Raw genomic sequence first — 1,137,680 nt, forward strand, 5'->3', positions numbered from 1 at the left:
TGCTACATCAGTCGATGTTTAGAATTTGTTGCTGTAGCTTGTTAGTGCCATTTGTGATTACATTTTTTCCAAACTTGGGTTTAGACATTGTTGTGATTTTTTTGTGTAAAGTTGAATAACTCTTGCAGAAATGTCCCTGACGAATAAACCACAAGAAGGCAGCTATAAGAGAAAAAAATAACCTCAGAAAATGAAACATGAAAAGCGAGAACGAGATGTGAACGTGGCTGATTTAGCATGCACATACAATTGGTCTACATCAACGATTTGCAGTCCTCAAGAATAAGGGCAAGATTAAAGAGCTAGATGCTTCAAAGGAAGTAATAAGAATATCTATGCAATGATATTCTTGATGAGTGCAAGATTTCTTTTCATATGGGTAAATGAAAAGCAATTACAAGGTGACACTAATAACAAAGATATAATTTGTCAGAAAGCGAAAGTTATTTTTGCAGAACTGGTTAAGAACACACCATTATCATCAACAGCCAAAGAAATAATTAAGGGTAGTCATGGATGGCTCGAGAAGTTTAAGAAAAGAACCGCCATCTACAGCGTTGTGAGGCACAGTGAAGCAGCAAGTTCTGACACAAAAGTAGCTGAAATCTTCATTGGCAACTTCAAGAAGCTTGTAGATTCTGAGGTTACCTGCCGCAACAGGTTTTTAATTGTTATAATATGGGTCTCTTCTGGAAAAAGAGCCAAAGTGAATGTATATAACAGCAGAGGAAAATGCATTGCCCAGCCAAAAGTCAATGAAAAATGCAAGTAGTGATAACTTCTTGTTTACCATTCAGAAGGCTCCATGAGCCTTCAAGAAGTGTAATGTCCAGAAGAGCAGGCTAAATGTGATGTGGAGATCAACAACAAGGCTTGGATGACATGTGACATTTTTACTGATTGGATCAATGAAGGAAGAGTTTGGTCCTTTCATGAAAAAATATTTGCTTGAGATGAATCTGCCACTCCATGGCTTGCTTGTTATGGACAATGCATCTGCCCATCTTCCAGGCCTACAAAATGACCTCCTTGAAGAATTTAATTTCATCAAGGTTATTTCACACTTTAAGAAACTGTATACTCTGTAAATATTCTGAGCATTGTTTTGAGGTGACATGAAAGGAACAATCTCACTCTTGAGAGTTTTGGAAGGATCACTTTCACCTTGTTGTCTGCCTCAAAATGATTGATAAGGTTTGGGAAGGGGTCACCAAGAGAATCCTCACTTCTGCTTGGAAGAAGCTTTGGCCAGAGAGCGTTGTTGAATTTGGCTTTGAGGGGTTTGAGACAGTGGAGAAGGACAAAGAAACAGTAAAGCAACAATCTTATGTCACAATAAAATAAATGCTGAAAGCATGGGAAACTGTTACATCGTACATTGAAGAGCATCACCTAAATAAGACATCACTCTTACAGGCTATGCATGCTATAAATTTATTCAATGATAATCCGATGTTACAGTTTCACCATATTTTGAAGCGCTAAGAAAAAAAATGTCACTAGGTAGCTTTCTAGTAAAAAAGAATTAGACATGTGTCATAAATAATAAACTAAATATGGATGATTTTGCTCCTTAACAATTTATGTGTAATTTTCTTTAAACAAACATTACAAGTAAAAAATGTTATTATGGCACATATTTTTTGGCATGGAATGCATTAATGCATATTTTACATTAATTTATAAAAAAATTGTTTTGCTTAATGTGTGTTTCACATTACAAGTAAGATTCTAGAACAAATTATGCTCATTACGTGAAGTTTCACTGTACTTTGAAATTATTTATAGTTTGATTGTGCAATGTTTTTAAATTTTTTCTCTTTTCCCTTTGTAACTGCTTTGTATTTCTATTGAATTTTGCAAAATTTTTTACAATTCTTGTGCTTTGCTTTTTAATTAATTAAAAGTAAATAAAAGATTTTACTTTTATGATTTTGACATTTGTTCTATTCGCCCATTAAATTCATCCCATGTAGAGTAATATTAAATAACTGGTAACACACATTTATCCCAAGATGTCATATTAAATTGATTATTTGCTAGATAATTTCATTGTATCATGTAACTAACTTTATTACCCTCCTTTTCTTTTTATTATATTAGTATATTTTTCACACAAGCTAAATTAAAAAAAAAAAATAAATAAATCAATGCTACATTACATTAATACTGAATTATTTACATTAGTTGCTAGTTTAAATTATTTTATTTAATTTACCTACTTAGACACATGAAGAATCTGTATTTGAAATAAAGAAGATAATTAATAAAACAATAATCCAAACATTTTTAAATTATGCTGATCTTAGAACCTTATTATTTCTACATATTTGTTAATACTGCAAAATCAAATTTTAATTACTGAAATCTAATCTTCTATTTATTTAATTACTGAAATTTAAGCAATTTCAACACTTAAATTTATATTAAGATTTATAATATACTTCAGTAACAGTTGTGATCATAGAAATAAAAAAAAGACTGATATAGAAAATATTTTTTATGAAGAAAGGCAATAATTTACCATACTAAAGTAAACAAGGGATATAAAAAGTTACAAGTGAAACTTATTAAGTAATTTGAACTGAGTTATCAATTTATTCTTGAACTTATTTGTGTATTATAAAAATACTTTGTGTATATTTTCAGGATGCAGTAAGAAAATTCATAACAATTGCTGCTAATTTGTGTACAACATTAATACTACCAGAAAAGGAAATTGTAGTTAGAATTAGTTATCAACCTGATGAAATGTTTTTTGTCAAAAGAGGTTTTTTGGTGGTAAGAATTCATTTCTGTAAACAACCAGTTAAAAACTAATTGCTAGAAACTTATTAAAAATAACTATTGGTTTTGGTTTTGTATTTGTATGTTTGCTTACTTTAGCAAATGTTTCTAAAATAATGGAACCCAACCATCTGGTTGAGGCCTTCCTTCCTTCTTTCCTTTTTCCTGTTTCCTGTTTAGCCTCTGGGAATTACTGTCAGGTATTACTTCAGAGGATGAATGAGAATGATATGGATGAAGTGTAGACTTGTACAGTCTCAGGTCTGACCATTTCTGAGATGTGTGGTTAATTGAAACCCAACCACCAAAGAACACCGGTAACCACGATCTAGTATTCAAATTCTTTCTAGTTGAGGCCTATGTTTGGATTTGAGTTTATAGATTTCAATTAAGAGACTATAAATAACATTTGATCTGAAATACTGTTTATCCAAGATATTTACACTGCCAGAAGGTTTACCAGCTTTGTTGGTCTCACATTAAATGATTGCAGGTCAATTTTCAATGGTCTACAATTTTTTCATTGTATTGTATATCACCATTTCTTAATAAAAAAATACATCTTATTAATTGAGAGCCAAATGTAACTCACTGTGATTAGGTTAAACTGTTGAAAAAGTTGATGAATATACTCGTACAAGTTAACACCATATCCAAATAAAAGCAGTGATTAGAAGATAAATATAATGCAATGAACTACCTAAGTTTGCAAATAGATATTTTAGAAAAAAATAGGCTAACATACTAATTTACAATGTAAAAGATTGAAATAAATAATTTTATTGTTACAATGTTTCTCTTTCTGAACAAATTTAAGTCTGTAAAATCTGATGAAAAGTTGTAAAAGATTTTGTAAACATTTTGGCTAATTATTGTTGAAAATTCATCTTACTGTAAAACATATTTCTCAAATCTGTTTTTCATAATACAGCATTAACAGAAATTTAAATGAAAAGGTATATTTCTGAATTCATTGTAACATAAATGATAAATTTCTGGCTGCAGTTACTTTTTGGAGAAATGCATGGTTATTTTTTTGTTTTTTCAGCCAATATAATCAGAACATAATGAATATATGTACTATTAACTTAATTTCTTTGTAGAAATATACCATAGGTCTTAATAATTGAACATCAAATACATTACACACATTGCTGTAGTAGTATTTATTTACTGTTCATTAAAGAATGAACACTCTGTTAATAATGTTTTAAATGGTTAACTGAAAATTAGAAATACCTTTTCAAAATTCATTAAAATTCAAACTGAATAGTTCATGTAAGTGCATAATGATTGATTCTCATCCTTCAGAAGGTAATGGATAAATTAAAATGCATATTTTTTTTACATTTTATGTCATGTGATGTGAATTGTCATGTAATGTCAATTGAAAATATAAATTTCAAACGGATAAATTTTTATAAAAGGTATGCTGAGTATGATAATTACTTGAGTGTAATTTTTTTGAACTTATTTATCAATAACAATTAGCAGCTTATTATTTTTTGCAGGTTATTGAGGGTGATGCTCCAGGAAGAATAATTAAACCAGGAGAAGGAATTGGAGTCGCTGAAGTTTGTCTTGGTGAGATTTTTTGATATTCACTAAAAAGAAGAAATAACTCAACTTAACCAGTAAATTGATCGTTATATAGTATCACTAATTTAAGTAAATCTTCATATTAATCAGTTTGTGAAATTAAGTTAGTCAAACGCAATAAGTTTTTCTTATATTCTTTACCAATCACTAAAAAAAGGATACTTTCATTTATAGATGGATTGAAGAAGACACACACACACACACACACACACACACACACACGCACGCACACACACACACATACACATACTCACTCATATTCACTCACATTCACTCGTATTCACTCACATTTACTCATATTCACTCACATTCACTCATATTCACTCACATTTACTCATATTCACTCACATTTACTCATATTCACTAATATTCATTCATATTCACTCATATTCACTCACATACATACACACACATTCACTCACATACATACACACACATTCACTCACATACACATATACACATACACACAGAATGTCAGATTGGATGCATAGAACAATTGTAGGAAAACGCTGAAGCAGTTGCTATTTATGAAAAGTGCATTTGAAAAAATATCAATGGTATTTATTTTCTCTTTGTGAATTAGACATGAGACAAAAATATGATATTATTTCATTAGAAATAAAGATAATTAGATAATGATACAAAGTACACTACTTATCACTTTTTATTTGAAGATATTAAAGCTAGGTTCTGTTTTCTTTTTTACCTGGTGCATCTAAAAAACTAATCTAGTTTGTTCAGTCATGTTTGTCTTAAGTAGTAGAACATTCCTAATGACATTAAAATTATTAACATATTCCAAAAGACAGACCCCCAAAGTTTGAAAGTGTTTCTTCTCTCGGACTTCACATTCAAGGAAAATATTTTTAGCAATATCTAGAGAAATGTAGCATCTTTCCCAGCCTTTGTCCATACTGGCTAAATATGATAGTTGATCTTCTCATTTCAGTGACACTCATAAATCATGCTATTTTAAAGAACTTAGGTTAAGGATTTAGGACCATCACTTATAAGAAACTTTCAATTTTTAGCAAGTAGATCAACTCTTCTTCATTCCATTATATGCCTTACTTTCCAGGTACCCAATTCATTTCATTCAAGTTCAACTCTATGATGAAATTTAACTGGATGATTTTCAACCTCATAAATGCTTCAAGACTTGAAACAAAAAAAAAAAATAGATACCTTTATTTTTAAGATGAATTTATTCAGCATTTAATAGAAAGGAAATTTTTGATTCAAACTCAGTGGAGAATTATGGAGAACTGTGGAGTATTTTTACAGATCCTACCCTAGGTTATTCCATTAAAATTGGCCTCATATCCAAGATGAAGAGGTCTTCTGCAAGTGGCCTGCCTTTAGAAGTGAGAATGGAGAGGCAGTTGGGCATTCCCCATTTACTTTAATCTTTCTTCTTTTCCAGTCCTCCACCTTATACACTTAATCCAAGCCATAAATATTTTTCACCTAGAGCTCATATGTCGTTTCCAACAACCCCATTCCAGGTGTACATTTTTATTGATATGTAACTTTTTTATTGATATGAGAATGAGAATTTATTATAAGATTACAGAAATTTTTTTTCATGAGGTTTTTTTATGAAGATTTTTTACTAAGAAAATAAATGAAAAGTAACTGTAATAGAGAAAAGAAGCCAGAATGTTCAACTCATTATTATTGGAATGAATGTGTAAAATGAATGGAGGTCAGGATCGTACTTTGCTTGCTACATGTGGAAATAGTCTAAAGTATGTGGATCCATAAGTTGTTTCCCATTTACTTCAGATAACACTACATGCAATATTGTTAATGACATCTCAACTCAAAAATTTTATAACTTATATTTACAGTCTTATTTTTTTTATACAAAAAAGTTTTTATAAAAAAAAAACCCAGTGATTTTGCCACTTCCATTAGAAATATGAATAAAAATATGTGTGAAAAACCAGAATTTAAAAATATTCTGGGATTTTTTTTATACAATCTATAAATATTTTTCAGTGCTATTTGTTAATAAAAGCCAGACTAAAGGAAACATGAATTATATTTTTAAATAACGTGCCTCATTTTTTATGTTAAAAATCCTCCTCTAACAAAAACATTGTTTCATGTCTTTTATTACCTTAAAAATTTTAATTAAGTGTTAATAACAGTGTCACGCTTAGTACTGAACTAGCTTAGTTGTAGGATGCGTTCCCAATACCATTTGAATTTACATTCCAATATTATATACAGTACAATAAAGATTTTAATATAGATGATTTTTTTTTAATTTTTAATGTGAGCCGTGATAGAATTTTTTTTTCATTTTTAATTAGCACACAGTCAACGAGGTTGAAAATATACTGGTATGTCCATGTGTCAGATGTGGTCAGATGTTAAAATTCTTGCAACATAACGATATATTTCTTGGGCGATCTTGACCTGCAAACAAATTCAAAAAGAAAATAACAAATTTCAAATAAAAATAATTTGGTTTCTGCTAAGTTTTATTTAATTATAAGTGACTGCTTGAAGTAATCCAGTTTATTTGTATAAACTAGTTTGTGACATTGAATAATTTTATGTCAATAATGGATGTTGTCTGCTGGCAAACGCTTCATTTTATTCGGTTAAATATTCTAAAATTTAGATTTGATTCAATCCCAAAATTTAATTTTTTTTTTATATTACACTTAATGTAAGCGTAATCTAAGTCTTAATTAATAGCAATTACAGCTATTTTAAACTGAGAAATGGTTGGTTGTCTTAGAAGAACTCAGAAATTTTTTTGTAAAAATTAGTCAACCATTTTTTGAAAGTTTAGAATTTCATTGGCTTGAACATAAAGGATTTTAAACTTATCCTTGTGGTTAGATAGTAAGAAACGTTCTCTGTACTGTTGTAGTGTGTAGATCAGAATATTTTCCTTAGTTTTTTCGTAACGCCAAAATCCCGGTCACAAGGCATGAATGAATGTCTCCTCACAGGGAAAAAATGAATGCTTCTATCAAAACTTTCATTATCACACAAACTTAGTAAAAACTGCACTACAATGTTGTTCTTATTTGTCCACTAGCGCCATCACTGAAAATATATAAGTTGTTTAATGATCTAGGTAAGTTTTCAATGTATTGCCATATAACGAACAAACTTCATTGAGTGACTTGCTTGCTTGTTTGTTTATCCCTCGTGGTACAGAAATAAGTTTGCATTATCTGATTTTTAATCATGTATACAAAAATATTTACTGATATTTGTCTCGGGTAATAGACTTCTTGTACTGTGATTTGTAGGAAGTGGTTTTTACCAGAAAGTCAAAAGGACTGCAGTGCCTTCGTCTTCATTTTCGCTGGCAACCTGCAAACCACTGTAAAATTTCTTTGCATTTTGTGTTGTATGTGTTGAGCAGCAACACTTTTTTCACTCTTATCATTCAAGTTTTTTTCTTTTAATTTAACTGAAAAATTTTTGCATGTACTACAAACATCCTGTGGTCGACCAAAACGGTAGTTGAAATTTTCATGGAAATATTTTGTATAAAAATTATATTTAACCTTATGTTAGCATTCAGGATGTTTGTCCAAAAATATTTGGTGAATAATTTTAATATTTAGTCTTGCATCTAAATACATCTTAGGGTTACCACCAGAATGTTTGATTGACTTCATACTTTGATATGTGGTTGTATATTAATTGACAAATTTCACCACTAAATGGCATTGCCACTTTGTGATTTACCCCTAAGTCATGGGGACTTTCTCCAGCAGATAATAGACAACACAAACAGCGAACACACTTAGAACTGATTCCATATACTTTATGAATGTAGTTTTACATTTTTTGGATTATGCCATTAATTTTAATGTTGTAGTCATAAAGCCTACTTCCATTGCCGTTCTTTTCAATGCATAACCAGCATTAGGGTCCATTCTTGTTGTTTCTTTACAGAACACCTTTTTATAGGATCTCACTTTTCAATTAATCCTTGTAAAAATGTATCTGTACATTTCTCCTGTCTAATGAGTAAAAATTATTCCATAAATCAAATTTGATTTCCTCTGTGATATAACATTGAACTGCACACTTGCAGTTAAATGTTTCCTGTACTTTAGCAAGAATAATTTTATTTAAGTAAGATGTATATCGTTTACGTTTAAGTCTTGCATTTTTATCAGTGTACCTTTTGTATTTCTTTTGTTATCTCCCGATATAATGAACACAGTTACACCTTAAATAAAACAATTTAAGAAGCACTAAAAACCTTTAATGCAGAAAGTGCATATGTGACAGTGTTTGTGCCCTTTCTGCACATATTGATAATTTCATTGGCCCATTTTACAGTGAAGGAAGCATTGCACATGTCTTTCTGCTCAAAAAAATGTGTTTCAAATGGATCACACTTCCGTAGAAAAGTGAAATTGACAAAAAATGTCACATGTGCCCTTCATTGCTGTCACCGGGTCTATTGTCAATGTAGTACAATCCAACCACTTTTACTAACAAAAGTCCCCATTCTTTGCAAAACTCCTCTGATTTCTAATCTCAGTATTAGATTTAAAAATATATTTAAATTGAAATATATTGGGACCTTTACGGTTAAGCATTTGTGTTTCTGTTAGAATGATGTAAACACACCTTGTATAAGCTGGGAGACATCATTGTTGTATATTGCCGATAACATCGCACTGACTGGCTCGATGGCTGCGAATTGGCAGCGCCAGATTATCTAAACAGTAACGATTCAGTATTCGATTAATTATAGGGTTTATTGCTTACTTTAATTCTTTAATTGGTATTTTTAACTTTATTAATAATATACATACACTATACAACATTCAACATAGTCTGTACAAAAATAAACATAAATAAAAGAAATATGAAAATAAATTGAAGTAAGAATATACGCATATAGATACAGAAATTTAGTATTTTAAACAGAAAATTTTATTTTTAAAAGAAAGAATGTTTAATAGTCAACTTACTCACTCAGATTTAATAGTTGTGTGCGCTTTGTTTTTTATTATCTCTAATCCTCTTTGGCATTGATTTCACTAAGGTAGAACAATGATTTTTATTTCATCATGAAACCAAACCTGTATTGTGCTAAAATTCATTTTCCCAAGTGTTCTTTTTAGTATGGCCCATAAATTTTCAGTAGGATCCAGGTCGGGGGAGTTCCCTAGCCACAGAGCACTCAAATTTTTTGGTTTATAAGTCATTCTTTGAGATGTGACATGGTGCAAGATCCTGTTGGAAAACGAGTTCTGGGTTCTTCTGCATAAGTAGGACTATTTTTCTTTGGCATATGTTAATGCTGGTCCGATTACATCGTCCCATCCACAGGCATAAGTGCTTCTGGCCCTTTAAAACATCCCCAAAACATCATTTTGGCTGGGTGTTTGGGAGCTTGTTGCAGGTGTGCTAGCGTAGTAGTCTTCTCATCTACTGACTTAAGAATGTAGACTGCTCTCTCCCCTTGGACAAAGAAATTAGTCTCATCTGAAAAAATAGCCCTTTCCACATCTCAGTAGTCCATTCTTTACGTTCCTCTGTTCATTGAAGTCTTTTTGTTTTGATAACCTTTGTCAGTAACCGCTTTTTAGGTTTCCGAACAATCCTTCCCGCTGCCAACAATCTTCTACGAACTATCATGTCAGAAATATTAGTCCCACCGGCTCTCAAGTCCCTATTAAGGTCAACAGCTGACAATCGTGGATTAATTTTGCTTTTTGTTATTAGTAATCGATCCTGAGTAGGCGTGGTTTTCTTTTTCCTTCCACATTTTCCTTTTCTCTTTGGAGAGACGGAACCTTTTTCCCGAGACACCTTTTCACGATTTCATTTACAGTACCTAACCCCACACTCTAGTCACTGGCAATCTGTCTTTGGGTCATTCGTGTGTGTTGTGATAGAGCAACAATTTTTTACCTTTTTCATGGGGTTGTATTCGTTGTATTAACCAGAAATGAATAACAAACGTATAACAGAAACTCACAAGGTCACCAAAACCTAAATAGGCAATGAATTATAAAAGCACTAAAACCACTAATTCTGTTTGGTGTTTCAGGTAATGCTGTTCATGTAAAGAGCAAGCAGTCTGCCACAGAATGAAAATTCCCTTTGTACGGCTTAATTTGTTCACTACTGTAGGTCCACGGATTATTTAATAAACAACATTATTTAACACAACAGTGCGAAAATCTAACCGTGATTTGATGAGTCACGTTCCTCGTCCCAGTTGTTTGGACTGATGATACTCTTTTAACGCACATTTCGTAGCTATTAGCACATAAGCGTAGACTGTGTATACAACACCTTTGTTTTGCAATAATTAAATAGCAGTTTCGTTATTGTAAATGTAACCGGTCAATCGCAGTAAATTCATTTTAGCTAAAAATTATTTTTTTATAAAAGTGAATGCATCAACTCGCATGAATGATTTCTTAGGAATGGAATATCGTAAATAAATTTATTACGGCAGTAATAACGCTCGCTATGATGTCATTTCATCCCATACCGAGACGCGTTTACAATTATTCCCAACAAAAAAAAATGCTGCCACTTAACGGAAAAGAATGGATCCAGATATTGTATGCACATAGTTTCATCTTAACAAAACAATCGCCTAATAACACTTGCTTAGCACAACAAAAAAAAATAGCAGTAAAATTAGTGTTAAAAAAAAGAGAAAAACAAATAAAAATCAAAGAAATTAACAGTTAATGCACAAATTCTGTATTTAAGTCGAAACAAAAATTAAAAAACGGCTAATCAAAATTTAATTTTTGTTCAAATTTTATTATGAAACAGAAAAAATAATTTATTAAGATGTAATATAATTACTATTAAACCCTCTTTAATAATATTTGTAATATGGCGTCGCCATAGACTGCAAAATATATTTAAAAAAGACACGGTTATAAGATAAGCTTACGCTTATATTTATTAACGAATGAGCTTAAAAAATCACAATTGAAAGTTTTTTACGGAACGTTTAGTGCAATGTTTGTTTTTTAATTATCTTAGTGTTTGAATCGTTCTTAGAAAAAACGTTTTTTTTTATAAAGTAACGTCATAGTTAATTACTCGTATATCGTTAGTGCTCGCAAATGACTAATTCTCACCAAGAAATTTATGTTTATTACAAAGAAAAGATCGGCAAACATTTTCTATTGGTGAATTCTAATGTCATGTTTTAATTTTATACAGTAAACTTACCTTGTTTACTGACGACTCATATACGAATATTCAAGAATGCTTTTAAAATAAGTTCAGTTGGGAAATCAAAATTTTTTATTTTATTTTTCATAGTTTCCTCTTAACGGCGTTCCTCTTAAATGCGTTACCACCAGTAACGCATTTCTTCAATTCGTAGTCATTGTCAAACATTTGCGATGGAATCCGCTCTTAAGTTTCTAATAGAAATATTGGAAATACTATACATAAACATCTTTTAAATTTTGCTTCCTGACTAAAAATTTAAGAGGTTCAACTAAGAAAAACTTCATAAAGAGATAAGGTAAAAAGTTTGACATTTTCAAAGAAAGCTGCGAAAGGTGATATTTAAAAAAAACTATAATCAAACAGAGAAACTCTGAAAAAGAAATTTCTTTCTGATTAAAACCAAGAGGAAGCAAGACGAAAACAAAAACAAGTTATTCAATCATAAAAGATAAAAACTTAAGAACTATTTTTACCAATATATCTATACACCAAACGAAAGCTAAAAACCTTACATGGTGGGACCATAATAGGGGCGGGGAGCGATTAAGTGTGGTGTGGATACCTTTATTCAAAAGTGGATATATTTACTAGCGATATGTAATACACTTTTTCTGAACACTATTTGTACTAAAAATTTAGTTTTTAATAACATTTTCAAAATTATTTACTGTTTTGTTATTTGTAACATACTTATTGATGTAGATTGTTTCAGTGAATCGGATAATTTTAAAAACAACTTTCAGGTCTTACATTTACAATCGTCACCATTTTTGTGTAAGTGCTCCATGGCGTAGTTCAACCGTCTGTGAAGTGTGTTAGGAATTTGCTTTCTAGCTGGAGAGTTCACAGATATCCCAGAAGAAAAAAATGATACCCTGTAAGACCAGTTTATCTAGTCACCTTCATTATTATATTTCCAAAAATTCTATAAAACCTCTTTAGAAAATTATTTCCATTTTGGTCCATCTTTTTGGTAAAAGTTCGGTTTTCTGTTTTCTAAATTCAGGAACTAAAAAGGTAACTAACAAGTGAACGTAAAACATTCTAGTTACAATTAAAGCCCATTCTCCATCTATATGAACAGAACTGTAAATGTTAGTTTGCCTGTTTTTATATACCTACTATTTTTATACCTAGATGCCACACCTGTGACAGGTAAAAACATGTTTCTGGAAAACAGCGCTATTTGTTGGACGTAAAAGCAACATACGCTATACTAAATATTTTACGATTCCATTTCAATGTTTCCCATATATGTGACCGCAATAGACTAAAAAGGGAAGAAGGGGGAAATGAAGAAAAAGTAAAAAGGGGTGAAAAGAGGGGAAATGGTGGAAGGGAAGGGAATATTGTAAAAATTAAAATGGGAAAAGGAAAGGAGAAAAGAGAAAGGGAAAGGTTACATTTTTTTAAGTTCAGCAATGTTCATTTTGTTGATGTTTTATCAAACTTTCAATTGTGTTAATTTAATTTATATACAGGTGATTCAAAGAAACGGGAAATTTAAAAAATTAAATAACGTTAATGAAAAATTTTTTTTAGAAAATGAATTTTATTTCATGTTGCCATTTTACAAATGTTGCCATTTTAGGATACATACATTTTAGTTTATTTTTTAAAGATGACATCTTGCAGGTGACCTCCTCTTCTACGTAAACACTCACGAAGTCTCTTCGTTAAATTGTTCATGGTTTGACGTAACATCTCGACTGGAATTTCCGCAATTGCTTCTCGGATCTTTGCCTTCAGTTCTTCCGTTGTAGCAGGTCTACTGTGGAACACTTTGCTTTTAAGGTGACCCACAAAAAGTAATCGCAAGCTGAGATATCAGGCGATCTGGGAGGCCATCTAATGTCACCATTTCGTGAAATGACACGTTGTCCGAACAATCGGCGTACAGCTGCCATCGATATTCGTGCAGCATGTGACGTTACTCCGTCTTGTTGAAACCAGGCTGTGTTAAGAATCGGTGGAAATCTCTTCTGTTGTTCCACAACAAAGGTTTCAAGCACGGCTATGTAACGAGCCGACGTCACTGTAATCGCAAAACCGTTGTCATCCTCAAAAAAATAAGGGCCTATAACACCGTAAGATGACATAGCACACCACACGGTCACTTTCTGGCTGTGCAACGGACGCTGGTGTAGCTGCGTAGGATTTTCTTGTGCCCAGTATCTGAAATTTTGCTTGTTAACAAATCCACTGAGGTGGAAATGCGCTTCGTCTGACATCCACAGTTCGTGAACAAACTCTTCGTTATCGTTTATCATCTGTAGCGTTACATTACAGAATTGTGCTCGCACAACTGCATCGTTCGGTTTCAGTTCCTGCACGATCTGCAACTTGTATGGATGAAATTGCAAGTCCTTCACTAACATTCTTCGAACACTTGAACTACGCAGTTTTAAAGATGCTGAGAGACGACGGATTGACCGATATGGACTTCGTGTGACAGCATCTTGTAAAGCTTGAACATTCTGTGGTGTACGGACGGTTCGCTCACGGCCTGGAAAGAAACGCTCACGTTTCTTTTTCATTGCCGAACCGGTTTCCTCAAAATTATATATCCATGTTTTAATTGCATGTGCTGATGGAACACGGTCGTGCCGTCCCAGATTAAAATGACGGCGAAATTCTCTACGCGCTCCCTCCACACTATCATTGTTTTTGTAAAACGCTTTGATAGCAAATGCACGTTGCGCACCACTCCAAGGATCCATGACAACTAAATGGCAGTTTAGGTTAGAGAGGCTGGCGCCACTTATCAAGTGGTACCAATCGCCCACGGCTACCAACACAACTTTCAAAATTTCCCGTTTCTTTGAATCACCCTGATATATATATTACACACTCAAATCTAGCTAGAGCGAAGCATTTGTTAGTCAGCAAAAGGGTCTGTTGTCCATGTTGTTCGGGTCTGTTAGTCAGTAGTATATATATATACATATGTGTGTGTACACACATATAAGATCATAATTCCAAATGAAGAAATCATACACTACACGGTAACTTTGGTGTAAAGTGGTCTCTCGTAATCTGCTTTTGAAGCAGACCATCAACAGAAATTTTGACCATTAATATTTTTCGACGTACATACAGTTTTTACAGTGGCACCTCTTTTTGATGTACAGCTTACGTAACTTCAAAACTTTGAACTAAAATGTTAAGCAGGAAATCGCTGTAAATCTTAACTTCAAAACTCACGTTCAGAAATTGTCAAATTGTGACGGGTATTCTACATCAGACACCTCCAGAAACAGCCTTGAAACTGCGCTTAATAAATCGAAAATTAAAACTGCCATTCTCAGTGAAGGGGGTTGGATCTGTCGGCTTTTTTTACCTGCTGCCAAAAATTTGATGCCCAAAGATGCTGCTGAAAGTTTCAATTTACTTGTGATCACATGACCTGGATTCTGTGAAATGGTGAGACCAGCGTGAACTACAATTAAAATTGTTTAAACCTCGTATCAGGCACGTACACGCAAACAACTGAAAGTCTACAAGAATAAGGTTAAAAAATTGGAGCCATAAAAATTACATCACGAACCTTCAGCTCATCGGAAGAAGACATCTTATGAAAATATGTCCTGTAAATGCAATAAAAACGTAATTGATATAATCGTTGTTGGAACAGAAAAAACCTGGTCCTCCAGTGATTAATATATTATACCAAACGGTAAAAAGCTTTTACATAGAAATTAACAATATTGGAAAAGTATAACTCATGAAAGACAAATGGTATATAAATGAGACCAATAAATAGTAAGATTAATAAAATTGCAAAAATTTTAATTTAAAATCAAGCATACATTATATCATCTGTTACCCATCAATAAAAATAAAATCTAATATTCATTCGGTTTGAATTCATAAAAATTTCATAGATTCAAATTCATTCTTGCTTTACGTTATTGTTCTACTGGATAAACGAAAATTAAAAAAGAAATATTTATAAGTAATTGAATAAGTACAATTGTAAATTTATTACATACTATCAACCATTTCGACTAAATATTTCATTTTCGAAACTAGGTAATTCAATTAATTTTTCAAGTTTGCAAGAAACGCTTCGTGTGTTTTCTCGTGTTGTAATCTGATAGACTTAGGATACATTTATTTTTATGGGGGCAATTGACTTTCTAAAAATATCACAGTACGGTTTTTTAGAGTTTTAAATTTTAGCAAACGAGACACAAACATGCCAATAGTTCCAAGATTCAGAAAACTAAATAGGGTAAAACTTGTTATTTACACACGAAAAGTCTCGTCTGATTTCCTTAATTTCAAAAATTGAATTAAATCTTAAATTAAATGTATACATTAAATTACATGGTTAATTACGAACTCATTCAGGTGAGAATAATCTGGAAAGTAGAGTAATACTGTATTTTACCGTGAAATTGTAAAGCAATTTACTTTGTTTCATAAAGATGATAAAGATTAATAAGTCCGCTTAACTTAGTTTTTTTTTTTAGGAAAACAACTAAAAAATGCCAGAATCTTACTACAAGAGAATATTCCGTTAAAAGTAATCCATACCGCATAAATGGCAATAATAATAACCCGCTAATTTTTCAATAACTATATTTGTGTAATTATAACTTAATTAGTAAGGCAATTGAGGTACTGGTTGAATTATTGTTTTTATAAAAATAATATAATTTTCGAATAAACAATTTTCAATAAATGTTAGATCATAATTTTTTGTGAGGTATTTCTTAACATCTCTCGGAAACACGACATGAAATATATTTTCAACTGAAATTGAACAATCAGTTTCCTAGAATGTAAAATTAAGTCATTTTTGATAATGCATAGCAAAAAAAGAATAGCATAGTCTGTACGAGTTTTTAAAATACTGCATTTTAAAAATTTTAATAATTTAAATTAGAGAACAGAGAAAGAGAGAGCAACTGAGTAAACGACTCTCAGATCTTTTAAAGCAGTTTAAATTCCATAATACCAAAATACCACGCCTTCTTGTGTTATTATAATTGATATATATATATATATATATATATTAATTTCTAGCAATGTTTTTACAAGTTAGTTATTAATAATAAAAGAATATATTATTTTGTTTTAGGATTGCATTATAGAAGGACAGTACTAACACTAACAGATTGTGAACTCATTAGGTTAACTAGTATTCATTTCAATTGTGCTCAAGCTAAAATTCCAGGATGGAAAATGTCGTATAAAAACGCAGTAGAAGCAATCTTACAGATGCATAAATCGGACAAAGTAAGTTATAAGTCATATTAATATGCCTGTAGTAGAAAAATATGCCTGTCATCTGGCAATATAACAGCTATTATGTTAACAAAACCAATTGTAATAAAAAGAAGTGTTAGTTTCTTCATACAGATAAATGTGAATAAACGATCTGTAGTGTCATTAAAAAAAATAAGGTTGTCCACATTGTACTATGTTTATTGTGGTTATTATACATAATAATAATTTAATTTTAAATCTAAAATTAAAATAAAGCTGTCAGTTTTTGACTATTTTGTAATTAGTGCTCCAATGACAAGAACTGGCAGCAATCAGTATCATCGCTAATCCACAAGCTGCAAATAAACACTCATATATAACTGCACTACATACACAACCTCTAGTTCCAATAGGAATGCGTTCTGCTAGTTTCCGCTGGTACTGGTAACACAATATAACAATTATTATATCGTTTTTTAACAATTTCAATATTCATTGATTGAAAGCCAGCTAAAATCAATAAAAACTGTGCAAAAAGGCACAGCTTACGACACAGAATAACGAAAAAGAAATTAAATTACTCTAAGAAATAAAATTAATTATGTAAAAGAAGGTAAAGAGTCTAATGTAACAATAATATTAATATTATTACTAAGTAATAATAGTATTATACAAAATAAAAAAATAATAAGATAATAAAATTAAAAAAATATTATTATATAATTAAATATTATTATATCATAATTTTGTTTTATAATGATAATCATTTTTAAATTATTTTTAGAATCTCTTAATCTTTATTATTACTGTAACATTTTTTTTATTATTGCTGTCATTATAATTAAAATTAACACTACTTTGTTATTCACAATTATTTCAGTCCCAAGAATAACTACACTTTGTCAACACATGTGAACAAATTCCACTGACCTGTTGTGCACCTAATATCCCCACATGTTGACAAGTTGTATCACCTCTAATGAGAAAGAAATAAACCAACATGAGTCTAGAGAACATAAACCAAATAAAATGATTTTTATCAAAAAATAAAAATATATATATTGTAACAAGACCGGTATAACGGACCTGAGTAATGGAGCCCTACCAATTATGAAGAAAGTAGTAGAAAATTAAATAATGGGAGGAATCTCGAAAGGGGCTAAAAAGAACATTTTTAGTAAAGGTAACAGGTCCGTTTAACAATCTTCCTTTGTAATACTGCCTGCTGACACACCTAAACAGGTGTTGTTCCGTGAGAAGTTTTATCGGACCTAGATTAGGATGTGTGGAATGAAAGGGCTCGGTGGATCGTTCTCATGCTCAACTGGGGTCTGGTCCTGCAGGTAAAGAGGATAGGAGTATAAATACTCCAGGGAAGACCAGTTGACAATCAGTTCTGCGAGGAGAGTCTGCGAGATTGTGAGTCTAAAGCAGGAGTATTCTGTGAGGAGGTCAGTGAAGGAGAGAATTTCTAGTGAATTAAGTTCAACGCGATTAAGGTGACGTCACAAGTAATTCCAATACATGAAAAAAAGAAGTGGTTAGGTGAATTACTATAAATGAATTACTATAATATCTATAAGTGAATTAGATAATGTGCTAAAGTTCATTCATAAATTGTTAGGGTAGTTTTATTTGTGAACAGCAAAGATATTTGCAGTGAAAGAATTTTATACTTGTCTTATCTATTGTACTATTGTTGTTAATATAAGACTAGTTAAAAAGTCTTAATATTAGTGGTAGTGGTCATGCTAATGTCTTCTGTCAATGGGACTGAATTGTGGTTTTCATTATTTAAAACTACCTGAGAATAAATCCTGACAATTTCTTTAAATTCTGTGTTGTAGGCAATCACTGCCTGTTATTAATAATATTTTTTGAAGTTTTTAGGGGCATCGACTACTTTGGTCATTAGCCCCTTCCCACTTAAAAAAAATTATTTTTTTCACGCTTTCAATGAGACTAGAACTGTTAATTATTTCTTAATTATAAAATCGAACAAATGCAGAAATTTAATCACGATGAAAAAAGGATTCTTCACAACATGTCGCAATATTTTAATTTTTCTGTTTACCGCCTAAGCTTTCCTCTCTTGCACCTTTTTTCCATACTTCTTACGGTCTCAACTTAAGACAACGTGTCTTGAGGTCTCGGACATGGCATCTTACTCCCTTCCTGATACCAATGATGTTCTTCGGCTGACATCAGGTGATGACAACTTAGATGGAGCAATTAGCATCGTTGTTATTGAATCAAAACTTGATGCTATCGCTATTGGTACATTTTCAGCGGCTGACGAACTCGATCCGACCTCTATAGATGTACTTTTTTTCTTTTTTTTCTCTACTCCCCTGGGCCGGACCGACTCGGTGGTATTACGCCACCCACGGGAGTGTCCGTTACTCTAATAGGCCCTCCCCACCTACCGGCTATATACCGGCATGGCAGGTCAGGCCTACCGGTGGCTCTTTTGAGATTTTTTATTCACTATTTAGTCCTTTACGGAACCACATCATACCTACAAGTCGCCCCAGGATCTTTTGTAATACTTTCTTATCCTAACAACATACCCCATGGAGTCCTCAGCGGATCATCGAAACCAGCACACCTAAGCAGGCTGGCTTTCACCGCTGAGGCTGTCCACCCAACCTAGCATACTAATAACCCAACCTTTTTTCATCTTCATTCTTTTGTGGTAACACTGTCTTTATGTATTCAGCAACCTTCCTCCAGTTTTCCTCACTGCGAAGCATGAAGTCCATAGTCTCTTTCGGTGTTTTTCCATGAATACCCACGTCATGTCTTGGCCTTAGCCATTTATTACATATTAAAAAGGTATGTTCAGAATCGTCATTCTCCTCGCAGTAAATGCACGTGGGCTCATTCCTTTTTCCCACCTTATGGAGATAACCATTGAAGCACCCATGTCCCGTCATGAACTGGGTGATCCAATAGTGCGTTTCTCCATTCCGCCTGTTAATCCATCCTAATATATCGGGAATTAGAGTTCTTGTCCATCCAGCCACTCCAGCCTCCACCAATCTTTGAATTTTTTCCACCCTGACTTCATTTTCTGCTCTCCCTAAAAACCTGTCAGTTCTGTATCTGGTTATGAGGTCGAAAGCACACAGAGGAGGGCCTCGTAAGATACAGTTCTGTAGGCTGATGCCACGCCTAGTAGTATCCCCCTGCGTGCTCTCTTCAACCTGTCCCTATTTCTACTGATGGTCAGAGCACAACTCCATGCTGGCACAGCATACATCAATGTTGATACTACAGTTGTCGCTAGCACTCTTCTTTTGGATGCCCGAGGAGCCCTCTGCGTCGACAAAATAATATTTAAGCTTTTAGTCACTTTCTCAGCACTCTGACAAACACTTAGAACCTGCTCAGTGAATTTACAGTTTCTCTGCAGAATGACCCCTAGATATTTTAGTGCTGTTACTTCCGCTATATTGTTGCCTCCAATCCGTATATCTACTGGCTCCAATACTCGTTTGCCAGTGAACTTAATATATTTACACTTTTCAGTTGAAAGCTGCAATCCTCTATCGTTAAGCCATTTGCCAACTATATCCAATGCAGAATTTTCCTTATTTTTAACTTCACCAATCGTTCTGGCCTGCACAAGAATTGCCAGATCATCTGCGTATGCTATTAGCTAACACCCTCAGGATATGTTAGGCTGAGCACACCATCGAAGGCAATGACCCATAAAAGTGGTCCAAGGACTGTACCTTGTGGTACTTGGTACCAAGGATTGAACCTTGTGGTACTCCACCGCTCATACTAAAAGATACCTCTTGCTCTTGCACCTTGACTGTGCAGCTGCGATTTTTTAAGTATTCCTCCTCTTGCCTCCTCAAGTACGGGCTAATTGCCTTTTCAGCCATGACCGCATTAATATGCTTCCATGGAATCGAGCCGAAAGCATTCTTCACATCTAAAGAGACAAGGAGAGGAATGTTTCTTGTACGCCAAGTACCTCTTCTAGTTTCGTTGGCCCAATTGATAACTTTACTGATTGCCTGTACTGTTGACCTGCCTTACCAAAAACCAAACTGATTAGGACTTATTCTTGCACAATCCTCCCCCTCCTGCACTATGCGGCCAGGCAACATTTTCTCAACCACTTTTCTCATCGTGTTGAGGAGGCTCAAAGGTCTATAAGTCAATTGTCCTGTATCATCTGTGCCTTTAGGCAAAAACACGACTCTAGCCTTCTTCCAACACTCCGGGAAAGTCTTGTTAATCAGGCCGTGGCTGGCCACCTCGAGTATCTCCCAAGGTGCTTTCTTAATGAGGTTCCTAATTAATGCAGCTGGTATTTGGTCCGGTCTGGGGCTTTTCTTGATCACAAGCATGCTACTGGCACATTGCAACTCGCACAGGGCAAATCTTCTGCTATCACAATCAGTGGGGTTACACTCCTCAACAATTATACGCGGGAACAGACTAGATATTTGTGTTTCAGCCCAATCCTTGGAAAGTATAGGAAGCCTTCTGCCGAACCTTTTGGTAACTATTTTAAAGGCCATGCGCCATGGGTCATTGTCTATTTCCGCACACAGCCTTGACCAGTGTACTCTCTTCTCTTTCCTAATAGCTTTATTAAGAGCTCTTCTAGCCTCTATATAATTACTTGCTGCCTCCTGATATCTCGGGCCAACCGCAGGTCTAAGCCTTTGCATAATACGTCTCCTAGTTTGTAGCGTCTGTCTAAGGAGCGCTATCTCACCTGTCCACCAATAAACCGTGTGCTTCCGGGTACCATTGCGTGACTCTCTATCAATCTCTTGCATAACAATATTGGACAAAGAGTCCGGCGTAAGATGTTCAGCCGCCACTAGTCTGGTAGCCACTCTGTTGGTTATTACATCTATCTGGTGAGCAGAAAATCTGAACGGCGAGGGTTGTTTGTTCACCTTAAAACTTATGTCATTCAGAGATATCATTGTGGCATAGTGGTCACTAGCTATATCTTGTGGAATTAGCTCCCAATGCCACTGCTGACTCCTTCATCTATTGTCCAGTATCGTGAGATCCAGGATAGAGGTATGTCCCCTGGCCTCAAAAGTAGGTGTTTCGTCATTAATACAATGGCAGCCAACGGTCTCCATCAGGTCTGGTAATAGTTTACCTCTCTTATTCGTACATCGACCGCCAGCTGCCACCAGCCTACTGTTGAAATCACCCAACATGATGATCTTCTTATGTGTGTTACTGACTACATCTTGTATCATATCAAGAGAACTAATGAATTCACTAAGTGCCACATTGGGTGATATGTATACACCGACTACTAGTGTCTTGGACGTTTCTAGCGCCACTATGCCTTTACCTCTAAAATTCAATCTACATGCCACTCTTATGACTGACATCTTTGAACACCATGTCTCCCTCTGTGTCTGCATACCAACCAGTCCTAGCTGCCTCGTAGATATTCGGTTCGGTAATAACCAATAAGTCGACGTTCTTCTGCGCAACCATTCTGGATACCATGTTGTGAGATCACTTGCAACTATTTACGTTTGCTTGTAGTACTCTAATCATTTTTATTCATATCACACTGCCAGGCGCCTGTTCTATGCTCATGACTGTTACATGTTAGACATTTCCTGGGCTCCTGGCAGTTCGCAATCACGTGGCCTCTGTCCCCGCAGTTAAAACACAGTTCAGATCTGTGAGGGCCTTTACAGTCCTGATGACGGTGGCCTGAACCCCGCATCTATAACAATTTTCACTGTTTTCTCGTAAGAAAGCTCAGCAGTTCACCCAACCAATACGTATGCGTTGCTCCACCATCCTACAGGCTGTCCTGTAGGATGTGATCACCGTAACGTTCCTGGTCTCCGCGAAGCCGGGTCTTATTGGGGAGAACCAAACATCTTCCATATCACCTACCCTTGCCGTTATTGCCGCTAAGATTTCTTCTTCGGTGGTGTCACCTTCCACATCTCTTATATGTGCAATAGTACGACGTCCGGCTCTTGTCTTAAGGTCAGCAACCTTATTTTTCAGAATACTCGTGAATTCTTCAGCACTTTTGGAGCCCTGTATTCTTACCAGTACCTCCTCATTTCTTTCCAGTACCTCCTCATTTCTTCCTTTTTTAGGAAGTTAATGAAATAACATCCTTAGCATCTTCTTTTGCAACCGCCGTCTTCATAGCTCCAAGAAGCTCAGCGTATGTTTTGCCCGTAGATTTGACGACTAACGTTCTGCTGTCCTCCACAGGTGGGGTTGCCTTCTTAATACGCATCTGCCCAGGCCTAACCTGGGTAGCAGCACCGTCCGTATGTAGAGTCAGAACTTTAATAGCTTCCGCTCTTTTTCTATAGAGATATGACCACTATCTTTTTAGTATAATTACCTATACTATTATTCGGCAGTATATATGCCAATTCATTAGTATTTTTCTATAATTCTTCTCAAAGCTATCAGTATGATGAGCATAGTATTCTTCTCATCCATATTAGAGTCGTAAAAGATTTCATATTTACTTCGCTTCACTTCTGTCTCCTCCCCGAAGACGGTTTGCTCATCCCTCAAGATATCCCCCGCCTTATATTTGGGGCTCCTAGTCTCGTCATCATCACTCACGCGGGTTCTACAATCACTCAGGCTGCAGGTATCTCCTACACCAGCGGGCAATTCAGACACCAAACTTAATTTAGCCATAAGTATATTCGGCCATCTCTTATGTAGTAACTCTATAAGTTCTCATCTTCTAGCTCTTTTGAGAGTATTTGCTCAATATCATCTTCTCTGTAGGGGGGACACAGTCTGTGAGGCCTGCGTAATTAAAGTCAAAGGCGCGGACAGTTCAGTCAAAGAGTTTAATCCTTCATAGATCTTCTTCAATTCCATTTCGTGGGTGCCTATATACTTAGGAAATCCGGGTCCCATATGTTGCTTAAGTGCAGCCATCGTGAGCCCTAGTTAGTAGATCAGACTACCCAATGTCTCTGACATGACATCCTCCTCATCTGTGGACCCTTGTCGCGCCCTCTTTTTTCCTTTAACATCAGTTTTCTTAACGTGTGGTAACTTTTGCGCACTAGTGCTTTGCGTAGTTGTAGCTTCCAGCGGGAGCGATCCTCGTCGACTCATGGCTTGTCGCTGTACTCAGAGGACTGCCCCAAGTCCAACGAGTACCCACAAGCCTCGGTGCCCCCAATTTTTTTGGGGGGAGGAAAATGTATTATCCCAAAAAATGGAGTACAAAAATTGGGGAGGGGGTCAAAAATCACGTATTGAATTCTTAAAAATTTTCTAAAATTTTTCTAAGTTGTTGTTTACTACTATAGATGTACTTGGGGCGGCTGAAATACACGCTCTCTCCGTAGCTGCTCTCTGGGCCTTAGGAGGTTCTATAGGTACATAATCTCTATCGTCTGTGTGGTGCTTTCTCTAAAATTACTTGAACCTCCATTGCACTACCTCCAATGTACTCTTTCCAACGTACTCTTTCAAGAGTACAGGATTTTTCCTGTACTCTTGCCACACCCTCCTTTGCCTTATGACTTGTCGACGGAGGATTTTTTGGGCTTTTCCAGATGAATGCAATGAATGGCTTGCGGGATGAATGCACGTACATCAAATCGATGTATGCCAGCTCGTACTTTTTCAGGAAGATCGGGTCTTCCTTGAATACAAGCGAGGCTAAAGGAAGAACCTCACCATTTCTTCTCATGGTTAGCCTGCGGCACTGAATCACTCCTTGACTCGACATTTTCTGTACTATTTCTTCTTCTATACAATTAAGAAGATCATGGCAAACAACTCCTTTCGATGAGTTAAGCGTACTAAGCGGTTGCACAAATACTGCGAATTCATCGATCTTCTTCAAAGACTGAACTTTTTGGCTTTGACTATCGTTTACAGTTTCGACGTACAATCCATTAAAAGTCTTCCGAATCTCCTTGACAGGACCACCAGCACAATTAGTAATCTCTCTAGCAGTTAAGAATGGGCTAACCTTTTGGAAGTTTCCATTCTTCCGAGTAATAACTGAAAATTTTGGTTTAGGTGCATTATTGCCAAACAAAGCTTTCCTGATGTCTCTACTAATTCTCTCACTATTTTTTCTTATTTTCTCTGTCCCATTACTCAGTTTCCTTTTCGCGTATGGCGAATCGGCTGTTTCTTAACGAAGGTGTTTACGTTGATTTGTTCAAGGTGTTTTATTAAACTTGATTCCTTCTGTAGCAAGGCTAGCTGCCGGGGTACAACCCCGCTCCAGGGCTACTAATCTTGGAGGTTCGATCCGGTACTCCAGTGGAACCGGCATATGTCCTGGCAGAGAGCGGATGCACAATCTCTGCACTGACTCCATGCTCCTACTTACAGAAGTTTTCAGAGCTCCCATACACCGACAGAGATGGGCACGTTCGCTACATGCTTGTCATCGCAGGGGGCATGTGGAAAACGGAAGGGTCCCTGTTATACCTGCAATAACATTGACCCTGGCCGCCACATCCCCAGCTCTTAAGTGTGGTATAAGTCCATTTCCAAATCATTTAATTGTCCGTGGTCTGCAGATGGCCGAAAAATCCAATCCATTTTGGTGACCTGAAGGTGAATTATTATTATTGATTTGTCTTATTTTATGTTAACTAATAAATTGTAATTATATAAACATTGTCAATTACCAATCTCCGAATATCCTGATCGAGCCGTGAACATGCGACAAATATGTTTTTATGATTTTTATATGTTTCACTCATTTTTTGATAGTCCCACTATGATATTTTAGTTATAGTACCTATCAAAAATCTTTTAATGTAACAAAACATAAATATTAAAAGCACATGAATAAAATAAATTCAAGAAGATTTAAAAAATCAAATATTGTTTTCCCGAGAAATTCAGATTTAATAAATATACTTTATCTATGTGCCATTATATGTATGTATATATTATTTATTCTTCTCTTATATTAATTCATACTTTACTTAAGTTACTGGATTCTTTCTAATTTTATTTTTCTGATTTATTTTAATTGTATTAAATTTATGTATTCATACACACTGGAGATATTATTTACTTTATTTTTATTTGAACGTTTTAATTTTTTTAGAGGAATGAAGACCACATTGTTAATCTTAATGATCTGATTCAATTATCCACTATTCTAAATTACACAAATCCATCTTTTAGAAACAAAGAATTAAATCAGGACACATTTGTTGATAAAAAAGTGAAGTCCGCAAAGCTGACTAAGTTTATCTGGAAATTTATCCGGTAAAAAATTACACATTCTTATTTTTATTTAACTATTTTAAAAATAACTTCAACTTTTGTTATAATCAAACGTTTTTTACTGTTATCATTATTAATGCTTAAACGAATGTGATTCATAGCTTTGAAGCTGTATTTCTGTATAAGTGTGAAGTCGCAAAAATTGGACTCAAGGTTCATTTTAAAGCTTGTTCATTTTTAAAAATAAAATGATTAAAATACCCATCAGTCCAGCTTCCAGTTCTTTAAATAAAAAAACAAGTATCATTTTTTTTTATTTAATTTTTAAGTAAGTGGAGTTTTGACTACTGCAATTTTTAGATAAATTAAAGGTAAATATAATATTAATGCAAAAGGGTCAAATTAAAAAATTGTTTATTTAAAGTTATTAAATCGTAACCTTAAAAAAGAAAATCATTAAATTCTCAATTAATTCATTAATTAAGTGAATCTGATTGAAATTTAAACGCTGAAATAGGCAGTACACAAATGAACCAAGCAGACAAGATTGGTGTGCTAGCATGTACAAGAGGTAGAAGTAACAATGTTAGCTTTTTGACATGAATCAATCACTTTGCTTCACAATAGAATTATTTTAATTTTGTACAAATGGAGTTGAAGACGAAGAAACAGGCTTACATAAATATTTTCACTCTGTCATAAGCTTATATCACTCTGTCACTCTTAAATGTCATGAGTCATCACTGAAATTCATCAGAATTGTATATCTGTAGTGGAAGACACCCTCTATATGGCAATTTCGGTCACCACATCTTCCCCTCCGTACCTAGCCCTTATGAGCTTTACCGGAGGTCATCTTCACAACCTCGGCAAAAGGCACCTCTCAGCCTTGTTCTTACCTCAGTCAGGATGCCACCGTTGCGAATGTCACGTATGACACTCCCATCCACCACGTATGAATCCACCACTGTGGATTTGATTGTGCTGCTCCGCAGCACAATCGAATCACTCTGAAGTAACTTTACATGACCTGCAATTCTCTTCTTTGAAGTTAAGTGCCTGAGAATCATCACAGATTATTAAACGCCCCAGAAATGTCCTGGGAATCTACTGGACATTCAGTGCATATTCCATTTCACTAGTTATTACCACACTCATCACCCGGAGTATGGCGTTCTCAGTGCCTTTTACGTGGCGAAACCCGCACTGATTCTCCATCAATGAACCGCGCGAGGTTAACCTCCCATTTATACCAAGATACAGAACCTTTTAAAAAAACCTTACCAATAATCGGTAGTAGCGTCAAGTGCCTATACGATGAACTAACAGTGTGGGATCCTTGTCGCTATCTTTGAACAATAATTTTACAATTCCATTCTTCCAACTAACCGGGAACATCCGCTAAACAACAATTTATTGAAAATGCGCGTGATAATTCTCATGTTCATAACAACCAAGCGAACAAGGAGCTCCACGTGAGTGATCTCACGCTGAGGGTGCGGCGTGAGGTCTCTCGTTTTAGGAGAATTTTATCCCAAACCTCAAGATGACGATCACCAGGGTCTATATACTGAAAGTATAACCTTGCAACATATAAATGCAAGTTCTGAACATCTGCAACATGATGATTATTTGATTGTTGTCGAACGAAGACGCAATCTATTTCCCTTCTGCACACAACAGTGGACATGCTTTCAGACCCACAATAGAATCTCTTCCATACAGAGAAACCTTGGCAGTTCACCAGAGGTCACCGAGCTCAGTTTGAACTACATAAGCACTGTGTAATTAACTGCCCGAATTTAACCATTTAACGCCAATGAGGTCAAGTGAGTACAATGAGTAACAGTCGTCAGACAAAAACCACAGCCTTTACTATTCACAGATAGCTTGGAATCCTTTGGAAGAGATGGAACACCGACTTCTTGGAACTCTCACTCTATGTCCATACTGGCGGCACTTGAAACACCGTTCAACACCTAAATACTCTTGATCTTGCATGAAGAGATATCAATGTACAATCTGCCTTCTGAAATGAAGCTTTCGTAAAGATCAGGACTAACTTCAAACACACCATGTTAGAGCTCAGCCTCGCGCCTAGTCAATCTAAATAATTGACATTCGGCATTAAAGGCCGCTTCGTCTTCTCAATATTTTGCTCTCGTAAGAGAGCAAAACAACAAATTATCAGAGCCAGTGGCGGCTCGCATATAGGCACTGCGGAACTGCAGCACCCGATAAGAAACAGATAAGAAAGCAGATAGAAACACATCTCTTAAAATAACATCGGTCTGCATGATTATTCATAAAAGAGCATTCAATCTTTAAACTCTTTTATCATGAGAATGCCTCATTCTATTAGAAAAAAATCAAAAGAAAACTGAACTTTTTAATTTTTTAAATTTAAGTTGTCTATTATAAAACGCTAATTACCAAAAGATCCAAACAAATATCTGTTACGAAAATGTAACAATTATCTTCTGAATGCATTACAAAAAACGTTAGACAAGAAAATTATCATTGTTTGCTCAATGACAATTTTTTAAAATGGCGAATAAGTTTGATTTTAGGTTTTCAAAAATATATTAAAAATAATATGTACTTAGGACAAGTTAATAAACCTGAAGACTCTGACCCCTTTTCATAAATTCGTCAAAGTATAGAGAAGAGATATCAATGTACAATCTGCCTTCTGAAATGAAGCTTTCGTAAAGATCAGGACTAACTTCAAACACACCATGTTAGAGCTCAGCCTCGCGCCTAGTCAATCTAAATAATTGACATTCGGCATTAAAGGCCGCTTCGTCTTCTCAATATTTTGCTCTCGTAAGAGAGCAAAACAACAAATTATCAGAGCCAGTGGCGGCTCGCATATAGGCACTGCGGAACTGCAGCACCCGATAAGAAACAGATAAGAAAGCAGATAGAAACACATCTCTTAAAATAACATCGGTCTGCATGATTATTCATAAAAGAGCATTCAATCTTTAAACTCTTTTATCATGAGAATGCCTCATTCTATTAGAAAAAAATCAAAAGAAAACTGAACTTTTTAATTTTTTAAATTTAAGTTGTCTATTATAAAACGCTAATTACCAAAAGATCCAAACAAATATCTGTTACGAAAATGTAACAATTATCTTCTGAATGCATTACAAAAAACGTTAGACAAGAAAATTATCATTGTTTGCTCAATGACAATTTTTTAAAATGGCGAATAAGTTTGATTTTAGGTTTTCAAAAATATATTAAAAATAATATGTACTTAGGACAAGTTAATAAACCTGAAGACTCTGACCCCTTTTCATAAATTCGTCAAAGTACAGTTTAAAAGTAGTTTTATTACACAACGGTAACAAATATCCTTAGATCCAATCGCTTATGGTATTAATTTGAAAAGAGACATACGATGTGATAAAAGACGTTCTTGAAAAAATAAATTATGAAAAACATAGCTGGAACATATGTGGTGATTTGAAAGTTATGGCTATTTTGTTAGGCAAGCTATAAAAGTATATGTGTTTTCTTTGCGAATGGGACAGCCGAATGAGGGATAAACATTATATTACTAAAGAGTAGGAGACACGAGACAACTTAACTTCAAATGAGAAAAATAGTATTCATGATCCCTTAGTTGAATCCAAAAAAAAATATTTTTATCCCCTCTCCATACCAAGCAAAATGTTGAAAAAACAACGAAGAAGGATAGTCCCGGATTTTTGTACATCAGGCAGAAATTTCCGAATGTAAGTGAAGGAAAAATTAAAGAAGGATATTTGTTGGTCCTCAAATAAGAGAGTTGGTCAAAGATTATGTATTTAACTCAATGCTAAATAATGTAGAAAGTGCAGCTTGGGCTTCATTTAAAGATGTTTGCAAATTTTTTCTCGGCTAACAAAAATCCGATAATTACCACGATATTGTTTATCACAGAACTGTGGGATGTAATAAGTCTTTGAAAATATATCTCCTCCACTCACATGTGGATTTTTTCCCGGACAACCTCGGAGATGTAAGTGGCGAACTCTGTGAACGTTTCTACAAAGACATTTTGATGATGACAGACCGCTATAAAGGGAAATGGAATACTAACGTGCTAGCCGATTACTATTGGACATTAATTCGTGATGCCTGAAGCTATTTATAAAAGAAAAGCATCAGCGAAATATTTCTGCCATGCAAAATTATAAATTTTACAGATTTTAAATATATTTTCCCTTAACTTTTTTTGAAGCGTAATTTATTTAAAACTAAGGGTGATAGAAAAATTGTATTTACAGATCTGTAATGCACGCAAAAAAGCAATTCAATAAATAATATCACACTAATTAACCACGTATAAAAAAATAGTGGTTAATTAAAAACTCCACAGTAAAAACTATTCTTTCTTTTCTTGCACACTGACCAGTAGAAGGTGTATTTACTATTTTTTTTTTTTTATGCATTTGATTTCAATTATTTTTACTTACCAGGAAAATATTTCGGAGTTCAGGTTTCAACGGAAATGTACATTTTGACCAACCCTGAATAATTCAAAAACCATTAGCCGTAGGAGTTTAAATTTTGGATTTAGAACTGTTTTGACTTCTAGCTGTACAACCACACCTCCCCTTTTGATTGCAATCGACTGAACCAAAAGCCAAGAACAAACAAACAAAAAAATTTTGGACTCTCTTAACTGCAGTAATAAGCCCTCATTGGGAGCTTTTAAACGATACGTGGTGCTTATTTTCATTGATTCCAGATTTATAGTCAAATTAATTAATGAAATACTTGGATCTTACAGAGGAAGACACATCGGTTCAAATCAGACTTCATCTCCTTTTTTTTATTTTAGTTTAAATATATTGATTTATTAATAATTATTAACCTATGATAGTAAATAACATTTCACGATAAAAAATAATTCAATAATAACAATAAAAAAGAAAAATATATAAAAAAATAAAAAACATCACAAATTATTAATGAAATAAAATTTTATATATTTTTGAAAAAAATGTGTATATGTAATTTAATAAACGTACAAGGAACTCAAGCAGTGTCCACATCAGATTGTTTTTTAAAATCTGTTTTATTGCTCTATTAATGTTGTTTCCGAGTTGAAAAATAACTTTAAAAGTCATCTGGATGACCAACATGAGGAAATTCAAGCAACAAAAATGTTATTGTATTTAGTGAATAGTCGTCACGCTTTCTTCTGTGAACAGTCGTCACGCTTGCGGCTTTCCTCACTGTAATGCGTGCATACAGACGCATATTTGCAGAATTTGGCCCTATGAAGGAACCCTATTCTTTGATGCGGCAAGATGAGAAATTGACATAAATCCTTTCCTCAGCCAAGAATTTCTGGAACAGACCAGTACCTACTTCAAAAACTCCATGATACCGAACTCTGCGATACCGCTGGGCATCACGTTTATCGGTATTGGAGACTATCCTACATTCCTTCTCAAAAGCAGCCTTGTTCAAATCGATGTTCTGCTCTCGTATGAGTAAACACCTCATCATCAGACAAACTGCGGTCAATGTCATAGACAATGACCCGGGGTCTACGCTTCCTTTTGGGATCAACTTTAACCTCAAGTTTCTTGATGGCCGGAGAGTCCGTGTTGACTCAGACTGTCTCCTTATTGTCTACAACTACAATCAGCCCTTTGCTAGTCTCTTTAATTTCTCAAATCTTCAGGCCCTTTCGGTTGTCGCGAAGTTAAGCCTGAAAGTTTCTTTAGGTCTTTGCTGGACTTGGTGGACCCCTCCGCTTTGTTCACGAAAAGTCCCTTCGACTTTTTTGCCGTTTGACTGGCTTCCCGCTTATTTTTGAGAATCAGCATAGCGCCAAGGCTGTGCTGGAGCCAGGACCGAGACCGATTTTTGAATAACTTTGACTTCCTTGGGCTTGGAGGCTTTCTGTGGAAACAGCTTCAGTCCGTATCCCCGCATCCAATCCCCGATCGCATTTAAGGCTGTGATACCCCTTTCTTCCAGCTCAGACTCAGACCTGCCGCTGACCAGAACGGCTAGGTCATCAGCGTACGCCACTGTTTCAGTTGCAGCCAGCAAAGGAAGCCGCAGGACGCCATCATAGACCAGGAGCCAAAGAAACGGTTCCAGGACAGATCCCTGTGGTACGGTCTCGAAAATCTGAAATCTCAGCCTTCCGTTCTGGGTGTAAGCATCAACCCATCTGTCGAACAGTTACTCAAAAATTTGTCTCCTGAGGTAGGCACTGATCCCTTTCGCAGACAGCGCTGACATAATCTATTCCCATGTTATTGAACCAAGTGCATTATGTACGTCCAACAGGATTAGCATCGGCATTCTTCTTGTGCGCCAGGTGCCCTGTCTTTCTAAAGCAGCTCAGTCCACTACCTTTCGTATCGCATGTATTGTGGAGCGTCCCGGCCAAAAGCCAAACTGGTTTGCATGGATGCCCGCCTGCGCCCGCATTAAGCTCGTCCATCACGCTACGCGAAAGCATCCTTTCAACAGCCTTACCGAAATTATTTAATAGGCACAAGGGACGATAATCCGGGTTCACTTCATCTCCCCCTTACTTAGGGAGAAGAACCACTTTTGAGTTTTTCCAGCAATCCGGAAAAGTCCTGTTCTCGAGTCCATAATCCCCCTAGGGACTTCCTTGACTAGCCCCATTTAGCACTGCGGCAGGTATGCCGTCTGGAACCGGACTTTTTTTGTCTTTCAGTTTGAGGATGGCCGCCGCCACCTCATCTTTTGTGAAGCGCTTTCTGTCCCATTCAGCAGCACCTTTATCTTCGCAAGGAAACAGTGTAATCAGTTGCCCTCTCGCTGTCTCCTCCGTGAGGATGGGGAGCTACTTACAATATCGCTTTATAGCAATCAGATAGGCCCGCCCCACGGATCTGAATAAGCTTTCCGCAGAGTTCTTTCCAATTATTTTTCCTAGACTGCTTGATTTCATAATTTATAAAGCGTCGTGTAGTTACGTATCTTTGCGTAGTCTCTTCGTATACATCCTCTCCTGCAATCCTTAACCGCTGTTTTCGGCGTTGTAGGCTATGAAGTTCACTTCGCATATGCGCAATTTGCTCGGTTCACCAATATACAGTAATAGGTGAAACCTATTACTACTCTTAGGAATCTTCGAAATCTCATGAATTATCAAATCCTGGAGAGACGACGGCGACAAATTTCTACAATGTCTGATCTGTCTGGCAACATTTTCGACAACAGTTGCAACTTGCGTTCTTGTCAGTCTTGGAGGTTTCTGACTGGCTGTCAAACGAAACGACGGATCTTCGATTTCTAACAGTGTGACTCGATCACTTGCCGTTTCGTCCTGCAGGACTCTCCAGTTACACGCTCCACGTGTAACTGGAGAGAGAATTTCAATTAAATTCTGTGTAAATGTTTTAGTGATTTAAGAATAATAAACTTTGGTATTCTTGTTTCAGTTATTTACAGATAAGAAATACATTTCATCCTGATTCAGACTTTGTTTGGTGGTGGGAGATTTCCCGCTGGATTATTTCAGTTATTGCTGCAATATATTTTCCTCTTGACTATTTTGTACGTCAGTGTTGGTTAGAGAGTATTAGCATTATAGGTATTCTGTTATATGCAGCTGCAGGAATAGATATGTAAGTATTTTTTATTCTATTACTTTTTTAAAAAAATTCATCTGTTTGATATTATTATTATGTAATAATACCAGAAACATTTCTGGTTTCAATTTAGACAGAGTTACATATGCTCAAGCATTTGCACTTGAATTATGCTACTGAATTCTTTAATAATAATCTTTACATATTATTGAAAGACTTGTTGAACATGTGTGTAATTTAGGTACATGGTTATAAGTAGTTATATTTCAAATTTGTTCTGTTGTCCTCATTGTTATTCACTTCATCATGAATTTCTCATGTATTTCTTTCACAACTTTGAAATTTTTCTTTGATATTTTTTTTGATATTTTTCTTTCTTTGATATTTTTTTTTGTTCCTTGATATGAGATTTCCCAGCTAATATTTATTTATCCCATTGATGAGATAGTGTGTGTACATTGTTCTTATGTTTAAATATGATCATGCACTGCATAATTTATGTGATCTTTAAATAGAATCTACAGGATGAAAACTTAAAAGTTTATTCATAACAAAAAATAAATTCATGTATCTCATTTAAAATAAAAATTCCCATTTTTAGTTTAAACAGATAGGCAGCATTAGCTGAAACTTCTCAAAATAGCTGATGATGTAGTAAATGAGAGGTGCTCAAAGGTCAGATGTATCGTTACCACTTGCTAACTAATGACTACTCTGTCATGAATCAGGCTGTTCTCCCAGTGGACTCAGAAACAAGACAATACCCAGACATTAAGGAATGTAGCTTAAGAAGAGAGGGTGTAAATTCTTCTTTAGTGTACTTCAAGGAAAATAAGAAGTGAAGAGGTGATGCTACAGTGAATTGATCACTCGTGTTGATGCTTAGATAGATGCTCCTTACAGCCTGTTCAGTGTGCCATCTCAATGAATCCAACAGTGTGGTCCATACAAAAGTTCCTGCTCCCAAAGTACTACCGGTACGGGTAGAGGCTACCACAGCTGGCAGTAAGCCCAACTAACAAGGACCCCACAAAGGGAACCCACATAACCATCCCCTCTGGTATGTCAATCCCAGTTCTCATAAGTCTCCTCCACCATCACCCCATATACTGGAGGATATGGTTGAAGAACCTCCCGACCCAAAGGCGTCGGAGTTATCTAAGTTAAAGAACACGAAAAAGAAACAGAATCACATACAACTAAATTCTATATGGATTCCTAAGTATATTTATTATTAAATTAATAAAAAAATAAACAAAAAAATAAATAAAAAATAAAATTTTTTAATGTTCATTTTTTTATGAACATTATTCAGTGGAATGTTAGAGGTGTAGAGGTGTTAGAGGTCCCGTATTGAAGATATTGGATTACTGGCGCACGTACATGATCAGATTATGTGTTTCCAGGAAACTCATCTTCTACGACATGACCCGATAGCACTCAGAGGATACTTCTGTGAGAGATACGACTGTGTAGTAGACGGTAGAGAGAGTGGTGGAGTGGCTATTTTCATGAAGGATGAGATATCGGCTACAAGAATTCTACTGACCACTCTCGTTCCTGCTATTGCGGTGAAGATCTCTGTCCCCTTCAAGTTACATATCTGCAATCTGTATCTCTTGCCGAACACTGAGTTCAGTGCTCTGGATATCTCAAACCTCCTCACACAAATACCGTCTCCATCGTTGATAGTAGGAGACTTCAATGTCCACCATGTTTGTTGGGGCTCGACTTTCTGCTCCACTCGAGGAAATATAGTACACAATGTGAGACAAGACTTAGACCTTTGTTGGCTAAATAATTGATCTCATACATTCATGTCTTTATCATCTGGTACTATGTCTAACATCGATCTTTCCATATGCTCGCCGAATTTACTCCCTCATTTTGATTGGTCTGTTTCTGATGATTTTCACGGCAGTGACCACAAACCAATTATTATTGGTTTTGGAGTGGACCACGAAGTTAGGATAAGGCCACGAAGGTGGATTGTTGAAAGGGCAGATTGGGATGGGATATCTTAAAGCCTTCCAATCACAGTATGACGTCGGTACGAACATTCTTGAGCAATGTTCCTCTTTTACGTCCATGATACTTGAAACTGCTAGCAGATATATCCCACAAACATCGGATAATCCTAAAGGTCCTTCCTTTCCATGGTGGAATGATGATTGCAAATGTGCTATGAAGAATCGACGGCGGGCACTACGCAAATGCAATAATAGACCTACAACTGAACATCTAAATTTGTACCGCAGGACTAGGACAGTATGCCGTCGGGTCTTCTTGACTGCTAAGAGGAATTCATGGACGAAATATGTGAACACCATCTCACGTACTACACCCACGTCTACTGTGTGGAAAAAATTCCATGCAATCTTCAGATCTCCAAGGCAATCTATCCTCTGTCTCATCGATGAAGGAGAACTCCTTTCATCATCTTCGGCTGTAGCAAATACTTTAGCAAAATTTTTCCTCTCGGTATCTCTCATCATATAGTAACGACTTTCAGAGGTACAAAGAACAAATGGAAATACTGGCGTTAAATATTGATGTTTCGGTTGGTAAATTGAACATTCCATTCTTATTTAAAGAATTGTTGTACGCACGTAAGAACTCACGTGACACTTCCCCTGGACCAGACAACGTTCACCTTTGTATGCTTTCACACCTTCCTAACTCAGCACTACGACATCTTTTGAATATTTACAATGGTTTATTCTCCGAACAAGTATTTCCGCCCGGTTGGTCAGAAGCGTTTGTTATACCAGTACTAAAGCCTGGTCAATCTACCGCCCTATTTCTTTAACAAGCGTGTTGTGTAAAATAATGGAGAGAATGTAAACCGCAGGCTTGCATGGTACTTGGAGAAACATGGCTTTCTTTATTCGGAACAGTGTGGTTTCCGACAAGGAAGATCTTCCATTTACCATTTAGTGTCGATGGAGACAGCGATACAAAACGCCTTTGTGAACCGCCAACACCTTGTTGCTATCTTCTTCGATATAAAGAAGGCGTACGACACAGCCTGGCGACGTGGCATTCTTAACACCCTTAGAAGATGGGGAATCAATGGCAATATGCTTGGTTTATCCGGGGATTCTTACATCAGCGAACGTTTCATGTTCGTGTAGACAATTCACTTTCAGACAGTGTCGTCTCGGAAAATGGAGTACCTCAAAGTAGTGTAATAAGTGCCACCTTGTTTTCTGTGGCCATAAACAGCATTACCGATTGTGTACAGGCTCATATTCTCTATTCGTTGACGATTGTGTTATTTACGTTGCGAGCCGCTCAACACCCACTGCGAAGCGGCTGATACAGAACACTCTATTTCGCCTTGAGCCTTGGTCAAGAACTACTGGTTTTACATTTTCACCCGACAAAACAACATGTGTGGTCTTTTCTCGGCTACGGAAACCTTCTATTCCGCGTGTTTTTCTGAACAGAGAGCTTATTGCTGTCTATCCTTACGTCAAGTTCCTAGGTTTGCTTTTTGATAGCCGTCTTACTTGGGTCAAACATATAAAGGGATTGAGGACAAAATGTTCCAAACTTTTAGATATGATGCGGGTCCTTAGTAACACCAATTGGGGAGCCGATCGGTTATGTATGTTACGTTTTTACTATTCCCTTGTTCGTTCCCGTTTAGACTATTGTTGTGTCGCCTACTCTTCAACTCGTCAAACCGTGCTTAAAATGCTGGACGGTGTACATCTTGCTTTTCTTCGTCTTGCCACAGGTGCGTTTAGATCAAGCCCTATCGCAACCTTACTTGTAGACTGTGGCGAGCCATCACTTTGGGATAGACGAGATCAGCTTTTGTTAAATTATTTTGCCCGTCTCAAAGGACAGCCCGGCTTTTGACCCAGTTCTTAGAAATCCTAATTAAGGAAGTATGAGGACCGTCCACGCTGTACTGCGCCTGTGGGTATCCGTATGGGTGCAGCATATAAATGTTGACACTCCCTCGTTCTTTCCATCATGTTCATGCTCATATCCTCCGTGGGGAATAAAACTTGTAAATTTTACTTTTGACCTTACAACATACGATAAACGATCAACACCACCTACTGTTTTCCGGCAAATTTTTCAGTATATTCTCACCAAGACGAACCCAGATGCGGTGATATACACTGATGGGTCAAAACAAGACTGTACCGTTGGTTGTGCTTTTGTTGTCAATGACTTATATGTTTGGCCTACTCGGTATTACGAGTGTGTTCACCGCAGAACTACTCAGTATAAATAAGGCTCTAAATATCGTTAGCCGTAAATATAGAAACACTCTTATTTGCAGTGACTCGTGTAGTGCTCTCCAGGCGTTAGAAAACTTTAATTCCAAACATCCTGTCGTCATTGACATTTATGAAGCAATCGCTGAGTTATGTAATCGCAACACAGAGGTAAGTTTTTGCTGGATCCCTAGCCAGGTGGGGATTCTAGGTAACGAAAGAGCAAATTATGCTGCCAAAGAAGCGTGTATTCAACCTCCTTTCACCACCCGAGTTTACTACCTTTGATTTTATCAATCGTATAAAACAATCACTGAAAGCAAGGTGGCAAAGTGACTGGGCGACTACCGTCGATAATAAACTCCGACGGATTAAAGATTCATTGTTGCCATGGGGCTCCTCTTGCAGAAATTCTCGTCGTGAGGCAAAGTGGTCCTCTGCCGGTTACGGTTAGGACATACAAGGATCACACACGAATACCTAACGTCAGGAGAAGCCCCACCCCTATGCACACGATGCAACTGCCGCATGACTGTGCACCACATTCTCGTGGACTGCATATGTTATGCGGCTTTGCGTCGTCAGTTTAATCTACCTAGAAACATCCGTGATATCTTGTGCAATATTAACGGAATTTTGAACCGGATGTTTCTCTTTTGCATAGTACCAGGTTACTGCAAAAAGTTTAATATTATCATATATGTTTTTCTGTTAGAAGAGTTTTTAAAAATTTTAACCTTTACTTTCAATTTTGGTTTTTTGGTTCTATGTATTTAATTTTACTATCCGGGGAGGGGACTTTTGCACAACCCATTGGAATTAGGTAAGTTTTATATAGTTTCTTTATTCGATTATTTTAACTTTTATATTTTATCGACTTCGTCTGTGGTATTAGTTTTGAGTTTTATTTTGCCTTCTTGGCTTGTTTTAATAAATTTGTATTATTTGATTAATTTTACATTTACACCTTATAAACTTTATTATTTTGGAGTTATTTTATCCTTTTACTAATAAAATAATTCCGGGCGATGATAACACCCAGACGTCTTTCGCCCGCAAACAAAAAACAAAAAAAATCTCAGTGATTCTCCCTGATCCTCCCTTCTCAATGATTCATATCCCTAATGTCTGTATTTCATGAAATCGCCAGCAGAAATCCCTTTACAGATTTATTCCAAGATTCACTCCTTTCTTTTTCACTAGGTTCATTCTTTTAAATTTTCTATGTTACATAGCTTATTCTGGAGCAAGATGTTAAAATTAAAAAAACTTTAAAATTCTAATGGAAAAGAATAATAAATTAGATAACATTTAATTTATTATAACATTTTAATTTATTATTCTTTTCCATAAGAATTTTAAAGTTTTTTTTAATTTTAATTCTTATACAGCCTGCTTAATAGCAGACATGTCTGAAGGTACAGTTATGTTTGAAGGTATAGTTCCAAATGTCTTCCAGTATTGCGCTATTTTTTTGAAGTCTTTTATTAATCTGTAACCTTTGTAGGTAATTTAAAATAACGTTACCAGAAATTCATAAAAAATTCTGTCCTACATAACAATACAAATCATTTAATATAGATTCGGAATAAGCCTGTAAGTGAACAGTATTAAATCACATTGATTGGCTTATGCAAAGGAAGGATAAAAGTAAAGCTAGCAGTAAACATTCTCATTCTTAACTACAGACAGAATGCAATTAAGATAAAAATACATATAAAAATATATATATTTATAGAAGTCTCTATCATTTTAGACTCAATTTGGATCTACTTATGACATATGACGTGTCAATCACGCACATATCACTTTGTGTGGCAATTTGATAAAATCACATTTTATCAAATGAAGCAGTCATTAATCTCATTCACGTGTAAGAGTACTTAAATTAAATTTTACTCGTAAGTTTCAGAACATTTTAGAAATTCTAGAATTAGTATATTCCATGTTCATAAAACAAAAATTTTTTATACTTCCCATTAAGCGACAATGGCACGCGCACGCGCGCACACACAAAAATGCTATACATTTTTGAGTATAGCATATTTTACATACTTCTAAAGGAGTTTTCTTTTGCAGGTATATTCGTTTACATATTGCTTACTATGACGAGAAAACAAATGTTCTTGTAACAAACAGATTAAAAACAGCTTCTTATTATTATTCGCATGGATTTTTTATGGATTTAATATGTATTTTACCGATAGAAATAATTCCCGAAAGCAAACGTCTGTAAGTAGTCTTACAATTAAAAGTATTATTCAAAGCACACTACTACCAAAAAATACACAATCAAAAAGGAGTTAAGTTTCAGAGCACCAATTCGAACTCAATAGAAGGTGTTTTCTTATTAGAAAAAAAAGTGTACCACGAAGTTACCCCAGGCCTTTCATAACCTATTCCACTCGTGAAAATAATGGAAAAAGTTCATATAAACCTATGTCCTAAAATTTGTTTGCGAGTCACGGCTAGTGAAAGATTTCGTTTGGATTTTAGCTACCCCAGTGAAATGAGACCGTAATGAGATTTTTAGGACGTTAATTAAAGTGCAGAATTAGAAATTTCTTATAGTATTTGACCTGAAAAAATCGAATGAAATAAAACCCAGAATCGCATCTGTAGTAGGTTTTGAGAAATCTGGGATGAAAACTAACAATTTGGGGTAAAAAACCCATTTTCTATTGGTTAAATCATTTTGTAAGGTACATAAGCTAATATCGGATACTGTGTTGTCATTAGCGAAGGTTTTCTCTGAATTTTAGTTTTAACGTGATCGGTTTACCATTGAAATAATGCTACATTTATTTACAACAAAGGAATACACTGATATGGTTGTAATTTAGGGTGTGTGTAATGGTAATGCTATAGCTGCTGCAGTAGAATATGAAATACGTTTTTCGAATTGCAGTATTCCAGATCCCTTCGCAATCTTCGGTAAACATGTTTACTACCTAATATTTGTATCAGCTACAAACGATCTGTCCAACACGACGCTGTTATTGATGAAATTTCATCGAAGCAGCTCAGCGCAGTCAGGCTAAGACTCCTCGACAGGGAGACTTACTCTTTAAGAGTTTTGGAGTTGGCATGGCCCTAGCCTTTGCAGTTTTTCTACCTACTCCACCCCGACCTGTTGAACAGCTTACAACAACATATACGAAGTCTGTTCAAAAAATAACCAAACTTATAAATTACACGCCAACGGAGATATTTAGTGTTATTGTTATTTGAGTGCAACGTGTTTAGTGTTAGTAGCGATATTTGTTAGGTGCGTTTTTTTGGAAGCAACGATACATAAAATTTTGCGTGAAGCTGGGTAAAACTTTCACAGAAACTTTTCAAGTTTTGAAAGACGGAAACCCAGAGATGATGCACTGTGTCGTACGCAATGCTGTGAAAGGTTTTCACTATTTAAAAGTGGTCGTCAGTAAATTAAAGATGACCCTCGACCAAGAAGGCCTTCGACTGGATGACACACATGTTTAAAAAGTCAACGATCTAGTGCGTTCACTTCGCCGATTGACTGTCAGAGAACTTGCAGAAAGGGTTAGAATCTCGATTAGATCATGCCATTACATTTTGATTGAAAAAATTGAACATGCATCGAGTTGCAGCAAAGGTTGTTCCTTGTTGAAGACCGAACAGCTGAAGACAGTTGCCGGCAACACCTTGAACAAAGCCGATGACGGTGAAACATTCATGGAAAGGATCGTAATGGAAGACGAAGCTGGATTCACGGCTACGACATTGAGACAAAATTTCAATCATTAAAGAATCGCTACTAACACTTAAACATGTTGTATTCAAACAACAACATAAAAACTAAACGAGATATCAACAATTCAAGAACATGTGGTTACAGAGAAGATTATGAGAAATACAATGCTACCAACCGCACGTTACTAAATATCTACGTTGGCATGTAATTAAAAAGGTTCGATTTTTTTAACAGACCTCTATACTAAACGCATGCCTACACAAAGAACATTCCAGAAATTACAACATATACCCTTACACAACAACAGAAACACTGTTTATTACACTTACACTCGCACTTGGTGGTGTTAGACACCTTACGAAACCCTGTACTGAAATCTGGTAAAGAATAAATCATGTCCCACCAGTTATCGTCCTATCTCCTTGACCAGTTCCCTGGGTAAGGTGATGGAATGAATAGTAAACCATCATCTAGCATGTTACCTTGGTAGAAACGTCCTAATTGCCCAAAATAATGTGATTGATCATGTAGTTACTCTGGAAGCTGCTACTCAAAATGCCTTTACATTTTGCCAATGCCAGATTGCTGTATTTTCGATTTGCTAAAGGTGTATGACAGCATGGAGGACAGAAATCCTGAATACACTTCATGAATGGGAAATAACAAGGTAATCTCCTCACAATTATCATGGGTTTCTTCAGTCGGTCCTTCCAAGGTTGATTGGAAAGGCTGTATCTGAAAGTTTCACTTAAGAAAACCGAGTATCTCAGGGAAGTGTTACTTGGTTTGCTGTAGTCTTAAATAGTATAACAAACTGCATGCAAAAGCTGTTTGTGTTCAACATTATTTTCATTGTGAAGCTGTTTGCTGTTAATAAGGTCTTAATTGTAATTAGCCCAACATTTTGACATGTATTTGTTTGCTCGGATTCCATGAGTACCTTACAGGCGATTATTGACATCTACCCCTGACACCCTGTTATTTGTTATCAGTTTGTTATTTTGGAAACGATGAGATGTAATACAATATTTTGCTTCTTCTGGATCCCCAGCTAGATTGGAATTTCAGGCAGTGAGCAAGCAGATAATGCACAAAAGAGGCTTGTTTCAGCCTACATTTACCAATTGCATTGCTTCTAATTATCTTGTTTGTTTCCTGAAGAGAGTAGTTCACAATAAGTGGCAAAGTGAATGAGATGCTACTATTAATAATAAACTTTATCCAATTAACCACACTGTGTCACCATGGAGCACTGTGTCACACTGTGTCACCAAGAAATAACCCTCGAAAGGAGGTTATCATTTGCAGTTAACAAATAGAACACATGAGGCTTAAAATAACTGATGATGCACTCCTTTGTACTCGCTGCAACTACCAACTAGCAGTGCACCACATCCTTGTGGATTGCATCTGTTATGCAGTATTACATTGCATATTTAAACTAGGGGCTGACATGTGAAATATTTTAGGGAACCATGCAATGATGGTATAAACTGTCTTGCTACTTATAAAAGCCGTGCATCTTGATTCAATAATTTATTATTTATATGGTCCTTTCGACTGTGTATACCATTTGGCGTATGCCAGATGTCAATTTTTATTATTGGTAGTTTTTTTAATGTTATATCCACAGTGGTTTTTTTTTCACTTTAGCATACGTTAAAAGGCTTTTTTGTTTTTAAAATATATTTTTTCATTGCTAGGTTTTAATTTTTAATTGTCACTTATCCTCAATAAAAATATCATGTCCAGGCTATGATAACATGAAAGTGTTTTTCGCCCAAAAAAGTTCACGACTTCTTTCAAAGCAGATCTGAGTTTTGCATTCAATGGTTTGGAGGATCCTTAAACAAAACAGTTTTTATCCTCATCATAAACAGCCAGTTCAGCATCTACATCCAGGAGACAGTCAATCTGCTTTGCTTGGAGTTCTGCAACTGGTGGAATTCAAATCGACAACTCTACAAGTATATTTTGTTTACTGACAAGGCAAATTTTGGCATCAACAACTTACATAAGCATGCATGAGCAAAAGTAAATTGTCATGAAATGATGGAAGGAAATTTTAGCACCAATTTGGCATCAAAGTATGGTGCAGTCTTCTCAATCCGCTGTTTGGACGGTTCATATTACCTGGCTGCTTAAATTCTGAGGTCTACACTTGCACTTTCTTCAAGACGTTTTATGTGTTATCACCCACCCAATTAACAAATTTATTGTACATCAAAGATAAAAAACAAGGTTTTTTTCTCAGATTTATTGTTTTCATCCCAGATTTCTCAAAACTTTCTGTAGATAATGCCTCTGGGACCTATTTTATTTGATAGAAACAAATAGTGTGTATGTACACACCCACACACACACATATATAAAAATTTAAAGGCTGTAATTCAGAGAAATGTTATGAATCAATAATAATTTACACAAATTCTTATTTGTGAGTAAATGATTGATTAAATTTTCTACCAAGTTGGTTAACAGTTGTTGAAATACTGTAAATGAATAGTAAAATGTACTAACAATCATATGATATTATGTTAACAGTCCATGATATAATATTCGTAATCCATTGAGTTCTATTATATAAGAGGTGCAAAGAAGCTAAATTGTTGCTATTGTTGGTAGTGATGATCTTTAATTCATTCTAATGTTATTATTTAAGAAATATATTTCTAACTACATTTTATCCATATAAAATATCAGAAACATATAATTTTATAGAATGAAGCAAGTCTAAATTTTGCATTTAAGTAGGTGACTTGGCTAAAATCTTGGCTAACTAATGAAATATGTATGTATGTATAAAGTACTGCTGTTGAACATAGTTTTTCTAATGTAATTTATTTATTTAACAATTATTATTAATTAATAATAAATGTTCTTTTACTTAAATCTGATGAGTTAACAGTCTGAATTTGATTCAATTCAAATGAGTTGAGCTTTGAAGCTTTTACCCTCTACACATTTTTGGACATATCACCCTAAACACTGAATTCAGATTTTTTCATGGGATTGTGATTACAAAACATCAGGTATTGCAGTCGAGATAATTGTTATTGTTCTTTTATGTTTCTTTTCAGTTCTTTGTATTCAGCTTTTCTGATATGATCATTTTAATATTTTTACCTAAATTCTTATTAAAATTAGATGAGTTTGACCTGAATATCAGAAATTTGAAATACAAATAATTTGAAATTATTTATAATATTATAAATAATATTACAATAATATTTATATTATTATTACAGATAATAAATATTTTTATTTGTATTTTATTCTGAATTAAACAAAAAGAAATGAAAGGAAATAATTTAAAATCCAGAAACTGTGAAGACTGAAATTGAATGTTTAGAGAATATACTTGGATAGTTTTTCATTGGCTTATTCATTATGATAGTTCGGTCATAAAATATTTTAATGATTCTAATAATCTTACTGCAATAGATCCACCCTGCATGTTCTTTTAAGTAATTTTCAAATAAAATGTACCTACTTTATTTCATGATTGATTTTATTGTTTAGTCACCATATGCTGTTAAATATTCTCTTATTCAGACATTATAATACCTAACTGGTTTCTGTAATTTGAGACACATCCATTAAAATGAGCAAAACTCTTACGAATTATTTCTGGATCATTAAAATTTAAAATAATTACTGACCTCTTTACTAATTATACTTGTTACTTTACTATTATTATACTTTATGATTATACTATTTCAGTTGTTCTGCTATTTTGTTAAAGGTAGGTTTATTAAACTTGCTGTAGAAATTGCAAATCCTGCTAGAAAGTGTCAAAAATTCTCAAATTTACACCTTAAGAGAATAGGAAGTACTACTATTAGTATTTTTTTTTAAAAATTCAGATTATAACAAATTCTCAAACTGGAATGAAAATGTTATCCAACATGCACCATATTCTAGAATAAATAGGACAATGAAAACCCTTCCACACAAAATATATAACTAATAAGTTAAGAAAGAGTAAACACTAGGATGCGCAGAAACTCGATTGGGATTGGCATGTAAAGTCGCGTGGGTAATGCTAGTATGGAGGATGGATGGTGCGATGCGTTCAAGGACTGAGTGGAAGCGGGAATCCAATTGCCTTCTTGCATTCATGTAGTTGACCCGTAAATTGTTAGATATTTATAATCAGTATTTTTCAACACTTCCTTTTAAACATTTTTTTCAAAACTAAATACTTAATCTTCCTAATGCCTCATCCAAGATGCAATCGTAGATTAGAAAGAAGAATACTTGTAAAAAGCCAAAGCAAATGTATAAAAAACAATAATGAATATCTACAGCAAAATAGTGGAAGAAAATCCAGCGATGGTATGCAGAAATCGAAGCTCGCGTGCAGTATCTGTTAATTTTGTGCGTAAAGTGATAACAGAATCAAATAAACTGGGAGAAAATGAAAAATTTAGTACGCCGGGAAAAACTCGTAATAGAATGAAAATGAAATTTAATATCGACAAGATCCAAAGATGCGCGTTACGAAATATCATATACAATATAAAGCCCTGCCGACATTGAAAAAATTATTCGTTTTAAAAACCGAACACCCAGATCTGCAGATGAATTGCAGTCACTAAATTAAGGGAAATTCTCAGGAGTATGGGTTTTAGATGGAAGTAACAGGAAAATTTTAGTAGAAAAATGAGATATACATATTTAACGAGTAAATTAACCAAAGAAAATGAGCATTTACACACGGGAAGGAAGACCAATAACTTTCCAGCTGAATCTTTTATTCACACACGGGGAAAGTTATGACCAGACCAGGTGGCTCAAATAAGGCTATAAAACAACTGTGTCCAAAGGATCGAAGGTGATATTGGTTCAAGCTGTCGGTGAAGCAGTAGAAATTCAAAATGCTCTTTAATTTTTACATCGGGCCAAAAAAAAGGAGAATACCGTAACAACATTACTGCCGATAATTACGAAAAATGGATGAGAATAAAGCTAATGCCAATTTTTTCACGTCGATCGGTTTGATAATCTATAATCCTCGATACCATAACATAAAGACACAAGGTGCCAAATTCAAACTGTAAAAAATATGAACTGTTTTTTACACCCCGTGCTCAGCAGATATGTTAAAAACAGAACTCTACGAATTAGTGCGAATTAATAAGCCCCCGATATGAAGTGTATTGTTTCGAAAAAGTATAGCATCACAGTCACAACGTAATATGATTGCCACCCTACCATCCTGAAATTAACCCGATTGAGTTGATCTGTGCAGAAATAAAAAGTCAGGTAGCGGACGAAAATGTCTCCAGTCAGAAAAATATAAACTATATAGAAATTGCCGAGAAAATATTTTCTGGACTGCAAGCGGAATATTGGAAGCAATGTTGCGAACACACACAAACAATAGAAAAAAATTATTATGAAGCGGATCGAGTTGCCGACAAGCAAACTGCAAGCTTTGCGTTAATGACAGTGACAGTGGCGATAAGAGCGCTACTGGAACAAGGATGATACAAATGATGCGAGATCCGATGAGATATACTTATTAAACGAGTAAATTATCTAAAGAAAATGACCGTTAATAAAAAAGATGGGATTGAGCCGCTTGATTAAAAAATGTTATCCAAACTAATTTACCGATCTATCCCCCACCCTGTGCATTGACTTGGGTGTTTACCTTTCTTAACTTTGAACACTTGTAATAAAATCACCTTATTAGAACCAGATCTATTTTATAATAATAAAGTATACGCATATACATATGAACACTGATAACAAGAGATAATAAACTGCACAAACAATTATGCTAAATTTCACAAAATTATTCCCATCTTAAATAAATATCATTATCAGAACAGCATTATCATCATTAAGCTATATTTTTGATTTTAATTCTTTAATATACTATCTTAGTGTATTAAAACATAAGTATTATTATACGAGTAATATAAACCAGTATTATTAATATAAAGTAGAAATAAAAGTTACTACAAAATTACAAATTTAAGATATGATCAGCAACTAACATTCAATGGAATTACAAAACATTAAAAAAAGAAATAACCAAAAATACATCTTTACTATTTTACTATTCAGTAAATATCGTTATAAAGAAAATCTCTTCACTGGTAATATGACATAAAATAAAGATAAAATCATAAAGATGGTAAATAATTATATAAATAAAATAGTAATAAACAATAAATAAGATAATCGATTAAAGAATATTCAGTTAGAAATTATCAATTGATATTTTCTCTTCCAAAAGACTATTCCTTCCAAAGTTAATGAAAAAACAGGTGCATAAATTTTTTTCAACAAAAAATAATTGTGATAAGTTATTTATGGATTAAAAGTCAATACTAACTTTTATATTGCACAATATACTCTAAAAATTATCTACATTAGATATCTAAATTAATCTTTTTACCTTAGAATCCCTTGGTGCTGCAAACTACGTTAAACGATATAAAACCCCAAGAAAATGGATCAATCGTTTTTAAATTTTTCGTTTCCTTAGTGTTACCAAATATTATTTTTATTTAAATGTAACTAAATCAGTAAATGTTAAAATTGAAATTAATTTTAAAATAATTACCAAAATCTACATGAAACAAAAATAAGTCTGTAGATTATTAAATCTACAGATTTAAACAATAAAATAGCATATTATTTTTTGAAAATAATAATATGCTATAAAATTATATAATATTTATATGCTAATAATATAATATTTTTTTGAAAATCTTTTTGCATGCAACGCTGTAATGAAAAGAACTGGAAGATACAAGTTGGTGGTTAGACAGATTGATCTAAAAAAAATCCCTTTCGGTATGACAGAAGGTGAAGGTAGATGCCACTGGTGCTAAATAGGGAATAAAAAAGATTTCCACCTTAAAGTTAAGAAAAACTTCAAATTTACTCTTCTTACAATTCCAGCAAAACATTTTGGTGTCATCCCTTGCTGTAAAGTTTGTCATATCAAATTGTTTCAGACAGAAGTTTTAAGTAATTAGAGGACTAATGACCACTTTAAACAGATTCTACACTGTGCCTATTAAAGGTTGTATGATTTTTTTTTGTTTTAGAAACCCCATTATTTCCACCCCCTGGGCCCAGTGGTTGGCAATATCAAAAAACTTTATTTAAATAAGTTTTAGGCCCTTATTCAAAGGATAGTAAGAACTCTAAACAAATTCAATACTTAATAAGAATGTTATAGCAATATTTTTTTTCGAAAAAGCGCACCCCATTTCCACCTCCATGGTTCTGATTTTGCCCATTAATGAACTTGACTGAAATTTTTGGTAGTTATATTTTATGTATCAATTTGAAAGTGATTGGCACAAAATTACGAAAGTTATCATGTCCACAAGAAAGTGAAATACTTTTGAACTGACAGTGGTTTTTTTTAAATGGAAATAAAACAATACATTCCATTTCTTTAACAATCTTCTTGTTTCACTGACAATTCTCTTGTTTCATTGACAATTTTATTTTTTCACTTGACAATTTTTTTGTTGTTTAGCTGGTGAGGCTTTTCAAACCGGTATCAGCACTAACTTAGTGCTGATGTTGTTAATATTAGCTTGTGTTCTTTCCAAGTAGTACTTACCAACTTACATATCAACTTCACAACTTAGTTTTGGCATATACTTTCCCATTTATGTAAAAGCCAGTGGTCTTATGGGCAATAATACGGTAACACTCAAGGCAACAGAAAGATTGCAGTGCTCTAGTATCTCTTATCTCCAAAAAAAATTGAATTTTCTCCCACACTCTTTGTTATGTATGCAGAATTCATAGACAAAGTTTTTCTAGGGTTTAGTTTTGGATTATTGGCATCATAGGCATGCCAATAATTTCATCCATTTCATCCATAAATGGATGAAATGTTGTCTGCATAGAAAAAGATTTGTGTGTGGAGGGGTAAGAATACCATTTATTCAGAACTGGAGCCAGTATATGATGTCTTCTGAAAAACAATTCTTTTATTTTATTCTTTTATTCTATTTTTCATCCAGATGACCAAAAATGTTCTGTTCTGAAGAACAGAATATATTTTTCTATGTTATTTTAGAACTATATATTTCTTTTATAAATTACTAAAAATACTTGTTTTTTGTAAAAAAAAAAATAATCTGTATATGTTAATTCAGCTACTTAATGTTCTAGGATAAAATTACTTATGAGATATAACAAAGTTTTTTCAATCTACCGCTTTTGTTTGGGTATGAATATGTTGATAAAACGATACCATCCCTGGAGGCAGCTTATAAAGTAAGTTTGTTTGCACTAATGTTGTGGTGTGGTAAAAGCATTCATATGAGGTTTGTTTGTTGTGTGTGTGTATGCGCGCATGCATACTATTTTTGAAATAAATTTTGAAGTGGTGTGACTTATTTTAACAGAATTTTAATAAAATGTTTTAAAATAAATTTGTTGTGGTTATATGTGAATTACAGAATTTTATGTGGTTTTTTTTCTTAAACTTGACCTGTTGCTGCCCAGTTCCTCAATGGGAATGTTATATGTGTCACTGATCTTAAGGCTTTTTACTGTTCTCTAGTTAATACTTCCAGCAACTACAGTTTCTTTTACCTTTTTGTAGAATTACAAACCTACTATCTCAAGTTCTGAATAAATCTTATACTTATTTATTTGTTTTTTAATACTTTTCAAATCGCTCTTCTACAAATCAACATATCAACATATATATATATTGATTTAAAGTTAGTGCTAAAATACATTTCTTCATCATTTTATGCTGTTTTTTGAATAAAAATCTGCTACAACCAGTAACCAGTTTACAATACACACTTTTACATCAAGTTTCATAATGTGTTTATAATTTATTCTGAATACAGATTCTTTATTTACCGGTAAATTTGAATAATTACATCAAAGTTGTTGCTGTTTATTAGAAGAATAAATAATTTAACTAAACCCTTTGTTGCAACATCGACAGAACACCCTTTGGTAACAGCATTGCGGTAGGTTTTAGAGCGAGGGTGGACTGTATGTGTTCACTGGTGATGAATGAAGACAACACCTAGCTGATTACTGAAGGATTGTTTAATTGTACGCTGTCTGGCGGTTTAAAATAATTTTGCCACATAAACTAAAGTAATGTTCATCCGAACAAGAATTAAGAGAGTCCATCTGGACACAATCACCTTGGTTCAGGTATGAATGCAGACTGGTTAGGAGATGCTACAAACAGTGCTAGAGAGAGCAGCTTGACGTAGAGTGGCATGATTGTGCTGTGGGCACCCTAGCCACGACTAGGGTTTCAGCACCCATCGGCAAGAGGGGATGAAAACTTAACACACCGCCCACCAAATTATAATTATAATTTTTATAAAAATTAGAATGAAATGATGTTAAAAGAAAGAATCATTAATTGGATTTAGAATGATCCAGTCATCTAAATTTGGAATAATAATCAGTTTATCAATGGCTCTTTTTGTGGTGGTGTTATTTGTTTTTACGTCTACTAGTCTAGCGAGTCCATCCTTGCCTGGATACACTTGAACTATTACTTCTAATCTCTACATGAGTGAAGGAAGGTTATTTTTCTTAATTATAACCAGATTACCAACATAAATGTTGGTATTTGAAACCTTGCACTTATTTCTCTGTTGTAGAGAATGTAAGTAGTCGTTAGACCATACCTAGCAAAAATCTTAGTAATTTTTGTGTAGCTGCCACCTAGCGAGCTTATTTACGTTAATGCCTGAGAAATCAGAGTAAGGTAAGGAAGTTAAAGGAGCAAAAATTAAAAAATGTCCAGGGATGAGTGGAGCGGGATCAAAGGTGTCAGATAAAGGTAAATATAATGGTCTTGAATTTAAACATGCCTCTATTTGGAGTAACGGGTAGATAATTCTTCGTAGTTGAGAACAGAATTTCCCATGACTCTTCGCAGGTGAAACTTCATGCTCTTCACAGCGGCTTCCCATAAACCACCCCAACTAGGAGAGTATGGTGTAATGAAGGACCATTTTATGTTGTTAGAAGTGCAGAAAGATTTAATTTTGAAATTAGCGGTATCGGTTTTAAGAAAATCTCTTGTAAGATAGTGATTTGCACCGCAAAAGTTTTTTCCTGTCAGAAAAAATGTGAGAGGACAATCCTCAGCGTCCTACAAATCTTCATAAGGCAGCGGTAAAGCTTTCTGTTAATAAATCATTCACGAGTTCAAGGTGTACTGCCTTTGTGCTGAGACAAACAAACAATGCGATGTAAGCCATAATAGTCGAAGGATTGGTAGATCGAGTACGCCGCCTCTATGACGGAGAAGTATTGGGCCAGCATAATCAACACCAGTTGACTGGATGGTCTGAATATTGATTCATTCTTTTGGCAGTTACCAAGTAACTGACTCTGAGGTTGAGCTCTAAAGCGAAAACAAGTTAAACATTTATGCATGACGTTGAGAATTATGATTTTGGAATTAAGGATCCAGTATTTTTGTCTGAGTGAAGAATGAATTAATTGTAATCCTCCATGGGATAATCTTAAATGATGATGATAAATAATCAATCGAGTTAGATGTCTATCAGGACTTAAAATAATAGGATGCTTTAGCATTTAGCCGGATTTTAACGTAGAATGCTAGTACGCTTAACTTTCCAGTTAGCGCTAGAACCCACTAGATCGCAGCACCGGACGGCTCGATGTGGAACGGAACACACCGCCCACCAATTATAATTTCGTTTTACATACATGAAATGTTACATACACCAATATATAATACGAAAGTAAAGTCGATAGATGGGTGGAATATATTGAAGAGTTATACGGAGGAAATGAATTAGAAAATGGTGTTATAGAGGAAGAAGAGGAAGTTGAGGAGGATGAAATGGGAGAAACAATACTGAGATCTGAATTTAAGAGACCATTAAAAGATTTAAATGGCAGAAAGGCTCCTGGAATAGACGGAATACCTGTAGAATTACTGCGCAGTGCAGGTGAGGAAGCGATTGATAGATTATACAAACTGGGGTGTAATATTTATGATAAAGGGGAATTTCCGTCAGACTTCAAAAAAAGTGTTATAGTAATGATACCAAAGAAAGCAGGGGCAGATAAATGTGAAGAATACAGAACAATTAGTTTAACTAGTCATGCATCAAAAATCTTAACTAGAATTCTATACAGAAGAATTGAGAGGAGAGTGGAAGAAGTGTTAGGAGAAGACCAATTTGGTTTCAGGAAAAGTATAGGGACAAGGGAAGCAATTTTAGGCCTCAGATTAATAGTAGAAGGAAGATTAAAGAAAAACAAACCAACATACTTGGCGTTTATAGACCTAGAAAAGGCATTCGATAACGTAGACTAGAATAAAATGTTCAGCATTTAAAAAAAATTAGGGTTCAAATACAGAGATAGAGGAACAATTGCTAACATGTACAGGAACCAAACAGCAACAGTAACAATTGAAGAACATAAGAAAGAAGCCGTAATAAGAAAGGGAGTCCGGCAAGGATGTTCCCTCTCCGTTACTTTTTAATCTTTACATGGAACAATTTAGATTCGGAGTAACAGTACAAGGTGAAAAGATAATGATGCTTCGATTTGCTGATGATATAGTAATTCTAGCCGAGAGTAAAAAGGATTTAGAAGAAACAATGAACGGCTTAGATGGTCCTACGCAAGAACTATCGCATGAAAATAAACAAAAACAAAACAAAAGTAATGAAACGTAGTAGAAATAAGAAAGATGGACCACTGAATGTGAAAATAGGAGAAGAAAAGATTATGAAGGTAGAAGAATTTTGTTATTTGGGAAGTAGAATTACTAAAGATGGACGAAGCAGGAGCGATATAAAATGCCGAATAGCACAAGCTAAACGAGCCTTCAGTAAGAAATATAATTTGTTTACATCAAAAATTAATTTAAATGTCAGGAAAAGATTTTTGAAAGTGTATGTTTGGAGTGTCGCTTTATATGGAAGTGAAACTTGGACGATCGGAGTATCTGAGAAGAAAAGATTAGAAGCTTTTGAAATGTGGTGCTATAGGAGAATGTTAAAAATCAGATGGGTGGATAAAGTGACAAATGAAGAGGTATTGCGGCAAATTGATGAAGAAAGAAGCATTTGGAAAAATATAGTTAAAAGAAGAGACAGACTTATAGGCCACACACTAAGGCATCCTGGAGTAGTCGCTTTAACATTGGAAGAACAGGTAGAAGGGAAAAATTGTGTAGGCAGGCCACGTTTGGAATATGTAAAAAAAAATTTTAGGGATGTGGGATGTAGAGAGTATACTGAAATGAGACGACTAGCACTAGATAGGGAATCTTGGAGAGCTGCATCAAACCAGTCAAATGACTGAAGACAAAAAAAAAAATATGAAATGAAACTTAATATACAAACAGAGTATTACATAAAATAATTACATAAACTTTGAAAGTACAAAAATTAAGTTACCAAATTAAATTGAAATAAACTAATACATTAGGAGGACTTTAAATAAATCTATTTAATTACGTTAGGAATGGCTTACACATCATTACAAGCATTTAAATTTTGATGATCAATTTATTAATAGTTATTTTTACTATCGTGTCATTAGTTTTCACATCACCTAGTCTAAATCTAACTTTCCATCGTTACCTGGATACACTTCAACAATTATTCCTAATTTCCACATCATTGGAGGAAGATTATTTGGCAACTACAATGCCAACACAAATGTTATTATTTGAAATTTTGCACTTACTTTTCTGTTGTAGAGAATGTAAGTAGTCGTTAGATATCATGCCTTCCAAAATTCTCTTAGTAATTTTTGTGTAAGCTGCCACCTAGCGAGCTTATTTACGTTAATGCCTGAAAATCGGGGTCAGGTAGGGAAGTTAATGGTGCAAATATTAGAAAATGCCCAGGAGTTAAGTGGAATAGGAACAGATGTATGCCGCCCACTATGACGGATAAGTATTTCCAGCGTGGAATAGATTTCTTCTGGTGACAGATCTGACAATATACGATTGTTTGTATTTTTCATAAATGAAGCTACGACAAAATGAAAATATGTTTAATGTTCGTGTGAACGAAGAAAATGATTTTGAAAGTTCACAGCTAGTGTAGCTTGAAGAGCAACTGAAAACACATTACTTTTGCTGGACTTCTCTTCCTTGAGCGAATCTGGCGGAATCATAGAAATGATAGGCGAATTGGATGGCCAGACGTTCTCAATCGTTTCAGAAACGACGGACCCTTCCACCAGAGTTGTGACGAGGTTAATGCATCCGGCATGCAACCACGTGACAGTATGTCTGTGGGGTTATTCCTTGAAGGAATGTGCTTCCATAAGCATTCCTTAATTAGCTCTTTAATTTCGCAAACTTATTTGCGACGAATACCTTTCATAGATTAGGAAGCGATGACAACCAGTTAAGTACTACTTTAGAATCCGACCAAAAATGGATTGAATCAAATCTTATACCTAAAATACATTTAACCTTATTGAATAAACGAGATAATAAAAGAGCCGCATTCACCTCTAAGCTAGAAATAGAGAGTTGGTTGACTGGAGCAACTCTAGATTTTGAACGCAATAAGTGGGTTTCAACGTGTTCATTACTATCGACAGATCTGATAAAGACATGCACCATAGGCGCCGCTATTTGGATCACAAAATCGGTGTAATTGATGACTCTTACTAAAACTAATTATAACTAATCTAGAAATCTTGAAATTACTTGAACATTTGAGTTGAAAGTACAGAAAATAACATTTTTCTGCTAACAGAGCGGGAAGAACTTCATCCCAGTGAAGGTTGGCGCACCATAACTCTTGTATGAGCAAACGAAACTATTATATAGGAGCAAGTAGACCCAAAGGATCAAACAATGAAGAAATAATTGATAAGTATTAAATAAATAATAAGTATTATTATCCTTTGGTTTGATTTGATAAATGAAATAATCGCCTTGAGGATTTATTCCGTGAAGGAATGTGCTTCCATAAGCATTCCTTAGTTAGCTCTTGAATTTCGCAAACTCTATTTGCGACGAATACCATAGATTAGGAACCGATGACAACCAGTAAAGTACTACTGATGACTATTTTACTACGGATAACCAATCCGTAGAACCATTAAATTAATAATGTCTAAAGCATGTTTAGCTGCTATTAGCCTTTTGTTATCATAACGAGCTTTAAGTAGTAGTTCTATTGCAGTTTCATAATTTTCATTCTCCTAGGAGAATGTCGATTCGCCCAGGAATATTAAATAATCCAAGTGTTTAGATATTTTCATCTTTGTCTAATTTCATGAAGGAATCAGAAACATCGAACATACCAGGCACATTTGAATGACATTTATGCAGCGAAAGTCCGTATTTGTTAAGCAATAACGAAATATCATTGTATAATTCTTTAAACTGATCGATGTTGTCACAATCAGTGAGCAGGTCATCGACATAAAAATCTTGCTTAATTACTTGGCAAGCTTGAGGAAAAGAGGCTTCATTTTGATTGGAAATTTCAATCAAGCATTTTGTTGCTAGAAAACTTGAAGGTGCTAAACCATAAGTAACTGTCTATAAGTTATATGAAATGATTGATGAGTTGGTATCATCATACCAGAGAATTCTTTGTAATGAAAAATCTCGAGTATTAATGCGAATTTGTCTGTACATTTTAGGAATGTTTCCTGATAGCACGTAACTGTGTGTACTAAAACGAATTATAATTGAAAATAAATGTTGTTGTACAATTGAACCTGTAGCAAGAATTGAATTGAGTGATTGACCAGTTGAAGTTTTGCACTACCATCAAATACCCCTCTTGTTTTGGTAGTGGTGGAAGATTCACGAAATACTGCATGATGAGACAAATAAAAGGTTTCAGATGGACCTTGGACTGAGATGAATCTACAGGTTGCATGAATATAATTCTTGATATTCTTTCATGAAATGGAAGTAGTCTTCCTTGCGTTTAGGATTTTTATAAAATCTACGCTGTAATAAATTGAAACGATGCATAAGCATCTCCTAAAGTACAATTTTCCTTACAAGGAAGAGACACAAAAAATCTACCTAGATCACGAAAGGTATTTTCAACGAAATGTTTTTCGCGGAAAGATTCCTCTTTGGTTAGTAAACGATCTTCTATCTCTTCAGATCTCCAAAATGATTCTAATTGAGAGGAAATCTGTTCATTACTAACAAGAAGTGATATTGAATTTGAATTGTTTTTCCGCTTACTACGTTTAGTAGGAATTTGACCAGAAACTATGAAATCAAGACGAGTTTATTTTGAAGAATGGTATGATTGGAATTATGAGTTAATTGAACAAGCTTAAGTAGAGAAAGATAATATTAAGCTCCTAGGAGAATGTCGATTTGCCCAGGAATATTAAACCGAGAATCGGCGAGAAAGAATTGAGAAGGAATTTTCCAGTCAGATAAGTTTGCAAAATGACTAGGTAACAACCCTGTAGTTGATGGCATTACATGACATTTAAAATTAAAATCTTCATATCTAGAATTAATATTTAAGTCAATATTACTTAGCTTAGATTTAGTAACGATGTTGCTAATACCTGTGATCGGCATGAGAACAGGTTTGGTTTGAAGCCCAAGTTTGGCGGCAAACCTCTCCGTACAAAATGAAATCATCGAAGCGGAATCAAGTAAGAATCTAGCTTGGGTGAAATTACAGTTTTTATTCTTAACGTTTACCCATTGCTGTTGCAAATAAAACGAATTTGTTAGGTTTTGATTTTAAAGTAAAATATGAACTGAAAGGAGCTTGATATTCAGCTTAGAAGATTTATTTGCTGAGTCTTGCAGCGCCATATCTAAATGAATCAGCGTATGATGCTTCAGTAAGCATGTTTTATAATTGCTTGGGCAATCTTTGACAACATGTTGTTTTCTTAAACAATTAAGTCATAATTTTTCTTGAAACACAGTTTGTTTTCATTAAAATTATAACTTAGAAACTTATCACATCGATACAATGGATGGTTGCTAGTTTTACATAATGTACACATTAAATTATTAGAATTATTTACATGAAATACATTTTTACTAGAACTAGGTTTTGAGTAATCATTTTTTTTTTTTTGCCGCTAAATCCTACATTAGGCGGCTTTGGTTTTTGATTACTTTGAATCATGTCTGTGGATTGAAATAGTTTACGCTTACATTCTAAGAAAGAAATGAGTTGTTCTAACTCATTTCTTGGAAATTCATTATTTTCCAACGTTTTTTCCCAGTCTCTTAAAAGTGTTTAAATTTTGGTTTTGAACAATTAACTGTATTATAATAAATTGAATAGTCAATATTTCGATTCTTCAATGCATTAACTTGGTCATGAATGTATATAAATTTTCAGAATTTTCCTTTTTTAATGGTTTTAAATTAATGTCTAAAGCATGTTTAGCTGCTATTAGCCTTTTGTTATCACAACGAGCTTTAAGTAGTTCTATTGCAGTTTCATAATTTTCAGACGTTAGTGATAAATTTGCTCATAAGAAATCTGTAAGGTAATAAAATTTTTCAACATTAGAAAATTCTTCTCGGTTATGAACTAAACTATTAAGAAGATCAAACAATATTTGCCAAGCGTTCACATCACCGTAAAAGCGCTCAATTTAGGTTTGTTAATCCCTTTAGTTTCATCAGTTACTTCTGAAATTTTGAAACTATTTTCTAGTTTTTTGTTTTAATTTAAGTTTATCGAAAATATTATCAAATGTATGCCTATCCTGTAGGTCTTTATCTATTGCATCTTCGTGCAATTCGATCTCAGATGGAACATCTAAAAATAGTTTTTCATATTGTAACAGTTATTATAAAATAAGTTTAAAAGATAAATGTCATATACAATAATATTAAGGTATAGCCTATCCATAAAGTTAAATGAACTGGATTGGTTGTAAATATGATACGATATTGCTAACACCTGCTGTGTGCCGGTTAGCGAGCAATAGGAAGATTGCCTGAGATATGTGCGTGCGTGTTTTCCAACGATAAAGTGAAACTTGTCCAAACTGGAATTGAGGGTTGATCTTTATACCTACTTGTCACCTACGTATGCTTATAGTCAAAAATGTAATTGTATTATGAACCATTGAAATATTTAACTACTGAAATATTGAAAAACTTGAATGTTATACTAATGTTAATTTTTAATTGCACTTTTAACACACCTTAACTTTTTGATACACTTTTTATAAATAAATTATAATTACCGTATTGTTCACCTGGTTTGACCTTATCAAAACCCATGGATGAATGCTGTAGAGCGGCTAAGTCCTTGTCGTTAATACAGCGACTTGACGATGAAATGTCGGTTAACAGATGCAGTAGTCGATCCGGTAGGTACGGTGATTTGACAATCTGATTTTTGAATGTGAAGACGAATGACCATAAAACGTGTGGGCGTTGACTTGAACGATCCGGTTTCATCCGTCTAGGAGAACCAAAAACGTGTTGCGACGTCGACGGGACGCCCTTGGTTAACAGCGTTGCGATAGATTTTAGGGTGGACTGTATGTGTTCATAGTTGAAGAATGAAAATAACGCCTTGTTGATTACTGAATGATTGTTTAATTGTACGCCGTCTTGGCGGTTTAAAATAATTTTGTAAGATAGCACTTGTAACTTATAACTTAACGTTAAAGATAGCAAACATAAACTAAATAAAACTTAAAGTAATGTTCATCCGAACAAGAATTGAGAGAGTCCATCTGGACGCAACCGCCTTGGGTCAGGTATGAGTGCAGACTGGTTAGCAGATGCTACGTACAATGCTCGAGGGAGCAGCTAGTGATGTAGAGTGCCGCCATAGTTTGCCGTGGGCACCCTAGCCAACGCTTGGATTCAGCACCCGTCGGCAAGAGGGGGTGAAAACATAACAGCCTAACATTTTTTCTCATCAGAGCTTCTGGCAACAACAAGAAACATTTACTTTTAAATTTAATCCTTAAAGGCATATTTATTCTTTAAGGCATATTCAATTCAAGAAATTGTACATGTTTGCAAAGGAATCCTCTCTATACTCTGAGAACTAATTCATTGTTTATGAAAACAATGAGAACTCTTAAATTCTATAGAAAATATAGATTTTCTATAAAATGAAGATCATTCTATAGATTTTCTATTGAATGAAGTTACTTTCTTATATAGTCTATATTAATTATGCATTTATAATTAATAAAATGACTAATGAACTTGAATAAAAAATCTGTTTTTGTATTCAGTGACTTAACAGCAGAGTAGCTCAGTGATTAATCTTAATAATTATTTACCACAAAAGAAACTGCAGAATAATCAATGATTCAAGAATATTTTGGATTATGCCGTATGAAATTACCTTGCATTTATCTCTAACCTCTATAGACATGCAACTAATTCAAAATAACATGAAATTCTTTGGTGTATTCATGTGAAACAAAATAACTATATGTGGGAAGAATGAAGACATAGTTGGTTTGAAAGACAATTTTATGCTCCATATACATTTTAGATTCTCAGTGTTTAGGTATATGTAATGGCAAAATCTTTAACGTTATTAAAAAAGTTAAGAGATTAGTATATTTGTGCAAACCTAGAATTGTAAGAAGGTAAAGCAGAAAGAAAGTAACTTTCTTTCAAAGGCTAAATATTTAGCCTTTGTTTTTTGATTGTGTAAAAGGAAACATACATGAAGAAAAAGAAAATTTATTCAGAAACTTGATTGTTAAAGTTTCTGTAAAATAAAAGAACCAGAAAAAATGAAGCTCGGAGCATAATCTAATTCTACACACGCAGAGTAAAAAAGAACTACCTTCCATCAGCACACCAGGGTCAGCACTGCAGGAGGAACAGTGCTCTCTCTCCCCCTTGCAGCCTTGCGTGCAGCAAGGCTGTTATTATTATGTAATTTTATATAATATTATAACTAAAAGTTTATTAAACTTTTAAGAATAATAAAATTTTTTGAAAAATTCCAAAAATTTAATTTTATTGACTCCCTCCACCCAGTATTGCCACCAAAGTATTTTTTGGGGGGTAATTTGCATTGCTACTATGTCTAGGAAGACATTAAAAGAGTTTGGTTAAAAAATCCAACAAAATTAAGATAGCTTTTTTCAGTTTTTGGGGAAGGGGGAATTTCAGGGAAAACTTTTTTAAATGGTAAGATAAGCATGCATGCATGCATGTAAAGTGGGATTATGTTTTCAAAGGTTTAAGAAAATTGTCTCCCAAAAAACCCCCTTGGAGTAGACTCCAAAACTATCAATAAATTGCCCCATACACACAAGTCTCTGTACAAAACTTTATCAAAGTCAGTTTATCTAGTCATAGTTTTAAGCTTCAAACCTGTCATCACACATATTTACACACACCATTTATTTTGTGGGTTCTTGAGTTATATAATATTGAGAACATTCTACGACTTGTACTTTCCTTCTTGGAGCATAGTTCGCTCAAGCTGTGATGCCAGGAAAGTAAAAGCGTATGGCAACTGCAGTAGGAATAATTTGGTGGTTGTATTTAACTGTTATTTAGATGTATAGTAAAAGTTCTGTTGACATAAAAATGTCAACCACATACATATACATGAGCATACTGACCTTTTTTTTGAAAATATGTTACTGCAGTTAACCATTTCATAATCAGCCTCCCTCAAAAAATGCTTTTTTTCTACTAAATTTACTTAAAATACCAATATTAGAGTGAAAATAATGAATTTCTTTAACTTTTAGATAACATTTTTATAAAAATTTTTTTTTTTGTAACCGTTACAGATTTGTTCTATACAATGTCATCTTATTTGTCATAGCAAATGGTATAAGTTGTATTTTGGTAGCTGCTTCATGTACGCTGAAACGAAATGGAAATCTGAATGATCCTTATTGGTCAAGTTGTTTGCTATGTTTAAGCAGTGGATGGCCTGGCATTCCAAAAGGTATGACTCAGGTTTTGTCAGATTTGTAATTTGAGAAATAACCAGAGTATGGTTGTATTATATATGTCCTTCAAGAGTATATTGTTGATCTTAATTGGAAGCAATGGCAATTGTTGGAAGCACAGTTCTAATTAACAAATAGTACACTCTGTTTGCTAGAGTACTTTTGTTACAAAATTTTGAGTGAAGCCAAAAGTATATATTGATTGTAATTAGTTAAATACTATTAAGAGTTTCTTTTCCTCCCAATCACAAATTTAACACTCCTCTTAATAATTTATCTTAACTGTAGAATTTCTTTTTATTTGTATTTGCCACACTTTGGAAAATTCAGACAAACCTCACCCACTGCTTTTCATGATGAATAAATTTGTTATTTATACTGAGACCAATCTCTCAGTATTCTTCACCAATCAATCTCGACTGAAACTGACTTTACAGGATTATAAATCCTGTAGAGCACTGTAGGAGCACTCAAAATTCTATAGGATACTAAACCAGTGTGAATGATTTGATCATTAGAGATTAAAACAGATTACACAGTTTTAATATGAATGTCTTCAAGCAATTTGTAAAATATAACTTTCATGTAAAACTGGATCAGCTTCAACCATAACTCCAATGTTTTACAGGTTCAAAATTTTAAGTCTGATCAATAGATGTGAATAATAGCTTCTAATTTAAGAAAACAATTCCCTAATAAGTAAATAAAAATCTTTAGTAAGTAAAAACAGGACTACAAGCCTATAACTGCACATTGATCAGAATAGCCATTCTTGAAACAGTCAATATAATACACTTAATCCAGTTCAGAAGCATTTCTTCTTATTATAACTTTAAAAATGTTAAGTGGATAGTAGTGAAATTCCAGTGTAAGAATAGAGACTTCATTTGGTAAACAATCCAGGGATACAATCCCTGTATTGTATTTGGGATACAATCCAGAGTAATACTACAATACATTTTAAATTTCCTCTTATTGAAACTGATTTCTGACATGAATTCTTTTGTTCAAATAATTGTCCCAATCATTGAGTATTATTTCAGGAGTCTAGGATTAAGATTAAAAGCGAGTTAATCTACTGTTTTTCTAAAACAAACCTTTGTTCAAAGTTTAGTTTACTTTTTCTGAAACCTTATTATTCAGTACCTTATAAAAATAGTCAACCACATCAACCATTTCACTTATTAATTCTTCTAAATAGGTTTCATGATCCCTCAAAATCTCAGTCAACTTAGACTGAGAAACTATTTCTTACATTGCTAATACTATCAGTTTTATTCAGAATAATATCGTGATTTAAAGAAATATAATATGTATTAGAAGCTACAAAAAGATAATGATAGATAAGAATATAATAAACATAAATAACAATCAAGACAATCCAACTTAACAGTGCTAATCAGTTTACTTACTTACTAAACGGGAAAAATAAACAAATACTCAATCACCACAGGCAACTGAAACTTTCCTCATAGCTACAGATTCTACAAAATATATTAAAAGTTTGCCTAAAAAACCAATAAAACATATTCTAGGTTATTTCTAAATAGAAATTGGCAAATTTTCAGAAAAATAGTAAAAAATTATAACTAGTTGTCAAAAAAAAAGATTATCATACATATTGGAAAAGTGACATTCAGTTTTCACAAACCTAACACGAATAAAAAGAGACAATTTACAGATTATTTTTAGATGCCATTCCTACAGCAACATGCAAATGTTGATTACAATAATTTTGACATAAATTTCACCAAAAAAAAGTCTAAAGTTACGTCCTACAACTTATGGTATCTAAGAATTTTTTGTCAAAATAACTACTGACTTTCTAAAATTTGGTCTGTAGAATCTGCCACAACTCACACCCTTTAAAAGATATTGATAATTATCATATTTTTCAAGTAGTCTTAAAACTTAAGATGTTAATGCAAATGAACAGGTTTTATCAACCATTACCCTGTTTTATATAACTTTTAATAATACTGCTTATTTACCAGTCTCTTTTAATCTTATTAATGTACTCTCTGCAAAGAACTGTCGGTCAAAGCTCAGCTCGAGAAAATAAAGAACAATTTATTTGCTAAGTCTCTTAGAAAAGTATGAAACAGTGCTTGTTTTCTAGGAAGCAACAGACTTCTTGTAACAACTGAAACTTACTGCACCATTTTCAGTTAGGCATTATTGAGTCCTAGATTAATGTTAACAATAAAAATAATCTACTAATCATGATCTCGATTAAAAATGCATTAATTTGTGAATAAAAGCAGCCAGCACACACTACTTTGGTTAATCTATCTTGGGAAAATGATTTTTTTGTAAAGCTTATTTGCATGTGGAAGGTTAATATGATTCGAATTGATTACTTCTGCATCGTACTAAATCATTTATTGCATATTACATTTTAATATGCCATATGAAAACATGTAACTAAGTAGTATTTAATAGTATGAAACTCTAAATTTTGGTCTATGGGGACATGGAGTGTCTAATTAGAAAGAAATACAATCTCTGAATTGTAAGAGCTACAGATTTATAATCCCTTTGACACCCTTTTGAATCTAGTTTTGTTTTCCTTCCTTGTATTTCAACTTGGACTGAAGTTATATACATACTCAGTTCTTATAGATTTAAATAAAACCAAAAAATGATGTTTGAAGAATGAAATGCTATGTTAAATGCAAGTAGGCAAAAAATGACATTAATTTTTAACTAAAGTTGTCTTAACAGTAAGTTAGTGAAATAGTAAAGTATATTATAATATTTCATTAAACTATCAATAAATAAAAGCTGCATGACGTAACGTTTATTTCTCTTTACTTAAAGAAAAATAACACATACAGGCGAGTGAGTAGTAATACTTCTCCCTCTATCGAAGTGCATTTGGTATGATATAACAGCTGTAGAATATTTTTTCATAAACAAGGAATAAACTTTCGAGATGCAGGTAATATTTCTGATTACAGAGCTTAATATAAATTGAAATTCTAAGCAAACTATAATAATTCTAAACAATCCCAAGGCCCAAATACGGCAGTACCTGATTACAGTAGTTACTATTGCTCTAAATGTATTTTACTCTTTGTTATCTCCATATCTTATAATTATGACCAATAATACTGTCTGTTTATGATTCTTTTAGAAATTGGCATGGAAAAGGAATATATGAGTGCTATTAAATTATATTTCACCGCACTATATTGGAGTACATCTATGATAACCTCTAACTCGTTACAATATATATATTCAATTACTATTAAAGAACGTACAGTAGCATTGTTTATAATTCTGTTCGGTAAGTAAAGCAATTAATATTTTTAAATTATAACTACGAATTGATACATTCAAACAGACACATACAGAAAAATTAACCTTGTTAATTTTTCATTTGTAATTTTTTTCATTTTTCTTCTTTATAATTATATCTTACATTTAACATAATCACTTCTAAGGTGATAAAGTAAAAAAATTATTTATTACACTGTAAAAATTCAAGACTATATGATTGGTTTTGGCTACTGATGTTGGAGCTCTAAATAATTTTATAGAATTTTAGTTACATCACTATCTCAAATTAAAAACTCTTCTTCCCTTGCATTTTTTTGCCTTTTATCTTTTCTTGTATGAGTTTTGCAGTATTTCTCTTCCTACATCATGTGGTCCAGATACAGAGATTTTCATCTTTTACATACAATTGCCATTGCTTTTTCTTTCTTCATACATCTGAATGCTTCATTGTTTGTTATTTTATCTTATCTAACTAGCACAGTTACAAAATCTGTCATTATTTGCACACCCAAATGCTTCTAATCAATCGTTGATGCCCATCTTAAAAGTATACGTTTCATTTCTATAAAATATTACTGAGAACACATAGCACCTAAAAATTTTGATTTTATGGTGTTAAAGTCCTTATACACAATACACTTATAATTTTATTAAATACTTTTCCTATTAAGTCAAACTTTTATTCTAGTTTTATCTTTCTACTCACAGCTTTCATTAACAATTGTTCCCAAGTATTTATATTTACTGACATTTTCTTCTAACTCACTCTTCATCGAAAGATTTTCTGTTCTTGTAACTTTGTTTGTATCAATATTATTGTATCCCACTTTTTTCTGTCTTGATCTGCCTCCATCAAATTAACTTCATCATAGATTCTCTTTGCTAATTGACCCTTTATTGCAGGATCCTTCAGATGTGAATATTTTAATTGTTCCCCATATTACTTGTTAGTTATTACTTTCTTTAAATTTATTTCAAAATTAACTACAAGTGCTTGCAAATGACATATCATTTTCTTGACAATACCTCTTTTTATCCTAGTCTCATATCTCTTTTCTTATTCCTAGTCTATCATAACCTAAAAAGTGATATTCCTGGTTTTTTCATTTTCAAAAAGTTTTTACAGTTCTATTTCATTAGCTGTAGGACCATTTAATTGAATTATGCTTTTCAACTCATTATATGATCTTGAGTGTTGAAAAAACTTTGTATATCAACTTCTGCTTAAGGGGAAAATAAAATTGCCGCTTACAATAAAATATAAATGTAAAAAATGTGTGATAAATAAATCCGACTGTTTAGAATGTAGTGAGATCGAACAACGTGATATTTGTAAATACTTGGGCATTGTGTTAGTTGTCTAACCTGGAAGAATCATATTGCGCTATTAAAGCAAAAAACTTTTAAGCTATCTTAGGATATTTTATTTTTTAAACAAACTATCCCCAAAAATAACCATGAGAAAACTTTATTTTGCTATTGTGCATAGTCAACTAGACTACAGCATCAGCTGTTGGGGGAGGAACTTATGTTAAAAATTTAGATTCTATAATCAAAATCCAAAAAAAATTCGTTAGAATAATAAGTAAAAAAAGAACTACGGATCATTCTTTGCCAATATTTAGGGAATTGTCTATATTACTGCTACGTTATTTATATGTTTATAAAGTACTGAAAATTTTCTATATCAAAAGTGGTCATAGAGATAGTATGATAACCGAGTACGAACTTAGAAGTAAAAGGAATGTATATGTCCCCAGAGCAAATAAAATGAGTTATATGAAGTTCTTTTCAAGTACTGCTCCTAGATTGTATAACATACTTTCTAATCATATAAAGACCAGTAGGAACCTAAACACTTTCTTAAAGCTACTAAGACGATGGCTAATTAATATTGATGAAGCTGAAAGTACGTTCCATGTAATTACATGATTTATGATTACATATATAATTAATTATAATGCTTTATATTATTGGTCTTAACATAGTAATAGATTTTTTACATATATAACTTAGCGGATAGCACTGGATGAAAGGTTTATTAGTAAACATAAATATTTGACGACGATTGATCTTCTCTATACTTAACTGCAGAAAAGATAAGTTTCCACCAGAGTAAGTCATGAATTGAACAAAAACTAATCCTCCTATATAAGATAAACTGTTTACTTTTTCCCCTTACTCTAACTAAAAAGATAAATAGTAGAGGGATGGTGCCACAAGGACAAGAGAGTGCCCTATAAGTATTACTTAATAATACTTATATAACACATATAATATGATGTTTGAGTCTGTATGTAAGTTTCCTATTTTGTTTTGATTGAAATTAAAAACAGAAGTCTCAAAATAGAATGGCTGGAATAATATAAAAAATGTAGCAAGCAAACCAATTTGACAATTTATGCTGAGCGGCAGACAGTGAAACTGTACTTCATGGTTCTTCGAGAAATATATATTGTTTATTAGCTACATCCGGTAATTAACATTCAGATAATACTTCAGAGGATGAATGAGGATGATATGTATGATTGTAAATGAAATGTAGATTTGTACAGTCTCAGTTCAACCATTCCTGAAATGTGTGGTTAATTAAAACCCAGCCACCAAAGAACACAATCATCCACAATCTAGTTTTCAAATCCATGTAAAAATAACTGACTTTACTAGGACTTGAATGCTGGAATTCTCGACTTCCAAATTAGCTGATTTGGGAAGACACATTCACCACTAGACCAACTCAGTGGGTTGTTAGTGTCCTAACTAGAAATTCTCGTTCATGATTTTTTTCACGCAAATGAAAAAATTGAGATATTTAGATGAGCATTTGTTGAATCAGAATCACCAATACTTTTATTGAAGCAACCAAAATTAATATAAATGTATTTAATTTTATAATTTATGTAATTATTCTTAAATTAACATTCCTACTTTGAATTATGTAAACACAGGTAGGAAGACTTTTTTTGTATCGTTTAAGGTATTTGTTTTTTAAAATTATTTTATTGTTAATATTTATTTCATATATATCTGTTAATTTTATATTATATTTTTTTTATGAGATTTACTTTACTTATTCCTTGATGATAAAATTGTTTCTATTGAAATGCGTAACTAATTAAAATATCTCATCACAATAATCTTTTTAGGTTTTAATACACAATTGTGAGTAAAACATTAATAAGATTCAAAATTCTTTGTTATAAACTATTATTATTAAATAACAGGTTGAATAACAGCAGGTCAAATTCACAGTTAAATTTGATAGTTCTTTAGTGTTGAGGTCTTGGTTAGACAGTGGTTTTACAGTATACTCCTCAGCTATTTGCTCTATAACAACCTTGGTCAGAGTAGCTGCAGATTCTTTTCAATCACGTCTTGTAATATTTAAAATTCAGATGATTGGTTAGTCTTCTCTTTGGTAATGATTGGATCAAGTAACAGTAGCAGAGGTCTTATCGAGGCAATCTCAATATCCTCTGGATATCTTCACTGCATTTTCCTTTCAAATGCAGTTAATATTTTTAAAGAAAATCCCTGAATATTAACAGAAGCTTTCAAAGTTTATTTTCCGGGTGAATTCAGATATTGCTTAATCTAATAGAACTAAACAAGATGATATATATATATATATATATTCTTTTTTCTGTGATTGTATAACTGCTCTTCAAACATTGTTTAGACCAGCTATGACCAACTCACGGCTCAGTTGTTCCTTTCGTGTAGCCCTTATAAATTTTACATAGATACTTTTTTATGCATTAAAAAACTAAAATTATAATATATTTTATACAACTAATTGAACATCTATGACTATTGGCTATGACTGCTTAACAGTGTAATACAGTTTTCATGGCTATTTTTTTTTTTTTTATATTAAACTATTTGCAACATTCATAGATGGCTCTTTAAGTTTTTTAACTCAACACTGAAGATACACAATGTAAAAGATTTTTATTTTTAAAATAATATGATTTAAAAATAAAAGTAAAAAAATTTTTTTTAAAAATTGTTAGAAACCAAATAAGTTTAGAACAGGCTGCTGGCCCTTTATTCCTCATGTCTATGTGGCGTGTGGCTCACTTCACATTCCCCTAGAATTTTATTGGCCCAGTAACGATTCTGGGTTGGACATAGCTGGTTTAGATATGTAATACAAGCATTCTATAATTTTAAAAATAGCATTCATGTTTGGCATCAACAGAACGAATCTGGGAATTCAGCCAGAATTCCAACCATGCAGAAAACCCAGGAAGGAAACCCGATATGGCTTTCACGACCTTAATGGAGCAAATCATTTATCCTGGTTATACATCCTTCGCCATTCAGTGACAGATATCCAATATTCACCATGATGGAGAGCCATCTTGCTGTCTGTGTTTGGGCACACCAAACATGAATTTGACTCCTTATCCTTTGTTACGCTCCAGTGTTCCTCAGATAATTGTCACATAACGATTTATCATATTATTCTTATGTTACGTGATTCAAACTAGTATATACTACATTAACAGAATTGATATTTTGGATGATGTTGTGTAGTAAATACTAATATTTGTGCATTTCTTAAATTTTTGAAATTACTTTCTCAGATAAATGCTATTTTTTACTGGAACTCTTTACTGATAAAACTGTCTCACACACACACTACAAATACATGCTTATTTACTTGGGCTTTTTAATTTCTTATGCTTAGTTTCTATTTCTTTTATCGTTGGAATACATCACTTAAACAATTTATCTTTCTTAATATTGGATATTTACACTAGTCTCAGTTAATTTTTTTCTGTTAAAAAAAGAGTTCCTTTTATTGATCTGTTTTTTGTAGGCCATACAAGAGAAATTCGTTTGTCAAATTTTTTTCTGTAAAACTAGGTGTTAGATATTAGAGCGAAATGAAAAATGCGACCGTCCACTGTCCGGGATTTTAACGTAGAATGCTAGTACGATTAACTTTCCGGTTAACGCTAGAGCCCACTAGATCGCAGCCCCGGACGGCTCGACGTGGAACGGAACACACCGCCCACCAATTATAATTTCGTGTTACATACATGAAATGAAACATAATACACAAACAAAGAGTATTACATAAACTTTGAAATACAAAAATTAAAGTTAACTCATTAAATCTAATACTGATACAGGCAAAGCTTACAACCAAATTAAATTGAAATAAACTAATGCATTAGGAGGATTTTAAATAAATCTAATTGATTATTACATTAGGAATGTCTTACATCATTACAAGCATTTAAATTTTGAAGAACAATCAATTTATTAATAGTTATTTTTACTGTCGTGTCATTAGTTTTCACATCACCTAGTCTAAATCTAACTAGTCCATCGTTACCTGGATACACTTCAACAATTATTCCTAATTTCCACATCATTGGAGGAAGATTATTTGGCAACTACATTGCCAACATAAATGTTATTATTTGAAATTTTGCACTTACTTTTCTGTTGTAGAGAATGTAAGTAGTCGTTAGATCATGCCTTCAAAAAATCTCTTGGTAATTATTGTGTAAGCTGCCACCTAACAGTTTATCAAACATAATGGTAAATGAATCGTAATCGCCTGAATTAAAATCAAAGTTTCAAGGAATGTTTTTAATTTTGCTCTACTATATACTATTCTTCATAATGCCTCGTTTTTTAATTAAATCGTTGTATTCCATTTTTATTGGAATCATACACAAAATAATATTAAATTTGTATGCAATAAAGTTATTATAAAATAAGTTTAAAAGATAAATGTCATATACAGTAATATTAAGGTATAGCCTATCCATAAAGTTGAATGAACTGGATTGGTTGTAAATATGATACGATATTGCTAACACCTGCTGTGTGCCGGTTAGCGAGCAATAGAAAGATTGCCTGAGATATGTGCGTGCGTGTTTTGTACAGAGCGATAAAGTGAAACTTGTCCAAACTGGAATTGAGGGTTGATCTTTATACCTACTTGTCACCTACGTATGCTTATAGCCAAAAATGTAATTGTATTATGAACCATTGAAATATTTAACTACTGAAATATTGAAAAACTTGAATGTTTTACTAATGTTAATTTTTAATTGCACTTTTAACACACCTTAACTTTTTGATACACTTTTTATAAATAAATTATAATTACCGTATTGTTCACCTGGTTTGACCTTATCAAAACCCATGGATGAATGCTGTAGAGCGGCTAAGTCCTTGTCGTTAATATAGCGACTTGACGATGAAATGTCGGTTAACAGAAGCAGTAGTCGATCCGGTAGGTACGGTGACTTGACCTCTGGTTTTTGAATGTGGAGACGAATGACCATAAAACGTGTGTTCCGGCGTTAACTATCCGGCCCGGTGGACCATGAAACTATGGTAGCTTTTAGACGAGGTTGGACTGTATGTTCATAGGTGATGAATGAAGACAACGCCATGTTGCTTGTTGAATAATGGTTTAATGAATTGTCGTCTTGACGGTTAATGAAATGAATTGCAATATAACGTATAAATTAACATATAAAAATAAAAATATATAAAATTAAATAAAACATTAAAGCTAACGTTCATCCGAACAAAGAATGGAGTCCATCCGGACTAAGAGTATGACGTGACCGCCATGGATCAGATTCGAGCGCCGAATGCTAGTAATTATGAGTAACACTAATTGTCCATCCGGACGAAATGAATAATGTGACCGCACTGTGCGGGATTCTAACGTAGAATGCTAGTACGCTTAACTTTCCGGTTAGCGCTAGTACCCACTAGATCGTAGCATCGGACGGCTCGACGTGGAACGGAATACTAGGCAAAGTTTTTTCTTAGTTCACCAAGTAATGTTTTTCGGATGATTACGTACCTGGTTTTTCACTCATTAACATAAAAAATTCAAAATGCCTAACTAGTAATAAATATTTTTTATTGGTTCTCCAGCTATTTCTTTTAAAATTTCAAATTAAAAAAAGGAAAAAAGGGCAACTGTCTTCAAAAAATGATTGTAAGAAAACAGAACCAATATGAACTGTGGATAAGTAGAGCTTATTAAATTGAATTTCAAGGATATTGACTTCTTTACCAAAAGAATTTTTGCTGATAACTCCTATTGTATGTAGCATAATTAATTATAAAATAAATATATTGTAAACTGAAACATATAGAGAATCAGTCAACAGAAAATAAATATTGGTCACAAGTAGAAAAAAAGGTATCGAAATCTACACACCACATTAAAAGATTTAGTATTAACTAAATTTCTTGGAAAAGAAATCTTCACTATATGTCGTGGTCTGCATAATTTTTGTAGTCCGATTTGATAAAATAAAATTTTCTAGGATGGTCATATCCTCTATAAAACCTGAGTATGTAAATAATAAGCAAATTTAAAAATGGGAATTTAAGTACTCATAAAAATTCAGAGTGGCTTCTTTACCCCAAAAAAATTGCTAAAATGTATAAAAATGTAAAAAAAAAATTTTTTATAGTATAAAATATTGTTTTTAACATAGACTATTTTGTAGGCCTAAAATACAGCATTGCATAGTATGTTTTATATACATGTTTGATTAATACTGTAATCAAACAAAAAAAGGTACCTCTGAGGTAGTAATTATCGCTTTTCTAAGTATTTAAATAATTTAAATATTTAAAATAATAATTAATAATTTTCTTTTACTTCATTTGGAATAAGTTGATATTTAAATCTCAAAGTGTAATTATTTCTCAATTATAAATTATAGTTTAAAATTGATTGTAATTATTTCAGGAACTTATTTGAGCTTTCATTTTTGTGCTCAAATTATATCTAATGGACTAGATGGATGTGACAATTTTAGAGAGTATCAAGTAAAGGTGAAAATACTTCTAGATTACTTAAGTAGGAGGAAAATACCAAAATATTTAATAAAGTAAGTAGAAAACTTGTATAATTCATGCTGTGGAAGGGGAAAGAATGAATCCTACAATTCACATTTTGCTTATGGTTTTATCACACAGATTGTAATAAATAAATTGTATTTTCAGTTTGGATGAATCTGTCTTTTGCACAGTATAAACAATGGCAAGATCAATAGAAAAAAATTGGTATATAATAGAAAAAATATAACTACCATTGAGAAAAAACGAGGCTGATTTTTGTCTTATTTCCAATAAAAATATTTAAGGTATTGTGCCTTTCGGTGCAATTTAACTTTTAAAATTGAGAAAATACAGTGAAGTATTTTTTTAATGTTACAATAATAAAATGAAAAGAATTTAATTGTTAGTTTCTTAATTATTGTACTTGTTTAAACAATGCCTTTTTTAATAATAAAGCTATCTCTTAACTGCCTCTTTTGTTACCTAGTAACAACATTAGTTTAAAACAATTATGCACATATTAGTGTAAAATTAACACAAAACCATTATTAAAATAAATGAATACATACATTCCAAACAAAAAAAACATGTGGAAGATGTCTGTTAGCTAATTTGTTAGTAAATGTGGACAATCCTTTTACTCTGAAAACAATCCACCAATGAACTAATACAAAAGAGTTTGTTCAGGTTAAGTTTGGAGAAACTCCATGAAATCTAGCATTTTATTTAAAAAAATTTTTTTAACCTCTGGGACCACCGTTAGGTATTGCTTCAGAGGATGAGATGAATGACAAGTAACATTTGAAATGGCATACTTGACCGGGATTCGAACCTGGGGCCTCTGGATGAAAGGCCAAAATGCTACTCACATCACAGAGGTCAGCATGAACTCTAGCATTATGTATACTATACCTTACTGTGAATCATAGAAGACAAGATGTGGAAAGTTCTTCTGAGTGCATCTGCATTAAATTAAAGGATAGTTGTGGGACGAACTTTTAATAACTAGTTGCTATTACTCTCATGCAATTCCTTTACAGTATGATAATGATGGATGATGTCAATTTAAGCAGTTGAGCTGATTATCTTGGAGATTTTAATACTGGTGGCTGTAATTGTCAATACCTTGTATAAAGAAACAATTATCACAGAAAAATCAAAATAAAGTCTACGTTTAAAAATTATTTCTTTTAAGACCTTAACTTGATCCATTGTTTGCCTCTTGGTGCATATGTTTTAGAGCTTAGTTTTTATTCTACTGGTTGATTTTGACATCTTCCTAAATCCAATAATAGAGCATTCTGATTGGTTAAAAAGTATAAAAATCCACATTACTACTTTTATCTTTGCTCCCACTGATTACGTAGGTCTTAATAGAGTTGCAGTATGTTAATTAGTTTGATATACTTTTATAACTGATATTAAATAGGTGCTCAAATCTTATAATAATATAAGTACACTGGTCAACAACTTTTTTGGATTTTTTGCTGTAATTTGCTGTAGGTGGCTCTTTAGATTCCAACAGTAGTCAGCTACCATTTTTGAGTTCAATTTTCCCTGGTGTTGTGTTTACATTGTAGATATCTCCTGGTCAAAGTGTTCTCCATGGTCATCACAGATACCTAGAGATATGGCTGACCACCAGCCAATTACGGCTCCAAACACTTTAATATGGTGGACAGGTACTTGCTGACATTCAGTGACCTAGGCATGGCAATGAATTGCTGTCTAGACAAAGTAAATTTTAATTTATTGTCATATATATTTTTAGTAATTGATGGGGTATGCCTACCCATTTTAGTAAATATATGACAAGTGAGTGGTTGTGACATGTAAGCCAACTTAAGCGGACTAAGCATGGTGTATGGCACCATCCTTAGTCCGCTCACACTGTTAGGTAAGCTCTAGGAGCTATTTACGGCACTGATCGCTAAACGTTTTCGAGGCTCAGTAGTCATTTGTGGCACAGACATTTGGTCTTATTGGCAGTTATTGGCCTTATGGTTTCCAAGGAAGTTGTTTACCACATTTTGAAATTATTTCCATGCAGCAGCCTCCAAGTCATTCAAACATTAGTTTAGTCATTAATTTTCTTATTTGTGATCCAACTTCCTTTATTTTAGCATCACTTATATTAGGGAATTTGTTTTTTAAAAACTGAAACCCTGCACCATTACGATCCATTGCTTTAACAAAGTTTTTGAATAACCTAGCTTAATATGTAGTGGCGGAAGATAAACTTTTCCGGTTTTACTAATCCTAACTAAAAACATTCTTCTCTCCCATAGTCAGTACCTGTCTCTTTGGCCACTGCTGTTTTATTGAATGGTTTTTCCTATCCCTGCTGTCCCATTCTCACATAAAGCAACAGAACGTATTCACGTTGCTGTCCAAGTAAAAGCAATATTACTTCCAATCTCCACAAATATGCCGTAAATATTCGTCATACTGAATCCTGCTCAGTTCTATGCCAATGATATTTATTGGTACGTATTTCCAATCTTATGTAGAACAGCTTTTGCGATGTTATTCACGGTGCAATATTTTGTGATGTCTTTTCTATATTTGCAGATAAAATTTCCCACAGTCACGTATTTACATTATGTAGTGACATTAAAAAATTATTGCACATTAAAAAAATAATAATTTAATACAGTAAGGAAATCTGAACAACAAATTAGCATCTCGGCAGCTACTTCATCACAAAGTGTTAAAGTAGTTAGGGATCCTGCTACTGAGATGGAAACTGCACTCAGTATTTGGATCAAATAATCAAATCAAAAATGGGTTCAAGTAAGTGCACCTGTGAAAAAGCTAAGAGACTGTATGATCATTTTAATAAAGAGCCAAGCTAAAATGATGCTGTTACCCCGTTCCAAGCTTCAGAAGGCTGGTTTGACAAATTTAAAATTTTGCTTTGTGCAAATGCAGCTGGTGGTTGTTTAATTAAACCATTAATGATTTACAGATTCCAAAACTCACATGCATTGAATAATAAAACGCTGTTGTCAGTTTTTTTTTGCGATCCAATAAAAATGCAAAAACATTTTTAAGCCCTTTTAGTGGACCAGTTCAGTAATTGTTTGTCCTGAAAAATGTCTAAAATCAAAAAAAAACCTTTTTTAATACTATTTTAATCTTAGACAATGCTCATGGTTATTCACAGGAAATCAAACAGCTCATCCCAAAATAAAAGTAGTTTTTCTGCGATGTATCAGGGAATTATTCAATCATTTAAATTATATTACATCAGAAGAACATTTAAAATTATTTTAGATGTGATTGAATCCGATTCTGAACTGAATTTTACATGTTGGAAGAAATTTAATATTACTGACTGCACTATATTCATCGAAATCTTCTTTAGATGAACTGAATCAGTCAACTTTGGTGTCTTGCTGGAAGTAGCTGCTTTAAACAGATACTCTGGAAAGTACTGGTGACAAGTCCCCCACGAAAAGCATGAAAGAAATAGCTCGTTCAATAGGAAAAAATTGGTTCGATATTGAAAATCTTGTAAACACACAAGAACTTAATGAACAAAATCTGGAAGATTTAATTGCTCAGTAGGGTATGAAAGTGAAGAGGTAGAAGATACAATCACTGGAACTGTTAATTGTCAAAATGTTTACCAAAGGCACCAAAATATCCCATGATCTTACTGTTTTTATAGATGTTGATCCATCTTTGAATAGAACAATATTGAAGATACCAAGCAAGAATACACAGAACTTCACATGGATTAAAAAGTTCGAGATATGAAAAAATTACAGATTTTTTCGTAAATATCCTTTACAGTAATTTTAGTTTAGTGTACGTAGTAGTGCAGTGCTGTTTTCTTCAACTTTTTAAGGCAATTAACGAGTACGATTTGAACATGTAATACCATTTTCTAATACTGTATGTACTGTAATTAGTTTTTAAATCAAATTCTGTGCTTACAAGTAGATTAGGAAATAAACTGTATTTTGTTAATTTTTTTTTGTGTAGTATACTGATGAACTGTACTAAATTAGTGCTTATAATTAATGTTGTAGTCTGTATTTAATCAATAACATCGCCCTAAGTACCCATGATTTTTTTTCATTTTACATAGAACCTAACCATTCTTCCTTGAATATTAGTTCCGTTCTATACTCAAAATTTTCTGTATTTGCGGCATTTTTACGGTCTCTGACACTTGCAAATAAAGAAAGTACTTATTTTAGTGTTTGGTTGTAAAAGATGCTACCATCTTTCTGTCTTGATGCCAGTATTTCTGCTTGATTATTTGATAAATTTAGATCACGAACCAGATCGTTTAATTCTGACTGATTAATTAATGGGGTTCAGTTTATCTATTTTCTAAAATGTTTGGATCTATTTCTTCATTGACCGATAAGTCAGCACAAGATTCAACACATTAATTTTCTAAGTTCCATGGTTGTTGTGGTACTGAAATTGGAAGCTCTTGTGTCAGTGTCTTGTGACACTGGCCACATGGCAGAGGGAATATCAGTGTATTTAACAGTACATTTAGTTTTAGCTGTTATCCCAGACATCTTTATTACACAAAAATAACAGTCTGTGGTATGATCCTTCAGTTCTCTCCAAACCACTGGAATTGCAAATGGCATGTGATGAAATCCATTTAGCCAACCAGTCAACAACGTTACACAAGAAGCACAGCAAATATGAGGAGTCATTTATTACTCCTGATCACCTAAATAACTAATTGTTTGAATGATTAATGCAACTGCGAGACATTGTTAATACATTACAATAATATTGTTTAAAAAGAAACACTTTATAAACACACTTATTTAATAAACAAACTCACTTTACTGAACAACATATACCCACTAATATGAAATCCAGCAACAAAACTGAATGTTACACATACGAGAACTTACACTTAATATTTCTCTAGTCTGTACAAGTAAATATAATGACAGAAATAACTAGTGAGTGGATATGTTTAGTAAAATGAAAATAGTGAGTCACATTCTTGTTCATTTTAATTAGTGTATAAATAATAAGCATGATGTTTAATGTCTAACAAATCAATGTGACAACAAATTAAAGGGCTGTAATAAATAAACAAAAGCTATTTTAGTTGATAAATAATATAATAAAATATGGTCACAATATGCTATGCTTATGGAGTTCATGCATGATACTATCTGAGAATAAGAATAGTAGTTACAAAAAAATTAAGCCTGATAGAAGAATTCTGATTTCATATTTGAAATCGGCAAGAAAAATACTATAGGAATAATTTATTCATGTTCATTTAACAAAATCATTGTTGATCAGTGTTATCAGTAACATTAGAAAAAACGTTTCTGTAACAAAATCTGAAGCACATTAATATCCATTTTCTTTTCCTCTGGTTTGATATATGAAATTAAGAAAAAGAAATAAGCTCTGTACGTATAATAATGGGATTTAATATATAAAATTATATTTAATATTATTATTATATTATATTATAATATATAATATTATTATATTAATATTATATTATAATTAATATTATAAAATTATATAATATTTAAAATTGTTTATGAAATTTTCCCATCATGAGAAATTGAACATTTAATGGACACATCTGAAAAAAGCTACTCAATACTGATTGATCATGACTTGAAACAAGCAAAATAACCTTTAGGAAGACTATATAATAAATTTCAAAATTATCCATATTTTTCTCTTGTTGTCCCTAATAATGGTATTATTAAGATCTGATTACAGATCTTAATAATCATCATCATATGGTTATCTGCTCTGAGATTAGGCCCTTGCACAATCTCCAGCTAAATTTTAATATTCTAATATCTCCCTTTTCCTTTTAGATCACTAATTTTTACTCTGCTTAAGACCTATTTTTTGCATCTTCCTACTGAGCAAATCTTCTTAAAGCATCCTGATTAACTTTATATTCCCAGTAACTTCCCTCATTACTTCATTCCTCACTTTGCCCATTTATTCTTCTCAATCCCCACATTTCAAATGCCTTCAGCCTTTCTGTTTTCTTTTTCATAGTGTCCATGTGTCATCCCTAAATGTAAATGAAACAAATATTTCAACACAAAATACATTTTCCAACAAATAATTGCTTCTTATTGATAAATGCTCACTTAGAATTTAAGTTCTTGTTTTTCTTTTATCTCCACCTTTGCAATCTTCTATTAACATGATACTTAAGTAACTGTACTTTTTTTTAATTTGTTGAATTCTTTCTTCTTTTCTACAAATGCTACATTTGACTCCTAGGTCTCATTACTTTAGTGTTTATAACTTCCATTTTCATTTTATATTCTGTCATAGTCTTCAAACTTTGAAATCATGTGTGCTTCCGTGTTTTTACTTACTTGTACTTACAAGGAAGTATTGTAATGGTGAAAAATATCAAATTTCAACCATTTTTACTAGTTTCAGCATGACATCTGTACATACGAGGTGCGAAAATAAAGTAATGAGACTGATGTGAAAAAAAAAAGTTGCTTACCGTTTTAGTCATATTTAGTGTTGTCTCCTTCAAAGTAGTTCCCCTCTGATTGCACACACTTATTCCAGCGCTTTTGCTGTTGGTAGTAACATTTCTGGAACTCATCTTCTGTAATATCCTCCAAGACCCTCGTCACAGCTTTTTGGACATCTTGTGTTGTTTGAAAATGGTGTCCCTTGACCGCCATTTTGACTCTTGGAAATAGAAAAAAGTCGCACGAAGCGATATCTGGTGAATAAGGTAGCTGTGGTAGTACTTGAAATTTGTTTTGCGGTTAAAAATTGCTGTACTGACAGAGCAGTATGGAATGGCGCATTACGTGATGCAGAATCCAATTATCAGCAATGTTGGCATGGACAAGAAAGAACTCGTTTACGAAGTCTATCTAAAATTTCTTTGTGGAAATATCGGTTAACTGTTTGTCCAGGAGGCACCCACTCTTTATGAACAATTCCCATGGAATCGAAGAAGCACACAAGCATGCATTTCACTTTTGACTTTGACATGCAAGCTTTTTTTGATCTGGGTGGTCCCTTTGAGCACCATTGCGAACTTTGGTGTTTTGTCTCTGGATCGTATTGAAAAAACCAACCTTCATCACCAGTGATAACACGGCTCAACAAATCTGGATCGATTTCCGTTTGCTCTAACAGATCGGCTGCCACATTTTTCCGTGTTTCTCGCTGTTTTGTGAGATTTTTGGGGACCATTTTTGCACAAATCTTTCTCATACCAAGATCTTCAGTTAATATTAGACGAACCGTTTCTCGATCGATGTTGAGTTCTTATGTAATCATTTTCACGGATAATCTTCGATTAGATCATACGATTTCACGCACATCAAGTCAAGTTGACATCTGTCCGTGAGGTTGATGGTTGTCCACTGCGGTCTTCATCTTCAACATTCGTTCTGCCTTCACTAAAAATTTTATGCCACCGAAAAACTTGAGCTCTTGACATAACCTCCTCTCCGAAAGCCTTCTGAAGCTTACCATAAGTTTTCGTCGCGTTTTCACCCGATTTAACGCAAAAAGAAATGGCATACCGTTGCGCAATATTTTGCGGTTTCATTTCTGAGAAGAGAGACACAAACACGTGTTCACTTATTACAGCACAACTCACGACGAGCAGTTGCATCAATGTACCGCTTGGACTAGAAGTAGCTTATAGACCAACGTCAAAGATGGTGTGCCTACGCAAGCTGCAGGGTTGTCACATCTTGCAAAGAAAAATCAGTCTCATTACTTTATTGCCGCACCTCGTACATAGGTATGTATCTCGCATAACTAAGAAATGATAGCCATAGAATGTTGGAATTCTGGATTTAGGACTGCTGTAACATCTAGTTGTGAGCCTCCCCTTTTGATAGCAATCAACTGGACAAAAAGTGTCCAAAAAAGTCCAAATTCCAAAAAAAAATTGGATTTTAAACTTTTTCTTAAATGCAGTTATAAGTTCTCATTGAGAGCTTTTCAACAATATATCATAAGTGGTACTTGTTTTCATTGGTTCCAGAATTATTCCCAAATAAAATTTTAATTAATGAAATATTTGGATCTTACAAGGGGAAGGCACATCGGTTCGAATCAGACTTCATTTCCATTTTTTCGTTTTCATTTTTATTATTTTATAATAATAAGTAATTATTACAGTAATTATTTACTGTAATATTTGGTTGTCGAATGTATGCCTACCACCAGTGTTGGACTTTATTTTGTTAGGCTTTAAAGCCATTATGTAATTAATTATATTACAGATTCATCACTTCTCTCTTCCAAGAGGATAAGGATAAGCATCGGCACGTTTTTTGGACATGCCCACCTCAAAGAGGGCCTTGCAGAGGCTCACTTGTTGCAAGGTGAAGTGGTGATGATTCCTGGTCATAAGCTCCTGTAACAAGCAAGCAAAAAATTTTAGTCGATCTTGCAGGCCTGTTTATATTAAAGGCTGTAATGTGCAATTTTAAATTTGTCTTTAGAGTCACTCTGCTGATCCAATAACAGCTAAGAGTAATAGGAACACATTCAGGCCTCTGGTTAGTGTCAATGAAGAAAATCTTTGACCATGTTTGAAGATTTCATAGAGGTAAAGGAAAAGCTAAGGTTAAGTGTTGCTGGAAGGAAGGATGATTACCCGTCCACCTTATTCGACAACAAGTATTTAACAGAAACATCTATACCAGCATCTAAATCAGATTCAATAGAATACTTCAAGGTGAAAGGTAGACCATGCAGTCCTGTTCCACTTGTTAAAGGGAGAGAGAGAGATTGAATTTTTGGAGAATCCCAGAAGTGTTTCTGCAGGGGTCCATAGAACTGTTATGCCTAAACTCTGAGTTTGGAAAAAAGATATTGACCAGAAAGAAGTTAATTTTGTGAAAGAAATTCCTTCTCTTACTGTTAGGACACATTCCAAGCTCTAATCCGAGGTTATATGTGACACATGGGAAGAAAGATTTGGTCATGAAAAACATGAAGGAATTTTTGTTATTAAGAAGGAAGATTCCACACCAAAATGTCCAAGCAAATAAGGGGAGTATTCCAGATTGCTCTTCGAGGCAACACTCTGTAGATAGTAAGGACTGCGGCTGCTATCTGCACCACTGTTGAATTTACTTCAATTCTCATAGTAGGAACTTCAGTGTAATTCTTCCATACCAACCGTATGTGATTAAAGGTAGTCTGCCAGGTTTCAGAGGTTATAACAAGTTTTATACTGGTCATGATACTAATTCTGCAATTTTGAGTAGGAACTTGTTAGTTTTTTCTTGTGGCAGACCTCTTGATAACGCATAATTTTGCAACAAGCTTGTGGTTAGTGGTTCTGATTTCATCATTGTTAGTTCATACTTTCAGTACAAGTACCCTATTGAAGATTATCTGGAAAAAAGGGGGAAGAATTGCCCCATTAAAGCTATTCTGCTTCCGATAGCTGTCAATGTGAATTGCAAAGGCACTTATTTGGCACAGTGGAATCATAGATGGTAGTGGCGAATTGGTTGAAGGTTTTTATTAGCCACTTTTACCGCATTTGCCAGCATGGTTGACAGAAGAAAGTTGCTCTATGGTACCAATCGTGTATCTTCCATGGTTCCTCTTTGTATTTCTTTTACATTATATCGTCCTCTTTTATAAAAAGAGTTTATAAATGGCAAAGTTTTATAAAAACTTTGCCATTTCTACTGACAATTCTTGAGTAACTCTTTTCTTCCTCCCTTATCCTTCAATACTACTTATACTTTTTTATAATTACTTCATACTTTCTTTCCAAATCTTCTGTATATGAAATGCTTCTTCTGAAGGCAAATTTCGTGGTCATTTAGAAAACAAATCATGATTTTTGACATTTTGTAAAAGTTTAATCGTCATTTATTTGATTACTGCCAGTAGTAATTGCATGTTACACATGTTCATTGTGTAGGTGGTTTACACTCCCTACATATTCTTCATTATGGGATGGCTCTTCAAATCCTTACACTGCTTGTAATCATCAGTGAAATTTTGTTTTACAACAAATTAGCTGATGATTTATAATGGGAGCCGCCTTTTTTCTATTATACAACCAACTTATCACCATTTTTAGATTTAACTCTTTTTATGGTTTTTTAATTTGGTAAATGCCTAGCAGATTAAAAACATAATCTTATCTGGTCTGTTTCCTAAAGAAACCTTAAAACCTCTACTCAAAGAGCAATAATTTTTTTTTTATATGTAATGTAGAAAAATTTAATCTGAAAGATTTTTAATAACTAGGTTTTTCGTTTTGTGTTTTTTTTAATAATAAAATATAATTGTGATTATAATAGTGTATACATTTTTTAATTATAAAATAAATTTATAAGTTGCTATATTTATATTATAAATTATAAGTTTGTTATAATTACTTACAGACTGACAAAACGTCATGTTGTGAGTAGTTGGACGCTTTCATTAAATACAAAACTAGAAAAAACACTTAAAGATTTTCCTACACCCTTACAAAAGGATATTATGCTGCATATTTATTGCAATGCTATATCAAAGGTAATATTTCCTTTATTTTAGTACAAATAATTTTATTTTAATTTAATAACTGACTTACCACTGAAATTAAAAAGTGGCTTTATTGCAAAAAACTTGCTTATATTTTTAACATGCTAATATGAGTCTGTAATAAATTATTTTATCTTTAAATCAACAACAGTAAATAAAGCTACAGCTTTTAAATACAGTTCTTGAAATTAAAATTATATTTGGATTATTACTACAAACCCAAATAAATATAAAATTTTAATTTAATAAAACAAATTTGTTTTAACAATTTGAATTAGATTGTACATGACACCAACATATTGTGGTTGTACTAAAGATGAATTGGTCACTTTTGTAGAACTGGTCAGCCTAAACATTTTTAATGCTAATGACCCAATTTTACTCAGTTGTAAAATTAATAGATCTTTGCATGACAATCCATAGATATAAACAGATGGCAAGTACATTCATTACATGAAAAAGGAATGCAGGTTCCCTGAACAAATAAAGTTGCACCAGATTACCAGAGATCTCTTGAATATCATATAACTAATCACTCAATCATTAGCCTTCTATGAGGCAGTGTAATTCTTTCTTTATTAGAATTTACTCGGGCGAGGTAATTTTCAAACTCATATTACAGATGAATTAAAATGAAATCAGTTTTTTTTTTTTTATGTAACTTTTAAATTTACTGTTTCAGTTATTACATTTTTTTTTTTGCCTGAATAATAATAATTGTTGAGATTACTTTGCTTTTTTCTTATTCTCTTAGAATAAGAAATCTCATTCTTAATTTTATTTAATTTTTTTCTGGAGTTTGATGTTTTGTTATTGAATGAGAATATTAATATAGGATGATTACAAATGAAGTAGACACTTTTGATGGTTTATAAAACATAACTTTTAAATGTAAAGAAGGTTATTAATATGGTTTCCTTTTTTCTTACTTTCTTTATTGATTACCTGCAGTATTGCTCTTTTCTCTTCTTTCTAATCATTATTTGTTTTAGTTAATAGGTTACTGAAAAATCTTAAGGGATATTTTCATATTACTAAAATAAATATATCAATCTTGATTGTGTCGCATAACAAAGTACAGTAATAGCCACCAACAAGGCAACCAATCTACGACTGGAAAAGGTATTAAGAGTGTTTGTGTAAAAAGAAAAGAACTGGAAAACTTCCTGTGTCAGAAGAACAAGTTGTTATGTTCGTGCTACATACCAACGTAATCCAGTAAATCAAAATCATTGTTGTTAGATCACCATATTTAGGACTAGAAATTCTGCAACCTGCTGTATTGAGAATTTATGGAGACTGTTGTAAGCAATGCCTTAAGAAATTTCAGTTAGTATGTTGACTGAAAAATTCTTATAGATTAGATTATTATAGATTCTTATAGATGCTGATATCTATCATGTGACTCACAATGTTTACATGAAATATTTTGCATACAGGCAAGAAAATCCTGTAAAATCATGTAATTAGCAATCTCTTTATTTGAAAATTACATTGTTATAAACTGTTGAAAGAAACTATTTAATTCATAATCAAAACACTAAATTTTAGCTGTAAATTTTTCTGTTAAAATTCTTTAAATTTATATTAAGTTTTTGGCTAATAAAAGATAAATTGTAAAGTAAATGAATCTATGATTTTAAAGATTAACTGAACTTTATCATTTTTTTTTAGAATCATCTTTTGGCTTTTGCAAATAGTTCTTTTTTTGAAAGATTGTTTGATAATATTACTTCAGAAATGTATGTGAAAGACTGTAACATAATACTAAGTGGAGATGTCATATCAGAAATTTATTTCCTAGTGGATGGTACAGCTGAAATTTATGATAACAACGATGAATTATTGTATAAAATTACCCCAGGATCGTAAGTTCTTAATAGAATATTATTCAGATTCTCAATGTATGTACACTTTATCCTAGTATGAGGTGTAAAGTAACAGAGTTAAAAAGTAAGTAAAAAACTGGTTATTTATAAGTTGGTGAACCATTTTAGATAACAGATTATGAAACAAATATTAAATTGGATAACGTTAAAATGAAGTTATAAGTTCTTCAAATTATTTTTAAGAAAACCTCATGCACATAATTGTTATGGAATAAACCATGAACAAATGTATCGTGAATAGTATGAAGAATTTTGGAATGAAGATCCAAAGACGTACCGCTAAGGTATATATGTAATGGGATCATAGAATTTAACACCATGCAATTTTTCTTTCATTATAGGATTCTTGTAATTTTGCCCTTACTTACTGCTGATTCCATGGAACTACAAAGCCATGAATTTCCATAAATGGATAGTTAAAAAAAACAAATAAACTTTAAATGGTTAAAAAAAAAGCCAGTAAATATATGATATTTGACACAGGTAAAAGCAATGCTAAAACATTTAAATTAATATCTTGCAATTCTGAGTTCCTCAATATGGCTAAAATTTTATTAATTAACCAGTAATAGATTTAAGGCTGATTAAGATCTGCTTTTCCATTGCAAGTCTTTTTTTATGCACATTAAACATTCTATAAATACTGAACAGGAAGTTTTGTTAAGGACAAAAAAGTTATTTTTAAAAAATAGAAGAGTGAGTGTATACAATTTCTCAACTATTTGCTTGGGAATTGAATTAATTAGTTGTGTTTGTAAAAGATGATAACCTTTGAAATAATTAAAATAATATGTAGATATGAAACTCAGACATGGAGACTGTCATAATAACAATCATAATACTTTGTAGACCACAATAACTTGATGGTCAACCACAATAAAAGATGTGGTAGGCAATTATTTGAATAAGACCATTTATCCAAAAAGGAGTTTTTCAGAGTAAATTTAGCTTATCTGAAACTACTTAGGTCTAAAATAGCCCCTTATTGGTCCTCCAAAATTCATTGGAAAGAAATATTTCAAATTTGTTAGTTTCATTTCTTAGCTGCCTTGAATGCTGATAAGAGTCTTTTAACATTGGAGTAATTTTTGTTGGGGTAGAAGGAATCAAGAATTTTAATCTGTTTACTCCAGAAACAACATGTTATCAAATTTCAGATCCTTGCTGTTAAATGAATTATTTAGCATAGAAAAAATGACAAACCTGACAGGACTTAATTTTAAAGAAAATTAAGGTAAATTTGACAGCAAAGTTGTGTAAATTAATAATATTAGGGCATTATTTTCTTCAATTTCATTGACCAAATTTTTTATGCGATTTATTACTCATTATCAAAACACAAGTATGTAGATGAGCTCATAAATCAGATATATACGTCTGCATCATGTTATGTATGAACTTTGGCTTAAAACTGTTACAACAAACCAGTTTGCACTGCAACCTGCAATTATTCAATTGATGAAACTCCTCACTTCTTGCTTTTCCACTGTAGATTCATTTTTAGGGGCAGTAAAGGAAAAAGCTCAGTTTCCTTCACTCTTCTGCTCTCTAAATTTCTGACATTTTTTCATCTGAAGTCTGTGTTTTCCTTCAAATAGTATTATTTATATTTAGAATACTATTGTAGGTCCCAGTAAGCAATACTTGCTTCTCAGAGAACTCTCTGAAGGCTGTCTGTTCTTCTCTTGACTGTGGATTCTCAGAAATCAGGCTCTTTAGCTGTGCACATTAGATCTAAACTGTCCTTCACATCAGATCCTCAAAAGAACAAGCAGAGTTTTCATCAAACCCCTCACCCAGTTATTCAATCATTGTGCACCATTATGTGTTTTTTTAACAAACTGGCCATAGTCCAGATTCTGAAATATAACTATTTAGTTCAGACTAAATAGAAGTTAGCATATAAAACTGTTTCCCATGGCCCCACAGCCTTTTGACAGGAAGTCAAGTTTTCCTAATACTCTATTCTAATGCCCCAGAAGCTCACATGCATCACTACGTACAGATATAAATTTTAGTTTACTTCCCTACTCAAGATAGACTGCATGAAAAATCAATGTGATTTATTAAGACTGAAAAACATTCTTGGTATATTAAAATGCCCATACATCTTGCTTCATCTTTGCTCCCACTACAAGGTTAGTGTTAAGAAATCCCTGCACCTACTTGCTACCAGCAACCTCTTTATGTACCTGAAAGAGGTGCATAAAGAGGAGGTACCATAATGTACACACACACCATATGCATGTATACACACACAATTTAACCTTGCAGTTTAAATTAAGAAATATCTTAAATAATCTCAGACTATGAATATATTTCAACGCTAATGTTTTTTTAATAGTTTAATTCTTTATTTTTAATATTATTGTTTATTTTCATATGGAAAATAGAATCCATTAATTGAGTCAGTTGTATTCTTCTATATACTGATTTTACATGGTTTGCTAGTTTTTAGAGAGTAACTTGCCTAATGAGAATGTTTAGATTAATTTATTTTATTTTGTAATTTTAAATTATTTTTCGCACATTAATTTTCAGTAGTTCATGAACTGAAATTGTAATGAAACTCTCTCGCCTGACTCATATAGCTGCAAAATGAGCATGATAAAAAGTTGCTGATTAATTAATACTATTAATATTTTTCATGTCTTCATAAAAATACTTGAATTTGAAAAATATTAAGACATGAGTATATAATGTTGATAGAGTACTGATTTTCATTCAACTCTGTTACCTTTTTTCCTAGGATTTTTGGTGTCTTAGAAAAATCCAAATATCAACTTATGTCATATTCAGTTGTAGCAACATCTACAGTTCAAACTTTACTAATTCCATCAATAGAGTTTCATAATAAAGTTCTGCCTCACCAGCCTAATCTTGATGAAATATTCAAACAAAAGCTTTATAAGGTAATGTGAAAAAAATACAGCAATAATGATATGATGATAATGATATTTATTAACTAATAAATAACTGTAAACATATAAGAAATAACTGTCATTATGTTATAAGCAATAACTGTTCTTTAATTGCTGATGTTATAGGTAATAGCTGTGCTTTAAGTGCTACTAAAAAAGTGTTTGAAGATGTTGGAATAAGCAATGATGAAATGTCAACAGAAGGTTGCAAGCAGCACCTTGAGTTTTGATGCCTTAATAGGCATCTTCCTGCAGAGTTGTTAGATCTGTGAGTTACTGGAAGTGAAAGCTGGGTCAGCTGCAAGTTAAAACTTACTTGGTTCATAAAAAACCATTTTGACTCGCCATCCTGCAGGCAAAGTCGGAAGCCATATCAAGGACCGCAGTAAGGAATCCTGGTATGGTTTAAAACTCCTCTGCTGCAAGTCATTTTTTCTTCCCAGGACATGTTGTTCTCCTCTCTTGGTCGACTGCGTTACCTCCCAGCCGTTGAAGTTAACTATTTATGCAGTTGTCAAAATTCAGTCTTAGCATCTACATGCTGAGTTCATAATTGATGGTCATTTGTTGTATTTGTCAGAATAATGATCATTCTGGCTAGTTAATGTGGCATAATCCCTGTGCTCCACTGAGATCTCCCAAATGGCTGTTAACTAAATGCTAATGCAGTAAAATAACACCTGCAGCAGTGGCAGAAAACAAAAACATAAAGAAAATTATACTAAGGAACAAATCAATTATTTTTTTAACCAAGGAACAAAATATGTGATCCTAGGTAGAACTTTTCATGTTAATTCAAATATGTAATTAATATATCTTTTCTATTATTTTTTTTTTGTTGATAAACTGAAAAAAAAATGTATGAAATTTACATGAAAAAATGTATGAATTTACATGCATGTAGGGCTCTAATCAAGTTGCATAAAATATGATAGTTGTCTTTTTCCATTTGTGTTTTGGATATGGAGCTTTCCTCTTTAATGTCCAACAATAACCTTTTATTACTTATTTTTCATGACAGAGATTTGCTGGTGGAAGTGTTCATTGGGCTCATCACAGCCTGTGCAGAGACTTAATACAACAAATAAAGTTTTAGGGATATATTACAACCCATATGTTTGTAAGACTGCACTGATTTACCCATAGAGTCATGGTAGCTGGGAGTTTTTGTTTTGCAGAATACTTAAGACCTCCTAGATGACTTTTCAACTTGCCTTAATAGTTGTACATCTCTAACCTAAGTTATTATTTGGGAACTCACAAAAATTCCTTCTTTGATATTATCTTCACCAACACAAATTAATTTTTCTTTCAAATAATGTAATCCAGCACCACTTTTATCCATCGCCTTAAATTTTTTTTTTAAAAACCCTAATTTTATATGGTGGTGGAATTAGAAGAATCATTTCCAAGTTAACTAGTGAGGGATGTTCAACATTTTTCTTCAACATGTTTCATACTTTGGCCATTCACACATAAAGCAACAAGATTTAGTATATCTGAGTTGCAGACCCATTAATAATGGAATAATTTTAAAATTGTAACATATAGTCCAATGGGGATATTGGTTGAATTGAATGTTTCCTTGTAGGATTTTCATATTGTCATATGTTTCCTTTATGTTGGTTGCATAAGCTAACAGGATAGAAATACATTTGTTGTCATTGAACAGAAGGACAACCTTTAAACTAGGTTTTGAAGAATCTGTTTAGTCTCCATTCTGTAGAGTTATGTTCATGACAAAGTACATCCATGACAGCATAAATAATATATAATATGTACACTAAATTATTTTATTCAGAATATATATCTTGAAACTCTTCATGACGATTATCAAAGAAATAATCCTTATACAGAAAATAATCTGGTTCTCTATATACAAAGTATATAGAGAACCAGATATATACCAGATATACTTTGTATATAGAGAAACCTATTATTATTATTCTGTATAGCTTTATTATTATTCTAGCCTTTCAGTCTAGATACCAAAAGTTAGGCTTGTTTTTTCAACTACTTCAAATTTACCTTGAGTTATCAGATGAGGTTGATGTGAAGAGGACTCTAGTTCAAAACTAGGATTATGTTGCTCCTCATGTTGAACTTCAGTCCTCATATTCCAATTCATCTTCTAAAGTTAGATGTATTGGAGGATGTGGTAACAGATAAATCTTCACCATGAGGCACTTGCCTTATAGCAGACCGTAAATTCTGGTACTACACTGTCGTTTGGATTTACTACGTATTTATTTTAACTTTGTAATATAGAAATAATGGTCCGACAAATGATCTTGTGTTTCATGCCACACCATCGGTTATAGCAAAACTCATGTCCCGATTATCTCTAGCCCAGTCTGTCAGGTGTTTCACAAATGTGAAGCAGAAGATAGGAATGGCCCAATTCTTATCTTAATCCCCAAATTTTTTGACAAAATAGAATTCATAACATTTAATTGGTAGAATCAAACTTTGGTTGTTCTTAAAACATCAAATCCTTCACTCCTAACAGAAGTTATGCAGATCATTTATGCACTCCCGTGGCAAGTTTACTCACTAACACAACACACTTGACACAGTAACAGCAATTACAAAACAGAATGAAAACACAGTAGGGTATACACAGTAGGTAAAACACATATACAGGTATTGCCTTTATTTGTAATGTTATTTTTATGCCCACTCTGTTAGAAATCATTTAAAATATGCTTTTATGTATATAAGTTAGACTTAAAAAAATGTAGAATTCCAAAAAGTAATACTCAAATATGTTATCACAAAAAAACTGTGGGTAATGGAACAATTCTGACTGCATACACTAATACAAGACTAAAACATTTTTCATAACGGTGCTGTAATACAGTTATACAAACTTTACAATGCAATTCATTGAGCTCCTCAAAATACCCATTTACATGCATCAGTAAGTTCCTCATTATGTTCAAATCGTTGTCCACAAACCATTTTTTGAGGTTAGGAAGTAACTCATAGTTGCTGGGTGCAAATCTGGCAAATAAGGTGGTCGGAAAAGCAATTGAACTTCAGTTGGTTGATTTTCCAATTTTTAATTAAAAAATCTGCATGTTATTTCAATTTCTCAATTTTCATGAAAATAACAAAAATGTGTAAAACCTAGACTAACAGAGTGACTAACTTGAAATTTGGTACACGAGCAAGTGAAGGGTAGTACTATAGAGTGCCAGTAAGAAAGTAACCTGCTTGCCCAATTTACATGTCAAGCCAGAAACTTCTCAGCCACCCTCTGATTAGTGTTAATAGAAATTGAATTACTAAGCAAATTCTTTTATCATTTACAATAGATTTATAAATACATATGATAGAAAGAATTAGTTTACAACCAAGGTAAGCATAATGAAATATTTCAATAAGTACAATCTATACGTGTAAGTATATTATTCATTCACGTGTTTCCATCCTCAGTGATACTTGATCACTATCTAAGTTTCTTTCTCTGTTTCTTTGCTCTGCTGGTCATTCCAATGTCTCTAACTCTTCCCTTCTCCTGACTAACCTAATGTTTTTCCTTTCAATGATAAAATTAAAAGGACTATGTGTTTTGTCTAGTCATCTTTTATTGAACTATTTGAGTAGTTATTTAATTATTCATTTCATCTTTTGTATTTTTCTCCATTAAAAATGAAAGTCACCAGACTTCAGAAACATCAGTTTTATTTTTAACACTCTTTCTTGGTGTCTGACTCTTAACTTAAAAAGAAAAATAAGCAAATTGTTAAAGCAAAGGCTTTAAAATCAAAAATGGTGAACAGGAATCTAGAGAAGAGAATGGAATTTGGTTGCTAGCTGTATTTCTGGGATATGATGTTTAGAACAAAGTCCATAGACTGACAAAACTGAGTGACATCTATCAGAGAAAAGAACAATTCAGATGCAGCCAACTAATAATGTAGGGTTAGGATCATTAAACATACTTTATTGTAATTTATTGTACTTATTTTAATGTTGCGGGAATTGGAGCTAAGCACTTATAAAATTTTATCAAGAATTGAAATACATTATAAATATACTATTCTACAAATAGTAAAATAATCTGTCTTATAAGACCTTTTTCTGAAAATAATTTTATGGAATCATACTCCATTATACCCTCAACTAACTTGAGGGCAATAAGTTGCACTATTTCTATAGTAATGCAGAACTATTACTTTGATATTAGAGCAAATATTACTTGAGGAGTATAAGTTGCTGGATAGCGGTCAGGAAACCAACTTATGGAAGAGGTAAATAGGCAATGATAGTGGGATTAAATGTGGATGTATGACAAATCATTATAATGGACAAAAATGTAGCAAAATTTTCATTTAGGGAACAATAATTAGTTTATTTTGTTGATTTCTTTAATGGTGGGTTGCAAAATAGAAAAGGATTGTGGTTATTTGTAGTTTGAATATTTTATTCACGAGTACAGTTCTGACAAGCAGGTTATTCTGATGGGGACTAAAATCCAAGGCTGCCAGATAAGCAACTTTTGCTTGGTCAAATTGATTGTTTTATTGAAGATAATATTGTCAATGTAAGAATATAGATATTATTTTTAATCTTAAAGATAAATTTGTGTTAATTTGTTCAATAACAGAATTTACTAATTTTGGATGGGCATGTGGATGTGGACCATAAGAGAATATACTTACTAATTGATCCAGAATATACTATAATTGGTTTCTCAGTTATCGATTATTATTGTTTATCTATAAATTGCTTAAAGTTGTTACATTCATGTAAAGCAGTGGCATATGAATTCATGTAAAATTCATATGCCACTGGTTGTAGAGTTAAATGTAGTTACCTAAGTAAGGATGATAGAATTTTACAGCATTTAGCTAAATCAAAATAGATTGTGAATGAGGAGATAAGATCAGAATAAGATGCGTAGCAGTAACTTAGAAATACATCAAACGCTGTGAGAAGTAAATGAAGCAAACAAAGGTTTGACTGAAATGTTATTTAATGCAGTAGGGTATGGTAACATGAATATTAATAGTAAGAATTATTACAGGATTTTGAGTAAAAATGAATGGTTTGACAGAGTGTAGTCAGATGTAATTAAAACTTTTTTTTTACAGGTTTCAAAATTTAATTTATAAGTTTTAAAATCTGTAAAAAAAAGTTTATTTTAAATTCTTTAAAATAAAATATTATCAAAAATAAAAACATCTAAAAAAAATTAAAAAAACCTAAAAGATGCATAGGCTTTTTGGAAGAGCATAAAGGTTCAAAAGAAAAAGCTTAACGTATGACCCAAATATACAATAAGAATCCATTACCTTAGAAATCTCTGAAATATGAGTGAGGTGTGTGATGTCCAAATGAGCTGCTCACCATTTAAAAAAAAGAAATGATACACAGTTGAACACCTCAATTTTATTGCATCCTATTAATTTAGTAATGCTCTGTGACGTACCAGAACCATTTAGAAGCTTTCTTATGTACTCCATTATATAAGAAATGAGGAGTACTTGATGGATAATTATGATAGTATTTCATTCATGAGTGTCCTAGCAGGGCAGTGAAGGAAAATTATTTGCGGAAATTGTTTTTAAATAGATTAGAATGACAAATTGAGGTAAATAATATTTTTAATAGAAATCAAGTAGTCCTGTACTGTTGACAAAAATTTGTTCAATAACTTCAAATGTTCTCAAATTATTACAATCAATAAAATAAACTGTTATTGTTGGAATTAATGCCCCAAACACTAATAATAACACCTTCGTAATAATAAATAACACTAGTAATATACACAGTAACTAACAATGAAAAAGTAATACACACAATAACTAACAATGAAAAGTTAATAATAAATTTTTTTAAGTTGTTTAAATTTTTTTCAAAATTTATTGTATGAGTATTAAATAATTTAGGAACAAAAACTTTCAACTAAATTTTAATATTAAATATTGTGATATTTTAAGTAAATAATATGAGTTGACCTATACTATATTTAGTGCAGTGAAGTACCAGCTGACTCAATTTTGTTAGTCCTCACCGGTATTTATATTTTATCATCTACCTTGTTTATGTCTACAGTATATAAGTTTAAATACAGCTGCCATGTAATTAATTCCTAAATAAATCTATTTAGGCAGCGTCAAATGAAAACATCAAATAATAAATAAATTGTTCTTAGAATATTTACTTTTTAGAGTTTTATAATTTGTAAGTGTAACTTTTGAGACAGTCTATTACAACACTTTAAATTTATTACAATACTATTAAATGGCTTTCCATTTAAGAGCTATCCTGTTGTAAACAAGCTGCGGATAGCTCTTCAATGGAAACCCATTTAATTTGTAGTAGTGTTGCAAATTATTAGTTATTATGCATTATTATTGTGCAGACTGTATTGTATGTAATTTTGAAGATTATATGCAATAAAAAATTTATTACGGAGCATTCTGTAATAAGTGATTTTTAAAGTGAAATGATTGAATGCAACTCTCTGAGAGTAGGCATCAGTTATAGTGTTATTTAAAACCAGCAGTTAACAAAAACTGTTCATAATTTGTCTTGATATTGTACAATTTTAAGTAAATTGCCCTGTTTATAAAATATTTGATTGTCCCTAAAGACACATTAAAATTTGTCAAATTAAAATATTAGTAAAATACTTTTAAATAATATTCAATATTATTAAGATAAAGACAAATAGTATCCGAGAAGCAGTTTATGTACGATGTACATAACAGAAATGCATCTGTTAATTTGATTACTGAAGAAATGCTTTATGAAAGAATGGATAGGGACGTCATACTCTTACATGAATTTTACTAACCTAAGCATTTGTCAAACATTGAACATATGATTGACAAAGTTAAATTTTATTTTTCTAATGTATATACATTGCAACATGTTTAACAAAAAAAAGAACTAATGAACAATAACCAACCCCCTGCCCCTCTCAAGACCCAATGAGATTTAGTCTTGTACAGACTCAGGCTGGACCATTCCTGAAATGTGTGCTTAATTGAACCCCAACCACCAAAGTACACTGGTATCCAGTGTATTCAAATCTGTATAAAAGCAACTAGTTTTTACTAGGATTCAAGCCTCAGAACCTTTGATTTCGAAAATCAACTAATTTGCAATGACAAGATACAAAGTTGAATGCAGTAACCCTTTTGATATTTAGCAACAAAAGGGTTGCACTAGATAAACACATCATAAAATAGTAATTTTGTAACTAAGTAGATTCTCACTTGTTTCTACATACTAGTACAGATTTGGAGTTTGAATGAAGTTTTGCAAAGAAACTGTGAAATGAATGAAACCAAATACCAGACCAGTTTGCATTATGTCAGTGTAACTACAGATGAAGAAACAATACACTCAACTTCCTAATGATAAAATATTGGCAACTCTAAAGATATACCCGCTATATTTTATTTTATTTTATTCAATAAAAATTTAACTTCATTTTTAAATTAAATATCTCTATTTTATTTTTTAAACTGTTTTATAGTTTTGCTTTTTTGTGTATATCCTGCAGAATAGGAGCTATTACACTATTTGCGTATATCTAATTGGATTTTTTATTATCTGGCTACAGAAGCATTAAGTAACATTTGGTTTTAAGTAACAAAAAATTTAATTTTACCTAATAATGTTGACTGTATATTAATGATTACTTATATGAATAATAATGCAGACAAGATCAGGGTGGAAAGGGGCATATAACAAAAACAGCAACATGCAAAAATGTTCAATGCTTTGCTTTTTTATCAGTCTTTATTAGGGTTAAACAAAACTAATTTAAAGAACTTAATTCTGAAAACAAATATGACTTACAATGAAAATTTACCTTACATAATTTAATTTGTTAAAAATTTCAAAAAAAATGTAAAAGCTACAAAAATATTCCTATGAGAAATAGCCCTACATAGATGCTAAAGTAAATTTAACTTTTGATAGTTCAAAAATATATTGAACTTATAACTTCTCGGCATTTCAAAGCAAATACAGAATGATTCAAAGAAACGGGAAATTTAAAAAATTAAATAACATTAATGAAAAATTTTTTTAGAAAATGAATTTTATTTCATGTAATTGTACAAATGTTGCCATTTTAGCATACATACATTTTAGTTTATTTTTTAAAGATGACATCTTGCAGGTGACCTCCTCTTCTACGTAAACACTCACGAAGTCTCTTCGTTAAATTGTTCATGGTTTGACGTAACATCTCAATTGGAATTTCCGCAATTGCTTCTCGGAGTGGTGTCTTCCCAAATCAGCTGATTTGGAAGTCGAGAGTTCCAGCGTTCAAGTCCTAGTAAAGCCAGTTATTTTTACACGGATTTGAATACTAGATCGTGGATGCCGGTGTTCTTTGGTGGTTGGGTTTCAATTAACCACACATCTCAGGAATGGTCGAACTGAGAATGTACAAGACTACACTTCATTTACTCATACATATCATCCTCTGAAGAATTATCTAAACGGTAGTTACCGGAGGCTAAACAGGAAAAAGAAAAAAGGTTACAGAGGCTGGCGCCACTTAAGTGGTACCAATTACCCACGGCTACCAACACAACTTTCAAAATTTCCCGTTTCTTTGAATTTCTCTGTATTATCTTTTACAGAATATTTAAGGCTACCAAATGAATGACAAAGATATTACATTTCTAAATACAAAATATTTTATTCCAAAATAAACTGATAATTGCCTTATGGATCGAAGGCAGTCTAAGGCTTAGATTGTTGATGCATTTTAAACATTCACAGAACAAACTCATTCCATCAGGCGAACAGTAGTTTGAATCAAGAAAGGAAATTAAAAAATATCATTTTAACTTTATTGATAAATATATTATCTACTGCAAAATTCAGTAAAATCATTACCATTACTGGAATTGGAGGTAATAATTTGTTTTAAATTATTTAAAACAAATAATATTTAATGCTTTAATTTCATTACAAAACATGAAATTTGATGAGTGTCCATATTTTAATATAAGTTGATTACTTTGTTAAAACTATGAAGCGGGAATTTGCGATGTTTTCCCTCTATTTTCTGTGAGTGACTGTAAGTAATTCGTCTTTTTTCAACAAGATAGTTGGAAAAAAATGTAATTGTGAAGTTTTAGTTACTCAATTTTAGTTAGGTCCTTTAGTTAGATTGATTCTTTCACAGGAACTTTTTAAATGAATTTGGTTTACATTTTATACGCTATATTATATAAAATAATATTAAAACATGGGAACTTAATGTGATTTTTTTTCTGCAATTAGGAGCTGCTTGTTTTATCAGAAGCAAAGCCAGAGGTTTCGAAAAATAATTCAAATAAAGACAACCAGCGTACTGCTCCTCAAAACCGTACACATCAATCTCAAAAAATTTTCAAGTAATTATTACTTAACAATTTAAAAATTAATTAACAATATATTAGACATATTTACATAAATTATATGCTTATCATACAAAATGGGCCTCAAAATCAGGTCTACAGTAATATTTTTATTTTTCAAACACGATTATTTTTCAACGTGGTACCATTGGTATTTTAAATAAATAAATTAATATAAACCACCTTACCAGCACGTAGATATGTTCTCTAGATAAGCCAAGAGATCTAGAGAACATATCAACATGCTGGTAAGATGGATTAGAATATTTTTAAGTTGTTTTATTATCACCTAAAGGTAATAATTGAACAGAATGTAATACTTAGCCTAAAACCCTCATTTTACCCTATATTTTCACGATTCACCCAAAAACAAAATTTATGACTTAAAATTACTTTGGTAAAAAAATTACTATGTTAAAAATCTCTGGCTAGATTTATTTTTATATAAAACACACAAAATTGGCAAAAGTTAGAATATCACACAACTGAGATTTAAATTCTCAGAGACAGTTTTCAAAATTATTCTACAACATAAAAACCAGATGCAAGGGAACTAAATTAAATAAATAGATGTTTAATGTTGAGTAAATTTTAACTATATTGAATATAAATTATCAATAACCTAACACATTTTAGGAAGCAAATGGTGGCCCAATTTTGTAGATTTAATAACTCAAAATAAAGCTCCGACAGTTAATATTGTCAGAAATAAATCTTAAAAATAAAATGAGACTAAAAAAAAATTGCTGACAATAAGATCTGAACAAAACAAATCAAATAGATTAAAACAGAACAATCATGTTCAAAAATTGCAATCTGAAAAAATGATGGTTTAAAGGTGATAGATGGAATGGAATGGTTCTTCAGTATTATTTTGAAATTCAATTAAAGCTTTTAAACTTATCACTGGTTGTATAATACTGGTGAGATACCCATGTAAATAGAAAAACCAAGAGTTAGGTTTAACAGGAAATTATAGTATAAAATTTGCCAATGTTAGCTCAAAAAATGCAAAGCTCAATTCTAGATTCAGATTAAAAACTATAGTACTCTCTCCAAATAATATGATCCAAAATATCATAAGTAAGCAGCACATTTACAAACTTAGGAAAGCAATGCTAGTTTATAAAGAAGCATAGTACAAACTTCTAAGTGCATTTGATATATTTTCTAGATATTCTTACAAGTACTCTACATCTTATTTAGTGAAATCTATTAATCGATAAAAATAAATCTTTACTAGCCTTCACAAACTTCATGGGCAAAAACACAATAAGTGTAACAAACAAGTAAATGTCAGCATTATGCGACCTAAACATCTTTTGAAATAACAATGTTGATTAAATTTGCAAAAAAATTAGCTTAATAATATACTTGGAAATGAATATCTATACTTAAAATATTAAGAAAACCATATTAGGAATTTATCATGTTCACAACACAGCACAGTTTTGGGGATCATTATCCAAATGAAATAAATTTGGCTTGTAAAGAAAGCTTTATTCATGTTAGCATAAAAAGTAAATTCTGTAAACAGTTTTTAAAGACCAGCGATCCTCAACCTGCAGATCGCGACCCCTACGATGGACATGGTGATATGAAAAGGGGTTGCAAAATTAACCTATAACTTCGCATGTAAACAATAATGAATTCATTTTATGATAAAAAGTCATTTATTATAAACATTTTATTTGGCATTTATAAATACACATGTAAAGTAAATAAATTAATGAAATGGTTATATTTGCAAATTTAAAAGTTTCTCCATATGTAGATCAATGTTAGAAACACACAAAAGCAAATTGTTTACATTTAATTTTAAATGCAACGATAGATGAAAAACTCTTTTCATACAGGTAAGACATGGGAAAAGGAAATAATATTTTCAATGCTTCTGTGTCTAAATCTTCAGATCTGAATGGTAGTTGTAATATTTTATTGACAGACATTTCTATGAGCTGGTCATAGATCTCAACTCGTAACTTAGCAGCTGCAACGTTTTCACTAAATAGATTCAGTACCCATCTCTTAAAGAAATCATTTTTATCTTCCGGGAAATATCCCACCAACTGAATTTTTAGATCATGCAAATGTATCTTCATGCTATCCAAACTGTGGTGAATAATAGTGTCTTCTTCATCCAAATGTTTCTCAGTATAATCAGTAGTGAGTGGAAATACATAAAAATTTTTATGTATTAATTAAAAATTAATTATGTATTAATTTATTTTTATGTATTAATTAGTGATTCTATCACTACTTACTACAATACATTTTTCCAGTCTACGTTATAGTTTTTATTGCTTGATAAAAAATATCAAAAAGATGTTTTGTTGCATAACCAGGTATTGATTTGCAAAGCAATATATTTTCTCTTGATTAATCTGTCTGTATTGCATTCATATCTCACAAAACATAAGAACTGAGAAATGTTTGTCACATCTAGTTATTCATCAAATTGAATACTAGAAAATTCACTTGAACACATTTACTGAATTATCTGATTGTGAACATTCGGCAGCCTTGTCATTAATTCATCTTGATACTGTGTCGTTAGATAGCGGAATATTTTCAGTTTTTTGCTTCTTCCAAGCCTATTAAAATACTGACCAAGTTGCTCTTAATGTTATGAGATAAGATGCTTCAAATGTACTTTTTTCAGTATGACTTGATTTACAAATAGAAGCTTGTTAATTTCTTAAGGTATGTAATTTTCTTTGGAAAAATAGGTCATACAGCTAGCCATAAGATAGTGTTATATACAAGTTACACGTTTTTAAAGGTCATACAGTATTCCTTTTCTTTTTTTTTTGTCTTCAGTCATTTGACTGGTTTGATGCAGCTCTCCAAGATTCCCTATCTAGTGCTAGTCGTTTCATTTCAGTATACCCTCTACATCCTACATCCCTAACAATTTGTTTTACATATTCCAAATGTGGCCTGCCTACACAATTTTTCCCTTCTACCTGTCCTTCCAATATTAAAGCGACTATTCCAGGATGCCTTAGTATGTGGCCTATAAGTCTGTCTCTTGTTTTAACTATGTTTTTCCAAATGCTTCTTTCTTCATCAATTTGCCGCAATACCTCTTCATTTGTCACTTTATCCACCCATCTGATTTTTAACATTCTCCTATAGCACCACATTTCAAAAGCTTCTAATCTTTTCTTCTCAGATACTCCGATCGTCCAAGTTTCACTTCCATATAAAGCGACACTCCAAACATACACTTTCAAAAATCTTTTCCTGACATTTAAATTAATTTTTGATGTAAACAAATTATATTTCTTACTGAAGGCTCGTTTAGCTTGTGCTATTCGGCATTTTATATCGCTCCTGCTTCGTCCATCTTTAGTAAGTCTACTTCCCAAATAACAAAATTCTTCTACCTCCATAATTTTTTCTCCTCCTATTTTCACATTCAGTGGTCCATCTTTGTTATTTCTACTACATTTTATTACTTTTGTTTTGTTTTTGTTTATTTTCATGCGATAGTTCTTGCATAGGACCATCTATGCCGTTCATTGTTTCTTTTAAATCCTTTTTACTCTCGGCTAGAATTACTATATCATCAGCAAATCGTAGCATCTTTATCTTTTCACCTTGTACTGTTACTCTGAATCTAAATTGTTCCATGTAAAGTAACGAAGATAGGGAACATCCTTGTCGGACTCCCTTTCTTATGTTCTTCAATCGTTACTGTTGCTGTTTGGTATCTGTACATGTTAGCAATTGTTCTTCTATCTCTGTATTTGAACCCTAATTTTTTTAAAATGCTGAACATTTTATTCCAGTCTACGTTATCGAATGCCTTTTCTAGGTCTATAAATGCCAAGTATGTTGGTTTATTTTTCTTTAATCTTCCTTCTACTATTAATCCCTATACTTTTCCTGAAACCAAATTGGTCTTCTCCTAACACTTCTTCCACTCTCCTCTCAATTCTTCTGTATAGAATTCTAGTTAAGATTTTTGATGCATGACTAGTTAAACTAATTGTTCTGTATTCTTCACATTTATCTGCCCCTGCTTTCTTTGGTATCATGACTATAACACTTTTTTTGAAGTCTGACGGAAATTCCCCTTTTTCATAAATATTACACACCAGTTTGTATAATCTATCAATCGCTTCCTCACCTGCACTGCGCAGTAATTCTACAGGTATTCCGTCTATTCCAGGAGCCTTTCTGCCATTTAAATCTTTTAATGCTCTCTTAAATTCAGATCTCAGTATTGTTTCAGTTGATCTCAGTTATTGAGCTGCTGCCCTCTTTCAGGGGATCATTCCTTAGTCTGGCTCTCAACAGATACCTCTCCGATATGGTTGCACCTTCGGTCCAGCTACTCTGTATCCCTGAGCACTCAAGCCCCCTCACCAACAGCAAGGTCTCATGATTCATAGAGGAGGACACCTACAGTATTCCTAGAATATTTATATTCTAGGCCACTTAGAACTATGGTAAAGAGAATAAAAATGATTTTACACTATCGTATAATAAGTTAGTATCTTGGATGGTTAGCCGTATGACCTTCAAAAAAGTCCAAAGGGGCATATGTGTGACTATATATTCCAATGTAAAATTTTCTGCTCTTTTCATTGGTGGGGTCAAAAATATGTCACTCCATTTGAAAAAAATCATGTTAATCTTGAAATATTAGTCAAGGTCAAGTTGAAAAATCAGCTATATAAATGGAATGTAATTTAACAATTTTGTAGTCAAATTTTAGGAGATTTACCAAGAGAATAGGAGCCAATACAGTTCTCAGTGATAAATCACAAGACGACATTTTTCTAGAATATGAATTTATTTTTAAAATTTGTGATCAATTTTGATTGTGAACAAATTCATAAAATAATTTTAAAGCAGTACCTCTTATACCATAATGTTTCACTGATGATTATATATCAGGTTTTTTTAGTAATTTTGTGAGATATAGTATCAAAAGCTTTAATGAAATCAAGAAAGATTGCTAGAATTTTATTATTCCTATTTAATCAATGAGCAATTATATTTATAAAGTAAACAAGAGCATTCTCACTCTTTTTAGTAATCTGCAAATAAGTCGAATGCTTCTTCCATAATCTTGGATAAATTGCTCAATAGCTAATCAGTCTGTAATTTTCAGGACATGTTGGGTCTGTAGCTTTGAATAGAGGTTTAATATTTGCAACTTTAAATTGTGTTAGAAATACACCAGTCTCAAAAGATGTTTATTTGTGCCAGGGGTGTATAGATAAATGTGGCAATTTGTTCAGTTAAGTGTTAAGTTATTGAGTCCACCTAGCACAGGTTTAGAATTGTTTTTTAAACTATGAATTATTTTTTCAATTCTTGATTGATAAACTGGTTCAAGGAAAAAAGGAAGGACTGATTGATTATGATTTTTAAAATGTAAAATGGAAACACCAGGTGTCAACTTTTTTCTGCATTATTTTTACCTGCATTGATACTGGATTTATTTAAATTTGTTTCATTTATATTTATATAGTGTTTTCAACTTCATTATTAATAATTTAATTACAGGACCATAACTTTTACTATTATATTACCTTTATTTAATTTATTTTTATAATATTTATTTTTAGTTTCAATAATTATAGCATTAAGTAGATTTCTATAAGATCTAATATTAGTTTTTAATTTTCAAATTGAATGGTTCTTTTAATTTTTTCTAAATTTTATTCCTCTTGACAGTAATTTATGATCCAGATCTAATCCATGGCTTAAGAGTTTATGAAAATATTAGCTTATTTGAAAGTTTAATACAATTATTAGTTCATTCATTTTTCATTACAATTATTCATTAAATTAAACATTACAATTACTAATATAGAATTCCAGTCTTTATTTCTAAATATAATATATCAGGTTTTTAATATTTACAAGTTTAATGTTTAATGTTTTTTTAAAATTATTACTATTACTTAAAACTATTACATTCATCATCTATTTAAATTTTATGCCTGTATTATTAAAAAATACATGAACAGTGCAAAATTTGTGTGTATTATTTATATATAAAAGCAAAGCATTTTTGTTCATAACATTTAAATAATGAAATGCAATTAAATCATTATCTAAAATATTTATATTTATAATGTAAATGTAATGTAACATAATTGTTAATTATGTAATAATAATTAACAATTGTTTATATGTAGCTAATGTTAGTAAATAATTGCCAAGGCTAATAAATAATAAATTTATTAACATCACTAAGGAGATGTATAGAATGTATCATGAAATTCTCCTGGGATTCTCGTAACCTATTTTACTCATGAAAATAAAGGAAAAAATTCATTTAAACATACGTCCTAAAACGCTTAGCTTGGATTTCAGCTGCTCAAGTGAAATGAGGTCATAATGAAATCTTTAGGATGTTAATTAAAATGAGTTTTTATGATTTTTAACCTGAAACATCAAATAAAATAGGTCCTACAACCGTATTTGCAGCCAACAAATTGGGGTAAAAATAATTTTTTATGTTTCACACAACAACTTTGTTAAATTTGTAATAAAACCATAAAACTTGTAGAGAATTTAATTTTGAAGAAAGTGGTGTAAGATAATTTTAATAGATTAAAGAAAAGTAGAAAAATTTGAATTTTATTTAGAAACTACAGTAGACCAAAGTGAATTCAACATATCATGAAATGAGCCTGACATTTCATGTCTGGCACATGTCTGTATTGTTTTGGTTGTTCTTTTTAGTTCTTCAGGGCTGTCTTTAAGTTGCTCAGCCGCATCCATAATGCGGAAAATTAATTCCTTACGAGAATATATTTTTGTTTTGTTTACAGTATTTTTCATCCATCCCCAGATGTAAAAATCGAAAGTGTGTTAGATCAGGTGATTTTGGTGGCCAGGAATGTGGACCTACATGACCGATCCATTTCTCAGGGAATTGATTTAAGTGAATGGTAATAGCACAAGAGAAGTGAGAGGCACACCATTGTGATGGAAGCATAATTTGTGTTTCAGCACTAGAGAAACATCTTCAAGCAGCTACAGAAATGCTTCGTGAAGTAAGTTCAAGTAGGCTCAGCATTTAAGTGACCAGATAATATGAACGGTCCAAATTTTGAAGAAGGCCATGCAGCATACATTGATGCTAAATCAGTGTTGAGAATTGCTTTCCACTGTTTCATGAAGATTTACTTTTGCTCATGTATGCTCATTGCGTAAGTTGTTGACACAATCTCGAGTAAAATTTGCTTTGTCTGTAAACAAAACATACTTGTTTTAGCGGCCGATTTATATTCCACCAGTGCAGAACTCCAAACGAAGCAAACTGTCTCCTGGGTATAGATGTCGAACTGGCTGTTTATTATAAGGATAAGACTTGTTTTGTATTATTCCTTCAAACCATCGAATGTGAAACTCTGATCTGCTTAGAAAGACGTCATGGACTGCGCTTAACTGTAAGAATAATAATTTCATCAATAACAGTGTCATGTTAGCTGTTACAAAGGTAGTGATGAACCTGTTTCCCAAAGATTGCAAAAAGTGACTCTCATTCTTTTAGAATGGAATCCTGCAATTCAGAAAACATTTCATATTCTACTGCAGCAGCTGTAGCATTATCATTACACACACTTTAAAACCCCTTAAAACACCTTAAATACACTGAATACCATATCAGCATATCCCTTTGTTGTAAATAAAAATGGCATTACTTCAATGCCAAACCGATCACGGTCAAACTAAAATTCTCAGAAAACTTTCGGTAATAACACAGATCACAGTACCCAATATACTTAATGTAACTTAAAGAATGATTTAAACACATACAGTTTGTTGATCAGCTCTTGTTTTACTGCCAACTCTGAAATAATAATTTTTAAAATAATTTATTGTAGTAGTAGTTATTAAAAAAATTATTATCTAAGTAATTTTTATTTTATAATTTGTTAAATGTAATTTCCAATTTTTTTAACAGACTGTTAACAGTAAATTTTGGTTTTAAAAATATTTTATATCAACAAAAAAGAATATTGTTTTTGTTTACATTAAATAAGTACTTCTCTGGCAAATGTAATATGTACTGTTGTAAATGAAACTGAAAACTTGAACTTTTTTTTGTTTTATTCAACTTACACCATTTGTTCAAAATTAAATGCTCTGAAAGTTTTGTTTAAAAGTTTTATGGGTTTATTACCCATTTAACAAGGTTGTTGTATGTTAAACATAAAAAATAGGGTTTTTATATCCCAATTTCTTGATTTTCACCACAGATTTCTCAAAAAATACTGTCGATATGGTTCTGGGATTTATTTTATTTGAGTGTGTGTGTGTGTGTGTGTGTGAGTGTGTGCGCGCGTGCGCGCGTGCGCTTCAGTCTATATATCTGTAATATATATATATATATATATATATATATATATATATATATATATATATATATATATATATATATATATATAGGCAGTATATTTATGGATTAAGTGTTTGTTTTTTGTTCTTTGTAAAAGAACGATTAAATTTTTTACAAAGTCAGTTGTTGTTGAAATACTATAAATTAATAGGAATATATACTAATCATCATATGGTACTATTACCAATCCATGATATATATTTTTATATTCAATGATATTTTTTTGTTAATTTTGCCTTTTAAGAGATTGACTTAAACATTAAACATTGACTTATAACTATCAAACTAGAATCAAAATGTCTAGCATGAATTTTCCATGCCTCTGTCCACATGCAGAATTATTATTTAAGCTATGAATATTCAATATTTGAAAGAGATTGAGAGAGTCAATATTTTGCAAATTTGAATCTGAAGGTGATAGCATTCAGATCTGAGGGAAATAATCAAAATAATTAGCAATTATATCAGTTACTCTTTGATCAGTTTCAAAGAATTCTACTAGTTCATATAAAATATTTATAAATTATTGTACACTTAAATTATTGTACAAAAATGGAAATTGTTTTAGCTGATGATTCTGGTGGCCTTGATTCCTCATCAAGCAATGGGAAAATTTGCTTGTAATTTGGGCATTTGTAATATATATGTATATATTTTTTTATTATTGATTTTGTGTTTATTGTTCTGTGCAGAAATAGTTCTCAACTGAATAGTTACAATAGAAACAGAATAATTATTATCATGAAGTTTCTCTACTGGATCATCACACATTACTGGAACACTTATATGATTTTCATTTGTTGGCTATCTTGTTGCATTTTCTTTTACACAGCTGTAACAAGTGACAGTAATATAACATTAATTGTGATCTTTTATGTGCTTGACTTTTTAAAATGCTTCAATATCGTCGTTACACTGTTAAAAATGAAGAGTAGAGGAATGCTTGAATGTACATTCAAGTAAGTTCAAATTTCAAACAAAAAAGTATTAATTTTAAAATTGTTTATTTTAATGATCCTTCAATTTGATTTTCATCCAATTTTCCATTTGTTTTTAAGACAATAAATAAATGAAACTTTACACAATGCTGTTTAAGGAACAAACTTTTTCTGGATTTTACTGATCTAAGGTGAAAAAGTAAGCATTTTACCATGCTTACTTTTTCAACTTCAATTTTATATTGAAATGGCAAAAGAGGAGGGGAAATAAGAAAACTAATAACTATTGATTTACTCAATGGAGCCAATAAGGAAAATGAGCAGCTAGTCAACACTGGAGTTTGAACACTTTATACTTTTTTATTTTACTTGGTTTGGAGAAGTGTAGGTGACATTTCAAACTATTTAGTAGTTAACTATGTGATTTATTGTTTATAATTGAAATGGATAAGAGGAAAAGCTATTAAAGTTTTTTTTTGTAATTTTGTAATTTGTAAAGTATCTACTTTTAGAGATGATTACCTATCATCTCCTAGATAATTATCTAGAAGATTCTTTTAAGGTCGGAGATTTGGTGAAGGGGAAATCCTGTTATTTATCTCTCCATGAAAGATAGGAGAGCAATGATTGCAAAAATTAAGAATTAATAATATATCCAGCAGCTAACATAAAGGTTACTGTGTTGCACAATATAAGGAGTACTCCGCAAATTACTAGAGCGTATGACCTCAGAGGATAGATAAGCAGTGGTGGGTACAGGGCCCTGTATTTCCCTGGGATTGGGAAATTGTCTGAAAGTGGAGGATACCATTTACTAAATGGTATTAGAATACAGGAGGCAACATAAAATCTCTGTATTAAAGCTCCTAGTGATAATTACTTGTATTGCACTATAATGTTAACTTCTGCTGTTGATTTTCCAGAGTTAAAGTAGATTCTTATTGGGACCTCCAGGAAAAACAGCAAAAGAAGTTAAAGGACAAACTGTGTGTAGGAACTAGAAGAGTGGAAAGTTAAAGAATCTCAAGAAGGAAATGAAGAGTGGAGAAGTTAGCTTATTCTACTCTGGTAGAAAGAAAGGAAAAAGTTAGTACAATAATTATGAGGAATAAAGTAGCAAAACAGTTGTAGAAAATATGTTATATAAATGACTGATTAAATATACTTAAGGATGGAAATGTTACCAAACGATTTAGTTACAGTACAAGTATATTGTCAACATTAAATTATGAAGAAGATATTGAAGAGATGTATGAGAGTATTGAATATAATCAGAAAAGAACTGCTGTAAGGTACTGATAAAAGACTGCAATGCTACGGTTGGAGAACGTGAAGAAGAAAATATGGTAGGGAAATTTGGCTTATGGGTAAGTAATGGAAGAGGTAATAGATTAGTAGAATTTTGCCAAAAGAAAAAAATTTATTTATAACCGACAATGAAGAAAACCATTAAAGAAGGCGATGTACCCCTACATGGATATCCCCTGAGAACAAAGCATGATGTCAGGTAAACCATATCTTAAGTTATGGTGAGAAAGCCAATGGATGGGGGAAATAGTCGAGAAACCATGGGTGTTAACAAAAATCCTAAAGAAAATGGAAGAAAGAATGTTGGGTAAAGTTAACAAAAAACACACAGCTAGTATTTGCCAAAAGAAATTGGACTTTATTGAAAGAGTACCAAATGAATTTATGCTATAATTATAATCTTAAAACATAACAGGAAATTATGAAATTAGCATGACTTAATACTACTTAATATATCACCTGAATTAACAAATGAATAATGCTGTTAAATACAAAAATACATGAATAAACCTTTATAAATACACAGTGTAACAGAGCCGGAAAATAAGAGAGTTGTTTACAATAATTTCAGTATAGAAGGCGTTAAATCACAATATAATCACATTAAAATAAATAATAATATAAATAGAATTTATTCTAATAGTAAGTTTTCTTGAAAGTATTAAGTTACAAAGAAGCACAAAAACATAACTTCATATCCGGAGTAATTTTCTTTAGATTAATTTAAGAGAATATGAATTCAGTGCCTGAATAGATAAGAATTAATCTCGGCGATTAACAAGTTAAATTAGATTAAATGATAGAGTTGATTGCAATAAACCTTTCAAGTAAAGGTAATTTGCTCTGAGTAACTGACGTTTGAACACGAACTTTTGATGAACAACACGAAATATAATAATAGTTAACAATAATAATATATGAAATATATCGCACATAAGTTTTATAATTCTGACGTAATGTTTAAATTAAAAGTAAATTTGATAAGAACGATAGTTTGCATTTAATAACCCATAAAATGGGCTACACATGAACAAGGATAACATAAACGTTTAATATGAATAATAATGAATAATTTGCACTTGCCTGTATCACACACAAATATTAGCAAGAGATGAACTCGTAAAAGCAAGTACAGATGAATACATATGTAATCCTAGGCGTAGTCCGCGCTGGTGTATCAGGAATACAGAGGTGTGATGTGGTTTGGTGGTAGAATATGCGTAGAATCTCAGATGTGTAGTGACGAGTTTTGAGATTCTGCTTGAATGAGAAAATTACCACAAAGTTTGCAGGAGAGTATGGCCATAGGCGACTGCACTGGTGAGATGTTCGATCTACTCTGCCGAAAAGATGGCGAAAGAAAAAGGGGGTAACCAGATCCAGGTAGTGGACAGGAGAGAGTGTGTGTAAAAGACAAGAGATGTGTACATGTATTAGTAAGGGGACGAAAGAATAACGGGTGTATGAAAAGGGTAGTCAGAAATAACTCGATAGAAGAATGGACGCGGTCACTAAGGATGACGGAGGGAGGGTCGAACACAAGAACAAATAATAAAAACAGGTAGTTTTGACAGACACAAAAATTCGAAACAAAGCGAAATTTAACATTCCAGTAATAAGACAACGGGACCCACCCTAGCTTGGAATTCGTAGAAAATAACGGAAACTTTACGCTAGAAGGACTTAAACAAAGAATGTGGTATGAGAATAAAATATGATAACTGCATAAATTACAGGAAAATGGTCTGAAGACTTTTTGAATACTGTAATAATACCTCTTCTGAAGAAGATTTGTTCCAGAAAATGTACAGAACATAGAACAATAAGTTTAATAGCCCATGCTGCTGAAATACTGAATCCTAAACAGGAGGTTAAGAAAGGATGAGAATGCAAAAGAGGAACTATAGGAGTTTGGCTTCAGGAAAGGGAAAGTAACTAGAGATATTGTTGGACTGCTGAATGGTTGGAGAGAGTTTAGAGAGTTTGGAAGAATAATGACTTATTTCATAGATTTAGAGAAGGCCAACAGAGGACTGGAAGAGCACAATGGAAATAAAAAGTAGAGGTTAGCTAAATTTTGTGTATGGGAGTGAAGAATAGATGATAAGAAAGAGGAGAGCGGGATTGATTTGAGGCTTTTCAGATTTCAATATGGAGAAGGATGGAGAAAATAGGATGGATTGGGACTGAGGAAGTAATAAACAGGATTAAAGAAGAAAGAGCACTTATGTGGGAAGTACACAAAAGAAAAAAGAAAAGGAAACTGGTTAGGGACATGTGGTTAGAGGAAAAGGAATCTTGATATCTACATTGGAAGGGTCAATAGAAGGATAAAAGAAGGAAAGGAAAGAACAAAACAAAGCTAATATATTAGATGATGGAGATTATAAGGGGACAAAGGAGAAGGCTTGGAACAGAAATGGATGGTGGCAGGTGGTGTAAGAGACCTGCAGCCAAGCAAAATACAGATGTTACTGATGAGTCATCTAATCATAACCATTTAGGTTATTTTATTTTATTTTATTGTTATATATAAAAAGAAATAAGTTATATTTAGCACTAATTTATATTACAGCTTTTTAATTTATTTCCAGCTTTCCAGCTGTAAATCATGTATCCATGGAAGAGTGTACTTATTATACTTACCTTCTTTGTGATTTCTATAAATAGCACCATGTTAACATAAGATTTGACATATTAGGTGATTTCAGTTAAATGTGAAGATTCTGTTGTTTTTACATTTATTATTTATATTAGGATGCACTTTTGTGTTATTTGATACATATTCTAAACACACTTACATAGGAGACATTTAAACTTCTCACATGATGTTAAATATGTTGAAAATGGTGCTTAGGTCTCTTTTTACTAGGATCTAGCACACTGTGGATTTTTTTGAAATGAGAAGGCTAATTCTGCAGCAAGAACCCTGCTTTCACAAAGCAAGTTATGTCAGAATGTATGTAGCAAAGAAGCTCTTCAACAATGGCATAGTGGTATGTTGCAACTGAAAAACACTACAACATTAAAGATATTTGTTATTCCAGCATCTATCAATTCATTGTGATCAAGTTGTAATAAAGACACAGAGGGCATACTATTAATCATAGACTCTACAGAGAATTATTGTCTAATTTTTTAAATTTTTATATCTCTGTTATTATAAAACTATTAAGGTTAGGTATTTTGTTTGTTTCTTTACTAAACATCAGATATGATGCATTTTTGAAGAATCCTTTCCAGATTGCTTATAATCATTGCCGGTCCCTGGAGCTCTTCATTGACAGAATATAAAGTTCCACCACTGCTAATGTGTAACTGGTAAAACATATAGATTTGGCCCCTGTGCCAAGAGAAAGAGAGGTTTTTTCTACCAGAATGGTTGGGTTTGACTGAAAATGAGATTGCTGATAAAGATACTATATGTAAACCTCAATGGTTTCAAGTCTTAATAGTCTGAAATGCTGTGATCAGCAAACGTGTGCATTAGAATATAGAATATTGAGAGGATTAACAAAGCTCAGCTCTGGGGAATGACAACTGTCCAGTGTAGTTTCCTTTTACAATGAAGAGAAAGAAGAGCAATAATGATATATTACATATTGTAATGTTAACACCAACCTACATGTGATGTATGCTAATCTGAGGAGTTCTATTTACATTAAAGTTGTTGTAGGATTGTGGCCCAGGGCTTGTTGCTATTTTAGAATTGAATAATGATGAATGAGAATATGGATGAATTGTGAATTTGTGCAATGATTGAATTTATTTCATTAGATTCCATAATTGTTTGTGACATTTACTGCACTGTTTTTAATCTTAATTTCTTCCTTTTTTTCCTTAGAAGTTTTCAGACTTAAATTATCACTTTATTATAATATAATATGCCCTCCACTAAACATGTTGTGTATATTTTATTAATTTTGAGAATTCTTAAGTATTAACATCCACATGTTTTGTGGCTGTTTTCTGTTAACTTAAATATCTTCATACTAATTTATTATAAGTTACTGCATTTTTTATTACAATTTGCCCGGTTAGTTCAAATAAGTGTTTTAGCATACATAAAATAATTTGTAATCTTATGTGCTCGTTCATAAAATTACAAGAAGTAAAACTGCAATGGATGGAAGTAAGGCAGACATTTAAAGCAACTAGCCCAAGAAAAGAGAACTTTTATACAAAAAACAAGTCTGCCAGAGCCATATGTCATATCATATATGTCTGCCAGAGTCATGAGTATTAGAAATTCATGATGATGTTAAGTGGAGTCTAGTCCTTTATGGTAGAAATAATAGATATCAGTATAATGTGAATAAACAGAAAACTGAGGCCGGCCTCTGGTGCAAGTGGTAGCGTCTTGGTCTTTCATCTGGAGGTCCTGGGTTCGAATCCTGGTCAGGCATGGCATTTTCATGCACGCTACAAATCATTGATCTCATCCTCTGAAACAATACTTAACGGTGGGCCCAGAGGTTAAACAAAAAAAATCAAACTATGCAGGAAGGAATAAGGAATTCTTGAAAATTATTCACAGTAGTGTTACTTTAAAGGTAGTATTAAGTTAAAACTATATTTCATTATAACTAAATTGCCCTCTGTATTCATGCACCAAATATAGTAACTATAACTTTATATCTTGAACATTCAAAAATTGTAATATTTAAATTAAATAATTAAGGAACATATAAATTTATAGACACATTTTTCTTGCTCTCTTAGGTTAACACTGAAATACAAGCCTACTATTCTATTACTAGTTTTCATTTGGTTAACTTGCATATAAGTAGCAAGTATTTCAAATGTATACAAAGTAAACTCTGTCACTGGCTGGGTTTTTATGTAACTGAAACTTTTTTATTTTTTTGGCACAGCCAAATCCAACAAATCTACCTACAGAAGAATCACAAAACAATGAAACAAATTCAACCTGAATCGATTTGTTGAAAAAAATAAAAGAAGCCTTCAAGTATCATTGAAATCATTTGATTACTGTGGTTGTGAAATGAATAAAATTTTATTAAATTTTGGTACTAACACAATCTGAGACCAGGGTAGAAGAAAGAATACATTTTCAATCAATGAAAGCTTTTGCTTGACTAGAATCTGTAATTATTCTTTATGACTTCAATAAAAATTAAATTTTTTTTCTCGCACTTTTTTCAGATTTTTATCTGAAACTCGTAGTATTGTTTTAAATATAATCATGGTTTTACCTATTGAAATTCCTTTTTTTCTAATCTTTGGATTCAATCACTATACATTTATGTTGCGAGTCAATAGATTAATTGGACTGGTAAGACAATTTAAATAAATTACATAATTAGATTATCTAATAAATACTGTACTATTGCATTATAAAAAATAAAAGAACTGTGAATTTGTGAACAACAGAAAAGTTCTTTAGACTAAAGTAAATAATTATTAACTACTTGATAACTACCAAATTTTTACCCGTGTTTCTTGGCATAACTGAGAAGTTTTTTTACATATATATCATCTAGAAAAAAATATATGAAAATTATATATTTAAAATTTATGTAATTTAAAATAATAATAAAAATCAATAATTTTAAATTATTAATTTATATTTTTTTTAAATTTAAAAAGTTTTTATTGTATTTTATAAAAAAAAAATATATATATTTTTCTTGATAATGTTCATTTGTAATAAGTAATCTGACATGAACAATTTAAAAAATGGAATACAACTGAGAATGCGAGAAATTTATGAAAATGTTTTATTTTGTACAGGGTCATTCACGGGAACCGGATGTTTTTGAAGTGGGTTGTACTCGGGCGTTCGTGGTGGGAGGGGCACGTGGCTGGTGTCTGACGTTTCCATTGTTCATCCGTAACCACTGTTCAGCGAGATTTCCGCCGTCAGTTTAATACCCATCGTAATGCAAGTGTCCCTTCTCGTAACACAATATTGCGATGGGTAAACAACCTTCAAACAAGAGGTTCAATATTGAAGAAAAAACCACCGGGTCCCCGACGAACTGCTAGCACTCCGGAGAACATGGAACGAGTAAGGGAAGCCATTGTCAGAAGCCCACGCCTCTCTATTCAGAGGCATTCAGCAGCGATTCAAATGAGCACAAGTACGAATTCTGCATACAGACCTGCATTTCCATCCTTACAAGATAGCCGTCGTGCAGCAGTTAAACGAGCAAGATTTCACGCAGCGATTACAATTTTTTCGACAGATGCTTACCATTTTTGAAGAAAATGAAAATTTGTTATTGTTAATGAGTGTGACGATTTTCATCGAGCCCACTTTCATCTGAATGGCTTCGTCAACAAACAGAATTGCCGGTATTGGGCAGAAAGAAACCCACATCAGCTTCACGAGAGACCATTTCATAGCCCAAAGGTGACTCTGGTGTGCAAAGGAAAGGTCGGTGTTATTGGACCATATTTTTTGAAGAAAATGACGCTGCCGTAACTGTAACAGCTGATTTTTAAAGTAAATATTCAATTTTTTATGATTATTTTAAAAACATCCGGTTCCCGTGAATGATGATTCTGTATATGTGATAAAATAAGGAAAGTGTCGTCCTTCATTATTTATTAAGGTTAAAATATCAATCGTAATATCTTAAGGTTAAAATATTAAAAATATTCAAGGTATGTACTTTACTTACAATAGTTACTATTGTTATTCTATCTTTTGTAATTTATTTTCTTTTTCAGGTTTGAATACTGTAATTATTATTTATCAGTATTATTCTTACAACCATGAGGATAATGTAACTCAACATGTTTACATCAGCCTTCTTCCTCAGTTATGTTTTATATGCATCCACTGAATTTCAGAACAGTTTTCATTCACTTTTATTGTTATTAGATTACTTTAAGCTGATGTCTTAATATATGGCCCAATAACGTTTCTTCTGTTAACAAGATTCACTCTATTCTTATTACTTCTAAGAATGGATTTAGGACTTTTAACCCTTATTTCTTTTCTTACTTTTCTATTGAAAATGTTTTATCAACATCACTACAAACACATTTTTCAAGAATTTCCTTTAGATTTTTTCTAAGGAAAGCACTCCTTCCTATATCAGTTGACTCAAAAAAATTCCTGATTATCTATTTCCATTTGTTACCTTTATTTGATTCTTATTTACGACCAGACTAAAATGTCTTCCTCCAAACATTAAATCTATTACCATTTCTTTGTAGCTCATTTTAGATTTCTTTGAAAAAAACAATGCTACTAACACATATGTTTGTATATTCAGAAAAGAAAATATAAAACATCTATGAGTTAAATGATATAATATATACACAAAATATATACATACTAATGATACACTTAAAAATAAGTGTATCTTTCTAGGGCAGTAAAAAAGAATTCAGGCCTATGAAATGTAATGTTATCAGAAGAGTCCTGAAGTGCAACTGGTTTATGAAATGCAAAATGAAGATGTTTAAAGAGAAATTAAAGAAGAGAGAGAAGTTTCAGGGTGAATCTTGAAAATATATATTAGGCTGTTTGATAAAATACAATATCAAATTTAATTAATATGATAATAAAAAGTTTTTGAAGAGAGTAAAACAGTAAGGGAGTAAGATGAGTGAGAATTCAATATTTTTAAGTTGTTATAAATGTTTTTAGATTTAAAGCTTAGTCAGAAAAAAAAGGATTAAAGTATAATATCAAACATGGCTGATGAGAAAAATAATTATATTATTTACCATGCTTTTAAAGAGTTTTTATAATTTAATATTATTCTCACAACCATGAGGATAATTTATAGTGCGGGGTTCCAAGAAATGGAACCCACTGGGTAAATGGAAATGGTGACAGAAGCAAGTTCTACTCCAGTCCCCCTAACAAATTTTTAATGGCAAGCAAAGCAAGCTGTACAGTCATGGGGTAGGCCCGAAGGAACCCCATAGTTGGCTTTGGGATTCACCTGTGCTGATCTGAGCCTCAAGAGTTTAGGTTTTGGCTAGATAGGCCAGCTAGTTTCCCTTGAGCTTTAGAGTAGTAATACTTTAATCAGTGAATTATTATTTGAATTGTTTAAAAAAAAATGAAGAGCATATTGTTGCATCTGGGGGAGGGTGGCCTTGGACAAATATTCCAACCACAAGTGGAGAGCAAGGAATTCTACTAATTTCTTCATTTGGAACATTGCTGGAAGGCTGTTTTGCATAAAAAATCCTATTTTTAAAAGTACTATTATTTCAAGAGAAGTCTTCTAATGCGTAATCCTTCTTCTAATTCTTAGGAAAACAGCAGTTAATAATTTAAAAGGATATGGTTATGCAGGTATGAAGGTATACTTTAGGATTACTTTTAAAAAATTTCTTCTTAAAATTATTTGTTATTGAACATGATTTGATGATTGTGAGGCTATAATTGTGTTCATAATCCAAATATAATAAAAATAAATAACATTGAAGATAACAGATATACCGTTTCTTATGACAGACAAGACATGGTTACATGCTACAATCAAACAATTGAAGCTTCTTTCATAAATACATTCGCTGCTAAACATTGCACAGTCATCCTTTAAAATAATTAGCATCCCATTCAAATTTGTTAAAAAAAGATTGTGGAGAAAAGCAGTGTTTGCCTTTTTCTTTGAGAAAAATATTCTTTTGCACATAACTAGCCAAGCTCACCAAAGTGAGGGTTGTGTGAGTAACACCTGCATTTAATATCTTTAGGGTTGAATAATCCTACATGAAACACCTTTGTTTTGTCTAATTATCTGTAATAATTTTCTTAAGACTTTAGAGGGATGAATCCACTGCAGTTCTGCTTTTCTTTTTCAGGATTATATGCATAAATATTGGAAGATTACATGTAAAAAAGCATTACACAATCCTTTACCCTGTCATATGTCCTTAAAATGTGCATACTTTTTGACACTAAGTGCCTTGCTTATGGTTATTGTATGTTCATCATTTTTTTACTTCATGCATAATTGGGAAAGAGATTTTATATATAGTAATTTTGTAAACTGTAAGTTTGTATAACAAATTTTGATTTATATATAAGGGCATTTTAATTATAAATAGAAAATTTTAAGATCAATCTACAAACAGTTATAAATACAGTACCCAGAGAGTAAACAAATTATTTATGATTAATGAAAGAATCGTAAATTGATTAATTTTACATTGTAACTTAGCAGCCCAAACATTGTTTTTAAGTTCTTTCTTTAAAAAAATACTTTTTAAAATTTAAGGCTCAACTTTGTGGTTTCCAAATGTCCTGATAACTGTTAGGACCTTCATTTTTCAACAATTTCCAGTGCGATGTTACTCTGTAATAGTTAAACTTTAGCATTATGTAATCACTCATTTGATTGGTTTAGTATGCTATAATGCTATACTTTTTTTTATATTAGCCATTTTACCTCAATATATTTACAACAGGCTTCTTCCTCAGTTATATTTTATATGCATCCACTGAATTTCGGAACAGTTTTCATTTACTCTTATTCACCTATTTGTTATTAGATTACTTTAAGCTGATGTCTTAATATATGGCCCAATAACATTTCTTCTGTTTACATGATTCACTCTATTCTTATTACTCTAAGAATGGATTTAGGACTTTAACCTATCAAATTTTCAATATCTGCTGTAAAATCATATTTTAAAGCCTTATTTATTTTCTAACTTTTCTATTGAAAATGTTTTATCAACATCACTACAAACACATTTTTTAAGAGTTTCCTTTAGATTTTTTCTAAGGAAAGCACTCCTTCCTATATCAGTTGACTCAGATAAATTCCTGATTATCTATTTCCATTCATTACCTTTACTTGATTCTTATTTACTACCAGACTTATATCTTCCTCCAAACATTAAATCAATTACCATTTCTTTGTAACTCATTTTAGATTTCTATGAAAAAACAATGCTACTAGCACAAATCCTACTAGAAAAGAAAATATAAAATATCTATGAATTAAATGATATGATATATATACACAAATAGAGCGTTTCATAATTTCATAATAGGAGTTACAGAAATTCAGTACAAAAAAAGCATTTCACTTACTTAATGAAAGTTGTACGAGTTGATGCAGGGACTCAAACAGTTGTTAAAATCTATAAATGTTCAATATGTGCTCCTCTGGTGACACAGCACACATCAACACGAAAGTCTAGCTCTTGCCAAACTCGTTCTAACATGTCATTTTCGATAGAGTTGATTGCATTGATTATGCGATCCTTTAGCTCTGCAATATCGTGCGGCATTGGTGGAATAAATACCTTTCACGTAAACCCACAGAAAGAAATCGGCGTGAAGTCTGGTGATCTTGGTGGCCACAGCATAATGTGTTGGTCTTCTTCAGACGCACGTCCTATCCGGCGCAGAGGTAATGTTGTGTTAAGGTACTGTTGAACCTCGTTATGAAAATGGGCAGGACAACCATCTTGCTGGAAAATGAAATCGATGAGTAGCTGAGGTATAAGTCATAATTGTAACATATCCAGGTGTATCATACCGGTTACTGTCGTTTCCATAAAAAAGAACGGCCCATACACTGCCTCACGAGAGATCGCACAAAAAACGATTACTTTCGGAGAATCCCGAATGTGTTCCACAAAAGCGTGTGGGTTTTCAGTTTCCCAAACTCGCTCAACTGCGGCTGCAGGCAGAGAATTAGGAATTCCGAAAACAGTATGGAGAGTTCTTCGTAAACGTTTATTATGCAAACCGTACCATCTTCAATTAATCCAGCGTCTTTCTGATTGAGATGAAACACGTAGGCTCGATTTTTGTTTACAATTACAGGAAAAGATGTTGTTAGATGAAGGTTTTCTAAACAAGATAATTTTCAGCGTTAAAGTTACTTTCCATATTAGCGGCAAAGTAAACCGTCATAACGTGCGAGTTTAACGCTGAAAATTATCTTGTTTAGAAAACCTTCATCTAACAACATCTTTTCCTGTAATTGTAAACAAAAATCGAGCCTACGTGTTTCATCTCAATCAGAAAGACGCTGGATTAATTGAAGATGGTACGGTTTGCATAATAAACGTTTACGAAGAACTCTCCATACTGTTTTCGGAATTCCTAATTCTCTGCCTGCAGCCGCAGTTGATTTTGACGGGCTGTGAATGAAACTTGCACACAAACGTTCGACATTGACTAATGAGGTTGATGGACGACCAGTTGATTTTCGCTTGCACAAGCAACCAGTTTCACTGAATTGCTTGTACCATGCACGAATTGAATTGAATTGAAATTCTTACACACAAAACATTTTCTCTTCTGTCGACACCTTTCTTTCTTTCTTTTTCCAGTTTAGCCTCCGGTTACTACCGTTTAGATAATTCTTCAGAGGATGATATGAGTGTAAATGAAGTGTAGTCTTGTGCATTCTCAGTTCGACCATTCCTGAGATGTGTGGTTAATTGAAACCCAACCACCAAAGAACACCGGTATCCACGATCTAGTATTCAAATTCATGTAAAAATAACTGGCTTTACTAGGACTTGAACGATGTAACTCTCGACTTCCAAATCAGCTGATTTGGGAAGACGCGTTAACCACTAGACCATCCCGATTCTGTCGACACCTAGCGAGCAAATGGTTTACTGTCGATGCCTAGCTAGTAATTATGTAGAATAAACTATTTGAAGTACTCTTTCGTACAGTACTTTATTCTTATGAGTGAAATAATGAAACGCTCTGTATATACATACTAATGATACTTAAAAATAAGTGTGTCTTTCTAAAGCAGTAAAAAAAAATTCAGGCTTATGAAATGTAATGTTATCATATATGTCCTGATATTCAACTTGTTTATGAAATGCAAAATGAAGATGTTTAAAGAGAAATTAAAGAAGAGAGAGAAGTTTCACAAGGGTGAATCTTGAAAATATATATTAGGCTGTTTAATGAAATACATTATCAAATTTAATTAATATGATAATAAAAAGTTTTTGAAGAGACTAAAACAGTAAGGGAGTAGATGAATGAGAATTCAGTATTTTTAAGTTGTAATAAATGTTTTTAGATTTAAAGCTTAGTCAGAAAAAAAGGATTAGAGTATAATATCAAGCATGACTGATGAGAAAAATAATAATATTTACCATGATTTTAAAGAGTTTTTATTAGGACCTTTTAAAGTTGAAATGTTATAATTTTTAAAGATCGTAAGATAGGCCAAAATGAACAAAATATTTTCAAAATAGAGTAATCTGACTCTATTATTTTACCAGTTACTAGTTCTATTACTCAGAGTAATATCTTGTCTGAGTATTATTATTAATCAGTCTGTTTTGAAAATATTATGTCCATCTTGACCTATTTTACAGTCTTAAAAGATCCATACCTTGACAAGTATATCCTGATAGAATTTTAGAAAAGAATAGGGAAAACAATCAGTACCAACACTTCTATACAACTTATTGTACTGCTTGTATTTATTTATCTGAACCATCAAAAAAGTTATTATATTTCATAAACGTATACTTTCAATGATTATGTTTTGGCACATTTTTAAACATTACAAAATCAATGTTTTTATTCTGTTATCTATTAAATTTTTGGAGTAAGATTCAAAACTGCAATATACGTTTACGTATATATGTAAATATTGTTTCAGATAGATTTTTCTGTCGAAATGCATATTGCAGTTTTTTTTTTTGGAAGTTGAATCAGTCAGTGGGTTGATAAGAAACCAGTTGGTGAACAAAGAATGTGACAAGTATACTACGGTTCAATGCACAAAAATCAAATGTTACCTTACTACAAGCCGTCCAAAATACAGTTGTTACCTTACCTTAATACAAAGTGTCCTTTTATCCTTTCAGTATAAATAAAGTATAAATGAAGTAAGTTCAAGCACATTTGAGTAAATATTAATCTTTGACATTGTTTACTGAAAAAAAAAAGTGTAAACAAGTGCTGTAGTAACAGGAACTATTATCTGATCCTGCATTGAACATAATTTACATTCGTTTGGAATATTCATGAACAGTTTACTAAACTTTAGATGGCTGCTATAATTCTTCATTTACATACTGTGTTAAGTATTTATTTTGTAAGTTTAATTTAGTTAGTTTCATAAAACCTAGTAAATTTTCACTCATTTTGTTAAAAAAGTAAAGAGAATTCCTCTGTGTTTTTGAATTAACAAAATTATCAGCAGTTTTTAACAATAATAATAAAACCCCTCCCGTATATTTTTAGTAATTTATATTTTTATATTTTTCAGTAATGAAGCAATGATTCTTTTATTAATTAAGTTATTATTTACGATACAATTCTTCTTGTTACAGATGAGAAAGGCTTACAATTTTTGAATGAATTAACATTTGTACTTGGTATTAGATCATTTAAAAAAAATGATTACCCAATTTGGATAATAACAATCATTGCTACAATTATGTTTGCATTGTCAAGAACATTAATTTGTGCAATATTTTTTACATTCTTTTACGTATGCGTGTTCAATAGAAGGTTTATCTATCCAGAGTACTGGCATCGATATAAAATATTAATGGTAATAATGTCTGCTTGTTATAAAAATTTATTGTAATTTTCTATATATTGAGTGGATTTGAATCAACAGTATCAGTTTTTATTGTTCTAATTTTACATTCATTAATAGCATGCTGGTCATTTACACCTAAGCAAAAAAAATGCATATTATTAGTCATAAGTTTCATAGTGTCCCAAGGAGGGTGAATTTGTGAATTAAAGATAATCATTAATGAAAAAAAGATTATACTATTAGTTGGAATTTTTTATTTTGATCATAGTTACTATTATTCTATCTTTTGTAATCTAGTTTCTTTTTCAGGTTTCTATAAAAACTGAATAATTTAACTGTTATTTATCAGTATTATTCTCACAACCATGAGAATAACGAACAGTGCGGGGCTTCCAGGGGGCACTGACATCTGGGTATATGGGAATGATGACCAAGTTGAGTTCTGTGGGTAGCCAGGCCACCGCCAGTCCCCCTGGATAACTGGCGTCCTGGCAACATGGGAATGGCAAGTGGAAGTGAGCTCTGCAGCCCTGGGATAGGCTCCGAGGAGCCCCTGAGTTGACTGCGGGGTTCACCCAGCAGTGTGGCCAGAACATGAATATAAATTTATAAAATTACATATTACTATCTGATCTTTGGCCATGATGATCAGATTCAAAAGTTTCTTAATTTATATTTTCAGTTAATATTTTTATTACAGCATTAATAATAATAATAATAATAATAATAATAAACTTAATTATTGTTATTTATAATATGCATATAACTAAAAATGAAGACAAATAAAACTAAAAATGAAATAAACTGTAATTGGTTTCAAATGCTGTGTTATTCAAAGTGGTGGTTTATTTTTCCATGCATAAACGTGTTCAACAACCAAAGACAGTTTCATGCATGTTTTTCCACTGGTCTTTATTTTAAATAACAGTTTTAGACAAAAGAAAACATATATTCTTTCACAAAAAAATTCTTTCACACTTAGAATATGAATGCTTTGGTATGAACTATACCAAAGCCTGGCATATCACAGTATATATGTATTACAGAAACTTATTTTTTGTCAGATTTCCAATTTATAAATTTTTAGCAAATATCCTGTCACTAGAATTAGACAAATCTTAATACTAGAAGAAAATGCCATAAAAGTGGTTTTTCAAAAATCAGCAATCTAATAAAGATTGTTGTATCCATAGTTTTTTATTTAACATTATTAAACAAAAAATATTATTTGTAGTTGTGTACTACAATTACCACACATATGGCACAACTTTATATTCTGACAAAAGCAAATTCAGTTCTTTACTGAATTGTTGTAGCAAGTAAAACACCCATTAGTCCATCTTACTTTGTTCATCTGGCAAGACCGTATAATATTTCATGTAAATAAATATTCCATGTCTCATATAAATAAGTGCAATATCTCATACAGGTAAGGGAGATAAATTATACATTATCAGGAACAGAGTATTATAAGAACATCCAAATTAATCTTAAACACAGAAAGTAACAGCAGATTTTTTTCTTTTCACTTTGTGCCTATGCTATTAGACCCCATTCATTCTTTACGAGTACATTCTTCACCTGATGTAATTGTTGATTCACCTAATCAAAGAATGTTTTCACTTATTTATTAAAAACATCGTTTGAAATGTGAGTTTTCATACTTAACTCGAAAACACCCCTTTATTGCTTACTAGTATGACAAAATTACAAATACCACAGTTTTCAAGCACAGCACTCACTTAGGTACTGGGCATGTTATTGTAAAAAAGTTGAAAATAAAGACCTGTTCACTGCAGTGCACTTAGAGTTACTAGTCCTCAAATGTAAATATTATTACTGCCCTACGCAGATACTTGCAGCTCTCTCCCTCCCTCATGATATTAATCTGATTGAATATCTGTCTAAGCAGTTTTCAATATCATAATGGTGAAAAATGAACTCTATTGTGGGTGGATGGGTTTTGTTTCAATGAAAACAAAAATTGCTTTATATGCTTAAAAAATCAATGTATTTATATAAAAACTATATTTTGATTAATTTGCATTCTACTTTAACAGCATAATTTTTAAGGAGATATGAACTAAAGATTTGACTTTACATATGAAGCTATATTTAGACAAATTAGTAATGTATATTTAATAAACTGTTCCACAACTGAACAGCAGTTTTGGTGATCAGGTATCAGCTAGTCTTGAAGTCAATTAGTGTTACCTTTCAATTAGTGAGTTCATAACTGTAATTCACATTAGTTGAATTAAATGAGTAAAATAATTAAAGTAAACAAAAACAAAAATAGAATTATTACAGAACTTTAAAAAATTAAGTTATTTAATTTACATTTAGTTTTTTCTTTCAGGCATTTTTAAAAGATGCTAACACAACAGTGTCATTATTAGAAAAAGCTAAGTTACATATGGAACTAAAGTGGCAACAGAAAAGGGGTAGTAATCAGCCTGAACTGCTTCTTCATTTACCATTTCACCTTCGTGCTGCAATCATAAACTATGCATATGGCAAATACTTATATTTTGTATGTATATAACAGTTTTCAGTCAATAATGTAGTTGCTTTGCTCATCTAGATTGAATTGACCAAATCTATGGCTGAAAGAATTTTATGCTTCTTTTGTCTGTGACTCTGATAAAGTACCATATTTTCTAAACTATTATAAAAAAAGGCAATACATCAAATTTCCTGAACTCATTTGCTGAAATCAACGCCATTTTCATTAAGTGTTTGGAAAGCATGTATGTTTCATGGGCTACCATAAATCAAACACAGAATCAGAAAAGTCTTATTTCCTCATTCAAAATCCATTGCAAAATACTTTAATAAGTATTCATTTATAAATACAGAATATCATTTATAATATAATATTTATAAATATAAAATTATAAATATAGAATATAAAGCTATACTTATTACAAATTAAAATAAATGTTCAAATATCAAGAAGACTCTTACAGCTTAAAGATATAAGAGATTGATCCTTAGCTAATTGACTAATTTAATACATTTAAAGAAAAATTTAAATTAAAAAAAATATAAAAATAAATGCATACGTGAAATTAACATGCAAACTAAATGAATTAAATGAAAAAAATCAGAAAATCCACAATTAATGTATTTGTCAATTTTGAGCTAACAGAAAATTTAAGAATAACAATATTTAAGATGTTGAAACTCGATAAAACTGATCAATATCATCAATGAAACAAAAAACAATTGTGATCAATTTATTGCTAATACAATTCAAATTCTTTAAATTTTCAATGAACGAGCAGTTATTGAATTCAATATGTTGTGTATATGTATGTGAACAATTATTGTTTAAATATTGTTAGTAGATTACAAAAATATATGATGGATTTACCTCAAAATGGCTCACCCCAAAATTAAAATACATCATTACGCAGTAACTGTGTAAGCTATCAAGGTGGCACAAATGGACAAAGGTTTATTAAAATAAAATAATATAAATTTATAAATTAAGTGTAAGACCCCAAAATGGTAGAAAAACTAACTTTTTAATAATAATTAAAGAATTAAAAAGACAAGATAAATAAATTATTAACTTAGCATATGTAGGACCCAATAGAAATTTATTGAAACCTAACAAATTGATTTCCGTCACCTGCTGATATTTAAAAAAAATTTTAATAGAAAAATATGTAACTGATACTGAAAAGGAACTGTCATATGGAATATAAAAACAAGAATTGAATTTTTAGACAATCCATTATATAAAAATGAATTTAGGAACATAAAACACATGAGGCAATCTTAGCTTTAGGAAGAAAAATGTTATTTTACTACAAGTATTAACATAGATATCAAAGTAGCAAATACCTCTCCAGCACTATAAAAACTGAAAGAACTTAAAGTATGAACAATTTATGTAATTGCAGAATTCCTAGTTATCCAAACAATTAAGCTGAAGGAAAAACTGTATAATTTGAAACTCATAACTTTATGGTACTTTTGAACTTTGAACCTATGTTAACTACAATCATATGTGCCATGACAACGTGCAATGCTTTAGAATAGGTGAGATTATATCAAAGTATAACAGGTATAATCCTTGATTAAAACATCTATAGTGTAAGAATTGTGTAAGAGTAAAATATAAAGCTTTTTAAGAAAACTGTAAAGCATGGTATCAGTGTAGGTTCTCTCCCAATTCAGAACTGAATTCATTTCTACCCCTAGTCATTCAAAAAAAACAGGTGACCTTCTAAATTTTCTTACAAAAACACACCTTGGTACTCTGTAGCATTTATCAGTACTATGATAAATGAATGGATTTTAAAAATCTTTTTCTGTATTAGAAATCATGTATTTAGTTTTGGAGTAAAAGGTTAAAAACTGTTTAACAAACTACCAATTCAACTTAACCAAACCCTGTTCATATTGTTTTGTGGACTACTCTCAGCAGTATAAAAAGAGCCATTCATTTTGCATTTCTTGACTATACAATTTACCCTAAGTATTAACAAAATAACTTAACAGGGCCTGTAACAGAAGTGAAGAACTCTAGATTTTCTTTTAAATACTAAACTGAGATCATTACCCAGTACTGAAAATTCTTGTACCCCAAACCACAGAACCTCCAGCAATCTGATAATGGTCAAAAGTTCAAACATTTTAAGAGAAGTCAATAAATAATATAGATGAAAGCAACTATTTTATAAAGCTTTATACTTCTTTCTCTTAAATTCAATAGAACATGTTCTGTACTTAGACTCTCCTTAAAGCCAAACTGATTCTTATTAAAAATTTATGCTTCTTCAAGGACAGATAGATGTATAATTTTAATGTTTCACAAATATTTTTGAAAATGTTAGCAAGGAATGTCTATAATTCCTCAGATCATTTTGTGTGAAATTATTAACCCTATCCATACCAGCTGCTTTCCTCTTTTAAATTATTAATTAAACAGGCTAATGCATCACAACTAACAGGTTTTAACAAAATTTTCTACTTTGTTTATGTGCTGGAAAGTTGGAAAGAACCATAAATAATCAGTAGAATTTTGTTGAAAGTATATAGCCCTCTTGAGTACTTTCACTGAGTACCTCTTAGACTAAAAGTTCACATATTGGTGAATTTTAATTATCCCAAGTGAAATCAGCAGTGACTAAACAGAATCATAATGTGACCTAACTACATAACTTTGTTATGTTAAATTATGGAGTTAAAAAAAGCAGAATAATTTAATGTCTTATTGTTCAAATATATTTCTTTTTGTTCTTTTTACCTGCTTATTGTCATAGTATAAACCTAATGAAGGTTAGAAAATGTCTAAATGTCAGGAATCATAGATGTTTGGAGAGTAGTCTCTGCACTGTCTTTGATGCTCCCCTTAGATTAATTCAATAAAAAATGCAACTTGATAGCACAAGACATGTGTACTGGATTTTAGACATATGGATGAGGATCGTCCATACTATCAAACTGTTCATTAGGTGTCTAGATCATCTGCTGGAAGACAGTTGGAGGAAATAGAATATTTGAAGAGAACAGGGCCTGTGATCTTAAAAATGAAAATTCTCTTAGGACAATGTAAGTACAATAAAGTCCTTTGAATCAACTTTTAGTGAGGATCAAGAACTGAGAATCCCACAATAATTGATATAAAAGTTAAAACAAATGGATCTTTTAAAATATTACATAGCTTACAAAAACAAAAAAAAGGAGATATATAAAATGAAAGCCGATCATTTCTTAGAATGCAAACATAATATTACAGATGCAAAAATAATTTAATTATTTTGGAAGTTTGCAATAATGATAAAAAATTAATATACTCGAGAAATATTACATTTATAAATATGAAGAAAAATATAAAATGATAAATAACCAAATCACTTTCGAAGATTATGATTTAATTAAAAACATAATAAAAATACAATCTAAACATTTGGAAGTAATGACAGAACAAAGGAAAATGCAACATTTTAAATATTACATCACTCCATTATGAACAGCAGAAATTATCAAACAATAAAAAAATTCTAATAAATTAACAAATTATAAATGTGTGTGTGTATGTTTTTAATGTAATTAAAAACATCACCAACTGTGTTGGAGATTTATATCTAATTTTTTTATTAAATTGTGATCAATATGTTGATGAATTATTTGAATTAAAAGAAAAAAAAAATATTTATATATCTTAAGTTCTTAGTCAGAATGTGCCGACCATCTAAAATTGGTAGTGTGCATTAGTATATGAAACAATACAATATACAAAATAATTTATTTAATTAATATTGCTCATTAGTACATATTTATTATTATCATCAGTACATATTATTATATTTTATTTTATAGATTTTTTTTTTCAACAGAATGATTTGTTCAGTGGTTGCACTCTTGATTTTATTCGTCAGCTCTCAGCTCATTTAAAGCCAATGACTCATTACTCATCTGATACGATTCTTCAAGCTGGTACAAGTGAATGTTGCTTGTATTTTATTATGAGTGGTGTAGTGGTTGTAAATGATTCAAACCTTGATAGTACAACTGATGTCTTATACAAATGGGATTCATTTGGATGGGTATAATAAATTAAGAATAGTTAATTGTTTAAAACATTATTTCAAGTCTAAGTCAAAGTTAGGTTAAAACATTATCTTAAGTTATAATTCCAAGTTAAGTTGAATAAATGATTTAATTATACTTTCTCATTATCGTATAACATTAATAAATGTATGATATGTATACATGTAACATATATATGTTAATAATTTCCATCATTAACATTAATCTATTAAAAACATCACAGTAGTTTGGTTTAATAGTGATTGTTACTGCATTATACCTACCCTGTTCTCCTCTGAAAATAGGACAGCTCCTACTGAATTAGTTGAGCTTTAGTTTTTGGGCACTTATTCACTGATAAAATGTTTTTTTGGCATTGTTAATTGTAGCAGTAGATGTTCCATATTACTTTTAAGTAAATTCTATAAAATTGAGACTGCATTGCTCTTTCATTCATTATTTGCTCATTAAGCTCTTTTATGTAGCTTTGAAATCTGTCATCACTTATTCATTCAATTACAATCCTAGTTCACCTACGCTGTGTTATTATAACAACATTGATCAATATTTAAATTCAGTGGTCAAATGGAGGCATTCAAACGTGCGGCAATGCAGCATTTTGTTCACAGATTTTTTTTAAACCCTCTATTTGTTTCGGCACCTTACCATAAAGTTTCAATACATTGAATATTAAAATTGTGTACAGGTCGATAATCAGGTTTCCATATTTTTCATGAACGCATATTACACATGAAGGGGTTATTTCTTCATAGTAACCCTTCACACAACTTATCTACAAACTGATGAGTATCTGAAGGAGGGAGATATTTTGTCCAGTATTAGTAGATGAGAGGTAAGAATGTTTAAAGCTAGCATATAAAGCATATTTTCTTGTCTTCCTAGCTTAAAATCTGCCAAGGAGCCATACATTCAGGAATGGATGTTTAGATGTCATACTACTAGGAATATATAGACTGTAGTCCTCCCTGAAGTAAAGAATTAAGTTTTCAAATTCATACAGATCTACTATTGCAAAAGGGAAATTGACTAGTTGTAGATAGATTAGTGGTTTCCACACAACAAGCTAGGCTTTACTTAAAGGTAGATCACTGATTTCCATATATGGGTATGGAATTCCATATATGTGTTGGAATCCAATATATGTGTTGGAATCCATTCTCACACACATCACCATATATGGGAAGTAAGGAAGAAAGTATGATCTAAGGTCAAAATTTGACTCTTTCTGACACTCTGGTTGATCATACAGTGTCCATAATTGACCATCAAATAGGGCTCCATTAGACAGCTTGTAAATATGTACAAACATGCAATTTGCCTACTTGTGGAGATAAATTTGCATTGGAGAATTTAGTTATATAAAAGGGACAAACTGTAGATATAAAGTGAACAAAATTGTAAAGGTTGTATAGTAGACTAAACATGATAGTTCTAATTGATTACACATGGGTGTGAAAAAATGTATTAAGATAGTAAATTTAAATGTTACATTTTAATTTATTAAATAGTTACAAGAAAAAAAGATTTGAACAATGCAATGAACAAAAGTAAATTAATTCTTTGCGTAGGTTATAGACAGAAGCTGAGGCACCTTGTGAGTTTTTATTTTTAATTTAAAACAGTTAATTAACCCCAAGGATTGATCATCTGTTTTGGAATAAGTTTTTTTCTTATATACTTTCTAGTGTGAAGGGAGCAGCTTGAAAGCCTTAAGTATTGGATCATCTAAGAGATATATCCCATTTTGTTTTTCTTTTGTTTAAAGTTGAAACCATTTCTGAAATATTCAAATAGATTATGTCTAATCAAAATCAAGGATAAATATTAACTGACACAAAAAATCTTTGCAAGGAATTTAGGATTAAGTGAAATGAATACTTTGGGATCTTGTCTGGGATAGGAACTGAACTGATAAATTTGTCCAGAGCAAGATTCTGATAAAAAACAAGTCCTTGTTTTTTAAAAACAATATTATCGACAGGAATGGTAATGAAACTGTAGCGACCTTATTTCATCATTCCTCATAGATTAGCAATCTCACAAATTTTGATGAAGACTTGTTAGGTTTAAATCAAATATCCACTACTCCGCACAATTTTCTATATAGTGGATATTTGATTTAAACCTAAAAAGTCTTCATCAAAGTTTGTGAATACTAATTTAGGAGGAATGATGAAATAATGTCACTAAAGTTTCATTTCCATTCCTGCCAATAATATTGTTTTTATGAAGGCAGATATGGCTCAAAAATCCAATTTTCCTGATGAGGCCTTTACTTGTCCAGAGAGCATGTTGTTTTGATCTAAGATTCCATACACTCATATTTAGCTTTCATCATTATCTTCTGTAAATAGTCTTTCTTCTTTCTTTCTTTTTCCTGTTTAGCCTCTGGTAACTACCGTTTAGGTAATACTTCAGAGGATGAATGAGGATGATATGTATGAGTGTGAATGAAGTATAGTCTTGTACATTCTCAGTTCGACCATACCTGAGATGTGTGGTTAATTGAAACCCAACCACCAAAGAACACTGGTATCCACGATCTAGTATTCAAGTCCGTGTATCTGCAAATAGTCTACTCACAACTAAATCCACTGGGGTAGTATGGCTTCCTTATTTAACCAGACAATTTTGGGATGTTATGTTGTGCTACTTCTTGGATGTTGTTGTCTAGGTTCTTAATATCACCAGTGGATATTATCTTCATAGAGAAACTAGTGAATAGAATTTTGTCTAGTTGTTTAAAATATCTAATTTGAATATTGGAAAGATCATGATGAATACTATCAGTTATGATAGGTGAATAATCACTTCTGCAAAGTGGAAGACAAACATTTTTACTGGATTGTATAGTTCTGACACAGTCCAATGAAAATCAGTTGAAGTTATTTGTATAATGAAAGTCAACAGTTGATAGCAATCCATTACTGCTATTAAAAAACTGCCATCTCTAGTGTTTAGCAAGATCAAGATAGAATCAAGGAGTAAGTAGTCCATAATCTGTCCCTGCTGTCAAGTGTTTTGTCTTTCAGAGTTGGACTTGATTGTTAATCAACTTTTAACTGTAAATCATCTCCTTGGTAGAAAGCTATTGAAAATATTTGGTTTGGCCGCTACCAGAAGATGGCTCTTCAACACTTCAATTGCAGATATTGAAAAAAATTACCACTCCATCATTCTATTTGACCAACTGTTAAATAGAATCGTAGTATCATTCTGCAGAGTCATAACATACTACCTGGAAGGCTTATCCAGGTCAGAAATGATTTCCTGAATTCAAGTGCAATTAGGATATTCCAGTTCTCTGTAATTGTTAAACACATGTTCATGATCCATTGAATTACTTTAATCATGGTATATTTGTAATGAGAGTACATCGCTTTTCTTGATTTTCCTATTATATCAATCTTTTTTACTTTTTCTCCTGTGATAAGTTTAAACTTATCATTATTCACCACGTACTAGATGATTCAAAAAGGATTAACAAATTTAAAAGCATTTAAAAATTTATTGAAATAAACTAACAGAATTGGTTAAGGTCTTATTTCTTAGAAAAAGTAAAGTTTTCACCCAACATTCCCTTTGGTTCAATATAGCTTCCATTTTTAATGTGACATACATCCCAGCTGAAGTCTATTTCATTTCAGACTGTAACCAGCAAGTCGGGCGCGTTACTTGTGCAGCTTTGGAGTTAATTCGTAGTCTTAGCTTGAGAAAATCAGTAGGCAAAGGTGGTATATAAACTCAATCTTTAATGGAACTCCACAAGTAAAAAATCTAGCAGGGGTCAAATCTGGGAAGCGAGGTGGCCAATTGAGTGAAGAAAATTTCAGACTTATAGGTGGTAGTTATGTGGTGCTCAATCTTGCTGACAGTAATGGCATCCATCTTGGCCATCGTCGTCAGAAGAATTAGAAAATTTTTAAGCATGTCCATCGATACCATTTACTATTGCCTCCTGCAAGAATAACAGGCCTTACAGTTTTTGTTTGCTTAGAGCACAAGAAACATTGACCTTAGGCTATCATGAATGTGCTGCAAAGTTTCATGAGGGTTGTTGCTACCCCATATTTGGTAGTTATGGGTGTTCACCTTGTTATCCTTGCCTTGGCAGTTATGGATGTGAAACATTGACTCATTATTAAATATTTCATTGTCTAAAATGTATCGTCATTGTCTGCAATTCTATCATTTCCACACAAAACTATAGCCAAGCAATTTGCATGTAACCATCCACTGTTATATGTTGAAATATGGTTAGTTTGCATGGCTTCAAGTGCAGTCATTTACGTAATATGTGCCAAACAGTTGTGTGTGGAATGCCAGTCTCAAGTAACTTACATCGAGTTGATTTCTTCAGACTATGTGCAAAACTTTCTCAGAGTTATTCCACAGCAGCTTCAGGAATGTGAGCATCTTTGTGATTTTGTATGTTTAACAGAACAAACTGTCTCAATGAAGGTTAGGTGCCAAAAATAAATTACCTATTAGGAGGCTCCCTGCTGTACTAAGAAAATTACATTGACTGAGAATTGTTGACTGAAAATCATGAATCCAAAACACACAGCAGTCACATTCCTTCCTCACCAGTAAATGTATACATTTTTAACAACACTTGTGGCTGAATCTGGTACTAATGAACTATGTAAGGAAAAAGTTGTTTGGCTATGAAATGAGACCTTAACCAAATTTGTAAGTTGTCAAAATAAATGTTTATATGCTTTTAAAGTTGGAAGGTCCTTTTTGATTAGCCTGGTATTTTTCCTGGAAAGAGTGGTTTTTCACAAATTTTTTGGCATTGGAAACCTTTACGCATTTTTATCTAGCACCACTCCACAATTTTTTTTAAAGGAGTTAGTTGAATCATAAGAAGATTCTGAATTGCATGGAGAGAGCAAAGTTGAGTAGGTGGATATCACATTAGGTAGTGCCAGGATAGAAGAGGTGGAGACATCATCATTTATTGTGTTGGAATGGCCCTGCACTTGCATACACATATAGGTTGAGTTGCTTTTTAACAAAGTGAGTTTTCTTTTCATATTACTTGTACTCTAAACAATACTATGCGGCTGGTTGCTCAAAAATGATGTTATTTATTTACTGATTAGCTGACTTTTGTAGCATCTGGCCCCAAGAACTGATCTTTGTCTATCCTTGTTTAATTGGTTTTAGAACTGTAAATAAATATAATCCTGAGAACTTGATTAAGTTAAATTTGTTCTTCAAGTGTTGATCTTTTCTTCTACTACATTTTTCTCCTAGTCAGTTCTGTAAGCCGTTAAAACACATTGAATCACTGTCTACTTTTTAGTTTAGTTGGGCAGTAGAATCGTCTGATAGATTGGATGATCTAGGGCTGGGCAATGTTGTATGGTTTTCCAGTGGTTATCCTTCAAGAATTTTACATAAGCTGAAATGTTTACCCTATTCTTTCCTTTACTTGTTCAATATTTATATCTCTCAATGTTGGTCATTACATAGCTAGATCTTGAGTTCAAGCTTTTCTATCTTCTGCTAAGTCAATGAAGCAACACCCTTAGTTAATCATTGAAAAAGGTTTAGATTTTTCGTTTTTCTTGTTTAAGATTAAATCAGAACTAAAATAAAAACTTTAATAGGATAAACAAAAAGGAGAAAGGAGAAAAAAAATTTAATGAAAAATCTTAATTAGTTTCTGAATGTTGATGAATATTTGTCTGTTACATACAAATTTGTGGTAATATTAATATGGTTGCTTGAATTTCTTCTAAGAAAAAATCATCATCTGTAGGAAAACTCTAATAAAATTAAAAGTAGTTCTTACTAAACTGCTGATATTTCTGTCCCCTTCCTTGGTATATAATGAAGTTTCTGTAATATCAATGAAAGTGATTGGACATATTTTTCAAAGAATTAATTTTAAAAAAATTTTAGACAGTTAAAAATAAGAACCACAAATAATACCAATTTTGGAAAGTTAAGATCTACAAAAATTAGGTTTTCATCTTCAACTTCTGACATTTGAATATAGTCTGCAAGTACTGATATAGATTTGTACCAGATTTGAAAACAAAAAGACATAGTTACTGCTCTTTCCATCTAGAGGTTCCTGAAGCTATCCTGATAAGGTAATGTCTCCTGATGTTGGGCCATAAGTTACATTGGTCCTTCCTTTTAATCTGAACAGATATATTAAAAATTCTGATTGCACTAACAAATCCACTGAAGAAGAAAGGTAACAGATTTTATTAGATAATTGAACAAAATACTAAGCATTACTGAATAAAATGTTAAGGGATTTGTACTAAAGCTAATGAATTTTTATGTTATTGCTGTTATTGAATCATCAATGAATGTCTAGTCCATAAATTTTAAATGCTTTTTAATAATTTTACTTTAGAGTAACATAAATACTTAATATTTCACTAACCTTTATGGTATTGTCTCTGCCTTTCATTGAGGTTTTGGGTTTAAATGAAAATCTAATAAGAATTTTTCATATGTAGCAAATTTCATGTTTAATACTCCCATTCACTAGTTTTTCAGTTTAACGTGTTGAATTATAATCTAACAAGAAAAGGTAGAAAAAATAATACTAATTAATAAGTCGAGGATATGTGTTAACTTAATGAGTAAGAAATTTTTATTTTATCTTACTACTTAGTTTCTGATGTTAACATGCAAAAATCACTTCATTTAAAAAGTTGTTTATAAAAATTTATGGTTCAGATTGATTTATATTTTGCATTTACAATTGAGTGATATGAACATATTTAATAAAATATTAAGTGAGAGATTCTTTTTAATGAAAAAAACTCTTATTGTGGTGAAAGTATGGATGCGTCATAAGAGTGACATTTCTCTGTGGTGTTTCTCTCATACCCTGTTATCCTCATTACTTAAAATACATAAGACATCCAATGAAATGTAATTTCAATAAGATTTTTTTTATAACTTTTAGGAGATTTATAGACACAATTGTTACATATTAATTTATTTCATTTATTTTTACAGAATCAAGGTATAAAGGTAGAACAACAAGACCTCGATTACATTGCATATTCTCAAGTTGAAATATTATGTTTAAATCTGAATGATTGGAGCTATCTAATTCCATTTTATCCAAAAGATTATTCAAATCTGAAAAAAAATCTTGAATATCCTCCGTAGAGGGAAAGTAATAGTTAACACAAACAAGATTGTATATATCTTATACTTCATAAATTTTAAAATTTGGATGAAGTTTTAAAGTATCTAATTCAAATTTCATATCTTACTAATTTACAATGTACTTCCATGTATGTTTCATTTAAAAATAATAAAATTCATTTCTGTATTCTGAGTTAAAATAAAAATATATAATTTTAGGGTGTTTTAATGAAAATTAATGTTTATGCATTCATTATATGTGTAAGGAGATAATAAGATGTAGTTTATATACATAATTTGGAGAGATTTGAATAAGGAAATAAATAGAAAAGTTGTGCAAGGTATGCTGGAGAGATAAAAGAAATTATTAATAAAGGTACTAAGCAAAAAATTTCCATAATAGTTTAAAAGTTTTACAATGTAGATATCAGATTCAACTGAATTGAACAGTAAAAATACTTATTAAAAAAATATTAAACCAAAATCCGGTTCTAGATACACTTTCCAGTACATCTATTTTGTTACGACTTATCTCAATTTATGAGAGTGACGGGCGATATGTACATAATTAAGAGCAAAATTCAAAAATTAATTTAAAAAAATTACTTTAAAAAAATTACTATTAAATCCAAAATTCAAAATCAAAAACAAAAATTAATGTAACCCCATAATAACCTCTTTATAACTGCATTCTAACAAAAATCTAAAAAAAGAAAAATTAGATAAATTTTCATTACACTTAACGACAGCGATATTCAAGAAAAAAGGTACAAAAAAATCGTGGAATATCATTTAAATTACAGGTTCCTCTAAAGAGATTTAAAAATCGCCAGATCTATTAAATTTCAATCAAAAAAATATACTACCTTAGAAACCAAAATTACTAACTAAGAATAACAGGGTATCTAATCTTGGTCTAAATTCAAATTTAAATAGAGAAAAAAAATTTATTATATAAATTTCACCTAAATACAAAATATAAAAAATAAAATTAGTTTTATTTTATTTTATAATTTATTTATTTTTATAATTCTAAAAAATTAACTTGAACCTGATGTGTAACCGCAAATGCTGGCACAAAATTTTTCAGTCCTAAAACTGAATAAATCGCTTAACAAAAATTCACATGCATTATAAACTCAAAGCTAAATATAAAAACAAGATCAAATTTTAAATCAAAAATATTTTAAATGGAACTTAATAAAAATAACTCTAAATTTCGTAATAAATAATAAATATTCAAGAAAGGGCTTCCCTCACTTTTGCCCAGAAATAGTAAAGAAAGCTACCCCTAACTTTAAATACCATTTAAATGTAAAAAAAAACTAAAACTAATTTTTAAAGTTACCCAATGAAATAGTTTGAGCATCAGAATTAGCAATTACATTTGATTTTGCAATATCCTGTTTTATGTTCTTTCAAACGCGTATGCTTCCATCAAGCAAATGAGAAAATGATCATTTCTATTAACAAAGCCGTGACATTTAAGTTCTTATGGTTATGTTGTTGCTATTTCTTTAGTACAATTTCATAAATTTTGGATAGAGGTGAAAACTTGAAGACAAGAAGTTTTATATAAAATTGCTATTTTTGCCACAACTGGATTCATCCGGAATTTTACATTAATTCCAATTGTCAAAATTTTAGACCACATCTCATTAGGAAGAAGTAGTGGTAGTTCTTTGCTTTAGAATGAAGAACTACCTTCAAACAACTGATGAAAGATGACTTATTCCGTGTTGTATACGGCATGGTAGGAACATATTTATTAAGGTGCCTTGCGCTGGAACTGTTTCCAGAACAAGGCGACTTCTTTTTACTGGAACCTTGCAGTGAATCAAAAACATATGTATTTTTGCTTACTAGATGTTACGTATTCAGTTAATATCTGGACAGAAAATGCAGATTTTGGAAGTACAAGCAACTTTACTTCTTTGAAGATCATCAGTTTCATAACTCACATATATTTATTTTTCAGTTTTCACCATTCATTAATTTTTTGGTCCCATTCATTGACTAAATTATGATTTTATGCTTTCCTTTCTGTTCCCTTTTTTCATTTCATTACAGATCTATAAATATTGTTAGTCCTTAACGTATTTGAAAAAAATGATTATATGAAATAACATTATTCTAAATTAAACAAAATATTTGATGATTATAAATAATTTAAATATCTTAGTAAGGTAATTTTTGTTTAGTTTTTCTACTCATGAAATATAAAAAAATGTTAACATTACCTGTGTCGAATTATATGCTGCTTTGGTTCAACACCTCGGCTAGGTTTAATTATTCTAAATATTTATTATTCACAGATTCAAACATATATATATATATATATCATTGTTATATCAATTAATTATACGTTCGTAAAAAACAAGTTGACTATTTGGAAGCTGAGACTAGACTGACTAAAAATAGAGCATTATAAAAATTCAATTAATAAGTGTAACAAAAGAAAAGAATTTATATAGAATAACAAAAATTTAGAATTTATAGTTATAAAAAAATGTGAATTTATAAAGAGTAAGAAAAAAGTGAAATATGTATTTTAAAATTTAAATGAGTAGTGTAAAATTACCGGTTCGAGGACAACCTTTACTTTGACCCTGGTTTTCAATAACCTTGACATTTGATCCAGTGTGCCCACACGTGCGTGTTGGGCCTTTCCAGGAATTCAGGTGTGTAATGTGACGTCAACAAAGAAAAGTTTCGTCATCAGAGTGAGGTGCTTTTTCGTTTGTTGCTTAATATTAATTATATTGCAGTCTTTGTATACCGTTTAATATTATTTATCTGTTTGCGTCATAGTTATTTATTATACTACCGTCCTTGTTTATTAATAATTAATGCGAATGATAAAGCCTATTATGATTTATCTGTTATTAAGTTTCCTTTATGTTGCATCATAGTTATTTATTATTCTGCCGACCTTGTTTACTATTTAAGTTTAAAATATTAATGCGAATAATAAAGCCAGTGATTTAACCGTGATTATTTCCTTTATGTTGCATTAGACTTGTTTATTATAAAATTAATTGGAATACAACAGCAATAGATTTTTATAAATACCTGCTAAATTTTACCGCGTTCGTATTACTTTCTATCTGTGCATACAGCGTGTATCTGCGTTGCTCATATTTTTCCACTGACAACTTTTTAGGTTCTTTCTAATTCAGGTGAGTGAAACGAATTTTCATAACATTTTTATAAATTAAATTTATAGCAAAATTATTTAAAAATTAAGTTAGCTAAATAAATAAAAATTAAATTTATTAACAAAAGTATTTTAAAATTAAATGTATTTTTAATAAAAGTACATAAAATTAAATGTAATTAAGTAAATAAAAATTAATGTATAAAATTTATTTAAAAATTAAATGTAACTAAATGTTGCATGTTTGCCCCTTACCTTTACTAAGGCGTTTCTTCTCCACAACTTGAAATATTTAAAATTAAATGTAACTAAATAAATGTGTTTTAAAATTAATGTATCAAAAAAAATTATTTGTTTAATCATACGCCTTTCATACGTCGTTTTATAATTAACGTTTTTTAGTAACTAATATAAAGGATTTGCATATTTATATAGTAAATGTTTTTGCTTTCAGTCGTATAATTACGCTGAAAGTAAACTTAGTATTTACTATTTAAATTCAAAATATATTATTTTTAATTAATAACGTATCTTTTGAGTAAATATTTGTTAAAATAATGGTTTTTTTCTGTTGCAGCAGTTAAATAGATTATAAAATTGGTCAAGTAATAATAACGATCGAATCAAACATCAAATAAGGTGAGAATAGTTTTCTAAAATAAATTTAGAGCAAACTTTTTTTAGTTGTAATGTTTATATGAGGTATTATAACAATTTATCTTAAAAAAATTATAACTGAATGTGATTTATTAAAAAAGGAGTTCTAATTTTAGTTATAGAAACAATCGAATATAAATCTTTGGACAAGTTTCACAAATATAAATTGTTAAATCAGAACTTGTATTTAAGGTAATAATAAATATATTATTAGTATTCATTTAATAATCTGTTAAAATGTACTTCCAAAAGAGAATGAATTGAGCGCGAATGAAATGGTAGAAGAGATATGTGAAGTATATGCTGATGGAGGTCCTGAATGTTAAGCTATATGTGACGAGCAAATTTCTTCTTCCTAGGGGGTTAATTATTAAATGATTTTTTGAATATTTTTGTATTATTTACTCTATTAGTCGAATTAAATTTTAATAGTAAATTTTTTTTCAGTACTAATGCTCTATTGTCTAGAATTGTGTTAAGATGAAACAATAGATTTTCTGAAAAAATTTAACTTCAGAATGTATTTTTTAATTTTTTAAAAAGGTAACGAGAGTGTACCACTATAACATTTTTAAAAACATGTTGAATGTAAATAAAAATTGTATAGTTAATGTTAAAAACTGGATAAAATATTTATGTATTAGAAAAATTCATATTTCAATTATCTACCACTGCTATTATTTATATTGACCTTTTTTATCGAAGGAAAAGGTGGTAAATACAGAACTGAAGGTGTTACTTTGTTATTAATTATTAATAAGTTAAAAATATAATAAAGCATACAATTATTTTATTATAAATGGATTAATTCGTTTTACTGACGGACTTAATAATGTTAATGAAATTTTTAATTAAGAAATAAAATTGTTGAATTGTTTACAGCGGAAAATTGCAAATGTTGATCCTCATAGTTTTATAGTTCAAATTATAATTACGAGTAAGATTTTTAGCATAGTAGATATAATAATTGACGATCGTCCAGTTTTATTTAAATTAACTGCGAATGACTATAATGTCCTCGTTCTGAAATCGCTTCATTAAAAACATCTTCTTCAATCATAGGTTTTCTCGAAGTAACTTTCATTAAATCATTCCACATTTCATCGACTTCAAATTTTTAAAATTGGGGCGAATCAGAACTCTCTATTCTCTTTGTGCCTGCCAGTATTTCACTGCAAAGTAAAGTATTACTTAACGTATCTACAATCGCTAATTGATTGTCGGCGCACGTTAATGGTAACAACCTATTCCTGATGCCCTGTATATAAATGTTTAAAATCTGATATATGGTTCTCAGGATAATAGGAAGTGCCATTGCTCGTTCTTCTGCTCTGCATAAATCCTCCTATGAATACAATGTTTTGTCATTCTAATAATCATGCTAACTTTCATTTTTCCTTCTGGTGTTTTCAGCAGCTGTTTGACGGTTTCTTCGGGGTTTCATAAGATTCTTCAGGTTCAACTCTCGGTTTAGGTTTACGCTCTTCAACCAGTTAGGCGTGGCGGCGAACTACATAAGGAATGTTTCTCTTAGAAGTATGCCGTCGCCTCCTCTCATCATCTCATCATTGGCTGAATCGGATGGATGAGCTAGTCCCAGAGGATATGGGCTAGATGTGCCCATCTTTCGTTGCAACTCGCTGAACGATTGTTTACCTCCCCGTCCGATCTCCCCAAAAGAACGTTTGCTCACTGATCCATCGTCAACACAGGAACGCCTACCATATTTCATCGTATTTTCTTCGGTTAGCCGATCTGCTATTGCGCCCGTCAAACCTCTTCAAATTCTCGATACTCTAGCTCTACTTTTGTTCTCAGCTTTTCAGCTGTCATCCGCGGTGGCTGGCTCGACTTAGGATAGATTTTTTGTGACTTAGAATGTATTCCTTTCTTTTTACGTTTTATCTTACCCTCTTCAAATCCAATCTGCTCGGTAAGTTTAATCAAAGGTTCAGTGACAGGTTTAAAGTCTTGCGAAGACACAATTCAGACTCAATCTGTCCGCCAATTCAATGTTTTCTTTTAATACGTCTTCGGATCCCAGAAATCTCCGCAGTGATCCGCTCGTGATTCTCTATGGTAGCCATTTGCGTTTCGTCTGACCGCTTCTGTCTACCATTTCCTCTTTAAATACGCTGTTGAAAAGCGCTGTTCTTTATCTCTAATTCAACATTTAATGATATTCCCAGCCTTCATTCCTTCTCCGTTAATCTACGTTTTAAAAATATGTAAGTTAGCGTCAAACGAATTTGTTTATGATATAAAAATACGAGTTTACTCATTCATTCGCAACAGTTTTAAACGATACTCTTCACTCGTTTGCTAATCTCATCAACACTTTGATTCCACTGCAGTTCAAATTGACTGCTGATGTCGTCGAGGGTGTTTATTTTGGTGAATGGTGATATATTTTCTATTGATGTCTTCGCATCCTCCTCCAAACACGTTTTCACAAGTTCCACGCAAGCAACATATCCCAGTGGATATATCCATTTTGTTTTTCTCCTTTCAGGTGGGATAATATAATTTGGTTTCATTCGCTGGAGTCCGCTCTTAACATCTTAATCCTCCAGACACCACCTCAAAAGAACCACTACACCCATAATGACCATGCTTCAGATCGCAATTACCAGAATATATTGAATAATGATTGATATTAAACTTTAGCAGTGATGATTTTAACTTTTAATTGATAAAAAATTCCCTATCACTATCAATTTAAAAACGTTTCATTTTATATTTATAAAATAGAGCCTCAATAGCCTTTACAGCATCCGCCTTTTTACTCTTCAAAGGAAAAGCAAATGGTATTCCAAAAAATAATTTATAAGTGTAAGAATATATTTATATCCTTTTTGACTGATAGAGTAATCAATAATCTCTACCAAATTGGCTTTGTACAAATCATCTACACCCTTAAGTTCGACAGATCTTGTCGGAACATTTCTTTGCTTGTGAAGCTCTTGCTATACCTTCTTTAACATCGTTGTTAAATGCATACTGGTATGAAAAATATTGTGGGCATGATATAAATACTAAGAAAATTAAAAAACAAACCAAAACAATTTCAACTTATCCAATCAGTCATATTCTGCATTATTATAATTTTAAGTAAACAACAGATTTTATTTAAAAATAAAAAACTTAAATAATATAACCATCTTAATTCAGAACATACTTTTTCATAAGAACTGGCCGTACGAAGGTTCAGTTCGACCACACCATTTTCAATGCCTAAATATGTCCTTTTACTTACTATTTTTAATTTAGATCTTGGAAATTTGTATTTAAGAATTAACGATTAAATGAATCAGTTGATGTACTCTTCCACCTGTTATGTATCCAATAATCTAGGACTTGCTAATTAGATTTCCCAATGTAACGATTTCTCCATATGACGAAGTAGTTGATTGTGATGACTTCCTTGCAGGAAGAAAATCCATTTCCGAACAAATACATCTTTTCATCTTAACGTTTTAACAAGAACTGAAACAATAAAATAAAATTAATAAGTTTATAAATATAAAAGATACTTATTATTTAAACCAATTTAAACTGCTATCTTTTACCCATCTTCTTCCACGCAGTAGTTTATTCGCCATTGGCCAGCTCGGAACCAATATTTTATGTTTTTCTAACGGATTTTCATTCTCTCCCCACTCAAACATTACAAGCAAAATTTTTAATTTTATGTACAATTCCAAAATGAAATAAATTAATTTCAGATGTTGTGGTCCAATTGCATTCCTTATATGTTACAATTTCATCATCTTCACTCCGATTTAAACCGCATTCATAAATAATTTTTGGTGGAACTGCATTCAACATTTTGCTCAGTGCCACAATAGGAACAAACATTTCTTAAATTGACATTTCAGTCATTTACCAATGGCATAAAATGTTGTCGAGCTTCAATTTTTCTTATTTCTTCTTTAACATACACAGTCTGCTGTTCAGTTCTTCTAAAGTAACTTTACCCATTTGTGGCATTGATCTCGAACTGAAACAAATATTTTCAATTAAAATCAAATAATATATATATATATATATATATATAATTATATACGTATGGGCAAAAAAACTTATATTGCAAACTCTTTAAATTAAATACTATAAACGTTCACTTTACTGTATTTTATTTGCCAACAATCTCTCTACGAAATAGATACAGATTTTGCACACTGCTCATTCTAATTATAAATAATTAAACAGCACTTCTCCGACATGAGGTGTGACCGCACTGTAACAATAACATATTTATGTCTTCTATTAAACACATTTTACATATCTTTTCTGTGATGTGTTCATAGTTAAGATATCTACGAAACTTTCACCTTCTTCATCAATCTCAGTTCTCCTATCCTTAATGACAAAGATTAATCGTTCACCATTATTCTTTATACAACAATAAACATGGAACACGCCATCAGATATTCTGCTGTCATACTGAAAAGCAAATAACAAATAAAAATGGTGAAATAAAAACACAAAAAAACATTATAAAATGAAATTTTAATCCCACATACAGAATATTCAATTGGTAGAACGTATTTTTTCTACGAATTACAAATCGGATGCCCCCACAGATTTGTAAAACATTTAATACAATTTAATTTACAAAAACTACAAGTTATTAAATCTCGTATTTATTTTAATATAAAAACCCACACCCACTCAGGTGTTTAAAATTGATGTTCGTTTTAATTTAAAAGTAAAATTTTTAAAGAAGGATGATGTACATTTACTTTCAAATTACAAATACCTAAATAAATTAACAATATAGTCCACCTTACCAATACGTTGATAAGTGTACTCTAGATTATTCTGCTTACTTGGAAGCCATCATCAGGAATTAGTATTAATACCATATGTATTAAGTATTTCCATATTAGAAATATTATATGTTTTGTATGTATTCTATTATATGTTTGGCAAAGTTAGAATTTTCTGGTTTATTATTTTTAATGATATTTATATGCTCTTAGCACGTGTGGAAAATTTACAATTGATCATACCCACGCATATAAAGTCGCAATCATCACAAACAAGACTGTATACTCCTCCCTGTTTATCAAGTTTGAAATCATTATCGTATGATTAATAATAAATTAACCATTAATTTAAATTTTATTTAAATGATTATCATTTTTATTAAAATTATTATTAATATGGTGTAAAGCTATTTTTTTGTATATATTTTTTCAATTTTTTGACTAAAAGGTCATTCATTTTTTATGGTATATTTTAAGCTTTTTATGAGGTAATAATTTTGTATTCTTATTTATATTATTATATAATTATTATTTATATAATATGTAGTTTATTTATATTATATAATATTATCATTTATTTACTATATTTATTTTATTAAATAATTTGTTTATAGTACCAACATTATAACCGTCAGCTATTGCTAACGGTTATGTTTTTAATTATTTCTATTTCTTTATTTAAGGAAGCCTTATCATGTCTGAGGTATTTTTATGGCTCTATATAACAATGAATTAAAAACAGCGATCTTTTGGGACGATGGATGAAATGAATGGTAATTAATTATTATTAAATATATTTACGATATATTTCTAATTTTGTTTTCTTATCTATTTTATGTATTTTTATAATAGTTGAAACAATCATTTTCTAATTCCATGGTAAATTTTATGTATTTATCAATTTTATTAAATTAATTTAATATTATATTTGATTCATTTTGAATATTTTCATTATGTATAAATTATATTGTCACAACATTATGTTGAGTCAGAATTTTATTGATGCAAGAATCTTCTAAAAATTGCATATGCCAAAATTGCCGGCAGCGGAGTTCACCCATAGCCAAGTCAAATGGTTATTTATAATATTGATTGTTGAAAGTAAAGTAACATGTTTTGATCATATTAATTATTAGTTTGTATAATGTTTATTTATTTTATTGTTGTTCAAATCTTTTTTAAATGATAGTTTTAAGTTTTATTTAAGTCTATATTAGAGTACATATTATAGATACCTAATGATATGCATTTTGTTTTATTGTTTATATTAATATTATTTAAAATATCTATGATATTGTAAACATTTTTTAAATTACAATTGTTATATAATTTAATTGAATCCTTTAATATATTAGCTAAAAATTGGCTTAAAAAAAGTATGTTGGTGAATTTGTAAAATTTATTAATGGTCTTATCGGCTAAAAATACATAAAAATAACACACCGATAAATAATAATAAAAAATTAATACCTGATAAAAAGGATAAAATATACATAAAAATGAATATACACCTGTTAGTCAAAAAATAGTGAAAATATATTTTAAAAAATATCTTAACACCTGCATATGTTACTAATAACAAATTAAATATATTAATAATATATTTAATAAAAAATCATATGATGATTCCAAATTTGATAAACAGGAAGGATTCAGTGTTGTAGAAAATTTCGCACTGTGGAAAATTTACTATTGGTCATACCCACTTATATATTTAATTAATTTGTATATTTAAAAAAATATTTTTTCAATTTTTCGACTAAAAGGTGTATAATAATTTTTTATGTATAATATTTTTAGGTGTTTTTATCTGGTAACAATTTTGTATAATAATATTGTATAATTTATATATAATGGTTCTGTGTAATATATATTATAATAATAAACATTTAATTAACGAACAAAAGTTTTTTAAAGACTACCGTATATATTATTTAAAAATAAATTAAAAGAAATATAAAAAAGTAATTTAATCTAATAATTCTCTTTTATAACATGGTTCCGTTTGATTTCATTTTAATGCACCAGAGTACATGTATATTTCTATAAAAATAGAGTAATTCTTTAGTCCTTTTACCCAATTTTAAATGTAATTTAAGAAAGGGAAATTTAGGTGGATTAAAAAACTGTATTTGTTACTTACAAAAGAGATTTAATAAAAAGCTATTACTTACATAATTGTTAAAGAATATGCTCAAAATGCCCACCCCTTGCGGTTATACACACACGGACTCTTTTCAGCACATTAGCAGAAACCTTTTTAAGGGTTGCATTGGAAATATGCGTGATTAAGTCTGTAATATTCAATTTAAGTTCATCAATAGTGTGAAGGTTGTTTTTGAAGGCCTCGGACTTAATATAGCACCACAAAAAGTAGTAAGGAGATGTGTGGTCTGGGGACCTCGGAGGCCATAAGCCTTTGCTTATTATTCGATCATCAAAGAACTCTTGCAGAAAATCCACTGTTTCTCGAGACGTGTGGCATGTAGCACCGTCTTTCTGAAACCAGCAATACCGTTCTTGAGGTTCCAGGAGGGACACAAATTGGCGCACAATATTCCTGTATACTTTACCATTTACTGTGTGTTCGAAGAATACGGGTCCGACTATACGATGACGAGATATCGCACACCACACACCAGTTTTTTCAGGATGCAAAGATTTGTCTTTTAAAGCGTTAGGATTTTCAACTGCCTAAATTCGACAGTTTTGACTGTTTACATAATCACCGAGATGTATCCAAGCTTCATCACTAAAGAACACTGTGTTTAAAAATTCGATTCCGTTATCATTTACGGGATACCTAAACCGACGGCAATATGGAAATCGCTTGTTTAAATCTGAAGGCTGAAGCTCTTGGACTAATCGTACGCGATACGGTACAATTTCAATTTTTAGCGGACCGGGACAGTAATGTATGTTTTTAAATTTTAATTTTAACTATGATTTTTAAACATTTAAGCGGCAAGTTTAGTTAAATTTTAGTTAAAATTTTAAATTATATCAATATTTAATCCATTTGTGACACGTAGAACGGTATGATAATCCACTACCTCTTGAAAAAAAATAATTAAATAAAAACATCTTCTCTTTGGCCAGGACGTGGTTACCAGTGACCCCTTCCTGTCGCGAAGGTCACTGGGCAGGTCTCCGCAGAGACCACGGTTCTCTGAGGAGGTAACAAAGGTCTCCACGAGGAAGGAGGCCCTACCCTCTCGTTCACCAGGGGATTGTACGAAAAATCCTGCCAATATATCTGCGTCGAACTGTGCGAGAAAGAATTGGAACCGTGCAGGAAGAGCAAGGCAGTGGAGGGCGAGCCAAGGCTGACAGGTAGGTCCCTGCGAAGCCAAGGGTAGCGGAGCACAGTGGTGAGGTGGTCGCCTCTGTTCTGGAGGATTCCGGGACGAAGCCTCCTTTGCAGAGGTCTAGCTCGGCATCTGAAGGGATCGAGTGTATGCGGTCCGCTTGGGCCAGTTTCGACAGGTTGGTCGAGTTTCGACAGTCAGTTGACTCGTACCTTTACGAGGGTCTCCAGGGCGCTAACCGAGCTCTAGATTCGGTCATTGATTGACTATCGGACAAGGTGAATCAGCTGGTGAAAGGAGTCAAGAACTTCAACCCGGTAACGGGGAGGGTCCTTGGCGAGATTCACAGCTCTTTAAAACGGGTGGAGAAGAAGGTGAAAAAGGCTCCTTCGCTGCAGTAACAGCCGCACTTGGGCCTAAGCGGGTTAATCCATCGTCGACAGTTCAGCCGTCGGCTAACAAAATTAAGCTGGCCACTGTCAATGTTATCCCAGTAACGCCTGGTCCGGAAGCTTCGTCTGCGATGACGGAGCTGACTCTGAAGAAGGTTCGCGGAGAGAAAGGTTCCAGATCTCCCGGGTCAGGAAAACAAGGGACCTTGGAGTGGTCCTGGAGGTCGTAAGTGAGCAGCAGGCAAAGCGGCTGCTGGAAGCCGATGTTCTGCAGAAGAACGGGCTGAAGGCTCAGTTGCCGGCCGAGCGGAGGCCTCAAATATTGGTGTATGATTTAACGATTTAACGAGAGCAAAGGAGCCCGAAATCCTCAAGGCGATACACAGCCAAAATCCAGCGTTCGATATGACTACCGAGTACTTCTTCAAAGGAAAAAGGATGGTCCGGTAGTTGGGGCAGAAGGAAGCCTCAAGCCATTGGGTGGTTGAGACCTTGCCTAAGATCCGGCAGATCTTGGTGGCCGGCAGCCGTTGGCCGGCTGTACCTTGGGTGGACCGCAGGTTCGTTGACCATACAGAAGAACCCCGGTGCTTCAAATGTATTGGTCACACCTGGTCTGAGAATTGTGTGAGATCTGCTGGCCAGAGGCCAGTATGAGTGGTGATCATAGGCTTATAATCTGAGATCGCTTACTGTGGCGACCCAAGAGCTTCAGATTCGGTGCCTGTAGGTAGTATCTTGCGTTCACGCGGTCTCACATTTGAATGCTTTCTCCCGAGCCGCTGCTATATCTAGATATTGTATGTTGACGGGTGTTCTACACAGCGTCATGTCTATCCCTACTTTCTTTTCCGAATTTCTAGGTTTTATTCCTAGATAGGTTCCTCTTGACACAGTTTGTTTAGTCGTTCCGAGGTTTAGCATTTCGGACTTCCTTGTAACTGCTGAATAGGAAATTGGAACATTTTTGATGGCTACCATATTGTCAGGCTCCTGCGCAGCCGTCATGGGAGGATTTGACGATTCAGTCACCACCCCCCACCAACTTACCATTCTGTACCGGTTTCGTCTCGTCTAGTCTTGTCTTTCAATAGTATCACTGTTGCTGAACGTGATTCGCTTTCCCCTTTAGTCCTTCTAGATTCTTTCTTCATTTTCTCTTTTCTTCGTAATTGGAAGAATCCCTTTACGCAGGCTGGTTATACTGGCTCCGTTACAATATATATATATATATATATATGTGTGTGTGTGTAACATGTGTTGTGTGTGTGTGTGTGTGACATGTATTGTGTATGTATATAAATAAAATCGTGGTTAAATTTAAAGCTTAGCCATATAGTATTGCTAAAATCCACAATAATAGTTGACCCACTGAAACGACTCAGCGTAACAACTGTGAGCTTTTGCTGGATCCCGAGCCATATTGGAATTTCAGGCGATGGGCGCCCTGACAGAGTGGTAAAAAAGGCTTGTTTCAAGCCTCCTTTCACTGAACTTGTTTCTAATGATCTTATCGGTTTTATAAAGATGATCCGTGACGACTGGCAACGTGATTGGAATTCTACCGTCAACAATAAACTTCGTCCTGTTAAAAATATAACTATCACCGTGGAGTACTCATGCAGGAATAACCTTCGAGAGGAGGTTACTTTTTGTCGTTACGAATAGGGCACATTAGGCTCATTCATGGATTTATCATAATTTAGACCGATACACCCGTTTGCATTCTCTGTTACTCCCAATTAACTGTACACCATATCCTTCTGGATTGTTTCGGGGGCTAGCTTCTGAAATATCTTAGATAACCGTGATACTATGTTAATCAGCGAAGTTAAGTTAGTGGTAAGTCACCGAGCTTGATCCGATTTACATGACACAATTGACGTATAACACAAGTAAATTAAAAATATAAATATTATAATTACCTTCCATTACATTTGTTCGCGCATAAATATTTTCTTATTAAAACTTTTGAAATAAATGTTGTTGCAATCGAAGCAGCTGCTTTTCGCGGTGGGGCTGTGATGTTGAAAAAAAATTTTAGACAACAAAATATCGGTGAAAATTGAAAAAAAATATTATCGCCGTCCAACAGGTAGGTAGGGACAATAGGAATCCTGATATTTTATCTATGCGTCACGTTAGATGATGTTATATTACCAATTATACATTACCAGTCCTACAAAAGACCATATAATGTTTATACATATATATATGCGAAAGTTTCTGGATCAGTTCTGCCTGTTTAAAACACACATGCGATAATCAACCGACCGAATGCTTTCAAATTTTCAGAAGAAGATTTTCATATAATCAAGATATCCCGGGAAGGATAACTTTAAGCCATAGATAGAGGCCCAAGGGGTTATGATATCAAAAGTATTCATTAAAAAAACAAACTAATCCTTTTACTAAACTGTATTTCTGTCACTATAGCAAAGAAATATAATTTAAAGAAATGTAATGAAGTAAAATGACTTAATTCTTTTTTCTTTAATGAATATCTGTAAAATATCTCACAACCATAAGGACAAACATAAAGTCAATTGTAAAGGGGGCAGAGCCCCCGGGTAGGCGGTTAGGCAAGCGAAGCGAGCCCTTGACCGCCTGTCCTTGAATATTCATCAATTCAGGATGAATTAAAAGTTTTAAACGAATCGTTTTACCTTATTAAAACAATACAGATCTTACACATTGTAAAAGTATTAATAATAAGTTGTTTGAATTATCATGTCAAACTGTGTGAAAGTAAAAGTTATCTCGTGTGAATCAAGCAGTAAATATTTCTGCCAATTTTACATGAATATGTTATTAAAGAATATGCAGTCATCTGTGTTAGTGGTTATGAGATCTGGAACAATGTATCCACCACTCGCATGTAAGAGGGAGTGACAAACAACGTACTAGTGTAATTATACGGTATTAAACTAGAAAACAGAAGGCCGGATGTCCTTAGCTAATCATGTCAAGATCACCAATAATGAACAAGTACATTCAACTTTTCAGTTTTTACACCTTTATCAGCCCACATACTTTACAGTAAGTATTTACAGTAAGAATACTTAGCATAAAAATAAACAAATTTTGTCATTTAATATCGTGTATGTCTAAACGTTAAGTGAAATATTTTTGGGTAAAATTAAATTGTATTTACGGTGTAATAAACTCGATGGAAACTAATAAATTACCGTACATCGACTACTAACTTGAAAACATTAACGAATCTGAAGTCCTATTAAAACAAAACACCTCATTCATTCAAGTCGGTTGATCAACAGAGCAGATATTACTAAAATTGTTAATAGCAAAAACTATGCAATTGGTTTATGCTATTTAATGAAATTAAAAATAATTATTTTGTTCATAATAAAAACCTTTATCTAATTTAACATCATTTGTCGGCCACCATGGCGCGAATGTTAGCGTCTCTGCCTTTCATCCGGAGGTCTCGGGTTCGAATCACTCGCTACATATCATTCATCTCATCCTCTGAAGCAATACCTAATGGTGGTCCCGGAGGTTACAAAAAAAAAATAATTTAATGGCCTTCATTTTTAAAAAATTAAAAAAAAAATTATTTGAAAAAGGTAGGTAGTTTGTCTATATGAAAATATTTTGTTTATTTTGAAGTCCTGAAACAGTGCTGATTCTAAAATCAGCATTCACTTTAAGGGTAATTAGAAAATCTTGGATTTTTTACAAAGAGATTTTTAGCAAAATCTTATTGCTAAAGAAACAATTATAGAAACAAATACCATAATATCGTCGCAATAATTTCACGATATAATTTAGGCGATATAATTTCACGTTGTTTCGTGCACGTTCGGTTATTTTCGTGCGTTGGAGCCCTAGTTTGGCTTCTCCTTCTAAACTCTTTTATCAACATCGAATCAGTAATGCGCGTAACATCGTCTGCATTAGAAGAGTTGTGTATAAAGCTGCATGTGACAGACTGAAAGCTCGAAATAAGGTACGTTGTAAGTTAATTTTTTTAACTGAAGTTATTCTTACATAACTTGGTATTCTGCTACCGAATAAAACATCTACCTGATTTTATCGTAATTATTAATATGACAGTTAAGAATATAATTTAACGTTAAACGTACTATAAAAATTAGATGATTGAATTAAGAAATTAAAAGGAAATATTCTCATTTAGAAAAATCGTAACACTAATGATGAAATAGACTTTTTTTTATATATGCTAAATGCTTAATATTAAGTAATAATTTGCTTCACTATTTGAAAAAACAGTCTCATATAAAAACAATACTTAAGTGAGAATGTAGTTTACGCTTTATTTTATATACATGTAGTTTCATTTATCCGTTAATTATTTATTAGGCCCTTGCTAGTGGTAGTTTTGTAAAAGCGGGTCCGCAGTGAATTGAATGTATAGTTGTTTGAATTCCTAAAATTATTCATCCTTAACAGGAGTTAGATAAAATAAATACCTTGTAGTAGTTGTCGCGACATTCAATTTATATTCATGGGTAATATTTTTTCCTTTTACATTATTTGTACCATTCGTACGTTATTGTTATTATTTGCTATCGATTCGCAATCGGTTATATTTCACTTAACTGTTTATCCTCTCGAAGATAATATAGATGCATTAACAGTATTACCGTTAGTTTTATGAACTTCAGATAGTAACCATAATAAATATTAGTTAATAGTTTTAATGGGTGCTTATTAATTAATAGCGGGGACCTCTTCTTTTCTGTTAAAATGTGTTACTTTTAACGGATAATATAATTTTCCAAATAAAAAACAGAAATAATTAATGTTGTGCGCTATGAGTCGCTTTAATATTGGTAGGACAGGTAGAAGGAAAAAATTGAGTAGGCAGGCCACGTTTGGAATATGTAAAACAAATTGTTAGGGATGTAGGATATAGAAGGTATACTGAAATGAAATGACTAGCACTAGATAGGGAATCTTGGAGAGCTGCATCAAACCAGTCAAATGACTGAAGACAAAAAAAAAAGTGCGCTATGAAATGAATTTCGGTGAGAAAATCCAATAATGTTGCACTGAACTCGAAATAAATTAATAGCCTACAAATTGACAGAAGTTATACAAATTATTATTAATTTTTGGTTTTGTTTGCTATGAAAATTGTCCGTTTTGCAACTTCTTTCCAATCATACAGTTGGGGCAAATTTATTTGATTCTTCCCACACTTTTCTAACGTTACGCTCTATTCTATTTCGCTAATTCAACTAAAAATCCTAATCTACGTCATAAAAATCAAATTCTGCTTTTTATTTTTTTAATCGTGCCTGCAAACAAAATTATTTTATAAGAGAGAACTAATTAAAAAATTATATCAAAAAAACATCTAATCCGCCTCGCTATTTACATTGTACATAAATTGCAAATCAGAAATGTTAATAACAACCGAATAAAATCTTCAAGCAGGTTGTACTATAGCTTCAGTTGTTGAAATAAAAAATGTTTCTCCATTTCTGATTAACTAAAAGTAGAAAAAGGTTCTAGATTATTAAAGTAATATATTTTGCGTGAAATATGGGTTCTTTATTTAAATGACGTAGAGGTCAATAATTAATTACACTAAATATTCTTGCACAAAACACTTTTAACGCAAGACATGTTTAAAGGCCTGATTTAAACATTTTTCCCTGTTACCTGTATTGACGTGTCCTTAATTGAAATGAAAAAATCTTTTATTAATCAATTTTTTAAATGGCAATTACTTATCTATTACATAGGTGTATTACACTTGTGTTATTGTATATATCGCATACATTTTTGCTAAGGATTAATAAGAAGACATCCCGAGGTCAAGACCTATTTGGAATGGTATAAAGCCGGAGTTTTTCAACCGATCTAACCCATTTGGAAAATGTTAATTATTAACTACTTTTTTTGGCTTCCTAAAAGATTTGGGTACAAAATTTCATTAGTAAACCCTAGTCTTATTATAATAATAATAATTTATTTATAACTGAGTTAATAAAAGATTGACTGGAGAATTCTTTTGCGCATATTCGCTAGTATCATATAAAGAACATCATCCTGATGAAATATGAATTCCCTGATTATTTTAAAAAGCTTTGTCCTATTAACTATTTTTTGAGCTGAATATGAGTAAATATTTTTATAAATCATCAATTCAGGTTTACATACAAATTTATCAAACACATTCCTTAATACCTGAGTTCTTTCATTTCTTCATTCTTTACTTCTAATGTAAAAAAAATTTACAAATATATGTTCCTAAATGGTGCTATCCTAAGGATTCTAAATAATGATCTTATATGCTCAATTCTACGCTTATTCATTATAATTGGAATAAATGATTTTTGTAGAGTAATTAGAGCCTTTAAGCTTGTACAAGTACGTCCCCAAATCCATATTCGAGTTTTGAACTACTTAATTTAAAATAGAAGAGAATGTCTCAATATCACAGAGTTCTGAGCATATAAAAATGTTTAGGTAACGCAAGCATTTTTAACTTTGACTAATTCATGTATCTTCTCAGACTTAAGTAACATCAACTAGAATACCGAGGTATTTTATTTCTTTTACCAATTACACAACATTCAAACGGCGAGAATAATGAAATTCTACTTATACCTGATATTATTCTGCAAGACTGTAACGCGATTATAAAAGTTACGGTGGTATAAGACGACAAATATACTATTTTGAACATTTAGCTCTACTATAATAAACTGTCTTTAAATTCTTACTTCTACTGTAAACGCTACTATACAGTTACTGTATTTTTAGACTATTATTATGACGTCATTACAGCGTATGAGCATTTATTGTATAACAGTGCTTATGTCAAATTTATGAAAATTTTTATTCAAACAGAAATATGTATTTGGGTCCTGGAATTAAAATATACCTCAAGAATCAGTATCTCAGTGTTTTCTATCAGCATATTCTCATAGCACGTAATTTTCATAAAACAAGAGCAAAAATACTGATCGTGTGTGAATTTCAAACAACTGTTGAATATGCACTGTCAAGAATAAACGCACCCCACGTAAAAATTGAATGAAGTGGATTCCCGTCGTTGCCTGAACTCAAAATAAATTTTGTGTTAAAAACGTGTACAAATTTCTTCTTCCGCTTTTTTCCATTTGAAAAATTATGTCATGTTTCAGTAATCGTTTTCACTCTTCCGCCTCCTTCAACGTTTATTGTAACTATTTTTTCGTGATCTACCCATACAGTATGAAGTTGCTAACGAAATAGTAAGGAGAGTAAAAAATCTATCAATCTGACATTCAAAGTTTAAATACAGCAAAAAATTTGCTTCCTAAAAGAATTATTAATTTAAGCCTCAATCGCCAACAATCATAAAATATGCGCTATAAGAGCAGAAGTAATATTGAATAACGGGTAGTAAGAAAGATGAATTTATATTGAAATTAAAGTTGGATATGATTTTGGTGTTTAATTACATATTTCTATGCAATTTATATGCAATTTAAAATTGTTAGTAAATGTATTGAAATCTGTTACAGGTGGTATAAATCACTTTTAACCCATTAGGCATTACAAACAAAAATATTTTAAATAGTTATTTCATTTAGATTGATCTCTTGATGGTTGAATGCTCAACAAATAATGCTAAAAATGTGTTTTCAATTATTTTTTTTCCTGAAGCAATAGGTTTATTTAATATAAAAAAAGAATACTAATTATATCGATTTTTTCTTGACAGTCTTAATTTGAAATCTAGTTAATTATAAGAGATTAACTTATTATTATTAACTTGTTAAATATAAGAGAATATTACTTGTTAATTTTCTAAGAACAACCGCGTGTCTTTCATATTACATACCCTCAGTTATTGTAATAAATTTGCAAGTTGTTTTGTAGTTTAGTACATACGGTATTCTGCTGTAAATATGTATAATGTCACAGTCAGAGAAACAAATCTCAGTTAAGAGATTTGGAAATTATTATATTGTAATAGTCCTTATCAAACCCATCTTAAATAATTTATCTTAAGTCAGTGTAATGTATTGCTCTCCTATCTATATCAATTTACTTGTGCCGTTCATTCTGTTTTTTGTCGGCCTGTACTTTACTTCTTGTTACAATGTAAATTATCCAGTCAGAGCGTGATGGATAATCAGAAAGCTCAGGAGTAATGCTTCAAAACAGATTGGTGAAATCAATCATCAAACTGTATTGCTCAAAAATCTGAACGATTAACATGCAGAGGTGAAAAAGGATTAGAGATGGCACGTTGTTGGAGGCATTCGATTGCCTTTAAAATAATATTATTTACTTACTAATAAGGTTAATTATTACACTGTTCAGATTTTGCAAAAAGGAATTGCAGATTGTTAAAAATTAAAGGACCGATTGGAAATATTTAAGGGAGATGTCCGCTAATCAGTTATTGCAGCCCGCTTATTAAAATAGGTGGACAAGGATAAGCCCACCGGGCTGGTCTAGTAATTAACTCGTCATCGCATATCTGCTGATTTCAAAATCTAGATTTCTAAGGTTCGAATCATACTAAAGGCATTACTTTTATACGGATTTGAATGCTAGATCGTGAATACCGGTGTTCTTTGGTGGTTGGGTTTCAATTAACCAGACATCTCAGGAATGGTCGACCTGAGACTATACTTCATTTACATTTATACATACTATCCTCACTCATCCTCTGAAGGTAATACATCTGGTGGTTCTGGAGGCCAAACAGTAAAAGAAGGTCGACCAAATAGATGAATCGTGTCGAAATAGATGCTTGCCGAAAACCCAAAAAAAGATCTTATCCATAACTGATCGTAGAATGACATTAGCCTTAAAAAAGTGTATCGAAGAAGCATATCGCGGCCTAGATAGTAAGTATGTATAGTATCTCCACCTCACTGATTATAATCATATTAAAACTTTTGTAGAATCTGCCATGGTTGCTTATATCCAAATGACAGAATCGATATGCGTTACTTGAAAAAAGACAGAATAAAACTGAATGCGGGATGAGTCTTCTCGATTCTTACTTATGCCCGAGTTCATAAACCGTGACGTCTCAAAGCAAATGTGTTGTTGTGCAGTAAATATCCAAACATATTGCTGGCTAACATGATTGCTAAACATAATTCTAACACCATAATGACAGAAACCGGTAAAACACAATATATTTTGTAAAAGTTCACATTTTAATTCGCATTTCATTCAAGGCAGCATATTATGCGGTAATATAGTGCAAAGAACGGCCAACAAACAATTCTGAAATTGAAGTACACTTCACAGAAAATTAAAACGACTGAACTATAACTTTCACTGAGACTACTTCATATCTTCTATTACTCGCGCTGTTTCTCTAATTCATCTTTCTTTTTCTAGCAGAACTATTTATTACTAATACTTTTATTAAAACTAGTAACACTCATTTTGTCCGTAGATGTATTAGTTACCACGTACTCCGGGTTCATATACAGTACGTTCGGAAAGTCGCTGTGCACCGGAATTATGAAAGTGTAATGACAAAACTTTCTTAATTATTACTTTGTATTTTTTATTTCATTATTTTATAGAAAGGGATATGACAGTAACTGGAATAGTTTATAAAATGTTGAAAATGACTTCCTTCAGCATCAGTACAACACCGCACACGTTTCAATTTGTTTACAAACACTTTAACTAGCTGATGTACTGGAATATCTCGTACGAATGCGGTTATTGCAGATTTTAGTTTGTCATTCATTGGTATGTTGCGATACACTGCTTCTTTCGCCACCCCCATAGAAATTAATCTGGTGGGTGTCAGACCAGGCGATAGTGTAGACCATAAACCCTCAAAATAATTAGTCAACCAAAGACATTTCTTAAAAAAGTCATTGACCTGTAAACTGTATGCGCTGTGACATCATCTTGTTGGAACCAACCGTGACTAACTTACTAATGAAGTTTGTTTATACAGAATACTGTAACACACTGTAACTGTAACTGTTTCAGTTCTTTTCTTACAGCTTTATATGCGGTAGTAAGTCTGGTATCTCCCCAAGACCACTGCATTGCGCATCCTCAGTAGTTGTCTGGCCTCTAACCTCCCGGGACCCCACAGGATCCGGCGATGCCGTGCCCTGCGAGGGTTGCTCACCCAGTAGGCGGGATTCGGTCTTTTCTTTGTGCCATTCCTCAAACCAGTTCCTCTCCAAAGAGGGGATCTAGCCGGGTATCTGGTCTTTTCCCCTAACTCAAGGGGTCCCCAGTCAATGATCGAGAGCGGTCCACCTCAATGAACTGCCCTCTCATGAGCAGGGCTGTTCTTGTATTTCCCTACCTCCAGCATCTGTCCCCATCCCACTCCCTAGCGTCTCTCCCCTTGATTTATGTTATTTTGGTACCATGGAGGCTACGTTATCCCATTCATTTTTTCATTTTAGCATGTACTGCAGCGTGTTTTCCGGATGCAATTGACTTATCCCAAATGAGTGCTAATCTCGTCCCATCTATTACATCTGTATATCGAGTGCTCAACGGTCAATTTCGTTACAGTATCAGCAGTCTGAGGTCATCCGCCTACCAAAACGATGGAGGTAGGCCCCAAACTCACCGTGTCCAGTTAACAGTTGTGTGAGATGGAAGCCCACCTCTCCGTACCTCCTGTTGATCCATATACTGATTTGGGGAATTATTCTTTTGGTCCAGCCTCTAGTGTCTGATGTTTCCCACTGTACCTGCCCCTCTTCAAGCATCTGTCTTTTAGCTTCACTTATAGGTATCCCACAGTTAATTCGTTGGAGCATCAGAACCCTAAGCTTGCTATGTCGGGCTTAGGGTAGACGTCGTGTAGAAGTCATAGCGGGGTATTCCCGCTCTGACTTCCCGCCCACGCCGGGGAGTCTGATATCTTAATGCTGTGCTAATTTACGCATTGACTTTGATGGACTTTCGGCCATAGCTTCCGAAATATCAAGCAGCTTCTGTTCGTTTAGTTTTTCGTTGTCTTCCACTTCGATCAGCGTCTTCAACAAAGCCTGCTGCCCGTAATTTTTTGATAAGAGTTTGAACCGCATTGCGGTGGGGAACAGGAGTATTTGGAAACTTTTCAAAAAACTCAACAATTGCCGTCTTTATTTATTAGTGAACAACGCCCAACGAACCCTTAGGGCAACCAACGTAAGGCCGGACGAGGCGGAATCCACCACATAATTCTAAAGCATACTCCACAACGACTTTTCAAACGCTGTGTAAAAAACGAGAACATAATTAAATGAAAATATATTTACAGTTCATTCCTGAGGATTAATTATTCTAGTATAAAAGTTTTTAATAAATCTTAGTATCCAATTTAAATAATATTGAAAAGTAGTAAATAGCGTACGTAACTCATTATTTCAGAAGAGAAAGGAAGTACATTAATTTATAATTTCGCATAACATCCTTTTTTCTAACGGTCGAGTGGATGAAAAAATTTAATGTTCAAGCGGCTCGTTAAATACCCTGCTCTTTCGGTGAATACAGCAAAGATACTCGTAAATTGCATTGTTGAAAATAACCTTGATTTCGGTGGGCACAGTGTGCAATGTGCTCGGTATATTTGGTTCGGTGTAAAAAGCAAAGGAAAACCAGTTTACTTCTCGCTCTACCTAATAGGCCATTCATGGGATGATTATTGATTATTAAAACGGTTCCTTTATTTCCGGGAGCGGCTGAATTCTCATTTCTTAGCATCTACCACCATTTGGGTATGTGATCTATCAAAAATAATATTTATCGAATAAATTTTGTAGTTAAAATCTCGCGAAAGTTTTTAGTAATTCATTTTCAGGGGTAAAATGTTTGGAAACTCTTTTTTTTATCAAAACCTAACGAAGAATAAATTCCAGTGGATCAGTCTTTAAGTTCGTAGTAAAATTAATCTTATTCAAAGAATTTTCATAAAAAACTTTAGTTAAAACATGCCTAAGTTAAAGTGTGTGTGTGTGTGTGTGTGTGTGTGTGTGTGTGTGTGTGTGTGTGTGTGTAGTGTGTGTGTGTGTGTGTGTGTGGTGTGTGTGTAGTGTGTAGTGTGTTGTGTGTGTGTGTGTAGTGTGTTGTGTGTGTGTAGTGTGTAGTGTGTTGTGTGTAGTGTGTAGTGTGTGTGTGTGTGTATGTGGGTGTGGGTGTAGTGTGTGGTGTGTAGTGTGTGCGTGTGGTATGTGTGTGGGTAGTGTGTGTGGGTAGTGTGTGTGGGTAGTGTGTGTGGGTAGTGTGTGTGGGTAGTGTGTGTGTGTGTGTGTGTGTAGTGTGTGTATTGTGTGTGTATTGTGTGTGTGTAGTGTGTGTGTGTGTGTGTGTGTGCGCGCGCGCGCTCTGTCTCCCTGTCTGCTTCTCCTGCTCTTCTATTCCGTATATCCTTTACCTTCGCCATGTACACCCTCAATTGCCAGCCTCCAAGAAACATCCCATAAGTGAGATTGTCAAATTTCTTTCGGATAACTTAAAGAGACAGCTGTGACGCATATTAGCCTGTTTGTATAATAATTGAGAATATTCAGCAGAGAGAAGGAAATAAATAAATTTCGCAGTCTTAGAAAGATGGATTTAAAGATTATCATTTAAGTAAAAAATATTTAAACAGGTTTAAAAATAAAAGAATAAAACTTTAAAAAATGTTACTCAATTAGTTGGATAGAAATAAATAAACTCTTTTGGCAGGGGTGTCAAACTAAAAAGCTAACTTGGGCCAAATAAACAATGCTTAACTTTAGGTGGGTCGCAAAAAAAAAAATCAATGTTCATAGAAACAAATATTTTTATTTTAAATAGTACATTGTAATAAACATATATAAAGTTAAATTATTGTTTACGTCCTGATACTTGACATCTCTTCTCTGCTACTATCTTTCTTATTTCGAGAGAAATTTTATTGGCCGAGACTACTTTCAAAATTGACCCGACGTGAGCGTTATTAATACAGTTTCGGACAGGAGATTTATTTCCATTCATAACAGAAAAATAATTGCTCGCACTGATAAGTACTACCAAACATGGAAATAATTTCATATGCGAATTTTCGAGTATTTTCAAACCTTGCCGGTAAATATTTGTAAAATTCAGGCACACCCACTTCAATGAATTTTGCCTTCAAATTTGAGTCGCACTGAATCTCAATCACTTCCATTTGCATATTACTGGGTACTGAGTCTATATTTATTGAGAAAATTGAAGAAAACGAACAAAATTTGTCTTCCAAAGAATTAAAATCTTTAAACCTTGTTTAAAGATTATCTTACATATTTCTTCTTTCAAATCCCAGAATTGTTTGAGAACCTTGGAGCAAGATAACCAACGTACCTCGCTATATAGGATAAACCTGAATATGTACTATCTAATTCACTTAAGAAAGCAGTGAATTGTCGTTGATTTAAGCCTCGAGATCTTATAAAATTTATAACTTTTTTTTATATATGACAAAGCATTCTCCATTTTGATTACCTTCGTGCATAGTACTTCTTGATGTATAATGCAATGCGTATAATGAATTTTTGAACAGTGAATTTCACTAAGTTTTTGTTGTAGTAATGCTACGAAGCCGTTGTTTTTCCGGTCATGGAAGGAGCGCCATCTGTAGCTACAGAATTTAATTTTGACAGATGTAGATTGTATTTTTGCAGAAGTTCAAAAACACTATTAAATATATCATGTCCTGTAGTAGTACTATGCATCGGTATTAGCTCCAATAATTCCTCAAAAATGGTTAAATCCTTGTCGCAAGCACAAAGAAACACAGCTAATTGAGCTATGCCACCAATGTCCGTACTCTCATCACAGGCGATGGAAAAACTTTCAAAACTAGATGATTTTGCTTTGATCTGATCACTTAAACTGGCGGCAAGTCGGTAATTCTTTCCGCAACTGTATTTCGAGACAAAGAAATTGTTTGAAAAGCCTTCGAATTTTCAGGACAAACAATTTCTGCAGCTTTAATTAGACATTTCTTGATGAAATCACCTTCAGTAAAAGGCTTCGAGTGTTTAGCTATCAACTCGGACAAGACGTAGCTTGCATGTACCCCCTTTTCATTTTCTTGCAATACTATACTAAATATTGACTGTTGTTTTTTCATACCGAACTTGAGCTCTTTCAACTTCTCTTGTCTCATTAATCCTTCGTAATTATCATATTTTGATTGATGATTTTCGTAATGACGTTTAATATTATATACCTTCGGTACATTAATGGTACTATTGTAAATCAATCATATTATTTTACCATTTACTTCACAGCAAAAATATTCCAATTCCCATTTTACTTGGAATATTCGATTTTCGTCGACGATTTTTCGTTTAGTTTAACTACCACTTGGCTTCGATATAGACATATTGAATACAAATGGCTGAAATAAATAAGCAATTGTTAACACAAAATAATAAAACATTTAAATTGCAATACCAATGTTTTGTCTTGAATATTAACTTACCAAGCGGAGAATAACTGCACAAATCAATAAGCGTAATATAAATTAATCAATAATCATAACCACTTGTAAGATAACGTATGTATAACTACGTCTTATTAGGTTAGGTGTATCAACTGATGAGTAGCAGTTTGCCGTTGATAGCTTAGTGTGAAACGGACTCCATTTCAGCCAATTAGAATTTTACATTTCCGCGCGTACAATTTAAAATAATACGTATAGTTTATAAATAAAGTATATTATAATTTTATATGCTGGTTTCGTTTCTAATTCACATTTCTATTTTATTTTTACTTTGCGTCGGATATATTGACTGGGCCGCAAAAATGTTCATCTCGGGCCGCGTGTTTGACACCCCTGGTGTAGGGTTTAATGTAATTTTTTTAAATGAAAGCATAATTTTAATAAAAGTACGTAACAATTGAAACGCAACAGTTAATTGAAATTGAAATTGAAATTAGAAGTTTAATTGAAGCCTAGAAATTTTAATACTATAAAGGATTGTGAGTTTTTGAAGAAAATATAATAATTCTATAAAAATTTTTAAGAAACATAAGGTATACTTTTCAACGAGGTTATAATCTCGTCTTTTTTCAGAGATGAGGGTTCAGTAAATTTAATCGCTTTAAACTAGTAAAATAATTTACATCATGATTTTTTTTTTATATAATAAAATATTTAACTTTAATAAAATAATTTATTTTTTACCTTCAAAGTAATATTCATTAAAATTTTATTTCCGGAAAGTTTCCGTAGCTATAACTTGATGTTTATAATAGACTAACGGCTATTAGTAAACAGCAGTATGTTGGAATATTTATTTTTATTAGTAACAGATTTCTTTAAATTTTTACAGCAGATATTCTCATAACAGCTGTTAATAATTAAAAACGCACAAAGACAGACACACGTAACTGCATTATTAGACAAGAAAATTATTTTCCATTCTGGTTCGGTTTTTTCAACAATGTATGTTGTTTATTTAATATTATCACCTAAATATATTTTATGAGCGTATGAGAGAGATAAAGAGAATCGCTTAATAAAACGATGAATATTTTTAATACGTCTATATATCTGTGTACATTAAGCGGTTCGTAGTACCCTTAATAAGGAATACATAATTCTTATGTAGAAATTACCTTATGTCTATAAATTGGTGAGCATTACCGTAGATTGAATATCATTATTAAATAAAGTTTAGAAAGCTCAGTACACGCGCAGGGCGGGGATGGATTGCTGGACCGACGGGGAGACACAACAAATATCATCAAGCTACACGCACCCACGCACACACGTGAGGGGTGCGTGGCTTTTCCTCGATTTAAAAAAATTAATGTGCGTTCCAAGTATTGTGCAATGAAATGTGCATTCCTGCGATACTTTAGCATGGACCAACATTATTTTGACCCTAGGGATATGGATATTTTAATAGACCCTTCTACTAACCATCCGTTCTAGACCCATCAGATCCAACCATATATTTTTCATGAACTGATAAATGTATGATTCGTCTGAAAAAATTAATATTCTTCCTTTCCACTGTAATTTTTTTTTTCTTATAAATATTCTACTTTTTTGATAAGTAGGAAGGTGTTTACTACCAAAGTTTTCTCATTATTTCAATCTTCTTCCATCTAAAATCTATACTTCATAGAATTTTTTGTAAAGTTTCGTGGATACAATTTATCTTCAGATCTGATTTTTCTGTTTTTAGAACTACTAATAACTTCTTCAATATTGGTGATGATTTCTGCCGTAAATGAATTTTATACAGTATTTCTTACCTCGCATCTTTGAAAGCTATTAACTTAAATTATAATTTTTCTCTAGTTTATTTGGTTCTGTTATAACTTTATTCACCATTTGGTTAGGCACGCCGCAAAGATCAACTGTGCGAACATGAATTTTAGAACATAACATTTCTGAATTTCCTTTAGTTATTTTGTTATCAATCTTTATTAATATACTGCATTTACTTTGAATGTTTAACTTTTTTATATGTAACAATTTTTTGTTTTAATATGTACAACCTTCTTTTAATATTCATGACTTAGATAAAACAAAATAAACAAGAAAAGCTGAAATTTATTAAAAATATATGATGCAGATTAAAATAAGCGTTTGTTACTGTTTATGTGTAACTAAGACCATTATTTAGCCTTGACATAAAACTCGAATTAATTCGATTAATTTCCGTGTGGTTTAAATAATTTTCTAATTAAATTCGTGTATCTTTTTAAACCGTAATCGGACTCATAATTACTTCTTTGATACTGAAAAATATAAACTTCATTTTTCAATTCAATATTAAAAAAATAAATAAATAAATAAATAAACAGATTGAATTTCACTACGTAATCAGATTTCGGGAGTCTTTCTGAGTAATGAACGTTTAAAACGTATAAGCGATATTTGTTTTAATCTCTCGTTACACAATCATTTTAATATACCTAATAATGTTGCATAAAATTAATTAATTAAAAATGAAAGCAAAAGTAATTGCTTTGTTGCTTTGCAGTGAAGGTAATGGAAAATGTAATGTCAAGTTCATGTGCTTTGTTCATGGCTCACCAAATAGAACAGAAAACAAAGGACGATGACAGTTGGTTGATAATGTAAGTGTAGTAGAAGTAAATGTAAATAATTTCATCATAATGTTTATCGAACCTACCTGTCGTGCCAACTGATAATGAATTCTCTGGCAAATTGCCACTAAAATTATATACTTATTTGTGTAAACATATTACTAATTTAATTAATTTTTTCTGCTCTGTAGCAAAAATAATATTATACTTAAAATTTGATGCACGGAATTCGTTCTTTTCTTTTAGTCACAATTCTGAAAATTCTGTTTGTCAAAACCACGATTACTAGATTTTTTTGCTGCTTTCGTTGCTAAAATGTTTATTTCTCATAACTATTTCAGTTACATTTTGTTTGTATATTTTTGTTCGATTGTAGGGCCACTTTTTCATTAATTTAATGCATAGAATGAATTAGTAAAATTAAATTAAATTTCTTAAGAAAGTATAAGGACGTTTGCAATTCACATCTCAACGTTTGTCAAATCATCAGTTATATGGAGAAACAGATTATTTATTATTTTTGACTTTTAAAATAGATTAAAATTGTCACGTAGCTAATATAAATCCATCAAAGTAAACCTAACTAAACTTTGTTTACATTAGAGTGTTTAAATTACTGTTTCCCCGTCTAATAATATATATTTTTTAATAAATAATTTTTTTCCTCTCAGCCGTTAATTTGTTTATCACATAACATGCTATTAGAATCTATATAAATCAGGTTGTACATGTTGTTAATTTGCTTAAACAGCTATTTGAACTGTACTGTTTATTTTTAAGGTAAATCGAAATCACGAGTTCAGTGTGAAATTGATGACATTTCCTGCCGAAGAACGGAATTGTAATTTGAACCTCATTTAGAAGGTATGCATAAGGGTCTGGAAAAAAGGAGTAATACAGCGTGCTATCGCAAGTTAAGCGTGTCCGTTTGCCTTTTACACGGCTAACAACGCAATCATGTATTAATCTTTGACTGATTTTACCTGTATCAAGATAAAGATCGTATAATCAGTCAAACTAAAATTCATTTTTAATTTTTCTCTATTTTTAAAAAGATACAGTAATACTGTTTACTTATTGTAGGTAATTAATTATGACAAGTTTTAAATAGTATTCTGTGTTTTTTTTAGAATTATTAATTTGATAGACTACTAAAATACTGCATTATGACAGATAATATTACAAAATAACAATAATGATGTAGCTGTAGTTTCGCTAACGAAAAAGTCATCGTAGTTTGAGCTGTTCTTATCAAAGGTTCAGTTACAGTCTGAGTTTTTATTAAACAATAGATGCTTGAATGTGTTATATTATTTTATTTTCCTAATGTGTTCGTTGCAATTTGTCAAGTTGTGAACAATAAGTAACCCTCCACGACCCAATGAGATGAGGATGTTTCCCCGTCGGGAAACGTTATACGTTATACGTATAACGTTACACGTCATACGTGTAACGCCCTTGCTAACATAAGTATGACGGGGAACGTCATACGTTCCCCGTCATACGTTACACGTATGACGTGTAAATGAGCTGTAGTCTTGTACAGACCAAGTTGGACTATTCCTGAGACGTGAGGTTGATTGAAGTCCAGCCACCAAAGTATACCGGTTTATTCAAATCCGTATAAAAGCAACTAACTTATACTAGAAATTTGGACCTTAGAACCTTCGACTTCAAAAATCAGCAGTTAAACAACTGATTTGCGACGTGGAGTTAATGTGATATTATCTTTTTTTGTTTCTTTTAAATTTAACAGCTCAAATTTAGATTCCCTCTTTCGTTTGTCAAACTATAACTTATGCTTTATATGAAATAAAATTTGTATAGAACCTAAAATACTTATTGTATTAAGGATTTATTTTTGTCTGAAATACAGATGTAAAACAAAATCTGTTTTCAAATATTTTTTTACGAAAACTTCAAACGAATATTAAACATTTGTAATGGAGTAACTAAAATAAAAATACAGTATATGTAAAATTACAATATTCACTAACATAAAATGTTATTATCACAGTAACATAGGTAAAATAATGTATAAACATAATTATTTATTTTGTAATGGTCATATCTCCACACAAAATTACCTTGATGTTAATATCAGAGCATATCGCGTACTTAAATGAAATTTTCCCTAAATAATTACAGTCAGTAACCATTACTTGATCTTAATAGTCATCTCATTTTTCTTTAAACTTGACACTTCTATTTTTATAGGTTACTTTTATAACTTTTTTTTTTTCATTTTTTAGTTTAGCTTATTAATTTTTTTATACAAATTTTTGTCTATATTCTGGTTGATTATTAAATGATGTAAGGAACAACAATTTTTTATGCTGCTTTTAATAGCATTATTAAAGTAAACATGAAATACATGTTTCTCTTGTAAGAAAAATATTGTGGCTTTCGTTTGTAAAATTCAGCTAAGTAATCGAGCTCTGGAATCAGTACTTTAAAATTCCAGATATTTTTAAAATTAAATAAAGCGCAAACTGTGTTCTGAACAATTAAAATCCATTTAATTGTTTGTTATTTTATTTGTTTAATAAATAATGTCATTACAATTTACTGCACTTTAATTCAATTATTACGCATTTTTTGGTACGAAAATTCAGTTGTCACAGACGAGGTCATTAATAATTTTTTTAATATTCTTAAATATACCTCCAAGACTACCGTTAAGTATTACTTCAGATGAAAGACAATTTTTGTAGCGTGTGAAAATGCCATGCCGGGTTTCAAACCCGGGACCTCCGGAATGAAAGGCCGAGACGGTACCACTAACGCCACGGAGGCCGGCTGTAAATATACTTAAATTGAATATAGTCAATCGTTATGGAAAACGATACAACATTGTTGTTAGAATAACAGTGAATATCTCCAGTATTAATATAGGGGAGACACAAAGACAGACTTTCGTTTTACAAGCAGAAATATATTAATTTACGCACTATTTGCCAATTTCATTCAAATATTACCCATAAAATTATATTTATTATGGATATTCAGTCTAAACTATGAAATTATTTGTTTAAAGATGTATATGTTTCTATTTGGAAGAAATTTCTATAATCCACTAATTATATTTTATATTTTACACTTAAATAATTTCAATATACTAGGATTACGGGTTTGCGAAATAATGTGATGAGAAAGATAGTGAATGTTACTTTGCTGTCATATGTGTGTATGTGTGTGTGTGTGTGTGTGTGTGTGTGTGTGTGTGTGTGTGTGTGCGCGCACATAGTAATGTGCTCGTAATACGAGTATGTATAAAAGTCTTTAAATAATCGTAAAAACATTTCAATATTTGAACGCGCTTGTAATGAAAATGGTAAAAATTGTAAAGATTTCTTTAGAAATAATGAAGTTTTCTTTGTTACTATCTAAATAATTAAATAAATAAAAAAATTTATATAGTAGGTTCTTGTCATTTTATGTGGGTTTCGGCGCCAACATCCATCAATTCTCTTGCTCACTCCCTCTCTTACACACACCTACATACAAAAATACGCCCGCACCCTCATACACACCACAAACATACATATATTATATATATATATATTTATATAAAACACTCTTTACAAACATTGATGAACTTATTATTTTTTAGGAGGAATATTTCGAGTAAAATCAGTATACAAATGATACGCATGTTAAAGTCAGTAACTTATAAGACTATGATGTGTCTTATTTTTTCATTGTGTGAAGGAAAAAATACGTAAGGAAATTAAGCTAACAGGCCGTCAATATATCGATTAATTAAATGCGTTTAATAACGCTGAGATAGCTTTTATTGAGCGGATACTAGGGAAATTTGTGTAAATTGATTGAGAGGATATTTAAGAAGTATGTTATCAGCGACAGGTAATATAAAGTGATGAATCATTGAAGTAAAATCTGCTAATTCATGTGTTTCCCAAGCTTTTGTGTTAAAAATCTCCATACACAAAGAGAACAAGAGGTGTAAAATTATAATGAGTTTCATCAGTATCTCTCCCATTTATTCTACGTCACAACAGCTGCTGCATGATATGAGGGTAAGTAGCGATAGTAACTAGAATGCTCTAGAAAAATATAATATCTAAAAAAACTCCTACATATACTGGTAAAAGTAGTTTTTTATTTTATAATAGTCGATTAGGTTTTGAAAATTATGATTTTATTATCAACATGCTCTCTCATTTATAAGTACAAAAATGAGAAATTATTTTTTACATCACATAACAACAAGCGAGGTCGCTAAGCAACGCAACATTTTTCTGTCTATTGCGCTCGCTTACTCCATTGTAAAATATTGTAACGGTGATTTTATCTTGCAGTAATTTTTAAATCTAATCAAATAATTAAATGTATTATAAAGACGTGAAGCTTCTTTCTCGCGTAAGACAGATGCCTCTAATAATGCCATTCTCTTTCCATTAATGCGCTATTGCCAAATATCGTATTAATATGTAAATAAATTTATTGATTGTGCATTTATTTAAGACAGATAACTTAAAATATTTCTGAGCATTGCTTTACATTACAAATCGTTTTTATTACAACTACTTTATTTTTTCAGATAAATGTATTCGTCAGAAATAAAAAGTATCAACAAAGATTCAAAACTATTTTTTTGCAAACTTCGAATAAATGATGCTCTAAAAATCGACCGGGAAAATTAATATTGCACTCTCCTTTTTCTCCAAAGAGCAGACCTCCTTCGTTCTTGTAAAATTACAAAAAATAAAATTTATGTAAAATAATTATGTAAAATTTATGTAAAATATATGTAAAAAGTACATTTTTATTACAAGATTAGGTGTAAGAATTCTTGCTTCATTTTCATCGCTTTATTTCAGAATAGTATAATTTTATTCATTCACAGTGCAGCAGGTGAAAAATTGGGTATCACTTTCTGTAAGTATATGTATAAAAAAAATACTATCCTTATACGATAAATATATATAAGTCCTACATATGTTATTAAAATGATAATCCTGTCTTTGAAACCCACCGGGTTGGTCTAGTGGTTAACGCGTCTTCCCAAATCAGCTGATTTGGAAGTCGAGAGTTACAGCGTTCAAGTCCTAGTAAAGCCAGTTATTTTTACACGGATTTGAATACTAGATCGTGGATACCGGTGTTCTTTGGTGGTTGGGTTTCAATTAACCACACATCTCAGGAATGGTCGAAGTACTGAGAATGTACAAGACTACACTTCATTTACACTCATACATATCATCCTCATTCATCCTCTGAAGAATTATCTAAACGGTAGTTACCGGAGGCTAAACAGGAAAAAGAAAGAAAAGTATAAATCCTGTCTTTGAAAACTGCACTAAGTATCTAGATAAACGTTATTTGTTTTAACGTACGAAAGGTATTTATTAAAAAAAATTATCATGAATATGCTATTATTACTATTTTTAACATAAAAAATATATATATTTGAGATAAATCAAGCTGAAAGCAAAAACTTATTTTTTTTGCAGAACTCATTTCTTACCCGGTTAATCAAAAATTTTATTATTTTTGGAAGAAATTATTACCAAGTTCGAAAAAAATTTATTATATATAACATTTTTATTAACATATCTTCATTACATATAAGCCGTATGTGTCTTATAAGAAGGGTTTTCCTTCTAAATTAAGGTAATTTTTTACTGAAGAATTAAAATCTAGTAAAACTTATATATTACAAAACGTTATAAAGTTTATAATACAGAAAATTTTCTTATTGGAAATATATACCTATAACGTACGAATTTCATGAGCCAAATGATTCTTGCAATTTTATCATATGAAAATCGTTTTCCATATAATCATAAAAAGTTTTATTTTTATTTTAATTTACATTGTAAATCGGAGTTGAGTTCTAGCCTTGGATTGAGTGAGGATGTTGTGCAGTGCGCTCCCTTATCAGCGTTACCTGTTGCTACTCGTGTTGCTATGGTTTACTTTACTTTGGACCTAGTTAACATGCTGAGCCTGAATTGTATTAATATGATGAACCAGTTGAGGCAAGCACGCGGGTTAGACTTCTAGGAAAGTGGTTAAACCAACGACTAATGTGGGTAACACATTTGAAGGAGCAGAATGTAAAATATCTAAAAATGTTCGACATGCTGAGGGTTTTACCTAATACTCGTTGGAGAGCCGTTCGTATGTGCATGTTACGCTTCTACCGAGCTCTGGACCCTTCTCGCTTAGACTACGGCTGGGTAGCTTATTCGTCGGCACGGACTATCGCTCTAAAGATGGTAAATGCAGTCTGTCATTCATTCATCCGTCTTGCCACGGGTACGTTTCGCTCAAGCCCCATGTAGGTCTGCTGGTGGACAGTGGTGAGTCATCTGTTTGGAATAGGTGGAAGCAGATATGCCTCCTATGTGGCTCGGATTAAAGCGCAACCAACTCATCCAACCTTTGATGCGGTATTCTTCAATCGGCATGTATCGATACCAGGAACAGCGAGATCTACTGCTCCATTATGCATCAGAGCTCAGCGCCTTTTCTCAGTTCTAAATATACAATTACCTCCAGTCCTTACTGTTGCTCCATGTTATTAACCCTCGTGGCGACCTTCTCTGGTTAAATATTGCTTTGATCTTGTCAGTATAATAGAAAGAATACAAATCCGGTTATTTTGCGAAACAAGTTTTATAATATTATAAATGTCATGAATCCTGATGTTACAGTTTATACGGATGGCTCTAAAAATATTAAATCTGTTGGCTGTGCTTTTGTAGTAGACAACAGAATATACATGTTTGGCCTTCACAGCATCTCCAATATTTTCGTTGCAGAGCTGTTTACTATTAATAAAGCCTTAAGTATAATTTGGATTCTACGAATGCCCTACAGGCTATTAGTAACATATACTCCAGACACCCTACTGTTTTTGAGATTCAGCGTGTTATTTCGCAAATGACTAGACGTAATACAAGAGTGAGCTCCTGCCGGATCCCCAGCCATTTAGGAATTTCAAGCAATGACCGTTCAGATAGTGCGGCGAAAGAGTCTTGTTTTTAGCCTACTTTTACCAATTCCGTTGCTTTTAACGATCTTGTCTCTCTGCTGAAGAAAGTAGTTCACAATGAGTTGCAAAGAGAATGTGATGCTACCGCGAACAATAAACTTCGTCCAATTAAGAACACTGTTTCACCGTGGAGCTCCTCATGCAGAAAACCCGTCGAGAGGAGGTTATTATCTGCCATTTACGGATAGGGCACACCATGCTCACTGATGGATATCTGATGACTCAAAGAGACTCACCAGTTTGTGCTCGCTGCAACTGCCAACTAACAGTGCACCACATCCTTATGATTGTATCTGTTATGCGGCATTGCGTCGCAAGTTTAAACTAGGAGCTAACATACGAACTATTATAAGGGATAATGAAATCTTGTTATCTTATATTTTACGGTTTCTTAGGGGTGTCCGTTTACATTCGAGTATTTTGAATTACTGTATTGAGTTTCAACTATTCATGTCAATTGTCGTAAAGCAGATCGTTATATGGTTATTTTATTACTTTAATTTAGGTATATAATGTGATATATATTTGTTTATTACAATAAATATATCGTGTCCAGGCGATGATAACGCGGACGCGTTTTTCGCCTAGAAAAAGAAAAGAAAAAATATATAATTTCTGCGTATTTTATTAAATTTAAACTATATAAATTTTAATAATATTTTAAATTTTGTTTCGGGCTGTTAGTGCTACCTTGCAAATATTTGTTAAACTATGGATAAGTTTGTAACGCCTCAGTCTCGAAGAGGTAAACGGAATCACACAATTAATTCGCCTGATGGAGAAGACCAAGCAGTGAAACGAATCTCTGGATCTAAAAATGAGGATCTCCTTCAAGGTATGGAAGCAATAATGAAGAAACTCTTCGAAGAAAACTTGCCCAAGCTGGCAACTAAAGAAGATGTTTTGAGTACGTCGGCTGTTATTCGCGATCTTTCGGAGAAAATTAGATGGTTGGAAGAAGAAGTGCGGACTTTGAATTAGGAAATCGCCAAATTTTGGGTCGATTGGACAATTATGAAGATCGGGCACGCCGTAATAATTTAATTTTTAAAGGACTGAAATTTAAATCCGATGAAGACTGGCGTGGGATTTTGAGAACATTTTGTAGGTATGTGTTACAAATAGATCGGCAAATAGTGGTTAATCGGGAGCATACACTTGGTAAAAAAAGGATAATCCCTCATTATCGCACATTTGACAAAGTATAGCGATATCGAATATATATTGAGAAATACAATATTACAAGGAAGTGGCATGATCATTATACAAGGACTTTTGTCTGGAAAGTAGGAAAAAAGGGGAAAGCTTTTGGTGAATCGAAAGGAAATTATTAAAGCGATGGGCAATAAGAACATGATTATTAATGTGGATCAGCTGATTGCGGAAGGTCAAACATTTACTTGGATGGTGGTGGGACGGTTGATGAGCGGATTGTAGGACGGCATGGTAAAATTAAACGAGATGTTCAATTATAACTTTGAGGAAATTAAAAAAAAAATTATGGTAAACCCCGGGATGTTCAATAGTGTGAAGTGGTCTGTCAGGAAAGAGAGAGGGATAAAGAACTAACGATTTTAGGGTATAACGTAGCTGGTCTGACAGATAGGTTATGGTTGTATAATTTTATGCCTTTTATAAAGAAAGATGATATTGTATGTTTGAGTGTGAATTAGGTGGAAGATGAGAAAGCTGAGCGGTATGAAAATTTGTCTCAGGAGTATAATTTTGTATGTATTCCAACCGTTAGAAGTTCGGGTTACGGAAGGGCTAAGACAGAATTATGGTAGGCTATAAATCCAATTTTCTCGAATTAAATTGTAGTTTTTTTCAAACAGCGGGTGGTGTTATGACAGTAAAATGGGTAATGTTATTTGTATTTACGTGGTCCCGGTTTACTTAATCATTAATGGGTCGCGGGAGGATGATTTTGAAAGATAATGAAGCTTTATAGAAAATATTGGCGAAAATTTTTGCGTTATACTGTTAGGGGATTTCATTTGTAGAATAAGGGATCGACAGGTATTGCCAGTTGATGTAATGGAGAGTGAATGGATTGTAAATGCTGTTAGGTGTTTAAAGAATGAGGTGGTTAATGTTCGGGGGCTAAAGTGATTGAATTATGTGAGGGGTTTGATCTGAGTGTGATGAATGAAAGAACAAGAAGTGTTAAAAGGGGCGAATGGACTTGGGGGTATGGGAAGTTCGGTTATAGATGTATGTTGTATATCAACAAAGTTGTTAAGAACAATTAACGATTTTCAAGTTATTTCCGCGAATTTCTCGGATCACTTGCCCATTGAGATGGAGGCCAGTGACGCAACCAATTACAAACGATAATTGTTTGTGCCTCTTGTACATAAGTGGTCTGCGGTTGATATTAGGTACAAGCAACTGGAAAATTTGGAAAATATGGCGCGGCTTTGTCTGTGGAAAAAAATTTGGGTGTGGTTTATGAGGCTCCCGGGGAAAATCTATTAAATAAGGGATATATTAAAGAACCCGGGAAACCGAAGTGGTTCGACTAAGAGTGCCTTAAGGTAGGGAAAAAATATTTTACTTCTTTAAATCTACGCAGACAAGTTAATGCTAAAAGAACGCGCCTTGTTTGGAAGAAAGAATAAATTATCATAGTCTCTGTAATTAAAAGAAATATGATTTATTTTTATGGTATAGGAAACGTTCTAAGAGTTCGGGATATAAGGGACTTTTGGGAAACGGTTAAAATATTTAAAAAGAGGGGATTTAAACGTATGGGGGGGAAATTATAGCAAGTGAATGGATGCAACGTTTCCGTAGTTTACTATCCGTGGGAAGAGGGACAGTTCCAGTTTCAAATGCGTTACCGTTGAGAACGAAGGAACTCTGAATTCTTCAATTGATAAGGTAGAATTAAATGTGGTTTTGCAGAAGGCAGAAGAAAAGTAATTCCGGGATCTAACGGGATACCCTTGTAATTTACAAAGGAAAAATATAGGTTATTTTTTTAATAATATATTAGGGACCGGCCAAGTTCTCAGTAATTCTTCAGAAGGGATAATTTTCCCAAATCATAAAAAAGGGATTGTTGGATGTTAAGAGAGTTACAGAAGTATTTCGTTTATTAATACAATAGAAAAATTATTTTCGGGCATTTTATTACGGGTATTTTCGGGGTTTTATTACGAGTATTTTATAAGAACTGCTAAACTGCGCAACAGTATCTTAATGGAGGAACTATTAGAAAAGTCTGTAATGTAATGTAATGGAGGATTGGAAAAGTCTGATAGGATTTATTAAGTGTGCATGGTTTTACAGATGTACATGTAATTTAGTTGCGGAATTTATTACATAGGAACCAAATTGTTAAATGTTAACTGTCAAATGATAGTAAATATGTCGGGGAGTGTGCCGATGTTGATGTTGTGTGTGTGTGTGTGTGTGTGTGTGTGTGTGTGTGTCCGTGTATGTGTGTTGGTGCATATGACAGTGTGTTTGTATTTAAGATGGTGTATTATAAAATGTTTATTACGTATTTGTTGTAATTATATTTTATTTAGAAATAAATATTTTTTATTATTATTATATTATTACAGTATAAATCTCAATTTTAAGTTATGTCCATCGAGCAGGTAATGTGTTTTTTTATCTTCCCCGTTTCTGTAAATAGAACATTCACAGAAATACAGCCATTGTAAACTAGTATTAAGAGTTATTACATCTCCTTCACAGCGATAAGAGATTTTTAGTAAAGAATTCCGCAATAGAGACATTGAAATAGAGAATGGCACTTACTTCTACAGCAGTAAATTAGCAACTCCTACAAATCCACTTGTATGTACTCGTATAGTTCGTACATTGGAAATAAAAGCTCGTGTTGTAGGTCGATACTGTTATACTGCATTACTACTGAACATGAAAACATTTACACCGAAATAGAACAAAGTAATTTATTATCGTTGTCCTTTTATGTACGTTTAATTTTTTACCCTTTTCATATTATTAACACTTACTTGAAATATGCATTATACTTCGAGTTGCTGCAAGTTCACCATCTTTTCTGTCTTCATCGGAACAGTCACTTTCACTACCATTCTCTAGATGTATGATTAATTTATCCTTCATCTCGTTGATTAGCGGTCCCATCTTCTTATACTCAATTTCAGCTTCGTTTACCTGTTCGCAATGTGGTTTCCAATCATCCTTATTCATTTCATCATTTTTTTCTCAGCTAATTTTTCAATATCCGGCATTAAAAATGTTGTGTTATTAATACGAAATACCTTTTCAGTGCTGACCATACCATCTCGATCGGATTTAAATCGGGATGGCAAGGTGGAAGTCGTAGAACCTGCCCATATTTTTTAATAGTTCATAAAAATAGTTATTTTTTTTTTAATTTCTATGTGATTTAATTACGAGGTGTGTGAGAAAAGTAATGAGACTAACGTTTTACTTACCAAAGTTTTTATTTTTTCAAACAACAATATTATCCCCTTCAAAGTAGTTCCCTTGGACAGCTATACACCGGCGGAGTCATTGTTCTCACTCCTGGTAGCAGCGCTGGAAGGCTTCAACTGGTAGGGCTTTTAACTGGTCAGTCACAGTCTTTTGAATGTTCTCCAGAGTTCCAAAATGATGTCCTTTAAGACATGTTTCAATTTCGGGAAAAGAAAAAGTCACAAGGACTCAAATCAGGTGAATAGAGGGTTGAGGAACCGTAGCAATGGGTTTTGAGGTAAAAAATTCCCTGATGGAAATGGCCGTGTGACACGGGGCATTGTCATGATGAAACATCCACTTGTCTGCAATGACTGATCTCACGCGAATCACTCTTTTCCTGAGCCTTTCAAGGACACTTTTGTAAAACACTTGGTTGACAGTTTGCCCTGGAGGAACAAATTCTTTATGCACGATACCCCTACAAAAAAGCAAATCAGCACTGTTTTGATCTTTGCGCATTAGATATTTTTTCAGTCGAGGAGATGATTGAGTGTCCCACTCTTCGCTTTGCCGGAAAACTTGTACTCTTGATAAGCATCGTTCCCCACAGGCCTGTTTCAACTTTTCAAAGATCACACTCGCGGATTCCCCAAGTTTTAACACAAAACTTGATTGCACAACGTCGCTCAAAATTCCGATGCTCCATTTTCGTAACGCACAACAAAAACACAACTTCACTAATGGCGTTGTCAAAAATAATATGTTGACTGAACAGAGTTGAAACTCGTAATGAGCATGTGGAAGGGATGAACAAACCGTTCCAGCACAGACCGGTAGACACAGCGTTGCTAGATCGCTCGCAGTGTTACCATTTCTCATTACTTTTCTCACACACCTCGTATATCATACAATTGTGGTTTTATAAACGCAATATTGTTCTTTTCTAAACAATTAATCATGCCACTTTTCTTATCATTTGAATTCGGAGGTTTATCTAGAAATGAATTGTTGTATGGCGGCGCATTATCGATAACAACCACTGACTGGATGGATGACCAGAAAGTAATTAATGAGATGCCCACATCATGAAATTGTTGTTGTTGACGCTGTCGTAATAGTCGCCATTTTTTTAACTCGTTTTCCAAGTTAACATTGCATTAGGAATGAACCCACTTACCCTGCAGTGTAGATTATGATTAACCGATCGCCTTTATTAATCGGCACTTATACTCCTGCACCACTATCATCCGACCACGATTTTTTTGTCGAAAGGGATGTTAAAATATATGATTTGTCCAAATAAGCAATAGAAGAATTTTCTGCAATCGGTCGTTTTTCTTAACTATTCTATCCTCTTCCACCAGATGTCTTCTTTTCAATCAAATGTTTCCTATTATTATCACTTTTACATCACTTAAGCCCTAACTCTTTCAGGATAGCTTCTAGCTGAAGTTCTAAACCTTTAATTTGAATACTCTTTTGAAGTTATTTAGGTAATTTATTTAATTTAGGCAGTTCATTATGTTTTCAGTGAAATTCATTAACTGTTTTTCTTACAACCCCTTGATCAAAACTTTCTAATCAGCTAACTGGTTTTGAATGTTGTTTATACTTTTTTGATGTGCTGAATTAGCACAACTGCGATTTAGATTTAAGAAAATATTGCTTTTATTTTCAGAGTTTTTGAACTTGTTATCTTGAAATCCCACAAGCTGCAGTGTTTTTTTCTTTAAATTTTTAAATGCGTAATACGTGTTTATTATCTTCTAATTTCTCTTACTTTATAGCTTCTTTTTTCATAAAATCGTATACATTATTATATGTTTCACCAGCTTGACCACGGAGTTTTTAATCTTAACTATGGATTTAAATTCTGCCATTGCAAAAAAAAACACTAACAAAAAACGCAAAACATATGAATTCATTAATGCACACAAAATATTAACTAACACGCCACACGTTACAGAAGGGAACAACCATACCGTTCGAACCGGGACAAGTCAAGAATTGAACTAACTAAGAGAAATTGAATGTTTAAATTTCATGTTTTGAATACTCGTCAACAATGAGAAAAAAATTACCTAGCTATTCTATGAGTACATATAAAATGACTAAGCTATTATTAATAAATTATTATAATGTGTAGGGTATAGGACTATTATTTAATGACGATGTTTATTACAATAAACATCATCAACAATATTACATGGTATGTAATATCTAAAGGCGGGTCTGTAGCACGCTAATATCTAAAGGCGGGTCTGTAGAACGCTATGGCATCCCCTCCACTGCTTTTAACATCCCTCAGCGACTTCTCGTACCAGTAGCCAAAGTAGTGAATTTCAAAGTCACATCAATTTATTTGGAATGACTTGTACCGTATCTAATTATGACGTTACTATTATAGTAAACGAAATATGTTCTGGTAATTTGTTATTACAAATAAAATGATAATTTTGTTCACGATGTATATGAAGTAATTTTTTTATTTATTCTCTTGAAAGTATATGTTTATTTTCAAGTATATTAAACTAAGGTTTTGCTATAGGTATAGTAAAAATGGCGTAATACAAAAGCATATGTAATGAGTTGTTTATTATAGGCTATAATATTATTATTTTCTTTGACATGGTGTAGTCATTTACAAAATTTACTTCTAAGCAGCATGTACGCACCAATAAGTAGTATTATTTTGTGCTTTTCTAGGCCTAAAAAACTATAAAATAAAAATATTAAATTGGACAAAAAGATACAAAAATAAATAAACAAGACGTTAAAGAAACGTAAGTAACAGTAATATATTTATAATCATTATTAAATTTTTATTCTAAAAAAAAATTATGAATACTAGAGTCGTACTATAATAAACGTAAAATTAATTTAATTAATTAAAACGTTAATTCGTACTATATTTTATAAACGTAAAACATAATGATTTCATACCAAATAATTTATATACTAGCTCAAATGAAAAATAAATTCAGTAAAATAAATAAATAATTAAACGACAAATTTAAATCAATAAATAATAGCAAAAATAAATGAAAATAATAGAATAAACCATTTTAAAAGTAGAAAATTAATAATAAATACAAGTCTGTATCATTTCGAGGTCTTACTTTTGTCGCAAGTAGTAGCACGTGTTCCAAATTAATTAGAATGTTAATAATAATTTTAATAAAAAAATCATATGATAATGATTCCAAATTTGATAAAGGAAATACGGAGGAGGAGGAGGAGTATTACGGAGTATACAGTCTTGTTTGTGATGATTGCGACTTGATATACGTGAGTATGACCAATCGTAAATGTTCTACACGTGCTAAAGAGCACGTGTAGATACGGTGATGTATCCAATCATAATAATTTCATGAAAATCTTAGATATCTTACTAATATTATAATACTTCTAATTTGGAAAAATATCTCATTATATATTGTAATAATAAAAATTTAATTAATGAACAAAAATTTTTTAGACTACCGTATATATTATTTAAAAACATACTGAACATAAAAGTAAAGAAGTAACAATTTAATCGAATAATTATCTCTTTGATAATATGGTTTCGTTTGATTTCATTTTAATCCACCAGAGTCCATGTGTATTTCTTCAGTATACTAGTAGGACCGGGTCACAGTCAAGACTGTTTTAAAATTTTAATTATGAATTTTTAAACTTTTGAATTTAAATGTATTAATTTTAACTCTTGATGATGGCTTACAAGTAAGCCGAAATATCTAAAGTACATTTCAACATGCTGGTAAGGTGGATTATATTAATCGTTAATTTATTTATAAACTATTCGTTTTTATATTGCATATAGTAAGAAATATTTAAAAGTACGCTAAATATTTTTAAAGAGTCTTAAATTAAACAAAAATATAATAAATTTTAATTGAAATGAAAAAATTTTTATGAAAATATTATTAATTAACTCCTGTACTGCAGAATACGCGGTTTCTGAATGAATCTAATATTACAAGAAAAGACGGCACAAAGACTGTTTGCCTGGTGCAAGCAAGTTTTATTATTTTCATCTACGCTCTGTACTTCTTTATAAAAAAAGGTGTGTTAAATTAGCTGAAAACCAGATAAAAATGAGTGACAGTTCTTGAAAGAGAAATCTTAATCCTGACTGAAATGTTTGTTGAAAAACCGGAAAACAGTTGTTTCAAAACCTCCCAAATTTTCCGAGAGCAATAAGAAACGAATTGCAACTAGGCAGTTAATTGAGCGTGTTTCACACTACTTGCGTGTTTCACACGATACCAAATTGAAAATAAACGAGTCAAAATAAGATACTCGTTTTTCTTCTTGAAATTTTTGAAAATTTCAATGATGAAACTTTTGCAGATCAACAGAAAAAAAAATTGGCGATCAAAATAAAACCACCTATGAATTTTTAAATATTTTATTAAGACAGATATAAAAAATGTCAAACTAATCAAAAAATATGTAAATAGACTACTTCAATTATACAGAAGTAGTAAACGTGTATAGAATGTTGTACAGTGTAATTAGAAAAGTATTAATGGATTATTTAACCGAATCTGTTTTATCATTGGCAGCCGCAGAAGCTTTGTTTTCTTTTAGTTAGTTGAGTAAATACTCTGAATATGAAAATTTGTAGCTTGTTAAAAACATGGTATTCCGAACGGCATTCCAACCCGAATACTTTTAGATGAAAGAAGAAACCCCTACCTTTTACGCAGTTTTGTATTTCATTATTTTGCTTAAGCTTTAAATATATTTTAGGATGAAGAGAAAATAGCGAAACTCTACTCAAAAACAATATTTCTTGCAACACCGTGTCGTAAAACTGTACGCCAGTACGTTTATATTTTGTAACCTGATACATTAAAGACGTCATGAAATTTAATACAGCACTCGGTGAAGGCTTGCGCGTTTGTAAAGACACAATGAAGTCACTAATGATCAACTTCATAATATGAAAGAATAGGATAACCTAACTACAGTGTAACCCCGCTGTAACGCGGTTATCGACGGACTTACGTGACACCCGCGTTATAGGCTAACCGCGTTATTTCGAGAAGTAAATTTTAAATCACAAAGTGGATCAATTAAAAAATAGGCAAGAAATCAAACAATAATAGTTTAGTAGAAAAAGCCAATACAAAGTATAGTATAATCTGTACTTTCATAGAAACAAGTTAAGTGCGGAAGATACGATTTTTTTTCTTGAATATAAATATTTTTTAAAGTAAGAAGTTATTGTTTTTTGTTTCGCGTTGTATGTTTCTTCTATATAATATATTATGACTTTACAATTTGTAAATGCAGTAGATGACAATCATCACTATAACTCTGTTGCTCCATCCATGTTATTACACTATTTATATTTTCCAGAACGTCTTTTACAGAGGGTGTAGACCTCTCTGTAACATCAGCTACACCTTCCCCTTCTTCCTCCGACAAACTATCGTTAGGTTGTAGAACGGAGTTTACAACTTCTTCGTCGGTCATATAATGGGCAAAGGATGTTTGATTGTCTTCTTGCATCCACTCATTGAGATCACTAACAGAAAATTCTTGCCTGGTTGAATATGACAATTCCAGTGCGTGTTCGTCAATAAAAATATGAACATTTCTTGTTTCAATATCTTCTGTATGACTATACCGCCCAACAATTTTTAATTGTAATAGAATTTACGTTACTCCATGCTATTCCAGCGTTGCATACAACACTTTTTAATGACACAGCTTTAAGAAATTCTGTTACTTGTAATTCTGATTTAACGATAGCGGTCAGTAGCTCTCGTCGGTAATAAGCTTTAAATGCCCAAATAACTTCTCGGTCTAACGGTTGGATCAAAAATGTAGAGTTCTTGGGTAAAAACATTGCGATTATTTTCCCATCTTTAGGTTTGAGCAACTGAGTAGACGGATGAGCAGGGCAGTTATTAAGAAGTAATAAAACTTTTTCTTCCAATTTTTGAACTCGTAATTTTTAACACAAAGCACAATTTTGTCTTTAAAAAACGCAAAAAAAATTACACGTCATCCAAGCATTTTTACTATTTTTAAATAACCGGTAATAAATTCAATTAACGTGTTTGAAGCCTACGTTGCCTTGCCAAAAGAAAAGTTATTCTTTCTTTGTTCATATTCATACCAGACTTATTTGGTGCCCGCTTCGCATCTAATGTTTTTGTTGGGAATAGTTTGTAATACAAAGCAGTTTCATCACAATTATACATCTGTTCGTCACTGAAGTTGGCCTATTCCATGACCGATTTTCCATCGCGATAACCAACCGCTAAAAGCACTGAATTCTTCTCCATTGTTAACGTGTTCATGAACATTTAATGCCTAAGCTTGAAATACTGGTCCTGATAGCGGCACTCCTTCACTCCGTTTTTGCAAAAACCAAAGGTATATACACTCATCTACAACATTAACATCACCGAGTCCAACCTTTTTGTGATCAAGTCCGAATCAATAAAAGAACGCGATTTAACCTCTTTCACCCAATCACGTATAGTACCTTCAGGCATACCGAATTCCCGGGATAAACTGGGTTTCGAACGACCTGCCTTAACCTTTTCAATAATTTCTAATTTTTCCTTTACATAATACGTTTTTCGTTTAGACATGTTAGGCAAATACGTCCGAAAACAATCACTAAATAATTTAATAAATTAACCAACGTAAACTTAACGATACTGATAAACACAGTAAAAGCAGTGTTATTGCTTTTCTTATAATCCGCGTTATATCCACATCCGCGATATAGCGGGGATGTAGTTAGTTTTAACTAGACATTTACTACTAGCCATTTATACTTACGTAGATATTATAAGTAAGTATAATTTAACGTTTATATTATCTAGATAATAATATATTCATTGAACTTTATGTTAAAAATTAAAATAAAAAGTAAAATAAAATAAGAAGTCTTAAAATGAATAAACTAAGTTGTATGTAAGTCTTATCTCATAAGTGTTATTTATACTTCTATAAGTCTTCATATTATAGTATTTAATTTATTTTTTTTTAGATCTGATCTGTAGTTCTCTCTTGATTTTGTACCTTTCTTTCCAAATATTTTATTAAAATATTTTTATTTAACGGTTAATATATACTTGTTTTATGTAATTTTCTTTTTTGACCGTGAATTTTAATTTCCACCATTTATCTTTATTTATAGGAAATAATCTAAAATAATTATTGTTTATTTATTTTTTATATTTACTTTTTTTACATATTTCTATAAATACAATTTTTTCGTTGGGTAATGATTGTTTAACAGTCGAAATTACCATCTTGGTTTAGGTTTTAAGTAAAAATATTTGTAGAAAATTTTGAAGTGTTATTTTGCTTTCCAATTTATTTCAGTAACCTTTTATTACAGTCATTCATTTACATATAAAGAAAATATCAATTTGGTGCGCACAAATCTTTAGTGTCGTTTTTGATAAAAAGTTTCTTGGACGTTCTGTACGTGACACTTTCATCTCCAAAAGCTACGTGTACAGTCTTCGCAATTCAATTTATATTTTCGCATAGGAGAATAAAGTTAATATATTTTAGTATTAATAATTTAGAGCAAAATCGTGCAATTTACCTTACTTTTAGTTTGATTACTGTTATATATCTTACCAAAACAAAAAATAAATAAAATTAAAATAATTGAAACTCGATTAATTATTTATATTGATACATAAAGAATATGATACTGTAAAAATTAATCTTTTGACGTTGTACATCTGTACATGAAAATGCGAAATACAATTTTTTTAACATGAAATTCGTATATCGATCAACATGTTGCTGCCAATTTCTTGAAATCCAGTAATCAAAACTTAAGAATTTATATCTCTATCAGAATAGAATAACACATTTTAATTGCATACGTTTCACCAGTTTTAGGCAATCATGTGAAAAGAAGTCATTTTTTATTGCTTTTCTGATGACGATTTTTAAATACTTGAATATTTTTGAAAGCTTTTACCAACTGCAGAATAAATTTGATAAATAACCTATTGGAATTTAAAAACTGTAAAATTTGCCATACTCTGTTTCTAAAAAACTTACTAAAAAACTGTTTCAGAATTACAGTTAATTATTAAAAGTTGTGAACTGTGGTTGTTTGTTGGAAAAGTTACTAACCAAGAGAAATACAAGTTCATATCAAATACCAACACATCACATGAGAACGAAGGGTGAATTGGACGGGATGGATGAAACCCACGGGCGCTAAATGTAATCGATTAGTTGTTTCCTCTGTTCATTCCCTTTAAAGTATTTACAGTAAAGTTTTCCCTGTATAAATGTATAGATTATTTATAATAACCACAACACAAGACTAGTGTCTTTTTGTATACTTATACTTTATTATTTTACTTATATATGTTATTTACTTATTTATTATACGTTATTATACTCGTATATTTATATATATTGGGCTTTACATGTTGTAACGAAACTACACCGATAAAATTATAGGCATAAATACAATCTATGTATAGGTAAAAATAAACAGAATTTTAAATATGGTATTTACCACTTTTTATATTACTCTAATAAATTATAAATTGGAAACAGTACGTTTGAATCGTTCATCAAATTGAAAGCAGAGTAAATTTGACAACGCAGATCAGTTTCGTGGCCTGTAAATACATAATGGCCTGATTGTAACTACATCATTTAACAAAATATTACCTAATCCTAGATCTGCATCTATTTACCCATTAATTCATTCATCACACAATAGGAAAACTTTCTTCTCATTGGTACACACTAGAAACCATAAATATGAAACTACTATACAATTTTTCATTAAAAAATTAGTGTACTGTATTTTGCACTATTATAAGGGAAGTAATTTTAATGTCCATTCATATCATACAGAAATGTAAATTTAAAAATGAAAGCAGTCTGGATTTATACTTTATTTTAGATGAGATAAAAATAATAATATTTGTTTCACATGGTGATAAAAGCACGGTTTAAAAATTTTAACTACAAATTCTGCGAGCGTTGTCTCAGTATTCAAAACTGAGATTTTCCAGTACTGCTCGGCCGGCAGAGCCAATCAACTAGCTCTTCTGCCATAAAATTCAAGCCGGGAGAGAGCCAGATATCAGGCTACTAGATTCAGACTAGGCCTTTCTGGTTTGGTAGAACCTTGTATTTAACAAACATTTACACTTTTGAATGGACGTATATAAAATAAAAATTCACAATATAAATAATATTTATTTGAATCTGTTGAAATGTTAACTTTTGTATTGATTTAACGTTTCTTAGATTTCTGTTATTAAAAATATATATTTTCTCGTGAATTCTTAAAATTTAAAAATAAATGTTCACAAATTTATGCATGAATTAAATTTTGGCTGTGAATGGCTGTGAAAAATTAAAGTACGGCTGTGAATGACCGTATGATATGGATGCTACCATTACTCATGCTCTGCAGGCGTAGTAATTGTAAGTTAGCGTCAGAAAGAAATTCGACGGTTAATCTCTTCCACGTAACCGAAGGATAAAGTGGGAGGAAAATAAAAAAATATATTTAGTGATAACGCGCAACAAATTATTGTTCTCATTCAACTTTTGTTATGAAGGAAATAAAATTTGATCGAAAATGATTCGATCTAAAAATTTGTTGATGGCTTTGAAAGTTTTCATTAGTTTCAACGTCACTACTTCTAATTTATTCGGGAAATACGTAATCAGTCGATGTTGATGGTATGTTGCATAACCATCATATGACGTACAGTCACAGAAAGAAGATCTGAAAAATACTATTCAAATCTTTTTCAATTCTAGGTTTTAAAATCTGAAAATAATGTGTAATTATTTATCGTAGACAGCTTTAAATCTACTATTTTCCATCAGCGAACATTTTCAATTTCTCACCACAACTGGCAAATTCTTTATTTTTATTTTCAGTCTTTACAGTAATTTTTTTCTTATTATTATTATTCTCAGTTACAAATCCTCTTTCTACCTATTTTTATGATACTTTTAGTTTTAAACAGACTAAAATAGGTAATGAAAACCGTTGAGGTTTGGTAAAGTGCCTTAGTCTTAATAAATAACTACGCTCCTAAAAACATTCTTTAGCAGAAGTTCAAATTAATAAACCTTTGATAATGAAAAAAATATCTGTTCAAGAAAGGTCAAATGAAAAAATGGAAAATTTTAAGTCTTAAAACATTTTTTAACAAGTTAATTTTGTTGATGTTTTAAATGTCACCGAGTAAAATGAAAATAGGCTATTGGAACTTGTCACATAACCAAAGTATCCTGTTTAGGTCGCGAACACCCATAAATTTCAATCGTTATCGTATGTTTAAGGCGTATTCGATTTCATTACACCACAGCATATGGTTTATTTTTCTAAAACACTATGTATGATTTACGAAGTCACTTCTACAACCTTCAACGCCAGTAATAAATCTACAAACGATTACCTTAACTGTAGAGCTATAATCATATCTTTATGATTCAGTAAAGTACTGCTCAATGTCATCAGCTGTTCCTATGTTTGGCTTATTTTTCTAGCAGTTTTTTAGAAAAATGTTAATTTTTAGCACTGCAGATAAATTGGGGTTTCTACATTCTTTTTATAATTTGAAACATTTGAGGAAGAGGTAGTTCTATAACAATCATGCGTGAAATAATAAGAAAGTGTATCATTTGATTTAATGTTTATTTAAATGGGTTCAATAATCCTAAAATGATTAATGTGAAGTGAAGTTGTTATGTAAAAGTGCATTATTGTGTCAATATTTTTAAAACGTTTTCTTAGCGGAGGGTTAGGAAGTAAGCGGAACAGCTACAACGAATTTTTAATTTGTTGAATCTAGAGTTTGGTATGTATAATTGAGCAAGGAAGAATATTTTTGAAACAAAATTTTGAAAACGATCCAAAAAATATTTCAAAACGTTTTTCATGTTTACATTTTGAACAACAAACTTTAAGGGAATTTATTAAAATACAAGTTAAAGTTGTACCAATTTTTTACAGCTTTTTATGAAAAAATGTATGTTTCGAACAAATCTGAAAGATATCTAGTGTTGTACAAAGTTCTATTTGTCTGCTAACAATGAATATTCCAAAAATATACATCAAAGATTTTGTACCTGCAGTCTTTATTTTATTTTTTAATTATTTTTTTTAAGAAGCTCTTCTCTTTTAATAGGCTTATACGAGGTCTGTTCAAGAAATACGTAGATTGATTGAATTGCTCGGGTCCAGTTGTTTCCAGTAAAATCCGCTTGGCGTCGCCATGTTGGTACAGATCAGTTGATTACAACGCATTTTTTTATTGCAAATATCATTATTGGTTGCTTAGCTACGCGGTTTTGTAAAGTGTGTTTTTTCGTTTGGCGGATTTTAGAATGAGCGACTTGAACGAGCAAAGAGTTGCTGTGAAATTTTGTGTTAAACTCCGAAAATGTGCGAGTGAAACTTTTGATATGCTCAAGACGGCTTACGGCGACGTTGCTGTGAAGCGTGCGACATGTTTTAAGTGGCATGGACGTTTTAAAGATGGTCGTCAGTCGATTGAAGACGATGAGCGTCCTGGACGTCCTTCCACGTCAATTGACGACTCACACGTAGGAAAAATCAACACCCTCGTTCGGGCAAATCGACGTCTGATCATCAGAAAGCTTGCTGAAGAGTGTGGGATATCAGTCGGATCATGTTACGAGATTTTGACCGAAAAATTGAAGATGCACCACTGTTTTTTTCATCACGACAACGATCCAGCTCATTTAGCCTTCAGAACTCGTGAGTTCTTGGCCAAACACTCGATCATTGTTCTTCCCCACGCACCCTACTCACCTAACATCGCTCCTTGTGACTTCTTCTTGTTCCCGAAACTCAAAAGACCTTTGTAACGAAGAAGATTTGAAGCGATTCCCGAGATTGAGACAAACGCGACGAAGGAACTGAAGAACATTACAAAAGAAGCGTTCCAGGACTGTTTCCAAAAGTGGAAACACCGTTGGGATAATTGTGTGCATCGGGGAGGAGAGTACTTTGAAGGGGATTCAGACAAGTAACTTCTAAATAAAGTACATTTTGTTTTATGACGTTAGTCTACGTATTTTTTTAACAAACCAACGAATAAACCAACGTATAACCAACGAACATGCGCTCTTGACAAATTAATTATTTAAAAAAAATGTATACTGTTATTATTTATAATGTTGCAGTTAGTTGCTTTTAAGATATTTCTGTGTTAAACTATCTTTCAAACGTTCTTTTGAATAAACTACAAACAAGAAATTCAGATGTGTTACTTGACCTTACAATCTTTTATGTAGACTAATTGCTTACGCTTATTTAATCATACTGAATCACTAAATATTGTCAACATACTTGAGTCAAGAAATGTACTTTATTACTTTGTTATTGACTCAACAACCTAACGAACATTTAGGAACTTGTAGTTTTACTGGTCATTACTTTTACTGTGTATTTGTACTGATATTTCTACCGTACTTTTTCCAGAACTCGTTTCTCTACAATTTTTTTCACTTTTTTTTTAGACACTTTAATGTAATTTTGTATACAAAAACATACTTCAAAGAACTTCCTAAAATTTCAGTTAATATCCTCATTATCATTCATGTTAATCTAGTTTTAAAGTTAAATACTTCCTAGTTATCTTTGAAAATATCAGTTCTTTGATAAAATAAGAATTCAAAGTTATACTACAAACAATTTTTACTGTAATTTTTTTTTAAATCCGAAAATTCAAGAAGTAAAAAACAAAATTATTAAATTGATCAAAATTTAAAAGAAAAAAAATAATAATAATAAAAGGATTCTATTTGAGCATTTTGTTAACTGAATTATTTTAAATATAAAAACGAAGAAAGAGTTTTTTATTCGTGGCTTCTTGTTTTATAAGTTTCCCCTTAATTTAAAAATAAAAATTATTTACTTTCTTATCACAGTATAAATGAAGAGAAAAGGAGGTAATTCGTACTCCTAAAATATTTGTACATATTGTCGCGTGTTCGCGGTTCTATCAGGATACTGAGAGACTAACACAAAAAAAAATTCTTATAAATACAATTTATTACTCTATAAACGTATAAATAAGTAAACAAATAATAAAAATAATAATAATGACCGTACTTATACATAATATACAGAAGAGTAATTCAAATAAAAAGACAAGTTTTGTTTAAAGACAGTTAAATTATAAAAATCAGAATACAGTCTAATTTATTACAAACGTTTAATCACCGCTTGAACCTAATATTGTATTAACAAGAAGATAACACTAAAAAAGTCTAAAGTTCATACAATTCAATTTCTGCAAATATTATTACTTTTACTCTACAATGGAACTACCTTACACTTTATTATTGAATATAATACTGTCACTTTCACTACTGTTTACCAGTAACTTACAGGACAACTTCCTGTATTCCCTAACTGTCCACAATGAGTGCTCGTGACGTACTCTTCACTCATTGTTAACGCACGCTTACTGACACCACCGTCACCGCAACCGCGTCGAACTCGGGGTGGCGAAACTACTCTCGCCACTATATCGCTTGTTATCACGACCGAACATGGCCTCGCAGAACTACTGACTCTCACAGTTAGTCCCTGGCAGTATTTATATTCCCTGACCTGCAGAACCAGTTCTCGTCTCTTCCCTTTAATTGTTGAAGAGTAATAAATTTCATCGTCTGGCACCATTAAGTTTTATTTACAAATTCTTATTCCCGTCCGGTAACCCTTCTGGTCGAACAACAGCTTTCGGAGTAACATTGTCTGTATTACAAAGAATAGATTGTTAAACAAACCTGTTACTCTGAGAAAAGGATCCCTTTTACTTTCTTCTGGATTCTTCTTTTCATTTTATTTTCTCTTTCTTCTTAATTGGAAGAAGTCCGTTACCCTGGTTCATTATACCGATCCCGTTATTTTATCACAATATTTTAACAGTTTTAAGCAGTTTGCAACAAAAATAAAATTATTGAAAAGTTATTACATATAAATTTACATATAAACGTAATTACATATAAATATGAAATTAATTATAACAAATATGTTATAATTAAAACAAAATTAGTTACTTTAATAAATTCATCGTCATTCTGTTTCATTTTAAATGTAATTAATCTATGATAAAATTTAACGCACTAAACTGGAGAGAGGCAGTACGTGATCGCTTGTCTCTCTATATCGACAACTTTACGGTATTCGTTTCCATGAGTGAAGAGAAGTCTTTAAGCATTCTATCTGTTGAGCCGAATTAACGTGGTAGCAGTAGTATAAACTTAAAGCATTTAATACTATTTTAATTAACTTGTACGTGGTTAATAAACGAGTTCCTTTTTCTAGTGACAAGCTTACTTTATTTATCCACCGGATTGGTCTAGTGGTAAACGCGTCTTCCGGATCAGCTGATTTGAAAGTCGAGAGTTCCAGCGTTCAAGTCCTAGTAAAGACAGTTATTTTTACACGGATTTGAATACTAGATCGTTGATACCGGTGTTCTTTGGGGGTTGGGTTTCAATTAACCACGCGCCTCAGGAATGGTCGAACTTGAGACTGTACAAGACTACACTTCATTTACACTCATACATATCATCCACATTCATCCTCTAAATTATTATCTGAAAGGTAATTACCGGAGGCTAAACAGGAAAAAAGAAAGAAAGGAAGCTTACTTTATTTGCTAGCTTAATTCTGATGTGTATGAAACGTATTATTGCGAAAAGCAATAACAAGCCCACAGCTGTATTTTGAACATAAAACCATTCCATATAGATCAGAATTATTAATCATACATAATTATTTTCTTTCTTTCAAACAATGGAATAGTGTGTGTTCAGATTCATTTGTTTTCTTTGTCCTCTTGCTCAATGTAAACAACTCTAATCTTCTTATTTGTTAATAAACCAGCTGATCATAATTGTTGTTAGAAATAATTATATGAATTTACTTTTCTTTTAAGATGTATTAGCAACACCATCACTAAATTTTGATTGTTCTAGCTAGACATATTTATATATGGCAATATATATTACAATGTAAAAATATGTTTAAACAAATATATATTTAAAATGTGAACTTAACTAAAAACATAAATTATTATAACTCATTTCAGTGTTCAATGTTCTTAATCCCGTAGAGTGTTTGAGCGAAATGAAAGGTGAAGCAGCTAAACAAAAAAAGTAATCAGATTTACAAGTAAAAGGGGACTTTTGTCACACGCTTTTTGAAAATTGCACTAATAAAAATGGAAGTTAATTTACGAACAAGAATATTGTGACAATAACTTTTTGATGGTGAAATTAACAAAACTATTATTACAATACATTTAAGCTTGTACTCCTGCGATGATAGCTACAATACTGACAGCGAATGCTTAAGTGACGATCCGATAATAGCCGACAGCTTACTCAGTAACCGGGCCTGTTAGAAGAGGGAAACGTGATTAAGGTGAGGAATGATTTAAACACTTCCGTCGCGCCTAGTACCATCTCAGACCTTTTTATTTAATTTGTTTATCAGTAGATCTACTGTATTCGGTTGATATTGTTTCACGGGCTACTTTATGAAATTTTGTTACGAAGGTAATTGAACTAGTTAAATATTTTTGTCCGTGCATTTTTATGTGTATTTAATTACTGTAATAATTTTTGTGTTTATCAGTAATTGTGTGAATCTCTGTATGAAACAATGTTTATCTCTGGTGATGAAAATATTTTCTGTTAGAATATTATACTGGTCTTTGTTATTAGTAGCTACTGCTCCTTACTTAGGTTCCCGTCAATGTGAATGTATTCCCTAACGTAAGCGGGAGGTCTCGTCATCCGAATTATAGTTAACGTATAGTTTTCAGTTAAATAATTACGTGTTACAATTCGCGTGAATATTTCCCAATGTAATTTATTGTGTTGCTAGTTTGGTAGTGTGGGTGTTTTATATTGATTAATTCTATAAAAATGAGTAGGCCTAATAAACATAAAGAGATAGAATCCAAAAAGAATGAAAAATTAGTGCAAGACTTTTTAAAAACACAAGCGAGTAAACTGTTTAATGACGAAACTGCAGTTAATAATTTATGATTACGAATATAAAAAAAAATACAGAAAGAGACAAATTGATACGATGACTGTAGAGAAAGTTGTTTTTCAATATATTTGCGTGCAGGCGAAATCTAAAAATATCCTAGTAAGGAGACCTTGCTCTAGACTTTTAAATACGATGTACCTAAAAGTGAGAGTAAACAGCTTAATTTGAATAATTTAAAAAAGTCAAACAGATGGTTAAAAATTTATAAAACGTCGTATCATTTTAAAATTATCTGTGGGGAAGGTAAATGAGTAATGTAAAAACGAAGTAAGCGAGTGGCTCAAGGAACTGAAAGCGCTTTGGAAAATTACGATGAAAGCAAAATTTATAACGTATATCTAACAGATCTGTTTTTAGAGCACTGTCCTAGTAAACTGAGTCTAAGGAGAAAACTGCAGTTGTGGAAATATATTCAATGAAGAGTTAATTATGAAATGATTTCTTAAATAAGTTAGGTAATTTTGAAATGGCGTTTGTAAACAGGAAACGCTTAAACTTAGGCGTTTTAAAAGTGTCAAAGAGAGTAAATGCAAAAGCATGGATGATTAGGAATTTATGAGAGTTATTTGATTGGATTCTATAAATAACAAATTATTTAATAGATAGCCTCTTGTTGACAGCGTCACTGATTCTCAACCTCAAACCATTTGACTGGTGTTTTTACCTCCAAATACTATATGGCACTGCTAATCACTAGCCAAAAATTGCCTAATCACTAGACCAGGAACCCAAAAAAATAAGCTGTTAAAGGAAGTTGGTGCTTCGGTAAATTTCAGCCAGGTTAGATAATTGATAGACCTGATGAGTTTGCTATGAGTTTAAGTTTTCTTACCCTGGACTTTACTGCCATAAAACAAATTCAAAATAAGTGTGATTTTATCAAAGGAAACGTGATTTCTGATGTAATCATTAAGGATTGCATAAGTCCACTAATTGATAAGTTCAAGTTTCAGTAGATTTCTATCATCAGAGATAAATTCGTCATTGACGAATTTATCTCTGATGATAGAAATCTTTGTAGGGAAGGAAACGGCGCTGAAATGTTCAGTTTTAATAAATTAATTCATAGCTATTTACGTAAAAATTCATTTTTTTTTTTACTTTCTCCATTTGTTATTTTACAATTTTTAACTCGAACGTATATGGTACTCGTAAATGATGGCGGTGAATCATTTAATTATTTCTTTGTTTCACTTAAGATTTATACTTAATTATTTATAAGTAATGTTTTACCATTAATTTTTGGTGAACGAAATTAAGTTAAAAATGACGTTTAAATACTAATTACCGATTCAGTTTTGTTTATTTACTTTTTATTACTTTCCAGTACATTACTAATGTTTGTTAAAATCTGTCATTGCTTAGAGCTGATTGAACTGTATTAGTTTCCCACATCCCCCAAACTCGTTTTGTCATTGGATATTTTGTCAGCCCTCGGCGCTGTACGATGTTCAGAGGTTTTACTTTAGTATACTAAAAGCAAGAGCTGTTGGTAATCTTATATTTACATTTAATGTATTAATTTTTTTATTTTAAAATTTCTCTCTCTCTCTCTCTCTCTCTCTCTCTCTCTCTCTCTCTCTCTCTCTCTCTTTCTCTCTCCTTCTGATGAATGACGTAATTCATACCAACGAAAGACACAAATTTGGAAATAAAAACTTATTGTCAAAATTACCTAGGGCAAAGATAAATAATACAAATTTTGCGAACTTTTTGCTAATGTAACTAACAAAAAAGAATAAATATCATAAAAATGTACATCTGAATAGCATAGATAGATCATTTCCATGTAAAAAATGCTGACAACACAGTCGTAGAACTTTTCCGTCATGCAGCTTTTTTCTAATGCATGGCTTACACATACAATTTAATTAAAAATATTTATCATTTTATTTGAATATTACATTTTTTGTTTATTGAATTCAATGATTCTAACGAGTGCGCGCATACCGTATTCCATTTACGCAGGTGTGGTGGTATTAGCGGCCAATTTAAATACTTATTTTACATTTTAAATATTTAACATTCTCCCTTTTTTCTTCTATATTTTTTACCTTTTCGTTTTTACTCGGACCTCTTGCGATGTCCTCCTCAAAAACGTTCTTTACCTCATTTTCCTTAAAGCTCTCTAAATTCACCGTATTCCTCTGACACCTTTTCTTCCGGTTTTTAAATCCCAATCTATATTTTTTTTTCACTAAATTATGGTCGCTATCAAGGTCTGCTCCTGGATATGCTTTGCAGTTGACGAGTTGATTTCTAAATCTTTGTTTAACCATGATATAATCTGTCTAATATAGATGACCTTGTAGTGTCATCTAGCTTTTTCCATATATATATTCATCCATTATGATTTTTAAACTGGGCTTCGGCAATTACTAAATTATACTTCGTATAATAAGTCGGTCCCCTCTTTCATTCCTTTTGCCCAGACCGTGTTCACCCACAATATTTCCTTCCTTACCTTTTCCGATCCTTGCATTCCAATCTCCAACTATTATTTAATTTTCATCCCCCTTTATTTATTTAATTGCTTCGTCAATTTCTTCGAATACACGCTCTACCTCATTATTATCATGAGCACTTGTAGGCATATAGACGTTAACAATTGTCGGCTTCGGTTTTGATTTTATCCTTATTACAATTATTCTATACCTAAGCTTTTTAAAATACTCTACTCTCTTCCCTATTTTCTTGTTCATTACAAAACCTACTCCTGCCTGCCCTTTATTTGACGTTGAGTTAATTATATTAAAATAACTTGACTAAAAGTCGTTTTCCTCTTTCCACCGAATCTCGCTAATTCCTACTACATCTACATTTAACCTATCCATTTCCCTCCTTAGTAGTCCCCTCCCGGAGATCCAAACGGGTGACTAGTTTACCTGTGGAATATTTTACCCAGGAAGATGCGTCCATCTTTGTTACATGAAAATGGAGAGTGTTACATTTGCTTGGAAAAAAAAACAGCTGCAGTTTTCCATTGCATTGTTGATACTTGCTATGTTTTTTATCAAGTATTAAAATAAGAACAATAAACATATTATTTAAATAGAATTTTAACTGATAGCACAATTATTAACTTTTCTATCCATAAATTTTTCTAGGAAATCGTACATTATTACTGGTAAAGTTTATAAAAAAAATTATATAGGGTAAAATATGTACTTTACTTCAATTTCTGTAATTGGTCGCTTGTGTACATTTTCCACCATATAATCTATACTCTTATTTCCATCCCCTGTAATGCAAACTGTAAATTCTGTCAAAATAACCAAGTTTTCTGTCATACCTGTTTAAACAGTGTCTAAACACCCGTACTATTTGTGCTTTAACTGTAATAAGAGGACTTTCATTCATACGTAGATTTTTATTCCTTTATTAAACTAGGTTCATAGCAATATTTAAAACTGGTTATCATTGGTCTATTATTGTATAATTGGAAATTAAAAATTTTGTTCAATTCAATCTAGGCTAAAGGATAAATTTAACTTGCAGTTTAACTCAGTAACGAGTACAGCAATAATATACGTTTGTCTCTTAATAAAGTAAATTGTACTGTTCGCCGTAAACTTTTCCCGTTAAAGCCCATCTTGGCTAGGAACGGGGGAGGTGGTGTGGCGACCGGAAGCGTCACAAGGTGGGTGTCTTCCCCTACGGGGTTGGGATGTTCGCTGTAAACTACTATATTAATGCAATATATTCATCAAGTCATTGGTTATGTCTGTAGCTGAGTTTCGATTTTTCCTATTTAATGACCTTTTATTAAACTTTTACTGCTTATACACATTAATTACTAAAGTAAATTACAAAATTTAATTAATACGTTAATTATCACTATCTCGTTTAATTAATTTCTTATTTAATTCATATTATCTTGAGATAAAATAATAATAGTTGTATTAAATTAAAATAAAAGAGTTTATTCAGAAACAGCAATGTTAAACCGAAGCTACTGATTATTTTTTTTAATTATTAAGACCATTTTTTACACTCTAAAAAAAAGAATTAACTTCTGCGAAATTGAAAACACAGGATTGAGAAAAACCAATATTGAAGATATAAATATTTCCAATTAGTTTGGTTTCAGATAATGTATATAATTTATGTTAGATGTCTGGATTAATCACAAAGTTTTATTTGTGTTTTTGAATTTACAAAAACACAAACAGTATTATGAAGGATGAAGTCAGTTTTATCAAAATGAATGCCTGTATTTTTAAGTGAAATGTAAGGATAAGGATAAGGATTCCTTATGTTTCTGTTGAAATAATTTAAACAAAATGTTTTACAAATTTTTAATTCTAAAGAAACATAAATCTTTGTTTAAATAAACTGAAAATTCACAGAGAGTTACTCAGTATATCACATACACACGCGCACGCACACACATAAACGCTCTACAACTTTATGCTTCAGGGAAATTAAGCACAATTTTAAGATTAATGATGATCGAAAATTACATTCTTTGTAAGTTTTTCCTAAAAAATTGTTGTAATACTTAATTTTACAATTAAATGTAAGTAAAATTGATTTATTAATCAATTCAAAGTAAATCAAGCCGTAATAAATAAATCAAACTGTCATCATTTTTATAAAAATAACAGAAAATTATAATTTAAAGAATTTTTTTAAAATTATAACGGCTATATTTCGCATTAAGTTTTTATTTAATTCTCACTGCTGGTTCCTTGACAAAAACAAGCAAAATTCAATTAATCGGTCAAGACCAAATCTAATATTGAATTACATTAATTTGATGTTAAATACGAGAAATTACCGCTGATTAATAGATTTGAAGGTCTAACTGGTTTATTTATTTCTAGATGGCTAAAGAAGAAGAATGGAGATGGTTGCAACAGAAGAAGACTTTAGAAGATTCTTATATACTTGGAGACATTATTGCAAGGCGAGTACATTAATCATTATTATATGCATGATAATGGTATTAAAAATGACTGCAGGAAATATTCAGTATTTTACTGAAATCGTAACTTGCAAGTTCTTTAATTTTGTTGTTCTTAAAATGATTAAATAATATTACCGCTAAGAAATAAATACTGATATTACCTCAAGTTATTTCATCTTATATTAATTTATAAGTTTTTTTCTGAAAAATACGCGGTTTCTCTTTTTGCTTTAGCAACATTTACTTTCATTTACTATACTCAAAAATAAATATCTAATAAAAAGCTTAAAATTATTTTTTTTAAATATATTTTATTCTAGTTATAAATGTTTCCTTTGTAAATACACTGGGTAATTATTTTAAAATGTTCCCTAAACTTTCCGTTGCCTGTTATTGGATTTTCAAAGAATTTATAGAAATTGCTACTGCACCTAGTCAGATTTTCCAAGGGGGTGTCGTGTGGCCGACTTTTCTTTACGTTTTGGAGTCGCCTGAACATGATTTTGCAATGTTTATATACATATGTATGTATAAGATTTTTTCATCCGCTCTACCGGACGCAAATCTTAACCGATTTTGATGAAAATTGGTGAGGTGATGTATATCATCACCATTTCTGTTAAAAACAGAATTAAAAACAGTAACAATCTGACCTTAGCAATAATAAACTGACAACTGAAGAAATTCAACGTGGATGAAATTGTTATTCTTTATAATTTTCTGTTAAGAATTGATATTTTTTTATAAAATATGTCCGACAGATAAGGTATACGAGTACGTGAAAATTTTCTTATTTTAAACTTTTCCTCTTTCTAAAAAAATAAGTAAATGCAATTATTTTTCTACTCAGTAAATAACATGACACATCAACACACTGAAATTTCTGTAGCTTCAGAAGAGAGTTCTGAATAAAATTTGCAAAAATAAAACTCATAAAACTTATACAGTTTGTAGCGTTTGAATTTTTTTCCTTGAAACTTATTTTATTTATTATTGTTAATAAACTTACATATCATTTAAGTATGTATTTACTTTTATGTCGAATGTTAGTGTATACGTTTATTATAGTGGTATCTGTTTTTTTGTGTTTGATTGAGCACGTGTACTTTGTAAATTGATTTCATTACTTGTTTTTGCACTTAAAGTGGATTATGCATGATTAGTGATGGTTTTATTTTCGATTAAATAATAAAAATTTGTATTGTTAGAACATTTTCAAATCTTACCACGAATTAATAGTAGATAATTTTTATTAATCCACATGCCAATAGATATTTCCATATGGAGTTGTAATTAAATAATTCTGCGCAACATAGTTCAACATTCAAAACGTTATCCTTTTTACTTTTTATTTACATTTATTCAGTTCATAAAAGTATCTGCTACCGTATGAGTGATAACGAAGGAACTTCGTTAAACCTTCAACTTCATGTAAACCTCAGCATCCAAGTTATTTAAGCTTCCTTCTTCACGAGATACGTATAAGGTCGAAGGTGCGATTAAATCAGAGTTTTACTCTTGCAGCATTATTATCAAACTTACTTTAATGTTAAACATTTCATTACAGACCTAAGCAGTATCAGATGTTTAACATCCGTAAAAAAAAAAGTTAATTTTCTTTTCTTGTGTTTCTTCAAAACACAATTTTTAGCAAAAATGTTTGTGCTAATTTATGTAGCCTATTTAGACTGATTTACTAATTTTTAATAAAAAAAATATTTAAAAAAATTTATTTATGTAATATTTTGTAATCTTCCAGGTGAAAATAAATTTTACCGCACATTACGTACTATTTTTTTTCATACACGTTTTACTGATAGTAATCCGATGTTATTCAAGTCCATAAAGTGGAATAATTTTTTTTTAATATCGAAAAACTTGTCCCCAATGGTTTAAAGATTATTTTTCCATAATATGTTAATATTTATAGAATTTTTGTAAGAATGAAAGAATAACGAGCACTGCAAGGTCTACGTTAATCACAAAATATATTTTACTTTTATATTTTTTTAATAATATGTAACTATGCATATACATATAACGGCATTATCAAAACAGAAATCTATTTTATTATATACCTGGCAGTTATTTATTGAGATTGTGTGACGTAAATTATTTAAAAAATCATAAATTTCTTAAATAATTTACAGCTTGAGAGCTTACAACTTGAGCTTTCTAAGAAAATACAGTTCATTCAGTGTAAATATTTATCCATAAGCGAGATTTTTTTACTTTAAATTGGCAGGATTCCAAGTATTTTTCTTTAAGCTCAAAGAATAATCCACCAAAGTAAAAGCAGATTCTTCAAAATTTTATAAAGAATATATATATATATATATATATATATATATATATATATATATATACACATATATCTAACTCGGTAGTATGCTATCACCGTTGTTACATTTACATCTGTATAAAATTACCTTTATAAACAATGTTTCGATTTTGCAGACAACAAACAGCCATTAAAATACTAAAAAAAATTTCATACACTTATGATAATAAAATACAACTTTTCACTCGTAGAATTTTACTTATTTAAAAATATTCTTTCAGTTGTAGAAAACTCTTCATTTAATTCGATTTCTATTTTGTAGAAACTTATTTCACAAGATCTTCCATTTACTCCATACGTCTGCATTGAAATGTACTGAATACTCGATGAATATCATGTCATAGATCTTAACTAAATGTAAATAAGGTGAAAAACAATCTCGCCAAGAATTGAACACAGATCATTTTATCGGTACCTCAAAAGTTTACGTACAATAAAATCATTCTAATTTAAACTGCTGTGATGGAGTGATTTATTAGAAATATCCCGATATTAAAGAAGCTCTTTAATGAATCAGCGAAGATGTTCCAAAACTTCTTTTTTATTCTTAATGCTTCGTGCCGGTATATTAATAATGAAATTAAAGCAGAAAATTAAAATCAACTGATTTGAAAGGAGATGGAAAAGATGGGTTGTGTTATTTGATTACAAGAACACCCGATCGGATCATCTAAGAAGGAAAATGTTAGCCACATTTAGAAAAACTGTCGGCCACAAATGTCTCGCAGAATATTTGTACACAGTTCGTTGTTAATCCATCCCCAAAAGGCATAGTAATTAAACAAAAAAATACCGTTATACATAGAAGCGGTAACGAATTGTTATTTAGATTTTTGTTAAATAATTTTTTTTAAATAATGTTGACAAGAATTATGAAACTTATAACTTCTTTATTTTTTATTAATAGATGCACTAAGAAATTTTGTCCTATCTAATAACGTTTACTTGACTGTTAAAAATAATTTCAACCAGATAAAAAAAAAACTTGTGTAAAACACTTTGTAGGACTGTCATTTGTGTTCAAAAATCACCTGAAGAATCACATCCGAACTTTATTTTGACTGTATACTCCGATAATGCGTATACTTTCTCTTGCATAATGTATAATATTTTTCTTTGGAGGAATTTTGTTTTGTATGTTTACGATGCAAAAGAAAGTATTCCGTAATGTTACTGGCGTTCACCCAAGAATTTAATGTCAGAAAATGTTTAAGTAATTTAAACTCATAAATTTCTATTTCTATTTAATAATTAATACTTTTTGTCATTAAATTATAAAACGCGTGTAAAAATAATTTCTAAAAAACAAAAACCTTGTTAAATTTGTTTTAAAAAACATATATTATATATATGGTCTCATATAGAGATGCATAAAATATAAGAAAAATAATTTATATTAAATTCCTTTTTTAATTGCACGAAGAAGGTGGTGGGCAAAATAAGTCTGTTTAAAAAAAATTCACAATTTCTATTGTGATGAGCTGTGTATTTAATGTCGTGGAATTCTATTAAGAAATTTCTTAACTGTGTATAATACGTATTTTATATGCAGTGTAGAATTTAATATTATTATATTATAATGAATATAAATATATCAGATAGTTTTTACACATAATTATAATTATGTTCATGCATGATACTGCATATTAATTTGAAAAAATAGTATTTGGCTGTCCTATATTTAATGATTATTTTTTATCCTGTATTGATTTATATTTAATTACTGCCTGATTTTATTTACCTATTTTTGAAGGAACTAAGAAAACAATAGACTTAATTATAATTTTACTACGGTCGTAATATGAATGTGTGGCTAATTAAGATTATTTTATAGATAAAATAACAAAATGCAATTTTGGCTGCAATTTAATTGAAGTGATTAATATATTACAGAACACTGATGCGTATAGTATGCTAATCTGTGTATTTTTTTTCATCTGTATGATCTGGTAAAACATACTATTGCGTTCAACTTTTTATTTTTAATTATAAATAATAATTTTAAATAGATAATGTAAGCCTGATAAATTTGAAACTGAAATATTTCATTATCGACAAAAGAACAAAAATTAATTAATGTAGTTGATTGATGATGGACAAAAATACTTTTTACAATCTTAAAAAAGAGATTAAAACATCTCCGTAAAATATTACGGAAACCAGAAAAATTAGTTTTTATTGAAGAGGATTAAAACGCAGTACGAATAGTATAAGCTTATAAATGTATAAAGCTCTTTTTTTCCAAAACTATTTTGAAGCCATCGTTTATTATTAATAATTTATGGATCGATTTTAACGCAATTATAAGCCGTAATTGTGTATATTTATACCAGTTCATTAATGAATATATCTGTTACAGTTTAACTGGAACTTTATTCTGCATCACAAATTTAGAGGCATTAATTGATTGTATTTAATTATAAAATAAGTTTTTTTTTAATATTCGCATTCCGACGTTCAGAAGAATAAAGTAACTACAGTAGAAAAAAATAACGAATATCCAGTTAAATATCCTTGAAACATAAAGAATGAAACATCAGACAATTAAATTAGATACTTGGTCTACTAGAAATACGTTAATTTACATATTTTATTGACTAAGATTTTAAATGTTATTCATTCATGATATCATTACAAATGACTTTTCTAAAATTTTTTAGAATTAAAGTTAAATATTTTATATAAATTTTCCTTTTTTATTTCTTGCGTTTTACTGACATTATCTTATTTGGATGTTAAATTCTGTCTTCTAGAGGTTAAACTAATCGTTTTATAACTAATGTTCACCAAATCATTTGATTACATTAACGTGGAAAGTGTGTATTTTAGGAAACTTAATTGCATACTGAAAATACGCTTTTTTTTAAAGAGGTTATCAATTTATTATGATCATCAGTTTGCCATGTAAATTAAAATAATAAATTTTCCTAGAATTATTATCAGAGAAATTGACATTAAAAATAATTAGCCTAAATTAATAACATGAAACCATTTTCTTCTCGAATAGGTTTTTAAAATAGTAAAACAATGTTAATAATTAATCGTGAACATCACCCATCAAAGCGCCCATCATAACCCAGCTCACGAGTAAACTCGTGAGCTGGGTTATGATGGGCGCTTTCTGTAAGTTCATTACGCAGTCCGAGTGTCGAATTGCTTATATTCTAAGTGAGAACAGTGAATATGTAGGCTATATAAACATATGACTAATTAAATTGTACTTTAATTTTAATAAGTTTTGTCCTGTAATTCTAATCCTTAATTTAAATTATTTACCCTGTGAAAAATTTTCTCATCACAGGGTAAATTTTATAAATTCTTTTTCTCCCAATAATTTCATCAACAAATTCTTCCTATCAGCAAAGAAATACAATACTGTATTTTAATTGAGTGCTCTATTATTGCAATGCAATTAAACTGCCAATTAAACTCAATTAAATCTGTAATTATTTCTCCACAGTCGTTCATTGTGAATTTGACTTTCCTTTTATTAATCCTCTTGTTAAATTTAAATTATATCGTCAACAATTTTATTTCAATGTCAATTAAAGTTATTTTGCATTGCAAAAGCTTTTTTTTTATTTTTAATTTAATAATGAATATACCTAAAATTAATCATTATAAATATTCTATTAAACTTTTTATTAACTTTTTTTTAATTTCTTTAGCTTTTTTAGTTTACTAATATAAACTACATATATATAGCATCCCCTACGTCGCGGCTTCGCCCGCGTTATATGGTTACTTGCGTTCACCGTCGCGGTCAATTTTTTTTTAATTTTATGTTTTTTTAGTCAGGTACCCGGAGTCTAGTGTAGCCAGTTGTGTCACACAGATAGTAACAGTGGCAGTGGCTGTGTTGGTTGAGCCGTCGCGTCGTATACCCTCGCATTCCTTAAAAAATCGAAATCCAAAAACCTCAAAAATTGGTTTTTAAAAATACTTCTAAAGAATATTTGCAACCCAAAAAATAGAGCATCCCCGCCGCAGTTTCGCCCGCGCTTTATGGTTACTTGCGTTTCCCGTCGCCGTCAGGTGATATTTAGTCGGTCATGGCTCACTTCGCTCGCCCTTCCCGTCTAGCCAGAGAGCTCTGCCCCTTGGAATCCTCTGTGTTCCTTAAACTCATGCTTGTGAGAATAATGATAAATAAAAATTAAAACCTGTTCAACTTATAAAAAAAATATTAGTGTATTGTAATTTTTTTAGAGCAACTGTTTGGTCAGTAGAGGACCCGAAACTTTGAGCGATATACGAATGTGGAGTTTCAAAAGAGTCAGCCTCCATCTTAAAAATATTAGTTATAAATGGTTACTCGCACGAACTACAGGAAAAATGTATTTTTCGTGATCCTTAGCGTTACCTCGCAAACACCACTAAGAGTTCGCCGTAATTCGTTTCTATTTTTTTAAATCTTTTAAATACTTTTATTTTATGGTTTTTTTTTATGGCACCTGCCGGGGGCAGGTGCAGCCAGTCGCGTCGCAAATACAGTAACAGTGGCTTTGTTGATTGAGCCGCCGCGCCGTACACCGTCATAAAAATTCAAATAAACCCGAAAATAGTTGTAAGATATTTATCTGAAGAGTATTTGTAAGCCCCAGTCTAGTGTATATCTCGTTTAGTATTGTCAGAAATTGGATAAATTTTCAATCGTTTTTCAGATTTTTTACCTTTCTTTATCCCTTTCAAGGTCGAATTTCGAAAAATCTAGAAATTAGTTTTCAGATATTCACATGAAGATTACGCACGCCAAATACAAGCCGGTATCTTCATTTGTTTCCTAGAAATTAAAAAAAAATATATATATAGTAAATCTCATTGTTGCTCCATTTCAACCCTTTAAACTTAGAATATCAAAAATCCTTTCTTAATGTACACTTACACCGTAAGAAGAACATGTAGGATTATACAAATGTTCATCAATTTATCTTCAGTTGTTTTTGCTGGGCGTTGATGAATCAGTCAGTCAGTCAGGACAAGTTACTTTATAGGTACAGATAAGTAAGCATAAATAAATTTTAGTAATATAAATTCAATAAAAGAGTAACGCAGTATTTAATTGTCGTTCTAGACCACTTATTTCTAGCCAATATTTTTTCTGCATTGACATCAACGAAAAGTACGAGTGGATTGCGAATAAGAATCAAACAGATGTTTAATTTAAAGAAATTGTAATGTAAGATTTGTTTAAGATATTAAACGAATTACATAGTTTATTTTTCCTATAAAAGTTAAAACCAAATTTTCAATATAATGTATTCAGAGAGATAGCAGTCCTTATGTAAATAGACAAACATCTCTATTATTTCTGTCAATTTCCTATTAAACCCTTCGGTTTTAATTTTACTGGATCTAATTTGTATAAAAGTCAATTTAAAAATATTTTAACAAACACAATAATTACAAAATCGTGTAATTGAGTAAATATACTTGTAAACAAAGGGATAATGTGAAGATTACTGTAAGAACAGTAATAGTAAAAGATTTTATTTTACTGCCCAAATATTTTTCTGTTTCTAGTTAATTTCAGTTTATAACTGAAATCTGTTTACAAAAGTCTAAAGGTAACCTCCTCTTTTTGACCAATGCTTCATCTCATTCAATTTTACTGTTATGAGAATTCATAAAATTTGCATATTGAACTGTATGTACTGTATAGAACAACTAATAGCGTTTAACAGGATTTGAGAAGTATGTATAAAAATGAGCAGTGTAACAACAGCACATTGCTTTAAAATATATCCGTAGAATATTTATAAAATATATTATTAACAAGAAGTAATCTTCAAACAAACAAAATTATTGAAATTTACTAGATTTATTTTCAACTTATTAAACCAAAATTATCAATTAATTTAAAAAGCTTCTTTTTTTAGTCAATTTTTTATAATATTTTTTTTATTAATAAATACAGATTTTTTTAGATTGTTGAATTTTTATAAAATTAATGTATCACACTCTTCAAATATTATTACGTAATGTTTCGTGAAACCCCTGCATCTATCACCGAAAGAGAATCATATATATTTTCCCGTTTTCCTTTCGATAATAAATATTTTGTTAAATTTTTCTGAAGATCTGTTGAAATAAACATGATTTCTGTTAATAAAACCCATTCTAATGTTACCCAAATAAGATTAGATTGTCGTGCTTACAACATAATGCCGTATCGATTTTCATGACGTTAACGCGACAAAAATAATCGGAAAACTGTCGGAATATCAAACAAATGTTTTTAACAGATTTATTAAAAACGTTACTTTCATTACATTTTTTTATTATTGTTTTATTATTAAAATAGCATTCTAGCAACAATATGTCAATAAACCGTTTATGATCAGAAAAGGCGAGACTTCCAACATATTGGTGAAATATTTCATAGACTACTTTTTAACTAAGGAATAAAAGCCTGATGTTTCATTAATAACTGAAGCCATTCAGAAAATTACATAGAAAACAAACTTTTATTATTTTAATAGATTTAATGTTTATCAAGATATAGAATAAAGGGGAAATATACCAAACCAGTCGAGTGCCTGATCAAAAGAAAATATAATCTATCCCTGCTGATATACATAATTTCAATTGATTTATTTTTCTGTGGATGGCGAAATAATTTTTTCTTTCTTATCTGTTACTCATTAGTTCTAAATTAAAAAGATATCATAACGGAATTTAGATGATATGGTATTCTTCAAGTTTTGTTCTAGGTTTTTTCACGTAGTTTTACAAATAATATTTAAACTTCCGATAGCATACTGGTGCTGACAGAAGTTCACGTTCCAATTTACCGTAGAATATAACCAGTTGGACATGAAATCGACAATATAAGATTAGGCTTTTACCTTACATGTTAATATTTGAATTAAAGGGTATACATAGGTAAATGTTATACATTCTACATTACAAACATTTTTTTTTCTTTAACCTCTGGGATCACCGTTAGGTATTGCTCAGAGGATGAGATGAATGATTTGTAGCGTGTGTGAAAATGCTACGCTTGACCGGGATTCGAACCCGAGACTTCCGGATGAAAAGCCGAGACGCTACCACTCGCGCCACGGAAGCCAGCACAAACATTTAATTGGAATGTTTAAAATGTACGACCAATATTTATAAAAAAAATCTGATGTGGTCAACACATGACTTCCTTGTACATCTGTTAAATTACATTTACACATTTTTTCAAATGAAAAGTACATAAAAATTTATTTCATTAAAAACTTCTGATATTTTTCATACTTTTTTTTTTGTTATTATTGAATTATTATTCATTGTAATTTTTTTTTAATGAGAGGTTAACAATTATTAATAAATCAATATATTTAAATTAAAAAAAAGGTTAAAAAAAGATGAAGCCTGATTCGAACTGATGTGCCTTTCCCAAAGATCCAAATATTTCATTAACTAAACTTTTTGTCTATGACTCTGGAACCAATGAAAATAAGTACACTTATGAAATATGTTTGAATAGCTCTCAATAAGGGCTTATTATTGCAGTTAAGAAAAATACCAAAATCCACATTATTTTGGATTTTGGGGGTTTTTGGACACTTTTGGTTGAATCGATTGCAATCAAAAGGGAAACTAGATGTTGCAACAGTCCTAAATCCAAAATTTCCACATCCTACGGCTGCTAATCGTTTTTGAATAATGCGAGATACATACGTACGTACGTATAGACGTCACGTCGAAGTTGGTCCAAATGGATTCAGGGATGGTCAAAATGGATATTTCCGTTGAAATGTGGAATCCAAAATTTTTCTCTATCATAATACTTCCTTTACTTCGTACAAGGAAGTAATAAATAAATTCTTATATTCTAAATAAAATTTTTATCGATTCGTAGCTCCGTATATAGTATAAAAACAAATAGGAGTATACTTTTATTATCTGTTCTTAATCTCTTATAATTAAAAATTCACTTGTTTAAATAGCGTCAGCAGTAATATAAGTCACTGATATACACTTTATTTTAGATAATTAGGTAGCTGTTCCCTTGTTTATTACCCATACAATATCACTGGATCTCTAAACTCTAGTTCTGATCAAGAAACTTCATTCCACCGCTTATGAAGAACTTGTGTTTTTAACCGCCCAGAGTTTCGGAGTGATTCTAATATTAAAACTTTCTATTTCTTTCAGAAATATTTTGGTTTATTATACAAGAACATATTATGGTTGCTGAAATTTTATTCAGTAACTAAAACTTCTGAAATTAAAGAACAAAGAATACTCATTTTTTTTAAATTACTTGTATTTACATTTGTATACGGTACTGCATTGTTTTAGATATTTAAAATAAATATCACTATTTTGTTCAAAAGCTTCTTGCGTAACAAATATTTTTAAGGTTTCACTCTTCATTCTTTTATAATTTATTTGTTATTTTAAAATATATAACGCATAAATAATAATACTTATTACTTATGATTAACTCGCACAATTTTTATCATTTGTGATGATTATTTTTAACAACTAGATATGCCTACCAATAACAACATCTGCTTCTTAGTATTTATTACATTTCAAGTTTTCTGTAAACACTTCATTTTAAAACTAACGCAAACTCGTTGTTATCCGATTCGAAAATGTTTCATTTTTTTTAAATGTGAAATTTTTAAATTCCTCTGCACAGAAAAAGCTAAAATTATTTAGTGTTTCAAATACTTAAAATTAAATAAAAAAGTAACAATGATTTCAGAAGAAACCCTATTAGAAAATTTCACTTCTTATTAATGTACACTTTTATCATTCAATATTAATCGTATTGCAATTAAACCCAATATTAAATTTACCTAATAAAAAACTAAATAAATTCAAAGACCACAAATTATTGTTGTATAAATGTAAATCTACTTTCTTCCAAACTTTAGGAAAAAAAATTAAAATAGAATTTCATATTTTAAATGTGCCATGAAAAGCAAAATTACAACACATACTTAAAGTGAAACATAAAATGATGACGAGTGAATCAATGTTCCAATTACAAATGCAGGGGGAAATGAAAACTATTGAATTCACAGTTTTTATTATGTTATCACTACTCGTATTTTTCCAAAATGCTAGGTATCAGGAAGAGTAATACTATTCAAGGTATAAGTCACAAACTAAATAGACTTATTTAGTACAATTCAGTATATGCAGCGAACCTTGGTGATTGAGGTTTAATTGACACGTCTCAGGAATGGTCGGCCTGAGTCTGTACAAGACTGCACCTCGTTTACATGTCATACATATCATCCTCATCTCGTTGGGCAATGAAAGGATGCTTATTATTCTTTAGTTGAACAGATTGTAATGTAAACATTAGGAAAATAATATTTTAACACATAAATTTTAAAATTTGTTATAGATTAAAATTAATTTAGAATGCATAGATAATAACGTAATTAGGTAAATTTGTTACTTCTAGATTTTCGGTATCCGTTTATCGATAATTTTGGAATATTCCAGAAATCAATAGCTGCTATAATAAAGATCCTGAAGGCCTTTCTATTTCCATAATAAAAAAATCATCTACATTCGAAATTTTAATCTTAGTCTGCGTTAAGATAGATCTCTCTGATTTTAACTTACAGTTTAGGTTAAAAACCTCTGATTTCTGCGCCATCACCTTAACCAATAGGTGATAGCCCACCACACCAAAAAAGCTGTGGTGCGCCACACCTGAAATTAAAAAAAAAATCACCTTACTAAAAAAATAACAACGTAGGCCAATGAACCAAAAAAAATTAAAGACCATTAACAAAACAACAGGAATATTTTTTGTCTAATTTATATTAAAAATGTTAAAATCTATCATTATTAAAAATAAAATAATTATAATCCTGTAAAAAAAAATAAATAATTAAACAAAAAAACAAGTTCAAACAGACTTCAAATGATAAAAAGACATTAATCCAAAAAAATAAAAAAATAAATTATATAAAAACAGCTTATCCACCTTAATTAAAAAATAAGTAAACCTACAAAAATAAATTCTTGATTAAATCAACTTTTCAGATAACCAGATAAAGAACGAATTTCATTTCAAAACGACTATAACTTTTAAAATAGTTTTTCAACATTAAAATACAAATTAAGCTAGATCTTTCATAATCTGGAAGAAAAAATAAATTTAAATTATTAACTAACCTTTATACAAAAAATACTAAATAAAGTTATTATTCTTAGATAAAATTTACTTAGCCCATCTATGTACAATCAATTTAATTTTAAAAAAATCACATAAAACCTATCACATTCCACTGAATTGAACATTAAATTTACTTATTGTTAATAAATAAAAAAACCAAAATTCGTTTCTAGATATACTTTCCAGTACATCTACTTTGTTACGACTTCTCTCAATGTATGAGAGTAACGGGCGGTTTGTACATAGTTAATAGCTAAATTCAGTAATAATAATTATAACAAACCGAGATTTCATAACATAAATAAATAAAAAAACACAAAAAATCAAATAAAGAAAAAATGATTTAAAAAGTGATTTAAAAAGATTTAGTATTAATAATACTAAACCAAATTAGTATAACTAATAAACCAGGATTATTCTTTGGACAGTACTCCAGGTATTAAAATTTAAAAAAGAATCATTATTAAAAAAAAAAATAAAAACGTAGTAAATTTAAATCACCAATTATATACCTTAATCTATACAATAAAACACAAACTCTAATTAAAAAAAAAAAACAAAAGACATAAAAAAATACATCGTGATTACATACAAAACAAAATTTAAAGTAGGATTTATTTACAGGTAGTAAAGTATATTTCAGTCCCATTGACAAAAAACATTAGCATGACCGCTAATGACATTAGCAACACACTTTTGAGGAATTATTCACTTTTAACCACTAGTCTTTTATTAACGACAATAGTGCAACAGATAAGACAAGTATAAAGTTCTTTCATGGCAAATACCTTTGCTGTTCACAAATAAAACTACCCTAACAATTTATGAATGAAATTTAGTACATTATCTCTTTCTCTTATAATCTAACAGTTACTCACCGAACTATTTCTTGTTTTCATGAACTGGAATTACTTGTGACTCACCTTAATCGCGTTGAACTTAATTCACATTAGAAATTTGCTCCTTCACTGACCACCTCGAAGAATCTCCAGTGGCAGACTGACATCATAACTTCTCGCTTAGACTGATTTCAACTGGTCTTCCCCGGAGTATTTATACACCTGTTATTTTTTAACTGCAGGACCAGACAATATTTCATTTTTTGTTAAGAATTTTTTAACTTCCTTGTGCGAAGTAAAGAAAATATTGTGATCGAGAAAAATTTCGGTTCTCAGATTTGAACGGAAATAACCATTTTGACTAGTCTCGGCGTGACGTCTGTACGTACGTAGGTATGTATCTCGCATAACTCAAAAACGATTAGCCTTAGGATGCTGAAATTTTGGATTTAGAACTGTAACATCTAGTTAGCCACCTTCCGTTTTGATTGCAATCGACTGGACCAAAACTGTCCAAAAAAGCTCAAAATCCAAACAATTTGGATTTTGGACTTTTTCTTAACTGCAGTAACAACCCCTCATTGAGAGATTTTCAACGATATATCATAAGTGGTACTTATTTTCATGGATTCCAGAGTTACAGCCAAATAAAATTTTAATTAATGAAATATTTGGATCATACAAGGGGAAGGGAGATCGGTTCAAATCCTACTTCATATACATATATTTATTTTTAACCTTTTTTTTTTAGATGTATTGATTTATTAAAAATTATTAACCAACGATTGTAAAAAAAATTTACGATAAATAATAATTCAATAATAACATTGGAAAAAAAATGAAAAAATAACAAAATTTATTAATGAAATAAAATTTATGTACTTTTATTTTTAAAAAAATGTGGGTATGTAATTTAAAAGGCGTACATGGAAGTTATGTGGTGTCCACATCGGATATTATGTTAATGATTTTTTGTTTGTTTTAATATTTGTGGATTAAATAATTAACTTCTTTATTTGTTCACTGGCTTAATGCATTTATTGATCGTTTTTTTAAATTTTTTTATTTAATTTTTTAATTAAAATTTCTTTGTTTGGATTCCACTTATGTTTTTTTTTTTTTTTTTTTTTTTTTTAAATAGCTTAAGTGATTAAAGCTTAACAATGAAAACATATTATGATTTTTTATTTTTAACATGTTTTATTTATAAATTCTTATTATATTAAAATTATCAGACTATGTTTGTTATTGATGTTTTATTTTGTTAGGGAATTGATTCATAATTTTTTTCTTTTGTCTTTTTTTGTTAATATCTTACAGTATTCCACCGATCATACGATCACAACAAACAACAAAGAGAAGAATAGAACAATTAATACATGATATAATAAAAACTACAACCGGTTTTTATAAGTAGTAGTACAGTAACCTCCTACCACTCAAAAACAGGCGCCAATAACTGATTTCCCAAACAGCTTATTTTAATAAATTCATACATCTCATTCAAAGAAAACCCAGAATTTATGAATTACTCAGCCTTTGACGTCAAATCCAAATTACCTCAGAACTAGCACTTTTGAGGAATTATTCAGTATTTAAACAACTCATATGCTTTCCGAGAATTTGATTATGTTTCCTAAACCCTACGATATGATTACAATTTATATCAGAAAGTATTTTTAAACAATTTTATGAAAAGTTTGATTCAACAGAAACTGCTGTGTTCCTGTTTGGCATTTAACATATAGATAAACTATTGAAAATTTTTAAAATGAATTCCCTTCAAAAAGATTAAAAGTAGAAGACAAAAAATTATATATTATTGTAGATGTTTTTACATCGTCCTACTACTCTAGCCCTCATTCAGAGTTTCTTTTAGATGCTTGCTGATTTCTCAAATAAAGCTTGACATTGAGTTCGAATAAACATTCAGTGAACGAATTTTTTATTTAAGAAAATAGAAGTCATGGAGTTTTCGTCATACATTAGAACATGCAATAATATATTTAGTTTCCTTTTTAGGATGTTAGGATTTGTATAATAATAATCTATTAAAAAAAAATTACATATTATAGAAACTGATTTATACAGACGATTGCACCGGTAATAATATTCATGTCAAATTAATATTGGCGAAACGGTAACCAGAGCGATGAAGCTGATAAAAATAATTAACATTATAGAATTATTAAAAAAGTAATAATAATAACCATAATTAAGTATAAAAATTAAGAAAATAGATAAAATATGAAAAACAGTTATAATTAAAAGCAGTATAACATAAAATAACTTGGTTAACCTAAGCAAAAGCAATTATAAATAAATTTTAAAAGTTCTGTAGTTTGTCATGCAGAACGTTAACGTCTTATAACCACAAATAGTCGTTCACCAGTTTATCGACATCCACACATCTCTGGGTCAATACATTCTAAGTAAATAGCGCCAACTCGACTACGAAATCCAGATAGACTACTAAAGCCTATATTACTTATTACACGTAAGACTATGCATGAAATTCCGGAATAGCTATTATTTCACCCAATCATCTAACAATTTTATAGTGTACATTCTTTCCGTTATTTTGTTTTGTTTCCATAAAACAATTAAAATCACAGGCAACAAAGATAAAAATAACATATAGAAATATAGAGAGAATGGTAGACGTATTTTCACTCAAGTATATTGGTCGTTTTGAAAATTCTACTGGACATCAGAATATAGCTTTCTACTTAGTAAGCGTATTAATGTTAATAGTTTTTAGTAGATTAGTAAAAAATCATCAATGTTAATTAAATGTTAAATTATTATAATGCAATCCGTTGCTTATCTTTGTATTTAAGAGATAATAAAATTTCTGCAGTTTATTTTAATTAGAATATTTTTCTAACTAAAACAATAGTTTGCTTGAACTAAAACAATATGTAGTATACTTGAAAAGTTACTATTCTACTTTAATTAAATAATATGAATTTTCTCCCTTCATTATAAATCAAAAAATATTTTTAATATGTTATTGCATATCAGTGTATATTATTCTTATCTATTAATGGATTTCTGTTTACTTCTGTATGCTTACGTATTCACCAAATGATTAATTTGAAAATAAAATACCATAAGGAAAACTTTCATTTATTCGGATGTGAAATTTAATTGTACCAAATGCAGTTTAGTTGAAGAAATGTTTGTAGAAGTGTAACGGTTTTAGCAGTAAAACGAAGGACAATAGAATTCCAAAGGAGCAAAGAATAGAGGTTTTTTAAATGATAGCTTCATGCAAAAATATTGAAAATTAAGTGTGATGATCATAGAAATCGAAATGAAAATGGTTAAGACGGATCGATATAGAAGAAGCTCGCTCCACGTTTCATTAGATGATAACCAGATTGGTGGGTCACTTATTAGTGGGCCCAGGATTAAGTAATTTAGTAATTGAATTAAGACAAAAAGCTGAATATAAATATTAAAATACATAATACGAATAATTAACATTTGGATGCAGCAAATACTGTTATCCAGGTATCGCGTATTAATAAATAATTTTCTTCCGATTTTTACATTCAAATTTTTCAGGATTTACTGATTTTAAATTAAATTAACCGTTTACTGTAAGTGTATGTTTGCATTAGGTCACCTTCTGCGTGTTTTGAATAAATAATATTCGTTTTACTTTTAAGTAGTCTTAGTTTTTAAAATTTACTCATAAATTCTTTCTTGGTTTCCATACCACCATCACTTAATTTCCTGCTTTATAGTTCACCGTGAGGTATTTTTTTTGTAAAACTAATCGGATATCATATAGTTTCTAGCAAGATGTATTTTTCAACACACTTTTTAATTCACTGCCAAAAAAATAATAAGTGTGATTGCAAATATTAATAAAATTGTTGGGTTAAATAGCTTAAGCCAAGTATTATATAAAAATCAAAAATCTAATAAATTATTCATTTTGAAAAATTTGTCATCATATTTTGTTACTGTAAATTAAAATACGTGATTAAGAATTATAAGATAGGTAGTAAAATAATTCATTAATTAATAAATTATTTACTATTTATCTCTTTATAAATTTGGTTAAAATTTTCATAAAATGAAACAACAATATAGACAAAGTACGTAAATAAGTAGTTTATATATAAAACTCTAAAGAGACATGTCATAATAAAAATGTTTGGATCTGGCCCAAAAATGCATATTGTAAAATGGCTACTTTATAATAGCCGAAAAATAACTAATATCCATTTCGCTATTGTTCAACTAATATGCTATTTGAAAACATTTCCCATGTTGTAATCTTGAACTTTTCTTTAGATATATTTATTTTACTGCACACGAAATGAAAAACTTAGGATTTGAATTTAAATAAATTAAAATAATACAGGAAAATCAGCAAAAATGCTGGTATCCCAGTTACTCACTTTTGGGACTTATGACAAACCTTAAAGGAAATCTCAAAACTGTGAAAAAGGCAGATACTGAAGAAAACTAAATTTAAAACCACGAAATATGTACAATATTTAAAATGTAAGTAATTGTAGGCGGCAAAAATTATTAAAAATAAAATAGAATCTTTTGGAAATGTGATTTTTAATTGATGTTTAAGAAATTAAACTGAAATTCACAATTCCAGTTGTATATTGTTTGACAGAATAATGTACAAGTGAAAAGAACAACTTTTCATCTAGAGAAAATTTGTGAAAATAATTTAAAAAAATAAAACCAAAGCACATTAGTATTAAAGACAAGAAAACAGAATAAGTTAAACAATGGTTTTAAGAAAAATGCCAGATAAGCATATATTTTTTAAAATTAATTTAATGGTTTGTATAATTCGAAAGAAAGCAATTGTTGATAAATATGAGGAAAGTGCGCTGTAAGTTACTAATATTCTGTGTTCGCAAATAGTTCTAATTATTATTAGAGAGATAGTGTAACGTGAGAGTGAGCACTCGGCTAAAAATTATTTTTTTTTTTAAAGTAGTGCATGAATACAAAGGACCCTCAGTTTAATTTTCTTTCAATAAAGAAAAGGGGTTTTTCTGTCATGCCCCGCACTCTTTTTTATGCTTATTTATGAATAATAGTTTTTTCCACATATTTCGCGCCTCCACATTCACGGCAACTAATGAAACATTACCTTAACTTCACAAAGAAATATTCAGTAGTGTAGAATATTAACAAATGCAAACTTTCACTTGCCACTTTGTAATTAGGTCATCCAAAAGCAGACTTACTGTACAGAGGAAAGTAACTGTGCTGTTGACTTAACACAAATTTTAACATATTCTACCCACTTAACTATTTGAAACTAACCTAAACAATACTTCGAATAACAGAACATTATTATGCAGGCGCATTAATTTTTGGGCAGAGAACAACGAGATATTAATCAAACAGATCGTTACCTTATCTGCAACCTGTATAGCTCAACACAGGTAACAGTTTTACAAAATGATTTATCTAGACATTATTTAATTATTTATAACGATGGTTTAAACGATATTAATCATAATTTTATATGAAAATCCCCGAGAAATAAAAAAATTACATGGTGCGGGGCGCATAACAGAAAAGACCTAAGCAAAACACTGGTACCCAGTTGGTTATCTTGAGATGATATATAATCGTGTGGAATCGATTAACATTTTCATAACATTCAGAAAAATTCCTTTGAATTGTAAAGACAAAATAATTACTTAAAACCTCTCTAAAATAAGACAGGGATATAAAAACAGAAAACAAAAGAAACCAATCAATTGTAGAATATGGAGTGGAAAAACTCTTGTTCACCCCTCGACGTAACGTTTGTTTACATGTAGAAGAATAGACAATGAGGGAAATACTGGGAAAAATGTTAACATTATAAAATACTTGAAGGAGATAAAAAATATTGCAAAATTTTCCTGATAATTTTATAAGTGGGTTAAATAAAAACAGAACAGAAAGGATTGGTAGATAAAAGATAAATTCAATTTTAACATATAGAAAAAGTGAAAAAATATAAAATGAGGGGCTATAATGATTCTTTAGCAATAAACACAGCAGAAAACTAATGCTTTCTACTTTTTTTTTTAAGTTACATACAAGTGGGTGACGTAAAAAATAATCAAAAGGCGGTGGCTATATGCAGTAGAACTTCAACAGAATCCAGAATCAAACATAGACTTCAGAATTAGACGTTTTTAAACACATTTTATCGATTAAGCGTTTCATAGCAGCAATACGTGTAGAAGAGAGAAGTGGAGATTAAGAACAACACTATTAATAAAACTGACGTTCTTTGTAAAGATAAACACTCTTCAAAATCTCTAAGCCAAATGAGAACAAATAATCCCATTAATAATAAAGTAATGCCTATCATCTTTATGAAATTTTAAAAAGTAGGGAATGTATCAAATAAAAATATATTTATAGAGTGAGTGAGTGTGAGAGAGAGAGAGAGAGAGAGAGAGAGAGTGAGAGAGAGTTTGTGTGTGTGTGTGTGTGTGTGTGTGTGTGTGTGTGTGTGTTGTGTGTTGTGTGTTGTGTAATAGGATTATGATATTTGATAAAATTAGCTAGGACGCTTATTTATCTATAACTTTATAGTTATCAATTTTAAATGCATGTTTTAGAATGCTGTTTAAGTAATCGGAAAAGTGCAAAAAATCCTTTTTTGCACTTTAATTTGAAATTTGAAATGTTTTACTTAATCATTTCTATCGATTTTTAATTTATTAATAATTTTATTAACAAGTTCGGATAAACTACTTGTTTCTTCATTTAAAAAAAAATCCAACTATTAATCTGTTAAAATTATCCGATCATCAAATTAAATAGTAGAATGGAAATATATTTTCTTAATAATAAAAATGTCATACCTACTATTTTTACGGTCTCCAGGTATATAAATTACGCATTCGTATAGAATAGAACTTTTAAGCTGTAAAAACAACTCTTTCATCACGAAATGATGAAGTCAAAGAAAAATATTATGTAAAAGTTTTTATTTCCAGTACACAGAAACTTTCTTTCATAAACCTTTACTAAAGGAAAGAAAAATACTAATGAACAAAAAAGTCTTTTCATTAACAAACTAATGTTTTCATTTTAATTAATTTTTTAATTAATAATGTTACGTACATCGTTGTCAGTAATAAAAAATAATAAAATAAAAATAAATTAATGTAGATATTTATATAGTTTTTGAATAAATATGCATTTATAAAAAGAGTACAATAGTTTCAAGTACTTGCATTTTAATAGCATTTTTCATAAGTTAAAAATGCATTTATTCAGATGTAACATCGGAATTTGCTAAACACAAAAATACATTTTTTTTAATCTTTAAAAGGTATGTGTTGCAGTTTTTGCCAGAAACGGAACCTAATTTTGTAGTATAACAAAAGTTTTTGAGATTTTCGTGACCTGTGATGTGTAAATTTCGAAAATTCTTGATTTCACGCTGTCTTGTTGAGTAGTAAATGAATTAATTAAACAATTTGTACAGATTGCCACCCCCTCCCAGAATCATTCAAGAGTGTATAAAGTTTAAAGCAGTTATTACTTTGAAATAAAAATCTCTTAGTTCAAATTAATTTTGATTCTTTATAATCCAAGGATTCAAACGTAAAGTAAATAACAAAAACAAAAAGCAATAGGAGCAGTGCTGATAAGTAAACCAGGCCTGGACTCTTAGCCCACCGGTTGGTCTAGTGGTGAACGCGTCTTCCCAAAGCAGCCGATTTGGAACTTGAAAGTTCCAGCGTTCAAATACTAGTAAAGACAGTTATTTTTACACGGATTTGAATACTATATCGTGAATACCAGTCTTCTTTGGTGGTTGAGTTTAAATTAAACACAAACCTAAGGAATATTCGAACTGAGATTGTACAAAACTACACTTCATTTACACCCATATATATATATATATCATCCTCATTCATCCTCTGATGTATAATCTGAACCGTAATTACCGGAGGGTAAACAGGTAAAAGAAAGAAGGACTGGAGTCCTAGTCAGCCTTCATGGCACGAGTGATAACCTCGGTCTTTCATCCGGAGGTCCCGGGTTCGAAACCCGATGAGGCATGGTATTTTCACACACGTTAAAAATCATTCATCTCATCCTCTGAAGTAATACCTAACGGTGGACCCGGAGATTAAACAAAAAAAAAAAAAAAGACTGGACTCTTATCCACCGGGTTGGTCTAGTGGTGAACGTGTCTTCAATAATCATCTGATTTCGAAGTTGAAAGTTCTAAGGTTCAAATCCTAGTAAATACAGTTACATTTGTACGGATTTGAATACTAGATCGTAGATACCGGTGTTCTTTGGTGGTTGGGTTTGAATTAACCACACACCTCAGAAATGGTCGACCTGAGACTGCACAAGACCACACTCATGAAGTAATCCTGACGGTGGAAAAAAGGAAAATTTTCCTAAATAGAAAAAAGGACTGAACTCTTGGGCCCCGTACTCTAGCTACCGCAGTAAATTATTGTAAACAGTTCTAATAAAGATTTTACATATTATATTAAATAAATTCATATTTTTATAAATACAGTCCGCAATAATAAAGAATATTACTTTTTGCTTTTTTATAACTTTACTTTTTAAGAATACTTGCGATTAAATTCGTTTAAATGTATGCATTTATATTCTACCCGATGCAGCTTACTCTTCATCAATCTCTGTATCGACTTTCTTTAACAGTATTAACAGTCACAATTGTAATCGAATTAGGTATACGTGCTTATATATGTATGCAATCGCGTAAATTCTATGTTGAAGGTAAATTCGTTTACTATAAATACTTGCAATGTGAAACCAAGTAAAAAAAAAAAATATCGAATAACATAAAAAATCGAAAATTAGAAAAATTCGTTCATTTTAAAGTGCGTCAAAATCGGATTAAGTTAAGGTTAATTTGATATTTAAGAATTTAAGAATAAATTAATATTACATTAATAATTGATTGATATGCACCCATTAGGTAAATGAGATATTTATTATCTTTTAAACGCGCGATGCTGCTTACTTTTTTATCGGCACAAAAATTACGACTACCTAGAAGGGGTTTTCACAACCCTGACAAAGAGCACTGAATATAAAACCGATAACGCTGAGAATAAATATGGCTTGCAGCTTTACTTCTGCATAATTTATACTCAGAATATGGCAAAGATAAGAAGTTCGGTAATAAGACAAAATGAGTTGTTTTGTTTTTTTTTAATGTAAGCGGTAGGGAGTGAGAGACAGCCTCGGCTGGAGTCGTCGTCTGTCCGTGGGAACGTGTTATTCGGGTAAGCGGCGGCGATGAAGGTCGGGACTCTCGAGCCCTTGAGATATTAAGACCGTGACCCGGCAGGGGTTCGCCTGTTAGAGGCAGGCACAAAATACCAAGTCCCGGTTGCGGAGGTGAGGCGGCTGGAAACGGAATAGCCGGGCCTGGCTGCCCGCCCTCTTGGTTAGAGGCGAAGGCACTTCGTGGAGTTGTGTAATGCATTAATGCGTGTCTAGCTCCGGGAAGCCGGAAAAAACGTAAGCGGTAACGATCCAGGATATTGGTAGAGAATCCAGGATATTGGTAGAGATCCATATTGGTAGAGAAGTAGAAGAGTTATTATAATTTTAAATATAGAGTACCTCCATTTATTTGCAGTAACAATAGAAGACACAATTAACCTGTAAAATTAGGCACATTGCTCTTACATGATAATTTTTTTTATTTTTAAGGGAATTGAAAAAAATTCTAACTCCGAGTAGTTATTCCATCCGTTCGTGCTATTAGTGGTATAAGTGAATGAAAGAACATGAGAAAAAACGTAAAATGTTGCTACATCTCGTTTCATTCTGAAGTTAAATAGTACATTCTCTAATGATGATGAGCTGTTTGTGCTATGAGGCGAATCCCTACATCTTTCTTTCGTTCATTGTTGCCAAAATTTTTATCCTGTTGTTGCCTACATCTATCATATAAAAAATAGTTCTATGTAACACTGATATGTTCTTTGATTTCTTTGTAACTTGTATCACAGTCGCTACAGACCTGTTATTTAAAATCAGTCACCAGCTGCATTCTGTTGGATGTTTTGGTAACTACTTAATGAGATGGTAACAATGGATACGGTGAACAGCTGAAGGCAATTCAAGAAATTCTCTACTACAAATATCAAGTAGGTATATACTTTTCAAAAATATGTTTGGTAATATTTACTATTTTGTTTATCAGCAGAAATAATTAATCGCATAACCAAAGAAATGGAAATTTTGTGGATAAATGATGAAATTAGTTTTGTAACGTATAGGTTACATCTAGGCTACTTGGTGAAACAGTGTTTAAGTTATGATCGCATGCTTTGTTACGTATTTGTAATATTAGCTCCCCCATTTGTAACATTATGTAAAACATGTTGAAGTGATGCTTTTATCTTAAATTCATTTAATTTACTTTCTGTTTAATTTTTGTACGTTTTTTGTGTATAGATGTATTTAAGGCGTACTAAAAGATCTATTGTGGCAGTTCCGGAGGAGAGTGCTATTGAGAGTTGTGATGATGCCGATGAGAAGGATTTCAACTACATTATAGGCAAATCCGGTAATATTGTACATTTATTACAATCCTACTACAAAATTATTCTAAATGCTAAAACATTATTTTTTTACAAATCTTATATTTACTGATCATCTGTTTTCAGATCTCAGAAAGCGATGACGAGGAAACAGTTAATGAGGTTCCTGCTTTGAATTCTTGTAAGCATGGTCCTACTTATACCTGGTACGATGTCATTGGTCCAGGATTAGGAAAAGGTAGTGCCGATATCGCCTGGAAATGATTATTGCAGTGAAGTTTAGAAACCGGTGGTTTATTTCCGGTGAAAAATTACAACACAGTACAATCTCTTTGCTAGTCAGAAAAAATCTAAATTACCTTGAATACTGACGTCAATGAGCTTGAACAATCTACTGGTTGTTGCGTTTATATGTTCATTTTTTGGATTACTACGATCACGCTAGAATTGGTTCACTAAGTCAGGTGTGGATAAAATCGCAAACGTGATGTCTAGAGATCGATGGGAATTTATTAAGTCAAATATTCATTTCAATGATAACACTAATATATTGCCACTTGATAATCCAAACTGGGATAATTATTGAAAAACCGTTCTCTAATCGATCACCTGGCAGATCAATTTAAGTAATTGTCGAAGAGTGAACAGAAGCTGTGTGTAGACGAACAGATTGTCCCGTTCAAAGGCCACAGCACCTTGAGGTAATATATTCCAAAGAAACCCGTAAAGTGGGGCTGCAAAATTTTTAATCTTTCTGATGTAAAAAATTTTATCCACAACTTCGATTTAATCACTGGTGCAACAATACCAGTGCCTGGACTACCTGATTTAGGTCTGGGATCAAACATCGTTCTCCAACTAATACAGACAATTCTCCGAAATAAAGCATTTTTATTTTTCTTTGATAATTGGTTTGCTTCTTTCAAATTATTCGCTGTTTTAAATGATCTAGGCGTACCAGAACTGGGGACGATAAGAGTAGATCGATTCCCCGGTCTTGAATTTCTTAGTGAAAAAGAAATGAAAGAAAAAGGTTAGGGAACAGAAAAAAGGTTACAATCTGTGGAACTGAAACGAGAGAATTGAAATGATCGGAGAAGCGTACAGTGACTCTACCATTAATTTTCGCGAGCGCAGAACTAGCGGTACGTTAGGATAGAAATATAAAAAAGGAGATATTAGTTCCTTGCCAAAAATATATAAAAATACGTAACGACTTTATAGTATAATATTAAGGTGTTGACCAAGTAGATTGTTTAATCTCTTTTTATTAGAACTAAATTCGTACAAAAAATATCTATTTAATAGTGTTTTTCCTTTTAATTTATTTAGCAGTTGTGAACGGATACGGTTTGTACCGGAATCACTGCAAAATTAGTACATATTCGAAGAAGAAAATAGATCTTTTGAAATTTTGCATAAAAATAGCGGCTGCTTTGTGCAATGAAGGAAAAACCAGTGGAATAAAATGTGGTCGTCCCTCTTCTGATCTAATTGGTTTACAGCTAGAACAGAAAAAAACACGGGAGCCCAACAACGGCAATACCTGCAGAAGTCAGGAGAAACCAGATTCGTCATTGATCTTTTCATGACAAAGACCGGCAACGATGCAAGAAGCCAGGCTGTAAAGGTGTTACATTTGTAAAGTGTATAAACTTTCAAATACATCTCTGTTTTATTCGTTAACTGTATCAGTGAATTTCACCAGTAGCTAGAAAAGGATTCAATAATTTAGTAAAACTATTGTTATACGATGAGTAAAATTATGAATAATTTTCTTTTAAAGTTAGTAAGTCGAAAATTTAAATGTAGCTAAAATTCATTTTCAAGTATGCTATAGTAAATTGACTTTATATTATTTCAGTTTACTTTTTCGTACATTAATTTACATAATGTTATTTAATTATTAGTATAATTTTAATTTAATAAATAATAGTAATTTTCTTTTTACAATTTAGTAAAGTTTTATGGATTTTTCGTTTTTAGATTTTTATTTTCCTTTACCCTGCCTAATAACTGGCGATTTCAATGCCCTATTAATAGGGCTCATCATAATGTTCTTCCCGAGGCACCGTAGGTTATCGACTGAGGCAGAACTTAGATCTCTGCTTATTGAACGATGGGTCGTAGACATTTATGTAATCTTCATCAGGTACATTTTCGTGCACCGATCTGTCTGTGTGTACAGCATCCATATTTCCACGTCTTACCTGGCGCCAAAAACTTCTTTGAAAGCGATCACAAACAGGTTGTTATATCAGTCGGTAATACTGATTTGTCTCAGAGTCAGCCACGAAGATCGTGGTTCCAAAAGCGGACTGAAACGGATACAAGGATTCGTTTGGCCAAGACAAGAGTGAGCGTAATCCAAGAACTTGCCAAGTTTACACACCTAATACTCGATAGCGCAAATTAATTTATCCCTTTAACATCTGGAAAGCCAAGGCGGCTTGTTGTTCTTTGATGGGATGAACACTGCAGGCGTTCACTAAGGGATCCTCGCAGGGATTTACGTAATTTCAATCGAAGGCCTACAACTGAATTTCTCTGCGCCTTCTATAATGAGAGGGCTGCAGTGTTTCCGAATGCTAAACGGAAATCATGGCTGAATTATGTCGATACCATTTCTCGGACAACTTCATCATCGGCTGCACGAAGAAACGTTCGTGCCGTTTATGGATCGAGAAAATCTCCATGCCGATTGGACTGAAAAGCAACGGCAACCTTATCACCGCGCCAATTGATGTGGCAAATACGTTTGGAAACTCATTTAAAAATCAGTTTCACTTAGATCATCATACTGTCGTAAATTTATGAGGTAAAAATCGCAGGTAAAAAATATCAGAGACTCGCGAAATGAATTAAACATTTCAATTTCTTTTGATGAGCTAAGATATGTCTTGAAGAAATCCCGTGATACTTCCCAGATGATAACATCAGGTTGAGTATGTTAACTCACTTCCCTGATAGTGCATTGTCTATCTATAATAAAATATTCTCTGAACAGTATTTTCCAGTTTCTTGGTCAAAAGTATTGGTAATACTGAAACCTATATTGAATTTTGAAAATCTATTTTGAATTTTCTTGTATTTATCAGGGGATTCCTCAGTAGCCCGTCCGTTCGAGTTGGAATGACGGTTTCCGAAAATTTTACACTAGGAAATGGAATACCTAAGGGAAGTGTCTTAAGTTTTACTGTTACCTTGTTTGTCTCATCGATAAATACTATAACAAACTGCTTGGGTAAACCCGTTATATGTTCTTTATTTGTACATGATTTTTCAATTTACGTTTCATCTTAAACTTCAGCTACTAGCACAGACTGCTCCAAATCACAGTAACCCGTTTAGAATCGTGGGATAAAATGACTGGATTCTCGTTTTCTTCGAAGAAAACGAAATGCACTTGCTTTTCACGTTTGAGGGAATAAGTTGACCCTCAACATGTTTCTACATGGTAAACCAGTTGAAGCATGCACGTGGGTTAGATTTTTGAAATTATTGTTTGACCAACGATTAACGTGGTTAACACATTTAAAGGAAGAGGGTAATACATTTAAAGGTAAAATGCCTAAAAATGCTAGACATGCTGAGAGTTCTATCTAATACTCGTTGGGGAACTGATCGAATATGCATGTTGCGCTTCTACCGACTGGTCCGTTTCTGCTTAGAGTATGGATGCGTGGCATATTCATCCGCACGGGCTACCGCTCTAAAGATGCTCGATGCAGTCCATCATTCGTTTGTCCATCTTGCAACAGGTGTCTTTCGCTCAAGCCCCGTGGTAAGTCTAGTAGTGGACAGTGATGAGTTATCTCTTTGAAATAGACGAAACCAAATGATATGTTCCTATGCACCTCGATTAAAGTGCAACCAAATCATCCACCTTTGATGAGGTATTCTCCAACCAGCATGTTAATCAAAATGAGGAACGGCCAAGATCTACTGCTCCGCTAGTCATCAGTCTCGGTTGACATCAAAAAAAGAACATGAATCCGGTTGGTTATCTTACAAAAAAAGTTTTAATATTGCAAATAGCATGAATCTGGATGCTATAGTTTTTACAGACGTTTTTACAGCCAAGAGAACATACATATTTGGCCTTCCCAGCATCACCAGTATTTTCATTGCTGAGCTGTATGTTATTACCAAGTCTTTAAATATACTTATTCTACATTTCAACACGTACTTGTCTGTTCAGACTCCATAACTGCCTTGCAGGCGATTAGTGACATGTACTCCAGACACTCTGTAGTCTCTGATATACAGTCTGTTATCTCTGAAATGACTCGGCGTAACACAACCGTGAGCTTCTGCTGGATACTTAGTCATATTGGAATTTCAGGCAGTAATTGCGCTCATCGTGCGGCAAAAGAACTTATTTGCAGCCTCATTCACTAACGTGTAGTCTTTTTTTGTGAAGAGAATGGTTCGTGATGAGTGGCATAGTAAATGGAATGCTACCTTCAACAATAAACATCGTCCAGTTAACACTGTGTCACCGTGGAGCTCCTCATGCAGTAATAACGTCAAGAGGAGGTTATTATTTTCCATGGACACGTCTTTAACCGATGCACCTGTCTGCGACTGCGACTGCCAACTAATGCACCGCATTCTTGTGGAACTATATCTGTTATGCAGCATTGCGTATTAAATTTAAACAAGTGGCTAACATCCGAAATATCTTAGGTAACAATTTATGTTATCTAATGTCTTACGATTCTTTTATGGCCGTGCATCTGGATTCAAATATTTTATTAAATCTGTAATATGTTTTTGCCTTTTGACGTAAGGCGATTTTATTATTTTATGTTAGATTATTAATATTGTTTTTATTTTAGTTTTATTTCGCACTTAGCACTTCATTCCAATGTAATACCTCGCATAAGCGTCTTACTTTTTTTAATTTTTAAGATAAAATTTTAATTTTTTATCCGGGCGCTGATAACGACACCTCGATATGCGCTCAAGAAAAAAATCCAGTAATCTTTCTTTCTGCTCTACAATGGACATCAGCGGAGACCAGAGTTAAATCCGGAATCGTTGTTGATCCATTGTAATGCAATTACGTAGGTGTGTCAGTGGCACTATACGCAGTTTACTGACATAAAGACTTGAATTTCTTTGCCAGCACACTCATGTTTTTATATCCAATGTTGGAAAATATGTAATGAAATCAACTACAATTATAGTTTTATGAACTACATTTATAAAATTGGTATTTGGCACATTTTTTGGTGGATTGAGCAGTCAGTATATTCAAAAATGCTATTTACCCATATATCCAATTTAATCGTCTCACAAAAATTGATACCATCCATACTTTTAATAATCTTAAACTCATTCATCAATCCTCTTCATACACCAACTAGTATAGTACTTGCAACCTGGCGAGATTTGGGAGAAGGTACATCTGGTAGTTACTGAAGATAAAATATTTTAATGTGTCTGTAATGTTAGCTTCTAGGATCATAAATATATAAAATGTCTTCCTCCTTTAATGTTTTCTGAAATTCTGTCTGCTTAGAGCGGGAAATTCCACCTGCGTTCCGTTGTAATACCTTAAATATATCAAACTCTACGCTATTCGATCTTAATGTAGGCCCCTCTCAGATAACCGAATAAGGTTGCTTTACGTCCGGTTTGATTACCATCAAGATCTGCTGTCATGAGCTAACTTAGTAAGCCACTTAGCGTTACCCAAGGTGCACCACGAAGAGAGAGCTTAATATGTGAAGATGTTAAGTTAATAAATGAAGATGTTAAAGCGTTAATTGAAGTTATACCTGCATATTAAAGGAGAGTGCAGAAAATTCAGCTATATTAAATTTAAAAATTCATCAGCACTCCTCAACTCGTTTCTGTGAATGATCTTTTAATCTTTAAATTGGTTTTTCTTTTTCTTCTAAATCCTAAAGGATTCCATGTTAGATTTTTAAAATTATTTATTTTAAGGTGTCCCTTACTTGTAAGTTTATTATGAAAAACCATTCATAAATGTTATTAGTTTCCTTTGTACTTATTCTGTATACTTTCTGCTTGCCAAAACATACCCTTGTAGAAATAATATCAATCTCGTTTGTAAAAAAGATAAGATATCATTGCTGATCTAATATTAATGATTTTTTTTATATTTATATTGCTAAAGTATTGTTGTTGGTTATAATGTTATTTATTATTAGTTTTTACGTTTATTTTGATATATTATTTACTTTTCTAGTATTTTAAAAGTTGTACTCAGACAATAATATGTATATGTATAAAATCTAGAGAGTAAAGGATACTAAAATAAAAAAGGGAATAAAGGTATTGAACAGTACTTCACAGAAAAATAACCGTGTCATTGTTATAGTCAAGGAAACTTGTCAAACAACTGAAATATTAGAAAATACAAAATATCTAGTAAGAGAAAAAGAAATGACCTCGTAATTTATACAACGAAAAGAATTTAATAAAGGCAAAAAATAAGTTTCAGCAATCTAAATAAACACCTTCAAGGAAATGTATTTGTTTTTGAAAGTCTCAGAAATAAAACCGTTTTTGGATAGTTATATTAAGACGCCACAGACATTTAATCATTTAGGAAGATGGGGCAGCATAAATGGAATAGGAATGGAATGCAAAGTTGGCGGGAGTTTCACAAATTCTCCCTACAAATCGCAAAACCTGGACAGTGTCCGTTGCTGCTGGATGATTCTAGAATCGGGCGTGTTTAAGGGTTTATTTTTAATGACGGGTCTAAATTTTAAGTCATAATTATCATTAATAAACACAAAATATCCCGGTAGAAAAGCAAAATACTTTACGAAAGCAAAGTACCTCTTAATTATCAAGAAGTATATTAATCTAATTTCAATTTGTGCATTAATCTCATTTTACTTTTCTCACATACATACTAACCACATCATAAAATGATGAGTGTTTTATTTTGGTTTTTTTTTAACAAAGGAATTCCGGACCATAAGGAAGATGATTAAATACAGAGATTACCGAGAGACGCATTAATCCGTCAAATTAAAAATGAACAAATATGAAATTTCAAAATAAAAGAGGTTTTAATTATCATTTTACCACTGCAAACTTACGCCCACCTTGAAACAATTTGTGATCAATTAAGAACCTATATTATCACAATATGAGACGTATATACAGGTAGGCATAGATAGTTACCAAGTGACAGCTACAAGCCTGTCTTGGTGACTCAGGCAGTAATATCATTGACGATTAAACTAATGGTCCGTGGTTCTATACCCGGCAAAGATTGGTATTATACGAGGATATGTAAATTAAGTTTTACTTTCAATAATTCTCTTCCTCTCAATAAAATCTCTTAATAAAGACTAACATTACTTTAATAAAGTAATAAAAATAAAATAAAAAGTTTTTTAAATTGTATACAATCATCAATGTAGACAATTATTTTAACTAGTGGAGCTTATGAAGCACACGAAGAATTGTAGATAGCGATTTTTGAGTGTTTATAAGAACCGCTTCTCCGAAACAAGCCAGGGTTGTTGAAAGATAAGAAAAGTTGTAGGTGATTTAAATGGTAATAATAAATAAAAATATAAAAATGTTATTTAATTTGTAATAATTAAACATAATGTTTAATAAAGAATATGAACCGGTCAACTGAAATGATAGTGCTTGCATCGGCGAGCCATTGAAATGCAACCACCTCGTTAAGCCTGACAACTCTACTCCATTTATTCTACAGAATAACTTGAAAGATAAGGCATTTATATAAAAAAAAAACTATACTATTCATAAATTTTCAGATAGTCAGGAGCAACTTTTGCAATTTCTGTTTTTACAGAAATGATTTATAAACGTTCAGTTAGAAAAATATACCATTTTATTAGATCTTTCTTTTTACCGAACTGTATACTTTCCCGTAACATCTATAACTGTTGTAGCAGCATGTATCGCTGTAGCCGGGAAAGAAAAACTTCTTCATGGAGACTAGAATTTGTGTTGTTAAAAATATAGGATTATCATAAAGTAACACGCAATTTCCACTTAATCTGCAAATACTAATAATATTTTCAGTATGATTTTCCTGAAATACTAATGAATACAAAACTGTGGCTTAAAATTAACATCAGCAAGTTAGAATTGCACGGAAAGATTCTATTATCACAATTCCGTAAAGAAAAAGAGTAAGTGGATGCAATCAGTGGAAAAATTAAATATAGACAAGAAAAAGAAAACCTATAAAAGTTAATTTTATCAACAAAGTAACCGTACGTTCTTTCTGTCCACTGGTTTTGCACTTTACTACATGTTACCATATTAGATTTCAGTTACAGACGTCATCTCTATGATTACTACTCCTAGTTTTTAAGTGTGACCTTAAAACCATATCACAGACTAAGAAGATTTCGTTTTCTGTCATAACAGCCGAAATATATGTTATCAAGAAACTGTATATACAGTAAGTTACTGATATTTTATAATAAGGATCTTTAAAAGACCAGTTCTATCTTTCACGCTTACTGCTGACACCATGCACGTAAAGTTAATCCATGGATGAACTGCAGTATTGAAAAATAACATCAGTAATGTGACTGATTACAGCAATCTTTAGTAACTTTTTTTAATACTCATAAATTGTAAATATTCAACCACGACGTAACTCAAAATAACCACTGCTTACGATTACCTTTTATTGTCATATCGATGATAAAGCTTGTCTTTTGATGACTAGGGAATTTTACAAGTTCTGCTGTTTAATGTTTTCAATGTTTTACAAAAATCTAAGTCCTTTCTTATTTTTACCGCTTATTAAAGGAAGCCATTTTGTAAAGGATGGAGTTTTACTTCATATCCTTTACTCAAATCCTGCTTCAAACGATGTCTTTTACAGTAAGTTTTTTACGTCTGTCAATTATCAAATACATCTTTTTAACTTTTCTCGTAAATACTACCAGGAATGTTTACGAGAAATAATTATAGTTATTCTCACCGGTCAGTCAAAGACTTAGAGATCTTATTAAATACTATTATTCTGTGAACGTTTTATAACCCCAGAATGTTTATTAAAATTATATCCCTGTATAAACTAATGCCGAAGTCATCTCTGATACTATGATAACTGATGTAAACAAATAAATTAGTTCATCAGATATTTAAGTGGATCTGAGAGTTTGTCATAATAGAACTCTAGAATAAAGGAACTCTGCTTATGGCATCTGCTTACTTGTTTTTTGTTTATTACAAAAAAGTAAGTAAAAAAATAAGAAGAAGAAGAATGTTACTGTCCATGAATTATTAATACAGTATACTATAATCATCAATATAAAACATCTTTAATAGAAATACTTTTTGTATTCCTGGTTCAACAGAATTATGGGTGTAATATTCACTTCCTTTTATGCCTCACATTGGAGGCTATTAATCAAATTCATTGCATTCAGCATGCACGGATGGTGAAAATTGAATAAAAATATTTTTATAAAAAAACTGGTCAAAGGGTAAATCATATGACCATTTATCTGTATGATTATCGTTCATTCATGCAGTTAACGTATTCTGTGTATCCTTACTGGCCCTTTCAATTTACAAAATGCTAAAACTTTGATTAAATCTTTTTATAAATGCGGTGAATTTGATTAATCGCCTCCATTGCTGGAGAATAACATGTATAATTTGTTTATTTAACTTTAATTAGACGAGGTTAGCGAGCGTTTTGTTTGGCTTAAATGTAAACTTCGTTTTTTACGAGGGTTTCTCATAATCTATTTAACTTAGAGACTGGTATTGAGTGATTTTTTTTTTTAATTTCTAGTTTTAATTTCGATCCCCACCAGAGCTTATCTGTGTTTGTCAACATTTACCGGCAAAGGTCCGAATAAGCAAATATTTCGATCTTTCACTGACGTAATTGGTATGTGTCGATATTCACCAGAGAATATCGACATTTGCCAGATATCAGTCTTTCACGGTAACATATATATTATACAGTGTTCTTTTTATCATTTTTATATATTTATAATTATAATTACTTATTCGTTAATTTATTGTCACTTTAAATATTGAGTCCATAATATGGAAAATATGTGAATTAAAAATTTAAGTCTCAAATTAATAAGAATTCTTAAATTTATAAAAAGAAAATTAAGGATGCAAAAACAAAAAGTGTTTGATTAATTGATTTTATTTATTTATAATGGATTATTTAAATCTTCAGAAAAGAAAGAAAATAGTCTATTTTCTTAATTTCTATTTTATTTATAATAGATTTTTTTTTCAATTGTAGCTAGCTAATGCTACAGTATTGTTGTATTAGTAAAATTATTAATTCTTCACATAAGTAATTACAGGAGCGGAGATTTATTATTAGAAATTATTCAAATAGAGGAAAATCAGGTATGGAAGTTCTTTTTGTCATGGATTTATCCATTTTTTTTACAGATACTAATAAATGAATTTCCAGCGGCCAACTTACTAATTTTTATCTCCAGCGGCCATTGGCATTTTAGATATTCTGAATTTCTAGTTTTCTATTCTCTAAAGGTTTCTTTCTACATTCTACATTATTTTCTTTCCTCAACTTAGATTAGTTTCTATTATAAAGCCTGTTTTTTAAGCATTCCTTAAAATTTTGATTGAAAAGAAAACTGTTATTGTATAATTTAGTAAATTACGTTTCATATGAATAGGTTTAAAAAATAATAATAAAAAAATTAAAGATAAATTTTTAGTAAAACTAATATGATGTTACCTAACTAAACTTGCTCTTTTATTTATTTTTTTATTGTCCCACTAACTACGATCGAATAAATGTTCACCAATCATAATTATAATACTGCTGGTAGCCCAATTCAGAGTGGTTGGAACTGATAAGATAAGAATCCCATTTATTTGTAGGAAATCTGATGATTACGTATTATTGTTTTCTTAAACCACTTCAACAGCATGTATATTATATATTTTTATCAAATATACCAGATAACGTTTTTATTAAAATTCAGTGATAACTAATTTTATCATTAATTTTTCGTTAACTGCTTCTAAGAATGATAATCAAGAATTGTTTCTAAACTTAACTTAGATTTGTCATTTGGAACAAAAACTTAATTAATTTCAAATTAAATGAAGTACATATTAATCAATTTCTTTAAAAAATGATCCGGTTTTGCTAAATTTATTGATTTAGCAAAACTAAATTTTCTACCCATCAGTAATTAATTGAACTACACACCGTTAATGCGGTATTAACCGTACGGCATATATATTTGTTAATTATAATTTTATCATAAACATTTTAATAATATAGTAATTCCGTAATAACACATAGAAAAACATTTATATATATATATATATATATATATATATATATATACATACGTGTGGGAAAGTAGGAGAAAGGGTTATAATAAATTGCGTAATATCTCTGACGAAACAGTTTTAATATATTCGTTAATTGATTAATTTCACAAACAAGATTAATTTATTAATTGTAACTAATTTTACTGCTATATATTATTATATTATTATTTTATATATTATTTGCGGTAATGCGTAAAATATACGCATTACCGAAAATTAACATTTAATTTAAAAATATTTTAATCATACTGGACCATTATACTAATTTTAACATGATCAGTTATTTTTTTTTTTTTTTACAAATTATTCAATAGAACGTTAATAGTTACATTTAACGGTTAAAAAGCTATGTGAAGGACTTTAGTTATTGTATTATTATCACTTACAGACCATGCGGTTACTTGCAAATTGAATCCAAATGAAATAAAATTTAAAACTGAAAAATATTTCAATTCATCATCAAATTAAATAATCTTAACACTTTAAAGGACTAATGTACAATCAGTGCAGGAAGTTTGCGATAAAATATCATAATTATATTTTACTTTTAATTAAGTTGATATTTATTGGGATAATTAGCCCATTTATATTAAACAATGCCTTTAAACATATTAATATCCGTTGCATTAGTTATATTGCTGAAGTTTTTATTTTTACTGATTCAACTCGCTGGTTTCACTTGGGAAATTACAAATATGTATTTAATTTCCTTTTTCTTATTAGTTTTTTTCTTATTATGATGATAAAGATGATGTATTCATACTTAATAAACGTAATAACTGTCAGTTGCAAGTGACGTTCTAAATTCGTTCTAATTCGTGAAAGATGTGGTACTAACTTTATCCGAAGTACAAATTAAGGACGGGGCAAGAACGAGGAACCGACAGAGTTAAAATTTTACTAGTTCAGCTTGGCCTAGATCAATCGACCTTCCACTAGGAAAGGCAAGCACGAAACCGCTACGCCAACTGATACACAGAACAAAAAAGAGAGAGTGAGAGATACTAAATGAAAAAAAAAGCTAACATTTCAAACTAATATAATACGATTACTGAATATATTGTGATTCTACTACTCATTACCATCTCCCAGCAGAGGTAATCAAGTTATAGCAGAACTACATGCTGCAGATAAAATTGGTTACAAGCGTATAAATTAATCCACTATACGTTTACCGAGTTAGAAAATAACAACAAAGGGTTTTTGAACAGGCCTAAAACTTTTTTCTCTTTTTTATATAAAATTTATCTTTCACAGAGTAAAAATAAAATAACATTTGGCACATTATTTAATTCCTCACAGCATCCTAATTATTAGATATGTATGATTTACTCCAAAATTAGTTTTACATATACCCCTAGTTTGAAGTAATTAATACAGATGAATCTATTTCAGATTTTAAATAAAGTTTATATGGAGAATTCTTAATAAAGTTTACATCATTCATATTACCCATTTCATTATCGCTGACGGATTTTATTTTATCAAATGTAATACATACTAAAATCTTCGTATTCCCAGCATACAAAATAGATTACTGTAAACCCAAAAAAACATAACGGAATCACAGTTACTTAGAGGATGTACATCCTCAAAATAGTTCGGAGGTCTGCATCAAAACCTACCAGCAAAGGAAAAAATGCTTTCTCAAAACTAAGGTATCTTTTTTTAATCATTCGTGAAAAGAACTGTTACTTGAAAAATAATCAGTATTGGAAAACCGTTGGTAAAATACAATCAATTTGGTTAACGGAAATGAATAAAGATTAGTTTTAGGATATATTTTTAAAAACATTTTTCTGTGTTTTTCACGATCAGAAATTCAAATAAGGTTAGAAAGCAAGAAAAAAAAAGTTTCCTTTACGTTTCAGAAGACAAATTTTGTAATAAAATAGAACTGCGCATATGAACAAAAAACTAGGAATGAAATACGACCAGCTGCTCTATTTTTCACTGTTTTGTAAAACGGGTTACTGAACTTCAGAAACATCGGGAAAGATAATGCGAGTCTGTTATTGTAATAACTAATGAATGTTTCTTTTTTATTTCAACATAACTGGAATTTTAATGTTAGTCTTAATATGTTGTCTACCTTAACATAAAGCTAAGCTAGTACCAATAACTTTACGAGTAAATAAACGAGGTTTGCGCTATCTGACGTGTTTCGAACATAAATAGTCTACATAAATATATATACGTGTTGTTTTACTTACGTAATTCAAATTCCTCATAACTCGACGAGACAACAAAAGCCGCCGCGAGACTAGGTAATTTCTATCTCTAAAACCAGAGAAAATGTAGGTCTTCATGAGAAATGTCACGTTATTGCATTTGTAAAGCAAAACCATTGAACGTTTTAATGAATTTAATAAAAATAAATAATAATAGTAATGAAGTTACAACTGAATAGGAAAGTATTGCTGATAAATCAAAACGCTATTATATTTTATTTTTAAAATCAATAAAAATATTCCTCAGACAGTTACACTAATTAATTTAAATTAGTCCCTTGCTTCAACGTGACAATAATTTTCTTGTTTATCGGATTTATTAACTGAGAAAAATTTTACTCAACATAAACTCATTTTATTCATGGATGAATAACAGAAATCCGTGGATTTGTCTTTTATGAAGTAAATCAAATTCATGTTAAATGTTTCTAAAATAAAAAATACTCCTGGGCTCAAAAAATTCTTACTTCAAATTCTGTTATATAATTTTTATATATTATTGATTACAACGTTTTCTAGTAATTAATTACTTAAGAACTCACATTTTGTTCAGATGTAATAAAACTATTACAGTTGTTTGGTCACACATAACGTTATTATTCTTCTACCTTTATGTATTCGTTTAGCTAAATTAATTTTCTTACATCTTATCGATAGTGAATAACAATAAAATGATGCGCACCCCCCCCCCCACAAACACACACACACATACCTCTATTAGAACCGGTATATTTAAATAAAAATGTACTTATGGATCAGCTTATTTTAATGATCAGTTAATTTCATTAATCATATTTACATTCAGTTTAATTACAAGTAAATCTTATTACTGATATGCAGTCTTATCGGATTATTCCATAGCTTTAAAGAAATTATAAGTAACATTGTTTGAAATAGTAAAATGTTGTATAAACATTTCTGTAGCAATGACGTTATTATACATATTCATAATATGCTTGTAGAATCTTTTTTTTACTTTTTTGTACCCAACACTCATCGTTGAAAAAAGCGCCGACAACTTTGTATAATGATCGTGTAATGATTGCAGTAGTAATTCATAGTTACCCATAGCACTCTGAAAAATTCGAAATTAATTTTTTCTTTATTCGAGTTGTATAGGTAGACTCATAAGAAATCTACCTATTGTAATGGGTACCATGATTCTACTTCCGGAAAATTTCGACATATCTTCACAAATCGGTTTGAAGTGGTCGTTCGTTAGTCCTCTAAACATTACCTAAAATTTTTGTCTGAAAAAAGTTTTTATATGACTAACCATTACGGCAAGGGGTGACCAAAATTTTACTGAAATTATAAGAAGATGGGGCTTGTCGTATGCTAAATATGTGAAAATTTTTTCACATGCAATCATTGTCGTATTGAGTAAATTTGAAGTTTTTCTTAATTTTAAGGTGTAAATCTTTTTATCCCCTTACTTAGCATCGGTGAAATCTACCTCCGCCTTCCGGCGTGCCAACAGGGATTTTTTTGATGTACGTTTAGATGTATATCTCTAATATTTAAATATCCTATTTTCTTATCGTATAATTTTATAAATGGTATTACAAATTATTTACTTTAAGTATCGCATTATTAAAAATGAATGAATAAACAAAGAACTGCCCTGAGGTAGATAATCCCCACGTCCGGAACACAACATCTACGTTCCACGTCCAGGGCGACAACAGCTGTACTCACGTACATTACATATAGCTGGCTAATGGAGTTCCGAGTATTGTTTCTCGGATATACTTTTTTCGGCCGATTTTCATGTGCAGGCCGAATTAGAGGACTGGATTTCGCGGCCACCTGCAGATACGAAATTCTTACTGATTATGGAAATGGATTGATACTGTCTTTAGAGCTGGCGATGTGGCGGCCACGGTCGAAGTTATTTGCAGGTGTAACGGAGACCTTTCGTTGTCCACATGCCCCCCGCGATGGCAAGCATGTAGGTAAGGTGCCCATGTTGTTCGGGGCATGGGAGCCCTGAAAGCCTCGGTGTGTAAGGGCCTGGAGTCAGTGCAGAGACTGCGCATCCGCTCTCTGCCAGGACATATGCCGGTTCCACCGGAGTACCGGAACGGACCTCCAGGGTTGGTAGCCCTGGAGTGGGGGTGTACCCCGGTGGCTAGCCTTACTACAGAAGGGATCAACTGTTCATGCAAACTGAACAACCAAACGTGGCAGAGGGTTCACGTAAACACCCTCGTCTAGAACCAGCCGTTTCGCCTGAAGCAAAAGGGAGAAAGAGCGCAGAATCTCGTAAAATTGAAGTTGAGGCTAGGAAAAGCTTGCAAAAAGCTTTCTTCAAAAGCAACGTTCCAAAGCCAAAATACTTAGTTATTACAAAAGAAGACGGTAATTTCTCGAAGGTGAGTCCATTCCTCATTGCTCGAAAAATAACAAAATGTGCTGGAGGCCCTGTTAAGGAAATTAGGAAAACTTTCACGGGACTTCATGTAGAGACTGTAAATGATATACAGTCTCAGAGGATCCTAGGTCTTAAAAAAATTGGAGAACTAGCTGTACGTGTTAATCCCCACGGCACGCTCAAGGGGTGTTGTGGTCTGTCGGGATCTTCTTAACTGTACGGAGCAGGAAATTGTAGAAGAATTAGCGCCGCAGGGAGTATTAGAATGTCGGAGGTTGAACATGAGAAGGAATGGCGAAGTCCTACCTTCAGCATCCCATGTTCTTACATTTAACCGGCCTACTTTGCCGGAGAAGATAAGAGCGGGCATACATCGGTTGGATGTGCGGGCATTTGTCCCGCAACCAATGCGATGCTTTAAATGCCAACGCTTTGGGCACACCGCTGTTAGGTGTGATAGGCCGCAAATATGCGTGTGCGGTGATGAAGTTCATGAAGGAGAGCCGTGTAAGGAGCCTCCTACCTGTATAAACTGCAGAGGACAGCATTCCTGCAGATCCAGGAACTGACCTGTTTACAAAGACGAAGTAGCTGTGCAGGAAGTAAAAACCCCTGCAAAAGGTCAGCTACTTTGAAGCAAAGAAGATCGTAAACGCCCGCAGACCTAGAGCAACAACAACCTATGCTCAGGCTGCGGCTGCTGTTCCTGCTTCTGTTCCAGTTGCTGTTGATGAGAGTGCAATCATCAACAAACTCGCACCTACCTTGGCTGGCTTAATTGAGAGGATAATTGAAAATAAAATGAAGCCTCTCAGCACTAAAGAACCTGTTAAGCCAAGAATAATTGTACAGCCTCCTGAAGACACATCTCCAAAACAGAAAGTCGCTCCAGTACAGAAGAAAACGGACACTAAACCTGAAATCCAAGTCCGTCTTAGTGAGATTTTAGTTGATGAAAAGAAAGTGACAGCTACAGAGTCTGTTATGGAGGCTCCCAAGCCTCCTGTAACTGAAGTGGCCCCTAAGCCTCAGAGGCCACAAAAAATTTCACAGGGGGACGAGTGTCCCCCCTTCCACAGGCGGTGACCGGTGCGACCCCCGTGTCTGGGGTCGGCCAAGTTGCCGCCCCACAATCAGCGCCTGTAACCGGTGCCGATCCATGCCCGTCGTCGTCGGCGGCTTCGGTGGTCTCCGATTCGGAGACCGGACGCTTTACGGGCGACGACCTTCTCCACGAACACGATGCTGTTCGTAAGATGGAGAAAAAAAGAAAAAAAGGATGGCCGAAGGGAAAACCTAGGCTATAATATAATTTAAAATCAGCGAGTCGATAGTACAATGGAAAATCGGTTGTTCTAAACACAAACCTACAAGCGGTCGCCGTTAGAATGAAGCGTCCGCTCCAGGTCACTGTCTGCAGCATATACTTGCCGAATTTTGATTGGAATAAGGATGACATAGCAAGACTAATTTCCGAGCTTCCCCCACCTGTTTTACTAGTGGGTGACTTTAATGCTCATAATTCTCTTTGGGGATCAGATCGAGTAGATCCCCGTGGAAGAGAACTGGAAAGTTTCCTGATGAATTCAGAACTTATTATTTTAAACGACGGATCAGGAACCTTTTTCAATGCCAGAGATGGATCGACGTCCTGTATAGATCTTGCACTTATAAGCGGATCGATAGCACCGAGGTACAGCTTCCATGTCATAGACGATTTGCATGGAAGCGATCATTTCCCGGTGCAAATTGTAACTGATATTACAAGAAAATCATATCCCATCTCTAAAAGATGGTTATTTGATAAGGCAGACTGGACGAGCTTCACAGCTAGAACGATACTACCAGAAACAACTGGAGTAATCGGGGACGATGTGGACGCCATAACAAATGCAATACTTGTGTCGGCATCGAGATATATTCCCAAAACATCTGGGAAACTTACGAAGAAACCTGTTCCATGGTGGAACGATCAAATAAGTGAAGCTATAAAAAGAAAGAAAAGGGCGTATAACGCCTTTAAGAAGCGTCCTAGCATAGAAAATCTTGTTGCCTTTAAAAAATACAAGGCGTATGCAAAACGTCTTATGATAGACTCAAAGAAACGATCCTGACAGCAATACGTGTCATCCATCGACAAAACTACTACTGCAGCAGATGTTTGGAGGAAAGTGAAGGCGATTTGTGGGCGTAATGGTTTTGCTCCCGTAACTAGCCTTCAAGATGAAGATGAAATAAAAGACACTCCATATGAAATTGCAGAGCTGTTATCCAACCACTTCGAAAAGGCCAGCACAACGGCCAACTACGAAGAAGATTTTCGTACTAAAAAAGAACAACTTGAAGGTCTACTAAACTTCAGAACTGAGTATAATTACTCATATAATGTACCATTTAAAATGGAAGAATTCGCGAAAGCGTTGGAAAAATCAGGTAAAACAGCTGCTGGTCCGGATGAAATCCACTATAATATGATCAGGAAGCTGAATACCACTGCAAAGCGTAGATTATTAGAACTTTATAATAAAATATGGCGGGATGGAATGTACCCGCAGCAGTGGAAAAAAGCTCATGTTGTTCCAATACCAAATAAAAATAAAAATTTAACAGACCCCAATAGCTATCGTCCTATTTCCTTGACGTGCGCTATGGGAAAAATATTTTAAAAAATGATTAATAATCGACTGGGTTTTGGAAAAAGAAACTTGATATCACCGTATCAAGCAGGTTTTTGACAATACCATTCTACCACTGATCAAATGATCAGCTTAGAGGACGTTATATATAACAGCTTCATTACAAGGAAACATTGTGTTGGAGTCTTCTTTGATCTTCAGAAGGCTTTCGATATGACCTGGCGTCATGGTATAATGCTCCAGATACATGAATGGGGCATTCGTGGCAACCTGCCAGTCTTACTGAGCAACGATATGAATGACCGTACTTTCCAAGTACGAGTCAGTAGCGAATATTCATCTGTAAGAAATTTGGAAAATGGCATACCACAAGGTTCACCGTTGAGCGGTACCTTGTTTACCATGGCCATTAATAAATTGATATTAGCCATTCCAGTAGAAATCAGCAAAAGCGTCTATGTTGATGATCTGGTAATTGTGTATGCCAGCAACAAGACTGCTGGCGGTACCACATGGTGAGGTACAAATTGCAACGAGCGATCAATGCTCTAAATGATGTTGCAAGGAATAACGGATTCCAATTCTCACCAGAAAAAACGTGCTGTGTACACATTTGTAGGAAGAGAATTCCTCATCAAAGTCCTGCGTTGACAATTGATGATAATCCAATACAATATAAAGACAATGTAAGATATTTAGGACTAGTATTGGATAAATCCCTTACATGGGGATTACATATACAGGACTTGAGTGATAGATGCAAAAGAGCCCTAAACATTATAAAATGTCTATCGAACTTAAATTGGGGCTCAGACAAAGAGACATTATTGAGATTGTATAAAGCATTGGTTCAATCTAAACTAGACTACGGATGTATCGTATATTCATCCGCTAGTAAGTCGCGTTTAAAAAAGTTAGACGTAGTTCATAATAGCGGAATAAGATATGCAAATGGTGCTTTCCGCACAAGTCCGGCGGCTAGTCTGATGTCTAAAGCCGGAATTATGCCACTACATTATACAAGAGAGATCCTTTTACTAAGATACGCAGCAAATATATGGGCTTATCCGGCCCATATAAATAATAAACTTTTCAATAACCATCCTATGGCTGCATTATACGAACGTCGTGCTACCTATTCCAGACCAGCCGGAATTAGGTACCACGAATTAAGAAGTAAATACGAAATTGCCTTTGCAGATACATTGGCAATTTCTACTAGAGAAATACCGCCATGGCTCTTGCCAGCGGTAAATACAAGTTTTGATCTCTCTCAAGGAGAAATAAAAAAGAAACCAGCAGTGATCATCCAACAGGAATTTTTGGCAACCGTCAGTAGTTACGAAGAACATATTAGAATTTATACTGAGGATTCTAAAACCGAACATGGTGTTGGATGCTCAATATATGTAAATGAAAAAGGCCACTTTTGGAAACTGCCAGATGTGGCCAGTGTCTACACGGCAGAACTCATTGCAATTCAGCAAGCTCTTCGCTACACTGAACACTATTGCGAAGAGAGAGTGCTAATATGTTCCGATTCTTTAAGAGCACTTGTCGCAATTCGGAACAAGAACATTAAGGATGTCCTAATTGCAAACATCCTGTCCATTTTATACGTTCTAAAACAACGAGGACAGCGATGCGTATTTGTATGGACTCCGGGGCATGCTGGTATTACAGCTAATGAAATCGCAGACGAAGCTGCCATAAAGGCAACAGTCTGCGATGATTTGGATGCATTTCCTGTAAGAGTGGCAGATGTTAAAAACAGTCTAACAAATATAGTAAAAAACAAGTGGAATGCTGAATGGAGGAGTTTAAATACAAAATTAAACACAGTAAAAACTTCTCCTTATAAATGGAAAAGCGACTTTAAGTTGACTCGCCGTGAACAAGTAGCGGTGACCAGACTTAGAATCGGTCACACGCGATTGACAAATTTATATTTGTTAAACGGCGAAGTGACCAATGTGCGGTGTTTGTAATAAAACACTGACAATCAAGCATCTAATAGAAGAGTGTACCATATATGAGGACCTCAGAAAGAGGTTCCGTCTTAGAAATAATATTAGTGCTGATCTGGATAATGGAAATGAAGAAAATATAGTTGCATTTTTACACGCCAGTGGACTTCTTAAAAGTCTATAAAATGAAAGTTTAAAGCTGTGATAAAAGAATCTCTAAGCGGTAGTTTTATATATATGTAAAGAAAGAAATGGTATTGATAAGTTGAAATTTTAATTTCATGGTCTTTTGAGAACCTTATCTCAAATTTTAATATTGGGGCCCTTTACACCCCGTAAGTGTTTGTGATTGTCCTTGTCTTTTATGTCTTAATGTTTATTGTGAAGTTTGTGTTTTTAAATAAAATGTAAGGGCCCTTTACACACTTACATATGACGATCCTGATGGAGATAATAATTTCTTTTAAAGTATGTGACGAGGGCTTGACCTTAGCAGTCGATGCCCATAAAAATTCAAAAAAAAAAAAAACAAAGAACTGCTAAATATTACTTTTTTTAAAGTCAAAATATTTATTTGCAAATATTCATGTCTCTCTCTCCTTTTTTCTAAAATTATCATGTGGTATTTACTGACATGAATGCTTTTTTAAATATCTAAAAACAAGTATTGTAAAAAATTTTCCAAGTACCTATAAGTTAATATTTTAATACACGAGAGAGCGAACAAAATTATGGATATTAAGTTAAGAATTCACTCCTTTTTCTAGTTTCAATGTCGATCGACTGTAAGACCGTAGTCCCGGTGGGTGACCCCTCTGGGAGTTTTCCTCACTAGAGGCGAAGTGTAAAGATCGGAGTCCCGGTGAGGGGATCCCTTCGGGATGCTCTCATTTGAGGCATGGGGACTAATCGAAAGACCGGGTCCCAGACTCGGGACCTTGAGTTCTGCCGAGGTAGTTTGAGGCGATGGCATCCTCCGGAGCTGTATTTATGCTTAATTGCTGGTTCGGCTCTGAGGTGGCGGGGTAAAAAAAAATACAGAAATTATTAAATTAATTAATAATATTAACCACGGAATACGGTCAATAATTGAGAAAAATTACTATTTTTTTAAAAGTATTTCTTTCATGAACATGTCATATTTTCAGCTTTATCAAATATTTTATAAATTACATATTACATTCTAAAAACTACCGCATTATTAACACTTGTTAACTATCATTAAACTTCCCCATCTGATCATTACCATCTCATTATTAAACCAATTATGCCAGTCATTATTAAACCAGTTATATTAAACCATCTCATTGTTAAACCATTTTGCCTACTTAATCAAAACATTATTCCGATATTAAAATTGAATATTTGTTCGTATTATTTCTAAGTTTATACATGTATTATTTTTGTAAAATATAATTTTCTTTTCCGTCATAATTTATTTACAAAACGTCTAGTTTTATTCAACAATAGTAATGATATGTTTATATTTTATCGTGTGTTCAGTTATATTGGAAAATGTTTTATCTTTTTTGAAATTGTTATATTGTATTTATGTTTTTAAAATCTCTTCTTAAACCACCTAATGGTTTTCCCTATATAAATCTAATTTCAATCAGTGTATTTAATTTAATAATCTGTTACGTTATACTTGTTTTATGCTTATCAATTATTTTGAGGTATTGATTTCATAGGCCTTATAGTTTTATGCGCTACGCCTTATCTATTTTTGTCAAATATGGTTGTATTTTTACGTATTAATTCTGTTATTAGGAAATTTGTGTGTAATTTTTTTGCGTATTATCTTTTCGTAATTTGAATTTTGAAGGATTGTTTTTTGTTCATTTTTTTGTGTTTTTTTAAACATTTAATTTTTTACTGAAGAAATTATCATTTTATATATTAAATTTAGCTGGTAGTTTAATCTGAATATTTTCCTACATCATTTATTGGTATAAAAAAAGTCCTACGTGAAATATTATATGGAGTGGATTAGTTTCGTTTATACAGAGGTGGTTAAATAATTAATGAATGATGCTATTATTATAACAGGTATTCCTGTAAAATCAATTTCTGTTTCTGTTTTGTTGTGTTTTATTTAAATTTTGTAATATTAAAAATTAGTCATTATATATATATTTTTGTTTCATTTATTGTTGTAGTAAAAAATTGTTCTAAAAAAATATATTATATTATATATATTGTCGTACATAAATATTCAAGAATGCTATTCTTTTTAACTTGATTAATTGAACAAGTAGTCTTTTTTTTTACTCATTCCCTAAATTCGTTTCTACAAAAAAAATTACTAAGTTGGAGACTTACGCATAACACAAACACACAATTTTTTTTCAAAAAAACATTTATTTAGTTTTTATCAGTCATTAATGTAAAAATATTTCATTAGTAATTTTCACCCTAACGTTAACGAGAAATTTATAAACATATGTATATTTACTTTATTTAAACATTACACAAGTACAAATATCCAAATAGAATTTGGCTTTAAAATAAAAAATGACTTTAAATAAGATAGAACAGACTTAAAATACTTCTATCAGACTTATCTATCAATTAAAATATAATACTTAAAATAATACTTTCCAATTATTTTTTTAATTAATAATTTTTAAAATACGGCTCGTTTAAAAAAAAAAAAAAAAAAAAAAAAAACTAACAATTTCCTAACCTTAAATAAAATGTAAAAAAGAATGAAATTTAAAAAAAAATCGTTTATTTTACGACTGATTTTTTTAAAGTAATTTAAATCTTTTTAACTTATTTTATTTTACATTTATACGTAGTTATTCGTATAAAATCATGAAATCAGTATGTTGTCGTTTCTTCACTCTTTTCAATAAGAAAAAAATGCAGAGTAACTCATTCAGTATCCGGATAGGATACTGAATGAGTTACTCTGGGAATATGTATAACTGTTTATTTTTACATAATAATTAACTTATATTTACTAAGTTTATTTTCCTTTTAATATTTTTCGTGAAAGTTCTCTGAATATCAATAAGTTACCCCATTTATCTATCATTACACTATAAAAATCCGTTACTAATCAACGACTGCGACAAAAATAAAAGAAAATTTTTATATTTCTATCGCCTATGTAGAAAATTCCATCTTCGTTAAAAAATGATCCAATTACGTTACCTAGAAATATGACGAAAAATATAAACGAAATCACCACAGGAACTTCCTCTACAAAATAAAAATTAAAAAGAATTATTAAAATCTGGCCGTTTGATGAAGACTACGGCTTGAACTTATTTAAAAATAATAATAATGAAAATAATACGTACGCACATGATCCAACTATTGAGAGTATGCTTTTTTATTGAAATCCGTTAAAAAAATAATTTTATTTGATTTACATTTCAGCTTGTCAATATATAAAGACGTAAGGGAGAATATGTACGATTTCATACTAACATATTATTAAATAGGAAATTTTGTTTGCCTTATGATATATAGAAACTCGATGAAGTTTGTACGTAGGGATATGAAATGTAATTTTTGTAGCGTATGAAAAATGCCATGCCTATTCGGGATTCGAACCCGCGACCTCCGAATGAAACGCTGAGACGCTACCACTTGCATCGGTACGGAGGCGCCGGCCTCCGTGGGAACTTAAAAGGAACTAGAATTATTCTATAGAAAAATTGCGGGTCATAAAAAGAGTTATAAATGTGTGTGTGTGTGTGTGTGTTTGTGTGTGTGCTCGCGTAAGCGAGCACACACACATTTTTACACGCATTTTTAATGCTCGCGTAAGCGAGCATTAAAAATTTATGCTTGATTCTGTATAAATCTACTGCCGTGAACATTTAATACCGTGAATTGTGCAATTAACACACAAATTACAACATACAGATTCACCACAAAAGATTCGATAGCGATAGAAGGATCGACTCGACTGAAATGGAATGGAATTGAAGGAGGAGGACTCGGCTGGATGGAATTGAAGGAGGTGCAGCATTTATACATTTACGCCGACGGTCGCGCGAAGCCTCGATCTAGAGAGGACGGTTCGCCGAGGTGGGCCGTTCTTGTTGAGGGATTGGGGCCCCTTGTGGTAGTTTTTGTATAATGACAACTGAAAACTGGATAGCCTCATATAGTTACACTGCTAAAAAACTGCACAGGAAGTGGGGCACTCTAATTGGTTGCTAATAGTAATGGCTTACTAATATAATATAAAATAAAGATCCGACCGGCAGCCCGACCTGCCATGCCGGACATACTGCCGGTAGGTGGGAAGGGCTGTTAGAGTAGAAACGACACGTCCTACGTTGTTCTATGCTTAATTGCGGGTCCGCCGTAGGGAGTAAGGGGAAAAAAGTTACTTATTCATGGAAATTTGAAGGATTGTAATTAAGGTCATAGTGTAGCTTTAACATCAAAATACTCAAAACACATTATTATTGTATACATTGTTATTATGACGGCGGGAGGGGGATGAAAATTATGATTGAAAATTAGGTCGCAAATACTGAAAGGTTGAGAAACACTGCCTCAATCGATATTTTTATATTAAATTAATTTTAAGGTTATTTATAAAAATTTTGATTATTCCTCATCCCATCCGCTACGGAAGGTTCCGAGAGATTTTCATCACCTCCTTGGACATTACTTATTGCTGAAGCCTTCCCACCCAAAGGTAAAAATTAAAAACCATGTAAACTTATGATTTTTTTTTAATTTCACTTTCCTATCATTTTTTTCTGGGGAGAGTTTTTACCGCCTGATGCCTTTTCTGACACCAGACTAAAACAGGAAATAAAGTGAAAATAAAAGTAAAAAATAAAATAGATAAATAAAGTAAATTTTTAGCGTGTAAAAGATGTCATATCTGACTCGGAAAAAGTAAAGAATAATGTTATTAATTTACAGCAGCATTTAGCATCACATGAGAGATTATAACATAAAGTAATTATTTATATTGGTATTGCTTATCACTAAATGTTTTTCAAAATATGAAAAATATAAGAAAAAAAATCAAAATTAATATATTCAATTACATTCTAAATTTGAAAAAAAGCACTTAAGAAAATATTTACTAAAATCAAATATTGATTTTTGATACAAAAAAAGTTGATGTTTTTACAATAAATTACCCCATATAAAACCTCGTTGAACGTGCTTTTATTGGAAAAAATATATAATTGATTTATCTTTTTTAATTTTTTTAATTATTGCCGCCAGTTAGATGACTAAAGTGCACCTCGATTCTATTATACTTTAGTTATATTAGCTTCTTCATTGTAATGAATCCTAATTATTTAATATCAACTGGTTCATCATTAACTACCTTTTTATTATTAACTAATAATCGACGCCTTCATAATAAAAAACTTTAAAGTTTCTGTCGTTTTTTTTTATTTTTGTAGAAGACAATGAAACTCATCAGTAATATAATACAACATAACATAATTAAGGTTTAAGTAGAGAAACTCACAATTTGATGTATTCAGTATTTTTCAAACAAGCCGGTTTTTAGAATTATTTTATTCATAAAATTGAAGGATACTGTTATTTAATTTAAAGATCTATTATTAGTCTGATAATTTTTTAATTAAGAGTTTTAAAAACAAACTCATTTAAACGGAAGAGATGAGTTGTTTACAGTTTAAGAAAAAAGTAAAAAAACACTATTATATACTATTTTGACAAAAAATATGTACGTAAACAGTTTTGTTCGTTAACCAAATATTACAGTTATTTATTACCACATATTACAGTTCGTTTCGTGATTATTTCGTTAACAGTAACTCTTTTATACCATAGGTGATATCTTCGGTTCCAGCTACCGCATGAAAATAATAATTTATGAGTTAAACAATTTATTTCAGAGATTAAAAATATGGATATTTTTAAAATTAGAATACTATTTATAAAATGTATTGAAGAGGGTTTTGTATATAACTAAAGATTACTTGAGCGGTAGAAGTTCAGATTATCACTATATAGTTTGTAAAAACATTAACGCCGCAATCATCTATCACAATAATTTTTTTTTAATGTTGAACAAAATACATTATTATTATTATTATTGTTAATAAGAGCTTATTTTGTATTTAGAACGAAGTCATGCTAACTTGTAAACAATCTTATTTTTCACATGCTGAAACCTAACCGTAATAATTTGTTATTATAATAATAATAATTTTTTTAATGCCAAAACCATAATGGATGTGGGTGACTTGACCGGAGTCGTAGTCACTTTCGAAAATGACAGAACGATTTATATAACAAAATGCCATTCAGGCTTGGTAGTAAAAGTAGAGTGCAGTGGTTCCCTATTATTTTCTTCACTTATATATCAGCTTCCCAAACACACTGAAATGCAAATCATATTCATCCCTACAACTGAAACCTTCACACAGGGACTGGCTGTTATGTAACGTCGTTACTCTCAGGGAAAACAACTCCGAATGACTAGTCGGATAAAACTGCAAGAGGCACTCACTCCTCTTGGCGTTTCATGTGAGTCTCATCTATAACATATGTGTAGAAACAAATAACGTAAAGCAATAAATAAATGTACCTCTTGTGAAGCAATGCGTACTATTACACTAATTTTTATTCGGTTTTTGTTTCACTGAGCAAATTAATTTTGATAGAAACGGTTTGTAAAAACATGTAGTAACTTAGAGTTACAGTATTTAGTAAAAAGGAATTTATTTTATTTATTGTGGGCCAATAAACTGTGAACTATCCTATAAATACAAAAAGAAGCAATTAGCAAATTATAAATAAGTTTTCATAAAAGCGTTTTACGAATTCTGCGATTATGAATTTCGAGCTTCCATAAAGGAATAATTTTAAATAAATCCGAAGTACATAAATGTAAAATTTCAGTGCATGAAACGATTTTACCGTAGTACATATAACAAGTTTTAACTATGACACTAGTATACACATGCTAATAATTTTTTTTTAAATTTTAACTATATTTTTAACTACGTATCTTAATTTATAATTGTGTGTAATCTATAAAATTTGTCTGCTGATGATGGAGTGAAACTCTGAAAGGCTACAGATAGGTGAATGTTCTTAACTTTTATTTGTACTCTATCTGGTGAATTTAAATATTTGTTTTTAAAATAATCTATTTCATATAGTTGTATATAACGTTTGAAGAAAAAAAATAATCGATGTTTATATGTTTTTTTTTGTTTGTTTGTTTGTTTGTGTGTGTGTGCGTGCGCGTGCATGCGCCAGTTTTTTTATATATAAGTTGGCTATGCTAATAAAAAGGAATGAGCCGTTGATAAAGATCCAATTAATAGAGAAATGTCTAGTTTCGTTAATGTCCCTTTTTCCTTAACCAGCTATCAATCAAAATTATAAATGTTCACATTTATTTTATAAAAGGCTCATTGTCACCTAAATAATTACCAAAACGACTTGTAGTGTGATGAGGATAAAGGTTCAATTTTAACATATGTAAAGTATATATTTTATATTTGTTCTGTTGAAGTGGAGAGAGCACTGAAGTTGTATGTATAAAATAAAGCATAAATACCGTGTTTTTCTTTAAACATAAACGACATTTCTTCTTGCCGTTTAAAAGAGTTCTTAACAAAATAATGTAAAAACATTACACGCTTGGATTTGATGACATTGATTTTTAAACCTCTTCGTTGCCTATTATAACATTTCAAACTCCGGTGTTTTTTTCATTAGCCAGATTGTAGTTTACCTCATTAAAAAAAGTGCAAAGATTTCAACGGATTGCTTAAACTAAATCATCTCTTAACAGTTTAATATTTCATATGTATATGTGTTTACCTTGAGCCACTACTCACCTTCTATTTCATAACTACGGTGGTTACATTTGCGACCTAATTTTAATTTGACCTTTTCTTTTTGGAGTTCAAGGTCACATCATGACGTCAAATGAAAACTACTACAAGTAGGATGTTAAAAATTAACAAATATCTAGAGTACGATAAACTTCACATTACAGTTAATATGTGCTGAATTATATCTATTTACCTATCTGCCGAACTAGTAAATAAAATATTATGAATGAAAGGTGAAGAAAATCTGATCTCTCCGACGGTGAGATTCTCTGGCCCGTTAGTCACTGTAGGGGCTTTATGAAATTATTTTTTTTTTTTTTGGATGTATCTTTTAGTATTAATATTTTCATTCTTACTGATTTATTAAATGATGTTAAAATTAAATATTTTCTTTAATATTTTCATTGTTATTTGTACCAAATGATAACCAACATTTTTTAAAACTATTTTACGTGTATATTACTGTCGTGGAACCTCATGAGGATTCTCTTATAAGCCACAGATTTTTCTCTATCGACTGTAATTCTTCATTTATATCGATCGATAGCTTTTAGGTTTTAGACCTCCCTCGTTGAAGTTCAGTCATTTCTAAATCTGGTTTGCTTGATTTAACACAGTTTGTAATCGATCATGCCAGGAAGTAGGTAATATGTTTGAACGGTAAGATCCTTAGTTTCTCTGTAAGTTTGGAACAGCTCCAATTATGATGAAATTGGTCAGTCACAATCATAATAGTCACAATGGCTATTTGACGATTTGAAAAATGGTCTGCGCCATTTTTTGTACCAAACCAAAAAAAAAACAGAATTGTTTGAAACACCAAGTTAAAACAGAAGTGATTGAAAAAAGGACAAAAAAGCCTACGGTTAAGAAAATTATATTTCATTGTCAAGAATTTAAAATTACCAGTTATTTAATTTTAGATTATTCTCAAGAGCACAAAATAATGAAATAGCTATTAAAATTTCGTCGAGTGATATTTATAATACTTTCCAACCCGCAATATTTTGTCAGCCGGTACTTTATACTTTACGATTTACGATGTATTTCAGTCGGTAGATAGATATAAAGTCTAAAGCTGAAATTAGCTTTTTTCTTTTAAGATTGTGAGAAAATATCTCGTTTTTATTTGAATAAAATCTATATTAATGGAGTATACGATAGGAAGTGCTAACTGTTTATCTAATTAAATTAATTTTATATTATTTCTAACAGAGAACAGAAATCTATTAATAGAGAATCTTAACACATAGACTTTCATTTTTATAAAATTTAAGACTCTGTTAAGATTTAATGTGAAATTAGTTAAAAGTATTTAATTACGCATTCCGTTTAAGTTATTGAATGAATTTGTTAATAAAATTTATGAATTATAATGATAGAATTTTATGAAACTGTAAAACCCTCTCAGATGTTATTTTAATATCATCAATAGGGAGAACAAGTAAGAAACTAACACCAAAGCAAATGTTAGACGATAAAACTCAAATTTTCATTTTAATTGCTCCTGTAACTACTTACATATGATTTTATCACTTAAACTAATATTTAGGATTTAAATTTACCGTATATTTATGATTAACAAAATATATATGTTCATGAATATTATTATTCTGTTCTACAGGGGTGATTTCTCAGTTATTCATAAATGCCTTTATAAAGGAAAATCAGAAAGAGCATGTAAAATCTACAAAAAGGTAAGCTTCAATAAACTTTTACGATACTCTTCCCTAACTTTTATAAATTATTCGATATTGTACTTAAATTCACCCAAGCGCTGTTTGCTCTGCACTAATTTTGCCTTCTTTCGTAAATACAAATATTACTCCTACAAAAACTATGCGTGACTACACATTGGTTCCACAGCACACAGCATCCGGTGAAGCCGGACGCATCAGCTAGTCTTATGAAGTCTGAAATCTTTTATTCCAAATTGCTAAATGTAATTATATAAGGTATTAATAAGATATGGCCTAAGATATGATATTTTTTCTTTTGGTATCGTAAGTTTTCGCAAAAAACTTAACGAAATTTTAAACCGTGATCACGGTAATAACACTCAACAAATTTCATTTTAAAATGGATAAGTCATTTATACAAAAAATGAATGTAAAAAACAGACAGATTTATAGATAAGTCGGTATGTACTTGGCAGAAACTTTACTGCCAGTAGTTAAAATAGAAATAAATAAATTACAGCAAATTAATGTCCAAAATGATCGCGAGATAAATAAAATAGTAGTGATAGTAAGAAAATTTATTTAAGGTTAATTGTGCTTCCAAATTTGCAGTTCATTAAACATTAAAAACGGATTTGAAACACCAGTAATAACACAGTGGCAATGATTGGAGAACCACAGCGAATTATAACAAGGGTACCAGCAGGTAACAATAATACAATAACGTCATGGGGAGGTTCGTTACCAATGTACCCTTTTCAGAGAATAACGTTAACCTGAAGAAATTCTGAAACTTCAAAATTTTATTGAAATGATTTTTTTTATGAATATTTTGTGAACATTTTCACAAAAAGCGCGGCAGAACAAAAACCCTGATTTTGAAAGAAAAAATGAACTGATATCTTAAGAAAAATCGCAAATATGACAAATTTAAAACAAAAAAAAATAATAATAATTCCTTTTTTACAATTTCATTTGTGGAAACCGTATCCGTTCCTATTGTTTTACAAAACATTCTCTTTCATGAAAAATTTTGATTTAACATTTTAGAAAATAAAGAAACGCTGATAGTATCGTTTTGAATCCTAGAAGGAAAGTTAAAAACACATACAAAAGAATTACATTTCGATCATAGTGATTGAGTGAGTCTTACTATAACCTAGAAGATAACTGAAACAACTTTCTGGTAACCAGTTCAAAGATAGCCCTCGATTGCCAACAAGTATTATTTCAGTTACTTAATGTTCAGTTATTCTACATTTTGTATTATTATGTATTGTAATATAATTTCAAGGTCTGTCCAATTATTTATTAAGTTTACAGCATCATATGATATAACATTTCTGATAAGTAGTTTTTAATTTTTAGGAAATATTTTGCATTTTTCGGGTTAAAAACATAAAACTCAAAATATTTAAATCAATACAGATAGAAAAATCAAATAATAAATTCAAGGTAGAAATACAGAAAATTAGACGACGCCCATAATAATGGAAAAAACGCCTCTGACGTCTAAGACGCTGGTGCCCGCATGAATGCGGATACAGAGGTTCCTCGCTTTCCGAGTATTCATTATCCGACTCCCCGCAGTTACGAGGCTCACGATTACGAGAGAAAAATTAAGTTTCGCATGGAGCATGAATTTGGCCATCGGTAGTTACCGCCTTACTGCAGATTACGTACAGTATAACTGAACAACTTCCTGTCGTTTCCTTTGTTTACTATTGTACTGTTACACGGTACACTGTACTGTGCGTACAGTGCATTAGCAGTTGGTGTTTTAAGTTGATATTGTGTGGTCCATTTAATTAATTCTTCTTAATTCGGTTGTCGAGATTAAAAAGAGTACAGCAGTCTAAAGTAAAAGTTTTATTTTTTTATGAGTATATCATTTGCGCTTCGTTTATGATACGAAGATAATGTACAGTACTGTTTTATTTATTTATTTTTTTTATTTATTTTAATTACTAATTTATTACTGTACATTTGTTTATTTATTTTTATACAGTAATTTATTGTGTACAACTGTGAACAGCAAACCTAGTGGTAGCGGCACAAAACCTCGGGTGCTTAAAAGGAAACGTTCTAGTTATTGTTTAGAAGTAAAGTTAAATGTCATCAGTCGGAAGAGAAGTGGTCAATGTGTGATTAACATTTCTCGTTACCTTAACATACCAGAAACCACTGTTAATACTGTACTAAGTAATGCAGAGAATATTGAACGAAGAGGTACTAATATGGTAAGGCACTCTGAAATTAAATTGACGCGTAAAAGAGGTGATGTTATTGAGACAATGGAAAGGCGATTAGCAATGTGGATAGAAGACCTTTACCAAAACACACACTATTATTAGTGTGGCACTTGCACATGAGAGGCTTTCAGTTTATACGCATATATTCGCAGAGGATTAGAAGGAGAAATTGACAACGAAAAAGACTTCGCTGCTTCTAAGACTTCTTGGCTGGTTTCACTGATTTCAAAAGCATTATGGTTTTAAAAATGGCAAAATTCTGGAAGAAATTCTTTCTTCAACGTCTCGCCGACGTTGAAGCCAGTGAAACTTAATCTGTGGAATTTAAAAAAATTAATCGTCGAAAGCGAGTACAGCCTTAAACAAGTTTTTAACGTCGACGAAATCAGTTTATACTGGAAAAGAATGCTGTCAAAGACGTATATATCAATAAAAGAAAAAGCAGCGCAGGTTTCAAATCACCAAAAGATCGCGTGACTGTTCTTTTGGCGGAAATGCAAACGGCGACAAAAAACTTAAACCTCTTGTTGTTTACAGAAGCGAAAATCCTAGGGCATTAAAAACGTCTGTAAAAAGGTTCACTCCCAGTTGTATGGAAGTCACAATGGAAAGCGTGAATTACAAAATAAATTTTTCGTGATTGGTTTATTGATTATTTTGTATCTGAAGTAAAAAATCTGATGTGGACACCACATGCATTCTTTGTACGCCTATTAAATTGCATACACACATTTCTTACTGCACTTCATTTAAACTAATTTCATTTGAAAGTGAGATACGATCCTCCAATTCAGTTACACAATTGCATCTCGGGCATCTTGGATGACATTTTTTTTGTGGTGTCCGTATCAGCATTTTATGTTAGTTTATATATTAATTTTGTTTCACTCCCCCGACATCATATACATATATTTTTTAACTTTTTTTTTTAATTTAAAAATATTGATTTATTAATAATTTTTAACCTCTGTAAAAAGTTTTGAATTAAAATGAAAAGTACATAAAATTTTATTTCACTAATAACTTCTGATTTTTTTTTATTATTGAATTATTATTTATTATAAAAATCTTTTTGCAACCAGAGGTTAATAATTGCTAATAAATCAATATATTTAAATTTAATGTAAGTTAAAAAAAAAGGAAGTGAAGTCACATTCGAACCGACGTGCCTTCCCCTTGTAAGATCCAAATATTTCATTAATTAAAATTTTATTGGGCTACAACTCTGAAACCAATGAAAATAAGTACAACTTATCATATACCGCTGAAAATCTCTCAATGAGGGCTTATTACTGAAGTTAAGAAAAAGTCCAAAATCCAAAAAAATTGGATTTTGGACTAAAAGCCTAAAGCCGAAATTTTAACATCCTACGGCTAATCGTTTTTAAGTTATGGTAGATATATACGTAAGTACGTACAGACGACAGAAACTAATCAAAATGTATTAAGGGTTGGTCAAATTTCCGTTGAAATCTGAAAACCGAAATTTTTCGTGATCGTAATACTTCCTTTACTTCGTACAAGGAAGCAAATAATACTATGAGGAAGAAAATTTAGAATTTAAGGTCCTGCTTGAGGTGGATAAGCTTCAGCCCGTATCATTGATATAGATTTGTGTAACCGTGTAAAAATTGTGATTTTACCACCTCGTACAACAGCAATAATGCACCTATGAACCAAAGTGTAATAAACGTAATGAAAGCTTATCACTTAAGTTACCCGTTTCAAAAACTAATTAATGAAACAGTCACAAAAAATGAAAATAACGTGGAACAGTTTTCGAAATAGTTCAATATCCTCCTAAAGTTTGGAATGTTTGGAATGACATTTCCGTTAAGATAATGAACAGTTTTGGAAGAAATTATATCTGTTGTTACAGACATTGAGAAATAAATGAAAACGTAATTGTAAATCTAGCAAAGGATGCAGGATTTAGTGAAATAAACTAAAATTATTTTGGAGAACTGCTTGAAACGCATCCAGTATCACTAACAAACGAAGATTGTTAGTGATACTGGAAGATTGTGTGATTCCAACGTAGATGACGTCATCGGAGAAATTTCATCAGTCACTTCTAAAGAAACTGACTTCGATGCTAAGGAATTACGTGAGGTTATTAGGAAAATAGACGAAGCTTTGGAATCGTTTTGTAACAACGATCCAGATCAAAACCGTTCCGGTAAAATGAAACGCCAAGTGAATGACGTAATAGCGTGTTACTGTGTTGTACTTAAGGAAGAAATAACAGAAAAAAGAAACAGACAAAAATAATTTGTTTTTTTTTTGTTAACTTAAATAAGTAACTGATTTAACAATGATGAACTGTACGCAAATCTTTTGACTGATGTTTTATTAAATATACTGTACTGTAGTTAGATTAGGAACATATGCTTTTTAAGATGCAAAAATGTTACAAATATTTTTGCAAAGATGCAAAAAGGTCACATGTTTTAAGATTTACTTTGTTGTTTTACTTTATTTTAAGTTCCATATACAAAGTAATTTTGTTCACTTATGATATACAGTATAACTTAGTCATTATTAAAAATTTAGACATTCTGTATAAGGTTCTTTTCCATATCCAAATACTGTACTACCATTATTAATTAACTCGCAATCTTCATCGAGGCACTTTCCCTAAAAAATGTTAGTCCCTGTTTAAAGTGGTTTTACGGAACCAAAATTATCCTTGGATAACGAGGGCCCCTGTACTAAAAGTTGCTGAGCTGTACACCAATAGTCTACGAGTATCTGTGAATGCACATTCACTCAGTTTCTAAAAACATAGTGAACCTAGAGTAATGAGGCTTTTTCTGTTTTTTGTTGTTGATACTTCTTATTAGTGGTCTGAGTTACAGTTTTTTCCATTGCAATCATTTAAACTGAAGAATATGACGTAGTTCATGAAGTGCAAATGATGTAGTTCACTTATAGAAGTAATATAATTGATCAAACCAAAACCCAATTTTTATTGTAATTTGATTTTTTTGTTTTATTAAAAATTAAAACAAATTTCACATATGCTTGCCTACCCAAGCACATGTGTAAGTTTAATTTGATTTTAATTACACATTTTATCATGAATATATGTTGTATAATAATAACATTCAAAAATGGTAACTGAAATAAAACACAGAATTATACTGCACTTTTAAATGATAATACCGAAAACCAAGATGAAGAAACATTATTTTTAAATATAATTACATGGGAGAAAAATTTATTTCATTCAAATAAATATGCTGAATGGTTTTAATAAAATGTTTCTCTTTTCAATAAATAACAGAACACTTAATCAATTGCATTACTGTTTGTCATTACCATGTGTGATTTGTATGATTTCTCTATTGATTTGCTGCTGGATATTATTGCAGAGCTTGTTCTCTGCAATATAACTTGCTCTCTCTGGAGTGCATAATATACCTAGAGATTACTGTTTGATCATAGAAAACCTGTGAGTGAAAAACGAGTTGTATGTATCTTTTCATTCTCAAAATCAACAACTAAAATCAGTCTCCAGTTTTTGTGGACTCTCTCTAGAGAAATTTATTGTTTAATCTGCAATCTTAAGGGAATAAGAAAACACAGAACCTTTAATGTTTTTGGTCGTAAAGAAGTAATAAAAGTATAGTTACAGTGAGAACACTCACTGGGCTCAACCCCTGTATTGCTTTTAATAAATAAAAGAAAGTTTCAAAGCTCTATGATTATTAAAACCATTATTTCAGACGTGAGGGAAACAAAATAATTTACAAAACTGAGATCTAATCCTAGCTATTGCCATAGCCCCCAAAAAAGTTTAGAATGCTAATAAGATAATGGATACAGATTCTAATATGTAAGGAAGGTTACAGCAAAATAAAAGTTTTCTTTCCTTACTATAAAATTCTCTAATCCTGGATACAAGGATTAGAGGATCCTAAAAAAAATTACAGTAAACAAGGATTACAAGGCCTCCTAAAATGGATTGAACGCAGAAGTAGGTATCAGAGGGAAAAATTTTAAGTCAAGAGATAAGTTGGAACTTTCAAAGTGGTTAGCCCAATCAGCTATGACTTTGAAGCAGAGCATACAGCTATTTGAGAGGGAACCACAGAAGATTAGAGTGTATCATTGTATCTGCCATCAACTAAAAACATATAGTTGAATATAATCTATTTTGATCATACTCATGGTGGCGCAGCTTATCTACAAAACGAGGCCGCGGAGGACTAAACTTATTACTTTGTGTTAGTCATGGCAATTAAAGAACAGAAGAATGGAAAACATTGCATCCTACTCTCCCAAAGGATTATAGACTCAAAGAGCCCTTTGTTAAAGACGTAATCACAGTAATCACCTACATTGGAGCTGAAACCTGGCTCAGAAAAAACTCAAAAACTGTTACGTTTAGGTCATGAATTTGTCATTAAAATGATAATCCCTAATCATAACTTCCTTCCAGATGTACTTAAATAAAATCAGTACAGTTCAGCTCATAAGCCATGAAGTCATTTGGGGCACAAAAATTTATTTTTTTCTGCATAGCTATCTGTACACTATTTATTTTATTTTAGTTGCCTTTAATGATTTTCTGCTGCAATAAAGATGAATTAAATCAAAGATTAATTTGAACATTTTATTTAAGAAGAATTAAGAGAAAAAGTACATAAAATTATGGTCATGAAGGTTTGGAGGATGATATCATCAGCTGGTGAGAATAGTCAATAATTCTACTAAATTTGAATTTTTATAAGTAAAATCTTTTTTGCATTTTAACTTTTTTTATCTGTATGTTTTTTAAAATTATTTTCAAATAAATAAACTGCATGATATTCCAGAGATCTCCTGATATCTAGTGAAGCATTCTCGAATTCGGGCCTGTAGACAACTACATTCCTTATTATTTGTATAACAACCTGCAACACCTATGAATCTGTTCGTCATGAAGTGTTGTTAATTAGAGCCAACAATAAAATGGGGGCCAGGGGTAGTTTTGAGTAGTCATTACCATTATAACATAACTGGTTCAGCCAGGTCTCAAATCAACCTTGCATAGGCGGCTAGCACATTAACCACCTTCGCCTCTCTCAATTACGTAGGAAGCTGTAAAACTGGAGGAGAAAATTACAGAAAATTTTAAATAAATTTAAAAGTTGTTAAATTTAAAAAAAGTTTCAGTTAATTCTTAAATCCATACTGCATAGTTTGAAATAGTCATACCGTGTGTGTGTGTATGTATTGTGGTTGTTGTTGTAGTTATTGTTGTTGTACTGATATTATCAGCTTTATATTACATCATTAAGCTTTGTCTGATGAATGGATCTCTGATATTTCAGGATCACTTCTGACTATTTTCAATTGCATTTAATGTTACCATACATTAATCATCATATCAAGTCATTACAAAGTAGGGATAATATTTTTTTTTATCATTTTGTAGTCAACCTATATTATTATATCTGTATATGACACATAAATGAGTATGTGGACTCAGTAAAAATGTTGAGAGTACTGTAACCAAGAAAAATCATGGAATTCCAAGGACGCATATTTTACTGATAAAAATCCTAAAGAATTGTGTATCAATAAAATTACATATACTTCCTCTTTTTCAAAAATTAGTTTTTTTATAAAAAATTAATTTTTAGACATTACAGTATAGTGTGAAGTATTCTGTACTGCTGAACTAATTTCACACAAAGGTAAATAAACATCTCATTTTCTGAATACGTGGATTTGTATAGTTGTCCTTAATCCATTATAGAGCTAAACCAATATTCTTAAATGTCTGATGTCTCTTAGCTAAATTTTCTTTGTTTTTAATTTTGAAAATATTCATATTTTAAACAATGACAGATGTGTGATGAGAGTTACATACTTAATAAAATAACTGCACCCAAAAAAATTACTAATAGTTCACTGCAAAATACAGACACAACAAACCACTCAAATTCTGAACATCACAGTAACTTAAAGCAAACAAGCCTATTTCCAAAAAAAAAGTTTTTATGGACTGTTAAATTGCTCTGAAAGTTTCATTAAATTTTAGTTATGTTGTTTTTAAATATCACTTGTATACATGTTTAGTCTTCTCATTTGTTCATTTATGCTTAATTTATTTATTTTGGAAATAGCTAAGTAATTTTAAAAAAACTGTTAACTGTTATTATTTTCTAAGTATTTTATTCTACAATTTCTTACGGTGGATAGTGGCTGACAGATAGATAGAAATACTAGGAGACTATATCACTACAGTTCAATTTAATTGGAGACCAGCTAGTGTTGAAACAAGAGAGATTTGAATCCCACCACAGTCTACACACTTCACAGTACTCCAGAGGACAATCAGGATAGCTTTATAATTGGTATTGTATCACCAATTACATCTCCTATGATGAAGTCAAGACAATTAAATATCTAGATTTCCAGTGGTTATGACTCCACACTTATTAATAACATATTTTATAAATTAGAGAACAAAATAAGAGCACACACAATTTAGAAAATACACAATCTAATCATATCAACCAGTACTTGTAAAACATACTAGTACATCTTCATAAAAGATTATTTTTGTCACTTCCTAAACCAGGAATAAAATACAAAAAAAAAAAATCATACTGCAAATTTGCAAAACATGCCTTTAAAAGCACAATGAGGAGGACACAATATGTATTACATTAAACTATTTATTTGACTGACTAAACATTACATTAAAAGACTATATGCATATTTATTTTCAGATGCAAAGAATACATGCAAATGCTTCTCACAAAGAATCAACATTTTAAAACCTCATAGAAAATATGCCCACAGGCAAGATTTTACACATTCACATAAAAATTATTATCTTAATTTGCACAAAAAATATGAAATTTATACTAACCTAGGAAAAAATCTTCCCAAACAAACAAGTATGGCAGGTTAAAATACACTAATCAATCACATTTAAAAAATATTTCCTATCAACTATATCAAATGCTCTCAAGAACAGACCAGCTCTCATCATCATCGATGAAGAATTTGTCTAATAATACAAACGGTTCCAGACATTCATGTAAAAGATTTTTTATCACATTTATACATGGTTAAAAAAGTAAATTTTTTTCTCTAGTGCAGATATTTTTACTTTTTTGCTATGAGAAGAAAATTCTTAATTCTGAAATGTTTTATTTTCACACGTTGTGGAAATACAGCAATAATGAGTATTGCTGTTTTGTTTGAAATTATTTTTTTTATTTTCATCAATCTTAATCAATTTAATGCAGTTAAAACATAAAACTTATCTGTTATAAATATAATCTGCATGAGTATTTCACAAAATTTGTGGTTGATATACATGATCAGTCAAATTTGGATTACAATATATCTTTGAAAACACAAACATTTTGACTGGATTTTAGACAGCAATTAAACAGTATTTTGAGCATCAGAAAATAATTTAGTTTTTAAATTTTTGGTACACAATATATTAAAATATAATAAAACACATGAATATTGTGAATTTTATTTTACGTATGCATAATTTAACAAATCATTAGAAAGTGTTATATTATGAATACTAAATACATACTTATCATTCAATTTAATTAAATACTGAATAATAACTGGTTAGCCTTAACACTGACAGTAACAAAACAACAAGTCTTAGTGAAAAATATTTATTGTACCACCAAGAAGATAATGTTACATACTCGTGGATTTAAAATAGTAATTCATCAAGTACAGATATTAATATTATTATTATTGGCTGATTAACGATAACCAACCATTAAACAATTCACATTAGCTAAATATGAATATCATTCATGACCTGAAATCTATTAGTTTTTTTCAAATAGAAACTTGTAACTCTGCTCTAACTGCAAAATTGTTTTTTTTAAAATAGATATTAAATTAGTCTTAATCAATATAACCATTTTAATCCCATATTTACTTTATTAATTAATCTAACAAAGGCTTTTAGTTATATTTACCTGCCAAAGGATGAATCTTTCAGCACAAATATAACAATTTTTAAATATTAAAATTATAAATTAAAAAATGTATAAATTTTTAAAGAGTCATCCTATCCAGGAAAAACTGCAAGAGACATTAATTTATATCCAGGTAAACACTGATTTTGGTTATAAAATGAATATTTTATTAAACAGTTTTTTGCATACTAAATCTATTACAACAGATGCCATTACCTTTTCCTCATTTTCACATACGCAAAATGTTGGGCTCCCTTAAGTATTACGACACACAACTGTAAAGGATATTCAAATAATAATAGTTCTTTTGTATACAAAGAAACACATATATACATATGTATATATTTAATATAATTTGTTTAAAAGAGAATGTGTACAGAATTTAATGTTGAGAAAATTAAGTAAATATTTAAAAACCAAATTTTACCACAAAGGAAACAGAACATGAATGTGTAGAAGTGCAGATAAACTATCAATAAAGTAAATTTTATGTCAATTCTCTGAAAAAGGGTAATGGAATGGTAATAGTTCTTTACAAATTTTATTATTAGATTCTTTGATTATGCAGTTAAATAAAGTTTGTTCATTTTTAACACAAAAAATATTTTTGAAAGTTTTTTCCGAGTTTTATAATAAATAAAAAAATGTAAGATACAGCTCTGGGACCAAATATTAAATTTATTTTTTAAAATATACATAAACCACAAAAATTTTCCTGTAATTAGATGCACAAAAATTAAATTATGATATAAATTTTCATTTATAATAAAAATTTGGAGAAAATCTTTCAGCAATTGTGAAAAAATTGTGAGTGAAAAAATAACATTTTCAGAACTTTGTTTATACAAAAATGTTTCTTTACTTTAATCTGTAAGAAAGCATTCCTGAAGTAAGCCCAGTTTGTTATGGAACTCTACAATAAGCAATTCATTCACAAGTTATACATTTGTTTCTGCTAAATTGCTTTTAATGGAAAATATTTTGACTGAAACTGTTACTTGTGCCCATATTTTGAAAAAGTAGCCAATTTAAATGTAAATAATACATATTTGCTTTATTTATTGTAAATAACTATCTTTTTTCAGGTACATTTAGATTCAGAAGTAGTGCCATCACAAATCAACAAATTGTTAACACTTTCTCATCCTAACATGGTATGTATAATTTTGAATTTGTTATTAATTTTAAACATTTATTTTACTATATACCTTAATTCTCATTTACATCCTACAACTCACATACACATACTGCAGTGAAAAATAAAGAATGGATTGAATGAATTTTTCTTTCATTACTCTAACTAAGCTTCTAATAATAATAATAATAATAATAATAATAATAATAATAATTTATTAGAATTAACGGTAACAGTACCATTTTCTGAACGTAGACAAATAAATAAATATGAAAATTACATATAAATACTAAATATAAAAATAATGATTAAACATGCACTGTAATTATTTACAAGTTTAAAAAAATATGTATATTTTGCCATATGTAAAATAAACTGAAGCCACTATAGTTAAAAAACTATCTTATATTGCAATATAAAACAAATTCATAGCTTACTTTATAAAATAAATAATATTATATATTTCATTAGAAAAGAATGGCCTAAATGTGAATCACGCGTTGCTGAACAGAAAAGTATGAAACATCACCATTGTGTAATCCTAAAAATGTGAATCTATCTCCATTACATATCAAACTAGGATTAATGAAGAATTTTGTCAAGGCCATGGACAATACTCCTGGTTTCATATACTTAAAACAGAAGTTTCTTAAAATTAGTGATGCAAAAATTAAAGAAGGAATATTTGTGGGCCACAAATACGAACACTAATGCAGGATGAAAAGTCTGAGTAACTATTGAATCCACTGGAGAAAGCAGCTTGGCAAGCATTCAAAAATGTTACTCAGGCGGAAAATTACTGTGATATTGTCAACTATCTTATAAAAATTAGGGTTGTAATATGTCCTTAAAAGTATACTTCCAGCACTCACACCTAGTTTTCTTCTTGGAAAATCTTGGCGTAGTGAGCGATGAGCACGGGGAACACTTTCATCAGGAGATTTCAGCTATGGAAAAGAGGTATCAAGGCAAATGGAATACTAATATGCTGGCCGATTATTGTTGGACCATCAAGAGGGATGCTCCACAGGCAAAATATAGCAGAAAATTGTCATTTCTTACTTTTGTAGGTGAGTCAAATGTTTGAATATTTTGTAGTTAAGAATGCAGAAAGTATTAAAATGTTTGAAATTATAAATTTCTGTCTCTCGGAAGTCTTGCGTGATGGGGAAAACCGATATCATATTTAAATTTAGGAGAAAAAATACTATCAGAATCACATATGTGATTCTGATAGGGTAGAAAAACATTTTTTCCCCCCCTAATATTATTAATTTAAAATAGAAAACTTAATTTTATTCTACTTTTACAAATACTTTTTAAAATAAAAATAATATGTTTAACAAATTCTGCACAAACCTCTTTCATCTCCAGTTCTTAAGATGTCTTCAACTGGTATTTTATCAATCCACCTAATTTTCAACATCTCTTGTAACTACATTCTAAAGGGCTCAATTCTAAAGGGCTCAACCTTGTTTCTTTTTGTACTGCCATATTTTATCACTTTAAAGTGCTACTCCACAGAAATATTTTTAAGAAAATTTTTCTAATCCTTAAATCTGTACTTGATATTAGATGATTTCCTTCCTGCATAAAGGTCTCGTTCCTTCTGCCAGTGTACTTTTGATCTCTCCCTTATTTCATGCATCCTTTGCAATCATACTTCCTAAGTAGCAAAATTCTGTAACTTCTGATTTATTATGATCACCTAACTTATTATTTAATTTCTCATTAAACTTCTTTCTGTCATATTTCATTCCTTTTTTAACACATCATATTTAAACTGATTTCTCCATGCAATAAATCCATACATTCAGAATTCTGTTTTTTTTCTTTCAATTCCTTATTGATTCTTCTGTACACAAGTTGAAAAGAAATGAGTATAGAATACATCCACATCTACTTTACTTTCTGAACCAGAGCTATGTAACTGCTGCTCTTCACTGCTACCTGATTCTTGCATAAATTGGATAAGTGTTTTTTAAATTTTTTTGTTTATCTACTTTCATTAGAATTTTTAACAATTTATTGCATTCTACACTATTAAATACTTTTTCCATTTCTAAAAATGGTGTGCAGGTTACTTTATTCTTCTAAGTTCCTTTCTAATATTATGAAGCTTCAATTCAGCAATGGTCTCCCTTCTACACATCCTTTTTCTAAAACTAAAATAGTCTTTATCTATTACACATTTCACTAGATAGGCTACATGTTTATTTGCCTGTAAATATCATAGTTAAAATTCTGTAACAATAAAGGATTATTAAAATTATCATGAAACAAAGTTTTGAGGCTCCAATTGTCTTAATCTATGTATATTTATTTTCGTTAATCAATTAATATTTTCTATCGTTATATAGAAAGGACTGTAATATTGTTCATGCATAAAGTGCTTGGGTTGCTTCAGTTTTGAAAAGATTATGGAAGTCACAGATATCTAAATTAAACTACCTTCTTTCCTCTCATATGTTTACAAAACCAGAGACTACTTTTAAGATTTAACTTTTTTTCTTGCAGGTACAAGTGAGAGACGTATTTGAAAATGATTGCGAAATACAACTAGTATGTGATTTAGTTAATGGTGGAGAGCTATTTGAGAGAATAGTTGAGTGTGGAAATTATAATGAATTTGAAGCAGCCAAACCTATGAAAGAAATATTATCTGCGTTACACGTATGTAAATAATCCATTCAAAGATTGTTCAGTGTACACCTATTGCATTTAATAACACTAATATATATGTGTATAATTGTAAACATTCATTCCTACATTATGTCATGATGCATCTGATATAAAAAGATATTAATGTATTTTCTTTAATAAAGTATGATTGCTTTGTTTATTATATAGATTTCACATCATTAAATTATTAAATACTTTCAACACTTTGAAAATATTTTCTTTTATTAGACATATAAGTTTACTTTCTGTTTTCTTAGCTTAAAACAAAGTTGCAAGAGATGTTTTTAACAGTAAAAAGAAGAATAAAAAGAAAAACTCTTCTGGATGGATGATACCATTAACTAGTTACTAAATATCTTTCTTTTTTTATTTTTAAAGAGATCAGTTAACAAAGACATTAGAAATAAATGTGAACAATATGCAGTAAAAAAATCAAATGGAAACTATGACAGTAATGTTAACTGTGTGTCAAGCATGTATTAAACCTAACTTTATCTGTAGATATTATACTCTCACTTCATATTCATTATCCCTTTTGATATTACACTTTGCACTATCTCAAGTAATGTAGGAACATCAGGTTACAAGGAGGTGCAGTGTAGTACCTTGTGTATATTAAAAATGAAATTTCTTTTGCCTAGTACCATAATAAGTTCGTTATTTATTAATTTACTGTCTCAAGCATGCACATGTTTTAACAAGGAAGACAAAATGACTGCATGAACATAAAGACTGTATGAATAGATTGATAAAAAAAATTCCAGAATGGTTTTCCACAGCAAATTCAACCACAGACATCTGCATATGGTAAAAAATAAAGTAGTTTCAGCTGTTAAATGCTTTAGCAGATGTCAGTTTTCAACACATTCATGGAATAGATTTATAGTGTTGATTATAGTGTTTTTCTACATTTTATCAAGAAAAAATTACATAACAAAACATATATGTTGTTGTATATACTTTCTTGATAATGAAGTGTATGTTCGTCATCAGTGAAAATGAAAACTCTTCACTTTCTGCTTACCATTGCAAGGAAAATTTGGAGAAAGGTGTATTTGACAAATTTACACCTGAAGTGTTGAAATCACTTACTATATTAAACATATTCAAATAAATTGGAAGACAAGATTATGCTCAAAATCCCATTTTTCTTTTAATCTTATTTGTGTTCTTTACACAGCACTTTTTTTTACAGTACAATAATAATAACTTTACATAACTGCATTTAAAGATTATTTCAGATTTTACAATATTTTATAGCATTTTTACCTTCTGATATTTTAATATAGATATTTGATATTTTCGAAGTCAAGAGTTTTTGAGTAATTGTAAAGGCAGTTGCATTTATATGGGTTTGAATGCTAAACTGTTGATGCTGGTGTTCTTTGGTGGTTGGGTTTCAATTAACCACACCTCTCAGGAGTGGTCAATCTGGGTCTGCAAGACTACATGTTTACCAGTACATTTACACTTACACTGCACAACATCTGCACCTATGTCAGACCTGGCGAGCCAGTAGCAGTAATTATACGTATTTGCCTATACTCACACACGCACTCCCAGACTTGCTAAATAAAGATATATTTTAATATAAATGCAAATTAAAATTATATTTTTAATAACATTATTTCATACTGATTAAAGAAAAAGAGAAATATATTAAGATACAGAATGGTTCAGTCTACTGTATACATATATATATATATATGTATAACTACTTTTTTCCTGACTCCTGTATCGGCCCTTCAGCTAAGCATCGCACGATACAGGGGGTGTCCTTTTAGCTCAAACAACCCTACACATCTACCGGTTGTAAGTCTGGCATGGCAGGTTGGGTCGCTGGTTGGATCTTTTTGTTTTCCTAGCCCACTCTAATGAGGATATGCTGTTTACAGCATTCCCCACCGATTCTGGGTCTTTTCATATCTTGCCTACTCCAATGGAGGTACATCATTTCTGGTTTCCCTCATCAGTTTTGGGTCTTTTCACATGTTCCTTGTTATTTTCCACATTCATAAAGACCCAAACAGCTTAGAAGATCAGAGTTTCCCTACTTCATCACCACCACCCATCCATGAAAGCCTGAATGAACAGCAACTTCAGAGGAAGCTGTCTTTCATCCCCTCACCTCCTGATCCTTTCATTGTATTAACCCAGTAACAAATTTATTAATAAGTTTAATAAGTTATTAATAAGTTGGAGACGGCTTCAAAATATAAGACTCCCAAAAGCATGCATGTTATAATATTCTCCACCGTTATAACTCCTGTTATGTCTTCACATTTCCTCCTGTCCAGTAAATGTATCTCAGATATGAAAAGATGACATGCTCCGGGGTATCTAGGTGTTCACATTAAGGCAGTTCTTGTTGTCAACCTTTCTCCTCGCATGGAGATATGTCTTAAAAAGATATGCACCAAGAAATTTCTTCTTTGGTCTAACCAGATTCCTAAGTACTTAATCTTAGATTCAGCTTGCACAGAATAACCCTGAACCTGTATGGGTATCACCCAGATTCCCCTTCTTCCTATCATGGGAATAAGTCTGGTTTTCTCATGCAATAAGGTCAGCCCCTTACCATTCATTCACCTCTTAACCATATCAATGACAACATTCGTTCTTGCAGCTACATCCTCCTCACACCTTGCTGAGACCACAAGAGCGAGATCGTTGACGAAGGTGATAGGTAAAATTCCATTAGGGTATTCTAACCTTAATACTCATCATAGACCAAACACCAAAGAAGGGAGCCCAGGACAGAGCCCTGGGGCAAGACACAAGTGTCTTGGAATCTAATCTGCATTCCCTCTACGCTAAGTATTAGTTCCTTGTCCTGTAAATAATTTTGCACCATCCGCTTTAGGTAATTTGGTATCGCTCTCTCTCTCTCTCAAAGAACAAAAAATTGACTCCCACCGCAGACAATTAAAAGCATTTTTGATGTCCAGTAATATGATGAGAACTACCTCCAAGTTGCGCCAAGTACCTGCTATGTCTTCATCTGCTATTCTCATCACCTGGCCTGCTGCATCCGTAGTGGATCTACCTTTACAGATGCTGTATTGTTGATCACTCAAACCTACTCTAATTTCAATGTTTCATCTGAGCCTAGCCTCCAGCATCCGCTCAAGAAGCTTGCAAGCATTATTAATAAGACTAATCAGTCGGTATCCTCTTGAAGAAATCTCAGCTCCTGGTTTCTTAATAAAACCGACTCTTGCTTTCTTCCACATAGGGAGAATATACTTATCGAGCAGCATCCTGTTCATGATCCCCAGCAACCCTTCCAGTACCTTTTTCACTAATATTCTTATAATCTCGGTCGGTAAGCCATTGATCCTGGGCTTTTCCTGATTTTCATAATTCTAGATGCCTCAATCAAGTACCACATTGTAAAGAGCTCCATATCATCCGCTACTATCTCCTCTCTAGGGGAACCATCACACCACAGAAACAGCGAAGTCATCAGCTTCCTCACCTGATGCTCAGTCAGCGCAGGAAGTCTTTTTTCAAGTCTACTAGTAACCAAACGAAAGCCTCTTCCCCAAGAATCTTGATCGATACTCTCACACAGAGTCTTCCATTACCTCTTTTTGGCATCTTTAATCGCCGCTTTATATAATTCTAGCCGTTACATAATTGATTCAAGTCATATCTGTTTCAGGGGCATTCCTCCTTAACAACAAGCATACACCCTTTGCATCTTCACGCCTGCTTCCTGAGAGCCTGAACCTCTTCAGTCCACCAATATGCTTCTTGCATATTTTTCCTCTTGAGGACTAAAACACCAGATTATTTACATTCGTCTTGAACTATCATAACCAACTCATGTTGGAGACGTGATCCCGATCAGTCTAGCTTGTATACGTTCACCAAAAAGGAGACATCCTTTTCTGGCGACCATCATTCTCTACAGAGTAATACTAACCACACCTCTCCTTGTTTTGTACACTATATATAAATGATCAGAAAGACTCGGATTCTAAGATCAACCAATTTACTTAATCGTTAACTCTCTCCACTGGAATGAATGCGAGATCAATCACTGAATGAGAGGAGCCTCTTTAGAAAGTTGCTCCAGCACTGTTAATGCATACTAAGCCCAATGCACTTATCCTGTCACTGAGGTACCGGCCCCGAATATTGCTTACTTCTCCAGAAGATTCAGAACTTTTGGAATGAAAATCCCCAGCAATTAATTTATTCTTCCCCCTATGTTGAGCAATTTCCTTAGTGAGATTATCAAGGAAGACAATAAACTCAGCAACATCGTATTGGGTGAGTGATAGCATGAAAAAATGATAACACTGCCCAAATCAATCCATACAAAGCCATGTCTCGCTCCACTCTTAATAATCAGAACACCAGGCACCAGGAAGACTATCACTGCCACCATGGAACGATCAACCAGCCAGACACGCAGGTTCCCCAAGACCACTGATACATTCAGTTCTGACAATATTATAATGTCCACATGCTTTTTCAACGCAGCAGCAGAGATTCTGTGCTAGTCTACTTCTCCCTGTGTTGATGTGGAGATATTTCATTTGGAGGCCACACATCTCTATATCTTGTGGCCCTCCTTACCACAAATCGCATAACTAGCAGGCACCATGCACTGCATGTGCAGTGCATGGTGCCATACTGGCTTAATCATTCTCAAGATCACCACCACCCCCTACATCACATCAGGATCAGGGTTATTAAAAAAAGAGTAAGGAGTAAAAATCCCACTGCATTATTCAGTGAGTCAATGTCCTATTACATCTCAACATGTCAAGTCCACTGAAGTTCGGGAGATATTCAACTCTATAATTGACACATTATCACGTTAGACATTAATGCAATAATGTCTAAAAAAAAAATTGATTTTTTAAATTCAGTTCAAACATACTGATACAGACCAAATACAATTATTTTTATTTTAATCTTTTTTTTTTACTTAGGTACACCAAAAATGTGCAGTGAATCTAACCATGAAATTATTGTTAAATAACATCTTTTATAAAGATGTTTATACATACATACATACATATACAGAATGTATAATGTCATAAAAATTACTGAAGCTCATTACATTTGCGTTTGGAACTAATATAAATAAAAACATTACTGGTTATTGGTTGGCTCTGTCCTTTAGCTCACTGAATGTGTAAAGCAGGACATATTCCTATAATTATTAAATTTTATCTACTATATTGATATTATTCACGAGTGTAATATTATAACATAACATAACAGCCCTTACCAACTAATGGCCGCATTACATAATGACTGACCAGTCTTAAACTTTGATGATGATTTGGATGACTTGCATCCAATCATCATAGGTAGGCTTTTAAACTTTAACTTATTACTTACAAATCTACATTATTTAATAACTCAAATATATTGTAATTTTAGGTTTTATGCAATTTCATTTATTACCTTAGGACAGAGTAGTTACCTCGGTACAGGATTGAATTCCTGATACAAATTATTTTTCTGTACATCAGGAAATAAAATTAAACATAATTTTCATCTTTGTTATTAGAGGAAAGTATTAAATTTTAAGTTTTATACAGTAGTACAAAAATTAGCCAACATTCAGAGATGCACTGGTGCCAGAACACAGTTTTGCTTTTTGGGAGAAATAAAGATCTGTCCTTCATAAAATCTTTTTTTAATTAGAGTCTGGTCCACATTTTTTTTAATATTAAATATTGATTATTATATTTTTTAACAAAAGACATTATCACTTCCTTAACCGGTATGTGACAAAGGACACTACTGAAAATTTTAAAAGTAGACCACATGAAAATGGTGCTTGCCTTTGAATATCCATATAAAAAAAGCACATATAAGTTGCTAAAAATCTAATTCATGAAAAAAGTTATACTTTTGACATGAAAAAGATAAATTTTGCTTCTTTTCAATGTAAACATCAAAATGAATAAGCATTTTTCATAACATTTTTATGTAACCAGCCGCCTGTTGTGGATCATATTCTTGCAGTCTACTATAATACAAAATCAAATTTTTCAGTACTATTAAATATATGAGTGCTTCTGTGTAGACTGTGTAAATTCTACTACACCATTTTCAAGTTACTACTTAAAATCAATTTTTAAGCCATAGTTTTCTAAAATTGTTGTTGAAATCCTTGGCAGTTTTTTTTTTTACCATGTGTTGGTAAAATAAAAAACAAAATATATAGAATATATATATTAAGAATGCTAAGAAAGAAGGATTAAGATATCATTCATAAGAAGTGTTTTAAGATGTTAAATAATTTAGTTTCATACTTTATTATGAACAAAATAATTTTCATCACAGCTATTGAAATTCATTAGCATTATGAATGTTTATTTTTTTTTTTTATACATTTTCTGAACTAAAACACATTTATGATACTTGAACTCACTTCTTTATGAAAGTAATGGCTGCAATGAAAATATCATTAAGAGTAAGACAGAAATCACTGTCTTTCCTAATAGCCTTAAGTATAAATAACAAATTTTTCATTTTGACTATTTCAGTACCTACATATGGAAAATATTACTCATGGAGAAGTAAGGCCTGAAAATCTTCTTTATGATTCAGTAAACTCAAGTGCTCGATTAAAACTGTCTAATATTCCATTGAAAAAGAAGCAACATTCACCAAAATTATGCTACTCAGGTAAGTTTTAAGGGATTATTCATAAATAATATAATTAAGTGATCCATTTAGTTTTAATTTCTTAATTTGAAGTTTATACTATATTTGCTCCATGTTTGGGTTTTTTATGAAATGTGCTTCTTTTTATTTATTACGGTATTGCTTGAAATCAAGAAAAAGATTTTCAATTAATAAAAAATTATTATTTATAAAACTAGAACAGTTATACTGAAGACATTTTTCACTATTTATTTCATTTACATAACTATTTAAGTACTAGAAAAAAGTACTTTGTGGAAACTGATGATGAGAACTGTAAATTGTAAACCTATATGATATCTTGAGAAAGTTCTCTCAAATCATCAAAACTAAGTAAGATCTATTCATACATCTTTTTTACTGACCATTCTATCACCTTTAATCTGTTTCAGTATAGTGCTTTAATCTTGCCCAGTGTCTTGATACCATTTTCTTTAACTTGGAGAAGACAAACGTCACAGCTTGATGCGATATTCAATATATTCAATACGAAATGACAATTATGTTTTCAGATAAAAAAAGAATAGAACTGAAAATATTCTGTACTTTTTAAATCCAACCCACTGTGAGAAGATATGATTAATCATAACATGACCATATTTACCAATTTTTTATTTGTATTGTGTCTAATAGAGCCTACATTGAGCTTTACCTTCAATACTGAATGTTTTCATAAAGAACTATCTAAAATAAACAAAATGTATTCCATCTATAATTAGATAAAAACAATTTCAAAGACTTAATTTCTCATAAATAATAACATAATATTTTTGACATAAAACATCATTTGTGTATTCTGTTACAGCTCCTGAAATATTTGAATTAAAGAAATTTAGCCCAGCATCAGATATGTGGAGTCTAGGAATAGTTCTATACATATTGTGAGTAATATTATTATTCCTCTAATAATATATTGATTCGAATCATTTAAGGCGATTCTTTATCAGGATATTTTTGACTAGCTATTTTTCGTGCGAGTCATTTTCATTATATGAAGCTTATTATAAATGATGAGGGTCAGTATTACCAGCTAATCGGATTTTGGAACTGGTAAGTACTTAATATCATCTAAAATTGCCCGCTAAGGCGTAACTAACGAAAATTTGGAGCCAACCTTTCCATCTACCCTCAAACTTACTAAGGATTTTACTGCTACTTCGACGCTCAGCCCAGCTGATCATTGTAAACAGACACTATACCACTTCTTCTGAGTACAAGGAAATAGTTTTGAGTATAATCGACAAAGTAGTATTATGTAGAAATATATCTGAAAAGACGTCGAAGACTGATGACAGATTACTGGAACAATCATGATGAACCGCTGAGTGAAGCCAATCATTCAGAAAATGACAACTGTCTTACTTTCTTTTTCTCTAGTAAGGTATTACTTCAGAGTTTGAATTAGGATGACACTTGTCTTACTAAACGGATTAAGAAATCAGGCAGTTACACCACCGTAGCCCAAAACTAACTTACCATCAATAAAAACTAAGCCATAGAATTTGACACCATAGGTGATATTCCGATCAGTACCTATACTGTGGCCATCGGGAAATTAATCGCTACTACGCATTCAAGATCTCCATGAACCGAGTGTGTATCTACTTAACGCTCAGTGACCTTGTCAAATCGATTATTGACAAAAACAAAACAAAATGCAGCAAAGTAAATGTTTGTAACCATCTCGTAGAATTTTGCCACTTGTTGAGCAAATTTAAACGAGTAGTCCTGTCTAATATGTGCCCAGTCATCTCTAATGAGATACTAGAGGAGAAAATAAAATGCTTTGACATCCGCCTTGAGTCGGTTATAGCTTTCCTGCGTGTCGCTGTCCCAGAATCAGATTATGAACATGTCCTGAGTTTTCGACATTAGGTATACTTACACCCTGACAATACTGAAAAAATGAACCTAACCTACAATGATTCGCCGTAGATTTTGGGATATGTATCTCCCAGCCGATGACGTGTTCTGCTTCCTCTGTAAGCAGCCGGGGTATGTAACCAAAAATTGCTACCTAGAAGAAGGAAACTCCGTAACCTAGAAGCGTCTTCAGAGACTACAGACCATCAGTATTCAGAGACCGCTTTTCCTAGCCTCTACCAACATCCTGGTGCGCCGGATAAGGCGCAGAAGAGGGCGTTATCCAACAACTCTGACAACCACGGGGAGACATCAGGAATGTACGGAAACCCCGAGTAACCTCTCGAACCAGAGACTTGAGCTAAGGTCAAAAATGCCAAAAAATGATACTGACAAACTTGATGCCAGCCTGGAACCCTTAGTGGGAATCTTACAAACCAGAGACAACTCCTACGTCCTGAACTTTGTTGACTTCAAAAGCTTTCTGGAACGCTGCAAGGGAAAGATTTGAACGCCAATGGAAACATTTGTCAAGAGTTCAGACCTTGTTTTCCTAAACCTTATCTGCAACTACACTCACTGTAATACCAATCTAATCACCAACTTATACCTTTGTAGCTATAGAAAATTTTTCTGCTACCCACATGATATCATAGACAAGAGAACAAGATTAAGAGCTTTTACCACTGGCTTTTAGTTACAAAGCAAAGTCCAGCACATACTTGGCATTCCACCAAAATAAAGAACATAATTCTTCCTGCATTTAGTAATGATATGCTAAGATTTTTGTTGGTGCTAATTTGATTTTGCCTTACCATGGATTTTAGCACAGCCTACTAAAATAAATTATAGTATTATTATAGTAGCCTATGGGGATGTAGGATGTAGAGGGTATACTGAAATAAAACGACTAGCACTAGATAGGGAATCTTGGAGAGCTGCGTTAAACCAGTCAAATGACTGAAGACAAAAAAAAAATAGTAGCCTAGTAAACTAAAGTGTCCTACTAAGTAAGTTTCATTCACCCAGCTCTAGCCAAGACATAGCAACTTCACCAAGATTAGCCAGTTAGAATATCTGATTAGGTTATTCTATTGGGAATAATATTATAGTATGAGATCCCAAGTTTACCTTATGACAGCACAAGGGCTTCAATAACTCGGGTTGAGACATTAAATGAACTACGCAGACCAGGGCCAACTCTCAATTTGCAACTATAGTTTTCTTGCTTGCCTTAAATAGTAAAAGCCTCTACTGTCACAGATCCAAAACTCAACCAGCTGTTACAGTGGGTGCTTTGACAATCATCTATGATACCAGAAAAATTGACATATATAAACACAGCTGAATAAGCACTATCAAATTTTGATCCATCCCTTTCAGATCTGAGTCCCAGGTTGATCAAAACAAAATTAAGATGAGTTCAGTTAAAGAAAAGCAATCATGCTAAAGAGAAGAAATTTTACCATTCTGTGTTAAAGAACAGACTGAAGTAAAATAAATGTGCTTATACATGGCTTTTAAAAATTTTCAAAGATTTTGATACTGTAAAAGGAAATAACATGTTTAAATAATAAGAAATGAAGAGTGAAACATACTGGAAGAAGAGTCTTTGCAGATCATGAATCTATAAAAAGACAGACAACAATGTGGAAAAAAATAGTAATTCATAAAGAGTGAGAAAAAGATGTAGCCTAGCTTTGTGTTTTTAATTTTTTATATAAAATTAACAACACTGCAACATATGTGGGTTGTAAAATCTAATATATTATTTCTTGTTTTATGCTTTGTTTAAAATAATTTGTATTTCAATCATCTATATGTCCATCTAACTTGTTGTTTTTTTTTCTTTTTGATGTTATCTCAATAAAATGAAACATCACTAAGTTCTTCATTACTCATTAACATACATGCAAAAATAGATTTAAGTGTTAGTTGATATTTGAGAGATTTAATTGCCTTGATTTTTACTGCTAAATGATGCCACTATTATAATAATCTATAATAATTCAGATTCTGCAGTTAAACTGAGAAATCTGAAATGTGTACTTGTATAATGATACATTAGATTGGACAATCATATTTTTTAGAAAAATCAAAAATGAAATTCTGAACCACCTTTGAATTTCTGAAGCTCACTTTTTGATGTAATACTAACTTTCATAACATGACGTATGTTATTTACTTATTGAAATTAGAGAAAGGAAACCGAGATTATGTTTTACACTTGAGTATTTGTTTTTTACCATCTCCAGTGGTTTTTATTATTACAATTGTTTTAACTATAATCTAATTGAAAATGAAAATTAAAATCTACTGTACAATAAAGATAATCATTATCTAATTAGTCATAACTAGAATGAAAATAATAACAAGAAATACAATTAAAATAGTAAAATAATTGATTTTTTAATTAGATCACAATCATTTCCAAAGCACAACAAAGTAACAGACCTATTATAAACAATACAACAAATAAAAATTAAATCATAAAAAAATAAAATAAAATAAAATACAAAATTTGGAAATCAGGTAAAACAAGTACCCACAGCCATTTATAAAGATTAATAAAGTTAATAAATTTATAAGTTAAAATAACTGTAGTGAAATAAAGGAATCAATAAATTTTTAACAACAGTATTCAGTAATCACTCATAAAGATATAGTACCTAACTATAACAATAAAATATCATTCTAAAATAAACCCAAACGAGCAATCTACGCCTCAGTTTTCAAGTTTACCAAAGATTTGGTTTGTATGAACCAAACATAAATGTATACTCATATAATATAGCTAAATTATAGACTAAAATATTAATTACATTAAAAAACATACAGTATAAAGATATTTTTGAATTTTACTAATTTATGTAAATTATTAATACAACTAAAACTGCTTGCTATAAATAAAAGCTAACACAATGGATAACATATATATTGAAACATAGTGTTAATAAAAATAAATAATAATAATTAATAATGCGGGAACAAAACAGATTTTTTTTGTCTCAGGAAGAAAAATATGTGATTCTGAGAGTATTTTTTTCTCCTGAATTCATATATGATATCGGTTTTTCCCCATTATGCAAGGTTTCCGAGAGATAGGCATTTATAATTTCAAATATTTTAATACTTTCTGCATTCTTAACTACAAAATATTCAAACATTTGACTCACCTAGAAAGTAAGAAATGACAATTTTCTTACGAATATTTCTTAAGAATAAGTGCAATTACCTTCAAATCACCACAAATGTTCCATTCATACACTGCATACTGAGGCTTTTCCAATATAAATTTAAAGTATTCATATTTTTCTTTCATACTAACAAAGTGAGCCGCAGGTCCTGATGGGAATTTATTGCCATTATGTAGAAGCACAGCTTTTAAACTAACTTGTGAAGTAAAAGCTCCTAGAGCATTGTAAATATGATAGAACCAAATGAGCTAACTCAGAAGGTAGTGTTACTACGGTTGTGCAGGTTCAGACACGTATAGACATGTACAAACATGATCTAGTGTAGCACACATTCATCAGAATGATGCCAGGTGAGGAATCAAGGAATCGAGGAAACAAGCACCATTCTGTTGGATTATGTTCATTACAAAGTGCCTCTATAAGAGATAAAATATCATTACAAAACACTAAGTCATTTTCTCCAGAAAAATAGTGTTTAAATTCAGAATGACGATTATGATAAGTACATCTTTGTATCTTGGCATCTGTATCTGATATGTATCTTTACATCTTTATATTCTTTTGAAGAAGATTCCAACCCCTTTCAGCCAGGAAGCAAGCATTTCAGACTCTTTTTTGAATAACTTTATATCTTGTATGAGATCATTTAAATTTTCTTCAGTCAGGAAATGAGTCTCAGATGAACTGCTTTGTTCAAAAGTTGTATCACCAAAATCTGTTTCTTTTTCTTCGTTACTTCCATCAAACTCTGAGCTCTCTTCATCTAATGTCACATGTTCTGGAGGCTTTGGTATGTAAAATTCATCGCAGAGTGGAAGTGGTCTCATTGCAGATTGCAAGTTAGGGTACACCACTGTATGTTTTGATTTTGACGTAATCCCTTTAATGTTTGTTATGCAGAAATAACAGAAGAGTGATCTTTGGGTTCCCTCCAAATCATAGGGATAGCAAATGGCATGTGGCATGTACCATTTTTCTGTGTGCAGTGAGTGTCACTTCACCACATACATAACAAAAATTGTTAGGATGATTTAAACAAACTGTAGACATTTTGTAACTAACGACTAATTAAAAGAAATATAGTTGTAAATATCTAATACATAATAAATCAGACACATAAAGCATTCACAATGATGTGTTTACTGGTTCACTACTATTTCACAACTGGCATCATTCTGATGAATGTGTGCTACACTAGATCATGTTTGTACATGTCTATACATGTCTGAACCTTTCTTTCTATTTCTTGTTTAGCCTCCGGTAACTACCGTTTAGATAATTCTTCAGAGGATGAATGAGGATGATATGTATGAGTGTAAATGAAGTGTAGTCTTGTACATTCTCAGTTCGACCATTCCTGAGATGTGTGGTTAATTGAAACCCAACCACCAAAGAACACCGGTATCCACGATCTAGTATTCAAATCCGTGTAAAAATAACTGGCTTTACTAGGACTTGAACGCTGGAACTCTCGACTTCCAAATCAGCTGATTTGGGAAGATGCGTTAACCACTAGACCAACCTGGTGGGTTACATGTCTGAACCTACACAACCGTAGTAACACTACCCTTTGAGTTAGCTCATTTGGTTCTATCATATTTACAATGCTCTAGGAGCTTTTACTTGACAATGGACAAATGGATGAAAAAATGTTTTAAAGTATTTTAAAAAATTAAAATAACAAAAAAAACTGTGGCTGATGGAAAAATTCTGAATACATATTTGAAAAGAAGATAAAAAACTCCATTAAGTACACCTTTTGGTACTCGTAAGACAAAAATCATGTTGGCCAGTGTAATTAAGAAGATATTAAATTTGTAAATAACGTACTTTTAACCATAAAAAATGTTTGTAAACAAAATTATTCCCACATTTAAAAACAAAATTACCTTTAAAACAAAGTTATCACAAAGACCTTTAAAATAGGTTATCGTATGACCACATGTCCCATTTAAAATCTTTGAGCCGCCCATGCCTCCCTGAAATCCAAATACTCTAAATTGGGGCTTACTAATTTAGCCTCTCTTACTGGAGAAGATTTCTGATGAGAGAATCAGGATAAGTCAAGTAACAACAAAATTAAAGGGGAGCATAGAACCATAGTTCTGGCTACCTGAAACACATCATTGGCCACCAATTTTGTATTTGGCTATCAGAATCTAGTTTTAATTGTAAATTTTTTCATCTAATCAAACTCTTTAAAATTATATTTCAAATGATCATTGGTCCTATTTGAAATTTATGAGTTACTCCCACTACCCACCAAGGCCAAAAATCTAAAAGTGTGTTCTATTAAAGTAGCCTCTCAGTACAAGGAAGAATACCGTAAACCATGTCCAATTATCTCAATCATAAAAAAAGGTTAGAGGGATAAAATTTACTTTGCAGCCACCTGGTATAAATACTTGTACTATCTATATAAATAAAAATGTAAATGTTTGTTTGTTCAAAATCTTAAATCTTCAAAAGTTTTTCATCGATTGCTTTGAAATTTTGACGCAACATTGCATTTGAATACACAAATGTTTTTATATACCTACTATTATATAAATGTCACACCTGTGACAGGTAAAAACATGCTTTTTTGAAAAACAGCGCTATCTTTTGAACGTAAAAGCAGTAACACACGCTATACTAAATATTTTATGATTTCATTTCAAGTTTTCTGATATGTGTGTCCACTATAGACTAAAAAACTACTGGACCAATTTACCTGGATGGAAAAATCAGAAAAGGGAAATAGGGAAAAATTAAAAAAGGTAAAGGGAAGAAGAAGAAAATGGGAAAGGAAATGGAAAGGAGAAAAAAGAAAAGGGGAAGGGTGAAAAGGAAATAAAGGAAAGAGAAATGGGGAAGGAAATGGGAACAGGGAAAGGGGAAATGCCAGAAGGGAAGAGAAAATGGGGAAAATGGAAATGGAATGTGGTAAAATGAAAATGGGAAAAAAGGGAAGAGGGAGAAGGATAAAAGGGAAAGGTTAAATTTTGTGAAGTTCCATAATGTTCATTTTGTCAATGTATTATCAAACTTTCAATTGTGTTCATTTAATCTATACATGTCCTCAAATCTAGTAATAGCGAAGCATTGCCAGGTCTGCTAGTATATATAAAAAACTATACCATCTTGCACATTGTTTCAATACATATTATGTAGTAATGATTACACCTACAGCTGGGTCTTAAATTAAATTTAATATATAGTATATACTTATGACACATAAAGTTTTTTGTAATTTATAAACTACTTATGCTATCAACATTTGTGCTATAAATTATAATTTTTTAATTACTTAAATTATTAAAAATCTTATAATTAACTACATAATTTAAGCACTAATTTAAGAAGTAGCTATTATGTGAAAGTTATGTTTTAGGTTATGTGGTATAGAACCACTGTTTGATGGAGGACCGTTTCAAATACAATTTACAGATACTTGGTGGGATGATATTTCACCCAGTGCTAAAAGTCTCATCAGCCAATGTGTAGTTTGTGATCCTGAACAGAGAATAACAGCAACTGCTGCTTTAAATCACCCTTGGATATGTGGGAAAACAACTAACACCTATCCATTACCATCAACACAGGATAGATTACGCCAATTTAATGCAAGACGAAAATTTAAGGTAAGAAACCACATGAAACAAAATATTTACTATATTACATTTCATACATAAAAAAAAATTCTCTCTCCCTCCCTCCCGCTCTCTCTCTCTTTCTATCTATCTCTTTCTCTCTCTCTTTCCTTTTTTTTTATTATATCAAAATAATATTATTAATTCAAAATACTACATACCAGATTCAAACAAACAAGAAATAAAAATCATTTATTAGAGTCTCTAATAAAAGCTATGAAAAATGAAGTGATTATTTGAAAGCTGCTGGAGTGTGTATGAAGAATTGTTGAAGTAATGATATCAATCTTATACTTTATCAATAATAATAAAAATTACAGTTACTGCTTTTAGTATTTATATTATGTGATCGCTTTCATCGTGATCATTACTTCATCAAAAATTAAAATAGTTTTTGTTAAATTATTAAAAAAGAACAGAAGGTTCTGTTTTCATATCTTAATTTTTAATTAACTAACTTAGGAGTTGAAACAACCTTCTTTCTGATCTATTTTAATATTTTGGCAAAAAAATATTTAATATCTGATGAAGTAGTGATCACTATGAAAGGGCTTATGTAATAAAAAAACTAAAAGTAGTAAGTGTAATTATTATTAATAATTTATTATTATACTGCTATGATGGTCAATTACAAATTCATAAATCTTATACTTCCAGCTTTTTCATATATCAATTACTTAATTAACACAAACAATAAAATTGTATAGTGATTGATCATCTTACGAAGCATGATTAAAATCTAATTATAAACTGAAAGATATGGTTCCAAAACTAAAACTTCCTTAGTTACATTTAAGCCTCTATGATTTAGAGGAAACTCTCTTATCAAATTTCATAAAGATTTAATAGCATCAGATAAAAAAATCACAACACATGTTTGGTTGTTGCCGCCATCAGTAGGGGCGCTCTGACGTGAGCGGGTTTTTTGGCAACTAATTAATTTACTAGACCAACAGTGTTTGTGGTGTGGACCGAGAAAGTCAGCTCAGCACCTTTCCCTTTACGGGTCATGTCAAAATTGTCATAATTCATTCTTATAATTAATTAGTTTTATGTTATCATTAGTATGTTTCCTGTTTAATAGCGTATTGTTGAAAAATAAAAAAATATCAGCAATTCACGCACCCAGTGATCATTTACAATTTTAACATATTTTCTTATTGTAATTGGTTGAACGTTTATAGCTTCATGGACAGCACTCCATACATATTGCTACCTTGGTTTCAAAAAGGAGCATGTTTGTTGTACGAGTTTTGTTTTTGAATATTATTTGTCACTTTCATAAAAATAATCAGTTATGTGTTGATATTATGATGTAAATATAGAAATTTGTAACATTTATTTAATTAAAAATAATAAATTTGATAACAGGTGCTATTTATAGAATTTTCTTCTTTTTTCAGTGTAATTTGGCACAATTTAATATATGTAGCGCAATTTAAAAATTTTATGAGATATATATTAACATAATACCCTTTTTTTTATTTTTCATGTTAGAAGAAACTTATTTATTCCAAAATCTCAGGAACAAATTTCATCTAAAAATAGTTACACACAAATTAATTAAATAATTATATTACAACTGTTCAATTTAGTTATATTTAACTATATTACAAGTATTCTATTAAATTACTTTGTAACACTAGCTGAGACATAAGTGTGGTAAATTTTGAAACCCCTTCTTTCTGTGAATGTTAAACTGTTGATAAAAAACTTTATATAGTTTTTTATAAACTACCAATAACTACTACAAAAAAAGTTCAGTCAGAAGATAATTTTTATGATTAATTCTTCATCAGTGAATGGGTAAAGAAGTTCTTTAATATTAAAAAAGAGATACAACAAAAAATATTTTCAAAAAAATTATTCCCTGTAAAATTATTTTGCATGTATGTGCAAAATATAGTGAACATAATGTAATATAATAATGCATGTATTATAGTTGTTAAAACCATAAAATATAACATATTTTTCTATAATAGTTACAGTAATTTAAATGTGTTATTCAAAATAATAACTAAATTATTTATAAAAATGGTAATTACATGACACCATGTATTGCATTTACCCTGAATACCAATCCTTAAAAAGAGTTTCCATTTATTAGTTTAAATTATCAAGTACCTGTTCATTGTAGGACATTAATGAATTTTTAAATTGTGGAACTTCCTTTAGGCATTGTTAATTAAAATAATTTTTCTTTTATTATTACAAAGAAATCTGTAGGAATAATTATGGAATCTTTCAGTTTTCTATCTAGGGAATTCCATTTTAATTCAACAAATTTTCAAAAATTTTATTCATCACTATTTTTGATTTTGATGATATTTGGTATATGATAATTACCAACCTTGTAGTAGCCAGAAGATATTTTTTATATTTTGCAAAAAATGTTTTCTTGAGTAATAGACTATTTTCTAACTCACCAACAGATAAAAACAGCCATTTTCATTACTTTTTTCATGAGCTGCAGCATTCTTATACATCGTATAGAAGGTCAAAAAGGGCTTTTTAGAAAGAGTAAAGATGGAACTTCATTTCAGTGTACTCAAATTCATTTTGTTACATAACCATAATGTAATGTTTACTCAAGTTACGTTACACATTGTTGTTTTTTTCAAATTTTGGGCCAAAATAAATAATGAAGGGCTTAGGTTAATAGGCCTATTTTTTACCTTTCAACTCTTAGGTACTAGTAGTACTTATGATAAAAACATTGGACTGTTACCGAGTGTCCTTCATTAAAAAAAATTGCCATCAAATTGTAAGATTTAGAAAATGTTCATTTTTGGGGCCCAAAAACCAGATATGGGATAGTTGGAAAAAATCTCAAAATTTTACAGCAGCAAGCACTTACTATGTACTTTAAAACCATAAAAAATTTATTTTGTTACTCAAAGGGGTTGACGAGTAATAAAGCCATCAAAACCGATAAAAGCATTGTTCCTACTAACTGTGAACAATGTATTCAAAAAAATCACTGTATATGTTTTTCAGATAATAATGTAGGCCTACTATACAAAAATTTTTTATATGTTATAATGAGATAGCTTATATTCTAGATAGTTTGTTACTTAAAGTATGACTCATACACACAAACTCATATTTAAACACTAAAGTGAATAGACATGAATGATTGCATAATCCTAAATGTAAACATTGTAGTAGGCTCATTACTGTTTTGATTTCAATGTGATATGTTGCATTGTTGCTAGCATTAATACTATAGTTAAGTAATGTACACATGTTTATAAAGTAATTTTATTAGCATTGAACTTCTCTTTTATGCGATATCTTTTATTTTTAAGTTTATTAATTAGAGAAATTTTTATTTTAGATGTAGAGAAACTGGGATAAAACAAAGTGAGGTACAATTGGTAGTTTTATAATTTATACTAATTGTATTGATATTGTAAGAACAATTGCATTTTATAAAAATGGATTATGGAGTGTTCAATTGGCATTCACACTGAAACAGTATGTCACAAGTTGACTTACAATAGATCTTCAGTATTACACAATATTTTATAGTTTAACGAACAGCAAATAACATTGATATCTTTAATAAGTGGATGTACTAAAACAAAAAATATCTGTATTTTTCATAAAGCCAAGTATTTAGGTAGATTTTTCATATTAATGGGAAAAGTTGCTCTGATCATTAAGAAATAAACTAAAAACCAATTAAGAACACTAAACCGATTAAGAAATCTCTTCGAGCAATATCTTTGACACTTTCAACAAGAAATTCAAATTTAAAATTAATTCCAGACAGAGCACTGTGTACAAAATGCTTAAACAAAATGCAAAAGCCACATGATGAAACAGAAAGAGAACTGGAATGTCAAGATATATTTGAGCCTCAATGTGTTATAGTCGAGTCAGTGAATAAAGCTTGTTAAGCACTTGGCATTTCCATCGTTAAAGTTAAAAAATTATCAAGCAGCGCAAAGGAAGCAATTTTAAAAATAAAGTTACAAAAATAGCCGAGTCAGTTAACAGTAAATTAAACGATTCCTTTTATTTAAATATTTCTACAGATGAAAATATTTACTACCATAAAACTTTGCTGATTTAGGTAGGGAATATGAAGAATTAATCATTAAAATAAAGGATAAAATGAAAATAGTTACATCAATCCAGGAAAAATTAATATTTTAAATTTATTACAAAGCAGCAGTAGCATTCAAAAAAATTTAAATGAGTTTCGTGATAAGTCAGTATTAGCCCGTCAATCCAAACAATTAGTTAAAACAAGTGGAATTTTGCCACAAATTGGCGAAAAGAAACCCAGTTACATAATTGATCAAAATGTTATTAAATGTGTCCAAGATTTTTACCAGAATGATGAGCACAGCCAGATGCCAGGCAAGAATGATTGTGTCTGTAAGACAAGCTGACGGGAAGAAAATTAATATTCAAAAAAGGCTTATCTTTAACTTAAAAGAATTGTTCACAACCTTTAAAGAAAAACAATTTAAAAATTGGTTTTTCAAAATTTGCTGATTTAAGACCTAAACTTTGTATTCTGGCTGTTGGGTTAGGTACTCACTCTGTTTGCATGTATGTCACCCACCAAAATGTAAAACTCATGTTATTTGCTCTAAAAATTAAATTTGATTATAGAATTTTCCTTTCAACCATGGTATGTGATATAGAAAATGAAACGTGCAAGCTGTCACAGTGTGAAAAATGTTCAGGCACTAATGAAGTGCTCAGACTACTGCAAGAGAGCTGGGATTATTTTGATTCTCAGATTATCTTCAAACTGTGGATTTCTGTTGACCATTGTGAACTACTCAAATTCTTCCATTTCAAGAGTTCTTAGATAAACTTACTGGAAATTTAAATAATTTAAAAAGGCATCATTTTGTTGCAAAGAAACAAGCTAATTTCCGTAACATTAAAAAGAAAAACTTGTTGGAGGGTGAATATTGCAGTGGGAGACTTCTCTCAAAATTTTCCTTCTGTGATACAGGATGAAGTCCAGTCATATCACCGGTCATACCACAGTTCATCCATTTCTCATGTATTTTAAAAAAGAAGGAAAATTACAAAGCCAAAGCTATTGTGTGATTAGTGAGTACTTGAAGCACAATAATAAATTGTTCTTCTGCTTCCAAAAGCAAGTTAAATAAAGTAAAAACACTGTTACCACAAGTTAAACAATTTTTTTTATTTCTCTCATTATTTCCCCTCATGATTATTTCCTCTCATTATTTGTGTTACCATCATTATTTTGAAATCGAAATCGCAGCTGAATGGCATTCTTTAGCCTCATACCAAGGAAATGGATCATGTGATGGTATTGATAGAACTGTAAAACATACTGTGATTAAAGCAAGCCTTCAAAGGACAGTCAACAATCAAATTGTTATACCTTCTGAATTGTACAATTATTGGAGACAATATTAAAAATATAACATTTATTTTCTAGTCTAATAAAGATGTTCAAGAGACTGAAGAATACCTCAGTTCTTGTTACCAGGTAATCATAACAGTCACAGAAACAAGAACCGTTCACAATTATGTTCCTGGACTTTCAGCAGGCGAGCTCTGAATCATAAACATTTACATTAGTATTGCAACACAAGGACACGAGGACATTAGTGTTTCTGATTGCTTTATAGGTTTACCAAAGCCAAATGTAAAAAGTATGTCTGCTGTGAATATGATGGCAAGTGGTGTTTAGGTGAAGTCATTGAACTCAAAACACATGAAAATGAAGAGGAATATCGAATACACTTTTTCCATCTGCACAGTCTGGGTACTTAATTCAAGAAATCATTGAGGAATAATCAAACAGTAGTTCATTTGGAAAATATTTTTGAGATTCTCATGCCTTCAGAGCTTTTTCTACCAACTACTGGAACAGGAGACAACATTACATCAAAAATGAAAAAGGAATTATCAGTTCTACTCAATAAAAAAATAGCAAGATCACTAAGGTATGTTAGTTAAGTTCATTGTCAAAAAGTGTAAGACTTATTCAAAACTTTCATTAGCAGCAATAAAAAAAAAAAAAAGGTAAAAGTGAATTGAACAACTTTTTAATATATTTGAATTGTTTATCATTTTGTAATTATTGTTTATCATTTTGTAATTATTATTTATCATTCTGTAATTGACTACTTAACATTTTGTAATCTTGTAATTATCAATTTATTCATTCTAATGAGTTTAGTTGTAATTTTTATAATCTGAAAAAATGCATAACATCAGTATTTTTGTATGCATTGTTTTTGGTTAGAAGGACCAGTGTTTTTAGCAGTTTTGATGGCTTTATTACTCATCAACCCCTTTTAATAACAAAATAAATTTTGTATGGTTTTAAAGTACATAAAAATTACTCGCTGCTTTAAAATTTTTAGATTTTTTCCACCTGTCCCACATCTGGTTTTTGGGCCCCAAAAATGAACATTTTCAAAATCTTACGATTTGGTGGCAATTTTTTTTAATGAAGGACACTCGGTAACAGTCCAGTGTTTTTTTCATAAGTACTACTAGTACCTAAGAGTTGAAAGACAAAAAATAGTTCTGTTACCCTAAGCCCTTCATTATTTATTTTGGCCCAAAATTTGAAAAAACAACAATTTGTAAACATAACTTGAGTAAACATTACATTATGGTTATGTAACAAAATGAATTTTGAGTACACTGAAATGAAGTTCCATCTTTACTCTTTCCAAAAAGCCCTTTCTGACCCTCTGTATGATGTAAAATAAGAATGCTGCAGCTTGTGGAAAAAGTGACGAAAATGGCTGTTTTTACCTGTTGGTGAGTTAGAAAATAGTCTATTGCTCAAAAAAAAAAATTTTTTTAAATACAAAAAAATATCTTTTGGCTACTGCAAATATCAAAATCAAAAGTAGTGATGCTCTGATAATTTGTTGAATTAAAATGGGATACCCCTCTACTAAGAAATGGGAAAATATGTAAAAATGTGTCAGAAAGGTTTTCCTGTTTAAAGAAATCGATTTTATATCTCTAAATTACATCACTGTCAGATTAAAAGTTTTCAGCACTTTAAAAACATAAAGTGAAAGTACAAAACTCTTTATCCAGTTTTCCCTTTCAAGGATTATTTAAAGAATCCATTTTCATAAACTTTACTGCTAGTATCTATGTCAATATTTCTTTTCTATTCATCATGAAACCCACTTCTTTTCTCAGGTATTACTTCAATTACTTACAAAGCTAAATTCTGGCCTCTGTAACAGTGGATTGCAAAATATACAAGAACTACGAATCCATGTGATGAATTTCAAGCTTAAATCATAGATTCAGAAATGTAAAGGCCTTTAGGGAATGCAACTTTATTCCCATTGAAACTAGTGATGGTATCAAAGGAAATCTCCATACTTTGAGTTGTTCTTAACAGAGTAAATGTAACTGATGAATCTCTGTTTATCTAAATTGGAGGAATATCTTTTGGTTTTTTAAAATTAAATTATAATCCTATTCACCCTTTGGATGAGTGACAAATTTCCTATTGTTGAGATGTTCTCAATGATAGGGAACATTTCTGACAGATTCAAAATTTCCAACTTTCCACCCTTGGCATTCTTTTCATCTCCTGGATACTTTTAATCTCAGGATTAATCAGTATTTTTTATTTAAGCTTCCTAAAATCCTTTTACAAAGTTAGGAAAAATTTTATCAAATTTCAGTTTCTTGCTTATTTAAGAAATAGAGAATTACTGATGAGTGAGTCAGTAAAGGCCTTTCTATTTACATATACTAACCAGTACTAACATATTATTCCATTTACAGCTTCACCAATCTTGATGCTTGGTACCATGGCAGCAATAGCTGAAATTCAAATCATTATACTATCCTTTTTAACGTATATTTGCTTCATTACCTAACAGTGAATCGTAAGATTCATTGTGGTGTAAGATTCATTGGATCACAGAATGCAATTTTTTGAGATTTTAATCACTTGAATGTATAGCTAATATGCGTTTCTTTTTTCTGTTTTTCTTTTTTTCAGTTTAAGAATATCAATTGTTATGGTCATTATTAGCCCAATGATTTTGAACATTATTACATTTTTAAATTTAATTTAATTTAATTTAACTATATATATAAATTAGATCAAATTGCAAATAATTAGTAAAATATTAGCGAACAGGTATAACTGTATTTTTTTCTTAATATGAAAGGTGGCCCATTTCAAGTGTTTTAATATCTGGTTTGTTCATGTTTATTTTTACAATAAATAAAATCAGATAGATTAGATTATAAATTATGTTAATGTATGTAATTATAAGATTAGTTAATTTATCATTAACATTTGCCTGCTGATGTAATTTTAATACTTGTTGAAAATAGGGCTACATTTTTATAACATTTAAAAACATTCCATAAAATATTTTTTATGACAAAATACTTAATTTATACTGTTTACACTTTATATTAAAGTGTAACAGTAGAATTAGAAAATATTTAAAAGTAATTTTTTCCATAATAACATCCAGTAACGTAAAATAACTTGTTTTTACAAGAAAGCTGTTGTATGAAGTTTCAAGATTCATTGCAGTAGCTGTACTACCATTATTAATAGAAGCAGTAAAAATAAAATGTATAACACTTGTTCCCTGCAGAAAAGGAAATTTATGATAATTTTCATAATTCAAGTAATGACAATTGTATTTGTGTCTATTTGGTCTTAGATGTGTTTTCTGGAAATATTCAAGACCAAATAGACACAAATACAATTGTCATTACTTGAATTATGAAAATTATCATCAGAATTAGAAAAGAGTTGTCTGTTCCAGTTTCATCGTAGAATTTAAAATAAGTGTTGATCATTAAGAAGGCTATAGTGATTTGAATGTAATGAAGATCCAGATTTCCATGGTTAGAGCACTAAACCTCATAAAATTACTGAAATGGAAATTAATAATCTGGTTCATGACCTTTTTTTCAAAAATGCAGTTAGAATTACCGGCTTCAAAGACACCACAGGCTGAATACAGAAGAAATCCAAAGAAAAGCAGATATTAAGATATATCATTCTGTAGGCTATGCAATTCCTTAAAAAATTAGATTTTCTTTAAATCTGTGCGACTGAAAAACCCTGCCCTCCATTCAGTTTTAGTTTAGAGATTTGAAATCAGCACAAAAATACTGTAAGACATACCTTATTGAATGCATGTAAAAGAAAAAACTTTTTTTTGTAGACTAATGTTATTGAAACAGTTTCTTTTTTTGTACTATTTAATTCTGTTATCTTTGATTTTTATGTTATAGGCAGCAACTCAAGCTATTCTTGCAACCCATAAAGCAATGAATCTCATCTCTCCCCAGAAAAAAACAGCAACATCTAGATGAAATTCAAATTGGTTTTAAAATGTCAATTTTTTTAAAAACTAACATTTTAAAACCAGATTGCTTATAACATTCACTTAATTTAAACCAGAAAAGAATGCTTCATAATGTTCATACATTTTATAACATATGTATTCATGTACAGTACATTGCATTTATATGACTAAATAAATATAATATTTAAATGTGAGTAAATTTATAAAAATATTTATTGATAAAACTTGATATTATTTTAACAAACCATTATATATATTTATCAATTTCTGGAAATTTTAACGACTGATTACAACTGAAAAACAATTTTACTGAAATGAAAGAGATTTTTTAAAACATTACGAAGCCAGGTCAGAGATTAAGTGCTAGAAAACTAACTTATGAGCATTCAAGAAACAGATTCACTATACTGTGAATCACAATATACGTCTTCCTGTACCACTTGTAATTACATGCATACTTTTATTTATAAATTTGATGTCAAATTTGAATTTTAGAAAGTCAGCAATTCAAGAATCTTCAACCACAAATAAATGCTGATACTGCACAGTGAAACTTTTTCCATCATTATGGAAAATGTTGTTGATGTATAGGAATTGGATCATTAAATGTGCTAAGGCAGCTGCCATTTATTTTTACTTCATACTATTCATTTTCAAGACTACTACTTCCACAGGTATTTCTAGTATTGTAAAAAATAATGACCAAATCAGAACCAATGTACCTCAGGACCTGAGTGTTACATCCAAGTATGAAAATAAAAGTATTATGAATTGATTGCAGAAACACAAAATCATATATTTTTTAAGTCTCCTCTTTTATATTTTCTCTTTAGAGCTCTAGAAAATATTCTGTATTTAAAAATCAATTCATAATTTGAAAGTCAATCTGAATGGAATATAGTGAAGTAACATATTTATATTCCTAACAAGTAAAAGAAGTAAGTAGTCCCCCTAATTTTAAAGCATAATAAAAGTAGTAAAAGAATGTACGAGCTAATGATAAAGATTTATACTTCATGTGATGTTTTAATACTTTTGATTCTTGTAGAATGTAGACTGGGATTCCAAACTAGTTTCTTTCTTTCAATGACAAAATCCTAATAAGTTTCTGGAAAAATCTTGAAATAGCTTTTCTTAATTAGCATCTATGCTGAAATGTTCTGTTTGCTCAAAAAAATTAAAATATCCGTAAGAATTAGAGAATTCAAGCTTATTCAACCTTATTTTGAATAATTTACAAACTGCTCTTACCCTTCATCTGTGGCTTCCTTCTATCACATTTCTCTTCTTTTTTAAGTTTAGAAAGTTAATTTCATACAATATTTGTAATATGGGTATGAAATCATATTAGTAGTATACTATGTAAAATGAAATATCACCAGTGTTATTGAATCATTAATTTCTTTAAGCTTTGAAAACTTTAAAACAAAAATGTGTTACAAAAATACTAGATAGATAAATGTATTAGTATTCTATGATTTTTACAGTTCCCAGTGCTCATCTCAAAGCATGTTCATTCCTACTAATGTAATGTTGTTAAGCAAAAAATGTTTGTAATGTTTAAAGAAATCTATATCAAGTGGAGATGTACTAAAATTTATACCTCAATATGAAATAGAACAGTTTCCACTAAAGATTATATCATGCAATTAAGTTATCCAAATTGTCATAACTGTAAAACTTTCTGGAATCGAAAAAAGGCATAATTATTTTGAGTTGAAACAATGTTTACTTTTTTGTTTCTAAAACTATCTTGTCCTGAGTAAAATATGAACTAAAATAAATTAGTTATTTTAGTCTGCATCCTTCTAAATTAGGGACACTTCCAAAAAGCAAACATACTTCTAGTTACAGTACACTGTTCAGAGGTTTCACTGTATTTATGGGGTACTCTTAGTTATTGAAAGGATATTATTTCATAACATGGAGTAGGATAAAATATTTTTACTCTTAACTGTGGAATGCAAAGTGCTGTTCCTTAGCACCCACCTTTTGTCTATTTTAAACAGTGTGCGATAGATTTTTCTGCACGTCCAGCTAGTCTTCTGTGCTCATTTGACCTTCCAAGTTCTGTAGATCTGTTTTCAGTTTTGTTGCATGTGTTACAATATAATTGTACTTCGGGGTTCTGTTGCCCCTCTTTGTGTTAACGTTGTTTTTATTTTTCATTTGTTATTATGAATCCAAGTAGTAGTAAGTATGGAAGTTTTGTCGAAAGTGAATTGGATGAGGAATACAACAGTGATGGTAATGCCAGTTATGATGAAGATGTTTGATAGAAAAGTGTCTAGTCTGATAAAGAAGATGAAATTTCATGTATTCCAAACTCCTCGTGGTGCATCAATATCAGGAAAGGAAGTATCCATAATACACCATTAATTTAATTGCAAGCTCAATGTAAACTTGCAGATTTACAAAAAAAGTACTTTTGTTTTTTTGTAAATCTATTGGTTTATCATTACTTACTTATAAACTATTGCATTTCATGCATAAGTTAAAATTGAAGTTGTCATGTAAAATTAAAAGAATTTGTTTTACCTTGTCACGATAGAACAATCAGATCCTTTAAACAAAGATTTTTAGAACATTTGAGAGCTTACATAAATAAAAGAAAAGGTGTTTCAAATGTTGCTAATAATAACATTAGATAAAAATGAAAAGAATTACTAATAAAGAACAACTTTAAATGTTAACAAAATAATTCTTTTACGTATATACACATAAAATATACACTTATAAAAGAACAGGGAAATTTTGAAAATTATTAATTGTTTAAACCAGCATACTTGTCTTAATAGTTAGCTTAGATTTTTAATTCAGTTGATCAACTAATTTTAATACATGAAGAAGGTACCTGTAATATTTCAATAACTGTTGATGAATCAGTGGATTCAAAAAATACTTTTTATATATAAACTGGTAACTTTTCATTGAACTATTTGAATTATTTGGTGTATTTATGTTGGTTTTTTGGGGTAATAAGAAATAAAAAAATATTTTACAATATTCACACATTTTGGAATGTGCAATGAAAGTCTATCCCAATAATCCCTCTTAATTCAAGCATCCTGCCAAGGTTTTTGGTCTCTGATCCAAATGTTAAATATTAAAAAAAAAATTCTACACTGTTCTCACAAGATTCTCACTTTAATTAAAAATTGGTTAAAAAAAATTAAATTTCTACATAAAACTCTTCGTAGGTTTATGCCAATAATCTTTCTCTCATGACAAATGCGGTCATTATGTTAGAAATACCCTACTACCAAAAAGATTGTGTAGCAAATACTTAAGCAGAAAAAAATAATAGAGAAGTGTATATACACTTCTTTATTATTTAATTATTACTACGAAGTTATTATTTTTTTCCACTAATTTATTTTAAAAATAGACATCAGTACAGAGCTAGACTACAAGCATCTCTGTGCAGTCAAAAATAAAAATTTTATATTGTTAAGTTTATATTAAACAGTTACAAAATTATGTATCAATCAGACAATCCAATTAACACAGTGATCAAAACGAAATTGAAAGAAACGATCTCTTTTTGAGTGAATGAGATCATCTTTTCAATCTGTCAATCAGGGTGATGCTAACACAGAAACTAGGATTCAGCTTGAGTAAATAATTAAATCTACTGGTCACAGAAGTGGTGAATAAAAAGCAAACCTACAGTCTGATAGAAAATTTTTCTCAACATGCAGATCAAAACATTGCTGAAAGGCATAAAACCAATGAAAACATAACCTATGAGGTGTGCGAGAAAAGTAATGAGATTGGTAACACTGTGAGCAATCTGGCAACGCTGTGTCTACCGGTTGTGCTAGACCAGTTTGTTCATCCCTTCCATATTCTCAGTACTAGCGTTCAGCAAACACATTTTTGACAGCGTCATTAGTGAAATTGTGTTTGTTGTGCGTTACGAAAATGGAGCATCAGAATTTAGAGCAACGTTGTGCAATCAAGTTTTCAAAATTGAAACAGGCCTTATGGGGAACATTGCTTATCAAGAGCACAAGTTTTCCGTTGGCACAAATCATTTTTGGAAGGCTGAGAACACATTGAAGATCAACCTCGCTCAGGGAGACCTTCAACTTCAAAATCTGACAAAAACGTTGAGCGTGTGAGGGTTCTTATGAGATCAGACCGTCGTTTAACAATAAGGATGATGAGTGAACAGTTATATTTAAACACTTTCACCATACATCAAATTTTGACACGATTTGGACATGCTTAAGGTTTGTGCGAAATTGGTGCCGAAAAACCTCACAACAGAACAGAAGGACAATTGAAGAAACGTGTGCGTTGCTTCTTGAGAAGATTGACAATGACCAAGAATTCTTCAATCGTGTGATCACAGGTGATGATGATCAATCCTCAATATTTGAGTATGATCCTGAAAAAGCGGCAAAGCAAAGGGTGGCACATTCAGTCATCTTCTCGAACAAAAAAATGTTGAATGAGCAAATCAAAGATCAAAACCATGCTGATTTGCTTTAACGACAGTAGGGGTGTATCATGCATAAAGAATTTCTTCTTCCAGTACAAACTGTCAACCAAGTGTTTTACAAAGGTGTCTTAGAAAGGCTCAGGAAAAATGACTTGCGCTAGACCAGACATGCAGACCCATTGGATGCTTCATCATGACAATGCCCTGTGTCACACCATTTCCATCAGGGGATTTTTGACCTCAAAACCCATTCCTACGGTTCCTCAACCCCCCTATTCACCTGATTTGAGTCCTTGTGACTTTTTCTTTTCTCAAAATTGAAACATAAGGTCATTTTGAAACTTCTGGACTTGTTTCTTAATATATGACTTGTGGATTCTTAATATAAGATTAATTATTTGTAAGAAATTTTTAATTATTTGTAATTATTTTTGTATTTCACATAAATAGATTCTTTCTCTTTTTTTTCCTCATGTTTCTCATAGCAAGTGCTACAACTTTTTAAAAATTTTTATGAATATGGTATGTCAAAAATACATTCCCTCTTTTGAATACATTCCATCTTTGAAGCAAAGATATATTATTCAAACAACTAAGTTATACGACTAATCCTAACATTAATTAAATATTGTAATGTACAATAATCACAGACATTGTGCAATACCTAAGTTATGTTAATTATCTACATTAATTGCCAGAAATTCAAACGTTCATTAAACAAATCTTTTATTCACTTAACGTTAAATCATTTTTAATCAATTTACTTCACTGTGATTTATATTTTGTATTGAAGTTGTTCTATAAGTATTTATACATGTGTTAACAACTCAAATCATAGTGAACAATACATTTTAATTGAAATAGAATAATATGTATCAGCTGCTTTAATAAGCTGACAGAATATAATATCTGTTTAGTTATTAAAAAGAACATGGCAGTTGTTTGTTTACATTAACTAAGAAAAAGAAAGAAAATGAATCTTAACATAAACTGCCAGTCAAAAAAAGTTTTTTTCCTTTTCCACAATAATAACATAAGAATATCAGTAATAATAGAGTTATTTAATAAGTTACATAAATGTTATAATAGTTGACCAAACAAGTATTATGATCCAGTATAATTTCTTACAGTGTTACATAGTAACAACACATCTTCCCAAATCAGCTGATTTGGAAGTCGAGAGTTCCAGCGTTCAAGTCCTAGTAAAGCCAGCTATTTTTACACGGACTTGAATACTAGATCGTGGATACCGGTGTTCTTTGGTGGTTGGGTTTCAATTAACCACACATCTCAGGAATGGTCGAACTGAGAATATACAAGACTACACTTCATTTACACTCATACATATCATCCTCATTCATCCTCTGAAGTATTATCTAAACGGTAGTTACCGGAGGCTAAACAGGAAGAAAAAGAAAAAAAAAAGGTATAATGATTGTATAATATGAATACATTTATCATTTATTTTCCATTTAATATCAATAATTATACAATTAATAATGATCATAAATTAATAATGATGATGTATAATAATCATAATGTTCACAGTCAAATCAAATTTGTTAAGTACATTTATGTACACATAAATATTCTTGTATAATCTTGTGTACCTAGAATCGTATAGATTTAGGATTTCTTTAAAATATGTTGTTCGTTGGGGCATTATTGAAAAGGTGTATCTAATGACCAGAATTATTGTGATGCCACTGGCAAATTATGTATAAATACTCTCATATAATCTCATGCACCTAGAATTGAATAGATTAGGATTTCTTAAAAATATGTTGTTCATGAGGGAGATTGCTGAGAAGGTGTATCCAATGTCCAGAATTATCATGATGCCATTGTCAGATTATGTGTAAATACTATTATAACTCACAACTTATACAATAATTGATTCAAATTCTATTTTTTTTTAGTCTGAGTATTCATATGATCAGTATCACTGATGTCCAATCGTTTTAATGGTGATTGATGGTTTAATTACTTCTTCTATAAAATTTTAATTGATGGGATAGCAATGAAAATTAAATTAATTGCTTTATTCAATAATAAATATGGCAACTTATTGCACCTTAAGACATACCAACAATAAATAATATCTATGTGTGTTGAATGTATGTGTGTTTACACTGCATGCATTTGTATGTATTGTTCGCATATGTGTCTGTGTGTAGTGTTATGTAGTAGTATGATAATTAGTGTTTAGAAATATAAGTGCCATACGAATATGATATGAATATATTTATATAAATGTGCAATATTAAATTATATTAATGATATACTATGATCATACTAAGAAGCACATTAATAAATTACAATATAGTACAATATCAAATTAATGACAATATTATTTTTAAAAAAAATTATAATTTGGTAATATGTTATTCTGAAAGTTTTCTTTTTTAATTTTAATAAACAATATTCAGTTAATCGTCAGACACTGTCAGCAAACATAATTTATGGACAGGTCTTCTTGGTTGACCATTAGCAGTATTCAAATCAACAACTCTTACTAATTTATCAAGACCTGGATAAACTAGAGTGATAATTTCAAAGTAACATTGTAATGGTGAAAAGTTTTTCTTGGAGATAAACACCATTTATTTTGCTGTTTGAGATAATGAAGTAGTCCTTAAGACCATCATTGGACAAATTTCTGCAGTAGATGCCAATGCCCTACACAGTTAATTTTAATTTTTTGGTAATCTGGCTCAGGTAAAGACATAAGTGGAGAGCTGACTAGAAAATGTCCAGGCAATAGGAGTTCTGGATCCCTATGATCTGTAGCAACAGTGAAAATGGGACAAGTATTAAGACAGGCTTCAACCTGTGTCAAAACAGTGTACAATTCTTCAAAGTTCAAGATTGTTTGTCCTACTACACAACATAGATGATATTTTATGCTTTTAATTGTGTTCTCCCATAAACCACCAAAATGTAGCAAAGAAAGTGGAATTGTTTGGATGAAAAAACTTTAATGTTTGATTTAAAATTTTCCAAATTTAAGAATAAGTGAATGTTCTTGCCAGAACGGAAATTAGAACCATTATCTGAAAATATTTGGGTAGCGATACCTCTTCGTGAAATAAATCTCTTGAGTGTTGCAATGAATGATTGTAGTCAAATAAGAGACTAATTCCAAATTAAAACACTTTTGTACTGAGGCATATAAAGAATGGAATGTAAGATTTATTTAAGGCTTTGGACCACTGCCCGCAATGACAAATCGTAAGTGGACCTCCATAGTCTATTGCACAGACAGAGTGGACAGAAAGATATTCTGAAAGGTGGTAACTGATCAAGTTGTTGCACTTAAAACAGTTTATGCGTTAAAACAAAAACTAATCAAACATTTATTAATGATTGATGAAATGTTTGTTTTAGCAATTATGATCCAGTATTTCTGACGTAATGAATGATGAAGCAATTGTAGATCAGAATGTAAAAAACGCAAATGCTCAGTAAAAATAATTAGTTTTGTTATATTTGCCTTTGGGTGTAAAATAATAAGATGTTTAGCCAATAATATAAACTCATAATAGACCTAAGTCATCTAGAAAAGGGTCAAGTGAAATGATTTACTTTGGTTAGAGATAGCTTGATTCTTTTTTTAAGATTATGTTTCATTACTAAAGTGTATGTGTTCTTTATAAGAGTGATTTAATTCTGATTTTATTAATTGTTCTCTAAGGGTGAATTCCCTTGTAGTTAAATTGTGAATAAATCGGTAACAAAAGCTGAATGTGCGAAAATAATCTTGAAAAGTTTATGTAAATATGAAAATCATTGTGTATAATCAAGACAGTGTGTACAAAAGATGATATATTTTTATGTTTTTCTATAAGACATTCCAGATCCTTACGATGACTATATAAAGGTAATATAATAATTATTTGGCCAATGAGATGAAAATTGTAAGAGCCAAGGAGGACCATGCCACCAAAGTGACAATTTAATTGGATTACAAACCCGTAGACAATACATCAGCTGGATTTTCAAAAGACTTGACAGTGACATCTAGGATTTGAGGTATCTCTTTGAATTTCAGTAATTCTATTACTAAAATAGAATACCTTGCAATTAGATGGATTTCCATGAATCCAAGACAATGCTATTGTCGAATCTGTATGCAAATGTATTTCATCAATATGTACATTCAGAGCACTAATAAATGTGAGTAAAAATAACCAGATAATTCGAACCTTGGTAGTATTTACTTTAAGAGAGCAAGTCTTGATTTGAAACTAAGTAAGTTTCATGAAATTGTTTGATTAGAAAATAATTTTGAATGTAGATACAATAGCCCGTAATACACTTTATGGAGGCATTGGTCAACTTATCTTAATTCACTTAAGTGCAACTGATTGCGTAACTTATACCACTGTGATATCACTGTTGTGGGTAATCTTTCATCTGAATTAATTTTAAGTTACCATAAAGACTGCATAAAGCATTTATGACAGAAAACAATAGGACCAATGAGATCTAATAGGTCAAATACTAATAGTTCTTTTAGTATACATTTTCAAAACTCCGTCAACCTCAAAAGCACTCGGGGGCTTCTCTGGCCTGCTGGGCACTTTTGAAGTTGACTGTTTTCCTCCTAGTGTTAGCATTTGCCGATCTGATATTATTTAAAAACATGGGCTCCCTTCAGTATGCAGTGGATTTTGTTATTAATCATTTACGCCTGGTCAGTTTGGGCCTTTCACCCAAAAAGTGAGAGGCATTTGGTGTCCCCAGCAGAGGGACAGGACCTGGCTTGACTTCGATGTGGATGTTACTGTTGAAGGGGTTCCTCTTCAAATCTTTGGTGTAGAAGGAGAGGTTCGTTACCTAGGGGCGACCTTTACGGCTGGGGTGACTTGTAAATGGGGCCTGGCTGATATAGCGTTAGCATGAGACCGTGTGCAAAGGCTGGCTTTAAAACCGCACCAGAAATTAGACCTGCTTTGTTTTTACGTCCTACCTTCAACGTCCTATTATCTTTTGGTCTCTGATCTTTCTTCGTTAAATAGACTTCAATGGTTCGATAGGAAGGTTTGGCACGCGCTTAAGGGTTTTTCCACCTCTCCCTGTGTGCATCCGACAGACTTGTTTACTGCCGACGAAAGGATGGAGATTCAGGCTTGCCTGGTCTTGAGAATCTAGTTCGTTCGGCTTATTTGAAGGCGATGTGTGCTCTTCTGGAAACTGAGGATTTCACAATTTCTCGTTTACTGGTTCAAAGGTCCGCCAGTCAGCTATCTCAGGTTGCCCACGGTATGGGGCTTGAATGGCCGGAGGACTTACATACGATTGAACATTGGAAGGATTGTATAAAGAAGCTGGAGTATGAACGGTGGGGGACAAAAACGGGTGCAGTGTAAGAAAACAGAGCGGGCAACTCCTGGTTGCGTAAATCAGTTCTATTTCCAGGGGAAGAAATTGATTTGTTAAAGCTAAGGAACAACATCTTACCGATAAATTCCTTTTTACGTAGGGTGGATTCCAATGTCGACGTACAGTGTAGGCGCTGCTCAGCGAAACCTGAGACCCTATGGCACGTTCTAGGTGAATGCCCAGCGGGTCGCGGATCAAGGATTGCTCGTCATGATCGTATATAGTTGATGCTATCCACATGCGGTCAGCTCTGAGCGAATTTGTAGTTGCTCGTGAATAACTGTTCAGCGTCGGAGCGGAGGCTTTGAGGCCCGACGTGGTTATTTTAACACTGGGAAGGATGCTCATCGTCGACGTCTCGATTCGTCTAGAGAAGCGCAATTTGTTGAACGAAGGCGCTGGGGAGAAGAGTCGAAAATATTCCTCGATCGTTCCCTTGGTAATGCGTGATATGTGAGTTAAGGAGGTGGATATACTACCGGTCATAAAAGGGGCACGTGGTGGCCTGACGGCATTAACTTTATGGAATCTATCTTTACTGGGGACTCACATTTTGACTTAGCGTGAGATCTCTGAGGCTTATGGCGACTTTAGGTCTGTAGAGTTTTTTTGGTGGATGATTTTATAAGTTGGTTTCTGTGTGACCTTCTTTGAAGGAAATATTTTTTTGAAATCTTCACTTTACCAATTTAGGGAATCTTGGAGAGGACTACTTCCAACATAGAAATATATCTACATTTTATTCCATAAAATGCCTAAGGTACGTAAATCAAATTCCTGGGTTAAAGGTATAGAACAACTATGTTCAGGAGTCGAAATATGCAAAAACAATTACATATAGAATTAAAAAACCATTGGTAGAATGAATGGAAAACCATAACATTGCAATAAATTATTAACATCAGTTTTTTGTTGAATAGCTTCATCTAGATCATCAGAACCTGAAATATTAACATAAAAATCATTTCTAATAGCATTGCATGCTAATGGGAGATATCTTAGATATTCATTTAATATTTTAACTAGGCTTCTAGTGGCTAAGTATGAAGCACAAGCGGTTCCATTATGTACAAAATATTTTAATTCCTGATATGGAGATTCACAACATTAGGTTTAACTACTACTTGATGATACATCTTTGCTATGTCTGAAGTAATGACAGTTATGGATTCTAAATCTAAATATTGAGAATAGGTCCTGTTGGACAACAGGTCCAACTAGTAGCATATCATTAAGAGATAAACCATTAGAGGTCTTAGCTGAGCCATTGAAGACGACTTGCATTTTAGTCATTAGATTTGTGGGTTTGAATATTGGATGGCGAGGTAAATAATATATATCTGATTCGTTAATAAATCATCAGAATTGAGTGATGACATGTGACCTAAATTTAAAAATTCTTGCATAAAGGCAGAATTATTCCCTTTTAAGATTAGAATTGTTGCATAACCTTCATTCCAAATATAAGAACCTATTTTTAGCATTGATGAAAGAATCACCTAGCAGCAATTTATTAGATTTACATGGTAGCAATACGATATATCTGCCTTGATTGTTCAAAAGTATTGAGTTGAAAATGTGTTTTACAGATAGAATTTCGTAAACTAAAACATCAGAATCAATTTCTTTGACTTTCCAAGAATTTTCAAGTATAGTTGAAAAATTTGTTTTGTCACATGTAAGAAGGGATGTAACAATATTCTTATGTTTAACTTAAGATAAAGTTAAACATAAGTTAACTTTGACAACTGCTAAGAATATATCCTAGATTAGTTTCTTGGATAACAGGATATCTTAGATTTCAAATAAATTTATGAGGCAAAATAAGATCCATATAAAATTGTTCTCTAATTAAAATATATTATTTGGTATGTTAAATTTAGGGTCTGCAAAGAATTAATTTTGAGGTAAATTAAGATGGGTAATTTCAAATGTATGTAATGGAATGTTATCAGACAAAACAGTTGTTTTGTATGTTATGTCTGACAAAACAGCACAGTGCACTTTAAATGAAAGATTTTTGTATCGTGAATGTAATTTTCATACTACACAATCATAATTAGTTAATGCATTATTTATACCTGAAATAGGCAAAGCCTCTTCATTAAGTTAAGTCCTAATTTGCAAGCAAACATTTGATTGACTGCCTGCCTGTGTCAAACAAAATTCTACATAAATGAGCATGTCCAAAAATGCCATCTACATTCCATACAACAGAATTACATTTTTGTTTGATTGTGAACAATAATCATTATTTCCAGATTTATCATTGCTTGATTTAGAACCATCAGTATGAACAAGTATTGTGTCTTTTATGATAGAAATTACATAAGTTATTTGAGCAACATTCATTAGTAAATTAATGCAAGCATATGAAACAATTATGTTCTATAAAGTCTCTTTGTTAATCACTAGATGAAGTTAATCACATTTACAGGATTGTAATTTATGATTCAAGTTGCAGAATAAACAATTTCTAACATTAGATCTTGAATAACAGCTGACATTATGTTGTTTATGAATCTTGTTAGCGTTAGAAGTAAAATGTTGTCCCTTAACATTATTTCCAGTATTGAATTGTACATTTGTAGTACCTTAAAATTGATATTTTCAAAAATATGTAGTCTTGATTTCAAGAAATTCTAAGAACATTTTAAAGTTTTGATAACCTTTCCTTCCATAATTTGGCCGTATTATAATCTAGCCTTGCTGTTATAATTGAATCACAGTAAATTTAAATATAAGTTAGTTATAAGTCAGTTAGTTAAATATGTTAACCAAAAGTTGCATTGCTTGAAGTGAATTCACAATTGAAGAAATATCATTAATAAATTCAGTTAAAGGATCTAATGATTATCGTTTTAAAATATAGTCTGATTAAAATATGCAACCATGAATTTATCGTCAATCATTTTTTTCAATAAATCCAATACAATTTTATAGTTTTCATTGGTTATTAGAAGATTTTTAATTATAGCTAAAGCATCGTCCTTCAGAGGCAAGTGTTAGTATGTAATTTTTGAAGATTTATTTAATCCTTTTGAGCATGTATTAAACCATTAGATTTATTAAAGTAATGATGCCATTCAAGAATGTCACCTTTAAACAATGGCAAATTAGTAGGTTGTAGTTGCAATTGTTTAATTTTTGTGTCTACAGGGAATTCTTGATTAGAATTGCCCTATGATTATTTTTTATTAAATGCTGCAACTTACATACTATGTTGCACAAATCTTCCTTGACTTGCACTAAAGATAAAATATCATCAAAGTTCATTTGTTATTGTGTTTGTACAGAATCACATTTGTTGTAAAAATCAAGATGTCAATTTGATTTGCAGAGCTTAACCGTCACCCTTGTGACATGTCAAATTTATCTGTAAATGTACAAATTTGTGTAATGGAGGTTAACTACCTTTGTTTCATCAATTGTTCTTTATACATAATAATTTTACTTAATATGGTCAACAAACACATAGAATAAAATTAGATAATTAAATCGCATTAAATTGATAACAGTGGTAACATAAATTATTACAAATCCAATTACATCGTAGCCAATGAAAACTCCATAATTCCTATAAAATCATCCAAGAATTAAGTATTGAAATTGGCAAAGATCACAGCAATGAAGATCATATAGTTGAATCTGGCAAAATTGTAATGCATTATAATAATCTTTATATATATCTAGTCCAGAGGACCAAATCTAATTTACAATAATCACAGCCTCAATGCAATATGTTAATTATCTACATTAATAATTGCCAGAAACTCAAATGTTTGAACACATCTTTTATTCACTTAATTTTACATCATCTTTAATGAATTTATAAAATTTTTATTTATATTATTTTGTATTTATTGAAGTTAGTAAGTGAAAAATTATTTTTATATGCATATATTTTATGTTTGTCTATCTAGAACTATTTATATATGTGTTAATTAGCAACTCAAATCATATTAGAACAAAACATTTTATTTGAACTAGAATAATATGTAACATCAGCTGGTTTAATAAGATGACAGAATATAATATTGTATTTAGCAAATAAGAAGAATGTGACAGTTGTTTCTTTACATTAATTAAGAAGAAAGAGAAAGAAAATAAAACTTACAATACTAAACAATTAAATAAATGCAGAGTAGGCATAAAATTATGAATTACAAAACATGAGCCATGTTTTCATGTAATTTAGATCTAGATAAAAGAAATGTTTTTAAAAATCAAATAACTTTGGGTTTTCTTTAAATCTTGACTTAAAGCAGTCAACGCTGACATTAAGTTGTCAATATTTAAAGGAATGAAAAAAATGATACTTTTTATTTTTAAAACATTTCTTAGTAAAAATTTTATTTTATCTTAAGTTTTATTTTTATTTTCAATTTGGATGGATCTATAAAAAAAACTCAGCTTCAGTCTGACTAAAGACGTACTCATTAAATCTACTGGTCACTGAATTGGTGAAAAAATAAGTTCGCCAACAATCTGTTAACAAAATCCTTCTCGACTTGCTGGTCGAAACACGACTGAGACTGATAAAGGCAATGAAAAAAATCACTTATATCGGTTTAGCCAATGCTAAAACTATATAAGTGACTGATAAAAGAAACTGCTAGGTACCATGTACGAATTATAAGGCTCTCTTGATTGCCAGATTATATATTCCACATTTTTTTACAATTTTTCAGCTAATTTTCGTTAATTTTTTCGCTAAACTACTTTAAATATATACTACTTTAAATAGCTTCTAAACTTTTTCATTGCTCTAAAAAAAAAATATAGTACTAAGGACCGACGATATAACAATTTCTTCAAACCGTTTATGTAGAAAATATATTTTTTGTATTATATTTATTTAAACATCCTTCATTTAAATTATCCGAAAAACCTTAAAACAAGACGAACAAAGGTACTTTTATTATAAAATAAAAAATAATCATCGAAATCGGTCGACTTTGTAAAGAAAAAATAGTTATACATTTGATCAAAATTTATTAAAAGTAAGGAAAACAATTTAAGTGAATCAATACCTTTCACTAAGCGTATATAAACCTTATTTTCCCTTATTATTTACTTATTTTTTTCTGTTTTGGGAATGAATAACAATATAATAAAACAGACCTACTTTGTTTAATGCTTTTTTTTTAATTTTATTTTCAAATTGTAGTTTCCAAAAGAGCAACTATTACTCATCTACTTTATCACAAAAAAATTCTGGTGGGATTGATTTTAGTACAAATGTAAAATAGATATACAGATGGAACCGATAACCATCTTTAACCGAAACCAATAAACAGAGGAGGCTCTCGATTAGATCATTATTTTTTTTATTTTCTTATGTACTTTCAAGCTTTACTCTCCCATCGAAAGGTTTTATAACATTGCTACTTTGGTTTACATTTTAGAGGATGATCCTCTGGTATTCTTATATTAAATTTTTTCTTCCATATAAGTTATGTGGACGATTTTTTAACCGATCAGTATGATGTTATTGGATTCTAATTGTAGCGTAATGATAAATAATCGGTATCATTCTCATATTCTAAGTATTTTTATGCAAAAATTTAAAACAATTAGGGGGTGAAAAAAATTACATATACTCCCCATTCTAGAGAGCCTTAGTCACTCTTAAGTAGCGGTTTATCAATCTGTAATTATTTAAACTCCTTTTCTTGTTTTTATTACAACGTTTCTGCCTTAGGGTTTCGTACAAGTGGCTTTTTTTCAGCTGGTACCTTAGTTTTATTTAAATTTGAAATAAAACAGCAAATTTAAGAAAAAAAAATCTTTTTAAGAAAATTATTTAATTCTTCTGACATTTTCTACATATTGAAGCCCTCGCCAAGTTTAAGGTTATTATATTGATGGTAGATATTTTTCTTTTTTTTAATTTGGTGTCAACCTCTAAAAGTAGAAATTTAGAAAATAATTGGGAAATTTTTAATTTTAAGCGAAGATTTTCTTCAATTTAGTTTTATATATATATATAAGATTATTTTATACCTTTATGCAATGAAAGGAAAATACTTTTAAATGAATCTATAGCTTTCATTAAGCCTACATAAACCTTCTTATTTTCCCTTACTATTTTTTCCCTCAAGGATCTCTCCAGTGCCAGAATATATATCCCACATTTTTTTACAATTTTTTCAATTAATTTTTGCGCGTAAATATTTTAAATATGAATGACTTCTAAGCTTTTATCATTGGTCTAAAAAAATATGTATATAATAATTGGAGCTATGATAGAAAAATTTCTTCAAATCGATCATGTAGAAAATATAATATATTCTATATTATATTTATTTGAACATTCTTCATTTAAATTATCAGCACAAACATAAAATAGATAACAGGTTGAACCGGTAACCATCTTTAACCGAAACCAATAAACGGAAAATGGTGATTTGAAATTTTCCTACATAATGTAGGAAAATTTCAAACCTTTTTCCTATATACGTTTCTACTAATTTAATAAAAATAATTTACATTTCGTGAAATTATTGTTCTTTTTACATGTTTGTGGAGACATCATTAAATGAAGCGCCATCTAAAGAGATATTTAATATAGGCGCCGCAATGACCCTTGACCCTTGGACTACGACGGCTAAACAATTACCTGATAATAAGAATGATACAGCTACAGCAGCAAGGAACTTTTGTCCAGAAGATTAGTAGGGAGATACATAAATCTACCACTATCCTTGCATTCCGTTACGACAGTAGTTGCCTGTTACCCGAAAACTAGATTGGTCTAGTGGCGAACGCGTCTACCCAAATCAGCTGATTTGGAAGTCGAGAGTTCCAGCGTTCAAGTCCTAGTAAAGCCAGCTATTTTTACACAGATTTGAATACTAGGTCGTGGATACCGGTGTTCTTTGGTGGTTGGGTTTCAATTAACCACACATCTCAATGGTCGAACTGAGAATGTACAAGACAACATTTCATTCATACACTCATACATATCATCCTCTGAAGTATTATCTGAACGGTAGTTACCGGAGGCTAAACAGGAAGTTATTATAAGTAACTTGTTACCTGAACGCTGTAGGTGAATACCTTATGTTTAAATTGAAATTATCTATCTAATCTTGAAATTTATAAACTGTACTTTTTTTAATTTATAGATTTTTTTGGAAATTCAAATTTCCTTTTCTATTATGTGATAAGTAAACAACTACGTCGGTTCTGTATTTTATTAATACATACAAGGAAATTGACGTACAAAGCTTTACAAAATATGAACCGTACGTAAACATTGTTTTAGATAATAAAATAAAGCGAGTTTAATGTCATTTAACCTTGAATTGTAAGACAAAAACAAATCATAGTATTCGGAAATGATGTTTAATAACAATGGAAGTTCTTTTGAGATATTTATTGTGATCTAAATATTTTAACAATTCAAATTAACTACCTAACTTTCTTTATTCATTTAAAAAAAAAAAATTAATGAAACAAGTTATTAAAATGCAGTTCATTGCATAATGACCCAGACAATCTTGTTGTAAAGTTCATTGTGTTAAAAGTATTAATGGGTTTTTAGTAGTCTAAACAATTTCAGAATACGATTATGTTAATACACAAACTTCTTTTACCTTATTTCACAATTTAAATTACCTGGAACACCTGGTTTTGTTATCTACATTGTGTAAGTATGATCGGCAACACCTAAATTAGTACAGTTTACTTATTTTTATTATTGTAGTACTGTTTTTTTTTTTTTTCATTGAAGTCTTTCTTTTTCATTAAGTATTGCAAAATATTATAAATGAGGAAGCTGAGTTACCAGTATTGAAAAATGTTTTCAAAATTATTTAATATATATGTTAAATTCTAATTTAATCGACATAAAAAACCAACATCTGATTCTTTTCGATCTGTCAAAAAAAGAAGTAAAATAAAGAGTGACATTTCATTTACAACTAAATAAACGTAATAGGGTAAAACAGATGCATGTTAGAATAGTGAAATAAATAACACAATTCTAAAATTTATTCCAAGACCTGCTTCACTGAATTTTAATAACAAAGAAAGTTTATGTAAGATAAAAAAATTTCATAATTACTACACATAATCACTGTTATATAGAAGGAACACTTTCAAATTTCAAACTGTTAGACATGTATTTCTAAGTCTTTGTTCATCTATATTCATAAAATAAATTTTGTTAAATCGGAAGCTAGATTAAAACTTCAGAGCGTTCTATTACGGAATCCTACATCAGATAATGTAAAGTACTTCAGAGGAGGGACAATTCATTTTGAAATAATTTTCAGTATTCCGTATCGTACATGAAATCTGAATTATTTTGTATGAATTTAAATATTAAAGTTTTACCGTTTTTGAGAAATTAAATTTCATAGCAAATATAGGTAAATTACTTATCTTCAAGGATATGTCGAAACCACTATTTCTACCTTGATAAATGTGATCGTACGTTTGTTAATTATTAAGAAAAAATGTCAACAATTTGGAATTATAGCCACTTCTTTCAGAATTTCCTAGACAAGAAAAAAGTGATTTCTTGCAATAAATTTACAACAGATAGGCTGAAATTGCTTGTAGATACTCAAATGCAATGTCAAAGTATGATCCAAAATTTATTATCAAAAATGACATTAAAATTAGTTTTTCAGATTATTATGAATCGAATTATAATGTTAAGGTAATCAAATTGAACTGTTTTGTGAACCATCGATTTGACTATCATCATTTTAAATACCTTGCACATTCAGTCGCATTAGAAAACAACTAATCGATAAAGCTTTTAAAATGAATTGTACCATTAAAAACCCAAAGTTCGTTGTTTTAGCTAGTTTCAAAAGGCAACAGTGAAGAAAATAATGGTAAAAAATAATAATAAAACCTACTTAAAAACTAAATAAATAAAGCCATTACTTTATGTTGGTGCCAAATTAAAAATAATTAATTATTTGGTGCTTATTAACCTTTAACTTAAGCCGTCTTCAAAAAAAAAAAAATTGGAATAAAAAACGTCACTGTGTCTTTTTATGAAGGTTTTTTATTTCGTTTTTAAACTTATTTTATTTTATTTTATTTTCTACGTAAAATATGGATAGCTCTTCGAGATATCCTATCTGAAAGAAGATAAGGCGAGAAATCTACATTGTGGTAAAAAAAAGAAAAACTTGCAGGAAAATGACGTTAACAGATCGAGCTAAGGCTCCTGAAATTCAGAATCGTTTTTTTTTTAAATAATTGACTCAAGTTTAGTTAAATTTTTCAATTAATTATTTTATCTTTAAATACCTTCAATAATTAAATGCAACATTATGTACAGAACGTTAAACATCAGAATAACATCAAACTATATTTATTTTTATGCGATAAAAATTTAGTACTAAGCAATGAAGACTACAAAAATGAAAAGTACCTTCAAATCTTCAATGTCAAGGAATGAATTGAAGATATTATTTTAATTTCCTGTAAAAAAAGTACTGTAGTAAGATTAGGTGAAAAATGTTTAGCAGGGCCATCAGAGGAACCTCCACAAAATAAAAAAAACTCTTGCGCTAGAAGACCAACTTTCATTATTTTGTTTCCTTTTGAAAAAGTATCGACTCATTCTAATCCAAAATTTTATAAATAAAAATAATTAAGAAACAGAAGTAAGTAAACAATCAGGAAACAAATAAAAATAAAACAAATGTATACACAAGTATACACAAGTATAAATAATTTGAATATACTATTAAATCAGTTAATTCCGACATCCTCACTATTTCGCATCAGAAACACTGTTTTTCACAGTACAATGCACTATGGAACTGCACAGTACTGGTTAACTGAACGTATATTCGATTAACCAATAGACCCTACACACACGTCAGATTTCAACTCTCTCACCACTGTGACTCACGTCTGAAAAAATACACCACTTCACATTCAACATAATCCTTAGATAAAAAACAACCAGACATCATGACCCTCAATGTACGTAACGCTAACTCGAATGCGCCAAACAAAATTGCTAACAATAGATACCACAGATAAAGAAACGTCAACGTTCCAAATTGCAGCATCATAACGAACCACGCTCTTCTAACTTTCCTGCTCAAATTTTTTCGAACTTAATTAACCGAAACTCAAGAACGTCTCAGCCAATCTTCATTAAATTTTCGCATGCCCACCTTCAGATACACTATTACAGCATATCTAAATTTCAAAGAAATTGATCTACTAGAGCCACAAAATTTTATACATAAGCCTATAAATAAATATATATATATATATATATATATAAGAAAATCACAATTTAAGTGAATGGTATTTTTGCCATAAAACCTCAAAACGTAAAGAAAATTCAATTTCATCCCCCCCCCCCACAACCATGCGACCGAAAATAGTACCGTACTTTTTGAAAAGCTGGTGAAAAATAAGATCTTTGAAATCCATCCATTTGGAGAATAAGGTTTGAACATACACAAAACATATATACGGATCGACCAGAGAACCTTCTCTCTTTGCAGAAGTAAAAATGAAACTATAATGCATAAATAAAAATAGATTCGGAAGGAAATTAAAATTAGAGAATTTATTAAGGTTTACAAAATCTAATTTCGCTAGAAATATTTGTTTGCAGATTAGTTCGTTTTAAAATAAATTAAATCACTTTTGTCTTATTTAGTATATTAATTAAATGTCTTTTTCTTTAATTTATAGTATTATAAATCGAAAACTATTGACGTTAATCTCCCAAAATTAAAGAAAGACCATTTGTTTAATTTGAAGTAATATTTATTTCAAAATATTTTTCTTATGAAAATAAGGTGCCAAATTTACCTTATTTGGTAAATTTCCTTTGGTCTATGTTTGAAAATGCATTTCGTGTAATGATTAACATAGTATAGAATTATATTACTAACCCACCGGGTTGGTCTAGTGGTGAACCCGTCTTCCGAAATCAGCTGATTTGGAAGTCGAGAGTTCTAGCGTTTAAGTCCTAGTAAAATCAGTTATTTTTACACGGATTTGAATACTAGATCGTGGATACCGGTGTTCTTTGGTGGTTGGGTTTCAATTAACCACACATATCAGGAATGGTCGACTGAGACTGCACAAGACCACACTTCATTTACACTCATACACACATATCATCCTAATTCATTCTCAGTATATTCTGATCGCCCGATTACAAGCACTTGTTTTTCTCTGATCGAGATGAGAAATGAGCATTGTAGCGTGTGAAATGTACTAAGCCTCATCTGGATTCGAATCCAAAAACTTTCGGATGAGAATAAAAAAGGTATAATTTTCCCACGAAGATAGCAATACACTATAGGTAGGTACTTATGTACCTACCTGTAGTCTTACATATGACTATTGTACATGAATTTCTTACCTGAATTTTAATTTTTTAAAAATACAGCTCGATTATTCGTCTTTAACCAGGCAGCAGTCTTGTGCTGCCTTAACTCATATAATCGGTAAATGGTTTTCCCAGGAAAAATCTATCAGTACAAATAGATATAAAATACAATTTTCATAAATTTTATTGCGTTCAGGAAGTATCATTTGAAAATGTTAGATGTGTGAATGACCTTCCATTTCTAGTTACTACGAAATGGGATATAATTGCACTAATATTATTCTTTTTATAAAAACACTAAGACATGAAAAGAACATATTGATAGGAATATGTACCCAAATGTTTAGTTTCATACAGATTTTAGCAAGGGGTCTTATCATTAAGGTCTTTATATATCTTTAAAATAACATATAGGGTGAAAATAAAGTTAGAGTTAGTGAGTTTCACTTTTTTTTTAATGAAGAGACTTAAGTAACTTATCAATAACTGAGTAAGGGTAACACCTCAGGTTTTTAATATCAGAAGGTTTTTACTGGTTCCCTTGATTCTCATCACGAGATGAAGAAAGTAATTGCCACAACCTTTCAATTTTAGATTAAAAGACATTATTGGTGTTTGGTGGGCAATGATTGAACCTCTTGGACGATATTAAATTTTTTTATTAATTTTTCAAAAATTATAACATATTTTTAAATAGAACTGTTTCAATTTTGCAATATATAATTTTTGTTAATTGGAGGGTGCTAGGGACATGAGCTCCTGGAGTCCAGAAAGGTGTGAACCTCTTCTTCTCCCATATGACTTTTAATTTTTATACTATAGTACATTTTAAAAAAATAACGGTCCGAATATCGCAATTTATAAATCTTTTGTTACATGAAGTGACTACGAGATTAGAGGCTTTTGGGGGAATAAAGAGGTCGGAGTATCTTGGGTATTATTAGGTATTTCTCTGGAAGTTAAACAAATTTTTAAAAATAACAGTTCGGTAAAGCAATGTTTAGTTTCTCTCAAGACCCGGCGCGCAGGCCCTGGAGCCGCGTTCAGCTGAGTTTCCGAAGAGAAAAAAGGCGAACGGACGTTACCGGGACGCTGCGCGCTGCGCAACGGGGTCTTCCGGCGCCGGCGAATAGAAAGATCTAGGAGCGTAAGCCCTTATGTGGGGGGGGGGGGGAGACGTAAAACTCTTCTGCTTCTGTATATGCATTTTTTAAGGTGAAACATATTTTGAAAAAAGAACCATTTGAATATAGAAAGCGGTATTTCAATTTATTATTTTATAAGGTTAGAGAATAGATGGCAAGGAGCTTGAACCTCTTCTTCTCCCATTTAATATTTTTTCCTTTAAATGGGTGATTTTTAATTCGTTAGAACGCGTACTGAAATGAAATGCTTGATTATCGCAGTATTTCAAATTTTTACACGAGTAGAAGTAGGTGGGAGTCCAAGTCGGTTAGAAAAGTTAAAAACTTTTCAACCCTAATAATGATGATGATTATACATTTCCAATCCAATAGAATGAGATTCTAAAGTTAAATGGAAATACGATTGTTTTCTTACAGTCAGGCGTTTTTTCGATATATTATTAATCGTATTTCCATTAAAGGGTGCCAAAGGGTACGAAATTGGGAGTTTACATAATTACGATACTATCTATGACAATCCGGAAGTAGTATGCTTTAAATCATCGTATGAATTTTCATTAAGTTAAGTAGTCCTTAAAATTACCAAGAACAAACAAACAGTTTCTTTATTTAATAGTGTAGGTTGATTGTTTGTGGATACAGAGCCACGGAAAACTTTATGATATTATATTTTGGGATTGACTGCCAAATGAAAGATTGAAGAAATAAGCAACGGCCTACTCACTAGGCCGATCTACTTAAAATCTTCAAATTTATTCATTTAACTCTAAGAGAAATATATTTTGCATTTAATTAGAAGCAGTTATGCACTACTTGAGTTGCGGTCGTCTATTAGAAAAGACCTGTGAAGAGGAAAGGAAATCAGGATTGTTGGAGTTTGCATTACCTCTAAAGCCTAGGATTTTTTTCTTGCAGTTGATTCTTTCTGAAGAAATGATCGGTAATCATAACCAGTGAATAATTCATTACTTTGGACAATTATTGTTGGAGGAAAGACTTGCTTTCCAATCCTTTACCATTGAATATAGCAATGTTGAACGTTTACTTGAAACATTCTTCTTAACGACACATCACACAGAAGAAAGATTTTTCTGGTAGCTTTGATTCTGACTGCAAATCATTAACTATTTTAAATGAATGTATGTTGCCGATAAGCAAGTCACTGGCAAAATCAAATTATTATTATTTTAATATTGAAAAATTTATCGACAGTATACAATCCAAAGACACAGTGTGTAATATACGAGTACTTTGTACGAATTATGCCAGTATAATCAAAAATCAACAGTTCTGACTGAGAAATGAAACATGATCTCGATTCTTTTTCAAATGAAACAAACCGAAATAAATTAGGGATATTTTTTGTAATTTCTGAGTTATTTATAATTTACTAAAATGCATAAATATTTAACTGTATTTCAGATAAGTGTAGTTGTTATCAAAATGGCTATGCAGTTCCGCACATTAAGCTTGACCATTGAAACAAATTTGAATTCTTTTACATGTATGGATTGTTTCGTTCTATAAAAATGGAGCTCCTATAATTTCTAAATATAGTTGTCCTAGCAAACGTTTGAAATCTGTATAACTGTTGCTGATTTTTGCCCTTTTTTGGTAAAAATAGTTTAAATTTAATTACGTTGTAGTTTAATTTATTGCGAGTAACTGGAATATTATTCAAATTTATTTTTACTAAAAAGGGACGATACATTTCAATAACGATCAGTTATCTCATAGATGACTAGAAATACATTTAAAGTTTAGTATGGAAATTCTTAATTTAATACAGTAGCAGCTTGAGAAAACTTCCAAAGTCGATGTCTCTGAAGGCTTGTGCTTCTTGGTTAGACACAGTATCCTTGATAAGAGACGTCGCAAAAATGATTTTATGAGTAAATAATTTAACTTAAGCGTTAGATGAGATTTATTTTGAATACAATTTTTCCTAATGTGAAACAACCTTTTACACACCATTTCATAAATTATTTTAAATCAAGCATCCAATTTTTTTATTATTTAATAGATTTCTCCCTTCGGTTAAGCTTTAAAAGATTAGAAAGCGACTGTCTTTTAATTTTTTAATCTAGAACTAGAATCAGATTTCATCATTTTTTTTAACTGATTTTTCTTACTCAAAGTACCTAGGTACCTAATTTTCGTTTACCTGTAAACGTACTTGCACTATAAAACAGTGGTAGGGATACTTTAAAAAGGCGTACCTAATTTAAAATTATGCCAATAGAGATTATGTGAATTAAATTTTTGGTTTAAAGTTACGTTAATTATTATTTCTTAATAGTATCTCTTGAGGTAAAACTATTTTTTTTTAATTTCTGCAGTTTAAAACAGTCCGATAAAATTATTTACATGTTGTTGTGGTCCAGAATCGAAGCTCCTCGTTATTTTTAAGTAGATGACTTTTTATTCAGTCAGTTGAAGAGATCTGACCTGAGTTATACTAAGCAAGTTAAAACACATCAGTGTGGAACACGAATATTACGATAACTTGAAAAAATGAATCGATGTTTTCTAAATATCTATCTCCCTATTATTTTCTTTTATCTGGAAGAAGCTTTATATAGATTAGCAGTAATAATAAACAATAATAAAAACATCTGCAGTGCAGGATCAATCGTACATGATTTGTTCAAACAGAATGAAATATGTTAATTGTTTTTTTTTAATATCTTTTTTTGTAATTTTTGTAATCTTCAGCGGAATCATTTTAAGGAGCTTCACGAGTAGTAACTCTTCATTCCTTCTCATTTACACATCCATTCGAAAGTACCACAAGGTAATGTGTAATGTATTACATACATAGTATATATATATATATATATATATATATTACTTTTATTTAGAGCAAATATTTTAACTGCTTGTGTTTGATGATTTTTTTAAGCGTTCGTATACAGATAAGAATGTCAAAACATTTAATATAAATTTGAAAACTGTACTTAAGACTACCAAATTAAAATTGATGCGTCATTAAACTTTCTCTCTCACTCTGTCCCTCAATCACTCTCTTTCTCTCACTCTCACTTTCTCTCCCTCTTTCTCTCTCTCCCTGTCTGTCATTCTCAGTTTCTCAACCATTTCGTCTAATTACAAAAGTAAAACTGACCGAAGTTGTCGTATTTAGGTAAATACAAATAAAAAAAAATTCAATTACTTTGTAAATACTTATGTAATTCCAGTTCTGATCGGTGATAATATTACAAGAAATACAACATAAAAATTAAACAGATTGCCTCATATTTTTCTCAAAAATAAATTATGTTTTATTTGCTCTGTAGCCTACCTTATAACAGTTACGGGTAACCTAAACGTCTCTTCATATAATCGTTCTCATTTTGTTAAAGTACTTGACTATAAAGAAATTTTTTATAAGACATAGAAGAATAATGGTAGGTCTTTTTTTTACCTTTACTTCTAATTAATTTTCTTTATCTTTAAAAATTTAAGCACATTTTCTAATGTCCATAAAAAAAAATCATGAAATCAGTTAATTTTTTTTTAACATTTTCTTTTTTTAAATTTATTTATTTCATTTAAATGTACAACATTTAAAAGTTAATTATAAATTTCTGATTCAACGAGAAATTTCAATGTGGATTAAAAAGTTTCAGATTTTTAGGTAGAGATCAATGCGATAAAATAGAGAAAAATAAGAACACGCATGTCAAATCAGTATAGGATAAAATTTCGAAATGTTAAAATACTTTTTGAAACCAGTCTGGCAAAGATATTTTTTTTTTTTTTTGTCTTCAGTCATTTGACTGGTTTGATGCAGCTCTCCAAGATTCCCTATCTAGTGCTAGTCGTTTCATTTCAGTATACCCTCTATATCCTACATCCCTAACAATTTGTTTTACATATTCCAAACGTGGCCTGCCTACATAATTTGTTCCCTCTACCTGTCCCTCCAATATTAAAGCGACTATTCCAGGATGCCTTAGTATGTGGCCTATAATTCTGTCTCTTCTTTTAACTATATTTTTCCAAATGCTTCTTTCTTCATCTATTTGCCGCAATACCTCTTCATTTGTCACTTTATCCACCCATCTGATTTCATTCTCCTATAGCACCACATTTCAAAAGCTTCTAATCTTTTCTTCTCAGATACTCCGATTGTCCAAGTTTCACTTCCATATAAAGCGACACTCCAAACAAATATTTTCAAAAATCTTTTCCTAAGATTTAAATTAATTTTTGATGTAAACAAATTATATTTCTTATTGAAGGCTCGTTTCTCTTGTGCTATTCGGCATTTTATATCGCTCCTGCTTCCTCCATCTTTAGAAATTCTACTTCCCAAATAACAAAATTCTTCTACCTCCATAATCTTTTCTCCTCCTATTTTCACATTCAGTGGTCCATCTTTGTTATTTCTACTACATTTCATTACTTTTGTTTTGTTCTTGTTTATTTTCATGCGATAGTTCTTGCGTAGGACTTCATCTATGCCGTTCATTGTTTCTTCTAAATCCTTTTTACTCTCGGCTATAATTACTATACCATCAGCAAATCGTAGCATCTTTATCTTTTCACCTTGTACTGTTACTCCGGATCTAAATCGTTCTTTAACATCATTAACTGCTAGATCCATGTAAAGATTAAAAAGTAACGGAGATAGGGAACATCCTTGTCGGACTCCCTTTCTTATTACAGCTTTTTTTTATGTTCTTCAATTATTACTGTTGCTGTTTGGTTCCTGTACATGTTAGCAATTGTTCTTCTATCTCTATATTTGAACCCTAATTTTTTTAAAATGCTGAACATTTTATTCCAGTCTACGTTATCGAATGCCTTTTCTAGGTCTATAAACGCCAAGTATGTTGGTTTGTTTTTCTTTAATCTTCCTTCTACTATTAATCTGAGGCCTAATATATTTTTATATGAAGGGAAATAGTCTCGAGTGGAAATCTGTGTAAACAGTTAATTTTCCTGCTGGATCTTTCCATACGGCTCTCAGTTTTAAGCACGAGCCGGAGAAGTTTACCGTAGGGATGTTCAGTTTGTTCTAGGTTGGGGATGAGGAAATGAAATTTGTTACACAGTACATTCAACATTTTCGACACAAAATCGTAGATCACAAATGTTCAGTCACACCATTGGTTAAGATACTCCAAACTACCTAGGAGTTTTGATCCACAAACAAGAGATAATGAGTCAAAGAATTTTGGAGTATCCCTGGGAGACCTTATTTGTCTAGTTTAACAGTCTCTCTACAGGGAGTGTCCCTTTCTCACTAATCACCTTTTTTCTTTATTCTTGGATTTATTCTTTCACAAGGTGTTTGTGAGCTTTAGCTAAACACTATTCGTACTAAGAATGGAGATTTAGGTAAGTTACTATACTGATGGTATTAGTGTGGTTTATTATAACTGGATTTCATCATTGCCTAGGTCCGGAACTTTGTTTTCCGATGATTATAAATTGTACAAAATGAAGTGCTGCGCAGGTAGAACAGTGTCTTCTAATCCTTTCTAAAAATCACATGAGAAGTGCGGTTTACTCGGTGTTATTTGTCCTGTTATTGAAACAAAGCAAAATTCGCTAAAAGTAGTTCTTCAGAAGAATATTCATATTAGTGCCTGATTTTTTTCCTGATTCTGATGTAAGCAAAATTATTTCTGAGAAAGAGTTATTAACTTAAATTATTTTATATAAACATATGAACTATTAGTACACATTTTCTCATTTTTGTAAGAAGAAAGAAAATAAAAGATGAAACGACTTTTTTGAGAAGCCTGGTCATCTGTGCAAATAGTTTGCCCTGTAAGTAAAATATTAATCGTTGCACTGCTTCTGTGAACAGTAGTTAGTGAAATTAATGAAAAATGTTAATCGTTGTGCTGACAAATAAATAATCGTAAAGGTTAATTAGAAAATATTACCTTTATAATTTTACACTTATGACATTGTTAGTATATTTATTAATAATATACAGAGTTATCATAAAAGAATGGTGCGGTTTCAGTAATTCATAGGAAGATTGTAGGGAAATTTCTAGATGTTATATTGGTATCCCTGAAAGCCTCCAACCCAAAAGTTTGTTTATCAGCAGTTGTAACCACAACGTCAGTTCTTGTATTGTTGTTGCGGTGAGTTTAGTGAGTTACTATGTTCTCGGATAAAGACAATGCAAAGTGTGTTTTATTAATGGCTGAATTAAAATCCGTAATTTTAGTTCAACGTGCGTTTCGGCGTGAATTCGGAAGAGATCCACCACACAAAAATAACATAACACGTTGGTTTAAACAATTCGAAGAAACTGGATCAGTTAAGAAACAGAAATCAACCGGCAGACCAAGTGTACCAGACGAAACGGTTGAACTAATTAGACAATCGGCAATTGCGTAGAAGTCCTGGGAAGTCCATCCCCCGTCGAAGCGTCGAATTAGGTATTCCAAAATCAACACTTCACAAAGTTTTACATAAAAAACTGAAATTACACGCTTATAAAATCGAGATACTGCAGGAATTGAAACCCGATGATGGTGTAAAACGTTACAATTTCGCTGTTGAAATGTTGGACAGAATAAGTGAAAACGAATCATTTTTAGATGATATAATTTTTACACACGAAGCTACATTCCATGTGAATGGATGTGTTAACAGACACAATTCACGAATATGGGGCTCTGAAAACTCACACGCAATTATTGAGAAACAACGCGATTTGCCTAAAGTTAATGTTTGGTGTGGTGTGATGAAAAATCGTGTAATAGGGCCTTTCTTCTTTGCTGAAAAAACAATTAATGGAGTTGTGTATCTTGACATGTTAACCAATTATTGCTTTCCTCAGCTGGATGAACTCGAAAACATTCATCAACTTCATTTCCAACAAGGTGGTGCTTCCCCGCACTTCAATGCATTGGTCACGGATGCTTTGAACGAAAAATTTGGAGATCGATGGATAGGCCGGCAAGGACCCATACTTTGGCCTCCAGGAGTCCAGACCTGACACCTTGCGATTTTTTCTTGTGGGGGTACATCAAAAGCATTGTTTGTACATAAAAAATTCGCGACCTAAACCACTTAAAAAACAGGATTAATGAAGCAATGACAACCATAAACGAAGAAATGTTAACTAATGTTTGGAGAGAAGTTGAGTATCGTTTGGACATTTGTCGAGCGACTAAGAGCGCACATATTGAAATTTATTAATTATATAAAAAAATGTTTGAGACGACAAATTTTAAAAATAAAAAACATAAACTGTAAGTAATTCTGTTTTAATTTAAACCATGTTCAAAACCGCACCATTCTTTTATGATAACCCTGTGTATTATATCTTCCTAAGCCACAATCCTGGAAAAAATACACTGTTATTTCGATGAGAATTAGGAGTGGTATCTTCTTCTGATTTCTTAACTAGGAGCAAATAATTTTATAGTCTGACTTAAAATTCTAAAATAATTATAATAAAATATTTTCTTTCAAATGAAGTTTCAATGAAGGATTGATTTAAAATTTTGATGTGGACACCACATGACTTCCTTATACACCTATTAAATTACATATATGCATTTTTTTAATAATCAGAGGTTAATAATTATTAATAAATCAGTATATTTAAATTTAAAAAACAGTTAAAAAAAAGTAAATTTAGTCGGATTCGAACCGATGGGTCTTTCACTTGTACAATCCAAATATTTCAATTAAAATTTTATTTGGCTATAACTCTAGAACCAATGAAAATAAGTACCACTTATGATATATCGTTGAAAAGCTCTCAATGAGGGCTGATTACTACAGTTCAGATAAAGACCAAAATTCACATTTTTGGGGATTTTGGGCTTTTTTGGATACTTTTTGTCCAGTCGATTGCAATCATAAGGGGAAGTGCATAACTAGATGTTACTATCCTAAATCCAAAATTTCAACATTCTACGGGTAATAATTTTTGAGTTATGCGAGATACATAAGTACAGATACCGATACTAGTCAAAATGGATTCAGGGATAGTCAAAATGGATATTTCTGTTGAAATCTAAAACCGAAATTTTTCGCGTTCACAGTACTTCCTTTACTTCGTACAAGGATGTAAAAATGATTAATTAGAAAAAAAATTTTAAATCCTTTAACAAATTTAAAAGGAGTCATTTAAAATTTTAAATGATTTAAAATATTTCTCATCAAGTTCAAACAGTTAAATAGCACTTATTTTAACTAGAATGTTTGATGACATCAATACTTATTTTTCAGATAGAATTATACATTTTTAATTCAAATAATATTTAAAAGTAACCTTGGTTGTTTTCGTTCATTGTTTAAAAAACTATTAATTATTTTAATTTTATTTTTGTTGGAACTGTACGTCAGTTTCAGTCTGCGCTACCTTCTTTTTTTATCATAGATAAATTTCGTAACGCGGGAAAAACATCAAGACTGTCAAATTTTTTTATTAATTTAAAAGAAGATAAACCATTTTTGGCAAGCAGAACCAGTGTTCTGAATTGCTTACGTGAACACAAAAATTAGTAAGCTAGAATGTTCTAATGATCAGTAGTAAAATTATTATTAGTCTTATACCTATTTTTGTTTAATAGTTGTACCTAAAACTGAAAAAAATCAGATTTTATAAAATTTTATGTAAAGCATAATTTTTACGCCATCCGTCGAATTCTGAGCCACAATTAATGCAGAATACAGCAGTATGATGTAATTGTATAGTGTTTTTTTTTTTTTTTACATCTAATGATCCATAAACTTGATACTACGTTTATCCAAATATGATTATAATTTTTCTGTACGTAGGGAGTAGGTCAAAGGCCTGCGCGATCGCCTAATATAATGATTTCTATTGAAATACTGCAAAAAGTCAGTAGTAGGTCACCTCCTTTAAAACAGGAAGAAAAATAACTGACGAAAAGATGTAATAATATTAAACTTTATTAAACAATTATTTGTTATTTAACAATACATGTAAAACAGACAAGTTTATTGATAAAATACTATTACATATCGTTGATATTCCACACAAATATTACAAAAATCAACTTAAAAAAGACAGGTTTCAGTTGTTTTTTTTTTTGTTATATTTAAAAATATAATCCTGTTCAAAGGAACAGGTTGGAGCGTATTGCTAAATAATTCTAATATGGTAGTTTTAACAAATTAGAACAAACAAAATCTACGAGTATATTGGGGTGTGGCCATCTTGCTACGAAAAAGCAGTGTCACAAAAACCCGCATACTTTGAATTTTAAACTGATAAGTTGCTTTCTGTATTAAAATAAATATTCTTTTCCTTACTTTTTTATTCGGTAGTACCTGTTTCCTTTCACAAAACAGTTTACATTGCCTATTATTGATCAGTTACTGTTGCAATGTTAACATTCATATTGCTATAATTGCTACGCTGGTAAAATATAATAAATTATGCTACCAGACCTAATTTAATAATATTTATAAACATTTAGAATTAATTTTGACAAGCGTTTCGCATTTCTTGATAGCCCTAAACTGATCTTAAAATGAAGCTTGTTAACGGCAGAATTGACTGATTCTTCTGCGATTAAGCCTGCTGTTTTTATTCCTAAAAAAACAGTGTGTAGTTGTGGCGTATATTGACGTAACTATCACACCTGATTGGATCATAATACAAAAATTGTATTAATAAGGTATTTCTTCATTAATCACATTGACTCCCAGATGGAGTGTGAAAATAAGTTCATGATATTATTAGCTGCATATAGAAAGCAGTAAGTTTTCCTATTTTACCGATATAAATTTGCCAACATGAGTATATAAAATTATATATAAATATGAGTATTGCACTTCGTACGATTGTTTTCTGCTAATATATTTTTTTTATAGTACAAGTATAAACAATATTGTAAGTCATTTTGCACCACTTCATTTTAAATTTATAATACAATTTGCTACCAAGTTCTGTCAGGTACCGACAGATTTTGTTTCTGAAAAATTAATTTTAAAAAACATTAAAATAATTAAAATTGTAAGACGAATAATGTTCTCTTCGATGTATATAATTTTATATTTGATATGATTGTAAATGCCAGAAGCAGTCTTAATTTATTTATCATTTTTCCCAATAAACCTATTTAAATTCGGCATTATTTATCTTTAAGCTTAAATGAGGATATATGTGACTTCCAAATCTCCAGTTTGATATTTATTCTTATTAATTTTTTAACTAATTAGGAATTTAACATTTTTAAAACCATTGAAACATTTTCTTCTATTTTAATGTTGGCAAAAAAAAGAATTCTTCGAAGTTTCTAAAATAGTTTACTGAACTATAATTATTTTTTCTTGCGAATTCAAATCCGTATAAAAGTAACTGTCATTATTAGGATTTGAATGTTGGAACTCTCGACTTCGAAATCAACTGATTTGAGAAGACGCGTTCACCACTCGACCTACCGGTGGGCCCATAAATCTGATGTGTAATCAGTGAAAATAACACCTGGGAACAAAACAGAATTTTTTTTGACTCAGTATGAAAAATATATGATTCTGATAGTATTTTTTCTCCTGAATTCAAATATGATATCGGTTTTTCCCCATCACGCAAGGTTTCCGAGAGAGGCATTTATAATTTTAACCATTTTAATACTTTCTGCATTCTAACTACACAATATTCAAACATTTGACTCACCTAAAAAGTAAGAAATGATGAATTTCACCTGTGAAGCATCCCTCTTGATGGTCCAATAATAATCGGTCAGCATATTAGGATTCCATTTACCTTGATACCTCTTTTCCATAGCTGAAATTTCCTGATGAAAGTGTTCCCAGTATTATCCAAGAAGAAAACTAGGTGCGAGTGCATGAAGTGTACTTTTAAGGACATATTACAACTTTAATTTTTATAAGATGTTATAAGATCGTTGACAATATCACGGTAATTTTCCGCTTTTCGATTTCCCAAAATACTCTGAGTAATATTTTTGAATACTTGCCAAGCTGCTTTCTCCAGTGGAATCAATAGTTCCTCAAACATTTCATCATGCATTAGTGATCGTATTTGTGGATCCACAAATATTCCTTCTTTAATCTTTGCAACATTAATTTTAGGAAACTTCTGTTTTAAGTACATGAAACCAGGAGTATTATCCACAGCCTTGATGAAATTCTTCATTAATCCTAATTTGATTTATAGTAGAGGTAGATACACATTTTTAGGAGTACACAATGGGTCATATTTCACATTTTTCTGTTCAGGAATGAGTGATTCGGATTTAGGGTGTTCTTTTCTAATGAAATGGTTTTTTCTGTCCCTACTATCTCATTCACACAAAAAACAACAGTACTTTGTGTAACCAAGCTGCAAGAATAAGTGCAATTACCTTCAAATCACCACAAATATTCCATTCATACACTGCATATTGAAGATTTTCCAATATAAATTTAAAGTTTTCATATGTTTCTTTCGTACTAGCAAAATGAGCTTCAGGTACTGATGGGAATTTATTGCCATTATGCAGAAGCACAGCTTTTACACTAACTTTAGAGGAATCAAGGAATTGAGGAAACAAGCACCATTCTGTTGGGTTATGTTCATTACAAAGTGCCTCTATAAGAGAAGAAATGTCATTACAAAACACTAAGTCATTTTCTCCAGAAAAATAGTCTTTAAATTCAGAATGAAAATTACGATAAGTACATCTTTGTATCTTTGCATCTTTGCATCTGTATCTCATATGCATCTTTCCATCTTTGAATTCTTTTGAAGAAGATTCCATCCTTTTAGCTGAGAAGCAAGCATTTCAGACTGTTCTTTGGATAATTTTATATCTCATATGAGATCGTTAAGATTTTCTTGAGTCAGGAAATGAGGCACAGATGAATTACTTTGTTCAAAAGTTGTATCACCAGAATCTGTTTCTTTTTCTTCCTTCTATCAAAATCTGAACTCTTTTCATCTAATGTTACATGTTCTGGAGGCTTTGGTACAGGCAATTCTTCAGAGTGGAAGTGGTCTCATTGCAGATTGCAAGTTACACCACTGTATGTTTTGATTTTGACGTAATCCATTTAATGTTTGTTAAGAAGAAATAACAGTTAGAAGAATGACCTTTAGGTTCCCTCCAAATCATAGGGATATCAAATGGCATGTGGCGTATGCCATTTCCATGCAGTGAGAAGTCTAGTACACAACAAGTAACAGATATATGGGGCCCAGGCCCTTGTTTGGACCCCAAATTTAAACCCAAAATAAAGTTCATAACACTTTTTTCTAATGAAGTAGGTGTCGCCTTTGCGACTTGAGCATCACATCACCACAGACATAAAAGAAATTGTTAGGATGATTTAAACATACTCTCGGCATTTTGTAACTAACGACTAATTAAAAAAAATAATGTTATAAATATGTAATCACAATAATACAGATACACAAAGCACTCACAATGACGGGTTTAGTGGTCACTACTATCTCACAACTGGTATCATTCTGATGAATGTGTGCTACACTAGATCACATTTGTACATGTCTATGCACATCTGAACCTGCATAACAGTAGCAACACTACTTTTTGTGTTAGCTCATTTGGTTTCATCATATTTACAATGCTCTAGGAGCAATGGACAATGGACAAATGGATGAAAAAACGTTTTAAAATATTTAAAAAAAATTGAAATAACAAAAAAAATGTGAGTGATGGAGAAATTCTGAATACATATTTGAAAACAGGATAAAAAACTGCCTTAAGTACACCTATTGGTACTTGTGAGACAAAATTCATGTTGACTGGTGTAACCAATGTGAGTTTTCTTATATGCAAGACAAAATATATTTTATATTAGCTTTATAAAATTTTTAATAGTACTACATACATTTAACACGTTGATGTTTGAATGAAAACGTAAGTAAATTATATCTATTTAATTTAAGTAGATTGCTGATGGTAATAAGTTTAAATTTAACTCGGTGTATTGGATAAAATTCCCATACTTGGCAGTACCACAAGAGTAATGAAACTCTTAAACTTTGAATTTCTGTGGCTACAGCCTCAGAATTTATGAATGAAAAATTCTTCTTAATTCCCTTAAAAATATGATTTTTAATATTATAATATTATAATATAATAAATATTATAATATGATAAATGAACTTATCTGTCAGATAGGATCTTTAAAGGAATGAAATTCATAGAAGTCATAAAGGATTTTGATAGATCAAATTGATCCCATCGATTTTGGCTAACTATCAAAGATACACTAATTTTCAAGCACTGTTGTAAAATTCTATTTTTGTAACAAAACTTTCTAAATCTAATGAAATTGTGCCATTTACTACTGATGATATATTACTGATATCACACACTTGGTAACAGCTTCTGGCTTCTGAGGTTTACTAAAATGAGGGAGAAGAGGAAGTTTTATTGATCAGTTTTATGCCTTATCTTTAATTTGCTAATTCTATTTTTTGAAAAACTATTTATATTAAGTAAACAGTTATCTGTATTTTACTACATTTACATTAATGGAGTGCTTTTACAACTCATTTATCATTATTTCTATATTTACTTACTACTGGAGGTTAAATATAAAACTGTACATAACTGACTCACATATGGTTTATTGATTGGTATCAAACCATTTACATGTTTTTTGTAATTCCAATGTACACCCTTGTGTAATTTGTTGTTTCTAATTAATAATCATTTTAATGGCATTCCTACCATAAATTATGGAAATATCTATTCACAACTTTTCAATTTTAAGTTAGTTTTAACTACTTACACATAAATAAGTGTTAAAAATTATTTAATAAGAAAAATATTTGGTTGAAAATTCTAATCACTTAAAAAGCATAATTTTTCATTTCTAAAAATAATAAAATAAAACTTACATTTATCAAGCCATACAATAATGTGACGAATAGTGTTTGTAATTACTTTCACAAAAATTACTGGCAGGCAATTACAAATGATCGGAAACCTTTGCTTTAAGTGACAAAATATTCTTTCCACTATCGCTTGCTCTCTCTGGCATGGATCAAAGGGAAGTGGCATTGTACGACATTCCTTGGTGATTTAAACAGAGGATAAGCTATGGAGATATTTCATAGTCAGAATGACCAAATGAACAAGCATTTTTATCATACTGAGAAACTATGTTCCAGTGGAACCAAGACTTCATAACCTAGCATCATGTATGCTACCAGACCAATTTGCACTTATACTTGTAAATTTCTCATCAGCATAAACCATAGCATGCACATTGATACTGGGACATCCTTTCTGGTTTATTTATCACCATGGACAGTTCGTTCTTTATTTCTATTTTTGTGCTGTCTAATGCATCTGCTACAAAAGAACATGTCTATCAGTCCAACTTAAAGACCGATCAAAATAACTCATTCAGAGGTGGAAAAGATTGTTACCTGGAATTTTATAACTGGAAAAGGTAAAGGGGATTATAATAATCGTAAAAAAAATAATTGTGTGGAGTGGTGGAGGGTTGATTTGGGAGGTTGAAAAGGGGTGTAAAATGGTATTATTGCAATTTCCGGCGAAAGTTTCCGTCAAAAAAAAGTTCCCAATACAAAAGTTGTAGATCATGTAAATATCTACAACTTTTGTAGAGGTCACTTTTTAACATAACCTCAAAATATCCAACAAAAATGCAAAAAGTCATTTTTGTTTCAATATCTTCAATATTATATATATATAATATATATTATATATAATATATATAATATATTAATCAATATATTATATTTCTGTTTCAATATCTGATCATTATTGATCAAAATTTTGGCAAAAAACGACAGTTTTTTTTATATTCGGCGACTTCGGTTGCTGCTTTTATAAGCTTCTTTTTCGGCGATACCTATTGTTTTATTAATAATTAATGAATCTGCATCTTCTTCTCCTTGTTTAATTCTCCCCAACAGCGTTAGTTCAGGCGCTGGGAATACGCTTCTTCCTCGTCTGACTAAATTTAAAGAGGCTTTTTCTGCTGCGGCAGAAGGCTTTGAGACCTTAGCCTCCCAGCCCAAGGTAGATAAGGCCCTTCCAAAGGTGGTAGATAAGGCCTTTCCTGGGCTGGGCCGCAGCCCAGCCCAGGGGACTGGGCTGCGGCCTCTCTGACGAGGACGTTCTGTCTCTCTTTTGAGAGCAGAACACCGACTTAGACAAGGCCTCGTTCAAGGATCAGTATAGGCTAGTCTTCAAAACTGGCAAGCGTGATGCCCCACGGTATCACAGAGTTTTTGAGTTAGGTTCTTAGGTTCTTCACCAAAATTTCGTGTCCGAGGGAAGGATTTTTGTGGATTTTATATCCTGCTGCGTCAAGGAATACCTTACGTCCAGCGGTGCTTCAAATCTTATCGTTTCGGCCACAGGGCCAAATTCTGTAAGTATGTATCGCATTGTGGTGAGGAAGGCGACAAGCGTGACGACTGTCCGCAAAAGAAGGAGGCTCCGTCTTACGTGAACTGTAAAAGGTTGCGCAAAAGTCATAGGCACTCGGTGAATAGTAAGGAGTGCAGTTGCTACTTAAGAGCGGTTGAGATTTATTTCAACTCTGTTGATGGTTAGATTCGGTCAACTAAATGCCCAGGGTGCCTATGTAGTCCAAGTTGAGTTAGGTGAAGTTGTTGAAAAACGGAACCTCAATGTTGTTCTACAACACCCGTACGTGGTCAAGGGAGACCTGTCAGGTTTTCCAGGTTGAAAGAACTTTTTCATTGGTGACAGCAAATCCGCCGTTATGTGCAGGAAGTCTTTAGATAGCGTCTTCATTCAGCAAGCCTCTGACACGCATCACGTCGATGTCAAGCTTTCTGTGGATGGTCTGGACCTCGTTATTGTTAGTTTTTACTTTCAGTACAGGGATCCCACTGCACAGCATTTGGAAAAATGGGATAGAATTGTTAGGCTGGTCGCAGGCTGTCCAATTCTTATAGGTGCTGATGCAAATGCCAAATGCTGCGATGGGCCGTTGGAAGAATCGGAATCAAGAGAAATCCGGGACCGGACGGCATACCGGCAGCCATAGTGAGGAGTTTTTCGGAGGCGCACCCTTGAACCGTCCTGGACTTCATGAATAAGGCATTAAGAGGGTGGAGACTTTCCAGTATGTTGGAAGGAGAGCCGTCTAGTCTTATTGCCAAAGGCTGGGGCGGATCCTGGTGAAAATGGATTCAGGCCCATCAGTTTGCTAAATGGGTTTGACAAGTTGTACGAGCGTCTCGTGGCGGAGAGAATCCGGGCTGAGGTGGAGGCTGACGGGGGCCTTTCCACTACACAGTTAGGGTTTGTACGGGGAAGGTCGACAATAGGAGCCATAAAGTATGTTTTGGAGTGGTCTCGGAGCTGCGCGGCCGGTACCCGGCGAGTGAGGAGCATCCCTGTCGTGGTGCTCCTCGACGTAAGAATGCATTTGGGAGCTTACCGAGGTCAGTGGTGCTGGGCTGTCTTAGAGAGCAAGGGGTCAGTGAGTATCTTACGGCCACCATAAATGAGTACCTACATGATCGGAACTTGGTACTAATGACGGAGGAAGGGCAGGTAGAATTTGAGGTGTACGGCAGGGTTCCACAGGGTTCTGTCTTGGGCCCATTCCTGTGGAACCTTGCCATTGATGGCTTGTTGAGATCAGCATTCCCGGATGACTAAGAATTGTGGCCTATGCTGATGATTTTTTTGCTTATCTCTGGCAAAACTGAGGCTGAGTAGAGGAGACGGCCAATATTGCGGTGGCCCGGTGAGCAGGTGGTTGGCAGACAGAGGCATGCGACTGGCCCCTAGCACGGCGATAGCTGTGGTCATGGTCGGCAGAGGCGGATCAGAGATATGGTTATAAATGTGGATGAGGTACGAGTTGAAATATTAAGTGAACTTTAGTATCTCGGCGTTTGGTTTGAGAAGTTGGGCCTTTTCAGCTTGCATTATTCGCATTACGAAGCCTACTTACACTCCTTGGACCCAGCTCGATATCCAACACCTCCACAAGCAGAACATCTTGCAGGCTCCTGACAATTTGCCCTAAAGTGGCCCTGTCCACCACACCTGAAGCAGTACTTCGACCTATCTGGGCCCCTACAGAACGCAGCCACGTGACCGGTCTCCCAGCACCAGTATCAGCAATCATCAGGTTCCCGAATGCTCACGCGATAGTGAATCCAACCAATGCGTATCCGCTATTCTATCAGCTTCTTAGCGACGCGATAGCTAGTGACAACTGTGGCCATCCTAGTGTCTCCAAAGGCGGACCGAACTGAGTACAATTTAAAATACTTATTCTCACCAAAGAGGAGAAGGAAGATGAGGCTATGCTACTTGGACTCGGATGGTGACCAACCCGGAGGATCAGATAGACCAATAAGAAGTCCTCGATGCGACGCAGAAGCACAGGGCCGGAGAGCGACTGGGTGACGGACAGCCATCTGCGGAGCCTTCTTTCGTCCTCGCTTGAGAGGATGGACGTTGGTGATGACACATGGGGACTCTGGATCCCCTGTGCTCGATGGCACCTCTCGGGGCCAAGTATGCTTGGTTGTAGGGCCGCTCCCCCTTCCGCCGTGGGGGGGGGGGGGGAGAATCGGAAAGACAAGAGTTTTAGTCGGTAGGGTACAGGTATACTTATGCTCTTAGTAACATCTAGCGAAACCTGTACGAATTCGACACTGCCCCATTTATGGGGCGTGCGTAAATGGCATTTCTCTCACTCATCGTGAACAAAAAAAAATATTGTCTACAATCATGACACATCACAAAGATATCACACTAAGAAATAAATATCGTGGTTGAGGCAAACTTGTATATTTAACTTATACTTAACTTATGTACTCATATACTAATAAAAATTTGTTTTAAACCAAGACTGAGACAAAAGAAATAAATATTTTGAATTCATCGCTAGGGAAAAATTGAATAATAAAAAGTAATGGAGTCAGAAACTAAGATTACAATAAAAACTAAAACGTTAAAATATTCGAAACCATAGTAAACCAGGTTTTAAAATTTCCTCTTTGGAAGTAAAATTATAAAATAAGACGAAATAAAGAAAACTTGAAAGGCAGATTGACACAAATCAGAAAAGCTTCTTCGAAGGAAAGAAACCATAATTTAAAATAAAATGGATTTTGGCATTAGAAAGTCATAAAAATAGCGCTTTATGCAGCAAAACATGGAAAGTAGGGGTGACAGAAAAAAGAAACAAAGGATTTCGACGTTATAATGTAATAATGAAAGTTTTTTAGGATAATAGAGAACGAAATAAAGTGGTTTTAAGACGAATTGACTTAATTTGTGGCGGAATTTGATAGAAATAAGGTCAGGTTGTTGAGTCAGAAATTAAGGCATCAAGTATTGGCTAATTTGGTTCCACTAGAAACAACGAAAAGCGAAGCGGGAAAGGAAGGTGTTTTTAGAATTTATGAAAGAAATAATTGAGGATGTAGGATGCAGAACATACGAGCTCGTATGTTAGGCGTACCAGGACAGAATAGGAAAAATGAAGAAATTCATCAAACCAAAATAAAGATTTTCGTTTCCTATCCAACAACAAATAAAATTCATAAACATTTGAAATATTAGCCATTATAAAGATTGTTCTTTTCTGAATTAAGTCATATAAAAGAATCACAGACCGAGGAAAGGGAAATCCTGTTTTAACTCGATCGTTTATCATTTTTGCTTTCTTATGGATAGCTGACTTATTGTCAGCTAAGTCAGCTATCCATATCTACGAGCATATTTATCTATAAATAACCCATATATATATATATATATATATATATATATATATTATTTATCAGCCTTGGTTGAGTTAGTTATGTGTCTATTGACCCTACTGTATTACGGTTTTAATCAACCCAATAAAAAGAAGTGATAGCAGATGACCACTCGAGGATCCTCTTCTATCACTTCTCTAGGCAGTCTTCCAACAGGTCTCACGGACGGATTATTTACCATAAGCAACTTGAGTTAGAGTTAAATGTGCATGCGTTTTCCAGGTACGTGTTTTATGATAAACAAAAGTTGTTTATTTCCAGTACCACGGGATAAGGAAAGTAATAAAAAAGGTTTGCCGGTTAGCCAAGGTATACATAAAGATTATATTCATTATCTAGTTTATAGTATTTTACTATTTATTCTATAGAACAATTATTATTTGTTATGTAATGTTTACAATAATATTATAAATAATAAATGATTGTTATTAATAAATTATTAAATTATTCTCTTAAGATTTATTGTTTATTCTCTTTGTAACTCCAACTTATGTCTATTTCATAAATAACATACATATATATATATATACATATATTCACATTTTCCGTTAGCTAGAGCTTTAGTTATTTGTGATAAATGTATTGTTTGTCTATGTAATGTTCCTTTTACTTCTGTGTTATGATCTGGCTTTATAAATGATACTGTATACTCGTATGTAATAAAGTGCCTATCCTAACCTAAATTTCATTTCTCCAGTCTCTTGTGGGACTTAAGGTTATCCTATTACTATTCCTGGACATGTACTCCTATTTCTAACAGTGCTATTAAATGTACTTATTTTTGAATTAGCGTGGTAATCTAACAATATTTCTTAACAAATTTTAATTATCATACCAACTGGAACTACACCGGATGCTCCGGTTATTAATAAATTATAATCGTTTATATCGTTTGGTTTATAACAATAATTGTAACTTAGTGCGGGAAAGGTTATATAGTTTTTCTATATTCTTTTTTTTCTACTTCTCTTTTATTATTACTCTATTTTTCCCCTAAAGAAATAGTTATCTGTTGGGTCTGTTTCATCTTGTTCGATAAAATTCCTGTTAGATGCGTTTATAGAATTGTGTACTCTATAACTTAAATACAACCCCTATGAACAGGGGAAAATTCTTACAGTATCTTTAACAGAAACCTAATATACACGAATTTCCACTGAAATGCTAATCACAAAATTCTTCGTTGAAGGGAAGAAAATGTACGTGTATTTATTTTTAAAATACTTTGATATGTTCGACGTAACTTTCTTCTTTTTATCTGATTACTACTTAAGTAGTATGTGTTTGAGTGGTTGTTTGTTTGTCACGGTAATTCTAAAAGAGCGATTTTTAAGAGGTTATCAAATGAAAAACTTAATAAAGGTTAACACATAAATATAAGCCATGGATAGATAAAACATTTCTATATATTAGTTGTTTTAATTTGAAAAATAAATGGGAACTGTAAACAACAGATTTTATTCAAGTTGAAAACCAAAATTATTTGTAAATGATTAGATACGGAATGAAATTACAGTGAAAAAGTATTCATAAATGTTAACAAATTTTAACGTTTATCAGAAATATTCCTGAAAACAGTAAAACAGAATTGTTTATTAAAGGTAAATTTAAAATAAGTCATGAAATTGTCTAGAGATATTGCTTGAAATCAGAAATAAATAAAAGCAAGCGAAGAAACCACATTTAAAAACAAATAAAGTGCGTATATTATATTATTTTTCTTACACCATGGATTGTACATCAAAAGTAATGTATTATTACAAATTTTATTTAAAATAATAATCCTGTTTTATTTCAAAAATAAAAAAAAAACATCCTTACCTGTATTGATTTAATTATAATCAGTCTTTTAGGAGTCATTTTTTCTTATTAGATGTTTATGTTAAAGTTTGACCTATTTTCGATTTTTGTTTATTTTTTGTACGTAGAATATTTTTATTTTTCGATCATAGAATATTAAATGAAATAAATATTTCGACAGAATAGTACGTTTATCCGTATTCTTTATTAAAAATCTATGATTTTGTGATCAAGAGAGGGGGGAGAGAGTATGTGAGTGACGTCAAAAATTCACAACGGGGATGTGGTGTTTATGGAAGGGTAAAGAAGTCGAAGCGTGAGGTATCTAATTACTATTAAATACAGGAAACTCCTTAGTTGTACATCGCAGAAGTGCCTGAAAACAATCGAAAAACTTTCTGCCTGACAGACAACTTCATACATTCAAGCCTTCAGTACTTGTAAAAATTCACTCAAGTAAATATTGTAAGTAAAATTATTGCCGTAATCATTGTTAGTATTTTATTTTAGTATTTATTATTATTAAAAAACTATATTAATTTACATATTATGCAGGAAGATTTTCCATTTTTTTATAAAATAAAAATTAAATTTATACGAGCTGTTGTGTTATCGGAAGAATTTTGAACATTCTTTACAACATTTAGGGTAATTTCAATGTAACAATAAAGATAATTTTAAAACATTATAACAGATATTAAAATAATTTAAATTGAAATGAATAAAATTTCTACATATGAAAGGTGCTATTAAATAAAAAAACCTTTAAGTAAAACTGAAAGTGAATTTTTCTATAGGAGTAAGAACTAAATTTATTAGTATATTTCTGATTAAAACCAGTTTATAAATAAATTTTAATACATTGATATTTAAGTAAAATAAAATTATAAACTTCAATTTAACGTTCTAGTAATAAATTACTAATATTTATAAATATTTTACTTGTAAATTGACTTAAATCATCACTATGCAGGTAAAAATATAGTGCTAAGATTTTTTAAATTTAATTTTTTATGCCAGATATATAGCAAAGCTCAATCTACTGTACTCTTTTTTTTTAACTAATACTTAAAATACATGTTACCATCAGTAATCTTCAGTATAAATATGTTTTTAGATGATTAAGAATCATTATTTACAGATTATTCTGCTGTACATTTTAGATTAAAATATTTCAGTTCGCAATGAGAAGACACAATTTCTGGGTTATTATTATTATCATGATAATTTATAAATTATTAGATAATATTATTTTATAAACGTTATATTCAATTAATTTAAAATTTATGGTTGAATATATAATTAGAATCTGTTATTTCAATAATTTTTTTTTTTTGTCTTCAGTCATTTGACTGGTTTGATGCAGCTCTCCAGGATTCCCTATCTAGTGCTAGTCGTTTCATTTCAGTATACCCTCTATATCCTACATCCCTAACAATTTGTTTTACATATTCCAAACGTGGCCTGCCTACACAATTTTTTCCTTCTACCTGTCCCTCCAATATTAAAGCGACTATTCCAGGATGCCTTAGTATGTGGCCTATAATTCTGTCTCTTCTTTTAACTATATTTTTCCAAATGCTTCTTTCTTCATCTATTTGCCGCAATACCTCTTCAGTTGTCACTTTATCCACCCATCTGATTTTTAACATTCCCCTATAGCACCACATTTCAAAAGCTTCTAATCTTTTCTTCTCAGATACTCCGATCGTCCAAGTTTCACTTCCATATAAAGCGACACTCCAAACATATACTTTCAAAAATCTTTTCCTGACATTTAAATTAGTTTTTGATGTAAACAAATTATATTTCTTACTGAAAGCTCGTTTCGCTTGTGCTATTCGGCATTTTATATCGCTCCTGCTTCGTCCATCTTTAGTAATTCTACTTCCCAAATAACAAAATTCTTCTACCTCCATAATCTTTTCTCCTCCTATTTTCACATTCAGTGGTCCATCTTTGTTATTTCTACTACATTTCATTATTTTTATTTTCTTCTTGTTTATTTGCATGCGATAGTTCTTGCGTAGGACTTCATCTATGCCGTTCATTGTTTCTTCTAAATCCTTTTTATTCTCGGCTAGAATTACTATATCATCAGCAAATCGTAGCATCTTTATCTTTTCACCTTGTAAAAGGTGAAAAATTCATATTTCAATAATATGAATTTATATTTATTATTTCTCATAGTTCTTCATACAGAACTTACCCTTATTTACTTATTTCAACAGTTTCATGTTATTTTCACATCGTGGTCTTCATTAGTTAAATAATAAATTTTATAATATTTAAATACTCCTTAAAAACATAGAAGGATATATATCTTTTAATTTAGATAATCTGTTATCCATTCTTTATGTGCTGTGCATCTGTAAAGCATAAGATGAAATATAATGTCTGATTTAGAAACAACGTATCTGGTCAGTTAGACCTCATAAAATTGGATTTATAACCGATTTTTTTTAAATTTATGCATTACCTTTATTAGGTAATAAGCAATACTCTAAAGCAGCGTTGCTCAACGCTGCATTAGAGTAGCGTTGAGGACCACTATGGGGGTCGCATATCAAAGCGATCCCCGTATTATTTCATGAGAAAAAATCATTTATTATAAATATTTTACTTGCATTTACAATTGCATACTATGTAAAGAAAATTAATTAATTAGATGGTTGCGTTTTTTTTTTTTTTTCATTTAAGACTTTTTCCAAACGTGGATCTATGTTAAAAACACACAAAAGAAAATTGTTTGCAAGTGATAACGGACGATTCCTGTGATTAGCGTTTAGCCCAAAAATAGAAAACAAAAACCTTTTCACAGAGATAAGACGTGGCGAGAGGGATTAATATTTTCAATGCCTTTGAGACTAAATTTCTATATTCATTTCGATGAGCAAGATAAAAACGTATCTAAATCTTAAGATGTATATTGTAGTTTTAATGTTTTATCGGCGATAATTTCGATGAGCTGGTCGTAAATCTCAACTGGTAACTTAGCAACTGCAAAAACGTTTAATGTTATGACACTTCATCCAAATTTTTCTCAATAGAATAATGGTTATGTTTCCAGAAGTAACTGGAAACATAGTAAAATGTTTGCTTTGCCGGCGAATAATCCAGATATCATGCCTCTTAATGAAAGCATGATCTTTGTCTGTCATTAATAAAATGTTTTATCACGTCCTCATAAATTCACATTCAAGTCGTTTAAATGAGAAAATACATTAGCTAAGTAAGCCAACAGTAAAATATACTCATTATTCTGTTAAAACATTGAGAATGGCGTTTGTTTATCCTGAAAAAAACATTAATTCATCTCGTAATTCCAATAACCGAGTTAACTCTTACAAAAACCGGGTTGCACCATCACTACATACTCTTTGTCCAGTCTATGTTGCAGTTTTTAGTAGTTTCATAAAGAAACATCAAAAAGACCGTTGTCTTGTTTCATGACCAGATATTGATTTTCATAACAACATATTTCCTTTGATTGATCTGTCGGTATCGCATTCCTATATTACAAAACATAACAACTGATAAATGTTTTTAACTTGGATCCATTGGGTTGTGATTGGAGGGTTGGGAAAAATTCATTATATTTTTTTGGTTTTTACTTTTTGGGGTTACTGGAGCTACAAAGGTTGAGAATTACTAGTCTAAAGCATACAATCAGCGTCTTTCCGCCTATAAAAAAAAGTACCTAGTACTTGAAAGATTTTTCACGGGTATTAAAGTCGATTTGAGGTCAAATTTTACACTGCGAAAAAAATTGTTAAGGAGGATATTCTAACATATTAATTTGTAACATGTTAACAAATTTTCAACCGAAGGGTTAGGGAATTTAAGAAGATTTTATATAATTATTTCATGCCCGAGGGACGTAGCGAAATAGCTTAAAAACATCCTTGTGCTATAAAAAATTTAAGAAAAACTGATCAAAATTTGTGTGAATTGGAAAATTTTTCACTCAATAAGTAAAAAGAACCCGAAACGCGGAAAATAATTTCCTCATCATGACGGCAGTGCTGTGAGGATATATTCACAAATCATTTAGGAAAGGAATAGTCCAAAATATTTATAAATATATCAAGTACAATTTACCTAAGTTGTCATGTAAAAAAATTCCTTCAGAAGATAAGCCACTAAACCTAACTTTAACAATTGCTCTAAAAAAAGATAATTTGTAAGATATTCGATTAATATCTAACTTAAGTAACCTAATTTCTTTAAACTCACAATTTAAATCTAATTATTTCTGAAGTAGGTTTTATTTTCTTATTGGCTACATAGTCTCTCTCTTTTTCTCTCTCTCCTTTTTCTGTTTAGCCTCCGGAACCACCGTGAAGTTTACTTCAGAGTATAAATAAGGATGATATGTACGAAAGTAAATGAAATGCAGTCTTGTTCAGTCTCAGGTTGGCCATTTCTGAGACGTGTGATTAATTGAAACCCAAACCAAAGATAGGCTACATAGTCTAAATAACGCAATCCGTTCAGCCGCATTCTGTTCGGTACGGAAGGTATATATTGAAGAATGTTTTGTTTTTGTTTATTTTGCACTTTAAAGGATCCTGAATAATGTTTTTTTTTTTTTTTTGTATTCTCGCTTTAAAAGACACATTAATATTACGAAATGTCTTGTTTTTATGCTAAAAATGTACTGCTATCAAAAGGACAACAGTGTTTGAAACTTTGTTATGTGACTCGGAAACGGAAATAATGATTGGTGATACTATAAATTGCTGGAATTTAAATCAGATGGTCTTGGATTCAATTCATGGCAAGCGTATGACTTTTCAGCTGTAATTTCACCTTATTCATTTTCCCGTTTTTTAATTAGTACTTAAAAAATAATAATAATAAAACTTCTCAAACTTCAGAACCCCTTGCTTAACAGGGTGAAAATTTCACTAACATTAAAAATATGCGAAAATGTGTTCCCAAGAAAAATCCTTTTCGTCATAAGCTGTAAAAGTTACGAGTTACGTAAAAGATGAAGTAATAATAGTATACTCTTTTCTTCGTTAATAACTGGTAAGTAGCCCTTACCGATTTTATTAAACAAATTGAAAAACATTAATTAATTTAGAAAAGAACAAGTTTTAAAACCGTAATCCAATTTTTGTGACTTCCAATAATGAAGTATGTAGCTTTAATGTAAGCTTCATTTTTGACCGTATTTTCGTACTCTAGTTATAGATTCTGACCATTTATATACGTCTCTACATTTTGAGTAGCCCTTTTAATTGTTGTATGTAATTCACTAAAAAATTATTTTCTTACCTACTAATATAACCATAATCCGCACCAGCTAAAAATTACACTCTTTAGAAAGGATTTTTTCCAAAGTTTCTGTATATTATATTTATCTTGTTTATATTGTTAATGCGTATTTTTATACTAAACTATAAAATGTTTTTCCTGCAAAATAAATTTAATTATAATTTTATGTAAGTTAGATTATCCGTAAGCAGAAAAAGAATATTGTCAATAACGGATAATATGTTAAAAAGTATTACAATCGTAACTAATTATTAATATTTATTGGTATTAATAAGTTATCAAAAAATTAATCTAGATGAAATACGGAAAACGTATTAGTCGGGTTTTTAATGTCTACCACTGAAATAAATAAACTTCAATTTATAAAGCGCTCTTATTCTAAACATAAAAATGCGTGTGGGTGAGCGCGCGCACATACACAAAATAAACTTACAGAGATTCTTTGAAATATACTGAATACTTCTGAAACACTAGTAAACTTTGGAACTGAAGTCCTTTACTTTAAATAAAGAAAAAAATTGCTGTTAACATTGTCCGTCAATACTTTTCCGAAAAACTCATTCCTCCAAAACGGATTGAGATATTTCTACGACAATTCGGAATGCGTGTTTAAATCGACAAATTCTATGAAAAAAATATATTGAACTGTATATTGCACTGATGGTAGGAAGTAAATCAAGATTTCTGTTGCACGTTAAGAGCAACATCCTCTCCCCATCAGAAGTTATATAAACAGATTAATTAGCCGGCTAAAATAGATTATGTTTACAGCATTATTTTACCTTCATCTCATCCTGACGGACTAATTATAAAGATTAGGGATAGATATTATGTTAATTTATTAATTCATGACCAACAGTGTCGATCAGCAAGAAAGACTTTCAATTCAAGAAGTTATGAAAATTTTCCACAATTATTTGTTTGTTAATAAGTACAACAAAAGAAAAAATATCACCACAGATTACCTCAGTAAAAAAATACTACCGAGTAATTTTTCCGGGCATTGAATACGTTAATTTAATTTACTTGGTTAATTTATCAACAACGGAAAATTCTGAATAGTCTAACAAATTTCAAACGAGCATATTTTTGTTACATTTCTAGTATCGCTGTAGACAATAATGGTATTTTTATTTAAATATTTTGCTAATTACAAATATGCTCATTTAACTTTTATACAATTCCTGAATAAGCCGGAATCTTACACATTCGCAAAGTTCACATATATTAAATCAGTTCACGTAGTTTCGTTCACATTCTATATTATGTAGGTAGGAACTGATTGTTTTTGTATATTTATAAAAATAATTTTAATGAGTAAAGAATAGTAATACGTCTTACAAATACACGGTTGTCCCAGATAACATTTTAGGTCTTCGATTATAGAAAGAGATTGCAATTTTTTTTACTTACCGTTGAACTGTATAATGCTACACAAATCAGCAATTTACTTGTTACACAAAACAGCTCTAACCAGAATCCCATCAGTAAAAGAAACAACGTTCGTGTCAAGGTTGCCTACACAGACAACTACTTTTACAATAAAAGAATATTTAACTCAAAATTTAGGAAGTTTAATCTTTTATCACCTGATTATTTATAGCAATGAAAGTCAAAATAAAAGAATTAATCATACAATCGGTCCGAATTTTCTAGAAAGTATCAACGAAATTCATTTATGAATTCTGGGCGCAAAATTTCCTTTTGTTCCCAAATGCAGATAACACCTGATAGGTGGAGGAAAACTTACCATTAAATCAAACCCAATGATGAAACCGTTATTTAAAATAGTTTTAGTTTAACGAATGTATGTATTTCGATTTCTAAATTTAAATTTATTTTGCCTATAAAATATCTGAATATCACTTCCCTTCTAATAAGCATCAGGATTTAAATATCATAAAAATCACATCGAGGACAAATTCCATACTTCATTCCAAGAAAAGTCATGTTTGAATTTAATATAAATATTATGAAGAAGGAATGACAAATTATAATGGTAAGTTTGACTTGCCGGCCTCCGTGGCGCGAGTGTTAGCTTCTCTGCCTTTCATCCGGAGGTCCGGGTCGAATCCGGTCAGACATAGCATTTTCACACACGCTACAAATCGTTCATCTTCTCCTCTGAAGCAATACCTAACGGCTGTCCCGGAGGTTAAATAAAACAAAAAAAAAGTTTGACTTAAAGAAATATTTTTTATTTAAAATTATTATTGGTAATAATATTTTCTTTTGGCTACTCTAAGATACACAAACTTTCCTGATTCATTTAAGTTGCACGATTACTAGACAGTAAGCTAGATTAAAATTGCGTTACTATTTATTTTCTTTATAATTAGGAGTACGTAAAATAAGTTACCTTTATGAACTGAATGAGTCTTATTTAATTCATTTTATAATTTTAAATAGATTTATGATAGTGTAAAATAATAGATCTCTTTTTAGAGATAGAAGGTTACTTAATTAACTGAATCGAATACGCCGAGCACTGTGAGAGATACACTGAGCCGATGATCGCCAACGCCTCCACGTGATTCTAATGTAGACCGGGCCGTTGTGCTTATTCTTTAATATAACAGATAGCTAAATAGTTAAAATCTAACCGTTTAAATGCTACCTATTTAGCAATTAATTTTATCGGCAGATATGAAAGTAATTTTAAAAAAATAACAAATAACATTGATATTATGTTCTTCAATAAATAATTGAAGAACATAATATCAATAAATCATAACTACCAATAAAAATACTAGCTATGTTGCATTACAATATGATTAAAAGAGAAGGATGACAGAAGTCTCTGATGGACAAATGCCATGTAGTAAGAAGGTTTATTATATCATAAAATACAAGGTGAAAATATGAACAATAAAATTCTTTTGTGCAATTGAGGTACTTGTGTTTTGTAACCAAGGGCAAGATACTCATCGGAAGTAGAACCATGTCCAACTCGAGTGAATAAATTGTTTAATGTGTCGTATGTCAGAAAGCTGAAATTGATTCATTTATAATAGAAAAAGAGTTTATTAATAATATTTTCTTCAATATCTGCAGTAATTACCAAGATTTTACTTTTTGTTCTTATTCATAGTTCACCGATTTATTTTTTTATAGCCTCTAAGCTTCCAAAATGGTCTCTCGATGTCTATTTATTTTTAGAATGTCTTGTAAAAAGAAATTAAATTGTAGTGTCAATGAAATTTCTTCTTTCTAGCTTGAAATGATGAAATTGCTAAACACGTGAAAGTACTTCATCTATTTTTTTACAAAATTATTTTTACTAAACGTTTTTATAAAAAGTTATTAATTCTAATCATTGAGCTGGATCTCTGTGTTATTAAAAATTTTAACCGCTCTTGTACGAATATTCCATATGCATCCAGTACCGCGATAATCGCGGTAATCCAAATTTATTTCATTATTCTTCAGTAGTATGAATTCTTCACTGCTGACATTTGCTACTTGAATTCCTTGGACGGATTGCTCCGTCCGTCCGGATCATAATAATTGCTTGGACTGTAATGCTACATTATAAATATTCTTTACTTATTTCAACCGCATCACTTATTCGAAAATTATTTATAGTAGCAAAAATTTACATTATTTTTTAACAAAAATATGTTTAACTTTTCTACCTTTCATGAAATAATAAAAATTTACAGATAAAATTGCATAGTCTCTGATGGCAGGTTGAACACTAATCACAGTTATGGTGAAAAATCCCCGGGCCTATTTAAAAAATCAGGATTTTTACCAATTTAAAAATAATTTTGTAATGTTCAGAGATATGTTAAATATGCTCTTAAAATTGTATTTTCAAAATATTTTTAATTTTCTTATTAAAATAAAATATAAATGATGAAATTGCTGAAAGGTACCGACCTCGATTCCGGAATAATATGATAACGTCTCAGACTTTTATTTGGAAATCCTGAATTAGAATACCAAGAAAGTTTGACATTTTTCATACTCTAATAATTTTCATTACCATATTTCCACGCTCAAGATTCAAATTTTCTGATGAAATGATTCACCAGGGTATTACTAAGAAGAAGGATTCCAATTTTTTTTTTCATTTGGTGTACATTTTTAAAGAGAATTACGGTGAAGGAGTAAAATTAGTACATTTTCCTTATAATACAAATATCTTCTTGTTTCCTAATTTATACGTTGCAATCTGTTCAACTAGAGAACAGTAAGCAATCCCCTCCCCCATGGCCCAATGAGATGAAGATAATATGTGTAGCATTTAAATAAGGTGTAGTGGTGTACAGACTCAGGCCGACCATTCCAAAGACGTGTGATTAATTAAACCCCAACCACCAAAGTACACCGGCATCCATTATCGTCTAGTATTCACATCGGTATAAAAAGCAATTATCTTTTACTAGAAATGAATCTCAGAACCATCGACTTCGAAAATCTGTTGTTAAACAACTGCTTTGTGACGACGAGTACAACATACATAAAGACAATAACTATTAATTTCGATGATATTTATTCAGAAGATTTCAGTATTATTCGTGCTGATAAAATCTGTAAATTTCTAGGAAAATTCTTATCTCAATTATTAAAGGTTGTTAAAAATACATATTTTTATAGAAAATAGAAAATGTGGTGACAAACAAATTTATAACATAAAGCCTTCGTGAATGTTCGCCTAAATTAATTTTTTGTTTTTTTTTTGTTTTTCTTATGAAGTTAAAAAAATTAATACTAACCGAGATCTGTAAATATAAACCGACTACTTTTATACTGTAAGGATTTTAGTATTTATTTAAAAAATTTAATAAATTATTTACTCCTAGAAAATTATCGAATTTTTACATCTTAACGGATTGAACTACTTAAAATTAAAAGTTGATATCTTACTTCTGTATTTATTAGTCAACTAGAATTTCCAAAAAAAATCAAGTAACTGGACATAAATTCCTATTACCCTAGTTAACAGTAATTAAAGACCGGTTTCAACTTTACTATCCATAGTATCTGTATCACTTGTACATGACCTTCTAAAAAAAAGTGATAGAAACAGATTATATAGTATAAAAAAATAATAAAATTTTTATTAATTGAAATAAATAAGAATTATTTTATAATTAGATCTAGTGAAGTTTAACTATAGTCTCAAAATTTTCTCATATTGTTTTTTTTTTTTAACCTCCGAGATCATCATTAAATATTGCTTCAGAGTATTAGATAAATAGCAACTTTTATCGCTGTAAAAATGCCATGCCTGTTCGGGATTCGAACCCGGAATCTCTGGATAAAAGGCCGAAACGCTACCATTCGCGCCACCGAGGGCGACTTTCATTTTAATTTACTTGAACACTAAAAGCGATCAATTTATAAAAAGTGGTTAAATAGACGGGTATCATTTGAAAATTTCCTAATATTTGCATAATTTTTATGGTTTCTAATAGGTCCAACGTAATTATTGCAGAAAAAACAATTTTGAGAGCTATTTTTTGTCTGAAAGTAAGCAATATAAGGGAGTAGACTACTACTTCATTCTAAGAATATTTTCTTTCCTAAGAAATCATTTTCGAGAAATTTGAGTCTTCCTCATTTGGTCTACTTGGTTTATACAAAAATTGAAGTCCTAGTGATGCACAATGAATTTTAAGGTAATAACGAAATTTATTTTATAGTGGGTGCATGGTAATAAAAAGAGTCCCAAGCATTTGATTCAAATTTATTCAGTTGGGACTCGTAGACGACTACTTTTCATGTAGTGGTAATAAGTAGAACGTGTAAAAATATTGCAATTTGGTGAAAACTGTTATATTTCTTTTTATGTTATACTAATTTATTTATTTTTCAACGTAAATCAAAATTTCTAATGACTCACAAAATACAAATAATTTTAGTGTTGAGGGGACAGGATCTTTTCATTTAGATCTACAAATATAACTAAACTGCATAGATGCAAGAGTAATGACATAAACGGACCCTTCAATATTCACTTTTACTGAGCGATTACGTAACAGAATTATTTGACGAATGAGGCAGTAAAAATAATAAAATTAAATACCTACGTGAATGGGTGTATTCACACGTATCAACAGTTGTAGGTTAATCATTCTCTGTTCTTTGTCGGAATAAAAATAATAAAATTTAGAAGCGTAGCTGAAGTAATTAGATGCGACAAATTTCTTTTCTTCCTTTCTCTCTTAAAGTTAGTTTTATGCGTGCGATATTCCAATAGCTGTTTTCCAATAGAATTTTATCGCACATTGATTTGAATTCTTCATTTTACGTAGAACGATAATTTACTGTATCATTGTTATGAAATTAACAATTTACACCTACACTCTCACAAAACCTCCGATAAAATTCTGTTAGGAAATAGGTAAAACAATTGCATTCGAAGAATGGGCGTTAATCTAATTCGTCAGAATAACTCATTTCTCCTCATTTGTCATTTACAAAAATATATTTCACTTCCTAACAAGTAAAAAAGGTTTGTTCCACTTATTTTCAAGAAACGTATATACGTATATATTGTAAATTAGAAAACAATCAGTTCCTATTACCGAATCAAAGTAATCTTCGTTTTACCACAAAAAATTTGTTTTACCTTGAACATTTTTGAAAAATTAGACTTAACACTGTTAATATTCACTATTATGCTAACGCTATGGTATTATACTAATCAGTTAGATAGAAGAAGGTATAAGTACTAATTCTTATCTGCTATATATTACATGACAGCAAATAGTTTTGGAGTCATAATTTTTTTACAAAATGAAATTAACAAGTTCCCAAACCAGAGCAGAAGTACACTATTATTTCTGTAAACAGTATACCCTACACACACTATTACGCTATAAATACTGAATCATCCTTCGTTACTATTTACCACTTGTTACTTAACAACTGTGAAAGTGGTAGAATTTGCCCTTTCATCTAGAAGTTTCTGAATCTGATTGATTGATTGGTATGGCATTCTGGAAGCCTCCAGAGTATATATATATATATATATAAACATATACATATAGATAAACTTATTTAGTTATTTTCCGTTTTCGTGAATTAAGTGAACCCGTAGATGTTTCTATCACTTGATCGTCTGGGTCAGGATATGTTGTTAATTTGAAGCCGGTTTTCACTTTTTCACTTTAAGCCTCAGATTTTCACACAAACATTGATAGATTCTTAAGATTATTTATTAATTGATTAATTAATATTACTTATTGATACTTAAGATTCACTTACACATTTTACTTAGACATTATGATCACTGCTAATTTGTATTTGACTTATTATTATACTTATCCTCCGTGGAACACCTGAATTAGATGTTTTGAAAAACAGTTAATAAAAAAAACCTATAAAAATAAGTTATCTTTTATTTTATGCCAATTTTGTTTTTTACCTAATGAAAACAACCAACATAGTCACTCTTACCAGAATAGCGCAATTAGAAAATGACCCCTAAGTAGAAACATTTTTGTCCTAAAATCTCAAAATTGAACAAAAATAATGAAACAGAACAGATCAATATCTTAACACAAGATGCCTGAATTTTTACAATTTTTCTTTCCATTCTTGAGAGGAAAATATCCTAAATTCGAGTAGTTAAGAAGTGGCCTATGGACTTTTTTTAAGTGGACTTATTTTTCGCTTTCTTTCCAGTTTTTTTTTGTGTTGAATAAAGCAACGTAATAAAACTGCGGCATCGAAATAGAATTGACCGCGCATAAAAACATCTCTCTGATCTTTTATTTATAATCGAGTTTTTTAACTTTACACACGCTTCAAGTTTTAAAAAAAAAGTTCCCATTTGCAGTTTAGTCACTGTCTAATTATATTTTGAGGAATACTTAGAAATCCTCTGCAACTTTAGATTATTTTTTTCTGTACTCCATCTCCCTTAGGTAATGCTGAAATCAAGTTTGTAAAGGTTTTGCAATATTACGATAAATAAACTCACTTTTTCTGGCAGTAATTTCCTAACTCATAAAACTAATACTGTTACGAAATATTTTCAAACATGGAAATAATTACTTTTGTAACGAATTAAAATGCTACCGAAATCGAATATTTGGCCATACAAAATAAGAGAAGCTATTTAAATGTGGCTGGACGTACACTGGTGAGTCCTTTTATGTAACATTTCATCATAGAAACTACATATACGACGAGATTTAATAGTACTCAATTGAAAGTCTGTTATGGATCTAAAATAGACTACCATTTCCGATGATAGTGGGTTAATGTGCATAACCGTTTGAGTGCGTAGCTTATTTGTTAATAGCATGCGCGTGTAGAACAAACGTGTCAATAATAGGCAATTATAAAAAAAAATAACTATGCAGTGCTCGCGCACACATACACGCACAATATACAAAAATAAGCGCGCCATAAAATAGCAGCAACAGCAGAAAAGTAATATCTCTACAATCGACATTTACCGAGCATCTAACAAATCATAATAAAATAAAATTCTTTACTTATTCATTTATTATAGATATCATAAAAATTACATTTTTTTGAGATGTCCATTCCCAACACACTTAAGTAAAATCATGTTAAAGGTAAATGTCAAACTTAATATTAAACTAGAACACTTTTCTTAAGTGATACAGGATTCTTAACATTACTCGTAAAAGTTTAAGTGCATAAATTGCCATTAAAATTACCTATGATTTCAGTATTTATTTCTTAATTCAGTAAATACAACGTTATCCACTAATTTATAACGTAGTGATTAAAATGTGACGGATTTATAATACAAACATTTTGTAACAAAGAACATAGACATTCAATAAATATGGAAAAAATTTCATCCCCATCAGTGCTTGTAAAGAATAAATCTATATATTAAAATGAACAGCGAGATAAATTTTTACTGCAATACGTGTACAGATTTACCAGGTTAAATTACATTTATTTTATATACTGGGATACTGTACAGAATAATTTATGTTAACGTAATAAAAATATTTCAAATCATATCATCATTATTGAAAGGAGTTTCATTATTATTAGGTTGATTATTACTCACTTTACTCAATCAGTATAAAATACTGTATTGCTGATTTCGATAACATTGGAACTGCATACTTACCAAGTAAGTCTGAATTCCGATCTACGTTACAAATAGGGTTTCCATTCATTAGTGTAACTCTCCTTCTTTTTCCTGTTTAGCCTCCTGTAATTACCATTCAGATAATACTTCAGACTATGAATGAGGATGATATGGATGAGTGTAAATGAAGTGTAGTCTTGTACAGTCTCAGGTCAACCATTTCTGTGTGGTTAACTGAAACCCATCCACCAAAGAACACCAGTATCCACGAAATAGCAATCAAATCCGTATAAAAGTAACTGCCTTTAGTAGGACTTGAACGCTGGAACTCTCGACTTCCAAATCAGCTGATTTGGGAAGACGCGTTAACCACTAAACCAACCCGGTGGATTTCATTGTGTAACTCTAGTTATCAAAATCTTTTCAAGGTCATTATTATAAAATTATTTTTGTATAAATTTATATTGTGAAGTAGTAGTTTTTTTTTATTTTCATAACCTGAAAAAATATTAAAATAAGATTTTGTACAATAATATTTAAAATTACAAAATAACAATTTACCAGTTTACAAATTGATTACAAAATGTTTTCTTATGTTTTATTTTATGATTGTTTTTATTATTATTTTGTGTGCAATATTCCTAAACAAACACTTTCTCAAGATAAAAGAACAAGTCTTTCAAGTTTTTGCATAAATTAGTTTTATAATACATTCAAATTCAAAATACAGGCACATAAGTACAGCTGTGTAATTATCAAATTAATATCCAACTTACTAAATCATTTCAATAGATAGTGTGGTAGTAATATGACACATGTTTAATACATGTGGTATGTGATATGTGTGTCAAATATTTGGTATTTTTATTAAAAAGTAATGTAGATGCTTTGCACTTTATTTAATTAATAACAGACAATCAGTAGTTGTACTTGAAAACTAATGTATATTTTGAATAAAAATACAATTAATTATACTTTTAGATATTGATTTTTATGAATGTATGAGTTTAGGTGTCATTGACGTACAAATAAAGAAAGAAAAAGATAATAGTCTCAAAATAGAATAACAGTCTCGTTATTCTAAAGAAAAAGTGATTATTATAGTTTTATTTAATATTATTATTATTATTATTATTATTATTATTATTTACAGTATTATTTTATTCTCCCTTTGTGTATCATGAGAACTTGCCAATGGTGAGGTCACACTGATACAGAGTAGATGGACTGAAGGTGCAACCATATCGAAGAGGTATCTGTTGAGAGTCAGACTAAGGAATGATTCCTGAAAGAGGGCAGGAGCTCTTTCAGTAGTTATTTAGGGCGTAGATCAGGAAGACTTAAACGGTGACATCAATATCACTCAATCTTCTGAGTACTGCGCAGCTGAAAGAAATGGAAAACTACAGCTATTTTTTTTCCAAGAAAATGTAACTCTTTGCATTTTCATGTAACAAAGATGGAGGGCCTTCCTTGCTAAAATATTCCAGAGGTAAACTAGTCCCCCGTTCAGATCACCGGTTGGGGACTACTAAGGAAGGGGTCACCAGAAAATTAAAAAATAACACTCTATGAGTCGGAGTGTGGAATGTTAGAAATCTAAAAAAGGTTGGTAGGTTAGAAAATTTAAAGAGGAAAATGGATAAATTAAATGTAGATGCAGTAGGAATTAGCGAGGTTCGGTGGTAAAAGGAAAACGACTTTTGGTCAGGTGATTTTAGAGTAACTAACTCATCGTCAAATAAAGGGCAGGCAGGAGTAGGTTTAGTAATGAACAAGAAGATAGGAAAGAGAGTAGAATATTTTAAAGGGATTAGCGATAGAATCTTTGTAATAAGGATAAAATCAAAACCTAAGCCGACAATGATTCTTAACATCTATATGCCTACAAGTGCCCATGATGATGATGAGGTAGAGTGTATATACAAAGAAATTGACGAAGCAATTAAACACATAAAAGGGGATAAATTTAATAATAGTTGGAGATTGAAATGCAATCATCAGCAATGGCAAGGAAGGAAATATTGTGAGTGAATACATGCTGGGCAAACAGAATGAAGGAAGGGACTGACTTATTGAGTTTTGCATTAAGTATAATTTAGTAATTGCCAATACCGAGTTTAAAACTCATAATAGAATATACACATAAAAAATGCCTGGTGATACTGCAAGATATCAGATAAATTATATCATAGTTAAACAAAGATTTAGAAATCAACTCATTGACCGCAAAGAATATCCTGGAGCAGACATTGATAGTGATCATAATTTAGTGATAATGAAATGTAGTTTGGGCTTTAAAAACCTAAAGAAAAGGTATCTGAATCGGTGGAATTTAGAGAGCTTCTGGAAGAGGAGGTAAAGAAGATTTTTGAAGAAGACATCGCAAGAGATCCGAGTAAAAATAACATAAAATATAGAATAAAAAAGAGTAAAAATAAGGTACAAAATATAGAAGAAGAATGGGAGAATAAATAAAAAGAAATTCTTAAATCATAAGAAACAAACTTAGGTGGAACAAAGGAACTGGTAGGAAACCTTGGATATCAGACGAAATATTGGAACTGATGGATGAACGTAAAACGTATAAGAATGTGGTGATGAAGAAAGTGAAAGGAACTATCGACAGTTAAGAAATACTATAAAGAAGAAGTGCACATTAGCAAAAGAGGAGTGGATTAAAGAAAAGTGCTCAAAACTGGAAAGAGAAATGATCATTGGTAAAATAGACAGAGCATACATAAAAGCTAAGGAGAATTTTGTGGTGCATAAATTAAAATTGAATAACGTGTAAAATAAATATGGTACACCGATTTACAATACGAAAGAAAATACAATACTGAAATCTGAATTTAATAACAGTATTATAAAATTTGAATGGCAGAAAGGCTCCTGGGATAGACGGGATACCTGCAGAATTACTGCGCAGTGCAGGTGAGGAAGCAGTAGATAGATTATAAAAACTGGTGTGTAATATTTATGCAAAAAGGGAAGTTCCATCAGACTTCTAAAAGAGTATTATTGTCATGATACCAAAGAAGGCAGGAGCAGATAAATGTGAAGAATACATAACAATTAGCTTAACTACTCATGCATCAAAAATCTTAACTAGAATTCTGTACAGAAGAAATAAGAGGAGAGTAGAAGTGTCAGGAGAAGACCAGTTTAGTTTCAGGAAAAATACAGGAACAAGGGAAGCAATTTTAGAGCTCAGATTAATAGTAGAAAGAAGATTAAAGAAAAATAAACCAACATACATAGCATTTACTTACTTAGAAAAGGCATTTTATAATATAGACTGGAATAAAATGTTCACCATCTTAAAAATTTAGAGTTCAAGTATAGAGATAGGAGAACAATTGCTAACATTTACAGGAACCAAACTGCAACAGTAATAATTGAAGAGCATAAGAAAGAAGCCATAATAAAAATGGAGTCCAACAAGAATGTCCCATATCCCCATTACTTTTTAATCTTTACTACATAGAACTAGCAGTTAATGATTTTAAAGAACAATTTAAATTCAGAGTAACAGTACAAGATGAAAAGATAGAGATGCTATGATCTTCTGATGATATAATAATTCTAGCTGAGAGTAAAAAAGATTTAGAAGAAACAATGAATGGCATGGATGAAGTCATACACAAAAACTACCGCATGAAATTAAACAAGAACAAAACGAAGGTAATGAAATGTAGTAGAAATAATGTAGATGGACCACTCAATATAAAAATAGGAAGAGAAAGAATTGTTGAGCTAGAAGAATTCTGTTATATGGGAAGTAGAATTATTAAGATGGACAACGCAAGAACGATATAAAATGTCAAATAGCACAAGCGAAATGAGCTTTAATTTAAAAAATAATAATTTAGTCATCAGGAAGACATTTTTGAAAGTATATGTTTGGAGCATAGCTTTATATGGAAGTGAAGCTTGGACAATGGTAATACCTGAGAAGAAAAGATTAGAAGCTTTTGAAATATGGTGCTACAGAAGAATGTTAAAAATCAGATGGCTGGATAAAGTGATAAATGAAGGTGTGTTGCAGAAAATTGATGAAGCATTTGGAAAAATATAGTTAAAAGAAGTGACAGATTTATAGGCCACATATTAAGCCATAAATAGGAACAGAGACAGGTAGATGGGAAAAATTGTACTAACAGGCAACATTTAGAATACATAAAACAAATTGTTAGGGCTGAAGGATGTAGGAGGTATACCGAAATGAAACAACTGGCACTAGATAGGGAATCTTGGAGAGCTGCTTCGAACCAGTCAAATAACTGAGATAAAAAAAAAAACAGTATTATATTGTCTAAGGTTTTCTTTTCTGCTAATCAGCTAATTAATAGCAGTGTATTTATCACTTGCTAGGATAAAACAATGTTTTAACACAGTGCAAAAAGTAAAATTACTATTTGCTTGCTAATTACTATTAACATTTACAAAACAAATTTTCAAATTCCATTATTTTTCTTCTTATTAGTGTATAAGAGAGCTCCAAAGTGAGTGCTGAGGATTTCAGGTTCCTCTACCCTCATTGGCTTCAGTAAATCATATACCAATATATGAGGCCGTTGCTCCATCAACAACTGAGCCTTCAGCCTGTTCTTCATCAGCAGCTATTTTGCCTGCTGTTTATTTACCATCTCCAAAATGACACCATGATCCGTTGTTTGTGTGACCTGGGAGATTTGGAACATTTCCCTCTGCAGGTCCAGGACTTTTTTATGGGTTATGGTGATACCTGAACTAGAGAAATCTTGTGGGGACAGACACCACAATGTTGATCGCTTGCGGCTGGGATGGTTGAACCTTCATCATTCCCAGGTGGCCACCAGTGAATCCATGAGGATTCTTGAGGAGTACAACCTTGAGGTCCAGTATCCGTAAACAGTCTGGGATAGGGTGGTCTCCTTCCACGGGGTTGATGTTATTTATTCTCATGGAGGATTGCGATCATACTCTTCTCTGACTCGTTGGGGTGTCTTCTGGATGCCCCATTTGTCTGATAAGCAGTTATCATGTGAGTTATCATATATGATATGAGTCATGTGTGTTATCATACGTGAGTCATGTGAATCACGAGGGGTACACTCGATGTCATACTGGTGTCGGGAAACTTCCAGCTTGGATGGAGAATCGATGATTAGCTGGCGAGGTTGGGAAGGATTCCTGATGGTCTCCCAGGCACCAGAGTGCTAGTTGCTCTGGACGCTAACGCCAAGCCTTCGGCCTAGGAATCACCACTCACTGACCTCAGAGGCACTGGTCTCGAACAGTTCGTAGAAGCCAAGAACCTCTACTTGATTAACAAGGAAGAACAAATGCTGACTTTCTCTTGTAAACTGGGGGAAAGTTACATCGATATCACCTTTGTGTCAGATGATCTGCTTAGAAGTACAAGTAGTTGGACTGTCCTGCTCAATGCCATGTCAGCGATCATAGGCTTATAACCTATGAGATTGCTTACAGAGGCGGTCTATGAACTCCAAATTCGGGTCGCTTTAACCTAAGGGGCCTGGATCAGGACAGGCTAGGGTGCGAGTGCGCAGCTGCACTACAGGGGTTGGAATGGCGCATGGAATGCAGGGAGGAGGTGGAATTGGTGCCTGAACGGTTTGACCAGGCTATTAAGACTGGTTGCGACAGAGTCCTATGGCAGCCTAAACCAATGGACGGAGTTCTGTATGGTAGCCAGTTCGCTGATCTAAGAGTGTCCGGAGCTGTTATGACCTCTGCTTCTGAGGGACCGTCAGTTAGTCGCAGGCAGAAACTTGGGAAAAAAGTGGTAGTCCTATGACCTTAGCATGCTGCGTGCAAGGGGGTTACATCTGCTAGGAAATGGTACCGGTGCTGCAATTGCATCGATGATGCGCGCGCGGAATACCTCCAGATGTGGTATGTGTCTGGTAAGTCGCCACAGATGTGGCGACTTACCAGACGTTCCTTGATACTTTGTTTCCAGATGCTCCGGAGGGTGAAGCAGAAGGAGTGTTAGGGCGGGTGTGACACCATTCCCTGACATGCGGGCTATGGATCCTGTTGATATAGACCGAGTGGTTTCTTGAATGGCACTGAGAAAGACACTGGAGATTGACAAACTTGACCCGGATATTTTTCACCATCTTTTGCCTGTCATAAGAGAGCCGCTTGGCAGATTGTTTTCGGAGTGCCTTAGCTGGGGTTGCTTTCTAACTTGTTGGAAGATGAATTTGGTGAGGGTGCTCTTATAAGCTGGAAAGGATCTTAGTGAGGTCGGAAATTATCGACCCATCATGCTCTTGCCAGTTTTCGGTAAATTGCTGGAAAGACTGGTTGTGGAACGGCTCCGGGAAAGCATCGATATGAACGGTTTTCTAAATCGAGGCCAACATGGCTTCATTGAAGACGGTGACACCGAGGATTGCATCTAAAATGCTTTTTCCGAGGTGGAAAGCGCCGACTGTAAATATGTTTTGGCAATTTTTATTAACATAGAGTCAGCATTTCCTTCCTTGAGTTGGAGTTCTGTCCTCTGTGAGTTGGAACGCGGTAATGTTCCCAAAGCCCTAAAGACCGTGGTGCAAGACTATTTTCTAACCACATGTCTCTGTTCAAGGAACAGCCATGCTGTTCAATTTCTACAGCCTTGCTGTAGAAATATTCTAAATTTAAGTAGTGCCCAGCTCATAGCCTTGATAGTATATACTGGTGTTTTTAAAACAACCTCCTATGAGGCTACCACTGTATTGGGAAAGACTCTTCCAATTGATTTAGTGGTGAAAGTTCAGGCAGGTGGAGATTGCGAAGAGGTAGGTAGGCGAGGTATTTGGGATGCGGTTCTGAGCTGGACCTGTACCTGATCGGAACATGATCACAATGCACCGGAGCTAAATTTCAAACAGTTGCCCATCTCCCGCCTCCGGAGGAGGATTCTGATGTTCGCGATGGAAGCATGGCAGCAAGAATGGCACACCACAACTAAGGAAAGGTCCTTGTATAAATTTATACAGGACTTGGGGGGATGGTATGTCTCTAGTTCATTTTTAAGGGCAACAGGAGCTGAGGTGTTCACTAACCATATGAATTTAAAACAATATCTATACAGGTTCTGACAGACAACTGATTAGATGTGTGTCTGCGGGGAAGTCTAGTCAAATGAGCATATGATGTTTGACTGACCTGATCTTGAGGGGGGCCAGAACTCAGACCAACCTGGACTCAGAAGTCAAGGGGAAAATTGGCCACTCACAAATGACAAGTCAATGTGGTGTGAGCCGCATTGTTGGACTGTATGGGAGTGTCTTGATGCAGTTGCATTGTTCAACCAGCATCAGTAGTTTGTTAAGGGGAAAGACTCTTAGCACACTGCTGTAGGAGGTTATCTTCGAGAAATGGCTGGCCATCAGCGAATAGCTCCAAGCGCTTTAAATGGTGGACAGGTACTTGCTGGCATTCAGTGACCTAGGTGTGGCAGCGAATTGCTGTTTCTGACAAAATAAATGTTATATTTATGACAATCATATATTTAAGTATAAACCAATTTACTTTAATATATGACAAGCGAACGGTTGGATACAAAAGTAGTGTATTTTACCATGCTTATACCGTTCACGCTATTAGGTAAGCTCCAGTATTATTATATTAGGTAAACTATTAGGTAAACTGGTTGCACAAACTGTTCAAGGAACAGCAGCCTTTGTGGCACAGACATTCGGTCTTATGCTTTTGGGTGACCGAATGGGATGGTGGTGTGAATACCAGTAAACCAAACTTATGAGTTCATAGCCAATTTTTTCCTATTTGAAGTACTATTTAATATTTTATTTTTTTATTATGTTGCAAAACTAAGTGTAAGGTCTTCATCATGTCTTATGCAGAACTCTTGGAGCTTAGGTAAAGGAGGGATCCCCACTCCTTTTATCTGGATTGTCTTAAATGTTTCTAAAAAGCAGATTGCTCTCTTCATCATTTTTTCCAGTTTTGTAAAACTGAATACCAAGTAGTGTATTTTTATTATTTGTGAAAGAAGGAAAATAATTTATATTTCTGAAAGAATAAATGTAATGAAATTAAATAATAACAATCATAGAATATGATATAGTTATAAATAATTCTCAAAATTATGTTTTAGATGGAGGTTATACAACAAAACTGGACAGCTGATGATGCCAGGTATTTAGCTGCAGAAGTAAAAGAAGGTAGGTACATAAATTCTTTACTAAATTATTTTAGTTACCAAATCCCATAAAGGTTCAGCGGGCATGGTCAAGTTCCTAAAACTTCACCATTATGCCACACTTTTATAAGCTAACACCCTCCTTCATTACTAACAAGGTTTAATATTAAAAACAGAATTCTTTTTTTATATTTTACTGAGATTTGTCTTAAAAGCAGCCAGAAAATCGCAGAAAATGCGATTTCGCAAAGGTAGGTTGTTGAAAGTGGTAGTAGTATACGAAATGCTCTTGTTTTCAGTGCAGAAAACTTATCGACCACCCCTCCCCAAAATTGAAACTGTGATTTTAGAGGCTGGCCTCAGGAGGTCTTCCTATCTCCAACTGTAGTGGAGGACACCGCTGAGTTGCCAGAGGATATTAGGTCTGTTTGGATTACAGACATGGCGTTGGGAGACGGAAAACCAGTAACAGGCGCCGGTGTTCAGTAAGGCTCCATAGATTTGGGACCTGGCCCAAGCTGACATATATTGAAGATGGGCCATGTCCTTGTGGAGGGAGTCTACTGCACGTGATCTATCCGGAGGAGATGATGGATGTAAAATTGACTGTGCTTCAGTGGTTGATTCGGCAGTTGGGGACTACCAGGTGGCCTCGGTCATTTGCAGGTCCGTACCGCAAGTGATGCAAGATGGGCAGGATCGATCAGTCTGCTTTTGTGGGCCCTCTGGTCGGCTTGGGCAGATTCTACGGCGTTCTGTGGAGTTCATGTGTAGGCGGGTGGAGAAGAAGCATTATGTATACCTTTCATGAGTACCATCAGCATCGTCGTTAAAGAGCAAGGAACTACTGTAGGTCCGCCAACAACAACGCTGGTAGTTAGGGCAGAAGGTGACACCAACGCTAACCTCCTTTGATCCGTCAAATTATCTATTTCCGAGATTACAGTACACATAGATCATAGCAGTGTGTGAGATAGAGGAACAGCTCTCTCCTCCCTAAACCAGTAAATAATATATTTTCACAACTACAATGTAAATAGGATGATTTCTAAGATAGCTGTTTCTAACTTTAACCCTCTTTATTTTCATTTGAAATAAAATGATTCCTTTAGAAAAATTCTAAAAGACTAGAAAGAGGCCACTGTTACCCAAATCTCTTCAAAACTAACACTTAGGCATACTGAAGAATTTACTTATTCTCCAATTCAAGTCCAGTTCAAACAAGATTCATAGAATTTTTGTGAAAATTCCACAACCACTGAGGCCACTCTCACATATTACTAGTATCAGTTTTTTCAGAAACCAAATGTGTGCAAGTTAATCCTTTTGGGTAAGAAATTTTTGTTGCTCAAGGAGTAAATTATAAAATAATAACTGTTGATGAACAAACTATTTATGTATGGTTGAAAGCAACAGCTTTCTGCAGACTTAACACTAAAAACTAAAAAACAATACTTTTTCAGTTCTTCTTTAAAGCTCTCTTTTTAAAAATAGTGACAAATTAAGTATTTGCAAGTTGTTTCTTTTTACATGACTGCCCAAAAAAGAGTGTAATGTATTTAGGGTGTATGTATGTATGTTTGTTCCACCATAGCAGCTCAACAGCTGAACCAATTTTGTATGACCCCAAGTTGGAAACCTTACATTAGAGGGAGTCTCATAGGCTATATAAATATGTGTGTGTGTATATATATATATATATATATATATATATATATAGTTATATAATTCAACATATTTACAGCTATGTTAATTAAATTCAATAAACAACAACTTAACCACCAAACACAGTAACAAAAAACCTATAAAAAAAATAAAACCAATAGTCACTTTCGCAGGATCCCCGCATTATCAATCGGTACACAATTCTATAACTACATCAGCAAATAACAAAAAGATAGACTGAATTAAAAAACATAAAAAGTAAACCATTTTACTGGTTTAATTCCAGTAATGACAATGGAGCTGTGTTGTTACAAATTTGTGGGTTTTAATGTTAATGTATTCTAAATGTTTTAGTTTTTTTTTTTTGTTATTTTTCTGTTATTGTGTTTAATGGTTAAATTGTTTTTTTTTTTTAATACATAGATATATGTTTAAATAAATTTAAAAAATTTGGAAAAATTATACTATATACAAAATTGTTACCTGCATGCTTTTTAATTACCTTACATTAGTAAATATATGCTATATTAAAGAGCAGTGTTTGTCAGCAATGTTTTTTTGACAGTTGTTTTTTAATTTTCATATTAATCTTTTGTTAATTTAACATTGACTTCTGAAGGTTAAAATCTGGTAAAATTTTATTTATAGAGCGTAGTGTAATTTCTTTGCAATCATTTTTGTATTAATTTCACCTTCTTGCGTATTTGAAGTGAGTAACTGAAACTTTTTCTACATTATAGATGCATGAGCTAAAATATTCATGAGGAACCGTGTTTCACAGAATATAATACATACTTCCACGTCAAATTCAGAATCTTTTTAAGTCAGATAGAATGGCATTTTTACCAACAGAGTTCACTGACAAGTGTGTGCTCTGATATAAAAGAACAAAAGATATAAAAAGAAGAAAATTTGATATAAATTGAATTTTATTCACTTCGTTTTTGTAATTTACATTTTTCAATTGCTAGCAGATTTAAACTTTAAAAACATTTTCTCACTAAATTGTTATCTTTTGTGTAACAAAAATTATTTTATAAAAATTCCTAAAGGAATTTGGTATAAAAAATTTGTGAATGGCAATCATCAATTCCAATCATGTCGGAAGTAATAAATTTTACCATTCTGCTTCACTTTTAAATTTAGAAATTTAGTATACTTAGTATTCATGAAAGTTTAGTATAAAGTTATTGAAAGAACTACTAATATTAGTACATTAGAACTACATCATTTTCACAACTATAACATTTAATTTGGCCTGGTGAACAGATATGTGTGGTAGAATGTACTGTCCTGTCCAAAGTATTCAGAGTATTTACGTTACAAATATTTCAGTGTTCGTAAAGAATAATTATTTTTTAGAAAATTAAATATTTATAAATGGTCTTGAATCTTTTAAGTTTTGCAGGCATTAATTTAAAATGAGTACTTAGTTCATAGTAATTTTTTTTTCCATGGAAAGTTATTACAAGAGTTGAATTGTCATTGAAACCTTTTTGGATATAATGGGTAACAAATTTTCTATGAAAAAAGCTTGTTATAAAAAAAACTGTAATACAGAAACTTCACAAGAGTAAAATTTGTAAAATGATTTCTTTCAAAATAGTAAAACCACTTTCCAAAGCCTATATAATTAGGTTGTTGGATTAAATTGCTATAAAAATCAACACTAGACCAAATTAAAAACATTAATCACCTTAAAGTAAATTCTAAGTGTAGTAATTGTTAGATTTATTTCTCAGATTTTTGAGATTTATTATAATTATTATAGATTTATTATAATTCAAAAACTTTTCCATAAATATTGTTGATTGTCTATCATTATAAAAACAGACTTTACACATATGTAAAAAAAATAATAAACATCAATAAATGTATTCAAAAAATACTTGTCCTATAAATTTGACTTGCTTAAGATATTCACAGATCAGTGATTATTTGTTACTAAAATCTCTATAAGAATATTTACTATAAAATATCTTGTACAACAAATGTACTAAAAACATACAGTAATTTATCTATGGAAAAAATGCTCAATTTTCTTCCACAATGCTCAATATTCTTCCATTGTAAGAATATTAGTTATGCTTGATCATACCTAAGCCAACTAGACTTTACAGGTGTTTGCTTAAAACTGATGTAAAAATTATTTTAAATTGGTGAAAATAATGAATCACTTTTTACCTTTTGTACAACTGTTTTTATAATTTTTTTTTTTTATTTATCTTTTCTTGTCAGTTTATAATAAGTTTTTCTTTTATAAAAAATATTTTGTTTTTATACCTCCATACCTTGTTTTTATAAATTATATATAAAATACTCAGACAAATTAACTCAACCTAAATACAATAAAAAAACGTTTTTCAACCAATTTCCTTCCTTGAATCACATTATCTACTTCTATAAATACATGATTTACACCATTTGAGTTTCACCAACCTTACATTTTTCAACTCCATAATGAGATGCAGTTTTAGAACTATCTTCTGCACATTGTATTATTTACAAAATAATGCATTTTCAGTCATTTCTGCAGTAATGATTTTATTACTAATACCAACTCACAAACTGAATTTTAGTATAACTTTTCTTCTTATCTTCTTGTATTTCTTAATAAGTAATTTTTAAAATTGCCACTGAAAGCCCACAATGCATTCTCCTTTTACTGACTTTTTTCACATATGTTGATTAATTTAATTTTAAACTTTAAGTTTCATTTTTAAGACTTAATTCTAAAAACATTTTTTTTTTCCAGATGAATATGTTAACTCAATGTTATTTATGGGAAATCCAGGTGCTATAGTGACACTTGTAGCTTCTTACCTATTTTTTGTGCTAAAACTTGGTCCACATGTAATGGCCAGACGAAAACCAATGGAACTTAAGTATCATATGGTAGCATACAATATGTTACAAGTCTTTCTCAACACATATCTTGTTTGTAAGGTAAGTATTTTATTGAAAAAAATATCACCACACAGAATAAACTCTCCATTTTCAGTAATAACTTGATGACACTTCTGCTACAAGGCCTTATTTAGATCATTATGTAATTTTGCATTATATTATCAATTTCAGAATTGATAGGATGATGCTTCACAGGAAAAAATAAATTTTTGGTATTTATCTGAAGCAATAAAGAAAACCAACTGAAAAGCATGATCATAGGAGCCTCACAAAAACTCAGAATAAATAAATAAAAAACCAAGTTGTTCCTGTTATTACTAATGCATAAAACTAATGCAAAGATCTATTTTAACTGGTAATAAAAATAAACTGCAAAGTGCAATGCTCAAAAACCTTTTGCAAAAAAAAGGAATGACAAGTTATGCATTTCACTTGTAATCATCAACATACAACCAAAGGAACTAAAAAATTATACAAACACAAAACCGAATCATAAAAGAGAAAAGAAATTAAGTAAAAATAATTATGAACCACTTAAAAAATAAAACTAAAATAATTTAAAAGTATTGCAAAAATTTGTAAATACATTTGTAAAAATATATTTACAAAAAAAAATTAAAAACTTCAAATAGTTTACTTAGCTGTTGGTATTCTAATTTGATAAGAAAAAGGTAGCTGACAATATAATCTGTGCCACTCAAACATTCCACCCTGACTTGCTACCATTCCCTTAAGTAGGATAAGATTTATCTTAAGTTAGTAGACTGATATCAAAAAATTTCAAACATCATAAAAAAATTTCATATTAAACAATAAAAAATTTCTTATTAAACAATAAGAAATTTCGTATTTTCATTCATCACAAAAGTGTAAGAAAATCAAAAATTCTAAAGCGCTATTAGATATTTTTCCATAACTATCATTCATCACTACATATTCTTTATCACGCTGTTAAAGTATTTTTCAACAATCTAATTACTGTATATTGTGGGCAACTTTAAAAATGTTAGTATCTAATTAATTTATTTTATGAATTTATTAAAATTAATTTAAACAGTTTTCTGGTTACTGTTTTTTTCTTATTTCTATGGATCTTGTGAGTACCTTCACAGAAACCTTAGAACAGATATTTTTATAATAAATTAATTAAAAGCACTCTCATCTCAACCTTTCATCAGGATGTCCTGGGTTTGAATCCTGGTCAGGTATGGATGGCATTTTTCATACACAAAAAATCTCAATTTTCATAGGGCAAAATGACCAGATGCTGTCAATGCATCTAAAAAAAAACAATTGAAATGTTTAAATTGTAGAAATAGTTGTTTACTATCTCTTTATTGAGAAAACATCTGTCTTCTACAATTTAAAAATTTTAATTATTTTATTTGATTTATTATATTTTTTTTAAAAATCTATTCTGAAGCTCTTTGCTAAAGAACTCAATAGATTCACAGAAAAAACAAAGTAAGTGGAAAAATTGTTTAATTAGTATTCATAAATTGATATATTCTAATTGTTGGTGCAATATGTTAAATTATTCATTTTATGACCAGTTTCCAAATAATAATTTTGGAACATGATGAATTTCTCCAGCCTTCTTCTGTCCTTAGTTCTAATTTTTCTTTTAGTTTATCAATGATTATAATAAATTACAATTATTTATTTATTAACTTGTAATTCAATTATAAATAAATGTTACATATTTATTTATTTGTATTTGCCTGTTGAGTCAGGTCTGTTCAGGTTTAGTTCTAATCTTAACTTATTAATCAATTTATTAGAGTATTTTTTAAATTGTAGCTATATGGAGAGAAATAGGCATTTTCTTTCATTTTTTTATCTGGTCTTTCTTGCCTGACGTTCTAAAGTGAGGTGGGTTTGTTGCCGTTAATACATTTTTGAGAATCCATATATCTCTGTATACTGCCAATTGATTCTAATGTAAAACTAATAAAACTGGCTTTTATAAAATAAATTTCAATTCAGTAACTTTCTGCACCAAGTGGCACCCAGTTAATCATTTTCACCTATCAATCACAGTGGGATGATTGTCACTCCATTCAATTTGTAATAAACTAGCAATATATATTTTTGTCAATGGCCTTGAATTCTACATTTGGCTTAAGTCCAGTAAGTTATTATGTTTTGTGTGTAGAGTGGCTGGTGTGTGTGTGTTTTTCATAAAAAAAGTTATATAATTTTCATAAGCTAAAGAGTTATGATTTTTAAAAGTCTCTTTGTAGACTATAAAAAATAACAATAATTTTTAAAATATTACTTGTAGTTTAAAATAAAACTCAGAAGAAATAAAATATTACTCAGATTGAAAGATACTGTTTGTATTCAAATATATAGTACTAACATGTAGAATAATAATAATAAATATTTTCAGCTGCTAACCCATGAAAAAGGAATGAATTACATAATGAATCACACCTGTCAACCACTAGATCACAGGAATAATCCCTTACGGCTAGAAGTAAGTTTTTTTTTCTACCTCTATGTTAATAGTCATTAAATTATCCTCATTAATGTTATTACAGAAAAAATTGTGAAATCTATCATTACAAAATAAACTGTAAAATGTACTGAAGAAGAAGATATTCTTCATATTACATTTATTACAATGTAAACTTTTTTATTTGTCTCTTGTGATACAAATGTAAATTATTTAAGTTATTTTAAATTTATATATTTAAATATGAATAATTTATATATTTATTTAAATTCTAATAAATCATCTAGTACAGAATATTGAAGTAAGAGAGATCTTACCTTAATGTTTCATGAAAGAACTTTTGCAGGACCCCACATCCAAAATCATGATTGAAATAATTTTGATATAGCATAATAAAATTTTAAAAATTAAAATTAAAACAATGAAAATTGCATATTAATTTACATAAGTGCTGTTATCTATTGAAGTTAAGACGGTCTCCCTCAATCACTTTCTGATGGCTTACCAAACTGAAATTTTGTTTGTATTTATGCAGGTGTCCTTAAAAGGTGAGGACATACTCTAGGAAGTGATTCTATTTAACATACTGAAGAAAATATGTCCAGTGAACATACGAAAACGCAAATTTTTCTGTCTATCTGCAATTTTGTGAAGATTCAAGAATGGTTGGAGATAATGCAATAAAATGTTATACTTCATTTTAAAATAACATTTTTTAAGAAGAAAAAATCTGATGTGTACACTACATCGTCCTTGTACACCTTTTAAAATACATATAGACATTTTTAAAAGTACATAAAATTTTATTTCACTAATAACAGATTTTTTTTCATTTTTGTTATTGAATTATTATTTATTGTAAAAATTCTTTTACAATCAGAGGTTAATAATTATTAATAAATCAATATATTTTAATTTAAAAAAATAAATTTAAAAAAAAATATTACGCTGATTCAAACCGATGTGCACTTGCTACATGCAAATATTTCATTAATTAAAATTTTATTTGGCTATAACTCTTGGAACCAATGAAAATAAGTACCACTTATGTGGTACTGATATATTGTTGAAATACAATTTTTTGGGGATTTTGGATTTTTTGGACACTTTTGGTCCAGTCGATGCAATCAAAAGAGAGGTACGCAACTAAATGTTACAACAGTCCTAAATCCAATATTTTAACATCCTACAGATAATCGTTTTTGAGTTATGCAAGATACGGACAACGTACATACGTCAAGCCGAAACTAGTGAAAATGGATTCAGGGATAATCAAAACCGATATTTCAGTTGAAATCTGAACTCACTTTACTTCGAAGTAAAAATAACGATACTCTATGTTTACAAATTTCAAAATGGCGGTCGTTTCAATTTTTCAATCTTAAATATCTTAGGAATTATTTGATTTATCAAATATCGTTGTATTATAAAAATTATGAAGAATTTTTTTGTAAAAAAAAAACTACACCATAGTCGTAAAAAACCGATGACAAACAGAGTTATTGCAAAAAGTAGTCTCTCAACCGATACGGCGGCCATCTTGTTTTTTTATTATCGTGATTTGCTTGATAACTATCAAATTTTCTGATTTAAAATTGTTAAAAATTCCTCATTATGTATATTTAATAATAATTACTGTAACATCATGTGTAATCTTTTGTTTTCTGATGAGAATCACAACAAATGTTCAATATGATCTCCATTCATTCCAACACGTATAGCGACTGACGTACACGCTCAAAAATTCCTGTCTACTCCTTGATTGTTTGAAAAGAGTGGAGAATTCTAGCCTCCTACTGATAAACATCGACGATTGGTGTTGAATAAACTAGAGACTATATATATATAATAGTCTAATGGGTTCAGATCTGGAGAGTGTGTATACTAACGAATGGAACCGCCCCTAATAATTCACCTTCCTTGAAAATGATCAGTTAATTTTTCTCTGTGACGCCAGTTGCAAAGTGGGCAGGCCCACCATCATGCATGAACCACACGTTCAGGGTGCTTTGCAAAGAAACGTCCTCTAGAAGTTCAGGTTATGAACCTGAAATTCATATTTGAAATGCATTTGTTATGAATTTCAAATATGAGTCACCTGTCAATCAATGTTACAAAAAGAAAGGCCCGATTAGCTTATCCATGTACATTGCTTCCCAAACATTCAGAGAAAACCTATGTTGATTTCCTGCTTGAAATACCGCATGAGGATTTTCTTCACACCAAACATGTCGGTTGTAGAAGTTGTTTATACCATCCTTGGTGAAAGACGCCTGGTCTGTAAAAAGAATGTTAGTATCCACTCCGGGCTATGGGCACACTTGTTAATTAACCATAGTTTGAATGCATCCTTGATTGGTTAGCACCTGGTAGAAGAGCTTGTTTCCGTTGCAAATGGTACAGATACAATAATTGTGAGCGTAAAATTATCCATACTGTATTGCGAGTTATATTTTCTTGGATAGCAATTCTTCTGCACGATAATTCTGAATCCTGTAAAACTTGTTCAAAACTCTTTCTTCTACGTGTGGCTTTGAAACCGTCTATCATTACAAACTATGATGCCCTTAAAGCTCCCGGTTTCACTTAGACCTACATGATAACGTGAAAAAATTTTCTATCTGGCTGACGGCGGTTTGGTTATTTTTCTTGGTAAAGTAGTTTTGCCTCCCTTGCATTGCCATTGGCAAGATCGTAAGTAAAACGCATATCAGCGAGTTCATTATTTGTATAATTTTGATTTATTTTAAATGACAATTAACACGATTAATGGTTAATGGCATATGTAATGGTTTTCTGAAATATTTAATTTTATGTCATCTTTATTAATTTCTAATATTTCTAAATTTGTGTTAATATGAGAAATAGAATGTTTATGGTCTGCCATATTAGATTAACCTAATTAATTATTTTTCTATAACAACATATAAAAAATTATTATTTTACATGTTAAGTTGAGCTGTTTCTGTCTGTAAATAGTCTGCTCATAGAAAAAATAGACCAAAAATCTCCATGATACCCACAGGCATTCACTTAACACACAAATTCCATCAATTCATGTGGTTTTTTCTGAATCCTATGCTCAACAGTTATGGTGATTATGTGCTGATGGTAGCATATTAATCTCCATTAACATTAAATGTTGTTTCATCAGAAAATAAAATGTGCTGCTAGTAGCTCTCATCAGCAGAATTGAAGTCTAACATGGTTATTACAAACTGGATTATTTATGGCTTATAATTAGGTTTAATTTCATGGAGTAGCTGCAATTTATAACCACGATGGTTTGGTCTTTGTTGGAAAGACAGTCAAATTATTTCTGGGTTTTCATCACTGTTTTAGACCTAACTGGTAAGTGTTCTTTCAAAACACTTTCAGTTTCCAAAAACTGTTCACACTATTAACGTATGCTTTTGTGACTCAAAGAATTTGTACGATTCACTCGCATTTAATTTCTTTGTACGACAGCAATTGATTTTATTCCTGCAAACCAATATACACACAGTTTCTTTGTTGAGATGCTATAGTATTGAAACCATTATGAACACGTGTACATATGTATGTGTATATGATGACCACCCAACACACACAACACATCCACATGAATACACACATACAGAGCATGTCTACACATGCACACACACACACAGAGAGAGAGAGAGACACACACACTAAAGTGACTAAAATTAGTCACTTATTCATATTTTTTTACTAAAATATTTACTTCATAAATGATAATATGCTATTAAAGCAGCTTTCCAAAATGAAACTTCACTGTACCATGTTCACATTAGAGGAGTTAAATGAGCTATTACAGGTGGACAATGCCTAAATACGTAACATCCTAGAGGTTCAAAGGCAAATAATAGATTAATTCATTTACTATTTGAGCCCTGTTTTTGCAACTGGAATGCCAATTATTGATTTTTTGAAGTAAACATTATCTAAGTTAGTTCTACACATTAATTTATAACAAATTAATTGGAGATTCATAATTTGTTTTAAGTTATTCCCTGATGGCTGAGTGTAGAGTGAGTAAAAGTTTAACTTTAACCTAATTCAAAATCTACAATTATTTATCATTGGAGAGCAAAAGGAATTCTTCAACGAACCAATCTTATGTTACAATATCTAATAAACTTCCTCCATTGCATAGGTAAAAGAAAACCAGAAAGGGGTTTCTTCACTCATTTGTTGCTTGCCCTATCTTTTCCACTCTTTATTATGGCTGCAGTAAGTGGTAACCACCTCAGGAATAAGGGGCACTAGTCAGAGTTGCTTTCTGTGAGAGTTATGATATTCATTTACACAGAGATAAATAAAGAGAAGTCATCACTTACAGAACTGAATATTATCTACATTTTAGTGGGTTGGTTATGTTAATGTGCAGTTTAATACATTTTTTCTTTTCTTTTTTGCTTGATGATATTGCCACATAAGCTTGAAGCTTGTGCATGGGATATGGAAAATTTACTTCAGTGATTTGACAATAAACCACTTCTCTCTAAATTTCTTTAGTAAGATTGGCATGTGATGCTGGCTATTCGTGAACATTTACTTGTAACATTCAATTATGATACCAAACTTATTTAACAAATTATTTTGTCTAATCCAGCATAAGATCAAAATCTCTTCAAGACTATCTTGCATCCAAGTAGTTTATACTTTTATTACAACATATGTCAAATTGTAATAACTTTATTTTAATTATTTACAGATGTGTTCTGCTTACTGGCAATACATGGGAATGAAAATATTAGATCTAATGGATACAGTAAGTTACTATTCTTTTGAGAAGTTGTTTATAAACTTAGAAATTTTTACTTAAGCCTACTTTTCATAAAATTATAAAGTAAAATATATAAAATCACAAGAGAATAACATTCAAATTTAAACTTTTTGCACTACAGTTGATATACCTTCACCAAATTTTTAGGCACCAAATGAAAGAAAAAGTAATTTTTGAAGACTAATTTTATTCTCTCATAATTAGGGAATAATTTTCCCACATTGTGTTATGAAGTATTAGATATTTATTAGGAATAATAAATTTAAGTTTAAAAATTTTTTAAAAATTACACTTCTATATAATTATAATTGTTTTCAGATATTCATGGTTTTGCGCAAGAAACAAGAAAATGTATCATTTTTACATGTATACCATCACTCATCAATGGTCTTTTTAAGTTGGTTGTGGTTCAAATACCTCAGAGGTAGGTATTAAAATATTTCTAACACATCTGTTCTCAAACATTTGTTTAAATTCTATGATATTTAATCCTCAATAAAATATTTTTAATATATCTGTTTTCAAACATTTGTTTACATTTAATCCATTGATTCTCAAACTTTTTTGAGAATCAACTTGATTAAAATTTTTAAACCTACCATCTGTTAATTGCAGTTACTGTTTTTAAGATTTACTCTTAAAATCAGCAATTGCAATTATTTTTTTAAACATGGCATATCCTATTTCTGAGTTGAAACGCATTTTAAATGAGAGCAATTAAAACACATATTTAATCATATTTGGAAGTATTTTTATTAAAATTGCTTTCAAAAAAATTACAATTCTATCATGTAGATACAACTGCACTTTTTGATTTAATCGAACGATTTAATCATTCTCTTTCATTAATTATACATTATTCCTTAATTATTTCATATTATCTACTTTGGACTACTTTAAATGAGTCAAAAAAAAGTTTACTCAAGAGAACAAATTTATAAAAATTGATAGAAAGAAATTTATATACTTTTTTTAACTTTTTAAAAGAAAACTTGTTGCACTGGGGTAAATTTCTTGCCACAGTATAAACAGCTTTATCTCACATGTTTTCTGGGTGTAAACCAATAAAATGGAAAAAAGTAGAAACAATTGATATAAGACTGTTTTAAAATGTTATTTTTAATTTTTTGTGAGTATTTATTGCTTATTCTTTTACATCACTTTATTGAATTTAAAAAATTATCCGATAATTAGTTAAACATTAAAACTCAAAAAAGGAAAAATTTTCTGTTGTCTAAGCATAGGCTAAAACTAGCTTGCATAAAGCAGACGCTCTCCAAGTAGGATTAAATTTTTTTGTTTAATAATAATAGCTTTCAATCTTATTTAGTATACTTTTCAAGAAAGATTTGAGACACCTTCTGATAGAAAAGACTCTGGGATCAATAAATGGATATACTGATTTTCATACATAAATTTGTGTGTGTGTGTGTGTGTGTGTGTGTGTGTGTGTGTGTGACTTTACCTGAAGGGACTCTCATAGGAAAAGTCTGAAAAAGTCTTAATATATATAAGTTGTAGTAGACAGGCTGAAATAATACTTTCACTTTTATTCATAAAAAGGAAAATGTATATATCATTATCATTAGAGTTCCCTTGAGTTACACTTAAAGTATACATGAGAATTAACATTATTTTTAAATTCACTGCAACTACTATTGGTCTAGTCAAGATTTGCCATATGTGTGTTCTAGAGTGCTATACAGGTGAAGAGATACATGGAAAAGTGCCAAACCATACTATATTTAAATTTGACACAGCTGGACTCAGCAAATCCAAAACATTCAACTGTCCTAGATGATAAGTTAATTTCTTCAGGTTCTTTTTTTAAGAGTCATCACTCAAGATATAAAAAAAGTTAACTTATAGTAATTTCAACAAACAATAATTTAAAATTAAGTTACTATTTTTTATGTTTTTAATTTCATGTTTTTAAAAGGAGCTTATCCTCTAGAAACATTAAAATATTTTTTCGTAATAACAAAGTTGTCTTCTTTCAAGATTGTACACAGCAGCAGGAAATGGAAACATACAATTTCTCAATATCAGATTTTTACAATACTTACTGAGAAAATTGACTCTTTATGACACCAGTTTAGAAATTTGAGAGTTTAAAAATTTGGCACTTTAAAAATTTGGGAGTAGTGCATGGCACAAAATCAGAATAAGAATAATTGTACATGACCTCTTGTACATGAACCATCTCTTGTTATTTTTTCAAATATCCTAGTTATATGAGCCTATGGATATATTAATACGTAATGCAAGCCATATATGCTTGTATTACAAAAATATTCAATTTCAAAATGATAAAAAATATATTATATATAAATGCATTATTATTATTGTTGTTATTATTATTATTACATTTGTCCTGATTTAAAAATTAATACCAATTTTTTTCTTTTTTTCAGTTGAACAATTTATTGTACTTGGAGCTTTGAATTTGTTTGTTCACTCATTCATGTATTCTTATTATTTGATATCTTCATTTGGTCCTCAAATTAAAACTTTCTTGTGGTGGAAACGATATGTAACATGGATCCAAATTGTGAGTTAATTTAATTTGCAATATTAAACCAATTATCATAAAACTATTAAAAATCAGAACTTTCATTAGAAAAATTGAGAGAAAAGCTATTTTTAAATCATGTCTAATATCTTGAAAAAATAATTCAGATAAAATGCATTAAAATGGAATTAACTTTTTTCCTTTATTCTGACATTAATTAAGCATAATATTGCAAACAAAATATCAACTGAAACATTGTTCAAAATTTTGTTGAGGTTAAGCAGAGTAAAATCTTGGATTTTTTCTTCTAAAAGATGTGTGATCACTTTCTGACATGATACTCAGGACTTCTACTGTGGCTCAACCACTTCAGCACTGCCATCATTACTGTACATGTGACTGGCTGCATCTGCCTTTGGTTACATGACTAATAAACATGAAATAAAAAGATTGACCACTACAGTAAATGCAAGTAACCATATAGCACAGGCGAAGCTGCGACCATCAGATACACACAAATAAAGCAATCATATTTTACTAACTGATGATGAATCTGTAGTATTTGAAAAAGCCTTATTAGATTGAATGTAAGATCATTCTTACCTAGTTTCTTACTATAATTATCTCACGTAATTCTTACTTTAGAAGTGTAGTCTTGTACAGTCTCAGATCAACCATTTCTGAGGGTGGTTAATTGAAACAGAACTACCAAAGAATACCGGTATCCATGATCTAGAATTTGCTTTTTCAAGTGTCATGTTTTCAGTAGTTTATGACAAATCATCATGGAATGCTATACACCGCAAAGACATTTACAAATAACAAAAATCTATTACTGAAATATGGAATCAATTACAGCTACATATCATGCACTTTGATGATATTTATGGTGTGCATAATCAGCCAAACAAAAGCACAGTTCATCCATCATTTGGTTAAAAGATGTGAAGAAAGTTTTTTCTACTTGATATTGAAATACCTACTCACAAAAGAAATGTAAGGAGACAATAGAATATTGCTGCTATAAGTGCAAGTGTTCATGAAAATCAAAATTTATTAGTTTCATGTCATTCACAAGAATTGGGCCTTTCTTCAATGACAATATGATGAATTTTGCATCAAGATCTTGGTCTACACGCATATAAGATTCAACGCATTAAGATATAAAATTCAAGATTTAAAGCCATGGGACTATTCTTTACATAGATTGTTTGCTGATTGGACTCTAGAGTAGCTCAAAGTGGAACCAAATATTCATAAAAAAAATTCATCTTCCTTTGTAAATAAACAAAGTTTTCATATTTGGGATGATTCCAATCTACAAACGATTCAACAGTTACCATTACATCTGAAAAAAATCACTGTTTGGTGTGGATTATGGACTGGTGGCATCATTGGGCCAATTTTTAAATAAATGAACAAGGAAGATGCTGTTACAGTAAATGGTAAACGATATCAAGCTGTGATTCGTGATTTTTTGTTTGCAAATTTGGAAAATTTTGATTTGAATGAGATGTGGTTTCAACAGGATGATGCCACATGCCTAACATGTGAAACATGCTTGTGTTGACACACACAGCTTCTAAAACAATTCAGTTACTATGTCAAAAGTTTGGTGATTCAATAATTTTACCAAATGGTAATGTCAATTAGCCACCAAGATCATGAGATTTGACTCCCTTACATTGTGGTTATCTTACAGGAATTAGTGGTTTCACTAATAACTGATGACTTGAAAGCAAATATTTGATGCATTACTATGCATTTAAATTTAGTTTGATTAAAATTAGTCAGATTAGTAGATTATTAAAATTATTCGACTAATTTAACACACAAATATTAGTAAACTGATTTTGAAAATTAGTCTGCCTACGACTAAAGCATTCTGACGGTATTACAATCAGATAAACAATTCGATAGAATAAACTGCTTTTCCATTGAATTACAAATTAGTTATTAGTCGAAAACATTAACCATTATAGAAAGTAGAAATATTTCTTTCAGTTTAATTCCACACCAAACATATCTAGCATTGTCCCACCATGCTGTCTCCATCTCCCCACCACTCACAGTCACCTTCACCTCCTCATGTTTTAACTTAAACACACCAGCTATGAACAATACTGCATAAGCAAGTATGTTCAGTACAGTTATTAAAAAAAATGTCTTTCAACATGCCATGCCACCATAAGATCATATCATCGTTATACCTAATATCAAGTATGAGTTACATATGTATACCGAAACTTAAATTTTACAGTTCGTTTGTATTTCAAAAATATTCTAAACTCAGGCGAATGATTTAAATAAAAGTGTACTTCTATATCACAAATACTCAGTTTTTATAAAAATATAATATATTTACAGTTAAATTAACATACATTTGTTAGTCACTTGTTAATTTACTTGCTTACTTTGGCATTTTTCTATTGCTGACTTTTTTCATTAAGGACAGTAACACATAATTTTATTAAACACAACTTTTGATAATAAATAATAACAATCAGGCATTACTAAATTACAAAGTTAGTAATTACACTGTATTTAAATTATCTAACTCACATTTAACTGAAAAACTATGACGCCGTACTTAAACCAAGAAATAGTAGTATGAAATAATAGTATACATATTACTAATAAAAAACTATGAGAAATAACATTAAAAATATAAGAAGTAGCATAAAGGATTTAGTTTTTAGAAAAATTACCATGAAACAGGTATTTCTGTAATTGTCTATTTCTGAACATTTTTATTAAAACAAATTAGCATGTCAGCAATTTTTTGGTTTTAGCCTGCTTCTTCTCTCTGAAAAAATTTGAGCTGCTTTGGAGAAAACTCTTTCAGACGGTACAGAAGTATCAGAAATATGTAAATATGTTGTAGATAATATTAGAGACTGTGGGAATTTCGCTTTATGCTTCATCCAAAATGTTGTACATCTTGCATTTTCCTGTCCTCATACAGTTGCTCAAAATATTGAGTAAGTAGAGTTTTTAAGTTGCTGTCATCCCAAAAGCAGCTTTTTTGAACTGTGGATCTAGAAGCGGTGTGGATGCAATAATTTTATTTTTTTCATGTTTCCCAAGCAGTTAAATATTTAGAAGATATGGAAGATAATATAGATAACAGAAGGGATACAGAAGTTGATGTGGATGGCAGGCCATCCACACTTTTAAAAAATTGAATATCCTCACTATTTGCAATCTTTGAAAGTTTTTCTGAACAGCTCATCCTCTCATGGAATCGAAACTTTCAGTGATTTTAAAATCAGCTTGGGTATGAAATAATAAAGTTCCAGTTTCGTAAACACCTACATGTTTTTGCTTTAGGTGTTTTCTAAAATTTGAAGGGTTGTTGGATCTTTTGAGTTCTTTTTTACATACTATACATATTGATGGAACACTGTTCAAACAAATTTCAAATTCAGGATCGTTTATGCATCTTAAAAAAAAATACTGTAACAGGATGGCCAGCAACTCTTAAACAGCTATAAAAAGGCAGACCAACTAACTTACAATTACGAAAGAAATTATTTTACTTACGTATTGGACCTAATAAACTATAATGAAAGATAATAACGAAATAAGAATGAATTCAGTTTTTAAATAATTACAGAAGATTATTACCATCCAGCAAATATAAAGAGCAGAAATTATAATTAAAAAAACTGTACAGTATAAGATACATTGTACTACATAAATAAGAAGACATGACTTTTTAATTACACAGATAAAAAACTGTTGTGGAATATTATACTGTGTGTAATATCTAAAGGCGGGTCTGAAGTATGCTGTGGCATCCCCTCCCCTACTCTTAACATCACTCAGCTACTTCTCTTCACTCCAGCAATCATAGTAGTGTATTCCAAAAGTTACGTCAACTAATTTGCAATGATTTGCACCATACCTAATCATGATATCACTAATATAGCAAAACATGTTCTGGTAATTTGTTATTACAAATAGAATGATTATTTTGTTCAAGATATATGTGAAGAAATTTATTTATTTATTTCTTGAAAGTATGTTCTTTTTTCAAGTATGATAAATAAACAGTAACAATAACATGACACAAAAGTATATGAAATGAGTTTATTTATTATAGGCTATAATGTTATGATATTCTTTGATATGGCATAGTTATTTACAAAAATTAATTCCAAACAGCACATACGCACCAATAACTAATATTCTTTTGAGCTTTGTAGGCCTACAAAATTACAAAATAAAAATATTTATCATTTGATAAATATACTCTTTTAAATAGAGATTGTACCTAATGAAAAATACTCAAATGCAAATTAAGTTTTTTTTAAGACATTTAACTATAATATTTTTGTTTTTTTTATTTAATACTCTTAAAAATATTTTTAATTATTGTTTACTAAATACGCTTGAATAGCCGAGACCAGCATTTAATAGATTTAGTTAACATGTATTTTTAGTGTGTGCATAATACAATGTTGAGTAGAACAAAATAATTCTGTTTTCTTTCTCATTTCAGATTCAGTTCTGTATTGGAATATTATATCTATTTGGATTACTGGCATTTGGATGTAAAATTGACACTGCATCAGCATTTTTTTGGGCCTGCAATCTAGCATTTTTCTTAGTTCTTTTCCTAAATTTTTATTACCATTCTTATCAAAAAACAAAAAGAAAATCTAAATAATTATATATATATATATATATATTAAATTTAAGTAAAAATAATATAAATTATTATATAATTACATTTGTTTCTAGGTTTTCTAGGCATTCCTCATTCATATAGTAATGAGATTGAGGATGATATAAGAAAACCGATACACCTAATACATAGTATTATACACTTTTTTTATGCACTTGTAATACTATTTTTAATCAAAAATTATTTAATCATGTAAGTAAAATTTATCTAATGATTTTAGAATTCTTCATAATTCTTTCCTCAGTAATCTTTTAATAAATCTTATTTTTATTAATATTACATGTTATACAAGATACATGCAAACTTAAAAATATGTACCTAATAGAGAAGAATAAGCTGCAAGTAAAGATTTAAAGGACTCCTTTTTTGATCTCAAAAAAAGATAATTCATCAGTTTGCATTAAACTTCTTATTATTATTAGGAAAAGGATTTTTAAGTGATTAAATATATTTTTACTTTTAAATATATTTCAAAATATTTGGTTAATAAATTTATAGTGTACTTTTAAACACTTTTTGAAGCACTTTGTTGGCACACTTTTTTTCTTAAAAACATATTAAACTTCATATAGAACAACATATTTTTTGGTTTATAGTATATATATGAAGAGCAAGTTATAGAAGAAAAAGAAGGAAATTAATTGAAAAATTAAATGTAAAGTACACTTGTTAATTGTGAGATAAATCAAGCAGTTTACTTAATGAAATATTGAAATATGAAATAGTTTACTTAATAAAATATGAAATATTTTTGGCTGAATGTAATGTGAAAAAGAAAATCACATGTAGAAAATTCATGTTATATGAAATCCAGACTCTTCCTCAGAGTTTTGAAACAGACATGATTACACTTCAGTTGTATCTCGTAACATTGTAGTCACATGTATTTCATGTTTCTGTTGATAAGTGTTGCATCTCATTATTCAGAATTCCATAAATCAGAACAAGCATGGGGTTTTTGAAGTCAATGTCAGTGGCTGACATTGACTTCAATATAAATTTCTAATGTGTTACAATTAAACTTCTTGTCTTCTTGTGATAAAGAATATTCCTTCTCTCTTTATGAGCTTTAATTTGCACAAATAGCAAAGATTTATAACAAATCATGGAACTGGTGATTATTGTGCGTGGTAATTCCAAATAATTCTCAATAAAAGATGAGGTGTGAATAGCGAATATGTACATTAATATGAGTACATTAATAGTGAGTATAGTACTATTGTATTAAAACAGCAAGAATAGTTGTAAGACTGTTAAAACAAAAATATTTTGACTTTTTTTAGCAAATATTCTTCAATTCTATAAATTTACAATATAAATATTATAATTTTTCTAGCACCAAAAACTCCACTTTCTAATCATTATCTATACTTACTTACACATTAAAAGACTTGTTAAGCAAACCATCACTAAATTAACAAAAAAAAACATACTCAGAATTATATAAACATTTTAGGTAACTAAAGGGAGAAGGAATATTTTAACTTTTTTAGGAGAGAATAGAAAAAAATATTACAGCATTTTAAAACTGTTTTGCTGTTTAAATTTATACCACCTAACTCATTAATTACATCTATAGAAAAATATTGTTCATAATCTCCATAATAAGAAAATTTTATAGAAAATCGCTTAAAAATAATGAAAAATAAAAATACAAATTGAAAAATGCCAGTGAAACATGATTTTGTGAATTCACTGGGGGGTTATTAATTTCATCATGCTCTTCTGCTGTTATAACAAACAGTTTTTCTGTGATACCAGAGGAATCAGGTTCAATTCCAAAATAGTAAATTTATTTTTATTTTAACCAGAGTCTTCATTAACTGATCATTTCCTTTCAACAGCACTTCTCAGGAATGGGCATGTAGACTTTGAGCCAACTGGTGAACATTAATATAACTAAGAATCTGTTGTAAGGTTGTATAATATGAAAAAGGAAATCATTTAAATAAAATAACATATTTTTATACAATTTTTTTTTTTTAATTATAAAAAAAATTTGTAATTTAAAGTATAAAATTTGTTAAAGAAAAACTGAAACAAAAGTTATTCTTTTTTTTTAAAAAAAAAAGCTTACTTCAAAATGTTTTCCAGTCATCTTTGCAACCAACCTTAGCGAGTGGTCCTTCTGTTCTCACACTTCCATAACTGATGTTATTATTAACTGTTTTCCTTTCTTAATTAATCAGATATGTATATAGAATTTGATCATAAAAGCGTGTTGGATTTCAATTTTGTCTGTTAATTTATGTGTGTATTTGTGTATACTTATACATTTGTAGTGTTCAGGTATCCTTTCAAAAAGAAGTATTCCTTTTTAGTAAGTAAATAGAATTTCACTGTTCTTGTAAGTGGCTAATGTTATGAGGTTCAGCTGATAAATTTTGCACACTAGCGTGCTATGCAGAGACAAAAGGTACTATCGAGTTGGGCTTGGCAGCACATGATAGCTAAAATCTCTCTCTACAAACCTGCAGTTATGGGTTAAAATCCATTTACTGGTTTGTTTTCAGTAGCAGTTAAAATAAAGTTGAGTATGGCTAAATATGCCAACACTGTTAAAACAGCGCTCAGTGATCAAATTTTTAACAGCAGAAAATGTGAATCCTCTGAATATTTTTCATCATTTAAAAGCGGTTTATGATAAGCGGTTGACAGGCGTACTGTGAATAGATGGGTGTTGAAATTTCATGAATGTACTACTGATAAAGTGTCAATTAAGGGTGCACCTTGCAGCAGATGACCAATTGCTGTGGCTGACTAGAAACATTGAAAGGAGGTGGATGATTTGCTTCAAAGTGACCAGCGAATTACCCAGCAATGCATCGCTATTCAATTAAAGAACGAGTTGGCCATATTATCGAGCAATTGGGTTACCATAAAATCTGTGCACAATGGGTCCCATGCAAATTCTCTGATGGCTCTCTACAAGCTGAAGTTTGAGCCAATTTTGCATCCACCATACTCTCCAGATTTGGCTCCGTGTGACTTCCACTTCTTCTCTCATCACAAGAGGGATCTCAAAGGTAATCATTACACCACTGACGATGAGTTAATGGAAGCTGAGGCCAGTTGGATTCAAGAAAGACCATCTGAATTTTTCAGTGATGGAATGCAAAAACTTATCACACGTTGGGAAAAGTGTATCAGTGTAAACAGGGATTATATTTTAAAAAGTACTGCATTTTGTAGCTAAGGTATTGTACTTTTATTCATTTTTCATTTCACTACAACATCTTGTTTCATTCCCATGCTACGCATATATGTGCAAAACTTATCAGCCAAGCCTTCTATTAATGTTGATGATCAGTCAGCAGAAACTAATGCAAATACGACAGTAATAGTCACTGAGGATGGTCCCAAAGACAATAAAAAATGTTTTAACGTTTCAAAAATGTTTTGTTATAATTTCATTCACCTTATCTTTGCGAAGGTTTATATTACCAAATTAAAATCATTGCTGACATCATGTACAAACACTTAAAATATCACTTAAAACTCAAAAACTAATCTGAATAATTCTTTTACATTAGTATTTTGTGAATATAAATCTTTTAGTCCTAAATTTATTCAAATAAATATAACTGTAAGCAGAAGTTTTAAACTATCTAACCCACCGGATTGGTTTAGTGGTGAACTAGTCATTGCAAATCAGCAGATTTCAAAGTCGAGAGTTTGAATACTAGATTTGAATACTAGATCATGGATACCAGTGTTCTTTGTGGTTGGGTTTCGATTAACCACACATTTCAATAACGGTTGACCTGAGACTATACAAGACTACACTTCATTTATATTCATACATATCATCATCATTCATCCTCTGGATCCATACAGTGGTTCCAGAGAATAAACAGAAAAAAGAAAAGAAGTTTTAAACTGAGTGTCATATTTTACAGTATCATTTTTAGTATAGAAGAAATGTTTGAGTTGGTGATTAAATCCTTGCGAATTAAAAAAAACTAATGACAAACCCAAAATGCCATCATAAACTCCAAACACTAGAAAAATAAGTAAAAATTAATAAATGTTCTGTAAAAGTTAGCTAAATTCTCTTGTAAATGAAATTTTAGAATAGGCTGAATTTTATTTGATATTACATTGATCAAAACTAGGTAAACTCTTATGTATACTCAAGATATGGAAAAATTGTATTTTGTTTTATTTTCTTTGTAGATAAAGCATAATTTTTGTAACTGATTTATCATGACAAAATGAGATGTTTTTCCTTATTAAAAGAAAAGAGTTTCTTCATTAAAAATCACATGTTTACATACTATTACGTTTTCATTGAATTCATTCATTAATACTTACTAAATCAGTAGTGTGTTGGATTTTAGTTTCACTTTTTTGGTAATTATATTTTGTTTTGTCATCTAAGTCATGTTTGGTCAGATGAAATTAAATGCTCCATAAGTAATTTCCATAAGTGAAATTAGATTTTTTTTTTTTTAATAAAATATACCGTATGTTACAGATCAGTCTTGCAAAGTTCATTAGATTATATAGTAGACATTTTAAAGGCATTGTCCTATCATCAAGATAAATTACAAAAGAAAACAATTTAATAATAGATATTATTACTGCTAAATGAAAGTTAAATATTATAAATGAAAGAGTTACACGAGTACAGCACCAGTGTAGTACTGACTGTTTATTTTAATCTGCACTTATTTTTAATTTTACATAATAACATTATGATCTCAATGCATAGTTATGAAATAAATATACATTTGCAAAATGAATCCATAAAATAAAGAAAATTTACTTTATTCCATAAAATATTATTGTTAATTTTTTCAGAATTATACATAAGATAATTTTTCATCATAATATTGTTTGTTTATGGATTTTAATTTAAGGAATTAATTCTGACGAACAGATTGTAAAAACAAATTACTGTCATCTTATTTCAGTCTCAGTTTAAAAATCTTATTGCAAATGTATTGAATACAACTATGAAGCAGGATGTGAGTGCTAATATTTATTCTAGTTTTTACAGACTTGACACAAGTTTTTTTAACATCACTTCTGTTCCAGACCAACACTGTAGCTAATATATTCCATATCCCTTTAACTCATCAATTATGCTGTGCTTATAATGGGAATGTAGATGAGAAAATTTATTCTGTTTTCCTTGTCGATTGACATGATATCTGAGCAATTACTGAGAGAAATCCCAATAAACTATCTGTACAGATGGTCCCATTACGATATAGTTAGTGGGTATCATTCTAGCACATTGAAATGTTCATTCTTATAATACAATAAATATTCAAACACAGTTTGTGTAGACATGCCAATTTCAGATATATTATCCTAGCTACTTGGTTGTGACATGCAAGACATTCCAACAGTACTAGTATTTTACACCCATTTGTTATATGTTCTGTAATTTCTAATGCTTAATTGCACCTTTCACAAGTATTACTTTAGTTTTTTTTTGCAGGATGAATTTCCATTGATTTTTGCTATTACAACCTGCTCCTGAACAGTAACCATAAATCCTTTAGTTTCTCCAAACAGATTTGCATAGATGAGTCAACAGTTAAATATAATATTGCCAATATACACCTGGTTAATATTCATAAGTGCTAATTGTGCAGCACACTTTTTAGACCATTCACCAACTAAATTAGTTCAGGTTTTATGTTCTATCATTGAATAAGGTGGATGAAATGGTATATAACTTACCTGCTTTTAAAATTGCTACATGCAGAGTAATAGCGCTCTTAAAAGAAAGTATCATTGTTAGCCATTTAACTGCTTGATGTAAAGATATACTTTAACAGATATGCTTCTTCCCTCTTCTCAATGGGGTAAAATCAGTCTTTCAAGTGCCATGTTGAGTAATGTTTTGTTTCAATTTCATTGTCTATTCACATCAATTTGATTATGCTGAAGGTGTAGGTAAATATGATTGGTGAATATATAGGTAGCCCGAAATGTACTTACACCATTCACTTGTGACCTCCTGATGACAGTGAGTCTTTTATAGTATATGGATGAGATTCCTTTCTTTTTTATATTTGTACTTTGCATTTAAGATGATCAAGGTATTTGTGGGTAACATATTTTCCATTAAGTCCATAAATATTCCTTGATTAATTTGAATTTCCATGGATCAATTACTACTCTCTTGTCCACATTACATTTATAAAAGACATTTTTATCTCATCCAAACATTTGTGTCAAGTGCCAAAATTGCTTCTTTTACATCGGTATTGTAAAAAAATTTATATTGTCCATAAACATGAGATGGGAGACAAGATATTCTCTATATTTGCTGTAATTGATATAGAAAACATAGCCAGACTTTTGCCAATGGATGGCAGAGCTACTCAGATTTAAGTAATCCTTTGTTTCTTTAACAATAATTCAATTTTACTAATTAAGGTGACAGATTTTGCCACTCTTAGGTGTACTCTTAGATATAAAAAAATTACTGGTCAGCAGTTTTGAAACTTTCATTTAGATACTAAACAAGTTGAATTAAGTGAATTTAAACTTGTTTCTGTCCATATGAAACTTGTATTTCATAAAATTATTTTCACTGTTTTTTTTTTTTTAAATTTTAGTGTATCCAGAGTAAATTAGCTGATATTTTAGTAATCAAAATTTTTAAAATTACTATGTCTACTTGCATAGACCTCAGATGGTTTTTACTATTTTTAACTACTTATTTCACTTGTTGGTAGAACACCTGAATTGGAAAAAATAAGACAGACAAGTCTTATTTTACACCATCCTCCTTACAGCGATAAGGTGTTATGCCATTACAAGTATACCATAAACTTGGGGATCCATATAAGTAATATAATCAATATAACTACTTTTATACTATAATTAGTAAGCATTACTCAGTAATATTGAATTAACAACCATTTAAACAAAAAATTTCATCAAGGATTTTTATTTTGGTATTATTATTATTTAATATCTTACATTTTTACTCAAATTGTTAAATTGTTTTGTAAAATAGGATAATATACAATAATTTTTATATAATATTCTTCACCAAAACATTATCATTTGAATAAGTAAATTTGATATGAAAGATTATTTTTGTTTCTTGTTGTCTGTGATGGAAAAAGTAAAACCTGCAACCTTACACTAAAGATGCACTAGATGTGCACAAGCAGCTTTTCACAAATAATGTAGTGATTAATATAAGTTACTAAAACACATACATGGTCGTCCATGGATAAAGAAAAAATAATATTGGTTGTCCTGTAATGTCTGCTCTTACTCTAGAGTACTAAAATAAATATATATATATATATATATATATATACATTGTATATTTATTTATTTATACAGAAATGCCATTGTATTCAAGTTAGTAGTGGTTGACTCTTGTACTTGCAAAAAAAGTATGTAATAACTGCTAGAAATTTAATGCAGTATTTGCATTTCTACAGTATTTTCACGTTTAACTCAGTGGTAATTGCACAGTTTACTTTTAAATGTTCTTTTTTTATTTTTAAATAATATACTGATTAATATGGAGGAGTCATATAACTTCATAACTTTTAAAAACATTGCATTTTGCTTCTAAGAATTGGAGGTGCCTTGTTGTAAGTATAGGACACTTCTTATGTCTTTATAAAAGGAAAAAGCCATCAGTAGATAGAAGGTAAGCTACAGATAATGGTAACAATTAAATGAATAAACAATCCTAGTTATATATCATGGAGAAAGATTGTACAGAAGACAGAATTTTTACCTGCCTGTAGGAAAAATATAATGCAATTTGAGCATTAGGATTGATCTATTCCCTACAGGGGATGAAATGAAAAAACCCTACAGAGCTTTTCATTACAATGAAAAATATATCACAAAGAAGGCAGGTATTGTATTGGGTAATAGGCCAGGTAAGACAGTGTGCTTTGGGTACAATTGAAACTGTTCCTGTGGTGATCCCAGTTTCCCTTTCTTACAGAAAAGTTGATAAAAATTTATAATTATATGATTTATACATATATGTAGCTAAAGCTAAATAGTTTACATATGTGTTTTAAATAATTACATATTACCAACTGTATATTACTGATTACACTGATAGACAAAAAAACTTGTTTAATGTTTCTCTAAGTGTGATACCATTTCTTGAATTGCTTTTTTGTGTACATTACAAGTAAATACAAGTTTACAGATCATAAACATTACAAGTTTACAGATCGTAAACATAATTTTTCTATCACCCTTAGTTTTTAAGAAATTATGCTTAAAAAAAAATTAAGGGAAAATGTAGTAAAAATCTGTAAATTTATAATTTTGCATGGCCATACCTGTGTTAGAATGATTTTGCTGATGCTTTTCTTTTATAAATAGTCTCAGGCAAATCCTGACTTAGTGTCCAACAGTAATTGGCTACCATATTAGTATTTAATTTCCCTTTATAGCGACTTTCCATCACTGAAATGTCTTGATGAAAACGTTCACCATATTAATCACGTCTCCAAGGTTGGCCAGGAAAAAATCAAGATGTGTGTGGAGGAAAAATTCAAAGCCATATTACATCCCATAGATCTGTATAAAGTAAGAAGTTGATTAACAATATCATGGTAATTGTCGGTTTTTTGTTTACCGAGAACATTTTTGCATATGTCTTTAAATGAAGCCCCAAGCTCCACTTTCTACATTATTTAACATGGAGTTAAATACATCATCTTTGACCAATCCTCTTATTTGAGGGCTGACCAATATTCCTTCTTTAATTTTTCCTTCACTTACATTCAGAAATTTCTGCCTGATATACAAAAATCCAGAGTATCCTTCTTCATTGCTTTTACAAAATTTTTCATTAATTCCAGCTTGATATGGAGAGGGGGTAAAAATATTTTTTTGGGTTTAACTAAGGGTTCATGAATAATATTTTTCTGCTCTTTGGTAACATAATGTTTATCCCTTGCTCGGCTGTCCCATTTTCAAAGAAAACACATCTACTTAGTACAGCCTAACTGCATGCCTAACAAAATAGCTATAACTTTCAAATCACCTTGTTATGTTCCAGCTATGATTTTGATATTTTATTTTTTTCAAGAACGTCTTTCACATCGTATGTTTCTTTCAAATTAATATTGATACTATAAACGATTTGTATAGAAGAATATTTGTTACTGTTGTAGTAGTACTGTGTAGTAGAACCATTTTTATGCTATATTTGGACAAATCTATGAAAAGGCACCAGTCCTCAGCTTTATGAACTTGTCCTAAGTGCAACACAAGCTCATCAATATTTGTGCACTAAACCAAATTATTTTCAATAACAAAATTCTGAGAAAGTTATTTTTGTCAGCTTCCAAAGCCTGAAATGTTAGTATTTTTTGAAGTAAATTCCAACCTTGCAGTCTTGATCCTAACAGTTCAGCTTGATTTTTTGATAAATTTAAATTCCTAACAAAATTATTTAATTCACCTTGTGGTATAAGATGTGGCTTTTTGGAAGATAATTCAAAATCAAAATCATTGTTGTCTTCTTCATTACTGCCTGATTCTTCATCGCTGCTTTTGAAACATACATTTACAAATGGCTCAGGAACTGGAATAACTTCACTGTGAGGTACAGGCCTGATTGCAGATTGCAATGAAGGGTATTTTACAGTACGTTTAGATTTTTTAAGAAATTCCAGACACACTTGTTAAACAAAAGTAACAATCAGTTACATCATCCTTTGGTTCACACCAAACCATAGGTACACCAAATGACAAAGGCTTCCTTGTAACTTTCAGCCATCCTCTTAATATACAGAAAAATTAGTGCATACTACATGAGGAGCCCACGTCTTATCCTGATCACCAATTTTACACTGAAAGAATAAATGATATGTTTTTTTAATTATAGGTGTAATGTTTTTTCTATTTGATTTTACAGTAAACTCATCACTTACATAGCAAAAGGCATCCACATCATTTACACAATTTTGAGGCATTATGACACTGCACTGTTAAGAAACTTAAGACAGCGTTAAAACTGAATAAAATTAATTCATTTCTAAATCCAGTGATTAAAACAAACAACACAGCTGTGTTTTCAGCTACATGTTTTGACCTGCACAGACATGATTAATCTTGTCCATGAAGGCTCACTCTTCAATATTAGATATAATGTCATAATATGTGACTATGACATGATTTAATTCTTTGTCTAGTATTTTTTATTTATAGGTTACAAATTATGTTAACGAAGTTAAACAATAAACATGAGCTAACAAAATACAATGTAAGAGCTTAAAATATTAACTACATGTTGAAAAATTAAAAAATCCTTTAGTTAAAATTTAAAAATTTTTGAAAAAAGGTGGGCAATAGAAAGATTCTGAGTTCATATTCATTTTCAGCATAAAAAAACAAATTAAAATCATGTATCGCATATTAAGAAACAAAAATTATGTTTATCAGTGTAATTAATGTAACCAATTAATATAACAAGCAGAAAATGAAAGATAAAAGTCTGTTTTTTAATTTACACATGATCCATGACTTGTTTAAAGATTGTTTTTCAAATACCAAATTTTGGTATCCATAATAAAAAACTTACTGTTTTTTTATTACATTTTTCATATAAGTACACTTCAAGGCCACATAACTCGTGAAATTTATGAGAAAAAACTTTTCTTTAGAAAATAAACTGTTGTTCAATTTTTTAGTATGTTAGTAAAGTTTCAGTCATAGACTGAAAAGTGGAAAAGTATAAAAATATTGTTATTTCGATTATTGAGGTACTAGTAAAATGGTTCAAGAACTGTTATTTTTGTATTAATAAAGAAGCAAAGAAACGATAGACAAACCCTCAGTATCTCTGTGGATTTACCAATAATGATAGAGAATAGTATGAAAGAAACTTGGATTTTTTGAAAAGAGGAGGTGGATTTTTAGAAGAGTAGTCTGTTTCAGATTGCGCCATGTATTGACTAGTTTTAGCAGAACTACACACACATAGCGATTTTATTTTTGTTGTCCTGCTGTATACAGCATATTGAAAAAATCATTATTAGTGTGCGATTTTTCAGAATTATTCAGAAATAATTTTCAGTGAGGTATTAAAAGCAGAAAAATACATGGAATGAATACTTAGTAAATATATGAAATGCCCTTCTAGATCGTTTTCATATTTATTTATTTATCTTTATTAACATTTTTCAATACTCCTGCTTGTTTATTTCATGGCATATGGACTCCTTATTACTACATTTTTTGTATAAAATTTATTAAGAATTTATTCTTGCTGATTCTTAACATTAATAGCTTAACTTATAACTAGTCTTAATGATGAATTCTTCAATGATTTTATTTGAAATAAAACGTTCTTTAAAATACCTTTCATACATGAATAAAAACTGGTGTCGCACTTTATTAATTACCATTAAACAAATAAAATTTTCCAACATTTAATGTCAACTGAATTAGAAGAGTTTAAGAAATGTATACTTTTTCTTAAAAAAAATAATAAATAATCTTTGCAGAAAAACATTGTAACATTGTCGTAACTTTAAACATCACAAGAATCATTTCAGTATTGAAAATAAGAATGTATTACAAACTTACTATTACAATAACTGTTCATAATGTCCTCCATCACAATTTACACTATATTCCATTTGATTCAAAGTTTTTTGGGCAGGTCTTCTTAATACATCAGGATTGGTTTGAGTAACTTCAAATCCAATAATTAAATTTCTTCTCTCTAATTTGTCTTTTCTAGTTACTTTGTTTTTTGTATATTAACAATTTCATGCATTTCCATTAATCCCCTGGATTAGGTAAAGTGATATAGGAGGCCAGTTAATTGGTTCATCTCATCTGACCCAATTGTTCATAAAATATAAATAGTTCCTAATTTTGAGACGAAAATGAGGAGGAGCCAGTCATGTTGAAAACATATTTCTTATCTTTTTAGTAATTGATCATCTTCTAAAGGAGATGGGAAATTACAATCTAAAAAATTTGAGTAGACATCTGTTGCCTGTTATCACATCAAGAAGTTAAAATGATATTCATCCTGTTGGTTTAATCTTCATTTTGTTAGCTAGAGAAACAGCTATCATTATGAACATCATTACTACAAGCAAAACAACGCTGTTGATGCTTCTTGTATGATAGTTGCTTCACACGCATCACAGCCATAAAAAAGAAAAGTAAAAATAGAATAAGGCAACAAGTAAATATACATCTTTCTGTAGAGAAGCAGTATATTATACTCTTTACTTTCCATATTTATGTGGCAAATTCGAACCGAAGGTCCAAGATTTCTTGTTGGCAAGTTCTGAAAAGGACTGTTGGGTATATCAAGCAGCATGGCCTGCAGTTCATAATACTGTAGGCTTGTGTCTGCGTGGTCAGGTGAACCTATCTTCTTGGTTTGTCTGACTGCCAGTATCTGCAACATCCAAAGTACCAACTGACAGGGCACATAATTGAGATAAAATGTGAACTAAGAAAGTTGAGGAGGAAGGCAGGAGAGACTGAGTACACTCCCCCTTTTACACTTGAAGAAATTGAGTTGGCGCTCAAAGATGTTGCTCCAGGAAAAGCTCCAGGGTTCGATGGTATCAATCTCTGTTGTAGAGAATGTAAGTAATCATTAGACCATGTCTTCCAAAAATCTCTTAATAATTTTTGTGTAAGCTGCCACCTAGTGAGCTTATTTACATTAATGCCTGAGGAATCAGGGCCAACCATCATGGCGACCATAGTTTTTTCAGCACCCGATGGCAATAGGGGATGAAAACGTAACATTGCGTAATTCATACTTTTTAGAAAAGATTATAAAAAAGATGTATTATTTTGTTAGAATAGTTAATGAATCTTGGTAAGATAAAATAAATTTTTAATTACATATATATGGAGTGCCTAGGCTAAAGGTATCCAAAAGTAACAGTTTATATTAAGAGAACCAGTGAGTATAATTTAATCACAGCAACTAATTTAGATCACACGGGACCTCCAGATGAAAGGCTGAGACGCTACCACTTGCGCCATGGAGGCCGGTCTAGATGATAATCTAACTCTTGCCCGGTGTTAAGCCAAGGTGTTGCCAAGTGTTAAGGAGCAACTGTGGCGCTATTAGACCAACAACTTCAAAAATTCTCTGTTTTAAAACATCCAAATTTTGAACTATTCTTTGAACACACACAACTTTTAATAAATCTGCAAGCAAAACTGTCCAAAATTGTGATATCTGGAGATCGAGGTGGCCATGCAGTTGGACCTCCTCATACAATCCAACATCTGGGGAAAGTGTAGTTCAAGAATATGCTAATATCTCCATGAAAGTGTGGTGAAGCACCATCTTTGAAACTGAATTCTGCAGGAATCTGAGGAACAACAAAGTTCTCAAGCATGTTAAGGTACATTTGTCCCATCACAGTGGACTCCATGAAAAAAAAACAGATCAATGATGTAATTTTTCTACAGTCCTAACCAGACACTGACTTACAATGTGTACCTTTCATTTTCAATTGTATGGGGGTTTTCAGTACCCCAAATTCTACAATTGTGTCTTTCCAAAACGTATGAAAGGTTGCCTCATCACTAAATAACGCGTCAAGATAATTAGGATTGTTTTCGACAAGGTGCATTACCTCTGCAGCAAACTGATATCATAGATGGTGATCATTTGTTTTAATGGGATGGAATTGTAACTTGTACACTCACAAACAGAGCATACATTATGAACAGTGGAACGAGAAATTTTCAGTCATAACACCCCACCTAATTGACTTTCCAGGACTGGCAGTGAATGTATAGCATACATGATCATCAGTCTCATCACTAACTGAAACTTTTGGATGATTTCTAGTTTATGAAACCAACCCAGGTTTTTCCAGTCTTCCTTAAAGTTGTATTTCACTGATGAATAGACTTGTATGTAGGAGGATCAATATTCTGTTCAGTTCATACCCGCCAGTGAACACATGTAACTGTTTGAAACTCCATTAACCAAAACCATCACTGAACCTTCTGTTGTGGGATCCACATCTCGACCAACTACAATTGCATTGAAAGTTGGCTTGTCTGTACATGGGTATTTCGCTGACCTTGAGAGTACACAGAACAAATCTTGGAGGTATTTGCTGTTAATTGAGCCTACATTTAAGAGATTGTTTAAGAGAAAACCAGTTGTCAATACAAAACCAGTTTTGTATTAGCCTAAACACTCCTTTTATAAATATGTAGATACTATTTTTTATATTTGTTAATGTTGATTTCAGATTACCCCCACTGACAGTATTTTTTTTTAGATTTTACACGAATTTCCTCATTCTTGGTATCTAACAATGAATATATATTTATTTTATTTCCTTTGGCATTAATAAAATTAATTTTTTTTCTGGAAATGTATAAATGTTTATTTAATTCTTTTCTATTACAAACTTAATATTAACTCCAAATTTAAGTACTTTGTTATTTTATGTAGGTATTCACTCAGAAGGATTTTGATCTTAAATCTAGTTAATAAATAAAAAAAAATAAAAGAGACTGAATAAAAAAGTACAAAATTGAATAAATAAAATAAATAATCAAATTAAAATAAAATTTCTACATGCACATCATAACAGAGTAAATAGATCAAAATCCCAATAATATAAAATTTTTAAAATATCTTAGCCTTAAGTTCCTGTATAGATACAATTCTAAATAAACATACTAATGTTTATGTTTGTCCTGTAAACTCAATGTCTATAAATTATAAAAACATTTACTCAACTATTCAATGACAGCGTGCATTAACAGACTATTTTAATTTAATTTCACATTTGACAAAGAAATAGTTATGTATATATTTTCTTAAAAATTTCATCCTGATCAAACCAAGTGAATAGAAATCTAAATAAATATGCACAAGATTATCTGAACAGACTTGAAAATAGAGATTTAGATGATTAGAGACTTCAAAATGACATAGTATACAGAATCACACCAAATTCATATTTAGTACATTGTATATACTCAAGGGTATTTTCCAGAGGCTTATCTTATTTGCACCGTTAATCATATCTTATTTTTATAAACTTTAAAAACAATATGATCGAAAGTAAAACTATTATATCCACTTTATATCTTTTAATAGCCCCTCTCCCCCCATCACCACCACTCTCTCTCGCTCTCTCTAGCTCTCTCTCTCTCTCTCTCTCTCTCTCTCTCTCTCTCTCTCTCTCTCTCTCTCTCTCTCTCTCTATCTCTATCTCTATCTCTATCTCTATCTCTATCTCTATCTCTATCTCTATCTCTATCTCTATCTCTATCTCTATCTCTAGCTCTCTATCTCTATCTATCTATCTATCTATCTATCTATCTATCTATCTCACTCCCTTCTGGATGACACAATATGAAATCACATTAAAATTTTTTTTTTGTCGTTAGTCATTTGACTGATTTGATGCAGCTCTCCAAGATTCCTCATCCAGTGCCAGTCGTTTCATTTCGGCATACTCTCCCCCACATCCTACATGCCTAACAATTTCTTTTACACATTCCAAACAATTTTTCCTTCTACCTGTCCCTCCAATATTAAAGCAACTATTCCAGGATGCCTTAATATGTGGCCTATAAGTCTGTCTCTTCTTTTAACTATATTTTTCCAAATGCTTCTTTCTTCATCTATTTGCCGCAATACCTCTTCATTTGTCACTTTATCCACCCATCTGCTTTTTAACATTCTCCTATATCACCACATTTCAAAACCTTCTAGTCTTTTCTTCTCAGGTACTCAGATCGTCCAAGTTTCACTTCCATATAAAGCTACACTCCAAACATATACTTTCAAAAATCTTTCCTGATATTTAAATTAATTTTTGATGTAAACAAATTATATTTCTGACTAAGACCTTTGCTATTCGGCATTTTATATCGCTCCTGATTTGTCCATCTATAGTAATTCTAGTTCCCAAATAACAAAATTCTTCTACCTCCATAATCTTTTCTCCTCCTATTTTCACATTCAGTGGTCCATCTTTGTTATTTCTACTACATTTCATTACTTTTGTTTTGTTCTTGTTTATTTTCATGCGATAGTTCTTGCGTAGGACTTCATCTATGCCGTTCATTGTTTCTTCTAAATCCTTTTTACTCTCGGCTATAATTACTATACCATCAGCAAATCGTAGCATCTTTATCTTTTCACCTTGTACTGTTACTCCGGATCTAAATCGTTCTTTAACATCATTAACTGCTAGATCCATGTAAAGATTAAAAAGTAACGGAGATAGGGAACATCCTTGTCGGACTCCCTTTCTTATTACAGCTTTTTTTTATGTTCTTCAATTATTACTGTTGCTGTTTGGTTCCTGTACATGTTAGCAATTGTTCTTCTATCTCTATATTTGAACCCTAATTTTTTTTAAATGCTGAACATTTTATTCCAGTCTACGTTATCAAATGCCTTTTCTAGGTCTATAAATGCCAAGTATGTTGGTTTGTTTTTCTGTAATCTTCCTTCTACTATTAATCTGAGCACTAAAATTGCTTTCCTTGTCCCTATACTTTTCCTGAAACCAAACTGGTCTTCTCCTAGCACTTCTTACACTCTCCACTAAATTCTTCTTTACAGAATTCTAGTTAAGAATTTTGATGCATGGCTAGTGAAGCTAATTGTTCTGCAATCTTCACATTTATCTGCTCCAGCTTTCTTTGGTATCATGACTATAACACTATTTTTGAAGTCTGACGGAACTTCCTCTTTTTCATAAATATTATATACCAGTTTGTATAATCTAACAATCGCTTCCTCATCTGCACTGCGCAGTAATTCTACAGGTATTCCAGGAGCCTTTCTGCCATTCAAATCTTTTAATGTTCTCTTAAATTCAGATCTCAGTATTGTTTCTCCATGTTCATCCTCTTCAACTTCCTCTTCTTCCTCTATAACACCATTTTCTAATTCATTTTCTCGTATAACTCTTCAATATATTCCACTCACCTATCGAGTTCGCCTTTCGAATTATATATATATATCAGTGTACCATCTTTGTTTAACACATTATTAGATTTTAACTTACGTACCCCAAATGTAGCTTATAGCTCTAGGTTAATTTTTTTTTCTCCCAAGTAACATTTTGTTTATGATCGGCTACAATTTTTGTGTCAAGTTTATTTACAGATATTGTCCATGCCACGAAAATAAATGAGAACCGGTACTACTGAAAAAGCATTAAAATTAATTTAAATAATGAAATGGGTAATGGCTACCCAATTCTTTCATATTAAAGATACATTTTGCGACAAAAAGTAGGGAAAGATAAGTAAATGAATAATGAAAAAAATATTAGTGTGATCAAAATAACTAAAACCAGACTGCACAACAGCTTGCTAGGACATCCTGTACCCCCATCACTTGGCCCTCTTTAAAAAGTAATTAATTCACCAACCTTTGTCATTTTTCTCAATAATCTGCACACAGATATGAAAAAAAATCAACTCTACTAACCTTTTTTCTAATTTTTCTGCAATAAAAAAGGATTACTGTTTCCCTTATTCCATTACTCCACTACAATATTTTGTGAACAGAAATAACAATTTATTATTTCTGAATCTCTTACTCTACTTTTAACTTTTATTGAAATATTAATCACACATACACATATAAGAATGTCTCCTTCAATGAGAATTTTTGTCATAAATTGTATGAGTAATAAAAAAAAAAACAGATTTAAACAGATTTCTGTATATAAAAAAAAACCTAATTTTATATTACTGTCTACTAACTGAAAGATGACTTGTGTAAAAAAAATCAAGTTTATTTAATTTATTTTTATTAGCTGTAAAATTTGACAATTTTTACCAGTATAATGGTTATTTTATGCTTAAATTCAGAAAAGAAATTCTTAAAAACAAGTTACATATCTATTAAAGTTATGATGAAGTATGAGGTTCTAAAAATTCATCTTTTTAAAAGTACCTGGTGCTTTTCATCTTCTAGCTAATTACCAAAAATACACATGATTGTTTTGTTTTCTTTCTAATGGATATGTTACTTTTTTAACATTACAATACATTTGCTAGTGTTTTAATGTGTGCTACTACATTTAATGTTTTAAATTTATTTATTTTTCTAATTAGGTTCAGATTTGCCAGTCTTTGATTCTTTTTTAAGTTAATGTCGTTACTACTGAAAAAGATTTATAACATATTACTTTTTAACAGTGCTAATATATTTTAACAACTACACTTACGACCTTTATTTGATCTTCTAACAATAAACACAGGAAACACTTATATGTGTGGGTGGTCTAAAAAGAATTTAAAATAAATATTCATTATGCAAACTTAATACATTTTCACATACATTTCTTTCTTGTTCCTCAATATTAAGGAACAAGAGAGAGATACATTTCCTAAAGCAGTCATTACCTAAATCATATTTGTAAATAATTATAGCCATTTATTCACTTTAAAATTTGTATATCATCTAGATCAGTTTTTATAAAATTGTATCATATTTTTTAATCATATTTTATGAAGTAACTGCATCAATATACATGTACATTAACTACTCATTAGCAATTTGATATTATTCAAGAAAATACTTGATAATTAGTTTTATAAAAAAAAAAAACTAAATTAATTTCTAAATAATATTATTTGAATTTAAACACATTAAAATTAATTATTTTTTCATAATGGAAAATTTCTTAACATGATAGTTATAATGACAACATGACTTTTTAATTTAGATTTTTTAATTTATGCTAAAAATGTTAACTAATAAACTTCATAAAACTGTAATTTAATCACAACAATGCTACTTAATGAAAAAGAAAGGGTGAGTGAGCAGGAGAAAGTGTATTAAGTGAACATCTGCACTCACACACAACATACTCGCCCACAAGAAATACATATAATTTTTCACTGACTAGAATAAATTACAGTAATTAGGAAAATTTTTAAAGCCACAATCCATACATCATGTCTGTGTACAAGCATTTACAGTATGTAGTACTATGGACAGGGTGGTTGTTTCAATTTGGTTGATTGCAGCAATAAATCAATCTTTATAAACTAGACTTTAAAAAAGCTCCCTTCATAAACCCACATGCAAAACAGCAAGTGAAACATCCATTTTATTAAACTGATTTTTTTAAAATCAATAGTAGTCTTTCAAATTTAAATTTTGGCTCACTATCAGAACATTGCTCCATAGCTTGGAAAGCTAGCGTGGGATCAACTGTGTAAATTATTATGTTGCCTATAAACTAATATTATAAATAAGAATATAATAATGTCTGATATTATATAAAAATAAATTTCAGCATCTGTCTAAAATGAACTTTTTCAAATAAATATTGTAACTTTTTTAATTTTATGTTTGTACTTGTTTCTTGTGAGGTAGGTGCCCTGTAAATTATTTTTAGAATTTTTTTCTCTCTACTTGCCCACTTGTTTCAACCAGGTTAAATCGCTTTAAGTAAATGTCCCTAATTTTTTATATTAATATAACTTAAAAACTAAGTATTAGGTTATCTTAGAATGTTCACTAAGGACCCAATTCAGAGAAAAACAGCTATTAATACAATTTTTAGCTGCAAAATAATACCATCAAAAACATTTTTTTTTCAGATTTGGAACTGAATTCCATTTCTTCAGATAAAAATTATTTTACCAGAACAACATAAATGTTCTAGGACCAACTTGACCATAATTATATCCATAAAGGTAAGTCATTCATAGCCAATGAAAATCCACATTAACAATAAATTACTTTCACTTTTCTTTAATTTCCCATACAAATAGAAGAATTTTATGATAGATTCCAACTACGCAATTTGATTTACATTTAATGACCTCATTCGTTTAAAAATCTCTCGTTCTTAACATGTTTCTTGTTTAACAGATTTAACATTAATGTTAATAATATATATAAAATAAAAAGTTGCTGCAGTAACAAATTAGAACAATTCTTGCCAATATTTTCAAAGTTCCTTCTTCTGGAGAAAATGAGTTTTTGCCCTTTATTTATTTTTAGTTACCCTATGTTAAAAAAGATGCTAGAAAATAATAATATGTTTCAATCTCTCCTATATTACATCCTTCTTTAAGACCATATTTCCAGATCTCATTGAGATCAGATGGTATACTTCATGGTACCCAATAGCCATCATGACTGAAATAACAATTAGCTCCTACTAAAATAACTTATTGGAAAAATGAGGGGGAGGGGGCTAAGGGTTCCCAATTTATTTTACTTCTTATACAAATCTATCTTAGATAGATTTGTATACATTATATATTGAATATTCAAATCTTTTTGAACGACTAGGATGGCTGATGTCTTGCACATAGACTTGACTTCTATCTGAGGAACTAAACCAGTCAGGATTTAACCTAGAGAAAGGTTGAAAGAATTTTTGCCTATGCAAACATCAAATAAAGCTATTGTATAGTTACACTCTGTGGCATCTCACTCATACAGAGGTTATGATCTCTGATGAATTTTCCAATAACCATCAATTTGCACATTAGCCATGCAAAGATTAACATCCCCACTTTTAATTACCACTGCAATCGAACTGCCAAATCATGGAACACTCGACAATAATTACACATAGGCTTTTTGTAGTGGTTAAATTGCAGACATTTTTAATAATACTGACAATGCTCTAATGTTGTATAAATTTAGATGTGAACTTCAGATGTGAAAATTTAGATTTTGTTTCCTGTAGTTAACAGAAATTATGACTATAATTGTGATAATTTCATTTTAATTTTGTAATTTCATACAATTATAAAAGCTAAAAATGTTGTACCATTCTAAATGACCAATTTTTGTTTTGCAGAATAATCACCGAAATCAACCAACAAAACTAATTTTATAAAATTTCAAAATTTACTCAATATAAAGAACACAAAACTTATATATATAATATATTAATTTGAAAAACAATACCCACTCAATATTAGATAATAGAATAATAATTATTTACTGTCATAATAATAATAAATATAATTGTTACATCATTGTTTAAACTCACTCTCTTTTTCTTCTTATTAATTTATAAATACATAAACTGTCTCATTCTTCTTACTCTTCTGTAAAAGTAAATAAATTAGTATATTCAGCTAACCTATTTTATCAGCTGATATTTTATATTAGTAATTTGTTATTATTAATGCATTGTTCAGTCTAAATTTAGAGCTCTTACTGTCAACGTACAAATTCATTAACATATCTTTTCAAAAATGTAATGTAAAGATTATATTTAAATGTTAACATGTAATGATAATTATAACTTATTAAATTAATATTTAATTAATTGGACAATGTCTTTTATTTATTACAAAATATGAACCAGCAAAGTTAATATATAGACTGATTACATCTGAGATATTACACCGAAGTGGTTAGTTTCAGTGTAAAAAACATACTTTTGGTCCTCTGACTGCAGATGTCGAAGGTTCTAAAATTCAATACTTTAATTTATAATTAATACCAGAGAAAGGAGTTATTGAGATTCAGACTTTATTCAACATTGGATTTGAGTTTGCAGTAATTCATATTATTATATCATTTTAATTTATTCATATTTAATCTATCTTTATTAATATTATCATCAAAGAACAATTGGTATACAGAGAGGTACTTTCATTAACTTTAATTTAATTGTAAAATATATTAAAAAGAATGATACTGTAAAACTTAACATTATTTCAACTATTTTATCCAAGTGCTTCAGGTATTGTAGAAATGATATTAATGAACTAGTTTATAACAATACACGATCAATGCTACCATCAATGAAGAGAATAGTTTAGGATTTAAACATTTTGATCAAGATAGAAAAAATCAATTACGGAAAAGATAACTAAAAATGTTAATATTGATTCATTGATATAAACATATAAATTGCCTAAACTGGGTAGTGAGCACAATCATGCATTTGATATTGACAGAAATGGCAAATGGTGGCTGAAATGACTTTATTGAATTCTATTGGTGTAAGAAAAAACTATTAAGGAGATTTTAAATGTCTGCTCATTAGCAATAAATATAAACAATAAAGAAAATAATGTTTTATCTACTTTGAAACTTAATTTAAAGCATAAGTGTTTAAGGCATAACAAGTTTTGGCTATGAAATATTTATGATTGATATGAGTGGCAGGAGTATCAATATACGTCTACTTATTGATTTAGATAACAATAAAGGAAAAACATTCTTTTGGAGATTCAATATGGGAAAGAAAACAGTCATAATGAATTAACAATAAGGTCAACCATTAGTGATAAAAGACCATTAAGGTTAGAAATGGATCTGAACAGGTATAATCTTTATCTAGGAATAAAATTTATTTATGATTTGAGTGAAAGCTATCATTTGTACACTGGTTTGCCAAATAATCATTTGTTAGAATCTGAATTAATACATTCATTGTATGGGTTATAGATCAATGATCTAACAAAAAATATACTAATGAATATTACAAGATTTTGTCATATAATTTCAGTATTCAACAGAGATTTATAATAGTGTTATTGAAATTATTTCAAATGACTATGAAAAACAGTGTCATAACTGACTGTCAAAAAAATCAGATGATTTTTTTCTTTACAATATTGAAAGTGCACATATTATAAACAATAACATGAAGAATATTAATATTAATAATCAACGATTTGTAATCACAATAAATCATATAAATGATCATTTAATTAACAATATAATTATTAATGAATGAATCAAACAAATAATATAACCAAAAATGTTGTATTTTAACAAATGTTCAGTTATGCATATCACTTAAATAAATAATAGGATAATAATTATACAAGTATTACATAAGTAGTTTGAAACTGTATTCACATTTATTTTTCATATAGTATCAACAATAATCATACATTTATGTAGTAAATATTAGTCACAAAGCTCATGGTCATCATAACTTGGTTTACAAGCATATTTTTTGTAATCATATTCTTATATACAGGTATTAATTAATATTAATTATTAAATCATAAATTATAATTATTATAATTATTATTATTGCTTCTCAGCCTCTGGGCTTTTTCAGATTCAAATATTGACATCACCATTGGTAGGGACATCCCTGGCAGAGTCCTTGACTGGTCTGTGGTCGACAACTGTTCTAGAGATCATTGATCGTTGATACTATTTGAAATCGCGGATGAGCTACGCGATGGCCAAGAGGGTTATTTTCCTGTTTACCGGGAAGCTTCCTGTGTAGGAAAGCGGACTGGCCGAAATTCTCCTCTTATTATAATGTTAGATTAACCACTGATCATTTGCTAATTGACAACAAGTATGGTTCCGACCGGACAAGAGCACTGAGGATGCCATACTCAAAGTAAAGGTGATGGATATAGCTTCCTCTAGTTCATGTAAATATGTATAAGGGATTTTTCTGGATATATCCGGGGCATTTAACAGCGTATGGTGGCCCTCTGCCCTGTTTCAGATGCAGAAGCGTAAGTCTACACGAAATGAACCAGAAGTGCTCTCAAGTTATTTCAGCCATCGAACCGTTTCACTCGGCGGCTCGGAGGTTCGTAAAACGTTAACTAAAGGACGCCCTCATGGCAGTGTTTTGAGTCCGGATCATAGAATTCGATTCGATGTTGCGTTTAAGATTGCCATGTATTGTCGTGTCATCGCTTATGCTGACGACGCGCTGCTACTGGTGGAAGGGGATTCGCGTAACCAGGTAGAGTTCCGAGCTACTCGTGCTTGAGACACTCCGACTGTAGAGTCTTCAACATAAGATGATTTTCAGCCCAGAGAAAACCACAATGATGTTGCTTAAAGGCCGATTGGCTGCTTCCCGACGAATCCGGATTCGGATGGCTGGCCATCCATATTTGGTACGTTAAGACTCAAAAATACCAGGGTGTTTTCCTTGATGAGAATTTTCGGTTCAAGGAACATCTACAGTTTGTAGCAAAAAAGGCGGCTGATTCTTTTTATGGAATCCGTAGAGTCATTCATCCCGATTGGGGGTTGAATTCTCGTACCAGGTGTATCCTTTACAAAGGTGTCAGCGAAGCTATATGCTGTTTGCTGCGCCTCTCACCGCATGGCTTTTAGGTATTGCGCGGACATTTTGCTGCGGGCCCAGCGACTCCTCTTGTTGGCTGTTATAGGCGGTTACAGAACAGTTTCGCGGGAGGCAGTCTGTGTTATAACCGGAGTCAAACTAATAGATATCTTGGCGAATGAGAGTAAGGAACCTACATTTCCAAGGTAAATAACCTATTGACATCAGAACGAAAGCAGGAGATTGAAGACCGGGGCCTTGCGTCTTGGCAGGTCAGGTAGGACGAATCCCCACAGGTCGCTACACGCATGGTAAATTTCCCATAGTGTCTAATGTAGGTGCGATTAGTTGGGTGTTTCCCAATCGGTATGTAGCATAGTTTCTCTCCAGCCATGGTGCTGTTCGGGCGAGTTTGGCTAGGTTTCGTTTGGTGGATTCGAGCCCGGATTAGGGGACTGATGATACAGTGGACCACGTCCTTTACATCTGTACCCGATAGGAGGTCGAACGTTCATGAGCTGTTAGGTAACTTGAGAGAATACATTCCCCTTCTGGATCTCCTTATCAACTGGATGACCCGCGAGGAATGGTCTATAGTGGCTGGTTTTCTTCGCTCCCTTGCGGTGTGTAGGTCTGCAGAGGAAGTTTAATTGAGGTACTCGATCGTGGTAGGATTCCGGGTGGCTAAAGTTGCGGCTTAGGCATTGTATTGGTTGGAGGTAGGCGCATAGGCATAGTTTCATGGTTTTATTGGTATTGTTTGTGATTCTATTTCGGACTCCGGCTGGTGAGGGTGGCTGCGCTGTTTGGTTATGGTAGCCGTGCGACCGGGAGTGTGGCTTTCCTCTGCTGGTGGCGGTCCTGATCGTGACTTGGTAATGCCACACGATACATTATGATGGGACCGAGTTGAGGTGCGGGATTTGTCCACGGCTCCTGCGCGGACCGGAATGAGGTTGCGTTTCCCTTGTTAGGTGACCTAAACTGGTCGACTTATTTGGTTGCAGGTATGAATTTCTATTTTGCGTAAAACACAATTTTGATTGGTATGAGTGTAGCACTGATTTAACTTTAAACTCGTTCTTTTACTGAGGCATTCACAATCACGAATGGTGTTGTCAAACCTGTACCAGGTACGGGGTACACACTTCCGCGGTTTCGGTTAGTTTGAGGGAATCATGTTAGGTTGGATGTCAAGATGTCCATTTGAGACCTACATTAAGGAGAAATTTGGTATGTATTTACTGATGCAAATGTCTGCTGAGGCATTTACATCGGTGGCATTCCCATCGAGGCCTGGCTGATGACTGCGAGATGTAATCAGTTAGAGGTTCTAAAGACAACCTCCAGTAATGTCAGAGGGGGTGGTGTGGCGTCCGGTAATGTCAAAGGTGGGTGTCTTCCCCCTATGAGGCTGGGATGTTTCTAATTAGTCTTATCTTAGACCAATTAGTGCTAGTCTTTGCTGTTTCCTTTTGCTTAGGTGTATTCATTTTCTTCTCAGTTTTATAATCCTTTTTTCCACCTGCCTATCTCTGTCCTACCCTCTAACTGAGCTGTGGTGTAAGCTGGGGTTTTCCAGTCTGCTGATTCAGCCGAACTTTAACCAGTCCAAGCTAAAGGGAACAATGTTTCTGTGGGTTTGACTCTTTCATCCCATAACTTTTTCTGAAATTCCATCTTTCATCGTTGGTCATTTTTATTTTCTATTTCCTAGACAGTTGAGTCATGATGTCTAAACTCATTGTCAATCTTCTAACAGGTCAGGAAAGCAATACCCTTATCTCACCTTTTTTCTTATCTTATCCACCCTTTTCTTCTTATCTTATCCACCCTTTTCTTCTTTTTTTTGAACAGATACGCCAACTGATTTCATTCTAAGTTTTTATTTTTTGATATAACTTTTAATTTAGTTTAGGTTCTGTATTTTTTTTCTCTATTATTGGTGTGATGGCTCCATCCAAATCTTTTTGTGGTAGTAGTAACTGCAGTAAACCCTTCTTTGGAAAACAAAAGCATCTACCTTGTAAAGGGCCCTGAGTTAGGATATTTCATCCCAACAGTATTCATGTAATAGTGGTGAGTTTGAGATTTACATTCTGAACAGTAAGTAAAAATCTTTGCAATAGTTACAATTGGATTCCTAAGAATGACCACACATTTACTGGTGATTGAATTATTATCAATAACAGCACACATGTTGGTGGTGGCAACACTTTGTCTGCAGCTTCTGGTTTTTGTTTCCTCCTCTTTGTCTTCTACATTGTTGCCGAAAGTGTTAGAAATGTCAAGTATGAGGAGGTGAATACTGACTGTCTGTTAAGTCATTGTAAAGTTTTTATGAACAAATAATTTGATGTGATTGAACACTTAAACTTTAAGGTAGGTTTGTTGATCGTTCATGTCTCAGAGATTAATAGGAAAATGAGTTTCTTTAAAAACTAACTTGAATTCTTAATAGACTTGATAAAATTAATTTGGCCAGTTGTACATCTTTGGAACCACTAGTTTAGTCCTGACACTAGGCCTGAGATTATGTCTGATTATTTTGATAGCCTGGGTAGTAAAATCGACATTAGTGCTTATTTTGTTATTATGGGAGACTTCAATGCCCTTAATATTGAGTGAGAAATTAGTACTGTTAGCAGTAACGCTCACTTTTATGCAAACAAGAAGACAGACATTTTATTTAATTTTATGGATGACCTAAATTTATATCTTTATAATTCTCATTTTACCTGTCGGGGATCATCCATTCTAGACTTTGTTTTTTCAAATTAATATGGAGGCTGCCCATCTTGTCCTTCCTAACATGCTGCATGATATGATATACTTTCTATCAATGTCCCTGTCAGTGATGTAGCATTCTGTAATGGTACTCTTGAATTCTTAAATTGCAGTAAACATATTATTGCAGTACAGTAACAGATCTTGGTTTATATCAGTCTACAGATGGGATCGACTGGAAAGATGTTTATCAATCACCTAAGATTGACACTGCCATCTTTATTTTTAAAGACATTCTTTTTTCATCTATATACAGGCATATTCCTTTATGTAAACCAAAACCTAAAAAGTTTCCGACTTTGTTTTCATTTAGCCTCATCAAACATTTTAAACAAAAGCAGATTTTTTTCATTAAAAATATAAGAAAACGGATCTTGTGATCTATTATTGATTCTTCATGAGAATGATCTCATGAAGAAGCTAGAGAACTTATTTCATTACGTGAAATCAACACTAAAGGATTCTGTTGGAGTTCGCCCACTTAAGGTTAATAATCAGACTATTGTTAATGCTTCGCATATATGTGAAGAGTTTAGTCAAATTTTCAGTCTGTTTACAATCCTTGTACACAGAACGTTTAGAAAATTGATTTCGGGATGCTTGTTGATAATGTTATGGTCAACATTCTGGTTATAACTGTTGAGGAGGTGGAGTTTTTCATCAGGTCTGCATTCCCATTCTGTGGCTGGTATTTACAAAGTGCCTCCTTTTAGCACTAAAAGCATCTCTAATCTTGTTACACCAGTTGTCTAGGATTTATAATTTCAGTCTGCAGTCTGAAATTTTTCCGTCCAGTTGGAAGTGTGAATTTGTTTCACCAGTGCCAAAGAAAGGTGATCCTCAATGCATCTATAACTATCATCCGATTTCAGTTAATAATGTAATTTCCAAGGTATTTGAGAGGACAGTTTACCTATACCTTATGCAATGCTGGTGAAGTTGATCTACCCATATCAGCATGGTTTCCAATAATGAAAATATACTATGACTAATCTTAGCGACATGATAATGTCTACTGATCCAGAAGTTGAATCTCGTAAACAGGATTACATATTGTTTATTTTGATATTTATAAGACAATCTACATCATGCCTTATGATCTACTTCTGTTGAAGCTTAGCCGCCTCGCTGTTAATGATGCAATGTTGACCTGGTTGCGGAGCTATATTGCTGAGAAACCTTTTCACGTGAAAGTGTTTGGTAGTGCCTCTGGTGAATTCAAGGTAGTGTTTGGGGTACCCAAGATTTCCAAATTTGGCCCATTACTATTTTTCCTTTTTATAAACAATATTGGTTTGAGTATTACTTCTAAAGTATTATTGTATACCACGATCTCAAAATTATGGCTAGGGTCAACAGTTATTCTGAGCATGCAGTTTGGAGTCTCATATTGATACACTATATAGTTGGTTAATTAACAATAGGATACCACATAATCTTAATAAAAAAGTTCTTGTGTCATATTCTAAAAAAAATCCTTATGACTAAATACAGATATGAGATTGCTCAGACTTCTATTAAGCACATTAAAGGTATTTCAGTCTCAGGGTTTTCTTTTATTCCAGGTTAATCATTAAAGAGCATGTTAATACTAGTTTGTGAGATAGGGGTAGTTCAGAAGCAACTATTCTATATGTTGCCCTTCCATTGTTTTAGTCATTCCTTTGACAGATATGAGGATGAATATAGTTTTTAGAAGATGCATCCTCTTGAAAGGCATATTGCTCAGGAAAATATTTTCACTCATAAAATTGTTAATGGGGGTTATTGTAAATGATATATCCAGTATGACTAATTTTTCCTTTTGTTTGCTTTCATAGGCACAACCTGTTTAAGTGGTCTAATGATAACAGGTTGACCCCATTAGCTAGCTAGATGTGTTGATAGACTCAATGAATATGCCCAGTTGATTGACATACTTGGCTTCAGTATTAGATCGTGTGGTATTGTAAATATAATGTAGGATTTTGGGGCATTTATTCATGTATTGTTTTGTAGTGTGATATTTTACTAATGAATAGAGTATATTTTTAATATTTTTCTTTTATTTCTGGTTTTACCGCACTACCATATTAGTTTCATTGTTTTGTTGTTTCATTGTTCTTCTCAAGTTATCTAGGTTAGTTATTTGACATTCCCCTTCACAGATTCCCTGATAGGTCAAGTGTAAACACAAAGGTTACATATTGTTCTATGCACTTTATTCAAACTAGAGTTTGTCATCCTGCTTCCCTGAGATAGTATGTCTTCTTGGAGGTTGAGGATAACTAAAAAGCAATGTGGAGGCCATTCTGTAAAAAAATTATTATTGTTACATATATATTAAAAATTGTACATGTATATATAAATTGTACATACAAATTAAAAAAAAATTTGGCAGTAATATTTTATTAAATATCTTATCGAATGATACAAAACAAAAAAATCATTTGCCCATTTTTGTGATAAATTCAAAAACCCAATTCTTTAATATATAACAGACATTAGCCCTGTTTTGGAACATCGCCATGTAATTCCTGATCATCAGTTCGTTTTTCGTCATGGGCTTTCCACTACTGAGCAAACACACAGGCTTGTAAATGTAATCAGAAGAAGTGAAAAATACTTAGACATCCAAAGGTCTTTGACAAGGTCTGAAACCCTGATCTTTTGTACAAATTAAAGATGATCCTCAACCATACTATCTTACTCTACATGGCTACCTAGAAGGACATTTCTTGCAGGTGAAATATAACCTGGAGTAATCCACGTTCTTCGAAAACAAATCGGGAGTTTATTAAAATCTCTCTTGGGGCCTGTGTTATACTCCATCTTTACTGCAGGCCTTCTGACTGCAGACACGCTTACCATCTCTTCCTTTGTGAATGGCATGGTTGTTCTCACAATTGTTACCAGCACAACACTAGCCAACAATTTTGGAATTTTGGATTTTAATCAACAGGTGGTTGAGTACAAGGAGAATATGCATTAACCAAACAAAATCGAACCATGTCACATTCACAATTAGGAAAGGTGACTGCTCACAGGTCCACCTTGATGGTGTTGTAATGAACTTGAGATAAAATTCAAGGAAAGTTTCTGGTTGATGAGCAGACATTCTCGTTTTCCTTTCCATATCTAATACGCTGCAGGTATATTAAAAAATTCTAAAACCTATCTGGACCAATGAGATCTTACATCAGTTTCAGAATAAGCTAGTGATATGTTTAACAAAGAAGATGCCTTTGTCAAGGAACAATGAGATCCAGGATTAATTAGGACTACAATCTGTGCGGAAAGTGATAGAACTTTTCAGTTCAAAGAACAAACTTTGGCTTAACTACCACACAAATTACTTGGCACTGAACCTACTAACCAATGGTGATGAGATTATAAAAGTTTGAATCGACTGCATTAGAATGCACAGAATGTTCTAAACCTAAGTGTCCTTGTAGTGTGTCTATTGTAACCTCAAATGTGAGTATTTTGCATTATCTATTTGATTCTTAATTTTAGAGTTGTCACATATACATTTTTATTTTCTTTACATTATTTTATCATTTTTTTTTTGTGTTTACTTCTAATTTTTATTTTGCTTACTATTGTTCTAGTAGTGTTGTCAATCATAACTGCTAATTATATGTGCTTTTTAATCCACCGAGTTGGTCTAGTGGTGAATGCGTCTTCAGAAATCAGCTGATTTTGAAGTCAAGAATTCCAATGTTCAAATCCTGATAATGGCAGTTAATTTTATACAGATTTGAATACTAGATCGTGGGATACCAGTGTTCTTTCGTGGTTGGGTTTCAATTAACCACACATCTCAGAAACGGTGAACCTGAGACTGTATAAGACTACACTTCATTTCACTCTTACATATCATCCTCAGTCATCCTCTGAAGTAATACATGACAGTGTAGACAAAATAGTTAACAATGTGCATTCATTTCTTCACACTTCCCATCTTAAAAATGGAAAATAATATATTTTAATGATGGAAGAATTATACACCTTTTCCAAACTTTTTACCAATGACATATAGTAATAATGTTGTAATTTTATGGATATGTCTACTCCTGTATTTTAGCAATATAAATATATAGTATGCTGTATTTTCAGCATACTGTGTAGGTATTATTAATTCGTTTTTCATTATAGTAACTAATTATTTTTCTTTTCTGTATATTTTTCTTATAAAAAATAAAATCAATATAATAATACTAAAAATTAAATTTTGTAATTTCTTTTTTGATATCTACTGAAATAGTACTTATACAGTACCGTAGTTCAAAACCCCTTAACAGCAGTTTTATGCAGAGAGGTTTAGCAAGTTGCATACTGATAAAAGAGGAGGCGTTAATGCTTTAAATTTAATAGAATAACTTAATACAGTGAACCTCTCCAACCGACTACTTCCGAACACAATCCCCTACCCCAAACGACCAAAAAAAAAATTAGGATCGAAGGAATTTTGTAAACGTTAATATTTTACCTTCCCGAAAACGAGGCTTTCCCATCCAAACGCGACCACATAATTTGAGTTTAATTCCATACAAAGCACCACTTTCTTGGAATTTTAACATCCGTCGTAAAATGAATTATGTACATCCACACTGTACAGAAGCAATTATCTATCGTAAACACACACGCAATTTATCGAATTAAGCCGGCAGACTGTCGCCTACTGCGATAAGGCGATGAATCATACGAATCATGTACACAAAATTTTGCATATATTCTTTCTCTTTAATCAACTTGTGTATAAATGTATTTTCTGTAAGAGAAACTAAACTGTACTAAGTTAGTTTTTAATTTTAACCTGTGTTGTACAGCTTATAAATTCGGTGTAAAACCTTTATGTACTCTGTCGACTTGTAAAATTCTGGTGCTGTGCTGTATTATCGCACAGAACGTTTGTTACAATACACTTAACTATTTTAAAATGTCACAAAGGGCTTTAAACAGTCTGTTTTTACCTTGGAGGCGCGAGTTAATGCGATAAAGGACGATGAAAAAGGCCTTTCCCAACGGTGTTTAGCCAGTAAATAAAATTGTGGAAAAACTCAATTCAAAAAATAAAAAAAATGAACATGAAAAACGGAAATAAAGGGATTGAACAGATTAATGAGCTTACTTTTGACGGTTTAATGAAACACGTAGTAGAGGATTAACGATCAATGGGTCGATGATACAAGAAAACGCTTTGTTATTTACGAAATCTTTCAATAATGAGCAATTTAAAGCTTATAATGGTCGGTTTCATACGTTTTGTACTTGAAACAATGTTATTTTTCGCGTGGTAAGTGGAGAAATTGTCTACGTAAATGAAACTGATAACGACAGGATGTAAAGAATAACAGACATAATCAAAGATTACGTTTTACACAACGTTTTTAATTTGGACAAAACTGGTCTCTTTTTTGTGCCATACCTGATAAAACCTTAGCAGTTAAATGTTCAAAGTGCATCCGAGAAAAGCTAAGTAAAGAATGTATAATGGTAATGTTTTGCATGAACGCTGTCAACGAAAAAGAAGCTGTAGTTAACAAGGTCCTTAGACCAAGATGTTTTTCAAACAGGCATGTTAACTGTAGGTGTATACTGGTATGCAAATAAAAAATCATGGATGACAACCCTGATTTTTCAAGAAGAGCAAAGTAAATTCAAAGAAAAAATTAAACGTGAAGACAGAAGAACCATTACGCTTTTAGATAACGCAACATTTCATAAACCTAACTCCGAATTATCGAATGTAAAACTTGTATTTTTGCCTTCTAACACTTCAAGCAAACTACAACCCTTAGATCAGGGAATTGTTCAATCGTTCAAGCTTTTTTATCGCCGCCGTGTTTTCTCAGCCCTAGTTGCAAGAATGGACGAGTCTGAAATGTGAAAGACCTAACTAAACGTATTACTGTATCTGACGCAATAAACTGTATAAAGTAATCATGGGATTTGGTAAGAGCATCAACAATTACTAAGTGTTTCAAAAAATGTAATGACCCGCCTTTAACTATCACAACTAAAACATTAACAGATGAGCACGCTGAAGAAACAAATGAAGTACTGCGACTCGGATAGGATGCGGGAATTGATGTATTTACTGATATAGATTTTCCAACAACCTCGGAACACTATGATAACTGGGAAGAAAATTTGTTTGCAACATCAAATGAAATTGTTGAGCTCCAAAACCCACAAGAAAATAATGACGAAGAAGAAACGGCACTCTGAGGTTTTTCATTAGGCGAAAGTCTACACGTTATGTGCAGTTTAAAAAAATGGCGTCTGAATTAAACAATAATACACTAATGGGTTTATTTGAAAAGACCGAAAATCTCGTAATCAAAAAAAAAAGACTAGCAGAGAAACAAACCAATTGTGTAAAAAAAAATTATTTTTTTATTTTTAACCAGTAATTAAACGTTTTAAATGTAAATTATTAATTCGGGAAATGTTGTATTGTATTAAACATTATTTTACATTCTCACATTGCATTTTATTGAACCCACCGAATTGGTCTAGTGTTAAACTCGTCATCGCAAATCAGCTGATTTCGAAGTCGAGAGTTCTAAGGTTCATATCCTAGTAAAGAAAGTTGATTTTATACGGATTTGAATACTAGATCGTAGATACCGGTGTTCTTTGGTGGTTGGATTTCAATTAACTACACGTCTCAGGAATGCTCGATCTGAGTCAACACTTCATTTACATTTATACATATCATCTTCATTAATAATATCTTATGAAGTAATATCTACTGAAGTAATATCTTACGGTGTTTCCGGAGGCTAAACAGAAAAAGAGAGGAACAGTCCGTAGAAGCTAGCTTTCTTAAATAATCCTTAACTTTTACAATATAATAAAACGTTCTCCATATGTCAAGTTTTTTCCCAACCATTAAATAAAAAAAATTATTAAAGTTGTTGCTTTAATAACACGTTGCAAACAAGCACTGTGTACACTATTTTGGTATCACTCATCAGTTTCATGACATTATTATTGATAAAGAAATAAATCCAGCCCATTTACTTACTTTTCCTGGGATTTTAATGCCAAACCTCTTCCTTCAACGACCTTTTATAAGAGTATTTCTTTCTTCCAGATAGCGTGTTGATATAGATCTAGCATTACATTCTTCAAAATACTTCTCTAAATTTAATAACGTTGACCTTTTATTTAATCGATATCGTTCTTATATTGCATTCTTAAAATATTTCTTTGAATTTAATAAAATTCCTTAAAGAATAAAAATATCTCAAATAATACAAAAGCAACGTGTTTTAAGAAAGGAATCTTCAAATTACAAACCAAACAACAATTTGTTTTTTTATGTATTGAACATTTATTTTACATGTGCTACCCTTTCGTCTTATTTCTTCATCATATTCTTATTGAATGAAAATTATATTACGTTAGTATTTTCAGGTATCAGAAAAATCACACCTTTGTTTGTGGAGATTTGAAATAAAAACTGACTGAACCTTAATAGTACATTAATCTTTTATTATTATTTCAGTCTCTAAAACGTCCGTTTTCAAATGATTACAAAACAATTTAATTTCAAAACAGTAATCTTTTCCTGTACTTTCTAAAAAATCAAATAATTTTATTTATAGATAATGTCCACCTTAAGAATTGATTCTGTAATTCTTAGAAAGGGATCCAGTAAAAAACTCTCTCGCATTTTACTTATAAAGGGGTTTTTATTACTGACCACCAATTTGGTTTCCGGAATGGGCACTCCAGCAATTGTATGAAAAGTTCATAGAATTGTTGATGTTATCACCAGTTGTTTGGAAAGGAAGGAATACTGCTCGGCGGTATTTATGGATATCCAATAGACTTTCGATAAGGTCTGCTTTCAAGCTTTAAATGAGCCTGCCACAACCATATTGTTTGGTATTACGCAACAACCTTAATGGATGGTTTTCACAGATAAAATATGGGTAATAGTTATCAGGCTTTTTTGATACGAAATCGGGGGTTCCGCAGGTTCAGTCTTGGGCCCGGTTTTGTATTCAATCTAATCTGCTGATCACGGAAAATATCACTTTTGCGTCCTTTGTTGATGACATTTCGGTTGACATTAACCAACAGCAGCGTCGGAGAAACTGCAATCGGAGTTAGACTTTCTCAGTGAATGGCTACGAAAACCGTCTGGCTGTTACCCTTTTGGATAATAGTGAAGATATGAGACGACTGAAGAGCTAGAGGCTGTTGTGCGTTGAATATCACCCTTTTGTTAGTGAAACTTATTTTATATGTGACCAGTTCTAAATTACGTCTTCTTTTTCTCATGTATGACTACTTGTAACAATTTTTTTTATACTCAGTTGCTTTTTCTCTTTTCTTAACCATTTAATTTTATTGTTCTCAATACCTATCTATGTTAAGCTATGTTACCACTTAAATTTTTTTTTTCTTAAAAGTTAATTTTCAAATGAACTTGTACTTAATGTTTGTAACAAGATTCCCCATCTAGTGCCAGTCGTTTCATTTCGGTATACATCCTACACCTCTAACAATTTGTTTTACATATTCCAAATTGTGTTTAAACCTTCACTCGGAAGCTACCACTGGATGCCTCATTTTCACGTCATTATTATTTCACAATTTACTTATAATTTCATCGTTAAGGAAACTGATTGTAAAGAATACACAAAAAAAAGAATTCTTATAAAATCAACTCAATTTTACTGTTACAGATTTAGGTTTACTTATACAGGTATGTTTAGTCATATATCAGGCTTACCATACAGGTTTACAATAGTCATATCTTATAATTTAATAACGCTAGGTATCAGAGCAATTATTATAGTCTAGTAAGTGTTTTTCAATGGAAAAATTATCCCTCGTTAAACCATTATAGTAATATAATTTTAATAAAGAAAGACCTTTAGCAAATAGCAAAACTATTTTTAAAACAGGTGTATTGTGTAAAATTGTGTGAGCAGAAATTAGTTTTAAACAGATTTTTAGTGCAGTAAACTAATAAAATTGTTATTTATAATAGTGTTTACGATGGTGTAAAGTAAGAAAGTACACGTGTAATTTTAAAAAAAGTATCCGTGTTAATGAGGAGTCTGATGTAAAAATTATCAGTGTAGGTGTGCTTATACTTTTATTACTATTTATTTAATTTATTTTTAATATGTAACATTGTGTGCGTATAAAAATTTTCAAATATTTAAATATCTTGTAGTTATAAATCCTCACGAAGCATTGAAAATGAACATCACCTTAATGAAATAATACTAATAAAAATATACTAATAATTATGAGACAATAATTGTAACAAATGAAAAAATTACTATATTATTTAGCATAAATAATGCAAAACAAATTCATTATAACTTGTAATTGCAAAGCAGAAGTACGTAAAGTAAAGTAAGTAGTAACGGATAGTATTCCTAACTACCGTAAGAAATCCCCACACTGTGGTACTTCTCAATTAAACATGTCATACTGCTAACTAATACAATCTGACGGAACTGATTACTTTATTAAACTGTATAAATTTATCATTTTTCTAAATATATTTCAGAAATACTGAACAAAATTTCTTATCATAAATCTTTTGATGGTTTGATATACTTCTCCGGCCCTTTCTATTCTGCGCAATTTCTTAGATATCCTGAATTATTTTTTCCCTTTCTTCTAATCTTATCTCCTTCAATACTACATTTCAAACCACAACTCTTTATTTTCTTGGCTTTCCTACTTTTCATGTTTCGTCCCGTCAATGTATTAAACTTTTATGCAAATGTATGCTCTCTTACTAATCCCAAGATGTATGTCTGGTACTCGTGTAGTTCTTTCCTTCATAACGTAAACTCTCCTGGGATGGGTCTGTCTACTTTTAATATCTTGTTTATTTCAATCAAACATTCTAATTTCATTTTCTAAATAACGTAATGCTGCAACTTCGGGGTTTTTTTCTGATGCAATGGTTGGTAATATTTTTCTGTTATTTTCTCCTAACTTACTATAATTAACTCCTCATTATGCTTCTTTCTGGTCCTTTTCATTACCATAATTTTACTCTTGTTTGTTATCAAACAGAATTTCTCTCTAGCAACAAATACAATACGCCCTATCACGGGTGATAAATTCATGGTATAGCGGGCGACGAACAGCTGTACACATTGAGCGCGACAGAGTAGACTGATAGGACGGTGGATCAGTTAGTCATTCCTTTACAAAAACATCTCTTATAGCTCCGTATACTTCCATAGTACGCAGTACGAGTACATTGCCGGAGTTGTTTAGGATAATTAGTAGCGCGGTAAGCCAGCCGTCAGACTAAGTGCACAAACCCACCGGGTTGGTCTAGTGGTGAACGCGTCTTCCCAAATCAGATGATTCGGAAGTCGAGAGTTCCAGCGTTCAAGTCCTAGTAAAGCCAGTTATTTTTACACGAATTTTAATACTAGATCGTGGATACCGTTGTTCTTTGGAGGTTGTGTTTCAATTAACCACACATTTTAGGAATGGTCGAACTGAGAATGTACAAGACTACACTTCATTTACACTCATACATGTCATCCTCATTCATCCTCTGAAGTATTATCTGAACGGTAGTTACCGGAGGCTAAACAGGAAAAAGAAAGACTAAGTGCACAGCAATACGCCACCCGCTATACATGCAGCTGTACGACCGGCTACAGGCCCGAGTATAAATTTTCATTTTAGCTAGATATCTCTGACATTAACCTTATTTCCCTTAAGTTTCCCTTATTTTTCTAAATACTTATATTTCCTACATTCTGTATAGGCCTACTTATTTTCCTGGATTAATAGATCTCTCCTTTAGCCAATCTTAATTTAGTACTTTACACTTTCTGCTATTATCATTTCTTATATATCGATACAATTTCCTACTTTCATCCTTTTTTCCCTGTATACTTTCTTACCTCCATCCATTATTTTTAATACACCTATAGTTATCCACGTTTTCCAACCACACTTTTCTTATTAAAGCTTCCTCTTACATTTTACTTCATTATTAAACTTATCCATTCATTTGCTCACGAATCTACTTTAGTAATAACCTTTAGTAATAACCTAAGTCACATTCTACATTTTATTTGGATCTCAACTTCGAGGCTTTTTGTCTATCTGTATTGTTTCTCTTTATTTTAGTTTTTATTTTATTTACAAGCTACAATTCGATCTATCACTATTTAAAACCTGTACTTAATCCTCCTTCAAACTTTACTTTACCCTATGCACACGATGCAACTGCCGCATGACTGTGCACCACATTCTCATAGACTGCATATGTTATGCGGCGTTGCGTCGTAAATTTAATCTACCTAGAAACATCCGTGTTATCTTGTACAATGATAATGAAATTTTGAACCGGATGTTTCTGTTTTTGCGTAGCACTAGATTACTGCAAAAAATTTAATATTATCATATATATTTTATGCTAGAAGAGTTTTTGGTAATTTTTTTCCTTTACTTTCAATTTTTATTTTTTTGGTTCTATAGCTTTAATTTTATTATCCGAGTAGGGAGCTTTTTTCACTCCCTACCGGAATTAGTTAAGTTTTGTATAGTTTCCTTTTTCTATTATTTTAGCTTTTATATTTTAAAGACTCCGTCTGCGATATTAGTTTTAGTTTTATTTCACTTTTTTAACTTTTGTTTTAATAAATTGTTTATTATATAATTTATATTAGTTTTAAACCTTATTTAGGTTTATTATTTCAGTGTTATTTTATCTTTTTATTAAAGAAAATTCCGGGCGATGATAACGCACAGGCTTTTCTCGCCCCCCCCCCCCCAAAAAAAATCTCTTTCTTCATATATTTTTTCTAACTTCATATTATCTTCTTCAAAAGTGGAAATATAAGAAAGAAGAGATAGTTTTGAAATTTTATTTACTTTTGCAGCACAAAAATCCTTATTTTCTTATCAGATAAGGTACAGTTGTCTCACTTCTTACAATATGAAACTAATTTATCTTTTTTTGGATTACAATACCTAGCTTATTACTTTTTTTTAATTTCTGACATTTCTAAATCTGGACCGAAGAATGTCGTGGCTTTTATATTTTCTGGTGATCTCTTCTCGAGTCGTAGTCACCAGAAATACAATTTGGGGGTTATATTACCACGAAATACTTTTACCAAAAACATTCTACTATATTATATAAAAATGCTATTATATAAAACAATTGCTAACATGTACAGGAACCAAACAGCAACAGTAACAATTGAAGAACATAAGAAATAAGCCGTAATAAGAAAGGAAGTCCGACAAGGATGTTCCCTGTCTCCGTTACTTTTTAATCTTTACATGGAACTAGCAGTTAATGATGTTAAAGAACAATTTAGATTCGGAGTAACAGTACAAGGGGAAAAGATAAAGATGCTACGATTTGCTGATGATATAGTAATTCTAGCCGAGAGTAAAAAGGATTTAGAAGAAACAATGAACGGCATAGATGAAGTCCTACGCAAGAACTATCGCATGAAAATAAACAAGAACAAAACAAAAGTAATGAAATGTAGTAGAAATAACAAAGATGGACCACTGAATGTGAAAATAGGAGGAGAAAAGATTATGGAGGTAGAAGAATTTTGTTATTTGGGAAGTAGAATTACTAAAGATGGACGAAGCAGGAGCGATATAAAATGCCGAATAGCACAAGCTAAACGAGCCTTGAGTAAGAAATATAATTTGTTTACATCAAAAATGAATTTAAATGTCAGGAAAAGATTTTTGAAAGTGTATGTTTGGAGTGTCGCTTTATATGGAAGTGAAACTTGGACAATCGGAGTATCTGAGAAGAAAAGATTAGAAGCTTTTGAAATGTGGTGCTATAGGAGAATGTTAAAAATCAGATGGGTGGATAAAGTGACAAATGAAGAGGTATTGCGGCAAATAGATGAAGAAAGAAGCATTTGGAAAAATATAGTTAAAAGAAGAAACAGACTTATAGGCCACATACTAAGGCATCCTGGAATAGTCGCTTTAATATTGGAAGGACAGGTAGAAGGGAAAAATTGTGTAGGCAGGCCACGTTTGGAATATGTAAAACAAATTGTTAGGGATGTAGGATGTAGAGGGTATACTGAAATGAAACGACTAGCACTAGATAGGGAATCTTGGAGAGCTGCATCAAACCAGTCAAATGACTGAAGACAAAAAAAAATATATAAAAATGGGAGAAAAATGGAAAAATATAATTCATCGAACATTTTTTTTATGTTTTTAGCCTCACAGAACACAAATTCCTGGTTAGCATTAAGCTTTTATTACTTAAGTCGTATCAGCTCTCAATTATTTAGAGCTATTAATAACTACTGTAATAGCTGCTGCCTCTTTTAGTTTTTAATTAGAAACATTGCTTTGTCTGATCTCTCCATAGATATTTATCCGTATTTGTAAGACATACGGTCTAACTGAAGTTCAGGCTAACTGAACTTCCCCATCCAGAAGAATCTGAGACCCCGTAAGATCTTATGGTTACTAAGAAGCTAAGTTAAAATAGACGAGTAAATAAATATAACAACTCGACAAAATTGTTTTTGACATCAATAATTATTGATGTTTTGCCGCTGAAAAAGGGTAAAAATGGCTTTTCACCGATTTTTACCCTTTTTTTACCCTAGAAAAGTAACTCTAATTACTGTTTCCGAACTGTAAAAATTAAAATAATCATCTACTTTCAATGTATGAACAATAAAAAGTTTTGGAAAATTATTTATCACAGTTTAAACACAAAATGAAGAAAGGTTCAATCGTAAAGTGCGTGAAAACAAAACTACCTAGCCATCTTGTTCCGCGCTAGTTAACGTTAATTAGGTTAAGTCATAATTAAATTGCGCACTATCACCCATGCAGGCGTAAATAGGAAACTCGAGGAAGGCGATGCACAAAAGGGGCTATCAGGTGGGTAAGTAACTCCATTTGTAGAACAATGGGATTTTATAATTCCAAGATTTAACTTAGATAGCTTTTATAATTTCAAAAAATATATAAAAAACATAATTTATTTTTTTATTTTTTAAATATAGATTTTTCTTAAAAATAAAATATACAATGTACTCGAAAGATCACCAACACTGAAATAAAAAATTTAATGAAAGACGCTATCTATAAAAGCGAGCGAGCTGCTTTGGCATCCCCTTCCTATAAGCAGATTTCCACATGTAGATAAAAAATAAAATCTATCCGAATATGTTTATTTAAGCGGATGAAATTAAAACTTACCAAGAGTGAAAGCAAAAACGTTGTAATACTGTAAACCTGACATGTACTTGTATAAGATTCAAATAAATATTAAAAGAAAATTATTTAATTTTTCCAACTATATAATTTTGTATTTTATAACGATTAATTAAATAGAGATAAGGCTCAGTTGCAATTATCTTTAATTTCTTACCTTCCCACGTTTTATTGAAAAAACTTCATATGAACAAGAATTAACGCCCATAAAATTGAAAATAATTTATGTAGAAATCCTAAGCCGGTTCTTCAAATCTTTTCTAGTGAAAATAAGGTATTTTTTAATTCCCATGATTGTTTTATCCTATTACAAACTTCATAAGAAACAAAAATTTTTTTTCGCCCTTTTTCGTATATCCTTGCGTACGTAAAATAAAAATTAATTAAAAAATTATTTCCCATGCACTTTTTAATGATGTATATGTTAAAAATTGTTTGAAAAGTAAAGTTTCAAAAAATGGAATTGTTACCGTTCTTTGCCATCACAGATATCATATTCCTCTTAATAATCCAGTTCCCAATATAACATCATATTGTAACAAAACCGGTATAACAGACGTGAGTAACAGATTCCTCCCAATTAAGAAGAAAGTAGTAGAAAATATAATAATGGGAGGAATCCAGAAAGGGGCTAAAAGATACCCTTTTAGTAAAGGTTAACCTTTAACAACCTTTTGATAAACAGACCTGTTGCTCCGTTTAATAATCGTCTTTTGTAATACTACCAACTGACACACCTAAACAGATGTTTGTTCCGTGAGAAGAGTCACCGGACAGATTGGGAATGCATGGAACGAAAGGGCTCGGTCGATCGTTCTCACGCTCAACTAAGATGTGGTCCCGGAAGAAAAGAAGTTAGGAGTATAAATACTCCGGGGCCTTAGTACTGTGAAATTAGTCTAAGCGAGACGTTATGATGAGAGTCTGTGAGATGTCAGTCAGCGTGAGTATTCTGCGAGGGTGTCAGTGAAGAAGCGGATTTCTAGTGAGTTTAAAGTTCGACACGATTAGGGTGACGTTACAAATAATTATAGTACTTCAAAACAAGAAATGGTTTGGTGAGTTACTGTAAGAGTATAAACGAAAGAGATAATGTACTATTTTATTCATAAATTGTTGAGTAGTTTTATTTGTGAACAGCAAAGGTATTTGCAGTAGAACTTTATTTGTCTCATCTATTGTACTATTGTTATTAATATAAGACTAGTGGTTAAAAGTGTTAAAGATTAGCGATCATACTAATGTATTTTGTCAATTGGACTGAATTCTTGTTTTCATTATTTATCTGCCTGTGAATAAATCCTTACGATTACTTTAAATTCTGTTTTGTATGAAACCAATTTTTTTTCCTGTTTAGCATCCGGGAATCACCGTCATGTATTACTTCAGAGGATGAATGAGGATGATACGTTTCAGAAAGTGAAGTGTATTCTACACACACACACAGTCTGCAGGTCAGGTCGACCATTTCTGAGATGTGTGGTTAATTGAAACCCATTCACCAAAGAACAGCGGTATCCACGATCTAGTATTCAAAGCCGTATAAAAGTAACTGCCTTTACTAGGATTTGAGCTTGGAACTCTCGACTTCGAAATCAGCTGATTTGCGAAGACGTGTTCACCACTAGACCAACTCAGTGGGTTTTTTAATGTAAACACTGTTTATTATTATTATTATTATTGTTGTCGTTGTTGTTATGGTTACGATCATAATTTGTTTATTTATTATTGTCATTATACTGATTTGTTTTGTTTTACTTATGCTCTTTAACTAATAAAATGTAATTATATAAACATTTTCAATTGTCAATTTCTCAACATCCTGATCGAGTCGCGAACTCGTGACAATATTTAAATACAGATTTGGATACAAGACCTTTTTTGTAACAAAAATCGATTTTTCATCTATATTCAAAAAGGCTCCGTTTTGAAACTAAACATATGCGTGTTAAGTACGCACTACAATATAGTTTTTATTCTTCTGATGTATCTTATTTTATTACGTAGATCTTCGTGACATCGTTGGATTATTAATACAAAACACTATAAACATATTTATTTATTTCACAGTATTTACTGTTATTTTCAGAGAAAAATATTTATTATATATGTGTATAATATATATATACACATAATGTGTATATATATTACTTAATTTATTATCGAATGTCAAAACCAATCTCAGTAAATTAATATGTATTAAAAGTGTCATGATGTACATCTATTTGTGTTCATTACTTCTTATTTGTAGGAAGGACCGAGCTAATATTTATTTATATCGGTGATAGGTTACGCTCGCGAAAGCACATGCTGCCAATGCACCTATTAGCGCAGTATTTCTACAGAGTAACGACATAAATTAGGTCAAGGAGTTAATCGAATGACCAAAAATATTGGTTGATACAGAAATGGAAAGGATTCTGATAAACCAAAAATTAAGAGAAAATAGTAAAATGTATCAGTAAAATTGGTTTTTAATTAATAATTTCAGTTAATTAAAAATTCTTTAATATTCGGTATTATTAAGACAAAAAGATATTTTATGGAATTAAAACGGTAGTTTTCACTTTACGTTCAATTCTTCAAATATATTCCAACAAACAATTCAACAATTTCTTACAATTTTGTCAAGTAAAAGTATTTTGCATCTAACCACCCACGTTTGTATAGTATTTTCTCCTGATCTATCTCTTTTGTGAGTATTGTATAAATCCAGGGATATAATCTCTGAAGGAGCATCCTCCACTGACGTACTATTTTTTTACTGTAAGCTGATGCCTTCGCATAAATTCTTATCCTTTTGCTGTGAATCGTAGGAGTCTCACACTGCACTACATAGTGCTTTAGATCTTCATCAATGTTACTGGCAAACCGGATTAATAGAGCCGCAAGTTTCCACCCAAAAACGTTAATTGTATTATAGTTATTAAACACCTTCAGAAGGAAACGAGGTTATTTCTTTGATTCTTTTTTTACGTAGATTATGTAAATTGGTACAAATTAAATAGATTTTTTCTTGATTATTTCGAGAATCAATTGATTAGTCTTTAAATGAAACCTCCACAACATTGTCTAAACATCTGAGGAAAGATTGTACCTTACAATTAATTGAATCTAATCAAATTGTAACTAATCATTTTACTACACAATGAAGAAAAATATAAACTAATAACAGTAATTCAGAAGCCGAAAAACATTAAAAGATTTCAGTTTTATGAAAAGGTTAGTGGCTCACTATTTAAATATATTAGCTTGTCTAAATTGTGATTAAATAATTCTTCATTTTTCTATGAAATAGACAATAATTACAATTTTTTTTAATATATTTTTACCCTTTGCACTATTTTTACGAGTACAGTTTGACATCGTAATTTACCGGTACCGCGTGCCGAGTGCCAAGTATAACAACAATGAAATTTACAGATAGCACTCATTTCTCGAGTATGGCTCGACATTTTTAAACTAACCGCGGCTATGCACAGAGATTCAAAAACGAACTGATATCTGTTTGTAAGATCGTAAAACCCACGTAATATCAATATGCAATATTGATAAAATCGAAAATAGATCGTTTTACTTTAATTATGTTCTCGATGTGAGGTTATACCCGTATATTCCGAGAGTCGGCATGGCACATACCAGTTGTTCTGGTAGATTTTTAACTGAATCTCATTTTTAAAATCAGTTTAATGATAATAGTGATGAAGATCCTGCTTATAATATTAAAGAAAGTGATCAAGAAAATGCTTGTTCTTAAAAGAACGCGAGTAGGAATAAAGGGCGCTACCCTTTACAGGGGCTTACGACCAGCAGTCGTTGCCACCTTATCGCCACGCTGAGGCAGGTGCCCAAAAAATTTTCATCTAGTAATTGACGAGTCACTGATTCAAATGATCCTACCGTTGGTAAAGCATTCTATATCGGATTCGAGAACTGTCGAAGGTACACACTCGACGAACAGCTCAAAACACAATGGAAAAAGAGACTCAGACACAACGTAACTTTGTCCGCATCAAAGGGCCAAAGTGGTTTACTACAACATCCCAACCCCTTAGGGGAAGACACCCGCCTAGTGACTTTCCTGTCGCCACACCACTACCCCCCGTTCCTTGCCCTGTTGGGCTTTAACGGGAGTCGTCTATCGCCCTCTGACTTTTTACATCTCATAGTAATAAGCCTGGTCTCGTTGGGAAGCCACCGATGCAAAAAATAGTGGACAATAATAATGAAGTGAAGGTAATGATGAACCCTCAAGGCATCATTACCAGGTATCCTCCTAACGTTCTTGCTGTTTCTCACTCGTGATGGAATCTGTCAAATGACTAAATTTTCCAAATTTAAATTTACTAATACAAGTACGGGTTCTACCCCCTCCTGGGAATAAGATACCATCACCAGTTAAATTTTTTATGATATTTTGTTAACCAGAGTTATTTGATCAAATAACTTCTGAAAAGACAAGTAAATAATTCAAAACGTGAATTCAAACGTGAAGTGAGTCCACTTAGCATTCAATTTGGTCTAAATTCACTGATATTATAAGTAAAGAAATGATTTTTATGCAAGATGTTTTACTGAATACTGCTCTAAAAAGGAAAAAAGAGTTACAAGAGTTTTTTCATCTCAATGGCTTACCATTTGACTTCGACATTTTTGGTCTACCATTTTGGCCTACCACTAGACTGATCTGCATTTTTTCAGATGTACTTTCTCGTACGAGATTTTTCCAATTTTTAGGGCTCGTCATGTGTCATCTCCTACTTTAGGAGCAAATTTCGGGTTAAGAACAAGTTAGATCAAGTTTAAGTAAATTAAATGGTGTTTTAGATTACATATAAACCAGATTTTTAGATTATTATTCACCAGGTCAATTTTTTATTGTCAGTAGATACGTCTACTGTAATTTTCAAGGGACGTGTTCCTTTTAAAATCTAAGGTAAACCTGTTAAATGGGAATTTAGAATCTATGTTATATGTGATGAAAAAAATGGGTGTGTTTGTTCAGTTACTCCGTATTACAGTTCTGTCACAATACATTTCTTAATGTGGCCTGAACTTTCATTCACTGAACAATTGTTCTCCAGTTGATCAGGAACGTGACTAATGTCACTCAAAGATCCGGTTACCATTTATTTACGGACAGATTTTATATTTCAGTAAATTTAACCGAGGAAGTTTCACCAATGAGAGTGAGTCCATTTAACTGGTACTGTTCAACCATGCAGAGTAGGAATGCTTATAGAAGTAAACAAAACAAATATGAAGGGAAAACTTACTGTCCATGAATCTGTTGCTTACAATAAGGATGATAAAGTAGTGACTCTTGCACAGAGAGATAAGAGATATGTAATAATTTTAATTACTTTTTATAATGCCAGTACTACCATTCTACACATTTAATAGCGTTCCGTGGTGTGTGGTGTTTGATGCGCTGCGAGGAAAAAGGGTGAGCAGATACTTGTTGGCACTTATCAGCAGGTATCTGCACGAACGAACTCTGCAGGTGGAAACACAGGAAGGCCGTGAAGAGTTATTGAGAGCTTTGGTGGTGTCCCACAAGGATGGCATCGGGCCAATACATTGGAACGCGGCGTAAGACGGTCTTCTGCGCATGGAGTTACTAGGGGGCTCCGAGATGGTCGCGTGCGCAGACGATTTGACTCTGTTTGTGGCTGAAAATACACAGGATCGGGTTGAAGAGTTGGCCAAAAAAGCTATAAGGAGAATCAGTGGCTGGTTCAGAGAAAGGTGGATGGAGCTGGCTCCCAGTCAGACGGCGGTGTTGCCGATGGTTGGCCGACGGAATTGAGGGATATGACTGTTGTATTGGTTAGCTGGCATCTCTCCCGCCACCACCCCATTCGGTCGCCCTAGAGCATAGACCAAATGTTCCGTGCCAAAAAACGGCTACTGTGCCTCAAAACAGATTTGCGACCTCGTTATTCCTAATGCTCCTAGTGAGCTCCTATCTTGCGTGAGCGGTTAAGCTGGGTATAGCACCCGCTTATGGGAACTCGAGAGAGTAAACTCTATTTTGGATCTACGAGTCAACTGGAGGACTCGTAGAGAGTGGACTATAGTTGTTGGCTTCCTTCGCTTCCTCGCCCTGAACAGGGCTGCCAAAGGGATCTAGTAGGTGATAGGAACCTGGGTGGCTAGGGACCGCCTGGGCAGTTGACTGGCCGAAGGTAGGCGCTTAAGGCAGCGTGCCTCGGTTAGATGTATTGGTGGTATTTATTTAATCAAGCGTTCGGCGGAGTTGCGGCCGTTGTCAGCGGGAGGGATTATACTTGCCCGGTGGGTGCGGTCGCGCTCCGACGGGGGCACTAATGAGCTAATGACACTGTCGGCGGGGCTTCTCTGGGTACTGCTTTGGTGGTATGCAAGGGAGTCTTGGCGGCGGTCTGCGAAAGATGGTGAATGTCACGCGGGACTCCGTGATGGCGCTGTATGGGAGTAGGCGTTAATTCTCCTCTCCCGGGCAGACCAGAACGGAGTCAGATAGAAACTCATTTTGAGTATTAAGCGGGGTTCTTAAGGGAACTAGGTCTAAATTTCGATGTACAAAACTTTAGTGGGAAAGTTTATTGTTGAGGTTGTTAGTACGGATCTGAGACATTCAGAAAGTGGCTCAACGGTTAAAAACCGTTGATTAACGGTTTTTAAACCGTTCCGCGGTTAGGTTTCTAGCTCAGTTTCTGAGGGCGACGTGGTAGCTGCAGGTGTCCGTTGTCTTCATTCTGAAGGCATAAACATTTAAATCTATCTCGGGGTGAATTTTTACCGATGTAGATGCCCCTCGGGGCATCTGCATCTCTGCGGGTCTGGACTGAAAGCTGTGTGGCACAATCAGTTTGAGGGCGAGAGGATGTCCTCCGTTAAATCCACTACTGGCTAGGAACGGAGGGGGTGGTGTAGCGACCGGACACGCTACGAGGTGGGATCTTCTCCCCTCGGGGGGGAATCGAGATGTTGTAGTAGATCCTCCGTTAAAGCCACAACCGGCAAGGAACGTAGGGGGTGGTGTAGCGACCAGACACGCTATGAGGCGGGATCTTCTCCCCTCGGGGGGAATCGAGGTGTTGTAGTAGACCCCCGCTTAGGGGTTGAACTATCGTACCATGCGCATTCTTTACAAAGGTGTCTGTGTGGCCATAATGTTGTACACTGCATCCATCTGGGCTCTTCGTTTACAATTCCAATGTTATAGGGACATTCTTTTGCGAGCCCAGAGTCTTCTATCGTTAGCTGCTGTCGGGGGCTACAGGACTGTCTCGCGAGAGGCAGCAACTGTGATCGCTGCCATAAAACCCCTAGACATTTCGCTATGGAACGTAGCTAGAGGTATATTTCTAAGAAGAAAGACTTTCTCACTTCAGGGCGTTTGGAAAAAACTGAAAATGTTTTGATTCTTGGCAAGCTAGGTGGAACGATTCTTCTACTGGTCGATATACGCATGGTATTTTTCCCAATGTTAGAGAGTTGCGAGCGATTAGCTGGATTTCCCCAATCGGCACATTACTCAATTTCTTTCGGGACATGGTGCTTTTAGGGATAGTTTGGCTAGGTTTAGGTTGGTTGACTCCGGCTTGTGTCCGGACTTTAGGATCGTTGATACGGTGGACCATGTCCTGCCTGTATATCTGTCCCCAGTACGAAGCCGAGCGTACAAGAGATGTAAGGGTACTTGAGAGAGTTAAATCCTTCTTTGATCTGCGGGTCAGCTGGAGGACTCGCAGTGACTGGGTAATCGTGAGTATCTCACTAACTAAGGATAATAGTCAATAACACCAATAACAAGGGAAACAGTAAAAATATCGAAGAATGTTGATTAATTGTCTGATTAGCGACGTCTGGAACACAAACCTTCTATTTAATAACCATCCGACCACCCGATACAAAGCGACGAGCTTTGTAGATGACCTGACTGAAACGTATGCAGATGAGATGAAACAAGCAACATTTTCTCTCTACATTCGGGTATCTGACTGATAGTATAGGATTGTAGTACAGGACCCCAAATGCCTGTGAGAACGTTTACTAAAGATTCCACTGATCATGTGTAACACGGAATTCAAACATGCTACGTTTTGTGTTCGAACAAAATTTTAATTCAATCCAAACGGTCATTTTCATTCGAACGAGCAGTGTTCGAGTCATGTTCGTAAAACGGACCAGCCTTCATTGAATGAACTTAAACTTAGAATCATTTTTGGATCCAGTAGTGAAGTCGTGAAAGGGGTTTCCAGTAACGGTCTACTTCTATGTTTCCAGTTACGTTACACTGAATTGATCCGTCCAACATTATCCAGCATTTGTATATCTACAAAGAAAATATTTCTTCTTAGGAGTTTTAAACGCCATATAAATTCAACAATTAATTAGCATAATAATTATTTCTCCTTCGATTCTAAATCCAACATGATGTAATATTATATTTTTTGTCTAACGTTTGGAAAAGATCGCTGAGAATTTTACAATAAAGAAATATTTTTATTTTAAATAAATTTAAAATAAAATGATTTGTAATTTTAATAATTTTTAAGATCCGAGATTAATTTAGTAGAAAAAAACACTTTTTGGTAGATTTAAACAATTAATCTTTAAATCAGTTATCCAAAGTAATTTTTTGTAACAGTAACTATAAATTTTATTAATTCAGCTAAAAAATATATATTTAAAAAGAAATTTAAGTATAATGAAAGAAATAATATGCAGATCAATCAGAAATTTTCTTCAGAAAATGAAAATCTTCGTCAACAATATTTAAAGAAAATCATCAGAATTAAAAACTGATCAAAGAAGAATTAAACAAATAGATGGAAAACCAGTTACTTTTTCAATGGCACTTTGAAAAACGTGCCTATTGTTCTATTCGGGTCATTGTTCTCTCGGTCATATAGTTTAAGATAGTAATTATTGTTAGTGTACGATTATTAACTTCCATCAGTAGCCATAAATTATTAATAAACTAGAAATAAATATATAGTTTCCTTTTTTAAAATTGAATTATGAGAAATTATGAAAGCAGTGTTGCATTTTATTGTTAACGCATACTATAAACAGTAAAGAGGGGGACAATGTCTCTGTCCGTCGTATAAACGGATCTTTTTCATTCGAATATTACATTTCACTTGTACTTTTATCTAGCCTTAATCTCCACTACTCATTCGAGACCGATTAATGTTATCAAAATAATTCTATATAAATATAAGAGTATATTTAATTTACGGTCTAAATAATATTTAAGATAAAATATTATTTTAGTAAACTTATGTACTTTTTACAAGAGATAAGAAAAAAGAACAAAAAAATTGCAATAAAAACAGTAACAATTAAAATAAAATTTCTATTTTGTTTATTTAAAAAAAATTAAAACTACATGATACACATAATTTTTCTTATTACTTTAAATTAAAAGAAAATACTGGGCTATAATTCCATAACTAACTGAAATTTTAAAGAAACTCCAGCGATAAGTGCTAGGAGTACACGTCACTCTATTTACAAATATTAATTAATTATCTGTTATTCTCCAACAACCAATAATTCCAAACCAAAAAACAAATTTAATGATTTAAACCCAGAAATTACATTCTTTTTTCTTCTCTTCCAAATTACAAAAATATCGACGATTCGATTAATTATCCAAATAATCTATCTTCAATAGAAACACATCAGCTCAAGTTCTACATCCAGTAGAATTTATTTTTTGTATGATTAATTCACCATAAAAGCTGGAAACTTAAGCATGGGAATATGAAATAGAATCTTGTAACTTATGAAAATAGCAATCCCTGACTGGGTTCGAACCCGGGACCTTCAGATGAAAAGCCGAAACGCTACCATTCTGCCACGGAAATCGGTGAATGAGTTTGGAATCGTAATGTATTCCTTTTCTCTGCCGTTAAATTTTTAATAGAATAATTAAATATTTTTTTTGTGACTGAATCATAATATTAATAACCCGAATGCACTTCTCTTTCACCGGAATAACTAAACGCCGAGTCTTAATTCTTCTACCTTAAAAAAGGTCTTCATCCAACATAATTTTCAAACTTAATTCTCTATTTCTTGAATTGTCAAATATTTTTTTTTAGTTTAATTATCATTTTTTTCAGTACATGAATAAAAGTTACAAATCCGTCTGTACGAATGAAACTGAACTGCGAGCATTTATTTATTGTGTTTTAGGAATTTCTTAATAAAAAATTCTGCAATTTAGTTTCTGAGTAATAATAAAAAAGTTAGATTAATTAATATATATACTCATGTGTGTATGTGTGTGTGTGTGTATATATATATATATATAAGAGTTGTTACACATCTAACAACTCTATTTTCAATATGATAAAACTTGACTTTGATCGTCATAGACATCAATCAATCAAGTTAAGCGGTTAAAATAAAATTTGCCTCAACAGCTACAAACTACATTCTTTTCAAAGCAATCTTTCAAGAAGGTAACATAGTATCCTAATTTACACTTTAAATATCGTTTCACAATACTAACGTCTATATTATTCGTGATCAAAGACACTAGTTTTCTAAGATCTTTATAAATACACTGATAATCATGTTACATTCTGTTAATAAGATCTAATGCTAAAATTTATCAGATTACATGCTTTTTTAGACTTCAGTATTTTTTCCATAATTCAATATTTTGCTCATCAAGGAAATAAAGAACGTAATCCGTAAATATTCATGTCATTGTTTTTGAAGATATAAGTGACCAATTTCATTAGTTTAAAATATAAGAAAGTCTTGTCTTATTTCAAGTAAACCATTTTCAGAAACGAAACTGTTCTGTATCTTTTATATTCTCTAACTTTGTTTTGTACCCGAAAACGAAACAGATATTTTACCGAAACTATAATAATTTAAAGATTGGTTTTTTATTTATTGTGACTTTGGTGCTGATAATGTTATATTATGATAATGACAATGACAATATTATATTATGATAAGGTTATATTATCATAAGGTTATATTATGATAATGATAATGAACAATATTACTTTTGTTCATGCTATTTGAAACAAGACCAATGACCTAAAGCCTCCTGTCTAATGTTCCACCATTCACCCACCTATTTGTGCATTATGTTCTGGAGTCATTTCAAGTTGCGACAATTGGCAAAGTGAATAGCACTCGCTTGAGCCAGATATACCTGACACTTTATGCTTTTATACTCCCACTTCTTTGCTTTATCCTGTCGTTTACTATTTTGTTCTCTCGTAGGCTATTTTTTCAGTCTCTGTTAACGTTTCTTTAGCTTTGTTTAAAATTTTATTTCACTTCAGTTAATGATGCTTCTGATTCTATTAATTTAATTAAAACAATGCCACAGCATTAATTATATCTCTATGACTCTGCACGAAGAGTTAATAAACATATTGTAGCAAACAGAATACTATATCAAATCCCTCGAAGCGTAGGTAATTCAACAATAACTCGGTAGCTTATAACAATGATAAAAAACTACCTTAATGAAAAACAAATCTAAATTCTTTGAAGACATGTCATAACTGTTATTATAATTTTCTATGATAACCCTAAATTTCAATAGTTCATTAATATAAATATACCTTGAGTTTAAAAAAAAGGAATAATGTTGTCAATTCATAAAAAGAGCAAGTGAATTCGAGTAAATCCGAGTTTATTAATGTATGAAGCCAAGTTAATTAATGTACAAATATTATACTTTCCACAAGGACGTTAAAATAGATTTGGAAAAGAATTTAATTCCCCATAATACTTTGTACTCCAGTTTGTTTCCTCATTTTTATAATAATGATTGTTTGATTGTTTTTAAAGAATCAGGTGTTTTTTCGAATAAATTTAGATAGCCTGTAATATTAAGTTGTTCTAAACCAAAAACTAAGTCATAAGTATCTGTTAACGAAGACTGAATCATGTTTAATATATATTAGAAGATGTCCATCGTAAATACTAAATCACTCCTTTTGTTAAAAGAAGTATTATGGTTGTGATGCTCATGTAAACAATTACGAGAATAATAGAGTGACATGAAATAGAAAGACACTACCAATGAAAAACATATTTTCATATGAACATATATGACATATATAACATATATAACATATTTTAAATATGAAATTGTTGTTAAAGACTTTTCTTTATGTATAATTTGCTTAATTAAGCGTAAACCAATAATACGATCTCAATTTTTACAAATGAAAAGAGGGTAAATTAAACGCTTCAGAGTGTGAGAAGCAGTAACAGGTAAGGAAAGCAATAGTAACGGATAAAAAACGAAAATATAATACAGTGAACAATATCGGAAAATATTAAATTTTCTTTATGAATTTAATCGAAGAGAGACTTTATATAAAACCACGCAATAATTATACTTAGATAAACAAGATAAACATTTTACATGACTGTAGATTTTGCATTAAATCTCTTGAACAATAACAAAGTAATTTAGAAAAATATTTAATAATCATTATTTTTTTGCAGCCATAGAATGATCGTAAGCGAAATTTTTGTGGAATCGCATTACAGGTAATTGATTAATCTAAACGTCCGTAGCAGCATGAAACGTGAACGAACAATATCTCACCGACAATAAGCTACGATTTCAGAAAATAATATCTTCTTCTTCTTCTTCTTTCTTTTCCTGTTTTAGCCTCCGGTAACTACCGTACAGATAATACTTCAGAGGATGAATGAGGATGATATGTATGAGGTGTAAATGAAGTCTAAGTCTTGTACATTCTCAGTTCGACCATTCCTGAGATGTGTGGTTAATTGAAACCCAACCACCAAAGAACACCGGTATCCACGATTTAGTATTCAAATCCGTGTAAAAATAACTGGCTTTACTAGGACTTGAACGCTGGAGCTCTCGACTTCCCAATCAGCTGATTTGGGAAGACGCGTTCACCACTAGACCAACCCGGTGGCAGAAAATAATATCTGAAATTTCGTTATTGCACACTATACTACCTTTTTTTCAGTTCTAATTCATTCATAGTCTACGGATAACATATTTGTGACTGATCCTCCCGAAATGTTGTTAATGGAAATTTGATATATATAATGCAAAACTGATATTTGTTTCCTTAAATTTCTCCTAAAATAAGCTCATATAAAACGACAGATTTTTTCGTTTTTTCCAAGTTTTTTCCTCTTTTTATTGTTCATATTTTAGTAATCATGTAAACTACATGAAGTACATATAAAATAAAATAGCATAACTATTCCTGGAGCATGAACGCTCACAATAGTGTAACGTGCTACTTTTCAATAGATTTTCACAAAATTAACCTTAACAATATTGTAAAATCCCACCGCCAGAAACTATACAGTTTTCTTCTTACCCTTCTTTCAGTCAATGCTTTATTTATTGTTTCATTATTTTGTTAGAAAAATTTAATTTTTAATCCTACAATGATGTAGGATTTATCCGTAGTCAGTTTTAAGATTATATCTTATTTTACTTTGGTAATTTATTACCAGTTTAGAAAGAAAAAAGTCATGATTTTATAAAAATACTTTTGGAAAAGTCAAGTTAAATGACTACAACATAATAACAGAAACGATTGCAGTTTTTCAACCAGTTACGCATTTCTTTATCTAAACCATATTATCCAGATAACCAAATTAAATAACGACCTTTTAAACCACTCTCAGAGGTTTAGATTTTGAAAAGAAAGCATTTTAGAATACGTCATATCGTCTAAATTTTATTTCGTTAAAAAAACAAATCTGATTGTAGCATATTGAAATTAAAATAGAATTATCAAACGAAGAGACGTAACTTTTATGAAACTATGAATTGAACAGTCGACCATCTGCTTAACGTATCCAAAATCAAACAACCGCAAGTATTTATACGTAATTGTATTACATATTAAAATATAATACAGGAAATGTATCCTATAACAAAAATAATTATTTTATTTCATTATAAATTTAATTAGATTTCGTTAATTTAAAAAATGTTTAATTATTAAATATCCGTAAATGTAATAAACGTATGAATAACAGTAAATAAATACTTAATACGTAGTAATAAATACGTAATACGTTAGCAGTTAGCTGCTATATATTTTTTTTATTTAATTTATTTACAAATGACATTTTATAGAGCGTTGGATGAACTTTATATATTTGAAAAAATATGTATACGTTACTCTGTGATTAATTTTTTAATGGTTCAATAGCACAACTCACCTGCCAAGTTTTGCTGAGCGTATTATAGAGAATGACCATTTATTTTACTTAAAAATGTGACATATTATTGAAATTTAACTGACTGTCATCTACAGAGTAAGAGAAAGGAATCAAATGTAAATTCGACTCGGGGGTTATAGATGACAATGGTAACCTGAAATTATTATGCTAATTTTTACTATAAACTGTGAAAGCAAAACTACACGTTTCAATAAAAGATGCGTTTACAACAATAAATTTAATTTCTTACCATTTTTATTTTTATCGATTTTCATTGTCATAACGTTCATATAATATTTTATATCAACAACTGGGATGTATGCTAACAAAATTCGTATAAACCAATAAAATTACTCTTAACCGCATTTTTATACGAATGCTTGTAAAAGTTTTTATTTGCATTACGTTTTTGAACCAAATTCAGTACTTGTGGCAATTTAATTTTAAATTATTGCTACTTGTTTTTGTTTGCGAATGATTTACGTAAAAAATTTATAAGATTTAAATTCACATTAAGAAATAAATTATTAACTTTTACTAACTCATTATCAAGAAGGAAAAATAAAAATACTTAATTTTAAAATGTAACAGTTTATCGTCAACAAGATGAAAAATTATTTCACTAAAATCTAAAAACTTACTTTTTAACTTCGAAATCAGTTAATTAAAAAAAAAAAAAATAAATAATTTATGACAGTAGAAATGGTCAAATAACCAATTCAACTTCATTAAACAAATGACATTTTTAAAATCAATTCCTAATTATGGAACAGATGATAATTAATTAACCACAAACTGGAAAATTATTCGGTCACGTTATTTTGTGTATGTGTGTGTGTGTACGCGCGCGCGTGTGTATGTGTGTGTGTGTGTGCGCGCGCGCGCGTGTGTGTGTACTCTTGTTTATATTTTCTTAAATTGCATCCATTGATTTAGCAATAAAAATAAAAGTTCTTAAAGAGAAGTTACATTATCAACATTTTTCTAGTTAAAGCTGTAGTTCCCTTTTTACTACAATTTATTACCTTGATTTGTCACAAATTTAAATCCCATTAAATTTCATAGTTTTAGTTGAAATATTAAGCTAATAGTACAATTCGTATCTATCGGTTTGATAGCAACTCTGCCTTTTATCTGGAATATTCTGGGTCCGAATCCCAGATATGGCTTGATATTTGCCATATGCTATAAATTTCATCTTTCATTAGTAAGTTTAATTGCGAGGTGATGAGCCTTCAGTTTCTAAAATAAATAAAATAAAATATTATTTTCTTCCCTGAATTCTGCTTATTCTCACACAGTTCATTAATTTTTCTTTTATGTAACATAAAATGATTAAAAGATACGTTTAGAATACGTAATTTTTACGTTGAACTCGTTAGTGTATTATGCAAGTTTGTGGTGGTATTACTTTTAAAATTTTAAGAAAGATTTAGTTTAACCTTTAGCAGAAAAGGTCGATGTACACAGAATGTTAACAATATATTACGAGTATAATGTATGAATGTTTTGTCAGTTTGGTCTCCCACTCATGGCTAAATATAAGCCATAATAAATAATTAAACTTTAAATGTGTATATGTTAGATTGTTTAAATGATCATTTTCTAGCAATTGCACGAAATAGCAACTAAATACGAGTAGGCTATGTTTATAAGTGAGATTACAGTAGTTTTTCCTCTGCGCAGAACTTAATTCAACAATTATTTTAAAATACTTTTTTATTAATACTTCCGTTGTAATATTGCTGCAGATCATTTCCTTGATTATCTTTTCATCACGAACATGCCTGTTGTTTTCAATTTTAAAAATAAAAAAGCATCAGTTCACGAATGGTTAAAAATAGCCGTTAAATTTGTAACCATTGAATGATTAAAAATAGCCATTCGTGAAGCCAAAGTACTTACTACTACAAAAATTGACATAAATGGAATATCACTGATCGAAAACGCTGAAATTGGTTCGAAAAAAATAAATAGAATAATTGTTTGCCAGTTTTTAGAATTATTGTTTAGTATCTCAGGACGTAAAATTGTAACAGGTTAAAAAATACTTAAAACAGGTTAAAAATTCTTTGGTGGTTGGGTTTCAATTAACCACACATCTCAGGAATGGTCGAACTGAGAATGTACAAGACTACACTTCATTTACACTCATACATATCATCCTCATTCATCCTCTGAAGAATTATCTAAACGGTAGTTACCGGAGGCTAAACAGGAAACGAGGTTAAAAAATACTAAAGAAAAAGTACTTTTTTCAGTTTTTCAAAGAAATATTTGACTAATGAAATGAAATTATACGTATTAACAGAAAATCGATTATAAAATAAAATAAGTTTATCCTCAGCTTTTAAATGTAATAATGAAGAAAATTATTAACATTCAAAACCATTGTTAACTATATCAAGAAGTTCATAACATATTACAGTATCTAAGAAGGATGAAGATAGAGGATGGAAAAGTAGATCCCGATTAGGCAACCTTTTTCATAGGATACAAATATCCGTTTCATATTTCCACGCACAAGCTTTAAAATTAACCTGTTGAATTAATAAATTTACCAAAAAAGAAAAAGCTCGACCGCTAATCCAACAAAAAATAGCGCTCTATACACATTAATTTAGCTTTGTGTCATACATATAAAGCTATTTTCTAAAAATTTAGCGGAATAAATCATAGCTTAGCTTGGCTTTAAGAATGAATCGGCATTAACTCTCTTCGTATTAGTTTATTTTGGTATTAAGCCCATTAATAGTAAACGATTTTTAATCTTATTTATAGATCAGATAAAGACATTTCCTTCAGACAAGGAGAATTTGATAAAGTTATCTGTACACTGATTCTAATGGTATTGGTCATTAATCGCTAAGTTTCTTACCCTTATAGTCTAAACTGGATTTTATGTGCAATTAAACTCTAACAGTATTATAATTGTACCATATTGGTTTACGCAGGATATAGTTTTCTTGGTTAAAAAAAAACTATTTCATTATTGTATTAAATTAAAAATAATGGACTTGGAAACGATAAAAAAAATGTAAAAGATTTATTTCACTCTAAACCTTCCCTAGAATTTAAATAACAAATTAAATAATGAAAATTCCTTTGAAAGAAAATGAAGCAGTATGGTTAACATATTATAACTGTTTCTCTTAACGTCTTATTTTGCGTTGTTTACATCACATTCATTTGTTTTAAAACCAATAAACTTTAAAACTAATAATTTATTTACACATTCTTTTAAGTGTGTAATACTGAACTTTTTTCCTTTAAATGATTTTCGTAGAATCATAAACCAGCAAAGTTTTTTGATTTTTCAGTGTTTCGAAATAATTAATTATTTTTATTATTATATGTCCATCTTTTTCTTATTTGTACAAAGATTCTATAACAAATAATTTTTTTATTTTTTAAGGGAAAATGATGGTAACATACAAATCAATAAATTATTGCGTAATAATATAATACTTCGTTAATTAAGGAAATGCGTATTTTTATCCTGCTATGTTACGCCCTTAATTGAAAAATCCCCAACCGATGTACCATGGGTACCAACAATAAAATTTATAAGAATTCCACAAGTCTAATAGATCTAAAATTTTGCACTGTATAAACTGACATTCTATAACCGTAATTTTGTGAGTTAGTTTTCTACTGTTATCAAGAAAAAATTGTATTACAATATCTACAAATTTGTGAATTTGTAGTAAAACCTTAAAAATCCTTAGTTTGGTTTTACAACTAACTGGTTGTCATAAAACTATTGAATAAATATTTCATGTTTAACTATTATTAAACTATATAAATGCTTACGTATTATATATTAGTATAATATGTAATATTAATGTATTAATACTACATGTTTTATACATATATAATTAGCTCAATATACGCGTACATTGAGTTTTCTCCTTCTAAATAAAGACACTGTATTCGGTCTACATTGAGTGTAATGTATTCTCTACCGACAGAGGTACAATTGTTATTTCACACTTACACTTTCAGTTTTTTTACGGTTGTGATTATGCAAAGCTGAAGTGTCAGACTGGCGGCCTGCGAGCCGCATGCGGCTCCGAGGTAATATTTTGTGGCCTACGATGCTCTAAAATAAAATGAAAACAACACAATATGTTACGAAAAATAAACGCAGGAGAGATAGAGGCAATACCGTACACACAATTTTGTCATGTTAAAAATTTGATTGGACACCATATGACTTCCTTTTACGCCTATTATACACATTAGATAAACACATTTTTTTTAATGAAAAGTACATTAAATTTATTTTATTAATAACTTCGGATATTTTTTCATATATATATTTATATATATATTTTTTGTTATTATTAAATTATTTTCATCGTAAGTTTTTTTTCCCATGAGAGGTTAATATTAAATAAATAATGATATTAATAAATCAATATATTTAAATTAAAAAAAAAAAAAAGTTTAAAAAATCCCTTTCGGCACACCGGAAGGCGGAGGTAGATTTCACCGTACTAAGTAGGGGATAAAAAATATTTCCACCTTAAAGTTAAGAAAATCATCAAATTTACTCAATACGATAATGGTTGCATGTGAAAAAAAGTTTCACATGTTTAGCATAAGGCAGCTCCATCTTCTTACAATTCCAGCAACATTTTGGTCATCCCTTGCCGTAAGGGTTGGTCATATCAAAAGTTGTTTCAGACAGAAGTTTTAGGTAATGTTTAGAAGGCTAACGACCAGTTTAAACCGATTCGATACTGTGTCTATTAAGGGAGGTATGATCTTTTTTGTCTTCGAAAACCTATTTTTCCCAACCCCTGGGCCTATGATTGGTGATATCAAAAAACTTTACTTTGATAAGTTTTAGGCCCTTATCCAAAGAATAGTAGGAACTTTAAACAAATTCGATATTTTCCTTAAGAAAGTTATAGCGATATTTTGTTTTTTTTTTAAAAAAGCCCCCCATTTCCACCCCCATAGTCCGATTTTGCCCATTAACGAACTCGACCGAGATTTTGGGTCTTTTATTTTATGTATCAATTTGGAAGGAATTGGCGCAAAATTACGGCAGTTATCGTGTTCACAAGAAAGTGAAATATATACATATATGTAAACTTTTAAACTGATGGTGGTTTTGGGGTCTGGGGGATGTGAAACGCGAAGATATGTCGAAATTTTCCGGAAGTCAAATCATGGTACTCATTACAGTAGGTAGCTTTCTTATGAAACCTACCTAAGAAGGAGATGAATTCTGATTCGAACCGATGTGCCTTCCCCTAAAATCGAAATATTTCGTTAATTAAAATTTTATTTTGCTATAACTCTGGAACCAATGAAAATAGGTACCATTTATTATATATTAATAAATTCATTTGCTTTATTAGGTTATAGATCTCATATATTCTTTTTCTAAATTTAAACACTTTTGTCAAAAGAAGTTAATTATTTTTCTGTAAGTATTTTATTCAAGATTTTGTTCAATAATTTTAAATATTTTAAATTTGATTTTTAATGTTTTTAACGAAAGTCATTTGCGCTAGTTTCTCTGTATCGATCGGCAAATTAAAGATTTGTGGTTTGCGTTTCTTTTATAACTTTTTTAAAAATTTAATAGTTGTAATTATGTTAATTTTTAAAATTAAAACCTTAAGTTTTTTACATAAAATGTCACTTTCAACGCTAAATAAAAACAAAGATTGAAGAAGAGGAAAGGAAATTTCAAGAAAGTTGTGAGCAGAGCTATTTTTGTGTGGAGGTGAACAATAAAATTATGTACTTAACTTGCAAAGAATCAATTAGTGTCACTAAGTAATACTACATTAAGCGACATTATAACAATAATTAGGAGGAACAATTTTCGTGCTTCCAAGGAAGAGAAGAAAAATTTAAACAAATTAAGAATTCACTTAATAGCCAGCAAAGGGTGCTTACAAAATTCATGAAAAGTAATGAATCAGTCACAAGAACAAGTTACGAAATAAGTAATCTATTAACAAAACATTCAAAATCATTCACCAACGGTTCCTTAATCAAGGAAAGTATGATAACATATGCCGAATTCGTCTGTCCAGAAAAGTTACAATCATTTCGAGATATATCATTATCAAGTAATGATAGACAAAATAGTGGTAGATAAAATGACTGAAATGGCAGATAACGTTACTTCACAACTACAGGAAATATCTACCAAAGTCCAGTTCTTTTCAATTGCGATTGATGAAAAAGTACGAATGTGAGAAATGTTGCATAGCCTGCTGTTTTTTTCGAGGTTGCGATAATAATAAGAGGATTACCGAAGAATTGCTAGAAATTATCCCTCCTTATGAACTAAAACTGGTGAAGTTATTTTTGATGCTGTATGGAGTATTTTAGAAAACTTTAATCTTTCTCGTAACAAGCTTGTTTCTGTAATAACTGACAGCGCTAAATCGATGAAGGGTGAAACTAAAGGATCTGTGCCACGACTGACAAGAAAGTTACAAGATGAATATCCAGATAAACCTAAAATAAGGACTTTTTATTGCCTTCTTCACCAATAAGTTCGCCGTTAAAAAATATCAAAAATTGAAGTACTTAACATTGTATCAGAGATAATCAACTTTATTCGGTTGAGAGTACTTAACCGTCGCCAATTTATATTGTTCCTTAAATATTTAGAATCCGAATTCGAAGATCTTCCTTATTACACAGAAATTTTTTGGCTGTCCAGCCATACAGTCCTGAAGAGCTTTTATCTGTTTTCGGAAAAAAATTGTATTTCCTGAAATGAAAGATGAAAAAAACAAAAATAAATCGATTATAAAAGATCCTTTGCGGGTAAAACATCTGGAATTTGTAACAGATATTACAGGTCAACTGAATAATTATATTGGAAGGCAAAGGTCAATTAATAACGAATACGTACGATGCAATAACAAATTTTGTATGAAAACTGACTTTGTTTAAAATCATCTGCAAAAAGGTTTTGACGTATTTTCCTACGTGTAAGCAGTTAAAAGCACAAAATCCAAAATTGCTCAAATGAACGGAGGGGGTGGTGTGGTGAGCGGAATCGCCACAAGGTAGGTGTCTTCTCCTAGGGGGTTAGGATGAAGGCTATAGTCAACGCTGGTCATCCAGCCAGACGCTGACCCTGTGCACCGCTCGGCTGAGCCTCAGCAAACTATGGTAGACGGCGTTCCAAAGGTCGGGGCGGAGAATCAGCCCCTGCGCCGACCCCGAGGTGATCACGGTTCTACGACAGCCTGCCTCGATCTTGTAGATGAGACCGCGGTTCCTCAGGCATGCTTCCACCATTCTGACGAGGTATAAGGCCTGAAGCATATCGCTCTACCCTGCAAAGTTGAACGCGTTTTTCACGTCCAACCTTACGAGAAACACGACACGAGAAATGATTGTGGTCCTCTGCTCGTCGTAGTTCCTCAACAACCTCTTGGATTGCATCTAGTGTCAACTGACCCTGGCGGAAACCGCACTTGTTGTGCGACAGGCCACCTACCTGATTCATCGCAACCAAAAGCTTAAAAGCTTCCCTTAAAAGCTTCTCTAATACCTTCCCACCTATGTCAAGCATACACAATGGGCGTTAGGAGAACGGCGACTCCATGCCTTTTTTGGCAATGGGGATCAGCAACCAGACATGAATTGTACATGTTTAGAACCAAAAGGGAACTACAGCGCCCAACCATCTTGAGTATCTCTCCATTGAGATGGCTTGAGCCATCCACCCATCAACAGGATAGATTATACTTTGGTTAGGGTTGTGTTTCATAAGGTGTCGCAACACCACAGAGAGTACGTGTAAGAAGAAACATTTTAAGATGTTGTATTGCTATGTAAGTGTGTATGCTGTAATTATTTAGTGTTTAAATGTGTAGAGTTTCAAGTAGTTTGATACTTAAATATAAAATTAAATACAAAAGTATAAAACTTTGTTGGACTATATCAAAATATTATTGCTGTCAATCTAATTATTAGTATACGCTCATGCGATTAATAAAAAAAAAAATCTAATTCAATATTGAAACTACTCGGAGCACTGAAATTAAATTTGTAAAGCTAGGATCCGTACACACTCGGGAAAAATCATATGACAAAAATAATCTTCAGTTTAATGCTAAAGAAGCGAGTAATTCGAAATCATTGATAAACCTGCATGAAAATGTGTCAGAACTATAGGAATATAAATCTGAAGGATTTCTTTTTGGATTGCTGCAAAATTTGACAATGAGTTTAAGAGATTTGATTTCGCTAGAGAGTCTATTAAATATTTTAATTTCCGAATAATACGGTTCATTTAAAAACAGTTTTAATCTGTGCCTTAAAGCAAGACAAACTGGAGAGAGAGAGAGAGAGTGAGTGAGAGAGAGAGAGAGAGAGAGAGAGAGAGAGAGAGAGAGAGATCTTAATTAAATTTAAAAAACAACTTGAAATTTTTATCTCTAGTCTAATCCATTTTTTCAACATTTCTTGGTTCTTCTTTGAAAGTCTTCAGATGAAAAGTTAACTAGAAATTAATAAAAACCATAATAATTATTTGAAAAATAAGATTTCAATTCGATAAGAAAAACTGAATCGAAGCGATGCTTTAAAATAGAAAAATTGATAAAGCAAGAAGTTTTAACGATTTAAAACAATTTTCACAAAAAAAATCATCACATTTATTTAAGTATCTCAAATTCATACGTATAAGAGATTCATTCTTATCTAAATTTAATGCAGAACCATTTTACAACTTCAGTCGAGTAACCGATTAATATTAAGATTAACAAAAAGTGGAATGTAAATTAAGCTACAAATAAATAAAACAGCAATAATTTGTAGCGACATCGTTATTGAGGGTGGTTAGTGAAGTGAGCCGATAACATTTAGAGGGAGGTAATCAGTGATAGACATAATATGACGTTGACTGACTCAGAATGATGGAAGGGGTGAAGGTGGGAGAACCTATGGATATTTCGGTGGTTGTGAGAGGATGTATGTGTGAGTCGAGCAGGGCGAAAGGAATTATGGGAGAAGAAGAGGAGAAGGTGTGTGGAGCGAAGTTGAGTGGAAGTAGTGTATGTGTAGTCGCCTGACCGTACATGTGTAGTGAGCAGTGTGTGTGCTCTGTGTTCGTAGTCAATCGCTTCGCGTCTTCTGGGTAAGGAGCTCGCCAGTTGGTATTCGAATCTGTTAATACTACGAATTACGGAAAAATTTGTCAGCATATTTTAAATATTTGTTTTTAACTTCTTATTCCGTAGAATTTAATTTTTAACCCTTTCAAAAATATATTAGTGATACGGTAATATTAAACCATGTTTTTTTACCGGTGATTTGTAGTTACGTACTGGTCAATTTTAGATACACCTTTCTGGTTTTCTTAAAACGTCGAAAAATAATTTTTTATTCAGTATTTTGCGGGCTTGTTCTTTACGTACCTATTTATACATAAATATTAATATTTCATTTCACGCGTACTTCATACTTTTAATATTTTTAATTTTGCGTTAAATTTTATCCGATTATAAAATTTAAAATTTTTGTTCACCCTAGGTAATCTGATTTCAGTTTCGACACTTCATAATAATGGTAACATAAATTTCGAACATTAATAATTTGTTGTACATTTATTACAGTTTGATACTTGTACAATAATAAAATATTTTTGAAAATAAACTAGTTACCTCATTGTATTAATTCCACTTGTTAGTAATTGATATAATATTGCGATAAATTTTTAATAAGTGGCAAGAAGAAGTTTTGTGACAAAGTGCGACAAAAGTGACATTTTAGTGCTTTTAAATTAAAAAATAGAAATTAGAACGGATCACTTTTTGGTAAGTAGTTAAGTAGTTGATGTAAAATTTATTGTTTATCTAGTATTTTATGTGTTTATTGATTATGAAATGCGACATTTTAATATTGGGCTTAAATATTCTTTACAGCGTATTGTAAATGGATAAACTCTAACAATACCGACTTATCTTCCAAGGGATGTAGATCATCTAGGATATTTAATTAATTTATGATTAATTTAATCAGATATTTTTTTAAGGTGAGTATGTAATGCAGAAAGTTCTTACATGAAAAGTGTATATATTAATACCGATTTAACTGAGTGACTGCTGTGCACGAGTACGAAAAAAAGAAAAATCAACTTGTTATTTAGTACAGTGTTATAGCACAATAACTAAATTTTTCTCTTTCTATCTTTGATTTTAATCGAACAATTAAATTTTGTTGCGTAAAGGTGATTAAAGGTATGTTTTTGTAAAATTGGTATTAAAATCTAATTTCACTGCAAACTTTTATTTCCTTCATTAATAAGCATTTAATTATAGTTACGAAGTATATTTTTGTGATTAGTTTTAATTGTAGTCTTAATGTTTCTGTAATACAGTACCTGTATGCAAATGCAGATTTAACGCGAAACCAGGATCAGTGGAATTAGAATCCAATGAACAGTAAATAATTCATAACTTTCTCTATTTTATAATAGCAATAGGGTATTATTTGAAAGAATTATACTTTAAAATGTCATGCTAGGTATGAAACGTTACGTAATTAATCAAACTGCCTTTTTATTTTTAAAGAAAAACAGTATAGAACAATATTATAACTTTATAACAGTATTTTTAGTTAATCATGTGAATCTATACATACAAATTGTAAAAATGACCTGGTAGAAAAAGAAAATGATTTAGGGTGTTTAATACTTTGATTTTTCTTTTAAAACATCAGATCCAATGGACAATAGCGAATAAAGAGATTCAATAACAATCGAAGGCGCTTAAGAAGAAATTGCTAGGTTATAGGTGATTGCTGGAAAATACTCTAATTATTATTTTGGTAAGAAATTTGTTGTAGTATATACTTGTAAATATTAGGTAAAAATTATTATTGACTACTAATTTTTTTCATATTAGCTTTTGCTTCTGTACTGTCTACTTAAAGTTTTGTATTCATTTATTGTACTTTCGTAATTTGTTGCGTCTTCCAGTAGATCAAATTTTCTGTTAACTTCTTCACTTATTTTATTTTTGGAAAGATATTGTGTTAAAAAATCGAATAACACTTTCAATTAATTATGAAAATGGGTTTTATGAAGCCGTTCTGCATTATTAAGTATTTAAACACATTTCTTGCAAGATGTAACAGAATAAATCTGTGCGTGATCAAGAATAGAATTTCATTGATTTTATAAATTATAAACAATTAAACTGAAACTGAAAGTTTATAGAGTTGTTCAAATACTTCATTGTAATCGAGATTAGAACAGATTTAGATTATAAAAATTTCGGAGTGTAAGAAATTATACGCTTGATTTTCTTATGAGTTTTTCCATTCTTATTTGTTTTTATTGCGACTGTTGACGTTCTCTTTGGTTAATAATCGTTAAAATTTTTTTGTGCTCCGCTTTGGTAATCAATTTTAGTCAGACTTTTATTTAAATTAATTTTTCTTTATATTTATGCACTTTTTATTATTTTTTTCCGTATAACAGCCAATCGTAAATTAAATTAATCGTAAATTTTCCTGTGGACAGCAAGATTCGTTTTATTGGTTTTAATGTTCTTACATCGTGATTCGTAAAAAGTTAGGAACAGAAAGCTATCATTATGTAGGTGACAATAAGCAATTTTTGTTTTCTTTTTATGTGTTCGTTACGCACGCTCCCGTAAACAATTGAATAAATGCATCAAGAGAGTTTAATTTAACAATTAGATTTTTGAATTTTCATTTTTACTATTACTTTCTTTTGAAAAAAGTGAACGTACTCTGTTAGCATTTTGTTTGACAATTTTTTTTCAGGTTTAGTTTGTTCAATTAATTTTATCAGGAAATTGAAATGTATTCAGAATTTCATTCAGCATATTTTTTATTATTATTAATATCGCTTTTATTAACCGATTCTTTGTTTTTTTATTTTAGTTTGCGTATAAATTAATTGGATTTTCGTTTACTCGAACTGGCATTTCAATTCGATTTTGACTATCGAAAAACGTATTTTTTGTTGAATTTTTGAAAAAGACTATATATATAAGGTTGAAAGTTTTGTAAGTTACTTAGTTGGCACTAATCAGAAGGCACTGCACTATTGTAGTAATAAATTACATAGAATTAATTTCGCTTCTTCAAACATAGTATGCGATTATTTGAACACAATTTGATTTAATATTAACGTTAAAATTAGTCTTAAAACACAAACATGACAAAAGTTAACAGTCATAAATGTTTTATAAGTTTTTTTTTAAAATGAATATTAAATGATTAATTTTGATCAGTAACGGAAAAAAATGCACAAATTTGGCTAACAACTTTCTTTTAGATCAACCGGTTACAATGACTAAAAATAACTAACCTAAGATGACTAAAATATATAAAAAGTTTTGTTACTGATTTTGTTTTTAACATACTGAATTTTTCTTTCTACAAGAATAAAATTTTTAATTTCTGAATTTTAATTCGACGTGAAGAAACCAAATATTATTTTGTTTTTAACTCTTAAGCGTGTCTAAACTTAATCCACATTTTGAAACGATTATCAATATTAATCGTAATTATTTTTTAATCAGTAGTCATTTTATCGTTTGTCAATCTATCGTTTGTAATATATATAATTTTTATAATCATCATTTAATTAATTCGTAATACATGGTTAGGAGAAATTAATCATGGCGTTATTGTAATTCATGATAATGAAGTTTCTTTAAAGCTAATCTGCTTTGAATGATAATTTCATAGCATGAAAAAATTCTTTTGTTGTGGGAAGTTAACGTTCTTCGTTCGAAGCGCAATCTCACGTTAAACGTGTGCGAATAGAAACTTAACTTCTAGCTGGAAAAAGAAAGTAATTGGTAAATCACATGTGCTTTTGCAGTAAGATTTTTTTTTTAATAGTTACAAGAAATCCAGGATTATTTCGTAACTCTAGCATCATATTACTGATCATTGTTTGTTACTGAATATTTATTTTTGGTTATGTTAATTATTACGGTTCGAGAAAATAATGGTTTCAGAAAATTAAAGGTTTTCTTTCATAAATTATTAATACGATATAACTTGAAAGTCGTTTAATTTGTTCTCTAGCATACTTTCTCCTTTGTATCCCTATTATACTGAAAAACTCGTGAAAATTTCAATATGCATAATTGCTTTCTACGTCGGAGTTGAAAATCTATTCTTAAATGTACTTTTGGAATCCCACGAAAATTTGGTGCTATCGTCAATCCTAATTATCGATATTTTACAATAACAAATTTGCATGTTATTAAGATCTAGATTACGGAGACAAATTGTAAGATTTTGCAAAATGAAGGCATGTAGATTTACTTAAGTTAGAATTAAGTAAAGTTTTTTTCATTTTCGAAATAATACTTATGTGGTTAGTCATGTTTTTCAAATATACATAAATAAAACTTAAGTTGAGTCAACATTTAATTACATCCATGTCAGGTTATTATAATTTGACTGTTGTAAGCGATTTTACGGCACATTTTCATTTTATTGCCCCAATCATTCGTATTTGGTTAGCCGTAAATAATCCCCGAGCCGTATCATCATTTGTAACAGGATCACAAAATAACGATAAATTTATCAGATATTTTATCACAGATACTCGTACATATAAGGATATGTAAAGGTGCATCTTCGTTTTATATAAAGACGAATTGCATCTTATGTTCTTCGTAAATTTGAATTATATTTTTAAAATAAGATCTGATAGGCTAATTATTGTATTTAATTAATCGGCTGAATTAGGGGTAAAAGTTAGTGATTGCCTTTTCCGGAATACCCTACGTTCAACTGACCGGGCTTTGCATTATGTAAATGCTATTAAATTTCCATACTGTCCTTTCCCGTACACAAGTTTCCTGCGCATGTAGTGAAGTAATCACCTTAGAACGTCTCTATCGAATTATAAAATAAAATCTTCAATTCGTTTATTTTGTGAGTGGTTCTTGTTGTTGTTGCAGCCATACTCTCTATGCACGTTTGAACTGTCGATAGAAAATTTGGAACTGGATATTAATTAATTTAATCTGAGTAAATAATCACTTTCAAAACATTTCATTTTTCTTTTAAAACAGTTTTTTTTTGATTAGTCGTTTTGGTGTGTCTAATCAAAGTAAATCGCAATTCCACTTACGAACGTTGTTTAGCCAGTGCTTCAGCTTGAAAATGTTAACGATTTTTCAGATATTCCAAAGAAAGTTTAGTTTACTTTATCTCTTTTAACTAAATTCTGGTGAACTATTTTTTTTTTTGCTGATACAGCTTTTAATGTTCTTATTAGTTAAGCTGTAACTGAAGTTGTTAAAATTCTGTTGGTTACTCAGTAGGCTATTTGTTTTAATGATGATAACTATATATCTCAATGACATTTGAATGTTAGTATATTTTAATGCTTCATAAATGCTGAAACCTTTTATTATTTTTTTCCCTCGTTCCATATCGAATTAATCTTTGGCTTCACACACTAAGTTTACTTGCAGTTGTGCGCAAACGCACATTTATATCAAGTAAGCTGTTTTATTTTCTTGTTTATAGTAAATTTAAAATATAGATTAAGAAAACGTTATCACGACTCAACATTTTATTATGAACTACTATTCATTTATTTATATACATGACATATTTTTATTAATTATTTATTATTAGTCTATTTACTTATTTTCATTGTTAAAATTTAAATAAATTTGTTTAATAGACGCCTAGTACTTTGGTCAACAGATAATATATTTTCTTGTAATGGACAGATACAGACAAATAGACACAGGTCACAGCAACTGGAATGTCGCCAAAATAAACTCACACATTATTAATATTATTTTTTTTTAATATGAAAACCGGACAATATATAAAAATATCGTTATAACTAATACATATTTCTGTAGTATTCATCAGGTTTCACGTAGTAACCTAATTTCAAAATAATCTTAATTCCATGTCTTATTGAAAAAATAATCGTTTAAATTTTAATTAATTTATATATTTATATTTAACATATGTATATATTACCGAGATCCTCTCATATTTTGATTCCAAAATAAATTTCTTCTAATTAACGCCAAGCAGGAATATTTGTTACTGATTTTACGTTTTGTAAATTTGGTCTCAAATCCCCTGATAAGTAGTGCTACAGAATTTACTGTACCTTTTTCGGTATTAATGATCTCTCTTTTTTAACAATTATTTATCTTCATATTTCAGCTTGATTAATTTTTCCTGGGTTAAATATTTTTCATTACCAGGTCGAAATATGTAAAAATATACTATATAGCATTAACTGGTAAGCCGTTCCCGTTCTTTCACGGAGATATTATTTAGTTAAATATTAACAGTAAACAAGGAATTCCAGTTATTTTGTGTCTCACTGGTATGCTAATGAAGTTAAAATGACGGCATAATACTGGGACGGGATATCAGAGAATCTGTAAACAAGTATTGAATTGCGTGTTTGTGGAACGCAGGAAGTGAAGCAAATTCGGTATGAAAGGAAGAAGCATAAAGTTTTCCTTCTCTGCAGCGAATTGCTGCTTGGAAAGTAGACCAAATGAAATTAGATCGACTAGGTTGGACTACGTGAACATCCGAGTTCGGAAATCTATCCAGGAGTTCGAACAGTGTTCCTCAACTCCCCCACCCCTAACCAATACGTTACAATGGAAGCTAGGAGAAGTAAAAACGAAGACGGGTGTTTGTAATTCCGTATTCCTTCGAATATAGTTGGGATAATTTTATTATATTTATCTTGCTATCACTTTAAGAGTTAGTCCATGTTATAAGTTTTCAGCAAGCTTATTAACAGGAGATTCTGATAATTAAGTCGTTATTGTGTAAATCATTAGCCTAATCGATTAACGTTTCGTGAGACTGAGAATACGTTTATCATCGTACTTGGCGGTCTGGTTTCAAGAAGCTACCTCCTTCATCTCGTCTAACGTCTCATCTTGTGTTGATTGTACTCTGATCGTGAACTTCGACCTCACCATGGGAGAATTATTTATTTCACTAAAACTAACATAGTCCTGTGTGAAAGTATTTTGTAACCGCTCATCTCTTCCAGCGAGTCGTACTGCATCACCTTGCAACGGGAGACAAATTAAATCAATTTGTTTGCATAATTAGGGATATAGCCGGATGAGCTTTAAAAATCATCCTTAATAAATTACAACAGAAATATGATATATAAAAATAATGTGATGTTAAAAATGTAATTTTTTCCCATGTGGCTTGTATTCATATAATTTAATTAAAAGGAAGATTATTCCTCTCCATTCTTCGTCGTCAAAACAAGTTTGTAGTTGGTAACTGTATCGATGTAACTTTCCACTCGACTATCAGATCTGTCGGTCTAGCTCTGGATTATTACCATTGGTTCCATAATATTATTATTACATCTTTTCTTAAATACGAATTATTTTTATTTAATTGGCTCTAAGATTGACGTGCATTTCGTTGGTAGCTTCCTGTCAATTATATTCTGGCTTGGAAGTATTTTTTTTTTTTTAAATTTGTTTTACAAACATATAATACTTAGTTACCAAGGTTATTATAAAAGGAGGATAATTTAGTTGCCATTCGGATACATCGAACGATTTTCTACATAAATTTGTGGAATGTTTAAGTATTATTCAATATGATTTGAGTACGTACCTGCTATAGTAGCAGATTTAGATTTACTATATTTTTTATTAAGATACATCTATTTTTCGTATGCCTAATAAACTGTTTCAATTACTGCTTTTAGCACAACATTTCTAAATACTATTTTCTTTTAGGATTTTAAGTTAATATTTCAATCTTTGTATGACGGAGCGAAAGAAAAAAATACTACGTTTGATATTTTAATTATTTGATTCATAGTTGCTGCAAATGTGGGATGCATTAACGTTGCATAACACGTTTAATTTTGTCTTGCAGTAAAGAGTAATAATTAGTGAAAATCCTGTTAAGCTTTACATCAGTTATGCAACTTAGTGATTATAAATATTTATGTTGATACAATTAACGAAGATTAGTATTGTTTATCTATATACAATTTTTTGAGGATTTTAGTATTGCAATCAAAATTCCGGCGTTTGCAGTTTGTTCACCTGTAGGAAATGCCTATTTATGTTTTATATATATATATAACGGGAAAGAGATCAAAATGTATTTGGTTTTCGTATTATAAATGTTAATTTTTTTTTCTGGTGGTTTCAAAGTAAGTCTGTTCTGCATAAAAAGAGATAAATACGAGTTGAAGGAGTCAAACTATTTTACAAAAAATGCCTGAAAATTTGTATGTCGCATGGCTATAGTTTAGCAAACACAAACGTTTTATACCGGTAGTTAAGAATTGCATAAGAAAGTTGGTTTTTACTTATAATTGTCGAATTTTCTGATGAGAAAAAGAATAGATGAATATGAAAGTGGATTCCTTTTTTTCACTTGAAATATATATCTTGTTTTTGGGGATCCGTGAATGATTAAAAAATGTACCTAAAAGGCGTATAAAATCACCATGAAATAAAATTTGGATACGTGCCGAATGTATCAACAACTGGTATCATCGCTTTTACAAAAAAACGTGAAGATGAATAGAACGCTGGAACTGAATAGTGTCGAGTCGCCGCTATGCTGATTCTGGCATGTCAGATAGATGCAGTAAACATTCTATATTTAAAGTCAATTGTTTTTAAATTGTCATTTCTTTAAATTCGCAGCGTTAAGTATTGTAAATTTTGATTAAATTATTAAATTTCATTAATTATTTTAAGTAATTAATTATATATATATATATATATAATTATTTCCGATTATTCCCCTTAAGGAGAGCATGTGAACTTGAGCAAATCATGGCTTTATTTCCTTCTCTTTTCTTTTCTCCATTCGTTCACTATGTTTTTTCTTTCTTTCCTCCGTCCATCTACTTCTTATCGTTTCTTTTTTTGCTCATGTTCAATTTTGCTATTTCAAATTCCATTTTCAAATTTCCTTCTCTCCTTCATTTCTTTTTCTGAGATGTTCAGTCGTTCCAGGTCGTCTTGTGTTGCTTTCATCAAAAGGGACTTTAATTTACTTACATTGACGATGTTGAAAATTTTCTTAGCAAATCTGTCTTCCTTCACCGATCCTGCATAAGTATCCGTAGAATTGCAGACAACTTTTCCTAAACTTATCGGTGATGGTGTCTGTGCTTTCATATAATTCCTTTGCGGGTCGTTTGATTCAGGTTCTGTCTCTGAGGACCGCACCGTGGATTTTCCTGAGGATTTTCTGTTTTTGTTTCTTGATTTCATGAATTCTGTCATTCTTCTGATTACTGTGGTTTCTGCTACATACAAAGCTACCGGCAAGACAACTGTGTTGTACTGTCGTAGTTTCGAATTACGAGATACTGCCCTTTTCCGTATATAAACTTTTCAAATTATTGATACACTAGTCCCTTAAAATAGTGACCTACAGTTCCCAATGTTATTGGTTTTGTTTGTATTTATTTATTCTGTGTACTTTTCACCTTTTCGATTTTAAGCCGCTAAAAGGTACCTGTAAGTTTAATTTATAAACTTCAGATATGAGGCAGTTGATAATAAGAGTTTGGGTCATAATTTTTGGGTGACACTCGGATGGCCGAGTGTCACCCAAAAATTAACACCAAAAATTATGTCACCCAAAAAAAAAAAACAAGGTAACCATGGGGTTACCTTGTTTTTTTTTTTGTTGCGTTTCAGTGTCTGCTTACCCGATTTTCAATGTTTGTAGATTGCCTAGTTATATAGAAGTATACAGAAAACGTCTTTTGTTTATTTTCCAAAAACATAAATTGAAATTATTTTGTTCTTTTTTACTTTCCATTTTTTTTTTTTTTTTTAATAAGGCTTCACTATTTTAAATTCATATAACGAAAAAATTATCTTAAAAAATAAAAAGATGTATAATTCATAACCAGAAAGTTAGAACGGATGTATAAATGGAAATTTGACCGAAGCATTACTGTGGTCGAGGTATTGTCAGTTCCGTTTCGGCCATGCTTTTTTTCTTCTATGCAGACGTTTCAGAATTGTGTCACTTGATTAAAAAAAAAATTATTCAGTTCCTTCCCAGTGGTTTGTAAGCATTAAAATAAAAAAACATTTTTATGGGGTGTAAAAGTACATTTTTCAGATTAGGATTCTTATTTTTTAAGAAGGTTTCTTTCAAATACTTTTCTGACGAAATAAAAAAAAAAGTATTTGAGATAGTGATTGAGATTTGGTGGATGGAAATTTTTTAAACATTCTTTTCAGTATTTAAAAAAACTACGCATCGTTTGAATTTTTTTATCTTTCATGAGTATATGAGAAGTTTTTTTAATTGACTGTTCTGAAAGGTAGAAAATACGTTAAGGAAATAATTACTGAATAAATTCAAGATTCTAAAATCGCTACGTATAAGCTGCTTTAAATTATTCTTGTTCCCGTCTAATACACAGATAAAATAATCAGATTCTATTAGATGCAACCATAGAGAATCAGAATATGGATGCTAGTGAATTTTTCCCTAGGTTTTGGTTACAGTTAAATGTAGTATGTTGTTCAGTCTGCGCATACCGGAGTAGCGGAACAAAACTTGTGTGGCTATGCTAATTGGACGAACGGATATAAATTAATTTTGCGATTAGATTTTCTTCCATAGTGAATAACATTATGTCTGTCATGCTAAAAACGGCACACGGTCGCTAAAAGAAAAAGTAGCTTTTAAAATTATTGTCGTTATTTTTTTTATTGAAAAAAAAAAAGAAAGAAATTCAATAAATTTTAATTCGTTAATTCATGACGAAAAAATATCCTGATTAAAAACCTCTCATCTGACATTTGAATGCTAAGTAATCCTTTCACTCGTTTATATAATGGAATTATTTTCAATTTAAATAAGCGTAGATGAATAACCTCAGGCATTTTGATGATCCGGCAGAATTAATTATTTTTAACATTTTTCGACCAAGAGTTGAAATCACCTGTATTCTTGTCTTTATATTAGTTCCGGCTGAATCTGAATTTTAAGGCTTATTTCTAATTCTCACTCTAATTTACTGGCAGTTAGGAAATTCAAATGTATTTATTTTATGTTTACGATTTATATATGATTGATTTCATTTACGTTTGCTAATTTCATTTTTTTTACTCCTTACATACGCACTTAATTGAGATTTGAAATTATTAGAGATGAAAATATAGAAATTGCGAATTTCCTTAAAGATTATTTTTTTTAAAAGTTCGTGATTAGGTGATACCTAAGCTTCAAAAGATATCCTCGAAATTTTAAGAATTAGTTTCTTTTGAATAGTACGTTTATTATTTGCTTTTTTTTCAGTGTTCAACTAAAGATTACTGTTGTATATTAAAATTAAAAATTTGAGCTCTTTGTATGTAATATATTAAAAATAAAATAGTTCCTATGAAGACGTGGTACCTTTAGATTTTCTCGTTTTTATTCCTTAGAACTAAATAAGTAACTATGTGCAGACCATCAAAAAAACTCCTTGAATATAAAATCGGCCGCTGTTACTTTTGAAGGAATGGGTAATTGCATAAATACTACGTAAAATTTGTTTTAAACAAAATGCAACTGAATTTTTAGAGTACTGTTTTACAATTCATCCGAATTTTTCTATTTTTCAAAGATGTTTGATGGAGGAATATAATTTTTTTGTTTTCTGCAAGGCTTAAGGTTGGCTTTTCTTGGTCACGTTATTTGACAGTTCGTGTTTGTATGTGTGTAAGATTTTATGTAGTTGAAAAAATGGATAGATATGAAGCTTTTGTTCATTGTATTAGTGTAACGTTTTATTTACGTAGTCAGCGGAAGATAACCCACCGGGTTGGTCTAGTGGTTAACGTGTCTTCCCAAATCAGCTGATTTGGAAGTCGAGAGTTACAGCATTCAAGTCCTAGTAAAGCCAGTTATTTTTACACGGATTGAATACTAGATCGTGTATACCGGTGTTCTTTGGTGGTTGGGTTTCAATTAACCACACATCTCAGGAATGGTCGAACTGGGAATGTACAAGATTACACTTCATTTACACTCATACATATCATCCTCATTCATCCTCTGAAGTATTATCTAAACGGTAGTTACCGGAGGCTAAACAGGAAAAAGAAAAGTCAGCGGAAGATAGAAAGTTACTTACGATATAATTTGATAAAAAGAAAAAACTTTGGGGTCATTAACGTATATTTTATAATCATTTGTATATATTTAATTCTGTCTTGTCACTATTTTAAGGTGTGAAATGTCTTCGACATTCTGTGTGGAGTGTAGTAGTAGTTCTTGCAACCTTGCAAGTAGTGAACAGGAGGGGATGGCAAAATTAATTTGATTATGAGAATAAATATTGTATATCATATAATGAATATATGATTATTGTAACAGTAGAATAGATAAAAAATAATATTCAGTGTTTCTGCTGGAGATATGGTTTTCATACTGATTTGATTAACATCATACAGCTATTCTAATAAAAAAACAGTAACATTAAACTTGAGTAAATAAAACCTTACTTCTTTCCGTCGACTGTTAAAAAAGAGCGGGTTCTTACTTCAGATTACTGTCTGTGTACCGCAGCATGAGTTTAGGTTCAAAATCAATTGTCATCAAGGTTGATTCACCGATTCCGGATGGTTACTTTTTAAAATACTGTTGGGAACACATTTTTTGGTGTACACAAAAAATGAAGTATGTGGAAAACTGCATTACATCGTCCGTTATTGTAGAATCTATTACAGGAATAATATGCAGTTATGTTGGTATAATGATGTAGGTAACAATATAAAGAATTGTTTTCAATAAGTACCATGCTTAAAAACAAACCTCGGTTTATAAAGTCTTTGTAGCTTTGAATTCAAAACTTGTGAACTTATGAGTTTAGTAATAAAATAATCTGTGGTCAACTGTAGCTCAGTATAAATGTGCAAGAACTGAATGATTTTTAAGGAAACTGGATCTATAACAAAAATAAATAAATAACTTATACGAAATTAATATCTTTACTTTTTATTCCGATCTTTTTATTTAATTTATATATTTAAAGCCGGTTCTAATTTTGGAATGAAATTTTATTTCATGTTTTTACCGACAATTTGTACATGCATAAGTCATTAAAAAGGGGCTTTTATAAGATTATTATTACTTTTAAATACAGCATCTTATGTTTTGATGTAAAAATGGTTTAATTTAATTACCGTAAATACATGTTATTAAATATAAAAAATTCAATTATATAAAAAAAGAGTTTAAAAATCAACTACCCATTAATCCATTTATATGAAAAAAAGGAAAACGAAAACCACGTATTTTCTGATGGTAAGATTTTGCAAAGCGGAAAGGGATATTAGACTGGAATACTAAATATTTTTTTACAGTTTTAGCAATTTTTTTTAACTGGAATGTACCTATTTAGTCTCAAAATTATTTTCCATAAGATTGAATATACTCGAAATTACGTATTATTTGTTATCAAAATAGCAAAAAATGTATAAAAAAATTCAGCTGCAGTGTGTGAAGAACACTTATTTATTGCATAGTATATCCAAGCTTGAAGAGCGTAGAAAAGTCTACTTAAACCAGTTTTTACCTTCGCAGTGCCGTACCCTCCGTTGAAGATTGGGTACTTGTCCGTCTGTGTTCTGAATCCCCGACGATGCTTTAACTCTCATGTTTTGGGCGTACAGTAACGCTTAAGAATGCCCTTATTATTGTATCTATTAAGAACTGTAATTATAAGAAAACGCTTACGGATCGTCAACAGGTTTTATAAAACTTCAATCGTAGACCATCTGAATGTCTCGGATTACAGCCTACGTTAACGGGAAAGCGGTTTAGGGTCGAATATTCAGCGAATAAAAATGGTTTCCAAGAGGAATTTCGTTAATTTGTTTTTTTGCAGAACTACCTTATCTTTTCTGGGGAGAAACTACGATCTGCGGCCGATTTCTGTACGAATTATTTTGGTAATGCTGACAGTAGATTTTCACGCTCACATCCCCAGGTAACGTTGCCATATTTTGGGATAAAACGGTTTGTTCGGTTTCTCTTTAGTTCCTACAACCCAGATTTTTAGAGTTACAAATACCTTAAGAATTAAGTAATTTTTCATGTGGAGGAATCGTTAACCGCGTCCAGGAATTATAATAATTGTAAAACATCCGCGTTATACTGTCCCCGGAAACTATTATATTCGCCGCCTATCTATGGTTTTCCAACTTTGAAGTCCTGCATTGAACCGTTTATAATTTTCTACAAAATATTTTGAGAGTATTACATGTCATGAAAAAGATATATATTTATGTTTATGCATGAAAATGCAACGGATGACAGTTTCTGTTGGATTTCTAAGCACCGTAGAATTCAAAACTAACAAAGAGCCAGTGTTGCGTCTAAGGAAACATGCATGTACTCTTTCTTCATCTGGCATCATGTTTATTCAGTTTACGTTACGCATACTATGTAAAATATTCCTTGCAGATGATCGGGCAGAACGAGTGGTTTAAAGCTGCAGTCACTTAATTACACAATATTGTTTTCAATTAACAGTTTAATTAATATTAAATTATCGTCATACTCCATTTGTTCTGTTAAATAGATTATACTTGGTTTAATTCACGTTATTAGCAAAGTTACCTTTATGACTGAATTTTTTCGCTTATCTTGCGTCTTAACTTATTTATTTGTTTACTGATATATACTAGTATCTCGTAGTATTTATTTCAAGAATTTCTTCAATTATTATTTACATGCATTTTCATAAAAAAACTAGAAGAATCATCCATGAACGCTGGTACGTTATATTCGAAATTAAATATTTAAGTGAAAAAAAAGTAGGTTTTTATTGTCACTCAATCAGTGGATAATTATATAGGGATATATCAAAAGTCTTATTTGTTGAAGATAAAACTCGCATAAATAAATAAAAATATTAAACAAAAGGAAATAAAAATGAGTTTTTTTTAACAAGTAAACTAAATTCACGTAAGAAAAATTGTCTTTAAAAAATAAAAATAAAAAAAATAAATTTTTTTTAACAAAAACGGCAAATTAAGTTAATATTATTTGTCCAGTTATTTAATCGGTGTTAGGACGCATGATTTATTCTTTCTCGTTTAATTCTGAGGGATTGTAGTTTATTATTATGATGTAATTATTTTGCAAACGATAAATGGTGTGTACTATTTAAATAAATTTATTTAGCGGAGTGTTAAAATTTAAGTTTGTCTTCCATGTATTGCATGGAGTTTCCCTAATTCTATAAAGATATTTACGTTTAAAGGTACTCAAACTATGAATTTTTTGACATACGGTTGTCTTGATAGTTGAAATGTTAAGAGAGAAGAGATTCCTAGGCGGAAGATTTATAAGTCGAGTTTTAGTGGTTGCTGCTTTACTGAATGTTTTTGAAGAGTGAATAAATTTGGTTACAAAAATTTAAAGTTCCTCCAATAATTCATCAACGATTGTCCAAAAGCTATCTATCTCCTCGTGCTTCATTGTAATTAAAACTAGACTAGATATTTTATTTTGTAAAACTTTATGCTAGATGTTTAACTGAATTATATATATATACATATATATACACACGTTTCACTTTATATATGGATCCCACCAAACATCGAACCCGATTAACTGAATATTTCTGAAATCTTTTTTTCCTAGCATATTATTTGATTCTTTGAATTACTTAGTTACAGATAATTTTTTTATTCGGTTAGGAAAAGATTATGTTTAACGTTAGCTGTCAGTTTTTATTTAGTCATAAAATCCCCAGGACACCATTCGTTTGTTGCCTATTGCAAGAAGTTCTACACAACCATCCCCATACTGTACATTGATTTACAGTGGCGCAAACTGACTTATAGTACGAACATGCTAGGCCGTAAAAATCAGTGTTTTGCCCGTAGTTGAGGAAAGGATCATTTTTTTTCCTATTTTTTTTCTCTTAATTACAAACTAGGTATGTATACACCCTTCACCTTAAATTTTTTATTTATTTGGATAAAGTTTGTTGACTATTACGTCCAAGTGTAAGTGAAATAATTGTGAATACCCGATGATTGATTGATTCAATGCTTTTCGACTCTGTTTAAAATTCATCTATAATTGAAAATACAGGTGTACGAAAAAGAACGTCGGGTTACACGTTTTTACAATAATGAATCACAAATAAAATGAAAGCGTAACCTGTAGTTTTCCCAATGTTCAATGTGAGCATCTTTCATCACGCGGCATACATCCAACGGAGATCGTCCTCACCATGTTTGGAGTAATAGAAGCGATATCAATCTTCAATCTTGTACCTCACATCGGGTAGATCAGTAGATAGAGGAGGCGTATACACAAGATTCTTTATAAATATTATCACTGATCAGCTTTTCTATGATAACTCAGGATTCAGGTTCATGTCTGAGTAAAAGAATAGTTACTTTAGACAGTATCTGAATACCTATGTTACCCGTGCATGTAATCTTTGTCCATTCGAATTTCGTGATTTATAAACTGAGATTCATACTTTATAAATATTGTCACTTATATCAACATGTTAGAATCATTATATATTATTGTGTTCTTTAAAACAAACCCTCGAAAGTACCAGTAGCAATATCTTGTTATTTTGACCAAATAAATATTGAAAATAAACTAGTTTAGTATCTTATGTTATTATGAATCCGTAATCTGAATATTTTTGAAATCATCTTTAGATTTAAAACGACAATAATTGTTCTTTGAAATGTGATATTGTCGGCTAGTATTTTAGAAAAGTAACCAACCCGATTACAAATTGCAAAATCAAAGGGATCCTATTTATAAATCCTTTAAATTCCTTAAGTTTAGCTATCAAATGTTGAACAGAAAATGTTTTTCTATCCAATTTATGAATTAAACATTACCTAACATGTTAATACTGCCAAACTATGTTTAAAGTACAAAATCTATTCTTTGTTAATTTTTTTTTTTAATCAGTCGTATGATTGTGTAAACATAAATAAAAGTATGTATGTATTTATCATTTCGATGAGCGGGCTCATTTTCTACAGAATAATTGTTGTAATTTATAATATGGTGGGTCTTAAGTATACAATTTTTTTCATGGGGACTATTATTTACAGAATTCATATTTTATCTAATTTAAAATAAAAAACGCAGAGTAGGCTGTGTATTCTCTTTAAATGTGGGAAATATAACTTAAATGGTTAATCAATTTGTGAATCATGCTGCTAAATTTATATTAAGGAAGTCTCTTTGAGAGATTTTATCGACGCTGTTATTGTGTTGTATTTTGTGAACTTCTTTTTTAATTGCTTCCTGTTGAGTTACCTCCTTCGTGGATAGATGGATGCATTAATGTGGTTTGACGTTCTGTATTAGTTTATGAAAACATGTATGATGTTTGCAGAATTTACTTGAGCAACATGACAATCGTAATTCAGAAGAAATCTTAGAACATTATCTGGTAATTATTATTTGTTAAATATTATAATGATTCATTAAATGCTAGGAATGAGTCACTCGTCCATTACGATTGTAATTTAAGCGGATATTGAACTTTTTTTATAATTATAATATGCTGATTTATGTTTTGCTTAGACTACATTGGAATAAGAGGATAAATATGATTGATTTGATAACTGTTAACTATGTTTGTTAGTAAAGCGATCGCTCATACCATTTCCTTTTTGTTTGTTAGCGTTGCAATAAAATATTTCTTATTATTGTTTCTTTTTTTTATACGGAAAAATTATGGTATTGCTGATTACATATAAACCTTAAATCATTAGTAAAATGGATGACATTTCTGTATATGGAAATATTAAAATTCATTCATTATTATTTTTAATATATATTTATATATAAATTATTTATTTTTTAACATATATTTGCATGTAATAACATGCACGGGTGTGTTTTGCGCATATCGATAATGAGAGTATAATCTATTTTTAAATTATGAATAGAATTACAAAACAGCTTCATTAATTTAGTCTGGGCGTGTAATTAAATCCACTTTTTTTTCTTAAATGGTTTTTTTCCCTGACAAACAAGATATTTCCCGGAATATTTATGGCGGTTGGTTTGCTGACGCCAACATCGTAGAGGATGCCAACAGTACGATGTAAATGAATTGGTGCATTCATATTCTAATCATATCTGGTGTTAATTACTTGCCTATTATGGCTTTTTCAAAAAAACCTAATAAATTGTAATGAGTGTTTGAACAAATCAGGTTTTGTTATTTACGCAAAGATTAATTCATTCATATATTTATATCTTGATTACAGTGAAAGTAAGGTATGCAAATTACTTACTACTAACTGATTTTATGCAGTTTTGGTTTTATGATTTTATTAACGTCTTAGGATACTGTTTCGAAAGACTGTTGATCATAGCAGATGTATTAGGTAGTACATTTATATAGTGAATAAATGTAAAAAAAAAAAATATTTTATTAATTACGACAAAACTGTTACGAAATGCATTCGTAAAACATTTCGTTTTTTGGCTATTAAGTTATAATAACAGGTAAAGTATTACCAACGATCCAAACATCACACTTCGAATTTTTATATTTCTCAGCATTATTTGATCACAGAATTTAAAAGTAGTAACACATTTTTTTTTTATGAATGTTGGTTACAAAATGTAATTTTAGTGCATATTTAAGAGCTTTTAAGCAAGTAAATAACGTACTTTTCTGCTGAAATTTTATTTATCAGTATTTTTTAGAATACAGAATCGTGACTCTTGTGTAGGGCAAGCAATTATTTTAATTGTACTGGTCGATCAAGCCCTTCAAAACAGCCATATCAGTTGCAGAGTAAGTAGTTATCCGTGGAAATTTTGATGGTGACACCGTTTGGCGTAGGAGTCCCATGAAGTTATTGAACTCTAGGTTTCGGAGCAAAAATGCTTATTATGAAACCTCTGGTGAACTCCCTTAGTGATAGAGTTTTGCACAGTTCGATACACGATTTTAAATATTTCCGTTCTCGTAATCAGATAGTACTTGACGGAGACTTGTAGAGCTTAGAGAACCCCAAGACGAGAATAATTTGAAACTGCTAAATGTCTAAGGAAAGGAAGAGAAACTGTCAAAAAATTGGATAGTCGATTTTTGTTGTTCCAGAACAGGGTCACAGTAATACAATTCTTGTACCAACTACAATCTTCATGAAACCGTATTGACCTCGATTATGAATAATATCCGTATCAGTTTATTCCAAGAGTCATTATTCAGTCAATCGCTAAAGCAAGTTTTGCAAGATCTTGATCTGCTGCTAACCTCTAATCTCGCCTTGATCCATACCATCTTTTAGAGGTACTGTAATTAGAACACTCTTCCAGTAACCTAGAATTTACTTTCAATCAGGTACTGTTGGAACTGTCTGCCAAGCGGTACCTTGATGATTGGGTAAGATAAGCAGGTGCCTGGTCCGTCTTAATGCCGTCAAAATAACATTCTAGTTAATTGGTAATGGTAGATAAGTACAGAAAAGTATTAAGTTCAGATAAGTATTTTGATGTTAAATACTGTGGGATAGAACATGAAGCGCTGCCCCGTGTATCGTGTACATACAATAACATCGACTTTATACATTAATTTTTTTACTGATCTTCGATTTGTGCATCAAGCATTACTGAAACGGTGTTTAAAACTTGAAGGAATCACTTCAATGTATGTTAAGTTAAACTACACATGATGTTCCTAGTTTTCAGCCAGTAGTAATTTTAAACCTCATTGGCAGTTTAGTTTCATCCACTTCTTAGGGGTTATAATATTTAACTGACCGGTCAAAGCCGGTTGTTTTCAGAAACAGTCCATACGAATTGTTTATCAAGATCTATTATCTTACAATCGAATGTATGAGATTGATTTTCAAGTTTAAAAAAATTCCAACTTCCTACGCGTGTAGATTATTTACAAGTTAGAAGCGAAGTCAGACTAATCGTTTTAGAAAGTTTTTTTTCAGTCTGTTTGAACTAATCAATATTATGCCTGTTATGTCGAAACACAAAACTAATTTAAATATCAGTTAATTAGGTACATTAAGTTACATTCCACGACATTTTGTACACAACATAAATTAATATTGATAAACTTTGTTTATAAATAACCTGTTGATATTATAAAAACAAAAATTTAGATGAGATGTTGCATCCATTTGTGGTTCAGATTAATTCTTTTATTCAGATTACGTCTTATCGCATATTTTTATACTATGTATTTGCATTATAAAATGTCAAAAGTAAATTTATTTCTAAATTAGGAGTGGTAATGATTATAATAACAATAAAAATTAAATTTAATAATTTTAACAAATTAAATTAATACCTAAATTATATTAAACTTGTTTAATATCTAAACAAGCAAGATATTAAAATGATAAAAAACAAACAGAAATTGTAAGATAAAATATGTAAAAAAAGTTATCAATCAGTGCTCGTATATCATCTTCAAGTATATGAGAAGCATATTTTCTTTCCACACGATTTTAATCTCTTCATATTTTTGAGAATTTTGTTTTTAGTAGTTACTAAATACAAAATGTGTGTTATGATGTATAAAAATTAGAAAAACTGTTATTCCCAAATGGAAATGAAGATTTTGATGTTTCCTTCTCCTCAGTTCGAACTTTAGGCCATTAGACCGGTTCCTCCCATCGTGGCCTCGATTTACCAACCCTGCGCCTTCTTGTCACTTCTGATTCTCAAAAACTTAATTTTAGGTTCAGCTCTTGACTTTTCTTCTATTTTGACATAATCTGTAGCTCAATGTCACAATAGAGTCGGTACTGGCGCTTTGTATAAATTCATTGTAGCGTCGACCCAGGTTTTATTTTTGTTGACATCCAGTAATGAGCAAATGGATGGAAATTGAATTTTAATACGAGTCTGGAATAATACATTGTTATCCGAGGTGCAGTCAAAAAGTTATCTACCTACCTTAGAAAGAGTGATGGTGGAGAGTAGTAATTTGTATTTTTCAATGTAGGTCCCTTGCACTTCCACACACTTGCTCAATTTAGCCTGCATAGAAATTATGCCACAATAAACAGAATTTTTATCTTGCTCTTCAAAATACCCTGAAACAGCTGCTTTTAGTTCATCATTCTTGTGAAAACATCTGCCCCGAAGGTTTTTTTGTTTAGGTTTCTAAACAGGAAAACATCACTGAGGGCCAGGTCCGGACTGTGTAGGGTGGGTGAATAAGTTCTTGAAATCCGCATTCCTTCAAAGTTTGCTTTGCAACGTGTGATGAGTGGACTGGACCATTGTCATGCAAAAGCAAGACACCTTTGGTTAGCTTCCGTCGCCGATTTTCCTTTGTTGCTTGTAGCTTCTGAAGATACTCAACGTAGACATTATCAGTGATAGTTTGTGTTCCATATATTCAAAATATATCAACAAAATTCCCTAACTATCCCAAAAAACTTTGGCCATTATCTTCCCAGCCGATGGCTGTGTCTTGAATTTTTTGGGTGTTGGGGATCCTTGTGTTCCCACTGCATGGACTTTGTTTGGTTTCAGGATCCCATTAATGGACCTATGTTTCATCACTAATCACCAAACTGCTGAAAAAATTCGTAGGATTTCTTTCACAGCTGCAAGTTCTCCGCACTGAACTGCGCACGACATTGCTTCTGATGTGGTGTGAAGTTTCGTGAGACCCATTAGAAACTGACTTTTGTCATGTGTAAATGGTCATGAAGTATTGTTGTAATGGTTCCTTCGGACACCCCACATTCTGTAGCAAGTATTTCAGCCTTAAAACGCCTGCCTTCCGTAATCAATATGCCCACTAACTGGCAGATGTCGGGGGAGGTTACTTCTACATGTCTTCTACTGCGGGTATCATCTTCGATGGATTCCCGCCCCTACTTAATTTGTATCAGAATTAGGTTATAGCACATACATATTATGAACTACATACTGGTATCAAACACATCTCAATACGTAACTCGCAACACCCTCAGGTAGATACATTTTGTAATTGCTCCTCGTACGATCACAAATGTTATAATTTTAATTTTTTTAAAGACGCAGAATATTTCTGTTAAAGGAATAACAAGGAAAATTCCAGAGTGTGGGGTTTAAAAAAATGTTATTGTTGATTTAAGTGCAACTCATGTAAAATAGTTCTAACAATTAAGGCTGTCGAGTTCAAATTCTTTTGCGTGATTTATTTTATTCTCCCTACTATCACTGAAATATGTTATTGTAAGGTAAGTATAATCATATACCTTATTAATCAATTAATAAGTTTAATTTTTAAGTTAGAATACATACTACTTACTGTTTATTCTGCTGAATAAGGAATCAATTATTCTTTTCTTCGATTTGTTGGAGATTCACTTTTTTGCAGTTTTATTGATTGGCCTATTCATTACCGGAAATGTAAAAAAAAATTACAAGTTAAAAGTTAAGAGACTAGTACAAGCGAAATTAGATGTGATACAATGTGGAATCGTAATTGATGTAATTATCAATGTGGTATTTTGTATCTAAGTGATCTTTCGAGGATGTACTCGTATACTTTATTAGGGTTATTTTTGTAACCACGAAACCGAAAACGATTCTCGAATAAGTCCAAATCCAACCGTCCCTTCCACAGACCGAATAGTCCATTTTCCTATAAATCTGCCAATCCTGAGTATGAACAGAGTGCGGTTTGATGTTCTGAATTCAAAACAAGGGTAAAATAACTTTGAACAAGGAGAAATGGTGGAAGGTGAGATAAAAAAGAACTGCAGTAAGAACAAAAAACTTAATTTGAAAGATAGCTTCAAAAACTTCTTTAGACAGCTAGCTCCCATTCCGTCTGAAACTACTTTGGGAATTATAGTATTTTATCCATGACGAAAACAGGTTATTATTAATCAACGATTTTTCGTTAACGAATATAAAATTTGTTTTTTTTTCCAAAAATCAAAGGCCCACTGGTGAACAGGGACGGTAGTTTTAAAGGATAATCTTGTCCTTCCTAGAATAAGAGGAATAGAAAGTATCCAGCTTAATTATAAAACGTCTTTTCATACCTTCACTGTACATTTTCAATAACTTAAGCCAGTTTAATGGTATGCTTGGTACCGTATCATGTTGATTTTGTTTGTTCCCATCGTTTATCCATTTCTCACACTTCACCAACTCATCCACCTATTATTATTATTATGATTATTTTTACGTTCCTCACTGAGATTCACGGGTAGATTAATAGATCGACGACTGAATAAAAGAATATTGTGAAAATCTTCGTATGATACTGCCCTCGGCAGATTTTAATTTATAAATATAATGGGACGATTATTAATTCCTTTATTACTATTAACATTATTAAGTTGTTTAAATTACTTACTCTTAGTAGTTATTGAGCTTTTATTATGATAAAATACGATTAGAGACTAATTACTAACATCAAAATTTTTAAATAGCCATTTAATATAAAGATACTTAGGTAGCCTCACCAAAGGAATTTTTTTATTGGATTAGAAAAAAGGTTCTAAGAATTATTAATTATGGATACATAGAGATACCGTATGAATCTACAGACTTAAATATTTATTTATACATATATTATTTATACATATATACATGTCGCTTGCTCATCTCCAAAAATGGAAACAGGGAATGAATCACGGCCACTCTACCCTCGCCTGACATACTTATAAAACTACTAAATCTCTTTTGCTGCGGTTTAGTTCAATATTGTGTTCGCAGTTTAAGAGCAAATGTGATGTATAAAATTACGAAGACTATTGTAGCCATCCCTCCGGGAGTTTTATTCTACTCGGAAGAAAATGAATATTACTTAGAAGTGCCCTTAAACTATCCACAAGGACGTTTATTAATGTTGCCCATGAAACTCGGTTGCTTAGTTGTAAACCGCATCTGTATTTACTAAGTAACAGTGCTTATTACACATTTTGCTGTTAGGAAAACAGCTAGGAACAAAGTGTTTATATATTTATCCCTTTGAAAGCTTTTCACTTGTGCTTATCCCCTACTCTATACTTTACAACCTTAACCTTTTAAGGAAGTGCTTGTACTTAACCTTGTTCAGGTCATGGTACCCATTTTAGTTTGATTATAAAAACTTTTTATTCTTCGTATCTATTTCTAAATTCCACATTCCAAACCAGTTCTCTTTGTTAAAGAATAATTTATTCCTCGTTGCATTCAAATTACACTATATTTTATTGTTTTCCTAGTATTTTTCTGTTTATTTACCTTATGGAGAGCTAATTATTTTATAATTACGATGCGATATCGCAGAAAATCACCTAGGTTTTGGTTTCTTGACTGTAATATCAGCTTCCGATAAGTTATATAATTGCAGTATTTGTAATATTATGAGCTATTGTTCTAAAAGTTAAAGTAATTATTGTTATTAACAGTATATTTTAAACATTCGTATCGCATACCTGAAGTTTATGATAATTATGCTACTCCTATATCAACATTAAAGGTGAGGTAATAATAGCCTGTTTATGACACTTTTTTGTTAGGTATAAGTTATGAAAAGTTTCTCAAAAACCATCGGTAAATAATTTATAAATATGGCTTCTACTTTACTTAGAGATGAAATCTTACGGCATATATGTATAAAATTGTTACCGTGTACAGAAATCTAACGTATAGTCTTAAATTCTGTTTATGAGATTATAAAAAGAAGTTCCGTTGATTTCAGTACTTCTGAAACAAACACTAATCTACAAGCTTATCTTTAAAATATTTTTTAATCTATAAAATTAGCAAAAATTTTAAAAATTATAATTGAAAACTTAATACCAGATAAGAAATTATAGGGAAACATTATTCCCTCGTTATCCTCGTACCGTGTTACTGATAAGTTGTTAATGAAAAATGTCTGGTAGTGGTGATTATACTTGTGATAATCGTCATGCACTAATAATAAACAGGAAGCGATACGATTTATATTAATGAATTGTTTTGTTAATGTTATTTGTATGTGTGCTTTGTTATTTTGTTTAGATTGGAACTGATTATTAAATATCCGCTTAAATTTGGTGTAAGAGTAACAATTGATTCCCTAAGTATACTGTTGAACTCGATTTTTACTGTTTCAGTTTTTGTAGTCTGTTGAGTTCGACAACATTGATAAATTAAACCGATTTAAGTCCGTATAAAAGATTCGATAAAAAGCTGCTATACATCAAGGTCTGTTAACATAGATTAAAGAAAACATTTCGGTTAAGAACCGTCTAAGAAATATAATTAGTCCGTGAAATGATGTGGGGTGTATACATTATTGGAGTTCATACAAACAATAATTTCGTGAAAGAATTTTAACTGTTACAGCAGCAGTTGTACAAAGTAAACTCAGGATGTGTGGCAGACGCTTGTAGTTCAACAAAGGGTAGTTTCAAGGTGTGGTTATTTGTTTGATTGTGTGTATGCACAACTCACGATGGAAAAATCAAAAAAACATATTGTCAAAATACCAGTAACCCTAATCATCACTTTTTAAACGCTAAAAATGTCCTTTCCTTTATAACACATGTGCATTTTTACATTACACATTACGAACAAGCCCACCCACTTAGACAAAAGAAATAACCTTTTTACAATCATAAGAGACCACTCGCTGAGTTTAAAGCGATTATAGGAGGGAGATGGAGAAAAATATTCCAATTAAGTGTCGTATATAAAAATGTGCAATGTAGTCAGTAGTGTAATATTGATACACTTCAAATCGGCCAATACATTTAGAATTGCCACTTATCTATAAAAAAGGAAACCCATTTTGAGTTACATTAATAATGTAATACATTACATAATGGACATTATATTAATTTGTTGCCGCTTAAATTAATTTGTAATCAAATAATTCATTTTAAGTATTATGTTTACTCGATTTAAAAATTCATTGCCTGGTATAATAAACCAAAAAAATTGTTAATTTCCATGTTATTTACGTTAAGGGGATTCATGTAATAGATGAAGAGTAGATACTAATATTATGATCGTTCGTTTACAAATGTAATGTTAGGTTTATCGTAGATGTTCCCTTTTTATTGAACGGTTTGAGTTTTCTTTTCTTCGCTTTACTTTACTGTTCTACGAGTAATATCTGAGAAGTGAGCATACCTGCCCGAGAGCTGTGTAAATGTAAAGTGTAAAGCTTAGTTTCTTTCAGTTAGTATGAAGATGATACTTTTCAATTGAAGATAGTACGTTTTTAACTCCTCAATTGTTTACTGTTGACTCAATTTAGGGTAAGGTGGTGTAGTGTATTTGTTCTCTTGAGAGCTTAAAATTTTAGTGCGTTTGATATATCATAACAAATGATATGAGCTACTAGCTGAAGATAAAATATAAAGTGATGAAAAAGTATTCATTTGAAATTATATTTACTGAACTTTATTCGAAATAATAATAATTTTTAATATTATCACTACTTTGCCGTAGTTCGTTTAAATAAACTAATTCTTCCAGTCCAGTTGCTGTTTTTTCGGTCTATCGGTATGCTTAACTGTGGCAAAATTCAATTTTCTTTCATAAAGTCGAAAAAATAATTTTAACAGACTACAACATCTCGAAGATAGTTGGAAAGTCTTAAAGATAAGTATCGATAAAACAGTTAGTAGAGTAACCCGCTCAAAATCAGTGCGGTAAAACCTACATAAGAGGCAGTAAAAAAATTTAAATGCAATGCAATAACAGAACCACTTGATGAAAAAATGAAATAAGATATTCAAAATTTGGAATTTTCGTTGGAACCAGTTTTAAGCCATCAATAATTTATCTATTGTTTTGTCAATATATTTTTCAACCATATTTATATCGATTATCACCTAAGCAGTATTATTTTCTTTTAAAGGTATTTTTCTACAGATTAACCGATCTTTAATTTGACTTAGACTAAACTGAGAAATATCGAAAAAGAAGATGAAATACAACAAACCTGTGTCCTATTGTTAGTCATTAAATTTCTTTTCCCATACGTCATCATTATGATGATGTAGAAACGGTATTTTGATCTTATTTCTATGGACAGGATTATGAGAATTAATAAGTTTTCATCTAAGAAAAATTATTAATTTAGTCTAAGAGAAGAAAAACAGAGTCTAAGAGAAAGAAATCCAGACTGTTAAGAGAGTGTAAAAGAATTAACAAAAAGGTGGGCTATATCAACCAGGCGCCTATTTCAAATTTTTCAGAGGATGAGATGAAATGGAAATTTTTAGTGTGTGAAAATGCTATGTCTGACCGAAATTCGAACCCGGCACCTCCGAATGAAAAGCCGAGACGCTACCACTCGCGCCATGGAGGCCGGCAGGTTTTCTACCTGTAGTAAACTTATCTTTAATTTAATTCCGTTGCTTTTTTTTTTTTAAATCGTGGTTAATTCTTAAGTTTATAAAATTCTTTATTATGGATAACAATACCTACAATATTGGTTACTGCATCCCTACTATGAGAATTTAGAAGTAATATGTGAGTTACGATTCTCTGGTAAACGTCAAAATTAATCAATTTCCGATTTTTTGGGCCTATTTAAAGCGGAAAAATTTAACAAAAATGGCAAAACAATTGGGTACTACACCCGGAATAAAATTATAAAAAATATTTGGCATAATGCATTACAAATATTTTCTCTGATTGGGCTCAATAAAGAAACCGTTTAAAAATGTGAATTCTGATCTTTTCACAAACTAAAATGATGGAGACCGCAGAAATGAAAGGCAGTAAACTATAATATTTAATTATGTTTAACCCTTCCTTCCTTTTAGGAGACAATCCATAAATAATGATGAAATGGAATTCCGCACTATTAATAACATTTTCGCACTATAGCTCTTCCTTACTCTACTTTACATATTTGTTAAAGAAACCAGTTCAGAAGTAAGATTTAATCGGATTCTAAACCGTGACTGATTAATGCATAACCCTGACATTTTAAATTATTGTAAATGTTCCCAAAGTTGTTTCTTTCGTTTTCCAAAATTATAGATATCCGCCATAATATTTCATCGACGATGAGCACATGTTGTAGTGTGTGTGTGTGCGCGCGCGCGCGAGCGAGAGAGAGAGAGAGAGAGTGTGAGTGAGATTTTTTGGCAAATAAATATTACAAGATTATTATTTACTTTAAAACATTATTGTTAGGACAATAGAATTATGTATCTTAGTTAATTAATGATAATATATTTAAATGTTGATTAAAAAGACGCATAGAAAAATTGTTTATGTTGAGTTTTCGTTTGATCGTATAAAATAATTCGGTTATTAGTTCTGTGAAATTTTGGAAGACTGTGTTGGAATTTATGCTTAAATTATGTGTACATTTTATTGTAAAAGGTAAAAATTTGTCGTAGAATAGTAAATGCTAGAGAAGTTCCTTTACGTGGTGCGATGGAAACGTTCTTCTGTTTGTAAATAGCATTGTACCCCTCAGATAGGTATGTTGCGCTCAAAATGGAGAATTTATGAGAGGAGATAAACGTACATGTGTGTGTAATGGATATCGGGATACCTGAATGTCTACAACAAAGAGGAGGATGACATCGGGTACTTTGCTAAAATATATAGCTAGAAGGTATGATTTAACGTCAGTAACTGTCATTTTACAAAATAGAGAATATAACCGTAAATAGTAATTTTGAATGACACGACAGTTCGTTGCTAAAATAAACAGGGGCTTATATACCTATACTCTTTTTTTAGGGGAAAAAGATTTATTCATTTCTTATTGTTATTAAATATCTTCTGTAAGGTCATTTATTCCAATATATTTCGATGTTCTATCTACAATAAAAGGTGCTAACATTGATTTATTTAAAAGGTATTGAATTTATTTATGTTTTTTTTTGGTAGATATACTGTACACCAATGTTTACTTAAAGCAGATATTTTTCGTCTGCGTATTTTTACGGCTGGGTGTAATAATAGTGTTGTGTTCCAACTTGTCCTTGAACCTTATAACTCAAATTTGAGGTTGTCTTTATTTTATTCTCTGCCACTTTATGTTGCTTTAAAAACTTGAAGTACCTTTTGAAAATTTAGTAAATAAGAATATATTACATTTAGACGAGAAATGTTTGATAAAAGTTGGAAAATTAAAAAAAAAAAAACAATCTAAATGTACATGAGGTTATACTGTGTTCAGCATAAGATCTGTCCCAGCTATTTGTAATAAAGAGATTTTACTGCAAAATGTGCGATTGCGTTAGTGAAGTAATTTACCGGGTGCCTAAAGTTGTTCTCAACAGTATTTATTTAATAATTTATCGTCTGTCGTGTTTTTGTCAACAGTGATATAAATTTAAATATAGCGCCATGTAATTAAATAACTCGATTCAGTCGGCGCCAAATGAAAACATCAAACATAAAATCAGATTATAAATCAAACAAAATATATAATTTGTATGCTTAATTTTCGAGACAGTTTTTTACAACACGATAGCTCTAGACCGATCTCCCACCAGGAATACGATATTACGATGATACATAGACGCGACGTTGCTTCCGAGTAGTAGCATATTGTTTTGAATGTACACTCTCTCACCAGTACAACGGCTACGCTACTGCGACGCAACTTAGTGTCAACCAGTAGTCGGAAACCGTTTACATGGATTTGATTACTAGATCGCGGACACCGGTGTTCTTTGGTGGTTGGGTTTCAATTAACCACACATCTCAGGAATGGTCGAACTGAGAATGTACAAGACTACACTTCATTTACATTCATACATATCATCCTCATTCATCCTCTGAAGAATTATTTAAACGGTAGTTACCGGAGGCTAAACAGGAAAAAAAAGAAAAAAGAGGTTGTGTAGAAGTGGGGATAGTCTGACATTAGATGGTGCACATGTAATATTTTCAGGTAATTCAGAAGACAGCAGATACCCACAACCTTCTCTTTTCCGAATAAAGTTATCAAGAACACAACAACCTTTTATTATAAGTTTAATTTTGTATTCACTGCGACACTGAATAGCGTTCCTAAGTACGGGGTACTTTTGAACCAACATTCCAACATTCAATGTACATTTAGAATGTACATTTGTACATTCTATAGTTTTTCTTCCCCTACTTAATCTATTATTGAAAACACGTTTTGTGTTATTTAGTGACCGCTGAGGATATGGCCTCATAATATAACGTTTCAATGGAAATGCTTCATCATATACAAAGTAGAAAGGAAAAATCGTTAAACTATTAGGTAAAACACGGTCATTGGGAATGTCTAATCCACCTCGTTGCAACCACTGTCCAAGTTTCTAGGCATCAGAAATGCCACCATCACTATTTCTACCAGAGAATCCCACTTCAACCGAAATAAAATTTCCATCTGCATCACTACACGCCATTAGCACTAAAGAGTGATATGATATATAATTAAAATTTAATGAACCTGTGTTAGCAATTTTTTTGTATTCTAATATGTTTGCCGTTGATGGCACCAACACAATTCGGCAAATTCCGTAGGTCAGAAAATCTATTTGCAATTATAGAAAATCTATTGTCTATACTTCTTCAGATTGTATAGCCATGTATTTAGGCTGTAGTACATCCTATATTGCTTTTTTTTGTCTCAGATCATTTTTCCAATTGTATTATTTTCTCGAAGAAAATAAAATTCCTTCCTGAGCATTGAACGTACCTTCTAAGGTACCTTTCTTTCTTTTTCCTGTTTAGCCTCCGGTAACTACCGTTTTTAGATAATTCTTCAGAGGATGAATGAGGATGATATGTATGAGTGTAAATGAAGTGTAGTCTTGTACATTCTCAGTTCGACCATTCCTGAGATGTGTGGTTAATTGAAACCCAACCACCAAAGAACACCGGTATCCACGATCTAGTATTCAAATCCGTGTAAAAATAACTAGCTTTACTAGGACTTGAACGCTGTAACTCTCGACTTCCAAATCAGCTGATTTGGGAAGACGCGTTAACCACTAGACCAAGCCGTTGGGTTTTCCTTCCAAGGTACCTAAAAGACGTAAATTTAACTTAGATTTCAATTTTAATGTTATTCATTAATTATTGTAATAATAATTTTTGTAATACACGACATAGTAATAACAAAAATTTCATTACACATAACATAATTATCTTTACACGGCATACAGTATATAAGTAAATACAGCTACATTGGGTATGTATTTGTTTTTCAGTTACACATTGTAAAGAAAAGTGGAATTGTCTGCGGTCAGTTTTTGTTACCTTCCTCCAAGTGGTGAATGTAGAAAATCAAGTAAATCATACTATTTACATGATTATAAGCAGTTCATAATTCCATACATAAAACCTTCAGCTCCTCTGACCGGAAATCTTCCATCTTCTCCGTCAGTTGTTGTGATAAACCAATGCGATGAAAACACCGAATCACAAACAAATGAAACTGGGGACCTTCAAATGCGTTCACAACAAACATCTTCGGTAAAAAAATTGAAAAGAAAACCAGTATTGACTGTAGTCGACTTGGCTACTTTCAATATAAACAAACCGGTAATGACGATTGTCCTCGAAAATACTTCTTACTAAGTCTTCTGCGTGAAGTTAATGAACTAACTGAAGCACAATTTAACATTTTAAAGAAGAGCATTGACATTGTTAGATGGAATAGCGTGTTATTCTCCTTCATAATATTTCAAACCCCCCAACCTAGTTACCTTTCATCTCCTCCTTCCTGTGTATCAAACAATTCATCGGCATCCTTTTTTGAAACTCCTATGGCACCTTCAGATTGCGTGTTAATAGTGCTTATTTGTTTAATTTGTAATAACAGTTAAAATTATATGTTTTATAATTCTTTCATTTTGAACATACATGATGTTACATATAAGACGTAATTAAATTTTTAAAAAAATTCAAAATTGTTTAATTTCATTAAATTATACTGCTCACCTCAATGTAATTAGCCATCTTTCCTCAACAAGAATATACGACTATAATGTGTATCTCTTTTAGTAATTATAAGTCCTACTAGCTCAAGCAACAGCTTGAAACGTTCTTTTTTCGGTAAAACGAATTGAATTTGTCTTCATTTTGATGAACACAAATTCAATTCGTTTTACGAACAGTTTAGGACAGTTCTTGCGCGCACCCAAAAGCTCGTCTGTTAACATTGTTCATAATGTATGGTGTTATCCACCATTTACGTGGTTTTCTCTTTTTCCTGTACAAATAATAATAAACTACAAGTACATCTTTGTCGCTTGACATTTTGCAAACTAAAAACTGTCAAGTGATAAATTTAACAAAGCGAAATAGTGTTGCGATCGTGTATCCTGGGTGAGCGAACAAGCGTGACGCAACCGATTTTTCAGTCGCTTTCAATATTATACATTCTAGTTGCTTCAAGGTATAGTAGCGGTAGCATCGCATTGGTCGGAAATCGTCCTAAAAGTGAATCGAGTATAAATACAACTCCTGTTAAAAGAGGATGATGTAAAGCACTTAAATAGCCGATCTACGTGACTGAAAGATAGCGTCTCGGCCTTTCATCCGGGGTCCCGGGTTCGAGTCCCGGTCAGGCATGGCATTTTTCATCCGCTACAAAATCCCATTTCCGTATCCCACGCACAAGCTTCAAGCTTATTTGGCGATATCATCAAATAAAAAAACAAGACCAGAAATTTTATTGAGTGATATTTATTTATGGCTACTGAGGGAATTTTCTGTTGACGTTGTACAGATGTATTGTGCCACTTTTATTGCTAGAGTATTTAGATTTTTAGTACAAGCTTGCACAGCCCGTTTATTACCATTTGCTACTGAGTCCAGCCTTTCTGTCGACAACGACCGTTAACAGTCTTAGTTTCTGGAAAACGATTAACCAAGGTATATTTTATATATATGTGATTTTAGATTACATTTACAACTTCTTTTTAATAATTTAAAAAATCTAACTTAGTCATCATAACGACTCATTATTAAGACTTTTTTTTTTCATTCATGGAATTATAAGTAAAATTTTTAACTTGAGAAAAGATTAGTTCGTTTATTTAAAAATGTTGTGAACCAACCGGGATGGTCTAGCAGTAAGGCGTCTTCACATATCAGCTGATTTCGAAGTTGAGAGTTCCAACATTCAAATTCCAGTAAAGGCAATTACTTTTATACGGATTTGAATACTAGATCGCGAATACTGCTGTTCTTTGGTTGTTGGGTTTCAATTAACCACACATCTCAGAAGAGGTCGACCTGAGACTGTACAAGACTACACTTCACTTACACTGACATGTATCATCCTCATTCATTCTGTAAAGTAATATCTGACGGTGATTCCGGGGAAGCTAAACAGAAAAAAATAGTTAGATATATTGTGAAGAGAGTAATAAGAATATTGGTTAAATCGAACTTCTATTACTATTGAAAATAATTCCAAACCTTTTTTATTTGGGAGTATAAATATCTGTTCACTTAACATTCCAAGAATTTGCAAAATATTCTGTTTAATAATGAATACAAAACTTACTACTCTACTATCTTTATTTTATGTGCTGCGTTAAACTGAATTTTTAGTAACTTGTCGCAGCCTTAATAAATACAAGGAAAAAATGACTTCCACTTATTGAAGGTGTATTGTGACCACCTGTGTGAATTGTAAATTAAACGGAATTTTTGTTAGCAAATGTCTTATTTAAAAAATATGATAACTATAGGGAAGTAGGAGGAAGTAAACCCTCAGACTAAATAAAAACTGACGCTCTTCTGGAATTTTCAGAGAACCAACTAATTGTCATTTTGTGTAAAGATACGAACCCTCAGTTTTTATTGTTTTCTTTCACTGAATGAACCCTTTGAAGATAGATATTTCTTAAAAGGATTTAAAATTTTTTAATAATAATAACATTTTTGTCTAAAGAAAAATAATTACATGAAATATATAATCTACATTTTGTAGATTATATATTGTTTGTAGACCTGACCTGGTCGTCTGTCACGTTGTGATCTTATTATTTAGTCAACGATAAACAAAAGCAAGATAGGATAATAATAACAAAAGTAATCGCTAAGTAACAAATAACCTCATTCCCAGTAATACCGAAAATCCTACTACAATTAACGGCTGGACAAAAATAAAATAAAACAAAAACAATAATTGGTATACTGTGTACAGAGTTCCATGAATCTCAATCCATTCAGGGAACATAAATTATGATTAATGTAGTTTGATTATTATGTGACCGTGGATTTGAAATTATGAATTTCAATGAACGGAACTCGGCGATATATTCACCATCTTAAATATAAGCACACTAGCATACGCACCAAGCGCGCGCGCATACATACATCTACACCGGTACCCTCCATATGCTTACTTTCGTTTGACAATTAACATTTAACAATTTTGTTCCAATTTATTAAATTGTACAACTAAACTACAATTGTAAGACACCACACACACCTGTTAATAAATCCTGTTAGCCCTTTCCAATTTCTTCTATTAAGCTAATTATCAGTTCCTCCGTCAAGACACTATTGTCCACTTTAGCAGTTCCTATTAGATCACATGCTTAGCCACTGCCCGCTGTCCCCATCCGGACTCTTTATTTAATCTCCATAGTGCACCCCGTGTTCTAAATATCACCGACATTTCGCACCTGTTGAGTTTACCAGTAAAATAATTTCTGAGTACAACATCCAGACGTAAATATTATGAAATAACGACCTTTCCGCAGAGCCCATATATTTCACCCTTAAATTCCTCTTCATGCATTCATCACAACATTCATCTGAATATTCCAATCACATCACCCCATCCACTTCCTTGCTAAATCCAGAGCTCTACCTTACTTATATTGTATTCAATAACTTAAATAACAAGTTTACGCGGCCAACAATTTTCTTTTATTGTTAATAATATCTTTATAATTCATACTAAAAGTAAAATGAAATAAATTAATCTTACCCGATTCCAAGTATATTTTATTTTATAATTATAATAAAGTCTAAGTATTTGTATTTATTGAGCGCTTTGATTTGTTCATTTTCCAAAACCATCTTTCACGTCTCGCTAGCCGATTTGCTTTCTTAAAAACCGTAATATTTATTTCTCCTTATTAATTATTAATCTACTTTGCTAAGAGTATTATTTTTTAGATTATTAATCTTTACTTGGAGTGCTCGTGGGAGGACAGTACCAGCGTCAAATCATCGGCTTAGAACAATCATTTAATATTCAGACACCCTCTGCAATGCAGTCCATCAGATCAATGATAAACAATGAGAACAAACCGGGTGACAACAAACATCCCTTTTTTAACTGCTAAATGTATTAAATTCTTCCGATAAATCCTCAGAACACCACAGAAATGCACGCGTATTTTTATACGACTCCAATAATGTTACAAAACGATTCATATAATTTTTGCAAAAGCGCCGACCAATCAGTTCTGTGAAAGCGGCCTTAAAGTCGACAGAAAATATACTTCACCATATAACTACTTCCTAAGTTTCAAATCAGTTAAAGCATACAGATTAAAAATGTTATCTATAGTAGAATACCCTTTTCTAAAACCAGCTTGGACTCATTTAAATTATTATTGTCCCCAATCCATCCTATTAGTCTGTGTAGTAATGGAAATAATTTTGTAATTCTTAATATTCGATAAATCCCCTTTTTTTACGAATCGGGAATATAACTCCTTCCAAAAAATTGCCGGTAACTTGATCGGTTTCTAAAATATTATTAAAAAATTTAACGAATATTTTACTAAAATTCTTTGCGCTGCTTGCTAAAGGATACCCTGTCTGCGCCCGGAGCTTTATTTTCTATTGCTTTCTGCAAAGCCACATTTAATTCTTCCACATTTACTTCATCAATTGAAGAATCCAAAGTTTTGTCTGATCTGTACTGTAACCCAAATGCACTGGAACTATTCCCGCCCCGTGGATATAAAACTACGAAAATGCTGCATCCATTCATTTGCCGTAATTTTTCCCATACATTTAAATCCCCTCTTCTTAAATATTTTAGACGTTCCCAAAATCCCTTGAATCCCGAACTCTTAGAAATTAGTTCCTTCCTCTTTAATTAAATTAGATCTTTTTCATTACAGAAATTAAGATAATTCTTACTTTTTCCAAATAAATAAGGCGCATTCATTCAGTATTAACGTGTCTATAAACATTTAAACCAGCAAAACACTTCCCGAGCCTTAAGGCACTCCCAGATTCATTAATATTTCCCGTATCTAACAGATTTCCCCCCGGCGGTCTCATAAACCTAATTTTTTCCTCATTTTGATCACTTTCCCCAGACAAACCCGCGCTCCGTGTCATATTTTCCAGCGCATTCTTTTATTTTACTGTATTAATCGCAGACCACCTCAGCTTAAGTACCGGAGACAAAAACAATTATCCTTTGTTTATCAGTAGCAGCGACCAAGCTACCGTTGTACTTTCACCTCGGTGAGCAAGTGAGACGAGAAATTCGCGGAAACAACTTTAAAATAGGTAATTGTACTTAACAAATTTGTTGATGTCCAGCATAAATCTATTACCATCCAATAAACGTCATTGGGAGTCTATTTTACTCCCGATAAAAGTTTATTCACGCCTCTTATCACTGTTCTCCCATTCATCACACAGATCAAACCTCTCTCATAATTCAATCACTTTACGCTGCTGCATTTACATTCCATTATTTCAAATGGCAGTACCTGTATGAATCTTACTATTGACATCCCCTAACAGTACATAACAGTTTTCTCTTATATTTTCCGTAAATCTTATCTTCCAAAATCTTCCACGTTTCACTACCGCTTAAGTAAACCGGTACCATATAAGTACAGATATTTCATTTTACTGTCATAGCTGTCCCTCTCGCTGTTTCCAAAAACAATTTAGACCCCGTAAATTAGATTTGTAGCCAGGCCTTATTGCACTTTGGCCTTTCGATAACCCTAACTTCTGACCGCTAGAACCGATACAACTGAACTTGCAAACAAATTTTCATTTCCCTCAGCTTTCTCACCTTCCAGCCAAGTTTCACTCAAACATTCAGTATCATATTTCTTTATAAAAAACAAAAAATCATGCAACCATAACTTGCCATTGAGTTCCGTTACATTGTTCACTAACATCTTTAGCACTATCCTCTCTCCCTCCTAATAGACAGCTTCACACTATTGAACATTTCCGGTTTGCCCATTAATTTTTTTTAAACAATTTTCCCGAACTCATAATTGAACAACTCGTTCAATTTCACCACGCCGTCCTTTAATCCGCATATCGACCGTCTATGCGGTCCCTGACCAAGTAAACTTTTTACCCTCCACGATCAGCTGAACCGCATTAATAATCTTGTTGCCTGCCGCTTTAATACTTTCCCTTTGAAAACTTTCTTCTTTGTTTCCTAGTATCCAAACAAAGCCCTTGTTTAGAATCGTGCAGTTGGTTGTAATTTTTTTGTGTTTCCCCTCAAAATAACAACAGTCCTTATTGGATTTAAATTTCAGCCCTTTAAATACTAAATTATTACGACGTGCCCGGTCTTCTTAATTGTCTAGCCTTCTCATAATTTTGGCGTTTTCCCCCTTCAAAGTCCAAACTTCTTTCAACGATTTATTTTCTTTCTTAAGATCGCGACTCGCAGTCTATATGCCGAAAATATATTTTTTCGTTGCCAGGTTGGCCGCGTTTTCGTTGAAGAATTCCTTCATCATTGCTTTCATGTCTTGAAGGAGATCTTCATTTTCAGATCCACGGATTCTTTTTGCTGACTAGCCTTCACCGTCAAGCGAATAAAATGCGCGATCGAGGAAGATGTTTTCTTCCTCGAGATTGAGGCATTACAGACGTATTCATAATCGTTGCAAGAAAGTTCTGACAATCCGAAACAAATTAAAAATTTTATAAACAATATGAAAATCACAATTATTAAAAATAATACTGAGTTTTAAAATGTGTCAAAATTAATAAAATACGGAAAAATTATTATTAACTAAATGCAAAGACAGTAAACGGAACAACACGATATCAACAGGTAACTGTGATAAGCGATCGCACTGCACCCCACGTTCTTATGTAATCTAGATTAAACTCTATTTATTCTCCATAGGATACTTATTGATAAGAATTGAATTTATACTCCATCTGTCAAAATTTTATTACTTTTTCTAATAACAGTAGTTTATAAAATATTTAGTATGTATTTAAATGTTATTGTATTTTTTCTGGACATTTAAGATAAATGATGTTATTAAACGGGTATACAGTTTTATTAAAAGAAAAAAATAGAATACTCTATTTGATAACTTATAATAGTCTGGAACGCATTGTGAATCGCCTTACCCTTTTATTTGTAGCCTATGGCAGAAACAAGACGCGCCATTCTGCGTTCAGGTTTTACGTTTCTCAAAACGATGTCATCAGTTTTTGCTCTATAAGTGACTGTACCTGAGTTAGGATCATCGCTGATCAATTGTTAACTACGACTGCGCTATTGAGTTTGGTTAATACTGTTTGACGTTGGTTCAGATGAGTTTGATAGTGTAGTTACTTTAACTGAATTGTAATTTTACTTTTACTGCTGACTTTTGAAATTGAGATTCAGTTTACTATCAGTGGTAAATCAATCTTCCCGAAAGAGATTCCTGATACTGGGAAATGAAAATTACTAAGTGTTTTTGCTTCATTTATTGTTATTTTAACTTTCGTTTTGTGTTAATTGTGAATGAAATAGTCCGGTTAATGCCAAATAACATTTATATTTTAAAAGAAAAATAATTATAATTTTTTTTTATCAAAAGTTATTTTTAAAAAAAATTGGTTATTATTTCATAGCATAATACTTTTTATTGTGTAATAAAAATATATCTTTACAAACTTGAAAGAATAATTCTCTGAACTCTGAACATTAGATTTTAAAGCTAGGAAGTAAAACGTTCTTTACCGTAACGATGTTTAAGGGTTTAGTAATTTATTGGAAATACCGTAGTGACAATTTCCGCAACGTTTCAATAACGTGAGTAATTTCACACCTTTGCTGTCTTATTTATTTTTTCCTTATTAATTGGCATTTAATTTGTTGAAAAACAGAAAAATAATGTATTTATTTATTTTTTAAGCACCATTAACTGTCTAAGAAGGTATATAAGTGTTGTGTTTTGATGGGCGATGTGGTGTTGAATTAAATTTTATATCATTGTTATATGTACAGTGCAGACAACAATATTGGTGCCAGAATGAGTAATACAAACCGAATAAACTCCCACTTTTGATCATTAAAATGTTAATTCGTGTGATATTTTGGCTATGATTCCATTAAGCGTTAGTCGTTTATGTAATTTTCCTGGAATTGCACTGTAAATGAAGCCAACTTCACGTTACCTCATTCTTTAATAAAGTAAAATTCTTTAAATTCAAATAAACCATTGTTAATAAACTACGTTAGGTGTTTCAACAAGCTAAATTTACTCTTGAGCAGAAAGAATAGCGTTTTATATATTGGATCAGTATATTTTGTAGAATGGATAATTATAAAATTTTGATCGTAAGGTAATGATACTTTTCTGACCATATTATTCTGAATAAAAAAAAAAGTAGAATTAAAATATTACCAATTAGGAACACTATTATTATCAACAGCTTGAGTTTAAAATAACTTGATATTGTATCCGAGTTTTTGTTAAATTATCACATCTTGTGTATCTGAGACGACTTTTAAAACGTTCTAGTTTTTTATTTATGCTTTTTCTGGTTTATCGCTAATTTGTAACAAACATTATTTCCTTTTTATCAACTTAGATCTGGCGCAGACATTGAATAGTAAGTGATTTTTTTTTAGCGAAGTTTGATAAAATAATAATTTTTGTAAGTGTACCGAATTAAAAAAGCATTTTTAAAAATACGTTCGTGCATTTTCTTATTTGTTTCTTTATAGAAAAAAAAATGTTTAAAAGATTTACGTAAGGTAAGCAAGATATTTTTGTTGCTAAGGTAAAAAATGTTTGTTTTTTATTTTTTATAAATTTAATTAATCTTTAATATGGAATGGGAATGATCTTCTGAATGTAAATTTATATTTATTTATAAATATTCATGTGTTGACTATTATAGAAATAATATAAAAAATAATAAATTTCAACCGTTCCGTTGAAGGTTGTTTGAAATAGATTTGTTTTTAATCACGCTGTATTATCAATGTCCAGTGACAAAACTGTCAGAATAAATTAAATTCTATTTAAAAAAATTCATAATAAAGTATACACATTGAAGTCTACTTCTCATTTAAGCACTTGTTTGACACGGTTATCATACGTGGTTTTTATTTTTAATAAACGTGTTGTACATAAAAATAAAATTTAAATCCAACGTGTCAAAATTATGTAGAGCCTATATATATATATATATATATATATATATATATATATATACACACACACATACATATACAGGTTCATAGATAGATATATAGAGAGGCGCGCGCGCGTGCGTTAGTCGACGGGGAAGTAAGGCAGCCCCATTGCTTTAAAAAAAGAATTATGTATGTATGACTACTACTGATACATGAAAATAATTTTAAAGGAATTGCCCTTTAATAAACCATAAAAAAATAATGATTTTTAAAAATGTTTGAAGTTCTTCGAAGAAACCGGTAAAAAAAACATTTATATGTTTAATTTATGTGTTGTTTATACATAATGTTTTATATATTATTATAGCTGCTGGAGATTTAATGTGAATGTAAAAGGACGATCTGTTTTTATAGCTTATTATTGCACTTCATTTGAAAAATTATTAATAAACCTATCAAATTTAATCAGTGTACTTTTACTTTAATATTTTTTGACTTATATCACAAAAGAAAAAAACTGATAAATTTACTCCTTGAAAAGTAGAAAAATATAATTGTTTTTCGTAGGAAGAAGGAAAATATGCAGCCAAACGCTCAGTATCCCCCTCTATTGGGTGTGAAGGGTTTCCGGCCTAGTGCGGGGGACCCACTAAAAACACCTTCCCCTTATATCAGCACGCTCCGATAACCGCCTTACCGGCATTACTCGGGACATCCTGTGCTCTCCACAGGCTTCAAGAAAGGTAGAAGAGTCCCGCACGGTTCATCAGTAATAGCGACCCGACTACTCAAGAGGCCACTGACCACTTCCCCAGACAGAATGTTCCTGTCCCACTCACCCCCTTCTGACTTAGGAGCTCATTCTCCTATGGTTCAGTCCTCTGTGCTGGTCATAAGCACACTACTGATCCACCCTGAGCAGATCCTTCACTCGTTCGCTCTCCGGCATCTTCATTACACCCCAGGGGTTCTGATTTTGCTTCCTTAGTGGCTTATTTTCAGCCCATCTTGAGCATGAAAAAATTGTGATAGACGTAGTCATCTGCCTCGCAGTATTTAGTGTTTACACACCGGCGTCGGGCGTCTTTCTATGGCATGGAGGTACACACCGAACGACCCATGTCCAGTGAGCCACTGTGTCGTTCAGTGATTAATCTCCCCATTCCCTCTGAGGACCCATGCTTCAATGCTCGGTATGAGCAGGTGAGTCCATCGACCGTCACCGCATGATCCTGTTTGTTTTGCCATTTTTGTAGAAAGTTCATCCTACCTTCCTCTTTGGACAAGCCTTCGGAAATCTCCGTCTTTTCTATTATCAAGAGGCTTAGTGGAGACGTACCAGCGATCAGCAATACCGCCTCCAGGACACCGTACGGTAGGCCCTAGCCACCCTTATGGAGATCCCCCCCCTCTGAGGGGCCTCCAGCTTCATTTTGCATCTGCCTATATTCATCGCCCTGATCCAAACTGGTGTGGCGTAATGCACCACCGATGAGATGACAGAGGAGAAGGTCCTTTTTTTCGATGTTCTAGGACCTCCAGTATTCGCTATCAACCTGGATATAGCTGAACCGTCCTTCCCGCCTTTTTGACAACCTCGTGCACATGCGCCACAAACCTTCTGTTCTTGTTCAGCCAGACACCTAGATATTTAATTTTGGTGACCGGTCTAATATCCAGGCTGCTGATTCTTACAGAGAATTTCTCCTTCCGCTCAAGCATATGACAGTCGTTTTTTCTGTCGCTAGGAGTAACCCTGCAGCCAATCGTCGATCAGTTGAACTGCCCTTTCCACGACCTACCCGACCTCTTTGAGCGTCACAACGAGGACCAGGGCGTCCGCGTAGTCCGCAGTTTCACGCCTTCTATTCCGGCATGTCCAATTCAAGAAATCAGTCATAAACGAGGTTCCACAACAATGGTCCCATTACCGATCCCAGCTGGATCCCGCATTGCATCTCGATGCGGAATTCCTCACCCTCTGCCCAGGCTGTGAGGCTTTCCGTGAACCAGTCGTGTATCAATACACCGATACGGACTGATACCTCTACGCTGCAATTCATCCATAGCAGCCGTCCAAGACACACTGTTGAATGCATTTTTTACATCTGACAGTATTGCAACAGGGATCAGTCTGGTGTGCCTTGTTCCATTCACAGTCTCATCCACTACACACATTACTTTTTTGAAATTTTTCTTTATCGGATATTTACTGGAAGTTTATTTTACGAACCGGTAAAACATTTACGTTTTTCCCCCAATTAATATGTATTTCAAATGATGTTGAAAGAAATTAAAGACTGGAAGGGTGGCAGAGACGCCTGATTGAAACAGTTGGACCGCTGTTATTCAGAATTTCTTCTTTGTGAATAATTGATTTATTTTAATTACTATTTATTTTGAAGTTATAATATGACGTTTACAGCGTAATCCTGTAGCTCGATAAGGAAAGATACGCACATTTTGTTAAACTTTAGTGGTGTTAATAAAATGAATTTTTTAAATTTCTTTAAAAAAAGAGCTTTTCCATAAAGCTCTTATATGGAAAAATTGATCGGCTGCATCTGTGATTAAATACTGTTAAAATCTTGACATTTTAAAGCTGATCTCACACCATTATGATAATTAGGTCTGTGTTCTGTTTCATCATTACTTTATTGAATAACCGTTGAAGGAGAAAATTTTAACCACATAAATAAATAAAGGAATCAGCAGCCTGTGAAGTTAAAAAATACTGACTGGCTCCTATATGAAATTAAAAATCCAGGGGAAGCTGACTGTATTTTATAATGTAACAAAATAAAAATAAAAGAAAACTTACGTCAAAGGATTTTGTTATTAGTATGTGTACATTAAAAAAAATTAACACGCTTCCTTTATCCCGTATTGAGGGGCTATATAGACGAATTCGTTACTAAAACTGATCAAATCGGTCATACACTGCAAAATTTGAATTTTCACTTGGTTATTCTGGCTTCAATTCCTGAATTTCGGAATTTTACTCAGCTGAAGCTCTTTAGATTTCTTAAAATTAATAACTAAGCGTACAAAAATTTCCTGGTTGATTGCTGACCTAAAGTTTAATATTGTCCGTTAAGAAAATCGATCTACCTCGTCGTTATATTGTTAGAATCAAACCAGGAAAACGAGAAATTACGCTCATAAATAATCTAGGAGATTCATCAGAGAAAAGATTTTCTTTTAATTTTCATGTTAACAGAAATTTTGAATGCAAATAAAAATAATTTTAACTCTGCTTATAAGAGAAGAAGAAATTCCTTTGTACAGTTACTTGTAACAATTTTATGATAATTAATTGTATGAAAGCGGATCGTTTTCATTGATAAAACCAGATGCGAATACAAAGGATTATGAATTGCTCATGCCTACCTATTCCCTCCGTATAGATTAAGTCAAATTATTAACCGATTCGGTTCTCGTTTTATTGTCTGTACGCGAGCAAAGATAATACAACATAATGTAATAACAACAATAATAAATTGACTGACATCAGGCTAATTAATCTGATTATATCGTGCATTCCATTTCGCATAGTTCTCTGAACTCTTTGTTTATTAATACTAATCAAATATATCACTTTGCTCGACATTATGTTATCCTCGGGATAATCATCAGTCCTCCCTCTAGTTTTTGATCGTTCACTTCCATCAGGGTTTGAGTTCAACTGTCATGGCATAAAGCAAAATGACTTGCTAATTTCGAAATATAAATCCTTATTAAAATATGCGTAGCTCTATCGGTAAGATATGGGCGCTTGATCCTGTACCTTGACAGTACTTTACGCGTAAGTTTTTGTTTGTGAATGAAGTATAATAGTTGTGCTATAGTCGCGTTGAAAATTCAATAGAAGTGTATTTTTTCTCTTCACTAGGTTTTCTATACGTCCCGTTCCATGCAAGTATTAAAACCGAAAAAAATAATTAAATGTTTTAATACTTAGTAAAAAAAATGAACATAACTCCCCCAAATTATCAAAAATCCATCAACTTTGCATAAAAGTCTTTATTTACTACCCCTTCTTTTTCAATTCTTTGTCCAAGTTGAATCTTTTTAGATGGATGATTTCTCATTTATTTCCATTATCCTAACAACTGCTATTTCAATCAGAAATGCGTATGTGTATTTTTGAAAATAAAAACGAAACCCTGTCGAAGAAAACGGTACAGAAATTGGCAATTACCGTTACTTTAAAGGAATAAAGTAATGTTTGAGTAAGTATATGTAATTAAATATGTCGCTTCAGTACGGATGGCTTATTGACTAACATTTAAATGACTCGCCGGTGCCTCGTTTTCCGAGTAACATTCCTAGTACTGGAAGAAATGTTACAGATAATTCTGATGAATGCTGATTGGTTGATTCGTGTAATATTGCAGAAGCTTCCTTCTACAGATAAAACGATTCTTAAATTTACTTAAAATATTACTTTTTTTACACTAGCAAAAACGGATAAAGCGGAATTTTTATGAATAATTTATATTTTATTTCCTTATACGTTTACATTACAAAGTTTTTTTTAAGAGTAACGCAGTAAAAACAAAGATCAAAATCTTATCAAACTAATTTTTCTTCCAATTAATTCGTTAGTAAGATATAGCTTTTTCTTTCTTTTTGTTTAGTCTCTGGAATCACGGGAAGGTATTACTTCAGAGGAAGAATGAGGATGGTATGTGTGAATGTAAATAACGTGTAGTTTTGTACAGTCTCAGGTCCACCATTCCTTATACCTGTTGTTAATTGAAACCAAACCACCTAAGAACTCCGGTATCCACGATCTAGTATTCAAATACGTATAAAAGTAACTGCTTTACTAGAATTTGAGCATTAAAACTCTCAACTTCGAAATCAGCTGATTTGCGATGACGAGTTCACCACTAGACCAACCCGGTGACTCTAGTAAAATATATCTGTCCCAAGACAAGCGTTGTAATTAATAACAACTACTATAGTATGTAGTATAGTAGTATATTGTTTTTGCATAATTATATTTGCTTTTTCAGGTGGTTGTAAAAGTTTTTCTGTTTATAAGCGTAATAACAAAAAGATTTTATGCGACCCGAAAATTGCAATAGAATTCTGAGTACTCCATAGATATTCTTAAGAATAAAAGCTTTCCACGCTAAATTTACTAGGGTAAGAAAAGTGAAAAGGATAGTGGTTTCCGTTACCAATTCCCCCAACAAAATACGTGCTGTTGCGCATATTAACCCAAGTCCACTGAAATTCAGGTGGTATGTAAAAGTTCAGCCTTACAAGTTACACTCCAATCTATTCACCTCTGGGACTGGTTGTGTAAAAGACATCAATTCTTCTAAAAAGAAAGAAATTCCTATTGTTAATAAACCAAAAAAGAAAAATTTTTAATATGCTATTTTGCATTTTTCCTTGTCTGTAATATGGAGAGGTTTTGCTAACTGCTGTTCAAAGGCAGCTACATTACTTGTTCCTGAGGTGAGTGTACCGGTAGTTTGGAGTAAGTAGTATTCATATTTAAAATTACATTTTAGAAATTATTATTCTTTATTCAACCCTAGGTACAAACATGCCTTTTTAGGGGGGAAATAATGTCTTTCTTGCAATCACTTGCACTTTTCAGATATTTTTTACCAAAAGCTCAGTTTTGCTGAAGAAGAGGATAGAATTTTAACTCTCTGACCGTATCGTGATTAGTTACTTTTGTGGCTACTGCATTTTTTTTTTTTTAAGAACCTTTTGCTACAAATAAATCTAAATTTTATGCTGATATATATCTTGGCTTTGTTTTTACCAACTTGCCGTTGACCTTTAAAAAAACAACCGTTGTATTTATTTTAGCCCGATAAAGCATTCCGTATAAGTAAAGCCAACGGCTTTTTTTTTGTAGAGGATAAATTTTTCTATGAACTTGTCGGATGTAAGAGACTCATTTTTTGTTTGATTATAACAAATAAAATGTCTTATTTTAAGTAACAGGAAAATGTGAATTCTCGTTTGCGCAGTAGTAATAGAATTAAAATCGTAAAATAAAAGCTTGACCTTTCTTAGTTTTTGATGAAAGAAAAGAATTTTTATTTTGAAGGGCTGACTACGTAAAGTTTTTTCAAATAATAAATATGGTTTAATAATTATATTTTGTTTGTCGCAAAGTACGAGTATTTTATTTGTCTATGGTGCCAATGGTATAGAAATAAACCAATATTTCAAAAGATAATATTTCTGCTCGTTCTTAGTATTGGTTTATTGATTTCTTTGGTACATGTAATATTGTTACTTTTTCATTTTACCCTTCCTATGCAAGGAATGATATTTCTATTTTGTAATACGAGTCGTAAATTAAAGTTATTTTATCTGTCACGATTTGATTTATTATAATAATGTAGAAGGAAAGGTTCTCGTAAATCCAAACAATTATTGTACGATGGTACATTTCTTAACAATAAAACATTTCTGTGTAGTTGAAATAAAAATTTTCCAACCACTCTTAAGAGATGTAAATTTCTGTATCGTTTTATCTATGATCGAATCTTATTCTATGTCTATTAAATTTGAATACTTATTAAATGCACGTGATCAAATAACGTAGTCTATATTGGTTCATAAACTGTATAAAAAATTGGTGCCAAGCAAATCCTTACCTTACATTTAATATCTAATTTACCATTGTTATATCCTCTGTTGCGTATAGTACATCAGTAAGCTGATAAAATGTATTTAGTTCCTTCAAAATAATGGCAATATTGGACTAAGCTCCTAGCTCTGATTTCCGACGTAGATGTATTCCATATTTTTATTGATCGTGCCTTCATTTATGAATAATTAAAAACCATGTTGTTAATTCTATGTATTCACGCTTAGCTTCTACTTAGGTAGTTAACATGTATTGTATAATTTCTTTTTTTTTTCTTTGAGTTTTGCATTGTTTGTCGCAAATTTTATTCCATATACGAGGTGTGTGAGAAAACTAACGAGATTGGTAACACTGCGAGCGATCTGGCAACGCTGTGTCTACCGGTCTGTGCTAGACCGGTTTGTTCATCCCTTCCACATGCTCAGTACGAGTTTCAACTCCGTTCAGCCAACACATTATTTTTGACAGCGCCATCAGTGAAGTTGTGTGTTACGAAAATGGAGCATCGGAATTTAGAGCAACGTTGTGCAATAAAGTTTTGTGTTAAATTTGGAGAATCCGCGAATGTGACCTTTGAAAAGTTGAAACAGGCCTATGGGGAACACTGATTACCAAGAGCACAAGTTTTCCGCTGGCACAAATCATTTTTGGAAGGCTGAGAACACGTTGAAGATCAACCTCGCTCAGGGAGAACTTCAAAATCTGACGAAAACGTCGAGAGTGTGAGGGTTCTTGTGAGATCAGACCGTCGTTTAACAATAAGGATGATGAGTGAACAGTTAAATTTAAACACTTTCACCATACATCAAATTTTGACATATTGGACATGCGAAAGGTTTGTGCAAAATTGGTGCTGAAAAACCTCACAACGGAACAGAAGGACAATCGAAGAAACGTGTGCATTGATCTTCTTGAGAGGATTGACAATGACGAAGAATTCTTCAATCGTGTAATTACAGTTGATGAATCCTGGATATTTGAGTACGCTCCTGAAACAAAGCGAAGAGTGGCACACTCGGTCAGCTCCTCGACCGAAAAAATGTAGAATGAGCAAATCAAATATCAAAACCATGCTGATTTGTTTTCTGACAGTAGGGGTATCATACATAAAGAATTTGTTCCTTCAGGACAAACTGTCAACCAATTGTTTTACAAAGGTGTCCTTGAAAGGCTCAGGAAAAGAGTGATTCGCGTGAGACCAGACATTGCAGACAAGTGGATGCTTCATCATGTCAATGCCCCGTGTCACACGGCCATTTCCATCCGGGAAGTTTTGACTTCAAAACGCATTCCTACGGTTCCTTAACCCCAATTTTCGCCTGATTTGAGTCCTTGTGACTTTTTCCTGTTCCCGAAATTGAAACACGTCTTAAAAGGACGTGATTTTGGAACTTTGGAGAACATTCAAATGACTGTGAACGACCAGTTAAAAGCCCTACCAGTTGAAGCCTTCCAGCGCCCAAGGGAACTACTTTGAAGGTGATAATATTGTTTGAAAATAATAAAAACTGGTAAGTAAAAAGTCAACCTCATTACCTTTCTCACACACCTCGTATAATCATTTTTCCAAATGTAACGTAATTCTTGTCGTATAACTCCCTTCCCTTCATTAATACAATTTGTTGGCAGTCCTGTATCAGGCGTCTGAATTTATATCAGCAATGTCTTTTCATTTTCAGGCATTTTCTTAAACAAACACATTGGAATTTTTGTTTCAATAGAAATAATTGTATCGCTCACTGAACGTACAATTTTCAGCACGATACGACATCTTGTACAGTTTCAGAAACTTTCAGCTCTATATCAACGATATTTATGGAACACAAAACTTCATTTGCAGAACAGTAAAACAGCCGCGAATTTAAAAAATGACGAAATGGAAAGCTTACGGGGGTCTGCATTCAATCAGGTACGTTAATAAAGATCTTCGGAGCTGAATCGCTTATGCTGATATGAATAGCACTAGTGACTCTCCATGATTGAACTGTACTCCACACAAATAATTCAAAGCGGCAATTTTAAATTTAGATGTTGATTATATAAAATGTATATTAGTAGCAGCAGTTAGTCCCAACTTCGAATGAGCTGTGAACTGTCTGGGCAAACAACTTCATTCTCAGTCAAAACACAGTTACTTATAGAATGTACTGATATATACAGTATTAAAATTAATTGTTGATACCGCAGTAATGTTTGTTACTCTCAATCGTCTTAGACGCTGCATAAAATAAAATTTCGTCATCCGGAATAGTGATATACCGAATGACATCATTCGTTATCTGATAACGAATGATTCTTGTCACATTTATGTTTTCAGATCAATGTACCGTACAATAACAATATTTTAAAATATTTATGTTTAAAAATCTCCCTGATTAAATTAAATAGTATTACTAACAGAAGTGTCACTGGGGAACAAAGTAAGTGAATCCTCGATTTTTTATCTGGTCAGAGGTTACATGAATGGGGATATACTTCGGGATCGATAAATACACCGGGGGATTTAAAATTATAACACTAACAGGTTTTTGTGCTATGAGAAACAGTAATAGTTTAAATTTAATTACTACTACTGCATTATAAAATTTAATAATTAGAGGAATGTCTATTCACATATCTAAATTTATAACATACTTTACGATTGATATAATTAATTCATTTTTTATTTGTATGTATCAATTGTGCGTAAGCCATCGGTATCTTCTACATACAAAGACAATCTCTCAACTAGTATCAAATTTTAAACTTTAGTAATAAATGTAGCCTACATATATATTCGGCTATGAAGTACATAGAATATAGTTTTAGGTTGAATACGAGATAAGTGGTAATTTGCTATACCTAAAATAACAGGATATAAAAAGTTCATAATTGGAATCAAAATTTTCATTATAAATTAAGATACTACACACTCCTGGTAATAATAGATTCTGAATGATCTGAGTAGACACAAAAGTGAAAAAGATTCATTTGTATTAACTGTAAGTTTTCAACACCTCTGACTGCAACTGCTACTAGCCTACAGCTAACTGACCGATGAACTGGGACTACTAAATTATTAGCGTTATCGACATGTGTTCTGCTCAGCGGCAGGTCCCTTGCAACACTCTTGTTTCCAATTGTTTCTAATTCGTACCAACAGGGCTTTGAGGCAGCAAGTTTTGTTTTTTTATATTTTCTGTTTTAACTCCATAACGTTTATCTCGATTTTGAAATAATTCTAGATGTTATTTATATTAGAGCCGTTATATTATTTGCAGTGTAACTAAGTGAAAATTACAACATATGAGAAAAAGAATAAGTACGTAGTATTTAAATACAACGTTTAATGATTAAAATTATTCTGACAAGTTGAATCTGTTTAGTCAGAACTAGGGTCATTCTATAATTAATTAATATTACCTAGGTTTTACTGTAAACATATCTTATAAAATAAATTACATATTAATAGTACAATTATCCTTTTCTGTGTCGTAATTTTGTAAATAGGAGTAATTCAGATTTATGGACTACAACAAAAAATACCTATAACTGATATGAAAAATTGATGGGAAGTGGCTCATGAAAACACTCATTTAAAATAGTGTAATGGTTCTTGTCGAGAGAACAGAAAGTCGAAGCGACTGTGTTCCTTTTAGTGGCTGAAGGCGGCGTGGAGCAAATGGATTTTTAAGAAACACGTATTTAAGTGTTAGTATTAATGAGGCGTGATTGGGAAGAAAGAGTCTATTTGTATAAAAGCTACTACTCTACTGATTGTGATGTATAATGATATGGTATGCGTCATTCGCAGTTTTTTTTTGCTTCTAAGTTGACATTTTTTTGCTTCTAATCTTGCTGTTGCCAATGCCAAAGTTAGCTATTTAAAAAGGATATATTTTCAAATAGTCTAGTTCGATAATATTTCCGGGCGATGTTAACGTGAAAGCGTATTTCGTCCAGAAAAAACTCCAGAAATTCGAGAATATTTGTTTCTAATTACATATGGTCTTATTTATCTCTTGAAAACAAACATAAAGTTAGTATTTTTATAATAATTTTCTGTTGTGATGTTTCTGATTAAAGTAGCTCTTGGAAAATAACCAATAATGTGTGTAATAACTGGTAGCTGAACATGTGCAGATCGATCAAGCAGTTAAGAGTAAATAGAAAATATTTTGATAAATTTCTGGTGGGGATATACGCCTCTATATACAGGCGTTCAGTTGAGTTGTATCAACAATTATTTGAATCGAGGGACGTTTCTTTAGTTTCATAAAATTTTTTTATCGTATTTATTTAATAGTCATCTGTCATTCTCGTTCTTTAGTTATTCAGATTTCGTAGTTTGTTTGGTTATCCATCTATAGTTCAGTAGAAATACTTTGACAGAGTGTATCCCATCCATCTGAATATTTATGTTCAATAGTAACACTATTGGAAAAAATTAAAAAGAAGACGCTTGCTTTTTGCAAAACACGAACAAGAGGAACAGAGAGAAGTAAAACCCTCTGTTTTCTATCACATCATCTCTTTTCGTTGTGTTGTCTTCGAATGAAGGTTGGCAACCATCATGAGCGTTTGTATCTTTTTCTTAGTAAATTAAGTATATGGTTTGATGTGCAAACCGATGAAGTGCGGGTAATATTCTTTGTTTAGTTCTCGCTGTCCATTGATCTTTTCTTGTAAAATCATCCACAGGATTCTGTAACGTTGTCCTCTCATTACATGACAAAAAAGATTGTAATTTACCTCCTTATGAAGTTATTCTCTTTTTGTTCCATTGTACGGAAGACTTCTTTGAGAATCTCTATCCAGATTTATCATTGTGGTTTGAATAACCAGACTTCAAAGGGCTTCGAATCTTACTGTTATTGTTTGATTAAGGGAAGAGGAGAACTGAATATACATAACATCATTTCCTTCTAATCTTTAATTCGTTGTTTAGATGTTAATAGTAGACATTTTTTTAATCTTATGGAATGTATTGCGTATTATTTTTATCATTGTCTTTATTTCCTCAGTATTGTTGTTGTTGGGTTAATCCATTTCATCGACATTTACTTATGTACTCGCTCGATCTAAGTGTTAGGTATTTTTACTTGTAAGTTTGCATTTCTGATGAAACAAAAAAAAGAAAAATGGTGTGCTTCTCTGATTCTATTTTTTCATACATAAAGAGTAAATTGACAAATCAAACAAAATCAAAATTGCCTGTTTACATAATGCAATTTTATCTTTTACAGTTTCAATTTTCTATCGTTAATTTACTATCTCTCTGACGGAGCGGTAGCGTCTCTGCCTTTCATCTGGAGGTTCCGATTTCGAGTCCCTGTCAGGCACGGAATTTTTCACACGCTATAAAATTCATTATCATCCATAACTGTTATTGAGCGGTTGCTGTAAAAATAAATAAATAGCTAATTTTTTAACTTATTAAAATAAATAATTCGAAACAAATTATTCAAGTTCTGTTTAATAAAATTCAAATTCAATTAATAAATTACGGACTAATATATATTTATATCGAATAAAAACTTAGATTATATTATTTTTCTATATGTAAGTCAGCTCACACTGAAATCTTTACACAGGAAGCTTATTAGACAAAAGATTCTTTCAAAGAACTGCTAAGTTAAGGTGGAAAATTGGATAATATATTTCAGCAATTCGCATTCATTCCTTTCGCGTAAGTTACTCTTAATTTGCATTTCCAGATCTTTTATCTGCCAGAGAAAAATCCCCATTTATTTTATCAGGTCAGACGGGGCAAATAGAATCAATCGGATCTGACCAACACGATGCCTATAGGCCGTTACATAACGATTATTACATCCTTATTTTCTAGCAGGTGTAGCCAACGGAATGGCTGCGATATGAATGAATGCGGATTACTGAAACATCTCCAATTTCTGTATTAATATTACCAAGCAGTCATTTAATTAATTTATTTAATCGGTATATATCTTGCGATATTTTTGTGTCAGTTTTACAACGTAGATGAGTTTAATTTTGACCAGATTTTGGAAGTACACATATAACTTCATAAGCCGCATATGTCAGTCATATAATTATTCTTATGTAGACTGAATCTATATTAACTCTTCCATACAGCATAGAAGCAATGCAATGTATACTTTTTCTTTTTGCTGTTTAGCCTCCGGGAATTACCGTTCAGGTATTACTTCAGAGGATGATATGTTTGAGTGTAAATTAAGTATAGTCTTGTACAGTCTCAGGTCAACCATTTCTGAGATGTGCGGTTAATTGAAACCCAACCACTAAAGAACACCGGTATCCACGATCTAGTATTCAAATTCGTTTAAAAATAACTGACTTTAAATGCAATGTTTTTTTTTTGTTTTTTTCCTGTTTAGCCTCCGGTAACTACCGTTTAGATAATTCTTCAGAGGATGAATGAGGATGATATGTATGAGTGTAAATGAAGTGTAGTCTTGTACATTCTCAGTTCGACCATTCCTGAGATGTGTGGTTAATTGAAACCCAACCACCAAAGAACACCGGTATCCACGATCTAGTATTCAAATCCGTGTAAAAATATCTGGCATTACTAGGACTCGAACGCTGGAACTCGACTTCCAAATCAGCTGATTTGGGAAGACGCGTTCACCACTAGACCAACCCGGTGGATTAAATGCAATGTATACTAAACAAACAAAACTGCACATGCATCTTCAGTGTTTTTGACAACGTGTCTTGATGACAAAAACGTAATGAAATATAATATGAGTAATACACAATTAAAATACAGATAGATTACATACTGTAAAAACCTTTACAAGGCTTCAAATAAATACCGGAAATAATAACGGAATAAAGATTTTAAAAAATCTTTATTCCTTTATTATTTTTAACTTCAACAGTTGGGGCATTCAAGAAGTGTTACGTTAATTTTATTTTTAATCTCATATGTTAAACAGTACAAAAATTCACACTAGCAATAGTTTTATATGTTTTAAGTAGCTAACTTATCCTCTAAACGAATTTTACTTCTGATTTGAGATTTTTATAAAAAACTGAACTGTTTTAGTTGATGCAACGCTTGTGAATGATAGTGTGTTCAATGTCACATACTTTCTTATGTTCATTTGGAATATATTTTTGATAATATACGTACTCAAAATTAGGAGCAATTATTGCATTGATGGCAGAAAATTGTGAGATATATGATTTATCAATATGAACAATGTGTCTTGTAGTGTCATTCTTAATTATTTATTTTAAATCTTCGGCTTGTTTAAAATACATGTATTAAGAAATTTTAATTATAATTAATTTGTGTAACCATGACCTTCTGATTATATGATTCATGTAATTCGCTTATCTGTATTATGTATTTATAAATAAAGGCAACCATTTTGTTGGTATTTACCGTTATTACTGTGAAATAGTGTAACGTACTAACGTTTCATTCCTGTTTATTATTACTTTTTCTCAAAATGTTGAAGTTCAATTATTAGAAGTGCAAATGACTGGAAGAAGTGGTTGGTTATACTTGGTGATTTATAATTTTCTGTAATGGACACGATTTCTTTTACCTGGGATATTACCTATATAAACTGCAGAATATCGATTTAAATGATTACTTACATCTTGGTTTTCTTATCAAACTATGTTTCTTTGCATCAAAATCATCTTGAGTATTATTTTACAATTCACTATCTATAAAATGATTAGATTAATTAATATTATATATTTTCAGATATTAAATAAACGTTAAAGTTGTGGTGAAAAAGGTTTATACATCATTGGTTATTTCGCTAAAAATACAGGATAAACAGCTTACAATTTTACAATATTCCATTTGAATGGAAATTATCTTTTTTAAACTTCGTAATTTTTTTTTTATTATAATAAGAAATATTAGCTATAATAATCAGTTCAATACTAGAATTATATAGTGCAGTGATTCTCAATCTTTTTAGCTCAACGACCCCAAAAAGTAAAAAAGATATATAATAGATATTTCGCGAACCCCCAACCCCAACCCAATGAAAACTAGTTAAAATTATTTAGCTGTGTTATTATCGACAGGTACGAACATGCATATAGGAAGTGTAAAAATGGGCAATTTACAGGTTCCTACGTGATGTGTACGCGCTCCTTGTAATTTTGTCTGCTTGCATAATATTCGTTGTGAGAGTGTCATGTTCGAACATGCATATGATACGTTTCAACACATCGTGCTCTCGGCAGTATAAAAGTGGCGTAAGACAGTGTGTCTCAACCTCTGGGACGCGCCCGCCTAAGGGGGCCTGATAACATCAAATGGGAGGCGCGAGCATATCGGAAAGAAAATATTGTTAAAAAAATGTATTAATTTACTGAAAGGAAAGCAAAACAAAATACAGTCTGATATAATAAATAATAAAATACACATTTACATCGATGTTATATACTTATAAATAGGATTGTATCAGTATTGCGCAATATATTTAACATAACTTATCAATTCTAAATTAAAAACAAGTTTAATAATTATTAGTGACTCCTTTTGGCCTGTCTTGCAGAGCAAAGTTTTTCGAAGGAAGGTTTAATATTAGAAGTAAAGACTCTGAGTTCTCTTTCTATGTTTAGCTGGGGTCTATATTTTGACTTCAAAGCAACCACCGTAGAATATCCGGTTTCCCAAAGGTAGGATGTTGAAAATGGTAATAGTATACGAAATGCTCTTATTTTCAGTCCAGAAAACTCATCATCCACAAAAATTCAAAGGGTGATTAATTACTAAATTGTCTTTTGATTAGCCGTTTGCTGTGAAGTCTATGAAGATTTTTTCTTCGGTAGTTGAGAGCCCATCAAGAGTATTTTGAAATGGATCCCTAACCTACTCGTAACTTGCTAACAAGTTGTCATCAGCAAGAAAATACTTTTTAAATTTTTTTGCCAAAATGGCTAAATGATTTTCAATAGTTACAAAAAGAACTTTCACATGTTCTTCAGCCTTGTAAGTTTTAACACATCCATCCACATTTGCAAACATTTCTGGGTGTTTTGCTTTAAATTTCTGCTCCACAACTCCAGTTTTCTATAAAAAACATTGACTTTATTACTCGTATCCAACATGTAAATTTGTTCCATGGAGTGGAAGATTCAAGGTATTTAATTTCTTGAATCTGTCAACCAAGTAGCTCAGTTCCGTCACAGATAAACCATCTCGAAATTTCTCGGCTTCTGGTCGTTTTTCCTCTTCTAGAAAAATTGCGATTTCATCTCTTTAATTCATAAACACGTTGCAAAAATTTCCCACGTGATAACCATCTTGCCTCGCAATAAAACAGTAACGCTGAATGTACTGCATCCATGTATTTACAAAGTGCAGTAAAGATTCTTGTTTTTAGAGGGTCTCATTTTTAAATAATTTGTTACAGTTACAACCGCAGTTAGCACAACATTCAAACTAGGGCTTATTTCTTTAGAAGCCAGAGCTTCTCTGTGGATCATGCAATATGTCCAGACACACTGTGGAGATTTTTGTTTCACAAGTGCTTGTATACTTTGGACTCTTCCAGGCATTGAACGAGCACCACCGGTGCATATCTCGTCGCAATTTTACCACTCTATGTTTGCTTCATTTATAAAATCATTAAAGATAGCAAATAATGCGACTGTTGTTGCTTTGAGTTCTCTTGGTTGGTAGAAAAGTAGTTCTACTGCTGACACACATCACAGAATCGAACATAGACAATGAAATGAGAATCTTTATTGCTATTTGCTGTTTCATCAAGCTGAATGGGAAACAATTTTGTCACGCAACTTATCAAAAAGCTGATGCTGTACATCTTCAGCTTCATCATCAGTTCGACGGGAAACAATATTTCATAGAATTATGGACTGCAATTGTTTGGCAGAATTATCTCCAAACGTAGTTTCTACAATCTCAATTGCAGCTGGGAAAATAAGCTCTTCAAAAAGGTATGAGGCTTTTTAAAACTGGCTATTTTATATGAACCTTTGCAAGAGGCAAATAAAGCTTTTTATTAATAACAACTTTATTTTGATTTTCGTTTGCGCTCCTGCCGTGTTTGGATTTTCGCAGACCTTTTACCAACTTCAAACTCCTTTCCTCATCATCTGACTCCTTTATCATTCTTCCCCAAGTCACCTCTGCATCTAAATCTACACATCCCAAAATTCAAAATTACATATTATGTTTTTATTTCAAAATATAGTCTATAAGTTCTCGTTCCGGATGTATTTTTAATGTTAGAAATATTTAAAGCCATCATTTACATTGTTGCATAATATTGGGCCTTCTACCATCCTTTTACTAAGATGTGGCCTAAATACACTCCATACCTGGTTTGATGTTATGTGGGCTAAGAAGAACTCTTCGAAAGAAAAGTTCAGAGGGAAGAAGTCATGTAAACCTTCATATGAAGAACTTTTCGAAAGAAAAGTTTTTTTTAGCGAGAAGATAATAAGAGGCTGGTTTTAGTTTCAAAGGAAAAAAGGGAACAACGATTAACCCCTCGTAATTCTTAGGTGAGACCCGTAGCTTAGTATATTTCACCACGGGGAGGTGGGGAAACACAAGGTTTTATATTACTTTTATGGTAATCTATTTTTGAAAATTGAATAAATGTCCTTTTTTAATATTTTACTGTTAATTAATTTAAATTTAACTAGAATTTATCCCCTTTCCGTGTGAAATGTATTTAGAGCATTATAAAAATTTATTCTATTAATTGTGCAATTATTAATTTGTTTTCATTTTCCTTTTCGATATGGAATCCAATTATTAACAATTTGAATTAAGAATCGTTATTCTTGAAAATGTATAATTACTGTCTTGTTCGTTTTCAGCAGCTAAGTAATAAAATGTATATAACACTTAAATTGTTATGATGATAGATACGGAGAGGTGTTTGAAGTAAAAATATGATTAAATGTTTGATAATAGCGCTTGCAATGTTCATTTCATTTTTTCAATTTATTAAAAGAATTTAGACGGCCAAGCGGTACCGCTAAATCTTAAACTCAGATTGAGGTTTTCTTTTTGTAGCCACACCGGTTAGGAAGAAGAGTCGTGTAAAGCTTCATGTGGAGAAACAATCGCAAAGAAACACAAAAAATACCGAGGGCAATATAATGTTACCAAGCTTTCAAACCTTACTGAATACAACCGAGGAAAGCATCTAAGTTTAAGGTGTAAGATGTCCAGTTACTCTCAACGTTTAACGTTGTGTTCAAATCTAAAATTTAACGTTGAATAAAGAATTACTATATAGGATCTTTATGCATCTTTTTGATTTGCGTCTTCGTTCTCTGGGATTCTATAATTTTACAACCGATATAATTGGTGCTAGTGAACACCTGCACTCCTTACCATTGTACCTGGTTTGAAAAACCCAGTTGATATAGACAGTTGTATAGACTGGCTGGCTTCCATCAGTCTTTGGCTTCTGACTAAGATCAGTATTTCATATTGTGTGTAAAGTTTATAAAAGGAAATAGTTTTTGGTATATGAAAACTAGGCCAGTAAACACATTTTCGTTGAATAGAAAGTTATGCTGTTTTCTTGGTCATTCTTTTAATATAATTTGACATCTTTAATCCTTTACACAATTGAAATCTTTTTATATTTACAGTTTTTGTGTGTATTACCAATGTTTTAAATTCGTGGTCTCTGAAATATTTCATAAGCTTAATGAAAGAATAACAATACATTTTGTATAAGTATAAGTGTAGAGTATTATAAAGAAGTTGAACATAAATTACAATTTTTTTCCAATAAAATGTTAAGAATAACAATCAAAAATATCCTTTATCACATAGCGGTTTTTAACATACTTGTAAATTAAATGAAACTTCTTGCAATGTCGTTCCATATGTATTATTGATTCCAGTTATTGAAAATTATTGGCCATGGAATTAAAAAAGTACACTATTCATGTACAAAACTGTAATATTAAAAATCTCAGCATTAAATCTTTTCCAATTTTCAGAATGTGTTAAAAAATGATCCTTCTATTAAATATTCAAATTAAAACTACAGTTTGAGAGCTTCCACATGTAAAATGATCAAACTGGCATCTGGTTTGTATTTCAGTAACAGAAGCTATGTCCCGATTATTTGTGGTATTTTCAATATACTGTTGAATAATTATCGTAAAGAATGCAGAAACTGAACATATAAAAAAAAAAAATGCTCAAGTGTACTGTTACAGTATCCTAGGTTCTTGGGTGTTACGAATACTACCGTGTTCCGCGCCTTCTAACCTTTGTAATTCATTTTTAAAGTACCTTTTTACCCACCGGTTGATCTAGTGATTAACTTTTCATCGCAAATCAGCTGATTTTGAAGTCGAGAGTTCTAAGATTAAAATTCTAGTAAAGGCACCTATTTTTATACGGATTTGAAAACGAGGCGTGGATGCCGGTGTTCTTTGGTGGTTGGGTTTCAATTAACCACACTTCTCAGAAATGATCGACCTGAGACTACAAGACTACACTTTATTTACGTACATTAATACATATCATCCTCTGAAATAATACCTTACGGTGGTTCCGGATATTAAACAGGAGAATAAAAAAGTAACTTTTAGGATTTACTCCTATTGCAGTTCTCAGCTGACCAATAAGTCTTTTTTTTATTGACATTCTGAATACAGTCTATTCCCTTATTCTAAGTGCATCCCAGAGTCGATAATGAGAGTTACAGTTACTGTTTATAATTATAAAATCTTCATAAGATTTAGAAAATAAATCGTGTATTTATCTTTTTTTGACTTTGTTTTTAATTTCTTGAGGTTTTCAATTTTCAAAATGTATCGAGTCTATACGGATTTTACTGTCTTCTTAAGTTAGGTTATACGATTCAATTCCGAATTAATCCTTCTAGAACAGTACAATATTAGCATTTCAGACATGATTTTGAGAGGTGTTCATCAGCCTATGTCTCAATTTAAAAAATAACTTTAACATTTTGTAACAAAGTTGAACTGCCAGAGACCTAATTTTCATCTATGCCTTCACATAATGATTAGATTTGACGCGAAAGAATTGAAATATTTTCTTAAAGAAGCGAGAATTGTTTTAACTTCAATATTCTTTGCAAAACGAGAAGCCCAGTTGCCTGCATTATACAATAAACCACCATTGATTAAGATAAATATCACCTGTATTGTATTCCAAATCACCTGATTTACACGTTAGTGTTATATTTATTAGACTACTACTTTCAATAAGTCTTTTTTATAAGTTATGCTGATCTATAAAATTTTCCACTTTACTTTAACATTGTAAAATATAAGCACTCTTCAGAATCTTTTATTTATAATAAACAAATGTTTTAACATTTTACTCGTAGAAGATTTGTGAAATGGAACTTATTTTATCAAAATTAATCTCGAAACTGTATACAACACAAAATTGCTGAAGAGTATTCAGTTTCTTCTAGACATCAGTCCATAAATCACCCGTAATAACAATCTCTACATACAACAGCATCAGCTTTTTTTCATACGTTATCACTCTATCCAGCCTACGCTCATAAAAGAAATTGATAATAACATTGATGTATAAACAGAAAAGCAAGTTGCTCTGTAACACACCTCTAGTAATTCAAATTTCGTTTGTAAACTAATTATTGTTTGCTGTAATAATAATTTAAGCATTTGTATACATTAATTTAAAAATAGTTGCCATGTTGGTAACTATTCTGTACTCCTAACTTATACAGTCTATTTCACAATTTTTTAATGGAAAAGTGAATAAAACGCAGCCGGAAATCAACAAATGGAAGACATATGGAAGTGTATATATATATATATATATATATATATATATATATGTGTGGAAGTACCCTTAACATTGGATACGATCATTAATAACTAAAATAAAAATATTATCTTTAATTCCACTTCCTGGTATAAATACCTGTTCGTGTTCTGGAATTACTCCTAACATTTCCTTGAAGCCAGTGCATTGCTAAAACATTTGCACTGAATCAATCAAAATAATCCCCCTAATTTACTGAATCGTATTTATTTTCTTTCTTATACCGTGGCCTAATAAATATACTTGACCATTCAATTGTTAATTTTTCAGTTGCATAAATCTGATTAAATAAGTTGAGTAAATTATGTTCCCGTGTTGTGGGCAGGCACTTATAAAATTCAGATGACTGAAAGTAAAAAATAAATTTTTTCAGCCTCTAAACATTCTTTTATATTGTATTTTTTCAGTTATTATGTATAAAATATGTTATATTATTATATTTTATATTCTGTTTTATTCTAAAATCAATAGTAACAGCTAGGTAATTTGTAGTTTAAAATTTGATATCAAATAAATGACGAATAATTTCATAAAAAAAGACAATTTTAGCTATAAAGGACTTGAATTCAAGGAAAATACCAAAATTATTTGATTTAGATTTATACAGTAGATAGATTTTCTGGATGAAATTATTAAACTCTAAAAATGTAATTAAAATTTATTGTATTTACAAATAATAATGATAATATTAATTAAACTTAGTATTGATTACAATTACTGAAACCGTGGTACAATATAAATATTTTAATTGTTTCTCTTTTCTTTATTTCCCTTCGGTTACCAGAAAACCCCAAAAAATTAATTTAAAAAATTATTTTTTTAATCAACATTAATCTGCAATAAATAAAAAGCACATTAACAAGTACAGACCGTATTAATAAACAGGACCTCTTAATAAATTATCTAACTCAACTCCATTGTTGCGAAAGAATAATTAATTTATGTTCTGATACTTTAGTTTTAAAAATTGTACACTTAATTTTCCCAAATAAATTAAGTGTGTAAATCAGCTTATCGAAGTTTTATTTTATATCCTACCTACACAATTATGATCTAAGAAATTATAGTAAGCTGTTCATTGAAAACTATAATAACAGTAAATGAATTAATGTTGTTTTAACTGTGATGTTAAAGAGCTTTACTAAGATTTGATTTTGAAACTTCTATAAAAATATGAGCAGGCCAGATGGTTTTTAAATTATTTTTAATCTGAAACCTCAAGAAAATTCATTGTTCAAATCGGTTAGGCATCATGGTATGTTGAGTAACAATCAATCTGCATTCAAGTAATTACTTTGTCTACAATTGGAAAATGTTAATCGATTGTAGATGATTTTATGGTAATATTTCAGCAATTAATTGACAGCATAATTATGACGCAGTAACTTGTGTTACCACCCATGTTGTCAGTCCTTGAAAAGTGTGAAAATCTATGTACCCTAGACATAAACGAACTGAAAAGAATGTTAAAAAATACGATAACATTAAAGGGTCAGATTTTTATGTAGCGTGTAGTACAGGTTACACTTTTGGAGGTTCTTCAATTGAATGTCGTCTCGGTGTGTATGTGCGCTGAACTGGATTTGTTAATTAACTAGACTAGAGGAATAGGCACGGAGTCATGATTAATGCACTTGTTACCACGCCGCAGGTCGCGAAGCAGGTGAGTTAACAATTCGTTCTGTTTTGGTCTCACAGGCCTCAGTTCTGTAAGAGATCTCCCGACCTCTTTACTACTGCGCTTCCGCCTGTTTCTTCTTCAGTCTCATTACTTCCCTCCCCTCGTATTCTTCCCCAGCCCGAAGCATAAATATTATTGCATCATTTCTCTCTACTAATGGCTTTTGTCTGGACATATATGAAGGTATAGGTACGAGTTTTAGATAATGAAATAGATCTCGTTTTTATTCCGCTTGTACATTTCTACAGAAATTTATATTTTTTTTATCTAAATGCGCTCGGATAGAATGTAAAAAAGAAAGTAATCCTTAAAAATAATTTATGGAAGAAATCTATATTTCTTAAAAATTATATTATTTTTAAGCAATAGTTGTAGTTAATTATCACTAACGTATATTTTTAGGTTGTAAATTAACAAGTGCGTTGAAGAAATAGTAGTGTAAAAATAGATGAAAGTTACAAATCTTTCTAGTAAACTGCACAGGTAGTAAAGAATTTAAAAAAAATTTTCCCGTTAAAATGCTGCTATGTTAAATTTTGTACCTCTTATACATGTATATAATGATGCAATTATTGAACTTTATTTAAGCGAATTCTCCTGTACGATCGAGATTGTTAACGTGATGAAAATGTGCATTTACCATGTAAAATTTGACGTTCGACGTAATTAATACTGACAGGCTTCAAAAAAGTTATTGTTGGACGTTAAAAACAAGTAATTAAAAGTATATAGCTAATGATTGTAACAATCGAAATGGTCATCTAAGTTTAAATCTAAAAACGTTTTTTTTGTAAACGTTTAACGGAGCGTAATTTTGTTTTCCAACCTAAATTTCTTATAACTGTGGTTCTTTTTAGTGAAAGAAATCGTTTAAAAGAAAATTTAAACTTTTCTCAATTGATTTTTTATTTACAATCACCTTGGCGTAATTGTTAGTTATCAATATTGAATCCTTGAATTTCTTTCATTAGTAATTCATTGGAAAGCTTTTATTTATAATATTTTTGAATGATTTAATAAACTTTGAAGTTACAGAGTGCAATAGGCAATAACTATTGAAACACTGACGTTGACATGAATAAATAATTATTTATGTGCATATCTTATGAAGAGTGCAAATGTTAAAAGAATGCAGTTAAACGGTTGTTTTGAATGAACAGTGCAATTGCGCTTTTTAAATATCTTTTGTAGGTTATTTGCTTTTTACTAGAAGTCCTAATGAATGTATTATCAGTCTCAATTGCTCTTTATTGATTCATTTAAAAAATATTGATTGTGTTAGAATGTATACCGGTTTTTTTTTAAAAAAAGAAAGAAAACTTTTTTTAAAGTTAAATCATATCACTTACCATTTTAACTATTATTCTTCAATTAGTAAGTTATCGTAAAATAATCTTGTAGAAAATGAGTTTAAAAACATATATCCCAATTTTCTTTTAGAACTTTTACGTAAATTAAAAATAAAACGTAATTCCAATATTTATCAACTTGCGATATTTTTGTTTTAACTGCGATTGCTATTGAACCAGGTATAGGAAAGCAATAAAATGTCATGGTATATTCCTGATATTTCACAAAGGATTGTAGAATTAACAAATGTGGATAGCTTTTCCGTTTTTTTGTGTAAAAAATAAATAATGAAATTTTGGCGATCCGTTCACAAAGTACTCGCAGTCTCATTGAAAGTATCCTATCATTTGATTGAAATTAGGTTGGTGGATCATTTGGATTTAAAAATCCAAAAAACCACCACAAACAAAATACTCAAATAACCAGAATCCAACAACCATGAACACGTGTGCTTTAACTTCAGTCGATTGTCTGCTTCGAAGAGAACTAAAATGAAGTAATGGCTTTTAGTTTTGTTTATTTTTCGTTTTACTCGGTGGAGCGAACGAATACTGTCGTAGTATTTCAGAATGAATCCTGAAATACAACAGAAATTTGGCTTAGATTTAGTTACTTCTAAAACTGATTTTTCCCCGCTTATATTTGACTTTTTCTTGTTTGTTTTTGGCTTTATTGCTATTCCTTATATGCTATCTGAAACAAAATTGGGAACTACAGCTATACTAAAAATACAGTGTTATTCTTCAGAGTTATAGAATGAACTTTTTATTTTTTTCGTTAGAGGAAAACCTTCCAAAATACCAGGCTGTGGTATCGCCTGGTCGTATGGGATACTTACCCAGTAATCCACTTTCATCATCAATATTATTTTGATTTTAAATTTATCTATTCTGAAAGATCAATTTATACGACAGGTTTTACAAAATATTATACTTAACGATGTACTATTAATATCTTTTTATTATTTCGCACACTAAACGATATGTTGCACTTTAAAACGTACGAATGGTTAAGAATATAAAAGATTAAATTTGTATACTTTATACAAATTTATAAATCTATTAATATTACAAAACTGGTATTTTCTTGTAATTGATTACAACTTTGGAAGTTGTGAATATATAACATAAAATAAAAGAGGATAATTCAATTTTAAAAGAATTATGTAATTATATTGAAATACTATTATTTATAATAATATTATGAATTAACTTGATAATATAATTAACAATTAAATCTACTTAAAAATAAAATAAATAAAGACCATGAAAAATTAATTAAGCTGGAATGGAATTAAAAAGGTTAGGTAATAAAATTGCTTAAGAAAATAACTGAAGGAATTTAGGAGGAAGTCATCTGCAGTAATGTAAACAATAAATCTGGAATTTTAAAGTTATAATATATATGTGTTACATCATTCATAGATTAAAGAGTAAGAAATGTTCTAGTTTATTTTTGTATCCTAGAAGTTTCAATGTCTTCTGCCTCTTAAAATCTTTTATTAAGGGTACAGAAATAGCCGATTATGAGTGATATTTTGAGGATTTGTTTCTGGTGGTTATTATGACCTCTTACTTTTACTTAAGGGTTGATCGATTGATCACAGGGACCATAAATTATTTTTTTATTACGTAAGATTACGGAAGCGCGTTTATGTGCTAACAATAAAAGTATTGATTTAATATTTATTTGTCTTTGTATGAGTGAGTATTTTACTTCCTTATTTTGGTTATTAAAAGAATGATACTCATGTAAATATTCTTTAATGTTTATGAAAGTATTATTTGCAAAATATTCATCCCGTAATTAACATAGATTTTTGATCTGCATTTAGCTTATATCGGTAGTAGTCAATCGTATTTTGTAAATAAATATTTTCCAAATTACTTAGTTTTAAATAAAGATTATTTAATAATATCTATAGAAAGCAATATCAATGTCATCTGTAATTAGACAGTAAAAGTAGCTGTTTATAGGCCTTACTATTATATTATTTGGTTATATAACTATTATCTTTACTTGTAAATAGAAAATTCTCATATATTTATAAGATTTATTGGTAACTCTACTGTGTTGGTAAAGAAAAAAGTCTGATGTGGAAACCACATAACTTCCTTATACGCCTATTACATTACATATACACACTTTTTTCTGCACTTCATTTAAACTTATTTCATTTGAAAGTGAGATACGATCCTCCAATTCTTTTATAAAGTGAACAGTTACACAATTTCTGAAATATTACTTTTTATTAAAATCAAATATTTATACAATTATTAATTCCACAATCTTTTATGGAATATTAGGATAGAGTAAAAATCCCTTTGTTACTCGTAATACTAGATCAGTGTTATTCGTAACTTCATGAGTTGTTGTGAGTTCATAATTAATAATAACTAAACCATTCCGTTAAGTGAATTTCTGTATACTGGTTACAAACGTTAATTTCGACTTTACGGTGTAAAATATTCAGTTTTTATTATTGTATTATTTGGTGAATAATCAAAAATGAAAAGAAACAATCGTACAGGAAAAAGAAAGATAACACAAAGAAATATATCTCAAAAAAATAAAAAACGACAGGAAGAAAAAGAAAATATTAAGAACAAGGAAAGTAAAAAAAATAAAAGAAGATGATAAATATAAAGAGGAAGGAAACTTTAAGACCAAGGAAAGAATAAAAAGATTAAAAGAGGATGATGAATATAAAGAGGAAGATAATATTAAAACCAAAGAAAGAAAAAAATGATTAAAAGGAAATGATGAATATAGAGAGAAAATTTGAAAACCAGAGAACGTGTACACAAATTAAGATCAGAAGAATTATAACAAATGAAAGAGCGATTAAATGATTGGCAAGGAAAAATAAATAAACGAAATGATGATCAACTTCTACTTAGGGAAAATATTGTCCGACAATATCAGAGGAGTAATGAACTAAAATATTAGAATTTTTTGCAATTTATTAAGACCGGGCATGTTGCCTCATTGTATGTGTTGTTCTTGTGAGGGTCTATTTTTCAGTCGCTAGTTAATTTTAATGTAGATAAAATTAAACAGAAATTCCAGAATAATTGAATAAAGTTAAAGTGAAAATCCAAATATAATACGAATCTAAATTATAATTTCAAAGTAATATTAAATAATCAGATGTTTCACCAAATCTATTACATGTACACATTTTAAAAGTACCTAAAATTTTATTTCACCAATTTCTTTTTATTTTTTCATATTTTTTTATTTTTTTGTTGATTTATTATTCATCGTAAAAATCTGTTTACTATGAGAGGTTAGTATTTATTTACTATCAATCTATTTTAACTAAAAAAAAAAAAAAATGGAAAAAAGGAGTTGTAGTCTGATTCGAACCGATGTGCCTTCTCCTAAGATCTAAATATTTCATTAATTAAAATTTTATTTGGGTATAACTCTGGAACCAATGAAATTAAGTACCGCTTATATGCCGTTGAAAAGTTGTCAATGAGGGCTTATCACTGCAGTTAAGAAAAAGTCCGAAATCCAAATGTTTTTGAATTTTGGGCTTGTTTGGTCACTTTTGGTTCAATCTATTGTAATCAAAAGGCGAGGTGCACAATTAGATGTTACAACAGTCTTGAAACCAAAATTTCAACATTCTACGGCTAATCAATTTTGTTTTATGCGAGATACATACGTATGTACGTACAGACGTCACGCCGAAACTAATCAAAATGGATATTTCCGTTGAAATATCCATTTTCTTTCTCAAAGTATGTCATTTTCTTTCAAAAATTCCAAGGAATTTTTTTATGATCCGGATGTTTATTTTCTACTTGTCGAATAATTTTGAGGGTTTCATGCTTTCATTTTTTGAGAACATGAAGCAAACAACGCACCATGGCTTTCCATCCAATGATATAAAACCATAATTTAAATAACTTTCTTTGTACAAGCTTGTCTTTTTACCAATCGATTCACTGGCTGTAGATGGCTCACTTCGTTTTTTCACAAATTCATCCACTTTTATAAGAATCCAATTGAAAAAAAAACAGTTACGTTTTTTGACCGTACACATAAAAAACCGAACCCTCAATTATTATTATTTTCAATGAAACTACTCTTAAAAACATGAGTAGAGGCACCAGTAACTAAACTGATGTTCTCCAATCCTTAACGCCTCCTTTATACCGCTGAGAGTACATGGTCAAACGTATCGTATGCATGTACGAACATGACGATCTCACAGCGAATATTATGGAAGCAGGCCAAATTACAAGGAGCACGTACACATAAAGTTGGAACCTGTAAATTGCTTATGATTGTACGCTTCATACATGCATGTTCATACCCGTATCTATCAACGCAGCTAAATAGTTCTTAACTAGATCTTATTAAGTTAGCTTATAAAGTTCAAGTAAACAAACTGCGCGTACGAGTGTTCAGGCGGCCGATTCACAAGTATTTCCTCTAAATCCTGACGTATATAAAAGAAAACTACACGATGTTAATATTTCGTAACCACGCGCTACTGTATTTTAATTTATTATATATATTTTAAATTTAAATAAATTAAGACTTTTTATTAGAGTTTTTTGAGAGTTATGAAATTGTCAGCTGTTCACAACAATAAAATTTCAGTAATATCTTAAATTTCAATGATAATAAACAAATAATAAATTCAATTCGGTTTTCGTCGTCTGATTGCAAGAAATCCGTTGTGCCGTCGGTATCAAGAGGTATAACGGGAAGCTCATTTTTATTTTCTATCGTTCCCCTATCGTATCCCAATAATTGGTTCAATAGTATCCGTTACATGTTTTTACAGTTTTTTCATTCCTGCTCGCATATTTCATCGGTGGCTTTTAAATATAAATTTTTATTATCAGATATTTTAAAAGCAGTATTTTCTGTTACTATGTAACTTTTCATTTGTCCCCAAATTAACTCAGTTGGGTTGAGTGCCCAATAATCGGTAATCGAAGCACTGGTTTTGCCGCTGGATCTAATTAACTCCAACAATTTTTTTTATGCACATTAAATCATTTAATACGCAAAACCCTTTGCATTAATTGATCCTACAGTTCATCCTCTTCAAAATCACTCATTTTGAACTAAGCCACATTTTGATGTCGTTCTTTTTCAAAGACAACTGGAATTTTTTCCTTTTTACATGAATGATAAGAGGCGTTGTCTAGGACAATAACCGAATTATTTTCCACAGCAGCTAACCCATCGCCAAACCATTTCTCAATAAATAAATTCGTACACTTTTTTACGATTCGTATTTTTACCGAAATGGTCAACGCTTTCTTCAATTGATCTTTGCGGGAATTTTTTTTTAGGAAACATAATTTATTAGGAGATTCACATTGTACACTAAAGCAGTACAACTTCCACATACGTTAGCAGTTAATTAACGACATCCGAAATCAACGCCCTTGGATTACTGTGTAATTCGTTTTTGTAAGTATTTAAAATTTTTTCCGCTTACTTAATGGCTTTATTCGCGGCCTTTTTTTCGAAGAGGATATCAGTAATAATGCACTATTATCAATTGAATCGGTATCAGACATGTTATCAAAATAATGGGATAACTCAAGTCGTACAGACACAAATCTAGGAATACGATAAACTCACAATCCAGCAAACTTAAAAAATCGCATTGTATTAACTTTAAATAACATTAGATTAAATAAATAACAGAAACACAGAAATTAAACACGAGAACAAAAGAGTGATCACATGAAGATCAAGGGTTGTAATAGAACTGAGAAGACATAACGTTATGTAAACCTTTGATTATATTGATTATATGACAAATAAATTACACGGTGACTATATATAAATAATGATTGTACTGTTGTATGTAGATACTGCCGCGTTGTGAATCGGTACTGATACAAGCGACCTGACTCGACAGAAGCTTGAAGAAATCACTTAATACAAACGCATTGTTTGTTTATTCTTCACTCTACAAGCTAACTGAATACGGTATAGGATTCATTGGGTTGTGATTTCGGGAATTGGGGGGGGGGATTCGCGAAACATTCATTGTAATTTTGGGGGGGGGGGATCGTGCATCGAGAAAGGTTGAGAATCACTGGTTTAGGTTAATTATTATGAAATTTCCTTTAGAAAACTGTAAATTTACTGAAGGTAAATCATTTTCACTAGCACTAAAAGATATTTGTAATAGAACATTTTTAGGGAATGTGGTCGTCTACTTTGTAACTCCATATTTTTTTTAATAGGTGGCAAAACGATAATGTTAATATCTTTTTGCTTTAAAGTTTACTTTTATTGTCATTTCAGCTACTCGTTTTATACAAATTTGTTCTAGATGGGAGAATTCATGTTATCTAAAAATAATATTTTTACAAATATTTTGTTATGATTACATAGAAATTAACGTTATATAGGAATTAAAATATAATAAATAAAGAGGAAAAATAGAAAATATTACGGTATGATTCAATCTTTTTTGAATAAAAAATTCAATTGTTGCCCATTAAGTATCTCTATATTGAACATTTTTATATTTTCATAACGAGTATTCTACTCGTAATATTCTGTAAAATAATTTGAATATGTTTAAATATGTTCTCAGAGGCGGTTATGATGGACGAGAAAATTAATGTAAATTACTTTCTGAAATTCTGACAATCCTGTGTAAGAAGCTTACGGGTACCTTTTTCTTTCCCTTCTTTCCATAAAAATTGTTAGTATTATGAGTGCTAATGATATTCGGAATTCTTTAACAGTTAAAAACCTGCTAATGATTGTAATGTGAACGGGTATTCCACGTTGCGTACAATTGTGGACACCCTAAATGTCTAATAGATCTAGTCGGGTTACTTGTAAAATAGATTTTTTAAATTGTTTGTAAGCCGCTAAATTTTCTATTTTTATAAGTTTTTTCTATATGTATAATTTTTTTCTGATTTTATTTTACAATATTTTTTGTATTTTATACGTAAATTACCTACAGAATTTCATCTATTGTTTTTTTTTTTTAATACTAGATTTTCATAAATCTGAACTTAAGTTCCACAATTTTTTCTTGTTGATGATTATTTTTTATTATACGTTTAATTATCACAAATATTGTCGCCATGTGCGGTTCAGTTCACTGTAAACTATTAAATCCATCCAAAATTTATGATCGATTAATTGTCAATTAGAATTTTAATGCTGGTCTGTGTCTGATTTAAGTTGCCTTAGATTTCTGACTTAAAATGTTAGATATTGTTGGCAGTAAACATATTTTATTTATTAAATCAAATTTGTTGTACGTATTTAATGAAATTTTTAACTCGACAATAAAGTTATATGGATCGGTAAGTTGATTTTGTTTGGCAATTAATTTATGAATTGAATTCCAGTATTAAGGTGTTATCAAAACAATTCGCACGCATTCATAAGAGTCGAAAGTTAAAAGGGAGTAGGAGAGACCGATATTTCCTGAAAGAGAGAGAGAGAGAGGGAGTGAGTGTGTGTGTACGTGTACGCTTGCGGATGCGTAAGAATTACACAAGAGAGGAATAGACAGTGAAGTACATCATCGAGAGGTTATTTTTACGCGTGGACGATTAAAAAAAAAAAGAACGATCCATTCTAAAATCAAAATGAATTTATATGTTGAAAAGTTGAAGTTTGTAAGCGTGTTTGATGAAGCTGTTTGCGCCATTCATTCTGTTGATTAATAGGCGTGTAATAGCGTATCATAATGGATTTGTGATTTGCATAGCACTGTAACTACGCAATATTACAAAAGCGGCATTCTTTGATGATTTAAAACAGTTCACAAAAACGTGTCCTCTGATCCACATTAACAGATAAAGCCTTTGGCATTTGCTACTGAGCAACATAATATATGCATTAATGCATTTCGTAACTTGTTACATCTACTTCATGCTTCTGTTACGTTCTATTACTGTTGTATGTTGTAGTTGTATGCACGTAACAATTTCAAACTAGCTTACCGCTCGTTTCGCATTACTGATGTTTCAGAAATTTACAGTATCTAAAAAAGTATACCAAAAATTACATGACCCATCTTGTATGACTTATCTGTTTCGAATGTAATATCATAAAAACCTTAAAAATGTTTAACAGTAACTTAAAATCCATTTCCATTCCATTAGTAGTCTTGTAAATGAGAAAATTATTTTGTGAAACAGCGTACGTGTATTACACACTCATGTTGAACAAGCCCAGACTGAAACTGACCTGTGCATGTTACTTGTAGGCGTTTATTAGACATCTCAATAGTTTAATATAGTTGTAAGAAATGTTTAGCGTTTCAACGTTTAATTTCTAAGAGTTATCCTACGCAATTGATGTGTACAACGTTCGGTTTTGGTAGAATATCTGTACTTTAAAACGATATAAAACAAATTCTCTTTGTGGTTTTGGCTAGCATTTTCTTATACGGCTGCTATACTTCTTGCCCAATTACATGTGCGTATAGTGCTCGAAGAACTATTCTGCGAAATATTAATGTTATCGCTTAATCAGTACTGAAATAATGACATCAGAACAGTATTAATGAAATCGGTTAAACTGAGCACTTAAGTTTTCACATCATAAATGTATTGATTATGATGTTTGGCTAGTTGGATGTGTTGCGGCTCATAAATGCGTGCGCATGGTAGTTAAGCAGGTTTATTAGAGGATTAATAGTGGGAAGCATTATGAGTTTCTAAGATGAATATTTACGTATTAATTGCCATGTCAAAGGATGGATATGAGATAATTTTCTTATATTTTTATTATTATGTATAACATATCTGAAATATTTGGTTATTGTTCAGAAGAAAATGCTTGTTTCAGTCGTTGTAATGTTGAAGAAAAGTTCTTTTTAAAAAAAATTATTACCTAAATTAAAGTGTAATATGTTGTACTGTATTGTAGTATTAAAAATAATAAGATTAGTAAAGTTAAGTAACATTTATCCTTTTTAAAAACGATTTCTACGCCTTTTTTAGTACGATGTTGCTAACTACAAAAAAAGTTTCATACAATACGAAGTGAAATATAGTAAAATGTTTGGTTGGTGCTACAACCTAGTTGTTATTGAAGACCTGCGTAAGACGACAATCAATTGCCGTACCTAAACTCAAGTACAACCAGCATTCCATGCCAAGATTACTAGGGAGTGAAGAGAGTGGTTTCTTTTGCCTTCACATTCTCATTTGAATGTACTGCTACATATAAATACATCACGCCCGGCAAAATGCAGGTGACATTAAGTCTTACAAGTGATAACTTGACTCTTAACTGCTGGCATGGGCCGTGTAATGAACATCATAACCCATAATATTAGCTTCGCCTGTATTTCTGAAGATTTCGTCTGTCACAACTACAATAACAACTGGAACAGATAAATCTACATATTATTGAACTTCTTTCTGTATGAATATATGTGAATAATGGTATTTCCCCTTATATTACAATTGAAGCGTATGTGCTTACCGTCAGTCATTAGGGGAAGTGACATAATAAAATTTTTAGCCTCATAAAGTTCATTAATATCGTTTTGAACTTGATTTTGATGATAGGTCTTTTTAAAGAATCCTTGTCTCAAAGTATTGCAGTTAACCCTACAATGGTAAGGCGTAGTCTCTCAGACTGCTCTCCCAACAAAAACGTCGGAAATAGCAGTTCAGGGATGACGGCATCATCACCTCTAGTACTTTTTCTTTCCTTCTCAGGAGCAATATCGGTTGCTATTCCTAACTTTTTACTTCGTTCCATTAGTATCAGTGATGTCATCGTCATGTGACAGACTATCATGTTACCATTTACGTTAGTTTTTTCTCACTAATGTAAATATAGACCCATCTAAATAACTCAGAGGGGAAAAAAATTGTTACCTGGACTTTTATGTCCAGTGGAAATGGTAAAGGGGCTTATAATAAACGTAAAAAAAAATAAATGCGGGAGTTGTGGTGGGTTGAGAAGGGGTGAAAAATGGTATTGCATTATTGCGATTTCCGGCGAAAGTTGACGTCAAAAAAATGTGTGGTTATTTAAGACACGGAAAGGTATACTCTCACCAAGTTTCGTCAAAATTAAATTATTTTTGCGGAAATTAAATATAAAAAACGAAAAAAAGAAGATTTTTCTTGGAAATTTTGAGGTTATGTTAATAAATGACCTCTACAAAAGTTATAGATTTTTGCATGATGTACAACTTTTGTTATTGGTTTTTTTTCAATCCACCAACTACCCAAATCACCCCTCCACCAGTTCCGCTCACGAATTTATTTTTTTACTTTATTATAAGCCCCTTTACCATTTCCACTTATAAAAGTCCAGATAACAATTTTTTTTTCTATAGTGTAATTTGGTTGGACTAATATACAACAGTATATTACTGTTGTAATAAAAATATTTATTTAATATTTTATTAGTTTTAGTAAGTTTGTAAAATGTATTTACTGACAGTGGGTTGAATAGATCTTACTACTGCAAACATTCAATCGATGTAAAAGATGCCAAACTTGTCAAGGACTTTCAAGCAAAACACCAATGACGTTGTTGGACTTCCCAAGGTGATAAAGTTCTTCAAGAAGTTGAACAATCAAAATATTTGGATCTTGCCCTCCCAAGAAGTGAAGATTGAACCTTTCCATTGCAGAACTAGAAAACATTTCTGCACGGAGCAGAAATAATATGTGTAGAATGCCCAGAAAAGTTGTGAATGGACAAAACACACAAACATGTTTAAAATATATATTTGAATAATTAAAATATATATTAGTTTTTTTTTTTTACATGAGTAGTCTGAGGCTGGGCGTTACCATTTACATGTGTAAAACCATCGTTACCATTCTAGGGTAAATGAATGTTTCACTTTTATAAACACTTTTACATCTAAAATTTTAAAAATATACAGTTATATTTCATTTATATAAAAATATAATTTTAAAAATAACAACAGGTTAAACAAATCGTTTATTGCGTTAATTTTCTTTCTCTCTCTATTGCTGTTATTTAGTCTGTGCAGCTCTGTTTACTTTCTCAAATTTGTCTTTAAATAAAATGGAAGGAAAAGTAAAGGAAAAATACCAGTTTTGTAAATAACATATATTAGTCTAACCCAAATTTACATTCATATGAAATGTGAAAAAATAATCTTAAATAGGGCGTATAAATTGCCGATCAACTAATCTCTTTTTTATTGTTTCGCCGAATTTGCGTTTTTGAATCGAACGGTTTTCAGCCGTGGGCCATTTTTTCAACTAACAGCTACTGCAGTCAGAAGTGCATATTTAAAAAAAAATAAAAATAAATTGATATTACTTTATTTTGTTTGACTTACGCAGTTCAGAAGTAATCTGCGTAAGATTTTACTACTGTGGAGGAGAATTTTGTTAAATGGGGTGTTAATCGGAGCTTAGTATAATTCGACTGGGTCATTTGTTATGGGGGATAGGAATGAGTAGTTGCCCGTCGTCGAACGGCCTGGGAAACTCACGAATGAGATCTGCTTAAGTGTTTAGAATTTTTGTTTTTTCTTTAAAACGTCTAAAAATATCAACACGAAACGGCTGTTTTAACATAATAGGTAATGTCCTATGTATAATTTATGAATTTAATTTATTCTAATTCTTCATTTAAAAATTGTTGAAATTGAAATCTTACTCGTGAGTATACAGATCGTTACAAGCCTTCAAATGAAAACTTTAAACAGGCATATCCAGATTGTTTTCTTTCTCAATCACCAGTGAAATATTCGATAATTGTTTATTTTATTTCATTTTTTTGTAATTAATTACATTCATTGTTTGTTAGTATTAAATTATAAATGACATCTTCAAATGCAGAGGACAGTTAATGGTACAATACATTTGCTTTAATAACAAATTATTGATAAGTCTGTTATTTGGTGTGTCACGTTCTAAATTCGGACTAAATTCTTTATTGCTGTCTTTAATTCTAGTAATAATGTCTGTAAATTAAATCAAATAATTAATGATTCTGAGAATAAATGAACTTTTAATCGGCAGTTAATAAATTTAAATATAAGAATAAATAATATATTATAAGAATGTATAATATATTATACACTAAATATAATAATTAAATCTAATAATATTCGTAACAGTGCTTCATAAAATGTTACTGAAGTAACATTTTACATTTTGGTAAGATTTTCAAAATTTAGTGAAAGGCCTGTTTTTATTCTTAGGACGCAGACTATGGTTTTTTATGAATGCGACTTTAAAATCTTTGTTATCCAATGGAATTCATTCAAACGAAATTGATGAAAATACTCTTCTGCGAGTACTTTTAACTTTATGAATTCTCGCGTGAAAATAAAATCTGTTAATATCCTAATAACTAATGATTTAACATTTTTTAACTGTACTTCCTCTATTTCGGCTTATTAGAAAAATGGTTTTCCAATTATCTGTCATTTTCCAAGTAATTACGATTCTATTAGTTTTTTAAAACAAGGTTTAGTTTTTGTAATTTTTTGACTGTAAAGAGTTTTTACAACTATTATTTACATCTTATTCTGTCTTGCAATTTTAGTGTTAACTTGTAACTGATAGATTCGTTGTAATATTCATTACTATTGACTTGTTAGAAATGATGAAATTTTTCTTATTCAGTTTATTAGTCTTTGGTGTATGATCTGTGTGCAGGATTATGTATTACATCTAAAACACAGATTAAAAGAACGGTTGAAGGATGTCAGTAGCAGTATATACCGATATTTTAAAGTGCAATAGATATGATAAAATAATACGAAAATATTCAGAAAGTAAAGCATTTAATTCGTCCACTTAAATTACAATATTAATATTACATTAATAATGAAATACCGTAAGTACTAGTTTAGTTCAGAATCAGTAGGCCAGTAAAACGAAAAGAAAGTATCATGTTGAAAAGGATCATTTCAATACACTTTTTAATATGGGATTTTATTTTTAATTAATCACTGTCAATCTCTGTAGAAGAGTTACCGGTGTAGTATCCACGTCGCTCTACCAAAGGTGATAGCTTCACTACCATCAAGTTCATTAGATATTCCGCATTTTTTAAAACGTTTCCTTACTAATTCCTTGGAAATACCTTCCCAAGCATATTTTATCCAAACACAAATCTGGCTAAAATCTGGGCGTTTGATTCTTCCTGTATGCGTGAGACAGAAATTTTCATTAGTCATCCATTTACTGTACAGTTGTTTTAATGCAGATTTGAACGGCTTATTAATGCAACCACTAGATGTCGGTCGACATCTAGTGGTTGCAATAGAGATGTCAATCCGCCTGGAATTATTACTTGTATTGGTCTGTCATATCCTTTTTTAAAATGTCTTTCACTTTATCAGTTGTATGCCCCCGATAACTATCCATTACTAGCATACCGGTATTTTTTTTATTAAGTACTCCTGATCGCTTTTGCCATACACACCTGATCCAATCTAAAATTAAGATTTAGTCCATCCAACCTGATTCCTAAGCTCTGATAATAACTCCACTTACCTGTACGGTAGGAAGAGTTTTTCTTTTAAAAACAATGTACGGAGGTAATTTTGATCCATCAGAAGTAATGCAAAGTATAACATTACACCTTTGTTTTTCATTGCCACCAGTGCGAATCGTAACACTTTTTTCACCTTTTTTGTTTACGGTTTTGTCAAAATGGCATTTCAAAATATACGGGGGTTTGATCAGCGTTTCTTATTTGGGAAGGCAAATAGCCTTTATCTTTTCTAAGATTTATTAGGTATTTGTGAAAATGTAATATTTTTTGTTTATAAGCGTCTGGAAGTCGTTGAGAAATGGTCGTCTTCCGTCTTATTGACAAATAATTTCTTGCAAAAAATCGTGTTATCCATCCACGGCTTGCTTTAAAATCAACTTTATTCATTCAATGATTCAGCGATTTCACTAGCATATGATTGACACATTTCTGTCGTGACAGCATAACAGCATTTCCTTTTTTCCATAACAAAAAGTCATACACTTTTTTTTCTATTACTGTGTATTTTGTTTGTAAGCCACGAAAATCCCTTTTATTACCAGTGCCTTTTACCAGAAGTTGTTTCTTCTTATGCCAGTCTCGAATGCAGCTTTCATCTACGTCAAATTTTCTTCCTGTCGCCCGATTTCCAATTTTTTCAGCCTCTTCTATAACGCGCAGTTTTTCATTTACTGTAAAAGATCGTAGACGCCGCTGTCCTTTTGTACTTATTTCAATGCCGTAATTAAAATAAATCACCGTATTAAACTTACAAGATAAACTAAACAGATAAAATCCACATAACCGTCCACATATACAAACAGTACAATGACTATTGCGAATAGACAAGACTACGATTGGTAACTGATACTGTAACTGTAATGTCATTAGAACCGGATGCAGCCTATACAGAATGAATCAGTTTTATAAAAGTACCGTAACTTCGTTCCTGTCGATAATATGAACAGGATGTTAATAATTAAGGATGTTTTCTGTATAAGCGGCATCCGGTATTGATAGACGAAAGCCTAATGTAACTATATTTATGTGATTGAATTTAGGTACTTCTAAGAAAACGTTTACTTTACACGAATTCTCCTGGCTAAAGGCTATGTTTCAAGTAAGCCCCGCATCCTTATTTTTCTCTCCAATTCCAAGAAAAAATGTAGGGGGGGTACTCGGATAAATACGGTAAGTCTTTCTTAGTAAATACTGTGAATAGACGTGTAACTCATCACATTCATGATCCGAAATGTCACAACATGCTAAGAGACTCCTTATTTTCTCCTGATTGTAATTTTCGATCGTCACTTTTCATTCTTGGCAGCTAAATTAATTTGTAGCCATGACAAAAATAAGTTTTCTTTTGACAATTCAACAATAAAATTTACAGCGGATTATTATAGAAATGTTTCGTTCGTATTGAAAAACAGTTTAGTAATTTTGAATAAATTATATTGAGATCAGTTTTAAAATCAAAAAAGAATGCTTGAAGTTATTCAATAGCCTTATGTAGAAGGTACGGAAGAACAAATTTATGTAGAAAAGTTGAAAAAATTTAAGTAATAATACAAGGAAATTAAAATATATATATACTGGATATAAGAAAATACCGTAAACCACTGGAAGATCGATTATCTTGAAATAATTAGACACTATAAAGCTGATTTTGAATGAGGCTCCTTTGGCTTGGAATGGAAGTTGATAAAATTACCAAAGGAAATTGTGTAGATTTGTCTGATGAATCTAAAAGTCCACTGCAAGTTTTAAACTTAAAAAAACCATATACGTAAAGATGGTACTATGAGACTGCGTTGCTAATAACTTATGAAATACAGCGAATAGTCGATGAGTGTCTGCAGTTCGTACTATTGTAAAAGCAACGTGAGAAGAAATTAAGAAGAGAATTAGAACTGAAGAAACTGCTGTCAGAATTGGCCAAACGAAACTTTAACAAATTTCTAAGGATTGCGAAAATTATTTAAATATTAAAGATTATTGTTAGACTAGTAAATATTCCTTTTTTAACATTTTCTGCGTACTTTTCAAAATATAATTGACTTACAAGGTTCTTTACAAAATAGAATTTTTCAATAAATCGTATTCCCTTTTAATTTATTGCCTATATATATACACAAATGAAAAAAAAATTGAGAAAAAACAGAAAAAGTTTAGAAAAAAGAAATTAATATTCGTGAGTATGTGTTAGGCGTGTTATAGGTTTGTCAGCTTACGTACACAGAATTGATGCTTTTTCTGCTGGGATCTTCTTTTGTTCTTCAATTTTTTTCATTTTATTCTTTAAAGTACATTTTCTATGGTAAATTATATATTGACACCTTCTACAGTCGACTAATCTGAACTGAGTTATACTATTTTGGCAGTTATTGAAACTCATTTTCAACCGTTTGCATTTTTTTATTTAAACAATGGCCGTGGTTATAGACTATTTGCCGCGCAAACTAGCCGGTTTGTTAGTGTACACCATCTAGACTTATATGTCTAGCTGTTTAATTGACACCTATCACTTTTAAAAATTCTTTCGGAAATTTTAGTACGTTCACACTAATCGGCTAGTAACTGTTCCTGTTAAATTTTTTGACGTTTGGATTTTTCTTCAGTTTTTTCACGGCTTTGGTAAGTAACCGACGTTGGAATGACTGAATCCAATTCGTGTCCATAGTTACCCAATTCGTGTGTATCAATAAATGTAGTAGAGTATTATGTTGCGGTTTAATTGTCTCCGTTATGCGGCGTCAAGTCGTGACCTCATACCTCTAATCTTATCCGGCTCATACTGTATCTTTTTTCTTTTTCATCTGTTCGGAGTCCTAACTTCGTAAATCCAGCGCGTAAATTAAACCGCTTCTGTTTTTTTTTTTGTTTTTTTTAGAAATCATGATTAAAGCATACAAACCTTTCAAAACCTGGTTCAGAAATGAAAATTATGTGTGGTCCCCAATTAGTCGGTATGTCAAAGATTGGAATAATCCTTCTTCAAAGAGTCCAGAATACGCTCCATTCTTCAGATACTGCTTGCCGTGATATTTTGTAACTTGTAAAATCATCACGATTTTCTGGAGCATCGTGAGACTTAAACCGAAATTCCTCTATCCCATTTTCTTTTATAACCACTATAATGTAGCAGTCTCGTCATGGTCTACCTGGCATCAGGTAAAGTTGTTTACGTACTAGTTTCATTTTTCTCTTTTATAAATACTAGCGACTGACCGCGGCTTCGCAAGTGTACTTTATGTGCAGTTATTCTTCGACGCTCGTTTGATATTCATTTTCGGCAGCCCTGGATACTACTTAAAGTTGAGCTTGAGGATTTTTTTTTGTAAACTAACTCTGAGCGAGTGAGACCGACAATGAAGTGGAAAATGGATGAAGAGATAGCAGATGAAATGGTGACTTAGACACACAATGGAGTAAAGAACAAATAAATGGGCACCAATCTTCAACATTGATTTCTAATAATTTCAGAACTTCCTTTTTTTCCTGTTTAGCCTATGGTAATTACCATAAGGTATTACTTCAGAGGATGAATGAGGATGATATGTTTGGGTGTAGTCTTGTAAGGTCTTAGGTTTACCATTTCGGAGATGTGTGGTTAATTGAAACCCAACCACTAAAGAACACCGGTATCCTCGATCTAGTATTCAAATCCGTGTAAAAGTAACTGCCTTTACTAGGATTTGAACGCTGGAACTCGCGATTTCCAAATCAACTGATTCGTAAATACGCGTTCACCACTAGACCAACCCGGTGGGTTGGGTTAATAACTTCGGAACGAAGAATTAGAGCCGCGTAAATTGAATTTGTAGCAAATTTTATAGGATTTCAGAAAATTACCTTACCACTGATAAGTTTCCTTACTGCTTTCGAAATATTTGCGAAAAACTGCAAAACAGCACGTTCAAATTTTTCTTGAGGAATTTGAAGAGGGAGTAATAGTAGTTTTTCAAAATAAAATGTAGAAAATAATTTTCACCTTTTTTGGAACTGTTTATCTGCAAAATTTCAACACGTTCGAAATAAAACTGTATACGGCAAACAGATACACAAACATTCTTATTTATACCAGGGTTATAAAAATCGGTTAACGAATTCAGGGGATGGTCCCTAATCAAAATAAAGAAAAAAACTTAAATCAACATATGTCTGGAAACATTTAGTTGGTCGTCTATCCGCCATTTTGTGTTTTTAACATAAAAATGTATTTCTTGATACTGATTAATCGCATCAAGCTAAAATTTCTTATATTTCTAGGGTACATAGCAGTTTACTTTTATGGAAATAATCAATCTGATCTTTTAATCCATATGAAAATGGTGGCTATGTATACTTTTAAGTAGTTCATAATCTTTGCAATGGCTGGTTAATTTAAATATATGTTATTTCAAAAATAGTTTAGCGTTTATGACAAGAAAATAACACCTTATTTATTCAAATTCGTTCATTTCAAACCCGAGACCTCCGGATAAAAGAACGAGACGCTATCATTCGTGCCACGGAAGCCGGCGCGACAGTTTACTATATAAACTGTCTTCCAACAAACAAACAGTTCTATTAAATTTTATCAAAACTCGGTTTATGCTAGTTCGCTTCCAAAACCTGCAATCATGTGCACGGCCTACTTCCAGACCAAGAAGCGTCAGTGCTGGTTATTTTTTCGTTTTATTCATTCACTGTCCGGGCGTTAACACTAACGTGACCTTTCCTGTTTACCAAAATGTTAATGATTCTTTTTTTAATGTAATCATGGATGCATACATTTACATAAATAGCCATGTTATTCGGTGTGAAGTAAAATAGTATATTTTTTCAGTTCACAAGCTGGTCTACAGAAACTTGATTTTTTCCGCTAGTGTTTACTTTAAATTTTAATAAAAGCAACCTTACTTGAAATGTTTACAAATTAAAATAAGTGTTTGTGTTTAGTTTCAGTACTGCAATACTAGTTTAGTAAATATTTGGGAAGTTGGATAAAAGTAAATAAATATAACTTTTATTCACTTAATCTTCAGTATTTACTTAAAAATATTTTTAAAAAGTAAATAGTCTTTATTCACCTCACTGAATAATACTGTTCAGTCTTAGGTGATGCCTTTACTCCATAAACACCTGTAGTTCCGCCTGTCGTCTGTCTTTACCTTTTTTAGACGAAACATCTGAGAAATTTATTTATTTATTTTTCTTTTAATTTCAGAAGTTTATTAATGTCCCAGAAACCATTATTTCAAAGAAACTGCGTTTTATTAGTTAAAATCTTGGTCATTTCATCGTGAACAGAATGACGTCTTTTGATTGAATAGTATTTCATGCAGTGACTGATTATGGCGGAAATTGTTAGTGAATCAACCCCAGTATTAAAAAAGAGAGGTAGTCAATTCAGTCGGACGAAGCAGTTTTCTGCGCGATCTCTTCATCAGTAATTAAAAAAAATTAAATTACATTTTTAATCCTGTGGTAATTTAATTTTTCAGTAGATGACATCGTTATCCTACAAAGAAGAAAAAAAATAAGTTTTACCTAGAGAAGATTAGATTCTAAAAATTTTTGACCGAGATGCCTTCGGGTTGACTTAATTTGATCAGATCGATATAGAAATAACAATCTTCTTTTCGGTTTAGTTCATCAAATGTATCTTATTCAAAGGGATAAAAATTAAAGCAATTTCGATAACCGTAGCTTTCAATATCATAGTATTGTCGACCCGTACGTTCAGTATAGAAGAATAATCTTATTGGTAGGGCATAGAAAATTTGAGGGAAATGATGTTTCAAAATCGGGGCCGAGAAAACAGATACAGTATTTACTAAAAATATTTTCTCGCGTTCAGATTTCCTACATCCATTGAATTTGAAAAGCGAATTTTTGCACAGACACTGTTTTAAGTCTTAGAATTTACCTACGGGAAAATAAGCTGTCGGTCGACAATAAGATAATTTCAAAAGTTTGAATTTCTTTCATTTATAAAAATATTAAAATAATTATTTTATTTATTCTAAAGAGTTAACGATTTGATTTTAAATTGGGTTCTTGTTTATTGGAATGTAAATTAGTAACTTTTACCGTTGTTTTAATTTTCACATATTTTGGCAAAAACTCACGTTCAGCTCCTTGTCTCAACATATAGTAATTAATTAATAAAACTCATTCGCAATATGTAGTTTTTCCTTATTATTATTATTATTTGAATAAATTCGCAAAATATCAAAAGCGATATTTGTTGTGTAGAACACAATACAGTAAAGAAATTGTTCTTTTCTGTTTGTCAGTAAGGGAAAAAATAGTTTGACACGTGAAAAGAATTTTAAAAGTTTGATTACTACTAAAAATGTTACAGCTGTGATAAGATATACAGATATTTGTACATGAAATATAAATAAACATAAATATCAACTTATAATTCCTGTACCATTGCTTAATATAAAATTCTGATAGCTTAATGAAAGAAGAAAAAAGTTTATCAAAGAAGCGTAAAGAAAAAAAAACAGGTCCTTTGAAATATTCCGCATACTGAATTTATATAAATATGTTAAGTAAGTCTGTGGAGTTTTGCCAAATATAAATAAAATGCCAACCACACCAGTGAATAAATGCTTGTTATACAATCTAATATAAATTTGAGCTACGCATATTCTAAATATATATTTTTATGTAAGTTTAATTGAAATATTGCACGGAAAATTGTTTCATTGATGCTTTCTGCATTTGATTTTCTTTAAAGATCAAATTTTATCTTAAATTATGTAATAGATTAAAAAAGTAACATAGTGTAGGAGTATTTTCAATATTACGGAAGTCGTAATTTTTTTATTCGAGTTTTCTTATTTTTACTTCCCATTGTTGACTGTATTGATTAAATGGATTTCCTCCCCCCTCCAAATTTTAGCTATAAGCTTAAAAATTTAACGAAGACTACTAACATAAAATCAAATCTTCAAATTTGTTAGTCTTATTATTTAAAATGATTTGAATTAAAATTTCAGAACAATAATCATTGTTCTTCATTTTTTATGTTAATACTCGGGGTTGGCTACATATCCTATTCTTTACACTGTATAAAGAATAGTTTATACAGTACGTTTTTCTTTTGGATTTATTGAAACTATTATGTACATTGAATGGTACAACCCATAGCAATCTAACACGAAAGCCAAATCGTTCACGTATTGCAAGAATAACAGTCATTCCGTGCGAGGGTTCCTAAGGAAATTAAGAAGTGAAGAGTTTTCCGTTTTATTTATTGAGGTAGAACTACTCATTCATAACAGTATGTGTTCTTTGAATGTAACTGATATTTTTCCTATGTGCATATTCGAATAGGAAGTGGCAAAATAATATATTGTATTATTAATTTTTTTTTTAAGTCCCGGAGACAAAAAAAACTGGATATGCATTAATCTCTCGTAAAATAATACAACTATTGTCGTATTCTTGTTGTGAAATTGAAAATTTGTGATCCATGGAACAATTCTTTTCCCTCTGATCGTTACATATGTCACAGCGTTAGAGAAATCTTGCACTGAGCAATTAATTAATATACTTCTCTGATAATAAAAATTCATTATATACATTGTTTCCATTCATTAGTGGAAAACAATTAGTTAATATTAAATTAAAAAAACTAATATCAATTACCATCATAAAATTAATATAAGAATCTTTTTAAAAATGTATATAAAAGTATTTTATTTTAACAGAAAACATGTAAACAAGGGTTTAAAAAATTCAAATACGAGCTTTATAATTTTTTTTGTACATTATTGACTATTTTTATTATAAGAAAATATTTACCATCCGCCTGAGAAATTTAAAGAATTTTTTTAAAGAAAATAATACAAAGGCAGATTGGGGGTCGGCTATTTTATGACATAAATGACCGTAATAAGGAAATATCAAGTCACGTGATATTTTATGAATGAGACTGGTTTTTTTTGAAACCAATTTGTAACCAAATTGACTTCAGGCGTCGCAGCTTGATTGAATGGACCTTATTTCTTTTTTACCTTTTAAGCGCTGTATTCTTGTGTTTAAACCTCTCGTAAAATAGGGAATGAGATCGTCTTTTTGTCACATTGAAAATGACTTTCGGTCGAGGAGGTAGTATCTGGTTCAGTTGTGAGAGGCGTTAATAAGATGATACCTCTCCCTGATTCAGAGTTCCAGACCACAGTGGAGAACATCGACCGTCTGTCGGGTCGTTCTTTCTGCTCCACGGGATAAAAAAATAAAATGAACTGTAGGTACTACCCACTTGCAAATGACTCTTTTTTGAAAATACATTAACTACAATATAGAACTGGACGGACATACTGTATTATACTGTGAGAATTATATTATCATATATCAGACGAATTTGTGTCTCATTCTTTAAAAATTCCTACGAGAGTGTGTTTAAACTTCGCTATAAATTTAACATCCGGTAATAACATAATTTGTTTATTATATTACGGTAATGAACATATAAATAAGCATAATATTTAGTCGTAAATGTAGGAGGTATGAAGGCAGAATATTTTTACATATGCTGTAATTTATATAGCGGTACTCAAGTTTTTTTTTAACATAAACCGTAAAGTACACATAAAATAAGAATTCAAAGTAAGCTTCGTAGGCGTTTTCAGAGCAAAATAATAGAAAAATCGCTTAGTCTGCGCATTTAAATTATTTGCGCAGCAGTTATTTGTCGGATGTTATGGAAAATGCTGAATTCACCTCGCGTATGAGCAATCTTTAAACTGCCTCCTTTGTTGTTTAAGAAAAAAATAAATAAATTTTCGTTTAGCGGTTTTGAACCTTTCGAAAAAGAAAGCTGATTATTATTCTACTTTGGGGACTTAGCAAAATGATATTTTTTTTTTTCAAACTGTCACATTATTTACAAAAAACGTAGAAGTATAATAACAAAAGGAATTTTATTATGCAGTTATATTTTTAGAGGAATCCTTTTCTTAATGTAATTAGTATTTATGAAAATCTGATAAAACATTCCTAAATCTTTGAACACCAAAGGCCAAAAAGTTAATCATTCCATTTTGTTTTTTCGTACAGAAGTTTGAAAATTAAAAACCTAACTGTCTTTAGACAAACAAATTTCTGCTATGAATTATGAATAATATTTTCTAACTTGAAAGAAGTTACTCGTGAAAAAAGTAATATTTTTCCAAAATTGTTCGTTAAAGTTTGGAAAAAAATGTTTGAATACCGTGGACTGACTACGTTTTCTTCTGAATGATGTATCCCATGAACTGATTAAACAAAACACAATGAATTTATACTGTGGATTTTGTTACCTTTTTATTGTTAATTTTTAAGAATATTTTTAAGTCATAAAAAAGTAAAGTCTTAACAAAATGAAACATCTGCAATATTTCTACTATCGTTGTGTTACATAATGATGTAAAAAATTAAAATTTTTACTCAATTTTTTACTGTTTAAAAGGTATCCGTGGCTTATCAGTGTAGTGTTTTTGGAAACTGGCTGAGAATCGCAGAATTTCTTAAGAAAAATTACTAGAAATTAAGTGTAGTTACTTTCTTGGCAGTAATTATATTTTTTCAGAAGAAATTTTCAATAATTTGGGCATTTCAAAATGTAAAACAAGCTGTTACAATCGCTGGAAATGACATCATATTAACAGAAAGACCGATTTCCATTACAACCAAAACATATCTGACCATCACGTTTTCCACAATTCGCTTATGTTATTACTTTCTTCATATTTGCTAAATTTATAAAACTACATCTACAGTGAAAATTATCAAGTGTTCTCCTGTAATTAAATCATTTGAAACTAGTTACTTCCTTGTACGAAGTAAAGGAAGTATTGTATATTTTGCCACTAAAATTATTTAAGTACGAAAATTGATAAAAAAGGTTGGTCTTATCCAACATTTTCTCTATGATCTTCATTTGAGTTTTGGATTATAATGAATAAGAAATCTAGTCTGCATTGAATTTCGTAAAAAAAATTCAGGAGTGTAGATTCTGTTAAATTTGTGTGTCTAAGTAATAACGTGGAATAGAAAATAAATTAGAAAAAAGTCACAAATTAATTATATAAAGAGTTTCTTTCGTTACTTCCGTTCTTATCTTTTTTCATTGAAAAAATATTTAAGATTTACAAATTTTGCTTTACTGAATATATAATAGTATCTAAATTTTAATACAAATCGGTGAAACTTGTTGAATTTATTTAATCAATCACCAGCAATACACGATACTCTGAAGTGTAATTTGATATTTCATACTCAAAAATGTAATCAAGGTTCGTATATTAACTCGTGTACAGTGGGTGTATGATCTGTTCAGACGGTCTGAGCAATAAATATTGTTCAGACTTGAGGGTTTTATAGTAAATATAATCAAATATTTGATTTTTATATATTTGAGTATGAGATTATCATTTAAAATTGAGTACAGTTAATACTTTAGCCAAACAAAATTTAAAACTCTTCTCCCCCTTCTGACAGTATCTCTCTCTCTCTCTCTCTCTCTGTGTGTGTGTGTGTGTGTGTGTGTGAGTGCGCGCGGGTGTGCAAAGGGCAAAAGATTCGCTTTTATGTTACAATTGTCACATTGTTCAAAGTTGTGTCGTGCAAAAATTTAGTGAACTAATTGTTCTTGTTTTAAAAAGAGATGTCAACATCGACGTTTACGATTTCGTATCATAAATGTCACTAATAGATTGACGTTTATTAGTAATAAATAATAAAACATTGATTTATTGATAATTCTTAATAAATTATTTTTTTTTGTTGTGCTCGTATTTAGGGAGAGTGAATTGTTGTAGCACCATTTTGTCAATGTGTGGAGTTATGTCATTTGGCGCCAATGTCGTGCGTAGTGGGCTGTAAACTCGAGAACAGAGGACAGTTAATATTGTGAGTTGTGTCTATCATCCCTCTCTCTTTACTTTGCTTGTTTTCTTTACGTTATTTCCCGTTAGAGTACGTGCACGAAATTCCGAATACATGCTGTAACATAACAATATAAATATCAATTATTGAAGTAAAAATTGTAGAAATGGGATTTTTTAAATTAATTACCATTTATTTTCCTAAAATTAAAATTCAGATGGTAGTGAGAGCGATTGCAGTCTCCTTTGCAGTAATATATGATTTGTAATTGGAAAAAAAAGTGAAATTGATTCTCAACACTTCAGATTTAACGTAAGCTTTTAGCGGTCGTTTGGTTGAATTTAAGATTTATTTACTCGTAACTAGTAGTGTAATAACTTCATCAGGTTCTGTTTTAACCTGACGAATGTTTTCTAAAACTTCTACAAATTATGGCGAATAAGTTGAAGAAGGTATTTTATTCACCCGTTTTTCTTACAATCTGCAGTATACACGTTAAATAATATTTACAAAATAAAACATTAATTTATTTAAACACTACAGTTAATTAATGTTTTTGGATCGGTTACGATTATGAATATGTTCTTCATTAAAGGAGCTCATAAAATAATAAAAAAACAAATATTAAAATGAAATTAATCAAATCCTAACGTTTTATTGATGTTTACCGCAGTTCTTGGAGGGATTCAAAGTAACTTTAGATGTTACTTGAAAATATTGGAATTTTTTTTAATAGGGGAAATTTTTACCTTTTTAATTCTCTGAGACACTGTTAGGCAATTCCAAGTAAAACTTCATATGCGTAAGAGTTTATAAGTTCACGTTAATATTGCTATAACTACAAATGCTGTAAAATATTACGTATTTGTTTGCTCTGGTGCACCGATTTACTGTGCGTTTGGCAACAGGGCTATCTCACGCGATTCCCCCACTGTTCATATTGGCGAACTGTTGTCAGTCCAATTTCAAATGTTAGTCCATAGTATATTTACCATATAGCTATACAGAGGTTATTTTTACACATATCTATATATATTTTTGTTTTTTTATTTTTATTTGCAAATAACAATTTAATCATTTTTGTTTTGATTTTTAACTTGTGCTACTTTTTCATGATGAACAGTGCATTTGTAATTTACATCCTGAGCGTCCATTCTTTTTTAAACAGGTTTTAATGTAAGTATGATGATTAAATTGGTTATTACTTAATACTACATACATTACCATTTGTCGTTTATTTATTGTAATGAGTTATCTATACGATTTTATCATACCATCTTTACTTACATGATTAATAGGTTAGACAGTCTTCAGCTTGAAGTGATCTAGCCTGTACTACTATTGTGAAAAAGAAACTGCAACAGTTCTATCATTAAAAAATAGAGCAGATGCGGCTAAAAATTTGTTTATCGAGTGGTACAGCCACATGTAAAAATCTTGATTTAATTTTTTGATACTTTTGCGCATTTCTTTATTGTAACTTTCTAAAATTTAACTACCCATGAAATGCCTTTCTTTCTTTTTCCTGTTTAGCCTCCGGTAACTACCGTTTAGATAATACTTCAGAGGAAGAATGAGGATGATATGTGTGAGTGTGAATGAAGTTGTAGTCTTGTACATAACCCATGAAATGCCAAAAAAAAAAAAAAATCATTTTTAACTGAGACGATAAAAAACGCTGGTAACTATTGAAATATTGGAATTAAAAGCGTTGGTGACTTTTTTTTTTTGGGGGGGGGGGTTGATGTTTTATGAAAAATTGCATCTTAAGCGAGAAAATTAAGAATAAGTTTTCTCAAACGGTTTGGTGGAATTTTTACTTAGCATATTAAAAAGATGCAAATTCTACTCCGTTAAATGTTATATTCTCTTCCAAATTTATTCGGTGAAAGATTACAATTTGGAATTAAAATTTCATCACACATTTACCCAAGGAAGGTACAACCTTGGAATCTAATATTAATTTTTAATAAAACGAAAGATTTTGTTTTACAATTTCAAATATTTAGAATAAATGTAAGACCGTTTATGATTCGAGTTACAGCTGGCGAAAAACTTCGCTCTAATTTGTGTTTGTTTTAATATAATATATATTAAAGCTCTAAGGAAATCTTCGACCAAATTATATATGGTATTTCACAGGTCTCAAAACCGCATTTTTAATATTATCCAAGAAAATTGATGTAAAGTTGGCATTTTTGGGCTCTAAAAACACATTTTTTACAGTTTGGTGTAAGTAGTGTTTGCAGGTTTCCTTCTTAGAATCTAAAGTAAAGACAAAGCTAAAATTTCAGTTAGTGTTATGAAAGGTTTATTCTTTACGAGGCTTGACGAAAATCCGTCCAACCACTCCTAGATGATTAGATTAACAAACACAAATCAAGATGTGTAACTTCTTCAGTTTATGTTTTTTTAAAAGCTAGAACGAAAATATTATTCTGAGCAGACTGTTGAAACAAAATATACCACTTCTCAATACTATTTCTCAATAAATAATACTATTCCTCTCCTTAGTCACAAACAGAAATTTTAATTTTTAAAACTTAAAAGCTGTAAAAACACCTAAGTGGTCGTTCTATTTCAAAATCTATAAAGGATTTACCTTTTGCTTCTAAATTAATGACCCTGGTTTGTATATATTTGTAATTAATAACAATTTAATAATTTGGAATCTGTTATTCAATTTTTAAAAAACATTGGGCTGAAAAATATAAGAAATTTTTAAATTAAAATCATACATCTAGGTGCGAATGTTTTGGGAAATTTGGTTAAATTTGATCGGTAAAGTAATGAAACTGATATTTTCTTCTTTTCCTTTATTTCCAGATGAGTATAGTAATATTTATAATTGTATACTACATTCTACTCGGTTATGATTTTATTAGTGATTCTGGACTCGAATATTTTTTTTACATTATTTCCAGTGTTGTATAGTCAGAGATGAATTTCCCTACAGTCAGATTCCAAGTTTGCTTTATAGCATGTCTCCCAAAGTTTTTACTGTTACCAATTCTGATTAAGTTTTCTTTAGAGCGGTACTAATTCTTTTTAATTTCTTTTTTAACTACATTTGTTAAAATACAAAAGATCAGTATTTTAAATCAATAATACTAACAACAAGCGAATTTCTTTAATTAATAATAATCAAGTATGCATTGACAAAAAACACATTAGTCCTTAGAATAAAAAATAATCTAATCAAGAGATTTGACTATTGGCTGTTAGCTAGATTAGTAAAAAATAAACTTCATCTCGTTTAATTTTAAGGATGTAAATAAAATTTAATCTACTCAAGCACGCCATTTGCGCTCTAGCCATACCATGAACGATTCATTCGTTTTCATACTCGGTATTATGTGTAAAAGAAAGGTGCAATTGAAATACCCTTTGAAAGAAATGTTCAAATGGTTTAGCGTTTTGTTCAAATTCTTGTAGAGTCGTTTGCTTAAAACTGTTTTCCACCGTTAGTAATATACATAGTTAAAATATATTAGTAATAAATTGCGCAGAACGTTATACAGTAAATTTTATTTACAAGTAAAAATTCATTGATAAAATATATACAAGGGTGTTTTGAAAAAAGTAACATTTCGTTTGGTGTCTTATCCGAACCTCACCTAAGTGTGTCAACAGTTTGAACAAACGGCTAGTGGTAAAAAGGCTCGCCACCTGCCGAAGCCTTTCAGCTGTCGATTTCAGTACATGCTTTAAATCACCTCCTGCCGAATGCATAAGAAGGGTTCGCTTCGCGGGTGTGGTCTTTCGGTTCTGTTAACTATACCTGCCGCCGACATCATGGGGGGCCTCAGTTTTGGCGCCACGTGCTTGCTTATTCCTTTACTACGCACTCCTAGATTCCTCTTCCCTCTCTCTGTCTATACGACTATTTCTTGATGTGGGTGGTGTGAAGTGATATGCGCATGTATACGGAATATAAGTACTTCGTCATGCACATCATGTATCTCTTGGTAATATGTTTCATGCTGAGATATTTTTGCTTAAACTTTTTAATGATTTTATCATAAAACGATGACTTGAATATTCAAGGTTATTCATCTTACAAAGTCTTTCAATTTTAAATTTAAATCGAATTAATTTATTCTTTATTGTTAGTATTAATCCAGTAACTGCTTATCATTGCATTCATTTCCATTCATAAAATAGCTATAATAAACTATTTTCCGTGTAGTTAGTTAATTCATTATGAATTCGCTAGAATAGTATACCTTGTCATTGGTTGTATCATTTCATTTGAATCGTGGGAGGGCTAGAACTTATTCATTCGTAGCGAATCATCTTTACGTGACGTAGTTCATTAAGAAATTCATTATAAATATAATATTTTCTGAAAGAAAACGTGGTAACCATCGATTTTCTTAAGCGATTTAGTAGGCTAGAACAAAATTTAACAAATTTCTAAAAATACGTTTGCGTTAAAAGTTATCGAGTATTATTTTATTATTATTATTAAACCGTATTATCTTATACGTTTGCAATAATCAGAAATTGTATACAATTCTTAGATAAATGTTTCAGATTACCTTATTAATTCTAGCCGTGGACGATTTGTGTAGTCAGTGACGTATGTTGACTACACATAAAAATGTCATAAGCGTGGTTGGTCTGTCTGTGACGTCATTATTGGGAACATGGATGGAATGCCAATTGTTTATTACTATTATTATTGCTATTAGTCTCGCGTAGCCGGCGCGCTTAGCATATGTTAGCACATTATGATATACCTCGTTGATTATTTCTATCATTATTTAGTTACACCTAAATTCTAATTGTATTCAGAGCACGTGAAACACCGCTTATGTCAGAAACACGAGAGGTTACCGATCTTTTTCTGTTACTGATTTCACCTTTGTACATAAAATCGGAGATTGCGATTAAATGAATGGTGTGGCTTTGAAATTTCTTGAATTTGATCTTTTTTTCCTGTTTAGCCTCTGGACCATATTTCATTATGTTTGAAGTTTGACAATTAATGAACATATAAATGAGGGTATTTTGACAGAATTGTTTGTCTTATCTGAGTTACTGTTTTACGCGTTTTATTAGATACTGATTTGGCACATATTAAATATTCTTGGAAGCGTTGAAATAATTTTTACCCAATTGGTAAAAACTTTAACAAAAGTCTTTTTGTATCTACTGTTTATCAATCCAAAAACTGGTTTTATATTATTTTCTTTGTTTTGTGTTAAACAAGAGTAACATTACTTACCGGTTTCAATGATGAGATAATGATATTGAACATCCTAATCAGTGTTCTATATTAATAAATTAAACTATTTATCCTTCCTTTCAATAAATTATTCGACTTATTGTTTTATTTATACACAGTGTTGTAAAAGAAAGACGCTTTCTAATTGGAATTCTTTCTTCTAATGACAAAATCGGTGGTATTGGTACTTAAATTATCTTGGTTCTGAAACACTTTAAATTAAGAAATATTTTCAAGCTCAATAAAGGCTAAATTTGCAAATCTTTGTCGATAGAGATTCATTGATCTTTATTGTGTACTTTGTTAATATATCTCACTTTTTTTAGCCACTAACATCTCGCAATGAGTTTCCGTTTCAACGGATAATAGTGCCCTTAGGGAACAGCACTATCTGAAGAATAACTACAAAACAACGTGATCGGAAACTGTGTTTAAAAACTAGATTGTTACGTATTAAAAAGTTCTTTGAGGTAAGTTCGTTGAAGATAAATATTCAACGGATAAAGTAAGATAATTAATTTATTATTGCTATTTTAAAAATTGCAGTAATAGATATAATTAAATTAGCTTAGATTATATGAGATTTAAATTTTATATTAGATTTTAATAATGGCAATAATAACATCGTTTAAAAATAATTTAAAGCAGAAAATGTAGAAAGCTAATAACGATAAAAAGTTTTGAATTAAAAACTAATATTAAATCAGTCATTTGAATTAATTATGTAAACATTCAGCAATTATTTTTTTGAAATTTACTGTAATACTGACAAAAGAAGTTTATAAAATAAGATATATTTCTCAATTGATTCTAAAATAGACCGAATTAAAAATGAGTAAACAATAAAATTAATAATTAAAAATCAGTAAATAAATTATAAATAAAAAACTCTGAAATTTGTGATTTATTAAAATTAGACACGTGCACTTTCTTTCAAATCGTATAATTTGTGTAACGTTTGTTCATTACTCTTATTTTGTATTGTAGATACATTGTAATTTGTCAGGTGTTATTATGTTATTAACCATTTATGTAATTTGATCTTCATAGATAACGAACTCACTTATGAAAAATATGTGAGTTAGTTTTTGTTGTGATAATCAGCTATTTTTAGGTAATGAGTTTTGTTAAACGGTTAAAACAAAATTGAAAAGAGAAAACTCTGTAAGTTCTGGGTTTTTATTATCTTTGCTAGTAATTGATTTACTAAACTTATTATTGTATTATAAATGATCATTTGCCAACTTCTTGTTTAGTTAGCAAATTAAAGAATTAAAAAAAGACTGTAAAATACATAATTTCACTGCAAAATCCCTTATAAAACCGGAAAATTTTCTACCATTCTTCGTGCAACGAAAATTCAAAATTCAATTCTGAATTATTCGAAATTCAGAAAGGAAATTAAAAGGGATTTTAAAGTTTATTTTACCGCTGTAATGTCGATAAAAAAGAAACGAATAATTTTCACTGTCAACATCTATAGAAACAAATTGATGCACACTTTTAATTATTTATTCGTTTATTTACCTACAAACTGAAATTAAGTTTATAGATATCTTTACAGAAATTGATTAAATTTTTTTCAACATCTCCATCGCTATTCTGTCTCTAGCTGAGAAATATGTACATTTTTTTGAAAGAATATTGAATTTATTTTCCATAATCTATATTTTGCAATCTGTTCAGCTATTGAACAATAAGCGACCCACCGCATTTGTCTAGTCGTGAATTCATCGCAAATCAGCTGATTTCGAAGTTAAGAGTTCTAAGGTTGAAATCCCAGTAAAGACAGTTACTTTTATACGGATTTGAATACTAGATTGTGGATGCCGGTGTTCTTTGGCGGTTGTTTCAGTTAACCACACATCTCAGGAATGTTCAACCTAAGATTATACAAGACTACACTTCATTTACATTCATACATATCATCCTCTAAATTAGTGCCTTACGGTAGTTCCTGAGGCTAAACAGAAAAGAAATAAGATAAAATAAGTGAACAATAAGCAAACTTGTCATTGCCCAATGAGATGAGAATGATATGCATGTCATATAAGTGAGGTGCAGTTTTGTACACGACTCAGGACGACCATTTCTGAGACGTGTGGTTAATTGAACTCCAACCACCTAACTACAATGTCTAATATTCAAATCCGTATAAAAACTACTATTTTTTACTACGATTTGAGCCTCAGAACTTTCCACTTAGAAAATCAGCTGTTTAACAATTGATTTCCGGCGACGATTTAACCGGCTAGACCTGCCCGATGGGCACAATATTGAATTTAGAATTTTTTTTTACGTTTATGGAAGTAAAAAATTTATCTTACAATCATTTTTCCTACCACTTTTTGCCATCATAATACTCGTAAAACATGTGCCAATCGTGTAATAGTTTTAAATTATCATGTTTTTTTTTAGAACAAAACTCTTATATACGAAAATGTAATAATAGTTTTAATCAGGTTATAATCAATTATAAATAATAATTAATGTACTTCTAACAAAAAACTGTCCTTTATTACACGAATCCTTGGCTTAGCAAGAGTCAAGGATTCGTAGGTTGTAATGCAATTTTAATAATGATTTCTTATTGAAGTTAAAACCGACTTTTTAAGTGCTTTAAGTAACACTTTTAGTATTTTTGACGCATTGGACGTCCGATTTAATTTTTTTTCTTACTTTCTCATATATATATATATATATATATATATATATATATATATATATATATATATATGTGTGTGTGTGTGTGTGTGTGTGTGTGTGTGTGTGTGTGTGTGTGTGTGTATTTAAATACATTAATGATCATATAAAGTATTTGCATTTCCATTCATGTAAGTAATATATGTGTATATTTTGATTTAGATAACATCCTTGGGAATGCAAGCTATTTTGATGCTAATGCACTTAAAAATGTGGGGACATATTCGTTTATCGTTTTGTGCAGTTCAAAACGTCTGTTGCTTGAGAGATATGAGGAAATATTAGTAATTACTCATTTACAGACATTTTCAATTTGTGTTACTTATCCGACGACTAGGAGTGGTAGTATACGTAGAGGCATTTTTGATGTTGCCTTCAATACATTAATTTAATTAATGTATACCTTAGAACGTTAATTTCTTGGTAAAGAAATTGAGGTAAATAAATTTATTAAGGTAAATAAATTATTTCAAGTGTTAGTATTTTAAATAATTAATATGGACATTTAATTACATCTATTTTTTATCTAATAATTAATGTTGTAAATTGCTATAGTACTCCATATTATCTATTATTATGCCCCGAACAAAAAAAATCATTTTTTTACTTAGCGGATAAGGATTTTATTTTTATAATTGGTAAGAATACTTAGCATTGTCTAATGTGATCTGACACTTTTAGTATTAACGATGATGGTGTTACATAGAGGGTCTGCTTAACTAATATAATGTCATCTAAATAGCTTTGTGTTGAAATTCTTATCTGGCTATTGGTAGTAATTCACGGGGTTAGTCTAGTGGTGACCGCGTCTTCGCAAATCAGCCGATCTCGAAGTCGAGAGTTCCAACCTTCAAATCCTTGTAAAGGCAGTTACTTTTGTGCGGATTTGAATACTAGATCGCGGATATCGGTGGGTGGGTTGGGTTTCATTTAACCACGCATCTCAGAAATCGTCGACATGAGACTGTACTAGACTACACTTCACTTACACTCATATATGTCATCTTCATTCATCCTCTGAAGTATTATTTGAAAGGTAATTACCGGATGCTTAACAGGAAAAAGAAAGGTGAAATTTTAAAGGAAGCTATAGACATCGAAGTACGCCATTCATGGCAAAATATTGAAAGAATTTGTGCGTTCTAATCCCGTTCTAGCTTTGCAGGAACTAACGGAGGAGTAACATTGATGCGTAATTAAAAAAGTTGTTTGCAACTTTTTTAATTTGTCAGCAAAATTCGTATCTCGGTTGTGAGACAAGATCAAAAAATTCAGACGGTTGTGGTTTATCAGTAGTCATGCCAAACATAACGAAACTTTTTTAATAGCAGGCAATGAATAATGAGTTCATAGCGAAACTAACCTCCAATCTTTGCAGTGTTGGGAAATCCTCTCAAATACAAAAAAAGGCTACAAGTTGAATAAAATCGCACGGCATGATAGTTCTTTCTGACAGTAAAGGCATCTTCTAATTTTAGAATTGCTATATGTAAACTACCAAACTGTTTTGAAGTTTTAAAACTATTACAAAAATTTTTAGCCATAAAAGGCTCAAACTTTGATTCTTAATTTTATGGCTGCTTTATAACGACAATTCGTTAAAAATCAAAAAGATTTGACGGTTGAAGAGATAGAAAATTGATGCACACGGTACTAAATGTAATTCCAACCGAAGTGTTATGACCGCTTGCTGAAGTGGATACAGGAAACACACTTACGATAGTGTATTAAATCAGGATGTGTCTATTCGAGAGTGACAATGACTCCCAGCTAAGCCCTAGAAATTTATTTAGCAAACGTTCGGTTGTTTTTTGAAGTCGTGTGTATTATTGCCATCGTAATTTAATATTTTTAGTTAGTTTAATTTTACAATAATTAAATATATATTGCAAATTTTACCAAAATATAATTTTTATTTAAATAACTGTGAAAAACAGCTTGATTTTGATTTTATAGGGTGAGCGTTTTTAAGTCTGAGTGATTTTTTAAAATTAATTTTACAAGTATTTCTGGAAATTCCTAAATCAATTATTAAAAAAAAATGATTTAATGTAGTTATTTGCTTCACCGTTCCAGACTAAAAAAAAATGTATTAAGAGTTTTATCGCCGAACAGGAACACTGTATCAGAAAAAAATGTGGTGAGGTTTTTAGTTTTGACTGTTTGCATATATTCTATTTGATTATTACTGCCTTGTAAACAGTTCGTGAATATTTTTACAATAGAAGCGTGAAAACTGTTAGTACCATTCGTGTTCTTTGATACTTTTCTTAGTTTGACATACGAGTTAATTTCTTATGAAATTTGTACCGGCTATAACAATTAATTTAATTTATTTGTAGTCTAATTTAGAAAGTTTTATCGTTAGCAAGACGTGTAGACTAAGAGACTGAAGAATATATACGGAAATTCGAAATTAAGTCTTATTTAAAAAAAAAATATATATATACGGATTTATAAATAAAAATTTTATTCATAAATTATTTTCTGTTTTTATATTTTTTAAATTCGTTTATCGATTCATTAGATTCTTTATAGATAATAGCGTATCGTTTCTTTTATTGTATTTAATTACATTCTAAAGTTGTTAAGGTTTATTTAAACGGGGAATAACCATTTTTTTAGCTTATAAGAAACCATTAAATTAAGAATACTATAAATTTGAATTAATTTCTTAAATAAATTGCAGGGAATTATCTTATTGGGTGTGAAATATAAATGTTCCAATAAAAGTAATAACAGGCAGTCATAAAAAGAGATCCAGAAGGTACTAATATACTTCTGAGAATGTAGTAATGCGTGTATATTTGCTATTAATAAAGAAAACAAGGTCCAGAAAGGATGAGCAAGTTTTAACACTCTTTTTATGTATATTAGTTGACTGGAATTCTGTTTATTTTTGAGTGGTGTTTAACGAAGTAGTAGAGGTTGTAAGACTTGTATTTAATTAAGAGACGAATGGAAGTTTTGATTTCGAAATAAAATCGTTCTTAAACATTATTAACATCCATAGTTAGTTCGTGCAGATATTGCTCAATTAAGCTGTGGTGCACAAAATTGTTTTATTCTCCTTTGACACTTAATATTGTTATCAATTCTTATTCTTTTGCTTAGTGTTCAGAATTTACTGGGGTTTTTTATGTTAGTATTCTTTCTAATTGGTATTTTTTTAACAATCAAGATTATTGAATTTATTCATATATTTTCTTTAATATTATTATGTTAAAGTTAACTTCTTATTAAAAAAAATACAGAAGAAAGCTTTTCTTTCATTTTACTGAACTAGTAATTTCTTTGAAAAAAAAAATTGCTAATATAACATTTTGAGATTTATGCGTTTGTGTAATGATAATTTTTGAACTGTTGACAAGTTTTAACATCCTCTCCAATAATCTTCATTTCAGATTTATAAAAAATTAACCAATGTAACCGTTAAAAAATTCCCAAACCAAACCTTTTCTGCCTACATTGCTTCCAGTCCTCGAAATTCGTTTTTAGTTGAAAGAACTCTATGTCCTATATCTACAACTTAAAGAACTCACTTTTTTTTAATCATTTGTGAATTGTTAGGAAATTACACCTTCAAGTGATTAACAGAAATAAAATCATTTATTGCAGAAAATGTCTTAAAATATGCCTTCATACAACTTAGTAATTAATATTCACTTGACCAGAAGTTTTATTTATGACTGTTGTTGAAAAAGGCCTCAAATATTATATATTGTTGTCCTCGAAAATTTCTGAACCTTTTCGCATCTCCACCGTTTCTTTCTTAACCTTAAGTTCTCCGTTTTTCTAATTTGATTTTTACCGTAAATGCTTTATGTTTCACTAGTCTTAAAGAAATTTACTTCGACTTTTTTAATGATTGATTTGTAAGTCGGTTGGAGTATGGATAAGCAACATGCGGCTTTCAGGTGATTTAAAAAAAAAAACAACTTAAATTTAAATACATGTGTTATTATTAAAGTTGCCAACTTATTGCTGAATTTCTTAGTCATTATTGTGGAGTATTAAATATACATTCCAAATACAGTTCATATTTTAAAAAAATATTGTGGGGAGGGAACTACATAATCTTATTTTTTTATTTTCTAATTTTTACATTCATTAGGCTTTTTGCTTCATTAAATAGTTTGACGAAAGTTAACAGAAGTAATGATGAAACATACTTTAGTCGCAGAGAAGTAATTAAATCTTTCATACTACGAGTATATTTACTTTCCCGCAGATTAAAGTATGTACCATGCAAGTCATTGTTTTCCAACAAATGTTCTTTGTAGTGAAGTATTTAAGTGATTGTTTAATTTTGAATGCTAATGGTAATGGCAACAAAATTATGTAATTTGTAATGAGAAAAAAAGTATTTTGACTGCGGGCCAACGAGTTCAAAAATAAACTCTTAATTATTTCATAAAAACTGTCTAGTACAGTAGCATCAAGCCGATCTCTTCGTCTGAGTTGAAAAATAAGGAAATAGGAGTAGACATAAGGAAATGATAGATCGACAATGTTGATAATCACTTTAACATTTTTCCCATTAAATCCTTTTTTTTTATTAGACTTTTTTGGAGCCAAAGAGTTAATAACAGTGTGCAAGATTTAATTCGAATTATTTAGTTCTAACGCCGATCAATTATTTTGTTGTTGTTTAACTTATTTTTTCTTTGTGCTTTATTAAAATATAAAATTGTATAAAAAAATATTAACATAATGAGCAGTTATCATTAGTTTCGTGATAGATATTTTTATTAATTCAAACTCATTCACTGATTATTTATGTTATTTTTTCCTAATTTCAAATTACTAATATAGGTCAGAATTTTTTATAATATTAACGTAGTTGAAAGTTTTTCTGTTAAATTATTTTCGTTGAAGTTAATCTGTTTAGCAGTACAAGAGATACAAGAGAACTAGTTGTAACAAATTTATTTGCAAATTGATATATTTATTTTAAAAGAGAAAATAGGAGGAGAACTATGTGAAGAGAAAATGGTACTGATTGCATCTCTTTTAAAAAAAATTAATTTTATAGTTTTAAACTTTAACAATTGTCTTAATTGCACCAGTTATGTAATTTATATAAAAAAAGGAAATCTTAACTTTTTCACGTGATTAGATATAGAACGGGGTTCAATATTCTCAACTTAATTCGTGTTTACATACCCTATATTATTTTCAAGATTTAAGTACTTATAGCCGGATGGGTGATTTCACTGATTGCTTTTTTACTTCCTTGTTTGAAATAAAGGTAGTATTGTCTTCGCGAAAAATTTCGGTTTTAGTTTTCAACGGAAATATCCATTTTGACCATCCCTGAATCCATTTTGACAAATTTCGGCTTGACGTGTGTAGTGTGTACGTACGTTTGTGCGTGTATATATCTCGCATAATTAAAAAACGATTAGTCGTAGGATGTTGAAATTTTGGAATTAGGACTGTTGTAACATTAGTTGTGCACCTTCCCTTTTGATTACAATCGACTGGATCAAAAGTGTCCAAAAAAGCCCAAAATTCAATTTTTTCGGATTTTGGACTTTTTCATAATTGCAGTAATAAGCCCTCATTGAGAGCTTTTCAACGATATATCATAGTGGTACTTATTTTCATTGGTTTCAAAGTTATAGCCAAATAAAATTTTAATTAATGAAATATTTGGATCTTACAAGGGGAAGGCACATCGGTTCAATTCTGACTTCATCTCCCTTTTTTTAACTTTTGTTTTAAGTATATTGATTTATTAATAATTATTAACCTCTGATTGCAAAAAAAAATAAAATAAAATAAAAAAAATTAATAAATAATACAATAAATAATTCAATAACAATTAAAAAGGTAGGAAAAAATATCAGAAATTATTAGTGAAATAAAATTTTACGTACTTCTCATATTATAAAAATGTGTATATGTAATTTAATAGGCGTAAAGAAAGTCATGTGGTGTCCACATAACATTTTTTGTATTGTGGACAAAATTCCTTTGGTTGCCAGATATAATTTTTTCACCTTTTCTTGACAATGAATTGTTGGATGTTCTGCAAATATTCTCCGTATTTTCACGAAACATTAAAAAAATTTGTAGAAAATCGTACTTAATCTAAGGAAAGTTATCGTTTACTTTTTTTTTTGTCTTCAGTCATTTGACTGGTTTGATGCAGCTCTCCAAGATTCCCTATCTAGTGCTAGTCGTTTCATTTCAGTATACCCTCTACATCCTACATCCCTAACAATTTGTTTTACATATTCCAAACGTGGCCTGCCTACACAATTTTTTCCTTCTACCTGTCCTTCCAATGTTAAAGCGACTATTCCAGGATGCCTTAGTATGTGGCCTATAAGTATATATATCGTTTACTAAACAAATAATAAAATATAAATTCCTACATTCTAGAATGCCCTAGGGCAGTCATCACAGCTTTTTTTTTGAAGCTACGTTTATTTTTATTTTAGATTAAAAAAAAAGTTTTAGTTTACATTGATTTTTTTTGTTTCTAAAGAAACTGGACAAAAAATCCTGCCGAAAAATTAAAAAAATAAATTAGTTTCAGTTCTAATTTTAACTTTTTTAAAATTGTTCCAATTTAAGGACTATTGGTATTTGTTTTTAATTGCTAACTTCAAAAAGTCTTTATTTAAAGATTTTTAAACTTTGGCCTTACGTTTTGTCCCTTTCAGTTTGTTAAAACTGAAGTTAACTATTATTTTTGAGGGATTAATCATATATAATATTTCTTGAAACGATTTTTTATTAAAGTATATATCAGCAAGAAAAAAAATATATCACGTATAATGAATTATAAATATACGCCTGTAAATCATGGATTACACTAGTATTAATTACACAGTGTATTAATTGAAGATTAATACTCATTAACAAAATAAGTTGCATATATAGGCTCGTAATTCTACATTGTGATCTACATGCGTTAGTTATGTAACTATTGGCTAGTATATTACAAAGTTGTATATTAACATTGTTTTTTTTTCTTCACCAAATTCTGTCTTTTAGGAATATATTTTAGCATTTTTCGATAATTGAGTGCGATAGATTTTTTTCTTATTGTTACCATAACAGGTTTTGGAATAATGCTATAGGTGATTTATTTTGATCATTAAAAATAGTATATATTTGTTTTGTTATTTCAGGAACATTCTCGCCGTACTATTCAGTGGTGTCCTTCTGTTACATCTGGTGAGTTTTTTTTTGTCAGCCAAATTTATTTTTCTTTTTGATTTTGATAAATGACCTTATAAACTAAAATCACATACAAAATATATACTTCTATTTATACAATTAATTAAAAAACTGTTTATAAATTATCCTTTAATCACGCAATATCCTGATTTTTTTTTTTAATCTTGGCTCACAATCTCTTTTTTGATTACATTCTTTCGTTCATTTTGCCTCTTATCTCTTTTGAAAATATAGGGTTTATAATTTGTGAAAAAACATAATTAATTAGGAATGTCTTTAAAGCTAAGCACGCGACTTTGAATGACGCATTACTTTTCACTAGTAGCAGACTTAGGATAGACGACCTGACCGGCGTCGACCGGATAAAAATAGCGTGGTTATTGTGATGTCTCGGCGCGCCGCCTTTTATCTAATGAGATAAACATTCTACACCTGTATTTTTGTACCATTGACCTACTTGTAAATAAAGTCGGTATAATTTTATTAAAAAAAGAAAAAGTTAGCATATTACCATCAGTAAATAAATTTAATGAACATTCGATTAGTCTGATTTTGTTTTGTAAAATAGTGTCATCTGAATTTCATCTAAAACGGGTTTTATGGAAATTCTTTAGTCTATTTTCTCAATATTAATATTAATTTTTTGAATATGAAACTACAATTTTTTTTGTTCTATATATATGCGTTACTGTAGTAGGATAACCTTTCATACTTCAACACATCAATTTAACGTATCTGAATAAATAATTTTATTTTGGAAAGTTGCTCTTTGAGCGAAAGTCTTGAAGTTCGATAGGGTGTAGAAAGTATATAGTCTCATCAGCAAAAGCCGATCTTAGTGCTTTCATTGCGGTTGAACTACCCATAATAATTCAAATGAATGTACTCTTGCAAAATATATTAATGAAAATTCAAAAAAAGAAAAACTATCGTACTCTATAATGCTGTAAATTATACAAATGTGTTTATTTCATGAATAAAATTTTCATCCATTTACTCTTGAATTTTTTTTCATCAAATGAACAGTGATTTTATTTAAATTAACTGAACTTTTTGGTGACGTGTTTACCACAGTCCATATGAACTGAAATAATTAATTTGTACTCAAATCATTTACAACCTCAGTGGGAAAGAATCTAGTTTTTTTTTGTAGGTCTGCTTCCTTCAAGATCCTATTTACCTTGATTTCGAAAGAATTTCTCTATTTCTGTTTTGTTTATTAGAAAATGATAAGGTTGTTTAGATTAAAATAAGTTTTGTTAAATGCCCATAAAAGTATCAAATATTGTGAGATTTCTATATTTTCTGTATGGTGGTTGTTTGGGTTGTGATCCAAAACCATAGTCAGGCAGCACACTTGTGTGTTGTGTGTACTTAGAATAACTGCAAACGCTGCACTTTTATAGCGAAGAACCAAATAATGACTGATGTTTATTGCTTGCAAGGCAAAAAGTAATCAATATAATAAATAAGTAATGTATCTCCACTACGTAAAATTTTTGTTTAGACATTTTTCTAATGTTAACTGATCCGGTCGCTTTGAATTATAGCATAATCGGTTAAGACTGTCTGATTACACTAATAGACAAAAAACTTTTTTTTAATGTTTCTCTAAGTGTGATACTATTTCTTGAAAATGCTAACGCTTTTAATGTTAAAAAATGCTATATAATGTAAAGGTTTTTTTGCGTACATTACACATCTATAAATACAACTTTTTATCATCCTTAGTTTTAAATAAATTAAGCTTCAAAAAAATTTGGGGAAAACAAAGTTAGAATCCGTAAAATTTATAATTTTACATGGTCATACCTGTGTTACAAGGATTTCGCTGTTGCTTTTCTTTTATAAATAGCCTCAGGCACATCCCGAATTAATGTCCAACAGTAATCGGCTAACTTGTTAGTATTCCATTTCCCTTTATAGCGGCTTTCCATCACCGAAATGTCTTTGGTGGAAACGTTCACCGTGTTCGTCACTTACGTCTCCGAAGTTGTCCGGAAAAAATATACATGTGAGTGGAGGAAATGTATTTTCAAAGACGTATTACATTCCATAGCTCTGTATGAAGTAAGAAGTTGCTTAACAATATCGTGGTAATTGTGGGATTTTTGTTTGCCGAGAAAATTTTTGCAAACGTCTTTATATGAAGGCCAAGCTGCATTTTCTATTTTATTTAACATTGAGTTAAATACATCATCTTTGACCAACTCTCTTATTTGAGGACCAACAAATATTCCTTCTTTAATTTTTCCTTTACTTACGTTCGGAAATGTCTGCCTGATGTACAAAAATTCGGGACTATCCTACTTCATTGCTGTTACAGAATTTTTAATTAGTCCTAGCTTGGTATGGAGAGAGGGTAAAAATATTTTTTTGGGTTCAACTAAGGGCTCATGAGTAAAATTTTTCCCATTTGGCGTTAAGTTGTCTAGTTTCTTCCACTTTTTGGTAACATAATGTTTATCCCTAGCTCGGCTGTCCCATTCCCAAAGAAAACACATTACTCAGCATAGCCTAACTGCATGCCTAACAAAGTAGCTATAACTTTCAAATCACCACATATGTTCCAGTTATACTTTTTATAAGTTACTTTATCAAGAACATCTTTCATCACATCGTCTGTCTCTTTCAAATTAATGCCATAAGCTGTTGGTATCGAAGGATATTTATTACAGTTGTGTAGTAGAGCCACTTATAAAGTATACTTAGTGAATCTATGAAAAGGTGCCAGTCCTCAGGTTATAAACTTTTCCTAAGTCCAACATAAGCTCATCAGTATTTGTGCAGTAAACTAAATTATTTTCATCAATAAAGTACTGAGAAAATTCTTTTTGTCAGCTTCGAAAGCCCAAAATTTTTGTATTTTTAAAATTAAATTCCAACCTTTTAGTCCTGATTTTTGATAAATTTTAATTCCTAATCAAGTCATTTAATTCACCTTTTGATATAAAATGTGGCATATTGGAAGATAATTCAAAATCAAAATTATTGTCTTCTTCAATAGTGCCCGATTTTTCTTAGCTGCTTTCGAAACATACATACACAGGTGGTTCAGGAACTGGAATAATTTCACTTTGAGGTACAGGCCTGATTGCAGATTATAATGAATGATTTTCACAGTATATTTAGATTTTTTTAGAAATTCCAGACATATTTGTTAAACAAAAGTAACTGTTGGTTACATGATCATTTGGCTCACGCCAAACCATAGGTACACCAAACGGCAAAGCGTTCAGTGTACCTTTCAGCCATCCTCTTAAATATAAAGAGCAATTAGTGCATAGTATATAAGGAGCCCATATCTTATCCTGATCACCAATTTCACACTGAAAGTACAAATGATATGCTTTTTTTTAATTAAAGGTGTAATTTATTTCTATTTGATTTTACGGTAAACTTACTACATACATAACAAACGGCATCCACATCATTTACACAGTTTCAAGGCATTATGGCACTGCACTGTTAAAACTTAAGACAGCTATAATACTGAACAAAATTAATTCATTCCTAAATCCAGTGCTTAATACAAACAACATAGCTGTGTTTTCAACTACATGTTTTGACCTGCACAGTCATGATTAATCTTGTCCATCAAGGCTCACTCTTCAGTATTAGATATGGTATCATAATATGTGACTATAATATGATTTAATTCTTTGTTTATTTTATTTTATTTATTTTATTGTTTATTTATAGCTTAAAAATTATGTTAACAAAGTTAAACAATAACAAATGAACTAAAAAATGCAATATAGCAGCTTAAATTGCTAACAATATGTTGAAAAAAAAAATTATTTAATTATAATTTAAAGATTTTTCAGGTTTGGTGGGTGACAAAAAGATTCTGAATTCATATTCGTTTTCAGCATTAAAAAACAGATTAAAATCATGTATCACATGTTGGAAACAAAAATTATGTTTATCAGTGTTATTAATTTAAAAATGGTTGTATCTGCATACTATTTTACAATATGCTATATCTCTTTAAAGGAATTTTTCTTTAATGTTCCGTCACTTTGACATAGTATGGGCAGTCTTTCAAACAACTACCATACATGTAAGATATACAAGATTAAAAGAAAGACAGTAAAAAATGTAATACAAAAAATTGATGATATGGTTGGTAACTGGTGGTCTGATAACTGGATATGTTTTATTATTAATACATGAACTGGTGAGAGCAGTTATTATACCTGTCCACTTGGTTTCATTTCTTGTCCGCAGTGATAAAATTATTTTACATAAAGTTAATTAATATAAGGAAATGTTTGAAATGACAGTGTAGCCTACCGTTGCATCATTTAATATATTAAGCACTCTTGATTAATTGCTGAATTTATTTGAAAGCATTGTTTCTTTGCTAATTTATAATTTTATTATTTGTAATTAGAATTGTTATGGATTTTGTTTATATTAAATTAGCAAAGGAATATTGATTAGATATTAATGATAATATCATTAATTGTTTTATATTGTCAAAAGTAATGTTATGTGAATATTTTAAACGTATATTTTGAATTTTTTTCTATTATTGCCAAAGCTTATTTTAAAAACTTATAATTGTGTGAATGAATGGTGGGATATATATAAACATCCTAACCGAATCGAGAACCAAACTCGAGACTTGTGTGTGACAATCCATTTGTACATGGCATTAAAAAGAAATTTTTGTTAAATTTTTAATTTTTTAACAAATTTAAAAAAGTGAATGTTATAAATTCACACAATATGTTATAAATTCAATATGTATAATTATTTGCGGGTGATAAAGCGTTTTAGGTATTTCAGGTATGGTTCTAGGTAACAAGATGCAAATTGCTTTTCCTCTATAAAAATTTATTTCTGTCTGTTTAGTGATGAGGGAGTTAAGTTGAATACTGTTTAATAATGCTGGAAAATACCTCCTAACTTTTTAATTTTGATTGATGATAGTGGCAGTGGTAATAATGAATGTATTTTCTCTTGTAACAAAAATCAAGAGTGCCATAAAATAAAAAATATTCTAGGATTATTGGACAATAGTTGCAAGACGTACAACATTAACTCAAGATTTAAAACAAGAGTTATTTATTTAACACAGCTATAGTGGACATAAATTACAACATTATGATAATAATTATTAACAATTTAATCAGTTACACATCCACCTATTTATCCTACTTGTACAGGCACAAATAACTTTTTTTTTTATAAAATAAAAAACTAGCTGGTAACGTGAAAGCACTACTTCAACCTGCAAGTTTTGTAATTTGTTTTTTAGAAAACATTTTTTGTGAAAATATTTCATAATTGTAAAGACACTAGTCAAAAATGAAGTAAAATGCCAGAGTGGACTATTATAATAAATATTACTAGTTCTGTATTTGAATAGTGAAAAGTGTGTGTATCTGTTCCATAATTTATATCTGGAACAAATTAGAATTGTCGAATAAGTTATATTCATTCATTGTATTCTGCCAGTAGAGCAGGTCTTACAATTGGCTGCTCTCCACTTGTTCCTGTCCTGTGCATGTGTTTTTGTTTCTGTATAGTTTCCTTTCCACAACACCATCAATCAACTGAAATCTTCTTCCTCTTCCTCTCTTTCCATTTACCAACCCTTCAACTGCATCTATTAGTAAGCACTTTCTTCTCATACGGTGTCCTAGCCTGTTCCTTTTCTTTTCCTGCATAAAATGGTATTTAACATACTCGTCTACGCTTCTCAACACCTCTTCACTTGTTACTCTATCCTGCCAACAAACGTTTATCATTTTATGCCACACCCACATCTGAAACGCCTCAATTTGTCGTTTGTCTTCCTTTCTTAAAGTCCACGTTTCTGCACCATAAAGTATAACACTCCAAATAAAACATTTTGCCAATCTCTTCCTTAAGTCTACATTTAATTTCCCACACAGCAAACTCTTCCTCTAAATGCCTCCCTACCCAATGCTATTCTCCTTTTGATTTCTGCATTACTGTTAAGATCTGTTACGAATCTACCCAAGTACTTAAATTTCACCACTTCCTCTAGTACCTCAGTCCCAATTCTTACATTAATATTTTCATCTTTGCCATCTAATACCTTACATTTTGTTTTCTTTTTATTAATTTTCATCCCAAGATTTTCATGAGGCTTATTTAGATCGTTAAGCATTTCATTTAACTTTGTTACACTTTCTGCCAGCACTACCATGTCATCAGCAAATCTTATACATTCTATTCTTCTACCAACTATTGCCACCCTTCTATTATCCTTCACCATTGTTGATGATTTCTTCTAGATAATTACTGAATAGTGTAGGTGACATGCAGCATCCTTGTTGCACTCCCCTTCCTATTTCTATCTTTTTCATTGCCGTACTCTCTATTCTTACTTTTATTTTCTGGTTCATATATAACTGTTTCATAAGTCTCCCATTTTTACAGTTAGTTTCTTTCTTTTTCAAAATTGTCATTAATTTATCTCGTCTTACTCTTTTCAAAAGCTTTCTGAAGGTGTATAAACACAACATATACTATTGTTCTCTTTTCTATATATCTTTCACCAGTAATTCAAAGCAGTCGTATGGCATCCCTGTTTCCAGTTCCCCTTCTGAAGCCATATTCTTCTGCAAAATTTTCATCCAGTTTATTGTACAACCTGTTCAGAATTCTTAGTAAGACTTTTGCTGCATGTGAAATTAGGCTAATAGTCTGGTATTCTTCACACTTTAGTTTCTTTTACCTTCCTCATTTTTCCATTTTCTCCTTTCATTCACTCCTATCAATTCTTCACTGACCTACTCCTTCCGTATTCTTTCTCTGTTTTTAATTCTTATCGTTTTCTCAGCCACTTCTTTTATACTGTTTTTAATATTTGACCAACGGACATTCACACTATTTGGCTCCCATTTATTTTCCAGTATGCTATTTTGCATCTCTTTGACTATCTCTTTGTTTCTTAGTTTTTCCAAAACATAGGTACTTCGTTTCTGACCAACCTTTAATTTCTTGAGCTTCAAATTGATTTTTGCTCTTATAAATTGTGATCAGAATTAACATCTGCACATGGGTACGGTTTTGAATTTTTTATACACTTCTTATATATTTGTTGTATTCTACTTGATACTTCTCTCCATCCAATCTCGACACCCATATTTATCCTTCTTTTATGATTTTCAAACATTGTGTTTTTCATTACCATATCATTTTCCATGCAGAACTCAACTAATCTCTCTCCTCTTTTGTTTCTATTACCTAAACAATATTTTCCTATTGTCTTGCCTTCTTGTCCTCCACCAATCACAGCATTCCAGTCTCATCATCAATACACATGCCTTTTTCCTTTCTTTCTCTAGTATATTTTCCAGCTTTCCATAGTACTCCTCCTCAACTTCTTTTTCAGTATATTGTGATGTTGGCATATACTTGAATTATTACAAGATCTTTATCACTACCTTTTATCCTTATAATCATCAAGCGATCATCAACATATTCCACCTTAATCACTTATTCTACTAGTTTCTTTTTTTATCAATACACCAACTCCATTCCTATTACCTTTTTTGGCACCTGAGTAGTATAAATGGAAGTCCCCACTCGACATTTCTCCATTTCCTCCCCATCTCACTTCACTCATTTTAATTATGTCTAATTTATTTCTAATCATTTTTTGTTTTGTGTTTTCAAGCTTACCTTTTGAAGCAGTGTCAGTACATTCCATGTTCCTATTCTGATTATATTTCTCTTTTCTTTTTCATTTTTCCAGCCCTCCGTGCACAATTACCCTTTCTGTCTCCATACTTTATTTTTACTTCCTCATAAGCATGAAACCTTGTTGTATTTCCCTCCCAGAGATCTGAATGAGGGGAAGCTTTACCTCCAGAGTCTTCTACACATTCCAGTGCTGTTGATTTGGTGATTCATGCGCCTTCGGGGCCAATTTATCACCCAGGGCAATAGAGTGCCCTTCTCACCCTGCTCAACCACTCTCATCAGAGGTTGTTGGCACTTAGTAGAAGGATGGCCATTTATACCGATGGCCACTCGATTGCCAGTGACATCTGTGAGAACAGGATGCACCATGTAGCAAACCACAGCTACGCTTCATGAAGGTGTGGTTGACATTTGCATGGGAGAGGCTTTTTGAGATGCTCCCTATATCTTACATCCCCAAATAAGTTATTACATAATAAGTTACATCCAAATAAGTTATTTATTTTTAATTAAAAATTTTCCAAAATTCAATTTCATAAAAGAATGGGATTACAAAATGTTATAGGTTATTAAATGTTAAATAAATATATAATTTAATTATGAACTGTACATAATAAACAATATATAAATTACATTAGATATAGGAGGTGTGCTACTACAGATAAAAAAAGGAACTGCTTAAATTAAATTAACATACAGTTAATTGAACATAAAAAATAAATTTGATATGGTTTTACATTTTATAAATGCATGGATTTAAGCAAAATTGAACATGTGTAGAGAAAAAATAAATAATTCAAAAAATATTAAACGATATTATTGTAAGATTATCTGTGCACATTAAACTGTAAGTCAACCTTTTTTTAGAATTATTTTTCAATTCATTATACATAAAAACTCATTGATGAGCAATATTTTTTCTGCAAAAGAAAATTTTTTATTTTAATTTTAAATCAAATGATAATGCAAGAGTGGAAATATAAAAGTTTTTTTCCATTGGGTGAGATATTCTTTTAAATGGCAATGTAGACATAAGACCCTTCTCATACGCCTTAGCATTACGTGACTTATCCGAAAATATTTATATTTTCTGGTGTGATAACACCAATCTCCCTCCACAACAAGTACTTGGGAGAAACCGGTCAACCTACAGGACTGAATACAGTATCCAACACAGAAAGAATACTCAAACTGCAAGAAGCGTACTAACTTACATGGAATCAGCATAACAAAAGGGCAGTATCTTGTAATGCTAAACTACAACACTGCAGCACAGTTGCCTTGCCGGAGGCTCAGTATGCAGCAGAAACCATAGTAATCAGAGAAATGACCAAAATTCAATGACCAAAAGTCTAGAAACAAAAACGGAAAATCCACGGTGCGGTCCTCAGAGGTGGAACCTGCATCAAACAGCGCACAAAGGGATTGTATGAAAGCATAGAGATATTTATTTTTTTTTTTTTTTATTAAAAAAATATTTTTTTTTAATAAAGTATCTTTATTGAGATATTAAAAAAAAAGTGAAAGGGATTTTTTCGTTTCTTATGCAATTTAAAATATTTCCTAAAAACCAATAGGCAGCAATACTAAATATTTTCAATAAAAAAGAGATTTAAAAAGATTTTTTCATCTTAATTATTTCAGATACTTAAGAAAATTCTGGGAATAACGAATAGGCTTAAATTTAGTTGATCACTGCAGAATCTTTCTTATGAAGGAGAACAACAACAGTAGTCCTAAGGAGCCTAGAAATACTACTCGACTGAAAGATTCTCTTAATTAAATTTGTAAGAGACAGAATTCATCTTAATTTACTTTATAATACTGGCAGGAATATTATCAGTACTTACTTAATATTAAAAATTTAACATATATCTTCCTGAATATTAACAGGAAATAAAAATAATGATTCACTGAAAAACCAGTTACAAATAGATCAGTGTTGTTAGTTCAAAATGTCAGCAAAGAATGTGTTTAATTCATTTGAAGTAATAGATGACATTGGACATGACAGAATGGAACTAAATTGCTTTTCTATTTCTGACTGACCAGTTTTGCTTTTAATTCTACCTTCACTGATTAGATTTAAATTATCACTTTACTTTTTTTTTTCATTGCGAATACAGTATTTTCTATCCCTCAAACTTTTATGAAAATAAGAGAAAAATAAAATTTCAAGATTTTACGAATCCGAGTGCGGGGCTGAATTTTTAATTCCTTCACTAACCCTTGCATTTCCTTTTTATATGTAATCTGTTCTTTTTACTAAAAGGAGAAACGAAAATGAAGGCGTTTTGAAAAAATTTAAAGGTGATATTGTTGTATATTCCCAATTTTTTTTCTGTAAGTGAAGTTTACAAATATTTATTTAGATCTTTAATTATCATCCCTTTTAAAAGAATAAGGATAATCCTTGTTTTGTCGCATGGTTTTTCTATTACTATAAATGATGCTGATGCAACTTGACAGTGACAATTTACGGTAGTTTACAGCTTTCGAAAAAGTATATTTCCAACGTTTTAACACTCCACAGTTTTTATTTGCAGTTCTACAAATAGCATCAACAGCTTGAAATTAACCTATCTCAGAAATAACTTATTTTCTTGTTGCCCATTGATCTGAAAGAAAGTTGTAAAACTAATTGTCTCATAAGAAAGAGATATTCAAATTTCTTCTGTAATATTTCTTAGGCATTGGATATTTATATCGAAATTATTATTTTTCGGGTAGGAGTTATGAAAATTTGATGTTTTTAAAAAGGTTTTGGCTGCAAACATTATGTCAACACAATTAAATTTTACTTTATTTTATGAAAAATGTTAATTATCAATATAATTATTACATAAAGTTGACAAAATACTATCACGGGAGATATAGAAATTGGCTTACCATATAATTTTCTACCACATGGGTTCTCTAGAATTCCTTTCACTTAAAAACATATCATTTTTATTATGTTCTCGTAATTTAATAAAATTAATATTGAATAAAATATTGAGTAAGCTTAGTACTTATTTTTAAATAAAACCTTTGTAATAAACTAATTAGTTCTGACAGATTAATCTTATTACCGCGTTGCTAAGATCGGTGTCGTGTGTGTTTATATATATATATATGTAAATTATTTTTTTCTGCATATACCTGTGGGATGCTCTTAGATTTATATTGACATTATTGAAGTGGTTTTGCAACCGCAATTTATGTATTAATCATCTAAATTTATGGTCTTTTAGATATAAACTACAAACTAGATCGTCCAGCGAGTTAAATTTTGCCTTTTTAGATTTTTAATGATCTAAGAAATCTTAATCTTATTAATTTTTATGGAGTAATTCCAGATACGTTTTATTATTTTATTCCGGTTAGATTTTGTTATCCCTAGATTTAAACTTAGATATAAAAACTTAGGTAATAATAATATTTTTCTCTGTTATTCTTGGTAGACATAATTATTTTTATTTTCATTTATTAGTTTTTATTTTTATGTCAGGCAAATACCGGTTTTTTCTCCCCTAAACGATAAATAGTGTGTTGATTTCAAAAGTACACTTTCATGTGTACTACACATGTGTACATGTGTATTTAACATGTGTACATGTGTATTATTTAAGCTTCTTCAGTATCACAACTCCTTTTCCAAGCCTCAGTTCAATGATTAGTGGAATAATAAAGTTAAGTTACCCACAATACAACGGTTTTAGTAGTTAATAGGTTAGTAATCGTTATAAAAAAAAAACTTCGATAGGCGGTTGGATTAGCATTATAAAAAAATTGAATGAATTCTTTTCACTGTTATTTATGTAAAACGGATGATGTCCATTTATATGTTAGTAATTGGCCCTGACTTTTAATTGTTGGTGGCTTTTTTTTGGTAATCCATTCTCTTTGTAATTTTTTTACTTGTAAAATAGATTTATATTAATTATTCTTTGTCAGTATTCCTACGCATACAATTTGTCGGAAATATCCCGTAAATTACGAATTCAGTGTACATTTAAAGTTCTGCACGTACGTTAACGTTCCTGAATGCGTCACGTGATTCTAAGTTGTGGTATATCTTAGTAATTTCACCCTTGTCTTTGAGGTCATTGTTTAGTATAATACAACCCTCATAATTATATTACCTTGGAAATTTATCAAAATAATTGGAAAATCTTACACGACGTTATTCCAGACTATAATTTAAAACCTTTCTTCCCGAGATCTGTTTTGTAAAGTTATACCATTGAACTTGATTTTAGTATATTAGAACTGATTGTTCTAGAACAATCTGTACTATTTTAATCAAAAAGCATAAATCAGATTTTCATTAATTGTTTTACTTTTTATGTAGATGAGAGAGCATTTCCGAACAACTCGAATTGTTTTTTCTGTCCGGTATAACATTATTCGTTTCGTGGCGTAATACTACTGATGAAGTAGTCAAGACGCTGTGAGGTATGTAAACGTCTTTACGTGAGTTTCATCTGTTATACAGCTATGTTAGTCGTTCTGTACCTTAAAACTACGTAGGCTGCACGAGTGTAAGGATTATTATTAATGTAGAATTCGGCTAGTTTTCCAATTTTTAATGCAGAATAAAAGGAAATTTCATTATTAGTCCGGCTATAACGATTTTCTAGAAATTGATGCTGAAAGAAAATCTACATATAAAATATATAAAAGAAAGTTCCGGATAAATAGTTCGTTCATTTCAAGAGATGATGAAAGGGATTTGAATATAATATTTTGCATAATTAATGATCTATTTCTAGATTTTTATTGTGTTAAAAAAGAAAAAACTGTGTTGGTATAAGCATTTTATTTCAAAAACGTTGGTATCAAATTGAAAAGAATATTTACCGAAAGAAGTAAGCATGAATCATTAAGACCTCTAAGACGACTCCAAATATTGTTTTGTTCAATTGTTTTTTTTCCGTATTGAAACTGCTTTAGTATCAAATTCTTTGAAACTGCCCTGCAGATAAAATAAAATGATACTAATACAATACTTCAAGTTCAAGTTGGATAGAAATATTTTCCTTTTTTTATGAAGAAAGAAAACGTCACGTAACGTTTTCGCTTGAAAATAGTGGAAAAAAGAATAGCGGTAGGTAGCTTTCAATGATTGTCATTTCAATCGGATATAGGGATATTCATCTTCTGATTGAATTATCTTATTTCAAACAACAAACTTGTAAACATTTTTTGAAATCAGTTTTTTAAAGTTTCAAGGGATAAACCTTACGACCCGTATGTTAACATGACCCGTTAATATATGATATATTCAGTTTACTATATTTTATAAAGTTAGGTTATCGCTTGTAACAGTGTTAAAATATGTAACAATAATAAGTTGAACTAGAATTGCTAGTGAGTGAAGGTTATTTGAAGATACAGTCTAGCTTTTTTATGTTAAACTTTTTTCCTCTAAAAATAGGATACCCTTAGTAGTTTCATTCGAAGCTATTTTTGGTTGGGTAGGCTCACTTCAAACGAAATGATGTATATTAACCTGAAAATTACTTGCATTGCAATCGTGTACATTTTTAGACTAGATGATTCAGTTATTCTAAAAGAAAATCGTATGAATGACCTTCTATCGTCGGTCATGGTCGTCTGGACGTCTGCAAAACGATGATGTGGATGTTCACAGTTACAAAGCTATTGTTTGATAGTTGCAATCACATAGATTCCTAATTGAATATTTCATGTTTGATTTGTGTTAATGAATCTTTCTCGTAACTGTTTTTGGTCTAAGCAACTGTTCTGTAATTGAATTCCTTATCTTATACAATCAGTCTTGTTCCGATTGCTTTAAGCAATCAGTTGATATATATTCCATTTAGAAAAAATTTAAAAGAAAAAATGTGTTGATAGAGATTTTTGATATTAAACAATTTTACAACATCTGATCCGTATTCTAAAAATAAAGTATAATGAAAACGGTTAAAAAAACAAACTTTATTTAACTCTTATACAATACCTTTCATTATTTATTGGTTATGTGAATTCGAGTAATTTTTTTTTAATTTAAGAGGCGGAAACAGGTAATCAATCACATTTTTGAAAACATGAATCTAAGATGTGTTTTCTAAAAACATACGTTATGGTTTAAAATTATGTTTTTGACAACAAATAGATACTAGTGTTAGTAAAGAATTTGGTTGAGATTCGAAAATTCTTTCCGTGTTGTAAGCTGCGAAAGACAGTTTTGTATTTTATATATATATATATATATATATATATATATATATGTATATGCTTTCACAATACGGTTGATTATTGATTCTTTACTACTACATAAATTGTAATTTATTTTGGAAGGTACCTTCATCATTAATCAATCAGTCAATCGTTTAATTTAGTAGGCATGATTATTGTTGCATAATTCATTAGCTCCCTGTAGAAACTTATTAAAACATAACTGATTATCTGATCAACCTTAGAGTTGTTAAATACACACGCAATGTACATATCAATGATATTTTTGCTTTTATAATTTAGTTTGTAACCTTAAAGTATTTTAGTTTAACTGTATAAAACAATTATCTTCCTAACATGATTTTATATTTATTAAATGTGACAAGTACATTACTAATTAGTAAATAATTCATGTTATTAAATAATAAGAGAAAAGAATGTCAGTACTGTACTCTTTGTATATTTTTATCATAAAAATGGTTGTACATTCGTTTGGTGGTGGGTAGAACCAAAAGTTTTCACTGTTAGTGGTGTTTTTTTTCTGTTTTTTGTAGTGCAATTTTATTTTTATAAGTGATCGTTTTACAGAAGTGTTAAGCGTACTCCCCAAGATTCAATTTATGAGTTTCTTAAAGTTAGTGCGACAGTGCACCCAACCAAAGGAATCTAAAATAAAAAGATTTAATTATTATTGTTTTTTTTTCAAGTTTTTATTTATTTCAATAAGTGCAATTTGTATTTTTAGACTTTTGTCGACATAATTTTTTTTTAGATACAAGATAATCAAATCTTGCATCTTTATTGTAACTTTTAATTATATGACTCGCCTTAGTAAACTTATTACTTAAATTTTACTATTATATTTTTAGTAATAATTCATTTATGAAAAGTTCGTAACACATTTAAATCTTTCTTTTTGTTCATTTTAGTCATTGTATTCCATTAATATTTCTGCATGACTTAGTACGATGGTGTACCATTCAAAGATAGTTTTTTTATGAATGAGATTCTTTCTGAAAAACTTAAGATTTTTTTTTTATGCGAACACTGAAATATACTTTTAGCGTTAATTATTAAAATTAATGATTAATGTACATCAAAATTTACTGAACTAGTTTATTTAATAAAGCTGAGAAGAATAAACACGTTATAACAGTTTCCAATTCATTTAAAAATTTTGAATTTCATAAGGCGATTTGATTTGTATAAATTGATTTTCTACACGATTAAAATTTTGAGTTAACCAATTTTGATATTATAAATGCGAGATTTTTCAATTTTGCGGTTTGAATTGCGTTAAAGTTTTACTTTAACGTAACAGTATTACGTTCTTTTTATCATATAGGTAGGAGTTTAGATTTGTAATCCGTAACCTTAGGCCAAGTGTATGTAGTCTTTCACTGCATATGTCTAGCACGTTTTGTGTGTCACATTTTATATTTTTTTTTTTGGCCTTTGAAAAAATCTTCCGTTCTTTTGTCTATGTCTTACATATTTTAATTGAAGTATAATTTATTTCTCGTGCTCATTCATTACTGTGTAAATAGAATACAGCTTACTTTTAAAGATTGTAAATCCTGATATAAAATTGCATTTTTTGCATTTATAGTTTGTGTTAGTAGGCTTGTCTTACAATAACTTTATATTTTATGACCGTGTTGTAAATGACATAAAATGTAAGGTATCAATTTAGTTCCAAGGAGAACTGCTGTCTAGCGTCCAGTAATATTATTTGTATTATTAATTTGTTGTATTTAAAGGGATTGGGACATATTATGACGGAAATATAGGTATGCATGTTGTAGTTGGTTACTTATTTAAAATAAATAAAATCGTTGTTACATATAAATAGTAATGTACCTACGTTATATGTTAACATAACATTAGATTATTTATTAGTTTCATTTATTAACGTACCATAATAATATCCACTAAGTGATAGTATTACGTTTGTATAGCCGTTATTAATTTAAAATTTTACACTGTTTTTTCGCGTTTAATGATAAATCAGTTCCAGTTAAACAGTTTATCTTTTTACTCTGATTTAATTTTATTGAATTTAATTGGAACTAGCGTCACAACTCGGAACGTCTGCTAATAGGGTTGTCAGAAGACAAATGTTTCTGATATTAAAAAAATAAAATTATCAAGTAAATTGTCATTTGCTATTTCCGGTTTTTAAAATCCAATTTCTCGTGTAGTGCATTAGCTGATTTAGTATATTCTGTGATTTTTTCGAAAACAGAAATCTTTTTCTTTTCAAATAGTTTATATTAGCTCTCAGCGAAGTCATTAGAAAATTCTTGGTAATAACGGTTATAATTTAAACTCTCCAAGACGACAGAAAAAAAAACTGTATATATGAAATTTTCATTAAGGGTGCTCAATTTTAATATTTATAGAATTAACTCATTAGCTTAACATATATATTTTTACATTTTATATCTTTGTATATTTTTTTTTGTAATAAGTTACTCTATTTTGAAATCAAACGATTTGAAAGTATCAATTTTTGGATGTTATGTATTTTTTCGGTTCGGTTTTTAATTTTTATTATTTTGGTATTGCGAGATTTAAAATTCATGATTTTCAAATTAAGTGTCTAAATTAGAGAGTTATATGTTCGTCATATGGGCTTCTTTCTTCTTTCTTTCTTTTCCTGTTTAGCCTCCGGTAACTACCGTTTTTAGATAATTCTTCAGAAGATGATTGAGGATGATATATGTATGAGTGTGAATGAAGTGTAGTCTTGTACATTCTCAGTTCGACCATACCTGAGATGTGTGGTGAATTGAAACCCAACCAACAAACAAAGAACACCGGTATCCACGATCTAGTTTTCAAATCCGGTAAAAATAACTGGCTTTACTAGGACTTGAACGCTGTAACTCTCGACTTTCCAAATCAGCTGATTTGGGAAGACGCGTTAACCACTAGACCAACCCGATGGGTTCGTCATATGGGCTGAAAATATTTTTTGTTCTTCGTCATTATTACTTAGTATTGGATTGCATTAATGCACTAAGGTGTGACAGTTAACTCGTTCTTATTTTGCTTATTTCACGCAAGTTGTGGTAAAACAATTATAAATATTTGTAATACATATTGTAGTTATGTAATTACACATCCCATTTTCCAGGCAATCTTAGATTGATTTATATCTTATGGTAATATTTTTAGTGTTAAAAAAATAATAAAATGTATTTCAAAATTTGACGTAGACTATTAAGAAATTATTTAAATTTGAATAATATTATACTATTATTTTTAGTTTGGTCAGATTTTTAAATTAATTCTATTTATATACATGAAAAGCATATGTTATATTTATTTGTCTATATATATATTTGAAGTTTATTTGTTTTATATTTTATTTGAAGTCTGTGCATAAATACATATTGTTTTATCGTGACTGGATTATCTGTTTTTCTATTTATAATTAGTCATAATTTAAAATTTCTTGTTACTGAAGTAAGTAACTGTTGGAAATTAAAAACTTCAGAAATCACTACATTTGTTTGTATTCTCAAAAAACCAATTGCATACATTTCGTGTGAATTAGATTATTCATTATTGACATATTATACAATTGTATTCTGTGTAAACGTAATACGCGTTTATCTATCTATCTTGAAATTAGTTAAGTTAATTAAAGTTAGAATTTTATTTGTTTCGGCCATTAAATCCAACCTTTAATCCAATAATACTGAGTACCGTAATGGAAAAAGATCATAAACTTAGGGATTTACTTTGCAGTAAAATAGTTGACCTCCTTGAAGCGGTAAGTAATACTAACATCAACCTTCTTTACTGTTCTGTTGTTATTACGGTTCAGTTAGTAGTTGTGTAAGTTAATTTCAGGAGGGAGGACAACTTCATGGTTGATTACCTCGTGGTGTTCTAACTATGTCCTATCTTAAGATTTATGATAATGTAAAATATGTTAGAAAAACTCCATCCATTTCATGTTATCTTACACTGTTGCTCCATCATTCACTTTTATGTATTTTCTGGTATTTTAATGCAATATTTTTTTCATTAATTCATTTTTAATTAGCGTAGCTGAATAATTTTTTTTTATAGCGGGATTATTCTTATTCTAGTTATTCACATAAATCAAAAGATGTGATATACCACTAAGTTATTTCGTTTTGGAAAAAAATATTAAATTAAATTTATTTGTTTTGATTTTCTTACTTAATTCGTCAGTCTTATGTAAGTTTAGGCGTTAATTCTTGATAATTGGTAAATTACGAATTTTATTGGCTGATTTTTTTTAAAAAAAATGTAATTTCAAGTTGTGATATGCTAACAATTTTTTTGTTTATAGGTATGTTAACTTTGCCTAGCTATATATTTATATTATGTTATGTAATGTAATAATGGGTGTTTTTTTATGATTTTGCACTACCGTAACAAAGAAATTTAGATGAATGTAAAAATGTCAGATTATTGCCAAAAATCGAACGCAAGTTCAATTGATATACAGACCATCGTGCTAACAACTACTTTAAGTGTCAGTTGAGTGTTTGTAATATTAAATTAATATTAAGCTAGAAAACTGATCGCATTGATCATTTGATGATTGTTTGTTACGTCTTTTTTATGTAAACATAAACCTGTCGTACGGTCAAACACAGGATAAATAGATTCGTCTTGTGCGTTTAATTCCTTCCGTTTCTTTCAACGATTTTTATCAATCAAAAAATTTAACGAAATTAAATTCCGTTATAATTTTCACTTATAGATTTTTAAATTTGAATAAAAATTCAAATTTATAAATTCAGTTTATAGGTTCGGTCCGAATTTTATGCACAGTATGGAAAATTATCATAATGCTTAGCAAAACTTCTGCTTGATGTCCTTATAACCAAGAAATAAAATTATGTAAAACAACAGCTGAATAAATCGTTTGTACAAAAATTAACCTTATTTTAAAATTTCAGACAGGAAATTTAAGGCTTATGTATGTGAATTCAGTGTTTCATTTCAAGTAATGTAGTTTCCAAGACTTAAATGAAATTAAAATCAGTTTATAATGTATATTCGTAAAACTTAATTGCAAATATTTATAATTTAATCCAAAATTAGAGTTTCAGAAATTCATTTATTTGTTTTCTAAAAGTAAACTAAAAAGTACGATCTAAAATGAAATTACTGATACGATTTATGAAATTATCGATACGATTAAATAATTCCAAGTAACGAAAAGCACTTACTTTTCAGAAGAAAAAATCAGATTATTTAAGTAAATTATTCGTTTTATAAAGTAAAAATGAATATTTTGTAAAACACTGAAGGAAAGTAGACATTTTAATTATTAAAAGAATCCGTAACGTTTAAATAAGTATATATTTTAATGTACTTATCCTTTGTTTTATTTCAAGTACAAAGATGACGAGAATATTTTAGTTACCTTCCTTTCTTATAACTTCTACTCTTTACTAAGTGGTTTACTAGTCTTCATCACAAAAAAGACACAGATTAGAACCCTTTTAAACATTGAAACGAAAGTTCTGATAACAGTAAACTTGGTATGTTAACGTCCTAAATATAAAATAGAAACATAATGGTCAGTATTTAATTTAAAAACACTACTTTCGTGTTGTGTTAACTATAATGGAAGTGGTGGTGATTGTTTTAATGCCGTTAAACAATATTATTATTTAATATTTCTTTTTGATCCGATGCTAAAGAAAAAAATAATAAGACTGTTAATGCATAAGGACAACGAATAAAAAATTATATGACAAAATATGCATGATGTGTTTTTACTTACATAATCAACTAAACTTTTATTTTTTTTGGAGGGTGGGAAAACTTAATTCAAAGATTTTTATACTGCTTTTAGTAATTGATTCAAATCTTACCAATTACCAATATTACCAATTATTTTATCAGGAGTTAAAATTAATACATTTAAAGCAAAAGTTTAAAAAGTCATAGTTAAAATTAAAAAATTTAAAAACAGTCATGACTGGTCCCGGTCCTTCTAGTATACTGTACTAGTAGACCGGGTCTCGGTCCTACTAGTAGTACTACTTTTTGGGAATGCTACCGAGAACAATTCGCAATTACGAGCGTTTTTAAATTTTAACTATGACTTTTTAAACTTTTGGCTTTAAATGTTTTAATTTTAACTCCTGATGATGTTTCCAAGTAAGCCGAAAAATCTACAGTACATATCAACGTGCTGCTTAGATGGATTATATTAATTGTTAATTTATTCATGTAACATATCAGCGGTACCATGTTTGAGAAATCAGATTATAATATCTTTTTTCTTTCAAAACTTTCTCGTTTCCGTTTTGTATTCAATGATATATCATTTTTAGTAAAACGATATACAATGTAACAGTTGACTGTTGCGTTATATTCGTAGACATTTTTGATTTTATTCAAATGTAATGAGTAACATCAAATTAATAAAGCTTTTATTCTGATAGATACATAATGCATTATATAGATCATACTCAGGAATCGGTAGATATAATCCACGGTTTGAAAAAAGAACTTTCCCAACAATCGCTTGGATGGATGAGGAAAACCGTAGTAAAATTTAATCAGAGGAGTATTAAAAAATATATATTTCCACAAAATTATAGTGATGTCCGTATTAATTATTTAGGATATAAACCCATAAATAAATTATTGGGAAATTTCGTTAAATGATTTAGCAATTTAAAAAAAAAAAATAGCAACAGAGGTAATAAGGCCCTTTAGCTATAGCCGAAGTAATGTGTGAAATTACTCGAAAACAGTACTGCTATTTTGTTAGAGTGATATTGTAATTTTTAAAGAGCGAGTGATTCTTTTTTTTTAGCAAAGACTGCCCATTCATAAATATAAACACAAGGATGAAGAAACATTTTTTTTTTTAAATTCGATCTACATGTTTCATACTTAACAATGATTTGATACAAACAATGATTTGACAGCACTATATCGTGTAAACTCGTTCAACTCATTCTGATTTTTTGAGAGAGCCCCGAGGGGTGATATTTTACTTCAGAGCGGAATGTATGTAAGCGTAAAAATATTTCGTAATAATGACCCACACCTAGCGTCTTATTAAGGTGCTTCAAAGTAAAAAATTTTGGTTTGAAAAATCATCCCAAGAGAATTTGCCATCTAATAAAAGATCTAGAAATTTTGCTTTGAGCAAAAAAGATAATATCGTTATCGTTAATGGGAATTTCATGTACACGATTAACTAGGTGATGTCTATCTGCAAAGCAAGTACAGTTGGTACTATAAATTGTAATATCAAATTGATTGAAAATTTCTGTTCTCATAAGATATTTCTGCTTTATAATGATATTTATACGTATATATTATTATATATATTATGTACATGGCTTTCAGGCAAGTAAATATAATTATTCGTCATTGATTTTTCCTTCGCGAATTATATTTTTGTACCAGAAACAATACATATAATTAGATATATATAAATATACTAGAAATAAAGAAAAATAACGATAAAAACCGAAATAAATCGACAAGCTAAAGAAGTTCAGTAATACTTAAGACAAAGAAAAGAAAGCATCAGTAGATGTCCGAGGGAAAAAACTAATCAGAAACAAAATTCCTTGTAGTAAATTATATTTTCAATTATTACTATCATTTTTCATGTATTATATTAAAAAGTTTAATTACATTTTTACCTGTAACTTATGAATCTTCAATTTTGTTACATAACATATTCATGTTCCCTTCCATCCCAATGATTCGCAATGCAATGCTTTATCACGCCTTTGATTTTCAGGATTTCGATTTATATTCTATAATTTGCTGTCAAATATATTTTTTATTCTGATATCGAGGTTGTTATTGACAGTAATAATTTGAATGTAGATCTTTGACTGATACAGAAAAACTAATTTTCTTTCGTTTTACAGTGTAACGAAGATTTCATTCCTGTATAAAATTTATTCTTTCTTATTACTCTATCTGATCACGCACACGAAAAAAATAATAATTATCCTTTGTAATATATTATAACTTAGCTGATTTTGTCAGGTAGGAAATTAATTAACATTATGTAAAATCATGCATAATTTATAATTGCCTTCACTAATTATACAAACTGTATTTACGGGGAAAAAAATTAATTTACTGATATTTTTTAATACTTATCGTACAGATGTATTTTTAATTTTAAACTAATACTAGTCAAGCATGATTTTTATGCAGCAAGAATCCTTCAGTCCACTGGTGTACGTTGTTTGCTGATAAGGTACATGGACTTTGGTACGTGCACCGTACTATCTCTGGTGGTGAGGTAGGACTGAGGTCGACCAGGTTAAGAACTTGTTTCTGTTGCGACTAATACATGTCGCTAACTCTAGAAGTATAAAACATAATATTCTTTAAGGCAATATTAAATAAATATTTATTTGTTATAATAATCAGGTTTTGAAATAAATAAATGGCTAGAGTGTCTACTTTACGTTAAGAAAGAGACACATATTTAATAAATAATGGTTAAGTATGCCGGGAGCTATACCCGATTGTTGCAGTCACTCGTGAAACTCGCACCCAAAATTACACATCAAAGTTTCTAGGGAAAGAGAAAAGTGAAGTGGTTTCCCGTTTTTTCTTCACTAAACGGAATATACTGTCGCACATCAGCATATCCGCGTTCTGAAATACAACCGATATTCGGCTCTACAAGTGACATCCTCTTTCTGTTCGTAGGTTGAACAATAAACATTATTTTACAAAAATAGAAAATCGATTATTTCTATTTTAATGCATTACATGTGTCACGGGTTAAAGAAAGATTGACAGTACGATGTATTCGAATTCCCATTAGTAATAAAATAACTGTAGTATTATAATAATAGAAAGGATATTTTATTAGTACGATGAACTTCTTGGCGTTTCCTCTTTTTTAATGTCGTTAACTATGATATATATATATATGTTGAATTTATTGAATAGCAGTGCATAATTATTATAAATATAAGCGCCTAAGTTATTTCTTCTATTTAAAAACAATTCCAATTTCCTTACATCCTCGGATTACTTTTGAATTAGAAACCGTAACTCGTTTCATGTTTTAAGTTATAGCGCGGTGATTTATGGTGATATGCGCTATGATTCTATGAAACGATTTCCTGTAAAGCCATGCTTGTCCTTTTATTTTATTTTTTCTCTGTTGGCAAATTTTCAAAATTTTCCATTAAAAAAGTATTATAGAAGACGCATTCCCGAACTCGTTCGTTTGGTGAAAGTTTTTTATTATATCAGCGAAGTTGCTCAGAGTTTAACCATCTCCTACTATTTGCAGAAAGTTGTAATTTATCAATCGTTTTCATTACATGCTTCTCTCCGTCAAATACTTAATCAAGAACAATTCTTATTTTAGTATTCATATTTTAGTAAAATATTGAAATAAATGTTTATTTTCTAAAGGAAAGGATTAATTTACAAAAATTAACCGTATAAGAAAAAAAATCACTTCATTTTTGTTTGTATATCGCAAATTCGTTAAAAACTATTTTGAACATTGTGGGATGAAGGTCGGACCCAAAATTAGTTAGTAGATCGATCTCAGTTGAATAATAAGTAGTGACCGTCTACTTAATCCCGGGCTGCTCTGTTATATTATAAATGTGTGATTCAAATCAATAATGTTACTGCATTATGTAGATCAAATCAGCGTGTTTGTGCTATTCTATAGTAAAAAGTAACTGATTACCAGGAACTGTCAAAGAAAACTTTGAAGGAAATCCTTTATTAGACCATCATCACAAAAACAATTAGAAAATTTATGAAAACAAACATAAAATAAGTATAAAAACTATGTTTTTATTAAATAAATAATTAAGAATTCTAAAAAAAGTAATTAAATGTATACTGAAAGTGATGAATATATCTGAAGATAAATAAAATCAATAGAGGCGACAATTTGGGAGACGTTTTCATTTGTTTATATTATTTATCCACTTTTAAACAAATGCAGAAAATATTTGTTTATTATTTAATTATTTTCATTTAAAATCTAATCAACAAAGTAATCTGTAAGCTATTTCAGTAAAATTAAGAAATAAAATTCCAGTTCGGTTATTTCGTAATAATCACCTAAAATTACAGAAAACATTATTACGTTACGAGAATAACGGAAAAGAGACTTAATTTGATAATACTTAAATGTTCCTGAATAACAGTAAAATTAACATTATTACGTTACGAGAATAACGGAAAAGAGACTTAATTTGATAATACTTAAATGTTCCTGAATAACAGTAAAATTTTCTGTAGACAAATAAAAATTAAGGAATGGAATGGATTTATTTCTTAGAGGGAAAAATTCAGTTTGCAAAAAAAGAATGAAATTAGTTTCAGTTGCAGACCTGGGAAATTAAAAAATAAATGATTAATGTTTGTGTAGAGTGTTACGTTTTGAGGTAGTAAAACACGAGTAATAGAAAAACCAAAAGAGGAGAATAGAAAATTTCGAAATATAGTAGTTTACGATAAGATGTTGAAAAATATTTAGGATAAAAAGAAAATTTATGTTCGAATCTTCTTGCACAATTCATACCTATCAGCTACTAGACGGTTAAAAGGATATGTTACCTACATCTGCTTATTTAGTAATAAAAGGATAACGATAATAGCGAATAAAATTGCCGATAAAGACAAAATTATTTAAGAAAACAAGTGAGTATTAAGAAACTTAAAGTTTTAAAAGTGAATATTAAAATTAGATGATTGGCTACTAACAGGAAGGATTGGAGAAAATAATCAATCGAAATCATCATCGGTCTTTTGGGAGGGGGTCAGCCTTAAGTTTTTAAAGGAAAAAAACCAACCGTTAAAAAAAAATAGGTAATTTTTATAGATACTTTTTTTTTAATTTTAACTTATTTTCTTTATAATAGGTATGAATTGCAATTACACGTACGTAATCACGTAATAACAATTCCTTTGTTATTTAAAGGTAAACTATGGAAATTATAGAAAATTACATATTAACATATTAATTTAACATCTCTTTTTTATATCATTTTTTCTCATTCGCGCAGTTTTAACGTTCGTAATATCGTAAAGAGGAAATGAAAAAATGAGTCTCCAACTGTATTTGACGGCCAAGTTTTACTTTCATTTTAAGCGTTTCAAAAAATATATCCTACAGTTAGTTTCAGTACAACGGCTGTTTTAAAAAATTGCTGTTTCGGCTCACGAAGATCAGTTTTTTGTTTTTTCCATTGAACCGTACGTTTTAACATCGATATTGATAGTGTTCTCTCTGTAAAACAGTACACAGTTTTTTTAATTGTAGTGGAAAAAAGATCGTTACAGTAGGAATAATTATACATTAAAATTAACTGATGACTGTGACTTACAGCTTACATGATGCAACTTGATTGTTTTTTTAACCGGCAGTTAAAGAAATAATTGAAATTGTTCTTTGGTTTACAGTTCTTTCCCTCCTTATTATTGATCCAAAAGTTTGAAATTATATACTTCAATATGTGAAATTATATACAAATAATATTGTTTTTAAAAATTAGATGTAGTGGAAAAATAATTCCTGTTTTAATGGGAGCGCGATAAAGTTTGCTATTTCGTGTTTAAAAGATTGTTGTAGATTACACTAATTTAATCGCATTGCGTAAGAGCAAACAGTACAAGTTTTTATTGTATTGAGGGTTTAAGATATGTTGACGTTAACGTACTAAGACGTTGAAGTAAAGTTTGGTACAAAGCCAAATGTTTAGCCTGTGCTTCGTAACAGAAGTGATTAATTGATTGATTGGTGCATTGATTGAGATATTACACTATTAAGTGGACACTACATTCACATTGTGATATTAATAGCAAACCTTGACTAAAAGAAGAATGATGCCGAGAGATTAATATTATCAAGCCTTATTTAAACGCCTGTTTATTTATAGGTGATTATATAAATAACATTATTTAAAACGTCAATTTCTTGTTATTTAACAGTGCATAACCGGATGACAGTTTAATATAACTCCGAAATTTATATTTTTTACCGCTTCCTTTACAAATACGTACCATTGTTATCAGTGTTTTTTTATAGATTTCTTATCAAGTTATTAAAATCATGAAATCTTCTGTAAACAGAATGAAGGAATTAATATCAACTGACAACTACTGTGCCGTTCATAGAGATTCAGTATCTTCGCAATATTTCATTTTCTGTTAATATAGAAAATATAATGCAGTTAATATACGGTTATGTTAAAGATTGTTAGAAATAATTAAAAAAAAAAAAAATGTTTATACAAAACTATTATGTAGCAAGTAAAAAATGAAATTTTTTTCATATTAGTGTAAATCTGGGGCTGATAAATGATGAGCAATATTATTCAAATTATAGGTTTATTTTAAGAAATACAACCTACTTATTATTCAAACTTCATCGTACTTTTTTTTTGTTACATGTCCGCTTTTCGTTTAGATTTTACAAGTTTTTATTAGTATGGTCCATCGGCAATAAAGATAAAAAAATTTAATCTGTACAATTTACATTAAAAACCATTATAAAATATTTAATGATAAGGAATCACTCTATTAGTAACACTTAAATGTGTCTTCGATATAAAACTATATTATCAATTCTTTTGAAAAATTACTTTTTAAAATTTACAGAACAATATTTTCGTTACATCACATATTAGGAAATTGTTTCCTAATAGTAAGTATATAGCTGTCATAGCACCCTTCATGTATTTATTATTTAACGAATTATCGTTATTGTGATTTTTTTATATTTTTATTATTTATTTGGTTTTATTTGTCGCAATTATTATTTTTTTAGTTCTGAATATTTGTGTTATCATAGTATTTAAGGGTAAAATGTTCCGTATCATTCATTAACCTTCATGTTTATAGTTGCTACAAGGTAAGTCCCTATTACTATTTAACAAAACCGGCATTGAGGCGCCGCAATATTATTAACTCTGATAAATATTCATTATAAATTATACAAAAAAATTAAAATAAATAAGAAATGTCCGCGTATGTGTGTGAGCGAACGGGATAGCGCGTCTATAAATCGATATACAAAATCCGACCTTAATGGAAATATTAGAAGGCCGCAAACATGAAAAAGAATTATAATTATATATGTAAAAAAAATTTATTGATAAGTATTAATAGGCGGCCATTCCAGTAACAGATTCGTTTCAGTTTAATCCACGTCCTTGTATTTGTCGCACTTCGTCGATTTGTTGGGTAATTGATTGTTTTATTTAATTGTTTTCTATGTACACATATGGAACAACTAAATTTGTTAATTTTTTATGCATGTAATTTATTTTACTAGATATAATTGATTTTCATATGTTGCAATAAATTAATTTTGTTGTTTAATTAAATTTTATCAGTTTATAAAATGATATATGTTTTAATTTGTTTGAATGGAATTTTTTGTTTAATCTGTTATTAAAAATCAGTTTTCAAATCAAAGTGAGTTTTAATATTAAATAGAATTTCTCAATAATTAAAGGCTTATATAAAAGCAGTAATTGAATTTACGAATTTAATCAACATTAAATGTTAAATATTTTACTACTTATGTATTGTATTTTAAGAATGGTATTCTTGATAAAAATATAACGCGGATATGTTACGGTAAGATACGTTGATTCATTAATATACAACATTTTTTTTTAATGGAATTGACTTCCTGAATATTTCAATCTTTAATACGGTTTGTATTTTCTTGTAAGAACGTTTACAACACTTTTTAAATGATACTTGAACTGCAACTTCTCGTAAAGGAGAACAGACTAAACGGTATCATAAGAAACAACAGCTGGAATGAATTTCATTAACATTTATGAAATACTTTTTTTATAAAAGTCTTTTTATTTCATACTATTTTTATATACTTCATTATTATAGTAACTTGAACATCGTTATAAAAATACATTGTATTCCTTACGTATCGATGACGTATATATTAAAGTCAAAATAAAATCAACTTAATTTAAAATAAAAGAATATAATTCTATAAACAAAGAAAGCATATTTTCGATTCATTTATTGTCTTAAATAACTTCACAGTTATTTAAAGGATTGTGGATGTAAAACAAGATTGCCCTAAATGGATGTAAGCAAAAATATGGTTGTATTAACGTTTTAATAAAAACATCAAAGTTAAACATTTGTCGAAATAACTTTCTGAAAACAATACCATCTTAGTAAAACCAACTAGTGCCCACCGTGCTGGTCTCGTTAACTTGTCATCCTAAATTAGCTGATTTCGAGAGTTCTAAGGTTCAAATCATAGCAAAGCAGTTACTTTTATACGGATTTGAATACTAGATCGTGGATACCGGTGTTCTTAGGTGGTTGGGTTTCAATTAACCACACATCTCACGAATGGTTGACCTGAGACTGTATAAGACACTTCGCATACTTTCATACATTTCATCCTCTGAAATGTAACGGAATGTTGGTTCCGGAGGCTGAGCAGAAGAGAGTAACTCATCTCTTTTTTTTTGTAATAGTATTGTTAAATGTGTGTTGTCTACTTTCTTACGTCATTACGAATGACATCTAATCCAGAGAGCTGGGAGAGAAGAATGAAAGCTTTTATGAAATACTGGCAGAGTCGGCAATGCTTTGCTATTGCTAGATTTAAGTTTTAAGTATATGTATAAATAGATTAAATGAACAACACAATTGAAGGTTTGATAAAACATTAAAAAACTGAACATTACGGAACTCCATATATTTTAACCTTTCACTTTATAAAAGTAAGAATGTAGATAAATCCATTTGTCAAAACAGCACTACCTATCGGATTTAGTTCAAACTATTCTCTAAAGATAGTAGTCGGTTCAAAATACCCCTAACTTTTATTCTACTGATCAGATCGAAGATTTCAATAGCTTTTAAACCTTCTTTAGGCAAAGCGGACCATTTTGCGAAAACCCGAGCGTTAATCGGTCTGGTAGTTTTTTAGTTTATAGCGGACACACATACGAACATTGCCTTTTATATATATAGAAGAAGAAAGTCTGTTTGTTTGTTTCGTAAATATCCCGATACCGGTGCCACCTAGCGGGTATAGTTTTTGCAAAAAAATTTATTTTCACGCCACTAATATATGTTCTAAGTATGAGTCAAATCGGACCGTAAATACAATCTTTCAACGTAGCTCGACCCTAGCGCCACCTAGCGGGTCTAAATTAATGCAGAAACCTTCGCGGGCGTGCGCACAACTCACCAAAGTTTCAACGCAATCGGATGAATGTTATAGGAACGCATAAGGGACAAACAGACAAACATCCATTTATATATATATATATATATATATATATATATATTTGTTATGTCTATCTTTATAATTATATTTATTTTTTTAATTTTATTTATTGATTTGACGTATGATTTTGTTGGATAATATTTATCTTGATAAGCTGGCAAACGACTGTGGACACATCATGAATGTGAGGATGAATAAATAAGGAAGGAAGATTTTCGAAGTGGTTGTTTGGAAGTAATTAATGGAACAAATTTTATTTTAGAAAAATAAAACTGCGGCCGTTAACCTCATAAAAATATTTGTACGAACGAGAATAACAACAGTAAATTCCAAAATTCCGCGGTAAAAAAAGATTGCTTACTGTTCGTTTTGCTCTGTATAGAAGTCTTATGCATAAAATTTAGAATATTAAATACATCTGGCTGTCGTACATAAGTAAGTGTTATTTAATGAACAGTTATTGCTTTGCTGTCATGATTTTGCCGTAAATCTTTTCTAAGTGTTTCATAACGCTTAAAAAAGGGCTAATTTTAATGTAAAACGAGGAAAATACGTTTACCATGGCGATCCGATGAATGATTACACAATTCTTAACATAGAACTCGGTAGCACGCGGGATTCTGTAGAAAACAGGATAGTTGTGCTAAGTGATATTTCATTTTGAACCTCATGGGTAAAGCTCGTGACCCCGTTTTAGTTACAAATAAAAAAAGAATTGATATTTAATTGAAAGTAATTTTTATTGCTTTCACCCCTCAACATCATGGACTTGTGGTTTGCCTAACGTCAGTGTTTGCTGTTAGTCCTGGTGTAACTACATTGTTTTGTTTTGTTATTTTTGATACGAGTCACTTTTAGTTGCCATTTTGCTTTTATCTGCTAAAATAAAGTTTAGCGGTTTGGTTTATTGCCAAATGGGCCTAAAAATACGAAATTTCCAAATTTTTCCGTATGCTTTGCGTGTATGAGAGTATTATATATATATATTTATTTATATTCTCATTACTGATTATGTCAAAATCCTAGAGCAACCTGAAATTTTTTTAATGAAACGGTTTTAGGTTTACCTGTTACAGAATTAGGCCCTATGTAAAAGAAAAAGAGAGAGAGTGTGTAAGAGATTGGATGAGGAAAATCGATTATGAGAGAAGGAAAGGTACACGATTCTTCCTTTAAAGAAGATGCAGTAATAATACTATTCTACATTTACAATTAGATAGTTTTACATGTATATATATATATATAATATCTTATCTTATAGTAACCGATGAAAACGGGAGAGCGACTTTCCAACGAAAACACTTGTAATGGCGTGAGTTATTGAATTTGCCCGTAAAATTGTAAAATAATTTTCTTTGCGAAAACCAAAGGACATTTGACTAAATCAACTACATTGATTGATGATTAGTAAGTTACTTATGGCAATTTTTGTAATGGTGATAAGAATGAAAAAATATTTATTATCTTATAAAATCAACTTTTTGGCCTCATTTCAGTAAAAGGAAATTTTACTTGTTATTTAATACTCCATGTGATAATTATATTTCATTTCTAAATTCGAAATTTAATTATGCTTTATGTTAAAAAATGTATTTATTATTATTTTTTTTGGAATCTGAATTACTACTGGAATTCAATGGCAACATGTGTAAAGAAAAAATTAAAATTATGGTAGACAATTTTTAAGGGTATGAAAATTAATTTTACCTCGCTTAAAAATAGATAATTTTTTTATCCGTGGAGTAGCGATTCCAGATGTTATCTGCTGCTTTGATATTCAAATCTAATAGAATATTTAATTATTTACATTAAAATTTATCACAAAAACAACTTATTTAAAAAAAAAAAAAAAAAAAAAAACAATCAACGACAAAAACTTTAGAATACTGCTGAATCATCTAATAAATGTTCTCGATGCAGAGATTGAATAAATTTAACTTTCGTTCAAATTAAACATGTTAAAATAATATTGTTATAAGCTATCAAGTGTAGAAGGAGATACATCACTAAGATTATCTTCCACAAAAAATCTGCTTTTAACACAAAGATATCAGAGTGCGCGCGTACTGGAATCTCCCTCTCCCTCACACCTACTCTTTTTCATTTTTTTTTTTAGATAGCCCTAATTTGTAATTGATATGTGTAAAACCTTCTCCTGCAGGACTTTACGAAGATTAGTCTAGGATTTTTTAAATAATCAAGAATTATCAGATGTTCGTGTATATGCAATGCAAGCGCTTGCGCACAACACACACACACACACACACACACACACACACACACACACACACACACACACACACACACACACACACACACACACACACACACATACATACATGTAGACACTAGCATAAAGGATGATGTTGTAAACGACGTCTTGTAGACCCGTTAAGAGAAGTTATACGATTTGTAATTTTCTTAGAGAATTTTTATCTCGCAGGTATAATTGCTAATTAATGATATATATAAAAATTACTTATAATTTTATTATCCCTCTCTGTGTGTGTGTTAAAGAAATTAGCTGTAAATTATGAAGTAATGTTAATTTCCTTGAGATTTTTTTGTGTCTTGTACTGTCCAAACGCTAATGCTTTTTTTTTAAGAATTTCAAAATAATTAATTAATTTCTAAGTTACATTTTGAGTGATAAATAATTATTGTATTATTATATTAGAGTAAGAATTACAAAGGTTGACGTGATAACATTATTGCATTTTATAAATATTCTTTAATTTATAACACGTGATTGAATTGTTCAATAAAAGCAAAGAGAAATGGTATTTTAGGTTAATATTTTTACATTTATAAGATATTAAAATTGATCAGTCACTGGAACGAGCCGTGAGGAACTCCTTTTTTTTAGAGTCGGATACGCCGTGATGATAGTTGTATAGTTTGTTTCTTGTTTGATCAGCTCTACTAAATGTAATACCGCCCTATTATCAAATTATTACATCCCTCTACCTTCAACTAAACTGACCCGACTGTAGACTGAGGTAGGTTAAAATTATGCTAATCAGCCCATTTTTTTTGTTTACTTTGTTGATATCTGGTCTAGTAACCATTATATTACCAATAATCCATTGTGTCTATACACGCATCTAGCTATCCATCTTCTTCAAGCCATAGGGTGCTCAAAAATAACTTATACTTCCTTTAATATAAAAACAGATTAAATAATGCGCGCGCGCAGGCGCACACACACATATATCTCTAATGGAAAGTAAGGTCTCTAAATCGTTTTCAAAAAATAACTAATAATTTTTTTAAATTCTAAGAATAATTTCTATTTCGTTTTTAATAATTTTGTATTATGTTAAGATTTAAAATTACGTCAAATATGCTTTTCAAATCAGGTTCGTAATTCAGACATAATTTAATATTCTCGAATTATAATTTAAAACTTTGCTTTTAGATGTGTAGTATATATTAAAAGTGCTCTGAAAACTAATAAACACTTATAAACAAACATTTCAAACTTGTTATCTCAACTTTGAGTTCTTATAACGAAGATTGCAATTTACGTTCGTGAAATGAGGTAAACAGAAACGCTACTAGTATTTGTTCATTAACTGAAAAAAAAGAAGGATATTCATTTTTTTTTCACGTTGATTGATTAAAGTGATCCATTAGAGTTTGCCATCACTAGTTCAACCCTTAGTTTACATCACTGATTCTCAAACATTTTCGCCCACTGCCCACATTGAGAATAAAAAATTCTATAGTGCCCCAAAATTTTTAAACTTACCATTTGTTAAAAATAATAATTGCAATTGCTGTTTTTAAAATGTGCTTTTAAAATTGCAATTATTGTTTTTAAACGTGGCATATCCTATTTCTGAGTTGAAACTTACATTTTAAATTAGAGCAATTAAAACGTATATTAAATCATATTTGGAAGTATTTTTATTAAAATTGTTTTCAAAAACATTACAATTGTATCCATATAATTAGTTACATAATAACAATGTTATAGTATATCAATACAATAATTAAATAAAAGCTTTCAATTTAAAAATTACACGTTACATTAATGTGAAGGATGAATGTATCTGATGTGCTTTAACGAATTTGTTGTTATCAGGCTCGAATTTACTTAAAAACAGCCGTAATTCGCCCCGCGTTCGGTAACATGCAGCCGATTTCTCTTTTTTTGTTAGCAACGTTGTTTCAGCACTAAATGCACGTTCAAAAATACGACGATGGGAATCCTCTCGGAAATCGTTGAACAATCAACCGTAATCCAGGGGGTACAGTTTCGGGATTGGCTTTCGCAGCTAAAATTCTTGGTAGCCATTCTTGAATTTTATTTATATTTATTCGTTTTTTGTCAGTTCTATTCGTTGTTCTATTAACTGGGATGATACTGCTGTGTTGACATTTGAAAAAGGATCCAACACCCAGTCTGGTATGTCCGTATTTAAAATGTCCTGGAACAGCTCTTTGAAATCACAGTGGAGGTTCTCCAAGTGTTGGCAGTAAACAAGCAAGTCGTCGTTGTTGAAGGACGCTGCTGATAAATTAGGGAAGTTATTAAATTCACGTCTGCCAACATTTCTTTTGTGTAATCGCAGTTTGGGTATCAAAGCAGCAACGAAATTTTTTGTATTAAGTTCAAGTCGTCGCCTTGACATCAAGGCGTCAATTTCACTGGAAATTGACATCATTAAACAATTCGTATAGGTCTGTAAAAATACGTAATATCATTCTTTGATGTAATGAAGTTGTCGCACAACTCTGTGTCTTTGTTTTCCAGGAACTGAATCACATAGTCAAGCAGATTGTAAAATCGAGTCAGACAAGTACCATTCGATAGCCAGCACACTTCTGTGTGAAGCAGAAAGCGGTTGAAAACTTCATCATTAGCAACGCGTAGCTGAATAAATAATTTGTAATTTAGAGAGTTGATTCTGATTTTATTAACTGCTGTGATAGTATATTGCAGTGATGTATGCAGGCATACACTCAGGTTTCTCGCAACTAAATGTTGGCGGTGAATGGCGCAATGTACAGCAAGCACGTGTGGAACTTTAGTTTTAAAGTACGCTATGAAGCCTTTGTGGCGCCCTGTCATAGCCGGAGCGCCATTAGTAGCAGTTGACATAATATTCTTCAAAAGAATTTCCTTTTCGTCACAAAACGTTTCGATCTAGGGATTTCTTCTAGCTTTGATGACAAATTGTGAAGTCTTTAATGTAGCGTTCCAGTTTTTGAATTTTGTGCCGAGATATTGGAAACTTTATTGATTGAGACTGTAATATGATCTTGGGTTAAGCTGAAAGCGGATGATACATGTTGCAGTCTCAATCTTTAAAGATTTCAATACCTTGGCACAAAATGAACAAAAGCCAAAAACTGCAACGCTTCATTAAAGACTTAACAATTTGTTATTAAAGCTAGATCAAATCCCTTTAATTTCCATATTTATTTGTATCAATACGTTACTTAGATAGGGAAATATGCTGCAGCATTAAAGACAAAGTGGCCGTTTCTCTTTAAAGTGGAATATTTCGGTTCAGAAAAATCGTACAGCCATACAAGAAAGAAATTAAAGCTAGTATTAAGCTTTTAAACGATTTTAATGCAGTTTACTGAAAAATTTCATTTCCCCCATTGCGCTCAATAAAACAGAAAAACATAAGAGAAAAACTTTCAAATTTTTAAAACTTTTCTTCTGATTTTTTTTCCTATTTGTTGACTTTTGAAATCTGAAGTGTAGTGTCAAAAGGTGGAGTATTCAAGCTTAAATTTTTTTTTTATTCGTCTCGAAGTCTCTTCGTTGCAAAGTTAAAGTAATTTGAATACAATTATATTTTATCATAAAATATAGGTATCCCTTAATTTTTTGTACTAGTGCAGAGATATTTAATTTTAGTTTGAAATATCAGGAAAACATAATTTTGGCCTATTTTTTTTTTTTAATCCGCCTTCGCCTTCCTAGACTGCCTGAACGCTCCAAATTTTCTTTGGGCCTTTTACCGTCCCCTGAAGGCCTCCAGCGCACACAAGGGGGCGTTACCGCCGCCCCCTTTGAGAACGATTGGTTTACATTATCAATTTAATGCTCCGAGAGAGAGAGATTAGTGTTGTAGATAAAAAGCGCTGCGCTGTTTTCATAATCATATAGTGAAAACGTAATAAAACTTTTTTTTGTTATAGGTTTTTTTCCAAAACGAAGCTAAAATTAATAAATTTCTGTCAGGTAATTGATAATAAAATGATGACACGATTCATTTATTGAAACGACATTAAATTTCTACTTTTAGTTGTCAAGAAGGCGTATTGTGTTGCACATAAATTGCAGTTTTTAGTGTCACGAGGTAATCGGGCCAATAAAAAGGCGTAGATTGGTGTTATGTAAAATAGATCAGATGTATAAAACCTGTAAAGATTGAAAGCGTGTCTGCAGTCCATTGCTGCGGTGTCTGATTTCGCAACGTCGCCGTAGTTGAATATATATGTTTGTTATGTTGTAGGAAGCCTGAGGCTATTAATGAATGTTCTTAATTCATTAATCATTGACAGCTCTCCACCGCTAGGTTCTTCGGTGGTAGTGTGAAGTTTTAAGCCAGGACGGCAAGCAACCCGACCGATCAAACCCGCAACTGAGGACACCGCATCGAATAAGCTGCTGGCGCCAATACTTTCCCCTACTTTATCGACTTCAAGTATCCGTTCGGCCCTTCACTCCACCCACCGCGAAGAAAATTGTAACTTAAGTTCCTCCTTCCGATCGATTGAATTAACACGTGAAGATTTAAATCCTGAACTACGTCGTATTTGTATACTTATTTCTCGTTTATCAACTTTCTTCTTAAACCACGTCTAATAAAATTGTGTTCCTTTATACATATTAATATTGTTAGAAACCGCTGAAAAATTCTTTTAGGTTTGTATTTCTTGATAGGTTAATGCGAAATTTTTTTTAATATCTCCTCAAACGGTAAAAATTGCGATATAAATATTTTCGTATTTTACAGCGTCATATTTGAATCGGCATATATATCATATTCTAAAAAGGTACATTGTAAAACACTATTTTGGAAGAAACGTGATATCGATATACTAGTTCAACATACAAAAACACGTATCATTTTCCAATTCGATGAACAAAACGCAGTGTCTTTAAATGTAGAAAATGTAAAATTTAAAAATTTACTGTGATGAATACGTGACTAGATAATTTATTTAAGTTGTTTGTATTATTTTAACTAATTTAATTTGATATGTGTAGTGATTGGCTTCGTTTTATTTTTGCCACTTTGTATTTGTTTCCAGATACTTTTGGAACGAATTCACAAATTTCTTGTTTTGGAATTTCCATTAGAAAGGACAAGTAATATCACAGTTGTAATTAACAAGAGAATATTTCCTTAGATTTTTTGTTGCCTTCTCTAATTATTATAAAGCAGTTCTCAAAATCTGTCCAAGTTGTTTGTGTGACGTTATAAAATACCTTTCTATCGTTTTATCATCATTTAGAAGTCTGTTGGTTTGATTCTTATGTTTCAAACTCATTTGCCTCCGTCTTACACGTTTTTCTTTTATGGTACATTCTATTTTTTATCTGTAAACACAAAAACAACCTGTATAATTTCTCCAACAACAATTATGAATTAAATTCTGTGTGATTTTAAATTTTACGTGTAATATTTTAATTCTAATTATGAGAACTGTATATAAAAAATGTATCAAAGTTCTTCTGGGCTTAGAAGGTGGTTGAATTCGATTACTGATAATTAGATTCAAAAGATCGGTAAACGTTTACTTTTTCATGTATTAAAAATGGGCATTCTGTTTTAAAGGTAGCAGCAATTTAATAGAAAAGTTAAAAAAAAAATATTTTTCATAAACAAGCTAATGATTTTTATTTCTATAAGATATAATAATAGTTCTTAAAGTTTTTATAGAAGTTTTTTGGAGTTAAATATCTATGATTCGAACTTAATAACATACATAAGAAAGTATGCAAATTATTAAAATCTTAAATTGATATATATCGAAATGAAGTAATAATAAACTAAGAAATATGTATGTTTTTGAGTTACAAACTAATACATTATTTTTATTCAGTAAATTTTGAATAACGTATACAGAGAGAAAAGAAAACATAGACATTTCTATGTTTTTTCTCTTTAATTTCAATTACATGTTTCATTATACTCGCACATATAGAAATTAAAACAAAAATGTTCTAAGTTCTGACTAGGATAAAATAATAAATTTTAAGTAACACGAAAAATAAGGCGGCTGGCTGTCTGCTGTGTTTTGTTTCATTTTTTTTATGTAATTCCGACTCAAATATTTTTCTGCCTTATTAAATCACCTTTATTTGGTCCAGTGCTACCAATTCAAAAAACTAAAATTTTGAGATTCTTTATCTAAAAAAAAAAAAATATTAATAATTAATAATAATCGTCTGAAAAATTTTGTGGAAGTGACAGATTTATATTGATTTTCATTTTTAGAAAAATGTGTACCGAACGTTGCAAATCCAGTTTTAATGTTATGTTTACATTTTTTATCTTTTTTGTACGTAATACATTTCTGGCGTTGTATTTACGGAATGTTAAGTAATTTCAAGGGCATATACCTTATTAGGTAATCTACCCAATTAATTTTAATATAATTTATCAATTCAACGTGTATAATTTATAGTGTTTAAATAAACATTAATTTGTTATGCTATTTGATAGTTCGTATATTTGTAACGCTTTAGTTACATATTGAAAACAAAATTTAAAAAAAAAAATCGTCCTCTTAAAAAATATAAAAAAAATAATAATTTTTTTTGTCTAATTAATTTTTTTTTCAACCTTTTTTTTTAAGTGATGGGGATGGACCGTAACATGTCAGGTCTTCTGTTTAGTTTATATTCACATATAATTTAGAATCGTAGAATAAAGTAATATTGTTCAACCATATTAATACAAAAAATTGGAAAAAATCTATATAAAGCCGTTTCAACGCCGGACGATCACGTATGAATCTGCATTGAAGATCGATCATCAACAAATCAGTTTGAACGGATAAGCACAAAAGATATCAAAAGTCGTATCCGAATTGAGTACAAGAAATCGCTAAGGATTTATTGAACTCGATCATACATGAGCATAACACAAAGATATGAAAAAAGATAAAAAAGATATGAAGTATTATCGCTATCTGTACATCAAAGGAGATTTTCTTTGAGTTTTATTTCATTAAAATTATTTTGTAGAATATGTAAAATATATCTTATTTAAAAGAAGTTTTTTAACCACAAATAGTTATATCTCACTTTTTTATAATCGAAATTTAAGTAATTCTGGGCTCCTTTGATTCTTATTTCTTGCTTTTAATTCAATCGCAGATATTCACAAAACCATTTATTTTTCTGTATTAAATTGAAACTCCTATTCCATGATCAAATAACATTTTTACTGCAATTTTATTTTAAACCTTTAACAAAATTCTGTTCCATAGGCGATAATTGTGCAGGATTGAATAAATGAAATTTAGAATTTCGTAATCTATTAAGGAATTTGACATATCTAAATTTCCTTCGTTTTTCATATGTTGGTGATTAAAATAGAATTAATTCTTATCGTTTTAGTATTTCCTGTGAATAAGTTTATTTATTTTCCTAATAATTACTTCATTAAAAGTATAATTAAACTATAAAATTGTTTGAAGAAATTAAAAACTAATTATTTGATACCTTATATTATGTTAAAAAGAAAGAACGTAAATTCAATTTTTCAGAATATAAACAACATTATATTTAATTAATAATTGCGGATACCGTTGTATAAAATAAACATTTTGTTGTCGCTAAGTTCAGAATATCCTGTTTTAACATCTTTCATTTTTGCGTTTCGCTAAAACAAATTGTCTCCATAATTAGATTTTTTTCTGTTAATCCGTGTACATTGCATAGAACAAATTTTAACGATACTTGCAAAATAAACTTACGTCATCGACCTAACAGAAATAAAACCTAAGTTTTTTTTATTAAAAAACCAGTTCATAAAGGAGACTCTATCCTTTATTGAAACACATGAATTTTTTTTGCCTTTTATTTGCCCAGGTGCACTTAACAAATTATTATTAAGAAAAATTTTAAATCGCTACTCTTTTTTAAGGAAATGTGAAATGGGTAGCTACGACTTTTCCTGGTGACAATGTTTCTGGGATTTCAAAAATTGCATGTGAGGAAGAATAAAGAAAATTAAATTTTTATTTTACTTTGTCAGGAAAGGTTTTTTCGGAATTTTGGGTTATAGTTTTTCTGTAGATTTGTTTTTCCTATTTTTTTTTTTACTATTAAAATATATATATATATATATATATATATATATATATATATATATATATATATATACAAGGTATTATAAAAACCGTTTCAAGGATTCAGGGGTTGGTCTCCTACATTAAATAAAGAAAAAAATTTACATAAACATATGTCCACAAACTTTTGGTTTACTGGCTATTCGCCATTTTCTATTGTTAACATAAAAATGTATTTCTCAGGAATGATTAAAACCGTATCGAGCTGAAATTTTGTAGGCGGGTAGGGTATCTAAACATTTACTTGTTAAACAGAATGATGCTGTTCCCTCAATCTATTTCGAAATGACGGCCGTGTAACTTTTTTAATAATTAATATCTTTGCAGCCGCGGGTTTATTTAAATGTTATGTTATTACAAAAAAAATATTAAGCGTTTTATGATAAAGAAAATATAATACCTTATTTTAATCAAATCCGTTGATAAATAACATAAATGGCCAAACTTCTTTAAGTGAGACTCGTAGTTAAAAATTAATTAAAAACAAAATCTTACATTAAGACTAAAATATTAATATTGTTTATTATATAGTGTTTTCATGATTTCAATAATATTTTATTTTATTGTAATGTCTTCAATATTATTAAATTATTATAATTAATTGATTACAATAATAAAACTATTCCAGTTGAGATCGTGTCTAGTTATTTAATTATATTCGGGAAGAAATCAAAAGGTGTTTTACTCTAGACTAACTCACTTCAAGAATTTTGAGATCCGGAGACCTTGCAGTGCATGCTCCTGGGTCTCCTCGACCAATCCATCAGTTCGGGTTTGCTTCATTTAGATGATCTCGAACTTGTAATCTGTAATAAGTTGGAGCCCCATCCACCATGAACCACATTTTGTTGCGTATGTTATTTATGAACGGATTTGAATTAATGAAGTGTCATTTTCTTTCTCGTAAAACGTTAAAAATTTTTTTTTTAGTACCATAACATTTAAGTAAACCAGCGTCTGCAAAGAAATTACCACTTAAAACGTTTACAGGGCCTCTATTTTTGAAATGGAGTGAGAGATCAAGTTCATTATTTTTATATAAGGAAACCTGTATGTAGTCTATCAGTATACGAAATTTCAGTTCGATACGATTTAATCATTCTTATGTAATAAATTTTTATGTTAAAAATATAAAATGGCGGATATATGGTAAACTAAGCGTTTCCGGACGTATGTTGATGAAAGTTTTTCTTTATTTGAATGTGGGGGATCATCGCTTGAATTCTTCAAAGTGTTTTTATAAACACCTGTATAAATAACTTAATATTGGTTGTTTTTTTCTTCAGCGTCTTAAGTATTTCCCCTGCTGAGTTGAAGCAGCGTCAGAGTAACATTCATTCTTCATTGCAATACCGATAACTTTTCATCAGCTCAATTTCATTTTCGAAACACAGCAGTTGTTTAAGGGTGTCGTTGTGTGATAACAGCCCATTCTGTAAAATTCAATAACCCAACTTCGACTTTTAAAAGCGACATAATGCAATGGTCGAACAATCATAAGCTGGTTTACGATTCCCTCTAAACGAAAGTTCAACATTTACATTTAGCTGATGGTTCATTTTTACAAGAAAAAGTAAAGTTTATGACCGGACATTTTGAATGTAATGGCTTTGAAAAAGAAAAAGAAGAAATGTTACGGAAATGTGATGTAGATCGTGGAGGGTTATATTCAGCACTGATTAATTGAAAGTAAACTGATAGCATCATAATTAATTACTGTAAATCCGGTCTCAGATTCAATCGATAAAACAGTTCATGAGTGTCGTAACGACTCCAGTTATAGTTCATGGGATATCGTTCAAGGTTGGAGAATATTATTTACTGCAATGGGGGGAAGTGTCAAACACCATATTCGAAGTCCTGCCATCAGTTTTCTTTACTGAATAGTAAACATTTGTAATGTAACGCCTTTTAAACGTTTAGATGTAGCCATTTTATGATCGTACGATTCGTTATTGACACCGGGGGTCAGGTTACGTTAAAACACTTTGTTATAAGGTTTTTTTTAGTGGTATTGTGTAAACGTCATTTCCTCCCCACCATCTATTTATTACAATATGCGTAGATTAATTAACGTTCGTATGTGTTATTCTTGTTTTGTGTAGTACTTCCTAATGCTATTAATTTATTATACATAAATAAAAGTTTAACATTACTTAATGTAAGAAACAATGGATCCTAATGACCGCACAAACCTCTGATAAGACTTGCATCTTCCTGCTAATGCTAAATTTCAAGCGTACCCGTACCATATTTTGCCATACACTTGAAAAAGTAATTTTATGGTGGAGAATTTTCTTTCTTTCCGCCTTCACATTCCACACGCCAAAAACAGGCTAACTCGCAGTTTTAACCGTAGAAAATGTAAGTATTAAAGTAATGCCTAGTTCATTCAAAATTATTGGTTCCATAAAATGTTCAGTAACATTGCATTTCTCATATTTTAAATAATATGATATACAATATCTTACTGCACTCTTATTGAATTTGTCTATAAAGGCTCTTGTGGACTACATATATATATATATATTTTTTTTACTGATTTCTATTTCATTCACTCGGTGACTGTACGTCTTTCACATGCACCGTAATTTTATTCTACCATTTTTTAATAGCCTTTTGCCAAACAGATATTTAATATGTGCATTACTGCATTTTCGTAAATATCGATCCTTTGAATTGCTTTCCAGCATAATCAATTAAGTGAAACAACGATATATTTTAAACTGATGAACTTAGATATAAATGTTATAGAGCTTTCTCTACTTATTTACGAAATTTATTATCCATTTTATTTCAATTTTTTCTTTAAAAGGCTCTGTAGATAACATATCGTATAAAGTTTGCTGATACATTCGAATGGATAAGATTTGTTTCCTTGGAAGGGTATTATTTTTTTGCCGTTAATGAGTTAATGAGTTAATCAGTTGCGTCTCCTACGTGATATTGAATACGATTTACCTAAAAAATACTGTTTTTTGTAATATCTAAAGATAATCTATTTCTAAATTGAATTTAGAATAGAATAATCTTTAAAACGAGTAATTAAAATATTTTTAAATTTATATTTTATGCTAGCGATTAGATACTTTGATCTAAAGGTCACATCATTATACAAAGCATCCAGTGGTCCACCGTCTAATTGTAAGTTATTGAATAAAATTTTTGAAATAGTTACGCAACAATCCTCGTTTAATATTTTAGAAACTTGTATATGTTAACCTACGTAAGTAGATTATTTTAAAAGGGAAAGATGAAATAGAAGTAGATAACATTCTGAGTTGAATTAAGGAAATGAGTATTTATGTTTACTGTGGTTGTTTATTTGATGAATTAAATTATTTTTGTCATAAATTAAGTATAAATGTTTATCTATTTTAAAATAAAATTTTCTATCACTTTTGTTCGACCAATTAAATGTTTTAACATTTGTGCGTGTGGAAAGCAATGTGCTTAAGTGTTTTATCTTAAATAGAATAATACATATGATTTGTCACACAAGATTATTTATGTGGATTGACCACCCCGGTTGTAGTATGTGGGAGAATATCCTTGTTCGTTAAGGATAATTATAGAAGATTCGTTAAAAGTTTAGATTAAATTGTTCGGTAAATAGGAATGTAATTTATTCTACGTAAGCTTTATTATTCTACTAAATATAACTAAAATACGTAGCCCTAACGTAGTTTAATTATTTATATTGGAATGTGTTGCGAGTTTAAACATCCGTCTCTCTCTCTCTCTTTCTCTGCGTGTGTGTGTGTGTATATATATATATATATATATATATATCACTTAGTCATGATAGGTATTTATTTTTTAAAGACATTCATTGAAGTTATGAGTAAAAATAAAACGTTTTTATAAATCTATAAACCAAAGGAAATTTCATTTGTCATTAATCTTCTTGTTTGTTAACATTGTAATAGTATTTCTTCTGTTGCTTTTATTACTTGTTAATCCTTTATCTTTACTTTCAAAGTAAGCTGATTTTGCGATTTATTTTTGTGTAGTTGTTAGTTTATTTAAACTGCGATTAAAGACCGATAGCGACCTCAGTAAAAAAAAGTAATGGTTAGCTACAGAATAGTTATACGGTAATGATTTCAGAATAATTTAAACGCCTATCCAATTTTACAAAGCAATTAAATTTATTGCCACTTTTCTGAAGTTTTGTTGGAATAATTATTCTTAAAAACCAGAAACAGAAACCAGGTAACTGTTAATTTTATTTTGTGCTCTAAGTAAACAAAAAAATAAATATCTAATATAGGAAATGACTACCGTTCAAGATTATTTTAGGTGACTCATAATATTGAACGTTGCTAAATAAAAACTTAATTGTATGTAGCTTACTGCACATAATAAAACCAAAATTTCAGTACAGCTTTTTAATTTGTTGTTTTTTTTAATAGATATAATTAACCATTTATTAAACTAAATTTTAATTGTTAGCCCAAAAATTATCAGTAACGTTATATTTTCTATGGTGGTGTGCAATAAAAATAATATCGGGTTTTACACATTTTCAACGTGCATTTTACAATCCCGTCTAAATAGCGTTGTAGCTCTAAAAGGAAAGTATTGTAATCAGTCCAATTTGAGCATATGCGATTTTCACGGATCTTAACTTTGACACCTAAGGAACCCATAAAACCGGATGGAAATTTTCCGGATGTTAATGTTCGTACTTACATGTGTTTGTTCGGTGTTGGCCTTTAAATCACCTTATATCTTTAGAATTACTGAACTGATTTTGACCAAACTTGGTCAGATTGTTTCTATATACGGGGCATTGATGCCATTAAATTTTCAACTTAAAGTTCAAGGGGATGAGGCTGTAGACGTAGGTTACATCATTATCTCGAGATTTCGTCTAATTAAGGTCATATTTTGCATAGTACATTTGTTAAAAATGAACAATATTTGCAAAATATTTGTGCAAAATCATACCCCATCCCAAAAAATTCTGTTGTAGTTGTTTGCTATGTTGTGATGTCACAGGTGAGCGGTAGAATGAAATAAATAAATATTTAAAGTGTAAAAAAATAACTCTGTCTAGCTGGGTCTCTATCGTCTAGTTAACTGGGTACCATTTTTTTCCTTATTTAGCCTCCGGGAATCACCGTCAGGTATTAATTCAGAGGAGGAATGAGGATGATATGTATATGAAGTGTAGTCTTGTACAGTCTCAGGTCGACTATCCCTGTATTATCTAAACGGTAGTTACCGTAGGCTAAACAGGAAAAAGAGAGGTCGACTATCCCTGGGATGTGTGGTTTATTGAAACCCAACCACCAAAGAAAACTAGTATCCACGATCTAGTATTCAAATCCGTATAAAAGTAACTGCCGTTACTAGGATTTGAACGTTGGAATTCTCGACTTCGAAATCAGCTGATTTGCGTAGACGCGTTCACCACTAGACCAACCCGGTGGGTGGTTAACTCAGTACCTGGGGCATACCGAGTTAACCAACTGGCTACACCGGTCTGCCGACCGTACAAGAGAATATGTAAGTTGCGAAATTACATTAATTTTGTTAGTGCTGACCGTCACCGCTAGTACCGTCACACCTGCGCGAATTAAATACGGTATGCATGGGCGTTTTTGTGAGAATCATTGAATTAAAAAAAAAAAAAAAAAAACAGATACAAAAGTGTAGAGAAAGTCAAATTTTTAAAAGTAACTGAGTGTTCCGTTTTTGCTGTCCGTTTCCTTAATATTGTCATTCTGTCATTATTATCTAATTGTTCATAAGATGTATCATGATTTTCGTGAGCAGTTACTTTATTGTCAAGCCCTTCATCAAACGATTCATTTAAATTAAAAACTAATTTAATAGTTTAAAGTTTTAGATGTGTTATACGCAGTATTGAGCAACTCGAAAAATTTGTATTTCCTCTAATAAAGCAAGTCAGCGGATCAGAAATCGCTTTCTTAACTGTATAAGTAATATTTAGTTATAAATCGTTAAATAGAACAAGTTATTTATTTATTTTTATTTTTTTCTCTGTGATGTGCTTCTGTGTAAGGTGTTAACTAACTATGGCATGAACCGATTATTGCTGCAACTCAAGAAAATAAAATTACCGTTAATGTGACAAATTACTAATAAAATCGCTTTTTCTCCACTTCCTATAATCATGGTACTATGTGGGCAGGAGGACACTTCGAAAACTTTCGCTTATATCAAAATTTACTTGTATATTGATACTACCGTAAACTTTTCAACTGTTATATTAATAGAAAATTAATTAATCGCGTGATATTTAAAATAAACTCAACGTAGACAAGTTTTACTTTTTTATGTATTTTAGAACACGTTCTCTTGTCAGTCAAAATTTTGTGCAGAATGTAAAGATATTTTTCTTCAAAATCAGAAGAGTTTGTATTGCTAAGATTAATTTGTTATGGTGGTGTAAGTTCATAAAAGTAGGCACTTTGAAGAAAACTAGAAAATGAAGTGCTTTAAGAGGTACATAGAAAAAATTATTAAATATCATCTAAATAAGCTGGAGAAATCTAAACTTTATTCGTCATTTTTTAATGCTATCTTGAACCACTAATGTTACATTAACCTTTAGTGAACTGTAGAGTATTCACAAGCTCTTTCAACTCCATTAGGTCAGCACTTAACTAAATCTTGATTTTATTCACAGATAGACAAATGTTATCTCAGAAATGGTCTAGAATAAGCAGTCACTTAAATTTATTCTCTCTCCTCTTATTGGTGTTATATTCAGTTAATATAAATAAATCCTTATTCATCTTAACAGAATCAAATTTTTTTATTTAAATTAATCTTTCGTGATTAAATTAATTGTCCTTAAACAACCGGTAAGAGATAAACTGTTAATACTTTTTTTAAAACTGATTGAGGGCAAATAGAAAAGATTAGTTAATAAGATAAATTTTTACATTTTTGAGCGTTTCATACGGGACTAATATCGAGGTAAGTCAGAAATTACTTCACTTCTTGTCAAGAAGATAAATAAATCTAAGACTTCTAAAGAGGTTTCAAAAATCAATTTAAATTTCATAAATTGCCGTAAAAGATCAAAAATCGAAACAAAACAGACTGGGAATAAAATAAGACAACCCTCGATTGATATTGTTATTATGAAGCAAATTATCATCTGTATACGCTTAAGGAAAGGTATAAAGACGTAGTAAATATGTTTTAAAATGATTATATATTAAAGATAGTAAGAGGATGAATAAAGTAAAAGTTCTATATAGTGACGTATTATGGAATTTCATAACATTCCTTGAATGAAAATGAAATATTTAATTTATTAATTGTATTATACTCGTATTTATTAAAGCAAGATCTGGGTTTAAAGTAATATGTAGGTTTTTTAATATAACATTTGAATATCATTTAATGTAAATTTCTTATTACACTATTGTTATTTAGTCTGGAGGTACTTTAAAATTTTATGAAAGTTTGGGTTTTCCAAATATCTCGAAGTTAAATTTCGAAAAAAAACTATTTCACTTCACCAATTTGAATATGTATAGATTTTTTTTTCATTTATTATTAATTATTGCAGTGAATGGTTTTAGCATTTTTCGTGGGCTCAGAATGGGCTCAGAAGTAGAACGGTGGGTCAAGAAAGCTGTTGTTTTCTCGTCGTCACTTTACGTCAGTTAAGATATAATCCGCGTCTCAATTAATAGCTTTTGAAGTGAGTCACTCGAATATAGAAGCCTATAAAAATATAGTATTTCTTCTTTTTCCATATTTGAACATTGTCTAAGATTGCGTGTAGTTAAATTTATGAAAATAATTACAACCTTCTCTGCGTAAATATGATAATGAATAAATTATTTTTGGTTTCTTGATTAAATGTTAAATTACAATATAAAACTTTAATTAATTATGTTTATTTATTCGTATTTTTTACTTGTAACTTTCACATAACTTATTTTTTTCATTTATAATTTCAGTTATATGTATGTCAAGGTTACATGAGTTTTGAGGTATGATGATATAAATTATAGTTAACAATTTTCTTTTGATACTGCTGTAAAAATAAAAGTTAGCCCCATTGACTATTTCAAATCATCAGTTATTATAAGGTATAATTTTTCTGTTGCTACAATTTAGTACGTTTATATCACTACTGTTGAATCCTATTAGCTTGGATTTTTTACTCGTTTCCTCGGACTTCAAGAGGGGCTTTGGAGTGTTTTGCAGCTCTTTCAGTTAGACTCACTTCATGTAAAAATTAATTTCTTCCCGCACTTTAGGTGTTAACCGTACTTGTATGCTTTCCATTGCGGTTACCAAAATGGTATTAGGTATAAAAAATAAAATATAATTAAACAATCTCAGTCAATATAATGTAGGTAATATAAAAATATGACTAACAATAATAATATATACTTTTCATTCACCCTAATTACATTAAAAATACAAAGAATAAGCCACGCGTAATAATACTTGCTAATGTGTAGACATCATAGTTCTGCTTTGAAAGAAAAAAGTCTGCATTGATAATAACGGTAGATATTGGTTAATAAACGTTCCGAATAGAACGTTATTTTATTTTACGTATTCACGTAAAATAAAATCGAAAAAATTTAAGTTAGATTAATGTATTGGTTAAATAATTTAATACAGCGTTGATAATATGATCCGGTCATATTAATTAATAGTCTCATTAAATACTTTTTATACTAAAAAGTTTTTAACGTTTAACAGTAGTTTAACGTTTTTGATTAAATAAATACTCATACTTCTGAAATGTATTCGTGTTACGTAGTTACTAAATACTCGTTGCTTACTTATTATTCTGCGATAATACGAGCGATATATTTTTAGTTTTAGATACCTACATTGTATCATAAGTACTTCTGTACCTAAGTATGTGGTTTGGTTTGTCCAGTAAATACCCTGCTTCCCGCCAATTGTGATATATGGGACTTAGCTAACCAATTGTCATACAAGGAAAGACAAACAAGGGAGACCAAGGCAAACACATCATATACTAGGAAGCTACAAATGATGCCAGAATATGAATGCTCGAAAAGTAATGTGCTATTATTATTTTGTAATTTCTAAAGTTAATTCAAAAAATTAGAAAAAAAATTCATTTTACGTATGAGAAAGGGTCACAAGAAAGAAGATAAAAAGAACGGCACTGAAATTGAATAATATTTATAGTAATACTATATACAAATAAGATATAATTAAATTCATCAAAAAATTCAAATTTAACATTCTTTTAATTTGTAGGCCTATAAACAATATTAGTGAGAACTCTGCAGCTACAAATTATATAATTTATTGAAAATAACTCTGACTTATTTCTGGAGCGTTTCATGATTCGAGTAACGTTTCAGAAAATGTTAAAAGTAGGAGGTTCTTATATTCATTATGATCAATTAATTGAAGTAACAATTTTAAAAGAAACTACTGTCGAGAGTTTACTTTTATTAACATTCTTAATTATGTTTATCTGAGCTCGCGTGAATTTTTTGAACGTGAACAGTTACATTTTAAATCAAACAACACAGGGATAAGTCGTGAAATATTATAGGAAAAGGTAACTTAAAAAACAAAGAAGAAAATATGTCCGGTACAATATTTTTCAGTTAATTCGGACGGGTCTTTATTGCATTTAAATGAATTTTACCGTTAGTAGTAATCAGCGTTATCAAGCCAATTCGGGTGACTGTTTATCTTATTTGTTATGTTTGTCTTTTATTAAAAATTAATAAACAAATCTTTACAAGAATATTATAATAGGTAATGTAATATGAAGCGTTTCATTGAAAAAGGTAACATGAATAGTTTTACTTTCCGTGTTAACTAAGTGTGTAATATCAACCAAAGAATATTTTATGTTATCCGATATTTATGACCCTAATATATATATTTGATATAAAAGTATATTACTCATTTACGGTTTTTAATATATTAAGGAATTATATCACTCATATATATCTTGCATATCGGTACCTTCAGTTTATCAACTGTCAAATATCTATCCTGTCTTTTACTTTAACTTTTTCATAGTGAGTATGAGAATTCCTCCATTGGAATATTAATTGACTGTAAATTGACATTCGAAATCACTATTTGCTGGCAAAATACACGTGACTGGTCTTTTAACGATAGAAATAAAACAGTTGGTTTTTATATTGTCTCCTCCACGTGTTAGTGTTTGATATTATTTCACCACTCCGTCAACCTCCGTTGCGGAGAGGTAGTGTCTATCTTTCAGCTGGAAGATTCGGGGTTCGGCATTCTTCATGTACTACACAGGTCCTTTTTCCTGTTTAGTGTTCGGGAGTTACCGTCTGGTATTACTTCAGAGGATGAATGAGGATCATATGTATGAGTGTACGTGAAGTGTAGTCTTGTTCAGTTCAGGTCGACCATTTTTCTGAGATCTGTGGTTAACTGAAACATCCAACCACCAAAGAACACCGGTATCCACGATTTAGTATTCAAATCGTATAAAAGTAACTGCCTTTTCTAGGATTTGAACGTTAGAACTCTCGACTTCCAAATGCTGATTTGCGAAGACGCGTTCACCACTAGACCAACCAGATGGGTTGTGCTACACAGGTCTTCTTTCTAACAGCGTGCCACGTTATGTTTGTTATTTTTCACAATTCTTCCGATGAAATTTTTCTTATGGGGAACAACCAAAGGGGTTATTATCTCCCTAAAAATCACAAGCTATATATCGGCTACTACAGGTAAATAATAGAGCATTACGTATTTTTTTCTGAAAAGCTAATAAATTAAGCAATTTTATACATTTTCATAGATGAATTTTCGTTCATAGTGACATTTAGTCAAAAGGAAGCAAGAGCAAGGGATTGTACTAAGCATGGAAATCGTCAAGTAAATAGCAATAAAATCCCAAAATTAGAAAAGTACATAAAACCGTAATAGACTTCAGAGATAATATGTTTGTTTGCAAATTTAGGCAATATCCTCACCAAAATAACCACAAATTCTAGCAACACATTTAAGTCTTTACAACGTATACGAAACAAGTAGGACATATGTATCGTTATGCGGTTATCCAAAGAGCATGTCCTTGGAGAATCACCAAATTATTTCAGAAATTCATATACTACAATGGTGTAATCTAAAAGCAAAATGTGAAGGACAACTTCAGACCTACTGTCACTCCTTATTGTCAAATAATCTTTAACAATTATAATTAATAATATATATATTATATATTATTATTATTATTATTATTATTATTGTTGTTGTTGTTATATTATAATATAATAATATCGCAGAATAATAATAATTAGTTAATAATAACTTTCAAATATTCATTCTCTCAAGCTGGCTTTATCAGACCTTTTACAAAGCGAGCGTAATCAGAATAAAATCACTGAGGATAAAATTCACTATAAAAACCGACTGAATTTTGTAAGTTGTTACCGATTTTCGTTTCCTGCAATTCCTAAATGGGTAAAACTGTAGCAGAAACAAACACGTGTGTTGTACTTTCTGAGAATAGGTCTTGTAGTTATACTTGAAAAACAATTATTGATATACAACACAGAAATTAGGGCGGAATCCATTGGCGATTTGATCAAGGGCCATGAGTATACATACAATTTTGTAATAGATTTATAAAATATACTGTACTGTAAATTGATTTACTGGCATTACTCCTGCCACCATCCCATTCGGTCGCCATAAAGCGTAAGACCGAATGTCTGTGCCTCGTAACAGTTTATGCGACCAGTCTCCTAACTAGCTCCTAGAGGTAACAAAGTAAGAATGATACAATAAACCGTTTGCTTTGTGTCGAGCCGTTCACTTGTCATACATTAAACTAAATTTGGCAGGGGCACCCTGTCTATACTACAATATATAACTGTCATAAATATGAAATTTACATGGCCAACTTAATTCTATGGACAGCAATTCTCTGCCACGCCTAGGTCGCTACATGCCAAAAAGTGCTGTTCACCATTTACAGCTTCTTGGAGCTATTGGTCTCGATGGCCGACCATGTTTCAAGTGTAGCATCCCACAGCAACGCGGTAAGAGTTATCCCTTAGGTAAACTACTGATGCCGATTGACATCGCAACTGCAGCAAAGAACTCCCACACGGTTCGACAATGGGTCTCACGCCACACTGATTCGCCGCTTGTGAGTGCCAATTTTTCCCTTGACCTCTGAGTTTCAAGGTGGTCCGTGTTTTGGCCCCAGCGAGGCAGTTTCATCATATGTTCGTTCGACTGGATCTCCTTGCAGCACACAGCTCATCAATTGCCTGGTGGAACCTATACAGATATTGTTTGAAATTAACATGTTTGGTGACTACCTGGGTCCCCGTTGCCTTGAGAATGAAGTTGAGGCGTACCATCCCCCAAGTCCTGTATAAAATTGTAGAAGGACCGTCCCTCAGTTGTGGTGTGCCATTATTGCTTCCATGCTTGCATCGCGAGGCTCTGAAGCCACCCCCGCAGGCTTTTTCCGGTTTAGCAGGAATGCGCCTTCGGGGGCCCTAGTATTTGGAGGATGCAGAGCGCTCCTCTTTCTGGAGGGTCTTGCATGTACCGGCTTATAAAACTTTAATATCAGGTAGTGATAAATGTCTTCTTATTGGCAATTAGCAGCTTGTGATAATGATTAGTCCTTGTAAGAATAAAATTTCCATATCGGGGAGACAGATTGATTGTCAGAGAATAAAACGCGTAGTTTGAGACCAAAAGTGGAAAATATAGAGAGCTGTATTGTGTGAAGGATAAAACTCATTTATTTAAAATATTTATTGTAGAAAATGTTGAATTTGTACATTATTTGACTCATTTAAATCATTTTCACACGATCCCATCGTTTCCACTGATAAGTTCATTATTCTTCACTGAAATGTTTAGTTGTGAAGTAATCACCAGTGATTGCTTCATCTCATTCTTACAAAACAACTTGATCTTAATAGCCGCGTTTTTGTTTGGACACCAATAACAGCAAATATAGTTCATCGAATAATGAATACTTAAACAAATCATCGTAGCACTTGATTAAAACCTCTCACTCTCACTGCGGTTCAAGGTTGCTTAAACTTTATGGCTCTTTATCCGATGTTTATTGAAACGCGGGGGCTGCTATATACGACTTTTTAAGTTGTGATGTAAAGTAGCACGTAGCATTGAAGGTATTACCGGTAATATTCGTCTAAAACGGACAGAATAATAATATTTTTAAAGATTGTAAGACTAATGTCCGAATTTTAATAATGTATTTTTCTTTTACGATTGTTTATTCTTTCAAACGAGAGACTTTTACATTCCCGATTCCTCGTCCCCCTTAATCAGTCGTTTAGCTTCTCAAAATTCGGTTAACCATCAGTCGATGCCGGAATCTATTTAGAATGGTTGTTATTTCTTTATACTTGATTTTTTTTGGTAACGCAAATTATGTTTGGTTGATAAAGATTATGGAAAATAGAGGTATAAAATTTCCGAAAGTTGGAAATACTTGTTAATTTCAGTAGTTGTTAATAATTCCAGTAAATTTGTTACGAATTAAAAAATGTATAGGAAGTCGCAATAAAACGATGGATTTGTAATCTATACCTTTTGGAATAATTGAAAATATTTCTTAATTTGTTTGTTTTATGATATTAAATGAAATATAATATTATAATTAATATAAATCATTGTAATATTATTTAGAAATTATATAACAAAAAAACGAATATTGCATCAAAAATTATCACGTTTAAATTAAGTGGTAAATAAATAAATAATAAAACAAACACCATTTGTATTTTATTGAGCTGTCAAGAAATTGGCATCTAATGAATTGAATAATGTATGTGTATGGGCTATTTATATAAATGGGTGTGGTTACTTAGAGATATTCCTAGTTATCTATAGGGGAATAATCACTGGACATATATGTATGAATAAGTATGAGAATAAATAAATAAATAAATACATTACATAATTAATAGATATTATTTTAATAAGTAAAAATATACGAGCAGTTTCATCTAAATGGAATACACGAGGCAGTAGCATGCCGTGTGTATTAGAAGACACTCCACTGTACCAGCGAGAGATTCTTCGTAAAACGTGATTAATTATTGATGTCTTAATATTTTTCGGAGTAAAGCAATATTCTGAACTTCTAATTAAACCCGTTAAATGTTTCACTATTTTTTGTTACACGAATAAAATTTAATCAATTTGGACAAAATATTTTTGTACGCTATTTCTGTGTTTCCAACGTCGATTGTGCTGCTGGTATGTTGAAATACATGCGCATGTAATACAGAATTCCCTCGCTGACTTATCACGACTTCTCTTTTTCCCTGATGGCTAGATAGCTTAAATTTGGCATAATTTTCCTAAAAGAGTTAGAAGTATAAGGAAATATTATACGTTTTTGTTTTAACGATTTAAAAACAAAAAAATATGTCTTGCTACATTTGAAATTAAACACTCTCAGTAATATTTACTCCATTTAGTAAAATCCTAAGAAAATTAAACTTAATCTATGTTTAGGAAAATTCTCCTAATATCATACTATTAAAGTTTAGCGAATTCAAAGTTGCATTTTCTAATCTCTATACATCTGTTTATCTTTTTTGTTGTGATAAAAGTTTGAATTTCAGCCAAGATAGCTAGTTTTTTGTAAACGTGTCTCAGGTTTCCCGTGTTTTTGAAACAAAAACGCAGAACAGTAATCTGGATTAAGGGTACATTTTATAGTCTCATTATATTTTTTGGCAGTTGTAATAGTAACTAGAAATGAGTTTCAAATATTTGCCGTGTAAGGACTATTCAATTCTTAAAGATATTGAGTCCCTGAAAATAAGATAAAAAATTACAAAAATATATTTGATACAAATAAAAAATTATTTTTCAAAAAAGCTTTTATTTAACTAATATTAATAGTAACATTACAAAAAAAGGAAACAAATTAGAAAAACCCTCTAAAAAAAAAATAAGAATTAAATCAAATTGAGAATTTTAAACAAAAAAATATATTACAAATTTAAAAATGCACTGAAAAGTAAAAAATAAATTATAAAATAACCAATAAATTAAAAAAAATGTAATAATTATGAAATTTTAAGATTAAAAGTAATGAAAATATTTAGTTAAATAAAAGCGTGACGCAGGTTTTATAATTTATTTAAAACAACACAACATTTATTTTGCAACAATTAATCTTCATTTTCATTTTCAATAACGACGCGAGGAGGCGGAAAGGTCTGCTGGAACCTCTCCAGTTGAGACTGACTAGCTGCAAGTAACAATCTGGGAAAATGCGCCCACTCGCTTTCTTGTACGTGTTCTCACGTAGTTAAAGTTCATCTTCGAATTCCACTTGTAATCTAAGCCAAATTGAACGCACTCTTTCCGCTAAAACTTTCATTTTAATTAATTATGAATTTTTATTTAATGAATTCATAATTACGATTACAATTATAATAATGATAATAATTAATAATTTTTCAGATTACCGTCAAAATGAAATAATTTTGTGCAAGATTTCTAAATTTAATTTTTATTTTTAATCTTATTAACCCTTAAATTAAAGGTCATCTCGGTGCAAATTTGAACCATCAAAGAATTAAAACTTGTTATTTTATTACAGATAAATAAAGTATATACATATACTAAACAACCTCATTAAACAAAAAAAAAAAAAATTTAAATACAGCAAATGTCTATAAATACTTATTCGAAAAGATTGTTATAAAAACTGCGCCACGCTTTTATTTAATTAATAAATATTTCCATTACTTTTAATTTTAAAATTTATTAATTATTACATTTATTTATTAGATATTTATATAGTTTATTTTTTTACTTTTCAGTGCATTTTTATATTCGTTAATATATATATATATTTTTTTTTGTTTAAAATTCTCAATTTGATTTAATTCTGCAATTCCGTAGCTTTGTTTTGCGGGAAATTGGCTTAATTACGTGGGCTCCTGGTTGATTGAATATAATATTCACTGAAGGTATTTCGGTATCATACATTTGTGCTCTTCTACAAGGCCATATTATTTCTTCTATGAATCTAATAGCACCATTTACGAGTCCTTTTGATACATCTACATTCGATCGTAACATCACTTTTGCCCCTACAAATATTTTCAGCTCCTTATGAAGACCGCCAGTTTTGTTGATATCTGTTGGAATTATGCTGTCTAATGTTACATCATCTATTTTCCTTGTAGAGTTTACGATCTGATCTTGAGCCTTTATTGTATAAATTTTAGTTTTTTTGTCTTCATAATATTTCAATACCATATCGTTGTGGTCGATGACTTGTTTGTTCGTGGGGTAGATTCTCAGTGCTCTCTCAATTGCGAATTCTCCCAATAAATCATCAGAAACTTTCTGAATAAGAATTTCTATATGTTCCGCTTGTAATTCACCAACTCGTAATGCGTTCAGAATCTCAATGAATGAATTGTCTGTCAATTCACATAAAGAGAAAATTTATGTGTCAAAATTCTTCAAATTATCATGAGTCAAAAATTTTTGACACATGGAAATTTGAAGAAAAATGGACTGAAACTGCACGCAACCTAGTTGATCAATATTTAATCGACCAAATAAAACTGGTAAATCGCTTTTAATATATTTATTAATTCTCTTATATCGTAATCGTAATCGTCAGAATGCCGACACCGTAGGATAGTATTGTCATCGAAGTTACATGCGTGTATCAAATTTCATTGATTTTCATACGATAGTTGATGTGAAATAAAACTTTTCAGCAACATGCATGAATTTAGCGTAGGGGTAGCACGTGAGGAGTTGTGGGTCGATCATATCCAAATTCTAACACCGTAATATTGTATTGTCATCGAAGTTACATACGTGTACCAAATGTCATTGATTTTCATACGATAGATCAAAAGATATAGCGGTTGCAAGATTTGATTGTAACTAAAGCAAGTTAAATAAAAGCTTATAAAAATGCAGTATTAACATTAGATCTCAAATTGAGTGAAAGGTACCTCTCTTCTCGTTTAGAAAACATACGTTTTAGTTACTAGTAATTACTTGAAATGCATTTTTGAAATAACACCAATTCGGAAATTTTACGCTCACAATAAATCTTCATTGTGGTTTTAACATTTTGAAATTGGTTTAAAGACTAATAAGAACGAATATATAGTTAAGGAAAAGCCCCTTGAAATGGGATAACGAAAGGAAATATCAAAATCATAACGTCGAAGTAGGAATAAAACTCACTTAATACATCTGTAGAAAGTTTAAGTGGTAGCATAGGTAAAGTGAACTCGGAAGTGTCCTGAGCTCAGTAGCCAAGAACAGACGCTTGATAGAAGAAATAAAGTGAAAGAGTAGCTGATGAGTAGGCAAGGCAATAAATTATTTAGTTTTACTTCTTTTCATTTATTGGCCTTACATTTTCTTGATTTCCCAGAAAATATTTTTTTGGAATCAACGTTCATTTTCCTTCAGAAACAGGAGCAAATTTCTTGAGGTGTAAGCATTGTAATAGTTGCTGTTATTTCGGCCTCATAATTACTAACGATGCAGTTAGTATAACATTGATATTATAAATATTTAAAAAATTTTTTAAAAATTATTTTGGATAATTAATTGTTAAATGCAATAAATTCCCTAAAAATCAAAGAACGTAATATAGAATTGTTGTAGGGAGTTTATATTAAAAAATCTTTAAAGATAATTGTAGCTACTGAAAACAAGACAGGTACCACGGGGTTTTTTTCCCACTATTATTAGGTCACAAGTCTCTTTTCAAATAATTATTAATATTTGGTTTCCTGAAATTGTTTTTCTTCCATTACAGCGGTTTTTGTTGTACTTGGTTATCTGTGGCAAAGTTTATTGCTTTTTATTTATATATATATATATATATATATATATATATATATATATATATATATATTTTGTTTAAAACATTTTTATTGGTCGTTATTGAATCCAGTAATTCGAAAGTCGTTATAATCGTCTGTTTGTAAACAAACCGTGCAACGGCTTTGTCCTACCGCTATTAAAGTTCAACAGAATATATTTCTTTGTGTAATATCGATAAAGTATGTAAGAAATTTTAGTTTCATGACGTTAAAATTTGTTATGTTTTCACTGAGTACTTTACTTTTAAAAAGTCTTGAAATATATTGGTTATACGAGTATAATGATAGTTCAAGAATAGTTTCATTGAAGAAACTTTGACTGACTAAATGGATACTTTTAATTTTTTTCTATACTCCCTTTTTACAAATTTAATTGTAAAACATTAATCTTCTAAATAACTATTTTCAGACAATCAAGGAAAGTTTACCTTTAAAATTAGATTTTAATATTCAAGTGATCAAAGCTTAATTTTCTAGTTTCTGAATATTTTTTATTACCGCGTATCACTTTATAATGTTAGCTATCTTCTTTCTCTATTCAACAAGTTAACTAACATGGAATTACTGAGCGTTTAAAATTAAATTACAATAATAAAAAAATTCAGATTGTTCGTTTTCTGCCAAACGTTTCTTGTAAACCCTTATATTTAAATCATAAATTGTTATAAATCTGCAAGGATACGGTTAAAACAAGTCATGAAGGTAAAGTGTAAGTAAAATTAATTATAAAGAAATATCTAGTCCGTCAAGCATAAATTTTGTTAATCCCAGTAATTATTTAACAGAATACCGACAAAGAAGCATGAGGAAGTCAATTAAACCACGTAAAAAATGAGATGCTTTAAATGAGTAGAATGTAATTAGCAAGTGCTAATAATATATTAATAATGAAATACAGTACTTATGCATTTCCATTAACATCTGCAAATACAACTTACGAAGCGATGAAGAGAAATTAAATTACTAATTAGTCATACTTATAGTTAATGCAACGTATTAAATTATGTATTTATAGTTAATTAAACACTTACGTTGAATATATTTAGTATCTTTTGCCAATAATTTAAGTGGTTTCATACATAAATTTGGTTGCGGCAAATTGTATTTGCGTGCGTATGCATGCATGCACGCACGCATCTTGATTACGTGGGTTATTGATGAGGCCGGGCTATAATTACTGCAAATCGCCTATTAAATTTATAACTGCTGGTTACATTATAAAGTGAGAAAAGTGCATTATAATATGCTGAAAATACGAATATAAAATTATGTTGCGAATGTAAATTAGCACTAATATTCAAATAAATTGACAATATTGTTCCCTGAAGCGGTTCTAACGATTGAATGAGATAATTGGAATTCATTTACAAAGAAATTATCAAAATCTGTTAAAATTATGAATTCGTTAAACGATATAGCGTGTAATCATGGATCGCATAGATGAAAGATAACAATTTATCTAGTGTTAAAATTTCTTGCCTACAGGCAAGACACCCACCTGTCCATTCAAGATCCGGTGAGCTTTACCGGCTTGACACCTGTTTACGAATTGGCATATCGTATTCACTATTCTTTATTTTATTTTTTCGAACGGTGTTGTATGATCATTAAAACTTTTAAAATCCTGCTCGTAGTAACAAATTTTTTTTTTTTTACAAATGTTCTGTGAAGTAATTTACACGATGTTAAAAACAGCCCATTTTAAAATCTCTTGAAGATTTGGTTGATCAGCCGAAATATTCTTTAATTTTTACTCTTTGTTCTAGTTTCTTTTCATTGTATTTATTTCTATGTTCATTTTTTGCTTTGTACGTTTGAAAAAATAATATCCAAGTGTGATAAAATTGTTACATTATTTTTATGTAAAATTACATTTTTGCGTGTAATTAACATCGGTAAATCATTATTCAAACTGTAAATTAAACAGTTGATAGTCCGGAATTTCCGAATTTATTAACATCAGTTTACATATAAATTGTTTGTTGATTATGAACGCTTGAACATTAATGAATTGTCTTATAACATCTAGTTATCTATCTACCTTGGAACATGTACTTTGTATCGTGATTTTTTTTAATATTCGCCTCCATCATATCCCGGCTAAATCTTTGAGTTTCTAGCATTCCTGTTTCTTTTAAATTCTCTTAAAATTTTACTGATTTTTGGCCTCTTTGTTTTGCACCTTCTACTGATGAATCCAGCCTGTTTTAATCAACTCGTTATCTCACGTTATGTCCCAGCCAATTTAGCTTCATATTCTGAATTTTTCTGGATAGGCTTCATTTCTCCTATATTTTTCTCTTTATTTCAATTTTCCTTCCTATTAATCTTCTACAATATCCAGACACCTGTATCTTTAATCTCCAGGCATTTTTTTTGAATGCCTATATTTCATACCCGTACAGAAGAACACTTCACTCATACCATTACTTGAGATGGTCCTGCATAACCGCTGTTCATTTTATTAAACATCCTTTAGCTATTGTTGTTCTAGTATTTATTTAATTTTTGTATTTTTAAGTTCATTTGCTGCTTAGTACCAGTCCTTCCTTCTTTTGTAAAAACATTAATTAAATTATTGTTTCCTATCCTCATTGCGTTCTATTTTTTTAACTTTCATTTTCTTTGCAATAATTTTTTCTAATTTTGAAATCATCTCATAATGTTACGTATTTCATCTCCTAAAAAAATCGCACATGTCATATATGAACATAATTCAATCCTATTTTAATTGTTCTTATTCATTTATCATTTATGAGTTCAGAAGGTGAATATTTAGTAACTAAAAAATAAAAAAGTAAAACTGTCCGCTTTACAGTTACCTGTTTTGTTTTACTACCGAGTATTAATACCGTTATAAGTATTCTTTTATCATTAAAAAAACTTAAATCTAAGCTTGAGATGAATAATTCATTCTTTAAATTCTTGTCTGGTTATTTTCTTTTATCAGTGTTCTTACTTTGTTAACAGCATATCAGTAGACAACGTAATACGTTATAGATGCAGAAATAATGGGTAGCAGTACTCTTTATAATTATTATAATCGTTTTCTTTTTTTGTCCTGTCAGCAAAAATTATAATTATGACTTTTAGAATATTATATTGCTTTGTTTTGTTAAATATAAAGCGGAAAAGAACTGATATCGAAAATGAGTCGGTTGCCATTTTCCTACCTAGTAATCCAAGTTGACCTGTTTTCTTCTACAACAGATTTATGAGGTTATTTCTACTACTCGAATCACTGTTGAAATACTTCTCGCGGTTTGAAATTTATCATGGGTTAAAGAATATGAAGGTTTAAACTATTAATGTTAATAAAACGAAATAAATATCCTTCGAAATATGATGTATTAATAATACGAAAACAATATAAACCATTCTTTCAGAGTAGAAAGTTACCTCTCAAATTAATATAACAATTGAAATTAAAAAATTAGATTTTAATTATCGCGGAAAAAGTGTTCATCCTGTTGTGAACTACGGTTGTGATTAGCAGCGGTTTTCCTTGGTATTATCAAACGTACAACAATATTTTAATAGTATAAAGATAGAATTAAGATATAATTTTTTAAATAAAAGCTATTTTTAACCTCTGAAACAGATCATTTTAATTAATGTTATATATTGAGGATTTCTCTTTAGAAATACTGGTTGTAGCCAGTTTTATGTTTCTGTTCGATTTGGTTAAAACTGATCAGCATACGTGTTTCGGTTTTATGATATCAGGGAGCTTTATATTGATAAAAGCTATGAGCCTAATTAGGAATGTACAGGTTGGCAAGTGTTCCTTGAGGTTACACCCTGATCCAGTTGCGTAGTCTGGCGTCTTACGTATGATCGAAGCGAAGATTGTATAGCTTGAAATTTGTTACCGTCGTGGTATAAAATTTTCTGCTACTGCTTTTTCTGTTTTTCCATTTTACAGATTAGAATAGCTGTTCCTAATTAGTAGTTAATTAGCTATAAATTTTTTTTGTGTGTTTATAGAAGACTCTTGCTGTTGTAAATTTAAAGAGATTTCGTATGAAAATAGACCTAATAATTATGCAGCAACTTTGGTAATCTGTTTTGAAGTGATTATTATGGCTGGATCTTATACTGTGTCCATGTCATCGTAGTATTTATTTTATTGAACGACAAAAATAATTAAATCGAAAAAAGTATCCTTACTGCAGTGGGCTGAAAAGATCTTTTTACATATCGTTGATTGAAGTTAATTCATTGTTTTGTTGTAGACCTGGCAAGTCAATCATGTTAACTTATTTTGTGAAAAATTTCGCAGGAATCAATTTAAATTTTCTCCTATAAATCGTTAAAAAAAGGTAATTCCAGAGACCACTGCAGGTTAAGTATTGGGAGGAAACATTCTCGGCTATTATCAAGCAAAAAATTATCTTCTGACTTTAATTCCCATTTTAAAAATGAAAATAGTCATTCCAAATTTTGAAATGATGAATAAATTTCTGATTCTTGTCAGTCTGGGGGTAATGTAAACCAACTCACGGGTTAAGAAAATTAATTTTTCAGTACAAGGTCATTTAGTTTCAGTGGAGGATGCGCAATCTTAAAATCTTACAATAATTTGTTCCACAAAACTACAGCAAACCAAAACTTAATTATTTGATGATTCTAATTTTATTTAAATTAGCGCAATCCATCCGAGACACTTTTTTTTAACACAAAAATGAAGTAAAAATAACTTGTAAAAAGAAAATTAAAAAATTGTCATACAGTGATTTAGTTAAAAATAAGAATTCTAAGAAAGCACCGTTACCGCTGTATTAAAGTTAATAGTAAAATAGAAAAAATATTTGTTACTTCAGCATATATTTTCATTACCCGATAACCTGTTGTCTGGTGAACTATTGCCATGGTTTCCCAAATTTATCATAATATCTTCAATAATATTCTCACACAAACTGTCCGCTCACTTTTCATGCTTTTTTTCTTCTTTAATTACGCGTTGAATGCAATTTTTTCAAGCATAGCATCTATTCTATTAACACCTATAAATAAATTTTATAGATAACTTAAAGTTTTGTTATTACTCCTAATATAGCCTTTGACTTGTGTACATATAAGTCCTATCGGATTAGAATTTCAATGGTATGGAGGAAGACGCAACACGACACAATTTTTTGATTTTATCTACTTGATAACGAATTTATTTGTGTAACTGATTTTACTACTTTTTAAAAGTTCTACTTTTAACGTGTCTTTGGTGGATGCAGTTTTAATCATTTAGTAATTTCCAGTTTTCGGGCCGAAGCGTGTGGAATTGTTAAGTTTTCAGACAGTGGTACGACGCATTATTCATTATATAGTGTGCATAGAACACTGATAATACGTTGTTACTGCTCTGACTTAATAGCATATCTTGACCAGGATTTTCTTCATCAAAAAGTAAATTTCAGATTAATATTAAACAAATAAAAAACAATATATAGAAAAATTAATAACCAAACTTTACTATGAATGTACTAAATACTTATGATGTATGAATTCATAATTTTTTTTGATTACTGTGCAAGTCGGATATATAATTTATTTATTAATACAATTATTTAATTAAAATATCATTTAAGTAAATATTTGTTCCATTTTATAACCACATCGATGTTATTGTGTCTCAGTTTTGCGTAGTTGTGAGATATGCTAGGTACTTAAAATGAGAATTTAGTATGAACTATGTGTATATTGATATAAGTTTAATTTTTTTGTCGTGAAGGAATTCTCTTGCATTAAACTGTCCTTCTGCCATTATATCTTTACAATGTACTTTCTTCCGTTTATTTTATTAAAAATATATTAAATTCTCTGTTGATTTCTTATTTCTTTTTAAGACAATTTAAATTTCTTTTGCTTTTATTATTTTGATATTGTAAAGAATCTTGATTTTTTTTACTTTTTTCTACATCTTTTCTGTTGGTTAATTCTAAAGTATGTTACTACTCTGTTGCAAGAATAATAAGTTCAACTCTGTTAGAAGAAAAATCTTATATATATTTTTAGATTTTTTTATGAAATTAAAAAACAAATAGGCACACGCCCACTCACAGTATTTGCTTTAGTGATATATTAATTTCCCGATTTATGGTTTATCATTGTTTACTTCCTTGTACGAAGTAAAGGAAGTATGGTGATCGCGAAAAATTTCGGTTTAAAAATTTCAACGGAAATATCCTTTTTGACCATACCCGAATCCATTTTGATTGGTTTCGGTGTGACGTCTGTACGTACGTATTATGTATCTCGCATAACTCAAAAACGATTAGCCGTAGGATGTTAACTGCGGTAGTAAGCATTCAGAGCTTTTCAACGATGTATCATAAGTGGTACCTATTTTCATTGGTTCCAGAGTTACAGCCAAATAAAATTTTAATTAATGAAATATTTGGATCGTACAAGGGTAAGGTACATCGGCTGGAATCCGACTTCATTTCCTTTTTTAACTTTTTTTTTTTTTAATTTAAATATATTGATTTATTAATAATTATGAACAACTCATTGTAAAAAACTTTACGATGAATAATAATTCAGTAATAAAAAAAAGTATGAATAAATATCAGAAGTTTTTAATGAAATAAGATGTTTTGTACTTATCATTTTAAAAAAAATTTCTAAATGTAATTTAATAGTTGTACAAGGAAATCATGTGTTGTCGACGTCAGATTTTTTTATGTTTGAATTCATAATGAATGGAATTTATTTCCTTTTTAAATTTAATTTCGTTTCAATACATTAATGAATTATCCACAAAAAATTCAACCAAGATTGGTTAGATAAAAAATATAAAATGAAATTTAATATTAAAATATCTAGTGTTTGTTTATGTGCTTCAATAAAAATTAAAACTACAGAAATTATGCAATCCTTTAATCTCTTTTCAGTCGCTTTTAATAATATGCTTCAAGGATTTTAATTTACCAAAGCAATTTGTTTGTAAAACATTTTACAATTTTAATAATATTGATAAACGCGTAGTTAAGTAAGTGTTAGAAGGTTGCCGGGATACACTACACGATGTATATACATTAAAATTAACGGTTTATTCCGGCCACATAGATAAGTATCGATATTAAATATCGAGATATTAGTGTATGATATTCATAAGAAGCTGTTTTACAATTCAATATTTATTTTTGAATACAAGCGTAAAGGGCGATGTTTGTAATTATTTATAACAATTTCTTGTACGGCAAGAACATGAGTAAATATAATATACAGCGTATGTGTAAATAAGATATGTAAACTTAATTGATTTAGCCTGTTTTGAAATGAATAGAAGTTACCGCTCTCTTAAATAGTTTTAAATGAATGTACCAGTCACGTTAGATTATGCCTCTGATAACAAAGCGGTTACGTAAGAAGATTAATTTAATTTCCTCTTTTTTTTCCACTAACAAATCATTATTTAAAAAGTGTTTATCTTTAAAACTTAAATCAAAATTATTCATTTGCCAGCATATTAATGCACAAATAACAATAGATTCAATCAAATTTACAAGCATAAATAGCATTGAATTTCTAAGTAGAAAATGATAAAGCTAACATAATAAACTACTAGAATTAAAACAGAACTCAAGGTCGATTTTACTGTGTAATAATACTAACAGTATTTTTAGATACAGTTTTAAATACCCATTTTTTTCTACTTTATTATTTACCTTTTCAATGCAGTTTAGATTATACTTTATGTAAAATTTAAATTACTTTTATATAATTTTATATATAACGGAAAAAAGTCGGTTAATTTTTTCAATAAAAGATTTTTCAAGAAATAATTTTATTTCCACAGGGAAACACTTAAGAAATATTAACACGGGCGTAAAATTCTTGCATACTAAGTAAAAGATAAATAGTACAGGTGTAGTATACAGTATTTGTATAATGGCTATAATTACAGCATTTCAAATAAAAATTTCGCTGGGAAATGCAAATCAGCATATATCCTGTTTCTTATAAACGGATTAATTACGCTTGCGTTTACATCAATTTACGTTTATGAACATTTTAAAAACCTAATAATTTTATCTCGACAACATAATTTTAATATTAAAATCCTTAATTCAATGAGTCTTATTTTATTAGACATTTGTTTAAAATCTTAAATCAGATCATGAAAATTCTGTGGAATAGATGAATTTCTGAATTTTGCATAAAATAATGATTAATAAATGGGGATATAATTAATATTTCTTATTAAACGTAATTGAAAAGGTCGTACGTGTACTATATGTTCTAAAAATGATATGTTAAGTTATAGGTATAACTTCAGCTATAATAGTAAACGAAAATTATTTGGAGAAGGAATGTTTTGAGACAAATGTGTCCATTGAAAAGGTTGTTCTAATAATACGCTCGTTTAATAATACTGTTTTCTTCATCCTACATTTAGGTTTAGATGGAGCAAACCCTGTGTAGTAGATTTATGAAGATACATTAATAGATATTTGCTGTGAAGGCACAGAAATAATATTTTTTCCGTAGTTAAATGGTTCTATGGATGTATAATTACATAAAACTATTATTTATTTTAAGAATAAAATTGCCTAGAACGTGCGATTATAACTTACCAATAATTTAGATGAAAATAGTTAAGAGATAACGAGCTTGTTAAATACGGACAGCAACCAAATGTGATAAAAAAAGAAGAATTATATGAAGAAACCTTATTATCAAATAAGAAGAATAAGAAAATTAAAAATACCAGATTTATACGAGTTGAATGAAATTAAAAAACAAGAGCTACTGCTATCTAATCTGTAATCTAAATCTATAATCTAATACGTAAACGAACTATGATATAATTTTTGAAGATGTATTAAGAAAGAATAGAAAACTTAGCAGAAGAGTTTGCGACATTTGAAGTCGAAGTAAGGTGGTAAGATTGTAATAAATAATTAAGAAGTTACGTTAACTAATGTGGGACTAGTGAAGACGAAGTAGTAACCCACCGGGTTGGTGTACTGGTGAACGCGTCTTCCCAAAGCAGCTGATTGGGAAGTCGATAGTTCCAGCGTTCAAGTCCCAGTCAAGTCAGTTACTTTTACACGGATTTGAATAGTGGATCGTGGATACCGGTGATCTTTGGTGGTGGTTGGGTTTTCAATTAACCACACATCTCAGGAATGGTCGAACTGAGACTGGTACAAGACTACACTTCATTTACACTCATACATATCTCATCCTCAAAGCATTATCTGAAAGGTAATTACCGGAGGCTAAACAGGAAAAAAGTGAAGACTAAGTGAAACAAAATATAGAGTTAAGATGGATGACATTAGAAAAGCACGTTCAAACGCAATTCGCTTTCTTCATTATTCTATTTAGAAAATTAAATTTAGGATAGTACTAATTTTTTTCCTGTAATAATATGAATTTTCTAGTAAACGTAAAATTGTGCATAGTAATTAAACATTTTATGGTAGATGAATTTTCTTTCTCACTGTAATTAATATCAAAAATTAAATTTATTACCAACAGTGGTGGCTGTATTTCACTTTTATCTGCTAGCATTATTTTGAAGATCCTCAGATATTTTCGATGTATAAATATTTTACATAAAACTAAGTTACAGGCTTTTAATTTTTTGTGGGCGTATTTATCAAAATGTTTATGCTACGTAAGATTCATATGAAAAAAGAACTTCAGATTTTACTTACAAAATCATCTTCAACAATGTTATAACATTCTAGAGTAATTTTTTAATCAAAATTATTTATATAACCATCAAACAAAATGAAAAAGAAATTTAAAAAATGAGATGAGAAGAAGAAAAAATAAAGAATTACAAAACAACAGACGGTATAAGAGAAGAGCTTCGATCTTAACCTCCAAGCCAATTAATAAAAAAATTGGCCTTTGTTATTCATAACTGATTATTTAGTAAATTACGTTATAAAATAAGAACAACTTATGAAACCATGAAAGATTACAAACCGAAAATGTAGAGGAATACAGGTGGAAATAGGTGAGTGTCTTTTGTTTTGTTTTGCCCACCATTATTTAAGAAAAACAAAACCTTCTTTGTTTCTCTGTTTTTCTCTATTATAAATGAGATTATATTAGAATTTTAAAACATAATCACATTATACTTCTTTACAAATTTAGTTTACTTCTTTACAAATTATTAAAAAATTTTCGATTATTGTATTAGGTAACTGTTACGATTTACTATCCATTTTATTCATATTTTTAATTGTCTTGTAAAAAATTTTGTAATATTTTATTTATAATGAGGCAACTTTTATATATCATTTCATTAATTTTTCATCGTGAATTGCCCAAATCTTGATTTCAGTTACTCGTAATTTCGATTACTCTTTTGAGAAAAATAAAAATTTTGTATCTCAACTCAGAAAAACAGAATATGAATAATATTAATATTAGTAGTTGATTATTTGTTTACTTAATTTATTACTTTAAATTAGTAGCATGTAAATTTCCAAGCGGCGTGGTAGCGTGAATAAGAAATTTTGTCGATTCAAATTTAACCCGGAACCTTTTAAATAAGATTCTTAATAAATTTACGCCTGTTTATTCTATTTTCTCTTGCTGTTGTAAGACTTTTGGGGGTATAATCATCTAAAATTTTATTGCTTACATTTACCCTGGATAAAAATCATCACATAACTGTATATATTTATTTTATTTCAATTTTCCTTTTTAAAAAGATGCTATTAATTTGTTTTTTCATTAAAGATATTTTATTTTGTCATTTTAAAAATATTACTGTATGGAGTGTACTTACACAGATAAAATTGGTACCCTGCTGTAAAACTAGCGGCAACCGATTGATTGCTGTTAACTCAGTGTTAAACTTTTATTATAATAGAATTAAATACGTAAAAAGTACTTATTAATTTAAAAACATTGCTTATCACGGAACCCATTTCTTATTAAAATTATATTCGGTAGCATGTATAGCTGTTTAATATTAACGATATTAACCTGTTCTCACTTTACCTTTTACAGAAACCGTTCGGTTTATAGTTTAACGTTTTTCTAAAAATAAAACTACTTTATTTTAATTATCTTTATTAGTATTACTATAAAAAGAATGTTTTTCTCGTGATTTCATGGTTAATTATTTCATCGATTGTAAAACAGTCTTCAAATAGTAAACTTTCCGGAGAATTAATGGTTTTATATTTGCGTTAAAACTCTTTGGTAATTGTTTGCTAGTAGGTGGTACCTATCGTTTGAAAACCAATTTGTATAGTTATAATTTATATTGTTTTAAACAAATTTCGAAGGTTCACAGACTTTTCTAGCCTTTATACACAAAATAAGAGGAAGTAGGTTTTGTGAAAATGTATATTTAAAACTTATTTTTATTACCACTTCGTTTTTAGTGCATTGCTTGTCGGCTGCTAAACCCTTATTTATTTTGCGTTCTGCTATTTACTTTTCGCACGGTTTATAGTCTAAATATAACACACTAGAAGTTGTAACAGATCAATAGTTTTGCTCATATTTACTATTTATAAAATGTATCCGACGTTATGTTTAAAGTATTCAACCATCTACAAGATTTTCTTTTTAATCAGAAAGCTTTGACTGGTTGATTTATATTTCTTTAAATATTAAATATTGTTACGTAAGAAGTTACACAATTTTTTTTTCTTCAAATTTTTATCTGCAATCTTTTTCATTTTTGTAGGAACCTTAAGTAAGTTATATTATATATAATCACACTAAAACGTAAACCCCATTGAAATTCCTCAAAAATAACTTTCTGGACTATATAGAATTTTTGAAGGTAGAACGTATTACGTTGCTTCAAAGTTGCCTCGATAGTACAAACTACACAAGATAGTTTGAAGCAATTGTACTATCAGTATTATAGTAGAAAACCTATCCATTAAGAATCATAAAAATAACAGATTGATGAAACACTTGTCATAGAAAAGATAACTAAAAAAGAAAAATTTTAAAGTGAAAGTGAAAACAGAAACAGAGAGGAAGAGATGAAGGATTGATTAATACTCAGGGGATGTAATTACATTTTTAGTTACTAACGTCCAGAACGTGTAGCCTTTTTAAGTCTTCTAACATCTTCACCGTTGTTTAGCAAGTTTACAGCCAAACATATAACATGGTTATTTAGCCAAATTAATATTTCAAACTGAAATGTTGTTCTAATCTTTTCTTCCTTGACGTACCGTAGATGCAAATATAGGTGGATTTCACTGTTTTTTGCAAACCATTGAGCCTCACTTACACACTTCACTAATTTGTTCTGAAACTGCTGTATGATTTCAATATTAGTCTTGCTTGCCGTGCCTTTCATAGTTGGTTGCCATATGTCCATATTGGTTTCAGAATTGGTAATATAAAAGTAGCTTTTTAAACAAAGTTAACTCAAGACTTCCTTCCGTGCAACTAATACATTTTTTTGAACTTCATGTTAAATTTTTCTCCCTCATATGAACCTTTCACTTCAAACGACGATCCAACCCTTATCTTCCTGTCTCCAGCCACCGGCTGATTAAATTTAATTCGGATTGTACATTAGTTGAGGCCACAGTTGAGTTGTCATCGACAGCCAGAAAGCCGTGTCATTGGAAAAAGTAGCGGTTGTGATTCCATTCTCAACAAAAGGTTGACAGTTAAGGATCATTATGATAGGCCCCAAAACAGCTTTGCGGAACCCCCGACTTAGTGTCGAAGAATTCAGATAATTCTTGATTTTATTTTATCTGGGAAAAACGCCTATTCAAGTAGCTACGAAGAACAAGATAATACTTTTGGAGAAGGTTCTTTTTAAACTTGCTATAAAAGCACAGACCTTGCCAAAGGCCTGCTGTACATCTAAGAAGGCTGCCGAACAGTATTTTTTCTTCTCTACGCTCCTGCTGATGACATTAACAAGTCTGTGCGTTTGCCCAATAGTGGAGTGCCCGCTACAGAAACCAAACTGGTGATCTGGAATAACGTAACTGTGCTCCAGAAATAACCTTTCAAATACCTTTGATAAAGTAGGCAGCAGGTTATTGGCCTGTCCGGGGATACATCATGAACAGGTTTCCTCGGTTTCTGGACCATAACCATTTTTGAACCTTTCCGTTCGGTAAATTAGTACGTCGTCCGGAGGATACCATTAAAGAGGTGTGTTATGTACTGGATGGTTTTGGTACGAAGCATAAATAGCATCGTATTAGTGATCAGGTCAAAGCCTTTTGTGATTTTTTTTTAAATTCCTTCCCGATCACTCGTAGAAAGTGTGCTGAAAAAACGGCTTGATAGGTAGACTCAAAGGAATCGGGCTGCTCCAGAATTATAAATTTCCTCGTCACAAGAATCCCGCTTATCGAGCTGTTGAAATAACTGTCGCAAGTAAACTGCAAATAGTTCAGTCTTTTCTCTGTCATTCCGAGCCCACGACACTTTCCAAGCCTTCACAGGAGGTAACGAGGGTGGAGGCCGTCGTAAAGCTCTTCATGGCTCTCTATAAAGAGTAACGTTTCTACGTGAACTGGATAGACTTTCAAGGTACTTTCTGAATGACTCGTTTTAAACAGATTAAAGTAGTGGCTTCTATTTAAGAGATGTCTTGTTCAAGTCTTATCTTCCGGCCTCCAGTAACATTCCCATCGTCTTCTAAGCCTCCTCTTCACAGCAATAATGTCCATATGTCCATATTGGTTTCAAAATTGGTAATATAAAAGTAGCTTTTTAAACAAAGTTAACTCAAGACTTCCTTCCGTGCAACTAATGCATTTCTTTGAACTTCATGTTAAGGTTTTCTCCCTCATATGAACCTTTCACTTCAAACGACGATCCAACCCTTATCTTCCTGTCTCCAGCCACCGGCTGATTAAATTTAATTCGGATTGTACATTAGTTGAGGCCACTCAACTTTCTGAATGACTCGTTTTAAACAGATTAACGTAGTGGCTTCTATTTACGAAGTCTTATCTTCCGGCCTCCAGTAGCATTGCCATCGTCTTCTAAGCCTCCTCTTCACAGCAATAATATCCATCACCTCTCTTGGATTATGCACTTCATCCTTCTCTCACTTCTAATGTTATAATGTCGGGTGTCGAGTGCCAGACACCTTCCTGCGGGACTGAAGTCAAGATTCGCGTCGCGTCATCGATGTGACCGGAACTTTTCAATGGACCACGCACTGTCAGTTCCTCTTCAACCTAGCTGCGATGTAAATCCCAGTCAGTCTTGTGGTAGATTGGCGATGTCTTCCTTTATACCATCTTCGTACTAACTGTCAGCAGAAGAGCTGAGTGGTCAGAGTCAAGTTGTAGTTATTTTAACCTTGGGTATATACAACGATGAAACATCCGAAGTGATGTAAAAGTTCAATAAATGGCGTCTGAGTTGGGTCCGACGGCCAATAGGTCGGTTTACAATCTAGAGATTGTGGTAAGGGGCATATTAACATTGCATTCCTTTAAAGCCCTGTTGTTACAAGCCTAGAGTTCCTGTTGCCGCCCATCACGAATCGTGAACCTAGTGTAACGAAAAACTAGAGAAAGAGTCAACCGTAATCACATGACGACGAAGACTGCAGATAACCTAAGCGGTCCAAGCCACCAGTCCTGGAGTTCGACCGATGAGATTTGTTTTTATACTTTGGTAGTTCATGATGCTTAATCACGTCTTTGAATGAGCACTGCAGTACCTCCATGTGCTCACCCATCAGGATAATTGGAATTGTAGACTGAGTACCTTCAAAGACTGCTAAAAAATTATAATTTGAATAAAAGAAATTACCTTCTGTGAAGTGCGTCTGTGAAAACAAGATGCCGTACAGCAATTCGACAAGTATTAAAGCCGCTAGTGCCCTCGACCAGAGAGGTCATTAATATTCCAGGTAGGTAGCTTCAGAGACCTAGGCATTAGGAGATTTTGGTGATAACCTTGGTAAGAAGCCTTATTAGATTACTTATTATCTGCACCAAAAACTCAGTGTTGGAAGTCAGTTTTTCTTATTTGTTTAGCTGTGTACATTTTATGTACACAGCTATTTCATAAATAACTTTCAATGAATAAGACGTATGAATGAAGATCTGATTTAAATAATTCTATAATAAAATTCCGTGAAAAGTGTTGTTCTCCAGAAATGAAGCGGTATTTTATATACTTTAATTTGAATAAAATTTTATTATTTGCATTAAGTACAGTTGACTCCTAACATAATCTAACTTTAGCCTTCAGAAAATCAGATTAGATAATTTAAATTCAGTGTACTTGTAGCCTGTTTGTATCCACCCAGAAGCCATTGCAATCCTTTTATTTGACATTTACTTCGAGTTACAGGTTAAAGAAGAAATAGTAAATAGAAAGAGAGAAAAGAGAGTGAATGAATTTGAGAGAGAAACATTAAGCTTTTACATGATACATGTATACACTTGTACGCTAGTAAAGACGAGTAACATACGCCTGACCAACATAAAACGAAAAGATGATTGTTTAGGATAAGCATGATAAATTATTTCGTTTTTTAACACCTAAAACTCATCATTTGAGTTAGTTTTACAGTAATTTCATTTAATAGCACATAATTACAGTAATTTTAGCGACTTGTATACGACTTTTAAATTTAAACTTATGTACTCCGATATGTATTAATAGAAGGTATGTGTTACCTCCCGGATAATACCACGTTATTACAAAACTCCACAGAAGCATAAAATAAAACCTGAACTACTTGCTTTTATGAATGCATCTGTATCAGCCGCAGTTTTAAGTTAACCTGCGGTAAATTGAATTCTTTTTATACTTAAACTATAATTGTATATAATGGACTTGAATTAATTAAGATAACTAAATTTATCGTTTCGATTTTACTTCTTTTTTTTTTAAATATCTTTAATTAGTTTTCTGTTAAGAAACTTTTTATTAAGTGAACAGTTCTCTATTTTGTATCAATTAAAACTAACTGTTACTTCCAAATACAACAATGAAAAAATATAAAATAAATAATTTTATGTATATATTCACGGAACAAATGTTACTGAATAATATCTTGAGGAATTCTTTGTATTTTTAAAGATAACGAATATTTTTATATTTCAATTTGAGTTCAACTGTTTTATAAATAAATATCCTGGTGCCAGAAAATACTCTACTCTTTTTGGAGAACTTTTAATTAAATATCGATATTTTAGCTACAAAATAAAAGTAGTATGTTATGTTGGCGTTTATGTCCAGTAACAGACTGAAAGTATTAGGGTTAGAGTCGGTGGTGCGGTGTAGAAATATTTGTATCTGGCGAATTACAATTTAAGCAGCTTCGCTCATTTTAAGTCGCCCTTGCAGTGAAAATTGTTTATCAGCTGAAGTTATTGTTGAACTCGATCGGTGGTTGTAGTGTACGGTTGGGTGAAGCTACTGGGCATACGTTCATATCAGAGAAATTTATAATAATTTCCGAGTTAATCGTAATTCTTTCAATTTAAAGTTCAATGACTGGGCTGGTCGTATGTTTTCTGACAATATCATTTACTTAAATGTAATTATTCAGTGATATGAAATACTGGAATGAACTTAGCGTTAATGATCAGTCTAATCATCTGATATTTTGTAAATATATGGTAAAATGTATTGTGAAATTCGTGTTGCTCCTATTCTCGATTGTTTTTAAATCTAAACAAACGACTAGTTAAATTATCGGTTTATCAAGGGATCGGAATTGTGTATCCATCAAGAAACTAAGGAAAACGTATAAGAACGTATTTTTCTCTCGATTTATAATAATTGTCTAATTGGGTGTTATCGACTCCTTCAATTATACTTTTTAAATGTATTACAGAGGCTACCAGAAACACACTTTTTGGATCTGTAACAACCCTATGAGTCCATAACTGTTATAAAATATAAAAAGAAATATCAGTTTGTTATTATTTAAGAAAGTGAATATGCATTTTTCATTCATCTATTTACATAATTTTTAAAGATCGACTAGACGGTAGTTTTTATACCTCTTAAAACAACAAAAATTCAAACACCAAAATTAACTGGTAAAAAATTATAATGAATACATTTATCGTATCAATATTAATCCTTTGTTTGTTTCTATATATATATTTATGTAAGTGGAATTTCTTTCAAAATGATCATATCTTGGATTAAGTTCTTAAGATCGATTAGTATATTTGTACTATGCCACATATTATGCAAATCATTCATTATTTTGGATTAAAACCACCGAAAGAAACTTTTAACGTTGATGACCATGTTGTTGATTTTAAGTAGCTGTTCTATATAAATATCCTTTCTGAAAGTGTAAAATCGATTTATCTTTCTTTTTTTTTTTTGGTAGGATCTTTTTATTCTAATTTTATTAACGGGGATTATTTACTGACTTGTTCAAATGTAAAGTCATTTGGATCTTAATTATGTATTTTAACCTATCAAACATGTGATAATACACTAAGCAAATAGAATCGATGAATTTATTTTTCAATGCAGTATTTTATTTGCTTATTGACGTAACCTGATACTTCAGGTGTTGTTTTAAATGCTCATACTTCTAGCTGAGCTTTAATGCGTTAAATGCTGAGATGTATCTGTAGTCTATAAAAAAAATTACAGCAATTGTAAATGGAAAAATGTACTGAAAAATTATTAAAAATAAATCATAGCCTAAAATAATCAATTACTAAATTCTTCTTGCTCATATTTTATTTTACTTCTTTCTTTTATTCCGTTGTATATGTATTGTGTTTTGTTCTGACATTATTCATTCGAAGTGGAGAAACATCGGTTATCTTCTACATATTTTTACACCATTTATCCGCTCGTATGATGAGGTCGTCTAAGATGATACTTATAGTTGTTACATACCTGTTATTATACTATGAGAGATCATTATAAGCATGAATTTCAACAGTGCTTTAGAGCTGTAAGAATATCACTTTTATAAATACATTTAGCGACTCTGATACTTTGCGTTTCGTTTTGGAAACATTGTTTGAAAAATGGCGAGATAAATAAGTCTTCAATGTATAAGTTTAATTTTCTTCACGACCGCTTCACGGAAATTTTTTTTGTTGATATATGTTTTTACCGCGTCATTATTTGAGTTATCTAAATTGAGCGTATTATTATAACGACACTATCTGTCAACTTGCAGAACTGGACTAGAAACACAGAAAAAAGTGTTTTCCCAAATATTAAGAGAATTTTTTGGTTTTTAAATGCTTTTTTGCAGGAAGGGATTTCCTATTAAAATGCGGGAAGGTATTTCATTAAAATTATGAAATAGGCTACTTAAGTTGTTAAATTTAATATTTCAGTTACTAATATGTTATTTATTTTAAAACCATTCCGTTATTGCTATGAATTGTTTGCATCTAATAATTCATCGAATAAGGCCAGAATTGTGACAGACCACATAGGTTTATATTTTAAAATAGAAAAAGGAGTAAAAGAGTGAAATACTTTATTGCTGGCTTTTTTCAGTGCAGTCTTAATTTATCTCGCCACCATTACCATTTTTCTCATTTCTCTCGCCACCATACCATTCGGTCGTCCAAATGCGCAAGACCGAGTGTCCGTGTCACAAACGATAACTTAGCCTCGAAACAGTTTAGCGACCAGTATCCTAAATAGCTCCTAGAGCTTAGCTAACGGCGTGAACGGATTAAGCGCGGCGCCATTCACCAACGGCTTGCGTGTCCCACCGCTCACTTTTCATATATTACTAAAACGGGTAGGCGCAACTCGTCAACTAGTAAAAGATACATGACATCAATAAATTAAAATTTATTTTATCTGGACAGCAATTCGCTGCGACGCCTAGGTCGCTGAATGCCAGCAAGTATCTGACCACTATTTTACAACGTTTGGAGCCGTAATTAGCTTGTGGTCATTCATACTCAGGGTTAGCTTTCCCCAGCAATGCGGTAAGTCTTTCCCTTAAAGTAAATACTGATGCCGTTTGAACAAGGCAACCGCATCAAGGAGCTCTTCACGGTCCGACAATGCGGCTCCCGCAACAGTGACTTGTCTCTTGTTAGTGGCCGATTTTCCCCTTGACCTCTTGTTCCAGGGTGGCCCGGTCTCTGGCCTCCCCCAAGAGCAGGGCAATTAGACATCAGGTGTTCGCTCGACTGGACCTGCCCGCTGCCGCAATGCTCATCAACTGCCAGGCGAAACCGAAACAGATATTGGTTCAAATTGGCGTGGTTGGTGAGCACCTGGGCACCCATTGCCCTTAAAAACAAAATCTAGACATACCATCCTTCCAGATCCTTTATAAATTTATATAAGGATCTTCCCTTAGACCTGATGTGCCATTCCAGCTCCCATACTTCCATCGCGAGGCTCTGAAGCCTCCTCCGTAGGCGGGAGACGGGCGACTATTCGAAATTTAGATCCGGTGCATTGTGATATTCGACAGGCCACATTGACTCGCCGCTTATGAGCGGCCAATTTTTCCCTTGACCTCTAAGTCCCAGGGTAGCCTGAGTTCTGGGTCCCCCAAGAGGTGGCCAGTCGAACGAACGCATCGTTCGACTGGACCTCCCCGCAGACGCAGTTCATCACCTGCCAGGCGGAACCGAAACATATACTGGTTCAAATTCACGTGGTTAGAGAGCATTTTGGCGCGTTGCCCTTAAAAATAAACTAGAGACGTACCATCCCCCCAAGTCTTGTATAAATCTGTACAAGGATCTATTCTTAGTCGTGGCGTGCCACTGTCGCTGCCATGCTTCCATCGCAAGCTGTAAAGCCTTCTCCGCAGTGGGAGATGGTCAACTGTTCGAAATTTTTAACCGGTGCATTGCAATCACAGTTCCGCTCCGGTACAGGCGGCTCGAAACCGCATCCAAAAGTCCTCGGCTTCCCTACCTCTTCGCAATCTCATCATGACCGCTGGAATTTTCACCACTAAATCGATTGGGAGAGCCTTTTCCAATACGGTGGTAGCCTCGTTGGAGGTCGTTTTAAAAACACCATTGTATACAATTAAGGAGGTGAGTTTTTTGTCCGTGCAATCTTGAAGGAAATATTTATAAAACTGAAGTGGGCAGAAAAAAAAATTGGAATTAATAATAACGTTAGAAGGCTGATAAATCCAAGATTCGCAGATGATCTGGTACTATTTGTTGTATCTAAAGAAATGTTGAATGAATTGTAAACACAAAGCCGAGCAGTTAATTAATGAAAAAATAACTTTTCTTTCTGACAAATAGGGTTAGAAAAGAATTAATACTGCTAGAAAAGATAATACGTCCGGCAAACGAAACAGACTATTTAGGGCAACTGGTGATCTTTGAGGACAGAACAAGTAAGGAGACCCAAAGAAGGACAGCAGCCGCTTCGTAATCGTTATATTCATTATGAAAAACAACCACGTGAACAGTATACAGAAAAATAAATTATTAAACTTTTTTTTTTTCATTACCTTGTCTCATCTGCGGTTGACAGATTGGATATTGCCGAATAAAATTATGAGTGTTACCCAAGGGTAATGGAAAGAAATATGCCTGGAATGAAAAGGAAAGACACTGGTAAATATGAAAAGATAAGAGCTAATACATTGGAGCGGCCGATGTGGTTAAAGTAATCGAGAAATCGAAGTGGAAGTGGAAGTGGAATCGAGCTGGCACCTGAAAAGTTTGGTCGACAAGGTTAGAAGGTCGACAAAACAGGTTTTTCGGAAACTTTTTTATGGAAAAAGGAGATAGAGTGACAGAAGAAACGGTGGAAAGATAATTTGAAGTAGGCCGCAGGAATAAATTGGTGTAGGTTGGCATTGGACAGGGTTGCATGGAATATTGGGAGAGGCTTATGCTCAGTAATGTACCTGGTTTAAATTGTGAAAACTAAACAGATGACACTTACGTAAATGAAGAACTAATGTAACAGGTGGGCAAATGTTACTTTTTATTTTTTATGTACGTAAAACGTAATTTTGTTCATATATATATATATATAAAGTAAAATTTAAAATTGAAATCAAATAAAAGGCTTATTTATTTAGTAATATACTATGAATTAATTATGCATATAAAATGTTATTCCCTTATTTAATTCTATGCGAATGTGTCTTTTAAAAATGTGACTCGTTGTCTTTTTGTGTAGCATCAAGATGGTGAATATGTTATTTCAACTAACATTCTTGATCACCTTCAGAGTTCACGTGTTGCGCGATCCCGATCAGCTTTACAAGTAGTCTGCCTTTCTCAGCTGTTAATTTTTCCTATTTTCTGTTTATTACGTTGTTAAATTTATTTTTATTTTGAATCATTATTTATTAAAAGTTATGTAACGTTTTCCTAAATATTAACTTCTAAGAATTGCCTATTATTTATTTATTAACTTGCAAACTTGCTTATTTAAAAAGAAAAAAAAAATTAGATAGTGTATTGAATTCACATATTATTTTAGTTGATTTTAGTGTGATTAATATTCGCTATGTTTTGTAATTATGTAAATATCTTCAACTGAATTTAAATTTGGAGAATTAGATTTTGTTGTTGCCAATTTAACTAATAGCCCTCATGTCTTTCGACCGAAAACAGTTTAGTGATGAATTTCCATAAAAATCACGATTATTATTTTACTATCAGATAAATACACGGCTGCTCTTACATAGGATATTCCAAAAGTCAGATCTAAAAATTCCTGCACATTTTTTTACGGAACGTTAACACTTACCCAGATTTATTTTATTGAAATGATGAATAAAGGCAAAAATGCTAAACAATATCTTCGATTGCATTTTATAAAAGATAAAGAAAGAATATTACATTTATATTTTTTCTTTTAATAAGAAAGGATAAATAGTATTATGTATTCCTTCTCTTGTAATTTACAAATAATCTTTTTCAATAACAAGCCGAACAAAACATTTGCAATAAATCGTTTTCATTAACCTAAAAGTTAAGGTTTAATGATTTGTGTAAATGAGTTGACTTGCTTGGGAAGGATTTCAAATGTTCATTATTTGTTATTTGTACGTCGCGTTTGACCAGCTTAAAACATTGTACGGTCAGAACAGATCAGTTATTTAGATTTATTTTAATTTTATTGGCTGTTTTATCAGAGTCTTCATTTATGTTTTTTGCGATGTAGTGTATGTTTAATTTTGTGTTTTTTATATTTTGTGTATGAGAGTGTCTATGAACCCATTCTGCTACATCCGTTTGTATACGGTCTTCAAGTGATGTGGCTATGTTGATTTAGTCTGTGGATTAAATTTCTAAAATAAATAGTTTATGTAAGGTTGAAAACTACAGAACATAAAAAAAAAACTTGTATAAAACTAAATTTAAATGTTTATTTAAATTTATAGCAGAACATTATCTAACAAACAAAGGCGATTTCTGAATTTAGAAATGAACTCTATCTCCTTTTTTATTTGTAAGTAGTTCATTGTTAGTAAAATTGTAGTTTCGTTACGGATTAGGCGAATTTATCAGGAAAAATAAATTAAAACGTGCATAAATTGCAATTATTTTTGACATAATTTATTCATATTTTGTTTTGTTTATCATATTTTTTATTTTTTGATCTTAAATTGTTCGCTTTTTTAAAATTATCAGTATGTATTTTTATTAATTTTCGATTAGTTCTTCGGAATTTATAAATACAACCTCATATTATGTGTTTTGTCAGTGTAAATTATCTATGTGTCAGTTTAATGTCATAATATTAACTAGTTTACTCTTTTTACTAGTTTACGTCATAATATTAACTTTTTTTTGTAGTAATAAATTAAAAAAAAAAATTATTTACATTTATTTAATTATGCTTTCTAAAAACTAGCAATATATTTCCTGAGTAACCATTATGCACACATTTTGCTGAATATAGACTTGTTTATATTTAGCAAAAACCATCTTTCAACTAAACATCTTCAAAAACAAGAATTCCTAGTAAACGTTTATATATTTATAAAGTAAAATTACATGAAAGTGAAGGTAAAAACATAGAATTTTTTTTTGTTTTTATAGTTACTTATTTCTGAATTTTTATTTACTCCCTATTTCCCCTTCTTTATTTTTTTTAGTAGTTTTATATGCACTTTTTTGTAGCTTTAGTATATAGTTTTTCTTCTTCAAACTCAATTGGAATGGCGTTTTTCTATTTGTTTAACAACTATCTAGGTGTGATATATTCTATTTATATATGTAAAAGAGTATATTTTGCGCGCGCGCGCGTGTGTAATGTAAGTTAATATATATATAATATATACACATATATATTAACTTTTTGATCAGCTTGTTTTATTGTTTGGTATATATATATTTTTTTTACTAAAAACACATGAATGATTTTAATTACCATTTTACTATACTTTTGTCGTATGAATATCCATGTTTCGCCGCATCAGTGTATAAGTATCATCAGGGAATGAAAATTTTCACCATTATGTTTCGTCAGTTTTTCATACAAAGGCCACCGGGCTGGTCTAGAAGTTAACTCGTTAATCGTAATCAGCAGATTTCAAAATGTCGAGACTTCTAAGATTCAAATTCTAGTAAGGCAATTACTTTTATACATATTTGAGTACTAGAATGGGGATAGAAGTGTTCTTTGGTGGGGTTTTCTTCCTTCTATTCAATCTACCTCCCTCTCTCCCTCCCGCCCACCAAGACCGGACCCGCTGTTAGCATAACTCAGTCCTGGGGGGGGGGGGGGCCTCTGCTCTAACCACCCGAGCGGCCACACTCGGCTCAGCTATGCCGTTCCTAGCAGCGTTATCCAGGTAACCGGACTAGCTCTTCTCAATGCCTCGCCTAAAGCTAGAATCTACCCAAAGGGATACATCCACGGGTCTGTGGTCTTTTCCAGTGTTGTTGCCTCTAACAATCCGAGCAGTCACGCTGGGCCCGGTTATGCCGACTCCAGCAGCACCATCCGGACAGCCGGGACTAGGTCTTCATGCCTTGACTCTAGTAGTGGTCCCTCCGAAGGGATGGCCCTACCGGGACTGTGGTTTTTAACACACCGTTTCACACAAGTACCCCAGCTCCTTCCAAAAATAAGCTATTTTCCGTAACATCCTCCTGGCTTTCCAGGTCCTGAAGCACCTTCGCTGTCAAGATACAGACAATCACGCCGTCAGACAGTCCACTCCCCGTCCTGTAGCTCATCCCGCCGCATTGCGTACACTTGGACCTCTCTCCTCAGTCAGAGACCCGATGACCACCTTTGCTACCGTTAAAATACGCGGCCGACCTATCAGACCCACGGCAATTGGCCGCAGTGTTGCTCATCTCCTGCCACCTGTAGCATTTTAGTTCCTCATGCCTAATGACAACACAAAATATGATCCAGCCGACCTTTATCCTTTCTGGTTTTACCAAACGAGTTTCCACTGCAAAAGGTAGTGCTACAGTGGCATTCTTCGTATCACCATACCATGGTTTAGAGATGTCATCTTCGCCCCAACCCAGCCGTTTCAAGCAACCTCCCGTATAGCTGATAATATCGTCACCTACGTGGTATCCTCCTCAAGGTCTTTGATGTGAACATACACGGGCTTACTTCTCGCTCCTTTAGCAACGTCGACACCCTCTAATTTGGCTTTACCCCGTTGTTGCATTTCCTGCACTTGCTTACTCGGTCCTCTAATCCGTATATGTTCCGCTTTTTCCAGTCCCTTTTTAATGGGGAGAACATCCCCCAGACTGTCCGAAGGAGTTCCGCGTAAGAGGTCCCTTCAGATATTAGAAAAATCATGCCCGACCCCCTCAACCATTCGCCGCTGACCACTTGTACCGGTCCGCGTCTGCAACCTGTCCTCCTCAAAATAGACTCTTACCACCCGATCTCTTCTTATGGTATTCAAGTAATTTTCTCAAGGACCGGCTTACGCGATTTGCCGTTGCCCTATATATGGTTTAAACCTGCTGCCCATAAATCCTTTTCAACGCTTGATAGATATCTTCCACCATAATTCTGTGCCCTGCTGAAGAATCTACAATGAGAGTGTAGCAAACTCCCCATTCCTCATCGTCCAGGTCACCCAATAGGACCTCTGTTTGCTCTTTCTCAATAACTGCTTGTCCTCGACGCAGTTTCTCTTGCTTCACCAACCGTCTGACTGACACAGCTCTCTCAAAGATTTGCTTGCCGTAGTGTAACTTATCCCTGGGAGATCGAAAACCACCATAATGTCACTCCAAAAACAACTCTCTTGTGGTTTAAATTAACCACACATCTCAGAAACGGTTTTCCTGAGACTACAAGACAGCACTTCATTTACATTCATACATTTTATCCTCTGAAAAAATACTTTACGGTGGTTCCCGATGCTAAACAGAGAATCTTACATACAAAAGTAAGGTAGCAATGTCAGGCCTAGACTTGGACGGGATAACACTAAAATTTCCTTGCGTATTTCTTGTAGTTATATATTTTAATATGTAATATTGTGGTATGATATGTGTTTTGTGTTTGTAAGAGTGACTAAAAGTAGTTATGGAGATTTTCATTCCCTGATGATGATGATGATGATGATACATTGATGCGGCTAAACATGTAGGAAATTCCTATGACAAATGTATGGTAAGACGATAATTAAAATTGTACATGTACTTTTAGTAAAAAAAAAAGACTATATATATGTAAATTATAGTATATGTAAGTAGTATTTGAATTATAGCATATGTAAAGTTCATATATATATTTTTTACTTAATTTTATTTTTAATAATCTTCATAAAAGTATATATAGCTTTTTGTTCCACGATAAAAGCGGTATAATCAGTATCTGTTATTACATCAGCATTTTTTCCGTATTAAAGTAAATAAAAAATAAATTACTACATTTCACGATTAATGTATACTATTCAATATTTAATGTGATTTATTTCTGATATATAGCTTACATAATGAATTATTCCGAGTTTTTTTCCCGACGTATTTCATTTACGAACCTCCAATTCAACCCCCATTCTTTGTTAATTTGAGTGAGTGTGTTTGTATGTGTTTTTCGTTATCACAGACAGTTTCTTGTTGTACATGTTCACCTGTTTGTTACTGTTACTTGTCTATAAGTTGTTTATTGTAAGTAGTCGGTAAACCGTTTTTTCTGTTCTTTATAGGAACTCGTAAAGCATTCTCCTTTCCCCGTCTCTTTCCAACATTCTCCACTCTTTCTTTCTCTTTCTGTAGGTCAACATATCCTCCGAGTTTTTCTAACTAGCTTCTCTCGTAACTAGATAGTTTACTAAACTAAAAAAGTATTTAAATTACATCATTTGATAGCCGTATGTTAGTTCTTTATTTATGTAGGAAACCGGCATCGTTTACTATTATATTTTTTTTATTCATCACTTCAGTAACGAAGCGATTAAATTCTACTAGCGTAAGTATTTTGTTCTCATTTAATTGTCGATATGTCTTATAAAGAAGAAGACAGTTTTAGTTTATCGATACACGCATACAAATAGTGTATCATACTTCATTTTACATAAGATAATTCATCAATTAATTTGAAATTCAGAATTATATAATAAAATTACATATTAAAAGATTACATTTTTATTTACGTTTTGTTTTTCTAAATGTATTCAGTTAAATTAATTTTTTTTTTTTTTGGCTGAATAAATAATTATTCCTATATGTTAAGATTTGAATGAGTACCACTCAGTAAGTACACATCAGTTAAGAAGTAACAGTAATGTTAGTAATGGTTGCCGGTATGTTATATTCTGCCTTCTATTCATTCCATAAACTTGCGTTCTATGCTGTGAAATAACCTGGCTTTTTTGTCGCCTAAATAAAGTTTATTTTCACTAACAAAATGTATTTTGTGTGGATACCGTTGTTCTTTGGTGGTTCTTCTTCTTTCTTTTTCCTGTTTAGCCTTCGGTAACTACCGTTTAGATAATTCTTCAGAGGATGAATGAGGATGATATGTATGAGTGTAAATGAAGTGTAATATTGTACATTCTCAGTTCAATCATTCCTGAGATGTGTGGTTAATTGAAACCCAACCACCAAAGAACACCGGTATCCACGATCTAGTATTCAAATCCGTGTAAAAATAACTGGCTTTACTAGGACTTGAATGCTGTAACTCTCGACTTCCAAATCAGCTGATTTGGGAAGACGCGTTAACACTAGACCAACCCGGTGGGTGTTCTTTGGTGGTTGGGTCTCAATTAACCACACATCTCAGGAATGGTCGAACTGAGAATGTACAAGACTACACATCATACATATCATCCTCATTAATCCTCTGAAGTATTATCTAAACGGTAGTTAGCGGTGGCTACACAGAAAAAAGAAAAAAAAAAGAAAAGTCATTGCAATAATAGGATGCATTGCTATTTGCTTTTCGCTGCAGGATTTTCACCGAATATTCATCCACAATGTGGATTGTAATTTTTGTTATTTTCTAATAATACTTATTTTCTTATTTATATTTCCTTCAGTATCTTATATCTCGGTTACTGATTTTCAAAATCTTTTCTGTGATTTATTCTCAAAAAGGAGGTTATAATGACAGGGGGGTCTCATTAGTGTGTATTATCTATAAATCATTAAAATTTCCACTTTGAATCATCTGATAAGTTTATCAGTATATCATTGGTAATGCAGATGTAAATTTACAACGCATATCGTACGATTATGATTCGTTCCAGTGAACACATATTTCCCGACCTCTGGCACAGTTCCAGTCAGATATTTTTAATACTAAAATAGGGAGTGGAACCTGTTTCCCTTTCTCGCTATCTAAATAAATATTTTCAGTGTATGTACTACAAATATATTCATTCAGCTTCTTCTTTTTTTTTTCGTTTCGAGGTGTAACTTATTTCATCAATGTAATCATCTTGATGGCGATTTTAATAAGATCAGTAACCATGTTTATTTGCCATTAACAGTCGTTCACTGATTTCTAATTATGTATCTGGCATGTTTTCACTATCACTTTATCCATCTATTCCTCATTAAAATAATGTGGAACCATTCTCGAGGTCGTACCAATAAAATAAAATATTGCCGGTTAAAATTGATGGATAGCATTTAAGAATTAAAGTAATATTAGTTCAAAAATTACCGACGGGCATAGAACAAATTCGTGGTCTCGTTATTCAACTTCAGCTCTTCTATTTTACAGCCCGCACTGATTATTTATACGTATAATTAATATTTTTCAATTATATTGTAAATAAATTTATCAATGAAATTAGAAATTTAAATATTTTGAAATTGTAAGAAAGAATCACGCTGCTCACTTTGACTAATTTTTATTAGCGGTGTGCTAGCACCAGCACTTCACCGGTACTAGAAAGTAAAACTATTACGCGAAGAAACTCGAACATCTCATTGGGTGATAATTATATTTCCTTTTTACAGTATTGGCTTCGGTGAAGCATTATCCGTTTAAAGAATATCTCTCTTTCTTTTCTGTTTAGCCTCCGGGAATTACCGTACAGGTATTACTTCAGAGGATGAATGAGAATGATATGTATGAGTGTAAATGAAGTGTAGTCTTGCACAGTCTCAGTTCGACCATTCCTCAGATCTGTGGTAAACTGAAACTCAACCACCAAAGAACACCGGTATCCACGATCTAGTATTCAAATCCGTATGAAAGTAACTGCCTTCATTAGGAATTGAATGCTGGAACTCTCGACTTCCAAATCAGCTGATTTGGGAAGATACGTTCACCTCTAGACCAACCCGGTGGGTTGTTAAAAAAATATCTAGTCCGTAATAGCACTTACCTTCCAGGAGCATTTATCCGATTGAACTTCACGTGTTTGTTATTTAATGTATTTCTACATACACACAGATCTTGAAACCTAATAAGCATGAACATTTTAGCAATCGTAGTAAATTTTCTTTTCATGGATATCCGTATTTTACAATTATTATTTTGTTTCTTGCAACTCTCAAATTAGGTAATATACACGTATTAGACGTATCATGGGGTTGAAAATTTTCAGGTAATATTTGTGTAGTTTTCAATTACAGCCTGTAATTTTTACCATTTATTAACCTTTTTTTTTAGTTTAAATGTAAACTGAAGTATTTGTAACTGGTGTAAACCGTCTTTAAATTACATAAAATTTATGATTTTTTTCGAATTATTTTCATTCTTTGTTATATTGTATTATTTGAATTGTTATATTATTTGTATTTTATAGACTAAAATCATATTAGATATTTGCAAATAAACACATAAATATATAAAAATTTCTTGAAAAAACTTACCGTACTTACAGTGTGTAAACGTTTATTAAGAAATTATGTAAGGAATTTTGGTTAGATAATAATCAATGTTTTCATTGAAATAAAAAAAATCCATAGCTTGCTAGCTGCTTTTTGATATTATAAGAAATAATATAAATATAAAAAAAAAAGAAACCTGATATGCTAATATTAAACCATTCAGCATGGAACTTGTACTTTGAATAATAAAAAGTTGTAACTGAATTTATATTGTATGCTATACTAGTAAATATATAACATAATGTACATATATACAAATGGCGCATCAATTATATAAACATAATTCTATCTGTTTATCTTTCTATATTCGGTTTTACTCGCTTGGTCCTTTTAACGCTGTATTCTTGATTTAAAATTCAAATCAAATACATTAACTGTAAGATTAATATTTTAAACACATTGAAAAATGTCATAAAATAGTAGAAACATAAATAAGGAGGATATATATAAAAATCTAGCTTGGTAAAAATAAACATGGAAAGTTTTGTTAATATTGCCACCGTCGCCGTTACTACCGCTAATAATACAGTAATTATTTTTATTAAAAAGGTGATTTGCTGCGATATAAGTTAATTAAAATAAATTATACAACCAGTTTTTATTTATTCTGACCTCATATACATTCATACTCCTATGAAATTACTTTTTTATTATTTTTAATAATTAGTTGTTATTTTTTCCTGACAAAATAATTTTTTTACTGTATAGTGGACTTACGTAGCAGACATACCTACCTGTTAGTATTTTCCTCAGTTAAATTCTTAAGAAAAAAAAGTAGAAGTTGAAAGCTCCAAAATTTATTATTCATTGATTAAAAAAAATAAAATATATATATATATACTATGACAACATTATCTGACAACCTGCAATTTTGTGCCAATATCTGATACTGACAGGGTTTCATAAATTAAGAAAAATGTATCGTAGCGTAGTCTGACACTAAAAAAATCTTTCCCTTATTCGACGGGTTTAAACTAAACCTAAGTAACATCCTCTCATTTATTTATGAATACATACGAGTTTTATGCATGTATATATACGTACGTATACGAAGAGTTGGCAGAGTTATTAACAAATAAATCAACTAGTAAAATTATGTTTTGGGCATGAATTTTCAACGGTTGATTTTCTTCAAAGATCATTTGACTGAAAATTATTATTACATTAGCCTCAAATTTAATTACAATTAATTAAACTCACAAATATTTATGGTGCCTTACAGGAGTTTCTAAAAAAGTTTAGACAATATTTAAATAGTTCATGAAGTTAAACGGCCTTCGGTTTGTTGTTTTTGACAATGGTTTAATGTTTTATGCAGTAACTTAAATACTTTAAAAATATTGACAGCATAGTGAAGAGGAATAATTCAGAATAGCGTCGTTCGAAAGATGCGGTATACAAAAAACTATTCATACAATTAAATTCGTTAAGAATATATATTACAACAAATGCATTAGACATTTCAAATTTGGCAAAATCGTTACGATTTCATAAGATAAATATTTTGAGGGTATGTGTGTAAACGTTCCCACGTGCACACGCAAAGGATTTGATAAATTACATACAATCTTATTGAAGTTGGTTATGCTTCTGGGAAATATCTCAATTTCTTCTCTGTATACATCAGCAGAATAACTTCTAAAAATTCAAAATGCTGTAATCCCGTTAAATTCTTTAATTTGTATTTATTAAATAATTTTTCTTAATATTGCAAAACTGTATTATGCCGAAATGTATTCATTCAGTTATATTCACAGTACTTTGTATAACAATGCAATATTGTAGAGAACGTTCAAATTAATAAAATATAGAACTTTAAAAAAAATGTTTTTTAAAGCACTTTTGCGTTTTCTTTTTTTTCTTATTGTAAATAAAAATCCCTTGTAATTAATTACCAGCTTTATTAATAGTTTGAATTTTTCCAGACGCATAATTATTATTTGTTATTAGATAAAAGAACTACTTCTTAGAGGTAATAACTGTTTAGATATTTTTTGATTGGTTCCAGCCACGACGATGTTCATGCTTGTTTACGAGCAGGAAGTTTGTTATGAACGAAGTGATATAAATTAACTAAATGTAAAGAACTGTTAAGATAAGTAGGTTTTTCACCTCTTAGTCACCGAATTGTTTTCGGAAAATAACGTGATAAGCGTGCTGTGATGCTCTTCTCTCATAGAAAGAAGATGGAACATTTTTCGTTTCATAAGAGACCCTGGCTGTTAGATCAGGGTGTCGGTGACAGGGGTGTTGAGGGTGCCTATTTTCATCAATATACTATATGTAAAACTACTGAGTTTTCATTTTATAACTCGAACTTTTTCCTATCGTATACATGTGTACAGGCACGGATATTGTTTTGCATACACTTTTCATAAAATTTCTTAACATGAATATGTATCAACAAAAAATTCCCAGATCATAAATGTGTACGCTCACACTTTGCACAATAAATTGTGCAGTGTGAGCTTTACTTAATTGAGATTAACCAGTTGTGTATAAGTGACATACCAGTATAAATGAGATATATACCAGTTATGTATAAGGATAAAATATTACGGTAGCTCAAAATATTATTCGCTGTGTAGTTTACCACCTAAATTTAAATATGCATAAAATCGTTGCATTCTGCTTCTCAGGTAGACGTAACTTTCTGATCGTGGGAATAAAATTTTCATTGATGAATGTATTTTTGTGCTTACAAAAAGCAAGATTTATAAGTGTTTTATTAGGTGTCACTTTTTATAATCACACTAAATTTCTTTGCAACAAAATGAAGGCTTATTTATACTCTGAACCGCCTTAAGTACTAAGTTGTAATCATAATTTATTATGCCTACATATATTTCGTATAAAATATATCATCTCTTTAAATTAACTTCGAAGAAAACAGTTTTCCCAATTTTTTCTCTCGTTAACAATAATAATAAACCTTTTTTGAGTGGTTTGTTTTTTCTATTACTGTTTTTATATACAATTCATCCAATATGGAAAAAAGAGTGACGTATATTAAATTTTTACGTTGACTCCCTGCATAAAGATCTCCATTTGACTGATAATAAATTAGAAGAATGACATAATCTCTGAACGTATTTCTTATAGAGCCCAGTTTTATCGTTAGGGTTCCTTTATGTTACAGTTTACCCAATCAGTGAACATGACCGACCGTCACGAATTGTATTTGAACTAACAGGGTTCGTGAGTAGAATAAAAAAAAAACTATTACTACTTCTGGTACACGTAATTATATATACAACAATTAATACGGTAACAATATTTTTATTTTTAACATCTGAATTGGGAAAAGATTCGATAAAACTATTCGTATGTGTGTCATCTTTCACGAAATGAATGCCATTACGTGTATTACCTTACTGCAACATAACGATTTACTATGCACTCGTAAACAAATTGAATTTAATTAAAATAAATAAATGAATAATGTTATTATAACACTAACAAAAAATAAATACATGGAAAAAATGTATAATTATTCAATAAATAAAACCTAGGAATTCTTGTACTTGATACAAAGTACATAGATAAATCTATGTGTTGGCATATTTTAACAGCTTCTTGTAGTGGAATCCTGTTTTATTTCTGTTAACTATTTTTTTGCTACAACTGGCGCCGTTTATTAATTAAGTTGAAAGAAAATATAAGATAATACAACACGTGTTTTTCTTGTTTATTATCTACAAATTATTATATCCATCTCACATTAATAGTTAATTTGAATTAAACATTACATCAAATTAAAATAATTCATGGCAGTGGCGCGGCTCGTAGCTAAAATTATTGGGGATGCTGCTCCAGAAAGTTTTTCTGGGCCTTGTCAAGGCCGTGGTTAAATTTTTCTGTAAAATAAAAGAACCGAAAAAAATGAATATAGAAAAGCCGGAAGCAGGATTGTAATCTAATTCTATACTTTATCACATTCAAGAATATGGTACACGGTTTTTAAGCACAATGTGCGTATTCGGTTTAACTGAATAAATAATAAAAATTTCAATACAGATAATATTTGTTACTATTATTAGATAATAACTTATTATAATGTCCGCTTAAAAACAATATAGTCCAATGGCGCTTAATTTAAATTTTTATGTACACAGAAACAAATACATAATTAGTTCTTACTAATTACCTTCTCTTTCGCCCTTCTAGCGTGTTTCTGGACAGATTTGGCAATCAAAGAATCCTTCCTTTCCGCTATCTTCTGATAACTACTGAAAAAAACAACCAAACCATTTTCACGCTCCTTCTACCGACTAAACTAGAAAAGGGAACGAACAAGGAACGTCCTACACACGCGCGGAGTAAGAAAAAACTACCTTCAACCAGCACGCCAGGATCGGCACTTCGGGAGCGACAGTGCTCTCTCCCTCGCAGCCACGCATGCGCACAACAGCCAAACACCACGCCGCTGGAACTGTGAAGCGCTCAGTTCCATTAAAGATTTTTGTAAATTTTTCATAAACTGGGGGATGGTTACTGACATTAAGCTATATATTGTATAAATGATTATATATTTTACAAATATAAAGAAAGAATTAAAAGAGAAAAGGACTCGTTTTATTAAATGTTATCGATAATATCAAGTGGAAATAGGGAGTGCTGCAGTTCCAAAGTGCCTACGCGCGAGCCGCCACTGATTTATGGTGTGTTTGTTTTCAACTTTTTATGCGATTTTATAGAACTATCAAAAAATTTAGTATCACATACCATTTTAATATTCTTAATCAACAACGCAGCAATTATTTCCTGTTAAACGAAGTAACTGCCGTAATTTTCCAGTTCCAGTATTATTCCTTATTACTTGCGAGTAGATTTAGTAAATTAATTTCTCTAGTACGAACATCTGCGAGGATATGCACATACGCAAACTTATGCTAGTTCTAACGTGGTACACGATAAATAAATAATGTTATAATAATTAAATTATTAATGCTCATCTTATTTAAAAGAAAAAATATAAAAAACGGATAACGACAATTAAAAAATAAAGATTTTTCTTGCATCGTCGAAAAAGAAAGATCAACATTATTTTTCTCATACAAATAATATTTAATTTAGGCGAAGAAGACCAAATAAAATTGTCGAAAACATTAAAAGGAATAAACCTCTCTCTTTTTTCCTGTTTAGCTAACTACCGTTTAGATAATTCTTCAGAGGATGAATGAGGATGATATGTATGAGTGTAAATGAAGTGTAGTCTTGTACATTTTCAGTTCGACCATTCCTGAGATGTTTGGTTAATTGAAAACCCAATCACCAAACAACACCTGTATTCAAATCTAGTATTCAAATCCGTGTAAAAGTAACTGGCATTACTAGGACTTGAACGCTGTAACTCTCGACTTTCCAAATCAGCTGATTTGGGAAGACGCGTTAACCACTAGACCAACCCGATGGGTTAAAAGGAATAAACCTGAAAGTAATTTATCCAACATTTTAACCAGGATATAGTGATGATGTAGAAATTTTAAAGATAGAGAATGCATTTAGGTCATTAAAATTTTTTTGTAGGTTGAAATCTAGTAAGAAAATTTAAACTATTAATATCTGTTTTCTAAATTGTGACCATTCCCTAAAATTTTTTACAAATTATAAGAGACCATTCTTAAAATTTAAATGCTAATTAAATAGAACAGTTAGAATTTCATTGACATTAGATTATCTGTTTGATATAAGAGAATAGATTTTTTTTAATAGTTTCCGGGGTTATTGTGTTAAATGATATTTATTTGATAAATATTTACAGCTATCCGAAATAGCTGGAGCGAACTTAGTCTCGGAAGCATGCATGAAATTACGGATAATTCAGGAATCGTAATAAATTAAATAGTAAAATTGTTTAAAAAATGTTGGTTGCGCGGTTATATAAATTAATTCATCTTTGTAGCATTGAATAAGTTCCCTTGAAATAGAATATTTTACATCTCAGTTCTTGTTGCTAAATGAAATACTCATTTTTTATTGTTTATTAATAAAACCTTATTAAAGCGTTATTGTTATGAATATACAGAATATTATCAGATCCAACAAAACATTTTAAGCTCTTTAACAGAAGAATCAGCATTTACCACCTACTAAACCATGCCGAAAGAATTTTTTTTTCTTTCGCTATCATCCGATCCGCTGCTTTATCACTGGCAGATTCAGTTTATTAAATGTTACTCTATATTACTTTTATATTATCAAATAATTTTTTATTCTTTATTTAAACAGAATTAACCTATTAATTATCGAGTAATTAGATATATTTCATGTTGTTGTATTTATCTTAATTCATATTGAAAATAGAATATCTGTTTAAAATTCAGATATAGCATTTAATGAAAACAAAATAAAGAATTATATCTGTTCATTCCATGAAACAAAAGTTGTTATATCAGTATCTGTACTTGCCGCAGTCTCTCTTTAGCCATAAGATAAAAACATCCTGGAATTTTTACTTTTATTAATAACGACTTATTAAGCTTGAAATTAATCGGAAAAGACAGCACGTAGGGACATAACTCTTACCATAAATATTCTTATCTCCCTCGATTATTTCTCGGCAGAGTTGCAGCCAGCACTCTTTTTTCTTTTTATTCTGTTGGCATAAATCCTCCCAGTCTAAAAAGAAGTTCGATTTTTATTGATGGCGGTAAAATACTGCATGTTTTTCCGCCATCATAATATTAAAAACTTTTTAATGTCATGGCAGGAATTTGATACACGGTTCTGTTCATACCAATTCCATATATTATGTAGTGCAAAATTAAGAAATTTAACTTGTTTTCTGTACCGTAATTATACAAGGGCCGTTTTTGGTTTTGGCAAACAAACTCGCCTTACCCACCTTATATCCAATTCGAAACTATATTGTCCCTTTATTGGCCATGAAAAGTTTGAATACATTTTTGAATTGAAAACAAGGTGAAAGCTTTGGTTACTCATGATAATGACAAAGAAAGTTTTATATATATGTCTGGTACACTCACTTAAAATAATATGAATTGTTTCTGAGAGTTACAAATGAATGAGAGTTGAAACAAGCTTTTTTGTTGTTCGAAATTGCTGGGAATGGTTTTAAAATCATCCTCTTCCTTTTAAAAGGGGTTAGAAAAATATTTTTTTTAACCCTTCATAAAAAAAAAAAACAAAAGGAACTTTTACATTTAACCAATGTCAAATGTGGCGTGGCCTGTATGCAAATCGATCATTGAGAAAAGAGCGTAGTTTTTGATTTTGTTGCAATATTAATGCGATTTCTGTTCAGTGAAATTGTATTGGAAAGATGGCCTGTGCTGCTAAATTTTGTGGAGCTTTTGTTGGTGAAATTATTCTGAATCTGAGCCCTAAACTGATAAATTTATCAGTTAAGCCGTTAGCTTTTGGATCACTTTCAAGAGATGTAGGTAGAGTATAATCGTATATATCCATTGATAATATTTATTACCTTTTTTACTTGTCTCATTAATAAATTCCCTTGCATTTACAGATTAATTGGTTACAGAACGTTAACGTATATAAATTTCATTTACGAAAGGCATTTGTTTGTCCTGTGTGGTTTCCAGCAGTGAATTGTAGTAGTTTCAATATTTTTTTTTATTGTCTGAAAATTAATCCACTAATTTATTATAAAATAGTAATAGCCAATAGATCTCGATAACATTGAAGAACGGATTATGGTGTTTTTTAAATCTTTTTTAATATAAAAACAAACCTTGAAAGTTTTGTTAAACTAATACTTTATGTCGTTCAATCACTCTCTCTCTCTGTTTCGTTATGATAGAAATACTTAGAATTACACATTAGTGCTAGATGGAAGCAAAGGATTCCACATGATTTATTCAGTTTAATTTTAGTTCTTTACTATAATCGTGCTCACAAGGCAAACTGTCTCCGGTTATTGAATAACATTCTCCTTAAAACCTGAACTAGTCTGTTGCCAAACTACTGGATATTAGATTGTCCTGGTCCATCTGATTAATAGCGCTGTATAAAAATAAAACAAGTTTAATTGTTTGTAATTATACAATTCTTGTTTTGAAATTAAATAGGAGCGCCCTGATTTATTTTAAGTGTTTGTTGTTTTTTTTATTTAAAGTTGATTTATTTTTCTTCTCTTATTTAGCGTTATCATTCGCCGTTGCTATTATTTTTTTTTTCAAAATTGAGAATAAAGTAGCATCAGAATTAAATTTTTAGAACTTTCTATGGGTGTACCGGCCTTTTAAAACTTAACTATTTAAAACGATAAAATCAATTTTTCACAAAAACCTAAATAAAACCTTATCAGTTGTTTTCCCAAAAAGCTGTCACAAGTTGTAAAAGATTTTGTGAATTGTAGTTGTATGAGATTTCTTTTAAACTTCATTATAACCGTGAAAATATCGCATTATATATGGTGAAAATTTTGGAGGTAAGCTGCTTGGTATTATTGTGAACATTCACTTTGTGCAAATGTTTATTAAAATTTAACTGTTCTGTTTATGAACTACTTGCTTCTACTTATCCTCATTATTCCTGTTTTAAAAAAACGAGTTCTTCGACAAAAAGAGGTGTATCCCTCAGAATTATTCTCAAGATATTTGGGATTGATAAATTATAGATTTTTTCTTTATCGATTTAAATAATTATATTTGTTTAATTTGTAATTTTTTTATAAAGTTTTATTTTAAAAATTGTGTAAGTATTAACACACTTTCTTGCGTTCTATTTGATGAGAAATTGGTTTTACTTTAATCTTGAAAAATTCTACCTTTTATTAGTAAACTGGTAGCTTTTACAGGCTAAGAATTTAAAATATATTACCTATAGAAGTAAACTGTTATAGTCAGGTAAATTTTATTTGTATGAATTATTAATGAGTGTTATTTAAACAAGGAGGATTTATTATTTTCACGCTCCATTTTTTACATGTATAAATTTAACTTCAAATTAATTTAATTATATAATAAACAGAGGCCGAAACTCAAATCACGAAATTGCTCCAAGGTAAATAACTGTAACAGTGTTTTAATTTATATTTTATCGAACGTAAAACAACAACTTATTAACTTTAATTTATTAATTTTATAATAACTCTAATCGTTAATTTAAGAATTATATTATATAGTGCAAGGCATACGTATTTTTCCCTGCAAAATAAGGAATATAAAAAATAATTTCCGTAATTTATTTCCATCGGCCTCCATTTTAAATAAATAGATTTTGCCATGATCGCAATTTCGACACTTCTAAGATAAATGTTACCTTAACTTCACTTACCTTTAAAGTATCAGAAAATAACGTTATACAGTGCTTTACTCAAGTTTAATCAGGTAATCATTATTTAACCGTCTACTGATATTTACTGGGTTAGAATTTATTTTAATAATTCATAACATAAAAACTGGCACTCACAAATTTTGCTTGGGTTTTTTGCTAAAACGTCTAAATGGAAGTTCTATCTGTTTTTCGTTGTAAATTTTTATCTTTAGATGCAGTGGATAGGTTCATTTTGACGAAAATTTGCTAATGAAGTTAAAATTAAATTGAAAGTAAATCAGATTTAGGAAGATAAAAGGTTTTACATAAAAAGGTTTTTGAAATATTTTCGAGTAAAGTATGAAATTAAAATTTTAAACTCATAAATTTGGTTAGCGAGATACATATTCATCATGAAATTATTTAATAAAATCAAAAGCAAATCGCTAAATAGAAAATGTTCGATTTCTGGTTTCGAAATGTTTTAGAAGGGGGATATAAAGATGAGTCTAAACTCAAACATGATTCAATGCAAAATTATTTTAAAAATTCGAAAGTAAATTAGTAGTCCTAGAATGAAAAATATAAATTTTAAAGAGAATTTGTTAACCTACTTTTATAATATACGTAGGAATACAACCATTTGTGTTATTAAGGGGTCTACAATCAAATAATTCCGTTTGACACCGTTTGCCAAGAATGCCCGACTTTAGGAAGCTTGACAGGTCTTATTGTTTTTATTATTTTTTTATTTTTGAACTGTCAAGCACATAATATCTGATCAGTAATCCTAATCTGGCCAATCTTTCAAAGAATTTTGAGTGGGACTGAAGCTTATTCAGCTATTATGACTGAAAGAGACCTTTAAACTATCCTCATAGTGTGGTTGTACTCATGCTGCTGTTCCTTAATGAATAAATTGTACTTTTTTATAGTGGATTCCTTTTTCTTCTGTTTTGGGTTATCTGGTGAATGTTATGCGAAGTTAAGGGTCATGGTTAGGATACCGGGACCTATACGATGTCAATGCATCCTTGGTGTGATCGGATCCTCATCTTTTTACATAAAGCGGTTCTCATTCCTCTAATCGGGTAAAGCCTGGTCCCCTGATTCTGTCTGAAACACAAATTAAGCTGATGGAAACCTTATAAACTTAACTTTCATAAGATTAAATAAATACTACGGTAAGTATTCGTTACATCGCTGGCGAGTTTAAGAAACCATCCATTCGAGAAACTTAGATGCGTGATTTTATTGTAAGTGGAGATTTTATTGAAAGTCCTCATGATTCGTCGTTCCATATTATATCAACTGAATAATGTTTAAGATTAAGCAAAATATTATTACATGTATGTTAAACTAGAATCGTCTAAGCAAATTCGGCACATCATAGGATTGATAAGAAAACACTTCATGGAGGTTTGGACGAAGATTTCAGGAATTATCGAGTTAACGTCTTATGTTCTGATCGACAAATACATTTATAGATTTTAAGATGGAACTTATTTACTCAAAAGTTTAAACTTATCTATATTCTTACACAGCATGTTGTGACCCAATCAGTACATTATGTTCATATTAAATATATGTTTATAAATAAATGGTGCATAAAATATTGTTCAAATCAACTCAATCGTGCATAAAATCAATGTTTAAGATTGTGGTTTCTTTCTCTTTTTGTATTTTCAAAATCATGGGTATATTTAGAGAAATAACTTGATGCTAATAACAGTCTGAATGTTGTTTGAATTTTTTTAGTCGCTTGATTTAATGATTGATATGTGATCGTAATCTTATTAACCATACGGAAGGTATTAGGATATTATTGGGTACTTGTAACAAATGTGATGTAAAAATTTGTATTAAACTAGGATGTAGTGTGGGAAAAATTATTTATATTTTTTTCGAGAGAAAAAAATATCCATTATACTTAATTATTAATTTAATTTTATATATCTCCATGCAACAGATTTAAAATAAAAATAAGCTATTTTTATTTCGTTGTACGAAGTAAAGGAAGTATTTTGATCGCGAAAAATTTATGTTTTCAGATTTAAACCGAAATATCCATTTTGACTTTTGAGTTACGGCGTGACGTCTGTACATACGTACGTATGTATCTCGCATAACTCACAAACGATTAGCCGTAGGATGTTGAAAATTTGGGTTCAGGAATGTTGTAACATCTAGTTGTGCATAACTGCAGTAATAAGTTCTCATTAAGAGATTTTCAACGATATATCGTAAGTGGTACTTATTCTCATTGGTTCCAGTGTTACATCTAAATAAAATTTTAATTAATGAAATATTTGGATCATACAAGGGTGTAAGGTACATCGGTTCAAACCAGACTTCATCTCCTTAATTTTATTTATTTTTTTTTATTTTAAATATATTGATTTATTAATAATTATTAACTCTGATTGTAAAAAGTCTTTCACGATAAATAATAATTCCTTAATAACAATTAAAAAAAAAAATATGAAAAAATATCAGACGTTAATGAAATAAAATTTGATGTACTTTTAATAAAAAAAACAAACGTGTATATGTAATTTAATAGGCGTACAAGAAAGTCATATGGTTGGTCCACATCGATTTTTAAATTAATGTTACCTCTGTCAAAATCGGAAAATTTTGTTTCTGTACTAATTACTGGTCGTACCTACTGCTGTAGGTACATATTATTATATGTTATTGCCATATTATTAACAAATATTCCTTCGTAATAAAATAATCGTATTGTACTCTTTTTTAAAATTATGTTTTTATTCCTTTATATTTTTTTTTTTATACTAATGTTAATTTCATTCTTCAGTAAGTATTTCTATTACCAAGACAATGGAATGCAGAGTTCACACAAAATTTTTCGCTAGATTTATTGCATTTTTAATGTAATTCCTTTAATGAAATTTTTGCTACATTTAGGCAAAATTTAGCCAAGTAATTTTTGTTTCTGATGGAATATACCCTAGATAGCGCTGATATCTGATAAATTGGTGTTCACGTACCGTTAACAGGTTAATTATTTGTAAAAAGAAAATCCAAAGTTATTTTACTTAAATTGAAATGTTATCTGTGCATTCATTTAATATTTTCAGAAGCGAAGAAAACGTTAAACCTTTTAGTTTTAGGTATTCGTAAACTGTTGTCAGTAGAATATATGTGATTTATTGTGTCCAATCGGGATATAACTTATAGGGGAAAATAAAACAAGTGATTGGGTAGTATTACAGCATTTCTGTAGTTTATTATCCGTGGGAAGAGTGCATATGCGTTACAGTGTAGGACGGATAAATCTTTCGATTCTCTAATTGTTGATGTAGAATTAAATGTGGTTTTGCAGCAAGTAAAAGAAAACAAGATCCGGGCGCAGACGGGGTATCCTTTGAATTTTACAGGCGGCGCTGAAGGATTTCGGTAAAATATTGGTTAAATATTTTAGAGACCGGTCAAGTTCCCAGTATTTTTCTTAATTGTCTGTTTGTCGATTTTGAGGCCGCTTTCGATAGCATGATAGATAGTCGCTTTTGTATAAATTATATAAAATTGGTATGTCTTACAAGTTTTTTTTTAACACAGTGGAGAGTTATATATAAATATGCGTGTGTTAGTGTGATGATTCTGAGGGTTTAACATGTTTAGCCGTTTAAAACAAGATGTTTATTGTCACCCGCTTTATTCTAATTATCATCGATCTGTGGACTGCATTGCAGGGAGCGACTGAATGTTAATGGATTATGCTGATCATTTGACGCTGATGGCATCCTTGTCAAGGGAACTCCAGTTATTGATAAATAATCTAAAAGAATGTTTTGAGCAATGAATATTAATAATTAACATGGAGAAAATAAAAGTTATGGTTTTTAGGAGAAGAAGTCGGCTAGCGAGACATGAAAGATGTTTTTGTGGAAATAAGCCGATCGAAGTGGTCAATAAATATAAGTACTTGGGCATTACTTTATCTTCTTTGCTGTCGTTTGAACAGCACATAAGGGAACAGGTATCAGTAACTAAATGTGGTTTGAAAAATACATGTAATTAGTTTTTTAGTTAATAATGAAGTACGGGTAAAATGCAAGTGGGATGTTTTCGAAGCGGTGACGATGACAGTGGTAACATATGGGGGACAGGTTTGGAGTTATATGTTCGATAAATTAGAGATTTTGCTAAGGTTTTTAAGTAATTTTTTTTTGTTTGTCGCAGGCCATCCCTAATTGTATAATATACATGGAAATGGGTAAGATTCATTTATTTCATTTTACTTTTCGTATGAATTATAAATATATTAACCTTACAAGAAGATGGGTTGCCGCGTAAACTTGCTACTAAAGTTATTAAATATAATATCAGTTGGTATAGGGAGTGGAAGTTAATGGTGGAAAGGTATAGCTGTGGTTTTGCGAGGATGTGGATGGCGCGAGTGATTGGGGACTGTTCACCTGAATGTTGTGATGAATAGATAAAGAAGAATTTAAGGATGAAATGGGTGGCAGTTGAGGAAAGATCGTTATTTCATTTTATTTACAGTCGTCTGGATCTTGTACTCGGAGATCCGATTTATTTTACTGATAAATTTAACAGGAGCAAAAATGTCAGTGATATTTAGATTGCGGGGTACACTATGGAGATTAAAAGAAAGTTTGGGTGGCTATGCATGTTATGTAATAGGATGGAGGAAGAAGAAATATCGCATTTTATCGGAAGGTGCCCGATATTTGCGGAAATACTGCTAAACTGGATAACAGTGTGTTAACGGAGGAACTGATAATTAACTTAAAAGATAAAAGACGAAAGGATTTATTAGATGTGTGTGGTCTTATAAATGTAGTTTAGTTCCATAATTTAATAGATGGAACCAAAGTGTTAAATTTTAATTGTTAAATGATAGTAAGCACATGCGATGGTGCCGGTGTAGATGTATGTATGTGTGTGTGTGTTTGGTGTGAATGCCAGTGTGCTTGTATTTAAATCGTGCATATATCGCCGAGTCCGTAGCACTGAAATTCATATTTCAATGTAATGTTTTATAATCAATCTATGACGAATGTGGATTCGTCATAGATTATATTCAGTGAAACTGAGGATTCATGGAAATTTTGGTACTCGATGTACTTATTATTGTTTTTGTTTTTCTGTAGCCGTTAATTGCAGTAGGATTATTGGTATTACTGGGAAGTAGATTATTTACTACTTGTTGTATTTTTGATATCATTATCTTATCTTAGTTTTGTTTATCGCAGAATAATTAAACATAGGAACTCAACTCGACAGACAACAGTTGCTGTGGTCATGTCTATAAAATATTGATTAATTGTAATTATCTTTTATTTAGAAATGAGAATGTTATTTTTACTGTGTCTACTCCTCTTTTTGGTTTTTTCAAAATTATATGACTTATCTGATTCGATCCCTTCGGTGACTTATAAAGTACCGTTGGGAAGAAAAGAACCGAATTTTTTTTTTTTTATAACTGCATACTTGAACAATTTGCCTAGATGAAGAGATCTACTATATTTTTATTATTTTCTAGAAAACACATTCAGTTACTCTATTTTGCTTTACACGTTATCATTTGTACTAGTTATCGTTTTAAATTTCTTATACAGATGAGTTGTAATCTCTCGATTAGAAACAATAATTGTGAATATCTTCAACTTCAAAAAAATATTGTCAAAATATTTATGTTAATAAATAACAACAATATCTATTATGAAAATGCTTAGATTAGTTATTTCTCATAATAACCCTCCGGAAAAAAACAGTTAAAATAAATAATAGACGTCCGTTGTAGTTTGCTTTGTATTAAACCTTCTTTCTTCTTTCTTTACTGTTTAGCCTCCGGTAACTACCGTTTATATAATTCTTCAGAGGATGATATGTATGAGTGCAAATGAAGTGTAGTCTCGTACATTCTCAGTTCGACCATTCCTGAGATGTGTGGTTAATTGAAACCCAACCCACCAAAAGAACACTGGTATCCACGATCTAATATTCAAATCCGTGTAAAAATAACTGGCTTTACTAGGACTTGAACGCTGGAACTCTCGACTTCCAAATCAGCTGATTTGGGAAGACGCGTTCACCACTAGACCAACCCGGTGGGTTGCTTTGTATTAAACCTGGTGTTAAAGTATCTTTGTTTCAGTAACATGTTATTGATTATTAATATATAATATTTATGCTTTTGAAGTGAATAATATCAGAAAGTGTTACAATTATGGGGAAAAAAATTTGAATCCACAATCATAAAAAATACCAAAATTCTTATTTTACATCAGCGGTATATTACGAAGAAAATCAAATAAATAATTCCATATGAAAACGTACATGAAAAATGGTAACTTCATATTAAAGTTAAATGTGAAATGAAGGAATTAGAATAAGATAAGAATTAAGGAGTAGTATTGCGTACATAATTAGACACATACACATTGGACACATGAATGTCACATTGTATTAAGTATATCCGACACTCTCCTGAAGGATTAATATTTAATTATGTTTTACGATAAATTATTTGAAAGCGAGGATAAATTATGGATAATAGAAAATAAATCGTATGTTAATCCTCAGGAGAAAACCTTTTCGTAATTTAAAACACAAATTAACGATATGATAAAATGTTAAGAGCACAACTTGTCATTGTATAAAAATAATAATAATAATAATAATATTTTATAATATCTTTAGTTTGTATTTTAAATTACGAAAAAACTTTCATAACTGGCACACACTTACTGAGCTGACGTAATTATTTTTATACAATGACGACCAGTTACGATTTTAATATTTTATAATATCTTGATTTTACGTTTTAAATTACGAAAAATGTTTTCTCCTGAGGATGATCGAAAAACCGAAAGCGCTAGGGATATAATAACATTTGTTATTAAGGTTGATTTTTATTTTTATAACTAATTTTATATAACTAATTAATTAGCTATTTTTATAACTAAAATTAATTAATTATTTCAGCATTTTCAATTTTTGATCTTTTTGTTGTTCAAATCAAGGTAACAATATAAAACCTTGATGTGTATTTATATTGCATAAAAAATGCGTGACATGAAAACTATTTTTTAGACTTTTTATTTTAATATTATGTAAGTTTGTGCTTATCGGCATCGGGAAACGCCACCCACCAAAAAAAAAAAATCTATATTCGTAAAAAACTTTTTATGGGAGACTGATTCCTTGCCTCCGTATCGTGTCGCAGTTCGACAGAATCATGGAAACAAACAAAATTTATTACTGTATTTGCATATGACGTAATTTAAAATCCTTATTAGTGAAAAATGCCAAGTTAATCCGCACCTGAATCTTTTCATTGAAGCAGGTCTTTCGTAGAATGTTGTTTTTACGTGATTTCTTTACTTGTGTTGCTATTATTGAATAGTATTATATGATGCTAGAGTATTTTTTGTTTGTTTCCGTTATCCTCCCGCCAGTTTTTATCAATGAATTTTTCTGATATTTATTTTATTATTAATAATTTACTATAATAATAATTTTAAGTTATATATTTTATTTTTCTCATGTATATTGTAAAAAACTTTTAAAACGATTATGATAGTATGAAAATGATATTTCCTGTACTTAAGAAAACCAACTAATGAATTACTATACAGGCCATTTTCTCCAAGCTTATTTTTTGTTGCCATATCCCCAAAACCTTTCAACGGTCTGGGTATGCCCCCCGGTAACTGGATCTATAAAAGTTTGTTAGTGGTTAAACAGTGTTGTGTACACAATTACGGTTCAAATTTCGTATCCCGTTGTAGGTCGGCTACTGATCTGAAATAATTAAAGAACCTGGTGCGATGAAAGTGACCATTATTGTCAGTAACGAATCGCACTACGGACATCAAAGGCAAACAAAGAACTCACGTGCTTCACGGCAGATCTCACTAAAAACACACTGCTCTCGCGGTACTCTGTCGATTTCGCATTTTCTTTTAACGAACATACTGTAGATTCATCAGTATTGACAGTCATTTCCTAATCACTACGGTTATTATTTAACAGTTTATTCTCAAATACCACCCACAGTCAACAAATGTATTGTGGTTAATTTCTAGTTCACGTTCATAAAATTTTAGAGACAACTTTCCAAAATACTACAATACTCATAAGTAATATTTTGTACAGATTTAGTTTGGAACCTTGCAACCATATATTCGGACGCAACGGATAGTCAATGCAGCATTCCCTTTTGTTTGCAATGCCATCGTTCTCGGTTATCCGAAATCTTGGAAACCCTTTAGTGTCCTCGATTACATAATTTACTTACTGAAAAAATACCATAATTATGGATCACACGAACACAGTTATTTTTTCACAGGTTATTTCCTACAAACGAAATGTAGTGGCAGGAACATCTATTACGGAGAGAGAAAAAACGCGAATTCGGTAATAACAGGAACGTAAAACATACTATCACTGTGAAACTAGATAAGTGAAAACTAATAAAAAGGAGTAATCCATCATCATGCATCAATTGATTAACCAATTTTTCGTGAAGTGAACAAGTAGAAGCATGTCAGTAAGCGTAAATATGTCATCTCTTAATATAATGTAATCATTTTTTCCCTTTCTTTCTTAAAAAATGCATATCTTTAATCACTACAGAAGTATAATATTGTAAAAGTAATGAAAATCGTCACCAAAACTCAATTATATATTGATAAAACTGGCGGGAAGGTAACGCTAAAGAACAATTTTTTCATCTTCATTTTCAATCCCAAAACTTAAGTATATTCTTCATTCTCTTCCTACATCACTTGTTACTTGTAAACGACATGTAAAAGTTAATTCTGCTTCATTGCAGTTGCCATATTAAATTTGATAATAATCCATCCTGCCTATCGAAGCAAATTCATTACGAAGAAAATCGTCGTTAAATGCGAATTAGATTGAAAACTTGTACAGCGTTGTCAGCGTCTTTTAGCAGACTTCGTGGTACTTTAGATGGCTAACATTTGAATGTAAAAACAGCATGCACAATTGACAAAAAAAATCTATCCGTTTTTTAATGGGGGGTTCTAATTTTTCTGCCTAATTTCCGTAGTCTGTAGAGAAAGTTATGTTTCAGTATTACAGCATTACAAAAAAAAATTCTCAAAAAAGGATCTCTTAGAAAGTACAATTCTTTTCTGAAATTGTAAGAATAGGAATTTTGTGGTGAATTAATACAGGAGTACACTTCGAATGATTTTGTCGGTTGCCATAAGGCAAAATACCGTTAGTTGTAAAAGTTATCCAAGGTATTAGTTTGAAAGGTCGCGGTTTTGTTGCTATACGAAAAATAAATATAATAAAATAAAATTACCCGGTATTTTATGGTGTCTTGTTTTATAACCTTTAAACCTAATATCCTAATTTATTTTTAAACCTAATATCTATAACCAATAAAAGCACAAAAAAGCAAATCTCTTCGTGACGCGTGATTTACACTATTTTATCATCATCGACTTAAAATTAATTTTTTTTTTTTAAATATTTTTAATCACTGTTAATTTTTAATGTAATTGTAGACGACTTTCATAATATAATTATGAACATATACACAAAACATCATAAAAATATAATATTCGGTTTAAAAGCGATTTATAAAGTTAAGTTTTACATACTACAATGAGAAAGAGAAAGGTATAGCCCGACTAGACGCATTATTCGTCATAAATTTTTTTTCTTCTGAAAACCGCAAAGCTTGCCGCTTCGCCGCTGACACTGGAACAGGAGGGCGTTGCTCTTAAAAACCAGTATACTAGTCGTACGGTTATACGGTGCACGAGTTATTCTGCCTTTATGGTTTACGCTACATTATGTAACTTGTTATTATTTACATAATTCATTAACTCCTGTTACACAATTTGTGTTGTATGAGAATAATGCATGCATCCTGATCATGATTAACGAGGAATTTTGTGGCAGGTGCTGCATGAGGTCAGAAAAAAGTATTTCAAGTTCAAGGAAGTTATTATATATTTCTGTATTTCATGTGCACGTGTGCGTTTGAAAATTTATCAGTCGTGGGTACTTTTTCGAGTAATATTTTATAAAGAATCAATCTTTATTATATTTTCATTAAAAAAATTAATAACGATTTTGTTTTGTTGACCACGTTCGTAGGTAGTTATTTTCAGAAAATATTCGTTCTCTTTTTTGTATCTGGACGGGTATTTTTACGTCCCATTGAACCGGATGCATTGAAATATATTTAGTTTTTTGGGAACCTGTTTTCAAGGGTGATTTTGGTGATGTTTTGTGCAACAGAAGAAACGTTTGACCGATTCCTTCCAGAATTATTGTTATTGACTGGAACTGAATTAAAAGAATTAGTCACAGAATTACATACAGTGATAATAATTTATTCATTTATTCTTCATATAAAACCATCAAGAGAAAAAGTATTGGACATGTGACTTGTCACATAATTTTACAAACATACTCGTAAACAAAATATGTTCAAGATTTTTGTAAACTAACATACGGTAGCATATATATTATAATAAAAAAAACCTACGATTTTACTTTAACAATTCATTTTTTAAACAGTTAGAAATATTGAAATTTAAAAATATGTTATTTATAACTAATAAATACGTAACTAACGTACTGTAATTTGTAAATCAAATTACAGTTACTATGTGCTTTATAACGTTGTTTAATACAACGCATATGAGCGTCCTCTAACACGTATAAATAAATTAATGATTTCTAATAAATAATACTATACAAACATACAAGCTGTACAAGAATATAAATATCGAAACATGTCGTATACAATGCATATTGGATCATAAAAAAACAAAAAATTTACAGAGTTACCAGTATTCTGATAGGAATTCTTCTACAGAATAAAAACGTATACTAACAAGGAATTTTGACAGGAATTTTATAAATAATTTTAAATGTTGAATTATTTAAATTACATTGAAGAACGGATTACTAGTAGCTTTAAATATATTTTTATACATCCCCCGCAAAGGCGCTATTAGAAAGTTTTTTGAGCGTTTACATGGAGCATTTACAGTTTAGATTAACAAGCAAACTGGCGAAAAATGTATTGTTCTTTAATCTGAACATTTTTGAATTTAAGTATTCAGTAATGAAATGGAATTTCATATATTAACAGAAGAAATATTCAGGAATAAAGGAGGATCGCTCTTGATTTTTTTTTTCTGTTATTACATTGCGAGTAATCAAGTCCATCAGCAAACTTATGTTGAAACTGAACATCCTACACCAGTATTTCTCAACCTGTGGGGTGCGAGCATATCGAAAAGAAACTAAATTATTGTTAAAAAAATTATTAATTTACTGAAAGAACGAAAAAGTAAAATATTTTCTGACATAATAAATGATACATTTACTCTGATATAATTCACACATATAGGATTGTATCAGAACTGCACAATGTATTTAATAATATGAACTTACCAATACTAAATTGAGAACAAATTTAATAATTATAGAAATGTCATACTCCCTTGGGTCTGTCTTGCCGAGCAAAATTTTTCGAAGAAAGGTTTATTATTGGAAATAGACACTCCCAGTTCTATTTCTATGTGTAGTTGAGATCTATATATTCTCTTCAAAGCAGCCACAGCAGAAAAGTTTTTTCGCAAAGATAGAATGTTGAAAATGGTAATAGTATACGAAATGCTCTTATTTTCAGTGTAGAAAGCTCAACACCCATCCCTGCTCAAAATTCAGAGTGTGATTTATTACTAAATTGTCTTTTGGTTTCGCCACTTGCCGTGAAGTCTATCAAGATATCTTCTTCGGCAGTTGAGAGCCTTTCGGGAATATTTTGAAATGGATCCCTAACCCACTCTTAACTTGCTACCAAAATGTCGTCAGCAAGAAAATATTTTTTTAAATTCTTTGCCACCATGGCTAAATGATTTTCAGTGCTTACAAAAACTTCTTTCACATGTTGTTCTTCAGCCTTGTAAGTTTTAACACATTCATCCACATTTACAAACATTTGTAGTTTTTTTTTTGCTTTAAATTTCTACTTCACGATTCCTATTTTCTATAAAAGCATTGACTTTATCGCTCGTTTCCAATATACGTGTATTTGCTCCTTGCAGTTGAAGATTCAAGGTGTTTAATTTCTCGAATATGTGGACCATGATATAATCAGCGAATATGATTCGCTGATTTTATCTTGACGAATTAGATGTCTTGATCCTGCGTAGGGAAAGAACCTTATTGGCTTTACTTATTGATTAGGTCATCTTCGGAACTTCGGCTTTTGACATATTCCAGTCTGCCTCGGCCAGGATGCCACCGATGGGAATGTGACTCGTGGTATTCGCATTTGTACTACTATTTAATGAACTAAAAACAAAACACATCTTAGCGAATCTTAAGTAAGACTGAAAGGACTTAACTAAACAAAGGAACTAGATGTTAATACCTACCACGAATTAGATATGATCAATATTTTAAAATAAGGTTTTATGAAATCTTAATGAAGTCAAGATAATTATTATTGTGTAAGCCGATATAGAAAGCGACCTGGCTTATTTCCGTGCTGAGTTTTTTTACAAAAATTCAGCGTGCTCGAAGCCCAGAAGGCATCAAATTGAACTAGTTTCTAATAATTGAAAACGGATATTGCTGTTAGTAAGAAACTCGATGAAGCGATATGCTTACAGTAAATACAACGTGTCAGACTTGGAAAGCTTATACGCGTAGATGTTTAGATGCAGTAGTTTAACCAGAGATGACAGAAATAGTGTTGGAATTGCTAATACAGGGTTATTCAAGGGAACCGGATGTTTTTGAAGTGGGTTGTACTCGGGCGTTCGTGGCGGGAGAGGCACGTGGCTGGTGTCTGACATTTCCTTTGTTCATAGCATTTACATTTTAGTCGTTGAGATGGAGCTGTGGACGCTAGACCAACGCCTGCACGCGTTTGACAGTTTTGTGCGAAATGACGAATCCGTACTGCTGTTCAGCGAGATTTCCGCCGTCAGTTTAATATCCATCGTAATGCAAGTGTCCCTTCTCGTAACACAATATTACGATGGGTAAACAACCTTCGAACAAGCAGTTCAATATTGAAGGAAAAAACACCGGGTCCCCGACGAACTGCTAGCACTCCGGAGAACATCGAACGAGTAAGGGAAGCCATTGTCAGAAGCCCACGCCGCTCTATTCAGAGGCATTCAGCAGCGCTTCAAATGAGCACAAGTACGGTAAGACGAATTCTGCATACAGACCTGCATTTCCATCCTTACAAGATAGCCGTTGTGCAGCAGTTAAACGAGCAATATTTCACGCAGCGATTACAATTTTGTCGACAAATGCTTACCATTTTTGAAGAAAATGAAATTTGTTATTGTTAATGAGTGACGAAGCCCATTTTCATCTGAATGGCTTCGTCAACAAACGGAATTGCCGGTATTGGACAGAAAGAAACCCACATCAGCTTCACGAGAGACCACTTCATAGCCCAAAGGTGACTGTCTGGTGTGCAATAGGAAAGGTCGGTGTTATTGGACCATATTTTTTTGAAGAAAATGACGCTGCCGTAACTGTAACAGCTGATCGTTACATTGCGATGTTGAATACGTTTTTCATCCCTGAGTTACGAAACCGGGGAATCGATTTTCAAAATGTGTTATTCCAGCAGGATGGAGCTACAGCGCACACAGCGAGGGCAACGATGGCTGTTCTCCGTAACTTGTTTCCGGGACGGATCGTTTCCAGATTCGGCGACATTCCTTGGCCCCCTCGGTCTCCCGACTCGAGTAGTTGTGATTTTTTTCTGTGGGGGTTTCTGAAATCGCGTGTGTACGGCAATAAACCGCGTATATTGGAGGACCTCAAGATCGCAATTCGTCATCACGTGACCCAGATTGATGTAGACATGCTGCAAAGAATTGAGGCCAGTTACCGTGAAAGGCTACAACAATGTATTGCCCAAAATGGACATCACTTGCCGGACATAATTTTTCGTTCATGAGTAAGTAACAAATGCTTTGATTTAACAAGTGTTTCAGTACCAATAAAACTTTTTTAAAGTAAATATTCAATTTTTTATGATTATTTTAAAAACATCCGGTTCCCGTGAATGACCCTGTAGAAGAGAGGATAGTGAACTGCGACCGAATTGTCGTAGGCAACAAGAAGAAAGTCGCCAATCCAGCAATCCATCCCCACTCTGCTCGACAATTGAGCATTCTAAACTCATACTACTAATAATCAAACGACAACGTTATGTAAATTAATATTTATATTTATTAAAAATAAGAAAGGACCACTCTAAATTAACCACTGGAATTCGTGTTCGATGATGTGTAAGCATAAATATTTTTTGATGTGAATATTAAAATAACAGTGATTTTTTTCTCCTCGGAAGACAAATTATCACCCAGTCAAGTATATATCATCAAAAATAAAAGTGAGGCCGGTGTGTTCTTTGACTTATCAGAAGCGTTTGACAGTTATGTGTTTTTTGCTCAAAAATTGAATTGCTAGGATACTTATGGTACTGAGTGAAATCAGTCAGTCATACGATTATAGTATCTTATCAGTTGTTCTGCAAGACCAGAAAAGAACCTGAATATGCTTAAGATAGTGTTTCTGTTTTTCTTACGAGAACATCTTATTTATTATTAAGTAGAATATTTGGTAGAACTTCGAAGCTTAATTCCATTTTAATAATTGTTCGAAATACTGCATTCTGAAGATATGTAACTAAATAATACAGAACAGAATAAACAGGTCTTTAGGGTAAAAGGAATTTTATATTCGCCGAAGTTTTTAATGTATTCATTACTTAAAACATATGACATACCTTTCCTACTAAAGTTACATCAGATAATATCATTATTTGGTGGCAATTTCATGATAATATTCAAAGAAGAAATAATATGTGATATCAAATTTGTTAAAAAAAAAGAAGAAAGAATCTTGCCAGCTTTTAAATGATGTAATACATAATAATATCCTTTAACGGTTTCTAAATCTATATTTCGCAAAATTTAACAACCACTTCATTGAATTTTTCAGGATAAGATAAAATCTGGTTGTTGACATCGGGTTTCCGATTGGAAATATATAAATTTTGTCTTGTCTGCATATCCGTAGGTGATGATTGATTTTGTACTGTTGAAAACTATTATCTTTTACCCAATGTTAAGTTATATTATTATTTTTTTTAGATAACACCTGTACATTCCATTGTAGTACTCCGAACACCATTATACGTTCACATTTTACAGGATTACTCATGGACATTAAATGAATTCCTGTCTGGTATCTTAAATACATGTAAAAAAATGTTATATATATCAGCTGTAGTTGAACTTATATCATTAAAAAATGTAACATAATTCAACAAATTATGAACAGAAGCGTAAAAATATTAAGTTGTTAAAATTCATTATTGTTATTAAAATTTATTTTTTACAAAGAACGAGTTTAGTATGTCTTGGTTTGTAAAGCTTTGAAGAGGAACGGTTAGGAAAATCAAAATCATATTGTTATATTAATGATATACTATCTAAAACTCATAAGCTTAATCCACTAACTAGACTAGTGAAAAAGATAAAATACTGAATTTGTAAATATGATTCCAGTTTCTACGTTTTGTACTGCGTGACATCGTTTTTTATCACTTGACGCGTTTTGGAAACACTCCATTGTCAAAACTTGACAATGGCACTTAAGTAGTAGAGTAAGGTTGGTTTTATCACTTGATAATAGAATGAAGCTAAGAAAGGTAAGCAGTACTAAACACAGAAATTATAGTTATCTTAGCAAAAAAGATTATAGTAAATTATTATCTTAACAACAACAATTATTGTTCTAGTTTTGTAGGCAACTATATTTCATAATTCCGGTTATAGATCTTTATTATTGTAATAAAATTATTTCAATAGAATAACTGAATTCGAAGATATTTTCTGTTTTTTTCAAGGCCCACTGAAATCACGGAAACTACTCCATTTAAGATTTAAAGAGAGTATTGTTATCGCAGTATTTTATAATGTAATGCTCTACAGAATTTTTGAAGTTATAGAATTATGATATAAGATGTAATAGAGTGTAAAATCATGTTTTCCTGTTTTCAGGCAAAACAAAGTGTTATTTCTAGATGTTTAAACGAGTTCTTAATAGAAGTACAGGCTATAATTTCTGAGTTTTGTATGAGTGTTTGTAGATACACAAGAACAAACACACACACACACAGACACACATGGATATTATATATATATATATATATATATATATATATATAATCCTTTTTTAATATAGCACGAAGTCGAGTGTAGATAGCTACAAAGACTAATGCTAAGAAGGAGTAATTTTGTTTGTTGTGAACGGTCTGTGGATCGTATTACGTAGGTAAAAATGATTTAGAATCATCATATTGCATATAGATGATAATTGAAAATTGATAGATAGTTGGATGAATTTTGTTGACATTTTCAGGCAGAAACTGTAGTATTGATTATTATTTCCTTATCTGTGAGTAATAATAAAATAATTTGCATTCATATTTCGGCTGTGCTGCATACCTGCTGATATTTACATCTGAGAATTATAACTTCAAATATTTACTGTTGAATGTGTTGAAGGCGTGGGTGAGCTGTGTTCGCTTTTTATGACTTCTACCTCAAAAAATGATTCTATTGATTTAAGTGCAGTTAATACACTGAATCTCATCTTTTGTTATCTAATTTATATTCCGTACACTAATCAGTATAATTTATTTAATGGCTGTCGGATATGGCGATAATTTTAAAATACATTACTTATCCGATTTATAAATAACTGTGAAGTAACTAATAAAGTTATACAAAAAAAAAAAAAAAAAACCATTAGATTTTGTAACTTGAGCTAGCTGTAACAAACCAGTCTTTGTAACAGCGTACTGGATCGCAGAACGTAGTGAAGAACTCTTTAAAGTCTATCGCGTGTATTACTCAGCGGGGTGCAGGCATCGACAATATCTCACCTATGTAATCTACTATTAGTAGACAAACCACGTTTATGGATCTGCTTGTTTGAACAGCCGAACAACCTTGCTGTATTAGACAAAAGTAGTTCCAAACATACACTCATATGCACTTGATTAGTCACTTGGACAGAATAAAAATAAATCAGATTTGATGTTACTACCATTTATGTTACCGGCTTGACATTTTCTTAATTATAGTCTAATAAATAAAATAAAAAAAATTATGAAAAGTTATATCTCGTAGCTAATGAATGTATGCAAAAATTTGATAATTTCATGATTAATAAGATTAAAACATTTGGAATATTTTCTTTTTCTTCCTTATTTATAGTTGAAATAAAAAAAAATAATAAATAAAAATAGAAGTCTTGTTTATTTCTTCCCTGTGGTATGAATAATTAGTAATAAAGTTAAATAACGGTTTTGTGCTGATAAAATAGTCACCACTGTATCGATAACTGAAGCAATAGCAGTAGATAAAGGTATTATAACAGAAGGTAAAAATAGGAATGATGGAGTGTTAAATAAAATCTAGTTTGTTCTTTTTATGAGATTATATTACGATATTCCATGTTAATTAAAAACGCATATTTTATTGTAGGGATATATCTTTATTAGGAAATTTTACTTGGAGGTGAAAAAGTTTTTATAATATTCATAGAGATAAATATATTTTAATGCAATACTAATAATAAATAAGAGGAAATGAATAATGTACACTTATGTAACGTATTGTAATAATTTCAAAACGCATAGTTACCAATTTTCAGGTAAGAGTATAAGCTCGCTTATAGTTTGCTTCGCCGTAGTCGTTGCAAATCGTTTAATTTTTGGTGAAATGGTAATTATTATATACTTATTAAAGTATACTATATCGTAAAAGTATACATTTTACCTTCTACCGTTAACAGATAAATTAATTTTGGCTCTGAGAGAGAAATGAATGCGTCATTGCTTCTTAAATGTTGCCTGAAGAGGTTATCTAATAATAAGTGAGCTGGTGTGCGATATGTATATTCATAAATTGTACAGTAAATAATGAATGTAGTTCCGTTTATTTATTGTGTAATATGATTATAACATTTAAAGATTTCAATGAACGAAAAATCTAAAATTGAACTAAATACAGAAACGCGTCATTTTATTTCTGCATCAACGAATCATATATAAAATATGAACACGCAATTTAAGTTCTTAATCTTTCATTGTCTTTCAGTTAACCTAAATTTTACCTCTAAACATGTAATCAAAAAATTGTTAAAAATAACAAATAAAATACAACGGCAATACAGTGGAAATTCTCAGATAAATTATGAAATATCACGCTAAAATTACGTAATTTTTCTTCACATAATTTATAAGCATAATCAAATCTTCATCAATTTATACTGTATAAAAATCTGATGTGGACACTACACGACTTCATTGTACGCCTATTAAATTACATATTTTTAAAAATGAAAAGTACATAAAACTTTATTTCATTAATAACTTCTGATATTTTTTCTTTTTTTATTGTTATTATTGAATTATTATCTATTTTAAAACTTTTTTACGGTAAGAGGTTAATAATTATCAATAAATTAGTATATTTAAATAAAAAAAGGTTAAAAAGAGATGAAGTCTGATTTGAACTGATGTGCCTTCCTCTCGTAAGATCCAAATATTTCGTTAATTAGAATTTTGGCTGTAACTCTGAAACCAATGAAAATAACCACCACTTATGATATATCGTTGAAAAGCTCTCAATGAAATCTGATTACTGCAGTTAAGAAAAAGTTCAAAATCCAAATGTTTGGGTTTTTGTTGGTTTTTTTTTGGACACTTGTGGCACAGCCGATTGGAATCAAAAGGGGACGTGAACAACTAGATGTTACAACAGTCTTAAATCCAATATTTCAACATCCTACGGCTAATCGTTTTCGAGTTATGTTAGATACGTACGTACAGACTTCACGCCGAAACTGGTCAAAATGAATTCAGGGATGGTAAAAATGGATATTTTCGTTGAAATCTGAAAACCGAAATTTTTTGCAATCACAATACTTCCTTTACTTCGTTCAAGGAAATAAAAATGAAGAGTTAGAGCAAAAAAAAACAAAAAACAACAGAATATTACATTTGTTAAAGGTGGGGAATAAATTTTTAAAAAATCCTAACAATATTCATTCATAAGTAAGGTTTTATTCGATTTTCTCTAAATCTAATACCGCATCTAATAAAAGGTAAACAAGAATGTAAAAGTTTTCACAAAGATTTTCTTTGTTTAAGGTCCGAGATTTATAATTTTGGAAAAGTGTAGACATTTTTTGATAGGGCTATATTATGTGATGTACAAAATATCAAAATATTTAAAAAAGATAGGTTATAACCGCAGGGAAATAGAGCAAAAACAAAAAAAAAAATTAATGTATTTTTAATTCTATTTTTAGAGCTGCCAATTTATTATTTTAAAAAATGTTTTTTTGATTTATTTATTCAATTTAGGTATAAAATCTGCCAAAGAAACCCTTTTTCTCAAGTTCCTCTGAAGAAAATTGAAATTGGATTTTTCGCGATATCCACAATTCCCTAAAAATTTGAAAAAAAATTAACATGATCATTACCCCCACACTTAGAATTTCATGAGCCAAAATTAGGAGAAAATCAGTTAGGTCAATCTGAGATATAAGGTCAAAAGCGTACGACACAAATTCCTACATACGTACGTATACACAACCTTATATAATTTTTTTTTTTTTTTTAGACTAGATGGACCCTAAAACATAAGATTTAAAATACCATTTACCCTAATTTTAATACGATCATCATACCTTTCTTTTCAGTATAGCTATTTTTATATGTATTTTTTATATAGCTATTCTAGCTATATTCGCCTGGAAAGTAATATATACGCCAGAGAGTAAGTCAAAAAGTAAAGCGAAATTTAAAAAACCGTTTACTTTTATTTCCACTTTAAAAATTTAAGCTTATTTTTCAGTATAATCCACTTCAGTCTATTTCAGTCCACTTCAATCTATTTTTCAACATGCATTTAATTTCCTTCTTGGAGTCAAATCAGGATTGTACGGCCGATAATCCAGCAGTTCAAAATTGAAAGCAGGCAAAAATTTGTTATTATGGGTTAACTTCTGACTAAACAATTTCGATAAAATTTAAATCCGTGTGGTATGGAGGTAGTCGGAGAACTTCATACCCTTTTTAGTTCCTTGTTCGAAGTAAAGGAAGTATTGTGATCGTCAAAAATTTCGGTTTTAAGATTTGAACGGAATTATCCATTTTTGACCATCCCTGAATTCATTTTAACCAGTTTCTGCGTGACGTCTGTACGTACGTATGTCCGTATCTCGCATAATTCAAAAACGGTTATCCGTAGGATATTGAAGAATTCGATTTAGGACTGTTGTAATACCTAGTTGTGCACCTCCCTTTTGATTACATCGACTGGACCAAAAGTCCAAAAAAACCCAAATCCAAATAATGTGTACTTAATTGAAACCCAACCACCAATGAACACCAGTATCCATTATCTAATATTCAGATCCGTATAAAAGTATCTACCTTTTCTAGGTTTTGAACTTTAGAACTCTCGACTTCGAAAGCAGCTGATTTGCGATGACGAGTTAACCACTAGACCAGCTGGATGGGTTTCACTCTTTTGACCTAGGATAGCGATACCCCAAACGTAGCTGCTGTTCTTTCTTCACATTTTTTAATGTGAATCAGGTGGATTTTCTTTTTCCGCCTTCAGAAATCGATCACCTTCTTGTTTCATTAACTGATACGCAGAATTGATTATTTCCTTGGTCTGCCTTTTATTGTGTTTTTTACAGTAGACTTTAATTCCACTCATAATTATAAGACTAAAAATTCACAACCACTATAAAATTTGATTACTTTTCTCAATTAAAACCATAAATTTAAATTTAATTAGCACAAGTGCTCTTACAGGATCAACAAATATAGGACTAGTAATTGGATTATACTCAATCATTCAATAACATAAACTTTTGCGTAAATATTTATTTTTCATTGACCGGGCTATATTTGAAAACTATGAGCACGTAGCAAACAATATATCTAGATATATTGCTTTTGATATGATTCTAAGAAAGGAGATCCATTTCCTGAGTAATAGTACTTAGCTTATACGTGTTTATTTTTACAATAAATAAAATCACGATAGGAAGTTGAGTCTGCCATTTCTGGAAAATTCATTTAGCGCAAACTATTCGTGATTCTGACAAGGGCAAACTATGACAGATTGCCTCCACGTGTTGCCGCTGGGTAGGTTAGACTGAGTTTCTGACCGAACGGAACATGGAAAATTTCGGACTAACTATTCGATCTTAACATTGGATTTATTCCATTACATCTTCCTTTCCCAACTTACCGTTTAATTTGCAGAATGGAAAGTACGTTAAAAGAAAGTACTACCCAAAGTGGTAGCATGCTTGTAATCCTTCAAGATTGAAATTTTAAAATAATAAATACTTTGGTGCATTAAATGTTAATTCCATATTTAAAGTAGGCAAACAAAAAGGATTAGAAAACTTTTAGACAAAAATCAGATCCAAATTTTAGCAGTACAAGGAATCAAGATTTTAGATGTCAAATGTAACAGATAAGTAAAATTAAATTTTTAAGGGTAACCCTGCAATCAAAATTATGAAAAGTATGCTATTTTTAGCTACCGCATTATATGTAAACAAGAAAATATTAGCTAACGTAATAGAATTCAGATCTAATTCCTAAAGGTTTTCTTTTTTTTACAATTAAATGTGAAAACAATTGTCACGCTCTCATAAATGAAGGCAAGAGATAAAATTCCACAAATAGCAGACGAATTCTTGGATCTTTTAGAAGAAGAAGTTTCTAATATTCCGAAGGTTAATATTAAAATACTTACCTATACTTACTTTACCCATAAAATTGGAGAGGAAAAGTAAATCTAATGGAGTAAACTGCTGCCCAACACTTACAGACGATTTTTCCATACTTTACGAAAATCTAACACGTGACAACACAAATTAATCTTTTAGAAGAAATAGCTAGAAAAACTTGTTTAAGGATTTCTGTTGGAAAAACTAAATCCATGTCTCAACATTAAGAGTTCACCAAAATTTTTGTTAACAAATATTGGTCTGATAAAGGTTAAACAATTTAAATATCTAAGAGAGACAATCCAAGAAAATGGACTAGAGAAATCCGAGAAGGATTATATGATCCTAGGTTAGATTATAGGATAGAATCCGTCATAGAGTGCAAAGAGCGTATGGTCTAACTAAGAATAACTAGAATAACGCTGAAATTAAAACAAAATGTTAGGATGTTTGTGAATGTATCACTTAATTATAAATTAGATGTTAGAATTGTTACAACATAAATGAGGATGAAATAACAGAAAAAGATGTATTTTGTAGGAAAGTTCGAAAAATAGGATAAGGAATTCAAGCTATGAAGAATAAGAGAACTGAAACAAAGTAGTCCAAGTAAAGGAAAAAACGCACAGCGAAAAGATGAAGTACTGGAAGATAATGAAATAACAAAGGAAAAGGGAAAGAAATTGTTACGTAGTCCTTAAGCGGCCATAACGTAAGAAGAAAATCACGATAGATTGATTATAAAGTATGCTGATATAAATCAGACAATTATAATATTAGTTAATTTATCATTTAACGTTTATCTGCTGACGTAGATTATAATACTTGTTGAGAGTAGGCCTACATTTTTGCAACATTTAAAAATATACCTTAACATTTCTTTTTGTGCAAAATACTTATCATTTATAATATAAACAACAGAATAAGATAAATATTTAAAAGTAATTCATAATACCATCCAGTAACTTAAAATAATAAAAAGAAGGCAATTTGCTTCCGCGTGTGAAAACTAAACTTAGTTTTTCGGTTTGGATACAGGCACTGTTCTAGCCGTCGTAGTCGAAGCTTCAAATTCATTGCGGCAGCTATAACTGAGTACAAAGAGTTGTGAGTATATTAGTTTGATTTCTCATTTTATTAATGATAATAAATGAAACTTTATGATTTGCATACGAAATGAATTAAATATTTGTTTATGACTAGACCGTAAAAATTTACTTGACTGAAATGATTAAAGTAGGACCTCTGGTGGCAGTAGTAACTTCTTGGGACTGACGTAAGAATACCTGACGGGATTGTTCGTATATCTATGAAGCAAGCTGAATTACTGTGTCTAGCTCTGCAGTAATGTAGTATGAAATTAATTACATTTTTACTCGCACGCAGCGCCTCATTGTTTCTCTTACACTTCAGCTTACATTTATATACATATACATAGGGTCTGTTAACTGAAGTACTATGTGAAACGTAACCTCATACGAAGTCATGTACCCCCCGCTATTCATCATCATCACAAAGCCAGGTTGTGACAGCTTAAGTTTTCTTATTTCCTCAGAATTGCGAGCAGTGGATTCTCAGAAAAAGTTTTAGATTCAGTTTTCTTCACAGAATGTAATTACTTCCTATTTAATTACACAGTTATAATAAACATATTTAAAAACGAACAATCGGCAACGAATAATGTAGATATATATTAATATTATTTTTAATAAAAATTTTTAAGAGTATAGTATAAGTTTCTGGTTTACTATATTTAAGTATTTTCGAATAACAGAAAGCACGATAATATTGAAAAGATTATTACTACTTATAAACAGCTTCCACTTTCAGTGATGCAACAAAAAATCCATAATCTAAAAATAATTATATTATTAGTACAAATTATTAAACGAAAATTATATAAATTGGTGTTCCTATATTTGTTTTACAAAGACTTAATCTACTTAAAAGAATCTGAAATTTACTTTTTTTTTTTAAAGACAGAAAAAATTTAAATGCAAAAAAATTATTCTAATTGATAAATGTTAATTTTTTACGTATACTAAAAAATTTGGTTTTTTAAATCAATAAAAGGGTTTTAAAAATCAATAATTAAATTGAACAAATACCTAACTAAAGGTATTATGTAGCTTTTAACAACCTTTCTTTCTTTTTCCTGTTTAGCCTCCGGTAACTACCGTTTAGATAATTCTTCAGAGGATGAATGAGGATGATATGTATGAGTGTAAATGAAGTGTTAGTGTTGTACATTCTCAAGTTTGACCATTCCTGAGATGCGTGGTTAATTGAAAACCCAACCACCAAAGAACACCGGTATCCACGATCTAGTATTCAAATCCATGTAAAAATATCTGACTTTACTAGGACTTGAACGCTGTAACTCTCGACTTCCAAATCAGCTGATTTGGAGCTTTTAACCACCTAAAGCTACGTAGCTTTTTTGTGTAAAATTGTTTTACAAATATTGTTTCTGAAAAATATATTTTTTTATGTTTGGTAACTGTGTTGGGTTTATTAAATTGAGACTTCTTTATGTAAGATATTATGAAAGGTAACTTTTATAAATCTAGGAAAAAAAAAATTAAAACCCACCGGGGTTGGTCTAGTGGTTAACGCGTCTTCCCAAAGTAGTAGTTACCGGAGGCTAAACAGGAAAAAGAAAGAAAGGAAAAAAAAATTAAAAATGATATTTTGTTTCTTATCTGAATTTTATATGCTGTATTTGAGAATAAAATTTATAATCATGTCAAATACTGAAATTGAATAAAATTATTTACCAATTAATTAATTCTTTGGTACTAATTTAAGAAAGTTTCATTTTTATTGAGAAGTTAATAAAAATCTACAATAAACTTAGTTAGCATGAATTAAAATATCACAAACTGTAATTTACAGAAATAAGTAAATGAAATTTAAACTATTTTGAAGTTTGTTTATATCCTTCTGATTGAAATTTTTCTATATTTTTTAAGATGAATATACGATTTTGATTACAAATATTGCCTTTTAATCCACAAAAAAATTATATCTTGAAGTCCGCTTGTCAAATGATTAATTTTGATTTCGGTATGTCTACTTCGCTGAACCAGTGAACTGGGGATCAATATTGCGAATGAAATTGATCTGTTGTAGTAAAATGAAAGGAGTGTGTCATTCATTTCCGCATTCCAGAAATCTGTATCTCTAATTTTTTTTTAATGAGAAAACTAAAAGAATGCAAAATTTAATTTATGCAATTTGGGAATAAGAATAAATCTAATGAAGTAAACTAGACAATTTTGCCGTACTTTCCGAAAATCTAACAGAGGCGGCAACACAAATTAATCGTTTAGAAGAAACTAGAAAGACAGGTTTAAGGATTTTGTAGAAAAAAACTCAATTCACGTCTCAACATTAAGAGTTCACCAAGATTTAAGTTAACAAATAATGATAGATTGGTCTAAATTTAAATATCTCAATTTCCTCAATATTCAGTCTTCCAAGGGCCCAGCATAAAAATCAGTAAGTTTACTATAGATATGAAACTGACTATTAGTTTAGTAGAACTAGTTGCGCCTCTTGTTTATACTGCAGTTTCCATTGTTTGAATTTTCAGAATTACATTTAAGCAGAAATAGCTTTTCCTGGTACCATTAATTTGACAGTAGTACATTAATGTCGATGAGACCAGCATTTTCTATTAATCAATAAGTTGTAACTTTAAAAAATTGGTCCTTTTCATCAATAAAATGATCTTCAAGGTTGAACACATGTTCCCATTTCACTTTCAAGTGACTGTTGGTGTGCTGTTCCGCGTACACAGCATTCTTATTACATTTTTGCAACTGGTAATAAGGCGTAGGTTTATGACTTCCAAAATTCGATACCTTCAGTATGTTTCTTCGAATTCTTTTCAATTTCTGGACGTTTTCATTTATTTTCTGTAAAAACATTTTTTTGACTGAGTACTCTTCGGGAAGAAATTGCTTATTCAAAAACAGGTAACGGTTTTTTTTGGAATGTTCATTGGTTTGTAAAAATTGATTTGCTCAGTCAATTCCGTAAAAATAATGGCCTTCACGATTTAGTTGCAGTAACTTCTTTTAGTTAAAAACTGTGGTTTCTTATGTAGTGATTTCAGCATTTAGTTTTCCCCGCTGTAATATTCTTCTAAGTTATATTATAATGCTGTTAATTATTCTAATGCTGTGCATTAAGTTTTTCTCTACACAGTTCTTACAGTTATTAAACGAGACTATTGCATTACTAATTCTTCCATAGATAAAGGTAACTTCTGTTTACTTCTTAAAACGCTAGTGAAATTTAACAGAATCGTAATGAAAGCAATGGGATTTTAAATTAAGTAGGCAAAATTATTTAGACAATATTTAATTGCTTCCATTGGGCAAATCGAACAGCCCGTGATCGCTGGAAACTTTATTTGAAATTTTTCATCTTGATCAGGTTCTTCCTTGACGTTGTGAGACCCCTGTACATTTTCTATTTTGAACTTATGGTATTCAATCAACATTTTCTCTTCTTCAGTCGGTAACTTGCTTTGTAGGATTTATTCTACGCGTAATTTTTAGAGCTTACGAACAACTTTCTATAAGAAGTAAAATAAATAATATTTTGTAAATAATGATAGGAAAAAATTGTAATTTATATAAATAAGAAAAGGGGTGTGTTTTGGGATGAGTTTTGTAACTTAGTTGATTTAGAAATTTATTTTTAGTTTTTTTGCGATATATTACGTTTCTTCCACTTCATCCGAAAGACTGTTGCAATCTCCGACGAGTAATATATAGAACGGTGACCAGTTTTATGCATCTTAATTCTACTAGATGTACAAAAATTCATTTCATCATACCTCAATATAGTTTACAGCTGAATGTAACTAAGCCTGTCAACATTTTTTTCTATTATTTCTTTTAAAATATTTGTTAAACATTATAAATAAAACATTTTGAAAATATTTTTAATAAAATGCAACTAGTAAACCGAAAAAAGAAATAATAAAAAATCGAGTAAACGTTACCTGAAGGAAAAGGTATCAAAAATAATTATGCTGAACTCTTAGTAGTACAATACGTACACAAAGTAATGTCTAATTATTTCTACTGTAATTTTAAATTTATTTTGTCAGGTTTTGTTTAGTTTTTAATAGTAACTAACTAAATTTCGTATGTAGACGTAAATTTTAATTTTAAATTAATGATTTTTAAAAACTTTGCCTCAAGTGCGGGTTATGGTTTTTAAGACTTTTTTAAATGTAATAAATTATTATTATATATGTATGTATCCCGCCTACCAAATAAGAACAAGATTCTTTATGAATAATAGAAAATAAGTGTGAATGAAAAGTTATTCTCATTCTTTTTGTCAACAACTAGTACGAATTCTCTATTATAATGGTAGTTTACTCATTATAACGCTGAGAGTGACTCGGTTAAGATGTTTTTTATTGTTTTATTATATACATCCAGTTTAAACAATTTCGTTAGGTTTTGTGATCTTTTGGAATATAAAACTTTCTTTAATTGAAGTATATACTTTTTTTATTTTTATCGGTCCTTTACAGCTTTGTTGCTTGAATTTTGTAAACGTATAGGTTTGTTTCTATTGAAAATAAAACAATTATTTTCAATCTATGAAGTAAATGTAATATGTAAGTATTTTAATTGTAAATTTCATTGTCTATTTCTAATAGACATTAACTTGAATACAACTGCAACTTCTGGCAGATTAAAATAATCTATTTATTTACAAGTACTACTAATGCATTGTCAGATCAGCAGTTATATTTTCAGAGATAATGCATCGACTGTAGCTTCTTCTTTTTTTTACGAGATGTTTGTTATATTAACAACAACCTGATGTTTGTTATATTTCACTCAGAAGTATTATAAATGGTATTATTATTGTACAGATTGTTTGTATCAAAATTCAACAAGGAATGAATTTTAATTGTACGTGTTCTACTAATACTATTATATGTATTGTTATCATGTCTGTATATAATGTTATGTTTTTTGTTCGTGAACAACTGATGTTTTACATGTGAACAACACGTTTTTTTTTATACTGATATGAACCGCATTCCTGACTTCGTTATTATTTCAAAAGAAGCAATTTTGAATAAGATGGCAAAGGAAATTTAAAAAAAAAATTATTTTCTTTTACTGATTTATTTTTATCTCTTTTTGGATAAATTGTTGATTGTACTTAACTTTGTATCTGGGCGATGTGGGATCATGCATTTATTGTGAGGGACAATCAACGTAGAACATTTATTACCTTTTATAATGACGTTGACGTTTTAATTGTTGAATACAATGTGGATATTTTGTTTATTACATCATCTCAATATGATTTTTCTATGCACCGTGCTATGCTTAATTTCAGTGTTTTTATTTTCGCAACTTTTAATATTTTATTTTTTATTTTCACTGGAAATTATCAAAACCCTCTTGTTAATAAAAAGAATCAATTATCATAGTTAAATTTTCATGATTTTAATGATTTAGGACGGTTGGTAAATATTCCATTCTGATGCATTCAATTAAATAACTTAAAAGCATATAATTTTAAGTTTAATTACTTACTATTATTTAGTAATTTTCTATAATTTATTGTAGTATCATCAAAACCTTGCAATATTTGTATTTGAAGCAATAGCGGTGTTTGATGATGATGAGTCCATACCATTTACGTTAAAAAAAAAAAATATATATATATATATGTAAATAGTATATTCTTATCGGTTGTAATAAATGCGTAGCCACATCATAGATTTCATGTTATGCTATCATATTTCAAAAAAACTACCTTTACAGTTAATTTTCTTGTTACAGCATATGCTATTTAAATATCACGTATCCATATAATCTCTTTACTCTAAGCTAACATACATACGTAAAACGTATATAACAGTTAATGATATAACCCTTATATATCACGTATCCATTTTATCTCCTTATTCCTAAGAATTTTTACTTTTGTAACTTATGTTAGATTTAATTATTGTACTTTGGTTTAGGAGTTAATAATGTAAAACTTATAAGTATCTTAATATTACGCACTGCTTTCTGATATAATACATTACTTTTTCACGTACAAATTTTTCTGTTTGACAAACATTTATGAAAGATGATTAAATGTACTGGACTGGCAGAATAAATTTTATTGAAATGATTCAGTGATAATGAAAGGAAGAGAAATTACATGCCATTTTTGTTCTATCGAAGGACATAAATTAACTTCTTATACGGTGTTTGTGTCAGAATTTTTACACCGTTTTTGTTAGATCTTTCTGGGCTCAGATGAAAAGGATTTAAGACTGGAGCCGTACTTATATCGATTTAATTTAATACAGAATGACAACAGGCATGATGTAAAACAATACCAATTATTCCTTTATTAATTGATTACCCACTGTACGAACAGATGAAGTTCGGCGCTGATTCTTTTAATAATTTGTCATGTTGATGTTATGATCAATTCTTTATTATATTTGAAAATACTTTTGTATACGTAAATTGAATGTTTAATAAACTTGAAAAATTAAATAGATTATTTATATAATATTAAACGTTTATTATAATTGAATTATGAACTGGAACTGTAACTGAATGCGATTGTACAAGAATAATGCGATTGCCATTTGTAGGCGACTGGCTGGAACTAAACAAGAGTGACAACTGAAGAGTAACTAATGAATGACGATGGACTTGCTTAAATAATATTGCTGGAGCCGCTGCTTTGTCAGGAGCCGAGTGTATCCGAAAGGAGCCGCTGAATCATCACCAGCCGAATGCATACGAAAGGAGCCGAGTATATCGTAAATATCCGACTGAAGCCGAAGATATTTTAATTTAAAAATCCTATTAAATATATTAAAGTTCCAACGTTGAGAAGATAATAACACAATATAAATATGTGAAGAGTATTTAAAAATTAAAGAAACCTAAGTCCGAAAACTATTTTAAGTAGATTATGTGTATACTTTGCCGGTTACACATGATAAATAAATAGTATATTTATTTACTGGAAGTGCACAACTAAATCTCCGGTTCATTATAAGATTGTTGTTTAATGTTATCTACTTATTTTATTGCGATTAGTTAAATTATATTTTTGGCACTTTTGCTTATACTTTCTAATTATTTTGTGTTCATCCACCCGTATGTTCTTTATCATTACAAGTATATAGTTATTTGAGACTTAACGGTGCTTAGTCAAGCTGGTATATACCATTGTTACAGTGGTCAAGCAATAAGAACGTGAGTTTATTTTATCATGAATACTACTGCAGTAACATGTGTACGTAGTAATCCGTTACTTTATGTTGTACTAGTCTATTTTAAATTTTACACAAAAAGTAGTTAATATTCTAAGTCGAAGAGGTATAAAGGTATTAACAAATGCGCGTGATTACACCAGCGCTCGTAGGAAATCATCCGACTATATGCGGGTGTTTGTATAACCTAGCACTGCAATACTGAACAATGTACACTACTGTAATTTTTTTGTTATTAATCTACATTGATAAGATTATAATATAGATAGCCTAACCTATAGTAAATGCTACTTTTTGATAAAATTTAATAGGAATTTATTTTCTCTCAATTAATTGTCCTTAATGAAATAGGAAAAGTGCGTTGCTCTTTTCTCTCGAGCGCGGTAATACAGCAGTGAGTACTTTTTCATCACTTTCATGCTAGGTCATGTTTTCTTTCTTCCTTTCAGTTTTTCGCAAATCTTTATCTTAGCGTATAGCGGGATACTTAATCCACAGCATTTTGTATTCTTGTGATTGTTTCTGTATAACTAACCCGATATGTTTTCATATATGACCCGCCAATCAGGTCTTTTAGTTGGAATCCTAAATTACTATTTTATTCAGCCCAAAAGCTGGACGATTGTGCTTGGGAATATTGTGTGAAATGTTTTACGAGTACCAATATTGACAAGGAGCTTCTAGAAGAAAAAACTAAGACTCTACCGTTCCATCACAGAGGTTAAAAACATAAACATTTAAAAACAGAATTACTAGCTACCTATTTAGATTTTCTTAAAACGCCAATTACAATTAACCCACACTTCGATTTACAGTTTTCAGATTGAATACATTTTAAATTACTTGTAATATTTTTCCTGAAAATTAAATTTTAATTATATTAAAGTAATTCCAATTTTTTTCACGAACATGTAGGTAAGTGGTACTTAGTTATGTTTATGAATCTTTTAAACTATATACGATAAATAATTTTTTTAAGAAACCCAGCGTTAATTCTTTTTATTTCCAAATGATTTTATTTATTTTTTATCCGTTTGTAGACTTAGTTTTTCAAACCGCTTGAAAAAGTTTTGGCCCTTCATTTTGGAGAAAATGAAGTCTACTATCCAGTATTTTATTTCTTATGTACCTACAGTTACTCATGCAAATAAATATCAAAATATCGATTACTTTTTGTAATCAGAAATATTGTAGGAAGTAATAAAACTTTCAATTTGTGTAGTAAGAAGAATGAGGTGGCAGAGTTCTAGATTGTCCGATAGTACACTGTAAACTTTTGTTGGGGTTTTGACGTCATAGTAAATAAATACTATTCCCGAACATGAGAATAAAATGCATTAATTCAGTTCTAAATAACTATTGTTCATTCTTAAAGTTTCATGAATTATATTAAAAATTTCTGCATGCAGATAATAAGACTGTAATGCACGTAAAACAACATTTTATTCAACTTATAGTAGTTACATTGTATTATATTAATCCTTGTTTATAATATGTTGTGAGATTATTAGAAATAGTAATTATACTGAATTGTACTCATTTATAAATTATTTGAAAGAAAAATAAAATTACAGTATATTGCCTCGTTTTGTTTTTGATTGTTATGTTGACGATCATTCCAATTTATAACTAGCTGTAGACCACAAATTAATAACTGCAAAGTTCCTGTGAACGTACTTGCTCAAACAGCTAATTTTGTGATTTTACTTGTCATTGTCTGTAGAGATTTTCAAAACTGTTTTTAAGATTTTTTTTGTTCTTTCCTTAGGTAATCTTAAACGGAGGCCGAACGAATCCAATTAAAAAATTCAAGCTGGAATAAAGAATAACTCACGTAAGTTTTATAATTATATTTTACTTTATTGGATTTATACTAATGGTTCGCCACAAGATGTAGAATACACAGTACTGCAGTTCATCGTGTGGTACTAATACGGGATACTACTGGTTGAAAGTATATTCGGTTTGTATTAACCGAGTTCTGAAGAATGATAGATATTTATATTTTTGAAATGGGATTTGAATGTAGATATACTAATTTATGATCTTCTTCTTCTTTATGTCATAAACCTTTCAGATCGGTTTCATGATAGCCGTAAAACAACTTAGCCTCTTGCGTATTCTTTTCCTGTTATTAATTTGATATTTGATGTCAAGCCACTTTTTTTTTGCAGTGATAGGTGTCCCTGCAACACATTTTACTACTGTCCCAAGCTTGAAAGCGCGCTAGTATATAGATGTGACAGCAAATATTATAAATATTAAATACTATAATATTATATTCCGAATATATTATTCTATTGTATGCATACGTCTAAATATAAGGCTGGAAGAAAAAAACAATCTTGCAGAGAAAGATCACTTAGATCATGGGTATAATTTGGTTTTATAATTTTTTTTCTTCTAAATAACAATTAAAAAAAAATGATGTTTTAAAACTTGTGACTTATCGGTTACACGAATATCACCTATTGCTCACGCTCTCATTCACCATTACAGCCTGTTAAATTTTTAATTGTATCGATGCTGAAAATTTACGAATATACTCATGAATGTACTTTTACACGTAAGTAAAAATTGAGTTGTTCTATTACACCGTGTTATTTAAGCGCTGTAATCTGAATCTCATGTTATCTAAAGAAAATAAAGATTAAGGTTTTGTTACATTATTAACGAACATAAGTTCTAGACTTCCGTACAAGAATCCGTTTTACTTTCCGCAACCAGACACATGGCGTCTAGTAGAACTTATTATCGAATCATTTTAAACTTTCTTGTAATAGACCAAGTCAGAAGAAAATTATCATTATCGGTTTTATTCAACATTTAAAAATGTATTTATGAAGCAGTATTTTATACACACCCTACATTAGTTTTTTTTGTGCATTTTAATGTGGAACGGCGTCGTATATATTTAGACTTAAGCGATTTAGATTTTTTTAAAGAAAATATAATTTTCAATTATAACAATTATAGGTTTTTTATTGATGTTATTTTGCCAAAGAAAAAGAAAACTTTTTTTAAAATTATTGTTTATGGTTGCCATATTTGTTTTATAATTCTAGGTCGAGTAAATTTACCTGAAATTTATCTAACATATTATTACGACCTTCATAAAATTACATGTACTTTTATCGTTTATAATTTTATTCATTTGTAACGATAAGTGGCATTAGCGTAGTTATTACAGCGGCGCTGGCGCGCGCATGCACACACACACACACACACACACATCATACTGATGTGTTCATTTACTGTAACATGTACAAGTTCATTACAGAACATAAAAACATACGTATATTGGATGTAAAAAGTAAAATCATTTAATCATTTGTTTATTTCAAAAGAAGAATAAGACTGACATCTTTCGTGTCAGTTAATTACATTGTCAAGCGAGTCTGAGATATATATATATATATATATATATATATATATATAAATTTCGTTTTAGAAAGTGGGTTTAATTTAGTAACCGTCGCTCACAATAGAATAACGTTGGTACATAGTTGTTTATTTAGTGGGTGGGTGTTCAAGATATATATTAATAAAATTCGATTTGAATGTAGAATTAAGGTTATAAAATACCTAATCGTGTTTTACAGGACTTACACCAATATAATTCTAAAATGTATTCTTTTGTAATAAGATTTTTCACTTAATTTCATTCGTTTTTTTACGAAAAGTTAATAATTTTTTCTCTATATTAAAGGAAAGCTTTTGCCATTAGACAGCTGCCACCGTTATGTTTCCCACACAAGCTTAGAGCTTATGTAGTGTATTAATCATAAAAAAATTATCATTGCTCAAACTATCTCTGATGTCTCATCCAGTAATTTATAACTATAAGATATTGGAACGTAAATTAGTTTTGCCTGTCCTTTTTTTTATGACAAGAATATCAATTAAACATAAGAAACCTTTTAAGTATAAGAAATGCTTTATATTAGTGTTAAATTATTGTTGGTAAAGTTTCACACACATATTGGCACTTTTTCTAAATTATATTTTAGCGGTAATAATAAATATTTTTCAATTTTGTTCTTTAAAATATTGACGGGAGAAATAAATTATTAGCAGTAACAGCAGATCTAGATGACAACAACATACGTAGGTGTAATTATAGACCAAGTTCAAAATCTAAATCAAATTTGAAGAAAAATCAAATTGTTGTCAAGAAAGTTACGAGGTTGGTTCCAAGCTAGACCGCACTCAGTCTAATTATATTATTATTTTTTTTTAAATGTAGCATAGGAAAGAAATGGAGAAAAATTCGTCGATTGCCGTTTGATCGGTTACAAAATTGCCCCTTTTATCCTATATCCCTTTTGGTAAGGATTCAGATGTTTCACGGTGATATTATAAAAATCTTTCAAAAATTTAGTTTGCAATTGAAGAATTATCTCGGATAAATATTCCGCACGTAGAGTCAGTCGAAGTTTCAAATTGAGAACTCAATGATCATTTAAGAAAAGCAAGGTAAAAAAAATGGATTGGTTCAGCCTCGTTTTTAATACCAGCAATGGGGAATTTTATTCACTTTTACTCTTTGGTAATTTTCACCACCTTAGTTCTGTACCTTTATTGTAATGCACAAAATTTTGTAAAGTAACTCTTGAATTATTACAAATTATGTTAATGATTTGCAATAAAATAATTTTTACCAACAAAAGCTGTACTGACGATAAAGAAAAAATCTTCTATCCTTCCTACATCATCCGTCTAGTTTATAATCTATGAACTGGATCAATTACAATAAAAGTCTTTTTAAATCAAAATAATGGCTCAGTTTTTCTTCATGCAAAAACTAAGTTTAACTATAAAAAGGAAGTAATAAAACTACCATTCCAATTTCTGAAACTAAACTACTAAGCCGACTATGATCGTGTAGATGTACGTGTCTTTTAATCTGTTGTTTTAGTAGAGGTCTTATTAATGCGAAGCTGTAGGAGGCATACATTTAATGTCATTCTCAGTCACGTAAGCCTTTTTATTGTTCGCTACACTATAAACAAATCTGTGAACTGAAATCGTAAAACTGTAATTAGTATACAAGACGATTTCAGTGAACGGAAGAAATAATGGATAAATGATTTTATACAAAGTGGGTGCAAGAAGTAACAAGTTGCATCAAATAAATAATAGATATTGTATCTTTACGAAATAAATTTCTCGTGAATAAAGTTGGCTATGATGCCTGCTACTAAAGATTTCCTTAAGTTAACTCCCGATCAGCGTATTACATATCCGTTCGATCGTAAGTGTAGTCGATGAGACACATGTTTGTCAACACGACTGCCGGCAGTACTCCAGCTTCAGATCCTGTAGAAGTATTTTAAAAAGTTATTCTTGTACGATAAAAGTATGTAGTGTACATTTTTGTACAACAAATACATATAAAGAAATAATAAATGTAAAGAAAAGCCTAAAAGTAGAAGAAAGAAATTAGTGGATATAACCAAATATGTAATTTCAAAGATTGAAATCGTCATATAAAAATTCTTATTGTATAGATAAAACAAAATTTTCGATTTTATGAGGTACTTCCTTCACCTACTGATGGGGGACAAACTGTCATCTGAAAACTGCGGAATAAAATAAAATGTAAAACTGTTTTTAATGACATTATCATTCATTATCAAGTTGTAGAAATTTAACGTTTAAGTAAATATAAAAATATATATATATATATTGAGTTGGTACGACCGTGCGTAAATCTGTTTGCTTATACAGTTACTATTTTCTAGGTCATTTTGTTTTTGAGATAACTGAATTTTACAGTAGAGCTTCGCAAAATTCATGATGACAGACGTACATTTTTGACATCCGACTCTTTAACTGTTATATCCTACAAGCACTATCAATTGGCACTGTTAGATGCATTGCACGTTATAAGTCCTCTCTTCAGTCCAGTTTTAACAAAGACATCCTAGGACAACTTTTTTATTGAACACAATACTCGTATACATTTATAATGACTTTGAGTTAATTATTGTATCTGGGTTTTTCTCTGCCCTAAATTATGTCTTGTGTTTGTAACTAGCAACAGTTACTGAGTTAACAATACAATAAATGTTATGTTTTTTGTGTGTGCAATATTAAAAATTATTTTTGATCGATTAAAAGTGAAACGAAGTCCATTTATTTCAAGAAATCCGTGCTTTAGAAAGATGATGCAAGAAAAAATAACTTAATTTTTTAACAGTAAAAAAATTTACTTTTAGTTTTATTTTAATTTTTCAGAAGCGTGTTAAGTACATGGCTTCCTCTGTTCCCGGGTTTATTTTTGGGTAGTGTAGGCGATTTTGTGAAATTATTGTTCATTTTTACTTAAACGTTCAATTTTTTTTATGGAGTATACAACTTTTGTGAGCTGAAGAATTAAAAAAGTGAGCTGCATGGGGAAAATGTTTTCCCGAATGATTGACTAGAAGACTGACAATCTTTTCCATGTAGCGTGATTTATAATTATGTGATTTCATACTAGCCTTAAATCTTTTTTTCTCTGCAGGGTAGAAAGAATTTTCTTTTAAAATCCCAATAGATAATATGATATGGTTGTTTAATAAATTTTAAATTAAATTTTTTTTTCTTATAACGTAAGATTGATACGTTAACCTCAAGTGATTCAAATCACTCGTCATCCTCTCTACACATGCTGATTGTATGTTATTTATGTATATTACATTAATATAAGGTACATCTAATAACTCTTCCTGTGCTTGTGTGTGTGTGTGCGCGCGCGCGCGTGTGTCATACATAATATTTACTTTATTATGTAACACGTGCATACCCTTAGTTTCCTTTGCTGTAAATATTTGTGTCTGGCGTAAGGCTTTCTAGATGAGATTCATATTTATCTTTGCAAATATTTTTCTCCATGTCGTTTCCCCAGTTTTGTTAAATTTATTTTAACATTTGATAATAGTTTACCCTATATGAGCTGTTAGGAATCTGTTATGTTCAATTAAATAAAATTACTAAAATATTTTGATTTAATTTATTATTAAATAGACATTCTAGCGAAGTAAAGCTAATTAAAAATGTATTATTCGGGTAATAAAGCATGTAGTTGTATTAAGTGTAGTTGTTACGTGCAGAATTAGGAATTATTTAAAATATTTATAATTTAAAATTTATAGGATGAATAATATTATTAAGTAAGGCTGTTACTTGTGTTGGTTTTTTTTTACTTCATATTTACTGGAATGTATAATAGGCCTATTGTTATTTTTTGTAGGTGTTTAAAAAATAAGCGTTAGCTTTGAAAATGCATAATGTAAACGCATGGGCATGCGCAGTGCACGTCAACCATTAGCTTTTAATTCGAAATCTGATGTGAACTATTGGAATGTTTTCTAAAGCATTTTGCTTGTATATTTATTTTATTTAAAAAGTTTTATGTAAGAAAGAAAAAATTATGTTATTGCTGTTTTATTTATTTTACATTGTCTTGTCGTTATTTTATTGCTTTGTTTGTAGTTTATGCGTGAGAAATAATAGACAATAATTAGCCTATGTTATCTTGTATGAATGAGAGAACCAGTTGTCGAATGTATGGAGCAATATAACGCACAAGTTATAATATCAGTTTCAGATTTTATCAATCTTCAAAACAATGTCGACGTTGCTCGTCGAATGAATATTACTTGATGGTTTATCTCGATGACATAAAATGAAGATGAACGTTTTCTGTCTAGTAATAAAATAACTTGAAAAATAATTTTTAGTTGAATTTAATGACAACCTAAACTTTAAACGATTCTTTATAACACAGTTTCTTATAATCTTTTCAAGGACAGATGTCTGTATTTAACGATTTAACAGTATCAATGGATACTTTAAGGAATATTCTTTTCTTTACATTAAAGTTATTTTTAGTTTGGTGGCACTGTAATAATAACTTTGCATTCAAGTTAAACTTAATGTAGAATCCAAAGCGTTATATTTTCCGGTAAATCGTAGGAGAATTTTGTGTTTAATGATACGTTTTTTATTTTCGTCTTTTTTACGTTTTATTTGTTTTTAATGATATACATGAATCTGTAGCGAGTTTTATTTAAAAAATTTACATTAAATTAACTTGTTAATATTATGAACGTATATAACCGTTACAGATTTTTGTTAGACTATAAAGAACAGTTCATAATATTGCAAAATGTAGGACTATTTACAACACTAAAACTAACTAATCGTAAATATGTAATCACACGATTACAGGCCGACAGTTATAAGGTTTTCCTTTTTATTTTTTCCAAATCCTGTGTTATAGATTAGTAATTCCTGAATATTCTATTTTTCATTTTTTATTTAACGTCAACACTTAAAAGGTTGGAAAGCGAAAATTAAAAAACAAATCGTTGAAAGTTTAATTTTGCCGTAATTGTTAGTAATTTTATATTTGGAAGGAAGATTTTCTCAGTTTTCCATTTCACTCATAAAAAGAGACCCGTCATATTGTTAAGCTCCGTACACATATTAAAAACCGAGGTCGACGATCGGATTGGAAAATGGAGTCATTGTTACCGGTGTTTCGTCTTCAAAAAAAAAAGAAGAATATTAATTAGGATCTGTGCTGACGTAGGTTATAAATCTACCTGATTTGCATGATTGTTCATAAGAAAATAAGATTACAGTACAGTAAAAAATGGAAACAATTATTACTTATATTTTCAACACTTAACTAGTGAACGTCAACGAGAGTATATGGCGTTAAAGGGGTTGGATATGTATCCCGCACTTCAGTGCCAGTCCCTGGGCGACCGAAATTTTATCGATAGGGTTTCCTATGTTGGTTTGCTCTATATGCACGGACTTTTACGTGTAGCAGACCCTACTTTTTTAAGATAAATAAGTAAATTTTTTTAAGACTTGCTTGTGTAGAAATTTAAATAACCGCTACTGTGAGAAAATAATTTTAATATTATATAGGGAAATTATGGTTTTCGAAAATTTTCTCCACTTCCGAAGGGTCCTCTCATGCTGTCCTTTGTAAACTGCTATTATTCTTTCGTAGCATTTGAAAAATGATTATGATTTTTATATAAACTGTGTAACTGATCGTTTTCGTTTTTTACAAGATTATTCTCAAATTTTTAGGCTTTAAAGAAATCCCAATCATTCTGAAATTATATTCTTTCTCTTCATAAAAGTAACGTGTGTGCAAGAAAAAACTATTCTTAGATTTCGTTGTATGGATTATATCTTTTTTTTAGATGATTAGTATAATTCAGACTAATCTAATGCTCAAATATTTAATTTGCGATAATCCGCATGATCACTTTGTTACAGTTTTTCCCTAGAAACACAGCCACGCACAACTCATATATATGACTTATAAAAACATTAGTAATGATATATATTATGTTGTGTGAGAGGCATTTGGAGGAAAAAGATTGATTCTTTCTGAGGTATGAATAGCGATTGAATTTATCGTACAGTTTTGAGTAAAGTTTTGAATTAGTTTATACACTTTAGATTATTATATTCAAATAACCCGTTCTTTTTTAACATAATTTTCTTCTTTTTCGTAAATTTGTATTGTAACTTTGGTAAATGCATTAACTAAATGAATAGAAGTTTATAAGATGTACGTTTAAATTGTTAATCGTTTGGTAACCATCTTTCAACTTCTTAAACTAACACGTCTCATTTCCCTGACCGGCTTGATTAAAACTAATGTACATTATTATTTTCGAACTTAATAAGATACCTTAATTTTTCTGAAGGTTTTGTAAGCTATACTTTCATAAACGGTTAAACTAGCCGACGGGAAAACAAGAACGCTTCTAGATTAAATTAAAAAAAATCATGGGCCAAACATATCATATGTCGTGTAATGCCGCGTTAAATTAATATGTTGTGCTTATCTGATGTAGTGGGTGGAATATTCGCTCGTGTCAGTTCTGTTTATCTTTTCAGTTAATTATATGCAATTATATTGCAGAGAGCAGTATTCTGACCCCGGGGTTTATGGAACATTTTATAAAATAATTACTTAGATTGAGTTAAAGTTAGTTCAGTCGACTTTAATAGAAATATCATGTACGGTATAATCTGCTTGGTAGTAAAGGTGGGATTTACCGTCGAAATTACTCTTGACAAGTAAATGATGCTTGTTTGTTTAAAGTAGAATATTATAGCTTTATTTATGCTCGTCACTTATATTACGTAGTTTCTGGATTATCACTTTTGATTGGTGAAGAAAATAAAGATATCTACTGTAGAACATTTTTTCCCCTTGCAAAATATTTATTAATGTCTTTGTGTGTACTAAGTTAAATGCATTAAATTTAGTGTTTATAGGAATGATTTTTGTTTTCTCTTAAAAGTTGTTCGGATTGTTTCTTTTTTACACCTGTCATGGAGTATGTTCCTTGGTCGAAAGTGCATAATCAATTAAGTTCGCGTAACACTATTTAATTAAATTTATGTCTAATACTATTAATACTTATTCCCGTTTAATTAATCCTAAGAATTGCAAAATAGAAAATTTATTGTCGTACATTTTCATTGATTGTTTTGCTTCTGTGGGTTATGTAAGCGTCCATTCAGTCCTTTTACTTGTATTAACGTAGAATTTATTTATAAATCCTTTTTGAAGGTCGTCACTTAAGGTTTACGTTTTTTATTATATTGTTCAGTGAGTTTCTCTTTCGAAAATTGTGATTTCTTTTGTATTTCATTCGTTTTCGAAAAAAAAATCATAAATTGGTAAAAAATTAACTTACAAAAAATTTAATTAAAACTAGATAGTTTAATTGTTAAACAATCATTTGTTTATTATTTATTTTCTTTATGGTTATTAAAAGAACTGTTACAACTGGTCTTGTAAGATTACTGAACTCATCTGTGTCTTCATTAAAATCATATTTTTGTGATAAGCCTCAACCTTAAGCAGTATGCGGTTTGTTCTATAAATAATCGCATTGAAGGATGTCATGTAGTGTTGAATAAAATGAAAAGAATCATCGTTGTTCTTTTCATTTACTTCTATCTATTAATGTATTAGATAATGCGTGTTACGTCGCCAGTAACTTCTGGATGCGAATATCATTTTCGGTTCTTTATATTATTTATCTCCTTTTTGTGGGATCGTGTTTAACAGACAAACAACTTTTAGATAGATCTCTTTTGAATTAGCTTAATCCTTGGATCTTAGTTGTAGGACTAATGGATCTGAATTTTTGTTACAAGTGCACAGTTATTGTTTGGTTGTATTTCTTTTTATCTGTTACTATTTCTTGTGAATGTTTTGTTTCTGTTATTTCTCGCATTTTTTATTGTATATTTTTATGTTAAGGTTAGAAACGTCAATTTTGTGTGAAATTCAGAAAGTAATTTTTACGTGATAATGTTGTTTTTATTAGAGGTACAATAAACGGAAGTTTTTAACAAGCTTTTCTTAATGGTTACTTTGATTTTGAAAGTTCCAAAATAATAGATCATCTCAAATATCCAGTAATGTTATTTTTAATACTTGAACGTGACTTCATAAAATAGTGGGCCTCTGGTCTCTCGGTAGAAGGCGGTCGGCGAGAAAACCTACCGGGGAACATGGAACGAGTTTATTTGCATATTGTCATAAAACTCTTTCCTTTACTTTTCTTTTTCTTTTATTTTTAAAATAATATTTATGAATGGAGTGAGTAAAGCAATATACTTCTTGAATTCTACGTGGCAAAGCGTTGACACAACCAGTTTTAATTTTTACTAACAAAATAAAAAATAACTCTGACTATTAAAGTGGAGCTTATTAAAATAAATTACATTTTGAAAAATTCTTAAGTTATTAATTATAATTTAGTTACGTGACTAAATTTCTAATGAAATAGAAAGTACTTAATTTGTTCTCGCGTACCTAATATTTAATTTTTACAATGTATTATGAGAATTAAATGATATGTAATAACTTTATAAATTTTACTGTTATCGATTTCTCGTATATTAGAGGGTTTGAGTTTCGTTTTTCACATTTAGTCTCGTTCAGTCGAATAATACTGACATAGATAAAAAATGCTATAGATTAAAACTCTTCATCAAAAGATTTTCTCTAACCCGAGGAAGAGTTCGCTCCGTGCTTCGACAGCATTATATTCCAATTTTCTAGAATTCATCGTAATGAACACTTCACGCCACTGTTATCACAACATCAGAGCTTTGAATCATTTTAATTTTTCATTCAAATGAGACGTCTTATTGTCTCGACAACTCTACTATTTTTTGCTCTCATATGACCTACTGAATTGGTAGTGAGTTATTCACATATTTTAAAAATTTGTTATAAGTAAGTATCTCCTCCGTTAAATGTTGTGTGCAATTAGGGGTGCTCAACTATTTGGATATCTAGTTGTGCGTTTATAATAAAACATGTAGACATTTTTAATACCAGACGTTATTTTGCTGTTCTTAGGAATAGTGTTTTTGATACTTTTAAGAACATTGTGGTTATCAGTTCCTTCAGTACATATGTATTTAAAAACTTATTAATGTATTAATGGAAACAGATTTTCCCAAGACATTGTTTTTTAACAGACTCGCTTACAATTTAGTGGGTTTAATTATTGTGATTATTCATAACACATGTAATTATTATACTCATAGCTCATGGGGTCAAATTATTCATAAATCATGTAATTTGTTGATGATAAACCAAACAGAAACAAAAATAAAAATAAATGATTCTATACCGTTAATTTCCAAACAGTTTAGATATGACCTCTCTCTCTTTTTCCTGTTTAGCCTCCGGTAACTACCGTTCAGATAATACTTCAGAGGATGATATGTATGAGTGTAAATGAAGTAGTTTAGATATGACCTGACTATGATCAAACGCCAATTTCCTCCGAATGTGCCTTACCACTTCCATACCGTTTTTCTCTTTGATAAGTATGATTTGTTTTGTTGAGTGCAATTTCGTTGAATTTGGTCCGGGTTGTAATCCGCGCTGTTTATTTAGTTTTTGATGAGAAACGAAAACGAAAATGCTGTATTGATTCTTAAGTTTTGGAGAGCCCGCAAGTAAGAAGGGGAATTCTATCCAATTTTTTCTCGATTGAATGTTAATGCTGAGAAATTTACCAAACACTTATGGACGTATTTTCTGAAATCTGATAACAAACGAAAACAACTGCAACCAAAACCTGAAAAGAGAAAATCTAAATTACAAAAAAAAATTTTCTTCCAGAAAGACACTTGTATTAACCATAAAGGTTTTATTGACTGCTTTTTATATTGAACATTAAAAAATAAAATAATTTAAACGGTAAACATCATTGATTGCTTGTAACATTTTATCTAATTTATAAAAAAAATACCAGAAGTAACAGTTACAAACTAGTTGGCACTCGAGGCAGATTTTAAGTTTCATCAATACAAAATAAATTCCAAGAATATTTTGAAAATAGTGGATATTATGTTGGCAGCTTGAAGTGTGAGGAGAGGTAATAGACTCAGTTTTATAGTCTGTCAAATACTGTACATTATTTTAATATATTGATTGTTAAATATTACGTCATAACTTATAATGTTTTACATTTTTTAGTTTTAGTCTAGTTAATTTATTTAAATATTTATGACGTATTTTGCCACATTGATTTCAATACAAATTTGAATGTATAATAAATTCTGATAAGATTAAAATAAAATACGATAATAAATTTCCGTTAATAAAATAAATAAATGTTACTTGTGTTAAAAAAATACGATATTAGTTAATCTTAATAAGCAATAAACATTGGAAAATAAAAATAAACTGATAAAATTACTAATAACAAAACAAATTAAAAAATCAAAAACAATCGGACAAATTATAGTAAGACATGTTTCACCACCTCCGTGAATTCTGCAATCGCACATATAAATTGTTGATTCAGATGTGGTTTATTGTTGTTGTTCATCGAGTTGTTTATTATCATTATTTTATTTAATTCTTAATAATTGTAATTCTCTTACAATTTTAAATAGAAACAACAGATAATAAAGCGAACCAAATATTAGATTAAAAACTACTTTTATAAAAGTGTTTTAAATTCCTATGCCCTATGGTTTATATTTTAAATAACAGGTATGAAGACATTAAATTTGCTGTACTTATGAACTTAGGAGTGTAAGACAACACAAAAACTTTCAGATATTTCGTGTTGTTTTTACAGTAGAAGTAGGTACGTTGGAACCGTAGAACAACTAACTAATTACCGTACGTGTGATTGTCATGTAGGACAGCAGGTAAAAAATAAGGTGAAGGAATTTGCTGATAATTGTTACTGTTTTTGTGATGCAGCTGCGGGGCTTATTCGGAAGATCTTGTACCTGTTAAATAAATTCATTTCTTTTTGTCGTAATATTTCCGATTCCTTTTGTTTGCTAGGTTAAATTAACTTTGGCTTGGTCCGCTTTTGAAAATTTCAGAATTCTTTTCTGAAATATCACAAAAAAATATTATGTGTTACTTCATTTTACTGCATATTTTGTGTTCTTGTTTGAAGTAATGAACTGCTGTTGTCAATCAAATTTTGGAGAGAGCCAAATCACATTCTTTGCATTCCACCTTTGTAGGGCAAGGAAGTCAAAGATGCTGCAGATGTAATGCTGTGTATATTGATGTGAATTGTTTTTTGTTTTTCACAATCCTTCTGATGTATATCTCCTGGTGTTTCAGTTTCAGAATATTTCAAATTGCTTCTTTAAGTGCTGAAATTTTAAAAAAGCCAAATTGATAAGAATAGAATTTTTCAATGTGTATACATTGTAAAAAATTTTAATAGTAGGTAAGACTGTTTGAAAACTGGTCATACTCCCTCCCACGCGATCTTGTTTTATGGTTGAACAAATTCCACTTGAAGATTTAAATCTCCATTAATTATTGTTTTTTTTGTTTTTTTTTTGGCTGCTTGTCCACAAACATCTTTCCTTCAGTCTTACGATTATAAGATCTCAATCCATTTCACCGTGCCTTGCAACTATTACCTGAACGTGATTCAAATAAAAACACGCTTGTTACGGTACATTTTTTAATGCATTTTCATTATATAATGAAAATATTGTTTAATGAAACTAAACTTAAGTGAAATCCTTCATTTTTTTCTCAAAGAAAATTAAATATTAATACCTGGCCATTGCATTTTGGCCAATGCAATGTTACAGGTAACATTGGATTTTATCACATTCGGCGTGCTGCAAATTAAACAGGCATTCATGTTCCGGTAGTAATAAAAGTAATTCGTCAGTTTTACCTTTCCACTTTATTCAGATAAATAATTAAAATATAATTCGTCGTAATTACAATGGACAAAGCTCATTGATCATAAATTACTTATTACCCGTGAAAGTCTCAGTTCTAGTGTTTCAGTTGTGGCGTAAATACCCGAAGCTTTAAAAAAATAATTTCGAGTGGCAGATATAATTTCCATCAGGAGTGCAGTATCGTTGGGTGGTTATGAACTAGCAACTTTGTTTGTTCTTCCAGGTTAAATAGCATGACATTTTAATGGTTTTTCACGCGTGGTGAAAATTAAAATTGTCTCTTCAAAGTATAACTAAATAGTTTCATTTGAGATAATGTGATGAAAAGGCACAGAAATCGTGGAAGTTGGCCTTTACTATTATTATTATTTTATAATCGTTAGAAGTATTCTGCGAAATCGAATTTTAAGAATAACAACTCAGCTCTTTCGATTAGTTAAATAATAGCCGACCTATTTGGCTTGTGTATACTTTACAACCATTCGTTTTTTTACTTCCAACGTGACATCTAGTAGTAAGTACATTTGAGTCAAACTTTTAGATAATTTTTGTATATTTTATTCTATACTGTCATGTTTAACGTTTAACCGAACATGTATATCAATAAATATTTTAATATATGTATATGAAATGATTTTATGTTTTCCAACCCATAAAATATTCCGAAAGTCACCTGGGCATTACCAGAATGCATTTAGTTTGGCATCATAGGTAGTTGCAGACGTTCAAAATGTACACTGCTTGTGCTAGACTATTGTCTTCAGGTCAAATTATAGTCACAATTAGAATTCTGTAACAAATGCTAGCTGATAAATTATACCAAGGAACCTGTGGTATTAAAATTTTCTTTCAATCTATCGTCCTTGCTTGCATGCAGGTCTACATTCTGCGTTATAGTTAGTTACTTCAGCATTGAAGTAATTGTATCTACTTCTAGGTCTGTTTATTCATATCCTATTAAGCAAGGAGCCATCCTTCGTTGCAAGTAATTTTCGGTGTAGAATTGGTATCCGTTAATAATGTTACTCTATCTCAAATTCAAGTAATTTTTATGAAAGGATAGAACAATAAAACTGTTACTAGTTTTTTATCAGTTTGCAGTGCTCGTATTCGTATCAGGAAGAGACAATATTTCGTTTTAAATTTTATTGGCCTTGCGACTGTTTTGGTGACTTATAGATAAATCTCTAGAAACTCATGTAAAAGGGAAGAATATTGTAAAAAAATTGTTTTTTGGTCGTTTTTTGTTTATGCAATATCTTCTTTTAATTTTTTTTATAAGTCGCTGATGTGTTTTAATTACAAAGCTGAGGCGTTACAGAAGTCTATTTTGCTAATTAATAGATCTCACAATTTTTTTGGCCTGCTACTTACTGATTACATAAAATCCTGCAGATATTCATTAGTACAAATATTTGGTGTCACGGAAGTATGTAGTTTTTCTATCGATTTATATTTAAGGTTACCGACTTTGAAATTATTATTTATGAAATTATTTAAATAAATAATTATTAACATTTATTCCGTAGTTAAAATATAAAAAAATCATTTTTGCATAATTATTTTGTAAATATAATTATTAAAGTAAAAATGTGATAAATATTGGCGGCTAAAACAAGGTGAGTTGCCGCTAAGCAAGGACGTTTATTTAATTTATGAATTTATTTATATTATTACACATAAATAACATATTTGGCGTTATTCCAACTTAAGTCAAATTAGATTTCTAGAGAAAACTTAAAAGATTTAATGAACATATTTTTTTATTTTAAATAATAATAGGTTTTAGTGTAGAAATATTAATGATGTTTGAATAAACTGGTAAATTGTTTACCAAATAAAACCAGACAAGTTCTTTTACTTTGTGTCAATTTTACTGTAAAATATATCTTTATGTTGTGTGGATTAACATTATTGTATATCAAAAGGATTTACTACAAAGTTGTGTAATAAAAAACTTGAGAAATTTTTTTTTAATTTGATTCTTACATAACCGTTAAATATTTAACAATATCGAAAATGGGTTAAATTTGTTATGCCAAATTTTGAAATGAAAGTTCTAAATGATATTTATCATTCACGATCGATAATATGCAGGTGTAAACTCGAATAAACCATGCGTAAGGTATTACATCACAGCAAAAGAGCGTGTTCTTAAAGAGTTTATATAAAGGATTTTGAAGATACATTTTTGTATCTTTGTATTTGTAGAAGGGGTTTGAATGGACTGTGGGGCCGAAAATAAGTGCATGCAGCTAGGATCTGCTAATTCAGGCATACGATCCCTGCAAAGAGAACGTAATCGGCTTATGAAAACGATTGAAAAATTAATACGCAATTGGAGAAAAATGACGTGAAAGTACAGAATTCTAAAAAAAAAGTAATAGGTAATGTGAATAATTAAAGTGAAATGGTTGTTGAGTTAATATATTACAAAAAACAAAACTATTGTAACAGTGGACTAATGGTAACGCAACAGTGGTAATGTAACTAATGGTAACAGTGGGATTACGGCTTAACCGTGTGTTATTTGTACTGCGGCTACATTGATTATACCAAAACGTGTATCTAATTTAATTCAAATGTAATCTATTTTTAACAATGTCCTGTTGAGTTCTATGAAACCAAAAAGTGAAGTAGGGATGCTACCATTTAAGTATTGACAAATAATGATGGCTAAAGAGCTTATGTGTGCTGTAATCCTCGATATTTATACATGTACACCTACGTAACTCGCGCATAATTTTTTCCGGAATGATGGTTCCAAAAATAGCCTCACGTACTACATGGATGTTTAATGTTTCACATTGATGGTAACGTAATCATTAAACTTAATTTATTAATTAACTTTTTCATTAATCCAGTCTTGTGTTCGACAGCAAACCTTTATCGAGTGAAATAAAATTATTTAGATAAAAAAACAAAAACAAAAATTGTCTCTGAGTAATTACCGGTATTTTAAAATCAAAAAACATCTTTATCTACGACGAGGCGACAGATTTATCATTATACGTATATTTATCTTTATTATACATAGTTTATTTGCATTTCGTATAAAGACAATTTTATCGATCATCATGCAATTATTTTACGATTAGTTTTAATTGTGAAAACGATCGTTCAGTACGTGAAAGTGTCGTTTACATTAGAAATATAATGATTGATAAAAAGAGATTCCGTTCATTCACTGTTGAATAAATTTGTGTGTTATTGCTCAGTCAAAGGAGCATGGAAATCATGAAACCTTTATGCAGTAGAGTCCTGCATTCGTAAATGGCGAATGAAACAAAAACGAACAACTCGTAGCCGATAAAAACTACAAAGCTTTCGGCGGAAAAATGCGAAATAGCTGGAAGTAGACACCGATGACTAACAAAATGCCATCAACAATTGAAAATGTTCGGTGGAAAGGGTCTTTAGATACGATTTGCCGGTTACGATAAACTCGGTGATGCTGATAATACTTTCGGACGGGAAAAAATTACCCTCCTATATAATTTTTATAAAGAAAACATCTATCGAAAAAAAAATTGCACCTACTATTGTCATATGAGAACAAGAAAAGGGACTGACGGATAATGGATTTTTTCTAGATTGGATAAAATGCGTCGTTCCATAGTTATAATAGACAGTTTTAGGGATGACATGATCGACGGTGTAAAGCAAAAATTGATTTGCCAAAAGTTTGATCAGGGTATTATTATTCATGGAGGAGTGACATCTATTCTTCAACCTCTAGATCATTCGTTCTCAATGTTGGCGATAACGCCCTCTTGTGGGTTCTGGAGGCTTTCAAGGGAGGGGGGGGGAGAAGACCCACAGAAAATTGGGATCGTTCAGGTGGTCTAGGAAGGCGATGACTGATAAAATTATGTTTTCCTGATATTTGAAACTAAAATTCCTACTACACTAGTACAAAAAAATTAAAGGGATACCTATATTTTACGATATAAAATGATTGTATTCAAACTACTTCAACTTTGAAACTAAGAGGTTTAGAGAGACGAATAAGAAAAGAAAATAAAGCTTTAATACTCTTCTTTTTAACAGTATACTAAAGATAACCAAAATTGTCAAATTAAAAAAAAATCAGTGAGAAGAAAAGTTTTAAAAATTTGAAAAACTATTCGTGTTTGATCGAGCGCATAGGGGAAACAAATTTTTTTCAGTAAAGTGCATGCATTAAAATCTTTTAAACGCTTAAGATTTTAGCTTTAATTCCTTTTTTTATATCTACGGTATTTCTGAACCGAAATATTCCGCTTTAAAGATAAAAGGCCACGATTGTCTTTAATGCTGCATATCTCCCGATCTAAGCAACGTATTGATACAAATAGATATGGAAATTAGAGGGTTTTGATTTAGCTGATCTAGCGTTAATGACAAATAGTGAGGTCTGTAATGTAGCGTTGCCGTTTTTTGCTTTTGTTCATTTTGTGCGAAGGTATTGAAATCTTTAAAGATCGATACTGCAGCATGTATCACTCGATTTCAGCTTAACCCAAGATCATGTTACATTCTCAATCGTTAAAGAGATTTTGTATATCTCGGAACAAAATCCAAATTCTGCAACGCTACATTAAAGACCTCACAATTTGTCATTAAAGTTGGATCAAAACCATTTAATTTCCATATTTGTATATATAAGTTTAACAGTTTTTTCTAGAGAATTTTTGATTGTCAATGTGGGCAAAAATGTTTGAGAATCAATTCTCTAAACCTCTTAAAACCAAACTCTTTGTAAAATAGATGACTATCAGATAGACGAGACTAGTACATCAGCTAGTAAAATTAAGACACAGTCTTTGATACAAATTTGTGCGTGGTTTATTGCGTCTTGGTCAGAAATATCGGATGATTTGATTTTAAAATCGTTCTTATTGTACGAAGGTAATTCCAATTATACGATGTCGGATACTCGGGAACTGATGACAGTTATTAAGGTAAATACCTACGTAATTTCTACTCTTTAATTAATTATCTCTTATATAAAAGAGAATGTCGTGACTGATTCACTGAGTCATAATCAACGTACAACCAAAACTATTACAGGTAGAGACTTGACATTTTCAGGGTACCTTCGTATCTTTAAGTAGGCGTGCATTAAGAAAGGATTTTGCGAAATTTTGATTTTGCGGGGTTCAGATCGATAAAAACCAAATTTCGTGTTAACGCACTATCTGTTGGACGTAAAAGCAAACATACACTATACTAAATATTTTACGATTCCATTGCAGTGTTTCCGATATGTGTGTCAGCTATAGACTAAAAAAACTACTGGACCGATTTACTCGCGGGTAAGAAGGAAGAAAGGGAAAAATCGGAAAAGGGAAATAAGGAAAATCGAAAAAGGTAAAAGGGAAGAAGGAGAAAGTGGAAAAAAGAAAAAAAGGGGAAAACGGTAAAAGGAAATGGAGAAGGAAAAGAGAAAAAAAGAGGAAGGGAATTAAACAAATTTAATTAAAATTAAAAATAAATGTTAAATAAAATAATATTAAATTAAATTAAAATAAATAATTAAATTAAAATGGAATTAAAAAATTCAGAATACGTAAAGCAAATAACTGAAGATGTCAGATGCAAAAAAACTGGTTGTGATTAAAAACGTAGGTAAAGCATGGAAATTAAGTAATTCGTTACATCTGTCAAATAAGTAAAATTAATACATCTTGTGCGCGCGCAGAGCGACAGAATGAGTGTGTGAGTGCTCCAGAAGAATGCCGTTAAATTTTAAAGCTGTATTTCTCTGTTTAAAATAATGAAAAACGTTTAAACATGTGTTCGGAAGAGGCTTTGTTTTTAAATTAGGAATAACAAAGAATTTTACCATATTTTCTGCTTAGCGGCAAAATGAATCTATGCCGAAATTCATCGAAAACCGGTGAAGAAGGGGAAAGGGAAAAATCGAAAAGGTAAAAGGGAAGAAGGAGAAAATGGTAAAAAGAAAAATGGTAAATGGAAAGGGAAATGGGGGAAGAGGAAGGGGAAAGGGAAGTAAGGGAAAGAGAAACTGGAGAAGGAAAGGGAAACGGGAGAAAACGGGAAGGGAGGGCGAAGCGAGCCATGACCCTCTGATCATGACGGGTAGCGCAAGTAACCATAGAGCACGGACGAAGCCGCGATGGGGATGCTAGATTTGGGATTGTAATAAATTTTTTGTTTATCTTAAATTGTTGATATTAAAAAAGCATTGCGAGTGAAGCTATATCTATACTGTGGGCGAAGTCGCGACGGGGTACGCTATTTTACAGTATAAATTAATTTGCTGACATGACGGTAACAAATTCTGTTAAATTTTCAATCTTGTTTGGTTATTTTGTTAATAAAATCCAAATATGTAAAAAAAGATTTTTTACTTTTTTTTTCCAAAACCTGGATGTGCGTGTTTCATAGGCGTATACGTATTTGCTTTTAATTTCGTGTTCGAAATGTGATTCGGTTTAATAATATTTATGTTAATCAGTCTTAAAGAATTTATTGCGAATCACATGCATAATATTAGTTAGAATTTAAATACGGTTATGGTACTGACAGTGATGTATACCTAATGTTTTTTATCGTGTGTGCGGTATTACAATAAAAAAAGTTGAGGTTTTTTTTTATAAATTAATTATTAGTGAAAGAAAATCTAACATATGTATTAAAGGCGTCATCTTAGATGGATAAAATATTTCTTTTAGGTGTGTGTATTATATTATTCATACATATTAATAAATACTAAATTAATCGGACTGAAAAATTGCCAAAAATAACCTAGGATTTTGTTAAAAAATGATTAGGTTTTATTATTTTATTACTGTTAAAACATGTCCTTCAGACGTCTATGCTCGTCTATTTAGTTTTAATCCTGCCTTAAAAAATAACAAAATAACATTTCAAAAATAAATGTAACGGAAAAATAAACTGCCCGAGAAATTGAATAAATTAATTAAATATATGTCTGGGATAGAGAGCGAATGCGGCATCACTAGCAGTTTTGTTAGTGTAATATAGTGGTGTTAGTAAAAAGAAAATGTTCCCCATTTACATCCACTCTGACATCCATTTGTACGTCCATGGTATCCTTCCAACTTTATATTTATGTTTAAAATCAACTACATCGATCACTAACTCCAACCTGTCAATTATCCTAAGCTTACAAATAATTCTACTGTTATTATCGCTCCCTCAATGAACGTTGTTACTATTACGAGGTTTGCCGTATAAAAACACGGCGTGACAATTTTTAAAATTATATATATTGAGTATTTGCTACTTCATCAGTCGGCCGTAAATCCATCTCACTGGTGCAGTCTCACAAAAAAAACGGATGGGATATAAACTTTATTCTTACATTTTGGCAGGTAATTGCGCATTAAAAACAGTCTCTTGTGTATGAAGTACTTTTTGAACTGTTCAAAAGATTTATTAATGACATTTTGTTTTGTATGTTTTCATTTCTTGCCCTTACTGCTAATTTTAAGTATGTCTATTACTTCTACTCGGCGTAATATTTTACTTATGTTTAAACTACCTTCATGTTTAATAAATTAAATCCTGGTGAACTTTACAAAGTTTCTAGGGAGGGGAAGTACTTTTCCAAACTAAATAATATTTCATTATATATTTTATTCTTTATCAGTATTGAAGTTTTTTTTCCATATGATCACACGTTTTATAAAATAACCCATTATTAAAAAAAAAGGCATGTCGGCTGGGTTTCATACGAAGTTTTGATTTATTTAGTAGAAAAGATAATTAAGTCAGCATTTCTCTTACAACTAAGTGACTATTATTTATATTTACAAATTATCTATTTGACCGATTCTGCTGGATCTTATATACTTTCACTTATAGATTCATGTGCGGTAACCGATGTTCCAATAAAATGTTATGTAACATTTTTGGGTTTAAAGCTTTGAATCTGTAGTAAATTAATTATCAGTGTAAAAGAGCTTTGGCTGACAGAACTAAAAGCTATAAATTTTTCAGTGTTTTAAGAGTATTTTAATAGATATTTTCATCTATTACTTTAACCTAGTATACAAATTAATTTGATTAATGCGTTAGTTAATGCAGTGATTGATGCATCACTTCACAGCATCCTTTTCAGAAAAAAAACTATATAAATTAGTTATAATGTATTCATTTTACTTCTTGAAAAATGTTTATTGCTAAAATAGAACTTATTCCAGTTTCTGAATTGCTTTGATGTATAATAGATTTTTAGAAAACAACCAGAAACGAAATAACAGTTTAGTTTCCTGTACGGTAAGTTCATATTTTTATTCTCATAAATATGACTGTCTGCGAGACAATAAAAAGTAACATTTTAGAACGAATTTAGGAAGCCCATCTTTGAGTGCAGAATAAATATGTATGGGCTCATACATAAAGTGGCACATTATTCATGTACAGTTTCTACAGACTAATGTACCATAGATCGACACTATTATTATTATTCTTGTATAAACTCTTCAAGAATGACGTGTTGTTCTTGTAGTAGGTATTCTCTTGATTAGTGTTTGGAAGGATCTGTTTCTAAAAAGTCTAAAAATTGTTGAATAAAACGAAAAAAATTCATATCTTATTGAAAACGTAGGAAACTCATGTTTCCAAAACTTATTTATTGATAATAAGTTACAATTCCTGTTTGTTTGTTTTGCAACATTATATTAGCTATTTCAGTAAATGACGTTTCTATTCTCCCTCAATGAATCATAAGACCTTGCCGCTGGTGAGGGGGCTAGAGTGCTCAGTGATACAGAATAGCTGGACCGAAGGTACAACCATATCGGAGAGATATCTGTTTAGAGCCAGACTAAGGAATGATTTCTGAAAGAGGGCAGCAGCTCTTTCAGTAGTTGTTAAGACCGTAGGTCAGGACGACTTAAATGGCCATATCAACATCACTCAATCCTCTGAGTACAGCGCAGGTGAAAGCAATGGAAAACTACAGCTGCTTTTTTTCCAAGAAAATGTAGCTCTGCATTTTCATGTAATAATGATTGAGGCGACTTCCTTGGTAAAATATTCCGGAGGTAAACTAGTCCCCCGTTCGGATCTCCGGGTGGGGACAACTAAGGAAGGGGTCACCAGAAAATTAAAAAATAACATTCTACGAGTCGGAGTGTGGAATGTTAGAAATTCAAAAAAGGTTGGTAGGTTAGAAAATTTAAGAGGGAAATGGATAGGATATGTGTAGATGTAGTAGGAATTAGCGAAGTTCAGTGGGAAGAGGAAAACGACGTTTGGTCCGGCGATTATAGAATTATTAACTCAGCTTTAAATAATGGGCAGGCAGTAGTACGTTTCGTAATGAACAAGAAGATAGGGAAGAGAGTAGAGTATTTCAAAATGCATAGCGACAGAATCATTTTAATAAGGATAAAATCGAAACCTAAACCGACAACGATTGTTAATGTCTATATGCCTACAAGCGTCCATAATGATGATGAGGTAGAGTGTGTATAGAAGAAATTGCTTCGTCAATTTCTTCTTCGTATACACTTTATTGACACACACATAAAAGGAGATGAAAATTTAATAATAGTTGGAGATTGGAATGCAAGCATTGGAAAAGGCTCGGAAGTAAATATTGTGGGCGAATACGGGCTGGGCAAAAGTAATGAAAGAGGGGACTCACTTCTAGAGTTTTACACAAAGTATAATTTAGTAATTGCCAACATCCAGTTTAAAAATCATAATAGAAGAATATACACATGGAAAAAGCCAGGTGATATTGCAAGGTATCACATAGATTATATCATAGTTAAACAAAGATTTAGAAATCAACTCGTCGACTGCAAAACTAACCCTGGAGCAAACATTGATAGCGACCATAATTTAGTGTTAATTAAATGTAGATTGGGCTTAAAAACCTGAAGAAAAGGTGTCAGCTTCTCTAAATCGGTGGAATTTAGAGAAGCTTAAAAAAGAGGAGGTAAAGCACATTTTTTGAGGAGTACATCGCAAGAGGTCTGAGTAAAAAAGATAAGGTACAGAAGAATTGAGATGAGAGTGGAAGAAGTGTTAGGAGAAAACCAATTTGGTTTCAGGAAAAGTATATGGACAAGGGAAGTTTGTTAACTGGCATTTCTCCCGCCACCACCCCATTCGGTCGCCCTCGAGGATAGACCAAATGTTAGTGCCAAGAAACGGCTACTGTGCCTCTAAAAACGGTTTAGCGACCCAATTCCTAAAAGCTCCTAGTGAGCTACCTATCAGCGTGAGCGGATTAAGCAGGGTGCTGTACACCACCCGCTTACGTGTCCCAGCCGCTTACTTAGGAGCTAAAGTTAAATCGGGGAGGCGCACCCCTTGTTACTAATAAAACAAAAACAGTTATGAAATAAAATACAGCAATTTTGGCTGTCACGCCTCGGTCGCTGAATGCCATCCACCATTTAAAGCGCTTGGAACTTATATCTGGCTGGTGGCCAGCCATTATCTCAGGAAACACTTCTCACAGTAGCGCCATAGGAATCAATATAACCAAAATATAAGTTTAACTCTAGCGATGACGGGTCAACATCGCAACCTCATTGAGGAACTCCCACACGGTCCGAAAATGCGGCTCTCGCCACACTGGCTCGCCGTTTGTGAGCGGCCAAGTTTCCCCCTGACCTCTAAGTTCCAGGATGGCTCGGTCTCTGCCCCCCCCCCCCCCCAAGTTAGAGCAGTCGAACATCATATGCTCATTCGACTGGACCTCCCCGCAGACACACAACTCATCAGCCGCTAGGCGGAACAGAAACAGTTATTGCTTTAAATCCACATGGTTGGTGAGCACCTGGGCACCCGCTGCCCTTAAAAATGAACTCGAGGCATACCTCCCCTCAAATTCTATATAAACTTATACAAGGATCTTCCCTTAGTCGTGGTGTGCCATTCAAGCTGCCATGCCTCCATCGCGAGGCTCCATAGCCTCTTCCGCAGACAGGAAATGGGCAATTAACGAAAATTAGCTCCGGTGCATTATCACCGTTTCGCTCCGGTTCTGGCCCGGCCTGAAACCGCACCCCAAATGCCTTGGCCTCCCGACCTCTTCGCAACTTCCACATGGCTGCCCGAACTTTCACCACTAAATCAATTGGGAGAGCGTTTCCCAACACAGTAATAGCCTCGTAGCAGGTTGTTTTAAAAACGCCATTGCATACTATCAAGGCTCTGCGCTGGGCACTCCGTAAATTTTGAAGCAGTGCTCTATTTCTATCCAACATATGGCCCAAGTTGGCGCCGCGTATGCGATCATACTCTCTAAGACGCCTCGGTACACCAAGTACATTTGTCGGCCCGACAACCTGTAGTCCTTTCGAGCATCCTTCTAAGTTTGTGCATCACTGAGAAAGCGTCCGCCGCAACTTGCCTAATGTGTTTACTAAAAAGCAACTTCTCATCAAACAAAACACCTAGTACTTATGAACCCTTACTCGGCTGATTACACAGCCTTTATACTTAATATGGGGTATCAAGAAACAAGGGAAGCAAATTTAGCGCTCAGATTAATAGTAGGAAGAAGATTAAAGAAAAAAACCACCAACATCCTTGGCATTTATTGACCTAGAAAAGGCATTCGATAACGTAGACTGGAATAAAATGTGCAGCATTTAAAAGAAAAATAAGGGTTCAAATACAGAGATAGAAGAACAATTGCTAACATTTACAGGAACCAAACAGCAACAGTAATAATTGAAGAACATAAGAAAGAAGCTGTAATAAGAAAGGGAGTCCAACAAGGATGTTCCCTATCCCAGTTACTTTTTAATCTTTACGTAGAACTAGCAGTTAATGATGTTAAAGAACAAATTAGACCCGTAGTAACAGTACAAAGTGAAGAGTTAAAGATGCTACTATTTGCTGAAGGTATAGTAATTCTAGCTGAGAGTAAAAAGGATTTAGAACAACAAAACAATGAACAAACAATGTTTAGAACAAACAATGAACGGCATGGACGGAGTCCTACGCAAGAACTACCGTATGAAAATAAATAAAAGAACAAAACGAAAGTAATGAAATGTAGTAGAAATAACGAAGATAGACCACTGAATGTAAAAATAGGAAGAGAAAAGATTATGGAGGTAGAAGAATTTTAGTATTTGGGAAGTAGAATTACTTAAGATGGACGAAGCAGGAGCGATATAAAATGCCGAATGGCACAGGCAAAACGAGCCTTTAGTCAGAAATATAATTTGTTTACATAAAAAATTAATTTAAACGTCAGGAAAAGATTTTAGAAAGTATATGTTTGGAGCGTAGCTTTACGAGTGCAGCTTCGACTATCGGAGTACCTGAGAAGAAAAGATTAGAAGCTATTGAAATGTGATGCTATAGGAGAACTTTAAAATTCAAATGGGTGGATAAATTAACAAGTGAAGAGGTGTTGTGGCAAATAGATGAAGAAAGAAGCATTTGAAAAAATATAGTTAAAAGAAGAGACAGTCTTATAGGCCACATATTAAGGCATCCAGGAATAGTCGCTTTCATACTGAAGAGACAGGTAGAAGGAAAAAATTGTGCAGGCTGTCAAAGTTTGGAGTATGTAAAACAAATTTTTAAGGATGAAGGATGTAGGGGTTGTACCGAAATGAAACTACTAGCACTAGATAGGGAATCCAACTAGATAGAGTTGCATCAAACTAGTCAAATAAGTGAAGACAAAAAAAAAACTTACCGTGGATCTATCTATGTTTTACTTGTGTCCAATTTCCTAAGATACTGAAAAGACTGATAAACATAATTTTTGTTTCCTAATATGCGATACATGAGTTTAATCTGGTTTTTCATGCTGAAAACGAATATGGACTCAAAGAATGTCTATTACCCACCATTTTTGAAAAAAATTAATTAAAAGTTTTTTTTCATTTTTCATCACATTGTTAACATTTTAAAGCTACTATATTGTATTTTGTTAGCTCATTTTTATTGTTTAACTTCGTTAACATAATTTGTAACCTATAAATAAACAATACTAGACAAAGAATTAAATATATCATAGTCACGTATTACGACATCATATCTAATACTGACGAGAGAGCCTTGATGGACAAGATTAATCATGTCTGTGCAGGTCAATACATATAGCTGAAAACACAGCTGTGTTGTTTGTATTAAGCACTGGATTTAGGAATGAATTAATTTTGTTCAGTGTTATTGCTGTCTGAAATTTGTTAACACTTCAATGTTATAATGCCTCGAAATTGTGTAAATGATGTGGATGCCTTTTATTATGTATGTGGTGAGTTTATCGTAAAATCTAATAGAAAAAACATTACACTTTTAATTAAAAGAGCGTATCATTTGTACTTTCAGTAAAATTGGTGATCAGGATAAGACGTGGGCTCCTCATATAGTAAGCACTAATTGTTCTGTTTATTTAAAAGGATGGCTGAAAAGTACACGTAAAGCTTTGCCATTTGGTGTACCTATGGTTTGGGGTGAACCAAAGGATCATGTGACTGATTGTTACTTTTGTTTAACAAGTGTGTCTGAAATTTCTAAAAAAATATAAACATAGTGTAAAATATATTTTATTGCAATCTGCAATCAGGCCTGACAGTGACATTCCAGTACCTGAGCCACCTCTGAATGTATGTTTCGAAAGCAGCGATGAAGAATCGGACAGTACTGAATAAGACAACAATGATTTTGATTTATCTTGCAATAAGCGACGTCTTATATCAGAAGATTAATTAAATGACTTGGTTAGGGTTTTAAATTTATCAGAACATCAACCTGAACTCTTAGGAACAAGACTGCAAGGTTGTATTTACTTCAAGAAAATACAAAAATTTCGGGCTTTTGAAACCGACAAAAAGAACTTGTATTTTATTGATGAAAATAATTTGGTTTATTGCACAATATTGATGCGCTTATATTGCACTTAAGACAAGATCATAAACCTGAGGATTGGCGCCTTTTCATACATTCGTCCAACTATAGTTTAAAAGTGATTCTACTACATAATTGTAACAAATATCCTTTGATGCCAATCGCTTATGGTATTAATTTGAAAGTGACATTCGATGTGATGAAAGACATGCTTGAAAAAATAAATTGTAAAAACATCACTGGAACATATTTGGTGATTTGAAAGTTATAGCTATTTTGTTAGGCATGTACTAAGTTCATGTGTTTTCTTTTCGAATGAGACAGCCGAGCTAGGGATAAACATTATGTTACCAAAGAGTGGAAGAAAGGAGACAACTTAATTCCAGATGGGAGAAATATTATTCGTGAGACCTTAGTTGAACCCAAAAAAATATCCCCCCTCTCCATATCAATCTACGACTAATGAAAAATTTTGTAAAAGCAATGAAGAAGGATAGTCCCGGATCTTTGTACATCAGGTAGAAATTTCCGAATGTAAATGAAGGAAAAATTAAAGAAGGAATATATGTCTTTCCACAAATAAGATAACTGGTGAAAGATGATTTATATTTAACTCAATGTTAAATAATGTAGAGAGTGCAGCTTGGGCATCATTTAAATACGTTTGCAAAAAGTTTTGTCGGCAAACAAAAATCCGACAATTACCACGATATTGTTAATTAACTTCTTGCTTTATTAGAGCTATGGGATGTAGTATGTCTTTGAAAATACATTTCTTCCACTCATACCTGGATTTTGTCGGGGACAACCTCGGAGACGTAAGTGGCGAACACGGTGAACGATTCCAAGACATTTCGGTGATAGAAAGCCGCTATAAAGGGAAATGGAATACTAATATGCTATCCGATTACCGTTGGACATTAATTCGGGATGTGCCTGAGGCTATTTATAGAAGAAAACATCAGCGAAATCATTCTAACACAGGTATGACCATGCAAAATTACAAATTTTACAGATTTTAACTATGTTTCCCCCTTTATTTTTTTTGAAGCGTAATTTCTTTAAAACTAAGAGTGTTATAAAATTTATATTTACAGATCTGTTATGTACGTAAAAAAGCAATTCATAAAATGGTATCACACTTAGACAAACATTACCAATTTTTTTTGTGTCTGTATTATTAATAAATAAATCAATATATTTAAATTAAAAAAAGAAGATATGTATATGAAGTTGGATTCGAAGCGATATGTGCATGGTTACGGATCCGACACGTTCTCACTTAAACCACATAACTACTTAATAAGACGTGAAACAAAATTAACTTAAAACTAATATAAAAAGCTGATACGGACACCACGAAAATGTGATGGATTTTGAGTCCACCACATTGCAATTGTGTAACCGTCCACTTTATTAAAGAATTGGTGGATCGTATCTCACTTTCAAATGAAATAAGTTTAAATTAAGTGCAGAAAAAATTTGTATATGTAATTTAATTGGCGTATAAAGAAGTCATGTGGTGTCCAAATCAAATTTTGGTTGTTAATATGCAGCTGTGCAGGAATTTATATTTTTAAGCCATTCATGCACTCGAAATTGCAATCGGTTTAAATGCGTCAAAGTAACGAGATACTGTATATAAAAACAATATTACCTCCTGTTATAAATTTGAGTTCAATAAATAAACGCATACATTTCAGGCAAATGTGTGTGAATGTTTATGAAAGCAAATTTATACAGTAATAGTCACGGACTCCCATGATTCATATCATGATTAATAACCACTGGAATGGAGACTTATTTAATATATTCGGACTCCTATAGAGCAAAAAATGCCGTTATAAAATAAAATACAACCGTTGAAGAAGATACAATAGATCGAATGTTTTAAGTCAGTTGCGATTAAATTTGAATTTTCATGGAATCAGAATAAATTTTATATAAATTATATTTTCATATATATACTATTAATTTTTATACAATATTAGATGTATACGTAACTACATGTATGTATAAATATTTCACCTAAAGAAATTGTTTTTTCAATTTCTAATAAATCTATTTTCTTCTAACTGCTGTGGTTATTTTTTGCGAAATAGGATGTATGGAGAACGCATTATGGATCTACATCAAACACTTCCGTTGTTATAGTATATTTATGAAAAATATTTTCTCAATGAAAGCGATTAAGAAAAAACAAATACGTCAAAATAAATACTGTGAGTCCTTCGACAAAGCGTGCCAACACCTGTAATTCGGTATTTTCTTTACTTAGACTAATTTTTCTGATGATCGAAACAGAGATGGACGGCTATTATTTTTTGTTTTTCCTTAATTTCTACTTAGAATATGGAAAAGTTTGAATATTTTTTTAATAGAAATATATGTATGAGAAAGGTTAAAATGTTCTATACGTGTTGAGGAAAAGAGAAACCACAACTTTAAACAGATTTTTTTAAATGTTCACATCACATGGAAAAAAAAAATATGTACGTCTTCGAAATTTATTCATATTTGTATTTCAAGAATTATATAATCAGTTTTCACTGAATCAAAATAATATTGCGATAACCTGTAGAGTAGTTTTCTTCTTTTTTTTTTGTTAATAAACTATGTTTTCGAAGTATGAAATACCTCCTTTGCACTTACACTTTATGTAATTACGCGTTATTCCACAGAAACTATTGCAAATATATATATATATTTTCGCTGATGTAAAATAAGCTGAAAAAACCACTTAAACAAATACAGAAGAACGTAAACTTATGGCGTAGTAAACCTATTTTAATGTATTGCATATTGATAATTCAGTGACATTAATATATCTGCAGCAATATGTTTGGGTTATGTAATAATATATATATTAATATTTATATATGCACCACTGAATTATTAATGTCTTATTACATTTTATCTTCAACTACACTTTATAGGACTTAGAATTATATTTTAAATAATTTTGTGGTTCTCTGTCTTAAAGAGTGAACGTTTTATAATAATCCATAGGTTAAAAAATGCATAGGTCAGTTTCGTGTTGTCAGATTTATTTCATCGCTTGTCAGATCAATTCACTCTTTGCATCCAAGCACATAAATATTATACTAATTGAATGCCAAATTTTATAAAATCAAGACTTAAGAACAAGTTTTAACATTAAATTAATCAAACAAGAAACGAAGAAAAAGTGATTATTTAATTTTATAACTGAAACTTGGCGTGCAGCGGGTTAGTATGGGTAGAGATCTTGTGCTGATTGAAAATATACCATTATATTTTCTATTTACTTTGGGGGAGGATGCATTTCATAGAAGTTGTTTGTTTCGTTTTTAAGTGTAAACTTATATTTTTACTCTTGGTATAGGCCTAGTTACTGAAATCTTAGTCGTCATAAGTTACCCAAACCTGTCATGCTGTGAATCAAAACCCTTCTATCTACATAATTTTCATTTATTTTTTATTCATACTGAGTTTACGCAAAATAGCAGTACTCGTACTTTCCAAATGTTTGTAAAATATTTTATTTGTTTATGATTGGTCAAGAAGAAATTACAATATTTATTTAACAATTACATTATTTTATTATAAGAAAGTTAATTTTTACGTAAATTACTCTAATTTTATCGTTTTTAAAATTTCATAATAAAATGTAAGCATTTCTATTTCACTTCATTTTATAAAGTACCTTCTTACTCGTTACTGTGAAGAAAATTTTTAGAAACTGTTCTGTAAACGTTTGGACAATGTTTTCAGAAAACCTCTCGGTAAATTTGTTTGCTGAATAAAAAAGCGTTCTGATCTTTCTTAAAGAATGAAAAAAATAGTGATAAAATCATTAAAAAAAAGCTTTTTTAAAATTATAATTGTATATAAAAAATACAACAGTTTATAAAAACAAACAGTATAGTACCATTATGACTAGTATTATAAAAAATTTAATCTTTATATTTTTTACTACCAAAATGTTCTGTTGATTGTTTTTACGAGCTTGTCGGTTATCTTATTTTTCAAATTTCTGAATACTGCTTTCTGAAATAAAATAGTCTTTTGAAAATTCCACATTCCTTATGACTGTGAAATAATCGTATTAGCTTAAAAGAATAGGGTAAATAAATATAATTATTAAGAGTAATACAGTTACCTACGTTGTATATTTGTGTAAACTTATAAACTTATTCCAAACCCGGTTTGATTTTTTAGGTGTGAATAAATATTCATACCGCGTAGTTATGATAATTGATTGATTAAAACGATCTCTTCTTTGAGCCATTATGTTCATTCGGATGACCTTTTCCGAATTGGAAAAAATTCGCTGATATTAATGTAAATTTTATTTGAAACATTCCAAATACCAAGTAAAGGTCAACTCAAATGCATTGCTGTATTGCGTTATCATAGTGACTTAAAATTTTCGTATTTTTAATTATTCATTTGATTTATTTTTTTGATGTAAATTCAATTTTTTTTCGTTTCGGGAAAAAAACAGATGTATTGATAGAGTCATAGCATATTTTATTATGAAAGTATTATTTTCACAACATAAGGTAAACAAAAATACATTTCTTGATGTAGCACAAATGTATTAGTTGTAGTGAAATATTTCACTTTGTAAAAAGTATTCAACTAGAAATCTGGAGTAAAGTTTATCCCTCCCAAAAGTCTACTTCGTTCCACAAATGACGTTTTAGTCATAAAAAAAAATTAATAAAAACACTTGTAATTCAGTTGCGATGTGTTGGGATAAATAATTATGTAAAAGGCCAGGTTTTTTTATTATTTGAATAATGTTAAGCTAAACGGTAATTAGCTTAATATGAATCCAATGGAGGTGTAGTGGGTTTTTGCTAGGTTTAATTGATCATATGCTGCTGTTGAGCTCTAATTATAATAATTTTATGTTCGTTAAGATATTTCTGCTGTCATATCAACATGTGAGGATTAGATGCAACATATTTAATAATTAAAAAAAAGTTTTGTATTCTGTCATACAGCATCCGTATGTAAATTTGCTCGTTATTACCAACAATTTGTTCGATTAAATATCCCGTCAAACTTAATAATGGTAACTTGGAATGTAAGTTGATTTAATGTTTTAGTATTTTTCGATCTGGCTTAATCTCTTGTATTTTAGAAATAATTAGTGAAAGATTTAAAACGAAATATTTAAATATTAATTTAAAGATTTTAGAAACTGGATGTAATTCCAAAATACAACTAAAGTAGTTAACAAAATATTGAAAAGAAATGAAATGATTGAACGTGTAGTTACTGACCGACTGGTAGTTGTCACGAAGTCCTTTTTGTTTACACTTTCTCTTTAGTCTTTACTTTATTTAATATACAGGATGGCTGAAAAGTAACTTACAATCTTCTCTAACTTTTTTATAATTGAGTTAATTGGATGCGGTTTTCGGCATTCTTCCTTGAACCGAAGGTCTATTTCAACAAACTGATATTTCTTATTTTTGTTTTTTTTTTGTTTAGTTTTTTTTTTTTTTTTGGTGTCGGAGATATAAAATTTTCAAATGGAATCAATGATCATTTAATATATCATTTTAAAGAACTCGATGAGAGAGAAAAATTATGCAACTAAAATTAAATTCTGATTATCCAATTCAAAACAGGAGCCAATAATGTGTTTATTTCAGATAGCTAGAACTGCGATTGTATGCTCCTGCTTAATTTTTTTGTAATTTAAGGTATCCCGATACTCTCTTTGGAAATCTTCTCCGATACGAGAGGCTAATTCAGTAAGCCCCAACTTACAGTATTCTGGGTCGCGATAAATAGTTAGAAATATATTAATTGGAAATATATTTTTTAAAAATCTGTTGCTCAGTTCAGTGTAAGAAGACCGACTTTCGTTTTGGACGCTCTAATTATTTCGTAGTCAGAAATGCCTTGATTTTCAGAGTACAACACACTATATGCGTTGTATTAACCTGTAGACCTTACACACGAACATCAATTTTCAACTCATCCACCACAGTGACTCGCTGCTTAAGTGTATGAAAAATAGTCCATCGCACAGTTTACATAACCTCAAATTTTTTCGACCTTAAATTGACCGTAATTCACAAATGACTCTGCCATTCTTCATCAAATTTTCACGTGCCCAACTTCAGATACACTACTACAGCATATCTAAATGTCAATGAAATTGATCGTGTAGTTTTGGAGATTTCCGAGCCACAATAGCCGCTAATATTTTCTTCTTATTCCTCTTTGTAATCTTCATTCCAAAGCAAAATTATTGTAATTTAAAAAATGATTGCAGGGAGTCCCGTTTTTTCCCCTTTACAGTTTTGTCAGTCAGATCCTAAATCTGAATTTAGCTGATCCGTAAAAGGTAATTATAAATTTCATGAAAGTATAATTATGCTTCTCAAGATGACAATTTTGGAATTAATTTTACTGATACATTAGAATGGGAGAAGATGTAGTGTTTGTAAATATGTGTTGAATTTATTATAAAAATATTTATCTTGCCATAATGCCTAAGTTAAAGGGCTTCTATCACCTTAATTTTGCTACTTTCTCCTATGAATAATTAAGTGTGGCACAGAGGCTGTTTCATTTCACAATTAGAGATTAATTTTTGTTTTACATTATAGTTTACAAACGTTCCGTTGTGCTTATTCCTTACTTTTTAAATAATAAATAAATATTTTTTTCTTATTAGTTTGGTAGCTTTTATTAACTCAAACATAATCAGTTAACACAAAATATAGTAAGGTAATAAGTAAAAGCAAGTATTACGTTGATATTTCGTTTTAATAGATATCTTTATTTCGTTTCTATCTTGCTATACTATATGTAGCAGCTTTAAGTCTGATTGAATTAGTTGTACATTTTTATGTATAAAATCAAATTCAATTTTGTAAAATATAATAATTTATATTTCATAAAAATGAATAATGCTAAGATTATTGTAAAGTCTTTCATTGTTAATCAATAAATTCCTGCTAAAATTTCAATTTAGGTTTTTTAAGACCTTGTCCAGGTAGCCTTAATCAGCTGATAGTTTTCTAATTCATTTAAATGAAACATGAACAGCAGTAAGGTATTTACCATAAATTAGAACAATTATAGATCAACATAATAATAAAAAAGCTGCTATTTTACGTCAGGTGGAATTAATGTTACAGATTTACTTAAAAACATAAAATTTTATTTTCCTCATTTAGGAATATTATAAAACTTGATTCAGTGTTAATAAAATAGAGTAGAAACCTTATATTTTATGAAGACCGGTTGTCTCTTTTTTCAGTTACATTTCATCATATCTGATTATTTATTAACATAACCGCTTAAGTAAAATTTATGTTACAGAACAAAAATTTATAAGTTAATAAAAAAAAACATTGCTTTTTAATTTACTATAATAACTTTTAGAGTATTCTTCTGTACTTAATAAATCATTTATGAATATCCTTGTTTCATTTATGAAAAAATTTATGGTTATCGTCGAATGATTTTTTAATTTTTTTTACAAATGCATTATTTCCAACAATAAGGGATTTTTTTCTGGTGATCGTTCGAGAAAAAAAATTATACTGTAATGTTGTAGGAATACATTGCTGCATAACTTGTTGCATCAACATGTAATCTTATCTTTGTTGCCTTGACCTCGCCTGTACAATCTTAACTAAAAATCTTTACGTTGCCTTACTGCTTGAAATTTTCCTTTATATATTTTATTTATGTTCAATTTAATCGCAGCTTCTTACTGGATTATAGAGTTTATTGTTCCTTTTTTTGCGTAATGTTTACAGTAATAACCAATAAATATACCGGCCTCCGTGACGCGAGTGATAGCGTCTCGGCCTTTCACCCGGACGTCCCGGGTTTGAAATGATATTTTCACACGCGCTACAAATCATTCATCTTATCCTCTGAAGCAATACTTAACTGTGGACCCGGAGATAAAAAAAAACAGTAAATATGACAAAAAACATTAGATACTAGATTTGTATGTTTCGTGGTTGATTTACTATGGATAATTTTATTGAAAACTGACTTGAAACTTACCAAAAACCGATTTTTTCATGGTAAATAATTTATGCAAAATGCATCCATCCTATTAACGTAATTAATATAAATAATAGTTTTTTATTGTAATCATCATTGCTAAGTGAAAAGAGTTGCTATATACGTTTGAAATATTTACTTTTATATTAACTTCAGCGTTACCTAATCAAATCGAAATATTATTGTTACTATTTATAATTGTATTATGTACAGGTGTAACAGATATATTATGTATATGTATTATAAATAGTAAGTCCATAAATAGGTGTGGAAAAACATCTAATAATGATAAATAAATAAATAATAAGAAATTTGATGATTATGATTTCTTAATTAAATTAGGCTAAGTAACCTGAATTAACTTATAAACATTTTGGCTAATTTGGCTTCTTATACATTTTTTTGTCAATTTTACTGATTGCGTTATATCTTCATGCTATGTAGAAAATTTTGTTGTTAAAAGTTAATTAAATTATTTTTAAATTCAGTTTAACAAGAAAAAGATTGTTTAGTTTCTGATATAACTTAGTGATTAAAATTAGTATAATGTGAAATGGAATTATTAGATTACATAACTATTAAATTCTTTGATAGGTTTCTATTTAAGAAACTAATTGAACAATAGTAATTTGTTTTTTTACTTTTGTGCCTGTTTAGTGCATATTACAAATTAGACCTTAATAATCTACGTAAATAACGTTTATATCACTGCGTTAGAACATTGTGGCAGAAAATTCTAAAAATACCAAATAATAATAATTATTATTATTTTGCATAATTGAATTTTTTTACCGTAATAACATTTTCTGCTCCTTAGTGGGCGTTGATTATTGTTGATAATTAGTGAATAATTTTTTTTAAGCAATTTTTTTTCTATTAATAACAATTTCTGAATTTTATAATATAGATAACTTCTCTAAAAACCATTTTCATATTTATAAACAATAAAAAAACACTACAGTTCATATATAAAAAGAATGATAGGTACAGTAAATTTTGTCCGTTTGTTGTGATTAAATTTTGTTACTTTTTTAAATTAAATTATTAATATCAGATAGTATATCATCTTATTGTATTTTCTTACTGTATTTACGATTACCTAGAGTTTCAGTATGCTTGGGATATTCATTAACTTAATTGTTACCCGTTAGAAATGAACTGAAAAAGTGACACCTAGAGAGTTCTGATGAAACAAAATCATATGCAAGACCGACCATTCAGTTTTTTACTTTTTCAACAGTCAGATTCATTGACTGAATCGTAGTTCAATTCACAGAATTAGTAGAACTTTCTGATTTAACATCTTCGAAACTATAAGTGAGTGAAAATTAGTTGTATTTTATTTTCATTAGGTGACTTTTAAACGATATATATATTTTTTAATTATATTAATAATTTTTGCTGTAATATGTTTAATTTTAAATACGTTACGTACTTATTACTATGAACTTTGTATCATTTTTTTACAGTCTTATGATAGAAATCTCCTCCCACTAAACGCTTTCGTGAATTAGGAGGAATAATTACAGTACAACGGTCGTATAATAGTGAGGTTTAATGCGTTGAATACCACACCTTGTGACAACGGTGTCAAAAATAATCGATAGTCGTTGCAGCTTATAATAATCATGCTAATAGCATTAATACGGATTATGAAACAACTATTTGACATCAGCTTGGCGATGATTGCTAAACTCGCTCTAATATTATTATTATTACCCGTCCAGTTATATTATGCATTACTTAGTGATATTACTTGTTATATTAGTATTACTATTATGTTATTATTAAATAATAATAGACTTTTAAACGTTGTAAATAAATTTTTAGGCTAATCACTTTCTCAATCTTGCAAGAATAAATTCTAATAAATTTTGTCATGTACGTGCATGTTGTCTCCCTTACAGGGTTGATCATCAAACTGTATCATTTCTATTCTTAAAATGAACTTCGGTTGGCGTTCTTATTAACTCTTACAACAGCAGGATGATACAAAAATAAGTGTCGACATACTTCACGATTGCATTATATATATCAAGTATGGATTTGTGATTCATTTAATAATTAAATCATCCAATAATTTATATACGTTATATGAAATTTACTTTTTTGCCGAATTAAAGCATGAAACATAATTTAATGCTAAGTTTGGTGCATTTAAATGTTTCCTTGACTCACGGAAGTGTTCTTACTTAGGTAAGGTGGTCTTACTTTAGGTAATATAAAATTCGACATAGAACTGTGCCCTGAAGAAAAATTAAAAGAATATGAATATGTGCTTAAGAATTTTAGAACGATTTTGTATTACAGGAGCGGTGATAATTAAAAATTTAGTGTATACGTAAAAATTTAGATAAGAAATAAAGTTCACTTTGTAAAAGAATGACTGAATATGCACGATTGTTGGTTGTAAGTGAAAATGTAAACTTGGGAGTTTTCTTATAAACATGAGAAACGTGCACAAGAAGAATTAAGTTTTAGAAGGACTGTAAAACATTATTTTTCTCAACAGTTCATTTTGAATGATTCAGGAGCAAAGAGAAATAATTTGGGAACTAATTCCAGAGCTTGAAATGAGGAAAAAGTCTGAAAATGTTTTTTTTATCGGAGATATGTTTGTATGAACTTTTTCCATCATTTCAAGCTCTGGAATCAGTAATGTTTAACATCCTGGTGATGGTTAAAACAAATCTTTTAACCCACTGTTTGTATTTATGTATTTTGTGTAAATACATAAATACAGATAGTGGGTTAAAAGATATACATTAAATTTTCTTTTATGTAAGTTTTGTTTCGAAAGCAAATTGCTAAAAAAAAATTAAAACTAATAACTATTATTTTTCCAGTCTTCGACAATAGTTTATGTACTCATATAGTTTTGCCAACTAAATATATCTGAAACTTTTGCTAGAATTCTGTTTTTAAGTTAATTTTCCCCTAATTTAAATTAATTACGTTAACATTTTTCAGGATTACTATTCAGTTTTTTATAATTAATTAGCTATAAAAATTTCCGTGAACTCTTTCTTGTCTAAATCTAAAGTAAAACGAGCTTAAAAATAAAAAATATATAATTTAATTACTTTTACTTATTTTTCAGTTTTCTGAAGAGAAACAATTATATGATGATAAAAATAAATGTCAAGTACTTTCCCCTTCACTCGTCGTTTCCATTCGTACGTTTGTCATCGGATTTCTGTCTGTGTGATGTTTTTCTATACAGCCCCGTGCACACACTTGTGCAGTGAATGATCTGACGACAGGAAGATGGCTTCATGATTTTACGCTTACAAATGTTTGAGTGGCCTGTAGACATCTCTATTACTTCCTTCAGATATTCTATTAATGTTTTTAAACTTACAACGATGACGCATATACGCTCATTACAGTATTTAGAATATATCACTTAGTAGATTTAAAAGATCTCATTTTAAAATGAAATTTTACGGTTTTTAAATGTTGACTTTTTTCTTGTTAAAATCGTTAAATCTATTGGCGAGCTAGTTTTAGTACTTTACACCAATTCAGATCTAATTTTTAAAAATTTATGATCTATTAAACCGTAAGATTTTTTTGGAATATTGTAGAGCGTACCGTAATTCAGTTTTGATGCGTTAGTTGAACTTCGACTAGATGTAATAATTTTTTTGGAGGCTAATTTTTTTGGAGAAGATAGTATAGTGAATTCAGATTCCGTTTTTTGTAATTTATTATATCAAATGCATATTTCAAATTGAACATGATCCAAGTAGAATTTTCGGACATTTTTTGAGTTGAACTTGTGACTATATGAAGTGCACGACATAGAATTGAAAGTGGAATTAATTTTGTTAAACCGAACTCGGTCAAATAATTCCCTTTAAAAACCAGTACATCAATTTAGTGAACGTGTTGCTTCAGTGTATGGAAAGAATAGATATTTGGCCGATTAAGAAATCAATAGGCTTGTGGATGGTTCTGGTACCTGATCAATCAATGATGATTGCTGCTTATGATAGTCATACAGAATTATTTTTTAACCTTTTTGTGTGAATAATGGTTGAATATCGTTTCTGAATGCTGGATTAGTGTGCTGTAATTGTTGAACGTGATTTCTAACCAGAACTTTTACAGTGTTAATCTTCTACATTTTAAATCACCGAGTCGTGTTTCAAGGTACATAACTATTTGTATATTTCTATTGCTATTTACATTTTTTAATAATAACTATTTCCAGTCATATTGAGTTCTGAAATGTCAACATGTCTAGTCCGTCTATAATTTGCTTTACTTGACAATTCATACATTTCTGTTTTTGTTTTCATGTAAATTTTTTTGATAGTCTTAGAAACGGTCTTTTGTTGTACGAAATCTGAGCTACTGTTAAAGTCTTATTAGAAAGTCTTAAAAACTCTGTCGTCTTAATAGCAAAATTCTTAAAAAGCTAAGTCTCCCTGATATAAATACTACGTGATCAACATTTCAAAACTGGCCTTATTTTTCTACAGGCTGTTTGACATTGCTCTAAAATATAAATTAAATCGATAGTATCCTGCCTAATTTCGGTTTAAATTCGTTAAATATCATGAGTGAGAGAAAATAACAGATGTCTTTATTTGTACTTTTAAAACTTGCAAATCACTCGTTAAAATTATACCATGACAAGAGAAAAATCACACTGTTCTCTCAAACCGACGTGGATCTGCTGCCTCCGGAATGTAAACTGATAAACATTGATTGCTCCGGACTGTATCCTATATTAGCCATAGAAACAGTTTTGTCCACTAAATATCTAGGGATTGTATAAAGTTTCACCTTACATTGAAGGAATATACAGTATATCTCAGCAATACTATAATGACAATAATGTAAAGAAAATTAATGCAAACATATTACAGATTTAAATAATTATCCTATCTGATTACTGCTTGTAGAACAAAATTTCGCTCGGAGTTGAGTTTTGGAATTAGTTGCTGTGGGAGAAATTTATCAATCATTTAATAAATTTGCAGTTTTCCAAAAAATTAATCCTAAAATAAACACTTGAAGTATCAAAAAAACCTTCTAATTGTCCAAACATTGACTATTTGAATTCACTACTGTTTGATTTATGAAAGACAAACACTATGAGTACGGAGATACCAATTAAAGTTGGTAATCTAATTTTGGTTCTCGCTCTTAGTACTAGATTTAACACTTTGAACATCAATGTCCCAGGGCGTCACTCAACGCTTTCCTAACTTTAAATACATGGGACCAAATTTCTATAACACCCTATCTAATGGAACAATAACTACAGAGAGATCCACAGACAATTGCGGAAAGAGATTAAATTATACCTAATAGACATCACTTGCAAAGAATTTCGGGACAAAACAAATGGCATATTTGTTTAAACTACTCTTAGCTAAACCAATAATTAAAAATTAAAAAAATAGTAAATAATATAAAACATAAAAGCTTATAAATGCCGCGTACACACCTTAAGAATTTATAACAGTTTTGTTAAGTCCTAATTTAACTTACGAATAACGCACTGTCCTTCACACTCCACATGTTTTACTCTGCGAGAGGAGTTCTGGTGAGAAAGATTTTTTTCATTCCGGTAATGAAAAAAGAAAACTTTTATTTTTTGAGAAGAGTTGGTTCAGATTTGCTTGCATTAGACAAATGGTTCTTGGTTTTTTTTTATTTTGTATTGGTGTGGTTCAGATTAACAAATAGAAATTTTTCTGTAATATTTTTTTCTGATAGAAAATCAATTTTATGCGACCAAGTTTATAGCTCCATTTTTACTTACTTTCCTTTATAACTGACTATAAGATTATTTGATACAGTTCGTTTCTTTCGGTATGTTTCTTCTCTATCTACTCAGCGTACTTTGCTCGTAAATGATTTATTTTTGGTTCATTTTAAATCATTTTCCGCTTTTTGGAAACTGCCATAGACGTCATTTGGATATTGAACTTACGCAATTGGAACCAATTCTGACGGCTGTTTAGTTCCTAGTTTATTGAAATTACTCAACTATTTTCTTTTTTGAAACCCAGATTAGTAGTACTTTCGTTAAATTCTGTGAAGAAATGTAAAATTAATATAATGAAAAACGAGATCCTCTTTCACGGTTTAATTTTATCTTTAGGACTGTTGTTTGTGGTTTCATGCTAAAGTTTTCTGGTGAAAACTGTGAACTTTTTATGATAGATTGATTTTTTTTTTACCTCGTTTTAGAATAGAAATCTATATATGTTAACGGTTTTTTTTGTTTGTATTTTGCGGGAATAGTTGAGGCTTATTTTTACATGATTAGGTTTTGCTAGTTCAGGTTATTTTTTCGTGTTTTAGGTGTTTGTTGAAGCATGCCTGGTCTTCCGCAATAAGAACGGTAAGAAGGACTCGGTTGAAGCGTTCCGCCCCCTGAAAGGATGCAGGCGGTCCTTATTGTGGAGCAATTAAATATTGGAGCTGGCATTCACGCGAATCAATGCGGATTTATTAAAAATAGATCAACCATAAACCATCCCTAGGGTTGTGAGCTGGGCAGCTGAGGCCAGAAGTTAAACATGGAAGGCAAGGGGCATTCCGACGCTTGTGCTACTGGACGTCCGGAATGAATTTGACACAGTACCGTGGAATACTATTCTGGCAGTCCTGAGGGAAAAGGTCATAAGCAGTTACCTATTGCGACAGATCAGAAAATATCTGAATAACAGTTCGGTTGTTTCTGCTGAGACGCTGGAGAGTGGTCTCCGTTTCCAGATGTTTGGGGGTTTCCGCAGTGGTCAGTGTTGGGCCCTCTCCTTCGGAACATCGTTTTCGACGGAGTTTTCGATGTTTGCTTGCCACCACACACGGAGACCGTCGCGTACGCGGATGACCTGGCGATACTGGTCAATGCAAGGACTGAACGGAAAATCCAGGACCGGAGCAACTCGGCCCTCGCTTCGCTGTGATTAAGAGGGTATGGCTTGAAGCTAGCACCCGGAAAATACCAGTATATCCACCCTAATAGGCAGGAGGAGGATCGAGCCAATCGAATTCAACGTAGGGGACCATTATCTTCAATTCATGAACAACGTGAAATACTTATGGGGGCACCATATATAAATCTTGTAAATTTAGCGAACATGTGCTTGTGATCTCGGACAGGGCCGATAGAACCTTATCTGCGTTGAGTCGGTTAATGACCTCACACGCGGACCCGAGGGCGTCCAAATGTAAGGCCATCATCGAATCAGTAACATCCATTCTGTTGTATACAGCCCCGGTCTGGGGAGCTACCATAAACATTAAAAGAAATCTGCTACGGCCGTGCGGGTACGTGAAGCCCAGTGGGTAATCGCGGGTCTCCCTCCCATCGATCTTTTGATGAAAGAACGAATCGGCAGATACGGTGGTGGGAACAATGCTGTAGCTAAATCGGGCACCGTTCATGTTTGGCAAGAACGATGGAGGATAGGAGAAAAAGCAGCCTGGACGAGGAGATTAATATCAGATCTGGTATTATGGAATAACAGAAAACATGGTGACATGAGTTATGTTGCACAATTGATGACGGGTCGTGGCAGCTTTGAGTTATACTTGTATGGTATTGGCACGCGGGAGTCACCCGAATGCATGTACTGTGATACCAGAGACACAGTAGACCATACTCTGTTCTACTGTTCGGAGTGGGAAGAGAACCGCAGACGTGCTGCCATTAGTGGGCTAGAGCCGGAAGATTTGACGGCCTATATGTTGAACTCGGAAGACAACTGGAGAGAGGTTGAGGAATTCGCTTGGGCGATACTTCGGGCTAAGGAAGGAGCGGAAAGGAGGGGTGGGGTTTCTAGTGGAATAGGTGGAATCATGACCGTCAGGAATGTGAACGGCTGGTGGAGCCGCTGAGTGTGGAGGACATCATAGGAAAGATGCTGATGAATGAGCATTGGTACACGCTGATCTCGCAATACGTAACAGGGGTGATTAAGCAGAAGGATCGTGGAGCGAGGGGGTGAAGGAAAGCTCTCTGTGAGTCGTCGTTCTTCTGGGTGGTGATGAGAAAGCAGTGGGACTTCTGACTCCCAAGCTAAAAAGATCGAGTCCCGGTGGGGGTGCCAGGCACCCCCCTCTGGGGAAGCCCCCGTTAGAGGTCAGACATCAAAGGGCCGAGTCCCGGCTACTGGGTTGGGGCGGCTGAGATGGCATAACCGGGCCTGGCGCTGCTCTTTCCCAGTGGTTAAAGGCGATGGCACCTCCCGTGGCCGTGTTTATGCTTAAATGCGGGTCCGGCCCTGGGAGACAAGGGGAAAAAGAGTGTTTTTTAAGTTATAAAAGTTACTCTTTTATTTTTATCGGTCTTTCTATAAAAATGACATATTTTATTACACGGTAGATTTGGTGTGATTTTTCCGATAAGAGTTTTTCTAAAGGCTTTGACTTACGTTGTTATCGGTCATTTTTGGAAGAGTTCTTTTATCGGCTAGATCTTAAGTAGTATTCATAGGGCATGCTGAGGATTTAGTTGCAACCATTTTTAGTTTTTGATTTTAACTTATTTTTCAATAAACAACCATTCACAGTTTTCTACTACACACTCATTGGCTTGATATCTTAATGATTTTTCTATAATACATTTTGTGAACTAAGTTGTTTTCATTTCCTGTCAGAATTTGTATTTGTTTTTCATTGTTTTCAGATCCTGTCGGAATTTGGAAAAAATGGATACTATAGGATCTTTGTGAATAGCTAACGTTTACAATATCTGTAAAAAAACTGCAGACACTTCAATGAGTCGAATAGAATTCAACTCTGTAAACGATTCAGTTCTACAGTAACTTTCGATAACTTCTTACACAAATCAATGTTCTTGTAATACCCACACCTATAAACAGAGTTCATGTTTTAAGATTTTTATTAATTTATTATTTTGAACTGTACCGTTTTTCTTCAACTAATGACTTAGCAACCATAGTCACTTCCATCTCATTTTATTTGTCATTTACAAGCCTTTTTATAGTCGTAGCTTTGTCACAAATATAGAAGTTCTCGTTAAATTATATCTTTAATAAAAGGTAAGGTTAAGTTTATATTCAGTTTACGAGAAAAAATATTCATTATCTCCGAGCAGTATAAATTGACTTTACTTTAATATATGCAATAATTTCTTTACTCTTGCCTTGTTCCACATAATATCTAATAAATACTGTTATTAGCTTCAGCGCAGTATGTATGTCGTAATAATAAATTAATTTTATTACTAGCAAATAATTAATAATCTACCTTTGTAATTGTGAAAACCGGCTACACCTGCAAAATCCTATCTAAAGTACTATATGGTTTTGCATGTCCAATTTGCGTCGATTATTTATATGCATTCGATTATTCCGGCTGACGACTCTTGAATTTAGTTGAACTCTCTCTTGTTTGACACCATTTCTTCGACGTTAATTCGTACGCCTAATTGGGCGTAAATATTCTTCTTGTGAAGGAATGGAACCACTACCACAAAGGAAGTTTAGGCGTTTCAGCCGCGTTCCGACACGCATATGATAATGGAAAGGCACACCTTTTTATTGTGACGCCGTACTGCATCGTATGTCTGGTACAGTAGCAGCCATGAAAGTAGTGACATTTTTCTATAAAATTCTTAGGTCATGTAAAATTCAGTCGCTTTATTTTAATAGAAAAAGCGAAATAATTCAACCATTCCCAATAAATGAAATGAATAGAATATTCACTACTATACATTAATTAAAGAACGAACAGCACTTATGTGGATAAATTTCCCATACAAGAATAAGAACCCGATATATATATATATATATATATATATATATATATATATTTTTATTATAGTGATTTTATGATCTTAATTTTGAAAAGAAAGTATATGAGATTGCTGAATAAAACAGGAACAATAAAACCACATTATTTACCACGATTTTAGCTATTATAAAAACTGAAAAATATTGTTGGTGTCAGTTATTTTAACTTGTACCAGTTTTATTATTATTATTATCTAGTAATAATTTCAAACTTATAGTAATTACTTTTAACCTTTAAACTACATCCTACGAGACAAAAACCAGGTAGTTAGAAAGTATAACTGTGTTTTGTGACTGAAATTCTTCTTTGAGCAGTTTATATTAAAAGTACAATTTTCATGAAAAATTGTTAATTGCTATTTAATCTAGTAAAGAAATTACATGATCTCCTTTCAATTTCATCGGATTGTTAATATTTTTGACAAACATATTAAACTAAAAACCATTATGCAATTTTTGGTCAGTCTGTCCATTTTGTTTAATTGACATTAAAACGTATTTCGAGATTTATATTTTTATCACTTGGTCAAATTGTGTCTCAATCGTTTTTAGTTTACGTCGAAAATAATAATAAAATATATATATTAATTAAATAGGACTACGCTGATTTTATTGACGTAAGTCTTAGCATCACAGCTGTATTTTTGTACAGTCTACCTTATCACGTATCGTATGATGTGCATTGTACTCGCAAGTAACAGCATAATGGTGAGATATACTCTTGTAAAATCAGTAATACACGTACACATTTGTATTAGATTGTTTTTTTTTTTTTTTTTTGAATTTTTGACAAATGTAATGCAACTGACGGGAATTAAACCTCGAAAAATGTTGTTTTATCAATTGAATGAAATTGAAAGATAGATTTAAAAACTGAATTTTTAATTTATTATTAAATTAATAAAAAAATTCACTATGACGAAAAAATACCAGAATAGTTTAGATATTGCTATTGAATAATTATTAAACGAAACCGAACGCAATAATTGTGACATGGCCAATTAGCAATAGCGTGCTACGGTTAATTAATCTGGTTAAGGAATTACATAATTTTTCAATCTCATTTTATTGTTATGGTGCGTCTGCAGTCTCAACTGCATTTTCTTCATTCGATCCATTTCATTATTCCATATCATTCCATTCATTTAATAGTTACAATACTGGCCGAATTATCATATCATCGCGTATAATATATAAACATACAACTATAATTACGAAAACATGTTGATTGAGGATTGCAGTGTTGTGGAATTTATATATTCTATTTTCCATTGCCAGAAAAGTGTATGCCATGGCTATTAGAAAATCTTTTATTCTCATTTAATATCCTTGGATACACTTATGCATTTTAGTTCCATTTAATCAAATATTTTTTTTATTAAAGATTTAATTTCAGGCCATACTGCTTACTAACTCTTGGAGGAAGGTCTGGCTGAATACAGTATTTTATACTAGTAGTTGTGATACTTCTGCACGTCACAAAAGTTCAGAGATGTGTCAGGTTATTCGTTGAGAAACCCTGAGCTTTTCTCGGGTGGCTGTTCATATAAATTATTTAATGTAATCCAGAAGTTAATATTTACACATCGTTAGTTCTTTCCTCTACCAAGGAATTGTGAACGGTTGGGCCGTATTGTTTCAGTAAGAGCTTGAAGAAACCTTTTTTTTCTGTTGGTACCTTTGTGGGGGTATGTTTTTCCTGGAGCCTGGGTAGAACGTTTTATTTGTAAACTAGATATCCGATGAGAAATTAACTTTTTCTAACTATCTTTGTAAAAATGTGAAATCAACTTCAATTATCTACATAGCTTAGAAATGCCTTGGGATAAAGATGTGAAATTTTATAAAGCCTCCTTACAAGATAGTAAGAAGCTTAAGTTGAGAATTTAGCGTACATTACAAAGGTAAAAGGAAGAAAATTAATTTTCTATGTAGAGTTTAAAAATAATTTTCTTCATACTCAATTTTACTTTTTTCCGCCTAGCCGATAACAAAAGTAAATCACTGTCATGTCTCGGTATATTCTGTAATCTACTTAATATAATTCTGTTAATTTTTTAACTGTATCCGTTTATGTAAAGCGAAGCACGTGGGGATGGGATAGAGGAATTATTAAAAAACGCAGTTTTTAAGTGGATATGCCCTAGAGAAAAAAGAACAGCTGTAATGAAGAAAAACTGTTGGAAGAAACACGATGGCGAAAAAACCGTGTCTTTTGATGCAGATCTTTCTACCAAACCTGCCATTTCAAATCATACGGATTCTAACTTTCTTTTATTTTGTAATAAATATTTAATTTACTTTTCCCCTTACATAATCCCCTTTACTGTTAGAAGAGTACATACAGTTTTACATTGTTTTTTTGCATAAAGATATCCGGATTTTACCCCCCCCCCCGCAACGCGCACACACACATACACCTATCTATATATTTAAAAAAAAAATAAGATTCAAGGTTGAAAATTATAATAAAAAGGAAAATTTTGAATCATGTGGTTGCGACCCTTAGTTAATTTTTTAAATTATTTGTAGCATAAGATTTAACTCCAGGCAGATCAAATCGACCTGCGAATTTAATCATAAACAGTTTAGCTCTTCATGACTTGTGAGACAAACATATCAAAGGGACTTGATTTTTATATTTACAAGATTTACGAGTTTTCTGTACGTTGCCTTGGACGCAATTATCTGATAAAGCTTGTTTTCTATGAAAGAAGAAGTTTTATGTAGTTCGGATTCTGAAAGTGCGTTAACTTCTTAACAATTATTTTTGTTTGTTATTATTCTGCAAGTACTTTTATAACAGAACTTTGAGCTATAAAAGGAATTGATTTTTACTAAGATAGGTAACCATGTGCTTTCTAAAAAAAAAATAGGCCTGTTGACAAACACTGGGTCGCTTTTGAATGTATCATTTCCGGTACTGCCGGGCAGTCGTTCAAATGGGATCGGAGCCACGCATTATTGACATACTCTCCTACCTTCTGCCCACAAGAAGATTTAGGGATCCTGTTCACGTTCAGCACGTGCGCGTTTTTTGCTGAATACGTGGGAGGTATATAGAAACCATCATAAATCTTCAGAAATTAAATAAACATTGACTTGGTGGAGTGTTGCATGGAATCTTGTTTAACTTTGAATAACATATATCTAATAAACACATGAATTATGTTTCTGAGAAAATGTGCCGCAGGGAAGGAGACTACATTCTTAACCTTTCTCATATATCAATAATTAGAGTTGCTTTTCTAATAATGAAACAGAATTTTAAATCCAGTTATTTATTGTTAACTTATCACCCTGAAATAGGTTTCTGTTAAATAACTTATATTTTGTAATATTACAGTGTTTTTAAATGGAAGATTTACTATAGGGATTTGCAAAAAAAAATGTTATGAGCTGGTACTTTCGTTGACTACCATTTATTCATTCTTCGGTCAGCGACATTAGCCGAGTACTTTCAAGAGAAACAATGAATGATTTACAGATGGTTGGGTACGATAATTACGTCCGACTGTAAACATTTCCGTACGCTACATGAATCTAGTAACGCGCATTAAATTATTACTACTTGTAGGCTTTTTGAATTTTTTAATTTTTTTGCTTCTATAACACGTTTTTTTTTTTTTTTAATTTAAAAATAAAGAAAAATTTTCCCCTCAAGTATAATTAGTACATCAAGGTATATTCATGAGTTTGTTGTAGCGTTACATCATCATACAAAATCTACTGGTAACAACGACAAGGTAACATTTTTTTATCGGGTTTGAATTTCAAGGTAATTGCTTAGAAACCTAAACATATCACTTATTTTCAGGGTTCTGTGTTGATAAGTTAGTTGTCTGTCCACCAGTAAACAAATAGGATTATTTTTGTGTGGCGGGTGATAACTTGAATAAATAAAAACAAATTTTATTGAAACTAGTTTGGAATAGAAAATAAAGCAAGTTCAACAAATCTCCATTTGTTATCCAACTTGAAAGGTACACTGTAAGAAAATGTGTTGCTTCATAAAGTAATTAAGCCATGTATTATAGACTGAGTTTAGATTATTATATCTATCTCACTATTGCAACGTTATAAAAAATTGATACATTATTAATTGCTTTATGTCTTATTCTTTTCTGTTTTTTTTCCTTTTTTTTTAAAAATAAACTACAAAAGTGATAAGGTAACATTACACTCTATAAAATAAGGGAAAATAACTGTAATTTTTTAAAATTTAGGTACTTTTTTATTATTTTTTTCTAGTAACTCAATTTATCATGTTAAGAAACAAATTTGGGTTTTACGATTTAGAAATTAAATATTTTCTTCCTAGTGGTTGCAGATGGCTCTAAGTCTACTTGTGAAATCTTGGGGTGTATTTTTTAAAAATATATTTAAAATTAAAATCCGTCAAACACACGACAGTAATTTGCAGAAGACTTAAGTTTTCATATGGTAAGAAATCAATTTTTTCCATCTAGTGTCCTAGAAACTTGTATTTTTTAAGACAAGATATTTTCTTCTGGTCGCATATTACAGTTACTGTTTGACGTAGTACTTACTATCTAGATTTTTAAAATGTTAAGATTTCTCATTTTATGTGAAAAATACTAACTTTAAACTTGTTAAAAAAACGTATTTTTCACGTTCCATTTAATCATCCCGTTTTATAAAATATATTTTTACAGTTAAGAGCACGTACCACTTAATTAGCCCTACATGTTTGACATATAATTTAACGTTTTGTCCATGTACACATTGCTGGATTGTAGGTTAGGTTGCTTTAAAGTTGGAATTAAAATGGCAGTGTTCCAAATAATATTATTTTCGAGTGAAAAGAGTACGGTTGATCTACATCACATGTTATTCTTGTATGAATGTTCGTTAGACCAAGATGTTCAAAATTCTGTTAAAAGTAGGGTAACGAATAGTATTACATTTATCTTTGGTTTGCAAAATTTTAATCTTTCAATTTGAGTATTTATTTATTCATTTACCACACCAAAATACGTCTTGGTAGGGACAGTTTAATAATCTTAGTGACAATAACAGTTGCCGTCATTTTTACTTCAACACAAAAATTAAAAACCTTTTGAACTTCTAAATATAGTTTTAGTAAGAAACTTATCGGTAATGTTTTCCTCTTTATTATTTTTGGCAAAGATGCAACATGGTGAATGAAGTTAATTCTGTTTTTACAAATCAACCGCTTTATTATTATTACAACATATAACATTTTTTATGTTAAAAAACCTCTTTTCTCGGGGAAAAAAGGTTAAGGTACACATAGCCGATAATAGTAGATAAAAGATATCAAAAGTATTGTCGTAAAACTCGCAAAAATTAATACCGGAATGCTCAATTAATTGCTTTTAATATTTACAAAAAAAGAAAGAAAGAATTTTACTGAAAAACGTTTTTGTTTCAAAACTTTAAAAATTACTTTACGGGGAAAAACAGGATAAAGTGAAAAACACGTTTGGGCTCCTTTTTTATATACAACCTGGATTTTCGGTTGGTTAGTCGATTTTACATATACAGTAATCGACTAATTACTGTAATTGGATTACAGTCTATTTGGAATTGTACGTGAAGTGATTAGAAGACTGTAATAAGCATTTGTCTTTTCTGTCACGTTCTGTATTCTCGGGCACTTATTCCTGTAATTACCATATCTTAAATTTATTATTATTTCAAAAAAATTCTTGAACTCCCATATTTTTTTCAAATTGTAAGTTTAAACAAATGAAGTAATCGGTTTTTGAGTCTAATCAAAGATATAAAACCGCAAGCTTCTGTTATGGATAGCCAGATGTTATCCGCGAAGGAAAGTTAAAAGAAATATCTACGTTTTTATTATATTTTTTAATTGGAAAAATCGGACGAATGTTTTAAGAGTTGGGCTTTGTTAAGACAAACTTATTATGAAATTTGAAGGCTCACTGTATGTTAAGCAAGTTATTATGTTTTCACTTTATCGACTGACCTTTTCATAAAAAAAAATAATAATAATATAGTGAATGGAGAATTAAACTGAAAAAAATTAAGTCCTTGGAGCCAATATTTTTTTAAAAATTATTTTATTGCCTGGAAATTTTTTTTTGAAAAGATTTTTGTTCGTCAAACAATATAGTATTTTATATTTCACGATGATAGTCTTCTCTTTTTCTGTTAAGCATCCGGAACGAACCACCATAAGGTATTACTTCAGAGGATGAATGAGGATGATATGTATGAATGTAAATGCGGTGTTGTCTTGTTCAGTCCATGTCGACCGTTACTGTGATGTGTGGTTAATTGAAACCCAACCATCAAAGAACACCGGTATCAACGATCTAGTATTCAAATCCGTATAAAAGCAACAGCCTCTACTAGGATTTGGACCCCCAGAACTCTCGACTTCGAAATTAGTTGATTTGCGCAGACGAGTTCACTGCTAGACTAACCCGGTGGGTTATATCTAACTATAGGCGTGTTACTTCGGAATTTATTGAAAACGGAACTGTTTGATCAAAAACCGTTGATTAGATTCAATCAATATATTGTAATAAACTGAAGTTATATTTATTTTCGAGGAAAATCAAAATTGTTAAAATCGTGTAAAAATATCAGATCGATTTAATTTTAATTAATGTTATAAATTGTATGTTGTTAACTTAATATATGTTAAAAATATATTTAATTATTATAACATAGTACAACATATTTATATTTATTAGAATACTGTTATATTCAGGAAAGATTGTTATTTTTACTTAAACACTAAATATTAAAACATTTTTAAGTTCTAAAAATAGTTTACTAAATTGTAAACTCTCTCTCTTTAATCTGCATACGTGCGCGCGCGCTTGTGTGTGAATAAGCAGAGCGCGACGCGCGTGCGGAACTTATTAGTTTAATGGTAAGATTTATTACGGGAAACTTACTTTAATTGAAACAAAATTTTCAGTTGAATAATTTCATATATTTTTCTTACAAAATATCAAGTTTTTTTTATATGTTCTTATAAGAACTACGTAACCTTAATTATATGTTAAATAATTGTCAGAATCAAATTATTAATAGTACATTACACCATAGTTGTATGTTTTTGATCTTATAAATAGAATTCAGTTTTTAGAGGTGGATCTCGCTCTGTAATCCTGGGGTTATTCATTCCATCTCTTTTAGTCTTTTAGCCATTAAATAATAGTGTGTTTTTCTTTTGAACATTATCAGTAAATACAATGTTATACATGTAGGCAGCAAAGAGGTTTATAAAAGATCTGTAGTTTAAACTTCGTTGGTCGTATATACTGAATGCTAGTTCTTCGTACTCTAAAATTATAGGGAAAAATAAATTTCTATAGGGGAAAATAAAATTTCTTACTGATAAAATAAGAACAGTAATTCTAAAGCTTCTATTCACATTTTAGTGTTTAATAAGTTTCCTGAAAAGAGTGTAACTATTAGTTATGCGTAATGAAAAATACTGCTTTTTGTATTATTTTTTAATATGAAATTTAAGTGAATCTCTCCTTCCTGAATTTGAATTAGGTTATTTTCTTTCTTTTAACCTAATGAGAATAAATCTTTTTTCACGTGCTTGTCTTCTTTACTGTGTTGCTGGCATTTGCTACTTGTCAAACATAAAAATATAAGATTTTTTTTGATAACCTGTTTTTTTTTTTCTCTTTGGACAGTTAAATGTTCGTGTTTGTTGATAGAAAGAGAATTCTGTTGATTCACACATTTTGTCCCGAAAGGATTCAATAATTCTAGTTGTGTTTTCAATAACAAGTCAAACAACGCTTTGTAATGGTAAACTAGTGTGTAGTGTGATGTGTTGACAGACGGAATACCGTAGAATATTATTTCTTCGTCTTTCTTTCTCCTCAGCATTCCATCATTCCTTCTCATTCAATCGCGCTTGAATACCTTTGTCCTAGCCATATGGTTATGTTCATTACGTTTCCTTATTTAGTTACATCATTTCTTGGTAAGATTTAATTATTTAATACATCCCGGGTGATTAAAGTCAGTCAGTGAAATAAAATATATGAAATTATATTTCATATCGTAAATTAAAAAGATGTATATAAAAATATAAATTGTATGTATAATAAAGACAGTTAAGTTTTATACTTATTAGGTAAGTTTTATTCGAAACGTTTAACGATGTCCTTTCTGCAACATATATTTCTGTGATCATTATTGTACAGAGTGGGCGAAAAGTCCGGTTACATGTTAATAGCATGGACAGTTGGATATGTAGATAAACATTGTTATGCGTTCAAAAAACGGTATATTTTTTGTATTTTTCTGATTTTTATTTATTTTTTTGTATTTTTCTGTTGAGTAGATTGGCTCTTTATTTCCCGCCATAAGCTGAGTCCTGCGCATGTCACTTCGGTTAGTGTGGAAAGGACGTGACTGTCTCGAGTTAACCCTTGGCGGCTACTCGTGCTTTCACTGCTGAGGCGCGTTTGGCTAGGAACAACGTGTGCATGAATGTGAAATGAAGCTCGCACGTTTCCCACGAACAAATGGTCAAAAAAAGTTATAATCTCTGACGGGTGCGCGATTTATCGTTGTTCACGAAATCGCAACGTATTTTTTGGGGCAAAAGACAATTCGCACTTTTATGAGGAAATCGAGTGCAATTCGGAGAAACTGAAAGACGGAGTTCGCATGTCATTTGAAAGGATCACCCCCTGATATTTGCAGCAGATGCACACAAGAACTTGGTGACGCATGAACCTATGCATCGAACATGGAAGAGTACTGTTAACCAGACGTAAACGTTCTTTGTATTCAAAAATATGTTTATCTACATATCTAACTGTACTATGCTATTAACATGTAAAGGAACTTTTCGCCCACTCTGTAGGTGATTTGAAAACCTGTATTTCCTACTTTTGGTTTACGTTCTAATAATTTAAATAACTATAACTTATTTTTGTTTCGATAATTTTTTTTGTAATACATTCACTTTGAAGTACCTAGGAAGCTGATTTTTGAGTTTATACTGGGTATTTTAGACTATTTTATCTAAATGATTAACTCTTATTATTTATAAGGTATCTGATTATAATGTAGCCTTTCATTTTACTGTTTAGTCTCCGGTAATTACCTTTCAGATAATACTTCAGAGGATGAATGAGAATGATATTTATTATTGTAAATGAAGTGTAGTCTTGTACAGCCTCAGTTCGACCATTCTTGAGATGTGTGATTAATTGAAACCCAACCACCAAAGAACAACGGTATCCACGATCTTGTATTCAAATCCGTATAAAATTAACGGACTACTAGGACTTGAACGCTGGAACTCTGAACTTCGAAATCAGCTGATTTGCGAAAACGCGTTCACCACTAGACCAACCCGCTGGTTTGATTATAGCGTAGCCTAGTAATAATACAGTTTCATCACTCAATGAAGATCGATAATAAACAAGACCGTGCTATACATGAGACAAAGGTATTGTTGTTTAATAATGTATGAGACTATTTCTTTGTTAAAAGGCGGCTACCAGAATTAGGGCGCTATTGCTACAGAATTTACTATTTTATAGCGGTAACATTTTTCTTCCGTACTCTCATTCATAATTGCACTTCATGATATGATTTTTTTCATCCCTTGTTTCGTAATCAAAACCGTTAATCTGTTTTTTTGCCTATCTTCCGGTGAATGTATTTTAATGTTTTCTAGTGAAAGACTGAAGAAAACACAACTTTTTTTTAATTTGGCTAAATTTTATCACGTTTCGCTTTCTTTTGGCAGGTAATAAAAATAAACTTCCTTTAGTACCCAAGACGTTTTGTTAACGATGCAAACTCCCACATTCCTCTTATTGGTTTGGAAAGGAGTAGAAATTCTTTATATTTTATTTACAGAAGAATAAGAAGAAGGACGGCCAACGTATTATATTTGATAAAAAATATCAGTTTTTCATTTTTATTTTTTATAACATAACATTTTGACCATTAATTAGTTTTAAAAATTTTGAGCTTTTATATTAATTGGAATTCGCTGCTGGAGTCTGGAATTCTTGTTTTTCTGGGAGATATTCACCACTTTGAAAAGATCCAAAGGTAGACAACAAAACTTATTATTCCTTCTTTAAAACAAATGTGTGAGGATCCATCGCCTTCGTTTCGTGGATCTTTCCACTTTGGCATATCGACGTTGAATGGAACTCTCATTGAAGCTTTCATGATCTTAAATGGGCACTATTCAATTTCCGATCCATTCTTTATAAGAAATTTTTATAGTCGGACTCGTGGTCATACGTTGAACTTGCACTAAGGAAAGATTTCATTCAATTGCACAGTTCCACCAGTAAATAAATAGTATTAAAGAATCGCGTTTGTTTTTGGTGATGAAAAACGACGTTGAAAGTTCTAGGCCATTCTCCTATTTTTATTTTGTCGTTAAGCCATTTAGGATGGTTTTTTTTTTTAAATTAGAAAGTACGTTTAGTGTAACCATAATAATGCGGATTACATTTTTTCAGTTAATTATTTATGCTAAGATCAATGTTTAGTTTGTCGGATTAGACAAAAGACAAATTGTCATTGACGTTTCAGTCAATGTTATTTTGTCTGCATCCGTGAGGAAAACTTTAGCAACAAGGATTTATCAATAACTGTGGGGAATCGAGGAACGAATATAGTTGAAAATATCTGCATCATATTTTCGCCTATCAGAATCAATACGTTGCGTAATGGGCATTTCCCGTTAAAATTTTGGTAGAGAAGGCAAATGAAAAGTCATTTGGCTTCTCTTTTGAATGAGAATCAAGTAAACGTTTTGAAATAATATGCAATATTATTTAAAAGTGGCTTAAAATATGAGGTAACTTGAAAAAATGTGAAAGGAAATTTCAGTTGGTTATCACAAGAAAAACGTTTTTTTTTATGGTAAAATAAGATTTATTTATTTTTTAAAAATTAATATTATATGAATAATTGATCGCATTCATCGTTCGACGGGCGTTCCGTGATTCCCTACATCGTTGCGATTGAACTTCATTCGCCAAGCTCTAGTGGCACATATTAAGATTTTCTCATTTCATATAAGCTATATGGAAAATTTTTAGTCGTGAAATGTGGTTATAATTTATTTAATGATTATAAGTTCGGGTGCGTTCTCGGCAAAGGTTGTTCTGTTGAGAAATGTTCCATTTTATACGTACAGTGCGCCTTCTGATTTATTTATTTGCTTCTTATATATATCTGCTTTTTACAGAACTTAAAAAATTTAATTTCTCCAAAAATACATTTCTGCTATTTTACGGCTTGGATTTTCCTAAACGCAGAATGATATTTTCTGAAATATTGCATATTTTACTTTATAGATGATTAAATCACAAATATATTCAGTTGTTTCTAAACAACTATTACCTCAGCTGCAGATTTTGTTTTTTTGAAATGTATTGAACTTTCTTTTAATAGCATTTCTTCTAGTTTCGCAGAAATTTTTACTTTTTCTTAATGATAATTTTTTTTTCATTTTCAAATTTTTAACCAATTATCTTAATTTAAAAATCTCTCGTCTTAAAATCACAGGTCTACTGATCACCTTTACTAAAAACTGGTATCATCCAGAATAACCTTGATTTAAATTCTGGTAAGCGATTCGTTAATGAATGCTACGTCTGTGTTCTAGAGCGTCATTAATAACATGTTTCAATCCATACTTATTCTTGATCATAAGAATTACTTAAACCAAAGATGTAGCGTTATGCAAATTAGAGTTGCTGAACGTGAGTAAAGCGTGCCGATATTTATGTACGAGAAATTGCTTAGAGCTGAATTTAGTAATATGAATCCAGCTTTTAGGTGTACGATGATCTAGTGTGTTATTTATTAATTACCACATATGAAAGATAAAATTATTGCATATTATGCTAACAACACCTTTCAGGTTTTGAAGGCGCAAAATTTATTGTTATGATACGTAATTATTTTACCAACTTCACGGGAAAAACTAAATATCTAAGAAATAATACTAATTTTCTTACAATTTTTTTTTCTGAAAAGATATTATCTTTTCATTCTTTAAACTCTCTTTTACCTTTTGAAATAGTTACTCAGTATATTCTATGTAACCTCATATTATTGTCTCGTCTATCTTGAGAAAAAAAAATCTTACTAATATATTAATAAAAAAATAATTCTTGTATTTTGGTAATAAATTTGATTATGTATGCATTGTAGAGAAAAGTCTTTGTTAACAGGTTAAATTTACATATTGCTTCTTAATTTAGTTATGAATAAATAGCTGGTTTTGAACTTATAAATCTCTCGCGAAATTAGTCAAAACCTTTGCGATTTCCCTTTCTTTCCTAATGATTATATTTATTTTCTTGATTGTGTAATGCCTGATATTTTCTCCCAAATTTATATAAGCAAATTAAATATAATCCCAAATACAAATAATATATTATTATTTATATTTTAATATAAAATATTTTTATAACCCCAAATATATATATTTTTTCATATATCGGAACGAATTCCAGTATATGTCAGAAAACGGATACTCTGAAAATAAATGATCAATCTAACATTCATTAATCAAACAGGCGCAGGGTAAAGGTATATCTGAATTACCTACTGAGTTTTATAGTCTTTCGTCTTATTTTAATAAAATTAAAATAACAGATGTTAAGAAATAGATAATATGTTGCAGCTATATAGACGTCAATAATTTTGGTTGATTACCAATAAAGTTTACATGCTTCCATTTTACGGTAGATTCTCATTTTTATTCTTGTTTTTACTCTCTACGTGTACGTATCCGATACCAGCCGACAGCAGACTGCATTTTATGGCGTTTTCACGATATATTAAGCTACTACTCAAACATTAAACAATGTTAATACGGCTATTATGGTGCAGTAGAGATCTATTATACCGACTGCACTGCCAGGTTAATAGTTAGTTTACGGAATGTTATTTATTGTTTCCTTTATTTTCATTCTTTTGTTAGCTCTTAGTTACGTGAAATGCTTATGCAACACCTCAATGGAGAATAGATCTTGGGTATACAAACAATCGCAGCAGAAAAATAAATATTCAGTCAGTTTAATTTTAAGCAAGTTAAAAAAAATATACGTTAACTTGATTGGATGTGGTACAAATTGTTTGAATTGGACTATTTTTGAGTTCATGTATGTCATATTTTTATTTCTGTAAATTATTAGGAAAATTACTAACATTTTTTAATAGTTAAATATATTACCCTAATAAATACAGTGCTAATACGTTAAGTAAAAATTTATATTTTCAGTTATACGCATGATCATAAGTTATATTGAGCTCATAACCGTAAGAATAAAAAATAAAAATTGTGAATGGTAACTTATCTGTCTCATTCTTAATATATTAAAAAAAATTACATAAAATTTGAATGCAATCTACCGTTTAATTTGATGTAATTAAATCTTATTTGTTACAGTCAACAGTATAATTATCTTTCATCGGATAATTAGAATGCACGGCTCTTATTCTGAATGTAGTATTTAAAATAATCAGTTTTAATTATATTACTTGTTTTGGGAATAATATAATGTAAACAAACTTTCTTGGATTGTAGTTCTTAGATTTGAAATTATGATATTATATGCCGATCTTATTGGTAACGTCACAGTCTTTCAACTGGAAGTCCTGGGTTCGAATTACGGTCAGGCATGGCATCTTTCACGCGGTACAAATTTCCATTCTCATGGGGCAAAGTGACCAAAGCGTTGTCGTCAGAAAAAAATAGTAAGAGAAAGTTTTTTGAACTAATAGGCTGTAATAAATTGAACGAACTCGAAATATAATGATTTATTACGAGTATTTAACATATTTTTAGTGTAATATTCAAAGAACAAAACGGAAATATTCCGGAGGACAATTTTGTGACGTAAAAGGGAAAGGAAAACGAAAAGAGCATGAGCTTGTTTTATGTTGACGTGATTTACAAGAGCGAAACATTAAATGAAATTCGAATTGGATAACGAACATGTGAAGTAGGTTGTGGAATAAGAACACATTTTTACCTTTACTCAGAACATATGTATTTTTTAGATTAATCCAAATTTGGAAATATTTTCTACTGACAGAGAAAAGTATCCCTAATGATGAGGAGATAATTAAAGAACAGAGGATGGACACGTATAATAAGCCTAAAAAATGAAGAAGAAATATATATAGATTTTTTCCTGTTTGTACGGCTCTTGTCTAAGACTGCTGAAGAATTGCATGAAACGAACTGGTTTTCATTCAGTCTCACATATTTTTAATTCTATGAGAAAACTTTATAGTTTATTATATATCGGCAAGCCGAACAAAACTGGTTCCTATTTTGTTACGGAATACAAAAATACACGATGTAGAATATTGTATGTATATACATTACTTAGAGAACAGAAGCGCTGCTTAGTTATGGTTGTTTATAACGGGTGAGAAAGCAGTAATACTATCATAATTTTAAAAATTAAACCTAATGCGAGAAGGGCAAAAAAATTTAATATATGAATCTTTCAGTAAATAGCTAACTGCAGAAAAATATATTAATTGACAAGGTATAAAGATGGAGAGCCCGCCCTGGAAAGTTTACGCTACGCTATCTATATTCATGTTTAGACTTAAGATTTTGAGAATATCAAATTCAAGAGGTTAAAACATTCTTAAATGATGTATTGATATAAAAAAAAAGGTATTACTTTTCAACAGAAAAGTTTAGCTGGCTTTAATGTGATTTAATTTGGGAGTTGAACTTACCGCTTTGGTAATGAATCGAAAATTAAGTTCAACTAGAATCTTAAACTGAAAAAAGAGACTTCCGGCAACAAAAACCAACAACTAGAATCTGTGTTGAACTAAGTTACACTATAATAAAACTTAATTCGAAAGAAAAACAAATAAGTTTAAAATCTTTTCATTGACATCCTATGAACTTGACTTCCATTTAAGGGATAACATGAGCTGATAGGTCTAAAATAAAATTAAAAAATGCACAGATGCCAATGGAAGGTCCAATGATTTATCATAATGTTATTTTAACTTGTTTTAATTTTAAGATAATATTGATGCGTAGACAAGTTTAGCTTAAAGAAACCTTTTATTTAACATTTCGGATTTTGTTTATTTTTTAATAACTTATTTAGTACCAGCTGTTGAGATAAAATTTTCTTTATAATTCGTCCTCCGGATGTTTTTTAAAAAAAAAATTTAGCTAAAGTAGTAGTAAATTATCCAAGTCGAGAATAGAAGGTACTCTTATAAAAATTGCAGGGTTTATCGTTAAATTTAAATAAGTTTTCTTTTTTACCAATTTATCAAAGTTTGCATGGTAGTCAACAAATGATAATATGAAAAAAATTATTCTAAAGAAAGAACAGCTCCACATCCGTGTCGATAACGAAAATTAAACTTGCCGGTGTATTTAGTCCCACCTTTTTTAAAGAAAATGTCCAGCAAATATTTTTTATAAACTGCTGCTGAAATGATATATTAATTTACTTCATAGAAATTTACCTTTTTTTTGTTCATGTTTACTTCTGCTTATTTATGTTATTTATATATACTGTAAAAAAAAACCAAGGGCGCTATCTAAATTAATAAGGGGGTTAAATTTTTGGATTTTTTATTTGGAATCCAACAATCACAACAGATCCGCACGAGTGGTCGCGACTTCTCAGAACTTGTTGAAGAACCTTTTTTTTTATATTACCATGAGCAAGGCAAACATGCTAGTGGCAAGTCAAGATGAGAGAGGCAGAATGCGTTTCTGAATGAATTTGGGAGAATTGCTGCAAAAGGGAACACGATAGGCCGATCGTAACGAAAGAAAAACTGGCTGATAAGAATTCATGCCCTCAACAATAAAGGTAGAAATGGCTTTTCTGGCCAAAATCTATTATAATATAGCCATCCCAAACAATCTTGTATAAAGTAAACTAGCTGGAATATTTGCTGATTATTATCATGCTTAGATTAACGTGATCAGTCACACAAGTGGGGCAATAAATTGCAATCTTCAGAATGAATTTGACGCTTTGTTCTGTTAAAATTTAATCTGAAATCTTTCTTTCAGAGGTTAAACGTTTTTGATAAGCGATTTCTTTTACGTATAGAAACAGATCTGACCAAATTATGTTTTACTATTCGTTATTACACATTGTTGTTTTATATTTGAACAAAAGAAAATGTACAAATAGTAGCCTGCTGAATTGTTTTATTATTTCCTTAAAACTTTTGTGAATTATGTATTAATATTTTTGTGTTATACATAACTCATAAAACACTACTCTATTTTGGTGGTCATTTTCCTATTCAAAACCTGGAGCCAGGAAACACCTACGACCCGTCCTCAATAAACGAACTATCACTAACGACGATAGTTTGAAACTGTCCTTAATACATCAAATACAAACAAATTATTCTTCGCTGAAAATATTAGCTGTAATTAAACTTTTTTAATGTCCATTTTTGTTGATCATTCATATACTTTTTCTTTTGTCGTTGAAATGTTATCTTTAGCCTCGGTTTTTACTTCAAGGAGCATTGGATCATTTTAAACTGTCAGTTTCTAGTGAATGAATATAGTATTTTTATATTTAATAAAGAGAGCCAAGGAAATGAATATGTAAGTGTCAATACACTTACATATAAACTGAGAAAAAATTTAGTTTGCTTAGATGTTGTAGAAATGATCCAATGGTATTTTAGACAAAACTTGAGAAAAAGAATTTCAGCATTTATAAAAATAAAACACATCGTTGTTTTATAAACTTAATATTTAAAAGTAAACGTCCCGCAGTGTTCCCTGAGAAATGTCTTTACTCATCTTAAGTCCGGATAAGATTTTTTCTGATTTTGCTGCTTATTCTATATTTCTCAGAAACAATGTTTCTAAGACAACAAGATATATTTATGTTTCTTGGTGTGAAACAGACTGAATAGTAATTGTCATTGAAAACTGCATTGCTTTTTATGGTATTAAGTTAATTGAGGTTCAAAACAAATAATATTAGGAATATAGCAATTAAATCAATTTCATGTTTCGTTCAATGGTGTTCGTAGTTTAACTTTCTTATCTGTGTAGGCTATCGATTTCATAATTCCTTCACTACTTGTGTATTTTTAGTTGTCTATTTATCTTAAAATTTTTCAGTAATAAATAAATAATTACTTGTCATAACTGAATTGTAAGCGCTCTGACGTTCATTGAAATAACTTTGACCTGAATTGCAAAACTTTCACTGTATTTTGTATTTACTGATAAACTCGTTACTAGCATTTTATTAAAATATTTTAATCTGAAAATTGTAGCATTTATATACTCAACCTAATAATAAAGTGAATCTTTAATTTAAAAAAAATGTAAATCTTACGTAGCAGGTAATATCCGTGAAATATTTTTATGGCTGTTTAATGCGAGATGTAATGTAATTCTGTTAACTTATTCTGTATCTGCCTGTATTTCTTACTTGCTTTTATATCTGTATTTTGTGTAAAGAATTCAGCATTCGGTATTTTGAATGAATTTTTAATTCATATTAATTATTATAAGAAGATAGGTGATAAAATCTGATAATCCGTCAATTCTATCCTTTTTTTGGTCTTGTTATAAATTGATATAAATTTTCACGTCGTTACATCAAATGTATTTTAATCTGTTCGGGTGGTATTAATAAGAGGTTTAACGCAATCTATTTAATTCTGGTTATCGTAATCCATTAGTGGCAGTCAATTTTACAAACTGGATTGTAAATAGGATGATTAGTTTTTTGCAACATGCTATTTTATCTAACTATTCGTGGATTGCTTTATATAATAAGGTTTTATTTATAAAGATTCTTTTTAATTTAAATTAGCCATTTTAAGTTCGGAGTGTGGAAATAATTATAAATTTGTAATTTGTGTTAGCTGTTTTATATAATTTTCATTAATATATCTTCATTTTAGTCTCGGAGAATGTGAGTTGAATTAAAACGGCTTTTTTTATCTTAATGCCTGTACTTTAAAAACCTGTATTTTCTTAAATTAATAAAATCTATTATTTGCTCGTTTTTACTGACGATAAATAGAGAATAAAGTTTAAATATTTTTCATTTTCTTTTATATAATGAATGATCGGGTGGATTATCCTATAAATAATAGACTGCCTATATATTGTAAAATTCATAGCACACAGATTTGCACAGTACCATGTAATGAGTAAAATAAATGTTTAACTTGTATATTTTTAAGCATAAATCGCATCAAATTAACCAAACTGAAAAATGTTTTTTTTGTTATGTTGTTGACTTAGTCTTTATTGAAAATATGACCTAATCTAACATTGGCAATAACTAACTCCTACTTAAAGTTTGATGTCTGATCAAAGGACGGTTTTAAATTATTTAACATGACCAAACACTAATGAAGCTTTTCTTCTTTAATCCCTGGACACCGTGTATTTATTATGAAAATCAAGTGTTTTTTTTACCATGTCAATAAATTTTAACATGAATATTTAGATGTCCAACCGATAACCAATTTCATGCCATGTGTTGGTCTACATTTTTTCGGTAACGCTAGTATTACCGAATAAATAGTTGCAACAACTTCAGTTATGTGAAGTCTCGTCTCATTGTGTCCAGATCAGGCACGGGTGTTGCATAGACTCTGTTCTTTAACACAACCCCGGAGGAAAATGTCTAAGAGAGTCATGTCTAGTGATGGCAGTGGCCAGAGAGTGGGACCGTCGCGCCCATTCCGTCTGCCATGAAATGATTCATCCTGCTGAAAAACTACCCTAGTCTGCAAGTCATTTAGTTGAGGTATAGCAAAGTTTTGTAGCCTATCCAGGTAAATGTTAGTTGTTATTGATTGCTTGAAAAAGAAGGGACCAATGATTCTGTTCATCAAACCCACACCACACATTCACTTTAGGAGAATTTAAATTTTCCCTGGTAATTCTAAGCCCATATTCTCACGTTATGCCTGTTTACTTTCCCTGAGGTGTGCATAGTAGCCTGGTCTGAAAAACTCATACTCTGCAGATACTCATTGTCGTTATCAATCCGTTGCAAAATCTTGATCGCAAAGGCAGCACAACGAGGGCCGTCATTCGCCTATGGATGTTGTAATATCTGATCTTTATACGCGTGCAACCTTAGTTTCTTGTGTAAAATTTTGTGCACTGTTGACCGGGGAATCCCTAGTGTACGAGATGCGACGGGTAGATTTGGAAGGGCTATGTAGAAATGCTTGCTGCACAACCTCAACCTTCTCTTCACTCACAGATGGCCACCCGTTTTCGCGGAAGTTCGACTACACTTCTACACTCCTTAAGCTTTGCATACCACGCAACGATACTCTTGCTATCCGGTGCTCGTCGTCGGTATTCCCATCTAAAAGTTCGCTGCACAGTAATCGGAGTTTTCGACTCGTGATACCACAACACCCGTTGCGATTTCTTCTGGATTGACGGCAATTTGAAAATCCTTCTGAATATTCGGCAACTGATATTTCATTTAGTATTTGGATATATACCAATGATTGGACTTTTAAAGAAAAAATTCGTTGTGTTATAATGAAAATGGGAAGAAACTATTCTCAATTAACTCAGTATTTTGTAAAATTGTTCCTAACATATTAAGGTAACCTCTTCAGGTATTCAATTCAGTATATTCATGAGCACATATGTTAAAATTAAGTACTACATCTATTATACGAGTACATGCAAAGAATTCAATTAGTCAAGGGAAGTTGCCTTCATTGAACATCAATTAGAATGTGATTTAGGGTAAAATATTAAGAGTTTTCTTCATTAGCTTTAGTTTTTTTTTAACGTAGAAACGAACCTATCATATACGTATGCTGTTCTTAATTGTTGGATAGATTTGAAAAACTCTGAATGCTGAGAAAGTTCGTTTCTTATCGACCGAGTAGTATATATATATCTACCTATTCCTGGCGTAATCAACATATGTGTTGCTATGTATCACATTAATATATTTATTTATGAATCTTTGAGTTTTATTATTGGATGCTGTGAGCTCAATAGTATTTTATATGTGTTGTAACAATGTCAAACATGCCCAATTTAATACTTGTGGTTTTGAGAATTTCTTTGATTAATTTGTAATAAGTGATCAATAATAAAGCAACTAAAACGAGCGTAATTGTAAATCATATGGTAATTATTCATTCCCATGTACTTGTATTTGGTTTATATATTCGTATTTAACTTTAGTAGAAGTATTATTTTCCTTCCTTACCATGTTAAAATAATATTTTTTATTGTTATTATTGTTTGTATGAGAAAATAGTTCAGAATATTGTGAGAATTTTTAGTTTGAAAAGGGAATTAATAACAGAGGAACGTTTTATTCTGAAAAATAACATTACTCACGCACGTTGCATGCTTTCATAAATAATTTTTTTATGTTTAAAAATACACAAAAAGTAGACTATTGATGTGATACATTTGTAATAATTAATGTTTACAAGAGGAGAGTAAATTTTAAAAAATGTGGTATGTTGTACGTTTATAGACAGTCTATTACTTAACTACAGATGTAATGTTTTAAACGGGATATACATTAATTCTACGTAACCTGCATCTCTGTAACCGGAAAATAATCATATGTGAAACAAATGTTTTTGTAAAAATAATAACTCATTACTCACTAACAAACGTCGTATGTAAGAATGATGAAGAAATGGTAAATTTCATTTTTTATTTAGACTAGTTCGAATTACAACTATTGTAAGCAATCTTACATCCCACCAACCGGAAACAACTGACCATTCATTATTTCAGACAATCAGGATTCCTCTATATTAAAAGTACAGCTTATTATTTTACATCTCATCTGTCTTGTCTGATGGAACCTTAACCAAACGTAAATGAGCGTTGTTAACACAATTAGTACTATTATTATTATTACGATTACTAATGCATATTTTGTATTAATATTCTGAAGACTTCCTACGTATGCTATAGCAGTTCAAAACAAATTTTGGCATGTACGTTATTCTTTATTGTTATTTCTATATTATTATTATTTTTTTAACTATTGTGCTTTCATTTACAATTCATTAATTCTCATTTGTAAATGAGGGATAAGTAGAATTAGAAAATAACTTCCGCTTTTAATTCCAATGAAAGTAACAAATAAAATTAGTGTTTATTATCACTGATAAACATAATTTTTGTTTCCTAACATGCGATACATGATTTTAATCACTTAATTGATGCTAAAAACGAATATGAACTCGAATCTTTCTATCACCCACCATTATTGAAAAATATTGTAAGTTATAAATAAACAAATACTAGACAAAGAATTCATCATATCGTAGTCACATATTATGACATCATATTTAATACTGAAGAGTGGGCCTTTACGGACAAGATTAATCATGTCTGTGCAGGTCAAAACATGTAGCTGAAAACACAGCTGTATTGTTTGTATTAAGCACTGGATTTAGGAATGAATTAATTTTGTTCATTCTTACTGCTGTCTTAAGTTTATAACAGTGCGGTGTCATAATGCCTCGAAATTTGTGTAAATGATGTGGATGCCTATTATTATGTATGTGGTTAGTTTACCATAAAATCAAATAATAAAAACATTACACTTTTAATTAAAAGAGCGTATCATTTGTACTTTCAGTGTAAAATTGGTGATCAGGATAAGACGTGGGGTCCTCATATAGGATGCACTAATTGTTCTATGTATTTAAGAGGATGGCTGAAACGTACACAGAAGGCTTTGTCATTTGGTGTACGGAAGGTTTGGCGTGAACCAAAGGATCATGTAACCGATTGTTAGTTTAACAAGCGTGTCTGGAATTTCTTAAGAAATCTAAACATATTGTAAAATACCCTTCATTGCAATTTGCAATCAGTCCTGTACCTTTCAGTGAAGTTATTCCAGTTCCTGAGCCATCTGTAAATGTATGTTTCGAAAGCAGCGATGAAGAATCGGGCAGTACTGAAGAACACAACAATGATTTTGATTTATCTTGCAATAAGCCACATCTTATATCACAAGATGAATTAAATGACTTTGTTAGGGATTTAAATTTATCAAAAATTTAGTTGAACGGTTAGGATCAAGACTGCAAGGTTGGAATTTACTTAACAAAGAAACAAAAATTTCAAGCATTCGAAGCCGACAAAAAAACATTTTCAGTATTTTATTGATGGAAATAATTTGGTTTATTGCACAAATATTGATGAGCTTATGTTGCACTTAGTACAAGTTTATAAACCTGAGGACTGGTGCCTTTTCATAGATTCATCCAAGTATAGTGTAAAAGTGGTTCTACTACACAATCGTAACAATCCTTTGATACCAATCGTTTATGGAATTAATTTGAAAGATACATACGATGTGATGAAAGACGTTCTTGAAAAAATAAATTATAAAGACATAACTGGAACATATTTGGTGATTTGAAAGTTATAGCTATTTTGTTAGGCATGCAGTTAGGCTATACTAAGTACATGTGTTTTCTTTGAGAATGAGGCAGCCGAGCTAGGGATAATCATTATGTTATCAAAGAGTGGAAGAAAGGAGACAACTTAATTCCAGATGGGAGAAACATTCGTTAGACCTTAGTTGAACCGAAAAAAATATTTTTATCCCCTCTCCATATCAGGCTAGGATTAATGAAAAATTTTGTAAAAGCAATGGAGGATAGTCCTAGATTGTTTTACATCGGGCTGAAATTTCCGAATGTAAGTGAAGGAAAAATAAAAGAAGGAATATTTTTTTGTCCTCAAATAAGAGATTTGGTTAAAGATATCTATTTAACTCGATGTTAAATAATCTAGGAAAATGCCGCTTGGGCTTCATTTAAACACGTTTGCAAAAGTTTTCTCGGCAAAAAAAATCCGACCATTACCACGATATTGGTAATCAACTTCTTACTATTACCCTTGCAGGTTTATGGGATGTAATATGTCTTTAAATACATTTCCTCCTCTCACATCTGGGGTTTTCCCGGACAACTTCGGAAACGTAAGTGACGAACACGGTAAATGTTTCCACCAGGACATTTCGGTGATGGAAAGCCGCTCGCTATAAAGGGAAATTTAATACTAACATTCTATCTGATTACTGTTGGACGTTAATTCGGGATGTGCCTGAGGCTATTTATAAAAGAAAAGCGTCAGCGAAATCATCCAACACAGGTATGGCCATGTAAAATTATAAACTTTACAGATTTTAAGTATTTTTACCTTTTTTTTTTTTTTGAAGCGTAATTTATTTAAAACAATGGTGGTAGAAAAGTTGTATTTACAGATCTGTAATGTACGCAAAAAGAAATTCAAGAAATGATACCACGCTAAACATTAAAAAAAATTTCTTTTGTTTATCTACTACAGTTATTTCTACTACAGCCCAGAGTAAATTGTTAAAATATTCCGTTTTTACTTTATTTCGAGTTGATGTTTTTTTAATCACGTTAATCTGCTGACAAACAAAGGTGATTTTTTTAAACTTCATTACACACATACATACAAGTATACACACACAGAAACATTGTGTATGAAAATATAAATTTGCGGAAAACCAACTCGTATACCTTCTGCTATTATGTTGAGTTTATAATATTGCCAAATCCAAATAGATCAATTACATGGCTGACTAAACTACTCGCGAATATAATTTTACCTTTCTCAAGAATAACAACCATTCGGTAGTACCATGCTTCCTAGCAAAACTGAGGAGAGAAATAGTTTCCGATTCCCTTTTAATTTTAGGTTATATTCTGATCTTATCGAAATGCTGAAGATGTTCAGTTTTTAAAATTTTACTTTTATTATGTTCATCAAAGAAACTAGCGATTTATTGGACATCATTACTCTCAGAAAAAGAAAAAACACTATCTTCTGGCATTTTTACTTCAATGATTAATTACGGCCATTGTCATAAGAAAACTGATGTTCAGCAACGAATTAGTGAAAACATTTAAATAATTCCGGTGTTGGTAGTAATCTAAAGTTAATTAGCGATTGAGTTTTTTTTACTGAAATCTTAGCAAATTGTAATATTTTCACATTTATTACGGTTACTTTATTCAGTTTTAATCTAAAAATGATGATGAAGTATTCATTTTTATTTTACTTCACTTACTTATCATCTTGAACAGATAATTATTTTATTCATTGTGTGTGAAGAAAAATCAAAGGATATGAATATTGAAGTTGGAAGAAAACGAATACTATTTTTATCGCCGGAAATAAGAGTTTTCTCTTTCATTGTTAATGCTTTTGTTTTTGTATGACAAATAATTCGTTTTTATGTCTTTCCATTGAAATTAAATGACTTTTGAATTTGATCTTACTTTTAGTAGTCATAACTGCATTTATTTACGAGGTTTTATTTTTAGAATCATTTTAAAGCGCAGACATACACCGATCTCATCTTACGTATCATGTAATAATTAAGAATGATTATAAGTTGTATTTCTAGATCATTATTCCGTAATTACTTGTTAATTTATGATTATTTAAAAAAAATTATGTCATTGTAAGTTTTCGTAAAATATTTTAACAAATCAGTGCGGTTTGGGAAGTTTAGTGCAAAATCGTATGTTGTTTATGGTTTAAGTGTTATTCGAATTAATTTCATTTTTATATGATGTAAACCATGTTTTAAGCGGCTATCATTTTCAAGCCGGACTTTTAAAAAATACTCTTCTCAAATAATACATGAAACTATGTTTTAATATACTATAGTTTTTAGATCTATTCTTTTAAATGATGGGATCACTGAATTGTGCAAACTGATTTATACATAAAAATAAAATTTTGTTATAAACTTTCTAAATTACTTGTTTCTCATTTATATCAAAACATTAATCCAATAATATTGTATATTGAGAGAAGAAGCGTTCATTTGGCATATTTTTTTTTCATCTCACGGTTCGTAAATTGTATTCTTCAAACACGTGACTATTTGCTTTCATGACACGGACTATAGTTTTGCGATTTCCTGTTAGGTATTGAATTTTATGATAGTAGCATTTAATGTTATAACCGGGCTTTTCTTTATTATTGTGTCATTATTTTATTGAAAATATTGAATTCTGTAAGAATCTCATATTAAGTTCAATAGATAATGTCAGCGAGTTCGAGTACTTTGTTCAGGAAGAGATTATGTTGTACATTTTGGTTGTTTTTTTTTTTTTGTACCTTTGGCTGACCAGAATGTGCGTGTTACACACATTCACGAATCACAGAAGTGAGGAACCGCAGACAGTGTTATAATTTAGCGGGTTCATTAGGCCTTGGTCTGTTGATCTTCTACGAAATGCAAATGTTTAACCTGTAACCCACCTCGGCGTATTATTAGTCAGGGTGTTGATTTTTTGAAAGTGTATTCACGGTGTGTCACGGTTAACAAGGAAATTCGCCGGTCGGAAGCAAATAGTTCGCTGTCTTTGAATTATATTCTTAAAGGTTATCAGGATTCACCTTCAACATTACATCGTGTTTAATCATGTTCTAGTTTTTTCGAATTAAAATTGAAATTTCTTACGAATAGTTCTTGATTTTTTTATTATGTTGAATTTGGAAAAAAAGGTAACATTAGCTAATAACTTTGCGCTATTCTGTACTTTTTGTACTTGGAAAACTTTATTCAATTGTCTCAGTTTAAATCATAGCGATCCGTTTATATTTTTATAATTTTCGGACGATAAAGTATCTCATTTTTCATAATTCTGTAAAATGCATGGGCACTCTATCGAGATGTAAGAATGTCTTGTTAACGAGAACTCAAAACTATAATATTATAGATGGAACTAACGAGTTATAATCATCGTAAAATTTAATTTTTGTGTAAGTACGTATGAATTATCATGGATGTTATCTTTTTTTTGAAAGTTAATTTGTTTATAGGTGGTATTGAAAGTATTTTTGACGAATGAAAAACTTCTAAACTGTTATTTCTATTTTATCTTACCAGTCTGCATTTCTTCGGTTTCTAGATTACTTTGAAGATTTCTGATGTTATGTTTTTTTTTGTTGTGAAATAAAATGTACGTTTGTATGATAATTGAACCTTGTAGAAAAGTAAGATGCAGGCAGAAATTATATTTTCATTAAAAATCTTTGCGGTGCTGCAAGTAAAATTCAAGAAAAGCACATTTTTTCTCGTATTTTCTTTGAGATTTTTGGTTTGTTATATGTATTTCTAATTTAATTTTAAAATCCATACATCTACCAATTTGGTGTATGGGCACGCAGTTTAATTTAAATACCTTAAAGAAACATGTGCAAATCATTAAAGAAAGGCCTGGATTACAATGAGAATTCATGGTGACCTTATAATATTCCTCTAATTACATTTGACATAAACATAAAACGAAGTATCTTATAGCGTATATATATATATGACATATTTTTCTAAGATATGATCATTCGGTTTTACTAGTTTCATCTGTGATTATTACGACTGCATTGTACTAAAGTAGGTGGAGCTCTTACATAAAATACATTAAAATTGAAAAGTAATGGTATGTAGGTGCATTTCTCTTTAATTTCAATCACTTTTATTTAAAATAGTCTTGTATAAATGATAAGTTTGACATTAATACTTGCAGATTTCATTTAAGGTTGAGGAAAAACAATCGACGATATTTTAAATAACGTATCAGTTTGCTCTTCCTCTCACTCTGTCATTCTTCAGTGAATCTACTGTTTCTCTTCTTTTATTTCTCGTAAAATTTCTTGGGAATAAATTTACAATTTGATACAGATATATTTGTACAAGTTGTAGAGGCGTAGTCTGCAGCTTGTCGGGCGGCAGTAGGAATGCGGAACATGATTTCTTGCCGCGTAAGTCAAGAAGAATGTGTTTTTGAAATTATGTAATGGGAAGTTTATTATAAGACTATAAAATTACGGTTTGGTAGTGTTATAAAATTTAATTTGTTACGAAGTTTTAAAATACCGTTTTGTTCTACTTGATTACTTAGGTGGAATGGGGGGAACATAAATTTAATATACTTGAAAGTATTTCAGCTATTAATATATTCTGAATAGATTTTCTGTGTCTGCGAATTTTTGTATTCGAAAATGTTATAAATATATATTATATATAACATTTTATTCACCAAAATCTGTACTGTATTCGCATTGAAAATATTCCGTTTCATTTTTGTAATATATTCTTCCAAAAAAAATCACTCCCAACACTACTAATTTCACTTAAAATACAAAAACCTTCGGTCGGATAAAACTGAAATTGTTTTTGTCGCTGCTAACAGATATAACAACTATTCTTAAGAAGAGTATGTTATTATCTTCTAAAAATATATAACTATTAATGATTCTACAGACTGCAATTACCAAAATATGAAAGATATTCATGTTATGAGAATCTTTCTTAGGGGTTAGAAGCTGTTTCTTTTTTCCAGAAAGTTATTGATTTTATTGTTAACTTTTTCAAAATTGATTAACCTTAAAAAATAATTTTACCATGTAGTGAATAGTTTTAAATGAATTTAAAAATTTCCTAACAAATGCAGAGGGTCTTATTACCAACTAAACTTGCTAATGTGTTCACTCAAATTTACGAGATTTTTTACTGGACCAACCGAACTCGAACTTCTACCGACCTTTTTATCAGCTCTCAGTTTTCCAAAAACCATGTTAATTTTTATTTCTATTTTAATTGTTTTCATCTTAATGGTTTAGTTTTTCTGCATTTTTTTCAGTACTCAAAACAACTCTTCTTATTAATTCTAAGTTTCGAAACGAATTTAAAATCTAAAAGACACATGATTACGTTTAATTTTAATCACGTTGCTACGATTTGCTGATTTTGTTTATTTTGTAGCTTCGTTTTATTTCTAATCCTCTTTTTTTTTGTTGTCATTATACACCACGTTATCTATTTTCATTTTTCATTTTGTGGAAATTTTTTCAGTAAGTTTTGGTAAGGATAATTTATTTTAAAGGTTTTAGACATTACTGTAGCTTTTATGTTATCGTTTTTTTTCCTTCCGTGTAATGGACTGTTTTTATGCCTATATTATACTCGTAATTTAGTGGCAGTAGTAATGAGTAGAAGCAGAAATATAGAATGTCATATTTTACGTTGGCGGTGTTTATCTACGAGGATTATTGTTTTTTCAATTTCGTGACCGATCGGTCACGAAATTAAAACCACGGTGAAAATAGAAAAAAATTTATTTGTAACAAGTACTTAATAGTTACGCTATTTCTCTACATAGCCGCCACTCCGATTTAGACATTTGTCGTAGCGTGGTACCAACTTTCCAATACCCTCGTCATAGAACGGAGCCGCCTGTGTTTTCAGCCATGTTTCTACGCTTTCCTGCAGCTCGATGTCTGTGCCAAAATGTTGTCCTCCTAGCCAGCGTTTCATGTGAGCAAAGAGGTGAAAATCGGGTGGAGCCAAGTCCGGGCTGTATGGTGGGTGGTCAAACACTTCCCAACGAAAACGCTGGAGGAGCTTCTTTGTTACAGCTGCAGTATGCGGCCGAGCGTTGTCATTGAGAAAGACAATGTCTGATGACAATATTCCTCTCGGCTTATTCTTAATTGCCCTTCGTAGACGTTGAAGAGTCACGCAGTATGAGGCTGCAGTGATGGTCGTGCCACGTTCCATGAATTCCACCAAGAGAACTCCATTCCGTTCCCAGAACATAGTAGCCATATACTTTCTGTTGGAGAAGGTTCGCTTGAACTTCTTTGGTTTACTGGGAGAATGAGAATGCATCCACTGTTTGGATTGTTGTTTTGTTTCTTCAGTTTCGAGATGGATCCATGTCCCGTCCCCTGTGACAATTTTGTTCAAAAAATCTTCTCCTTCATTGTGGTAGCGCTGGTGAAACGTTACGGAGGCGTCCATTCTCATTGTTTTGTGATGGTCGGACAGCATCTCGGGAACCCATCTCGCACACAGTTTGCGGTACTGAAGTCTATCGCTCACAATGGTGTAGAGAGCTGACCTTCAAATTTCAGGAAACGAATCACTCAATACAGAAATTGTGAATAGACGATTTTCTCGAATTGCCTCATCCACTCGCTCAATGAGATCATCGGTGGACACTCGCTTTTTTCCCTGACCGCCTGCATCATGAACATCTGTACGTCCTACTTTAAAGTTCCTGCACCATTCTCGCACTTTGCTGTCACTCATTGAAGTTTCACCGTACACCTTACTTATTCGTCGATGAATTTCAGCTGTATTACACCCCTCAGCCTGAAGAAATCGAATTACCGCACGCAATTCACAATTGGCGGGAGATGCTATTGTTGTAAACATGTTTATGTGCTAGCTGCGTGTTCAGAACTAAACGAAGTGACGCGGCGTGATTGAAGGCCATACTAGAGACGCTGCGCAACACAAAGTTTCATCCGATTTTTGCGCGGATTTTTATTTCGCGACCGATCGGACCTTGAAAAAAATAACCCTCGTATCTGTACTTGTGGATTTTATTAGCTCCCGATTCTCTCACGCAGGTTTGCTTAGTGTTAACCTGCTACGAAACACGTGCTAAAATCTTTTCCTTTCTGTTGAAACGTTCTATTACTAAATTTAAGATCACTACTGCATATAAATTATCAAGTTTTTACCACTTGAAGCTAATTGTACTGGAAGTTATTACTTGTGTCTTTTCTAAGCATTTACTAAAAACGCTTCTCCAAGCTTTTTTTTATCATTAACGTTGCTAATACTGTTTGTTTAAATTTGCATAAATTTTACATGACTAGGATTATTCTTTTTTTTTTAATTTTTTTCGAAACAATTTGATCTTTTACATTTTTAAGCGGGTAGTTTGATCTTGGACAGATAGTGGAAATGCTTTAAGAAATTTTTTGTTCTTTCCATTACGGCATTCAGATTATTTTTTTCCCCAGAAATATTTAGCACGTTTATATGGATATAGGGATCACCTCAATGACAGATTGGAGAAGCTACCTCATTAATACCCTGAATTTTTTAAGAATTTATTTACATATCCTTGATTTTAATTTCAATTTTAGATTAGACTTAATAAAGATTAATAAGACTTGTGTCGTTGAGAAATGTTAATTGTTGTTGCGAAAAGTTGGCTTGGACCTCTTCTTATCCATGTCAACTACGTTTTCCTTTCAACAATTTCGCATCAATTACATCGTCATGGCTATTTTAATTTAGTAATTATCATCATTACTATCATCATTTTTATATTCTCAATTTATATTTTATTACTATTATTAATTATGTGTTATAACAGAAATAACTTAGTACCAAGTAATTTAATGAGAGTACACAAATAAATTTATCTTTATTCCTAAAAATATTTTAAAAATATAAGTAAAAAGCAAAACATACCTAGATCTCTATTTAAAAGTAAATAAAATCTAAGACAAAAAACAAGTGTTAATAAAATGAAATGATACGAAAATAATTTTTTTTTCTATTAGTGTCAATACTTCACGCACCATAGTAGTAAGTTTGAAAATAATACGCCCTATTCATTGCTTAATTTTTCCTGTTTTCCAGCAGAGTTTTTCATTTGTGGTCATTTATCAAGAAATATGTATTCAGTTAGAAATTTAAAAAAAAAATGTTTGGACTTATTTTGATACGCTGAATGAGAATATTAATGGAATAATTAAAGTAACCATTCAATAAAACGGAAATTGGAAACGAAATTGAAAACCCATTGAAACGACATTTTAAACGGACAATGAGAAAACGAGATTTTATTAAGAAAAATCCTTTTAAATTGATTGGCACAATAACTAAAGCAGATAGGGAAAGGGAAAGTAATAACCTCGTTCAAAGTAGAAATAACTAAAAATTATGCACTAATGCTCGTATATTGCTAGAAAATCATAGAGTACCTTGTCTTGGGTGAGATACAGTTCTTCACCAGCTTTAGCAAATATTTATTACATTTTAATTTGCCAGTGTTAGATGAGGATCATGTTTTAATACTGATTGTTTAGATACTAGTCACTTTTCCTTACGGAGCTTATCAAAACAAGCATAATTTTTTTTTTCATTCTCTTTAATCCTTAAAAATAACTATTGCTAACTGAAGTAACTATTTCTTGGAAAATTGTTGGTAATTGGAACTTTTTGCCCCGCTAAAGCTCAAATTGTGGAAAAACAATGAGAATATATTAATTTTTAGGGGATATACTTTTAGAATTTTTTCCCCGTTTGATGCAGACCTAAGCACAGTTCGTGTAAAAAGAATCAAAGATTCTTCTTGTTAATTTTTCAGTACATAATTTTAGTTAGAAATTAATTTGTTTAGATTAACAGAAACATGATGAATACTAAAGTAGAATCTTTCTCGTGTGTTTTTATAGATTTATTAATCTCAATTATGGGCCAATCTTTGCTTTGTTCGGCAAATAAATCTTTCATCTGAGATCCCATCAAAAATTTTACTTCATATTATTTTTGTCCATTTATAGCCATAAAAATTTATTCAGTCTGAATTGAGTGAGCGATGAATTTGTTTTTACTTACAATAAAGGTATACGAAAATATTTATATAATAACCGTAAAATGATTATTTTCATTACAAATTTAAACGTCTACATTAAGTTCAAATTAATTGTAAATTATTTATGGGTACAATATTTTTTTCTGTGTTGAAAGTCGTAATTTTCTTTTTTGAGATTTGCTTGATATTATGGTATTCACTTCACTGTACGAAGTAAAGGAAGTATTGTGATCGCGAAAAATTGCGGTTTTCAGCTTTCAATGGAAATATCCATTTTGACCATCCTTGAATCCATTTTGACTAGTTACGGCGTGACGCTGTATGTACGTATTTATGTATGTACGTATCTCGCGTAACTCAAAAACGATTAGCCGTAGGATGTTGAAATTTTGGATTTAGGACTGCTGTAAAAAACTAGTTGTGAACTTTCTTCTTTTGATTGCAATCGACTGAAGCAAATGTGTCCAACTAAGCCCGAAGTATAAAACAAATTTTGATTTTAGCCTTTTTCTTAATTGCAGTAATAAGCCCTCATTGAGAGCTTTTCAACGATGTATCATAATTGGTACTTATTTTCATTGGTTCCAGAATTATAGCCAAATGAAATTTTAATTAATGAAATAGTTTGATCTATAAGGGGAAGTTTGATCTTCTTTTTTATTTTTATTTTGTTTTTTAATGAATTTTTTTAACACTTTTTTAAAATTAAATACTCGTATATTGATTTACTAATAATTATCAACCGGTGATTATAAAAAAAGGTTTTGCAATAATAAATATTCAGTAATAATAAAAACAAAAAAAATAAAGAAATGAAAAAATCAGAAGTTATTAGTGAAATAAAATTTTATGCTCTTTTAAAAATATGTATATCTATTTTAATAGGCTTTATTGCTTATGTGTGTATGTAATAGAGTTGAAACATCTGATTCTGATCAGATGAAACATCTGATTCTTTATTAATTAAAAATAATAATTTAGAATCGTATTATTTTTGGTTTTTCTTACCAAATTCTTATAAAAACTGTTTATGTAGTTGTAAAAAATCATTTTAATTATTTGGCAGAAAAATAATATATATTTTTGAATTGTATTCAATTTAAAGTTATTCTTGAAAATTTTTTTCACTTGTGCGTAATGTACAAGATTTCTGGCGACTGTTTCAGATTATTGATGTTTCGTATAAATAAAAGTTAATAATAATTAAACTATTCCGTTTAATGAACTCTTGTACACTGGTTACAAATATTAACTTTGACCTTACGGTTTAGAATAATTAGTTTTTATTACTGGATTATTTGGTAAAAATTTTATTTAGAGTAATCAAGGGATTTTTATTTTAACCTAATATTTCAGGAAAGATAGTTGAATTGATAATTATATAAATATTTAACGTTAATAAAAACTAATATTTTAGCAATTGTGTAACTGTTCACTTTTATTAAAGAATTGGAAAATCATATCTCACTTTCAAATGAAATAAGTTTAATTGAAGTGCAGCAACAATGTGTATGTGTAATTTAATAGACGTACAAGGAAGTCATGTAGTGTCCACATAAGATTTTTTTTTTTGTAAATGCCTGAGGAGAGGCAAGTAAACAGTGAGAATAAAGTCAAAGATATTCGTTTAGAGTGTGAATTGTTGCCCGGAGTTGATCCGAGAGTGAAAAGGTAATGTAGCAAATTTTTGTTATTCGTCCTTACTGGAAGTGGCGTAGAAGTTAGTGTACAGTTATGAAACACGTGTCCAACCGCTAGCATTAATTGTGGTGCAACCTGTAGTGGACGCATATGGGTCGTTAAGAACGAGGCTTATATTAATGTGAGATTGTTTACAACCTTTGTCGGAAAAAGTTGGCGACCAGTTATTGTCCCAAAGTTAAAAGCAAAGGAACTCTCTTTCTTTTAAAAGAGGCCCTCTGGGGTTAATAATTATAATTAAGTAATTACTCTAATTTTTTGAATTTATTAACATTGATAGGCTGAGAAATTACGGACGAAAAAGAACTGCACCGGTTTTTGAAGTACAATTCTAATAAGACACGATTTACAATTCTTTATTTTTGGACTTAGATTCATTCAAGACAATTAGCCGTTGTGAAGAATGTCGTATAAATTCTTAAAACTCATAAAAAAGCCTTTTTGATTGTTAGATTTTTCTATCAAATATGTTAATTGTTTGGTTATTCGGTCTGAGATACAGTTTGAAATAATTTGGATAGCCGGAATAATCACGGTAATTTTTTTTTAACGTAGTATTATTTTGAGTATCTTATTGATTATATTATGTTAGTGTTTGACAATCGTTCACAACTAATAAGGAAAAAACTAGTTTATTGATTTACGCGCTATATAAATATAGTAATGAAATAATTTCTGTAATTTATATATCAAATGTTGTCATTTAATTAAATAGTTGAGAACAAGGAACGTAAAAGTCGCTCTTCGTGTTTTTTATTTAATCACACAAGCTTAACATCAGATTGGTATAAATTTATAGCCGTACTTTTAAAAGACAAATTAAAATAGTGTATTAGTTATTTATATTTATATTTCTGTGATTTAAATTTCGAAATAGTAATTTTTATATGCATAAAACTCGCTTCTAAATTTTATCTCTAAAAATTTATGTTTGTAATATTATGTGATTATTTTTCGTTAGGAAATATGATCTTCGTGATACCAAAGAAATTTTATTTTATTAATTAAGGCTGTAATAATCTTTATATGACTAAATTTTAACCTGATAATAAACGAACACGTTCGAATATTTTATTTTGTGAAAACATAAAAGTCCTGAGTATTTTTTTAAGTAATGAATTATTAGTTTATCAGCTTTAATGAACGAGAAAATATCTAAATTGAAGTTTATTTATTAGGACGTGCATTGTCAGCTACTATAAAAATACTCATTTTAGTTCATAGGTATTCCTTTGCTCGAGTTAAGAGTTTATAGTATAAAACACATTTACGTTTGAAGTGACTGTAAACTTTAAACTTTTACAACCTGTCTGGGTACTCTGTTCTTTGTATCGGCTTTTTCTTTTTCCTTCGTACATCGAACAAAAATATCTTAACCCTGACTCAGATTTACTTAGTAACCGCTTTTTTTTTCAAAATAAACTTTTTTTTAGAAATTAAGTGAACAAATATTTCTGAAAAATTATTCTTTTATTCCTTCATTTTTCTCTTCTCTTATGGGAGTTAAACTTGAACATTTAACGATATAGACATGCTCGATAAAAAATCAGTTGAGGGTTTAAATAGATTAAAGAAGAAAAAACAAAATAAAGAAATATCCCATTTAGTCTTCCTTCTTTTTTTTCTGTCATTCTCATCATTGCATTTCTTAGTTCATTTTTTTTCAATGATAGATTCGAGGATTTTATTACTGCAACTTCTACAGAATTGAGTTATAATTTATAATTTAAATTATTATAATTTTATTAGTTTTATTTTTTTTATTTCTTATTACATTAAATATTGATGTTGAATAAAAAAAGTACAATCACTATGAAATCACTATTATGAAACATGTTTAATTTATATTCCAACGATTTTTAATTAATTACATCAGTGGGGTATTTTATCCATTAATCCTTTACAGTACATGACAATATTATTGAATTTGTACCATACAAAAAGGTGAATTATTAAGAATACTTTACATAAGAAATCATAAAACAAATTAAATTTTAAAAGTAAATATGACTTAAATTTTCCCTAAAAGGTAATAAAATATTGTTTTATTACTCATCCATTATGGAGCAGACAATCCGTGATGTCAAAAGCATTTAAGTTAACACACTAAAAGTTAAATCCATTTTTCTGTACAACTGAGCTCTACTGTTTTTATGTTGAAAGCGAAGCCTCTCAGAAGAAACCAGGAATCAAATAGTCTTCGAACAAGGTATAAACAGGAACTATTAAATACGGAGATAAAGTATGTGTGAGAAGATACCAAATTGTGCGTAGGATACCAAATTAGATTAATTTCGGTTAGCTGTTTGATTTTTCGATTGCAGTGGTTGTTTAGACTAATAAAAGAACAAAACTAAATTAATTGGTAACTCCAAAATTAATATTGAGAAAATCAGCTTTTTTTAATTGATTTTGCAGTTCAATGGTTTTTTATTAAGTACAGAAAAGCCGTTCTAGCAAGGCGCTTTTTCTTCTACTTCCAGCCGTACATCAATTCCCTTCCACAACCGCCTTGCTATAACTGCTTGGCTACTCTGTTAAAGAATAATAATGATAAATTATATTTTTTATGATGTTTTCTGGGATTTTTTGGTCTGTCAGTCATATTATTGCTTCTGCAAGTAATTCATGGGTGGTTTTAACTAGCAAAGAACGATATTTGTAAATGTAGCTGCAATAAATTTATCAAAGCGTAATAAAATTGTCCAAAGAAAATTTAGGATGAGTTGTTTTATTTTATTACTTTTTTTATCGAGAGTTTCCATTAATAAGTAAATAGCTGTAGGATATAGCTTTTTTTTATATTTGGACTAATGATAGATTATAGTGGTACACACAATTATAGTAGATATTTTCATTAAACCTCTTTTTATAAAACTTCCGATGTCTTGAGTTTCATATTTCCCTATGAATATGAGTTGTATAACAATGGTTTTTGACTAGGTCGTGATGTACACAATAGGTTATAGGCGAAATCAAATTGTCTTTATACTATGTAAAATTTTAAAAAAAAAAAAAAAAAAAAAATTATCGTTTTACATTTTATTAACAAAATTACCATAGAAGACAAGTATAACAGTATTTGCTATTCGCTCAGATTCAGTAATTGAGTCTATGACAGTGGTTCCCAAACTTTTCCGAGTTGCGGCGTCCTTTTTCAATTAAAATTTTTCCATAGCTCCCTACCGTAAGTAAAAGTATAACTGCTTGTAAGAAAGAGATAAAAATTTTAAAAAATTCTTCATTATTTCATTTTTTTTTTATTTTTTACTTTATTAACATTAAATTAATAACTATCAATGTCTTGGTTCAATTAATTATGAATCTTTTACAATATTTCGCGGCGCCCCTATGAAGAGGCGCGACTCCCCGGAGCGCCGCAGCGCACAATTTGGGAATCACTGGTCTATACTGTAAATATTTGATTAAAAGCAAAGAAATTATAGTAGGTATTATTTACCTTAATAACTGTTATCACTGCTTGAGTTTCCGTCATTCGTAGAATTGTAATTATTTTCGTAAAAGCTTAACTACAAATAATCGTCCTCACTTCCATCGAGAGGGTTCGAAATACAACATTTCTTGAACAATTTTTTAATCGAATCATCCGGTATTTCTGAAGACCCGCAATAATCCATTCGCAAATCTGTATCAAAGACGGTTCCTCAATTTTTTCATATGTGTAGTCTCGTGTGTCGTGTTGGCCATCCAGTTTGTGTAGTGTTTACGGAGGTTGATTTTAAAAGGTTGGTTTACGTATATTTGTAGAGTCTGATGAATAATGTAATTCCAATACAAATAATATCCTGATCATAGCAATCGGTCTTAGTCATCAGTTTTGGATGACCTCCAAAAATGTCCATTATAAATATGGAAGATAATAAAAGGAATCCCTCCCAGACGCTTTTCGTCCAGTATGTAATTTTTAAAATTACATACGGGGTAATTTTTTCCCGTCCAAAGGTATTATCGGTAACACCGAGCAACGTTGTTTTTCGTAACTGGCAGAAAAGATTTTCCACCTACACTTTGATCGTTGTTGTTGATGGCATTTTGAAAGCCGCCGGAGTCTGGTTAGCATGCGTAATTTAATCTGGGTGTATTATTCCATTTTCGTAGATTTATGAGGTATGTTTGAAACTTGGTCAATTTATTTTCGTATGCGTCTGGCAACCGCTTGGCTATTGTCTTTCTTCTAATAGTAAACTATTTCGGCAAAGAAATTGGCATACTCAATTAACACTACCTTTAAATTTTATCTACCAGATTTAATTCATCTTTAATGTTTAATTTTCTGATATCGGTAATAACCCTTAGCCAATTTTTTTGATTTATCTAAATCATTTTATTTCAGTGAATGTTTGGTCTTAGTTAAAACAACGCAGTTAGTATTACAATTCAATATGGATTTGATTAATCCATATATATAAATAAATATATATGTTTAATAATGAGTCATAGAAAATAAACCGCAAATAACCAAACATATATGACAGATAGAAGAATAAGCAACTAAAATCAACTAATATAAAAACAGTCAAATAAACAAATTAATTACATTATCAACAATGTGAAATTTCAACATCCATGCGTAGGTTATTTTTGCAACATCATTCCGGACAAAGTGGTTCGCGTAGTGCATGGATGGACAAGATATATAATACGTCGATTATTAACCTCAAGTAATCTAAAAATTTACTGTTGTACATTTATAACTAGAATAGCTGCCCTGCCATGCTTCGCTGTGGGACAGCGAAGTTTCTGCGAAGTTTATCAATTGATCGTTTCTTCGATGGAGAACAATATCTCTAGGTTGGAACTGATCTCCGACTATGACAATTGCTACTTCGTTAATAGTTGGAGCATTATATCTCCGGACATGTTCTCCAGCGGGCGTTTTGTCTGCGTGAATGACAATCTTGTGGGTATCTGATGGCATCATATCAATTGCCGTTTTGAACAAACGCACCAAATTGTTCCTTTCGTGAAGGATCTTCTGTAGCTGCGAAATAATGGATCTTCTTAGCGAGGTATGTATTCCACAACGTGCATCGACTTCATCTCTATCATCACCAATGAAGTACATTTGAAGGAATTTATGGTCACTATCTGGGAACGGGAGCAGGGAGCCAGCTTTGTGATATATTTGCCCTTTGATTTTAAAAGTTAACATGAATTGAGTCATCACGATTTTCGCACCAAATGACGTCATTTTGAAGCAAAGAGTTATATTTGGTATAACTTGCTGGTTTCCTATAGAACATCAGTTATATTTCCTGATGTTCGATAGGAAATGCTTCGATTCAGCGGTAGATCCAGCAAGTAGAGTTTTCAATGGCTCTGGTGGTGCATCAAGTTGAGGCAATTTGATTTTTCCGCCAGCGCAACACATCCCTTTCGTTTCATTATTAAACTTTAGAGCCTGGCAGTAGGTACAGACATGACTCATCTGGCCAATGACAACATGGCGACTTGAAGTATAATCAACAGCTGGATTGTACCAGAACGCAAGACGATTGTATTGCAGATTCAGATCAGCTGTACTTTGGGTTCGTGTTTCAGCTATCCTCACCCTGTCGCGTTCATTCCGTTGAGAACGAACCAAATCTGTTGCTGCAGAACGTGACTGACGTGCTCGCAATCGTGCATCCTCAAGCCTGGCTGCTCGACTTTCTGCTGGTTCCACGTTACGTATCTGGATGGTGCTTAGTCTGTTTCTCTCTCGTACGGATGCCCGCTCTTCCTCAGTCAGATTCGAAAGCCGTCTTCTTGATCCTTCTGTGTGGCGAGTGCGACGGCCCAAATTCGATTTTCTGCAAGGCATTATTTAGGTTTTCACTGGAATAGAAGGAAGGGATAAGATTATAACCTCTTATGGCTCTCACAGCTCTATGTTGAAAACCATGACAGAAAGGACAAAAAGTTTAATAACGAAAAATTTTTATTTTGAAAAGGCCAAAAAAATTTATTTAAACTTTTTTTACCTATTTCTCATGGTTCTCATAGCTGCAGCTCGACAACAAGGAAACACAGGACAGACGGTATTGAAAAGTGGCTAAAAATTAAGAATATTAACTAAATACATGAATTTAAACAAATAAATAAAATATTAGTTAAATGAAATAGTTAAATAATAATTATAAAAAATTAATATTTTTTCTGACCATCTCTCATATAAAGCATAACCTCTACTTACGATTTGGTGAAAGGCGCAGCTCAATCACGACACGATCACACAAAAGTACCTCGTTTAAAGTGAATATTTAATTCAGATTGTAAAATAATATTTGAGTTTTTGAAGCGTACACAAACGAACTTAACATTTTTATATATAAAGATTTGTGAAAAAAGCCCTTAAGTCGTGCGAAAGAACACATCATTTTAAATGCTTACAAAAGCAGAGTAATGCTTACAAATTACAGAATAATCAAACGGCATTGATTTCAGATGTTAATAAACTATAAGTAGAAGATGTGCTGCTTCAGTGTACAACGTGATTCTCGAGTATGAATCTACTAATGAATTACGGTCTCCAAAGAAAACAAAACCCCCGCAGACAATCGAGAAAAAGGTGAGATTTTGATAAAAACGCGATTCGTAAAAAAATTACACGAATTTGAATTATTTAGAAGTAGTTTAGCGGTGTATTATGTCCTTTGGAAGAGAATTCGGTTATTGTCTTCGACAAGGCATCTTATCATTAAACGAAAAGAATTCCAGCCGTGTTATACAAAAACAATTATATCAAAATGTGGCCTAGTTCAAAAGGAATACTTTTTGAAGAGGTTTAAGTTAATGTTCAATCATTGCAAAGGGTTTCGCGTATTAAAAGTAATTATAGTCCGTATAAAATTGGTTTGACACACAACGTCATATTGGTATGTTGTGATTTTATTCGGCTCTTAACGAATATGTTTGCCGGTCTCCGTGGCGCCAGTGGTAACGTCTCGGACTTTAATCCGGTGGTTCCGAGTTGGAATCCCGGTCAGGCATAGCATTTTCATACGCTATGAATCATTCATATCATAATCTGAGGCAATGCATAGCGGTGGTTTTGGAGGTTAGAAAAAAACAAAAAAAAACGAATACTTAGTTGTGTGGTTTCAGTGTTACTATTTGTGAATTTTGTTCTTTGCTTTTATGTAGCAAAGAACGCTAAATGACCAAAAAACGATTGTTTGGTCATATATATGTAAAAAAATAACCTAACAAAGGATTTTTTGGTCATTATGTAGGGATATTTTCTTTGTATTTGGTTATTTCGACTTTATTTGTTTGCATATTCGTAAGTCTATCTGGGCTATAAGAAGGTTGGGTGTTTTAATTTATTTACTGTATCCTTTTTGGTGGCTTTTCTTTTTTTTTCTCTTTTTTTTAAAAATAAAATACAAATGTTTCAGCTGTTAAATATAAATCAAAGAAATTTGTTACTTAATCAGTTGTGATTTTGTTTACATTGGCAACGGGCTTTTTGTGATTGGTCGTTGTGTTTGATAGCGGCCATCTTGCATTGATATGATTGGTTTTCCTTTGTTTACATTTCCATTTGATTTATTAGCCTCTTATTTATTAAAAAACTGTACAAATTAAAAATAGATGAAAACAATCTTTGATGCGGGTTATATATCGTGCTAAAATTTTTTTTATCATGTTTTTTTTTTAATAAAATACAGATGTTTTAGCTGTTAAATATAATTCAAAGAAATTTGGTCGTTGTGTTTGACAGCGGCCATCTTGCATTGATCTGATTGGTTTTCCTTTGTTTAAATTTCCAAATTAAAAATGTACAAATTAAAAATAGATAGATAGATTTATTAAAAAAAAATGAAAAGAATCTTCGATGCGGGTTATATATCGTGTTAAAATTTGAGCTCAATCGGTGCAGAACATTTTGAGTTTTGAAGCCGTACACAAACGAACTTAACATTTTTATATATATAGATTTTGAAATTTCATAACTATGTGATAGCTTAATTAATCAATTAATAAAAAAATTAAAGCACTGTAAAAAAAGCAACGTAGTTAAAATTTTAGTAGAAATTTTTATCGATCTTTATTTACTTTCTCATTCTTTATTTTAACATCGATTTTACCAAATTTTAGATAATTGTAAATTAAAGACTGTTTTAGAAAATTTTTTATAAAACTAATCGGCAACGAAAATTATAATTTCAATTTTTTAAATATACTTTAAACTATAATTATTATAAGTAACTGTATTTTAATTTTATAATTGTTATAATTTATTTTACAAACTTACATTTTTATTTTCAAAGAGCTGTTCAATACTTCATAAGTTGCATAGAATCAAATGAGAACTGACAATTCAAATTTGTAGTTAAGTTGATTGTTATTGAATGTACAAACGTGTATACATCATTAAAATTCATGTAAATTACTCACTTCAACACTGCACCTTACAAATTTGCACAATGTATATTTTTTAATTACACTTTAAAACGTTATTTCAATAAATATTGAAATTTAATGAATTGAATATTTTATTTAATCCAATTGTTCAAGAAATGTATTTCGAACCCTCTCGATGGGAGTGAACGATTATTTCTAGTTAAGTTTTTACGAACCCACCGGGTTGGTCTAGTGGTGAACGCGTCTTCCCAAATCAGCTGATTTGGAAGTCAAGAGTTACAGCGTTCAAGTCCTAGTCCAAGTTATTTTTAGACGGATTTGAATACTAGATTGCGAATACCGGTGTTCTTTGGTGGTTGGGTTTCAATTAACTACACATCTCAGGAATGGTCGAATTGAGAATGTACAAGACTACACTTCATTTACACTCATACATATCATCCTCATTCATCCTCTGAAGTATTATCTAAACGGTAGTTACCGGAAGATAAACAGGGAAAAGAAAAGAAAGAAAGTTAAGTTTTTACGAAAATAATTATGTATATATTATTTTCGTATTAAATATATATATATATATATTTAATTATAATACGTATATTTATTCAAATTTCTTTTAAAAAAGGCAAAAAAAACAATTCCTGAGTAAAATAAAAATTATAATTTTTTTTTTAAGCAACTCGTTTGGTTAAACGAGCAATAAAAATTATAAGCTTAAAATAGAGCATAAAAGAATATTTTTAAGCCTCGATAATTACTAATAAATTATCCATTAATGATCAGAAATAATTTATACTACATAAATGAATATTTATTATCAAAATGAAATAAATATGCGTTGTTCTAATACGACTACTATTCTGTTAGCACGTACGAGCTCTTAACACTAGTACTAGATACTATTGCTGTCCCTATCCATTAATAACGTAGTGTTGAAAGCATTTAGTTCGATTTTAGTGCTGATTGAAATCACGTAACTTGTTATAATGTTATGAAAATCTATAAATTTGTTATAAATGGAGGTTCACCCTGTGTGTTCTATGAATGTAGTGCACGAGTGTTTTTATTTCTTTAAATAAACCTGTCACTTTTTCGACTAATAATCTTATTGGACTTATCACGGATGTGCTAGAAAATCTCTTTATTTTTATATATGTGTATTTTTTTAGAAACATCTTTTTGCTTTTGTGAAACAGGTTTTTGCAAATAATGTATTTCCTATTTAAAACTAGTGTTCTCCTAAATTGGTTTTTCTTGTAAGCCGATTACATCAAAGAAAAATAAAGTTGAATTTCGCTTTTTAAGATGTGATAATTTTTTAATTATTATATTTGTTTGTAGAAGCTACAAAAATGCATGAATAGAAAATCTTAGGTCAATTGACAGTCTTTTTTCAGAACCAAAATTATATGGACTTTTAAATACTGTTGAAAGATCCGAAAACATAATCTTAATAATACCATTGTATGCTAACATTTTAGGATCTTTTACGAAAACTTTCATCAATAAATTTTATATGAATTATTGTGTGTTGTTTTATGACTGAGGAATATTATTGTTAAAATTATGAACAGTAATGCAATAATAACATCGGTTATAGCTGGGGTGCCGCTGATAGACTTACAAGCGCAAATAACAGCTTCAATAGTGGACGGACGGGACAGAAAGGAAGCAACTGACGGTCTCTACATGAATTGGCGTGACAGAATACGGGATTCGGACAAAGGAAGGTGGACCTATGGGCTCATTAGCGATGTCAGGAAAACTAGCTGGAGCGAAAGCATTGTAACACATGTTACCAATTCAACTGTTCTTGTCTGGACATGGATGTTTCCGGGTCTATTTGTACATGATATGCAGATTGAATGCAAGTCGCTGTCATGATTGCAGAGCATGGGGTGTTCTTTTGCCCTAGATGACGCGACTTAACAGTAGTGCTCGAGAATCAGGGCGTGGAGAGGGCCAACAGTATAATTAAGGTGATGCTGAGTAATAGTGACAAATGGGAATGTGTCTCGACTACGATCAAAACAATGATGGGAGAAAACGCCAATGATGAGAAGCGACGACAGGCTGAAGAGATTCGGATCGATAGAAACTTGAAGTTCGATGACGGGTGATTAAGGGTGGGGGGGCTCCTCGGAGTCGTCACCACCCCTCGTCGATCATCACCTGGGGACGCCTTCCGGTCATATAGATTCGGATAGTAGAGTGCCTGGGTGATCATGCAGGGGCTGTGTACATACCATAAAGTTGAGTTCCAGCCCCTGCATGATAAGAGGGGGAGGTTTTTTTTGGCGGTTAGAGCCCTGCACTGCCGTCACTGCGGGCCTGATGGGGGCTGGCAGAGCTTTTTCTCCTCCTCTATGGAAAAAATATGTAAAAAAGAATGACAAAATTTATTGTACAACGTTACATAAATAGATTCAGTTAAATTTAATTTTATGCAACATCTCTTTTACGAATTGTTGGAAAATTTCTGATACTATAAATAATTGATGTGAAAATAAATTACACTTTATCTAGATAATAAAATGTATTTACATCCTCTTTTTAATTATTTTTTCTTAATTCTTTTGGGTTTATTTTTATTCAATATTTATTTATTTAAGGTAAATATTTTCGTAAATTGCAGAGTTTTCATTTTGATTGCATTCTATATTTGAACTTGTATTATTTAATTACCGGCATTCCCATTATTTGTGCGTAAATATTTATTTATGTTTATAAATTTTGAAGCATTTCGTAAATAAGTATTTCTGCTAAAAAAATAAAAATTCAAAAATTACTACAATTTTATGCCTAATACGTACACAGACAGTCAGTTTATTTAAACGTTCTGTTGCATTATGTAATAAGTTCTGTTATTCAGAGGCATGCAGACATTGCATTAAAATGCAACTCATGAAGCTTAAAATGTGTAAATAGTAAATTTGTTGCCATTTATTTATGTTCGACCGTACTTGCTACAAAGATTTTATACACGGTAAATTTACAATCGTGAGATTGCCCAATAATGCTTTAGCGGTACACAGAAATAAATTTCTCTAATACTTCGTCAGTCGGAAAATGAATTTCGAATTATAAATTTTGTGAATTCACTTCCTGAGATTATATTCTTTAGAATTAACCGGTTCTGGTTTGCGTAAAGTTGCATTATAAATTCTAATCTTATTTATCTTATAAATTCCTTATTTCTTTTATAAGTAAGTTTTAATGTATATGGGGTTTAGAAATAATAATAGACTTAAGTAATTTAGTTTTAAGTTACCTTTAAAATTAGTGGTTTACCTAATTGTTATGTTGAAAGAGTGATGTATATAATAAGAAATATTTTTCTCGTTTTGTTGTGGAAAACTCTTCATAAGAAATACTCTATTAATTTTCAGTCGTTATTTTATAGAGTGGGTTATTTAAAATGTTTATGGCAATCGATTTTTGGAGAATTTCGTTATTGGTGAAAATTCGAGCTCTTACAAAGTAATTTTTTTAGATGTTTTGTTTATGTACTTTTTGTACTAAACATCATTCCTCGGAGTTTAGTTCTTATGCAGTTATTTATCAGAATGCAGGTTTGAGTTCAGTTTTATTGCTGTGAACAAAACTTAGGCACCAGTTCTATGGTTCCAGTTGTAGAGATTATTGTACACTCCTAGTTCAATATAGAGTTATCTGGTCAATTACTATTTCTCACATACTATTACTGATTAACGATTGGATGGACTGGGTAAATCGATAATATTTTCCTTAAAATTGAATTTCTTACCATCGTTATATTACAGTACATTTGTGTTATGTTACCATTTCATATCAGAAAACCGACCTTGTAGTGTTTTCCTCTGTCCAGACTTACTCATCTACACTTGTGCAACTGTTCCAAAACAGGATCAGTTATTGAAAACCAATAATGATAATGTATGAATAGTTACAGACTTATGAAAGATCTTCAAGTCTAAAAGTTTAATATCGGATTTGATTTAACTTTTAATCATATTCTACAAATAATTTTTCCTTTGTTAGAGGAAAAGGCTTTTGCGACTTCAATTCTAGCATAATCTGTGTTGATATTACAGATGTCTGTATTATTACAAAAACAGATTCCATAGTTATTTTCTTGTATATGATATTTGTTCTGAGAGGATCTGATGGTCTGGATTGGGCAGTGATTACGAATAAGAAAAAAAACCAAATAAAACAGCACATCAGCATTATTTGAAGTTTGTTTAATTTGTAATTATACTAGAAACACAAGAAGAGAAGACTTAACTGAGAATAATTATTACATTCACAAAATAAAAAAAAAAAACAGGAATTCAGACATATAATTTTAACTCACTGTACGAAAACACATAGCACGACAAACCTTACCGTGATCAACATTTCACTTAAAAAAATAATCTAATTCTAGCTTTTCCGACAATACAAAAATAAAGAGTTTGACGCGACGATATATTGTCAACAAAAGAACAATGTACAGAGCACCGAAGTTAACACACCCAAGACACACAGAGAGCAGACTAGCGACAGCTGGTAACGGCATTCGCAGGCAGGTCAGAATTGTAATAATAAACAACCTTGGGTTATGTTGTTTATAACACCATTCACAGATTTGTTGACAAACCCTAGTCCGTTAATGCGAAATCGGTAAAACTGTGGTTTCTCGAACAACGTTGTGTCTGCGACCTTGACCAAAAACTGATCAATATTGTTGTATTTGGTTATTTGAAACTGTTAAATTGGTATTTCTAAACACGTAAATTTTTTGTTAAACCTCATGTTAGCAATCAAGGTTGCTAACATGTATAATAAATTCTTAATATACTAGATTAAGAAATATTCTTAATATATTTTATCAGTAAAACCTATAGAAATAGTTGAAACTTTATTAAAATACAAAGTATGAGCTATTATAAACGCTTGTTGTAGTAAAATTGTGAACACATTATATATATATTGGGCGTTTCATTTTAATTCCTCCAGGCGATATTCTCGTAAACTCACCTTAATACAAAAAAATGGCCTAAACAAATGTTATCCGGACTGGAGGGGGATATCTCATGGTGACCTTGGATTTAACCGTTATTTCAAGGGTAACAGGATTTTTTCAAATGGAATGACCTGTTTTTGACCCACTAAAGAAAAGCGTAGAAAATTTTACAATGAAGTAGTGGTCACACGTATACCCTTGGACACTTTTTCAATGTCATACGGCTAACAATCAGAGATCGTGTTATACGGATGCTGCTCTTTTCGCAGATATTTACAGTCGCTAGTTTCTTAGATGTTAGAAGAGGATTGTTATCTTGTACTGTCTTCGAAATACAGAAAATTGTGTTAATCATAATTGTGTTAAACATAAGTTTTATGTTTTATAAAACGTCATGACTCACGACTCAAATTCAAGAATTCAATTCGAGAATTTTAAGAAATCAATTCAATTATGTCGACGTGACATTTTTCGCTTTTTACATTGCCGTTATCTAAAAAAGTAATTCCATTTGAAAAACCTCGATGACCTTGCAACGACCTCCAAGGGGACCTCAAGGTCATTGTCAAAGTCACACCATTTGATGTCCCCCTCCTATCCGTATAAAATCATTTTTCCCGTAGTTTGCGAGATAAATGGCCTGTAATATGAACGTTATGTTGTATGTCCTTCAAAAACTTGTATCCCGTGTAATCTATTTCCGTTTAACATCACCGATGGTTAGCCGTATAACTTTCAAAAAATTTCGAAGGACATGTGGGTGATCACATATTTCGATGTAACATTTTCCTCCATTTTCATTGGTAGGGGTCAAAAATAGGTCATTCCATTTAAAATAAAATCGTGTTAAGTTCATATTAACATTGGTTCGGAAACACTCCGTTACAGATTTCAACTAGCAAAAGGTTTTCCTTGATTCTTGGACAAAGAGTGAAAACCTTACTGAAAAAATAGGAATCCAAATTGGGGGAAAATTGATGGTTTCTTATGGTTTTTGATGACTTCGACAAATTGAATAAAACTGGCTACATAAGCATATTTCTAGTAATTTTCATAATATTCAACGTAAAACAAAAATTTGTTGCCTAAACACACGTTTTTTTACGTTTGTGATATAAAACCTTTGGTAAATGACTTATGAATGAGTAAAATTGATCAACACTTGTATAGAATATAATTCTGAAAATCTTGATGGAAAGTAACCAATAAAAACCAACTACAAATTCAAGAAATTTAATTTTATTACTAACACTTACCGTATGAGAACTTTTAAATATTATCAACTACAGAAAATGAAGTTAACATATAATTAATATAATGTTAAAAAACAAAAATGTAATTTATACGTTTCATAATGATAACAGTAAATTTTCAAAAGTCTGTCCTACAATACGTTTGGCTGGCTACACTCTGTCAAATTGTTAAGCTTTGCTCTCCGCATTTCTACACGATTTTCCGTAATTTGTGCGGGACATATGCAATACGAGCAACCCACTCTTCACGCATATGAACTTTAGTACACAATACTTTTCATTCAACCTTAGACGGAAAAATGTAACGCTGTTTTTTTTTGGTGACCAGGATTGTGACCCGCCGCGGCCAATCTATCCTCTGGAAATTGCTCATTTTAGTATGCTGATACGGCACGTTGAAGGGGGGAGTGGCACCATCAGGCTGAAAGCAAATACGGTATCTTGATGTTAGTGAAACATCTAATAGCAGCGGCAATTGTTCCTTAAGGAATTCCAAGTAAATGTCGAAATTTAGACGCCCTGAAAGAATGAATGGTCCAATTAGCTTATCAACTAGATCTCACCACACGATGACGCTAAGTCGAGTTGGAAATTACGTTCTGCTGTCGTGTGTAGATTGATCTTGCCGAACCGTGTTCGTTCCGAAGGTTATTGATCCCATCTCGAGTAAATTGAAACTCGTCAGTCCATATTCAACCAGTTGCATTTTTGTAATTACAAACGAAGAGGAGTGATCTTGGTTAAAGATTTTTTTACTCGTTGATTAGAGTAAGGATACACCTTGTTTTTACGATGTGTCACCACCATAGACTGGGAAACTCCGAACCTCCGGGTGAGGCCTCGCGTATTAACACCCGGACTGCGTTGAATAGTCTAGATAATGGTTTTATCAAGAGCGAAATGATGGGCAGAACGGTCGGGGGGTGAGTACTAATGCTGGGAAGTGTACCCGTTTGTCCTTGCGTATGGAATATTCCACTAACTGTTTTAGGATTTGAACTTGTGGTTAGGAAAACGTTTTTGATATTCTGCAGCAGCAGCAATTGCATTTACATACACACCCCAAGGTAAAAACCATTGTCGCCATTTTTCTCGGTCATAAATAACAAAGGTATTGTGCAGTATGACCATCAGTTACAACAAATACACACGTGCTTAATTAAACTGCGTTGTACTTACACAATTCACAGCAGCAATATAGAACATGCAATGCATTGATGATACGACAATAAAATGCATTTTCGGTCAGCTGATTTCTGTTACCAACGTACAAAATCATAATTTCTCAAATTTTCAATTTGACAGTGAACTCGAGAAATACACATAGATTTATGCCTTATAATATTAGGTCATTATTATTCCTTTTTTTGTTCTATTAAATTTCTAATTTTATTTTTATCTTTAATACAACACTATTTTTTGTATCATAGAACGTTTTAGGAAAGCAAACTTACTTTCTACGTGTAATTCGTTTTAATACGGTGTTAGTAATAAAATAAAATTTCTTAAATTTGTAATTGTTTTTATTTGGCTATTTTACATCAATTTTCTCAGAATTAAATTCTCTACAAGTTTTTATATTAAATTTTACGTATTTATTAGTAATTTACCAGAGGTTTTGTATTACAAACGTAACAATCGTGTTTTTAGACAGCAACTTTTTTTTTTTAGTCTGATATGAAAACTACTAGAGATATGATTCTGGAACCTGTTTTCATCAATTTCAGTATGGTTTTACTTCACTCTTTGATCAGAAATCAGGGCGAAATCTTTCGCTAGCCGTAACTCTCTAACGGAGCGTTTTCGGACCCATGTTTATGTCTTTTTCTTTATTTTCGCAAGCAGAATGAGACCAGAAAGCGTCAGTAAATCCACGTGAATTACTATTATATACGAGTTTCAATTTTAGTCATCGTCAATAAGTCAAGGATTTTTGAAATTAAAAAAAGAATAAAAAACCATACAAAAGAGAAAACTATGACCATACAAACGGTAAAAACAGAAATAGTAACAATCAAAAACTTTGCAAATCAATTTTTAACAAAAAAATAAAAATACAATATTGTTTTTTGGGTCAATTAAGTTGTAGAAAGTTATTAGCTGAACTACAGTTAAACTTGCTTAACACAGCATTCGAATTTATCAGTAATTTTTTTTGTGACATAGTAACATAATATCATCTTTTTAGTTGGTACTAGCTGCTCGTCACGCTTCCACAGCTAGGCCCTCCTGGGGTACGTCGTCTCGGTGCCCAAAATTGATTAGCTCTCGTGTAATAATGTTTGTTTTTTTTGTTTATTTTTGAATGATGAAAATTGATCAAGGAAAAGCAAAAAAATATCAGCAAATCTTCCCAATCAAATTTGGTTTAGATCGGTTTAGGCATTTTTTAAAGATTGCACACTCACATTTTCATCAAGATCCATAATAACCATATTATGGTTATAAAGCTCACATTTCTCGTATTCACTAAATACTAGAAGTGAATACTAGAAGTACTCTGTGAGCTTAAATATAAATTAAATTTATTATTTATATATTCAATTTACGAAAGAAATTATCGTAATATGAAACTAATCTTCCTTGACAGTAATAAAAGAGAAGTTTGCTTCAAAATGAATAAATTGCTAAGTAGAATATATAGGATTCAAAATTCTTCCAATTTTGACCTTTATTGTTTACCATTTGATTTGACCCATGTGTTTTGCCTATATATATGTATGTTTAATAGGCTAGTTGAGTGTTTTTATGAAAACATAGCCTTTTGTATCACGTCATACAAAACAATCAGATGTTTAGTGGAATGTTTCAGGTGTTTTGAAAATTCCTAATTCTAAAATGAATTCCAAGTTTACAAGTACTGTGTCGTGCCTCAGTGTGAAAGTACTACCATTAAAACTCCAAACAAATTGTTTAACAAACTGTTTACAATTTCGCACGAATATTATGTTTCGGGCATATTTTATATTTGACTGTACATATTTTGCAATTACGCTTTAGCTGCAGCTAGCTTACAGCATCATCTTCATACGATGCTCTTGAGGACTTAAAATCAAATTTAGCCATTATTTTAACTATTTAATTATGAGATACGTTTTTCTTCTGACAACTAACCTCAAAAACAATACGGTCAAAATCAGTTATATGCCCAGTTAGTAGCCGTCCACGTAATAGCCGGACGGCCAACAATTAGTTAGTTCTTAGATGGCGCCACTGAAATGCTACATTGAAAAAAGTATAATTTTTAATGTTTTGTAGGACATGACGTCATGCGCTCTGATTGGTATTTTATGTCACGTGACTAACGGGGTTTATTTATTTATTTATTGCTTGAAAATATTGAATAATCTTAAATAAATTAACAAATTAGGTGCATTTTCAATATTTTTAGATTAAGACCAACTGTAGAAAACAAAATTCTATCGGGTTTTCCCTTACTGTCATCTAGCCTATTACAAGACCTCATGTCATGTAGCCTAACTACAAGACCAAAACAGAATTATATATACGATTCTAAACTGGTAATCTACAGTATTTTCAGTATCGATTTATTTGTATCGAAAATAGTTATTTTGTAGACCTGCTACGATATTGAATGAATGAATTACGATAGTATATGTATTAATTTATTTTACAATTATTATAAGACTGACTAACAGTAGAGCATTAGACAGATTCATTTAATAAGAGAAACAAAAAAAGTGAGAATTTGTAGAGTGAACATTTATAAAGAGTAACAAAAAAGCGAACAATTTTTATTTTTACAAATAAAAAAGGAGGAAATGAAACCCGAGCCATAACATAAATGATTTATTATTTATATTATTATATTCAATTTACGAAGCAAATTATCGTAATACGAAAACTTTCCGACAAAATATCAATGGATTCTGTTGATCAAAAATGTTGCATAATATGCCGCCTTGGTTCAGTATATCTGTTAGGTTAAATTATTCTAAATATTTTATTATTCGCTGGGTTCATTCAGATAAATAAAAGTCTTTATTCGTATATAGTATAAATTATTTTTATTATGATCTTTGAACTGGTAATTCTTATATGTAACATTATTGTATTAATTAATTATACATTCGTAATAAACACACGGTGAATCTTTAAACGATGGAACAAGACTGACTAACAATAGAGCGTTAGACAAATTCATTTAATAAGAGTAACAAAAAAAGTGAGACTTTATAAAGAATAAAAGAAAGAGTGAAAATTTATAGAGTAAGAAAAAAGTGTGAAGAATTTTTATTTTTATAAATAAAAAAGGAGGAAGTGGAACTTGAGTTTAACATAAATAATCGATTTTATGAAGAAAACAATCACATAAATAAAAAGATATATTCTTAATATATATGCAATATATCAATTTATAATAATATAACAAGACCTGACCACCACGAGACATGCACTAATGAATGGGATATTTTCCGCAGTGATCGGTACATTCCGGTGCTAAGCTAAGGGGGAAAGGCGCAAACACACACACACACACATACTTACAAATGCCGTTTAGTCGGGTAAGATTTCTATTTGGTTATTTATTTATTTTTTATAAACAAAGATAAAAATATCTATGGGTAGTGTTCCGTAAGTATTGTATTTCTTTGTTGTTTTTAAATTAATTTTTGTATTGGTTTTGCTTTTATTTTTATTCTTTTCTTTGTAACTATTTACAATTATTTTCAATCCATCGAGATGAGCATTAATTTTGCATTTGGTAATTGGTTTCCGAGGGTTTATTTTGCTATTTTATTTTATTTTAATAAGAATATTTTATATATATATATATATACGAAGTTTTGAGAGTTTTTGTCCATTCATTAATACAATTTTATGACCTAATACTATTAAAATAAACATATTTTGGTAGAATTTCGGTGGTTCTTTTTAAATAATTTATTTTTGGTAGAATAATATCGTAGGGGTATTAACGTGGATTAAAAAAGGTTTACAGTATGTATATTACCTTATGATATATTTTAATTCCGCATTGTGTGGGTTTGTAATTAGTGTTTTAGATATTAGGTCTAAATATTCTATTTTTCGTTTTAATTTTCTATATATTTTTAATAATTGAAAAAAGCATGGCTTTTTTAAATTTATGCTTTTATTTTAAAAGTATTAATTTATGTTAAAATTCTTTTTCTTGCTTCTAAAAATAACTTTTTTATAACTATCTAAATATTCAGAAACTAGTAATACAACTTAGAAATAAATTGAATTTAGGTTATATATAATATTGTTTTTGTGTTTTTTTATTTCATTTTATATTTTTATGCCGAGATATTCTGTAAAATTTTGATTGAATTATTGCTGGCAGTTGTGTTAATTGCACGAAAGCAAATTGTATAGTATAAGTGAAGTATAAGCGAGAGGGATGAGTTGTTGTATTTGAATATTTTTTTCAATTGTGTAAAATGAAGGAAAGAAATAGTAACCAAACTACTTTATTTATTATTGTTTGTTTTTTAAACTTCGGTTTTAAAAACGAGGGCAGTGTTCGCAAAACTTACAAGGCACGTAAAGAGATTTCTTTCTTCATAAACATTCTTTAATCTGTATAAACATAAAAAATATTTAAAGAAAAGATTAATATATTGATACGCGCTAAAAGTTTTAAATTAGCTTGAGCTTTAAGAAGCCTGAACGATTCTTTATTCTCATCGATCCATTGCGCGCATTGAAATCTAAAATAATAGAGTGTAAAAACTTTCTTAAAATGACAAGTTATTTATTTATTGTTACTATCTTGACCTAAATATTCGCAACAAAGTATAGGATCTAAAGAAATTTTAAATTCCCTTGTATACTTCAACTAGAATATCATTGCTACTCGCGGATGCTATTATGTATACGAACAAGCCTAACTTCTCTCTTGAAAATCAGAAGTTTACTTTTATTTAATGGTAGCTGTCTTTTCTACCGCTCCTAAAGATATAAATTTTTATAGTAGATTAATTATTGTTATTTAATTTTCCTATCTTATACGATGCAATCTTTATTTTAATGATGATACGTTTTAGAAACTTAAAGAAAAAATTATCGATTGTTTACCGAAAGATTTTTTGAACCAACGATACATAACTTAAAACTTGAAGAGAAGCGAAATGTTTTCTGAAGAGTTGTGGAGGAGTGTTATGTGAACAATCGTGTATTTGTCTTATTAATAATCGACCTAGGAATGTTTAGTTTGTTCTTTCAACTCGCCAGCACTTACTTAGCAGACACAGATAGAAACGCAGGAGACCCTTATAAAGGAGCACTTATTCTTTTAAATGTATACACACTCACTTTACTCTCCTGAAACATCCCAGACGTTCTTATTTCACACACCGATTCTTAGATTTTGTGGGTAGGTCATGAGAAACGGCAATTTATGTTCTGTTTTAGATCTACAAGCTCATAAAAGATTAAGGTTTAGCTAAATTTTACTGTATGTTAAATGTTTGTTTCGAGTATTATAACAAAATCATAAATCATAATTGCTTGTTGAAAGCCGTTCAAATTTAATTGTTATCTATAAACGTAACTTGTTAAGCTGTGTGTTTTGCGGAGTTAGATACGGAACACAAACGTAAATTACGTAAAATTGGTCCTGTTACAAATAATTGTTTGAGGTACAAACTTCTAGGCTATTCTTATAGTACTGGGGGTATTTATATTTATTTTCAATTGTTTTATATTTGTCGGCATGTTAAACAGATTTAGAATAAAATAATCTAAACTAAAATTGTCTTATTTCTTACTCGATGGTACTTGGAAAATGGTGAAAGAGGCGTTGCGTCGGAAGCTATTAATCTTTCTGTTTAACCTGATGTCAATTTAAACGGTTTGGCAAGCTTAAGGAGCATTTGGTTTAAACCTTTTCTGATTTTGTAAGTTTCCCTGAACTTCGGGAAATCACAGATTTAATTCTAGAACGTAATAAAACTTGATATGTAAAAATATTACGGATAATCTTTAAGCTTTTGCGTTTTTTTTCTCTCGTGCACTTTTCTTCTATGTATTTTTAAAATTCACATGCAAAATCTAAAGCAATTACAGAATATACGTGCGCTTTATCTCCGGGAATAATTTTTCAGAGAAGAAAAAAATAGGAAAAGAAATGCCATCTTTTTTTTATTGATAATATATTTTCGTGATCAACAACTGACACGATGTATTGTAGACGATTTTCTACCTAGAGGTGGTTCTTTTAATTTCAATATCTAAATAATTAAGATGTTAGCTTAATTATTTTTCATAATGAAGATGTGGCAAGCTCACGCTGCTACCGGTTTACTAGTACTGTTAGTTAATAAGATTTTCGTGGAGGCTTTATTTCAGAATATTATTTCCCCTGTTTCTGATTCTGTTAAAACAGCAAGTAAATGCTAGTTTATTGTGTAGTGCATTTTATTATTAATCATTTTAATAGAATTGAGTGTTACTCATTTTTAGAAAGAATTAACTCAACTTATAATAAATGGATTATTTAAAAGGTAATTTAGAAACAGCAGTTGTCCAATAAGTTGATGCAGTGGTGTAGTCGTGCAGCCGTCTTAAATTGTGACAACGATCTACCCAGAACCCTAGGCTTTTTAATTCTTTTCGTGGTGTTGTAATAACACATACATTAACTGAAAATACATTTATTAATTCGATTAAACAGCGCCATAGAAGAAATATAATATTGTAAAATTTACTTCCCTTTATATTTTTTTTATTTTTATAGTTTAACATTAAAAACTGCAGGCCTATTTGGATTTATTTCCGTTAAAAATCTTAATTTATTCTAGAAATGATATTCAGATCGGTTTAAAAAAGCCCTTGGTGCTAACCACTTCATTGAAGGGGATCAGGGATCAGCCTTTGTTATAAATTTATGAGTTGTGTAAAATAATTCTTACCACGGATCGTTAATTTTTTATACATATTTAATAATAAAAAAAAGATATGGTAATGTAATTGGGGTTTTAGGATTAAACTTCGGTTGAACTAACAAGCCATAGATTTATGAAGTTATAATTGTAAACATAAAATTCTAATTAGGATTGTAATAAAAAATTTGTTCTCGTAATATATTATCAGTTGTTGAAATAAAAATAATCGAGTTCGGATGTTATTGTGTGAAAGGGAAATGCCGATTATTCTTTTTGATATTATCTATAACATCTTAATTATCGTTGAAGCCTGTTGGGTAGTGGGCGAGGGGTAAGGTGTGGTACGGTACGAGCAATGAACAACCAGAAAGGGGAATTCCTAGCTGGGGGTGGAGTAATGATCGGTCTGTCAGCCTTTCGACCTAACTCCCTCTCTTTTTGTCTCACTTTCTCGCATGCATACAAAGACACCTTTTATTGGTTCATTCTTACAGTTCAAGTCATTATTTTGTATTGATTTCTTTATCAGGATGTTTTTCTTTTGATTTAAGAATCTTAAAATATCTTATTTATGTCTTTGTCATTAAAATTAAAAAAAAGAAATTAAAATAATTTTATACGAAGAGAGGTGCCACAGAGATGGTGTAGAAAATAAACGTACAATGAAAAAATTTTAAATCTCGTTTTGTCGGCGTCAAATTATCACCTCAAATTAGTAATCTTAACCATCTCATTGTGTACCTCCGCTTCTAAGCACGCACCGTTGTGTACTAGCACTAAACGTGATTTCATGTAGTCGGCCAAAACATCTAATAATAATATTAAATAAGATTGAAGAACCTAGATCAAAAATAATTATTTCTACGTGGAAACAAAACTTTTTTTAACTTATTTTTCATGATGTATAGAGTTTTCACCTGCTTCTATATATTTAGGTAATGTAAGCATTTTAATGTTTCATTGTATTTTAAGTTAACGCAGTTCATTTTAAATACCATGATCTAAAATATCTTATTTCAGTTTTCATTGTCAGTTAACCCTTTGAAACGTGAAAAAAATGTTCTTTTTATTATTATTATTAATCATAAATTTTTAATATTATTAAATATTTTTTTAATATTATTAAATATTATTTTAATATTATTTCTGATCAATCTTCATCAAAGAAAGGGAATGAAAAATTTCAATCCCTGAAGTACCCAAAAATATTTTTTCCCTCTCTGTTCATGGCGTCTGATTAATGAAAGATTAGTGTCGAAAATTTAAAAATTTATTACATTTTTAATGGTTTCATCATTTCTATGTTTTAGTATCTGGAAGTCTTTCATCAGTTTACTAATTCCTTATTTAAACTTTACTTCTGAAATGATTCAGTATGAATTAAATGACACATTTTTAAAAATTTTATTTAAGTTTAGATTACTTCATTTTTACTTCCTTGTACGAAGTAAAGGAAGTATTGTAATCGAGTAAGAATTTCTGTTTTCAGATTTCAACGGAAATAAACATTTTGACCATCCCTAAATCCATTTTGACTAGATTCGGCGTGACGTCTGTACGTACGAATTTATCTCGCCTAACTCAAAAACGATTAGCTATAGAATGTTGAAATTTTGGATTTCGAACCGTTGTAACATGTAATTTTGTACCCCACCGTTTGATTGCAATCGACTTGACCAAAAGTGCCAAAAAAAAAACCAAAATCAAAAATTTGGATTTTTTACTTTTTCTTAATTTCAGTAATAAGCCCTCATTGAGAGATTTTCAACGATATATCATAAGTGGTACTTATTTTAATTTATTCCAGAGTTATAGCCAAATAAAATTTTAATTAATAAAATATTTTGATTTTACAAGGGGAAGGCACATCGGTTCGAATCCGACTTCATTTCCTTTCTCATTTTTAATTTAAATATGTTGATTTATTAATTATTAACCTGTGATTGTAAAAATATTTTACAATGAATAGTAATTCAATAATACAAAAAAAGAAGAAAAATATCAGAAGTTGTTAGTGTCATAAAATTTTATGTACTTTTAAAATGTGTATATGTAGGTTAATAGGCGTACAGGAAAGTCATGTGGTATCCACATCAGATTTTTTATTTTATAAAATTAAAAGTAGAAGTATTGTTTTGATTAATTGCTGCATTCAAATGATTTAAATCTGTAATGAATAATTTGCGTTATTTAAGCGATTGTAATTATATTTGGAAGTAATTGTTAATAAATTTGGTTAAAGACATTGTTGGGTTTTAGAATTAGAAATAATAATAATATAATACTACTATTTTCTTCATTTTTTAATTATACGTTTTTACTTTTCAGCTATAGTACAGAACAATTGGACACTTGTCTTTCAAAGCTTTATTTCAAAATTTAGTACTGCTCTCCAATAATTGATCATAAAAACAAAATTCTTTACTTTAATATGAAGAAAAAACTATTCAGTGAAGTTTATTTTAAATCGAGTAAAGTTCACGTTTTTCGTAGTTTATAACAAAAGGTTTAGGCTTTAACATTCTGTTTATGTGATACAATTTTCTTATGTTAGATAAGTATGTCGTTATTTTAGTTTTTTCATTGATAAATCGTGATGAAAGTTAAAAATCATATGTCTACGCAAATTATAACAAAATTGAGTGTGAGTTAGTGGTATGTCAGTATACTGCTCTTTGGTAGATGCATTATTCTTCCCTTAGATAAGGCTGAAATGCGAAATATAAAACTAAATTAAGTTCGTATTTATATCCTAAGATGTATTAATGAATTTAGGTGGTTTATTCACCTAAAAGTTCGAATGGCAGCGGCGGTGGCGGCAGCCTTATGGTCTGACAGAAAAAGTTGTGAAATTTACAGCTGACTCGATTACACTCGGATCTGGAAAAAGTTTTATATTTAATTCATTGCTGAATTTTTATATTTTATAATAGTTAGTTTGTCTTTAACTTCATAATTTTAATTTAAACTAATTGCTTGCTATGTTATTAATTTTTATTAGTTAATATTTTGTAGAAAAAATTATTGTTATCAGAGTTCAATAATATGAAATTACCTCTTTAAGCTATGTTACAAGTAAACGTTTCTTTATTTTTCAAAGTGAGCGCTCTATGTTATTTCAGATGTCTTGTACTTGAATCATAATCTACATTTATGTGTTCAAAAAACTAAATGGTATTGGCATTAATTCATAACTTATTAAAATTGAGTTATTTATAAACACATAAATTCTATACGTAAAGTAAAAAATGACAGAAGTAACTTGTTAGATTTAGCCAAATACATATGCATGTTCTATATCAGAAGATACATTTTTTTCATGTTTTTTTTCCTTTCCTCACAAGAGTTGTTTATCAAGTATTGCTGTATAAATAGCATTATTTTTAGGGGTATTGAAATACCTATTTCTTCAATTTCAAAGATAATTTCTTGTAAAACAACTAAATTTACTCAACTAACTTTTTAATCTTTATTTTACTATTTTGTTCTTAAACGTTTACAAATTTGAGGTTGGTCTGTGAATATACGAGGATAACTAATTGTTGGCCTTATCCCACCTTTAAATGCCTTGCAATAAAAAAGTAGATTTTGGAGACAGGAAAATACATCATATTATTTTTTTACATGGTTCTTCATTATATATGAGGTAAAAACATGTTTAAGTTAAATTGTAAATTTTACTTAATACATAAAAATACGGCAGATTGTTGAATGCGTACTGCATTCATTACTGTAAAAGAAATAATGTGTCAATCAACGAAACTGTCTTGCAATAACTACTTCTTAACAGGGATATAAGTTCAAAATAATATTTATTTGTATAAAGATTAGATAAAACTTTCTTCGCCAAATGAAGTGCTCAATTTTTTAAACATACAATATTTTGGAGTTAGAATAGATCAGTTGCAAATTTCTAACCTTGTATAAAATATTAATAGTTGGAAAACAGATGGCTTGTACATTATTGTTAAAAACTTTTAAGTTTTAAAATTTTTTAATTTCCAATCCGTTAATCGGGTGGTTATGAAGACTGTTAAAAACATTCGGTAAACATATTTGAAGGCTGGAAACTCAATTTACATATAAATATTTTTACTTCCAACAAATGCATACCAATCTGAATTAAAGAATCACTTGTCATACCTCATGTTAATGATATTCATGCAGTGTTTTTTTTTTTTTATTTTTTGTTATTATTATTATAAAGATAGCAACTTTACAATCGGTTCAGCAAGATAATTGAACAATAAGTAAATAAGATGTATTTGAATTAACATTAAGTTGCCACAGATCTAGCGGCTTGTGACTTAATAAATGAAATAGAAGAGCACTCCGCACGGCCAGACCATAAAGTCACCTAATTGAAATGATAAGGCAAGGCAAGAATAATCAGCAATCTTGAAAAATCACTGATCGTGTTATCTAATAAATTGACGGCCAAATAATTTGAGTACCGATCCAAACGATTTTGATACCGTAGGCTGACCAGAGAGATTTCCTGCAGAACGGTTCGCAACTTAAGATCGTTATACATTGTATATGAGGCTATTATTTATGTTCCAGGGTATGTTGAGCATTTTCCGCAGTGTTTTTGTTTGGTAGCATTCAAATATATCCTATCAGCGAGTACATGTGTTTAAACTTGGGATCCAACTGTCTCCGCCTAGAAGTGATATGTTTCGCCCAATTAAGTCGTCGATCAAGATGAAAATCCAAATATTTACAGTTTTGAGATCTCGTAATTGGAACATTGAAGGTAGAAACAGGACAGTGATTCTTACGAAGGCTGAACGTGACGTCCTTTGATTTTGTTTCGTTTATTTTTATTTTCCAACGTAAGCCACGATTCGAGAAGAGTGATATTATCTTGAATACAACGAGACGCAGTAGTCGGATTTTCATGGACAGTAAGAATTGCAGTATCGTCAGCAAACGTTGCAACTGTGGTATCTGCCGTAATTTGCAAGTCAGTCGTAAACAGGACATACAAGATGGGTTCGAGAACGCTTCCTTGAGGTACCGCTGATTGTATAAGGAACAAATCCGTCAAAACCTCTTCATGTTTAACTTGAAAGCATCTGTAATCTAGGTAAGATTTTAGTACCACGTAATAAACATGCAGTACAACTTTTTTCAGTTTATACAGCAACCCTACATGCCAAACCTTGTCAAAAGCCTGAATGACATCAAGGAAAACCACTGAACAGTACTGTTTCTCGTCTAGAGCATGATTTATACGTTAAAAATTTTTTTTGCCTGCTCCGTAGGAGCATTTTGCTCCCTAAACCCAAATTGGTGAGCTGGAATGTGATCGTCTTTCAAAATCGGTCTTGGAAAACCAAATTGGAAAACGGTCTTTCAAAAGACTGAGGTGTCTTTTGAAAGACCTTAGAGAGCACTGGAAGCAAGCTGATAGACCTATAAAATGTTGCATTTGTGGGGTTTTTACCTGATTTTGCTATAACAATTAACTGTGAAATCTTTTACGGACAAGGAAAATGACAAATTCGGATAATAGCATTGAAAATAAAGTAACCAAACGTATCGCATGCCGAGGTAGTTCCTGGAGTACACGACCGGTGATCAAATCATATCCCGGCGCATTCGCTGGATGTATTTCATTGTTAATGACTGAAGGGCCTCATGAACTGTAAAGCGCGTAATCGGCAAGGACATTTGGAAAAAAGAAGCTAAATAATTGGAGATTTTCTCCGGATCTGTTTCGATATCATTGGGCTGGAATACGTTGGAAATGTAGAGCAAATAAGGTCGCCTTCTCCTGAAAATTTCTCTCCCACGTTCTGTCACTGTTACGGAGACGAAGAATAGACTGCAGGGGTCTCTTGAACGGCTTCGCAGCTTTCCATAAAGTATACTCAGCAGCCTGCTCATCAGAAATATTATCAAATGTAGGATTGAAACGAAGTGTCCCTAAATGCTCGAATTAACCTTTTTAGTTTTTGAGAAGCCCTGTTAAATCTTTCCTTATCAGCACGAGTTCTGTGCTATACGCGTCGTAATCTCCGGCGTTCTTCTATCTTCTGATTGAATCAATTTGGTCAATCTGTATACTGCATTGTCCGTATCGGCCAGTGACTTCAAAGGCACGACCAATCGTATATTTTCCTCCAAAAGGTTTTGAAAACGTCGTTTGTTGGTAAACTTATTAAACAAAAAGGGTGACCTAGTAGTTACCGAAACTGTGATAGACATTGTAAATACAACCGTTGTATGATCTGACGACACGTCAAAATGTGGTTCAACATGTAAATAGTTCCTATAAATATCTTGAAACTGAACAAATCCATGAGATCGGGAATTTTATTTAGATCCGTAGGCCAGTAGGTTGTTCGCCCCGATGACAAACCCTCCTAATTATTATCAACCATTAACCGAAAAAGTTACCTTCATTTTAGTGATGTCAGTCGCGAACCCCATTGTTGGTGCTTAGAATTCTTATCTCCACAGATGAATCTTGGACCCAAAGATCTAAAGAATCCCATAAACTGATCCTCCTGCACAGCATGCCGTGTTGGGCAATAAACGGAGGAGACAGAAAACACTGTCCACGGTGGTGGCCTGCAAAACGTCCTGCCTGTTCAAGTGATACATAGTGAGAAAACATACTTCTAACAGCGGTACCGCCGTGCGCGTTCCCTGATGGGTGGTTGGTGCAATGCATCGTATAGCCATGAAACTTGGCAAAATGTTTTATCAGTGAACCGTGCTTCAGACACAAGCATTACGTCAATCTTATTAATATTATAAACGCTTCCAAATCCAGCTTCTTGTTAGACAACCCGTTATCAATCCAGATTGCTAGTTTGAGAAAGTTATTCATTTTTCCTCAAGAATAGTCCGAACATCCTATCCATCATAATCCGCATCATTCGCTCAAATTTTTGAAAGATATGGTCTACGATATGCATGAACCCTTGAAAATTCTGGTTATCAGTAGCTCGCTGACCGTAGGAACCACCTATTTCAACTCGTTCAGTGTAGGTAGGACTGGAAGCATTCAGCCCATTCTTATATCCATTATCATTGCTATCAGAGAGTCCACACATTGTAACTTTCTCAGAGTAGGTAAGACCAGAAATATTCAGCCCATGAATAAAGCCGTCATTATTACGATCATCAACATTATGATTATCACAAACGTGAGAATCATTGCCACCCGAGCCAGAGACCCACACATCTTCTCTTTTGGCACGCGGAGTGTTGTTATTGACTGCAGTATTAGCATAATTGCCAGTAGTTGAAACTCCAGAAGATAGGGCCGGGTAAGATGGAAAGACCTTAGTCATATTGTTGATAAACCTTACACCCTTTGTTATTCGCCGGATGTCGGTCGTTGCAGTTAACGCAGGAAGCCGAGACCTGTGGTGCCTTATAACAGTCCATAGTTCCTTGATCTGCACCACATTTCACACAACGGTGTGGGCGATTACAATGATTCTTCGTATACCCAAAGCGTTTGCCCCGTTTGGACTGAACCACCTTTTTTTGACATACGGGGCCTCAAAGCTTACAATTGTACAATTCAGAGATTTCACGTTAATGATTTCCTTATTATTAGATTTCACCTCCAAATCCACGATATAAAATGGCAGCGGTTCCTTCGTTTGATGATTGAGAACATTAATGACATTTCTAACCTCGTTGCCTAATTTAGTCAACTTATCAATGATTACCACTCTATATGCCCTCTCATGTTTATGCTGGTATGTACAATGGCCGACATTGCTTTCAAGCATTTTCAACCTAATGACTTTATACGTCTCAATGTGTACTGGCAGAACTTTCACCGTGTGAAAGTCGTCAAAGTATATTTCGTCACAGTAGTAGTAGGAAATAAGCGTGCTAAAAAAGATTTTCAATTCCGTTTTTGAGTTAAAGCCTGTCACAAAAATCGGCTCGGTTTCAATGTTTTCTCATGAAAACCTCCATTTTCCTCAGTGTTTTAAAGAAGACTAAATTTTTTAGATATAGGAACTGTAAAACTAAACTGGCCGGCCGGTGGAACGCGAGTAGTAGGTTCTGTATAAGGAATTCGTTGGCGTTTTTTCGCCTTCGGAATTTCATCAGTGCCAATTGACCTTTCGGTTTGCTTGTCTAATAAAATTAATCTAAATGAAACACTTAAGAAACTAAAAATAAACTAAAAACCCAAAACAAAACAAGAACAAGTACACGAAACCCAAAAACGAAAACTTATTAAGAGTCTGAAGAAAGGTACGTCCGCACTGCTACACATCGGCTGACGTACATACGAAGAAAAATAAAGAATACACAATACATAGCCAAAACAAGAAAAATTACGTAAGATTAAATTACTTTAAAAAGTATCATCTGGTTTAAAATAATAGTTTAAAAAGATCACAGTAAAAATTTTTTCAGATAAAATATAATCAATGCCCTTTATGTATTATATCTTAATTATATATATATATATATATATTTTATTTCATTTTAATAAATTTTATTGGCTCATTGTATTTGAGTAATAAATAATTTGTGCGGTTTAGTAATGCGTGGTAATTTTTATTATGCTAATTGATATGGGTTTAATAAATTTTTCGATCTCTGTGGCGGAGTGGTGGCATCTCGGGCTTTCATCCAGAGATCCGGGGTTCGAATCCCGGTCAGGCATGGCATTTTTTCGTACGCTACAAAATTCCAGTTACATATCCCATGCACAAGCTTCAAGCTTTCGGCGTCACGTATCAGTAAAAATGAATGTGCGGATCTTTTAAAATAAAACTTAGCAGTTCCTTCTTTAAAACTATTTAAGGGATTTTCATAATTAACGAATCATAACGTTATTTAAATGTAAACTTTGGTCACATCATTTATTATTTATATTTCTAACAGTTAACTAGTAAAAATATATCAAAGAAACAATAAATATTGTACTCGGGTGGCGAGCACGAGACAGGATGTGAGCCCGCGTTATACGACTGATCGGGAATAATTTGAACCTAACAATTTTATCGTGTTTAAAAAAATATATTTAAAGAGCCCCAATTTTATTTTAAATAACAAAAACTAAAACCCTTTTATTTTTTCAGTATCCAGGTTTTACAAAATATTGACGTAAGATCACGTAGGTTTTTGGCGCAATCTTTTGCCAGAAGAATATTTCTTGTTTGTTATATATAAAAAAAAATCTTGTAAAACGTTTGCTGTAATGTTTTTCACATATGAAGTGATTATTTTTGTAAGTTTTAATTATGTTTTACTATAAAAAAAGTTTATATTGTTATACCGTAATATTTGGATTTGAAAATATTAAATAAATATCGGTAGTACATTAAATATTATTTAAAATTACCGCTACTGGGAAGGTTTTGTTTAATTCTACTCGCATCATAAAGAGAAAAAAAAGAAAATTTTCTATAAAATGCATATTTTAATAGAGAAAGAAAGGTAGATTTCTTACTATTATTAATTTTAAATCTACATACATCTCACATAAATTATGGTACAGTTTTTGGTAAAAAGGGAATTTAAAGCGAAAACTCTCAATTTTAATTTTATTATAACAGTTATCACATGTTAAAATTCTTATAATGTTTATCTATGAACTGTTTTCTAAATATAATAAATTAGAAATATAAATAACTCTGAGCTTAGAATTTTTAAAAATTAAAAAAAAAACTTTTAAATGCATAACTTTTGATCGTCATTTTTACAAATTGATGTATAATAGAATTTTTAAGAACTGTCAAATCTTAGGTGACAAATAACGTATCAAATTTGCACAGCAGAACGTTTTAATAAATAAGATAAAAAACAAATATTTGTAATTTTTTTAAATAATTTCAGTTTTAAGTTTCATTGAATCTCGAAATTATTTCTTTTCTTAATTACAAAATTGACAACCCAACTGACGACATATAAATGAATAATTGTTTATGGAATATATTAGTTGATATTTTCATTATAAATGTGATCAAATATATACAGAAAAGAAAGCTATGAAATTATTTTTCTCTTTGATTTACTAACGTTTGTTAGTTTGCTCCTGAACCAAATATTTCATTTGGTTAACAGTTAGAGAATTGAAAACGGTAGCTGTTATACTTTACAGCCCACACTACAAAGAACTTGATATAGAATCAATCCCAACGTCTTTAACTTTTCCCATTAGTGTAAAAAAGAAGGCAATTTACCAGGTTGTTTAGGATGTCCATTTATAAGTTGTGAACTTTTCTTTCAATCTGAAAAAGTGAAATTATTCCAATAAATAACTGAATTTATATTAAAATTATAAAACTATACATATTCTTTTTAAGTACCTTCAATCCACGGTTCGATGTGCAGTAAGCAGTCCTCCAGTCGTCTTTATTTCCTGCCTCTTTATTTCAACGTAATTTCTGTTAATGTCTCTTCGATTGTCTATTTTACATATTGGAACCGTGGTCTTATGCGGTATTTCTTCTCCACCACCTTTTTGTCCTCTACCCTTTTAACCAAGCTCTCATATTTTAGAATATGACCTATTAATCATATTCATATTACAGAGAATAAATTCTGTATTCTCCTTTAGTGCCTGTTTCAAAGACTATAAAAGGTAAATTATATAAAAATTATGTAGACGTAACGCATTACGTAAAATATAATGCTTTATTATTAACGCATTAAATAACTTTGTAACAAGTATTAAACAAATTTTTAATAAAGAAAATTAATAATATATTACTTTAAAGAGAAAGTTCAAAAATTATTTTAATATCATGTTAACGAACCGAATTGTTTGTTATACTGCCAAAAATACATGTAGGGTAAAACTATTTATGTATTCATCTAAACACGGATATAAAAAACGTATTAAGGCATGTCATTATTTAAAACAATCTGAAAAAAAAAATTATTCTACTCGTAGATTTGAGGAATAAAATAAATTTTAATCATCCCAATAACACTTGTAATAAATTTAAATTTAAGCAATAACTCAGGGTTGGGTTACCTACACCTTAATTCTTTACAACTAAATTGTTTATTTATTTACTCATCTAGAATACAAGTGATGTAGCACGAAAAAGGTGTAAATACTTTAAAACAGTCGCTTAAGTTTTTTTTTTTGGAAACGTTTACCTATGAACAGTTTCATGTTCAAGTTGAATTTATTTCATGATTTTCCTTTTTTGTCCATATTTTCATTACCTACAGAACATAGTTTTTTAAATGTTTTATTTCAAAAACTTTGAATTTAGGTATGTTTTTTTACATTTTTATCTGCATCCGCTAACTAAACGTACTACATATTTATGAAGGCATAGTGATGAAGAATGCAGTCTGTTTTTAATTTTGTATTGTCATGTTTTATTTGGTATATATTGCAACGTTTCCTCTTTTTTACTTGAAAGTAAGTATAGTCCGTTAAGACCGGAAGTCGGTGTCAAATCGTGAAAAAATGAAAAGCGTTTACTAATAATACCAGTGCAGGAGTGAAATAATTTGTAGGGGTCTCGTTTGCTAAACGATATTACAATTATTTTAAGTCAGATCAGTGGTATTCAATTTATGGGTAAACTCGTAAAATAAATACGAGTAAGTGATTGTTTAACCCATAATTTTATATAATTACCTTGAAGTACCCTTTCTTGAACTGGGTATCCTGAGCCGTTAAAATATCAATATTGATTACCTTAATTCTGTCGTTTACATCAAACGTGTGTGTGTGTGTGTGAGTGTGTATATATATATATATATATATATATATATATATATATATGTATATATGTATGTATATATATAATTTTTTTAACTTATGAAAATTACTTTTTAAGGGAGAGAGTTATTTTTTAAATAGAAAATAATGGAATTTAGATTTTAATGTGTATATAATAAACCGAACATTATTTTTTATGCACGGGTTTCATTGGTACAGTCCACCTTCTGTAAAAAAATATTAGTTAAATTAAAAGTTAATATAATATTTTTATCGCTTCAGTTTAATAAAACTTCACTTTATATCATCATTGTCATCATCATTTTGTTTCCTATAATACTTATTCGAGATAATATTCTGGTTTTGCTATCTGAAAAAGATTTTTGAATGTGCATAAGTACACACTTAAACTTTTTAATTCCACTAGCTTTGTAGTTCTTTTGCGTAAAATAGAAGACCAATCGATTCATTTTATGTCGGTAATCCATCAATGACATCTATCTTAAGTACAGGTTGAGCATTGTTACGAAAATTGTTTTTAATCGTAGTAAGCTCTTACTACGAGCTATGTTCTTACTAAACATAAAAATATGATACATTAAAATAATTTGTAATTGCCGTTTTCCTGTCAGACCAATCCCAAGGAAGTAATTTAATCGATCTCAAACACCAGAAACATCCATTAATTAAGTATTAAGTTCTAAATTAATCATCCATATTCTTTTACGTTCTAGATTAACGTAACTTTGATCTGAATACCAGACATGGCAACATAAAAGAATGCGTTAAAAAATAGTTGACCGATGACGGCTGAGTACTAGCTCTTTGTGATTATTTTCTGATGTATTATTAATATTACACTAAATAATCTATAAAGTGACCATTTTCTTTGAGCATTATACGTAATTGAAAAATCAAAAAATGTTTGTAAATACTAATCTTAAAATTCGTTTTATGTTAACGGATGACATTTTTGGTTTAATGTCCACACATATATGGTTTAATTTTTTTGTATGAATTTAATTGGTTTTTTTTCTAATTTCAGGTGTATGTCTGGAAGGGATTTCTTCCAAGGTGAAATCAATATCTAAGGTAAAAATGTTATTGGCTTTTTCATCATCAATTTTTTCTGCTTTATCGGAGTATTATTTTTTATTCTTGTGCATGTGGGCTCTCTATGTTGTGCAATCATCCGTTTTGTTCAACTTTGTTTTAAATCAATCGGTTTATTTATTTTATTAACATAGTATTTAATTATTTTGGCATGAGTTTTTTTTTAGCTTTACAAAAACGTTTGAAAATCCCTTTTTCCTCATTAAAGTTTGTAATCGTATTTTTCAATCGGTTGCCAATTAATTCTATCAACGTGTGATCGACGCTGTATGTGTTCATCAATGTCAGTGTATAAGAAAAGAGAAGATATTTACACTTATTACCCTTATTATACACTTATTATCACTTATTATCAAAAACTCTGTAAAAAAAAATATACAGCTTAGCACCCTTTTCTTGATAAATTCATAAAATTAAATACATTTAGTTTATCACGTTAATGAAATAATCTTCTGATTAAATATGAAACTGGTATTTTTAATTATACTAGTCGCCTTTATCGTTGTCGATGTTTGAAGCATAATTATTCGCTTCATAATAAATATGAACAACCGACGGTGAATAAATCGTAAACCCGAAGTGGGTTAAAAATAGTAGAAAAAGGATTTTTTTTAAGTTTCCTTTCACCTCTTTCATGTAAAATAAATAATAACGACAATAATAATTTTTAAAATAATAATAAACATACGATTATATTACATTCAAAATAGTAATTTAAATAAAAAGACAAAATTTATTTAATATCAAAATATAGTCCAGTTTACTAAAAACATTATAATCACTGATAGAAACTAACATTTCATTAACAGTTAGATAATCATAGAAAAGTCTGCAGTTCATACGATTCACTTTCTGCATGTATTACTTTTACTGTTTGGTAGAATTACCCTACACTTTATGAATGAATAAGAATACCATCACTTTCACCACTGTTACCATTAACTCACCGAACAACTTCTTGCATTCAATCTCTGTCCAAAGGAATGCTCGTGATGTACTCTTCATTAGTTGTTCCTGCTCCTTACTGTTACAGCTTGTTATCACGACTGCGCTGAACACGGCCTCGCAAAACTGTTGATTCTATCCGCTGGTCTCTGGAGTATTTTTATCTCCTGGCCAGCAGAACCAGTACCCGACTCCTCCCTTAAGTTGTTGGATGTGTAATAGTGTTCATTGTCCGTGCCCTTACCTTTTTTCTATAAGTTCCTATTATGGTTCGGTAACCCTTCTGGTTAGGAAGGAGCTTTTGGAGATGTTATTGGCTGTATTACAAAGAAAAAGTCGATAAAAGGACCCGTTATTCCAAGAAAATAATCCCTTGTAGTTCCTCCCAGATTTTTCTTTGTTTATTTTCTCTTTCTTTCTTCTTAATTAGAAGAAACCTGTTACACTGGTGCTATTACAATATGATTTGTGTCGGCAGGATTCCCTTTACCGGAAACGGCATTAGAGTTTCATAATTTTTTTAAACTTAGTTGTGCTTCTTTAATTGTTTTTTTTCTTTCTGTTTAGCCTTTGGGACCATAATAAATATTACTTTAGAGGATGCGTGAGGATGATACGTATGAATGTAGATGAAGTGTAGTCTTGTACAGTCTCAGGTACCATTCCATAGATGTGTGGTTAATTTAAACCCAACCACCAAAGAATACCGGTATCCACGATCTATTCTTTATTTAATTACCGTCACTCACAAAAGAGTAGAGTATAACTACCGTCACTCACAGAATGAAATAAAAACGTATACCTTCATGAAAATGTTTTCTTTATATTTCTCAACAGTGTGTGGTACGTAGGACTGCATTTAGATCGTCGTTTGTGGGACAAATAAAAGATCGAGTCCCGGTTGGCGGTGCTGCTCCTGCGGGTGCCTCGGTGCTTAGTGGGGGCGGTACCGCTGATTAGAGGCAAAGACATAATGACCGAGACCCGGTTCCCTGCTGAGGGGATGGGAGGTGGCGTAGCCATACCCCGTCTCCGAGGCGGGGGATTAGAGGTAGGCGAATAAAATAAAATTAAAGATCCGAGACCGGGGGAGCTAACCTGCCCTGCCGGGTGTACAACCGGTGGGCGGGGGACACTCCCTTAGAGTAAAAGGACACTCTCCCCGACTGAGTATACTTAAATGGATATCCGGTCGGGGAGAGTAGGGGAAGAAGAAAAAAAAAAAAAAAAAGATCGTCGTCTAATGAGGATTCATGTCAATGAGAAAAGGATGCAGCTTAACGTTAAGTTCAGGGATATGTACTGTTTGCTAGGCGGAGTCGCGACTATCATTATCTAATGAGCAACAAGCAATTGCTGTACTCAGCGGTCCTTAAACTGATTTTTTTTTTTATTTATTTATTTTTTACCTCCGGGACTACCATAAGGAATTGCTTCAGAGGATGAGATGAATGATTTGTAGCGTGTGTGAAAATGCCATGCCTGACAGAGAATCGAACCCGGGACTTCCGGATGAAAGCCTTAAACCGATTTAGACCTATGAAATCCAACTGTGGGTACGACAAGCGAGAGCAATAACGAAATCGTGCAGCGATTTCAGAACAAACTATTGAGAAATATAACAGAAGCGCTGTGGTTTGCGATAAACACTGAAATACACGATTATCTGGGAATGCCAACCGTTCGAGAGGAGATACGGTGTTTTAGTACAAGACAGAATGAGGCTGAGTAAACATGTGAACTATTTTGCAGTTAACCTCCTGTATTGACAGTTACGACGTTAGGCGCCTAAAGTGATTGCATGTATTAGATCCGTAACTTCTGAGATTTGAGGTGAATCAGCTACCCTAGGGTGTTGAACATCGTACAATTTCTTCATTTCGTTTCGTCACTTACTTTTGTTGGTTCTTAGATTTGATTCATCGGTTTTTTTATTTGATTCTTTGTGCGATTGATAAAACTGTTTTTTGATGTTTGCTTTGCGTTTTATGTTCTGAACTTTCATCGGTGTTTTTGGATTCTTCTCTGTATTTACTTATTTATGTTTAGCATATACATGTGTACCGTTTACGATTTGTATACATATGTTATAGTTCTTTGAGGGATTTCAATGGAAATCACTGCATGTCATAAATTTTTTTTGTATTCAATCTTACCTACGGTTCCGGTAAATTTGAACCGATTGTAAATTAAACAGTGGCAAAAAACAGAATTCTCATCATTACAAATTTCGAACTCTTTCCTAAGAATTTTAGGCGATTCAATAAATATTGCTTTAAATTACTTCTTAAATAGTAACGTTCTTATTTTTACTTCAGTAAATGATGCAGTTTTAAAAATTATTTTTTTTAAGGTTTTGTATTTCGAATAAATTTATTTTATTACGCTTACTTTATAAACTAAATTAATTATTCATTCACAGTAGTAGTACTATCGAATAAATATTCAAACTGTATTTAGCAATTTAATTCATAACTTACGGTATTTCTTGTTCTTGTTCTTTGAGACCGTCCATAAATTTCCAATGCTTAATCAATGGTTTTTACGTACCTCAACGATAGATTTCAGAAGATCTTTCTGCCATTATTTTTTATACGTTAAAACATAGTAATTACAAAGCAAGTAGTCCATTAACCATTTTTTACAAACAACAAAAGTAGAATTTATTCAATATTTAGAACTGTTGCTACTTTAATTTAAAATACCCTTAATAGGGTAATATATTTTATTATAACCGTTAATCATTACGTTGCAAATGATTTTATTAAAATGAGGAATCCTTAGATTTCAAAAATATATTGTAATGAAAATTTTCTCAAGGTTTTTTATTTGTTGAATAACGGTTACAATATAGGTTTCTTTTCATCTTACGCAATTATATTCGCGTGTAAAGCTAGTTCGCCTCCACGTGGTGCTCCCTGGATAACGCTAAATGAGGGAGCAGATACTGGCGGTCAGACAAACCATTAAGATAGGTTCTCCTGACCACGCAGACACAAGCTTACAGTATTACGAACTGCAGGACGTGTCGCTGGATATACCTGACAGTCCTTTTCAGGATTTCCCGACAAGAAATCTTGGACCTTCGGTCCGAATTTGCCACATAAATATGGAAAGCATAAGTTATTCTAAGAGCCAGTATTTATCGAAACTACTGAAGAACGACAATAATGATATGGTCCCAATCCAGGAAACACATTGTAACACTGAGGAACAATTGCGGAAAAGAGGCAAAATACCTGGATATGAATTACTTGGTGCCACATACCATGATGCGTACGGCGTCGCTACTTACGTTAGATGCGATGTAGAAAACGCCACTCTCATCTCACCTCCACGGGCAATGAAATTCATAATGTTATAGTTAAATTGGAAGTATAACAGTGTCCAATATCTCTAAACCGCCAGCTATCTCGTGGCCAACTTCAGTAAACCAAATACAACCTCACACTGCGGTCTACTTGGGTGATTTTGATAGCCACCACGAGCAGTGGAAATATAAGGACTGTGATGCCAACGGTGAGGCTTGGTGAGATGGGCTGAGGATGAGAATCTTAGTCTTGTCTTAGATGCTAAAGACCGATTTACTTTTAAATCAGCGGCTTGGAGGCGGGAGTATAACCCGGATCTATGTTTCACCACAACTGACAGCAAAAGTCGGCCGCTGCAAGTCACCCGAAAAGTTCTCTGCAACTTTTCCTACAGCCAGCACCGTGCAGTTATTATAGAGGTAGGTAGCCCGAATTTCACTTATGACCTCTGTACCCCGCCCTAGATTGAACTTCAAAAAGGCTAATTGGGAAAATTTTTCTAGGGATCTGGATAAATGCGTAGGCTGGATACCACCAAACAGTAAAAACTATAGCAGATTTATTGGAGCAGTAAAAAGTACCTGTCATTTGCCTTTCAGATTTCATTATTTGAACGAAATAAGTAGGAATAATCTTTCATTATTTATTATCTTCTCAGTTTATTTTTTATATAAACTAATCAAAGAAGAATAAAATCAGTTTTATCTGAGTTCATGCGTTCGTTTTATTATTGTGAAGCGATTAAATTTTAATCGTTAAACATTTTTTAAGTGTTAGTTGATTTGCCTTGCTCAATTAAAAGTGACAATTTTGACAGTGGCGGAGAAAGATATAAATAAAGGCTTGTTAGCAAGATATTTTATGCCTGCCATAGCCAATCCGCACTACTAACCGGATTATTTTCGTGAAGCATAACTGAAATGTTTTTTTTTCCTTTAATTAACTGCGACATATTTAATACTATTTGTACAACTTTAAGCTTACCTTGATTAATTTTTCTTCATTCTGGTCGGATAAAACGATTATTTATTGTTATAAAATATCTGCGACGAATATTTAATCATTTACGATAATTTCGTGTTCATATGGTAAACGTTAATTTTTGCAATTTACAAAGAAAGTTATGATGTTTATTAATTTTTGTGATCAATATGTTATGGGTTATGACCACATCATATTAGGCTAGTAGTCGGATTAATGGAAATATGTAAAAAAAAGAAGATGTTACCCATGCGGTAAAAAAGATGTTTTACTAGGTATTAAATTACGTACTTTTGCTTCGTGTAGGATGTTTACAGAACATACCTTAATTCCTTTTATAGTGTAGAATACTGTTTATTTTTGTGAAGATTACACGTTTCTCGACGCAAAATAATTTCATTATTTAAAATAACATGTCACGAAACGTTATTTCAGGTTCTTGTCCTGCGTAGTTCAGTGAAAAGATTAATTTATTCGAACGGAAAAAACATCATTCCATTCTAGTATCTTGTTCATTTTTCTATTCGCCCATTTCCTACGCAACCGTTTTTATTTAGCATCAAATATCGAATTTTGCGATAAGTCATAAAAAAACAATTTTTTTTATAACCGCGTTTAGAAACATACTTTTTATTAAATACATTTTTATAACTTTTCAAATCAAAAAAAAATTGTTTCCACTGAATCATGAATTGTACAAATTTATAAGATAAATAGTAAGTAATGTTTTTGTATTTCTTTACTTTGTGTTGGTGTAAATAGTAATTCAATTGGTAGCTTTGGCACTTAAAACGTACACCATGGTTTGTTTTAATCCTATCCACAGTTCTATAGTTAGTGATAAAAAGAGTTAGAACAGTTTGAGATGCGTGTTAATCAAAGTTAAAACCCAGTAAAAAATACTTTTAAATTAAATTTAAATGGCCATGTTTTAAGTGTAAAAGAAAATTAATTCTTATTAGTACGAATATAACTCGTATTTGTATTGCTGTGATCCAGTATATTTTTGGCACGGTTATTTGAATTAGAATAAAAGTGACGTTGAAAAAAGTCATTTCCTCTTCTCTAAGGTCAACATTTTGATCATTAGGGCCCAAGTCTTTTTTTCAGTCCGTTTCTTTTTCAAAAACATTTTCTTTGTTGATAAAAAAGGTCTTTCAGAGTGCAAAATTTGAATTAAAAATAATTTGTTAACGTACAAGCTGAAGCTTCTACGCAAGGGGATGATTTGAAAATTAGTAATACAATTAATAATTGATTTTTTTAATTATTTTCACGAGAAACTGATGCAGAGAGTGTCGCTAATTTAACCGAAAGTTATGAAATTTAAAAAAATACTAATGTAGCCATCTAAAACTATTAAATTTTAAACCTACTTGTAGACAGCACTGTATATTTCAATTTATTTTATTGTATAATCAGCTTAGTTTAGAGCTTTAACTAGATAAATATTAATCTGAAAAAAATCTGTTATTGTATATTGAAAAATACGGTTATTTTTGGAATTTTTGCAATTACCTAGTTAACAAATTATCGAATTATAATCTACCACGTAATATTGTAGGTTTCCAAAGATCCATAAAATTTATCTTCCATAAAAACCTTTTTCGATAGGAATTCAATTTTTCATTATAGAGCGAAAACCGCTGAAAATGTAATGTTTTTCCTTAAAACATCTATAAAATACAAACTAATGAAGATCTCGAGTGGAAAACATAAAGGTTCCCATTTTCTATTATTACTTTACATGTTACACGTCGAGCTAATTTGCTGGATTAATGTTGCTGTATGTAATTAACGGTCATTGTACATAGACATAGAATGCAACAGTATTTAAAACAAAATTGATTTATTTGAAGAACGTCATTTAGGTATTTCTTAGTGAATTAAATTTTTTCTCCAAGAACACGACTTCACGTGTTTTTTTTTGCGTTTTTTTAACCTCCGGATCCATTGTTAGGCATTCTTCAGAGGATGAAGGTGAATTATTTGTATCGTGTGTAAAAATGCCATGCCTGACCCGGATTCACAACTCTACTTGTTGGACATTGGTAACTTTACGAGATTTGAGTTGATCTGCATTGATTCAGTGTTACCCATCAATTCATTATTTCACTTCTTTCAATTTTGGTTATTATTGTTTCGTTATTAATTTTAGTTTTATATTATTTTTTTCTTTCGGTGTTTCATAGTTTCTCTTGTTTATTATTCCTTATGATTGTTTGCGTTTTGTGTGTGCTATGATTTCTTACATTGAATGTTTTGTATATTAGGATGTAGTTTTTGAGGTGCTTCGATGGTAGCTTCTCTGCATGTGTTTTATATAAACGTATTTACTCATAGTTTCTTTAATATGTTAAACGATTATCGATTTTATTTTGACAAAAATAGACATTATTTGTGATGAATTGAAAAAGTAAACCTGGTATATAATTTCTGCGTTGGTTGTCGTAGACATAATATAAAATCATTGTCCTTATAAATAACAAACTTCAAAATTAGGTGCTCTTAAAAATTCAGTAATAAGCTTGTCTGTTCCATTACAGTTAAGTAATTAAAGAGACTTTAATTCATAAGCAAGGTAAAATACCTGTAAATAATTGTATACTTAAGTTTAAATTAATTATTCGTTTTACACATTTTAAAACATATTCCGTGTAATTTACATAATTAAACGTGGACATGTTATGTAATTGTAGCAGCTTTATGTTATAATGTTTGATTTGCATATTAATTTTCAACCGTAAAATTTTATATTGCTTAAATATATATATTATAGGAAACAGTTAATAAATAATTTAATAACGAGTATTGACGTTTATGTCGGGCGGTTCCGTAACTGTTTTTTATGAACGTTGTTACTTCACGGGTAGGAATAAAATTCATACTCTTATTTTAATATAATTGCTGTTAATTATATATGTATATAACAATATGAATTATAATAACGTTTTTATGTTTATAATTATACAAAGTTATATAAACGAGTATATGACAAACCTTCATTTGATGGAACAATAGTTTCTAAACTAACAATTATGTATCCTCTAAGATCAAAAATAAACATTTTTTCCCCAGAATATCCAACTATACTTGTGCTTGTTATTAAGCTTGCTGTAAAAATTATAAATGAAATAAACGCCATTCATTTTATAATACACGAATATGAAGTAGCATTTGTGAAACTGGTGTGCCTAGCTGAATTTTCTGACAGTTGTCAGTTTATTACGATTGTCTCTTCATGATACAGAAAGACTTATTTTACCGGTCTTCTAAGCAATCAAACTTAATTTATTCGTAGAATAATTTCTCAAATTTGTATGTTTTTTCAACAAAAAACTGTAGTTTGTTGCGTGATACGGTTGATTAGTATAAACCCTGCTTAATTATCGGTACCAAATAAATAAATCTTACATATTCAGTTATTTGTTTTAAATACCGCAATCTTTGTCTTTCTCATCTAGATAGTATTTATATGTTTACAAAATACGGAATGAAAATGAACATTAAGTAACCGGAAGTATTGAGGTAGAAGGCGATAACAAGATGATTATCTTGACAAAAAATGGAAGAATTATACAATTAAAACAGTACAGGTACTGTTTTGTGTAAAACTATACCATCTAACATAAAATTTGAACGTAAAATAAAAATTAGAATAGCATCGACTAAGGAAGCTCTTATTCTAATGAAATAATTAGGTAGTAAAATTTAATTAGATTTAAGAAAGCGTTTGCTTAAGTGCTTAAAGTACGTTTGGAATAATTCTGTATGGATATTGCACATGGACATTACGTAAATGGGAAGAAGAAAGGCTGGAGTCATATGAAATACCGCGTAAGATCGAATGGACAGATGAAGTTAATATTAATTTTTTATATAATAGGTAACGATCAACTTAAAGGATTTCTATTTCGCAAAATTGTTAAAACAAATTAAAGGTATTTTATAATTACTCTATAGTTAAAACAAAGTAATATTTTAGGGCATTAAGGAAAATAGGATTTTGGAGGTTATTCGATGGAAATGGCTAGTCTAGAAGCTATATGTAAATATTTAGAATTAACCTTGATTCTCAAGTGTTCTTTTGTACTCACCCTAAATAGAAAGTAAAAAGATTTATAATAAATATGCTATGGAATTCCGTTTTGATGCTAATACGGTTATTGACATTTTTTTAAAAATCTCTTGCTCCCTCGATCTATTAAAAATTATATACTCTTATATGGAAAGCTATACCTCAGCGTTATACGAGACAGGTTAAGTATATTCTGTGTGCGTTAGATTTATCCATCACTCCTTTAGCAGAAACATGGGAGAAACTTCATAATGGTAAGAAGTAGTTAAAATGCTGTTTGAATTGGTGCAATAATATGATGTTCAGTTGGTATTTGTAGTTCATAGTGAAGAAATTTAGTTAATGTTTAGATTAATGATTTAATATAAACAATAGATAAAGTAAAATTTTATGTACCATTTCTCGAGCTCATAATGAAGAACTATATCTTAATAATAGAGCAGATAAAGAGGAACAGGACAGGAATGTTTCTTTGTAACGACAGGCAGGAGAAAAATGCATTTTTAAGCGAAAATATGATTTTTTTTAGGTAATATACTATTCTGAGTGAAATAAGAAAATATCGTTTAGTAAATGCGTGTTGGATGATGTAGAAGGTATTATTTTAAATGGTGAAAACTTGGAATGCGTTTGCTGCGGTGATGGAGAGTTAGAAGTATCGAAGTAGTTCCTAATTTTTACTTCCTTGTACGAAGTAAAGGAAGTATTGTGACCGCGAAAAATTCCGGTTCAAATTTCAACGGAAATATCCATTTTGATTAGTTTCGGCGTGACGTTTGTACGTACTTATGTATCTCGCATAACTCAAAAACGATTAGCCATATGATGTTGACATTTTGGATTTAGGACTGTTGTAACATCTAGTTGTGCACCTCCCCCTTTAATTGCAATCGACTAGACCAAATCTGTCAATAAAGCCCAAAATAAACAAAAATGTGGATTTTGGACTTTTTCTTAACTGCACTGATAAGCCCTCATTGAGAACTTTTCAACGATCTATCATAAGCGATACTTATTTTCATTCGTTCCAGAGTTACACCCAAATAAAATTTTAATTAATGAAATATTTGGATCAAGAGCAAGGTACATCGATTTGAATCACACCTCATCTTTTTTGTTGTTGTTTTTTTGGTTAATTTAAATATATTGATTTAGCAATAATTATTAAATTCCAATTGTAAAAATAATAATTCATTAATAACAAAAAAATATGAAAAAATGTGAAAAAAATATGAAAAGAAGTTATTAATGAAATAAAATTTTATGTGATTTTCAGTTAAAAAAAAAAGTGTATATGTAATTTAATAGGCGTACAAGGAAGTCATGTAGTGCCTACAACAGATTTTTTGTGGGATGAATTCAAGTTTGAACTATTTTTTTTAAATTTATTATTTTCTTCTTTGTAAATACCTGAAAGGATTGTGCTAAATTTATTTTACGGTTGAATGTAGATTATTTTTTTTATAAGATGAATTATCTTGTATGTGTGTGTGTGTGTGAATTATTTATTGTAGTGTAAATATTGTATTATTATTATTATATTAAGTATTGTAATGTAATTGTAATTATAGTAATTTACACACACGCTACAAATCATTCATCTCATCCTCTGAAGTAATGCTTAACTGTGGACTCGGAGGTTAAAAAAAAAAAAAATTATAGTAATTTGTTATAATTATCATATATATATTATAATAATAAATACATAACATTTATTCAATATAACTCAATATTTAAACCAATTCTTGATTGTAGCACATTCATCTTTTAATGTTAGGAACTCATAGTAATTCCTAAAAATAAATATTACAATTAACTAAATGAATAACAACAAAACGAGAATTTCAATTAAATTATCAAAAAAACATTGCATACAAAATTGTGTAATTGATTAAATTATGATTATTATTTTCTTATGTCGTTCTGAATAAGCATGTTGTTCTATGTAAGCATATACTGTATTAAAATATATTGTTAAAATCGATTATTACTTTCTGTTTAATCTCCTCGATTAATAATTTAATATTGTATTATTATTCCATTGTATGAGTAGTCATCAGTGCTTCGGACAACTCTAGTTGTTTTTCAGTAATTCACATTCAGAATTACGTTCCTTTTCTTTTTTTCTGTTTAGCCTCCGGAACTCTACCGTAAGGTATTACTTTAAAGGATGATGTGTATGTATGTAAATGAAGTGTAGTCTTGTACGTTCTCAAGTTTACTGTTCCTGAGTTGTATGGTTAATTAAAACCCAACAACCAAAGAACACCGGTGTCCACGATCTTGTATTCAAATCCGTATAAAAGTAGCTGTCTTAACTACGACTTGAACCTTAGAAATCTCGACTTTGAAATCAGCTGATTTGCGATGACGGGGTTACCACTAGATTAACTCGGTTGGTTGGTCTAAAATTACGTTCCTGCAGTAATCTATCTTTCTTTTCGGTAAGTGATGTCATCTCCTGTTTTAAGCAATTCAACTGGATTTAAAATCCATTTTCATTTCATTGTACGTTATACGTAGTTTCTGTTCATCTTATTTTAGAATTTTTGTTTCAATTTTTAAATTTTCATTAGCTTCTTTTTGGCGTGAATTTCAGGAAAACTCTCGAACTTACCTCCAAATTTATCGCAGAATTTGTAAATTGTAAGAAAAAAATTAGTATTCTTTTCTCGGCTTTTTCTAATTTCACGACTTATTTTTTTACTGCTATTATTCCATTCTTTAAAATAGCCAGTTCATCTTTATATTGTGTAATTTCTTTTCTTACTTCAACTTTTTTTTTTGTTACAATCAGACAAATTACATTCAACAAGAAATTTGTATATTTTTTGTCAAGAAGAATTTGTTTCGTGCAAATCGGTTGGTTCAGATCTTAATGATTCTTCGTTTTGTTTTGCTGAAAAATTTGTTGCATGGAATTCAAACAATCTGACTTCAAAGTCGTTTTACTTTACGTAGTGAAGAATTCTGTTCGGCGAGTTCAGTTATATTATTTCGATATGATTCCCGAAAATTCTTCAGTTATAGTTCCTTTTTTACATTTTTTGAGAGCTTCCTTAGTTTGATAATTTTATAGATCTGATTTTATTGAATCAAAGTTCTTCAACTGCTTCTTCAGTAATTCACATTCAGAATAAATTCCTAAAGTAATCTTTCGATTTCTTCAATTGAGTGACCTTATTTCTTGTTTTAATCGCTAAAGTATTTTATTAGGTATAATGATGAATGCATCTTATTTTGACTATCTTTGCCCAGAAGATATTTTAACTTGTGTAATACTACAGAAAAATACTTATTAATGTCGAATGTTATTTATTCACATTTGAAATAATGATATTTTAACGAACAAAAGAATTTCTATGTACAATCTACAATTGTAATTAATTTTCTGCCTGATCTAATTAAAAAATAGTCTATATTCTTTTTTAATCATTCCACTTGTAAGACTGCTAGAAAGTACTCTTTTTCCTATTAGAAAAATTTGGTTTACGTTGTTACCGTAGGATTTAAAATGTATACCAATGTTATTGTATTGGATAATGAAGGATTAGAAGATCTAATTTTACTCAGTAAGCGCCTTATTCCTCGGTGGGCTGTTGTATTTAGTCACCGTCTACAAAAGAGCTCTGGTAGACCGACCCGATTCTATCAAACTGCGCAAACATTAAGGATTAACAAAACGAAATTCACACGTTCCAACACGAATTCATTGATTGTCAAGCGTAACTTACAAAAGCAGCTGGAAAAAAATGAATAAGATGAGGAAAAGGTATGACTGAAAAAGGTTTTCGGACTAGACAAACAACTCCAGTCAAAGATAGCTTAGGTGTTTTTCCAGTCGGGTGGTATCCATTCCGCCCAAAACCTTTCTGAGAGAGGTTCCATTACTCACTAATCCACGATTTTGCTAGAATGACTTATGCTGAAACAATATGGTTTCCCGATATTAAAAAACCATGTGAAGGGAGATGCACACTTCATTTAGAAAATACCTCTGCCTATTTTCAAAATTACAGTACTATGCATGACATCACTGATGTACACTCGAAGCGTGATGTATTTCGGTTACGGATTTTGGAACCTTAACCCACCGGGTTGGTCTAGTGGTTAACGCGTATTTCCAAATCAGCTGATTTGGAAGTCGAGAGTTACAGCGTTCAAGTGCTAGTAAAGCCAGTTATTTTTACACGGATTTGAATACTAGATCGTGGATACCGGTGTTATTTGGTGGTTGGGTTTCAATTAACCACACATCTCAGGAATGGTCGAACTGAGAATGTACAAGACTACACTTCATTTACACTCATACATATCATCCTCATTCATCCTCTGAAGAATTATCTAAACGGTAGTTACCGGAGGCTAAACAGGAAAAAGAAAGGATTTTGGAACCTTATACGCCAAACACTGAAAAGCGGTAGTCGATATTGAAAATCTTTTTAGTAACGTAAAGAATAAGTTAATTTTAAGTAGTTCCAAACAGTTCACATCTTTCTTCCGGTTCGTAAATGTACTGATGAACATGCAATTGGCCAACGGAATGTTAAAAAAGTGACGCAGACTCATGGAAGAATATTTCCTTTTTTAGTAGCAGGTTTAATCGAGGAAAATTTAGAAAAAAATGGGTTACTCAATGCAGCAGAGAATAATAATTGTCTCGGTATTTTAGATGTGGCAGTTATGCCCAGATCCAGAATGCCTTCATAGAAAATTACGGTGTGTTCACCAAACAATTCCTCCATCAAGCGGCTGTACGACAAGTTCGAAGAGACAGGGAATGTGGCAGATGCAGCCGAAATTGATCGACCATAAGTGCTACCACCAGAAAAATTAATCGACGTGCAAGCTGCATATTCTGTTTGTCTCAAGAAACCTGAGTGACGCCTATCTAGTCAATCTGGTCTCCGTTGGTAGTGTTTAAGGATGCATTCGTACAGAATTCGTGGTGTTCCCGAGTTGTTACCTGCAGACACTGGAAAACGTGAAGCTTTCTGTCATTTGTAATGCCAGAGGGGGAAGAACTCGATGATTAGATTTGATTGATTATAAAATTAAGTGTTATTAATTAATTATTGTTTTCCTTTATTACAGATTAATTATGATTATTATTTTATAAACATAAATTTTAATTTATTCTTTTGCTGCTGTAAATACATTTTTATTTGTTTTTCTAATTTGCAAGTTCAGTTGGGGTTAATGTTTGCTTTCCTATGAAATTGAAAGATGCTGATGTTTTTCTTCGTTTAAGATACGATTAAGTAATTGACTGTACAACATATTTCGCAGGTATTGGTGTAAATAACTTCATTAACTGCTTTGTTTTTTACAACAGAAGTGTAAATTAAACAACGTTTTATTTCGAGTTTAACAATTTACCATTATAAAGAAAAATTGACTATTGACCGGAATTACTAACAGCTTAAACGGAAATGGCAGATTCGACTGAATAGATCCAGTTTTACGTTCCGAATAATAAGGTAAAAGTTAATTTACTGTTACGAGCGATATTTCTGATAATTTTATTTACAACTAAGAAAAAATTCTTCGGCCATTCCGTCATATTTTGTGTTAAATTTTTATATCATGTATTATAAAATAGAAAAAATTTCGATAAGAGACATACGTACATTTCTATCACTGATAATTTACAGTGCGTAAAACCTACTGTTTTATTGTTTTTCTTTGCTGATTTACGATATTAGAAAAATATCCATTTAGTCAAGCATAGGCACAACCTATAAAATGGTGATAAAAAAATTTTATGCGTCATATATTTGCTACTTTAAATCCCCTTTTAAAATATTTTTGTTGTTTTTATTTGTACCACTATAATAATTTCTTCAGTAAACCTACTTCTCTGTTTTTCGTCGATTTTTTTCTTGCGTATTTTTATCCATATAAAACGACTTTTATAAATAGAATCATTAAATGAATGTTCAGAGATTTTTAAATTAAATCTTTAACACTTCATTATAATTCTTTTCTATTTCTCTTTGTTCCTTCTTATAAAAATTCGTTTACTATCTTAATTAAAAAGTAAGGTTAGTGTTATTAAAGTAATACTAACCTTCAGTTAAATTTTAATGTGAATCATAGCGATAAACAATACTACTTCAATTATTAATTTTATTGCTCACTTTAGATAAATTTACGAGCATTTTAAATTGTCGTACAACTGTTTTTTCGCATTGCCTACCACGATCGTGCAGGACTTTTATTAAGGTTTTGTAACTTAAATAACAATTTTTTTTAAGAAGGAGTTTCTCCCTTGCTCCATTTTATTACAAATTACCCGTGCTTTACTACGGTCTTTATTTTATATTTAAAAAAATAGAGCGGAGAACATATATTATTACCATCAAAAAACTGCCTGGTAAAATCCTGCAAAGACGAAGACCAACCGTCTTGCAGGTTGACCTTACTATAAAAAAACTGTCACTCTCAGCTTCTGAAAGGGATAAACCAAATTATATTAACACGCGATTTCAGTGTGGAAAATCTATGAAAATTTTGACAACCTTAGTTTTTTAATCGTATATCTGTTTGTAATTTTTTTGTACCTTCTTTTTAATAACGTCCAAATTTAAGCATTCAGCTTAGTCTAAAATGTAATTACGTATTATGTAGTGTAGAGACTAGACTTCTTTTAACCTCATTTGAGCGTTGAATATTTTAAAACAATTTTTTTAGCGGGTGTTTAGTATTTACTTGAAATTTTACTTTCCCAACTCAAGTGATTCTTCGCTATGTTTATGTTGTACTTTGCGTTTAATAAATATTTCTTTATGCTTCTGTTAATTAATTGAATGTAAAAGCAAAAACCGTTGGAGTAGGCGTGTACGAGGTGTGTGAGAAAAGTAATGAGACTGACTTACCGAGGTTTTTATTTTTTCAAACAACAATATTATCCCCTTCAAAGTAGTTCCCTTGGACAGCTATAACCGGCGGAGTCATTTTTCCTACTCCTGGTAACAGCGCTGGAAGGCTTTTACTTGGTAGGGCTTAGTTGGTCGGTCACAGTCTTTTGAATGTTCTCCAGAGTTCCAAAATTACGTCTTTTTAAGACATGTTTCAATTTCGGGAAAGGAGTCACAAGGACTCAAATCAGGTGAATAGGTTGGTTGAGGAACCGCAGGAATACGTTTTGAGGTCAAAAATTCCCTGATGGAAATAGTCGTGTGACACGGGTTATTGTCATGATGAAACAACCATTTATCTGCAGTGTCGGGTCTCACGCGAATCACTCTTTTCCTGAGCCTTTCAAGGACACCTTTGTAAAACACTTGGTTGACAGTTTCACTCGGAGGAAAAAATTCTTTATTCACGATACCCCTACTGTCAAAAAAGCAAATCAGCATAGTTTTGATCTTTGATTTGCTCATTCTACATTTTTTCGGTCGAGGAGATGACGGATTGTGCCATTCTTCGCTTTCCCGCATTGTTTCAGGATCATACTCAAATATCCAGGATTCACTACCTGTGATCACACGATTGAAGAATTTTTGGTCATTGTCAATCCTGTCAAGAAGATCAACGCACACGTTTCTTCGATTGTCCTTCCGTTCTGCTGTGAGGTTTTTCGGTACTAATTTCGCACAAACCTTTTGCATATCCAAATCGTCCGTCAAAATTTTATGTACGGTAAAAGTGTTTAAATTTAACTGTTCACTCATCATCCTTATTGTTAAACGACAGTCTAATCTCAGAAGAACCCTCACACGCTCCACGTTTTCGTCAGATTTTGAAGTCGAAGGTCTCCCTGAGCGAGGTTGATCTACAACGTGTTCTCGGCCTTCCAAAAATGATTTGTGCCATCGGAAAACTTGTGCTCTTGGTAATCAGTGTTCCCCATAGGTCTGTTTCAACTTTTCAAAGGTCACATTCGCGGATTCTCCAAATTTAAAACAAAATTTGATTGCACAACGTTGCTCTAAATTCCGATGCTCCATTTTCGTAACACACAACTTCACTGATGGCGCTGTCAAAAGTAATGTGTTGGCTGAACGGAGTTGAAACTCGTACTGAGCATGTGGAAGGGATGAACCAACCGGTCTAGCACAGACCGGTAGACACAGCGTTGCCAGGTCGCTCGCAGTGTTACCAATCTCATTACTTTTCTCACACACCTCGTATGTTTTAACTGGTAGATATCTTAATTTTAAGATTGATTATCTAGTTACGTGCTTTTTTTAATATTCTGCTTACTTTTTATTATTCAGGTTAAAATAATTGTGTATTTACTATAATTGTTGTTATTTTTATATATATAAATAAACACCTTTCAATTAAATAAGATCAAATCTTTAAATGTAAATGTGTCGCAAATGCACTTGCACATTTCTGAGATTTTAGTAATGCCTACACAAAGATTAGTCTGTTTTATATTCTTTAATTGCCTTTAAACCTTCTGACCGTTACTTCGATTTCAGATTAATCAGAAAAACGAGTTTGTTTTTTAGAGTCTGAATGCCTTATTTTGGCTGATTCCCGTAATTTATTACCGGATTATTTAAAATTTTATAGTATTATTCGTCATAAAGATTCTTAAGGGTCTGGCAAATATCATTTTACAAAACATTCACTGTTTCCTTTTTAATAATTTTTATTACAAGGATGAACTCTCTGTAACTACAACTCGGAGAGATAGGGGTGAATTAGTTTTGTTATGAATTCAGTATTATAAATTAATAATGTTACAATAAGCAAATGTCTTATTAAAATTTTTAAACTCATGTTACAAGTAATGGACGTGACAGGATGTTGAAATTTAACTATGATGGGAATAACTATTTTGTCTGAATTTCAGAAAAAAAGCCTCCGATATTTTTGTTTCGTATCTTCTCTTGAGAATAAGTAAAAGTTTATGTAAAGTCCTGAAACTTCTTTCTTTCTGGCACGTTATTTTTTATGTAGAAATGTAACTCTAGAACTGATTTTAATTAAATGTGTATAATTTTTCAAACCAACCTTATTAATAATGTAAAAGAAAAGTATGCATGTTTTCCCAAAGTTACGTAACTTTACCACTGTAGCTTTCTTTTCCTGCTTAGCCCCCGGTAACTACCGTTAGATAATACTTCAGAGGATGAATGAGAATGATATGTATGAGTGTAAATGAAGTGTAGTCAAATGTACATTCTCAGTTCGACCATTCCTGAGATGTGTGGTTAATTGAAACCCAACCCCCAAAGAACACCGGTATCCACGATCTAGTATTCAAATCCGTGTAAAAATAACTGAATAGGACTTGAACGTTGGAACTCTCGCCTTCCAAATCAGCTGATTTGGGAAGACGCGTTCACCACTAGACCAACCCGGTGGGTTTTTACCACTGTAGCTGGAAAAAGTTTTACTTCCAGCAATTTTTGTTGTTCCTACATTTTTAACTTACTTCAAAAATTAAGTCAAGGATCTCACCTCCTAGAAAAAAGTGTAATGTGTTTGTTTCGATGATTGCTTGTCACGTAATTTTGAAGAAATTTTTATTAGTTTGTCTATCATAACGCAATATTGGATTGCTATCTATATTTACTTTAAAGATATTAAATCATAGTTTTAATTCATAGTCTTAATTCATTCTTATTCGAAATATGTTAATACTCAACTATGAAAATTATTTGGAATCTTGAGATAAAAAAAAGAAAAAAAGCATTTTCAAACATTCATCGTTTACGTTGAATTGTAGTTGCCTAATGTCGTTTCTGTTGATTTCTCTTCTTATGTAAATGAAAGTACTGGTAAGTACAGAATTTTTTTCAAGCGGATTTTTCCATATGGACTATGTATTTTTGCATTTAAAAAAATGATAAACTCTTACAAAAATGTAATAATAATAATAATAAAACGACTTAAAACACGCCACTAATAATATTCATATTTTCATAACATTTCAATTTTTAAATGAGGTGAAATTTTAAGCAGTTAGTAAATTGTTGGTTAATAGAACTTATATTAGCTACCTCACATTTTCTAATGCTACAATAAAATCGTATTTGACCCGAGATTATAGGTTAAGTGTCAATTCTTGATGTGAATCATGGTTTATATTGTGTTATTTTAAGCATTTATTGGTTAAAAATGTTGTACGCCAGCTATAGTATAGACATAACATAGAATATTTTATCCAATTAAGTTATAACAATATGTAAAATTATTTAATAATTATTAATGAAGTCTTGGTAATAATTGCATATTTCAAGTATAATTTTTGTAGCAGTTAGTTAATACGCCACGCCTGATTCACATTAGCAGCCTATTATAACACCATTACTTATTTATGTTGTAAATATTTATTTACATTTAAAATTTATCTATACATTTCAATATTAATTTCTGTGCATTATAACTAATTATAAATGATGGTGAACGTCATTAGGTATTTATTTAATTACAACACACTGTTTCATCTTTAGTAAGTAGAATAACAAAGGTCCTAGTGAAATACTTTTTATCTACGTAGTGGAAAATGCGATGTAATTTTTTAGTCTCTTCAGTTTCTTCCGATAAATATTTTCTGTTTTTTTTTTTTTCAGTTTAACTGCCATGATTCTGTAAGATACTTCTTAAATCGTTGGATGCATAACCAAATATTTCTGGTTTTTTTTCACTCATAGTTGGTCAGAGAGACGCCTCTGCTTCGATATGTGTTCAGGTTTCGCCTCCCCGTCATTTTTTCTATCGAAATTTATTAAGTACCTAGTTTCAAATTCATGAAAACTGAATGATTTTAATTCTGACATTTGAATTAAATGATAATTAACGGTTAATTTTTTTTTTTAAGATTCATGAATATCTAACGTATAAAATACGTTTACCCCTTACGTCTTTATTGCTAGTAAAAAATAAACAAGATGGGATAAAATTTACCGAAGAAATGTAGAAATATTTGGAAGATAGAACAAATAGAAAACGTAATTATCATTTCAGTCTTGATAATTTAAGATATATCTCTAATAAAAGTCTCGATATTAACACTAATACATTGCTGGATAATATCAGAATAATCTCGTTTATACCAAATTTTGTTTGCGGCCAATATTACAGTATCGTACAATATTTAAACTGAATTACTGGCGCTAAATCGTGTTGCAAGGAGACGATTTAATTTAAATAGCGAATGCAGTATTGTCCGAATCGTGACAGCATAAGAGACAATTTTGGTTAGAGTAATCGTTTAGTATGCTTGCTGCCTTCTTTAGAAGGGTAACACTTTATTTACAAGATTTATTTTTAAAAATTTTGTTTACATAGCTTTTTTTTTTTTTTTCTTCAGAAATAATATGATTATTTTTTGTTAAATTTATATCTAGCATGTTGGAAATACATGAAAGTCACCTCCAATATTTTCTTTTGCATTATTGTATAGTATTTCGAAGAATAAATTTTTAAAATATCAATTTGTAAAATTATATATACGTATAAATCATTGACAGAAAAGGATATTATAAAATGTATTATTTAGTAGTCTACCGCGTGAATTTTCGATCCCTATACAATTTGCTAATTCTTTCAATACTCGCACTTATCAATGTAAAAAAGCACGTTTAATCTTCTATTAAACACATTGAATAAAATCTTGTTTTCAAAGGAAAAGTAGTTTTTCGAAGAAACAAAATGAAACTTTTGAAGAAACAAGACTTCGACTATCTGTGTGTTTGTATGACGAACTGCCTTTTTTGTTGGAATAAGACAACCTCCTATGCAAGAGTCAATATGGCTCTTAAGTTACATAATAACTTAAAGAGCACTTTGACAATTATAAATTTCGTGATGTTAAAATGTTATACACGAAGAACGGAATGTAATCGCAATGTTAGCATCAAAGATTATTTTGATGGATGAAATATATACGTTTCCTTTCAGTAGGATTTATGTAAGAACAAGTTTATTTCTCCAAGAAACCCGTATTTCAGTTTACAGGGAACACTTACTGCTACATCTGAATAAAATCCTTCAAGGAAATTTGGATTAATATGGAATTTTTTCAGTTACCAGTCGATAATCTTTTTCTGAAACTTAACGGGAACGTCTTACCCTTTATTTCGGAAGAGTAGGGTCCGAATTATAGTCTGGTCAGGCGTCGGGATTTTTCATAAGTTACAAAATTTCTTCGAACAACTGCCACGCCTACAATTAGAAATGATGAATTTTTTAGTGGAAGAACATATTTTGTAAATGAATAAAAATGAAAAAACTTTGTTTTCGTAGTATGTATTTTAGTATGAATAATCATTGCTAATATAATTCGGTTTATGTTTAAAAATTGTTTAATGTATTTTATTTATCAAAAACTCTTAATTAGAATCGCTATATTATGTTTGTCTTTCCAGTTGTATTTTTTACTTCAATAATTTATTAAAACTTGCCAAGTGTTGATAAAACTGGTATGCGGTGATCCTTGAATGCTCAGAATCATTTATACGTTAATGAATTAAACAATTTTTTTTAATGTGAAGAAGTTGATGTAGTTTTATGAAAAAACTGTTTCCTACTGCGAATAAACCTTGTAAATTACTAGAGATATTACCATACGAAAGCAATCATGATCAAACACATTTGTACGTAATCGAGTGAATACGACGAGTAAAAGAATCTTTAAGGTAAAACACAATTGTCCATTATCATTCACACATTATAAATTTAATGTTAGTGTGTATATTTGCGTATAAACACATTCTTGTCTGCTCATTACTTGCTACCTACGGAATCCATTAGTATATAATTCACTAAACCCATGTTATACGTATACCAGCTTAACACATTGATTTATTAATCGGTACCCTATAACAATTAAATAAGCACCTATTGTACTTTAACTACTGTTCTCTTCATATCAAGGACTAACATTTACCACACTTTACCACGCCATTTAATAAACGAACTGACTGTTATTTAAAACTGTTTTAGTGTTTTATTCATAATTTATCCTTTTACAACTTTCTTTATATTCCCGACATTTATACGCAAATTGCTTCTTTAAAAATAACATAAAATTGTATTAGGAAAGTAGCGTTTTAGATTAATTGAAGAAGTTTTAGTAGCTGAATGTATCAACGTAATGTTTTTTCAATCTTTTCGTAGCAGCTGATTAAATGTTTAAGCGTCTGAAAAATGTAATTTCTTACTGGTATTTCAGATCGGAATCATTCGAATGAAAGAGAAAGATGCTATCATTCATGATGGCAAATTAATCTTTTAATGAAAAATCGGTTGATAGAAGTAATAAAATAATTAACCGTAACAATTAATACTAATAAACAATATGATAAATGGTTATTCAACATTTTTCATTCTATTTTCTCCCTGAAAATGAATTAATGAATGAATCAATCAATATTTATTCTCTCAGAATAATACAGTTATAGACGAATTACATAAATATAACAACTTTAAGTGTACATGTCAGTATTTTTACAAACTAGATTACATAATTGTAATAAATTTCAATCAGGGTCAATAACAGAAGAGAACTTGAGCACTAGTGACGGTGTTATAATTATTTTTTAGTTACCACTCACAGTAAAACAATTATAAATTTAACATAATATCATCTGTACAGTTTAGGCTTCAATTTCACACAACAATAAAATCAGCCAAAATCTTGAATTCAAAATATCTATAGATAGAATAACTGCAACATTATTAAGATTAATTTATAAAATTAAATTTGAAATAGAATTTATCCACTATCCACTCCACAATTCTCGTAAGTGTGGCGTTACTTAACCTCCAAAATATAAATCCAGAAGTTATCTGGTTTACTAGTAAGTAATTTTTAGGATGTCATTATTTAAAAAAAATTAAAGTATCTGAAAACTTTCCACATCTGATAAATAGCACTTCATTTAAAAACATTCTATTATTGTATTCCACCAACACCGTACAGGAAGACTCACTCCACCTTTTGACGATGCCGGTCGTCTCACCATCACCCCCTTCCTTCCTAGTCCTGACAGGCTTTACCGAAGGTGGTCGTCTTTTATACCCTCTAAACTTAATAACAACAGAGTCTTCTTTGACCTCTGTCAGGATGATTATTGTATCCCAGTTACTGAAGTTTTTCTTGTTTTAGCCTCCGGAAATCACCCTCAGGTTTTATTTCAGAGGATATGTATAAGTGTAAGTGAAGTGTAGTCTTGTACAGTCTCAGGTCGACCATTTCTGAGATGTTTTAATTAATCGCAACCCAACCACCAAAGAATACCAGTATCCACGATCTAGTATTCAAATCCGTATAAAAGCAACTGCCTTTACTAGGATTTGAACGTTGGAACTCTCGACTTCGAAATCAGCTGATTTGCGAAGACGCGTTCCCCACTTCACCATCCCGGCGGGTTCAGCTACTGAGTTTAGAACTACGGGACTATGTCTTAGTATTGTTTCTTTGCAAGTTTTCCTACTTTATTGTAAATAAAAATTTGCGGCCACCTTTTTATTTAAGTGTTTACAGTCCAATATAGTTAGTTAATTGTTACAAATTTACCTAGAATTAATACTTTGAATGCCGAAGTCTTTTGTCTCGTTTTATAAATTAACAAGATTTTTTTATTTTGCTGAATGTTTCTTTTGTAATAAGTAACAGTGTATTAGTATTAAATTCAAGAACGATTCTGGTTTTGTTTCAATGATAAAAAACTTTAGAAATATTTGGATAATAAATTTTTCGTGAAGGTATGCTCTCATTCAAAAATATATTATATTAATTGCTGCATATTGAGTTTAAGAATTTCTTAATGTTTTCCTACTTTGTCCACACTTTTAGAAAGTTTTATTTCTTTACTTAACCTATTGAGGATTATTTTCAAATATTTATTTTCAATTAAATATTTATACATAAACTTTTATAACATTACGTGATTGCAACAAACTTTAAATCTTTGAGCTCAAAATTTTTTTCAATCAGATTTTTACAATGTTCTTTCGACGTTGTGTTTTCAGCGATATTATTTGGACGATAATTCACGCTCAGAAATTGTTAAAAGTTAAGAAAATGTTCACTGTGTATTTAAAACTAGATATGAACTTGTTTGTGTACGTTTCTTAACAAAATACACTTGTGAGATAATACTTCTGCATCTGCTTTTTATTAGACATATAAAACCGAATAGATTATTTGTTTCATTAATCAATTTTATTGATTTATTACCTCTGAGCATGAGCTTCATTATTATACCACTTTAATTGATAGAGGTCTAGAAACGTAGTATTGTAAATTTCCTTTACTTTTTAAAATACGTATAATTGTAATTGTAATAAGAGAAATAAAATTTTATTTTTTCAATCATATTAAATCTTGTTTTTATTCATATGTGCGTACTAAAACATCTTGATTTTTTTTATGAAGCTATTGAGGTAAGAGATATTGTTTTCTTGTTAATATTAAGCCTTCATCTTTTCCATGACTCTTGATGGTATTATAAATGATACTGTAACGGCAATTAAACTGATAATCATATTTTAATTTCCCCTTATAAAATTAGTTGTAAAACTTTCTGTAGTATTTTATTCTGTAGTCTGATCGGTAACCTTTAAGGTCTTTAATAAGTTAATTCTTAGTTAATTAGTTAATTCTTTTTTGTAGGATCCTTTTTATTTTAATTGTTTCAGGTAATTACACTTTTTCTTATTATTTTAAATAGTGTATAACTTTTAATCACTGAAATTACTGAAGGGTTTTTAATCTAGTTTAAAAAAGGCCATACCTGTAATCTCTATTAATCGGTGTACTAAAACTTATCGCCTATAATATTGTATTAGCAGTAATGATAATTTATTGTGATTACTATTACACAAATCGTTTAATTGCTGATAAGTACTACAGTCAATTTTCGTAAGTTAACTACACCTCAAACCATCATTCGCCGTTAAAATGTGACCAATTACTGTGAAATTTTGTTTTTGTGTTTTTAACAATGTTTTGTGCCTATAGAATATGATTCATCGTTGTTTTAACGTTTTAAAATCACTTATAAGAGAATCTTAAACAATCTTTAAGGTAAGCAAAGTTTACTCGTAATTTTTTTAGAGCTTTCAATATATTAGATATAAAATCATTGAATGTTTACACGTTCGATCTGTAATTGCTTTTAGTGTATTTTTGTCATTAAATTTTATGATCGTTTAAAACTAATGAAGATATAAAGTTTAAAAACCTTAAACGATATACTATTAGATTTTATGCTACTATACTGGCTTTAAATAAGCATTCTGTAGTTTATTGTCCGATTATATGTGCCTACATGAATTATTAAAAAATTTCTAGCGTATAGTTTGATAGTTCAGTAGCTAACCTTGTAGGTTGTACCATTAATAAAAAAGATTGATTATTTTACCAGCTTAGGCATAAAAATATGAGTTTCAAAGCTTTATATTTTAATAATGATTTGCTGTTATTTTATTAATTTTTTTAAGAATACGACATTCATCCTAGAACAAATAGCTTTTTCTACTAATAAAATATTATAAGTTATGTTCATTACGAACCGCGAATAATGGATGACACATTTCTAAGCCTATGAAAGGAGCAACTGTTGTGAAATCTTCTAAAACTCGTTTTTTGGGTGCCGGGACTTAACGACCGTTTCTTGTTTTAGTAAAGCTGCTGCTGTAAGACGTGAAAAGAACACCAATCGTAACGTAAATTTATTGACCTTTATCTAACTGTAAATTATATAAAAACCTTCGTTCATTTAAAAATAGAAAGGAACTAGGAGGGAGAACAATAGTTGCGAAGAAAAGAATCCAGGGAGAATAATATATTTTAGTGATATAGTGTTATAACGATTCATAATCCTTTATTAGATTGACTGAAAGGTGTGTCTATTTAGTGACGTCTTGTGTATTTTCTCATACAAAATTAGCGAGCGGCGTAATATTCTCATAAAAACTAATTTCTGTTTCACGGCATTCGGCATTTATAAAAAGTCACGGATTAGGAAAAAATTAAACTACAGACAACTTGATATTATTTTATTTATGGCTTTTCCTTATTAGGCGTCGTAGCACTAAAACTTCAGCATTTATTATAATTTAGTGTTTGCTGAGTATTTTACGATGCTGTATTTTACCACTGGATTTGTTATTTTATTTAGATGTTGCAAATAATAGGTATTTTAATTAGTCACACAAAATTAAATTTAAAATGCAGTACGGTCATTTACTTTGCTGTGTAATTAGTACAGAAATGCTTTTAATTACATTAACAAATTATTCATTTGGTTTATCCAAATGTATATCGATGAATCGGAATCTGCGTTTCGCAGCTTTTTATTTCCTACAATTATATACATATTATTGAGGAAATCTCGTGCTGGCTTACATAATACATGAAATTCAGCGTGCTATTATTCTTTTCTTGAAGTATTCCATGTTTAAATGTTGTAAGATGGACATATGGAATCCACCAATGGGGTACGGCGATTGCCAACATTATAAAGATTATTCGGTGTTTCTAGAATAAACGTTTGAGATGCATTACGCAGCCGCCATGGTTCGTGTAACACAACGAAATTCATGAGTACTTCGGTACTTATTGTTCGAGAGGAAGTCGATCGACTTCCTCTCATTTTGCAACTAATACAAAATAAGACTTTACGATCTCGTAAAAAATTTAGCTATTAACCTCTTAGAGAGTGGGGAATATGTAAGGCGATTAAAGCGGGTACATGTATTGAACTCAGAAACGTAATAGTAGTACTCGGGACGAGGCCTCTCTTCTTAAGTTGTGTATCATCAAATTATTTAAGTTTATGTTTATCAGTGTTTCTGATGTTATTTGTTCCTCTGTTACTATTATTCGTTTTATGTTGTGATTTTATTCGTAATACTGGACATTATTATGATTTCTAGTTCATTACTGGCTGGAATTTATCAATGCTTATACTACCTTTGAATGTACTATTAATGTCTAGATTTTAATTAAGGTATTTCAACGGAAACTCCTCTATAACTTGATTACTGTCATGAACTTTACTTGTGGTTGCTAATCTACGAAATCGATTGTAAATATAATTTGAGATGTGTAAAATGATTTGTAAAATTGGTCCAGATGATGAATTAGTACAATCAATATTTGTGTTCGTGTGTTTTATTTCTTTGCTGTAAAAAATTAAAGATTTCTTTCACTGTAAAAAATTAAAGATTTTCTTAATTAAATTGTAAATGAAATATTTTTCTTTTCTGATTATCAAAAACATTCGTTGCACATCAATGGTTTACGAGTAATGAGTCAAATGTAAAATTTTTCGTCAGATTTTAATTTCCTTTCGTTTTTGAAGTAGTATTTAGTACCAAAATTTACTAATAAAAAGCAATGAAACATTTTTGCGAAAAAAAATTGAATTATTTTAACGTCTTTTGTTTATTATTTTACCTATTACATAAATTTGCATTTTTTATATTCTACTGTTTTTGGAATAAATTAATAAATAGGTCAGATTGAATTCAGGACTAACGTTTATAAACCATTAATAATGGTTTATATTTTTACACATTAACTGCGTATAAAATACGCAGTTAATTTTTATACATTATTTATTTTTACACATTAACTGCGTATTTTATACGCAGTTAATGTGTAAAAATTAGTAAGTGACCTTTTGCTTTTTTATAATACAAATTTATTTTTTCCAAGTAATACGAGTTACTTGGAATATAAAAGAAACTGATTAAATACTTTTCGTATGCACCAACACAATATTACAGTGTAATTACCAAATACACATTGATGGTTTTATTGTTTTATACATTACTTTCTACAGTAAATCTCAGTTATTCTTTTTTGAAATTTTTGTTTTTAATTGTCCTGTTTTTGTGAATGAGGATCTAGTCAGGGAAGGGAGTTTTTAACAAATTCATCGATACTCTGCTGACATTTAACTTAAATATATAATTATATGTTATCAAATTAGAAATTTGAGATTTGATATGAATTTATTTTTAAAGGTTATTTTATTTTGATCAGATTTTTGCCTGAAAAGGATGAATTGTGTCTGTCAAAGAGTGGAAAGAATATTTTAATAACCTCTCAACACGTAGCGAAACATGGTTTCTTACACTCATTCTATCTCTTTCTTTATATGTAGGTATTTACCAGTAATTAACAATCCAAAAGAAGTCGTATGCGGAATTAAAACTTTCTGAATTTCGTTTCTGTGCAGTTATATTTTTTTATTACTGTTGTGAACTTCTTACACTAAGAAAGTTAACAAATAACGATTGACCCGTTTACCGTATTTATCTGCGTGCTTACGCTGTTAGAGTATTTTTGAGAAATTATGTTGACGGTAATTACGAGGTAATTCTAAACTGTAAATCTAAACTAAACTACGAAACTGCCAAGCCCAGTGAATTTTTGTGCAAAATAAAATTTTATTGTTGTCTAGTGAAAGATTAAGGAGATGAATAATTAATGTACAGCATTTTATTGCGGCACGAGGATAATTGTGATTAGAATTTAACAATAGAAATGATTATTTAATTACGTGTGGGTTGTTTTTAGAAACCTAAAGCAAGTTTAGAATAATGAATATATTTATTCCTTTATTAATATAATTGAATGTAGGTCTGGATTTTTTTTGTCTTATACTTAGTAACGAGGGGGCTTATAAAATTTGCACTGGATTAATTATTCAGAACTCTTCAGGGATAATATGGCGTTATTTTATCACGCGTAGGATTTTTCTTACAATGACTTTGATTTATTCTGTGCGTTGAGATACGTTGGAATAAGTACTAATTAATATATAAATTAACGAATGCGCACGAACTCGCCTGTGTACGAAATAAATTTGTAATTTATCACATTGATATTATCTATCAGCCTTCCTTCATTCGTTTCATATAACATGTAATTTCACTATTACGTGATGCACTTTTTTCTGCCTCGGTTACTGAATTCAGGATTATCTCCGACGTTTAAATAATTTATTAATGCTGTTTATTATAGTCAAATTAATGCAAGTGTAAATGCACGAATCAAGTAACACTTTTTCCCATTTTAATTCAATATATTACTTCATTTAATTTACTGGCGCCATCTATTCAAAGTAGACGTTTCTGACATTAAGGCGTAAGTTCAACACCACCCTAGTCCTTGATTTATTAATGAATTCTGTAAACCGACTAACATTTCAGCTACACAATCATCCATAACTCAATTTGATTATTTTATTAAATTCGGATTAGAAATAAATTAAGAAGAAATTCCTTTGAGAAATAAAAAAGTTCATATTTTAGAGAAATAACAAATTTAAGAAAATTTGACTAAATTAGCAAATTATGCAGTAAATTAGACTAAAAAAAAAATAGATTGTGGGAATTAAGTTATTAAATAGTGTTTGTATAAAGCACATTGATGGGTTTGCACATTCTTCATGTTTGTTGAATTTTTTTTTAACAAGAAAACTGTTGCAAAATACTTCTCTATTAACAAATTAATAATTAAAGGAAGATTAAATCGTTAAACGTTGTAAAACTGTGATTTGCTGGGAAGTGCCGTAACAGTTGTAAATATTATTTTGATAAAAATTTATTTCTGATTAAAAACTATATTCTCATTAAAAAAGTCATTAGTAAAATTTGTGCGTTAAAACCCGTTTCATGGCTAATTACTTACAAATTGTACATCTAATTCACTTCTTTTTCACTATGAAGCTGGCTAAATTTCTTAACTAGATTATTTGGTAGTTCTTCACGTCACAAAATTATGATGTCAGGCAAAGGATTTGTGTAATGAAACCTGAGTCTATCAAGTGGCTTTATACTCTAGAGGCAAATCAATTTATTCCAATAAATTTGTATGCAATCTATCAAAGTTTTGATACTGTAGCGTGCTCCTCTTACTATGGATAACGATATCCGATCTCACGAGAGAATACAGACAGAAAGGATACCATCAGCAGAGAAGAGGGCCTGAAGTTACTCCATTGAAAGGTATTTTTTCTCATTTTGCAGCCCCTCAGTAGCTCTGTTGATAGATTAATTCTTTATTACCTTCGATGTCTCTCTCTCTTATCTTTGATCCTTTCCTCCCGGACGTTTTTTCTGTCGGTTTTGTTAGCCGTTCATTGGATCTGTGATAAGGATATGGTCTCATGTTTGTGTAATATTGAGGGCTTAGAATTTTTTATTTTTTCTTTGATAGGATAGCTCTGCTTGTGCCTGAAGATCCATCCCGAGACTATGTTTATTATTCAGTGGCTTCACAAGCAGTCCAACTTAAATGTCGATAATGATAGGTTTATAATCCTTTTCAGTAAAATGTAATATGTAATGTCGAAAAGTATCTTGTTTTCATGAAATAAATATTTGCAAAATAACTTCGATATTTTCTGTTATTGCTTTCCATTTAATTACAAAGATTGTTTATTTATTTTGCTTTTTTGTATATCTTACTTCTTAATGAGATGAGCTGAATGAAAAAAATAGAAGAAAAGTGCCAAATATTGCCTGGAATCAAACTCGAAGCTACCTAATCCAATAAGTAGAATGTTAAACTTTACCATCTAGCTGATCAGTTATTCTAGCCGATCTCTTATTCTTATTTCTGAATTTTTGTACTCGAGCTTGGTATTAAATTCGACTTTCCGGTGTCTCGTGGTTTCAATTTTTCCGGTAAGGATTCAATTTTCTCTTTGGTCTTTTTTTCATGATCCAACAGCGAACAAGTTTATTGGTTATATTACTCCAAACAAAGAATGATTCAGTATTAGAATACCACCACAATTATTTAATCTTGTTGGTACCCTAAAAGAGAAGATACAAAGACACAAAAAATGTTGCAGGCGACGACATACTATGGCAGAAAAGAAACAATGTTAACGTGAGTAAAAAAAAAACTTTTTTCATTAAAAAATTATAAAAAATGAATAAAGAAATAATAAATACTCTATAGTTCGGGAATAAATAACCTAAGATTAATCCTGGTGAATGTGAAAAGGCTTCTACACAATTTGAAGAAAATTGCTGAATTGATTCTACAAGAAAAGGAAAGCATAATTTAAAACAAGTTGTTAGCATAAAATGGATTGAATTTATAGAACGCGTTTAAAAATTCATTTCCCTTAAAACCTTTTCGTTCAGGATTTATTCGCGGTAAGTAAAAAAAAAAAACTTTATTTATCTTATGAATTCGTGTGTAGTTTCTATTTCAGCTGTGCCTTTGTACAGTAAATTTTTAAAGTGTACGATAAAACAATTGGCTATTCTATATTTAGTTTTATAAAAAGTGTGGAAATCGCTTCCGCATCCAAGGCTCAAAAATGTTTTTATTCTCTTTTGATTATAACTATTTACCCAATTATTTTGATTCTTTCAAAGAATATGAGAGATTCTTGAAAATGGTAGAAGTTTGGAAATCCAGTCTCACTGGACATTTATGTTTCGATTATAAACAACTTATATAAATAAAATTTACTAGAATCTGTTATACCTAAAGAAGAATTCTAAAATTCGTAGATTGAGCCCCGTAGCTTTTCCTCAAAAGTAATTTCTTCACAAAAAATCACGTAAACCTATCGATAATAAAATCCATTTAATGAATTTTAACTTTAAAAAACTGCTGTAACAGCACTTCCGTAGCTAATATTTTTTTCAAATGAATATTTTTTTTAGAAAATTATAGTACATTTAATTTTAATCCCCGAAGAATATTCATCATTTTACCGAGATCAGTGTTGTGTATGAGATCGAAATAGTAAATTTTCATTGTTATATAGTACATTTCTCTGAAAAAATGTCTGTTTTCCCCCGCTCTGTTATTTTATAATTCTTTGATAAATGAACAAATTTTCATTTTGGAAGAGTGGTCTCTGCGTTCTATCAGAATATAAGATCAGTGGACCCTAAATTATTCGTATTGTAGGAGCGTCAAGTAAGTTATTATTAAAAGAAACTTACAACAGACACGTTGTTTGAGAAACTTTCTTTTTAATCTATTATTATCTTGGTGAAGCGTTGAAATGATCTATTATCGTATTTTATTTTGTAATCTGTATCGTCTAACTGTTTATTTATGTTTAAGTGCTTGTGTACTCATTCTTAAAAAAAAATTGTATACAGGTATAAAAAACTTAATAACTTTAATTATTATATAACTTAATGACTTGTATATTACTGTGTTGTGTTTAGCAAGCTTATATAGTTGTCGGTAGGCCGAATCTGTCATGTCATTAGGTCTGGCCATGGTGGTATTAATGTACATTCGAACTCCTTACCACACGTGATGATTCATTATCGTTAATTGCAATCTAATGAAAAGAACAGAAAATCATTTTTATATTGAGTACAATTATCTATATTTTTTGTTTCATAATTAAATCATACATTGACGCGGTTTCGGATATATTCCATTTTCAGTTCTCATTGTACTGGCACTTCTTCCACTTTGTAAGATTTTATATAGCGTTAGGTTACGCCTCTTATCCCAACTAACGCTATACAAAGCCTTACAAACTGTAAGACGTGCCAGTACAGTAAGTTTTCAAAATAGAGTACATCGGAAACGTGTCAAAATACGACTTAATTATGACGAAGCTAAGAAAGGTAGATAATTGTACCCAATACAAAAATTATGACAATCTTAGCAGAAAAAAAAAATATATGTGTGTGTGCATAAAAATAATAATTTTAAACGGAAAATACAAATTTGAACTTTATAATTCTTTAGTTACATACCTAACAATTCTATATTGTTTTTCATTACTGGAGTTGAATTTTTTTCTGTTCTGAGTAAAGGAGATGAATTTGCTCTTCAGTTACTATTAGAGGTAAGCGAGTCTGAACTAATGGGCACGTCCACCATGTAACCTAATTATTAGTGATGAAAATCTTAAATTCCGAGGCTCTGGTATAACAGATTTCATTTTATATATATTTTCACTACTTTTGTTTAAATTGCCGGGTTAATTCTCTTCTAATGCAAACATTGCCGTCCACGGATTATGCTGTGATCCCGGGCATTATACTGCGGTTTGGAATCTCAATCTTGACCATCTGATTTATAGTTTGCTGTGCTTCGGTTATTCTTCTTTCTAGTGACACGGAAGATTTTCCGTATTTTGTCCACTTATATTATTTTAGTATATTCTAATAGTTTTACTAGTGGTCAATATGTACTCGTATAACCAGTATTTCATTAAAGTAATCCGTTCATCATTAATAAATATTTCGATAATCTTTCTACGAATATATTTTTTCTTTCTGTTTTCTTTGCGGAACAAACATAAGAAATATTTAAAAAACAAAATATTAATAAAGACGGAATTCTACTAGTATTAGAATATGGTCATGTCCTTGACCTACTGGATTAATACTATGAACTATCTCTAAATGCCAAGAATTATTCTTGGTTCTTTAACTTCATTTTAAGCCAACGTATGTATTTTGAATTAAGATTAGCTTAGGTTGATAATTTTAATATGATAAATGTTGTATAATCACAGCTCTATTGAAATTTCTGAATTCAAGTGAACAGAAAGAAAAAATTAAAGCATAAAAATAGCCGTGTTAAAAACTATTAGTTTTTTAGCTTATTGTTGTTATTTTTAACGGTTGTCAGAGAACCGTCACAACTAACAATAATTGCCTATAACATTAATATGATTTACAACTTTTTTAAAAGCAGTAATAAAAAATAAGCTGGAACCATTAAAAATTATTCACACGAATTCAATCGTCTGTTAGTCCGTCTATTGTTATTATATAGAAATGGAGGAGGATTAAGGATGAAAATCACCTCCAGTAAAGATTTATGAATGCAAATTTTTTAAAGTTTATCGACCTCTTTTAATTACACCAAATTCTCTAGGAGGAGGGTTTAAAGGTTTAGAAGTGGTTAACGCTTTTACACTTCGTAAAAATTTCAGTAGTATTGTATCAACAGTTATATCTATTTAGCATTAAATTTATTGCAAGTTTATTATGCATTGTGTTTCATTAGATATTTAATTTCATTAGATTATAAAATATACTTGCACTTTTGTTTTTATGCTGTACTTTATAAAATATTCGTTTTTAAATTTTGTCGTGACTAGTAAACTCTTTTGTAGGTTGTTTTCTTTATTTTGCAGTTATTAGTTTTTTTGTTGGTGAAAAGGTAAATGAATAACAAACATACTTACGTCCTGTTAAGTATTGTACTTTTTTTTAACTTAACATCTAAAGTTTTTGTATGATTCTTTTATTTATATCTTAAGTTATTACGTACTACTTATATTTTTTTAATTATTACAAAATGCAAATTAAATATTAAAAGAGCATTTTTTCCCTAATGTTGTTTCAATTGTTACTTCTAGTGTCGGTGTTTTATCTCAAAAGAATACATTAATTTGTTCCTTTGTTCTAGCTGTCTAATTTTTTCTTATGACATTGATGGCGTGTGAAGTGAGATACAGGAATGAAGGTGATGATACAGGATGAAGTGGCGTGAGATACAGGAAGTACCCAAAGATAGATAAATTTGAATACGATAGGATGCAACTTTTATACGATGTGTATACCCAGTGGCTGCTCGTAGCTAAAATTAGTGGGGGTGCTGCTCCAGAAAAATTGTTTCTGGGCCTTTTGAAGGCCATGGTTAAAGTTTTTCTGTAAAATGAACAAACTGAAAAAATGAATTAAATAGATTAGCCAGAAGCAGGATAATAATGTAATTCTTCACTTTATCACATTCAAGAATACCGTACACGGTTTTTAAGCACATTGTGCTTAAAAACCGTGTACCATTAAACACACTAAAGCATTATAGGTGCTTAATTTAAATTTCTATTTACACAGAAACAAATACATAATTAGTTTTTACTAATTACCTTCTCTTTCGCCGTTCCAGCATGTGTTTGGACAGATTTGGCCATCAAAGAGCCCTTGCTTTCCGCCATCTTCTGATAACCACTGAAAAACGACTAAACCACTTTCATATTCCTTCCACCGACTAAACTAGAAAAGGAACGAACAAGGAACGTTCCATTCACTTGCGGAATAAAAAAAAAACTACCTTCCACCAGTACATCAGGGTTGGCACTGCGGGAGCGCAGGCTCTCTCTCCCTTGCAGCCTCTCGTGAAACGCACAATTTCATACAAATATTTTTGTATCTTTTTCATAAACTGGGGTATAGCTACTGACATTAAGCTTAAGGATTATATATTGTACAAGTATAAAGAAAGAATTAAATTAAAAAGGACTGATATTAAACGTTATCGATAATATCAAGTGGAAATAGGGGGTACTGCATTTCCACAGTGCCTATACGCAAGCCCCCACTGTGTATACCACTGGGTTTACTGTCACTTCGAACAAAGTGAACGTGTCTCTTGCAACTGCATTTCCGTAGCTTATCAAACCCTACACCAGTAATTCAGGGTGGATGAAATAGCAACTGCAAAACTCTTCACTTGTTAGCTGTAGTACGCATTTTGTTCTATTTGTGGGAGAGTTGTATCTTATATTGAGTCGTCTACATTTATCTTACCGGACAGACACAATGGCAATTAAAAATATTAATTGTGTTAAAAAACGGTTTGGTTTGAATGAAAACACCTGTCCTTTAAAACCTCCATTTACACACGTAGTAGGTACTTTTGCAATTTCAATAGGGGTGCTGTAGATAAACTTAAAGTGTTTCAATGCTGTGTGGTACGTAATGAAAGTTTCTTTAAAGGTTAAGTCCATTTTATCAAATATTGCTCAGATTTACGGATGATTTTGTTGTACGTTGTATTTACTTCGCATTTTGCCGATGGGTTTGATGAGCTTAATAACCACAAAGTTAAAGGAGGTTTTATTTTCTTCAGTCGGTTATCTCCTAACCTGAGCAATTTCATTTCACTGTTGCGTTTTTGGTTCAAAAAAATTGAAAAAATCTAAAAGTTTATTTATAGATAATCTTTTGGATTTAATTTCCTGATGATGCTGATGCAGTGATGCAGTGATGAGGCGAAACTTGTAGGAAATTCCTACGACAAATATATGGTTAGAAGATAATTAAAACAATATATGTTTTTAATAGAAAAAAAACTAAATGTACTGTAACTGTAATACTGATTTTATTACAGTTCTGAAACATTGTTGGGTTATTGAAGGACTCTGCTACGATTTATGAAGTCAAGCAATGAAGTTAAACGATATTCGGCAATATGGGTGAATCCTTTACGAGATTTTAGGTACACTTTATTTTTCCTGTTTTTGTAGAACTTTTCAATTTCAGATCCCCTAACAAACCTGCAAATCGCAATTGAAACTGTGCAGATCGAGATTCTATTACATTCAGTTTTCACTAATGTAGCATTGGATGTAGCAATTTTTACAAAACTTAAACTGATATTTCAATTTTAATCATTTAGAAGTATATTTTAAAAGTCAGCATTTATGTATACTTACGCACATTTAGTTAATAATGGTTTTACTTTTTATAATGATTTCGGGCACGCAAACTTCTTATTCAATTTTTGGTTTGTAAGTGTTGTATTTCTGCATCATTGTTTTATATTAGTGAAAAAGTATACGTGTTACAAACATTTGTTTCTACTTCAGCTTAACGCCATTAGTAGACTATTCAATCTTGGGCAAAAATTACGGTTACAGTAAATAAGTTACATGAAAATCTTATCTTTTCGTATTTTGACGCATGATGTTTATTAATTAAGAATTTTTCTGACGCTTAATACAATATAAAACCGTTGAAAATAAATTGTATAAATGCCAAAAAGTTAGAACATATATATGTTAAAATCAATATGTACAAAAAGTTAAAATTGGTACATGTAAAATCCATTTATACTCTTATTATGTATTTTATTCACATTTAAATGATATATTATGTAAATAAAAATAACATACTAATTAAATAAATAACACGTTCTGTAATAGTACTCATTAATATATTCGAAATTGTCGACAGATATCACCTTAATTATTACAGATAAACAAACTACATCCGTATAAACAATTTAAAAGAATAATCACATTCATTTGATCACTTACGTTTATATTTCAATCAATACATAATTATAAGCTTCCCACATTAAATTACACCTAATCTTACTAATGCATTAAACTCGTGGAATGAATAAGGCATCTAATAAGGTATCTAATAGGTATCTAATAAGGTATCTAATAGCTGCATACCTTTCTGTCTATACAAATATTTATATAATTTTTTTTTTTTTGTAACTATAATATTGCATTTAATGGTATATTAGTTAACAGAGGAGTTATTTAATAGAATTACTTATAAAAAATTTTCTTTAAATCGTAAAAACTTGTATTTTTTAAATTATCCAACAGAAAATCATGCATAATTAAATACTTTTTTTTTATTTTAATCGCTCTGTAAGTTAATATTTTATATATATTAATGTATAAGAAGATCAGCTTGATGCGGACGTTTTCTATAGTAAATGATGTTCAAATGTTAATCAAAGAAGTACGTTTCACAATTAAAAAAGTGTTAGTTTAAGGATCGGTGCTGGTTAAGCTGATGCTAGCTAATTCTTAAGGATCGGTTTTTCACTGGTTAACTAAGTTTTTGTTCAGCCTCTGCGAAAGGAAAGACTATTTACAATATTTAATATGTATTTATATTGCTTTAAAAAAGACTGGGGGTCTCATTAAAAAGTTTTAATTGACGTATTTTGGATAATTTTTATTCATCTCAAAATAGTTTTTTCCTTTTTATCAGGACTTTACCCTATGTAGTGGTTTAATTTTTCTGTTTACAATAAATTGGTTGAAGAAATTTTGTAATATGTAAATTACCGCTTGAAGCAAAATTAATTGTATATTTTGTTTTTATCCATTTCTTGCAGACTCTGGCCGTATAGCTATTATATTTCATGGTTTTATTTCATTTCTTTTTAATCTCACCAGCTACCTTAATTTTATAACAGACTTATTTTAAAATCCTATGTACTACAAAACTTTTACCGATTTACATATTTTTGTACGTAGTGCATTATTTTTCATTATAATGAAAATCGAAAAAAGGTATTGATTTTTTATTGTCTGCTTGTCAACTGTTGATTCGTCATTCATAAATAATCTACATAATATATTTTTCTTTTAATTAATTTTAATCGGATCGGATCGGTAAAATGAATTTAATTTGGAATGAGACCGCTTAGAGATAGAAAGATATTTTGACAGTGGATTGTTAAATTCCGCCGACCGTCCAGTCTACCTTGGTTACGTGTGGCCTGGCGCCAGCTGCTGCAAAGCAATCGACTATACTTATAAGTATCATCTTATTCTAATAATACACGTGTGTGCGCGAGCGTAGTAAATTATGTAAAATAGAGATACTAAATCTTATAGATCTTAAAGTTAGAGCAAATAAGTCGTATTGTGAAGCTATGTTATCTCATTGTGTTACGGATGAATTCTTGCATTACCATCCGCTTCCACAGATAAACTGTAAAACGTTTTTGGTTTATAAAAACGTTAGCTAAAAACTTTTTCAATTCAGAAGTATAAAATATGCTACTACTCTGGTTATTCTTAATCCAGAACTGCTATTCAAAACAACGATGCTATCTTCTTGAATCGACTCTTCGGTCGAATGTATGTTGGACAGAATTTGCAGTAAAGCTATTTGAAATTTAAATATTTTTAAGTTAAATTCTGAAGTAAAATGAAGTATAATAATAAAAAAATAAGAGTAATCTTTTAAGGAAAATAATGGAAATGAAAGAAGAATACATCAGAATTTTTTTTTTTTCACACACAGTTATATTACTTTTCCACAACTAGTATATTTACAATCTGCTCCTTTAGTGGAGCCGTAAGTAAACCGTTTCAAATATGCACATGCACATGATACGGGTTTCTTGAGGAACTCCCATAATAAGCCAATCAATTCAAAAGTTATAAGCAATGCTCTTAAAGTTCATTAGTAAAATTATATTTTTAAATTTATAAATAAAGTTAATAAACCAGAACAAATAGAACTATGATTTTGATAATAAATAACTAAACATTAAGAAACAAGTTCCAAATCAAAGCAGTTCATTACCCATAAAATCAAACAATAAACAAAGAAATTGTCAATAAAAACAAACAGTCAAGCGATAGCGAGTCAATAGACGCATAACAATGTAGAAATTGTCAGGAAAAACGCAACTTGCAGCTGTAAACAAAAAATAGTAAAGAAGTAATAAAAAATAACATCACTAGATTTGGCGATAATAACGGCTAAGTCATTCGTTACTATTACTTGCTTTCCCTCACAACTCCGCACCGTAAGTCCAGATTGGTCGTAGGATAGGTTTCTGAATTAAATATTATTGGACAATGTGAGATTGAGTTTCTTCACAGTAGCATTGGCTACTGTGGAGTAAAGTTCCCTTTTCTTTGCGTTTAATTGTTTTCTTTTCACTCTCACGTGATACTTCCAAGTCAAACGCCGATCTAGGTGCATACTCTCATAGTAGGATACTCTGTTAAGATGCCGTTTGTGGGATTAAGATGCCGTCCACGTTCTCACTGAGACAGTCACTCTTGGCGAATGTTATATGCTCCGATTTATCCCGATTAACTTCTCTCCTCCATTTTTTGTGCCATGCACAGATAATGTCCAATGCCGGTTGCAGCTTCCGCCAAGCTAGTTCAGGGTGTTCGGTATAATGATAGCAGTGTGATCAGGATTTGTGGTGACGGTGCAATCTTCTACGTTTGGTAGATCCGCGGTGAATTTTAAATACAACACAGGATTCTGTACAGAGCTGATGTACAACCGACCTAATTTCGATGATCGGGTTGAGGAAATTTTAATTTATAGATTACCAGACAACCATACCTTTTCAAAGGCCTGTTTATTATCTAAGATTGGCTTCGAGGAGAATTTTCTTTCTTCCAGACATCCACTGATGACGTTCTATTCCACGTCGAGCCGTCCGGTGCTGCGATCTAGTGGGTGCTAGCGCTCGCCGGAAAGTTTGCTCGTACTAGCATTCTACGTTAGAATCCCGCGCAGTGAGGTCGCATTTTTCATTTCGTCCAGATGGACAATCAATGTTACAATCAATGACAATCAATGTTACTCATAGTTACTGGTATTCGGCGCTCGAATGTGATCCAAGACGGTCACGTCATACTTTTAGTCCGGATGGACTCCATTCTTTGTTCGGATAAACGTTAGCTTTAATGTTGTATTTAATTTTTTGTTTTTATATGTCAAGTTATACAATTCATTAAACCATTATTCAACAAGCAACAAGGCGTTGTCTTCATTCATCACCTATGAACATACAGTCCAACCTCGCTCTAAAATCTACCACACGTATACAACAGAAATTACAGAATTTTATTAAAATCAAATAAAATTAAAGCATAAAAGGATAGACGAAGTAAAAACTAAATTGACCCAAACAAGGAGAGCTCTCATTAAATAAGAAGTGTGCTGACATCAGATATAGATGTTAAAATCATAATTTTTTTTTTAAATCAGAAATAAAATATTTGTGATAAGTTTAGCACTTTAGAGTACAGAGAGATGGACAATAAGAAAACAGAAATGAAAAGAATGTAATTTACAAATAATAATAAAGAATGTAATATTTGAAATGTAATGATAAAAAGAGCCTTGAAAATAAGGTTCGTAAATAAAATTTAAAATGAAGATACCTAGGAAAAGTAGGAGAGAAGAGAAATTTGTGGCAGAATATTATAAAAAGGCGAACTGGCTTGATCACATATTAAACACCCATATTTTTTTATATGATGGCAGAGGGGTGTGGATGATAAAACATATAGAAACAAAGATCGGAATTGGAATTAATAAAAATTTAATTGATTTACGTAGTAAATACAGTACGTTCGGAAAGTCTCTATGGAGTATGCTTTTGAATTATGAGGTGCATTCTGTTCTTTCGTTAGGTTGGTTGCTCTGTAGGTACGTTGGGCGTTTCTTAGTAATAAACCAAGACGTCAGTTGTTGAGTTGTGATTGAACGTGCTTCGTTTCGTATTGTTTTGTTATCGGAATCAATAGTTGCGTGAAACGTAATGGTTCTTTCCGTCGAGAACGCATTTTTCTCGTTGAACACGTCTTTCGTAAAGGTGACAAGTATACTGATTTACTGAAGCAAGTTTTCTGAAAAGTTTCCAAATACTCCTATTTCTCACTGTAGTGCAGTTCAAACTCATCGAAAAATTTCGGGCAACAGGCTCTGTTGAAGACGCTGAACGAAGTGGAAGACCCCCTAAACTAATCGAACAGAACCTGCTTGATATTTTGTATGTTATCGCCCAAAGGTCTTTAAAATCAATGCGTAATTTAGCACAGCAGCAAGATATCAAACTTGCTAGTGAACATAAAGCTGTTAAGATAAGAACTGAAACTTTTCCCTGACATCGTAATGTGTGTTCAAGAACTGTAACCAACCTACAGATAATGCCAAAAGACAAATTATTGTCAATGGTTTAAACCATTGATTCTCAAACTTTTTCGCCCACCGCCCACATTGAGAATTAAACATTTCGTAATGCCCCCAAAAATTTTAAACTTACCATCTGTTAAAAATAATAATTGGATTGCTATTTTTAAGATGCGTTCTTAAAAACAGCAATTGCAATTATTGTTTTTAAACGTGGCATATGCTATTTCTGAATTGAAACTTACATTTTAAATGAGAGCAATTAAAACGCATATTTAATAATATTTGAAAGTATTTTTATTAAAATTGCTTTCAAAAAAAAATTACAATTGTATCTATATAGTTATATAACAATAGTCGTAGCATATTCAATATAACAATATAATAATTAAAACAAAGTTTTCAATTGACAGACATACAAAAAAAAACAAAAAAAAAACTAAAATCTTAAGCTTTAAAACGATTTTATTACAGTTTACTGAAAAACTTTCGTTTCACCCATGCGCTCGATCAAACAAAAAGAAAAACTTTCAAATTTTTAAAACTTTTCTTCTCACTGATTTTTTTTTAATTTGATGATTTTTGAAATCTGAAGTATACTGTCAAAAACTATTCAACCTTTAATTTTTTTTTATTCGTCTTTAAGCCACTTGGTTGCAAAGTTAATGTAGTTTGAATACAATCATTTTTTATTATAAAATATAGGTTTCTCTTTAATTTTTTGTATTAGTGTAGTAGGTATTTCATTTTCGTTTGAAATATCAGAGAAACATAACTTTTGCCTTTTTTTTAATCAGTCATTGCCTTCCTAGGCCACCTAACGCCCCCAATTTTCTATGGGCCTTCTACCGGCCCCTGAAGGCCTCCAGCGCCCACAAGGGGGCGTAATTGCTCACTTTGAGAACGAATGGTTTAAAGTTTTATTGAACAAAATTGTGTAGTAACCTTGACATTACGTTTTTTACAGATGAGGGATGGTTCATTTTTGAGAGGGTATATTAATTCACAAAATATACGACTGTGGTCGACAACTAATCCTTGTGAAAAATCTTTGTGCACGAAATGAAAATTGGAGTCTGGATCGGTGCGAGTAGAACGTGCATTGTGGGTTCAATCTTTTTTTGAAAATACAGTTAATAGTAATCTTGTTGTGTTGTTTTAACAAACTTCATTAGTCAGCTAACAGAAGTGGAAACAATCAAGATAGGTTCCGACAAGATGAAGCCACAGCTAACAGGTAAATGACTTTTGTACAAAATGTCTTTGGTGAACGAATCATTTAGAGAGGTTTGTGGCCTGTACGATCGCCCGATCTGATTCCACCAGTTTATTTTCTATGGGAGTGTACCGCAACAGACCACGCACGATTGACGAACTAAAAACGTCAGTAACGGTATACGTACGAGATATTCCAGTACATCAGCGGGTTAAAGTGTTTGAAAACAAATTAAACGTGTGCAGATTTGTATTGATGTTGGAGGAAGTCATTTTCAACACATTTTATAAACTATTCCAGATGTTGGTAATATCCGTTTTTATAAAATAATGATATAAAAGTACAAAATAATAATTAAAGAAAGTTCGTCATTACAGTTCCATGATTCCAATGCACAGCAACTTTTCGAACGCCTTCCTTGTTGAGATTTCTTAAAATATTAAGCCAGAATAGAAATAAACGGAGAATGGTAGGAATTGACTAATAAAATAAATCTTAAATACTGTTAAAATAGTCAACAAAATTAGGTTGAACTTTAAACAACTCTACATAAAAATCAATTTCTACACGAAACGTATGTCTCACATCCTCTAATCATTAAATATAGGTAGCCTCATTAACATACATACATGTTATAGAGCCTTATATTTTTGAGTACCTACGTAAAAAGTTATATAGTACCTTCTTTTTTGCCGGAGGAGGGATAAGCTCTATTAGCTTCCATCTGCTCCTAACGACGAAAGTATCGGGCTCTCACTGACCAAAACCCCTCCTCAACCTCACGGTGCTGCATCCACCATATCTGGTATTCTGCAGCATCGTGAGTATAATTGGACACCTTTGCGATGTGTCATCGAGTCATCCTCCGCAAGAGTCCTGCGTACATCATCATATGCAACTACCACCGCAAACAGGGGCACCAACCATCTGGCACCGTAAGCTGTCCTACCCCGGCACCTATTCTGACCTCATCGCCACGATTGATATCACCATTTTCGTTACGGACGACCTATTCTACGGACTTTGGAGCATTTTGGTGACAATTTTGTCGACTGTTATCTGTCCCAATGCTTCTGCACACCTTTCTCTTTGCGAAGCCCATCGGCTGCAGTTGAAAATCCTGTGTTCCGGTGTATCATACCGCCTACAATAAATGCACGCGTCAGACAAGCATCTTCCTCGGGCGAAGAGACAATAGTTGAACGATACATGGCCTTTAAAAAGGGCCATTTCAAGATTCAAGTCCCCCACTCTCTATTAATCCTGGGCCCACATGACATATCAGCCTGTGGGGCCACCTGCCTGTTATTTCGCTGTCCCAACGTTCTTGCTATCTGAGCTTGCCGTTCATCCGTATCGCGGATGACGTCTTAGTAGACTTTTCATTGATAACTGGTTTAAATTAATAACGATAAGAGATAATAATGATAGTTCTTACAAGTAATCTAATTGTTTTAGTCTCCTCTTTCTGATTAAAGAATTCCCTCCCCAAAATCTATCGTCATAGGCAAATAGTCACAAAAATGGTAGGTATGATCGAGTACATTTGTATATTCAAAATACACATTTCATTACTGTGATAAAAAATTGAAATTGCTGAGTTTACAGCCAAGAAAATATGCAGTAGTTGCAAATGACGATATGGCATAAAAGTTAATTTTTCATATGCGAGTTATTTTGTAAATAGGTAGGAAATTATCTGTCAAACATAATAATTACGTTAACTCTGAGTATGAGCGCTTCTACATAATAACATTTGGTTAATTTCATTCTTAAATTTTTTTTGCTTTTAACTTCTTTATTTGTGCTTACATATAAACATATTTTAACATTAATAATATCAATATAATAAACTAAAATTTAATTACCTGAACCGTATAAGAAAATCAGCCTTAATACAATTGCATAATATGCAATATTATGCTGCATAATATTAAGTGTATGCCAGAGTCCACTTTAAATCTGTTTTAAAGATATTAAAAGCGTACCGTATCGACGGTCTGGTCGGGTTTGATGAGGCACTAACTTTTTCATTCTTAATTTTATTCAATAGAAATTAAGAGTATGAATGAAAGTAGACATGTCTGCCGACACATATAAAATTGATAATTTATTTTCAATTTCTTAAATTATAATAGAATGTTTTTAAGTTTTGGATGTCACATTAATTTCAGTTTCTTAGGAAATTCTCACGTGGTTATTTTTTTTTTTTTTTTGTAAGGTAAAAATAACGAAATAACGTACATGCAACTTTTTCATGAGTCCTTTAGTTAAGATATGCACCATCACGGTTTCAAACAAACCTTCCACCTTATCAAACTTTTTAAACAGTTTAATAGAACATTCTAATATGTAAAGTACTAAATATAAAACAAAATTAGGCTGTGTAATACATAAGTATATATATATATAAAAATAAATAAATTTAGCCATTGTCGTGTTCGACATTTAGCTATTTCAATTTCTTCAAATTTCCTGGCAGGTTTTACGGGAGGCTTGCCACACTGCCTTCCCAATGTGGTTAATTGAAACCCACCAACAGAGTACAGGGGTGTCCACAGTCTAGTGTTCAGATCCATATAAAAGCAACTGCCTTTACAAGGACTCGAACCTTACAACTCTCAACTTCGTAAATCAGTTGATTTGACAATGACGACTTACCCATTAGACTATTCCGGGGGATTCGTCTAGATCTTCCATATACTCGTATATGTAGAACAATATATATATATATATATATATATATATATATATATTGTTTACATAAGCGTCACATTTTCTCGTATTTACAGAATTTTGTGACTGTTTTTTCGGTTGTTTTGTAACTACATTATTAAAAATGTCGATCATACAAAAATTCGAAATTTGATTTTTTGGCCTAGAGAGAAGATTCCTTAGCTGTATTATAAAAGTAAGAAAGAAAAAATGTCTGCTACTTTCTTTTTGTTTGTTTTTTTCAACACTCTGATATAAAAGTTATTACACCGAAAACTCGGAATTTTCAGTAATTCGAATTGTCCCACCAAGCAATATTTTTCCACAGTAAATCGAGTCCATTGTCTAAAGGTTGCACTGTTTTTAAAAAGAAGCTTAAACCTTATTAAATAACGTTATAATTTCATCATAGTGATTGTCTTGGAAATTTAGGTTTGTCTTATATTTTTGTTAATCTTTTATGTTTTTAATTAAGTTATGGATGATCTGTAATATTTACAGTTATACGAGTAAATTATCTTTTTGTTAGTAAATTTTGGTTTAGCTTATTTTTAATTACTATTATATTTTTGAAGAATTTTTCTGCTATTAAGAATATCAATAATTTTAATAATAATTCTGTGTACAATAATTTATATCGTGTATTATTAACCCAAACACTGTCGTATTTTTCATTTTCATTTATTTTTAAATCCTAGTCTTCATTCGTTAGGTTAGTTGATACGTACGTATCGAAGTTGAGAAAAAAAAGAGAGAGAGAGAGACAAAAACAGAGAGAGCGCAAAAGAAGAAGACAAAGAATCATAAGTGACAATTTGTTTCACGAAATTAATTTACCGCTTATCTAAATTAGGAGTCGTTAAACGCTTACATCTATGTCGCCCGTAAATGCCACTCAGCAGTCCAATCATTACTTTGTTCTAATGTTCACATTTATTATCTTGCTGTACTAATGCAATGAATAACAATCATTAATGTCATTTATAAAGTTGTCCGTTACATATAACCATAAAAGTTGCTTATTTCTCATAAAATAAGCGGTGTGATAACATGAAGATGTTGTAAAAGAGATCATCTACATGTTGACTTCCCCGTTTCATAGCTTTGAACCAAAGTTCTTCTGTGAAAGTGCGTCATTACAGTTTTATAGTAATCATATATATATATATATATGAAAAAAATATTTATATATATATAAATATTTTTTTCATAAATCAAATTTATAATGGATCTCTGGAATTCTGGAGTAAAATTATGATCTGTTTTCCGTAAAATTATTAGTAATTTGGTTTAGTGTCCCAAGTCATCATAACAGATTTTCTGTACTATTTATAATATTTTTCCTTGAAACTCGTCTGCGGTATATTTTGTGTTAATGTATATTGACAGTTTTGAATATAATATGTTAGGTTATAATATCGTTTCTAGGGAAATAATTTAAATAGAATTAATGTGGCAAAAAAGCTTTTACCTAATCAAGATTGTGCATTGGTGAAGTGAACAAATAAACACATTTAAGGTGCGGCACAGAGAAGAAAACAATTTGGAATCAAGTAATAATCAGAAGCGCGCCTAATGGGGTGAGATGTGGAGAGTCAAACGAATGAGCAGTCGCAAGAAAAGTCTTGGAAACGTAAAGCAACATCGATTTTGTATTTGTTTTTTTTTTTCTTTTTCTCGACTATTTTCAATGAGTGATTGGCAGGAAAAGCGAAGAACCCTAATAACATTTTGATATGTCAATATCTTTTTAACATCGTCTCCCAATAATTATGGGTACGTGCTCCCGTACCTTTTTTTAAACCTCCGGGACCACCGTTAGGTATTACTTCAGATGATAAGATCAATGTCTCCTTAAGTGGCATTATCTTCACCTTTCACCCGGAAGGTAAGAGTTCGAAATCCATTCAAGCTTAATAGTTTCAATGCGGTTAAACAACTAGACTAATATTCTCACGCAAAACCTTTAAGGTTATATTGATGAATTGATCATCTATTAAAGAAAGAGTATCAGGATTCTTAACTAATTGATTTCATTGATTGTCACTTTTAAAAATTATAATATTGTTTTCCTTTTACTCTTTCGGAGTATTATTTTAGGTTTTGTAAAAAAAAGTCTAGAATACCTAATAGTACCGCATAATGTTTGCTTACTGCAAATACAGAAAACATATTACGATATAAAAGTGTTCATTTTTTCCAAGAATATTTTCTGAAGTGATGTTTTGAGATAAATATCAAAGGTTTTTTACTCGATGCCAAAAATATTAATTTTGTAACATATTCAACATCGTTAAAATTCTTTTCATCTTTGACTGTGAGATTTTTTTGGCTGATTGATGGATTGTTTATTTAATATCATCATTTATGTTTTTAAAATAAACACGATAAATATCTCTAACGGCAATTATCTTAATTAAAAATAACAATAAATATCCAGTAATAAATTAAAGTTATAAATATTTGTAAATAATTGGAAAAGAGTCAAATAATGTGAAAGTAAATAAATTTTTTCTGTTACCACATATTTTACGTGAATTAGTATACAAGTTTTCTCCCCGTTTTTTATATGTAACTACTGCAAAATTTTATTTTTAAAATACAAATAAACTTATAAACAGAAGATATCAGTTCAATATATCATTATGTTAGCAGTAGAGGAATTCAATGCTGTTATTGTTAAGAGCCCTAGTTTATTTTTTCCCTATTTTGCTATACTTAGTGCCCGAGGTGAAATATTAGCGTAGTCAAACCAGTATTTATAACTATTAAAAGATCTTTTATTTATGAAATTTATCAATATCATATACATTACTTGGATTTTTAAATTTATGTTTGTATTTATCACATTTATTTCAGTAGGATTTGTACCTTTAAGCGGTTTTTTTATTCCTAATTTTGATGTTTTACTCGTGTATATTTCATAGTTTTTTCGATTTCGTTTTAAATCCTTTTGGATTAAAACATTGTAATTTTCTTTCATGATGTATTAAGAAGATTATTATCATAAAATTTAATGGATTGCTTTTTTCCAAAAGTTAAAACATGATAAAGCCCGTTACGATATCACTATTTAATGTTAGCTTGTAGTTTTAATGTAGTATATTATAATAAAAAAAATTATTCATATGACAATGCCTAATAGTGTTATTATTTTAGGAACGACGACCCTTCATTTTTTGATTATTACACGTTTCGAATTGTTATTGCTTGTTATATTTTTGTCATTTTCTTTCATTACATCTAACTTCATACTGTTTCTGATAGCATAGTATGATGTTATTATTTTCACATATCCACGAATGTGGTGTAACACTTACTTTATCAATTTTATTATTGATGTAACATCTTCATCAACAGTACTGGTATCTCTATTAAGCAACTTATTGACCTGCTAATGTCATAAAATTATAGTAAATAAGTATTCTCCCTCATAAGGTAAGGTAATCGGCTACATTAATGTAAAATTTAGAAACTAGAATATTGAGGCTATTGATTACTTATTATTATCGTACTTTAATTTACAATTTATTAAAATAGATTGGACTTTTTACCTTTTTTCCGGTTTATACTGAATTATTTGGTTTCTTGTAATTATATTTACATCTTTCCTTTCTGGTAACCTAGCAAGAAATATGTGTAATTTATTATGGATCAAAATAAATGACAAAAATAAATAATTAATAATAATAACGATAACTTTTTAACATTTTAAATCGTAGCTAACAAAAATACAGATTATTGAACAACCTAATTTGTCGTATTTAATATAAAAGATGTTTTAAGGTACGAGGTTTACTTTTAAAGAGACTTAAGTTACCCAGCTCAATTTTAGTTAAACTATTACAGTTAATCTATGGTGGCGGATGCAGAATAAAAGTCCATTATTCGCTATCGTGCTGCTACGGAAGACTTAAGCAGTCTTATCCCGAGTGAGGTGGCTGAATGTATTGTCAAGGCACAATAAGAGCTTGACAAGCCTCATTTAAATAAGCATACGCTCATATTTTTTTGCTCTGAGATGATACGTACACTTCATGAGTCTGAGTAGTTTTGTTTATAGCATTTTGGTATACTAAAAAATTTTGGGACTTGCTATTTTATTAGTAGGCTTTAAAAGTGGATTGAGACAATACAGTTGCCATCTTCTCTCCAAATCAATTAAAAATCATATCTTGCAAGATTCCATTGCGGCTTTTAGAAGGGAATTAAAAAAACTAAAATTAAAGAAATAAAATTTTGCTTCACAAGTGTTAAAACGTTTTTTGAGAACGGTGATAAGATAGACATCTTGAAACTGTGATTAACGCTGCCTGACGATTTGTTTGACATCTTTTGAATACCTTCACCAAGTCCAAGGCGGCACTTGAATTACCTCAAAATGGGTGATTTTGTGGTTCTTATTGTGGAAAATCTGGATCATCTGGCTGGAAAAAGATTAGAACCCAAAACGCTGGTAATGTATTGTCCAATAGAATTATATTATCTTTAAAATGGATTATTATTTCTTAGTTATTTATCATTAAAACAAATACAAGTTTGGAAATTAAATATTACTTATAAAAATATTAAAGTAAACAACATATTACCATATTACATCATACATTATGTATGTGTGTGAGTATATGTGTATATATATAGTAAAAAAGTCATTAAATTTTAAAAAAGATAGATTTATCTCAACTGCCATAAAAGAAAAGAGAATTTAAGTCTTAATAAAAATTAAGCCTTACGAAATTATTTTAGAAATCCCCGTTTATAACCCTATTTTAGATCCAGGTATGGTTATTAGTGATATTTGTGTATAAAATCTAATTGACAGTTACATATACTTTTTTCTTTTTTTGTAATCATAGTTCCGTAATTCATTTAAAGAGAAAGAGAAAGTTTGTGTGCTCTCTATATATATATATATATATATATATATGATGTGTGTGTGTGTGTGTGTGTGTAAACATTATATTCGTTTATTTAAATAATGAAAGAGTTTTTAACTTTTTATCTTACATAATTTATCATTTTTAATCCGTTTTACGCATATTAAACCATACTAGTAACTACTCGGTGGACTTAAAAAGCAATTATGTATTAATTTGATGCAGTAATTATTTTTTAACGAATATTTATTTTAGTATACGTTATTAAATATTCAATATACTTTTTAATAGTTGTAAGTTTCTTCTTTTTTTTTTTTGTAAAAAAATGAATGTATCTGAATGATATTTTCCAACGTGTGAGATCAGTTCAGCACCGATCGGTTAGGAAAATAACGAAAAATTAGAGGTGTAAATAAAGATTCTGTTTTAAAAGAATTCCGTATCCGACGAAAAGTACATCAAAAGAATTAGGCCTGAACTTTATAATTATTATTCAACACAACTGTACAAATACGTATAATCATCTATCTGATAAGTTGATATATGGGATTCTGATAAGAAATAAATTGGCCCAGTGGCCAGTTTCGACTTGGAAATTATAAATATGAAGTGATGAATGAGGTATATCGACGTAAGAAGCGTTCGAAGTTGAACTTATGGTTGGATTAATAATTTACATTGTACGTCGTTTTCCTTATAGTAATAGTATGATACCTCGAAATTTCGAGAAAAAGGGAGAACCTTTTTTATTGATGTAAACATCATAAACGAGTTACAGTGCAAAAATTTTATATACTCGAAAAACCGATTCAGATAAAGAAATAAATACTAAACCTTTTGCTATCTGACTGGAAGCAAACATTAAATTACAAACAACATTTTTGATTATTTTAATGTTCAATTTAAAAATAGTGTGAAATTAAGTCTATAAAAATAAGATCAATTTTATTGTGAGGAAACGGGTAATTTTTGGAATCATTTTACATTTTCCTTGTTTAATTAAATGCAAGCGTATCGTTTTCCCTTTTTATTCCTTCAAATAATTATTTATTTTATCCCTCCAAGTACTGCTAGGTTAGGTATGTGATATTTAATGTTACGAATTTGATAAAATAGTTAAGTAAATTTGGTACGAAAGATCTCATAATTTTACTTGATCCTCCTCCTTTTTGTGAATAGATAATTTGGAGAACAAGTCTGTATATGTTTACTATTGTTTAGATTTTCATTTGATAGCTCTCATTGCTTCTTTGCTGCCATCTTCATTTTCTCAGATTCATTCTACCTTGATTTAATTCAGTAATTTAAGTTTGATACTATTTCTTGTTTTCTAAATGTAAACTTTCCTTATGACACAAGTTTATATGCCTCATTATTCAAATTCTTTCTATACCTCACTTGTTTCTAATTTTGTTACCCAACTAATATATATATATATATATATATATTTTATACTTCCGGAACCACCGTAAGGTATAACTTCAGAGGATGAGATGAATGACAATTTTTGTAGCTTGTAAAAATGGCATGCCTGACCGGGATTCGAACCCGAAACATCCGGATGAAAAGCCGAGACGCTGCCACTCCCGCCACGGAGGCCACCACCAACTAATATTTTTTTATTTTTTTGTTTAGCCTTCAGAACCACTGTAAGGTATTACTTCAGAGGTTGAATGAGGATGATATGTATGTGAATGTAAATGAAATGTAGTCTTCTAGTTTCAAGTCAACCGTTCCTGAGATATGTGGTTAATTTACACCCAACCATCAAAGAATTACGGATTTGAATATTAGATCATGGATACCGGTGTTCTTTGGTGGTTGGGTTTCAGTTAACCACACATCTCCGGAACCAACTGAAATTTGGCTGTGTCCTTTGTAACCATACTTCAAGCTCGATTATTTCCATAATATTACATAATTTCTTACGCAATATTCAATTTTTTTTTTGTAGACGAATTTATGTTACGTAATGCTTAGTTTTTCATCATACATATATTTTATGATGCGTTTGAAACTTAGATTTCGTTTTTCTCAGTCCATTACATAGTTTTTATCGTGACAGGGAAAAGAACGAAGTACAAAAAAATATTTTTTTTTAATTTTCCTGTCTTTGGCTTTAATTATTTAGAACGTTTTTTCAAACTGTAATTAGATGTGACAACTAGGATGGAAAGTTTAATAAGTACGCAGTACGTATAATATACTAATAATAATAATAAGCACAAGAGAGAAGAGTTTATATGTACGAATTATTGTCGTCACTACTTATAATTACTAAACTTAGATTCGTAGTTAAATAATTTTATAGAATGATCTGTACGCTGACGTTTTATTTACATCAAATAAGTGAGAACATGATTTATTTCACGTAATCTCTTTCTTATGTTTACCATCTTATAACATAAGATGTATGCCATCAGGTGGTATTATTTACGTTTTCTTTTTTTGTTAATAGTATGTTTATAATTTACTTTTGGTGTTGCATAAAATTTAAAAGTTTTTACATTTATTTTTTCGTTTACACTTTTCCTATTGCAACCGTTACCTGTAATGGTATTAGGTGTACCATTATTTAACCACCATATTTAATGGTATGCATATTATGTATAATAAATATATTGTTATTTACATAAATAAATATTTTCAATTTTTATTTAAATAATTTCAATTGTAGGGAACTTTTCTCTAAAATTTGTTAATAAATTTAATTTTTTATGTCAGCTTTTCTTTAGGGCTTCTTTATCTATATTTCATTACAAATTTAACAAAAATGCAGAAGTACTTCATTAAAGGTTGTTAAATGAATACTAAGACGATAACAGTAGAAATTTCCAACACATTTTTTTTCAACGTAAGTTACTGTACCGTTATGGTGAAAATTATAATTATAAGGCTAAGCTGACTACTACGAATTGTATACTACATATAAATCCGTTCAAGTAAAATAAAATGTGAAATGTGGCTTGCGAACAGGATTTACATTTTACTTAGTTGCCTGTTAAATATTTTTTCATTAATATAGACGCTGAATAAAACAGTTTCGCGATTTTTTTTATTTTCTCTGATGAGTAAACGTTGCTATGTATGAATATAATCGATATTCAGTTTTTTTATTGCCACCGAACTTTTTTCAGTATTTAATAAAAGTAAATTAAGATTTATATATTATTTCATTTAGATTATTTGACATTTCGTAGTCATTATTTTCTTTTCAAATTCTAGTAAATACCCACCCTTTGTTCAACGATTAAATAAACTTTCAAATAAAGATGGTAGTTGTTATAAAAATGACTATGATTTTGTTATTGAGTTTTAAATCTAATCTTTATATTTAAAGCTCGTTTTATTAAACAAGATTAATATTTACGGGTGAAGATATGTATTTTAATATTATATTATTTTTAATAACATAGCTGTTACAGTGTTGTTTTTTGCATTTGATAAGTAACGATGAAAATATTGACTAGGTCTGGCTTTTGTTCTGTTGATACCTACCGAATGCTAATAATAGAGTATTTCATCCTTGTCAGCGTAGCGGAAGATGTTTGATAATAAATCAAATGGTAAACTGAACCGGGTGGAGTATAATTTTAATTAACTTCAGATTTATCAATTGTACAAGTAATGACAGGGTTAACACAAGAGTGCATCTTAGTCGTTCAATCGCATGGCTCACTGCAGTATACAATTAACTTGTCCCTTCAGCTATCTATCTACTTTATCTATACTTAACGTACTGTTGCTGTTGCAGCTGCGGAGTTGGTATTTTTTTTTATTCACTCCTTTTAAGTCCTTGTAAAATTTTTTCTTAAATTCAATTCTGACTCATTATCAAATAACCAATTTGTTTACTATATCCCTTGGAATTTAATTATTCATTGTTGCGTTAATTCGGTCGGTTTACGGTTTTTTAAAATTACATTGGAGAAAACTTGTGGTGTCATAAGAAAGTTAAAGGTGTTTAATTATTCAGGTTTTTAACTTAAACCTTTTTCTTTTCGTTTAATAAATACAGCGATTATAAATAATTTATACATTTAGGTGCGAAGATATTTTTATTGGTTTCAGTCTACTTAAGTTTATCTAAGTTACCTAAAAATTGCTTCAGTTCATTTTTTTGGGATTGTCTGAAAAAAGTAGTTAATACATAGAAGGTTATTTATTACTTCACTTTTACTTGAAATACCGGAAATTAAAATAAGTAACATCAGATACCTAGTGACAGAATATAAATTCCTATTAAACAAATACATATACTTATTTGGTTCCAGGGAATTTCGGAAATTATTGAAAGTAATTGAATAATTCTCTATCATCCCGAATGCCACACTCCTTTGAACGTCATAATACTTATTTTCTTTTATTACCATTTCCCTTAGTAGCCTACAGGATTAATATGTGTAATAATAATACAAAAATAAATAATAAATGTGTGGTTGAATTAAGCTCTTTTTTTTTTGAGTACATCAGTTTTTACCCCCACAATAAGACAAACCCTAAACCAAGCATGAACACAGCTCCAGGGGGTGCCATAGCCTCAAACTGCATAGTCGAGAACTGACGTTCCCCCCAGACAGCCGGGGCTCGGTCTTTAATTAGTCGCCATGCTACTAATGAGGGAACCTCGTATAGATCGGCACAACGGTCGTACTTTGCCTCCCTCGTCGAAGTCCGATCGGAACACTAAGGGAGTCTCTGTCCAATCACTGGCAGCGAGACACCTAAGCGATCCACCCCTCCTGGACAGAGTTCTCCCAAGCCAGGTTTTACCCAAAACACAGGAAAAGCATCTCATTATTTGGTCTTGGTTCTGCACCCACGTCCCCGAGAGAATGCCCCCGAGAATTACAAAGGGTACATTTGGCCTCCGTTGGGAAATACTTACGGAGGTGCCCCAAAATCTCACATCACAACTCCGCGTCACATGGTGGGGAAGACACCCCTTTTGTGACGCTTCCGGTCGTCACACACCCCCCGTTCCTAGCACAGATGGGCATTAACGGCCTTGCAATCCCACGTCCAAACCCCGTAAGGGACGACACCCGCCTGGTGACGTTCCGGTCGCCACACAACTCACCCTGTTGGGCTTTAACGGGAGTCCCTCTGACTCCCGTCAGAGGTGTTTTATCGCCCTATGACTTTTTACATCTCATAGTAATAAGCCTGGCCACGTTGGGATGCCACCGATACAAATGCCACGGTGATTTTTAAACTCAGCTTTTGCCTTCGCTGTAGGCTTCGTCCGGATATCTTGAATGTCCTACATTGTTTCCCTCTGAACTAGCTAACCGAGTTCGCGGAAGCACGAACCCCGCGCCAATTTTTACCTTTTTGAGCCAATTTCTAGTAAATGCCTCGAAATTCGAGGAAAATTAACAACAACATACCACAATAACGAAATTTGGGTCCTAGTTTCCTTAGTGACTCAACTTCCGTTCATACCCCTTAGGTTAATTTACCCGCTCTTGTCTACAAGGGAGAGGCGGATAGACTTCCTACTCCAACTCAGCTCCATCGCAGAGTCCCGCGTGACATTTACTTTCTTTCAACTATCATCGAGATGCTGCTACACCTCACGGCTGCATGGGATCCATCCCCTCGGCAGTGCACTCGCCATCCCGCCGACAGTATCGTGTGGTCGTTCAAACTGCTTTCGTCAAAATGGCGCTACACCTCACGGCTGCATGGTAACCCATGCTCTCGGCAGTGCAGTCGCCGTTCCACCCATAGCTAACATTCAAATAATCACAACAATTTCTATCTAACCGTGGCTCGATGCCAATACGCTAACCTCTGGCCATTCAACTGCCCAGGCGGTCCGTAGCCACCCGAGGTACTACTCAACTATACCCCTTCAGCCGTCTTATCGAAGAAAGCCAACCACAATAGTGGTTGGCTTGTGGTACCACTGTAGTCTTCCAGGTGACATGCAGATTGAAGGAGTCCCTAACAACTCTGGTAGGTTCAGCCTCGTACCGCGGACAAACCTAAGGGACTTGGCCCATAGTGTCATCGACCCTACAGTCCGGACACAAGCCGGAGACAACCAAACCAAACCTAACCAAATTATTCCTATAGGCACCATGTACCGAAAGGAATTGAGTTGTGTACAGATTTGGTAAACCCAAGTAATTGCTCGCAGCTCCCTAAGATTTGGAAAGATACCATGCGTGTATCGACGTAGAGAAATCATTCCACCTAGCTTGCCAAGAGTCATAACCTTGGTCTTCAATTTCTCGCATACGCCCAGAAGTAAGAAGGCCTTCCTTGTTAGAAATGTACCGCTTGCTACGTTCCGGAGCCAGAATGTATTGACATTCATAGAATGTAATGGGTTTTATGCCAGCGGTCACAGAAACTGCCTCTCTCAAGACAGTTCTGTAGCCACTGACAGCGGCTAACAATAGAAGATACTGGGTTCGCAAAAGAATGTCCCTATAACATTGGAATTGCAAACGATGAGCCCAGACGGGCGCATCGTACAATTTTTTTGACATACAGGCTGCATTTCCTTCCTTGTGTTGGAGTTCTGTAAGGTATGATTTGGAATGCCGCAATGTTCCCGTAGCCCTGCAGGCCGTAGTATGTGACTACTTGTAGGATCGCACGGCTCTGTTTAAGGATGCGCACCTAGTTGTGGAAAAATCCGTAACAAGGGAAGCCCGCAGGGCTTGGGAACTCCCAAAGCAACCCGCAGGTTGCTTTGTTAAACTGACATCAGTAGTTTACCTAAGGGGAAAACTCCTACTGGGCTTCTGTAGGAAGCTAACCGAGAGATATGGCTGGCTATCAGCCAGATTAAGGCTCCAAGCGTTTTAATGGTGGACAGATACTTGCTGCCATTCAGCGGCCTAGTCGTGGCAGCGAATTGCTGTCTTTGACAAGATTAATTAATTTTTGTCATATATGTTTTAGCACTTGACGGGGTGCGCCTACCCATTTTAGTGATATATGACAAGTTGGCGGTGGGACACGCAAGCGAGTAGCACGCTTATTCTGCCCACGCTTGTAGGTTAGCTCTAGTAGCTAGTTTCGGATACTGGTCGCTAAACTGTTTCGTGGCTCAATAGCCGTTTGTGGCACAGACACTCGGTTTTTTGCTTTAGGTCGACCGAATGGTGTGGTGGCAGGAGAAATGCCAAGCAAACCAATTCTAAAATAACCTATAGCATCATCTGTTCTTATTTATGTGCAACATGAAATCCAACCAGTCTTGACCCTCAGTTCTGTAGGTTCTTTAGCTGCCCTGTATGTCATTATCAGGGTGGCTCTCCGCGTCGAACCATAGGCAGGACGAAGTGATGACACCCTGAATTCCTCCTCGTGACCTATAACATTAGCCCTCGCCATTCTAACTGTTAATTCACCCGTATTATAGTCAATGTCGCACACATGCACTATTGTCCGACGATCTGCCTTTTTCTCTACCCCTACCAAGATATGCCAGCAGACGTTTTGCAGAATTTCCATTTTATCTGGTTGAAGATGAAAAACCGGGTTGTCAACATCTCTGAGTAAAAGCTTATTTGCTTTCAATAGATCAGTCAGTATTTTTTGTTCATTCTTTGAGTTGTAGAATGCAGTGTAACTCACTGCCCCAGGCATTTCCATCTCCTCTCCAAGTATTACGGAAGCTTCTATTTTGTCTCTGACATTTTGCTTTGCCTTCCCTGAGTAAAGCCAATGCCACTCCTTTTAGAGAACGCCTACCTACTGTGTCAACACAGTTCTCCTCAGCTAAATCTATCAGCTGTACTATATCTTCAGTACCTCCAGTCCGTTTGATTTCTCGGTTGTCGCCAAAGTTGATGCCGGCCATCTACGTGCAGCAACAGATACCAGTTACTTTCTCAGTCATACCTCTCTAATTTTTCTTCAATACGTTTTTTTGTGTTGCCATGGTAACATTACTTGTTACCGTGGGGATTGTTCCAACGGTTGGGAAAACTCATGAGCCAACATTGTAAGTTCTTTATCTAGTAATTTTATCTCCATTTTCGAGCCACGGTCGATAAAACTACAAAGGTCGTCTGCAAGTACTTCAAATTTAACAACGAGGGTTCGTAAATCAACATTCCGTTCCTCTTCATCTGACGAAGTTACCCGGATTCGTTTAGCTACCTGTATCTACTGATTGGTCGAAGTACTACTTTGTCACCAGTCTGTTCTGTCTCCATTACCAGCGATAATGAGGAGCCGTGGATAGAGCGTCTTCCCCTTACAGGCGACCTCTCCAGCTTGTTCGTTTGAATGGATTATCTTCCATATAAACTACTCACAAAAAAGTTTTAAAAAATTTTGATTTCAAAAACGTGTTCAGGGCTCAATTCCGAGTAAATCAAGTACCCACTCGGCACTTTTAGAGCGGTGGGCAGGGGAGTCGTGGGGTCCGAAAATGTATCCATCCAAATCCGAGGTCGGATTTGTGGGTCGACGGGGATTTTTTGAAGGGGTCAGGGGATAGGAAAGGTTTCGGTTCGGATAGAACCGGGAAGATTTGGATGGTGGATGGAAAATAAGGGGAAAAACAGGAAAAAGGAAATCCCCTATATAATGATTTCAAACACTTATAAACAATTTCATTAACCTGGATTTATAGAAATTATTCCAAGTCTATAAAAGCGTAAACAAGTTGTCACTGTAGTGTGGAAAATTCTTGTAAAATAACTTAGAAAATTTTTCCTCAATCAACAGGTTATGTTGTTCCATACATTGTTCTTATGGAGTATATAATGCACTTCAGAAAAAACATAACTGATTAAAATTTTCCACACACGTCCGTTATCTATCCGCCTTCAAAAACCGTACGTCAGAATCCAAAACAAAACCGAAAAAACAAGACTGAAATTGCAGAGCAACTAGAGACACGTGGTAATTAGGTTTGGTAACTGCCAGTTACCTTAAGATTTTAGGAAAAATTAAAAATTTTCAATATTCAAAAGGTAATATAACTTCCACGAAAACTAGAAAACAGTAATATTAAAGAGATCCAGACTCCCTTCCCCCTTACTGGGCATCATAGGTTCTTTCAATAAAGAAAACGTGAAATATTACGATATTAATGTCTTAATTAAAAAATAAAATAAATAAAAATGATACAAGTAAGTTTCGATGTGATTTGGGCTCATTTTCCCCTCTTAACAAACTATCTTTTCGGTTGTTTAATAATTTGAAATATTTCGATATTAATATTATTCTTATATAAAACGCATTTTTACTTCAACTATAACTAAAATTTAAATGGTATCCAATAGACTCGAGATTTCTAACCCAACAGAAATTGATTTCTGTCTCCATCACCCAGCAGAAATTATTATGATACTCAAATCTTTTCTTTTCTTTTTTTTAAGTATTCTTGTTCTGGCGCACAAGTAAATAACCTAATGTTTATTGCGGCTTTGGCCTTCTCTGTGGTTAAGGCCCCCCTTTGCCTTCACTAGATTAATAAACATCTTTTTTGGGAAATATGTTTAAATTTTTATCAATGGATTCCTAACGACGCGTAATAGAAGTTATTTAAAATTTTATTACTAATCTGTATGGTATAAAAATATTTTTATGTGATTAATACTTACCGCATTTATGAGTAGATGAAACGTGTTAACGTGTTTGTGTGATGATGTTAATGTGTTTAACGTGTTGATGTGTGTGTGTTTGTTAATGCAACAAATATTACCAGAGTGGCCGGGTACTACGGTACTACCATTTGAAAATGTATAATATTTTTTCTCATGTTTATGGACATAAAGATATCCTTTAATCAAATAATTTAATAAAATTTTTATTGGATTACATCGGCATAAATTTCGCTGTCTGGGACTGGTTTGAAGAAGTTCTCGCTTTTGATTAATATAAGTTATGAAATGTGTGTCCACGTTGAAAAGAACAGAAACTTAGATAATAATGTAAAAATTGATTTATAATCCGCTTCATTATGCAGACTATTGTTTGACATTTTTACATGTGTATACTTGTTTTGCAGAAATATGAAATTTATTTACATACTTTATTCTGCATAAGAAATGAGAATTAGCTCGTATGAGGGCATTTGTCATTTTTCAAACTATATAAATATTCAATCCATTCAAATATGAAACGGAAATATTGTTAAACCTTTGCCCTTTTGTCACTTTAACGATGCAGTGATGCATAATTGCATTGTACACGGATAGAAGTACATGTATGCAAGCATGCGTATATTATGTTTAATGAGCCATAACTTCACAAGTTCCATTAAGTGTAATGATTGATCATTTATTTCTCTTCGTATATTATAATCGGATAAAAATGAAATATTAAATAGATTTTATACTTTTTATAACTCGTAAGATAAGACATATTTTTTGCAATAACGATATTATTTTAGTTGACATAAGATTCATTATGTTATTTAAACGTGAAATCATGCGGTTAAATACCCGTTTTTTTATGTGATTTTTTGAAAAATAGCTTCTATAACTAATTTTTTGCCTTCACGATATCTCTGTATTTAACTGTTAAGTATTTGCGATATTGAAAATATATAGGTAATTTCTATTTTATGTTTTAGAGTGTGAAATTGAAAATTTCTCAGCAAGAGAAGTAGCACATAGTTTTTTTCAGAATTTTCCATATGGTATTAATGAGATTGTTGTAAATTATATAGCATTAGACTGGATTAAATAGCCTACATTTGAAGTAACGTGCGGAATATCTTTTATCTCTTTAAATTAGCATTCGCGACAGAAAATTACGTATTTCTGTTTACTGTTGCATTATGAGTTCCATTTTATGAAAAAGATATAATAATTTAATCACTTTTTTCACGATAACTATTTTTTCTACTTAGCTAATAAGAAAAACATTTAAAAAAGGTACGTTCTTTTCTGTTGATTTCGATGCTACTTTTAAAGTTGATATTTTGTTTCAGAAAGTTTGGTTTGAGAGAACCGCTAACCACCCTAAAGATGTATTATGTCCTAATAAATCATCGAATTTTATACCAAAATTATGAATGATACACGTGTACATTTTTTGAAGGTTGTTTATTAATTTCCATTGTTTTAACAATGTGCAAAATAATGTCTTTTCACAGCAAAAATTTACTTTGTTAGTTACTATTTTTTTTTTCCGATTATTATTAACATTCATTTTAAAATTACGAATATGTACATGTGAACATGTTCTCAGTACACCGAAGTATCTGAACATATTTTTGTTAATTTTTAAGGCTGGAAATTGTAAAATTACTTATTTATCTGTTTGTTGCGGTGCATATTTGCTCATGATTGCTAGATTAGTATTTTATAATAATGATTGATTTACGTAGTTATTATTATAGGGACACCGCAACAACGTGAGTAATAACCAGAAGCATCAAAACGGAACAAAATATTTTTGCTCTTATTGTTTGTCAGCGCGCAAAAAAAACAGCAAAACATAATCGTCGACACAACTAAGTTATGGTCATTAATGAAGAAATTGTTTTCATTTGTAAATAGTAACTATACAGAGTGATTCAGGAGGATAGGGCAATACTTTGACAACTCATTCTAGAGGCTAAAAATAAGAAAAAGTTCATGTAAACATAGGTCCGAAAACGCTTCGTTAGCGAGTCAGACAGGGTGATAGATTTCGCCCGAGTTTCAGTTCCACCGGGTAAATTAAGGCTTTCTGAAATTCTGGGAAGAATTAAAGGGCAAATTCAATTGTTGTTATGGCTTTTCAGCTGGGAAATTGAAATATAGGTCCCAGAACTGTATCTCTCTTAGTTTCTAAGATAATACGGTCAAAGATTCTATTATGATGTTATTTAACGGTCTTTAGTATTTATTCGAATATATAAAAATATATTTTATATACTTGTAAATGATCAATAATAGGATTTAAGGTTGCGTAATAACTTTTTTTATTTGTATGAATAATCATTTGTATGGTATGAACACATCAAATATTACCCAACACGTTTGTCCAAAACGCCCTACGTAGACAATCTTCCCTGGAAAATTTTTCTAAAAACATTACGTTAAAAACGGATTTTATGTATTTAAAAAACCACTTTCGAATTTTACTCTAGTCTTATTGTAATACTATTCCATAAAAAAGATGATATCTGAAAGTCATCCAAGAGTTTATAATGATTAGATCTTTTATGAATATATGTATATATGAACATAACATTTATTTATTAATAGATGATTTTTTTTTCTAATACGTGTTTACTTGTATGTTTTTGTATAATTTTAAATTCTGTGGTCTGTAATTATGCAACCGATAATATATGTGTGTTAACGATGGTGTTTGTTCAGACAGGGAACATTGTTAACGTCAAGTTTAACCGAGATCGACGTACATAAAATCCTATGTTTACGTCAACTTCTCTGCAAATAAAATCTCGTCTCATGTGTATCTTGTCTTAAAATTAACAGAACATGTTCAAATACTTGCAGACATCTATTTTTAAAATTAATACTGAATAATAAGATTTAATGTAAAGAAACTACACACTTGTCGAGCAAATCTAAACACAACTCCAAATGGATCGGAGTCCGTTTGTGTAGTCTGACCACCCAAACTTTATTCGAACTTTCAAAAATAACTTTCAATATACTATCAATATTCGTTATTTTAATATGTTAACGACTTATTTGTTACAGGCCATATGTTCCCTTCTGTGTAATTAGAAAATGTACGAGATTGTAAAGTCAATAGATCAGTAGATTTCTTAACAGCATATCTGTTGGCTTGCAAATTTTTTTTTCATTTCTCTGCACATTCATTGGCTACTCTAGTTGAGGAATGGGTGCTCTAATATCAGCAAATATTTTGTTTAATTTATTTATGACTAAATAATATTCTATAATAATACGAGTAGATTTAAATTATTTTCATTTGAACTTATTTATTCCAAACAGTTTCTCTTTAAAAATTCCTCATTTATTATCTCCTTGTATAATCGTGCCTAATCGGTTTTTCAGATATTTCTTCTTTTTTTTTTGTTGGCAGTTTTATAATCACGCTAAATTTTTGCATATTGGTTGTTTCATAAAATATAATTCTATATTAACTTAATTTTAGTAGTGAAACTAAAAATTAATGTTACTTATGTTTCCTATTTCTGTGAAAAAAAGTTTGCATCCAGTATGCGTTTTGTCGATTTTATTCAAATGAATATTGAAATCTCTCGGAGACTATCATCAAATAAGAAATTCAAAAATAATTGAAACCTAAAATTTTAGTTTATTGGGCTACTTAAAAAAACGGTTATGCATTCCATGCAGTTTATTTTTCTGGCCGTTTATTCATTTCTTGCGCTTGAGATTATTAATTAGGTGTACGATTAATTCTGATAGAAATTACTGACTTTTAAGTGACAACTACGTTCAGATGGATACTATCGGATGCTTTCCTTCCTTTACTTATTTGCATAATAAACATTCCTTTCCATTTAGGTAGCATTAATTAACTGGCAACATAAATAATTGTTAATTACGATAAAACTTTCAAGCTGAAGTTTATTTATAGTTGTTGATGTTAATACTTTACTGTAAAAATATCCCTGCCTGTGTTCAGTCAGACCAGGAAGACGAAAAACTCGTTCTTAACGGTCCTAATATCTTAAGAGTTAAGCACTGTCCATCCGAACTATTGAGAAACCCGTTAGTCCAAACTAACTCAATAGAATGCAGTCCTTGTTTATACTACTGTAATCAGATTTTTGGAGTGTATAAAAACTCGGGTGGCGGTTTGGCGTTTACTTTTAACTAAGTTTCTACTCCTCTTGCTCTGACGTCTGCTTAATTATTGACTTTGCTTAGTTTTGGTAGTTTGTATAGTTTCAATAATTTCATCTTTTCAGTATTTATTGACATATTTAAAAATAATTCGTTCACAATATTTTAGTAAAGTAACGACTTACTTCATGATACAAATTTCTGATCCGTTATTAATCTACCACAGTTGAAAGTTTTCCTTTTTCTTTCTTTTTCCTGTTTAGTCTCCGGTAATCACCTTTCAGATAATACTTCAGAGGATGATATGTATGAGTGTAAATGAAGTGTAGTTTTGTACAGTTTCAGTTCGACCATTCCTGAGATATGTGGTTTAATTGAAAACCCAACCACCAAAGAACACCGGTATCCACAATCTAGTATTCAAATTCGTGTAAAAATTACTGACTACCAGGACTCGAACGCTGGAACTCTCGATTTCCAAATCAGCTGATTTGGGAAGAGGCGTTCACCACTAGACCATCCCGGTGGGTTTGAAAGTTTTCCTATTGACCTTCAATAGAACGAACAGCTACATGAAGATAAGGAATTAAAAGTCTATTTCCAGTTGATATTCAACTTTCAAGCTGTAATAATGCATCCGTCAAATAATTTGAAATCCTTCAGGTATTAATTATAGGTCGTGAACAAATTTTGGATTAATGTAGTTCAGTATTTGGGAAATAGTTGGGAGATTGATTTCTTAGACATATTTACCTACAAAAAATAAGTAAAAGTATCCAAAAATTACAGTAATTATAGATTTACTTTAACAAAACAATTATTTGTTATTAGATTGACCTGGTAGTGAGATTATGGTGAATTTGATTTCTATAATAAACTTTTATATGAAACTTTTCTTTACCGTTTAACTGGTGACCCGATTCCTGTTCTGCTCAAAACAATTTTTTATGATTTATTTTCTTATACGGGAAAGTTTTCTTGATAGAAACTTTAAGAGAAAAAAATTAAACGCAATAAAATCTTTTATATTGCCTAAAAGGCAATAAAAATTTTTTTAAAAGCATTTTTTTGAATTTTATCTTTAGTTTCCTGTCCTAGTAATTAGGGAACGAACTGTAACCTCAAGATCACATATTAATTTCGCTAATAGTAAAGTGTGTCTCGAATAAACGGTCAAGATAATCGGTTCATCCTCACAACTACAGAAAAACACGATTGGCAGCAAATTGCAAGATGTGTAATATTTATATATTATATATATATGTTTTACTGCAATTTTCTAATTATCTTCATGATAACGCTTTTTTAAATTTTGTTATTTTTAATAAATAAATATCTTACATTGAATAAAAATATCATTAATGTTAATTCTTCTAATAGCCAAGTAAATAAACTTAAGGCAGGACAAAATCTACAGCAAATTAGCATTCAAATGGGTGGGCTGAATAAATAGTTTTAATTTTATTAAAATGTTATTCCTTTATTTTAAATTATAATATAGTAGTTTACTTTTAATATTATATGAAAATGATTACTATTAAATCATCAAATTAACCGGTTAAATTAAGCCTAAAACTAAATGAACCGGTCTAAGTTCAACTACCGAATAATAGGACTTCCCTTTTCTTCTTCTTTTTGTTTGTTTCATAATTTCTTAATGACGTAATTATTTACTGAACGACAGAGGGGCTTTAGGATAGACACGTTTTCTGTTGATTATGTCTTTTCTATATAAATATTTCATTAATGACTTTATCGGAAATTTATGAAATTCATCTCCAGTTACGACTTTCTTCTGCTCTAAAAATGTGTTTATTAGATTAATTATTAATAAATTTGTATTTTAGCTAGTAATTATGAAAGTTATTGTCGGGCCTTATCACAGAAAAAGGGTTACTTAATTTTAATATCGTAGACGACCGGAATCAAGTAAAACTGTATTCGCCACAAAGTTGTGTTACGGTTTATTACTAGCTGTATTTTTATTATGAACTGGACGTGAGTGCTCACTTTATTCATTATGTTCTACGAGCATTTTTTTTTTTTTGAAGTGTAGGAGAATCGTTAAGACTACATGGAGATTTAAGCTTGAAAATCGGAACCGTTAACTGAAATGTTCTTATATATTGTAAGTCGAATGATGTTTTTTTTTTACATATTTCTTTAATTTCTTCATCGTGAACCACACCTTTATCACTACATTAATCATCTTCTTTTTACTAGTATAGTCCATTTTTCTCTGTCTTTTTTTCATTTGGGTTCACGTCTGGTGAATTTCCTGGCCAGTCAAAACACTAAATCCCTTCTTGAGTCATGAAAAGCTTAATTCTCTTTCATGAGTAGCAGGGGGCTAAATTTTGTTGAAAAACAGCGTTTCGACTCCCAAGTAAACCTGCAAGTTTTTGAAAGTTCGGTAGAGCCTTATTTCCCTATAATGGGATGTACTTTTCACTATTCATCATCCCAGAGGTGGGTACTAAAGTTTTAGGTCCAAAGTAGCTGAAACATTCCCAAAACATCTTTAAAGGATGCTATACAACTTGTTTAATGTGCTTTGGTAAACCCCGCTCATCATCGCTTCTTCGCACATGCGTCACGCTTACGGCCTGAACTATAAAATGATTCTCGTCAGAGAAAAGGAATTTTTCTATTTTTTGACTCAAAGAAACCTTTTCTTCATGGCGTTCGTAAGTTGTTTTCTTACAGTCCTTCGTGCCTTCGACCACTTTTCCATAAGTCTTCTGCGTACAATACAATCATGAATTTTCACACCAGCTAATTCTGTCTTTTGTAACTCAAAACATTTTTTCTGAGAAGTAATTTTACTTATTCTACGTAAAATAGCATCATCTTTAAGGAGGTTTTACGTTTTCTTCAATGACTCTTGGGAGCAGTTTATGACCGTTTACTCGGCTCCGTACGGTTCACTAAGTATTTAGTTTCCTGAATATTAGGATATCTGGAATTTCGAATGAATTTCCCTGGCAAGATTAGACTCAAATAGAATTAAGCTCCAATTAGTATGTCAATGTTATTTAACTTGTTGAACTTGGGATCTGCTAAAAATATATTACTAGGAAGATTAAGATTAGAAATGTCAAATGTGGTTGATGGAAGGCTGTTTGAAATATTAGATAAAACAACACCTTTCGCTTTGAATGAAAAGTTTTTATAATGAGAGTGTTATTAAATGTAACACATGTATTTAGATTGAGAAAATGAATTATTTATGCCTGAAATGGGGAGATCATTTTTAATGAGATTAAGTCATAATTTTCGGGCAAATTTATATTTACAAAAATTTGCCTGGCTACCAGAATCTAATAAGATTCTACAAGAATGATGATTATCATATTTACCAGTGGTGTTACATATGACTGTTGATAAAAACATTGGCGTTTGCTGAAAAAATGGTTGAATTGTTATAACGCTGTTCATTACTTTCGTTTTCCGTTTTCACTTGCGAGTTTGAAGTGATTGCAGTGATCTTTTCGTTGGCGTGAAATTGTACCCATCTCAAGATTTTGTCTAATTATCTTATTAACTACACCTAGACTAATCTTATACTCTGCTGGTATCTGTCGAGTCATACGTATATGTTCATTGAGTATTATTTATTATCTTGCTTCTTTTCTTAGGAGTTAAATCCATATTACTTCTTTTCTAAATTTATTAACAAAATCAAAAGATCACTTACACTAAACCAAAATAAAGTAGGTGAGCAATACACATAACCTCTCAAAACAAACAAAAAATATTCAGGCAATACTTGAAATGGAAGGAAAAGCTGTACTACATCTGGAATAAGTGATATAATATAACTAACCAAAAATTACCTCTTGTTCACATTAATTTGCACAAGAATGTAATTATATGTACATAGATCATATAATTAACATTTATTTGTACATTAAAAAAAGATCACTTGGATGGAAGTAGTTAATTTTTCTCATTCCATCGGTATTACGCTGTCCTCTTAGTTGCAAAAGTTGTAGATCCTTGACTTTAAATTAACATTGTTGTTGCAGGTCTTGACAAAAAAATTTTAATTTACAAATTTACTCACGAAAAGAAAATTTACTTAAAATATAAAAAGTTGGCGCGCTGATGTTTACTACTGAGCTAAGTGTAATGAGATACTAACACTATGTGCTATTTTAGTTGTTACTACAGTAATATAATTCAATATACGAGTACGATAATTGTTGATCAACATATATATAGCTGTATGATTTCTTGGGTTACTTTTGTAAATTATTTTCATATTGATATATACGGAGATTATACCGATTTTAATACTGACAATATTGGTTGGTGATTGAATTCCTCTATTAAATATGTTACAATCAAAGCTTTTCTGGAAGTCGAATCATGGTACCCATTACAGTAGGTAGCTTTCTTGTGAAATCTACCTAAAATCTGTTGCCGAATTAAAGTATGACTACTTAGAGAGAAATAACGTAAATAGGCTGTTTAATGAAATAAATTAACTATAATTTACGATTGACTTTATTAAGCAGAAATCTATTTAATAATTATGTTAGATGAAGGATTAGTTCCTAACCATTAAAAAAATAAATTAGTTTTGTCCTAAAAGTACTACTTTATTTGGCCTTTTTTTCTGTATAGCCTCCGAAATCACCGTAAGTTATTACTTCAGAGAATGATATGTATGTATGTATGAGTCTAGAATTGTACAGTCTCAAGTAGACCATTTCTGAGTTGGGTAATTGAAACCCAACCACCAAAGAACACCGGTTTCCACTATCTATCCAGGTAGTGTAAAAGTAACTGCCGTTACTAGGATTTGAACCTTAGAACTCTCGACTTCGAAATCAGCTGATTTACGTTGACGAGTTCACCACTAGACTAACCCGGTGGGTTACTTTACTTTAGCCTAGGGAGTACGTAATTTTTTGTCCCATTAATAATTTTTCTACTAGCTGTCAATAAAGATAATTATTAAAAGTATGTTTGTAGTGCGATTCACAAATCATTATGGGTAAATTTTTAAAAAATCTTTAAATTTTTTATATGGTAAATGATTAGAGTTAGGGTTTCCAAAATGCCTATTAACCTTAAATTTCCTCATTCCATATTAAAATTAAAGGTGATATTAACATTTACTTGTGTTTTATAAGTTTGGGGATTTATTTATTCAATTAGTATCGCAGTTAAACGAAAAATTTGATGACTGTATATTTTGCCTTTCCGAATCGTCCATTTTGTATTTGTTCATATGATTACTTACGAAGGGTCTAGCCAATTAGTTGAGAGCAAGTTTACTTTTGTACAATGTTTGCACTTCACTCCAGATATGTTTAGTCTACGGTTTCATTGAAGGAATGTTATATAGCACTTTGACATTTTTTAATTGTATTAGAATCTAACAAGTGCGTATTTACGTGACAAAATTATAAACATCTATTTATTTATATCTGGGAAATATAAAAGTTCATTTACGGTATTCTGAAGTGGTTTTAATTGCTATCGAATAAAACATAGCCAAATATTTTGTTTAGTTAAACAATTATGTAGCCGTTGTATAACAGTGCCAAATGACATTCATAAACGTCAGGTTCAAAGAATTAATCTCACATATTACATAAAAATGGGGGATAATTCTAATATTTAGAGTAATTTATATTACAGCGAACTGTAAGATACTTCATTACTTGCTTTGTTTCCGTCTCTTATGTGACTAAGCTTCGGAAATAATTGAGTCACGTGTCTTTATTGACTGTGTAATTTTCTTATTTCAATATTTTCAATCTTTAGTTTATTATTGCATTCTTCGTATTTGTTTTTTAAAGTGTTTTTTTTGCCATTTGAAACGATTTCTCTTGATCTAAATTAGTAGGTCTTATTTATTCAAGGAATTGAATGTTTTGTCTTTTTTTTATTTTCAGTAAGATGTATTGGTCTGATCCACATCCTGGGTAGCATAATTCTGGCGGTCAATTTCCCAAAATAATTCTTGGGGGTAAGTGATAACTATATTCATCTGTTTTACTGTTAAATATGTGCTTTATGACTCAGTTTATACGTGTAATTTTTAAGTAAAGATTACCTGTTGGAAGAAGAATTTTCTAACTGGAGTATTTAAAATCAAGTGTTCTTGGTCGTCAAATACGTTAAGTATTTATTAATGAATGTTACATTATTCATTATTATTTCCGTTAATTGTTCTAATTTTTAATGCAAGTAAAGACGATTTTTATCTGTTTCTGTGTTAATAGAAATACGATATGAAAAATTAAGAAATTAATTTAATATTTTCTTAAATGGAACTAGTAAAATCTATGATAGTATAATTGCAGAAAATGTAGAATTTTTAGTATAAAGTTTGGAATGAATTTACTTAATTTATTACTCGATAAGAGGTGCGCGCTCGATGTTAAATCAACAAAACACTTAAATTCTTAAAATCAGGAAATATGTATATGAAAATTTAGAATTGTATTTATTTTCAATATTATTTTGGAATAGATAAGTTAAAATAAAATACCTCGTTTAGTTCGATTTGGATAGAAGTTTCCTGAAGAAATCACATCGTGATATTTGATATTTACGTTAGTTTGAAGCCATGTGGATGAAAGTTATAAAAGACAGTTGAGGGTTGTTAAACCATTATAACCAGTCCTGTCATTACTTTTTTCGGTGTTTTAGGCCTACACCCACAGAAATATTACAGCTGAGAATATAAGCATAAATACTGTTTTATTACTGACATTTACACTCTTATAAATTGCATAGTAAACTAAACTGTTCGTTCGTTATCGGTGAGAAAATTAGAAACCGATTCCCTTTTAACAACCACTTAAAATAGTGAAGAATTACTGAAATAAATTTGCCGCTACTGAACGCACAAATCTAATTTATTTTATTGCTCGTAAGCATACATGTGTTGAACATCATTTGAAAAAAGATAACAGTTGCAGTTGGAGTATACATGTAAAGATCAAATAATACACAAATACATAAGTAAATACAAAGTGTTCCTACAAGCTTACTTTTAAGATCAATCTAGTGCATTTTGATTATACTACATTATCTAAAAGAGCTTAAATGTTGCTAACAATAAAAATTCAACATTTATTATTAGATCATAATTGAACTAAAATTAATTATTCGTGATCAATGTCATCCTAAAAAAACTTTGTCATAATGGAGATACAAATTCGATAAAATTTGTTTACTGTTCTCTGCTTGGATGTGATCAAGTGCATTGTAAAATTTGTAATCTCTAATTAATGCATTGCAGTTTGATTCGTGTTAGTGCTATAAATTAAAAGGACTTTTAGGAAGACCTTCCTTAATTATTTACTTCTGAGATAAATTAAAGTTTTTGTGAATTTTTTTGTCGATATTCTATACTTGTTACTTCATATACATGTACATGTAGACTTAATAATTTGTGTAGTTATAAATATTATTTCTTCACGAATCAGTATTTTGCATTTTAAATAAAAAGCGAATAGTACCGTGTGCATTTTAAAAATTCTAATTCGAATCATGCAGCTGACCGCTCATCTAGAATTCAGTACAAAAAGATCTACGAGAGTAAAATATTCCAAATTGTAGCATCAATAAAATTCCTCAGACAATTACCTAGTTAGCGGTCTTAAGTACAAGTGATACATTTCTAATACAGTACAATCATAATCGGTATAGTTATTTTACTTCAAGTCAGGAATCTACGGCGACCGTCGTCGTGAAAGCGGCGGGGAGGACAGAGGGGTAGCGTATCGCCGGGTGAGTCCGGTGTCCTCTCGTCTGGTAAGGGTCATGGGGATGATTTCCGCCAAATGCGGGCCGAGGAGGATACGTCCTTATCAAGGACGTGGATGCATTAACCGCAGAAGAAGAATTCGTGAGAGATCTTTGTGTTACCGAGGACTCTGTGACAGTTAACATACTCTGTATGAGGCTGGCCTACGGAGCTACTCACGTAGTGACGCTGGTCCTGCAACCTAACCTGGCGGAGAAATTGTTACATGACAGCCAGTTACGGATCGGATGGGTGGCCTGTAGGGTGGTGGGGCGGCGGTTGTTGGAGGAACGGTGCTTCCGTTGCTGAAGTACGGGGCACCGGGCCAAGTTTAGTGGTGGCCCGGACAGGACTGGCTATTGCTTAAATTGTGGGAAGGTCGGCCATGTCAAAAACTGCCAAAAGGAGGCCCATTGTGCTTCATTCTGCACCCTCGGCACGCTCAGGGGGGGCCGGGGTCGCAGGGTTGCACATTGGAACTGAGGGGTACACACTGGTGATTGTGGAAGAACTATGAACCGGGTCCACCCCTCTTAGCTATGTTTGTGTTTAAGTGCAAATCCGGCTCTGGGGACGCGGCAAATAAAGAGGACAAAAAGAAAGTCAGGAATCCAACCCACCGGGTCGGTATAGTTGTGAGAGCGTATCGCAAATCAGCTGATTTCGAAGTCGACAGTTCCAACGTTATAATCCTAGTAATGACTGTACAAGACTACACTTCACTTACTCTCATACATATCATCCTCATTCATCCTCTGAAGTAATACCTGACGATGATTCCCAGAGGCTCAACAGGAAAAAAGTCTGGAATTCAGATTAACAGCTAAAACGTTTTCATTTTAACTTAACTCGATAGTTATCATTTCGTAGAGTAGCTGAACTAAAATTAATTGAATGTAAGCGCTTTACTGAGTTTTCTTTAGTTGAGGTAAAAAGAAAAAACGGAATTAACATAATGAATTAATTGTAGTTAATGTTCTTAAAAAAATATATACAAATTTGATGTTTTACGGAATAAAGCTAACACTGAGGAACAAGATTAACTTTTTTGGCATTATGAACAAAACTATGATCCTAATAGAACTTTTCAAGCTGAATTCAAATGTGTAATTTGGTTTTCCAGTTTTTTTTTTATACGTAGTAAACTTAGAAAGAGATGTAAGAATTCATACTCAATTGAACTTAAATGTGGCATTTGTTTTCTTTTTGTGTCTGGCATCTGGAACGTCCCTCTTTAGCGTCCAACAATTATCTGCCAGTATTCTTACACTGTCCTGTCTCTGGTACCTGTTTTCCATGACAGATTTGCTGGTAGAAGCGTTTTCCGTGCTCGTCGCTGACCGATTTACGATTCCCCGTTTTGCACAATATTTACTCATAAATTACCTCCACGCTGACTTTTCGACTTGGCGTAGCAGTTCTTGTACATCTCTAATCAAAGTTCCTGTTTTAGCAACCGCAAAAATCCATTCCTTGATTCTAGCGTCACTAAAACGAGGAAAGTTTTCTTTCAAATAATGTAATCCAGCAAATAAATCTATGCTGTAACTTTTCTAACTATTATTGACCAATTTTAAAAATTACCCTAGCGAACTCTTTGTAAAGATCTTTTTATATGGAGTGGCGGTAGAGGTTTTTCCGAGTTACTGTTTAGCTAGCACGATAATACAGTTCCGGTATGAATCATGCGGAGGGAAGTAGCAGTCGCCTTCGTCTTTCTGTCCCTCTCCATTTCACTCCATTTCATTAATTAATACTTGAAAAAAAGGGTCAAACGAATGGAATAAAATAATTCTTAACCTAAACACAACCCTATATACACGTATGTAACATCTGTCTCTCACACATACGATAGTAGCTCTCCGCTACTTCATTCTGTGAGCTCTGTTCTCGTTGTGGGCGAACAGTAACTAGTGAGGATGTACATCATTTTTCTATTCAGTAGCTATTCATTGCTTCACACTCTAGCCATTTCTTCCGATTATAATGATTTGTCTTCTCCCTGCTGTCCCATTAGCGCAAAAAACAACAAAAGTTATCTAATGTAATCATGCTGCAAAGCCGTTAATAACTCTTGTTAACTTTTAAATCGTTAATATGTTGTCCAACAGTACTTCTTATAATGAATTTTTTCTAACAGGATTTTCATATTGTCACACGCTTTTTCACATTAGTGTTGATTCATTAATCTAATGGCACAGACGGAAATGTATTATCATTGTGCAAAAGGACAGCCTTTGAAATAGTTTTCAAAGAATCAATGAACAATCTTCATTCGTAGAGTCACGTTCATAATCCGTGACAGCAAAAATGTTGTTACAGTACACAAAAGTATTTTTTTTTTTAAATATAAATCTTGAAAATTTTCCTGCTGATTACGAAAGAAACACACTTTCGTGTTTAGGAGAAGATTCCAGCCTTCCAGCCTAGATCCCAACAGCTCAGCTTATTTCTTCTTTAATTTGAAATCCTGAACACGGCCCTTTCAATTCATCTTGAATTGTAGGTGGAATGAGATTCACGGGAAGATGATTCTACTTCAAAATTAGGATAATTTTCTTTATGTATAACTTCAGAGTCAACTTCATATTCCGATTCCTCTTTTGAAGTTGGAGGATGCAGTACATTCAAGTCCACAGCATGAGACATTGTCCTTACAGCTGACAATAAATAAGAATAGTCCACTATATGTTTGGATTTACCACTATTAATTTCATCTTTTAATAGAGAAATAACAATCCGACAAATGGTTTTGTGGTTCACACCATACCATTGGTATGGGAAAACTCATGTGCCGTTTACTCTTAGACAGTCTGCCAGACCTTTCACAAAGGTCGAACAGCAGATGTGAGGCGCCCAGTTGTTATCTTGATCCCCAACTTTTCAGCCAAAATGTCCTTCATAACATTTTTTTTTAACTATTGGAGTCAAACTTCTCGTTCTTCTGTAAACGTCAAATCCTCAGTCACGTAACAGAAGCTATCAGGATCAGTTATGGACTTCCTCAGCATATTTATTCATTAACAACAGATTCAACACAATAATCTGGAAATCACAAAACAGAATGAAACCACAGTAGGTCCATAAAAAATACTGGTGGAATTGAACAGGTGTGTATGAATTTAGAAGATTACTATGTACTGACATTACGAATAATCATTTATATAATGCTTACAGTAAATGAATAATCATTTATACCGTATACAGATATTGCCTTCATAATATTATGTTTGTACCAATCCTCTGTTAGTAATCATTTAAAATATTCTTTTATGCAAGTTATTTCTAAAAATTACGTAGAATTCCGCAAAAGCAATACTTCAAAAATGTTATCACACAAAAATTGTGGGTGGTGGAAAACTACTAATTGCATTTTTGAATTTAGCATAAAAAGTTTAAAAGTTAAACTTTATATTAATAAACTTTGTTTATTAATATAGTCAGTTGATATATATATTTGTCGTAGGCGAACTGAAAATCAGACTCTGCAAGTGGTAATTTTCCAATCGCCTACATGTATATTTAAAAAAAAATAGTTAGTGCATTTTTTCTCTATTGCCATGTTTGATGTGAAAATTTATTATAGATGGAATAACATCATTAAAATGAAGCATTTTTTCGAATATGACCATGCGAATAATAGTTTTTTAGTTATTACTTTTTTAATTGATTTGATTAGTTTTGTTTTTTTTTTTTTTTAGTTGCTTGAATAATTCGGGGAAATTACTTTTTAATTACAGTTTTTTGTTTGTAGGTTACTCATTGGTGACAAAATCGGAAAAACAACTTTCTAATAAGTTTCTGTTGTTAAAGTTATGCAACCCAAAAGACCTAAATCAATCTTCAAGTGAGTAATGTTGATTTTCGTAATTTTTATACAACCAGCATCCACAACCAGTTAGCATCAGACACAACGATAGCTTCATTTTTTACTCACTCAAACACTGAGTATGTAAAAAGTGTGATATCAAATACAAAATTGCACGAATTAAACTTCTCTTTAAATTTTTTCTTGTGCAGCTGATTTACAAATATATCTACTAAAATAAAATCCATAGTAATTCTTCATTTTGCCAAATTTGAATACTCCACTTTTAGCAAGAAGTGATATTTTATTACGACCCTATGTGTTTCTTAAATTTTCAGCAATTGATGAATCATTCCACAAGTACAGCCCCTTTTTATAGTGTAGATTAAGCAAATTAATTATTTTTATTATATTATGATTCAGCTATGAATTATATTTAAATATAAATTAAAAATATTACTTAGTTTTAAATTCAATTTTTTGTTTAATCTATGATTTTACGAAAGACGATAAACATCCGTTTTCTGGTTAATTTATTTACTCAAAATGTTGCAGATGTTAATGAAATATTCGTATGAAAAACTTTAATATCTCGTAATAGGAGTGAATTTTATTTAATTAAATTATAAATTATTCATTAAGATTTATGTAATTGTCCTTTGGTATTAACCTTGTTGATAAAAGACTTTCCGTAATAAACAGTTACTTTTTAACAAGTCAGAATATTGCTATTTTAAGAGTAAATTTTATGTATCAGATGGAATATAGATATATAATGCAGGTAACATCGTGTTAATAAATAAGTTAATCTTCTCGATGACGGATCCGAGACAAGCAGTAAATCTTGTACCTGATATTGAGAATATTTGAAATAAATTATCACATGTTAAAGGTGAACATTGTGTTAAATATATTAGAAGCGTTTTGGAAGACGTGGTTTGCGTATAAATAAATTGCTATTTTCTGTCAACATTATTAAAATTACTTTTTATACATGATATGTGTTAGACTCTTTATTTCGGTTTAGTGTTATCCCACGAATAATAAAATGCTATTTATAATTTTACACCTATCATCAAAGATAAATCAAACATGATTACCGAAAAATTTATTATTACGTTACTGCAAATATTTTTCTGTTTTGTTTGTATGGTATCTCTTGTCGGAACGGATCTTTAAGAAAACAGGTCCGTTGTTAAACCCATCCTATTCATCAAGTTCTCTCGGCAACTGCTGCTTCTGCGGCTTCAGTTTCATTATTCATGCTTTTTAAAGTCATCTTTCGTTTGTACTTTACTTTGTTATGTGCGTATATTTACTCATTTAGAATTACTGTTCTGTAACTACACTCATGCGCACGCGAGCACACGTACACGTGTATGTTTTGAATGTCATCTTCATGAATTAAAAAAATATATTTTCTCAGCGGGCAGCTGTTTATTTATGTGGATGTATTGATCTGACAATAGAAATAGACATTATATTAGGATGATGTATGTAATCACTTTTTTCTTTGCTGTGATTAATGATCCTTTGATTTTGTACATTGTAAATTATATTTTATTATTATTATTTTTTTTAATTTTATGAGTAATTTTGGAAAACGTGTAGGTGTAGGAAATGAATTTGTCTATAATCACAGTCGGTTTACTGGAATATTGAATTATTACGAAGAACTTGTAGCCCTTGAAATGGTATCAGTGATGCTGAAACTCCTTCTAGTATCAATATTAATTGGTGTACAAATCAGCTTTAAAGTTAACTTACCGTACTTATTGTACGAATCCTATAATTTTCAGTTGTATCATTTACGGAAGGATCAAGATACCGTACTAGTAAAATTCAGACGTTCTAATCCTCCGGTTGCCGTTTCTCATCTGACTCAGGTTAGTTAAAATTTTAGGTTACATTATGACTGGCCAAAGTAGCTTTGATTCAAATGTTGAAAACGTTGAAAATGTAACGACGGTTAGTCTTTAGTCGTTACCAAATTTCGACTTCGTTGACTGCACCAAATCACAGTTATATCACTACAGTAACGTTGGATAGGAGATGAGTAACAATCTATCTGCTTTACACCAAGAGGTAGTATCTTATATTCAAATGTTTAATATGCAGCATCCATAATGCGTAATATGTTACCGAAGTGTAGGATTCCGTCTTACATTGTGAGCTTTAATCATCATAAACCTCAGTCAAATGGTATTCATAATCTACTCAAATCTTTTCAACCGCGTGTTAGAAAGTAAAGCTTTAAATGTTTAACATAAAAACTAATGTAATGTGGATACATGTACTTACGTGGATGTTGTCAACGACAGCTCATCAACTTTTTTATCATATTCCAATCAGTGCTACTTATATACTACGAAAAAAAACAGCATTAGGTGTAATTTCTTTTTTAAATTTCTTTTTACTTTTGAATGTTCATTTGAAAACCAAAAGAATATTTCTGAAATATGTTATTAATATACTTTTCTCTTCATGTTGACTTCTAAATTAACAAAATTTCAAATTTTATCTTCTTTAATTTCTCTTTATTTATTGAAAATACCGGTCGTGACATTTTTTTTGATTGACGTCTCACTGAAAATGAGTTTTCGATCATGAACATTATTCATCACTACAGTATATCATGTTCAGACAAATAATAATAATTTTGTGAAGCATATTTTTTGGGGAGGGGTATTTTTCTTTTTAATTTTTATTTCTACTTAAATGTAAAAAAATCCTATTGGTTGAGGGATATCATCTACATAAAGTATTTTAAAATAAAATAAAACTATACCACTTCTTAGTTTGACAAAGATTAATTTGTAGTTATTTATTGTTGCTTTATTAATAAGTTTTAACGTTATGTTAAAAGATTTTATGTAACCAGTCCTTAAAATTCGTTTTTGGAAATATGTAAATAAAGCCACATCTCCTGTGTCTTGGATCCGTATGTGAAGGTCGTCTCCCTGACCTCTGCGCGCAGATAAGATCTTCACCTCATCCGATGACACAGTATCTCGAACCGTTCGGAGAAGGTCCGCGTACGATCGTCCCGACGCCAATACCACCACCCACCACAGTCGCAGTTGGGGGCCCCACTAATTTCTATGCCTGAGGTCGAATCCCCTTAACCCCCAACGAAGACCCATCATAATACATACGAAGCTTAGTGGAATTCCTCCGGTCCAAGTATTCAGCCACCTTATGAATTCATTGCCCCATCTTTCCCTGAAACCCGCAAAAACAAACTAGGATCTGCGGCCAACGCTAACTTCGCGGACTGCACGATACGTGAGACCAACCGCTCCTCACCGTCGGAAGAATCAACTGCTACCACGATGTTCTTCCCACCCGCTGGTACCACCAGCCAGGTCCTCGGCCCGAGTACTACCAGCGACTACCTGGCCCGACCGGAGGATCGTCTAGCTGTACAGACTTCCGTCTGGCAGCTTCTAATTTCCAAACTACCGACCGGCGATGTGATTCACGGTCACAGTTCGACCCACTATCAGTGCCGCTGTACACCGAAAGGACCTCACGGACGACGCGAATACCTGGCGTCCTACTAGACCGCCGCCTTTCTGCAGGAGTAAATTCCTCTTCCATAGGAGGGGACCTACCTCCAGATCGATCACGTTCAGTCATAATTACAAACGAATAACACTGCGTGAGGGAATTTTTCACCAAAATTTCCCCGTATCAAACAGCTGACCGAAAAAATAAATAAAAATTTTTTCTAAGTCAATATCAACAGAGTTATTTGACTTCAACTGTTACAAGTCCACCATAAACAAGTAGTATAAATCAGCTGGGTAACTAAGATATATATACCCTAGCAAGCGTAGGCTATACTTACAAATATTAAACAAAAACATGGAAAATAGTTAAATTAACAACAAATAATAAACAAATCACAAGGAAAACGTTTAAATTAAATTAAATAAAAACAGTCACAAACAATAAATTGGTAATTAGTTTCAGGAGTAGCCTGTATGGAAGCTAACCGAAACGGTACTAACCACCAAAAACACAAAAAAAAAAAAAAAACTAACAAAAACACAAACAAATAGCACAAAACAACTAATAACGTAAACGATCCACAAAAAACTGAAAACGAAAGCATAATCGTATGACAAAAACGAACCTTGAACAAGAAGTCTTCACTCTCTCAGATCTCGACACGACTCTGTTTTTGTCGTTTGTTTTGTTTCTGTGTTACTGTGTTGTTATTGTTCTGTGTAAATTTTTATGTTTCGTGTTATGCGTTGAACTCACGTTTACCTTCTACAGGTAGTATTCAGTTCCTTTGTTTAGTTAAGTCCTTTCAGTCTTACTTAAGACTCGGTAAGATGTATTTTGTTTTGTGTTCATTAAATAATAGTACACGGAAGGGAGTGTCACTCATGAAATTCGCATCGATGGCATCCTGGCAGAGGCGAACTGAAATATATTAAAAGCCGAGGTTTCGAATGATGATCTCCGGTAAAGCCCATGAGGGCTAGGAAGTGTGGGGTTGGTGGAGGGTATCTTCCTTTACGGGGGTTAGGAAGTATTAGAATGTATATCATTCCTATTCTTTACGGTCAACAAAATTTCAAACAAATACCCGCTGCAGTACATAAATAAAATCTTTACTTTGTGAAAATTATAATCACGTACAGCTTTCTTTTTTAATTAAACATTTCTCTTGTATTAGAATTATAAATAAATTCTGTTACAAAAAGTCAACTTCAGCTAATGCATCTACAGGGAATCCTAACCTATTACAAAGTTTTATTTATGTTATAATGCCAAAATTTGAATGTTTCTTAATATTGAACGCCGTTTCAAGTCTCATAGATTATCTGGTTGATATATTCAACCGCATAATGCACTTCAAGGCAAGACCTAAAAATTCTTAAGAATGTACTGTTTGAACGAAACGACCCATTTCGAAGAAAAAAACAAATAATTTTGTGAACCACTGTAATGCAAACAGTTTTGCATATTATAAAACAACTTTCTTGATTTGAATTTACGTTTTCTTTAATGATATTATCCGAATGAACTTAGCTTCGCTTATCTTAAACTTAATTAAAGGAAATTTTATAAAAGGTTCTTTTCCTTTAAGTGAAATTTTTTTTTTTTTGAAGAAGAAGAAATGTTGGGTTTGGCAGTTATATAAAAAATTGGTGTTACTGCTACCCGAGTTGTCTTCTGCTATTGCAAGATGATATAAAATTGAATTTATGAATCCCTTTCATATACATTTTTTTCTGTTCATTTTATAGTTTATGAAAATTGTATTTAAGATGATGCATTTTATGTAACAATATATTAATTTTTAGTTTCATTTTGAAATTGTGTTTTTCAGAGATCTTACGTAGATTAAAATGAAATATGGTGATGTTTAAATTCCCGTTAACGAACGACATTGCAATACTCTGTTAATGTATGTAAATGATAATCTATTGAATGAATTTAGCCTAGGCCTATTAAATTTATAGGGTGTTAAGAGAGAAGACTCGTAAGAACCAGAAAAAATCTAGTAGCTGATGAAGTGACAGATTAGATTTATTTCTTGAAAATTATTGCGTCCTAATTTCACATGTAACACGCGTGCGTTCGTGCTTGACGTATGTACGTTCATTTAGATTGTTAAGACCTAGGTAAGGACACAATCGTTCATTCTTTGATTTTGCTTAAAAAATATACATATATTAAAGACTAAAACCTTACTGAATTGCATAATGGTCTTCCGTTAAATCCTATAAAAATAGCTAATAATTTAGAGTGTTAAAGGATTGGGAACAATCTCGTAAGCTAAGTTTCCGTGTCATTTATTACTTACGTATTTCTTCTTTAAAATCTCCTCCCCCTCTGTATTTTTTCTCCCTCGTCTTGATCTTCACCGTGCATGGTGATTATAAGTTCGTAAATGTCAAGTCATTGTTTTGGGTGGGTGTCAGTGTCAAATAAGTGGGGGCATTGTACTACATCCAATCAATTAAGATTGTATTTTGTCAACCAGTTTGCTTGTTGCATAGGCCTAGACTACGTGATGCTAAACATGTATTGAATATTATAAGTAAAAATTTAACGGATATAACTTCAGTACAGTGATAAAGTTTGTCATGTTTGATCGTTCTTAATGAAAATATTGTTTACTGATAATGATTTGTTTATAGTGTTCATGTTTTGTTCTAAAATATGTCGTTCATCATGATATCCTTGCTTATGGTAAGGTAAAAATATTTTTATTTAAAAGCGTGTAATCATTAATTTATAATTTATTTGTGGTGGTTGTTTTAACTCCCGCGTTTAAATTTTCGGCATACCATTGAAGTTTCCTTCACAAAGCAGTACTCATGTTTACACTACATTTTTTCCGGCTGATTTTTATTGAATTGGAATTTTTAGTGGTTATTTTTGTCATGTCTTAATTAATTTACAAAAACGCAATTGGTCACGAGGAATTTGAGTATTCAATGCATTTTATTGCACCGTAAACTTATTTTTTTTATGCTTTGGGCTATCTGAAGTTATTTTCAGTTAGCGTTGGTGAAGTTAGAAGTAAATAGGATCGAAACTATCCTGGACTATAACAGCTTGGAAAACAGCCTAGTTGTGATCTGCAATTGGTGAAAGCACTTTTGATAACATCGTTGCAAGAGTGGAAGCCAACTCATTCAGCAGACTTTCTTATTTCTAAGCGGCGAGGATACACAAGTACCATATTTACAAATGAGAAACAAATAAACTGTTTAGATTTCACTTGACTAAGATGTTATGGCGTCTTTACAGAGAGGCTGTATACTCAATCTCATAATTAATACAAAGATATTGGTGTTTTAGTCATACATCAGTAAAAAAATATTCTTTCATCAAAAATTAATATCTTTTATCTTTCTAATAATAATAAATAATATTATTATTTTAATAATAATTTCGTAACCATTAAATAAGCATTAAACTCCGATATGTAACAAATTATGCAACACTGGCTCTGCTGCAGTACTCCGAAATTAAGATTTCCCCTTATTCTTCTAGAAATTAATTTTTGATAGTTAATTATATTTGGACATAAATTTAAATGCACAACATAATGAGTTTTTAAATGTCTCTTTGTTAATATACGTGTATCAAATCACTACATCATTTGTGAGTGTGAGTATTATTAATTAAACTTAACCAATGTGTGATATCGAACATCAGCTTTAGTAATTTAATTTAAAAAAATCTCACCGCCTAAAAACAAAAAAAAGTATATTTGTGAACAGTAGCTTATGATCTGAACGTAAAATATTGGTAGGTACTTTGAATCTGCTTAATTAGAGCCGTCATTAATTTTCATTAAAACTAATTTTTTTTGTGAAATAATTGTTTCCATTAATAATAATCTTTTTTTTTAATGAACGTTGTCCATCATTTTTAAGTATTCCTGAAGATTCTTTTACATCGTATCAAGAAATGCTTTCTTAATTTTGCTTAAAAATTATAAAACGTTTTTCGACTTGCGGATGTTGGTTGCCTGTTACTTTTCCAAGCGCTTTAATCATTCTCCGTTAAACTTCTTAGAAACGTGATTCGTGATTATACATGTTAAGAATGATTTATCTACCTCCTACTTATTTTAATGTAATTCTCCTTTTTTGGTTAAAACAAGTACTACTTTTAACCCAATATAAATAATGAATTAAGAAAAATCAAATAAATTATGAACTGAATAAAACTAAATTACAATGGACTTTTGAACTACTTTTTACTTTTTTATATTTAAAGAAAAGAATTATAACCATTATTTCCTCAGCATTAACATACTCTGATACACTACACAACACAACTGTGTTAACCAATGAATTTAAGTAACTTTTAAAAAATGTTTTGTGGTTAGTTTCAAATTAAGCATACATGAAAGAGTAAAATTAATAAAAGCGGAAATTCATTTAAAATCTTTCAGACAACGGCTCGCTACATTTTACCTGCACGTCTTAAAGGTAGAAAAAATATTAACTACCGTTAAGAAATAGGTGAAGACAACACTGCCTTCTGTTGCATAGTCGGAGACAACACTGCCTTCTTTTGCATAGTCGAAGACAACATTGCTCAATAACCTGAATATTCAGAACCGCTTTTAAATGACCACTAAGATCATTGTTCTATAAATATCACAATAATGCATAAATTGATATTGGTTATATCATATTATCCAATTTTATGTTATTTGATATAGATTTATGATAATTTTTAATTATTTTGGAAATTTATTTGCAGTTTGCGAATTGATTTATTTGTGCTTAGTTTTAAATTTAAGTAATTCAGTAATTAGAAAATTAATAGTCCCATTTTATAAAAAGATTTCATGTAGCCATAATGGTAGGTTTAATTCAAAATTCATTCATTTGAGGTTAGTATGTATAATGGACGTTATTTTACTGTATATATGATGTAATAAAACTTAATATATTTCCATTGTTGGATCACTACAGTAAAAATTCCATACCGTTGGTTAAATTCCTTGAATTATTAAAAAAAAAAAAAAAAAAAAAAAAAAAAAGAAGAGAATAGAGAAGATTTTAATTTAAATATGGAAATTTCTTCTTCTTGATTAATACGCTTTATACAAATTTAGAAACGCTGGATTTTATCGTATAGTAAATGATATTCATTATCGATGTAATTTGTTCCAAACGATAGCTTGCCCCAGAAGGTTAATATTTTTCGTAGTGTGATAATTTTATGTAATCATGGAATGTACTTTTATTCTCTCCCACATGCAAAGAATCATTTGGTTCTTAACCGAAATTTTAAAGTACTTTTGATTTTTTTTATAATTATGAATATAGATGAATTTGTAATGTGCGTTATAAAAGTGTTTACTAAAGTTAAAAACATTCGATATAACCGTAGGTGATTTTTTTTAACCTTAGTAAAAATCACTGAAGATGGAGCTAATTTTTAACTCTTTTTATTAGTGGAATAATTACCCAAACCTAAAATCGATCTGGAATTTAAAGAAGGTAAAACGGAAGATGTAAAATTATGCTCTATCTATATTTATTGTAGTGGATTGTATTCTGTAAAATGAAGTGTTGATATTTAAGTTTTGAAGTACGAGTATAAATTAATTGACTAGTGAATTAAATTAATCTGATTTTCCTGAAATGTGCAGAGTATGAATCCTCCATTCGTTATTTATAAAATTAAAATTAAATTTAAAATGTTAAATACTACAATTTATTAACAAGTTGTGGTATTTTATTTGGTATAAGCTTATAGAAAAACTGGTAATCTTTGGTCTGGTGGTTATGAAGAAAATTATGCGTAGAATATTAAAAAAAAAAAAAAAATAATTTTTCTCGATAAACAAAAATAACCCATAATATATTTATTCAAATAAATACAATATGCGAATTAGAATAACATAACAGACATTTAAAAGATTTTTTTTGCGTGATTTTAATTAAAAGATTGGAGAAGGTCATACGATGAATTAATTATACGTAACTACACAATAGCATTAGAAATGGGATAGTACACTTTAGTCTTTATGTAAGAATATTAAAATACGTATGAAATGTCAGATAGTACATTGTCGCCATTTTAATTGTGATTCTTCAGTATACTATGCGTGCGCATACTATAGTGGGCGTTAATGATGACGACTATGAAAGGGGCGTGGTTATTTTTATTCCGTTCTGAGTCATATGTTATTTTAAATTAAGATTTTGCAAGCTTTTATTCCGCAATAAAAGTTTAATTAAAATATTTACAGCTTAGTAAGCAATTATGTATTGTAATAAAGGGTGGTGTCTTCAGATTTTTGTGATACGATTGTTACGCATTGCAAGAAAAAAACGCATCGGCAGTTTTTTTAAATGTGGTAATTATTGAAATACCGTTTTCTTTTACGGCGTGATGGTTCTGTATTGTTTTTTCCGAATTGAAAGCAAAACCGTAGCAGTTATGCTTGGTTTACACGCAGAGAAATTTATGCCACCGCACTTTTTGTTCATATCAAAAAGTAATAAGTTTGAGTAAATTAAAAAAAAAAATTGGCGAAGTTCTTTTGGTTTAGTATTGTCGTAATCCAAAGCATCAAAACACCATCCACATTTCAAACCACGGTTGTTCCGTGCTAGTACTCATTGCCTGAATAAACGTCTTCACTTTGTAAGCATCTTTCCTAATTCTTCATTCCTATATTTTATTGAGGGTTTACTGTAAAACGTTTATCGGAAATAGTTTACATGGTGTTTGTCTTATTTTCTCGGGTAGGAGGCTAGTTTCCTTGGGTATTGTTACTTCCTACGGGTAGTTTTCCATTTTTTCCATTATCTTTCTGATAATGTATCGAATTTCCGTTTTAGTGAAGAGGCTTAGTATCCATTTAGGACTTGGAAGCAGGGTATCGTCCAGCCTGTTTGTCGATAACAGATAATTTACTTGTAACTTTAAGGCTTGGCTGTTTCGGGCTCTTCTAAGATTATTTCTTTTACATTTAGCGTTTCGATTGATTCATCACAAAACCATGATAACAAATAAAGGTCCGATTCGAGATTAATACTACGATCACCACGACAGTCAGTTGAATATCAAATACTCTAATATTAACACGTAGAACTAGGATGGTAATTTTAAGTTTATCCACAAATACATAAGCCAATATGTGAATATATTAGTCAGTATCAAATTTTTAATAGTGAAAGGCCATACTAGGTGCTTTATATCTTTCCTATGAATTTTAAATTAAGACAGATGAGTTTCGTTTGTTGGTGATAAACTGTGGGTGGTCTTTTTTCTGAATTACTTTTCTGTTGTTTTAGTATATCTATATAAATTTATTGTTGCCTTCTTTTCTATGGAAAAATTATTTTATTCTTATTTACATATTCATTCTCTACTAGCAGTAAATCCATTCCAGTTTTTTTCTCTTTTTATTCTACCAAAAACGTAAGTTATCGAATTTAATATCTTAAAAGGTTGTTATAGCGAATTTTAACTTTGGTAACATTTTTCCTTTAATTCATTTCTTTTATATATAAACTGAAAAACAATGAGAACTGTCTTGCGTCCTTGCCTTACTACTTGTTTAAGGAGCTTGTTTCTCTTGACCTTCTACTCTTTTCACAGTTACCTGATTCTTGTACAGATTTAAATATCTTTTCTTCTTTATCTATTTTTCTATTTGTTATTCTTTTGAATTTTATACACTGTATTCCATCCTACATTACACGAAGATCTTCATATCTGGAAATGCTGTATATATATTTTTTAAATTTTACGCTAAATTGACTGTAAATCATTATTTTAATCCCCAATGGCATCGAAGTAACAATATGTAATAGAAAAGACTAATAAAAATAACTTTAAAAAAATGGTATTAGAATTAATACTAATAATCCTGATATATAAAAATGTATCATATATGTCTATAGCTTATAGACATCTCTTTCAAATCAAAACATAATAACAAAATTCTCAAACATTATATCAATGTAAACAGCTAAAATAAGCTATAAATAAACTTTGTATATATTTCCATGTTTGTATACATCCTAATTGCGCTACTATATCTTGGAGCAACTTTATTATTATGCTTGAGTACTGAGTATCGGAGAGCAAATAAGGCCTACCTTAAACACATGCTCATTTTGAAAACGAACTGGGTCTTTCATCGGAAGTAGTCAGTCATGTATTTTGTTCACTTCAGACTATCGTAGTTAGTCTTTTCTAGGCGTAATTGAAAAAAGAAATCGTGCTATTTTTTATTTAGTATTTTATGAAATAAAAAATTGTTACATAACAATTCATGAAAACAATAAACTTTTTTAATAAATTTTAAGTGTACAGTATTATAAAGTTTCGATAAGCTGTTTACGTTGTTATAATGTTTGAAAATTTTGTTATTATTATTTGATTTTTTTGTTTTGATTTGAAATTTGATGTTTATATACTACACACATATCTGAAACGATTTTATATACGAGGATTATTTACTATTAATCCTAATATCAATTAAAAAAAAAAAAATATTACCCTTTTGTGTTACTTCGGTGCCATTGGGGATTAAAATGATGTAAGGTTAATTTAGCCTAATATTTAAGCGCGTTTAAGCTTTTATTTTCTTATATAATCACTGAATTTGCATTAAAAATAATGGAAACATATGTACTGTAATATGCAAATTTCATTTTTTTTATGGTTTTTTGTCAGAAAAAATAATTTTTAGTAAATTTTCGATTATTTTACGTAGTGTAATAAATGAATAAGGTGAGTCAGAATTTATCTTTTTAAATTAAACGTAAGTGTAATATTTGTTAATAGTAACGTAAAGTTTTAAGTCATCAGTTGGAATTAGGTAATAAAAATTAAAATGTTTTAAAGATTTACAAGATAAGACTGAAAATTTTTATTATATATGAAACAGGCTGTGTATCTGTCTCAATTATCAGGCTGAGCGTCAGTCATCCTATGTTCTGTCCATGAATATTTTTAATTTGTTCGACTTCATTTGTTGATTTATTATAATTGATTCGAGAATCAACTATTAATAGACATGTTGTCGGCTTCGCCGATGTAAAATAAAACATCGACTCTTTTAAACCAAATTAATCAAAATTATTTTGAAAATACGGGTCCGGAAGAAGCTTAGAATATGAAGTGTGTGTATTATATCACGCCACGCAATGCTTATTATTTTTCTGCTATCGTTGTCTTAAATGAGATTCCTTCTAAATGCGTACTGGGTTAGATCGTTTCTTCCTTGCTATTCGACTAACTTGTTCCTTTCGAAATATTTTTCTACGACAAGATTTTCTGGGCGTTTTCTTTTTATGTAGGTTTATCGCCTGGATTCATGTCTGTTATTAATTACTTGAAGATTAGAATTTAAAAGTTATAAAGGAGTTGATAAAAGTTGTAAAATTACAAATTTAAAATTGCATCTTTGCTAAATTGAATTTTTTTCATAAAAAAGAAATTATTTCTACTCTTTATACGTCATAGTCTCTCTGTCTGTCTGTAGCCTATCCATCTATCTTTCTCTTTCTGAAAAGGATCATCAGAATTTTTTTTGTTTTTTTTTTAATTTATTTATTTTTAATTTTACTCTTAATCGGAATTTGGCGGAGTTACTGCACCATTTTCTTCCACTATAAACTGCAACAACAAACAATTCAATTCTGCTAAAATCTTTTGTGTGGGTGGCCTAGGTATGGAATGCTTATTCTATGCTAGATCAAACATGGTCTGATTGGCTGATGTTATTCGCCAATGAGTTGGTTTTTAACTTTCCTTATAAAGAAATATTTTTTTACCCAACCGTATACGTGATTTTCTGCGTGATCATTTTGTCATTATAGTTCCATCGGCTTACATTAAAAAAAAAAAAATACCCATTTTTCACTGATCTGAATAGTTTTACAGAATATGATGACAGGTATCATTGCCATAGTTGTTTGCGGTAACATTGAAAATATTTGAAAATATGGTTGAACCAAATTAAATATACATAATAAAATAGAAATATACGTACCTTGCAGAATTTAGATTTTCTTTTCATCCATAAAACGCGTGAGAGTAGTTCATGAATCGAAGGTAGGAGTGTATTTAAATGTTTAAGAATCGTTTTTAGATTGTAGTATTGGGTTATTTATTTATTTATTTTTTTTTTGGTTGCTAGCGTTTATAACTTTTTAGCGGGATGTTTTTACTTGTGATTATTTTTAATAATTTACTTATTGTTTTGAGTATTTTTGAGAAGTTAATTTTATTTACTGATTATTTCTTTCAATTTAAATTTGACATTTAGAAAAAATAGATTCTTAAATCATTGAAATAAGAAATAGCAATTAAATACACTCTTAATTAGTTTCTGTGTTTGAAAAATGGTTTAAGCAGATGAGCTCCAGTCTTATTCGTATAGACCTAACGAATACTTAAATTATTCGATCTTTATAATAAACCTGTATTAGAATTTATATCGTAGATTATTACTAAGAGATGTAAGGTATTAAAAAAATATTAGTAAAAAAGAAATAAAGTGACTAGCAAGTCTGTAAGGAATTGTATTTTATACAAAGGTATTAATTCTTCCTGGATACGTGTATTATGTATTATCTTTTTTTATTTATATATTTAACAATTGAATAATAATATACACTGCAGTATAATAAGAATTAATATAAAGTCTAACTCATTGAGAATTACTGGCGCAAAATATTCTGGCGCCGGTAATTACAATGAAAATTGCAGCAGCGTTGGCTCGATTCCAGTGCCTTCCGTATCAGCATTATGTCTGCATGATATACTGGTATGTTTGAATTATTGTTGCAACTTAAAATAATATTATTCTTGTGTAGACGTTTTAGAAATAAATTAATTCGCTTGGGTCGTAAGCCTAAGTTGATTTGTTGATATCTAGCTTAAATTGATGACTTAAAACGTACTATGTTACCATCCCATTTGTGTTAAGCGATTAAAAGTTTCACTCGTGTGACACGATACTTTCATTAAAATGTAAAATATTAAGGTCATATTTCTGATGAAGGGCTAGACTGTAATTTCGAAAGGTTTGGATACATATTTCAAGAAATATAAAGTGAACCGTATTTTTATTAGTATTTTCAAGATTGTACCGGATTTCATTAAGCTGAAAAAAGAACAAACACTACGTGTGAACGATTTAATATTGCAGAATATAACAATCTTCTTTTTCAACAAGAGTTTTTAAAATGGGTTAGGTTTTAGTTGGGAAATTTATTTTGACCCGTGAAAATAAATTGAGAGAGCAACCAGAAATTTTTTTTGTAAACTTTGCTAAACAAGTGTGTTGGCTGCCGTGCAAAAAAATAAAAATAAATTAGTTTCATAGATTGTCGCTATTGGAAATCGAGTCTATCTTGCTCCCCCCATGGTATTATATCCATTAACTACATTTTAGTCCACTGGTTATTCATTTATCAATAGAATACATAATTAAAATAGTTTTTCTAAACGATCCAGGTCCTCCCAAATTTACAATGTATGGCCATAAGAGGAGGAATAATTATATTTCGACTTAATATTATTTAAATCACGTGCAATTCCGTTTGTACACACTCGATCAACTGTATTTTGGAAGATATATTTATTTTTTAACCGATTCCATTTTATTCGTATAAATTCATTTATCATCTGTTGAAGAAACCAAAACAATTTTTATTACTAGAAGCGTCGGTGTATTGACTTCTTACTCCATGTAACACCACTATTCCAGTTGCTAAGCAGTTTCTAACTTGTCTGACGTTTACGTTTCGTTCATATTGCTTCTTAAATTTGTAGTGAAGTAGATTGAATAAATTTTGTTTTAACGTTATACCTTCGTAATAAACTTTTAACCGATAATTTTAACTTCATGACAGGATTTAATTTTTTTTTTATTATGCACAGTTTTATTCTTGAATGTCAAGGAACCGGTTAATTTTTTCTTTATTTTCTCTTTACAAGGAATTAAAGACAATCTTAGCTATATACTCATGAGTATTTTGTTTGTTATTCAAATGCCTTCACAACTGTTCGATTATTTCAATAATTGAATTTTATATTTCATTTTAAAGTAATAAAAAATATATTAATGTAATTTGAAGCACCTTTCACAATATATTTAAGTTGAAAGCAAAAATCTTCAAAACTTAGGAAAAATTTAAATGTTCAAGACTTAGCGGTGCTAACTTCATCTGATGGTGTTGATCCCTATAACTTAAGTTAAAAAATATAATTATAAATAAATTTATCTTTACATTCTATTGACACTTTATATAAAAACAAAAACATTTATTGATATCTTAATTAAAAAATATCTTCATTCATATGCATAATGTCACCTGGAAGATTTCCGAACCCTTCTTAAAAACTAATTTCACGTCTTTATCACTCAATATTTCACTCGCGATCGTCGTAAACCTTATCGTGAACTTAAATCATATTCAAATTTATATTCCGAAAGAGAAGGTTCGCTTATTTTGTCTTGTGACTGTTATATAATAAATAAGATAATTAAGTTCATTTTTATTTGAGTTGGGTGGGGTAAATCAATATTTTGCATAAATATATTATGTGCATTTATTATTAAAAAAGATACCAAAACCGTTTATTATCAAAAATATCTAACAACGTTCTTTTCTAAACTTTGAAGAATAGCTGTAAAATATAACTTGTTTTCATTTTTTTCTGAATTAATTGACGTACATCCCCCACCTAGTTCTTGAGCCTTGTGAAAAATGTGTGATGTGTCTTGCATTTCATATTACGAGAGATCGAAACTTTGACACTAATATTTATTTAAAAAACATCTAGAATATTATAAATAAGTCATCGTATTATTTCTATCCAAATATTTATGTTTTGCTTAACGTATTTTATTATTTTCTTGTAGTTTTTTCAACTTATTTTTAGTAATAATAAAGTATTAAACATTCTAAAGTTTAGATATTTATTAAGCTAGAAGATATATATACTTAGATTGATTTGTCACTTGCTTATCTATCCTCAAACATTTTTATTACGGCTATAAAATTTGTTAATTTAGAAAACATGAATTGGCACGGCGTTTACAAAAAAACAAAATTCAATTGTGTAAGAACAGAAACTCAAAATTTTTGTAGAAAAGACCGATTACGTCTTCTTTCTTACCTCGATTAAGTAGTTAAACCGACTGCGAGTTTGTTCCTAGATTGATCTTACTTCTACTTTGTTCATTTCTTCTTTTACCGCGTTTGTAAAAAGCGACTGGTCATCTTGCATACGATGTAAATAAAGGAGCGTTGCAAGTACTATAAATTTACCATAATTTTTAGTATTATAAATTTTCCATAAATATTTCTCGTAGTTATTTTTTTTTTTAAATTAGTAGCATTCATTTGGCCGTGGTAGTTTCCAGAAGTCCAGCCGTCTTTGAATATAACTTGACAACTTGAATGAACCCATCATGTAGTACTATTAATCTGTTCCATTTTTAATATTATAATCGTTATTTGCCAGCCTTTGTCATGATTTAAGTCACTATTCACACGCTTCGTTTAAATGCACTATTTTCTTTTCGAAACTTTTATTTATGTTAGGTACTTATGCCGCCAAATAACAATTTCAGGTCTTCAATGAATCTTTCTTTTACTTTGAAGTTTCTTTCATTTAAATCTCATTTCTGTAATTCATCTTATTTATGAAGTGTATCTGAAAATCTATTTTGCCCTTTACGTTAGGTAAAGATTTTCTCACGGTAGTGATTTTTTTTTGTACTTTATAAAAGTCCTGAATTGTCCTAATTTCAGTTCTATTAAAATCGTCCAAGTTCGCTGCAGTGTGTTGTTGCCTTGTTTTTTAGTTTTTTTTCCTTGAGTAATTAAACATTGGTCGGAGTAAATTTCAAACGGCTTTTGTTTTTTCTGTGGTTCATCTAACTATTGATATGGAAACGCTGCAATAAGTCTGGTCTTTCTGCGGTCCTATAAAGGAATATAGATGAGCTCATTTTCTCGATTGTTCATAAATTTCCCGCTTCAGAATTATTCTTTGTTATTCCCGCTGTGTTATTTTTTTCGAGAAGACGCATTTTAAGTTAAAATAAAATAAAAATTAATTAAAGTTAAAAACAAAATATATTAAACAATATTCGGGATAATGTACGAATTACACTCTAACACGCACGTTAAATTTAAAAAATATCTATTCTTGTAAGATTAATAATAATCTAATTTAACAGAACGAAAAATGTGGGAGCATTATCGCACGAATCAATCTATCACTATACGCTGCTAATAACAATTAAATAATGAAAACTACTGTTGCAGTACGAGATGACTAATGTTTTCGAAAGTGTGATAATGCATTCCCCCGCGCTTCGACGGGTGACTGAGCTGACAAGAACTGGCACGGGTATAATCTACTATTAATTCAAATTGCGGTAGCCAGATGATTTATATTAACTTAAATCTTTTTCATATCAAACTGAGAACGATAACTAGAGTCATCGGGAACAAGTTTTTACGTATATATATATATGTATATATTTACTTTTACTTAAAATATTTTCTTACCTTAACTTAATTCATGTAAATTTCTTTTCCCCTTTGAATTTTTATTTTCTTGTAGCCCCATTATGCATTTTCAATCTTCTGTTTAGTGTTTTAAGTGATGGCTTTTTACTGGAAGACCCCCGTGATTTTACATTTTTATTATATAATATTTCTGTTATTTTCAAAAACAAATGTATTTAAAGAAAATTATTTTATTCGATATCCTATTTGTACGTTTGTTAAGATCTCTTGAATTAATATGCATTCTTGGAGCAATAAATAAAATATGAGTATAAGATAGTTAAATTTATTTCGCTGTGTGCTTGACGCATATCTCGTGAACAGAATAAACAATTTTTTTCTTTTAAAAAGCTGAATATACTAAACCCCATTAATTAGAAGGCTTTTTTCTCCGAAACTTCGGAGAAAAAAAAACATTCCCAAAGGGGAATTTTTGTATTCGAAATTGCTACGTGGAATCGAAGAAGATTTACATGAATAATGTGTTAAAAATAAGGTACAAAAAAGGTGGTCAGATATTTTATTAAAATTTATAAAGTTTTTAAACATTGCATTCTGCTCATCAAACTTTTATGAATTAATGCTGTAAGGTTCGTGATTCAAATTTCTCCAAGCTTCATCTTAGCTGGTACTTTATAGTATGAAATTATAATCGAAGATGTATATTTATTATACATCTATAATTTATAGATAGGTCTTTATATGATAGGTCTAGAACTATGCTGCAAAAATAAATTATGGTAATCAGTCAATAAATGGGTATGTGTTTTTTGCATTTCTTGACGTTACCTGACACAGGTATCCCAAAAACAAAAAGGTCGGGGGGAATTTTCCTACATAAGTATGTACGTGTGTTGGCATGTTTGAAGCTTAATAAGTTTAGATTGGATAAATCGGTTTTAATGAAGTTTTGTACCGAGACCTGTGTGTATGGGGCAATTCGTGGGTAAAATTTTAGGGTCAATAACTCCAGGGCGGAAAGATAGTTTTTAGGAATTAAGGTTCTCATAATTTTGCAAATTTTACTCCCACTTTATATTAAGCTCAGTACATACTTAACTTATTATTAAAAAAATTCCACCAAAAATCGAAAAAGATATATTTTTTTTCAATGCATACTTTTAACCGATTTTTTCTGTCTTTCTAGGCATAGTAGTTGTGCAATTGACTAAAAATTAAAAACTATGGGAATAGTATTGTGGGGGGCGGGGTAGGAAAGCCGATCAAATTAAAAAAATATCGATATTTTAAATTCAATTTTTTTTCTTAAACTTTTAATAATAAAGATTTTGATTTTACTCTAGCATCATTATTAAAACTTTAAATTTTACTGTAATTTTATTATTAAATAATAAACTTTTAGTAATCCTTACAATGGAGGGGGCAGAAAATATAAAAAATAGCGATTTTTTGAATTTTTTAGACTTTTGTTTTATTTAAACATACGATAATTTTACAATATAACTATCATAGATTACCCCATCTCAAAAAAGAAATCTTGTGTAACATTTTCCATGTTTCACATTATTTTTCCACTATATGAGTAAATACAGTAAAATATTAACTTTAACTTTGTTCTCAGCTTTTATATACTCCTCCAGTAGCTGTAATAATAAGCTCTCTATATAAACTTGTTTTGTAATATTAAGGTAAAATACAACTTAATTGTTTCCTTTTTTATTTTAATGTTTATTTAATTTAAACTAAAGAAAACAAATCAATATCTGTCTCCTTTTTAGGTAATTTTACCTTCCATTGTAACCGCTAATTGCCTTTGTATATATATAATTGTATTATCATTATATATAATTACATTACCCTCTTGATGCATATAATAAATTACAATTTATTGGATATTTAATTTCATGCGATATTTATATTTTAATACTAAAGACTATACAAATTTGCTTTAATAATATTTCAGTAAGGAAGTAACTTAACTTCGTGTTATTAACGAAAGTATTTATTTCACGGTCAGGTTATAGAATTTTATGCCCTGGAGTGTGTTGATGGCGCATTATAAACGATTTATGTAATAAATTGGCTTCATTACATTGTAATTTCTGGTAAGGAATCCAAATAAGTCGAATTGTAGAATGTCAGGTTCAGGTAGCCTAAAATAAGGTATTACTTTATGTTTTCTAGTACTTAGGTGCACGTGCGCATATGAGAACGACCAAATGCGTGCGAGAACGCTAATGTATTTTCAATTATCCAGTGAATGATAATTTAAAAGTTTGATCACGGGTGTACTGCACGCTATTGAATTGAGATAAATCATAAATTTTCAAAACACTTCAAAACAAACCGGAGAGTGAAGTTCTTGATAAAGCTGTGTACGTTATTATATATCGTTTGAAGTATTTTTATCGTAGATTTATTTATAATAGTGTTCGCAATTACTGGCCTTGTTTAATATTATTTTAAGTTAGATTAGTTTAAAAATATTTTGAACTACACTAAATGTAATTCATTATTATCTTCAGGCCAAATTTGCGACCCGACTAATATTTTATATCTATTTTGTAAATTGTATATATTTAACATTTTTATTATGTCGTAGTTAGTGAAGGAAAAACATGTTTCTTACCTTGAATGAAAGTAATTATACTGTTTATGGATTTCAGATATTTTTATGTCTCTTTTAAAGGCTATTAGTTATGGTTTACAGCTATCCCGAATATCGTATCTACAAAAAAGAAAAAGAAACGTGTTTTGACAAACAATTATTAAAGATCATTTAGAAATTATCATGATTTATGATTATTGGGTAGTTTTAACTTAATATGTATATAAATAAATGCTAATAGTTTATAATTTAGCCTAAATGTTGCCGATGTTTATAGCAGCAAAATTGCCATATGTGTTTTTATTACTGTGTTAACGATTCAGTAATGGAAACACTCAATTAATCATTAATAAAACTTGATAAATCCATCGTGCAGATAATCTTAATGTTTAAAACTCCTAGTTTAATGGGAAAAAGATGTTAACAATTACTATCTTTTAACTCTACCTGCGGCTTTTTCTTCAAAATCTATAATTTTGCATTCAGTTCGAATACCGCGAACTAATTTTATTGAACGTTTCTCTAATTTATGGACAGTTTTACTGATTAGTTTGAATGAATAGTAAAATTATTTACTTAGATTTGGTTTAGAGAAAGAGCTATTTGTAGAGATTTACTTAGGTAAAATTTAGAGCTTCTTAAAAAATGATGCTCACTAGAGTTGAATTGTCTTGCATCCTTCGAGTATTATTTACTTCAGAAAGTTCATCTTGTTTAAAATTTTAAGAAACTTTTTAACGTGGGACTATTACAGACTATGCTTCTCAGAAAAATGGTTGGAATTAAACATTTATTTTACCGTTGTATGGAGAAAAAACGTAAAGAAAACCTGTAAATCATAAGAATCAGTTTCACAAACGGGAGGGGGCGGTCTAGTACTTAAATCAAACCGTACTTCCTGCAATTATAGTTATACAATTCATTTAGAAAATACTTCTGTAAAAGCCAAACGTCGGAGGTTGGTCATATGTTTTGGTGGTGCCTGTTTTAGCTGATAGCGGAATATGCTGGTTTATACTGACAAAGTTATAAGGTCGGCCTTCAAAACTATCAGTCCGTATTGTCCAAAAAAATGTTCGTATTTAGAGGAAAGGCTCAGGTTTCTCCGCATATTTAACATGTGGAATTTATACTTAAAACTATAGAATTTCATCTGTGCGTAAAATTTATTTCAGGGACTTTTATTTACTGGTTATACAAAATTTATATTTTTATGTAATCAAGATTTATTTATTTAAGATGTAATGTAATGTGTTAGAGCTAATCGGCGTTCTTGTAATTCTGAATCACTCATATTCAAGGTCGTTCTAATTTTTGTTCCGTATTTTTTATTATTATATTAGTTAAAATGGATAATAAAAGTCAATTTTACTCTCAAATTTAATTTACGTTAAAACACACACTTCCCACAGTTTATAGTTTCTAGAAATTCTATTTTCTTGACTTTTTTATTTACTCGTACATCGGTCGTACGGACATACGATTTTATGATTTTTAACAAAGAAATGCGCTAGTAATTTGATAATACGTACTCTTATATAGATCGAACACCTGTCAAATTTTTTACCTTACCAATAAATGATTATGCTATTATAAAACAGCTTATAGTTTTGTGTTTCCGATAAGTAAATTGAATTTATTAGTTAACTAACCAAACAGGAATTTGATAAATGTGACAGACCTTGTGATAAAATCTATTTTTCAGTATTTTATGTAATGATCACTTTGTAGTAATTTAATTCGTGTTGAAAAGTATGTTGACATGTATAAATACAAGACTGTGTTGTAGCTGTAATATTAGTACGTATACGGTTTATAATGTCATACATAAATTAATACATGCTTACAAAGCCTTCCTTTCGTTACTTTTATTTCTTTTAAACTTTATTCAAGGTCTTTTTTTGCATTAATATATTTATTTTTATACTGTTTTATGATTGGAATTATAATTTGATTATTAATTAAATAATAAAAATATCATTGTTGAGCACTTTTTTCACTGCTTTGTATTTTAAAAAGTAATAAATAATTCTTGTCTTTTTTTTTGCTCCAGTTTAATGCACTTCTCCATTCCCTTTTCTAGTCTAAATTCTTTTTATGTTTTCATATCTAATCCCAGTTGAATTAATATTTATAAATAAAAACTTGACAGATAAGAAGGCAATTATAAAAACTTGCGTGTTGTCCTAATATTTATTTATCACCGTACTTCATTTAGTTTACATTATTACTCGGTTGTTACAGTACTTTTTTCTCTTCGAAATGGTTGTTTGTAAGTGGTATATTAAAAGAATTTTTTAACATCAGATGTTAGATAATAACACATTTTTGGGATTTATTTTCCGTATTTCACGGGGTTATACGATATTTTATTCCTTTAAAAATATCAAAAGGTATTTTATTTTATTTTTCTTCTTTGAAGAAAATTTCATTGATGAGATCAAAATTGCAAAGTTTTTAGAATAATGATTGGGAAATATATTAAGGCAAACCGCGATTTTTACATGTTATACAGCGAGTTACTGTTAAATTTAACTTCAAATTCAAAGAAACGCGATTAGTATAGTGGAATTCACGTCTTTTGTTTTATATATATCACGTAAATGATAAATTATATGATTAACATTCTGTTTCACTTATTTCATCATACTGTCTCCGATTGCTGACAAATCCATCTAGAACATAATTCACTTGTTTGCGGTTTCATAGATCAGATTTAATATTATTCAGTTATAATTTACGGATATGTAGTGTTTCATTAATACTTGTGATGAATATTTATTTAAAGTTGTCCCTATTTTTATTCATAACTCATAAACATAACTTTTTTCCTGTTTAGCCCTCGGGAATCACCGTCAGGTTTTACATCAGAGGATGTATGGATGATATGTTTGAGTGTAAGTGAAGTGTAGTCTTGTACAGTTTCAGGTCGACCATTTCTGAGATGTGTGGTTAATTGAAACCCAACCACCAAAGAACACCGGTATCCACGATCTAGTATTCAAATGCGTATAGAAGTAACTGCCTTTACTAGGACTTGAACGCTGGAACTCTCGACTTCCAAATCAACTGATTTGGGAAGACGCTTTCACCATTAGACCAACCCGGTGGGTTTCATAAACATACCTACCGTTGAGATATCGTAGCTCAGTATCAGCTGGTATTGAACTGATTCTTACATTTTTCATTCTTCATGTCATCAATAACGTATATCTTTAGTTAAACGTTGGTCATTTGTGATGAGTGAGATAATCTTATCAGTGATCACAAAAGTACCTACTTATTAAAATATCTATCTAATCGGTAGAATTTGTGTTTTCTTTGTCTGATAAGTTTATTATTTTATATAGTTTTTATATTTTATGAAATTTCTTGTAGTGAGAAGTTACTTGTAGAATTTAGTTTTCTTTGACATTAAGCTTTCAAATGAAATTTTTCCCAAGACTGAAGTATCATTTTTTCATTTATTCATTTTTGTTTTCTATTTAGTTTCTGACAAAAAGTTGGCAGTTTGAGAATCCAAAATCAAATTTATTTTTTCAGTACTAAAATCAAATTTATCTTTTTTAATACTTCATTTTCAATGAGTTACAAACTTTTCAAAGTAAAATTCTACTACCAAATATTCTTTATTGTTGATATTCTGAGGTATAAATTTCTTTCTTTGATAATAATTATTGGAATAAGGTTTCATAACCTTCTGTATTATAAAGACCGGTGGTTTCACTTCTTGCCCCAAAAAGAGCAGACGATTGTTATCCGTTTCGGAATTGAATAATAAAATGTTCCATTTATACTTTAGATAATTTAGGACTTAAGTCTTAATAGGACTAGAGGTAAATAATATTTTTAAGATTTATCACATAGATTTAAATATTTTACAGAAACAAAATGTTTAATTTTTTCCTCCGTTTCCTAATGAATTAGACTGTGAAATTTAAAATGAAAACAAACAATCTTTTTTAAGATTTGTTTTTTCTCTTAATTGATTTTTGAAAAAAGTTTCTTGCTTACTGACAGGAAGACAGAATTAACAATTTTGTTAAAGATATTTGACAATTACCTGTTGACAGTTACCTTAAATGATTTCCTAATATGTAGTGGTAAATTCTGTGACTTCACGAATTCGAACCTAAAATTAAATTGTTTTGTTTCTGTAAACGTATGGAAAATATTCTTTGAGCTAAAGTTTGTACCTGTCATCGCTTTTTTTTAATTTAAAAAAAGGATACACCATATTTTATTTTACTGTTATTTATTTATTAATAATGCTGCATCATTGAGAATTCTCAGTGATGACATTATTTTTTTTTATTTAGAGATAAGGCGTTGTCTTTAAAATGTTGATACTCAGTTGCCATTTTACGGAGGTGTTTGAAATGAGATCAATATTCTCATTTACACCATCATCAGAAATAAAAAAAGGTATTATCAAGTAACACACCCTGACGAATATAAGATGATTATGTCGGTAAGGCGTAATCAAGGAAATAGTTTACGAAGATGAAAGAGTAATAGTGAATTATTGAAAGCGAGTGAGATAGATAGATAGATGAGAGAGAAAGAGAGAGTTTGAGTGGGAGTGAGAGAGATTGAGTATATGTGTGGATGATGATGTAGTTTGTGGAATTAAAGAAGAAAACGTTTTAAGATATGTAAATTATGGAGGCAATACAGTGTTATAAAGATACGTGACTGCACTGCCAACTGTACATCATTGTCAGATGCCGCCACAACCGCCGCCAGAACGGACAAACGACTATCCGACAATCCAATAGGATCATCCAGAATCTAAAAGGTAAAGATGATGGTACCATGCCTTGTCGCGTCAGATTTTATCACCCTCCTAGTTGCAACAAACAATAGGCTGTCTGAGATCTCTTTTCAGAACATATAATCGGATGCATTGAAGAGCTAAGTTGTTTGTGTTTATGAAAATATAGGATAACGCTGTCTCTTACCAGTTTATTTTTCCATTTATATTTATTAACTGCCACCCACATCGGGTTTAGGCTTACTTTAAGATTCTTTAACGAGATTTTTTTATTAACGTGTATTACATTCTGATTAAAAAAAAACTTTTTTTGGGGATCCAATAGCTGAATCTAAAATAAAGACCGTTATTATGCTTAACAGAAACTGGAAAGTGCTTGTACTTTTACTAAAAACCTCAATATTTCTATACTGTAGTAATGAATGGTAATCATCTTTGCAAATTGTAAAAATTCCATTGTTACGAATAACTGTCGGTAATAAATTATTTCTGGAATAAAATATAATAATATTATTGGTAATAAATATTACCAATTTCAGAACTTTTTACTATATGTGTAATTTATTTTATATTGTGTATATTGGTTTTGTTTCACATGTTTACATATTATTGAATGTAATATTAAGAAGTATAAAACTCACACTTTTAATATGGACTCTCTATTATCGTATCCATAAAAATAAGTATGGTGTCATTTTAGTCCAAAATTGTACATATTGAAGTTTAAATCATTTGAATAAATTTCTGAATAAAACCTTAAACATAATGATGAAATAACTCTATAATGCATTTGCTTAAATACTTTCCTGGTACGTAGCTTTTTTGGAAATAACTTTAAAATTTAGTCAAAACTTCTGCTATTAATGCAACTTTTGTAATTGCAAATTTTTGGGAACTATTATAATTAAAATTAAGAAATAGTAATGTGAAGAAGAAATCTTTAAACGATAATATTTTCATTTTAACTTAATTTTTTTAGATTGCACTTAACTAAACTACCCTCTTTTTTGATCATCTTCACCCTATGTACAAAAAATATTATAAAAATTACTTTTTAACTGTATAACAACTAATCAACCTTCTCTCCTTATCTTAGTCTTATTTGGGGGTTTTTAGAAGAACAATATTCTAGTTATGGGACACTGTTCTACTATTAATAATAAGTCTTTCATTCAAAAATGGCTATTTTTTTTAAATTAAAAAATTGCTTTTTCTCGTCTTTGTTATTCTTTAAAATAAAATTACGGTACTTATAAAAGTTGTCAAAATAGGTACTTGTTCAGTTACTAAAAAAAATGCAGTTATAAAATGAAATTTCATCTAACAGAAAAGTGATTAAAGAGTTAAGACACCCTCGATTTTTTTTACATTATAAAGCAAAGTTATTAAGTTTCACACTCATTAGCAAAGAAATAGCCCCAAGTAAAATTCTGTACTTTCTGCACTTTCAATAATCGACCTAAATGGGATGACGATTAAACTGTTCTATTTATGCGTTAGATTAATTTTTATTTACTATACTGTTTTACTGAAAACAATCAGATTTACGTATGCAAATTGCAAATGCGCATTCGATATCATGTACGAATTAAGGTCTTATACTTGGGCGAAACGTGCTAAATTTAGAGTTGTTTATTAATTTGCAACAGTATTATTTGTTAAGATAAGATTCATATCATTTAAGTTATCAAAAAATAAAGTCCGGTCTTATCTTCACAATTGTTATCAATAGTTGTTGTTAATTATAACCTAGGCGACTTTGGAGCAGCACACTAATGGATATTTAAACCGATTTTTTTTGTTGTTTTTTTTTAACAGTATAAATAAGCAACCAATACCTTTATCATTCAGTGACTAACTTTAATCTATCTGCTGTCGACAAGGTCCAATAAATATTGATATTTACTATACAAGAAATATTTTATTATAAATCACGGCCTAAATATATTTGCATATTTATAAATTATTTTATAAATAAAATTGTGATAATGAGTATAATAATAGTAAAAAATGGCGTTGGTTTAAAGTAACCCGACATTGATATAATATTAAATTGAGGTGGAAATGTCAAGGGAAATCATGAAATTCAACGAAGGTGTAACCTTTTTATGAATATCGTTTGACGTAATATATTATTGTCTGTAGAGATGTTGGTCTTCAGATTTTAAGGTATGTTTATGCATTTCGTGTCCGTTTTAAGAATTGTTTGTGTGTGTGTGTTTGTATATATATATATATATATATATATATACTGGTGTATATTGAAAAAAAATATGTTAAATTGTCGCTATAAAAAAAGGATATGACAACCTGATTAGCTGTTGATTCTTGGTGTTATCGCTATTAAAGAACTAAAACATCGTGTCAAAACATATCTGTTCTACTTTCATGGGTTCACGTGAAGTGTGTAATGTTTCTAATTTTTGTTTAACTTCTCACGATTTTTTCTTTCATGTGAGCACCTGTCTCACCGTCAGTGTGTCATCTCATTTTAATAAACGCAGGTGATTTCCCTGATATACAATATTCATAACTGCAACGAAGAAATCAACATAATGGTAAAAGAATAACATATTTGTAGAACTACAATTGAATTGTTGGAATATTTAATTTTAAACTAATAAATGTAGGCTAAATATTAAAACTAAATTGTACTGTTTTGTTAAACCTAACCAACTGTTGGGGTAAACTAAATGGAAAACCTGTGTGCCATAGAAGTTTTCCTGGAGTTTGATTTTAACATAAAAAGTTAATTTATGTAATTGATTACAAATTTTTTCATCTGGAACGTAAAGGACAAAGAGGGATTTAAACAGCGGCTGAAAGTCAATAGCTATCCCAATAGTAACAGGGATGTCAGGTCAGCGTCACTACTAAGTTCCGTAAAAGTTTATTATTCTGAATATTAATTTAAGCTTTTGAATACAAACTATTTTTTTAATTCATCAGTATTCTGGTGTTCAACAACACACTAATAAAATATAAATTTTTTCTTTAATTGTTTGAAAGTACAATCATCCCTATGTTAATTTATTCGAAAAAGGATACAAACATTTCATTTATTACTTCTGTAAACGAAAATATTGCTGCTCATGGTACTTAGTGAACGCTTAATTGTCTTGTTTGATGTACTTTAATAATTTTTATTGAAACAGTTAACTTTTCAGCGTAACTAATACACTTACAACTTTCTTTTTAAAGTTCTAAGATAAATTATACCTTTACCTACAACCCTGATTGTAATTTTTAATGTGCTGTGCACGTGGTTACTACACCTTTCTTTGGTCAAAACTTGGTAAGCCAACTTGTAACGAAGTAATAATATAGGGATTTACATGAACCATTAAAATAAATTACGTGATAAATTTGATAAGTAAACAAGTGTTAATTTAGAGTCAATTTTTATTTTAATAGATTATATAAATCTCTGCCGTATTATTGCGACACTTAATTGTGTCTTAGGCTAGGCACAAACGTACATCAAAAACGTTGATTGCCATCTACTTTTTATTGACCTTATCGGCACTTGAAATCAAGCGGATATGATTTTATTAACAAAGTAAAATAAGTATTTAACTCTTGTATTGTTCTCCATATTTACAGTTTAAGACAGTCTGTTTGGATGACTTGGTCAAAACCATTATCATAGTAGAACTTAATTGCACAGTTAATATAATACGTGTGATTTAAATCTTGAAAATTTCTCCAGTTGACATTTCTGCATTAATATTTTATAAAAAAAAAAAAAAAAGGGTTGTCTTGCTTACTATTAAAACATTTTAATGTAGGTTGGCTAGTTTTACGCGGAAAATATAAATTATTAGTTATAAGTGCAAACTAAAAAAAATGTGTAAAGAAAAATTACTAGTTGATGTTTTGCAGTGTTTTTACATGGTTAACTAACAAATTGGAATAATTATTCGTGATTTTCTCGTTAAGTTTCAGTAAAATTGAGTGGCGAAAGCTGTGTTCTTTCATTTTACCAGAGAGTAATGGATAGACAGGCAGAGGAGTCTGATAATCGTATGTTCCTACCACAACTTAATATATTTATTAAATTATAAGATTTCAATTTTCTTTATTACGGATAAGCGTATATTAGCATAAATCTTTACTTGAAAGTAACTTTTGTTTAGGGAATATTAATTGATCTGTGACAAATTTATTTAATCATCAATAAAAAATCTATCCTATAAACACACACAAAGGTCTTACTTAGAACTGTTCCTTTTTTATGGTTGTACCATCTCAGGTAGTCGAGGGGAAGGGAATGAAAGCTCAATGTAGAAATGGAATTGCAATCACTTTTTAAGCTATTTTTGTTAGATGATTTTTATTTCTGAGCGGGTTGTTAAATGTTGTCAAAATATAGATTATTAAGAAAAACTTATGTGGGCTTTTTTATTACTGATTTCAACTCGTTTTCAAGTTAGGGAATTTGATCTTGTGAAGTATTGTGTGGATATATATAAAAAGTATTACTACCTTGTTAAACTTTTTGAGCGGTTTCCTTATTAAATGCATTCCATTTACAGAGTGGATTTAAGTAGGTGCTTTATGGGTTCTGTTAAATGGTGAAAAGGTAATGTTGCCGATTTGAATGTTTTACAAATCGCAATGCATTATTTTATGAAACTGGTAGAAAATTATTTTGCTGCTCGTATATGTACGCAACTGTGCTCCAGTAGCATAGGTCACCTCTTCAGTTCTCATTATAAAAATCTGTAAGAAAAAACCTATTGATTAAATAAGTCGGGGCTGTATGTCATTATGTACTCGTATATTGTATTCGATAATAAAACAGATTTAGCCAAAAGTTTTATCTTAAAATACGTTTCCATGTATATACATAATGTGCGCAGATTCGTACATGTAAGCTATATATATTTTTTTTCTTATCTGGAGTGTGCATGTGAACACATAGTAAAAAAAAATGAATGAACCCTGGAAATGAGCAATTAAAATGATCTCATCAGAACGACCATAATGTAGTAAGTTATAGTACATCATTAGGGAAGATATCCGATTTTAACGAATTTACAATTTTATTTGTTTGTATGATATTTATGCATTAATTTGTATTCTATTTTCTTAAAGCTGCTTATAGTTGTAATGTTGACAAAAGTTAATGTCCTAACACATCGGTATGATTTTCATTGTTTTCTGGAAGAAATACGGTTATTTTACTTTTCTTTTTTTTTTGCATAAAATAATCGCTTTTAACGGTCATGCTAATTTCACAAAATTGAAATATACAAATATATATTTTCAGTAACATACTTTTGTTCAGCTACTTGACATATTTCTTAAATAGTACTTTCAAATAAAAACTAAAAAAAAATTTATTGTCCTGTTGTATGATCGGATATTTTCTGTTCATACCTTGTTTTTTTTTATTTATTTTCTTTTTTTATTTGATAATGGGTTGTTAATGTTGCTCACTTTTTAAAATGCGGTAGGTTATGGGTGGGTTCTTTTTCACAGGTATATTGATAATAGATAAAATCAACATGACAGGCTAGGCTCCCGTAACATAAAAAAACATATTTTGTTGTATAATTTGTTATCTCTGAACAGGACAATGGAATCACGGTTGAATCGGAACAAGGATTGAGGTTTGTTACAAATATTACGATAAATATGATAAAGACACCTCCGGCTCCTGACATTTTGATGGATTATATTCATTGCAGAAGTGACAATGCAACGCCCAACGATTTTTATTATTGTAATGAATAAGTTTCTTTGCGACTACATAAATAGCATTTAATTTTGTATGAGGGAAGCGAATAGTGTTTTTGTTGTCTTTATTATATTAAATTTGTTATTGTTATTCTGCTCTACCACGCGAATTTTTGCTCCGATATTTGAAAAGAAATAGGATAGAAAGAACAAATGCTTATTTCCATTTAAAAAAATTCGCATTCCTTTAATCGTCTGTTCAGTAGTCGTATCATTCAATATATCATTTTTAAAAGTTTATTCATAAAAAAATTAAAGCGTATAGGTTATTCATAGATGATATTACAAATCTTGGGACTTTCCTTGATTTTAGGTTCTTGATTTTGAGATCATAAGCGGTTTGTACGTATAACATTTTACTACGGATGAAAACTGATTATCTTGTAATTGAGTGTTATACTTATAACAAAGTTCATGTAGCAATGAACTCGTAAGCGATATTTATATACAATTCTCTTAACTATCCTGCTCTGAAATTTCTATCGCCGTACATTCCATTTAATTTTGTAGCTTGTATAATGCATTACTGTTGCATATTACAATATATATATATATATACGAGGTGCGACAATAAAGTAATGAGACTGATGTGAAAAAAAAATGTTGCTTACCGTTTTAGTCATGTTTAGTGTTGTCTCCTTCAAAGTAATTCCCCTCTGATTGCACACACTTATTCCAGCGCTTCTGCCATTGATGGTAACATTCCTGGAACTCATCTTCTGTAATATCCTCCAAGACCCTCGTCACAGGTTTTTGGACATCTTGTGTTGTTTGAAAATGGTGTCCCTTGACCGCCATTTTGACTCTTGGAAATAGAAAAAAGTCGCACGGAGCGATATCTGGTGAATAAGGTGGCTGTGGTAGTACTGAAATTTGTTTTGAGGTTAAAAATTGCTGTACTGACAGAGCAGTATGGGATGGCGCATTATCGTGATGCAGAATCCAGTTATCAGCAATGTCGGCACGGACACGAAGAACTCGTTCACGAAGTCTTTCTAAAATTTCTTTGTAGAAATATTGGTTAACTGTTTGTCCAGGAGACACCCACTTTTTTTGAACAATTCCTTTGGAATCGAAGAAGCACACAAGCATTCATTTCACTTTTGACTTTGACATGCGAGCTTTTTTTGGTTTGGGTGATCCCTTTGAGCACCATTGCGAACTTTGGCGTTTTGTCTCTGGATCCTATTGAAAAAACCAACCTTCATCACCAGTGACAACACGGCTCAACAAATCTGGATTGATTTCCGTTTTTTTTCCGTTTGCTCTAACAGATCGGCTGCCACATTTTTTCGTGTTTCTCGCTGTTGTTGTGTGAGATTTTTGGGGATCATTTTTGCACAAATCTTTACCATACCAAGATTGTTGAGATGTTGAGTTCTTCTGCAATCATTTTCACGGATAATCTTCGATCAGATCGTACGATTTCACGCACCCTGGTCAAGTTGGCATCTGTCCGTGAGGTTATGGTCGTCCACTGCGGTCTTCATCTTTAACATTCGTTCTGCCTTCACTAAAAATTTTATGCCACCGAAAAACTTGAGCTCTTGACATAACCTCCTCTCCAAAAGCCTTCTGAAGCTTACCATAAGTTGTCGTCGCGTTTTCACCCAATTTAACGCAAAAAGAAATGGCATACCGTTGCGCAATATTTTGCGGTTTCATTTCTGTGACGAGAGACACAAACACGTGTTCACTTATTACAGCACAACTCACGATTGAGCAGTTGCATCAATGTGCCGCTTGGACTAGAAGTAGCTTATAGACCAAGGTCAAAGATGGTGTGCCTATGCAAGCTGCAGGGTTGCCACATCTTGCAAAGAAAAATCAGTCTCATTACTTTATTGTCGCACCTCGTATATATATATATTATTAATCCAGTACGATTGCTTTTTTCTGTTCTTTATTTGTCCGAAAGAAGTCAAATGCGCCCCTCGTGGTGTACACGCATGGCTCTTTTTATATAAACTGGATTTTTTTTTTTTTTTCACAGACATGTTTATTTAATCGTTCTAATTTCTTCAGACCGTATTGTGACGTAATAACAATGGTTTGCAGAACAGTAAAACTTTGTATTCGGAATAGTAGGAGTTTCTTGGGGAAGACGCTTCAGGTATCTAACTCTTGTCTTATACATATATATGTATATTTTTATTTTTTATTTTCTGGGTATTACTTCAGAGGATGAGATGAAATGGCAGTTTCGTAGCGTTTGAAAATGCCATGCCCGACCGGGATTAGAACCTGGGACCGGGCCGACACGCTACCACACATACCACGGAGGTCGGCAACTCTTGTCTTATATTAATTGAAGCATTTATATACTGAACTTTGTTGTATACAGTTACTTATATATTTTAGCTCAAAAATTGTTTTCTTTTGTTCTTCTTTATGAAATAAAAATTTCATTGTCACAAACATTAGTATCACGTGTTACGCCTAGAGATGCTTTCATTTATTTCTGCTTTACGGTGTTGCTCTGCACAAAACACTGCAATTTACATACTGTAAGGTTTTGTATATAAGTCTATGTAGTGCTTAAATAACTAGAAAGTATATGTACTACGTTACGGTGGGAAATAGTCACTTATATCCTTATGTTTCATTATAATGCTTATACGTAATAAATAATTTGTTTTAAGTATTCCAGAACAGATATGTTCATTCAAAACCACTTGGATCCAAACACTCTTATCCCTTTACTCTATTATCAACAGCAACAACCCTAATTCAATACTATTTTAAATAAACACACTTTGGTAGTCTGATTTCTTAGAGGGCAGACTCTTATCTAACATAAAGAAAAAATAAATTTAAACAAAAATTACGAATAAACTTAGGAATTAAGTAATATTACTGATTTTTGAGTTATTATTTAGAATTTAATTCTAAAAAGTTCCATTGTAGAAGTAAAACTGTGAATTAAACTTTTTGAAGAGAGGCAAATGGCTACTTCCAGATTGTAATGATCCTTGTAATCTTATCATAGCATCTCATTAAAATTTTAATGATTTTTATTTACTACTCTTAGCAGAAAATGTTTTGAAATAAAATATGGACAGAATGGAGAAAATGATTGGTTACATTTATATACATTGTTTTTGTTTTTCTTGTAAAATTTTTTTTCTGATTTTTCATAATTTTTTCTTGTGAAATCAAAACCCAATATCTTTAAATCAGTTTATTTAAATTTGTTTTATTGCTGTCTGTGAATATCTTGTTATAAAAAAAAATACTTCTTATTCCATGGAAAGTCTTTAAAAAATAGTAAATTATTGCTCACTAAAAAAGTTCCATACGTTCAGCGGAACGTATGGAACTATTTTTAGGGTTGAAATTTGTAGGAGTAGACAAACCATCCCAGGATACAAAAAACTAACAGTTGAAAGACTTCGCAAAAAATAAATTAAAGATTACTGAACGTCAGAGTTTTGCATCTCTATTTCAGATTCTTTGGATATAGGCCAAAAAATTTTAATTTGGTAAATTAAACAGACTAAATCCGTGAGTTTGCTTGCTATCGTTGAATTAAGACGTGAGTTACATATATATATATATAAATATATGAATTTTTTTTTTAAGTTAGTGATTTAGAAGTACATTGTGACATTTCTTTCTAAAAACAGAATAAAGGATAATTAAATATATGTTTTTGATATATTTTTTCGGCTTTATTTTTATATCCGAGTAAAGTTTTCTACGGATTCAAGAATCATAGCGATATTTCCCAAAATTAATGTTTTGACTATGACATGTCACAGTCAAAACATATTTTGTCTTGCTAACAGCAGGACGATCCAGTCAGTGTTTAACTGTAACCTAAAATATCCAATCATAAAACAGATTGGATATTTTAGGACAAAGGTTTTCTTCTAATTGAGAAGGATAGACGGGATCGATCAGTTTTAATGGAGACGCTGTAGAATTACAACGGGAAAACTATACTAATAGTTTTTTGTTTTTTTTATGTCGTTTAATTTCTCCCGGCTTCTAATTTTTATTTATTTCTGTAATTTAATGGTAACTCATCGATTTTCGTATCGGTAACAAATTTAGGATTAAATCGTATCAATTGATGTTATTACTTTTACTTACTAAGTTTCATTAAAAGCGCTCAAATCTTACTAAATTAAACACAAACGTATTTTTAATCTTCATATGTATTTTTAGTAACTTTTAAACATTTCATGAAGCAAATTAAAAAAAAAATTATGTCAGATGGCACTTAAAAGTTTGTGTTAGTCGGCTAATTATTATACATATACGCATCGTTTTTTTTTAATCGCATATTGACTCATATTACAAGTATGCGATATTAGATATTTACATTAAGTACAGGAACCACATAAATATCAGTACAGTTTTATCGTAATATCTAAAGGGCGAGATTATTATTAGTACATTTATTGATAGCTTCGTTTTGTGCTGATCAGACTGTCAATAACATTTAGAACATAAAAATAAAATCTGCAGTCGAACGATTTTATTATCGCTCTAAAAAAAAACAAAGATATTATGTACTTTTATATATTTCCACAGTAAATAAGGATGTTCATATTTTACGATTATTTATAGAAATATTTCCAATAATTGAATATATTATACAAAATTTAATGTTTGCTTTGACATTTACGATGGAATAAAAAATATTTAATTGAAGGAAGAGTTTTTATTTGTATGTATTTTCTTGTGTAATGAAAAAAACTTAATGCATACAATTCGTAACACTCAGTTTATATTTACCTATCGGTTGACTTTTATTCACTTATTCACCTAAGTGAATAGTAACCAATGACTAGATAACTTACTTGACAAAAAAAGATTGTTGCTGACAGAGATCAAATAATTTATTATAACAAAGATTATTTTATCTTTATTTTATGAAAAAAAATCTGACAACACAGTTGGAGGACTTTCTCGTCATTGGGCTAAAGCCGCGTTTCGGGAAAGTCCTACAACTGTGCGTTGTTTCTAATCCACGACTTACACACATATACACACATAACTTAGTTTAAAATATTTATCATTTTATTTAAATATAATTTTTTTTCGTTTGTTTAATTCAATGATTCTAATTAAAACGCGTACGCATACCGTATTTAATTCGCGCGGGTGTGGCGGTACTAGTGGCGACAGTGGGAACTAACTAATGTAATTTCACAATAGAACATATTACACTTGTACGTTCGTCAGCAGACTGGTGTAGCCGGAGGCTTAACGCACCAGTACCGAATCAATCGGGCGATCGATTTCGACACCCAGCCAGACCGAGTTACCTTTTTACACTTAAAATATTATTCGTTTATTTAATTCTACCTCTCACTTGTGACGTTACAAAATAGCAAACTACACAGCATTTTTTGGGGTGGAGGTGCGATTTTGCAAAACGTTTTTTTCCAACTATTGTTATTTTTTTATTGTTAACAAATGTGCCTAAGGAAACCAAATTAGGCCTTATTAAGCGAAATATCGAGATACTGAGGGTGATCTTGCTCTACAGCCTTACCCCCTTGACCTTTAAGTTGAAAATTTATTGACATCAATGCCACTTATATAGAAGTAATTTATTTATGATGTACTTATGTGGAGCGGGCACTTCCACTTTAAAAAAGTGCCAGTAATTAATTTCCTTCCTAACCGTTTCTAGTAGGAAGTCCTCTGTTACTTAATGCCATATATGCTGACTCGTATCTTTTCATGAATACATGTAAAAAGATTTTTTTTAATGTAAGGTTAGCTAATTTCAAAGACTTAATTTCCATAACGATCCATTTAATCTAAAAAGGAAAATAGTAGACAAAAGCTGTTCAATTTTATTATTTTAAAAGAAATTTCCTTTTCCTACTTTTTAATAGAATGTTTTGTTTGGACTTTTCCAGCAAATGCAATTGATGATTTAAAAAATCTTTTTTTTTTTTGTTTTACTGACGTTTAAAGTGATATTTTGCACGATCCTGATTAAACATTGACGACATCTAACGTTTTACTATGTATATTTTACTTATTATTTTATATTTTAGTTATGTATAGCACAATTTAAGTTACACTCCATCTCCTTATCATTAGTCTGTTTTTCCTTTTATTTTCACCGTTGATTTTTAGAACCACAAATGTTGATAACTAATAACTAAAAACGAACTACTAATAACGTTGATGGGTAACTGTACTTCTTACATTCTATTTCTTGATTCCATTTCTTACATTCTTAGTCTCGTTCTAGTGTTAGCCATATTTTCAGAATATAGATGTGATTTAATGAAGAAACGTTAAATTAAAACGTGAATAAGAGAAAGTTGTTACATTTGGGAAATAATGTGCGAGTCTGTTCAACAGCTAAGAAAATTGTTATGACAATAATCAAAATAAAATAGCACATTTATTGGGTAAAATAGAATGCATGAAAAGAAAAAATCTTCAAATATAATAAATATATATTTATACGGAGTACACGCATTTCTTTAAAAACGTTCTAAAATTGGTTGCGGATGAAAATTCAATACAACATGGTTCGTGCACTGCACTGTAAATTTGTAAATATTGTCATTACAGTACAATCAGTCAATATTCCTGTGTTTTTAATTTCAGCAGACGGTTTTATTTCATTATCAATGAGTAACTACATTTTTCAAGAAAACTGGTTATTTTAATAAAGTCAGTTCCTATAAATACATTCATTGTTAATGACCGTGTAATAGATTATAGGAAAGATCTCTCCTTCTGAACCAATGAGTAATAATCTGAAAAGTTTTAAACTAAACGCTTGTAATTTACGGCGACTCGCAGTGAATTTTTATCTTTAGAGATTTATTATTATAATACAGATGGAATGCTACGTATGCGGTAAGCTTATAAATCGTTAGCTGAAGATAGTTAAATTACCTCTGAGGGAGATGTTGGATTACATAAAGATGAAACTTTGACGCACACGGAATGCGGAAAATGTTTCTACTATTGAAAAGAATGAAATAATTTTGAAAACGTAATAATTTTACCACATGGTTTTTTTTTTACAAAAAGAGAAGCTTAATAAAATAGTTTTTTTCTCGCCTGTTATTTTTAAATTATTTTCGATGAATAATAAAATTGAATATAAAAGTCACTATTCTGCTGTAACGGTTAGTGAAGATGAACGGGAAATGGGGAAGTGAATTAAATTATTATTGGGAAACATTGTTAATTGACCTGCAATGTTTTAATAAAAAGTGAGATGATTATTATTCTTTTTTTTTAATTAACTAAATATTTTTGTGACGGTAAAGCAGTTAACCTAACGGTATTCCGTTATTAGCTTGTTTTTTCCGCTTTTAAAATTAGAATGATTTTCCGTATATTATTCATTAAAGAAGCCGGAAGGATTTATCTCCTGTAAGAAGACACTTGACAACTGGAACTTAAGCTTGGAAGACATTGCTTAAATTGCCCTGCCGGGCCAGGACGTAGGAAGAAATGGCAGTCAGACTTTGAGTTGCCGTCTGTGTGTGGGTGTGCGTGCATGTTTTTAATTCACAAATAGAAATGAAAGAGAAAACTATACAAACTAATGAACTACATATTGAAATCACCTGTTTAATGTCTTACCACTTCATTTCACTCTTTAGATTCTCGTTTAATTTTCGTATTGTTGGTGTTTACTAATATTAAATAAATCTGCTGTACGATATATGGGTATTATATTGCTTTTATACAATGGAAAGTACCTAACTCTGGCAACAATCCCAAACGGTTTAAATGCCGCTCACAAACTGCCATCTATATAGCTGGCTTACTGTATTTATGGTTCGTGTGCGGTAATTTAAACTTAACATTTATTGAAGTAGCAATTTATAATGAACAGTAATAAATTAGAATGGAACTTATTTTAGTTACATAATAACATAAATTTATTATAATATTATGTTAATAAGTGTCTTGCGGTGTAAAAAATATAACTGCCATTATTTCAACATTTTTATCATAGAGACTTAGTTTTAAACATTTCATCTTGTATTATAACTATGTAATTTTTTATGACTGTTTATAATTAACATGAGAATATATACTGCTGTACATAAAAATAATGTATTTTTGATCTAATCATTATAGATATAATCTCTAATTTGCACTTAGAGAATTTATGTAATTTTTGCTTTATGAATTCGAGTTGACAATTTAATGTGTTGCTATTATACGGATTACGATGATGTTTATGGAAACCTTGTCACTAGTACAAACATAATTGTGATAATATTACACGAATTTTACAAATTTCGTTGTGAAGTTACTAGCGATTGGCGTCAGTCTCGTTTGTTTAATTAACATTCTGAAACTTTAAAAAAAATCGTCATGAAAAAAGCTGTCCTCCAATTTATTTTTAAGTGAATATTGTACGGGATGTACACCATAAACAAAGCGTAGTGAATACATTTCTTTTCGATCTTAATTTAATTATATTTATTTGCCATGTCCTCGTATTTGTTGTTAGATGAGTGTGTAATTTAGACATATTAAACAATTACGTGTTATTTTTATTGCGTTATTAGATAAAATGGCTTTCTTACCGACTTCCTCATGTAAAGAAGCCGACTCAGTATTAGTTAAATTTAAACCTTATTACAACATTAAATGATTAAAGTTACTTTACGAGTGAAATAATTTTTGTAATCCTGTCAGTAAAAACATTTTTAATTAGAAGTTCGGATTGTACTAGAACTTACTTTTATTCATAATAAATAATATATAATTAACTATTTAGTAACTTATAAATAAATGAATTATTACATTGAGTTCTAGCTAAAATTGTGATTCTCTGTTACAAAACCTAGCAATCGGTTTTCTTAAAAAAATTCTGTTTTCATTTGTTAGTAACACAGCAGCAAATTTTTTATTAATCGTAACAGGTTGTGGAGAAATTCCACTTATTCAAATGGATTTGAGAGTAAAAAATTGAGGAATTATTGACTTAGAATTATATCGCAGGAGTAACATATTAAAAATTATATTGCATATTATGAACTTGACTTAGATAAATAGAGAATAACTACAAATATTTTCTTAAAAAGGTAGTTTCTGACAAGATTACTTGAAGGCAAAAAATTTATGAAAGTAATAAATAATAATAAAAAATTTAGTTTATATTATTATATATATATATATATATATATATATATATATATATATATTTATTTATTTATTATATAATAAGGTTTACATAATCATTATAATAAGATTTCTTAGGAATTTTACCTGAAAAATCGAATAAAATACGTTCCAGAACTTCATCTCTCGTAGTTTTCATGATGTCAAACGTAAAACAAAAAAAAAAAAAAATCGTTGATGAAAAACACTTTTTTTTTAGGTTTGAAGTACAATAACTTGTTAAATGACTAATAAATTAAATTTTATTATCGAAACTTGTAGAAAATTTAATTTTATGAAATTTAATGTGTCAATAAAAAAAAATTTTAAAGCTCTTCTTTTATTATTAAAAACAAAACTTAAAAGAAAAATGTTATGAATTTGTAAAAATTAAAAATAGGTGCTTTTAATACAATAAATGTGATATTCTCTTCAGAGCGCTCATGTTTCATCTGGACGTCAACCGGTACACAATGACGAAATGTGGTACAACATTCTTTAGGTGGTAGAGCTTAACCCTACAAAGAGCGTGCGAAGAATTTCTACACGACTCAACGTTCTGCGAAGTACAGTATGGAGGATATTACAAGGTCACGGATTACGTCCTTATCATGTTCGGAGAGTTCAACACCACCTAGTTTGTTGAGTATGCAAGACGACTGCAGTTCTTCTGAATAGGTTAACAATAATTATCACTTAATTCCGTTCGTACTATTTTCGGACGAAGCTACTTTTACCCGTAACAGCATAAACACAGGGAATTCACATCGGTGGTCTGAAGAAAACCGATAAGAAAATGTTTGGTTTGGTATGATCGACAACCAGTTAACAAGCCCAAGCCCTTTCATTTTAGAACATGTCGCGAGGAGAAATTATCTGGAATTTTTAAACAATAAATTTCTTATAATGCTTGAACATTTTTCACGGGCAAAATGAATTGAAATGTAGTTATCAACTTGATGGAGCACCAACATATTTCATGAATGAAATAAGACGATTCTTAGATGAAAATTTTATTGTAAATAGATAAGATAAAGAGGGCGGGTAAAATTGATCGCCTAAATCACCTGACCTTGCTCACTAACGTTACTGTTTATGGGAATGGATGAAATGCATGTTATACAAACAAACGGTGATGAACTGATCACTCGCATTCTTAATGCTGCCGCCCTCATCAAGGTACGCGAAGATATCATTAGGCTGGCGACGAAAATGTAAAGAAATTAGTTGAAACATATAAAAAATACAAATAAAAGTGCATCGATGTCGATGGTAGAATTTCGAACATACATTGTAAATTAAACAATTACTCATTGTTTAATTATCACTACAATGAGTATTTATTTTAAGTAAATTAAAATTATTATTAGTAGTCTTCTGTTTTGTTTTTAGAAATAAAAGTTGATTTTTTTTTCATAGACTTCATTATTAGATCAGTTCTTTATATTAAAATTTACAAACTTATTAGTTATTTAACAAAATAATTGTACTTCAAACCTAAAAAAAACATGTTTTTAATTACTGAATTTTTCTGTTTTACCTTGGATATCATGAAAACTACAGGAAATACAATTCTGGGATCTATTTTATTTAGTTTTTCAGTTCAAAAAACATAAGAAACCATGAAGTTTGCCCCTTATATAACGCTTTATAAATTTCAATAAGACCTCATTTCACCGGAGGAATTGAAATCCGGCAGAGATTTTTCGGTTGCCGTAACTTGATCACAAAGCGTTTTCGGACATTGTTTGTGAGAAATTTTTTTTAAGCTCTAGAATCAGTTCCAAAATTATTTCCTTTTCCTCCTAAATCATTCTGCGCGCGCGCGCGTGTGTGTGTAAATATATTTATATATGTGTCAGATTTTTGGTAACTTTTGAATAAATTCTGCATGAAGATACAAGTATTCATTTAAGATTATTCAGTATAACAGAATTAATTGCAGTTTCTTTTCTTATTTATTATGTTCTGAAGAGAATATTTTTTAATTATCGTGAGGTTTTGAAGTATTCGATAATAGTATAATAGGAGGTTTTTTTTATTGCTGTTTAACGGTCGTAATTTTTAGCTAACGTATTAAATATATAAAATTATGTAAATTTTATAGGATAATTATTTATTATTATTGTTTTGTCAAACTACGGCGTTTGGTTCTATGTTTGAGTGGGCTTGTAAGCAGTAGGTGCCTTTCATTAACATACAAATTAAGAAATTAATTTTTGTTTTAAGAGAGGACATGAATCATATGTTTTGGTTACTATTTCGTTTGCTATTAAAGATCCATGGTATTAAATGTTTCTTTTTTTATGGCTATTTTCCGTTGTATTAATCTAATAAAATTCACTTTTTAAGGTATGAAATTTATGAATGTAACTGTAAGTTAAAATATTATTTAACTTACTCGTACCGGTTTTTGTGCTGTAAATATATTACCTATTCATCGCTAACGGGATTTTGTATGATTATTGGTACAATAAGCCGACGGTAGTAGACGACCTGACTGAAAACATCAGTCCTCATAAAAATTGGTTAGCTATTCCCAAGAATAACGAACAATTCGTACCTGGAGTTTCGTATTACTTTCTTCGCTTGGTCGAATAAAACATTGGATAGTAAATCAGGCCGAAGTCATTCTCTTCACCAGGAGGACTTGTGATGAACATCATTACTCTCAAGAAAAACAATTCTGACTAGCTTCACTTGTACGTCACATTTTTTGTATGTTGCAGTCATAAAAAAAGAATAGAACAATTGGTATAAAAAGAATACGTTAATTTACTCCTTTCTATAAGAAATTATGCATAATATACGGCTAAGTTGGAAATACAAAAGTTGTGGTTTTGTAGTTTTTTTTTCAGGAAATTGTTAAATTTTCTGCAAGCTCGTTTTTAGCTAAAAAAAAAGGAAGTGATTGTTCGATGACATAATATGAAATAGAACTTTTTTTATACCTTCATTGTGTACCATAATCAGCAGCAAAACTTCATCAAAATCATAACTTACTGAAAATTTGAATCAATGTTTAAAGTTGGAGGAGGCTTTCATTCTCCTCAAAAAGTATTCGACCACTCAGGATAATTATATTTTCATTCGCTGACTAGAGTTGGTCGTCTGTAAAGGAGTAATTGTTGTAATGTTTTTATTGCTCACTTCGGCCATAAAATTTTCATTTCTGTGTTTACACACACACACACACACACAATATATATTGATAAAACTTTAATATTACAGGGAGAGAAGAAAAATCAATGAAATATTATGCCGATAAATGAATAACAAGAAATGGTGTACTGCAGTATTCATGATGAAACAAGGTTAAGTTGAAATTATGCATATTAATTATAAAGTTAGTTAGGCAATCAATGCTAATGAATGGAATATTATGCTCCAAAATGCCCTGAAGCTTTTGGCAATTTTAAAATACAAGATTTAGATAGAATTGAGAGAATCTCGGGATACAAATCTTAAATATTTCACGTAGATAAATATTAAAGTGAAATTAGAATACTATGAACTGGATGAATTAAAAATAAGTGTGCGTATTTGCTGTAGCTTACGTAACAAATATTGTTTCATTTTCTAAGTCGACCACAACTTTTTTTTTATTCATTTAAGATTATGCGGATGGTTCAACGTTAAAATGAGGCTGTTGGTTGTTTTTGGCTATCATTTCCTGCTGAACTGAAGCAGTGTATATAATATAGTGTTTAACAACAGAAAGATGTATCTGAGGTACAAGAGGCAGAATTAGTTGTTTTCTACTAGAGAAGTGATGTTCTGCATCACTGATGCAGAAGTTGCAAGTGAGAAGGTCTCACTTGCAGGGTTGAATATCGCCTGCGTTTCATCGGGCTTTACTTTCTGATATAGGTAGAGTGGTATGAATGTAAAAGACAACGGGAAATCACTTCACTCCTAACTTTCCTTAATATCTGGCATATTAATTGTCTGAGCAGCTAATCTTGAGAATGTCTGCATCATTTTCAGAAGTCACTCAAATTTTACTATTGCTCTTATGCATACATACATGGGTGATTCACGGTTGCCAAACTGAGAGTAAGGACATCTTTATATTAACGCTTAATAATAAAAAATCATAAAAAATTAAACATGGTATTTAAAATTAATTTTTCAAACAAATCTACTGTTTCGTGGTTTTTCAATTCTGTTATAAATGAGTTTTCTATAGTTATTTTGAGTTCATCTTAAATAGTAAGAGTAAAGGATACCCGCTACTTATTTATCTCCTAACTAGCATACCCGGCAATGCTTCGCTGTTACTAGATTTGAATATATATATAGATTAAATGAACACAATTGAAAGTTGATAAAACATTAACAAAATAATATTACGTAACTTCACAAAATTTAACCTTTCCGTTTTTATCTTTTACCCTTTCCCCTTTACTTTTCCCATTTTCCTGTTTCCATTTCCTTCCCCCTTAATTTCTCTTTCCTGCATTACTCTTTTCCCCTTCCTCTTTCCCCTTAACAATTTTCTTTTTTCTTCTTTCCTTTTCCCCATTTTCCCTTTCCCCATTATCCCCTTTTTCCCTTTTCCGATTTTTCCCCCGCGCGTAAATTGGTTCAGTAGTTTTTTGTCTACAACGGACACGCATGTCGGAAACATTGAAATGGAATCGTAAAATATTTGGTATAATGTGTGTTGCTTTAATGTCCAACAGATAGCGCTGTTTTTCCAAACAAGCTCGTTTTTACCTGTCACAGGTGTGACATCTTAGGTATATAAAAAAAAACCGCGTATTTGAATGAAACGTTTTGTCAAAATTTCAAAGCAATCGGTGAAGAACTTTCGGAGATTCAAGATTTTGAACAAACGAACATTTACATTTTAATTTATATAGATGAATGTACGTACTTAATGCACTGCATATAGACATGTATTCGCTTCGCGAGCTAACCCCCCCTCCGTTCTTACATTCCTTTTTTCGAATATCGTAACAGGGTTATTTTACAATGAAAAAAAAATGTGCTGTTGAAACTATGGGGTCAACTCTTCTTATGTGGAAGTCAACCATTATCATGGAGGTAGGGGAAAAACACAGAGCTAATTTTTGAAGTGAGAGTCTACCATAACCGCGAAATCCTAGTACCACTGCCATGGCGTTGTAGTTTATACCTGTGAATGTTATGAAGCGTTTTATTTTTTAACAGCACACCAATACACACAAAACGTAATCAGATGGGTTAATAATAAGGGTCATTCACGGGAACCGGATGTTTTTGAGGTGGGTTGTACTCGGGCGTTCGTGATGGGAGGGGCACGTGGCTGGTGTCTGACGTTTTATTTGTTCATAGCATTTACATTTTAGTCGTTGAGATGGAGCCGTGGACGCTAGACCAACGCCTGTACGCATATGACAGTTTTGTGCGAAATGACGAACCGTAACTGCTGTTCAGCGAGATTTCCGCCGTCAGTTTAATATCCATCGTAATGCAAGTGTCTCTTCTCGTAACACAATATTGCGATGGGTAAACAACCTTCGAACAAGTAGTTCAATATTGAAGAAAAAACCACCCCGACGAACTGCTAGCACTCCGGAGAACATCGAACGAGTAAGGGAAGCCATTGTCAGAAGCCCACGCCGTTCTATTCAGAGGCATTCAGCAGCGCTTCAAATGAGCACAAGTACGGTAAGACGAATTCTGCATACAGACCTGCATTTCCATCCTTACAAGATAGCCGTCGTGCAGCAGTTAAACGAGCAAGATTTCACGCAGCGATTACAATTTTGTCGACAAATGCTTACCGTTTTTGAAGAAAATGAAAATTTGTTATTGTTAATGAGTGACGAAGCCCATTTTCATCTGAATGGCTTCGTCAACAAACAGAATTGCCGGTATTGGGCAGAAAGAAACCCACATCAGCTTCACGAGAGCCACTTCATAGCCCAAAGGTGACTGTCTGGTGTGCAATAGGAAAGGTCGGTGTTATTGGACCATATTTTTTTGAAGAAAATGACGCTGCCGTAACTGTAACAGCTGATCGTTACATTGCGATGTTGAATACGTTTTTCATCCCTGAGTTACGAAACCGTGGAATCGATTATCAAAATGTGTTATTCCAGCAGGATGGAGCTACAGCGCGGGCAACGATGGCTGTTCTCCGTAACTTGTTTCCGGGACGGATCGTTTCCAGATTCGGTGACATTCCTTGGCCCCCTCGGTCCCCCGACTTAAGTAGTTGTGATTTTTTTTCTGTGGGGGTTTCTGAAATCGCGTGTGTACGGCAATAAACCGTACATTGGAGGACCTCAAGATCGCAATTCGTCATCATGTGACCCAGATTGATGTAGACGTGCTGGAAAGAATTGAGGCCAGTTACCGAGAAAGGCTACAACAATGTATTGCCCAAAATGGACATCACTTGCCGGACATAATTTTTCGTTCATGAGTAAGTAACAAATGCTTTGATTTAACAAGTGTTTTAGTACCAATAAAACTTTTTTAAAGTAAATATTCAATTTTTTATGATTATTTTAAAAACATCCGGTTCCCGTGAATGACCCTTTATACTTTATAAATTAGCCTCTGTCAGTATTCGATTTGACAATTTCATTAATGAAAATATTAATGGAGTAGTTAAAAACTTCTGTTCAAAAATAAAGGAAGGAATTATATAGACTGGTATTGTAGCGGAGCCACCGGGTTGGTCTAGTGGTGAACGCGTCTTCCCAAATCAGCTGATTTGGAAATCGAGAGTTCCAGCGTTCAAGTCCTAGTAAAGCCAGTTATTTTTACACGGACTTGAATACTAGATCGTGGATACCGGTGTTCTTTGGTGGTTGGGTTTCAATTAACCACACATCTCAGAAATGGTTGAACTGAGACTGTACAAGACTACACTTCATTTACATTCATACATATCATCCTCATTCATCCTCTGAAGTATTATATGAACGGTAGTTACCGGAGGCTAAACAGGAAAAGAAAAAAAATGGTATTGTAGCGGAAGTTTGTTTGAAATATGAATGTTTATGAAATATATATCCTATATAAGCAAATGGATTTAAATATTTGCAACGTCTAGACTTCTATAGGTTTTTGCTACGAATCCAGTATAAAGCAGAATGATAATGGAATTAAGAGTGTTGGTAAGAAATTAATCTACTTTTTTTCTTCTTATCAGATGAGATTCCAGTTTACTGTGAATATCGTATTAATATTATTATTCTCTTATTTTTCAAATGTATTTTGCCTGAACTAATTACTGGATGATTTACATTGATTAGGCATTAGCATAATAGATGTATGCTTTCTAACGAGAATAATGTCAGTGGGAGTACAATCTACTTCGTGGAGGTGGGAGCTAACATAATAGATAAATGTTATCCCCACTCTAAAGAAGTTAGCAGGTGATCCGAACAAAACGCCCACCTGTTGTCAGGATCACCGTGTCGACCCTAGAGCGATTTTTTATTTTTATCTTATTTTGTTTTGTTTTTGTATTTGCAAGTCTAATTTACGTAGATTGTTGAATCAATCATCGAGCTTAGTGAAATAAACAAACAAAAGTCACAAAATAAAAGTAAATTAATTATCCGATTCATTAAGAACCGGGTTTATTTTCGTATTATAAACTGCTGCATTTTAAACCCAATTCTTAATTTATTCAACCTGTAATATTTTAATTATCTTTGTCCTTTCGATTTTTAATTATTCAAGTATATCCTATCTGTTTATGTATACGTATGCACTTTGTCCGCTCATATAAAAGAGTTGTATGCATTTATGCATATTTAGAGAGATTTTTAAACTTTTTAATTAAGTTACATGTCGACAATCATCATTTTTTGTATATACAAAATGATGTTTGATCAAACTTCGTGAATACGAGTTAAATTATACATATACACAATGATTTATATATAGATTACGTATGCGTAAGTATATTGGATCAGGTTTGTATAAATATTGCAAAAAAATTAACCAAAAAGACCTCAAAACGTAATTTAAGATAGTGTTTTAATGCCATTTTTCTATCCAAATAACATAAGACTTCTAAATAATTCAATGAGGTAGATAAGATTTTTTTTTTTAATTTCTTGAAAAATGTCTTTCAATTGCAGTATTTTACCAAAAAAAAAATATATATATATATTTTTTTTTTTTAAACTCATGCTTTCCTCATTACAAACCAGTGTTAGATATTGAATTTGTGAGAAACTGTTGTTAGGTACTTGCCACTCCGTTTATTTAGTACTGCAATAAAAATATTTTCGTACAGCCTTTAGATTCTTATATTATTACTTGAAATATATTAAGTATTTGAATGTAATTTTTTTCTTTCAAATAATTTAGCCAGCTTTATGACCGGAACTTACGGCTGAGTCATTGATAACCTAGTTTAATAACTAATCATATTTACAAGGATATTATTCACGGTAAACTCGTATATTTGCCATGAAAAAGTTTATTTTTACATAAGAATTAATGCCATAATTTTTTTCTGGTTGCGAATTAATTGTACTTATATTCGATTAACGGACTAGAAGTCCGTTGTAGCACACTTTACTGAAAACTCGTTTAATCTTCGCATTAACTTTACTTGTTTAAAGATTAAAAGATAACTTTTTTACGTTATAATTTAATCCACCATTGAAACATAAATCATGCACAGTTTGTAGAGGTTGGGGTTTGATTATAACGTACTATTAGGTTGGGTTGGTTATTGTTATTTTATTTAACTAATATTTATTGTTTATTTTGTAGTATTTATATTTCAATTATAATTTTAATGTATTTATGTTTATTAGATGTTAAAAGTATTATTGCATTATAAGACAAGTTTATGTTAATTTTTTTAATGTTTTCTTTTTTTTTTAAATAAAAATTTATGGCGCATTGTTTACCTTACTGGATTGCCTAATCTAATATTTTATTTTACATTTATTTTCATTGCCGGGACGTTGTTGACATTTCTCGTCTGTAATAGTTGTAACTGCATTTATAATGGAAGCCAGATCGATAATACCAGAAGCGATTGCGATTATACGTTTTAAGTTCTGTTTGTGAATTATCAACATTTATTAGATTTTTCATTCTATATTTTTTCTTTGTAAGTGTTATGTTATATCCATATTATTTATTCTATCAGGTTGTCACGTATTCTGGTACCTCTTTAAACCATCTGCCAACTAGGTGTGTCATTATTGGTGGTTGACTAATCTTTTACAAATTTTATTTAACCGATTTCCTTAAACCACTGCCTATCGGTTCTGTATTGTAGTATTATATTCGACGTACGTTGTCAGTAGACACTGCTACGCCTACTTTAGCTTAACTCAAGTCAAAACCTTTTTCTTCATTGCATTGCAATGATAATCGTCACTGTATTGCCGTTACTGGACTTCATGGCACGCCCTACAGTCCCTCAATTTAATTTTCATTCAAACGTACATTTCGGGTTTGGATTTTTCATACTTTAGCTGGTCTAGTAAACATCAATCATGATTCATATGTTGTCTGTAAAATGGTGCGATTAGTATGCTCTGTTTGATTGTGACATGTTTTGGAAAACTTCTTCGACATCTGGCCAACAGATGTGATTACAGATTTCATCCCCATAAATATTATTAATTTAGAAATCTGCTAATAACTTCACGGAGATTAAAGTTAATTACAATGAAAAAAAAAATATACGGACGAAATTAATGAAATATACCCTGGGAGAACGAATTAATTCTCCTGAAGAATGACATTTATACAGGTGAAATGTAAAAAAAAGAAACCAATATAGGAATATGATTTTATATTATTACTTTTTCATGCCAAGAGTAACATTTTCGATCGAATTTGAAAGGATAAAACTTAAAGAATAATGTAATAATTATTTCATTATTAGATAAATAGTCTCGCAGGTGTCAAATGATGGATTTGTAAAACATCATGGATGCTGTAAATTTGAACAACTGAAAAAGTTTGCTAAATTATCCAAACAATAATCGATAACGTTATCAGATAAATTAAATTTGCCTACCTCCTGAATTCCTTATTCACAAATTTATTAATTACTTTTTTTAATATTAGAATCTCGGATAAGCGATTACTCGTTTCCATTACACATGTAAGGGCACTTTTCAGTCGTTGATTGTTTGTTAAACGGTAATTTTATTTATAATGTTACAAAAATTAAGTTAAGAGTTTGCAAAATTGGATTGACTTGTGCTGTACCATTCTAACGGAATACCAATCGGGATCCGAAAAGACTATTTATATTTAACAAACGATTATATATAAATTATTTTGTATGAGAATCTAAAACTGCCAAGGAAAAAAGCTTTTTAGTGGCTTTTCTTTTTCAATATTGTGGGCAGAAAACCCTACACTACCAATTGTACACATTAGGAGTCTCCTTCGAGCCCATATGGGTGTTAAAAAATCCACTAAGTTCTCCGTAAGGGCTTATAGAGAAAACACGAGTCGTACAGTAGAAAAATGATATTTTTCCTGTTTATTTTACGAGAAGGCAGACTATCAAGGAAACAGCCGGAACGAGTCGTGGAAAAAAGGAAGTTAGTGGTAGTTAATTTTGATAGACGTATTTAATTGTGATTTACTTGAAACTGTTAATAGAAATAGTCATTAATGGAATTATCGGAAATAGTTATTAGGATTTATTTTATGAAATAGAAATGAGATCAAACTTAATGCATGGAAAGGATAGGTCGAACGGAATTCAATTTAAGAGGATTTTCTTACAGGTTTAAATATGGAACATAAATGAAACTCTTACCTTGCCTTTGAAAACAATCGTAGTTTAACAGAATTATGTTAAAAGAAACTCTCTTTAAATAATGGGTACACCAAGAGCCCAATGCAAGGTTTTTTTCTCTTCGTAATATTATAAATTAGAATATTTTGAATATTTTTTTTTTTAAAGACCGAAAGGATGGAGTGAAATAAGTTAAACGGGGGGGAAATTCATATTATATTTGGGTTTTTTTTTAAGGGAGTGGAGAAAAGTCTTAAGTGGAATGAAGTCTTGTGAGTGTTTAATGAGAAACTGCAGAAAACAGTTTAGGGAAAACTGCATGATTAGGGAATGTGGAGAAAACTAATATTCGCTGCTAACCGGGCAGACAACTCAGAATATTATTGTGTTTAATTTGTTTTAATGAAAAAAGTAATCTTTGTATAAGTTAATCAATCATTGAAATAATTTATTGAGTACATTAGAACATTATTTTGGGATTTATTTTCTTAAGTAAGTAAAGGTAATTTTTGCCGCATTCATCTCATAATAATGATTATTAGCGCACTAGATATAATTATACTAAAAATAAAACTTATCTTCATTATACTATTATATAAAGCTTTACGACTCCTGTTATAATAAACTGACGAAATTTATCTAATAACGTAGAAGAATAATTATGGCGTTTTTTTATTCATTCTAATCATTCTGTTTTGAAGATCAGTTTTACTGGATTCAAGGACAATTGATTTATTAGCATGTAATTTGTATCTATGCCAAATAAATTTGAATTTAGTCTTATCTAATAGTTTAGGAAAAAGGCATTTAAAGGAATGCTTTTGTGTTAAAAAATGTAACTGCATATATTTCAAATAAAGAATTATGCAAATGAATTCGACCAAGCACACAACAGTTCTAATTACAACATAGTATGGTAGCGCCTGCATTTCTATTTTTGTTCTGAACCCAAGATTCTATTGAAGTTTTTTTTATCCAATTCAAAAATATAATGCAGTGTAATGCAATTATGCCCGCACCACTCCTTTAACCGATGTGAAATTGCAGAAATAAACAATAACGTAATTATTTGTTAACAGAATGTTAAAATATTTTAACACGACACTAGTAAGTTCAAAATCGCTAAATTTTAAGCCTGATAAAAAGAGAAAATATATATTTTTTTAATTTGCAATAATGACTAAAGAAAATGTAAATGAAGATAAATAATTTAAAAAAATCAGTAAAGAAAATCAATCGCAAATGCGATTAAAGACCATTTGCGAGCATCAAACATGATTATAGTAAACATCACGTTTTTTAAACCATGCTTATTGATTAGCGCACCCCGACCACGACACGATTACGTTGAGTAATTGAGAGGGACACGTACTTTGTTCTAAAAGTTAAATAAAAAACTAAGTAGATATTTTGAAGCTCAAAGCTTGTTAAGCGTTAAGCTTCAAGATTTCTACTTGTAAATCTCTGTTCATGCAAACGTGGAAGTAAAGGAAAGATCTTTAATTATAACAAATCTTAGGAAGAAGTTCTTCAATTAACATCCGTTTACTTCTCCTGAAACCATAGATCACTTACGGAAAAGTAATAATCTTACGAGAAAACATTAATAATCATTCTTAACAGTTGTGAGTTAATTCTTGTAAAGGTTTTTATTAGTCGGATCTTTTTTTTTGTAAATACTTGATGTTGTTTTATTGGCGTGAAAAGGGACGTCTCTGGCTAAAAAAAACAAAAAAAAAAAAAAAACAGTTTTTTTTTTGTTTAAGGTGAAAAGAAATGTTTTAATCTCTCAAAAAAAAATTAACTCCAACTCCAAAAATTATTACCAACTTTATAATTAAACTACGTGGAGAATTGTCAGAAATATTTGAGATAAAAACAAGTGTATGGTAGGGTGATGGATTCTCTCCAATTTTATTCTACATTTCTTTAGAAAAAGTAATTAGAGAATGGAGTAAAGAACTGGTTAAACATCACATATCAGAATCTATGTATTTAGGAACGGGGAAAAAGAAATTAGACGTTGATCTTTTAGCCTTTGCAGATTACGTAGGTATCCTACGTACAAATGTAGAAGGAGCAAAATTAAAAGTAAATCTATTGACAGAAAACAGCAAAAAACTAGGTTTACAATTGGGCTATGAAAAAAAAACAACAGAATTTATAACCAGTGTTAAGAACCGTGTAGAAAATAATCTGAAATGGGACAACAAATACTCGACAAACTGTACTCGAAAAAGAAGGAATTAAAAGTAGGATTCGTAAAATGCTAACGGTTTATAGATTGACAGCGGATGTTTATAATCATACATTTTTAAGTTATAAAGCTAATTAACTATAAGATAGTAATTGGCCCAGGCAGGAGCCGTATATGTAAGCGAGTATTTAGGAAAGTTTAATGTAGAAGTGTTTTAAAAGACAAAAGTAGAATATTATGGAAGATTTTTGGGCCCAAAAAAAAGAGGAAGGTTATAGGTTAAAATCTAACAAAGAAATTTACCTGGAAATAAAAGCCTTAAAAACGAAAATACGGAAAAGTAGAATGAGGATTTTACAAAACATTTAATTTTTACAAAGATAGAAAAACAAAAATAAAGTTGGACCGACAAGTAAACCAAGAACTAGGAAAACTAAATAAAAATTAACAGATAGTATTGAGTTTCGAAAAACAGTTGAGGATTTCAAACCAGATGAAAAGGAAAAACCGAAAACGGTTCCAGAAAATTTACAGAAGAGCAAAAATAAGCACTCTCGGGAAGAATGAAAAGGTACTGGAAACAACGAAAAGAAGAAGGTAAATGCAACGAGATCTAAGATCTAATCGAAAGAAAAAGAAGAAAAGTAAGAGGATATCAAAAGCGATATTGCATAGAAGAAACCGGGATTAGTTGCTCAAAACATTATATTCCCAGACAGTTCTAACGTTTATTATTTGCCGCATTGTGTTTTAGTCAGTTGTTCGATTAATATATTATCTTATAACGATGTAAGATATCACAAAGATATATATATATATTTATTTATACACAAAACACATCCTATAGTATATTTTGCATAGGATATAGCGAGAATGATTTATTGCTATAAATCATTCAATTTTATTCATTTTAAAGTTGTTTTTAACTAAATCATTTTTTAGTAATTGTTATATGAATCATGGAACTTTTATGGATTTTTACGCTTTATTATTTCATTTGCTTGTAATTTATTTGATTTATTAATAAACGTATTTATTAATATTTATGTGCTAATTTTATTATACTAGAAATAGGGAATACTCCACGATCGCCATGAAGAATGATAAAATTATTATTTATGTAAATTCTCAAAAGTTACTTATTTTCTTTTTATGCTGTTGCATGTTAATAACTGGTTGATAAAATATTTTGTTTAAACGGCATCGCATTAATTTAATCTTTGGGAGGGGGAAGTTATTCTGTTCTTTTAACAGGTTGTTATTCAGAGACGGCGCCAGTGGTGAGCGTATTCTTTGTTTAATATATAGGCCCCCATATACCTATGAAATCTATTAATAAAATAATAAATTTTTTCGTTGTTTGATGTAATCATATCCAATTTCTATCGTTTTATTAGTTAAGTATTTAATGTATAAACGAGAACACTAATTAAAATAATTTAACACTAATTGCTTGTCAATTACATGTTGCTGTTCCAGACATAACATATAATAATTACTCAGAATAATCATATAGATTTCTACCGATTACATTATGTGTTCTTGATAATTACATTAAAAATATCAATATTTTTATTTTAATAACAAATTTGCATTTAATTATTATAATCAGTTTAGATTTTTTTCAAGATTATGTAAATTTATACAAAAAAGTTGCTAACACTTTTTGTCATGAATCACATTTAATTACAATGAATATTTCATCATTAAATTTGCCTAAATTGCCATTTTATAAGATGCATAAAAAATAAATGCCGTTAATGTAGGTAATTCTTAAACTAACTGAATTTGTACATTCGCCACTTATGATTTGGCTTGCCGAAGTATCTTTCACAAGGCGTATGTGCTCTTAAATTTTTCATTTGAAAGGTATTTATAAATTTTTTAGTTACATTATCTTTTGAATATTATCCTGGAGTAATATTAGCATACTTGGCAGTTCATTCTCATATAGTTAATGCCATTTTTTGGTCAGTTCGACAGAGGTGTTATTTTTATCTGAATTCTCACTCTCAGCTGCCATAGGAATCATCATTCTATTACTGATTACTACTACATATTTTAAGATTTATATATATGGTTGCTTTTTTTAAACTCATGTTTAACTACTGTAAGGGTAAATAAATGTTTTTGTAATGTAAAATCATCTTAGATTCAAGTAAGCCAGTTGTTTTTGAGATTTTATTTTTGCAAATATATTCTTTTTAAAACATATATCTTTTATTAGTATTCTACCTTGTTACGTCATCTTTTTAATCAGTCCTAATTTTATTACGTACTCGTTAACAAAATTGATTTTTGTATAGCTCATTTGCACTCTAGCATAATACATACTATAAATAGACCTCCCGTATTAATAAAAATTAGAAAACATTGTTATCAAGTAACTAAAATCATGGGATATCTTCCAGCAATTATAAATATTACCTTTATATAACATAAATAAAATCTATAGTAAAATATTGTTACAAAATCTATTAAAGAATATATTTTCTGTGATTTTAAAAATTTTATTGTTTTTACTAAATTATGTGCTTTTTTCATTTTTTGGATATTTTATTTCAACTTATTTAAAAAAAAGGTTCTTTTAGTTTTTTGCACGATTTTATAAATAAAGTAAGGAACTGAAAAAGCGCTAGTTTCTTACCTACGTATAAATGAATTAACTTCTTCGCCTTTTTTCATTGTAAACAATTGTTAACGTCCTCAGACAATCTACAGAGATGAAGTAATTGAAAACAATTCCTGACGATTTAAGTTAAAAAAAGAAGTACGTTTATGCATTTTATTCTTTGTTTTGTTTTACGTTTCCTCCCACGCATTCTTTTAATTAAGTGGCTGAAGTAAAAAAAGAAACGAGAAGGGGTAACCATCCTGTAGGATTTAATAAGAGGGGATAAGGAGAGTTTTTAATGTCCGGGACTTTAATATAAAAAGGTTTTTTTTTTTCAGGGACGCGCGAGATGTGGTGTCCCTCATTGATTTCCTACCAGGGACTATGCTCATAAAGTTTTCGCAGATACTAATTGCGGTAAGTAATAAATATGTAATTATCTTGCAACTTAATTAATAAGTTTTATAAAATACTGTTTAATATATTTAACGTTAATAATGATATTATGTTAAAACTTATTTTGTTTTCCCAGATTATTGTATGTATGCATCGAATATATACATAGATTATTGGCCAGTTAATACTAATTGTAGTATTTATAAGATTAGATATTAGCAGAAAATTTGGTACTGCTTGTTATTTCAGTAAAAAACAAAAACAAAAAAAAGAACAGGGAGTTATGAAAGTTGAAATTTTTCGTCAGATTGAAGAGTTTTCGTCAGAAATTGTTTAGCTGATAATTTTTTTAGAAAAAAATTAAATATACGAACAAAAATTAAATGTTTTTTAACGCGAAATGTTTTTAAGTTTGATTTTCTGTGTTGTAAATGTGGTTTCCAATTTTACGCTCATAATTTGAGAAAAATCGACAAATGGTCAATCTGAACACAAATAATTTATTAAGAAAAGAACTCCTACACTCAACAAAGTATTCTTTCTTGTAGGAAAAAGATTTATTTTCTATTTTTTTTTATAAGTTTTTTTTTTTTACATTGCTTGCCTCGTTCCTTATTTAAGATATATATATATTTGGTTTTTTTTGGCATGCGTTCGTTTCATATGTTATTAAAATTTCCTCTGGTATTTATAATATATTTATCTTCAAATCGCGTATGTCGATTTTTACGATTTATTTCAATTTCAGGATCATAGTACAGTAATAAATTCTGAATCGCAGATCTCATTATCTTCAGTAGTTCAAATTGTTCTTCACCGTCTAAGTCTTTTGGGGGATATCAGCCTTCGACTGTAAAAAGAGAGAAATTTCAAATAAATTATTAAAAAAAAAAGAGCCTTTTATCCTTATAGCGATAATATTTTGTTCTCGATCAATCATCATTTGGATTGATTGTATGTGATTTTATACGACAGAAGTTAATTTAGATTAACGTTTACTCCTACTTCATTAAATAAATATCACTCGTTCAGTAATATTAAATGTTACGGCATAGCAATTGTCTGTAAGTATATATATTGCACTTAATATACTTAATTGACTTTGATAGGTAAGTCTTGCGCTATAATGGTGAAGGGGATTACTCATCTTATTTGCTGACATCTCAGCGCAGTACTAAAATTAGACTTTCGTATTTGTTTTTCGACGTTTACTAAAATATGTGCAGTCTGCCTGTGTTTTTCAAATTTAATTAACGGGCCACCTTGCTAGAAAATTAATGCTGATATTAATTTATTGACAATATATTATTGAATTGCAAAATTTATTTCCTTCTAAGGCTTAAAGTATTCTTTAAGTTGTTTTAGTAAGTATATGTAGATACACGTAAAACCTCTTTCAGATTTTTCTTCAAATTTGTAATTTAAAAAAAAAACTTTCACGAATTCTTTCACCTATAATTAAATTTCTTATATAATTAAAAATAATTATAACATAATGCAGCTCTCGTTAAAAAAAAAATGTCTTTCCAAGCGCAGATGTACCTAAGGAACGTCTACATGTACGTGCACACATTAAACTTGTAAATTATTATGTGAAATTTAATTGGATTGCTAGTTTATGCAGCATTTATATTCATATTTTGTGTGTGGATGTTATTGCGATTTTTTTTCTGAAAATAATTGACATTATTATTGCAGAAGGTATGATTTATTTTTGTATGATGTTAAGATTTCTTACCTTATGTGGTTTATTCAGTAAAATAGTTGTGGTGCTATACGGTTAACCTTGTTCTCAGTAATAAATGAAGCGTTATGATAAATTACAATATTCCGTTTAGTGTGTAATAAACAGCAGGAATTTTTACGTATTAACATTTCTTGTAAAATTATATATTTTCTAGTTTTATATTTTTCTTTTTTCATGGTAAACAACCAGAAAGGTTGTCGTTTGCAAAAGAAAAAAAAGCTGCGACAAGGTCTATTAAAAGTCTATAAAACTTATAAAATTCTGGACAAAATTCAAAAAAGAGTAACTTGAATAGAGATTGTTTTGGAAGTAGTAAAAAATGACGATATTAATAAGGTAATCGGGACGATTTGTTTGGATTTATTACTTTTTTTTTAAAGAAACTAGTTAAATATTACACTAAAATAACAGTCAACCAACCATTGTACCAAAATAGGTAAGATTATATTTTTTCAGAATAATTATTTTAACAAAGTATTCGTGAATATTAAGGGTGTAATATTCATTATTTAAGAATTGCAATGGTTGTCATAAAACTTGTTAGCAGTGATGATATACGTTAATTAAATTTAAATCATGTTAACTGTTTATGTTATAAGATATTGTAAATTAAAGTTACCAGATTACTTTAAGGGAATGTATTAACAGAATTGTTAGCTATAATGATCCACCTACTCGTACGTACTCTTCGTGACTAAAAGACGACTGCAGTGTAAATTTGTTAACGTTATTATCTTCTGACTTTCTGTCCTTCGCATATCCTTTTTTATTACTATTGCTATGTATTTTATTCCTGTTATATAGGGTATTTATCACTTAATATTGCGTAATATTTATTTTAAATAATGAAAATTAATACCGTCCTCCGTAAATATTCCTTCTATTCTATAGCTCCTTTCATTGCATATTTATTTCCGAAGTAATTCTCAGCTGATTGCTGAGATCTATGATAGGCACGACTTGTTATTATCGCTGTATATTGATAGTAACCGGGATTAATTATACTTTTCGCTTTAATTAATAAAAACAAAATTACTCATAAGGGGTTTCTATCCGTATGCTTTTTATCTGAATTCATCCGGGGTTCATCCATACGATACATAATTGTGAATTTTTGTTTTCATTAACGGTAGAAGATTGCTAACGTTCCGATTTCTGTAAATTATTCTCCCAAAAATCGTTGCTCTATAAAAATCCCACTAAAAGCTATTAGTGTACAATTTATTATTCGTAGGTATTATAGTTTTATGTGTAACATAAACGCCGTTGCTGCGGCTGCAAGGACGATCAACTTTTGTTCATATTCTAACAAAAATTATAAATCATAGAACAGTCAATCATGTACCTTAGGTATATTAATTGCGTCAGTCGTCTAGGTTGGCAGTAAATTAATTTTCTCCTAAATGAAATAATGATGTTGCTTTGCCCTATTATGAGATTCTAGTGCCTCGTATCAGGGTGCATACTCTATTGCAGTGTTTCGGTATGTCATGTGTGCTGGAATGGCAGAGATTCTTAATGTTTTCCTTCCCATGTAGAAGGTAGGTATTTCGAGGCTTTGTAGGAACGTTAAGTTATACCCGTATATATAAACGCTGACTACTCCGTAAATTGTCTCCTGACCATAATTTTTAAAATTATGGTTTTTTATCCGAGTTCTCATTAGAAATTTATCTTGGCTTAGCGATCCAAGGGTATAACAAGCTACAGGTATACTCACTGTATGAAAAAGAACGCTCCTAGCGATCCAAGGGTATAACAAGCTACAGGTATACTCACTGTATGAAAAAAGAAATTTCCTATCTAAAGTCATAAATCATTAAAGCTGCAATTGATATCTGAAGACATACGGTATCAATCCTATGAATTGACACTTGTAAGAAAATAATGTAGTACATTAAATAAACTCAATTAACAAAAGTAAATAACAAGATTATAAATTGAAGTTATTTAGGTTAGTTTTAATACTCAGAAGTTAGGTTCCGTACAGTTGATGTACGATCTTTACTGATTGCTGAAAACAGTGATTACCGATGAATTCAATAATCCGAAAGCATAATGGGGAATAAAATCTGTAAACCTTTTTTTTTTTGAATAATTTATAGTTGTAATCATTTGTTGTTATTATAACATTAATTAATGAATGTAAAATCATTAATAATACAGTATTTGTGAATTTAAAAAGTTACATATTCTGTTCTACTTAGCAGCGTTTTTGCATTTTATCTCGAATATTTCCTGATTAGTTTCGTTATTTTTTTGTTGAATTCGTGAATTTATTCTGTTTTTCACGGGGGTACAATCATAAGTACTTTATCAGTACTTCAGATGAAAATTGAAAATCCAACGATATTGTCAATGAACTTGTAGAATTAAAAAAAAAAAAAAAAATATTGCTATAAATACAGTCTCACAAATGGTGTTAGTAAAGTTTATAGTTGCTTTACGTATGACGAAGCGATTTCTTTTATTTAACTTGAATTAATTTAAAGTGTTGGATTGTACGATTTTTATTTAATAGTCATCATAGATTATATATTCTTGTCAATGTTGTTAGTGAATTGAATCAAATATTCATTTATTGCTGCATTCACTGAATCATTGTTATTAAGACTGATTGATTATCTTGAATTGTCTGAATTCTTTACAACCAAACAGAATAAAATAATAGAATAAAAGTGTGGACGTTTCGTGTGTTACTCATTGTTCATTTCTATAGAAAGAATCGAAATAGTGTGCGTGTGTTTTATTTTCAAGTGGGAGGTCTGGCTGAACGATTTACGGTTCAGTTGAATATTTATTTCCGCGCGCCTCACTAATCCTTCAAAAGAGAGGTTTGTTTCTGTAGGAAACTAAGGCCTTTTCCTTGATATTTCTTCAGTTTTTGAGAAAGTAAAACGTTTTGTACTATTTCTTTAACCAAATACTAAGCATATGACTTACATGATAGATATAACAGAATATATATACATTTACAGGTCTTGCTAATTAGTAAATCTCGTTAAACAGTGGTATTGTTCCCATTATGAGTAAAAAATATCCCAATCTCGTTAGGGTTTGTGGACACCTACTACATGAATGAGGCTTGAAAATATATTCTGGGTGGGAGTTGTCTATTTCTTGTGATTAGAAATGCGTAGATAGATCTCCCCTCTCTTACGTTTCTTTCTTTTGAGATTGCGTTTCCCTCACTTTGAGTTCTGTAGGTGTAGATCGCCCCTCCCTGTATCCTTGTGAATATCTGTAATCCTTTCTAAAATACAGAGTGATTTTTTAGTCCTGTTACCCAATTTTAAATGTAATTTAAGAAAGGGAAATTTAGGTGGAATAAAAAAATTTATGTATTTGCTACAAAAGAGATTTAATAAAAAGCTATTACTTACATATAATTGTTAAAGAATATGCTCAAAATGCCCACTCCTTGCGGTTATACAGGCACGGACTCTTTTCAGCATATTAGCAGAAAGCTTTTTAAGAGTTGCATTGGAAATATTCGTGATGAATTCTGTAATATTGACTTTAAGTTCACCAATAGGATTATTTTTGAAGGCCTCGGACTTAATATAGCTCCACAAAAAGTAATAAGGAGATGTGAGATCTGGAGACCTTGGAGGCTATAAGCCCTTGCTTATTATTAGATCATCAAAGAACTCTTGCAGAAAATTCACGGTTTCTCGAATCGTGTGTGAAACCAGCAATACCGTTCTTGACGTTCCAGGAGGGACACAAATTGGCGCACAATATTCCTGTATACTTCAATATTTACTGTCTGTTCGAAGAATATGGATCCGACTATACGATGACGAGATATCGCACACCACGCACCAATTTTTTCAGGATGCAAAGATTTGTCTTGTAAAACGTTAGGATTTTCAACCGCCCAAATTGGACAGTTTTGACTGTTCACATAACCATCGAGATGGATCCAAGCTTCATCACTAAAGAACACTTTGTTTAAAAATTCGATTCCGTTATCATTTACGAGAGACCTAAACCAACGGCGATATTGCAATCGCTTGTTTAAATCTGGAGGCTGAAGCTCTTGGACTAATCGTACGCGATACGGATACAATTTCAATTTTTTAGCAGCTTTCTGAACACTCGAATATGAGAAACCGACTTGCGAGGAAAGTTTTCGTAAACTTTTCCGTGGAGAATTGAGCAATCTTGTTTTCACATTCTCTAAAACGTCATCTGTCAAGCGAGTTGGTCGACCACTACGTTTTCTGTCGCAAACACTACTTGTCTCTGGAAATCGGTTTGCTAGCCTAGAAATTGACATTTTTTCTGGCGGAGGAACAGCAACAAATCTAATTTGAAATGATTCTTTACACTCGCGTACGATTTCGTAGCAAAACATTGTTCAAGAATGAAAACTCGTTGTTCTATGGTAAAAGACATTCTGTTCATATCACGACCGGAAACGGCACAAACGTTTACACAGCTCAAGGAGAATCAACTCGCACTGCCGTATCTATACTGGTTGAGTAGCGCTACCAACTTCGTGTCACAAAACAAAATTTTCCTTTCATAGAAAAAAATTACCAGACATTAATAACTGGGTAACAGAACTAACAAATTACCCTGTACTTACGAATGGTAAATGGGAATAGATCCAAAGAAAAATCTTTTTTAAGTTTTCTTATGCCAAAATCTATATTGAGGGTTTTTGATTTATTCAAAATGTTGATTCGTCAAATTATTAAAATTGTAAGTTTCAGTGGACCATCTGCAGACGTCATTTTTTCTCATTTAAGTTAATTGTTTGGTTAAATTTGAATAAGTTTTATTCAGACCTATAGCACAGCAGAGAAAGAATATTAAATGAAGGATTGAATAGCACGTAAAGTTGAATACAATAATTGTTAGTGTCTTTGTTATGAGTACGAAAAATGTTGAGAATTGTTATATACGAAAGAACAATTTTTCGTAGCATTAGAACACTTTCAAATGAAACAATTTTTGAACGAAAGCATTTTATCACATCCTTTGTATTGGAAACAAAATAAAAGTATACTGGAGTATCTTTCATATCTGGCATTTTTTTTTTTTTTTTTGGCCAGTGTATTGTTGAGCTTGACGTATAACTGCACTGTTCTTAAGCGACTATAGTAGAGAGACAATATGATCTATGTGGATGATACGTTAGTTTAATCTTGGAGCAACATTATAGTTGTTTATAGATAATCAATGTTTTAAGACAAACCAGTTTGGTACGATCATCCCATAAGCTCCATTTCAATATGTTGTTTTTCTTTTTCCCATTTCTTTTACACAATACAATTTGTAATTGTAGCTATCAACACTCCTTGATAAATAACATTAAAGTTTAAAAAATGTATGGAAAGAGTTAACTGAAGTAACTTAAAATTTGATTTTAGTACAAAAAGGCATAGCCAAAATTAACCTTAACGACTTATGGGAAAATGACTGCATTATTATTATTCTTATTTTTGTGCATTTAAAAAAATACATTAATTTTAATTTTTAGAATTTGATTTTTTAGCTATTTTAAAAAAAGGAGCTATTTTAAAAATAGGATATTAAAAAGAGGAGTAATACGTTATTTTATATGGCATAAAAATGAAGGGGGAAAGGAGGAATTGACAGAGACAGGGTGAGAAAGATAGAAAGTGATTAAAATGGAGCCGACAGTAATTTGTCTTAACTGATTTACTGAAGACTATTATTACATACTTAGTACAAAAAATGGAGAAATAGTGCGTACTTTATAAATTTATTACAGTTGCTTACAGCTAGCTATTATACAAAGATTGTCGATTTGTATTATGTCATTATCTAACAATACATGTTTATGTGGGTGTTATTTGCATCTACGTAAAACTTGTCAGAGTTAAATTGAAAATCATTTTTCAGTTGTATTTCGAAATAAAGATGATAGAAGTTTATAAATATATTTTATAAACTTCTTTATTAGTAATTTTTCTTTACATCTCATTTAATTTTATTGTTTCTGATCTGTAATAGAAAAAACTGGCAATTTTTTCTTTATATGTTCTTTTGTTTATTATAATCAGTTATTTATTTTTGTTGGAGCTTATCTTCTTACTATTTCGTACACTGCCGTCCTTAAAGTTAGGTGGGAGACCCATATAATCTAAAGATGTTAGTTAATATGTGTGTGTCTTGGTCTATTAGCATTTACAATTCAAATTTTCTGAAAGAATTATAAATATAAATGTTTATATTATAATGACGGCGTGTTTTAAAAAGATTATGTAAGTCTTGTAATAAAATTCCATTTTGGTCGTTATTACTCTTGTCCTTACTTGTAATTGACAAAAAATCTGTCTTATTATAAATTGAAAACATATGCTAAATTCCATCGAAGTTTAAAAACAATAAAAAAGGAATAGAAACGAAAAGTAGGTATGACAGTCAAGGTAAAGGAATTTCAGATTAAGCAAAGGTCAAACATTTTCATAAAGAGATTTATGACTTAACAAAACTTTTAAGAAGGGTGTGCGAAGTGAGATTACATGACTGACGACAGAAGGAAAGATCACAGACAAAATGCATGTATAGATAGCAAAAGAGGTGATTGTAAGCAAATTTCTGAGGGTGAAAATTGAAAGGGAGTATTTCTGATTGGACTGCAAAATAATATGTATGGTGCTTGATTGAAACAGCTATTCGTACAAACGTATTATCTTAAAAATCAAAAATCTGTTTATCTTTTTGCTATTTAATTATAATTACGTAAACTGTTGTACCATTACTTTTCTGTATCGGCTCTTTTTTATTTCTATTATGTATATAATTCATCAGAGTGGACAAGTTTAATGCTGTACTAGGTACTTACACCCCAACCTGCGTGGGTTGGGGTTTAATTATTTTAATCATCAATGAATTACTTTAAAGTTAATAAATTTCGTTTTTTACGCCACAATAACAGAACTCCCCGTTATTTTACGCTATTGACATGTTTTACCTTTTAGTATTCTTAGAACAATTAAAGAAATATAAAACATAATTTTAGATGAATGGAATTATTTAATTATAATTATTATTATTAGATTATATTATCTTATTAACTGGTTCCGTTAGAGTAACAAAAGATGCGATTGCATAATATATGATAGCATGTAATTATTAACTCTGCTGTATTTTTATTAATTTTAATGTAGTCCATAAATTAAACTTCTCCTAATTGAAATAATGAACTAAGTGTACGTTTCTGACAACTGATTTAATGCTAGGGTCTCTTACCTTTCTTTTTATTCATTAATCCTTGTTTATTGTTTTAAAACCATTAAGTGTACAAAAACGAATCGTTAGACTAGATCTGATTAACTGTGTATACATGGAAAATTCTCCTGTTGGTGGCGGTTGAAGCAGTGATCACATTACGTTCAGTTCAAATATTGTGTAGATTCGATTTAAAAATCTAGATTAACTACTTCATAAATCTTTACCAATTCCATGCCCAAATTCCTGTTGGTAATTTCAGTTTTATTTTAAAGCCTGAAAATAATAAGTTCTTATAAGGGTATAAAATATTATTATAGATTTTAAATAACCTAAGGTAGTTCACTGATTTGGATAATTAGTCAGTATTAATTCGCAAAGTAATTTCAATCAAACTTACAGATAGAATAAATCGTGTTTTAATGATGTAACGAATTCAATTTTGTTATATTGTAAAATATCTAACGATAGAAATTTTAATTCGTAGGATAAGTAAAATGGAGTGGTATGATTTGATATCGAATTTTAGATAAAACTAGTGCAATTTTTCTGTATTTATTCACCAAAGTTGTTCAGCACGCAGTTTCATCATCCCGAAGCAAATTTGATTGAAATTGAATGAAATAAGAAGATATACAATTTTATTTAAAGAGGAATTTTTAAACTTTTTTTTTTTGTCAAGGCCACTATTAAGAAATTTTTTCATGGAAAAGATTTATCTTTTTTTAAAAAAAAAAACTAGAAGGCGTGATTGCACTAGTAAATCTAAGAGAAATTTATCAAAAAAAAATGTTTACGTTTGTCATCTGTACCATTTTATATCCGTTCTTAGCGTTATTTACATTTGTACTACTAACATGGCCCTTGAATAATAAGAAAGCCTTTGTTATTTTACAACTAGGGACATTTTAAAAGTTGGTTTGAAAGTCTAAAAAAAATTGACATCGATGAAAATGACAGAAAATCATATTGATTTCTTCAATTATTTGGGTATATTATTTAAGTTAAATTGTTTATTTTTAGAGTATATCAAATCGGAGAATTTCTTATCAAAATACTAAATACAGACAATGTTATCGTTATCATTATTTTAGTGTTATTTTGCCACCGGTTTAAGGATTTTCAAATTTAAATTACATTACGCAGACTTAACCAGTGAAAAATTTGATGAGTAATTTTGAGAAGTCTATGTTATTTGCAGTTTATTCTGTTTCAAATTTGCATGTACAAATAAATTATATTGATAGTTGGCTTACATTATAATAGTGAGGGCGTGTTATTAATTGTTATTTCGTTGAGTTTAATTCTTACCTCATGTTTTGCAAATTTAAAGTTGAAATAATGCACTGGGAGTCGATGAGAAGTAGAGGTGCGGAATGAGAAATAAGCTTATATAAATGACATAAAAACGTGAGTCACCGCTGCAGTTCATCAGAGTTATTATTTATAAATATAATGTAATGTTTAGCCGCGTGAAACCATTACCCACTTATTATCTGGTATAGTTTAATTTACAACCGCCAGGTCATTTAGTAGTAATGTACGTCCTGTTGTTTGGTCTGTTCAGCGTGTTTTGTAGTTAACTTAAGGCTGAACTTTTTACGAATTGTAGTTTGTATTAATTTCCCCCTATCTTATCATATTACTTGTAACTACAAAAATGTGATTTAACTACTCCACCTTTCACATTTTGGTAGTAGTATTTATGTACAGTCGCCACCAAGTAACGACGAACTTGGAGTGGCGACGATTACTACCCAACCTAAAAATATGTTCTCGCTCTTAGTAATCTCCCTTACTAAATAATATAATTGTTTTATTTTTGACAAATGAATGCAAAAATTTTGAAATGAAGTACAGTCAGCTAATTCTGTACAGTACATTGCAAAATGTAATAAAGGATGACAAAATATTACGTGTTGATAATTACACGGTAAATATTACAATAGAGATTATTACTGTACCTTAATTACTTACTGCAGTGTTTCTCAACCTTTCAGTATTTTCGACCCAATTTTCAATCATAATTTTCATAGCGCCATCCTATCATACAATAATTATGTATTTTTATTCTGACGCTAAAGCTACACTACGACCTTAATTACACACCCTACAGATTCCTTCTACAGACCTTAAAAGATTTTTTTTACAAAACATCGCATCGTATTGACTACGTAAAAAATTCACGACATATCAAATGAACCGTACCGATAGGCAGAACCGCAGAACTGAACTTTGTTATTGGGAAAGCAATAGAGAAACAAATAAAAAAAAAAATTGTTTTGTATTTGAAAATGATGTCACTTTCTTAATGCTGTAAATACACAAAAATACATTGCTTCGTAAACAACAGTTGCATCATTTTTATGCGCTCTTTTCCTGTTTAGCTTCTAGAATCACCGTAAGGTATTACTTCAGAGGATGAATGAGGATGATATGTATGAATGTAAATGAGGTGTAGCCTTGTGCAGTCTCATGTCGATGTTTCCTGAGATGTGTGGTTAATTAAAACCCTACCACCAAAGAACACCGGTATCAACCAAGATCTTTTTTTTGTGAGGAGGGGGAATACCAATTACGTACGCCCCATAAGGGGCAGTGTCGGACTCGCTACAGTTTCCGAAATGTGTTAATTAAAGTGCGTATGTGTTCCTGCGCCCTACCGACTAAACCTAAACCCTCTCTTCAACTCCCCCGTCCGAGGCCAGACCGACATTGAAGCATTACCATGGCCCAGGCGGGAGCCTTCGGTCTCAGGTGATTCAGAGTCCCCGTGTGTCACCATCGCCAATCCACGCAAGGGCGGACCAGCGGACAGCTCTGCAGGGAGCTGTCTCATCCCTTCGTCTTCCGGTCGTGCTCTTCTGCCTCTCTCAGAGGACATTTCCCAGAAGCTATCATTCAGTTGGCGGCTGCAGAAATCCTACCGAGTATTCAAGATCTATCAGCAAAAATCTAGTATTTAAATCCGTATAAAAGTAACTGCCTTTGTTAGGATTTGAACCTTAGAACTCTAGACTTCGAAATTAGCTGATTTGCGATGACGAGTTAACCACTAGACCACCCCGGTTCGCTTATCATGTTTATCCTACTAATAGAAGACTAATCATCAATGTTTTAGGGAAAAATAGTATAGCAGTGATGTGCGGGAACTGATAATCAAAGCTCGCCGTTAAATGGCGGCTGCTCTAGGCTTATTTCTTATTCATATACGTATTTAAATAAATATCCCGTATTTATTTCTTTTTTGTGTTTTTAAAATAATTTATTTTTTGTACCGAAACGTGGTATAGGGGATTTCATTCTAAATTAACTCTTGAGATAAAGTTGCACTGTAAAACTCGCGAAATAGTATGCAAAGTAAGCGAATTAATCTTGAGGAACCACATAATTCTAATGATAATAAAAATTGTTCCTATAGAGCTTTTACTTTTTGAAAAAACGAAAGAAAATCGTGAGAGAAAAGTCGGTTATAAAATTTGATGATTGATTTATTTTGAGGCGAATTATTTACAACTTTTATAAAAATAAAAATGCCTTTTCAACGCTAAAATAAATCTGAAAAAAAAAATTAAAAGGAAGTTTAAACTGTACAGGAAGAAGAATATTAAAATATTAGAATTCTCATAGAAGATGATAGAAAATAAGAAATTATTAACTTAAAGGTTTTGATACAAGAAACAAGCGATTGCAATAACCGAGATAAATTAAACAGAATAGGAAAGAGAAATTACTGACAGCGTATTTAGAAGAATCGTACGTCCACTTAACGTATCAAATAAAGGTTGGTCTGATAGTGGTGACGACTGCTTCAGGAAGAGCTTCATTCTTAACGCTGTTTGTAACGCGGCATTAATATTCATACTGCTCTTTAATTTGGCACGCTGGAATGATATTGGGATTACCACAATCAAACGAATTCCGGAAATTACGTACATTGGGTTAAAACTCATTTAACAGCAAATTACCGTGTAATTCCGGTATAGTTATTAATAATGCCTTACTACATTATTGTTGCATGAAAAGAACATAGTTCCAATTTTAGAAGTAAAATTTGATCAAAGGTCTAGAAAAACAAATTCTGTATCGCAATCGCATGCTGAGGCCAAAAGTATGTGCAATAATAATTTATAGATGAAAAATTCGTACTTCATAATTTAATAACGTGACGTAGATACACGATTCTTCGCTTACCCGGACTTTAATTGTAGTGAATTAATTTTGGGGAATAGTGAAAAATCGCGTTCAAAAATACATTAAAAATAAATTAGAAAAGTGTAAGAATTGGCAAAGAAAAAAATCAATTCTTTTTAAAATAAATGGTGAGCTGTTTGAAATAAAACAATGGGACCCAAGAAGATTTATAATGAACTGGAGGTGGAACATTATCTTGGATATCACAATACAAAGTTTTTATTATTTCTCAACAACGATTTTTTTACCGAAAATTGTTTGATAAAAATGAAAAATTGTTGGCCAAAGCAACAACTCTACAATTGTGTATAAATTATATTTTCTTAATATTACATAGGTCTGTTTGATCACTGGTAATAGCACGCAGAACTCTGGTTTCGTTAGAACCTCTTCATTCTATTAGCGTAAATAAATAAAACATATATTTACACTTAACTCGCTTGTACCGATAAGCTTTCTTTTACAGAACGCGATTACTACGAGATCCGACAAATTAATGTTATAACTTTTAAATGCTTTACAAAACAAGGTAAATATTTTTCTAAATGGTGGAGGAATTGAGTTATTTGTAAAACAAATTTCCCTGTAGGATAATAAACACATATGTTGAATAAATACTTTTAGAAACATTTACTAGCATAATAACTACTCTGCATCCTTAAAGTAATTCATCTGTGTTATACTTTCATTTTTAATACGGTTTAGTTTTGTATTAATAATTCTTATAGCATGATTTTATTTCAGTAATGTAACCAACCGTTTAAGGATAAAGTTGCGGTTTTATGCCTGGTTGCTGATTGTAAGGCGGTATATCGTATCAAATCGATTCACGTAATACATGTGTTTATTATACAGTTACTTATATTAGTGTGAAAATTTATTTAAATTTCCATATACGATGTTTGAACATAGTGTAATGAATTCGGTGTTATAGACGATAAAAGCTATTAAAAATACAATGCACATAATTCACGAAGCATAAATAATTATATGTAACGGCAACGTATTCACTGGTTAACATATAGTAGTTCGTGTATATTGAATCTTTAGAAATAGTGACTAGTTTTATTGTTTATTATATCCATAAACAGTTTTGGTTACATGAATTTAAACTGGCGGAACACGCTTCAGTTCACCAGCCCGTTAAGTACGCATTTTAAAATACTGAATTACGGGTATTAGTTTTCTGCCTATGGAAATTTATTAGAAATTATTCTTGAATTTAATGAATAATTTTCAATCGATCAATAAAACTTCTTAAAACTGCACTTTTAAAAAACTCATATTATCTCCAATCAATTTTGGCGTATAGGTTATTAGTACAAAGGGCGATTAATATTAAAAATATATTAAACGATTTGGAGTGACCGTTCATCGCACGGGTAAACAATGAACTTTTTAACCTAGAAATCCTTTTCCAAACCACTAGAATTAGCGAGTAAGAATTCTCTCCCTTTCTCTTTTTGAGTTACGAGATTTATTTACTCTACTTATCAAATCTTGTAAAAATACAATGCAGAATAATTTGTAATGTTGCGGAAAATTGAAGTTAAATGCTCAGAAATTAGTAATATAAAGTTAGGAATCAAATCCTTAATGAAATTATTAAATAAATTTAATATATGTATTTTTTTCTCTATTTTTTTCTGTAGCTAATGGGGAGAAATTATTTTATTTTTGTTTATTCTGAGCATTCTTTATCAACAAGCACCGCCTGGTTTCGGGAGTTTCCGTGGGTTGTCAAAGTGATGCAAGATTATGAAATTTAGCTGTGACTACATCTCTCGTCGTACCTAATTCCCAATCGGGAAAGGAAAGATTTGATAGGGACGGCTTCGCTGTTATAAGTTAAGGAAATGGAGTAGGCGAAGAGATTGTAATTCCTTGGCTAGCCTTATGCAGCATCATTTGCAGTACGATGAAAATATTGGGTATCGATGGTATGAATGCCATCGATGAGGGTACTGATATTTTTGTGTAACGAATTGTAATGAATAAATTCAGAAACGAACAAGGTTTAAAATACGGTGTGTCATAGGTTTCATAAATACGCATAGAAACTACATACTTACAAAAACCATGCTGCTTTCATGACTTTAAAACAACATTCATCTTTCATTGTATGGACCTCTTAGTTTTTAAATGTATGACTATTATTTTTTAAACCACTTTGTTGAAATTGAAGGGATTATCTTATACAACAAATTAATCTATATCGATCTAGACATCGTTTTTATTTATTGAATTAAAAAAGCAAAGGCAGATTCTGCAAATCGTGGGATTTATGAAACATTTTTTGAATGTTTTACGGATTATAATTTAAAATCTAATTATATTTTGTAGTAACTTTTATTTTACATTATTAATAAACAATATTTATTTAATTAGAGGTTTCAGTTATCTTAGAGGAATTGACATTCAAGTAATTTCGATAATTAACTGTTTTTTTTTGATGTGCTATGAATATCTCTATTCCTAGTAAAGCTGAGTTAAAATCACATCGCAAAGCAAGAAGTGTCTGTATCCCAACAACATTAATTTGTTTTAAGTTGTAAATTTCAGCATCTTAAAAGTGTTATATAAGTTGTCAAGAAAAAAAAGATATTTTAAATATGTTTGTAGCATGTTGTTTTTATGGTCAATTATATTTTTTGGGAATTCAGCCAAATAGTTACTTAAGCTTGTTTATTTTTTATATACGATAGGTTTTATTATTTTCTATATTATGTAGGTAGAATTAAATGTATATGCATGTAATAGTTATAGGTGTGTTAATTTATGTTTAGTATATGTCATAGTTATTAGCAAATTATAAATCTTTGTGTAGTATTAAATGTAAGTTGATAAACACGTGATTATTACTTTCATTATATATATATATATATATATATATATATATATATATATTTGTTTATTTATTTATCTTTGATAAAAATGGTCTGTTTTTAATGAAAAATATCGTTACAGCGAAATATATTTGACATTCAAAAAAATGTTTGGCTTTATTATAAAGACTCAGAACGGAGTGAAACGTAACTGCAGTTAAAATTCTTGTACACAATCAAGGCAAATATTTTATTTTTCCTAAACATTACGGGTGAACTGTATTGCACATTCTTCATATCTCCGACAAATATACGTTTCGAACATAGTATATATTTTAAACATTTATATACGTTTGCGCCTAAGAATCATTTATCTAGTGGATCTGAGTCCTAGTTTTATCCATCTTCGTTGTTATGGTTCTAAAGACTTCTTCCACACTAATACAATTTTTCATTTCTTCTTTTTCGACGTTGAGATACATAGGTATTAATTATTTTATACATTGAGTTGTCGGGTGTGATAACGTCGTTGCTTCTTGTTGGTCTTTTCAGTGGAACTGCTGTTGCTTGTGAACCACAGCCGATCCAGCAGTATGAGAATTGTTCATTTAGGAAATCGCGCACTCGAAGAGCAAAATGAGGTGGATCTCTGTCTTGCGGTAGCCAGACACGTTCCACATACACTTCTCTCTTGAAGTTGATGATGATTAATCATCTTTCCAACAGTTGCAAATAAGTATCACCATTAAAATACGCTTCAAAAATATAATTCGAACAAGTATTACGATGTCTTCCCGGTTCATATCATGACATTTGGTAGATTCCTTACCAAGTGAATGACAAAATTAGATTTTTCTTAGTACAAAAAACCGCATCGTTGGCTCGTAAACTGCAATAAATTGCGTATCCATGACAAAAAAAAAATTTTTGAGTCCGACACTGCAGCTGGAAATCGCACTAAGAAAACACGCAGCAGCACACTGTTGGTCCATGTCGATACTGATAATTAATTCAAAAAAGTGGTCAAAATGGTTTCATATTCCAGGCTTTTATAATATGATCATGCATTGTTGACCGCAATATATTAAGTTCGACTACTCTTCAGGTATAGGTTTAATTAAAAACTGCTCAACTGAATTGGCGATGGCGACACATATTTGCACTTGCGTTTTTTCTCCTAATCATAATTTTCTTTTACGAAGTGGGTCCTTGTAATAGCCTTCATGAAATAGATTCATTATTTGTGGCATTGTTTACGTCTTCATTTGTAGTCATTCGTCCATACAAAGTCGTCACCGACCACTCCTCAACAGTAACTCACATCAGCTACGACTTTGCAACTTAAACAAGAGAGTGCGAATGAGTGTAACCTTGCTAGCAGGGATACTAACCGCGGTAAAGAAATTATTTCTTAGGAACCGAATACCCCACGATTTCAAAACAGTCCCTGCATGTTAATTGCAGGGAGGGCTACGGAGACGCTTCTCTTATCGGACTTAATGTAGAAGATGATACTGAAGAATATGTTCTAAATAGTGAGAAAGATGAATATCGTTACTTAACCTATTGAACCTAAGATGAAGTGCTATATAGAATGAGGTACGATATTACTGAGAACTAGTGACTGAGAATTAAATTAATCAACTTATACGAATCCAAGATTCAGAATTTTGTACCTGCAGGATTACCGAGCAGCTGATGCTATCATCAGTAATGTATTTTATGAGGGTGATCATTCATCTAATCGACGAGTTTTAATTCATGTTATAAAATTATGCAAATGTAAAATTAAAAAGTAATTTATTTAAATAACCATTTTTTTTTTCACCAAAATTTAATTTAGATGGTCACGTGCACCGTAATGAAACGTTTGGATCAGTATTAAATGGTACAGGGCGTCGGTGCTTGCCTATACTTGCCGATTTTTTTTATTACTTTCGTCTCAATGCTTAAGTAAAATAGCGTCTAATTTTTACAAAAGGAAAATATGATAAAATGTCAATAATCGTTTATCGACCTGCCTCAAAACTTGATTTATTGATTAGTCCGGATCTGTTTTGCCACCTTTAGAAGACTGTTCCTTCGAAGTAGTGACTGTTGTGTTGGACGCGTGTTCAGATATCTAGTTCATCCTAGAATTCCACTAAGAGTTGTAAGGTGTCTAAGAAAGATTTTTCTAAACACAAAGGCGAGTTAATAACAACGCACACTACGTTATACAATTAGGATATATGTAATTTGTTACTTAGTATTTAAATTTGTGAAAAAAATATATTAGTTTTTAAATTTTCCTGCAAAATTGCAATAAGCTTATACATTTGCTTAAGTAAAATTCATGTGTGAAATTGTTTAACAGTATTGCAATACATTGTTAAACTAGATAATTACTAGTATAATTAAAGCGTTATTAAATTATTGAGAAATAAAGTTAGAATTCAAAAAATACTGTATTAAAGTTATTTTAGTCACACATGGAAAAAACTAATTAAACAGACAGACAGGGTAGAACGTAAACGAATACTGGCTCTCAAGTTCAGTTTGACCACTATTGTTACGTCATCGCAGTGGTGGGAAATGAGCATTCAGGTCCGTTATTATAGTTACCGTAGGCTTCGTTCTATTCCTTTACACCAATATTTACCATCAAACTTTAGTCAAGATAATTTTATTTATTTGTTTTTCATGCCGCTTACTGTTTTGTGACGATTTTTTTATTTATTTTGGCGTCTAACGTTTTTATTGACTAATCTTTATGAATGTAATACATTAAATCATTACTATTAAAATACTTATGGATAATTAGTGTTTTTATTTTTAGAACATTTGGACACCTCAAAAAATACAAAATATATTTGAGCCGATTCAATTACTGAAGAAATATAACAGCTGAATAGTGTTAATGTAGGAACTACTCAAAAAGTCCTAAGTAAGCATTACTAAATACTGTGAACGACCTTACGTTGTCTACACGAAAAACGTTTATTTTTGTTCAACATTTGTTTAAATCTTTTATTATTAATATATAAATTATTCCCTATAATACCGAAAATCGTAAATTCTTTATAATGCCGATTAAATAAAATGTTAAGATTTAGTGGCGGCAACAAATCGAGTCAAATTCTTGTAATAATGATTTCAATGATAAAAACAAATTTTATAATTAGAAATAACCGTGATGAAAATGTCAGTACTAAGAAAATGAACAACAAAATAAATTTTTCCTTAGGATACTGCAGTTATGACATCAATTTACGAGTGTTATTCTTGTACTGACGATTTGAAACAGATAAAACAATAATCGTCCGATGAAAGTGTAATCTTATATGGTATGCTAACTTTATTTCATCTAAAAATTATAATATTACACGCTAAAAGTTTTTATTTTGCTTAATATTTGAGAATAAAATCTGAACCGTTGAATAATATTGAGTATATTGTTTCATTTTAATTGCTAAACGGACATAAGCTGGCGATATCTGATCAAAGATGGAAATAAATATGTATTGAAATTCTACACCTCATCCTGACAGTTTCAAGTTGAAATAAGTATAACAGATTACAACTGCTATTTATGATGTATCGAGTAAAGATTTACGGATTCGTTTTTTATTTCACCAATCTGTTGAGTTAGAATAAAGTTCTGTTGGTCACTCAAACGCGTGGTTTAACGGTACTCGTTTATTAAACGCCGTACGTCTCTGAATATAGGTGTATGGTAAATGAATAGATAATAATTATCCGTGTTGGTGAAATTAAGTGCATTCAAATCTGCAAGCTAAAGGTGTCGACTCTCATGTTATTCTTTTATAATGCGAATAAATAAACGAATAACGAAAGAAAGAACAGTAAAAGAAATGAATTAATTTACTGCATGCGACAGATAGCGGACAGCGGCAGTAGAATTAGTGGCCTGTAAAGAGGGAGGGGTGTCAAACAGGAGTGGTAGTAGTGATCGGAATATTTATTACGGCGCGCTTCTGTGGACATGTCTGCAGCACCAGCAGGCAGCAAACGGCACTCCTTCTACTAAATTATTACTTAATGTTTAATATTTGATTGTCGATTTCAGCAACGTTTCATCTGATTGGGACAGTCTATACATATTTATTATTTTCAATTGTAAATGTTTAATTATTGCTTTTTACATGTAGTAGCTTATAATTTTAATAAGGGTAAAGAATACATACACGAGAAAAAAAAGTGAATCCTAGGAAATTCTATTACGTTAGAGTAACTTTTAATGGTTAATATATATTTATTGTCGAGAACCTAAAGCACCGCCACCAAAAGAAAATTTACAAAACGATACCGAATTAAACACTCATAGCAATTATATGTTCATATAGAAACACCCCAAATCATAACCCAGTTAATATTTTACAGCGATGAACTTTTTACTGATTTCTTCACTCCGGCAGCCTGTTGTCAAACACTGAGCATCACATTGTAGCAAAATAATCAATACTTTCGATGTATTTTTCAAAATGACTATGTACGGTTTTTTAATAATTCAGTTCGACTCTTATCTTTAGTATTTAAATATTTAAAATCAAACTACTTGAGTGCGCTGTACGTGTACATATCTCACATTACGCTGTATGTAGTTGATTTGTATCTTATGTTGTGAATGAATTCAAGATTTTGTTCAAACAAGTTGTTCAACAATTCTCATAATTTACGGTTGCTTAAAATTAAAATCAGTAAAACGTCAGCAGTTTATCACGATACTTAAAGATTGTCGTGATACTCAAGCAAAAATAATACTAGGTTGTACTAGAAAAATTATCGGTAAATATCATCTGTAAAATTAATATAATTACGTTGTTAGATAGATTTTTGTTTATAGCAATCGAATATTTTTATTATTTGAGTTTTTCTCAAAGAATTAATGTTACATAAAATTATTCTATTTTTCTGGAATCTATTTGGAAGGCTTTTTTGCGCTGTAAAAAAGTACATTCATTTAACGTAATTTGAGCTTTACCGCATTCATCTGCTAAAATGGATTCAGTTAAGATTTTACTGAGCTAGTAATTATCAACAGACTGAAGAAATTTCCATTGTTAGCGAAACGAATAAATAATTACGTAAAGGAAAATAAAAATCTATTTAAGTATTAGTTGCAGTAAGATTTAGTTTCCGACGAATAATATTAACGTACTCTAATTATGGAATCTCATTCAACCAGACGGTTGAATGGTATGAATTTGCGAACGTTTCATCTATCATTCGTAACATTTTCCTCTTCACTTCTACATCTGCCACCAAATATCCACCCCTCCTAAAATTACAATTTAGTTGTCTTGCCTTAGCCAAATGTGAGGATTGAAAATAAAAGCTTGCTTGCACGAGGAAGACAGTCGCTGTGCAAGGCATATTACTTTTTTCTCGTAACATTAAGGTCATTCAGAAACCGAATATTCTGCAGTACAGGTTTAACTATTTTCATAAATAGCAAAACTTTTTCCACAATTAAAATTTATTACCATTTTTTTAATTTCAAATAATAATTTCTTTAAAAATATTTAGCGTACCAATAAATATTTCTACTGTATACAGAACAAAAACGAATAGTTTATATTTGGATTAGTAGATTATTATTACACTCCCTTGATCAGATGCCTCATACAATGAATGACCATTTTATACGAATAATAGTTATCAAAAAAATTAAATTAAAAATTTTTAAAACCCACGACGAAAAAATCTTAAAAAGGTGAATTATTAAATAACTGTATTTTTACTTTATAATCCTGTAACATTGTGATATTGTTTTTAACACAATAAAATGTAAAATATCGATTAACCGTCGTGCGTGACTATGAAGATAAATAAACCTTATTTGTCTTAGATAAATAAATTTAAGATTTTAATTGACCGTCTTGCGTGACCCGTAGACTGCGGGTCACGCACGACGGTCAATTAAAATCTTAAATTTTATTGTCACAGACAATATCACGATGTCACAGAAAATTATAAGGTAAAAATATAGTTAATAAATTATTTCACGTTTTTTAAGGGTTTTTATTTATTACTTTTTAAATATTAGTAGGACAGTGCTCAATAGTAAGTTTATAGGCTGATTATGATGAAAGTTTAGTTTACTTAACCAGCGCAAATTACACTGATAGACAAAAAAACATTTTTTTAATGTTTCTGTGATACCATTTTTTGAATTGCTTTTTTGAGTACATTACAGATCTATAAATACAATTTTTTTTTATTATCCTTAGATTTAAATAAATTAAGATTAAAAAAAAAATTAAGGGAAAATATAGTTAAAATCTGTAAAATTTATCATTTTGCATGGCCATACGTGTGTTAGAATGATTTTGCTGATGCTTTTCTTTTATAAATAGCCTCAGGCACATCCCGAATTAATGTCCAACAGTAATCGGTTACCATGTTAGTATTCCATTTCCCGTTATAGCGGCTTTCCATTACCGAAATGTCCTGCTGGAAACGTTCATCGTGTTCGTCACTGACGTCTACGAGGTTGTACGGGAAAAAACCCAGATGTGAGTGGAGGAAATGTATTTTCAAAGACATATTACATCCCATAATCCTGTTTGAAGTAAGAAGTTGATTAACAATATCGTGGTAATTGTAGGATTTTTGTTTGCCGAGAAAATTTTTGCAAACGTCTTTAAATGAAGCCAAAGCTTCACTTTCTACATTATTTAACGTGGAGTTAAATACATCATATTTGACTAACTCTCTTATTTGAGGACCGACAAATATTCCTTCTTTGATTTTTCCTTCACTTACATTCGGAAATTTCTGCTTGATGTACTAAAATCCGGGACTATCCTTCTTCATTGTCTTTACACAATTTTTCATTAGTCCTAGCTTGATATGGAGAGGGGGGAGTAAAAATATTTTTTTGGGTTCAACTAAGGCTTCACGAATTTGGAGTTAAGGCTTTCCCATTTGGAGTTAAGTTGTCTCGTTTCTTCCACTCTGTGATAATATAATATTTATCCCTAGCTCGGTTGTCCCATTCGCAAAGAAATCACATGTACTTAGTATAGCCTAACTGCATGCCTAACAAAATAGCTATAACTTTCAAATCACCACATATGTTCCAGGTATTCTGGGGTTTGAACTAAAGCTGAGTTTACTAAGGGAACTACGACTAAATTCCGTTGTTGCGATCAACATTTTTGGTGGTATGTTGTGTTTAATTTGCCTCGAGTTAAGAGACATTCACGAAATTGGCACATAATAAGTAGAACTAGAGGTGGGGTTCGCGCTTCCGCGAGCTCGGTTAGCTAGTTCAGAGGGATACGATGTATGACATTCAAGATGTCCGGATGAGGCCTACAGCGAAGGCAAAGACTGAGTTATTAAATCATCGATGCAAATGTCTACCGAAGCATTTACATCGGTGGCATCCCAACGAGGCCAGGCTTACTACTATGAGGTGTAAAAAGTCATAGGACGATAGACGACTTCCGTTAAAGCCCAACAGGGCTACGAACGGGGGTGGAGGTGTGGCTACCGGAACGTTACTAGGCAGGTGTCTTCCCCTAAGGGGTTGGGATATGTTCCAGGTATGTTTTTATAATTTATTTTTTGAAGAACATCTTTCATAACATCGTATGTCTCTTTCAAATTAATACCATAAGCGATTGGTATCGAAGGATATTTGTTACCGTTGTGTAGTACAACCACCGTTAAATTATACTCGGACGAATCTATGAAAAGGCGTCAATCCTCAGGTTTATAAACTTGTCCTAAGTGCAACATAAACTCATCAGTATTTGTGCAACAAACCAAATTATTTTTATCAATAAAGTATTGAGAAAGTTATTTTTATTGACTTCGATAGCCCGAAATTTTTGTATTTTTTTTTAAAGTAAATTCCATCGGCACATGCAGTCCCTCAACAATACCATCAAACTTTGTCGAACAATGCGAACTTAAAACACACGTTTCATCGAAATAGACAAATGTAGCATTGTTTTGTCTGCACACAGCCATTGCCTGCAAATGTTCAATTCTCTTTCACCTGATATCGGATTTCTCAAAAAACATTTTCTGTTATTTTCAGTTTTACGCCATTTGAAACCTAACTCTTTCAAAATAACAGCTAAAGTTGATTCACTGCCTTTAAAATAAGTAGATGACTGAAGTTCTTGTCTTATTTTTTTAAAGTAGGTAATTCATTCTTCTTTGAATGAAATTCATTAACTGTACTACACCTAAATCAAAACTCTCCAGTCCACTGACAGGTTTTGAACGTCTTTTATACTTTTTCGGCGTGCTGAAAACACTATTGGGATGTTGTTGATTGAGGATTCATGTCTTTTTTTCTCTTCTCAGTTTTTGAACCTGTGTTCTTGATATATCCCAAAAGCAGCAGCACTTCTTTCTTCGCATTTTTGAATGCCAATTTTATATTTGTCGTCAGTTAATTTACCTACTTTTACAGCTTCTTTTTTCATAAAATTATAAACGTTATTGGTAATTTCACGTGCTTGACTCCTTAAGTTTTTTCTGAAGTACGGATTTAAATTTTGCCATGACAAACCGCACTAATAACACACGAACAAAAAAAATAACATTACAAAAAAATTTGCGAAAAATTATGAGTAATTATAAAATGATATGACTACACAAAAACGCTATCCGAATACCTTCACTGAATATGATATAAACTAGACTAAAGTTTATTTCTTTATTCACACATTGTGTACTACGAACGACGGATCTAAGTATAATCGTGACGAAAGACATCATTTCTAACTGCATGTGTAAATTTTTGTAGGCCTGTATGTAATACCATCAGAGCAAAGTCATTGGTTAAGGAATTGTTATTATTTACAAGATTGAGCATTAATCATTTTTATACATGTAATCAATTCAAATGGAAAGAATTGAACACACGATAACATAAATGTATTGTTTATAAGTCGAAAAATGAAATAAAAACAGTAATTATGCGCAAAAATAATGTTTTGGAAAAGAATAATATAATGAGATTTCAGCACGTGTCGTCACAAGCTCTAGATTCGCTGGGACAACTATAGAAGAAACATTTAAAAGCCGTTTTGAAGAAACATATCTACTGCAGGGCTCCGTGGCGGCTTTTAACCATAAACTAAACTAAGAAACTGCTCTTAGGTGATACCTATGTAATGCAACAAACCGCATCGAAATCGGTCCAGTCGTTTTTTTATGAAGATTGTAACAGATATACAAACAAACACACATACCTCTTACCCCAAACGCATATACAGTCTCCGTTCCGTCGTGAGTAAAAATATTTCATCTGAGTTATATTTATATGCACTTTTATTTGGGTATTATTATTGTTGATGGTGTTTATAATAATAAACATCATCATTAAATAATAGGCCTATACCCTACAAATTATAATTATTTTTTAATAGCTTATTTATATTAATTATTTATTAATGATATTTGGTAAAATATATTTATTCATTATTATAATTATTTTTTATTTTTACGTTTCATTTTCAATAAACTGATTTAGTTCAATTCTTGGCGTATCCCGGTACAGGTGGTAGAGTTGTGTCCTGTAATGTGTGCCGTGTTAGTTAATGTTTTTATTTATATTAATGAATTTTTTTGTGTTTTGCGTTTTTTGTTAGTGAATTTCTTTGCAATGACAAATTTTAAATCGATAGTTAAGTATATAAAAACCTACGTAGTTAAGCTCGTAAAATAGTTGATAATGTATAAGATTTTATGAAGAAAGAAGCTTTAAAGTTAAGAAAATTAGATGACAAAAATTTAATACGCATTCAAAAATGTTCATATGAACTGCTGCAGATTGTGGAATTTCAAGATCACAAGTTCAATATAACTTCGAAAAGAAAAGCAGGATCTTCTTAAATATAAATCGCAGTCGTGCTTATTCACACACCAAATAGGTATAAAAAATGTTCAAGATCAGTTAGTTAGTGGATTAGAGAGTTTTAATTAAGGCGTTGTAAAAAGAACAGTTAACGAACGAGTTTCATGCAAAAAAATGCCTAAATTAAAAAAATTACATGAAGAACTTCAAAACAATAATCAATTTAAAGGTTCTAGAACAACATCAGCAGCCAACCTTAGGGTTTAAGTGATATAAAACTGATAATAAGCAGGAAACCTTTGTTTGAGAAAGAATACATCCGGTGGAAGATATTTAAGAAAAATTACCGATTTCAGAAAAGAGAATTCTTCCATTGTTTATTTGGACGAGTAGTACATTTTAACGTCCCATTCAACTAAAAAAACGTGGGCGGATGTCAATGGTGCAGTAGTAAAAATTCCGATTAATAAAGGTGATTGGTTAATCATAATTCACGCTGGAGGAGAAATGGAGTTCATTCCTAACGCGATGTTAACTTGGAAAACGAGTTCAAAAAGCGGTGATAATCACGACAGCGTCAACAACAAAAACAGTTTTGTGAAGTGGGCATCTCAAAAATTAATTCCTGGTCATTCCTCTCCAGTAGCGGTTGTTATCTATAATTGCCATACCACACTTCACTTCTAGAGAAGCCTCCGAATTCAAATAACAAAAGTGACGTAATTAATTTGTTAGAAAATAAAAATATTCCGTTTAATAAAGCAGTGTTAAAACCACAATTGAACTGTTTCTATAAATCAATTTTCATTCACGTTATGCATTTCATTAATTATAATGCCGTTGCTGATACCCGAATATCAGAAAACATAGCAGATATAAGGTGTTAATGAACTTGTCAAAAATTCTCTACCTCTGACCTAGCTTTCCTTGGTTTGTGATTGTATTTTGCGATTTTTGTATTGCATAAGATTATGGAATTTTTCACCAATGTATAATATTGCTTTGTACGTAATCTCATTGTTGTCTTATTACGTTTCATACGATTAAATAATTAATATAGAAATATTCATAACATTTAGAAACTACCTCTACCAACAAAGTTTAATACAAATGTGTATCTATATATATAAAATAGAATGAGAACGTGAGCGTTTCGCTATTTACGAAATAAAATGTATATAATATATTTAAAATTAATCAAAAAACTTGAAGCCGAAGAAATTTTTAAAACAAACTGATGTGTACCGAAAGCGCTCGAAATTATTTTTTTGTGGTATTTTATTGGTAAGAAGCGGGTTTTAATTTTTATTAATGTTTTTTCTGATACCTCGAGTGAACTTAATAAAAAAACATTTTAATTAATACTAGTTTGAATCAATAAGAAGACAAGTTTTAGCTTCGTTGTAACAAACAATATGTCATTTTTATATTTTATATAAATTTTTCTTGCCACTCAAAATGTTTAATAAAATCATCGCCATTTTACTCATCGGTTATAAAATGCTTCAAAACTCGACGAGGTGTTAAAGAGTTGTCTATTATGGACAAATCTTCGTTGTCCATAATACTCACGAGCTCTGTGTTGATCTCGGATATCAGTTCATTATTTTGAAACAAAGAAGCAAATTTCAAATAGGTATCCGAAGATGGATAGGGGGAAAAATAAGAGGATAGAAATGAGCATGAAAGAACTTAAACGGTGGGTAGGGTTGAAAGTTAGAAACGAAAGAGTTGTGCCATCAATTATTACAACACTCTCAGTCAGAATTATATTCCAGTTTAGTGTTCATTAATCCTTTTCTTTTCTCTTCATTATTAATGCACGGGTCAGAGTTCAATTGACGCTCCGCCCTCTGCAGCTTACTGATTTATCACCTATCCTATCCTATACAATATTTTATCGCCTTTCTTTAATGTATTTTCCGCCCTGTTCCTCATTCCGTTGTCCTGCCGTTCTTTATTCTTACACAATTTGGTGTCTCAAACAGGACGCGTGCCTTTCAGATAAAAAAAATAATTTTAAAATGGGAATCAAAAACCAAGGTAATCGCCTTAAAGACAGAAATTATAATCGTGCAGTAAATCATACTAGCGATCGTAGTTACAAGTAACTCTGCTAATGTTAAACGTAAACTACATAGTCCTAAAGAACTATTTTATTTATGCCAGTTACACCATACATAATGCATAATAATGCGTAATGTACATACAACGGGCAATATTTTTATAAATGTATCTAACAACTGCTAAAAATAATGATTTTATTGGACATATATAAATAGTCCTCTAAAAATGTATAAAATCAAAATAAAAGTTAATCTATAAAAATTAACTTTATTATTACTATTTCTTAATTACTGAAGGCGTGGTAGGTTTCTTCAACCAGTTCTTTGTTGCAGTTTAATTTATAAACTAAATGCTTACAGTACAGTTTCAAAGTGTACGGTTTTAGAATTAAAAATGTATTGTTTGTTGTATCTAGTGATAGAGGTAAGATTCTCTTATCGTCTGACGTTTAGTTTTTGAACCTATTTTTCTTTAACGAAAATTACTTTATATTCATACATTAAAAGATATAATCTAAAAAATAATTAAATTTTCTTTTTACTTGAAACTGTAGATTTAAATTTCGGCCAATTTGCGTATTTCAATGCTCGCTAGGCTTGCTTTGTCAAACTAAGCTATATAATAATAATAAAAATGTTGATATCCAGTTCGAAAGTATATTACTGGTTATCGTCTCAGATCGTTCACTTTTATTTTCTTCGCTAGATTTTGATCTAGTTAGAATCACCCTAAATTTTATGGTGAAGTATATATTTTTTAGCCTGTGAAACATGCCATCCTTGATCGAGATTCGAACCCAGAGATTTCTGAATGAAGATTAAAGTCGCTACCACTTCGGAGAGGAAGACAACCTAAGATTTCTAGTTTTGTATGATCTTGTATATTGTTATACTTACGAACTTCATATCATATAAGAGACTGTTTGTTTAAGTTTATTTTCAGGAGAGTGCGAAACTAGGGATAGGCTGCTAAAAAGAGCCAAAATATTTTCCTGTTGTATATATTGCAATCTGCTCAACAGTGAACAATAAGCAATCATCACCCCCATCCCGAAAGATGTTATGTGTAACATGTAAATGAGGTGTAGTCTTGTACAGATTGAGGCCGACCGTTCCTGAGACTTGTAGTCAATTAAATCCCATATACTATAGTACACCGGACCCAATGTCTAGCATTCAAATTCGTATAAAAGAAATTAACTTATGCTAGGATTAGAACCTCTGAATCTTCGACTTCGAAAATCAGCTGTTAAACAATTGATTTGTGACCACTAGACTAGCCCGGCGGGCAAAAGAGCTAAAAGGCTTTAAAAAAATGTGTAATTGAAAACGTTAAGGAATTTCAAGATGTTAAAAAATATTTTCAAAACGGGTTTTTAAAGTACGGTTAAATTAGTTACTTTGCTTTCGCGTACGCTTAAACATGACAGTTTAAGCAGCGGTTTAAGTATTATTTAATATGTAGGTTTTTTTTGCTAATAACTTTGGTAAGTATGTAAACTGATTATGTGGCAAAGTTTATAAATTTTGTTGTTATATGTCTTTTATTTTTCACGTGTAGTAATTTAACAATTTACTGAGATTCGAACGCGTTTTGATCTTCACATTCTCTAAAATGCAAGAGATACTGAACTGATGGTTGTCATAGATGTACTTCCGCAGTATCCCGTTACGAACACTGTGCAATGCCCATCCATTGTCCAAGAAAAGGCATAGTACAACCAAGGTTGCGCCAGGACTACGCTTTCAATTGTCAGTAGCAGCGGCTTGGCGACGGAAACTCTCCTATTCGATCTTCTCTACAACTCTGATCGTGAAAGATAGTAGCCAAATAAGCATTTTTTTCCAATTTCACTGGTTATTCAATTTTCTTAGAAAGTATTGGAGTTAAAATGTCCACCTTTCAAGGAAATAAGCAGTTTTGTAAAAAAAAATAATTGTCTGCATAGAAGTTCGGCTTGAAAATTTGAACATGTCTGTTTTTTTTCAAGCTGAATAAAAATCTTACAGCACAATAATTAATAATGCAATTAATTACATGCGAAGCATATATAAAACGCTTACTGATATTGATAATTTTAAGTTAAAAAACTGATAAAACCATTTTTACCTTTTACTGTGTTGTCTCCTTAATTGTAATTAGATAAAGAGTAAAATTTTTGTTTCAGTAAAAAAACCAAAAGCAAAAACCGTTATCACAAGATTACAATCGTCATTGTTAACAAGGCAGATACAATCTAATCTTGACATTTCTCGGTAAATTCGTGTGACGTTTCTTGTGTGTATCATTAAGGAAATATGCAGTTTTTATCTCTTGTGTGTGATTATTTATATACAATGTTATAGAAGCTAAATCCAGTTTAAATGCCAGGTAAAGCGATAAGTTGATTTTAACTCAAAACTGTATTTATTTCACGAATAACCTTCCGTGTAAAATTTAACACTTTTTTCAAGTAAATTTTTTATAGTACTTATAAAAATTTATTGACATCCGTTGAATTTATAGGACATTAAATCTATAGAAATTAAATAAACATTTGTCCTATTGTTTTTGGATTGTACACGTACAAATGGTATGTTACTTCATTTTAAGTTAAAAAAAGTAAGACATGAAAATGAACTGTGCAATTAATCGATCGTCTTCCTCAGTACCAGTGTCGTAATCGTTCTTATTGTAAAAAATGCTTTATTTTATGCATTCGTTGAACCGCTGTTCTGTAAATAAAAATTTAAAATAAAGAAACAAATGCTTTACAATAAGGCAGATGATTATGCTCCTTGAACAAATTTGCTCTATTGTAAAACAAGAAAACAATAGCGATTAAAATAAAATGTTTGATTTAATAAATATGTTTTATTGATACTTAACAAAGTCAATTGTTTAACCTTCGTTGATATTCATTTACACTCTGAGAAATGTAAAAACATTATGAAATATTTTATCGATTAAGAAAGTTTTAGTTGGTTATATTTAGTACGGTTAACAGACTTTGGTAAAGATCACTGTACTGACTATTAGAAAATTAGGCGATTTGTGCATGTTACGAAAAAATAAAACTATTAGAAGAAAATTAGATGAAAAGTAAAAGAAAAACGAGCAATTTTTCCGAGTTTCTCCTTAATTAACTTTGAAAAAAAGAAAGAAATCGAAATGACATATTTTTGTTATATATAAGAAAGTTAATTACGTTTTTTCTTGCTGATAGTGCGCAATTTTATCAATAAATTGATATTTCTACAGGTTTGTTAAAATATATTCTTTTGATTGTTACAATAAATTTTTTTTTTAAATTTCTATAATTTATAAAAAATGTACGGTACTAAAATTATTTTTCGAAAATGTGTATTGATTTATAACACAAAAAAATTAAGTATTAAGAAGGTAAACTCGTAATATTCTATGTATGTAATTATATCAAATACGTTTTGGAATTAAAAAAATGAGTTATTGTAATTTATTTAAAGGAGGAGATAAATTTATTTGACGATGATTTTGTGTACATTTGTGTACGACGTTTTTTGTACTTGCAGTTGTATGCTTGTACTTAGTAGCGGCATAAAAAATGTTAACCAATTTTACTGAATAAGGTACCAAAATATTTTCCCAGTCCTGAAAGTGATGAATCAAAAGACTGTTGCGGTTTTTCTGCGTTAGTGGGATGAACTCAATTTAGCGATTTTGCTTACGTGGAGATCTCTTACGAAATTCTGTGTGCTTAATGAAAATAGTGGTCATATTCCTGTTTGATATTTGTTATCCAATATTTTGTATTTATTAATTATTTATTTATAATTATTAATTACTTACAAACAGTTAGTTTTATTTAAGTCGTTAATCACTTATCGATGATGCGACTGTAAACAAATAGTGAAAAAACAAGATTGTGTATGTATTAAAAAAAATTAAAACCAAAAAGTAATTAAAAATATTTTAAAAATGAGTTTATTACTGGTAGTCTGTTTAGTTATTTCTAGTGTGCTGAAATAATATTTCTTGCTTATTTCTTTATTTACACGACTGTCCAAAAAGAAATGTAATGTGTATAGGGTGTATGCACCTATATATGTTTGTTCCATCGTAGGAGCTCAACGGCTGAACTGATTTAGATGTATGACCCAGCGTTGGAATCCGTATGTTACCGGAAGTGTCATAGGCTATATGAATATGTATATGTAGTAGTGGAGATTTGCCAGTTGAAGCACGAACTTTACTGAATTGAATTAATGAACTGTGACCCTCTGTCACTGTGTGAGCTGGATTTGAACTAAATGATTCGAATTAATAGATTGAATAATATTACAAAAATAAGAGAATTAAATTTACGTTAAAATAAATTTAAAAAATCTGTTTGATAATAATGGGCTTCCCTTGGAGACTGCGTGCGAGGCTAGAGTGGTGAGGTGATGCGAGGCTACACAAATCATCACCATCAACTGGTACAAACGGGGTGGCCATGGGGCGGTGTTTTGGATAATGCAATGGGGTGCTGTTATAATTTATTTGTAAACAATCTTCCGATTTTCAAAATTCAAACGGGGTATTTGCTAGTATAATACAAAATCACGACGTTACCAAACCAGAATAAAATAAACAGATATGCTCAGAATTAGGCTTTACTAATTTATGTATTTAGGATGTATATATATGTTTGTTCCACCGTAGCATATCAACGGCTGAACAGATTTAGTGAATGATCCCGCATTGGAATCCTTACGTTACCGGGAGTGTAATAGGATGTATATACATATGTTTAAAAAAATATAAAAAATATACTATATACAAAATTGTTACCCGTACGATCTTCAGTTATCCTACAATAGTAATTATCTATCTGTATTAAAGAAACAGCAATGGTTTTTTTGGCAGTCGTGTTTTTTTAATTTTTAATATATACCTCTTGTTTCTCTTTCTTGTTTTAAAAATATTTTCCTATTGGTATGTTCATTTAAATAAAGATCAACTTCTGCGAAGGTGTTTTCGTTATTGACTTTTTTTTTATTATCCTAATTTTTATTTTAAACACTGTATCTGATAAAAAAATTGAAGATTAATTACAGTACTTCATATCGTATTATAATTTTAAAATAAGTGTTTCTTTTTCTGTTTAGTTACAACAATTAAACAAAATTTATTTTACGCATTTTAATTATTGCAGTATAAATGCAAAAAGTAATCTTTAGCGAGAGTGGAAAATACTGCGGTTCAAAATTTTGATAATTAAAACAAAAATGAATCTAGCTATAGTTGCTACTATAGATTAATATTTGATCTATATTAAATTTTTTAAATCGTGTACCTGTCAGGACCGCTAACATTTCGCTAAGATACGAAATATTTGTATTTTAAGAGCAAAAAACAGCTATTATATTTACAGCAAAAACAACTAAATGTCGATAAATCCTTGACATTAAAATCTGAAGAATTTTAATAAGATATAAGCTGTTAGTAAAATGATAATAATTTCTTATAAATAATAATATTAAAAAAATAGATTCTCTGAAATTAACTGTTTAATTTATTACTTATTTGGTTTCGTTTTTAGTTGAGGCGGCTGTAGAAGGCGGGTACAGTTGCTTTTCTCTAGTTTAAAAATAAATATTTCTGAAAAAGTGCTAATGTTATCCCAGTCTTCAGTCTAAGTTTTGTTCATTTATTCTATGAGTGTTTTACTAGTAGTAATATATGTTGTTTTCTCAGGCATCTTACAGTCGTAAAATAGAAGACGTATGTCGTGGTGTTGAAGACCTAAGGGCGTTTCTTTAAAACAGTCTGTTGTCTGTCTGTCTGCATAATTCCCTCTCGTTCGTTTTTCTTTATTTCTCTCTCGATCTTCTAGGAAGATATAATCAAACGTTGCCAAAAGAATCGCGGTGTTAGCAATCATGATAATGTTGAATTGTGTTTTTTCTCTGTCATGTTTCCTCGTCTGGTTTTGGCATCAACTGTTTTAGTTATTGCTCCAGTAAACTTAGAGCGCTATGTTTAGAGACAATAGTCATAGATTAGATCTCTTTTGATATTTTATGAAAAAAATCTCAATATTCTTGGCTCGGTTCCTGTTTGCGTTACATTTTAAATAATGCTATATTATACATTTATAATTTTCATAATTATAATATAACGTATTTGGTATTTTTTTAAATACATTTTCCACGTTCTTTTAAAAATAATTTATGAAAATCTTGCGAGATTTTCACAAAACTTCGTATTTGAAAATCAAGTGAGTGGACTACAAAATTGTATTTAATTTTACCTATTATTTATTCATATTTAATCGTTTTGCTGAACCATGACTACTGCATTTGAAATTTTCCGCTTTTTTATGTGACATAAATATTTTTGTGGACGTCAAATTAATTTGTATTGTTTATTAGAAAAAGAAATAGCTAAAGATGTTATTAATATTTTGTAAGCGTAAACTTGAAGTAAAACATGTCGTTAACTGTATTATATACTTAAATGAGTTTTATGTCGCGTATACTAAAATTTACTTTCCATTTTACACACTTTTTCATCTAATCGTGTGTTACCCTCCATAATTATTGCAAACTGTGTTTTTAATGAAGTAATAATCAGCAATACCCGATTAGGTAATTTCTTTTTTAAATAACTTTTTTGATGTCAAAACATTTTATGGTATAAGTGTTTCAGTATTGATCTAGAGCCAGAGTGAAATAAAATCGCTTCATATGATTGATTAAACATTAAAATAGAAGGGAAAAATACAGGTCTCGTATTTTTAAAAATCAAAACTTTTTGAAAAAAGTTTTATAATTTTTTTTTAATATTAAAATTGAAACTTTTTTTTAAACGTGTACAACAAATAATGAAGTTTAAAAATCTTATTGATTTAAGAAACAAAATATAAATTTAAAAAAAAGAAATGAAATAGAATTTTAGAAAACGTTACGCAATTTAACTGTAAACTACAGACAGAATTAACTATCACTAATAGTACAATTCTTTTTCAATGATCGCATACATGTAGTTGAGTTTTCATCATTACATAATGTATGCTTTCTTTCTTTTCTTTTCCTGTTTAGCCTCCGGTAATTATCTTTCAGATGATAATTCAGAGGATGAATGGGGATGATATGTATGAGTGTAAATGAAGTGTAGTCTTGTACAGTCTCAGTTCGACCATTCCTGAGATATGTGGTTAATTGAAACCCAACCACCCAAAGAACACTGGTAGTATCCACGATTTAGTATTCAAATCCCTTTAAAAATAACTAACTTTACTAGGATTTGAACGCTGGAACTCTCGACTTCCAAATCAGCTGATTTGCGAAGACGCGTTCACCACTAGACCAACCCGGTGGGTTTACATAGGTAATGTATGCCCCCAACTCTAACACAACGGTTTAAATTTTCTGATTTTCTCCACAGATCAAGCACGGATTTTTACACGTTGCCATTATTACTAATCTCTCTTAGTTCAATTATTGTTAGGATTTCTGAACATTCTTTTTTCTTTTCTTTTTTTCTGTTGAATAGATCGGTTAGCCTTTCTTCCAACTTTAACTTTTAACGGAAGAACCATTCCGATTCGTAACTTGTGTGGTCGATGACACTGAAATAGCGTCATCTTTGTTAGATTACATTCGAAAACTATTGGTAGTTTAGGGTCTCATTTTTCATCTATCGCCAAGAGTTTACACAAAATGCAAGTTTCTGTTTTTGATAATACCGAACAGTATCAGCTTGGATATAGTCTTCCTTGGAAGAAATTTCAAGATTAAACGGGACAAGTTAGGTTTTTCAAAAGCACAAATAGCTTTCATTAAAGTCATAGGGCAGTATTTGTTTATCTAGAACTAGAAAGTTCACGTTGACAACTACATGTCTGGATTGTGAAATTTTAGTCTGAATTAACATGAAGATAGATTACCCCTATTTGTCGCCGACATTGTTTGTGGTAGCCTACTACAGAGTATTTAAAAATTGACGTAACCTTATGGGTAAATGAGTAAGTTACAATAATTGTTGCAAGTAGTCTCCATTATGAGATTCAGAGAATTGAGTACGACTTTGCATGCTCTTAAACACTTGTTTAACGTTTATTGAGGATTTGGGGCTACACATCGTTCAATTTTTCTCTGCAATTCGGGAATGGTATGAGGATGGTTTTGTTAGCAACATCCTTAAGGTATCCTCACAAGAAAAAGTCAGGAGACCGAGGGGGCCACAATCCCTTCGAGATCACTTGTCCATAAAAACACTGATCCAAGAAAATGATAGTGCTGTTGCACTCTAGTCGGTCGGAAGGTATAATGTTTATAAATTGTTGCAACATCTGTCTGTAGTTCTCACTGTTCACTGTGCTATGAAAGAATGTCGTGAAGATTCACCTACTGACATTGCACACCAAACACCCACTTTTTGCCCACGCAGAGGAGACTCGTGCAGCTGATGTAGATTTTCCATACATCAAATGCGTGAATTCTGTGCATTCCACGATTCCATAAAAATGGAAGTATGCCTTGTCAGGTCAAAACTAATCATCGAGTTCCTCCCCATCTGGCGTTACAGACGACACGAACCACTGATAGAAAGCGACACGTTTTCTAGTGTCTGCAGGTAACAACTCTTAAATAACCGAATTCTGTACGGATGCATTTTTAAATACTTGCGCAATGTCGTGTGGGCACTACTGATGGAGAGTCCAGACTGGCTAGATAGACCCACCGGGTTGGTCTAGTGGTGAACGCGTCTTCCCAAATCAGCTGATTTGGAAGGAGAGAGTTCCAGCGTTCAAGTTCTAGTAAAGCCAGTTATTTTTACACGGATTTGAATACTAGATCGTGGATACCGGAGTTCTTTGGTGGTTGGGTTTTCAATTAACCACACATCTCAGGAATGGTCGAACTGAGAATGTACAAGACTACACTTCATTTACACTCATACATATCATCCTCTGAAGTATTATCTAAACGGTAGTTACCGGAGGCTAAACAGGAAAAGAAAGAAGAGAGACTGGGCTAGATAGGCGTCGCATAGACTTCTTGGGACTGACAGAATGTGCAGCAGCCACATCTATCAACTTTTTTGGTGTTAGCATTTTCGGTCGACCACTTTTGGCTGCATCTGCCACATTCATGGAACTTTCTTTCTTTTTCCTGTTTAGCCTCCGGTAACTACCATTTAGATAATTCTTCAGAGGATGAATGGGGATGATATATATGTATGAGTGTAAATGAAGTGTAGTCTTGTACATTCTCAGTTCGACCGTTCCTGAGATGTGTGGTTAATTGAAACCCAACCACCAAAGAACACCGGTATCCACGATCTAGTATTCAAATCTGTGTAAAAATAACTGGCTTTACTAGGACTTGAACGCTGTAACTCTCGACTTCCAAATCAGGTGATTTGGGAAGACGCGTTAACCACTAGACCAACCCGGTGGGTTCATGGAACTTGTACAGCCGCTTGATAAACGACTTGTTTGGTGCATCCACCCCATATTTTTCTGGGAGACTTTCTGGGTCGGGCACAGCTGGCACATCTAATGTATTGGGAGGCAATGAATATTCTCTGCTATATTGTCTAAATCCATTTTTCTCAATTTTCGTCAATTAAATCAGCAACAAAAGAAGGAAACATTCTTCCATAAGGTTGCGTAACGTTTTGAACTCTATATTATGGCGTCGAGTTTTTTCTGAATCTAGTTCCTGCATGTCTGTTGATTTTATCAGTAAGTAGCCTTCCTAGGTAAATATGACTATCACCTTCATTTCTGTACACCATTCAAATCTCAGAATTTTCAAACATGATTGCAAAGAACAAAGCCTGTCCGAGTTTACTTGACTTCAGGCCAATAAATAACAGGAAGTACAACATATTTTCAGTTGGAACATAGCGTGGCAGTTTAAAATAAGTAAACGTTTTCAGATATTATCGAATTGCAATATTTTTATTTATTTATTATTTTTGTTCCATGCGTGAACTTTTGCTTTACGATCGAACTAATGATGTGGACCTTTATGAAGCTTAAAGATATGGATCATTTTAACTGTATTATGTAGTATTTTGTTAACGTGTATTACGTTAGTATTTTGTATTATAGATATTGTGGAAGGCAGAATTTTTTTAGATAAAAATTTGTTGAGGAGGAAACAATGGAATAGCTACGCCCAAAACTTCTTTGATATTAAAGGCGCCAATCTAAAAGTTTAACGTTGGCGTCCATACTTGTCACGTATAGAGTTTCACTATCGGACTATCAATCGTAGGCTCTTCAGATATATTGCTGAACATTTTATAATCGGTTTATTATTATTATTTTTTTTTTTACGTTATATTTCACTGTAAATTCGAATGAAAAAAGTACTATATACGGGCGTATAATTGTCACGTATACTGCATTTATATTGAATTACTTGCAAGCACATTGACTGTATGATTTCGTTTATTGAACTGACGTTTACGAGGCATTACTGTAGTTCAATTTTTGATCATATTTTAATATTAATGAATTCCAAGTCTAAGCGTATTGTTTTTATTTACCCGTTAAGTAAAGTTTAGCATGTAAATTAGTCATTTTCTTTCTAACAAACTCAAAATAATCATTTTTTTTTTAGGATATGGCATCTTAATTCGTATAATTATTATTTTTGCCTATTAATATGAACTAAACTTATCTTTTTAATTATTGATTTGTGTTTTGTAATTTATTTTGATAGATATGTAATAACCCACTTAACACATTTATGATACGATCAATATAATATAAAATTATTCAGCGCTGATCTAAATCTTTTTTTTTTTTCCAAGGATGGGTATGATTTAAGAAGGAATTCGATATACACTGTAAATGTGAAAATTCCTCGTACGAGGAAATATGTTAAGTTTTCTTTTCCGCAGAAACTCAGTCATTCAGCGAGTGTAAATTATTATTATTATTATTAAAATGGTTATTATGTAAATTCTACTATATTAGTAATTTTTGTTTTGGATTTTTTTCAGGTGGTCTATTTGGCCACGTGTTATCACTGTTCAATGCCATTCCGCACTCCTCGCACACGCCGTCAAGCCGGCAACGCAACCACAGATACCAGCTCCTCCGATTGGTTAGTTAATTTTGTTACTAGAATTTATGTAAGCTTATTACTAATCGTATAGTAATGCATTCCTTCTTTATTTCAATCTTTTGAATATATGAACTGTTATTTAAATTTTAAGAGGTTTATATGGTGTAATAATCAATATTAATTAAGCTTAGTATGTATTTATAAGTACAAAAAGGTTTACAACATGTATGCTTTAAGTGTTTTGTTATTTAAATAAGTTTGTGTACTCTCTTCAGTTGATGAGGTATTTAGATCCTACTTATATTGTTTCTCTGCTGTTATCATTTTGGTTTGTTGAATGAATTTTGTTATAATTTATTAATAGACAAAAAACCATGTACCTAATTAAACCATATTCTGTTTTATGTTATTTTATTATGAACTAGTTTAATCAGCAAACATGGATTTTACACTCTTTTACAGTTTTGGAGTATTTGAGCTCTGTAATTTCAAAAGAGATCTATAAAATATATAGTTGATATTTATTTTTAAACATGGGCTTTAATCACCCTCATAAAATTTTGTCATACCATCACTTTGGTAATTGTGACCATTTAAAACAGTTCAAAGGTGTCTTCTTTATTTTAGTCAGACTGTAGCATATTTGGTGAAACTGGATTTATCACGAACCTCCTATTGCGTCGAAAAAAATTTTCACATATATGAAATTCCAATTAAAATTTTGTTAAAAATTGTTAATTTTCTTGAAAATATTTTTAAAATAAATTTCTAAAATTGGCAACCTGACAAAGGCTTTTGTCCCATATACCTTCTTAATTTATGATGTTGAGATTTTAACTATACCTGGTACCCAGTATACCTCTTATCATTTGTCATTAATTTATACAATCTAATCACAAAATTTGCTTCAAAAGTACTCTTAGTGATTATAAAATGCATTGAGTTAAAAAAGGGAAGTTGAGTCCAGATGAGTGCATAATATAAAAATCTCACGTGATTCTTGCTTTACCTAAAGTCCATTTAATAAAAGTTAGCTCCAGCTCGATAAAGTAAAGTCTAGTTACAGCGACTATTCTAGTATAAAGCAATGGGACCTGACCTTTTCAAAACTAGGCATGCCCAGCTATAGTGGCACAGGACTGGATGTTAAAAGTAACTGATCAATAAGTAGTTAATATAATAGACAAGAGTTTAATACATTGGTTCATTAAAACTGCTTGTGAAATTTATTAAAATAGAAATAGATTGTTCAGATTACTGTCTTAGAAAAACTATATTATGAAAAATATTACCAAAGTAATTGTGGTATAAGAATATGGTGAAAGTTAACTACATGCTGACTGTAATAAAATGCTTAACCAGGGATAAGACGAATAGAACAAATGTTTTTTAAATATTCTAGAACAGAACACTATGATGATGCAATATTAACTAAAATATTAAAAATTGACTTTTATCCTTAATGTATTCCACTTGGATGTTGAATTAATGTTTATTTAATTAGAAATTTATGTGGTTCTGCAATGATGAATATTATAATTACTCCAAAGGTTTGTGCTTATTTTTATTATAAGTCTAAATAAATAAATCATAGGTATATTAGATAGAGGTACAAATACATTTAACTTTTACAAACTACATTAATCTGCACTTATATCACTGCTATTCTTTTTGTCATGACAATTTTCTATTATTATGTTTATTTATCATATTCTTAGTACATTTTATTATTTTTGCAGGCTGCCAGAGAGTGAAGAAGTGTCTACAGAAGCTAGTAGTCGATGGCTCAACCACAGGGAGTCACAAATGTTATTAAGGAAGGAAGGTGGTGAAGAAGGTCTTTCAGTCGACTGCTGTCCTTCAATACTTGAGATGATAGAACCAGAGGGAGGCATCAATAGGGATGGATTGCTAGTCAACCTATATAGTGTACCAAACAGTCGACAAAGGTAGGCATCATTAGCTTACTCCATCAGATAGATACATTAATGGTTTTAGAATTTGCTCATTCATGTATACATAAAGTACATTGATAGATTAGTGGATTGAATTTTTTTATTATTTCTAGTTCATGAGTAAAACTTTCACGTAATATATTCAGATGATAACTGAACTTTCTGCTTGAATTCTCGGAAAGTACTTATTTTTAATAGATATTAATCAGTTTTACAGATGTCACTGCCTTAGAAAAAATGTCCAAAATATGATCTATGATTACAAAATTGTGTTTCTCAAGATTATAATTGTTATTTCAGATATTCCTTAAATTAGCTTGGCACTGTTTGTTTCTAGAATTTCTTTTTTCTATATGTATACTTGTAATTGGCTTGGAAGAGGATCTGCTGTCTGTAGAGGAAGTACAGTTGTAGCTGATACTGTTTAGTTTTTGAATAGAGACAGTTGGTTTTTTAACCTGTGCAGAGATTTAAATTTAGAAAATATGTAGATTTATTGTATGAGAGCTTTTGATCAATGTGTGAAATAAATATGTCTACAGGAAACTGTTAGTGCACAATAGAATGCTATTATAGCAAAGCATCCAGTTTTAGGATTGGATGCGGGGAGCCAGCCAGTGATGCCTTTGTCACTTAAGTCAATTGGGCAGACAGAGCCCTGCTGTCTTATGTTTTAATTCTAGCTCCCAAATCTTCTTTGAACCAAATGTGGTATTCTGGCTTTTGTCATCAGCCGACATTGAAGCTATGAAGGCCAAGGTGGGGTCAGATCTTTGTGGTTAATTTCTATATTTTTGTTGTATAAGTGTATGTTAAAGAACTTGTTAAAATAATCTACCTGATAATTTTTTTTATTATAGAGATTTTATTTACAGTGACAAACAATTATATAAAAGTAGAATACAGTATTCTGTATTGTGTTGAATAAATTCTCCACACCAGGAGCAGTGACACATCAAACTTTTGTCTCTGGTGCTTTCTGAAACAAGTAGCGAAGCTGTCATGCCTTATGTCAGTGTTTCTCAACATGTGGGGTCCGTCTCCCCAAGGGGTGTGATAACACTAATTGGGGGGCACGAGCATATTGAAAAGAGAATATTATTAAAAAAGTTTATTAATTTATTGAAAGGAAAGAAAAACAAAATACATTCTGACATAAATAATAAACTACACATTTTCATTGATATAATACCTTATAAATAGGATTGTGTCAGTACTGCACAATGTATTTTTAATAATTAACTTATCAGTACTAAAGTAAAAACAAGTTTAATTATTATTAGTTACTCCCTTGGGCCTGTCTTACAGAGCAAAGTTTTTTGAAGGAAGAATTAATATTAGAAATAGATATAGCATTTCTATATTTAGCTGAGATCTATATTTTGTCTTCAAAGCAGCCACCACGAAAATGTGGTTTCGCAAAGTTAGGATGTTGAAAATGGTGATAGTATACAAAGTGCTCTTGTTTACTGTGCAGAAAATTCATCATCCACCCTGCCCAAAATTCACAGAGTGATATATTACTAAATTGTTTTGATTTCACCATGAAGTGACGTCTATGAAGATTTTTTTCTTCGGGAGTATTTTGAAATGGATCCCTAACCCACTTGTAACTTGCTACCAAGTTGTCGTCAGCAAGAAAATACTTTTTTAAATTCTTTGCCAGCATGGCTAAACGATTTTCAATGGTTACAAAAGCAACTTTCACATGTTGTTCTTCACTCTTGTAAGTTTTAACAGATTCATCGATATTTGCAGGTTTTTTGCTTTAAATTTCTGCTCCGCAATTGCAATTTTCCATAAAAAGCATTAACATTATCACTCATATCCAACATATGTGTATTTTCTCCTTGGAGTTAAAGATTCAAGGTATTTAATTTCTTGAATATGTTGACCAAGTAGCTCAATTTCTTCACAAATAAAACATCTCAAAACTTCTCAGCTTCTGGTCAGTTTTCCTCGTTTAGAAAAAATGGTGATTTCATCTCTAAATTCATAAACACATTGTAAAAATTTCTCATGTGACAACCATCTTGCCTCGCAATTAAATAGTAATGCTGAATGTACCGCATCCATGTCTTTACAAATTGCAGAAAAGATTCTTGATTTTAGGGACCTCATTTTTGTATAGTTTACTACAGTTACAGCTGTTAGCACAATATTCAAACCAGGACTCGTTTCTTTGGAAGCCAGAGCTTCTCTGTGATCATGCAATGTGTCTAGACACACTATGGAGATTTTTGTTTCACAAATATTTGTACACTTTGGAATCTTCCAGACATTGGATGAGCACCATCGGTGAATATTCCAATGCAATTTTTCCACTCTATGTACGCCTTTATTATAAAATCATTTAAGATAGCAAATAGTGCAACTGCTATTGCTTTGAGTTCTATTCGTTTGCAGAAAAGTAGTTCTATTGCTGACATCTCATCAAAAATTGAACATAGGCAATGAAATGAGTATCAGATTGCCTATCTGATATTTCATCAGATAGGCAATGAAATATTGCTATCTGTTGCCTTATCAAGCTGAATTGAAAACAATTTGTTAAGCAACTTCCCGAAAAGCTGATGCTGTACATCTTATATCTTATATCACCAATTTGACGGGCAACAGTATCATTTGATAGAGGTATGAAGTGCAATTGTTTGCCAGAATTATCTCCAAACATAGTTTCTACCATCTCAATTGCAGTTGCAATAAGCTCTACACCAATGGTGTAAGGATTTTTACATCTGGCCATTTTATATGAAACATTGTAAGATGCAAGTAAGCATTTTCATTCACAAAGTTTTTTTTAAAAATGATGATTGCTGTTTATATGATTAATTTTAATTCGAAGAATTCTCAGGGTTTGTTAATATACTCGAAGTTTTTCCAAATGTCGTTTAAGTTAGGTTTCAAACTGTCTGCTGCTAAATTTTTGAGCTAATGACACATAGGGGCTTTTCTTCCTCATTTACATCAGTACTGTAAAACACAAAATTTAAGTATTCTTGAGAATATTTTCTTGATTTTATTTTCTGAATCATGTTCATCTATGCACTAATTGACGCTTCACTGTCGTCTGATGCTTGTTTATGACACTTAAAAATATATCCATGATTCTGTAAAAATCTATTGCCATGAATATGTAATACTGTGAATTGCAATTAACACACAAATTACAACATACACATTCACGATTGATTTGATAGTGATAGAAGAATCGAATCGACTGAGACTGGCTGGAATCGAATGAGATGCAGCATTTATACACATTTGTGCAGACGGTTGCACAGATGTTCCAGAATGTTGAAGACAAATTGAAACTTCTCACAAGATGCAAGAATGTTCGATATGGTTAACATAAGAGAGAGAGCAGTAGAGAGGCATTGATTCTGGTTTTGTCAATGCAGCGGAGCAGTGTTGCCAAATATCACTAAATTTATTTATTCTTGGTAATTTATAAGGTTTGTAATTAAGGTCGTAGTGTAGCTTTAGCTTCAAAATACATTATTACTGTTTACATTGTAATTGTATTAGAGGGGGACATGATTGAAAATTGGGTCGGAAATACTGAAAGTTTGAGAAACGCTGCCTTATGTGACACCTAGTTGGAACCAAACGTTGCACTATGCATGGGAACTCATTTGTATTGCACTACGTATCCTCATTGTTCTTGTAAAATTAATGTTGTGTTAATTGTATCTCAGTAAGGTATATTATCCTATGATAATATACTTAAAAATACTTAAAAATATTTAAATATTTTGTAAATTACTTTAATAAAACAAAAATTAATTTTAGATTTGGTAATTTGATCTTTACAAAGATTGAAATAACTAACAGAAATGGAGTTAGGTGAGATGATCGAAGAAAGAAACCGGTAATATATTCATAAGCAATTATATTCCTACACTTTTACTCATTAGAACTAAACACACTACAGTACTTGTTCAATCATGGAAGTATGTGTATCATTTATTATCTTTTTAGCTGGTTGTCATTTGTAAATTAGTTCTTCTTCTTGACTGTTACAATCTTTCTCAAGAACAAATTGTTCAGTTAATAATTTAATCCTAAAACTGTAATATAAACCTGTAATATAATATAATGTAAACCTGAACATTTAGACAATATTATTGAAAAATATCTACTCTTAGATACTGGTATAAACGATAAACTAATAATACGAAATTAAACATTACTTAATAATATTGATTATTGTACTATTATTGATGAAACCGGCACCTCTATGGTGTGATGAATTAGTCTCTCAATACACTGAGAATTAAGAATCCCACATTGAATTTAGTCCTCTGAGCACAATCGTTATTTCCTCAATCGTTGATAATGATTGAGGAAATATTCAACATATTCGACCATGAAGTGGAATTAAGTTGATTGTTTATTTGTGAACGTCACATCTACACATAACTATAAATTTAATCTTATCTTCTCACGCTTGTTTATTGAATACCTGTAAATGCAACTAATATTGTTTATTATTATAAACATGACTACCGATTCAATAGATATACACCTTTACTCTTACAGGCACAAAAAGGAAGTGTAAGGTAATAAAACCGTCTATAACTAGAATACAAACATTTGTCGACAGTTTTGATCTAGAAATAAATCATAAATATTTACTAAAGATTAAATTAAGATACTTACAAGAATTGTCTCAGAAATATGACAACACAATCTAACATAATATATCTGAATTACATCCTAACTGATAACCTACCATTTGACTTCTTTGACATAAACCATTTTAACCTGCTAAGAATTTATTTTTGGCCAAACCAAATTTCAACACTAGTGCAAAATTGATATTTTATTTGGTGCTCAGTTTTATCTTAATCGCATAAAACTGAATAAATTATCAATATCCAATAATACAATAAACAAGATTATGTTACATACTGGCTGGTAACTACCTGTTACCAACTAGCTAAACAAGCTGACTTCAGCATTTTTTACTTGAAAGTATGACTCTGAAACAAGATAAATCAATAATAATAATGACAATAGCAAACAATAATAATAATAAATGTTGATAAAAACAAATAATAGTCATAGTTATCACAACCACAATAATAATAACAACAGACAGTGATTACATACAAAATAGAATTTTGTATTTATTTTTATATTTTTTTGTATTTTGGATTTATTCACAGGTAGGTAAATAATTACAGATAGAATTCAGTCCCATTGACAAAAGACATCAGCATGATCACTGCTAGTCTTAACATTTTTTACCACGGTAGTACTGTATTAACAACAATAGTACAATAGATAAGACAAGTATAAAGTTGTTTTATTGCAAATACCTTTGCTGTTCACAAATAAAACTACCCTAACAGTTTATGAATGAGGTTTAGTACATTATCTCTCATTTATAGTCTTCCAGTAACTTACTGAACCATTTCTTGTTTTCGTGTACTGGAATTACTTGTAATGTCATCATGTTGAGCTCGCATAACTCCTCTACCATAACACTCTCACAGACTCACATCTTGTAGAACTTGCTTCATAACTTCTCACACATAGACTAATTGTCAACTGGTCTTCCCCAGAATATTTATACTCCTATCTTTACTTGCAGGACTAGACCCAACTCGAAGCATGAGAATATCATCTGCCCTCACATTTTACCATGAAATTCCAAACCTGGGTCCAGTAACTCTTTTCACAGAACAACATCTGTTTAGGTGTGTCAGTGGGCAATATTACAAAAGACAATTGTTAAACAGACCCATTACTTTTACTAAAAGGGTTTCTTTTAGCCCCTTTCTGGGTTCATCCAATTATTATATTTTCTACTAATTTCTTAATTGGCAGGAATCCGTTACTCAGGTCCTCTCTACTGGTCGGTGTTACAATATTTAAAACTAGGTCACATGTCTGACCCACCAGGTTGGTGTAGTCGTGAATGTGTCGTTGCAAATCAGCTGATTTTGAAGTCGAGAGTTCCAACGTTCAAATCCTAATAAAGGCAGTTACTTTTATATGGGTTTGAATACTAGATCGTGGATATCAGTGTTCTTTGATGGTTGGGTTTCAATTAACCACACATTTCAGAAATGGTCGACCTGAGACTGTACAAGACTACCCTTCACTTACACTCATGCATATGATTCTCTGAACTAATACCTGATGGTGATTCCTGGAGGCTAAACAGGAAAAAGGAAGAAGAAGGTCACATGTCTGAACTTAACTTACAGAACCAAACATATTTTACTTACCACATTATCCGGTAGTTAAGGAATCAAGCTTAACATATAAGTTGTGAGTTGTTTTTAATGGTTCTGCTAAATTTTCAAACAGATTGTCTCTCAATTATACGTTTACATTGGCTCTATTTTCCAGCAAAATCTCCTTTTGGTAATCCTTAGATTCAGGTAAAATAGTTATGTTATTACACTTTACATAGAGAAAATATATAGACAAATTTTAGTTAAATATGAAGACAGTAATCTACAAAGGATCTTATGGCAAGATTCCACTGACACTATGTGTTGAGAACTGTGATTTACTGTACAAATAGTTAGATGTCTTATTCAGATTGCAAAGGATAACAAAGATCAATTTCCATTTGCCTATAAAATTATATTAAATGACTTCTATTTTGATGACCTTACAACAGGATGTGACAATTCAAATGTATTAAAGAGATTAAAGTCAGAAATAACTTACCTGATAAATCAATATGGAGTCCCATTACACAAATGGTACCCTAATGTTCCAAATACAACCTCATCAAATGATAACTGTAACGTTTTATTAAATAAAGATGAGAACATATGCATATTAGGTATATTATGGAATAGTAGTTAGACAAATGGGCATTCCAATTTACTAAACGAAAAGATAATGAATTTAACTAAGAAAAATGTTCTGTCTATTATTGCTGGTATTTATGATCCTTTGGGTTTGGTTGGACCGATAATATTCTTATGTAAACACTTCTTGCAACAATTGTGGCAAATGAAGTGTCATTGGGATGACATCTTATCTGATAGTTTATCACAATGGAGAGAACTATATACTCACTTAAGTTCAGTTAACAATATTACTTTCTATCTATGAGCAGTTAAGAAAAATGTTACTCAGACTATATCACTTCTTTTCTGCTGTATAACTAAAGAGTTATGCTAGTTGTATTTATGCCAGAATTATTTATTCCATTGAAGAAGTTTCATCCAACCTTCTCTGTTCAAAATCTAGAGTATTGCCACTCAAACAGATTTCACTACCAAGACTGGAATTATGTGCTTGTTTGCTACTAACCTGTTTAGCTAATCAAGTAATTATATCCTTAAATACACTTATAAATGAAATTCATTTGTACACTGATTCTATGATAGCACTTCATTGGATTCATAGTGAATCCTCAAGGTGGAAAGTATTTATTGCCAGTCAAGTTTCAGAAATACAGCAGTTTAATTTTAATGCCAAATGACATCTTATTAATTCATCTGACAATCCTCCCTGTATTCTGTCTTGAGATTGTTTTCCTGAAAGGCTACAAAAACTTAATCTATGGTGCCATGGACCTCCTTGGTTTTGTCAACACTTAATACTTGATACTAATAGCAATAACTTCTTGTTTTTTTAATTTATTCTATCACCTGATTTGATTCTGAAAAACATAAAGATATTCAACTCTTGTTTACTGCTACATTAACTAAAAACACTGCTGAAAACATTTTTTCACTTTCTAAATTAATTTGAATCAGTTATTGCATAGATCTATTCTTAATATTAAAACAAACTCCTCTGAAAGAAAAATTGGCACATTAGCTACTAAAGAATTAAATGGTACTGTCAATATATTCCTATGACTTTCACAGTTGAGTTATTTTGGGTTAGAATCAGTGACATACAAAGTGATCAACCAATTAATAAACAATGTAAATTATTCTTTTATGATCCATTTATAGACTCAAATGGCTTCGTGTAGGTAGTCACATTCAGAATGCTAAGTTACAGTATAACGATAAACATGAACTCATTCTACATTCTAGTGCCCACTTAACGACATTAATAATCAAAAGGGAACATTCATGTCTCCTATGTGAGGTATCCAGTTAGTTCACAATTCTTTACATGAAATATATTGGACAATCAGCGGAAGGTTATTATACGGTCCATTCAAAGTTCTTAAATATGTTTTCACTTTAGTGCTAAAAGGTTAAACTAACAATCTGGTCAATTGCCAGGTGTTAGAGTCACTCCTAAACACTTCTCTCGTTGCGCTGTTGACTAAGGTGGCCCATTGGTAATTCGTCATGGTGGGCAGTGATCAAAAACCCTTCTGACTTATTATATATGTCTATTTATTTGTCTTTCAACTAATGCGATACATTTAGAATTAGTTTCAGGTTTAACTGCAGAGGCTTTCATCACTGCAGTCATACAATTTGTTTCATGAAGGGGTATTCCAAAATAAATGTTTTTTGGTAATAGAACAAACTTTAAGATGGCAAATAGTATTCTACCTGAGTTCTTTTCAAAATTTAACTAAGGGAATTCTAACACAATATTCAGATCTTCATTATTTCACAAGAATAGATTGGTCATTGCTCTCCTTCATTACCACAATTCAGTGGATTATGGGAAAGCAGGATAAAGAGTATTAAATATCATCTTCATCATGTCGTAGGACAGACTGTTCTTAATTTTGAGGAATTTTCTATTTTTATTTGCACAAATTCATGCCAACTGTATACTGTTTCTTTTGATTCGAGGGATCCAAAACACACTGACTCGTGGACACTTTCTTACTGAATCTTCTCAGACTACATTTCCTAATTTTGATATTGCTAAAATTTCTGTTAATCACTTAGGACATTGGCAATTAATTCAAAAATTTATACTATCTATATGGAATATTTGGTCGAAGCATTACTTACATTAGTTACAACGTAATAAATGGCAAACTACTAAGAAAACTTCTGTGAAGGAGATTCAGTTTTTAGACGAAAACACTGCTCCCTTACAATGGCATGTTAACAAAAACATTTTTGGGATCAAACAACCTAGTATGTATTCTAGATCTAAAAACCACAAATGGAATAATTTGTTTGGCAATAAACAAACTATATGTTGCGATGTCGACGGACACCCTTATTCAACAGCGTTGCAGTAAATTTTAGAGCGAGGGTGGACTGTATGTGTTCATAGGTGATGAATGAAGACAACACCTTGTTGATTACTGAAGGATTTTTTAATTGTACACCGTCTTAGCGGTTTAAAATAATTTTGTAACATAACACTTGTAACTTATAATTTAATGCCAAAGATAGCAAACATATGCTAAATGAAACTTAAAGTAATGTTCACCCAAACAAGAATTGAGAGAGTCCATCCGGACGCGACCGCCTTGGGTCAGGTATGAGTGTAGACTGCTATAAGATGCTACGTACAATGCTTGAGGAGCAGCTTGTGACGTAGAGTGGCATGATGGTCTGATGACCATAGTTTGCGTGGGCACCCAAGCCACCGCTAGGTTTCAGCACCTGATGGCAAGAGAGGGTGAAAACGTAACACTATACTTATTACAAATTTTGAAGAATTGAATAAATGGTTAAAACAATTATTTTATACTTCTATGGTATATATTCTAACATGTAATTCTTATCTGAGTTCACGTATCTATCATAGATATTCAATTCTACAATAGAAGCATTTCATAATTGTCCACTACGCACTGAATCTTCTAGTCTCTCAAGTAATTGCTTATTGGGAAGTCTTTCCAGTTTTGCACTGCAATTTGCCTAAATAAGAAATCTGTCCAGATATTTATTTGCAGTTTAATACCCTTACTAATAGCAACTTACTTATGTAATGAACTCATCTAGACATGTACAAAGGATCTCGGCTTCTTTTCGAGATCTACTATGTGAGAAGTCCATTGTGCATTGTATCTTCTGGTCTTTAACAAGCAATTTGCTTATTAGGAAGTTGGCCAGCTTTACTGCAACCTCCCTAAATAAGAAATCAATCCAGACAATGTATTTACAGTTTACTATCCTTGATAGCGACTTGTTTATATAATAAATACTTATACATCTGTAACAAATTTTGAAGGTATGTTTACAAGGCTGTTTACACCATTTATCTCAAGGCTTTTTTACGTTACTGAACTATTAATTTCAATGTTACTTATTCAAGCTCAAATTTATGTTGATTTTACACTTATTCAGATGGTTATCCTTTCTACTCAAGACTTGACAATCTGACAATTACACACTGTTGATTCAGTATTGATCTCATGCAAGAATTATTTGTTCTAAGCATACATCCAATTTAGGATTTAAAATTCTCTTATTGAAATATTTACTAATATAAAAATTGTTATTCAAGAATTATTGTGTAGTTGTGCTTACAATAACTATTACTATTATTATTTTTTTAGTAACTATTACTTGTGCATATGTTCAGTTATTATGCATGTTATTAAACAGTTAAAAAATCATACAATTTTTTGTGGGCAGTATGTTTGATCATGAAAGCATGTTTATCTTTTTAACTAGTTGTCATTTCTAAATTAGTTCTTGACTGCTGCTTTCTTTCTCAAGAACAAATTGTCATTAAGTTTATAATGTCAGCTTAAACAATGAACTTAAACCTATAATGTAATACAAAATTAATATGAACATTCAGACAGAATTATTGTAAAATATCTACACTTAGATACCAATATAAGGAATAAAATAATAATATGAAAATAAACTATTTAATAATATTGAATATTGTACCTTTATTGATGAAACCGGCACCTCTATAGTGCAATGAATTAGCCTCTTAGCACACTGAGAGGCAAGATTTGCACAGTATTACTATTTCTTAAATTAACAGTAAAATCAGAGTATTGGTATGTCATTGCTGCCAGCACTAAGAATTTATTTGTTACTAATACAACATTGAATAACTTATTTTACTTATCATCTAATAATAAAATAATTAATAATTTATATTATTACGTATATTATTTAACAGATTTTTTGACTTATTTTATTAAGAAAAAAATCATTGTAAATAATGCTGTGATCTGATTTATCAAAACCACATTCTTGTTGAAGGGCAATTCCTTGAAAGTCTTCTTTAATTTGTTCCATACACTCTGATTCACTGTCATCAAAATTTATAACTATTATCAAGGACATCTAGATATTGTATTCCTGTTTTAGCAAACATTTTTCAAGTTTAATTTTTTTTTTTTACATGTTCATATATTAATTTTAGTCTAAAACAAGAAGTCATGCTGTTGAACTTCTCTTATAGAAATTTGCCTCTAATATCTAAGATGTCAATATTTTCCGTTGGAGCCTATTTCTGTTTCAGTAGTAACTAAATATTGCCTGTAACTTTCTGTACAAAATGAAAATGTGGTAATATGAAAACTGAATTAGATTTAGATTGAAAAATTTTCATCCGTTTTATCAGTCTCTTGCTTTTTGTTAAATTTTATTATTCCATAAAATGCCAGTCTATAAATAGGTTTGGATAAATTGGAAGTGCTAATTTTTGATTAGTTAAATAATTTTTGTTTAGTAAACCAGTTCTGTATTCCACTTATGTTTAACTGGAATCTGGAGCTGGGTTATGAATTGAATTTGGTAACCGTTCATTTAAGAAGTTATGTAAAAATGTATGATAATTAATAATTTCATTAAGAAAATTTTATCTATAATGAAGAAATGAATGTAAAGAAAACAAATCAAGCAACACAGTTCTGATAAAAATTATTTTCCATTCAAATAATGCTGTGTTTGAGTGGCTTAGATGAAATCATTCTTTGTTTATATGTTAATTGAGTTAGGCTGTAATATTTGTTTAAGTTATAAATACTAGATAAAATATGGTGAGATTTCAAAATAGAAGGACCTGAACTTGTTTACAGAACTTAAATTTTTTTGCATAAAATGCTTTATAGTTATTTATAGTGTCATTTTAAAAAAATAGAAAAGGAGGGAAGTGAAAAAAATCAGTAATTGCTGGTCAGTTATAGTAAATACTGATTAAGTATAATAATTACTTAAGAGTTAGAAGAATAACATTTTACTATTACTGATAAGTAATAACTGAAAGGAATCATTATTTTTGTATATTGTATAGAATTATGTTCAGTACTTACATAAAATTACTCATTCTTGTGTACCTGTTTCAACACATTTGTCAATTAAGTCTCTTATGTTATCTCATTTGTTGTTTATTCCTACAATTTGTGCTTGAACTTGAAACTTGTTCGTTTATTGACATACTGCTGTATCAACGTAACATATTTACTACTACTAGTGACAGCGAAAGTGAAATACAATTTAATGGATCAATATCAAAAGCAGAATGCAATAGAGCTATATTTGCTGATGTGCTAAAGAAGAATACGATTGTTTTGAACAGCTCGTTATCGGTGAAAGTAGTTCTAGACAAAGGAAAGGCTTGAAATGGTATAAAAAGTGATTATGAAAAAAGTGTTGGAGAGACTGTTCTCATAAAAAAAAATAAAGAGGCTTAAATAACCTAAAAACTAAAATGAAAAAGAAAATACATAAAAAGATAACATGTAACAAAAGTATAAATATAAAAACATGGGAAAATAATTGAGATACTGTAAAAGTATGAAAACCCTACTGTAAATAAAATACCAGGTGCGCTTGCTATTGGTATTGTTACAAAACAAAAATGTCACGAATCAAGTATGACAGATGAAGAATCATGTCCAAGCAAATTTATTAAGTTACTATACAATGTTCCAAAACAGAAGAAAAATAGATATGAAACTGAAGAATTGGTTGCTTTATCCAGAACTGACTTACAGTGACTGGTTTTTTTGAGCAGCTGGACTTGATCAGAACTCAGAAGAAACACAAAGAATTAAAATTACAGCTTTTACAAAACAAAATTAGAAATCGGAAAGAAATAATAACCCACTCCACTCACCAAACAGGAGATGTAAATTTTTAATTATCAGGTTATCTTGTCATGAATTAATTTTTCTTACTGTATTTTACTGTTCTGTATTAAAATAAAAGAAATTAAATAACTTTTCTCTTAAAATAACTTTACTGAAATTAAAAAAACCATCCAAAAAAATAAACAAATTCTTAATAAAAGAAATAAATAAGTTTTCTCTTAATAGCTTAACTAAATTAAAAAAAAGAACACACAAAAAAATCACTAAAATTATGACAGGGCCAACAACCGCCTGGTTGATGTGGAACAGTCCACCCATTGTGGTCAATCCATAATAAGATTGATTAGATCGACCAGATTAACCAGCCTGTTGAACTGAACAATTTTTTTTAATTTGTGTTTATTGATATCCTTCATTATTACTTTTGTATTTTATTACATAAACTTTAATATTACATAAAATTAATTAATAATTACATAAAAATACATGACAAACAAAAGTTACTACTACTTGGTTAAGTTCAACAATTGTATGAAATTATTTAGAATAATTTTTAAGTTATTTGTAGCAAAATAGATATAACTTCAATTCCCTTTGCCTGTCCTCTTTATTGGAGTTCTACATCTCTGATTTTGATGTATCATATTTTTCAGCTATAGCTCCTTCCTCTTCATCCTCACATTCTTGACATCCCTCTTCATTTCCATTAAATTGATCATAAATGGTTTTCCTACATCTACTTTCGGCACTTTTTTAAGTTTCACTCTAAATTGGCTAATATTGGAAATCGAATATTCATTTGATTGAACATTCTTTTCACCGTCACCCTTTTTTTAGAATGCTGTTTGTTAAAGTTGTTTCTCTTATAGACCATGGCCAGCTGAATGGTGTTAGAAGCCAAGGAGCTGCAACATACCCGCTATCTGCCAACAGACAGACATTTAATTTGGATATTTCTATACACACACTACTTCGTCTCCAAATGCAACTGTCATGAGTACTTCTGGGCCACTCAGCTTCAAATGCCTGTTATTTTCTTCTCCAACTTGCATGTGACCTGTATGTTAATGCTTGCATAACTCTTTCTGTTGGTGTAAGAATTACCACAAGCTTTTGGTTTTTGAATCTCTAAATGAGTGCAGTTTACTGCCCGGATTGCACTAGGCATTTTGAACTTCTTACTCCATTTTTCTCTAGCTTCTGTAATTTCATCTACGATTTGTGAAAAATTAATCCATCAGCAGCTTTGGCAGAAACTTTTTCTAGAACATCGTTAATTTTACTGAATGTAGTTCTGTGAATTCTGAAATCTTCGGCAACACCATTTTGGTACCCCAGATCAGACAAATATCTTAATAATATTTCCATTTTATGCTGGGTACTTACGGAAACCCTCTTGTTTCATTAGTTCCTTGCAAAAAAATTACTTAAGTATTCCAAAGATGCCTTGTCAAAACAAACCAGTTCCTTGTACTTATCTTGGTTTATAGATTTATGCTCCCTAAAGTTTTGGTTTATATATTTTCATGAAAACAACCATCTCTCTTGTTCAGTAGAAGTTTTCAGTATGGGCCTTAGATTACTGAAAAAACCTACAGTAATTACTGATGATTTTAAGTAATTGAAAACTTTTATTCACTCTTTTTAAAGTATTTAGTGGGAAGAATCAGTAATTTTGTGTAGTTTCAGTGAATACTGCTGATTAAGTAAAAAGAATAGTACCAGAAGTTAAAATGTTGTACAATTACTTATTCTTATTCACTTTAACTTCAGTATTTACTGAAAAAAGACCCAGTAAAAGTAATAACTGATTTTTATTCACTTCTCTCAAAGTATATGTAAAGTAAAAACAATTTTATTTGTTATGTATCGTTAAAACATATATTTTAATGGAGTTTTGATATGATTACATTCAGTATTGAAAATATGTATAAAAAATTAGAAATTTGATAGGACTTCAAGATTTGATGAGAAATTTGCTAAAGTAAAGGAAATTTTTAACCAGTGCCTACTACAATTTTTACTGGCATGTAATGAGGATACAATGTAAGTTGTTACTTTCATAAAGAAGGGGCAGTTAGAAAGAAAATAGAAATAAATAAAGAGTATCCCAAAATAGACTGATTTTAAATTTGCTGCCATTTTTTTATGGTAAAACCTTAGTAGAGATTTTTATAAGCTGTTATCAATAAACAGTGAGGTTAAATTATGGAAAAGTACACACTTGAAAACGTGTAGAAATTGCAAAAGTAATTTTGCAAACAAATTTTAAAAAAACATCACTTTACCAATGAGGCACATTTTTTCCCCTCTGGTATTATCAATAAACAAAATTGTTGAATTTGGGATCAGAAAATCCAAAAAAGATTAAAAAACTTTCTATGCATTCTCAATGGGTCACAGTTTGGTACAGATTTTGGACTGTGGGATTGATTGGACCTTTGCAAATTAAAATGAAGATGCTGTTACTGTCAATGAAATTTGATGTTGTGAGATGATTTCAAACATTTTATAGCCTAAAATTAATGATATGGATGTGGAAGACATTTGGTTTCAACAAGATGGTGCAACATCATGCCACACTTATTGAAATCATGTAGTTGTTGCAAGAAAAATTTAATGGTCATGTTATCTCAGAGCAAGATGATTTATTGGTTGCCAAGATCATGTGACTTGACACCATTGGATTTTTTTCTTTGAGGTTATCTTAAGGATAAAGTGTACATCAATAAACTAAAAACAATTGAGGACCCCCAAAGAAGAAATTCAACACTTCCTGAGATTTCCCAGCAATTATGTCAACATGTTTAAGAAAATTTTGTCAAAAAAGTGAACATGTACAGCCAAGGATAGGGCACTCATTTATCTAATGATTTGCATCACAGATAACCTCCATGTCACCACTTTCTAATAAAGCAAAAATATTATCAAATAAAAAATGAGTTATATTAAAAAATTAAAATGTCAGCTCATTTTTTGACACTTTTATTAGCATGAAAAAATATATCTTAGAGCTTCTTGTAAGATTTGAAAATATCTACTTGAAATAAAAATTTCAAGATTTTTATTTAAAATATTCATAAGATTCACATAAATTGTATTTTATAATTGTATCAGCACAAAAGTAACTGAAAGATGGTACCATAAACTAATTATTAAGTAAAAATTGACAGATATGATGTATGAATAAAATTTTTTTTATCTTTTACAGATTTTTTGAGTTATCATGTAGAGTTGGTGTTGAAGGTAAACCATGCAGATTCATGGATAGACATCTGCATAATCAGTCTCGGTGTGAACAAAAATTCTCATACACATATGCTATTGTGCGTGGAGCAGATCAAACAGCTGATGGCCATCAACGAAACCATGAATTTACATCATTTTCAAATGGAGGGTCAACTTGGTCACTTGATTATATTAAAATTCGTAGCGGTTGTTCATGTGTAGTTTACCCGAGGACAAAGAGGCGACGATCTAAATCCAAACGAGGAAAAGAGTAGAATTACACAATTAATAAAAAAAAATTATTTTGCATTTAAATTAATTTTTTGTGAGATAAGATATTGTAATTTTTATTTTAGTTGTGGCTATTTTGTGTGTGTGTGTGTGTGTGTGTATGTGTGTTTGTATAGATTAAGATGTGGAAGTTAGCATCCAGCATTTTACTCAGAAATTCATTGCTATTTATAAATAAATCAATTATATGTGTATGTTTATGTGTGTTAATTATGTACAGTTATTTAAAAAAAAATAGACTTATAAAAATTTTGTACATTTGCGTATGTGTTCAATGTACCCTAGTCGTATTTTGACGATTGTCAAACAATATACACCATTTAATTAATTAATGATTTATGTATGTATGTACTTTTTAATATTGTATTACTTAGTAAATGATTATCATTATTAATAATACTATAATTTTTACCTGACATAACAGTAGATTTATTATATTGTTTATCTATGCTTAGTGTATATATTAATATAAAAAACCACATGTATGCAAAGTTATTTTTAGTTAAATTTCATTGATTTTTACAGATTTTTTTTACAAATTTAAAATTTTTGTTCATTTTTATCTGTAGACTTGGTGTAACAAATAAGTGGATGTGTTATCTTAATGTTATGATTTGATGAGCATAATCCTATATGTACAAATGCAGTATTATTTTACCTTAGTGTTAAAACCTGTTTACAGTGCAACTGATTTCTTTATTTTGTAAGTAAACTGTACAAATGATCTTTTGAAATGAATAAGTAATCTTTTATTGTGAAACAAAAGCAGAACAATGTTTCCACATAGTAATAATATTTTTGATTAGTTATACCAGTTAGAAAAGTTGAACAAATTATTTATGCTTGAGAAAATATAAAATAATTTTTGTAGAATAATTATTATTTGTAAAATAACATACAGTTGTCAGAACATATGTCTCTGTACTTGAAGCTGTACTAAATGATAAATATTGGTTAATTCTCATAAGTATTCTACAGTGCCTTGTTTTTCTGTATTATGGTAGCCTGTACATTTTTTTCTTTTACTGATACTTTATTCTACTGCTACCTAAAATGTGTGATATGAGAAGGCACTGAATAGTTTTGCACGTTTTAGCTTATTTTTGAAGTAATTAATTTTTGATTGAGAAAACTGAATAACAGTACAAAAATTAGCTATTGGCAAAGTTCATTAAATCAGATATATACATTTTCATTATACTATTTTAGATAAAAGTGATTTAAATTCTTTTATTTGAACTGATTTTTATTCACATAAACACAACCATCAGGAGATATCTCAATAGATAATGTAGCTACAGTAAATTGTCTTTTTTTCATATTTATCTAAAAACTTATGTTTTGGTACTATTTTTTCTCTTCACTACATCTGTTGTCTAACATTTTTTTAGATTTTTACCAAGAAAAATCTTACTAATGATGATCTTAGTAAGTATTTATCATATTCAATATTTATTTATCTCTAAATTTTTCTACATATTAAGATAAGAAAATAATTTGTTGCAATATTCTCTGCACATTAATTATAAAAAAAAAGCTTAATCTGACCTGTCAGGGATCATTTATATTACTGAACTTATTAACTGTAATATCCAAGAATATCCTTTTATAAATTATTTTAGACCAAATAATTATGATAATGAAATTAATAAAAATTAAAACAAAAAAAAATAGGACATACTGTATAATAAATAATTATTTGAGTTATTTGTTTTTTTAAATTGCATTTTTTAATGTTATTTTGTTATCTGAATACTCATCATTAACAGGATTAAAAATCTTTTTTTTATGTGTAAGGCTATGTTACAGTATGCAAAAAGAAGTAGGGAACAAGAAAAGGAACAGCAAACAGAAAGTAGTTTATTTTTCGCCTCAATTTTTATTTAGGGAAAAATTAGTATGTGCTACTCAATTAACAATGAAAATGTTTTGTTATAATACATGAGGATTTGTCCAGAAGATGAATTTCAAATCTCACCTTTAGCTAATAAAAAAAAATTACATTTTACTGTTATAATATAAAGAAAATTATGAATACCAAATGGGTAAATAAGATTTAAATATGGATAAATACAGTATGTAACTATATATTTTTATTTTTCAACAAGGATTCTTCTAAAATATTTATATCATATTTATATACTACATTTTCAATTTATGATTATTATGTTTTGAATAAAGTCTACAAAATTTTCATTACTAGAATTTATACATATGAAGAAATAATTCCATTTAAAGATAATACTATTTAATAAAAGTTATTACTTATACACTTTCTGAAACAATGAAAGAATGGCAGTGTAAATGAAGTATTATTTATTTTTGTATGACATTTAACATAACATTGAAATTTATTTAAAAAAACATAATTCATTTGTATAATATTACAAATTAAGGGATTTTTAATAAAAACACTTTATTTAAATGTATTGTTTTAATAATTTTATTAGTAAATCTAATAAAATTAGATTTTTAAAAGAATGGCAGTGTAAATGAAGTATTATTTACTTGTATGACATTTAACATAACATTGAAATTTATTAAAAAAAACATAATTCATTTGTACAATATTACAAATTAAGGGATTTTTAATAAAAACACTTTATTTAAATGTATTGTTTTAATAATTTAATTAGTAAATCTGATATTAAGTTCCAGAATAGGTATTTCAGAGTTAAGCATTTAATGTTCAATTTGTTACTGTGTATAAAAATTAATTGCATTTAAAAATTTGGGTTAGAGATATTCTCAATTCAATTTCACAATGACCATCATTTGCTTTTACAAAGAGAATATTAAATGGTGGACATTGTCAGATAAGATATAATCAAAATAAATTATTTATTTTAGTGTTAATTAGCTTTTTAAATTTCACATGTATGAGTACATTTAATCTGGTATCTGATTAGTTACAAAAATGAAGTATCATTTGCCTGTTTTATGGTAATATGTAATAATTGTTCAAGTTTAAGTTGATGCAAATTTTTTATAAGAAAGATAAAAATTGAAGTATGTTTAAACTTTCTAATTAAGTTGTTTTCAGTATTAATTTCATTTTAATGTATATTGTATCCTACTGTAAATATTATAAACAGTAGACTTAAAATAAACATGTATGTACTTATTAAATAAAATGTATTCATGTTATTTTATTCTTTTCTTTTTTGTTTACCTCTAGCAATTGAAGAACTCTATCGTGTAATTATGACTGTTACGATGGTCTAAATTTTCATGAAATTGTTTATTGTTGTGTAACACCAAAACCTTCCACATAACAAGTTTTAATATAATTATATGTCAACAGTTTTTTTTTTTTACTGTTGATGTACTTTCCATTATTCTCTTTTGAAATATTTGTTTGAAGTGTTTCATATTGACGTGGTAAATCTTTGTTTCAAAAGTGTATAAAAAAATATAAATATATAGCCACGTGTTTTGAGAAAATTTTTCCATCAATCTTTTAAAACAGTTTTTAAATTTTACATAAATAATTTTATTTAGTTTATTAATTGTACCAATTAATCTGTAGATTTTTATATCACTTTATTATAGCAGTTTGATGACGGTAATCTTTAGTTGAGAAGGAAAATTTTCATTCTGTAAACAGTTGTTATAATTTGGTTAAGTAACATAACATATGCCATTGTTTTAATAATGCATGTGAATGTATACATAACTATGTATACATGTATGTGAATACATAGTACTATGTACTATGTATGCATGTGAATGTGTATCGTACGCATAACTATGTTAATTTTTCATATTATTTAATTAGCTTTAGTTGACAACTTTTAGAAAAATTGACTTAATCTTCCTTTTTAGCCTCACGGTAAGAGAAATAACCTTCAGTGCTTGTGTTAACCTGACTTTTGAACATATTACTGTCATTGGATCCTTTATTAACCCATTTTCTAATACCAATTAAGTGTTTCTTGTTTTACTTTTATATATTATTTTATGTTATTTCCTTTATAAACCTTCATATTTCATTAACAAAATTTTTAGTTTTACTAATCCAAGAATTATACAATAATGGGACAAGAAAATAATAATTTCAGTGTTATTCTTTAAATTTATTCCTTCCTTTTGTAATTTTTTGTTTTGTGTTTTACTACAATAAAATAATTTGTAATGCACTTTTTTAATTTAATACAATCATTATCAGAAGTATTTTGTGTAATTTCTTATTCTTAACAGATTTTTTCCCGGACAGCATTTATCATCAAAGTTTTAAAATTTCTTACAGCCATTATATATAACAATCTTTGTCAACATTAGTTGACAATGATTCATCAGAAAATCTAATCAATATTATTTAATTCACACTAAAGTAGTTAATAATAATTTTTGAAAAGAATTCTTTTGTTATAGTAATGCCAACTTGATCATCTTTAAATAATGTTAGTACTACATTTACCAGTTTACTTAGCTTACAACTATCTTTTCAGTTGAAATTTAATCCATGTTTAAAATAATCCACTAAGTTTTCCAGCTACTTCCAGGTCTGGATGTGTGTGTATAGGCAAATGCAATTATTGGTAAACATGTAGTCTGGAACAGTTCCAGGTCATCCACCCCTGAGACATGTGGTTAATTGAAACCCAACCACCAAATAACACTAGTATCCAAAGTCAAATAACTGTAATTATTTTTAAACAGTTTTTATGAAGTTTTAAGCAAGGGTGAACAGCATTAATATCTAAATTTATTGTATCAAGTTCGTAATTTTCTACAGCTGAAAAAATGTATCGGTCATGCATTGTAGTAAAAAAAGCTATGTGTTTTTTTATCCGGTTCGGGGTAATTAGATGTATTGCTGAAAAGTGTAGTGATTATGGTGTGTGTTTTCTAATCATATAAGTTGTACTTGTTATCAACTTTGGATGTAATGTAAAGGAATTGAGAGATGTGTTATATTCTGCAGTGAACTATAAATTAGTGATGAGGGGATGGGTATAATGTATTAATGAGTGTGAAGAATGTATAAAACTGTTTTCTCTTACCTGTATGCAGCAGTTTGCATAAAACAGAAAAACAGAGTCATCTGTGAGCCTCTTTCTTAGTTCACTAATACCTTTTTTGATTGTAAACAATAACTTTCAATATTCCAGTAATGAACATCCTGATCATTCAGTCATGAAATAATTTTAAGAAGAAAGTTATTTTACACAAACAAACATCACTAAACATAAGACTGTCAAAATTAAAAACATTTTATCTTGTTAATTATACAATTATTACACACACACATATATATATATATATATATTTAAAATATGTATAGTCATGACTGTTTGCATGTTAACAATCATGAGTCATCCAGTCATCTGGAACCATGTTCAAGAAATTTATTATCACATGTAGTAACCAGGTAAAAATAGTTTATAAATATTATTTAAAGTTGAAAGTGAATAAAATTATAGCTAATATAAAATTTACCAAAATTTGCAAAACAAAAATAATCACACCAAATTATATTAATATCCCTATTAAAAATCAAAGCAAATCAGCTATCATTATTAAAAATAAAGCTAAAATTATCTGGATTAATAATGAAATAAAAAACTTACATTAATAAACAAAAGATCAATTTTTATATGCATTTAACATATTCTGACTTAATATATGAATTGGGCAATGTTATATTAAATGAAATAATAAATATCATAGATTGTAAAATTGCTGACACGATGAAAACATAAATATAATAAAATTAAAATAAATACATTAAAAGATAAATATAATAAAAGTGATAATACTAAGTTTAATAATATAAAACGAGATAAAATAAATAATTTAAATATTACTTGTAATTTAGAGATAATGTTACAAACATGACACAAATTGATTTCGATAAAGAGGGACTTAATATGATATCCAATGTATATAAAAATGATATCAAATATGATAAAATAAAGTATATAACAAAACAAAAATAAATAAACAAAATAAAAAATAACATTCTACGAGTCGGAGCGTGGAATGTTAGAAAAAGGTTGGCAGGCTAGAAAATTTAAAAAGGGAAATGGGTAGGATGAAGGTGGATACAGTAGGAATTAGTGAGGTTCGGTGGGAAGAGGAAGGCGACTTTTGGACAGGTAATTTTAGAGTAATTAACTCAGCGTCAAATAATGGGCAGGCAGGAGTAGGTTTCGTAATGAACAAGAAGATAGGGAGGAGAGTGGAGTATTTCAAAACGCATAGCGATAGAATCATTGTAATAAGGATAAAATCAAAACCTAAACCGACAACGATTGTTAACGTTTATATGCCTACAAGCGCCCATGATGATGATGAGGTAGAGTGTGTATACGAAGAGATTGATGAAGCAATTAAACACGTAAAAGGAGATGAAAATTTAATAATAGTTTGAGATTGGAATGCAAGCATTGGAAAAGGCAAGGAAGGAAATATAGTGGGTGAATACGGGCTGGGCAAAAGGAATGAAAGAGGGGACCGACTTATAGAGTTTTGCACGAAGTATAATTTAGTAATTGCCAACACCCAATTTAAAAATCATAATAGAAGAATATACACTTGGAAAAAGCCAGGCGATACTGCAAGGTATCAGATAGATTATATCATGGTTAAGCAAAGATTTAGAAATCAACTCGTTGACTGCAAAACTTACCCTGGAGCAGACATTGATAGCGACCATAATTTGGTGATAATGAAATGTAGATTGGGGTTTAAAAAACTCCAGAAAAGGTGTCAGATGAATCGGTGGAATTTAGAGAAGCTTGAGGAAGAGGAGGTAAAGAAGATTTTTGAGGAGGACATCGCAAGAGGTCTGAGTAAAAAAGATAAGGTAGAAAATGTAGAAGAAGAATGGGAGAATGTTAAAAAGGAAATTCTTAAATCAGCAGAAGCAAACTTAGGCGGAATAAAGAGAACTGGTAGAAAACCTTAGGTTTCAGACGATATATTGCAGCTGATGGATGAACGTAGAAAATATAAGAATGCTAGTGATGAAGAAAGTAAAAGGAACTATCGGCAATTAAGAAATGCTATAAACAGGAAGTGCAAACTGGCGTAAGAAGAGTGGATTAAAGAAAACTGTTCAGAAGTGGAAAGAGAAATGAACATTGGTAAAATAGACGGAGCATACAGGAAAGTTAAGGAAAATTTTGGGGTACATAAATTAAAATCTAATAATATGTTAAACAAAGATGGTACACCAATATATAATACGAAAGGTAAAGTCAATAGATGGGTGGAATATATTGAAGAGTTATACGGAGGAAATGAATTAGAAAATGGTGTTATAGAGGAAGAAGAGGAAGTTGAGGAGGATGAAATGGGAGAAACAATACTGTGATCTGAATTTAAGAGAGCATTAAAAGATTTAAATGGCAGAAAGGCTCCTGGAATAGACGGAATACCTGTAGAATTACTGCGCAGTGCAGGTGAGGAAGCGATTGATAGATTATACAAACTGGTGTGTAATATTTATGATAAAGGGGAATTTCCGTCAGACTTCAAAAAAAGTGTTATAGTCATGATACCAAAGAAAGCAGGGGCAGATAAATGTGAAGAATACAGAACAATTAGTCATGCATCAAAAATCTTAACTAGAATTCTATACAGAAGAATTGAGAGGAGAGTGGAAGAAGTGTTAGGGGAAGACCAATTTGGTTTCAGGAAAAGTATAGGGACAAGGGAAGCAATTTTAGGCCTCAGATGAATAGTAGAAGGAAGATTAAAGAAAAACAAACCAACATACTTGGCGTTTATAGACCTAGAAAAGGCATTCGATAATGTAGACTGGAATAAAATGTTCAGCATTTTAAAAAAATTAGGGTTCAAATACAGAGATAGAATAACAATTGCTAACATGTACAGGAACCAAACAGCAACAGTAACAATTGAAGAACATAAGAAAGAAGCCGTAATAAGAAAGGGAGTCCGACAAGGATGTTCCCTATCTCCGTTACTTTTTAATCTTAAATGGAACTAGCAGTTAATGATGTTAAAGAACAATTTAGATTCGGAGAAACAGTACAAGGTGAAAAGATAAAGATGCTACGATTTGCTGATGATATAGTAATTCTAGCCGAGAGTAAAAACGATTTAGAAGAAACAATGAACGGCATAGATGAAGTCCTATGCAAGAACTATGGCATGAAAATAAACAAGAACAAAACAAAAGTAATGAAATGTATATTTGTAATAATATATCTATATGCATAGAGTAATAATCTTTACATATGCGTAATAGATATTCACAATCATTAAAAAACATTTAAATACACATTATATAAATGAATTAATTGATGTGATAAGTTATGTTGCAAGTGTTTTTTTTCAATTTTAATAATCAGTTTTTCGAACAACCATTTGGTTTAGCAATGGGTGAACCGTTATCGGCAATTATGTCAGAAATATATTTACAATTTTTAGAAGATACTTATATCAAACCAATCCTAACCCGACATAAAATAAAAACTAAAACTATGGAAACAGAAAAATAAAATAAGAGTAGAAATATATTTTAAAGATGGCTGTTTTTAATGCACTTTTATAGAGCCATACATTCCTTACTGCCTTGTATCTTGTAGCCATACATTATTATTTAAAACATGATAAAGTTTCTTTAAACAATGAAATAGAAATAATTAAACCTTACTATAATAATAATTGCCCTTACAAATGGTTACGATATTAATACTATAAATAAATTATATACTAGAATAAATAATAAACTTAATAAGATAAACAATATAAAATTATTATCAGATAAAACTGAAAAAAATAAACATAAAAAATGAATACGCTCCACATAGTCAAAAAATTGAAAATGTTATAAAAAAATTAATATAACACCTGCTTAGACTACAAATAATAAATTAATTAAATATATTAATAATAATTATAATAAGACAATAAACAGTTATAATTCTAACCTTAACAAACAGATGATATATAGTATGGGTTATGAGGATTGTGATTTGATATATGTCGGTATGACCGATCGTAAATTTGCTATACGTGCAAAAGAACACATTGATAATATTAAACGCAATAAACCTGAAAGTTCTAATTTTGCTAAACATATTATAGGTAATGGTTATACTTACAATCCAAATACATTTATAAAAATTTTAGGTATTTCTTACAATCATTTTAATACACGTAATTTAGAGAAATTCCACATATATAGTAACCAAAAAAATCTGATTAATGAACAGAGACTTCTTAAAGAAGATAAGTTATTTAAACAAGTACTAAATACAAGCATAATGAAATATTCATATCGACTAAAATATCATTCCTGATGATATGGTTTTCCTTTTAATTGCATTTCAATCCATTGGAGTATTTTTATATTCTCTTTAGTACACTGTTAACATGCGAACAGTCATGACTGTATATGTATTTTAACTTTTAATTATTTTATTAAAATATATCGGCTGAACCATGTTAAGAAATTTAAAATTAATTTGCACAACTAACATCAGTGGACAGATGAGAATCCTTATGGCACAGTACAAAATAGACAACAGCGTAAGTTAAAAGTTAAGTATGGGCAGACTGGATGTAAGTGACTTGTTTTATAGGTTTTCATGTTCTACTTGCTAGATTTAATGGTGATGTGTAACACCGATTTTTTATTTGTTAAGCATTCTTCCTTATGTCTTGGAAAATGTATCTCATCCATTATATGCATGATGGAGCCCCAGATTTTAGCTTATATGAAAGGCGCTATGAACAATACATATGATAAAAATTTGATAGGAAGAGGTGGCCAACTCATTCTTCTGATCTATTGATTTTTATTTATTGGATCGCAGAATACATTAATGTAAAAAATGTTTAAGATGTTGATAATGAAGAAATACTACAACAATGCATTTTTAATGCCCGTGAAACCATTTAAAATTGGCTAGGGATATTTGAAAAGATGTAAATTCAATGAACAGATGTGTACATGCTTCAAATAGTAGACACCGAGTACCTGTTGTAAATGTATGTTCAGTATAAGTTTCAGAGCAATTACATTTACAAATACTGATATTAATTATAGTAAAGCATTATTAAGATTATTTTTAAATAATAATGTTTAATTTCTCTTGTATAACATTCAACATTTGTTAACGTACTCCTTTTTAGTGTTATTTGTTTCTTAATTGAAGAAACGAAAATGGCTCATTATTGACTGTCTTGCTCTAATGATTACCACCAGATCTCAGTTGATTTTAATTTCATTTAAACAAAAGTGCCATTTACTTTATAATAAAATAACAAAGGATTCTTCTAATAAAATAATACTTATATATATATATATATATATATATATATGGTTTTTTTTTAAATTCAAATAATTCATTAACACATTGACCACTGTGTAACAAAATTTAATATATAAACCATCAGAACACAGTAATTAGATAAGTTAAACTTATCATATTAATTTCTATATTGATTTATATTCATATTAATTTTCACAGGATTCTGCATCTTCAATTGGTACTGAATTCTAAAACTATAAAAATATATTTACTTTATAATTTTTTTAATTTATTATGAACATTTAAGCAAATTCTGCTGTCCAGCACTAGACAGAATTTGCATAAATTAAAAAATATCATTTTATAGGTTGTTGAAATTGTTTTCTGTTTCTCCTATCAATTATTAGTTAGAATTTGCATATACGTTCATAATAAATGTCTAAATTCTTAGACAGAAAACAATTTTGACAAATTATAAAATGAATATGTTTTAATGTAGTTATAGAATTCAGTACCGACTGTAGATGCAGGATCCTGTGAAAATTTACTATTGGAAATTAATATGGTAGCTACAATCTGTCTAATTATTGGGTTTTGTGGTTTATATTTCATGTAATCTACAATGTTTCTAAAATGGTGGGCTGGCTATACTTTTTCGGATTCTACTTGTAAAACTAAACAAAAAATATCCTTAGGAAAAATGGCGATTTCTCCTTCGTTCTCTTTTCCGCCAATTTGTTATTTTTATATAAAAATTTCTATCTTAAGTTCGGATTGACGAGTCACATTACTATTTGGTAAGGGTCTTGGTAATAAATTTTTAAAATTAGAAAAAAATGAGGACTTAAATACCTTTGCAAATTACAAAATGGCGGCCATATTTATTTTTCAAATCGTTGTATCTCCGTAAATATTAATTTTATCAAAATTTATGTTTTTACTAAAATATTAAGCCTTTTATTTTGAACAAAGTGACATTTTATTTTTTTAAATCGGTTAACAAGTAAGTAGCCGAGTTATGGCAGAAAATTGATGTAATTCTGTATTTTTTCATCTCCTCCACTTTACGTTGAATTCGATTAAATATTAATTTTTACTTGTTGTTAATTCTAGTATTGTAAATTAGTATCAAATTAAGTTATGATTTTCTTACAATAATATTTCATATTAATGAATAATAAAACAATTGATATTAATTTTTCACTTTTGAATAATTTTACACAGCGACTATTACTGTTGATCATGTTAACAATGTAAAGATGAAGTTTTCTTCAACAGGGATGCTGCTCAAAACTATCACAACCAGCGTATCTGGAGCATCAAGAATCCTCATCGTACCTTCCAAAGTAGCCAACAATATTTTAGCAATAACATAAATTTTGATAAAAATAATATTTATAGAGATATAACGGATTGAAAAATAAATATGGGCGCCATTTTGTAATTTGTGAAGGTATTTATGTCCTGATATTTTTTCTAATTTTAAAACTTTATTACCAAGACGCTTACCAAATATTAATGTGACTCGTCTATTCGAACTTAAGATATACATTTTTATATAAAAATAACAAAATGGCGAACAGTGGGAGAACGAATTGGAAATCGCCATTTTTCCTAAGGATATTTTTTGTATAGTTTTACAAGTAGAATCCGAAAAAGTATAGCCAACCCACCATTTTAGAAACACTCTGTGTATACAGCAGATCCCGGATAATCTGACCACTTCGGGACCGGGCCTAAATGGCGATATCAACGAAAAATGAGGAGCTGTGCACAAATATGGTATACGGTTGTAATCCGATTATTAAACTCGAATTAGCGATTAACTGTTCTGAATTTTATTATAAATTACAACATAATAAAAATGTAAATACCGTACAATACATATCTAATAAAATAAAATACATTATTTACTATCCTTCTACATTACATAGCTAATGTAATAATAAAAACAGGCTTATTATATTTAAAAAGAACTACCGTTATGGTACAATGAATTACTGAATAGTTTTTATAATTTTACATAATTAAAAAAAAAAAAAACAAAACGATTGATAAACAAAATAGAGGTACAAATACAATAATGATTGCTATTTATGAACAGTAAAATTAAAAAAATACTTTCGTGTTTCTTACTTGTTTAAACTTTTTGAAAGAATTCTTTTATTTTGTCTTCCTTTCAGTGCTTGGCGTTCTACAAATTTCGTACAGACTCTTAGTTCTTCTAGTGGGCTTCCTTCATTGCCTTCTTGTATAAAATACTGCTGAAGTCCGTCAATGAATTTTTTTGCATCTTGTGTAGATACGTGTTTGACATCGGGTTCGTCTTCATCTTCTTCAATCTCGTCCAGTTGTTGAGTACCAGTAATGTTTTTAATTATTTCTTTATCACCGGTTTCATTCTCATCATAGCATTGTAATTTTTCGTCTATATTTGAAAACTCTTCAGAATATTGAACCTGGTGCTGCAAAAAAACGTAATCACTTTCATCAGCATCGATTGTCATATTCGACGGCATTGACTTTTAAACCACTTTTGGCAAAGCAACTTTTCACTTCATCCCAACTATCGGCTACGAACTGAATTGCCTGCAAAAAATTTACACGTGCCGTAGCCGTAGCTACGTTATATCTTTAGCCGTAGCTGTGGAAGTCCACGTATTTCCTTCAATTTCTTGTAAAATGTAACTTATTAGTTTGCTTCTGTAAATAAATTTTAAATTTGTTATTATCTCCATGTCAAGCGGTTGAATTAAACTCCTATTCCGTGGCAGAAACTCAGTTTGAATCTTTCATAAATATACATTAGGATGGACAGCACAGTTGTCACTAAACAGGCAAATCTTTCTTGATTTTTTTCTGTAACTCGTCCCAAGCACTCGGCTAATATAGAAAAATTAGACCCATCAAGGTATTTTTATTAAAATAGTACATAGGTCAACTCTCCATAGCTCACTTATAACATTGTGGTTTACCTACTTTACCAATAACAAGAAGTTTTAATTTGTCATTGCTAGACATATTCGTGCAGGAAAGCAAAGTAATTCGATCCATTGGTTTTTTTGAGCCAGATAACGCGATGAGAGACCCATGATTAAAAATTATTCCGAAAAAGCGATAACAGCAGTATCACACCCAATAAACAACAAACACGTATTCAAGAAAGTTGTGTTGAGAGAAGTTTCTTCCATCACAAACAGTCAAGCAATTTAAATCACTAATAAAATTGTGATATTTGTTTTAGAAGTAAAAGAAAGAAATGAACATGCTAGTGGGTTTTATAAGCGGCATCTTGGATGGTTAAATCGACATAATTTTATATCAATTATACCAGTATGTTCCTGTTTTAACAAAAATGCCCCAAATAGGTGGTCCTATTAAGATATGTTAATATGACATATGTATGTATAAAAATGAATGTTTGCCTCGTTTGCGTTCGTATGCCATTCATACGATTGCGATGAAACTAGTGAATTGTGCGCACGCCCGCGAAGGTTTCTGAATTAGTTTGGACCCGCTAGGTGGTGCTGACGGTCGAGATATTTGGAAAAATTGCATTTATGATCCGATTTGGCTCAAATTCAGAATATACGAGTATATTAGTTACATGAAATGAAATATTATTGCAAAAACTATACCCACTACGTGACGCCGGTGTCGAGATATTTACGAAACAAACAAATATACAGACTTTCTTCTTCTACATATATAAAATGCAATGTTCGTATGTGTGTCCGCTGTAGACTAAAAAAACTCTTGGACCGATAAAGCACGCAGAGCATTTTTAACGAGACAACCATATTTTTAGTTTCAATGAATATTTTATGGGAAAAAACATATTGTAATCCTTGAAACAATTTGATTAAAATGACTGTATTCTGAAAATAAAGTATTTAACATTAAGCTTTTAACTGAAGTGGGAATGATATGAAACGATCATTAAAAAAGTATAGTCATAACTAGTAGTTGAGCATGCTGTACTGGATGTATGTTCATTACTGTACAAACCAGCGACCCGCAGGCATAGTACAATATTGCCTTTCAAACAGTTTTATCAGATTACTTTATACTTCGTTAATATTATAAATACTATTGCAAAAGTAAATATTATTATTACTATGGTGTTATTTTCATTTTTATAACTCTTCACAATATTTCTATCAAAGACTTAACTGTTTAAAGAATAACAGTTACAAAAAGCCATTAAAATCATATCAGTAAACACTATATAATTTATTATAACACCGAAATTTAAAAACCATGTAACTACTTACACATCATTATTTTTAATATTTTATTCCAGTTGTGAGAACTCTTTCATAGAAGTCCGAATAAAGTTAAGACCCTTAATTTAAAATCATAAAAAAAAGTTTGTAATGATTACTTACAGAACTCAATCTGAAAGTCTTATAATATTATTATCTCTCTCTCTCTTTCTGTTTAGCCTCCGGAAGGTATTATTATTACTTCAGAGGATGATATGTATGAATGTAAATGAAGTATAGGCTTGTACAGTCTCAGGTCAACCATTCCTGAGATGTGTGGTTAATTGAAACCCAGCCAACAAAGAACACTGGTATCTATGATCCATTATTCAGATCTGTATAAATTGCTTTATTAGGATTTAAATCTTAGAAGTCTTGACTTAAAAATCAGCTAATTTGCGATGACAAGTTAACCATTAGACCAGGTCGGTGGGCATTATAACATTATTTGCTATTGCACAGCATCTTTTATCATGAACAGACAAACATTTAATTCTATTAAGCCTACATCAGTATTCAAATAATAATAATTAAGTAAGAAAACAACAGTTAAAAACAACCATGTTTCTTAACAATTTCATTATTTTTGTTATCACTGTTTTATAAACCAAAAGGGCAGGTTTGCAAAAGTAGGTCCCCTTTTTATGTCATGCATATACAACACATAATTGTAATAATATATTTATTATTGTATAATATAATTAATTAACATAAATACTGGTTAACACATGTATGGGTGTAAAGGATTCATGAATAGAACACAAGCAGTAGGTATTACATAGTTGTTGAGACTGTGCTGTTTGCTGAAATGACTTCTTCAGTCTACCATATATTGTCACGTTTTCAAATCAATTTTTATGCTCCTCACCATAAAACGTGAATGTTTATTAATTTACAAACTCTACAAAATTAATGCCTGATATTAGCAAAATTTCTTTTTTTTCTCTATCTGATGATAATCAAAATGAGGGTTTTACTTGAAATGATCTGTACGCTTAAATAATACAAAATTATTTTATACCTTATTTATACCAAATTCAAAAGTAAATTTTAATCCATTATAGTATAAATTTAATTTTTTCAAAATTATTAGATGTTCATCTAATAATCATAGATTAAAGATAATAATTATTATAGGGTTATATATTACAAAAATATCATCAACATACCTAGTCCATAGTAAAATATTATGAGTATGAACAATGGCAAAAATAATTTTATTTTAGAAATCATGTAGATAGATTTCGGCCATAATAGCTGACAAAGTAAAACTCATTGGTAAAGTATTTTCCTGCGTGTAATATTTGTCATAAAATTTAAAATAATTATGTTGGCATACATTTTTAATGATAGTAATAATATTATCAACAAATACAGTGTTTGTTATACATTAATTTATTTTTTATGATAATAGTTTTTTCTATGATTATGCTAGGGTATATATTACTAATAGCATAACTAACCATTCTAGTTTTTTTTTTGTCTTCAGTCATTTGACTGGATTGATGCAGCTCTCCAAGATTCTCTATCTAGTGCTAGTCGTTTCATTTCAGTATACCCTCTACATCCTACATCCCTAACAATTTGTTTTACATATTCCAAACGTGGCCTGCCTACACAATTTTTTCCTTCTACCTGTCCTTCCAATATTAAAGCGACTATTCCAGGATGCTATATGTATATTATGTGGCCTATAAGTTTGTCTCTTCTTTTAACTATATTTTTCCAAATGCTTCTTTCTTCATCTATTTGCCGCAATACCTCTTCATTTGTCACTTTATCCACCCATCTGATTTTTAACATTCTCCTATAGCACCACATTTCAAAAGCTTCTAATCTTTTCTTTTCAGATACTCCGATCGTCCAAGTTTCACTTCCGTATAAAGCGACACTCCAAACATATACTTTGAAAAATCTTTTCCTGACATTTAAATTAATTTTTGATGTAAACAAATTATATTTCTTGCTGAAGGCTCGTTTAGCTTCTGCTATTCGGCATTTTATATCGCTCCTGCTTCGTCCATCTTTAGTAATTCTACTTCCCAAATAACAAAATTCTTCTACCTCCATAATCTTTTCTCCTCCTATTTTTAGATTCAGTGGTCCATCTTTGTTATTTCTACTACATTTCATTACTTTTGTTTTGTTCTTGTTTATTTTCATGCGATAGTTCTTGCGTAGGACTTCATCTATGCCGTTCATTGTTTCTTCTAAATCCTTTTTACTCTTGGCTAGAATTACTATATCATCAGCAAATCTTAGCATCTTTATCTTTTCACCTTGTAATGTTACTATGAATCTAAATTGTTCTTTAACATCATTAACTGCTAGTTCCATGTAAAGATTAAAAAGTAACGGAGATAGGGAACATCCTTGTCGGACTCCCTTTCTTATGTTCTTCAATTATTACTGTTGCTGTTTGGTTCCTGTACATGTTAGCAATTGTTTTTCTATCTCTGTATTTGAACCCTAATTTTTTTAGAATGCTGAACATTTTATTCCAGTCTACGTTATTGAATGCCTTTTCTAGGTCTATAAACGCCAAGTATGTTGGTTTGTTTTTCTTTAATCTTCCTTCTACTATTCATCTGAGGCCTAAAATTGCTTCCCTTGTCCCTATACTTTTCCTGAAACCAAATTGGTCTTCTCCTAACACTTCTTCCACTCTCCTCTCAATTCTTCTGTATAGAATTCTAGTTAAGATTTTTGATGCATGACTAGTTAAACTAATTGTTCTGTATTCTTCACATTTATCTGCCCCTGCTTTCTTTGGTATCATGACTATAACACTTTTTTTGAAGTCTGACGGAAATTCCCCTTTTTCATAAATATTACACACCAGTTTGTATAATCTATCAATCGCTTCCTCACCTGCACTGCGCAGTAATTCTACAGGTATTCCGTCTATTCCAGGAGCCTTTGTTTAACACATCATTAGATTTTAATTTATGTACCCCAAAATTTTCCTTAACTTTCCTGTATGCTCCGTCTATTTTACCAATATTCATTTCTTTTTCCACTTCTGAACACTTTTCTTTAATCCACTCTTCTTTCGCCAGTTTGCACTTCCTGTTTATAGCATATCTTAATTGCCGATAGTTCCTTTTACTTTCTTCACCACTAGCATTCTTATATTTTCTACGTTCATCCATCAGCTGCAATATATCGTCTGAAACCTAAGGTTTTCTACCAGTTCTCTTTATTCCGCCTAAGTTTGCTTCTGCTGATTTAAGAATTTCCTTTTTAACATTCTCCCATTCTTCTTCTACATTTTCTACCTTATCTTTTTTACTCAGACCTCTTGCGATGTCCTCAAAAATCTTCTTTACCTCCTCTTCCTCAAGCTTCTCTAAATTCCACCGATTCATCTGACACCTTTTCTGGAGTTTTTTAAACCCCAATCTACATTTCATTATCACCAAATTATGGTCGCTATCAATGTCTGCTCCAGGGTAAGTTTTGCAGTCAACGAGTTGATTTCTAAATCTTTGCTTAACCATGATACCTTGCAGTATCGCCTGGCTTTTTCCAGGTGTATATTCTTCTATTATGATTTTTAAATTGGGTGTTTGCAATTACTAAATTATACTTCGTACAAAACTCTATAAGTAGGTCCCCTCTTTCATTCCTTTTGCCCAGCCCGTATTCACCCACTATATTTCCTTCCTTGCCTTTTCCAATGCTTGCATTCCAATCTCCAACTATTATTAAATTTTCATCACCTTTTATGTGATTAATTGCTTCATCAATCTCTTCGTATACACACTTTACCTCATCATCATCATGGGCGCTTATAGGCATATACACGTTAACAATCGTTGGCAGTTTAGGTTTTGATTTTATCCTTATTACAATGATTCTATCGCTATGCGTTTTGAAATACTCTACTCTCTTCCCTATCTTCTTGTTCATTATGAAACCTACTCCTGCCTGCCCATTATTTGAAGATGAGTTAATTATCTCCAATTTTTAAATCTTTCAGTTTATTTATAAATGCAAATCCATTTTTTGTATTCTAAATTCATTTTTATTCTAAGTATCTCATTTATTACTTTAGAGACAATATAAGATGAAGCAGTTGTAAAATTGATTAGGGATACTGGTTTTATATATTTTTGGAAGTCCTGTTAAAATTGGTGCACTTTGTTCAAAAGGTTATATAATCCAGAGTGATATGTTAATTTATTGTTGTAATTAAAAACATTACGGTATTTTGTAATTAAACATTTAGTTATTACAAATTTCTTGGTGGGGATCCTTTATTTCTTTGATATTATTTTCTGTTATGTATTTTTTCATTAAACTATGATATTATTCAAATGCATAATGACTGGTGTATTGGTTTTATCTGTTTTTAAAACAATAAAGTTATTATTACTTAATTTATTTTTCAAATTATGAATTAATTTTTTATTAAAATTAGTCTTTGGGTTTAATTTTTTTTTACAAGATTTACTTTATTAATATTTATTTCAGAATCCACATGGACATTTTTAATAGTATTATTCTTATCACTATCTCTTAGATTAAATTTGAAAGCATTGGCTACAATCAACTGTTGTTCTTCACTATTAAGGACAACATTTGTTAAATTTATGAAATCTATGCAATTATCAATAAATGAACTTGAATTCATATGTACTTTCTTTAACTGTAAATCTTCATAGCCATCATTCTTTTCTAAATCTCGATGTATTTTATAACAACCTAAACATTTATTATAATTATTAATATTATTATTATAAATATAATTAGATTTATTGTTATCATTATATTTTGTTTTTATCAATTTACTAAATTTTTTGTTTAGAATCATTAAGCCCATTTTTATAAATTTCAACATTAGTTATAAACAAAATAAATGCATAATTAAAAATAAAAAGACCTAAGTTTTTACTAACTGCAGATGTGTATAATACTGTGTTTCTAAAATGGTGGGCTGGCTATACTTTTTCAGATTCTACTTGTAAACAAAAAATATCCTTAGAAAAATGTCAATTTCTCCTTTGTTCTCCCACTGTCCGCCATTTTATTTTTATATAAAAATTTATATCTCAAGTTTGTATAGAGGAATCACATTGATATTTGTTCTAAGTCTCGGTAATAAAGTTTAAAAATTAGAAAAAATCATTTCTTATACCTTCAAAAATTACAAAATGGCATGTTTATTTTTAAATCAGTTATATCTCCATAAATATAAGTTTTATCAAAATGTATCATTTTAAACAATTAATATTTAATTGAATTGAACGTAAAGTGGAAGACATGAAAACAAGACACAAAATTACATCAATTTTCTGCCATAATTCGGCTATTTGCAAACCGATTTAAAAAAATGTCATTTTGTTCAAAATAAAAGGCTTAATAATTTAGCAAAAACATACATTTTGAAAAACTTATATTTATGGGGATATAATGGATTTAAAAATAAACATGGCTGCCATTTTGTAATTTGCAAAGGTATTTAAGTCCTGATTTTTTTATAACTTTAAAACTTTATTACCAAGATGCTTACCAAATATTAATGTGATTCCTCTATCTGAACTTTAAATATAAAGTTTTATATAAAAATAACAAAATGGCGAACAGGGGGAGAACAAAGGAGAAATTGCCATTTTTTCTAACGATATTTTTTGTTTACTTTTACAAATAGAATTTGAAAAAGTAAAGCCAGCCCACCATTTTAGAAACACTCTTTATAATTCAGTATTTATCAAAAAATTTCTTTGTGTTCATTATATATTTATTATTGTGAGAATTTTTTGTTAATCCTAGCCTATTTGGTGTTATATTTAATTTAATATGTAACTTTAGAATTTAAATAGTAATTTTGCAGGTTGTCATTTTAATTATAAATGTGCAGTATATTTTATGCTTTCTTTGGTACTACTAGGCACAATTTTTATGAAACTTGGTAAGATAGTGTAAACATAGTAGAAGAACCTATTTATTTTCAAGTGAATCAGATCACAGGAACTGTAGTTAAGAGGCAAAAAGCTGGGTTTCTGGGTATTTTTTCAAGGTTAACTAAAACCAGAAATTGGCCCTACTGATGTAGTTACAGTGATGTAAAAATTAACATTTATTTGATTTGTTAGTAATGAAATAAGTGCAACTTAGAAATAAAGAAAAGTATAAAACTTACATAATTGTTGAAAAAAAATTAGGTTACATAAGTAGAATTAAGTAATTTGGTGTGTTTAATGCATTTTAATATAATTCTAATTTTATTACTACTGCTACTATAAGTGATCAAAATAATCTGGTATAAATAATCTTGTGGTTTAAAAGAAATTATACCTTTCATTTAACTACAGGTAAGTTGAGGATCTACAAGTGCAAATTAATACTAGCCACACAAGTAAATTGGCTGTAATGCTATAAGTTAGACTGAAAAGAAAAAACCCAGCTAATAGTGAAATACTTACATAGCTAGTGTTAGCACTATATTAATTCTTATCAAAAATATGGTTCCAATTTCCTGACTACAAGGAATATTTATATTCTTCGTAATCTGATACATTATATATATGTCTTATTAGTAACATTACACATAAAATTAAAGAAAAGATATTTGGAGGATGTTATGAAGGAAGAGGAGAACAACCTTGAAAAAAACCTGGGTTCATTAGACTTAGGACTGTAGCACCACCCAGTAAGGGCCCCTGCCTAGGGTTGCAGCTGAAAGCTGGTCAACAGTCTCAAAGGTGTGGGTCTCCATGTCTGGAGTTTGGAGACTGTGTTGGCAGCTCCACCGCAGGATTAAACATTACCACAACCATGGAATGAAATAAACATAATTTTGGGATAAAGGAATTATTGAATCGGAACTTGGAATATAGAGAAAGGACTAAGTCTGAGAAGAAATTCAACTGTGTTAAGTAAAAAAATTAAGATTGCACAGATTACTGAAATAAAAAAAGATGCTGAAAAAGAACAACAAATTTAGATAATTATAGGATGTTGTAAAGTGGAGTGCCACAGAGTGTGAGGGCTCTATGATGTTACAATGTTGGTGGATCAAGTGAAATATTAAAATTAAATCATACTTTCTTTAATCGGCAAATTATTGTGATTAGATTTAAGGGTGACAGAAGGAGTCTGTGTGTAGGCCACAGAGGATGGTAGGAGGGAAGAGATGGAGCTATTTTGACTAATATTAACACAGCTGGACTTATATAACAAAACAGATCACATAGTTATTGCTGGTGATCTCAATGCAACAAATTCTGGATGTAGGTGGTATTTATGGTGAGGAGCACATAGATGACAATGGTGTGAGACTGAAGGAATTTGCTAATGACAACGGCCACAATGCCATAGTTACAAAATTATAACAATAGTGACAAATTTTTTAGGAAAAAAAGACAAGGAGATTCACCTAGTCAGCAAGAGGTCTTAGATTATTAATTGACTATGTGGTTGTTAAATTGATGTATGACCTTAAGTAAGACACTCATGCATTCAGAGGTCCCGATACATACATTGATCACTATAAGGTGATGTCTAGAATTAAGTTATGGGCAAGATGGAGAAAATATAAGAATAATTAAAAAAATGAACTTCCCTTCTTATTTTGAAAAAAGGAAGGAAGTTTATAAGCTCTAGTTGCTCCAAGAAAACGAGATATTCCCTATCTTTTCCAGTATACCTTAACTTTCCAGTATACATACCTTGATTCACAAAATCAATTCCCACTAGTGATTTATATTAGATTGGAGTAATCTGCTGCTGCAGACTACTCCAGATTAAGACAACTAGCTAATGAAATGCTTGGCAAGAAAGTTCTGAATATATGTAAAAAAGTTTAAGAATATAGAACGATGAGATAAAGCAAGCATTAGTTGATAAGCAATCAGCATATTTTTTGTATTTGCAAACAAAAACATTTGAATCTTTTGCACTTTATAAGCAGAGATTGAATTTTGCTAAGACTGTCATTTGTAAAGTGCATGATCAATTAGGGAGAGGTTTATTAATAATGCAGAAGATGATGTGCACAGATGTTAAACTACTGCATACAAAATAATGAAACATCTGAGTAAATAGGAAAGGGAAACAGTACACATGAATTTGATTCCACAAAATCAGTGATTGAACATTATATAAATCTGTGGTATGATCTGATGTTTGCTGACTAAATTGCAGAGAGGTACAAGAAGAGAAAAGTGTAGATCCAATAACATTTGATGATTTGGAAAAAACCATTTCGTCTGTGACCAAAAAGCAACAGGTCTTGATGTAATAAATTCAGAACTAATAAAATATGCACCACATTTTTAACATTAGGCTATTACACTTGTTTAATATGTCTTGATGCGCTGTAAAATTCCAGAGGAGTGGAACCCTTTTTTAAAAAAAGTGACAGGTTAGCTTTTTAGCTTTAAATATAAATAGTTTGGCTTAATACAACACATAAGATTTATGGAAAAATTACATATGAATGGCTATGTTATATCTTGCATGTCTCACTAACATAGGAACAGTTAGGATTTTATAAATCTTCTAAAAATATTGAGATGCGAGTTCAATTTATATACACCTTGTGTTCATTGATGAGAAAGCTTTTGTCAAGGTCAAGAGATCACTTCTATGGGATATCACAAATAAAAGAGGTTACCCCAAACACCTTATAGTATCCTTATTAATCCTTTGAAGACCAATTAACGATATATGGCCAATAAAAAAAAAATATGTGAGAATGACAAGCCGGTAGTGTATCATTGCTCTGTTATAACCCATTTTTTTTTGGTAAAATTGTATAAAAAATGTTTAAATTTATTCTGGGTAGAAAATATAAATACTTAAAAATTCTTAAAATTTTTTTAGTTAATTAATATTTCTGTTTAAACATGGTGTAATATTGATATGGGATACAGCAGTAATTTCATGTCATCTGTTCCATAATGTTGTGCATCATTCTGGACATACTGTTTACAGAGTATGTGTCTGTTCGATTTGTTTATCTTTCTTTTAATTTAACATCAACTATATGTTTAGTGTTTTTTATTGTTTAGCCAGTCAGTATTTATTTGGTTTTTTGTGATAATGGAACGTGATAAAATGTTGATTAGCAAGTTGGATTGGCAACTAAATGAAGGTGAATCATTTGAAGATGATTCTATTCTTTCATCAAGTGATGATGAATTATAATGATTGAATGTATCTGGCGATGACAGTAATGCAGATCCTTCTTTTTGTCGTGATGGACTGTGAATCTCAGCATTATTTCAAGACTTTATGATAAAATCATAATGAATGCAATACTGAGGTTAGCTTCTATCAACAGATGTGTTCTTACCAACTTCTGATAATGAAATCAATAATAGTTTTGAAAGCAACTATGAAATTATAAATTGGAAGGTTTAACCACAATCAATTGTCCGTTTTATTTGATCCACATGGATCAATTTGACCAAGATTTTGAATTTTTGGAAATTCGTGGTCTAAAATATTGTCCTCCTCCATCAAAACCTGTGGACTATTTCGATAATAGTTCATTAGATATGTTTGTGAAAGAAAGCAACAGGTATGCTCAACAAATAAATGCATGTTAAGGACCTAACATCTTACTTCACAGTCATCTTTCATGGGTACCTGTGACTGCCAATGAAATGTTGGCTTTCACCATTGCTTTGGTAAATATGGTACTGATATATAAACCTACTAGTGTACAAATTCAAGTTCTCAAAGCACTCCTTGGTTCCCAAAGTTAGAGGAAAAAAATTGAGTCTTTTCTTAGTATCTTTTATATGGTAGACAACAGATAACTGCTGGTTATGACCCTTACCAGAAATTCCAATCTTTAGTAGATAGACCACTGTAACAATCTTTTTCAATTCTATTGAAAAATCTTATTACACTTTTTATTAGCAGTTTTCTGTTGATGACAGCCTTTTTGGTATAAAGAATCACACTAGTCTAATGCAATACATGCCTAATCATCGATGGGGCATAAAACTTTGGGTCCAAATATTGAGTTTTTTTTTGCTACAAGGGTGATGAAAATGACAAAGAACAAATAACATATAAGGATTTGGGATACTAGTTGAAAAATTATTACCATTTTGTAATTATGTAAGAAAAAGGTATCATGTTTTTAAAGATAATTTTTTACTAATATCCCTTTTATAAAAATGTTATATAGTAAAGAAACCTTCATAACTGGTACTGTCAGAAGAAGCTGTATATTGGATGAAAAGTAATTTTGTTAATATAGACTAGAGGCAAAAAAAATATCACAGAAGCAATTCGTCAAATGTCTTTCATTCAATTCAGAGATAAAAGATATAACAAATAAAAAAAAAATACAGGTAAAGATATGCAAGAGATATTGCACAGATAAAACCAAGAATGATAATGAATTATAATAAGCATATGGGAGGGATAGATTCATTTGACATGATGCACTGTTACTTGGATGAAAGAAGGACACTAAAATAGTAGAAAAAATTAGCTTTTAACCCTTTTGCAAGAATGGTTTTGAATGATTATGTTATACACAAGGAAAACTGTTGAATAACATTAAACTTCTTCCTAAGTACCAATTTATAGTTTCCATTGTATATACAATAGCAGAAGATTGGTTTAAGGAGAGACAAATAATCATGAAATGCTGAGGTAATTGACCAGCCTGTTCTAGGTGCAAAGAAGAGTGCTGTGCAATTTGTATCAGTAACCATATTTGCAAATATGTTACTTTTGTTGTAAGAGCAAAATTTTCCATTATACCGTAATACAAAAAGTCATACATTAGTACAAAGTAAAGTGTTGGGAACAAAAAGAAATTTTACAGGATTTATGAGTAGCACAAAATAAATATAACGCACATTACTTTTGATAGTTTATTTAATAGCATGTTGGTTGACTTTTAAGTATACATGCATAATAAACACTAAATTTTTTTAATTGGTTTTTTATTTTAATTTCCAATCAAATGAAGTGAAATTTGGTTAACTATGTACAAAATAAAACTATCAGATGATATAAATAAATTATTTTTAACTTAAAAATTACGCTCAGATAGACTTTTTTTTATTTAAATAATTAACTTTTGTAAAATGAATTTAATAATGAAAAATTGATTTTATGTGTGGTCAGTACTTTACTGAAATTTAGCTGTTTTAAGGGTAAAATCATCAGAATAGGTTAAAAATTTCCGAAGTTAAAACGATCAATCATTTTACAATATCGTTAAAACGATATTGTTTATTAAACAACACAATAAAACAATTTATTGTTTATAAAATTGTTAACTTTACTGTTGGTTAAATTTGGTATACCTGCAGTATATATAATGCAGAGATAATTATCTTAAACATCTTGGTCTCCAAAGAGTTAAGAGAATGTATTATCTTATCTTACAAGGATGAATTATTAGATATAGGTGATGAATATAGTCAAGAGATAAGGTGTATGCCCGGATTGCAGCATATCTTCTACATTAGTTATAATATAAAAATAAAATAATCAACCTTACCAACAATTTACATTATGTCTCTAGTACTTTCAGTCATTCGATCATCTTCAGGAGAGAAATTTTTTACAATTTAATACATTAAAATTAAAAAACGTAAATTTTATATTTTAATTTTAGTTTTAAATTGGAAAAAAATTTCTTTCTTGAGGATGGTCAAATGAAAGCTACTAGAGACATAATATAAATTGTTGGTAAGGTTGATTTTTATTTTATTTTTATATTATAACTAATTTCATATAACAATGGTGACTATATGTAACTTCTACATTCTTTAATATACAGAATATATCACAAAGTTTCACAAGGATTTTTTTTCATAATCTATTCTACTTGTGAAAATAATGGAAAGACTTCACATAAATATATGTCCTAAAATGCTTTGTTTGCAAGTTACGGCTAGTGAAAAATTTCACTTGGATTTCAACTACATCAATGAAATGAAGTCGTACTGAAATTTTTAGGATGCTAATTAAGGGGCAAAATTACTGATTTCTTATGATGTTTGACCTGAGAAATAGAATAAAGTAGGTCCCATAACCATATCTGCAGTAGTTTTTGAGAAATCTGGGGTGAAAATTAATAAATTGGGGTAAAAACCCTGTTTTTATGTGTTACGATAACTTTGTTAAATGGATAACACATAAAATTTTCTAAAAAAACTTAGAGAATTCAATTCTGAACAGAATGGTGTAAGGATAAGTTGAACAAAACAAGGAAAGTTAGAAAAATTCTCATTTTATTTAGAAATAGTACATGACCACATTTATCAGAAAAGTATTTATTTAATGTAAAATAAAACAAATTTGTTTTGGTGATGTGAAAAATTTGTAAAAACAAAATTTACTGCTAAAAACTGCTATTAAAAATAAATGGAAATTTCACAATTGTAAAATACTTACATAATAATTATTTTATTAATGACAGAAATTCAATAAATTATTTGAAAATTTATTTTAAAGTTAGCAATAATATAAAACAACAGCTGATAAACAATGCGCCATATACTGTTAAAATCATTCTGTAAGGTACATTAAGTATATCGGGTGCTGTTATTAATGAAGGTTTTCTGTGAAATTTAGTTCAAACATGACCAGTTTGCCATAGAAGTAATGTCATACTTATTTACAACAGAGGAATATGATGATATGGTATTCATTTTGGGTGTGTAATTGCAGTGCTACAACTGCTGCAGTAGAATATGAAATACATTTACTGAATCGCAGATTGACTACCTGGTTTTTGTACCAGTTACAAACAATCTGTCACACACAATGCTGTTATTAATGCAGTTCAGCACAGTCCACTCATCATACATGAAGTTCACTCTCATGTTCTCATTTATAACTCTTTCTCCTTACTTACGTAAGATATACAGGGTGTCCCATATAAAACGCAACCCATCAATCACTCATCCATGAAATTTCAAAAGTCAAGCTTACTCCCCTACTCGTTACTGAAATGGACTCGTCCAACATCTGAACATCGCGGCGACGCAGTAGAACACTACCGATAGTAACAACAATGCAATCATAACGTTCAGTGCATTGCTAGAGACAAGATGGTGTTTTCGCTAGATGAATGTGTTTTCATTGTTGAGTCGTACTTCAGTAAGAAATCAGTGGTTGCAGTGCAAGATTTGTTTCACCATAAGTACCCAGATAAACCAGCTCCTAACAAAACATCAGTATTAAGGTTAGTTGCAAAATTTAGAGACTAGTTCTGTTAATAACAAGGAACACAAAAGATCAGCGTCAGTGTTGAATACAGATACAGTTACTGAAATCAAAGACCGATTACTCGCCTCGCCAAATAAATCGATCAGACGTTTGTCTGCTGAAATTAATTTGTCTAAATCAACTGTTCATCGGGCGACCAAACAATTACAATTACGACCTTATCACATTCCAACGGTTCATCAACTTCTTGAGCCCGACAAAGAAAAACGGCTACAATATTGTCAATGGTTCCGTCGATTTCTGCGTGAGGGAATTAATGTTATGGATTCGTTATTTTTCACAGATGAAGCACGGTTTCATTTGGATGACTACGTAAACAGCCAAAACAGTAGAATTTGGAGTGCTGAAAATCCCCACATTTATCACGAAAAACAATTACATCCACAGAAGTTGGGCATGTGGTGCGCGATACGTGGAAGAAAATAATCGATCCTATTTTTTTCGAGTACACCATTAATGCAGAACGATATCAGGATATTTTATTTCAGTTCATTGCACTCTTGGAAGAGGATGACAGATACTGCTGGCTACATGACGGTGCGACATCGCACTATGCAGGTTCAACTTCTGATTTCGTTGAGAATTCTTTGGTAATCGTGTTATCAGTCAAGGCTTGTGGCCACCAAGATCTCCAGATTTGACTGCGGCGGATTTTTTTCTATGGGGTTACCTCAAAGAAAAAGCCTACAGCAACAAACCATGAACACTTGAAAGTAAATATTGAACAAGCTGTATTAAATATCCAGCCACAAACTTTAAAAACTTTGCAAGAAACGCTGTAAAAAGAATTGAAGCTTGTATTCAAGAAGATGGCGGCCACTTCCAACATTTACTCTAAATGTAAGGTAATGGATGGTAATAATAAAAATTACATTTACATTTACACATGCCTTTTTATTATTTCAATACCTACAAATATAAGGTTGGGTTGCGGTTTATATGGGACACCCTGTATTATATATGTTAATCTAGTTCTACAGTTGTTTTATAATAAGAAATACATATTATATCTATTGTTAATATATACTTCTTTTTATGTAATTATTAAAAGCTTTTTTAGTCTAATATAAAATATTATATAGCAAACAATTTAGTTAAGATGTAAAACTAATAAGTTCTTAAAATATATTAAAATAATTTACTTATAAAATGTTAAAATAAATTTATATAAAAGGACTTCAATCATATTATAAAATGTAATTTAAACTGTGAATAGTTGAATACTATAAAATGTATCTAATTCTACTACAATAAAAATATAATTAATCACAGTAATTATTAATTACTAATTAATTATTAATCACAGTATTATCTGGAAATATTATTGAACCAGTGGCATGTGTTTTGAATACTGAAAGGTGCATTAAGGCAAGCGTTCGAATACACAATGTCTTTCTAAGTGGATCAGAGTTTTGCATTCGATGGTTTGGAGGACATTTAAGCAGAACAAGTTTTATCCTTAACATAAACAGCCAACATCTACATCCAGGAGATGGTCCGCTTCAAATTGAAAACTCTACAAGTATGTTTTGTTTACTGACGAGGCAAATTTCATTCAAGATGGTGTCAACAACTTACACAATGAGTATACATAGGCAGAAGTAAATCATCATGAAATTGTGGAAGGCAACTTTTAACACCAATTTAGCATCAATGTATGGTGCAGCCTTCTTCACAATCAGCTGTTTGGACTGTTCACATTATCAGACTGCTTAAAAGCTGAGGTCTAGTTGCACATTCTTCACAATTGCCATAGCTGTTTGATCACGTTCCTCTGGAGCTGAGACACAAACTATACTTCCGGCATGATGGTGTACCTTCCCACTTCTCTTGTGCCATTTCCACTCACTTAAATCAATTACCTGAGAAATAGATCAGTCATGGAGGTTACAATCCTGGCAACCAAGATCACTTGATCTAACACATTTAGATATCTGTGTCTGGGGATGGATAAAAAATATTGCATATACAACAAAAATACATTATTGTGAGGAGTTAATTGTCTGCATTATGGATGCAGCTGAGGAACTTAAGGACAACCCTGAAGAATTAAAAAGAGCAACAAAAGCAGTACAGAGGTGTGCCAAGAAATGTGCTGAAAATGGTGGGCTCATTTTTCAACACTTATTACAAACTGGTTCATACAATGAACTTTGGTCTAGTGTACTGTTTCTAAATAAAATTCAAATTTTTCTAACTTTTCTGTGTTTTATTCAACTTATCTTACAACATTTTGTTCAGTATTAAGTTCACAAGCATTGTTTAAAAGTTTCATGTGTTTATTACCCACGCATTTAACAAAGTTATTTTTTATGTGAAACAGTTTATTGGTTTTCAATCCTGATTTCTTAAAAACTACTGCAAATATGGTACTGGAACCTATTTTATTCAATTTTCAGGTAAAAACCCATAAGAAATCACTAACTCTGTCCCTTAATTAATACCCTAAAAATTTCAGTACAATCCCAGTTTTCAGAGTGGTGATAATGCCAAAGTGTTTTTCGCACAGAAAAAAAATAAAATGATCTAACTTCACTGGGGTAGCTGACATCTGAGTGAAATCTTTCACTAACTTAACTCGTAAATGAAGCGTTTTAGGATGTATGTTTATATGAACTTTTTACAAGTAATATTTTATTATTTTCACAAGTATAATGAGATATGAAAGCCTAGGGAGAACTTAAGATACACCTCTATCATGTGTATATAAAATAAAAATCAAATAAAACAAGAACTATATACAACAAAATAGTAATTCTTAAAAATCAAATTGCCACTTTTAGAATCTTTGAGTCATCATTCAGTGAAATAGTGCTAAACTAAATAAATAAACACTTGTAATTTCTCTAATACGAGATATAAATCCATTCAATTATTGAAAAAATATGAAGAAGTTGGCAGAAGGAATCATAAATATATTATTGTTATGCATTACTGTAATATACTGCCTCTTGAAACTAAAAATCTAATATCAAGAAATTAAAAAAAAAAAGTACTGTTGACACAATGTCTCTACTATGTTACTATATAACCAGACATTAAATAAACATATAATAAAGAAATGGACAGAATATAAGTCAATCCAGGGATTACTGTAGACAATGTAAACTTAAATACAATGCTATTCACTGATGACCTAGTTATTATACAGCAGAACAAATATGAGCTTTTAAAGAGCTATATACAGATAACAACGAATTTGTTTAGCCTACAACATAAGGTTTCTGCAGAGAAGATCAAATCTAAGGTTTTCTTGGGAAACAACCAATCCATATGCATATAGTAATATAAGACAGTTTAATAGAACAGGTATGTCATTTCTGTTACGTGGGTTGTAGCATTACATATGATGTTGATGATCAGGATACTGACCTTAAACTGAACAATTTCCAGTGACTATGTTGAACAATCTGGCCAACAGTAACAAAACAGACTACGAAAGACACCACACTAAAATTTTATATAATGATGGTCATACCAGTTATATTATGGTCTAGAGATGTGGGTGCCTAGTATGAAACACAAGAGCAGAATTCAAGCATAAAAATGTGGTGTTTTTGAGATCAGTAAAGAGTTGTATGAGAGTAGATAGGTTCTAAAATGATGACATTCAGGAGTTGAATATATTTAAGATAGAATTTTAGAGAATAAACAAAGATGGTTAGCGCACTGGAGAGGATGCCAGATGAAAGGTTACCCAAGAAAGTATTGATAAAAACCTATAGACTGAAGAGACGAGAATACCAAGGAAGCATTAATGGCAAAATGAAGCATTCGTTTGAAATTGGAATAGGCGATTCGTCTATTTCCTGAAGGACAAAGATGTTTGCCAACATATTTAATGAAATAAAATTTCATAGTAATTTTATTTCAATGACCAAGATAACAATATCTATCTCTAAAAAATTAAAAGTTATGTTTTCAATTACTTTTATTCATGTAGAATCTGTTCTGAAAAATAACCCACAGATATCTGTTTGAAAATACACCATGAAGATTATAAACAAGGAAAAGCAATAATTGAAAATTAATTTTATTAAGATAAATAATATTCTGCTGCTTCTTCTATTTCCCAAATTTAAGCATGCATCAATAGCTACATTGCTTCCTGTTAACTGATTTAAAGTTTTTTAAAAAGCTGTGATACATTACTACATATTTTGGCTGTATTTATAATGATTCTTTTTTTAACCTAAGCACTGTGTTAACAAGCAGTTACTTTTTAAATAATTAAAAATAGTATTTTCATCTAATTTCTATTTCAATGATAATGTTTAAAAAATCATGGAGCAAACTAGGTGGCTATATATAAAAATAAATCCATTTTTAGCTCTGAGCCATGGTATTCTGATTGCTTGTAATGTAGTGGCCTGTACTGAAAATTGTGGGTAATTTTATTTTAATAGACAACAAAAAAAAATTCTCTGCTAATTTTTTACATCTAATATATTTGTAATATATATAATTTAAAATTCACTTCACTACAGTGTACAATTAAAATGAACAATAATATATTAATTTATTAATAAACATATTAATTTATATAATCTATATTTTACTTCAACAACATTGAAAAAATGCAATATCAAGGAAGGAATGTCAATTAGTGGGAGAAATTACAATATCCATAAGAAAATCTACTGATTTAAGTAATTTACAATGTTTAAAGGTAGAAGTGCAACTTACTGTACAATCATTTTTTTTCTTTTGTAAGGTAATACTACTTAATAAATGTATGATAGATAGTAAATGTATGATAGAATTTACCAATTCTAATGTACAGTTGACTTTGTGAAATATTATAAGTAGTAATAAAAAGAAAAAATGAAACAAAATACTGTTCAACAACCAATAAAAAAATTATATACATTTTATACATTGTGCTGTTAATTTGGTCGGTAGTTTTTATGCAACTCAGGTTTAATGTCATAAACAAGTTCCAGTATCTTTTTAATAACCTGAAAGAAAAAAAAACAGAATTTAGATATTTACAAATCTTAGACATATGTATGCTACTACTTTATTTGTAGCATAATATAATTATAATTTTTTGAAATGTTTTTCTATGAAGAATGGCACTTTTTCTTTTAAGAATATTTGTTACTAAAATGTAACAAACAAAAATTCCTTTAAAATGGTTTACATTGTCTTTCTAATCTCAATGATAATGATATTGAAGTTCATAGGTCCTAATTTCATTCCAAATTTTCAAGTTGTCAATTTCAATATGGTATGACTCTAGGAACAATAAAAAAATTTTTAATGTATTTCTGTTAAAAAAGATCTTATCTTAATTTCTACAATGTATCTACCAGGTGTGTAAATAAGAAACCAGAATTTGCCCATAGATGGCCCTAGCTGTCAATGTAGTTACCGTCAAACCAAATCACTGGTGCCATTTTCTTTCTCTGACAGCTGACAAAGATTTTCAACTCAACAATAAAGTTATACAACAGCATAATTTTAATTAACGTTGAACATGTCGAATTTTGTACCTACAAACTACGATTTGCGGACAGCATTGATTTTCTATTACCATTTAAAGAAAACTGCTGCAGAATCGCACTGATTGCTTGTCGAAGCTTTGAGTGGTTTAGAAAAAGAAAATTCAAAAGTGGCGATTTTGAAGTGAGAAATGAAGAACGTGGAAGATCACCAAAAAAGTTTGAAGACAGCAAATTGCAAGCATTGTTGGATAAGGATGACACTCAAACACAACAAAAACTTATGGATCAATTAAATGTAACATGAGAAGCCGTCTCCATATGTTTGGAAGACATGGGAAAGATCCAGAAGATGGGAAAATAGGTTCCACATGAACTGAATGAAAAGACAGCCAAAAAATGGAAACCACTTGCAAAATGCTGCTCACCAGGTACAAAAGAAAGTCATTTCTAGGCCAAATCGCTATGAAAAGAATATACAATGCTCTGTGTTAGGAGAGATCAGAAGGGTGTGATCTATTAGGAGCAGCTAAAACCTGGCAAAACCGTTAATACTGAATGCTACTGACAACAAATAATTGATTTAAACCAAGCATTGCGTGAAAAACGACGAGAATATAAAAGAAGGCAAAGTGATTTTGCTTCATGATAATGCATCATCACATACAGCAAAACCGGTCAAGGAAATGATTGAGGTGTTCAGTTCGGATATACTTTCGCATGCGGCATACTCAACAGACTTGGCTCTGTATGAAACTATTTATTTGCATCGATGGGACACGGACTTGCTGAGCAGCACTTCACTTTTTATAAAAATGTAAGAAATGATTAGTTTGCCTCAAGAGAGGTACAGTTTTTTTTTTTTTTTTTTTGTCGCATTCATAAATTGTCAGACAGATGGGAAAAATGTATAGCTAGCGATGGATAATATTTCAAATAAAATATTTGCTATTATTTTCATACAATAAATGTGTACTTTCTATACAAAAATTCTGGTTTCATATTTACATATTTGGTACTTAAGTTGTTTTTATGTAGTAGCTACATAGGTCCCTATATAGTTTCTTAGCTAACGTTTTTCTACTTGCATTACACTTTAATGGACTTATCACTTAATTTTTTTTTTGTCTTCGTAATTTGACTGGTTTGATGCAGCTCTCCAAGATTCCCTATCTAGTGCTAGTAGCTTCATATTGGTACATCCCCTACATCTTACATCCCTAAAAATTTGTTTTATATATATATATATATATATATACATTGCCTGCCAGCACAATTTTCCCCATTTACCTGTCCCTCCACTATCAAAGGAACTATTCCAGGATGCCTTAATATGTGGCCTATAAGTCTGTATCTTCTTTTAACTATATTTTTCCAAATGCTTCTTTCTTCATCAATTTGGCACAACACCTCTTTATTTTTGTCACTTTATCCACCAATCTGATTTTTAACATTTTCCTACAGCACCACATTTCAAAAGCTTCTAATCTTTTCTTCTAGGTACTCCGATAGTCAAAGTTTCACTTCCATAAAAAGCTACACTCCAAACATATACTTTCAAAAATGTTTTCCTGCCATTTAAATTAATTTTTGATATAAAAAAAATTATATTTCTGACTGAAGGCTCGGTTTGTCTGTGCTATTCAGCATTTTATATAGCTACTGCTTCGTCCATCTTTAGTAATTCTACTTCCCAAATAACAAAATTCTTCTACCTCCATAATCTATTCTTTTCCTATTATTACATTTAGTGGACCATCTTCATTTACTACATTTCATTACTTTCGTTTTGTTCTTTTATTTATTTTCATGTGGTAGTTCTTGCGTAGGACTTCATCCATGCTGTTCATTGTTTCTTCTATATTTTTTTTTTACTCTCGGCTAGAATTACTACACCATCAGCAAATCGTAGCATCTTATCTTTTCACTTTGCACTGTTACTCTGAATCTAAATTGTTTTTTAACATCATTAACTGCTAGTTCTATGTAAAGATTAAAAAGTAAAGAGGATTGGGAACACCCTTGTCAGACTCCGTTTTTTATTATGGCTTCTTTCTTATGTTTTTCAATTATTACTGTTGCTGTTTGGTTCCTGTAAATGTTAGCAATTGTTCTTCTATCTCTGTATTTGAACCCTAATTTTTTTAAAATGCTGAACATTTTATTCCAGTCTATGTTATCAAATGCCTTTTCTAGTCTATAAATGCCAAGTACGTTGGTTTTTTTTCTTTAATCTTCCTTCCACTATTAATCTGAGCGGTAAAATTGCTTCCCTTGTCCCTATACTTTTTCTGAAACCAAATTGGTCTTCTAACACTTCTTCCACTCTCCTCTCCATTCTACAGAATTCTAGTTAAGATTGTTGAGGCATGACTAGTTAAGCTAATTGTTCTGTATTCTTAACATTTATCTGCTCCTGCTTTCTTTGGTATTATGACTATAACACTCTTTTTGAAGTCTGACAGAACTTCCCCTTTTTCGTAAATATTACACACCAGTTTGTACAATCTATCTATTACTTCCTCACCTGCACTGTGCAGTAATTCTGCAGGTATTTAGTCTATTCCAGGAGACTTTCTGCCATTCAAATCTTTTAATGCTCTCTTAAATTCAGATCTCAGTATTGTTTCTCCCCTTTCATCCTCTGTAACACCATTTTTTAATTCATTTCCTCTGTATAACAATTCAATATATTCCACCCACCTAATGATTTTGCCTTTCATATTATAAATCGGTGTACCATCTTTGTTTCATATTATAAATTGGTGTACCATCTTTGTTTAACACATTATTAGATTTTAATTTATGTACCACAAAACTTTCGTTAACCTTCCTGTATGCTCAGTTTCTCTTTCATTTCATTTCTCTTTCCACTTTTGGAAATTAAACACTTTTCTTTAATCCACTCTTCTTTTGCTAGTTTGCACTTCCTGTTTATAGTATTTCTTAATTGTTGATAGTTCCTTTTACTTTCTTCATCACTAGCATTCTTATATTTTATACGTTCATCCATCAGTTGCAATATATCCTCTGACATCCAAGATTTTCGACCAGTTCTCTTTGTTTCGCCTAAGTTCGCTTCTGCTGATTTAATAATTTCCTTTTTAACATTCTCCCATTCTTCTTCTACATTTTCTACCTTATCTTTTTTACTCGGACCTCTTGTGATGTTCTCCTCAAAATCTTCTTTACCTCCTCTTCCTGAAGCTTCTCTAAATTCCACAGATTCATCTGACACCTTTTCTTCAGGATTTTAAACCCCAATCTACATTTCATTAACACTAAATTATGGTCACTATCAATGTCTGCTCCAGGGTAAGTTTTGCAGCCGAGTTTATTTCTAAATCTCTGCATAACCATGATATAATCTATCTGATACCTTGCAGTATCGTCTGGCTTTTTCCATGTGTATATTCTTCTATTATGATTTTTAAACTGAGTGTAAGCAATTACTAAATTATACTTAGTGCAAAATTCTATAAGTCAGTCCCCTCTTTCATTCCTTTTGCCCAGCTCACTATATTTCACCCACTATATTTCCTTCCCTGCCATTATTGATGCTTGCATTTCAATCTCCAACTATTATCAAAGTTTCATTCCCTTTTATGTGTTTAATTGCTTCGTCAATTTCTTTCTATACACACTCTACCTCATAATCATCTTGGATATTTTTAGGTATATAGACGTTAAGAATCGTTGTTGGCTTAGATTTTGATTTTATCCTTATTACAATGATTCTGATGCTATGAATTTTTAAATACTCTACTCTCTTCCCTATCTTCTTGTTCATTATGAAACCTACTCCTGCCTGCCCATTATTTGAAGCTCAGTTAATTATTCTAAAATCACCTGACCAAAAGTCGTTTTCCTCTTCTCACCAAACCTCGCTAATTCCTATTACATCTACATTTAATCTATCCACTTCCCTCTATAAATCTTCTAACCTACCAAGTTTTTTTACCAACATTCCATGCTCCGACTCGTATAATGTTATTTTTTAATTTTCTGGTGACCCCTTCCTTAGTAGTCCCCACCCACCCAGAGATCCAAATGAGGGACTAATTTACCTCCGGAATATTTTACCAAAGAAGGCGCCTCCATCTTTGTTCTATGAAAATGCAGAAAGTTACATTTTCTTGGAAAAAAAGCAGCTGCATTTTCCTTTTCCATTGTTTTCAGCTGTGCAGTACTCAGAAGATTGAGTGATGTTGATATGGCCATTTAAGTCCTCCTGACCTACGCCCTTAACTACTGAAAGAGCTGCTGCCCTCTTTCAGGAATCATTCCTTAGTCTGGCTCTCAACAGATACATCTCAATATGGTTGCACCTTCAGTCCAGCTACTATATATTACTAAGCACTCAAGCCCCCTCACCATTGACAAGGTATCATGATTCATAGAGGGAGATCTCTTTCATAGTTAGTAATAACACTGTCACACAATCACCATAAATCTGAACTGCTAACAAAGTGCAGCAGCAATAACCACAGTTAGGAATTTGATATCATGTTCTTATCTGGGAAAACATGACATCAAAGTCAAGCCATCCTGAGTACTACAATTATGATGCTTGCATTTATTTTTAGGATAAAGAATAGCTATATAAATCCCTTAATTTATCGAGTCAGTAACAGTATTATTAGATTTCTTTAGCTGTCTACTGCGAACCTTCGCTAAGTATACTCTAAGACAAAGAAATGTTTCAAAAGGATTTCAAAACTTTATTTTATAAAGTGTTGATTTCTAACACCATTCAAATCTTAGATAACCATTATGTTAATAACATATTTTACTAAAATGAGTATATTTTATAAATATTTCTCAAGGATATAAAATATTAATATAATTTTAAATTATTAAACTTTAGCCAATGGAAGTATATTTTATGACATATAGTATATATTTATTTTTATTCAGAAAAAATGTGGCATCATTTGTTACAGTCAAGTAGAAACAGATGGGAACAGTATGTTGTGAAACTCCACATAGTGTTGTATCATTTGATCGTGACCTATAACAACTGGTCTACATGGAGGCAATTTATTTTGTATAACACTCCCTTCATAAAATCATATGCAATGAGGATACCAATGCTATGAAATATGCCTAAGGCTGTCAAAGCTGGTGACTTTTTATATCATCAACATATGACTTTAGGAAATATATTTCCAATTTTTTAATTACAAAGTTTAAACATTTTTTATATTTATTTTTTGTATATTTGTATTGGTGTGCTATTTATAATCTCTTGGATGAGAAAAATAGTGTTGATTTATGGGTACAATTAAAAAACTACAAGACAGTTTTGGTTGCATGCATTGTTGTAGATTGACTTTCCTATTTTTCTTACTGACAGTATCACTAACAAACATGGTGATTCCTGATCAAAAAAAACCTTCTATGTTTTGCAGTTTTTCAAAATATGACTGCTACATATAGCTGAAGTTACAGTTCAATTTACATTTCATAGAAAGTTTAATTGTGATCCTCCAAGCAACAATAATATTCGCTGATGAGATAATCAGTTTGAAATGACGATGTCTGTGTAAAGGAAAGAATAGGGAATGACCACGGGTATCAGAAGAAAATATGAAATCTGCTAGGATGGTCAGCTGCAAACTAGCAATGCCAGTAAGTATGTTTTATGAAACATTTACAAATGCATCCATACTTACAGCTGTTACATGCATTGAAGCCTATCTACTTCGGCTTGCATGCCAACATCTCAATCAAAATGATGTTGTAGCATAAAGATAACTTTCTTGATTTTATTGTTTAGTGATGAGTCAATATTTCATCTTGGTGGAAAAGTAAAACTCGCATAACATTTATATCTAGGAATCAGAAAATTTCCATAAACTTACAATGTGAAGGGGGACTCCCCAAAATTAATTTTTTCTGTGCAAAAGATCTGATGGAAAATTAATTGGCCATTCTTTTTCATTGCAGCAAGTACAACAGAAGTTGCTCATTTGGATATGCTGAGTACAAACACTCTTTCCTCAATCCCAAGATTGACAAAGAATTTTATTTGGTAACAAGATATGCGTTTCTTAACTGGCATAATTCTGTACAGGAATGGTTGAATTAAATTTTCCCCAACTACTGGATTGGTCAGCATGGGCCAATGACAGGGTTATCCAATATGAACTCATGTGATTTATTTCCTTTAGGGTCTAAAAATGTTCTTGTAGATATGCTTCTGGTACTTACTGATTTGAGACAGAGAATTAGATAGCTGTCATCTCCATTACTCCAACATGATGGTTAAAGTATGGGACAAACTCCTATTAATTGGATGTGAGTGGTGTGACAAAGAAGTGTTTACATTGAACACTTTTAGATAAAAACTGTATGACTTACTTTTCATTTTATTTGTGATTCATTACTGTAAGTCAATGTTAAGAGATATTAAATAGCTTTAAAACCCTGATAATTATTTTTGTACACTTGTATAATAATTATTAATCTGGTTAACAAAAAATACATGAATGAAGTGTTGAAAATCTGTGACTAACATACAATAGAATTAATGCTTGTTCTGTTTTACATTATTTTTCATGTACTAATTTAAAAAATGGGGAAAATCTCATTCACATCTCCTGAAAATCCTAGGAAAATGCATTTAGTATTTTTTTTTGTTCTTCCTACATATGGCTTACATTGATATATGTCTTGATAGTTTACTTATGATAGGTATCTTTATCATTATAGGATACTTTTAAGAGATTTTTAAAAGAAACATTTATAAAATTTGCATCAATGCGGTGTTATTATAAAATTAATGAATTGTAAATACACCAATCAAATATTTTCAGTACAACTTAGTTAAATGATTTGGGTAGTAATCTTAAATGGAATCACTTGAATGATACAAAATTCATATATTACATATTTGTTTGCTTGACATCTATTCTAATCTTAAATTCAGATACAACAGAAGTGTAATAAGTAATAATCTATGTTTTGTAAACCACTTATCTTGTTGGAATTGGAATTTGGAGCAGAAATACCAAATATATTCTACTCACAGCATTGTCAAATAATGATTATGGTAATGCATTTCAAATTATTCATTAAAAATCATTGACATTATTTCTTCAAAATTATTGAAATTTATGTCTATATGGTAGTCACTGATTACTCTTCTTCCTACCTAAAAAATTTGATGTGGGCACCACATGATTTTCTTGTAAGACTATTAAATTACATATGACATTTTCAAAAAATTAAATGTACATAAAATTTTATTTCATTAAAACTTATTGAATTCTAATTTATTGTATAATTTTTTTACAATCGAAGAGATTAATTATTATTAATAAATCAAACATGAACTTTATTTATACAATTAACATTACAATTGGTATACAGAAACTGTAAATAATTAACTTTGTGTATATGTTATCATTTTGTGTATATGTTAATGATGAATTAAATAGGACAATGAAGTGGATCAAACAAGTAATGCAACAGAACTTTACTCGACAAGAGAAGAAGACCAAGAATAGAATAAAAAGATTACGAGGATGATGAACATAAAGAAAATTTGAAAAAAGAGAATGCATATACAGATTAAGATCAGAAGAATTATATCAAACCAAAGAGCGATTAAATGATTGGCAACAAAAAAAAAAATAAACGAAATGATGATTAACTCCCGACTTAAGGAGAATATTGTCTGACAATATCAGAGAATGAACTAAAAGATAAGAACTTTTTGCAGGGTCTGCTTTTTCAGTCACTCTGTAGTTAACTTTAATGTAGATAAAATCAAACAGAAATTCCAGAATAATTAAATAAAATTAACTACAAAATCCAAAAATAATAAGATTCTAAATTATAATTTTCAATGAATATTAAATTATCAGATGTTTCACCAACTCTTACATATACACATGTAATAATGCTTATTAAATTACACATACACATTTTAAAAAGTAGATAAAATTTTATTTCACAAATATTATCTGATTTTTTCATTTTTTTTTTTTAAATTATTAATTTACAATTATTTATTGTAAATTTTTTTTACAATCACGGATTAATAATTATTAATAAATCAATATGTTTAATTAAAAAAAATAAAAGGTTAAAAAACTAATTAAAAAAAAAATAAAGGAGCTGAAATCTGATTCGAACTGATAGTCATAATAATACTTCCTTTACTTCATACAAGGAAGTAAAAATCAGGAGGCTGTAAGGAGAAAATTGTCAATTGCCTACAGCAGTAAGACTGCATGCAAAACCAAACAAGATAAAAAAATTAAAAAGTCTATGTCTGATGAAGTGAGTTTTATTTTATTGCAATTCCTGAAGTAAAACATTTAAAATGTAAATTAAAAATATAAAATTTCACTAAATGTATAAAACCAAAATAGTAGAATTAACATATAAAATTTTCCCCTCACTTTTTCCTGTCACATTTTAGCAAACAAGACACATGATCAGTTTGTAGTATTAGTACAAGTTTAACAGCCAACAAAACAGCCTACTTTCTTTAATCTACCTACAAATATCAATAACATTCAAGCAAAAAAATTAACTAATTTTTTTCTTACATTAAAACAACAATTTGAGATACAAGTAAAAGATAACTGACAGCAAGTACTGTCCAAAAACAGGTTGAAGTCAAGACTATTAATACTTACAGCTTCTTTATTGACACTGACTGCCCTGTTCATTTCATCAATCTTCACTTTTGTATCGGCTTCAATACGAGCTGCTACATCTTCTCGTGAGCCCATATGCTATTTAAAAGTAACAGATGAAGAAAAAAATAACTTAAAATTATTGTTTGTAATATCACAAATTGTTTCAATCTTATACAACTCAAAATAATAAAGTTAATAATAATTTTACTACAGAATTTTTAAGTAAAAAATGTTAAGAAAAATTTTGTTTATTGAACATAATTGAACAATTGAATTCATCACAGATTTAATTTAAACATTAAAATCCTTTATTCTATTACTTATTTACTCTGACTATATTTAATTAATTAGATCAACAAACTGAAAACTTAATGTCTCCTGAAGTCTTTCCTTATATTAAAGTGAGATCAAAGTAATAAAGAAATATAAACCATACTGTTCATTTAAAAGTATACGTAAATATTTCAAATTCATTGACACAAGTGGAGATATTATTTGTTTTTGAGATATGACCAGGCAAGATAAAAATAGTCTGGCATTAAAGAAAAATGAAAAATATAGCATTCACATGAATGCAATTCATATGGCAAAAAAGTTAGCAATTTGTCTTAAGAATTAAGAAAAGAACTCTGTATGCAAAATTACAAAAACACATTTTTTTTTATAAACATTATTTATAATAAATTTTAAATACAATTTTTTTGAGAACTATGATCAAAATGGTGGGGAAAACACAAACACAAAACAAGGCTACATGAGTAATTAACGGACTCCTGTGTAAGCCATTGACAGGAAATTATAAAAGTAATTTATTTCTAATAATAATGAATTCTATTTTAGTATTTGATTTTGATGGGGCATTGGACAGCTATGTGTTTGTTATTAAAGCATTCTACAAAATTGGCAGGACTTTTATGGCAAAAAAATGGCAACTTTAGTATTTATCAGAATAATGAGATGCCATCAGCTCATGTTAATAAAGTCTGGGTGTCAGAATTTTGAAGAAAGTGATTCAGAGTTGGAACATGAAGCCTCCCAGTTAACAAAGGAGAGAGCATACACCTGAACAAATAGATGTTGTAAAGCTGCAATGCTATGAAGCCCCAAAGGATCTGTCCATCACCTTTCAGTTTCACTTGGATTGAAGAACACCTGTGTTTGAAACATTCTTTATAAGGATTTACATTTACATCAACATTAAATTAAAGTAGTGCAGGCATTAAATGATGCATTGAGTTAATGTTATGATCTCTTCTTACCATGTTTTCAACATTAATAAAGACTTTATTCACAATTTGCTAATGAGTGATGAATTGTATTTCTACTTGTATGGATATGCGAATATATTAATTTCGGTAATGGATACTAAATAATCCTAATAAAATTCATCAAGAACCATTAACACAACACTAAACTCATCATATGGTGTGTATACATCCTCTTGAATAGTCAGCCCGTATATTTTTTTCAAGGCAATAATAAGAATATTTTTACAATCATGTCAAAACAATATATCCAAATAGTTGTGTTTCTCCTTAAACAGCAGAGAAACCTGAAACCAATCCAGGCATGTGTTTCAATAGGATGAGGCCCAGTCCAAAATTCAAGCAGAGGCTGCAGTTAATGATTGTTTCCAGACTACTTTATTTCCAGATATATGTTATTACTTGGCCAGCAAGATCACTTGTTCCCAAAACATGTGATTTTTTTTGGGCTATTTGAAAAGTAAGTATTCAGTGATCCACTTCCATGAAACACTGAAGTAAAAAAAATTACAATGAAGTTACAATTTTTAAGAATATGTTACATTATGTGATGGAGAATAAAAAGTTAACTTAATGAGTAGATCAAAACGGTGACAATCTTCAGGATGCAATGATCATAACCTGAATGCGTTATAGTTGAGTTTAATGTCACTAAATAACACTAATAAAGTAAAAGAGTTAATGCCACTAGTAAATTCTACACTAATTGGTTACAAATGTTATTTTTGGAATTTATAATTAAAAAAATATTACTTTTTAAAATAACCCATTTTAATGTAAATGATCTTTAATTAAAACCACACCCATGATTTTTATGTAAAATAATATAGAAAAATTATACTGAAAAATCTTGACAAACAAAGAGCATTTATTATTTTAACAATATTAATTTCATTACCTTTTTAATAATACATTATTTTTCCACATGTCATGGTAAAGTTTTGGTTGTATGAACAGCTGATTTATATTAGGTATTAATATTTTTAGTCAATTATTGCAATGTGAAATGTAAACAAACTTTTCGTGAAACGAGTTTTTGTTGTGCGTTACAAAAATAGTGATACTAATTATGAGCAATATTTTGCAATCAAGTTTTGTGTTAAAATGTTCTATTTCACAAGTGCTAAGCTGAAAAGAAGCAAACTTTTAATGTTGTGACAGTGATTGTATAAACTAGGTTAATATTCAATTCAAAATAAATGTGAATAAAACAATAAAATAATTATTAAAAAACCCCCTCATCAAAACTAGCATCTTTTTTGGTTTGTACTGACAAATCACTAATTAGTTTCAATTAAAAATTAATACCAAAAGTTGCTTAAATAGCTAAATTAAGTTACACAAAAAGAACAAAATGTAAATTTGTACACCAAGTACTGCTTTTTATAAAAAAAAACCTTAGCGTAAATACAAACTCTGTCATCATTAATTCATTTTCGCTAAATATAAAAAATAATAAAAATCCTTACTTTTGCTTCAAACTCCTTAAATTGCCTTTCTCTTTCCTGTCTATACTTTTCAATTTCATCTTGAGCTTCTTCCTTGGCTTGTTTTAAACGACGAGCTTTCCCTAAATAAAACAAAATAATTAAGTATTATATCATATGATGATAACCATTTTTATTTTATGAAGTAATATGATTATTCGTAAACAAGACAACAAACCCTTATTCAAGAAAATATTTTCTACTGAAATCTATGAAGTGTGTTTCTTACATCAGTATTTTATTTCTTTATAGATAATCTGAATTAGAAGTATTCTTTACTATTTGCTTTTCATAGTGTATTTATTAATGTTTACTGATTTGTAATAATTATGTATGAACATACTAATAATATATATTGAATGAGTTGTACATCTGAAAATAATGTAAAAAAAAAAAAATTATTAAGAAGATTCTTGTTAAATTAAGTTCTGTGTGTTTTCTATAATAAATATTAGTTTTAAATTATTTACAAACAAGCAGCATATTAGTTAGCAAAAACAATTTAATTATGAAAGGGTAGGGAATGTAATTATGGAGTATGGGCTAGCTGAAACAAATGTGAAGAAGGAATGATGTTTTCAGAATTTTGAAAACATAAAGTGTAATCCGCATTAAAACTGTAATTCAAAGGTTGTGAGCAAGACTTGGATGTCAATGGGACCATGACTCAACAAAAACTAAAGAGCCCTTGGGGAAAACTGGTAAGAGGTTTGCTGCTACAACAGTGTAGTTTCACTGTTGGCAAGGGAAAATTAACAATAGTTGTAACAGCTGAATGTTGGACTGAAAATGAAGGAGAAATATTATATCATAGTTGTCAGTATAATGTTTATCATGCTACTGCTACCAGTCAGTTAATGGGTAGTAATTATAGGGAATTATAGACTTGCTTCTGATTATGAAATTTGGAATATTTCTTATTAAGGACCAAAGTTATTCATTCCAATTGAAATAATTTGTTGGAAATGCTTTTCACTAGAGTAATGTTCCTTTTAAATTATACAGTATCCTCACTAAAATGTCATAATTTAGCAATGTAACGTGTAATATACATTATTTTCGGACTAAATAGTTGGTTATTATATACAATTACGAACTTAGCCTAACAATCGGGCAATTTAATATTTAAGGTTAATTAACCTAAACAGACTTCTCATTCTCAAATTAATTAGTCTGAAAATAATGTACATTACACTTGTACAATGCTGAATTACAAAATTATTGGCAATAGTACTATTAACTTATGATACAACTCTGGTGAAAGGTGTTTCCAACAAATAATTTCAATTGTAATGAATAAATTAGGTCCTAAGTAAGGTATACGAGATCTGTAAATAAAGTAATGAGACTAGTTTCTTTGGCAGCCAAAGCGGCAACACTGTAAAGTTACTAGTAAACATATGGTTATATGAACAGCTGATTTATATTAGGTATTAATATTTTTAGTCCATTGTTGCCATGTGAGACGTAAACAAACTTTTCGTGAAGTTTGTTAGCAATGTTGTAAACATTATGCGCAATGTTTTGTGTTTAAACTCAGAGAATGCTACTGAAACTTTTTCAAAATTGAAAAGGGTGTATTGACATGATGCTTTGTCACGAGCCCAAGTTTTTAGGTGGTTTAAAGTATTTTCAGATGGGCAGGAATCAGTAGTGGATGATCCACGCTCTGCAAGACTGTTAACATAAAAAAAAAGTTAAGCGCATCAGAGACTTAATACAGTACGACCAGCAAATAACTGTCAGAATGATTGCAGAACATTCAAATGAATGAAATTTAAATCATACCACAGTCCATCAAATTTGACAAACGAATTGGACGTAGAAAAAGTTTCTGTAAAGATTGGTCCCATAAAACCTCAGTTGGACAGAAAAACAGGGTGGCAGTGTGCCGCGGTCTTCTAGAGCGAACTGAAACTAATCCTGATATTCTAAAAAAAAATGTTATTACTGGTGATGAATCTTGGATGTTGTACGACCCAGAAACAAAATGCCAGAGCAACGAGTGGCACACTTCAAACTCACTACGTTCCAAAAAAGCAAAAATCAAAACCATGCTAATTTGTTTCTTTGATAGTAATGGCATTGTCCATAAGAGTTTCTGCCTACAGGACAGACTGTAAATCAATATGTTTACAGAGAAATTCTTGAAAGACTGCGGAAAAGAGTTACCCGTGTGAGACCAGCCATCAAAGACAACTGGATACTGCGTCATGACAATGAATCTTCTCTTACTGCACTCTCAATTAATGATTTTTTGGCAAAGACAAACATTCCTGTAGTTTCTCAATCACCTTATTCACCTGACTTAAGTCCCTGCAACTTTTTCCTGTCCCAGACTTTAAATAAACATCTCAAAGGACACCATTTTGGAACAGTAGAAAACATTAAAAAAATGTAACCAATCATCTGAAGGATATTCCAGTTTCTGAGTTCCAATACTGCTATGAAGAGTGGGAAAACTGTTTGAAGCGTTGCGTGGATTCCCAATGGAACTATTTCAAAGGTGATAGGGTCCATGTACAGGGGACATTCAATAATTAAGGAGACAAATTGATGTAGAAATTAAACAGTTTGTAGAAGTTTTGTAGTTTTATGACTTTAGGTTGGTATCACTGGGATGAGCTGAGAACAGCTGACTGATAAAAATAGTTTTGTTTATAACATTAATATTGCATTTAACAATGTTGTGTTCGCTTTAAGTATCTTCATTAGTTAAATAATGTTTAATGATCCGTTTTTTTGCTTTCTGAAGGTGAAGAACTGGCTAAAATCTTTTCTCAAATGATTTTGCAGTATGGTGAAAGTTGTATGAACTGTGGAAATTTTTATAAGTGGGTAAAACAGTTCAAAAATGGTTGAACCTCAATGACTGACAAGCAATATCCTGGCCGACCAGTTGAAGTGTCAACTCCTTCGCTTGAAACAGACATTGACAACATTATTCATGAAGACTGATGTATTACAGATGAACATATAGCAAAAACAGATGCAGTAAATGTTGGCACAGTTCACAAAGTTATCAGTAACAAGCTCAAGTATAGCAAAACAAGTGCAAGGTGGGTTCCAAAAGAGTTAACACAACAACAAAAGGAAACAAGACTCAAAGTGTGTACAGATTTGAAAGAACGCCATGTGAAAGGGTAGGAGATTCTTATTTAAACAAGATTTTAATGTATGATAAAACTTGGGTTCACCATTTTGAACCAGAGTCCAAAAGACAAAGCATTGAATGGAAGCACACCAGCTTACCTGTCCAAAAGAAATTCAGAATGCAAGCATCAGCGGGAAAAGCCATGTTGACCATCTCTTGGAATGCCCAAGCTGTCATCTTTTGTGATTTGGAAAATCAGCATACAATAAACAGTGTTTACTACTCAGACATGCTGAAGAAAAAAGTAAAGCCAGTAATGAGAGAAAAATGTCATAGAATTCAAAACAAAAGTTGTGATTATTGCTATATGACAATGTTCGCTCTCATACTGCTCAGCTGACCCAAGGAACCATTGGAAAAATGGGTTGGGAGATACTACCACATCCTCCCTACAGTCCACATTTGGCTCCCTCGAATTTTCATTTGTTTGATCCACTCAAGGAGGCATTACATGGAAAAACATTCAGCAACAAGGAGGTCAAAGTATTTGTGGGAAAGTGGCTCAAACAACAAGGCAAAGACTTCTTTGCATCAGGTATAAAAAAAAGTACTTCACTATTGGGACTAGTGTATTAATATTGGTGGAGATTATGCTGATAAGTAGTGAAAGTCTCATTTTGTAAAAATACACAGTTTTTTCTACATCAATTTGTCTCTAATTATTGAATGTCCCTCATATAATTGGATTGTAAATAAAAAATTTTTCTGAACCAGTCTCATTACTTTATTTACAGACTTCGTATTACAAATTTCATCTAAATCTGAGACAAGTCCTTAATTGTATATAATTACCCAAGTTAATTATATTCAATAAATAATGTAAATTGCATTAACATTTTGTTCAGGATTTTTTATTATATGGTGTATATATATATATATATATAAAATTCTGTTAAATTGTTTACTAAAAACATATAATTTTAATTATTGTCTTACCGTGCATTTGTCATAGGAAATTTCCTACATGTTTCCCTGAACCATGAATCAGCATCAAAATATCTGGAATTATATTTTGCCAGTCTTAAACAGAAGTAAACACACATAACATCATACCACAATATTACACATTAAAGTATATATTTACCTAGACTTAGACAGTGTAACAAGGCAGTTTGCTTGCGTGCTTGTTATAAACATATACTTAATGTATACTATTGTGGCGTGATGTTAAGTGTTTTTTATATTTAAGACTGAAGCAATGCAATTGTGAATATTTTCATTCCCTGATGACGATGACATTGATTTGGTGAAACATATAGGAAATTCCTATGACAAACATATGGTAAATAATAATTAAAATTATCATGTATTTTTAGTAAAAATAAAAAAATGTATCTTGCATATTTACCAAAACCCACATCTTACGCTTAATTTTACTTAATTTAGTCTTAAATGAATTTAATATCATTCTTTAGCTTAATATCAGTGAAACCAAATAATTGATTTGGTTTTGGAAGCGATTTAAAAAGAAGACACAAAATAAGATATCCCTATATAAATACACACACCTACACATAAGATATTAAAAGCAGCAGCAGTTCACAACACATAAAGATTTATTATCTTTTTTATTTATAGTTGCATCAACAATTAAGTCATTAGCAACTGGAGTGCAACTGAAAATATACAGTAAATTAGTAGTTTTCCACAGACTCAGGCTGACCATTCCTGAGACGTGTGGTTAATTGAACCCCAATTACCAAAGAATACTGGTATCCACAATCTACTATTCAAATCTGAATAAAAGCCTTTGCTAGGAATTGAACCTAAGAACCCTCAACTTTTAAATCAGCTGATTTACGATGACACATAGATGTAAGGAAAATATCCAGTAAATAAAATAAAAAGATTAAAATAAAAACATAAGCAATTATTTATTCATTTAGCATATGGCACTAAAACATAACACCAATTACAGTCAAAATTATAAACAAAGATTTAACAAACTAATATATGCTATCGATTCTGGAGTCGCCATCAGGAAATCTTCAGGATTCCCTTCATAAGCTGTCCTAGGGCAAACCTCTGTGATGTATAGCAATAATGTATACTTACAATAAAAAAATTGCTATTATAATTTTATGAACATATTTATTCCTCTGGTAATCACAGATTACCCAGTATTACTCTCTCCAAAGTACAAAATTAATTTTGTAGAAAGTGAAAAAATGACAAGTCTGACCAAGATTCAAATCCTGAACCTTCCGGATATGAAAAGCAGATAAACTAACACTCTATTACAGAATGGTATATTTAATCAACTAATGCAATCAAAATTATACAAACTCACTTCATTTCTTTTTTCAATAACTAACATATTATTCACAAGTGCTTTCATAAGTAATGAATACTTCATTAAACAAGTATAAAGAAAAAAAATAGAGATATCTATCTATCTGTATTATTTCAGCCAGTTTGATAAAACTGATTTTCTATTTTAGTGGGTGGAGATTAGAACTATTGTTTTGATGATTTAATTTAAAGTATCTTACTTGTGAGCAATTTAAATGTACAATGCGTTCAGAAAGTTTCTGTGCAGTATGCTTTAGAATTATTATATGGTGCATTCTGTTCTTTTGGGATTAAGTTCCTGTGGGTTCATTAGGCATTGCTCAGTAGTAAATCAAGAATGTCAGTTGTTGAGTTCTTATGGAATGCGTTTTGTTTTGTGTTGTTTCATTTATCAAAATCAATAATTGCGAGAAACGTAAAGAATCCTTTCAATAGAGGAACTCATTTTTCTCCCTGAACATATCTTTCGGGAAGCTGACAAGTATACTGAGTTAGTGAAGCAGTAATTTTCTGAAAAGTTTCAAATACTCCTGTTTCTCACTGCAGTGTAGTTTGAACTCTTATCAAAAAATTTCAGGCAATAGGCTCTGTTGAAGACCACCTAAACAAAATGAAGAGAAGCTGCTTCATATATTCATTCAAAGTTCATCAAAGTCAATGCGTAAGTTAGCACAGCAGTAAGATATCGGACTTGCTACTGCAGATAAAGCTGTATGAAAAGAACTGAAACTTTTCCCTCAACAAAATAATTTGTGTTCAAGAACTGAAACCTACAAATCATGCCAGAAGACTAAGTTATGGTCAATGGTTTAAACGTTTTATTGACCAAAATCCTGCAAATATACTTGATATTATGTTTTTTATAGATGAAGTGTGGTTTCATCTGGGATGGTATATTAATTCACAAAATACAAGACTGCGGTCGACAACTAACCCACATGAATTACACAAAGTGAAAATTTAAGTCTGGGTCATTGTGAGTAGAACATGCATTGTGAATCCAATAATTTTTGAAAATACAGGTAATAGTGATCGTTATTGTGCTGTTTTAACAAACTTCATTAGGCAGTTAACAGAAGTGGAAATCAGTCATGGCTGGGCCCAACAAGATAAAGCCACAGTTTACATGTCAATGATGTTTTTATAAATATCTTTGGTAAATAAAGAATCATTTTGAGGGGTTTGTGGCCTGCAAATCACCTGCTCTAACTATCCCAAATTACTTTCTATAAGGGTCAGCAAAACAAGCAGTGTTTGAAGTAAAAACCACAATATTAGCATAAGTACAAGACATTCCAGTACATTAGGCGGTTAAAGTGTTTCAAAACAAACTGAAATGTGTGCAGTGTTGTACTGATACTGGAGCAGGTCATTTTCAACATGTTTTATAAACTATTCCAGTTATTATAATAACCGTTTCTATAAAATAATGAAATTAAAATACAAAGTAATATTTAAGAAAGTTTTGTCATTACACTTCCATAATTCCAGTGCAGAGCAACTTTCAGAATGCGCTAGCCCTAAATAATTCCTTGATCCTATTATCTTAGTCCAATTTCACTAGTTCATTAATTATATTTTCACTGCTGTTTTTAATGTATTTCACAAGCGTATGATATTTTAAATTGCTACTACTGATTTTCAATACTGATGTCTTCAATTCTGAAAAACATTTTATAATTTCTAATATCATCTACCGTAAGTGGAATCTATTTTAACATATATGTGTAATTTTAATGTTCTTTGTAACGTTTTGTATAACTTTTGCTGAAATGATTAATACATTACAAACTATACTTGAGAAAAAAATCAAAAAACAAAACTGATATACAATGAAAGTCGATTACAGGATTCAAGAGCCTGGCAGTATGTGCTCATTATAAACGAATGAGCCTATTTGCAACACAAAAAAAAATTGATACTTTTCAAGAAGACACCCACAACCAATCTGCAGTTAGTCAGTTAGTTGTTAGATTGCATCACTGAAAGGAGAAAATAAATAAATAGTACATATCTTTTTCTTTTTAAATATATACATTGTTGTACTGTAATATAATTACAGTAATACAATGATACTGTAATAATAAAATAGTAAAATAAAGTACAGTATTTTTTGAGTATGTAATTTACTGAACAACTTAACAAGAACCTAACCTATATTTCTGCATTAAATGTGAATCTCAATTTACATGATTTCATTATACACAGAAATTTTCTGTAACATTAACACCCGCATAAATTGAAGGTGCATTGTATAATAAATTTAAATATATATATAAATATATATAATAAATAAATGTAAAAGTAAAAAAAAAATAATTGAACCACTTAACCTAAGCTAGCTTCGCTCTATAGTCAAGGTTAGTGAGCAAAGTGAGCATCGGTTAAGTTTGGTTAATTATTTTTATTTATTATAAAAAGTTTTTATATTTTTTATTTATTTATTTTCTCCTTTCAGTGGTGTTATCTAACAACTAACTGCAGATTGGCTGTGGGTGTCTTCTTGAAAAGTACCAAAAAAAATCTACCCTTCTAAACAAAACATAAATAAGTGATACTCAACATTAAGGAATACAACTCTGTATAAGAAAAAATTTGCTTGAACTTAAAAACAAAAATTAAAATTATATTGTATAAAATTGTAAGCACATACGTACTACTGTATATGTATAAAAAATGTAAATTTACCTAAAATCGATGAGGAGGTTATTTTCAAAATAAAACACTGCAATTTTCTTAACTTACATTTTAATTCTGTACTTAAATACGCTTAAAAAGTATCATCGATACATGCAATACTGTAGGCTTAGAGCGATAAAATAATCTTTAAATCTAACTTAAAAAAATGGTGTTGTTACATTCTTATTACTTTTACACATGAAATTGTCAAAACAATTTTTTACTATTTAATAGTTTTATAAACTCATTACCGACATTTGTTTCACAAAATTACATAAGCGATTTTAGAATTTGAGATGCACGAGTGGAAGCGATTGGATTCTCAGTCATAATTTCTACCTTAGTTTTCAATTTTGCCGATTTACCCGTATTTAACTCTGCTGGACTTTCGATTATTAAACACTGATGTCAGCATACACATACATCATTCATATTATGTGTTAATACATTTTTGAAATCTATGATCTGAATACACTCTGAGTGATAGTTGGTCTTCTGCTCGTGATCTTCTTTAGTTGGAACTGTAGCAAGACCGGATTTTTTGAAACAATTTTGGATTGTAGTCAAGCATACATTTTCCCATCCTCTGCTGACTAATCTTATGGCATCCAACACATTTGGATTAAATTCTTTTTTTTTTTCTTCTAAGCAGTCAAGTAATTGTAATACAGTAAATGTCTGAAGTGAACTAAAAGAGTGGCTAACATATTGGTACATCAGCTGTAGGTTTGCAGTAGTATTTGAAGGTAAAAATACAATTTTTATGATAGTGAGGTTTTTCAGTACTGGGTGTGGTTGACAGTAGCCACCGGGTTGGTCTAGTGGTGAATGCGTCTTCCCAAATCAGCTGATTTGGAAGTCAAGTGTTCTAGCATAAGTCCTAGTAAAAAAGAAAAATAGAGGTGTGGTTGACTATTATCAATTGGCAGTAAAATTTTTCTCTTCCTTTTTCTCAATTTGCAGTTCCAATTAAGAATTTCAGCTTCAAAAATTGTAGAAGTCATCCACACCCTTCTATTGGCTAAGTACTTAACCGGAAGGTTTTCGATGTTGTTACAACAGTGGAGGTTTCTTGATTTTCCAATACCAACAGTTTTCTTTCTTCAGCTCTCCAGTCATATTTAAACACTAAAGACCTGCAAGCCTTACTTTTGAACGTATTTTGCTGACACATTTTTCTCTTAAAAAATAACTTAAATGTTTCATTCGGGGTTAATTTATAAAATAAGGCCTTTTCATCAGCATTAAATATCTTCCTTCTCATGAACTGATTTTATCAGTGGCCAATTTTCATCCAGCCAATTGCTAATGTCAGAATTATCTACACTGCCTTCGTTCCTGCTCAATTTTTGCAAAAAAAAAATTTGATGTGTATTTTTAAATCGGTTCAGCCAACCATCACTACAAACAAACCTTTTGCATCCTAGCTGGTGGTACCTGAATTTTTGTAAATGGGTCCATTTATGGAAACATCTTCACTTCTCTTCACTTTGAACCAGGGAATAAATAAGAGCCTCATACAAATCATTTTTTTACAGTCTTAAATAAATTTTTAATCTATCGCAAATGGAAAGAATCTTTTTTTTTAACATTTGATAAACGTTTTTTTTAACTTTGAAAAATTTATCAAAAAACACCACGTTCGCAGAAAATACACTGACTTCAGCCCAACACAAATATAATGTACTAAGCAGCAACACACCTGTTAAGAATAAGAATAACTGAATTTGACTGTAAAATTATTCAACATTCCTATTGGTATACTAAGTATATAAATTTAATACAAATGAAGGAATGAAATTTCTCAGAATCAGAAATGGTCAGTATTAAACTGTACAAGCCTACTAGTGCATCTGGATTGGTTTCTTATAGCCCACTTTCACTTAGTTGCAGAGGTCATTGTCTCTCTAGTCTTATTCAATGTCATTATAACATTCAATATTACTAACATACAGTACAAATGACTTTAGAATAATCTCTGTACCTGTATTTTAAAATCATTCATGTTTATTACTGGGGGGAACAAATTTATTATTCAAAAGAAAATAATTTGCTCATTATAATAAATTCATTTACATAATTTACTTGATATAACTGTCAAGTCACAAATTTATAATCTTCAAAGCAGAGCTCTACCAACAAATTACCCAATAGAAGCCAAGAAGTTGCTTGAACATCTACAACCCACGCAACAGCTGACCAGTATCTGCAGGAATGTGAAAAAAATACCACCACTTGTTCACGAAGACAGCAAAGCAATTATTTTAAGTTACGTCATATGTTCATGTTCATGCAAAAATACTGTATTCAAGATACCAGTTGTACAAGACAAAAAATTTGTTTACTTCTAGCTAGAGCTTATGGGTTATTGCTTGCTTTACTGGCACAATAAAATCTAACAGTAATGTAAAACTGCATAGGGCCATCCAAGATTGACCATAACTCTTTGTGTCTATCTTGAATTTGATACCATATGATGAACTCCAATTTATTTAATTGTTTAAGTGAAAAACACCCTGATAAAAAAAAAAAAAAATGAAGTTTGGTAGATCAAAAATTGTTTAAAAGAAGTGTGCTTAATGGTAATATTAAACACTTCTAGCAGTTCAGAAACTTCAACATAACTAGGCATAGTACCTACTCTATAATAAAACCTTCTCTAAGAATTATATATAAGTGAATTCTGAATTCAACAACTTCGTGTTCATAGTTACTTCCACAGAGCAAATTAAGCTATTAAATATTTATTTTATGAAATTACAAAACTTTTAGAATACTCAAATTTAAATCTGCATATAATCAAACGTTATTTCACAGGGGAAATTTTTAACAGCAACTTTTATTTTTACTTTCAAAAAAATATCACATTGGTAGAAACTTTACCTAAATAAGCCACGACTTATAACATTCAAAATAAAACTCAATATTCATACAATATTATCTTTTAACGTTTTAACTAAGTTATAATAATAAGCCAGTTATAATAATAAAGTTCAATATAATAAAAATCAAGCTTCACCTCGACCTCGCCCATTCTCAACTGTAATAGACGAGTCGAGTCCAGTTAACTGGTTAATATTTTACAATTGTTCAATTAAAATTAATAACACTTACTCTTCTTTGCTTCTGTTACTTTCTCAGCAGCCCTTTTTTCGGCAGCTAAAAGTTGTTGAATTCCTTGTGTTTGGCTAGCCATTTTCCTCAAAAGACTAAGCGAATGCTATTGATCATATGACAAACCTTATTTCCACCTTTCAGTCATATGATTTTTCATCGATGACAAGTACACATAGACTGCAGGCTAGAGAATTGTAAAATGACTTGAATGTATATTGTAAACGGCTAGAATATATAAGCAAATAATTAATTGACTTACAGCAAAATAAGGTAATGTTTAACATTTCTATTAAGAAGCTAAAAATTTATTTATAAATCCTAATCTATTTAAAGTTATTTGAATGAAAGTTTTAATTTTTAATAATTTTAACATGTTATATTTCGTCACTCTCATTGCCAGACATTAAGACAATATATTTATTACAAAAAAAAAACAAACAATAAAAAAACAATTTTTCGCTTAAAAAAATCATGCCGGTGATTCTACAAAACAAGGCAATATTTAAAATATTATCTTTTTAACAGGCTGTAAACGGTAATATCATTTATAATTTGTATTAACCTGGATAAATGTATGTTGTAGTAGACGGATGAAAATTATACCGACATATTTAGCCGTAACATGATTCATCCAAAAATAATTTACTGGAATATTGTTTTGTAAATTTGTGCGATTAAATACTTTTAATCGGCAGTGAAAGATACTGAGAAAATGTAATATATTTTATTTTTATTTTGCGGATTAATTTGTATTTTTAAGGAATGAAATGAAAAAGTAACCAAAATATTTTGTACGATTAATCAATCATTGATCTTTCTTAAGAGTACATTCTATGAATTTATTCTTAAGTGACTCAGTCAGAACCTGAAAACTATGGATGAATCTTTTTTTTTATTTACCCCAAGTCATAAGTTTTACAAAGTAACGTTTAATACTGCCATAGAGGTACTGCTCCTCATGGCATAAAGAATAACTTGAGTATACAAAATACCCTAGCTTTTACAATTTTGAAAAATATGTTTTATTAATTCTGCAATTATCGGTAAATAAAATAACCACTTTGAAAACGAATCACGATTTCGGTTGGGTTTTTATATATTATTCTTTTTCTTCATGGTACTGCAGGTTCTCTGTCTGTGACAGTTATCAGTTGCTGTTTGAACAGCTATACGCGAAAATTCAGGAGGCCATGTTGTCAAGGCCGTCTGCGACAGCCTTCGCATGTTCTGAGAGGATCATGATGTGCATGAGTTTTCAACAAATTTTACATTTACATTTTGGCGTATTTAGTATACGAAATAGAAACTGTATATTAAATATTTTACCTTCTTGATCAAGTATTAAATTAGGCCGCACTAACAACTGATTTTGTAACAATGCCAAAAGGAAAACGCAAGGGAAAGTCGGGAGGTAAGTGATTTCGCTACTGTAGTAAGAGTACATTGTGCAATAGATGTAATTGTTCGATATGTAAACATTAATATTGCTCATGTGGCATGCTAGTTATGTCACTTACGTACGTTTGTTTTTAAAAAGATTGATTTTCGTATTAATCGATTGGCTGACGTGAATGATTTACGACCACGTTTTCTTGTGGCTGTTTCTTGTAAAAATAGAATTCTATTTTAGTTTATTATTGATTATTTTTAATTTGATATATATGATGTACTTTTTTTAATAAATTATTACAACCCTATTTTCACAATCGTAAAAGCATTGTTGGTCACAGTCTTTGAAGGAACCAACTGCTTGTTTTGGAGGTTAATGTTAATATTGTGGTAGAGATCGTTGTAGTTTTGGAATTAATAGAAAAATGCTTTATTGCTGTATTAAATTGGAATATATTTTATTTTTGATAGTGGGGATGAAAAATATTTTCCTTGTGTGTAGTACTGATGTTTTTGGACGTTATAAAATAACTTAACATGATCTTACTGTAACTCTTAGTTGTAGTTTTCCACTTTTTGCATTTCTCTTTTTAAAATACTATTGCTTGATTCCTGCAAAGTGCCCAATGTTATATTTGTTATGAACTCAGATGCGAGTTCAGTTTTGGATATGGCAAACTAAGTCATGTTTTATAAAAATAATGAAAATTTTTACATCAATGGAGTAATGTTAATGAAATAATACAAACAAGATAAGTATTTCTTAAGTTTAATGTTGTGAGTTGCAACTTTTGTGGATAAACTGGGTTCAGGAAAATTGTTAAAAGATTTTTATTTTTTTAATTTATTTTAATTATGTGTTTTGTAATGTACTTGACTTTATAAATACTGTGCATTCTACAATGTTTCTGTATATATAATCTTTTATAACTAGAAATAGGCCAAAAAAAAACTGTTCATTATGAGAGTGGACTCTCAAGCTAAATTTAGAATAATCTTTTAGTCAGTCAGCTGCAACTGATAATTTAATAAATCTGATTTTTGTTTTCATAATGCTCCCTTGAAAATATTCTATTGCCAAATCAAGTGGGACAAAGTGACGAAGTGACAAAGTCTAATTTTGGGGGATAGTAGTTCAGAAATGAATTGTCATACTCTCATAACATATACATATATTATATATATATTATAATATGTTATATATTTCATAACATAACATTTTTCTATTTGTTGGTTGTATTTAAACATTTTTTAAGGGTAATTGGGTTTTTTTTTGTTGAAAATCCCATAAAAGAGCTCAGAACTGACTGAAGGCCAATTTTAACTTGCAAAATCTATAACCCGATTTTGAAATATAACTTTGAATTATAAATTTGAAGAAATATTTGTCAGTATTACTAAACGGAATATATATATATATATATATATATATTCCTTTTAGTAATATCAGTGACTATTTCCTTGTTATATTTCTCATAGGTTTAAAAATTGGCATCCTATATTCTAATTGTTTATTGGGGGATATATGCAAACCAGTTGTATATTCTTTCTGCATGATATATTTCTTCATATCTTGCCTGTGATCGATTATATTTTTCTTCCAAAGTTTCATTCTAGCTTACTGAAATGAACTCTTAATAATTTATTTTATTCTCATGATTTTTAAAAAAAATCTTTTATGTTGAAGGATGATTTAAGTCATTACATTTTTGGAGCTGTGGTCAAATAGAGACTAAGAATAGTGTTATAGTAAGAGATAGTTGTAGGTTTCCCCAAATGAAATTTAAATTAAATTTGATACTTGTTTGTTATATGAACTCCATGTGGTTGTCATTTTTTGTGGTTTTATTTGCATTATTATTTATTTTTTTTTAGTGAATTACTTAAACCTAAGAGTCTTATCCCTTGCTTGCCTCCCGAAATCAATATGTGACTAAGGTTAATGTAAATAAAATTGTTTTTACTTGCTTGTATGAAGTAAAAGAAGTATTGTGATTGCGAAAAATGTTGGTGTTCAGATTTCAACGGACATATCCATTTTGACTAGTTTAGACATGTTGTATGTATGTATGTATCTTGCATAACTCAAAAACGATTAGCCGTAGGATGTTGAAATTTTGGATTTAGGACTGTTGTAACATCTAGTTATACACCTCCCCTTTTGATTGCAGTTGACTGAACCAAAAGTGCCCAAAATCCAAAAAAAAATCCGGATTTTGGACTTTTTCTTAACTGCAGTAATATGTCCTCATTGAGAGCTTTTCAATGATTAATCATAAGCAGTTTTTATTTTCATTGGTTACAGAGTTATAGCCAAATAAAATTTTCATTGATGAAATATTTGGATCTTACAAGGGGAAGGCACATTAGTTCGAATCAAGACTTCATTTCCTTTTTTTTAATTTAAATATATTGATTTATTAATAATTATTTACCTCAGATTGTAAAAAAAACTTAAGATAAATAATAATTCAGTAATAACAATAAAAAAAAAAATATGAAAAAATATCAGAAGTTTTAATGAAATATTTTTTGTATTTTTAATTTTAAAAAAGGTGTGTATGTAATTTAATTGGCATGCAAGGAAGTTGTGTGGGTGTCCACATCAGATTTTTTTAGGTTATATGTGTGTTCGAATAGCAGTTTTTGACAAAAAAAGGTTGAAACGTTGATAACTGACAAGTACCTTAAATTTGAAATATAATTCAACAAAGTTGGACAGAAAATTTTCAAGTATTGTATAGTAAAAACATTTTTATTGTCATTTTAAGGTTACCTTTTCTGCTTCTTTTTTGTTTAAAAGTTATGAAATAATTTTATTGTTTCTATTATTACTCTATTTGTGAGCTTTAGTTTTTTATCAAATATTTTGGTAAATTTTCAAAAGAAATGTTTTTTAATTGGGAAACTTAATGTTTATTAAAGCTGTTGAAGATATTCTTAAACTTCTGAATTTAATTTTTTAAGAAACTTTCTGTATGAATACTGTGTTTGATACATGTCTTAATCATATCATAATCTTTAATTGAAAATATTCTGTATCAGAAAATCCACATTTCTTTAAAATAATATTTTTTAACTAATTTTGATCAGAATTGTAACGGCAATAATGATCTGTGATGACTACGTTTTATCATTACACTTAAGAGACTGACCTCCTCAAAATGCTTAAAAGATAATCAGTGTTTAAATATATCAATGCCAAAATATATTCCTTTAAAAATATGATAATTTTTTGCTATAAATTTGGATGGTTTGATGCACTTTTCCATTCCTTTTTATTATAATATGGGAATATTTTAATCTGACATATCTGTTGGAATATCATATATCATCAATAAAATGTTTCATATACTGCACTTTATGATACTGCTTTTTTACAAACAACTTGTCATGAATTTCTTAGTAGCTAGCCAACCATTCTTGATTTTTGTACGATTCTGTTTTTACTTAACTTGTTGGTTTTAGAACTTGTTCTTTTCATATTTAATTAAGCAACCTAATCTTCAACATTCACTTATAGCAGCAGATTTAAAATTGTATATTCTGTTTTTCCTATTGTCTGATTTCTAGTATTGGAATGAAGAATAGTAAAAATAATTCTGGGAAAAATTTTGAAGATAAGATGAGCGGATGAACTAGTATTTAATAAAGAGAATGTCTTTTTGTTATAAGAAAAATTTTGAATATTTAAAGGGGTTGTTTAATTAAAAAAAATTTGAAATCTCTATACCTAAACAATCTGTATGAATTTTTATGCCTTAACTAGAGTACATTAAGAGTTTGCTTACTGAATATGCTCTATTGCTCAAAACTTCCATAGTTTGTTAATCTCAATTATAGCAACCATTCAGTTAGGATGGTTACCATAATTAAAGACAAATTGAATCTTGGTTTGAAAATAATTTACAGTCTATAATGAAAGTTGACATAACATTTCTAAGTAGAGATACATAAATAATTTTTGAACAAATCTGTAATTATTGGAATCACAACTGTGCTCCTTATATAATGGTTATAAGTAAAATGATAGATACAGTCAAATTAAATTTGGTGAAAATAATTTAATTAAAAAATAAAAATTTTAATTTTAATTTTTCTTGAAAATAATTGTTCAATTCTTGTAGAAACATTTGAGTTTGCTTATTAAAATTGGAGGATGTATAATTAGATTATTGTTATGATTGATGGAAGATATCTAAGAAATTAACTGTTTAGATTACATAAGCCAGAACTAAATAAAAGAAATGCAAGGCGTGAGAGAAAAGTAATGAGATTGGTAACACTGCAAGCGATCTGGCAACGCTGTGTCTACCATTCTGTACTAGACTGGTTTGTTCATCCCTTCCACATGCTCAGTATGAGTTCCAACCCTGTTCAGCCAACACTTTTTTGACAGCGCTATCAGTGTGTTTTTGTTGTGTGTTACGAAAATGGAGCATCGGAATTTAGAGCAACATTGTGCAATCAAGTTTTGTGTTGAACTTGGGGAATCCGTGAGTGTGACCTTTGAAAAGTTGAAACAGGCCTATGGGGACATTGCTTGTCAAGAGTACAAGTTATCTGCTGGCACAAATCATTTTTGGAAGGCCGAGAACACGTTGAAGATTAACCTTGCTTAGGTGAGACCTTCAAATCTGACAAAAACATTGAGCGTGCGAGGGTTCTTGTGAGATCAGACTGTTGTTTAACAATAAGGATGATGAGTGAATCCTTACATTTAGACACTTTCACCGTACATCAAATTTTGACAGACGATTTGAACATGCGAAATTGGTGCCGGAAAACCTCACAACGGAACAGAAGGACAATCGAAGAAACGTGTGCGTTGATCTTTTTGAGAGGATTGACAATGACCAAGAATTCTTCAATCGTGTGATCACAGGTGATGAATCCTGATATTTGAGTACGATCCTGAAACAAAGCGGCAAAGCGAAGAGTAGCACACTCCGTCATCTCCTCGACCGAAAAAATGTCAAATGAGCTAATTTCAAAGATCAAAACCATGCTGATTTGCTTTTTTGACAGTAGGCATATCGTGCATAAAGAATTTGTTCCTTCAGGACAAACAATCAACCAAGTATTTTACAAAGGTGTCCTTGAAAGGCTCAGGAAAAGAGTGATTAGTGTGAGACCAGACATTGCAGACAAGTGGATGCTTCATCATGACAATGCTCCGTGTCATACGGCCATTTCCATCAGGGAATTTTTGACCTCAAAACGCATTTGTACGGTTCCTCAAGCCCCCTATTCACCAGATTTGAGTGCTTGTGACTTTTTCCTTTTCCCAAAATTTAAACATGTCTTAAAAGGACGTAATTTTGGAACTCTGGAGAACATTCAAAAGACTATGACCGACCAGTTGAAGCCTTCCAGCGCTGCTACCAGAAGTGGCAACAACGACTCCACCTCTGTATAGCTGCGTAAGGGAACTACTTTGAAGGGGATAATATTGTTTGAAAAAACAATATTATCCCCAATACCACTTGTAGATAAGTTACGACTTATCTACAAATAGTATTAATAACTTTAAAATAAGGAGTATAGGCATTTGGGAATAGTTGCTTCATAAATTAAAAATTAAGAAGATATTTTACATTTAAATAACTGTCAAATATGTGATATTCTTGCTGTTTGCTGAGTTAATTATATTAAATAATACTATATTAATAATAATGATTATCTTTATGAAAGTGGATAAAGTAAGGACATTAATTGTTCCAAGAAAGAAAGAGTATAAATGCTATTATTTTACAGAATTATTTTATAACATTTCTTAATTTTGTATAATTGCAAGTTATTTAATTGATAAAAAAAAAAGTTAAATCAATAACTACTTTTCCGTTAGTCTCTGTAAAAGTAAAGTGCATATTTTCTTCTGTTATAATGAATCTTTAAAAATAAATTTAAGTCCAAAGTGTACTAATTTGATTTGGTGTGCTTGTTACAAAATTTCAATAGTTCAAACTTAGGTCTCTTATTTTATTAACTATATAATAGTATGGGACAGAAATGAATTGAGAAGTGCATCAAAACAGTTAAAACAAAGAATTTTGAATCTAACATATGTAATCTTATTAGATAATACTGATATTACTCACCAATAATACTTAAAATTGAAAAACAATAATAATAACTTATTCTAAAATTGTTGGAGAGATTTGAATAAACTAAGTCAATGTGAGTAATATGAACTGATAATGAAATCCTTTTAATGAAATTAAGTAAATTATTGAATTTGTGGTTCAAAGGGTATTGATATCCAATTAATTTTATTGTCTTTTGTTTCAAGCTGTTTTAGCTGTGCTTAAAGAACATTTTTTTAAAATGTGTATGTGTGTTTTTAACAAGGAGAAATGAATTTGACAGGGACATTCAACTTTACTGCTGTTATCTTTGTTTTCTGTTACTCTCTTTGTTTTTCGAGTTCTGTGTTTGACCTTGATATTTGGCCATGTCAGTTGAGTCTTGTAGTGAAGGTCATCAACTCAAAAAAAGTCATTAATTATTTTTGGATATATACTTTTCTATTTATATATTTAAATATATAAAATTAAAAAACCTTCTCTTGTTTATTTATCAGTTTTATTCTGTATTATAATTTTTTTATTTTGTATATTGTACAACTTAAAAAATTTTCATTTTGTATTATCAATACATTTTTTATATTATACTGTAAGTTTTATGTTACTTAAATAATCATTCTTATAAAGTTTTGTAAAGATAAATGTTATTTACTGTCCAAGATTTATTTTTAACCCATTTTATTAATTACACTTTACATTTATTCTCTTTTTACTGTTGAAAAATTGTTTTAAAAATTAATTCTAAATGTATAATGAATATACAATACCATCTGTATTGAATGTATTGCTGGTGGTAAAAATGCAACATGTAACTTAGACATTCCAAGACTTTTTTGGTTTATTTATGAAAATAATAAATTATTCTTACTGGTTGCTATCTCTAAATTGTAAAAAAAAGATTCTGTAAAAAACTTATTCCAGTTTTAATGTAATTGCTGTTCTAAATTTGTTAAAGGAAACATTAATTGTAGATTAATAAAAAAAAGTGAAGTTTTGGTAAATAATGTTGAATTTTGAGTGTTGGTAGGCAGGAGTATGCTTTTTACCATTGGCCCATAACCTAAGATGAAACAAGTACAAGAAATGAACCTTTCTGATTGTTTGCCCATTTAAACTATAGTTTTAAAAATAATTAAATAAGAAGTTTTCTTTGTAAGATGTGTTAAGTATTTATTCTGTGAAAAGTTGCTTATATTTTTATTTTCATTGTTACTTGTATGAATTGTTATGTAGATCTGGATGGATGTTTTACTTAAAGGTTATTGTTATATTTTTTCAAAAAAATTAATTTGTTAGCTTTTGTTTAACAGATATATATTCAGTTTATATAAAAAAAAAATCAAATGTATAATGAACTACCATATTTTGTTTTATAGCAAAGTTAGGAGTAAAATTAAAAAAAGAAAATTTTAAGAAATTTGTATTGTATTGTATGCAATAACAGTTGGTGATTAGTTGGTTGAGTGTAAAGATTAAACACAAATAAAAAACATTAATTTGTGTTGACTTTCTAACCTCCAGCTTTGTTTGAAGTCATTAAAGAAAAGGAAGAAGAATGAAGAATAAATATCAGTCAGAAAATACAACTCCAGTTTTCCTTTGCTTTCAGCCAAGCAGTACTCAAAGCCTGTAGCCTGACCAATGAAAGAAAATACAAGTTTGAACTGGTTTAATTTTGTAACCAGGTATTATTAAAAAAAAAAAAATATTCTAATTTAACAATTTTTTTGTTTTACCATATTTTATTAAAACAATTTTAAACAGCAGAAATCTTGTAGTCTATATTTGGCAAAAAAAAAAAAAAAAAAAATAGAAAAACATGCCCTTTATTTTCTTGTATATTTAATATGCATTCTGTAACTTTGGGAAAATACATTATAAAATTTGTTCTTAATTATAAGGACTATCTTTACCTTCAGCAATTTTCAGGCAATTTTGGCGTCAGTAGGCCTTTGAAAAGAAAAAGCTATATCTATCTCATCTCTCACATTGAAATGATTTTTTAACTGCAGTAAAAAATTTTATTACAGTACTTACATTTTTTTTGTGTGTATGACATTAAAATTCTACTTATAAAAAAATAAATCTGGCTTAAAAAGATTATTTGTATAGTTAATGAGAGGGGGCTGTATTTATCTGAGAGGGGGCTCAAATACATTGATTGTCAGCAGTCTTAGGCAGTGATGAGCTGTTGTTTGGAACAACAAATTCAATTGCTTTCCAATTAATATTTTATTAGTATTGTATGGAAATATAAAAATTGTTGATAGAGTAATATACATTTTGTAATTGTGAGAAGTAAAATAAGTACATTAAGTCTAAGTTTTGAAAGTTAGTTTGGTTTGGTTGATGCGCAGTATTTCATTTTGCTTGCTTCTGGGTATATGTAGGTGTTGGTGAGCTGGTGTATGTAGGATGGTGGGGAAGGGAAATAACCATTACGGGGTATAATCTTCAATCACTGCATCTTTTGAAAGTTTCATGTTTATTCAATATTGACTGCACTTTTTATTTTTCACTACTGTAATAAACAGTATTTTTTAATACTAAATTAAAATGCCTCAGATGTAATTGACATGCTTGTTAGGTAAAGGAATGGCGGTTAGTAGCCAAAGTAAATGGATCATTATGAATGAATTAAAAAATATATCTCGTGAGAATCCTGAAATGTTCAACATCCAGAAATTCAGGATCAATGTTAGTAGTATTGAAGAATCTGAGTCATTCGAGAGTAACATTGCAGAATCAGATGAAATCAATGGGATTGAACCCAGATTGAGATTGACATGGAGTTAATAAATGATTTATACGTTTAACTTTTAAATTGTTTTACATATATACTTGTGATATCTGAATCTTATATGTAGGCTATGTATTTTGTAAGAAATAAATATTTTTATTGTAATTTTTTTAAATAAATCGCATAACAAAATAGAAATGAATAACTAAATAAAATAAAAAAATACAGTAGGAAATTAAACCTAAAATAAAGTTTGAAAAATTTACAGAGAAATAAACCTCATGTCAGGCATCTGTTATCTAGAAAGACATGCAAACACTCATGTAAGGGTGTTTGTTTTACCCTATTCTGGCACTCAACAGTGTAGTTCCTGTAACCATTCCAAACGTATGTTTAATACATCCCTTCCTACCTATTTGAAAACTACACTTAAAAAGCATAGATTTTTTTGTGATTTATATTGTCATTATTAACCAAAAGAATGAGCTTTTTTTTTTTAATTAACTTATTCTTAATAATTATAACTAAATTATTTTTGTTCTATTCATTTCTCTCAAATACTTAAAATTAAATATATAATCCTAAATTATGCATAATTTCACAAATATTCTACTGAGCTTAATTTACTGGAATTTAAAAAAAACATTGGTAAATCAGTTTTTTGGATAATGAATTGATTTTTGGAAAACAGATAATTAAAATCTAAGTGTCATTAAATTTAACTTTTACTGTCTAATTTAATCATTTTTTACTTCACTCTTTCAAATTTAAATGAGGTAATTTATACCTGATTGGTATAGCTCATTAGGAATTATGGTAGAATGTAAGGTATTGACAAGGATCAATTAAATGAAATGGAATCTGTTTGTTGCATCACCAACGAACTATAACAGATTTTTGCTCACCCAATCCTCATCTGGATGAATGATTACAGGATAAAACCCCATTTTTCTGTATAAGAAAGTTACATTAAATAAAATTAAAAAAAATATCAGATTTTTATTCAACCCAATAAAGAAGCAGTGATTCAATAAAATCTTCCCCAACTATAATAATTCTCTTAAGATTTTTTAATATAATTTATTCTTGATGTTGTAATGTTAATGAGATATCTCACAATTTCCTCCAAATTAAGTTTGGAAGAATGTGATCCCTTGCCTGCTCTTGCAGACTGAAGATTTTTTGAGTATGATGTACAACAAAAGCAGTCATAAAGTAAAAATAATTGAGTATTAAGGTTTTCAAACTAATGTGATTTTATTCTGTTGCTAGGATGGAATTAATGTTTTAAAATTGTTGATATTAATCCTTTATTTGTGAACATCATTATTAATAAATGAACCTGTTGATAAAGAACGACTCAACATTGATTATTTTGTTCAGTTCTTCCATCTGGAGATTCATTTATATATAATCTGCATTTAATGAGCAACAGGTAAAATGCATTCATAAACCATGCCCTACCACTCTCTTTCAGAAAGTGATTATGGTAAATGACTAACAAATATAATTGTTAATTATTCTGTTTACTTTTTCCATGTTATAGGTGGTACAATTAGTTTAAAAAAATTAAATTATTTAGTTGCTGATTAAAATGTGTATGTTATTGTAAAATTAATTGTTGCTGCATTGTTAATCTGAGTGTTTGTTGAATAATGTTGTCAGTTTTACAAGTTCAGAATTGATGGTTAAAGGAAGTAATTTTTAGATTAAATTAATAATTTAATTTTGTAGTGAATGGTTGAATAGTTGTTGTCATTCATTATTGTCCTTGTATATTAACCTAGTACTATTTTTTATTCATTGTATTTTTTCATTAGTGTAGATTATACATGTTTTTAAGCACATTAGAAAAATATGTAGATAATGGAAAAAAGTAGGTAAAATAATCTTACTATTTTCTATATTTTTTTTCTTTATTCATCCAATTACTTGCCCATAATAATAATGATAATTTGATGAACAACAATCTGAGTGTGATGCTGCAGCAAACTGATTGTGATTCAGTTAATTTAATTCATACTTGTTGAGACATTCTATATTCTGCCACAGTTCCTAATGACTTATACTAAGCAGCATATATGACCCCATTTAAGTTTAAAGAATAATATAAAAAAGTGATTATCCAAAATAATTGTATAACCAAAATTGTTTTTACTGAATATAAACAGAGTAAATTAAGTTTATACTTCATTGGAATATTTGTGAAATTTTCCATATTTAATCCTGATTATTTAAAAAAATAAAAAATAAACTGAGCAAAAGTGATAGCAATATATATGGTCTTAGTTATGAGAAGTAGTTATATAAATATAATTTTGTCATCATTAGTGACATCAAATTCATTATGACATCCAATTTAATGTGATTCATTGACAGACTCACAAACACAAACACTGTTGTATCTTTCCATGTATCAGTAGTATTCAAAGTTTGTGGTGTATGTACATTCCCTTTTTTAAAATAAATTGCATATTTTATATGGGAATTGATGAAGTATAAATTTAATACAGTGGTATTAGGAACACGTATATTTGCATACTTGTAAATAAAAAATAAAACTTAAAACTATTTAGATCCCATTATTGTAGGATTTATTATTATAATGGTAAGCCATATTTAACATTAATTTTATTATCTTTTTATTAACAATGTTGTTTTTATTATTTTCTTGAACAGATTTCTTAAGTTGTATCAATAAATTTCACTGCCTGGTTATTTTTTAATAATTAATGTTCCACAATATTTTTCATTAAGTAGTGAGTAGTGTAGTGTCATAAAAGTGATTTAATATGTTACTAATGTAACATTTGTTATTTAATTTGATGGACTATTTTAAAGATTAGAGGTTATAAAAATTAGGAAATACTTCTATCAAAATCACATTGGCTTTGTTCTCCCAAATAATATCTCTGATGCGAGGCTGTTACAGTTAGTATGTTTTCATAAGTAGGAAATTGTGGGTTATGTTATAAATTTATTAAAATATGTTTGAATTGCTATTGAAGGTAAACATTTACACTTATGAAATGAGTTTGTTTATCATTAAAATTTATGAAATTTGAAATAGTAAACTTTATATTTATTGGTCTGAAGATTATTTTGAGTTGATCTTATTCCATTGGATTTTGCCCTTTTTCTGCAAAGTTTTTTCATACTGTGTACATTATGAAAATGTGTAAAAGTATATATTTTTAATTTCACAATCAAGACAATGTCAAGTAATGATCAAGACAAAGAAATGTCATCTTATGACATTTCTTTGTCTTGATCATGTTTTACAATCATATTGCTGTTCAGTGTTATTCTCAGCATTTCTTCAACATACAACAAAATAATTCTTTCTAAGTCCTCTTTTCATTGTATTTTCTGCAGATCTGGTATATGTTATTAATGGAAAACATTTTTCTTAAAGCACTTTAATGTGGTAAGATCTGAACATATTATAAAAAAATTGTTTTGGTATTGTGTAATAGTTTAATTTGCATTGGTAATGTAACAGTTTTAGCTTTTTTTTCAACCTCAAACAGGAAACAGAGTCCTTGTTGAGACAGATTCACTGTCCCATTGGATCCGAATAAAGGTGGTTGCCCTTCTAATTGCTAGAAGTTGCTACCATGGAGCCAGAGTGACAGCTTACACATCTCTAATAGTTTTTTCCCAGGAAATCGGGATGAAGGATAAAGAAACTGGAGACAGATTCCACTGGCAAGTACATTGCTCATTAGTCTATTGGTAAAAACAATATTCCACACCAAATTCTACATGTAAAGAAACTGCCGTAGCGCCACTTGCCAGTGCAACTGTAATGTCAAATAGAGCCAGTTTCATTGAGACATAGTATAAGCCTTTGTTTTTATCATTCTCATTTTCCTTTCCTGGGAATAAGGGTTTGTGGGTGGAAGGTGGGAGTGTAAATCATCCCATAACTAAGAAGCTTAATGATTAAGACATGTTATATGTATATAATTTCAAGGAGAATTTAGTTATGTTACCTATTTCTTAAGGATATTAGTATAAAATTAACCTAATCTCAAAAGGTAAATACATTTTTACAGAGGATTAAATAAACACATTTTCTAATATAAAAATGTGGATGTATTAAAAATCTGTAAAAATAAATTCAAATTGCTTAATCTTGTGAAAATAAACAAATAAAGCTACAGTGAAAATATAATTAATGAAGAAGTAAAATTTAATGTAGTTATTGGATTAGGGAAATATACCATTTAATTTGAACTAGAAAGACTTATGGTTAAAATACATATTCAGGTTTCGAAACTAAAATAGATAGTTTCAGTATTAGAACAGATTACAGTAGCACTGTAATAGATTATTTTATGCCAGTAACAGAAAATGTAAACATATCCTTTAATTTAAATATTTCAATCAATGTTTTTAATTATATCATAAAAATTCTGATGCTGTATGTCTATATATATACCAAACCTAGAAGAAAACATAGTATAAAAGAAGATAAAACATATTTTAAAATTGCAAAAATTTGGTTTAATAAATAATGGTCATATTTATGGTAGTGATGAAACAACAGTGGTGTAATAATAATTTAATTGTCTTATTTTTGTTTTAGTTAGTAATTCCTTATTTAATTTGTTTGCTTTTACTGTTTATTGCAGGATCTGCTGGAAAAAACCGCAATGAAGTCATTGGAACATCAGATGAAGACTCTCTTAATGATAATGCTAGTGTTATCAGTGCCGCATCTGAAAGTACTATACATGAAGATGGTGTGTATTAAATTTAAATTTTTTGTTTTATTTAAATATGTATAGTTGGTGTATTTTTTTTGTAATTATTTGTGTGAATGTAATTTTTAGCAGTTTATATTTTGTTGAATCAGAGTTCATAATAAAGTGGCATTGAACTCGTAGATGTTGGATGTTGGTGTTGTGTGTATATTTTTTTAGTGAATATAATCTTGTAATGTGAAAATATGATTGCAGTTTAGCTATCTATATAGTAAATAGTATAATAAAGTTGAAAATTTAATACTGTCAATGTTGTATTAGCTTATTTATACAAATATTAGAAGTATATCTCATATACTACCCCAGATTTTGTTTATATATATTTTTTTAGTTCTATATGCATTACTAGATTAATTTCTTGTTAAACTTTATTATTGTTATTTGTGCACTTCTAGTTTAAATTCATTGTCACTTGATCTATATTTGCATTTTACATTCATCTGCCTTTGCCTCATTTATTCATTTTATTATAAAATATTTTGTTGTGCATCATCTTTCTGTTACAATCCTTGTCTGATTGTTATGAATGGAAAGAAAATTTTGTATTGTCTGATGTTGCTCTGAATTTGACTAAATTTTATTGAGATCTTACTAACACCATCCAAAATGTTGTCATATAATGATATGGGTATTTCATAACAGCATTTGTCTTGTCATTATAGGTGTTGTTTTCAGTTCAACTTTGTTCTTACACTACCAATGTTCTGAAATTCATTCAAGAATATTCACTTTGTTAATTTGTATTTATTGATTGTTTTCATTTAATCAGATGATTTTCTTTAAAATTCTTTTCTTGTAGAGCAGTTTTAGAATTTCTGTTATTCCTTTATCATGGGCTGAATTACTGATATGATAAGAGAAAAACTACACTTATTGCTGTTTAATTTTGAATTTACAATGTAAGGATATACATGTATATATATATATATATATATATATATATATATATATATATATATATATATATATATATATATACATATCATTATGTATTAATATGTATATTTTTTTAGGAAACATAGTAGAAGAGACAGATGATACTACTCAGGAGGATTTATTTGAAGAGAAGTTAATGGAAGCAATTGATGGAATATCTCAGAAGTCTGCTCAAGGACGTACTAATAGTTTACAGGCTGTGTCTAGTTGTTTTACTAGAAAATATATACCTGAACTTATTGTAGACAGGTAATCAAACTTTTATATGCTATAATCATTGGTTACAATTATATTATCGTTTTCTGAGTGAAGTTCATACTTTATTGTTTTATATGTAGAGAAGTGTATGTGATTTCTTAGTTGCTAATGAAGTCTGTTTACCTTATGGAGAGTGATAACTTGTATATTAGTTAATATTGATAATTTTCCTATGTAGAATGTTAAAAAGCCACAGAATGCTAATTTTTCAGTTTATTTATTTGTTCTGTGTGTTACTATTTCAAATTTTTATGTTTTGATTAAAAATTTGATGGTGCATGAAGTTGCTATTTTCTTGAATTTACTGTTCATTTACTTATAAAAAAAATTGAATATGTAATAAAAATTAAATACAATGTGTCAATACTTTTTAATAAATATGTACCTTGTTGTTTGTTGTTGCATATTGTTCTCACATATACATATTGCATATTGTTCATTTTGCTTAATTTATTAATATGTTATAAGAGAGTGGTTTGGAACCTGATTGTCCTAAAAACATTAGAAACCTGAATATTGAGAGATCAGTAACAACGTTTTAAAAATCTATTTATAAATGAACTATACTGTCGATACCATTACTATAGCAATTATAAGTACCTGATGTTACACAATCATTCCCCAGTATTCTTGATTATATAAAGTTAGCTAGTTTCCTTTTGCTATCTACCCTGAATCTTATTAGCATGAAAAAATGTAAGTGACATTTAGTTTTGGAAGTCTAAGCTGTTTCAAGTTAAAATTTACTACAATGGGCATCATTGGATTCTGGAAAAGCAACTTAGACTAATGCCTGTAGTGTATCAGATAACCAGACTCTCATAACCAGGTTGTAACCTTGTCATAACCAGGTTGTAACCTTTTCATAACCAGGTTGTAACCTTGTCATAACCTTGTTGTAGACTCTCATAACCAGGGGAGTGGTGGACAGATGATATGAAATAACAAATTACTGGTTGCTTTTTTTGTTGTCGTAAAACTGTTAACTGTGGACATTGCTTCTGTTCAGTAGAGAAAATAAGTTATGATGGTATTTCTTTTAGTGCAGACTACCTTAAGCTATATTACTAGACGTGTCCTATTTTTGACTAAATTGTTGATTAACAGGAAATTTGATTTTTTTACCTCTAAATCTGTGAATCAAACCACAAAATTATAAAAATTTTATTTGTAAAACAGAAATAAATTCTTACATTATTATTTTACCGCTTACAATATTTTTCAATGAAGTTGCTGCACTGAAAATAGAATGTAGTTGTGTTTTAGTATTGCTTAACAAGTTAAAAGATTTTTTTAATTGTTTGTTAGTGTACTTATGTTATCTTCAAATATGCTAGTGATTAAAGTTTATTTTCCTGCTATTATTATTTGTGTTATTTCTGTTAGTTATAACTTTAGCTTTGTAATGTCTTATAGTTTGTCTATTATTTCTTTATCAGTGTGCAAGGGATGGCTGAAATGTAGTGCGCAGTAGCCCATAATTTACAAATAAAAAGCTGAAGCAAAAAAAAATGAAAAGCAAAGCAAAAAAAAAAAATGAAAATGAAATGAAAAGCAGAAGTTTAATGAAGTAAATGGTGTAAAAATGTATTTTATTTGCACAAAAACTTGTGTTTATTTTACCATGTAAACACCATTTGTAGCTCTCTAAATGGAGAAGCAATTTTCTCATTTAGTCAGTGAAGAATGGTGGTGGTTTTCCCTTGATCCGCAACCTCATTGCGTCCAGTTGTCCATGGCAAAATGAATATTCTTAATATCTCTCTTTAATAGTGGAAAGAAGTGAAAATTGCAGGGCACCAAATCTGGAAGTATGGAGAGTGGAATAGGCTTCAAATTAACTTTACGCCAGTTTGGATGGCACAAACTGTGAACAGATTTTATGATAGTGCAATAATGTGTCCTACTTTTTCTTCCGGTATACCTATCTGGTTGGCAGTGCATTGTTGTGTGATGCAATGACCGTTTTGAATCGATTCATCCACTTCCTTTTGGTTCTCATATTACAGAAACTGGTTGACCATTGCAGAATTAATTCTGCAGAATTAATTCCCAATATTTTTTGCTTTACTGGTTTCTGATGCAGAAAATTTTATTGTCCACTCAGTACTTTGATCAATACTCTCATCTGCATAAATGGATTTTAAACAACAGTGGATATCACTAGAGCATTCTTTTTTCCAATATTAAAATTTCAGTTGCTGCATAATGTTTTAAACACATTGATATTGCAGGAGTATTTGATTATTACAATGGCAACTGCAGAAGGTGTGGGTGAATGAGTTTTGGAATGTTAGTTGTAGAGGAATGAAACTACAAGATGACAGCACTTTTTGCTGTGTGCAGCATTTGTTTCCTGTTATGTTCCATTGTGCATTACATTTCAGCAGTGTGTCTTATCTTAAGTGGCTGCTATTATCGTAAATGCATTTTCTTTTTGAATTAGAATTGGATAACAGAGAATTTAATCTAAAACTTGTTTTTGGATAACGGCTAATAAAAAAAAATGATTACCCTTAGTATACCTTATTTGAATTTGGTATCTCGCTTAGCATACTTACAATTAGAAGAAAACAAAGTTGGTTTACTTGCGCTGAATAAAAATTCTGAAGTAAAACATTTTCATGTAAGTTATAGAGAGACTATATTAATTTAATAAAACATTTATGGAATTGTCTTTAAATGTACACAGTAAGTAATGCAACTAATTTTATTTTATAATAAATCTATTAAATATTTACCTCCTAACATTATATTGAAAAATAAGATACTAAAATTAATTTTTATGAAAACTAGTTTGCATTTTGAAGATAATTTACTTTTTTAAAGTGTTGCGCATTAAAAATGCATTAACGATAAAAAATAATAGGTTGGGAAATAGCTTTATAGTTTAAGGCCATAAAACAGTGAGAAAATGACATGAAATGATTTATGTTTTAAATTATTTGGTAATATATATTAAAATTATTTGTGATTGTTGAATAGTACATATTAAAAATGTTTTTTACTTTTCATCCATGAGTCAATCCATATGAAATTATCTAATTCAAAATTAAATTGTTTAACATTTTTATTAAAATGTTATTTATCAAAATAAATTAAATGTTAAAAAATAAATAAATAAAAAATGTTATTTTTATCAAAATAATTGTTTAACATTATCTAATTCAAAATTAAATTGTTTAACATTTTAAAGTCATTTTTACTTTCTTGTAGAAAGTAAAGGAAGTTTTGTGATTGTGAAAAAATTTGGTTTTCAGATTTCAACGGAAATATCCATTTTACCACCCCTGAATCCATTTTGACCAGTTTTGGCGTAACATCTATACGTACGTATGTACGTAACTCGCATTAACTCAAAAATGCCGTAAGATGTTGAAATCTTGGATTTAGGACTATTGTAACATCAAGTTGTGCACACCTCCCCTTTTGATTGCAATAGACTGAACCAAAAGTGTCCAAAAAAGCCCAGCTTCTTTTTAATTGCAGTGATAAGCCCTCATTGAGAGCATTTCAATGATATATCATAAGTGGTACTTATTTTCATTGGTTCCAGAGTTATAGCCAAATAAAATTTTAATTAATGAAGTATTTGGATTAAGGGGAAGCGCATTGATTTGAATCCGACTTCATCTCCTTGTTTAACTTTTTTTTTAAATTTAAATATATTGATTTATTAGTAATTATTATAACTGTGATGAAAAAAATATCAGAAGTTATTAATGAAATAAAATTGTATGTACTTTTATTTTAAAAAAAAGAAAAAAAGAAGTGTATATGTAATTTAATAGGTGTGCAAGGAAGTCATGTGGTGCCCTCAGATTTTTATTTTGTTTTTAAATTCAACAACATACTGATTCTTCAGAAATCATTTCCATTTTCTTTATGAAATTTGTTAAAAAAGTACACCATATTTTTTTTTTGTACCAATATTATTTGAATGTGAGCTGGGAGAACATATCACTAGAGCCAATTGTGCATGTGTATTTACTTTTAGACCTTATAAAGTGAATCACTTGTCCGTCAGTTATAGTGTGTATAGCAGTTGCTTGTGGCATTTTCCTTATGTACATAATTACGGAATATGATAACCAATATTACTTCAAGTTTACTGAAAGCTTGGTACAAAACAAAACAATTCACAAGATTTAAGTAGGCTGTGGGGAATAGAATTATCTTTGACTATAATGAAACTATCTGTGGGAATAAAGATATACGCAGAGATTATAGAAATTAAAGAGTGGGTTACCATTTACTAAATGGCTAAACTTCGATCAGAATGACTAGTTGAAAATGCATTGGGATTAGCAATGTATTGTTCACATAACTTTTATAAAAGATTTGGGCATGCACAGACTGGCTGCAAAATTTCTGTCAATGTAGCATTTGCTTAAACAGAACGATTCATTTTGACAGTTCAGAGGACTATAACTGGTGATGAGGCTTGGGTTATGCCAACATCCAGAAATCAAAGCTCGCACTGGAAGTCACTGTCATTCCTAAGGCAGAAGAAAGATGATAAATAAGAATGTAAGTAAGAGTGATGCGACCTGTTTTTTTTTGTTTTTTTTTTATTACTGTGGAGATATGTTGTATCATGAATACATAACAGAAACTCTAACTCAAACAAACATTGGAATCTATCTGGAAGGTCTGTGTTGTCTTTGTAATGAAGTTTGGTGGAAGAGATCAGAATTATGGGAATCACAAAAGTGGCAATAATATCATTGCCACTTTTAGCCTGTTCATATCTAATCCAGTATGTCTTGGTCAGGCACACAGATGCTCAGATTTTTCCACCCTCCTTGCTCATGAGACATGTCTATGGGATTTCTAGCTGTTTCCCTGAGCTGATGATGCCATTGAAAGGATCCCAATTCGACAGTTAAGAGGACATAGTTAAGCTCCAGTTTCATTTTTAAATAAACATGAATAGAGTTAGAATGTATTGTTGATTCACTGATAAATAATGTTGATGAAAAATAGTATCTAAATTAAATAACTTGCTTTCTCTCAGTTGTTGCTATCATTTGATTTATTTTGTGTGAATATTTTGCTGTTACTGGTATTTATCTTTTCTTATAACTGAACTATATATTTTTTAAATTAAATATTTTTGTAATGATTTTATTCAGTCATTACATATAAAGTTACAATAATATACTTTGAATCTTATGTGGATTTCTAGACGGCTAACATTATGCGATGGTATTGAACGGTGTCTGAAGAAGGGTCGTGGTGCAGAACAGGCTAGTGCTGCTCAGTTAGCACCTTTGCTCTGTGTACAACTTGGTTCCTGTGAGATGACTGATCAGATATGTCAAGATTTAATTCCACTTCTGTTGTTTATCACCAATGACAATTCCATGTCACCATTAGCCAGGGCAAAGGTAATTATTTACTTGTTATGGGTTTTCCCAAATTAATAATTTAATTAATTTATAATGTTAAATTATATCTGCAAACATATTCAATTTTATTTTGCATTCAGTAAAATACTGATAATTTATTATAAAGTATATAATTTATTCAAGAAAAAATTATAGCAAAATTGTGCTAATTTGGTTCATTTAGAATCTTGATAGTGGTTGATTACCAGGGCAGAAGAGGATTGAATATAAATATATTCAATATATATATTTAAATAAATTAAATATATTGCCATTAAAAAAAATGCAAAATATATCGTGATATAAGATAACTGATATGTAACATATATACTTGTATGTATGATAAATAACATACAACAAATGACACATTACTTTGCATTGCATTGAAAGTTACATTTTATTACTACTTAAGATTACACAGAACTTAATCACTGTGGGTGAAAATTAGATATCTCTGTATGTACATCTTTTTTTAAGATTACCGTCAGATATTGATTGAAAGTGAAATAATATTTAAATATCTATGCAAACTACATTCAGGGTGATTAATGAGGAAAGGGAAATAATTGGAAACTGATTCTAGAGCTTGAGATATGAAAAAATTTCACCTGGATTTCAGTTCCCTTGGTGAAAAAGTCATACTGAAATTTTTATGGCATTGTATTAGGGATAAACGTGATTTGTTATGTTTTTTGACCTGAAAAATCTAATAAAACTGAAACTGTTTCTCCTGAAGTATTCATGATAGCCATCGTAAAAAAGAAAAATTTGGTACCAAAAATTTTTTTTTTTTACTTTTAAAGTACAATAAATATTAAGTGGCTAATAAATGTGTAAATTTTATTATCAAAACTTACACAAAAATATCATTCTGAAAAAATTGATGTAATCTATGAAAAAATTACAATTTTTTATTAAAACAAAATAGAACAAAAGTTAAAAGAAAAATGTTATGAATTTGTAAAAATTGAAAACAACTGTTTTTAGTAAAATAAAATTAGACCTTTGAAAAATTAAAACACTTTAATTTACTTTAAAAAAAAACTCACTCTTTTATACTGTATTAATTTACAATAAATGATTGAAAATTACACCGTTGATATTATGCATTTTTTTAACTTGTTTCCTTGCATTTTCTGTCCTCAACCTAACGGTATCGTTGCATTCCTTGATGAGGGCAGGAGGATTGAAAATAGGAGCAATCAATTAATCACATGTGTCTACATTTTGCTTGTTAACCTCACATTTCATCCATCCCCATAAACAGTAATCTTAGGAGTAACGGCTGGGCTGTAAAATTGACCACCTCAACACCTGAGGTGTTGTCAATTTATCGGCCCTCTATATTAAAATCAATTTATCAGTAAATTTTTCATCTAAGAATTTTCTTACTTTGGTAAAATGTGTTGATTCTCAATGAAGTTGATAGTACATTTCAATTTGTTTCACCAATGAGAAATTTTCATGCACTGTAAGAAATTCATTGTTTAAAAATCCCAGTTAATTTCTTCCTGTGACAGGTTGTTTTAGTCTGAAAGGGCCTATTAATTGGTTGTCGATCATGCCACTCCATACATTCATTAAAAATCATTGCTGGAAATTGCCTCTCTATAGCATGTGGATTTTCTTCAGACCACCGATGTGAGTACTGTGTGTTTATGAAATTACAGGTAAAAGTAGCTTTGTCCAAAAATTGTATGAACGGAATTAAGTGGTAATTATTGTTAACCAATTGATGAAACTGCAGTTTTCTGGCATGGTACCAAGCTAGACAGTGCTTGTGCGTTTCTGTAATAGCCAAGGAATTATGCTTCATGAATTTTTTCCTGAGAGACATACTGTCAGTGGGAATTTTGATTTGAAGAGTTTTGGAACTCTGAGGAAGACTTGTCTGGCCTAGTTACTTGAGCTGGAATTTGTTCCTTCTTGCTCATTTGACAGTAGAGTGCTCCAATAGTAGGTACTGGAAGTCAAACATAAGATTTACTGTAGTAGAAGTCAATGTCTAAACTAAAGACAATGTGCTTACTGTTATATAAATTGGACTACAATTTAAATATGACATAATTATTAGTGACAATTACAGATTTAGATCTGTTAATCTTGTGCCACTTGAAGAAAAATGTTCAAAATATTTATAGACAGAAAATATTAGCCTGCTTTAAGAGGAAGATAAATATTTGCACCTTAAAACAAAAGAAAAGTTATGGCAAAATGCCTCAAGTGGTGTGGTCACTAACATATATCAAGTGACTAATTTTTACTGCTACATATAATTTTTAAATTATTTACAAAAAATTCTATGGTTTGTGTTTTAATAATATTTCTAATATATTTATTTAGTGTAATATATTTCATAAAATTTCTTCAAAATACTTATTTTATCATTTATCTGTGTATTTAGGTAGGTGATTTTTTTGAATTTTTTTAGTAGTAGTTTCTTTTGTTTTTCAGTGTTGTTGGGCTTTGGGAGTGCTAAGTTATCTTGGCAATACAGACACGTTGGTAGAAACAATGAGAACATTACAGCAAGTGTTTGCATCTTCATATCCTAAAGGAGATGGTTCTGTACCTAATATTTTACCAGAAGTTGCTGCATTACATGCTGCAGCATTGTCTGCCTGGAGTCTTTTGCTTACTATTATCGATATTAATGGAAATGCTTCATTACCGTGAGTTAAAAAAAATCTGGACAGATCTGATTCCTAATATCAACAGTTCTTACTATCATTTTTTGTGATTAGAGATTAGTTATTTTTTGATTTTAAAAATACATTGTTATTTATTAACAGCCTTTTAAGTTTTTAATTTAAGAAGTCTGTGATACAAGTTTTCCATTACACTGGAACATTCAGTCAACAACTGAGATTTTTGAAAATTTATCTTGTGGTGTAGAGTCTATTTGTTGCAAAACAATTATTTCCAGTTAGACACTATTTTTTTTTTAAGATAAGTTTCCCATAAACGTTTATTGCACATGAATGATAGGTCGATTGGAATGGTTTTTGAAGTTGCAGCTGGGTGTTTGAAGATATAAAAACTGTTGTGTTAGTCTTTTAAAGACAGAGGAATTTTTTAATGGCTTTATTGACCAGTTAAACCATATATTGTAAATTTTAATGTTACCTTATTTTATCTTTTTACTTGCCATGGTAATTTTACGATTAATAACTCTATTAAATAGAGTTAGAGTATTAAATAGATACAAAATTAAATATCGCTTTTGGTCCTTATATAATTTTCATTTCTACCTATACTGTAACCAGGTATTAGCCTAATTGAGAATGTTGTAACTTAAAAAAAGTCAGCTGTATTTTACCAGGTAGTTAAAACAAACATTTTCAGTTATTGGGGCATTTTATTGAAATCAGGATTATATGAGTCTTGGAAAACATTGAAAAATAATAAATAGTTTTGAAGAATTGCGAAGATAAGAAGATTTAAATATTCTATATTTTTCTGTGCTCTTTCTAGGAGAGATTGGTGTAATGTTGATTTCAATGTCTTAAATGATATTTATTATTCATCGTATTTCTAATTAATTAACCTATTATTCTTGTGATAATTCCATTTAAGAAATGCAAAATGCATTACTTGTTGAAATATAGTTAAAAAAATATACTCTACAGATTTAAGGAAATTATAAATTTCTTTGTGTTCATAAAGTAATTCATTATAATAGTTCTTGGTCTATCAAGCTAAAAAATCTTCATAAAAGAATTATGAAAAATCTATTTCAGTTAAGGAGACTAGGAAAACCTAAATGACAATATTCCTTCTTAATAAGTCAGAAGCCATATGAAATATTAAGAAAAAGTAATTTGTTGACAGTTAGTGTAAAGAGAATATTAGCAGTTTATCAACATCTAGTTTAATAAGTTATTTGTTGGGCATATCAAGAAAATGTTTTTATGTGGTTGAGTTGATACATGTTGACATGATATACAATATACTTAAATTATCTACCTAACCCATGTAGTAAGTTTTGTATTAGTTTTATGGAAGTCAGTGATGTTAGTACAGTACTTTCAAGCATGAGTACTAGTAACTGTGCTGATGGTTACAGTGATGCCGTATTGATATTTAATGAAGTGATGTTATTCAGGAAATTAATAGATATCTTATTAAACACTTGTTTTGTGTAGTGTTCTTTTTTTTGTCCTCAGACATTTGATTGGTTTGATGCAGCTCTCCAAGATCCCCTATCTAGTGGTAGTTGTTTGATTTCGGTATACCCCCTACATCCTACATGCGTAAAAATTTGTTTTACATACTCCAAACGTTGCCTGCCTGCATAATTTTTTTCCTTTTACCTATCCCTCCAATATTAAAGCGACTATTCCAGGATGCCTTAATATAAGTCTGTTTCTTCTTTTAACTATATGTTTCCAAATGGTTCTTTCTTCATCTATTTGCCGAAACACCTCTTCATTTGTCACTTTATCCACTCATCTGATTTTTAACATTCTCCTATAGCACCAAATTTCAAAAGCTTCTAATCTTTTCTTCTCAGGTACTCCGATCGTCCAAGTTTCATTTCCATCTAAAGCTACGCTCCAAACATATACTTTCAAAAATCTTTTCCTGATGTTTAAATTAAGATTTCTGACTGAAGGCTCATTTCACCTGTGCTATTTGGCATTTTATATTGTTCCTGCTTCATCCATCTTTAGTAATTCTTCCCAAATTACAAAATTCTTCTACCTCCGTAATCTTTTCCCATCCTATTTTTACATTCAGTGGTCCATCTTCATTATTTCTATTGCATTTCATTACTTTCATTTTGTTCTTGTTTATTTTCATTTATTACTGTTGCTGTTTGATTCCTGTAAATGTTAGCAATTTTTCTTCTATCTCTATTTGAACCCTATTTTTTAAAATTCTGAACATTTTATTCCAGTCTACGTTATTGATTGCCTATTCTAGTCTATAAATGCCACGTATGTTGGTTTGCTTTTCTTTAATCTTCCTTCTACTATTAATCTGAGCGCTAAAATTGCTTCCCTTGTCCCTATACTTTTTCTGAAACCAAATTGGTCTTCTCCTAACACTTGTTCCACTCTCCTCTCAATTATTTTGTACAGAATTCTAGTTACGATATCTGATGCATGAGTGCTTAAGCAAATTGTTCTGTATTCTTCACATTTATCTGCTTCTGCTTTCTTTGGTATCATGACTAACACCCTTTTTGAAGTCTGATGGAACTTCCCCTTTTTCGTAAATATTACACACCAGTTTGTATAATCTATCAATTGCTTTCTCACCTGCACTGCGCAGTAATTCTGCAGGTATCCTGTGTATCCCAGGAGCCTTTCTGCCATTCAAATTATTCAATACTCTCTTAAATTCAGATCTCAGTATTGCTTCTCCTCTTGCTTTCCTGTTTGACTTCCTCTTCTTTCTCCTCTATAAAACCATTTTCTAATTCATTTCCTTCGTATAACTCTTCAATATATTCCACCCACCTATTCGAACTCTTCAGTATATTCACCCACCTTTGACTCGAGTGTGCCTTTCGTATTATATATCGGTGTACCATCTTTGTTTAACACATATTAGATTTTAATTTATGTAACCCAAAATTTTCCTTAACTTTCCTCTATCTATTTTACCAATGTTCATTTCTCTTTCCACTTCTGAACACTTTTCTTTAATCCACTCTTCTTTTGCTAGTTTGCACTCCTGTTTATAGTATTTCTTAATTGTCAATAGTTCCTTTTACTTTCTTCATCAGTAGCATTCTTATATTTTATACGTTCATCCATCAGGTGCAATATATCGTCTGAAATCCAAGGTTTTCTGCCAGTTCTCTTTGTTCGCCTAAGTTTGCTTCTGCTGATTTAAGAATTTCTCCTTTTAATATTCTTCCATTCTTGTTTTGTTGCATTTTCTACCTTATCTTCTTACTCAGACCTCTTGCGATGTCGAGGCCTCCTCAAAAATCTTCTTTACCTCCTCTTCCTCTAGCTTCCCCAAATTCCACCGATTCATCTGACACCTTTTCTTCAGGTTTTTAAACCCTAATCATTTCATTAACACTAAATTATGGTCGCTATCAATGTCTGCTCCAGGGTAAGTTTTGTAGTCTGAGTTGATTTCTAAATCTTTGCTTAACCATGATATAATCTTTCTGATACCTTGCAGTATCATCTGGATTTTTCCACGTGTATATTCTTCTATGATTTTTAAACTGAATGTTGGCAATTACTAAATTATACTTAGTGTAAAATTCTATAAGTCGGTCCCCTCTTTCATTCCTTTTGCCCAGCTCACTATATTTCACCCATTATATTTCCTTCCTTGCCATTGTTGATGCTTGCATTTCAATCACCAACTATTATTAAATTTTCATCCCCTTTTATGTGCTTAATTGCTTTGTCAATTTCTTTGTATAGACACTCTACCTCATCATCATCTTGGATATTTTAAGGCATATAGACGTTAAGAATCATCGTCGGCTTAGGTTTCGATTTTATCCTTATTACAATGTTTCTATTGCTATGCATTTTGAAATACTCTACTCTCTTCCCTATTTTCTTGTTCATTAGGAAACCTACTCCTGCCTGCCCATTATTTGAAGCCGAGTTAATTATTCTAAAATCACCTGACCAAAAGTTGTTTTCCACTTCCCACCAAACCTCGCTAATTCCTACTACATCTACATTTATCCAATCCATTTCCCTCTTTAAATTTTCTAACCTACCAACCTTTTTTAGAATTCTAACATTCCATGCTCTGACTCGTAGAATGTTATTTTTTAATTTTTCGTTGACTCCCCCTTCCTTAGTAGTCCCCACCCAGAGAACTGAACGGGGATTAGTTTACCTCCGGAATATTTTACCAAGGAGGGCGCCTCCATCATTTTTATATGAAAATGCAGAGAGCTACATTTTCTTGGAAAAAAATCATCTATAGTTTTCCAATGCTTTCAGCTGCGCAGTACTCAGAAGATTGAGTGATGTTGATATGCCTGTTTAAGTCCTTCTGGCCTACGCCCTTAACAACTACTGAAAGAGCTGCCTGCCCCCTTTCAAGAATAATTCCTGATTCTGGCTCTCAACAGATACCTCTCCGATAAGGTTGCTCCTTTGGTCCAGCTATTCTGTATCACTTAGCACTAAATCCCCTCACCAATGGCAAGGTTTCATGATTCATAGAGGGAGACAGTGTTCCAATTTGATGTTAAATTTATAGTATTATTCTGTACATAAGAAAGGTGATGTCAGTATTTGATAGCTAATGAATCACTTCACTTACAAGTGTAATATCTCTATTTTTGGTAGCAGTTATGAATGAATATTGTATTGTATTTTAAAAAGATAATTAAGTAACTGTCATTTTATTTAGTGGTGTAGGTTGAGTAATACGAACTGCAATCTTATTTAAGCAGTTGAATTTAAAAGGTTATGTGGTAAATTTGCTTAAATTTAAACAGACCGTAACTGCATTTTAAAGTTTGTTACTCTTTTGGTACATATCTTTTAGTATCAAATTATCACAGGTTCAAGAGGTTTGCATTTTGATAAACTTCTTGTATTTTTTGATTTACAGAGGCCATTTTGCTTATGCAGTCATACGTAAGTAAAAAATTCCAGAAAATGATGTACTGTCACTTTAAACCTATTGTTTTGTGTCATTAAGTTTATCACAATGGCTTCATCATTTTAACATATGACTACTTTAGGTTGTGTTTCCATTGGCAATCTAAGAATGTTACAAACTGCATGTACATGGAACACAGCTGCTTTAGGCTTCAAATAAAACTATCTTAGGTATGGAGACTTCTGAAATATTTTATGAATCAATTGGGGATTTCAACAGTTCTGTTCAGTAGAATCTGAAAATAAAATGTTTTAAACTTCATGCATTTGTTTAATACTATGGATTTTGTCACCCAATCAGCCATTTACAAATTGAATATTAATAAACTTTGGATTTCTGTATGTAGTTATTTTAATATTGTGATATTTTTAATATATAGGTGTCCTAAAATTAACACAGGATTTAATTGCAGAACATTTAAAAAAATATATATTTATTAGTTGGCAAAGATATTTCATTATTTGAAAACTTTAACTTTGCTATTAAATATGAAATAGAATATCTGATGAATGTCCTCCATCATGGATTTGACTCGAATTCTTTTGATAAAATTCTGAATCACTTTTTCACTTAATTGAGTCAATAACTCTTAGAATTTCATCTTTCTATTCAGAGATTGCTATTTTCGCAACATAAACTTTGATCTTGATGAATTCTCAGAAGAAAGAATTGCACAGTGTGAGGCTTCATGATGTTTATGGCAAATTACTTTGTCAGATTTAAGTGCCAAAATTAAGAAAAATCTACTTGACTTGCAAGTATGGTGCAAAGAAAAATTGAAAGGCAACATTCTACCTTTCGAGATTTATTATGTTATGTTGAGGTAGTTGTAACTGGTGTTTAAATATGGTTTTATAACAATGATAGACAAAAAATAATTTTTCTAATGTTTTTCTAAGTATGATACCATTTCTTGAATTGCTTTTTTGCATATATTACAGATCTGTAAATACAAATTTTCTGTCACCCTTAGTTTTAAATAAATTATGCTTAAAAAAAAATTAATGGTTAATAGGTAGCTAAAAACCAAAAATTTTTAATTTTGCATGACCATATCTGTGTTAGAATGATTTCGCTGATGCTTTTCTTTCATAAATAGCCTCAGGCACATCCCGAATTAATACCCAACAGTAATTGGCTAGCATGTTTATATTCAATTTCCTTTTGTAGCAGTTGTCCATCACTGAAATGTCTTTGTGGAAACATTAACCGTGTTTGTCACTTAAGTTTACGAGGTTGTCCGGGAAAGAATCCAGATGTGAGTGGAGGAAATGTATTTTCAAAGACATATTATATCCTAGAGCTCTGTATGAAGTAAGAAGTTGATAACAATATTGTGGTAATTGGCAATATTTTGGTAATCTGATTTTTGTTTGCTGAGAAAATTTTTACAAACATCTTTAAATGAAGCCCATGCTGCACTTTCTACATTATTTAACATTGAGTTAAAATACATAGTCTTTGACCAGCTCTCTTATTTCACGACCAACAAATATTCCTCCTTTAATTTTCCCTTTACTTACATTTGGAAATTTCTGCCTGATTTACAGAAATCCAGGACTATCCTTTTTCATTGCTTTTACAAAATTTTCATTAGTTCTAGCTTGTTATGGAGAGGGAGTAAAAATATTTTTTTGGGTTCAACGAAGGGCTCATGAATAATATTTTTCCCATTTGAAGTTAAGTTGTCTCATTTCTTCCACTCTTTGGTAACATAATGTTTATCCCTAGCTCGGCTGACCCGTTCGCAAAGAAAACACATGTACTTAGTTTAGCCTAACTGCATGCCTAACAAAATAGCTATAACTTTAAAATCACCACATATGTTCCACCTATGTTTTTTATAATTTATTTTTTCAAGAACATCTTTCATCACATCGTATGTCTCCCAGATTAACACCATAAGCGATTTTTATGGAAGGATATTTGTTACTGTTGTGTAGTAGAACTACTTTTAAACTATACTTGGATGAATCTATGAAAATGCACAAGTCCTCAGGTTTATGAACTTGTCCTAAGTTCAACATAAGGTCATCAATATTTGTGCAGTAAACCAAATTATTTTCATTAATAAAGTACTTAAAAAGTTCTTTTTGTCAACGTCGAAAGTCTGAAATTTTTTATTTTTTTAAGTAAGTTCCAACCTTGCAGTCTTGATTCTAACAGTTCAGCTTGATTTTTTGATAAATTTAAATCCCTAACCAAGTCATTTAAATCACCTTGTGATATGAGATGTGGCTTATTGGAAGATAATTGAAAATCGAAATCATTGTTGTCTTCTTCGCTACTGCCTGATTATTCATTGCTGCTTTCGAAACATACATTCACAGGTGGCTCATGAACTGGAATAATCTCACTGTGAGGTACAGGCCTGATTGTAGATTGCAATGAAGGATATTTTACATTATGTTTAGATTTTTTAGAAATTCCAGACACACTTGTTAAACAAAAGTCAGTTACATGATCCTTTGGTTCACACCAAACCATAGGTACACCAAATGGCAAAGCTTTCAATGTACCTTTCAGCCACCCTCTTAAATATACAGAAAAATTATTGCATACTACATATAGTATGCACAAATTTTTTTTTTTTTTTTTAAGTGGGCTCCTCATAAGGAGCCCACATCTTATCCAGATCACCAATTTTACACTGAAAGTATAAATGGTATGCTTTTTTAATAAAGGTGTAATGTTTTTTCTATTTGATTTTATGGTAAACTCACCACATACATAACAAAAGACATCCACATTATTTACACAATTTCCAGGCATTATACACTGCACTGTTAACAAACTTAATACAGCAATAATACTGAACTAAATTAATTCATTCCTAATTGCAGTACTTAATACAAACAACATAGCTGTGTTTTCAGCTACATGTTTTGAGCTGCACAGACATGATTAATCTTGTCTATGAAGACTTGCTCTTCAGTATTAGATATGATGTCATAATATGTTACTATTATATGATTTAATTCTTTGTCTTTTATTATATATTTATAGTAAAAATTATGTTAACAAAGTTAAACAATAAAAAATGAGCTAACAAAATAAATTATAGGAGCTTATAATGCCAACTATATGTTGAAAAATGAAAAAAAATTATTTAATTAAAATTTAAAAATTTTTCAAAAATGGTGGGCGATAGAATGATTCTGAGTTCATATTCGTTTTCAGCATCAAGAAACAGATTAAAATCATGTATTGCATGTTAGGAAAAAATTATGTTTATCAGTGTAATTTTTCTCTTCTTTACTTCAAATAATGAAACTTACTATTTTGTGTAATGTAATTTATCATAATAAATAATATTGTATTTATTTATACATTTTATGTTTATGTATAATTCTTATATATTTATTTATATATAGTCATAAAAGATATTGAGTTTGAAATTTTGGTTTAAAAATCTATCTGAGTACCTTAAAGTTCTTATGATGACTGATGATCCTTCATTTACACTTTACATCACAATAGTAATGCTGCTGTTTTATGTTATTTAAAAAAAAAAGCTTTACTTCTGGTTTTTTTTATGAGTTACAGATGTGTATCACAACTTTCTGGTTTACTAGATTCAAGTCATTTAGAAGTAAGGATGGCTGCTGGTGAAGCAATAACACTTATGTTAGAACAGGGCAGATTGTTTGATGAAGATTATGAATGGGAAGCAACAGATGCACTTATAGTTAAATTGAGAGCACTTGCTACTGACTCTCACAAGTATCGTGCCAAGAAAGATCGAAAGACACAACGTTCTACCTTTCGGGATATATTACGTTACGTTGAGGTAATTGTAACTGTTGTTTAAATATGATTTTATTATCATGATTTCTATAATTACAGCTTTCCAACATTTCATTAACCACATAAAGTATCAGGTTTTATAGAGTAATGAAGCTCTCTCTTTATTGTTTATTTTAAAACTATTAACAATTTGAAAGTATAGTTTCTATGCAGTAATCTATAATCCTTACATATAATGGTTTGCTTTGTTTTTTCTTGGCAATAAGGTAGGTTTGAAAATTTATCATTGCTTTATTTTACTACAGAATAGTAAAATACTGAAGTAAACTAACTCGCATGCTTTTCAATTTGTGTTGCTTTATCTACTGAATTTATTCAAAGACCTAAAAAGGTTAATGGGTTTTGTGTAGTGTTCTAGACCATGCTTTTTGTATTACTGTTGGATTATACTTCGTGTGAGAATTGTTTATTAGTGACCGATGATTATTCATTCAGACATTATGTTGTAAAGCAGTTTTCATTGAAACGAAGGTGTAATATATGAAAAAATGATTTTTTCTGTTGATAACAATAATCTTTTGAATTGCTAGATAGTGTCAAAGTAAACAAAAAAAAACACTAATAGGATTATTGTCATCTTTTCTTCTCAGATAAAATTCCCAAATTTGAAATTGCCTTTTAAGTTTGTAATTTTTGGTTCATTTTGAGGTGTAATGTATAGTTTAAAATATTTTCCCTACCACTTGATTTGATTCTAGGGCAATATATTCTCTCTGTTTAAAAAAATCAGAGTGATAAATGGAGCCACTTTCAGTCCATTGTCAATGGATTCTGAAGGCGCTTTCAGTGGATCATTTATGAAAAATGCTGCTTTTGACGAAGGAAAATTTGAATGGAATAATCTATGTAAAGGGGATGGGCATATAGAAAAGGATAATGTTTACATGTAATGGTTTTTAAGTAAACGGTGGTTTGTCATGCCAAAATGGTTTATTACAAGTTCCATGTGTTAATGAAGTCGGTTGTGTTGTATTTTATTTTTTTTTTTACTGATAGATTCAATATATAAATTCAATAAATTGTTGTTTATGAAGTTAATATTTTTAAGTAAAAAAATTCAGTTTCTATCAACTAGTTCAGTTAATTTGATTGGTGTTTTCAGTTTGTGTAAAGTATTGAATGGAAATTTGTATCCTAAACATTGCAGCTAAATTCTCCTGGGAAATGAAAAAAAAAGAAGAAAATAGTGGTGATATTTACATGGTTCTCTACAGGTCTGTTCAAAAAATATGTGGTGAATAATACTGTATCTTTTTTGAAGAAACTTTTTTTGATTTAATTTCAATTCTGTTATTGTTTTAAATGGAGTAAATTATCATAACCAACATTATGTACTTTTATGTGATGTAAATTTTTACTTTTGAAGGTTGGGACGGACATGTTCTAGAATAATTAGTTAAGTAAAAATAACTTGCATGTTATTAAGTAAGCAAATCATGTTATTTTTTGAAAATTTTTGTTCTGTTCTTCTTAGAGCTGAAATTTTGTTGTTGAAATTTTTAATTTTTTTTTTTTTAATGTGTTATAATTCATTTTTATTCTTGCAGGAGGATGAGCCACCTAACATTCAGATTAAATTTGGTCAGGAGATGTTATCATTAGATACTTGGAGTCGTAAAAAGCAGTATGATGCATTCTGTCAGGTGTGTAGAAGTGGAATGAATTTATACTTTCTGTATTCAGTCAATATTAATGATGTATTCAAAATTTAATTTTCATGGTTGACAGTTAAGTTCAATATTGCAGATAAATTATAATTTTTTTTTAGAAGATCTGTAAAGGGCTTTTTTGTATTACTGTTATAGTACTATATATTCTTCATATTATATAGTATGAAGATAACTTTATAGAATAAACAGTCAATACTTGATTTAACGAACTCTGACATAACGGATTTTCAATTTAATGGACTAGCTTTATATAAAATAAAATATTATTATATAGTTAATATAAAATTATAATTTATGTAAATAAAAGAGCTTTAAAATTCTTTCAAATATTTGGCATTTACTTTTTATGTAAAACAAGTTTTCGTTTTACACACAATTTAGAAAAAAAGAATTTCAGATAAAGTGTTAGTTAGTTCAGATAAAGTATTAACTAATATTTATGATAATTAGCATTTTTCATGTTGGTGTGATTCCAAACTGCCCATGCTTATTTCATCAATGCCATGCCCATGATATACAGACTGTTGAATGCTTCTTCTAGAGTAGTGTTTGTGTCTGTCATGTTTATTTGTTGTTTAACGTCAGGTTGGTTATTTTAGTTTTTGTTAGAATTCTGATCACATAATTTAGGAGCTAGTTTCTTATACTGTATTTAAAAGTTTAGTTTGCTTAGATTAAAATTTATCGTTATTACTTTTTTTAATTAATAATTTTGTTAAGTTGCTTCTTAGATCTTAGCCTAATTGCTAAAATGTCTTATCGATAAGTCTAGTGGTATGGGTGTGAAAAGGGAACATGTTAATTTGTCCACTGGACAGAAACTGGAGTTGCTAAGAAAATTAGAGGCTAGAACTAGTATTTCAAGTTTATGCGAAGAATATGGAATTAAAAAGCGGATTGTTTCAGGTATTAAAAATCAAAAGAAAAGCTCATTAAATTTTTATCAACTTTTTCTTCCGGAAATTCGGAGAATGAATGTTGTTGCAGACTTTAGCCATTCTGTATCGCTTATTTTTCTGTATAATTATCTCCAGTCTCTCCATATGTCATGGTTAGTTCTATGTTGTATTCTGTAGTTCGATTGTTCTAAATGTTTTCGTAAGTTTTATAGTTAATTATTGTTTTACTAGTAGGTTTTTTATATGTTATGTATGCTACATTATATTACCTTTAGTTACGAGTGAAAATAAGGCACTATTATTAGATCAACACATTTCGTTATATATTTATAGCTGTATTTCATTATCAGTTTTATTTTCAAATTAGGTTAATTTTTTGGTTACTGGGTATTGACTCTTCTTTGTTTTTTCAAGGCCGAATTAACAGTTCTTTGCTTTTTTCTATTTTCACACTTGTTAATTAGTTTTAATTTCATTATAGATGGTCAGCCTAGTTGTAGCAGATTAAAAATCTCATAGTTTAAAACAAAAGATGAACTGATAAAAAAAAAAGATAAAACTGATGAAGAACTTCATGGCATACTTTATTGCAATGATGAAGGAGGCATATTTTCCATATCTTAGTTTGAGTATGAGCCTGACAATATTTCAGACACTTTATCCGACAATGATAATTTGGTTTCAACCAGTCTGAGACTGAAAGAGAAACAGTACAAGAAAATTAGAAACAACAGATGAGAGGCATGAAGTTGATGAGGCCAAATTACCTCTTCATGTTAAATTCAAAGATCAAGAAACATATAATTATCATGATTCATACCTGCAAAATAAAGAAGCTTTGATAATATTGAGATTTATAAAAGATTTTTAGATGATAAAATTTTAAACATGATTGTTATTGAAACAATCATGCTACAAATCTCATGTTTCAAAATAGAAGAAAACGTTCTTATCATTGCGTCAGTGTTTGACACAATTTCTAATAAAATTTACATATTTTGTTATTTTTTTGCTATAATTTGGAAATTTTTTGTTATAATAATACATATGTGGTAGTAAAATATATCAAAATTTCTGATTACTGGGATACATCAGTTCTTTATAATTGTTTTGAGCCTAAAATTATGAACTGTAATCTGTTTCAGATGTTTTTGAAATTTGTTCATTTCACCAACAATGAAACAGCTAATGATGATAGATTATATAAAGTTAGAAATCTGATTATGAGATTCAAGAAAGATTTCATGAAGAATACGAACCTGTTGAGTTTGTTGCTGTAGACAAATTGATGATTCCATTTGGGGTGAAATTATTCTTCAGACAATATGTTCTAACAAAAGTCACAAATGTGGTTGAAGATGTTCAAACTTTTTTAATACTGCAGGTTCACCCTCAAGGCGTCTGTATATTTTGGAAAATCTGACCACAATTCATCTGGACTGGCTGAAAGAGTTGTGCTTGAACTTGCCAATAAATATATATCTTCGGGAATAGTAATAGTGACTGACAACTTTTATACATCTGTTCCACTTGCAACTTAATTGTTACAGAAAAATATCCATTCAGTGGGCACACTCAGGTGAAACAGAAAATATTTGCGATCTGAGGCAATACAAAAAAATATTACAAAAGGAGAAGTAACAGGGGTGCAGAATAAAAGAGGTATTGTCATTGGAAAATGGAAAAATAAAAGAGTTTTCTTTCATAGCAGTAAACACACATTGGAAAGGGTTTACATAGAAAAACGAGGTTGGGGCTACTAGTAAGTAGACTGCAGCAATAGTAGATTACAACAAGGTAAAGATCTTTCCGACCTGTTACACCATTATCTTGTTACGTTTCACCATTGCGACGAACTATCAGTTGGTACCACAAAGGTGCGTTTGAGTTATTATTGAACATGTCAGTTGTGAATGCTTGGCACATTTATAATCATTTTCCCAGCAAAAATTCATATTACAACATTCAGGGAACAGCTAGTTTTGCAGATGCTCAACGTGGACAAATACAGAAAGCCAATTGAAGAAAAAGATATTCAAGCTAAATGGCAAGTCAAGAAACACATCTCGGAACCCACTTCAGAAAGAAATAAACAAAATCGGAGAATTAGATGACATTGTACACATTGTTTTTGCCGATATTGTGAAAGTTCAAGGACAGGCTGGCCTAAAGTAATGTAAAATTTGTGTCAATACAGTGCAGTGATATTTGTTTAAGCAAATATTACTAAAATTAACTCTAAAATTTGGAATACAAAAATATAATCTTGAAATTGTTCTCTAAAACATTATTATAAAATAAACTAAAAACAATTTTATATTATATTACATTTTTCTTAGTTTTTATTGTTGTAGTGTTTAAATTTATAATAATTTCATTTCAGTTGTTTCTTATTTTATTATTATATTACTCTATAGGCATTGTAATTATTTTAGTTTAAAAGTGGTCAAATTATTTTTTATTATTGTCATTGTATTTATTTAATAATTTTAAAAATTATTTTTTATTGTTATTACTCTGGTATATTACTTAATATATTTTAGAGATTAGCATTAATAAAAATTACAGTTGATAAGAAAAAACAAAGTTTCAGTGTCTATTGCCGGTGATAATTATGGCACATGAATGATGCATGCTTTATTATTAGACCGGTGTATTAGGGCCAGTGAACTCATATTTTTTTTTATTTATTATTTGAGGTTAAACATATGCATTAGAAACCATTATCATTTTTTGTCTCTTATGGCCTGACGGGAATATTTTTCATTATATATAGTGGTATCGAACTGGTGATTTTCCTTACACATTGGCAGTCAACCAGGATGGTTTAATTTAAGCATTTTGAAAATTGGTTTTTTCATAAGTCTATTATTGCTGTTTGTCTGTTGCGAAAAGATGTCCTAAAAATACCAGCTGAAAATGTGAAAGCTATTTTAATTTTCGATAATACACCTGCACATCCTCTTCCCAAGTAGCTTGTAAGACATGACGGTAACATTAAGTGCTTGTTTTAGCCACCTAATGTTACATCACTAATTCAGACCAGGGAATTTCAATATGGACCATGGGGTAATAGTTGCATGTAAAAGACTACCAGTGAAAATATTTAGATGAGGTTCTCACAGTGTTGGAAGAGGAAGAGGAGGTTTTAATTGCAGTTAAATGAGGAAAAAATGCCTCAAAATATTAAAATTTATTCGATGAAGTTGGAAAATTTTAATCTAAATGATGCGTGTAATTCACTGAAAAAGACAGCCTTGGTGTATGCCTGGGGTAAACTGTTCACAGCCTTGTATGAATGTTGAACACAAATTGAAAAATTATCTCAATGAAGCTGAAAACCTTCACAAAATTTTCCAGATAAAAGGAGTTGCAATAACCGAAGATGATGTGCGGGAATGGTTGGAAGAAATAGAAAGTGGTATCCTGGGTTCCAGATTCTGAATGATGAAGAGATAGTTGATGAAGTTGTTTCCAAGAATGACAATGATTCTGATGATTCATGTGAGAATGAACTAATAAAACAAACCTAAACTTTCAAAAGTTCAAGAGCCTGTGGATACGATAATTTCATTTATTGATGCATTAGAGGAATAAATTTTTCAATAATATTATGAAAACTTCACGTGATTTAAGAAACTTTTTTTAACCTCCAGGACCACCATTATGTATTGCTTCAGAAGATAAGATGAATGACAAATGTAGCGTGTGCAAATGCCATGCCTGACTAGGATTCAAACGTGGGACCTCCAGATGAAAGGCCGACATGCTACCACTCATGCCATGGAGGCTGGTGATTTAAGGTACTTAATGTAAATAAACATCACTCCTGTTTTTTACTTGAGATTAGTCACCACGTCAATAATACAAATACATTTTTGTTTTACTTTCTGGGTTTGTTTTTAGTTTTTCTAAAAATTTTTATGATATAATTTGAGAATTATAATTTTTGTGTGTTAGTGACAATTGCAGTATTGTTAGTGAGATTTGGTTGTGTTTATGTGATTAAAACAAATTGTACAGTGTTGATTTCTGCTCCTAGTTCTATCGTCTTATACTTTTGATATGGGTTTATGTTGTACTAAAAGACAACCAAGTAAATACTACTAAGTGATTTTTATTTTTTAAATTACTGGTTTTTATTTTATATATTTTTTAAGTTGCTGTAGTATTGTATTGCATGTTAAAAGTTGAAAAAGGCTGTAATTTGATCATATGCTTTCTTAAGCAGTAGAAATGTTCGACTTGATTTAATTTCTGATTTAATGGACTTTCACAACGGGCATCAGCATCCCCCAATTAGTTCATTAATCCTGAGCATTGACGTTATTTTTCAAAATAATTATGTTATGGAGAGGAACTATCTTTCTGTTGCTGAATTTTTCTTGATTAGAATTAAGTTTTGTGGTAGGGATAAGATAAATTTACTGTAAAATTTCTTACTGGCTGATTGGTTACAAGATTGGATTACTTGTTATTATAAAAGTGTACCTTATACATTATAAAACTACTGAAAGAGTTTTGAGTTAATGAAATACAGTATATGGAGTTAATTGCATTTGTACCAATAAACACTGTTGCAGCAAACCAGTAGCAGTTGTGTAAGTGAAATTTAGGACTTAAAATACAGTTAAAAAAATTGTTCGTTAGATTACTTGTTGGGGGTTAAATTAAAATATAATTGTATATTAAAATAAAGATGATAAATACTGTAATAATGTTTTGTTAAAATTAAAAAAGAAATCAACTAATTTAGTGAGTTTTTTCATGTAATTTTTATTATTATGTACAACAAAATTGTTATTGTCTGTGTTGCAGGCCTTCTTAGTTGAGTTTTATCTTGGTCATTTTAGTGCTTATATATAAGTAGTATAATATTTACAGACTATTAGAGCTTTAAACAATTTAAAAACAGACTTTTGAAACAGCTTATATATTGTCTCAGTAGTTACTTAATTGTAAGTGTCTGAAATAAAGAGTCATTTCATTGTCTAACGTGATAATATACGTTAAATGCTTCTGAAATACAATGAATGAAAAGTCATGCTCCAATAAATATCTGTTAAATATTAGTTTTAGTCTGAATGGTTCTTTAATTTGCTTTGCCTGATACACAGGATATTTTAAAAAGGATTTTACTATTTAAAATATCTTCATTTTTTTTTTAACCAGACAAATGTTTTTTTACTGATCTCAACTTGTACCTCACCTTGTATGCAAAACCTTTAACTTTTAATTAATTAACAATGTTCTTCACTCAATACTCAGTAAAAATATTTCTTACATGAATTACAAAAACAAGATACAGTATTCATGAAAACAAAAATTTAATAGCTGTACTATAGGTTAATATGCTTAGCTGGTTTTGAACAGAAAAGAATATCACCAAAGTATACAAAAACTCTTTACTGTGCCAAGTATATGTAGTACATAAATTTTCAGTAGAAATGATAATGCGCAATGGGTAGTATCAGAAAAGTGCCAACTTCTTTACAAAGCAAGGTATTAAGTTTTTCATAAACTGAAATTCTTCTTTTTGTTAAAGCAAAAGCATTGATTACATTTATAATTAAAGCAGTAGATAATTAATGTCAAAAGGGTTATAACTTTTCTTTTAAAGAAGGATTTAGGTTTGGAATGTGCAGGAATTTAATGCTTTGACCAGTCAAAAGCATCTAGTAAATTGATATGGAATGAAGGGTGTTTGGCAGTAGCAAAAAATTAGCTATAGCAAAAACTTTTATATTTAAATTTATATCTGTAATCATTTTTAGAATAAGTATTAAGCAGTGAGAACTCTATAGTGAGTAAATCCCTAGACAAATATATAACATGGGCTTAGTACATATTTTGAACATTTATATCATTTGTGCTTATAAATTTTTATCCATTGTATCTTTGTGTGAACCATCATACAAAGCTATGTGTCTACATCCTCCATGACATGTTATGAAGCATCTCTGAGGTTATGGTTCAAAAGACTTCATTCACATTATGACAGTTTTTATTTGTTGCATTATTAGTGTTGAGATATGTATGTCTTGATTTATCTTCACAAGAGTTGTTGGGAGTGGTAAGATTGGGCTTTAGATATTCAGTGCAATTTAAATAATGCATGTGAACCACATTCAAACCAGTGGCTTGGAAATTGTGTATCTTTTTGTATTCAAATATGTTCCATGATGATACTCTTCTCTTGGAGTTGAGGTATTAATCATCTTTCCATCATTTGCAAATAAGTCATCTTTCTCTCTTCATTCGTCAAAAAATATATGGTCCAAACAAGTATCACAATGTCAGCCTGGCCTGTATCCTCACATGTGATGAATTCTTTTGTAACTGGTGTATAAAATGAAGATTTTCCTTAACCCAGAAAATTACATTCCTGGCTCATGAACTATGATAAATTGTACATTCATCAGAAAACAACACTTGTACAGGACACTGCATTTAGAAGTAGTGCTATTAAAGCATGGCAAGCTCCAACATGCTGTTCCTTTCCCCATCCAATAATTTATCCACAGAAATTGCTCAAAATTGTTTCATACTCTTTTTTAATATGATCATGCATTGACCACATTATATTAAGTTCAGCTACTTCTTTATGAATAAATTTAATTTGAGACTGCTCAATTGAATCAGCAACGGTTGTTTGCACTTGGATCTTCTTTGGTCCACTGTACAGCTTGCCTTTAACATTGAAGCAAAATAATGTTTCTTCCAATCAATAGTTGTTGCTTTAAGAGGTGGGTCAAGATTACTTATGAAATTATTTGCCCCATGCATTATCATTTATGTGCCCATTCACATCATGTCCAACCACTTCTCAACACTGTATTTGTGCCCATTCAAATCAGCCATGGGTTTGCACCTGAAAAAAGAGAGTGTCCAGTGTAACCTTTTTACCCGGAATAAAAACTTCAATAATGAAATTATTTCTTAGGAACCAAATTCCACTTGACTTTCAAAACTGTAGCAAAATTTTAATTGCAGGGAAGGAGTTTTACAGGAACTTCTTGGACATATTGAATAATCTGCATGGCTTTATTGAATAACCTCTATGGTTTGATTAAAAAGAGTATATAATAATGAATGTAATTCTTAAACAAATAGACTTCCCATATTTTGTTATTACTGGCATATGAGATGATCAGGATTGACTTGTTTTTGTTCTGCAATTATGATAAGCATTTCACATTGTCTTTAATTATATATATATATATGTACGTATGGTTTTATTTTTATGTACTGGACTTACTATTATAATGGAGGAAAAATTTACTTTATTTCTATTATAGATAAAACTGGCCACACTTAAGTAAACAAAGAAAAAAATTATCTTGTCTATGATATTGTGTGCCCTGGATTCACAAGTCCTGACTTTGAAGAATCCAGCCAAGGACATGACATTGTTTCCCTACCAAATCAATTCTCTTATTTTTATTTTATTAAAAAAGCAACCAAAATATGATTTTTTTTGTCATGGTTATGCAGCCATTCAATGGTCCAAGCAGAAAATAGGTTACAGCTGTGACACAATACAACCTTCCTAAAAAACCAAAAACAAAGCTGTTTGGCGAATACAAACCACTTCCATTAGGCTTAGCAAAGGAATCATAACCTTTTTATATACATTTCATGGTTAAACAGTTCTCTCTCTCTCCCCCTCCCTCTACCATCCCCTCTCTCTTTCTCAGAATAGGTTTTATTCTGTAGAACCTTGGTATTAAAAATGGAATTCTGCAAACTTTACTTTCTCACTATACTTTCATTCTGATGTGCAATAAGTATTGTACATAATAAGCAGGATGTTGTTTTATTTTTGTCATTAATATAGCAGTGATTTAAAATAACTATTTGAACAGTTAGAAAGATGAAATTAAAACTAAAAAATGAAAACCTACAAGAGAATGTAGAGCAAGCCGTCAGGAAAGAGATAAGTCAAGACACAAATATCTTGTCTTTTTTAGACAAACAAAACTAAAAAATTTAGGGCCTGAAGAATCTGATTGAGAATTTTAAGAAGTTGTTGAAACTAGATAAATTATGGAATGCTTCACAAAGAGAAAATAATTTAATTTTTTATGGAATTACTGGGAAAAGGATGAAAATACTGGAAAATTAAAAGGTACTGTGCTGGATTTGTACTATGACCATGGATATGTAATTAACAGAAGTGGAAATTAATTATGTAAGAAGAGTAGTCAATGTAAATCCAACAGGAAACATCTAATTGTGCTGTCATGTATGTCTAACATAAAGAAACTTAATGCTTCTGCAAATAGTTGAAAGCTTAAGGGTACTTAAGTTTTTATTGTTGACAACTGCACAAAAAACTCAGTTGTTGGTGAATTAAGTTCTCATTTACAGAATTCTGAACTTCAGTTAAACTGAAACATATGGACTTTTTGGTGGATGAATAGTTTTTTCTTGAAGAACTAGATGCTACTTTCTTAGATGAGCTTGAAACATGAACAAATGCTTAAAGGGAATGGACAAATCAGTGAAAAAGTAGATGGCTGGTAAACCAGACCACAGAGCAAAATGTTTTCATCCCTGAAGTGCCCCTGTGTCTTGTGCTAAACCGAGCTCTGCCTTCAAATTTTGAAAAAGGTTTTGGAAGATTCAGAACATAATTTTTGTTGTAATTTAAATTAAAAGAGTACATTTTTTGTTTTGAAAATCTATATAATCAATTTTGTTTTCTATTTTGTTAAAAGTAATTGTATATTCATTTCTTATGTTCCCCAGACAGTCAGCTGGCCATGGGTAATGTAGCCTGCTACTTAAGGTTTTAAGATCAATATTGTATGTGGTTTATTATAAAGATGGTACTTTGCTTTTGGAATTGCATTTTGTTTTTGAGTGTTGAATTGTATATAGTTTATTCAATAAAGGCACTATTATTATTATTGTTATTATAATAGTATGTCAGTCTTAAAACTAAAAAAATGTGTTAAAAACAAAGTTAGTGAAAAAGTAACAAAAAAGTGTTAAAACAGTTCTGGTCTGCGATTTTTATTCTTTTCAGAAACATATTCAGTATGTGATATGTCTATATCCCTTCTTCCTGGAGAGTAGAATTAAATGCAAATAATAAGGTCAAAAAGTCTTTTTGAAAAATCTTTAAAAAAAATTACTATAAAAACAAGATAACTTTTTCAAGCATGTAATGAAAAGCACTATAGTAATCACATGACAATCACTATGATAAAATTTTTCATATCCGTTTTCAGATGTGCTTTTTTATTTTCTTGAGAAAGTAATATTCTGTCTTTTTCATGTAAAAAAAAGGTTGAATAAAATTTATTGAAAGTTTATTTAATTTCCTTCAGTGTGGGTTTTTTTAAAAATGTAAGACAAAAATTGACCCAGTTATAGTCCAAAATCCTGAGAAGGTGTCAACAATTTAAAAATTAATATTGTTACTATTTAAAAACTGCTCACTTTAGAAAGTTGTTATGAGGGAAATTAAAAGTTAAGAATTTTATTTTTTATTAGTTATTTTCTGTATCTAATTAATTCTAAATTTTCATTTTGATGAAAGTAGAGTTAGTATTAATGTGTATGAATATTTTTTTATATTTTATACCATTAATTACAAAACTTTATTGGCTGAGGAACTTGACTGTATTATAACGCCAAGTAGAAAGAAATTCACTTCAAAATCATATATGAAAAGTATGTTAGTAAAGATATCTATAAAATTAATTGTAATAAGCCAAACTCATCACTGAAGGGGCAAAGACATAGTTAAGTGTATACATTGCTTAGCTAGTTCAGGCTACTTAAAAGGCATCAAGGTGCTCTTGTCAGTGTAGATAAGTCACAGATAACATTTTTCAAACATTCATTAATAATAAGATAAGTCTTAATACTTTTCATAGTGTGGATAAGGGAACGTTAACAATTTGAATGCTGGGATAAAAGTTTTTTGGCTTCAGAAATCTGAGATGAAATTGGTAATTTTATATTGTACTTTGTATCTAAAATATCTTGCTGCGTTATCTTGAAATAAAAATGTTGTTAAAAAGTTTTTATAAAACTGGATGAAATAAAAAAATTATTTTATATAAAATTGAAAAAAAAATCCATTTTATAGTTAGAAAGTACAAAAAATTGTTCCATTTAAGTATTAAAAATAGTCTTATCAGAGTTATTGTTAAAAAAAAACAAAAAAGCCCAAATTTTTAGAATTTTATTAAGAATTTGATTTTATATAACTTAATTTTCCTAAAGAATTACCAATTTTCAAAGAAAATATAAAGATTGCCCTTAAAAAAGAATTGTGTAAGGGTAGAGTAACTGAAAATTTTGTGTATAAATTTTATCACAAATTATAAGGCAGAAAACAATTTGATAATAAAAGGTAATTTTTATGTTCCCAAAAAGATTTCAACTCTTTTTGTATAACAATTCTGTTTTCTTTCAAAAAACAAAAATGACTATACAAACGATATAACCTCCACTCTCAAGTACATGTTGTTTCAGAAATATTAAACACTTCTGATGTGTTGTCACTTCTGAATGTGTTCTAAGAAGAAAAAAGAAATCATAATTCAAAATTCCTTTGATTCTGTGATTTTTTCATATTTTAATTTTTTTATTTATAATTGTGTAGATTTTATTTAATTTTAACTTTATGATAATGTATGTGGTAACAATTTTTGGTCGGCTATCTAGATGTCCTCATATTTTCATTTTCTCACTCAATATATGGGAATACTAAATCCAGGTTGAGTTTTGACTAGAAATGTGACAATAGGAATTCATTAGACAATAAAATTATCATGTTGCTTTGGGTAATGATTTACAGTAGATAATAAAATTCTTTAGTACATGTTTGTAAAGACATTTATGTACTTAAATATTATTGTGATGCCATCATTCATTTATTGTGTATTTCATACTTTCAAGAAAGTAGTGTTAACATGACATGAAAAGTAATTTGAATAACTTTATGCTAATACAAGTATATATCGAAGATGAAATTATATTTAACTTACGATTCAATCAAAATATGGTATAGCAACATTCATCTTAATCTTGGAGACAGCAGCCCAAGTTGTTATAATTTTATAAAATTCTGGTATGATATAAACTCCAGAAGATGTGTATTGATGTGGTTAACACCATGTTATCATTATATTGTTTATTATAAAAATTATATGTGGTCTTAATTCATAAATAAAGGTTCAGTGCTTCAAGAATCATAAATGTAGAATTTCTCATTGCTAATATTTTCTTTGTTATTAGATTCTATTTAAAATTTCTTCTTTAAAATTTATAACCATTTTTACATTTTAAAAAGAGTTTTTAAATTGTTTCTTACAAATTTCTTAACTGTTCTTCAGATCATTGTTGTGATCATTTATTTGAACCACCCCACCTTTTAATAGGTTAATCAGGTTACTCCAAGGCAATAATTTGTTCTTAATTACTAGATGTGACTGGCTGTTGGAAATGATGAGGTATTGGTTAGTAGAAGGAAAGTCCTTGTTCCCTTCAAGTTTATTTTAAGCAATATTGGTTATATGCAATCGTAATAATCATAATAAGTATCATTAATTCTTTGTATAAATGAGTTTTATTTTAATGGAGGTTTTACATGGTTATTTGAAGCTCTGTTATATAAGTCAAGTTTAATGCTGTGATTGTACTAATATAGCTTAATTCAGCAGCAACTAGCTTGTCATTATAACAGTACATTAAACATTCCATAAATTGTCTTATTCCAGATAGCATGTATCTGCTTACTTCAGAAATGTAGCTGTGCAGTAGGAAGTTTGATTGAAACCTTAAATACATTGAACATTTTGGAGAATGAAGGCATTTTTAACATACATTCTTAAACTGTTATTATTGTTGTTAAATTCAGTTTTTTATTTTAAATATTTTTTATTTCATATCATGTTTTGTTCAATTCTTGTGTATGATTTTTTTAATTTTTATTTATAGTCTTGTTCAAAATAAGATCTTTTTTTAAGGTAAAAAACAATTTAGACTTTTATACACCTCCACCTAGCCCAGATAGAATGGCTATATTAAAACCAATTTAGCGGCTAATTACAGTAATTTTTTATTTGTTTTTAACACTGATAGAAAAAGCATTTATTTTTTCATGTAGCCTCATTGATGTTTCATATAAACAAATTTTTTTTATTAGTAATACAACTTAAAAACTCATTTCTTACTCAGTTCTGCAAGTACAACAATGAATAATCCATTTATTTACATTGTGCTGTTGGTCCTAGAATTTTGATATAATCTCTCTTACAAGAGATAATTCTCAACACAGAAAAATTACAGGAAAGATATTGATGAACAAATTTGTTTTAAATTTTATGAAAGTTACGTCACTAAATTATTTATTCTCTTTTATTTATTTTTAACAAAAGTTTAACAATATTTATAATTCATCTGTATACCATTGTGAATTCTAAAACTGTAATCATTATTTAGTAGCGCAGTAGAAAACATTATTTAATATTGTGTGCTGACTAAAATTATTTTGTCTTCGTAATATCAAGCAATTTTATTGAGAAAAACATAATAAATGCAACTTTTTTTTTTAAAATTACAAAATGTATTTATAATATTTAATATAAGATGTAATACAAACAATTTTTAAGAGTGTTGAGAAGAAATAAATAATAGATACTAGATGGTTAAGATGCACCATGTTGTAGGGAATCTAGGAAAAAAATAATAAAAATTTAATATGTAGTTTGGTATAAGAGATGTTAAAATTACACCTCTATTATGTAGGATGTCATACAAAAGATGTCATTTCTATTACTTTCAAGATTTAAGCTGAATTTGTATAAATCGCATCAATTAATTATGCATTAGATGCAGCTTGTCTATTGGTCAGTGGTTTTCAATCAGCTGCCAGACAGCTGTTCTGTGCTACAGGACTTGTGTGTTCTGATTAAAGGTTTACTTATGTTTAAACTGCTCATGTATACATCATTTTGTTTGATGTGCCTAATTAACAGTATTCTTCTGGGAACGACTAGTAGGATTAAAGTAACTTGCTTCCTCAAGAATAAATGGTTAGAGACTTTGACTAGATGAACTGTTAAATAGTATCAAGTACATAATCTGTTTTGAGTTGTAATATTAAATATAAATTTTATTTAATAAAATAATTCAGAATAATATAAGAATTATTATTTTTTTTATGTTGTTTTATTACACCCTCCAAAACCTTGAGAAATCATAGAAATATGTTCTTCTGTATGTGAACACTACTCTTTCCCCCCATCCTTCTTCATTTATATTTTATCTCTTTCCTTAGACATTAACTATGGGAATTGAATCATTTGCCACATTTGAAGGACCTGATGGCTGGTCGAGTGGCAGCCTTCTGAAGAGACTTTATATGGTGCAGTTCTGGTTGTGGGGTATCTTCGGGTACTTAGGTTTCTTATCTAAGGGAAAACAACTCATTGATTGGACTATATGGGCTTGATGTAAACAATAGCTTGAATTTTTAGAAGGAATTGTGTAATTATTTTTTTTTTTTACCTAAATGCAAAATAAAAAGTTTTGCATTTAAGTGAAAAAAAAAAAAATATTTGTTACTGATGAGTCAAGTAAGAAAAAGTTTAATGGAAAGGAGACAGGGAAGGCAATGAATGATTTATTGAAATGATTCAGAAGTCCCACAAGTAGTGTGAGGGAGTTAAGTGTGAATGACCTTTTCATTAATTATTATTAATTGTTTCATTTGATGAATGAACATGAATTGTTTCATTGACTGGACACTCTGAAAGAGTCAAATCTTGCAAAGCAGGATTTAAAGTCTTATTTTCAGAATATATTTCAACATAGAAGGTTAAACTCAATTTTAAACCTACCGCTGTTGATAAAAATTGATTATTTTTATTTATCAATTTTTACTATTTTTAAAGGAAAAGCTGAGATTTTAATAGTGTGGTGTTATCAGATTTTCTGAAGAGTGTTTTAAAGGGAGAGGTCAGTATATATAGTTCATAATATTAAATAAATGTTTTCTATACCTTTTTCATTGCTTTTTCCCCTCTTTTTTTTAGATTTTGGGTCCTGGAATGAATCTTCATCTTACTGAAAATGATTTGTTGAGAGATATTCTTGAACTTGGAGAAAAAATATCACCGATGAATATTTCAGTAAATAAACAATCAAAACTTGAGAGAGTAAGTTTTTTGTGTTTATGTTAGTAATTTTTCTTGCTGTGCTGACCATTATGGTTTTTTAACATGTTCGCTGCAGTGCGACGCATATACATGCTGTAATAGGGAGTTGCTGTTTGCTTGTCTTTGTGTAATTTTAGTACAGTGCAGAACGTTAACTTATTTAACTTAACTCTCGTGCTGTATGGGCTTCATTGTTGCCATATTGTACTTTATGACTGCACTACAGCACATAATGTGTTATATGTAACGATTATTTTATTTCTCTTTATAACTAAAATTAATTTTAAATTGATTTTATAGTCCTATACTCTAATTGAAGTTCTTTTATACATATTTTTATTTATTGTCTATTTGTAATAATTATTAGGGGTAATTTTGTTGGATTGTTCTGTGCCAGTATCATTTCTTTTATTAAATGACAATTTTTTTTATAGGAAATTTTTTTATTGTAATTTATAATCGAATACAATTAATTAATTTATAGCATTAATTTATTAAAGAAGAAAAATAAAATTAAGAATTTCTGACTATATACGTAAATGATAAAATAGCATTCGATATTTATGAATTTAAAATGTCAATATACTAAAATACAGAAAGCTTACAGAACATAATGAAAGTTATTAACAATAAAATATAAAATAATAAATATAAATAATAATAATAATAAATATAAAATGTCAATATACTAAAATACGGAAAGCTTACAGAACATAATGAAAGTTATTAACAATAAAATATAAATTAAAATACCATACAATGAGCTAGTAAAAAGAACTTATGACAAATTCTAAACCTAACTGTCTATAATAAATGAAAAACTACAAATAAAAAAATACTGTTACTTATTATTACAAAGTATACTTTGAAATGCTATTCTAGGAATTAATGCTATTGCATAAAATTATGTAAAATCAAACAAAATTAACACAAAATAAAATAATCAAAAGTATAAATTCAAAAATATAATTTAAAAATTTTTTCATGAATATTATTGAAACATTTCAAACATAAAGCTGGACGTCCTGTATTCAGCCTATTAACTTTTTTATCAGCCTCCCTACTACAAATTGTTTCCTTAAGTATTTTATAGCATTGCATTTTCTCCTTTTTTTTTTTGTAGTTTTCATTTTTTAGGGTCTGGATTCGTTTAGGAGCTCTTGGTCTCACTGGTTCAAGAACTGGTTTTTCTGTGGTAAAATTTCTTATTATCTCTAAATATTTAATCATCATTATTTTTTTTCTCTGCTTTTGCATTATAGATAAGCCATGCATTAACCATGGCAGATCCAAATGTCAATTCTACTGCCACTTTTGTGTACTTAAGGCCTTTACTTAACACTGTATAATAACTTGATATTTGGTCTCTATATTCAACACCTTTTTTAGCATTGTTGTAGTCTATTATACGCTGTGGTTTTGTGACATTTATATTGCATACCACTCTAGTAAAGATTAGACTTAAGTCATGATTTGCTTTAGTAGTAGCATGAGTACTGGTCTCTTGTCATTCCATTTCACGATTTTTACTTTTTCTTTCATGGCACCAATTACTTCCCTTTTCTTCAATCCATTTGAAGTGACCCAACGGTAGGGTATTTTTTGAATTGGTTGTTTGACCAATTCAAACAAATTTGAATTGTAGGAAACTTGTTTTCTACATGTCTCAAGACCTTAAAACTGTTTTTTTTTTTAATTTTTTATTTAAGCAGTTTACCTGTTTTTTTTTTTGTATGGTGTGCACACCTATTTTTGTGAATGTAAGGGTTTACAGAAAAAATCATAACTAAACTATTGGTCCTGGAAGGATGAAACAAAAATCAGTTTACTCATATTTTTTCAAAGATTGGTCCAGTGGTTTATTTATCTATCTCTCTTCTTTCTATGAGAAAATTACCAATAAAGTTAACATAAAAAATGGTGAAATTTCACTTAGGTAATTTTTTTCAAGAGGTAAGGATGGCATACACAGTTTGAATTATTTTGTTTATATGTAGATATATGTTAATAGTTTTATCACAAATAGTATTAATGGATATACTTGCCCCTAAATTTTTATGAATATTTGAAAACTAATTTTTTTTTTTTAAATTCAAATTTTGGCTTCAAATAACTGATGGGACTGGTGATGAAAATGTCAAATTTGCCCAACTTTCAGGGTTTTTGTAGATGATTATGGCGAATAAAAAAGTCTCTTTTGTATTGTACTAATAAAGAAGTTATAACTTCTCAAAAATAATGAACTTACATAAAAACAACAATCATACAAAACATGGACTTACTAAATAAGTGCTCTAAGGGCGGAGGGGGGCTTCTTGTCTTCTTGGCACCCTAATATTTTTATACATGTTACTATAATTGAAGTAGACTTATTTGAATCATTCAATTGCAGTTCATCCTTTTGTGTTCTGTTTCAAGGAAAATGATATATTACAACACAAAAGTGTCTGCATTTTAAGTGATCACTTGAAGCATGATACAGCAACATTTTATTCCTTTTAAAAATGTTTAACAGACCATATCAAGGAAGTACATCAGAACATTAAAAATCTCATCTATTTTACTGATTGTGCTTCTAGTCAGTATAAAAATAAAAAAAAATTTGCTAATTTGTGCAGTTGCAAAAAAGACTTCAACCTTGAAGCCAAATGGCACTTCTTTGGATCATTCCACGGGAAAAACGCCTGTGATGGTGTGGGAGGAACAATAAAGTGAGAGGTGGCAAAGACCATTAATCAGTCAGATACTAAATGTTGATGAAATGTATTCATTTTGTAATCACAAGCTTAAAAACATCAAGTTTGGTTTGATTAAATCAGATGAGTTAGCTAAGATTTCAGAAAATTGAAAAAATTGTTTTGACTGCTGTGAAAGAGTTGTTGGTATTAGAAGCTACCACAAATATATGTTCCTGTGTCATAAGGCATTGTAAGATGTTACTTTACTTCAGACTGCAAGGAATATGAAGACCATCGTTTGTCAATTATTGTACCACTTTCATTTAAGGAAAAAGACTATTGCTTGTGTGCATGATGATCGGTGGTAGATATTAGCCTCGAAAATGGCAATGTGCAGGCTCATTTTTTCCACCCAGCTGGAACGCGTACATCATTTCAAAATTCTCAACAAGTCAAAGTGTGGGTACCTGTCAGCAAAGTCCTGAGAAAGTTGACATCATTTGAACTAACTACAGTGACGGGTCGTTCTCACACAATTTCAAGAGAATTATCAGAAGAGATATCACAACTGTTGGTTAACTACACTAAGTAATAAACTTTCATTGCTACAAAAACAGGCTATTTCTTTGAAGAATAATTAAAATTTTTCTATAATTTATTTTTTCTTCGACAGTGTTTACAAAAATTGATCAATATAAAAATAAAAATGAATTCTTAAAAAAAGGTGTAGGCTATTCATTGAAATCTCAGTATAGACAAGTTTTACAAACATTTTTAATCGAAATTGTATTTGGTTACTAGTATCGGTTAAGTTATCATTAAATTATGAACTATCATTAATAATTTAAAAAATATTTTTGAAATATTGAAAACATAAACTTCAACAACATAGGGGCTAAGTATAAAAAATATATAAAAAATGTAAAGTGCAAAGAAGGCAAGAAACCTCCTTGGAGCACTTATTTAGTGATTCAAAATGTCATCGCTTTTAACAGATTTTTCATGATTTTTGAGAGGTTATAATTTTTTTATTAGTACAATACACAGGAGACTATTTTATTTGCCATAAACATCTACAAAAACATTGCAAGTTATGCAAATTTGAAATTTTTATCACCAGCCTCTTCAGAGTTACTTGAAGCCAAAATTTGAATTAAAAAAAAAAATAGTTTTCAAAAATTCATAAAAATTTAGGGATAAGTATATATATCACCATTAACATTATTTATGGTAAAATTACTAACATATACCTGCATATAAAAAAATAATTCAAACTGTGTATGCCATCCCTGCTTCTTGAAAAAAGTTACCATAAGTGAAATTTAACCGTTTTTCATGTTCAACTTCATTGGTAATTTTCTCATAGAAAGAAGAGAAATAGTTAAATAAACCACTGAACCAATCTTTGAGAAAATGAAACTTCTTTTTGTTTCATCCTTCCAGGAGGACCAATACTTTTTTAGTTACAATTTTTTCTGTAAACCCTTACAATCACAAAAAATAGGTGTGCACACTGTAACAAAAATGGCCGCCATAGGTAAACTGCTAAATTAAAAGATCTAAAAAAAACAGTTTTAAGGTTCTGAAACATGTAGGAAACAAGTGAATAAGTTTCAATTTTTTTTTAAATTAGTCAAACAACCAGCTTGTGTTTTTTTGGGCACTTCAAGTGGATTGACCCTGTAAAAGTATCTTTTGGCAAATATTTTTTATTGGTTCTTACAGTACTACAGATATTTGTTCTGTGAAGTAGGGAACACTTTGCAATTTCAATACTGTTATAAATATCGTCCGCGTATAAGTTTCACCACATCCTGTCAAACCTTTTATCAGGCCCTTAATGATATGCAAAGCGTGACATTCACCTGGAAGTGGGTCGCTTTTTCCCATATGTATTTTAAAATTAAATACAAAATGATTTACAGTACTAAGTTTATATAATTTAACTTCATATTTAAGCCATGTATTTTTAATGTATTGACAGAGTCTTCCTTACAAGGGTACCATAGACTCATCAATAACAGTGTTTTCTCCTGCTTCAAGGAATTTTTTTAAGATTGTTTAATAATATGTTAATTAATGATTGTATTTTATATAATTTATCATTATCTTGTTGATCATCGGCAAAATGCCAGCAATGAAGAAGAATAAGAAAATTGTCTTATGACAAGGTTTGCTATAAAATCATTACGATAAATGGACGATTTTGACCAGTATAGTTGCAGATTTGCCAGACTATTAAGCCCAGTTGTTACTAGAATAGCAAAAGGTTTTTTAATTCATTAACATCTGTGTTTGTCCATTGTTTAATTCTTTGTCATCTCCCCTCTTTTTCGTTCAATGCTAATTGTATTTATTAGTTTCTCTCACCATGAAATCTAACGGTTCTTTGGTAATTAAAAATTTAAAACATTGGCTGGTTCTTCACCAACAAGGTAATGGACAGAATTGCATCAGATGAACAATTATAAGTAAATGGCAATTATGTTTGAAAGTTTGTTCCCATTGATTTAGTACATTTCCAGGTAAATATAGACTGTCATTACTTGTTAATGGTATATCATAAACAGGCCTACCTGTATTATTTTCAGTCGAATTTATTTCGCTTGTATTTGCCACTTTATCTTCTTCTTCTTCACTATCTTTCCTTAGAAAGCTATTGTTTGATGGTAGGTCATTTTCAGCATAGTCATTTTCACTATCTAATTGGCACGTTCCTAATGCCATTTCAGCTTTTGACCGCATTGACCTACTTTACTATTAAAAGCTGCTTACACAGTATAGCTGCTTAATATAGAATGAATTTTAATTAGCAAAACTTTTCTGCCGTTTTAAAGAAGGCCTTTTCACAATGACATCATCTTGAAATAATGTGATGTTGAAAAAAAAATAAAGTCAAAAATGAATCAATATACAGTACAGTACAGTACAGTATATAACACGGCTCGATATACTGCAGTTACAGATATAATGCAGATTGTAACCAGTCCCCCAAAAAATATATTAAGATCTGAAAAAATAAATAGGATGAAGAAATGCTAATCTCCCTACTACTGTGTTTGATATCAGTGTAAAACCCACTATAAATCCTTTGAAATTGTCAATAGTATGCTTCTAATGTAACATCTGTCAATTAGTCATGACCAATTTTAAAGCCTTGGAATTTTCAAAAACATGATTCAATAAAACTAAACTATGATTGTAATACAGTAATAGCTGAAATTCTTATGATATATTGCACATGACTCATTTTTTGTAACAGCGATAAGACCATCAATGTGCTTCCTGTACAAGGTACAGTATACGGTTTCTGAATGTTATTATATATTGTGATTTATTCCGAGCTGCTTTTACCATGTTTATCACTATCGTTAAGCTTTATTACGTAGTTAATTTATAAAATTTTATAGTGTTTGTTTTTGTTTGTACAAACATGTTGTCTAAATGAAAAACTTATTCTGTAAATGAAAAATTAGAAATTATTGAAAAGGTTAAGGCAGGTCATTTGAAAGCCAGTTTAGTTTACCCCGAGAATTTGGTGTACCTGAAGGGTACTATACGTGTTGGGTGGAAGAAGATAAATTGTGTTCTTATATTGATTTGGTAGATGAGACAGTTGGACTGGATCGCAAAAAGGTTAGACTTGGTCATGTTAATGTTGTAAATGAGTGTATTTACCTTTGGTTTTTGCAAAAACAGAGTGAAGGAGTGCTGCTATCAGGGCCAATACTTCAAGCTCAGGCACTAAATTTTTTTGAACAAATTAACAATGGAGAAGAATTCAGTGTTTCTAGCGGTTAATTATTGCAATGGAAAATCAGTCATGGCATACGACAAGCAAATATCAAAGGAGAATCTTGTTCAGAAAATGTGATGGCAGCCAAACATTTTCCACAAACAATATTACAATCAGTTATAGAACAGAATAACTTCAGTGACAAACAGTTGTATAATTGTGATGAAACTGGTTTGTATTATAAACTATTGCCAACAAAAACATTAGATGTGAAGCGGGCACCAAATAAGTCTGGTATGAAAATGAACAAAGAAAGAGTAACTTTTCTTTTGTGTACCAATAAGTCAGGAAATCATAAATTGAAGTCGTTCATTTGTAACTATGCCAGCCTACGTTGCTTCAAACATGTTGATATGAATTCATTAAATGCTTGGATGACGTGTAATATTTTTTTAATGTGGTTTAATGACGAATATGTGCCTTGTGTTAAAAATTATTTACGAGTTCAAAAATTGGAAGAAAAAGCTTTATTACTTCTTGACAATTGCCCTGCTCATCTGTCTACTGAGTTGCTGAAATCTTAAGATGAGAAAATAATTACAATGTTTTTACCCAAGAACATCACATCTTTGATCCAACCATTAGACCGAGAAGTTATTTGGGAATTTAAAGCTTATTACCAACGAGAGCTACTGACTGCTGTTAACTCAGAATTACAAGTAACACAATTTCTTAAAACTGTGTCATTAAAAAGTATTGTATATGGTGCTGGAACAGCATGGAGTAACGTAAATTTTATTACAATTAAAAATTGTTGGTCAGTATTGTCATACAGTAATACAGAAGACATTGCAACAGAAAATGTTCATATTTTTACTGACGAACACGCACTGGAATTGTCAAATTCAACTGGGCAAGAATTGTCTGCAAGTTGTCTCAATGATTGGGTTCAAGAAGATAAAAATATAAATAGTGTAATAACATGGCTGGAACAACAAAGTGATAGTGATGATCATTAATTATTGTATTTACAAAAGTGTAAAGTCATATATTATAAAGAAGAAACACAACCGTAAAACAAAAAACAATAACTTCTTATTTTAAAAAATAATTTACATTCAAAGAAAAAATATCTCTGCACTTTTAACTTGTTTCTATATAAGTACATATTGTACTATTTTTCTTTCTTTCTATTAAACCATTATTGCTTGATTTTTTGCCTATTTTTTTAATTGATCCTCTTTGTGATTTAAAATTTACTTCTTGAAATAACGCTGTTAGCTTATAACACGGGTGTCACATAAGTCCCCCGCTAACCGCGTTAAAGCAGGGTTACACTATATTAATCATTTAATAATTTGGATGATGTTTACTAGCAAGCATATAAATATTTTGTCAACTGATTCAGACCCAATTATCTGGAAATAAATGTTATGTTTCATCTAGTGTTTATATTATTAAAGTATACATTTGAATGGATGTTTTTTAAAGAAAAATATTTAAACATATATTTCATTTAGGAATAATAAGATGACGAATTAAAATGGTGAATAATGGATTAGGTGACATAATATTATTAATTTAATTTAAAAATTAACATTTATATGATTAAGTAATGTTATGAATATTTTATTGAACAACTTGTGATAAAAATATATGAAAAGGAAATAAAATCGTAGAAAGAGATTAAAAAACAATGTGATACAGTACAAATGTATATCAAACAAAAATCTAAGGTCAGACAGTTCAGTATATAGAGTAAATCCATATAAAAACTACACGCACAGTACAAAACCTCAGGATTGAGGTTAAGAGAAGAACCACAGTTCTTTTCAGTGATTGCTAAAAGATTGTTACCTATCAAATTGCTTCGGATTTCTTTTACTTAAACTTTATATTTGTCAATTTCGGGATAAACTAGATTGCAACTGAAGAAGATTCTTCTTCTTTACTCTTTCCTTTAGACAGTTATCCAGTCACTTAAAACTGTTTATGCCATTAACAGATGTTATTGTAACTTGGAGGATCACAATTAAACTTTCTACAGAATGCATGTTGAACTGTAACTACAGATTCACTTTTAGTAAACTGCAGAACAAAGAAGGCTTTCTGTTCAGGAGTTGCCATTTTTACTATTGATGCTGTAAAGTGGTAAGAGAGATAATCTATCTACAGCCATGTGCACATTTAACACTGTTTTTTTTTTTGCTCTTAATTCAGCTCTGTACACGTCAGTGAGAGGTGTTATAATAAATTAAAACTCTGATATTCTTTTTTGTATACTCTGTATATTTTATTGGGGAATTGAATGAAACATTTGATAAAAATATATATTTTAGTTCATTAGGAGTATGGTCTTGCTATGTGCTTGTAACATGACATCTAGCTGGGTAGCAATGTTAATATGCTTGTGGATAATTACCTCAAAGTACAAGTAAGCATAGTTATTGCTTTGTGATTACTGGCTTCTAAAAAAAAAAAAAATTGATCTCGGGTTTAATTCCTGGCAAGATTTTTTGCAATTTTTATTTCATCCATCTTATCTTGAAATATATGCAGAAGCATGTGGAAGGACATAAAAATTACACTAAATAAATGAAATAATAATAGTTCAGTTCAGGCAGTAGCATTCATCTTTCATTACAGTGTGGGCAGGAAGTTCCTTTAAGCTAGTAATGTAATTATTAGAATAAGTGCAGCTAGCTTACTTTCTATGGATTAAAAACGTTTGTGTGGGTTCCACCATGTTCAAAGCACAGCCAGCTATATGCACCTCCATATCCACAACAGAATATCAGGGGTGATCATTTCAAATGCTGACTGAACAGCATCTTGGAGCTGCTCATTGTTGACGTATCTGTGTGTTTATATCTTTTCTTTTACAAAACCCCAGAGTACATTGTCAGGTGTAGTGAGGTCAGGGCTTCTTGCTGTCCAAGGCTATGGCCATCTCCATCTGCAGACATTCAAAGCTAAATGTGCTGGATCATCATTGTACTGAAACGTAATGACGTTAGGGATCCCTTATGCTGTTAATTCTGGAAGCAACCTTTCATCGATCATTTTTAAATATTGTTTTGATTAACTGCACATCGAAAAAAATAAGGACCAAGGAGATGTTCAACTGGCATCTCAGCCCAAATTATAATATGAAGTGGATGGAGTTTGATTTCTTCAAAAAAAAAAAGAGGATTGTCTTCTCCCAGAAAAAACATTTTGTTTATAAGAGTTTCGATAAATTGCACACTGGTCTGAGAACATGATGTTCTTTATACAGTTTGCTCTCGAAAAGTGACTGACTTCCATAAACATGTCAATCAAGGTCATTGTTACTCAACTCATTAAGTTTTTTGTCTTCAGTCATTGCACTGGTTTGATGCAGCTCTCCAAGATTCCCTTTCTAGTGCCAGTTGTTTCATTTCGGTACACTCTGTACATTCTACATCCCTAACAATTTGTTTTACATATTCTAAATGTTGCCTGCCAGCACAATTTTTCCCATCTACCTGTTCCTCCAGTATTAAAGCGACTATTCCAGGATGCCTTAATATGTGGCCTATTCTCTTCTTTTAACTATTTTTCCAAATGCTTCTCTCCTCATCAATTTGCTACATCACCTCTTCATTTGTCACTTGATCCACCCATCTGATTTTTAACATTCTCATGTAGCGTCGCATTTCAAAAGCTTCTAATCTTTTCTTCTCAGGTACTTCGATTTTCCAAGTTTCATTTCCATATAAAGCTAAACTTCAAACATATACTTTCAAAAATGTTTTCCTGATGTTTAAATTAATTTTTGATGTAAGCAAATTAATTATATTTCTGAAGGCTCGTTTCGCTTGTGCTATTCGGCATTTTATTTGCTCCTGCTTCGTCCATCTTTAGTAATTCTACTTCCCAAATAACAAAATTCTTCTATCTCCATAATCTTTTCTCTTCCAATTTTTATATTTAGTGGTCTATCTACTACATTATTTCTACTACATTTCATTACTTTTGTTTTGTTCTTGTTTATTTTCATGCGGTAGTTCTTACGTAGGACTTCATCCATGCCTTGCTCCATGCACTGTTCCTTCTAAATCCTTTTTACTCTCAGCGAGAATTACTATATCAACAGCAAATTGTATCATCTTTTCACCTCGTATTGTTACTCCGCATCTAAATTGTTCTTTAACATCATTAATTGCTAGTTCTATGTAAAGATTAAAAAGTAACGGGGATAGTGAATATCCTTGTTGGACTCCCTTTCTTATTACGGCTTCTTTCTTATGTTCTTCAATTATTACTGTTGCTGTTTGGTTCCTGTAAATGCTAGCAATTGTTCTTGTATCTCTGTATTTGAACCCTAGTTTTTTTAAAATGCTGAACATTTTATCCCAGTCTACGTTATTGAATGCCTTTTCTAGGTCTATAAATGGCAAGTATGTTGGTTTGTTTTTCTTTAATCTTCTTTCTACTATTAATTAGAGTGCTAAAATTGCTTCCATTGTCCCTTTATATTTCTAGAAACAAAATTGGTCTTCTCCTATCACTTCTTCCACTCAATTCTTTATGCAGAATTCTAGTTAAAATTTCTGATGCATGAGTGTGGGTAAGCTAATTGTTCTGTATTCTTCACATTTATCTGCTCCTGCTTTCTTTGGTATCATGACAATAATGCTCTTTTTGAAGTCTGATGGTACTTCCCCCTTTTCGTAAATATTACACCCTAATTTGTAAAGTTTATGTATTGCTTCCTCACCTGCACTGTGTAGTAATTCTGTAGGTATCCCGTCTATCCCAGGAGTCTTTCTGCCATTCAAATCTTTTAATGCTCTCTTAAATTCAGATCTCATTATTGTATCTCCGTTTTCATCAACTTTGATTTCCTCTTCTTTTACCCTATAACACCAGTTTCTAATTCATTTCCTCTGTAAAACTCTTCAATATATTCCACCCACCTATCTACCTTTTCTTTCGTATTATAAATTGGTATACCATCTTTATTTAACATATTTTTTGATTTTAACTTGTGTACCACAATATTCTCCTTAACTTTCCGGTATGCTCCGTCTATTTTACCAATGATCATTTATTTCTCTTTCCACTTCTGAACACTTTACTTTAATCCACTCTTCTTTCGCTAATTTGCACTTCCTCTTTATAGTATTTCTTAATTGTCAATAGTTCCTTCTACCATCTTAATCACTAGCATTTTTATACTTTCTACGTTCATCCATCAGCTCCAATATATCCTCTGATATCCAAGGTTTCCTACAGTTCTCGTTGTTCCTCTTAATTTCACTTCTGCTGTTTTAAGAAATTCCTTTTTAACATTCTCCCATTCTTCTATATTTCTACCTTATTGTTTTCAGACTCAGACCTCTTGCCATGATGCCCGCCTCAAAAATCTTCTTTACCTCCTCTTCCTCAATCTTCTCTAAATACCAGTGATTCATCTGATACGTTTTCTTCAGGTTTTTAAACCCCAATCTACATTTTCATTATCACTAAATTGTGGTCACTGTCAATGTCTGCTCCAGGATATAGTTTGCAGTCGAGGAGTTGATTTCTGGATATTTGTTTAACTTTGATATTGTCTATCTGATACCTTGCAGTATCATCAGGCTTTTTCCATATATGTATTCTATTATGATTTTTAAACTGGGTGTTGGCAATTAGTAAATTATACTTAGTGCAAAATCCTATAAGTCGGTCACCTCTTTTATTTCTTTTGACCAGCCAATATTCACCCACAATATCTGTTTGCTTCCTTGCCTTTTCCGATGCTTGCATTTCGTCTCCAAGTATTATTAAATTTTCATTCCCTTTTATTTGTTTAATTGCTTTGTCAATTTTTTTGTATTCACACCATTCCGTCGTCATGGGCACTTGTAGGCATATAGACATTAACAATCATCAGTTTAGGTTTTGATTTTATCCTTATTACAATGATTCTATCGCCATGCATTTTGAAATACTCTATTCTCTTCTCTATCTTCTTGTTCATTAATAAACCTACTCCTGTCCGCCCTTTATTTGATGCTGAGTTAGTTATTCTAAAATCACCTGACCAAAAGTCATTTTCCTCTTCCCACTGAACCTCGCTAATTCCTACTACATCTACATTTAACCTATCCATTTCCCTCTTTACATTTTCTAACCTACCAACCTTTTTTAGACTTCTACCATTCCACACTCTGACTCGTAGAATGTTATTTTTTAATTTTCTGTTGACCCCTTCCGTAGTAGTCCCCACCCAGATGTCTGAATGGGGGACTAGTTTACCTCCAGAATATTTTACCAAGGAAGGCCCCTCTATCTTTGTTACATGAAAATAAAAAAACAGCTGTAGTTTTCCATTGCTTTCAGCTGTCTAGTATTCTGAAGATTGAGTGTTGTTGATGTGGCCGTTTAAGTTCATAATTTGCATATGGTCAGTAATAAATACTTAAAGAGCTGCTGCCCTCTTTCAGAAATCATTCCTTAGTCTGACTCTCATCAGATACCTCTCTGATATGGTTGCACCTTCGGCCCAGCTACTCTGTGTCACTGAGTGCTCAAGACCCCCTTACCATCGACGAGGTCTTATGATTCATAGAGGGAGTCATTAACTGTAGCTGGACGAAAACATTTAACTTTCAATTTTATATGGTCTTACATTGTTGATCTTGGACTCTGCAGAATGTTTGCGCGTTGATCTCATTGTATCGATTCCACTATAGCAGCACATATTTCAGCTCAAGTGCTCTGCCTCCCACTACTTGGTGGATCAGTGACACTTCCTGCTACAAAAGCCTGCTCCCAAGTCAGTAATGTTTGCTATGTTGATGATAATCCCCAAAAAAAGAAAAAAATGAAATGCACAAAGAAGTTATTCATAATGTTCTGCAATGTTTCACCAGTGTGTGGGCGTTCGTGGGCACACATGCAAGCTAACAAATGCTCTTTGATTGTGAATGTACTTATATCCTCCATAGTTCCACACTCGACTATGATTAAAGTCATTCCACCACAAATGAACACACTGGACGATCCCCACCATGGCTTATCCTCCCGACCTTTTCCATCAACAATAAGCGATATCAGCAGTTAGAATTGGCAGCAGTAGAGCCCGATTAAGCTGGATTTATTACAGTGTAAAAGAGCATCCTGTCTACCCGGTAAGTTTTTTTTATGTACCTCATTAAGTTAAATGTGTCTTTGGTTTTTTTAGTGCTGTAAATGATACAGTTTTGGGTGGAATAAGGTTTTTAATGAAATTTTTTGTCTATTTCAGCATTTGATGAATGCAGCAAATTTCAAGGCTCGAAGTATCTCTCGTGCAAAAAACAGGGATAAAAGGATAGCAGTTATATGATGCATGTAATCTTAAGAAAATAATCATGACTAAATTATTAAATACTGATGGATGTGGCACTGTTACATTTTTTCTTTTTTTTTTTTAAACATACATATTTAAATATACATTTACAATATTTATTTTTCTAATTTTTGTATTTCTCTTGTTTCTTTCATATTATTTGTGTTTAAATTTTTATAATTAATCATTCCAAAAAATTAGCTGGAATTGTTTTATAATGTATGAAATTTTTAGCAGCTTTATTAGAAAATTTATACACTTCATATCTGCTGTTGCTATGTTAAATTATGGATAAAATGAGTGTATATAAATTTGATTTATGTTTTAATTTTTTGCCTTTATTGTTTCTATTTTATTTCATTTATTATTCAGGAAAGATTATTTTAAATAAATATTTTTTTTATTTAACTTGTAGTCTGTTTATTAAAAAACACTAGCATTTAAAGTTAAATTTATATTATTGTAATGGCAATATTATTATTATCAGATAAAATAGATACTTAATATTAATTTTTTTTTTAGTTATTAATTATATAAAAAAATTACATCTTTTTGGATCTATATGTTTAATTTTTGTTCATGTTATGGGAAATTATTTTGTCTGGGGAGCTTGTAATTATATATTTTTTGCAGTGTTTGTTATTTATTGTAATTGTGTTTATTTATTATTCTTTATATAAAATATAACATTTTGTGTGTTGTGACTAAAATGTATATATTTAAATTTCAGTTTCATTTTATCAGTTTATGGAATATTAATTATGTTGACAGATCCTCCTTTCATATGGCTTTAAACAAGTTTTTGAGTGTAAATTAATTATTATACCTCTAATAGTTAATTTATTTCTAACAAGTATTTGGCATAAATGTTAAGAAATCAGTTGATTAGTTGATAATATAAATAATTGAATTGTATATTAATGTTAGTGATTTTAATTAATTTAATATGTAAGTAATAACTAAATGAATGAAATTTAACACAGTTTCATTTTTATCTATGATTCTACATGATGAATAGTTTTTATGAGTTCAAATTTGAACTATTGTTATGTAAATAGTTTAGGTATTATTTAGTTACTGATGATTTACCATAGGATAAAGGATAATTATAAAACAGGAGATACATTCAGATGTGTGATTTTTATAAATTACATTGTTTTTTTTTCATCTGAATTTATCAGTTACTTATTATTTAATTGGTATTAATAATATGTGATTTGTTGTAAATTCATGCCTTTTTGTTGAAATATTAAAGTCTTTCAGATAATATAACCTGATTAACAATGTTGAAATAATGGAAATTCAGAAACCAAGTGTATTTATATATATATATCTACTTTTTGATATATATATATATATATATATATCTCTGTTAATGACTGTGGACTAATCCTTAAAACTGTTTATTTTTTACCCCTGTTTTATTGAATGTTCATATTGCTGCTGCTGCTGTCTAGGTTTTCTTAGATTTTTGCTTGTTTGAAACAAATTTAAAAAAAAAATGTTTTTCTAAAAAGGATTCATTTTTAAAATTTTCTTTTACATACTTTTAAAGTTTTTTCATTGAAATATTCATGATAATGCTATTTATTTGTGATTTATTGTAAATATGTTAAAAAGTATGTAAAAAATATAATTTTTATTTTAGCTGTTACCACTGCCATTTTCTGTTGTTATTCATGTGATCAATGAATTAAGTTGTTAAGTCTGTGTCATTTTTATTTAGATGTAAACACAATTTTAAATAACTTTATTTTATTTTTATTCTTGTTCTCCCACGTATCTTATAAAGTTCCAGTTTATTGTTACAGTTTTTATTATTTGTTTGATTATTACAGTTAAATATGTAATTTGGACGGTTAACTTTACAAGTTCATTTAAAAATGCAAATGTATTAATATGTTTTATCTAAATTAGTAAATTTTAAAAATAATTCCTTGTTGAAATTAGTAAATTTTAAAAATAATTCCTTGTTGAGAGTAGACCTGATGAAGAATGAAAAACATATGAGGAACATTCAGTAATGAAAGAGACAAATTGATGTAGAAAAAACTATGTATTTTTACAAAATGAGACTTTTATTACTTTTCACACTTTTACTTTTATACACTTGTCTTAACGATGAACTAGTTTTTTTTTATACATGATGCAAAGAAGTCTTTGTCTTGTTGTTTGAGCCATTTTCCCATAAATTCTTTGACCTCCTTGTACCTGAACTTTTTTCCATGTAATGCCTCCTTGAGTGGACCAAATAAATGAAAATCCGAGGAAGCCAAATCTGGACTGTAGGGAGGATGGTATTGATCTCCCAATGCATTTTTCTAATGGTTTCTTGGGTCAGCTGGGTGGTGTGAGGGCGAGCATTGTTGTGTGGCAATATCATGCCTTTTCTTTGAGATCCGCAATGTTTTTCTCTCATCATTGCTGGCTTTACTATTTTCATCAGCATGTCTGAGTAGTAGACATTGTTTATTGTATGCTGATTTTTCAAATAATCACAAAAGCTGACACCTTGGGCATCCCAAAAGACAATCAACATGACTTTTCCCACTGATGCTTATGTTGTGAATTTCTTTCCGACAGGTGAGCTGATGTGCTTCCATTCCATGCTTTGTGTTTTGGAATCTGGTTCAAAATGGTAACCCAAGTTTCATCACATGTTAAAATCTTGTTTAGAAGGGTAATCTTCCCTTTCATAGCATTCTTTCAAGTCTGTACACACTTTGAGTCTTGTTTCCCTTTGTTGCGTTAACTCTTTTCAGACCCACCTTGCACTTGTTTTGCTGTACTTGAGCTTGTTATCGATAACGTTTTGAACTATGCCAACACTTAATACAACTATTTTTGCTATATGTTCAACTGTAATACATCAGTCTTCATGAATAATGTCCTCAATGCGGGTTTCAAGTGAAGGAGTTGACACTTCAACTGGCCGGCCAGGATGTTGCTTGTCAGTCATTGAGGTTCAACCGTTTTTGAACTGTTCTACCCAATTATAAAAATTTCTGCTGTTCATACAATTTTCACCATACTGTAAAATCATCTGAGAAAAGATTTTAGCCAGTTTTTCACTTTCAGAAAGTGAAAAACAGACTTTCACTTTCATTAAATGTTGTTCAACTAATGTGGAAACTTCAAACGGACACACCATCGTTAAATGCAGTATTAAGGTTATAAACAAAACAATTGTTATGCATCAGCTGTACTTAGCTCATCCCAGTGATGCTAACCTAAAGTCATGAAACTACAAAACTCCTCCTGTAAACTGTTTCATTTCTACATCAATTTGTCTCTGTAATTATTGAATGTCCCTCATGCATCTAAAACCAACTGAATGTGTTTAACTTGCTCTCTTAATTCACATCTAACATGAGCATAATATCTTCAAAACTGATTGTACATTTCTTCAATCTATTGTGGGAATTTTGATTAGATGACTGCGTGTAATAGTTGAATGTTTAGACATTGATTAAAAAATAAGTAATGAATCGGGTAAAACAATCTAAGCAGTAAAGGGACTAAAGAATGGGGAATAATAGCCAACTAAAATGAAATTTATTAAATATTTTTGGGGCTATCATAAACAGTCTGCGTTTAACTTAAAAATTTCTTTCTGATTTTTTCACTATTAAATACATTGTTGTCTAAGTTTTACTGAAAATTAATGCTGTTAAATAATATTACATTGCTGAAGTGGTACTTAAAAAATTAAATAAAGCAAGGCAAAAATAAAAATTATTTTTTTCTATGCAAACTTATTAAAACTTTGGTTTATATAATTTTGAGCTTTCAGTTGAATTGGAGATTCAGAAACTTTACTAGTTCATTATTTGGAATACAATATTTCAGTTGATTTAAATATAATATTAGTATGTAGCTTATGTTCAATATTTTTCAACAATGTTTTTAAAAGTTAAGCGAGTTCTTAAACAACTTACACACATTTGTAATTTATTGATCTCGTGTATTTTATTAAGAAATAAATGTATGTATAGTATGCATTGTATTTTGTCAGTTGAAACTAGTTAATTACTTAGATTATATTAATGAAGTAGTTTAAAGGTTTTTTTTGTACAAGAAGGCATGTATTTAAAAATAATAAACCTGACTACAGAATTATTGGTACTATTCGGACAAATTATGTAAAAAAAATTTATTCCTTGTTATTTCATCTTCTTATTGATGAGGTTTGAAATAATTTTACATAAAAAAAATATTTTAACGTATGAAAATTATAAGTGATGCTGGATTCATTGCTTATACTCAAGATAATTTCTCTCTTTTATTTAATTAAGATGCGAATGAATATATATATATGAACATCATGTATAGATACATTTTTGGTGATAAAAATAACATATTTTCTCTTTTGTATATTTGTAATTTTTCCTAAAATTTTCTTAACTGGTTTAAAAATTATTTTGATTTTGAATATAATATAAATGCATATAATATAAACGCATTATAAAACAAAGTATTATATTATGTAATTAATATTAATGAATATATTGTAATGTAAATATATATATATTTTTAATAATTAAGTTGTATTTATTTTGCTTAGAGAAATCTGTTCAGTAGTAGTTAATTGTAATAATAGTATATTTTTTCGTTGATTATTGGTAGACCTGTGTTATTATCGCTGGGATGTATGATTTATCCTTAAGTGCATTTTAGTATCAAGAAATGAGATTTATCAGATAACTTTTTTCGAGCAATATAATTTTCTGACTCAAAATGTTTCTTCTGCAACCTAGTTTTATGCTCTATTTGCTACTCTGTTAGCTCAGTACTGTTTTCACTTAATGATATTCTAGATATACTGTGTATATTTTTCATTTTTTCGTTTGTCCATTGCTTGTTTTTCTATAATTTATGTTTACTATTTATTTTGAAATTGAAATATTAATTCATTTAATATGATCCTAAAATAGTTTCATAAAATTCTACTTGTTTCTATTGTGAAGTATAATGTTAAATAAAAATAGTCATGAAAATATTTTCACACTTGATTTTATTTATGATGAGTATTGGAGTTATTTTTTCTCAATATATATGTGTATATTGTAATATTATTTATAAATCCAGTTCAGAAAGTTTTAAGATAGGTTTTTTCTTTAATTATATATTATAACATTATTTGATATTTTAAATCTTAAATGTTACTTTTATTATTCTTGAATTGCTACATTTTTTAAATGTGATAAAAAATGTGATCTAAAAGTATTCAAAAATATAATCAGGCTTCTGTTGAATGATAATTGATTATTCAAAAATTAAAAAAACTTGTTAATACATAAACCAAAAAATATTGTATCATATTATAAACTCTAATAATTTAGTTAATGAATATTGAATAAATTATAAATTAATTTGATTTTGTTACTTTATTTTTACCTGTAAATTGCAGTTCATCTTCCTCTGTATTAATTTCTGCAGTGTTTAATCAGTTTGCTATTTTTGTATGTAGGCATGCCGAACCAAAGTAGTCGGTTGTTGTAACTAAACAATAGGACAGTTGGTTGCTTATTTGGTAATTATTACTGAGTTGGTTATATGTCATTAATTATACAGTAATTTATGGGGAAGTGTCTTATACTACCTTCCAATAATTCTTTTCTTGAATAAATTTCATCAATTAACATATTCACTTTGTGTTTAATATGGGCCGCAGATTTTATCCTTTTGATGTTTTTTATTGCTAAGTTTGCTTCCTCCAGTGAGGATATCCATATCCTTGGCTGCATGTGCATTATAAGTACATAGTATATATATATATATATATATATATATTATATTTCAAAATGTTCTACATTTAACCAGTACATAAAATATGCCTTCCATTTAGTTTTGACTTTTTTTTTGTTTGAAATTGTAAAAATTGTTTGATCTTTATATATGCTAATTAGAGTTTTTTTTTTTTTGTCTTCAGTCATTTGACTGGTTTGATGCAGCTCTCCAAGATTCCCTATCTAGTGCTAGTCGTTTCATTTCAGTATACCCTACATCCTACATCCCTAACAATTTGTTTTACATATTCCAAACGTGGCCTGCCTACACATTTTTTCCCTTCTACCTGTCCTTCCAATATTAAAGCGATATAATAGCTCAACGCTAATGATAGTTTTAGTTTTTAATAACTGATGATGATTCTATAGGATTTGAAAAGGCCTTATTAGATTAATCTTGCTGTATATGTGTGTATCTGGTGGTTTATAAATACTAATATATTATATATACATACACACACACGAGGTCTGTTCAGAAAATAAGTGAACTTTATTTTTTTAATCTTTATTATAAATTTTACAGATTATTCCCTTTAAAGTGCTCCCCTCCCCAATTCATACGTTTTCCCAGCGGTCTTTCCCCTTTGCAAAGCAGTCCTGGAAAGCTTCATTTGAAATGGCCTTTAAGGTCCATGATGAATTTGCCTTAATGTCACATTGGTAGTCTCAAAATGGCGTCCTTTCATCACTGATTTTAATTTCAAAATAAGAAAAAATAGTAAGTAGGCTGCAGGAGGACAGTCATCTGATTTTTGGCACAAAACTGACAAACTGTGGATTTTTTCATGTAACCATTGTTAAACCCATTGATAATACACATAATTCACTGTTTCTCCTTACAAGAACTCAAAATGCACAATTCCATTAAAATCAAAATAAAACCAGAGAGAATCAGTTTGACATTGGATTGAGACTGATGTGCTTTCTTGGGGCGTGGAGATATTTTGCTAATTAATCCATTGTGATGATTAAACTTTTGTTCACTCAATATTCTTTCTGCTGTTTGGTCATCATATGAGGAACCAACTTTGCTGCAACGTGATGTATGTTAATTTTTCAGTCAAAATATCGTGGCATGATCTAATTCTTACCTCTTCTACCAATTAAACTCTTGACAGTCGATCAGTAATTTGCACACACTGGATCATAGATTTTCTGGGTGTCAGTTGAAATCTAAGACCTTCCTGGTTGAGGGTAATCTTCAATTGACCGAGTACCACTTTTAAATTGTGAAAACCATTCGTAACATTACATACGACCCAGAGCATCATCTCCATAAGCTTGTTTCAAAAATTAAAACATTTATGTGAAAGTTTTTCCCAGTTTCATGCAAAATTTTACATTGTATCATTGCTCTTGAAAAATCACTACTAACACTTAAACACATTGCACTTTTATTAAAACACAAAAACTAAATGAGATGTCAACAATCGAATAACATGTGGTTATAGAGGAGGTTATATTGAACACAATGCTGCCAACTGCATGTCACTATATACCTCCATTGGTACATAATTAAAAATGCTCAGTTATTTTCTGAATAGATGCGCACACATGTGCATGTGCGTGTGTGTGTATTTATGTCATTTAATAACATATTAATATTTCTTATATATATATATATATATATATATATATATATATATATACACGCGCAGATATACACAGCTGTTTTTTACTTAAGCATATTCATAGCTTCAGAATGCTATTATAGTTTCTTCAGTTTTAAAAAAAATGTCGGGAAAGAAAAACACTGTTATTTCATCTGATGTGAACGTTGTCAGTTTTTTTGCGGTATAATAAGTTGTATAAAGCTATTTATAATAAGCTAATAACTCTACTATTATCTGAACAATGAATATAATAATATTTAATTGGTTTGGGAAGAACTGTGATTGTTTTTCCTCAGAATATTTTGAAGAAGATTAATTTATTAATACTATCATTTGATCTGTCTGCACAGTTAAATCATAAGAAGTTGTATATACTCTTCTTTATACCAAATTACATTTTTGTTTACTGTCAACTTGACCAAAAGGGAATAAGTATAATATCTAAACCTGGCTTTTTCTCTGTTACTGGAAATGCCAGATAACCAGAAAGTTTTATTATTCTCCTGTATCCTAAAAATCACCAATCCACTAAAATTAGAATTTAAATTCTTTCTTATAATATTGTTACATTTGCTAACTTCATTTTTTTTTTGTCTTCAGTCATTTGACTGGTTTGATGCAGCTCTCCAAGATTCCCTATCTAGTGCTAGTCGTTTCATTTCAGTATACCCTCTACATCCTACATCCCTAACAATTTGTTTTACATATTCCAAACGTGGCCTGCCTACACAATTTTTTCCTTCTACCTGTCCTTCCAATATTAAAGCGACTATTCCAGGATGCCTTAGTATGTGGCCTATAAGTCTGTCTCTTCTTTTAACTATATTTTTCCAAATGCTTCTTTCTTCATCTACTTGCCGCAATACCTTTTAATTTGTCACTTTATCCACCCATCTGATATTTAACATTCTCCTATAGCACCACATTTCAAAAGCTACTAATCTTTTCTTCTCAGATACTCCGATTGTCCAAGTTTCACTTCCATATAAAGCGACACTCCAAACATATACTTTAAAAAATCTTTTCCTGACATTTAAATTAATTTTTGATGTAAACAAATTATATTTCTTACCGAAGGCTCATTTCGCTTGTGCTATTCAGCATTTTATATCGCTCCAGCTTCATCCATCTTTAGTAATTCTACTTCCCAAATAACAAAATTCTTCTACCTCCATAATCTTTTCTCCTCCTATTTTTACATTCAGTGGTCCATCTTTGTTATTTCTACTACATTTCATTACTTTTGTTTTGTTCTTGTTTATTTTCATGCGATAGTTCTTGCGTAGGACTTCATCTATGCCGTTCATTGTTTCTTCTAAATCCTTTTTACTCTTGGCTAGAATTACTATATCATCAGCAAATCTTAGCATCTTTATCTTTTCACCTTGTAATGTTACTATGAATCTAAATTGTTCTTTAACATCATTAACTGCTAGTTCCATGTAAAGATTAAAAAGTAACGGAGATAGGGAACATCCTTGTCGGACTCCCTTTCTTATGTTCTTCAATTATTACTGTTGCTGTTTGGTTCCTGTACATGTTAGCAATTGTTCTTCTATCTCTGTATTTGAACCCTAATTTTTTTAAAATGCTGAACATTGTATTCCAGTCTACGTTATCGAATGCCTTTTCTAGGTGTATAAATGCCAAGTATGTTGATTTGTTTTTCTTTAATCTTCCTTCTACTATTAATCTGAGGCCTAAAGTTGCTTCCAATGTCCCTATACTTTTCCTGAAACCAAATTGGTCTTCTCCTAACACTTCCACTCTCCTCTCAATTCTTCTGTACAGAATTCTAGTTAAGATTTTTGATGCATGACTAGTTAAACTAATTGTTCTGTATTCTTCACATTTATCTGCCCCTGCTTTCTTTGGTATCATGACTACAACACTTTTTTTGAAGTCTGACGGAACTTCCCCTTTTTTATAAATATTACACACCAGTTTGTATAATCTATCAATCACTTCCTCACCTGCACTGCGCAGTAATTCTACAGGTATTCCATCTATTCCAGGAGCCTTTCTGCCATTTAAATCTTTTAATGCTCTCTTAAATTCAGATCTCAGTATTGTCTCTCCCCTTTCATCCTCTTCAACTTCCTCTTCTTCCTCTATAACACCATTTTCTAATTCATTTCCTCCATATAACTCTTCAATATATTCCACCCATCTATCGACTTTACCTTTCCTATTATATATTGGTGTACCATCTTTGTTTTAACACATTATTAGATTTTAATTTATGTACCCCAAAATTTTCCCTAACTTTCCTGTATGCTCCGTCTATTTTACTAATGTTCATTTCTCTTTCCACTTCTGAATACTTTTCTTTAATCCACTGTTCTTTCGCTAGTTTGCACTTCCTGTTTATAGCATTTCTTAATTGTCGAAAGTTCCTTTTACTTTCTTCATTACTAGCATTCTTATATTTTCTATGTTCATCCATCAGCTGCAATATATCGTCTGAAACCCAAGGTTTTCTACCGGTTCTCTTTATTCCGCCTAAGTTTGCTTCTCTGATTTAAGAATTTCCTTTTTAACATTCTCCCATTCTTCTTTTACATTTTCTACCTTATCTTTTTTACTTAGACCTCTTGCGATGTCCTCCTCAAAAATCTTCTTTACCTCCTCTTCCTCAAGCTTCTCAAAATTTCCACCGATTTATTTGACATATATTATTATAATATTATATTATTATCTAATTTCATATGGTTTCAAAAATCCCATAGTTTATTGATAAATATTATGTAAAATTATAAACAATAAAATATACTTATAAATTTAAGAATTTTTTTTTTAAGTTGTAAAATTATCGAATGAAAAATTAAATTGGCTGAAGAAGCAATTTATTTATTTTTTAATAGAATTCAAATACACTAATCTGTGAATATTCTATATTAACAGGGAGCAAGAAAGTAAATAATTCAGGAACTGTGAGGCTTTTGAGTTCAGATACAGGCTGAACACAAAAATAGGTTTTGTTTGGTAAAAACGAATTCAACTTTGTTTACTGAGATTTGTGCTTGTGTTTAATGAAAGGTGTTGATAATCCTTTCACCGATCGCATTGCTCCTAATGATCTTGTATGTTTCCTGAAGCGGGAAGTTGATGAGTGGGTAAAGTGATTGGAATGCTACCATGAACAACAAACTTTACCCAATTAAGAACAATGTTTTACTGTGGAACTTGTGCAAAAATAACTGTTGAGAGGAGGTTATTATCTGCCATTTGCGAACAGGTAACTGTAGGCTCATTCATGGATATCTGATGACTTGCACCAGTTTGTGCTTGCTGCGACTGCCAACTGACAGTACATCACATCCTTGTGGATTGTATCTGTTATGTGGTATTGTGTCACAAGTTTAACCTAGGGCCTATATACAAATCATTTTAGGGGATAATGAAGTGTTTCTATCTTTAGTTTTATGGTTTCTTAGGGCTGTCCGCTTACATTCAAGTATTTAAATTACTGTAGTGAGTTTCAGCTGTTCATGCCAATTGCTATAAAGCAGTTGGTTATTATATTACTTTGAGATGTACAATGTGATATATCTTTGTTTACTACAAGAAATATGTCAGGGCGATGATAATGCAGAAATGTTTTTTGCCCAGAAAAAAACAGAAAACAATAAGAATGTGCACTCGAGTTTGAGGTTTAATAACACTGGGGAACAAAAAAGGATTTTTTTTGTCTCAGGAAGAAAAATGTTTGATTCTGATAGTATTTTTTCTCCTGAATTCAATTATGACATTGGTTTTTTCCCATCATGCAAGGTTTCTGATAGCCAGGCATTTATAATTTCAAATATTTTAATACTTACTGCTTAGAAAGTAAAGACTTACCTAGAAAGTAAGAAATTACAATTTTCTGCCATATTTCACCTGTAGAGCATCCCTCTTGATGGTCCAACAATAATCAGCCAGCATATTAGGATTCCATTTGCCTTGATACCTCTTTTCCATGGCTTAAATCTCCTGATGAAAGTGTTCCCTCTGCTCATCACTCACTGTGCCAAGATTTTTCAGGAAGAAATCTAGGTGTGGGTAGAGGAAGTGTACGTTTAAGGACATATTACAACCCAAATTTTTATAAGATCATTGACAATATCATGGTAATTTTCCGCCTTTTGATTTCCCAAAAACTGTGAGTAACATTTTTTAATGCTTGCCAAGCTGCTTTCTCCAGTGGATTCAATTCTTATACAAACTTTGCCTTGACAAAATTCTTCATTAATCCTAGTTTGATATCTAACAGAGGTAGATACACATTTTTAGGAGTACACAATGGGGTCATGTTTCACATTTTTCTGTTGAGGGATGAGTGATTCGTATTAAGGCCATTCTTTTCTAATGAAATGGTTTTTCTGTCCCATTCACACAAAAAAACAACAGAACTTTGTGTAACCAAGCTGCAGACCAAGAATAAGTGCAATTACTTTCAAATCGCCACAAATATTCCATTCCATACACTGCATATTGAAGCTTTTCCAATATAAATTTTAAGTTTTCAAATGTCTCTTTCATACTAGTAGAGCGAGCCACAGATACTGATAGGAAATTATTACCATGATTTAAAAGCACAGCTTTTAAACTAATGTTAGATAAATCAATGAACAAGGACCAGTCTGTCAGGTTATGTTCATTACAAAGTGTCTCCATAGCAGAAGAAATGTCATTATAAAACACTAAGCCATTTTCTTCAGAAAAATAGTTTTAAATAAAGATTGTCAATTATGGTAACTACATATCTTTGAATTCCTTTGAAGAAGATTCCATACTTTTAGCCAGAAAGCAAGCATTTCAGACTATTTTTGGATAACTTTAAATCATGTATGTGATCGAAGCACGGTTTTACCATTGGATCTTGCTAACTCATCAATTTTATATACATTAAAATTGCTTTTAATATGCCAAACTGTTTGCAGTAATTGGTATTTGGATTTTTATATCATACGTTTTCCAAGACATGGCTGGAATTATTTCGTTTTTACATCAATAAAGGTATGTTAATTGAATTATCTTCCAGAAGAGATAACACATCGCTAAATCATTCCTCAAAAGACATGCCGTACATTTTGCTATGATAGTCTCCTGTAGATTTAGATTAAAAACTGAGAAACCACCATTGACAAATCCGGTATCACTGCCGATGTGTGTAATTATGAGACGTTTACCTTTACCTGATGGAGCCTAAAGCCATGGATTATTAACCGTGATGGCGGTCAATAAGAAAACCGCATAGAAAACTTATTTAAGGAATTCACAGGGGCTTATTTAATGAATTTACCGTTTTATCTTTCCAAACGAAACTTTTTGTGTGGCCTTCCTTGATCGAAGTTTCATCCATATAATATATTTTACGGTCTTCTTGCCTCATTTTCTTTATTTCAGTGAAGTAATGTCTTCGCCAATAATTATATCATCCCTGTCAATTAAAGTAGTTTCCCGACCCCGTTTATCATGCTTAAAATTCATACTGTTTAACAATTTATAAAAAGTTGTTCTTCGGAAATCTGATAGATCGTTATCGTCATTTACAATTCGTAACACTTTTGTCTATTGTTGCCAGTTCGTTTTGAAAATAAAATTCATGTACTTTTTTACAAATCGTGTTTTTATCAAAATCGTCAGCTTTTTCTTGAGTTGACTTGTGGAGTTTGGTTTTATTAGGAGACTATAATTCATTAGTAAACCTATTCAAAAATCACATTGTACATTGAAGCAGTACAACTTCCTCTATGTTAACAGTTTTATAACAACATCCCAAATCAACGCCGTTGGATTACTCTATAATTTGCTTTTGTTAGCATTTAAATGATGTACTTTTCCGCATGCCTAAGGGCTTTTTTCATGGCCCTTTTTTGGAGAGCATATCAATAATCATGCACTATTATCAACTGCATCGGTATCAGACATGGTGTCAAAATAATGGTATCGCTCAAGTTGTACAGATACAAATCTAAGAATACAGTACACTCATGTTTCAGTAAACTTAAAAAATTGTATTGTATTAACTTTAAATAACATTAGAATAAATAAATAAGAGAAACACAAAAATTGAAAACGAGAACAAAAGATCAAGGTTTTTAATAGAACTGAGAAGACAACATTATAAAACATTTGATTATATGATTACTGTGTGACTAATTATATGGTGACTGATATATGGGTAATGATTATAGTGCTTTAAGAGTATATAGGTATGGCCATGTTGTGAATCGGCACTGTTACATGGGACGTGACTCAGCAGAATCATGACGAACTCACTCACACAAACGTAATGTTTGTTTAATCTTCATTTATAAGCTAACTAAATACAGTACAAAATTTTTCCACTATTAGTTTTATGTTAGTATGAATGGAGTATATATTACTGCAGAGAGTCATATGTGAGAACGCTGCTACCATGGTCAAAGTGAAAATTACTTGTTTCTTCAGACAAGAATTTTTTCCCCTCTTTCAATCAATTGACCAAAATTATTACTGCTTGAATGCCATTTTGTTTTATCCTCAAGCTTTAATTTTTCCCCCAACACTAATTTCATGCTGTAATGTATAGTCTAAGACTCTAATAAGCTTATAATTGTGCATTAGGTACAGCGGTATATATGTTTATAATCTATATAATTGAGAAAAATAATGTAAGTTTATTATGACTAAATTTGTAGAGTTGTAGATTAGGATAAAGCATTAATGGAATAAAACACTTTTTAGTAATAAAATAATGTTGCTATTGCTTAATAAAATTTTTAACAATAAAACTAAGTTTACAAAACCATCAGATAGATGATATTTTTTGCAAAATTTTTTTTGACTTATTAATTTGTGAATCGATGTACATATAATAAAGCTAGTACTAAGACATAAGAATAAATTCTTATTTTTGGGTGAATTACTATTGTTTCATAAAGTTCTACATATACAATATAGTTTTTTTTTGAGGATTTTTTAAAATGGTTTTTGAAAATAAAATAAATAATGATATAATAAATAATGATAACATATTGACAGTTTATATTTTAGAAATTTTAAACTAGATATATTTTTTATTCTGATTTGTTGTTGTAGTTGCTTAGCAGTTAGTAAATGTGTGATAGAGTGGAATTGGCTAGAGATGAAGTTCTATTTCTGGATTTTTAATCAACTGCAAGCTTCCTAAATGATCCGGATTCACCAAATTCTGTCTGAGTATATTTCTTCTCAAGTCTAAGTGATTCATTTGTTTTAAGTCCATCAACTGCAGCATAGTATGGCCTTTGCTTCATGAGGATATCTTTCCAGTGATCTGAAACATTGCCAAGATGAGTTAAATGAACTTAAATAATAATTAATATCGTGTTTTCTGCTGGAGTATAGAACAAACCTACATTTCAATTACAAATTTACTTAGGAATAGTACTTCTATTTTAAAAAGAAATAGCAGTGAAAGTTTTAAGGCAGCTGGGAAACGTTTATGAAAGCTTTGTAAAATAAACTTTTAAGAAGGACAATAATAACATCTGTAACATCTATTTAAAAAAAAAAAAAAACTAGCTGGAATTTTATCAATACCAATTAAATAACCATGAACTCTTAAGTGATATGCCATATAAATATATGGAATCAACAAAACTGATGGAAATGAATTTGACTTATTTGAAATTAATTTATATTATTGCTGCTGGAAATTCCAGAAAAAAAAAAATTTGTTGAAAAAATCAATATCAAATAATGAGAAACGGGCAGTGTGCTATAATGGTATTGCTATGACGATAACATCATACTTCTGAACAAAGGAAGTGTAAGGTAATGTCACACTCATTTTTAATATCCATCAACAAATTTACATTTCATCACAGAATCTGAGTAAAACAAATCATTTAATTTTATTACATCCAAAACTTATAACACCTTTAAAGTTGTATTGAAAACCCAATACAACTGAAATTCTTATCTATAATACATCTAATCTTTCTATAGGATAAAACATGCAATTTTCTTATGTATGTTAAATCATTCAAAATATACATGCTTGTCGGTCAATAACTACACTGAAAACTCAACATAATAAAACATCTGACTGACGTTAAGGTTTACTCCCTTGTCTTACAGAGCATGCTACATAAGATACAGAAAAAATCAGAAACACATTTAATAACTGAAAGTGCATGATATTAATATATATCAACCAACTTTAACAAAAATGCCAAGTTTTCAGGAAAGAAGATTACTGTTACTTTCAAATAAATAAACGAAATATCATAGATATTAACAAAACATCTACATCATAAGCACAGAGACCCAGGAGTATGCAAACTAAACAGCTGTGATTGACTGAATACTTCATTGAACCGTCTGGATGCACATTCATCATCGATACAAGAACATTTGCAGGAACCATGCATGCACGTGTGTGCAGACACAGACACACACACACATACAAACAAACATGCATATATATATATGCATGTGAGTATAAGCACGAGTGAGTAAATGTGATGTATAATACTCTTGAAAACTGTGATACTCTTTGACAAGAACTATTATTATTATTATCTAATTTAACAAGTTGATCTCCGTGGTGGAGTGGTAGCATCTCAGACTTTTATTCGGAGGTCCTGCATTTGACTACTGCTGATGATGAAATTAATACAATAAATACTTTTTGCCACTAATTACACAATGAAAGAAAACAATTTGCAAAAATTTACCATAGAAACTAAGATCTCAATAATTAGTAGAAAATTATAACCTGTTATAATAACAAGGTAATCAATTTTTCAACATGTTGCCAGCAAAGAAGTAGGTACTTTATTATTGGTTTTTTGCATGTTTAACTGATGTTATAATGCTCTGTTTACTGGTAAGTTTTTTCAATGCTAGAGAAACCTAAAACCCATGTTTTTAAGAAGACCGGACAATTTCAGACCTAATGCTTTGGGTCAGTAACACTGTATCTCAACACAACCTAAAAAACCACACTTAATCATAACTTCAATATCAGTGAACCAATTTTTATTTTATTTGTGCCATATTACTTGTCATTCAAAGGGCCTTCCAATGACGTGTCACAAGCTACATCATCTCATTTAAAAAAATAAGTATTCAACTGCTGAAAATTTAGAAAATATTTAAGGGCAATATTTTGTGTTGGTAATTTAAAAAATAATTTTCAGTTTTAATCCATATATTATGATTATTTCAAATGGTTTAAGAAGTAATATCACATAATTTTATAGTTATTTTTGTTGGACTGAAATTTAAAAAAAGTACTATTCCAAATGGTTTTTCGCATCTACTGAGTGAAGGGGTGGGCAGAGTTTAATTTTCTTTTCACCAAAATTAATTTTTTTTTCCGGGTTTTCAATTAATGCAATTAAATGTTACCATTGCCATTTAAGATTTTTGAGTTAGGGTAGGTGCAGCAAGAGGGTGGTTTCCACCCCTTTAAAAGTAATTTTAAAAAGGTTCCCCTCGAGAATGATATACATGCCGGCAAGCAGAAATATGATTGGACTGATAGCTGTTGAATAATAAATGTGATAAATTTTCATATGATCACCCAGTGTATATATATATATATATATATATATATATATGCAGAATGTATCACTAATTTCCCCCAGGACTTTCATAATCTATTTTACTCATGAAAATAATGGAAAAAGTAGTTCATATAAACGTATGTCCTAAAATGCTTTGTTTATGAGTTATGGCTAGTGAAAGATTTTGTTCAGATTTCAAGCACCCTGGTAAAATAAGAGCATACTGAAACTTTTCAGACGTTAATTAAGGATGAATTTAGGACAAAAATTAAATTCTGAACAAAATTGTATAAGACAAGTTGAATAAAAGAAAGAAATTTAGAAAAATTCAAATTTATTTAGAAACAATACATTATTACATTTGTGAGAAAAGTACTCATTTAATGTAAACAAAAACTAAGTTCTTTTTTGGTGATGTAAAAAATTTTTAAAACAAAATTTACTGTTAAAAAATTAAAAAAAAAGAATGAAATTACACAATAATTGTAAAATAAAAATAAATAAATAAATATTAGTTAGATAAAAATTTTTTTTATAATACATATTTATAGACTGCAATTTTGTGTTTATTACCCATTTAACAAAGTTATTGTACGTAAAATATAAAAAAAACAGGGGTTTTTAATCCAATTTATTGGTTTTCACCCCAGATCTCTCAAAAACTATTGCAGGTACAGTTTTAAGAACTTATTTTATTTGATTTTTCAAGACAAAACTATAAGAAATCACTAATTGCGCCCCTTAATTAATGTCCTTCCTTTTTTCCTGTTTAGCCTCTGGGAATTACCGTTCAGGTATTACTCCAGAGGATGAATGAGGATGATATGCTTGGGTGTAAATGAAGTGTAGTTTTTTACAGTCTCAGTTCAACTACTCCTGAAATGTGTGGTTAATTGAGAAACCCAATCACCAAAGATCACTGGTATCCACAATCTAGTATTCAAATCCGTATAAAAGTAACTGCTTTTACTAGGACTTGAACACTGGAACTCTCGACTTTCAGATTAGCTGATTGGGGAAGATGCATTCACCATTAGACTAACCCGATGGTTTTAAATAATGACTTAAAAATTTCAGTATTATTTCATTTCACCGGAGTAGCTGAAATCTGAGTGAAATCTTTCACTAGCTGTAACTCAGAATTGAAGGATTTTAGGATATGATGAACATTTTCTATTATCTTCATGAGTAAAATAGGTATATGAAGATCCTGGGAGAACTTTGTGTTACATGTCTATATGTGTTACTTTGTCTATATGTATTAGTAACTTGGTAATCATTTGTATCCCAATATTTTATTTATGTAAAACAGAAAAGAGGATACCCTTATCAAATCATAAAAGGTGTTGGTATTAATTGAGAGAATTTTAATAGTACAAGGATTAGTTGAATTAATTCACCCCATTCCAATGTTCATCATCTTGCTTACACTCACTTCAAACTTATCTGGTGCTGAGTGTATCCTACATGCGTTTATACGCAAATTGATGCATCCTCAATGTGTGGGCCTGTTTATTGAGTATGTATGAGGCCAAAATAATATATTATTTATGAAATCAAGAAATTCTTACTGTTTAGTTCTTCAAGACTAGGTGCTACTCCTCCATAATCTAATGGAACCATTTCTTTTGGTAATTCATCTGATAATTTTTCAGTGTCTTTTAATAATTTCACCTGCAAAAAAGTACAAAATATGATGTTAATCTGTCTTTTCAGTCATTCAAACATATTTATGTTATTAAATTAATTTATTCTGTTAAGGAATGAAGTAATTGTAGCAACATTGGTTTTAGTATTAAATAATATTAGTGTATTACATTTGTAATACTGTGGCCATGTTTTAATGAATATTACTAATTGATTTCTATTCATAATGTATTGTGTTTGATCTTATTGTTAAAATAAAATTATAAACATTATATTGGTAAAAAAATTGCAGTGTTTGTAAATCTGTGAGTTGCAGAGCCAGAGTTATTATTAAGATTCTTTTTTATTTAAGGTGCTTTTTCTATACTTAAAGAACAATGAAATGAGCTTTTTTTTTAATTATTTTGTTAATGTAAAATGCCCACAATAAAATTTTATATAGATTCATTGATTTAAATAATAAATGTTTATTTTTTTATATTTCTTGTAAAATTGTAAGGTATGATACTAAACTGGGAAAATTTGAATTTGAATTGTTGAGATACTTACTCGAGCCATAACTTTGGCATTAATGAATGGTTTGGTAACTGTCATGAGAGCATCAAAATGTGCTGGAGCATTCATTATAATTGTTTTAGGAATACGAAATGGATATGCTTTCTGAAACAAAAGGCATTAGTAATTATTTTTAATAAGTTTGATAATATTTTTCATTTTCAAAATCTGCATATTAATAAATAACTAATTGCTGACTGCACTGTCATAATGAAAGTTCTAAGAAAAAAAAATAGTTTTTAGAAACTAATGTAAGTACACACACTCTCTCTCTCATCCCCCCCCCACACACACTTTGAGGGAGGGGAATTCCTTTTTGCATTCCACCATGCACTAAAATTCATTTATTAATTTTTTTTTCCATTTCAGTTCTTACTTAATTATTAATGTACACAATCAGAATGTAACAAGTTTTTTCTTAAATTTTTCATTTTTTTCGATTGAATCACTTGATATTTCCAGTCTTACTGATACTGATACTTACCATTATTGACATTAATACCTAATGATTAATGTTAATGATGAAAATATTAATGCTGACTTTAAACTGTTAAATATTAAAGATTTTCTTTAAATTAATGGAACTTTTCTTCATAAGGTTATTTGGAGATTATTGTCAATTCCTCTTCAGTGAAAGACCTGGTATCACTCACTGTTAATGGCAGCTGTCTTAAACTCAATTAAATAATATATGTGATCTTTATTGCGTTAGCTGGTTTAATATTTATTATTTTTTTCTTCATATTTGGTGTGCATGTAATTTCATATTGTTCAAGCGGTTGAATCTTAGTAATTATATGCTATATATACAATTTGAATATTGAGGTTAATGTCTTTATAGGTTAATGTCTTTTTTATATGAGTCAATTTAAAATTTCATTGTTATATAATGCCAGCTAATTAGTAATTGTAAATTTATCTCAAGATCCATAAAACACATGCTGTTTCTTTTGTCATTAATTTCTTTTTTGTGAAAAATCATATGTAGATAAATCTAAAGATAAAACAACATTTTTATTAACTTAGAGGTAAGATATTTTAATTAAATACAAAGAAGATATGTAAATAATAATGCATTTAAATACATCACTTCTTAAATAAAACCATTTTTTGTTTTTGTTTTGAGATACCATGACCTCACCATAACTAATAAACCAGTTACTTAGTTTTATATAACTAAAATTGTGGGAGATTAAAGATAGTATCAAAGTAAAATATTGCTATAAATAGTAGTTGTACTCTAATACATAAGTACTACTATAAGTAAAAAATCTTTGTGTATAGTGCATTGTTGCTCAGTAAAAGAGGAGGTTCTTAAATTTGTTGCTTTACACGATTTGTCTCAGTTTATTCTTAGGCTGTAATGTGTGTACCTGAAATACAGAAGATTGTATTCAAAGAGCAATAAGCTTTTCAGAACTTTCTCTGAGTTTTTGGGTTTGTTTCAAATTTGATGGCTCTTGTTCATTACATCCAGTTCATGATATGTTGAAAAGTGATGGATATAACAAGTGGTATTATTTCTTAGGGAAAGGCTTAACACACAACTTCAAAACAAATTCCCACAAAGCAACAGTGTTCCAAAAAAATTTGGTGCTGTGACATACTGCCAAAAAAATGGAAAACTCTTTTGAAAAACGAAACATTAAAGTGTTCCCGAGGCCAGGCAACTTTCCAGACTTAAACCCAATTGAAAAGCTTTAGGCAGTAGTCAAAAAAACAACTCAAATGAACTGTAATCAATGAAATGTAATGTGTGTAATAAATATAATGAATGAAATGAATTGTATCGCAAAAATTGGTACCTCATTAAAGCAATAATATTCATATGGTTTTATAATTTAGAAATAAAAAAAATGTGCCGTATACTTGTTTAATTGATACCAAATCATGTATGTGAAGTGATTAAGAATAAAGGAGGACATAGTAATTACTAGATATTCACAAATTGTACAGGTATATATTTTTTTCTTAATAAAGTTACTTTTTATTTAATAACATCTATGTTTGGATTAATTTTCATGCTACTGTACATGTGATAAAGTGTTCCTCTCCTCAAATGATCTCAACTTTTTCCTCTTATTTTGATATTTTTATAATCTTTGACTTTATCTTTATTTTGCTCCTTTCTTCTTTAGTTTTACATCATTTTTCTTTGTTTTTCATCATTTTCTGCCTTTTTTGCTTGGTGATTTACACATTTATTTATTTTTACTTATTCTTCCTTATTTAATTTTGTAAAATTAAATAAGAGTTTACTCCATCAACTGATATTAAAGGTATTACGATCTTAAAATTAAAATTATCTTAAAGATTTATGATTAAAAAAGAATAGTTGCAGTTTTTCTTACCATGCCTGCTGACATCATTTTTAATAATTGAATGTTGAACTGAGTGAGATGACCTAATTTAAGATATTTGAAATCATGTACTACAATAATACCCGTAAAATCAACACCTTCTCGGAGGTATGTTTCCATCATCATAAGACATCGTTTCATTTGTGCTTCTAAATTATAGTCATCAGGTTCTGGAGAGATAATTTTCATAAATATTGCTCTATGACAATCTGGGGTTAAACCTGGAAGAATAGCAATGTATCTGAAAAAAAAATGAATACGAGTTAATGATATAATTAGATTAATTGTGAAAGTAAAAGGTAGAAGGTTAATGTAATGTAATCTTTAAAAGTTGATTCATTTAAAAGAAAAAAATATAACTCAGTTACTTTTTAAGATGATAGTAGAACTCACAATGGTACATTTACTTAATTAGGGTAATTAACAAATTAAACTAACAATCGATTCATTCTTTTTGCAATTTATATTTTCTTCAAGTTCAGTGATTATTACACCATTTTTACAAATAAACAACAAAACTTCATGTCCACAATGTGTCTAGTGCTCACAACCAGTGTTTCTATTGAAATAGAAGTAATTGCTTTATTTTGTTATTTATCAGTCTTTTTGTGATGTAAAAAAATAACTTCCTGTACTGCACGAATGGTGGAGTATCTCTCAGCTCAGGGGGATGTCCTTTAACTCAAACGTCCATCCTCAATTACCGTCTGTACGTCTGGCATGGCAGGTCAGGCTGCCGATTGGATCTTTATTTTTATTCCTTCTTGCCTGCCTCTAACTGAGAGGATAGGGGTAATTCCGGGCCCGGCTATTCCGTTCCGGGTCCCCGCCTAAGTAGCCGGGACTCGGTCTTAACTTGTTTTTTGCCGCTCTAATTGGAGAACCATTTCTGGCCCTCCCACCAGTTTGGTCTTTTACACCAGTTTGGTCCTTTACTCATTCCCTTACCTAAGCCGCCATTCCACTTAGGCTCAGGAGTCCCATCGCTTCATCGCTGCGGCCCACCCGTGCACACACGGACGAGTGACGGCTCCACGGAGGGCTGTCCCTACCCCCTCGCTTCCTGGTCCTTCCTTTGCAGTAAAGCCGTAATAAAGCTCTTTACCGTCTCAAATTCATGTTCTCCTTTAAGCATAGTCCATATAATATATCCACAGTAAGTCTGCCTACTCTTGCTTCACAATTTTGTCTTTCCTGGATACAATTCCTACTACTAAAGACAACGTGCTCTGCCGAATCTTCCTCGCCGCAATACGGACATGCCGGGTTCTCCACCCTTCTTCTTCCGTGCATATACAGGGGGAAACAACCGTGGCCGGTCAGGAACTGGGTAAACCAAACATTTTTTTGCTCAACAATCTATTAAGCCTTTTCACTGTAACCTCCGCCTTGTCATATGTCTCTCTAATGTGAACTATGTAAGAACTCCTCCTATCTAGCCAAATTCCAAGATATTTGACTCACTTAGACTGATTTATCAACACGGGATACCCTCACGTCAATTAGTCTTAACCTCCTCCGACTCACCATCACTAACAGTTTAGTGTTGTTGGGCGAAACTCACAAGCCCCTCCTTGCCATCCATTCTACTACCATATCTATAGCTCTTCCCGCCTTCTGCATCCGCTGTTCTTCCGTTCTCGCAGTGATGACCAAGGCAAGGTCATCCGCAAATGCAATTGGGGTTGACGGCACCCCGTCATGTACCTGTTCCACAAAACGGGGCCCAGGACAGAGCGAACCCCACACATAGCTTGAACTTGTATTGTTGAGTCTCTTAAGTTATAAACTACTATTCTATCTTGTAGATATCTCTGTACTATCCGGCGAAGATAACCACTAATTCCTTTTGGTTTTAAAGCTTCGAAAATTGACTCCCATTTAACGGAGTTAAAGGCGTTATGTAGCTCGATAAAAACGACCGCCGGTATGTTTTTAGTTCGCGAAGTTCCTTCTGCTGCAGTCTCTACTATCGTCATTAACTGGCTTACTGGATCCACAGTCGACCTCTACCCGGTCTAAACCCAAATTGTCTGTCGTTCAAATCTCCTTTATCTCTTGTGTTATGGATCTCTTGTGTTAATCTCGCTACCACCATCCTCTCACAGAGTTTGCATAAACATACAGGTCGAAAGGATGTGGGACTATTCTCCAGGCCTGGCTTCCTGATCAACACCAATTTCGATGTCTTCCACGACATTGGAACGTAGTTGTTGAAGAACATATGATTCATCACGTTTAGCAACGTTATCGGAGTCACCTCAATCAACATTCGCACCACTTCGACTGGAATGTTGTCCGGTCCGGGACATTTATAAGGCCGCATTCTTTTTCCCGCTGTAATTAGTTCGTGTACTCCGAAAGGAACTATATCTTCCGCAATTATTTCTTCCCTCACTGGATCCCGTAATCGGGGAAACAAGACTTCAACACTTCCTATAACCTGGGTTTCCGTTAATGCAGGAAATCTACTTCTTCCGATAAATCAGGTTTTATTAATTATGGAGCAGTAAACAGACATAATATGCATTATCCTTTAAATGATTGTTTTTTATTTAAAATTTAATTTCCTTTTATTTAAAATTAAACGTCAGCTGGGCCAGAGCTAATGAAACTAAAAACACCAATTTATAGGCCTGCAGCATTTTTGATGATGAATAATTAAAAACTGTCAATTTTAGAAAAAAAAAGTCTGAAGTGAAATTTTAATAGTTTTTTGTAAAGAATTCTATTATGCAATATAAAATATAGGTTCCTATTAAAAAAAATTGAGTTGACCTTGAAATGATCTTTATTTGTTTTTATCAATGGCAACATAAGTGGTGAACGTATTTCCCCTTTGAAATAGAAAAACTGTAGTAGGAAACATTTTTTCTTAAAATGTGTAGTTTTTGTGATATAGATGTCTCAATTTAAATGGACCACCCAGTTTGTATATATATATATATATATTTATTTATTGATATGGTGTTTCCATCTTCTATACTGTAGTTTTCATCCCTGTTTTTTCTAAGATTAATTTGATATTTAAAATTTTGGACTTTTTTAATTGTTTTTTTCTTTTGAGATTTTTATTGTTTGAGTTTTATTTTTGCTATCTGAGAACCATTTTGTGTTTTTGTAGGAAATTTGAAGCCTGATTTAATTTGACCGTTCTTCTAATTTTTAAATTTTGATTTTTACTTCTGTATTTTTAGCTGGGATAACTATCTTGTCTGCAAAGGCTAACATGTTCAGATTCAGAAATTTAAGTTTGGTTTCCATTTTCATGTTTTCATCAATTCTTAAATTTTAAGTTTTTTATTCCCTCTCTGATAACTTCTAATAAACAGAGATAAAGAGATTAGTGGTAGACCACCTCTTTGTCTTATACCTGCTTTAATTTCAAAAGGTTTTATATTTTCCCAAAAAATTAACTTTTGAAAAGCTCTGAATTATTAAATTAAAAGGTTAAAAAACAAATATGTTCCAAACTACATTTTTCAATTCTTGTGATAACACATTATTTTTATTCCAGTTGATTTTATACTTAAATCAGGAGATTTTCAGTAGCTTTCTGATTTTTATACTTTTTGCGATTTTTATTTATAAAATTTGTTTAGCAACATAAATAAAACTAAAACTGATAATGATAATTTCATAAGAAAAAATTGAAGGTTGACAGTTGCAGTTCATGATAAAATTTTTTCCTTTACTAAATTCGATTCTTATAGGACTCACATAGAAGTGCACGAATCAATTTAAATTTCTCTTATAAATAATCCTAAATTAAAAAAATTACTGCTTTAAAGACCACAGTTCTTTTATGAGATGAAAATATACAGGACTATTGAAGATATACTTACAGATTTTCAAAACTCTGTTTCATTGCTGGCTCTGTTGGATCTCGTCCTGAAAATAATGATGGAAAGATTGTTCTTGAAGAAAAATACAGGTCTATTACTGATTTTGCTTTTGTTACACTGTTCTTAACCATCAATAATATATTTTCCATCCATGTGTCGACATTAACTGTGAAAAGTATTTTACATTTATTTATTAGTTAGGTAACATTAAAATTGTATTGAAACATCTTACCATTACATTTCTATTAATTATTGCATGTAAAAACTGTAGTTTAGTATATGTGTAGCATAATAGCATTATTAGTATTTAGAACTGAGGTGGTCCAAATAATAATACGGAAATATGGAGTATAAAATGTTAAAAAGTATACAAATTTTAGCTATACAAAAAATTATGTTGGTGTTTTATCAGGTTATTCTTTTAGCAATTATGTTGGTAAAAACATATAAAATATTTTCATGAACTCATTAAAAACAGGACTTAAATGAGATAAAGACACGTTTGTATTTGAACAAAGTTAATAACACATTAACGTAAATTTTATGAATATAAATATTGTAACACATATGGATTGTATTGATGAATTTACAATCAACTTCTCACTAATGCAGCTAGATCATGTTACACATTTCTCACCAAAAACTAACCAGCTTGATGTACAACATTCTCTATTGTCCCTAGAACTTAGGCGTTAAGTTATTTAAATCATACTATCCCAAACAAAGAGATTAGAACAAATAAAGTATTTGATAGATAAAATATTAATATGCTGGCTATGTGATTGATGTAAATAAAACACTATTTAAGGATGGGATCAATAACACTTGTACACCCATGATCAAAGATGTCCAGTGTACAAAGATTAGATCAAAAGGCAATAATAAAGGATTCAAGTCTGATAAAGATGGATAGAATACTAAACAAAACATGGAATGTTTTTGAAAGTTGTAACTGAAGGTTCATAAATCACTATCTTTTTGATTAGTTATATTGATTTTACTATTAACACTGATAAATTCCAATTTGACACTTTAGTATCTTAAAATTTCCCAGCAGCTAAATCTCTCTGACTTTTCTTAATATCTCTGTAATCAGTATTGTGAAACTACCAGGTAGTAAAAAAATTGATGATTGAGGTTTTATTCAGGAACTAAAGAGAAATTTCATTGATGGCAGTAAAATAAGTCTGCTTGAATATTTCTACACAATTACATTCACACATCATAATAGTATGACAGAATACAATTAATTTGATCTAACTTATGTTTTGAATATCTAGATGATTTTACTCAAGTGTGCATTACAATACTTCCTTGAAAGAATTAAATATTTGTTATTCATATTTTCAGAGTTTATTGCGTGGAATAAGGATATGTAATGTGGTGAGAATATATCGTAAATTGAATTGATATTTTTAAAACCTCCCTCAATGAATCATGAGACTATTGGTGAGGAGGCTTGAGTGCTCAGTGATACAGAGTAGCTGGACCAAAGGTGCAACCATATTGGAGAGGTATCTGTTGAGAGTCAGACTAAGGAATGATTCCTGAAAGAGGATAGCATCTCTTTCAGTAGTTAAGGGCATAAGTCAGGACGACTTCAACGGCCGTATCAACATCACTCAGTCCTCTCAGTACTGTGCAGCTGAAAGCAATGGAAAAATACAGCTGCTTTTTTCCAAGAAAATGAAGCTTTCTGCATTTTCATATAGCAATGATGGAGGCGCTTTCCTTGATAAAATATCCTGGAGGTAAACTAGTCCCCTGTTCGGATCTCCGGGTGGGGACTACTAAGGAAGGGGTCACCAGAAAATTAAAAAATAACATTCTAGAGTCGGAGCGTGGAATGTTAGAAGTCTAAAAAGTTGGTAGTTTAGAAAATTTAAAGAGGGAAATGGATAGGATAAATGTAGATGTAGCAGGAGTTAGCGAGGTTCGGTGGGAAGAGGAAAATTTTGGTCAGGTGATTTTAGAATAATTAACTGAGCTTCAAATAACGGGTAGGCAGGAGTAGGTTTCGTAATGAACAAGAAGATAGGGAAAAGAGTAGAGTATTTCAAAATGTATAGCGATAGAATCATTGTAATAAGGATAAAATCAAAACCTAAGCCGACAATGATTCTTAACGTCTATATGCCTACAAGTGCCTGTGATGGTAATGAGGTAGTGTGTGTACAAAGAAATTGATGAAGCAATTAAACACATAAAAGGTGATGAAAATTTAATAATAGTTGGAGATTGAAATGCAAGCATCAGCAATGGCAAGGATGGAAATATTGTGAGTGAATACAGGCTGGGCAAAATAAATGAAAGAGGGGACCAACTTATAGAATTTTGCACAAAGTATAATTTAGTTATTGCCAATACCCAGTTTAAAAATCATAATAGAAGAATATACACATGGAAAAAGCCAGGCGATACTGCAAGATATCAGATAGGTTATATCATGGTTAAGCAAAGATTTAGAAATCAACTCATCGACTGCAAAACTTACCCTGGAGCAGATATTGATAGGGACTATAATTTAGTGATAATGTAGATTGGTGTTTCAAAAAACCAGAAAAAAAAGGTGTCAGATGAATCAGTGGAATTTAGAAAAGCTTGAGGTAGAGGATGTAAAGAAGATTTTTGAGAAGGCTATCGCAAGAGGTCTGAGTAAAAAAGATAAGGTAGAAAATGTAGAAGAATGGGAGAATGTTAAAAAGGAAATTCTTAAATCAGCAGAAGCGATTTAAGACAATATATGTGATTTCAGACAATATATTGTAGCTGATGAATGAACTTAGAAAATAATATAAGAATGATTGTGATGAAGAAAGTAAAAGGTACAATCGACAATTAAGAAATACTATAAACAGGAAGTGCAAACTAGCGAAAGAAGAGTGGATTAAAGATAAGAATTCAGAAGTGGAAAGAGAGATGAACATTGGTAAAATAGAGGGAGCATACAGGAAAGTTAAGGAAAATTGTCAGGTACATAAATTAAAATGTAATAATGTGTTAAACAAAGATGGTACACCGATTTATAATATGAAAGGCAAAGTCGATAGGTGGGTGGAATATATTGAAGAGCTATACGAAGGAAATGAATTAGAATATGTTATTAAGGAAGAAGAGGAAATCAAAGAGAATGAAAGGGGAGAAACAATACTGAGATCTGAATTTAAGAGAGCATTAAAAGGTTTGAATGGCAGAAAGGCTCCTGGAATAGACGGAATACCTGCAGAATTACTGCGCAATGAAGGTGAGGATGCGTTTAATAGATTATGCAAACTGGTGTGTAATATTTATGAAAAAGAGTAAGTTCTGTCAGACTTCAAAAAGTGTGTTATAGTCATGATACCAAAGAAAGCAGAAGCAGATAAATGTGAAGAATACAGAACAATTAGCTTAAGCACTCATGCATCAGATATCTTAACTAGAATTCTGTACAAAATAATTGAGAGGAGAGTGGAAGAAGTGTTAGGAGAAGGCCAATTTGGTTTCAAAAAAAGTATAGGGACAATGGAAGCAATTTTAGCACTCTAATTAATAGTAGAAAGAAGATTAAAGAAAAACAAACCAACATACTTGGCATTTATAGACCTAGAAAAGGCATTCGATAACGTAGACTGGAATAAAATGTTCAGCATTTTAAAAAAACTAGGTTTCAAATACAGAGATACAAGAACAATTGCTAACATTTACAGGAACCAAACAGCAACATTAATAATTGAAGAACATAAGAAAGAAGCCGTAATAAGAAAGGGAGTCCGACAAGGATGTTCCCTATCCTGTTACTTTTTAATCTTTACATAGAACTAGCATTTAATGATGCTAAAGAACAATTTAGATCTGGAGTAACAGTATAAGGTGAAAAGTTAAAGATGCTATGATTTGCTGATGATAGAGTAATTCTAGCTGAGAGTAAAAAGGATTTAACTATTCCTGCAATAGTCGGTTTAATATTGGAGGGACAGGTAGAAGGAAAAAATTGTGCAGGCAGGCAATGTTTGGAATATGTAAAACAAATTGTTAGGAATGTAGGATGTAGGGGGTATGCCGAAATGAAATGACTAGCATTAGATAGGGAATCTTGGAGAGCTGCATCAAACCAATCAAATTACTGAAGACAAAAAAAAAAAATTTTTTTAAAACAATGTTTAAGTCTTCTGTACTGTCTGATGCCAATCTAGTAAATTTTGATATCTTATCTTTAAGACTGATTATTAATGTAAATTTTATTAAATTTTTATTCATCTGCAGGTATTTTTTTATTATTCAGATTTTTTATGTTCACAATATTTAATTAAATTGAAATAAAAATATATTTTTTATTGTAACCCAAAATTTCCAGTCCTTTTTAAATATTAAAATTACTATTAATTTTTGTTAACAGAGTTTATGAAAATCTGCTAGCTGAGTATATTTTTACTTGATTTAGAGGGTAGAGGAGTTATTCAAATATGAAAATAAAAATACTACCTACCAATAAATTTGTTGAAAATAATTTTTCTATTCAAAAACCTAAGTATTAAAAAATGCGAGCAGTTATACTTTATAGAAATATTATAGTGCAAAAGTAGTTAGTAAAAATAAAAAAAATCATGAGATTATAAAAAATGTATGAATTATTAACTAAAAATTTTAAATAAATAAAAAACTCTCTAATTAGTTATATATGTATTCTATAGTTTGCTGTTGACTTAAAACAGCAACTGCCCAAGGAGTGCTCTCATCATTTACTTCATTGTTTTCTTTGATAACTATATCATTAGGTATAAATATGTCTTCCTCCATCAATATTTTATTGATCGGTATTGGAGAGTAGAACAACATTAGGTAATACTGGCTGTAAATATCAACTCAAAGATGATTTAAATACTGGAAAAAATTACTGTGGTGGATTACAGAAAACTAACCACACAATGACTGATTAATATTATAACTATCACATTGTACTATCATATGGATCTGGTTTGATGTTTTTAAACTTATATACTGAAAAAAGTATTTATTTTTTATAATGGATTGAAAATAAAATTTATTTCTTACTTTCTTTGTCAAAATTAGGTAAATGTGGTTGTTTAACAACCCACTCCTTAATAGACTGGATATCATTTTTTATTCCTTCTGGTGTCATATTGTATTCTTTGTAGAGGCGAGGTTTTGCCTCAGAGACCGTACCCAATCCTGCCACTGTCATCTGAAATTATAATTATCATACATATCAATCAAAATTTGTATTCTAATATAACATATAAACGTGTTGTATTAAAATGAATAACATACTCTATTATTAACAGAGTAACTGCTATGTAGTAATTCTAACCAGTATCTCTACTCTAATTGTAAAGAGCATTGTAGATTCAGTGCCATTTCAGAAATAAGTTTGAGGTGGTGGTAGGGATGTCAGTATAATGGTATCACCAATCCCTCATTAACAGATTTGGCAGCAGTAATTTAAACAATTGCAAACCTTGATTCTTGTTTCATTTCATAATTTTACAGTAAACATTCAGGAAATTTAATAAATTTCCTGACTAACATTATTCTCCTCCCATAATTGCGGTGAAACTGTCATGTTTTTTAATTTCTTTGAAATTTTGAATTCCATTATTAATATAAAGTTGAATGTGTTTGTACTCTTCCTCTATGACTCATGAAGGAAATAGTGGTTTTCTAAATTTGTTTGTGAGATTTAAACTTAAAAGGATATTTCCTCTGAAGGAAAATTTTTATGTTGAAAATTAGATTGAAATGATCTTAAAGAGTACCACATTGAAAAAACAGCAGAAAGCAGACAGTATATTCTTTCATTAACGTTTTATTTATTAAAATTCTTTAATTTCATTAAGTGTCCTTTACATGGATTCATTTTTTAAAAAAGAGGTTGTTAAACAATTGGTATAAAAATTTTACGAATTCAATTTAATTTGTTAAGTGTTTCATTTTTCACTGGATGCAATACGGTAAATGTAACTAAATTAAACCTAATAATCATACAATTTCCAGGATTGCAGTAACAAATTTAATAGAAAAATTTAAACATACTGGTAGCATTTTAGATGATAAAAAACTTGACCCACCCAGCAATTTAGCAGAAATTTCTGTGAATAATCAATTAGAAGAAGTGATTGTATGAAATAATTTATCTAAGTGGTCAGTTAAAAAAGTATTAAAAATACATAAATACCATGTTTACAAGATTCAGTTAGTACAAGAGCTAACTGAAAATGATTTTGATAGGAGGGTTGAATTCAGTGAAATTTTGACAGAGATTAACAGCAAGAACTATTTTTTGCTTCAACATACTGTTCATTGATGAAGCCTCATTTACTTTATATGGGGTTGTTAACAGACATAATAGTAGATGCTGGGTATTGTGAAAGCCACCCAGCACCCAGAGTGGTTAAATGTGTGGGCTAGAGTAACAAGTGACACTCTTCTTGGATCATTTATCATTAATGGTAACTTAGATGGTGATATGTAATATACTTTACTGAACAAGCAGATAAGTCCAGCCCTCAAAAATGTGATTGAGATGGCTTGTAGGTCAAATGGACCACCTTTATTCATGAGGGAATGTGTTTTTTCAGTTAAATGGTGCTTCTCTGCACTACACTTGCAACATTAGAAACATTGAACTAGCAGTTTCGAATTCATTGGATAAGTCATACAATTATTGATTGAATGGCCAACCAGGTACGCCTGACCCAAATCCTCTTCACTTCTTCCTACGGGGGCATTTAAAATCAACTGTTTATAGCTCATAGCCAACTTCTCTCAAAGAATTAAGAGAGCACATTGAGGTAGAATCTAGGAAGATTTCACCAGAAATGTTTCACAGTCTGAGAGAAGCTTTCAAGCAATATCTGTATTACTGCATGGAGTAACAGCAAGGGCAGTTTGAACATTTATTATGAGTGAGAAGCAATAACATTTTTTAACTGAAATAATTTTATTAGACAGTATTTTTAATTCATGAGATTATAGGACTTTTTTTAAAATAATAGATAGAATTAATTTCAAATGAAAAAGTAATTAAATTGTAAACTGTTATTATCTTAAATTAAATAAAATTCTTCAAGGCTATAAGTTTAATTAAAAGAAGTGTTTGTAAAATTTTAATAATTAATTTTTTCAATTTTTAATTAATGTAATGTCATTTGTTGTTGTCATTTAGGTTCAAGTAGTCAGAATTAAATTTTTTAATACCGTTTTTCTTATACCACATGACCATATTCCCCATTTAAGATTTTTAAGCTGCCCCTGCCCCCTAACCATCCTGAAGGCTGAATACTGTAAACTGAGGCTTACTGAATCAGCCTCCTTATCATAGATCTCCAAAGAGAGAATCGGGATTCTCAAGTAACAAAAAATTAAAGGGGAGCATACAACCATAGTTCTAACTATCTGAAACAAACACATTGTTGGCTGCATTTTGGATTGGTTGATCAGAATCTAGTTTTCATTATATGATTTTTCTCGTTTCATTGAGCTAGTTTCATGAGGTAAGAAGCAATAACATTTTTTTAATAAAATAATTTTATTACACCTGCTTATTTATTTTATCCAATGACCATTGGTCCCATTTGAAATCGTTGACTTACCTCCCTGCTCCCGACCTCCCAAAAATAAAAAAAACAGTGAAATATACATTCATTGAAGTAGCCCCTCAGTACAAGTAAGAATGCCGCAAATCACATCCAGTTATAGCAATTATAAAAAAAATTAGAAGGGGGTGTAATTTACTTTTCAGCCACCAAGTATAGTGGAGTAATGTTAATCATAATTTTCTCATTAATAGATATTACTATGTTTAATTTAGTTACATTTACCATATTGCATGCAAAGAGAAATGAAATATTTATCAAATTAACTTGAATTCATAAAAAACTATTATTATTATTTTTTTCGTAGTTATTGGACATCGACTACCAAGATAGCCCTTGTCAATTCCTGAAACAAAAACTACGAATAAAAGATAACACATAAATAAAAGTATAAAATAACAAAAATTTATATACATATAATCACTTTGTCGCTGAGAAAAGCTCACACAACCGAATGGATGTAATAAAAGGTCCCGTTCAATACAAAACAAGAAAAAAACAAAAGAAAAGGAATATCTAAATATCATCTCTGGACATAGAAAATATTCCGAAGACATGCCTCTGAAAATTAAATTTAAATACAGTAGAAGAGACCAGCTGCATAAAGAAAAACAGCAGGTCTCTACTAGCACATTCTTTGTTTCTCAAAATTTTCTTTATTCCTCCTATTTTAAATTGATGACGCAGATCCGCATCATTCAATTTTAGAGCGGAGTAGCCGTTGTCAAATGTAACTACTGGCAAAAACATAATAGTAGATGCTGGATACTATTATTATTATTATTATTATATTGTGTAGATTATTATGTGTGTAAAGTATTAAATATACATTATCTGATGAGTTTGAAAAATATGAAACAAATTTTTATATACAAGTCCATCCAAAACTCTGAACAGACCCTATATACCAATACTGACGCACATGTGAGGATTAATTTCATCATAATAATGCTTATAACTGTAACACTTATAAAAAATAAAAGCTAAAATAAAAATTACCGTAAGTCTTCTTAAAGTCTCAAATTATAGAATTTAATTGACAATAAAAAATATACCATAACTACTAATTAAGTTTTCTTGACAAGTAATTACCTAATAATGTATACCATAACGTGCATTACACACTCATGCACGCGTGCAGTCGGATTTATTCTGGGTAGTTTACACATCTTTAAAAATTCAGACGGAGAGTCAACTTACTCCTATAGAATTTAAAACCTTTTATTCTATTGCATCTGTCATGCTAATCTTTTAAGAATTATTTCTGTAATATTCATGTTAGTCTTGCATGAAAATAAATATTCTTGTTTGATCAATATTAATAATAAAAAATCATTTACTAAGTAAATAGTACTCGTGGTAATTGAAACGTTAATTGAATATCAACTGATCTTAACTTAAAAGAAAAACAAAAAATCATAAAGACCGGTTTTAATCTAATTGTGCCATTGCGTCTAATAAATAAATAATCGTGTTTTTCATGACGTTTATATTTGACCCTGAACATCTTAAACCAGTTCTTAAAATGTATTGTTCTAATACTGAATTGAGTGAACTTATACACCCTTGGAAACAATAAAAAGAACTGAACTATTAAACTGTAATTTGACTAAATCATACGCACGAGTGTGTAACATTTTATACTCAGAAATAATGTGTGCCTTTTGAAACTCGATGATGGGATGGTAAGTCACTGCCCTTTCTTAAACAAATTCCGGATTTAAATTCCAACCAGATTGCTATTTTAATACACTACAAAAAAAAAATCCAACTGGAATCTTATAACAAATCTTTTGATAGCTATAATTAGTTGGGTGCCAGTTGAGTAAATTGAGATTTAATGGCATAATAATATAACGAAACAAAAAAAAAATATATATATATACACCAGTAGTACGTATTAGTTAAACAAATGGTATAATAACTGATATAGTAGCACGAACTTCATAAAACTTAGAAAGCAGAAAATAAAAATATATGTAAATATTAAATATATATAGATACGCAGTAGAAGTCGCTTATAACGAGGTCGTTTGTAACGATAATCCGGCTGTAATTAGCAAATATAAAAAATTGGTTGGTTTCCTATGTTATTAATGTATAATAGAATTTGTTATAACGAGCAAATAACGAAGTTAGAAGTCGGTTATAATAAGTAAATTATTTTATTTTGAATAATAAATTTGTTCCACGAGTAATTAAACGTGAATGATTTTAAAATACAGTTACAGAAATTAAATGTTAAAGTCATTATTACTGTATCTTTGTGATATTGAATGTTATAACGACATTGTTCAATTATACTAGGGAGGCGACGACCTCTTCACAATAAGTGAATAAGGGTAACAATATACAACCCAGAAGTAGTAGTAAGCCTTGTTCAGTTTTGTACTGGTTATTTCTGGGAAATTCCATTTCTCCAGTATTACGAAGTTTATACAGGTAGTATGGCGGTGGGGAGGGTGAGTAATTTTACGGTCTAGTTGAGGTAGTCGATTCTTAAATGGATTTATTTAATGCTTGATACAGTACATTCGTGTGTTTAATTCGGGCTGAAGTCAGTGTATTTCTGTGAACGAGTTGTGGTGTTTTTTGATAGATCTTTAGGCATAGAACTAATGTCAGGCATTAAAAAAAAATATTTTCTTTTACAACAAATTAAAAATTATAGAGGATTAGAAAGCGGGCGATCTAATTCTGACGTGTGCAAAATTCATGGGATTTCTACTTCCACTGTTTCAACGATTTGGAAGAACTGTGCTAAGTTGGAGGCAGCTTTCGGAAAAAATCAGTCTCAGATAAAGAGGATAAGGCTGTGTGAAAAACGTGATTTAAACGAAGCTCTAATTACGTAGTTCAAAGTGAAGAGGAGTGAAAACGTTCTCATAAATGGACCCGTTTTGAAAATTCAGGCAGAAAAATTTGCTGATCAGCTAGGATACAAAGAGTTTGTTTGTAGCGACAGTTGGCTGAGACAATTTAAAAACAGATATCTAATTGTTTTTGCAAAAATTAACGATATAAATAATTCTGATTTTAGTAGTTGGCTGGGTGAAAAATGGTCACTAATAAATCGGGTTATGAATGGGAAGACATATTTAATGCTGATGAAATGGCCTTATTTTATAAATTGACTTTGAACAAAACATTTAAATCTAAAGGAGAAAAATGTGACGGCAGAATGCATTAAAAGTACAGCTTATTATTCAGTTAATAACCGAAAATCTAGCAGAGGATGAAATAATTAATGAAGTGAAACAAAGGCCAGTCGTAAAAATTGAAAGCGAAAATGAAGATGACATGATGACTGAGAATCCAGTCGTTTCCGTCCGTGCAGTTCAAGACAGTTTAGAATTGCTTACGAAATTTTGTGAAAGAAATAATATCAGCGATGAGTTTATAAAACGATTAAATAGTTTAAAAAAATGTATAGTATAAAAATTTAGCAAGCAATTACAGACAGTTTTTATGTTAGGTTGAAAGATTTAAAATTTTATCGATTTAAGTATACTGTATTACGTGTACCGATCATACTTTTTAAAAGTATTAAAATACTTTAATTAAAAAGTAATTAAAATACAGTATTAAAATGTAATTTATACAAGTTACAATGTTTTGTTTTGAAAATAACCTCTTCACCAATTTTAGATGTTAACAATTTTTTATACATCAACAGCCAGTAGTAATATGTATGTACTCACAGTTTTATGCAATACGATTTTAATCTTTATTTTTAAGTTTGGGTAAATTTCTTATACAGTATATTGTTATATTCTTTAATGTTGACTATCAGTTATTTACTTTGTGTTTAGAGGGGATGTGTTTCTTAGATATATATATATATATATATATATATAAATTATTTACATCTTAAATATATCTTTCTTTTAAAAAGTCGTTAAAAAAAGCACACACACACACACACACACACACACACACACTCATTTATATATATATATATATATATATATATATATATATATATATATATATATATATATATATACTAGGGACCCGACAGTCGTTGTCCTGACGTGGCATTGTTCTGTAATAAATGAACAACACATAAATATGAGTAACTTATTTAAGTTAAAATTAGCAAGAATGTGGACAAAATTTCAATTATATGACTATTAGTATGAATAATAATCATACTCAATACTAATAATACTAATCATACTCAATCAATACTAATCAGTATGTGATTGTTGTATTATTGTAATGGGTTTATTGATTAATTATGGGTAGTATGGTTAATATTTATTTTCATTAAATATTGATATGTCTGATGAAAACTGAATTAAAAAAATCGAAATGTCGTAAAATTAATAATTAGTGTAATTAATAAATTTTCATCCACATTACTGCTAATTTTCACTTAAGATCATTCTAAAAAAGTACCTCCTACATTTTTTTTTATTTAATAATTTTGAAGTTTCATAACCATGTGATAGCTTAATTAATCAATTAATAAAAAAAATTAAAGCGCTGAAAAAAAAGCAACGTAGTTAAAGTTTTAGTAGAAATTTTTATCATTTTTCTTATTCTTAATTTATTTTCTCATTCTTTATTTTAACATCTATTTTAACAAATTCTAGATAATTGTAAATTAAAAACAATTTTAGAAATTTTTTTTGTAAAATTAATAAGCTACAAAAATAATAACTTAAATTTTTTAAATAAACTTTAATTATTATAAGTAATTTATATTTTAATTTTATAAATGTTATAATTTATTTTACAAACTAACATTTTTATTTTCAAAGAGCCGTTCAATACTTCATAAGTTGCATAGAATCAAATGAGAACTGACAATTTAAATTTGTAGGTTAAGTTGATTGTTATTGAATTCACGTGTATACATCATTAAAAACTAATGAAAAAACATGTAAAATACTCACTTCAATACTGCACCTTACAAATATGCACAATGCATATTTTTTAATTACACTTTATAACGTTATTTCAATAAATAATAATATAATATAATACAATATTCTCAATAAGCGGGCAATTCTAGCAGACTCGGCAATGCTTCGCTCTTGCTAGATTTGAGTATGCATACAGATTAAATGAACACAACTGAAAGTTTCATAAAACCTTAAAAAACTGAACATTAGGGACTTCACAAAATTAACCCTTCACTTTATAAAAGTCAGAATGTAAATAAATCCAAATGGCAAAACAACAGTTCTACCTATCGGATTTAATTCATACTACACTCTAATCACAGTACTCGGTGGAAAATAATTTTTTAACGAAAAGGATTGTGGCTGCAAAATCACTGCACTTAATACTGAACATTAAGAAACTTACAGAACATTACGGAACTTCATAAAATTTAACCTTTTACTTTATAAAAGTCAGAATGTAAATAAATCCAATTGTCAGAACAGCAGTACCTATCGGATTTAATTCAAACTACTCTGTAAACACAGAAGTCCGTTAAAAATACGAATTTTAATGTAATAACAACATTAAGCTACGAAGCAAGTAACTGATATGCGAAAAAACAGCAAAATAAAAAAAATTCCTAGAATCCGATTGCAGCACCAACTACCGGGTCTGACTGATATGCCAAAAATTAAAAAAAATTCTAAAATGCGATCGCAGCGCTGCCTACTGGATCCAATTGTGAACCTTAACCACCCCAAGATCAACAACAACACATAAATAAATTTAAAAAAACCTTTTCTATCGGATCAAATTGTGAATCTAAACCGTTCTCGAATCCCCTTGAACACACAAAAAAAATTTCATCAAAATCGGTCCAGCCGTTTAGGAGGAGTTCAGTGACATACACACGCACACAAGAAATATATATATAAAGATACATAGAAAATATATACATAATTTTTGTAAAAGAAAGATTTATTTCAGTTGTATATCATTTTTTTCCTGCCATAAAAATAATTAATTTTGGCCTTATACGAGTAACATTACAAATAAAAACGTGAAGTGCTCATTGTTACAAACGGTTCAGAAGTGTCATTAAAAAATAAGAAATATACATGAAAAAAATTAAAATTCTTCTCATTGCTTGTTACAATGAATGCACACCTTTATTTTTAGTTATACAAGACCAGTATTATTTTGGCTGAAGAAAACTATTTTTTACGTTTTTGTGAATTAAAAGAAACGTTTTAAAAAACTTTTGGACTATATTTTTTAATTTTTGTATGGGACTCCTATCTAAGAAAATCGATTTTTGATATTTTCTCATTCACAGTACACTATAGATAAAAATTTTAAAACATAGAAAGTTATAAGTTTATCTGATCTTTTAAATTTAAAATTTTGAATATTTAAAAAAGATTTTCCCGTCACTGGTTAAACGTTTTCTGTATTTTGTGCGCTAAAAATGCAACTACGTTTAAAAGAAAACGTCCGTTTTTAATGAATTTTTAGTTTAAAAAATTGAAATCATTACGTCTTCTTTGGTGAAAAATTTATTTTATTATGAAAGTCCAGCGGAAAAACGACTTTACCAGGGATAATATGATAAAAATAAAATTATTAAAATATCCAGTGAATAAATATTGCCCCGATTCTAACTTAGCCTACCTCATTTGCTACTTCCTTAGAAGCGGTATTACAGTTTGGTGGCGAGAAATTTAATGAAAGATAAAAACAAATAACGAATAAGGTATTGAGGATAATAGCTTAGAATAACGAATAAATTATCAAAAATAAACTGAAACTGAGATTTTGGCTGAAATTTTTTCGTTGGATTAATAATTATCAGAATATTAAAAAGGCAGAAAGACGTAGAGAAGGGGTATGATGTGCTGTACAGCCTGTTGCGTCCGAGTGAAGTTGTTTACTACTACCCACAATCATCATTCGCGGTGGTGATCGCATACCACTACTTAATTTCTATAGTAAGTATGATTGTCACAAAAAGTTACATGAGCAAATGTACAGAAGAAGGCTTTTTAAATGAATTTTATTATGCGTACGCCAAAGATTCCTCAGTCAGAAAGTAAAAGGTTTTCCCACAATAAGTAATTATTTTTATTTTGTCGTTTGATTTTTCGACTGTTTAAATATTTTATAAAAACCGGGAGAGAATAAATAAAAAACAATTGTTTAGTAAACTGAAGGAGCATAGCCCTATTTGAAATTTCAGAAAATGTTTCTTTTAATCTTGTATCAATTTTATCTGTTTTGTTTCTGATCTGTTTTTTAAAAGTATTCTGAGAGTGTACTGTTTATACGAATTTTTAACAGGGGAATGTACCCTACCTGTTAATATTTCATGTTGAAAAATTGAATACAGAGTTATTTTCAATCAAAGTTAGAACAAACTCTTTTTGCAATTTAAAAAAAACTAAATTAAAAATTAGTTCAGCTGCTATTCATCATCAGGAAAATATAATTCTTTAAAAGTGAAAGTAACAGTCTTCGTGTACGCCAGTTTTTTGAAACGCTAATACATGAAGAAACCGTACTGTGAACAAGTAGACAAAATTTCATTGTTCTTTGCGCAGATTAAATATTAATGTAAAAAAAAATAATTTTCCCTCATGTAATTTTATGTTAATCGTAAGACCTGTCAGATCTAGTGAACATTTATAAAATTTCAAATTTCTATCTTTACCGGTTTATACATACGAGCATCTTATTTCCTTTCGGAAATACTGTATGTAAGAGAAATCGGTAAGTATTACCTTAAGGGCGAGTGTCTTATACTGTAAAAAAGTTAATACGACCATACCGAGAGTTAGTTCTGTATGTTTAGTTCAGGATGATCATATTAAACCCACCGGGTTGGTCTAGTGGTTAACGCGTCTTCCCAAATCAGCTGATTTGGAAGTCGAGATTACAGCGTTGAAGTCCTAGTAAAGCCAGTTATTCTTACACGGATTTGAATACTAGATCGTGGCTACCGGTGTTCATTGGTGGTTGGGTTTCAATTAACCACACATCTCAGGAATGATCGAACTACTGAGAATGTACAAGACTACACTTCATTTACACTCATACAAATCATCCTCATTCATCCTCTGAAGAATTATCTAAACGGTAGTTACAGGAGGCTAAACAGGAAAAAGAAAGGATGATCATATAGCAAAGTTAAATGTACACAACTACGGAGTTCCTATGTTTACAAGGATTTCAAGTGTAAACTGAATTTAAATAACTAACTGTTATTTCATTACTCTTCTTTTCCCTAAAATGTTATGCGAAACTAACGATGGATCAACTTGAAAGAGAGAGCTTTATTAATTATTTAATTAATAAATTAATTAATAAGTTAATTAGCTTTATTAATTCAGGTATATGATGAAATATTTCTAAAAGAAAGTAATGTAGGCGTGTCGGTTATAGGTGCTCCTTACACATTCGGATTCATATTGCTTTATAAATATTAGGAGAAAATTTAAAGGACTGTTGTATTTCTGAAATTAATCTAAAAATAAATGTTAATAAAAAGTTGTATTTAATTAAGATAGATTTTAAAAATTATAAGTTAATCGATAAGTTAAATTAAATATTCTGGGTAATAGTACTCATAGCTTTACTTAAACATTATTTTTTAATTTTCACGGACACCTTCTGAACCTGACCTAAAATCTTCTAATCTTTTTCGGAATCGACTTTTGCAATAGCAAAACCTTTCTGTATATCTCGCTCTTTGTCAAGGGCCTTGACCATGTTAAAAAAAACAAGTTATTCTATAACCAATTAGTAAAAGGCTTGTAACTTGATTATTACATAAGGAAATTTGTTAAAAACTTATCTACTTGTAATAACACATTTTTTATATTTTTAAATTAATCAATTAAATGTTATTAAACATAAAAAAAAGTTTCCGTCATACATTTTGATAAAGTAGTTTCAAAATTGACCAAAAAAACAAAACCGCTTCTGAGCTCCAAAAAATAGTTTTTTTTTTTTTTTTTTTTAATAATATAAACGTTTAATTTATCGAGAAAATGACTGCATAAACAAGTGCAGATTCTATAAGTCCATAATTAATGCAATATTCAATGAACGAACTGTTCGTTATTGAATTGAATGTGAATGTGTACGAACAGCTTTTGTCTCTGATTTTTATTTTGGATTAGATTAAGCATCTTTAGAGGATTACAAAAATACACAAACGGCTGCGAACGGCCGTCGGGTTCACCTCAAACTTACCGCAAAAATTAAAGTTTTGTAATAATCATTTCGCAATAACGGTGAAAGCTACAAAGTTGGTTAAAACGCCCTAATGTAAAGTTTAATAAGATGCATAAAATATATAAATATCAATTTTGTAAATCAAGTGTAAGACCCCAAAATGGCGGAAAAACTAACTTTTTAATAACTGAAAAAAATATGCCACAAAACCGCCAAAACACGGATAAATAAATTATATTAACTTAGGTGTCATAGGCTGTATATTAAGATAAAAAATTATTTATTAAACTTTGTAAATAACAAATAATCTGTTACGATGTTACTCTTCTCGTTAGGGTTGTTAGTTGGCTAGCCGCTAAATTTTCATGTTCGTTTCTTATGGCAAACCGATCCCAAGATATTTTTCAATAGAAATATTTTCAATAGAGAACTTATTGAAGTCGAAGACAAGGTTGTAAGTCTTGGTGAAAAATATTTATGTGATTTCGGTTTACCAACACCGATACGTAATGCACAAGATAATGAAAACCCCTAAGATACAGTGTTAAGAAATTCTTTTAATGTCAATAAACTTCAAGAGTACATAAATATTAACCTTTCTAAATTAGTAATAGATCAGCACCAAGCATATGATTCTATCACTGACAATATCTATAGCGACAGAAAAAAGTACTTTTTTTAGATGCTCCTGGAGGTACTGGGAAAACCTTTTTGATTAATCTACTTCTCACATATGTTCGATCGACAGGTAGCTTGGCTCTCGGTGTAGCATCGTCAGGTATTGCTGCGACGCTCCTCGCTATTGGTAGGACTGCTCATTCAACTTTTAAATTTCTGTTAAATATATCACGTGGCAAGAGTCAGTTTGCTCTATACGTAAAAATGGTCCTAAAATTTTCCAAGATACAAAACTTATTGTACGGGATGAATGCATCATGATTAATCAAGCTCATGTTGAAGCGACTGACCGTACTTCACCTGATAAGTTAATGGGAGGCATAACTTTTGTCTTTGCTGGAGATTTTCGGCAAACTTTGCCAGTGTGGACAAAGCCGCAACGGGAGATGCTAGTATGTAATAATTTCAGCTAAGCAGATGTTAGAGAAAATAACTTCATTAAAAATTAATTAATAATTGTGGGAACAGTAATAATAATAATAAGAATATTCGTTCCGGAAAGTCTTACTAGACTTTGCAATGCTAATTGGTTTTTTACTGAATATGTTTCGTAACTAAATTTATTCAATAATAAAAAGTAGCTTTTAATGTTATCTTGAATATATGTGATACGCGTTTAAAAAAGGGGGATTGTTTTTATCAAGTTCCTAAATTTTATTTCATTTTCATAAAATTTATTCTGCAGGATATTCACAAGTTGATGATATGCACATGCACTCTGTATAGTCATTACGGAACAGACAACAGCCTTGAAAATAGGTCAGAATTTTAGAGTATGACAGACCAAAATTCTTATTTATTCCTATCAATTGGAAAATAAATTTCTTTTTATGCCACTATTTTGGCAACCTATACCTTCTACTCGGTTTTTGAAGTGCAAATCTGTATTATTTACATTTCTTCCTTTTGTAAATAAAAAAAACAGATTATTGTTTTTACTTTATTTTTTTAAATTCATCCAGTTTTTCTTAAAAGATGATTGATCTTTTGCAGGAAAAGATTTAAATTATGTCTTTCATCTTATAAAAAAAAACTGAATATTTAAAAAATTCATTATACATGATGTATTAGCTGTTTACCGTTGAGTTTAATAGATAATTTAAAATTATTTATTAAAAAAAAGTTACAGTAAGTATCGTATCATCGGATATGGTGACTAAAAACGTGTCTCTTGGTTGGTTTGGCATGCTGTTAATACCTAAATACAGTATATATATATATATATATATATTGTTTATAATTATATCCGTTGTAGTGACATATCGGTTATTATGACATTTTTTCTACTGCGATGCAACATTTTACCGCTTATAATGACAAACGGAAGTAACTCGTCAGTAACGTGGTATATCTACATTGTCGCTACAGAAATATTTTGACGGTTAAAATGTCACCTTTTCATTTTTACCTGCATATGTACTATAGTTTTTATTTAGTTTTTCGAACATGGCATCGTTTGGTATAATAACTATTATATATCATTTTAAAAACAGCTTACCAAATTCCAGTGTAAATTCCTCGAGCGCTTTCGGCTATTCTGCCATCTTCAAGAGAAATATAATTACGATTAAAATTACAAAATACCATAATTTAATTGTATATATAACAATTGATCGTAATTTTATTATTTGTCAAAAGTTAAAGTTTAAGTCTAAGTGACTACGTCCGTATTGTAATAGTTTCTCAGTTATAACAATTGAAAAATGACTATAGTTCTTGTTTTTCTTATCTTCTTCCTGTACCAGATTATTTTAAACTGAAGCAGCCACATTCAGTTGTTATTAATCTTTTGCTGTGAGCGTATCATATTGTGCGGGTACAGTATTTTATTTTACGTATCCTGTGCAATTCACTTAATAGTGATTTAATTATGACTTTGCGAAAAACATTCACGATAGAGCAAAAAGGTGAACATTACCTGGCGGTTAGAGAATGGTAAAACTAATAAGGACATTGCCCAACAATTAGACGTATATCACTCGACAATATCGGTGATATGGAAGAACCGTGAAAAAATTAAGAAAGATTTTGAAACATATTCTATAAAATCAAAAAAATTACGGCCTAGTCAACATAATGATGTAGATAGACCAAGCGCTGTTAAAATGGTTTAAATACCATTATTGGGTTAGTGATATCCCTATTAATGGCTCTATATTGCAAACTGGCGAACGATTTTTCTGAAAAATTCTTTAAACCACGTGAAATAACTTCAGCTTGGATACAACTGGTTCCGCCAGCGTTACGGTATTGTGTCGATAAGAATAAGCGCCGAGGCTGCGCAGTTCCAACCGGTGTGTCAGAAAAATGGCTAGAAACCATTTGGGCAAAATTAAAAGATTCGGATAGAAAGATCTATAATATTGATGAATCCGGTCTTTTTTTAAACTGACGCCAGAAAGAACTTTTAGGTTTAAAAGCGAAACGTGTTTGGGGGAAAATTATCAAAAGAAAGACTATTAGTATTTATTGGTACAAATATGACTGGAATTTACAAAAAAATGATTATGGGGAAAAGTGCTAAATACCGATGTTTTAAAAATTCGAAATCGCTTCCTGTTATGTACAAAAGTAACAAGAAAACTTGGATGACAAGTGATATCTTTACGTCTTGGTTACGAAAATGGGACCGTGAGTTAAAGATTGAAAATGACAAAATACTGTTACTCATTGACAACTGTCCGACTCATCCACGCGTTGAAAATCTTTCGTGAATAAAGTTAGTGTTCTTATCACCGAAAACAACAGCAGTCTTGCAGCCCTTCGATGAAGGCGTGATCAAGTCGGTAAAAGTCTACAAAAAAACCTAATTTTACAAATAAATTAGGATTTACATAAAAAATCAGGATTTACATCAAAAAAAGGAAACACAAATAACTATTCTGGATGCTATAATTATGTTAGAAAGATCATGGGAATGCGGTTTCTCCGCTGACTGTAAAATGCTGCTTTTGACGTGCTGAATTTTTACCACAGGCTGGCGAAATTACTGACGTCGCATGCGAAGAAGAATCTTCAGCGGAATGGGGTAGTAGTCTGCAAAACCAATCGTTGTCAAATGCGTTGTTTGAAAATTATCAAGAGGTTGATAAAGATTTAGAAACGTATGAAACTATAACATATGGTGAAGTAAAGGCTTCAATACTAGCAGAAATAGACGGGGACGTAGGTAATAACAATGAAGGTAACGATAGCGACAACGATGAATACATCAACCCGCCAAATCTTCTAGATGGTTTAGCGGCAATGAAAATCGTTTGCAGGTTTCTCAGTTTTGTAGAAATTGCTAACGAAGAAACAAAGAGTGTTTGTTTTGATTTAGAAAAGAACCTTCAAAAACTGTATTGTAAGAAATGTTCGAAACAAAGTAAAATAATCAACGTTTTATAGAAAAAGTAATTTTAATAATTTTTTTCTATTTTCTTTTACTCTACCATATTTGTATCTATTATTGCATATTTTTGTTTTTTTTTTATATATTATTTTATTACGGAAATAAATTATTATTTTTAATGATTATTATTTTACTGTATTATAATAATACCCGTGTAGATGACACATTAATGTAGTACCACTAAGCTACCTAAACATCGGTTATTGTGTCTATCGGTTATAATGACGTAAAATCGTCGGTGATTTGGAGGTCACTATAAAAGATATTTACTGTATAAAATAAAAAGAATTACCTTTAAAACGGTAAAAAATATTTAATAAAAAGCTACTAAATAAAAACTTTAATAAAAATTGTATGTAAATGGGTTATGTGACTTTCATAACCATCACCGTCACATTCAACTATTAGTGTAAGATTTTTATACGTCTAGATGTAGACGTATAAAAACTCATTTCTATTTTAAAAGCGACTAAAAAAAAGTTATATAACAATAATACTATTTTTTCACAATAATAAATTTTAATAAAAAAGAACGTTTTTATAATAATTTAAAAACAATGATAATTTTATTCAAAACGATTTAATATATGCACTTTTTTCTTTTGGAATATTTCAGTTTCAGATGAAGTACTGAATTCCACTTTCTAAATAAAGCTATAAAATAACATTTAACTGGTTTTACTTATCGCACTTGTATGC

At 30.9% G+C, this 1,137,680-nt stretch overlaps 6 protein-coding genes across 14 annotated transcripts in view; 4 read left to right on the forward strand and 2 right to left on the reverse strand.

Annotated features, from left to right (window-relative positions):
* Nucleotides 1-151,245: 151,245 nt before the first annotated feature.
* Nucleotides 151,246-289,621, forward strand: LOC142329571 (calcium/calmodulin-dependent protein kinase type IV-like). Of its 4 annotated transcripts, none has more exons than XM_075374260.1 (9): nt 151,246-151,335; nt 196,720-196,802; nt 250,651-250,723; nt 262,001-262,069; nt 264,568-264,723; nt 271,251-271,392; nt 272,216-272,291; nt 279,844-280,093; nt 289,358-289,621. In XM_075374260.1, exons 2-9 carry the CDS (start codon nt 196,720-196,722, stop codon nt 289,436-289,438), a joined length of 930 nt encoding a protein of 309 aa, XP_075230375.1. In that variant the 5' UTR covers nt 151,246-151,335; the 3' UTR covers nt 289,439-289,621. The 4 variants fall into 4 exon arrangements, with proteins under 4 accessions (XP_075230375.1, XP_075230402.1, XP_075230383.1 ...); XM_075374287.1 differs by lacking the exon at nt 151,246-151,335 and adding an exon at nt 165,166-165,227; XM_075374268.1 differs by lacking the exon at nt 151,246-151,335 and adding an exon at nt 190,932-191,257.
* A 69,552-nt stretch (nt 289,622-359,173) lies between these two features.
* On the forward strand, nt 359,174-373,748 carry LOC142317779 (very long chain fatty acid elongase AAEL008004-like). The gene is made up of 6 exons (XM_075354329.1): nt 359,174-359,356; nt 361,710-361,796; nt 366,493-366,549; nt 366,883-366,988; nt 368,979-369,115; nt 373,581-373,748. The coding sequence occupies exons 1-6, from the start codon at nt 359,183-359,185 to the stop codon at nt 373,746-373,748; spliced, it is 729 nt and encodes a 242-aa protein (XP_075210444.1). The 5' UTR covers nt 359,174-359,182.
* A 64,218-nt stretch (nt 373,749-437,966) lies between these two features.
* Nucleotides 437,967-974,036, forward strand: LOC142329589 (uncharacterized). 4 transcript variants are annotated; one of them, XM_075374308.1, is made up of 10 exons: nt 437,967-438,098; nt 438,509-438,777; nt 541,086-541,131; nt 668,792-668,857; nt 782,242-782,288; nt 852,424-852,497; nt 914,227-914,305; nt 953,115-953,218; nt 954,919-955,128; nt 971,262-974,036. In XM_075374308.1, exons 7-10 carry the CDS (start codon nt 914,273-914,275, stop codon nt 971,551-971,553), a joined length of 639 nt encoding a protein of 212 aa, XP_075230423.1. In that variant the 5' UTR covers nt 437,967-438,098; nt 438,509-438,777; nt 541,086-541,131; nt 668,792-668,857; nt 782,242-782,288; nt 852,424-852,497; nt 914,227-914,272; the 3' UTR covers nt 971,554-974,036. The 4 variants fall into 4 exon arrangements, with proteins under 4 accessions (XP_075230423.1, XP_075230438.1, XP_075230414.1 ...); XM_075374299.1 differs by having other exon boundaries at nt 438,063-438,098; nt 438,494-438,777; XM_075374323.1 differs by lacking the exon at nt 852,424-852,497 and having other exon boundaries at nt 438,056-438,098; nt 438,494-438,777.
* A 27,433-nt stretch (nt 974,037-1,001,469) lies between these two features.
* On the reverse strand, nt 1,001,470-1,027,531 carry Vha13 (V-type proton ATPase subunit Vha13). The gene is made up of 4 exons (XM_075374327.1): nt 1,027,371-1,027,531; nt 1,016,114-1,016,214; nt 1,013,377-1,013,475; nt 1,001,470-1,004,239 (listed from the first exon to the last, which is right to left on the reverse strand). Exons 1-4 carry the CDS (start codon nt 1,027,450-1,027,452, stop codon nt 1,004,168-1,004,170), a joined length of 354 nt encoding a protein of 117 aa, XP_075230442.1. The 5' UTR covers nt 1,027,453-1,027,531; the 3' UTR covers nt 1,001,470-1,004,167.
* A 1,043-nt stretch (nt 1,027,532-1,028,574) lies between these two features.
* On the forward strand, nt 1,028,575-1,096,224 carry Ifrd1 (Interferon-related developmental regulator 1). Of its 2 annotated transcripts, XM_075374328.1 has the most exons (9): nt 1,028,575-1,028,784; nt 1,042,226-1,042,336; nt 1,043,371-1,043,542; nt 1,048,740-1,048,941; nt 1,051,396-1,051,613; nt 1,060,090-1,060,333; nt 1,061,898-1,061,993; nt 1,076,977-1,077,099; nt 1,090,772-1,096,224. In XM_075374328.1, the coding sequence occupies exons 1-9, from the start codon at nt 1,028,751-1,028,753 to the stop codon at nt 1,090,850-1,090,852; spliced, it is 1,281 nt and encodes a 426-aa protein (XP_075230443.1). In that variant the 5' UTR covers nt 1,028,575-1,028,750; the 3' UTR covers nt 1,090,853-1,096,224. The 2 variants fall into 2 exon arrangements, with proteins under 2 accessions (XP_075230443.1, XP_075230445.1); XM_075374330.1 differs by lacking the exons at nt 1,076,977-1,077,099; nt 1,090,772-1,096,224 and adding an exon at nt 1,064,065-1,067,632.
* An 8,845-nt stretch (nt 1,096,225-1,105,069) lies between these two features.
* Nucleotides 1,105,070-1,137,680, reverse strand: part of LOC142318262 (alpha-tocopherol transfer protein-like) — a 60,306-nt gene continuing 27,695 nt past the window's right edge. The window contains exons 2-7 of one of the 2 annotated variants that reach the window (XM_075354828.1): nt 1,121,223-1,121,373; nt 1,116,189-1,116,354; nt 1,112,335-1,112,584; nt 1,109,978-1,110,088; nt 1,109,353-1,109,455; nt 1,105,070-1,105,542 (exon numbers count right to left, since the gene is read on the reverse strand). In XM_075354828.1, the coding sequence (XP_075210943.1) occupies nt 1,105,394-1,105,542; nt 1,109,353-1,109,455; nt 1,109,978-1,110,088; nt 1,112,335-1,112,584; nt 1,116,189-1,116,354; nt 1,121,223-1,121,373 (930 nt within the window). In that variant the 3' untranslated portion in view covers nt 1,105,070-1,105,393. The remainder of the gene's footprint in view (nt 1,105,543-1,109,352; nt 1,109,456-1,109,977; nt 1,110,089-1,112,334; nt 1,112,585-1,116,188; nt 1,116,355-1,121,222; nt 1,121,374-1,137,680) is intronic. The other variant, XM_075354827.1, reaches the window with a different exon arrangement.

Source organism: Lycorma delicatula, chromosome 1 (assembly GCF_047948215.1).
Source record: "Lycorma delicatula isolate Av1 chromosome 1, ASM4794821v1, whole genome shotgun sequence".
NCBI classification, from domain to species: Eukaryota; Metazoa; Arthropoda; class Insecta; order Hemiptera; family Fulgoridae; genus Lycorma; species Lycorma delicatula.

Coding starts and splice junctions, on each gene's coding strand:
- LOC142329571 (XM_075374260.1), top strand. CDS start 196,720: ATGGCTAAAGAAGAAGAATGGAGATGGTTGCAACAGAAGAAGACTTTA. Junction 196,803..250,650: donor CTTGGAGACATTATTGCAAG/GCGAGTACATTA, acceptor TCTGTTCTACAG/GGGTGATTTCTCAGTTATTC. Junction 272,292..279,843: donor GGAATAGTTCTATACATATT/GTGAGTAATATT, acceptor GTTATGTTTTAG/GTTATGTGGTATAGAACCAC.
- LOC142317779 (XM_075354329.1), top strand. CDS start 359,183: ATGTTATTTATGGGAAATCCAGGTGCTATAGTGACACTTGTAGCTTCT. Junction 359,357..361,709: donor ACACATATCTTGTTTGTAAG/GTAAGTATTTTA, acceptor AAATATTTTCAG/CTGCTAACCCATGAAAAAGG. Junction 366,550..366,882: donor TATTAGATCTAATGGATACA/GTAAGTTACTAT, acceptor AATTGTTTTCAG/ATATTCATGGTTTTGCGCAA.
- LOC142329589 (XM_075374308.1), top strand. CDS start 914,273: ATGCTCATAAAGTTTTCGCAGATACTAATTGCG. Junction 914,306..953,114: donor TTTCGCAGATACTAATTGCG/GTAAGTAATAAA, acceptor GATTTTTTTCAG/GTGGTCTATTTGGCCACGTG. Junction 955,129..971,261: donor GTACCAAACAGTCGACAAAG/GTAGGCATCATT, acceptor TATCTTTTACAG/ATTTTTTGAGTTATCATGTA.
- Vha13 (XM_075374327.1), bottom strand. CDS start 1,027,452: ATGGCTAGCCAAACACAAGGAATTCAACAACTTTTAGCTGCCGAAAAA. Junction 1,016,215..1,027,370: donor AGTAACAGAAGCAAAGAAGA/GTAAGTGTTATT, acceptor TGTTTTATTTAG/GGAAAGCTCGTCGTTTAAAA. Junction 1,013,476..1,016,113: donor TTAAGGAGTTTGAAGCAAAA/GTAAGGATTTTT, acceptor ACTTTTAAATAG/CATATGGGCTCACGAGAAGA.
- Ifrd1 (XM_075374328.1), top strand. CDS start 1,028,751: ATGCCAAAAGGAAAACGCAAGGGAAAGTCGGGAG. Junction 1,043,543..1,048,739: donor CCTGAACTTATTGTAGACAG/GTAATCAAACTT, acceptor GTGGATTTCTAG/ACGGCTAACATTATGCGATG. Junction 1,051,614..1,060,089: donor AATGGAAATGCTTCATTACC/GTGAGTTAAAAA, acceptor TATGAGTTACAG/ATGTGTATCACAACTTTCTG.